The sequence below is a fragment of the Abramis brama genome (assembly GCF_963993115.1).
Source record: "Abramis brama genome assembly, chromosome: 12".
Taxonomy (NCBI): domain Eukaryota; kingdom Metazoa; phylum Chordata; class Actinopteri; order Cypriniformes; family Leuciscidae; genus Abramis; species Abramis brama.
Genome location: NC_139974.1, coordinates 28,362,035 through 29,515,467, shown reverse-complemented (window position 1 = coordinate 29,515,467; position 1,153,433 = coordinate 28,362,035). Strand labels below are relative to the sequence as shown.

The window sequence follows — 1,153,433 nt, the reverse complement described above, 5'->3', positions numbered from 1 at the left end:
AGGGATAGGCGGGGCTTAAAGGGTTAGTTCACCCAAAAATTTGAATTCTGTCATCAATTACTCACCCTCATGTCGTTCCAAACCCGTAAGACCTTCGTTCATCTTCGGAACACAAATTAAGATATTTTTGATGAAATTCGATGGCTCAGGAGGGGCTCCATCGACAGCTGTTTAATTAACACTTTGAAGGCCCAGAAAGGTAGGAAAAACATCGTTAAAATAGTCCATGTGACTACAGTGGTTCAACCTTAATTTTATGAAGCGACGAGAATACTTTTTGTGTGCCAAAAAAAATAACGACTTTATTCAACAATTTATTCTCTTCCGCATCAGTCTCCGTGGTGACGCATGCGTGTGTGGTACTGACGCAGAAGCTTGCGTTCTGACATGACCCGGAAACGCAGGGCTGTGTTTACAAGCAGAGGAAGACTCATGATCTGTGTTTATATGTGAACATTAAAGACTGTGGTGAACCTAGCTGAAATCAGATAGAATAGCTCCAATGCAAACTGAATTGTTGAGGTAAACTACACACAACGGTAATTTCAATTTTTTTAATACACACGCCGTCACTACAATCGAAATTACCATGATAATGTTGCTATTATAGGGCAGGGTTCACCAATCTCGGTCCTGGAGGGCCGCTGTCCTGCAGAGTTTAGCTCCAACACACCTGTTTGAAAGTTTCTAGTATGCCTAGTGAGACCTTGATTAGCTGGTTCAGGTGTGTTTAATTGGGGTTGGAGCTAAACTCTGCAGGACAGCGGCCCTCCAGGACCGAGATTGGTGAACCCTGTTATAGGGTATATGTCGAACGTCGCATTACCAAATTGGAACCCTGGTCTCATTGCATCCGCTTGTCAGAGAAAGTGTTAACAGCAGAATGAACTGACACTATATCTACTATGGACTTTTAAGGTAATCAGCTAACCTACCTAGATCACTTTGTTATTGGCATTTTATTCTATTTAAATATCTAAACGTTAGTGTGAAAAAGAAAACAATTTTAGATAGGCCTAGGCCGAGGGACATTGGTTATGCTCATCTTTGCTCGCTCCTTTTAAGCTTATCTTGAGTAAAACAGCTTATTTTTTCACAAAGCACATACAAAAGACCTGGACCGGAAAGCGATCCGTTTGACAGAATGTGGAAGTTGATTTGCGCATAACCCCTATTAGCCTTACATTAAATATTGGGTAATATAAAGGCAAACAAATTACTTTTATAGAGGTTGTTTTATAGTGCTTAAGTTTTTCATTAATGCCATAGTTTACTATAAGTATTAATATTATTATTGTTGTTTTTATAGAAACCATGGTAATTAGGAGCTAGTTTTTCCTGTCATGATTTTAGTTAAACAATGCAGAAAAAAATGGTAACTTGTCAATGCTTTTTTCATTCTTGCTAGTTCAGTTCTAATTAACTTTAAATGCAAAATATTAATAAAAAAAAAAAAATTAAGAGCCTTGCAATATTAATACTGTTAAACACATTTGCATACTGCTAAGAAAATCTATTATTATTTGTTTCTGTCCTTTATTTATTCTAATTTATAGAACTTACCCCAGCAAAACGTTAATGGGGAAACCTGTGGGAATAATTAATTAACCGCATGAATAATTCATATTAAACAAAATCATAGCTTTAACACAAAGAGATACAATGTATTGTATCTCTATCTAAAATATAAAAATATTTCATATTTTAGATAGATATACAATACATTGTATCTCTTTGTGTTAAAGATATATATATATATATATATATATTTTTTTTTTTTTATGAATTATTCATGCAGTATGAAAACATTGTGGCACCAAAGATAGGCTACTATGAAAGGGGGCCCTTGGGTTTGCCATAGCCCCAGGGCCCTGTGTGTTCTTAATGCGGGCTAGGGCAGGACGACATGAAAAGAAGCAAAGGGTGAAAGAACGGAGCAACCTGCATCTTTAAGCATTGGTGAGCTGCGTTCCTGTCTTGTTCCTGCTAAGTTTGGAGAATGTCAAGGGGGGTATAGTCTGATAAGAAACACTAGTGCGGAACAATACATGTTTGAGGAAGATCATATATATATTTCATCAAGAGTATTCTCTGCCGGCAAGGCCATGCCAAATTGGCCTTGTGGCAGTGTGGAGGAAGCCCGGTCTCTAGTGGTGCATGCAGTGGAACTGAGTTTTCCGGCTGGAGACCCCTCAGGTTGAGAGAAAGGCAGCCATGCTGCTATAATTGGGGCTGGTGACAGAAGGCAGGAGACAGCGTGATGCCAATTAACCCTCATCTGCGCTCTGTCCTGTCCAATATGTGTGATAGGTAAGGGGAAGGCTTCATTGTTAAGGGCTGTGGCTTTTTTCTTTATCAGGAGGCGTCTAAATTGCAGGTGGTTGGCTAGTTTAAACATTGCTCTGAGCAAAATCTTGGGGTGAAACTGAGCATATGAATTGTGCTGCATAGGAAAGTGCTCTCTATTATTCATGAAGCTAAAATGGAGCCAGCAGAGATACAGCAGGATGTTGTGGGATCGCAGAAAATGCCTTTTTCACGATTTAAATACGTATATGACATTTCAATGTGATCACCATTTCTTTCCACAGTAACAGAACTGTTCTTTTATTTCATTTAAATCCAAATTTCACACTTGATACAAATCTTGCATTATTTGATTCCGATCTTTCCACGGAAGTTCCCTATAAGCATATCCAAGTGAAACGGCTTCTCAAACAAGAAAAAAATGTAGGGTAGGACTACATTAGATATCAATATCGTTGATATCGTTGGATCATTGTGGTTTGTTATTGCTGCAATCTCATGTGAGTGATAGGTTGTCCCGTCCTCACATCAGTAAACACATCATCAGAGGAGAGAAGAAAAAAATGATGTCAGAAAAATAATTTAAATTAAGATAAATACTGCAATATTCCATTAAAGAAAATAAGAATTGTCCATTTTGATTTCATTGTGACTTTAAGGCCAGTTCACATGTTAACCATATAGTTAACTATATAAAGTTTTAATAATCGTTCTAATCCTGAGTGTTACGATCTGCTCCGAGACTCGAAGGTAAAGATCCAAACGCAGCTTTATTTAGGGGTAATCCAAAGAACAAGCAATAGGTCATACACAGGAAGGCAGTCCAAACAAACAAACAAAACAGGCAGGGGTCAGAGGCAAGAGAGTAATCCACGGAACAGGCAAGAAATCCGAAAACCAAGAGACAACAAAACCAGGGAAAAACGCTCAGAAGTGCAGTGCAACAACATACAAAACTTCGCAGTGAGTGATGGGGTGAACCAGGCTTATATGGGGTGAACTAAACAAGATGATGAGATACAGGTGAATGTGATAATGAGTGCTGATGAGTCCAGGCAGAGAATGATGGGAGATGTAGTCTGTGAGTGAACATGAGAGTCAGGTGTGGAGTGCCCTCTGGTGGCTCTCAAGGGCACTCCAGCTGGTTATCGTTACATAGCCCCTACCCAAAGAGCGGCTTCCAGACGCTCCAAAACTGTCCAGGTGGGAGGTGGCCCGGAGGCGGATCCGGGGGCGGGATGGAGGGCCAGGTCCGTGGAGTGGAAGAGGACCTTGAGACTGCGGTAATACGGGAGGCCAGGACGGAGCAGGCAGTGCAGGCGACCAGGGCGGAGCAGGCGGCCAGGGCGGAGCAGGCGGCCAGGGCGGAGCAGGCGGAGCAGGCTGTGCAGGCGGCCAGGGCGGAGACGACCCTTCAGGCGGCCAGGGAGGCGACCATGGCACAGGAACAGACACCGGCTCAGGAACAGGAACAGACACCGGCTCAGGGACAGGAACAGACACCGGCTCAGGGACAGGAACAGACACCGGCTCAGGGACAGGAACAGACACCGGCTCAGGGACAGGAACAGACACCGGCTCAGGGACAGGAACAGGAACAGACACCGGCTCAGGGACAGGAACAGGAACAGACACCGGCTCAGGGACAGGAACAGACACCGGCTCAGGGACAGGAACAGGAACAGACACCGGCTCAGGGACAGGGACAGACACCGGCTCAGGGACAGACACCGGCTCAGGGACAGGAACAGGAACAGACACCGGCTCAGGGACAGGAACAGGGACAGACACCGGCTCAGGGACAGACACCGGCTCAGGGACAGACACCGGCTCAGGGACAGGAACAGGAACAGACACCGGCTCAGGGACAGGAACAGACACCGGCTCAGGGACAGACACCGGCTCAGGGACAGGAACAGGGACAGACACCGGCTCAGGGACAGACACCGGCTCAGGGACAGGAACAGGAACAGACACCGGCTCAGGGACAGGAACAGGGACAGATTCAGTCTCGGCGGGACGAGACTCTTGACGGGCGGACGTGACGTGAAGCTCAGTCTCTGGATCGGCTGACGTGACGTGAAGCTCAGTCTCTGGATCGGCAGAAGTGACGTGAAGCTCAGTCTCTGGATCGGCAGAAGTGACGTGAAGCTCAGTCTCTGGATCGGCAGAAGTGACGTGAAGCTCAGTCTCTGGATCGGCAGAAGTGACGTGAACAGTCTCTGGCTCGGCAGAAGTGACGTGAACAGTCTCTGGCTCAGGATCAGCGCGCTCTGAGCTTGACGGGACCAGCGGCGAGGGCTTTGAGCTGGGTAGGACCAGTGGCGAAGAGGACTCTGAGCTGGTTAGGACCAGCGATGAAGAGGGCTTTGAGCTGGAAAGGACCAGCGATGAAGAGGGCTCTGAACTGGACGGAACCAGCGGCGAAGAGGGCTCTGAGCTGGGCAGGACCAGCGGCGAAGAGGGCTCTGAGCTGGACGGAACCAGCGATGAAGAGGGCTCTGTGCTGGATGGGACCAGCAGTGAAGGCTCTGTGCTGGACGGGACCAGCGGTGAAGAAGGCTCTGTGCTGGACGGGACCAGCGGTGAAGAGGGCTCTGTGCTGGACGGGACCAGCGGTGAAGACTCTAGCTTGGCGGGCATGTCGCTTGCTGTCTCAGGCGCGGCGGGCATGATGCTCTCAGTCTCAGGAGCGGCGGGCATGACGCATACTGCCTTGGCTTCGGCAGATCTGGCGTGAAGTGCGGGCTCGGCTGGACTGGCGTGAAGTGCAGGCTCGGCTGGACTGGCGTGAAGTGCAGGCTCGGCTGGACTGGCGTGAAGTGCAGGCTCGGCAGGGCTGACGAGGAGAAGCTCAGGCTGAGGGGATACTGCAGGCTCACGGAGCTCCTCCTCTACCCCGCCCACAGTAAACAATGATCCGCTTAACAAAAGGGCCAGATCAATATAGTGCTCCAAAGTCTCGTGAGGATCATGCAAGGGCATGAATGAACTGAGCGGTTCAGATAGCCCTCCCCGAAAAAAGATCTTAAGGCATTCTGTGTTCATTGAGGTGAGATTTGCCAGTTCAATAAACTCCTCGACATACCTCTCAATCGGCCGATTCCCCTGACGGAGACGCAGGATTTGTACTGCTGTATCTGATGGCATCGCTGCTGGATCTAGGTATGGCGAAGTTTTCTGTTACGATCTGCTCCGAGACTCGAAGGTAAAGATCCAAACGCAGCTTTATTTAGGGGTAATCCAAAGAACAAGCAATAGGTCATACACAGGAAGGCAGTCCAAACAAACAAACAAAACAGGCAGGGGTCAGAGGCAAGAGAGTAATCCACGGAACAGGCAAGAAATCCGAAAACCAAGAGACAACAAAACCAGGGAAAAACGCTCAGAAGTGCAGTGCAACAACATACAAAACTTCGCAGTGAGTGATGGGGTGAACCAGGCTTATATGGGGTGAACTAAACAAGATGATGAGATACAGGTGAATGTGATAATGAGTGCTGATGAGTCCAGGCAGAGAATGATGGGAGATGTAGTCTGTGAGTGAACATGAGAGTCAGGTGTGGAGTGCCCTCTGGTGGCTCTCAAGGGCACTCCAGCTGGTTATCGTTACACTGAGAATAGGAAAGTCCACGCCCCAGCTACCCTATACTGATAAGGGCATAGGAACGATAGGCCTATAATTGGAATCACTTTCAGAATCTTTTTTTTTTCCCAGCTGATAAAATGATAAATTGACGGCTGTCAAACAGAATCCACCTGACTAAGAACGCAAGACGACAAAACTGCAGTTGGGCAACAGAACATTATCGTCCATTGGTGTGGATGCTAATATAGTTATAATTATAGTTCTCGTTCTTGGTGTGAATGGGAGTAACAATGTTAAAGGTTCAGGTAAAAAGGAGGCGGGAACCGGCGAACAGTAAACGTGACTTTAATCACAAAATAAACAAACAACTAAATGAAAGTAAAGCACTAGCCCCTCACGGATGGCTGCCACTCGTCTTCACTCTCGTCTTTCACTGTCGCCACTCCACCTTTATTCTTTCCGGCTCATCAACACTCGCGCCACCGGCCTCGTTCCGTTCCCACGGCTCTCTGCCCCTCCCTGCTTGCCACACACCCTCATCATCCTTCACAGGCTGGGGGACACCCACGAGCGTCACAACAGCCGCAGCACCTGGGGGTATAAGGACAGACAAGTCGAGAGAAAAAGGGATGGACGGATGAGGAGAGACAGAGGGGAGAGAGGAAAAATAAAAATAAATTGTGTTCCGGTTCCCAGTACACACTGCCGCTCAGTCCTCAACCAGCTGAGAGGCCCTCAGGTACTGGATGCCCTGTGGTGGACTGCCTCTGACTCTGCCCCCTGGTGGACGGCGAAGGCTCCTCAGGCAAACGGCGTCGACTTCTCCCCCTCATGGACGGCAGACACTGGCGGTCAACGTTACTTTGTGCTGCCCGTCCTCCTCAGCACTGTAATCCCCCTCACCAGTGTAACGATGTTAAAGAGTAACTCAGGGAAGAAGGAGGCCGGAACTGGCAAACAGTAAACGTAACTTTAATCACAAAAATAAACATCAACCAATAAAAGCCCCTCACGGACGACCCTTTATATATCGATATAACTATATAATATTGTGTGCAATCTGTCACGCCCACTAGAGCCTCATCAATAGTTGCATGCATGTGCTGAACACCTCTGAAGTAAACTAACCCTGAAACAGAACCTGAGCCAGAGAGAGTAGGTTGCTATGGCTATTGCATACCCTAAAAGTTACCTCTGTTTTTGGAACCGAAAGTTGAGGTTATCCGCTTACTTATTACCCTTAAACATTCCCGGGTATGTCACATAACCTGCTTTCTGGAATACACTCCGGAGAACGTGATTTCAACAAGTACAGCATGTTTCTGGATCAACATCGTTGTTGATCCTGGAACAACATTCCAATCAACCAATCAGATTTGAGGGACACGTTTAGAGTTTATGTCAATTAGGCTTACAACCAGGGTTGATTGCCTCTACATCAGTGTAATTCAACTATCATTTCCCTCTGATTTTTGGGATAACTTATGGGTAGGGTTAGGTTCAGGGGTAGGGGTAGGGTTATGACTACATTTTTGGTTAGGAATATTGATTCCGGGATCAAAAAAAAAATATATTGATCCAGGAACATGTCTTACTTGGAAAAATCATGGTGACCCTCAAGACCCTCATTAACACTCGCACCACTGGCCTTGCTCTGTTCCCACGGCTCCACCCCCACCCTGCTTGGCACAACGGGCCTTTCAAATATTGCAGGATTATTTTATGTAATTCATATGGCAGTCTTTCACCACATGAATGGATTGGCTGCTTCTTATAATTAGTCTACTCTTCCAAACCGTCACAAAGAAACTGTAGTGCTCTGTGAAATGACTCCTAACTTCACCTAATTGTCTGCATTAATTCCCTTCTGCCCCATGTACTAGAGTCATGACCTTTACTTATGAGACTGTGTCATGTTTCTCAAAGCTATCGCAGACTCCTCCAACTATTGCTTCAAGAAAGTTTGTGTGTGTGTGTGTGTGTGTGTGTGTGTGTGTGTGTGTGTGTGTGTGTGTGTGTGTGTGTGTGTGTGTGTGTGTGTGTGTGTGTGTGTGTGTGTGTGTGTGTGTAGGCTACTTATGAGTGCCACCAGAAATGAAAGAAAAACTAATGTTTTGTTAACATTTAGTAATGCATATTTGTCGGCATATGTTATTTTATTGTTCTGCTGTCGCAACATAATGGCTCTGAATGAGACAAATCACTAACAATTCAGTTGATCTAGTGCTTCTGCAGACCTGTGACACCATGATGTTTACAGCTTGCAGTTAACACTGCAATGCCTGTGTTTTATTTGACCTCATGTGTTTAGAACAAAATCTCAACACATCCCAACCTTGTAATCCAAATCATGAATAACAAAGGGGACACAATGACGTTACATTGGAGAAACTTTGTTGAGTTAGCACTCTAAATACCTCGGTTGTGATTCCCATATGCTGGAAGTTAGACCAGTTAGGAACAGGCTAATGCATCAGAAGTATAGGCTTACAGATTAAACCGTGCATTAAGATTTATATACATTAATGCAGCAAATATGAACATATGCATCTGAAAATATTAGTTTAACTTAGACTGAGAAATTTTAAGGTTTTGATTTTTCCAACAGACTAATTGAGTTCTGTTTTAACTTTAAATACGAAAATGGGATTTCCTATTTCTTTAGTGCTCCAAGTTTCTTTACTGAACGCCTGGATGTCATTATTTATTACCATATATGTAAGTTATTTATAATGCCGAAAAAGAAAGGAATCCTCGGATGAATTCATCCTGAATAATTCAGCCTAAAATCGTTAACCCCATACAAGGTTGTGGCAGGTTTCTCCTCTGTTCTAATGAATACTTTATTATCATCATCCCAAGCTTCAAACTGGAAAGATTGAACAAATAAATAAATAAATCAAGGGCAAGCTTCAAGAGTGCAATTAACACACAATGACCAATCAGCAAAACTTTTATGCAATTTTATGTATTTTTAAACTATGGATAGATGGTTTATTTTACTTAACAATAAACATTTTTGCATGCTTTAAAACAACAACAAAAGGTCTAATAATTATACAGACAAAAAATGTATGAGTTGATATATTTTTATTATATATATATATATATATATATATATATATATATATATATATATATGCATCGATATTTGTGTGAAACTGCCCATATACAAGTTGATTTTATTTGAAAAATCTTGGAGTGGAAGGAGTGATATCCATGCCTGTGCCAATTATCTGAACCATGGGGATTTTAAATTATCAAAGATGAAAAGAGTTAGAGGCCAATCTGTCTACTTCGTTCAAATCATACGTTACTTCACTCCTCTCACCAGGGGTTAGGATTAGACTGTCAAACACCATTTGTCTTTCTTCCTAGTTGGTTTAAAAAAGTTAGCATCTAGTTTCACAGGGGGTCGCTCATGTCTCAGGTGGCTCTAAATGGCACCAATTCCTCGTTGACATCATGGCAAGCCATTTTAACTATTAATTTATTTTTTTTTCTGCTACTAGTAGATCATTAGCAAGTAATCCTGTATTTACCATATCTTTCCACTCTCACTTGTAGATATTCATTAAATACTACTTTTCCCTTTTTATAGTCATTTTCCAAGCAGTGACAAGTAGTTATTAAAAAATCTACTGTCAGGATTTACTAAAGACACCAGTGAAATAATAGCGCTGAAAAGGCAAAAGACACCCAGTGAAATAATAGCGCTGAAAAGGCGTGGACAGGGTTATTTTTGTGGCTGACCTTATTGCATATGCATTTGTTGGAGTTTCCCTTTCAGACGCAAAATTTTTGAGAGGAGAGTATTTAAATTAATCATGCAAGGAGATTTACTAAGGTTTGCGCTAGTCAGTTTACTGGTATTTGCGCCATTATTTAAAGGCCAAAAAAAGGCATGTCTTAAACCAGATGCTAATTTGCGCTGCTCTTGGTAGATTAAGTTGGTCATTAATGATCCGGCTGCGTCTGTGTTCTTTAATTTGTGCGTCGTCAGTAGATCACATAGAGAACTTTCCACTCCAATCAGCGCTTTTATGGAATTGCACTCTCACGCTAATTTGCCCTGTTTAGTAAATCTGGCCTAGGTTGCTGCTGGAAGAGGTGTTAATGAGGCCAGCAGGGGGTGCTCACCCTGTGGTCTTTGTGGGTTCTAAAGCCCCAGTATAATGATGGGGACACTATACTGTAAAAAACACTGTCCTTCGGATGAGACGTTAGACCGAGGTCCTGACTCACTGTGGTTATTAAAAATCCCATGGCATAAAAGAGTAGGGGTGTAAGCCCGGTGTCCTGGCTAAATTCCCTCCATTGGCTCATTATCAATCATGGCATCCTAATAATCCTCATCCACTGAATTGGGTTTATCACTCTTTATCATCTCCTCAATGTATAACTGATGTGTGGTGAGCGCAATGTGACTTCTGTTGCATCATCCAAGTGGATGCTGCAAACTGGTGATGGGTGAGAAGAGACCCCTGATATGATTGTAAAGTGCTTTGGGTATAAAATAGAACATAATAAAGTGCTATATAAATGCTTCATTCATTCATGCTAATTATTCTTTAAGAACTAACACTAATTATTTAGTTAGGTACAGTATACTGGTATGCAAATAGTTACTATCATCTATTCCAGCTTCATTGAAGTATACTCATTAAATAGTGTCGCTTATAGATATCTCATAAATAGCTACAGATATGACAAAATATGATAGTCACTGCTCACTGTAAAAAAATATTTTCATGATTTGAATTATTTTCATGATTTCAGATAACATAATATTTTGGGTTTCTGTTGATTAAACCAATCTCCTTCATTGTATTAACTTTTTTTTATGAACTTAATATTTTAAGGCAAACAGGTTACTTTTAGTTAAACCAACAATATTTGTTTACAGTGTGGCAATTGAAAATAATACTATAGTATTAATAAGTATAACATAATATAAGTAATAAATGTTAAAACAGCTTGCCATATCAGTCACTTCATGAAAAACAATGCTTCACTGACTATGAATTTTAGAAATACCATTGAGTTAACAGTTTAGCCCCTTGAGTATTTATATTTATCATGACTGAGTGGTTCTAACTTAAGTCCCGGTCTAAAGGTTATTGTGTGGAAGGGTTCAAATTATTAATGCATGTAAAATCATTTTGTGTTTCCACAGGGAAAAAAAAAATGTCAGTCAAACAATAAATGCAACCGAATAAAACAACTTTAGTGACCAACATGCGATTGGGAACATTTCAGGACCATGGACAGCGAACATGTTTTTTTTTTTTTACACAAAATGAATCTTTATTACTGAGGGGTGTCAGATGACCAATTGAGACTTCAGATTGGGGGAAATTGTGTACTGTGCTATTATACAGCAGTGATCACTTTCTTTTACAGAGACAGAATCTGTTTGTTTTTTTTTTGTGTTTTTTTTAAGTGAAAAGCCAATCTTCCTAAATATACATTGGCGTGTTGGCAAGTTCTAATGTATAAAGTTCAGACTTTCAGGAGGTCTCATATTACAACAGCTCACATTATGAAACTAATAAATAAGACATTAACACAATTAGAATCTAAGCCTAGTGATGGTGCAAAAAAAAAAAAAAACGTGTCACAGTTGCTGAGAGGAAGTAATAGGCTCTGAGTGTTCATGTTAGGTATTCTGTGAGGAAATGGCTTCAGTCCATAACTCTGTGGAGTTGCTGAAAGTTTGGTTGAAGTTGGAGTGCCTCAATAAAGGATCATGAAACACACCATCAACCCAGTTTCTCAGTGTAGCCACTGGAGACTCTTGTTTCCTCTTTATTATGTCGGAGTCTGAGTCACAGTTTGAAGAAGAGCACGACGTTCCTTTATGCATGCATGAGGAGTAATCGGCTTGGTTTAATGACGTAGCAGTCTGTGCGAGAGACCAGATTTTTGGCTTGGTCTCAATAGTCTTTTGGCCTTGTTGAAGGTAGAACTTTGCTGTTTGGTTGTCTTCAGCAGTCGGTCTTAGGCGGTCTTCAATAAATTCATGGACATCTCTGGGAAGCTCGGTAACGGATTCTTTAAAGCGGTTATCTGGAGATTCGCTGGTCTCTGAGCGAACCCGCACGACAAAGGATGGTTTCGATTCGCACTCAGAGCCATCTGATTCCACTAGATCAAAATCATCCAGATCGCTGTGAAGTTGATCTGTATCATCCTTTCCTTGGTTGTCTGGAGGTATAAAACAAATATTTAAGCAGGTTATAAAATCACTGAATATAACGTTGAATGTCAAACTGTAACTGCAGCATTCAAATTCTGGGTGGTAGCGTAGGTCTATTATTTTGACGTATTAGTAGCAAAAGTTGTTGCTGAAAAGACACTCACTGAAGGTGGGAACCAATTCACTATCTAGATCTAGATCACTACATATCACTGATAGAATTACAAATACGTTGTTTTTATTTAAAACAACTACCAAACATTACCTAACTGTATCGCTACACTGAATAGGCTATATGAACAATATTTGCTTTTCAAACCAAGAATGACATCGAAAAAAGCTTTCAACAAACCATTGAAATCTCTTTCGGTTTTTATTGGCTCGCCCTGTGATTCGTCCATATCTTCTTCGTCGTCACACTCCTTCTCATCTGAGGTCTTGTTGCGCGGCGACCACGTCATTTTATTTTCCTTCTTGAGTCTCCGGCGTGCGTTGGCGAACCAGGTGGAAACCTGCGTAAGGGTCATCTTAGTGATGATGGCCAGCATGATCTTCTCACCCTTGGTGGGGTACGGGTTCTTTTTATGTTCCTGCAGCCATGCTTTCAGTGTGCTGGTGGTCTCTCTGGTAGCATTTTTTCTTCTTGTGCTCACATCTACAGATCCATATCTAAATAACATGACAAGTAGTCCATTTGTTTTAAAGTTGGATGCACAATAGCTGTATTTGAAAATTCTGCAAAAAGGTCATTGATGCAACCAAATTTCTCTTGAATAACAAAAAGGAGGTGATAATTCTTACCCATATCTCTCATACTGGTACTGTCCAATTGGGTAGTCGTAATGGTAATATGCAGAGCTTTGGGTAACTCTTGAATGTCCCATTGCCACTCCATCTTTCTCACTGAGTTTACCCTAATATAAAGCAAAAATGCAAATAATCACAAAAGAGGTCAGTGATGATTCCAAAACCTTTCTGGACAGTGCAGGTAACATGCACATCTATTGTTATTGAAATGAATAAATGAAATGCGTACCAGAGGATAGCATGAGTTTGAATCTGGACCGTAAGTGCTGTAGGAATCATAACTGTGACTCTTCGAACAGGAGTTTCCATAGACAGCAGTAGGGATCAGGTCATGCCGGCTGGAGGCCACAAGCCTACTTTCATATACCGGGCAGTAAAGTGAGTTTTGAGGAGAAGTTGCCACTCCAGTGTCCAGCAGAGAACCATTAGACTCATAGCAGGCGCTCAGAGCGTTAGAAGACATTAAAAGCTGTCAACGAAAGGACGAACAGTCTAAAGCATGTCCTTGAAAACTATGAAACACTTTATGTAGCCTTTAGATTATTAATGACTTTAAATGAGTTAAAATAACTTTAGTTTCCAGTGCTATCTACATTTACAGATACATCTGTGTTAGAAAACAATACTGTTACATTGCACTTCTGACTACATGAAATCTTGGAAAAGGACACTTCTGCAATACATGTTTATTTATCTTCAAACATTTAACACAAGTGCTGGTATACATATATGATCATGGCCTTATGGATTTTGAATAATGTTAGATTGTGATATCATATCTTTTGTCATATTTTTTCCAATCATTTTAATATTGAGGGCAATGATGTTGGATAATAATGAATTCGTTCTCTTTTTTGACCCTCCCAAAAAAAGGCAAAGTCTTAGACTTGCAAAAACAAAATGTTCGCCAGCAGTAAATTACAGAATATATATATAATTTTTTTTAATAAACATAAAAAAATAAAGGTTATTTATTGCCGTGGTTCCATGAAGAACCTTAAACATCCATGGAACTTTCCCATTGCACATGAAAAAAGGTTGTTTAGATTATTAACCTTATGTTCTTCATACTAAAAAAATTGTTATTTTAAAAACTGTTTACTGTAAGGTACTTTGGAGAAGAGGAGCCTTTATTTTTAAGAGTGATTAGCAATAATCTCTACTAAAACTACTTTCAGATCTTCAATCTTAAAATGAATTACATTTATGATCTTCAAATCTATCATTGTGCTGTTTTGGCAACTCCCTGCCACTTCTCATTTTCATGTGATCATTTGAAAAAAATCATGAAATATAAATTCAAGAAAAACATTAAATCAAATATATAGTTCAAAGGAAAAGGGTTCTCTGAATTTCCCTGATTTTAGCAGTTTTTATAAATGCATTATAAAGGCAAAGTTAAAATATCTGCGTGTGGGACAAACCCAAAATAGAGAAATTATGGCAGGTGTAACCTTTCAACACTCTTAAAAATAAGTAGAAAGTATTTTTTTTAAAGTGATTAATGTACACAATAAAAGTTTAAAGGTTTTATAATCTACACAGTATACCTTCTTAACAAGTATTTTCAATAATTTCCCCTAACTGAAGGATCACACAAATACATTTAATTAATTGGGAACATTCACAATTAATCATAATATTAACATCCAGCACGTGTGACAAATTTTGGCACACTAAAGTGAGGTGTGGACGTGTTCAAAAAAAAGTTACCTGTGGTGCAGCAGGATATGAATAGCCAAACTGTGTAAATGACATGATGAGTGTCCAGCACAGAAAAAGCTGCAGTCCCGCTGCGGGTCATCAGTTCATCACGAAAATCGTCCATTAACTGCAGGTAAACGTCCCTTTCTGGTTTCTGTTTGTCTTTCATACAAACAACAATAAAAAAAATAACAGAAAGTGCAGTGTGACACGGATTCAACGTGGTGCAGCGGTGTAGCTGAAGTTGAAAAAAATCATAACAAACGTTGGCTCAGTTGCACGTTGTTTTAAACACCGGTGACGCTGACGTCACAGGATCAGATTTAAAGGTCCAGATAACAAACGCGAATCACGGGAAAAAGTTGTTGTTCACACAGCGGAACACTTTATAGCCGCTGTATAACTTGTGAGTCAAACGATGCGCTTGTGTCCTCGTGAGGAGCCCGCGGGGTCTCGCTCACATTAATGAGGACGTGTTCAGTTTCCCTGCCCGCCAGCAGCCAATCACACATCTGACTCAGTGCAGACAGCTCGATCGCACATGATTGATGACCGCCCAGGAACGATTACCATAATTGCCTTTCTATGTAGTTATCAAACACCTTTGTACCATTAAATAACATTGGATTTGTTGAAAAAAATAATCTCTAAATTATAAAACATACATACAAAAAATAACAGTCTACGATCGATATCTATCAAAATACTAGGGCCTTAGTAGTTACAGTGCTGTGAAAAATATGTCTTACATCAACAAAAACAGACTGGTAATTATTTTAAAATAAAGTTTTCTGCAGGAGAGAAAACGTTATTTAAAAAACTTCACTTTCACTATAGCAAATTAGTTAGATTTGTGTGTCATCTTAAAATAAAGTTATCTCAAAAGTACCTGAAAGAAAAACACACAAATTAAATGGTAGAAATACATTTGGTAAGTAATCTACAAAAGTGGCATTAAAATGAAATGTCTTTATCATTACCTTTATCTTCTTCGAAGCATTGTTACCTAGTTTATTTCTTCTTCAGAAGTGACTTCTATTGAACTTTGAGGATGAAAACTGTAAAACATGTTTTGTCTTGTAACCTTAAAAACTTTTATTTAATATGATTAATATGATCAGCCAACATTATAAAAAAAAAATATATATATATATAAAAAAAAAAAAAAAAAGTAATTTTAAGGATCAGATCATATAGAAATGGTTTCTAACTGGACAGTTTGGTGAAGGTCTGTCCTGAGGGGTGAATTTATTCTCTTTCTGTGAATATCTTTTTCATTTAATAACTCTTTTAAAACCCAAAAGTGACACTGTACAGTTGCAGCACAGTCACATTTCGGTCCCTTATATATATATTTTTTTTAGACATCAATCAATCCTTTATCACATACAGTACCTTAAATATGTCTCTCAGCCACCTCTGTACTCTTTCTTCATTGAGGCTAAGAGGTTTGGCTTGCCAGAGTTCATTTAATATGTATAATGCATGAGGGCACTTCAGTGCATTTACTTAACACTTTGTTCCTGAGGTCCAGAAGTCTTTTCATCAGAGATTGAAACTGTGATAGACATCCCCCGTTTGAAAGCACTGTAACCACCTAATTCAGTGTTCAGGCTTTTTTTTCTTTTTCTGTTTTTTCGTTTTGCCTGTAGGTCACAATATGTAACACAATTGATTACAATGTTGAGGTGCCGCACCTGTGTAAAGAAGCCAGAAGATCTTATTTGTTTATGCATGCAGTGAAACGGTTTATTTATATTATGCATGATTATGGCACAATATTAATTTTTTTATCTTCTGTCTTTTCTACTTAGAAATTGATAAAATGTTGTATATTAATGTATAGCCTTTTTATGCTAAAAAAAACAGTTAGGGTTTTTAGCATCATTAACAAGGCTCAACACAACCTCTTTTGCTATTGAGACCAAAAGTGCAAAAGATAGTGATTAAAATGAAATTGCAGAAATACGCTTTTGTTTGTGAGGTGCATATGAATGAATAGTTGATGTGCAGAAGACCCGGTGAAGGACAAACCTGGGAGATAATCACAATATAATGAACACCGAGAGAATAAATTTATCAGTATGTACAAATAAATAAATATATAAAGCATTTACCAGCCCGAGAACAAAAAGCAAACAACAAATAAACCATTAGCCAATAGCAGCACTTGGCGAATTTATTTATATTTGCAGTGAGCATCACTTACTTTCGTCATTATAGTAAATATCGGTAACAAGCTTTTATGTATAATGCATTATAAAAGTATTTTAATGCATTAATTATGGCTTGTAATGCACCTTATAATGCATTGTATGGTCTCATGAATAATTGTAACCACAGTTACATTATAATAACTGTATAGTTACACTATAATAACATTATAATACATTATAATACTTATCTAATCATTGAACACACCTTTAGAAAGTATAATGCATTAAAAAACATGACAAATAACCCAGAATCTGCAAATATTATAATGCATTTTAAATTTGGTGACAGTTCTTTATGAAAAGATATAATGCATTATAACGTACATTATGAATAGCTTTACAATGGATTATACATAAAGGCTTTAAGTAAAGTGTTACCTAAATCTATGAGCCCAGCATTCATATCGAAGTATATCTTTTAGTTGTAAAATTGGTAATGAATTATAAAAATAAATTACAGAAATATTACTAAGAAATTATTATTTAGAATTTTTATTTTTTCAAGAAATATTACACTTTTAAGAATAAAGGTGGGGGGGAATAATATTTTTCTGGTTATTCGTACTATATACAAAAATGATCTTGAAATATAGCTGAGATATTTGCCTCGGGTATATACTCTCAACTTCAAGAAAATCATCATTTTCCACAACCAAAAGTGTTAATACACGAGAAGCTGAGTGAATTGACAAAACGAAACAATGAATGGAAAAAGTGCTGCCCGGAGTGTAGAATCCATATCCCAGTGCTCTTTGGGTGTAGGGATAGTTTAACTCATAAACACATATCAAGCCAAGCCACTAGAGAGTCTATGGAAAATTATAAAGCTTTTATTCAATCATGGCTTAGGCATATTGAATTGACAAAACATGTTTGTATCTCTCCGATGCCCCCATCTGATGTAGATCAGAATGAAACTGGCAGACTGTGGGACGTCCAAGCTCTTCAGCCGTTTAAATGGAGCTCCTGGATGGACAGCTGCTTGATAGAGTTACATCATAATCTACTGAAATGTTTGTCTCAATGATTGAGGCAGTGGAAGATGAATGTGTGGAAACGGCTGTGTTTACATAGATGAAGAGACCATCATTCATTGTTACAGGCAAATACAAATTGCCAGTCCTTTAACTGACAGGTTTTTTGTTAGACTGGAGAAGCAGCACATGAGCAAAAGCTTTATTTCCATTCCAAACTCCGAACACAGACAATAGTGCTTGTTCAATATATGAGCATTCTTTTCATGAAACAAATTAAATGTCATTCATGTGAGTGAACACTCTTTCTTCAGTCTCCAGGGACGGTGACAGTGGGGCTCTGCTGTCTGAAACTGACTTACCTTCAAAACAAGAATGGTATGAATCTGCACACGACTGACCTTCAACCTCCGGCCACTTCCTTCCACTCTCCATCTTTCAATTTTTATAACACTTAGCAGATTCCAAAACCTTTCCCTCGCAATCTCTATCCTGCTTGCTCTTGTGGGTTTTTTTTTTTTTTTTTTTTTTTTTGTGTGTGGGTTTTTTTTTTTTTGGTCCAGGTGGGACCTGCTGCATGCTCTCAGGCAGACTATTGGTTCATCCAGGCAGAAAATGGAGGGTTGGGAGGGGGAGGACAGGAAATGGAATGGGAGTTGACTCTCTTCTCACACACTTTAGCCCTGATGAGCTGCACCTTGGGGACCACTGTCAAGTGATCTCTGACACTTCATTCCCTCTCTACACAAGAACCCTCTCTGACAGACACAAGCAGGGAAGAACTCAACTGCAGCTTATTGCTGGAGTCTAAGCACAGTTCAGCACAGAAACAGTGCTTGACGAGAAGACCTGATAGAGCTGCAAGTACTGTAACATGTAAAAGGTATTTGGTGAGATCAACATGCATTCTTAAAATTCTTAGTTTAGTTCAATATATTAAATGTCAGGGTCTGACTCTCAAGCTTTTATATGGACATCAGTGCCGTGGAGTAAAGTTTGCATACTAAAAGTTTGCAGCGTAGCTTTTCCAGTAACAAACCAATCATTCTGCCATAAACAACTCTTTCACATATGCAACACAGAAAAGTCAGAATCATTCTAGAATCAGTTCATCATAAATGACTCTCTCTCTCTCGTATGTAATGCTAGAAGGTTTGATTCATTCTGTTGAATCGGTAAAGTTTGATTCTAGTGAACCTGTCATCTGTCTCTCTATTATATGTAGCAATGGAAAGTTAGAATAATTTTAGTGAATTGGTTCATTATAAACATCTCTCTCTCTCTCTCTCTCTCTCTCTCTCTCTCTCTTTCTATAATGTAGTGTGCAAAAGCCTGATTTATTCTAGTGAATCAGTTCATCATAAACATCTCTTTCTCTGTATTACACTGAACAAAATTATAAATGCAACACTTTTGTTTTTGCCCCCATTTTTTATGAGCTGAACTCAAAGATCTAAGGCCTATTTCTCTCAAATATTGTTCATAAATCTGTCTAAATCTGTGTTAGTGAACACTTCTCCTTTGCCAAGATAATCCATCCACCTCACAGTTGTGGCATATCAAGATGCTGATTAGACAGCATGATTATTGCACAGGTGTGCCTTAGGCTGGCCACAATAAAAGGCCACTCTAAAATGTGCAGTTCGAGAAAAAAAAAAAAAGGTTGTTGATTGTGGCCTGTGGAATGTTGGTCCACTCCTCTTCAATGGCTGTGCAAAGTTGCTGGATATTGGCAGGACCTGGAACACGCTGTCGTATACGCCGATCCAGAGCATCCCAAACGCATTCATTCATGCCGACTGCAGGAATGTCCACCAGAGCTGTTGCCCGTGAATTGAATGTTCATTTCTCTACCATAAGTCGTCTCCAAAGGTGTTTCAGAGAATTTGGCAGTGCATCCAACCGGCCTCACAACCGCAGACCACGTGTAACCACAACAGCCCAGGACCTCCACATCCAGCATCTTAACCTCCAAGATCGTCTGAGACCAGCCACCCGGACAGCTGCTACAACAATTCGGTTTGCATAACCAAAGATTTTCTGCACAAACTGTCAGAAACCGTCTCAGGGAAGCTCATCTGAATGCTCGTCGTCCTCATCAAGGTCTCGACCTGACTGCAGTTCGTCGTCGTAACCGACTTGAGTGGGCAAATGCTCACATTCGATGGCGTCTAGCACTTTGGAGAGGTGCTCTTCACGGATGAATCCCGTTTTTCACTGTATAGGGCAGATGGCAGACAGCGTGTATGGTGTCGTGTGGGTCAGCAGTTTGCTGATGTCAATGTTGTGGATCGAGTGGCCCATGGTGGCAGTGGGGTTATGGTATGGGCAGGCGTATGTTATGGACAACAAACACAGGTGCATTTTATTGATGGCATTTTGAATGCACAGAGATACCGTGACGAGATCCTGAGACCCACTGTTGTGCCATTCATCCACGACCATCACCTCATGTTGCAGCATGATAATGCACTGCCCCATGTTGCAAGGATCTGTACACAATTCCTGGAAGCTGAAAACATCCCAGTTTTTGCATGGCCAGCATACTCACCGGACATGTCACCCACTGAGCATGTTTGGGATGCTCTGGATCGGCGTATACGACAACGTGCACAGGCTATATATATTGGCAATATTGGCTATTTGCCAATAACACTGTCTAAATCTGTGTTAGTGAACACTTCTCCTTTGCCAAGATAATCCATCCACCTCACAGTTGTGGCATATCAAGATGCTGATTAGACAGCATGATTATTGCACAGGTGTGCCTTAGGCTGGCCACAATAAAAGGCCACTCTATTTGGTCCTGCCAATATCCAGCAACTTCGCACAGCCATTGAAAAGGAGTGGACCAACATTCCACAGGCCACAATCAACAACATTTTTTTTTTTCGGGGGGCTCCCCGGATCATGATTCTAAATGGCTCTTTCTCTAAAATCGTCACTGTCAGGTGGAAAATACAGCTTTTCAGGAAATGGGAAAAAACATTATTTTTTAAAAAAATAATTAAACACTGCGTCGTCAAAGTTGATATTGTGGCTTTATAGATGGTCAGTTCTTCATTTACCCTTGCATTCCAAATATGTTAATTAATATAAAAATATGGAATTTGTCGGTTATTGTCTATGTGTAATGTGTTGTTTACATTTGTGTTGTTCTAACGATCTCTTGCGTTTATAATAAAAGACTGTAGTATTCCTTGTTTGTGCATGTTGCTTACTCATTACAGAATAACCAACCTTAAAAGAGAAATAACCATCTGCGAGGCAGAGAGGGAGTGCCTATAGCCTGTGCTTACCTCAGGCCTAGCGATAGATCCTCCCACCTGAGTTATCACAGAGTTGAAGTGCCAGTCGTCCAGTCCATCCCAGAGCCAGGAGCAGACCACTGCCTTATACACCTGTGATCCGCATATCTAGTTCCCTCCTGAGTCCCCACCCTCGAATCAACGCCTTCTCCACTGGTCCTGTCCGTCTATCTGGATGCTCCATTCCCATGTGGAGATCTTCCTCCTCCCTTGTTCCTATCCAACTTTCTGGCCCCATATCCTCCGCTGGTTACGTCCAGTCCCCTGGATCCTTCGGCTCCACTGGTGTCATGCAACTCCTCGGCTTTGCCCTCGCCACTAACTCCTTGATGCTCTTAGGCTCCGTCTCGGGCTTCCCGACCACTAGATTGGCATAAAGTTGAGTCACCGGCTTCACCTCGGGCCTCCAGGCCCATGTCTCCACCTTGACCTGTTAGTTCGTTGACTATTCCTTAGCTTTGCGTTCCCATGTCTCCGCCGTGGACCATCAGCCCTGGGACTCCTCTGTTGCTTGCCAGTTTCTCCATGCACCCTGGTTCCGCCTCAGTCAGTCTGTCCCCAGGTCCTACCCGGGCATTCAGCCAAAACTCCACCCTGGCTCCTCATGCCGTCGGCTCCACCGTGGTGTCTCTCTCCACTGACTCCTCCTCATCCCTGTCCATCACCTTCTCCGCGCCCTCCTCCAATGCCACCGTTACAGCATGAGGACGTGCCTTCTGGGAGGGGGAACTACTGTCATGGTGTTGGACTCTTATTTTGACATTCTGTTGTGTTTCCCTTAGTTCCTGTTTCCCTTCTTTGTTTAGTTTTGGTGTCCTTGATTTCTGATTGATGTCCCTAACTGTTTCTATGGTTAATTATCAGCTGTTTCTTATTTACTTGTTATTCTCTGCATATATACTCCCTGTTCAGTTTAGTCTTTTGTCGATTATTGCGTTCTGTGTAATGTGTTGTTTACTCTTGTGTTGTTCTAACAATCTACTGCAATTATAATAAAAGACTGTAGTATTCCTCGTCCGTGCGTGTTGCTTACTGGTTACAACATGATTATATGTGTACATATACTACATGTGTGCAAGGATAACCATCTCCAGACCCCCTCTAGAGAAGACTAAATGCTTTTTCCATACTTTTGCCATTTTTAAACTTCCTGTAGTGGAAACAATATGATTCCATGATCATTTATAATTTGCTATTAATAGTATAAGCACTTCTTCTTTTGATAAAGGAGTATGCTTAATTGGATTTAATGTGCAATTATAGTGTACTTCAAATCTTAAATTAAAAGTATTTTTTCTATATTATTTCTATATATACACACACACACACATCAGAATAAGTACTCCTTAAGTACACCTGATCATGGAATCATGTTGTTTCCACTGGAAGTTTAAAAATGGCAAAAGTATGGAAAAAGCTTTTAGTCTTCTCTAGAGGGGGTCTGGAGACGGTTATCCTCACACACATGTAGTCTGGGGACTGTAGACCATTTTCTTGTGGATTTTATTTAGAAGGGGAGTGGTGAGGATGTGGTATAAGTGCTTTACTGAAGCCTTTGGAATATATTCTGTGTATTTAACACTAGTCTATGCCAGGTTTATAGTTCAGATGTCTCCAAAAGTACCTTGATATTCTTTGAAGTACCTTTACTTGGAGTACACACTTAAAAATAAGGTTCCACAAGAAGAACCTTTTTTTTTTTTTTTTTTTTTTTTGGTGTGTAAAGAACATTTTAGCATTTTTTCCACAATAAATAACTTTTTGTGGAATGGAAGGTTCCATGGACATTAAAGGTTCTTCATGGAATGTCAATATAGATGCCAATAAACAACCTTTATTTTTAAGAGCGTAAATACTATATGAATATGTTAATCATTCAGTACTATGGTATAGTACTACTCATAAGTTTTCACATATTCCATAGGTATTACCATAAAGTTAAAGGTCTCCAAAAAGTCAACCAATCTTCATTACTCATTTACTGTTTAAAAAGAGCATTAAATTCACAGATAGTGTGATCTGAAGCGGAATCGACCAGGTGAATTGGCAATGCACTCAAGTGCACTTAACAGAGATCTGCTACATGTCTAGCTCTATATATTTGTCAATGCCTGAATATACATCACTGTTGCTTAGTTTCATTATGAGTTCAGTGTCAAGGCGATCCTCACTAAATGCTGAAGACCAGCACAGCAGTGTCAAACCCGATGGTGAAACCATACGAGCAGTGAACGTCTGAGCGAAGTTACAAACACAATCTCGACAGCTGTGTGGAGTTCCAGAGGAATGGCTGTGAGAAGTGTATGTGCGTCTGCTTGGCTTGTTTTCCAGGCCAGTGCCACAGAGAGAGCGAGAGCTCTTTAAAGTATGCATTTCCCCATCCCACTGAGAGCAGCGTATTCCTCCCCATCACTTCCACTTCATTACTCCCTCACCAGCCATGTATTATTCACCCACAGTCAATCCATCCTCCACTGGGACCAATGTTAGCTGAAAAACGTTTTAGCCTCCTTTACTATCTAAAGTCTGCCCTTGCTCTATCTTGCTCGCTGTTTCTCTCTCTCTCTCTCTCTCTCTCTCTCTCTCTCTCTCTCTCTCTCTCTCTCTCTCTCTCTTACCTGTATTTCTTTATCTTTTCTTTATCAGTCCAAAGACCCTATAATAATATTTTCTTGTTAGGTTCAAAATAGAAGTGATAAGTAAACCACAAAAAATGTGTGCTTTTTTATGCTTGGTTTATGGTTTGGGATATACTATTAGGTGTTGGTTGGTAAAGGGTTAACTTCTTGGTCTCATTGACTCTATTAAGATAACATTATTTTAATATGTTGATATATATGGTTACACTTTATTTCAAGTTGTCCTTGTTACAGTCTAATTATACATTTAAGTATGAGTAATATTAATTAACATCATGTACTTACTACAGTACTTACTATAATGTTAGGATTAGAGTTTGGTTTAGGGTAAGTTGCATGTAATTATGCATAATTTACTGTTACTATAGTTAGTACATGTAGCATGGGTAACAAAGACACTGTAAAATTAAGTGTTACAATATATATTAACAATTTTTCCTGTCAGAACAAACATTAAACCTCTGATTCACATACAACTACTATACACTTTGAAACTATACACAACCAAATTTACTTTGAAAAATTGGCAGTACAGTTTTCTAATAATTAGAAAGAAACGACAGTGAATTAAATGAAGTTTTATGTAACAAAGTTCGGGAGGAGCATGTTCAGGTAATCATCCAATCAGCACAAGAAGAAGCCAGTATAAATAAAGCCTTCCCTTACCTCCCGTCTCATGACAAATTTCTCAGCATCCCGCCACCACCCCATCACCTCACATTCAGATGGGCCTGCTCATAGATACCTATGATCTATACATTCATAGGGGGGAGTACTCTGGGGTCGGGCCGAATTCCGAGCTCGGAGCCCTCCCCCCGGACAGCAAGCCAAATACGCATTATAATATTACATCAGATTTCATTAACATGTGAACTCGTGAAACATGACATTTTGAAGTAGAAAAACAGAAATAGCATTTTCTTGTAAAACTTACTCCAATAGTCTTCATACATTTTTTTTACAGTGTACAGTATAATATTTAAGTAGTTAAAAAGGTGTTAAAGCTATTGTAAAAGATTTTAAAGATGATTAAATGAATCATATTATAAAAATAATTATATCACACAAATGTGAGTGGAGTTGGTTTGGTTTAAAATAGAATTTTCTGTTTGTGCCAGAACCATGTTGGTTGTGCCAACCATCCATGTGTTGGAGTTGGCTGGCACAACAGTAAAACAAACCTCATGAATAAACAGAATTTGTGAAATAATTTGTGATGTTAAATATATTTTATACTTATTTTTTATATTTTATACTTTTTTTTAACCCATGATCTTTAAGCCCCAAAGTGAATTTCAGTCCACTAGAGATTTTAAACAAACAAATGAAAACTGTGCCAATCAGCCTCAGTCTAAACGTCTAAAAGATGATTGTACATAAACAATCAAATAATGCACTCAAAACACCCATACATGGAGTTTCGTTAAGTAGAGGATGTGCAGAGGTGGAAAGGGTAAAATATGACATGCTGAATTCAAGCGCCACCGTCTGGACAGTTTGAGTATGAGTGCAGACTTTTGGAGATGATAGTTGACACTCCACACACTTTGACCCTCCTGCCCCTGACTGTGATTATGTGTATGATAAATAGGTTATTCAATTAAACATATCAAATGTGCATCCTTATATTAGTAGAAAAGATGTGACACAGAACAATCTTAATGCGAAGAACACAAAATAATATAGTTTCAGACTTTCAGTTTTACAGTACTGCATTGTTTTCTGTAGTTATAGTGTGTGCTCTAGTCTAGTGCACATGCAATCTGATTAGACAAAATCAAAAATAAGTGCTTTGTGTGTGTTATCATGTGTAATGGAGAGAACATGCAATGTGATGACATCTTCAGTCAGTGAGAGTAACACACAACCTCCGTCTAAGAGCAGCAGCCACACTGAAGAACCATGGCGTATGATCAATAGACATTTAATAGACTACATCTATTCTACTGTAATCAGCATTTGAACCGCATACTCTTTCTCGCTTTCTCAAACACACACACACACACACACACACACACACACACACACTCAGGTACTCTCAATATCTGTCACAATGACATAAAGCAATATAGCATTGTCAGAAACCATTCACTGATGTGCACCTTATGCACTGTATTTATTATTTGATGAAATTAGATGTTAAAAATTAAAATAAAACAAACAAATAAATGAAATGCCATAAACAACTTTTTTATTAAGTGGCCGTATTTCGGTATATTTTGCAGGGTCATTTTATACTTTTACGGCGGCACATCTTCTTTTCTTTTCTTTTTTAACTAGGCCTAAAATCACACAATATGTTATCCATTCATGTTACTAGTTCAACAAAATCGGTAATTCATTCATCATCAAATCAAAATGCTCTTTAAATTATGGCAGTTACCTATAAAATCAACATCAGATACAAAAGTAGTTGAAAAGATATAAGATAATAAACAATTTGGCAGATTTTATTTTGTTTTATAAAAGTAAAGTGATTTTTTTATTTTATTTTTAACAAAACCCACTTAATATTAGCTTCACATTTAAACAGCGAATACGGATATTTGTATTAGCTGTAAAAAATAATAAAAAAAATAAATAAATAAAAACGTTGCTGCCTAAATTTTTAAGTACAATCAACTTGGATGTTTAAGTCATTTCAACTTAAATTACATTAAACTGACTTTTTTTTTTAAGTTGAAAATTGCTTTTTGTTACTTATTATTTTACTTACAAAAACTTGTTTTGATTAGTTAAAGCAATATAAAAACAAAGCATTAGCAATGTATTCTTTACAGTGTATAACTAACTATTTTGACCTGAGCCCTGTTTAATTTCTGACCGTGTTTTAAATTTTAACATAATCACACATAATCTTCAGCATAAATAGTGAATCATCTTCCTGAGCACATTTAAGCACTGTGATTTTACAGATGCTATAGTGAACAATGACACATATAAGACCCCCCAGACACAGACCACCAAAGTCTAGACATCCGTCCCACACACTCTCAATGTTTCAACCTCCATTTGGTCATCTTTCTCCTCAATGATGGGGTATCCCATGACACTAATGATTCTCAAATTATTTGGTCAACTAGCAGACAGCTTGTCAGCACACCATTTGATCCCAGCATTGCTTTTAGACCGCCCGGTTATACATCTGTTAGCTTGTGATAAGAAAATGGCCCGTAACCTTGCAGCAGCACCGCAGGTTGTTGATAACTGAAGCGTTCTGCTGTGCCTTTTCTCTTTTAACGCAGTACTGAGTCATTGATGGGTGGATAAATTACCTGGTGTTTGCCTATTGACCTCCCTCAGAGACAGACAGCAGTCAATACCGCTCCACTTCTCTCTTTTCCCAGGAGGGTCACTATGATTCCAGGCGAGCGTTCCTCTGAGAATGAGCTGATATCTAGTATTCTTTATCAATTGCAGCCTTAGAGCACATAGAGAGTCAGGCGAAAGAGAAACAGGACACCCGCCAACTGTTTATATGACCAGTGGCTTGGCCAGTCACAAGCTGGCCGGGGTTAATATGGCCCATTTGACTCAATTACATAAAGCACTGACTGGGGAAAGGGATGAAAGGATGATCAAATGACACTCTTTCACTCCAAAACCTAGAGAGCTTCCTATAGGCAACATTTTAAGGCATCATATGTGCGCTCTCGACGCAAAGCCTGTTCCAGAAGGTAGAATAAGATTCCTGCTTTTGGTCAAATTCTAAGGCAGCATTACTTTATCCATAGGAAAGGTGATACTGCAATGCAAGATCAGTAAAAAAAAAAAAAAAAAAGGACAAAGAGTAACAGTAAAATGAATAATTTACTTGAAATGTAAAAGTATGAAAAAATATCAATTTTTATTTAAAATCAACCATTTTATCCAATATTTATGTATGCTGTGTCATTTTTAGCTTAGCATTTTAGTATTTAGCTCAGCAACATGCTGAAACCAAACTTATTTGAAATCCATTGTATGTCAAGTCTCTCATATGAGACATAGAGATGCTGTTTATGTAGAGCAAATAAGTTGCTTAAAACCAAAAAAAAAAAAAAAAAACGGTAACATTTAGTACCTGATCTAAACCCTAAAATTACTGTTGTTGGTATAAACTAATGTAGTAAAAATAACACTTATAAAGCACACTATTGACATAACATTCATCACATAACATAACTTGACATTTTAAAGTGTATGAAGTCCCTTGTAAAAACTTGTTCACTTTAGCATCTGTGATCTGTGACAAGCATACTTTTACAGCAGTACTAATTATGGAAATAACTTAATATACTTCATAAAAATGTTATATTATATGCAATTTGCTGAACTTGTGTTTTTGACCCAATTAACTTCTGTAACTTCTGAACAAATATCTTCATATATAATTTCATAATTAAGTGTACTACCCTATTTACAAGCATTACAAGCATACTTTGTCATTTCTATTCAAACTTGTGTCATATATATATATATATATATATATAAATGTATATATGATTTTGCAATTTAGTACAGTTAAAATATATTAACTTTAAATGTAATATCAAAAAACACACAACAATAAATTATAATCAATTGCTTTTATGCTTTATGTTAGTCAACACATCAAAATAAGTGTACTTCTTTAAAGCATGACAAAAGATTAAAACAATTATTTAAAGTGTTATTTAAAGTAAAATGTATTACAAAGTGCACTATTCAAAAGTGTTCTTAAGTGTGTTAAGAAAGTGCACCCTGTTTAAGTACACTTAAGCAGTCTTTTTTATTTCATTAATACTATATTATTTGCAAGTATAGTTTTTTTTTTAAAAAATATATGTATAATTTTAAGATTTGAAGTATACTACAAGTACGCATTTCAATACAATTGAAATTAATTGAACTTTCAATTAAGCATGATGCACAACCTGGCCTCATGAGAAGTCATATTTGTACAAGAGAAAGTAAAGTATCTTTTGACATCATATAATTTCACAGTCACATACAAATTACTAGGACTTGTCATAAAACTCTGCTGGTGAAATTCTGCCTTAGATGGAGAAGGCAGTTTGTTTGGGCAGTAGAAAACAAGGAAGCTCAACAGGTTTTTGGAACAGAGTTTTCTCTCCCTTTCTCTATATCCATCACATCCACATAAAGTATCCCACATAATAAAAATGCCTATGATCCCAAAGGAGATAATTTGATTTATAAGGATAGCGAACACACACAACACATGCTGACACCCATATAAGAATAATCATAGGCTTTGTGGTCAGTGATCTTTGTGACGGCTTCACGCAGATGGTCATATTGACAGCCATCAGATAATTCCCACCCTCTCTTTGTAATGAGCAGAATAATGGCTGGTTTAAACACCGAACCCAAACAGATGAGTGCCGTTTACATTAAAGCACAATCCCATTAGTCTCCCTTAATAAATGACCTATTCCTGTACGGTGAGGGCGGCTCGGGTGCGCCCATCTTCTGCTGATAGGGGCAGAGCTTAATGAAATGGTCTTTTGTGCGCTTGGTTGAACTCATTTGATTTTTTTTCTCCCAGCAGACTTCCTGTATCCTGTGATAAGTCCTCAAACCACTGAAGCCTATAATGACTCCATTACCGAGACCCCCGCCAGACTGTGTGTGTGTGAGAGAGAGAGGCTGAGAGAGAAAATATAATGTGTGTGTGTGTATCCCATTATCAAGTGTAATCATTTTGCAGTCAAGCTGGTAATGAGGTGTAATATTGCCCGACATGATAACATATACACACAAACACCTCCCACACTTTAAATTCACAAACATATATTTAAATATACACCAACTTGCATTGCACCACACGCGCACACACACACACACACACACACACGCGCACACACACACACACACACGCACACACACACACACACACACACACACACACACACACACACACACACACACACACAAACACACACACACACTACTCGGTAAAAGGCTAGTAATTATGCTAAGGGGAAGTCTCCATTTCTACAGTGGAAGACACAGAAGGTCAATTGGTGGTTAATTTTCTTTTTGCCTCCTGAAGCATGAAACATGCATATGCAAACACTTACTCCTAAACACGCACACACACACACACACACACACAAACTAATGGATTCATCCAAGTCAAGTCCTCTCTAGCATTGACTTGTCACTACCAACCTTGTTTCGCGCAATTGCAATTACCACACGGTGAGGAGTTTCTGCAGCCTCAGGGAAAAATCCATACTGCATTTCAGATTCATCACACTGGAGGTACATTAATCTTTTAACACTTTATGTCCAACAGACATTTATTTTTGCCACTTAATTCCCACATTAATGACTTAAACATCTAATGATAAACATGACAATGAATATGTACCAAAGTTTCTCCAGTGGGGCCCCCGGGGGCCGCTAGAGATTTCATGGGGCTCCCGTGGAAAATACTTTGAGACTTTACAAAATGTAGTTTTTGGGGTTTTTTTTTTTTTGGACTATCAAAGTTAAAACTGCTTTGGAATGATATTTATTGTTAAAAGAGCTGTGCAAATAAATTCTAATTCAATTAAAAATGTTAGTACATCTATATCATCATGCATTACTAGTGGGTAAAAAAAAAAAAAAGGTTACAAGCTTAAGTCAGTATTTACCAGATAATATTACCAGTGACAATGTAAAAGCCTGGTGTAAAATTAAATTTTAAATTTCCCACTTCTTGAAAATATACAGTTACTTTTAAACTTTAGAAAGCGGATCATCATTAAGGGTCTTTGTTATCAAAAATTCTGAAAACCCCTGGTTGAACACATGTATTTAGATTTTTTTTAAATGTATATATGGCTGTAAAAAATAATATTACATAAATAAAAATACATAAATATACTATGGTATTTGTTAATAAAAATGTAGTAAAAAATATTTTGAATAAAAATATTTGTAAATTGAAATTCTAGAGCTCTAACTGTATGCTGTTTATGACTGCTAACCAATAGCAATTTGACATTCTATATGTATTACTAAAGGTATTTGAATTTTTGGTATTTGAACAGTTTGAAACATGGCTAATCTAGTTAGAATTTAGAGACTGAATGATCCATTTTATAATTTGCAATGAATCTACATTACAATATTACTGTCAAATAGTTAGGACCGCTAATGCTTCTACAGTAAAACAAAACTTTTTCAGAGCAATCATTTTCCTTTACTCCATCAGGAACTCCTCAGTGACGTCTTCAAATTGAGTCTGGAGGTGGGAGCTCAGTCTCAGCCTCTCAGCACTGGGGAAAGATCTTCAGGTTCGGCACCAGTAAAATAACTCAACATTCCCAGAGAAACCCTAGAAGGATGCAGAAACTCAAGCACATGCTGCAACCACAGGAGACGAGGATTAGGATCTCACCGGCATTGTTAGCATTGAATGTAAATCTTTTGTTTGTTGTTTTGTTTTTTTAACTTTCTTTGCCACCTAGTTGCAAGTTGTTTGGTCCGTGTGTCGCAGCCAAGATGGATGGATCACGCAAGCAAACCAACAACTGAAGACATATGAAAAGTGCTTGGTGGGACTCTCTGGCCTCAGCAGGACTGTCTACGCTGATTTATAAGGGGAGGAGTAATAAACGCTCGGTTAAATAGCCCAGCCAAACAACAGACTCCACAGAGCCTTCATCTCAAGCATGACACTTAGCTGAAAGTAACAAGGCTCATATTGGGGTAATTGTATCATCCTTCTGTGAGGCCAGGGCTATGTTTTGGGGTCATAAATCAACTACCGGCCTCTTTTTGACATCGCTATCAAGGGGATGCTGTGTACTCTAAATAAGTCTACGCAGTCATTATCTTCAATGGGGACAATGTGTTGTCTTGGTTTACAATGGTGAAATATAAAAGAATGGCTAAAGTTGGGTTTATCAATCCAGTTTGGACTGTAGAGCATCACTCAGCCTTTCAGACTTAGTTCCTGCTAAATGATTCTAGATATTCTGATAAGGGATTATTCATTCTTTATCATTCATTTCAACAATAAAATGTTATAAGCCTACAAATAAACAAACAGATAGTGAATATTAATGCTTATTTTTTTCATTTCAGCAATAAAATTGTATATGCCATGCCTATAAATAAATTAATAAACAAATACATAATTCATTCATTCCAGCAATGAAATATTATAGATCTATAAATAAATAAATATTAATGTCTCAGGAATAAAATATTATAGGCCTACAAGTATGTAAATTAATTAATATTACTGCTTATTTATTTTAGCAATACAATCATATACGACTATAAACAAACAAATACTAATCCTTAATCATTCATTTCAACAATAAAATGTTATGGGCCTATAAAAATAAAAAATGCTGAATCATTAATTTCAACAATAAAATGTTATAGGCCTATAAATAAATACACATTAATGCTCAATCAGTCATTTCAGCTATCCAATGTTATAGACCTACAAGTAATTAGTAAGTAAGTAAATAAATAAATATGAATTCTTAATAATCATTCATTTTAATAATAAAATGTTATTGGCCTATTAATAAATAAATAAAGCAAGTAAGTAATAAATATAAATAAGTAAATAAATAATTCATGTATATTAATTCTTATTCATTTCAGCAACAAAAACAATATTTATAGGTTAAGGTTATACTTTATTTTAAGGTGTCCTTGTTACAGTGTTATACATTTAATTTTTGAGTAATATTATTGAACAACATATACATACCATAGGGTTTAATTAAGGGTTAGTTGCATGTAATTATGCGTAAATTACTGTTGTTACCACATTAAGTACATGTAACATAACAAGGACACAGTAAAATAAGGCGTTACCTAAATTAGAAAAATAAATAAGTACATAAAATTATATAAATCAATACATATTATTATTTAGTTACTACAAGTTGTTTCTCTGCCAAATACTACAATATATTATGTTCCTACATGACAGAAAGAGAAAAAAAATCTAATCTCTGATGGCGTGGACAACATCAATGAGTTCGGATTTTACCAGTTCTGCAAAGAGTAACTGACTGACTTTCTCATTGCAACTTTTTTTTTTTTTTTTTGCCTTTTAGACTAACATCCTTTTCACCTTTCTCAAATAAGCAATGCAGTCGTTGAGCTGAATCACAGCTAAAGACAACAAGCTCTCTCGTCCGGAGTCAATTCAGCCCGGTCACTTCAGCTCCTCGGCAGAGCTCAGGAGAGCAGAAATAAAGAGCCTCCGCAGGGTCACAAATTCAAAGGGGGTTTCTCCTTAAGACTCATGGGTAAAAAATCTCCTAAGCCTATTTAGTTTTCAAACACCGCTGTCTCCCCCTCAGTCTCACAGCGGGGCTGTGGTATCCAAACATGTCTTCATTTACTCACTGTGTGTTAGTGTGTTCGCAGAATTCCCCGTTGAAAAGAACCTCCCAAATACGCTATTATTATCGCTTCGTCAACTCTCATTCAGTGTTTTCCTGACCTCTCACCTCGGGCTATGGCAACAGTGAGAAAAATGTCCGTCTTGATTGACAGGACTGAGAAAAGCCGGCCCCTCCCCTCTCCTCCAATAGGCATTTCAAACACTTTGGGGAACAATGAAGGCTTGGGTGTAATGGATCAATGAGGGGATGATGACTGTCAAAAGAGCACATACTCCTCACACAAACCTGATTATCTCAGCGTGACGGAGGCCGGGGGGAAGTGGGCCCCCCGCCGGGCACCTCCAATTGGGCTATCGTGGAACACGAGGACCAGGCTGTCAGGCCTTGCCCTCTCCCATCCAGCAGGGGCCTTTACCAAACCCATTCATACGAGCAGGGGGCGACTCTCCGTCCGCCGCGGCTCAGTTAAGTTGGGGGATGGAGGACGTCGCCATTGTTCGACGCAAGCGCTGAAAAGCTCTGGATGCCTCGACGACCGAAACTTCCTTAAATGCGTCGAAAGACACCCCCGCAGCCGAAAGCCCCGAAATCTCCCCTTTATGTGCCTACTGGAGAATGTGAAGGAAGGGATCTGGGACAGAAAAGAGCAACAGGAGAGCCCCATCTCAGATAAAGCCCCCGCTAATCTGCTTTCATTTGGGCTTTGGGAGCAGCAGTAGATGTTTGTCCTCATTGCACCTCTGTTTCCAGGGCAGACATACAGTATTAGAGGCCTGCAGATTAGTCATGGGGATGAATGCATGTAGATTGGATGTTTAGGCTGCTTTTCACATACTTTCAAAGGGTGAGATCTGTTATCACAAAATCCTAATCTCAAGACACGGGCTGGAACACAATAAGCAGAAGATAATGTGTATGTGTGTGTGTGTGTGATCTTCTTGGTGGTGAACGGGAAAGACCATCTCAGTGCTGATTAAAATGAAGAGGTTTCCACAATAGTGTTCGATTGACTTCCCCCAAATTGCTATTGATATCAATATTGTACACACTGGATAGTTCACCCAAAATGAATATTCTGTAATGATTTACTCACACTCTTGTTGTTGTTGTTTTTTCTCTGTTCCACGGAGGGGCGTCATAAAGCAAAATGTCTAAGCTGCTCATTTCAAAACAATTGAAGTGAATGGTGACCAACAACTCAGGTCTTCAAATTAGCTAACTTTTTTGGTCATTTTTGGAGTTTGACAGCTCCTGGTCACCATCCTTCATTCTTAAACATTCTTAAAAATATCTTGTTTTGTAAAGAAGAAATAAAGGAAGCCTAGTTTAGTTTAGAACGTCATGAGGGTGTGTTAACGAAGACAATGGCTTGACATTTTAAATGTAACATGCTGTTTTTTACGTTAAAGGGACAGTTCACCCAAAAATGAAAAATCTGTCGTCATTTACTCACTCTCATGTATGATTTTCTGCCTTCTGTGAAACACAAAAGAAGATATTTTGAAAAATGTTTCAATGTTTTTGTCCACTCAATAAAAGTCAATGGCAACCAAAACTGTTTAATTACCAACATTCTTCCAAATATTGCTTTTGTGTTTCACAGAAGAAAGTCAGTCATACAATTTTGGAACGACATGAGGGTGAGAAAATTCTTCTCCCACTTTTATATGCAGAATTAGTAAGCCATTCATGTTTGATTGTTAATATCCAATAACATTACAAACAATTCAATGTCACTGCATTAGATGTAAAATATTGACCCACATGGGACTGGCAAACATAACTTATTCAATGACTTTGAAGCAACTGGTGCCAAGGTGAAGTCAGTTCTCCTCAAGTTTTCACAGTTGTCCTACAAAGTAACCGCAGATGTAGTTCATCACATTAACCATGAACATGTTCCACTAACCAAAAAGAAAGCGAATAAATCTGTATTAAATAGCCAATTATATCCATTGCTTTATAATGACACTTTAAAACCGAACCATCGCTACCTTTGTCACAGATGAATCTAAACCTGTTCACTTTGGCCGGTCTACACAGCGTTTTCAAAGCAGTACCAGTATCTTCTCTGCTCTGTGTTCTCTATGTGCTTGTGTAGAGCTCACCTCTGGGGCTGACAGCCCGAGGCTATGCTGCATGCACCGATTATTTCACCATAATTAAGAGTCCGGGATCTTCAGGGACGCCGCCGTCTTGCTGCGCCAGCAACCTCAGCCTTCATTCTGTAACATTACATGAGTATCATCACTATTGTGATTTGATTCGACCCTCTTCAAACGGATTAAACAGCCTGGAGGTGCAGTAAAAGACACTACCTTATAGATTCAGTCATCTTAGAGAGAAAAGGAAAAACAACAGGGATTGGCTGGTTCCATCTGCTTAGATCTTTGGGGCTGTACTGACCTGCGGTCTGATTGACAGCTGGGTTGATTCCGTATGGACGAACTGTGAGACAAGGATTGACTGATTTTGTCCTAGCATGGGAAAAGATTGTGTGTGACTATAGCTTTGACTGGCAGCTGGCTGTTCTGAGTGGATACAGTACAAGTTTCCTTTGCAGGGGGTTGAGCAGACACAAGATTGGCCGAATCATCAATTATAGGAATGATTGACAGGTGACGGCCTCCGAAGTGTGTGCACTCAGCTCCAGATGTAGTTGCTCCCAGCAAGAGAAATTAGATGTGGAGTAATCAATCAGTGGCACTGGCAGCTTTACATGTAAAACACAATTCAGGCATTAAATTGTTATATTACATTATTAATGTACAGTATATAATGTACTGCATATTTGAACTAATTACATTCTCTTCAGCTAACCATGAAGATATAAAGAACACTCAGTGTTTTATGTTCAATATACTTCATTATCGATTCTTGTTTTAGATTACATTAATACACTATGGATATCTTTCATTGGGTTTCAATGAATCCAATCATTTTCAGCTACACTTCATTTCTAAATTCTGTCTTTATTACAATAATTAAGCACCAGACCTCCACCGTGTGGTTACATCCTGAAAGCTTTTCTGTTGACATCTCACTCAGATCACACCCATAACAATTTCTAAAACCTTAAATTACATTAGAGCTTTGGAATTTCAGTCCCTATCCATAATGACAATGTTTGTATGTAAATACACACTTAGAAAACCCACGCCTTCAAACAGCAGAGTCCAATGTCTTTCAAATAACTGTCAAATCAGTTCCACAGTGAAAAAAACAATGGTAACATCTAATGTAACTGGTTTTATCCAAGTTAAAAAAAAAAATTATATCACTGAATCAACCAAAATACATTAATTTATACCAACAAAACTCATTTTATTGGACTAAATCAAGTGGTATAAATAACTCTTTAAGGTAACAATTGCATGTTTACCACTTTTCACAGTGTTGTGGTAAATCTATATATTTTCATTTAATTCACCTCACTCATCATTTTTTTCTAACATTCAAAATATAGCTAAACTAAGTAAAAGTTCGAATTTTTCATATGGGTAAAATTCTCTAAGCCACATTTACAGTCATACACTATGCATTCCCTCAGTTGAAAGATAGAGGGCAGCCTTGTGACAAGAACAGTCAGGTAGTATGCAACCTATCAAACTGCCTATAGTCAAAAGTAATATGCAATAGATAGCCTATGATAAAATACAATGTAGGCTACATTCAATTTATAAATGCATACTTGTATACGTTTAAAATAATAAGAATATCTTCACTAAGAAATCTCAGTCACTTTCTTAGGCTACATCAACAATTAGCAACCACAGCAAAGCATGACAATATCTTCTGTATATATTTTTGAAACATTGGCGACTAATGTATCTTTACTTATCTCTGTAGCGAAATAAAAAATAAAATCTCAAATATAAAAAAAAAAAGATATATATATATATATATAATTCAAACACACACGTCATTGACACCCTGCAGTGGCTGCCATTTAAGCGGTGTAAATAATTGAGGAATAGCATTTGCCGTCATCCCCCACATGAGATGTGTCTATAAAAGAGCATCAGATCTTTCCTTTGAGAGGAGGAGTCTGATGTCGTAACACACTGAGCTCTCCTCACTAGCTAATCGATGGAGAAGTCAATGACTGCACCTTTTCAAGCTGTTTACAATATGGACTCCTTTTAAATACATCCTGAGTGTAAAATGAGTATGCAGTACCATGAAAAACTGCGAATGACATTATTAAATTATTGACAGATTAGTCAAGCTATGTAGATCATAGAGAACAGATGTAGGCTAGCTAATGAAATGTTAGTTAGGCCTATAATTTTAACAATAAAATGCGTCAATTAAAAGTATAATAATCTTTAAATCTTTTTTTTATTATTATTATTGAGTGTATGATGTAAAAAGTTAAATAAACAGTTTGAAAAGAGCTAAAACTTCCCGACTTGTTTTTGCCGCGAGTTAATTAAAACTTCATGTCAGTAGAGTCCATTTCAACATATCACACCTTGCAGCTTTTCCTGGCACTACGTCATGTTAGCTTAACCTTTCCAAGACACCCTGCAGCTAAGCTTGCAGTTGAAACAAAACAGAATTAGGTTACATATGTCTAACAGAGACGTGTGGGCAAACCGATACAGCAGACGCCGCCGGATTAGGGCCTGTTTTCATTTAATCAGGTTTGCAATAAATCTCTGAATTTTCTGATTTTGTCACGAACAAACGAGCCTTGTACAGATGTTTGTCCAGGAAAGCTGCTCACCTATGCCTGCGTGAAATAACTTCCCTTCCCATGATCCTCTTTATTGAGTCTCACTCATGTATCCTGTGGAATAATCAGTGCTGCTCACTGCTCTTCATTACCTCAACAAATTGATGATAATAAAAATGCACATAAGGCCCTTTTTTTTTTTTTGCCAATATATGTTAAGGCATTTTCATGACATGTCTGCCCCTTATGAAGAGGAAACAATTGTGTGAATAGGTACGTCAGAGATGTGGGACTTTGGGAGGCTCAGAGTAAACAGGTTTTGTAATTGAATGTGTGAAGACTTCAGAGAGCTTTTCCCCGCCTGTAATAGGATGACAGAGAAGAGCGAAAGCCTATTTTAGTTTGTGTGAAAGCCAATAATATAAATATAAATAATATGTATACACACACACGCACACACACACACACACACACATACAATATATATATATATATATATAAGTATTTCAGATATTGCTATCTTTTTGGGGACATTTTGTCCCTATAATGTAGGGTTTTGGAGGGCCACACACACAGACACACACACACAAACACTCACACACATAAGTTTAGATGATTCCCATATGTGTCATGCTGGGAAAAGAAGGATCTCTTGAGTAAAACAAAATTTTGGATGAGTAAAACACTGTTAAAGTTAAGTGATTGTCTCTTTAAAACAAAAGCACATTTTGTGAACAGGTGACAGTTTCTCCCATCTGTGAGAACCATCATGGGGTTTAATTATGCTACAAAAAAGGTATTTAATTATTTTTCATTCAGTTAATTACATTTCTTGTTCTAAAGTGTCATATCAAAAGTACAGAATTTAAAATCAACATGAGATGAGTGGAGCTGGATATTAAACTGGAAAAATGCAGGTCTAGACCTTTTGTCTGAAATGTTTAGTCAAACATTTAACTCCTTGACAATATTTTACTTTTGGTTTATGACATTTTCCTTGTTTTTTTTTTTTGTTTTTGTTTTTTAACGTATATTACAGCGAAAAATTAAAATTCCATCATCATTTACTCACTGTGTCATTCCAAACCTATATGACTTTATGTGGAACATAAATCAAGATATTTGTAAGAATTTTGGCAATTAAGCAGTTTTGGTTACCATTGACTTCTATTGTATGGACAAAACTAAATAAATAAATAGTCATGCAGGTTTGGAACAACAAGAGAGCAAGTAAATGATTGCTGAACTATCCCTTAAAAGACAGTTCTGTATTTGTCCTATAGTCCTAATTTGTTTTGCATAGGGTCAATTTTGATTTCACATTTTTTAATGAAACAATTGAATCTACTGAAAAATTCAAAGCTTTATTATCCTATATTGTATAAGCTATTATATTCATCATTTAAGTTGATTCCTGCGGACAGGAGAGCAGAAGATGTGTGCTAAATGTCATCACCTATGGCTGTTGCTCCCTCTGGACCACCTTGTCAAGCAGTCAAGACTCCTTCCTGATGTCTTTACAGAGCCGACGGGATCGGCACACACTTTATCAACCAGTCATCAATCTTTCATCTGCCTCTTATCTATAATTAATGCCTTTACACAGCGGTCGGTTGTGGGGTCCATACAGGTGTGTGTGTGTGTGTGTGTTGAAGTATAACAAACAACCAGGTTATGTGGCCAAATGTGTCAATATCGATGTTCACAGAGTGACTCCAGCAGACCCGCACACGTTCCTGACTTCTGCAGGAGGAATAAATCCAGACAATTTCCCAGAATACATTACACAGGAAATAAGAGGAGACCTCTGCTCTCTCTCGGACTTCAGATGTCTTTGTGCCTCTAATGGAGGAGTTTTCCTCTGATATGATTGAAGACAGAAGAGCTCTCCTGGCGCTCCTCTCCCCCACCCCCCAGGCCAGAATCTCAAAGGGAAGGAATAGATTATCCCCCTCGCTGAACCCCACCAAGTCAGACAGACAGTGCAGGACATTATCATGTCAAAATATGGCATCACTTAATTTCCATGGCAACCTCATGTCAGTAGATCTCTGAGCTGCATGGCAGAATTTCAACATCCTTTGGCATTAAACATAGAGCCAATTTCATTACACTCTAAAAAACTTTGAAGCAATGTTTTTTGGGGTAAAACATTTTTACATTATCGAGTACATGTACGTTAGGAATTGATGCAAGTAAAACATTTAAGTAGATCTGAATAACAACATTTGGTACCATGACAAATAAAATTGAGTAGACCCAACAAGTTTTCTAGGCATTTGTTTTAGAAGGTAAAAACTCCAACAACCAGGAATAGTTCACCCAAAAATGAATATTGTGTCATCATTCACTCACCCTCAAGTTGTTCCAAAAAGAGTTTCTTTCTTCTGCAGAACACAAAAGAAGATATTTTGGAGAATATGGGTAACCAAACAGTTGATAGACCCCATTGACTTGCATAGTATGGGGGAAATTATAATGAAAGTCAATATCTTCATCAACTGCTCTGTTACCAACATTCTCCAAAATATCTTCTTTTGTGTTCAGCAGAAAAAAGACATTCATACAGGTTTGGAACAATTTGAGGGTGAGTAAATGATGACAGAATTTTTGGGTGAGCTATCCCTTTAAGTCATATCCAGAGATGTTATTAAGATAATATAGTTATTTACAAAGCCACTGAATGTACCCCAACTGACTGTACACAACACACCAGCATTCCTGGAGTCATTCTTGGAAGTTTCCTGATTCCCTGTTTACAGTGGTGGATTTCAGAGGTCACGATTGTTATAGTTGGTAATCACTGTAGAGTGGTGCTGAGGCTGCTTTGGCCCCAGTGGGGTCAGGCCAGAGTGATTGACACAGGGATGTGTATTATTTTCACATGAGTGGATTTGCAGTGGAGGGAAGGGTTGAGGAATAATGCATTAGAGCACTCTAATCTGGTTAGGCTAATCTCACTGCTGAGCTCTGAGAGAGAGAGAGAGCGAGAGAAAGAGGGATGCTGGGGGAGATGCTTAGGAGCGCTCAGGAAAGGGAATGTCAGATGGGGAACCTCAGGTTGAATATGAATCTGAACCAACGGCACGGATGATCCGTTCTCAAGGACTGACTGATGTGTGAGACTGTGTGTTCACGGCTGAATAAAAGAACGAGGAAAATGAAAGACTTATGAAGTAAACGTCTTTTATTTACTGACTGAACATTGTTCATTTTGGAACTATTCAGTGACAAGTTATAAAATTGTAAAGTTGCCTATCATGTAGCCTATCACAAGAATCAAAAGAAAGAAAGAGGAAGAAGATGATCAAATAAGGTCTCATTTGTACACATGCATTAAAGGGGTCCTATTATGCCCTTTTAAGAAGTCTTGATTTTGTTTTAGGGGTTTACTATATATGTTTTCATGCTTGAATGTTAAAACACATTCTTTTTCACATATTTTCCATTATTACAGCACCTCTCTCCGCAGTCTGGCTCGAACATCAAGTCTACCTGATTTGCCCACGTCACAGTAAGGGTAGGGTTTAGGGGTGGGGTGGGGTCGGGTAAAGGGCATAATTTTCATTGAATGATTACAAACACCCACCAGTTTGAAAACACCCACAAATATAGAAATGCCCACTTTTGTTCAGCAGAGACCCCATACTCTCGAACATTATAGGCTTGTTCGACTTCATGCAGCTCTGCGCAGACCTATCGGCAGCTGACTTGAAGCAGTGCATGCCTGTTAGAAATTTGTCCGACTTGATACAGCGCCGACGCCACATGACTGTGACGTATGCCATCAAAGAACCGCAAGAGCGATTCGAGAGCCGCCGCAGGACTCAAGCGCGGCTGCACAAGCTCTGATGACGACACAGCTGTTCCACGATTGGCCGGATTCACCGCATGACAACAATCACATTCTCACACTTATAGCTCCACTAATGCTCACAAATCAGTTTTTTATGTTATCAGTTTTACGATGTTATATTGTGTATCAAAATAAAACTGATTAAAAAACGTAGACTCCACTTCATTGATAGTAGCCTAGCTAAAGGCTTATGTTGTACTTTATTCTTGTTCAAACAGCCGCTGTATGAAGCAGTACATAAGGTATAAGTAGGCTATTGAATGAAAATGTCTCTGAAACATCTGTGTATCTGGCAAATATTACATTTATTTCACTTCTGCTGTGGTAAAGTATGCAAACACCACGTGAGCGGTCACTACTGGAAACAGAAAGTGTCCGACTTCACGTCTCCGTTTTCAGCTCCTCCCCGCCATACGCGGCTACTCTCGCCGATCGGTTACATCCAGCCGCAGCCGATTTCGATGAAGCCCCTCCTTCTGAAATACAAAATGTGCTGTAATTGGTTAGCTGGCCAAGTGTGTTGAGATTGGCACCAGTTAGCATGTGTTCGGGAAATGTCCCACCCCTCCATAACTGCAAGTTCTCATCTTGTATAAATATTGAGGATGGCGTCAATTTCAAACCAATTCGAGCCCGATTCAGACTCTGACAATGTTAACAAACAAGAGACTTTGCAAGAACAGATTTCACAGGCCGTTTCAAAGTGGTATGTTTTTTTGTAATTTCCTTATACATTTTAGATACGATGTTATCCACCATTTAATCATGATATTTATCGGAAAACTAAGGTAATACAAACAGTAATAGATCACAAAATCATGGTTCATTTTCCTAAGGAGCGGTGAACCGTCTTACAAAAGCGAGAGCTTACAAAAGCAACAGAAAACAAGCGGTTCTCCATAAAATGTGCAGCGCACAGATAAACGTTGGGGTTAAAATGTTCAGGAACAGTGTTTAAAATAAATTTAACCACTCTAAGATTGTCAACCTTAGGAAGGTCAAACAAATGAGTTTTGGAAATGTTGTGGAAAAGACAGTGTCTCATTGGCATAGCGACAACACTGTCTTCTCTAATGCAGCTCAAACAGGCCTTGTCACTTTTTCTGTGTATTCCGTGGGTGGAGATTGTTTAAATGAGGAACATTATGACTTCATAAAGCCTGGAAAAATCGCGTTGTAGTCCAAACGAGCTGTTTGTTGTAGTTCTTGGAAAAGGGGATTCTGCTAAATAAAATATCTCCCTGTGGAGTGAACTTTGAGCTTTTGTAACCTTGCAGATTTTTTATATGCTCAAACAGTAACATTACACACTAACTAAAAAGTGGAAAAGCATTATATGACTCCTTTAAATAACATGAACTAATAATGAGCAATACAGCATTTTTACAGCATTTATTAATGCTTGTTAATAAAATGTTCATGTTAATTCACACTGCATTAACTAAAGTTACAGATACAATTTTCCTAATGTAAATTATATATATCAATGTATGTATGTAGGCTATATAAATAAATAAATAAAGAAAGAAATAATGATGCTCATATTTTTATGAAATTAACACATAAGGTAGGCTATGGTCTGTGCTTTATACCCTAGATTTGAACTAAATTAAAATTGTCGCTATGGGAATTTGCACTGAAACGGAGTCTTTCCCTGCCTGCTAGGATGAATAAGACTGATTATTGCCTTTCCACAGACAAATACTGCAAAATGGAGTTCATATCTGCATCCATATTTACTATACAGATATGGAAATGAATATCAGGGTAGACAGATTGAAAGGAGTTTGACTTGGAAATGAGAGTGAGATTTTTCATTACCGTCACAGAGAACCTCATGTGGGTCCGACTCCATCATTTGAATGTGATTGGTTATGCACTGAGGGGAAAAAGCACATTAGGTATGGGGCTTTTCTCTTATTTTTATTTCTTTTTTAACTCCTGAGGTCTGAACCTAGAGTTTTTGACAAAGAGGGAAGCTAATACACACATATACACATAAAAAATAATCATATATGTGGCAATGTTGTGTCTGTGAAGTCAGTGCCTACTCTAAATACAACATTTGCAAATACCTGTTTTAAGACAAGCTATTTCCTTCCTGTGTTTTAAAACTTCAAAAGGCAAACACATTACCCTGGATAGATAAAAATTGCTCTCGCGAATGGTTTGAGCTTCCGGTTTATAGTATACACAAACATTTCATGATTCGTCTGGCCATGGTTAGTTTGTCACAGCCTTTTAATTTGATACAAGAGCCAATTAAAATTGGCCCAGAGACATGAAGGTCAAATGGTAACCAGCAGGGTCGTTGCCATGGAAATTATGAACAGCTGCTCTTCCATAATGCAAAATGAAACCCGACGAAATTGCTGGGGATGGAAAATCTTATCCGATTATCAAAGTCAAATTGATTTGAGCCTGACACTACTGGATGTTACACACCTTTATATCAGTCCACAACTTGATAAAAAGGGTCAGACGCAAAATTAAACAGAACACTGTTAAATGCTATTACGTAAAAAATCAATTTACCTGCTAATAAATGAGTGCAATGTCTGAGTGTCACATTCTGAAAGCTGACAAAGACAGGTAGGCGAATGAAAGGTTGGCAGGACTAGTAACGGGACATAGGCATCAGGCACAGTGTTGATATGCCACACCACACTCTTTAGCATCTGTGTCCGCTAATGAGCTGATTTCTGTACTGTTTTATCTAATCTCCCAGGATAGGCTATTAGCATCTCTAAAGAGAGAGCGAGAGAGAGAGAGAGAGAGAGAGACACACACAACTCTAGCTATATTAAACGCAATAGCGCGCTATTGATGGCCACAGCCAATAGCAGGGTAGCGCGAGCACTCTCCCGGCTAAAAGCCTGCGCTAATAGGTCCCTTACGGCAGCGGGACGGCAACAAGGCGGAAAAGAAGGCAAGAGGTTAATTTGGTCCTGCCCAGGTGAACCAACCAGTCAACCCTCGCAGATTTCTCTTTCCCCTCCTCTCTACTCCAAACACTTAATGATTATTAACATGCTTCAAATGCTTAAGGAGCGCTGGGAGTCTCTCTCATACTCTCGCGCTCTCCCCCCTCTCTGGCGCGCTGGAGCGCGAGGGGAAATCATTATGCTAATGAGCCTGCCGCCGCTGTTTTTATTTCCTATAATCACCCTCATCTCCGTGGCGATCTTCAGGGACGAGCGGTGGTACACACACACAATCGTTCCGGGCTTTATAAATATTTCCCCTTTTTCTCGCCACATTTTTTTTTCAAAGGAAGAACAAAGGCGCTTGTGCGTTTATAAGGGGCCCTGTGTCTGCGCGGGAGAGAGTTAGGAGTGGGGAAATGAATCGAATGCCACCGAATAACTCGCTGTTAGCTTTGTCTGTGTCGTCTGGATGTGTTTTTTTGAAGTCGCACATTTAACAATAACACACAAGCGTTCAAATAGACTCAGATGGTGTACTTCAACCATTTTTTTATTTTTATTTGGACTAATTACAGTAGGCTAGGTAATTTCCGAAATGGCAAATTCAGGTGAACCTGGAATCTTGTCAGTGGTGATTAGCACATAGTCTGCATGACTTGCGCTTTTAATGGTGTTAAAGTCAACATGAAACGGCACTTCAGATAGCCTTTTTTCCCTAATGTGACAAGTGAAAAGGCTAAGAAAAATTAAGGCGGGGCTTGATTGTGTCCATTGGTGATTAGATAGGCTTTGTGGTTTGCTATTGCTGTGATGTCATGTGAGTGACAGGTTGTTCCACCCTCACATCAGTGAACACATCATCCGAGAAGAGAAGAAATATCATTGCAAGATAGAGGGGAAGTTATTTTGATGAAAGATTATGAGGGCACATGAATTTTTAAAAAATAATGATGTGCGCCGATAAATCATTTATAATAAATACTGCAATATTCCATGAAAAAAAAAAATTAAAAAAAAGAATTGTCAATTTTTATTTCATGGTGACTTTAAGATGCGCCATTTACCATTGATGAGCAAATTTTCCGAGGCGAAGTCCATTCATTTAAATAGGAATCCACGCGATCCGCATCAGAAAGCTGATTGTTTTGAAAGACTTCTGTGTGAGGCGTGCTTCACACATCGCAGAAACCTCACTAATGTAACCGTACCTTCAGCATGCTACGTTTGCTTTATTAAAAAAGATTGGGTTGTTTTAGTCCAGCTGCTAAATGCGCTGAGCTCTTAACCGGCTCTTGGGGTAATTCAGACCCCTCTAGAGCTACACTAATGAGGGGATAATAGCCCCTGTGAAATGTAAATAAAACTCAAATCCCCTCACAGAGGGAGAGGAGGGGCCAGATGGAGCGACTCTGAAGGCTGAGAAGCATTTCCTCTCTCTCTCTCTCTCTCTCTCTCTATTCAGTTCATCCTTCAATCATATACATCACATCTTCTCACTCCATTATCAGCCTGCTGAAATTTTTAGCGACCAAGGGAAATTGTATGCATTTTGTTTACTCGCAACTTATTTCACACACTTTTCCCTCAGGACGGCAGGGGGAATCTGGTACCTCTAAAGACGCTGTTGATAAACAGACGCTACAGGGAAGACCCAATCCCTTCAATTGATTTTTTAAACACATTATTCATACATCCGGACTGGCTCAAGGGTGAGATAGGCTGACAGAGGCATTTGAAGTGAGCTGAATTGATAGGAGCGGGGGACCCGCAGTAATGTATTATGCATTATAGACAATGATCAGCCATTACAAATCACCTAAGGGCAGGCAATAGATTGAGTTCTCTGGAATATCTGATAAAGCACTGCTTTGAGGAGAACAAACACACACTGAATGGATTTACCATCATTCAGAGCTTTAGCCCAAGCTCAGAATGCATCGCTACCCGCAGGGCAAAAAAATGCCGTTACCTTCCTCCTTTAAAAATAAACAGTATAAGCAACTTGTTTGGGTCTCTCAGTCAAGGTCTTACTTTGCAACGGAGCTGCTGCTGACAGGGGGCCTTTTAGTTTCAGTACAAAGCACAAAAAAACAAAAGATTGCGTGCAGCTTTGACCGGTGGACGTTTTAGTAAACTGATTGCCACTGAAGTGCAGCACTCCTGTAGGGGGAATAAAAAACTGGAAATCACAATTCTCAAAGTGAACGGCAGAAATGCCAATTCATCAAATGATACATTAGTAATTTAGCGAGCTTACAGGATCTCGCTAAGCCACAGGCTCAGTATAAATCCTTCAGAGCATTCGTTCCGACAGAGATGGAGGCGTTTCCACATCATTAACGGCGGGGCAGAAAGCCGAGAGCCCCGTCGAGTGCTCCTCTCACACACACTTTTCCATTGGGCACAGATGGGGAAACATTCCCCTCATCCGAGCCACGAGCAACCTGTTTGTTTCCAGGTGGAATTCTTCCTCGGAGACTATACCTTTCCGTTCAAGCGTAACGCCGCAGACGATGCCAAGACTGCTTATCTAGACTACTGTGATGTGCAGTAACACTTATTTTTAATGCATGCCCATGCATTTGTTGTTAATATTATGCACAGGCTATAAAAAATAGCAATTTTTGTTAAAGGGATGCGTTTCTTTTGCTTGCAGAGTAAAAAGATATTAAAAAGAGCTTTAAGAAAAAGGAAATGCTGCAAGCATGCCAAAATAAAAACAAATAAATGTAAAAGTAAAGTAGCCTCAAAATAAATGAACAGATATGCCCAGAATGAGTAATGCCCACCAGTTAAACAATACAATTGTTTTCAGCTGTATGATCATTATTACTTGCTCTCTGCAGAGCCAATTTACTATTAGGAGCAGAGGTAGCCTTGGGGCTCTAAACAAGATACTCGAATAAAATCAAATAAGAAACCTTATACCATGAACTATGAATCATATTGTATGTGTGTGCAAGAAACAGAGGACATACAGTGATTCCAAAATGTTTGATCAAATACAGAAAATATTCCGAGCACAGAAATATTTTACAAGAGCTTATTTTGTCCTGCATTGATTTGTTCAAAATATATTAAACATGCAATTCATACATACAGTTCAGTGACTTGAAAACACCTCTTATGATTCCTTATATATTAAGTAAAAAATGTCAGGTTGATACAACTGTCCTGATATTAAAGTGAAGAAACCTTTTTTTTTAAATCAATAAAAATTACTTGAAAAGGCCTTTTATGACCTTTTATGACAAGGTGATGTTAGTTCAGGTTGTAAAATATCATGTGGTTTTACTCTCCAAAAATGTAATGATGAGAATGAATTCATTATATTTGAGTATATCATATTCATTAAGTATATCATATAAACCTTTGAAAATAATGATTAAGATGTGTACAATGTATTCAAGGTGTAAGGAAAATAAGTTTATATGGTATAAAAGCTTTTCAAAACCATGTGACAGAGAAAGAGTACATTTAAAATAAAAATGTGTTATAAATATATGTGTATATATTATAATATATAATATGTGTATAATATGTAAACATATATTATAAATATAAAATGCCATGTGTTTTAAACTAGATTTTTTTTTCTGTATCATGGACATATGATTAAAAAAAACATGCACACATTGCACCACAACCATCTCTAATAATGACCACGACCAAAATATTCTGTCATATGCTGATGCGGAACCCCACAGGTTGTGTGTTTCTTAAACCGATACCCCAAACTGAATGTGTGCAGATTACCATGGCTTCCTTTATAATAACCACCCTGATTCTGCAAACCTATGAGTCAAGCATAGACTAAACGGCTGAAACGTTTGCTTATAGCCGTGTAATCATTACTTCTGTGATTCTACATCCCATCCATTGTGAACGGGGTGGAGTAAAGGACGCTAGTTACAATTCTCAAAATTAAAGGCGAAACATTCTCCTTCTAATCTACGGAAAACATAGAATTAACCGAGAACATTTTGATCATAAGTTTGCGAGGAGGGAAGAAGCCGTTCGTGATGTATGACCTCAAAGCCGGTGGATAATAATGACTAAAACTTTGCAGACAGCCAAAATATTGTAAGTACATCAAACAGTAATTTTGCAGAGGTTCATCTCAGACAAAGACTAGGGAAATGCCAAACTAGGTGATCGTTCTGTGTCAAACGCAAACAAAAAAGAACAAGCCAGCCACTGAGGCCGAGACGTGCCATTCAGCCGTATTAAGGGATCACCTCTTTTCTTTCTTTTATCTAATAGTAGGGATTTCAAGGAGCCTAAGACATTGTCTTGGGTAGAGGTTAGCAGACTGGCAGGCACCCACAGTACAGTAGCTGTGTCTTTAAGGAGACATATGAAGAATGCAGAGAGAGTGCTTTGAAACACACCCTGTCATCGTGCTATGAATGCAGAGTGTTTAGATAGGAACACACCGCCCTGTTTGAATGCGCCGTGGACGATCGGAAATACGAGGTTAAAAATGCTCCCATTTGATATTCGGAGCAGGTAAGATTACCCGGGATATGTGTTGTCAAAAAGACAAAATGCCCCCAAAAAAGTTGCAATGCTTTTCTATATTAGCTTTGGTTGTGCTAGTATGTTGTGGTATATGGAGCCTAATGAAATTCGAGCCTCAAAGCAGATGATAAGAGTCATACAAGAAAAGCCCAGAGTGAAATTTCTACTTATCCTTCACAACGCGACCGGCTGAGACGCTCTGCACTCAATTAGCTAAAAAGTATAAGAACTTTAAAAAGTTACCAAAGAATGTTAAATACGACTTTATTCTAAATGAGGCTTCATTTACAGCACTCTTTGTGTTTACTTCATAATTGTTTCCCAATGGATTTCGGCTTAATGAGTTGTTTGTGCACATGTTATGCTATAAATACTTGCTTAAAACATAATAATCCACACTAAATAACCATAAAATGGCCTGTGTTTGTTGCTAATTTAGACCAAAAACGAGGCTTGCGCTAAAAGACAATGCTTCATTAAAAGAACAAATAAAACTGAATAAATGTAAAAGTAAGATATACAAATAAGAGAGGAAAGAATAAGATTGAGGACAAAATAAACACACAGGAAATTCCAGGCACAGTGGTCACTGGGATAAACCACATTCTCATCTCATCTCTATTCTTTATTTTCCCATCTTATGAATATTTTAATGTTAAAATACTACCAGGCGAACTAGAGGAATTTTACTGAATGTGACATAGCAGAATGAGAAATACAGAGAAACACAATTTAGTTTAGTTTAGTTTTAGTTTGCCACTAGTTTAGATACAGCATGTATGCCACTAAAGATGGAAGGATTTTTAGTGTTCTAGTAAAGGTAATATTTTTCTACCAATCAATGCACACAATGAATGTTCACTATGCATTGTGAACCAGGAATTGTTTTCACAAAAATGAAACAAATTGATTAAGAAACTAAACCAATAAATGCACAACTATGCAATTTAACTGGACCCTCTTAAAATAAGGTGGTCAATAAGAAAACCACCAAAAAAATGACATTTGACCTCAAGCCTATTAATATATATATAAACGTAAATTTTAGCTTTTTTGTTTGTTATCCTTTAATGTCCAAATAAAATTGACATCTAAATGAAATTCATCTTTTTACATCCTGAAAAATCTGTAAAATAATAATAATACTGGCCAAAGCGGAAAGATTAGAGGAAGAATTAAAGGAGTGATCCAGATTGTATGGGCTGCTAGTGCTGCACACAAACACACACACACACACACACACACACACACACACACACAAAGAGATTTACAAATAGGAGATTTTGTCAGGTTTTGGTCACTTCTGGGTACAAATTTGTAGCCAAAATATAGTTAAGTAGGTACACACACACACACACACACACGCACACACACACACACACACACACAGCCTTAACAGGTGAACAGCAATGTCTGTTTTAAAACCAATTTCATCTACTGTACACTTTGATCTTCTTTGGCAGATCAATACCCTACAAACACACATCTCTCTTAACACAGTACCTCAAAATATTCACACAATCTGTCTAGACAGTCAAACGTTTGAGATGACATCATTCCATTCCCGCTCACCGAGTGTGTGTTGATATGATGGTCGGTGAGTATTTATTCTGCTCTACTCACTCAATCCCCTCATGGCTCATTAGTGTGTGTGTTGTAGGAAAGGACACTGACGTGACGATGGGGGTCAGAAACACATGGACAGGGTAACGAGTGCCTCTCCAGGAACCTGCTCCACAAAGCTAACTGCTCTTTAATTAGCCACACACACACACACACACACACACACACACACACACACACCTATGGGCTGTGTGTGTATCTGAGAAAGTCTAAATAATGTGATTTACACACCAGGAGCATTTTCTTGATAAACTACTAGCTTCTAACATTTCCCACTGTTTTTCTTTAGTTGAAACACAACTACATTTCAAAGGCACTTCTTATAGTGAGAGAATGATGCTAGTTGATGATTACAGACTGTGCTAGTCTGAATTCATTTTGAACAGCAGAACCGTTCTCATCTGGAAATTCGTACAGAGCTTAGTGTCATGTGCCATTTACTGGCAGATGTAAACTACATCTGTTCGTTCCTGTCCTATGTCCATCCTGCTAGAACATTCAGAGCCGAGAGAGAGAGATTGAGGAATGTTTGGGTTTGCATGGCCGATCTGACCAGAATAATTCATCATCCGGGTGTATATTACACTCAGCAGTGAACAGAGCCGGTGCACAGTACAGGATGAAATGACTTTAGCTAATAGAGACGGTACAAGAAGAAAAGTGATTTAAAAACTCTCAATTAAAACTCACACATAATTTTATACCAAGAAACACAATTTGTGATAGATAAAAATAGATATTAACCCTTTGATGCACTGGGAAATCTTAATTGACTTTTTACTTCAAAACAAGAATATAATCATGCGTTTCTTTCCACTGCAACGGAAGATAGTATCAAATATTTAGAGGATCTTTAATCAGTCATATTTAACTTATCTTTAAATAAATAAACACTATGCCTAAGTCCATAATCGGATACTCCCTTGAGTAGGTACTTATTTTCATTTGCTAAAAAAATATGTTCTATACATAAATGTGTGTATTATGAATTTAATACAGTCGCCATGTTGCACTTATCATGTGACCTGATCAGTGTTACGTCACCGCCATAAATCCTCTCCCGAGGCCTCATGGGATAGTAAAATGTCCACCGTATGCACACTTCAAAATCTTGCCGGAAGAAGTAGGTCATCCAGGTGCTTTTTGCCCACTCTTTTATGAGTACTGTGAATTCGGTTATACTTTTGTCACATACTGTTTTTCGCCTGCGATTTTAGATGTAGCCTATATGACCTATAAAGAGGACATTTATATAGCATTTTGGGTAAGGGTCAAAGGTCATTGCCTATGCTGGTTTAGATATAATATCACAGCCTGAATGGTTAGAAATGACTGTAAAAGAAAAGACTCTAAAAGGACATCTGAGGGTTAAATAAATGTAGAATAAATAACTATCACTGAACAGAAATTATGTATAATGATTTCCTCCAAAAAATATTGAGCGACACTCTTTTCAACATTGATAAGAAATATATCTTGAGCAGCAAATCAGCACATTAGAATGATTTCTGAAGGATCATGTGACACTGAAGACTGGAGTAATGGTTGCAGAAAATTCACCTTTGCTAACTGCATTTTAACTCTTTCCCAGGAAGCTTCTTTTTTTTTTTAAAGTTGCCAGCCACCGCCATCATTTTAACAAAAGTTTAATGGCCCCCAGAATATTTTGTGTTATGAATATCTGAACATGCAATATATAAAAAGGAAGAAAGGACCCTCTGCTTTAAAAAAAAAACTGTTTAATTCTAGTTTAATGCATTCTTTTTTATCAACACTTGGATGTGGGTAAGTTAAAAAAAAAATTTAAAAAAAGCAACATTTTTGTCAAAGACTTTGATGGCATTCAGAACGAGTAGATCATAGATCGATAAGATTGAGTCCATCAACACCCCCAAAGCTTCACAGTCCTATGGCTCATCCTGGGTCAGGGGTAGGCAAGTTTGGTCCTAGAGAGCTGCTGTCCTGCAGAGTTTAGCTCCAACCTTTCAACATTTCATTCATTAACATTAGGCAGTTTTGATTTTATGCCGCGTATTTATACATCGTGTTGTTTTACATATGCATCTGCTTAGATATGCTATCGCTTGTTTCTGCTTCTTTACATGTCTTTTGATCTGAAGATTCAGTGCTCTTCCAGAGGATGTGTAATAGCACGCTATATCTTAAAACAGTGAAAAACACAGAAAGCTGGAAATTTCCATAAATGGCGAGGAAAGAGTTAAAATTCATTAAAATATAAAACAGTTATTTTAAGTTGTAATATATTTTACAATATTACTGTTTCTCATGCATCAGAGGCAGGGCCGTCCCAGTGCGAGTTATAGGACGTGGGCCCTCCTCGGTTGGTTAGTTTCGCCTTCCAGGGGGTTTGTCCCCTCGGTCAGTTCGCGGTCGCACCGGTTGCGTCGACCTAAGGACGGCCCTTATCAGATGGTAAATACATGTAGAATAAATAATGAAATTTTAATAGATATTTCGTTGTTTCTTACTGATTAAATTAAGAGTAAAATTCATTTAAACAATAAGACTGTTACAATGCCATTCAAATTGGTTAAGTCAAGACCTAATGCCGAAAAATGTGTTCCTCATGGGCTTGAGCGCATTGATGGTGTCTATCGTCATTCCAGTCAATAAACCTAATCTGTCTAAATACTATCAAACAGCTCAGCTTTTCAGACTCTACAACTTCACTGCAACAAGTACCATTTCAAATGATCCTGCTGGAGTCAAAAAGCATTAGCATCATTATTTTAGAATTAGCAGGATCTGATCGTTGAGGATCCTTAAAGAGGGTTTATGCTAACTCTGAACTGCATCGACTTTAAAACACATTCTCTCTTAAGCAGCTTTCATAAATATTTGACCTCGACGTGATTAGGTCTTATAATACCCCAGCCTCTCTCTGCCAGGCCAACCTGAGGCCTGAATGAGCCTCTTGTACGATGTGTTTGTGTGGATCTCTGCGGGCCACAGGGTTAATAAGCTAGTGATGATGGCAGCCAAGCACTGTTGACCTCCGCCAATATCATTATTATGCTGGGTTGAACCTGAGAAGAGGAAGGTCTCAATCAATCGAAATATTATTACGCCTCCTACCTGTCCACCGGCATTTTAAAAAAGCATCCGGTACTGAGTGAGCACACTGGCATGTGTCAAGAGTAACTGGATCGGATTTTGCCGTCTTTTACGGCAAAACAGATAAAGCCGAATGTTTGAGCTGGATTAGCGCTAAAGGCTGTGACTAGATGAAGGCTGTTGATTGGTTGCCAGCACTATGCAAACAGTGAAGTCTTTAATAAGACGTTCCTGTGCTGTGGGATAGTGCTGCTAATATGAAGAACTTCTAAATGTTATAGCCTCATATATGGCAACTTCAATAATATTGTGACCACATTTTCCACAGATGAATAAATAAAGATTATTCCACCTATAATATCCTACTATAAAGATTCATTGTTTTAGGTAGGGGAGTAAACTTATTTATCCTAAAAATATTTAAAAATGCAAGAAGCATTGATTTGTGCTAGCCACACACACACACACACGCACACACAAAGAAGAATCCTAAAAATAAAATAAAAAATCATGGTTTTCACAAATATTAAGCAGCAACTGTTTTCAACATGATAATAATAAGAAATGTTTCTTGAGGATATGGTAATGCCTAAATAATGTGGTTTGGATGATTTGATGAGAAATGGTTGAGGTCATATTGAGATTTCTGACTTTTGTTGAGACACTGTAGAGATCTCTGAGGAGACATGAGATTAATATTTGCGCAAAAATTTGCATTCTGTGATGTCTAGGAGAAACAAATGAGATATAAGAGAGTTCTGATTTATAATTTCTCTTCCCTATGGGGCTATGTCAGCCATTTGTGATCGCAGTGAATAGATAATTCATACAATAGTAGAGCACCAAGGTGAACTTGCGTTTACCTATACATGACCCTAAAGTGGTTAAACCCATTCCGCCCATCCACCAATCAAACTATGGCTGAAACATTTACAGATTGGTCACTTCCCACTCACATTAAGCCTAAAGTTTAACCACTCCAGAAGAATAGATGCATTGCTTTTGTTCTCACTGTAACCAGGGTCCTATTCAGTTAATAATATGTAAAAGGCCTGACCCTTTCATGCCTTCCTCCTCTGCCCTGAATCCCGGCCCTGAAACGACGCCAAAGCCATTGTCCTCCCAATTACTGATGATAATTGCCATGTAATGAAGTTAAGCATTTGTGGGATTTACAAGCTAACATTGACTATATGTTTCTGTTCCTCTAGCCCTGTCTCTTTCTCACCCTATATCATTCTGAATGAGCTCCACCCATTCTCTCCAACACAAAAGAAACACAGACAATATGCAGCCGGTTGTTAATGTCTTCACTGTGTTTTCCCTCTTTTTACTTCCCAGCCCTCTTTTATTTTTGCTGTATTTTCTTTCATTTCTTCCCCCTCCTCTAACAGCATTGCGGTCTCCATCTTTCTCAGGTTTGGGAGTTAAAACTGAATGGACAATCTTTTTTTCAGCCACCCAACAAGTTGTTAAATGCTCCCGCCGTTTAATGGTGTCTAATGATTACCTCTTACACAACCGGGACAATACGGACAAGCACAGAATTGCCCAGGGGGGGTTGAATTCGCCTGTGCTTGCTAGCGAATCTCATAGCAACAGGTTGAATGAGAGGTGGGTTTGAAGCAAATTGAGAGGATGCGGCCTCAAAGAAAGCTTTTGCTTTCTCACACATCGCTCTGTGATGGAGTGCCAAGTCACACACGATCCTACTGTACCCCAGCAACCTCTGACCCCAAGCCAAGCTCCCGATGACCCCAACACAGTAGCTGGACGAAACCTTTGAACTCTCTGCGGAGCGCTCAGCGTCTCGACAAACAGCACCATGCAGACTGGACAAAGAGAATAAACTGAATAGACTGCAAATGGACAGATCTACACAAATGACAGGTCAACAATGTGTCCGCGAGCTTTGATCTATTCACTCTAGCCGTGTGAGAAGAGAGACAGAATAAAGAATCAGCGACAGATGAATAACTATCTCTTAAGGGCATTAAGGGCATGGTGCCTTTACTTTTTAAAAACGCAGTGAATTACATTTCCATTTGATTTTCTGGTATTTTAATTAGTTCTTAAAGAAAGAATCTGGATGTCTAATTTTTTATTCAATGTAATCTGTGCATATTAAACTCGGTTTTTACACTTTTTGAAGAATATGTGAGTGATGCTTGCTTGTGCAAAAGATGCCTCCATGATGCCAGTATGTTCTGAGCAGTTGCCAGGGCGTTGCTATGCAGATGTGTGCAGAGTGTTTTTTTGGTTGACAGGTGCTCAGTGGTTTCTAAGGGGTTAGGGTGTTATTGGTGGTTGCTAGGGTGTTCTGTGTGTTTACTATTTAATTGATTTGGTCTACTAAGTGATTTATATCTTTGCTTAGAGCCCACACCTGCTATTGATTGCTAGGATTTTACAAAATTTCTACAGTGTTTGGGGTGGTTCCAAGGGAGATTTTAGAGTGTTATGAGTGGTTGCTTGGGGTTTTTATGGTTTGGGTGGTTGCTAGGGGGTTGTTAGGTTGTTCTTGGTGGTTGCTAAGGTTTTTAAGGCTGTCCTGGGTGGTTTAAAGGGGGTTGACAAGGTGTTTGGAGTGATTTATATCAGGTTGCTTAGAGATCACCCCTGACATTGGTTGCTGGGGGTTTTTGGATGGTCCCAAGGGAATTGTTAGGGTGTTCTGAGTGAGGGCTTTTTAGAGTGTTATGGTGTTTTAGGGAGTTATTGGGGAGTTCTGGGTGTTGCTAAGGGATTTTAGGTTGTTCTCAGTGGTTGCATGGGAGTTGTTAGGGTGTTCTGTGTGGTTGCTAAGGATTTTTGGCTGTTCTTGTAGTTGCTAGGGAGTTGTTAGGGTGTTTTAGTGGTTTCTAGATGGTTGCTTTGAGCCTACTTTTGATTTTGTTTTGGGGTGTACTCATATGGTTTCATGCTTGATTGTTCAAAAAAACAAAAACATTTTCACATATATTTTACATTATGACAGCACCTCTCTCCGTCTGGCCTGAACGAGTCGTTAGTTCCTGTTCCTGATAAAGCCCCTCTTTTCCGAAATACTAAATGTGCTGTGATTGGTCGCTGGACCAGAGTGTTTGATTGGCACTGCTTAGTGCATGTTCGGGAAATGTCACGGTGCTTAACACTAACCTTACACTAACTAAGGTTAAAAGTGAAAAAGCATAATAGAACCCCTTTAATATTTAGAGTTTGTTTGTTCCAATAGTAATAGTAAATTACTAAATAGTAGTTCCTAAAAAAGGCACTAAAAATGTCTACCTTCAAACATGAGGTAACATGACTGTGAAAAATAGCCCATATCCTCACATACTGCGGCACTAGATCATGAGTGGATGAAGTGGATTAGGAGGTGCTGTTGTAGCGGTGGGAGAGAAGAGGAGGTGATAATGTGCTGAACTTCAGACAGACCTGCTGAGCTCTTCCCTCTAGAAGCCCTGAGGGCAGTAAATGCGGTAGACCCTCCGCTCACTGACACAAATGTGTGTGTTTGCACAGTTTAAACACAGTCTCATTCTATTCCTCAGAGACAGACTCTCTACACACTGCCAAAAAGCCAACGGCAGCAATTAGATAGAGCTGTTTTACGAGGTGCCAGTGAGAGAGAGAGAGAGAGAGAGAGAGAGAGAGAGAGAGAGAGAGCTGTGTGGTTAGTCCATTTCCATTCCTGCTTGTTTTTTTTCTCCTCCTTATTCTTATTCTTTTCCCAATGTCTGTTGAAATCAAACAAATGGTTGGTCAAATTTGAGACAGCAGTGTGAGGGTGGGATATTGGTGTATGTCAACAAAAAAATTATAGCCTATATTAAATAAAAAATACAAAACAAATTACCATGTTGTGTTGTGTAAAGAGCAGACCGAAATGTAAATATATAAGTAATATACATACACAAAAACTTTTATGTTAGATGTGATTAATCGCGATTAATCGATTTGACAGCTATATATAAATATATATATACACACACACACATACACACACATACATACATACATACATACATACACACATATATATATATATGGTTTTTATAATGTGTGTGTGTGTGTATATATATATATATATATATATATATATATATTTATTTATGTGTGTGTGTGTGTGTGTGTGTACAGACATATACACACAAATATATATTTGCATTAATGTGTGTACAGTACACACACACAGAGACATATATACTGTGTATATATATATATATGTCTCTGAGATATATATATATTGCTATTTGTATTGTTTTATTGTTATAAATAAATACATTTCAGTCTTTTCCTAACACAAAGCAATTGCTTGGTTTTAAATGACGGAGTAAAATGCGCATGGACTACTTTGAACATCACATTTTGAAGCATCCTTATAATCAGAAAAAGGTCTCACTCACTTGACTTGGTCTACAGTTTCTTAAATTAGATCGAGGGAGGAAAGAAGACGACAGAGAAAGAGTGGATGAGACTCCCTCCTTCGTTAGCAGTTCCACACCAGCTGGGCACCACACAGGGCACTTTACTGGGACAGATGGCAGCGTCACCCACACTGCTGCCACATTCCAACCTGTGCTGGCAGAAACGCTGCCAGCCAACCGGGCGGAAATCATTAACACTGGAGGGAGACTGTCCTACTAGGCACTCAGAGCAGGGCTGGGCAGAGTAAGGAGAGAGGGAGAGCGGGTGCCCCTTAAAGTGACCTTCGCTGAGACAATCTGTCATGACTTAAGTAATTATCCAGATTTATATATATGTGTGTAAGGAGAGATAGAGGGGGAGAAAGAGAGAGGAATACAAATAGAGCTGTCATTATTCAAGGGAATAGTATCACTATGAGACAAAGCTGAAACTTCCCCACACATCTTTGGTTTTGTAGATTTGGAGCATAAAAGAGCAGCTCTTCCCTTTAACATTTTGCACTCCTGCTTCATTTCTCTGCAACGTTTCATCCCTGACTTTTTCTTTATTAAATGTATGACTGCTAACTTGGACAGTGGACTCTACATTTGTTGATGTTTCATTAGGAAGATAAGCACTGGTCTAAGACTTTTTCGTACAAGCTTATTTTTTTAGGCGACCCATGTCAGTCACGTGAGAAAAAAAAAGCTCTGGTTATCCGTTTGCATCGCAGAGGTGTTGCCATTAACCAAATATTTGCTAAAACAATAGGCCTCCTTAATTAAGCTTCATTACACTTGCTCTTCTACGAGTTAATCTCACTCTGTGTGTGTGTGTGTGTGTGTGTGTGTGTGTGTGTGTGTGTGTGTGTGTGTGTGTGTGTATGTGTGTGTGTGTGTGTGTGCGCGTGTGTGTGTGTGTGTGTGTGTGTGTGTGTATTTACTTGGCTATAGAAAGGAGCAAATGTATCTCTAAAAATGTTAAATCTGAACAAAAGTTTGCTTAGGGGAAATCTGGAGCGGTCCTCAGTTGGAAAATTGAAAAATACATAAAGCATGCTTTATATGAAAAACAATATAAGGGTCAGTGACATGGTGCTTTTTTTGTCCAGATCTATTCATTTATTTCATATAAATACATTAAAAATGCAATTAATACACTCTTCTATGATGTCTGCTTTTTAATTTCTGAAAAAGTAAAAAATGTCAACTGTTCTGATAACATAATGAAGAAAAATCTTGTAGTGCGACTTCCCAAAATCGTATTTATTAATTAACATTTAATTATATTTGTAAATAATCATAAAATACTTTAAAAAACGTTTTAGAACTTAAAAAAAAAAAAAAAAAAATGGGGGGGGGGGGGTTAAGTGTGTAGACTTGATTTTTTAAATATTTTTTGGTTACACTTTATTTTAAGGTGTCATTGTTACAGTGCAATTATATATTTAAGTACTGAGTAATATTAATACATGTACTTACTATAGGGTTAGGGTTGGATTAAGATTTGGTTGAGGGTTAGTTGCATGTAATTATGCATAATTTACTGTTATTACTATGGTAAGTACATGTAACACATGTAACAAGGACACTGTAAAATAAAGTGTTACCTATTTTTTTTTATCATGGACACTTTGCCATTGACATGCAAGTCTGTGGTATGTCCTGATTTAGATAGCGAAAGCAAGGTAAACATGTATATATGTCAGGAACGGAAGTTCCCGTCTCAGTCTAGCACTGTTGTGTTGTGTGTTTACTGACACTGGTCTGTCCCTGATTAGTTAAGAGCCACATGGCACAGAAAACAGCCCTGCAAACACCCGGCAACTTACACCAGGCTGAGAAAAGAGTACTAGAGCAGCAACTGGGACTATTTAGGGAAGAAAGTGATAAAGCAAACAACACGAGGGCTATCAAAAGTTAATAGCATCATTAACTAGGAAAAGAAATCACAGACTTGCTAATTGGTTTCTGTATTTGTGGTTCACAAGAGAGTTTCATTCCAATCCCTGCTAGGATTTAATGAGGAGAGCAGGGTGCTTTGGTGGTTGATGATGCTAAAAATGTTAAGTCCAAAATATGCTATTTAAAAATATATCTCCTTTGTTCAAACAGTCCAGGGTAACACTTTACAATGAGGTCCCATTGGTTAACAATGCATTAACTAACAATGAGCAATACATTTGTAGTATTTATTCATCTTTATTAACATTAGTTAATAAAAACACAACTGTTCATTGTTAGTTTGTGTCAGCTCAGGTCCATTAAATAATATTAACAGATGTGACTTTTGAAATCAACATTAACTAAGATTAATACATTCTTTAGACGTATTTTTCATTGTTAGTCATGTTAACTAATGTAGTTAATTAATGTGAACAAATGGAACCTTATTGTAAAGTGTTACCCTGACCAGTTTAATCAACTGGCTTTTCTAATATTTCTTCAGCGGGATATGTTGAAAGATATTATATACTCAGTTGGATTCTGTTTAAACATAAATAATTGATATCCCATGATTAATAAATGTAGCAATATGACATGAGGTTGTCACGGTCTGAAATTAATGATATATTCTCTTTTAACATAAGCCACGTTTAAATCTATAATTAGGCCACTGAGTACTTAATGACAGTCTGGCGTCTGTACAGTGATCATCACCTCCCTTCGGAGCAGGCCGAATCGCCCGCCTCTTGAACCCTTGCAAAATCTCATGACAACATTGTCTCTGTTCTGACCGAATATATTGCACACACACACACACACACACACACCACATATTGTTCTTGTAATTACAAACCCTTCGGTATGGGTGGGATACGGATTTTGACACCAGGGCTGAAATTTCCTCAGGTTGAGGCTGGAGATCATCTCAGGAAGTTTTGAATATTTTTAGACAGGAAGTAGAAACATATGGGCCACACTCCAGGTAATGCCGACATTCTTGAGAATATTATAGAGGCCTCCACACACACACACAAACCATGCCACGTTCCTTAGATGAAAAGACTAAAGCTCCTCCTAAAATACTCGATCTGCTCCTGCCTGACATATGTTTGTCTTTCTACCAGCACCTCTAATTTGATACAGTCCTGGAATCCGTGTGTATCTTAGGGAAATCCTGGTATGCAGCACTGCATTAGGGGCCGGAGGAGCTCTCATAACCTCACGGTGACTTTCAGAGTTCATCGGATGAGATGCCAGATGTAGGTGTTTGATATGTCCAACCTGATTACCTGGACTACCAACAAAAAAGTTTCCCTGTATAGCCTGTTTAATGCTAAAGGCTGTATAGGCTTTTATAGGATTTAGCTATTCTCTCTGTCCTATTGCTCCAGCAGTTTGCCGTCTTTAATCTAATAATACTCAAGGCTATGAGCTGTAAGGTAACTATGGAGATCACTTAAGCTTACCGTCTTTAGGCTTTCTCTTGCAGTTTGGGTAACTAATACCTGATTAAATCCCGGTGCAGACAATAGGCTTGGTGGTGTCGATTGATGTAGCCTGTGCTCTATGGGGGTTGGTGAGTGGATGAAGGCCTGCTCTGTAAAGGATACCCTCTTTATCCCACCCCATGAGGGGCGCTCAGTCCTGGGGGAGCCAGCCAGTCCCCGAAGTTCGGCGAACCAAAACACGCTCGCACACGGACCGGATTTTAGCAATGAATGTAACAGACTGTTCCTTTGGGTAGGTCCGTGGTGAGATGATTTGGCAGATGGCAAGAAAAATCGCAGAATCAATAGAATTAATGCAATTCATTGAGATAAACAGATTTTATTTAGCATAAACCAAATCTGGGAATAGAATCAATTAAAGAGAAATTAAAATCCCCCCCCCCAAAAAAAACAAAAACGTGCATGTCGTTCCAAACCTGAATATATGTATCTGTAGGACACTAAAGAAGATATTTAGAGAAATCTCTCAAGGTGCGTCCCAATTTCAACAAAGTCAACTGTTGCAGATTTCCTTATGTAGAGGAGGGGGAATGGCTGTCATACTCTGATGTTGGATCACAAAATAACCTCAAATTCATACAGTAGAAGGTTGAGTACATAGTGCATAGTATAAGTGCATATAGTTCGTCATTTTGGACCAAACTTTAGTCAATTGGGTCCATTGGGGACTATATCGGACCCCAATGACTTTCATTGCATGGCCAAAAAAGTTCTTCAAAATATCTCCTTTAAAGATCCATAGATGAAAGAAAGTCATACAGGTTTGGAATGACATGAGGTGAGTAAATGACAGATTCTTAATTTTTGGGTAAACTATCTCTTTAAACATTCTACAATGACTGTTGCTTGAATGAAATGATGATAATGATAGTTCCAAAACAATGACATCACAGCTATCAGATGCATTTGCATGTAAGCTTATCCCAGGCATGTCGCTGAATGGACCAAATCAACAAGGCCCCACTTCAGGGTACCTTTTCCAACCATCCCACAACCTAGCCAACAACCTCTCCTGCCCCCTCATCTATTGTGTTAACCCCAAGAACCCCCTCTGAGCATCAATGATCACAACAAAGCAGCGGGCAGAGCTTTAAGCTTCTAAGATCAGCAACCTAGTGAGCCTGAAAGCAATGCTAATTGCTAATAGTGCATGCTAAGCATTAAACTGACTAGCACTGAAACAAAGGAATAAATAAACTGTGAAACGGATTCAAATGCAGGCCTTCTGAGATGGGCCTGCTTGAAAGCTTTTTGTTGCCCTCACGAAAGTGGGCGGAGGAGCTTGCCGATGTAGTCAGCAATCGTGTAAAACATCTGTTAAATCCAGAAACTCTGTTGGAAATGATGGAGCTGAGTTTAAACAGCGTGGATTAGAAGTGGTTAATTGGTGAACCGATGAAACTGAACCGGCCAAGCCACGCTTAGGTCTGGACAATGATCTACTGTATCAGGCCACAGGCGGTTGACCTTTCCTGGGATGAGTTCGCGTTATCAGAGGATCTCTGACGTTTAATGACACCTATTGACTCTCTTAAGAACCGATTACATACTAACTTTAACCCACCCGCTAATTGATAATGAGGAGGTATTAGCTGAAGCATTTTCCCTCGGGGTGTGGACCATGGCTCAGAAGAATTTAATCAAACATATAACCATTATCAAATCCTAATGAAGACCTTACTGCCATAGTGTGCTTTAAACTACAGATTGGGTCAAATACATGATGCAAATGTTATTTTATTAAAAGTACATTTAAAAATACATGCATACTATAATGAGCATGTTTTCACTCAAAAACTGTTGATTACACTTTATTTTAAGGTGACGTAGTTACGTTGTGCTTATTAATATTAACTACATACGGTTAGGGTTTGGTTTAGTTACTTGTAATGATGCCTAATTTACTGTTGTACAATTTACTATTGTAAGTATACATGTAACTAAGTCACCTTAAAATAAAGTGTTACCAAACAATTTAATTTATTTTAACTAATTTATTCATGTAAAAAAAAAAATATATTCTACCAAATCACATTCATGTGGTGCAACCAACAAAATCATGTGGTGCAAACAACATATATATTTTATCATTTTGTTACTTTTGTACGATAATCAGTTTGGTACTGAGGGTCAATATTCAATCTGGGTCCTGAAGCAAAACCAAGTGAAAACCACATGTTTAAACTAACAGCTCATTTTCCTTAAATGTTATGTCAATTAAATCTTTCAAGACCGCAATCAGAGCATCACACTAAAAGGGTCATCAGTGTTAAAATCTCTCAATCTCTGCTCTTTTCTTTCATCACTTTTTTTTGTCCTTCTTCCTTAAGTAGGGAAATGAAGCTGTGATGGCATCAAACTGCTGTTCATCAATGGATCCTACACTCATTATCACGGAGTCTTTGTCACTTACAAAAGCTCCACTGCACAGTCATCTGGTCATCTCTTAATACACACTCCAGGGGTAATTGGCTCATTGGTGCAGGACAATGTGTGCAGAGGTATCAGGAAATCCTGAAAGGTTAAGACAATTTGATATTGTACTGATTTCCAGGGAGTTTTATCTTATTGTTAGTGGAGACTAATTAGGTTTATTTTTAGTGTGATTTCCATATTTTATCTTAGAAAATTATTTCCTCACTGTAAAAATTATTGGTGGTTTAACTTAAAAAAGTAAGTAACCTGGTTGCCTTAAAATGTTAAGTTCATAGAAATAAAACAATTGATTTAATATAATAAAGGAGATTGGTTTAATCAACAGAAACTCAAAATATAATGTTATCTGAACCAAATTTGAACCAAATCTGAAAAATATTTTTTTACATTGCTGTATGGGTGAAGGTTCTACAGAATTGTTCAAATATATTATATTCGCTGGATTTATTTGATATTTAATTTGTTTTAATATTAATTTATGAGTTTTTGAATTGCATGACATTTACATTTATTCATTTAGCAGACGCTTTCATCCAAAGCAACTGATAGGCAATTCATGCTCCTCTTCTATTGTAGTTTTTGAAATGGTGGAATTGGAACTGCTGTGTTCTAATTGGTTGTTGACAGTTTATGGACTATTTCATTGGCTGGATTTTGATACTGTTTGCATTTTAAGTTGTAGTTCAAAATGGCCTGGTTTGGTTTAAAATAATTTCTCCCATCAACAAGTGTTAGTGGAGTTACTGAACCTTCTTCACTAGATAATTCAAATCTACAGATTTATTTTCTGAATTCGCTAATTGAGCAAATTCGTCAAGATGGTATTTATTAGTTTATTACATTTAGTCTGGTTGTAAACTAGAGAAAGATTAGGATTAAGGTAAATAAATGACACTAAGACCACTAATTCCATCTGATCTATGAAATATTTGTCATCTGTGTGTGTGTGTGTGTGTGTGTGTGTGTGTGTGTGTGTGTGTGTGTGTGTGTGTGTGTGTGTGTGTGTGTGTGTGTGTGTGTGTGTGTAAAGAGTTAAACGACACATGGTCTGTGAGAGCAGGTCTGCTAGAGGACATCCGGGAGGAAAGGAAATGTTGGCACACACTTCCTCCTGTACTGTCAACTAAAGGGGAGACACACACACACACTTCATTCTTATGCCAGATTCTGACACACACATTCACACAAATGGGGGTAATTAATCTCCTCTTCATTAGGATTACCTTTTTTTTTTTTCTTGAGGGATTTAAAAATGTCTGGATATTATAACACAATAAAGCGCTTCAACAATCCAAGGACAACAGATATGATGGCATTCATCGTATAAGCATTGAAAACAAAACCCTTGATCTATTGCAGTAAAATCCCTTGCAGTCAGATTCACAGTGCAGTGACACACACACACACAGTAAATGGTCATTAATGCATTCAGTTTAATGGCTCATTACAGAGGGAGGCAATGTTTAGCCAACAGTGTTAGAAAGGTCAGCAACTGAGGGGGGAGGTTAGAGAGGTGAGGAGATTCACCAGATGAGGGTATAGCTGGGTGAGGAAGGGGGGATAACCAGGACCCATGGGAACTGGAGTCCTGCCCTCTGTTAATGGACTGCAAAATGAGCCCCGGTCCCCCGTGTCATCAAATCAGATACAGAGGCAGATGGAGATGGAGTGAAAGATGACAATCAGGGTCAGACCCTTCATATTAAAACCGTGCTGTTTCAACGTTCACAGTTGGAGGCGGAGGCACAGGATGAGTTCGTTTCACTCACATGTATGCAATAGGATTATAAAAAAACAGCTTAACGTGCTCACAGGAAAAAATTAAAAACACCAGCTTCAAAGATGCTTTGATTCTATGTCAGCAGAAAACTGATCAAGGTAAAGCAGCACTGGCGTTCAGTTTAGATCTTCTGATTCGCCACCTAAAGTAATTTTCTCCTTCTTTGGCGTTTCATGAAATTCACACTTCAGAACATCTATGTACACGAGGAGTCGACTCATTTTGATCTTCTTTGTGGCCTGTAAACTGAGACTAACCTTCAATTATTATCCCAGTGCACGTAAAGGCAGGAGATGCAAATGAAGAAAAAGTAGCAATAGCAAATATTTGGCAGTCTTTGCACAACAGCGTTAAAGTCGGCATGAAATGGAAATTGTGACGGACTTTATTTCCGTATTGTGAATTATTCTTGAGAGAAACAGCTTATTGAATGAGCTAAAGATGTGGGGCAGAACTTAATATTATTTATTAGTTGTTAATTGGATAGTTAAAAGTGGGCATTGCATGCTGGAGTTGGACCCACTTTATATTTAGTGTCTTTTGGCCAGTTTCCCAGACAAGGTTTAAGCTAGTCCCAGACTAAAATGCATGTTTGAGCTATTTTAACTGAAAGATACTTGCTCTAACATATCTTAAAATATGTCAGTGCCATTGTTTTGTTTCAAGATGCAAGCCAGTAATGTTTTTTTTCTAAGGCAGGTTTATAAAATCTACCTAATTGAACTAAGGCCTAAGCCTGACTTAATCTAAGCCTTGTCTGTGAAACCGGGCCTAAACTAAAATGAATAATTTGATACAATGTACTCATTGTGTGCATATATGTTTTAATGTTGTACTTAAAATACCAGCATATTACATCTGTAATTAATTCCTGTAGGCTTATTACACCTATAATCTGTTGACCCTACCTTTTAACCCATACTTAAACCTATCCATACCAGCAAACACCTAACCTTACCTCAATATAGCAGCAATACAACATGAACACAATAAGCTACATTATAACAACCACTCTTTTTCTTGTGTAAGTTCATAGTAATTAAAAGTACCTCATATAAAGTGGGACCAAAATGTATAGCATACATGTGTTACAACATTCTTTCCAGTGTCATGAACTGTATTGGATACTGCTTAAAATAAAATGTAGTTGGTGCAATCTCAGAAAAAAATTGGCACAAAAAGCTATCATTGGGATGGTATCCTTTAAAATGGTTCTAATATGTACTATTTAGGTAGCTACTAATATTTGGTACCAATATATACCTTTGAGGTAAAAAGTAAAGGGTACCGCCCCAGGGACAGGTTTTTTTTTTTTTTTTTTTTGGAGAGTGTGTAAATAAATGTGAAGTCTGCCCTTAATGATACACTGATAATCTTAGTATTAGCTTGGATGCACCTGAGAACGTCACTGTCATGTGATTCCATTGCCATTTTAAAACGTAAAACTACTTACTGCCAAATGGAGGACTAACTGCTGTAATTAAATCATTAAATCTCACTCTCCGCTTCGCAGGACACGAAGAGAATCGCCTAACCAGCTCGCCAAACTCATTTGCTACTCGAGCATGAAATTATGACTTTTTTGGATAAATAATTACAAAGCTAACATCTGATAGCAAGGTGCACCCAGGGGGAGGATTAGCGCAGACAGGAGTGTTAGCCCTCATTACCAGCAGTGGATGAGAGGAGGAGAGAGAAAATATACTGGGATGGAGAGATAGGCTGTGATTTTAATTGCAGGCTTCTCTGGTTGGCTCCTTATCACAACCTCTCAGAGGGATCAAATGGCTCCTCTGAATGGAGCATTTCATTAACCTGTCACCTTATCACGGGACAACCTGTGTGATGCTAATGTGCAAATTACCATAAACGGGATCGTTTGTTTCCCTGTTGGACATTACTGAGACCCTCTCTGGCACGCCGTGTGTGTGTGTGTGTTCGCGCGCGCGCGCGCTGTGAGAGGGAGGGGAGTGATGATGATGATTCTCTCCGCTCCATCAAATCACTATTACGCTCTTATTACTTTCTTCAAAATTCCACACCAGACGTAGAAGCCACTTCTACATACAAACTCAAACTCCTGAGCAGAATGCAGGAGTGGAAAATGCTTAATAAAACATGAAATATTGACTGGACATGCTATATGGCATTGCACGATCAATGAATGGTCAAATGCATTTAATCATGGATGAATAGTGGCAAACTTTAATGAACACACGCTTAGTACACAAAACCTGGGAAAAGTGTTTATAACTGGCAACATGGCATTTGCTTTACTAAATCCAGTCAGTTTCTAAAGTAGGCAGCTGGAGAAAACAACCGTATTAATATTTGCACTATAAATATGTCACAATGGAAGGTTTCACGATGACATAAAGTTAATAGCCTCTCCATAGTTCTATAGGAATATGGTAGGCTACTTTTACCTAAAACGTAACTTTTAATAAAACAATGTCAACAATAATAATAATAAAAAAAATATTTATCATGTAGCCTATACTCTATACTTTTATAAAATCCATATTTAATTTGAACAATAAATATACATGTATTGTCTTTTAAAATATTATGTAAGACAACTTCGTTAACCAATCAACTAACAATACATTTTTACTGTAAAACTTTTGTATTATTTATCTGTTCAAATCAACAATTTCACAGAATAGTTAGTGCTTTTCTACAATAATTATTTTGAATATCAGTTTAAAATGAGTTCAGGAGGACGTCAAAAAAAAAAAAAAAAAAAAAAAAAACGATACTGATTTTAATATTGTTTTAAATTGTATTTTCTTATTGTATTTTTTAAAGATTTCGATATTTGTTGTCATATTCAACACCTTTACGCAAACAAGACGTATGTAGGCTAACTAAAGTACTTCGTTTACATTGCCACACAAACACACACTAACACACACTGCAGCCTACTTATCGCGTGGCCTCGGATAGGAGGGGCCTCGCGCTTAAGTAGCATGCCAATCAAGCCGTCAACTTCAAATTGTGAGAGGTCCAGAGGGTAGACGCATCACTAGACGTTCCTCCTGACGAGACTGCGCTTCTGCACCAAGCGAGAGTTATTGCTGTGATTGAAAGTGGATTGCCCTTCTCTCCTGTAAATCTCCGTCAGAGTTCCTCGGGAGTTGGACATGTCGTTCCCCCAGCTGGGTTACCCACAGTTCCTAAACGCTTCCCAAGAGGTGTACGGAGCTGAGCGCGCGAGTGTCATGCCGTCCTCTCCACGCGAGGGAAGCTCGGAGAACGGCGCAAATCCCGCGACTGCAGCGGCTGCTATCACGCCAATGCTCGGCATGTACGCGAATCCGTGGACCGTGCAAAACTATAGCGCCTTTTTACCTTACAACAGTGCCGAGCTGGCCCTGCTGTCTCAGATGGTAAGATACTTTTAGACTTTAAAAAAAAAAGAAGTATTTTACGGTTCATTCCCGCGGATAAATATTTGTACAATGTTTTGAACTGATAAATGAAACATTATGACTCTGTCAGGGCTAAATCTTAATAATTGGCAACGCTTCGAAAAGATAAAAAGGACATCTTTACCAAATGTTCAGAGTTGCATGAAGTCCATATATGTTTTTTAATTATCCATAAATGCCTAGTTAAAAATAACTAATTCTAATTGTAATTTGTAAATATTTTTACTCGCACAAAATAACATTTTAGATAAATCACGAGTCAGTTATTGCATCATTACTTTTTAAGAACGACGTTTATTTAGCTTTTCTTATTGAACTAATTTACTCTAAAAACTTTTTTGAAAACAATTAATATTTTGAAATTATAGTTCTTCGTAATTTACATTTGTTTTTACTTGTTTGTTTTAAAGTGAACTCCTGCAAAGAAGTTTGTTGCCATGTTCTCCCCCCAGTTGAAATAATCAGTTCACTAATTCTCTTTTTCTAAATTAAATTAAAAGAAAAGAAAACAAGGAATGAGGCTTTACACACCTTACTTGTCTTACTTATGCATATTTCTGATGGTTTCAAAAACTTTTACTAATAGTTAATTTTGGCAATCCCCAGGGATCGCAGTATGAGTTGAAGGATAACCACGGGGCTCACCCACCAGGATTTGCAGTCCACACAGCGCCCGGTTTCTACCCATACGGCCAGTACCAGTACGGTGACCCGGCCCGGGCCAAGAGCGCAACCAGAGAGACCACCAGCACACTGAAAGCATGGCTTCAGGAACATAAAAAGAACCCGTACCCCACCAAGGGTGAGAAGATCATGCTGGCCATCATCACTAAGATGACCCTTACGCAGGTTTCCACCTGGTTCGCCAACGCGCGCCGGAGACTCAAGAAAGAGAATAAAGTGACCTGGGGTCGCAGTGCCGAGGACAGAGACGGACGGATTTTCGACAGCGACAATGACGACGACGCGGACAAAAATGACGACGATGAAGAAATCGATCTGGAGACCATCGATATTGACAAGTCTGAGGAGCCCAGGGAAGATCAGAATCAGGAAACCTCGGATAATCAGCCTGAGAGAGAAACAGTGGAAACACCGCGGATATTATCCTCACCAGCACTTAAAATGGACAGCCCTTTGTCGAGTAGTAATAAAGAACAGAGTGTGGTCAAAAGCGTTGGTGAGGTGTCTCCTGGTGGACCAGTGTGTCAGAGGCCTGGAAACAGCAAACCCAAAATCTGGTCTTTGGCGGAGACGGCGACAAGTCCCGATAACACGCAGAAACTCAATGTACCCTCGACGCCCGCAGGCCTCAGGGCCTCACCCTCGACCCATCCAGCTTTCCTCTCCACTAACGGAATTTATACTTGCCAGATTGGGAAACTACACAACTGGGCGAGCGCAGCTTTCCTCAGCGCAAATTCTCTGATGGGTGTGCGCTCACTTTTAAGTCAAAACAGTAACTTCCCAAACCACAGCCCCGTTACGAACCCCGAGAAGAAACCCTCGTCTGCCTCTGGGTCTCCATGTCTAGACAGTGACAACTCGTCCGACAGTTTCAGCCTCAAATATAATGGTTAGTATTCAATATGCAAAATAATTTTCGAGATCAACAACATTTGGTCGCTGCTGTTGCAGTTAAATGCAAGTTTGTTTCAAAGAGCACGGTTTTTCATTTATTTATCCTTTGAATTTTATTTAGATCAAGAAAACGTTCAGAGAATTGAATCTCCAACACTTGCATCCAGATCACCGTTTCCAGTCATCCATGACAGGTAAATTATACATGCACACATGTTTTTTTTGTTTTTTTTTCAAGGTTTTGATCACGTCAAACTTTGATTAGCTTTAATAATTACGAAAACACAGTTTCACTTCACACACAAGTCAATGTTCTTAATAACATTTTGTAAAGATCACCATTAGTTCATCATTATTTAATGCATTCAAATAATTAGACACTTTTTCATTTACATTTAAATAGCATGTGAAACTTTGATTCACACATTTTTATTAATAATCCTAAATACTGTGGCTTGTTGGCTTAGCCAATTAAAGTTATTTAACGTCTAACCGAAGAAAACCAGTGATTTGCATCGATACACATATAAATCTACTGATGCTGTCATTTGTTGAAGTACATTTTGACTCATTTTGCTAATTTCTGCCCTTTCTCTACTCATACAGGTCTCACCATGAAACATCACAACGCGCTCTGAAGACTATTTCATGAACACAGAACTTATCAGAAACCTCTAAATTATTTAAGGAAAAACTAAAATGTGACAATACAATAACAGCATATAGCGTCATCAGATAGACCAAAATAATTTTTGTATTTCTTAATACGCTCCCATCCTGCAATATCATTTTTGTATTGTCATTTAATATCATTTCAGCATGTTTGAGTTTACCGTGTAGCTCGCCTGCATTTCTTTTACAGAGTTAATAAGAGTTATTTGTCAGAAAATTGTGAAAATGATATATTTTTGTGTAATAAAGAAAATGAGATGAATTGTGTTACTGAAATCCATAATCATAAATTAATTAATTGTGAGACATTTGTTCAAAATCCACGACTGATTTAAGACACGTCATTTTGAGCAGTTTCATTACAGTGATTTTTTTCTAATTGTAAGGGAATCAGATGTATGTTATAAAAATGTAAAATTCTATTAATGTAAAAGGTGAAAATGTATTTTTTAAAAACTTTGATAATCCGACATATGAACCTGTCCACATTAATTATGTCCTAATAAGCTGAAGCTTTCAAAAAAAAAAGTATCAAAACCAGTCAATTGCAAACAAGCATATGATTGTACCGACATTAAAAAAAATAAAAAAATAAAGTAATAATAATAATAATAATAATAATAATAATAAGCCAGTAAAAAAAAGTTGCTGCCTTAAATTTTTAGGTATACAATCAACTTGGATGTTTAAGTCATTTCAACTTAAATTACAATAAACTGACTTTATAAAAAGGATTGAATCTTGAATAAGCATTTAAAAAAAAAAAATGCTTAACTTATTTTGAATTGATTAATAATGACTAAAGTTGTCACTGTACATATTCTATTTATTAACATTTATTCTAAGTTCCCGCTTTGAAATAGGCAACGGCGACATCTATTGGCAACTTTTTCAAATGTATGTTCGGAATGCTCGAAATTATTTAAATTCAAAAGAATGCAAATGCGATGTTAATTAAGACTATTTAAAAAGACAATAGAATTGTCCACGTTTTTCTTGTGACCTAAATTTCTGTAAGAAATCACAGAATATGACATATACTGTAGGCCTAGAAAGTTCTATAGGTCTCAAAGCTGTTTGTTAAAAAAAATAAGGTGAGGGGATGCATACTTTTGAGCTGAGATTCAACCAAATGACTAGTTATGCACGATTAAATTGTTTATGAGAGTTCATAGCGCGGTTTCAACAGAAGGCGAAAGCTCTCCTCACACAACCCCGACAGCTGACTGAAATATGGAGACAGAGGAATATGGATCGCAGCTGTTCGAATGCCAGCGCGTGTGTTATAGCCTACTCGGAGGAGAGTGGGGTGTGCATGGAGATTATGTCAGTGATAAGTACTACAATATAAAGCCTAAGAAAGGAGACTGATCTATACCTGAACTATCGGAGCTCTGTGGTGTTTCAACACAAGGAAAAGGGGCCATTCACTCAAGCGTGTTTTATAGGCATATATTTAATTTAAAAAAAAAAAGAAAAAAAAAAAGATTTGTGTAGCCTACCAACAAGTAGCAGAATTCTAACTGCTGACAACAAAGAAATATGATTTCATAACATGAGGGAAGCGCTTTACAACGTCGACTTTTATTAAGGCATGATATTAACAAATATTAAATAACATAACTGGTATATGGCTATACATTCATACATGAAAATATATAGCCATAACCTACATAATACAGGCTACAATAATGTTCTGTTAAGCATTATAGCCGTTTGTTTGTTAATGTTATTTATGAAGCTGCTTAATATAAATTGTTACATAGCCTATAGGCCTACACGCGTGAAAAACAGGGACCTCTCGCGGGACCTCTGAAGCGACGACCTCGCAAACCTTCAGAGAAAATAAACCGCCACCCAGGCCAACAAAGGTTTATGTGAAGACGTGAATTAATTTCCAGTGTTTGGAAGTGTGTTTATATTCTGTTTGCTCTGTCGCAGATGCTGCAGTAAAGAAAGTGTTTTAGAGAGAGGGGAACTGGGAAAGTTAGTGACAGAGGCACATCTGGATCGGGTCACATTCTTACTGTGTGACAAATAGACTGATTTATGGATGTCCTAATCAAACACATGATCCCAAATCAGAAAAGAGACATTCTGAAAAGCTTTTCGTGATACAAGACGTCAGCAAAACCACACATTCCTGAAAACGCGGTGCTCAGCGAGAAGTTCGTGAAACATATAATTTTTTTGTTGTTGTTGTTGTTGTTGACCGAGGTTCAAACCCAAAGGTCAGACTGGGGCCAAGAACAAGCAGCACTTGGAGAGTGAGTGATGTGGGAAATAAACCAGATCCATTAAATCACTGACTGTTGTTTGAAAATTATTTTTTGCTTCATTTTTGAAAATGAATCACTCCTAGTGTAAATATGTGATGATACCTGACCAAGCAAGTACCTCAACTGTCAAAAAATTATGTTATTATGACTTATTTTGTTTTTGGATCCAGACCATAAGGTTCTTCAATAGTTCTTTTCAGCACAATTCAGCAAAAAAGAAGACTTTTCTTGTCATATTGCTTTTTTTTACTGTATAAGGTTCTTGATGAGGTTACAAGTTTTTTTGTATATTTTTGAATTTTGAAAAAAAAAAGTTATTTAACTCACATACACTGTAAAAAAAAGTACAATTTTAAAGTACAATAAACTTGGATGTTTAAAATTTACATTATTAAACTGACTGTAAAAAATAATTAGTTGAATCTAGTATAACTTATAAAAAAAGAAAATTGCTCAACTTACTTTGATAAGTTAAAGCATTGTAAAAACATAAGTTGTCATAACTTATTGATCATATAATTTAAGTATTCTATATCTTCCTCAGAATTTCTAATGAACAATGGAATGAAATGTTATTGGTGGAACTTAAAAATAATTTTCAGTGACTATAAGATAGCATAATGCAATTGATTACAAAATATTCTATCTGTTAAATAAACATACTTCAATATATATTGTATAATGTTTTATAAAAAGGCAAAAGGATTCGATTTTTTCTAAATACACATTTGTCAAGGGCTATTGTTCAGTTTCCCGGTATGATCAATTTATTTATTTTTCATTTCCTGATATAAATATTGATAACACTTTACAATAAGGTTTAATTTGTTAACACTAGTTAACTATATTAGCTAACCATGAACAATACTTTGATGACATTTATTAATCTTAGTTAATGGCATAATGTCTCAGCTTTTAAGATCAAAGGATGTACCTTAATATGTAGTTTAAATAACAAACATTTCTTTTAACCATCAATAACAAAGGTTAATTAATGCTATATGTTAGTTCATGTTGCATAATGTTAACAAATGAGACCTTATTGTAAAGTGTTCCCAATATATTTTTTGTCATTGCACCTTGGGTTAATGAATATTCTGGCAATAAAAATAAATGATTACAGATAAATTATTAATTTAATGAAATGAATATCCCACAACTGAAAACACACTAAATATAAGACAGACAAAATAAGGGATTTATTTACAAATAATTCTGGCTACATAACAGATATATAGATTAAAGTAAAAGTAATAACGCACTAGGAATCTTCAGTGAAATGGGTCTTCAAACAGCAAGCCCTGCATATTACGGTCTTTTCATGAGGCATTTTTGCATTTTCATGCAAGACTGCCACAAGGAATATTACTATCTTTGGGTCCACCTGGTCAGGTGATGTGTCAATCAAAGCAATGATGCTAGAGAAGATGTCAGTCATGTTAAGGCATTTCTGTGCTATGCTAATGCTAATGGTGCTAGTCCTGCCTGGGCCTTTGTGGCCCACCCGTGATAAGACATAAAATGGCTGCCTGTTTGAAAGACTAGGTTTAGGCTTCATGAAATGAATATATTAAACCAAGAAGGTGTGAAGGACGAAGAGATGGAGGAAGGTACAAAAAAAATGAATAACTGAATAAAATAAGCAGAAAGCGAGGTGGGGAGAGCGTTCAAATGTTTAAAAGAGGAATAGGTTTCTCTCATGAAAAAAACATGAGACACATCTGACTTTGCATTTGGAATTAGTTTCAAAAATAGAAAACGGTTCAAGGTAACGATTGCACTATAACTACAGGTCTAACCTGAGGTTACCCTGACAGACCAAAGCTCTGCAGGACTATCTGATGCAATCAGTTTCCCAAAGCATTTAGAGGATTAATATCCAAGTGTAAGAGAAGAGTGTCCAAGCCCCATCACCACATGTGCTGTTATCTGTAATCCTGTTAAATAAACGTCATACCAACCCAAACAGTCTGGGCAGATGCACTGCAAAGTGAGACTGAGATCTTACAGTCCTTCAGCTAGAGCTCTGTGAAGGAGACATGCTCTTCTGAAAGACTGACAAACTAATACCTAAACTCTCTCTTTCTCACACACACACAAACCATATGCACTGCTCATACACAAACACACACTACTAAGTAGTCATTTTAGCACTTTTGTTACAGTGCACTTCCACAAGACCAATCCAGAGCAAACTGAAGTTAAATGGGAGTCTTGCTAAAGAAACTATAGAAGCTGGTTTCTGCCACTGAATAAAAATAAAAATGGTAATTGCAATTTTTTATCAAACTTTTTTTTACTCACAATGGCAAGTTTATATCTCACAATTCTGGGTTTATTGTGCCTGATCTCACGGCAATTCGTACGAATTCTACGAGGTGGCTAATTCGTATGAATTCATACGACCTCACTCGTACGAATTAGTAAGATTTTTGCTAAATCGTACATATTTTACGAATTGCCCAATTCGTATGAATTCATACGAATGACCTACCCCTGACCCCGCCCCTAAACCTACCCATCACGTGGGTTTAGACAAATCGTACAAATTCGTACGAGTGAGGTCGTACGAATTCGTACGAATTAGCCACCTTTTTATCATTCGTACGAATTGGTCGTGAGATAGCGTTGGTTTATTTCTTGCAATTGAGAGAAAAAAAGACAGAATTGTGAGAAAAATGTGCAATTCCCTTTTTAATTGCTAGTTTATATCTCACAATTCTGAGAAATAAAACCAAATTGCTGCAAATAAATGCGAGTTTATGTTTTGCCATTTTGACTTTTTTTCTCACAATTGCAAAAAAGTCAAGAATTACAAGTTATAAACAATCCAAATTGTGAGATACTGTATAAACTTGCAAGAAAAAAAAGGTCAGAATTGTGAGATACAGTCACAATTAGCTTTACTTTTTATATAGAAAAAAACAAGCTTCCATAAGAACCAGAAATGCACCGCTTCGGATTAGAGTTGGTTTACAGGAAGAGTTCACCCAAAGATTTATATTATGTTGTCATTTCCTCACCCTCACATAGTTACAAATCTGCATGACTTTTATTCTTCTCCATGTGGAACATAAAAGAAGATACTTTCAAAAATGTCTCTTAGGTTTTTCGTCTGTACATTGAAAGTTAATGTTGTTCTGGACCCCGTTGGTTTTCATTGAATTGACGAACGCAGATGTAACATTCTTCAAAATATCTTTGTGTGTGTGTGTGTGTGTGTGTGTGTGTGTGTGTGTGTGTGTGTACGGGTTTGAAAGGACATGAGGGTGAGTAAATGATGACAGGACTCTTGTTTTTGGGTGAACTGTCCCTTTAATACTGTGTAAACTCTGCTTCATAGTGAAGTATAATATTCATAGCTGACACTTAGAAATCATTTTGGCAGACACTCATAAAATGAGTCCATATGACAACAATTTTAATCACATCAGAATGATTTCAATAAAGTCAGAAGGCTTTGGAGGTCACATAAGCTGTACACAATGCATACTAATGCCATTTTAGTAAAGTCAGACACATTGTAACCACACATGGTCTGTACTGACCACAATTATTATGAAGCAAATCAAGAGCAACATAATGCATGACACACTGTCAGGCTTTTGAAATGATCTTGACTCGCTGAAAAAGATCACAACTTACAATAAAGCTGCTGTCATGTGCACTATTCAACTATTTCACAGAACGGCAGCTGTTCATGCTTTTTACTTTCATTCTGGAAAAAAGAAAATCATACATGCTTAGACATTAATGCCTTTTTTTTTTTTTTTTGTCTGTTTTGTTTGATTCCTTGATTGATTAGAACAACTTACAACCCTTTTACAAGATGTATCAGAATTCTAATGTACTGCCAGATTTTATTCTATGGGTTGAACATATGGTGTCTAATTTAATTATTTAGACTGCTTATTTGAGTTTATCTGTTTTATTTTATGTTTTTGTTTGTATTATCTGTTTGTTGACTAGTTGGGTAGATGAGACGTAAAATGCACTCCCCGACCCCTTTAAATAAGCTCTGAGCATTCGGCAAGTCTTAAAATAATAAACAATCCTGTTATGTAAGTGAATTCCCTGCCTACCCTGATCCCTCATACTACAATACTATCATATTGCCTCTGTTTTACACTCAGAGGTAAAGTGATCAGAGAAAAAAGTGAGGGCATCAAAATATGGATTTACTCTTTAGATGGAACAACAAGGGTGTTTTGACTGCATCTGAGAGCTGTTTATTTGACACATGTTATTCATTAAATGAGAACATTCTCACAATAAATAACATTCTTAATTCATTCTGCACTGTAAAAAAATTGATGATCAATAAGTTATGACAACATATGTTTTTACATCGCTTTAACTCATCAAAAATAAGTTAAGCAATTTTCAACTTTTTTTATAAATTAGGCTATATAAGATTCAGCTCATTTGTTTAATTCAATTTAATGTAATTTAAGTTGAGATGACTTAAACATCCAAGTTAATTGTACTTCATTTAAGGCAGCAACTGTTTTTAGGGTGTTATTTAGAAGAAGAAAAAAAAAATATAAAAAAAAAAAATATATATATATATATATATATATATATATAGGTGGGAAACCCCAAATTATGAGATACTGCAAGTCAAAATGTTAACATACTTAAGTCTTATACATAGATAAAGTAAAAAGTATGAGATAAAACGAAAATGTGCGATAAGTCAGAAATATAACAAAATTGAGATACTGCTGCAAGTTATAATTTTTGAAAGTCGAAATAAGACAAAAAGTCATAATTATGACAAAAGACAATGACTTTGTCATAATTGAGTCATAAGTTTGACTTTTTATCTCATGCTTTTGACTTTTCATAATAATTTACTTTGTATCTAATAATCACAATGACTTTTTATGTCATAATTAAGCATGGTTTTTGTTTTTTTTCCTTAGGTGGTGGAAATGGGCTTATTCTTTAAAAAATAAACAAACAAAAAAACATGCCATTTCTCTTTTCTGAACACTTAAAGGTCAGTATGATGTAAGAAATATCAAACCAATTTTTAAAAAGGGGAAATGCCACAGCTTAACAGAGTTAAACATAAAACAAATACTGCTTTTTCTGAGAAAATGGATAAAGCATTTTAGCATTTTTAGCATTTTAGCACTAAAGGTTTTTATAAAAATTGGTTGTTTTAACTTTCAACCCATGTTTGGGTCAAATATGGAAAACCCAGCATTTTTTAAGAGTGTATAAATAACCCATTGAAATGTAGTCTAATTGTGATGGACACGTCTAAATTGTATGATATTCTGATGAAAAACAAACATTGTAAAATATTGTAACATACATTATAAATATTTTAAAATTTCTTTTGCATTGCACATTAAACAGTCAAATAAAGTGACTAAGTTCAGCATGCTGTTGTTGATTCTATCAGTAGTGATTCATAGCACACAAATGGCATTTCGTGAGAATGACCCAAGTGAACATCTATCACACGCTTCACACACTTGCAAACAATTGCAAAGGCATTTCATCTGAACACTTAAAGATCCATTCAAAGATCCGTCAAGTGTACAGTGCATTGCATTTGTTGAAAGCATTGTTCAGTTGAACTTCAGATGAAGGCCTATTCTTCTGTCAAACACAAAAACTGCGTCCCAACCAATAGCTGCTCAACAATCACTATACATTATAACGCCTCTAGTCGCCCACACTGAGCCTATAGCTTTTACCTGTACAACAAATTATTATGGTGATTATATTTATTATTAGTTTGTTGAAATATCTACATTCTTGTATTTATAGTGTCATTTTAATTAAGCCTACCTTCATTATATCACTATCTTTTGCTGCCACCTTGTGATCAAAGCAGGAACTCCTGCCAGCAATTTATTTATTTATTTTTTCAAAAGACCACTTAGATGTAAAAATGAAAGAAAAAAAATCCTTTTTTTTTTTTTTTTTTTTTTTTTTTAGTGAGAAACTGTTAAGTACAACTTGAGCTTTTTTACTGATATTTTTTGTACATAGATCTACAGTATACAGTGTTCAGGGGACAGGGGACAGTTCCTAGACAGGGGAACTGTATAATCTTAAACTGGGTATAGCCAGACTTCCTGCCACTTTCAGAATGCATCAAAGGTTCACCTGTAAGAACTCTGTAATAGCTAGTGATGGGCATTTTCGAAGCACTGCTTCATGAAGCTTCGAAACCTTTACGAATCTTTTGTTTCGAATCAGTGGTTTGGAGCGTGTATCAAACTGCAAAAGTCACTTGATTTCAGTAAACGTGGCTTTAATACGTCATAACTGTTTTGAAATTGTAATGATTCACTGCTGGGCCAAGTGTGGGTATCTGCAGGTTGGAGTAATGGGCGCGACGAAAGGTAGAGGCGTGGAGAAAGATCTTTATCAATGGTCTTGAAGTCTGTCAAGTGTAGGGTTAGGGGTCAGTTTCTGTTGAAGGCGTTACCTTTCGTTTCCCAATACTCGACCTGCAGCTCTCCCTGTCTCTGCTGGGGGGCGATATCCGGGAACCCATGAATCATGCTAATTTACTGAGAACACCCCTCAGCGGCGAACCATTGAACAAGTCTCTATGGTTTTTATACATTTGTCGATGCTTTAATGAGACATCTGTATAATTAAAATAAATAGTATAGTGAATAGTCTCTTATTGGCCCGTTTAGCGGAAACATCCATTAAACAAACAAAACTTGACTGAAACATTTATAAAAAGCACACATATTATACACACACTTAGGCTTGGTTCACAGACAGGGCTTAGATTAAGCCAGGATTAGGCCTTAGTTCAGTTAGGACATTTAAGTAGCTTTTTTAAAAGTGCCTTAGAAAAAACATTACTGGTGTGCATCTTGAGACAAAACAATGACACTGACATATTTTTAAGATATGTTAGAGCAAGTTGCTTTCAGTTAAAACAGCTCAAATATGCAATTTAGTCTGGGACAGGGCTTAAACATTATTTGTGAAATCGGGGGTTAAGCTAATACTTAATGGTATTAGATGATTAGTTCATTGCAGTTAATATACTTTCGATAAAACATTTGCAATGGTTTTGTAAAAGCTGCTCAATTTCATTGGGTAGACCACCAGAGGGTATAACTACCTGTAGTGGAATACCTTCCGGTCCTTCAAGTTGAGAACCTAATATAAAAATTGTCACCTTGTGACCGTAATGACATGTCTTTCTATAAATACCTTCTTTCACGTCATCACTTCCTCTTTCATCTTCTCGTCTAGAAGTTGAGAACCTGCAGCGGTGTGAAGTGCAGCTCCAACAGTTGTATCCCTGCAGAACCTAGTAGAGACATATTAGTTTATCAGAAGAGCGTGTTTTATCCCCAAACCACCCACAGGACTCTGGTAAAAATGAACCCTTAAATGCATGAATGTTTCACCAATCATTATTACATATTCGGGTCTCTAGCGACCCGGGTCTTTATCTAGAACGGATGGATCTCTACCTGTCTCGATCATATTCTCCTGATATTAGAGTAACAATTACAGAAGAATAAAATAAAGCATATTTTGTTACCTTTTGGAGCTTGGAAGGGTTCAGTTTTAGCAGATGTTTTATACCATCATCTGTCCTCATCAGAGCTCATTTTCCAGTTCATTCAGCATCTGGCTCATATTTGCGATCTCAAACATTCTCAAAACTATAATTTTCAACAACTTCAAAATCAATATTTTGATCGCTGACAGCTTCTTCACCATATCTACCATCAAGTGACAGTGACACTAATATTTGATTGCGTTTGATACTTCCTCTGCAGTAAATCACGGAGCCATTTCATGTTTTCTGATGATACTTCCTATTCTATTGTTTTCTGCCTGCAGTAACTATGTCATGTATCAGACATTGCCACCTCTACACTTATTCAGTCATCAAAGATTCGATTATTGTTGTGCAGAAAAAAAATACTCCCACAGTTTCACACCTCGGTTCGTTAGCGACCCTATACATTTTTTACCAAAAAAAATTCAGATATTCTTTTATACCTATTATTTTTTTCTTGTTAATAATGAGTTGACTGTGGAATACTAAGAAGGTTGATGTCTAACTTAAAAAAAAAATGAATGAGGAGGAGGGTAGTGAATGATGTCCCGGGTCACTAAAGACCCAAGGTATGTGTTTAAGGGTTAAAAACAATAAATAAAATTGCAGGGTTTCCATTTACCGTCCTGATTCTATCTAGAGTATGTCCTTGCAGTCTTCAGCTCAAATTTTCCAATTAATTGAATGTACAAAACTGTGCAAAACATTCCGTTTAATCACAATTTTAGCAATTTCCTGAGGAGGTTTTAAGAAATAACAGATGTTAAACTGAATCATACATCTGGAAACCATTTTTTGCTCTAAGAAAAGTCTGTAAAAATATGCTGCAATGTACAGTGTTCAAATGAAGGAATTGATTTTTCACAGGTATTTTACTCGTATTTTGAATTACGCATTGCATTGTGTTTAAATGTTGAAGGGAAAGGTCTGTAAAAGTCCTTGATGTCCTTGAAAAAAACATGATATTTTTCTTACAGTGAATGTTAAATTCACCAGAAGACAGCTGATATTATAGTTATAGATTTTATAGTTATAGATATTTTATGGTTATGGTTATAACCGTATTCGCACTATAAATTCACAGACAAATTTACACTCTATATAGTATGTTAAATAACAAATCTTCTATGTTGTAGAGACCAAAGAAATGCCTTTTCACAAGTATTAAGTACCATAGTTGTGACAGATTACATTACTTTCTGCAAGATCATTACATGTTTACACATTAATCTTCAGTTACATATAGGCCTATTTGATCTGCAATGATCCAGTCTGAGCTGAAGAGGGCAGCAAATGCTTAACTATAATTCTCACACAGAGCACAGAGAAATCATCTCTGGCCTGTAGAGCTAGTGTGATTGTAACACACTGTAACACACTTCAATAACAAAAAATAAAATTAAATAAAATAAAAAAATAAAAACAAGTATTCAGTCTTTTCTAAAAATCTACATTAAGGGGAAGTGGAAGCACAACTAAAGTCATCTTTACATCATGAGATCATGTTGTTCTGACCTAGAACCTATCCTCAATTAGCATTGATCTGAAACAACTGACCATTGCAATTTACATCAACCACCAAACCAGATTACCTCAGCGTGTCTTTATTTGCACGTTAAGGGGTGTGTGGAGAAATGACAACATGAACAAAAATGTTATACTTGGGAGTTAGCTGAGGTATACAACTTTCAGTATGTTTTTTTTTTTTTTTATAGTACAGTAACTTCTTATATGTGTAGATATCAGATACATTTTGATTTTCCATTTCTTGAGATGTTAAGGGTGTTCCGTTCACAGCCTCTGGATTTTTACTGACGGAAGCAATCCATGCATGAAATTTTAAAGGTATTTCTATTGTGACAACTTTCGAAAGATTTTATCAATATATATGACAATGTTAATGCATTTGGAATAGATCTGCTACACTGCTGCTGCTGCAGGGCAAGTAGAGAGGCTTGCTACATTACATATAGACAAGATGCTGTGAGCACTTAAGACATGCTGTTGCTGCACAAATAGCATATATGAAATTACCTGTAGAAGATACAGGTGAAGCTGGGGTAGGGAGAAGGACTCTAAAAGCTCTCTGTAAACTGCTAGAGCAAACATTGACCAACTATTTAAACGTTGAGCAGCAAGCTCATTGGCTACAGATGGGGATCAATCAGCTTGTGCCGTGAAGTGATGATGTGATTGTCAGCAGGTTGTTAAAGGGATAGCTCACCCAAAAATTGAGCGTCAGCGTCAGTTCTGGCAGGCCAGGTAGTCAAGACGCTGCTAATGCTATTTGCTAACAACACTGTCCCGTCAGCTGATCTGCTCCAGCTGATCTGCTCCAGCTGAGCTGCATTAGCTGGTTAACTCCCCTCGCTGCTCAATGGCCAAAGCTCAAACAAGGCGCCCTATTTAAAGCACATTCAGTTTGCTCATACATGCTTGCTGCTCGCTACTGCTGCCCGCCACCTCCCCAGCTCCTCCTTATGCATAACGTGGCATTTGCTTTATGTCATGTTGCCTGCTCTGTTCACAGGGGGGATATTTTAGCTCTCACAGTCCTAAACTGTGTGAGCGTTCCCTAATGCTGCTGCTGCTGTCCTCTGACTCTCTGCTATTTCATGGTGCTCATGAAAGGTCAGAGGACTCCCTGAACAGAGCCATACCGCCAAATTTCAATTCAGGAACATCAACTTGTTTGCAATCTATTCAATAAAAATTCTTAAATTATTTTTATTGTCTGTGTGTTCTTGACTTAATGGACCTGACAGAACTGAAAATTCTGTCATCATTTACTCACAAAAGATATTTTAAAGAATGCTGGTAATCAAACAGTTGATGGTAGCCATTGACTTCCATAGTAGAAAAAAATGGAAGTCAATGGCTACCGTCAACTGTTTGATTACCAGCATTCTTTAAAATATCTTCTTTTGTGTTCAACAGAAGAAAGAAACTCATACAAGTTTGGAACAACTTGAGGGTATAAGTAATGACAAAATTTTCATTTTTGGGTGAACTTTCCCTTTATGGACCCAAACGCAGAGATTGTTTTTTCATACTTCTCAGGTAAAATGACATATTTAATTTAATTAAATAAAACTAATAAACAATGTAGAACACGCAAAGCATAAGAACCATTTAGACTATATTTTAATTTAATACTGTGAAGCTGCTTTGATACAATCTGTATTGTGAAAAGTGCTATACAAATATACTTGACTATATGTTACACATATCAAGAACGTTTTTAGTTTTATTATTACTTGGGTAGGCTATATACCTTCATTAAGAAAAATGAATAATAAATTGTGGTGACCCTTATTTTGTAAGATTTGCAAAGAAACGTTCCAGGGGTCTGGTGACTCTGGAAGCATAATTGTAATATTTTCTTCTTTGGTATTGTGTAAGCAGCATCAATGTAACTACAGGCTACAAAGTATATTTGCATAGCGAAATAATTGAAGTTTCTCAAAAAAATACTTTTCCAAAAAGTAGCCTATAGGCTATATGTTGGCAGCACCATGGTACAGAGGTATCGTAGTAAAAGCTTTTAGTTTGATATGGCCTACCATGAAACTGAATAATAAATGTATAGCCTACAACATATATAATTTAAGATGTGATCCTACATGTCAAAACAAGTAGTGTTAGTGAACTGATACTATTTAGGCTGGGAAATTTGAATGTAAAGTCCTTCTTTATCACTGGCGAGCGATGACGAGATGCCTTTATGCGTGTTTTGTTTCTATGGGTTGTATTTCAAGAAAATATTCACTTCCCCCAGCGCTATTTTAAGTTCTAACGTGTTGCGTGCTGTTTTACTAAATTAAAACACGCAACAAACGTTTAATTGCGTGTCGTGAGTAGCCTAATCTGTTTGATTTTAAGATTCTTTACCAAAACAAATGACCTAACCGAGCTATTTACTCGCGAATCGTGCATCGTAACCATAACAGTGAAAGGAAAATACAGGACACATAGATTAATTGAAATATTTCTGAGAGCGATAATCTACCTCATCAGACAGGGATTTATCAGTAAAATTGTACCGGAGAACAGTAGAGTTTTAGGAGTCATGGCCAGTGGTTAAACTGGCTTTTGTAGGGAGGGGGAGCCCTTATCGCATCGTAAAATGACTTAATGTGTTGAGAAATGTGGTGATCAATGTATAATTTCACTGTAATAAAGGTATTATCACACTTTAATAAAGGTATAATTACACATTTATATTACACTGTAATAAAGGTATAATTACACAATGTATTACATTGTAATAAAGGTATAATAACTAGGGCTGTCAATTGATTAAAAAATTTAATCGCGATTAATCGCATGATTGTCATGAGTTAACTCGCGATTAATCGCAATTCATCGCACATTTTTTATTTGTTCTAAATGTACCTTAAATTAAAACTTTTCAAGTTTGTAATACTCTAAATCAACATGGTCATGGATGCTTTATGCAAATGTATGTTGACCATAGTCAACATAGAGCATGAAGACGAGACATGTTTCAAAGGTCATAGATGTTTTTCAAAGAACTTGTTCATGTCTATTAGACACATGTAGAAAGAACAAAGAAATACCAGATTCTCATTATTCTCTTTCTTTGCACTGAGCAATTTACTAACACAAACATACTTAGATTTTTGCATGACAGGGCAGCTCTTCTGAAAATGCTAAATGTACATTTATTATTTATTATTACATTAGTCTGTCTCTCTCTGTGCCCATTTTAATGAAGCTAAATTCTGAATAAAACTGTTTTCATTGGTATATTTTACTGTTTCTTTTGTCAAACAACGGAATGAATATGAAATAGTGACTGAAATGCGACCCAATAAACATAACCAGAGAGAGAGAGAGAGAGAGAGAGAGAGAGAGAGCGAGAGAGAGAGAGAGAGAGAGAGAGAGAGGTGCGCGCGTGTGCTGGGAGAGCAGTACCGGCGATTCTCCGAAATTAAATAAGGTTTGGCCACTTTTTTGAAGGGAAAAAATGGCTAAAGGGGTCTGCAATGTCGATAAGTTGGCAACACTGTGTATCTCCATTTCTCCAACTAGGGGTTGGGCCACGGGTCAAACAGAAAATACGTGCTGCGTTAATCGCCCGTTAAAAAAATTAGTGCCGTTAATATGATTTTGCGTTAACGCGTTATTAACGTGCTAACTTTGACAGCACTAATAATAACACAATATATTATTACACTGTAATGAAGGTATAAGAACACAATGTATTATTACACTGTAATAGAGCTATAATTACACAATGCATTATTACACTGAAATAAATGTATTTAAAACACTGTAATAAAGGTATACTTGCACAGTGTATTATTACACTGTAATAAAGGTATACTAACACTGTAATAAAGGTATATAATAAAGGTATACTAACACTGTAATAAAGGTATAATTACACATGTATTATTACATTGTAATAAAGGTATAATAACACAATGTATTATTACTAGTGGTGGGCATAGATTCATTTTTTTAATCTAGATTAATCTCACTGTAATCTTGGAATTAATCTAGATTAATCTAGATTAAAATGGCTCATTTGAATTCTGCCAAAGGCATTCAGAATATGTGTGCTACCCTAAAGGGCACGTGTTTCTTAAATACAAAGTGACATTTAAAATAACTTGTGAAGAAATGCCAGAGATTTTTTTTTTATTTTTTTTTTATTAAAACTAACATAATAAAGTATGATTTTTTTTAAATTATTTTTTTTTTTACTTTGAGCAATGATGGAGCTATAATATAGCCTACTCTTCTTATGAGCATATAAAACAAAACAGCTCTTTGGAAAAAATGAAATGTAGCCTAATATTGTAGTAGTTATAAACAAAGGTCTATTTTTAGTTCAGATTAACATTTGAGGGCAGCAATTTTATTCATAATGACAAAATAACCAACGTAATGTTACTTGAAAGCATTATAGCCTATTATTCTGCCAAACTTCCATTATTGCAGTTAGTGTTACTACAGTAAATCCATGGTAAATGTTGCAGATCTGTGGACACTGGATAGTTCATTCATGGCACAATGTTTCTTCCTGGTTTCCACGCACTGTTTGATCCGTTAATAACGGATAAATGTGAATGTTTCTCACTAGATCTCGCAGCAATGTTATTACTTAAGTAGCGAATTCAAATAATTTCTTTACTGGATCTCTTAGTGCTGTGTAGTAACAGTGTCGCTTGATCAAGATCGGCTCGCACTGCTTTGGTCCAAACTGATAAACAACGGTCCGTCAACCACACAATAACGAGTAGCTCAGTTTCGTTCCGCTTACATTACGTTTGCCATTTGATGTCGGACAATGTTTACAAATAACGAAATTTTGGTCGGCAGGAAAAATGGTCCAACAAACCGTTCGGTTTGAAAATGCGTACCGAACACCGAACCAAATCCGTGCAAAAATATCAAGGTGAAAGTCATCATAGCTTGCATAGTATAGACGCAGCTCCCAACCCAACTTTGAGAATAGATTAACGGCAATATTTTTTTATCGCCCGATAAGAGTCTCACGTTAACGCAGATAACGGCCCACCACTAATTATTACATTATAATAAAGGTAAAATTTCAAGGTATAATAACACAGTGTATTATTACATTGTAATAAAAATATAATTTCACAATGTATTATTACACTGTAATAAAGGTATAATTACACATGTATTATTACATTGTAAAAAAGGGATAATTTTACAATGTATTATTACACTGTTATAAAGGTATAATTTCACAATGTATTACATTGTCATAAAGGTATAATAGCACAATGTATTATTACATTGTAAAAAGGTATAATAACACAATGTATTATTACACTGTAATAAAGGTATAAAAACAATGTATTATTATACTGTAATAAAGGTATAATAACTCAATGTATTATTATACTGTAATAAATGTATAAATACACATTTACTATTACATTGTAATAAATGTATAATTACACAATGTATTATTACATTGTAATAAATGTATAATAACACAATGTATTATTACACTGTAATAAATGTATAATAACACAATGTATTATTATACTGTAATGTATAATAACACAATGTATTATTATATTGTAATAAAGGTATAATTACACAATGTATTATTACACTGTAATAAAGGTATAATTACACAATGTACTATTACAGTGTAATAAATGTATAATATCACAATGTATTATTACATTGTAATAAAGGTATAATTACACAATGTATTATTACACTGTAATAAAGGTATAATAGGCTGTATGCACGGCGGTGAATGACGTACTTCCGGTGAAATATAAGGATGCTGGATTACTTCCGTTCCGGCGATCGTAGAGTGCTATGTACTATTTTGTTTCTAATAAAGTCTTCTCTTTGGCTATACTACGGTAACGTTAGTCACAAAAACAGACAAAACAGCCTCCACTCATATTGTTGATGCTTATTTGCTTTATTATATTAAATAAACAAATATATATATATATATATATATATATAAAATGACATCTAAACGTATGAAAGTATCTTTTCAAAGACGGGAGGACAGCACCTCTAGCCACCACTGCTGTGTGCCGCAGTGTACAGCATCTGCTAAATTTAACACTTTTCTAAGTTTCCACACGTTTCCTAAAGACAAGGAAATACAGAAGAGGTGGGTAGTTAATATAAGACGAGACCATTTTACAGTTACAAACCAAACAAGAGTGTGTAGCCGACATTTCCAAAGTACAGACCTGATCGAGCCGCAGACGCCGGCCGGCCGCAGACGTCTGAAGAATGGAACTGTCCCATTGCTGTTTCATTGGAACAACTTCAGTCTTCCAGCCCCACGGACCGGAGTTTGGGAAAGGGTAGAGCGACCAAACACAGACACACTGCATACCGAAGCCCCCTCTATGGACGTGGAATATTCGGACCACGACTACTGCTCCAGTGCTGAGCCTGCTGCCCTGGATTTGTCCCTGGACCACAATGAAGATCAAATAGCGAGGCTACAAAAACGAATTGAGGAGATAACCATCAGCACCAAGTTCTGTTTGGAGCGGTTTGCTGCCTCCGATGATGATATTAGGTTTTACACAAGGTAAGCTGACTCAGAAGTTCCTTGAACATTCATTAACACATTAATTTTACCTCACCTGCAGCAGTGACCAACAGTAAGCAGTGCACATGTGCAAATTGCGCATGCCCATCTCTCTCGCCTACGGCAAGTCCAAAAAGACATAATATGTTACACACTGATAAATGTATTATTCTGTAAACGCTGGCATTAGGCTTTTTATTCTACCTCCTAATATAATGTTGTATTAATGGGAATTACGACTAGGATGCTAATAAATCTGCAATTTAAAACTGTCTATGGGCAACATACCATCAAATAAAATATGGGTTACACTTTATTTTATTGTGTCCCTGTTACAGTGTAATTTTGCATTTAAAGGATTAGTTCACTTTAAAATGAAAATTCTGTCATCATATACTCACCCTCATGTTGTTTCAAACCTGTATGAATTTCTTTCTTCTGCTGAACTGAAAAGAAGATATTTAGAAGATTATCAGTAACCAGACAGTTTTTGGGTCCCATTGACTTCCATAGTATATTTTTTTTCCTACTATGGAAGTCAATGGGACCCAAAAACTGTCTGGTTACTGATAATCTTCTAAATATCTTCCTTTCTGTTCAGCAGAAGAAAGAAATTCATACAGGTTTGAAACAACATGAGGGTGAGTATATGATGACAGAATTTTCATTTTAAAGTGAACTAATCCTTTAAATACTGAGTAATATTAATGAACTACATGTACTTACTGTAGGTTAGGTGCATGTAATTATGCCTAATTTATAGTTATTACTATAATAAATACATACAACATCTGTAAATTTAGGAACATTAAAATAAAGTGTTAATGAAATAATGTATGTCCCACAGGTTTGCGACTCATGCGCACTTGATGGCCTTTTGGAGGCAGATAGAGCCAGCAACAGGCAAGATTGTGCGCGTGACAAGAGCACGGACTGCAGCCGGGACAGATGAGGTCCCTCATGCTGTCAATGCAACAACGGTACATGTAGTCTGAAACATTTAATCTGATTAAGATATCTTTTTGTTTTACAATAAACCTTTCTGTGCCAGTTATGGTGTTTGTGTAATAGTAATAAAATATTTTCTTCTTTTCACAGTCTCTTCAACCCATTGATGAGTTTTTTCTGTTCATGACATATCTGTCATTGGGTCTGGTGCAGAAGGATCTGGCCCACAGATTCAGAATCCACCAATCTACTGTAAGCCGCATAATCAACACATGGGCTAACTTTCTCTACACTGTGCTTGGAGCTGTTGGCATTTGGATGGATGAGGAGACTGTCAAAGCTCACATGCCAGATGTTTTTCAGTCTTACTCAGATACACAAGTGATTTTGGATTGCACTGAACTGCGCTGCCAAACACCACACTCTCTTCTCCTTCAGAGCGAGGTATTCTCCAACTATAAATCTCACAGCACTTTCAAAGGGTTGATTGGGATGGCTCCTCACGGTGCTGTAACCTTCGTGTCATCTCTCTATGAAGGAGCCATCAGTGATAGAGAGATCCTAAAGCAGTCTGGTATTGTGTCTCTTCTAAAACCAACAATGGCTGTAATGGTGGATAAGGGTTTCCTTGTGGAAGACTGTGTGCCCTGCAAAGTCCACATACCTACCTTCCTGTCAAAGAGAGCACAACTGTCTGGGCCAGAGGTCAGGAAAACGCAGTCTATTGCAAGACTCAGAGTCCATGTTGAGCGCCTCATTCGAAGGGTGAAGGAGCACAAGATATTCAGTACAGCAATACCTCTTTCTCTCACAGGAAGCATCAACCAACTGTACACAGTCGCCTGCCTCTTGGTTAACTACCAAAACGGGCCCTTAGTTAAAGCCTGGGCAAGCAATTGCTAATGCTGAAGAAGCAGAATTAGACAGGCAGAAATGTTTTTTATTACTGTATAATCACATGAAATAATCATTTTTGTTTTAACTTTAGAATGAGTCGTTATTCATGGTATATAATTTGAAATTTGATTTGAAATTAAATTGTCAACAAATATAGAATTGTGAAACAAATATTTTAATTACATTTTGATGACATGAAAAGACAAAATAAAATGTTTGTAAAATCATACATCAATTAATTTCCTCATTTCCTCAGCACTGTGCCTCTTTAGTTACTTGTGCATAGAGAGGTATTTTGGCAGATATGTAAAAAAGAAAAACAAATCACACCTCTGTTTCAGGGAGCTTAACACAAAATTGTCTCTGTAAATGCGCTGCACAAACATGTCATCATGGGCACAGACAACAAAGTCACACCATTCCATACCTGTCATAAGCAACTGCCCCTGCACTTGCCAATAATAAGCATGGCTTTCCTTTAATTTATATGTTCCATGATCAACTCTGAGGTACCTGCAGTCGACGTAGTTTAGTGCATTTGGGCATTTCATCTCAACCAAACCGAATGATGGTCTCTCAAGCGGGTCATATACCATCCCATCAGGTGACGCACCCAGCCAAGGTGCATCTGGATGAATCACCAGCCCACATTTCCTTAAGTTCAGGTTTTTAAGAGTTGCATAGTCCTTTAAGGCACCTGCGTCCATATCCAGTCCCCTCTTCATGTGTGGTGTTTGTCGTGTCCCTCGGATGATCCTCTCAGCTAGGTTTTCTGCAGCATTTGGACCTCTAACATGGCTAACCTCCCTAAAATTTGAAGCAGTCACCCTCTCTTTCCTCAGTGAATGCCACTCAGGTGCTGCACTTTGACATCTGGTTGCTTCCTCAATGAGGTGTGACTGCAACAAAGTCACAGACAGTGAGTGGAGATGCAGCTGTTCCTGGTTTGTTGGCACATATGTACAGTCTGTTGGCTTTAACTGGTAGCCCTCTGGTGGCACTTTTGGGAATGGGGGTGCATCCTTATGGGTGATAAAACCATCAGGTGTAGGTGGTGGATGCTGATACGATAGGATACTGCCAGCTTGTACCTTACCGAAAATGGAGTCCACGAGTGGCTTGTCAGGTGAGAGATTCATTGTGCAGATAAGCGGAAGAGATCCTGGTTTGAAGTCAGCATAGACAGCTTTAGGGTCGACTGTTGATGGGACTGGCAGCTCACCACTGTAGGCCTTGTATAGTGAAGATCTGGAATATCATTATCAGGGAATCAATAAACATTTTTACAGAGTATAGTATAGCATGCATGTTTACACTGACTGCATACCTGATTCCACTTGCTGAAGTAGCACCTGGTTTGGGCTTCACTACCACCATGGCATCCACCGGTCCCGGCTTCACTCCCTATTTATTAGATGCCATCAAAACTACAGCAAAAGACTATAGCAAAACAAACATTATGTCAGATATTTAATTGATACAAACCATTGTTCGTGGTTTATGCCACTTCTGTTCTGTTTGGGTGCATGATAGGACAGGAGGGACGACAGACATTCCAGATTCATAGTAATGGGCTGTCTGGTAAAGCAAAGCAACCAAATGGTTGCACATCCCACTCCCAGCCACACAGGAGCAGGAGCTGTTAACCAGCACAACTGGCTCTGAATCACGTAATGTCACCTGAAATACACAAACAAAAAGTGTAAAAAAATAAATACAAAAAAGTAGTCATCATGTATATCAGCTACTCATCAACAACCATTTGTCTATGCTTGGAACAGGTAAAGACAACAACAGTTTCAAGGTAGAACATTAGCAGTTTGAAGGGTAGCCGAGTAAGGGAAATAGCCAGCATTCTGCATCTGTAGCCATCACATCAGGTAAAACTACATTTCATATCATTATTCTTCAGATTTTAAAATAAACTCCCTGTGTGTTATAGACTAACTGGAAAGCCTGAACACTCTGCTACCCTGTATCTGCAACTGCGGTAAAGTTAGTTTCATATTCATATATTCAGATTTTTGCCCTCAATACCTTTCTTATGGTGTATTCAAAAGTAAATTATTATTATTATAAACAAGTATGACTATCAGCCCCAACTCTTGTTTTCTCTTGTAGTCGTTTTATTAAAAAAAATGCATTTTTTTGTAGCTCATTGTCAATTATATTAACTCTTTTGCATCCACAATTGGAAAGCTATTGACAAAAAGTCTGAATGTGCAATTATGAAACCAACTTTGCCGCAGTGTATCTCCATTACCACCGTTTCAGCTATAATTTGCAGTGATAATGCAGTGCTATTCATCTGTCGTAGAACTGCATTACATTTTTTATTCTTATTAATTTTGTACAATAATCATCCATACTAGCTAAGATAACAGCTGTGGTTATCCAAGCTGAACAGTGGTAACGTTAGAAAAGTAAAAACTGAACTGGACTGAACATGTCCAACAGAACTTTGAACGTCACTTTTAAGCTACTACTCCTACTCTCAGTTGGTGTGGAGTCTCTGCTTTCCTCATAGAGCGGTAGCAGTGAGCTTTCACTGAGATCTCATTTGTGGCCCTGATTTTACCTGACACTTTCAGACAAAATTACAGACACATTAAATGTCAAACATTTATACTAACATGATTAGCCTGCTTATGGACGGATCGTAAAAAAATAGCAGTTCAGTTCAGGCTAGCTGAATTTACCTTCATAATTGCAGAGATAAGAAGACACATAAAACTTGAAACCTTTCTCAAGTTTGCTCTGTGGCGTTGTACTGCACATCCTTACAATTCTTCGCACATCATTGATTGTAAATTTAGGCAACTCGAGCAAACACCGAGTAAAATTCGACGACTCTGCCATAATCGCGTTTTCCTCCACTTCAAACCTCTCCAACCGGAAACGGAAGAGCAGCCTTGCGTCGAACACGGAAGTACGCGTGCATAGAGCCTGTAACACAATGTATTATTACACTGTAATAAAGGTATAATTACACAATGTATTATTATATTGTAATAAAGGTATAATTACACAATGTATTATTACACTGTAATAAAGGTATAATTACACAATGTATTATTATATTGTAATAAAGGTATAATTACACAATGTATTATTACATTGTAATAAAGGTATAATTACACGATGTATTATTATACTGTAATAAAGGTATAATTACACAATGTACTATTACATTGTAATAAATGTATAATATCACAATGTAGTATTACAGTGTAATAAAGGTATAATTACACAATGTATTATTATACTGTAATAAATGTATAATAACAATGAATTATTACATAGTAATAAAGGTATAATAACACAATGTATTATTATACTGTAATGTATAATAACACAATGTATTATTACACTGTAAAAAAGGTATAATAACACAATGTATTATTACACTGTAATAAATGTATAATAACACAATGTATTATTACATTGTAATAAATGTATAATAACACAATGTATTATTACACTGTAATAAATGTATAATAACACAATATATTATTACATTGTAATAAAGGTATAATTACACAATGTATTATTACATTGTAATAAATGTATAATAACACAATGTATTATTATACTGTAATAAATGTATAATAACACAATGTATTATTATACTGTAATAAATGTATAATAACACAATGTATTATTATTTCATTGTAATAAAGGTATAATAACTCAATGTATTATTATTCTGTAATAAATGCATAAATACACATTTATTATTACATTGTAATAAAGGTATAATTACACAATGTATTATTACATTCTAATAAACGTATAATAACACAATGTATTATTATACTGTAATGTATAAATACACATTTATTATTACATTGTAATAAAGGTATAATTACACAATGTATTATTACATTGTAATAAATGTATAATAACACAATGTATTATTATGCTGTAATAAATGTATAATAACACAATGTATTATTTCATTGTAATAGAGGTATAATTACACAATCTATTATTGCACTATAATAAAGGTATAATAACACAATGTATTATTATACTGTAATAAATGTATAATTACACAATGTATTACATTGTAATAAATGTATAATAACACAATGTATTATTATACTGTAATAAATGTATAATAACACAATGTATTATTATTTCATTGTAATAAAGGTATAATAACTCAATGTATTATTATACTGTAATAAATGTATAAATACACATTTATTATTACATTGTAATAAAGGTATAATTACACAATGTATTATTACATTGTAATAAACGTATAATAACACAATGTATTATTATACTGTAATGTATAAATACACATTTATTATTACATTGTAATAAAGGTATAATTACACAATGTATTATTACATTGTAATAAATGTATAATAACACAATGTATTATTATGCTGTAATAAATGTATAATAACACAATGTATTATTATGCTGTAATAAATGTATAATTACACAATCTATTATTACACTATAATAAATGTATAATAACACAATGTATTATTATATTGTAATAAAGGTATAATTACACAATGTATTATTACACTGTAATAAAGGTATAATTACACAATGTACTATTACAGTGTAATAAATGTATAATATCACAATGTATTATTACATTGTAATAAAGGTATAATTACACAATGTATTATTACACTGTAATAAAGGTATAATAACACAATGTATTATTACACTGTAATAAAGGTATAATTACACAATGTATTATTATATTGTAATAAAGGTATAATTACACAATGTATTATTACACTGTAATAAAGGTATAATTACACAATGTATTATTATATTGTAATAAAGGTATAATTACACAATGTATTATTACATTGTAATAAAGGTATAATTACACAATGTATTATTACACTGTAATAAAGGTATAATAACACAATGTATTATTATACTGTAATAAAGGTATAATTACACAATGTACTATTACATTGTAATAAATGTATAATATCACAATGTAGTATTACAGTGTAATAAAGGTATAATTACACAATGTATTATTATACTGTAATAAATGTATAATAACAATGAATTATTACATAGTAATAAAGGTATAATTACACAATGTATTATTATACTGTAATAAATGTATAATAACACAATGTATTATTACACTGTAAAAAAGGTATAATAACACAATGTATTATTACACTGTAATAAATGTATAATAACACAATGTATTATTACATTGTAATAAATGTATAATAACACAATGTATTATTACACTGTAATAAATGTATAATAACACAATGTATTATTACATTGTAATAAAGATATAATTACACAATGTATTATTACATTGTAATAAATGTATAATAACACAATGTATTATTTCATTGTAATAGAGGTATAATTACACAATCTATTATTACACTATAATAAAGGTATAATAACACAATGTATTATTATACTGTAATAAATGTATAATAACACAATGTATTATTACACTGTAATAAAGGTATAATTACACAATGTATTACATTGTAATAAAGGTATAATAACACAATGTATTATTACATTGTAATAAAGGTATAATAACACAATGTATTATTATACTGTAATAAATGTATAATAACACAATGTATTATTACATTGCAATAAATGTATACTTACACAATGTATTATTATACTGTAATAAATGTATATAATACAATGTATTATTACATTGTAATAAAGGTATAATAACACAATGTATTATTATACTGTAATAAATGTATAATAACACAATGTATTATTACACTGTAATAAAGGTATAATTACAAAATATATTATTACATTGTAATAAAGATATAATAACACAATGTATTACACTGTAATAAATGTATAATAACACAATTAATTATTACACTGTAATAAATGTATAATAACTCAATGTATTATTATACTGTAATAAATGTATAAATACACATTTATTATTACATTGTAATAAAGGTATAATTACACAATGTATTATTACATTGTAATAAACGTATAATAACACAATGTATTATTATACTGTAATGTATAAATACACATTTATTATTACATTGTAATAAAGGTATAATTACACAATGTATTATTACATTGTAATAAATGTATAATAACACAATGTATTATTATGCTGTAATAAATGTATAATAACACAATGTATTATTATGCTGTAATAAATGTATAATTACACAATCTATTATTACACTATAATAAATGTATAATAACACAATGTATTATTATATTGTAATAAAGGTATAATTACACAATGTATTATTACACTGTAATAAAGGTATAATTACACAATGTACTATTACAGTGTAATAAATGTATAATATCACAATGTATTATTACATTGTAATAAAGGTATAATTACACAATGTATTATTACACTGTAATAAAGGTATAATAACACAATGTATTATTACACTGTAATAAAGGTATAATTACACAATGTATTATTATATTGTAATAAAGGTATAATTACACAATGTATTATTACACTGTAATAAAGGTATAATTACACAATGTATTATTATATTGTAATAAAGGTATAATTACACAATGTATTATTACATTGTAATAAAGGTATAATTACACAATGTATTATTACACTGTAATAAAGGTATAATAACACAATGTATTATTATACTGTAATAAAGGTATAATTACACAATGTACTATTACATTGTAATAAATGTATAATATCACAATGTAGTATTACAGTGTAATAAAGGTATAATTACACAATGTATTATTATACTGTAATAAATGTATAATAACAATGAATTATTACATAGTAATAAAGGTATAATTACACAATGTATTATTATACTGTAATAAATGTATAATAACACAATGTATTATTACACTGTAAAAAAGGTATAATAACACAATGTATTATTACACTGTAATAAATGTATAATAACACAATGTATTATTACACTGTAATAAATGTATAATAACCCAATGTATTATTACATTGTAATAAAGGTATAATTACACAATGTATTATTACATTGTAATAAATGTATAATAACACAATGTATTATTTCATTGTAATAGAGGTATAATTACACAATCTATTATTACACTATAATAAAGGTATAATAACACAATGTATTATTATACTGTAATAAATGTATAATAACACAATGTATTATTACACTGTAATAAAGGTATAATTACACAATGTATTACATTGTAATAAAGGTATAATAACACAATGTATTATTACATTGTAATAAAGGTATAATAACACAATGTATTATTATACTGTAATAAATGTATAATAACACAATGTATTATTACATTGCAATAAAGGTATACTTACACAATGTATTATTATACTGTAATAAATGTATATAATACAATGTATTATTACATTGTAATAAAGGTATAATAACACAATGTATTATTATACTGTAATAAATGTATAATACAATGTATTATTACACTGTAATAAAGGTATAATAACACAATGTATTATTACACTGTAATAAATGTATAATTACACAATGTATTACATTGTGATAAAGGTATAATTTCACAATGCATTATTACACTGTAATAAAGGTATAATAACTCAATGTATTATTATACTGTAATAAATGTATAATAACACAATGTATTATTATACTGTAATAAATGTATAATAACAAAATGTATTATCACATTGTAATAAAGGTATAATTACACAATGTATTATTACATTGTAATAAACGTATAATAACACAATGGATTATTATACTGTAATGTATAAATACACATTTATTATTACATTGTAATAAAGGTATAATTACACAATGTATTATTACATTGTAATAAATGTATAATAACACAATGTATTATTATACTGTAATAAATGTATAATAACACAATGTATTATTTCATTGTAATAGAGGTATAATTACACAATCTATTATTACACTATAATAAAGGTATAATAACACAATGTATTATTATACTGTAATAAATGTATAATAACACAATGTATTACACTGTAATAAAGGTATAATTACACAATGTATTACATTGTAATAAAGGTATAATAACACAATGTATTATTACATTGTAACAAAGGTATAATAACAATGTATTATTATACTGTAATAAATGTATAATAACACAATGTATAATTACATTGCAATAAAGGTATACTTACACAATGTATTATTATACTGTAATAAATGTATATAACACAATGTATTATTACATTGTAATAAAGGTATAATAACACAATGTATTATTATACTGTAATAAATGTATAATACAATGTATTATTACACTGTAATAAAGGTATAATAACACAATGTATTATTACACTGTAATAAATGTATAATTACACAATGTATTACATTGTGATAAAGGTATAATTTCACAATGTATTATTACACTGTCATAAAGGTATAATAACTCAATGTATTATTATACTGCCCCTCCTTGAACTGCCACCTTACCGTGGTGGAGGGGTTTGAGTACCCGAATGAACCTAGGAGCTATGTTGTCTGGGGCTATATGCCCCTGGTAGGGTCTCCCAAGGCAAACAGGTCCTAGGCGACGGGTCAGACTAAGAGCGGTTCAAAACCCCTTATGATGCCCAAAAAAAGGAGGACCGTGACGTCGCCCGGTATGGCGCAGCCGGGGCCCCACCCTGGAGCCAGGCCCGGGGTTGGGGCTCGTATGCGAGCGCCTGGTGGTCGGGCCTCCCCCCATGGGGTCCGGCCGGGCTCAGCCCGAAGGAGTGACGTGGGGCCACCCTCCCGTGGACCCACCACCTGCAGGAGGGACCGTAAGGGGCCGGTGCTAAGTGGATCGGGCGGCAGTCGAAGGCGGGGGCCTAGACAACCCGATCCCTGGACGCGGAATCTAGCTCTAGGGACATGGAATGTCACCTCTCTGGCGGGGAAGGAGCCTGAGGTTGTGCGTGAGGTTCAGAGATTCCGACTAGAGATAGTTGGGATCACCTCTACGCACGGCTTGGGCTCTGGAACCACACTCCTCGAGAGAGGATGGACTCTTCACCACTCTGGAGTTGCCCATGGTGAGAGGCGGCGGGCTGGTGTGGGTTTGCTTATAGCCCCCCAGCTCAGCCGCCATGTGTTGGAGTTCACCCCGGTGAACGAGAGGGTCGCTTCCCTACGCCTTCGGGTCGGGGATAGGTCTCTCACTGTCGTTTGTGCTTACGGGCCGAACGGCAGTGCAGAGTACCCGGCCTTCTTGGAGTCTCTGGGAGGGGTGCTGGAAAGTGCTCCGACTGGGGACTCCATCGTTTTACTGGGGGACTTCAACGCCCACGTGGGCAGCGACAGTGACACCTGGAGGGGCGTGATTGGGAGGAACGGCCCCCCTGATCTGAACCCGAGTGGTGTTCTGTTATTGGACTTCTGTGCTAGTTACAGCTTGTCCATAACGAACACCATGTTCAAGCATAAGGGTGTCCATCAGTGCACATGGCACCAGGACACCCTAGGCCGGAGGTCGATGATCGACTTTGTGGTCGTTTCATCCGACCTCCGGCCGTATGTCTTGGACACTCGGGCGAAGAGAGGGGCGGAGCTGTCAACTGATCACCACCTGGTGGTGAGTTGGATCCGATGGCGGGGGAGGAAGCTGGACAGACTCGGCAGACCCAAACGTACTGTGAGGGTCTGTTGGGAACGTTTGGCCGAATCTCCTGTCAGAGAGATCTTCAACTCCCACCTCCGGCAGAGCTTCGACCAGATCCCGAGGGAGTCTGGAGATATTGAGTCCGAGTGGACCATGTTCTCCACCTCCATTGTCAACGCGGCCACTCGGAGCTGTGGCCGTAAGGTCTCCGGTGCCTGTCGAGGCGGCAATCCCCGAACCCGGTGGTGGACACCGGAAGTAAGGGATGCCGTCAAGCTGAAGAAGGAGTCCTATCGGGCCTGGCTGGCTTGTGGGACTCCTGAGGCAGCTGATGGGTACCGACGGGCCAAGCGGACTGCAGCCCGGGTGGTTGTGGAGGCAAAAACTCGGGCCTGGGAGGAGTTCGGTGAAGCCATGGAGAAGGACTATCGGTCGGCCTCGAAGAGATTCTGGCAAACCGTCCGGCGCCTCAGGAGGGGGAAGCAGTGCCCTACCAACGCTGTTTACAGTGGAGGTGGGCAGCTGTTGACCTCGACTGGGGATATCACCGGACGGTGGAAGGAATACTTCGAGGATCTCCTCAATCCCGCCGTCACGTCTTCCATTGAGGAAGCAGAGGCTGAGGGCTCGGAGGCGGACTCGTCCATCACCCAAGCTGAAGTCACCGAGGTAGTCAAGAAACTCCTCGGTGGCAAGGCACCGGGGGTGGATGAGATCCGCCCTGAGTACCTCAAGTCTCTGGATGTTGTGGGGCTGTCTTGGCTGACACGCCTCTGCAACATCGCGTGGCGGTTGGGGACAGTACCTTTGGACTGGCAGACCGGGGTGGTGGTCCCTCTTTTCAAGAAGGGGGATCGGAGGGTGTGCTCCAACTATAGGGGGATCACACTTCTCAGCCTCCCTGGGAAAGTCTATGCCAGGGTACTGGAGAGGAGAATCCGGCCGATAGTAGAACCTCGGATTCAGGAGGAACAGTGTGGTTTTCGTCCCGGTCGTGGAACACTGGACCAGCTCTATACCCTCTACAGGGTGCTGGAGGGCTCATGGGAGTTTGCCCAACCAATCTACATGTGCTTTGTGGATTTGGAGAAGGCATTCGACTGTGTCCCTCGCGGCGGCCTGTGGAGGGTGCTCCGGGAGTATGGGGTCCGGGGCCCTTTGCTAAGGGCTATCCGGTCCCTGTACGACCGGAGCAGGAGCTTGGTTCGTATTGCCAGCAGTAAGTCAGACTTGTTCCCGGTGCGTGTTGGACTCCGGCAGGGCTGCCCTTTGTCGCCGGTTCTGTTCATAATTTTTATGGACAGAATTTCTAGGCGCAGCCAGGGGCCGGAGGGGGTCGGGTTTGGGGACCTCATCTCTGCTCTTTGCGGATGATGTTGTCGTGTTGGCCTCATCAGACCAGGACCTCCAGCATGCACTGGGACGGTTTGCAGCCGAGTGTGAAGCGGCTGGGATGAAAATCAGCACCTCCAAGTCCGAGGCCATGGTTCTCAGTCGGAAAAGGGTGGTTTGCCCGCTTCAGGTTGGTGGAGAGCTCCTGCCTCAAGTGGAGGAGTTCAAGTATCTTGGGGTCTTGTTCACGAGTGAGGGAAGGATGGAACGGGAGATTGACAGGCGGATCGGTGCAGCTTCTGCAGTAATGCGGTCCCTGTACCGGTCTGTCGTGGTGAAGAAGGAGCTGAGCCGCAAGGCGAAGCTCTCGATTTACCAGTGAATCTACGTTCCTACTCTCACCTATGGTCATGAGCTGTGGGTCATGACCGAAAGGACAAGATCCCGGATACAAGCGGCCGAAATGAGCTTTCTCTGCAGGGTGGCTGGGCGATCCCTTAGAGATAGGGTGAGAAGCTCGGTCACTCGGGAGGAGCTCAGAGTAGAGCCGCTGCTCCTCCACATCGAGAGGGGTCAGTTGAGGTGGCTCGGGCATCTTTTCCGGATGCCTCCTGGACGCCTTCCCGGGAAGGTGTTCCGGGCATGTCCCACCGGGAGGAGACCCCGGGGAAGACCTAGGACACGCTGGAGAGACTATGTCTCCCGGCTGGCCTGGGAACGCCTCGGTGTCCCCCCGGAAGAGCTGGAGGAATGGAGTGTCTAGGGAGAGGGACGTCTGGGCATCCCTGCTTAGACTGCTGCCCCCGCGACCCGGCCCCGAATAAGCGGTAGAAGATGGATGGATTATTATACTGTAATACATGTATAATAACACAATGTATTATTATACTGTAATAAATGTATAATAACAAAATGTATTATCACATTGTAATAAAGGTATAATTACACAATGTATTATTACATTGTAATAAACGTATAATAACACAATGTATTATTATACTGTAATGTATAAATACACATTTATTATTACATTGTAATAAAGGTATAATTACACAATGTATTATTACATTGTAATAAATGTATAATAACACAATGTATTATTATACTGTAATAAATGTATAATAACACAATGTATTATTTCATTGTAATAGAGGTATAATTACACAATCTATTATTACACTATAATAAAGGTATAATAACACAATGTATTATTATACTGTAATAAATGTATAATAACACAATGTATTATTACACTGTAATAAAGGTATAATTACACAATGTATTACATTGTAATAAAGGTATAATAACACAATGTATTATTACATTGTAATAAAGGTATAATAACACAATGTATTATTATACTGTAATAAATGTATAATAACACAATGTATAATTACATTGCAATAAAGGTATACTTACACAATGTATTATTATACTGTAATAAATGTATATAACACAATGTATTATTACATTGTAATAAAGGTATAATAACACAATGTATTATTATACTGTAATAAATGTATAATACAATGTATTATTACACTGTAATAAAGGTATAATAACACAATGTATTATTACACTGTAATAAATGTATAATTACACAATGTATTATTACACTGTAATAAAGGTAAAATAACTCAATGTATTATTATACTGTAATACATGTATAATAACACAATGTATTATTATACTGTAATAAATGTATAATAACAAAATATATTATCACATTGTAATAAAGGTATAATTACACAATGTATTATTACGTTGTAATAAACGTATAATAACACAATGTATTATTATACTGTAATGTATAAATACACATTTATTATTACATTGTAATAAAGGTATAATTACACAATGTATTATTACATTGTAATAAATGTATAATAACACAATGTATTATTATACTGTAATAAATGTATAATAACACAATGTATTATTTCATTGTAATAGAGGTATAATTACACAATCTATTATTACACTATAATAAAGGTATAATAACACAATGTATTATTATACTGTAATAAATGTATAATAACACAATGTATTATTACACTGTAATAAAGGTATAATTACACAATGTATTACATTGTAATAAAGGTATAATAACACAATGTATTATTACATTGTAATAAAGGTATAATAACACAATGTATTATTATACTGTAATAAATGTATAATACAATGTATTATTACACTGTAATAAAGGTATAATAACACAATGTATTATTACACTGTAATAAATGTATAATTACACAATGTATTACATTGTGATAAAGGTATAATTTCACAATGTATTATTACACTGTAATAAAGGTATAATAACTCAATGTATTATTATACTGTAATACATGTATAATAACACAATGTATTATTATACTGTAATAAATGTATAATAACAAAATGTATTATCACATTGTAATAAAGGTATAATTACACAATGTATTATTATACTGTAATAAATGTGTAATAACACAATGTATTATTATACTGTAATAAATGTATAATAACACAATGTATTATTACATTGTAATAAATGTATAATTACACAATGTATTATTACACTGTAATAAAGGTATAATAACACAATGTATTATTATACTGTAATAAAGGTATAATTACACAATGTATTATTACATTGTAATAAATGTATAATAACACAATGAATTATTACACTGTAATAAAGGTATAATTACACAATGTATTATTACATTGTGATAAAGGTATAATTTCACAATGTATTATTATACTATAATAAAGGTATAATAACTCAATGTATTATTATACTGTAATAAATGTATAAATACACATGTATTATTACATTGTAATAAAGGTATAATTACACAATGTATTATTACATTGTAATAAATGTATAATAACACAATGTATTATTATACTGTAATGAATGTATAATAACACAATGTATTATTACACTGTAATAAAGGTATAATTGCACAATGTGTTATTATACTGTACTAAATGTATAATAACACAATGTATTATTATATTGTAATAAATGTATAAATACACATGTATTATTACATTGTAATAAAGGTATAATTACACAATGTGATATTATACTGTACTAAATGTATAATAACACAATGTATTATTATACTGTAATAAATGTATAATAACACAATGTATTATTACATTGTAATAAAGGTATAATTACAAAATGTATTATTACATTGTAATAAAGGTATAATAACAATGTATTATTACACTGTAATAAATGTATAATAACACAATGAATTATTACACTGTAATAAAGGTTTAATTACACAATGTATTACATTGTGATAAAGGTATAATTTTACAATGCATTATTACACTGTAATAAAGGTATAATAACTCAAAGTATTATTATACTGTAATAAATGTATAATAACACAATGTATTATTATACTGTAATAAATGTATAATAACAAAATGTATTATTACATTGTAATAAATGTATAATAACACAATGTATTATTATACTGTAATAAAGGTATAATTACACAATGTATTATTACACTGTAATAAATGTATAATAACACAATGTATTATTACATTGTAATAAATGTATAATAACACAACGTATTATCACACTGTAATAAAGGTATAATAACACAATGTATTATTATACTGTAATAAATGTATAATAACACAATGTATTATTACATTGTAATAAATGTATAATAACACAATGTATTATTATACTGTAATAAATGTATAATAACACAATTAATTATTACATTGTAATGAAGGTATAATAACACAATGTATTACATTGTGATAAAGGTATAATTTCACAATGTATTATTACACTGTAATAAAGGTATAATAACTCAATGTATTATTATACTGTAATAAATGTATAATAACACAATGTATTATTATACTGTAATAAATGTATAATAACACAATGTATTATTACACTGTAATAAAGGTATAATTGCACAATGTATTACACTGTAATAAAGGTATAATAACACAATGTATTATTACATTGTAACAAAGGTATAATAACACAATGTATTAGTATACTGTAATAAATGTATAATAACACAATTTATAATTACATTGCAATAAAGGTATACTTACACAATGTATTATTATACTGTAATAAATGTATATAACACAATGTATTATTACATTGTAATAATGGTATAATAACACAATGTATTATTATACTGTAATAAATGTATAATACAATGTATTATTATACTGTAATAAATGTATAACACAATGTATTATTACACTGTAATAAATGTATAATTACACAATGTATTACATTGTGATAAAGGTATAATTTCACAATGTATTATTACACTGTCATAAAGGTATAATAACTCAATGTATTATTATACTGTAATACATGTATAATAACACAATGTATTATTATACTGTAATAAATGTATAATAACAAAATGTATTATCACATTGTAATAAAGGTATAATTACACAATGTATTATTACATTGTAATAAACGTATAATAACACAATGTATTATTTTACTGTAATGTATAAATACACATTTATTATTACATTGTAATAAAGGTATAATTACACAATGTATTATTACATTGTAATAAATGTATAATAACACAATGTATTATTATACTGTAATAAATGTATAATAACACAATGTATTATTTCATTGTAATAGAGGTATAATTACACAATCTATTATTACACTACAATAAAGGTATAATAACACAATGTATTATTATACTGTAATAAATGTATAATAACACAATGTATTATTACACTGTAATAAAGGTATAATTACACAATGTATTACATTGTAATAAAGGTATAATAACACAATGTATTATTACATTGTAATAAAGGTATAATAACACAATGTATTATTATACTGTAATAAATGTATAATAACACAATGTATAATTACATTGCAATAAAGGTATACTTACACAATGTATTATTATACTGTAATAAATGTATATAACACAATGTATTATTACATTGTAATAAAGGTATAATAACACAATGTATTATTATACTGTAATAAATGTATAATACAATGTATTATTACACTGTAATAAAGGTATAATAACACAATGTATTATTACACTGTAATAAATGTATAATTACACAATGTATTACATTGTGATAAAGGTATAATTTCACAATGTATTATTACACTGTAATAAAGGTATAATAACTCAATGTATTATTATACTGTAATACATGTATAATAACACAATGTATTATTATACTGTAATAAATGTATAATAACAAAATGTATTATCACATTGTAATAAAGGTATAATTACACAATGTATTATTATACTGTAATAAATGTGTAATAACACAATGTATTATTATACTGTAATAAATGTATAATAACACAATGTATTATTACATTGTAATAAATGTATAATTACACAATGTATTATTACACTGTAATAAAGGTATAATAACACAATGTATTATTATACTGTAATAAAGGTATAATTACACAATGTATTATTACATTGTAATAAATGTATAATAACACAATGAATTATTACACTGTAATAAAGGTATAATTACACAATGTATTATTACATTGTGATAGGTATAATTTCACAATGTATTATTATACTGTAATAAAGGTATAAATACACATGTATTATTATACTGTAATAAATGTATAAATACACATGTATTATTATACTGTAATGAATGTATAATAACACAATGTATTATTACACTGTAATAAAGGTATAATTACACAATGTGTTATTATACTGTACTAAATGTATAATAACACAATGTATTATTATACTGTAATAAATGTATAAATACACATGTATTATTACATTGTAATAAAGGTATAATTACACAATGTGTTATTATACTGTACTAAATGTATAATAACACAATGTATTATTATACTGTAATAAATGTATAATAACACAATGTATTATTACATTGTAATAAATGTATAATTACAAAATGTATTATTACATTCTAATAAAGGTATAATAACAATGTATTATTACACTGTAATAAATGTATAATAACACAATGAATTATTACACTGTAATAAAGGTATAATTACACAATGTATTACATTGTGATAAAGGTATAATTTTACAATGCATTATTACACTGTAATAAAGGTATAATAACTCAATGTATTATTATACTGTAATAAATGTATAATAACACAATGTATTATTATACTGTAATAAATGTATAATAACAAAATGTATTATTACATTGTAATAAATGTATAATAACACAATGTATTATTATACTGTAATAAAGGTATAATTACACAATGTATTATTATACTGTAATAAATGTATAATAACACAATGTATTATTACATTGTAATAAATGTATAATAACACAACGTATTATTACACTGTAATAAAGGTATAATAACACAATGTATTATTACATTGTAATAAAGGTATAATAACACAATGTATTATTATACTGTAATAAATGTATAATAACACAATTAATTATTACACTGTAATAAAGGTATAATTACTAAAGGTATAATTACACAATGTATTATTACATTGTAATAAAAGTATAATAACACAATGTATTATTACACTGTAATAAATGTATAATAACACAATGTATTATTATACTGTAATAAATGTATAATAACACAATGTATTATTATACTGTAATAAATGTATAATAACACAATGTATTATTACATTGTAATAAAGGTATAATAACACAATGTATTATTATACTGTAATAAATGTATAATAACACAATTAATTATTACACTGTAATAAAGGTATAATTACACAATGTATTACATTGTGATAAAGGTATAATTTCACAATGTATTATTACACTGTAATAAAAGTATAATAACTCAATGTATTATTATACTGTAATAAATGTATAATAACACAATGTATTATTATACTGTAATAAATGTATAATAACACAATGTATTATTACATTGTAACAAAGGTATAATAACACAATGTATAATTACACTGTAATAAAGGTATAATTACACAATGTATTATTACATTGTAATAAATGTATAATAACACAATGAATTATTACACTGTAATAAAGGTATAATTACACAATGTATTATTATATTGTGATAAAGGTATAATTTCACAATGTATTATTATACTGTAATAAAGGTATAATAACTCAATGTATTATTATACTGTAATAAATGTATAAATACACATGTATTATTACATTGTAATAAAGGTATAATTACACAATGTATTATTACATTGTAATAAATGTATAATAACACAATGTATTATTATACTGTAATGAATGTATAATAACACAATGTATTATTACACTGTAATAAAGGTATAATTACACAATGTGTTATTATACTGTACTAAATGTATAATAACACAATGTATTATTATACTGTAATAAATGTATAAATACACATGTATTATTACATTGTAATAAAGGTATAATTACACAATGTGTTATTATACTGTACTAAATGTATAATAACACAATGTATTATTATACTGTAATAAATGTATAATAACACAATGTATTATTACATTGTAATAAAGGTATAATTACAAAATGTATTATTACATTGTAATAAAGGTATAATAACAATGTATTATTACACTGTAATAAATGTATAATAACACAATGAATTATTACACTGTAATAAAGGTATAATTACACAATGTATTACATTGTGATAAAGGTATAATTTTACAATGCATTATTACACTGTAATAAAGGTATAATAACTCAATGTATTATTATACTGTAATAAATGTATAATAACACAATGTATTATTACATTGTAATAAATGTATAATAACACAATGTATTATTATACTGTAATAAAGGTATAATTACACAATGTATTATTACACTGTAATAAATGTATAATAACACAATGTATTATTACATTGTAATAAATGTATAATAACACAACGTATTATCACACTGTAATAAAGGTATAATAACACAATGTATTATTATACTGTAATAAATGTATAATAACACAATGTATTATTACATTGTAATAAAGGTATAATAACACAATGTATTATTATACTGTAATAAATGTATAATAACACAATTAATTATTACACTGTAATAAAGGTATAATTACACAATGTATTACATTGTGATAAAGGTATAATTTCACAATGTATTATTACACTGTAATAAAGGTATAATAACTCAATGTATTATTATAATGTAATAAATGTATAATAACACAATGTATTATTATACTGTAATAAATGTATAATAACACAATGTATTATTACACTGTAATAAAGGTATAATTACACAATGTATTACATTGTAATAAAGGTATAATAACACAATGTATTATTACATTGTAACAAAGGTATAATAACAAAATGTATTAGTATACTGTAATAAATGTATAATAACACAATGTATAATTACATTGCAATAAAGGTATACTTACACAATGTATTATTATACTGTAATAAATGTATATAACACAATGTATTATTACATTGTAATAAAGGTATAATAACACAATGTATTATTATACTGTAATAAATGTATAATACAATGTATTATTATACTGTAATAAATGTATAACACAATGTATTATTACACTGTAATAAATGTATAATTACACAATGTATTACATTGTGATAAAGGTATAATTTCACAATGTATTATTACACTGTCATAAAGGTATAATAACTCAATGTATTATTATACTGTAATACATGTATAATAACACAATGTATTATTATACTGTAATAAATGTATAATAACAAAATGTATTATCACATTGTAATAAAGGTATAATTACACAATGTATTATTACATTGTAATAAACGTATAATAACACAATGTATTATTATACTGTAATAAATGTATAATAACACAATGTATTATTTCATTGTAATAGAGGTATAATTACACAATCTATTATTACACTATAATAAAGGTATAATAACACAATGTATTATTATACTGTAATAAATGTATAATAACACAATGTATTATTATACTGTAATAAATGTATAATAACACAATGTATTATTACACTGTAATAAAGGTATAATTACACAATGTATTACATTGTAATAAAGGTATAATAACACAATGTATTATTACATTGTAATAAAGGTATAATAACACAATGTATTATTATACTGTAATAAATGTATAATAACACAATGTATAATTACATTGCAATAAAGGTATACTTACACAATGTATTATTATACTGTAATAAATGTATATAACACAATGTATTATTACATTGTAATAAAGGTATAATAACACAATGTATTATTATACTGTAATAAATGTATAATACAATGTATTATTACACTGTAATAAAGGTATAATAACACAATGTATTATTACACTGTAATAAATGTATAATTACACAATGTATTACATTGTGATAAAGGTATAATTTCACAATGTATTATTACACTGTAATAAAGGTATAATAACTCAATGTATTATTATACTGTAATACATGTATAATAACACAATGTATTATTATACTGTAATAAATGTATAATAACAAAATGTATTATCACATTGTAATAAAGGTATAATTACACAATGTATTATTATACTGTAATAAATGTGTAATAACACAATGTATTATTATACTGTAATAAATGTATAATAACACAATGTATTATTACATTGTAATAAATGTATAATTACACAATGTATTATTACACTGTAATAAAGGTGTAATAACACAATGTATTATTATACTGTAATAAAGGTATAATTACACAATGTATTATTACATTGTAATAAATGTATAATAACACAATGAATTATTACACTGTAATAAAGGTATAATTACACAATGTATTATTACATTGTGATAAAGGTATAATTTCACAATGTATTATTATACTGTAATAAAGGTATAATAACTCAATGTATTGTTATACTGTAATAAATGTATAAATACACATGTATTATTACATTGTAATAAAGGTATAATTACACAATGTATTATTACATTGTAATAAATGTATAATAACACAATGTATTATTATACTGTAATGAATGTATAATAACACAATGTATTATTACACTGTAATAAAGGTATAATTACACAATGTGTTATTATACTGTACTAAATGTATAATAACACAATGTATTATTATACTGTAATAAATGTATAAATACACATGTATTATTACATTGTAATAAAGGTATAATTACACAATGTGTTATTATACTGTACTAAATGTATAATAACACAATGTATTATTATACTGTAATAAATGTATAATAACACAATGTATTATTACATTGTAATAAAGGTATAATTACAAAATGTATTATTACATTGTAATAAAGGTATAATAACAATGTATTATTACACTGTAATAAATGTATAATAACACAATGAATTATTACACTGTAATAAAAGTATAATTACACAATGTATTACATTGTGATAAAGGTATAATTTTACAATGCATTATTACACTGTAATAAAGGTATAATAACTCAATGTATTATTATACTGTAATAAATGTATAATAACACAATGTATTATTATACTGTAATAAATGTATAATAACAAAATGTATTATTACATTGTAATAAATGTATAATAACACAATGTATTATTATACTGTAATAAAGGTATAATTACACAATGTATTATTATACTGTAATAAATATATAATAACACAATGTATTATTACATTGTAATAAATGTATAATAACACAACGTATTATTACACTGTAATAAAGGTATAATAACACAATGTATTATTACATTGTAATAAAGGTATAATAACACAATGTATTATTATACTGTAATAAATGTATAATAACACAATTAATTATTACACTGTAATAAAGGTATAATTACTAAAGGTATAATTACACAATGTATTATTACATTGTAATAAAAGTATAATAACACAATGTATTATTACACTGTAATAAATGTATAATAACACAATGTATTATTATACTGTAATAAATGTATAATAACACAATGTATTATTACATTGTAATAAATGTATAATAACACAATGTATTATTATACTGTAATAAATGTATAATAACACAATGTATTATTACATTGTAATAAAGGTATAATAACACAATGTATTATTATACTGTAATAAATGTATAATAACACAATTAATTATTGCACTGTAATAAAGGTATAATTACACAATGTATTACATTGTGATAAAGGTATAATTTCACAATGTATTATTACACTGTAATAAAGGTATAATAACTCAATGTATTATTATACTGTAATAAATGTATAATAACACAATGTATTATTATACTGTAATAAATGTATAATAACACAATGTATTATTACATTGTAACAAAGGTATAATAACACAATGTATAATTACACTGTAATAAATGTATAATAACACAATGTATTATTACATTGTAATAAAGGTATAATAACAATGTATTATTATACTGTAATAAATGTATAATAACACAATTAATTATTACACTGTAATAAAGGTATAATTACTAAAGGTATAATTACACAATGTATTATTACATTGTAATAAAAGTATAATAACACAATGTATTATTACACTGTAATAAATGTATAATAACACAATGTATTATTATACTGTAATAAATGTATAAATACACATTTATTATTACATTGTAATAAATGTATAATAACACAATGTATTATTATACTGTAATAAATGTATAAATACACATTTATTATTACATTGTAATAAACGTATAATAACACAATGTATTATTATACTGTAATGTATAAATACACATTTATTATTACATTGTAATAAAGGTATAATTACACAATGTATTATTACATTGTAATAAATGTATAATAACACAATGTATTATTATGCTGTAATAAATGTATAATAACACAATGTATTATTATGCTGTAATAAATGTATTGGGTGAAATCAGCGGGTCCCATGTAGGTTTTGTAGTACGAGTCCCACATAGGAAGCCCATATGAGCTGATTACATGGGCCCCATAAGGGACAGGCATGGGCCAAGTGGGCATGGGTTTGAACTGGGAACACATATATGGGTCTTGCATGACATATTTATGGGCCAAGTGGGCATGGGTTTGAACTGGGAATGCACATATGGGTCCTGCATAGAATTTTTATGGGCCAAGTGGGCATGGGTTTGAACTGGGAACACATATATGGGTCTTGCATGACATATTTATGGGCCAAGTGGGCATGGGTTTGAACTGGGAATGCACATATGGGTCCTGCATAGAATTTTTATGGGCCAAGTGGGCATGGGTTTGAACTGGGAACACATATATGGGTCTTGCATGACATATGTATGGGCCAAGTGGGCATGGTTTTGATCTGGGAACACATATATGGGTCTTGAATGGCATATTTATGGGCCAAGTGGGCATGGGTTTGAACTGGGAATGCACATATGGGTCCTGCATAGAATTATTATGGGCCAAGTGGGCATGGGTTTGAACTGGGAACACATATATGGGTCTTGCATGACATATTTATGGGCCAAGTGGGCATGGGTTTGATCTGGGAACACATATATGGGCCTTGAATGGCATATTTATGGGCCAAGTGGGCATGGGTTTGAACTGGGAATGCACATATGGGTCCTGCATAGAATTTTTATGGGCCAAGTGGGCATGGGTTTGAACTGGGAACACATATATGGGTCTTGCATGACATATTTATGGGCCAAGTGGGCATGGGTTTGATCTGGGAACACATATATGGGTCTTGAATGGCATATTTATGGGCCAAGTGGGCATGGGTTTGATCTGGGAACACATATATGGGTCTTGAATGGCATATTTATGGGCCGAGTGGGCATGGGTTTGAACTGGGAATGCATATATGGGTCCTGCATATAATTTTTATGAGCCAAGTGGGCATGGGTTTGAACTGGGAACACATATATGGGTCCTGCATGGTTTATTTATGGGCCAAGTGGGCATGGATTTGATCTGGGAACACATATATGGGTCCTGCATAGAATTTTTATGGGCCAAGTGGCCATGGGTTTGAACTGGGAACACATATATGGGTCCTGCATGGTACATTTATGGGCAAAGTGGCCATGGGTTTGAACTGGGAACACATATATGGGTCCTGCATGGTACATTTATGGGCAAAGTGGGCATGGGTTTGAACTGGGATAATATATATAAAAATATATTTTTGATTTATTTACCAGTATGTTGTGACATTTAAATTGTTTTTTAAAGATTATGTTTGTTGTTCGATGTAATAATTTTGTATTAATGTATTTTTTGGAGAGATGTTTTTTTTCAGAGATTTTTTTTAAATTAAAATATATTTTTGATTTGTTTACCGGTATGTTGTTGTGACGACCACAAAAGTGTTGTATTTGTGTTTTAAGAATATTCACAATTATTGTCTTTTATTTGAAACAAGTGATTGTTTTTTTGTTTTTTTTTAAACAAGTAACTTATCCCAATTGTTTTATTTTTAATGTGAATTTTCCTGACTTAAAGTGAATTGTGTAGTGTTTGCTCCAGGCCAGTAGGGGCAGTGTAGAGTGACGAGTTACTGTAGCTGCGTGAGTTGCGCGGGTTTTTCATTACTGCAGAGAGCTCGAAACTGATAACACTTTCTCCTCGTTTCTCTCCTGTTTTACAGGTGGGTAATTGTATAAAAACACCTCAGAAGTAGCATTTATCTATGCTGAAATGTATGTGAGATATGAGTGAACTGTTTTTAGTGAAATGAGTTTCGTTAGGGTCTGTTTTTGATTTAGTTTGAAATGAGTTGAAACGAGAGGGCAAAGTCCAACAGAGTAACGGTCGAGAGACATTACTAGAGAGCAAGTCAGCTCAACACACACTTTCCTCGTGTATATGTATGTACATGAAGATATTTTTTTGAGCTTGTAATGTTAACAGATATGTTTAGCTCACTGTATTAGCTCATGTTTATTCCCACCATCTGTTGGAAATGTTTTTTTGCTCAATGAGTTTATACAAAAATGTTTACAGTTTAAAACGAGGTTAAAAGTTACACTTTAATCACTTTATGAGTTCTGAGCATGATTTTGCAGTACTGTATTAACATGATACTGATAAAATACTGTGAATGGAAGATTCTAAGTATCTAAAAAAAAGCTGGTGAATATTACCATTGTCTTTACATTTCATTTTGATAAATAGTATAAAATACATGCATGAAGAGTAAGTGAACATGCATTTGGTGGAAAGAGGTTTATTTTAATATGGATTTTGCATTGACATGGACACTGAAAATTCATTGTAATGTTAAAAAGACACTGAACATATAATATGTGAAACATACAATGATACTTAACAATAGAGATGTGATTGCTGAAGAAAATTCAGAAAATAAATTACTGCAGAGAGCTCGAAACTGATAACACTGTCTCCTCGTTTCTCTCCTGTTTTACAGGAATTAATCTGTTATCCACGGTGCCGTTGCTACGGTACCTGTTACATTGTGACATTTAAATTGTTTTTTAAAGATCATTTTTGTTGTTCAATTTAACAATATATTTCTTGCAGTTCAAAGCGTCAAGTGTCTTGTATTTATCTTGGACTTATATTCATTCCTCATTTTTAGTTTTTCTTAGATTGTTTCCTTAAACCACTTGGCATGGTTGGGCTTAGATAGGCCTTGCATGAATTGCCCAGTTAGGACCCACATAAGATCCTTACAGAGCCCACTTTAAGCACATAGGGGCATTCACGGTTGAATCTTGGTGCAAGCCCACTTTAAACGCATTTAGGCAGGTGGGGCCCAAATGGGTCTGACATGAATTACCCAGTTAAGACCCACATAAGACCATTACAGGTCCCACTTAAAACCCATCTGGGCATCCACGGCTGGCCCCCGTGTGGATCCCGGGTGCAAGCCCATTTTAAACGTCCTTTAAGCAGGTGGGGCCCAAATGGGTCTGTCATGAATTGCCCGGTTAAGATCCCACATAACACCCTTATAGATCCCTTTTAAAGCCCATCTGGGCATCCACGGCTGGATCCTGGGTGCAAACCCACTTTAAACCCCTTTGGGTAGGTGGGGCCCCAATGGGTCTGGCATGAATTGCCCAGTTAGGACCCACATAAGACTCTTACAGAGCCCATTTAAAGCCCATCTGGGTAGCCATGGTTGGATCCCGGGTGCAAGCCCACTTTAGACCCATTTGGGCAGGTGGGGCCCAAATGGGTCTGACATGAATTGCCCAATTAAGACCCATGCAGTACCCTTACAGGTCCCACTTTTAGTATGTCTGGACTTCCACGGCTTGCCCCAATGTGGATCCCGGGTGCAAGCCCATAATGGGGCCCACATTTGCCGCCCATGAAGCCCTCATCTGGGCCCCACATGTCATTGCTGGCTGGGAATGTATAATAACACAATGTATTATTACACTGTAAAAAAGGTATAATAACACAATGTATTATTACACTGTAATAAATGTATAATAACACAATGTATTATTACATTGTAATAAATGTATAATAACACAATGTATTATTACACTGTAATAAATGTATAATAACACAATGTATAATTACATTGTAATAAAGGTATAATTACACAATGTATTATTACATTGTAATAAATGTATAATAACACAATGTATTATTATACTGTAATAAATGTATAATAACACAATGTATTATTATACTGTAATAATGTATAATAACACAATGTATTATTATTTCATTGTAATAAAGGTATAATAACTCAATGTATTATTATACTGTAATAAATGTATAAATACACATTTATTATTACATTGTAATAAAGGTATAATTACACAATGTATTATTACATTGTAATAAACGTATAATAACACAATGTATTATTATACTGTAATGTATAAATACACATTTATTATTACATTGTAATAAAGGTATAATTACACAATGTATTATTACATTGTAATAAATGTATAATAACACAATGTATTATTATGCTGTAATAAATGTATAATAACACAATGTATTATTTCATTGTAATAGAGGTATAATTACACAATCTATTATTACACTATAATAAAGGTATAATAACACAATGTATTATTATACTGTAATAAATGTATAATAACACAATGTATTATTACACTGTAATAAAGGAATAATTACACAATGTATTACATTGTAATAAAGGTATAATAACACAATGTATTATTACATTGTAATAAAGGTATAATAACACAATGTATTATTATACTGTAATAAATGTATAATAACACAATGTATTATTACATTGCAATAAAGGTATACTTACACAATGTATTATTATACTGTAATAAATGTATATAATACAATGTATTATTACATTGTAATAAAGGTATAATAACACAATGTATTATTATACTGTATTAAATGTATAATACAATGTATTATTACACTGTAATAAAGGTATAATAACACAATGTACTATTACACTGTAATAAATGTATAATTACACAATGTATTACATTGTGATAAAGGTATAATTTCACAATGTATTATTACACTGTCATAAAGGTATAATAACTCAATGTATTATTATACTGTAATACATGTATAATAACACAATGTATTATTATACTGTAATAAATGTATAATAACAAAATGTATTATCACATTGTAATAAAGGTATAATTACACAATGTATTATTACATTGTAATAAACGTATAATAACACAATGTATTATTATACTGTAATGTATAAATACACATTTATTATTACATTGTAATATAGGTATAATTACACAATGTATTATTACATTGTAATAAATGTATAATAACACAATGTATTATTATACTGTAATAAATGTATAATAACACAATGTATTATTTCATTGTAATAGAGGTATAATTACACAATCTATTATTACACTATAATAAAGGTATAATAACACAATGTATTATTATACTGTAATAAATGTATAATAACACAATGTATTATTACACTGTAATAAAGGTATAATTACACAATGTATTACATTGTAATAAAGGTATAATAACACAATGTATTATTACATTGTTGTAGCGACTATGGCTCGATGGGTAAAAAAATGGACTCTTAATTTATATACTAATTAAAAGTGAAGACACTTTCTAATTCCCACAGACTTGGCAAAGTCTGTATCTGAAACCCTTTTTATGACTCCCTTCCCCCTCTCCACAGTGAGCTTCAAAGACATTACTGACATTCCGATCTCAAACAGAAAACCTGCTCTGAATCACACACACACCAAACCACTCTGAAACTCCTAAAACACAAGTTACACACACGCATGAATCATTATCAAAATGTTTTTATGTAGTTTTCTTGTCTATGGGATGTGATGGGATAAATTGAGATATTTATGCCCTTCGGCAGATGTAATGGACACGTGTGTTGATACATTTGAGATGTATCTGTTTCATTAACTGATATAAATATCGGGTTTGGTATCCTACGGATCGTAATGAGCTTCTTTATACGGAAATATAAACTATATTCCGCGCGAATGTTTATCCTAGACATAATGTGGTATTAAAGTTTTAATGCATTTTTCTGTGTACGATCAGAAGAGGCGTTCCTTCACAAACAATGAAACGCTCCCGCCTCAGAACCGAAAGATTCCATTGGGTCCCGTCATCAAACGGGGCGTTACCCCGCGCTGCTTTAAAACCACAACACAAGCAGACGTTTCGCTCTTAGCTCTCTCTCTGCTCTCATACACTCTCACCCTCGTGACTCCGAACTCTGACCCCTCCCTGCACCAGCAGCGGAGCGGGAGAAGGCACAGGGCCTTCATCCAAACGAACCGCGGATGTAAAAATCCAGCTTCGTCCTGTAACTAAGTTTTCTCGCCTTTCCCGTACAGGGAAAAGAAGTCTTCACTCGGTAATGTTACTTTCAAGTAAGCTTTTAAGAACTTCACGCGAAACGCAAGCCTACAAATCGATGAGACACGGTCCAGCCAAGGTACACACGTGGTCCCGAAGCCCAGCTTCACACAGACAAAGGAACAGAATCGCAAGTAACGTATAAAATGATCTCTCTCGAAGCTGCTTTCACAGTTGTCTCTTAAAAGGTTCTGTTTGTAAATTACCATACTTTCTCCCTCACTTTCTTCCTAGTTTCATTTTGATCAAGTCATGTTTTATGTTTGTTTGTCTAAACGTTCGTGGGTCTTGTGTAATTTTACGTACGTAGATTAGCCTATATTACTTCCTATATGCATAATCCTTTGTGTGTCATTTTTGATTAAATAAATCTTTTATACTTTGACTGACTCTGTGTTACAATCCCACCAATGTAATTGTCAATGAAATTGCGATAAGATCTAGCTACTAGCTCTTTATTTTAATTCATAAACCCAGCAATTTGTATCCACGGCCAGGAGAGAATCTGTCTGAGGTTTGATAATATAAATATTCCTTCTTAACTGGTATAATCAAAGCATTCGCTGGTCGAATGACTGATGAGAGACCAGTTATAGAACGAAATATTTTTGATAGTTAGCAGGTAATGTAATAGCATATGTGAAATTTATGAATTATGACTATGAGTTATGATTTTTAATATTTCCCCAAATTTCCTTACTGCTCGAGCTAATATTTCATATATGACCTAATTACGATTGTTACCATAAACGCTACATATTGGTGGAGAACGCGACGCATTTCAAAACTTTACTTGGTGGAAAATTCAGTTTCAGTCATAAGTTTATTGATTTGTTGATTAAAAATTGTGCATGCATGTTTTTGAACTGTGAGAGAAGTCGTAAAGCGAACTCACCCAGCTGACCGAGGCACAAAGCCAGCTCAGCTTACAAATTAACAGTGTCCACAAATGGCAAACATTTAGTCACTGTTAAATTGTATAAACTGCAGTATTAAAATTAAACGACTGTTAAGACGAAGAAAAACTCTTAATTAGTACGTATAAATCTGATCAGTATTTAATTACCGCCGAATTAGGACGATGCTCTCCTCTTTCCGTGCGAGGCATAAATCTGATCTGGGCGAGTTTCCCCATTTCAGTCGCTAGGGCCCCTTTCTTAAATCGTTAGCAACGATTCTCTCCTGGTGAAACACTGGATTAGCTACCCAGTGCGAAGCCACGCATGTAAATTCATATTAGTGAAATTTTGTGCGACGTGAGACTGTAATTACTAGCAGATGAAAAATACCTGCATAAAAAGTAGACGATAATTCCTGCTTGTAAGTCAACCAATGACTCCTTTATTAGTAATTACTAGCAGACGAGAAATTCCTGCTCGCATTAAGCAAACGAAAATTGCTACCTGTTCATTAGAAAGTAGACGATAATTCCTACTTGTAAACACTACAGATGATAATTCCTGTGTGTATTTAAACCGTTTCCTGTAAAATGTGTAATCGAAGACAGACGTTAAATTCCTGTAATTCACATTTGTGAAACGCGCGCAAAACGAGCCAGAATTTATTTGTGATTCTTAAAAGACATAGAAAGTCTGCAAGCCTCAGTTGCTGAATCACTACACTGACCACCACTAGAGGGCAGCCTTTAGGTGTGTGGCAGTTCTCAAAGTATACGCCCCCACGCTGACGTCATCTGAACAAGCACTTCCTCTTACTGTCAGCCTGCACGAGCGCAACAACGCCATCTCGTGGACGCTCTCAGATAAGACCTGCGTTTCCTCTAAAAATGCTTTCATTTCTAGACTGAATTTTTCTGAGCTCTCAAATGGGACATGCATTCAAAATCCCGAGTTTGTTATGCGGATGTTATTTGAGAGTTAGATAAATTCTCTCTTCTGTTTTTGACTGTCACATTTTGAGTTTAATTTGAAAAAGAAAATCAAATTAGAGCTTAAAATTTAATTCACTCAGTCCATTGAGAGCCCACCCAGGGGGGGGAAGCACGCCACCTTGTGGTCCTCCTGGGTCGGATTATCATTTCTCCCCTCAAGTCTGCATTGAAGTGTCTCAACATTGTGGTTAACCATAACCACTTCTAATAACTTAAAGGTTATTGTAAGGATTGAAAAAATCATTCCGATTTTCAATTCAATTATTTTGATAATTAGTATGCATACTTCACTGCTATCATTCTAATTTTCTTCCCTCTGTTATCTTTGGATCTCTTGCATGTTTATTTGAATTTTAATTTAAACTAGTTTGAATTTTAATTTAAATTGTGTCTGCTCAACCAGGTGGAAAGGAGTTACGCCCCCCTGTGGTCCAAACCCACGTCAGAGGCCTAGTCCTTTCCTGCATCACAAGCCTGCGTTGTTATTCAAAATTTTATCTCACAGATAATCTTTTCTTCTTTCTCCAATCTCCAAAAGGGGGAGGGTTTATTCTGATAATTACCACCAGTTATCATAATTCCCTCTCGTTTTTATCATAAGTAGTAAAACCTTTCGCCTTTGACTCCTGCATGCATATTTACTCAATGTGTTGAACCCAAAAAGCCTTAATTCACATTAAGCCTAACGTTCATCCCTGATTGTGTATATATTGGCAGCACCCTCTCAATGCACTGCGGTGATTCGACAGTCACTTCAGGTAAACTAAATTTGATGAAACCCATCCACTTATTATAAACCACAGAATACTAGATATTCCCCTGGTCATATTTTAGGTGTTTGGCCTACTTTTCTCTCTTAGACACCCCCTCTTCCGAGATCCTGTCCCGATAACTCACGCCTGCTGGACCTATCAGGAACTCTAGCAGTGTTTAAGAGGCTTAGGCCTCTATTTTAAATAACGCTCCCCGTGTTATTGTTTACAACCTTTCATTTGCAGATCAATTCACTTCCTTGTGTTGTGTTTACCTTTTTCCCTGCTCTCACCTTTATCTCTCTCTTTTCTGTGTGATTTGTTCCCTCATTTCACTTAGAGACAGAACCTTATAGAGAGACCCCCAGGAAAGCTGAATAATAGAGTGACGATCAAAGTTGGCATCGCCAGGCGACCACCAGGCTACCGCCTGCCAAAATTTCTAATGTGGGTCTAAAACGTACCCACGCAATTGGCTCCGCTAACTGTCAGCATCAGTTAGCCCAAATTCTCATAACGGCAGCGGCCCGTATGAGTCTAGCGCATTAACCTAAAAACAAACTTGCATTTTGTTTTCTTTTTGTGTGTGCTGTGCTCTCTCGCCAACAGTAAGCGGAGATGTCGAGCTCACCCTGTCCTGCAGTCCGCTAAGACGATCTTGAGCCAAGAGCAACGGGACACAGACCTGGACCAGTTCGAGTCCCATGATCCAGCCCAGACATACAGCCACGAGCAGCTGTCCAAAATCTTCGGAAACCTCGCACTCAAACTCGTCGCCAGGGCCCGGGACAGCGAAAGGAGCAACGCCGACCTGCAGCAAAAGACAGCCACACTACGGCTTCAAGCCACAGCGGCCCGGAAGGACCGGGACCACACCCAAAGTCGTCTAGACCAGCTACTCTCCCTGCAAGAGGACGAGACAAACGCAACACTGCGTCAGGAAGTTGAAAGACTTCAAAATGCCCTAGACGACCTCCGTCTACACACAGACGGCAGCCAGCAGTCGGAGGACAACACCAGGAAGGAACTCGACGAAAGACTCCGACTGGCTGAAGCTCTCATAGAGAGAGCACATATTGAACTCAGAGAAAAAGACTCTGAAATCAAGGCCCGTAAAACCCATTTACGAATGGCCTGAGCTGAACTCCATCAGCTTACTCAGCTAAGTCATGATCTCAGGTACGAACTTGACATTGCTCACAAAGAACTTGCACATTTTGACAGACTTAAAGGTGACCGGGAAGGGGAAACACACCTCACACTGTTATCCCCTTCCAGCGAGTCTGTGCCTTTCAGCCACACACACAAAGCTGAAAAGGCGGGCGCAAGCCCACTGCACCACACCATGCCTGTCAACACATCACAAGCTGAAGTGAGTAGAGCTGTAATGGGTCAGAATCCCCCCAGACGGATTGGGCCCCCAACAAACAGCTCTCTCATCCCACAAGCTTTGACAAGATGGCCAGAAACATCCCTATGTTTGCTGAAGACCACAATGTACACGTACCTTTCAGACATTGACTTTCATTTACACACTGTCCCCAACGCGACCGCTTGGGACGCACTGTACCTGCTGAGAATCAGACCCAGGGTTTTTCCAAGCCCTTGACATCCAGCAGAACCGACGTGGAAGAAAATGTCGCCTTCAGAACATTATTCCTACGGAACCTACACCCCACAATGAAGACAGCGCAGCCACTTCTGATACAACTGACATCCTGAGTGTGCTGAAAGAGCTCCTTCACAGGACGGGCGAATAGAACAGGCCTGACATTTTATGCCTCAGCATAAAACCTGAAACAAGCACCCCGAACATTGCTTTCCATCCACAGGCTACAATGCTAACTGTCACTTCACAAAGTGACAGCACTTCACAAAGTGACAGCACCGACATCAGCCTGAGCCACCCTCCGATCACCTCACCAGCTCAAACGCCAACGTTCCTAAGGAAACGGATCGAAAAGGGGGTGGTTCGAACACTTTACATGGTCACACAACGACCATCCTAACACCTTCAAGATTGCAGTGATTACACAGCACGAACGAACTTTAACAACACACTGCACACCTCAGAGCCACTAACGCGGCCTCCGCTGTGTACAAACAAGGTCATGCGGGCCTCTGAAGAACAAACTTGTCCAATGCCACCGCTTACCCCACCTACCACCCTCGCACGACATCTGAACACTGAAACAGTAACTCAGATTGCTCTCTGAGTCCAAGCACATGCTGCGTTCACCGGACTCTCAAATCGCATTGTGCACATGTTGCCATCACAGCGCCACAGCTTGTAAGGTCACAGCGCACAAGAGGGGGGTCAAGCGTGCCCAGTAACACACCATGTGTTGAACACCGGACACTAAAAAAGCATGCGGCAACCCAACCTCAGCGAAAACAAAAGACTGTCCTAAGCCAACCAAGGACGTCCCTCGCTGGAATTTTTTTTTTTTGTTGTTTTCTCCTTCTCTCTCTCTCTCTCTCCCTATTGCCTCTAACAGGATGCTGTGGTGGTTCGCGAGAAAGCAGCCACAATCAGACATCACCAGGTCCGGCATCCGGCATCGCACGGAGAGAGCAACCCTGAGTCCTGAACACCAAGGCAGGACTCGCACTCAACACAGTCCCTCCAAGCATGGGCAACCGCCCAGCCTGAACACCTCACCTGTGTCCATACCTGGACCGCAGCTGACGCTGCGCTGTGTACCTCCACAGCAACCGACCACGCCCTGACTCCCGTCTTGGCTTTCACCCTGTACCAGACCCTACCAAATGTGAGCAGCCACAGCAAAGCTCACAAAGCCGTGTCTGGTGGTTTCCTATGGAACCGCAAAAAGGGGGTCCCGATCCGGGGCTCGCCTAAACCTCATTTGACCTGAGTCCTCAGTCCATCAGCCACTTGCCATCGACCATTGCGCTGATTTGTTGTTCGATGAAGTCCCTCCGAGGTCTTCATCTAACAAAAAGGGGGAATGTAGCGACTATGGCTCGATGGGTAAAAAAATGGACTCTTAATTTATATACTAATTAAAAGTGAAGACACTTTCTAATTCCCACAGACTTGGCAAAGTCTGTATCTGAAACCCTTTTTATGACTCCCTTCCCCCTCTCCACAGTGAGCTTCAAAGACATTACTGACATTCCGATCTCAAACAGAAAACCTGCTCTGAATCACACACACACCAAACCACTCTGAAACTCCTAAAACACAAGTTACACACACGCATGAATCATTATCAAAATGTTTTTATGTAGTTTTCTTGTCTATGGGATGTGATGGGATAAATTGAGATATTTATGCCCTTCGGCAGATGTAATGGACACGTGTGTTGATACATTTGAGATGTATCTGTTTCATTAACTGATATTAATATCGGGTTTGGTATCCTACGGATCGTAATGAGCTTCTTTATACGGAAATATAAACTATATTCCGCGCGAATGTTTATCCTAGACATAATGTGGTATTAAAGTTTTAATGCATTTTTCTGTGTACGATCAGAAGAGGCGTTCCTTCACAAACAATGAAACGCTCCCGCCTCAGAACCGAAAGATTCCATTGGGTCCCGTCATCAAACGGGGCGTTACCCCGCGCTGCTTTAAAACCACAACACAAGCAGACGTTTCGCTCTTAGCTCTCTCTCTGCTCTCATACACTCTCACCCTCGTGACTCCGAACTCTGACCCCTCCCTGCACCAGCAGCGGAGCGGGAGAAGGCACAGGGCCTTCATCCAAACGAACCGCGGATGTAAAAATCCAGCTTCGTCCTGTAACTAAGTTTTCTCGCCTTTCCCGTACAGGGAAAAGAAGTCTTCACTCGGTAATGTTACTTTCAAGTAAGCTTTTAAGAACTTCACGCGAAACGCAAGCCTACAAATCGATGAGACACGGTCCAGCCAAGGTACACACGTGGTCCCGAAGCCCAGCTTCACACAGACAAAGGAACAGAATCGCAAGTAACGTATAAAATGATCTCTCTCGAAGCTGCTTTCACAGTTGTCTCTTAAAAGGTTCTGTTTGTAAATTACCATACTTTCTCCCTCACTTTCTTCCTAGTTTCATTTTGATCAAGTCATGTTTTATGTTTGTTTGTCTAAACGTTCGTGGGTCTTGTGTAATTTTACGTACGTAGATTAGCCTATATTACTTCCTATATGCATAATCCTTTGTGTGTCATTTTTGATTAAATAAATCTTTTATACTTTGACTGACTCTGTGTTACAATCCCACCAATGTAATTGTCAATGAAATTGCGATAAGATCTAGCTACTAGCTCTTTATTTTAATTCATAAACCCAGCAATTTGTATCCACGGCCAGGAGAGAATCTGTCTGAGGTTTGATAATATAAATATTCCTTCTTAACTGGTATAATCAAAGCATTCGCTGGTCGAATGACTGATGAGAGACCAGTTATAGAACGAAATATTTTTGATAGTTAGCAGGTAATGTAATAGCATATGTGAAATTTATGAATTATGACTATGAGTTATGATTTTTAATATTTCCCCAAATTTCCTTACTGCTCGAGCTAATATTTCATATATGACCTAATTACGATTGTTACCATAAACGCTACATTGTAATAAAGGTATAATAACACAATGTATTATTATACTGTAATAAATGTATAATAACACAATGTATAATTACATTGCAATAAAGGTATACTTACACAATGTATTATTATACTGTAATAAATGTATATAACACAATGTATTATTACATTGTAATAAAGGTATAATAACACAATGTATTATTATACTGTAATAAATTTATAATACAATGTATTATTACACTGTAATAAAGGTATAATAACACAATGTATTATTACACTGTAATAAATGTATAATTACACAATGTATTACATTGTGATAAAGGTATAATTTCACAATGTATTATTACACTGTCATAAAGGTTAAATAACTCAATGTATTATTATACTGTAATACATGTATAATAACACAATGTATTATTATACTGTAATACATGTATAATAACACAATGTATTATTATACTGTAATAAACGTATAATAACAAAATATATTATCACATTGTAATAAAGGTATAATTACACAATGTATTATTACATTGTAATAAACGTATAATAACACAATGTATTATTATACTGTAATGTATAAATACACATTTATTATTACATTGTAATAAAGGTATAATTACACAATGTATTATTACATTGTAATAAATGTATAATAACACAATGTATTATTATACTGTAATAAATGTATAATAACACAATGTATTATTTCATTGTAATAGAGGTATAATTACAGAATCTATTATTACACTATAATAAAGGTATAATAACACAATGTATTATTATACTGTAATAAATGTATAATAACACAATGTATTATTACACTGTAATAAAGGTATAATTACACAATGTATTACATTGTGATAAAGGTATAATAACACAATGTATTATTACATTGTAATAAAGGTATAATAACACAATGTATTATTATACTGTAATAAATGTATAATAACACAATGTATAATTACATTGCAATAAAGGTATACTTACACAATGTATTATTATACTGTAATAAATGTATATAACACAATGTATTATTACATTGTAATAAAGGTATAATAACACAATGTATTATTACACTGTAATAAATGTATAATTACACAATGTATTACATTGTGATAAAGGTATAATTTCACAATGTATTATTACACTGTAATAAAGGTATAATAACTCAATGTATTATTATACTGTAATACATGTATAATAACACAATGTATTATTATACTGTAATAAATGTATAATAACAAAATGTATTATCACATTGTAATAAAGGTATAATTACACAATGTATTATTATACTGTAATAAATGTGTAATAACACAATGTATTATTATACTGTAATAAATGTATAATAACACAATGTATTATTACATTGTAATAAATGTATAATTACACAATGTATTATTACACTGTAATAAAGGTATAATAACACAATGTATTATTATACTGTAATAAAGGTATAATTACACAATGTATTATTACATTGTGATAAAGGTATAATTTCACAATGTATTATTATACTGTAATAAAGGTATAATAACTCAATGTATTATTATACTGTAATAAATGTATAAATACACATGTATTATTACATTGTAATAAAGGTATAATTACACAATGTATTATTACATTGTAATAAATGTATAATAACACAATGTATTATTATACTGTAATAAATGTATAATAACACAATGTATTATTACACTGTAATAAAGGTATAATTACACAATGTATTACATTGTAATAAAGGTATAATAACACAATGTATTATTACATTGTAATAAAGGTATAATAACACAATGTATTATTATACTGTAATAAATGTATAATAACACAATGTATAATTACATTGCAATAAAGGTATACTTACACAATGTATTATTATACTGTAATAAATGTATATAACACAATGTATTATTACATTGTAATAAAGGTATAATAACACAATGTATTATTACACTGTAATAAATGTATAATTACACAATGTATTACATTGTGATAAAGGTATAATTTCACAATGTATTATTACACTGTAATAAAGGTATAATAACTCAATGTATTATTATACTGTAATACATGTATAATAACACAATGTATTATTATACTGTAATAAATGTATAATAACAAAATGTATTATCACATTGTAATAAAGGTATAATTACACAATGTATTATTATACTGTAATAAATGTGTAATAACACAATGTATTATTATACTGTAATAAATGTATAATAACACAATGTATTATTACATTGTAATAAATGTATAATTACACAATGTATTATTACACTGTAATAAAGGTATAATAACACAATGTATTATTATACTGTAATAAAGGTATAATTACACAATGTATTATTACATTGTGATAAAGGTATAATTTCACAATGTATTATTATACTGTAATAAAGGTATAATAACTCAATGTATTATTATACTGTAATAAATGTATAAATACACATGTATTATTACATTGTAATAAAGGTATAATTACACAATGTATTATTACATTGTAATAAATGTATAATAACACAATGTATTATTATACTGTAATGAATGTATAATAACACAATGTATTATTACACTAATAAAGGTATAATTACACAATGTGTTATTATACTGTACTAAATGTATAATAACACAATGTATTATTATACTGTAATAAATGTATAATAACACAATGTATTATTACATTGTAATAAAGGTATAATAACAATGTGTTATTATACTGTACTAAATGTATAATAACACAATGTATTATTATACTGTAATAAATGTATAATTACAAAATGTATTATTACATTGTAATAAAGGTATAATAACAATGTATTATTACACTGTAATAAATGTATAATAACACAATGAATTATTACACTGTAATAAAGGTATAATTACACAATGTATTACATTGTGATAAAGGTATAATTTTACAATGCATTATTACACTGTAATAAAGGTATAATAACTCAATGTATTATTATACTGTAATAAAGGTATAATTACACAATGTATTATTATACTGTAATAAATGTATAATAACACAATGTATTATTACATTGTAATAAATGTATAATAACACAATGTATTATTACACTGTAATAAAGGTATAATAACACAATGTATTATTACATTGTAATAAAGGTATAATAACACAATGTATTATTATACTGTAATAAATGTATAATAACACAATTAATTATTACACTGTAATAAATGTATAATAACACAATGTATTATTACATTGTAATAAAGGTATAATAACACAATGTATTATTATACTGTAATAAATGTATAATAACACAATGTATTATTACATTGTAATAAATGTATAATAACACAATGTATTATTACATTGTAATAAAGGTATAATAACACAATGTATTATTATACTGTAATAAATGTATAATAACACAATTAATTATTACACTGTAATAAAGGTATAATTACTAAAGGTATAATTACACAATGTATTATTACATTGTAATAAAAGTATAATAACACAATGTATTATTACACTGTAATAATGTATAATAACACAATGTATTATTATACTGTAATAAATGTATAATAACACAATGTATTATTACATTGTAATAAATGTATAATAACACAATGTATTATTACATTGTAATAAAGGTATAATAACACAATGTATTATTACATTGTAACAAAGGTATAATAACACAATGTATAATTACATTGCAATAAAGGTATACTTACACAATGTATTATTATACTGTAATAAATGTATATAACACAATGTATTATTACATTGTAATAAAGGTATAATAACACAATGTATTATTACACTGTAATAAATGTATAATTACACAATGTATTACATTGTGATAAAGGTATAATTTCACAATGTATTATTACACTGTATAATAACACAATGTATTATTACATTGTAATAAATGTATAATTACACAATGTATTATTACACTGTAATAAAGGTATAATAACACAATGTATTATTATACTGTAATAAAGGTATAATTACACAATGTATTATTACACTGTAATAAATGTATAATAACACAATGAATTATTACACTGTAATAAAGGTATAATTACACAATGTATTATTACATTGTGATAAAGTTATAATTTCACAATGTATTATTATACTGTAATAAAGGTAATAACTCAATGTATTATTATACTGTAATAAATGTATAAATACACATGTATTATTACATTGTAATAAAGGTATAATAACACAATGTATTATTATACTGTAATGAATGTATAATAACACAATGTATTACATTGTAATAAAGGTATAATTACACAATGTGTTATTATACTGTACTAACTGTATAATAACACAATGTATTATTATACTGTAATAAATGTATAATAACACAATGTATTATTACATTGTAATAAAGGTATAATAACAAAATGTATTATTACATTGTAATAAATGTATAATAACACAATGTATTATTATACTGTAATGAAGGTATAATTACACAATGTATTATTACACTGTAATAAAGGTATAATAACACATTGTATTATTATACTGTAATAAATGTATAATAACACAATGTATTATTACACTGTAATAAAGGTATAATTACAAAATATATTATTACATTGTAATAAAGGTATAATAACACAATGTATTACACTGTAATAAATGTATAATAACACAATTAATTATTACACTGTAATAAATGTATAATAACTCAATGTATTATTATACTGTAATAAATGTATAAATACACATTTATTATTACATTGTAATAAAGGTATAATTACACAATGTATTATTACATTGTAATAAACGTATAATAACACAATGTATTATTATACTGTAATGTATAAATACACATTTATTATTACATTGTAATAAAGGTATAATTACACAATGTATTATTACATTGTAATAAATGTATAATAACACAATGTATTATTATACTGTAATAAATGTATAATAACACAATGTATTATTTCATTGTAATAGAGGTATAATTACACAATCTATTATTACACTATAATAAAGGTATAATAACACAATGTATTATTATACTGTAATAAATGTATAATAACACAATGTATTATTACACTGTAATAAAGGTATAATTACACAATGTATTACATTGTAATAAAGGTATAATAACACAATGTATTATTACATTGTAATAAAGGTATAATAACACAATGTATTATTATACTGTAATAAATGTATAATAACACAATGTATAATTACATTGCAATAAAGGTATACTTACACAATGTATTATTATACTGTAATAAATGTATATAACACAATGTATTATTACATTGTAATAAAGGTATAATAACACAATGTATTATTATACTGTAATAAATGTATAATACAATGTATTATTACACTGTAATAAAGGTATAATAACACAATGTATTATTACACTGTAATAAATGTATAATTACACAATGTATTACATTGTGATAAAGGTATAATTTCACAATGTATTATTACACTGTCATAAAGGTTAAATAACTCAATGTATTATTATACTGTAATACATGTATAATAACACAATGTATTATTATACTGTAATACATGTATAATAACACAATGTATTATTATACTGTAATAAACTTATAATAACAAAATATATTATCACATTGTAATAAAGGTATAATTACACAATGTATTAGTACATTGTAATAAACGTATAATAACACAATGTATTATTATACTGTAATGTATAAATACACATTTATTATTACATTGTAATAAAGGTATAATTACACAATGTATTATTACATTGTAATAAATGTATAATAACACAATGTATTATTATACTGTAATAAATGTATAATAACACAATGTATTATTTCATTGTAATAGAGGTATAATTACAGAATCTATTATTACACTATAATAAAGGTATAATAACACAATGTATTATTATACTGTAATAAATGTATAATAACACAATGTATAATTACATTGCAATAAAGGTATACTTACACAATGTATTATTATACTGTAATAAATGTATATAACACAATGTATTATTACATTGTAATAAAGGTATAATAACACAATGTATTATTACACTGTAATAAATGTATAATTACACAATGTATTACATTGTGATAAAGGTATAATTTCACAATGTATTATTACACTGTAATAAAGGTATAATAACTCAATGTATTATTATACTGTAATACATGTATAATAACACAATGTATTATTATACTGTAATAAATGTATAATAACACAATGTATTATTACATTGTAACAAAGGTATAATAACACAATGTATTATTACATTGTAATAAAGGTATAATAACACAATTAATTATTACACTGTAATAAAGGTATAATTACACAATGTATTACATTGTGATAAAGGTATAATTTCACAATGTATTATTACACTGTAATAAAGGTATAATAACTCAATGTATTATTATACTGTAATAAATGTATAATAACACAATGTATTATTACATTGTAACAAAGGTATAATAACACAATGTATTATTACACTGTAATAAATGTATAATAACACAATGTATTATTACATTGTAATAAAGGTATAATAACACAATTAATTATTACACTGTAATAAAGGTATAATTACACAATGTATTACATTGTGATAAAGGTATAATTTCACAATGTATTATTACACTGTAATAAAGGTATAATAACTCAATGTATTATTATACTGTAATAAATGTATAATAACACAATGTATTATTATACTGTAATAAATGTATAATAACAAAATGTATTATCACATTGTAATAAAGGTATAATTACACAATGTATTATTATACTGTAATGTATAATAACACAATGTATTATTATACTGTAATAAATGTATAATAACACAATGTATTATTACATTGTAATAAATGTATAATTACACAATGTATTATTACACTGTAATAAAGGTATAATAACACAATGTATTATTATACTGTAATAAAGGTATAATTACACAATGTATTATTACACTGTAATAAATGTATAATAACACAATGAATTATTACACTGTAATAAAGGTATAATTACACAATGTATTATTACATTGTGATAAAGTTATAATTTCACAATGTATTATTATACTGTAATAAAGGTATAATAACTCAATGTATTATTATACTGTAATAAATGTATAAATACACATGTATTATTACATTGTAATAAAGGTATAATAACACAATGTATTATTATACTGTAATGAATGTATAATAACACAATGTATTACATTGTAATAAAGGTATAATTACACAATGTGTTATTATACTGTACTAACTGTATAATAACACAATGTATTATTATACTGTAATAAATGTATAATAACACAATGTATTATTACATTGTAATAAAGGTATAATTACAAAATGTATTATTACATTGTAATAAAGGTATAATAACACAATGAATTATTACACTGTAATAAAGGTATAATTACACAATGTATTACATTGTGATAAAGGTATAATTTTACAATGCATTATTACACTGTAATAAAGGTATAATAACTCAATGTATTATTATACCGTAATAAATGTATAATAAAATGTATTATTACATTGTAATAAATGTATAATAACACAATGTATTATTATACTGTAATAAAGGTATAATTACTAAAGGTATAATTACACAATGTATTATTACATTGTAATAAAGGTATAATAACACAATGTATTATTACACTGTAATAAATGTATAATTACACAATGTATTACATTGTGATAAAGGTATAATTTCACAATGTATTATTACACTGTAATAAAGGTATAATAACTCAATGTATTATTATACTGTAATACATGTATAATAACACAATGTATTATTATACTGTAATAAATGTATAATAACAAAATGTATTATCACATTGTAATAAAGGTATAATTACACAATGTATTATTATACTGTAATGTGTAATAACACAATGTATTATTATACTGTAATAAATGTATAATAACACAATGTATTATTACATTGTAATAAATGTAAAATTACACAATGTATTATTACACTGTAATAAAGGTATAATAACACAATGTATTATTATACTGTAATAATGGTATAATTACACAATGTATTATTACATTGTGATAAAGGTATAATTTCACAATGTATTATTATACTGTAATAAAGGTATAATAACTCAATGTATTATTATACTGTAATAAATGTATAATAACACAATGAATTATTACACTGTAATAAAGGTATAATTACACAATGTATTACATTGTGATAAAGGTATAATTTTACAATGCATTATTACACTGTAATAAAGGTATAATAACTCAATGTATTATTATACTGTAATAAAGGTATAATTACACAATGTATTATTATACTGTAATAAATGTATAATAACACAATGTATTATTACATTGTAATAAATGTATAATAACACAACGTATTATTACACTGTAATAAAGGTATAATAACACAATGTATTATTACATTGTAATAAAGGTATAATAACACAATGTATTATTATACTGTAATAAATGTATAATAACACAATTAATTATTAAACTGTAATAAATGTATAATAACACAATGTATTATTACATTGTAATAAAGGTATAATAACACAATGTATTATTATACTGTAATAAATGTATAATAACACAATGTATTATTACATTGTAATAAATGTATAATAACACAATGTATTATTACATTGTAATAAAGGTATAATAACACAATGTATTATTATACTGTAATAAATGTATAATAACACAATTAATTATTACACTGTAATAAAGGTATAATTACTAAAGGTATAATTACACAATGTATTATTACATTGTAATAAAAGTATAATAACACAATGTATTATTACACTGTAATAATGTATAATAACACAATGTATTATTATACTGTAATAAATGTATAATAACACAATGTATTATTACATTGTAATAAATGTATAATAACACAATGTATTATTACATTGTAATAAAGGTATAATAACACAATGTATTATTATACTGTAATAAAGGTATAATAACACAATTAATTATTACACTGTAATAAAGGTATAATTACACAATGTATTACATTGTGATAAAGGTATAATTTCACAATGTATTATTATACTGTAATAAATGTATAATAACACAATGTATTATTATACTGTAATAAATGTATAATAACACAATGTATTATTACATTGTAACAAAGGTATAATAACACAATGTATAATTACATTGCAATAAAGGTATACTTACACAATGTATTATTATACTGTAATAAATGTATATAACACAATGTATTATTACATTGTAATAAAGGTATAATAACACAATGTATTATTACACTGTAATAAATGTATAATTACACAATGTATTACATTGTGATAAAGGTATAATTTCACAATGTATTATTACACTGTATAATAACACAATGTATTATTACACTGTAATAATGTATAATAACACAATGTATTATTATACTGTAATAAATGTATAATAACACAATGTATTATTACATTGTAATAAATGTATAATAACACAATGTATTATTACATTGTAATAAAGGTATAATAACACAATGTATTATTATACTGTAATAAAGGTATAATAACACAATTAATTATTACACTGTAATAAAGGTATAATTACACAATGTATTACATTGTGATAAAGGTATAATTTCACAATGTATTATTACACTGTAATAAAGGTATAATAACTCAATGTATTATTATACTGTAATAAATGTATAATAACACAATGTATTATTATACTGTAATAAATGTATAATAACACAATGTATTATTACATTGTAACAAAGGTATAATAACACAATGTATAATTACATTGCAATAAAGGTATACTTACACAATGTATTATTATACTGTAATAAATGTATATAACACAATGTATTATTACATTGTAATAAAGGTATAATAACACAATGTATTATTACACTGTAATAAATGTATAATTACACAATGTATTACATTGTGATAAAGGTTTAATTTCACAATGTATTATTACACTGTATAATAACACAATGTATTATTACATTGTAATAAATGTATAATTACACAATGTATTATTACACTGTAATAAAGGTATAATAACACAATGTATTATTATACTGTAATAAAGGTATAATTACACAATGTATTATTACACTGTAATAAATGTATAATTACACAATGAATTATTACACTGTAATAAAGGTATAATTACACAATGTATTATTACATTGTGATAAAGTTATAATTTCACAATGTATTATTATACTGTAATAAAGGTATAATAACTCAATGTATTATTATACTGTAATAAATGTATAAATACACATGTATTATTACATTGTAATAAAGGTATAATAACACAATGTATTATTATACTGTAATGAATGTATAATAACACAATGTATTACATTGTAATAAAGGTATAATTACACAATGTGTTATTATACTGTACTAACTGTATAATAACACAATGTATTATTATACTGTAATAAATGTATAATAACACAATGTATTATTACATTGTAATAAAGGTATAATTACAAAATGTATTATTACATTGTAATAAAGGTATAATAACACAATGAATTATTACACTGTAATAAAGGTATAATTACACAATGTATTACATTGTGATAAAGGTATAATTTTACAATGCATTATTACACTGTAATAAAGGTATAATAACTCAATGTATTATTATACCGTAATAAATGTATAATAACAAAATGTATTATTACATTGTAATAAATGTATAATAACACAATGTGTTATTATACTGTAATAAAGGTATAATTACACAATGTATTATTACACTGTAATAAAGGTATAATAACACATTGTATTATTATACTGTAATAAATGTATAATAACACAATGTATTATTACACTGTAATAAAGGTATAATTACAAAATATATTATTACATTGTAATAAAGGTATAATAACACAATGTATTACACTGTAATAAATGTATAATAACACAATTAATTATTACACTGTAATAAATGTATAATAACTCAATGTATTATTATACTGTAATAAATGTATAAATACACATTTATTATTACATTGTAATAAAGGTATAATTACACAATGTATTATTACATTGTAATAAACGTATAATAACACAATGTATTATTATACTGTAATGTATAAATACACATTTATTATTACATTGTAATAAAGGTATAATTACACAATGTATTATTACATTGTAATAAATGTATAATAACACAATGTATTATTTCATTGTAATAGAGGTATAATTACACAATCTATTATTACACTATAATAAAGGTATAATAACACAATGTATTATTATACTGTAATAAATGTATAATAACACAATGTATTATTACACTGTAATAAAGGTATAATTACACAATGTATTACATTGTAATAAAGGTATAATAACACAATGTATTATTACATTGTAATAAAGGTATAATAACACAATGTATTATTATACTGTAATAAATGTATAATAACACAATGTATAATTACATTGCAATAAAGGTATACTTACACAATGTATTATTATACTGTAATAAATGTATATAACACAATGTATTGTTACATTGTAATAAAGGTATAATAACACAATGTATTATTATACTGTAATAAATGTATAATACAATGTATTATTACACTGTAATAAAGGTATAATAACACAATGTATTATTACACTGTAATAAATGTATAATTACACAATGTATTACATTGTGATAAAGGTATAATTTCACAATGTATTATTACACTGTCATAAAGGTTAAATAACTCAATGTATTATTATACTGTAATACATGTATAATAACACAATGTATTATTATACTGTAATACATGTATAATAACACAATGTATTATTATACTGTAATAAACGTATAATAACAAAATATATTATCACATTGTAATAAAGGTATAATTACACAATGTATTATTACATTGTAATAAACGTATAATAACACAATGTATTATTATACTGTAATGTATAAATACACATTTATTATTACATTGTAATAAAGGTATAATTACACAATGTATTATTACATTGTAATAAATGTATAATAACACAATGTATTATTATACTTTAATAAATGTATAATAACACAATGTATTATTTCATTGTAATAGAGGTATAATTACAGAATCTATTATTACACTATAATAAAGGTATAATAACACAATGTATTATTATACTGTAATAAATGTATAATAACACAATGTATTATTACACTGTAATAAAGGTATAATTACACAATGTATTACATTGTGATAAAGGTATAATAACACAATGTATTATTACATTGTAATAAAGGTATAATAACACAATGTATTATTATACTGTAATAAATGTATAATAACACAATGTATAATTACATTGCAATAAAGGTATACTTACACAATGTATTATTATACTGTAATAAATGTATATAACACAATGTATTATTACATTGTAATAAAGGTATAATAACACAATGTATTATTACACTGTAATAAATGTATAATTACACAATGTATTACATTGTGATAAAGGTATAATTTCACAATGTATTATTACACTGTAATAAATGTATAATAACACAATGTATTATTACATTGTAATAAATGTATAATTACACAATGTATTATTACACTGTAATAAAGGTATAATAACACAATGTATTATTATACTGTAATAAAGGTATAATTACACAATGTATTATTACATTGTGATAAAGGTATAATTTCACAATGTATTATTATACTGTAATAAAGGTATAATAACTCAATGTATTATTATACTGTAATAAATGTATAAATACACATGTATTATTACATTGTAATAAAGGTATAATTACACAATGTATTATTACATTGTAATAAATGTATAATAACACAATGTATTATTATACTGTAATGAATGTATAATAACACAATGTATTATTACACTGTAATAAAGGTATAATTACACAATGTGTTATTATACTGTACTAAATGTATAATAACACAATGTATTATTATACTGTAATAAATGTATAATAACACAATGTATTATTACATTGTAATAAAGGTATAATAACAATGTGTTATTATACTGTACTAAATGTATAATAACACAATGTATTATTATACTGTAATAAATGTATAATTACAAAATGTATTATTACATTGTCATAAAGGTATAATAACAATGTATTATTACACTGTAATAAATGTATAATAACACAATGAATTATTACACTGTAATAAAGGTATAATTACACAATGTATTACATTGTGATAAAGGTATAATTTTACAATGCATTATTACACTGTAATAAAGGTATAATAACTCAATGTATTATTATACTGTAATAAAGGTATAATTACACAATGTATTATTATACTGTAATAAATGTATAATAACACAATGTATTATTACATTGTAATAAATGTATAATAACACAACGTATTATTACACTGTAATAAAGGTATAATAACACAATGTATTATTACATTGTAATAAAGGTATAATAACACAATGTATTATTATACTGTAATAAATGTATAATAACACAATTAATTATTACACTGTAATAAATGTATAATAACACAATGTATTATTACATTGTAATAAAGGTATAATAACACAATGTATTATTGTACTGTAATAAATGTATAATAACACAATGTATTATTACATTGTAATAAATGTATAATAACACAATGTATTATTACATTGTAATAAAGGTATAATAACACAATGTATTATTATACTGTAATAAATGTATAATAACACAATTAATTATTACACTGTAATAAAGGTATAATTACTAAAGGTATAATTACACAATGTATTATTACATTGTAATAAAAGTATAATAACACAATGTATTATTACACTGTAATAATGTATAATAACACAATGTATTATTATACTGTAATAAATGTATAATAACACAATGTATTATTACATTGTAATAAATGTATAATAACACAATGTATTATTACATTGTAATAAAGGTATAATAACACAATGTATTATTATACTGTAATAAAGGTATAATAACACAATTAATTATTACACTGTAATAAATGTATAATAACACAATGTATTATTACATTGTAATAAAGGTATAATAACACAATGTATTATTATACTGTAATAAATGTATAATAACACAATGTATTATTACACTGTAATAAAGGTATAATTACACAATGTATTACATTGTGATAAAGGTATAATAACACAATGTATTATTACATTGTAATAAAGGTATAATAACACAATGTATTATTATACTGTAATAAATGTATAATAACACAATGTATAATTACATTGCAATAAAGGTATACTTACACAATGTATTATTATACTGTAATAAATGTATATAACACAATGTATTATTACATTGTAATAAAGGTATAATAACACAATGTATTATTACACTGTAATAAATGTATAATTACACAATGTATTACATTGTGATAAAGGTATAATTTCACAATGTATTATTACACTGTAATAAAGGTATAATAACTCAATGTATTATTATACTGTAATACATGTATAATAACACAATGTATTATTATACTGTAATAAATGTATAATAACAAAATGTATTATCACATTGTAATAAAGGTATAATTACACAATGTATTATTATACTGTAATAAATGTGTAATAACACAATGTATTATTATACTGTAATAAATGTATAATAACACAATGTATTATTACATTGTAATAAATGTATAATTACACAATGTATTATTACACTGTAATAAAGGTATAATAACACAATGTATTATTATACTGTAATAAAGGTATAATTACACAATGTATTATTACATTGTGATAAAGGTATAATTTCACAATGTATTATTATACTGTAATAAAGGTATAATAACTCAATGTATTATTATACTGTAATAAATGTATAAATACACATGTATTATTACATTGTAATAAAGGTATAATTACACAATGTATTATTACATTGTAATAAATGTATAATAACACAATGTATTATTATACTGTAATAAATGTATAATAACACAATGTATTATTACACTGTAATAAAGGTATAATTACACAATGTATTACATTGTAATAAAGGTATAATAACACAATGTATTATTACATTGTAATAAAGGTATAATAACACAATGTATTATTATACTGTAATAAATGTATAATAACACAATGTATAATTACATTGCAATAAAGGTATACTTACACAATGTATTATTATACTGTAATAAATGTATATAACACAATGTATTATTACATTGTAATAAAGGTATAAAAACACAATGTATTATTACACTGTAATAAATGTATAATTACACAATGTATTACATTGTGATAAAGGTATAATTTCACAATGTATTATTACACTGTAATAAAGGTATAATAACTCAATGTATTATTATACTGTAATACATGTATAATAACACAATGTATTATTATACTGTAATAAATGTATAATAACAAAATGTATTATCACATTGTAATAAAGGTATAATTACACAATGTATTATTATACTGTAATAAATGTGTAATAACACAATGTATTATTATACTGTAATAAATGTATAATAACACAATGTATTATTACATTGTAATAAATGTATAATTACACAATGTATTATTACACTGTAATAAAGGTATAATAACACAATGTATTATTATACTGTAATAAAGGTATAATTACACAATGTATTATTACATTGTGATAAAGGTATAATTTCACAATGTATTATTATACTGTAATAAAGGTATAATAACTCAATGTATTATTATACTGTAATAAATGTATAAATACACATGTATTATTACATTGTAATAAAGGTATAATTACACAATGTATTATTACATTGTAATAAATGTATAATAACACAATGTATTATTATACTGTAATGAATGTATAATAACACAATGTATTATTACACTAATAAAGGTATAATTACACAATGTGTTATTATACTGTACTAAATGTATAATAACACAATGTATTATTATACTGTAATAAATGTATAATAACACAATGTATTATTACATTGTAATAAAGGTATAATAACAATGTGTTATTATACTGTACTAAATGTATAATAACACAATGTATTATTATACTGTAATAAATGTATAATTACAAAATGTATTATTACATTGTAATAAAGGTATAATAACAATGTATTATTACACTGTAATAAATGTATAATAACACAATGAATTATTACACTGTAATAAAGGTATAATTACACAATGTATTACATTGTGATAAAGGTATAATTTTACAATGCATTATTACACTGTAATAAAGGTATAATAACTCAATGTATTATTATACTGTAATAAAGGTATAATTACACAATGTATTATTATACTGTAATAAATGTATAATAACACAATGTATTATTACATTGTAATAAATGTATAATAACACAATGTATTATTACACTGTAATAAAGGTATAATAACACAATGTATTATTACATTGTAATAAAGGTATAATAACACAATGTATTATTATACTGTAATAAATGTATAATAACACAATTAATTATTACACTGTAATAAATGTATAATAACACAATGTATTATTACATTGTAATAAAGGTATAATAACACAATGTATTATTATACTGTAATAAATGTATAATAACACAATGTATTATTACATTGTAATAAATGTATAATAACACAATGTATTATTACATTGTAATAAAGGTATAATAACACAATGTATTATTATACTGTAATAAATGTATAATAACACAATTAATTATTACACTGTAATAAAGGTATAATTACTAAAGGTATAATTACACAATGTATTATTACATTGTAATAAAAGTATAATAACACAATGTATTATTACACTGTAATAAATGTATAATAACACAATTAATTATTACACTGTAATAAATGTATAATAACTCAATGTATTATTATACTGTAATAAATGTATAAATACACATTTATTATTACATTGTAATAAAGGTATAATTACACAATGTATTATTACATTGTAATAGAGGTATAATTACACAATCTATTATTACACTATAATAAAGGTATAATAACACAATGTATTATTATACTGTAATAAATGTATAATAACACAATGTATTATTACACTGTAATAAAGGTATAATTACACAATGTATTACATTGTAATAAAGGTATAATAACACAATGTATTATTACATTGTAATAAAGGTATAATAACACAATGTATTATTATACTGTAATAAATGTATAATAACACAATGTATAATTACATTGCAATAAAGGTATACTTACACAATGTATTATTATACTGTAATAAATGTATATAACACAATGTATTATTACATTGTAATAAAGGTATAATAACACAATGTATTATTATACTGTAATAAATGTATAATACAATGTATTATTACACTGTAATAAAGGTATAATAACACAATGTATTATTACACTGTAATAAATGTATAATTACACAATGTATTACATTGTGATAAAGGTATAATTTCACAATGTATTATTACACTGTCATAAAGGTTAAATAACTCAATGTATTATTATACTGTAATACATGTATAATAACACAATGTATTATTATACTGTAATACATGTATAATAACACAATGTATTATTATACTGTAATAAACGTATAATAACAAAATATATTATCACATTGTAATAAAGGTATAATTACACAATGTATTATTACATTGTAATAAACGTATAATAACACAATGTATTATTATACTTTAATAAATGTATAATAACACAATGTATTATTTCATTGTAATAGAGGTATAATTACAGAATCTATTATTACACTATAATAAAGGTATAATAACACAATGTATTATTATACTGTAATAAATGTATAATAACACAATGTATTATTACACTGTAATAAAGGTATAATTACACAATGTATTACATTGTGATAAAGGTATAATAACACAATGTATTATTACATTGTAATAAAGGTATAATAACACAATGTATTATTATACTGTAATGTATAAATACACATTTATTATTACATTGTAATAAAGGTATAATTACACAATGTATTATTACATTGTAATAAATGTATAATAACACAATGTATTATTATACTTTAATAAATGTATAATAACACAATGTATTATTTCATTGTAATAGAGGTATAATTACAGAATCTATTATTACACTATAATAAAGGTATAATAACACAATGTATTATTATACTGTAATAAATGTATAATAACACAATGTATTATTACACTGTAATAAAGGTATAATTACACAATGTATTACATTGTGATAAAGGTATAATAACACAATGTATTATTACACTATAATAAAGGTATAATAACACAATGTATTATTACATTGTAATAAAGGTATAATAACACAATGTATTATTACACTGTAATAAATGTATAATTACACAATGTATTACATTGTGATAAAGGTATAATTTCACAATGTATTATTACACTGTAATAAAGGTATAATAACTCAATGTATTATTATACTGTAATACATGTATAATAACACAATGTATTATTATACTGTAATAAATGTATAATAACAAAATGTATTATCACATTGTAATAAAGGTATAATTACACAATGTATTATTATACTGTAATAAATGTGTAATAACACAATGTATTATTATACTGTAATAAATGTATAATAACACAATGTATTATTACATTGTAATAAATGTATAATTACACAATGTATTATTACACTGTAATAAAGGTATAATAACACAATGTATTATTATACTGTAATAAAGGTATAATTACACAATGTATTATTACATTGTGATAAAGGTATAATTTCACAATGTATTATTATACTGTAATAAAGGTATAATAACTCAATGTATTATTATACTGTAATAAATGTATAAATACACATGTATTATTACATTGTAATAAAGGTATAATTACACAATGTATTATTACATTGTAATAAATGTATAATAACACAATGTATTATTATACTGTAATGAATGTATAATAACACAATGTATTATTACACTGTAATAAAGGTATAATTACACAATGTGTTATTATACTGTACTAAATGTATAATAACACAATGTATTATTATACTGTAATAAATGTATAATAACACAATGTATTATTACATTGTAATAAAGGTATAATAACAATGTGTTATTATACTGTACTAAATGTATAATAACACAATGTATTATTATACTGTAATAAATGTATAATTACAAAATGTATTATTACATTGTAATAAAGGTATAATAACAATGTATTATTACACTGTAATAAATGTATAATAACACAATGAATTATTACACTGTAATAAAGGTATAATTACACAATGTATTACATTGTGATAAAGGTATAATTTTACAATGCATTATTACACTGTAATAAAGGTATAATAACTCAATGTATTATTATACTGTAATAAAGGTATAATTACACAATGTATTATTATACTGTAATAAATGTATAATAACACAATGTATTATTACATTGTAATAAATGTATAATAACACAACGTATTATTACACTGTAATAAAGGTATAATAACACAATGTATTATTACATTGTAATAAAGGTATAATAACACAATGTATTATTATACTGTAATAAATGTATAATAACACAATTAATTATTACACTGTAATAAATGTATAATAACACAATGTATTATTACATTGTAATAAAGGTATAATAACACAATGTATTATTATACTGTAATAAATGTATAATAACACAATGTATTATTACATTGTAATAAATGTATAATAACACAATGTATTATTACATTGTAATAAAGGTATAATAACACAATGTATTATTATACTGTAATAAATGTATAATAACACAATTAATTATTACACTGTAATAAAGGTATAATTACTAAAGGTATAATTACACAATGTATTATTACATTGTAATAAAAGTATAATAACACAATGTATTATTACACTGTAATAATGTATAATAACACAATGTATTATTATACTGTAATAAATGTATAATAACACAATGTATTATTACATTGTAATAAATGTATAATAACACAATGTATTATTACATTGTAATAAAGGTATAATAACACAATGTATTATTATACTGTAATAAAGGTATAATAACACAATTAATTATTACACTGTAATAAAGGTATAATTACACAATGTATTACATTGTGATAAAGGTATAATTTCACAATGTATTATTACACTGTAATAAATGTATAATAACTCAATGTATTATTATACTGTAATAAATGTATAATAACACAATGTATTATTATACTGTAATAAATGTATAATAACACAATGTATTATTACATTGTAACAAAGGTATAATAACACAATGTATAATTACATTGCAATAAAGGTATACTTACACAATGTATTATTATACTGTAATAAATGTATATAACACAATGTATTATTACATTGTAATAAAGGTATAATAACACAATGTATTATTACACTGTAATAAATGTATAATTACACAATGTATTACATTGTGATAAAGGTATAATTTCACAATGTATTATTACACTGTATAATAACACAATGTATTATTACACTGTAATAATGTATAATAACACAATGTATTATTATACTGTAATAAATGTATAATAACACAATGTATTATTACATTGTAATAAATGTATAATAACACAATGTATTATTACATTGTAATAAAGGTATAATAACACAATGTATTATTATACTGTAATAAAGGTATAATAACACAATTAATTATTACACTGTAATAAAGGTATAATTACACAATGTATTACATTGTGATAAAGGTATAATTTCACAATGTATTATTACACTGTAATAAAGGTATAATAACTCAATGTATTATTATACTGTAATACATGTATAATAACACAATGTATTATTATACTGTAATAAATGTATAATAACACAATGTATTATTACATTGTAATAAATGTATAATTACACAATGTATTATTACACTGTAATAAAGGTATAATAACACAATGTATTATTATACTGTAATAAAGGTATAATTACACAATGTATTATTACATTGTGATAAAGGTATAATTTCACAATGTATTATTATACTGTAATAAAGGTATAATAACTCAATGTATTATTATACTGTAATAAATGTATAAATACACATGTATTATTACATTGTAATAAAGGTATAATTACACAATGTATTATTACATTGTAATAAATGTATAATAACACAATGTATTATTATACTGTAATGAATGTATAATAACACAATGTATTATTACACTGTAATAAAGGTATAATTACACAATGTGTTATTATACTGTACTAAATGTATAATAACACAATGTATTATTATACTGTAATAAATGTATAATAACACAATGTATTATTACATTGTAATAAAGGTATAATAACAATGTGTTATTATACTGTACTAAATGTATAATAACACAATGTATTATTATACTGTAATAAATGTATAATTACAAAATGTATTATTACATTGTAATAAAGGTATAATAACAATGTATTATTACACTGTAATAAATGTATAATAACACAATGAATTATTACACTGTAATAAAGGTATAATTACACAATGTATTACATTGTGATAAAGGTATAATTTTACAATGCATTATTACACTGTAATAAAGGTATAATAACTCAATGTATTATTATACTGTAATAAAGGTATAATTACACAATGTATTATTATACTGTAATAAATGTATAATAACACAATGTATTATTACATTGTAATAAATGTATAATAACACAACGTATTATTACACTGTAATAAAGGTATAATAACACAATGTATTATTACATTGTAATAAAGGTATAATAAAACAATGTATTATTATACTGTAATAAATGTATAATAACACAATTAATTATTACACTGTAATAAATGTATAATAACACAATGTATTATTACATTGTAATAAAGGTATAATAACACAATGTATTATTGTACTGTAATAAATGTATAATAACACAATGTATTATTACATTGTAATAAATGTATAATAACACAATGTATTATTACATTGTAATAAAGGTATAATAACACAATGTATTATTATACTGTAATAAATGTATAATAACACAATTAATTATTACACTGTAATAAAGGTATAATTACTAAAGGTATAATTACACAATGTATTATTACATTGTAATAAAAGTATAATAACACAATGTATTATTACACTGTAATAATGTATAATAACACAATGTATTATTATACTGTAATAAATGTATAATAACACAATGTATTATTACATTGTAATAAATGTATAATAACACAATGTATTATTACATTGTAATAAAGGTATAATAACACAATGTATTATTATACTGTAATAAAGGTATAATAACACAATTAATTATTACACTGTAATAAAGGTATAATTACACAATGTATTACATTGTGATAAAGGTATAATTTCACAATGTATTATTACACTGTAATAAAGGTATAATAACTCAATGTATTATTATACTGTAATAAATGTATAATAACACAATGTATTATTATACTGTAATAAATGTATAATAACACAATGTATTATTACATTGTAACAAAGGTATAATAACACAATGTATTATTACACTGTAATAAATGTATAATAACACAATGTATTATTACATTGTAATAAAGGTATAATAACACAATTAATTATTACACTGTAATAAAGGTATAATTACACAATGTATTACATTGTGATAAAGGTATAATTTCACAATGTATTATTACACTGTAATAAAGGTATAATAACTCAATGTGTTATTATACTGTACTAACTGTATAATAACACAATGTATTATTATACTGTAATAAATGTATAATAACACAATGTATTATTACATTGTAATAAAGGTATAATTACAAAATGTATTATTACATTGTAATAAAGGTATAATAACACAATGAATTATTACACTGTAATAAAGGTATAATTACACAATGTATTACATTGTGATAAAGGTATAATTTTACAATGCATTATTACACTGTAATAAAGGTATAATAACTCAATGTATTATTATACCGTAATAAATGTATAATAACAAAATGTATTATTACATTGTAATAAATGTATAATAACACAATGTATTATTATACTGTAATAAAGGTATAATTACACAATGTATTATTACACTGTAATAAAGGTATAATAACACATTGTATTATTATACTGTAATAAATGTATAATAACACAATGTATTATTACACTGTAATAAAGGTATAATTACAAAATATATTATTACATTGTAATAAAGGTATAATAACACAATGTATTACACTGTAATAAATGTATAATAACACAATTAATTATTACACTGTAATAATGTATAATAACACAATGTATTATTACATTGTAATAAAGGTATAATAACACAATTAATTATTACACCGTAATAAAGGTATAATTACACAATGTATTACATTGTGATAAAGGTATAATTTCACAATGTATTATTACACTGTAATAAAGGTATAATAACTCAATGTATTATTATACTGTAATAAATGTATAATAACACAATGTATTATTATACTGTAATAAATGTATAATAACAAAATGTATTATCACATTGTAATAAAGGTATAATTACACAATGTATTATTATACTGTAATAAATGTATAATAACACAATGTATTATTATACTGTAATAAATGTATAATAACACAATGTATTATTACATTGTAATAAATGTATAATTACACAATGTATTATTACACTGTAATAAAGGTATAATAACACAATGTATTATTATACTGTAATAAAGGTATAATTACACAATGTATTATTACACTGTAATAAATGTATAATAACACAATGAATTATTACACTGTAATAAAGGTATAATTACACAATGTATTATTACATTGTGATAAAGTTATAATTTCACAATGTATTATTATACTGTAATAAATGTATAATAACACAATTAATTATTATACTGTAATAAATGTATAATAACTCAATGTATTATTATACTGTAATAAATGTATAAATACACATTTATTATTACATTGTAATAAAGGTATAATTACACAATGTATTATTACATTGTAATAAACGTATAATAACACAATGTATTATTATACTGTAATGTATAAATACACATTTATTATTACATTGTAATAAAGGTATAATTACACAATGTATTATTACATTGTAATAAATGTATAATAACACAATGTATTATTTCATTGTAATAGAGGTATAATTACACAATCTATTATTACACTATAATAAAGGTATAATAACACAATGTATTATTACACTGTAATAAAGGTATAATTACACAATGTATTACATTGTAATAAAGGTATAATAACACAATGTATTATTACATTGTAATAAAGGTATAATAACACAATGTATTATTATACTGTAATAAATGTATAATAACACAATGTATAATTACATTGCAATAAAGGTATACTTACACAATGTATTATTATACTGTAATAAATGTATATAACACAATGTATTATTACATTGTAATAAAGGTATAATAACACAATGTATTATTATACTGTAATAAATGTATAATACAATGTATTATTACACTGTAATAAAGGTATAATAACACAATGTATTATTACACTGTAATAAATGTATAATTACACAATGTATTACATTGTGATAAAGGTATAATTTCACAATGTATTATTACACTGTCATAAAGGTTAAATAACTCAATGTATTATTATACTGTAATACATGTATAATAACACAATGTATTATTATACTGTAATACATGTATAATAACACAATGTATTATTATACTGTAATAAACGTATAATAACAAAATATATTATCACATTGTAATAAAGGTATAATTACACAATGTATTATTACATTGTAATAAACGTATAATAACACAATGTATTATTATACTGTAATGTATAAATACACATTTATTATTACATTGTAATAAAGGTATAATTACACAATGTATTATTACATTGTAATAAATGTATAATAACACAATGTATTATTATACTTTAATAAATGTATAATAACACAATGTATTATTTCATTGTAATAGAGGTATAATTACAGAATCTATTATTACACTATAATAAAGGTATAATAACACAATGTATTATTATACTGTAATAAATGTATAATAACACAATGTATTATTACACTGTAATAAAGGTATAATTACACAATGTATTACATTGTGATAAAGGTATAATAACACAATGTATTATTACATTGTAATAAAGGTATAATAACACAATGTATTATTATACTGTAATAAATGTATAATAACACAATGTATAATTACATTGCAATAAAGGTATACTTACACAATGTATTATTATACTGTAATAAATGTATATAACACAATGTATTATTACATTGTAATAAAGGTATAATAACACAATGTATTATTACACTGTAATAAATGTATAATTACACAATGTATTACATTGTGATAAAGGTATAATTTCACAATGTATTATTACACTGTAATAAAGGTATAATAACTCAATGTATTATTATACTGTAATACATGTATAATAACACAATGTATTATTATACTGTAATAAATGTATAATAACACAATGTATTATTACACTGTAATAAAGGTATAATAACACAATGTATTATTATACTGTAATAAAGGTATAATTACACAATGTATTATTACATTGTGATAAAGGTATAATTTCACAATGTATTATTATACTGTAATAAAGGTATAATAACTCAATGTATTATTATACTGTAATAAATGTATAAATACACATGTATTATTACATTGTAATAAAGGTATAATTACACAATGTATTATTACATTGTAATAAATGTATAATAACACAATGTATTATTATACTGTAATGAATGTATAATAACACAATGTATTATTACACTGTAATAAAGGTATAATTACACAATGTGTTATTATACTGTACTAAATGTATAATAACACAATGTATTATTATACTGTAATAAATGTATAATTACAAAATGTATTATTACATTGTAATAAAGGTATAATAACAATGTATTATTACACTGTAATAAATGTATAATAACACAATGAATTATTACACTGTAATAAAGGTATAATTACACAATGTATTATTACATTGTAATAAACGTATAATAACACAATGTATTATTATACTGTAATGTATAAATACACATTTATTATTACATTGTAATAAAGGTATAATTACACAATGTATTATTACATTGTAATAAATGTATAATAACACAATGTATTATTATACTTTAATAAATGTATAATAACACAATGTATTATTTCATTGTAATAGAGGTATAATTACAGAATCTATTATTACACTATAATAAAGGTATAATAACACAATGTATTATTATACTGTAATAAATGTATAATAACACAATGTATTATTACACTGTAATAAAGGTATAATTACACAATGTATTACATTGTGATAAAGGTATAATAACACAATGTATTATTACATTGTAATAAAGGTATAATAACACAATGTATTATTATACTGTAATAAATGTATAATAACACAATGTATAATTACATTGCAATAAAGGTATACTTACACAATGTATTATTATACTGTAATAAATGTATATAACACAATGTATTATTACATTGTAATAAAGGTATAATAACACAATGTATTATTACACTGTAATAAATGTATAATTACACAATGTATTACATTGTGATAAAGGTATAATTTCACAATGTATTATTACACTGTAATAAAGGTATAATAACTCAATGTATTATTATACTGTAATACATGTATAATAACACAATGTATTATTATACTGTAATAAATGTATAATAACACAATGTATTATTACACTGTAATAAAGGTATAATAACACAATGTATTATTATACTGTAATAAAGGTATAATTACACAATGTATTATTACATTGTGATAAAGGTATAATTTCACAATGTATTATTATACTGTAATAAAGGTATAATAACTCAATGTATTATTATACTGTAATAAATGTATAAATACACATGTATTATTACATTGTAATAAAGGTATAATTACACAATGTATTATTACATTGTAATAAATGTATAATAACACAATGTATTATTATACTGTAATGAATGTATAATAACACAATGTATTATTACACTGTAATAAAGGTATAATTACACAATGTGTTATTATACTGTACTAAATGTATAATAACACAATGTATTATTATACTGTAATAAATGTATAATTACAAAATGTATTATTACATTGTAATAAAGGTATAATAACAATGTATTATTACACTGTAATAAATGTATAATAACACAATGAATTATTACACTGTAATAAAGGTATAATTACACAATGTATTACATTGTGATAAAGGTATAATTTTACAATGCATTATTACACTGTAATAAAGGTATAATAACTCAATGTATTATTATACTGTAATAAAGGTATAATTACACAATGTATTATTATACTGTAATAAATGTATAATAACACAATGTATTATTACATTGTAATAAATGTATAATAACACAACGTATTATTACACTGTAATAAAGGTATAATAACACAATGTATTATTACATTGTAATAAAGGTATAATAACACAATGTATTATTATACTGTAATAAATGTATAATAACACAATTAATTATTACACTGTAATAAATGTATAATAACACAATGTATTATTACATTGTAATAAAGGTATAATAACACAATGTATTATTGTACTGTAATAAATGTATAATAACACAATGTATTATTACATTGTAATAAATGTATAATAACACAATGTATTATTACATTGTAATAAAGGTATAATAACACAATGTATTATTATACTGTAATAAATGTATAATAACACAATTAATTATTACACTGTAATAAAGGTATAATTACTAAAGGTATAATTACACAATGTATTATTACATTGTAATAAAAGTATAATAACACAATGTATTATTACACTGTAATAATGTATAATAACACAATGTATTATTATACTGTAATAAATGTATAATAACACAATGTATTATTACATTGTAATAAATGTATAATAACACAATGTATTATTACATTGTAATAAAGGTATAATAACACAATGTATTATTATACTGTAATAAAGGTATAATAACACAATTAATTATTACACTGTAATAAAGGTATAATTACACAATGTATTACATTGTGATAAAGGTATAATTTCACAATGTATTATTACACTGTAATAAAGGTATAATAACTCAATGTATTATTATACTGTAATAAATGTATAATAACACAATGTATTATTATACTGTAATAAATGTATAATAACACAATGTATTATTACATTGTAACAAAGGTATAATAACACAATGTATTATTACACTGTAATAAATGTATAATAACACAATGTATTATTACATTGTAATAAAGGTATAATAACACAATTAATTATTACACTGTAATAAAGGTATAATTACACAATGTATTACATTGTGATAAAGGTATAATTTCACAATGTATTATTACACTGTAATAAAGGTATAATAACTCAATGTGTTATTATACTGTACTAACTGTATAATAACACAATGTATTATTATACTGTAATAAATGTATAATAACACAATGTATTATTACATTGTAATAAAGGTATAATTACAAAATGTATTATTACATTGTAATAAAGGTATAATAACACAATGAATTATTACACTGTAATAAAGGTATAATTACACAATGTATTACATTGTGATAAAGGTATAATTTTACAATGCATTATTACACTGTAATAAAGGTATAATAACTCAATGTATTATTATACCGTAATAAATGTATAATAACAAAATGTATTATTACATTGTAATAAATGTATAATAACACAATGTATTATTATACTGTAATAAAGGTATAATTACACAATGTATTATTACACTGTAATAAAGGTATAATAACACATTGTATTATTATACTGTAATAAATGTATAATAACACAATGTATTATTACACTGTAATAAAGGTATAATTACAAAATATATTATTACATTGTAATAAAGGTATAATAACACAATGTATTACACTGTAATAAATGTATAATAACACAATTAATTATTACACTGTAATAATGTATAATAACACAATGTATTATTACATTGTAATAAAGGTATAATAACACAATGTATTATTATACTGTAATAAAGGTATAATAACACAATTAATTATTACACCGTAATAAAGGTATAATTACACAATGTATTACATTGTGATAAAGGTATAATTTCACAATGTATTATTACACTGTAATAAAGGTATAATAACTCAATGTATTATTATACTGTAATAAATGTATAATAACACAATGTATTATTACATTGTAATAAATGTATAATAACACAATTAATTATTACACTGTAATAATGTATAATAACACAATGTATTATTACATTGTAATAAAGGTATAATAACACAATGTATTATTATACTGTAATAAAGGTATAATAACACAATTAATTATTACACCGTAATAAAGGTATAATTACACAATGTATTACATTGTGATAAAGGTATAATTTCACAATGTATTATTACACTGTAATAAAGGTATAATAACTCAATGTATTATTATACTGTAATAAATGTATAATAACACAATGTATTATTACATTGTGATAAAGGTATAATTTCACAATGTATTATTACACTGTAACAAAGGTATAATAACACAATGTATTATTACACTGTAATAAATGTATAATAACACAATGTATTATTACATTGTAATAAAGGTATAATAACACAATTAATTATTACACTGTAATAAAGGTATAATTACACAATGTATTACATTGTGATAAAGGTATAATTTCACAATGTATTATTACACTGTAATAAAGGTATAATAACTCAATGTATTATTATACTGTAATAAATGTATAATAACACAATGTATTATTATACTGTAATAAATGTATAATAACAAAATGTATTATCACATTGTAATAAAGGTATAATTACACAATGTATTATTATACTGTAATAAATGTATAATAACACAATGTATTATTATACTGTAATAAATGTATAATAACACAATGTATTATTACATTGTAATAAATGTATAATAACACAATTAATTATTACACTGTAATAATGTATAATAACACAATGTATTATTACATTGTAATAAATGTATAATTACACAATGTATTATTACACTGTAATAAAGGTATAATAACACAATGTATTATTATACTGTAATAAAGGTATAATTACACAATGTATTATTACACTGTAATAAATGTATAATAACACAATGAATTATTACACTGTAATAAAGGTATAATTACACAATGTATTATTACATTGTGATAAAGTTATAATTTCACAATGTATTATTATACTGTAATAAAGGCATAATAACTCAATGTATTATTATACTGTAATAAATGTATAAATACACATGTATTATTACATTGTAATAAAGGTATAATAACACAATGTATTATTATACTGTAATGAATGTATAATAACACAATGTATTACATTGTAATAAAGGTATAATTACACAATGTGTTATTATACTGTACTAACTGTATAATAACACAATGTATTATTATACTGTAATAAATGTATAATAACACAATGTATTATTACATTGTAATAAAGGTATAATTACAAAATGTATTATTACATTGTAATAAAGGTATAATAACACAATGAATTATTACACTGTAATAAAGGTATAATTACACAATGTATTACATTGTGATAAAGGTATAATTTTACAATGCATTATTACACTGTAATAAAGGTATAATAACTCAATGTATTATTATACCGTAATAAATGTATAATAAAATGTATTATTACATTGTAATAAATGTATAATAACACAATGTATTATTATACTGTAATAAAGGTATAATTACACAATGTATTATTACACTGTAATAAATGTATAATAACACATTGTATTATTATACTGTAATAAAGGTATAATTACACAATGTATTACATTGTGATAAAGGTATAATTTTACAATGCATTATTACACTGTAATAAAGGTATAATAACTCAATGTATTATTATACCGTAATAAATGTATAATAACAAAATGTATTATTACATTGTAATAAATGTATAATAACACAATGTATTATTATACTGTAATAAAGGTATAATTACACAATGTATTATTACACTGTAATAAATGTATAATAACACATTGTATTATTATACTGTAATAAATGTATAATAACACAATGTATTATTACGCTGTAATAAAGGTATAATAACACAATGTATTATTATACTGTAATAAATGTATAATAACACAATGTATTATTATACTGTAATAAAGGTATAATTACACAATGTATTACATTGTGATAAAGGTATAATTTTACAATGCATTATTACACTGTAATAAAGGTATAATAACACAATGTATTATTACACTGTAATAAAGGTATAATAACTCAATGTATTATTATACCGTAATAAATGTATAATAACAAAATGTATTATTACATTGTAATAAATGTATAATAACACAATGTATTATTATACTGTAATAAAGGTATAATTACACAATGTATTATTACACTGTAATAAATGTATAATAACACATTGTATTATTATACTGTACTAACTGTATAATAACACAATGTATTATTATACTGTAATAAATGTATAATAACACAATGTATTATTACATTGTAATAAAGGTATAATTACAAAATGTATTATTACATTGTAATAAAGGTATAATAACACAATGAATTATTACACTGTAATAAAGGTATAATTACACAATGTATTACATTGTGATAAAGGTATAATTTTACAATGCATTATTACACTGTAATAAAGGTATAATTACATAATGTGTTATTATACTGTACTAACTGTATAATAACACAATGTATTATTATACTGTAATAAATGTATAATAACACAATGTATTATTACATTGTAATAAAGGTATAATTACAAAATGTATTATTACATTGTAATAAAGGTATAATAACACAATGAATTATTACACTGTAATAAAGGTATAATTACACAATGTATTACATTGTGATAAAGGTATAATTTTACAATGCATTATTACACTGTAATAAAGGTATAATAACTCAATGTATTATTATACCGTAATAAATGTATAATAACAAAATGTATTATTACATTGTAATAAATGTATAATAACACAATGTATTATTATACTGTAATAAAGGTATAATTACACAATGTATTATTACACTGTAATAAATGTATAATAACACATTGTATTATTATACTGTAATAAATGTATAATAACACAATGTATTATTACGCTGTAATAAAGGTATAATAACACAATGTATTATCACATTGTAATAAAGGTATAATTACACAATGTATTATTACATTGTAATAAAGCTATTATTTCACAATGTATTATTGCACTGTAATAAAGGTATAATTTCACAATGTATTACATTGTCATAAAGGTATAATAGCACAATGTATTATTACATTTTATACTACAGGGCCGTTGAATGCTTGAATCTGATTGGTTGACAAACGTTCTAAGGCGTGCATTATTTTCAGGGAAACGCACGGCTAAAGTAGTTCCAGGCAGGTCTTGACTGCATTACAGTTCCATATCACTTCGCATAGTTAACTGTAATAACGGAAAATAGGATACAAATTTATAACAAGGAAAAACATTGAGCCCCATGCGCTTGATCTGCAATTTTCAATGTCTAGCTTCACAATCAATGGAAACATGCAGTTTAATTTTAATAAATAAAGTATATAGTCCTATATAATCAATAGAAAATTAAACTGAATATAGGCTAAATAAATGGATAGTCCTGCAGAATGGATTTTTATTGCAGATAATTTAACAAATAAATAATTATTGATAGGCCTACTTGTTAAAAGGGCTTTGTGTTTCATTTATTTGGCTAGTCTAGGTACTGTCATCTGTCAATAATAGAAAAAAAAGAATGAACGAATTAATTAAAACGAATTGAATTAATAAATAAAAAATAATAATGATGCACATGCTTTTCTGTCTCATTATTGCAAAATCTCTCTCTAATTGTTACGTCAGAAACAAGGACACAATATGCAAGTAAAAAGCCCTTTATTAATAATCAGTAATGATGATGATGATGAATAATCCGGGTGGTACAGGCGGTGGCGCAGGGACTTAGATGGTCAGACACGGAGTGATGGATGAAGTGCAGCGTGCTCTGATGAGTGATGACGTGATCCAGACATGAAACGTAATCCAACAAGACGCGAAACCGGAACACAGGAACTCAAGACGGGACACGAGGCACGGGAACAGGATCAGACAACACAGAGACTTCATGCAACGATCTGACAAAGGAGATGAGAAAGTGGTGAGCATTTATAGGAGATGAGATGAGTGGCAGCTGGTGATGATGAGTGATTGCAGCTGGATACTGATCAACAGTAACAATCCGGACACACCCACTCACACACTCACACACATGTAAACAACAAAGCACGAGACTAGAGAGAGACATTGGATCTATGAACCGTGACAGTACCCCCCAAAATTGGTGGCTGGTACCCTACGCTACAATCAAACGGAGATAGGCCCATAGATGACACTGGCAACGTGTTGTGGGCGTACTCCACCATAGAAAGTTGTTGACTCCACGAGGAAGGATTCTTGGAAACCAAACATCGTAACGTTCTTTCCAAATCCTGGTTGGCTCTCTCAGTTTGGCCATTGCTCTGGGGGTGGAACCCTGAGGACAGACTAACAGTCGCCCCCAGAAGCTTACACAATTTGGACACAAACTGGGGTCCCCTGTCAGAAACCACGTCTGTCGGGAGGCCATGTAACCGAAAGACGTGGTCAACGACAATCACCGCTGTCTCCTTGGCTGAGGGTAATTTGGGACCAGATATGGGACCAGGGTCTCGAAGGGACCGGCAACGGTTGGAGTAACCCATCTGGGGGTCGATTGGAAGTCTTACCAGTGGCACAAACTGAGCAAGCCAAAACAAAATTGTGAATGTCACGAGCCATGAGAGGCCACCAGAATCGTTGCTTGACTAAAAATCTAGTGCGACTGACTCCTGGATGACAAGCCACATTGGAAGAATGCCCCCACTGAATGACGCTGGACCTCAGACCCTCAGGCACAAATAAACGATTCGGTGGGCAACCGACCGGGGGCGTTACCCCTTCTAAGGCCTTCTTGACCTTCGATTCGACCTCCCATACAAGTGTGGAGATGAATAGAGTCTCCGGTAAAATGTACTCGGGAGTAGACGGGCGTTCGGAACGATCAAAAATGCGCGATAAAGAATCGGGTTTGATGTTTTTAGAACCCGGGCGGTACGAGAGAGTAAAATCAAAACGACCGAAAAAAAGTGCCCACCGAGCCTGCCTGGAGTTCAATCTTTTAGCAGTCCGAATGTATTCTAAGTTCTTGTGATCGGTCCAAACGATAAAAGGTACCCCCGACCCTTCTAACCAGTGCCGCCACTCTTCCAATGCTAACTTGACTGCCAACAACTCTCTGTTCCCAATGTCATAATTGCGTTTGGCAGGAGATAGACGATGAGACAAAAACATGCAAGGATGCATCTTGTCGTCTGAGAGAGAGCGCTGGGATAACACTGCTCCTTCCCCCACCTCTGACGCATCGACCTCCACCACGAACTGACGTGATGGATCAGGGGTTGTCAGAATGGGGGCTGAAACGAAGCAACCCTTCAGTTTGGCAAACGCAGCCTCGGCTGCGTCTGACCACCTGAACATCGTACTGGGGGAGGTCAAGGCGGTCAGAGGTGCGGCTAGTTGGCTGAAGTTGCGAATAAAACACTGGTAGAAATTGGCGAACCCCAGAAATCTTAGTAGGGCCTTACGAGACTCTGGACTTGGCCACTCTACCACAGCCTCGATCTTCTCAGGATCCATGCGCATACCCTCAACCGACACGATGTACCCTAGGAATGGAACAGACTGTGCATGAAAATCGCATTTCTCCGCCTTGACAAAAAGCCCATTCTCTAGCAACCTCTGAAGCACTCGTCGGACGTGCTGCACGTGTTCCTGGAGAGAAGAAGAAAAATCAGTATGTCGTCCAGGTAGACATAAATGAACTGGTCGACCATATCTCGCAGCACGTCATTGACGAGTGCCTGGAAGACCGCTGGACTGTTGGAAAGCCCGAAAGGCATAACCAAGTATTCAAAGTGTCCCCTGGGGGTGTTAACCCTCTGAGGTCGACAAACGCGCGGGCGCGTTTTGCCGGATTTTCTCCACATTGTAGCACTATAAACTTAAATTACTCCATCATTTATGGTCATACAGAAAAAAGAAATATAAAAAAAGAATCTGTGATATTTCTCCTTTTGTATGTGTCCACTTACAATCAAATCAAAACATTGTGCTTTTGTAAAATAAAGAAAATAAACAGGGTGTGCGTTCTGCCTCTCCGTTGCGGTGAACTTTTTTTTCTTGAGCACGTCTATAAACTGAAACAAAACTCAGCGAATACTTGTCACACATTTATGAGCCATATACCTTTATAAACATTTAAGTGTGTACTTTTAAATAATCGGATTCAAAACGAAAACAAATATTCTCTGTTTACGTAATTTGTATAAAACCAACAAGATGTCCAGCTTCTCAAACGCTTGCTCATTACAGTTAATTTGGCCACGCCTACTCGCGCAAAAGATATTCACATGCAAATCTCCACATGGAACGCGAACGCGCTCGTTACCTCAACAACAAAACACTTCACTTCACTTTTCGTCGAGTTTGAAAGACGTGCCTGAGCTTACATTGGATTTAGGCTACCTCAGAAGAAGAAGAACGCGATCTGAAGACAAGAAAGATAAGGTAAGAAATTCTTACATAGCCTAGTTTGTTATTGTTGCATACATGTCACGTTGCAGTTGAACTGTTGCTAGATATATGGGGAATATTATAATATTTAGACCCGTGTTTACTGTGTTTGTGGATATCTGCTCAAACATAGATATGTTTATGGTAACCATAATGTTTTATATTTGAGCGTGATCGCGTTTGAATGTATCATATTTTGCAAGCGATCGCGTTTGAATGTATCATATTTTGGATGAAAGCAAAACGCACCAAACGGCTTCATGTTTTTATTATTATCTCATTTCATATCATCATAACGGATGGAAACATTTGAAGTAACATGATAATCAATATATTTTTCTCTAGCTTAGTTGTTACTGAAATCTTTTGGAAGATTTATAGGCTGCTATAGGTTATTTATTGTTATTATTATTTTATCCGCACTGCGCATATACCTTATGCCTACAAGGCACAACAAACCTGGTGTTCATTATATTATATATCGTTGGAAACGTGTGTGTGTGTGTGTGTGTGTGTGTGTGTATTCTGTGAATTTTAAAAAGGAATTTTAAAAAGCAATTTTAACCAGAAAAATCTAATATTTATTTCCAAAATCGTGCAGGCCTTTCTCTTGATATCAGTATGTTCACTTTTTTTTTTCAGGTCCCAGATGCCACTGAGGACTTCAACATTCACATGAGTCTCAGTACGTGAACATGGTAAAGTGAAAATATTGGAAATGAAAGGTATGTACAGTGTTTTTAGGAATGGCACAAAGGTCTCTGTCTTTGAAGTGCTTTTTTGGCATTTGTTGTGTATCTTTGGATTATGTTGTGTTGTAAATAAATCCAAACAATTTAAAAGCCATTCTTTTTTAAATCTCCTCATTTACAGTATTGTGCAAGGTTGCTCAGAATGATAGGGGCCTGATAGCTCCTAATAGGGCCGTTAGGGGAGGTTCTTTGTCTTTCTCAGGTGAGAAAAGCTTACATATTAATGAGCTCTCGCATAAGGCTTTTTCACACAAAACACGTCGTAAAATTTTTAAATCAATATATTGTCTTATCTGAATGAGCAGTCAGGGTGATTTTCACATAGTTTTGCAGCAAATATTCTAGGCTACATCATACAATTTTCAAAAGTCTTGTGAAGAAATAATCAGTATGGGTTTCATGGCCTTATTTCAGTGAGAATTTTTTTTTGTATTTTCAAAAACCACGCATAAATGTCATTATCTCAAAACTACAAACTTTTACATACATGCTGTTGATATATTATTGTAGCAGAGTTTGTGCTGAATACAGTGTAATTAGACTTTAGCCATGAAAATGTCACAAGTAACAGATATAACCAGAAATGTCAGAGCATGTCAGAACACCTCCAGGGCCCAGAAAACAGCTCAGACCTCAGAGGGTTAAACGCGGTCTTCCACTCATCCCCCTCCCTGATGCGGACCAAATGATAAGCATTACGTAAATCCAATTTTGTGAAGATGGATGATCCCTGCAACCTCTCGAAGGCTGAAGACATCAACGGCAAAGGATAAGTATTCTTTACCGTGATGTTGTTCAACCCCCGGTAGTCAATACAAGGTCGCAGAGATCCGTCCTTCTTCCCCACAAAAAAGAACCCCGCCCCCACTGGAGAAGAGGAAGGGCGGATGAACCCCGTTGCTAGAGAATCAGAAATATATTTCTCCATAGCCTCCCTCTCTGGTGTCGAGAGTGAATATAACTTGCCCTTGGACGGAGCCGTACCTGGTAATAAGTCTATGGCACAGTCATAGGGACGATGCGGAGGGAGAGAAGCAGCCAGAGACTTACTGAACACCTCCTTCAGGTCCAGGTACTCCGCGGGCACGTTAGACAGATCCACTGCCTCCTCCTGTAACACAGGGACAGAAACAGACGGACAGGCAGACAATAGACAAGACTTATGACACTGATTACTCCACGAAGACACAGACTTGAGCTGCCAGTCCACTTTAGGGTTGTGACGGGTGAGCCAAGGGTGACCAAGGACAATGGGTGCAAGGGGAGTGTCCAGGATATAGAAAGAGATGATCTCGGTGTGATTGCCTGATGTGATGAGGGTGATGTCTTCTGTGGCAAAAGTGATGGTGGGAAGTTCTTGTCCATTAAGTGCGTGTACAGCAATCTGATGTGTGAGGGGTTTGAGGGGAATCTTGAATTGACGTGCGAATGAGTGATCCATGAAATTACCTTCTGCCCCGGAGTCCAAGAGTGCTTGACAGTCGTGAGTGAGTGTTGACCATCTCAGTCTTACCGGAAGGAGGGTAGATGTTGATGAGGTCTTCTCGGCGGAGATCCCACCCGATAGTAGCCTCATACTTACTATCGGGCTTGGCCTTTTACCGGACAGTTGTAAGCATAGTGTCCGGCTCCTCCACAGTATAGGCAAAGGCCCTGGGACCTCCGCCTTTCCCTCTCCTCCTGGGAAAGCCGAGCTCGACCCACCTGCATGGGCTCGTGATCGTCGACGGGGCTGACCGCGTCCCCGCCTCGAAATCGTGGCCCCTCGGCACCTGCCAGAGGGCGTCTACTTGTGGCGTGACCTCCAACTCGGGATAGTCGAGCATCAACCCTGAGGGCTAAAGAGATGAGTTCATTGAGATTGAGGCAGGTCCAAAGCATAGATCTCTCTCTGGACGCGGTCAGCCAGCCCATGCAGGAACATGTCCCACTGCGCCTCCTCGTTCCATTTGCTCTCCGCTGCTAGGGTCCGGAACTCGATCGAAAAGTCCAACACTGATCTCTCTCCTTGACGTAAATCAGCCAGCATTCTTGCAGCTTCTCTTCCGCCGACCACCCGGTCGAAAACTCTTTTCATCTCAGCGGAGAGCTCCTGGAACGAGGCGCAGCACAGATCCTCATTCTCCCACACCGCCGTTCCCCATAACGCCGCTTTCCCAGTCAGGAGGGTGAGTACGAAGGCAACCTTGGATCGCTCGGTCTGGAAAGTCTTGGGTTGGAGAGAAAAATGCATGGAACACCGGGTTAGAAAAGCTCTGCAAAATTTTGGATCACCTGAATAGGGCTCTGGGGCTGGTAGGCATGGCTCCGACTGGGATGGGCTCTCCGATGGTGTGGGGGGAACGGCCGGTGTGGGCGGCGCAGTGGGAGCTCGTAACTGTTGGATCTGCCGGGTGAGCTCGGACACCTGCGCCACTAACGCCTGAACAGCGCGACCAGTATCGTTTAAATTCTTCTCTTGAATGTCCAGACGAGCCATACTGTTACTCAAACAGTCCTCCATGGTCGGCGCTGATGTACTTGCTGTATCCATCCTTGGTCAGATCGTTCTGTTACGTCAGAAACGAGGACACAATATGCAAGTAAAAAGCCCTTTATTAATAATCAGTAATGATGATGATGATGAATAATCCGGGTGATACAGGCGGTGGCGCAGGGACTTAGATGGTCAGACACGGAGTGATGGATGAAGTGCAGCGTGCTCTGATGAGTGATGACGTGATCCAGACATGAAACGTAATCCAACAAGACGCGAAACCGGAACACAGGAACTCAAGACGGGACACGAGGCACGGGAACAGGATCAGACAACACAGAGACTTCATGCAACGATCTGACAAAGGAGATGAGAAAGTGGTGAGCATTTATAGGAGATGAGATGAGTGGCAGCTGGTGATGATGAGTGATTGCAGCTGGATACTGATCAACAGTAACGATCCGGACACACCCACTCACACACTCACACACATGTAAAAAACAAAGCACGGGACTAGAGAGAGACATTGGATCTATGAACCGTGACACTAATAACTGCATTAATAACTGCATAAAGCCGGGGACACACTTTAAGGCCGGTTATGAATGTAATTTGATACTTATGACTGATCATGTCCAAACGCGTGTTCAGCGCGTTCAGTCTGTGTTCAAAGTCGGTGTTTAAAATCTGCTGCAGTCGATGAAAACAGTCAGAAAATGTGTCAGCTAGTCGTGTGTCCCCAGCATTAGTCTGCTATCAGTGGCTCAAACCTCCGTTACTAACTCTAAACTGACGTTTTGGAATTAGCAACGGAGGCATGGGATTAGATGCGTAAGAAATTAGGGTAACACTTTATTTTACGGTGTCCGTGTTACAGAGTAATTACTTAATTAATTACTTAGTAGTAGACGTTGTAATACATGTAACAAAATGTAATTAACATGTAACTAAGTTATGGAACAGCCTGTACTTACAGACTGTAATTACGCACATGTAATAGGCAGCTACTGTTACACATATGTAACAAGCCGAGATGGATAAGGTTTATAGATACACATGAAGTACACTTAAGTACAATCTTGATGCACTTTATTTTACGTAGCTTATCCCTGTGTAATATTATGTAATTGCAATGTAATTAGGAAGCTACTGCATGTATTTAAGCTGTGAACTAGTGAGTTTAAATCAAACTAAGGCAGAGATGGATAAGGTATGTATACACAAAGTACACTTAAGTACAATCTTGATACACTTTATTTTACGTAGCTTATACCTGTGTAACATTCTGTAATTTTAATGTAATTAAGAAGCTACTGCATGTATTTAAGATGTAAACTAGTGGGTTAATTAAGATGGATAAGGTATGTAGATACACATGAAGTGCACTTAAGTACAATCTTGATACACTTTATTTTATGTTACATATGTAATGCTACAGAACGTACAAAATTACCATGTGTAACTGCAGGCTTTTCCCGACCTTAGTAGCCTAAGTACTTGTGTTACATTGTGTAGTACTAAGTACTTTCTTAGTTACACTGTACCAAGTCTGTAACACACATGTAACCGACTCGGCTTATTACATATGTGTAACAGTAGCTGCCTATTACATGTGCGTAATTACAATCTGAATCGAGGTGTGGTAACTGTAGTATAAGCGGAATAATTGACTTCAGGCCGTTGAATTATTAGAAAAATAATGCACACCCGAGGTGGTAATGCGGTCACAACGCGAAGCGGAGTGGCCGTTATACCTCGGGTGTGCATTATTTTTCTAATAATTCAACGGCCTGTCGTCAATTATTCCTTACGTAATAAACATATAATTTCACAATGTATTATTACACTGTAATAAAGGTATAATAGCACAATGTATTATTACACTGTAATAAAGGTATAATTTCACAATGTATTATTATATTTTAATAAAGGTATAATTTCACAATGCATTATTACACTGTAATAAAGGTATAATTTCACAATGCATTATTACACTGTAATAAAGTTATAATTTCACAATGTATTAATTGTAAAAAGGTATAATAACACAATGTATTATTACACTGTAATAAAGGTATAATAACACAGTGTATTATTACACTGTAATAAATGTATAATAACACAGTGTATTATTATACTGTAATAAAGGTATAATTACACATTTATTATTACATTGTAATAAAGGTGTAATTTCACAATGTATTATTACACTGTAATAAAGGTATAATAACACAATGTATTATTATACTGGAATAAAGGTATAATGACACATTTATTATTACACTGTAATAAAGGTATAATTACACAATGTATTATGGCACTGTAATAAAGGTATAATGACACAATGTATTATTATACTGTAATAAAGGTATAATTACACAATGTATTATTACACTGTAATAAATGTATAATTAATTCAAGTGGAAAAACAATATTTGGTGCTGAAGGAGACGGAGCTGAGCTCCGGCAGGGTGTGTTGTGGACCTGACGAGGCGGAGCTGCGCTCCGGTGCGCTCCTGCCCAATTTAACCTCTGGTCATGGCATGGGTGAGTCATGCCAGCACGATCATATGAGTCGACGCTTCGCTTACCGAAATTGGCTTGGTAAATCGATGGCGCCCTGGGCCATTGCATAGGTATTTGGCCATTGGTTAACATTATCCAATAGAATATCCAGTTCTGTCTCAGTGACGTCATGTGGAAAAAGAAGATATTTTGGGGAATAATTTTTACAGTAGACTACCTTTCTGGCAGTGTTTGTTATTTTATTGTTAAGAATAATTAGTTGTTTGCTATGTAAAAACATTTAGCCTATTTTTGGGTCTCTTGTAAAATCATAAAAACAAACAGCCATTATTGTATGATAAACCTTCACAAATACACATTCACAAATACAAATTTTCCTGCAAAAACCCTGCTTTATTTCCTTTAAAACGGAAATGAAACATTATATAGAATCAAAGAACATTAATAATAATAAACTTTATTTTATATAGCGCCTTTAAAAGTTGTATCTCAAAGCGCTTTACAAAGACGTACAGAAAAGATACATTAAGATAAAAGGGGGAAAAAACATAAAAAATAAACAGAATCATACAATCAAAATCAATTTAAAAGACATCGAGAATTTTTTTTTTTATATTGATTCTGACTGCAAGTCCTGATGAAACAAATTTAGGAGGTTACAAGCATTGATTTAAAATGACTGTGAGGGGAGGTTGAATCTTAGCACTAGAAAGTCGCTGCAGCAAAAGACTTCGATATTCTGAGCACGACTGGCACGCAGGTCTTTGAGAGGACACACAGAAAGACAGCGTCAGGCAATAGAGGACAGCGGGTTCTTTCTCACAGTGTTACCCATGGGGCCACTGATCTAATTCTAGCTGCGTCCTGATTCCTCTGTAAAGGGCTGGACGGTCTGAGCTCAGTGCAGAAGAAGTGTCGCTAGACAGAGAGAGCTATATGATGTCCACATTTACATGGACATTAAATTAGTCTCAGTGACTAATAATCATGAAATCCTTGTAATGGCTTTTCATACAACATAACCAGTGACTAATGGTGCTCTCTAAAATGCAGGAGGAGGGAAATTAAAGTGAGCCGGCAGTAGCATTTGGACCAGGAAGGTCTACCAGGAGAAAGTTATCCGTTAGCATTCCTATTCATCTCAATGGCAGTTGCTTAGTTGCTTAGGTGTAGATATGACATACTAGCAGAAGCTAACAGGCCCATGCTAACCATCTAAGTCTTGACACCTTAGTTTGGTTTGTCAGTTAAAGGAGATATTTTAGAGATCTTTAGTACACACTGGCAGTTAAAACATAGCACCAGTTGCATTCTTTATACCCAACATACATAATGTATGTATTTAGCCTAAATACTACTGCCCCACTTATTTTCACATTACCTTTTGTAAACCTCTATCCAGACCAAGACTGGTCACACTGTATCAGGTCAGTTGGCATGTCTGTTTTTATCAAATTAATTAAAGTTTAAACGTGTTAAAGTGAATAGCCACAGTTCTGTTTTGTTTGTTGTATGTTTGTTCTGAGAATAGAAATGACTGTATATTCCTCATCGGAATTCCTCCACAATGTCAATCATTATTATAGCACCAAAAGTGTGCCTGCATGTGTTCAGCGATTAGAATATAAAGCTTACAAAATGTTTATCATAAACTAGCGCTGAGACCCAGACCTAAATTTACAGTCGGAAGCCGCTACTGGTTAGCCTACTGTTCTGATAGGGTCACAGGGCAAAACAATTCTGAATGCAAATAATAAAGTGAAAACAATACAACTTTGAGATAGCATACTGAGCAAAATGAAGCCACAATTACAAGTGCCCAATTCATCTCCATATTGTAAGAAATTCAAAATGTCACTGGATTTACATTGCCATGCTCAGTTCTTTGCGCACACTAGATGGTGTCAGACACACTCAGACACACTAAAACAGAAAGAGATTACCAGCCATGATAAGACCTACTGTATACAGGAAATTACAAATCATATATTCAAATGATGGATTGTGTCTCTTATAATATCAAACAGATTTATTTTCCACACAAACCCTCACTGTAGCTAAGAATACAGTTTTAAATGACTTGGTTTGTTAAGTAAAGGTTAAACACATTTCCATGTCATTAATGTCAGATCCAAATATGTGCAGAGACTTTATAATGTCATTATCCTAACAAATGGAAATCCTCTTAATACAGATGGATAAAAAAATCAATAGTTAATATGTTTTACACTGGGCAAACACTCACTTTTACATTGAGGAGATGCAATGCAAAGGTTGTGAGTGTTTGTATTGGGTCTGGAAGCGACGCCATTGCAGCACAAGCAGTTGTGGGATTTGTATAGGGCAGGGGTGAGTTTAGCCAGAGGGTAGCTGACTGATCCCAAACGTCCCATGTTGCTGTGACCCCAGTATAGCTGAGGTGGCAAAACACAAATCGCCCAGCATAAACAGCGCTGAACAGATGTTACTTAGAGCTTTTGCATAGAGTGGAAGCCAAGAACAGTTTTATACTTTTTTTTTTTCACTTCTTTGAATATTTTCAAGATGGGTTCATTTTTGAAAATCCTGGCTACAAAGAAGCAATTGAACATTTCCACTGTTATTGACCTTGAAATAAGATTCTGTCACGAACTGCTCTGAGACAAGAAGGTTGAGGATCCAAATGCAGTGTTTATTGAACAGGGTAATCCAAAACCAGGCAAGGGTCATACACAAACAAGCAATCCAAACAAGAACAGAAAAGGGCTGAGGCAAGGAGAGAAACCCACGGGAAGAAGCAGAGAATCAAGGTAACCAGGACACAAGAGAAACACACTCAGAATTGCAGTACAAGACTTTACATGGAATGAGTGTGAAAACCAGGCTTATATGGGGTGAGCTAAACAAGGTAATGACATACAGGTGAATGTGATCATGGCTGATTAGTCTGAGCAAAGGATTATGGGAAATGTAGTTTGTGGATGTGTGGTGATTGTCCGGGTTGGAATGCCCTCCGATGGTTATCCCGGGCACTCTCGCTGGTGATCGTTACAGATACAGCTGCACACTTGTGATTCCTAAGTCACAAATGCAAACATGCCTTTAAATAGCCAGTTACAGTTTTTAGCAATATTCAAACTGTAAAATGTAAAAACTGTTAAAATAAAAAATGATGACTGAAAAAAACAATTCATGAAACAGCAATAAAATGCAACATATAAAAATACCTGACATTCTAAAAATCAGAAATTGTAATTCATACATTTATTTAAAAATATAATCAATTGTATAAAATTACAATTAAATCATGTGACAGTTTGCTGCTTTTAAAATATGACTCAACATGACATTTATAAATGTATATATATAAGCTGTAAGCTATATTCAGCTATATTTTAATTTGGAGGACAATTAAAATAATAAATAAATCATCATTTATTACATACAAACTGTCACACATTCCCGCCAGTCATCAGTTGTCATGGACACCCATCAGATCATCACACCTATTCGTTCTGTTTCACCTTTCAGGTGTCGGTCGATGTTTGCGCGTTGTGTGTGTCTCACATGCACTCTTACACCTTTTGTCTGTTCCTGTGTTTATTGTTTTATTAAAATCACTTCGTATCGGATCTTGTGTACCTTTGTCTTCCTCTGTCTTCATCTTGTGACACAAACATAAAAACTAATGTTGATAAAGGAAACCTTATTGTAAAGTGTTACTGAATAATTCCCGAGACATAGCTCTTGTGATAAATTCCCAGTGTAACAATCCTCCATTGCCTCATCCTCCATTACATAAATGGGACTCATTGTGATGACAGGTAAGCAAGAACCAGAGGATCCGAGCCATTTCAGACTTAAATATAGCAAATGAGCAGAGGAAAGAGCGGACAGCAATTCATCAACCCTGTCGCAAGTAAAGTTACTGGCTCAGTCAATTAAACAGATTTATGGTGAGTGTTGTCCCTTGTATTTTGAGATAACAGGCTGCCCTACATAACTGTTAGAAAGGATACTTTAAGGATTAGACTCATCCATCCCACATATTTTAGAAATGCTTTCTGTGGCAGCAGGGAAATGTCAGAATCAGATTGATCCCGTGACCCTAATTGAGACAGAGGTGGGGGTGAGGCGTGATAGACAGTGACTTCCTGTCTCTGTGCAGTCCACTGAGGCATCTCGCTGTCTTCCTGTCAGATTATGTGTCCTCTGCTATGACCTTCATTCGAGAACAAGCTCTACCATCCACAAATGGGTCTTTGTGGAATTTGTATGCTTAATATAAGTATAGAAGAACATAAAGTCAGATGGTCATTATTGCTAAATAAACCCTGACAGGGTGATCAGGACCCTTGCAAGTGGAGGAGTCTTGAATATGGATTGAGATTTGACAATTGACATTTATTTTTATGGAATATTTCAGCCTTTATTGTAAATGATTTATCTGTGCACATCGTTATGTATTTTTTTTAATTCATGTGCCCTCGTAATCTCTAATTCAAACCTGTATCCGAAATCGCATCCTCTTTAGTAGGCGAAAAACAGTATGTGTTGTATAATATACAATCTAAAACACAGTTTACCAAGGCCTAGTTTCACAGACATGGTTTAGATTATGCCAGGATTAAGCCTTAGTTCAATTAGAACATTTAAGTATATTTTATAAGCATGCCTTAGAAAAAAAAATATATATTTTGAGACAAAACTATGGCAATTAAATATTTTTAGATATGTCAGTGCAAGTTTCTTTCAGTTAAAACAGCTCAAACATGCATTTTAGTCTGGAACTAGGCTTAAGTCTTGTCTGTGAAACCGGGGCAAGTATCTTAGTACAGTATTACAAAAAATAGAAGTCGTAAAGCGCCATAAAGGGGTTTATTTAGAAAAAATAACCATCCCTTACCTATATTAACATGAATGTGGTACTTAGAGTAATCAGGTACTGGTAATCAGAGCGCATGATTAATTGCATTTATTTGTTTTATCTTTGGTCTATATGACCCCAATCAACATGGTTCCCTTCATCTCAGTTGCATAAAATTTGGTCACTTTTTCTACATTTTCTATCTATACACACACACAAAAAAAGGGGCTTGATTTGGTTGTTCTAAAGGTATATAAAAAAAAGTAACATATATGGTCTTTGGGGTCATGACCCTACATTGAAATGGGAAAATCGAAAACAAATTGTTTTTTATTTTTCATTTGTCAAAAAAAAACAAAAAAAAAAACAATAAATCCAGAATACATCTGAAAATTTCCATACCACAATGAAGTCCTGGTAATAGAGCACAAATGCAATGTGATACAAACATAATCACTTGCACACACACACACAGGTGTGACTCCAATAGAAAGAATTTTTATAGAAATTGACAAATAAAATCAATAATTCCAGCATAAATCTGAAAATTCTCACACATAAATGAAGGCCTGGTACTAGATCACTAATGCAGTGTGGAATGAACATTATCACACACACATGTGCGCCCACACAGACACAGACACAAATACACACACAGATAGAGAGAGGTGTGACTGCAATAAAGAGCATTTTTATAGAAATTGGGAAATAAAATCAATAATTTCTGCATAAATCTAAATAATTTCAGACATAAATGAAGGTATGGTATGAGAGCACAAATGCAATATGGAAAGAACATGACAACACACAGATCACATACACACAGAGAGACACACACACAAATAAACAGGTGTGACTGCAAAAGAGAGCTTTTTTATTGAAATTGGCAAATAAAATCAATAATTCCAGCATTAATCTAAAAATGTTCACACATAAATAAAGGCCTGGTTCTAGAGCAGAAAAACAATGTGGAATGAGCATGATTACACACACACACTCACACACACACACACACACACACATGCACATGCATGCACACAAACACACACAGACACACAGTTTACTCCTGTTCCGCATAGCTGTTTGTTTTTTGTTTTTATTTACTTTTTACAATTTAATTTCTTATTCTAAAGTTAATAATTTTACACATTTCGATTATTGAAATAATATGTAATTGCAATCAAGTCTTTTAGTGACATCTTATGTGGCATTATTGCAAATTTATTTGGCATTACTGCAAATTTATATAGTATTATTGCATTATAACAAGACACTTCAAAAGACCTCAAACAACAACAAAAATAATTCTAAACTTTGACAAAATACTGATTTAATGTATTTTAAAATGTTTAAATATATATATTCATAACAAAAGCTGAAAATGATAAGTGGTATAAGAGCAGTAAGTCACATCCAGAAAAATTAATGAATCTCAATGGGGCCTCTGCTGGAAGTATGTGGTAATTACACTTTCTGCCTAAAACTATATTATCTACACAAAAAAAAAAAAAAACATCTAACCAGCAGGTGGCCTCAATATCCAGAAACAACTCATATTTAAATTTGATAGTAAATAGGTAAAAAAGTACTTCATATCCCCCAAAACAAAATTATATATAATTTGTATTATTAAAATGCATATTTTCTGTACAATCGCTCTATACGTGTTTGGGGTCATTTAGTCCCCAAAGATCATAAGTGTAACAAAGATCATAGAGCATTATGTTTTTATTTATTATTATTATCAGAGGCATATTAACATGCCAATTTTACAGCCCTAACAAAAATTATTTGTTTACTCTCTGTGCGGATGGGAATGTGAGGTGTAGGAGTGAGCAGAAAGACAAGGACTGTGGTGATTCAACCACAGCGAGAAATCTGATTGTGAGACATAATATTATGTGGATACACAGAGCCTCATGGTCACAGGCTTGTCAATCTCACCACATACTCTATTCAACTCCATCGCCTCTGATTCAGATTTCATCTAGATAACCCACACACCACCCCCATTTAATTCAAGTTGTCATCAACAAGGTATCCTGGAAGCATTTTTCACCTTCAGACTGAAGTAGCAGTATGTGCCTACTGGCTAATAAAAATGTGTACTTCGCACTTTCAATTTTGCATTTCATGACATTAGTCCATGGGGGGGCAGAAAGCCATTAAAATGTATGTGCCTCATTAATGTAAAAGGTTATTTTGAGGACAGTGGAGAGCATTAGATTACTGTGTGATGTCTGACAGTGATTTCTCAGCATTTGCTCTGACATTATTAACCATGTCACCAAATGACAAAAGACTATTTAGAATATGAAGGCTATCAAAGGCTAGACCTAAAAAAAAAGCTGATGAATAGGAACAAGTGCAAACAGCATGAATATTACACATATGTTGGTTACTTATTACATTAAAACATTAATTATGTGCTCATTATGAATGCATTGAAGTGATTTTTACACTCCCCTGAGATGCTCCATTATAGTATACGAAATAATAATGATCATTCATTTCTTTACCGAAATTAAACATTCTGTTGAACACAAGAGAATGACCTGAATCTATTATACTGACAATTTCTCAGGTTTTAATGAAATAATTTAATCTAACGGGATAGTTCATGATTGAGCTATACGCATCAAGCTGATGGTAATTGATGGCTTTATGTTTTGCAATGAGAAGTTGGCAACTGGTCAATGGATGTAAATGGCAGATTTAATTGTGTTTGCCATTTGTTTATTTGATTTGAAGGTGATTGCAAAAAAAAAAAAAAAAAAAAAAACTGATTTGATTTCTGTTTGCAGACCAGTTGTATACTTTATGAGACTGTCTTATTCAATCTCATCCCACCCAATGTAATCATGTTATCTAAATGCAGTCTAGCAACCATAAACACCCAGCAAATAGACCTGATAATGACCTGTGCTTCTCGTTTCATTTCTTGCCCGGAAAGTAAAAAATTTACATCAGGTTTTTTCTGGTTAGCTAGTATTTATCTGTAAGTATAAAAAGGTCCCTCCCCGAAAGAAGCATTCAAGCATGAAAAGTGCTGAGGGAAATCAATTAAGGAGGCCTATAGGGGCCAGAGTGTTCAAGGTCTCCAGAGCCCACTAAAAAGGCGCTCCACCAACTTACTCACCGCATTATAGCAGTCTGATGCACTTCTGTACACAGATACAAGGACATTGCCAAATACTCAGGACTGGAGAATATTGTTAAGAATTTGTCATTGAAAAACTCCACAAAACTATTGATCTTAAAGGGATAGTTCGTCCAGAAACGAAAAATGTATCATCATTTACACACCATCATGTTGTTTCCAAACCTATAACTTGGAACACAAAAATAAGCTATGTTGTCCAAAGTAAATGGTAACTGTTAAGCTACCAGCATTATTCAAAATATCTTCTGTTGTGTTTCACAGACAAAAGAAAATCATACAGGTATGGAACAACCTGAGGGTGAGTAAATGGTGACAAATGTTTAATTTTTGGGTGAACTATCTCTTTAAGATTAATAGTTTGAAAATCAGCAAAGACTTTCGCTTTCCTGTGGCTATTTAGAAGTCCTAAAGGCACAAGAGGTGTTGATAGTGATCAAGATGTGTCTACGCTAATTGTCACACCATTGGTACGGTGGGGTAAGTTGTAATCTGCTGACTGGCCTGTTTAAATGTCTTTGATCTGGGTTTTAGTCACATGGTCAAGGATGGGATAAACGAACCCAGCAAGCATTTTTGCGTTTAAAAGACGTCTAATAGCCGTCCAAACACAGCCCTGACGTCTAGGCTAAAACAAGGCAAAATTCGGGCTGTCAGTGAAAATTTAATAGACGTCTAAACCATAGCCCAAGAATAGACACACAGGCTATAGAACATGTTAAAGAAATGATGTAATGATGGAATATCATACATCTTGCAAGTTATTTGGGCAAAAATGATATGTAACCAAATTCAAGGTTATTTTGGCTAGAAATGGGTTACTTGGACTATATTGGGTCTATATAACCTAGATGGTGAAATGATGGCTATTGCTTGCTGGGAAGATTGTATTGCTATGGTCGCTCTTTTTCTTGGGCACTTTTCTTTGGCTCCTCTTTTCCTCTGGGTCCCTTTCTTGGGACACTCTATTGTCTCATATTTTCTTTGTCTCTTCTTCTTGGGGGCTTTGCTCTTCCTCTCTACCTGAGCTCTGCCCTCCATCTCTCTCTCTCTCTCTCTCTCTCTCTCTCTCTCACACACAAACACTCTCCTCGGGTAACATTTTACATACACACTGGGTGCAATTAATGGTATATGATTTTATAATCTCATACATCTATTTTGCAAATATTTCAAATGTAACCATAACCAGATATTGTCATTAAACCCTTTCAATTACAAATGATGTGCCGGTAGAAAACTAGTTTTGATTCAGTATTAACTATGAAGTGCTACCTATTGCAATACAATATCGTCACATTATAGCAACACTCTCCCACATATTTTGTCATTATAACTACGCTTATTTCCGTAGTTCGTATAAGTAGCAGTGGGTGGTAATAGACAAGAAATGTACAGTTTTATACCATCTCGTTTAGTTATTCGGCAATCCTGCAGCCTGAACCACTGTAGTGAAACCACCCTGACAATACTTTCCCTTAGGCTACATCTACATCAATCCGGTGTAATGATTCCTGTCTGGTGTTTCCCTTGTCTTGTGTGGACTTTAGTTATTTCCTGTTCTGTGTCATGTTTTGTAGTCCTTTGTAGTTTTTCTAGTTTATTAGTATCCCCAGGTGTTTCTGATTAACCACGCCCTCTTGTTATCTTGTTTAGCTTGTTAGTCTCTGTATTTAAACCATGTGTCTTGTTACAGTGTTGGTGGGTTCATGATGTTGTTAGATGTTGGTTGTTTCCTATGTCTGAGATTTTGAGTCTGTCTAGTCTTTAGTTTATTTAATAAAAGTACTACTACTTAGTGATGGCAAAATGAGGCTTCCTGAACCACTGAGACCTTGCAGGCCATTGCTTCAGCTAAAGGTTCATTACTCGAAGCTTCATTCATCATTGCTCACTAGTGACACCTAGCGACTGTGCAAAGAAATAGCAGACAAAAAATTAATTAATTCTGAACCAGTGTCGCGCCCTCCCTCCCTACCTCCCTAATTTTATAAAAAAATATTTATTTTATTAAAAAATATATATTTTATAAAAATGCTTTAATAAATAAAAATATTTATTTGTAATGTAAATATATTTATATTTAAATGTATATTTTATAAAAATATTTTTATAAATAAAAAATATTTATTTATTTATTTTGTACTCACTGTTGATGTTTGTAACCTTTCATTTGCAATAATAAAAAGACATGATCAGACATTTGTCCATTACTGTGTATAATATAAAATATGTATCTTTCTCTGTGTGAATTTACTTTTCCAGAGTAACACTCACAGTTCATTAATTATTCATAAATTGTTTGGATAGGGACAGTATGAACAACAACAGTGACACTGTTGAGTGCAGTGCTTATGTTAGAGGGAGTGTAATAAAGTACATTTATTAATTTAACAGATTATAGATAACAGATTAAAGTAAACTGCAACAGAATAGTCCGGAAGGAAGGAAAATAAAAATTGATTTTTTTATTGAGAAACAGAATTATTTCAAGTGTGTTGGGGTTTAGATGATTCCTCTTCTTGGACAAAATCTCTCTAGCCTTGGAAAAGATCCTTTCACAAGGAACAGAGGATGAAGGGGAACGTAAAAATGGCAGTGGTACAAATGAGGACACTGATGCTTCTGTTGAGCCCAGACAGGGGAGGATTCCCTCTTTCTTGCTGCTCACAAAAAGCAAACAAATCCAAAAGGGCAATCCAAATCAAAAAGCAGTCCAGTCCAGATCCAAAAATCCAGAGCAATCCAAATAATCTTATCTAATTAATATAACAAGACTATAATATAGGCCTACTATAATAATAATATACTATAACTACTAACCAGATAATGTAATAATATACAGCCCTCACATATGACACAATACAATGATAGTTTTATAACTCTCTGACTCTCTGACTCTACAACTGCTTCTACTACTGCTGACAACACCCACAAGGAGGCGCGAGTTTCGAACCGCCTTTTATCCGGAAGCGACACTCAGACCGAACCGATGACGTAGCCACACAAACCGAGGCCTCGTTTGTCATTAGTCACGTGATTTTCACGTTAACAACACAAGCCTCGAATCGCGGCTTCATCTGGCACGCCCACTTTTTCTCGACACACGCTCCGACGCCTCGGTTCATATGTCACATCACTACTACTACTGCTGCTGCATTTGGATCCTGCTTCCTTCTATGTTCCAGCCTGCCACGTTACAGATGAACCCACCACTAACATGGATCCAGCAGCAATGACCTCCAGGAATCCAGTAGCACGGATTATGTGTCTCCGTCAGGGAGACCGGCCCATTGAGGAGTATGTACAGGATTTTATTGATCTGGCAAATGTTACTCCTATTGACCCCCTGTGCCTCATGATATTTTTTAGAGGGGGATTATCAGAGCCACTTTGGTCAACCATGCCACTGCACCCTCCCCATGGCACTTTAGGATTTTATATTGGCTTGGCCCTGCAACTGAGTGATTCGGGATATGCTGTGGGGATCACAGAAGAGAAACGTGGTACTCCCACATTAGCCCTCATTCCGCAGGCTTGTCACGTCACTTCTACCGATCCAGAGACTGTTCACGTCACGTCTGCCAATCCAGAGACGGTTCACGTCACGTCTGCCGATCCAGAGACTGTTCACGTCACGTCTGCCGATCCAGAGACTGTTCACGTCACTTCTGCCGATCCAGAGACTGTTCAGGTCACGCACGCCGAGCCAGTGTCTCCGAACAAGATGGCCGCCGCCACCGAACCAGTGTCTTAGGACAAGATGGTCTCCACCAAGCCAGTGTCTTCGGACAAGAGGGCCACCGCCGAGCCTGTGTCTTCGGACAAGAGGGCCGCCGCCCAGCCAGTGTCTCCGGACAAGATGGCTGTTCCTGAGCCGGAGTCTGTTCCTGAGCCGGAGTCTGTTCCTGAGCCGGAGTCTGTTCCTGAGCCGGAGTCTGTTCCTGAGCCGGAGTCTGTTCCTGAGCCGGAGTCTGTTCCTGAGCCGGAGTCTGTTCCTGAGCCGGAGTCTGTTCCTGAGCCAGTGTCTGTTCCTGCCCATGATCCCATGGACGCCCCCAAGGAAATTTTGGGGGGGGGCAATAAGGCCCTGCCATGGTCGGCCGAAGGGTCGTCTCCTCTGCCCTGGCCGCCTGAAGGGTCGTCTCCTCTGCCCTGGCCGCCTGAAGGGTCGTCTCCTCTGCCCTGGCCGCCTGAAGGGTCGTCTCCTCTGCCCTGGCCGCCTGAAGGGTCGTCTCCACCCTGGCCGCCTGCACAGCCTGCTCCGCCCTGGCCTCTCGTCCTGTCGCAGTCTCCAGGCCCTCTTCCGTTCCACGGGCCTGGCCCTCCATCCCACCCCCAGATCCGCCTCCGACCCACCACCCTCCTGGACTATTGTTTTCTGAGGAGCGTCTGGAATCTGCTCCTTAAGTGGGGGGCTATGTAATGATTCCTGTCTGGTGTTTCCCTTGTCTTGTGTGGACTTTAGTCATTTCCTGTTCTGTGTCATGTTTTGTAGTTTTTCTAGTTTATTAGTATCCCCAGGTGTTTCTGATTAACCACGCCCTCTTGTTATCTTGTTTAGCTTGTTAGTCTCTGTATTTAAACCATGTGTCTTGTTACAGTGTTGGTGGGTTCATGATGTTGTTAGATGTTGGTTGTGCCGTTCTTATGCCTGAGATTTTGAATCTGTCTAGTCTTTAGTTTATTTAATAAAAGTACTACTACTGCTGCATTTGGATCCTGCTTCCTTCTATGTTCCAGCCTGCCACGTTACATCCGGATAGATTTTCATTTGAAAACGCTTTCCGAGTCTCCATCCACATTAGCGTTTTCAGGCATTCTACAAAAGTTTCTCATCCACACTGAAACGTAAACCCTCATAAAAACTCACTGAGATGATACAGACAGAACAAGACATAATCAAGTTATCACACAATTCTTCTGGAAGGATCATTTTATTTAGCAAAATATCTCACCATTCACTGATGCGTCCAGGTTGCACTCACTCGCCATTATATGTGTGGTCTAAAATGCAACTGCTCTCATGTTTTGCGGCAGTACCGTAAATGCAAATCTTTGCTGGACTGTGACATGAAGAGCAACTGTGTGAAAAGTATGAAAGTGAATAGCACATAACAGACACAATACTGGTAGAAACATGAATATCGGTTCAATACGTGTCACATGACTAAACATAAACATTAAGGGTTGAAGCTCAATTCTGCTGGGCTGTGGCCCTCCAGGAACTGAGTTTTGCACCCCTGGCATAGTTAGTTAGCATACAACTTGGCAATCTCATGTACCCAAACTTTTTGACAGGCTTATGGTCCATATTGACTATAGCCAAAAAGCTTTATTAGAAAGACTAAACTAGTTTTGGGTGATGCCTCGCCAACTACATCAGCACCAGACTAACACTAATTAAGATAAACGGGCATCGACCAGCATAGAAACTGATTTTAGTCGCTGGGCTTTTAAACAGGGAAAACAGCATCAGTGCTTTTGATAAGGAGTTAGTATTTTTCTCATGTTCTAGAAAAAGTCAAAAAGTCAAAAGTCACATTGACCTGTTAATCATGGAATTATCGGGACATAAGGATGAACAGAATAAGTGCGGTGAGACAAAGTGCAGACAGTTAATCTAAGATATGAAAAGCCCTGAAAGGGAAGCCACCAGCTGAGCCATTTGACCTGCAAATGTGCAGTCGAAGGACAGAGTGACATTTTTGCCACAGAAAACAGTTGAGTGTTTCCAAAAACGTGCAGCAGCTAGCCTATAAGAGAAAAAAGATGTGTGCTGTGTACAGCGTTCAACCTCAATAAATAGTTACTTCTCTCTGCGTCTGTCTCTCCCTCTCTCTCTCTATCTCCATCTGTTCATCTGTGCGTCTGTTTGTGTTCCCAACATAAATGTAGAGAGTGGATTTGGAGCGGTACCAGCCAATCACGAGGCTCCATGCCTCGACGGAGAACGCAAAAAGTCACATGACTCAATGGACCAAAACAGAGAAAGAAAGGCAGTCAGTTTGAAAGAGAAGCCGGTAGAAAAGGGAAAAGATGGGGTGACTGAATGGGAAAGAATGAGACTGAAGGCGATTTAACAAGAGTTGAAAGAAAAGGAAAAACAGTCACAAGTAATGGTTGTCGTAGCAACACCCACTGCCTGCAAAATGTGTTGTTTTTCCCGATCCTGCACCCACACAGATTTTATGCTGTTTAGGCTTTATTCACTTAATAATAATCCGTGATGAATGGAGGCTGAGATTTTATTTATGCAAAGAATGGACTTCCTGTTCTTCACTGAGGAATATTTACAATAGATAGGCACTAATGATTTGTCTGTGCAAGTATACACAGTCATCAAGTCCTTGTGCACTCGGCAGTAGGTACACTCAGATAATCGCATTCTTTTTTTATTTCCGTGTGTGTCTATGAATTTAACTCATCGGTTTGTTTGCTCAGGGACCATTACACTGACGTGCTTGTGACATGTCGTGTAATTGAATGCAAACAAATAAGATATACGGTTTCCTCTTTAAAATTGCGTTAGCAAACAAGAGCAAATGAAACAGGATTTGGTGCTTTAGCCTTGACAGCCCATCATAAAACGCGTCAAAGACGGTAAAGACTCACAGAAGAGATTTTGAGGCAAAATGGAGAGAAGAAGAGGTGACAGGACACTAATGCATTTCTTGAATGTGACATCACTGAGCCATGAAACACACACATTATTCTTGTATATCTTTGTGAGGACATTTATTGACACAATGCATCTTAACCATACCCATCACTTTTAGTTTCACACAACACTTTTAATTGTGAAGGCTTCAAACAATATTTCTGAGCCACTTTTTAGTAGCCTAAGTAAACTAAATATCCACAAGCTATATTTTCTGTGTATTCATATTTGTACCTGTCTATTATTGTCTTTTTTTCTTTATATAGAAAAGAAAATATTTACTCACCCCTAATTGGCACATACACTCCAACACAAGGCTAAGACCTTATTCTTTGAAGATTTAGTGTATGATATCATAAGAATTTCATTTATTTGTATCACATGGAAACTACACACTCAATACAATTGTAAATTAGAAATAGCCAAACAGACATAGATAACATTATACTGTAGTTCTCAGTATACACTGACATTACAGCCCAGGTCCCAAATCTGTTCTTAGTCAAGCATGCAGGGTGTGACTGGAGTGCATCCAGGGTGTATTTATCCTCTTACCCTATCTGCAGATGGGCACCCAGCGGTACAGCCGGGGAGGGAGCAGAGAGAGAGGACTGGAGAGAGCAGTGTGCTTGGTAAATATTACTCATATCAAATTAGCTCTGTAGTGCAGGGGAACCCGACTGATGTGATAGAGTTTGACTGGTGTGTGGAGATCTCATGCAAACATTCAGCTTGTGAATCCCCCCCCCCCCCCCTCTCTCTCTCTCTCTCTCTCTCTCTCGCTCTCTCGCTCTTTCACACCCACACACAGAAGATCTGTTCACAAGACAACAGACAAAATTGTCCCTAGCTAGTACAGGACCTGGCCCCCAAAGGACAAACATGCCTGCAAATGCTGAATATTAATATAATATACATTTAAAACACCTGACTGTACAGACTTTTTTTTTTTTTTTTTTACATGAATTTTAATTCACACGGGTGTGAACTTAATCTGGGATCTGTTGGCAAGCATTCAGAGACGGCAGCTGGTTTACTGGCCCACACAGCTCCTGCTGCCCTGGGCCAGTGCTTTTGATTCTACACACGTCTCTGTCACCAAGGGTTAATTAAGCAACAATTAAGCACCTCTGCAAACGATGATGCTAATTGTTATAATTTATAAATGCAGCTGAGAGTCTGAATAAATGACTAAATGAGAATTTTCATCCAAAGAAAAAAATTAGCTAATAAAACCCCTGATGCATGTCGAAGAACGCTTCAAACTGCAATTTCTAATGTTTACTGAAAAAAAAAAAAAAGAATTGTATGCATTATTTACTATCAATATCAATATGAATATCAATATTACCCGCTCAATGTTCATAAAATACAAGAAGAGTTATTTTTCAATAATTGATCATAATTATCTTTGAGACACATCATCAGTCAGTTATCAAAACAAAGTAATTAAGGAAATAATCACATCATTTGAGTTATAAATGTGAGGCACTGGTTGTTATTTATAAAAAAAATTGTCATATTGCACTTTTTTTTTGTTAACTGTTATTGTACTAATATGATTGTATATTGTTCTAAACTTTAGATTTATTGTAATAACAGGAATATTTTCAAAGTATATTTCAATCAAAAACCGACAATGTGAATTAATTAATAAATTGGATTTAAAACTCAGTTCATAAACAATCAATGAATTTTCCTTAGAAGGAATCCTTGTTTTTCCCCATTAAAAAGAGTCTTTTCTCATAATAAGCAGATGGTTTGACTAGTTAGTGCCCACGTTTTATTAATTCGTTCCCTCATTTTAATTTAGTCAAATTGTGGCCATGATTTAGTTAAAATAAGGAAACAAATAAATAAGTCATGAGAAGTCATTCTTAATTTTTTTCTCCTGCATATAATGTGTGTGGCTCCGTAATTAGTTACTTTTTTTAACAGATATATTTCAGCATTGTCAATGCTAACACTATTCTAGTATGTCATATAACACTATTCTAGTATATCATATTTCATATTAGCTCATATTCCAATGATTCATTAATAAAAAATGAATGCTGTAAATTGTTCACCCCTAGTGGCACCAATTGGATTAGCAAAAATAATGACGGTCCCCTCCCTTCCTCTGTTTTCTATTGCTTGGACAAATCTCAAGTCTCAGCCCAAACTCACAGCATTAAGTCAGAAGTTGACATGTCATGACTGCTCAAACAAACTGCTGCTTTTTATAGTGCTTTATTGTGTGTCAACCACACCTCTGTGGTTAAGGACAGGACAGACACCTTTAATTGGATTGAGAAAGCCTGATCCTGGGTCAGCTTGTTTCCGCTGTGCAGGTTTAATTAGATGGGTTTGAGCTCAAAAGTAGTATTGGGCCCTTAAGGGTTTGATACAATCAGAATGTCAAAATAACCTCACCTGAAAGACCTTTTCTGTGCACATAAGGTCATGTCCACCTGTTTCTGAGGTCAAAGGTTCCCTCAAAGGAATCACAAGCCATTTTAAACACTGTATGATTTAGAAAGTGAAAAAAGTGCCATTCCATGTAAATGCGACCTACTACAGTATTGCCTGTTTGGCATGTCTGATGTTTATTTCTTCCTTACTTTTGTAATTTAGGACTGTGTCTTCCTTCACAGCACACAGAAACACGGTTAAGGACAGTTTGCATTGTGTGTGTGTGTGTGTCTGTGTGTGTATATACATACTGTATGTGCACACATTACATTTAAGCACACTTTATAGTATTCTTTTTATGTTTTGTCTTTCCTACAATATTTTCAAAATCAATTCATAACCATGTAATTTTTACCATAAATCATCTTTATGTCTTTATGGTTTGTTCTTGAACACTATGATACAAGCTATTCATTTAATTTCCTTTCAACACCGTACCATCACACTGCGCTCATGGTGTACATAAAAACTCAGTACACAAGAACCTCGTGGGACCGACCTCCAGTAAATCTCTCTTGTACTGCACTGCCGGTACTCTTGAGACCAATGTGATAAACTCAGCTTGACGTGGCTCTGGTAATCTGGGCCCTTTCAGGGAGTTCATATGCTCCCTTAGCACACTCTCAAGCTGCTGCAACCCAAGGAACACAAGGGTAAATTTATGTCAGTAATGGAAAGGGTCTAAGCCTTCTGTACGTTTAGTTTAAGAGCATGTTGCTTCAAATAGCCACCCATCACTGGAATAATGTCTTTTGAAATAATGATTAGAGTTGGAGGGATGGGCCGAGGTATTATACTGTAAGTGTGGAAATATTAATGTACCCATGACGTCTAAAGCCAAATGGATATGCACTCCAGACCTTCTTGGGAACTATTACAGCCACTATTGAGAGAGAAGCATCAACATTTCATGGAAAGGGACAACAGGAGTGTTTCTTGACAGTCAGTATGTGTGTTTGTGGGCACAAGGACAATGAAAAGTGAAGGCTTCCTTGAAAAACAGGTATAGCCTACGTGGTGTTGCCACAGTTACCCTTTCTGATCAAGTAACAAACATAATAGGCTGCCTGAAGAGAAATATAAGGAGAGTAATACGGAGTAAATGCGCCATAATAACTCTAAATGTAAAATTTCTATTATTTAATGGATATTGTCAAGAGTAATAGAGTTAAACATGCATTACATAATTCATGACAGGTCATATTGTAGCATTATATGGTATTGTGATAGTCGAGGCTGCTTTGACAAGCTTTGTTCATCAATGCGCCACATAATTCTATCCGAAAAATTACATAACATATTGTGTCTTACATAAGACATTGACAGAGGACAGATGGATTTGGGGGCAATTTTAATTTCACTATAAACACTGGGTGAACAACATCAAACAAAGTATAACAGAATGTTTATCATCCCACACAGCAGACTTTATTCCCGTCTCGACAGCCAGAGGCACTTTCTATAAACGGTGCAAAATAGGGTCTGAAACACTAACTAAATATCTTTTTTCAAAAAACAAACAAAACAAAAAAAACAGTCAGTGAAAGGATGTGCTTAGCCTAGAGCGAATGTTGATCACCTCAAGAGGTCTGAATAGTATCAGCGGTTTTATTTTCTATTCATTTTAAATGAGGTATTTTACCAAAATATATCTAATACAACCCTTATTAGTGTGATATTTTTTCATTTAAAATTAAATAGTTAAATAAACATCAAATAAATTGTATAGTAAAATACAAGCCCATACATTAGGTACATTTGAGTGGTTAAGGTTGGTGAATTTAAAAATTGAGAAAATGTAATTATTTGTCAGATTGTATAAAAATATTCTTCTTTCAAATTAAAGGTGCAGTAAGCAATTTCTGAGGAACGTTGTTGAAAGTGGATCAGACTGAGCGGCAAAACACACTTGTAGCCAATCACCAGTAGGCTAATGCTCATGATGGGGAGGAGAGAGAGTGAGCAAGAGGGAGATTTGAAGAAAGACTGTAGAAAGAGAGATGGCTAAGAGACATTACAAAAGAGAAAAGGTCAGAGGAATATGACTGAAAAAAAGAAGGGTTATGATCATGCAAGAGTTTTAGGATCCACATTAAAATTAGAAAAGCTTTCCAGCACTGGAGAGACCTAAGCGGGAAGGCCTGAAAAATGGACATTGTGGTTGCGTTGTTTCTGTTCCATACCTGAGTAAAACTGGTTTTGCAAGATATGCTGTTGTTGTTAGCTATAGAATCAGGACAGTTTTGAGTGTCATTGTTTGTCTGGAGCTGGTGTGCAGCTGGTGACTAACACCCAACTCGTGCTTGTATATAGACCCCTTTTCAGTTAGTAAACGTGGTGACGTTTTTTGTGGGCGGAGCTTAGGTGGAGGCAGAACGATTCCCTTGGCCGCTTCGTTTTGTTAGCTTGTTTTTTGACAATGACTGGAGAAAATCAGATTGTATCTTAATGTGTAAGGTCACTCACTGTCCAGGACTGCGATTGTTATTTGCAAAAGTTCATTTTAACGGATGGAACCAGATTGGCCGACCCGAACATGCTCACTCAATGGATGGTCGATCTGACAGGATTAACGTTAACACCTACCTCGGTTGAGTGGCCTGACATCTACACCTACCTGATAGAGAAACCAAGCATAAAGAGAAACTGAGGGCACATAAATCTTTAAAGGCCTATAACTATGTGCTGAATCGTCACGTACAAGACTTGTGTTGTGTGGTACAATCCGAAGCTCTGCCTAGTCAGCGCCAAGGCCAGAAGACGATCATGTAAAGAGTGACATTACAGTGCAATTTTAATGATGTGAATATTTAATTCCAGATACAGCAAATTCATGTTTAACTATGTATTTGATTATTCTTTCTTACCAGGTTTCAAAAAGTCTAGTCACAATCAAACACATAGATGATTCACAAATAATCACAATAGTTTAGAAAACATTATGCGATACAATTTCAAATTGGAGCCTGTACAATTGATATTGATTCAAATATCAACAGTGTTTCTCAGAAATCTCTTTGTCCACCTTTAACATTCAAAACTTTAAATTGTCTCAAAAAAGTTTTATATTAGATTTAATCCTAGTGATTATAAACCAATGGCACAAAAATATAAATCAAATTAAAATACATTCTATAGCCTCTTCACTCTTCGTCATCACAAAAAGGATAAATGAGAAAAATATTGTCATTTAAATTATAGTATAGTCAAGCAGGAGGTTAGTAAAGCACTCATAGTGTGTTTCTGTGGGAGCATGTTAGAAAATTAATGGATGGAACACTTGACACCCATATTTACATGCCTCTTCATCCTTTCAGAATCTATTTCAACTGAAGAACTAAATCAACAGCAGAAACAGAGACAGCTAAAATGAAGGATGTACAGAATAAACCAACTTCATGTATCTATTAAGGCCTGTTTGTTTTCAGTCAATACTCTATTCAGTTCTCACCTGGGACCATTTCTTCTTTTTCTCTTCTGTATGATGTAACGTCTAGAAACATGCACTTTCTGGCTTTGACCTCACACAGGCACCAGCAATCATTGTGGATCAATCAATAATACTGCTTAGATTTAATCTATACCTCGATTAAGAATTAGATACAGTGAGGAAAATAAGTATTTGAACACCCTGCTATTTTGCAAGTTCTCCCACTTGGAAATCATGGAGGGGTCTGAAATTGTCATCGTAGGTGCATGTCCACTGTGAGAGACATAATCTAAAAAAAAAAAAATCCAGAAATCACAATATATGATTTTTTTAACTATTTATTTGTATGATACACCTGCAAATAAGTATTTGAACACCTGTCTATCAGCTAGAATTCTGACCCTCAAAGACCTGTTAGTCTGCCTTTAAAATGTCCACCTCCACTCCATTTATTATCCTAAATTAGATGCACCTGTTTGAGGTCGTTAGCTGCATAAAGACACCTGTCCACCCCATACAATCAGTAAGAATCCAACTACTAACATGGCCAAGACCAAAGAGCTGTCCAAAGACACTAGAGACAAATTTGTACACCTCCACAAGGCTGGAAAGGGCTACGGGGAAATTGCCAAGCAGCTTGGTGAAAAAAGGTCCACTGTTGGAGCAATCATTAGAAAATGGAAGAAGCTAAACATGACTGTCAATCTCCCTCGGACTGGGGCTCCATGCAAGATCTCACCTCGTGGGGTCTCAATGATCCTAAGAAAGGTGAGAAATCAGCCCAGAACTACACGGGAGGAGCTGGTCAATGACCTGAAAAGAGCTGGGACCACCGTTTCCAAGGTTACTGTTGGTGCATGGCATGGCACGGAAGGTTCCCCTGCTTAAACCAGCACATGTCAAGGCCCGTCTTAAGTTTGCCAATGACCATTTGGATGATCCAGAGGAGTCATGGGAGAAAGTCATGTGGTCAGATGAGACCAAAATAGAACTTTTTGGTCATAATTCCACTAAACGTGTTTGGAGGAAGAAGAATGATGAGTACCATCCCAAGAACACCATCCCTACTGTGAAGCATGGGGGTGGTAGCATCATGCTTTGGGGGTGTTTTTCTGCACATGGGACAGGGCGACTGCACTGTATTAAGGAGAGGATGACCGGGGCCATGTATTACGAGATTTTGGGGAACAACCTCCTTCCCTCAGTTAGAGCATTGAAGATGGGTCAAGGCTGGGTCTTCCAACATGACAATGACCCGAAGCACACAGCCAGGATAACCAAGGAGTGGCTCTGTAAGAAGCATATCAAGGTTCTGGCATGGCCTAGCCAGTCTCCAGACCTAAACCCAATAGAGAATCTTTGGAGGGAGCTCAAACTCCGTGTTTCTCAGCGACAGCCCAGAAACCTGACTGATCTAGAGAAGATCTGTGTGGAGGAGTGGGCCAAAATCCCTCCTGCAGTGTGTGAAAACCTGGTGAAAAACTACAGGAAACGTTTGACCTCTGTAATTGCAAACAAAGGCTACTGTACCAAATATTAACATTGTTTTTCTCAGGTGTTCAAATACTTATTTGCAGCTGTATCATACAAATAAATAGTAAAAAAAAATCATACATTGTGATTTCTGGATTTTTTTTTTAGATTATGTCTCTCACAGTCGACATGCACCTACGATGACAATTTCAGACCCCTCCATGATTTCTAAGTGGGAGAACTTGCAAAATAGCAGGGTGTTCAAATACTTATTTTCCTCACTGTATCTATACCTCAAAGAAACTTTTAAGAAACAAAGTCTCATACTTTAAATTTGATGGAAACAAAGCCCCAGCACTGATCATTAAGATTTTGGCTTGTAACTCGTCCCACTAAGTGTCTATGGAAACAGATAAGTGGCGGTAAACTAAGACAAAGGAACACACTATGAATACAAACAAAAAGTCCATGAAAACGAAATAAGAACAAACACGTGTGAATACGTGTGACAGATATGTACCTAAGAATGACATATTAAATAATAGTGAGAAAAAATTTAATCTTATTAAATAAAAGAGGTGATTGAACCTTTAGACTAATATTTAGTCTTTTTAAAAAATCTTTTTAAAAAGCATACATGTTTTTTTGTTGAGTATCATATTTGATGCAGGCTTTTATGGCTCATATAGTATGAAATAATAAGAGAATGTGGAATTCATACTCGAGGAGGAGAAAAACAACTAAACTAAATTGAACAAAAATATACAGATGATGTATATTTATATGGTCAAAAGGTAAGATGTAAATCAATTAGATCTTTATAACAGTACAGCAGACTACTTACATAAAATGCATATAAATATAATTTGTCACTCTATATCTTATGAATATGAATATGTCTTAGTAAGATGATATTTAATATGATCAAAGCTCTGTAGTTTTTATGGTGAGAGGCAAAGCATAATGCAATGGAATACAATGCTGATTGAGAGATGTTTCAACAAGATATATAAAATAAACCGTTCCTCAAAAGCCTAATGTATCATATTTGATACTCACATTTTACTGAGCTAAAAAGTCCAGTATGTTCATCTTGAAATTTTTCTAACAATATAAAAGTTATTCTTACGTTTACCTTATAAAAATCATTAACGATTTAACAGCAAAAAGACAAAACCTGTGAGAAAACCTGTACCAAAACCTGAAGAGAAATGTTTTTACAATAAAAGGCCTTTTACTTTTTTTTTTACTTTTTTTTTTTTTTGCCTTGCCTCGCCTTGCTGCTCTTTTGATTTACCATCAATAAAGAAGGTTTACTCTGTCAGCAAATCTTGCCAAATAGACTTTGAATACCACTCACAATCTCTCCGTCTGTCTCCTTCTCTTTCATTTCTTCAGGGTTTTCTCTGATGTGTTTTAGCTGTAATCTGTGACCATACAAACAAATTAGGCTCGCAGAGCAAATCAAAGGCTTTGATTCGCCTCTACCGTTGTCTGCTGCCTGCTGTTAATAATGGATCTTTTTGTTTTCCTCAAAGAGCACGTCTGTTGTTATCGCAACGTCTCTCTCTGTCTCTCTCACACATTTTTCTCTAAAACAAACAAGCCGATATGGTGGGTGAGTCAATGGATGACAGTCAGTTGTTCAGTGGCTTGGTGGTCATCCAGAGGGTGTTTGGCTTTGGTGGGGATCTGCAAGACAGCAGCAAGGTCAAAGGGTGAGACATCCTGTGAGAACTGTCTATATGATCATCTGGTGCTGGACTGAAGTCACACACAGACAGATGGTTGTACCCCAAAGACCACTGGACCATAAAGCCTCACGTTGTCTCTCTGAATGTGTGAGATTGAGATGAGATTTACCAGGATAATACACAAGTGACAATTATCTTATAAAACAACTTCACAAAGGTTTATGATCCATAACCACACTCTAAAAATAATCCATAAATATAGGGCACAATGTACTGTATTAATTTAACGGAAATTTGTGTATTTATTTTTAGGTTTTTTTTACCTGTATTTTGAATTTTGCACTTCATTGCGTTGGTTTTTAGGATTAACGGAAATGTCCGTAAAATTACTGGATAATATCAGAGTCCTGCCCTGTCTTTGTTCAATGTTTCCTTGTTTGTTCCTTGTGCTTTGTTTGTCTTTGTTTGTGTTGGCCATGTGCTCCTCTCATCCCACCTCATTGTTTCCTGTTACCACACCCCCTTGTTTAGTCCTTGGCTGCGTCTGAAAACGTAGGTGCAGCTGACTTGTTGCCTCGCTGCCCTTTCCGACAGACTTCTGAGGCAGCGTAACGGTTTAATGATCTACAGCAAAATAGAGTGAGCTTTGGTGAAAAAGAAATAAATATTTAATGACTACAATAGTAATTTCTCGCTAGAAATGACATCATAAGTGGAAAATGTACATTTACACACAAACTGACGACCAGCCGCAACTTTCAGACGCCATCTTTGTTTTTCTAGCTCGACTGTCACAGGATGGAAAGCACAGGATTGTGGGATATCAAAGGCAGCAAAGGATACATCTATGCTGCCTTCAAAAATCGATCAGATGAAGGTATCTATCAGGAAGTGAAACTAACATTGCATTCGGCCGTGCCGTGATGTCTTCCGACCTTGGAATGCGTCCTCCGAAGGCAGCATTTATCAGTTTTCGGACGCAGCCCTTGTCTGGTCCTCATTGACCTAATTGTGTTCACCTGTTTGTCATGTGCTCTGCTCCCTTTATATTGTGCTCATTCCCTCATGCCTTTGCTGGTTTGTTGCATCTGTTATGCATGTTCATTGTGTGTGAAGATCTGTTACATTTGGTGATCCCTGTTTAGCCCTAGCTTTGCATTTGGTTTCTTTAGATTTTGTTCCCCTTTATTCGTGTTTTTTATTCTAGTCTAGTTCTAGCCTTTTTCTCTAGTTCTCTCTTGTCTTTATTTTGGTTTTGTCTTTTCTTTTGATTTGGATTTAATTGCTTATTTCTTTTCTCTTTAGTTCTCTACAAGGTAGCAGTCTTGTTATATTTCTTGTTTAATCTTTTTTGCGTTGCTAGTTCCAGTTATAACTTATTTTTTAGTTGTTTTTTTTTTCTGGTGTTATAGTTTTGCCAGTTTTTATTTTACTCTTGTTTATATTTTTTGTGATCTCTTGTTTCTTGTCTTGAGTCTTGTGTGTTGGTTCCTGCCTGCTCCCTGAGATTCCCCGCCTGCTGGTTCCTTCTGCCTGGCAGCTATGACTGGTTCAGAGTCTGTGTGCAGCAACTTATGCCGAGTTCAGACTGCATGATTTTAGCCCCGATTTTGGCTCGCCGACAGGTTTTGAGAAATCGCCGACAAATGCCCGAAATCACAGGCAAATCGGTGCTCGTTCACGCGAGTGACAATCACGCAGTGTGAAAGAGCAAAGACGCAAAATGAGAGAATCACCGACGAGTCGCCGACGCCCGTGAGATATTTGGCATGCTAAATATCTGGACCTGTCGGCGATTCAAAATCCTGCTGTGTGAAAAGCGTTCTGACTGAAAACTACATCGGCGATGACCGACAGCCAATGAGAGAGCAAGATACAGAGCAGCGGGGAGTTCGGGGAGGAGTTATAGACCAGAATATCAGTATTTTAATAGCTATATTTACAATTATATCAAACAGAAACAAAGCACAAACATTTGCTTGACCAGCAGCAACAGCAGCACATTGCAAAATTATTTATTTACCCCCAACTCTCTTTGCAGAACACACAGTCCTTGCTCCCCTTGTCTTCCCAGACATTTCTTCATGCATAATATGTTTTTCTTTTTCTCCTTTTCGCTGCAAATCAGTGCACAGACAATTTGGATCGCAAGCTTCTTGCAGGCTATAATTTTTAATAACAATTTCAGTCTCGCGCGAGAACCGCGGTCTACGCACGTGGGATTTTGCGCTATTTCCTTATCACTTCTCGCATGTGTTTGGTTGTGAAACGTAGTTTGCAGACCAGACAGAAGTTGTCAGCGATTCTTCCTCCTGAAAGTCATGCAGTGTGAAACCTCCTGTCGCCGATGCATCGTGCAGTGTGAACACACCAGCAACTGAATGTTACCCCAGATAGTCATGCAGTGTGAAAAGAACAGTGACCCGACTACTTTGAAAATCGTGCAGTCTGAACTCGGCTTAACAGATCTCTGTATCATTGTGCCTTGCCCTGTCTTCACCACAAAACATCTACCTGGTCCGGTCACGTCCTTAGCAGTTCTTCAACCTGTTGGCCTCCGGAGTTGGTTCCAGCAGTCACCCTAAGCTATCCCCTGTTTCCCGTATGCCCATCTGTTTGGACTGTTAATAAACATCACCCTCCCACTCATTCTGCATCTGGGTCCTCCCTTTCAGAAACCTTGACGGAACGATCCAGCCAAAACCAGACCCAGCAGAACCCAATGCCCAGGAGAGACTGTCCCTCCAGCTGGGGCTGGCAGCACTTCGTCAGCAGGGCCTTTGCCCAGACATTTAGGACAATAGCCAGGGGCCTTGATTATCAGGACCCGGCCCTAAAGGACATCTTCAACCTCCGTCTGGATGATCCCCTGCCTCAATGGGAAATGGAACAACTAAGTGTCCTGGACTTCTGTAACTTCTCGAATTGCCTGCATCACTGCAAGGATTGGCAGATCCTGACACCCCCAGAGCCAGTTTGTAGTGACCACCTCTCCCTCTTTGGAAATCCAACTGAAAAACGAAGGTTGAGAAGGAAGAGGGCTTCTCGGACTGTTGCATCAGTCTCTGTCTCCACCGAGCCAGTTCCAGTCACCCCAGAGTCATCCAAGTTAGCTGTGGTTACCCTGGAGGTTTATGCCTCTCAACTTTTTGGACTACCCTCTGAAGTTCCAAGTGATTCTGGAGGGCTCAAGTCTGGGCGAGCCACTCCCTAAGCCGCCTACTTTACTAGTTTATTCTGCCCTAGTCATAGAGAACGTGTCTGTACTGCCCTTCCTATTGTTCCCACTGAAGTCATGCCTGTCAGTCACGTCATGCCCACAGAGATTGTTCCTGCCAGTCATGTTTTGTCTATAGATTCCATTCCTGCCAGTAAGGTAAGGCCATGCCCATGTTATGCTCACAGAGGCTATCCCATAGACAAAAACATTCATACAATTATACAGACTATATTTAATCAAAGTATTTTCAAAGGCTGCATTTAAAGCAAACTGTAATATTATTATTTATAAATGATTTACAGTACCTTAAAGCTAAAAGAAAACATTAAGGAAATATATGAAGAAAATTAAGCTTTCCTTACTTAAAATTTTCACTAATGACAATTAAACAATTGACTTGTTTTACTTTTTCATATTACCATAATGAGATTTATATTACAGTTAACATTGTTCTAATAATTGGTGAGGGGCATTGAATTATGCTTAACTGTCATTAAAATCATTTCAATAATAATAATTTTTAAATAGGTTGAATAATTTCTTCACCCTCTCGCCTTTTCACCAGAAAGCTGATCTTCATGGAAACAACTGCAGTTCTTTTTTCTGGAAAGCTAAAGTGGTTTTTCTTAGAAGCACCTTATGCTAAGAAATACCATGGAGGGGACGTGTTCTCATACACCACATTAGCTTGATTTTTTTGCCCTGTATTGGCACAGTTACTATGGAAACAGGGACACCAAGTGTGCAGTCAGTGGTGGCTAGAGTAGCACTTGAAAAAAAAAAAAGAAAGAAAAAAACAGCCCTCTGGAAGATAAACAAGACTATTGAAAAACATTCTCTTTGCTTTGTGGCCTCATTAGTATATAAAGTGCATGTTTCGGGGTTATGAAATTAATTAATAATGCTCCACTTAGGTTTTTTTTTTTTTTTTTTTTTGTAGGGAAATAAAAAATGGACTTTATTGATTGTTGCGCAATCAGTAACAGCCTCCTGTCCTCCTGAGAGCTCTTCATCAAAGCCTGGAGCCACTTTAAGGAGCCACTTTTGCTTTGAAGTGCTCTTTACCCTTGAGAAAAAGTCAAACAAAAAATGCTTCTGTTTGTTTCATGATGCAATGACCAGAAAATCTGTACCTTACATTGAGCCAGTACTGGTCCTAAACTTCTGGGGGCCCTAAGAAAAACTTGTAAGGGGCCCCTGTCAGTGTGTTAATAAAAAATGTAAAAAAATGACCCCCAAACCCTTAATCTGTTTTTATCAGAGCAGTTTTACTGTCAACAAACAACAGTGAGTTGAAACAGTAATACATAAAAAAGAATAAAATTACAAACAAAAGGACAAATACAATAGAAAAAAAGATACAAATGAAATAAACTATTTAGCCTACAAACAAATGTATAGCCTACTATACAGAAATGGAATAAAGTAATCAAATGTAAAAATAAAACACTGCTAGTCTTCACTGTGTGAATTAAATATTAATTGATTCTTATTAAATTTACAAAAGCTATTCAGCGAGTGATTCTCTTGTTCTCTTTTGTTGTTTGATTAACATTAAATGACAGAGAGAGCAGCAGGTTTATTAGGCTGCTGTCACTTTAAGACTAAATGCACAGATATCAAGCGTAGCGTCAGTTCTGGCAGGTCACGTTAGTCAAGCTCGCATCACCTGATCCACGTCTACCTATAGGAATACGATGCCTATCACTGTATACATATATAAGCTCCTTCAGTATTATCAGCAGCTATCGCGTTTCTCTGGAGCTAATTACCCTCCTCCATCCTCCTCCTCCTCTCGTCAGTCAAGATTTGGCATTCTGATTCCCCTTGAATCAGAATAAATTCTCGAATTATGTAGTACTTTAAAATCTTGAATTAATGACATCTGCATACATTCATGCTGGTTCTGTTCTGGGGGGTTATTGCTGCTCTCCCTGTTCTTGTCCATGCTAGGCTGCATGGATGCGCAGGGAGTTCTCGCCCAGATCGGAAACATACCGCCAATCCGAACTGTATGCTAACTGTCAATCGTATTTGACGGTAGTGGCCCTGACAGAATTAATATACTGACAAGCATTCGATTACCTTCCCAACTGTTTATGTTCACTAAAGATATAACTGAATGCGTTTAAGTGAAAGACTCCCCAAGACAGAGATTCTGACATATTTTTGTGTGTATTTGTTAAAGCACACACCCGAAGCCTAAAGTAGCCTATACCTGTCCATGTTTCGCTCCGTCTTGAAGCGCGTGCACAAAAAGCCGCCATCACAGCTCAATACGCTTTTAACTCTGTTTTTAGCATTGAGCAAGACCGGCAGGAGACTGTAGCTGCGTAACCATTCAAAGGCTGCTTGCATCCTTCGAAGGACTCTGTCTTCAAAGAACACGCTTTCGAAGGCTGCGAAGAGCGTTGCCCACGAAACAAAGGACGCATTTCAAGGCTGCATTTGAAGGAGCCTTCGAATTGGAACAGCCTTCATCACGCCACTGTCTTCGAATGCAGCCTTCAAATGATGCAGCCTCTGAATTGGGATGCAGCTTATATATTTTAGCAGTCACGTTTACATGATTTGACTGACTTGGATGTTACGTAGGATGTTACGTAGGAAGGGCGACAGCGAACTGCTCTAAAGGAAAGGAACAGAATGCGGTCTCGTGTTTTCATAATCGGCCAACATCAAAAACGAAATTAAAATTCTATTGATCACATAGCCCTAGGCATTAAACCCTTTGATTGCAAGGGGTCCCCCTGGTGGTTCGGGGTTGCTGTGGAATTACAGTGCCTGTCCTTCCTATATTGCATCATCTGCCACAAACACTCATCTCCCTTTAGACAAACGTTAAAAAGAAAATCTCAAATGAATGGATTCTCACAGAGCTATGACGCACAACTCAGAGAGCATGGATATCTCCTAGGGTAGAGGTCTGCTGACAAGCATGTCTCTATACAACTGCATTGTTTCTCAACTTAAAGGGTGAGAGGTAGGTTGATGAAAAGATGAATGGACCCCCTCCTCTTCAAAAACTCTGTCTATGCAGACACTCACACAGACACACTTCCCTGAGTGGCGGTAGGTAACAGTGAAAATAAGCTTGAGCACTTTTCTTGAAAGCAATTTCAAGGCTTTGTGCTTCACCGATATCCCGGCACTCTGCGCTCAAACTCTAACCCTGTCTGAGAATAATGACCCTCCACTTACATTTTCAGTCCTAACAATTTCAGAACAAGGACCCTTAGTATACATTTATAGTCATTCACTGGTGCTTTTCTTAACCAATTACACCTAAAGCACATTTGAACAAAAAGATTGATCGCTTTCATGCATTGAAGCACAGCTGGTGACCAGTCAGTACATGTTTTGTATAGCTGTGAAAATTTCAGTCACTTTTTGTGCTGATGCAAATTGTAAATGATAAATCAGATGTGTCTAGATGTCTCTTATAAATTTTCTTGATGGAGTTTTGCCTTTTTCTGTTGGGAGGAAGTGAGCTGTGGAAACCATTGCAAACAACTGCATTCATATTATTTTACAGGATTATTCACGAGATCACCTCTGTCTTCATGTTTAGAAATAAAAACAGTAATGCATAAATCCCTGCAGAAATAGGGGTCTGTGTCACTTTGTGTGATTATCTAGCCAGTCTACATTATTTGCCTTTTCTCACTGAACTTAACCCTGGGTTGTCGTCTTTTTAAATCCGTTGTTAACCCCAGATTTGACACATTTCTAAATTTGAAAGGGGTTTCGCATTGCTTTTAACCTTGGGTCATGAAGCCCTACTCTGAAGGCACACAGTGTGAAACGATGCGGCAGAGTGTAACAGTGGCAGAAAATGTGTTACTTAAAAGGTTATACAAAGTTCTGTCATGAAACTGTAGATGGCACAGGTTGACAGGTCCTTAACTAAATCTGCTTGCAATCACATCATTCTCTATAGGGTACAGCTGATTGGTTCCTGCTGTATCAGTAGCCAATGAGCTCGCTGTTCAACCTTCAAATACTTGGTCAGCATTTGCTGTAGCAGTTGCAGCATGCTTTCAGAAACCCTCCACCCTCCCCAGCTCCACCTGTATAGATCTGCTATATGCTATATTGTACAGCAGCAGCACGTCTTACTTGCTCGCAGCAGCGCGCCATGCATGTTTTCCAGTAGTCATGAAATTGTGATGAATGAAATGAAATGAAATAAAATGAAATTTTACAGTCCTGTTCCGCATGTACATACTATGTAGTCTACTTATTATTGCAGTAACTGGGTAATAACTAGGTACTAACCCTGAACCTTCCCCTAAACCTAAGCTTAAAGGGGTGGTTGAATGTGATTTCACTTTTTTAACTTTAGCTAGTGTGTAAATGTTGCTGTTTGAGCATAAACAACATCTGCAAAGTTACAACGCTCAAAGTTCAATACAAAGGGAGATATTTGCTTTTAAAGAAATCAATTTCTAAGGACTACAGCAAACGGCCGGTAGGGACTACAAGACATTCCTCCAGGGTTAGTGACATCACTAACCCCAACATTTACATAAACCCCTCCTCTGGGAACACAATAAATAAAGGGGGCGAGGCCATTTTATGTTGCTTTGGAAAAGAGTTGTTGTGGTAGTGGAGTGTCGTTGCCGCCATGCCGTCGAAACGCTGTTATTTTCACCCAGATTGCAGGTCCACTTTGTTCAGTCTTCCTAAGGACAGTGGAGTTAGGGAGCAATGGTTACATTTTATTTTTAACTCGGTCCCTCATAATTATAATCCAAATGTCGCTCTCTGTGCTGCACATTTTCCGGAGGAAAGCTTCCTCAATCTACGCAAGTTCAATGCAGGATTCGCTTGTCCTGAAAGATGGAGCAGTTCCAACTTTAAAAACAGAACTGGAAATTCATGGAACCCGGAAATTATCCGACCGTTTTTACAAGGAGGGACAGAGCAGTGCAGAATAATGGTTAAATATGTAAAAAATAATGCAAATTTTTAAAAACGAAGCATGAACACATGTTACAGTGCACCCCACAAACACAATCAAGCCTTCGAAAAAAGGTGTTTTACCACCCCTTTAACCCATGTGGTTACCTTACATTACCAGTACTTTCGTGGGTAAGTACACTGTAATTACATGTAGGCTACTGTAAAATACGAACTGTAAAATAAAGTGTAACCTCAAAGACAAATGAAGTGTTGTCAAGTAAAACAGGCCTATGTACACTGAGAGTGGACATTCTCTTCAATGACTCCCAACAACTCTCAAAACATCAAATGCTATTAAGCTTTTCATATTTTAATATCAGTCATCATTTTAATTCTTCTTACCATCTATTACATAAATGAGTGTGTTATATGTATTTTATATTTTATTTAAATGATCAGGGCTACATTTTGCGGTATTGTAAGTAGATAGTAGAGACTTTTGGTAACAAACATTGTAAATTTTAAGATTCTGAACATATTTTTATTTACAAAAACAAAAGTCCTAGATCATGACACCATTGTGATATAATTTTGCATGATTATAATTAATTAAATCATCTTTAGTAGACTTAATGTCACTGTCCTGTCACCTGATTCAGATTTTTCTTGCAACTAATCATGAGTGCACAATGAAATATGAAACAAAATAAAAATTCATGACTGTATTTACTTCACTAAAGGCAACATTAAGATATGTACCCTTTCATAAAAGTCAAATAATCCAGCTATTTTTTAAATGTAATGATAATTCTAAATTTGATATTTCCCAATTTACACTTTTCCACATGAGTGATTTTAATTCATATAAGCTCATTTTTGCTTGACATTTCTAAATGGATCCTTTTCTACATGAGTAATTTTAATTCGCATAAGCTATTTTTGCCTGAGTAAGTTTCTGTCAAAGTGCTTTGGCACCAGTTAAAGTCTTGGGTACTTTTTCCATATTTGACTGCCAGGTGGATACAGACAGGGTTAATCTTCAACCCCTATGGCTGACACACATACCCCTCATCTGCTGCCCACTATCAGAGTCCCACCCCTGACAGCTGTCAGCGAATGATGGACAACAGAAGGGATCCCAGTCACGCCTAAATGCATGACATCACTGGAGTGTGTCCTTCTGGCCTGCGGTCCATATGTTCTTATACACTTTTATGACGTGATCGCAGTATATGTGGTCATCAGTGCTTTTTATGTATTCTCGTTGTCACAGCATTCCCTACAGCCACCCACTTACATGTTGATGTCATGCATTATGGTTGGATGACTCCTCTTTATACAAACACCCACATCTTGAGATGAGCATATTCCAATTTAATAAATCTTGTTTTATGCAAAATAGGCTATGCATCATTTTTGAATAATTTGTTTTACATAATCTAAAACTGATGTTTCATGACCTAATAATAGGTCACAAACTTTATGGTAATATATCTGTTACTTTGTAGAAACTAGTCAAACGAGACAGATGGCAACATGGACAGGTTGCATGACATGCCTTCATCCTCAAAATCCATGAACATAAATATATAAGATAAAAAGAGATCAGGACAACGACACAAGGTCATTGTCTTTACATTCCACAACTGAGTTTGAATGAAACAAGAGAGCACAAGGTGATATGCACTTAAGGTAGGTCACTAATACATTTCAAAGTTTGATTTTAGGTCAGATACTTTTTACAATACAAATATTTGGTACCATATTGGGTCCAATGCGAAACCTGTTCACTGCACAGTGACATCACAACATCTGCTTACATCAGCAGTTGGGTAGAGAGATGACTGAAGCAGTGGGTGTGTAAATGAGTGTATGATAAATGTCTAGTGGGCTTATGATGGGTTCATTTATTGTAATATGTGCCTTGCCAGAGGAGGATGGACTCTAGTTGAGTCTGATTCCTCTCAAGAATGTTGGCAACCAAACAGCTTACGGTAGCCATTGACTTCCATAGTATTTTTTTCCATACTATGGTATGGCAACCGTCAACTGTTTGGTTACCCACAATCTTCAAAATATTTTCTTCAGCTCCTGCTGAGGAAGATATTTTGAAGATTGTGGGTAAGAAAAACATACAGGTTTGGAGCATCTTGAGAGTGAGTAAATTATGACAGAATTTTAATTTTCTTTTTAAGTTTATGATGTTGTTTGTTTGTTTGTTTGTTTGTTTGTTTGTTTTTTGCAATATGGGCTTTAAGGTATAGGTTTCAAAATCTGTTTGGAAACAATATGTATTGTGAAAAATGCTATACAAATAAGTAAGTATAAGTAAACTTTTTTTTAATAGACATGAAAATGCACATTCTGAACTTAAATTGTTGTAATTTAAGAATGCTTTGGAATATAGACATGATTGGTCTTGTTTTAAAGAAGACATTTGGCAGATTTTTGTAGAAGTGAAATAAATTAAGAAAGTGAAACAGAAAAAAAAGTTATAGAAGTTTGAGTTTATGAAAATGTACAATAATAAAATGTAATTATTCATATGTTATATAAAATATATATTTTCAAAACATGTTGGACTCTAAAACTGCAAGACAATCAAAGCCAAACATCTGAACAAGTTGTGTTTAAAATTTTAGGTTGATATCTCAAAAAATGAGCTTTCAGTAAGATTGTGTTTGGGCGCAGTACCAAACTTTTTCACTAGATGACAACAAGACTCCATTACTGCCCATATAAGGGTGCCTTTATTTCCATATGTGGTTTGAGTGATCTGAACCATATATTTTCACATTTTTATACTGAAGTAGACATCCTATTCAGAAGTAGTATGGGAAGTTTGGCAGATTTTAATATGAATTCAATAAACACATAAAAAGAACACATATGTGTTTTATGGCTCGCCGCCGCATCACAAATGGTGAATCTATTATTTTTTTCTTTATATTTAAAACATTTTCAGACCTTTTTTCTAAAATGAATTGAATGTATGTTATCTTTTGAACTCTTGGCATGAAAATAAACTGAGGTTTCTACTAATCTTTCATGATTTTTCATGTTCATTGCTATTTTAAAATAAAGGTCTGAACACGCCTTAGGAGTATGAAAATATTCTTGTTGCAAATTGATAAATTACAGCTCCTCTGTAATTTATTTTGAAAATCAGTCACCAAATATGAAAACTAGAGATTGTAAGCTTTCAAATGATATATAGTGAAATATAGTGGGCCGATGACACTTAAGGGGTGTTAAGGCCACCATGAAATCAAAAGGGACAATTCTTAAGTTTTTATGGAACATTACAGTGTTTATTATGAATAATTTATCTGCATGTGCACATCATTATTATTTTTTTACTTCCTGTGTCCTCATAATCTTTCATCAAAATAACTGTCCCTCTATCTTTCAATGACATCTCTGATGACGTGTTTACTGGCGAGAGGGCGGGACAACCAGTCACTCACATGACATCACAGCAATTTCATTTGGATATATATAATAGGAAAGAAAAGAATATCACAGCTTCCGTTTCATGGCCGCCTTTAAAAACTAGTGACATAATTTTTATTACAACCCCCCATTTTTCCTTAAAAAATTCCCATCAGAATTTCAGTCCAATCATTGCCACCACGTCCACTGCAGACCCCTAACAAATCACTCGTATGTCAACAGAGAGTCGGGTCAGACAGATGAACAAAATGAGGCATAAGAGTGATGGATTACTTGTTAAGGTAAATGGAAACTGATTTCTTCGCTTTGTACTACAAAGTCAATTTGCTGTAGTGGAGTGTGTGTGTGTGCGTGCGTGCGTGTGTGTGTGTGTGTGCGTGGCTGTGTGAGTACAGCATTAGTCAGTATCCCACAATCCCTCTGATGCTGCTGTGGTTAATGGTGTTATCTAACGCAAATCAAGGCCGGAGAGCATTAAGGCGGTGATTCAGCCCTCTTCATACACTAATGATTCCCTCTCATACGCGCATAATTCTCTCTCTCTCTCTTTTGTATTTTGTACTTAACTGTCCACTAATGAACGACATAAGAGAGGACGAGGGGAGGAAGACAGAAAAGGTAAGAGAGGTAGAGATAAGGTTAAACAAACTGTAATGATACAAGACAAAAGCGAGAAAGTGCAATAAGAAGGGGAGTGTAAATAAATAAATCAGTGATATTTGCTGATCATATGATGACAAAGAAAGAACCGGGGAGAAGTAAAGGGCAGTGAGATACAGAAGAGGCTGTGTGTGTGTGTGTGTGTGTGTGTGTGTGTGTGTGTGTGTGTGTGTGATTTTTTTCTGCTCTGCAGTAACTAATTCTGTGGTCATGAGGTCAGGGGAGTGAGACAGCGAGCCAATCAGAAATCACAAGTTCAAATAAAGAGAAAATCCCTTATTGTGTATAGCTGTACACTATCAAAAAATAAAAGATTAAACAGGACAATACAAGTCATTTTACTATACAGTGAGGAAAATAAGTATTTGAACACCCTGCTATTTTGCAAGTTCTCCCACTTGGAAATCATGGAGGGGTCTGAAATTGTCATCGTAGGTGCATGTCCACTGTGAGAGACATAATCTAAAAAAAAAAATCCAGAAATCACAATATATGATTTTTTAACTATTTATTTGTATGATACAGCTGCAAATAAGTATTTGAACACCTGAGAAAATCAATGTTAATATTTGGTACAGTAGCCTTTGTTTGCAATTACAGAGGTCAATTACAATTCAAATACAATTCACTGTAGTTTCCAACTCAAATAAACACTGTGGTGGTAAAACAGCAACAACTTTTATTCCTTTTCATCCAAATTCAGATTTTGAGGGGAAATTATCGATTAATAAAGAAAAACGTATTTTTGAGTATTTTGTCGCACAATACTATGTCATAGTTGATATTTGGTATTTATTTTTCCAATTAAGTAATATTGTTTTCTAGGCGATTGCTGTTAAAATTATTGTTGGTTTAACTTAAAAAAGTAAATTGCCTGGTTGCCTAGTTCATTGAAATTAAAAATTTGAGTTAATACAATGAAGGAGATGCTACTATATTTTGTTATTGTAGCTGAAATGCTGCATTAACCAATCAGCATCCTGGACTGTCTATCTGTTTTATAACACCTACACTGTAAAAAAAACAAAAAACAAAGAGAGAATAAAGTTGCTGCCTTTAATTTTTTAGGTACAATCAACCTGGGTGTTAAACCGACTTTAAAAATGGTATATTGACTTAACTTATTTTGATGAGTTAAAGCAATGTAAAAATTTTGTCATAACTTACTGATAGTGTATTTGTCAAATAGTATGCATTAGGATGCAAAATAACCACACAAAACAGAGAGCAGTCAGCCTTAAACATCGTGCAAAATCATGCGTTATAAATGTAGGGTCCATTTGACATGCAATCATCTCTGTAACAAATCAACAGAAGAAGAAAAAAAAAAGAATAGCAAATTGTCCGAGAAAAAACAGCAATGATTCATGGGGCCTGTTTAGCAAACATGAAGCTCACAGTGAGATTGCTTCATATTTCGCTGTGGAATCTCAAAAATGAATCTCAGTGGAGACCATGGGAATGATGTGTTTTTAATCTGCGCTGGTAATTGATGGTTTGGTTCACCTGCGACTGAGTTTGCGGCGCGTCTCTGTGGTTCTGAACCAGACCAGGTAACGTACAGAATGGGTAATTAAAGCAGGTGTCAATGGGTGATGTATGTTCCATTAATCCTCCTCCTCATCTTTAGATCAGCCCATTTATCTTAAACAAGACAAGCGGTATAACGCTTTCACGCAGCTGCAGGGATCTAATGCAAGCCGTATATAGAAGACTTGGGGGAAAATGGGAATGCACTGACCAATTGAATTAGTAAAGGATGTGCGTGTACTGTGAATGTACAGTTTGCTGCTCACTGCAGTCAAACAAAAATTGTGTACAAAGGGTAAATCTTCATCGCATAAGAGAACAACAAGAAAGATTTAGTATGATGCATTATTATATCAACGCTATGTTAACAAATCACAGTTGTCGCTGTGAAGATGTGCACTGTGCAGACATGGCAGTATTTCAATTAAATGTATTTTAAATACGTATTTAATTACTTTAGTGTATTTTGTAATTTGTATTTTGCAGGTGTGGAAAAAATAAAATGTAGTTTGTAACAAAATATTTTGAGGGAGTGTATTTAGAGTATTTCAAATACTTAAATCCTTAAGAAAAATCACCATATGCTTATCATGGCAATGTCCAGGTTAGATGCACGAAAATCACGTGACACCCTGTAGACCGGGCTCTCTCCAAGAAGTGAATGAGTTTTGAACCCCTACGGGTGACGTCACGGACACTACGTCCATATTTTTTTACAGTCTATGTTTTGAACACAGGAGAAGAAGTGGTGCTGCTCCTCTTAAAAACGGCATTAAAGGGATAGTTTGTATGAGTTTCCTTCTTCTGCTGAACACAAAAAAATATATTTTGAAGAATGTCTGTAATCAAACAGTTGACAGTAGCCTAGCCATTGACTTCCATAGTATTTTTTTTCCTACTATGGAAGTCAATGGCTTCCGTCAACTGTCTGGTTACCAACATTCTTCAAAATATCATCTTTTTACTTCAACAGAAGAAAGAAACTCATACAGGTTTGGGACAACATACGGATAAGTAAATGATGATAGAATTTTCCTTTTTGGGTGAACTTACTATCCCTTTAAGGTAAAGTGTTTTGTGAAAAATATACAGTCTACACACACACATATTGCACACTGAAGAGCATTATAGAGAAAATAATTGTGCCTTATGAGATCAATGCACTGTGTTGTCATTCATAAAAGGACCTCATACCTATTATGAAACAGCGCGTCTTTCGTAACTCCACTGAAATCTCCATACTAAGCAAGCGTTCACAATATAACATCCATCTGCAGGTTTTACACGTTTTTAAACGTATTACATATGAGAAATATTGATATTCCGTCGGATTTTGTATAAAATAATCACCAATCCTAGCCTGGGTGCCAGCCCGAACCCCGCCCACAACATTTTTTGGTCGGGAAGTTCGGTCTGGACTCGATCCGTTGAGGAGTAATTATGCTCGGCTCCCAGAAGGCCGAGCCAATCAAATTGCCAGGGCGGGCTTTAATCGATGATGGACAGATGATCTGTGGTTACGTAATCACCCACGTCACCAAAGGTTTTCAACAAAGATGACTGCAGCAGGAGAATTGAGATGTTTAGATTCCGCTATCACGTCTGTTATAAAAGAAATCAACAGCGCATTCATTTTAAAAGACGAACAGAGAAACGCAATCAAGGCATATGTCGATCGGAAATATGTGTTTGCCGTCCTTCCTACGGGATTCGGCAAAAGTTTAATTTATCAGCTGACTCCGATGGTCGCTATGAAAACCCTGTGGTCATTGTGGTTTCTCCTTTGGTCGCACTCATGGAGTGCTTTATTATTACTTTACTCATTACTTTACTACTTCTTCCTGTGTGTGTGCAGTTGAGCTCTGTTGACAACTATGCGTCGCTCAACATACATCACTTACTGCGTTGCTCTGATTGGTTGTAGGTCTATCCAATTGAGTGCAGAGGTTTTTTTTTTTCCTGGTTCGGTTAAGACACGCCTCATAATCAAAGCCCTATGGAGCAGTATCAGACTCACATTCTGCCTAGAATATGAGTATGACGAAGTCAGGCTAAATCAATCCTATAGTTTTCCAATAATTGCGCACGCAGCACGATTCTACTATGGAAAAGGCATACGCGATCAGGGCAGTTAAGAGTCTTGTGTGTAAAACAAACCCATACATATTATGATTAATATGATTAATCATATATATTATGATTAAAATGGAATTTTGATTTTGTGACAAATTCTCTGTCTGCCCCCCCCCCCCCCCCCCCCTCTTTTTTTTTTTTGCTACTTCGCCATTTTGAATTTACACATTTCTCATATTTGTGTTATTGCTACTATTTGTGTTATTGACCTTTCAGTAATACAAAAAAAAAGACTTAAGATTATTGTGGGAGTATTTTTGTATTTTCAAAATACTAATTACTTGTATTTTATTTAAATACATTTTTCATATCAGTATTTTGTATTTTATTTTGTTACATTTCATGAGCCAGTATTTGTAGCTTGTAACAAAATAGTTTTTGATGTATTTGTGCCCACCTCTGGCACTGTGTTGTTCTTGTAATGTTCTACAGCGCAGATAAGCAGTCTGTTATCTGCATCGCTATGGTTACCGTGGGAACATGGCGGCTGGGAAGAAGAATAATGAGGTGTCATGAGTCTCCAGCAGCCTTGGCCTCTACTAACAAACACACACTCACACACACATTTGAAAGAGATTCAGTTATGTGCACACACAAATAACAAACACTTAATAAATATGCATATTCCACAAATATCTGAAATTTACTTGTGCTTTTAAACATCCTTTAGCCTTGAACATTGACCACTACGAGTGCTATTATGAAGCACAGATTCAGTGAGTGAGGGATGTTCTCGTGTTCACTGCATGACAGATCCAATCTAACATGATCAATAGAAGTGGTTCAGTAAAAAGCACTGAATACAAAAGATGACAGGATTTATGAATTCATGGCAGGACTGTGACTATAACAGACTTTTCTTCTATAAAAACTGGGGGAAAAAATTGTATCCCATGCAAGAAAGAAGATAATAATGTTCATTTGTGGATGAACTATCCCTTTAATTTACTTTTGCAGATCCCTTTATTCCGTTTTGGTTCTTTCTCTTCAGTAGACGGTGAGATGAGAGGATGTTGTGATATATTCTTTGTGCTGATTTTAGATGGTCACACATTGCTCATTGTGTTCATCTGAATACATCTCATCTGCTATCCCAGCAAAATGGGTCAGGGTGATATATGATAGTACAGAGCGAAAGAACAGCGTCTACCTTCCCTCTTTCTGTCTTTCTTCTACCTCGAGTTTTCTTCTTTGTCATCTTTCCTGTGAACTTACGCTAGAGCTTTCATTTATTTATTTTTTGTTATGTTTTCCCCTGTCTTTGTATAATATAATATAATATAATATAATATAATATAATATAATATAATATAATATAATATAATATAATATAATATAATATAATATAATATAATATAATATAATAATGTTTTTTATTATTTTTCATTTATATTTATTTTAATCAAGCTAAATTAATTTGTATTGAGAATTTTTTGTCCATTTAAAATTCCACTTAACTCTAAAAATCTGGCATGGGTATATGATGCTTCTGATACTGCCCTCAAATGTTTTGAGTTGGGATTAATCCAGTTTTTATTATGTATTCTTGCTAGGTTTCTCTGCGTACGTTTGCTGTCTGTCAGTGCAATCTCTGCAGTCAGGCTTGACTACACCTCTGATACACTTGTTTTCTTGTTTTTCTGTTTTTTTGCTGCATTGACTGTCATTTTATTGACGTGCGTGTATCTGACCAGCACCTGTGGGCCACTCCACATATCCCACTGGGTTTACATCAAAACACTCACATCCAGATGTCAGATGAACACACAGCAGGTGCACACCCGGCCTCCTAGAACTTGTCAGTTTGTGTGTAATTGTGTTGTTTTAATGCTGTATGAAATACTGATATAACTGGTGCACAAATATCAGTGTTAGTCAAGGACAGCTTCACTATTACAGCAGGAATTTCACCATTCAATGTGAATTTATCTGAGAATATTCTTAAACAAGGAAATCTATTCAGTGATTGGTTAGCTTTGAGACAAGATTTCTTAGCAGTGTTATTGTGAGTAATTCTCAGAGGCCTGATAAATACGGGCCCAGAATCTTTGGGGGTGGACTATTTTGACATGGATTAGTAATCATCCACCTAGCAAGCACATACTGTGGCAACACTTTTTGCAAGATTTGTGCAAAGTTATGCACAAATCTAATGTGTTTTTGAGATTTTGTACAAACGCAGAATATAAGGAGGACAATTTCAAAAGCGTTCAAATGGGTTTGCAACATATGGCTGGCACCAGGAATATGGCAGATAAATAGGCACCATGAAGAGTGGTGGAGTTTCCCAAGCCAATTTTCTCTGCCTCTTGAGTTTTTCCTCATTTCTGTATACCAAGACCAGTTGTTTTCTCTGTAGACCCTCTTATGTCCCTCTAGTCCACCTCCACTGACTCAGCCACTCTGTCTCCATGGCTCATTTCACTCAGACTGTCACACACCACCTCACCCTCTCGCTGATCGATTCCTGGCTCTTTGTGTGGTCGCCTGGGCTCTCTCTCACTGCAGACCTCATACAGAGGTGTTGGGACTGACTGAACCTGACAGAACATGGTGATAGTCCTGTTGAAAAGACTAGCATATGTTGTGGTTTGGATGCTGGTTCTTGACTAGCACAAGAAAGCCTTGAGATTCATTCTTCTGTCCAAGCCAGAAACCAAAGACCTGTTTAAAATTCAGTGAGCATCCCCATACCCTTGCGACAAAGAAGTGTGCTTATGAATGTGCAGTTGTGGTGTACCACTACTTAGTAAATCTTAAAATCATGTTTTAAAAAAAAAAAAAAAACAGAACTTGCAGACAATATTATATTAATGAAATAAAAGGCCACTTAAGTGCACTTAAAGGTGCTCTAAGCGATGTTGGGTGACGTCACTTCTTGTTGACGTTCAATATTGTCAAACAAAACGGAGGCTAGCTCGACCCTCCCTCCTCCTCATCCCGTCCCCTCCCCCTCCCCCAAATCATTGTTGTCGGTTATTGGCTGGTACACTGTTTGTTATGTTTCATGGTCCAGGCTGGGCCAGTTTGTTTTTCTTACTGTTTGTGGAGCCTGGGCTGTCTACAGAGACCATGTTTTTTTACAGTGTGTCCAGGGGACAGGCAGCTAACGGATGGTGAGGAGATATTTGCTGTATGTGACAAAAAATGTTTTGGCCTAAAAAACGCATGACATCGCTTAGAGCACCTTTAAACAGAGTATACTTTCATAAAAAAGTGCACTTATATATATATATATATATATATATTGTAGCGACTGGGCTATTTGAATCATTCGTTCGTTTGATTCCGAATTAACAAATTCGGACTATCTGTGTTTTCTAAGCACATTCCTGCCCAAAACGTTCTTTGCTAAGCTTATCAGAGCTTGTAACCTCCTGACTTCGAAATTACAAGTCATACGCCAGGCTCCAGAGAGACTGGAGCAAATGGACTTTTACGACATTAATTGCCCCTCAGAGATACTCCAGAAAACCTGGAAACAACATTCCTTATTCCCTGTGGGGAGCTTCCAAAAGGACCCACAAAGAGATAACGAAACCTTACACACACACACACACACACACAAACATCCTCTGTGTGATATTCAGGATAGAAATATAGTTTTAATGTATGTAACTCAGATTTGGGTTTGACCTTCCTGTATGCATGTTTTATTAATTTGTTTGATCATATAATTATGATTTTCTAGTGTTGAGCTCTGAAATGTATTTGTGAAGAATGTTTCTCCAGGGGAATTGCCTTCCCCCCACCCACTTTGTTTTATGGCCTAACGGAATGTCGACAACCCAGGAATCTCACTGAGATTCTGGCAGAGGAGCAGAATTAAAGTGTTCATCCTAGATATTTTATATGTATAACCATTGAAGAAATATGCAAACCTGAATGTAATTTCTCTTTTCCACGATTGTTCTTCTCTGTGATATGTTTTTGTATTCTTGTAAACCTTAAAGGAATAATGTTTCAGAGGTGCACACTGTTGCGAATTCATAGGTATATGTCATGTGGTCTTTTTAAAGTCCAATTTTCATTCCCACTTGTAAATGCACATCACATTTTAGGTTAGTCTTATTCCCAGTTTGTTAATCGAACTTTTAATACTTATCTTACAGAGTAAGAAGGTACTTCTAGGCCGTAGCTTTTAAACATACCAAATTTGGTCTTGAATTAAACCTCCATATACCCGTAGGAAAGATATGGATACCAAATTATGATAAAATACATTTTACTGCAGTTATAATTGTTTAATGTAGAAATGGCATGATCCTAAGACTGCCATAAAACATGCAAATCAAACTCATAGTGAGACAAAGAACTTTTCTCCCGCCTGGAATTTCGCGTTCCAATTGGCTCAAGCCCAGGGAGGAGTGAAATTCCTGTGCCCTAGAAAAGCGGTTACACTCCGCGTTCCGCTGAGTTTCTGTTCTGTATTTCCTTTCGTCTTGTTTTGTTCCTGCATTTTCACGAACCCGCCTCGTCAGCGAGAAGACCTTATGGCTCCCTTTGGGAGCGTTTTCAATTTTCTTTAAGTCTTTTCTTTATTTTCGTCTTCGGACTCCACGAAGCAAACGCAGCAGACAACTTCAACTCAAAGAGAAAGACTCTTTCGAAAACCCCGCTACCGCGCTCACCAGAAGACACGAGAGCACGAGCCCTGCTTTCTTAAAGAAACACACGCACGCTGGTCTTAGGACACACGCATGAACTCTGCGTTCTTCAGCAACAAAGAGAACCATTTTGCAAGATAAGTTTATTGAACTTTTAATGTGATTTGATTCCTTGCTGTCTCTCAAAAGGTTGCCTGTGATTTTGCCATGCAGAGATCATCTCGGTGATCTCTCTCATCCTGAACTTTAGTTTCACTTTCTCCCTTTCATCCTCTCCCTCTCTCATCTGTTATCCGTTTGGTCTTGTAATGTTTTCATCCGTATGTTTCTGTTGTAAATATGTATTTACTCTGTGTATACTCGTAGTTTCAATGTAGTATTAGTCTAATTATTAAATTCCATATGTCCTTGACTGACTCTGTTTTAATTGCCCATGTTACTTAGTCCCTGAAATGTTCGATCTTAGCTATATGCTTTATCTTGGTACGATTTAAGTAAGCTAATTTTACAAACATAGAAAGTTGTCTTTTCAAGGCCTGGAAAAGATACTCTTTCTCGTGTTTGTAAGAAGGATAATTTTCCTTGAGAATTAAGTTAATCTTACGTTCAAAACAGATTGTTTGATAACTAAATTAATTCCATTAAAGTTATCCCATTACTTCGAGCTGAAATAAGACTATTTGATGTATTAATGACGAACCATAACCCGTTATGGTAATCATTCATATATCAATCTAGTTCAGCTGCGATAAATTAATTTAACTGTAACATACAAATTATTAATCATATTCATGATTAATTATTAAAATTCCCTATAGATCATTTGAGCTAATATTAATATTAATGTACAACCCATTGTTGCTACAGTTTGGTGGAACGAATGCGGGGCATTTCAAACTTTGTTATGGGCAATATTCAGTTTCAATCTGTTTATATGGTTATTAATAATTTTTGCGCATTATGAAATTATGAATTTGTGAGTTAAGTCGCAAACGCGAACTCACTTCTAACTGACCAAGGCAAAAAGCCGAAGTCAGCAACGTTACATTTTTAACAAGTTGCTAAAATATGACTAGACAAATTTTAACACTGTTAAATGTGAGTAGACTGCAGTCCATATGAACCTGTGCCTGTAAAGACGAAACAAAACTCTTTGCAGTGTACATGTTGATATTAATAAACCGCCTATTAAGACGAAGGAATCTCTTTCTAGTGCGAGACGTAAGTCTGATCGGGGCGAGTTTCCCCCCCTCAGCAGTATAAGTAAGGCCTGAATAAATTATCGCTAGTTGAAGTTATGGTTAGTCCAATAATGTCCAGCTAAGACGATTTCTCCTGTGGGTTACTCAGTGACTTAGCTACTCACTGTGAACCTACGCAAATCAAAAATCATATAAACAACACAGGTTTGATGATAGATTTGTAAATTGGAGCTTTGTTAGATTTAAGGAAAATCTAAATTTATAACAACAGACGGATAATTCCTGTTGTTCGCAGCTGTATTAGTTAAACAGACGGATAATTCCTGTTTTGCTCACAGCTCTATTAACTAAACAGATGCGATACTTTCTGTTTGTTCAGTTTAATTAAAACAGACGATAATTCCTGTTTTATTTAAACCGTTTCATGTACAATGTGTAATTAAAACAGAAGTTTAATTCCTGTTTGTTCAGTTATTAATTAAGACAGACGATAATTCCTGTTTTATTTAAACCGTTTCATGTACAATGTGTAATTAAAACAGAAGTTTAATTCCTGTTTGTTCAGTTATTAATTAAAACAGATGATAATTCCTGTTTTATTTAAACCGTTTCATGTATAATGTGTAATTAAATAGACGTGTAATCCCTGTTAGTCACATGTTGTGAAACTCGCGTCATTTTTCGCATGCAACCGAGCGCAAAACGAACCCAAATGTATAGTGATTCTAAGATAAAAATTTGCAGTCTCAATTGTTGAAACACTCCACTGACCAACAGCCTTTAGGTGTGTGGCAGTTCTCAAATTACGCGCCCCACCGAGTCATCCGACGTCAGCACCACTCCCACTGACGTCAGCCTGCATGAGCACAATTACGCCACCTCGTGGCCAGTTATCAGATAACGCTCTCTTTACGGCTGAATTCATTTCCCTGTGAATTAATGTTTAAACTCTAAATAACTATTCGCATTTACAGCTTTGCTCGTGCGAATATTATTTTGTGTTACACAATTTTCCTGCTTTTGACTGATACATTTACTCTGAGTTTGGTTCAAACTAGATTTGAATTAAAACTTAGATTAAATCCCAGCCATTCCCTTAGAGGAAACAACGGCACCTAGTGGCCGCCTCCCGCTAGGTCGGTTCACTCAGCTCTCTTTTCTCTCTCTTCAAATCCTGTCAGGAATTGTTTATTTCCACTTTTCTGTTTTGATTTATTTTATAGTTATGGCACTGTTACCAGTTCTCCTTTTACATTTTCTTTACATGCTCATTCAAATTTAATTTAAACTAGTTTGAATTTTGAATTTAAATTGAGTTGTGTATTCAGCCACTGATATCCACTTGGAGGAAACAGCACCATCGTGTGGCCTTGTGGATACTAAGTCGGCATCACTATTTTCCTCCTTTCACTCTTTTATCGTATTTCTCTCCTGATTATTTTTATAAATAGGACTGATACTTTATTGTATCTGGATTATTATAAGATATCATTCTGATTTTTACATTTCCTTACATGCTTATTTTAAATTTTAATTTAAACAAGTTTTGAATTTTTGATTTGAATTAAGTTCTCTGTTTGCCAGGTTAAGCACAGAGAGGGAGCACGCCCCCTTGTGGTGAAAACCCACTACTGCAGCCTGGCTCTTCTCCTGGGTTCATCCTGTCATTTCATTTTGATTTTATTTTTAAATTTTTATTTTTATTCTATTATTTTATTTATACTGTTATTCTTTTCCTTCTCTCTCTTGGGTTAGGTCATTTTGATAAGTAACATTATCATAATCTCCTTTTGTTTATTATTATTTAGTAAAACCTTTGACTCTTATTGCCACATAAATAACTAATCCATTTGGTTTAAACAAACTAGCCTTAATTCACTTTAAGTTTCATTTGTTTATCCTTTGTGTATTTATAGGTGGCATTCACTAGAGCACTGTGGTGAGTTGCAGTCATCTCGGGTTGGTTTCCGCGAGTGAGGTCATCTGTCCGACGCTACCTGGCACTGGCCGTGTGTCTCGGACTCTTCCGAATCTCGTACCTCCGGTTGTGGCACGCCACCCCGACATCAGCAATTTGGCCCGCCAAAAGGTTAAGTCAACGTCAGCGACACACAAGGCAATTTTGAGACAATCACTCGAACTGGGGTCTGCTGAAAGGACCACTCCGAAAGGAGAGTTCCGAGGAAAACTCAGTCTTTCCGTGCCGTCTGATGATTGACACCTTGGCATTGCCACTTTGTGTTTAAAGTCGCAAGTGGTTTGAGTGGGCACACCGTGGTACCGAGAGACGAGGTTGCCCGAGAGCACTGCGGTCAAGTGTTGGAGAACCGTCGGAGAGGTTGACCGAGCCACTGGTTTCCACCTGAATGACCTCAATTCACCGCAGGTAAACTAAATTTAGTAAAACCCATTCCACTTACTATAAGCCACAGAACACTAGATATCTCCCGGATATTTTAAGTGTTGGCCCATCTCTTCTCTAAGCCACACCATCTTCCTAGGTTTTCTACCCCGATAGCCCCACTCACCTGTTGGCCCTATCCTAAACCCTAGCAGTGGTAATAGCTTAGGTCTCTTTATCCTCTTGAACACGTACTGTGTTACTATTCTGTTTATTTAATTTCAGACCTAGTCATCACTAGTGTTTTGTTTTACCTCAGTCTTTTCTATCCTTTGTTCGGTTGTGATTTGTTTCTTTCATTTTCACCTAGAGACAAGTAACCTACGAGAGCCACCAAGGAAGCTAAATAATAGAGCGACAAACCAAACAGCCGGTGTCATCACTTGACCCGCGAGGCTACTGCCTGTCAAATCTCTAGTTCGGGTCCTTCGACCCAAGTCAATTGGCTCCGCTAACTGTCTAACTGTGCATCAGTTAGCCCAAAATTCTCATAAACGGCATAGCCCGTATGAGTATAGCTCATTAACCTTAGAACGAACTTGCATTGGTCTCTTTGTGTGTGTGCTGTGTTTCTCTCGCCTACAGCGAAGCCAATATGTCCCGTGCATCCAGTCCCGCGGTCTGTCGGGAGCACTTAGCCAAGGACGCCAGTGACCTGCAGCATCTGAGCCAAACGCAACTGGACACCGAGCTAGACGAACTGATAACACACGATCCTACCCGAAGCTACAACTACAAAGATACCAGGATCGTCAGCAGCGTCACCCACAACGTCGTCGCCCAGGCGAGGCTCAGCGAACGGCGCAACATCGACCTGGAGCAGCAAGCCATAACGCTTAAGCTTCAAGCGGAGGAGGCCCGGAAGGACCAGGCCCGAACCCAAAGTCGCCTTGATCAGCTCCTCCTCGAAACCCAGTACCAGCGCGAGAAAGAGGACGCCACAGATCCAGAGCTACAGAAAGAAGTAGAAAGACTTCGAAATGCCCTGCAAGATCTGCGCCTCGACACAGACCAAAGAGAACAGTTGGAGAGAGAAACCAGAAAAGAACTCGACGAAAAACTCCAACAAAGTGACGCTCTCCTAGAGAGAGCCGAGACTGAACGAAAAGAAGCAGAAGCAAAAGCCAGGGCCTGCGAAAAACATTTGCAAATGGCCCGAGCTAAAATCGGTGAGCTTACTCTGCAGAGAGACGAGCTCCAAGATGAACTTGACACTGTTCATGCAGAACTGAGACATTCTTACAGACTGCAGAGTGGCTGGAACGGAGAAACACACATCACAGAGTTTCTCCCGGCCAGCCACCCCAACCCTTTCAGCCAAGAAACCAGAGCTGAAAAGGGAGATGTAAGCCCACGGCTCAAGATATCACCAGCCAGCTTTCAAGAACACCTGTCAGCAGCAAAAGGGGGAGGACCCTTTCAGACAACCCATGCCACTAACCACGGCACGACCCCCCGAGAACTTGACAAGCTAGCTCGAAACATTCCTATGTTCGATCCAGATTCTGCAGAAGGTTGTGACATTCATGCTTATTTAAAAGACATTGACTTTCACTTGCAAACTGTCGCCAACGTGACAGCTTGGGACAATTTGTATCTGTTAAGAATAACGGCTAGCAGTGATGTTCGTAGCTTCCTAGACCGTCAAACTGAGGCTGTCAAAACGGACTTCCAACAATTACGGCAAGCTTTGATCCGTGAATTCTCTGATCCAGACTCCGATCAAGGCTTCATCGCTGCTGTAGACCTCAAGCAAGGTCGGCGTGAACACCCCCAGATCTACTACAACCGACTCCGACAAGCCTTTTTCGGAGCCCGGAATGAGCCCGGGATGGAACAGGACATCAACTTTAAAACTCTGTTCCTCAGAAACCTACATCCTACTTTAAGTTACCATTTGGGCGTGGCCGCGTGCCCACGTAGCATGTCTACACAACAGCTGCGTGACTTAGCCCATAAAGCTTACACCAAGCAAAAGACTATTTCTGAAAAGACTGTGAAAAACCCCACAATCTATTCTGTCTCTGAACACTGTTCAAAACTGACTTTAGAGGGTGTCCCACAACACCACAGTCACAGACATTTTTACAGAGAGTCACGACCGTTCCAAACCAGCAGAGGGCAACACAATCGCGGTGGTGCTCGTCCAAAGCACCAGAGCGAGCGCTCTGAAAGATTCCGGGAAGCCGGCCGGCGACCCAAGAAGAGCCGATCTCCACCGTCCAGGACAACAAGCCCTGACAGAGAGTGGAACCACTCTCGACACGACACTGGTAAGCTCAAGCCTGAGCGCACATCAGATAACCACTGTGCAGCCACGTCTGAAACAGCAGAGATCCTAAGGGTGCTGAAAGAGCTTCTTCACCAGAAACGTTGCAAGAAAGACAACAAGGACGAGCCAGACATCTTATGCCTAAGCATAAGAACTGAAACCAAACCGTCTGTCCGCCATCTGACTGAGCCAAGCACCTCGAACACTGCTCATCATCCACAGACCACAGAGCTAACTGTCACATCACAAGGTGACAACATCACCAAAGCTCCACAGCTGACTGCTGCACACCATGAACGAAACAACACACTTCCTCAAACCAGGTACCACAATCCCAAGGTACCAGGACATGCTGTTTCGGCTAACTGCCTCCGCAGCAAGCTACACGAGACCGGTCCTAACCACCCAACGACCGTTACACCTGTTCCGATGCCAATGTTCCTGGGCAACCTCATTGAAAAGGGCACAGGCCGAAAACTCTACCTGAACATCACGTTGGAAAAGGAAGTGAGCATGGAAGCCTTGATCGACACAGGATCAGACATTACGATAATTTCAGTTCAACTGTTCCAAAGACTCCAATTTGAAGCTAAGAGACAAGACCGAACTCTTACACCTCAAACTTGTGAACTGAACGTACAGTCATACTGTCAACATGACATCCGGCTCGAACAGGTAGCTCACATTCACCTGACAATTGGTCCTTTAAGTCTAGTCCATCTAGTGTTCATCTCAAAAATGGACACTTTTCCGTTCCTCATCGGCAGAGACCTTCTAGATCTCTTTGAACCGTTACTGGACTTGAAACAGCTCAAGATCTGGGCTCAAGTACGAGAACTTCACTCTCTCCAGTCACAGCCAGACGGTCACGTCACAAAGGTCACGGGAACTTCCGCAGAGCCAGACTTTCAGGTCACAGAGTTCACGGGAACTCTCACAGCCAGCCATGAAGACACAGACTCAGCACCAAGTCAAGGTTCAACTGTGCTACCCTGCACCTTACAGCCCACCAAAGACTTTGACACCTGCTGCTTCAAGGTCATGACTCACCTGCAGCGACATGACCTCACTCAAGCCATCGCCAAGCCTGGCGCACTAAACAACAAGCTGTGGTCACTTTCAACCCACCCACCCACCCTAAAGAAAGTGAAGATTACACACAGCATAAGACCTTTACGAGCTCATCTACCTACCTCAGAGCCGCTTACGCTGGCTCCGCTGTTTGCAAAGACAACCATAACGGACATGCGGGCTTCTGACATCTACATAAAGACTTTAAATGCCCACCTCTCAAACCCCTCCAACCACCCTTGCATGCCATCTGACCTCACTGACAACCTGTGCCTCAGACCACTGCATAACACAACGCACATGCTGCGTGAACAGAACAACATTCTGAGTTGTGCACCGATTGACATCACAATGCCAAGGCTTGTAATGGCAAGGCGCACAAAGGGGGGTAAACTGCTAATGTTCGTCTATAACGCATCATGTGCTACACACAGCAGCACCAGAGCCACTGACGAGACACTGAAGCAAGCGACAAGCCGACAGCAAGATGTGGCAAAACATGGGCCAAGGCGAACTAAACCCAGTCGCCGCCCACAAAGTAAAAAGACTGCCCTGTCCAATCAAAGACAACCCTTGCTGGCTTCTTCCTCCCCTTTCTCTCTCTTTCTCCCTGTTGTTTGTACCAGGTTGCTGCTGTGGTTAGCCATGCTGTACTGTCAGCCAACCAGAGGACAGCTACCACCGAGAGAACAACTGAGACTCCAGATCACCGACCGCAAGACCTACCCCCAGCAAGTGCATGTTCGACTCATCCAGGCCTGCCCGGTCTACAGAGCACACTACCCCAGCTCCGTAGCCCAATACATCGGGACAAGTGCCCGACGGACAGAGGACTCCCTCACTCATGCCGAGGCCAAGGTCGAACACATGTTCAACCAACTTGAGAAAGTGACTGTCACACAATCGGGACTCCTAAGCACCAACCACCACTCCAGACGGCTCCTGGGAGTGTTGCTCCGAGTCGTAGCTGCCACCAGAACTCTGTTTAACATTGGTACGTCCAGTGTAAATGCAGCAAACCAGACCGCAAACTCCATGAAGCCGCTGTTTACTGTCTTACAGAGTGACTTTGTCCAGACTCCGCTGGTTACAGCGCTAACGACAGACATGCTGTGGGAGCTTAACTCCTCCAATGACAGCCTAGCCACAGGTGTAATCCCACCGTACCTGATACTAAGCCTGATGCTAACTGTGCTGGCTTCCACCATCAACATGCCAGCTGACCTCCTACAAATACACCTGGCCTACTCTCTGGGTAGCGCCATCTCACTCTGCGTCGATCCCGAGCAGAGAGAAGTGGGTTTTCTCCTAAATCTGCCTATCATCGAGTCAAGCCAAGTCTACAGACTTACAGACATTGTCCAGGTCAGGTTTTGGAAAAACAACACCCACATCAAGATAAGCCCTCCAGACGTGGTGGCCTACCACGACAGCGACACACAACGGTACTCAGCTCCAAACCTGCACCTGTGTACTATGACCAAAGACATTCATTATCTCTGCCTTAGCAAACCCTTACTCAGAGACAACGCTGAAGAAATCTATGGGTTGCACCCCCTGGTCAGCAAAGTCACCAACACACAAGCGGAGATTGCAGGTGAAAGGTGGCGTGCTAACACACCTGTGCACACCGCCACTGTCACTCACGACCAGCATGACACAACCAGCCGTGTCAACATGCTCAACCAGAAAATGGGACTTCAAGTACTGAAAGGTGTCATCTTACACCTTGATGGCCTGACATGGTACCAGCTTCCCAGCAAAGAGTACCAGACAGCACTGAAACTACCATCCTCCCAGAACTTCAACTTCACCTTAAATCCAGGACTGGAACTCTGGATTGAGAAAAGGGGGTCCCAACTCACTGACCCTGTTTCCTGTCAACACAGCCCTCCGAGCACTGTCTCGACGACCTGTTCTGAACACTTCATCTGCGGTCCAAGCCGGGACCGCCGCCGACATTGGGCTGTGCACCTTTGCAGGTTTCAGATGGAATCCCCGGAAAGGGGGTGCCAAGTCAGAGACCATGCCGAACCTCATCGAGCTGAATCCTCAGCTCCAAGAACCACCTGCCTTCCGACCATCATGATCCACCTGCTACACAACCATCATGATCCACCTGCTACATGACCATCATGATCCACCTGCTACACGACCCTCATGATTCACCTGTCATCTGCCCATCGTGATGATTGCCGTCCGATGATGTCCACTATACTAACAGGGACTTCATCCGACGAAAAGGGGGACTGTAGCGACTGGGCTATTTGAATCATTCGTTCGTTTGATTCCGAATTAACAAATTCGGACTATCTGTGTTTTCTAAGCACATTCCTGCCCAAAACGTTCTTTGCTAAGCTTATCAGAGCTTGTAACCTCCTGACTTCGAAATTACAAGTCATACGCCAGGCTCCAGAGAGACTGGAGCAAATGGACTTTTACGACATTAATTGCCCCTCAGAGATACTCCAGAAAACCTGGAAACAACATTCCTTATTCCCTGTGGGGAGCTTCCAAAAGGACCCACAAAGAGATAACGAAACCTTACACACACACACACACACACACAAACATCCTCTGTGTGATATTCAGGATAGAAATATAGTTTTAATGTATGTAACTCAGATTTGGGTTTGACCTTCCTGTATGCATGTTTTATTAATTTGTTTGATCATATAATTATGATTTTCTAGTGTTGAGCTCTGAAATGTATTTGTGAAGAATGTTTCTCCAGGGGAATTGCCTTCCCCCCACCCACTTTGTTTTATGGCCTAACGGAATGTCGACAACCCAGGAATCTCACTGAGATTCTGGCAGAGGAGCAGAATTAAAGTGTTCATCCTAGATATTTTATATGTATAACCATTGAAGAAATATGCAAACCTGAATGTAATTTCTCTTTTCCACGATTGTTCTTCTCTGTGATATGTTTTTGTATTCTTGTAAACCTTAAAGGAATAATGTTTCAGAGGTGCACACTGTTGCGAATTCATAGGTATATGTCATGTGGTCTTTTTAAAGTCCAATTTTCATTCCCACTTGTAAATGCACATCACATTTTAGGTTAGTCTTATTCCCAGTTTGTTAATCGAACTTTTAATACTTATCTTACAGAGTAAGAAGGTACTTCTAGGCCGTAGCTTTTAAACATACCAAATTTGGTCTTGAATTAAACCTCCATATACCCGTAGGAAAGATATGGATACCAAATTATGATAAAATACATTTTACTGCAGTTATAATTGTTTAATGTAGAAATGGCATGATCCTAAGACTGCCATAAAACATGCAAATCAAACTCATAGTGAGACAAAGAACTTTTCTCCCGCCTGGAATTTCGCGTTCCAATTGGCTCAAGCCCAGGGAGGAGTGAAATTCCTGTGCCCTAGAAAAGCGGTTACACTCCGCGTTCCGCTGAGTTTCTGTTCTGTATTTCCTTTCGTCTTGTTTTGTTCCTGCATTTTCACGAACCCGCCTCGTCAGCGAGAAGACCTTATGGCTCCCTTTGGGAGCGTTTTCAATTTTCTTTAAGTCTTTTCTTTATTTTCGTCTTCGGACTCCACGAAGCAAACGCAGCAGACAACTTCAACTCAAAGAGAAAGACTCTTTCGAAAACCCCGCTACCGCGCTCACCAGAAGACACGAGAGCACGAGCCCTGCTTTCTTAAAGAAACACACGCACGCTGGTCTTAGGACACACGCATGAACTCTGCGTTCTTCAGCAACAAAGAGAACCATTTTGCAAGATAAGTTTATTGAACTTTTAATGTGATTTGATTCCTTGCTGTCTCTCAAAAGGTTGCCTGTGATTTTGCCATGCAGAGATCATCTCGGTGATCTCTCTCATCCTGAACTTTAGTTTCACTTTCTCCCTTTCATCCTCTCCCTCTCTCATCTGTTATCCGTTTGGTCTTGTAATGTTTTCATCCGTATGTTTCTGTTGTAAATATGTATTTACTCTGTGTATACTCGTAGTTTCAATGTAGTATTAGTCTAATTATTAAATTCCATATGTCCTTGACTGACTCTGTTTTAATTGCCCATGTTACTTAGTCCCTGAAATGTTCGATCTTAGCTATATGCTTTATCTTGGTACGATTTAAGTAAGCTAATTTTACAAACATAGAAAGTTGTCTTTTCAAGGCCTGGAAAAGATACTCTTTCTCGTGTTTGTAAGAAGGATAATTTTCCTTGAGAATTAAGTTAATCTTACGTTCAAAACAGATTGTTTGATAACTAAATTAATTCCATTAAAGTTATCCCATTACTTCGAGCTGAAATAAGACTATTTGATGTATTAATGACGAACCATAACCCGTTATGGTAATCATTCATATATCAATCTAGTTCAGCTGCGATAAATTAATTTAACTGTAACATACAAATTATTAATCATATTCATGATTAATTATTAAAATTCCCTATAGATCATTTGAGCTAATATTAATATTAATGTACAACCCATTGTTGCTACAATATATATATATATATATATATATATATATATATATATATATATATATATGTTTTGAAGCATACTCAACTAGTTTGATATTAGCATGTTGCTAAGCTAATGCCATGATACTTTAATAAGAAACACGTGCACACACAATAAATGAGTAAACTTGTCAGTTTTTAATTAAGTTAAACTGAAAATCTGCAGCACTGAAAAAAATATAAGTGTTTTCATAACTGACTTGACTGACTCTTTGCCATTTTGAATGATTTTTGTTTACTGAACTCACTGCAACGCATTCTGGGATTGATCGCCAAGAAAGATATTGGCCCTGTCCCAAATGGCACACTCCGGACTTGAGGACTTCCTCAGAGTCCACACTTTGGTGACGTCATGTAGTGCAGACCTATAGGGCCCTTGGTGCGAGTCCACGAGGGCACATTGAGAGGTATTTTTGGGACAGACTCGATCGGCACGCCGGAAATAACGGCCTGGTTGTTGTTGGACAGGAGAAATCACATTTTTGCACTCCGATGTCTTATCTGCATGTCAACTACACAGCCTAATTTTACAGTTCTATATTTTGATATTGTGCATATCACCTGGGCATTAGACAATAGATATATTATTTAAATGATGTATACAGTTGTACATAATAATGCATAATGTTCCATTTGAACATTACAATTTTTAAACATAATTTTTTCAATTTACAGGTTTCAATATTCATACTATGTTTACATATGACTCAGTAAAGCCCTGCCATTCGGTTCTATTTATTTAATGAATCATAATGCGATCGTATTATTAAACGCGCTATTATTATGTTTGAGACATCAACCACTGGTCGATGGCCATAATGTTTGTATAAACTGTAGGTAACATCTGGTAAAATGTACATTTAGGTCATAAAAACCGTAATATTTTCTTCTCAGCCATGTCAACAATTATCCGTGAGTGAAATCTCCTCCCATCTGTTGTCTGATTGGCCTTTCGCAAGGATTCCTGGGTAGTTAAAGTGCGTGAAGCCTGCTTCTATGCATCAGGAGTATGACTAAAAACGTTGTCTAGGTAGGGAACTCTAAGAAAAACTTAAATCTTTTCTCATAACTAAATCAACATCTCACAGTGTTTACACAAACCTTGGCAGAAGCAGCGGGCTTTTATACTGCTTATTGCTGCTTAGCCACTAAGCTAACTCTTCCTTTGTCTACTAGATACTTCCTCTTTTTTTCAGGTTAGGTTGGATGCATCACCCACGTGTCATCTCACTTTATTGAATTCTCTCAGCTCTCGCTGGCAGCGGCTTGACGCCAGTTCTTTACCCTACAATGCACAGCCATAGCAACAGGATGTATCTCAGGGGATTGTGGGAAGGAGGATGGTAGAGGGAGAGATTGGAAGAATGAAACAGAATAAGACAGCGGCTATTTTAGTATTTCCTGACCTTTCGGTTTCTCCTGATTATGTAAAAATAGGTAATGTAGGTGGCAGGGACGGATAGTGTAATGAAGACATGATTTGCTTCGAAAATGGCAGATGTTTGTTGCAGCTCAGTGCACATTTCTTACATTGCCCAGGACAGACCTCATTGATTTATCCTTTCGTTCTCTTCTTCGGTAATATATCTTGAAATTATCAGCATGCCCGATTGCATTTCTATACTAAAAAATTGTCTTTATGTTTGCAATGTGTATTTGAACACTGAAAGAATGCAATTGATATGTCTTGAAAAATACGGCGGGTTTAAAAGTGAGAAACCACATTGAAAAATCTGGGCCTTTTCTCTCTTTTTTTGTTTTGTCTTGTTTAAAAATACATTAAAATTGCAATTCCCTCACACAGTCATTTGAAAACACCTTTTCTATGATGAGCATGTTTTTTTCATTTCTGAATCAAAATTCATTGTTATTATTATGGGCACATATGATCAAAAATTTAAGGCTGATACAACTTGTAAAACAAATTAGACAAATAAAACCCTTAATAAGTAGTTTTTAAATGTTATATAGATATATTATACTTTAGAGAGAAGTGTTATAATTCACAATCACTGCCTCTCAGGAGAGACTCGCTTCAGCACAGTATGTTGAAAATGGCTGATTACACATCTGAAACCATTAATTACCACAATGTCTCGATGTGAGTGAGTGTGTGTCATAATTTATAATTTATGTATACCAAACATCTCACTCAACAGTAAATTTAATACAAATGATGTGTATTTGTATGTAAAAAAAAATATATATAATAGTATATATCATCCAATTTGTCATATACCATTTAAAAGAGCATCATGAAATATTTTGTCATAATTACATCATTAGTCTAATTTGGGGATAGCTGAGAATCTTGAGAATATCTTTTTACTACAGCTTTTCAGTCTAGCTTCTCAAAAGCATGAATAATAAATTAAAAGTCGTTTTTTTTTTTTTTTTTTTTTTTGGTGGAGGGTGATGGAATATCAACTATCAATGCCAGAGGGCAGTGCAAAAAGATACAAAAACCATTCAATTTAATTTCAATGTGGGTTTAATTCAAAGAGATACATGCAGCACATTCAAACCCTGGTCGTTTTAAGTCCTGAATGAGGTATGTTGTAGCTTTATCTCCCAAGGTTATCAACAAAATAAAGATTTCATGAAATTCTGATTTGATGCAAATATCACTCACACCACAGTTCAAGGACCCACTGGGTTCATCCACTGACAAATGCTAACATAATAAGTGACACATTCATTAGAGTCCCTGTCAAAACAATGGAAGACTCGCTGATGCTTGATGCGGCAATTAAGCGTTGATTTTACAGTGTAGGAGGAAGTCACTTCAATAGAGTGTGTGTTTTTTTTTAATGTCTGTACGGCACAAAATGTACGACACCGCTTCATCAAGAGTCTGTTAATACCTTCATGACCTCTGTCCTTGGATGATTGGAACATTAAGTTACAAAGCATCCAACGATTTAAAAGCGAACGTTTAAGTGGTTTTGGACACAAAGCCTTTCTTTCTCGCCTGGATAGACTTGAGAGGTTGAATAAGCACCTGAATCCATGCATGACGTCAGCTCTTCTTTATAGAGGGGACAGATCCAGTGTCAGTACTGTTATTGCTATAATGGCAATAAAAGACCGTATCTGAAGGGGGGAAGATGAGGAGTCTATGGAGGAAGAGAAAGATTATTCCGATTATCTTACTGATCCATCAAGTATGAGATATTTTCAGTTTCGCACATTGAGATGCCAAGCGGAAGAACATATTTGGGAATTGAAGGATTTCTGAGCTTTCAGCCAGACTTGAAAATGAACCAAGGGCCATTTTTTCCCTCAGAGGGCATAAAAGATTCACTCCATACCAGTTTAATAATACATTATATATAACTCATCTTCTTGGTTTCTCACAGTGGAGGGAGAACATAGATATTTCAACAAAAGCAGGTTCTATGAGTCTATATATTTCCAGTAGCTATATTTATATCCATGCGTTCCCCAACACGCAGGCATATTCAATGTTCATGTTCAACAAACACATATTTATATATATATAGATAGATATTAGATCAAATGTTTTCTTTTGATGTGTGACATGAAACAATAGAAGTCTAATATTCAATACCCAAGACAAGCCTTTTTAAAAGTTTATCTGCAAAAAAAAAAAAAAGACATTACAACCAAGTCTGAAATTGTTGAGCGGGCTAACTGCTCTGGTCCTGCTTCTCAAGTGAGGGCTTTGACCTAAGCAGAGCTGAAGGCTTGAATCTCATGTTATTGACTTGAGAGATGTACATCATTTTCATTGAAGAATCTCTGTCTGTCTCTCCAGTCAGATCTCATCCCTGTGACCTGCTGCTCGGAGCAAACTTTTGCACTCTATATACATGTGACGCTTTGCAGTATATGTGGAAGCAGACAAAGAAGATATACAGATTTCGGTGCATTGCTGAAGATAATACAGTATAACAGCAAATGTTAAAAAAATTATTAGCAAGGACTTACAGTCCATTTTCCTCTTCTTTTGTGTTCAGCAAGGCTGCATTTATTTGATCAAAAATACAGTAAAACAGTCATCTTGTGAAATATTTTTTAATTCTATTAATAATAATAATAATAATAAAACTATGTAACTGATTTATGTGATGGCAAAGCTAAATTTTCAGCATCATTGTAACGTCTCAGGGTAGAAGAAGATGAAGTTCCAGGCAAAGATCCAAAATACTCAATATTTATTTAAACTGAAGAATACTCGAAACAGTGTGCGTGCACAGACAGAGTGCTAACAACACAAACATTGACCGACAACTGAAGAGTGAAAAGGGAGAACTTAAATACACAGAAGATAATGAAGACAACAGGTGAAGGTGATGATGAACTAATTAACAATGCACAGGTGATAGAACTGAACTAATGATGATGATGACAGAACACAGGTGAAGACAGTGATGATGATGAAGACCAACATGGTGGAAACAGAACACAATCCTGACAATACTCCTGACAAGGAGCCAAGGAGACCACCCATCGGGCGGCCTAGGCGGAGCAGGTTGAGGAGGCAGCCGTTGCAGAGCAGGCTGAAGATAAGGCCAAGGCGGTGCAGGCAGAGCAGGGGGCCACAGCGATGAAGGCTGAGCAGGGGGCCACAGTGAAGCAGGCAGAGCAGGGGGCCACAGCGATGAAGGCTGAGCAGGGGGCCACGGTGAAGCAGGCAGAGCAGGGGGCCACAGCGATGAAGGCTGTGCAGAGGGCCACGGCGATGAAGGCTGAGCAGGGGGCCACGGCAATGAAGGCTGGGCAGGGGGCCACTGCGATGAAGGCTGAGCAGGGGGCCACGGTGAAGCAGGCTGAGCAGGGGGCCACGGCGATGAAGGCTGAGCAGGGGTTTTAGGGATCCCCAACTGAGCTGGCCGGACCCAGAGCCGAGGCGACACCACAGGTCCGGAGGGCCAAGGCGGAACCGAAGACCCATGGGACCAAGGTGGAGAAGGGGATCCGGAAGGCCGCGGCGGAACCAGAGTGAGTGAGGACGATGGAGGAGCAGGAGGGAAGACGGAACCCGGTGGAGCCGAAGGGATGCAGGGCAGAGGTGCAGCCGGCAGCACGGAGTCCCGAGGTGGAGCCAGGGTGATGGCTGACCACTGAGATGACAGAGGGACGAGTGAGCCCAGGTGGAGCTGGAGGCCTGACGGGACACGGCGGAGGTGAGGGCACTATGGGCTGAGGGGGAGCTGAAGGGTCGGAGGGCCAAGGTGGAGTCCGAGGTGCAGGGGACAGAGGCGAGGACAGGGGATCACCAGGCCTGGGCGCTGCTGAGGCCTGGAAACCCTGAGGCGAATCCACAGCGACACAGACGGGTAGCTGTGGATGGGCAGAGGGGTCGACAGGGCTCAGTAGAGGCAAAAAAGTAGAGCAAGAAGACCCCAACAGCGGAGGTGGGAGAGGGAGGCTGGGTGAGATCAGCGATGAGGGCTTTGAGCTGGGCAGGACCAGTGGCGAAGAGGGCGTTGAGCTGGGCAGGACCAGCGGTGAAGGCTCTGTGCTGGACAGGACCAGCGGTGAAGGCTTTGAGCTGGGCAGGACCGCAGAGGGCTTTGGGCTGGGCGGGACCAGCGATGAAGAAGGCTTTGAGCTGGACAGGACCATCGTCGAAGAGGGTTTTGTGCTGGGCGGGACCAGCGGCGAAGAGGGCTTTGTGCTGGGCGGAACCAGCGGCGAAGAGGGCGTTGAGCTGGACGGGACCAGCGATGAAGAAGGCTTTGAGCTGGATGGAACCAGCGGTGAAGAGGGCTTTGTGCTGGGCAGAACCAGTGGCGAATAGGGCTTTGTGCTGGGCGGAACCAGCGGCGAAGAGGGCGTTGAGCTGGACGGAACCAGCGGTGAAGAGGGCTTTGTGCTGGGCGGGACCAGCGTCGAAGAGGGCTTTGTGCTAGGCGGAACCAGCGGCGAAGAGGGCGTTGAGCTGGACAGGACCAGCGATGAAGAGTTCTTTGAGCTGGACGGAACCAGCGGCGAAGGGAGCTTCAAGCTCGGCGGAATAAAAGAAAACAATAGTTCTGCGGGCATGACGCAGTCAGTCTCTAGCTCAGCGGGCATGACGCTTACTGTCACAGGCGCGGCGGGCATGACGCTCACAGTCTTGGGCTCGGCATATCTGGCGTGAAGTGCGGGCTCGGCTGCCGGCTGGACTGGCGTGAAGTGCAGGCTCGGCTGGACTGGTGTGAAGGGCAGGCTCGGCTGGACTGGCGTGATGAGCTGGGTTGGGTGGCATTCCTGACCCGAACTGGAATGCCGGCTCAGCAGGAACCAACCGGATGATGAACGGGGCTGCATTGAATAGGGACAACAGGTTATCTCTGGAATCCATAACTTTGGTCGGTCAATCTGTAACGTCTCAGGGTAGAAGAAGATGAAGTTCCAGGCAAAGATCCAAAATACTCAATATTTATTTAAACTGAAGAATACTCGAAACAGTGTGCGTGCACAGACAGAGTGCTAACAACACAAACATTGACCGACAACTGAAGAGTGAAAAGGGAGAACTTAAATACACAGAAGATAATGAAGACAACAGGTGAAGGTGATGATGAACTAATTAACAATGCACAGGTGATAGAACTGAACTAATGATGATGATGACAGAACACAGGTGAAGACAGTGATGATGATGATGAAGACCAACATGGTGGAAACAGAACACAATCCTGACAATCATTACTCCAGTCTTCAGTGTCACATGGACCTACAGAAATCATCCTAATATGCTGATTTGCTGCTCAAGAATCATTTATTGTTATTTTCAATGTTGAAAACAGCTGTCCTGCTTATAATATACATAAATATCTATATATGTATATTATTTTCTTTTTTTATTATTTATTATTATTATTATTATTATTACCCATTATTTTGATGGTCCACTTTAGACATTCTACTAATTATACTTTGCAACTACGTCAACTTATTACTTACCCGAAACCCTAACCTAACAGTCTACTAACAGTCTACTGATACTCTAATGAGAGTTAGCTGACATGTAGATTAAACTAAACTAAAGTGGATTATCAAAATAAATTTTAAAACTTTAAATTACCTTAAATGGACCTCATGTGACCATAACTGCATACATTTATTTCTTTCACTTGAGTTTTTTACATTTTTTTTATCCCTTCCATTTCAAAAGGACAAACTTTGTTGGTTAGCCACATACACAGACCTTCTTTATAATGGAACAATTAGATCAAAATTCAGCAGGATGTCTGGGAAACTATTGCTGTGATGCCTATTGCATCAAATAAACTAGCCTGGAGATTTCTAGCACTTTTCTTTCCCCTTTATCAGACTATATAAATTAATTATTGACTACCTAAAAGTGTGTTCTCAGTCAGGAGGGACAGAGAGAGAGAGAAAGATTGATTCAGTCTTCATCACAGTGAAGTGAGAAAACCTATAGAGACAAGTCCAACCAAACATACTGCATCACTAAAGATGGATCCACTGTAAATCTCCACAGATGTCTTCCTCCATCCATAGAGAAACTAAACAACTTTTCTCACTCCAAAACTTTAGATTGAATTTTTGAGTAAGAAGACATAAAACTCTGCCAGCATTTCAAAGAATTGGTTTGTAACATCAGGATCATATAATAACAAGCACATTTAGGGTCTCTGGCTCATCAGAAATTATACAACACATATACTAAATGCAGTAATTGTGTAATGGCAGTTATTCACAGTGATCCATACTATTTTCCGTCCAATAGAACAAGCAGTTACCAAGCATCAAAACACAAGCTGTTGATTTCAGAATGAAAATCACCTGATATTATAAAAGCTTCCATTATTATTACCTCCCCGATGCAGGATTCTTTGATGAACAGAAAGTAAAAAACAGCATTTATTAACAATAGAAATCTTTTGAAATATTATAAATGTCTATGCTTTTGATCAATTTGCTCATTCTGAGCATCTGAATCTTTACTCAACCTGATTTTCTGTTTCTCCCAATTTATCGTCCTTCCTCACCTTAAAGAAGACCATTATGTTGTGTGCATTTATCCATTTGATTACAGTGTTACTCTACTCCCCAGGGCCACCTGTCAGGTGAGCCACATGCACTTTTTTTATGACAGGCAATTACTCAGGAATGAGCCTCTGTTTGTCGGCCAGTTCCCCAGACTCAACATGTCACTCTCCTCTCTCTCTCTCTCTCTCTCTCTCTCTCTCTCTCTCTCTCTCTCTCTCTCTCTCTCTCTCTCTCTCTCTCTCACTCACTCACTCACTCACAAAGTCAGGACAATAAGTTACAATGGAGTAAAATTAGAAGAGTATGAAATTGTTTCATTACACTAAAAAAATGATTGTGATTTTAACGGTAAAATACCATTGTTAATTGGTTAACAGAAAGTTTCCGTACTATATACGGTGAATAACTGTGATAGATTTAATGCATTTAATGTAATTTTACAGTTAAATTTACAGTTTTTGGAAGTTAAAAAGAACAAGTCATTGCATAATTTACAGTGGAAAAACTGTAAATTGACATTCCCACAATGCGTGACACTTCACGTTTTATTTATTTTTGTTGAAATAACTATGTATAGTTATACATACATATACTATGTATAACTTTACATACATATATATGTATAACTTTACTAGTTTTTTCTAATCAGTTATGTACATTAGGGTTTTATGTTACATTTAATGTTAAATTAATGTTTATTGTATTTTTAAAATGTCATGTGTATTAACATGTATGTGTATTAACAACAAGTATTAAGTGTTTGTGTAAATGACACTGTGCAGCTTCTATATATCAATATTAACTTTCTTGTGGAAAAGCTGCTTTGATCATCATGTGACTCTCATCACTACTGTGATTGGTAGTTGTCAGTGTATTACAATGGTATAAAACAGATATTAGTACTTCAATGGGTCGGTAAATTAACATTATATCAGTTAATGAAAGTTTTTTTTAAGTCTGTAAAACCTAAAATGTTGCTACTGTATTGTTTACGGTAAATTTCTGGCAACCATGGCTGCCGGTTTTTATTTTTTTCTGTAAATTTAACGGAATTTTTTTTACAGTGTACTTCTTGTTTGAAGGAAAAAATGTGGGAGGTAGAAGGAACGATTTGACATTGAACATTTTGAGGGTTAATTATAATATTCAAAAAATACGTACATTGCTGTTCAAAAGTTTGAGGTTGTTAAGATTTTCTTTATTGTTTTTGGAAGAAGTCTCTTGTGCTCACCAAGGCTGTGTTTATTTTATTAAAAAAAATACAATAAATAAAGTAATATTGTGAAATATTATTACAATTTAAAGAAACTGTTTTCTATTTTAAAATATTTTTTAAAAACCGCAATTTATTGCTGTAATTGCAAAGCTATATTTTTTAATCTTCACTGCCACATGATCCCTCAGAAATTATTCTAATATGCTGATTTGGTGCTTAAGAAGAAACATTTCTTATTATTATCAATGTTGAAAACAGTTGTGCTGCTTAATATTTTGGTAACACTTTACAGTAACGTTTAATTTGTTAACATTATTTAACTATAGTACTAAACATGAACAATATTTGTACAGCATTTACTAATCTTAATGTTCATCTAAACATTTAATAAAACATTATTAATTAATGCACCTTGAACTAACATGAGCAAACAATGAACATCTGTATTTTTTTATTACCTAAAGAATAGTAGTGTAAATATGATTTTGTCACTTTAAATAGACACACAGCCATATATTATTAATATTTTTAATTTATTAGTGGTGCTTACTAAGCCAAGCACATAAAAAATGGCCAATTAAGATTTTTTTTACTTACTTTTTTTCCACATTTCATATTTATAATATACATTATATTTGATAATTTATTTAATTTTAAGATTCATCTTAAAATTAAATGAAATTAAGTTAATTCTTCTTCAAATAAGAGCATACAACTTTGGTATGGAGATCTCAACATGAGTAAACAAATAAAAATGTGGCAGCTTCCCTGCCATGCCAATTTCATCTTTATGGATTCACACATCTGTTCAATATGTTTCACCCAGCTCTGACCTGTCACTGTCTGAATTATAGGGGTCATTCGGGTCATGTCGGGGGTCTTCACAGTTCAATCAATGTGACCTTTCAACACTGTCTCATTATCAACAGCAAAGGATAGAAAGAAAACCTCCACAGGAGGAATGCTTATTGCTAAATATTTTAAACAGCACTTGCGGGAGTTTTGTGTGCAGGTGTGAGTTTTATATTTCACTTGCTCATGCAGGAGTTTGAAAGAAATTGCCAAATGACTGAGGCGAAAGGTAATGCGGTTATAGGTTTGGAAAGAGTGCATGAGACACTGAACACCAGGTGAGATGTAACTCAGTCTCACACAACCTTTTTACAAAGATTAAGTTCAAATCTGCATCTGAACAAAACCTACACAACAGAACACTACCGTTGGATTTTCTCCCTGTGTTTTTTTTTTAAAGAAGTCTTTTATGCGCATAGAAGCTGCATTTATTTGATCAAAAATACAGTAAACATATTATGAAATATTATTACAATTTAAAAGAGCTGTTTTCTATTTGAATATATTTTAAAATGTAATTTATTCCTGTGATGGCAAAGCAGAATTTTCAGCATCATTCCTCCAGTCTTCAGTGTCACATGATCCTTCAGAAATCATTCTAAAAATGAAATCAATGCTGTGCTGATTCATATTTTTGTGGAAACCATGATCATTTTTTTTCGAGTTTCTTTGATGAATAGAAAGTTCAAAAGAACAGCAAGAACAGCACAGAAATCTTTTTTAATATTATAAATGTATTTACAGTCACTTTATTTCATCCTTGCTGAATAAAAATATTAAGCATTTTAAAATATATACTGTATATATATATATATTACTGATCCCAAACTTTGAATGGTATAGTGTTCAAATATAGCAATTAATAAACATATTTTGCCCCAGTCTGACATACAGTTTAAATTATACAGTTTAAGTCATTAAATAGAGTCATGTCAGTGTGGTTTTACTGTGTTCGGTTGTTACTCAGCAGCTACTGTATTGAACTTGTGTCTGAAATCAACATTTTTAAAAAACCTGCTAGAGAAAACATATATTTATGTAATTGGGCTTTTGACGAAAATCCAAATATACTCCTGGCCAAAACAACAAAACAAAAAGGGCCAAGCCAAAAATGGCAAAAATTTAGCTCTTTCAATGGCCATTTTAATCTCAAATCACTGGTCAGGAAATTAACAGGAAATGCTTTAGATAAAGTATCTTAGCACGGAATAGCCTTTCCCAGTTTGCAGGCAGCTTTTTACAGGAAAGAAGAGTCAGTGTTGTTCCACTTAATGTTAATGGCTTCAAACAGTTTATGAATGTCTCCCAGTTCATTTTGAGTTTAATGTGAGAAAAAAAATTCACTATAGGGTTCAAATCTGGACTCTGACCAGGCCAAAACATGAGTCTGATGGACTTCTCAAGCCACTTCTTGGCTGTCTTTGCAATTTTGTCAGGAGCATTGTCTTGTTTAAAACAAATAACATCTGACCATTCCTCTTTATTACAACTTTTCATTTTTGGGACGCAATCCATTCTGCAATATTCTCCTGTACTTCAAAGCAATAAATTACTTTTCACACTGAAGAATTTCACTAATACCAGCAGCTAAAAAGGCTCCCCACACAATGACACATCTTCCTCCATGCTTCACTGTGGTAGAGACGCATTTATTATTATATTTATTTATATTTATATTTATTACCATGCATTTATTACCATGCAACTCGTGTTTCATCGCTTTTATAGCTCCCCACACAACTTCCCATTTTCTGCCAAAAACTTCATTCTGTCTTTGATGTTTTTCCAAGACAGCAATGGCTTTTTAAGTAGTATTTGCTTAAATCTTGTTAGTTTCCTGACCAATATTTGTGGTTAAGACCATTAAAAGCTTATAGTTTTTAGCCTTTTTGGGCTTGGCCCACACATTTGGCCCCCAGGAGTGTAGTTTCTGAGATACAGCCCTTTGAACTATCCCAGGTCTCCCCTGCAGGTGATCTCGAACAGATAAGCTCTTTTCTTTCTCAATGTTTACTTTCTAACCACACAACTAGTGACCTTTGGGGGAACAAAAACGCATCTGGAATGCAAATTAAAAGAAATTGGCTTTATGTGCCACTGCTTTCATGTATTTGGGGGAAATGTGGTGCATGAAAGACTGATGACACACACACACACAATGGATGCCCCCAGCCCTCACTGACATGAACCACTACATGAATCATAGACAGAAATAGAGGACTCTATACAAAGCAATATGAAAAGCGGAACATCAAAAGAATCTTTCAACATTTAGGTCAGTGTAAGGCTCTCCACTTCCAACCACCTCTTACTTTCTGAAATTAGCACATCTCTGCGAGTCCTGTTGCTCTGAGGGAGGACAGCTCAGATAATGATCTTATGATGTATAAATGAGACGTCCCTGAACACTGCTGCAGGGCTACAATATTCTATTATCACCACCAACCAGTTGTGGCCACCATTAGCACCTCAGACAGACCATTACGACCATTTAGCAAAATGTCAGCAAATCTGCTATAGGCTAGAATTGCTCTGTCTAAAGGAAGCCATGCATCAATAAAGGCTTCTGGGGAAGGTGTGGAATAATGCTGCGTGCATTCAACTCAGAAATGTCGGAATGTCCATTGTCCTACTTGGAAAAAGGACAACGTCCAACTACCAGGAATCTTGGGTAAAAAAACTAAATCTCAGATTGCACATGCATGTAAAATCAAACACGTGATCCCATGTGAACATGGTGGCACTCAGTGAATGTACAAAGTCGATGACAAACATTGCGATATGAAATGAAATTATAGACATGTAGGTGCAACGTAACTTATAGTCAACAGAATGGGTTAAAGGGGCCATCAAAATAAAGTGAAACCCAATCATGTTCATTTTCAGATTTGCTAAAATTTACATTAAACAGTAGTGGTTATTTTCAAAGATTAACGTTAAATAAGCGTTAGATGACAGAAAAAGATGTATGTACGATTAAATTGAGCTGAGCCTCCTGTATCTTCAGTCTTCTTATCACCCAAATATTGAACCTCTTGGTTACTTGGAATTTATTTTCCCAGATGAAGCGCTTGAACCAGGATTTGATCAGATTTCTATGCAAAACTCATTGATGAAACTTTCTCTGCTCTTTCATTTGTTGCATCTTGTTTGCTACTGCTACCATTTCTAAGTGTTTCCTATTCTCTTGGATTGTCTGCCTGGTTTTGATCTGTTTGGCTGCTTTTGACCACTGTTTGTGCTTTGGATTACGTTTGTATTGCCTTCCTGTTGCCGACCCCTGCCTGTGTATGGACTGTTTGCTGTCTCTCTGGATTGGTTATTGATTTCCAGTTACTGATCTCTGCCTGTTTGACTACTGCATTGTTACTGCCTTCTCTGTTTACTGTCTTTACTGTAAAATCAATGTTATGACAACATATGTTTTTACATTGCTTTAACTCATCAAAATAAATTAAACAATTTTCAGCTTTTTTAAAGTTATACAAGATTCAACTAATTTAAGTCAGTTTAATGTCATTTAAGTTGAAATATTTAAGGCAGCAAATATTTTTACAGTGTTGACTGTTATTCCAATAAACATGGATCGAGAACCTACTGATTCTGACTTGGCATTGTCACTTAAATATTATATATAGTCAAAAATATTTGAATCAACCTAAATACATTCATTTATTCCAAACAAAATAAACGTTTATATTTATTTATATATATAGCCTACTTAATGTTAATGGCTTCAAACAGTTTATGTCTCCCATGTCTCCCGGTTCATTTTGAGTTTAATGTGAGACAAATATTCACTATAGGGTTCAAATCTGGACTCTGACCAGGCCAAAACATGAGTCTGATGGACTTCTCAAGCCACTTCTTGGCTGTCTTTGCAATTTTGTCAGGAGCATTGTCTTGTTTAAAACAAATAACATCTGACCATTCATCTTTATAACAACTTTTCATTTTTGGGAAGCAAGCCATTCTGCAATATTCTCCTGTACTTCAAAGCAATAAATTACTTTTCACATTGAAGAATTTCACCAATACCAGCAGCTAAAAAGGCTCCCCACACAATGACACATCTTCCTCCATGCTTCACTGTGGTAGAGATGCATTTATTATTATATTTATTTATATTTATATTTATTACCATGCATTTATTACCATGCAACTCGTGTTTCATCGCTTTCATAGCTCCCCACACAACTTCCCATTTTCTGCCAAAAACTTCATTCTGTCTTTGATGTTTTTCTAAGACAGCAATGGCTTTTTAAGTAGTGCATTTGCTTAATTTGCTTAAATCTTGCTAGTTTCCTGACCAATATTTGTGGTTAAGACCATTAAAAGCTTATAGTTTTTAGCCTTTTTTTGGGGGGGGTGGGGGGGGGGGGGGTGTAATCTGATTACGTAACTCACGTTACTTGTAATGCGTTACCTCAACACTGGGCATGACAGCATTACTCATAAGTTAACATTTCCAAGTCCTTCTTCAGCCAGTCACACTTACTTATTACTTCCATGTGTATACTAAAATCTCTCTTTTCATTATTCTGACAGCTGTAGGGGTAAAAAGAAGCCTATGACTGACTGCTGTCATCATGTCTGCGTCAGTTTCTTAAGTTGTCTGCGTAGGTTTCTTAGAGAACACAAACAACCTGTACTCTGAGACAATTCCTAAAAATAACCACCATCAGTTTTTTTGCTGTGTCACAAGCTCTCAAGCTAAATATAGAAGCGTGTGACGCATTATGAAGACGCATAGCGTGATTTACAGAATCACAGCTGCATCCCACCACTCTCACCGCATAGATCTTGACCTTCATGAGTATGTAAATTCAGTCCAGTGGAAGATCAGTACATGCGTGAGTATACATGAGAGATTGTGGGGCCAATTCATTCAGGTTACCCAAGAGATTGTGTTAGCATAGCCGGAGACATGCTGAGGGGAGTTATGTAACCATGTGCGGGAGCAAATTACGGAAAGACCAAGTGCTTCATTGTGACATTTTCCAGGAATGGGGCATTGATGCCGTTGTAATGATCCGTCGCTTAAAAGAAACCGTCCTGCGGAAAGCTACACAAAACACATCCATCACTGCACAACCAGCACAACGGTACGGGTAGATGCACACACATGCACAAACAAGTTGAAATTTATATGGTAATTACATAATCCTATCGTGTTTCTCGAGCTCACTGGAGCATAGTTATATTCTGACTGTGCATACATTACTGTATTAACCACAATCCAAGACCTAAGTCTCATCACTCACAATATGACAGTCATATTATCTGTGCTGTGCATATGCATTCACAACCATCACCTACCAACACATTCACAACAATGCACTATACAACAGCAATGGAGTCAAGACCAGCCCCTTCATCTCCCAGATCTAATTTGAAAGTTCTCAAGATTAAGACTCCAAATTGTTGTAAACACAAGATCATATGTCCCTTGCTACACTCAATTGTTCTTTCTCCAGCATGTTATTTCAGTGAACTGGATACAAAGTGTATGTAATGCTTACACTGGCAGAGAACATAAAGTATTTGGGTTTGTTTGTCGATATTGTACCAGTCCTGCTCCTGGAGTTATTCCAGAAATTGCTGCTGACCCCAGAACAGCCTCCTGATTCATCCACCTGCATTTCCCCCTTCTCTTTTTCTTCCCCCTCTCCTGGCTCTCTCCTTTCCAGCACTGAACTTATGAACTTCCATTTTATTTGCTTGAATGGCTGAGACATCACACACACTTAAACTCATTTCAAAATGGAAACATCTACACTGACTGGTTTTACTCAAGTCAAAGATGTTATTAACATCACAGAATCAACATAAATGCATTAATTTATACCAACAAAACTATTTTTATGAGTTAATAGAAATAGCTCTTCAAGGTAACAACTGAAGAAGCACATTTAACAGTGTACCATGTAAATGTTGTTTTATATAAAAAGATAAAGATGTATTAAGGCTAACCTTAAAGGGATAGTTTTTTTCCGAAACACATAACACTTTGAAACTAAAATTAAGATTTTTTTTAATGAAACCTGAGAGGTTTCTTTTTCCTCCATTGAAAGTCCAGGTACCAGAAATTTTAGATCCAATAAAATAATACAGACATTAATCCATATGAATCGAGCAGTTTAATCCAACTCTTGTGAAGATCGCTTTATATGATGAACAGTTTCTCAGGTTTTATGAAAAATATTTGAATTTTTGGAAAAACATGGGTTTTAAAACGACATGAGGGTGAGTAGATGATGACAGAATTTACATTTTTGGTTGAACTATCCCTTTAACTCTACACCAAAACAAAAACATTTACATTTTTTAGAATAGCAGATAACATTCTATTCTTGATTTATTGTTTTGCCAATTGAAGACATCCCAGATTCGCCAAAGGAAGGTTTTGTCAGATTCTGACTGGGGACAGAACTATAATTAAATCCACCGACCCACGCACACAAACAGTAATTGTACCTCACATTAACATTGTCATCAATTAACTCATCCTCATGTCTTTTAAACCCCATATGATGTTCTTTCTTCCATGGAACACAAAAGGAGTTATTCCAATAAAAGAATGTCCAAGTTGCTATTTTCCACAATAAAAAATGAGTAGTGACCATGATGGCTGTAAAGCAAGGTTCTCAAGGTTTCAGTGAATAACAACAATTTCAAGTTCATGGTTCATTGTTTGTGAGGATTTTTTTTTTTTTTTTTTTTTAGGGCAGGGAAGCTCCTGGTCACCATTCACTTTCACAGTTTAGAAGATAGATGCACCTCAGGCATTCTACAAAATATCTCCTTTTGTGGTCCACAGAAGAAAAATCATACATGATAGGTAAATCAATGATGACAGTATTTTCCTAACATTATTATTTACCAAAACGGAATAAAAGGCAGGAACATTTATATAGGATGCAAACGCCTCATAAATATGCAATGCTTCCTCTCAAATAAGAAATTAGAATAATAGAAATGTTTTCCCGAGGAGACATTCATAATCAGGAGGAAATTCTGAATCTGAATGAAAAGCAATGAAAGACATTATTATATCACCCAGGACTGGGTTATTTAGGGATAGATTGAGCTCATAATAATACCCCCTGCGGCCAATGCAAAATTACCTCTAAACTAATTGAAATACCTTTCAAAATGATTACTCTACTGTCTAGTTAAATTAATATATGGCCAACTATGGGCAAGCAATTTTATTAATAAAGTGCAAATATTCATAAATAAATACCAGTATTTAATTGCAAAATATCAACACTCATAAATGCATTTCTAAGCATATTAAGATAAAGAATACAGAATGTAAATCAGCCCTTATTTCTCTTGAGACAGTAAAACCCTTATCTTGACGTAGGCTACTGTATTTTTTTATATAACAGAAAAACAAAATGTTAAGTCAAGACAAATGGCAGAGCAGAGACTCTTACGTCATTCGTGAACCACAGTGTGAATGGAAGGTCGGACTGCTATCACACAGGTCCTAATGGAGAGGATGTCTGACACAAACACACTCACACATAAATGATGGTCATTCTGCCGGAATCTTCAGAGGATGTGGAGAACAGCAGGCTTCCAGGCAGGCACAATCAGTATTTCTCAGATCTTCCTCACATTACACTTCAATCACACCTCCTCCTGGGAGCCATAATTATAGGAGGTGTTCTGCTGTTGTGGTTTTGTGCATTTGTTCCCAGAACGTGCTCTTTTGTCATCACAATACCTATGCTGGGAAGGTTAAGTCTATGAACGTCACAATGTCATGGGTTATTCAACACTCTAGACAGACTCGAATATCATTGAGACTTGGAGGTGGGATCTTTTGACGTGGGCCGGTAAGCGACCACATAGAAAACTCCACCTAGCAACAACCTAGAACACCCTAGCAACCAAATGGCAACACCCTGGTTGTCAGGCATTGCAGCTCTTAACCCTGTAAAGCCATATGAAATGGAAAAAAAAAGTTTGCTCAGTTGCTCAGTTTGCTGAGCAAACTGAGCAAAAGTTTTTCAGATATTGGTGCAGATGTTATTATTTACTGTATATGGCGTAAGTAAGATGAAGTCAGATAAAGTAAGATGAAATTCACATAAAATGCATATAAATATCAGTTGTCACTCTATTTCTTCCAATAATATGATAATATTTTATATATTTTGATATTTGCTCAGTTTTATAATCAAAGCTCTGTACTTTCTAGTCTGGGGGGGGGAGGGGTCAAAATATATAATGCATTGCAATACAATTGAGAGATGTACATAAACGCTCCTGTAAAGTCTGATGTATTATTTTTGATGGTCACATTTTTACACGATTTTAAAAAAAAAATTATTACATCTTAGTTGTTTCAGTTCAGCAAGTGGCTAACTTGAAATATTACTAACAATATAGAAGTTATTACAATCCTTTTCCCTAATAAAAATTATTAAGATTTCACAGCAAAAAGAAATGTATACCATGACCGGAAGGGGGAAGTTTTTACAATTCCAACAATTAATACTAAAAGGCTTGCTAATATATATATATATAAACGATCAATTAGACACCATGAAGGCATGTAGTATATTGTGTACAACAGGTTTTTCAGCAAAGTTTTGATGATAACTTAGAAATTTGTGCATTAAATATTATCCTGTAAGCTTCATAGGGTTATTTCTAGCTTGTTTCCTTTCCTTTACAGGTTCTGCACACTCACACAGAGGAAGAGATGTCAGTCTTACCTACAAATGAGCGTATTTGTCACCAAAGCACCACAGGTGACCAACCTAAAGCTAATTTTATTTCCCCTGTAAATGATTAAGTACGCCCCCTTCACCTGTTTCCATCAATTAAACATTCAGTGGCTGGAGTTACGTGATGCTGAGAGAGGCGTGCTTAACTGGAGGAAATGTGTGTAAGGATGACTCATTGATGGATCATATGCCCTTGGAGGGAATTACTGGCATTTATCAATTATGTGATTTGAAGTTATTTCATTTCCTAAATTAAGTAGAATTAGGTGCAGCCCCTGAAGTCCAGATATTCTGATTTCTGGAGTCTATGGCTATGGTCAGACTACCGTATACATTTTATTACTGACTGCAGTAAACAGTATTTCTGTCATGACAACTCTCTGAGGGTTTGGTACAGGACTTGCTACTGCAAAAACATACACGACATGCTGCTATGAGCAAGTAAGACATGCTGCTGCTGTACAATATAGCGTTCATGAATTAACCATAGCAGATCTGCAGGTGGAGCTGGGGAGGGTGGAGATTTTCTGAAAGCGTGCTGCAACTGCTACAGCAAATGTTAACCAAGTATTTGAAGGTTGAACAGGGAGCTCATTGGCTACTGATACAGCAGGAACCAATCAGCTGTGCCCTATAGAGAATGATGTAATTGCAAACAGATTGAGTTAAGGTCCTGTCAACCTGCACCATCTAGATTTTCATGACAGAACTTTGTATTGTACTGTGCACCAGTGTGAACTAATATGTATTTCTAGGTATTTGTACGTAAAGCATGTTTTGTTGCACATACATTTTCGTATGTTGGGACAGACACTGATGCAAACACTGTGACGGACTGTGTCTGAGTATTCATTCATCTGAAACTTGTATAAAAGAGTTAATGTTTAAAATGCTGTCAGTACATTAATATTGTACACTTCAGTGTATGTCCAAACCTACAAAATCATACACAAGCATTCAAAATTTTGGGATCAGTGATGTTAAAGGGGTCATGAATTGGCTTTTTATATTGTTGTCTGAATTCAACTTATGACGTTCACTTGGTTTTTACATTCAAAAACATCAAAATGAAAAAGTAATAGGCTATTTTCTACCCTGGTTTTGAGCCTAGCTCCTGAAACGCTCTGTTTTTATGGGCGTGCCGCATTGAAGACTTGGAAGTAAACACCCACTGCTATGATTGGATAACAGTTTTGCATATTATAATGAGTTTCATGTAATGCGCAAATCGGTGGGCGGGGCTAAACAGGCAGTGTTGAAGATGGCGTTGATCTTCTTCTGCGGAGGCGGTGTTTGATACCCTTTGACGTCATAGATCCCCACTTTGAAAAACCTGTTGTTCCCTGTGCCTGGTGTCAATAACAGCTTTTATTGGACTAACAAGGACGTTTTCAGTTTTGAAACTTACAGGATATTCTTATAGTATGATGACCTCTTATATGTCAAATGCTCAAGGAAAATTTGATTTCTCAGTTCATCACCCCTTTAAAAAAAAAAAGAAAAAGAAAAAGATATCTCTTATACTCATGAAGGCTGAACTTATTTGTACAAAAATACAATGAAATATGATTACGATTTAAAATAATGATTTTCTATTTTAAAAATGTTTTAAATTAAATGTATGCCTGTGACATCAAAGCTGAATTTTCAGCAGCCATTATTCCAATCTTCTTAGTCACATGATCATTAAGAAATCATTCTAATATTGATTTGCAGAGTACTATTTCTCACAATGCAAATTAACCTTCCATTTCCAATAAGCGGAGTGAGCCATGAGTACAGCAAAATGACTCATTATTTGATTTGCCTGCCAAAACCTAACACGTTTAAACACAAAATTGACAAAAAGTAATATTATAAATACCTACTATAACTTATAATAAATGTATGCCACTTGCTGAATTAAACATGAGCATAATAAGGTCTAAAACCTGTCCCTCACATGAGATCACAGCAACAGCAAACTACAGTGATTCAAACAATTCCCTATGGACAAAATTAAGTCCTGCCCTATTTTTTACTTGTTCATATACATAAGAAAGAAAAGACTATCACAACTTCTGTTTCATGTCGACTTAAAAAAAAACATTAGGCAGTAAACAGTAACCTACATACTGTGCAGTGTTCAGTAAGCAGTACACTAGTATCCTACTCTGTGCCTATAGCCTCAATGAATGGTTGCTGTTGGTTACAGATAACCAGCTTAGACCATTCATACCAAACAGCTCATGTAGCAGCATTAATCTCTCCTCTCACTCTTTCTGAAATCTGGAGTGGTTACAGACCTAAATCTTCAGCTTTGCTACGTCAATACAGCACACAATTGTGACTCACCGGGCGAATAACCAATCACAACGCACCACCTTATTACGTTCTCTGCACAACCTGCTTATCCGTCCCTTACCCTTCCCAGAGGGGACATCATCATCATCGGGATGTTCTCTCTCTCTCTGGCAGCATATAAAGCTCCTCATATAGTAAACGGCTTAAGTTAAAACACGCTAGACACAACAGTCCGCCACTGTCACTGAGGCTTATTTCAACGTTGTTAAAGCGATCACGGACAATTAGATCAGTCAACTGTTTGCTTCAAAATGCAAACATTGACACAAAGCAGGCCATGCACACTAAGCGCATTAGCATTTCTGCAGTTGATCAACAGTTTTAGCTTGAGTGTCTGTCATCAACACCCATACTACAAACCTTTATGAATAAAGCTATCCTGTTCATCATCTCCTTATCACTGTCTGGCAGTCACACTACGCTTGCTTATGTCCCTTTTTAACAGCAGTTATTTTGACCTGTATAAGCCTGGATGATCTGCTTAGCGAGAGATGGCTAACAGTGAAACTGTTATAGTGTGTGTGCGTCGTATGGCTGGATACGATGCTCATAAAATTAGCTTTTAAATCCAGGTTTTTCCATAATGTATTGAAGGTGGCTTGTAACATATGTGACCCTGGATCACAAAACCAGTCACAAGTCGCATGGGTATATTTGTGGCAATAGCCAACAATACATTGTATGGGTCAAAATTATCGATTTTTATTTTATGCCAAAAATCATTAGGATATTAAGTGAAGATCATGTTCCATTAAGATATTTTGTAAATTTCATACCGTAAATATATAAAACATTTATTTTTGTGAGTGAATGCAGCACAATCACAAACATAAATGGACAACTTTAAAGGCGATTTTCTCAATGTTTAGATTTTTTTGCACCCTCAGATTCCAGATTTTCAAATAGTTGTATCTCGACCAAATATTGTCCTATCCTAACAAACCATACATCAATGGAGAGCTTATTTATTCAGATTTCAGATGATGTATAAATCTCAATTTCAAGAAATGGACCCATATGACTGGTTTGTGGTCCAGGGTCACATATACTGTTTATACCATTTACACAATACTGTTTTCTACGGTGGCCCAGAGAGCTCAATGCGCTGCAACTGAAGAAAACACATGCAAATAGAAAAACATATTCATCAGTTTCACAACACGTGTGCTCCAAATACTCACAACACAACCAAATACAGAAACGCGCTGCAAATAGCACAGACCACAATGGAAATGTTTTTCAGGGGACCCCAATAAGTGACGAACCCGGCTGGGACGTGCTTATTGCTCGTGAGCATCCCTGTGCCCTACTCCCTTTGAAGGGCAGAGCCCTTGGAGTGGGGACTTTGGAGTGAGCAGAGCACTTGTGTGCCATTAGGCCTATGCAGCCATTTGGAACGCACTTGATGAAGGGAGCAATGAAAGACAACGTAATTTCCTAATTATTTTCACCTGGGATGTTTCCATGACAACGCAGCACAGTGTCCATCAGCTGAATAGCTGTTCTTACCAGAATATTGTATTATTGCTGTTAACTGCTGAAAATAAATATACATTTTATACAAAAAAGTTTTTAAGATATGCGTTATATATCTGTGTGTGAGCATCTCATCTTTAGACCCTGCATTACCTAACATTTCTTATGAAACTTATTTAAACATAACATGACAAAATTTGTACAATTTAACTGGTACTTTTTCCCTCCTGTTCTTTTTCTCTATCTTTTTTATTTATTTATTTTAGTTTTCAGCTCATTGTTCTTTTCTCATTTGTATTCTGATGACATTGAACATATTGTTAATACATTTTGTATATTGTATACAAAGTGGTATGTCATAAACATGTAATCTCTGTATGTTTTGCAAAAAAAAAAAAAATAATTCCATTGTGATCTGTGCTATTTGTAGCGTGTTTCTGTATTTGGATGTGTTGTGAACTTTTGCAGCACGTTTCTGTATTTGGTTGTGTTGTGAGTATTTGGAGCACACATGTGTGTGAAACTGATGAAGATGTTTTCTTAATTTGCAGGTGTTTTTCTATTTGCATGTGTTTTCTTCAGTTGCAGCACGTTGAGCTCTTTTGGCCACCGTAGTTTTCAACTCAAAATGGAAATATTTTTATGCGTATTGGCAAGTTAATTTACACGACAACGGCATTTTAGAGGCCTGAAAATGCAAACTGTATTAAACGATACAGTTATTGTCTCCGTGTAAACTACAAAAACAAATTTGTGAAAACAGTGACGTATTATGTGCTTAGTCTAGGCGCGTAGTTGTTCTTTACAAAGTGACATCGCCAACTACTGGCTTGGAAGCATTTTTACAGCGTTTTTAATTGTTTTCGTGGATCAGTGTGAACAGGCATGTCTGTAAGTGAAAAACGCAAAGGAAAAACTTTTCCATTTTTAGTACATCATTGTTGTGTAAATGTACCCTTAATGTGAGAATAAGGAAAGGAGACACACAAAAATAGAACAATGTACTAAGATTAATGCACTAAGATGCATGTCAATCTGAATGAATCCAATCTGATTTAAGATTCTGAAAGTTGCTTATATGAACCCTAAACTTTGCAATTTGTGAAAAAATGTGAATTTAATGCATTTCAACAAAACTTCTGTGCATGTGCAGGTTTTTACCAAACATTTAACAGTCTCCTCCACTGACCAGCTTGTAACACATCAATAAATGCATTTTTGGTAACACTTTACAATAAGGTTCATTAGTTAACTACATTAGTTAACATTAACTAATAATGAACTGCACTTATACAGCATTTGTTCATCTTTGTTAATGTTAATTTCAACATTTACTAATACTTTATTAAAATCTTGTTAACATTAGGTAATGCACTGTGAACTAACATGAACAAACAATGAACAGCTTTATTTTCATTAACTAACATTAACAAAGATTAACAAAAACAGTAGGAAATGTATTGCTCATTGTTAGTTCATGTTAGTTAATACATTTACTAATGTTTAATAAAGGAACCTTATTGTAAAGTGTTACCGCATTTTTGTAAAAAAGAAGCAAAACATATATGTAAACACACGAATCACAGCAGACCATGTGTGGTATTTTTAAATCCGATTGAGAAATAGTCGGATTTAAGTTTTTTTTTTTTTTCTTCTTCTATTGATCAGATTATTTCAGGTCTACACCACCCCTTCTAATCTGTGCCTTGATTCTTACAATAACACTTCATAAAAACGCATATTTTTTTCAGGGTTTGGTTACAGCCTAGATTTTATGATCACCTGAGAACAGTATCTGTAAAGATCTCTTGCTTCATGCATTTGGTTAACATCTTGCTGCTAAAATCAAATTAATAGTAGAAGAGAAGGTTACAGTTTATAATAGAACATGGGCATTCAATTGATGTATTTCTGAGAAAACTGCAGGTCTAAATGGTGATGATCAGGCTTAAAAATGTGTCAAGGTCATTTTTACAGCTCAGATGGGTCTTTGCATAGGGCAGCCCACTGACCTCCACAACCTTGGAGAAACACTTTACGGCAACAGGAGAATCAGCATGGATCAATGCATTTTTCAGTCTGTAATAACACACATATGCCGTCAGATTGTTAGCAACATGTCACTAGCACATAGCAATAGGATTTCACACATGGCAATGATGAAATGCAAAGCTCTCTAAATCTTCATGGGATTTGGATTTTTTCTTTGCTCCTGCTGCATGAAGGTATCTTATGAGCTTATCCCTTAACACAAGCGATCTATCTGGTTTAACAGCGAGAGATCAGAAGGTGATGTTGAAACTGTAACTCTGACCATGTTAGGCATATTCCACACAAAAATGGGAAGAGATGGCTCAAATTGCCATTTCCAATCTGATTTGCTAGATTCAAACATTTGCGGAGACCTTTCCATGCTTATTTATTATTGTGGCAAAGCCTATATTTCAGATTTACCCACCCAAGTTATCAATAGTGTGATTATATAAAAAATACTAAAATATTGTAGTTTTGGAAACTTGATAGTTGACTGTATAGCCCGATGGGAGGAAAAATAATAAGTCAATGCTTTTGCGTTCCCTCAATAAAACTTTGTTTCTCAGGGGAACGCAAAACATTTGCGAGAGAACGCAAAAGCATTGACAAATAATTTTTTCTCCATCTCATATTTATTTTCCTTCTCCATGTCCCTTTGGAGGCTCTGTATGACTGTGTATAAAATGCAAACAAATAAATAAATTAATACATTTTAATTCATAAAATTAATAAATAGTATGTTAATGTAACACCAACATATTGTAGTATAGAAAGTGATTGTGAAAAAAAATACATTTTAATTTATAAAATTAATAAATGTGTTAATATAATCATACCAAAATATTGCAGTAGGCCTATTGTATTTAAAAAAATACATTTATAAAATTAATAAATAGTATGTTTATAAAAATAATAAAATAGTGTAGCATTCTAAACTTGATAGACGACCGTGTATAAATAAATAAATGACTTTATTAATTGATGGTAATTTTTAAAATTAATAAAAAGTATCTTAATATAAACATTAAAAATATTGAAGTGTTGGGGACTTTTTGGTAGTTGACTATATAAAAAAATACATAATTTTAAATTAATTAAATCAATAAAACGTATGCTAAAAAATTACAAAAATGTTTCAGTAATGGTAACTTGTTGACACATTACTGTATAAGTAAATACATAAATACATTTTAATTTATAAAATTAATAAGTAGCATGTGTATATAAAAATACTAGATTAATGTGAATTAATTAATTATTTAATTATTTAATTAATGGATGAATGGATGAATGGATGAATGGATGAATGGATGAATGGATGAATGGATAGATGGATAGATGGATGAATGGATTTTGCCTCCTCATTTCAGAAGACCTCCATGTGCCACTGGCACAGCAGCATCAGGAGCAGCCAGTGGCAGGCATGTTGTTGTACATGGTGAGGAGTAATTCTGGACTAAAGCTCTGTTTTAAAGCCTCATGTCAGGTGAACACAAATCTGATGACTCATGCTGTGAAACTACGCTTCTCTCTTAGTTTCACAGTGTAGCTACGCCATCTTTTACACTGCATGTCAGAAGGCACTCAACTATTAACTGACGGGTAAAAAATATAGGCTATACAGTACACAAATCTGAGAGCAAATAAGAGTACAAATGTTGCTGCAGCTCCGTAGATCATATTGTCGAGGGACTGGCGGTCTGGTCGTGTTGCAGTAATAATTAATGCAGAGAGGCGGTTGGTTGAATTCACAATATTCTTTCTCTCATTTCAGCCCTTCTGTTCATGAGAGGACAATTCGCTGACTAAGGATTTAGAGTACAGTCAGCGCTTTCAACCAATCTAAATTTGGCTAGCTTCACTGCACATGTAAAAAAAAAAAGCATTAACAGTCTCCAGGGACAAGCAGAGGAGGGACAAATATTATTATGGAGGGATGGATAAGATGCAGAACTACATGCAATGCATGTGGACAATTTTTACACTGCAGCACATGTCCCTCCTTCCAGTAACACATTAATGAATCTGATGCTGTGTGGAAACACAAAGGGGTGAATTCACTAAAGGGTTGTGCCACTTTAGCTTGCGGTGTTTGTAACAAGCTGCATCTTATTCAGTAAGCATCTGCAATCCAGTTTTACCAGGCTCAAAATGCACAGTATGTCAAATCAAAAGCAACATCACTGTTCTCAGAACAGATTGTTTCTATGCAAAGGTGGCTCATTATAGTCTGATTATTATGCATTTTATTAACGCTATTTGCCTACCTAAATAAAATAAAAATTGCATATTACATTTTAATTTATAAAAAAATATAAAAAATTCTGTCAGTGGACAGATTAATTCCCCCACCAAGTGCCTATATGTGTAACACTTAGATCCACAGAAGACAAAGATGATTATAAAAGAACATAAGATTTATTATGAACTCAGAATAACAAGCCAACAAACGATACAGACAACAACCGACAATGAACTGAGGGACCAAAGGAACTTAAGTAGTGGTACAAACAAGGTTAATAAGGAGACACAGATGAACTAAGAGGACTAATCATATCAGTATGACAACTAATAATGTGGCAGGAAACTAGACAAAGGAAACAGATGTGACTTAATGAAAAAACAAAACACACTGAACTTTACTGTGACAATATGTCGATCTTCAGACATTTTGTTTTCATCCTCTAACACCCTAAAGAAAAAGAAGTGCACTTTTGCATACTTGCAATTTGAGTACTTGTTAGAGAAATATTGTGTTGTAAAATTATTTTTTTCAACCTAGGGTCCTTTGCACCATGACCTTGAGCCAAACACTCGTTGGTCGAACATTATTAAAGTTAGAGCTTATTTAGAGATATCAGCCGGATGGCTTAGTGCAGACACTAATGGAACCTAGGCTATATCTCGTAAATTACCCCACTAATGCCCGGAATGGTACCAAACTTCTACAGTAGTACAAATAGGTTCTGTACTCATAAAACGAGGCATTGGAAAGTTTGTAAGTACATCAGGAGTTTATTTAAATAACACTTGCCTGATGGCTAATGCTACCGCTAACCCGCACGTCGAGTTCACTTCAGTGATTAGGGAAAAGCACGATTAAGCACACTTCTTCTTTACGAGGGCAATATGCACAGTTTACATAAGCTAATGCTTCAAGGTACAGACATGGACGTTGTTATTAGGCATATCACTCCAGACTGCAAAGAATGCTTAACTGCATCCAGCAGGTGTTATTTCAGTCTGTCTCACTCAATAACATACTGTTACTCCAGCTTCAGTCTCCCAGGCCTCTGAAATGCTGTCTAGCAGCACAGACTCTCTTTTCTAGGAGTGTAAAAAATGATGTATTGCTTTTCTTCATGGTTTTACCTGCCCTCTGCAGTGCGGTGCTGTAAGTTATTTATGTCTGGCATCTATCGACTGCATTTAAAATCACATCAGAATGAATGAAGGTCCACAACTACATTTAATAATCTTTTTTGCTGCTTCTGGTAATGCTGTTTGTCTACGTCTTATCTTTATTGATTGTCAACCTACTGTTAAATTCTTCTTTCTCTTTTTTTTTTTTTTGAAAGCACATTAATTGAATCTGGCGTATGCATAATTTTTAGTCTTTTTCATGCGCATAAATGACTATAAACGCAAATAGAGTGGGATGTGCACACATGGAAGAAGCTTAATGGGGATTAATTGGATTACTGCAGTTAAATCAGAAAGCTCAAAATTATGAGGTCTTCATAACGAAATCCTATTTCAGTCACTAGTGCAGTTAGAAGCTAAAGGTTATATAACATTATATAACAGCGAGTACAGTTTCATTGACCTCTTGCTGCTGGAGGATGCAAGTAAGAACATCATCCTCATTGCTGGAGTTAATTGGTTTTATTCTTAGAGGCTTAAAACTTACAGCAATCACTGACTGCAGTGCAGAATGACAAATAAAGCAAAACAGCCACAGCTAACTGTAGCATTATATTATTATAAGCATGTAAATTAGTATATTTTTGAGTAGCCTATATGTAGAAAGTATATTGGGACATGTCATGAAATTATGTCTTGACACCATTGACCCCTTTGTATACTGTTTGACCTTGCATGTAAGCATTTAAAATTTAGCTAAATCAATTTACATAAAATTCATTATTATCTTAAGCCTTAAGTCTACGGCATTTGTCCAAACTGTCGTGAAATATGCATACCTGTTTCAGAGCTTAATTTTATCCATTAGGAGTTTGATTGTTGGTTAGCATTAGCTATTAGCTATTAGCTTGTGCAGCTTTGTTTACATCTTGGCTTTGGTTAGGTTTGTTTCAAGTGGAGAAAGTTTTCACATTTAGTAAAAGATTACGCAATCACATTTTATTCAACGGCAAACTACTTCAGTGACACCCTCTCATGATTTTTTAAAAGCTTTTACTTGTCTTGAAAAAGACGGTTGCTAACCATTGGCTAAATAATGAGACTACAAAGGTTGTCTGGGTCATTTAACATCAGCATGCCAAACAGGTAAATTCATCTACTCACAAGATCACTTCACAGCCTCAGTGTGTTTATAATCACGCTCTTGCAATCTATTCTAACTCAGGCTTTCAGGGAAAATCTTTTTAAAGACTGAAAGAGTTGTCTGAAGCTTATGGTGACATTGAAGTCATGCGATTATGGTATAGTTTGTTCCTAGCCTACGTTTAGCTTTTTAATTGTGGCGATTGAATTTGGGCTTCAAAATGTATAAATGCTGTGTTCATTTGTGAAAATTATCAGGATGTGTAAGAATCAAACTTTTGCTGGTCACTGATATAATTTTCTGCAATAATTCAAAAACCAATGGAAAAATCCTATTGGGTTTTTGTTGAGGCAACTAGTGTGATGCTAACTTCCAGATTAGCCTACAAAAATACATTATCACAGCAGTGCTTGATGAAAATCACAAACTCCTCATCTTCCAAAGCGCAAAGGGTTGAGGGCAATATTAGACCTAAAATCATGCACTTCTACTGGAAATGGTACACTACCTGAACACTTTGGCATAATATTTGTTTAAGTATAGGATTTGAGATGTATAATCTTAATCTCACATACTGTGATATGCATATTTGGAAGCAACCTTCATTCACTAGCATCTGGGTTTAAAGAGCTTTCCATCTGACCTTTCATATGAGCATTTTATATCAGCATTCAAAATTTGGTACGTTTAACTTCTTTTTATCTTTATAGTGAAGGGCATTCATTGTATATTCTCCACACGAACAAGACTGTGCCGTCTGGGGGAGGAATCCCGCGTGTCATGATACATTTGGCAAACAACAGAAGCACGACGCACGACCAAGAGTGCACCGCTGGAGATGTGGTATATCAGCCCACTGGAGAACATCCTGCCCAGAATAAGTAAAGATTGATGGCGAAATCATGTCTGAGAACTGAATCAATAATTATCAGCAGAGCCATGGCTATACTCATCTTACAAAGCAATTAGCAACTTGGAAGGGATAACTTGAACTTGGGAATTTCTTAGAAAATTGGCATTGAGCATTAAATCGCATAATCGTAGGCAGATAGAAAGAATTAAACCTGCGGATGGTACCACGGATTCAAAGAATGTCCATCCCTTCAATAAAATAAGCCGGTAGCACTTTATTTTACAGTCCTGCTTCCCGTGAACATGCTATGTAGCCTACTTATTATAGTAATTGCAATAACTGGGTATAGGTATACTAACCCCTAACCTACCCCTAAACCTAACCTTAACTAGTTACCTCATATTACCCAGTAATATCTTAAGTAAGTACGTACACTGTATGTACACGTAAGTGCACTTACTGTAAAATAAAGTGCAACCAATAAGACTTTCACAATAGGATGAATAGAAATAAGACAATAGTTGAAAAAATAAGAGCAACATTATACTTATTTTAATCAGTCTACTGTAAACGGCATTGGTTCAAAATTGTTTGGAAAAATCACTACACGGTGTAGAAGTGTACAATGTATGGGTCTTTTGTTGAGTAGGAATTAAATTAGGACATCTTACTGTACACCTACAACAGTGTAGGCAACTGTGACCACTAGTCCTTGAGTTTAAGATGTGGGTTTGAATCGTGCATGTGGGCATGGTAACAGCAATCCCTGTTACATTTCATAAAAAGTCTAAAATCCTCTGCGTCATTCAATGAAATGCTGTATACATATACTGTAAGCATACCATAAAAATAAAAGATATTAACCCAATTGTTCTAAACTGGGTTTGCTGCAGGATCCAGACATTAGACATCAATCCAGGGATGTACAATGCACTACAGCTAAAAAAAATGTATGCTTTTGAAATAAGTCTCTTATGCTGCATTTATTTGATGTTGCATTTATTTGATCAAAAGTACAGTAAAAACAGTAATATTGTAAAATATTACTACAATTTAAAATGACTGTTTTCTATTAGAATATATATTCAAATGTAATTTATTCCTGTGATGGCAAAGCTTAATTTTCAGCATCATTACTCCAGTCTTCAGTGTCACATGATCCTTCTGAAATTGTAATGTGTTGATTATTAAATGTGTTAAAAAAATAAAATAAAAACTGCTTAATTTTTTTTATTTTTTGTGGAAATGTGATTTTTGATAAATAGCAGGTCAAAAGAATTGCATTTATTTGAAATAGAAATCTTTTGTAACATTATAAATCTCTGTACTGTCACCTTTGATCAACCTTGAGTGTATCAAGTAATATTTATTTTTCATTATTATCGTATGAGTCACTATTTTTATGTTTTATTGTGCTGCTCATATTTCCTTTTTTTTTTTTTTTTTTTTTTTTTGCCATCATCTAAAGCTCACTTAATCCTTAAAAACAGTAATAATTTAATAGAGGTTAATGTATTCTTTACCAAATCTCAAAATGAATATCCATTTTTTATAATGTGCATTATAATGTTGTGATGCCTAAATTCACTTTTAGCATTTAAAAAATGTCTTGATTTTAGTGCTTGATTTTTTTATCATAGTCAGGTATCAGTCTGAATTTTAACATCATGCATTTTTAAAATCACTGGAAAAAGCTGGAAAATAACCAAATTTAAATTCAAAACCAAATTCAAAGATACCATACTGATCACCCACTAATCTGAATATTGGATGGCACGTGTCCCCCTCAATATCTACGATGATTACGTCCCTGCTTTCACAGTTTTAGGAGCAAAAAGAAATGACAAGGAGATTCATGCCCCCTCCTCCCTTCTAGCTGAAGCCATAAAGACTTGATGACATTCAGATCTGCACAGAATTAAACTGAGGTTGCCCCCATGCACATCCTCCCTGTGGGACACGTGTGCAAGTGCGTAAAGACACAGAGACGGGCTGTACTGATGATCTGGGGGGCAGAGAGCAGAGGAGACAGAGATTAATTATCATCAAATGGCCATGCATAACTCACATCTGCTGCACCTAAAGATCCCGAGGCACGAGCTGGATACAATGTGCCTGTTTCAGACTATTAGACATGCAGGCGTCCATATCCTCCCCCCAACTCTATTCATGCAGGGGTCCCTGAATCATGATGGCTGACCCCCCTGCAAACCTCAACCCCCAAACAACTGCAAACCAATCATTTGAATTAGATTTTTTCCTTTTAAGAAGGAAATGTGAGGGTGCTTGCGAATCTCAAAACTCACTTCTATAAAACTCTCAGCTATAGATGTATTGACACAAGTAAAATCTTACGTTGGATGGCTTGGAAAATAGTAGCATGACTTTTGTCAATAAGGTTCATTCAGTACAAATGATGCATGAGTTACATGACACATTGACATTTAATATTTAGGTGTCCCCCTCCTCCACTGTCTTCAAGGTCATTAAAGTCTCTCCAGGTTTAAGTGGTAGACAGTATATGTGCGTGTATATAAACACATTCATACACAAACACACGTGTCTACAAAGGGGACAGAAGTGTGGGACAAATGGCAAGACAAAGGCAGGGTTGTGCCATAGAGTTTTATGGGGCTTGATGTACGTCTGACATCGTCCTTCCAGATCCAAAGGGGACATTCTGCTCACATAAGCGTGTGCCTTACGACACTGTGGAGTTATACATAAAATAAATTAGCATCCAGTTGGCATTTATAGCATGCTAATTACGATCCCTTCTGCTGAAGCCTTCTAAATTCAAATCAGAGGCATACATATTGTTCAGAGTACAAATGTAATTGTTTTAATGAAGAAAATAAATTTAGCAGAATATTCCAGACTATTTTCCATACAATTAAACTAATTTCATTTACATTTGCATATTTTTTATTATACACATAAGTAGAGGTGTCACAATATACTAGTATTGACGATAACCATGATATTTAAAGATTGACATGAATGATATTGTTAATACCACCAAATGGTAATATTGTAAATTATCCAGCACCACAGGAACTATCTGGTTGACTCTCCAATATAGTAGTTGGCATTATTGCACTTTAACGCTACTTTCCACCAGTCACAAAATGGACCAAAAAAAAAGTGTGTAGCTTCTACTGCTGAACATAATCATGTTGGAGGAAATAACAGACAAAAGCGAGACACTCTATCTGCAATGGTGTTAGGAGTGGATCTTCATGACCTTTATTGTAAAAATCGTACGTTGTCATACGATTCACATCATACGAATTCATACCAAATCACCACCTTGTAAAATAGTAACGTTTTCCGTGAGATCGGGTGGGACGCTTCACACCATGTGCCTTGTAAGTGTTCGCATTGCATCAAGTTTGTGCAAAAGTGCAAATGAAGTGGGAATGTTTTCAGTGAATGACAATGTAAATTTCTGTCTGTATGTCACATGATTTTGTATATGGGGTCTCACATTATCAATACCCATTCACTTCACTAATTGTATTGAAAAGAACAGAAAAAAAAAGAAAGTGATATAGATGTGGAATGACATATACAGTATAATGGCTGAATTTTTCTTCCGAGTACTCGCTTATTTGCACATAATGAACCATGTGACCTTGTACTCCATTTAAATCTTTCAACATTAATTGGAAATTGAATCATCCCTTGAGAAGAGAACAAGTCAGGACAACATCCTGAGAATGCCCCTCTCCTTGTATATGATATCACACTTGGATCACACTAGGAAGTGTGAGAATACTACGCATCCCGGGTAGAGCTGCACGGAGGACAACAAGCACACAACCAGTAGACCCCATATTAATTATCCAGCTGCCAACATCACTCATCTGTAAGTACCTGTGTGAAACAGGGATGGGCACTGATAGATTTTACATTGGTGCAACAACCAACATAACACCATCATTACTCCTACAGGAGGACAGTGGTTGAAACCTGAAAGCTGTCAACAAACAGCTCTAATTAAGCCTGTGGGAACTCAAAGAGCTGCGTAAGCCTCTGCGCTCTTGCAATGCGCTAGATGCTTGTCAGGAAATCATGCTGATTGTATATTAAATAAGAAGCCCTGGGGCTGAGGGAAGATAGACAGTGAGGAAGGGAAGAAATTAGGTTTGAATCCCAACGGGCCTGTGATATTCAAATGAATGCTGCAGGATAGGGGTGTCGCAATATACCGGTGTTGACGATAATCATGATATTCAAAGCATGAAATATCGACATCGTGTTAATTTAGAGAGTGACAATATACCGGTATTGGCGATAACCACGATGTTTAAAATGACCAGGACTCTTATGATAACATGACACGTAAATACTCCAGCGCCAGTTCCTGGTTGACCTCTCAGGTGTCTGTATTGCACCCGTTGACACCTATCTAAGAAGAAGACGACGCAGCGCGCGCCCGCGCAGCTAATCTGAGAAGAATGTCGTCTGAGCGAGAGAGTGAAACACTCTGTCCACACCCGAAAAAATTAAGCTCACAACATCTCCTAAAGAAAACATCTCCTTAAAGGGGGTCGCACACCGGACGAGAAGCGCACGTCTTCAGTTAATGGATGCTCTGAGGTAAAGTGTTCAGATCGCAGACTCAGCAACTATTGTATTTAATTGTACTGTACAGTCATAACATAGTACAGACAGACATTATCTTCATTTCATAATGTCCTTAAACGTAACAGTATTGCTGGCCATAAACTGAGAAAGTGCGCGTCCGGTGTGCGATATACTTCGAGTTGTCTTAGACGCGTCGCGGCACTTCTCGTCCGGTGTGCGATCCCCTTAAACCCAATCTGCAGAATGTGTAGCCACCAACCTTTTTACCCATCTCCTTGTCCATCACTCTGCGGATTTCGCAATTTTATAGAGAGTAAATTGCGATTATTTTACTATTCATGGAATGGGAAACGTGACATTAACCTGTTAACTGTTTCTGTGATCATATATCCCATTTCTTTACTCATCTTATTTTTGCATTTGTATTTGCACTTGATTTTTTTTGTTCAAATCTGCTATCTGCATGACGCCAGCACAACAGGTTTAAGAGCTTTTCAGTTCTTCAGGAAACATTCAGACAGTGTTTCGCTTCAGTTTGAAACCAGACTTCACAACTTCACATGCTTGTCTTCCTTCACAAAAATTTGCCATAGATTGAGTATACAAGAAGTAATGCATGTGCCTTGTTTATCAGTATCCTTATGTTTGTTGTGTAAAAAAGAAAAACTATAATCAAAGTAAAAATAAAAGATTCTATAGATATCGCGATATATCGATATCGTGAAATCTTTTGGCCACAATAACCGTGGTGTGAAAAATCCAACATCGTGACAGCCCTACTGCAGGATGAGCAAACGAAAGCCTCTCCTTCTTGGAAAAGGGAGGTTTCTAAAAACAAGCCTCACTTCAATGTCTTAAAGGGACAGATCACCTAAATTGGTATTGTTTACTTACCCTCATGGCATTCCAAATTAGGCAAGACAAGTTCAAACAACTAAGCAACTGACTAGTCAATGACTACAAAAATGCTGTAATACTCTTGGCAGCACTGGTGTAGCTAGCATGCTAATAGCACACCATGCTTTAGCTGTTACACGGTTTGCAGGGTTATATCCTTTTGGAAAAGTTGCATCTTTAAATTCATCCTCTTTAAAGTCAGCATGAAAACAAAACTATGTAGTCAAAATCTGAAAATTTTGAATGCTGTTCATTCTCTGATTACGTCATTTTGATAACTTGGCAGAACAGGAGGTGCGCTAAAATCAAGCCTCACCTACTCTTTTTTTCTCAGTTTTTTCTCATTTTACTCAAAGTCTTTGGTTCACCACCTTTAAAGCATCGCTGCTGCAACCATAAACATTTTGACAAACATCTTTTGCCATTGCCTTGCTTTTTTGTGTTTTTTTTTTTTTAAACGTTCATCATGGTAATTGTGTTTGCGTGTTTTGTTCTATTAATTTCTGCCTTACGTAAATGCCCCCCATAGAAACACAAGTTAAAACCAATTACCTGAATCGTCATCCAGCGAACTAACAGATTAGTTAATACTGAAAATATTTAGTTTGTTTCATTAACCCATAATTGAAGACCATATACACATATATTTTATATATATATATATATATATATATATATATATATATATATATATATATGTCTATAAAATATATGTGTATATGGTCTTTGCTGAAGATTTTTTGTGTGTGTGGAAAGGAGTTACAGGAAGATTCTTAAAAAAATTCTCCTTTTGTATTCTATGGAGAAACAGCAATCTGGGTTAAAATCAACACAAGGGTGAGTATAATAACAGCACTTACATTATGGGTTGAACTATTCCGTTCAAGTAAACATTTGCATGGGTATATAAATGTTTAGCAATGTAAAGGTTGTTTTTTCTCCAGTGAAAGGGCGAGATACGGGATTGCATGATCTGCCGTGGCTTTGTGCCATGCCGGGATTTAATGAGGAAAGGATTGAGAGAGCAAGACTTCCATCTCCATGGAGACCAGAGAGATCAACAGCCTTGCCCTTTCTCTGAGCAACCCTCAAGGCTACACTTTCTACCTCCAAATGAGTCCACGTTCCTGGCACGGGAAAGTCGTACGTACTGACCATAAAAGCTGAATACCCAGCAAGGAAACTTCCATCCTGTATGAGTCATGAGAATTTACGTATGAAGTGCATCAAGTGTTGTTAAATTTAAGGTTTGAGATGTTTGCTGCTTTGATATTAACATGCACGCCCGCACTTGCACGCTAAAACCTGATTCATTTCAGCTAATTCAGAGCTATTGCAACCTTTGACCCTAGAGGGCAAAAAATAAATGACAAACTCAAACACACATGGGATGTGCAGTTTGCTCAGAACATATGTGTGTGTGTCTGCTGAATATGCATCAGTTCCTTTTCCGACACATGCCCCTTTTTCTCGTCCCCTTATACAGTGGCTTTTGTCTTCATCAATGGCAGGCGGGGTAAGTTGCTATGGTGACAACTGCAACAGAAGGCTGAGGGGTTTGACTTCCTCATGACCTTCACAGAAGGGGGTGATTGTCCTTGAATAGAGCCAATGCTCTCCTTCATGTGGAAAGTGTTTAATCAAGAGGAAAAGATGATCAAACTGTCCGGAGCTCTTCAGGATTGCACGCACAACTGCAATCACAGTCGGTCTGCAGCACCTTTCATTAGCATTGCAAAGCCATTACGATAATATTATCAAAGGTAGCATTGGGTTGCCGCTAACCAAGAGAGTCGTATGCATGTGATTCTGACTTGCTTGTGCTGGCAAGACATAAAATGAGGGTCAAAGGAACATATTTGCTGTGGGTTAAGACTCTAATAGTCGTGGTCTAGTGGTTAGAGAGTCAGAGAGTTAGAGATTGGACACCTGAAGGTTAAGGGTTTGATTCTCAATGCTGGCAGGAAATGACTGAGGTGCCCTTGAGGAAGTCACCTAACCCACCAATCGCTCCCCTGGGGCAGAGGACAAATTCTGAGTATGGGTTACCATACTTGGTCTTCACATGCCACTTAATAGAGCCACACACATGTATTCATTGAGAACATTTCTTGTTCATCAGTATGTGAAAAGTAATTTTACTTCCTGATGTCATGCACGCTTAAAGAGCCAACAGAGCATCAAATGTGGGGCTTGATAAGGCAAGTATAATTGATATTAAAAACATACTAAGGGGCCAATAAAATGGCACCGTTTTCAACTAAACGTAAAACTTTGTAAGCGGTTTAGCCATTCATTTACACAACAATGGCTTTTTGGGGGCCTGAAAACGCAAACTTTTCAAAACGGATTTCAAAGTGCAAGTTTTTAAAAAACGACACTATTATCGTCTCTGTGTAAACTACAAAAACGCAAATTGACGGTATGCGCATTCCTTTTGCTGGTTTATAGGCGCATGGTGTTTCTTTACAAAGTGTCATTGCCAACTACTGGCCTTATTTGCATAATACAGTGTTTTTAGTTGTTTTCGCAGATCCGTGGGAACAGGGTTTGTTTTGACAACGTTGTCGTCCGTACGCGAAAAATGCAACAACAACAACAAAAATTTGTTTCTAGTACTTTTCATCTGGCAGACAATAAAAAAAAAAAATAAGTAAAAAAAGCACCAGAAATTTATATTGAAAGAGAACTAAAATGTCACCATTAACGTCTTTCTGAATTGCTCCATTCTGAACTCCATTCTCTGAACCAAATTCTCAATAGCCTAAACCAATTTGTCGAATAAATCACTTTTTCTGTAAAGCATTAAACAAGTTCAGGTAGTTAAAACACTGTTTGCAAATCTCATGCACTCTTTTTGCAAAACTCTAAACACATTTTCACTCACTAAAACACATTTCGCACTGTGATGCACTTATGTTTCAAAACTCTTAACACAGGCAGGCAAACGTTAAACACAACTACAACACTGTTGTCATCGTTTACACACAACGACTCAAAATTGTTAACACTTATTTCTAAAGATGTGACCAAACCAACTGTACATAATACAAGTCAGTTCAGAATGTAATTCAAAATGTTGCGCTGAATGTTGATAGCAACAATGTATGGAAACAATTTAAGAGGAAGAGTATGTGTATAAGAGGTGGTGAACAAGGAGGAAGAGGATGAGAAAGAGCAAGGTCTGGAGAATGTTGTCAAGGCTGGATCTGCTTTAAGTTTTTCCCTTTGCCTGCAGAGACGACATTGTCTGTGATGTGGACAAAGTCCTTAGGCCGGACCCAATATGAAGACATTATACTGAAGCAGAATCAGTCTCTCTCACTGACCTTGATTTTGCAGTTGCACAACTCTTCTGAGTGTACTTTACTGTAACATGCTTTTCATTTAGAGTTTTTTACTGTAACCTTTTTGGCTTTTGCAGTTGGGTCACTGTATGTTCACAGTATGCAAGTGCTGAATATACAGACATTTAATAGGCCTACTATACAATATTATTACAATACATAATAGAATACATAATGCAGGCCTACAATACAATATAATAAAATACTATACTTGAAGATACAGTATACAATTTATTCACCTTACTCCTGTAAAATGTCATTACTTTTTTTACGTAATGGCAAAATTTGTTTACACTTTTGTGACCACCCTGAATTTAGTTGGGTCACAGGGATATTGGATTGTTTGTATTTCTTTCTTTCTTTTATTACCTACACATGTCTATTTCAGTTTACTTGTATAATATAAGTTGTATTATTGTAGTGAGTTTACATTGGGCAGCTCAGCTGCATCTTCCAAATTCTGGTTGACAGTTGAGAGTGGAGTTGCCGTGACGATTGTGGCGCATCCTCAGACAACAAAGAGGACCTTTAAGCAACCACTAATTATTGTCTCTCTCTCTCTTAAGGTTAGTTATTCAACTCATTAATTTTCATATCAAATGTTTATTTACATGTTTTAATGTCATATATATATATCATATACATACATGCTTTTGTCATAAAGAAGTCCATTCGTGTATACTTACGAGTTCAGCCAGTTGTGTGAATTAGGCTAGAGCATGTCTGTAACGTTACATATGGTTAAGGTTCCTATCTTGATTTATTTATTTACTTATTTATTGTGATTTGATTTAAGTATCTATATGTTATATGTATTTCACGTATTTATGAATTAATGATAACATACAGGATAAGCATTATATAGAAATTCTGTATAATTTCTTATTGAGCCAAATAGTACAATTTACTGCAGTAAACACATGAATTTGGAGTTACATCATTTGTTGTCCCTGAAACATTTTAAATCCATTATTCAATGACTAGATGACAAGTCATCGAACTGAATGTGTGTAATGTTGATTAAGAAGTTGTTTTATTAGAAATTGTTTTGTGTATATGTTCATTTGCTGCCTCACTTGGCAAGGACACTCCTGTAATTCTCAGAAAGGTTTCTCTCCTGGATAAAGAAAAATCAAATCAAATATTAATGATATAGCAGTAAGTCATAGTATTACATTTTGTATAGAACGCTATATAAGCCAATAGAACGAGACAGCTAGAATGATTAAGATATTTTAAAATGATCACAACATTAAGTCAAAACTGCTTAATTAGCAATATATTGTTAATTTCTTCCGGATGTTGCGTCACTGCTCTTCAGTTAGAAGACGTTGAAGAGGTGTTTTTGAAATGAAGGTCATACTACAGAAAAAAACATGATCCATCTCATGAGTCACAAGATGATTTCACTATTCACCCACAAAAACGTTAAGCCTCTGAACAAAGCCTGCAGGTTGCCCATGCACACCACCTGTCAAAGACGAAGTGTTTTTTTGTGTAACACTACTATGTCTGTCCTCCCACTACAGGTTTTGTGTTTGAGTGCTTACAAAAGATGAACTCAAAGAAAGAGGGCAGCTCAGAAAATTAAAAAGCAATGGAGAACTCAGAAATTATTCTCTTCTGTGATGACCTTGTTCCACACACATCGTTGAGACACATCTATTCTACCCCTTGCAGTATGCAATCCACTATATTCCAGTCCAAACACTGGCTAAAAGTCTAAAGAAAGTCATTTTGTGAAGGGGAGTGACTAATCGTACAGCAGATGTTCTGAGTTTGAACAGTCTTGAAAGACTTAAAGCCTTACAAAGGAGTTACAAAACCACCACCGATTGGACCAAAGGTATTTCAGACGCACGTTTAAATCTCCAGTCTTTGTTGCCCGAGTACAAAGCTTTACCATTCTAATGACCTATCTTTCAATGTTCAGAATGAGACATTCATAAAGAACGCCTCGGATTTGTCGTCACATGAAAGACAGTCCTTAAATTGTCATCTAGGGTAAAGTCCCAGTTCAGCTGTCATGGCTCGTGAATAATGTCATGTGGTTAAAGGAAGACACGTACCAATCAACTCCATCACCACGGCACCAGACAAGTAGTGTGAGATTACACGCATGGCGAAAAAGAGCATGCCAGAAAGTAACTTGAGACCACTGGAGCCAATGCAACCGAATAAACACCCGATAAAGGTTATATAACAGCTTGCTGAAACGTTGCAAAAACAACGTGGTCGATATAACAAAAAAGACTGGTTGTTGTGATTACACAAAATAATCATTTATTCAACTGAAAAATAAAAAATTATGCTGCGAAAATTACAATGCATGAAAAAAAACCAAAAAAAGCTTTTCACTGTTTCAAGGGTTTCTCAAAATATCCCTGTTTTCAAATTGTATTCTTGTGAATTACAAAGGCAAATACAAAGATGAAAAAGCTGTAAAAATTTGCATATTTGACTGATGAATTGAACCTTAAAAAACATGTTATATTAATATCAACATATGTACATTTTGCGTTTGAAGTGTTGTGGCACTGGTAAATCATGAAGGAGGGTCATCTCCATGAATGGCCTTATATTTAGCCATCTCTTCAGGAAAAACCTTTCCCAGCTCAGAAATGAGGAGGCTTTTAAATTTCTGGAGAGAAAAAGAGAAACCGCAAAATATTGTAAGAGGGTGAGATGGTGTGCCTTTGTTTGTATTATTCAAAACATATCGGGAAATCGTCTATCAATAGCAGAAATGTATAAAGCAAAGAACTGTCTAATATACATACTTTCCAAGAATGACTATAATTACAATAACTATAAGCAGGACTTAAAACTTACTCCTTTTATAACAAATAACCTGCTGGCACTCCCAAATGAGTCATTCATTGTGTTAGTACTGGACCAATACTCACAGTCAAGGTGTCAATCTTTCCTTTGACCTGCTCATTTTTAGCCAAAGCTCTCTCTAAGCACTCCTTGGTGTAGAGTTGAGGGTTACGACCCTGATCAATATACCTGTGGGCACAGTGTAAAACATCAATTATCAATCATAGCAATTAATGTTTTTATATAGATGTGATATCTGATCTTTCTTGAATATAACAGGTATGTTCATTAAATTGGTACATAGAAGGAATGAGTGCAAAAGAAGGGTAATTAAAAAAAATAATTAAATAAAAATCAATCAACAACAAAAAAATTACAAGATGATTCAAGAAATATTCTCAATGTATCTCCATAATGAAATGTAATACTCACTCAAACACTTCCAACGGTACGTTGATATCATGTAGCTGCTGTCGGCATTTCTCAATGTCCTGCAGTCCTGTGATCATAAAATTCCTGAGGAAATAAATAACCCAATCATTTACAGGCTTTACTCGTGAGTCGTGACTGAATGAGGCAACATTACAGATATTGAGCCAAGTCTACAGCTAAAAACATCGCTTTTACTTTCTAGATACTATTTGTTTAAACCAACATGATGTTTTGGATTCGTGTACAGTATTACAACTCACAGTTTCTGATTGAGTCCTGTTTGACTGCTAGGCTGAAAATCGCTGACAATAATTCCAAGCTGTCGTATGTTTTCGACGAATTTCTCGAGGTGTTCCTCGAGATTATCAAACTTTTCGGCCATGACGTGCTGTATTTTTAAATAAAGGTTAATTTTATCAAGATAAAACTATAAAATTATTGACAAAAGACGGACATCAGCTCACGCAACGCAGCTTCCATGACAGCGTACTGCTTTCCGGCTGCGTTTCATCCAATAGCGAGTGAGAATGGACTGTTACCCTGGTAACAGAATCCTACGTTGTGCTGTAAAGCGTTTCGAATTGCTGCAAAGTCATTGTTGAAAAAACGTTCCATACAATATAATTGTGAAATATTTTGGATTTACTCTGAAACAATTTCATTGACCAGTTTGACAGTATTACGCTAAATATAATTCAACATAACATATGGATGACATATAATGCATTGGTTAATGGCCAGCAACATGGTTCGTTCAAACGCACAAGATTAATGCAACTAGCCTACTGGTGCACTTACCTTTTCAATGCGAGGTTTAAGTGAAGAATGTGTATTGATTCATTGGAAGCTGATCATAAACTCGACCTCTTCCCAAACCAAACATTAGGCCAAAGACGCATTATTTATTTAGATTTGTTTTATTATTATGAATGCTGATAGCATCTTATATAATATTACAGTGATTGTAGAAAACGCCAGGGAGAAAACAAGCAAATACACAAGGCTGTACAATGATACAAAATTTTGTTTATGAGATTTCTTTGTATCCAACAACATATAAAGCAGCACTCATTTAAAATACAAGAAGAGTTTAATTTTATATAGAAATTACATGTAAAAACAAAACAAAAAAACACCAGAATAACAATAAATGTCAAATGTGCAATAAATGCACAATACGCCGAATATGAATTGTCTTATGACAGAAAAATGTACTAACAATACAAGCGTTAATAATATAGATGTCGAGCAACGCGTTATTTATATTTCATCCACCAGCATCCAGACAAGTCCAGCGTCCAACGGCAGGATTGGTTAGGATGAGACTGCCGGTCTGTGATTGGACAGTTTAGAAGTCAATCACATCGCTGTTGCAACTCCAGCAAACAGTGATCAGGTCAAGGGCGGGACTTGTCGGAATACTGGTGTGAAGAAAAAAAATAACTCATGCAGGACCCTTGATTACTCATTCCGTCCAGGTACAGCGGAAGCCAACTGACCTGAGGTGCTCCGCTCCCGCTCTTCTAATTCTTGTATGCCTGCGCCAGATTCTCGGTTAATTTTCTAGCAACGTTATCGCGCCTCCTGCAGCAGCCGCGGGTGTGCAGCCTCACAGGGAATTATAGGAGTAGGAATGCGTATTAAATGAGAGCTCTTGTGTTTCAGTGCACTCGCGGGGAGAAATGATGCATTGAGGAAGAGGAGCTGCTTTGCGGACGTCTTTTTTTTCCGAGCTCCATTACACTCACCTCGAACGGCGAACCATCACAATGGCTACTCTTTTGAGAAAAATCGGGCTCATTCGACTGCACGACCGAGACACGGAGGACCCGAAGCATCACCACCAGGGCTCACTGAAAGGGACCAAAGGCAACCAGAAAAACAACAACACGAAGCACTGCAACACCAGCAACGAGACCAACAACATCCTCAGCACGCCCGAAATCAAAGCCAGGCGCTTCGACGTGTCCGGCAAGGACAAGCCAGCCGTCAAACAGGACAAACCGAGCAAGGACACGAAAGAGAAGCAGTTAACGGCTGGCAGTAAGGCGACGAGCGGCTCCGTGATGCCCCCGCCGGCGGCGAACCGACAGCACTGCACCCAGGTGCGGACGCGGAGGCTGATGAAGGAGCTGCAGGAGATCCGGCGGCTCGGCGACAACTTCATCACGGTGGAGCTGGCGGACGATAACCTGTTTGACTGGAATGTCAAGCTGCACCAGGTGGACAAGGATTCCGCGCTGTGGCAGGACATGAAGGAGACCAACACCGAGTACATACTGCTGAATGTCACCTTCCCCGACAATTTCCCCTTCTCTCCGCCGTTCATGCGCGTCCTCACGCCGCGGCTGGAGAACGGATACGTGCTGGACGGCGGCGCGATCTGCATGGAGTTATTAACGCCCCGCGGCTGGTCGAGCGCGTACACCGTCGAGGCCGTGATGAGGCAGTTCGCTGCCAGTCTGGTGAAAGGACAGGTGAGGATGGGTTATTGCCATAGCAGCGTTGATTTCTTCTCATCTCATGTTTCTTGACGCCATCCTCCATTTTGGCATCGGCGCACAGGTGAAAAGCGTGAAAAAAACATGCAACGTCCATTCAATGCGTTGTTACTCTGTTACATATGTAACTACAAAGTAAAACAGAATAAAACATGCCTTCATGTCGTTCCAGACCGGTATGGTTTTAATTCTACACAAAAGATACCCCGGTCTCCATTCACTTCCATTGCATCCTTTTCCATACATCAGTCTTATAAATAAAGGTTCTTTATTGGCATCAATTGTTCTTTGAAGAATGATTCTATGAAGAACATATATGCAACCTTCAATTGTACAAAAGGTTCTTTAAATGAAGAAAATGTTCTCGCTGTGAGAAACCCCATTTGGAACCTTTATTTTTAAGAGTGAATTGAAGTATATGGTGGCTGAGGCTGTTTTTATCTTCCACGTCACACCAGTTTGGAACAACATGAGGCAGAATTGTCATTTTTGAATGAATTCTATCTTCAGCAAAGAACCATTGGTTATCAAGAACCGTTTTGGACCTCTATATAAGGTGCTTAATTTGTCTTTATGGTTCTGTGGTGATTATTAAAGTTCCTGATGTTCCATTAGAGGTTCTTCTGATCAGCTTATCGGTTCATCCATTAACAGAACAAAGCGAAGACTTCTTGGATTTATTGATGCTCTAGGACATATGTGATTCCCTGAAGTACCATAAAAAGGTTATCACATTGCACTGTAGGAGATTTAAAAAGAGTCTCTTATGTCATCAGACTAAAAAAAACAAACATTTAGGCACCTTTATATTTAAGAGTGTAGGGTGAAGTGTGGGTTTTGTGTCCACACATTACATAGGTTGCTCTTCTGTTTTATAGGGTATTTCCTACTACATTTCAAATGTTATACCTCACCTACACCTGCATTTAAAAATAAAATCTTCAGTCAGTGTATACATATATTATCCTAAAGAGCGCCTTTTTGAGATCTGCAAGTCTCCATTTTGCACAAAAAAATGGTTTTGCTGTGGTTGCAAGCCAACAGAATTAGAATCTGGTGCTATTTCGGGCCATTTTTCTCAAGAGTGTACTGCAGCCTGGATCTTAACTAGTAATGTGATTAGATGGGCTCCATAGATAGATCACATCGGTCATTAGATAGTCCCTTTATAAGGATGATTGCAAAGACCAGCGTGAGTAATGGAAATGGATGAGAATCCTTAATGAAGCTAGAGACTTGCCATTAACCCTCTGCTGTAACTTACCTCAACCTGTCAAGAGCTTTAAAATGCCAAATTCATGATGAGTCTGAGGCAGCGATGACTAGATAACAATTTTCCCCAAATGACCCAAAGCACTCAGGGGTAATTACAGTTTTAGTTGCCACTGACACAACAGACCCCCAATTAACATGCAGCTATTGTATTATAAAAGGAAAGGACAGGCCACATTTTGCTGCAGAGCATTCGTGGTTTATCATTGTTTAGCGCCTTTGGAGAATTTTAGCTTCACTGAATCATTCATTCATTCACTTCATTCACTTTTAACTTAATGTGCTTTGACAATCTTTTAAATTTTAAGTTTGTTTTTGTAGTTTTTCTTTGGTTTTGGGAGATATTTAAGCTCAGACATTTGCTGTTTTTTAAGGCTTTCTAAATCAGAATAAATAAGCCATAAAACTATTGGGTCCCACTTTATATTAGGTGCCCTTACTAACATTTAGATTAATAATTTTATACAATGCACTTCTTTATACGTCATTTTACACTGTACTATTTAATGCTTAAGACCATTACATGCATTGACCAATAGGCGATAGATTGGAAATGAAAAGACCTATCATGTGTCTCTAATCAAGAGTATATTCTGCCTTACTGTAAGAGATCAACAACTATATTGCTTCTTTGTCATGTTAAATTTACAGACAACTTCCCTTTTGACATGAGACTGTAAGCAGCATCAAACAGGTGTACGCTTCATGTGGTGCTATGATGCAAAGAGCAACACTGTTTACCCTTATCTGGCACATGTCGGTTACATAATCCCTACTGTCTGTGTTGTCCCAGAATGCACAGAGGCCGAGCGAGACCATTGACTGATCTCAATTCACAGGATTACCCATCCGGCACTTCACACGGGTACTGCGTTGCACTCTATACAGACCAAAATAGCGTAGGGAGACGTCAGTGATGCCCTTAGCATGCTGCAGGGAAAACGCTGATGCAAATAACCTGGATTAACATCGGCACGACTCCCCACGCATTCTCGCTTTCGTCCCTAGCGCTCTCCACCACTGCCTCTCAAGCATGAGAGAAGCGATTTCCAAGAGAGACCGTAAACAGAATAAAGCTTAATTAAGGCTCCATTGGCTCCTTTTAATCCAAAAATCACAGGCTTTTCTGAGAGGATGGGGCGGGATTTTCTCGATTGAGCACAGGCGGTTACTTCTGGGCCATTAGATCTCATCCTGACTGATAGAGCCTGAGGGAAGAGCTGGCTATTTCTGTCTCACTGTCCCTGCTGTCTTACATCAGCACTGGCACTAGACTGACCTCAGTCCTGGGGCATCTGAAAGCACATCCTTTTTGCTCATTTAGTGGATGCTGGGTCTGTGAGTTCTCATACGTAGCCTGTAGTGGCATATTTGGATGGTTGTGATTTGCATGCCGAACCTAATCCTTCGACTGGCCTTAAAGGATAAATTTACCCCAAAATTTATAAATTTGGTCATTGATTTCTGTGAAAAAGAATTAGATTTTAGAGCAGCTTAGACGTCCAATTTTGTTGGGAAGGACATTCTGCCTACGTCTTATTTTGTGTTTCACATTGTTTAAACATTGTGAGTAAATAATTTTTTGGCCTTTTTAAAAAAAAAAAATCCAAATATGGATTTACAGTCCCTATTTGGTCTAGTTTTATTTTTAAATATGCCATTTGTTCTGCCTATGCAGAGGCGTACATGTGTCTTACTTAGCTTGTTTAAACCTTAGCTTGTTTAAAATGTCTACCCCATTATAAAATCATTAGTTTGGTCATGCCAGGTTGTTGGCTGGTATAAGGATGTCAGACCAAAAATATTGGCAGAGTGCAGAACAGGATTTAGAGTTTGATAAATACTTTTCCATTTGCTATACAAGTACCTGGTCTTATTGTGGATGATTCATGTACATTATTCCAAAAATAATAAAAAAAAAACTTTGCCTTGCTAACCTTTAATAAACATGTAATGATGCCAAACTCCCTTAATTAAAAAAGATAAACCCAACCCCTATATCTATCTATCTATCTATCTATCTATCTATCTATCTATCTATCTATCTAGTCTGTCTAGTCTGTCTGTCTGTCTGTCTAAGACATTTACATAAGACATAAGTAAGGGGGATCCCATTTCTTCACCTTGCAGCATTACAAAGCTCTTTTGCTGGATTTCATCCTTGAGCTGGATGTTTTACTGTGGGATGCCGCAATCATGGATGCACCATTGCATCATTTATATTCCTATTATCCTTTACCAGTGATCAAAATGGCTGAACCTGGTGTTAAAATGGTCTTGAAGCTTGTTTAAATAATTCAGCCTGAGGTTTTATCACGCACAGCCTCTTGATTTACTGTGTCTTCAAAGCTCAGAGCAGTCGGCTTTGAAATTGAAAATTGGAAAACCTCTGAAAATGGGAGCACCAGGACCATTTAATCACACCATAATCTGTCATTCACACATCTGCTTCTGCATGTCAGTTACACAATATATGAAAAAAACAGGTAAATAAATCTGGTATCAGACTACACACACCTAGAGGCCTAGAGGTTGATTTTGGCAGACTAGACTGATCTGATTTAAGCATCTTTATAGCAAACCTCAGACGGCTTTTTTGGGACTAAAGGATTCACTTATAAGTACAATCATATAAATGTATATAATTTAAAGGGTTAAATTAGTTTTCTTTGCACATCACATGGAATAGTGCAAAGCAAATTACTAATTCAGCTCAACTTAGCATTGGTCAAATTACAAGTTACCATACTGACCTGCTCAACATTCGGAAAGGACCATAGTGTTGACACTCTTCAGGATGTATGAATGTCTTGCGTATAGTTGTTTGTATATTAAACTGGCATAGAAACCAATGTAACATGATTAAATTACACTTTACCTTTAAATTGTTAGACATGAATTATATTTGAAAGTTAAATGTTGTGTCCAACAGGAAATGTCACAATCCGTTAAGATCATTGGTCATTTGTCATTTTTCTCTTGGACACACATTCCATGTACTGCCCTATGTTTAAGTTAAGAGGATGTTGAAGAATGATGCTTTTCTGCTTCCCATCTCTTGAAATATAATGGATACGTTTAAGATTACGTATAGTGTGTCTCTCTGTAGCAGGTAATAGCTGAGAGTCATTTAGGTTGAACAAAATCTATCAAATAGAGTGCATATCCAGGAATCATAAACTTCTTGTCAAAATGTTTGGATCGTTGCAGCCGATTCTGGACAAAAGCGCCTATTTGGACAGGAAGAGACGTCTGACTTGCATGTTAAACTGTAAAATAATAATGAGAGAATTCCAAGACCAAAGCAGATTATCCAGGTGTCCTCAAAAATCCACAAAGTGCTTCAAAAATCTTTCAAAAATGTAATAATATTATTAAATAATATTCACCAATATTGTAACAAAATATTCACTGCAAAATTGATCTCTGAATTATTTTGCATGTTTATGTTCATATTTATATATATATATATATATATATATATATATATATATACATTAATTATATATAATTAAAAAATATATATATATTCATAATATATTTGTTATATATTCAGCAGTTATACACTGATATGATTATGAAGTATTAATTTATATAACATTTTATATTTTTAACAATATTCATATCCAACTATCCAAAAATGTTCTATAAAGTTTAGATAAAATTTGTATTGCGTGTTCATATTTATAATTATATAGCTTATGTTGTTGTTACTTCATTTATAATATATTTAGCAAATTGTATGCTGATATGAAGCATTCAAATATTATTTTTATTTTATGATTAGAATATATCCATTTCCAGTATTCCTTTTGAGGATCATTAAATTCAGTATGTTTCACTTTGACAGATGAAAATCTTGATATCTCCGAATGTTGTTTTCTCTTTAGGGTCGTATCTGCAGGAAAGCAGGCAAGTCTAAGAAGGCCTTTAGTCGCAAGGAAGCTGAGGCGACCTTCAAGAGCCTCGTCAAGACCCACGAGAAGTATGGCTGGGTGTCCCCTCCCGTGTCCGACGGCTGATGTCGCCATCCCGACATGGCTTTTTTCAGTTGGGTTTTCTTCTTTTTCATCATCAAACTTAACTACGATAAAAAACAAAAGCTAGGGCATCATATCTTATACATCAACGTGGCACATTCACCATCACCCCGTCCTTCACTCTTCTTCATCGAGGTGCCATGGACCGAACACTCGCTGCGACATCACAATTACTCATGAGTGTGGGCGTCACTGCAGCTACATACAGCTAAGGACTCTGGATATGATTGAGGCTCCAAGCAAAGTTAAATGTGCACCAATCCCACATCCTCACTCTATATCCTTGTCTATCCGTCTGTTTTGCTTATTTTCTTCGCCATCCAATCCCTCTTTCCTTTTATAGCTGACAATGCATTGCACTGAACAGCATCAGACTTGCCTCCATTTACATGCAAATGACTTTGTTAACACTTAATAGATAAGCAGATCATTACACTACATTTGAGGTTCGGTTTTTCTGGTTTCCTCCTCATCGGCTGTGCTGTTTTTCACAGTTGGATGCAACATGATGATTGTAATTTATGTAGAGCTGTGCTCTTTCTTTTCCTCTGTACGCGTGGCAAAATTTAGACATCACTGTGTTGCGTAGCTGGTCATTGATTTCCAATGGAGAAAAAATACTCTAGGTCTTTGTTCAGACAGGCAGCAAATATCTGATTTTTCAAATTCAATTGTTTTTTGAAGTCTGAACAGAAAAAAAGGCAGTTTACAAACCCATATGTGTTCAAATACAATGAGAAAGTCTGGTATCATGCTAATGCTTACATCAATACAATGGCAACCTACATAAATCTGAACAAACACCAGATTTCATCACTTATAAAACAATGGACTGTCAGTCCTAAAGATCGGATTTGAGAAATTGGATAGATACGCAGTCTTCGTTGCTTATGCAGAGGTCAAAGAAAAAAAATGTGAACCACCTCTATTGGTCATTCTATTATTTGTTTTTGGAGAAGACCAAAAGCTCTTAATTCTGATGATTTAGATACCAGATGGCATTAACTGATGTCGACATCCCAATGGGATCTTAGTATTGGCGACAGAGAGAGGCATGTGACAGACATGGTGATGTTTGCACATGAGATGTTGAGTGTTCATCGTGGCATCTGTCCCCATGGAGCTCTGAGCGACAGGACAATGCCGACTGAGCAGACCCACCCCTTTGTGAGACAACATAGGGAATTACTGTAACTTGGCACCTTCACATGCCGATGCCCCAAACACGATCAAACATTAATTGTGCTGATTCACTCGTACTATTTTGGCTCATCGATCGATACGCTCGTGGTTGTGGGCCCCGATTCATCCGCCTTGCACTGACTCTGCATCACTGTGCTGTGTGCTCGATCAATACTAGACTAGAACAACAGTAAACAGGACAAAATGGCCGACAGCCCAGGATATAAGGTCTCACGACTATAAACATCGCTCTCGAACTGCGTAAATCAACGCACAATCTCAGTTATGACTTAAAACCGGGACTGGTAGCTGGTGCCGCTACTGTTGACAAGAGCCAGATGAAGAAGGACAAAGATGGAGAGAGAGAGAGACGCTGAGGGGGCGACTTCTTTGTTCAGAAACCTTGAGGAATGAGGGCGGCTCGTTTAGTTGCCTGATTGATGCTCCGAGAGAGCTGCAGCTCGACGCCTTGATGTTTATTGACTTCTCCTTCAAATGTCAGCGTGAATCCAGAACGGCTCAGACTGCATCTTGTGAGCAATGAGATTTTAGACCCCACCCCACCCATGGTGCTCTTCATACGGTGTGTGAAATACAAATGACACAATAGTCGAGAAGGCAAAATCATGGGTGTTGTTGACATGAAGATTCTGTCATTTTCTCGCCTTGATGATGTTCTTTCTTCAGTGAAGCACTAAAGGAAAAATGCTGAAGTGTACTGGCTGCTCTTTTCCATTAAATTGTCAATCTCAAAAATAGTCTTTCGAAGCCATGGAATGCTTTTATGAGAGTAAAGGCCTAGGTAAAGAACTAAGAAAGTCTTGCGCTTCACTGTCCGTGTCCATTCAAATATGGCACGTTTAAACTCCACGAGTCAAATTTGATGTCAATGTTGTCACTGACATGATAAATCCTGATTTTGAAATTTGAATATGTGGAAATGCCAATGAGATACCGTATAAGAGCTACGGCGAATGGGAAGATTATACAAGATCCCACTTATGTTGGGATTTTGTTGGCAACCCAAAGTTATCATGTCTTCAGAAGACTAGAATATAGCGTTCACAACTGTTGACCAATATTATTATACTTTATGGTGAATTTTTTGTCTTTTTTGGAGCTTGACAACCCCAATCCACATCCATGTTTACATGGAGAACCACCATAGAATAGAATGACCATATATATATATATATATATATATATATATAAAGAATGGCCATTACATTCTTCAAAATGTCTCCTTTTATACTACAGAAGAATGTCAGTCATACTGGTTTGGAATGACATTAGGGTGTGTAAATGATGACGGACCTGTCATTTTTGGGTGAAAAATATTCCCTTAAAATTACGCTTCAAGGTTTGAAAAATCATAGAAGACCACCCTCAAGAAATTGTTGTGAGATGCTGTTTCATATGGTATTTTGAAGGTAGTCTTCTCCAGACATGAAACAGTATGTGCCAAATGCTTAATGTACTTTGTCACCATTTCCTTGTGTGTTTTCCCGTGTGTAACTGCTGCGCTCTCAGTAGAAAGACACTCTGCTATTACTGACGATTTCAAATGTTAGATGAGAAGCTGCTAATTAATTTAAAACAAGGACGAAGACACTGATGTATAAATGATAAAACAGCAAATGCTGATGCTGAAGGAGGAAGGAGGCGAAACAACACTGTTGATCCGTTACTGATATATTTATTTCTGTCTGGTAGCTTTTTGTGTTCTTGATATTTAGGTTCTCTAATGTCCAGTGCTTCAATCTGGTGGAAAGCACTACATTTTGCTGTACCCTGGTCATCGAAATTAAAAAACACGCTGGTCACTGGACAACCTGTAATTCATGTTCGTATCACTGCAGTGATTGTAAAAACATCGCGTAAACCCTCGTGGGTGGCTTATTGCTGATTTCTGTCTAGTCGCAAATGGTATCTCTTATCACTACTGAAGTGCATTTGGTCTTCTCCAGACTCTGTTTGGACATTATTGAGAAGTGGTCGTGTGTTTTCCTATTTAGCGAGAGGAGATACTATACCAAGGACTTATTATAACCAGTCAAAAATATCGCGAAATTGGATGTTTTCCGGTTTAAAGCATAATTTTGTGATATAGTTTAGATCAGTAGTTTGCAGAAACTAACTAACAGAGTTAATCGTCCAAACGAGTGAGATGATTCTGTTGTATTATATCTGCATGTGGTCTGTGATTGTTAGCTAGCTAACTTGTTTTCTTTTTCTTTTTTCAAAAAAAAAAGCAAGAAAGTAATGAAAAAGAGCAGAAGCCGCTTCTTTGTATTTCTTTTCCCTCCGTTGGTTCGGTTTGTCCTAATTTTCTTTATTAATGTCTTTAAATGTCAAATTGTGTTCTATGAATGTGTTTTAATTTATTTGTAGTTTGCCAAAATGAAGATTTTGAAGCATGTTGCAGGCATTGTCACTGATGATAAAAAGAGAAAGAAAAATAAATGAAAAAATATAATATATGTGTACCTGAATTGAAAGGAGTCTGGTATATGTAGTGATCTCAGGCTTTCACAGGGTGAAAGGTAAAACTACAAGACAATGTGTTTTCTGCACTGCATAAACATCATGCCAGGATGTGGTCAGAGCAAAACCAAACAGGAATGTGCAATAAAGGCTGTAGGCTGATTCCACCCTGGAACAATTTTGTGTTTGTCGTCCTTGCTCTCTAGGATCTCTGCAGTCACTGAGGTTTGGAACATGCGGTTTCGTTCTGCGCAGTGGGTTCGAGGGTATCAAATCACCCATGACGGTGAATGATAACACCAGCTTCTCACCAGAAACCCTTCAATGCAGTGCACTAGTCCACAGTTCACCTCATTAAGACCATTCTAGAATATCTCTCACTTGTTGTCACAGTAATTATTACGATAAAACAACTGTTCATTTATTTATGTTTAAAACCCCTGATGTTACAGCTCATTGCTATGCAACAAAAGTAATGATCTGCAATGGGTTCTACACAGTGATATGTCTACCAAGTAGAGCACAGCTGTTGCCAGGTTTGTGTCACACAATCAACCCAATTGCTATTCAAAACTCGGCCAATCAGAAAGACATTTGCGTTAGATTAATGACAATTACACGAGAATTTAAAAAAGAGAATGACAAAATACCATTTTAAGAATAGAAAAAGTATATTTTTGATCACTTGGAATTACGAGTGGAAAAAAGTCAAATTGTGAGATAAAAAGTTACAATTACCTTTTTTTAGTCTGTGGCAGAAACAAGCTTCCATAAATAGCCTATATATATTTAAAAACAACAACAACAAAATACAAAATAACAGTGTATGACCCTGACATGTTTATGAAAGGCTTAGAAAGAGGCTCATGCCTTTAATCTGCAATGATTTAATTTTTAGGTGTTAATATTGACTTATTTGCATGGTTAAATAATAAAAATGCTTCAACATACATTTGAGCCACACAAATCATCAAATAACAGAGACTTGGTGGAGGAGGGCTCTTTGGTGGGCCCCAGAAACATGGTTGCATGGATACATGTAGCATGGGCAGCACCACTCACATTTCCTTCAGAAAAATGTAAATGGAATTAGCTTAAGTCAGGTTAAATGGAATACAGCAGTTGGGTTGCAAGATCCAGGAACAGTCTCTACAGGAAGGTAGGACAGGTCTCGTCCCCTGTCTGCTCTGCCCTGGGGCGCACAAGGACACTGATAAGTACGTGTGGGCAGGTCATGAGGTCCGAACACATTTCTCACCCAAACAAAACACGAGCCAGCCTCAGTCACAGTCTGTCTGTGCTGAAAGCACCTCTAATTGATCCCAGAGCACAAAGCAGTTTTCTCAGTTCTATACAGAGAGAGAGAGAGAGAGTTTGGTCGCAAGCTAGTTGTTGAATTATATTTGCATGCTTGAATTTAATAAATATGCAGGACAATGCTTTATTTATTTTTCCTTTTGACAAAATATTGCAAATTAAGCTTAGTTTAACTAGTCCACAAAACATTTTCATTTGCGATTCAGCAAAGCTATTTCATAACAGCGTTGTGAAACACTGCAAAGTTAAATTTTTATTGACAATATTTTCAGCAATAAAGACTATATTACTTTGTACTGTTCTCAGTTGGCTATGAGAACAAGCAATGTCAGATTCAAAAATTACTTTTTTGATTCTGTCCTTTGCAATGAATCATACGAACAAAGGAATCAGAATTATTTTATCTGAATCAATCAGACAAATTCAAGCATAAATCATTTACTTAACTGAAACGACACAGAAATCTTCACGCATGTACATTTATGCTGCAAATCTTCAACATGGATGAATCTTAGCATTGTCTGACTGCAGTCAAATATCCAAGTGAAAACTAACTTGACGAACTGGACCCCAAAATACCTTTTAGAGGAGAAACATATATGTGCTAATGAGGTACAAGCTGACACATTGCTAACTTTATCTCTTCAGTAAACAAACACAAATAAAGGGATATATAAGGTTTGTATGCCTCTTCTGGAGATATTTTTTGGACATCTGAAGAAATTAAAGCTTAAAACTTTTAATTTAACACATATGAACAATTATCAAATATCAAAGTCAGTTTTTTTTTAAATCAGGAATATTACAGTATATATTATAAATGATTTATCTGTGCACATCATGCCCTTATAATCTTTAATCAAAATATCTTCTCCTCCCACTTGCAGCGACATCTCTTCAAGGACAACCTGTCATTTACATGGCATCACAGCAATAGAAATCCACAACGATCCAATCAATTCCCAATGGACAAAATCAAATCATTTTTTCTAGTTCAAGTAGCCATTTCACTCAGATATATGTCACATTAGAGAAGAAAAGACTACTGCAGCTTATATTTCATGCCTTTTTTAAATGTATTCAGCTGCTTTTTACATGTAGCATATATTTCAACTGCTTAGTTTATCTGAAGGGTGCTATTTAGCTTAACTAATTGTTCTCTAAAGAAGTTTGTAGCTTATCTAACTACATTCTTTCATAGCTTGCCCGACATTAACAATTCCTTTAAGACTCTATGCGTTCATGATAAACAGATAAAAACCCATTCTGCATTTTGCCCTCCCTCAAAGACTAAAACGGTTTACTTTGAATGAGAACAGATAATCGATATGACAGAGAACATTTCATATACAGCATTAAAGCCCCCCTGGTGTACTTCCTGATCGCAATGCAGACCAGACTAGATAGCAAAATTCACTTTAAAACGCAGTAAACAAACACTGCTGGACGGCAAACAGCAGATAGGCAGCAGTCAATACAGCTCCAGCCTTATTTTCCAGCCCTCTGAAGGTTTTTTTCTTCAAAGAGCAGACAAGCCCAGTTGGCTGAGATAAAGGAGTGGGTGTATTTCCATTTGAATGCTGTTGGGTGGTGCTAATATGGTTTGCAGTGTTGCTGCACTTCCCTGAAGACAGTCACAATTCTGATTTCCTTCTGACCTTTGGGCCACGATGACTGTCACGGTCGACGAGGCGTTATGAGCAATGAGCGTGTTTCAAATCACACTGCTCTTTAATATTCATATTAGGCCTTCAAAAAATTGTAGAAGCAGACCAGAAGATCTGTGCAACCCCAACCCGAGTAATCATTGCCCATAGTGAAGACATAAGTTACATTATTAATGAAAAAGGCGTCCATACATTTACATCTGAGAGGCGAGCAACAGCATCCAGAAGGAAATATTTTTTATTTTGTTCTTTTATTCAGGCTTGGACTTCAAGTAAGCTAACTTAATTGAAATGTTCTAAATTCATATATACTAGTGCAAAATGCCCGTGCAAAATCAGTTTTTGTGTGTGTTTTTAATAATTGTTGGTTTGATGCCCGTGAAAGAGACCGTGGACGCATTGAATTCAGGGAGCAGGCTAGGTTACTACAAATGATGGCTGTGAATAAACTATAATATTCAGAAGTAAACAGTGTAGCTGACTGAGTGTTTATGTATACCACAACCTTCTAAGTGCTAGTGCAAAATGCCCGTGCAAAATCAGTTTTTGAGTGTGTTTTTAGTAATTGTTGGTTTGGTGTGTTTGAGTGCTCATTGTTACAATTACACAGCAAAAGTTCAGTGACATTTTTATTTGTGCATGGTAGAAAGCACACAGTGAACTCCGAGAAAACGCTATGCTTGAGGAAACAGTTTGTGAATAGGCTACTACAAATGATGCCCGTGAAAGAGACTGTGAACGCATTGAATAGGATATGTTTAGTTGGTGAATAGCATAGGCTACTATTACACAGTAGCGATAACGTTAAGCACACCAGAATGAAATATAATATTCAGAAGTAAACAGCATAGCTGACTTACAGATTCAGTTAACATCCACAAATGAATAAGCGCGTTGATTCAGGGAGCAGTGCAAAGTGCCCGTGCAAAATCAGTTTTTGTGAGCTGATCGCCGTCCAAAAAGTTCAGGAGATATTTCTTAGCGATGGCTGATTTCAACAGTTTCAATATGATAAAAAATAACTTTTATATTGATTCAATGGATTAATTGCATTTTGAAAAAAAAAGTGTCATGAATTTATTGCATTTTTTGGGGAAAATAATCAGTTTTTATAATAGATCTTTGAAAATCAAAATCTGGATTTGAATTTTTTATGTTATTATAACCTAAAGATGCTATGTGAAAGTTTGAAACAGAAAATAGTCGTTTTCATCTTGCCACTTTCTTGGTAAAGAAAACACATTTTTACTCAAATTAATCAAAATGGATTTATCACGTTCTGGAACCAAACTATAATATTCAGAAGTAAACAGTGTAGCTGACAGAGTGTTTATGTCAGAATGTTTATTTTTAAACCACAACCTTCTTGGGGCTTCTTTGACCGATACAACCCTCTAATGTCAGAATGTTTATTTTTAAACCACAACCTTTTAAAAATGTTATATTTAACGATATCTTTAGCATTTCTCATCCAAACAACGTCAAACTTGGAACTGCACTTACTCGTGCCCGTAGAGAGACACCTGTCAAGTTTGAAATCCATCGGACTAACGGTTCGAGAGATATGTGGTTAACAGACATACACACAGACACACAGACACACAGACACACACACAGACAGACAGACAGACAGACGTTTCTGTAATTTATAGATAGATATATATATACAGTGCAATGCATAAGTGAATACACCCATGCTAAAGTTGACTAAAAAGAGGAATAAAAAATCATATTTTGGAAATTGAACTTAATGCCTTAATTTAAAAAATTAGGAAAAATCCAACCTTTAAGGACACCAATTTTCTTTGTGAATGAATAATGTATCGTAAATAAATAAATGTTCTTCCTTAAAATACATGGTGCATAAGTGAGTACACCCCTATGTTAAATTCCCATAGAGGCAGGCAGATTTTTATTTTTAAGTATTTTTAAAAAAAAAAATTTAGGATACTATGCATCCTGATAAAGTTCCCTTGGCCTTTGGAATTAAAATAGCCCCACATCATCACATAGCCTTCACCATACCTAGAGATTGGCATGGGGTACTTTCCATAAGATCATCTCTCAATGCAAATCAAACTAGCTTTTAGGCTAACTGAAATAAAATCATGCCAGTCTCTAGGTATGGTGAAGGCTATGTGATGATGTGGGGCTATTTTAATTCCAAAGGCCAAGGGAACTTTATCAGGATGCATAGTATCCTAAAAGAAAATTAAAAAAAATACTTAAAAATAAAAATCTGCCTGCCTCTATGGGAATTTAACATAGGGGTGTACTCACTTATGCACCATGTATTTTAAGGAAGAACATTTATTTATTTACGATACATTATTCATTCACAAAGAAAATTGGTGTCCTTAAAGGTTGGATTTTTCCTAATTTTTTAAATTAAGGCATTAAGTTCAATTTCCAAAATATGATTTTTTATTCCTCTTTTTAGTCAACTTTAGCATGGGTGTATTCACTTATGCATTGCACTGTACATACATACATATACATATATATATATATATATATATATATATATATATACATACATATATATACACATATACATACATACATATATATATATATATATATATATATATATATATATATATATATATGTATATGTATGTATGTATCTAGTAAAAACTGTGGAACGCAACAGTGGAACTGTGGAACGCAACAGTTTTCGCACTGCAGCAGTCTCTACAATAATAGTGTCCATGTAAATCTCTTTCTTAAAGGAATGGCCCTGGTTCAACACAAATTAAACTCTATTGACAGCACGGCGTGTGATTAATTAGCATAGAAAATTATTTAGGCACTCAGTTTAGACAACAGAAAATATGTTTTCATTAATGCACATAATATACATTTAAGCAAAGCCAATTCAGAGGGTTTAAAAGCAAAACAGTGCAGCTCATTTTTTAAAGCACTTGAATTTATTACATTAATTAAAATGTGTTTATTTTATTTCTAAATTTTCCTTTTAGCAGTGGAACTGCTGTTCTAGACAAATAAATGTATGGTTTCTGGAAAGAAAGTTCTGTGCTTGGATGTAAAAAGTCAATCTTTCCAAGCATATAAGGTTACAGAGTCTGTTGACTTTCAAGAATTGAAATTGGATATGACTTTGCACAGACAAGGTTACCAAGTGATTTTTTCACATTTTGTCTAGTATAAAGTTAACAGTTTGTAACTATACTATACTATACTATACTATACTATAAACTAATAAGAAGAAATGTTCTGAAGACTGGAGTGATGATGCTGAAATTTCAGCTTTGACCTTATGAATAAATTATATTTTCAAATATATTAAAATAGAAAACAGTTCTTTTAAATTCAAATAAATGCAGACCTGGTGAGCATGAGAGACTTTCAAAAAAAGTCTTTCCCAATACTTTCGAACAGAAGAGTATACAATTTACATACAATTTTCTTGTTTTTGGAATAATTTTCACAGATTCGTCATTCATAATAAGACCAGGAACACGCATAAGTAAATATGAATGTATGCCTTGTCTAAAATTGCTTAATATGCAGTCTTGTTAGCTATATAAAGCAATATATTTTCCTCTGCTGTCACCAAACAGCAGCAGCCCCGTGTGAGAAGTTAATGTGCATTTAGTCATTGTCTGAACAAGACCTCTATATAAAATATATTGATGTGAATGTGTGAGAATGTTCTGGTTGTATAAGGCTGCAGAGAGGAAGGCAGATCGACAGCAGGGCAGAGATGAAGAGCGCTAATGTCACCATGCACTGCAGCATGAGGATAGACTGGCTGTTGATACGCGTGTCTAAACCTGCGCCCTCATCTCAGACTGCGGCTGGCGTATTATGTAAGCGCATCGTCTCTCTCTCTCTCTCTCTCTCTCTCTCTCTCTCTCTCTCTCTCTCTCTCTCTTTTTTTCCAGTGTTCTCTCTGAGCCAACAAGCTAGCAACCTTGTGAATATTTCAAGACTGTTGCGTCAACGCCAGTGTAGCAGATTGTGGTGGACTGTAAATGTTTTATGACACAGTGCATGTGGGAAAATGTATTTTTAGAGCCTTGTTGAAATCATGAACGTACTGTAACTCTGTACATCTCTCTTTTTTTCCAGCCAGGATGAGGACACTGACAGTAATAAATGAGTCGCTGTCCCGCTGCATCATGCAGGAAGTCTCGCTCAAGGTGATTCCACGATTCTTCAGCTTTCTGCTCTCCAGAAGGATTTCCGTGATTTATGGAATGCTCCAGTTTGGGTAGGAAAAGGACACAGAGGACAGGAAGGAGGGGGGTTATAATGACATCACATAGGCAGAGCTAGAACACTATGATCTAGCGATGAGTGATAAAATTTATTTTCTTTTTGATCTGATACCAAGTACTTTCAAGACCAATTTTGATATCAGTATACTGAGAACAGAAATCCCTGCTTTCTAATAGAGAATATAAGCGTATATATAATATTAAATAAAACAAACAGAAAAGAAGATATTTAGCACAATGTGCAAGCTGCTCTTTTCTATATATTGAAAGTCAATGGGGACCAAAGCTGCTCTTGGTCCAAAAAGAGAAGCTTGAACATTCTCTAAGCTTTAAGTTTTCTCAAAGTTCAACATAAAGACGCAATGCCAAGCAGAACCTTATTTATCCAAGTTCAACATGTTGGATCAACATCTTTGTTGATCCTGGAACAACAACCCAATCAACCAATCAGATATAAGGGACAGGTTTACAGTTTATGTCAAGTTTAAGCTTACAACCGTGTGTCTTCATCAGTGTAATTCATCATTTCCCTCTGATTTTAGGGATAAATAACTTGTGGTTAGGTTTAGGGGGGATATGGTTAGGGTTACATTTTCAGACAGGAATATGGTTCCAGGATCAACAAAATATGCTGACCCAGGAATGCATCTCTGCAAAAATCAAGACGTGCCAATGCCACACTGATCCGACCCACTTCAGCCCCTAGTATCAAAGTATACAATTATAACTTTAACATTTTTGCCACCTCTGAGCAGCATTAAACAGTCCATGTCAAAACACCTAAATGCCTTCAGAAGCACTTCTGTGCCATCTTTTCAGTATAAATTTGGCAAGACGGTGAATAAATGATGACAAAAATGTCATTTTGGGGTGAACTACCCCTTTAAATAAATCTAAACTGCAAATTATCAGACGTTTTGATTGTTTTCCATTCAGTAATCTTAATCCAGTCCAATGGAATGGAAGGAGGAAACAACATTTTCTTTCAAACGTTTTGATATGCTTTAATTTTCAGGGTAAATAAATAATAATAATAAAAATCATATTAAAAAAACCTTAGTATCAACATTATTACGTAAGGATTCACCCATCCAAACAATCCACACATGCTCAGTTCAATATGTGTAAAATGGACTGTGGTTTAACATAGGTGAAGGAGATCATCCACACTGCACCTATTGATATCGAAGTTGCTATACTGCTTCTGTCGTTTAGTTGAATAATCTCTGCATGTGAAGGAAATAATCCTGGGTAATGCAGGTCAGGATAATCTGGGCTGGTTATATTGGGCAAATAATCTCACCGCATCAATGTGCTGAGTAAACCCAAATGATTCTGCACTGTAATCTTCAATGAGTTCAGTCAAATGGAGCTCTGAGAAATGTTATAGGCTTATGTGGCAGTTTTCCATCTCTATATTTTAGACATTATTAAAGCAATACACAAAAAGAGGATGTCAAGAGTTGTTGCAGCATGCAATAAATGAGATAAATAATTATATTTGTTATTATTAATAAAAAATCTGAAGAAACATCTCTTGCACCAAGTAATACAGTTAACAAAGTTCTTGAACTTTTAAAAATCATGTCCTTCATTAAGTTGCATCAAACTCAAAATACAGTTGGAAAGTATGAGGTCAGTGCAGTTGTCACCAAGGATAAACTCAAGAGCTCATTTCCATATGTAACAGCCGTACAGGTTTATGCAGAGGGTCATAGGGCGACCATCAGTCATTAAGGTACATTAATATTCATATGCTTTGGAAAACACAAATGAACACTCAAACAATAGTGGCACACTTGACTGTTTCTGATGACCTTAGAAATAATTTGATATAAAGGCTTCTGCTTGAATGCTTAAAGCTATACTGTGTAGGATTTTCTCCAATCTAGCGGTGAAATTGTTTATGACTACCAACTGAATATTACTTTCTAGCCCCTCCCATTCCGAGGGCTTTTTAACTCCTACGGTGGCTGTATTATAGCGATGTTCGCCGGAGTCAAATGTGACGTCACGATATGGGCGTGGGCGCGAACTGGTTGGCAGAAAGAACCAAAACATGTTGCATGTCGCAGCAGTCTACCTGTGTTTTGTCAGCATATGTTAATTCTTTGTCCGAAGAAGCTAAAAGGAGATATAATTAAGCTTTTATATAACCAGGGTTCGTTCTCTGCCTGATCCATATCACCTGAGTGAGAATTTTTTTTTTTTTTTTTTTTGCAACTGTTCTTTGACATTTAAACGAAGTCAGCCATTTCGTTGGATTTTAGCTAAAAAAAATGTGGTGGCACATTACTGGAGTAAAGAAAGCATCTGTGAAAGCAGCGCAGTTTGAGTGTTTCGGAACGTTATATGATCGGAGAGAAAGATGAGGCCCTTACTACGTTTGAATGTGTGAGTTAAGTATTAAACTGTTGGTGAGATGAGATGAGATGAGATAATGCAACGCTGACATAGGCTACAGTACAACAGTTGCACAGATGTTGGGAGTTGGGAACCGGTGAGAAAATGTCCGGTAGCCTACCCGGTAACTTTACCAGTAATAACAATATTAATTTAGTTCTGCTTAACGGTTCCTGAACGCTGTAACTAACAGCTGCCCAGCCATCAACACAGCCGCGTGTGATTTGTTTTCGAGCTGGTCTATATCTGTATTCTAAGAGTTATTATTACTTGTATGGATCTCATTAATAACTTGACAGCACTTAAATGTGTATTCTTACAAGTTAAAGAACGAAGTTTGTGCAATTCCTTTTTTTCACCTTTTATGAGACCAAAAAAAAAAAAACTATCTGGTAAAAAGTCACAGTGGCTGGTGGTCAAAAAAGTTAACTTCAGGCCCTGTATATAACATTGGTTAACAACATATAGGCCTACGTAAAAATGTATGAATGAAAATACAATAATTTGCCCTTCATTTATAAGGGTATGTACACAGATGATACACACAGTACAGTACCCAATCTTGCCGATCACACAGCACGATACAACCATTTTTCTTCTGTGTTTGCGCTGCGCAGCAAGCGGCTATTACTTTTCTTCTGCCAACCAGAGCGCACGTAACCGCGTCGTGACGTCACGGGCGAAGATCGCTATTTGCCGGCAGTCGCGAGTAATCTCCCCCTCGCATTCGTCACGGTGCCACTGAGTGTCAAAACGCGAAAGGCGAAGCTTGAATTTCCAGGTATGTCCCTCTTTGGCTAATGTATTTTCAAGATGGAGGCGCAACATGGCTGCCGCCATTCGAGCGACTCGCTCGTATGTATTCTAAATGGCAGATTCTACACTTACGAGAATACTTGATTAGTTGGTAGAAGTAATTACACATTAATGAGCACATATCATTTTGAAAGAACAAAGTGTTTTTGCTAAGAATCAACTTAAAAAAATACACAGTGTAGCTTTAATAAAATGCTTTACAAAAAGTACAGTTTATTGCTTTATTTAGATTATAATATTAAACATGCAATAATATTTTTATCATGGATTTTATATTGGTCTATTACGGTGGCCGAGAGAGCTCAACACGCTGCGACTGAAGAAAACACACGCAAAAAGAAAAAACACCAGCAAGTTGAGAAAACATATCCATCAGTTTGACAACACGTGCTGCAAATACTCACAATGCAACTTTCAGGTCATCAACAACACCACTGACGAGTAGATATTGATAAGCATGTCAGTTCGTCGTTGTTGTGTCCCGTTGAAATATTTCCATTGTGGTCTGTGCTATTTGCAGTGTGTTTCTGTATTTGGTGCTGTATTTGCAGCACATGTGATGTCAAACTGATAAAGATGTTTTCTTAATTTGCTGGTGTTTTTTCTATTTGCATATTTGCAGCGTGTTGAGCTCGCACCGTAGTCTAGGACAAAGGTAAAGCAATAAAATGTGTATATAAAAGCATTTAAAAAATAATAATAAATAAATAAATAAATATAAAAAAAAATCTAAATTTGGGGGTTGGGAAGATTTTTTTCTTAAAAAATAAAAGTATTTTATGCTCACTGAGGTTGCACTCCTTAAAGGAATAGTTCACTCACCCTCAAGTTGTTTCAAACCTGTATGATTTCTTTCTTCTGTTGAACTCAAAGGAAGATATTTTGAAGAATGTTGGTAACCAAAGAGTTGATGTACTCCATTGACTTCCACAGTAGGAGAAAAAAATACTATGGAAGTCAATGGGGTACATCAACTCTTTGGTTACCAACATTCTTCAAAATATCTTCCTTTGTGTTCAGCTGAAGAAAGAAATTCATACAGGTTTGAAACAACTTGAGGGTGAGTAAATGATGACAGAATTTTCATTTTGAAGTGAACTATTCCTTTAATCTGTTTGTGGAAACAGTGATGCATTTTTTTCAGGATTCTTTACTGCCACTATTGATAAATTGAATGCATCCTTGCTGAATGACAGTAGTTTTAACCTCAAACTTTTGAACAGTAGAGTATATATTTAAAAAAAAACAACCCCTGGAAAATTAAATTAGAATAATAGAAACAGCCCCTTCAGAGAATCAAGATTGACATGCCAAATCGTCTCAACCTGCAGTCATAATAAACCGTCATGCAAAGAGAAAGTCAGTTTCGGATTTTCCTATGTTGGTTCAGGTGAGATATGAATGAATGCAGCAATACATCATCAGGACATGACAGTGTGCAAACTGAACTCCAGACAGAAGTGCAGAAGAAAAACCATGGCAACCCTCAATCGTTTATCATCTCTGTGTACAACAAAAGATTTCTTTGTAGCTCCCGCTCCACTTTTCTCTTTTTGTAAAAGATCCCTTCTCTGAGGCCCATTGAAAATATCACCAATATCTGAAAATGAACACACTCTTCATTTCTCTCGTGGCTTTTGTGCCACCATTGGAGTTTGTCAAAAGGGTGATCAGTCCGGGGGAGACTGAAGGTTTGTGGGGTTGTGAAGCTAGATGTACGTCCCCTCGGGCCTCCACCCCCAACCTGTTACTCCTGTTACTAGGCAACACCTGCTGGCATGTGCTAAATAAAGATTAGCACCAGGCGAACTGCCTGGCAGCAATGTAAAGGCTTCTAAGAGACAAAAGCACAGCTTCTGCTTTCTTACAACTTTCAACGTCCACCTCACAGTCTCTTTCTTAAAATTACAGATTAACAGCCAAAAGCACATGTTCTAGTTCCTGAGGAAAAAATAGCATGCAAGACCAGATATGTAATTATAATTTTTATCCGGCATATATAAGTACATAAGACATCGGTGTACAAAGCTGTCTACCTTACCCCAATTTGTAATGCTAAGCTTATGCTAAGCTAAGCTACGTAAATGTCAATTTGACGTCATTCATCTTTGCATGGTTACGTTACATCCGTAAACAAAAAGAAGAAGACCAAGCTACTATGAGTGTGTTGAGGATGCAGTTACGTCTCGTTGGTTTCAAATGGATTACATAATCAGATAATATATGTTTTCGATTTGAATTGGTTAATTTTAAAAACAGACATTTCAATGTCTCTCATGTCTGAGTGGCAAGTAGGTTTTGGATCATTTTTGTGACACGCTCCAGAAAGTAGTTCACGGATACCGAGACGGCAGAGAGCGCACGCTGCTTGTTTTCTTTATTTTACAAAAGCATTTTGACTGTTATCATGAAAAAATCCTGTCATCTAGATGGCTGCTTTTGACAAGTCAATGCATGACTTGTCATCTAGTTGGCTGCTTTTAATCTAGAAAGGTCTAAACAATCATCATCTAATCACCTGTTGTCAAAACCAAGAAACCTTGAACTGCGGAGAGCCTGCAGTCAACAGAGGAAAGCGACAGAACCGTGCTAAAAAGAGAGTAAACATCAGCATGGCTTTTGAGAGGTGGTGCCAACTTCGAGATCTGATTGAAGACTGACGCAGAGATTTTTCCCCAACCCAAGACATTTTTGGAGTAGCTCAATAGCTAATTTGCTACAATTGCTTTGAGTAATCGCTAGATCTAATAGTTAGTAGTGATTAAAAAAAAAAATTCATTTCATTTGGTCAGAACAAAAGTGGCAGATCTGTTACTTGCTTGTTCAGATTACTTTTTTTTTTTTTTCAGATATGCATACTAGGGCATACTTATTGGCTATGTTCAGGCTGCAGGGAAAAGTGGCCCAAATCACCAAAAAATAAATCATAACAGTGTGAACCGCACAAACAACATGTAATCTGATCTTTTCGATTCTGATTTGATATTTTTTTCATGCAAATTCTACGTCATTTTAGATCATAATGCGTCACAGTTCATCTGATGGGAGTCACACACAAGATTTGACATACCAGTAGTTCTTTCATCCATGCAGAGGAGCAGGTCAAAGCACAACCCATGTAAAAAAAAAAAAGAACTCCGCAAGTAACTTGCAATTTTATCTTTCAAACAGAGATAATGAAAGAGAGGCAAAAGTTCCGTACTGCAGCTTTAAGTACTTATGAACAAGAACAAACAACAATCACAGACTCTGGGAACACAAAAAACATCAGTAACTAATCAACAGCATAGCAAAACTCATACCATATTGATTGATGGTTGAAAAAGTGTTGATATGTTGTTTCTAGCGTGTTCTAGATGGTCAAAAGAGACATAATAATGATTAATACTGATCATTTTACAACGTTAAAGTGGGATGTCTAGGAATATTTACAACTGGAGTCATGATGTTTGAACAGGTGTGACTGGGTGTACAGGGTGGAACGGAGTGAATGTGAAATGGGAGTGAACGTGAGAAATCTGCATGGATATAACTGCTAAACGACTGAAAACATGGAGGAAAAATGTGTCTAATCCTCACAAAAAAACACAAGCTCATCCGCCGGTGCTCTCCTTCTGTGGCTGGCAGCCATTGCATAACCCTTTCATTGCATAATCCCAAATGTACATTCATGACAGAGGTTTATCTTTAGCACTTTTTAGCATGAGGCATCCTGGAGTGTCCTATATGAGAGGAGGGGAAGGAGAGAGAAAAAAACGGGCCCACCAACACCCCCGAACGTCCTGTTTTAGCAGCAGAAGCATCATCATGATAAGGGGGACGCTCGAGTGATGCTTCACCCTCTTCCCACATACGAGGATTGCTTTGAATTTAAAATAAGAGTATGACAAAACCAAGCATGAATGTGGGGGCGTTCGGTTCAGGAAATAGAGACATTTAAAGCTGGAGAATATAATATCTTCCAAAAATCATTTTGTCTGGGGCTGGTGTTTAAAGATTTTTAAACTAGAGAAACAATAGGGAATAGGGAATAGGGAAAACATGGTTTCTAGTGAGTCAAAACTGCCCAATGAACTGAACTGAACCAAACTGAATATGTCATTTTAGTGATCAAAGATGAGTTTTAAGGGATACCATTATTGACTACAGGGGGACTTTAAATCAGTTTTCAATACTGAAGGCAGTAAAAAGTCTTTGATACTTCAAGGACCTTGTGCATAAATGGTACAGGATATACTGTATAATCTGAACTTTTTGAAGCATCAAAGTGGTAGTTGCGTGGACTGTCAATGGAGGGACAGAAATCTGTCAGATTTCATTTAAAACATCATTTGCGTTTCGAAGATGAATGAGACATTTTTGGGTGAACTAACCCTTTTTATGGCAATAATGAGGGCATCTTGACTAGCGAGAACCTCGTCGGTCAGGACTTGTGCACTGGTGTGACTCTGTTAAGGGGCGTATTGGAAGGTGGATGCTTGGGAAGTAGATGGCTGGACCTCAGCTTCTTCATTCCCGTCTGCTGGGTGTGGATTTTCTGCAAGGGCTGGTGGAAGTTCTCAGCTGTGATGTGCAGTACTTTATTTTGGATTAAAATTACAATGTTGTAATTGCTCATGTATTAGGTCACTTTGACCTTCAGTCCTTTCTATAATGCCACTCAAGCTTGAATGTCTTATTATTGTAGTCATCCTTTCATCAAAGGCAGATACATCCTTTGTTGAACTGAAATGCTTCCTTTTGCATCAAACCAAATTTATCTGGAAAAGTTCTGCGTTGCAGAAAGCTCTTAAATGGAGCTGGTATGGGTATGTGTTATGCAAATTACTAACCTCGGTCACGTGGTCGCTCATTTAGAATACTCCGAATTCAACAACATCAGAACGTGGTTAGGAACAAATTGTTAGGTTTTAGTGAGGGTTATATTAGATCTCTTTCATGTGCTGTGCTATGACATTCCCTGCATGTGGTGGTTGTGTCTGTGTGGTTAATTATGTTCGAGCTCTCTGCAGTGACCATAGTAACAATCTCCAAGGTCTGTAGGATCACTGCCTTGTCTCTAGAACAAACCAACACGCCAGAGAAAAGAGAGAGGGTTGAGTCTGTCAGTCAAAGCAGGAGACCAGACAGCTCCTGTCAGTCCGAGAGAAAGAACACTAACTGATAAACAGGAAGTGAGATGGATGGCTGCAGGGAAACAATCACCATGAGCTAACGAAGGGAGATAAACCAAACAGCTAGCATTCAACCCAAGACAGAATTAAAGGCTAAAAAAAGGGCAAGATAGTAATCATGCATTACCCTACCCGACAAGTTTGAGTCAGGGATGGACAGTGAAATAATACTGAACAGGATTGAACCACGACAGACAATACCCTGATCCTGACGAATCTGTGTGAAAACCAGAAGATTGATACTTAAGAGACAGATAAGATTTTACAGACTTGCCCATCCCTATACTGCTGCATGACATGCTCACTAGAACAGGGGTTTTCTAACCTATCCGCACTGCACATTTTGTAAATCTCCCTTATCTGACACACCCACTTCAGGTCTTGCAGTCTCTTTTATAGAGGTCATGAGTTGTATGACGATGTCTTTACTGCCTTTCTGGGGCTTGAAAGTGGTAATAACATTGCTGTCTATGGAGGGGTCAGAAAGCTGTCGGATTTCATCAAAAATATCTAAATTTGTGTTACGAAGATGAACGAAGGTCTTACGGGTTTAGAACGACATGAGGGTAATTAATGACAGAAATTAAATTTTTCGGTGAACTAACCCTTTAAGGAAATCATCACTAGCTATGTTTCTACCCAAAGATGCAAATTTAACTTGCACAAAACCTGTGCTATATTGGAATACCACATAAAACATTTGCGAATAAAGCACCATTTCCATCCAGTGAGTCGAAGAGAACAATAGTACCTTCCTGATAAACTGGCACTTAATATCACTAAGAAAAGTAGGACGACAATATAATTTTTGTATATAATAAATTAATTGCGCCAAAAAACGTGATCTTGCTTTCAGAGGCGAATGCCTGCTGTTTGGGAACGCAGTCATGTACGCAAGTTCAGGGAGGCATTTATACCGAACCACAGAAATCAGCATTTCAGATGCTGTGCAACGATATCTGTCCTCTGGCTAATCCAGTTATGCAGTAGAGGAAGTTATTCATTAAATGCATTTTTTTTTTTTTTCGATAATTAAACTATCCGACTGAATTGAGCGCATACAATTTTTTAATGCACATTTCTTGAATTTATGCACATCTTGGCGTTTCTAACCAGTGTTTTTTTTATGCGATGTCCCAAAATGTGCTTAAAAATAGTAAGCACTTCTGCTCACATGTAGGGTTGTGGGTTTGTTCAATCCATAACCCTGGTGTGTCCTGGTGTGTCAGTTTAAATCTAATTCTAATTAACACACCTGAACCAGCTAATCAAGGTCTTCAGGATAACTAGAAACTTCCAGACAAGAATGTTGAAGCAGTTTGAAGCTAAACTCTGCAGGACATTGGTCTTCCAGAAGCAGGTTTGGACACCCCTGCTATTACTGTGAGCGTTAAAATCTGGCACCAACTCATCTTGAACCTTTTGTACTGTGAACATGAAAGACACCTCAAATCCTGTAGCTTAAAGGGTTAGTTGACCCAAAAATGAAAATTCTGTCAGTAATTACTCACCCTCATGTTGTTCCAACCCCGTAAGACATTCGTTCATCTTCGGAACACAAATTAAGATATTTTGGATTAAATCTGAGAGCTGGATCACTCCTCCATAGGCTTCTAAAGATGTTATAACTTGCTGGCCTAGAAAATGTATTAAAGACATCGTTAATATAGTCCAAGTGACTACAGTGGCTCAATCTTAAGTTTATAAAGCGACGAGAATACTTTTTGTGCGAAAAAAAAAACGACTTTATTCCACTATTCATTTCCTTCTCTCTGGGCCTTGAGTTAGTTCACGTAGTGTTTTAGCGCAGCGTGTCTGTGTTGTACGTCACACGTAGGCTCACTATTGGCCGACGCTGGTCACGTGTGTGATGCGTGTGACGTACAACACAGAAGCGCTACGCAGTTATACTACGTGAAAAAACTCGAGGCCCAGAGAGAAGGAAATGAAAAGTGGAATAAAGTCGTTATTTTTGTTTTGCTTTTGCGCACAAAAAGTATTCTCGTTGCTTTATAAACTTAAGATTGAGCCACTGTAGTCACTTGGACTATATTAACAATGTATTTAATACATTTTCTGGGCCAGCAAGTTATAATGTCTTTGAAGCCTATGGAGGAGTGATCCAGCTCTCAGATTTAATCAAAAATATCTTGTGTTCCGAAGATGAACGAAGGTCTTACGGGGTTGGAACAACATGAGGGTGAGTAATTACTGACAGAATTTTCATTTGTGGGTGAACTAACCCTTTAAAGAAAGACATGAGATTAATGTTACCAACCAGACAACTTATAACATACTACAGCCCTGCAGAGTTTGGTTCCATTCCTGCGCCAACACAAATACCCCTAGTTTTTTCAAATAAGCCTGAAGGACTGGATTAGCTGGACCAGGGTTGAAGCTACACTCTGCAGGGTTGTGTAAACTACAAGTGCACAAATCCTGGTTCCAAACAAGCCCCAAAAACTTGCTGGTCTCGAACTAAGAAACCCATAACTTTAGTGTGCAGAGATTCAACAGCTCTCAAGGGGAGGTAATTCTGAAGGCTTCGATTAGCTGCTTCAAGGAGATTAGTTCGGGTTGGAGCTGAACTCTGCAGGACTGTGGCCCTCCAAAGCTACATCCAAAATCAGTAGGTACATTTGATGAGGAACGAACTTTGCATCTGTTAAAAAGTACATTCTATATGAATGTAATCCAGGGTGTACTACATTCATCATGATACCATTGTCATGTGATCTACCAGTATGTGTTGCTCTTCTCCTCTTGTCAAAGTGTCCATTGGATGTGCACTTCAGAATCTTGGGAAAAGTAGGTATTTCAGGTACTTTCATCTACTGTTATGAATGTGGATGAATGGCATGTGCACACACCACTTTAAAAAAAAGTGCCAAACTATACCAAGATATTGACAAATGCCGTTTATTTCAAGTATTATAACAATGAATAAATTGGCATAATGTACAGTGTAAATCATGTACAAGTGTCTGAGAAATCAAAATGCACTGTAGGACTGAGCTGGTGTGCAACCATTAAACACTATAAATGCAAAATGACAGTTTAACAAAGTTGACTGAAAAGTGACTTAAATTTATCCCTTAAACAAAAATGATAATAAAAACATATGCGACAGCAAATTCTTTAATCAATATTAAAAAAAGCTCTGATAAAATAATTGTTTCCAAATCAGTTCTTCAGAGGTTAGCCAACAAGGTACTCCTGTACAGGAAAAACAGTGAAGGTCCAGTCCATTTTTCTCCAGACCCACATTAACCACTTAGATATCTAACTTATAGGCCCATCACAAGTGCTGCCAACAGGTTCTGTGCTATTAGTGTTGGACTCTGAACCGTTTTGCTCCATTTCTGCACCTTCCTGTTTTACAAGATCAGACTCTTGGCTCAGGCCCTCAGCATCTTCTGTGCTTCCTTCCTGGGTTTCTGTTGAACCGTCGGCCCTCTTCCCTTGTTTGTCACGGAAGACTTCCACTCCCACCATGCGGAGGTAATGAAGACGCTCATTACGTGGGACGAAAGCCCTGATGGAAGTTTTCCCCCTCCAGCCGCACAAATCTATAGGACACTGAGGAGCATCCTGATCCCTGGAGAGATGAGAAGAAATTAAAAGTTTAAGTTGATACAAGTGGGAAAAGAGCCAAAGAATGAGTGACAAAGGGGAGGAAGAGAGAAGGCAAGACAGAAAAAGGGGAAAGGAAAACAAGCAAATTATTGATCAGCTGCAGCGCAGACAGCGCCAGGAAACGGTGTGGAGTGTGACGGCGGCGGTTGGGGCACTTTTAAGAGCGTCTGTGATCAGATGGATGGAAAAAGAGAGTGAAAGATGATCAGGCGCGCTGTGCTGGAACAGGCAGTCATGTTTTCATATGGGGAGCCAGCAGCACGCTGCCAACAAAGGAGGATGACACCAGAGCGCCACGCGCCGCTAAACACAGTGACATCAGAGCTGCTCTCCGCACTTAAGTCACTCACTGTGATGAAACTGAAGAACAAGTGTGCACACGTCAATGAGAAAATAAGTGCTTTACGGGGGCTTGTATTAATGCAAAAATAAACTGGCATATTCAGATTGCCTTGATGGTGAGGGGCTAATTTAAACGTTGTATTTGTGCAAAAGGAATTCAAGCAAACATTTATGAACCATACAGTATACAGTTGTTTTCTGTCATTTTGTTGACATTTTAGTGTTAAACAACTAATCACGGACTAAGTGCATCAGTACAAGTTCATTCTGTAGTTGCATTATGGCTTGGCTTATTGTAATCTATAATAACTTTTGCATGGAGATAACGTGCCCCTGCCAGTGATTTCTTCTTAAATATTTGCCCCCTTGAAATCATTTTTATATAATTAACATTTATAAAACGACACTTCGGTCCAACATACAACACAGCATGTTGTACATTTCTTCAATTTAATAAATCAATTGAGAGTATCAATATACAGAGTCTAAAATACATTAAATACATAAAATATAAAATAATTAAGTAAATAAAAAATAAATAAACAAAAATTTTCAAATAAACATCCAAGTAAATAAAATAAATATATAAAATAAAACAAATACCTAAAACATAATTAATAAATATCAAAATAAAAAAAGTACCAATAATGAATAAATTTAAAATATCAAATTAATAGTTAAACAAATATATAAACATATCTAAGTTAATGAATGAGGTTTTTGCGGCATGTATATATTTTAGAATAAATTCCTAGATTTGAAACCACAATCGGTCAGGTACATTTTAAACAAGAAATTAGTAGTAGCTGCTGCGAGTACCGAGCATGTCTCATGTGCTGTGAGTTAACAATGATTTGGGGTTTGTTGCAGATTAGATTTACCGATTAAAATGTTGGGTGTGTTTGTGTGTGTGAAACAGAAATAGAGGGGGAGAGAGAGAGATAGGACACACTTTCCAGCTGGATTGACTAGTTTTCCACACAGTAAGGGCCATCAATGTGAAACATGACTGTCTGGTTGGCCAAACAATGAGCTTTCTGCTGAGAGAGACAATCAAGAGCTATTTATCTGTGAAGAGGAAGCCGGGTGCATCAGTTCGAGCCCTTTAATTATCAGACAAGGGGCGTAATGGCTACAAAGTGCTCAATCTCCATTCATTTGTCTCCTGACTGGCTGATGAATGGCAGGAATGCCATCGCAGAGCCCTCTGTGTACGTACAACACTGTGAAAGTTCCTGCCCACCTAGCAAGCCGTCTACCTAGAACGCATTTTAAGGACTTCAACTGATGAAGAGGCCGCTCCAGAAATAAAGAAAACATAGGAAACAAAGCTGCTCCCTAAAATCTAATTTTGATCAAAACCTTTTTTTGCAACGAGGAAGTAAGCTAGTTTCTATCAATATGCAAGACTTCCGATTCATTATCTGCTATAGGTAAGTAACTAGAAATATATATGCAGTAAACTGCAGTACCAAGCAGCATAACGTGCAGTTTTGCACAGCTAAAAATAACTGGAGATGACATTGGAACCCAGACACATTCAATTTACAAATGGCTGCGCCCACTCTTGCGTTAAAAAGAAGGTGGATAGCCATCACATATTAATCCCTTTCTATTCAGAATCTTTTTTCACTGAGCTCATCACAATACATTTAGGAAAATCTGTGTGCCATGCTATTAATTTTTTGTGATATTAGCTTAGCAACACGCTAACATCAAACTCTATTGGAATCAATTAGAGTCATGTCTGTTGTGTGCTTCATTTAGAGCTGTGGCCTTTGTATTCCAAACCAGTCACTTATAGGTTACTTGGTTAGGACAGGTATTTTGGTTAGGATGTTGCCTTAGAAGGCAGTTCACAGAGCTATGGTCTGTCATATGGAAGAATGAGGCATAGACTGCAGGCTAGATCAGAACTCAAATCTAAAAGGTTCTTTACCCTTGTTCAAACCCCCCCCCCCCCAAAAAAACAACAACAAAAAACCCATCATGGCATTATGGATTATAAACACGAGCACTTACTTTGGATCTGGTAAGTATCGCAAAACAATGCTGCCCATTTCTGGAGAAAGAGAGAACAACATGACAAACTTCACAACTTTGTTGTCTGTAAGATGATGCTGAACTTTATGGAAGGGATTCAAAGCAAATGGTACTGGACACATTAGCAATACCAACTACTATGACAATTACTACATGACATGATGTATTTGCATATTAATTTACTTAAAATATATATATATATTAAAAAGTAATATACACACACATACAGTATCTCACGAAAGTGAGTACACCCCTCACATTGCAGCAATCATTTTAGTATATCTTCAAGGGTTAATACTATAGAAATGAAACTTGGATATATTTTAGAGTAGTCAATGTGCTGCTTGTATAGCAGTATATATTTACTGTCCTCTGAAAATAACTCAACATACAGCCATTATTGTTAAAATAGCTGGCAACAAAAGTGAGTACACCCTAAGTGATAATAGCTGTATGTCGTTTAACCATGCAAAGTCTGCCTGACAGGACCATACAAACTTGTGTATCTTGTATTAGAGCAGTTAAAATTTGTGCTCTGAGTACAATTCTCTTATACTGACCACTGGATGTTCAACATGGCACCTCATGGCAAGGATTTGAGAATTATAACTAATGCTCTCCACAAAGATGGCCTAGGCTATAAGAAGATTGGTAACACCCTGAAACTGAGTTACAGTACAGGCCAGGGTCATACAGAGGTTTTCCAAGACGGGTTCCACTTGGAACAGGCCTCGAAAGGGTCAATCAAAGAAGTCGAGTCCTCGTGCTGTGCGTCAGGTGCAGAAGCTGGCTTCAAAAATCAGACGCATGAGTGGTGCCAGCGTTGCTTTAGATGTTGCAGAAGCGGAAGGTCAGCATGTCAGTGCTCAGACCATAAGCCGCACACTGCAAAAAGTCAGTTTGCATGGCCTCTTCTGAAGCTGGCTCACAAGAAAGCCCACAAACAGTTTGCTGAAAGCAACCTGTCCAAGAGCATGAATTACTGGAACCATGTCCTGTGGTCTGATGAGACTAAGATAAACTTGTTTGGCTCAGATGGTGTCCAGCATGTGTAGCGACACCCTGGTAAGGAGTACCAAGAACATTGTGTCTTGCCTACAGTCAAGCATGGTGGTGGTAGCATCATGGTCTGGGGCAGCATGAGTGCTGCTGGTACTGGGGAGCTGCACTTCATTGAGGGAAACATGGATTCCAACATGTACTGTGACATTCTGAACCTTCAGAAACTGGGCCAAACGGCATAACGACCCCAAACACACCGCCAAGATGACAACTGCCTTGCTGAGGAAGCTGAAGCTGAAGGTGATGGAGTGGCCAAGTATGTCTCCAGACCGGAACCCTATTGAGCACCTGTGGGGAATCCTCAAGTGGAAGGTGGAGAGGCGTGTGTCTAACATCCAGCAGCTCCATGATGTCATTGAGGAGTGGAAGAGGATCCTAGCAACAACCTGTAGAGCTTAGATCGGGCCCAAAAACACAAAAAAAAAAACAAAAAAAAACAAGCCCGACCCTACCCAAGCCCGTGCACGTTGTGTCCGAGCCCGGCCCAACACATTAACTGTAATTTAAACCCGACCATTTTTTAATACTGTACGTGGGCCGTTATAACTGACGTTCTCAACTACAATTCCGAGTTGTTTGAACTACAGAAATCTGTTTAGAATTATCTTAGTGAATAATACAACAAGGACGAAGCATGTAAACTGCGTTGTTTGTTTATTCAGAATGGAATGGATCGCAAATGAATCCGAATGAAGAAACGTTTAAAAAACAAACGTGAACACTCGACAAAGCCAACACATATGTTGTCACTGCCCACGACTTGTTTAAAATGGTTCCATACCTCTGACTTTCCTCCAAACTTGCTCAAAGTTAATTCTCCTGTTTTTATTTTTTTCTTTACATCTTCAAGCTCCATGTTGCACTTAAGCTACACAATAAAGCACAGCAGGCCCAGTGTGATGCGTGCGAGTGGAGGAGACACAGGGCCCGAGGATAGTGGTGGGAAATATCGGCCCGACCAGGCATTACTCACTTTTGTTGCCAGCTATTTTAACAATAATGGCTGTATGTTGAGTTATTTTCAGAGGACAGTAAATATATACTGCTATACAAGCAGCACACTGACTACTCTAAAATATATCCAAGTTTCATTTCTATAGTATTGACCCTTGGGAAGATATACTAAAATGTTTGCTGAAATGTGAGGGGTGTACTCACTTTTGTGAGATACTGTATAATACCACACTCTTATTGTTTTACAGATTTTCTTTTTAGAGCTTCTTTCTATACATCCATCCATCAACCTATAATGTGCATGTCATTTTTTAAATGCATACATTAAATGTAGCAATGCATCAATAATTAACATCTTACATTTGTAATTACAGGGTTCCCAGACCTTGGTTAACTTCAAATTCAAGGACCTTTCAAGGACTATCCAGGTCCAATACCTTCAAATTCAAGGACTCAATGTGGGGACACATTTCAAGTGAGAGCAAGGTTACATCGTGTTACCTTGTAAGATACAATGTTACAGTTTTCATGTCAAACACAACTATGCAAAAAAGCTTTTTTTTGCATTCATTTTTGGCCAAATGACACAGATCTGATATTCTATTTGTTGTATTTCTGTTTTGCATAAAACTAAAGAATATTCGGTACATCCTATGCTGTATTGATCTGATATTAACTTTTGCATGGATTTTATTGAAAAGACCTTAGGCTCATGTAACCAGCCTATTTTTGCAATGTTTCACAGTGTGTCTGTGAAACGTTGAGGTACCATCATAGTAGTCAATCAAGCAAGCTAGTATGCATAGGCCACGAAGTGTTGGCGAAATAACACATTAGTGGACCGGAGGGAATAATATGGAATTTTTTCCAGAAAACTTCTTGCACAAAATAAATTCAAGCACTTTTCAAGGACCTGTATCTATGTATGTTTTTTTTGCAAAAACATTCCAGGGCCTTGAAGTTTTTTTTTTTTTTCAGATTCACAAACTTTCAAGGATTTCAAGGACCTGTGGGAACCCTGTAATTAGTGTGCGTGTCTGTTATGATAGCATAATGACATCTTTAGAGTTCACTCATCTTCTCAGCATTCAAAACTGCAAACCTGTAAATTTTAACATGGCCAAGAATTCATAAATAGCACTGACCAAGTTTCTTGGCGTGACTGTGAGCATCATCTCCAAGCTTTCTGAGGAAGGGGTTCTCCTGCGTGAGAAGAACCTTCACGTCCTCCACAGTGATGTTAATGATTCGGGCTCTGATGTAGGGGCACAGTGTGTAAATACCCTGGAGAAATACATCAGTATAGATTCAAGGATTGAAGTTTCTTTTCTTTTTTCACACACACACACTCTTTCCAGCTCTGAGAAAAGCATGTAACCTCAGGATGATTAAGTCTAGTTCAAAATGCATTTCCATTTCTCTTTCCCATTAATTCAGCCCTGGAAAGTAGCAGACACATTTTAATCTATTTCTTCATCTATGGGAAGATGGAATAAATACACAAACAAAAATTCACATAACAGATCTTCCTTTAGTTAAAAATCAATACTTTGTTGTGGAAAATGGAAATGGACGTTCCCTCTAAAGCAGAGCTGAGGTTATTAACGGCATGTTGAGATTAACTCGTTTCCCTTTAGACCACTGAACCTAGTTTGAGCAAAATAACATCTGAGACATCTGAGCGTTGCTTTAATTATAGACAGATTATTGCCGTACGACTTAAAGCCTTTTTGGTTAAAATTGCATGTGAAATTCAACCATTTTACCTTCCAGAAATATCTTTTTTTTTTAAACTGATTTAAAAAGATTAAAAAGCTTTTTTCAATATTTTGGTTGTATGCAATGCACGTACGTTATTCAAACACAACTACTACATAAAACATTATTTAAATCAAACTATTTTAAACACACACACCTCCTGCGCCAGTCTGAAAGCACAACCAAACTCTTCTCCATCAGTATTTCTGGACCAGACCTTAACTCCTGTGTTTATAACCTGCAGAAAAACAGAAAATGTGAAATTATTATTTTTCTTATTACTTTATTATTATTATTAACTATTATACATTAAAAGAGTACATTACAAATAATAGTAACAACATTATTTTATGGATAAAATAATACATAATAATAATAATAATAATATACATTTATAATATATTTGTTATTTATAAATAAAATGTATATATTAATAAAAGTAGTATTTGAGTATTGTCATATCAGCATCACCGGCTATTACATGGCAGATACATATTAAACATTTAACAACATAATATCATAAGTACAATATAATGACAACAAACTTGGACAACAAAAATAATAATAATAATAATAATAATAATAATAATAAAAAATGAGTACAATTATATAAAAGATTCTTTAAAAAAAAAAAAACTGGATCCATAAATAAGTCCTTAACACTTAGACATTATCATCTCATAACATTAAAACATCATCTCATAACATTTTACAGACAAGTTGGTACTACAGTATTAACATTTTGGTGCTTCTTCACCCTTCATATATTTATAAAAACAAATACAATTATGAAAAAATAGATAGATAGATAGATAGATAGATAGATAGATAGATAGATAGATAGAATAAACTACCCAAATACCATATTAATGGTATTAATTAACCATATTATGTTAATTCCTCTGAGCACAATGCATCAAAGGATGAGGTGTATAAGTGTTTACAGTGCGGTTCTTTGTTCTAACGTATCTCCAGTGATGTCTGTTTACATTAGCAGCAGATGGTTGTTTCATACTTGATGAATGTGAAGGCACTAGAGCACAGATAGAGATGAGATCATAGCGAGGCTGCTGTCCCCATCTGCCTATACGCCATCCTCAATCACTACTAGCACTAATGAAGGACCTTCAGACACAGAGAGAGAGAGAGAGAGACAGAGAGAGACAGAGAGAGAGAGAGAGACAGAGAGAGAGAGAGAGAGAGAGAGAGAGAGAGAGAGAGAGAGAGAGAGAGAGAGAGAGAGAGAGAGAGAGAGAGAGAGAGAGAGAGAGAGAGAGAGAGAGAGAGAGAGAGAGAGAGAGAGAGAGAGAGAGAGAGAGAGAGAGAGATCTTGCCTTCATTCTCTCACTGTTGTTGAGCAGAACATTGCGGAGCTCTTTAGACACCATGTACAGGTGCCTCTTCTTCCCTTCATGGGTTCGAGTTAACACGTTAAGCTTGGGGAAATCTGGAGACAGGTCGTAGAAAGCTCTGGAACAGACAAAGAAATATCACAGGATAAAATAAATGATGGCTAAACAGAGGGGGAAAAAAATGCACATATGCGCACAGCACTGAACATTCTGCGACATATGGAGCAGAGGCGTTGTCTCCCACAAGTCAAAATGGCGGGGTGCCAGCGCTGTGGCACTGTGCATCTGTGTGAGAAAATAAATAAAATTCATCACAAACAAAAGACGGAGTCACAATGACTTAATGATAATGATAACATCATCCATTCATGTGATTGGTCACATAGGATGAATAACGCAATAACAGATAACCACTCATATTTTTACACACATAAAGCTCCAGCCTACCCAGTGTGAATATATACAGTGGCATCAGACAAATAAAACATTAAAAAAACAGAAGCAAGATATGAGAGCATTTGTAAAAGCAGTATGTGTGTTGAGCAGCGAGGTTTTCTCCATGGAGAGGAGAGGCACTCACTGGATGGGAGGAAAGATGGGGTCATCCTCTGTCAGAAACACAAAAGGATCCTCTTTGAAGCCAAAGAGTTTCATCTTCTTTGGAGGGGGGGGGCTGGAACAGACAGAGCACTTCATGTCAATAGAAAGCACAGTAAGTGCAGAAGAATGTAACACCGTCCACCAGGGGGCACTGACATCGTAAGGCCTGAATATGGCCGTTTGGAATGGTTGCTGCCTGCATGTCTACTATTATGCCTACCTAGTATGTGAAACAGATTATGCAAAGATGTAGGCATTTAAATGTAGTCAAAATCACACGTATTATTCACATGAAATTGTGCCAGTTGCAACTCAAAATAATATGGCATCATGTTTTTCTTAAATACTACTTTTATTTTCACATTAAGGAGCCATTTAAAAGTCGGATGAAACGGAAGTTGTGGGGTTTTTTTTTCTTCTCTATTGTGACATATATCCAAGTGAAATGCACAGCACAGAAAGAACAAAATTAATGAACAGCAGAGAGAACAATAGGGTGACTGAACAAGGTGCCGGCGTACGCCCACATATACACCTGGCTAAGGACACTCACCCACAGACATTGTCTTTCTTGACCTCTGAAAGGTCAGGGGTATCTGGGACAGACGGGTTTCCCTCTGCAGGAGTCTCTCCCTCTGCTGCTTCAACAGGGGTGTCAGTAGACAAGCCGTCTGATGGAGAGACCTCAGCTGGAGACGCCCCCATCTGTAGCTCTTCTGCACGAGCCACATCACTGGAGGCGTTCACATCCTTATTACGAAGCTACAGAGACACAGACAAAGAAAGGACAGAGACAAAGGCATCGATGAGCATACGCTAACTTCCCATTTCAAATGCAATGAAAAATAAGGTGGATTCATCCAAGAAAATGGGCTTGTTAATAAAACGGCAGTCAAAAATAAAAAAAGATACCATAAATGTACTCCCATACAACTTCAATGCTCTGTTTGCATTTTATATAATATGATGTATGAAGTCTGCATTTTCTAATACCTTTGGGTAACGGCGGTTCCACGGCATGGGGTCCTTCTTAACTAACACAGCCACAAAAAACCCGCCAGTGTTCTGGTGATGGGGCAGTATTCTCATACTGAAAACACAAATCAAAGCACCATAACACTGTTACAACTTAAAATCAGTGTAAATTGGGTTCACACACCCCTTTGAGAGTTTACTCAACATTCGTATTGCTCCACTAGTACTGTGGTGGGATACTACCATCTGGTGGAGAGTTATATACATACACATATACATATGATCAAAAGAAACTTGCCATCTCTCCAGTCTCATATTCGCCAGCTTCTCGGGGTCTGTTGGCGGAAACATGGTGGGTCTGATCTGGGTGTGTCGACTTTTTGGCACCTCTGACCAGTCAGAAAACCACTGACCCTCTTTCGTCATTACCTATATAAGAGCAGAGCAAGATTACACTATCGTTCAAAAGTTTGGGGTCAGTTATTTGGAAATACAAATAATTTTGGACCAAAATGTATTTTCGAACAGTGACACGTCCATTGACTTACAATGGAGGGACAGAAAGCTCTCGGAATAAATCTAAAATATCTTAAGATGTCTTCAGAAGAGAAACGGAGGTCTTACGGGTTTGGAGTGACATGAGGGTGAGTCATTAATGACATAATTTTCATTTTTGGGTGAACTAACCCTTTAAGGCATTTATGCAAATATATGCAGTTCTTTTGAACGATATATTCATCAAAGTATCCTGATTTTTTTATTTTACCATGGTTTCCACAAAAATATTTGACAGCAAAATTGATGATAATAAGAAATATTTCTTGAGCACCAAATCAGCATATTAGAATGATTTCTGAAGGATCATGTGACACTGAAGACTGGAGTAATGATGCTGAAAGCTTTGCAATCACAGAAATAAATTGCATTTTAATTTATATTCAAATAGAAATGGTTATTTTAAAATTGTAATATATTTTACTGTTTTTGCTGTATTTTTTATCAAATAAATGCAGCCTTGGTGAGCCTTCTCATCTTTTAGTATAAACCACCAATGGTGTAAAGTTTACAATGTATAAATTTCAACATCAATGGATATTTAACCTGCACTTCTACCTCAGGGAAATTTTCTAAGATGCAGCGTCACACATGGAATATATCCTCATATAAGCAATCAAAATGAAAATAAGGATCAAAATCACGATTGGTCTTAGAGTTTTGCAGTTTTACAAAGATCAAAATAAATAATAAACAAACAATAATGCAGTTTCATTAATATTTATGGCCAGTATGTGTGAAAGTTGATTTTGGACCAGCTTCATTTTGTAGCTACATTTAAGAAAAGTCACTACGTTGCCAATCAGGTCATATTTTCTCTGGTTTTAGACAGTATATATTCGATTTGGTTAGGAGGACTATCACAGGTGCAGACATGTTATTTTAATATAATGTTACCAAGATATCTTGGACTATCAAAACAGCCTAACTGTGGCCCTCGCTCTAGTGAGAGCCCCAGTTACCAACAGTTTTATGCCCCTGATGCAATGAATGAAGAGAAATGACTGCGCTAACGCAAAAGACAAACCAATGCAGACTCAACATTCATAAGCAGAAACAGCATGAACAGAAATTAATGTCAGAGAGTGGAGGATAATAGTTCATTACTTTCCAAGATGTTACTCCAGGCATATATTTGAGTCCTGGGAGATCTGCAGAGGCATCTACTAACTCTAAAGCACCTGAGAAATAAACAGAAGAGTGAAGAAGAAACCACAGGAGGGAGAGAGGAGAAAAAGCAGAACAAAGTTGAGGTGACCTGGCAAGGTTAATACGTCCTATCATGTATCAAATGCTTGACCCAAAATTGCATTTCCCACATGTTTTGTATTTTATATCAATGAAGATACACAACACATGTGAGGGTGAACCATAAAAAACAACCATTTCAGTTACTTGGAACAAAATATATAACTAAATACACTTTCGATTATACAAATTAAATAAATAACTGAAGAAAAAAAAACATTTCAACATTTATCACGATTTAGTTTAACATGAAGTACTAAAATAACTTAATAAAACTGAAAAAGACAAAAACAACAAAATAAGTACAAATTTGAAATTAACTTAAAAGAAAATATACAAATAAAATCAAATTCATGGGGCAGAAATGTTTCCTTCATGTACCTTCACTCTTCTCCAGCAGGGCAGCGATGACTGCTTCATCCTCGATGGGGTTCAGAGAGCAGGTGGAGTACACCATCCTGCCCCCTACAGCCAACTGCTCCACACCTCGCACCGCGATCCTTATCTGCAGCCTGACAGACAAGACGACAAATTGAAAATACACACACACACACACTTAGAGCATAACAAACTGCTCTTTTCTGCAACCACTGCAACCTCAGAATGGAAAGACAGCACGCACACACTCACACAGAGACCCATGCTGACAGAGCAACAAAGAAATTAGATGCAACATCCCGTTTCAGTAATCACGTACAGAAAACACATCACTGCTAATTCACTGCTGCTGCCAAATAGCTAAAGCTCCAGACACAATGATCATCATGCATCAAGACTTGGGTTTATCTCAGAGCATGAAGGCTCTAGGATGTGTTCAGAATGAGTACTAGTGTACTGCTAACAGAACAGTATACTCTGTACTGTAGTACAGAAGTATGATGCATTGTTGTCACAGGTTTCAATTCAGTTGTGTATAACAACAAATACCCAAGAATCTAAAAATGTCTTTACTGGTCTTGAAAAGTAGTTGTAAAAATAATAAAACAATATTAGTGAAATAATATATAGTGAAATAAAATTTCTCATATCGTGAAATTAGATTTTGGTCATATCGCCCACCCCAATATTCTGAACATAGCCCAAGTGAATTATACTGGTCTTACCCATGGAGCTGCAGGCTGTTACTGGTTGTCCATTTTTTCCACACATCAATGTTTTTCCTCATTGTTCCATCTCCACTGTATAGATAAAGGTGCTGATTTTATTGTTTGCAGTTTAACTGTAACTCCATATCAGATCATTTCATGTGTCTGTCAGGCATAAAGCAGACTTAATTAGTGGTTCTTCACAATAAAGCAAAGATGAAAGATTGTCATCACCACCACATTTATTTCCTTTAAGTAATTTGAAACTGCAATTGATAACTAAAGAGAGTTCCTGTGGTCATATGAGATCATATGGTATTTTTAAAATCAGTTACATCAGTGTTTGGTTAACAAGGCAGCACATTTTGAATCAAGGAAACTACAGTCCTATATGGGCCAAAACACAAGCCATAATTACACCTTTAAAGTCAACTTCAAATAATTTCATCGCCGGAGAGAAACCAGGCTGACCACACTGTGTATGTGTAAGATGTTTGGCCTGCTGGTACTGAGCAGACTATATTATGCTTGGCACCTGATTCTGCTGCAGGCCAAGTATAGACTCCACCAATTATAAACTTACTCTAGTATATGTTACATGCTGGGAAGAGACTCACCGCTCACCCGAAAACACAGAGCTCTGGTGTTTGTGTGTGCCTCTATTATTGTGATGCCTATATTTACATAATCATAAACTTCATATCTCTGTACAAGAAAACGGCATTCTTTTTTTTTTGGTATGACAAGACACAATGGCTCCAGAAAAATCGCAAGAAAATCGAGTTTTTGTGGTTTTAAAGAGGTCCTATTATCTTTTTTTTTTACATTTTTAACTTTCTTTAGTGTGTAATGTTGCTGTTTGACCATCTGACGACAATATTTAAGCAACCAATAATTACATAGAAACCAGCCTATCAGGTTGAAGCTTCAGCAAAGTTTTTTTCCAGACACATAAAAGTAACCAGACTTTTTCTGTCTGGCATTTATAGCTCAGATTAGCTCAAACCTTGCCAAAATATTAATTATTTTTAAGGTGGTTTGGATGTTTTTTTTCCAGTTTTATTAGCTTTTATTTTTATATTTTAGCTTAAGTATTTGATATGTGCTCGTAATTTTTATTAGCCTTTTTATTTTTATTTTTTTATTTAGCTTGAATTTATTTTTAATTCTGTTTTAGTAATTTTAGTACTTCACTTAACTTTAGTACTTAATGTTTAACTTATTTAAAATAAACATTTCATTTCAGTTACTGGCCAAGGCAACATTTCTAATTTTCACATACGTTTTTCCATCTAATATTTTTAATGAAAAACTAGATCATTTTCATAAGACTCAATAAAAAACAACTCAAGTAGCATCTCTGGGTCTAAGCCGAGACCCTCACCATAAAATTCCTCACCTGCAGGGTACGTCACACAGGATCCGGTCATAAAACAGGACCTCCTTCTTCCCGTCCTGATCAAAGTGCAGACGTGGAATGCTAGATGCATCATGGTTTACCACCATAATACATGGACTGTTTAATCTCTTGGCCTGGTGGACCAGCAGGTAACAGCGCTTATTATCCACATCATTGGCAATTACAAAACCCTCTGGAGACACAGAAGAGACAGAGGACAACTATAAGATATGATGATCATATTACATCTGTATTGAATTCATTATATATGAACCCATACTAATAAGCAACAGTTTACCAGGGAAAGGCACATCCATATCAGAGTGAAGCATCTCTATTAGTTGAGCAGTTTTGGACCCTGGAGCAGCACACATGTCCAGAATCTGGTTATAAAATCCAGAAAGACGACAGAGATAAGACAAATTATAAAAAATTTCCCAGTGAAGAAAACACGCTATAGAGAAAACATTCAGTTGGTATTCAAGGAAGCTCATGATGATGTTGTTGAAGATGTACCTTATGTTGAGAATCGATTTTCAGTAGAAGAGGAGGAATCATACTGACTGCTTCCTGTCTGCTGATATTACCCTGATGGAGTAAATAACAGTAAGAAAAAAAACACCATTTGTGGTTGATCAAAAAATTATATTATATTTGCATTAATTCGTTTTTTTATTTTTTTATAACCGCTAGGACACATTTCTCAATACTTGGGTCACTTTTTCAAAACTCTTCATACAGATCTCCCAACCAACTTCCAAGCTCAGCACAGCAGTTAACCTCACATTCAAAATACACAAACTACCAAAACAATTTATACATCTCAAATCAACTCATTATTCCATAACACTAGCAAAGGTTGTCAACTAACAAACACTGTCACTCATAAAACAATGACCTAAAAACACTAACATCCGGTAGCTTTTTTAACCCACATAGACTGCTGTTGTGCTCAAGAGTTTTGAAAAAATGGAGAAATGTGTCAGCGTCGTCACGCTTCTGCGGTTAAAAACTAAGCTTAGAATCGATTCTGAAATTCTCAGAATTGATCCAGAATTGTGATGCATCGATTTTTTTCTCCCACCCTTAGTATACACTATTGAATATCTGCAGACACACGCCTTGAAGTGCGCCAAAATTTTCATTTACCGATTCGGTTTCGCTGACCAAGAACTGGTGGAATTTCTCCAGGAGTGGAGACTTGCGTAAGATCTTTCTGCTCAGATTAGTGTGCCACGCCAGTTCATCAGGATACCTATAACAGCATGATGAGAGTAACAATCAGATCTGAAGTACTATGTTCTACAGATTTCCAACTCACAAGTAAAACACAAACAAATTGTTCTCCATCTTACCAACTTAGGGGCTGAGGAGCCTCAATCTTCTGCCCATCCACCTCAAGATCTTGTACCTCTTTGAAGTATTTCTCTTTAAGAGTATGAAGGATTTCTTTTGCATGACTGAATATTAAAGGAGTTGAGAAAGGGAAAAACATTATTGTATAATTGCATCGTCCTCTGAACTATCCAGGAAAGTTGTTAAACAATATGGCCTTGTCAGTGGTCAATGCTGATAACAAAGCAGGATGGCTAATGGCCAATAAACAGAAAAAGATTCTGAGAAGTAAATAAAAGTTAAACCATAACCATCACCCCTGTTTTTGAGCATAGATCTGAACTTAAATGGTTGGAATTCTTGAATGTTTTCAAATACAGACCTAAGGTTGGTCTCTTTTTAATACAGATACTATTTAACATTTTATACAAAATTTAATGGGACTCTAAAATTGCTAGATAATCCAAGTCATATCACGTTTAACAAAGCTGTGTTGCAAATTTGAAGCTGATATCACAAAAATTTTGGTTCCTGCTAGAATTTGTTTAGGCACTATACCAAAAATAGCCAGCGGGTAACACCCACATTCCATTAAAGTTTTCCTGTCACAAATTAATACATTTCTGTCACAATATATGAAGAGTTCAGATGCAAAAGCCTCCAAGTGCCATCTGAAATTTTCTTCTAGAATGGTCATTTTTATAAAGCTTGTATATTTAAGTTAAGTAATTTCACTTAAATGACAATTAATAGGTAATTTGCATTGCCATTTAAGTGAAATTATTGAACTTAAATATACAAGCTTGATAAAAATGATCCTTCTAGAAGAAAATTTCAGATGGCATTTAGAGGCTTTTGCATCTAAACTCTTCATATATTCTATAAAAAACAGTGGCCAATACGGAACCTTGAGTCTCAGACCTAACCAACAATGTGTTTTGTCAATATTAGATTTTGAAATAGAGCAGAAAATTTCATAAAATATGAAACATAATACCGCCCAATCTAAAAAAAAAAAAAGTAAAGTAAGTTTCCATGTCCAATTTCAAAAAGGTTTTCACATGATGAAATTTGAGTTGACATGAAACAGTAGCTGTGATAGTATTATCTTCTCGTTGTGACATATATATGAGTGAAATGTCATCTTGAACAAGACAAAAAAAATGTAAAGCAAGACTTGATTTTGTCCATCGGGAATAGATTTGATTATTGTGGTTTGTTATTGCTGTGATCTCAAATGAGTGACAGGTTGTACTGGCCTGGCACCATCAGGGCAGAGAAGAGATGTTGTTGCTTATGTTGATTAAAGATTATGAGTGCATATGAATTGGGGGGAAAAAAACAATAATGTGCACAGATATATCTTTTATAATAAACACTGCAATATTCCACAAAAAATAATAATTGTCAATTTTGATTTAATGGTGACTTTAAACTTTCGAATGACACCTAATTTTTGATGATTACTAAAATATGTTGTAGGGAAAAGAGGCAATAAAAAAAGCGTGCCAGGCGTCTTGCGACTAGGAGACTGTTTGTCATGTAACATAAAACGTTTGGACCTGCAGAAAATGTCAATCACCTCTTGTATCCTGTGATTCGTATTGTAGCTGGCAGTGGCTCCCTCATGGCCTCCATGAACTCCTCAAACTCCCCATCTGGGACAATCTTCAGCTCTTTGTAGTAATGCTCAAAGAGTTTGTTTTCCTTGATGATCTCAGAGTATCCAGCTCCCCAACCCTGCAAAAAACACGTGAGAGTGCACCAATTTTAAGCATACTACTACCCACATCCCATTAACCACGAGATTACATTGTTATGTAAATATATACATCTACAATAATTTTGATGTGACTATATGATGTGTGTATTTACAATGTAGCATATGTTAAATGTATAAATGAATGTGCAGCATTGGCACTGAGCAGAAAAGTGAGAAGCTAGAGAAGTTAGCAAACTCACAGCATCATCTCTGCTCCTTTTCGCCTCTGGTTTTCCATCTCTGAACTGCTGAGGTTTTTGTCTGTTTCTATTTCTTCTGCCCATGTTGCAGACGCATATAACTCTGGATATAAACCTGCGATGCGTGTTGATTGAGTGTCTTGATAATGTCTAAATAACTGTACTACTTCTTCTCAGCTCCTGCTGAACTCAACTCACGTGTTTGTGACGCAGTCCAAACAAGCGCACATTCAACTGAAAGACCCCTTCTTTGGTGTCCGCAATATTGCCCGACTGAAAGACTCCTTCTTTGGCGAATTTAAATTTAAAATGCAGTAGTATTTATTCTAAACCTTTGCCATTCAATCCAAATAAACGTATTGCAGATAAAAATAACACAGCATTCTGTGATGTCAAAATATGTATATAAAAAATGTATATAAATAAAAAAATATGCGTAATTGAAATTTGAGGTTTCAGCATATTACAAAAGTCTCACCCGTGACATCTTTAGAAAGTTAGATTTGTTTTTCTGTATTTTCTCAGAAACACTACTAAATATATATATTGCTTCTTGCTGTACTAACGTTTATTTATTGGTTAGAATGTATTTACTTGCATATATGAAGGCGTGTTTTGACACATACCCCGCCCATTGCCTCTCCTGATTGGCCTCATATGATGTCTATGGGCGGGTCTCCCAGATTTCCATGGAGTCATGGTGCGTTCAAGTCATCTCGTATAGATCGTATTTACGAGTTGAACGCCACCACAATGTCGTAAATACCAGTGGGAAGCTCGGGATTTTCTCTAAGCTCCGATCTTTACGAGTTGGGGGCGTGTCAGTGATTAACATGGCGGAATACACAATACGTAAAGGTATTTAGCTGTGATATTGTCAGGCTTTTCTATTTACAGCGCAGTTAGCTAATTGCCAACACGGAATATAATAGTATTATAATATAACAATGCAACATGTAACGATGAGTTGGCAGTGGCTTCATAAAAACATAAAAATACAAAGTACACCTGATGCACATTTCTTTGTTCTTCATTTTCTAGAACAAGAGTTTAAGAACCTTATTGTATTTTTGTGTAATTAATTAAGAGAAAGTACTCCGCCATTTTGCACCGACGAAAGTGACTTGAACGCACATGTCGTTATAAGCACGACTTCCCACCTCGTACGTACGAACTTCCCAGGAGGACTTGAACGCACCATCAGTTCGTGTCATAGGGGGGTTCGTGCACGAGAACTAGTTACACACAAACAAACATTACCCAAACCTTTCTTTTGTTTATAAGTAGTATTTCCATTAGCAACTATGGACGCTATTCTAAAGATATTATTTTCTTCGGAGGAGGAAGAACGGTACGTTTTGGATTGTTTATCGTACTTGATGATGGTGATGGCATTCATAACTTTTGTGACTTTACTCTTTGAGCACGTGCCCTATGGCAGATATGCATCCAGCAGGTTTGGATTCCCTGTAAATGTCAAGTTCGCCTGGTTCGTTCAAGAATTGCCGGCTTTTCTGGTGCCTTTGTGTTTGGTACTATGGAGTCCATGTGCAAAGATAATACACCTGCCCAACCAACTGCTTCTTCTCATGTTCATTTGCCATTACGCGCAAAGGTAGGATTTGTTTTTGTTACGCAACATATAAAATGGGGGTGGGGAAAAGCCATACATGTGTCAGTAAGTTATTTTATATTGTCTTGCAAGTGGGAACTTTATATTAAACGTATTTCTCCTAGGTCCCTCATCTACCCATTTTTAATTCGAGGAGGAAAATCGACACCATTCTTCTCGTTTGCTATGGCCTTTGTCTTCTGCATCTATAATGGGTATCTGCAGGCAAGATACCTGAGTCACTATGCAGATTACCCACCTGATTGGGTTACACATCCCTGTTTCATCACAGGTGGGTGCTATAGTGTAATTATTCACAGTGTATAAGTGTCATTTTCAATCATCCTAGTATTAGGATCCTAGTATCCTTATTCTCTTTCATATATGATAGAATCTAGGGTTTTTTGTTTTTGTTTGTTTTTTTATTATGCAGAATGTACAAAACAAGACAGGGAACAAACAACACTGTAAGACACTTCCATTTAGGTAAATACAGAGTTTGAATAAAAAATATAAAAAAAGGAAGGAGCAAGGGTGAAGACAAGCACGTAGCCAGTATACATCAAAGGAATGAAAATACTAAAAAAGTAAATATTTTGATAAAGAGAGACATAAAGTTTCAGACTTTCTATTACGTTTTTTGAAGTATTTGAAGCTCTGAAACATTTGAGTAAAATCACATAGAGATATATTAAAGGAGGGCTTACATTTTTTCCATTTACAAGTATGGATATGATATTTACCCATCAATAAAACAAAATTTACAACATCAATGAAGGGTAAGTTTAAATCACACTTAAAAAAGAGCACATCTTGTAGGGCTATAGGAGGAATTGCCTCCATTTTTACTGACAGCCAGCTATGTATATCAAACCAAAATTTCGAAGTAACCTGACAATCTGACAAACCTGACAAAAAAGAATAGGTGATCGAGAGTTTCAGGACAAGAAGAACAAAAGCCACAGGATTCCACCTTAAAATGAAATCGATTCTGTATAAAATCATTAACTGGGTAAACCTTAAACATGATTTTGTAATGAGTCTCCTTGACCTTCGGAGCAACTGGGTATGCCATATAGCAGGTAAAAGCTTTATCCTTCACTGAGGTTTCAACATCTCCCAAAAAATAGCACTGATAATCGCCAGTGATAATACGTTTGAGTTCTTTGTAAATAAGTTTGTTATTACACTTACTGTCTAAGAGGTCTACATTACATATTTTTAAAGAGGGAAGGGAAACTACAGGTCTAGATAAAGGATCAGAAAAACTACTTTGGATTATTCTTAGCAATCCAGTGGGTTTAGCATTGCTTACCTTATCATAACCTTTAATTGTAATTCTAACTCTATATTTATTAATGAAATCATTATGAGATAAGAAATATCCATTATCATCTAATAAATCATGAATAAAAATAATGCCTTTACTATACCAATCACTTTTAAACAGAGATTTCCTATTAATAACTATAGCCCTATTGTTCCATAGAGTGGAGTTGTGAGGGGAGAAATTATGGATAAATATCATTTTCCAAAAAAGCAATACTTGTTTATGAAAATTAGATAAATTCAGAGGAATTTTACAGAGATCAAGATCACATCTCAACACAAATTCAAGGCCGCCAATATTATTGAAAATGTGATTGGGAATATGGTACCATATTGAGTGTGACTTTGCTAAACACTCTTTCAGCCATTTTATTCTGAAAGTATTCAAAATCAATGGCTCTCAAACCTCCATGTTCATACTCTTTAACCATGTGGAATTTACGTAAATAATGTGTTTTATTTCTCCATATAAATTTAAATAAAATTGAATTCACTGATTTAACTACTTTTGGGGCAGTATACAAAGCATGAGATAAATAGATAAGTTTAGATATTCCCTCAATTTTAGTCAAGAGGATTCTACCCAATAAAGATAGGTCTCGAGATAACCAGTGATTTAGGGATTTCTTCATATTTTCTATCTTAGAGTTAAAATTTGAATGTTCTCTATTAACAACATTTTTGGTAATCATAACCCCAAGGTACTTAACCTCCTTTTTCACTGGAATCCCCTCTATATCTTCTAAATCACAATTATGGATAGCCATTAATTCACACTTTTTAAAGTTTAGGGTCAGACCTGATGCCTTTGAAAAGATAGCAATTTGATCAATAAGTAATGGAAGCGCCTCTTTATTTTTAAGAAATAAAAGGGTGTCGTCTGCAAATTGGTAAATATAGTAAAGGTTCTACCGAGAATGTCTATGCCTACATTGTCCTCCATTTTTTTATAAATAAAGACATCAATTTGACTGCAAGATTAAAAAGTAATGGTGAAATAGGACATCCCTGACGGATTCCTCGTTTAATTTGAATTCTGGGTGATGAACCTAAGTTAAGGGAAACGCTACTGAAAATATCATTATAGAACATGGAGATCACTTTACAAAACATAGGACCAAAGCCAAACATTTCTAGAGATTTGAACAGAAAAGGGTGTTCAAGGGTATCAAACGCCTTGAAAAAGTCTAGAAATAGAAGTAAGCTTGTCTGAGGAATTAAATAATTATAATCAAGCATATCATGGACTAATCTAATATGACTGTGAATACTTCTCCCTTTGATAAAAGCCGATTGTGTTTCACTGATAATTTCACCGATACCTTTTTTAAGGTATCGCAAAAACATGAGAAAGCAATTTGAAATCATTACACAAGAGTTATTGGTCTCCAATTGTCTAAAAATAATTTATCCTTGTTAGACTTTGGAACTAGAATAATTAAGCCATGCTTCATTGATGACGACAATTCAGCTTTACCTATACACGTTTTTAGTGCTTCAAAAACTAAGATTCTTATTTCGGGCCAAAAATGTTTATATAGTTCTACTGTGATGCCATCAATACCTGGGGACTTTCCATTAGACATTTGTTTAATCGCAATGTCTAATTCTGAAATCTCAATGTCAGCTTCCATCATATTTCTAAAATTAGGGTCTATTATAGGAACTTTATCTTTTAAGTAGGAAAAGAAAAAATCACAATCTCTTTTTGTAAATTTTGATTTATATAAATCACTATAGAAGGAATAGATGTAATCATCAATCACTGTTTTCTCTTCACTTATACAGTTATTAATGCTTAGTTTATTAATAGTTTTTAAAGCTTGTTTATGTTTTTCTAAATTAAAGAAATATGAAGAATTTTTTTTCCCCTCCTCAATCCACCTGGCTCTTGAGCGTATGAATGCTCCTTTAGCCTTTTCAGTATAAAAATCATCCAGCTCTAAATGAAGAGAGTGAAGTTCTTTCTGCTCTCTCTCGCTAAGAATATCTTCCAAAGTAATTTAGTCTTGATAAAATTGTTATCTGCCTTGATTTTCTAGCATTTACAATTTGTTTACCTTCTTTAATTGCCAATTTTTTAATGTTAAATTTAACCCATTCCCATTTTCCAATTGAAGTTAATTCGGGCATAGTTTTAACATTGTTAATCATTAACAAAACAGAGTTACAAAATTATTCACACTTTAACAGATTGTTGTTAAACTTCCAATGAGTTCTGGTAAAAGGTGAACTGCCATTGCTCCTAAGAGAAAGTGAAATAGCACTGTGATCAGTTAAAACTGAAGGAGAAATATCACAGTCAAATGAGGAAGAAAGAAGATTACTAGTTATCAACCAAAAATCCAATCTAGAACGTTGAATGCGCCCTGAAAAAGACCCCCATGTAAATTGTTTTTTAAGTGGGTTCCTTACACGCCAAACATCAATTAGATCAAGAAACTGGGATATGTTATAGATTAGGGGGTTATAAGAAAAAGTGTTTTAAAGGAGTGGGATACCTATCCTGCCATTCATCTGGAACGGCGTTAAAATCCCCTCCAATAATAATTTTGTCTGTAAAATATGTGTTCTTCCAGTCGTCAATTCTTGTAGCCATATTCTGAAAAAACAACTTATTTGCGGCCTTGTTAGTGTAACCATAGATGTTGATCAAGATGTAATTACATTCATTTGCCTCAAGAACCACCATAATCCAGTGACCCTCGTTATCGCCTGAACTTGCAATCATTTTGCTGTCCATTTGTTTAAACAAAAAAGCGACCCCTGCTGAGTGGGAAGTTCCATGAGAAAAAAAAGCCTCTCCACCCCATTGTGACTTCCAAAATCTCACATCTACATCAGTTGAATGAGTCTCTTGAAGAAAGAAAAAATTGACTTTTACTTGCTCCTTGCAAAAAAGAAAAAGTGCCTTACGTTTAACATTACACCTAATACCTCGAACATTTAAAGATAACAAAGAAAAAGACATAAACTTGAATGAAAAGAAAAAACTGCTAGCTTTCAAATATCGTACCTCTTGCACAGGCATAGTAACACATTTTAGGCCGATATAACGTATGAACTTGAAGAAGTAGTTCACTTTGAAATTAAATTTTGGTATGTTTTAGCTTACCTCAAGGGCATCCAAGATGTAGGTGTCTTTTTTTCCGCAGTAGTTTCAATTTTGATATTTTTAGGTCAAACCGTTCTTGTCTGTCAGTCATTGAATGCAGGTCTATGGTCACCACCTCAAAGAGCATGCACAGAGTCCAAATTAAAACAATTCCCCGTCGTCCAAATTAAACAATTCCCCATCGTAAGTACACATTGATGGCCTAAGACACGAAACGAGCGGTTTGTGTGAGAAAACGAACAGTATTTATATCGTTTTTACCTCTTATACACAGCCACGTCCAAGTGATCTGAGGGCACGCGCGCATCCTGGTGTGTGACGTGTACGCAGACTGGTGCATATATATATACACTAGATGTCGCCTTAAAGACATTCGTTCCAATGAACTGCTGTAGACAAGGCGACATCTAGTGTATATATCTATGCACCAGTCTGCGTACACGTCAGATCAGATCACTTGGACATGGCTGTGTATAAGAGGTAAAAACGATATAAATACTGTTCGTTTTCTCACACAAGCCGCTCGTTTCGTGTCTTAGGCCATCAATGTGTACTTACGATGGGGAATTGTTTAATTTGGACGACGGGGAATTGTTTTAATTTGGACTCTGTGCATGCTCTTTGAGGTGGTGACATTGGGTGTGAGGCATTGTCTGCTGTCGAGCATCTTTAGCAGACGACACTTCAACCTCCATTACATCAGTTTCCTCCCTGACAACACCTGAAGCTGTCGACTCATAGGCATGTTCTCCAGTTTTCCCCGCCATATCACTTCAGCAAGTGCAACGTAGAAAGGCAAGTGAAAAGTCTTACAAAAACAAAAGTTCACATGAAAGTAGCAACAAAAAAGCTTTAAAGCATTTAAATAAGTAAATGCAATAACCACAGACCAGGAATAAACGGCCTTATACACAAATATATCAGAGCCTGTGTAAAGTTCGACTTGTCACTCCGCCATCTAGTCCAGTCATTTTAAGCCAAAATGGGGGTCAACCTTGAACAAATTGCAACCGAAGCAAACCCAACTGATTTTGTATCCTCAATATGTCCTGAGTAAGGAAAAAAAAAGCCCTGAAGAATCCCATTAGGGGAAAGTTTCGAAAAAGACCCAAATATAGCCTATTCATTCTTTTTCTTACGTGAATAGGGTAAAACTTTTCACCTTTAGATATCGCCATGAAAATTACTGAGTTGATTACTTACATCAAGACAAACAAAAAATGTATTACAAGTTATTTGAAATTGTTTGTTAACATGGACAAACGGTGCATAATCTAATTACGTATGTGCTAATTTGCATAAATACTACAACAGATCTAAACATTGGGTCTAGCCAGGTGAAAATGTCTTGTTGAATCTTGTTGACGTATAACAGTAAAATACTTAATGTTAAGGTCTGAATGGAACCCATTTAGGCTACCCATGAGCATTAATACATAGAGTCAGGAAGAAGTACTTTAGAAACCAGCCTTTATTGCACACTGTAAGACAGAAAACAGAAAAACAGAGAGCAGTATTTCTTCAAACACTAGGGTTGTAGCAGTATTTGTTTAAATACGGGTTGTATCGTTTTCAGAGTCTGCTTTTGTTGTTTCATTCTTTCCCTATTTCTTAATTTATTTGACACCTATGGACCAGTGAGGTGGGGATAAGAGGGGGGATGAGGAAATCTTCACCACATGGCTGACCCCTGAGGCCTGTTGCACTTCGGTTCTTCCATGGGCTCCGCACTGATCTGTGTGTCCTATTCTGTCCCTGTTGTGTGCACACTGTAGAGTGTGTGAGAAAATTGGCACATTTCCATTCTCCAGTGAAACATCAGTCCTAGTAGGCATCATAACAGAGGATGGTTGTCTGATTGTAATGTTCTGCAGTATAACATTTAAGGCTGTGAGTATACTGAATGTCCCCCAAACAAAGGCTGTGACAGTCAATAAGTCTTTCATCTTTGTTGTAAGTTACTGGGGAGATTAAGCAATCACAGCCCAAATGGTTAACACCTCAAAAAGCTTACCCACGAGTCCAATGACGAGGGGAGGGGTTGCTTCAAAGTAGCAAACAAATGTAGTAAAAGCTGCATAACATTGTTAACTTGTCTTAAGTTATTTTTGTTTTTTCTACATTCTTTTCCGAAATGTCTGTGCTTGCCACAGTAAGAACAACTGGCTTCTCTAGGACATTTGCGTTTCTTTTTCTTCTCTGAGTTGACCATAACAGAAACTGCTGCTATTCTTACTCTCTCTTTGACATCAGAGTCTCTTTCCCAAGTAACTAAACTAAAAGTTGTCTTGCAGGGTTCTTGTACACCATGTGATGTTTAAGTAAGGCAACGCCTTTCTGTGTTCTGGCAAAAGACAATGAAACCATGTGCGAACCAAAGGGCCATTATCACCTAACACCTTCTCTGGCGTGTCTGCAATTCCACTGTACACTGCAGCTGACTGACAGAATCGTTCTGTGTACTCACAAACAGTTTCACCCTTCTTCTGTACACAATTGGTCATTTTCGACCAATCGATTTTGGGTCCTAAGATATTCTTTAGGATTTTCAAAACACCTTCTCTCAAATCACCTTTACTGACATGTTGCAGTTTGGAATTGCTTACAGCACTTTCAAAATCATTGAATTCCGACTCAGTCAAGATCTGTGATATTAGCTGGGTGATTTCAGATAGAGACATTTCATAGAGCCGCATCTTTTTGGACAACTCTCTTCTAAACTCAGAAAAATTTCTTTGCACTGATGGCAAACTTTCAGCAAGTCTCTCTATGTCTTTAGGACCTAAAGGTGTTTTGACTGCTTGTGGCTGCAATATGGGGGTTGCAAATGAAACTGTATCAACACCTTTTCCCTGAGGCTTTTGTCTAGCTACGCACACTTCAACTGCATTTACATCTGCATTGACATTGTCCTCTATACTATCAAAAGACTGTAAATCAGGATAGCTTTCATCTAACTGTTGGTCTTCTAAATCACATTTGGTTGAGGCTTTGTTATGACCCACCTTTGTCTTGAGACAGGACATGTGAGTCTGCAATTGTTTGTTCTGATCGTTTAACTTAGCAATACACTGAGCTTGTTCTTGTGCAATGGATAAGCTAAATTCTCTGTGACAACAGATAATGCCTTTCACATTTTTCTTCCTGATACATGCACCCAACACTTTCTTGCAATCTTCAATTGACCATACTTTGTCTGCATCAATGTCAAATTTCCTTGTTAAATTCAATCTGACTTGCTCAGTCACTATTGTGTCCATGTGCTCTGATAACAAAGACTTAAACTCATTGTCTGTCCATAAAGGGGTAGCTCGTCCAGTTTTCTCATTTGTTGGAATCAATCTAGCATTCCTTCTAACCATTTTGTGAATTTCTTTGTTACCACACAATCAAAAACATTAAAACTTCTCTCTACTGTCTACAATAGAGGGTACACTTGTTAACACAGCTTAACTATTGTTAACTTTCCAAATTACCACACTTGACTTCCCTGCCGACAAGAACAGAGGATCAACAGAAATAACTAGCACGTAAAGCTAATTCTTCTCTGCCTAAAGCAAAGGATACCAACTATTAGCACTTGATGCTAACTTTCTCTAGCTTACAGATAGGTCTTCTCTAGCAAGAGCATACACACAATATTAACATGTAACTGTTAATCTTCCCTGCCAACAACAGAGGATAAATTTCATCTCTAAAAGAAAAACTTTTTTAGAGGCTCATCTTTAGTTAACCAAACTCTACAGCTGTTTGTTAACTACTTCTCTGAACGGTGCAGAGGAAAAACACATTTGTACTGGTCTGCATTGGTTCTTTGAATGGAGTGAAACTCACCGAATCGTTGGTGGTACAGAAAAAAATTCGTCTGGAACTCAGTCAGCTTTGTTGAGAACTTTGAGCTTGAAGTTTCAAGATTCAGTCTGGAACTCAGTCAGGCATTGAGATCTTTTTGGAGCTTGAAGTTTTCAATCTGGAGGAAGCTGGAAAGATTCAGTCTGGCAATCTTTGTCAGATCTTTTGTTGAGCTTGAAGTTTCAAGATTCAGTTCTTTGAGCTTGAAGTTCTTTGAGTTTCCTTTTTCTCCATCCGGGTCACAGGGCACCATCTGTTGTAAAGTTTTCTTTCATCGAAGCAGAGACCAGGAGACAGTTGGGATTGCGTTCAACGGAAGTTATTCTTTATTGAGAACTCCGCTGTACGTTGCTGTAGTACTTCCAACATAATCTAACTCTAATACAGTATGCATTGTAGTTATATACATTCCAAGGGGGAGGGATTACATAGAGGTGGAGATTCTGAACAAAGCATGCAAATTAAGTATACAGGTTAAGGTAACACCCTAGACTGTGAGGGTCTGGCCAATCCTAATTCAATCAGCATAAGGCTCCAAGAGCCATATGGGTCCGAAAGCCATTTGCAGAACAAAAGGTGAGATTCTCAGTGAATCATTCGTGTGCTAATCCCATCAGTCTGACAATAAGGAGAGAACAGAAATTGCAACTTTGCTGAGATCTTAACCTTAAAAGATTCTTTATCATGATGTTATGTACAGAAGCATATTTGAAATAGATTCTTAAAGTTGTAACCCTTCAAAAGATTAGTAGAGCATATGATTTTTTTTTTAAATATATGATTTGCACGGATGAATCATTCATAATAAATACTGAAATATTCCATTTTTAGAGCTGACACTGGAATTCATCCATCACCACCAGGCCACCATCTGGATATGAGAGAACACGGCACATTCAATGACTCTATTAGTCAAGGAAGAGACATAAAAAATCACTTGTCAGGATTATTGTTACTCTCACGTTCTAGATCTTTTCCCTGAACCTTAGGTCACCTGACCTGGTTACTTGAACATTGACCACTGCAGAGTATATTGTTTTTTCTTTCTGAACTCGCTGATGTCATGGTTGACCGAACATTAGCTGTCATTCACTGTATTCATCTGCATTCCCTACATGCTTTTGTAGCTATTATTTTCTTACAGTATTCAATACATAGTTCCTACATGACGTCACAACATACGGGCATTTGCCGATCCGGCGCCATTTCTGTGGGCATGCTGTGGGCAGAACATTAGAAGAAGCTGAAACGAGTTAATTTCGTGATAAAAAGTGAAAATGGTCATCTCCTGCTGGGTCAATGGATGTTCAAATCGTGCCGGAGGTTCAGTTAAAGTTGGATTTTACAGTATACCCGTCATTAGACTTCATGAATGTGAGAAGACTAACGTTAAGCTTTTGTCAGAACAACGATGGAGGTTATGGCTGGCGAGGATAAACGGGAAAGAAACTCCCTCAAAACACGCAAGAATTTGTTGTTTTATTGCGAGTGTACACAAATATAAGTTAACACTTTGCAGTTTGAATGATGTCATGTATGTACAAAATGAATGAGGTATTAAAAACATACAAAAACAACATTGTTTCCACTGTTCGATCGCGCCCGCGACTCTCTCACTCACACACACACACACACACACACACACACACACACAGACACAGACTGACGCACACACATTCCAGCCTTGCAATCTCAGATTATGTCCCTAAAGAACCCGCGTATAAAGTAGTTACGCATTAACTGTTACATTAATTTGCACGCGAGTTTTATTTATTTTCATACCGTGTATATTCATGCACATATTTCCAGGCTCGGAATTGCTCACATGTGTTAAAACTCCTAGCCAATACCAGATAATGGTACACATGGATAATACTGTATCTGAGGCAAAGCTGCAAAATCAGTGCTCAGTTTAGCGCATACGGATCCACACCATTTATGACTGAAAATTTTGCATTGTACCTCTCTCTGTCTTGTGTTAATGGAGTCTCTTTATAATCTCTGTCACTTTGTCTCTTCATGATTTTCGTAACATTATAAAGAAATATTCGAAATTTGCTTGTAAAACTTTGTAAACACAGCAGCTTATGCCCTCAAAGATGGCGTCTCCGGGGAGGTCACGTGACATTAATTGGCCTGTGGGAACTATGTATATATAACCAGAGAATGTCTAATAGGAAGAGAATTGGCACTCTCTGCTTACTTCCGGTTTCTGGACTGGCTGCAGTAACACGTCTCTGTCCATACGGGGGCGCTCGCGGGCGAGTGCAGAATGAATGGAGGTCTATGGCGAAATACCCATCAAAATCCACTTTTCTCAGGATATAATTTTTTGTCTAGTAATTTGAATGTTGTATTCGAAAGGAGATGCAAAGAAATTACACATTGCTGGGTGTTAGATTTTCACTTATTTGTCACTTATTCACTTATTTGCTTTGAAAAGTCTTTTAAAATGTCAATGACGTCACACACATCGTACGACCAGAGATACTGCTTCACGGCAATCCTTCACTCACTCTGGTGCTTTCGGGCTCTGCACTTTCTTTTCTCTCGAGGCATCGACAACACAGCTGACACAGGTAAATACACGTGCTAGAAGAGTTTTTGTTTTGTTTGTTTCTGGTCCCGCTTCGGGTGCCACGATGCCATCAAGCGGTATCTCTGGTCGTAATCAGTCCTTCACTGACCAATCAGCATTCATTAGCAGAATGCTAGCGTGTTATGGGCAACAACAACTCAACCTGTAAGAAATCGAAAGGACATAAGTACTCGTTCATTCAACTTTCGACCTATAACCCATGTTGAACTTGCAAAACCTACAATAAAATCTGAGATTTCTCAACGGCAATCGGGTGAAAGAGACACATTTACCCGTCTAGCCCCATAGACTCCCATTCAGTCTGCACTCGCCTGCGATCACCTCCAGTGGAATTCTAATGGAACTGCAACCAAGATCTATACAATGGGGCTAATAGGAAGTGCCAAGGCTCTCCGTAGACGGGCTCTGATATAACCTGGACAAAATTCTGTTAGTATTTAGATGTATTATATATATTATCTAGTCTTCAGTGTAACGTGATCCTTCTGAATGCTGATTTGCTGCTCAAGAAACATTTCTAATCAATCAGATTTCTATCAATGTTGAAAACAGTTGTGCAGAATGTTTCATATTCTGAATCTATTTTTTTTTTCAGGGTCTTGTATGTGGCTCCTGGGATGGATCATTAACATTCACTCTGACCATATCCTCAGGAACCTTCGCAAGCCTGGGGAGACGGGCTATAAGATACCTCGAGGTAAGACAATAATTTTTAAACTGACAGCACCATTTATGAATTGGAAATGTGTTAGAGAGAGAAATGTGGCCTAAATTGTTCAATTGATATGGACTAAAATGTTTTGTGCTTAGCATCTTTACCATTTTCCACATAATTATAAAACAATCACAACATTTTGAGTGACAGCTTAGGAACATGGCATGCAGCTTTAGATTTTAGGAATAGACTGTTTTGACTCAATCACACTATTTAAATACTCACAATTCATAAAATGTTCATAAACACACAGTGCAAATATACATACAAATTCAAGAGTATTCAGAACAGCACAAATCATTTGAACCATACCACATGCATTCAGCTCAAATGGCTGGTCAACACTAGGGCGTCCTCTTCAGTGCTGGTTTGAGTGTTGACGTAATGCTAAAACATCTTTTGAATTTGGCTTTGACTCGGAGTGAAAATAAAAATAGATGCCCTTGCTGGTCATGACTAATTTCCTCAGCAACTTGTCAGGACCAACCAGCTCCAGAGATCATAATAATTTGTGACATGCACTTCTATCTCTTTTCCTAAACACTCAGTCCATGCAAAATATAAATCATGTAAATCATCTCTTATACCACTAACTTTTTATTTTTTATTAAAAGTATTTTAAAGCTGTCTAACATCACAACTTCAGATGATATTATCAAAAAATATTATGCTTTTTTTCAGCAAGTCAGTCAGTCAGCCTTCAAAGGGATTTTAAATTATTGTGGTATGTCAAAGTTGTTTTAGATCCAAAAGCTTGTTCTTGTTTTATTTGATGCAGAAGTGATGACTGACATGACGAATCAGACATGCTTTATTTCTGACAAATTAAACCAGACAGCATGCTGGACAGATGGTTTCACACTTCATTAGACACATGTGATGCAGTTTCACTGCTTTAAAACTGACTTGAAATTAGTTTCTTATTGCTTTGCAAACAGACTGTTTGTGTGATGTCTTCCATTTGAGTGTCTCTTCATAACTATTTTCTGTTCATAGGGGGCATGTTTGAGTATGTATCTGGAGCGAACTTCTTAGGTGAGATTGTGGAATGGGCTGGATTTGCTCTGGCCGGTCACTCGGCCCATAGTGCAGCTTTCGCTCTCTTCACTCTTATTGTGCTGTACTGCAGAGGAATGGCCCACCACAAGTAAGGCATTACAGTCAGAAACAATGGATTCTTTCTCAATGTGACTGCAATTATCCAAAAAAAAAAAAAAAAAAAATGCTTTCAGTTCTAATTTATCAATTCTCATATGTCTGATTTAATTCCAGAATCATAAGAAATATAAATATATATTTTAATAATATATCATAAATTAAAAAGATGAAGCCTATTTTAGGACGGTCAAGATTTTCATCACAGTTAAGCAAATTCTTTCAAATTCTTTTTTGAGTAATTTTCATTTTCCCAATGATTATTTTCATTAGATTCTCATTCCTGTAATATTATATAATAAATAACTGAATAAAATTAAATAAAATTTCAATAAGCATAAAGGAATTTTAACAGCTACTACAATGACATATAACTATTTAAACATTTAACTTGTTAACTGTCAGTATCCTGGTCGCAGGACACTTTGTGCACTTTTTCGTTGTCATTTTTCCCTTCACATATTTTAGTAATCATCATAAATAAGGTATAATCGAAAGCGTAAACGCTCAAAATTCATCCTGTGAAAATTGCATATTGCCTTGACATGGAAACAGTATTTTAAAACCTTTAACTGGGCACAGTTTTTGTGATATGAAATCTAGGTTAGATGCGTGACTTATATTTTCTAGCAAATTATTTATACTCTCCAAATTATTTTGGAGAAAAAAAAAAGATTTTTTAATATATATATTTATATTTATATTTATATATTTATATATTATATATATATATATATATATATATATATATATATATATATATATATATATATATATATATATATATATATATATATATATATATATAAGAATTTGTATAAAATAAAATAAAAATGTTTAGTTTATTAGATTGATTTTACATTAAACTTAAACTGCTATAATGTTTTTACACTTTCATTTATTGAAGTGCTTTCACATCTGCAATAATATATTAAATCATATTTTATTATTTTATTTTTCATTATTTATTTTTTTAGGGTGAAATATGACCAATAATACATTTTTTGATATCAGTATGACAGACTGTTGTTAAAAATATGCCATTTTATTTTACAGGTGGTATCTAACAAAATTTGAAGACTATCCAAAATCAAGGAAAGCTTTAATACCGTTTGTGCTCTGATCCCGTGGTAAGCCCAGCGGCCACACTCCCACAGTGTTTCAAAGGAAGTGGTGTCGTAACATACAGAGACTGGGGAGAATGCATTAAACTCAATTTTACAAGACACATTTTTCTTTAAGTTTTATAGCATTTACATTTATGAAGTGCAAAAACAGCATTACTGTGAGAGATCTCACAGTTTCTCAATGGAGAGATCAGATCAAATACACATGGCAGACAGCTGCTACCATAATGCAGAACTTGCCTATTAACTCTTAAATGCATGAACGTTTCTACAATCGGCAATTATACATATTCGGGTCTTTAGCGACCCGGGTCTACATCTAACACGAATGGATCTCTAACTGCCGCAATAGTATAAAACTCTCTTGATATTTTAATGACAATTACAAAAGAATAAATAAGCATATTTTGTTACCTTTTGGAACTTGGAAGGGTTCAATTTGACAAAACATCACTCATCATTGTGTATCAGACAGTGCCACCTTAAGGAATAAAGGTGAATTGCACTTATTGAGTCATCAGAGACGCTTATTACAAAAAAAATATTAGAAAACAGATGATTAGATTGAGGAATACTAAGAAGGTTGATGTCTAACTTTAAAAAATGAATGAGTGGGAGGCTAGTGAATGACGTCTGGGTCGATAAAGTCACTCAGTCGTTTTTGTTTTTTTAAACTGTGTAACCCTGGGTCAGCAAAACATGGACTTTTTGAACTGTGCTGCTGGTCATGCTGGATTCAAGGTTTTCTGAGTAAGGCCTCAGAAAAGGTGAAGGTACACATGATTTATCTGTTGGAAGAGTGAGTACTGCGAGTGTGACCATATATCATTTTACACAAAGGCTGCATCCGAAATCGCTTATTCTCTGAGTAGGTTTTTTTTTTTTTTTTGAATGAGTAATTATTTTATGAACGTAAAAAAGTAAATTCTATATAGGATGAATGCAATCGGTATATTATCATGTGGTCTTTGTCATGTAATTTAACATTTGCATCGCTTCACTGCTATTGACAACTCCTCTTCTGCGGCCTCATGGGATATTAAAGTGTCCATTGGATGCACACTTTAGAATCTCGCCAGAAGTAGTAGGTCATATGGGTACTTTTTGCCTACCATTTTATGAATACTGTGAATTTAGACACTTACTGATTTTCACTTACTATATAGTAGGGAATTATGTGATTTCAGGTTCAGCCCATATCCAAAATGTTCAGCCCTTCATGGCAAATTTGCATTTGTGTAAAAACTCAAAATGTTCCTGGTTACTGTAAAAAGAGTGTTAAAATAAAATCTGTTGAAATAAAGTCTTTTGAAATAGATTTCAAAAGTGTAATGGTGTTATGTTTACTGATTACTTGGAAGGTTTAAGAAATTACATTTAATGAATTCCAACAGAGGCACATTGTGTAAATTATATTGTCATAGCGAATGGATTTGACTGTCTTAGATCTTAACACAATTAAATGCATCCTCTGTCAAACAGGTTTTTCCCTGACGTTTACCAAGAACTTTCAGGCAACAGATGGCAGGGTTAATATACTGTAGGGTCAGTACATGAAGCTGTCAAAATGAAATATTAAGATCAATAACCAGAAGTGTCCCAAGTCCGAATGCTGCTCTCAAAGAAAAAGAACTGCATATTTAAATGCCTGAATATATGGGACGATGTCGGGGGTTTTTTTGTTGTTTTTTTACATCATTGTAAGATAATTATTGTATGTTTACAGAGATCATGCAGGTCATGGTAAATTTTCCATAATACTACTATCTTTACTACATAGAATGTACAACAATATTATCACAAACTCATGGATTCTTCATTCCCATTATAGCTACAACTGTTTTTGTATGCAAGTTATGCTTGTAACATCATCATTTACCATCGCTGACATGTTTTGACATGCTGCAGGTGGGCTCATAATACCTTCAGGCACAATGTATGAAATATGGCAAGAGTTGTGTGTTGTATGTCAGCAGGGAAAGTGTTCATTTACTATGGAATGTGGAAGGTCATATAAATTGCTTCTAAATATCCTGTCGTCTGTTCTGTAATACTGTGTGAAATGAGTATTTTATACGATTGTATAATATACCTTATCCATCTTTTTAATAGTTCAGCTCCTCTGTTTTCTTTTACTTCAGCATATGCCTAGACATATTTCAGGTTTAATTTATTGACATTGAAGTTCAAAATATCCTAGTTTATTCCCCTCAGATGTTCATGGTCAATCTGTTGGAAGAGTCAGGTGGAGCAGGGAGCAATCTGTCAGACCGTTCTTTGGATAAATAACCCCAGCCTCAGGCAAAGCAATGATGAAATCCCCCTGCAAACCATATTGCACGCATGCATGACCTTTTGCAACACCGAGCAACCCCCTCACTTGGGCTTAAGGCTTTGAGTAATGTAGGAGAATCCTAGAGCTTGTTATAACACTGAAGAGCAGCATGATGCACAATCCGCTGTATGGATTAACCATCTCTGTGTTTCTGCATGTGCTGTGATAATGAGCACACAAGATGTCTGTTCTGACCGCGAGTGGCTTCCTTCCCACACCGTACACGCATGCTGCACGTGAGCTGAAGGCAAAGCACTCCTTGCGTAATCACAGTGGGAGGAGCTTATCCGCTCTCTTCAACATGTCAGATTATGATTTATTATTACCAACAGAGAAATCCTGTTCTTTCCTCGAAAGCATGATGGCAATTTAACATTTAGGCTTGCCTTTTATTTCCAGTCTTGCTTGCTTATTAGGATTTTTTTTTTTTATGTTATTTGCAATAAAAGGAAAATTGATTTCAAATTAGAGCGTGAAATTGTTTTACTTCCTTGAAATGAATGCATATTTTTCATAGTTTTATCAGACTGGCATTGCTTCCTTTTGCATATTTCTGTGTACATCTGTGTACAAATGTCATTTAAGGGACAGTTCGCCCATAAATGAAAATTCTGTCATCATTTACTCACCCTTATGTTGCTATGCTACCGTCAACTGTTTGATTACTGTTGATAACTGTTTGATTACCAACATTATTCAAAATATCTTCTTTTTAGTTCAACAGAAGAAAGAAACTCATACAGGTTTAGAACAACATAAGGGTGAGTAAATTATGACAGAATTTTCATTTTTGGGTGAACTATCCCTTTAAGGATTTGCTTACCATATTATTTCCCATTAAAATACTGGTTTTCAGCTTGAACTTCACATCAGGAACTGGATGGGTTTTTTTCAGTAACACATTCTGCATCTGGAGAACTTCTGCAGCATCAAGAAAACAGCTTTGTTGCGTGTATTTTTTGTTTAAATAGAAGAATGTATTTAAAAAATAGATTAATCATAATTATTAATTATTTTTGATGTATTGTTAATCCATCAAAACAATTAATCATGATTAATCTCTATAGATTTTTAAGGCCATAGTTTCTGTTGATAAAAGTTCTGTTTAGTTTTTTTATTTTAAGAATTTCAGCAAAAGTAGGCCTACAAGAGAGAAAAAAATTCACCTTGATATGGAAGCCTTCGATTACTGACTAGAAGTTTGATGAATGACCTTGAAGTAAGATTAGCCACCAAAACAGATTTTATTCTTTAATCTCAAAATAGTCCATTTAAATAGGCTAATTTTAGATAGTAGATGTCCACTTATTTTTGCCTTTTCCACAATATTTGACAATGCAACATTGTATAATATTATACATCAATGCACACAATGCAACTTTATGATATTAAACAAAGATTCTAGAGGCATCTCTTCATTATTATTGTGCACATCAACAAGAACGCGGCCATTTACAATCACGAAGCTGCCGTCGTCACTGCTCACTGAGCGCGCGCTGCGTTTTATCGCGTCGCGGAGTCGCGATGCAGATTGGTTTTAGAAAGGGTTGTAAATTCAAATGTGTCCTCGCTTGGATGCCGGTTAAGGGTGGGGTTGCTGAGACTGAATAGACTCCGATTGCGCCTGCTCGGTGTGGAGTTGTGTGGGGGTGTGTGCTGTCCCGATGGTTTAAATCCTACACATGCGTACTGGATTTTGGGGTTCAAGGGAATATACGCCATATTGGAAACACTGTATAGTTTAGCTAACAGTTTAGCTAGCGGGGGGAAAAGAGCCACTAACTGATTCCCGTTGGTCGGTTGTGGCGTTTGGCACGTCGTTATTTTCCCTGTCGTCTCGAGTAACCCAGTTTACAGGCACATTCTCGCAGTCCGGACTCAAACTTATCCGCTGAACGGGGTGAAAAGGCGTTCGTTTGTTTGACAGGGCTGTTAGAAAGACAAGTTGAATGGATCCGAGGGTCGCTTGGATTCAGCCGGAACAGAAAGGTCCTGCGAACGCTTTATGGATGCGTGTGTGGGAAACGTCTCAGGTAAACCGGACTAACACAGGTCAGCACCAGAACCACCATCACCACAACAACCTAACGTTATGTGTCAATTCTCCTGCGTTTGACGTTTATAAGACTGTAACGTTAGCGTCCAATGCAAATAACAGCACTATCATTAAAAACAACAGCACTGCGATCCCGGGTAGCGGCTCTGTGGCTCACCCGTTAAATGGAAACACGGGAGACGGCGATATGACCCAAAAGACCGGCTCGGTGGTGGATTTGGCGTCCAGTTGCTCTAAAATAAGGACTACAAGCCCTAATGTGATCGCTGGGAATATGAACAAGGGCCATCCATTTTTTACTTGCAGCGAGAACGTGTTGAATAATGTCAACCATCATCATCATCATCCTCCTCATCCTCATCTACGGCATTTCAATCAAGAGCAGCAGCAGCAGCAGAGTTGCATGAAGCGCCACCCGTCCCATCCAGCAGCGATTCACAACCACCATCACCACCACCATCATCCGGGCCGGAGGAAAAGCGATAATAAGGCCAGCACCTATGGGATAAACTACTTGCTCTCTAACTGGACTAACGGCAATTATGAGAACTCCGGCACGCCGTGGAAGACGAGGAAATATAACCCAGGGGTTGACGGGTGAGATGAGCTTGATTTATAACAGCAGCAGCGCTCGTTATAATGTTACGCTATTTTTTTTTCTGTGGCCTTATGCGTGTGATAAAGTGTCACTGGGCCTTTTTTTGACGTGTTGGACTGGGACTTTAGCTTTAGCACGATAGCCGGTTGTCCTATGTTTGGTGGGTTGGGTCACTTGTGGAATGTGTGTGACTGTGCGTGTGTTAGCAGTTGTAGGCTAGCGATGTCCTGTTCGTCAACGAATCGTTCTTTTGATCGGATCTCTTCCGGTCTGTACGATTCATTCACGAATTGAATTGAATCATTCGGAGTTACGTTGAGTGAACACCCACTGATTCGCTGAACTAAGAACCATAGATGTACATTTTATTTAAGCGAATTTCTTTTAATGCACTGAATCATAGTAGAAAACCTAACATGGTACACATCAAATTACAATAAACATCCTTATTAATAAGGCTTAAAACTAATAATAGGCGTTTTGGAACGTTATAAAGTGCAACAGGCTGGTTCCAGAAGAAAAAAAATCCTGTAACGTTAACGTTACATTTTCTCCGTGAGCGGATTTGATTTTACAGTGATTCTTATATAAACCTTAAGACCGATCTACTGTGAGTAGGGCTGCACGATAATAGTTATTCTGATAATCACGATTTTGTTCAAATTATAATCGCGATTATTTTCATTTGAGAAATTGCAGAGAAAAAGTTGTGTATGTATATCTATATCTATCTATCAGATAGATAGATAGATACAGTATATATATATATATATATATATATATATATATATATATATATATATATATATATATATATATATATATATATATATATATATATATATATTATATATATATATATTTATAATAACGATAGTGTAAGGATACCCTCATGTCACGATTTGATACATATCATGATATTGAACTCACCCACAATACGATATTACTGCTATACTCCAAGACATATGGTAAAAAGTTTAACAAAAAATTTACTGTTGATTTAAAATGCTAAATTTGATTTTACATTGGGGGTGGAAATGAATATACTTTTTTTGGGTGAACTATCCACAATACATATTGTCACTATCCACGATACATATTGTTGCATTTTTGTATTGCGATATATTGTGACATGATATATTGTTACACCCCTAGTGACACCAGAATAAAAATATTGATGATTCTGAAGCTGAAAATACAGAATTATTTTAGATGAATATGCTTGCACTCTGTCACTGGCTAGATACATTTAAAATAATGTAGACCACTTTTTACTGGTAACATAAGATATTTTGCATTATCAGGACACAAACGTATTCCCCCATTATAATACATTATATTCAACGTTATAGCCTAGTAGTTTATTGTAGTACTGACACTAAAACTCTGTAAACTTGAATTTTTTCTCACACAGAAATTTTCTTTTTGGGTGAATATCCACGATACATATTGATGCATTTTTGTTGCGATATATTGTGGCACGATATATTGTGTGTGTATATACATGTATATATGTGTAAGTATGTATGTTTGTGTGTGTGTGTGTGTGTGTGTGTGTATATATATATATATATATATATATATATATATATATATAGTTACAATTTTGTGTTAATTTGCATATTTTTTTACAAAGTATACATCATCAATAAGGTGTATATTGAATTTGGTCTTTTAAAAGCCCTGTCTTACTACATTAGTACTTACAACAAATCTGGTAAAAATGACTGGCAGGCAGCGGAGGAAAGCCTTGATTTGCCCTCCAGGTGGGCGTTCCTATAAGGGTAATGCATCACGTGAAAACTATGAATTAACTGTCTGGTTTTTACAACTTCCACTCAGGAGCAAAAATCTGCCTTTAAATTTGAAAGAAATAAAGATTTGACATTTATCGTGATAATTATCGATATCGACTAATATGAAGAAATGTAATTATTTATTTTGCCATATTGTCCAGCCCTAATTCACATTATCACAGAAGTACCTGGATAAAAGTTTAGGTTACACTTTATTTTACAGTACGTGCATGTGCAGTGTAGTTACCGAAGAAAGTACTGGTAATATAATGTAACTACATGAGTTACCGTTAGTTTTACAGATAGGTTTAAGGTTAGTACCTAGTTATAACCCAGTTATTATAATTGCTTTAAGTACATAGTACGTATATACACGGAGCAGGACTGTAAAATAAAGTGCTACCAAAGTTTATAATTCTATATAAACACTGATGTCAACAGTAGCGATCAAAATAGAGGCAAATCACATTTTGAAAGTAACTTGACGCTTTAAATAACGATTGTATTGATTACATGGTTACGCCACTAGGTGGCGGCAAGTGACTTAAAAAAAAAATTTGTTCAAAAATGCTGATTCATCCAGTAATGAAACAATTGAAGTCTTTGAGTGAGTCATTCAAACAAATTAAGTAATTAACTCAAATAAATTAAGCATTTTAAATAGACTGCACCAGTTAATATTTTGTCAGAACCTCAAAGTTATGCTATTTTGTTCAGTTGTCTTTTCAGAATCGTCATTCTTAATTTATTCAGAATCGTGCAGCTCTACTTTTAACTTTATGTTTGTTACATTTGTTGTCATCCGTCTATTGCTGTTGGCTGGATTCATGATTTTAGTGTTTGCTGATTTATGATTGGCCCTGTCCCAAATGGCAGCCTAAGCACTCGCGGTCTTCCTACGAGTCCGCACTTTCGTGACGTAACGCCGCTTTGACTGTCGGGAAGAAGTCTGCTGTGTAGCTCGCATCAGTGCGGGCTCTGCAAAAGTGCGTATCGAGGGACGAGGGCGCATATCGACTGCATAGGGGGCGCTCGCGAGCACCCTTCTGAGACCTAAAATGACAACTGGGACACCCTAAGGTCTCATGGACTTAACAGACGCTCGCACGCGCCAGCCATTGTAAGTCCACAAGACTGAAAGTGCATATGAAGTGTGCCATTTGGGACAGGGCCTTTATTGCACTGGGCACTTAATACAATACATGTTTGAGTCTTTAGTAACCCAGCAATTGTAGGCTTGCATAAGAAGGGATGAATCTGTTGCATGAACTTGTTATATTTGTGGTGGATGGTTGGAGACCTCTTGAATTTTTCCACAAAAGATTCTTGAAACAAGTGAGGCCGGAACTGTGTCGCTCAACAGTGTTTGGTGTTTTAAGCCCCCAACGGCGCCTTCCAGGCAGCGAGGGGATGGGTAGGTTTAAGGTTGAGGCCGGGTAGGGTTAGCTGCCTCTAAGGAGCCATTGGGGGCTTAAAACACCATCGAGCGTCTCTCAACCTTGTGAGTGGCCTATCTAGTCCTAGACAGCATTTCTGTGTATAGGTGCAAAAGGCTGTTTAGGTATAGGCTGCGTATTAAAATTCATCTTTGTTTGATTTGAGTTTTTGTTGTTTACTCCAATTATTTTGTTTCTGAGTGTAAGTTAGCCTGTAAGTAACTGTAAGATAGCTTAAAGTTTAAATTCAGAGACATTGGTTCAGGTCAGACTACAAGTGTTGAATATGATAGATTTGTTGAGAGAATTTTTTTTTTGTTTTTTTTTAAAAAAACGCCTAATAAAACTCTAGTCAGCTCATCAAAGCTCACCAGATGTTCTACATTGAGGGGGACCAAATGTAAAGGTTCATGAATCAAGTAATTATATAACTCATTTTAATTAACCACTGCACTAAATTTTGCTAATTCTTATTGCTAATTTCTGTTTGGTTACGTTTTTAATTGATTAGGGTTACCTACATAATGTTTTTTTTTTACACATGAATTTGTCAGCACATCATAATTTTTACTCTATTGTATTGTACTGGGGGATCTTTTCCATGTTGCAAACATTAAATACTTCTGGCATTTGATTGTATCCATCGGGAATTGATTGGATTATGAAACGTGGCTGTTTCCATACCAAAATGGAGCCAGATGAATGTGAGTTTGCTAAAAATGCCTAAACCCCTATTGGTACACATTTAACCAATCAAGTTCTTAATCTTGTGGCCCAAGTATACTTATTGTACAGGTTGTTAATGGATTTAAAAAAAAAAAAAAAAAAAATCTATAAAAACAAATCTCAAGATTCTTGCTTCGAGTTGTTTATGTGATGGATCTGCATGAATGGCTTCTTAAATTGTACCAACTTCATTTCCATAATTTCCTTCCTTCATTTTTCCAAGGTTGCATGAAGAAATCATGGACTTTTACAATTTTATGTCTCCTCGTCCTGAGGAGGCCACCATGAGACAGGAGGTGGTGGACAGGATAGAGTCGGTCATCAAGGAGTTGTGGCCTACCGCTGATGTAAGCAAGCTTAGAGCTGATGTGTATATATATTAAAAAAATTGGGCTATTGGCATTATAAATGATTAGCCCAAATATACAAATGTAATTGTTTTTACTTTTATGTATTCAGGTCCAGGTTTTTGGCAGCTTTAGCACTGGACTCTTTCTCCCAACCAGGTAAATGAACATGTGCAACAGTGTGTTTGATCTTGCACATTAACACAGTGATATTTTGAACAGAACCCTAAGCCGTTTTCAACACGCACAATGTTGCTCTCGTGATCTGTTGTTGCTGTATGGTCATAACACTATTCTCAGTAAGATGACTCTCACAGAAGGATGGGATGTGACCAAATACATCACAATCATAGCGATAGCGTGCCAGCCTTTTTTGGCTCTGAGCTGTCTTTCAGGAACTGAGCAAACATTTTATGATAATTTGCTAAATCTGTGGCCCAGTTTCACAGAGATTAAGCGAGGATTAGGCCTTAGTTCAATTAGGACATTTAAGTAGCTTTTTTTTAAACGTTCCTTATTTTAAAAAAAAAAAAAAAAAAACATGTGTACATCTTTAGACAAAACATTAGCAGTGACTTTAAATGTTGTCAGTGCAAGTTGCTTTCAGTTAAAATAGCTCAGACATGCATTTTAGTCTGGGACTAGACTTAAGCCTTGTCTGTGAAACCAGGGGTAAATGTGACTGTGTGTAGCTTTCTAAAAACTTCTTCAGTCCCAAAATAGTTTTTGGTTTGTATGTCTCTGAAACCTGAAAGATTTTCCTTGTGTTAAGTCATTAGGCCCCATGTTTTTGGTTGAACACTATTGAGAAAATGATGAATGTGAGTTTATTTGACAGCAAAAACACTTTGCTGTAAGGTGGTTTTGTTTTCATGTGGAGATCTAGGTCTCCCTTAGGCTTATTGAAAAATGTATTTTAACAAATTGCCTAAACAGAAAATTGCAAGGTATTTGTATGTGGGACTATATGAAAGATTCTGTCTGGTTCTTTTTACTGTAGTGACATTGACCTGGTGGTGTTTGGGAAATGGGAGAAACCTCCCCTGCAGCAGTTGGAGCAGGCCCTCAGAAAACACAGTGTGGCAGAACCCTATTCCATCAAAGTTCTCGACAAAGCTACGGTGTGTATTTTTACCTCTACTGTCGATTTAACATTTGCTAAACTCAGTTTAACGGTTTCATATGCAGAGGTTGTTGCTTTTTTTGTAACACATTTGTCGGTTTCTTGGCAATTAATAATTTTATGTTTATATCTTTTGAATTTTGAAGGTACCAATCATCAAACTGACAGATCAGGAGACTGAGGTGAAAGTGGACATTAGTTTCAATGTGGAGACGGGCATCAAAGCTGCTAGCTTCATCAAAGAATATGTGAAGGTAATGTTTAGCTCATTATGTAAACCTATGTATAGTCCCAGGAGTGAGTCAGATCAGTAATATTTTTGAATATTAAGTATTCCCAACTAAGCAAGCCAGAGGCGACAGTGGCAAGGAACCAAAACTCCATCAGGTGACAGAATGGAGAAAAAAAAACTTGGGCGAAACCAGCCTCAGTCGGGGGGGGGGGCTCGTTTTCCTCTGGCCAACGAACGAACACGGTGTCATTATGATTCAGGCTGCATCACATGTCTGAATTTAGATCGGTAGCATTCAAATATTCACCCAGTTCCTTTTGCTTGAAGATCAGATTCATCATGCCGGTATGGAGCCAAAGCTGGCCATAGGGTCTGTGTGGAGGACCTGTCTGGTTCTTTGCTGAGGATCTGTGCCGATGGCTGTCGTGTCAACGAGGCCTTCACAGGGGATTGTCTAGTAGACGCGGTCTCTGCTGACAATCAGGGCTGGGTTTTGGTCGTGTCTAGGTGCAGATCCACCATCTGATCTGGACCGGATCCGGCTGACTACGGTAACCTCGGGATAAGGATGAGACAGACAGACACTAACATTAGCATAGATGCTATTCTTCTTACAATGTAACAAGTACATTGGGTGTTATAGGAAATGTTCTTGGTTCCGGTTGACCTCATTTATGCAGCCTAACAAATCATTTAACTGATTTGAATAATAGAAATTGATAATGTGTTATGCGTAAAGAGATGTGTTTATAGTCTAGATTTAAGCTGACAGCGCGTGTCTGCTTCCCAAACAAGGCTAGGAAGACTATTCCAGAGTTTAGGTGCTAAATAGGAAAAGGATCTACTGCCTGCAGGTGATTTTGATATTTTAGGTATTATCAACTGGCCAGAATTTTGAGATTGCAATAGAGACGTGAAGGACTATAATGCGTTATGTCTCTTACAACTTTTGTGGTAGTACAAAAATGCCAAAGTTTGGTAAAATACTTCATGGCCTGATAAAGTTTTTCAGTTCATTTGCCACACCTGCTAATGGCAAGAAGTAACTTTCTTTTCTTTTTTTTGGATCCTGCTTGTATTTACATGTTCTATGTGTCCTAGATGTACTCCTTGTTTGCTGATCTCGTGTCAGTCTTATAGTGGCATTGTTTGAATAGAGGAGGAGGGTGAAGCATAACTTAAACATCTGTCAGCAAGCTTTCAACACAGAATTTTGAATAAGGAGATGACCTTCATAGCTCTCATCTGTGCAACCACAAGAGGAGATTTTTTCTTACCATTGAATATATGATAGTATTGTACAGTTGCAATAAAATATATGACGATTCAAATTACAGCACCTTCATAAATTGAACAAAAACATAAGGCGAATATAGCTACAAGCAGCGTTTCTGGGCCAAACACCAAAGGCACTGCAGGTACAACAAATACAGCAAGCACATCAAAAAACACAAGGAGCTTTCAGAAGGACTGCAATGTGCATCACATAGCATGTGTTTTGTATCTGTATTCAACGTAGGCCTGTTATAATTTGTAGGAGTGGTAAACTGTTTTTCATATACTTCCACATGGCGGGTGAGCAAAATGTTGGAAAATGACAAATAAGATGTTGTTGAAATTGGCATAAATCAAGGAAGACATTGAGATAATTCTTTTTTTTTTTTTTTATACGATTTTTTTGTAAAAAGCCAAACTAGGTGGCGCTGTCTTCAAGTTTTTTTTCGGCACTTTAAGGACATGCTGTCTGTGAGGTGTTGCAAATTTTGGGCCAATATGCCAAAGCATAAAAAAAAAAAACATAAAATAAATTTCAAACTGGCAGACAGGTGGTTCATCAGATCCTGGCAAAATAATATTGTGGATTCAGCATGACCCAAGCAATCCATAGACATCATGATTTTCTAATAGGGGTGTAACAATATATCGCAATACAAAAATGCAACAATATGTATCGTGGATAGTGATAATATGTATCATGGATAGTTCACCCAAAATAAAAATTACCCTGTGAGAAAAAATTTACGTTTTCAGAGTCAGTACTACATTAAACTACAATATATTATGTTGAATATAATGTATAATAATGGGGGAATATTAGTGGGTCCTGATAATGCTTATGTTATAAGTCTTATGTTACCAGTAAAAAGTGGCCTACATTATTTTAAATATATCTAGCCAGTGACAGAGTGCAAGCATATTCGTCTAAAATAATTCTGTATTTTCAGGTTCAGAATCATGAATATATTTATTCTGATGTCACCATTGTCCAAGCCTATTCATTTACACCCACAATGTTATATCAAATTTAGCATTTAATCAACAGTACATTTTTTCCTAACCTTTTATTATATGTCTTGGAGTATCGCAGTAATATCGTATCGTGAGTTCAGTATCGTGATATGTATCGAATCGTGAAATTAGGGTATCGTTACACCCCTATTTTCTAACAAACTTTTCAAATGTTATAAACAAAAATAGCATTTTTGGGGGGATCTCATGACCTGAATGTACATGCCAAATTTTGGAACAGCACCACCTACAGATTGTGGTGCTGATGAAGTGTACCAAGTTTCTCTTTGATGGATCTAAATATTGCCAGCATATAGCATTTAATCTAATTTTGGGTTAACTTCCCATCATAACTTTTTAACAAAAAGGAATATTAATTTTCTTCAGTTATTTATGTGCTGCTCAGTCCAGTGATCATCTGAGCCAAAGGAGAAGTGAAAACTGAATACATTTTAAAATGCCGATTACTGTAATAGGTCTTAATGCAAGATGTTGAATGTGATCAGCATGAGGAGAGTAATCGGGTGTAATAAGAATTTAGTTTATAGGACAAAAGAAAAGTGAATATTTGAACTGGTGATGTATATATAAATTTGGTCCTAGAGACCCCAAAGTTGGTCAGGGTTTTATTCAAAACCACCCCAATAAATATGCCAAATTTCATCATTTTCCTATCCATGGTTCATAAGGGTGCCATACACTCCCACTGGGGAGGAATAATAAGGTTACTCTCAATTATACGCATCATTAGGGAATGAGACCCAAAGTCTTTAAGACGATGTTGATCTTACATGGAGGAATGTAAGATTTATTGGCCTGTCTCCAGTTATCATAACACATTACCTCATGTAAATATTTCTGCTGCTTCTGAACAGCTGGATGTTATCTCCAGTGAAAGAACAGCTGCATATGCAATTGCCATGTTTTAGGCTTTTGAAAACACATAAATGCAAGACTTCACAGAAACCCGTTTGATATTCCTGATGTCAACATGTAATGACACTGTTTTCGTAAAAAGACTAGAATGGTGAAATCTAAGATGTAATCTCATCTCAAGTGGTCACGGAGTCGCCTTTGAGTTGCTTCTTAATGCCTGGTGTAAATGGTCTTTTTTATGTTTTAAAGTCTTAAATATCTCTTTTTTTTTTCTCCCACACAGAAGTATACCGTGCTGCCTTATTTAATCTTCGTGCTGAAACAGTTCCTGCTACAGCGAGACCTCAATGAAGTCTTCACAGGAGGAATCAGCTCCTACAGTCTCATACTGATGGTCATCAGCTTCTTACAGGTGCAGCATTAGCAGCCACTCTAGTTCTCAAGCGTGTAAACTGTTTCTACATTTAGGCGAAGAGAAGAACCATAGTGTTTCACGTCAAAAATAACTTGTTCTTGTCTTATTTGGAGATCTGTCATTGTCAAGCATATTTTCCTATCTTTGTTTGACTGCATCAGCCACACTCATTTCATAAATGACTGTGCCAAACAAATAAAGAGAATGTCTTGACTTGTCTGCTGATTTTTGGTTTACACTTGCAGTTACACCCAAGAATTGATGCCAGGAATCCCAACATGAACCTTGGCATTCTGCTCATTGAGTTTTTTGAGCTGTATGGAAGACACTTCAACTACCTGAAGACAGGCATCAGGATAAAGAACGGTGGTGCTTACATGGCTAAAGAGGACATCATGAAGGCCATGAGTAATGGCTACAGGCCCTCCATGCTGTGTATTGAGGACCCTCTTCTTCCTGGTACAATTACAAGCTATTTATTCAAAAATTGCTCCATTAATGCAAAACCTAGTGAGCTTCTTACTGTCTACTACCTTCTGAGGCAGCGTTCCTTTCTGAATTGGAACTTTATAAGTGACCAGTTTAACTAATTCCTCACATGAAGCACACTGAGACTGATCCCGCAATTGATTTCAATAGAGTTTGGTCTTAGCATGTTGCTAAGGTAACACCTTAAATGATTTCTGCTTGCCCATAATATTTATGCTTAAGGGGTCTTAGGATATAGCAGATTTTTTTTGCGAATGAGACTTTGAAGAAACAAATTGTGTCCGATAATATTGTACTATTTGGTAGGGCTGGGTATTCACAAGCTTGCAATTCAATATTGATTAATTTGGATATATATCCAATATATATAACGCTCTTAGTTTTACAGGGAAATAGTTGGTTCTGCATTATTAATGTATATTCATATCAATTCTCATATTCCTATAATAATTCATATGAAAAGTAATCAAAAACTAAGCTATTGTGATTTATTATGAGGCGGCAAGGCGCGCTACAATGTTATGTTCATTCATTCAAACAGCATAGACTAAAAGATCGATTCTTGGGATTTAAGAATCAGTATCGGTTCTTAAAAATGAGAATCAATCAAGAAATTGGAAGTATTATTAACATATTCCTATGAATGCACTTCAATACAGAATTAATCGTTAATCGAAATTTAATTGAATCAAATCTCATTGTGAATCGAATATTCTGCATTTGAAAAATCATTCCTGAATTGAATCAGAAATCGCTGTCTACCCAAATATTTACACTCCCATAATAAAAATATTAGCACATAAAGACATTTCAAACTAATTAAATTCTGTCACCATATATTTTGGTATATTTTGTTCTCTCAACTTTTATTGTTTTGGATTTTACTTAGTCATCATGCTTTCCACAATGCATTTGTTGTATTGTCTTTTCCTGGAATCTAAATTTGGCCAAAACACAGTATCTCTGCCAATATTTTAGGACAGACTTTAAGGAATCATTAGCATTAGCATTAGCTTCAGATGCAGTGCTGTCATTGATGTGACACTTTAGGAATTGCTTGAGAAAATGAGATGTTCTGGCTCATTATTTGCATTTAGGCATTACTGAATTTCTTTTAAACATAAGAAAAAGTAATTTACTGCAAGTTGTTTGGTTAAGTATAAAGAACTAATATATGTACTTATTTTACTTTTCTTTGTGTGACTGCTCAGGTAATGATGTGGGCAGAAGCTCTTATGGTGCCATGCAGGTGAAGGAGGCTTTCGACTATGCGTATATAATACTTGGTCATGCCGTCTCACCTCTTGCACGTTCTTACCCCAACAAAGACAGCGATAGGTACAGCTCTCATGGACATACAAACATGTTTGTATTGTATAATTCTTTTCAACATTCAGTTTTATTTAATTTGTCATTTATCTTGTCCCCTCAGCACTTTGGGCCGCATTATTAAAGTCACCCAGGAAGTCATTGACTACAGAGAGTGGATCATAAAGAAGTGGGGTGGCAGACACAACTCCCGCTTGGAGAGGAATCCAGGTACGTCTCAATCTGAAGAATTTCTCAGAATATATCTAATGACTGCAGATACTAGGTGAATTTCATTTGTTTGTTTTTGATTGTACTTCATAATGTCTCCCGGTGCAATAAGTTTTCATTGAGAAGGCATTATAGATAGTCACTGATGTCCTGGGGTGGAGTGTGTTCCAAACGTTTTATTTACAGCATTGTAATGATGCCTTTTAAGATATTGCAAGTAGGGGTGTGACGGTTAGTATATAACCGTGAGACCGACGGTTATAGTTGAACACCGTCGTTAGAACTCTATAACTGCCAAAACCGTGTTATTAAAATATTTTTTACAAACATTTTTTTATCATAGAGAATGTTTAAATGCTAATTAAAAAACAATTGTTAACAGTCTGTGTTATTAATGGTCTACGTCCTTTCCAACTGTATTTGATTCTTTGCGAAGTACCCCCTGACCGACCGCCAATCATTAAAAGCTGTGACTATAGTGATGTGCCATCATTATGAGATTTATTAAACAAATGAAAAACATTTGCAATAATAAACATTAGCAATAAACATTTGCAATAATAAACAACGTATCATTACCGATCATAACTGATCGTGCAGTTTAATTACCCCTTGACTGGCCCCAAACATGTTTGATAGGATCATAAGATGCGCAATATCGGGAGACATGGTTTTTACCACTTAATGAAGTTTTGTTTTGTAAATTGTCAGACATGATTTTTACCACTTCATTAAGTTTTGCTTTGTAGAAAGCCTTTCTTTAAAGCGAATTTCGTTTTGTACAAATTGTATCTTAATTTTAATAAATGTTTCATCAACCAATTGTATGTATTTAATAAATAAAAAGCAAATATAGCAGACAATATAATAACTGTGACATTGAGGTTATGTTACGAACTGTCACATTTGACTCACATCATAACCGTCATCACCAATTCTGAAACTGGCACACCACTAATTGCAAGGCCCCAAACTCCATGCAGGGCTATAGCATTGATCCTTAAGAAAAGGCAGTCCCAGAATGTGAATACAAAAAGGTGTTCCACTTGTCCTTCTGCTGCGTTTAAAACATTTATTTATTATTATTTGTAGAAACTAGCAATGACCATAGATTAAAATAAGTAACTAAAGTAATTATAATTACTGTTTAAACTTTCAAAGTTTTAGAAGTCACACATTTTAAGAGCTGAATGTTCTTCAGGGATCCCACTCTTTTTAATCAATGAATTTAGGTTATTTCTTCAGACGTTTGTGATGTACTGGATAAGGTTTTTCGAAAATCGTTTTTGCTCAATTTCTGCTCAAAATATTATGTAGCTTCGCATGACTAGAAAAACATTTATTCCTTATGAAAGTGGCTTAGGTGTTTTCATCATTTACATGACTTTTCAATCTTTTTAAGTTACCCAGGTTTTTCTAGACCGTGGGAATCCTGGTTCTTCAGAGCCCCCCCAAAAAAGGGTGTGAAATAAAACATGAAATATCTATTTTGGATTATTTTAATGCTTGTTTTGCCGTATTTTAAATCAAGTCGTTTTGAGGCCCCCTAGTGGAAGCCGCTGTCCTAGATGTTGGTCGAAGTAAGATATGACTTATGAATGTATCAAAAGTAATTCAAATAAATTAAACCTGCTATTTTGCCCAATAAAATAATAACATTTCATTGGTCAATGAATGCCTATGTTAGTGCATTGCAGAACTTCTGATTGCAGTGATGGAGTGTCACTTTGGCAAACCCTTTCATTTTGTCCTCTGTCCTTGCAATGCATTAATATAAATTGGATTTGAAACATTTTCTGACGAATTGTAGCTTTGTAGGTGCCCTAGAAGTGAGAAAGTGTCCTCCTCAACAGCATTTTATCCCTTTCACACATCTTATTCATGACTTTGACTGTGATTAATATGTTATATTAAACTAAAGCTTGATAGATCAATTTGGTAATGTGACCTTTTGAAATGTGGCCGTCGAAGTCTGGTTTGACAGACGGATAGTTGCTTTGCAGTGAATCTGCTTATTTCAATTCAGCCATTTTTCAAATGAAACCTGCTTTGATTTGGCTGATGTTCTGATGGCTTTTGCATGCAGGTCCATCTCATAAAGACTCAGTGGATCAGGTAGAGACAGTCACACTGCTGGGTGTAGGTGTGGAGGACCAGCAGCAGAGGGACTCTGTGTCCCCTCACAGCGCAGACTCACCCATGTCCCTGTCCAGCCCTCAACAGCACTCCTCTGCCTCTTCTGCGTCTTCGATGTCAGGCAGCGATATCGTAAGCATCATCCTTCATCTGTGTCCGTACTTTAACCCTATAAAGCCTACTCAAGTGTATCGTATTTATGCCAATATCCTTTAAATGATTATAACTTAAACCTGTTACCCTTCTATATCCCACTGTACGAAAGGGCTTTCCCACAACTAAAAGGGCTTTAGTATAATTATAAAAATCAGTAATACTTTCACAGAAAAAAAGACATGTGTACAACAAACTTAAGGTGGATATTTTCACAAGTAAATATAAGAATAACATTTATATTATAGTAATCTTCCAAGATGAACACTTACTGGACTGAAACAACTTAGTTTTACTTAACTTTTTTATGTTTTTATATAATACTGAAATTAAATATAATTAATTTGCGTTAAATATAGGGCTGCACAATTCTTGTTAAATTGAAAATCGTGATTTAAAAAAAAAAAAAAAAGTTAGAATGAATGACTTACTCAGACTTCACTTGTTTCATTACTGGATGAATCTACGGTGGCCGAGAGAGCTCAACGCGCTGCAACTGAAGAAAGCACATGCAAATAGAAAAACACCTGCAAATTAAGAAAACATCTTCATCAGTTTCACAACACATGTGTGCTCCAAATACTCACAACACAACCAAATACAGAAACGCGCTGCAAAAGTTCACAACAGAAACAAATACAGAAACGCGCTGCAAATAGAACAGAACACAACGGAAATGTTTCCGGGGAACCCAATAAGTGACGGACCCGGCTGGGACGTGCTTACAGCTGTCTACTTTTATTATTATTTATTTATTTTGCAAAACATACAGAGATGACACGTTTATGACATACAACTTTGTATACAATATACAAAATGTATTTACAATATGTTCAATGTCATAAGGATACTAAAAAGAACAATGAGCTGAAGACTAAAATAAATAAATAAAGATAGAGAAAAAGAACATGAGGGAAAGACATTAATCTATACATCAGTTACATTGTACACATTTTGTCATGTTATGGTAAAATAAGTTTCATAAGAAATGTTAGAATGCAGCTAGGGTCCAAATATGAGACGGCAAGTTTTAAAGTTGAGACACTCACACACAGATATAACGCATATTTTAAAAACTTAAATATTTATTTGCAACCGTTATGTTAACAGCAATAATACTATATTTCTGGTAAGAACAGCTATTCAGCTGATGGACACGCGCTGCGTTGTCATGGGAACATCCCAGGTGAAAATAATGAGGAAATTACGTTGTCTTTCGTTGGTTAGACATTCTCTGGTTGCTCCCTTCATCAACATGGCACACAAGTGCCCCGCTCCCTCCAAAGTGCCCAATTCAAGGGCTCTGTCGTCTGCCCTTTTAAGAGAGTAGGGCATAGGTAATGCTCACGAGCAATAAGCACGTCCCAGCCGTCCGTCCGTCACTTATTGGGTTCCCCGGAAACATTTTCGTTGTGTTCTGTCCTATTTGTGGCGCATTTCTGTATTTGTTTGTGTTGTGAACTTTTGCAGCGCGTTTCTGTATTTGGTTGTGTTGTGAGTATTTGGAGCACACATGTGTTGTGAAACTGATGAAGATGTTTTCTTAATTTGCGGGTGTTTTTTCTATTCGCATGTGTTTTCTTCAGTTGCAGCGCGTTGAGCTCTCTCGGCCACCGTATGAATCAGCCTTTTTGAATGACTCTCTTGAATGATTCAATAAAATAAATATAAGTCACTTGTCGCCACCTACTGGTGTAACAATGTAATAGATACAATCTTTTTATGAAGCATCGTTACTTTTAAAAAGCGATTTACTCTATTTTAATCGCTACTGTAGACGTTAGTGTCTATGACTTTTATCCTAGTACTTCTGTGTTAAAATAATTCAAATTATCACAGAAGTAATGATGATGTATGGTTGAACAGACTGTGAAGATGTTTCATACTTAGCCTACATGACAACTGCTCTTTCTGGCTCAGCGGCAGTGCGAACGCAGATTTGAGTGTCCCGCTCTGATCGACCTTGTCAGGTTTAATAAACCTAGCTGATTCATTGTCATTTAGGAATTAGATCACGTGGGTGCTGGAATCGAAAACGTGATCTTTTAACGATTAACTGTGCAGCTCTAGTGATGCATAAGGCTGTTGAGGAACATTTATTTGTAAATCTCTCAATTGTATTGAAATGGATTGGATGTTTTGACCCTCCACAATAGACACGACAGAGTTTTGATAGTAAGATTATATTTAAATGCTTAGATTTATTACTACCCATTATTGGAAGATATAGGAAAAAATTATATTTATATGCATTTTATGTAAGTAATCTGCTATACTGTTATAAGGTCTCATGTAAGATCTCATTGATTTACATTACAAGTTATCAGAATTTCATCTTGCGCTTTGGCCGTATAAATATCATCGACTGCACCAAATTGCATATTTTTGCTCCGTTTGGGCCTCTGATTAAAATTGAGGTGTGCTATGAGTAAACTGAGCTTCATATTCTTACTATATTATATACTATATTATATTATATGAACCATAAAAGCCTAATCCATCATATGATACTCAACAAAAATATAGACATTGTTTTTGTCTAAAGGTTCAACAAACTGTTACATAAAATAAAAAATAAAAGATTATTTCATATGTCAGACTTTACAGGGCTAATATGCCTTAGATCGTCATTCCCTCTCACATAACTGACTTCTGCTCCTCCAGGACTCTGACTCCACACCGTATGTCACTCCACCTGTAGCCCCCTTCCCTCTCCAGATTCTGCCGGCGGGACCCCTGTCATCAGCGCTTCAGATGGGCACGGGCAAAGCCAGCATCACGGCAGCACTCACCATGTCTTCGGCCAACCAGGTGAGGGGCGATTTTGGTTTGGTAGCTAATTGTGATGATGATGATGATGATGACTAGCACGTTCTTGAATCCATCTTTCCCTCTCTCTCGGTTTCTGTAGGCGAGACAGTCAATCCCAGGCAATCTTTCTCTCCACGCTCTACCTGGTAGACAGGTGTGTATGGCAGATGGACCACCCCCATACCTCCACATGCCCCCCCCTGCAGTCCCCCCAGCTCCCCCCAGCCCTCTACCCAGTCCCCACAATCATCCAAAGGTAGGCTGTCCCACGTGCGCTCTCATCTACATGCTGTATCTTGACAGTGAGCCCAACTTTCCCTCCTTCATCTAGACTTCACAGACTAGTTTAATGACAGGATAGGGTAAAATTATGAAATTTAATGGTGTTAATTTTAATGTCCAAACAGGAGCATTCAATAAGACTGTGTTTTGAGAAGTTTATTTTAAGTAATCTTTCATCAATTTAATAACTTGCTCTGTATCTATATATTTTTGTAATTAATATTAGAGAAATATTACATTTTAATTAAATGCACTTTTCATAATAAATATCATTTTAAAAAGCTGCTGTACCTAAAACAATGCCATACAATAAGTATGATGATTGAAATGGCCAACAATTTTGCAGTTTATTTATAATACTTTTATTTCATTCATGGATAACTTGTGACAGCGCTGCACGTGCGGCTCCATCTGCAGAACACTCTTATCACGTTAGCCTTGCCCGGTACCTTTTTTAAAAAAAAGAATTTTGACAATGCGTTGTTGTAAGAATGTGATATGGCTTAGTGCAGTCATCAAATCGCAACGGTTGTGATGTAATTATATAAATGTATAGTCTGACGCGCTGCATGCTTAAAGTGCCCCATTATGCTATTCTTAAGTTTCCTAATGTTGTTTTGGAGTCTCCTACAACATGTTTACATGCATCAAAGGTCAAAAAATGTTTAATTTTCCTCATAATATACATTTGCACATCACCACATTTTCAATAATTCTCAAACGACTCGTCAGATGAATCAATCTCTCTAAATCCCTCCTTTCCATGAGAAACTCTGCTCTGGTTGGCCAGACAGCTCAGTCTGTTGTGATTGGTTTACCGCGTGCGTGTCGAAAACAAAAACGCCCATTACCATAACAACGTCAGGTGTGCGTGTCCTGAGGCTTCCTACACCGTAAACTAAACACAGTAATGAACAATGATGTCGATTTTACCATATCAATCCGAGCGCGAGTCCGATGATGAAACATTGGAAGAACTAGTTATTCAACCCGAACCTCCATCGCAAGGATAGCTTGAGCAGGACGTTTCTCAGTGATACACTACTCCGTTTGAGGTACATTATGAGATGTTGCAACTGTAATTCCTCACCATCAGCATGAACAAGTGCATGTCCATCAACAAACCGATTATTTTACTTGTAATAATTTATTTACTGAGTATTTTTGTAATATATTGCAGTGAACACGTGGAAACTGTATCAATAACAGTGCATAAATGCAATGTATACATTAGCCGAGCTCTAGCGTGAATGACTGATGTAACATAAACGTTGGTTAAACAAATCTTGCTCCATGCTTAATCTTTACACAAAGTAGTGAGAACGACAGACAATCTGCATAGACTCAGTTTTAGGTAATAGCGGCCCACAACTGATTAGCAGAAGTATTTCAGTAAGACATTAATAATGTGAGTTAACCAGTTAGCAGGAGACCAACACAATATAAAACTCAAAACCAAGTATTTTTAACGCCATCTTTCAAGAGCAAGCGGTTTGCAAATCCTGCATTGAACTCAGAGATTTGAGAAGCAGTCATCAGTAAAATAAAGGGAACACAGCAAAAGTTTAGGATTATACTGCTGTGATATCATGGTAAAGATGAATTTTAACCACTGATTCTTCACATGCTCGTCCTTGGGCAGTGGAAAAAAACTGGCTTTACCTTCACATTGTAGAGCACAGCGCCGTCTTCTCGACATGATGCTATCCAGTATTCGGTATTCCTGAGAATTACATAAATCATTCACATGTTGTACTTTTTATTTTATTTTTATTTAATTATTTTAGATACGACAATCCCTTTCATACGTTTAGGAGGGTGGGTTTTAATGAAAAATATTTCATGTTCACCAAGGCTGCATATAATATATCAGAAATACAGTAAAAACAGTTATATTGTGAAATAATTTTAAATGACTGTTTTCAATTTTATATATATATATATATATATATACACGCATACATGCATACATGCATACATACATGTATGTATATATAACTTCTTTTTTTTTTCCTTTTTTTTTTAAATGTCATTTAGTCTTGGCAAAGCTGAATTTTCAGCATTATTACTCCAGTCTTCAGTGTCACATGATCCTTCAGAAATCATTTAATATGCTGATTTGCTGCTCAAGAAACATTTCTATAAATGTTGAAAACCGTTGTGCTTCTTGATATTTAGATACATTTTGTTCATGTCTTTGATTAATAGAAAGTTCAAAAGAAAAGCATTTTGAAATGGACATTTTGTAACATTATCAATGTCTTACTGTCTTTACCGTAATTAAACGCTGAACTTTAGAATGGTAGTGCATTTGTATTTTAAATGATGTATATTTAAATCCAGGTTTGTTTTTTTTTTCGTTTTTTTTTTTTTTCAGATGCTAGCATGATTCTAAGTTCCCCTATCTTGTCTTATCTCCAGCAGACAGGTCCCAAGTTCCCTCTGAAGAGCTTCCACAATCCCGCCGGGGTGCACAGTCCCGTCCTTTCCAACCGAAGCCACAATCCGTTAAACCGCAACACCTGGCGCCGCAGGAAGAGGGACAGTCTGCCGGCTAGCGTCAGCAGATAAAGACGACGACGCTCCCCTATGGGCGCTCCCTCTCCATTTGCTTCCTCTTTCACCCCTCTGGTCCCATCTTAAAACGATGAGAACTCATTTAGCCCTCCTACTGATGGTGTGAGCACAGAGAGACCAGCGTTTGAAACCCAGCTCCTCGTTCAGTAGTTGTGGTGATGGTGGTGCTAAGTAGTTCAGTCTGCCACTGAATCTGTGCATGTATATGTTGAGACTTTTTTTTTTTTTTTTTGACCTGTGCAATCTTCCTGAGGAAGCTTCGAGAACAGGAACTGTTTTTTCGGTCGTCTGCTCCACAACTTCCAGGTTGACAGAAACTTTCCTTTTTTGTATGTGTTTCATGCTTCACATTTTTGGTCTAAACGTGACACCCTTCACTTGTGGGACGAACTAGATTCAGTGGATTTCAAGTGTTTGTTGTATCAGGTGAGGATGTGTGTTTCAAAGGTGATGTGTGTGTGTGTGTGTGTGTGTGTGTGTGTGTGTGTGTGTGTGTGTGTGTGTGTGTGTGTGTGTGTGTGTGTGTGTGTGTGTGTGTGTGTGTAACGTTGGCTTCAAATTCTGCACTCAAAGATGCTTCCAGAGACCCCCACCGTATTGACTGTATACATCACGCAACCTTTACTTTTTTGTGCAATAACTTCTTAATTTCTGTATTTTCCTTCACTCTGGAAACATTTAATTTCTTTTTTGGTTGTTTTTGTGTCCAGCCTTTTGTTTGTTTGTTTTGTAAAAATGTTTTTATTTTTGTAATGTTTTTAATTTTGTTCATCGTTTACAGATCCTGTCAGACAGGCTCCTTAAGGGAAAAAAAAAGTCTGTTTTAAAAGAGTTTTTTGAGAGTTTATATTCCCTCTTCCCCTTTTTCTCAGCATAAATTGCACCTGGACAAGAGCAATCTCGCAGAACGGCTTTCCACTCTTTACCAACAGGTGTCGCCATTTCTCACTTTCTGTGTTCCCACATTGAGCTTCAGAATCTCAGCTGTTCCTTTTATTCGTCTCGTTTGTTTTGTCATTAAGGTTGTAGTTGTGTGGCATTGAGGCTGTAGGACTTGGGTTTATCAGATTGAGAATCGGAAAAAAGCTTGAGCTCTTGGTCCTAATGCGCTTTCATTTATATGTGTGTCTGTCCTTTTTAAGTCGCTATAGTTAAGTGTGAGATGTGAATTATTTTAGGGAAGCTCTAATGGACGTGCGAGCGGACTCCAGATCAGTGCAGCTTTATGCAAGGTGCCCTAATCGGACCTAGTTCGACTTCTGAATGGGCACCCGAATCAGACTAGCGGAGAAAGGGAATTTATTTTGATTCCTTTCTGGAATCTTGACGTGCATTTATTGCCAGGTACTTGCGCTAATATATGCCTTTTTGGTAATAACCTATTCCTGTACTGTATTGAATTGATTTTTTTTTTTTTTTGTTCTGTTTGTATATGGCACACTAAAACTGTATTGCTGTTGCTCAGAACGTCACAGGCATACAGGTTATTGTTACTATGCAAGTGGAGTTTTGAAAATCTCTCTTCCTGTGTCCCTCACGATGGCCATTTGCTTGTAAATCTTGTTAAGAAACTAAATCGGAGTGACCGTCAACGGACTCAGGCCTGAGATCGACGCACATGTGAACAGTTCCTGTATGCAAGTTCAGACTGTTTTAATGGTGGAAATACACCTGGACGTCTTGTCTGGAGTTTTTGCAATGCAAATATTTCCTCCTGGAGATCAACCGGACTACATTTACTGCTGTTGCAACGCTACAACCATGTCCTGCAGTCTGTATTGAATGACTGACTTGTGTGATGTGTTTTACAAAGTCATATCTGATACAGAGACTGTGGATTGTCCTTGTAACTCTTGACTCACCCGCCTATCAATGCAATAGGGCAAATGTAACTCTAATAGCAGTTTCTGCTTTTAGATAGAACCAGCATCTTTTGCAAAATGAGTCAGACATTGAGGCAACTCTCTCCCCCTCCTTTCAAATAAGGACCTACTTTATTGGTGATTTGTCTAAATGAAAATGGCTCCGTTTTTCCTGAGTGAATCTGTAGATGTGTTTGAAAGGTGGAAATATTTCACTCTGTAATGGTTTGACCTTTTGAGGTGATGTACTGCTTGATACAGTGTGACACTCCTCATTGAATATCAATGATGGATTTTAAATGTAACCTTTTTTTTTTTTTTTGCTGACGTCTGTTGTCGCAGTGGCCAAAAGCACTCCTGAACTTGTCAATCCTTATACTGAAAGCCCTCAATGTGGCCGCAAAGCATCTAAGAGGTCAGACGGAGGAATTGTTTTTGTTTTCCTTCAATATTTTTATGTAATTTTTTTTCTATTTTATTTTTTAAATAAACATCTTAAAACCATGCATGCAGTTGCTTGCGGTTTATTTTTGCTCTGTTAATTGTTTGAATAAATTCTAAAATGTTCAATCATGCTTTACAGCTCAGCGCTGAGAAATGTTAGATTTGTTAAACTTACTGGTGTTTTACCACTAGATGGTGAACTTGCACTTCAGAGATCTTCTGCTCATAAAACCCCAAAGAGAAAGTTGATAACAAATTGCTAATAAGGACTACGACTAACACAAGGATGTGAGTTTGTGCATGAATTGTAAAAAAGGTCTAGGCTTTAAGTTATAGTTAAAAATTCATGTTTTAAGCATGACTGTGTGTGTTTTAGTAGTATTTTGCATTTTTATATTTTCCATTTTAATTGTAAAGTTTTAGTGATTGTGTTTTAAGTCTGTATAATATATATATATATATATATATATTTAAATTAAATGAGTAATTTTGCTTTAGCAGCTAACTGAAATAAAATAAGTTTATATATTATAATTTCTGTTAATGGCAGTCAAGTAATGAATTTTGTTTCAGTTAACTATAGTAACCCTGGTAGAACAAAATGTGAGTCAAGTATTAACTTTATTTTACCCATAAATTCAAAATCCTGATGATTTAGCATTGTAAGCCTACAATGAACATTTTTGTTGTAGTTTTTTTTTTTATTGCTTGAACATTACAAAACGTGCCTCAATAAAAAAAGTCTTAAATCCAAGGAGCAGCCAACCATAACTACTGAATAAATAAATAACTCAACATAAATAAAATGCACGTCTGTGGATGTACAGTGAAAATGGTTCACTTACTATTTTCTGACTCTTAGAATAGCACACTAAATGGTTATAAGTGATAAAGTGAATCACTGAATCGTTCACCAAATCGATTCAATCGGTTTAAAACGCCAAACTGTTGCTGGAGAAATGCCGTGCAGCGGTCCTGCTGTGGTGTCGTTTGGCCGTATTTTCGTCGACGGGACAAAAACGGACAAAGTAACTGGGAAATACTGGATATGAAAAGGTAATTTACAATTGGATTGAATCTGAAAATGTGAGTAAACAATTTTTTTATTTTCTTTTTTTTATGTCACGAAATCGTGTGTTTGGATATTAACTGTTACTGAATATCCGCGCCCAAAGAGGTGTCGTTGTGCTTAAAACCCCCTTAGCTGTTATAAATTCACTGTAAACCACGGCTTCAGGGGGTTAATTACTTTTATAAAACGGTAATTTCATATACGTAGCCAAAAAAATATGTATCAATGCAACTTTTCATTCATTTTTTTAAATCACCAAAAGCCTTCCTTCCGTTAACAGAAAAAACCGTTACATTATTACGCCGTTAGATGGCGGCAAAGACTGTCTTAATGAGTGAGTCAGTCAGTAGCGAAGACTTTTATGTTGAAAGGACCGAGACTTGTGAACACTAAGCAAGACGTAACTCTCAAATGCTTTGACTAGTAGGTTACAGCGCTGTCAGGCACAGGACAAACCCTTAACTGTTAAAAGGACAAGATTTTGCAGCTGAGATTCAAACAGATTTTTTATTATGAACATAGGACTCCGAGTTACGACGAAAGAGTGACCTCTGACCCGACGTTTGACATAAGATGTAGGAGTAGTGTAAGCTTAGGTGAGAAAAGAACGCCTCACGGTTCAAGCAAATACCTTAAAGGTATAGTGGAGGATCTTTCCGAATTTTAGATAAGACTTTTTAGATAAGACCTCTCCACTTTTTGAATAAGTTTGATTGATTCACCAGAATGATTGACAATTAGGAGGACCAATAGTATAGGTGATCCACCCGGAAGTAAAAAATCCTCCGCTATACCTTTAATATTTTTATCTGTTTTTCAAATACTGCTTATGATACAATAGGCTTTGTGGGGTTAATGAGGGAATGATTGTCGCTAACTTTTTTCAGTGTGCAACCCTTACAAAAATGTACCATGGTAACTACCGCTTCAGAAGAACATACTTTTACGTACCTTACAGTTCATTCTAAGCACAAGTATTAAACTGTTATGGCATTTACTAATCACACAGTACCATGGTGTGTTATCATCACATCACTTTTTTATAATGTATATTTTGTCAGAAACTAAGACTACCATGTATAACTTTTTGGGTAAACCCAACATTTTTAGTGTGTAACAGAGAAAAACAATACATGAGGAATTTGGAGAGAAGGGAAGGAAGAGGTTAAGAGAGAAAAAAAATGAAGTTGATAGAAATCGCTGCTTCCTCCTCACAGAGATGGTGTTTGGAGAAGCTCTACAGAGATAATGGAGTCAAACACAGGACTGAGGAATTGGACTCGGGCTGATAGGGAAGAGACGAATCAAAATCTTCTCCAAAACACCTCCAGCAGTAATGAACCCCTGCGAAACGGAGGTTGCTGAGCCATAAACTATGCGTTGCTATTTTGAGAGGCGTATTTGGAAATAATGCTGTATATGCAGATAGGTTTGGCCTCCTTTCTGCACAGAAATTTGTTTAAAAATAGATTTGCCTACATACTTCGCCATATAAGCTGTAACAGCCTTTTTTCTTCAGATAGTATGAGAATTTCCAGTATTGGCATTGTCTCTTCTCCTCATCACTACAGAACTCAAAACCACAAATTCTTAAAAGGATGTGTCATCCAAAACATGATGCTTACTATAAGAACAGAAAGTGTGCACAAAGAGTCAGTCATCAGTCATCTATGCAAAACTTCAGAAGATGAAGGCTTACTCATGCCAGGCAAGTTGTTCGACTGCTCCATTTTTCAGAGTACGCTGAAGCCTGCGGCTGGGAAACAATTTATACAACTTCATTAAAATGTCCTTTCTCATCCTTCTGCCATCATGTCTATTTTTTGAATGGTGTCACACTAAGTGTAACCGCATTGATTATAGTTTATGGCTGCACTTCTTTAGAAAAGAGAGCAGTTCCCTTTTTTGGAGCGAAATGAGTTCTGGTTGGACTCAATGTGCTCCTGTCACTTGTAATTCTTTCTCCTCTGACAGTGGACTTTGCTTAATGAACCAGACGATGATGAGGAGGAGAGTTATATGGCAACTAAGCCAAATCTTCAAAGATTTATTGGAAAGCTCTTATCTATCAGTGCAGGTGCACATAGATAAGTCCTTTCAAATCTAGACATGATTGCTGTGATGTTTAATTGTGACATATTTTTGGCTGCGGGGATAAAACACAAAGCAGCTCCTAATTAACTGATGACACCTCAATTACATTATTTAAATTTCAACAAAACAACCATCCAACCAGATATACCATCACTGTTGTTACTTAGTATCTCTGACATGAGGGGTGAAAAGAGTCAGGAAAATTGCCATGAGAGAATCCAATTAATTCTTCCTCGTTACGCCACCGGTTTGAACGTGACAAGCTAAAGACAAAAGAGTTTCTAATAAGAATGACTTTCTAGCTTGTTACAGGGATATTATAGTTAACTAAAACTATAAAACATAAAAATAAATGTTAACTGAAATAAAATGTTAAAACTATAAGTATCTCAGTGGTATTCAAATTTCACTGGCATGTTACCGTTGGAGGAACATATTTTAACTTCAGCTTAATATGCATACTGCTAGCTTTAATATTTTATTATTAAAGAGATGGTTGGCCTTGTGGTCTTCGTATTGTTTATGAAGCCTAAACATCATGGTAACGGTTCCCACTTAATTTCAAATCAAACATAACCGAAATTAACTCACGATTCACTGGGGAAGTCGATGGAGAACTAAAGATTCACTGGAGTCTGATTCAAGTTTCTAATTAACAAGCAGGTTCGTGAATCTTTGCAATTGATTCATTAAAATGAACCAGCTCATAAGAGTGATTTTTTGGGGGGTGAATCGGACATTGTGGCTCTTGCTGTGTCTCATGCAGGAAACACTGGCACTTTACTCCACCTTGTGAGTCGGTGTTTGATAAAACCATATAAACTTTGTCGACTCTTGCCAATGGCAGCTAGATTTGAAATGATTTTTGCACATTTTTACAATAGTCACATTCCTGGCCATTTTAGTCACAGCCTGGAACCTTGTTATAATACATATTTAATTGAAAATTACATTGTTTTCCTCCCACTTTCTTTTAACATGTTGTTAATTTCTAAACATAAACACAAATGCTTGACCCATGTTAAAATTGCATCAAATTATCCAATTGCAAGAAACATGTTACATCAAAACATGATGTGAAATCAGGAGGAAACATCAACTGGAGCAAACTTAATGGTGTTAGGGGTTAGTGAGTGACCCAGGGAATGCAATTTGCTTCTATTAGCTAAATTCTGAAGCAGATGTGTTCGTCCGTGCATATAGGCTATTTTAAAGGAAGGTACAAAAGTTTGAGGTTGGTCAGATTTTAAATTAGTGCATCAGTGCATATAAAGCTGTAACGGGCATTAGCATTTCTAGTGTACAAACCCATGAGAAACAACCCGTGATGTTACTGACTTGCAATATGTGCATATATGCACTTATATTAGAAGGCTAATATATTATCACACACACTGAGAGTCGTTTCTTTATTCCCTGCTCCCATTCTGTCTTCTCCACCCAGCAGATGTTATGCATCACTTCACAGTTACAGGAAGAAAATAAATAAACACTGGGAGATGTTCAAATTACCCAAGGTGTGTATAACAAAAAAATAATAATTATCCCGACAAAATGATCCGCAGATAAAATTCCAGCTACCCGCCTCATTAACTCTATTCTGAATTCTCCCTCCTCATGTTGTCTTGTTGGCCTGTTTAAGATCTATTTTTAGCTCTCTGTTGAGAACTTTGGAGACACCTACCTCTTTTACTTTCCTAAATGTCCTTAACCCACCAATCAAATGGTCAGGTTGTTTCCAGCCCTTTTCAGCTTCTACAATGGCCAGTTTAACAATGGCTTGAACTTTTTAGCTATGGAATTGGCCTCTTAACCTGTAGTTGACATTTGTATGGATCCTGAAAGATTGTCTGACTTCATTGACCTTTTAGCTTTCATGTGGGCTTTCTGTCCATATCGAGAGGATGCATCGTGCGGTGACTAGTAATGACCAGTAATGATTTGGGGGAATGTGAGATTACAGGCAAATTCTGGTTTGAGCATCTTGAGATTCCTGCAGTCTGTCCTTGCAGATAAGAGGCTCTTCAGGCAGATTATTACTGAGATGGAAGACTCGAGCAGGGAATGAAGTATTAAAGAACATGAGAAGTTAGACTTTCAAACCCACCAGAGATGGTGCTGTGACTCCCTGAATGATTTAAGCTGCTGCTTTCAAGAAATAGTTCACTCAAAATGTAACATTCTGTCATTATTCTCACCTTCGGGCCTTTCAAATCTGTATGCTGATATTTTTGTATGTTGAAACACAGAAGGAAACATTTTGAAGAATATTTATGCAGTTCTTTACAATTACAGTTGACTATGTTTTATTTAAATAAAAAATAAAAAAAGAGTGCCATAAAGTCGATATTACTTATGCGCTAAATTCCAAGTCTTCTGAAAAATAGAATTGAGTGAGGTGAAAAAAAAATGGAATAAGTCATTACTCACTGATAATCTTCCATGCAGGAAGCTGTTTAATCAAAAGCAGCTGTGACCGGTGTCAGTGAATTGAACTTGTGAAACAGATCAGTGAATAAATTGTCCTTTTGAGCCGTTTTTAAATGAACCACTTATTCCAGTTTACACATCATACTAAACAATTGGTTCATGAATTAGACTGCCTTCATTCTTCTCACTGGCTCAAATTTACAGTAGTTCTCAATCAAGTTAATGATTCAGTGGAGAGGAAATTTTGATCCCCATTGAAGGACTTCAGAAAACTTGTAATGTATTTGTACAAGTCGTATGGATATAATTCTTGAGTCTGTCTTTGTATGGACAAAATCAAATTTTTTGTTTCACTGAAGAAAGAAAGTCAGCCAGGTTTGGAACAAAAGTAGTAAACGATGCCAGATTTTTTTCTTTTACTTTTGTGTAAAAAGCTCAAGTGCAGTTTTCTTTCCTGTGTTGTTAATGTATTTAATGTTAAAAAAGGAAGTTTGGGGAGCTATTTTTTGTAACGTAGCTGATAGTTTTTAGTTACGTCACTTGAGCTATGATTTGCTGATCTGTTGCGGTAGCATTCTCATTTTAGACTGCATCTGATTGAATTAAAATCGGTGTAGTGCTGGATGATGTCATCAGTATTTTTGGTCTATACATTTTAAATGTGAACTCAGCTAAAAGTGTATTTTCTCTCAACGTTTAGAGGTATGTTATTACATAGATACATTTAAAGCTTACATACACTGCCATTCAAAAGTTTGGGGTCTTTTAAAGAAAGAAATACTTTTATTCATCAATGCATCAAAAGTGGCAGTAAAAACATTAATAATGTTCAATTAATTAAAGAATCCTGAAAAACATTTAACACAGTTTCCACAAAAATATTAATCAGAACAGCTGTTAGCATTGATAATAATACATGTTATGTTAAAGTTCTTTTCAATTTTAATAATATTTCACAACATTACTTTTTACTGTATTTTTGATCAAATAAATGCAGCCTTGGTGAGCACAAGAGACTTCTTTCAAAATTTTACCAACCACAAACAATAGTGTACATTGATTCAAAAGACACAAAATTCACATTTTGTTTTTATGGGATCTTTGCATTTCAGGTGTTCTACCAAAAGATAGTCGGGATACAGACCTGTCAATGCTCAGAAGGACAACAACTTGTCTTATAAGCTCTCCAATCGAAGTCTATTGATGATAATGCCACACAACATGGCAACAACGAGCTTCCAGCAATGGAGAGATGTCACCTCTATTACTGGAGCCTAGGGATTACTGATGATGGATCAAGCACTTGAATGAGATGAGGTTCGCAGCACCAAAAGAAGGTCATGCTTCAGTCATGCTTCAGGCTGCACTGGTTGGCTATGTTCATTAAATTCAGCGAGTGTATATATACTTGCATTTATGTGGCTGTGGAGCTCTTCAGATGTGCACATCTAATGAGATCATCAGCCCATTTCACTGGACAGACTCAGTGGAGTCAAAATTCACCAGAGTGCCAGAGTCTCATCCAGCCATTAGGCCAGGACCGCTTTAATGGGGGCTGTCTAACGATGGATGGTCACTTGTGCTCATTTTGAACTGTGCAGTGCTTGGCATGTGTTTCATATGAACAAAAAGCCTCAGATTTGGACTCCATATGGGTTCCAAGGTGCTGAAGCAGGCTTTTTAAAAAAGTGTAACTTATCAACCACAGATTGTAACATCCATTCCATCTCAGTGCTTCGGGTCCTTAGTGCATTGAAATTTGGCTGACAACAACAAGCAGATGTTTTGGAGAACAATGAAAGCAAAGAAGACTGTTCATTGTTTTACTGGCGCAAGGATGAGGATGTAAGAAGACACCGTTCAAAAGTTTGGGGTCGGTGAGGTTTTTTATTTATTTGTTTTATTTATTTTTTTGAAGAAATTAATACTTTTATTCAGCAAAGATATACCAAAAGTGACAGTAAAGACATTTATGATGTTACAGAAGTATATAAAAGGTAAAAAAAAAAAAAACATATAAATGCGTTTGAACTTTCTATTCATTGAAGAATCTTAAAAAAAATGTCTCCATAAAAATGTTAAGCAGAACAACTGTTTTCAACATTGATAATAATAATAAATGTTTCATGTGACATTGAAGACGGTGAAAATGCTGAAAATGTAGCTTTGCCATCACAGGAATACATTATATTATAAAATATATTCAAATAGAAAGCAGTTATTTTTTAATTGTAATAATATTTCACAATATTTACTTCTTTCACAAACACACACCAAAGAAGAAGAAAAACAGTAGAGTGTATCCAGAAAATCCTCCTGAAGCAAGGAACAAGGCTCAAATTTTGCATTAGTTTCCTGGTTATTCTCAATTATCGTTAGCCGCTACAGCACATCACTCTAATGTGGATGATTTACATTGCAATATGGATGACATGAATTAAAATAGTTACTTTTTTATTATTATTACCTGATATGCTCAAAATCTAATTTGCACTTGTTTTATTCCTGTAGGTTTGGTGGGTTCTGACATCTAACTTCTGTATTGTTGACGGCACATTGACATTTCTGCAGTTTACCCACAAGAACAAATCTTGAGTTCTCTCTGTTACCCTTATATCCAGGGGTGCACATAGCTTTTTTGCCGTGGTTCTCATGGAAGCACCTGGTAATTCTGCTTGCTACTCACACTTTACGCGGCACACTTATCCTACAAGCTATCGTCATCCCTTTCCTCCTGACTGCTCTCCTCACTATCTTTTCCACTATTCTCCTCACAGGGCGGGAAATGAGCGCATGGAAATTAGTCCTGTATTCATTTAATTCTGAATTATTCTCTTCAGCTTTCTCCCGTTGAATGCTTAATCATTGATCGCCATGATTTTGCCCACAAGTGCACTCTCACCTCAAGTGTCTCTTGTAACAGTGTTGGTGGGCAGCTATAATGACTTGCTTGTTTTAGTGAATCGGTGACGTTTAATTCATGTTCATGTTATTTGAACGCTCTTTCTTTAGCAAGTGTGGCATCGACTTAAAAAGGGCATTAAGAACTGGGTGGTTCTCTTTTCACAGAGCTCTTGACCGGTGCGGCGGCTGACTCAACTGAAGCAGACAATTTATTGTCTAATTGCCTCTCAAGAGTGTAATCACAGTCACCTCCTGCAGCTTCAAAAGACCTTCTGGAATACAGCACGATTACTTAGTACTAAAAGAGTGTCTTCTAAGAGACTTGCAGGTAAAAAGAGAAACAGCTGGTAAACAGTGATTTTAACCACTACGATGTGTTCCTGGATCTTTTGTTGGTCCCAGAACAAAATTCATGTCAAGTCCTAACCCTATCCCTTATCCCTAGCCATTAGCTACTCCTAAAGTCAGAAGGAATTGCTAAACCTTGATAGGAATGTTATTCCAGAACCAACAAGGATCTTGGATCCTGTCCTTCTTGGTGACAGTAGCTATAAGGAAACGTTTTTTTGTGTTTCCTATTTCCTCTTCTTTCTTCTCAAGCAGTCTGTTGTCTTTGGTTTTTCATTCATTAATGTTTTTATTGTTCTTATTGTAAGTCTCTCCCCATAGGAAATTAAAGAGAGATCTCTTTAATACCTCCATTGTTTCTCCTAGACTGCAATGAGATTACATAGAGTGCAAATGAAGACTGTGGCTTAAGGCTGCTGCTTCTAAGATTTTACTTCTGCGAATATAACTAACTGTGCTCGGATTTGCCAAGATTCTCAAAAGTCTGAAATCAGATGAAAAGTCAGACATATCAGTATGAAGTAAAACATTTTCTTAATATTTTTCCAAGACCAAGTATCTGAGCTATGCTAACCACTTAATAAATAACATAAAATCAGAAAACACATTTTCCTCTGGGTGTCTAATCAGTCAACACCATTAAACCATATCACTGAACCTGCCACACACTACATTGGAGACATTACTGCGCTTGCTGGATCTCTGTCAAGCACACCACTCCCTTTCCTCTCTCCTCCCTTTTCCTCTTCGCTTCGCTTCCCTTCACATTCTTTTGAAGACTTTCTTTTCCTCTCTCCAACACACACTCCAAGAAGTCACTTCTGAGAGCTTGCGCTCTGCCTCGCTGTCAAACAAACACTGGTGTTCTACCGTGCGCTCTCTCTCTCTCTCTCTCTCTCTCTCCGTATCTTTCTCTCTCTCTCCTCCTCCTCTCACACGCTCTCTCGTGCGTGCCTCAGTCGCTTTCCGCTGCTCAGTTCATCATGTTGGCTGGAGAATGCTGCGTGCGGCAGCGCTCTCACTCCTGCCCTGGCGCAGGACACATCTGTCCCACCCGCCGCCGCTGAGCACTCTTACAGAAGAGGACGAGCCAGAACGGCAGCAGCAGGAGGAAGAGGACGAAGACGAAGTCTCGGGGGTGAGTGCCGGGGTCCAGCCGGACCACATGTTCCAACAGACAGTTTACCTGCTGGACGGTCCGGAGGACATGGTGTCATCCGGGGGGCTGAAGTCTCCAGACTGGGTGTACGAGTCCTACTACCGTATGACCCAGCAGCATCCGCTCATCGTGTTCCTGTTGCTCATCGTCATGGGAGCTTGTCTGGCTCTGCTCGCCGTGTTTTTTGGCTCTGGACTGGTAAGACTATTTTCTTTATCCACCTACTACTCTGTTTGTACTTTTCTGTCTTGAATTGGACCACAATGCTCCTTCTATCTTAAGTCAATGGTTATCAACTGGTTTCACTTCAGGACTTTCATTGGACATCATGTTGTGACCCAACAGTTAAATCCAAAACCTAAATATTTGTGTGCCAAAATGCTTTTCTTTAACCTCACGTAGTTCCATTCATGGTTTACAGGATGAGGCTATATGCCGTGCAACCTGTCCATGTTGGCGTCTAATTTGGCTAGCTAACAGATGAATTTGTGCCAAAATAACATTGAGTTTGATTGGACACTTATTTTCAACAACAACAAAAAAACATTGGAAGCACTTTGTCTTTCCTCTTAAAAGTTGATAAGCCAGGTTATTTTGCTTCTTTAACTATACACAATTATGTGGTTGTTTGCATTTACCATGAAACACAAAAAGAGACATTGACAGAAGGAGTTCTGGTCACTCTTTTTCCTTTAATTATAATAAATGTGTACTGAGGCATTCAAGCTTAAAAAAAGACAAAAGTACCATAAAAGTGTTCTTTGACTTTTGTAGTCATACCATAGCTTTCTGTGAGCAACAGACCAAAATACAAGTCAGTATTTGAGAAAAGTCGAGATGCCCAATTTCTGAACAAATTGTTCGTTTGAGTTCTTTTTAGTGTATCATTTGATCCAGTTCACAAAACTGTCTGAATGATTCATTCATGAATCGGAAATACACGGTTCACAAATTAAATTTTCTGACTGTTAACAGATCATTGGGGAAGATTTTCAGTGTGTTCCTTACATAAAGCTGTCATATGACTTTAGTTTACTTGGAATAATAGTCCTAAAAACCACTTGTATAATACATTTATGTCAGTTCTGAAGCTTGACAGCTTCAGTTCCCATCCATTGTAATTGCGTGGAGACCAGCACATTTTTCAGAATTTCTTCTTAGGCATTCTTCAGGTTGCAATGACATGAGAGCGAGTAAACAATGACTGAAAGTTCATTTTTAGGTAAACTGTCCCTTTAAGATGTTTTTGTTTTGAGCCTATTTTGGAAGGCTATTCATCTTCCTCCCTCGTCCCACAGTTGTGGTTGTGGTAACGCTGCATAAATGGGGTTTTGGTCTATGAGAGAGTGTTTTACTTGCGTGTGGGGAGTGCAGCACTCTCTCTGTGTCTGTGTGTGTCTCCTTTTTTCTCTGTGGCAGATTGTGTGAATCTCTTTGGTAAGAGAGCTGTTTCTGTGAGCTGCACTTCTGCAACCCTCATTTTCACCTACTGTTTCACTCGTTCTCTCTCTCTTACTCTCTTTCTCTCTCACCAGATGCTCAGTTGTCTGTGTTTATGTGTAATGGGTTTGTAGATTATTGCAGTCGGTGCATTTGAACTGCACTGTCAACCCTATAACATTGCCTCAAAGTAATAAACTAATCTCTGTGCATAATTAAATATGGTGAACTTGACCATTTAATTTAACTAGTTAGAAGACTGAACTCTGTTTTGGAATTAAAACGTCTATTGATTCTAAACTATTTGCACATCACTCCTCCTCAGAGATGGGAAAACTATATTTCAAAATTGACTTGTCAGTTGGTTACCTGAAAAACGAATCGGCTTAAGAAAGCTCTGTGCAATTAGGGTTTTTGGTTCACCTGACCCTAAAAGATGCATTTGTTAGAGAGTTACTGTTTCTCAGTTACTGCTCGTTTTGTTGTAGGAAAATAATACTAAGATGCAGTAAATTGATCAAAAGTGACAGTAAAGAAATGTATCATGTTACAAAAGATTCTGTTACAAATGCTGTTCTTCTTAACTTTCTATCCATCAAAGAATCCAGAAAAAAAACATATCACCTTTTCCTCAAAAATATAAAGGCGCACAACTGTTTTCAGCGTTAATGATAATAAGAATTGTTTCTTGTGCAGAAAACCTGCACATTAGAATGATTTCTGAAGTATCACGTGACACTGAAGACAGCTGAAAATTCAGCTTTACCATCACAGGAATAAATTACATTTTAAAATATATTAAAATAGAAAGTACTGTTTCTGCTGTATTTTTGTTCAGATAACTGTAGCCTTGGTGAGCATAAAAGACTTTAAAAAAAACTCCAAAATTTTGGTGGTTTGAGAAAGGTTAGAGAAATGAAGCACAAACCGAAGAGAGTGAACCATACTGTGTCATGATCACATAATCACCTATTATTAAGGGGATTGCTAGCACAGTCCATCGTAGACTTTTTGGAGGGCTGGAATCAAAAGCATAGACTAAAGCCCAGCACACTGTCAGCATGCTAATTAAAGCATGGACACAAAAACAGAACAAATCTCAGTTGATCGACCTCGACTTAGTCAGCCACTGGACGGCAGGTCAACTGTCTTGACCATCCCTAGACCCCATTCTTTCAGACGGTCACATTTACTGCTCAGTGCTCAGGGACCACATCCTTCCTTTACACAGAGCCTGTGTGTGTCTGTGTGTGGTGACATCACTCTCCTGTGGTTTAACTGCGGGTATGTTGTTTTGAAGCGCTGAAGCTCTTATCTTGGAAAAAGCAGTCTGTTTTACAGACTGGCTAATGGGGCCGGAAAATGTCACAAAACACAAACTTTGCTTTATCGTTGTTTTTCCGTCCGTCGTGCCTTTTTGTTTCAGATTTGGGCAGGAAGTTCTGCCTTCTCCTCTCTGAATGCTTATCTTGTTTTTTCACAGCAAATTCTGTCTAAAGATTGTGTTGCCGCTGCTGCACTGAGAGATTAAAGATTGATGGAGTTGTGGTGGAGTTGTGTGATAACACGTCTGAAAACAAGAAGTTCCTACGTCTGAAAACAAAAGTTCACTCAATTAGAAAGACACATTAATCAGGTGCAAGCGACAAAGCGCTGGTTAATGAAAGTAGTTTTCCTTTTCTTTTCTTTTTTTAAAGGAAAACATTTATATTTTTATTATGGCCATTGCACACATTTTCAATATCTTGAGATGTCGATACATTTCACTTAACACAACTTTAGTTATATGGAATTTAATTATAACCAGTTGTAGACTATGTACTCAAATCAAGCACTTGAATTCAGATATCCTAATAACATATTATTCCTGTTAAAAGTATAAGTAATTATTTTCAGTTATACTTGCACAAACATGACGGTTTGGTATGTACCTCTGTATTGAAGTCACGGTTCGGTACGGGTTAGGTACAGCAGGGGGGAGAAAACTAAACACAAAATTTCCTCTTTTTCTTTCTTTTTTTTTAAATTAAACTTTTTTTTTATTTTAAATGTGTATATGTGTTTAAATAAATTATATTATAATTAAAATGTTTTAAAGGATAAAAAAAATATTAGCTAATGCTGTAAACTATGTGGATCCCTCAATTACACATTACTATAATACTAAAGGTTACAATTAACAACAGAGCCCAAATTATGACATTCACTTGCTATTTATTTTTAGATATATTAATCAACACTCAAATAAATAAAAAATGTACTGTAAATTGCACATCAGACAGGTTTTGCATTAACTTCTAAATCTAATTATTTCAAAGATTTTGAAATATAATCATTTACACTGGCTGACATAACTTTTCATGACAAATTTATTTAAACCTACGTTAAATAATCAAGACATTACTAACAGGTTAAGTAAATATAATGAATATGCTAATATAGTGCGTATACGAAATGCCTCTCTCTAGAGTTCATTTCTCTAGTGAACTACAACCTGCTGTCGACACTAAATGCCTGAGGTAAATGTAATGCTGAGTGAGATATTATTCTCAAACTGTTTTACTGATGTCTTTTTCCGTAGTTGAAACACTGGTTGAGAGATGTTAACATATCGATCGATCGTCTCTTCTTCTTCTTCTGCGCTTTTTACTGTTAGCAAACAGCGATGCATTGCCGCACTGAAAAAAAACCCTGATTATATTTAGTTATTTTCACTTGTTTGTAGACTTGAATGCAGGCTTCGAGGATCTCCTAGTTCTTGCAAAAAAAATTTAGTCAGACATGAACATTTTAGTGAATTGTTAACTAGAGATTCACTCTGACCGGATCATTGAAACAGCTGACTCGATGAGTTGTTGACTCGAGAACAGCTGCAAGTCCAGTTCACAAATTAATCATTCATTGTGATTTGCAAAACTATTTAGCTGGTTTATTGAATAGAATCAGCTTGTTAACAAATTCTACATCAATATCGTGCCTAAGAGAGGATGTCGAGTTCTTCAGTTTGAAATAACAAGAAAAGATAAGCTTTTATGAAATGTTGTGGAGTAAAAAGTACAATAGTATGCTTTGAAATATAGCGAAGTAAAAGTTTCCCAAAATAAAAATACTCTGATAAAGTACAGATACTTGAAACATGTACTGAAGTACAGTGATGAAGTAAAAATACTTTGCCACTGTCACAGATTGTAACTAAATATTTATTGTTCTCATGAATGAGTGTATGGTGATGGCAATTTTAAACAGATTTTAGGTTTATTTTTAGACATTTATTTGCTTAGATTTATTTAGATTTTGATTTATACGATTAGATTTGTACAATTTCTTAAGAAATTTCGATTGGTGCTTGGCCGTGTGTTGCTAAAACTAGTGTTCACTGAAAAAAACTACTTGTAAGATTTACTTAATAAAATCCTCGTAACAATTTGCACAAGTATATTTTAAGTAAATTTTACTGCCATAATATCAAGTACAACTTACGTGTCATTATCAAGTAAAATCTACTTAGTATTGAACGTAACGCTCATGAAGAAATTAAGTAAAAATTACCTATTTACATTTCATTTAGAAGCTATATTTATTTAAAGTAATTAAGTAAAGTTTATTTATTGTTTTATAATTAGGAAGCTTGCTTTTATGAAATTATGAAGTAAATCTTACCATTTAATGAAGTAAATAAGTAGATTTTATTTAAGTTTTTTTGTTTTCATTTACTTAGTTTTATGAAATTATAATACTCCCTACAATTATGTAAACATTGCTAATTTCTTTTTTATAAATAATCATGAACATAAATTAACATTTTCTCTATATTTTTCACAAATCACACAATTAAAATACAATTAAACAGTTTATTTATTTTTCAGTCATCAAAAAATTCTTCATACAAAAATGGACATTCACAGTCATCTCTTGACACAGGTGCATTCAGTAAAACTTCAGAATTATACTGTAACCCTTGTTTTAAACATAAAAATGTATTTAAAAAAAATTCATGCAAAACATTCAAAACAGCACTCTGAAATAGTGAACTTTAAAGAATACCATTACAACTTTAATGTATTAAAACATCAACAAATGAAAGTTTAAACAGTTCTATCATACCATAGCATTTAATACCACTTTATCTTCAATCTTTGAACTTTTGGGGAGAGTTTAAAGGACGAGTTTGGTATTTTACACATAAAGCCGTTTTCAGATCGTTTCTGATTAAATAGAACGGTTAAGATTGAAATTTGGACACATGCTTCTGGCCCGAGAATTTTCGGTTTCTGTGGTAGCAAAAAAAAACAAAAAACATTTCTGTTGGCGGAGTAATACCGTACCTCACAGCACATCCAATACAAGTCAATGGAGTTAGACAAAAACTATGATAAAACCTGTTGGAAAGCATATTTTACAGCGATTTTTGTGTGAGCACATCAGTGAACACCCCTGACCACTCGGTGAGTTTCACGTCTTTGTAAACGAAAGTTTAATGCGTTTTAGGAAGGATTGTTCCAGTGCACCTATGCATTCATCTTCGGAACACAAATTAAGATATTTTTTATTAAATCTGAGAGCTGATCACTTCTCCATAGGCTTCTAAGACACTATAACTTGCTGGCCCAGAAAATGTATTAAAGACATCGTTAATGTAGTCACTTGGACTATATTAACGATGTCTTTAATACATTTTCTGGGCCAGCAAGTTATAGTGTCTTAGAAGCCTATGGAGGAGTGATCCAGCACTCAGATTTAATCAAAAATATCTTAATTTGTGTTCCGAAGATGAGCGAAGGTCTTATGGGGTTGGAACAACATGAGGGTGAGTAATTACTGACAGAATTTTCATTTTTGGGTGAACTAACCCTTTAAGTGTAAAATACCGAACTTGTCCTTTAAGAAGGCTGGATACATCGATTGGATCTTCTCCATCAGCACCATGGACAACCAGTATTAATGATGTGCTGAGTGATGTCACTGCAGCTGTCCTCCTGCATACAGTTTAGAAAAAGAAAAAATATAATTATTTTGAGAAACAAAAATATAAAGTGACTTCATTATCATAACAGAATGAACACATACATAATCAAAACCATATGGTCTTTTTTAGTATGTTAACCCTTTGATGCGTACGATTAAACCGGTGTGATTATATAGTGCATTTCAGGCATTTAAATACACCTAAGTATAGTTACCACACACATTGTGTTTAGTTTACTCTCTTTTTTTCTCCCACTTCACCATATTCAGTAAGAAAATTCAAACTTTTCCATACAACAGTCAACGGTAACTTATAACGTTAACTTAACGTAACGTTAGGCCTAACGTTACTTCAGCAGGAAAGCGGTTAACGTTAATTTTAAGGCCTAATCATGTTAGCAAGCTACTAGCAGTTACAACGGTATCCAATCAGTTTGAAATTTTTACACGAAAAACAGTGTTTTATCTATAAAACTATTGAAAACTTTTCCGATTAAATATACGTTAACTAATGTAACTTAGGAAGTGAAATGTAAGGGTTATAACGTTAATGTACTGTGGATAACCCAGACGCGTTACACTATGAGGTCATGTTATAAGATGAGCATTAATGTTTATTGAGTCACGTAAACAAGAATCATCAATCAAAATCCACACAGACCCATGTTTTATTAAATGTAAAACAGAAAGACAAACTTACCTCAAACACGACAAAAAGCAGCCACGCAGCAGCTCACCAATCCGTCTGACCCAAAGTGGCAGTTAGACTGTCTTGTCCAAACACGCATGTGCGGATTCAAACGCGCTATACTTTTCGATTAAAATTTACTTAAAATTACTATGTTTATGTGAAGTGACTATAAAATGTTTAAATATTACAAGCAAATATATAATAAGATTTACTCTTTCCAACCAGTTAATTTATTACATGAATTAAATGTGTAGATATTTAAAATTTTACTTAGAAAATTCTAGTTCTCATTGAATTTTAATTTTATAAAGTAAAAATTATGATGGTTAATTTAATATATATTACTATACCAAAAAGTTCGTTTTTATAGCTACACTTAAGATGAGTTTTGTTTTTGTTTTTGTTTTTCGCATGTTTTATGATCTGCCAAGTGAAAATCTTAAGTCTGATCATAAAAGAAAGTAGTAGAAAAGTAAATCTCTCAACAAGCCACATGCTTTGAAGTGTCATTCACGTTTGTTGCAAATCTGTACTGCTAACACAAGTCAATTACAACATAATCCTGCACTTCTATAATTGTGCTTTTGACCTTGGAACTGGACATTAGTTTAATCTGGTTGGTTACTTGAGATGAAAAACGCAAATTGGTAACTTAAACGAATAATAATCATTTCCAGTAGGCTATGCTGTATGCAACACACTTGATACCATCTTTATAAATGATGGTGAGACAAAATGGAAACCTTTTCCTGATAAGACTGTTACTATCAAGATTTAATTTCTAATGGCTTCCCATTCTAACCTCTTCAAATTACACTGAGAGCCAAATCTTGGAACAGACTATTTGAACAAGAGCCACAGACCCACATCGTCTAGATGCCTCAATGACAACAGCAAACACAAACAAGCCCATGCACACATTCCTGATCAACAGTCCATTTTCCATTTAGTCGATCCGTAAAGAAAATCTTTCTACTCAGTTAGTTCAAGACCATTTATGCAAGTTGTTATTGTGAATTTGGATGGAGGTTTTGAATGAGATCAGGGCTGGGCAACATTGACCCAGCTGAACACATTATAAAGCTGATGCCAACACAGCACAAATGATAATGTGGAGTGGGATGAAGCGAACATGCAGGTTGATCAATTAGATGAGTTATGGAAATGACAGCGTCACACTGAGCCAATCTTACCAGCTCATGCGATCATTAATATTCGCTAATAGTGCCTATATCGAATTCAGTCACTGACAGTCTGCTTGGCTTATTTGATTACAAATGTAGTGTAAGATGAGCACATCATTTGTACTAGCACTATGGTTTAATGCATGCTTTTTTACCATCTAAATAGATTTTAAAGAGATGCAATATATCACAGTCACCCTGTGTTTTGGAAATCTGAAGGGCCTGATTATGAGGTTATTACGTGACATTTTTTAGGATAGTGAACAGGAATCTTAATTGATGCCACAAACTATTAGGACACGTAAGTCACACTTTAAGGGCCCTATTTTAACGATCTAAGCACATGGTCTAAAGTGCAGGGCGCAAGTGCACTTAGGGCGTGTCCGAATCCACTTTTGCTAGTTTAATGATGGGAAAAATGGTCTGTGTGCGCGGCGCATTGTCTAAAAGGGGTTTCCCTATTCTCTTAATGAGTAATGGGCGTGTTTTGTGTGTAACGTGAAATAAACCAACCAGAGTCTCATCCCCCATTCCCTTTAAAAGCCTGTTGCGCTCACGCCTTGGCGGATTGTTATTTACATGGTGGAATTTGCAAGCGGAAAGACTGAATGCGTCTCCAGATCGCAAATGGATCTGCTCGTGCACGAGATTAAAGCGCGCGAGCAGACCATCTACGGGACAAGCCGGATTCCACCATATCTTTATGTACACAATATTAATCTTTTACATTGTAATCCTTTTATTTGTAATATTTGGCATGATTGTGTGCCGTGTCTGTATGCAGAGTGTATGCGCGTTGTGGACCGGCTATAGGAGCACATTACTAATGCGCTCTTCAATTATATAAAAAATATTGTGACTGAAAACCAACTGAAACCTGGCCTAAAGTCAATGGCGCAGTCTATTTCAGTTGCCTCAAAATAGCAACGTGCCAACAATGCGTCTGAACACACCTCGTTTTCAGAGCAGCACGCCCATGGGCGCACAAGTGGGCGCAAATGCATTTGCCATTTAAACAACGTGGCGCAGGACGTGAAAATGATAACTGCTTCGGGCTGAAACTAGCAAAACACACTTGCGTCGCGCTTGGCGCTGCATTGTGTATGATAGGGTTGTATGATAGGGCCCAAAATGTTTGAATGTCATTGCATTAGAAACATCATATGCCGAGTGGCATCTGCAAACAAATGATGGTTTTCGTAGACATTTTTGCCATTGCTTATAGGTCCTACGGTCATTTTAAATAATGTGATGCTTCGACTTAGACAACCAGAACGTGTTGAGTTCATGTTAGGCTTTCATACCATTTTCAAGAAAAGTTTGAATTGAATGCATCAAGCAAAATAACATTTTCCTTACACCTTGAATATATGTGACAGTACACATTTTAATTATTGTTTTCAAAAAAATATTTGTAAATATATTTCAAAGGTAACTATCAACAATTAATTATTCTTACAATTTTGGGGGGGCTTGTACCACATGGCATTCCACATTTTACTAAAGTAACCTTGCCTTAAGGTCAAGTTATCTGATATTTTAAGATTTTAAGTGTTCAGCAGAAGCAAGAAATTCATACAGGAACAACATGAGGGTGAGTAAATGATGACAGAATTTTCATTTTTGGTTGAACTATCCCTTTAACTATACTTGACTTATACAGACAGAAAAGTCTAAGTATATTTGGCCTATACTTGTACTCAATTTTACATTTACATATAATTTAATTTTAGCACATACGTCTTTGAGTTTAGGTGTAGGGGTGCAGAGCCAGTGGTTGTTCTGTAGGCAAACATCATTGCCTTGAATTTAATGGGAGTGGCAGTTGGCAACCAGTGCAAGTTTATGAGGAGAGAAGTGACGTGTGCTCTCTTCAGCTCGATAAAGACCACTCTTGCCGCAGCATCCTGGATCAGTTGCAGAGGTTTGACAGTGCAAGCTAGAAGGCCTGCCAGAGAATTACAATAGTCCAGTCTGGATAGGAAAAGAGCTTGGACAAGGAGTTGTGTAGCATTGGACAAGGAGTTGTGTAGCATGCACTGATAGGAAGGCCCTGATCTTTCTAATACAACATTAGAAAGATCAGGCAAATCTGCAGGACCGGGCAGTTCTAGCAATGTGGTCTGTGAAGTTTAACTGTTCGTCAGTCAAAACTCCAAGGTTCGTGGCTGTCCTGGATGGAGTTATGTTACGTTATGTAATATTTTGATCAAGATATACTTAAAAGTATAATTAAGTATTCTAAGTATACTTGGCTTGTAGCTGTGTTTACTCTTTTTAATTGTTTTATTGAGTTGCCAATTAAATACTTTTTTCACAGTTTTACACACTGTCTTATAAACTTGAATGTTTTGGCATTCAATGCAATAGACTTGCTGGTTTATTCATTTGGCATTCAATGCTGGTTCTAAAGTCAGATATGAATTGCATTTTTGTAAGTATAAAAAAAAAAAAAAAAAGTTTCATGCGATTTGTTTCTTTAAAAGAAAATAACCTTTATCAAAATGTATTTTATACTAAGTATACTACAAATCCACTTTAGCACAATCAAATATACTTAAGTATATTTTTGAACTTCAGCACTATTTCTGGATAACTAAAGTACATTAAGTACAAAATTTGTTGTTCCAATTTAGCAGACTTTGTCACAGAATGGTGAAATAGTGAAGCGAGGATTCAAGTGCAGGAATAAGGATATTTATTAAGTAATAAAAGACAAAACAAAACTACAAACGAAAACTCCCCCTGGTGGAAAACAGGACAGGCATCTGGCAGGAACAGGAAACACAAGGGAACAGACAACGAACCAGAACAGGGGCACGTTCAAGTTCAAAACGGTGCGCAACGTTTTGCTACGGTTTCCGAGTTGAACGTCATGTTTCCTGGAAACGGCGTGCACCGGTGTGCAACGGGGTTTGAGATACGTTTTCTCTTGTTTGGTGGGTGTGTCAGAACTGCAGTCCAATCAGCAGCAACATGTATATAAAGCACGCGGTATTAAAGTGAACTCGCACAATGGGTTCAAGGAAGGTAATTTACAAATGTGTTTGATGCAGCTCGGTATACGCAACAACTGAGGATATTACAAGACATGTTTGTCGTAAGTTTTATTGTAAAAATATAGGATATCAATGATGTAGTTGTTTATATTTTTAGCTTCATTGCAAGTGTATGACATTTGGTATATAAATAAACAATGGTAATTAAGTGGTTTTCCTAAAAATGATAAAGAAAATACAGGGTATTAAAACAGTATGAACTACAAATAAAGTCAGTATGTGAGGCTAAATAGATGTGTTTTAGTCTGAATTAGGTAAGATGTGTGCTTCAGTTTCAGCAATCCCTTCACTCGATTGGGATGTTCTCTTTTGTTCTGGGCGGCAAGTGCAGTAACTGTAACATCGGGCATATTTTGTAGTATTAAACACATATTTATACCGACTTCATCAGGCTCCGAAAATTCTTCACAAAGAATGGCCTTCTCAGCTGCCATAGTTGCAACTCTTGCGTCATCAGAACAGTGTGTTCAACGCATCACCGTTTCGGTTTAAAAAATGTTGTGCAACGTTTTGTCGGGCTGAACGCAGCCCAGGACTGCAAACACAGGGAGACTAAATAGGGAAGCAAACAAAAGAGGGTAACAAGGAAAGCAGGTGGGGCAAATTAATCAATAATCAGGTAACAAGATGGTAGGGGCTAGACAATTGACAGGAGAGCACATGGCACAAGGAAATACATGACAAGCTATGTGCTCACAACAAACCAGACTATACACAAACCGGGAGTGTCAGAGCTCTGTCACCAAACCAAGATATAACCAGACAGAAGTGACAGAACCCTGACACTACCCCCCCTCAAAAGGGACGCCACCTGCAGGCCAGGGCGGTGTAGGCTGAGCAGGAGTCCAGGGCGGAGCATGAGTCCAGGGTGGAGCAGGCTGAGCAAACGTCCAGGGTGGAGCAGGCCGGGCAGGCGTCCAGGGCGGAGCATGAGTCCAGGGTGGAGCAGGCTTGGCAGGCGTCCAGGGCAGAGCATGAGTCCAGGGTGGAGCAGGCGTCAAGGGCTGAGCAGGCGTCCAGGGTGGAGCAGGCCAGGCAGGCGTCCAGGGCAGAGCATGAGTCCAGGGTGGAGCAGGCGTCCAGGGCAGAGCATGAGTCCAGGGTGGAGCAGGCGTCAAGGGCTGAGCAGGCGTCCAGGGTGGAGCAGGCCAGGCAGGCGTCCAGGGCAGAGCATGAGTCCAGGGTGGAGCAGGCGTCCAGGGCAGAGCATGAGTCCAGGGTGGAGCAGGCGTCCAGGGCAGAGCATGAGTCCAGGGTGGAGCAGGCGTCCAGGGCAGAGCATGAGTCCAGGGTGGAGCAGGCGTCAAGGGCAGAGCAGGCTTGGCAGGCGTCCCGGGCGGAGCAGGCGGCCAGGGCGGAGCATGAGTCCAGGGTGGAGCAGGCTGAGCAGGCGTCCAGGCTGTGCAGGCGTCCAGGGCAGAGCATGAGTCCAGGGTGGAGCAGGCGTCAAGGGCAGAGCAGGCGTCCAGGGTGGTGCAGGCCGGGCAGGCGTCCAGGGCAGAGCATGAGTCCAGGGTGGAGCAGGCTGTGCAGGCGGTGCCAGGGCGGATCCGACACCTGAGGCAGAGGCGTTCATCTTGTCCGAAGGCACTGGCGTGGAGACGGCCATCTTGTCTGAAGACACTGGCGTGGCTGACCTGGTGTGAACAGTCTCTGGCTCGGCAGGCATGACGATAACAGTCCCTGGCTCGGCAGGCCTGACGTGAAGAGATTCAGGCTTGACAGGTAACATGGGCGGGGCCAGCAGGGCCATGAGCTTGGGCGGAGCCAGCAGGGCTAGGAGCTGCTGCTTCCTCCTTCTCCTCCTCCTCCTCCGTTTACGAGAGCAGCCTCTTCGGCCACCACTGGGGCCATGACAGGGAGAGTGGACAGCTCTGGGACAACCGGGCCTGGGACCGCCAAAGTCGGGTCCTCCCAGACCACCAGACCTGAGACCTCGACGACGACCTCCTCCTCTTCCTCCTCCTTCTCCTCCTCCGTTTACGAGAGCATGGCGATACTGCAGCCTCTTCGGCCACCACTGGGGCCGTGACAGGGAGAGTGGACAGCTCTGGGACAACCGGGCCTGGGACCGCCAAAGTCGAGTCCTCCCGGACCACCAGACTTGAGACCCCCAAAGTCAGGTCCTCCCGGACCACCAGACCTGAGACCTCCGAAGTCGGGTCCTTCTGGACCACCGGACTGGAAACCCCAAAAGTCGGGTCCTCCTGGAACCCCGGGCTCGAAACACCTGAAGTCGGATCCTTCTGGACCACCTGACTTGAAGGCCCCGAAGTCCTTCTCTTGCAAGGCGGTGTGGGAGTAACAGTCTCTGGGAAAACTGCAGCAATCCCTGCCACCTCCGGGGAAACTACAGCTTCCACGGCCAACTCCGGGGAGATTGAAACAGGGGAGGCCGGTGGCTGGCGTGAATCCTTATTCTGCTGAATCCTCATTGTGGCTGGTTCGTTATGCCACGGAATGGTGAAATAGTGAAGCGAGGATTCAAGTGCAGGAATAAGGATATTTATTAAGTAATAAAAACAAACAAAAACTCCCCCTGGGGGAAAACAGGACAGGCATCTTGCAGGAACAGGAAACACGAGGGAACATTGACAACAAACCAGCACAGGACTGCAAACACAGGGAGACTAAATAGGGCAGCAAACAAAAGAGGGTAACGAGGAAAGCAGGTGGGGCAAATTAATCAATAATCAAGTAACAAGATGGGAGGGGCTAGACAATTGACAGGAGAGCACATGGCACAAGGACATACATGACAAGCTATGTGCTCACATCAATCCAGACTAAACAGAAACACATGACAAACCGGGAGTGTCAGAGCTCTGTCACCAAACCAAGATATAAACCAGACAGAAGTGACCAAAACCTGACATTTTAAGGATACCAATTTAGTATAGCAAAGGTACAATTGCAGGGTATTTATATTAAGTACATACGTTTGTAAATGTATTTGTAGTATATTTAGCATAAAATAAATGTATTTCAAAAACATTTAATATATTTATTTTTCACTAGGGAATATAGTAGCTTTCATACATTTTTAAGTGTGGCAGAGTATTCAAATATTTTTCAAATATACTTTATTTTTATTTTATTTTAAAACTGAGCATAAATATGGGAACAGAACTGATGAGCAAGCTGTAATAGATGCTTGTGTGTCAATGCTTTGGAAGAATAATAAGAGTATGAAAAATGCATGACTTCATACTCTTCCAAAAAATACAGGTGCACAGCAGTGGAATTATGCACATTGTAAAATATATTTCAATAATCGATTAATTTTTTCTTCTGAATTTATTTATTTTATCTTTTCTCTGCAATCATGAGATAATGAAAGTATAGCTCATGTATTGGGAGTTAAAAGACATGAGTATGTGGGTACGATGTAAGTTTGCATTCTGCTGACAGTCAGTGGCATGTTTTGCATTTTTGTACCATCAGCAAGTCTGCAGGGCTGTGGCGGAACTACAGAAAACACACACAAACCATCCCTAACTCACATTAAACTGAGACACTCAGACAAATGGACAGGAAGTGGCTGTGGAAGGGATAGTGCTGTAACAAAGAACGCCCATGTGTGCGTCTCTTTGCTTTTGTGGACCCTGCAAAATGGAGTTGGTCTTAAATGGACTTAAATGGACTTAAATTGGCTCAAATGCACAATCAGCTGGCTACATGAGCTCTGGCCCTTGATAACGTGAATAAAAGAGACTGATAGGAGCCAAGTCTGATTCATGCTGTGAGGGATGAAAGAGTGATGAGAGTAGAGGGGCTTGTGGGAATGGGCCTAAAATAAGGATTTTAAGACTAATCATGTTTGCAGTGAATCATTACCTTGATGTAGACGTTTAATTATAATTGTCCTGGAAAGAGGAAGGGGAATGTCAGATTGGGTGCACATTGTTGGTGGTGTTTGATAAGGCAAGCAATTTTATTGCATATTGGAGGGTTAGGGATTTAAACAAACCCTAAATATTAACCCTTGGAGTGTAACTTGCATTACTTATGCTATAGAGATCATATTGTTTGTTTAGGAGAGGTGTGATATTACTTTTATAAGAAATCAGGCTCAAGACAAAATTAATAAAGATTCTGGACAACAAAAAGGAACATAGATTATGAGTTGTTGTTTTTTATATATACTATGGGCACTTTTGGCCCTGGGGACTTAACCTCTCTTAAAATACAATTAATTACATAGACTAAAATTGTCCTCTCTGTAATTGTCATTTTGTTTGTCTTTGCTTTGCTTTGTTTTTAAAAATCTTGAACATTTCCACCACATCTCAAATTATATTCTGTGATGTAAAGATGATTGTGGACATGATATTTTGATTAGTAAATAAAACAAATAATTTGTTTATAATAGTTTAACTTAATAAAAATCAACACCTGGGATATAAGAGCGTAAGTCGAAGAAACATGCTGCAGTTATGATGTATTTTTAGGTTAGGTCAACTTCATTATCCCCAAGGGGCAATGTGTTTCACAGCTAGCCATTCAATCAGCAAGAACAAACGCATAACACCACAACACACAAAAAGTTTTGTTCATCCTGATAGTCACACAATTGAACACAACTTAAATGAATTTTGAAGCCTAAACACAATCGCCAGAAGTAGGCCTAAAAAGCTGAACATGAACAATCCTATAAACAAACAATGCCACGGTCACATGACTATAGCTCTTTCAGTCTTTATTTAAAAACGTTTTCCCTGAAATTTTGAGTTATAATTTGCAAGAGCATGGTGATGTTGTAGAAGTGGACTAGTGAGTGGATGAGTTTACCCATGATGGTGTTTAATGTCCCCGTCAACCTCTATAGTCCCATTTAACCACTTAGCAACCGCCTTTTTCAAAACAAGTAAAAGCTTTAAAAGAAAATCACAAGGGGGTATAAGGGGGTGAAATATCTTGAGCTTGTGCTCACAACAGACCTTATTTTTGGCATTTAAACAAAAACCCATTCAAAACTCCATTTAATTCAGAATCAGACATGCTAAAAACTAATTTCCAAACAAAATATTTACAAAAATATGTCATCCCTGCAGCACTCTATTGTCCTAGGCTAGTAACAACCACCCAGAACACCCTAGCTTTGTGATGGCAATTTTTTCACATTCAAGCATCAATTATTTTTTATTTTTTCAGTTTCAAAATCAAGTTATAATTAATGTTATGTTATTTCAGTGCATGAAAAATTAAAGCAGGTTTTGGGCTTTTGTCTGTCTGTCTGTCTGGTTAATGGAAACAGAAAGGGTGTGTTCCCCGAGAGTTCATTGAGATTCGATCTGCGTGCCAGAGTTCCCTTGAATTTGTAGTACTCCCTGGGGTGTCTCCTCTAATGGCTGGTGAGTCATACTGTGGTACAGGCATTATATTACAGTGAGTTTGCCAGCTCAATGCTCTCTCATCATTCACAAAACACACACATAGTCATCCGAATCGATGGTGCAACACCATATTACCGACATCTACAGTACCAGTATGAGCCACACACACAAACCTCAAATAAATAATTACTAACTGAATTTAATTTTTTTTTTAAAATTGTAGAATAGTTTTAATGATGGCCAGAGGACGAAGTCAATTCAAACCGAAATAAAACCTCAATGGCATATGTCATTAGACATCTCCAATAAATCTGCATAGATAATGTAGCTATAATGTAGTTATTAAAATTCTCCCCTTTGACTGTATCCTCCTGCCGCAGCTTGGTCTATTTCTGTCTCTGTCTGCAGTTGATGAACAGTCTGTAAGTGTGTTACTTTGAGCTGCACAGAAAACTACTGAATGGTGATGAGAGCTACAGGTAAAAAACTTAATGAAAGGTCGTGGTGACATGCAAATATTTCATACAGGTTTTGTTTGCCTCTTTAAAGTCAGCATGATATTAAATTGGCCATATATACTTTTATAAAAATGAACATTCTGTCATCATTTATTCACCCTCATGCCACGTTGTTATTAACTAAAACTAAAGCTATTAAAAATCTTTTCAGGCACTTGAAATAAGGCTGAAATAAAATATAAATACTACAAGAAAAACTTAAATGAAAACATAATCATTGGCAGACGACAGTCCACGGCATCACAATTAGAGCGCCTGTGAGTATAAAAGGGCACCTGAGTTACACGATAACAACTCCTTTGTCTGAAGAAGACGCACAGGCAAACCCGATGTATGACAACGAGACGCAGTGATTTTTCGAAATGGAACTTTGATACTGCGTCTTGGTATTAACCAATACCCACTTCGCAATACTGATGGAATGCCAGCCTCTCTACTCACTAGACTCTGAATATGCACAACATAGTGGGCATAGCATAAATTAACTCTACGGATTACTCAACCGGGAAAAACCGTGTCAACCCCATGCATCCCATGTGCTTATATGGTGGCACTACTCCCTAAGCCAATGCTCCCTGACGCTAGGAAAGATCTACAAGCTTATATGCTCTACAGCAAGGGAAGTCCCGGTTGTTACACTCCCTTGCAGACCTCAGCCCTATATGGCCCCAAGAGCAGAGCTCTAAAGGGAAAATAACCAACATAGCCTCAGCTATGCCAGGCACATCGTACCAGTATTTTGACAAGGCTCTTAGGGAGCAGCCTACCGTAAAGAGCATTTCCAACTACACCCTTCAGTACTACCACACCGCAGGGGAGCCTCTACTCCATTTTAATGTCCCTAAAGTAATTAGGTGAGAACAGCTCATATCCTGGCTTGAGTAAAGGCACTTCTCCAGGACTCACTATAGTTAATGGCTATATGACTATAATGACTATAAATGACTAATGACTATAGAATGCTAGAATAACAATGAGGGACAGCATCGGCGATCCACCACTACTCATCAGTTGTAACACTGATCACCTGGAGAGACCTGTAGAAGCACCTCACCAAAGGGGAGCATACATCCCTTTTTCAAGACCCAACAACAGTTGGAGGTAAACAAACCCGAGGGACTCTTGTGATTTGCCCATCATAGTTATATTCACCCTGATCTACTCTAAGGGGTACTACCAAGGGGTTCTTGAACAGCCTATCAAAGGGAGCATGCAAGGTGCTAAAAACCTCAGTAATTAGCACTTCAGTATACAGACCAAGAATGGGTAACCACTTATTGTCCTGCCCAGGCTACAACCTTTGGTATTGCCATTCCTCCAAGGTGGAGCATACATCCTTATCCTTACTCAGGAAAGGGAGGCAAACGAGAGCAGCACACAATGCTGTTTGCCTAATAGCTCTCATCACCCAGACTCTAAACCCCAGGGAAGCCACAGTGGAGCTTAGACCCTACTTAAAGGGGCCATGAATTGAGAAATCAAATTTCCATTGATCTTCTGACATGTAAGAGGTCATTGTACTATTAAAACATCCTGTAAGTTTCAGAACTCAAAACTTCCTTGTTAGTCCAAAAACAGCTTTTATTGAAACCAAGCTCCGACAATGAATCGTTTAGAATTTGGTCACAATATGACAATAGTGTGACGAAAGACTGCCTCTGTAGAATCAGATCAATGCCTACTTCTACATCATCGCATCCTTGGTCCCACTCACTGGCGCATTAGTGAGATGAGGAGAGAAGAGAGATACAGGATTACTGGACTACTAATAACTACTTTCCAAAGGGTCATAATGCTAGTAAAGTGTTGTTGTTTTTTATATTCACTGCTGCTCTGCGTGTGACATCATGAACTCCAGTCTGCCAATGATTATTGCTGTTTGTCTACACGTGCCTCAGACTTGCTTATGCCTCATAGTTCCCTACGGAACATAAGACCGTACATGCCTCAGACACCGTTCCCTATAGCGTCAATACCAAGACGCAGCGTTTAGGTTCCACTTTGAAAGGGAACTAGAAATGTAGCCTTGCCAACTAACTGAAATAAATACATTTAAGTTTAAATACTACAACTGAAATAAAAATGAAAGCTATATAGAAATTATTTTATTTAAAAAAGACCATAAAAGTGGTACATACTGTATGAGTTTTCATTTAAATGAATCAGTCCATCTGGTTCACAAAATCAGTCTGAATGATTAACTCAAGTTGGACTGCTCTGATTCTCAAGTTAAACTCAATCTGGTTTCAGCTCACTGGAGGGAGCTTGACTATCAGTGCATAATGATGTAAATGTCACCTTTTCCTCACGTATTAATTCAGAAGACTTTGAATATAGAGTACGCGTGGATACTTTTATTAAATGCCCACTTTATATAAACCAACTCTGAGTTGATAAAATCAAGTCCTGCCAAAAATATTTAATTGCATATCCTGTTTTACTCAAGAATATGGCACATGGCACATTATGAAAGTGAAATGGGTTGCAAATGTTGTTTCATGTTGTATTTAATGTGCATTAATTATTTGATTACATTTTATGAGCACAAACCTATTTTCAAATAACCGTATTCCGATAGCAGTTTGAGTGCAAGCATTCTTTCAAACGTTAATTGTCCATATTAATTAATAATTCAACAGTAAAAACATGACTATCACACTCTGACAGAACCATTAGGTTAATGAAAAAGTTTGGGCAAACATAACAGACTGAATTCTGGTCAAGAGCCTACGGTTAGGGTCACAGTTTGTCTGTTTCACTATTTTGGCATTGAATCATAGAAAAATCTTTCAGTTCTTTGAATTGAATCCTGCTGTAAATGTGTGAGTGGACTATGCCTTGTCTTTTTTTAATCTGTTCTTTTTCAGCATATCTCAATAAAATGTTCTCTTCTTTATCAGCTAGTGAATGCTTGAGTGAATTACTCATTATGTCATTATGTTTCCACAGGACATGAAGCACCACATGGCCTTCATCATGACTGTGCCCACAACTCTGGCCATTTTTCTCACCATCTTCATCCTCGTCTGCATCGAGTCAGTCTTCAAAAAGCTTCTCCGCCTTTTTTCCCTGCTCGTCTGGGGCTGTCTGGTTGCCATGGGTTACCTCTTTATGTTCTATGGTGGGATCATCTGTCCATGGGACCAGGTGAGACTTGAGTGACAACACTTTCATAGCTCTCCATTTCAGTCTTCAGTCATTTTAGTCATTGTTCTTCAGTGTCTGCCTTTGACCTCTATGGCTATCACTCCTAATTTACATTTTATCATACTGAAGTGCCCAGAATTCAGTATTCGCTATGCATAAAACACAACTTGTGTCAGTACGATATATATGTAGATGTGCAAGTAAATTGCTTGGATGGAAAGCGCTCTACAATCATGCAGATATTCACTAACATGGTGTCATTTTCTTTCAGTCATTTGCACAGTAATTCATGAATTTTAGTGTGTGAGCTGTTCTGCGCACTGAATCATTCATTAGTTAATTGAACTCCGCTTAACACATGAGTCTGGCTAATGACCATGACACAATCTTAACATAAATGCATGTCTTAGAGTAATTATGACAATCGGCACTATTTTTGTCTGCCTCTGCATCCATAAAATGAATCGGGTATTAAATATTGCTTGCCTTGTTCGAACACTTCGCTTTTTTTTCTTTCTTTTTTTCTCTCGCTCTGCTCTGTTAGTGAGAAAGAGGTGCGATCAGCTTAGCCACCACTCAACATGTAGAATTTGGTTGTCTTTTATAAACAGCTCTTGAGTTATGGTGTTACTGTGGCTGTAAGAGGAGAGATTGGCTGTTCGGTGCAGGAGTAAATGTACCTCGCCATGAGTCACCCGGGCTGTTTGCTTGACAGGACTTAATAACTTGGATAGGCTCAGTGATCTGGAAATGATGAGATATGCATGTATCACACAAACTGGCTCTGGATCAAAGGATGGCAACATTTCACCATGAGCTACTTCAGTAAGAGCTGGGTGGCACCTTCATGACATCCATTTTAAGCTGTCGGCCATAAATTATGCCCACTACCTGGAGAGATGTCATCAGAAGTGAGGTTATGGATTCCAAGAGTCTGTTAATGAGTGACCCAAAGCTGTAGTAGTGTTGTCTGATTGTGCTCTCTTAATAGCTGTTTTGTTTTGTTTTGTTTTGTTTTGTTTTGTTTTGTTTTGTTTTGTTTTGTTTTGTTTTGTTTTGTTTTGTTTTGTTTTGTTTTGCGCTTGCTTTTTGTTTTGCTGTGCTTTGCTTTTTGCTTTACTTTTTCTTTTTTTCTTTTTTTTGCTTTGCTTTTGTGTTTTTTGTTTTGTTTTGACCCAATTGGTTCCCTCGAGTCGTAATTGCCATGTGACCAGGAACATTGCTAGACATGTACTGAAGATCTGGGGCCTCATTTATAAAACTTTGCATAGGATTTGCGTCAGAAGTGGCATACGGATGAAACATAGGACGTGCGTACACACAGAAATATTCGGATTTATACAATCGTGCGCATGCACATCCTACACAGTTTTCCCTTAATAAATCACAATCAGTTCTAAATGTAGCGCAGCTTTTGTGGCTTCATGTCACGCCCATAGTTGCCCATAAATAGTCTGTGAAACACCCACAAGTTAATATTCATCGATTGCGAAATCATGGCAAACACAGAGAGGAAAACCAAGAAACGTAACTTCACTCAATGTGAAGTAGAAATTATCGTTGGCGAGGTGGAAAAGAGGAGTAAAATGTTGTTTGGAGGGCACAGTGTGGGAATTACTAATGCCAAAAAGGCACTTGAGTGGCAAAAGGTTGCAGACGCCGTTAATGCTGCAGCCTCACAACCTCGGACCGTGGCCGAAATAAAAAAGAAATGGTCGGACATCAAAGTCGATGCAAAAAAGTGTCTAGCGCTCCATCGCCAGAGTGTGTCTGCCACGGGTGGGGGAAAGGGGAAAGCTACAGATGTGTTATGAGGATGAATTGCATAACATGCCAATATTATTGCAGAACATATTTCACTTTTCTTTTTGCAAATATGTGTTAATTTGCATTTCTGTTGTGATCTTCGTTTGTTTTACACTGCAGATCGATCAAACGGGTGTTCGTGTAGGCTGTTAATTGTAAGACTTGCTTTGTGAAGTCTTCATGTTATTTATGAGATGCAGTATTACCATTTCTTTTACAGAACAGCCTACAGTTTCACACACTTTCACACACGTTCACGTGTTTCTTCCATCTGCCGACGGTGTCGCCATTTCTCATTTCACCCGTTTTTGTGCGTACGCCTGGGTCAGAGTTTGCGTGAAGGACCGCACATTTTCCCGTCAAGTTTGCTTTTTATAAATACCAATTATTGCGTAGAGAGCGGCGTACGCCTTCTTTTGTGTGTACGCAACGTTTATAAATGAGGCCCCTGGACTACAAATCTTTTTCTAGATAGCCCTTAATGGTTTACAGTCACAAGGGTAAAGGTAAATTGCCTTTGAATCTGTTGTTCATGGGTCAAGACAAGCCACAATTCTGGTAAAGCAACCACCATCAGCGCCTGAGCGAGTAGATCCTGTGACTCCGCCTCCAGCCTCTAATCACCTCGCTCTGTCTCGGCCCGTCGACCTGTCGGCTTCGTCTTAGCTCCTCCCTCCTTCGGCTCCACCAGACACCCTCTGCCTTACGGCTTCACCGGGTTCCCTCATCCCACCAGCTCCCCCTTGGTCAGTCGTCACACCACCTCCACCACGGACTTGCAGATCTTCCGTTTCCTCCACTCTTACGGCTGCAGCGCTCTCCTCCTTCCCTTCGGGTACGCCTCGGCCCTCCATCACACCGGCATCGCCTCAGTCCTCGGGCACTCTGGCTCCGCCACAGACACTCGTAATTTTTTATGGCCATCAGTGGAGAAAGATGCTTTTTACAGCCAGATGGTGTAGTTACAACATCTACCACCAGGGGCTAACTGGGCCATGCTAACCAGCTTAACCTTGTTACTTTATCGGTTAAGGCTGGTTTGTGTTGTTGGTACTGGTGTAGAGTATGGATCATTGTAGCCATGCCAAGCAGTGCCAACTGCTGAAACTGTTGAACCTTAGTTCAGTTAAGAATCTAGCGGCATCCGCAACCCAACATATGTGACCCAGACCTGGATCACAAAACCAGTCACAAGTAGCACGGGCATATTTGTGGCAATAGCCAACAATACATTGTATGGGTCAATATGATCGATTTTTCTTTTATGCCAAAAATCATTAGGATATTAAGTAAAGATCATGTTCCATGAAGATATTTTGTAAATTTCCCACCGTAAATATATAAAACATTTATTTTTGTGAGTGAATGCAGCACAATCACAAACATAAATGGACGATTTTTCTCATTGTTTTTCTCAATGATTTTCAAATTGTTGTATCTCGACCAAATGTTGTCCTAACAAATCATACATCAGTGGAACGCTTATTTATTCAGCTTTCAGATGATGTATACATCTGAATTTCAAAAAATTTACCCATGTGACTGGTTTTGTGGTCCAGGGTCACATATTGCGATGAGCAGATACCCAGGTCTTTTTATCAGGGCACTGCCATATAAATTACCCCCTAAGGTTGGTGCAGTCTGGGCCAACATTGTGTGACTGAAGGTTTACCAATTACCTCTAAAGGGTACCAGAAAAATCTTATGATTATTATGAGAAAACTCAAAAAAAGCCTACTAATAAGACTTCACATACGTTACGGGAAGAACCAGTCTGGTTCAGGCGAACTGAATAAGCTACCACCTAATTAGGACACAAAGTACTCCAGCAAAGTACTAATTAGCAAAGAGTCTAAGTCTAAATGAATGGCACAGTAGCTACGTCTACAGTAGTTGAAGACTTAAAGAGCTCTATTAGGCTATATCCTATTTAATTTCCTGTTTTTGACTGTAGCCTTTTAAGCTAAACACTATTCCGCTCTCTGGTTTTGCTGAAACACCACTGTAGTCACACAGCCACATTGCTTGAGTGCTAATAAGCTATATACTTGCAGTTGTTTTGCAACACTTGTTAGGAAAAACTATGGCGTCCCGGACATTGTCACCAGCATGGGTCGAGGTACTATTGCAGATGAAAAGCCCTCACTGTTCCTCACAGAGGTCTGTAATGAAGGCATCATTAACCCACAGCAGCAGTTCTCCATTAGAGCCGCCAATGAAAAGCCAACAGCCTTTTTATGTTGTACAGAAGAGAGAACATATTTGAGGTCAGAGCCAGCAGAGAAACAAAAGGCAGCCATACTCACTTTACGCCAACCTTGCGCAAACTCTGAGAAAAGACCACTGAAAACACGGACCCCCATTTCCCACAGTTTGGTGTTGACAGAGGTGCCGATTAAAAGCATTATATGAAGGATGTAAAGGAATGATGGGGAACTAATGAAGTGATGAGAGAGAAGGAGGCAGACTTTGAGTCACTTTTTAAATACTTTTTAAGGAGAAGGGCAAAAGGAAAATGCCTCCTCCAGATAAGCTGGCAGAGTATGTAGGAAGGAAGCAGGAAGCATGTAGTGAGACATGGGAAGCAGCTTTTAGCAGCATAACTAGTATATTTAGTTAGGGAAAGTTAGGATTTTTTTTTTGCCAATCTGCAAAAAAAATTCTTACCAATAGCTTTTTTTACCATGTGTTCCTATAGGTGTCTAGTAACACCTCCCAATTTATCCACGGCCAAATCCTCGGGGAAACGCCTGGAGAGGCAATCAAAGTTGGGGTGCCCAGACGGCCTGGGTAAAAATAATGAATTGTTTTTTTTTTGTTTTTTTATATTACCATTTGAGATGTCTAACTAGGGGTTTTTAGGTGTGCCGAATCTATCCCAGCCATTAGTTTTGAGTAAAAATGACTCCAAGTCCATACAAATACCACATAAAAATGGTTTTATTGAACAATTACAAAACAAAACTTAATTAGACATCTCAAAAGGTAATATTGAAAAAAAAAATGTTTCATTATTTTTACCCAGGCCGCCTGGGCACCCCAACTTTGATTGCCTCTCCAGGCGTTTCCCCGAGGATTTGGCCGTGGATAAATTGGGAGGTGTTACTAGACACCTATAGGAACACATGGTAAAAAAAGCTATTGGTAAGACATTTTTTTGCAGATTGGCAAAAAAAATTCCTAACTTTCCCTAACTAATTGGTTCAACGTGTTTTTCGTTCAGAGATGCTCTTCATACTTTGGTTAGATTCTGGGTACAATTTTTGTTGCGGGTCCAAATGACCCTAATTGGATTCAGTATGGAAAATCACACTCTGAAAAACAAAAACATCAGGTAAAAACAGTAAACCTTTAATATTAATGCTTCTAAATTTTAAGTGATCACTGTGATTTTTTCGCTCATAACAGAACGAAACTATTGAGATTAACAACGTAAAGATAAATCGAAACATCATGAAATACAAATAAAGACTGTGAGAGAAACATACCTCTTTGAACTATGTAATGGCAAAAAAATCTTATGATTATTTTTAACAAGAGGAAAATAGAATATTAATTATTAATATTAATAATAAAATTAAAATATTTTTAGTTAAGTAAAACTTTTAAAAAAAATCTTTGCATTTCACATAAACAAATCTGTTAAATCTATCAAATAATGTGAATATGTTCAGTATGTTGTTAATAATATCAGTACAGTAGTAAGTCATGATACACGCACAGCTTTCTTAGAATGACCTAGTTAGCACTGCCACTACTGTCACTGATATCTCAAATTTGCAGTTTTATACGGTTATATAAATTTGCTGCATTGTCACACCAATTGTTTAATAATTTAAATGTTGGGTAACACTTTATTTTGATGGCCCCTTTTAGACATTCTGTTGACTATAAGTAGCAATGCACCTACATGTTAACTAACTCTCATTAGAGTAGAGTTAAGATTATGTGCAATGTTATTAGAGTCAACAGGTCAAGATGGTCTAATGGGGACCATCAAAATAAAGTTTAACCAAATGTTATGTGGTAATTAGCCCCATTTCACCCCCTTTATTTCAGTTCTTCCTAAGTCCTGGAAATGTGTTTGGGTCTGTATTTGATGACAGCGCTGCTACTCATATGTTATATGTACTATAATCATTATTTTAATGGAAGGCTTTCAGATTATCAGATTATTTCCATTTGCTTTTCTAATACAAAAGCAGTGCAGTCTGGTTAACCGGACATTAAGATCCCTGTAGACCACATAATCTTATTCACTATGAAAAAGCAAACCTTCTAAGTGTATCTTATGAATTTACTACCATCTGTTTCCTTAGCAACCCTTGAACAATATGCTTTGCATATGTTTTATTAAATTTGATGTGATGATCTTATAGCAATGACATACGAACACAATATACCAGATCAATATAGCAATAACCTCATGATATAACATAACTCTGATAAAGTCTATGCTAAAAAGACAATTTAAGGTAATGTGATTGATATATATATATATGTGTGTGTGTGTGTGTGTGTGTGTGTGTGTGTGTGTGTGTGTGTGTGCGTGTGTGCGTGCGTGCGTGCGTGTGTGTGCTATAAAAATATATATGCATATACATCTGAATTTATTTTCATTTATGATGAATATTATCATTCATTAATGCGATATATCCTATTGCCTTGTTTGACATATCCAGGATAGTGTTATTTTAGTATCATTGAGATACTATTTAAATTTTTATTAAAGTTATGGTAGTCAATGTTTTTCACGAACACATATTGTTATACTGGTTGAAGCTGTCTTCACATCCTGATAGCGATTAATTATAGAAGTTGTCTAAACATAAAAAAATGTATGTATATCTGCTGTGGAAATCGCAGGACCAAAAACTGTTCGTCCAATGATTGCATTCGGTCCGAATGCAATGATAGGATGTCCTACCTGCCTGTCAACCTATGTATTTGCATACCTCCACGCACCCTGCTCATAGAGTCTATATAGACTTTATAAAGGCAATAAACTCCTAGAAACTGCACACCCTAGCTTTAATATTTTTAGTTAGCTTTTATTTGTATATTATCTGTTTTCATTTTAATTTTACTTAAAGTTTTAGTCATTTTGTTTTGTATTTTTGTCTTTTTTTATATATAGATCTTAATTTTTATTTTTATTTCAGCTTCAGCATTAGTTATTTTAATGTTTTATTTCAGTTAAAGTTCATTGTATTTCAAGTGACAATTTTTATGGTTTTAGTTTCAGTTTAATAACCCTGATCCAGGAATAGTTCAGCTGAAAATGTATTTAAAGAATCAGACACGCTGGATGATTATAAAATATTTTATTAACTCAAATAATCAGATTCTCTACATGGACACATTAATAATGAGCTAAATTATAATTAGACTTGTTAATATTTTAAAATATCATCAGATTGGATTGATGATATTTGGATTCTTGGCTTTGAGTCGGGCAGATGAACATTTTTACCATCTAGTGCAAATGGGAAATCAGTGATGCACAGTCAAAACCTATGCAAATTGAATTGGCAGGTACTGCATGTTTGTGATAATTCATAACTCATGAATACGAGCAAACCACTCCAAATGAGATCTGAGAGTTTCACAGAGCTCAACCCAGCTGTGACTGTTTTGTTCTCAGCCAAACAAGTCATGATCACTAAGACTGGCTAGAAGAAAAAGACCTTCGCCATTTGAAAAGATACAGTGGCATCCAAAAGAGTCCACAATGATAATATGGGATTCAGAATCTAATTTAAATTTGAAAATATGTATAAGGATTTTATCATTGATCTATCATTTTGATATTGTATAATGCTTGATTTCTGTCATCGAGGCACAGCTTTTCATTATGCTTGATGCCATGTTCCTGACTCTAGTTCCCAGACATGTGCCTGGACAGGAGTGAATATTTGGGATTCAGCTCTGAAACCTGGGCTGATGTAGTATAAAACAACTGAATTGAACTGCCAGTCTTAATCCTGTGAGCAGATAGACCATAACCCTAAGAAGGCATGGAACTGGCAAGCAATCAGTTCATTGGAGAAATTAACCATTTATCCTTGTCAAGCCTTGAGGCTGAACTCCAACACTTCAAAACTTCAGCAAAAACTCAAACTATCCGAGCAATCCGAGGTTAAAGTGTGAGACGCCCTGGCCCGAGAGCCCATCAGAGCATTCTGTCTGCTAGGGGATTCTCTATCCTTCACAAGCCAAATGTAACCATTTCTGACAGTTTCTCTGATCCTCCTCTGTGGCGGACAGAGTGGAAATGGCGATCGATAAGGCTCAAGACATGTTTTGTCTGAAAAAATCACTTCCCTGCAATCTGTTTGTTTTTTGGCAGTGTGTATGTGTGTGTGTGTGTGTGTGTGTGTGTGTGTGTGTGTGTGTGTGTGTGTGTGTGTGTGTGTGTGTGTGGTCTGTGAGAGTGACCAAGCCAGAAATCCATTAGGCTTTGCTGCCGTCCAGTGCCCTATCTGCCACTCCTCCGGTGCTATATTGAGCCCTCACTCACAAAAAAAACAGCACTTAGTGTAAGAAAATGTGAAACATAAGTTTTAGAATATTTATGAGTGTATAACATCCTTCAAGCGCTAAAAATGTGAGGAAACGTGGAGTTTGGCACTAACTAAAAGACTACGGGTCATTTAAAGGGGAAATGCATGCAAAGCAGGATTTTTCTTGTTCTTTTGAAACAAGAAATATTTACATTTATTTACATTTATCCATTTAGCCGAGGCTTTTATCCAGAGACCTTCAAATGAGGCAGTGCTATACAAATATTCTGAAATCGTTCAGAATAGTATAAGCATATACAGTGCAAAGCTCACTTTTTACACTCTACCTTGGATATTTATGGAAATTAAGCTGCAAAAACATGTCATTCAGATGTCGTCATGATGTCACAAACATGAGCACATATTGGCATATTACTGTCCACATTTACTTTTACAAGTTTTCTGGCCCTCTTGTATAGTTTATTGCTTTTTGACTGTTTTTGGTGCAAGACATGTATAACATTATATAGATATAGAAAACAGAAATAGTAATAGAAAATATAATATATATAAAAATAAAGCATTTTTTCTTCATATATCATTTTCAGTAACACTTTACAATGAGGTTCCATTTGTTAACATAGGTTAACTGCATTAGTTAACATGAACTAACAATGAAAAATACTTACTTATACATTAGTAAAATCAAAAGTTGTATCTGTTAATATTATTTAATGGACTTGCTAGCATGAACTAACAAAGAATATGTTTATTAACTAATGTTAACAAATGGTAATAAATCATATAACAAATGTATTGCTCATTTTTAATTATATTAATACATTAACTAACGTTGACTAATTTAACTTTATCTTAGTGTTTTTTCAGATTTTCCTTTTTCTTTTGTAATATGTGAATGTAATATAATCAGCCTGAAGGGGTTGTATTCGCTATAACAACCGCCTCACTCTACATTATCCCGCTTATTACATGGCTACCTACCAAATAAATCAATAATTTGACACAAAATATTGATTTAAAAAGGGGTTTATTGAGTTTGTAATGTAAAGCTCACTTTCCAGTCTACCTCCATTTATGGAAATTAAGCTGCAAAGACATGTTATTCATATGTAATCATGATATCAAAGACACAGTAGCAACAACAGCCAGTAGTCAGAAAGAGGATGGAAAATTGTCATGAAAAACTACATTATGACTGTTTTTGGTGCAATAATTCTTCTTTCAAGGGCAAAGTATGCTATATCTCTTGTAAACTCTGCAAATTATTTATTTTTTATTTTTAATATTATATGATCTTTTGAGATAAAAGAGCATGATGTACACTGAAAACACACTGAAACTTTCAGAACTTTAATGTTTCTTTTCAGTCAAAAAAGTACATTTACTAAACTGAATTTAGGCAACTTTCCGATGATAAATGCATCAACACATGAGCTCCCACGTTTTTCCCACTGATTTACGTCAATGAGGTCTATTGGGTGAGGTAATAAGATGAAAGCAGGATACTATTTTTCCTAAACATCACATAAATTAATGATAAGAGTAAAATGTGGAAAAGTTTGCCAAATCTTGTGCTGCTTCTAGCTGTGTGTGTAGCTTTATATCATTCTGAAGGATCCCAGTGTTAGGAAAAAATGGCTGAAGTTTATTTTTAACAGTGTCCCTGATCATTTCAGAATGAACAGTTTGAGCAGCACATTTTGTGCAGCAAGATTGGCTTTGTTAACATGCTGTTATGACAGTTTGCAGGTTAAAAATGTTGTTATATAAAAATCTTTTAAAAAATGCATACTGTATTGGACAGCCGAGCCAGAGCACTAATACATTATACACTTATAATATGTTAGCGCAAAATGCATTAAACCAATACACACAGAGATAATTTTGAATTTTTAACAACTTTTGAGTCTGTTATTGATTTTAGCTCAAATATATAAGTGGTTGATTGGTTAAGGATGGTTGGTATTTGCAAGACTATCAGTGTCAAATTGAGCTCCAGTCTCCCTCACCATGAATCTTGAAACTTTCCTGTAATAAAGGCATTTGCACACAAACATGTCAAATTGTCATCATTGATTGAGAGCCTGTCACATCACGTCTGGTTAGGACATGGTGTAACAGAGTGATAAAGTGGTGTTTCAGAAAAATCTGAAAATGTGTCAAAATGGAGTATAAAATTCTGTTTCTTTAACGTTCGCATAACCAAGAAAAGACATTTGTGTGCCCCTATTATGCTATTTTAAAGGTTCCTGATTTTGTTTTGGAGTCTCCTACAACAGGTTTACATACATCAAAGGTGAAAAAACACTTTAATTTTCTCATTATATACATTGCACATTTCAATGCATTTTTCAATATTTCTCAAACGATTTGAAGGATTAATCAGTCTCTAAATCCCTCCTTTCTGAGAGCCTGCTTTGCTCTGATTGGCCAAATGGCCCAGTCTGTTGTGATTGGTCTACCACTTACAGCACCTGTCGGAAGCTAAACGGCCATTACTATAAAGACTGTAAAGACACTAACGATGATGTCGATTTAACCATATCAATCCGAGCGCGAGTCCGATGATGAAACATTGGAAGAACTAGTTATTCAACCCGAAAAACTTCATTGCAAGGACGACTTGAGCAGGACGTTTCTCAATGATACGCTACTCATTTTGAGGAACATTATGAGATGTTCCAACTGTAATTCCTCAAGATCAGCATCAGCAACAAGTGTATGTCCATCAACAAACCGAAGTGTATATTTCTAATTTATTGCGGTGCACATGCGGGAACTGTATCAATAATGGTGCATACGTTAGCTGAGCTCTAACGTGAATGGCTGATGTAAAATTAAAGTTTGCAATACAAATCTTGCTAATTTTTTTGATTAAAATCTTTATCTTTATCTAATAGTGGCCCACAGCTGATTTGCATTAAGACAGTAATAACATGAGTTAGCTGGTTAGCCAGAGACATACACAATATAAAACGCAAAACTATGAATTTTGAACACGGGGTAGAAAATACAGTATATACATCAATAATTATTCATACTTACAGGTTGTGATGGTCCAAATAAACTGGGTACTGACCCATCTTTCAAGAGCAAGCGTTTTGCAAATCCTGCGTTAAACTTTGAGATGCAGTCGTCAGTAAAATGCTGTTTGTGGGCGGGTCAAGTTGTTCACGGCGGACAACATACAACATAGGCGGGCATTATGCAAATGTCTTATCTAGTGACGCAGAACTGTAACGCAGTGGGATACGAATTACAGATGACTCGTTTAGGCGGTTCAGAGTCGATTCTTTTGGGAGACAATGGCCTTGTCCCAAATGGCTCACATCATATACACTTTCGGTCTTGTGGACTTACAATAGCCACCGCGTGCGTGTGTCCGTTAAGTCCATGAGACCGTAGGGTGTCCCTTTTGTCTTAGGTTTCAGAAGGGTGTTTGCGAGCACCCACTTTTGCGGCCGATATGCGCACTTTTGCCGAGCCCGCACTGAAGCAAGCTTCGCATTAGACTTCTACCTGGGCATTACGTTCCGAAAAGGGCCAATAACTTTATTAACTTTGTAGAACGTTTACATTCACAAACAGCTATATTACACACTGCATGAAAGAGAATATTCTAAAAACCATAAGAGGGGAACTTTAAACATTCAATAATGACATTTTGTTTATGCTAGGGAACATTAGCAAAAACATTTTTAGAACATTTGTTTTGTTTTTTAGCTTAGTTGATAATAAATGCAGTGTTCATCCTGACCTGATCTCTGTCCTGTATTTCTGAACAACAGATGTTAAATGGCAGTCTAATGCTCTGTTAACTCTGTTTGCAGGTGTCATTTTTCCTGTTTATTGTGTTTGTGGTGTACACCATGCTGCCGTTCTCCATGAGGGATGCCGTCATCGCAAGTGTCCTCACTTCAACCTCCCACACACTAGTGCTCAGCATCTGCCTCTCGAACACTACCGACCACATGGAGGCCCTCGTTTGGCAGGTAACTGTGTGTGTGTGTACGGCAATTCCAGTTGATTTGGTTCACTGAAATTGTGTGGGCTGAGAAAAGAACAGCTAGTATCTAAGAATAAACGGCGACAGTCTTTTAGCGCCAGAATGACACAAAAAGAACCAAAGATTTTGTTCTATAAAAAGTTGTCTGAAACACGAGAATATGTTAGAGAATGAGAGTCAGAGAGAGAGCGAGTGAATGTGGAAGGATGTTTCTACTCTGTTTCCTGTAGGGGTGGTCAGGGGTGATGGTGTTTTCACCATGACCTACAGTATATGGCTTTGATGACATGGGAGAGCACACATCCCAGAATCCTGTAGCCTGGTTGTTTTGCTCATCATATGGCCTTCCGACTAAAATGACGCTTATTATTGCAGAAATAACTGGTAAAGTTTGTCCATCCGGTGCAATTCCACAAGGTCAGCTTTTTCAGATGTGTGTCATTTGGTCTTGATCCTCTTCTCTTTAAAGACTGAGATATTAAATAATAGTTTGTTGAGCTTTTAGACAAAAAAAGTGCAATGCATTAGAACGATGATTGAGAGATATACAAATAAACGTACCTTAAAAGCCTGATACTGTATATCATATAATAATATAAAAAAGTAAATTGTATTTGCTTCAGTCTGGTAAGTGTTCATTTTGATGTTTTACTAACAATAAGTTATTCTTACATTTACTAAAAATCAGTAAATATTTCATAGAAAAAAGACAACAGAAGGCATATATCAGTTTGTGTACAACAGGGTTTTCAGCAAAATTTTGATCATGTTGACAATTTAGAGGCCTTAGAAATTTATGTATCAAATATGACCGAGGCTTTATAGGGTTAAACACTTTAGCATTGGGCGGGAGAGTTTTGCATGGGCAGAGAATATATTTTGAATTTCGTTTAATTTTTTTTTTTAACCAGTTTGGCAAATCTAAATGTAGTGAATGTATGTAGAATGACTATAAGTGGAGAAATAAAATGCAATAGGTAGCACTTTAAAGTTAATACCGAATCAAAACTGGTAAGCACATCATTTGTAATTGAAAGGGTTTAATGATGAATAATGAATAATATGATGGTAAAATCATATAATTTTTAATTGTACCTAATGTTTGTAAAATGTTACCTGAGGGATAGAAAGAGAGAGAGAGTGTAGAGAGAAAGAGAGATGGAAGGCAGAGCTCAGGTAGAGAGGAAGAGCAAAGCCCCAAAGAAGAAAAAACAAATAAAAGAGGAGGCAAGGAAAGAGTGTCCCAAGAAAGGGACCCAGAGGAAAAGAAGAGACAGAGCAACCGTCACAATCTTCTTTTTATCCCTCCCTTGACTAGCCTGGCTAACGTGGTCTGGGAACCACATGTTCATTTTCTCGTATTTGAGGCGTGGTTTACGAATGCCCAGAGCCGTTTATTGGGCGCTACGAATGTCTATCAAATGCGCCTGTACGTAGCTCATAGCCAATCGTTTCAATCATACCAGATGACGTATGTAGAGCGGCAGAAATTCGACGAGGAAGAAGACGAAATAAACTTGCGTTCTAAACTACTTAAAACACTATCTAAGGCTGCATCGAAAGGTAACTTCGCGTCTGATGCCATGTTGGATCCATAGATTTTTTTTTTTTTAAATGTATGTTGGATCCATAGATATAAACAAACTGCTTCGGTGTCGCATAAACGTCGTTATCGTGTTGCTGCTCCCTCCCCGTTCTGTGATTGGTTCCCTTTTTGAGGGGAAAATCTGGTCCATGGTGTCCAGGCTGCCTAGCAACGTGAATAAAATCGCGCTGCGCTCAAGGCAGCATGGGGAAACCCAGGCTATCCCTTGACCAGGTGACCAAAACCAAAATCAGAGACATTTAAACTGACTGTACTAAGGGCCAGATTTACAAACAGTAAATCTGGAGCATTTACTTGCTCCAGCGCAAACCTTCTTCTGGTGTTAAAAAACCACTGTCAGGATTTCCTAAAGACACGCAGTGAAAATTTAGTGCGGAAAAGGCGTGGACAGGGTTATTTTTGCAGCTGACCTTACTGCATATGCATTTGTAGGAGTTTCCCTTTCAGACGCAACATTTATGGGAGGAAACTAAGCATGAATCATGTTTATTTTTTCAACCCTACTCAAGTGTGGAAACTAAATTCAAATATCACCATCTATTTATTTTAGACTTTTTTTTTTAATAAAATAAAATTAGATTTTAATGCAGGCTTTTTTATTTTTATGTCTTGTTGGGGCAAGTTGTCACGTACATTTTAAATTTATTAGTTACCAAATCTGCTGGCCAAAATGCTGTTTTGATATTATTATTTTTACTTTAGCCTTTAACATTTTTTTGCTGTTTCACATATTAATTTAAGTTTCATAATAATTATACTTTTTTAGTTTAGCTGAAATTCCACTAAATATCAACCTATTACGGAAGCCCTGAACCGCAACAAAAAAATAATAAAAAATGATGTACTGTAAAAAATAATTCTGAAAAAAATAATTCTGAAAAAAAGAAAAATGCTACAGTATCATTTCGAGATTAAAGTCGAAATGTTTCGAGATTTAAGTCGAAATGTTTCGAGATTAAAGTCGAAACGTTTTGAGATTGAAGTCGAACCGCAACGTAAAAAAAAAAGAAAAAATCTGAAAAAAAAAAATCTGAAAAAAAAAATCTGAAAAAAAAAATGCTATCATTTCGAGATTAAAGTCGAAACGTTTCGAGATTAAAGTCGAAACATACAGTCTTCTCTAGAAGTTGTGTATGTGCTTGCCGTTATTTCACATTGCCGCACAGGCATTCATGCGAGCGCGCGCGCGTGTGTGTGTGTGTGTGTGTGTGTGTAAACTGGATCTACACAAAATAATATCTTTACTTTTATCTTGGCTTTCAACAAAAGGAACATCTACAGGTCTACCGATATGGCATTAGGCTATATGATGTAAAATATACTGCTCCGAAATAGACTTTATACAGGCGAAAACACTTTTCAGACTGGATCAAGAAATCCAGCTTAATGAATGAATGAATGAATGCATGAATGAATGAGGCATTTATATAGCGCTTTCATATGTTTACTGTAGGCCTACACTTAAAAGCGCTTTACAATCATTTCAGGGAATCTCTCCTCAACCACCACCAGTGGTTATATTATATCTGAGGAAATAACAGGATACAGCCAAATGATTGGATACAGAATGATGCACTTAAAATGTATCCAGAACGGTGAAGAGGGAATCAGTGCGGTTACTGTTAAGTGTTCTCGACTCAGATAGTGTTGCCTATTATAGATGAGCACGAAAACACGTCATAAACACTGCCACATAAAGCTTCGACCAGATTGTGAACCTACTCCGGCGGAGTCTGTGTGCTCGTCTATAGGCAACACCATGATAATGCATGTTGGTAGATTGGCACCTCGAATTTTCTTTTTGTTGAAAGCCCAGATAAAAGTAAAAAGCTACTATTTTGTGTAGATCCATGTCCGAGGCAGTTCGACTTCACAAGTGCATTTCTTTACACAGACACACACACACACACACACACAATTCAGAATTGGAAACACGCCCTATGCACCAGTGGACGCGCGCCGTTATGAATGCACACACACACAACTTCTACAGAAGACTGTATTCTCTAAACGTTTCGACTTTATTCTCGAAACGTTTCGACTTTAATCTCGAAACGTTTCGACTTTGATCTCGAAATACTAGAATTTATTTATTTATTTTTGCCGGATTTTTTTTTTTTTTTTACATACTAGAATTATTTTGTATTTCATTTTTTTCATTTATTTTTTTTATCCAATTCAATAAACAGCAGGTTCCCACTCTGACAACTTGCCTCATATAACATGCTGAAACAACACATCCTTCCATAAGAGCAAGATCCTTTGCATGTTGTCATAAAAGGTCAGTGTGTGTTGATTAATTGTACATGGGCAAAAACAGTGAAAATAGCCAGGACTCTAACGTATGTGTCTATGCAGAAGATGACCTTTAAACATGAAACATTCCTGCGAAAAAAAAACTTTAGTAAAAGGTGTGACAACTTGCCCCAATCTTCCCAATGTATACTCTCACTAATATCTCTATTTAGCTTTATAAATACACATAGTTGATATGTACACTGATTGCACTTCCCTTCACTGTTTTTTTGGTTCTGCTACTGTACTAAAGAGTCTTATGTAACTCTTAAATAATAATTCATGCCTACCTTTCAATTGATTTTTCAGAACCTTTATTTTTCCTAAGCAGATCTCAAGCAGAAATGTATTTCAGACCAGACCTAAACACAGCGCATGTTACCAAGGCAACACTATAGTCACATGGTCCACAGAAACACAAAAATACTGGCTGTCATCATGTTGTGTTCAAGAGACAGGAGCGTTACATTCAAGAATCGAGTAGCGGAAGGACGTAGGATGTTGTTTTAAACTTGTTATCCAGTCCAATTTAAAAACCTTAAAAATAATCTTCCTTTAGACCGGTAAACACTTAGACCGCAGTCAGTCCTCCACACTGTTCTCCAACAGTAGAAGAGCTTCATTAAACCCAACCTTTACAACCCTTCACATTCAGCACTCACAGTTAATCAAGCTTCCGCCGCTCTCATTAGAAGCGTTATAATCTTTTTATGTTAGGTGCTCTCAAGAGCTCCAGGTCATACCTTGTTTGTTAGAGCCTTTAAAGGCTTTGTACGTCACTTTTAGGACATTTACTGCTGACGTACTCGGCAAAAGAAGGTCTCCAGTTAATCAGAGAGACTGAAAAATTAACAAACAGGGTCACATCTGTCTGGGTCACAGACACAGTTGTAGAGATGATGTCACATGCCAGTGTTTTGTAATTAAGCTACGGTTCCCCACAGACCCGGCACTGTGCTCGTTTACTTGCCTGTCCTCTTCCTCTCGTTTAGTGATTACAGCCAGAAGAAGTCTCATGGCAGGTGGACCAGGCCTGAAATAGCACACGCTTAGAGAGAGAGAGAGAGAGAGAGAGAGAGAGAGAGAGAGAGAGAGAGATGCTCGTCATGCGGCCTTTGGTTAATATCACTTGAGAGCAGAATATGTTATTGTGCCATTTCCAAACAAGCTGCAATTTTGACAAATTATTAAAAAAAGGGGTGAAAATATTATTTAATTGTATGTGTTTAGAATACATAAAATGCTGTTAAAATGTTTCATCACAGCATGCTATTTAACACAATACAATTATTGAAATGTTGCTTATTTAAATTATTTTATTAAAATTATTAAAATTGTTATTAATTATCTTGTACACTTATTAATTTAAAAGTATTAATTATTTGTTTTTTTGAACTAAATTCAAAATCAAGCTGAAATAAAATGTAACGTTAGATGGAAAACTTAGAAATTAGTGCTAAGTACTAAAATGATGAAACTAAAATGAATAAAATAATAAAAAAGCTTAATAAAAATATATAAAAAAATTAAAATATAAAAATAAAGTTCAAAATATGAATACATACTTATAAGTAATAATAAAATAACACTGATTATGACATGAAAAAACGTGAGAATTTGGGGGAAATTCTTTATGCAAAATGTATAAATTTGCAAACTTTGTTGTTGTTGTTTTAAATTTTGGGATGAATTGTAACTTGGATGAAATTAGCCCTAGTCAGACAAAGAAGTCAGTCTATTATTACTAAAATATTAAAATTCATAAAGTTAATTTCCATCACCCAATGCTATTATACACAATACAATACATTATTTGAGATACTGTGGAAATTATACTGTGGCGAGAAAACAAATATATATATATATATACACTTTTGGGTTTGGTTGGACAATGTCCAACATACACTGTTAGACATTAAAAAACACCCATATTTCCTATGAGCAACACACATTGGTCTGGAACACATTATGTGAGCGGAGTGGAATGGAGTGACAGCAGTTTTCCCTCCCTGCTCAAAGTTTATGATAATCTCTACATTGCAGATATTTAATGCTAAATGAAATTGTCTTGGAATCCTGTTTGAAAGCAGGTTCCTGTTTCTGTTGAAGTCACTGACTGAAACCAACACAGCTGCTTTCAGTATAGACACAGCCAGAGAGAATTTCAAGTCAAATGTGGTTGTCCTGTAGTATGTCAAGTTAATGTTCGATTAGTCAAGATCAATTTCTGGAAGCCAAACAATGTACCTTCAGATGGCGGGAGGTTGTTAAGAAGCTCTTTGTTGACTGTGTTCCTAATTGATGAAGAGTGTTGTGTAATTGCCAGAAGTGGATGATGTTTAATGTGCTAAAAATGTCAGTTAGTGATATTAGCAGGAGGTTGTCGACTAATTAAAATGACAGATGCCTTTGCGCAGTCTGGGGTGAACCTTAAAGGGATTGTTCACCCAAAAAGGAAAATTAGCCCATGATTTACTCACCCTCAAGTCATCCTAGCCGTATATGACATTCTTCTTTCAGACGAATACAATCGGAGTTATATTAAAAAATGTCCTGGCTCTTCCAAGCTTTATAATGGCAGTGAATAAAAGTCCATTAAAATGCATCTATCCCTCATAAAAGTGCTCCACACGGCTCTGGGGGGTTAATAAAGGTATTCTGAAGCGAAGCATTTGTGTAAGAAAAATATCCATATTTAATACTTTATAAGCTTCCGGCCAAACAAACATACGGATTCAACTTAAAGGATTAGTTCACCCCAAAATGAAAATTTCCTAATAATTTACTCACCCCAATGCCATCCAAGATATCCATGTCTTTCTTTCCTCAGTGGGAGAGAAATTGTGTTTTTTGAGGAAAACATTTCTGGATTTTTCTTCTAACAATGGACTTCATTGGTTACCATCGTTTTTAAGTCCAAATCAATGCAGTTTCAAAAGTCTTTGAAGTGTTTAAACGGGCTGTACGCGATCACAGCTGAAGAAGAGGTTGTTATCTAGCGAAACGATAGGTCATTTAAAAAAAAAAAAAGATAATTTATAGACTTTTCACCTTCAATAGTTCGGATTGAGCTGATCAACAAACGGACAGGGAACTACGTCATCACGTTGAAAGGTCACGCCGGCGCCGGCAGAAGTACCGCCCCACTGTTTACAATGCGACCGTACGTAGGAGGATAGTTCAAATAGTATTGTTTGCTATTATATATATAGTAATAGTATTCAGTGAATATGAATAGTATATGAATAACATTCTGATGAATATGAATAGTAGTTCAAATAGTATTGCCGGCGCCGGCGTGACCTTTCAACGTGATGACGTAGTTCCCTGTCCATTTCATTTTGGGGTGAACTAATCCTTTAACTGTAAAGCGCAACTTGCGCGAGTAATGTAACGTACTGCTGATATTTACGCTATGCCATGACGCACTACGCTACTTCTGACGTCATAAGTTGCATATGTTGCGCTTTAGGCGTAAGTAGACTGTGTATGGCCGTTTGGCCGGAAACTAGAATTTTACTTTGTAACATGTTAAATATGAATATTTCACTTTGGAATGTGTTAAATATGAATATTTTTCTTACACAAATGCATGGCTTTGCTTAAGAAGGCCTTTATTAACCCCCCAGAGCTGTGTGGAGCACTTTTATGATGGATAGATGCACTTCAAAACAACAACAGCCATTCACTGCCATTATAAAGCTTGGAAGAGCCAGGACATTTTTTAATATAACTCCGAATGTATTCGTCTGAAAGAAGAATGTCATATACACCTAAGATAACTTGAGGGTGAGTAAATCATGGGCTAATTTTTATTTTTGGGTGAACTATGCCTTTAACAACCTCTTCTGTTCTTACTCGCTATGCTTACTCTAACACTAAAGCCCTGTGCTGATCTCAAACGCGTGTGCAGAGGTTGCCATGGAGAAGTTGCAAATTTGATGAGTCTAAAAGAGGCTCAGACTAGATTGCCCTAAAAAATGGGTCAAATTAAAGAAATGTTCCAAGGCTCAATGCAAATTAAGCTTTATTGTGACTGCATTTCTGGTATTCTGTCAATTACCACAGAAAATTATTTTGACTCATCCCTCAATACCCTTTGTAAAAAAAAAAAAATGCAATTACAATAATACGCTTACTATGGAAGTACATGGGGCCAAAAAAATAAATAAAATAAAACTAATTATTGCTACAGGACCTGGTTCATAGTATCAAGTTTTCATACCAACCTAATAAATATTTATGACCTACTCATTCATAATAGTATTGTTTAAACTCATTTACTATATGGGTAAATCTCAGAATTTGTCACGAACCTGTCCAGATCATATTTCATAAAAACAAATGAAGTTATAAAATAAATAATAATAAAAAAATATTAAAGAAAAAGCCTGTTTTATATTTATTTATTTATTTGATAAAAAAATACAATTCAATTATATATTTCAAATTTCAAATGCCTTATTATGTATAGAGTTTCAGTTATTGCAATTAAACCTAATTATCTAACACGCCCTGCTCTTTTGTTAAAGATAACAGCACCATATTCAGTACTGCACTGATATTTGTTCACTCTGACATGAAGCAAGAGGCCGTTGAAAGCTTTTTGTGGGCTGAACTGAATTCACTTTTCTTGAAGATCAATATCTTCCGAATCAATGTACAGACACATCACTCTCTATATCCTTATACTGATTATATCTTTCGCTAATGTGCTTACTTCTGCCATTTGAAACTCAAAAGCCATTTGGTTGCTGTGCATATTTTCTTAAAGTGTCTGTGGTCTGGCAGTAATGTGTTCCTGTACCTATGAGGCAATTTACTGCATTCATTACTTGTTTTATACTGTATGCCAATGCTGTATTGAATACACACTGAGTCTCCACATTAATTCAATGCTAAGTATTTAACATATCCATTACCGGATTGATAATTTATATACACTTGCGTGGAATTAAGGTTTTCTGAGAACTCACTCTCTCTCTCACTATATTTGACAATATACAAGAAATTAGATTTTGCTTAAAGAAAATTAAGCCATTAAGATTTTAGGGCCATTCATATTTAATGCATTGTGGTATTATTTTCATAATGATTACTGTAACTTAATATATATATATATATATATATATATATATATATATATATATATATATATATATATATATATTTCAACATATTTGACAAATTAAGATCAGAGTTCACATTATGTCAGAATTTTGCAAAGAAATGCTGTTTGTTTGTGTGTGTGTGTGTGTGTGTGTGTGTGTGTGTGTATTGTATATATATCGTATTGTTTATAGATAGATACAAATGACCTATTTATCAATCTGTCAGTATATATATATATTTATATATCATATTGTTTATAGATAGATAGATAGATAGATAGATAGATAGATAGATAGATGATACTGTAGATACATGTAGTTACTTATTATTATTCCGTACTTAAATGTATAATTACACTGTAACAGACACCTTAAAATAAAGTGTAACCTTAAGAAACATTTCTGTAACATCCAGAGTACAGAGCATGCAGTATCTCTATATACCCCTGAGTAAAGCTGTTTGCGTGTCTGTGTAGATCCTGGCTAATATCATCATCTTCATCTGTGGAAATGTGGCGGGAGCCTATCACAAACACCTGATGGATTTGGCTCTTAAACAGACGTACCACGACACCTGCAACTGCATCAAGTCTCCCATCAAACTGGAATCTGAGAAGCATCAGCAGGTACGACTAGAGGGATAAACAGATTGCCTGTACCACGTAAGCTTTCAAAGAACAGATAAACAGTGCTGAACTGCGTGGTGCCCGGTCCTTCAGGGAACAGGAAGTTAATGTAGGCCTCGTTTGGGGAGGTATCGGATAGGTTTGAGCATGAGTCATTCCTGCAGCTGTATTGAAGAGATCATTATATCACCACAATGGGTGGCTAATATTAGAAGGCGGAGGGGGCAGAGAGTTACATCTGTTTCCCCCCCCCAGCAGTTTCCTGTTGGATACGGGTGGGGCGGAAGTCTGTACAAGGCACCCCTCTGCATTAGTTTTGCTTATTGTTGTTTTGTGTGAAATAATGAGAAAGTGTTTCTCCGTGGCGATGGCTGAGTGAGTGAAATATGAGCAGCGAGATAACGGCAGATTGCTGGCGGCACTTCTGCTCCATCAGGAATGATCACTCTCACTCTGTGAAATATCAGCCTGTTGAGCACATGCCCCCAGCATCATTATTCTATGAATGTTATCGGAGTTGTGTTTTAGGCTTTCTTGACGATTACAGAGCGCAAGGCAATGGCAATGTTTCACTTACTCACTGTGCAACATGATTGAATCTTGTATGTATTTTCTGTGTACTGTGAGAATGGAGCTCTTCTGTAAGTTCATCATCAACTGTCGGTTCTTTCTGCCATATTGTAAAACATGCTGGAGCATTTCCTTCATTTACCACCTGCAGGGCTGCCCACTGTTTGGTCATTCCAATCAGAACATTAGTACAGCACAGACCATCAGCCTAATTACAGATATGCCTCATTTTACATTTCAAGGGTGAATAAAACATTATCTTTGAAATATATTTTGTCATTAGAAGAGTTCAGGTTTGAAAAAGCACAGCACAATATTTGCAAACCCCTAAACTTACTCATGAATAATACCTTAAATCATGCAGTTTGTTGAGAAGTTTGTTTTATCTCGAATATTGAATATATTTATATGTTCATAAATTGTAAAAATATATAATATATATATATATATATATTAAAAAATCACCTGGTAAAAGTATACACGGTAACAAATTGCTGTAAAATTTTACAGCAACTTACTGGCAATTTTGGGTGCCAGTAAGCCTGTACATTTTACAAGATTACTGTAAATCATAAACAATTATACTGTAAAATTATACAGCACACCTGTAAAAGCAGCAAAACAAGAGCAGCTGTGAATTTACAGTTCTTTAATGTAATATTTACAGTATTTTACTGTTATTAAAGGTCCCGTTCTTCGTGATCCCATGTTTCAAACTTTAGTTAGTGTGTAATGTTGTTGTTAGAGTATAAATAATATCTGTAAAATTATAAATCTCAAAGTTCAATGCCAAGCGAGATATTTTATTTAACAGAAGTCGCCTACATCGAACGGCCCGTTTGGACTACATCCCTCTACTTCCTTCTTTAATGACGTCAGTAGAACAGTTTTTTGACTAACCTCCGCCCACAGGAATGCTCCCTCAACTCTACCGAAATTCGTTTATGTACTTGCCCACTTCTTATAACTTACTGTGTTTACTCAGCTCTTACGGTGATTTTCTGAAGTAAAACTGACGCTTCAACTTTTGTGTGATGTACAATAAACTTTATTAAGCTCATCAGTATATGTTTGATCATCATTCGGACCTGGTCCGAAACAGCAGACTTGTATGCTATTAATAAATAATGGATACATACAAGCAGATGACAAATACGTTATAATAACCGTAATTAAACTACTAAACTATACCTGTTCCATCTCTATACAGCACTCTGACTCTGTAGGCATTATTGTCCGACTCGAAATGAACACCGTTACTGAGAGTTTCTGATATTATCATCATTCCGTGAGATGAAATTGTCCTGAGAGACTGAGCGAGCTCATGAAGCTCCGCCCCCTGGGTCGTCCAGCAGCAGCTTATTTGCATTTAAAGGGCACACACTAAAACAGCACGTTTTTCTGAGCCCCAAAAAAATGACAATTTAAACATGCTGTAAAAAATGATCTGTTGGGTATTTTGAGCTGAAACTTCACATACACACTCTGGGGACATCAGAGACTTATTTTACATCTTGTGAAAAGGGGCATAATACGGGACCTTTAATAATGTGTATATATATTTAAAAATCATTATCAACATATTTCATTGAAGTCTTAAGTTAACATGTAAACTTTGAAGGCCCTTTTTTTGTCTCAATTGTTTTCTGGTTTAAAAAAACACTGAATCAGAATTCATAAAATCTTAGACTTTATGGTGGACACGTTTGACTTGGGCCAGGAAGCAACCTCCTAGCAACACCCTAAAAATCACACTGAACCCCTAAGCAAGCCCACAGAAACACTCCAGCCACAATATTCACATCCACATTTTCTTCAAACTAAAAATCTCTAAGTGATATACTGCATATGTAATATTCATATAATAGGATGTCCAAAAATAACATCCAATTTTGCTAATTAATATTTCTGCACTTTAACAGAGCAGAAATCATATTCATTTATACTGTAGAGAAAGAACCACAATGGATTAATGACATAATTTCCTTTAGCAATCACTCCCCCAGACCGGAGGACGTGCAGTACTTGAACCCATTAGTGTGGACAACCTGCTTTGATTTGCCTCTTCTTCTTTTTTTATAATAGTACATTAATGGATTTCACCTTTTTTCCTGCTGTCACAATCTGCACATGGCATACCATTGTTATTATTATTATTATTATTATTTTTGACCTTCATTAAGCAGTATGTCCTCTGAAGAGAGAGAGAAAAAAATGAGGAAGAGTGACCCGGTAATAAAAAGAGAAATGAATGGACTTTCCATATTTACCATTGTTCATAATTTTATTTAGGTTATTTATTCACTGTAACCCTGTGTTAACCCTCTTTTAAGTGTGAATAATTGCTTAACCCAGGGTCAAAAATTGACTTAAATAGTGGTTTACCAATATGTCCAATGCCAATATGCTATCTAAAGAACAGGTTGGCTGAAATAATAAAATAATATCCCAATAAATATAGAATAAAATTTAACAGCATCTGAGCAAACAAACTCTAAATGTTCTTTGGTAGAATCACAAATGTTTATTTTACAATCAGGGTAGTTCATTAGTGGCAAGAGACATCTGTTACACTGCTATGATTCAATCTGTTCATCCACCTCAGTTTTCATTTTTCTCTAATTTTCTCTCTCACTCCACCTGCCATCCATCATTTGTAAACAAAAATAAATAAATATAAAAATAAAAAGTGCTATAGGGCTTTGCTCTAAATAACATACTACCATACTACTTGTACATGTATGTATGTATATAGCATTTATAGTGTGAAAAAATGCTAATTCTGTATGAACTGAATATCTGGATGACGTAGTACAAAAAAAAGAACAGAGCAAATTGTTCTGAGAAATGCAGTGCGTCAAACTTAATCTTCCATCTTTTGTTAATAATGTGCTTTTTTTTAAAGACAAGCATTTATTTGAAATAGATTTTTTTACAACATTATAAATATCTTTACTGTCACTTTTGATCAATTAAAAGTATTTATTTCTTTTTTTCTTTTGAATGGTAGTGTATCACGATTCCACAAAAATATTAAGCAGCACAACTCTATTCAGTAGTGATAATAAGAAGAAATGTTTCTTGAGCAGCAAATCAGCATATTAGAATGATTTCTAAATGTAACACTGAAGGCTGGAGTAATGATGCTGAAAATTCGGTCTTGACGTCACATGAATAAATTACATTTAAAAATATTTTCAAATAGAAAACAGTTCTTTTAAATTTTAATTATACATATTAAAATATAATATTAAATCTTAATTAGAAACTTTTTACCAGTATATCAATAATTAGATTTTGAATTCATTTACAAACATAGCCTAGGAAACCATTCAAAGGAATGACGTATATAACTTTCCTCCTCTCTACGACCAATAGGAGCGCCTCTTGCTGTCCCTGCTGCCCGCCCACATCGCGAGAGTGATGAAGGCAGAGATCATTCAGAGGCTGAAGGGTCCTAACTTTGGCCACGCCGAAAACACCAACAACTTCCACAACCTCTATGTACAGAGACACACCAATGTAAGGTAGGACTTATGACACACATACTAGCGTATCTGTGCACTCAGCTGATTTATTTTAGGTAGCCTATATATATAATATATTTCCTATACACTGCACCTGCTCTCCACTGAGCTGTCCTACCCTCAATAGATCCTGTCAAACCCTCCTGCCCTCTTTCAGTCTGCACACAAAAAACAAGCTATTCATCAACCCAGATACAAGTAGCTCTCATCTAAAAGAGCCTAGACACTTTTGTATGCTTCTATTAAAAAGTAAAACCAAACACAATCTTCTGCTATACAGGGCAAACTGTTGAAGAGGCTCTTCATCAAAACGCAAATGTCATTTTGTTAAATGCATTGAAGGACAAGTAGTGCTTTGCTGTTTTTAAAGCAACACTGCTATCTGCTTCAAAGCGGTTCTCCTTCCCCTATAATATCCTTTAGATTTTTTCAGTAACTCTTTCTGAATGGTACATTGATACTTGTTTCCCAAGTTAATGACTTTATGAGTGAGTCATTTACTCATTTACTTGAACCGATTCGTTTACGAAACAAGTCACTGAATCATTCACTCAACGATTCACTCAAAAACACTGATTTTTGCAGCAAATTACTCTCTTTATGAATAAGGCATACAATAATTTACTTATCCAATTTATTCAAAAATACATATTAATTCAGGGGCTAATTAAGTGTCTTTATGAGTGAGTCATTGAAGGATTTGTTTAAATATCAGCACCACAGTGTGTTTAAGGACGTTCAGATATTTGTACACAAGACAAATGCTTATTAAGAAAATAATAATTTGCAAGTTGTGTATTATTTCCAGTACAAAAAAAATAAATTCATGCTCTTTAACAGTTTGCACAAGTCTCCTTTTGAGTTTTCTCGAACATTTTCCACAGCATTCTGTATGCAGACATTGTTGGATTCACGCGTCTGGCCAGTGACTGTTCACCTGGAGAACTAGTCTACATGCTCAATGAGCTCTTCGGCAAATTTGACCAGATAGCCAAGGTATCATAAGTCCTAACAGGCATACATACATAGTACAGAAGTGGCCAAAAGTGATGTTGGCCTAGGAAAATGACATCATGCGGACATCATTTTTGGCCATGGCTGTCATACAGAGAAATGATGAACACATGCAAAAACAAAGAGAACCAACAAAATATTAATAACTGATTATGTTGTAGTCAATGTATGTTTTTTTTCCTGTGAGCTTTATTTTTCCTGTACAGAATGTAATGTCTTCTACACTGCTGTCTAATTTGGTTTGATGCAGGACAACGACTGCATGCGGATCAAGATTCTGGGCGACTGCTATTACTGTGTGTCAGGGCTGCCGGACCCTTTGACCGACCATGCCAATAACTGTGTGAAGATGGGGCTGGACATGTGTGAAGCCATCAAGTAAAAGAACACACTGTCTTTTTCAAACACACATAATTATTACACAGCTCTCTGAAATACTAATTGATTCTAATTGGTCAATCACAGCTATATGCACTCAAATATATTTGTTCAATAACCGCTAAATGGACTAATTGACCTTTGTTTCAGGAAGATTCAGCCGTGCTATTTAAAGTCTGTGCAAACACAGTGTAAAATTCAGTCCTGATAAGCAAATTTAACCAAAATTTGGTAAGGCTTACAATGCCTGAGGTTGCTAGCCTGTGGGTCATTTTTCAGGGTGTCCCATAAGCCAGTGCCTATCAGGGTTTATTTTGAGATGCACATTATCCCTTACATATTTTTCCATTTCTTCATTAGAACATAAAGACCCTTTGAATTGTATCTGCTACAAAGTCCTAAAACCACTACACATGAGCTTTTATTCACATTATGCCCTTTCATCATCTACCAGGGACCACTTCTGTGTCTTTTTTTCCCATGGTGCCTGTCTTTTCAAGCACTACTCTCTGAGGCTGAAATAACCTGGATTCTCAAGACGCTCAGATGTGTGATATTGTTGAAACCCACACATTCTCTTTTTCCATCTCAAAGTGCAGCCCCTTTTTCCAGTCCCTTTCACGATTCCTCACCCATTCTTCATTTTTCCACTCTTCTGCTACACATTCACTTTCCGTACTGAAATTTTTGTTGTGCACACACACACACACACACACACACACACACACACACACACAAATTCATTTGAGGAGGTAATTGAGGACACTCCAGTGTATTTTCCAACATGGCGTAGCTCAGGCTGAGGGGCTCTTAGAAATAAGAATGGTGTGTAACAGGTACACTGAAATGATATGTCAGCAACACACCTCCTGTGGTGCCATGCACATTTATTTGTTTGTTTGTTTGAATTTTTGTTTTACACACACACACGCGCGCACACACACACACACACACACACAGAGGTGCCTTTTTTTAAATTTTTTATTTTGTTTGGAGTGAGCACCAGTGGTTTTGTTTTGTTTTGTTTTGTTTTGTTTTGTTTTGTTTTGTTTTGTTTTGTTTTGTTTTGTTTTGTTTTGTTTTGTTTTGTTTTGTTTTGTTTTGTTTTGCGTTTCGTTTCGTTTCGTTTCGTTTCTTCGTCAACAAGTTTCACCAGCAAGGTCATGGATTTGTTGCAGGTGAAGCATGGTTATACTATATGGTTATACCACAAACTAGACCGGAAACAAACTAGCATAATCCAGCCTGCATTAATATTCATGCTGGCCTAAACTGTTCTTTCCAGCTGGGAAATCGTAACATTCAAGCTGCCTTATCTAATACACAAGATGTTCTGTGTGCTGAATGAATATATACACAGGCACCAGGCACACTCCCTCAGAAACCAACACGTACCGCCGCAATCCTGGCACCTTCTGATATTTAATTTGCTATAAATATTTCTGGTGTTAAGTTATGTCAGTGTAATATGGTACTGTTTCAGTCATTTCAAAGGATGGAGGGAGAGACTGAAGTGTGTATGTGCTGTAAAAAAAAATCTTCATGACACTGGGAGAAAACTTGCTTTATTTACATATAATATTAGTGAGTAAATCAGTCAAGAGTGTCCAGTATTATGTTTATTATGATTTTAGTATTATGTTTATCATGACCTTTTTATCTGAAGGTTTATGCTTAAAATTTGTTTAGTTAGTAGACAGATTTTAATTGTGCCTTCACATACATTTTTTTTTTTTAAATTATCTTTTTTTTTACTATTTCAATAATGACTGTTAATCGATTAAAAATGTATATTGAAATAATGACATAACATGCTGATTAATTAACCAAATTTATCACAAACACAACACAGAAAGGCTCTAACACTGTTGCAGATGTGTAAATATAATTATATACATTTTTAAGTAATAGTAAAGAATGAGCAGGTGTGTCCAAACCTTTAATACTTTTCCTGTTATTTCAGGAAAGTGAGAGATGCCACTGGGGTTGACATTAACATGCGTGTTGGAGTTCACTCTGGGAATGTTCTCTGCGGTGTGATTGGCCTCCAGAAATGGCAGTATGATGTTTGGTCACATGACGTGACCCTGGCCAATCACATGGAGGCAGGGGGTGTACCTGGGTAAGATCAGCATATGACTTTTGTTTTTCCTCCATTTCAGAATTTTCACATATTTGCTACAAGTGCTATTATGCTCATGGAGGGTTCTTGACGTTAATAGAAATGTTCTTTTGAAAGCACAATGAATGTGCTTTTGTGCTACCAATGAATGTTCATTTTTCATATCTTAACTCTATTGTCTCTGCAGGCTTTGGAACATATGTGAAATACTCATATAATGCACCTGTTTTTGTGAAGTGCCCTTTCATTCGCCAGTCTGTAATAGTTTGTGTGCTCCTCTCCAGACGGGTTCACATCTCTTCTGTAACACTGGAACATTTGAAAGGGGCATATAAAGTCGAGCCAGGCAACGGACTAAGCAGAGATTGTTACCTGAAAGAGCACGGCATCATCACGTACCTAGTCATCAACCCGAAGGTAAAAAAATCACACATGCAAAAAGTTATCTTGGTGGTTTCTTAATGGCACAATTGATTTTAGGGGTATAGAGCAAATTCATTATTTTAACTTTTTTTTCAGCTATAAGAATAATTGTGGCAACAAAAAAAATTATCTATTTTCCTAAATTATGAATAACAAAAACAATCCATTCATTACCCAGAAAATGAGTTAAACAAAAGCATTAATAATAGTCAAACAAACCTTCTGTATGATGTTTAATTAATCATATCACAATATGTCTAGTTATGCAACTACTTTGCTAATTAGCATTGCATTCAATTCACCTAGCATAATTACACTATTTAGACTTTGCAGCTACACAAATGTGACTTTGTGGTCATATGTGAGAACCTTGGAAAGACTGTTTATCAAAACTCAGAATATCTGTCCATTGAGGTGTGTGTGGGCTTTTCAGCCCACAGATATCATAATGCCTGGTATAATTTATTCAAATAACAATGGCTATTGTTTTATTTATCCAGTGCTTTATTTACTTTTCAACAATGCATTTGCTTTGCCCGAGGTAACAAAAGCAGCAAATCTTTCTCATAAGAGACTCGTGCATTTATTTCTGTTCGGTTTGAGCCTCTCGGCCCTCTTATCATAACAACCCACTGCACACCCACTCCCTTCACATTCCCAATATGATGACTGAATTTGAGTTTGGAGGGCTTTTGCTTGTTCGTTTAGTTGTTCTCTTTTCTTTTTTCACCTGTTGTTTAGTTGATGCCTATAAGCTTTTCTTTCTTTCTTTTTTTCTGATGAACTATGGCCATTGAGTTAAGTTGGTGTAAATGTAATGTACATATTGGCCCTGTTATCTTAAATACTGTAGCAGGGGTTTTCTACCTTTTGGTGTCAAGTACCCTCAAATATGACAAAAGAGACCTCTTCCTAAAATACATATTCATTCATGTACGTATAAAGCCCCCTCTTCCCATTTTCAGGTATAAGACCCCATTTATACTGTGTGATATTGTGTGATGACAACATGTTGTTTTCAAAATTAATTAATTGCCTTTTATATTGTCACTGTACTAAAGCCAAAGGCAATTATTAAAATATTATCTGGAAAATATTTACTTTGTTGACAGAATACCTTTTTTATACCCATTAGTGATGTTAAATGTATAAACCTGAACAGAAATTAAAAATTGAGTTAAACATATTTAGTAAATACATTTTCCCCATAGCACCCCTTTACGGTTTTCAGACACAAGTTTGAAAGCCCCTGTACTATTTACTTCATCATTTCACTAATCATCCCATGTTACTGTGCACTAATGTAATCTGAACCCTAATTTGGAACCATCATTTTATTCTTAAACTGAGACATTACAGGCAAAAACACAGTTTTTTCATGCATCTTTCAATTTTGAGATTTTGGGCTTTTTGGATTTTCATAAAGTGTTTTTTAAAATACACTTTCAGACACTGGAAATACACTTTTAAGTGTATCTTTTATAGCACTTTATCTGTTTGTGTTTGTAGATTTCAATTACAGTACATATCTTTAAAGGCCATTTTCTCAAAATGAGTGTTTTCTCCTGTTCTGAGGCAGAAATCTCCACTTCACCAGCACTTACATAACACCAAACTTTACAGGTTTATTCCTATTTATATTCTGAAGGTTTTTACAAAGGGGTTTATATAATTTATTACATTTTATATTTTCTGATTTTCCTGATTTTATACATTTTATTCCAAATTTTGTTTGAAAATGTGTTTTTTTCTGGCTGTTGACAGTATTTTCTGATAATAAAGAGATAAAAAAAGACCCTCTGTAAAAACCTTTAAAAGACTCTAATATGTTGTTCTAGAAATGTATGCAAATGAGTGCATATTCATTTAGATAATGCCTCATTTGCATATTTAAACATAACATTTCAGAAAAAACTTGTAATGCAAAAAATGTTTGTAATTCTTAATGTAATCAATCAACTGAGGGAGTAGTGATATCTATTAGGGTTTTTTTTTTACCATATAGGGTGTCTTGCGTCTTCTCATTGGATAAGGATGAAATTGAAAAGTTGAAAGTTGAAAGTAACTTTCGGGAAGTTGAAAATAGCACAAAAAGGTTTAAAATTAACTAGTTTCCTCCAACAATCAAAACTAACGTATTGTAACATTGGCTTCACTCTCAGAAAAAAAGGTCCAAAAGCTGTCACTGGGACAGTTCCCTTCAAAAGGGTTCAAAAATGTACCATTTAGGTACTAATATGTACTTGTCTGGTACCAATATGTACCTTTGAGGGACTTAAATGCACTCTTTAGGTACAAAGGTGTACCTTTTTGAAAAGGTACCGCCACAGTGACAGCTTTTGGACCTTTTTTTCTGAGAGTGTTCTATGATGTTCAACACACATAACTCTGTTATGTGACCCTTTAAATGAACCAAATAATAATGTTTACAAATCTGCTTACAATCAAAAGGTCCCAGGTGTATGACCCTATTTGTATCTTAGCAGATTTTTGGAATGTTCATATTTGATTCCATTTGGATTCCATTTGGATTGGATCCAAATCATGATAATAATAATAATAATAAAGCAAAACAAAAAACATTAGAAAATTCTGTTCTGTACACCAGTGGCTCACAATAGGTTTTGCTTCAGGACCCAGATTTTACATTAGACATCAAGTACCAAAATTCGTTTAGCATCCAAAAGAAACACAGAAATGTCCTGAAAATCAGTATCAGATCATGTAATACATTTGATCTATTACAAAACACACCTGTGACCCACCACTTCAGTACATATTCTTATCCGATTTTTGGGATTACGCCTCTAGCCTGTAACACATCCATTTAAACTTGTACTTCATGTTATGGTGTTACTCAGGCAGAAAAACGGAGTCCCCTGCTTCCTCCTCGTCTTCGCACTACTCTGGATGGAGTCAAGATGAGGGCGTCTGTCCGTATGACACAGTACCTTGAGTCCTGGGGAGCAGCCAAACCTTTCGCTAACCTCCACCATCGAGACAGCATGACCAATGAGAACGGCAAGATCAACACACACGTGAGTCAACCTGAGCACATGGAAAGAAAACAGTGATTCTGATTCAAGATTTTAATGGTGATCAGTCAACAGGACTAGCTTAATAGTGCTCTTTTAATTCCATTTTGCTTCATATTTTCTTAAAGGACGTGCCGTTAGGGCAATTCAACTTTCAGCAAAGGTCCGAAAGGTCTGTTTTTTTTTTCCTACTGTTTATTGCTTTATAAACAAAAAAATAGCAAAAATGTAAATTCAAGTGAATAACCTTTCAGAACATTTACACTGACCTCATCTGCATTTCTATGGTTGTTTGAAGTCTCTCTCTCTCTCCTTTTTCCTCTCCAATCCCTTTCAGAACAAAATCGCAGAAGAAGAGATTTGAAGAAGTGTTGAATGAAAGAATCATTCGCACTATTGATGGCATCAACTCACAGAAGTGAGTGTCCATAATGCTCTGCATCTTATCCATATGGATAATATCACAAAATATCAAAATATCACAAGAAATAATGATAACAAGGATCAAATCTGAGCCCACAGTGAAAGTGTCTAATTTATACCTGGATTTTTTTTTTTAAAGACGTGTAACATATATTTATTAACATTTTTTAAATAATGAAAGCTAAATACTTAAAAAAAAAAAAACATAATTGTTAAAGCTGCAGTCCGCAGTTTTTCCTCTTTGTCGCCATCTCTGTTCAAAATCTGCAATTGCAGTTATTCGCGGAATTATCAACTTTACGTGCGTTGTGCCTCGGCATGGCACAGCGCGGATGAATCCAATGTTTTGAGGAGAATGTACGGCTGTCAATCACCGCGCTGGTGGTGTGGATACTGTCATTCGCAATCACAGATTCTACTTATTGGAAGTATGACCAACATAATAATTTTCACCGGAAAATGTCGTCTAGTTAGTAACATACACTTTTGTTCTGACCAACTAAGGGGGAAAAAGCATTGCAGTAAATCGCGCCGATTAAATCTAACGATCGCTTATCATATCACATCAAACCGTGCAAATTATACTTTGTTCTCAAATTGTTAATGTTAACAACATCAGCATTGCGTGACTACATTTAATGCCCTTCCGATATTTGTCCTTGTTTTCGTATGGGCCCGGTTGCAGTCTCTTTTTTTCTCCCAAGTCCGGAGTCTTTCGCGTTTTACAACGGGTGAATCTCCAGTTGTCACTCCAACACCAACATCCTCACACTCAATATAGCCTATGAGCCGAGACACCTTCTTTATGTGTACAGATGTGACGTAATGACGCAAACACATGCTCGAATTTCCCGCGGAAATCCACCAGTACCACTGGAATTAAAAACATTATTACAAGCTTACCATTTTGAATCGAGCTACGGCAAGCAGATAGTTTTGAACACTAGCTGGTTATGTACAGTACTTGCTCAAAAAAATATTTTGGATAAAAAGCTATCAAAAAAGCTACGGACTGCAGCTTTAAAAAAAAAAAAAAAAAAAAAAAAATATATATATATATATATATATATATATATATATATATATATATTTATATACACACTATATATAATAGAAAATTCCAAAATAGAAGGATTTTCCATGGTCTCAGGTTTTGGACCCTGATGTACAGTATAACAATTATTTGTCAATTACAATTCACTTTCAGAGCATTTCCTGCATCAGTGCCACCATAAGAAGCTATTATAATAGTGATTCACCTTGGCAATGAGAATTTAATTGATATAAATTACTTTATTTATGCTTCTTTCCACCAGACAGTGGCTGAAGTCAGAGGACATTCAAAGGATATCTCTGTTCTTTCACAATAAGACACTCGAAAAAGAGGTACATCCCTTCTTGAGGTGTGGTATGTGCCATTGAATGACTAATACTGTAGGTGCTTCATTGTGAAGAGAAAAACACATCAGAATCAGAAATAAGACCATCAAAGCAAAGATGTCTAGGAAAAAACGTAAGAGCTGAGATATTTAACTTTTTTCTTTTTTTTTCTAACAGTACAGGGCCACGACTCTGCCGGCCTTCAAGTACTACGTCACCTGTGCTTGTCTCATTTTCTTCTGCATCTTTATAGTGCAGGTTTTAGTCTTGCCCAAGTAAGTACCATCTCCACAACATCTTTCAAGCATGCCATTGTCTTTCACGACGCAATTATGCAGACAGCCACTGTCTCCAACAGCACTTAGACCTACTGACACATAATAATATTACAACATCTACACAATTGAAAGAAAATTAGTGCACCGATAAATAATGGCATGATGGGGACATCAGTGCCTGTCTGAAAAAGACTGCCCTGAGCAGACAGTTATAGATTTTTTTTTAATCAGAGGTCAGTCTGGTTTGGAAATGATGTCTCCTTTTGTATGAATGCAGAAAAATCTATCCAAGACGCCACCCTAATTTACTGCTCATGTTGACCGTGAACACATTCACAAGAGCCAGAAGCACAACAGTTTTCTCAAGCTGTGTTCTCACTCTCTGTTATTGGTTTTATATCACATTCATGGTGATGTTTGGCACCGCAAAGACTGGAGCTAAACTTTTGTGTTCCTATATTCAAAAACCCATTGAATTACTGATGCCTGCTTTAGGCTATTCAAATCAAAGTTCTAACCCTAAACTTCGGCATCATATTTGTCCACACTTTTTGTTATATGGACATGAATGCTACTTAATCATGCGGCTTAATGAGAAGAGGTGTTCTATTATTCTTCTAAGCAATTAGACTTATGATTTTCACCTAGCAAACAATGAAACAGGTGCAAAATCCTAAAGATCTACGTTGTTGTTATTGTGAACTATTGAAAATGGTTGTTGGTAATTGAAATTAAACTTAAATAAAATAAAATATAAATATTAGATGAAAAGCTTCAGCTTAAAAATCTTAAATAAACATTTGAAATGATGCCTTAGCAATTAACTGAAATAAGTTTAAGTACTAAAATGACTACTAAATAAAACTAAAATAACACTGATCTGGGCCATATCCCGAGAGCAAAAATTGTTTTCAATCTCTCGAGATATGGCCCAGATCAGTGTTATTTTCATATTATTTATATTCTATTGTAGTATTTAAGTTGTGGTAAATCTGTTATGTGCTTTTGTCATTTATATATATTTTATATTTATATATATTATATATTTCTGTATAGCTTTAATCTATTTTATTTCAGATTTAGTAGTCATTTTAGTACTTAAACTTATTTCAGTTAATTGCTAAGGCATCATTTCAAAAGTCTTGATGTTGTATTTTAAGGTGGGCTCTTTTGTCCTGGAGCAGGTAGCAATCAATAAACAATGATTTTAAACACCCTAGCAATGGCATAGCAATGCACTAAAAACAACTTAGAACACCTTATTAACCTCGGTAACCAACCGACCGCAGTAGCATAGCATTGCAGCATCACGTTTTGCACAGGCAAGCACTTCCAAAAATCCTGTTACATATAAAAAAATCGAGCAATGTTCAAGCATGCCGAGCAACAGTTCTTAAATATGGCATGACATATGATACATTATGATCTTCTCTTTTCATGTCAGAGAATGGATAAAGATTGGATGTTCGTGTGTGACTTGCTTTAGAGTATCGCTGATGATTTTGTCTCTCACAGAACCACCGTCCTTGGAGTATCATTCGGAATGGCTTTCCTTTTGCTCGCCTTGATCCTCGGCATTTGTTTTGCTGGTCACATAATGGTAAGTGGTAAATATAGAAGTAAATCTAAAGTAGCTTTCTGTGAGAGTGAATTAAGCAGATTGGCATGTTTCGTTCATTCTATTTTCCATGGAGGAAATAACTGTATACTAATGTCATTTAATAAGTCGAGCTTCCCTCACATTTGAGACCCTCATCTTGTTAGAGAAAATGTCATACCGGGAAGAAAAAACACCATATCAAAACAAGATTGAAATTTTCCCTGTTTTAGCCGGAGGAACAACACTCTTTTTCTGCTCTTAGAGAGCATTGTCTATAATCAAATTACGAGCTACTTTGGACCTGCAGAACATAAATGCCTAAGGCAAATGTCACCTGCACGTCTCTCTATTTTCTTTCTCCTGCTCTTTCTTCCTTAATATATTATAAAAGCATAGAATGAAATGGCTTATTCAACAATCATTTTGTGGTCATATTCCACCCCAAACTAAAAACAAGAAATTATGTTTTCTTAAAGACAATTAAGCCTGTTTTTATGACCATTAAGGTGTATTATATTTCAAGTAAATTCTCATTACAGTAATGAAAAACAAATTAATTGTATTTATACTTGTATAGGGGGGATTCTTGTGAGATTCTTCTCTTGTGAGATTCAACCTCATTCCATGGAATTCCAACTGTATTGAAGCATCCAAGTTATATTTTTAGAAGGCATGACCTTCCAAAGTACTTGAAGGGTTTGCATGCCGTTCACCCACCAGCTCGACTTGATTTGTCCCCAGTTCGCTAATTAACCAAGAATTTATGGTGATAAAAGTAGGCCACATTGAATAGAAACCTTGCGCTATACCAACCCATCCCTGCCCCCTCCTCTTTTTTTTCTTTTCTTTTTTTGTGTGTGTGTGTCAAGAGAAAAGCAGCTTGAGTGATGATAATTTGACTGAGTTGTTTGTCATCTATTTTTCTTGCTGGATAGCAATAAAGTCAAGTCCCCACAGGTTTGGGGATTGTGGGTATGAGACCATTTTATGAAGCTCTGTGTCACTCATGTTGTGTGTTCCTTTTATAGTGGCGCTCTCTTTTGGTTTCACAAGCAGCAGTCAGTGTCATGAGTGTCAAGATTTCTTTCTCAGTTTGTTTCCCATTTATCTGATGTGAGATTTCACACTGTCCTACATTCAGCCCACAGATTCACAAATATGAAAGAGGGGTTAAGGTTATCTTATAGTAGTCTGTGTTTAAATATTTAAAGCCATTTTTTTTTTTTTTTTATAGGTGATGTTAGTAACAAATGATTGACTGGCGAGGTGGTTTTATGATTTTTTGTTTAGCTCCTCTGCCTATTTTACTCTTAGTTTTAAGCCTGAAGTCTAGGTTAAGTGTTTTGTAAAGTGATGTACAAGGTCAGTTTTGCAAACATATCTCATTATTTACTCAGCCTCATGTCTATCCAAAACCTGTTTACAGTTTTCTATGTGCTAAACAAGCATATTGGTCACATTTAGCCTTCACGTCTGTTTCAAAAGCCCCCAAAGTGAGTAAATCCTATCCTCTTGTTATAGCTAATCGAAAAGTTTAACCAGTTAGCAGCAACAGTGGTGGATGAAGTACACAAATCTATTACTTGAGTAAAAGTACAGATACCCTAATAAAATAATACTTCCATAAAAGTTTTAAGTACTCCTTTCCTTTACTCCAAGTACAAAAGTACTTGCTTTTTAATGTACTTAAGCATTAAATGTAATGTTTTATTGCTGGGTGGGGGGTGGGGTAGGATTGCTGGGTCTAACTAGCAGTATGCTAAGATAGTATGCAGGTAGTATGCAAGCAGTAAGCTCACTAACTGAAGACCAATTGAAAACACAAACAAAGGGAAAAGTTGTCTTAGCCAATATGTTCTGACTCTGCAGGGGAATAGGATCTACACCAACCATGTTTCAGCCTCATTTTTAGGGAAATTATGGAAGTAAAATGGATTGTGAATGGCATTTCATATTGGCTTCTACTCAAAGTTGATATAGATGCCTCTTTTTTATTATTATATTCACTCACTCTGAAGTTATGTTTATTAATGTGTCTCTGACTTGTGGGGCACAATCATAACCTTGAGCATTTGGAATAGAAGCAGATATGCTAATGATATTGGTGGGAGTTAAAGCTTGTTTTTTTTTTTCTCTTGTTGCTGTAGCAATGGGGCAAAGCAGCTTCCTGCACAATGCCCAGGCTCCCCAGCTCCTCTAAAGTCATCACCAACAAGCCCTGGATACGACTTGCACTCACCATGGCAACCACTGCACTTATCCTAGTCATGGCCGTATTCAACATGGTGAGCATCACAACTGCCCAGTACCTGGTCTATCAGCTACATTGATCTGCTTTTTAAAATGACTGACATTTATTATATTCACATATAATTCATTATTGTTCTTGACCATGTTCAGTATGAGAAATATTCTCTGCTTGCTTGTCAATATTAGCCTGCTAGCTGTATGGCTTGGTAGTTTAGGGAACTCTAGGTAATATAAAAAATCTTCTTGCCTAGAATTTCAAACCTCTTGTGACCTATAAGACCTATATTTTCCCACAATGAAAAAAATATATAATATATAGCTCTGCTATAGGTAGCAGTTTTGGGTATATAGAAAACAGGAAGAGACCAAGCATTGAACCCTGAGGAACCCCACATGCAATTGATGTGGTTACCTTCAAGATAATCTGAACAATCTTTGTGTGTGGTCCTGCTATTATCATATTAACCTTTGAGAGGGTAGATCAGGTGATCTAACTGCAACATAAGGACCAGCGATATAAAGACCAGTCACATTCTTTGTTAAATGGTACGCAATTTTCATTCCTTGGGTACAAAATCTTGTTTTTATATATATTCATTATTTAAGTGAAAATAGTTGAGAAAGAAAATGCGTGTGTAACAGCATAATGGATCCGTGTGTCAGGTCTTAAAATGAGAGCAGCCTAATTATGAGATAATATTAAAAATATCTATATGGCAGTTTTTCCCCATGGTATCGACATGAGTGGCTAGTAACTTTGGAAAACCGCTAGCCACAGTGACTGGTGACCAAAAAAGTTAATGTCAAGCCCTGTACATGACGCATTCATTTAGATAGTTGGTTGATAAATCAGTCACCAGTTTTTGACCCAGTTGGAGGGTTTTAGCTATGGAATCAGCACAGGCAGGGTAGAATTAGCGTCATCTCTCTGTATGGATTCATCCTTGTAGTTAGCATCACTGTACTAGGGCTCGGGTCCAGTATGGATCTAATGATGTTATCCGTGAGCTCAAGTGGCAAATGACTGGTTATCAGTGGGAAAAGAAACCTAAGAGCACGTGACTGAATTCTTGGGTTTTTCAAGTTAATGTCAATTGATTTCACACGTCTAAGATCAAATGTTAAGCTGCTCAGCTGGGCTTGTTAGAACATTGATATTTAGTTATCTAGCAGTGACATTAAATCCTGCACCAACTGGACAAAAAGTTGGCAACTGGTCATCTTATCTGCTTTTCCCATCTGCTTGCAGCTCATTGGTTTTTGTTGAATTTTTCTCTTGTGCAAAAAAAGGTATTTTGTTACAAAAAGCAACAGATGTGTTTAGCTAAGAGTGGTGGTGTCTTTCTGTTGTAATGCTCTAAGTTTTGTTTTCTCCATCTGTTGGGTTTTAAGTTCTTCTTAGTTGAAGATAGAGCGATAGCATCAACTCAGCTCAACATTTCCAACAGCAGTATGGATGGTCAATATGGTCAGACCACTAACTCCTCAAACAACAAGTTCTACTTGCCAGTAAGTTGCAACAAATCTTATCTCATGCCTCGGTAATTTGCTTCTCAGAAAAAAACTGTGTAAACTGAATAACCTTTTATCTACAGTCCCACATGAAAACATATTCATGAACATACATCATTTGCCGAGATGTGGGTTTCAAAATAAAAAGTTCTCAGTGTCTTTAACAGAACATACTTGTGATAAATCACGAGTGTCATGAGAAGCCAATTTGTCTCACTATATTGCGTCCCTATATAATAAGTCACTTTATACTGTGCGTGATTATGTATGGCCACTCTGTAATGATATTTCACAGCTGAAAAATATACTGGAAAATATAGTTATGCACTGAGAGCTATGTAGTGCTTGTATGAAATTAGATCTTTACAGATATCAAGATGCTGGACAAAAGCATCCTCGAGCATTTTCCTAGAATGTTATATTGGTTAGGAAATAAGAGTCTTGGTGTTTATAGCCTCTTTTTTAGCTTTTCTAAGGATCACCCATTTTGTAATATTTCAGGAGACATATGCTGTTTATAAATATAATTATTTTTGTATTGTGTTCTTCTACACTGATTTTTTTTTACACTGATTTACGCAATTTAATTAATAGTACAATTCCATAAAATTGAACTGAATGATCCTTACGTATTTTAATTAAATAATTGAACCTAATCAATTAATCCTTAATCATTTATTATTCAATTCAATTTGATGGAATTTTACTATGAATTATATCTATGCATAATTAAAAAAAAATCGAATGCATAAATCTGAAAAAATTTATTATATTATGTATTAAATTCTTAGCATTTAAATACTGAAAGTTCAAAGTTCTCTTTTCTGTGAGACTGAATGGCCCTGACAAATGTACAGATGTGAATCTAACTGGCTGTCTCTGCCCCGCCAGTATTTTATCTACAGCTGCATTCTGGGATTGATCTCATGCTCCGTGTTCCTGAGGATCAACTATGAGCTGAAGATGATAATTATGCTTGCTGCTGTAGTGGGTTATAATATCATCATTCTCCAGACACACGCCTCCATACTGGATGATTACAGCACCGCCCTCTACAAAGTCAAGCGTCCTGACCGGTACTGGATTCCCATATACTCCCATATACAGTGACCTCAAAAAGTCTCAAAAAATCTCTCAATCGCATCATTTATTTGTAGATTCCACTTGGTTTCATATTTTGTTATCAAATGCAGTGACATTCAAGCATTTCGGAAGTGTCTTTTAAAAGGATAGTTCACCCAGAAATGAAAATTTTGTTATAATGTACTCACCCTTATGACCCTGTATGAATTATGAACAATCCCTTTAAGTGTTCATTTACTTAGGAGGCACTGCAAACACATAGTATTAAGGAATGAGGAATTGTGCCACATAGATAGCCTACATTTGAGAATTGCGGTTGCAATTTTTTTCCAGAAGGTCTCTCAATATCCCCAGGGAATATATGTGACAGGTGCTTCTGCTGATATGGCAGGCTTTGTGAGGATTAGTCTTTTTTTGGATGACTGAAGGATGAGAAAAAGATTTTTAAAAAGAAAACCTATTGTATTTCTCTCTATTTCTATGTTTATTGTTCTTTCTTTGTTTCTTTTATTGATCTTTCCTTGCCATGCCTTCATTAGGCATTTATGAATGGAGTAAAATTTAGTAATTGGTCAAATAAGCTACTGCAACTGCCCATACAACATTGGCATTATGTATCTGAATAGTGAACAGTGTTGCTGAGAAGTCCGTGTCCTACTCTACCCATACACAAAAGAAATATATTTGAAATATATTTTCAGAATATGAAAATATTTTTGTAATATATGCAAATATTCGAAATTGGCCCAATAAATATATTTTAGTTAAATATATTTTTTATTTTTTTGAAAATATATTTTAGTTAAATATGTGAATATATTTATATGTCAATATATTTACTAACAACATATATGTTCATATATGTTTTAACTTTTGTAAATTGTTATACTTGCATCATAAATATTGTGCATATTTTCAATATTTAAATGACTTCAGGAAAGATGTCAATAAAACACAACAATAAATCTAATAATTGCACTTAGTGTTAGGTACGTGCCACCTAATATGGCCTAATAGTCCTAGGAAAGCAACTATCTGTCATTTTACATTGCAGTCATTTAAATGTAAGTACAGTATTTATTATAGCTGTGTGTCATAATACAGTAGTGAAATATGGTAGCCTACTGTTGTGTATAGGGGAAAAGGTAGAGGAATTACTATGATCAAAATACATTTTCGACCCTTCTTTAGCAAGCTAAACATTTTATGACCATATATTTTGTCATATATTTTACATTACATGTTATAAATGTAAATATATTTCACACTTAACATCATATATTTTTGTTATATTTCAGAATATATTTCAAAATGATAAATATAAGTGAACAACAATGCAAATATATTTCAATGTATTTGGAATATATGCCACATATATTTTTGACACTTTAAAATATATTTCAATATTTTTTTTCTGTATGGGTACACACAATAGTTTAGCCTTTTTTGTGTCATCTTTGACCTTTAAGTTTTAAATTTCTTTTTGTTCCCCCTCAGGCCGGGTGTTCTTAAAGATTTGAAGACCATGGGCTCTGTGTCATTGTTCATTTTCTTCGTCACTTTGCTTGTGCTGGCGAGGCAGGTAAGTCTCTCAATCTGAAATATACAAAAAGATGTGCTTTAACTGCTATCATACTTGCTCTTTTTTTTTGAGAGAGAGAGAGAGAGAAGTTCATCTAAAGAACTAAGATCCACGTATAACAAAGTAATTTAAGACTCGCGTTAATTTAAGCACATTTCTGCTTGTTAAGCCTCCAGAATGCTGTGTACCATAGACTTCCATTGTGCATCGTTAAGGTGTGGTAATGAGCTAAACATGTACAGTAACACATAACTTTCCATTAACTAATTAAGGTCATTAAATTGTGAAAGATGCCTGAATGTTAATCCAATGACAACAGAGGTTTGCCTAATCTTGACACAGTCACTCGTCAGCCTAAAATGTGAATTTTTCTGGTCATTTTATGATTAAGCTCAAAGTATTGTGGCAGTATAAATGTGTTCCCAGTTTCCAAGGCTTCAGTTACTATAAGCTCTCGTCAGCCTCTGGCTGTACAATAGCTTCCCTTCAAAAAAGGTTTAATAATACCACTATAAGAAAAAAAAATGTCATAGTACAATCATGAAAGTATTGTATGTTTTTCAGTCTGTATTGAAGACTTTTCACAATCTCCGCAGGCCAGCTGTCAGTCAGACTTTCCTTTTTTCAGTGTGCGCTTTTAATTTCAAGAGACTGTTTATCTCTAGGTAATAGGTCTGTCTGATGAACTCTATATTTGAATTGTGCAGTTAGGCGAATTCAATCAGTTTATCAATTCAAGTAATGCAGAGTTCGTGTTGATCAGGTGATAGGTTAGCCCGGAACTGATTTTTCTCCAAAGCAATAGAAAATAAGCAAAAACAAATATAGACTAGGTGAGAATGGCAGTGCATAGGCTACTTAATGCCTTTCAAGGTGCCACTTCCACTGAAATCTTTTCTGTGATGAATGTCTGCTGGAACAGAAGGCTCCAACTCAGAGAAAATTGAAGCAATTTTTCATGATAGCAGCCCTTTGTGCAAGAAAAATCCATAAATATATAAGATGAAATGTCCTTGTGTGCATATGATTATGCTTTCTTTGTCATCTTGAAAGCCAAATACGGTGATCAGATGTGTACCATCTCTTTACCTCTGTGTCCTCTTGTAACAGAATGAATATTACTGTAGGTTAGACTTCCTCTGGAGGAACAAGTTTAAGAAGGAGTGCGAGGAGATTGAGACCATGGAGAACCTGAACCGGGTGCTTTTGGAGAACGTTCTACCTGCCCATGTGGCGGAACATTTCCTGGGTCGGAACTGGAAGAATGAGGTGAGAGGCATTCAAATGTTTTAGAACACTAGTGAAAGATTTTCTATTGTGAATTTCCCAAATGTATTAACTTTTTTAATATTTGTATTAATTATATTATCAGCATTACAATTTCAGTGAAAAGTTGAATTAAAATTTTCCAACACTATTTGAGAAATATCTTTTTTTTTTACAAAGTTCACATTTATATTTCTTCTTCAATTTCTTAAAAAATATATAATTAATCAAAAATCTTTTGGGCCTGTCTAGTTTATTAGTCATTTTCATCACCAGATATATTTTTATATTTTTAATAGGACCTCTACCATCAGTCGTACGATCTGGTGTGTGTGATGTTCGCGTCCATCCCAGACTTCAAGGAATTTTACACAGAATCTGACGTTAATAAGGAGGGGTTGGAGTGTCTGAGGCTCCTCAATGAGATTATTGCAGATTTTGATGAGGTACACTCACAGGCACATCCATATTTTGATTTTATTTTTATAGGCACTGTGCAAAGTTAAACTTAAAGGGACAGTTCACCTAAAAATGAAAATTTTGTCAATTTCCTCGCCTTCAAGTTGTTCCAAACCTGTATGAGTTTCTTGTATGAATTGAGCGGTTTTGTCCAAAATATGATGAATATTCACATATAAACATTCATCAACGTACACATCAGTCAATGTTCAATGTGATCAATGTTTATTGGTGAATAAAAGGCTAAATTCAATCTGTTCATCATATGAAGCGATCGAGTCTCTTCAGAAAATTTGGACTAAACCGTTTATTCATATGGATTAGTTTTACGATCTCTTTATGAACTTTATGAAGTGTCAAAGTTTCAATTGCGTAGCTGTCTATGGAGGGACAGAAAGGGATCATTAAAAAGATCTTCATTTGTGTTCCGAAAGTCTTACAGGTTTAGAACGACATGAGGGGGAGGAAATAATGACAGAATTTTCATGTTTGGGTGAACTATCCCTTTAAGAGTGACGTTCGCCAGTACCAAATGCATTAACATCGTCATATCCATTAATATGCTAAAACTATTCCAAGAGATGTCATGAATGAAATGTATATTTTTCTTCTCCAATTATTTTTTCCCCTAAACTTAATGATTTCTTTTTTTCTCAACAGTTGCTGTCAAAACCCAAATTTAGTGGAGTGGAGAAGATCAAAACTATTGGCAGCACATACATGGCCGCTACGGGGCTGAATGTGACCCCCGGACCAGAGTACGCACAGGTACAATGTTAAGCTCTTCTAAACTAATCTTTTTGTAAAGATTACACTGGATTGATTGTGGTGCTAATACGCTTGATTTGTGCTTGAGGTGTGTTGCTTCAGAGTCTCAGGGTGTAGTCAAAACTGAATTTCAAACAAGTGCAATGATAGTTTCCTGTTCTTTTTCTGAAGGAACATGACCGGCAGTACATGCACATTGGAACAATGGTGGAGTTTGCGTTTGCTTTGGTGGGGAAGCTGGATGTCATCAACAAACATTCCTTTAATGACTTTAAACTGCGAGTGGGTAAGCAGGGCCCATCAGCGCTTTCACACCCAACAACATTTTGTTTGCCTTTGGCAGAGTCTCAAAATGTGGTAGACTTCATCACACATTCAGGGCGTTTTAAATGTTTCCGGCCTCTCTCTCTCTCTCTCTCAAGGAATAAACCACGGTCCAGTGATTGCAGGAGTAATTGGAGCACAGAAACCACAGTACGATATCTGGGGGAACACTGTAAATGTAGCCAGTAGGATGGACAGCACAGGCGTGCTTGGAAAAATACAGGTAGATTCTTGTTCTGACCTACTTTGTAAGTCATTTGCATGCCTGGTGAATTATTAATGGTTTTTCAGAGGATCACATCTAGCTTGCTTGCTTCCTCAGGTCACCGAGGAGACAAGTCGGATCTTACAGACGTTGGGTTATATGTGTTCCTGTCGTGGGATCATCAACGTGAAGGGCAAGGGGGATCTCAAGACCTTCTTTGTTCACACTGAGATGACACGATCTTTATCACAAGGGAATGTAATGCCTTGAACCTCAGTCACACAACAATTAAAAACATGTACAGTTTAATATAACATTGGCCTATTATAGTGGAGCTCTACAGCATTCTGTTTGCACCACATACACTAGATTATTTGCATTGCTTTATAAGTAATGGATGGCTAAGAGGCTCTGTGTAACCGAGACTTGTAATTGTGTGTTGCTCAATCCATAATTTAAAGCAGCGGACGTTTTTGTAAAATAAAGACAATATAAAGGTGGCCATGTTTTGATGCTATCATTTTGTTATCCATTAAAATTTATACATAACGCCAAAGTGTCTGTCTATGAATTTGTCATAGGTTTCATGGGAAATGTGTTAAAATCACAAAAAGAACCGAACAGAAACAAGTCAAAGAAAAAAAAAAGGATGCTGATGTATTTTGCATACAGACATACAGTAAATGCACAGACGTTTGTTTTGACATTGACTGTAATGTGCGCTCAAAGATGTGACCATAAGTAAGAGACACATTTACACAGGTGTCACAGATCCATAGCCTTCCTCCACATTCCAGGTGATTCCATTCTTGTTGTAGAAATCAGAACGAATGTGAGCAACACGAGCAAAGCTCCCCCCAGAGTCGGACTGCAGTGGAGAATATTGGCCATACTCTGATGACGACAGAACGGGTGCTGGTCTAGATGATTCCTAAAATGAGAGGATGAGATAAAACGAATAGGGATTAACTCTAGAATGGGATCCTCTAGTGAGCATTGTTTAAAAAAAAAAGAACAACAGACAATGCATGAACTGCTGAGCCTTCATGGATGGATCACCGGGAGTTAAGGAGAACACACCTCACTGAAGATGTCCAGGCCTCGGGATTTGGCGTGCGCTCTGTCATCTCGGTGGAGTTTGTTATCATAGCCCTCAGTGCTCTGATGTAAACAGTCATATAGAGACCTCTCTGGGGCCTGTACGAGGAAATTGACAAAATCGGTTTTAGAAAATGTTATTTTGAAAATAAATGTACAGAATCAACTTGGTACAATGATATCAGAAGGTAATATCATGGTACTTTGATGTACCCAAAAGCTATTTAGATATCTGAGATGAACTTATGAATGTCATTGCATTAGATCAGGGGTTTTCAAAGACAATGGAGTGCTAGGGTGTATATGGAAAAGTCTAAAGAAAAACAGTGTAAAAATAAATAAGACTAAACTAAAAGAAACTGAATAAGATACATAAAATGTATTAAAATAAACTTTAATTGATTTTAAATAAATAATAAATCTAAAATTATTACATCTACATTACAGCAGAGCAATATAGTGAGTACAAACAAGTAATAATGTAACGTAAAAGAAAAAATATTTTACAAATACTATTTTATGCATATTTTTAAAATAGTGCTTCTTTTTTTTACAGTATGCATTTGGTCTTTATACATAAATATATATATATAGCTGCCTTCTAAATTCTAGGATGGCGTCTAAAATATTGAAAACCTATACATTAGATAAAACCTAAAGCCATTTAAAGAAAGATCTAGACAAAAATATGTTAGTAGTAAAAGTATAGGAACCAGATATTATTTATTTATTTATTTATTTTTTACCAGATAAATGCTACCAAAATATCTATTGTTCCAGCATCATTTATTTGCAAATGCCACGTGGCTTGATATTTTAGCAGCGCGATATACGTGGCAACGACATTCAAATGGGGTTGTTGCTTTAAAAAAAGAGAAAACGCCAAAATGAGCATGCATCTTACCTTGGGGCTGCAGTTGAAATAACGCATTTCTTTGGGCTCTGTTCTTCTGGCTGGTATAAAGCTGAATACAGACAGAAAGGAAAGTGGTTTAGACTTCGCTTCGGATAAAACGTCCATTACAACAGTCGCACTTTTATCACTGGAGAGGTTAAATTTCTACACACACACACACAGTGACAACTCGGCGTCTGCGGTTGCTAGGAAACCTCAGGAAAACTTTAGGCGTTTAAAGTTATACTATCTTTTTTTACAGTCTATGGTTCCATTGGAAGAGATAAAGGTTATATTATATTATAACCAGAAAAAACGACAAAGAAACCAATTGGCAAATGAACAAGGAAACAGAACTAGCAATTTTTCAAAACATTTTAAAATGTGCATTTATTATTATTATTTTTTTATTAATTTACTATTTTATTGTTTACTATATTATAAAACATTAATTAAATGTGTCAATTTTATTTAACTATATTTAAAAACATTAAAATATTCCATTTTAAATGTGCCTGTTAATTTGTTTTGTTTTAAAAATGACTTTATTTCCAATTTATGTTTGATAATTATGTTTGAAAATTGTAAAATATTGCTTCTTTTTATTTTTAAAGGGATTGTTCACCCAAAAATGAAAATTTATTTCCATAGTATGAAAAAAAAAAAAAAAAAAAAATACCATGGAAGTCAATGAGACCCATCAACTGTTTCTCATCAACCAACATGCTTCAAAATATCTTCTTTTGTGTTCAGCAGAAGAAAGACATTTATACAGGTTTGGAACAACTTGAAGGTGAGTAAATAATGACAGAATTTTCATTTTAAGGTGAATTACTACCCTTCCAACTTCACATCTCATCTGAAGTCCGACTGTCCGAGTTTCCAATTTGTAAAATATGATTGCTCTTTGTTATTATATTGTTGTCTGAAAGGTGTCATCCTTAAAGATGTTATATATTATTGTAACAAAGATTTCATCCAGTTTTATTTATTTGTGTGTTTGTAGGCAAACATGTACAGCACATACAAATTTGTGGTGTACATCTAGGAGGAGGCAGTGGAGGTATCGCCTACCCCTTGCTAAACTGGAGAAAGACAAAGAGAAAATGGCCAAATGCAATGCCAAATGCATTTTCCAAACACTTCTATCTTTATGGAAAAGTTTCTGAACTCTTCAGGAAGGAGCCTCTATAAAGGTGATTCAGGCCCTCTATAAAGGTGATTATACACACGGCAACTTTTTGAGCAATGTTGCTGGGCAATGTTGCCATCAACGGGCAACCAGATGAGACACAGGGCCCACGACCAATTTAAATTTATTGCCCATTTTCAATGGGAAAGTGCCCAAGCAACAATCGCTCGGCAAGATTGCCCAGCAACATTGCTCAAAAAGTTGCCCTGTGTATCATCACCTTAAGGTAAAAGTTATACTTCGACTCAAAAACATCTAAGTCAAGTATTTCATACACATAAAAATCCTAAACAAAGCCCCACTTTGGATGTACAATGCTTAACTAATCTATAGTATAAATTAAAAATTGTAGATGTTAAGCAATTATATTTTATACATGCATAGTGTATTTAAATAAATTTTCCACTTGACCAGAATTATTCTGAGCTTAACTTATCACATTTTTGTCTTTGGATAATAGTGGTCTGGTCTTTGAATTTATGTTTTAAGTTTTTATATTTGTTTATGGACAAGACTCATTTAGATTTGTAGAGTCAAATATTGTTTTTTATAATGAAGTGAAAGGTTGAGATAAGATGTTTTATGTAGAAACTTTTATCCGCTGTGAGCAATGGCAAGAGTTCAGCTTCAGTCTCACGCGCACTCAAAAAGCGTTACTGTGACAGATGACGTCATAAAGAAGTAGAACGTGATTTAACTTTAACAGTCACCCGTTTGAAACCACACACCATCAGTCTTCTCATTGCTTATTCAGCAGTTCATATTATAAAGTTACCCAAGTGGACAACTGTTATCGTGGCACTGGAGAGAAAACAAAGTACCCTCGCTCAGGTGTACGACTCCCATGAGAGCACACCCTCAACATCCAGAACCGACGCGGCTGAAAACGCCTAGGTTACGACTGTAACCTCGGTTCCCTGAAGAGCGTTGCATCGAGATTAACGCTATGGGGGTGGTGTCTTGAAGCACATATAAAATCAGTCCAATGGTGTGGCGGAACGTCAGATGTGGGTGACGTCACGAACCAGGAACCTATAAAGCCTGCTCGAAAACAGAGAGCGTCAGCTTCCTACAGTCTGAAGTAGTCGCTGACAGGCATGAAGGAGATATGGCAAGGTGACGCAACTTCTTCAGGGAACCGAGTTTACAGTCGTAACCTAGGCGTTCCCTTTCAAGGGAACTCGCGTTGCGTCGAGATTGACGCTATGGGGAACGTCTATACTAATGGCACCATAGCTACGAATGTCTGTCCTGTGTGAAATCGAGTGAGCAGCACTAGGATGACAACACCTGAGACCCTGGTGTAGAGCCCAAGTCCAGAGAGTAAAATCTGACGAAAGTGTGTGGTGAGGACCAGCCTGCCGCATCACAAACGTCCTGAAGGGAAACTCCTGATATAATGGCCTTGGAGGCCGCCATACTCCTTGTAGAGTGAGACCGGACAGCCATAGGGGAAGGCTGTCCGGCCGCCTCATAAGCAAGTGAAATGGCCTCAACCACCCACTTGCTCATTCTTTGCTTAGATGCAGGAGACCCCATATTTGAGGACCCAAAACACACAAAGAGTTGATCAGTTTTACGCCACAGGGTAGCTCTGTGGACATAAGCATCTAACGCCCGTACTGGGCAGAGCAAATTATTTCTTTCCTGGTCCGCATTCTGAAAGGGAGGAGGACAAAAGGCCTGCAGAATAATAGGTCTGACCACATTAGTGGGGACCTTGGGGATATAACCTGGTCTAGGATGCAGAAATGCTTTGACCATACCAGGTGCGAATTCCAAGCATGAGGGAGCAACCGACAGTGCTTGTAAATCCCCTATTCTCTTAAGAGAAGAAATAGCGAGGAGGAAAAGAGCTTTCAGCGTCAAGAATTTAACAGGAACCTCCTCTATAGGCTCGAAAGGGGCCAGGGAAAGGCCTTGGAGAGCAATAGCCAAATCCCAAGTGGGCACCCTGGAACGAGCTGCAGGCCTCAGCCTCAACGTGCCACAGAGGAAACGAGATACCAGAGGGTCCTTCCCCACAGACATTCCACCCAAAGGAATGTGGTAAGCACCTATGGCCGCCACATAAACCTTTAAGGTGGACGGGGTTAGACCTGCAGTGAACCGCTCCTGCAGGAATTCCAGCACTGTACCGACTGGGCAGTTAACTGGGTCCAACCGATGGTCACTACACCATGAAGTGAATACACTTCAGGGCATAAAGTTTCCTCGTGGAGGGAGCTCTGGAATGTAGAATGGTTTCTACAACCTCAGTTGAGAGACCTGTCCCTATGAGCTGGGCCCCCTCAGAGGCCAAGCCCACAGGTTCCACAGTTCTGGTCGGGGGTGAAATATCAAGCCCTCCGCTTGGGATAGAAGGTCCCTCCTGACAGGTAGCTCCAGAGGAGGCCCGTCAAGGAGAGACACAAGATTGGGGAACCATACTCTGCCCGGCCAGCGCAGGGCTACAAGAAGTAGGCGAACCCGGTCCCTGCGAACTCTCTCCAGAACTCCCGGGAGCAGAGCGATTGGGGGAAAAGCATATAGGCGTAGCCTCGGCCACGTCTGTACCATAGCGTCCAGCCCCAGAGGAGCTGGATGCGTGAGGGAGAACCATAGTGGACAGTGAGACGTCTCTCGAGGCGCAAACAGATCCACTTGTGCTTGGCCAAACACCCTTCATATCTGCTCCAACACCTCGGGGTGGAGCCTCCATTCCCCGGGCCTCAGCCCCTGTCAGAATGTCTGCTCCTAAATTCTGGGACCACAAGAGGATATGGCGTGCCAGTTTGCATAGTGGGCGTGAGCGCAAACCCCCTTGATGATTTATATAGGCGACTACCGATGGTTGTCTGTGTGTACTAGAACATGGTGTCCCCTGAGATCTGTAAGAAAATGCTTGAGAGCCAGAAATACAGCCAACATCTCCAGGCGGTTGATGTGCCATGAAAGATGATGGTCGTTCCACAGACCGAGTTGAGCGACCCTCTAGGATCGCTCCCCAGCCCGTGAGGGAAGCATCCGTCTTTAGCAGCTTGCGACGACAAGGAGCTCCCAGCACGGGGCCTTGGGACAGGAACCAAGGTTTCTTCCACATAACCAGGGCACGTAAGCAGCGGCGCGTGACCCTGATTGTGCGAAATGGGTTGCCCCTCGGGGAAAACCCCCTGGTCCTTAGCCTCCACTGCAGGGGCCTCATGTGCAGTAGTCCAAAAGGTATCACGTTGGAAGCTGAATACCCTGAAGGCGCAGGGGCGTCAGAGCTGCATCCACGCATTTGGTGAAAGTGCGGGGTGATAAAGCTAGGCCAAATGGAAGAACTCGGTATTGGTAAGCTTTGCCCCCGAAAGCAAACCTCAGGAACTTCCTGTGACATGGACGGATGGAAATATGGAAATATGCATCCTTGAGATCTATCGTGACAAACCAGTCCTCGGACCTGATCTGTGGCACGATCTGTCTCAACGTTAACATTGTGAACTTGAGTTGCATGACGGACTCGTTTAGAACTCGAAGATCCAGAATGGGACGCAATCCCCCGTCCTTTTTTGGAACTATGAAGTACTGACTGTAAAACCCGGTTTCCCTGTTGGAGGGAGGTACATATTCTATGGCCCCTTTCTCTAACAGAGTGTTCACTTCTTGTTCCATAAGCAGAACCTGCTCGGGGTCCACCACTGTGGGTAGGACCCCCATAAACCGAGGTGGGCGAGACCCAAACTGTATTTGATACCCTTTTTCTACGGTCTGCAGGACCCAACGAGAAACATTTGGCAGTAGCTTCCACGCTGTCAAAGATTCTACTAGAGGTACCAGTCTCTCGAGACTGGTTTCTGGATTTTGTTGTTGTTGAGTAGTTGGTCCGTCGCCCTGTAACGTTGGACCGGCAGGGAACAACTGAATGGACTGCTCTGAAACCCACCTCAGAGGGGGCGGGCATCCCGAGGCCACTACGTTTCCGGGTGGTCCTTGAGATATGTGCTCGCCGGAGACCGCTGCGCCCTGAAGCACCGGAGGTGGCAGGGTTGGCAGAACGGTCCCCTGATGGCACCGAAGGGAGACGGGCACCGTAAAGAGAGGTGTTGACCGCTCTGCTTTGGGGGGGACTGCCCTCACTGGCCTGAGCCCTTGGGCGTCAGGACCTTTTCCCCGCAGCCTTCTTGGCAATAATAACGGTCCGCAGATCCGTTTTACCCCTCGAAGGCTGGGGTTGAGAGCGCCCTCCGTGTCCCTGAGATTTCTGTGGGGGAACACCAGAGGCAACGCTCTGCTTTTGAGTGGCACGATGGGAAGAGCTAGATTTGGAAGATTGAGGCTGCTGAGCGGGAGAGAACAACGGGGGAGGAGCAGGATGAGAACAACGGGGGAGGAGCTTCTGAAAGGCGGCTGCCTGTTTAGATGACTCTTGAAACTTTTCAATGGCGGAATTAACAGCATCGCCGAAGAGTCCAGAAGTGGAAAGAGGAGCATCCATCAGAATTTTTTTTGTCTTTCTCCTTAATATTGCTGAGGTTGAGCCACAAATGCCTCTCAGTGGCCACCAGGGCTGCCATAGAATGGCCAATAGATTTTGCCGTCACCTTGGTGGGCCTGAGAGAAAGATCGACGTAGTTCACACACAACCTCAGGACCAATACCCCCATTCTCATCCAAATCTCCCAATAATTCTGCCTGATACGCTTGTAAAAGTGACATAGTGTGGAGACAAGCCGCAGCTTGACCAGCGGCAGAATAAGCTTTGCCCACCAGCGAAGATGTTGTTCTGACTGGCTTGGTGGGCAATACCGGAACCTTTAAGCACTATGGCGTAAGTTCGTGGTGGAGGTCGACGCATCAAAGGAGGGGGTAGGTGCAGTGCTCTCCCAACGCTCTTCCACAGACGACAAGATGCATCCTTGCGTGTTTTTTTCTCATCGATTATCGCCTACCGAACGTAACTATGACATTGGTAACAGGGTCGGGGTTACCTTTTATCGTCTGGACCGACCACAAGAACCTGGAATACAATCAATCTGCTAAAAGACTCAACTCCAGGCAGGCTCGGTGGGCACTTTTTTTCGGTCGTTTTGATTTTTCCCTCTCGTACCGCCCGGGTTACAAAAAACATCAAACCCGATTCTTTGTCTCGTATTTTTGATCGATCCGAACGCCCGTCTACTCCCGAGTGCATTTTACCCGAGACTCTGTTCATCTCCACACTCACATGGGAGGTCGAATCGAAGGTCAAGACGGCCTTAGAAGGGGTAACGCCTGGTTGTCCACCGAATCGGTTGTTTGTGCCGGAGGAATTACGGTCTGACGTTATTCGATGGGGTCATTGTTCCAACGTGGCGTGTCACCCAGGAGTAAACCGTACCAGCTTTTTGGTCAAGCAACGATTCTGGTGGCCATTGATGGCTCGCGACATTCGAGATTTTGTTTAGGCTTGCTCGATTTGCGCCACTGGTAAGACTTCCAATCGACCCCCAGATGGGTTACTCCAACCGCTGTCTGTCCCTTCAAGACCCTGGTCCCACATAGCGCTAGATTTCATTACCGCCCTCCCACCCTCCCAAGGCAAGACGGTCGTTTTGACCGTAGTGGACCGGTTCTCGAAGGCGGCTCATTTCAATCCCTTGCCTAAATTACCCTCTGCCAAGGAGACAGCGGTGACTGTCATAGATCACGTCTTTCGCTTACATGGCCTCCCGACGGACGTAGTCTCTGACAGGGGGGTCCCAGTTTGTGTCCAAATTCTGGCAGGAGTTTTGTAAATTACTGGGAGCGACTGTAAGTTTGTCTTCGGGTTACCATCCCCAAATTAAAACCCGTGTTTTATTCTCCCATTAATCCGCCGGCCCCGGTTCCCCCACCGTCGCGACTCGTAGATGGGGAGCCAGCGTATTCGGTAAATCGCATTCTGGACTCAAGACGGAGGGGACGCGGATTTCAGTACCTGGTGGACTGGGAGGGTTACGGTCCGGAGGAGAGAAGTTGGGTTCCTGCTAGGGACATCCTGGATCAGTCCCTTATTGATGATTACAATCAACAGGTAAGTTCTCCTGGGAGCGTCAGGAGATGCTCCTAGGGGGAGGGGTACTGTCACGGTTGATGAATTCACTGACTCTTCCTTGCGCTGTGTTTATGTGTGTGCATGGGTGTGTGTTTGTGGGTGTGGTCGCTGATGATCCTCCGGGAGAATCAGCGCCAGCTGATTCTAATCACCAGTGTCTCTTTATTCTCACCTCTTGCGTCTTGTGTTTGTCAGATCGTTTTGTTGGATGATTCCCTGTGCAGTGTCTGTTCCTCCTTGTGTCTCCGTGCTTCCAGTCTGTTCTTCGTGTGAGAGGTTCCACCGTCGTGGGTTCCCGCTGTTCATCTGAGTTCCAGTCTTCACGTCATCTTCATCACTCCGGGATTTACTTCACTCTTCTGACGACCGAGTTGCTTTATTGCAAACCTGCGCTACCAATCTGACTGTGACAAGTGTTTCATCCATTGAGTCTGGTTTCTGATATTGTTTCAATAAACCAGTTTTACTTGCTATTGCCTCTTCTGTGCTCTTTGCTGTGACAATCTGCAGGTTCAGACCCCTCCAGCTCCAGTCCACCACAGTCCAGCACCAGGTCACAGAGTGGACGTGACAACTGAGGGTGAATTTACTGCCATATCTCAAACATTACACTCACTGCTGTCCATGCTTGACATTTCATGTCAACTTTAACGATTAATCTTTTAACAGGCGACATTCTGAGCTGGTTTGAAATCGTCAGAATGCTTGGTGAGGGAGCATTCGGGTGTGTTTATGAAGGGAAACGCTTGGAGGATGGCCTTGAGGTATAGTCATTTTCTTACAAGTTTTAGCAAATTCTTTTGTCTCACTATATCCATTTCAAGTCATTTTATTGTATATGTTCACTATGTAGTGCAATTGACATGTTGTAGATGTAATTGTTTTGTTTTGTTGAACAGGTGGCAGTGAAATTTGTCCAAAAGTCAGAGAGCAGTAGATACATCAAAATTGTAAGTAGGCGACACTCACTGTGTTTTGACTGTTTTCAATTTAGAACATGAAAACATAAAAAAATTCCAAAACTGGACAAAAATTATTATTCTAAAATATTATAAAAATCCTCCAACTAACAATGATCTTTCTTCCAGCCTGGTCATACCGCACCCATCCAGCCTGTTAACCCTCGTTAATAGGGGCCGCAAATTTCATGAGATCATTGAGCTGCTGGACTGGCAGGACCAGCCTGACCAATATATCATGGTCATGGAGCGTCCCTCACCCTGCAAAGATGTGTTTGAGTTTTCGAACAACGGCATCCTCAATGAGGAAACAGCGCGGCTTATTGTGAAGCAGGCAACAATGGCCGCTCTCATATGCTGTCTCCGTGGAGTTTTCCACTGTGACATTAAGATGGAGAACCTGCTGATCATCACAGAAACACTTCAGGTCAAACTGATTGACTTTGGGTGCAGGCTTTTCCTGCGAGAGGCTGCCTATGACATCTTCCGTGGTATGTATTATGAATCAAGTTTTGAAAAGAGTTTTATTTTTAAAATTTAGACAAATATGTTCTCACTAAATATGTCGTCTCACGCCTGGTTTGGCCATGGATTGATCTCACTTTTAACGCTCCACAATGGTGAATAAAAACAACTAAATTATTTATTTACTATAATGGATACAGAAGGTGATGATACACAGAGCAACTTTTTTGAGCAATGTTGCTGAGTGATGTTGCTTGGGCGCTTTCCCATTGAGAATGAGCAACAAATTTCTATCTGGATACTTTAGATCGGTCGTGGGCCATGTCTCACCTGGTTGCCCGTTGACGGCAACATTCTCCAGCAACATTGCTCAAAAAGTTGCCCTGTGTATCATCATCTAGAGAAAACATGCTATGGGATTTCAAGCTTACCCATCAGACAAATCTCTTCCTTTCTAGGCACAGATGAGTACTGCCCACCTGAGTTCTACACAGAGGGCAAGTACCACGGTAAACCAGCTACTGTGTGGTCTCTGGGAGTGCTCTTATTCCTGTTGGTGTGTGGACACTTCAGAACCCAAAGACCTGGAGATGATTTATGACGACATTTGGTCTGAGCCTGGCTGGTCAAACGGTAAGATGGCATTCACCACAAAAAAAGATGATCAATTGTATTTTAAATTATACAAAGAAATGAGAGAAAGTAACATCCGAGCCAAGTGGCTTTAAAAAAAAAGATAACATGGACATTTTTTTTTACCGTGCGGTATTGAATAGTCAAATCTTACAGCTTAATACAAAGACAGCAGGTGTAAAGTCTGTCCAAGGTAATAATCTCTTTTCCATTGTTCTGCACAGAATGCTGCCACCTGATTCGATCCCTCCTGCAGAAAAACCCAAGACAGCGGATGGATTTGAGGAAAATCCTTCTACATGAATGGTTTAAGGTACTGAGCCTAAGATCAGCTACAAATGATTTTGAGCATATATTCGCTATTCATTTTAAAGATTTTAAAAATGTTTCTTATTGTAATGTTTTTTTGGGTTTTTTTGTTTCAGGTCACTAAATAAGACATGAAGAGGAATATGTAAATAGTGCAAATTAATTAGAAACTTTATTTGCACTATTTACCGCCACAGTTCTAAAGTTCCTTGAGTCAGCTTAGCATTTGGTGGCTCGACACAAGTGGCCATCCCTCCATGTCTTGGCTGGCGACCCTTGGCTTGTGGCAGTAATATTAGCATCTGGTGATATTACTTGCCTAGGAACAGTACAAAATTTCCCTGTCACAGCAGACTGTATGGCAGAGCTGTATGTCATGGTCAGATTTCCTCCCAGAAGTTCCTGTGAAAGCTGCTCCTGCCATGGCCCTCTCCAAAGGATCTTGCACTGGATGTCACAGAAGCTCCTTCGCTTCTTCCCTCTGCTTAGCATCTAGCAGGCTGATATGTGTGGTCCCACAATGCTTTAGCAACTTTGTAGCATCTGGCTCCATGTTTTGAGACAGTAATATCTGCATCTCTCTCTCTCTCTCTCTCTCTCTCTCTCTCTCAATAAATACACTCATTATTTAACTGAAGACCCCCAAGCTGTCATTGCTACTAGTTCCAAAGTGATGTTTCACTTGTATATACGTTACAATAGGGAAGAAAAGACTATCGCCACTTCTGTTTCATGACGACTTCTCTCAAGCAGTTGAGAGAAGCCTGTAACTGATATACTTTGCTTAATGACAGACATGCTTCACTTCTCCCTTCATCAAACACACTTGATGTTCTGAACTTCACAAAGGGATATCAATCATTTTTAAAATCAATCTTTTAGTATTATGGACCAGTCAATGATGAAACAGATTGGCTTTTATATCTCTAGATCATCACACAAACCATCATTCATTCTAACTGAAACCACTTTACTTGCATCTATTTCTTCACCCACAAGTGATCAATAGCTCAATGTCTCTGTTTGTCAGGAAAGTTACTAGACTATAACAGTAGAAACTATAATTACTATAATTGTTACTGGTTTCTGATGCTAGTTAACTATAACAGTACATACTAGATTATATAAGAAACAGCCCAACTAGACCTTATTCCGAGCATCGCCATGACAGGTAAAGTGAGGATGTGAGGGATAGACTTACCGTGTTTTCAATGCCATCCGCTGGAAAAAGCTATAAAGATCCTAGATCACTTATCATTTTCCACAGCTCATGTTGTCTGGAGTTTTATGTCTACAGTACTTAAGTTTATTGGAAAGGTATTTTTGCAGTGTTTAGTCAACAGAATAATCCAAAAACACCTCTAATAATAGAACAACCCACTGAAGAGATGCATATCCCTCACAGGCTCACTTTCCTTCCCATTAAAACATCAAAGATGGCGCTGCTGTGAAGGCCTATAAACATTTAAAGACCCTCTGTGTGAAAATCAAGTTTTTAATGTTGTTTATGTCTACGTGGTGTTTTTAATATGCTTTGAAACAAACCATGTGCAAGTCATAAGTTAACACCATTGCTGAGTTTTTTCTTCTTAAAACTGAACCAAAGACTCTCAATATAGTCCAGTTATTTTATGAAAAAAGGTTGAAAAAATTGAAATTGCAACAGAAGCAAACTCAACTGATTTTGTATCCTCAATATGTCCTGAGTAAGTGGTAAAAAAAACCCAAGAAGAATCCCATTAGGGAAATACGCCTCATTCTTTTTCTTACGTGAATAGGGTAAAAAAAATGTAACCTTTAGATATCACCATGAAAATTACTGAGTTGATTACTTACATCAAGACAAACAAAAAATGTATTACAAGTTTTTTGAAATTGTTTGTTAACATGGACAAACAGTGCATAATCTAATTATGTATGTGCTTGCATAAATACCACAACAGATCTAGACATTGGGTCTAGCCAGGTGAAAATGTCTTGTTGAATCTTGTTGACACATAACAGTAAAATACTTAATGTTACGGTCTGAATGGAACCCATTTAGGCTACCCATGAACATTAATACAGAAGAAGTACTTTAGAAACCAGCCTTTATTAATTATTATTGCAGTGATGGGGTTTGGGGCTGGGTCCGTGGGACTGTTTCTGGGGATTCACTTTTTATTTTACTTACCTTTTGTCTTCTGCATTCTCCTTACCATTGTCTCCTGTTCTTCCCTCAGACTCGTCCCCCAGAAACAGTCCCACGGACCCAGCCCCAAACCCAATCTCTTAAAAATGAATAAAGGCTGGTTTCTAAAGTACTTCTTCCTGCCTCTATGTATTAATGCTCATGGGTAGCCTATGGGTTCCATTCAGACCTTAACATTAAGTATTTTACTGTTATGTGTCAACAAGATTCAACAAGATTCAACAAGACATTTTCACCTGGCTAGACCCAATGTTTAGATCTGTTGTGGTATTTATGCAAATTAGCACATACGTAATTAGATTATGCACCGTTTGTCCATGTTAACAAACTTGTAATACATTTTTTGTTTGTCTTGATGCAAGTAATCAACTCAGTAATTGTCATGGTGATATCTAAAGGTTAAAATTTTTACCCTATTCACATAAGAAAAAGAATGAATAGGCGTATGAATAGGCTATATTTGGGTCTTTTTCGAAACTTTCCCCTAATGGGATTCTTCGGGGCTTTTTTTTCCTTACTCAGGACATATTGAGGATACAAAATCAGTTGAGTTTGCTTCTGTTGCAATTTGTTCAAGGTTGACCCCCGTTTGAAATCGCTGGTGTTTCTGACGTCACAGACTACCTTAATCAGGTCAAGGTGTGATCGCCAATTTGCATATTCATAGAACCGTGTCTACTAAATGAAGCAAGGTTACATTCAAGCTATTTTAAGGCATGAAGAAATTTTTTCAAGGAAAAAACTTGAAATATATGTCATTTTGGTGATCAAAGATGACTACAGGTCGACTTTAATCAGCAGTTCTCCCATACAGTAAAAATTTAATCCCAATAAAAGTACCATAAAATAGTTAAAACATTTTGGTTTATAACAAAATAAATGAAACAAACAAGTAACATAAACCAGAGTTTTTCAAACTGACCCAGGAGTCCACAAGGGAGCACTAGTGGTCCATAGAAAAGTTCAGAGAAAAACAGTGTAAATAATAATAATAATGCAAATAATATATTTTATTAAAATAACGCCAGCCTCATTAGAACGTGTTACAATACTGAGATGAAATATCTGTATAACCAGACATTATTACAAACTATGATTATTATAATTTTTTAGAATATACTGGTGACATTAGCATTAGTATTCAAGATCATATGTTTAGCTCAATGACAGCTCAGTCACGCAAAATTTCTTCTTGAACGATGATGCAATGTTCTTCAGAGACTTTGTGATTTATTTCGAGGCTGAAACACAATGAATTGATGGGAGAAGGCTTGCTGCACATAAAGGATCTCCAGAGCCAATGGGAACTATAACTGTTGTTTTACCTGGTCCTGGAACTGAGGGACCCCATGTGGAGAGACATGCAAAGACACAACACCCCTAGTAAAGACAGAAAGGCACAGGTTCCGTGCAGAAAGGACCAGCCATACTGAACCAGTGATGAGTGTATAGTTTTTGCAATGACTGTAATGTGAATGTGTATGATCGCCATGTTCATTTACACATCACAGTCATTCTGAAGTAGACTGCTTGCTTTTTTTTAATTTTTTTATAAAAATAAATATGGTCGCTTTAATTGCAAATAGAAGCTCAGTTTTTTATCTTTACATAAAAAGCCTAAATTAATTAACTATTTTAAGATAGTAAATTGACCCAACAGATGGAACCAAGCATTTTTAGAGTGTATATCCAACAAAATGTGAACATAATATTTTATTAAAATGGAATTAGATTTGAAGTATTTTTCTCTCACAATTATCTAAAAATTCCTGATTAAAATTACCTTGATACTTGGTATCTTGATTTCTAAAACATTGTGTTGTGTAACCACTCCATCTACTGGGCAAACGTAGATTCGTAGACATGCAGAAAACTCAACGTACCAAAATAAAAGTCCCTCATAAAAAGTCTCTCCGCTCTCTTAAAACGAATGATTGTATTAATGTATTCATTCTGATTATATCACGTTGTTTAAAAAATAAATAATTAAAAAACTAAAATGATAAAAACTAATAATAATAGCTCATCCCATCAAAACGGGGAAAGTTTTCATTATTGTTGTCCTATCAGGAAATAATAATATGCATGACCTGTAGAGAGCGCTCTTCGAGTACAATCGTGGCATTTTTAAACACCTCTTATAATCAGAATTTATCACTCACGGAAACCTTCAGAAATTAATATAATAAAATATGATAGTATAGTAATACAATTTACAAAAACAAAAATGTTCTTTTTAATTTTTCAGGAAGAGGCGCCATTTACTGTCAACCAGCTGTTCTGTATGTGTGCGCCTTGGTAAAATTGTACCATGGTTACCCTGGTTTACGCCCAATAATAACTACTACAATTGTAGTTACTAATGTAAAACAATTCGATTTTTATATATATATATATATATGTTATATATCTTCTTCAAACAGTACTAGAAGCTTACAGAACCCACATGTAAATGTGTTAAATCTCTATGACATGTACAGTAGCGGCTTACCACAGCGCGTTGTAGTAATATCTGTAGCAACTGTGGTATTTTGACGTCACATATAGTTTCCATGTTGAACCCATAAGAATACACGCTTGTGTCATTATGCTACTGGACTTTTCAAGTATGTAGGGAGGGCAAGTCCAGACTGAACTATGGGTGTGACAAAAAGAAAATAGGCGTTGCTTTTATCATTCAGGAGTAAAATGAAAAGGAGGACAAGCAAGACGAGATTTTGACGGCTTCAAGAAGAAAGCTGTCTCGCTTCGGATCCAATTGTGTGTGTTTCTGTCTATACGGACTCCCGTTGAAAGACGAACCGAATCTTTTGGATATAAAAAGACCTGTACATGGACTTGTCATGAAAAGACGAGAAACGGATTTATCGTAAGGTAACGTTATGTTTATATGACATATGTGAACCGTCAAGTGCTCAGATGTCACGCTTTGTTTGTTTACACGCATCGCTAAAGACGCGACGCGGCGCGGCAAACTGAACTTCTCCTATTAAAATAAACGATTTCGCGCGCTTGCAGTGTAAAGACATTGATTGTAATGGGAGCTTTCTGATTTGTCGTGTCGCGTCTTTCATGTAACGCCAGTCATGAGGCGTCTCGAGTCTTGTCGTGAGTTGACTCGTTTGTTACAAGTGTAAAGCAGAACTTTGGTTATATTTTATATATATTTATTATATATATTTGGTGATATTAACAGACTAAGTAGTTTTTAACAGCAAACACTGCTACTCTGATGCAAAACTTTGCGAATGTTTTACGAGATTTTACACTCTGTACAGTTCATCATACATCTGTGCATGTCCTTCGTCGACTGTATGGATCCATCATAGCATGAACATTGATAACTACCTTCAGTGTTGGTATTATACTTGTAATTATTTTTTACAGTAAGAAAGCAATTAAATTATAATACACATTGCTGTATTATTGTAGTACTGCACAGTATTACCAAGTAAGTTACCACAGTATTAATGTATTACATTTTTATTAGTATCTATCTATCTATCTATTGGTCCACCTATCTGTCTATGTATGTATGTATGTATGTATGTATCTATCTATCTTATGCATATCTATCTATCTATCTATCTATCTATCTATCTATCTATCTATCTATCTATCTATCTATCTATCTATCATAACATCATTCTATCTATGAGCTTAGTAGATGTTTGTAGAGTTCTCATAGAATAGAGACGGATAGATAGCGATACGCTGAATAGATTTATTCATACATTTAATTTAATTCTTTTTGTCCATTCTGTTGTTCTATCTTTAGGCCTCTGGCATTCTCTCTATCTTCCTTTCATTTTTTCTTTTAAAATCCAGCATAATGATGCGTAAGTCCAGTTCAGTGGGTGCATTGTTGGAGCTGGACTACTTGCCCTGGGGGCAGGTAGATAGAGATGGGACCCCGGGCTCCTCGGATGATGATACGGTTGGGGCCTCGGCATCCTATCCTTGCACCCCAGATGCAGTGTCGGGAAGTGATGGAAAGGGGGAGCTTAACAGAGATCACAGCATTAGTGTGGAAAACCTAGTCGGCTTGGAGAAGGAATCTGGTTTACTGAGAGTTACGAACCTGAATGATAGCTTTAAAGCTTACAGTGACAGCCAGCTCTCTGCCAATGCCAAAGGCAGCTTTGAGAGTATGGGAAAGTGTGATGCCATGCACTCTTCGTCATCCTCACTGAAATCTAACCATATGTCCAACTCCCCAAAACCTCCTCATTATCACCGACAGCAAGCTCGGGCCAAACTGGCTGCTGCTAAAATACACCTTAAAAGTTTGTTTGGCCAGGTAAGTTTGGAGACTTTATTTAGTTTAGTTAATGAAGTTGTTCACATAAAAATCTTTAATGTGATTACTTTCAGCTGACATATTGACAAATTGATTTTATCTGAACTTTTTTTCTATATTATTTTTGTTCTGATTCAGTCAACATGTTTATAAAATAAAAACATATTTTACAAATAAAAATAAAAATATATTAATTAAAAATAATGTAATTTATTCCTGTGATAGCAAAGTTGAATTTTCAGCATCATTAATCCAGTCTTCAGTGTCACATGATCCTTCAGAAATCATTCTAATATTCTGATTTGCTGCTCAAGAACCATTTATTATCATTATCATCAATGCTGAAAACAGTTGTGCTGCTTAATTGATTTTATGGCAACTGTGATACTTTTTTTTTCTTTTATGAATAGAAAGTAAAAAAAGAACAGCATTTATTTGAAATATATATCTTTTTAACATTATAAATTCATTTACTGTCAATGTAATGCATCTTTGATTACTAAAAGTATTAATTTAAAACATCACAGAAAATAAATAAATAGAAGATCATATAACAATGTAAGCACTGGGCCTATATGGCAAAAGCTTCAACTAGCCTGAAACTTCTCCCACTGGGACTGGGCCATCGAGCCATTTTTATTGTTGAGCCTTGTTTATGTTTTGTACATTACATACATGTATTTTGCATACATTAGGAGCAGCAGGGCTTCAGCTCCAGCATACAATACTGTTTATTCAGAATTTACAAGCCAAGTGTGATGAAGTGAAAAGTCAGGAGCGCTTTTGGTATTACATAATAAGTTAAGTTCAGTTTGAATCAGTGCCACCCCTTGAGATATAATGTTGCATTGTCCAAACAATGAAAGAAGAAGCAAACTCTGAAAGGGGAACTGAATGTTCTAGTGCTCTATAAGGCAATCACACTATTGATGCAAAATGTTTTTTTTATTTTTTTTTTTTATCTACAATAGTGTGGCAAGAAATCACAACAGACACTGGAACAAAATCTTTCATTTTCTACAGTATTTTGCCATCTGATAAATCTGCCATTGTCAGAATGTTTTCCGTGAAGTAACGCCTTCATGACATTTAAGTCATGGAACACTTGCGTAAATTACACTTCCTTAAAGTCTCAAATCAAGTCAGTTATCTTCATGGCAATGTTATGCATATCAGTGACCTCTTATTTTTTTCACACAAGGGTTCCCCGCACTCCTCGCATTCAAATTTGACAAGTGCAGAGCACAAAGAGAACATAACCAGGTAAAATCAGTCATCTCAGCAAACAATCAAGGCACATATTTCCTCAATCTCATGTGGATTTTCTCCACATTCTGCTTTGCTTTTGGCCTATTCTCTGTCCGCCACTTGCAAAACAACCCCTCCCCTTATTTTGGCCCACTGTTACTGATTCCACACTTTTTTGTTGTTGTTGCTGGATCTTTGTCACATATCCTCTAATCCTCTTGTTTCTCTCAGTGCTAAAGAGAGGCGCTCTCGAAAGCCTTTCCTCAGGCAGTGGAGTCAGGTGGGCCACGCCAAAGCTCAACTCAGCAGGAAGGAGATGGAAAATTGGGCCAAGTCCCTTGATGCTTTGCTGGACAGCAGAGGTGAGCGCTCAGTCATTTGTTTTTAAACTGCTTGACTTGCCAGGCAGCTGGTCAAAGGACGCTTGCGAGACATCATAGCGTCACATGGAAAAGGAAAGCTGTCGTTCTACTAACTTTGACCTGGAACGCTGTTCTTGGAAATTGAGATATTTGTGGCCAACCGCCCCGCCCATGCTTGAAACGTTGATTAAAAATGAAAATAAGTGCAGAGCGGACCATAAAGCCTGCTGTCTGATATAGTGTAGTTTTTTAATATACACTAGGCCTACTGTTTAAAAGTTTTAGGTTAGTAAGATTTTTTTTTTTTTAAAGAAATTACACCTTTTATTCAGCAAGGATGCATTAAATTCATCAAAAGTGGCATTTACAGTGTTACAAAAGATTTCTGTTTCAAATAAATGTTGTTCTTTTGAACCTTCTATTCATCAAATAATCCTGAAAAAAAACAAAATCATGGTTTCCACAAAAATATTAATCAGCACAACTGTTTTCAACATTGATAATAATAAGAAATGTTTATTGAGCAGCACCGAATTAGCATGGAATAATTACACTAAAGACTAAGCCGCTTTGCCATCACGTGTTAGAGGCCGTTCACACAGAATGTATATTTCCATTCCACTGCACGACTTTTCCATTATTTTTCGATGTAAAGCGGACGTGTTTGACCGTTCGCATCTTGCGTCTTTTTCAGCGTCTCGCGCATGACACGGCATTCTAAAAACGTGGAGCTCAAGTTAAGTTAAACTTGAAAAACGCATCTCTAGACCTTGCGCTTTTTTCCGTTCCACTGATCTGCGTCTTGCATTTTTAACAGCAAAAACGCGTTCTGTGTGAGCCGGCCGTAACGGCCCTGATATACTTAAAGCGAAATTGAAGAACGAACTGATGTGACGTCATTTCGAACAAAATCAGGCCAAAATGAACTTCGGAAAGTTTGAAACAGCTTGCCAAAGCGAACTTTCTGGAAAAGTACGCTACGGCTGGTAAACACCTTTTTAAGGTGAAAATTAAGTTGTACTTCTGATAAAACGAGACACTGACTCTGTTTTTAAATAAATATAACTAAACGTGACTTTACTAGAGTGCTGAATTGCAGAACTCGTGCAAACATATCCACGTTGCTACGATGATCAGATGCTTTTCTTATGCTTTATTAAAAATGCTTGCTGTTTTCTCAATTTTATTGTGTGTTCATTTTGTTATTGAGAGAAAAGTGCGCAGCAGATATTTACATATTCATCTAAATGTCCCTCTCAGCAGTGTGGGATGTTCGCTAACAGTAGCCTATATTGCTGGTAACCTATTTTGAATCCTATATCCCTAAGCGATGAACGAAAAAGTAAATTTCCTTGAGTATATTGGGGCCTTTATACTGTACTTTTGGTCAAATAAATGCAACTTTTGAGCGGTAATGTAGGTTAGCTTGGTGTGTGCTCAGTACAGTTCTGTGGTTCTGTAGTGAAACCCATCTATTACATCATTGAAACACCCTTGAAATTGCTTCCTCTTAACATTGAGGAACCACTTTCCTGTGTAGCTTCAGGCATGGGTTTCCGGAGAATTCCCTAACGAAAAAACAAGATGAAGAAACGAGATAACGGAATAATGGGCTTTTCCCCTAGAGGTTGAGAGCTCTGAAGTACAATTTCACTGATTAAACCGCCTAGATTTTTACATGAAGGAGATGTGAGTGGTGCTTGCCTATGAAAAGTTTACAGCATGATGGCAGGATTTTGTGAGTGGTTAGAAAAAAAAGAAAAAAAAGTCCCTTGAGTGAAAGTGTAGGTAAACATTAGTCTAAGATCTCTTAGAAAAGTAGTAGCACTCCTATTCTCAGCAAACCACATAATTTGAAGTATGATTCATGTTCTTCAGAATGATCTGTTGATGTTTAGTACTTACCGTACTATATATGGTAAGGGGCAATAATAATATTTGCCATATAAAGCACCACTAATAATTATCGCTGACCTCAAGTGTGAGAATGACATGGCCAAACAGTAAAATACAACTTGAAAAAAAACTTTACGCTTACATTATTAGTGCACCTTGTGATGTATAAACAGTGGACTAAAAATGGACACTGTTACGCTTGTCTTGACACCAGACGTCATGTTTCTAGTGATCTGGTTTATTATTATAATTAAAAGGACTTAATGATTAACAGCATCTTTGTTGCTATTACCTGCTTTGTTGGCATTTTTTATTTCTGTTCTCACCCATAACCGGAAGCAACTGATTAGTGTGACAGACCTCATAAAATCTAACACACTGATACACACGTAGCACATTTTGCAGTTACAGTTAAGACTATTTGGACAAAGGATAACATGGAGTTATGAATTCAATCCATTCTGTGTCACTGCTATAGCTAATTTGGAGACTAATTCTCTCCTCACATACTTAATAGGTATGTGCTTAATAGATAGTATAAATCCCATATTCTTCAGAAAGGGAACTTTTAGATATTTAACTGTTATTAACATTTTAAATTATACAGTATCATAATTTTGACAGTCTGTTAAATTCATATTCAATTTAATGTGAAAGATTATTATAAACTTATTTTAATTACCAAAACCATCATATTTTAATCGACCTTGCTATCGCATGTATTTCCCGCATTACAAAAAAGCAACATTTCTTAAAATTGTGACACCAAATAAGTAACATCCTTTAGACTGTTTCTGCAACATGATGGAAAGAGAAGTAAACAAAAATCACATTCCAATTTTGCAATCATAACCCAAATTGTAGTGTTATAGTGTAATTTATAGAAAATAAGTTTTTAAAGCTTCTTAGCATTTTAAGTTCAATATTTGTGCCATATTTATGTATGCCAGCGCATAGGGTCATGCTAGTGTGGATTATACAGCATTTAATTTAGCATTTAAAGCTTTTTTTTTAATTGTGTGGTGGGTTTGTTTTGGTGTCTGGACTGGTTGATATGTTGGAACGCCAGTATGTTGTAACTATGGAGCCCTGTCCCCGTCCTACTTCTATTTTCTCACTTCAGAGTGTCGCAACCCCGCAGTTCACGGGTTTTGAGAAAATCAGAGGGTAGGAAGGTATGTGGTGTGAGATAAACCCTCAAGATTTCAACGTCCAAAGCTTTTCCTCCTGTGATATTTGTTGCAAGTGCTACTGTATATGACGTGTGTGGGTGTATGGCAGAACATGCATGTGAACGTGTAATCTGAGCCTCTACCCCTCCCATTTGTAAACAGAAATAGCTGTTTTTTCCCCAATGTTCGTAAGGGTTCTTTTTCCTTCTCTCATCTCACGTATCCTTTAGTGGGAATCACAATCTTTGAAGCATTCCTGCGATCCGAGTTCAGTGATGAAAACCTCCAGTTCTACTCGGCCTGTGAGCAGTACAGGCAGTCGTCCAACAAATTCAGCCTGCATAGGAGGGCAAAAATGATTTCTGAGACTTACATCCAGCCAGGTGCTCCCAGAGAGGTAGATTTATCTAAATTTAGCTGTCTGTTTACTGTGTAAACAAATATATCACCCAACATGCCCAAGCTGCTCTTTCTCATACAATGTAAATAAATGGGGACTGGGGCCTCTGAACTACAAAATGACAAAAAAATAAAAACACTATAAAAGTACCATAGAAATAGTCAACATGACACGTACATTATATTCCAAGTCTTCTGAAGTCGTTCTGAAAATTCTGTAGTTCTCAAATCTTGTTTTGTCAGGTTTTATGCATGCCAAATTTGAATTAAACTGACTATCATGGACTGATTTTCCAAACTTCATTATTTTTGCAAATTCCACGAATGCAGCAGAAATTTCAAACTTCACCTTGAAATTTCAGTCCTTTCCTCGCAAAAATAGATGACTTCAAATGAAATCTGAATTTTTTTGTTTAATTAAAAATAAAAGTGATTAAGAATTTTTGTGTCATTTTTAGAGCTTGACAGTCCCAGTGCCTTTTATAAAACCAAAGTAAATTTCTAAAAAAAAAAATTATAATTTAAAAAAAGTAACGAAATTAAATAATAAAAAAAATGTTTTTTGTCATTTTTGGAGCTTGACAGTCCTAGTGCCTATTAAAGCATAGAACACTTTTGGACTTCCTTCAGAATGTCATTTTTGATTGAACTACTCTTTGTTAGCTGTTTTGTGTGAATATTTGTGAATTAAGAATTTTTTTCCACCACTTTTAGGTGAATCTGGACAGTAAGACAAGAGAACTGACCATAGAGCTCCTCAAAGCCCCCTCTCACACTTCCCTCTCACATGCCCAAAAGCGCATCTACTGCCTCCTGGAAATGGACTGTTACCCACGTTTCCTCCAGTCGGAGATCTACTTCACACTACTGAGGGATTCGTACTAGAACAAGAGTGTCGGAGTGTCCAATAAGAGTGAGGTCGTCCTAAAACTGTACAGACATCATGTCTGGACTGTAAGACAGGAGACAGCAAACATGTCTCTGTGAGAACTTTTGATGAAAAAAATAATTGTAACTACTGAAGAAGGTTTTAGTTAAATAAAAAGGGAAACCGATGAGCAGGGATGATGCGATTGTCTTGAACTTGAATGCGTCTAAAAGGTATTGCAATGGGGATTGAGGTGCTAACATTTTATAAGTTTGATTTGGGCTTTTCTCAGTTGCTAGACTGAAAACATTACAGGCCGATAAGGGCGAATGAATGGTGTGTTGACAGGCAACAAAGAGAAAACACGTCTGGCAAGAATGGGCTGTTCAGTGAAAGGCCCAAGCACTCATTATGGGTGACATCAGGGTCAAAACATTTTCTGACTTACTTTCCTGTTTTCTAATATAATTAAATACATATTTAAACAAAACAATCCCACTGACAAAATTAAAATAGGCAGTTATCTAAATAAGCCATATGAACACAAGTACTTTAAATGAAAAAAAAAACACGTCTTTGTAGTCTTTACAGATGGCCAGTTCTTTATCGGTTTGTGTTTAAAATGATATTTTTAATTCTTTTTTTTCCATTCCATTTTTTTTTTACTTTATGGTTGCAGATTGGACAGTTAAGCTGTACACATTCATTCATTTAAAGAAAAAGTGACTACAAATTGAAATCAAAGGTCTGCCACTGAGTTTGGCCTAATGATTTTAGTTTGTTTCTAAAAATCAAGTAGTGTGAACTTTTTTGTTTTGTTGTTGTTAACTGTAGAATTTTGTGAATGTCACTCATACTTGAGTTGGGAAATGTGACCTGTTGACAGGTTTAAAATGTGGAACCTGCTTAAAGGGATAGTTCACCCAAAAATGAAAATTCTGTCATCATTTACTCTCCCTCAAGTTGTTCCAAACCTGTATGACTTTCTTTCTTCTGCTGAACACAAAAGAAGATATTTTGAAGAAAGTCGGTAACCAAACAACTGATGGACCTCATTGACTTCCATAGTAGGAAAAAAAAATACTATGGATGTCAATGGGGACCAGCAACTGTTTAATTACCAACCTTCTTTAAAATATCTTCTTTTGTGTTCAGCAGAAGAAAGGAAATCATACAGGTTTGGAACAACTTGAGGGAGAGTAAATGATGACAGAATTTTCATTTTTTGGGTGAACTATCCCTTTAAGCAGGAATGCGCGCCAGCACTTAAACCATTCCAGTAAGCACACGTACATTTCTATTGCATCAAGAAATGATCAGAAAAGCACTGTATTCTTATTACTGTGCACAAACACCAAATACACATTCAAAATCACGTCATGAAAATGTCTGCTTGAACATCCAAGAGGGAACTTTTTTTAAATGTGTATTTCAGATGAACATGCATAATGAAAAATGTCCGGTATATGTGTCTGGGTTGTCCGCTTCAGATTGAAAAGATGTGAGGTTCTGTAATATGTACTTATATACCCCCTTTTTAGTGTTTGTTGATGATGTCTACTGTGACTGAGACATTTAGACGGTACATGTATCATAACTTTAGGAGCTGCATGCACTAATGTCCCTTGGTCAAATGTTTCCAAGGGTTTAATCTGTTTGTTTCTAAGTATAATATAAATGATTAATGAAGGGTTTGAGGTAATTATGAGATCACTGTATAAGAATGAGCATCAGCTTTGCTGTAAAAGTATTTATGTTGTTTGAGAGCAGTGATCTAAATGAATCTAACAGAACAAATGTCAGCAATTTCATTTAATTTTCCATGAAAACGAAACTGTACTTTTGCATAGACCTGTTTTTGAAAAACATTAGAAATGATCAGATTATAAAATTGTGATTAAAAAAAAGCACAAGCCATAAAATGATTCGCTGATGTTTTTATAAATAGGACTGATTAAAAAAAAAAAAAAAAAAAGTCTTACAAGCATAAATCTAATGGAGTTACATATAGCTGCTGATGTTACTTTCATTAAAGGTCTTTTTCACTTTTGTGGTTTATTAAAGTCATTTCCCCCCTTTATTGTTCTTACTTCTATCCTAGCTTCCTTTGCAATGTCCAACGGTTAATTTCTTAAAATATTCCTGCTTCAACGGCGTCCTGTCACCAGGGTCGCGTGCTGCGATACTCTTGTTTCTGCCGGACCCACTGCGCCGTACAGCGGCTATCCCCAACCGTCCAAGAACATCCGCCACTCGAGATCTCGGCTGCTCCACCTTTCCTCCGGTCCTCTTCTCTGTGCTGTGACACTTTGGCCCTCAGGTCGCTGCATCGCTCTCCATTGCGTTCTATGGAGGTCTGCTCCTGAAGATGATCTTTCTTGGGGGCAGCAAGTGTAGGAAGAGCGACAACCTGGCCTTGAAGATGCGGTCTGGAAAAGAAGATGAAAATCAATAAAAGCTGGAGAGCAAGAAATAGGAAATTCAGCAGCAGAGAAGATGATTTCAGGACAATGAAATACAAGGTCAGGGCTGAGGAGAAGCAAGTGAAATTTGCATCAGAAATGAATGTATCGGAAAATAAAATGATAAAAAAAGGAACATGCACATACTCCATTTTCTGTCACTGAGTCATAACTAGGCCCACACAGAACACACTTTCCCCCACACATTTTCTGCACTGAATATAAATGAAAATATGTAAAATGCCACACTTCAGATACAATACACATGGTAAACTGATCTGAGAGTGCTAGACTCTTAGTGGCAGGTAAGAGCATTATCATATTTGACAACAAATATTGAACACACCAGATTTTTACATTTTCTGAAGAAAATGTGAGAGTCGTTTGCCTGCGCAAAACTCATTGCCACAATCCTAGTTTGTATTCTAGTATCTAGATCCTTTCTTCAGTGCAAGTCAATAGAAATTTTCACCATTTTTTGTTCATCCACCAAGGTAAACAAAGCAAAAAACATGACATTTTATGCAAACAAGATCTATACAAAAAAATAGAAAATATAAATAGCTTGAGAAACTTTATGAAAACAATGTTTTCCCTTGTGAAAAAGAAGTACATAGCATACTTCTGAAAATAGTACTTTTATGGGAATGATACTTGCGGAAACTAAACGTATTGTTTTCCGACAGTTAACTAATACATTAAAATGTATTATAGTTTGAAGTTTATATTAAATGCACTTGAGGGTGCTTTTTGACCCACTTACATTTTGATATGTAATTTCATAATTATGTCTTTGAAAAATGGTTAAAGTGTCCTGCCAAATGTACTTACAAGCATGTATACAGTAGTTAACTTAAATATACTTTAATGTTATTTCTATTGAAACTTGTATGTCATGTATATTTGTAATTCGATTTGTAATTAAGATGTTATTTAGTACATTTAAAATAACTTGTCTAAATGTAATATTGAATATCACACTACAGTTCAAATTATAATCAAGTACTACACATATGCTTTAGTATGTTATAGTCCAGGCAAAGTAGTGTTTTACGACAGACTAATTGTAAAATATTTTTTTTCAGCTTAGATCATTTCTATGAGGTGTCCAGAATAACATACTAAAAGTCCTAAGAAATCCTAGTTGAGGAAATATGTTAAATTCTCATCAATCCGAGATGTGTGCCAATAAGGCCAGGCAACAATACACCCCAATGGGGCTATTTTTTTCCTTCACTCCTATCAAAATGAAACTTTACACAATGAAAGTACCCATGAAAAGTACAATTTTTTGTATTACAAGTTTCTTTGAAAATGAATTTTAATATGCAAATGAATACATACCCAAAATACACCCAAATAGGCTTAATTTTTTCCTTTACTCCTACCACAATAAAACTTTACATAGTAAAAGTATACATGAAAAGTAACTTTTTTTGTATTACAAGTTTCTTTTTAAATGAATTTGAATATGCACATGAGCGCCATACTTATTGAATATGTCCTAATTTGCATAGGCAGAAACACCATTCATATGTATGACAAATACATCGGCCCAATCTTCATCCAGTCATCCTACTGCCAATGGGTGATGGCAATGCTGCTTTTAGACTGGCCTCTAACCTGAAAACTGCCTGGCTTGGTAGTACCTGCCAGGGGTATACTATAACCCCCGCCGGTATAGTCTTCAGGGTCACGGAGGCACACAAGCCTCCCCACCACGACAAGGTAGCAACAACAGGGGAGGTTTCTTTTTGGTGTTTTTTTCTTTTTTTTTCTTTAACTAACCTAGATATTGCTGTTGCTAACTTCTCATAACACTGCAAAGCTACTTTACAAACGGTGGAAGTCTGATGTGTGGCCCGCCTGGTCTGAAATACTTGCTAACTACAAAAAGAGAAGCAGTTTTGGTGTCTGGCAAAATTATTTTAAAGAGCTGTAATGTCTGGAAAGTGTGTCTATCTGGTTTTTCATTTGTCTTCTGTGTGAGAGTGAATCGTTTAGTTGGTAAGAATGACTTCTGCCTGTAATCTCGTAATCTTACCAACAATACCAATCATTTGTAAATCTGCCAGCCCAAAATTTAATCTCACCACGTTACTGATGACTAAGATGGCTATTCTGAATTTCTTCTGATGTTATCTGTGGGGGAATGTCATTAGGTAAGGCTTGTTCGCAAAAAAAAAAAGAATTTAGAAAGCAACTGGAGGCAAGATTGTGCAATCAATTCTTAAGGTCAATATAAGTCTTTTTGTGGCAAGTAACCCAGGTAAGTGTGGCAAGTGACTGTTTATGCATAGGTTAACTTACTGAATGGACATGAATGTGTTAATTATTTGGCCCCTGTTTTTTCTACTTATGGTTTATGGTTGACTTTATGGTTTCTTGGCCATAAGTCAATTAGGCCTAGTGTTGAGCTCATTTGCATATTTAAAATAGATTTTTCAAAGAAACTTGTAAAACAAAAATGTTACTTTTCATGTATACTTTCACTGTGTGAGGTTTGATAGGAGTAAAGGAAAAAATAAGTCCATTAGGGTGTATTTTTGGCATATTCGATTAGTATATTGCTCATTTGCATATTCAAATTCATTTTCAAAGAAACTTCTAATACAAAATGTTTTACTTTTCTTGTAGACTTTCATTGTGTAAAGTTTTATTGTGGTAGGAGTAAAGAAAGAAATTAAGCCTATGCGGGTGTATTTTGGGTAGCCTATATTCGATAAGTGTATAGCTCATTTGCATATTCCAATTAATTTTCAAAGAAACTTGTAATACAAAAATTATATATACTTTAAAGATTTGAAGTACACTACAAGTGCACAATTAAGCACACTTCTTTTTCGCAAGGGTTGGTCGGTGGAAATTCAGGAACTTTTGTCCTGCAAAAAAAATAAAAAATACATTCCATAAACAAGCATGATAGTATAAGACAATGCAGCAAATTTGAATGCTCAGGGTTAAGGGTTTGTTCAAATCTTCATCCCAAGTTTGAACTGTAATAACACAGTGATGCTTGGCTGAGCAAAGCTCATTAACAAACATACACAAACAAATTCAGCAGTTCTTTCTGTGGAATTCTGTAGGCGTTGATTCTGTGGAGGCCTAGTCATTACCTCGTTCTGAATCCCTGGGGTTTTCTTCAGTAATCGCTTCCAATTACACATGTAAATAATACAAAGAGCAGCACCAGAAGAAACTGACTCTCACAAAGGTTATGTGAGAAAAGTCCGACCTTTCTGAAGTGTGTTTGTGTTCCACTGCATCTGCCTTTGCCCCTGAGTCACACACTCTCTCACAGAGCACTGCTTTCAGCCCTGAGGAAGCACACACGACAGCTACTAATGGTTTACTAATGTGGTTTCCTGCGGACCATCGTAACTTTTCACGTTGCACCATGGTAAATGGTTGATTGCGGTTCAAATGGTGCATTCATTACCTGGAAGCTTCAAGGGGTTCTGCCTTTCCACCAATAACTGCCCGAGGTCTCGGCTGTTGATATGGCGACTGTAGAGGTTGCTCCTGGCAACCAGACCCTTGTGGCTACAGGATATGAGGAAATGGACAAACAACGGCGATAGAGGGACGGAGGGCCGAGGAGAATACAGAAAGGAGGGTAGGAGAGTGAAAACAGATAAATAAATAAAAAGAAAAACAGAAAGAAAAAGAAACAAATGGGACAGAAAAAAGGGGGACAAATAAAAACTTAATTAAACAAATGCAAACGTAAATTCAAAACTCAAGTATTGTAGAAAAACAAATTCCAGTGAAAGAGGACACAGGCAATGATTGTGTAATGTAATGCTGGCTTTTTAATCCCAGAACAAACTAACGAATATGTTGTAATGTTGCAAATTAGCATCAGAGTTTGTTTTGGACATCAGAGCTGCAGTCAAACGCAGTGCCAGTGGCTATTTTGAGACTATATTTATTGCTTAACTATAATTTTGATTGATTGCCTCGATTGCTGAACTATGGAAGTTTTTTTTTTTTTTTTTTCACAAGTCTGACTTTTCTCTTGTAATTGCGAGTTTACATCTCGCAATTCTGGCTATATATAAACTTGCAATTCTTAGAAAAAAAATGATCTTTTTTTCCTCAGAATTGGACTTTATATCTCGAGAAAAGAAGTCAGAATTGTGAAATATAAACTTGCAATTGCGGAGAAAAAAGTCAGAATTGCAAGTTTATTTCTCACAATTGCGATTTTAATTCTCACTATTCTGACTTTAAAACACAGAATTATGACTTTTTACTACTTGTTACATTTTGCATAGCACCTAACTTTTTCTGCAGCAGTTTATTTCTGTTAAAAGAAAATCACTATCGCCATCTACAGGGCATTGAAGGTATTATCTTGTGCGTTTGGTTACTCACCCAAACTTGTCAACAAGGCTACTTTAGCAATAGCGGTATCGTTTTCAAAAACTAAGGGTATGTTTAAAGGGATGCTCCACTTTTTTTGGAAATAGGCTCATTTTACAACTCCCCCAGAGTTAAATAGTTGAGTCTTACCGTTTTCGAATCCATTCAGCCGAACTCCGGGTCTGGCGGTACCACTTTTAGCATAGCTTAGCATAGATCATGATATGACGCAGCGCTTGAAAATAGTCCCCAGCTCGGTAACTTCCAACGTGACCGGGACTAAGTTTGTCTAACCTATTAGACCTATTTTAATGCGCTGCGTCATATCATTACGCCTGCTGCACCCATGGTACGGCAGCAAAGTTTCTTGATTATTACGCAGGAATGAGAGTATAGTTCCTAGCCATATCAGCCTAGAAAATCGCAACTTTACATTTTCCGTCGGTCTTAGTACACAATGTAACTACAGAAGAGTCAAGTTTTAAATAGGAAAAATATCGAAACTCTTTGGTAATTTTTTTGAGAGTGATGCTAATGGTCCTGTCCGATTCAATGATCTATGCTAAGCTATGCTAAAAGTGGTACCGCCAGACCCGGAGATCGGCTGAATGGATTCGAAAACGGTAAAACTCAACTGTTTAACTCTGGGGGAGTTGTAAAATGAGCCTATTTCCAAAAAAAGTGGAGTATCCCTTTAAGCAACACCGTTTTCAACTGAAAACGAAAAACTTTTTATGCGTTTTGGCCGTTCATTTACACAGCAACAGCGTTTTGGGGGCCTGAAAATGCACGCTTATAAAGTGATGCCTTTACCTTCTCCATGTTAACAACAAAAACATGAATTTGTGAAAACGGTGACATCACGCACATGCGTATTACATGTTCACGCATGCGTATTACGTGTTCACGGGGTGTTTCTTGACAAAGTAACATCGACCACTACTGGCCAGGCATGAATAATACAGCCCTTTTAGTCATTTTCGCAGATCCGTGTGAACGGGGATCGTTTTGAGAACGTTGTCGTCTGTTTTTAGTGCATCGTTGTCATGTAAACATACCCTTACACTTTAAAACCTGTTTTCAAAAGTTTGCGTTTTCAGGCCTCCAAAAAGCCGTTGTCATGTAAATGAATGGCCAAAACGCATAAAATGTTTTCCGTTTTTAGTTGAAAGCGGTGTCATGTAAACAGCCTCTAACATACAGTGCCCACAAACATTATTTGAACACTTATGCATTACTCAGAACTGTATGAATGTATATGTATGAATTAGGTCATAATATATCAAAGCAGGGTGAGACTTGATGCACAAACTTTTCTCATAACCAACTATTTAAGTAATTTTGTAAACTTTTAACTGGTATCATGGGCATTTTAGTGGATGCATCTACAGGTTTCTAGAAGTGTTTAGTCCATCATGTTTACTGCAGTATATTGTCTGACTACCGGAAAGTTTGCAAATACTTCTTTGTTTTTTAATGTTTAACATGATATCTATTGTTTTACCATTTAAAACCAAACAAACTTCTATTTTTATGAAATGTTTTACTTGAAAATGTCATAAATATTGTGTCTTTAAATATATACACCCACTACCATTTAAATGTTTATTCAGCAAGGAGACATTATATTGATCAAAAGGGAAAGCAAATTAATAATGTTTCAAAAGATTTTTATTTCAAGTAAATGAGGTTCTTTTGAACTTTCTATTCATTAAAGAATGAATTTTTTTAATCAGTTTTACCAAAAATATTAAGCAGCACAATTGTAACTGTCAAAAACGTCACGTCTTACTGACCCCAAACTTTTGAGCAGTAGCATATTATATATATATATATATATATATAAATAAATAAATAATACACTAATAATGAACAACCACTGGTCAAGAGCAGCACCCTGAGGCCAAGACAAATATCTGGTTTGAAACACAAGTGAAACCAAGGTCCTGAGGAGCTTCAGACCATTAAAGGAATAGTTCACTTTAAAATGAAAATTCTGTCATCATTTACTCACCCTCATGTTGTTTCAAACCTGTATGAGTTTCTTTCTTCTGCTGAACAGAAAGGAAGATATTTAGAAGAATGTCAGTAATCAGAGAGTTTCTGGGTCCCATTGACTTCCATAGTATATTTTTTTCCTACTATGAAAGTCAATGGGACCCAAAAACTGCCTGGTTACTGACATTCTTCTAAATATCTTCCTTTGTGTTCAGCAGAAGAAAGAAATTCATACAGGTTTGAAACAACATGAGGGTGAGTATATGATGACAGAATTTTCATTTTAAAGTGAACTATTCCTTTAAGTGTAGAATCTAAAACATAACATGTCAAATCCTTTACAGTGTTACAATAATTAATTGACTGAATTGAATAAATAAGAATACCTATAATTTTTTCAACTGCTTTTATTATTTGCTACTCAGGACAGAGGATGTTTGACAGCTGAGCATTAACACTATAGTAAACTGATCTCTAAAAACGTTATCTATATTCTAAAACACTCCTTAGTGTAAAGGGTATGGAAAATACCAAAAGAGATTCCAGTTTAATTACAAATGTGTATTATCAAATCATTTTACAGGAAATCGTATTAATTATTCATACACTCACAACAAGGAAGAAAGCAAAATCATACAATAATAATTCACCCAACATTGAAAACTGTGTCATTATGTTTTCAAACCGCAGGCTGTTTGTTTTCTTTGGAACACAAAAAGAATTCTAAAGAATCTTCACAAGTTTTTCCAAAATTCTCGTTTGAGTTCCACAGAAAACTTAACAAAAGTTAAATAATGACAGGAGTTTTCATGTGTGGGTGAACTATCCATTAAATTGAAACTAGCTAAGAAGTTTAAGACAATGACGTTCAAAACTGAGGGTCAATGAAAGCTGAGCCTAGATCTATTTAGAGAGCTAGCGTGGAATGAGAGAATGAGGAAAAGAGAGATAAAATGTGTGGTTGAAAAGAAAAGTTCAAACTCATCAAATGAACGAGATACAAGTGAGGGGTTCAACAACACGAGTCATAATTGGGGAAGGCAATGTTTAAAATGATCATGTCATAATCAGAGATGAAAGGAAGAAGAGAAGAAAGAGAGAGGAGGAGAGAAATGTTTAGCGCCTCTCCAAAAGAAAACGGTCAAGGCCACTTACGTGTTAGAAGAATAAACAGACAGTGTATCTGACCTTTATGCGATACACAGTGATACACTAATGATGCACTAATGAGCTGAATTCACATTCTTGCCACTAAATCGACCATGCACTCATCTAACACAGGAAGTGGCTCATAGTGAACATTAACGACCTCAGTGTCTCTTCACTTTCATTCCCACAGAGCCAGTGCTCTCATCCCCCAAAATAAGCACCAGATGGAAAAAGCGAAGAGGATGCAATGTAAATATTTGCAAGAAAATTGCTGGATTTAGACTCAAGTATGTTGTAACTGGCCGTGAGGTGTCGTTGAGATGTACCTGGTGCGTTTTGTCCTGCAGCTGTCGTTGAGTTGAGAGGAAGGGGTCTGACCCTGCTGGAGCCCCAGGGCCACGACGGGACGGTGGGGGGCCCGGCTGGGGGAGGATCCCACACTGAGCGAACGGGATTGCGGAGATGATGGAAGCAGAGGGGGAGAGTGGGGGGGACCTGCAGGGCGAACGAAAGGCCAGGGAAGAGCCCTCTGCTCCTCCCGTACCACTGTGGATCAAACGAAGTGATGTCAGCAATAGGGATAATCGTGATTAATCGCATCCAAAATAAAAGTTTGTGTTTACATAATATAAGTGTGTGTACTTAAAGGGATACTCCACTTTTTTTGGAAATAGGCTCATTTTACAACTCCCCCAGAGTTAAACAGTTGAGTTTTACCGTTTTCGAATCCATTCAGCCGATCTCCGGGTCTGGCGGTACCACTTTTAGCATAGCTTAGCATAGACCATTGAATCGGACAGGACCATTAGCATCTCTCTCAAAAAAATGACCAAAGAGTTTCGATATTTTTCCTATATAAAACTTGACTCTTCTGTAGTTACATTGTGTACTAAGACCGACGGAAAATGAAAAGTTGCGATTTTCTAGGCTGATATGGCTAGGAACTATACTCTCATTCCTGCATAAGAATCAAGAAACTTTGCTGCCGTACCATGAGTCCAGCAGGCGTAATGATATGACGCAGCGCCTGAAAATAGTCCCCAGCTCGGTAACTTCCAACGTGACCGGGACTAAGTTTGTCTAACCTATTAGACCTATTTTCAGGCGCTGCGTCATATCATTACGCCTGCTGCACCCATGGTACGGCAGCAAAGTTTCTTGATTATTACGCAGGAATGAGAGTATAGTTCCTAGCCATATCACCCTAGAAAATCGCAACTTTACATTTTCCGTCGGTCTTAGTACACGATGTAACTACAGAAGAGTCAAGTTTTAAATTGGAAAAATATCGAAATTCTTTGGTCATTTTTTTGAGAGAGATGCTAATGGTCCTGTCCAATTCAATGGTCTATGCTAAGCTATGCTAAAAGTGGTACCGCCAGACCCGGAGATCGGCTGAATGGATTCGAAAAATTCGAATGGGCTGAATGGATTTCCAAAAAAAGTGGAGTATCCCTTTAATAAGGGTGTACTATAATTATTTTTTATATATAAATACACACATATGCATGTATATATTTAAGAAATATTTGTATGTACAGTATACTGTATATATTTATATATAATTTATATTATATATAAATAAATTTTTCTTAAAAATATATATGCATGTGTGTGTATTTATATATACAAAATAATTATACACAGTACACACACATATATTATGTAAACACAAACTTTTATTTTGGATGCGATTAATCACAATTAATCGTTTCACAACCCGACTACAATGATTGTTCTTTACGTTTTTGATTCACTAAAAATCATCACTCAATCACTCATAAGAATCATTCATTCAGGAATTAGACTACACTGGTTGTGCTATATGTTTTTAGATCACTAAAAAGAACCGGCCCATTAGAGTCATTTGTTTAGTATTGGACTACAAGTATCATTGCTGTCTATTCAATAGTGATACAACTAAAAAGTAGCACAGAACGACTTTGTTCGCTTCGATGTGAACCGTTAACGCAACCAAAAGCCATTCCATTCCAGTATTTTAAAGAATGGCACCGGCTCTGAATAAGAACAGATTTTTGGTACCCAACTCTAGTATATTTGATTTACAATTGATTGATTTGTACATGGATTAAGATTCTCAAAATAAACTAGGTTTTAAACCTACTAGACTTATAGACCGAATCAAGACATTTAATGAATAATAGGAGGCCTGTTGCCAGCTGAAACTATTTTTTACAGCATCTGGATGATGTCAGTATTCAGCTAGTTGGTGTAAATGTCAGCTACTAGGGGTCTGGATGTGCCAACCGATTAAATATACGACATGGAGCCTATGAGTAACCCACCTTCTCTTTCCATTAGTGAATATGGTTTGATCTCTCCCTCTGGCTTTTTTGGAGGAATTTTTCTCAATTGGACCGCTGTAAAAAGACCATGGTGGTCAGAAAGAGCCAACAGAAACAAACGGTATGACTGAAAATAAGTCTGGAGTACAGCAACAGCACACACTACACTCTTCACAGATATTCATATAAATGAATATCCATGGCCATAATGCATATATCGATTATCATTACACTGCACTTTAGGGAAAACATCTAGCACTTATCTATAATTGAATTTTAAAGGGGAACAGCAAAGGATATTGTAAGGGAGTGAGTTCATAAGTTGTTGGGACTGATTAATGTGGGCAGACATTATGGTGATCCGGTTGAGTGCAAAGGAAGAGTATAGTGAGTAGACTCACTATGGGATACAATAAGGGACTATTAAAAGTATGGTAGAAGCAGGGTGATGGTAGGGGAGGGGAGGGGAACAGCAGAAATTCAATGTCCTTACAAAAATCCATACATCCCCTGATCCGTCAGAGGGGAGGGAGGTGTTCCTGGGAGAGTTTCATGAAACAAAAGTGCTTGAACAATGAATGTTTTAAGTTGCTTGCACATGTTAAACCTGATCTAGGGCGACTACCAACTATAAACAGCACGATCTGGGCTTGATGAGTTACTTATACACATAAATAAATATATTGAAAACGGTTGCCCAAACACGAAGATGCCATTTTACAGAAAACAAAATAACAGACTGTGGTTTAAATCAGGAAATAGACTTGCCTCAAATATAGATGCACTAAAAATATAAAACAATAAAATAACCAAAAGAGAGCAGTGGGCATTATGAAACATCACAACAAAGACTTAATTGTGGAGTCTGCTCAAATATAATTTGGAAAATAAAATTGCTTTCTCAAAGGTTCACAATCAATTAAATGTGCATTTGTAAAAGGAAATTGCAGTGTTTGCAAGGCAGCAAAAGAATAGTGGTAAAGTTTTAGGTTCTGGGCTTTTTTTTTTTTTTTTTGCAAAACAATTCAATCTATAATCATCCACCAGGCCGTTAATTATAAGGAACATGCCATGCAAGTCTATTTGTAAGAAGGTCTATTCGTCTAACCCTAAATGATGTAAGTGAACTCAGTGACTTGTCAACTGTCTGCAAAAGAAAATAAATTGTTGATTGATTTTTACCTTAAAAAAAGTATAACCATAAGTTTATCTAGAACCAAAGTCATCAAAATGAAGAAAAAATGTATAAAGTCTTGACACTTGCAGCTAGACTAGTTTTATATGAAGTTACAACTAGTGTTTGTCACCAATTTGCAGTGAATAACAACTAAATAATACCACTGTCATATGATATAAATATTGAAAATGTTTTTAATTAAAATGAGTGTTTCAGTTTTATTTATATACTATTACGTATTTATTTATACTTTGAAATAAGTTTTGTTTTTTATATATTTCCTAGGGGTGTAACAATACCCTCATGTCACGATTCGATACATATCACAATACTGAACTCACGATACGATATTATTGCGATACTCCAAGACATATGGTAAAAGGTTAACGAAAATGTACTGTGGATAAAAATGCTAAATTTGATATTACATTGTGGGTGTAAATGAATATCTTGGACTTGGTGCTGGAAACCCAATGCACAGGACAATAGAGACACCAGAGTAAAAATATTCATGATTCTGAAGCTGAAAACAGAATTATTTTAGACGAATATTGCACTCTGTCACTGACTAGATATATTTCAGATAATGGTGGCCACTTTTACTGGTAACATCAGACATCTGGCATTATCAGGACCCACAAATATTCCCCCATTGCATTATTATACATTATATTCAACATTATATATAGTAGTTTAATGTAGTACTGACACTAAAACTCTGAAAACTTTTTTCTCACACAGTAGTTTTCATTTTGGGTGAACTATCCACAATACAGATTGTCACTATCCACGACACATATTGATGCATTTTTGTATTGCGATATATTGTGACACGATATATTGTTACACCCCTAATATTTCCAGTTTTCATTTTGTAAATAATTTTGTGGTTTAGTCATTTTTATTCGTTTTTTATTCTATTTATTCTATTTAGCTTTAGTTTGCTTTTATTTTTATTAATTTTAGTTAGATTTTCAGTTAGTTGACAAGGCAGCACTTCTAATTTTTCATTTATCTAATATTTACATACATCCAAAATTATTTGTATTAGTTTTAGTTTTAGTTAGCATTAACAACACTTAATGCATAAAATAATGCAAAATACATTTTCATCGCCCCAAAAAATATTCATGGCCGGTATTTACTCACCACTGTCGGGTGTAGCAGCAAAAAGTTAATACTAAAAAACCTAATACTCAAAAAAGCAAAAGATCAATAACAAACTTAAAATAATCCATAAAACAAGTTTGATTGGACTTTGATTGGAAAAAGTAAAACGAGGAGGAATTTCAATACAATGCTGCCTTGCATGTACAGTACTGTAATGAAGATAAGGTTCATGTTGTCCATAGAGAACAAGTCACTGAACACTGGCACAGATCCAGAACAACATTCCAAACCCACATAAGCACAAAACAGTGATTTAGTCAGACATTACCTGATCTACTCTGGAAGAAGCCATCAAAAACCACAAAGTTATTCACCTGAAAGGAGCAAGTGTGACAGGAGAATAAATTAAGACATGTTAGACAAAGAATTACATCATAACATTCAAGCAACGGCCATATAAACACCTTGAGATTTTTCCAAGAAAAATCTATTGTATGAAGTCTGTATTGTGCGCAAATGAACACGCTCACGTCATGGACATAATCCATATCAGAATTTATATCCATGACATAACATGTAGAGTCTGATGAAGTTTTTTTCAGTTTTTTACAGTATCATTAGGTTCAGTTATAAACTGGATTTCTGTAAGAGTAACACCATGTCCTCCTAACCAAGTATGACACATTAAAGGGACTGTGTGTAGGAATTTCTCCCATCTAGTGGTGAAATTGTATTTTGCATTCAAACGAATAATTCTCTCCAGCGCCTCACTTTTTCAAATGCGCGTTGCATCTACGGTAGCCGTTATGTACCAAAAAGCTATGACAGGATGTCTTATAATAGCACTTATTTTGTTATTTATTGTTATTTAAAACAAACTGAAACTTGAAACAACGAAAAAAAGAATGCTACAGTATGAATTACTGACTGTGAAAAACATTAACTATGGTTATTAGTAGTAATGCCTTCTTTACTCGTTATATTTTTCGAAGTATGTGCATTGTTAGATATTATCATCATCAGAGCCTTCTCTAACGTTACTTTACTCAATAGCTGCTATTCATCAAAGAGCCTGTTTAACTTTTAACTATAAATGTTCTACTGTCTATATAATAAAGTACACAACCAAGCAATGAAAAAAAAGCTTGTAATTAAGACCGTAACATTGACTTACCTGTCGAGAAGAAAGCAGGCAACTTCAGCATCTCTTTTGAAAGCTTTCTCCTGCATTAGCTCTTTCCACCTGGAAAAAGCTATCCCGACATTAACCCTTGTTTTTTGTAATCTCCGGTCACGTTTCCTTTTACGGTCTATTTTGGACTTTTTCGACGACGAGGACTCATCCTGTGACTCAGCATATGTATGAATGAACGGTGTATAAATAACCGTGCAGTGCAGCCTTTTAAATTTGCCGGGGCAGTGACAAGCGCCTCTCTCTGCTCTGCTCCTCCGCTTCTGCTGGCTTCAGTCACGTGACGCTGGTTCTGAACGAAAACGTGTTGTGGAAACGCGTTGGCCTAGTACTTTTTGTCCCTCTCTGCTATTATAGTTTTTCAAGATGGCGGAACTACATGGAAGCCTCCGTGGACCTACCCGTCCCATGTATATAAAGATAATAAATTCTTTGTTTATGAGGATTAGTCTGATCATTGGCAGAGGTATTTGTACACCATTGAGGGCATATTTATGAATAAAAATATTGATTTTAGATAATAAAATACCTAAAAAGCTACACATAGTCCCTTTAAAGTGTCAATGAATAAAACCCTCTTCCGGAATATTACCGGTTCAAAATCTCACTCCACATAACATCAAACATGCTCTGATTGGCTGTGACTGATTTGCTTCATTCAGCAATTTCAGGTGACTCTTACCTGAGGCACACTGTTTTTGAGATCAAAATGCTTTTCTAGAAATGACAGGAATTTAGGAGAAGGTCTATCGTACGCCATCTGCTCAGGCTCCACCCGTTTGTGCTGTTTAGACAGAGAATGTGAAATTTGAGTCGCAAAAACTAACAGTTTTTTGCACTAACAGCACTTTGCAAATAAATACAAATGGGTCTTAACACTGACCTCTCTACTGGACAAAATAAAAAAGGGACAGTTCACCCAAAGATGAAAATTCTGTCATCATTTACTCACTCTAATGTAACCTATATGACTTTCTTTTTTGGGGGTGTAATTAGGAAGAATGTACATGCTGCTCTGTTTTTCATACAAGCTTCAAAAATTCCAAAATAAACAGCATAAAAGCTGTCCATATGACTAATGCGATACATTCCATGTATAAGTTTTTAACCAAAATCTTAGCCTTCACCATATCTCTTAAATCTTATTTGTACTTTTGCTTATTCAACCTTGCCATGTAGCATTCAGGAAGTTTGAAAAACACAAACACAATTACGTTTTCGTCATTGACGTCAAAAAATTGATGGGGCAAGTTTGAATATGCGCATGTGCAAAAGATATTTGACAGCTATGGTGAAGGGGGAAATTATCTGGGAATAAAGAATTAAATTTCAGTTTTTTCAAACTTGTAATATAAGCCTGGTTTCACAGACATGGCTTAGATTAAGCCAGGATTAGGCCTTAGTTCAATTAGGACATTTAAGTAGCTTGCCTAAGAAAAAAAACATTACTGGTGTGCATTTTGAGACAAAACAATAGCACTGACTTATTTTAAGATATGTCAGTGCAAGTTGCTTTCAGTTAAAACAGCATTTTAGTCTGGAACATGCATTTAAGCCTTAGTGGTTTAAGGTTTAAGTCTGTGAAACAGGGGGATAGCGAATGAATTATATGGAACACTAATGGTGCTTTTTGTTGCTTTGCACTTGTTTTTGTTGTATGGAAAAGATAGCGTGAACATTCTTCTTAAAATTTGTGTTTCATGTCACATGGACAAGGTTGGGAGGAAATTACAAACATGAGGAAATTATAAATAAACTAGTCTTTTAATAGATCAGACCGCTGACAGACACTCACTTTCAGCATGAATTCAAAGAGTTCAAGCCCGTAGCCATGTCTCTGCATGGTCTCTGTCACATAGAAATCCAGCACACACAATGGCTCGGTCTCCAAATGCGCCCCCCGTTGGTTCTAGAGGCAATTACAACATACTGTGTGTTGATGTATCTGCTTTAAAAAGTGTGCGCTCAGGCATCACGTATTAGGCGAGATTTAATTATCGAGTCAATAATGAGGGAACACTTACAAGTAAAAAGAGCTTCTTGTAGCCAACCTTCAGAAATCCAACTACAACACCCCTTCCGCTGGGAAGACAGAAGGAATCAGAGATTGTTATTAACAGCAGAAGTGGATGTGTTTACATGGAAAAACAGGAAGAAGAGAGGTCAGTTATATTGACATCTAAATAGATTAAATCTGAATCATAGGGTGGGGGAGGAACAGAAATAGCGAGCGTACCTGTTCTGTTCCCCATCTTTCAGGAGGTAGAGATGGTGTCTGTTGGTCTGGAGCTTTGCAGCACTGGTTATAGGTGCAGGCAGCTGCTGGGCCTGAGGAGATACACACACACACATAATGACAGACTGAAACTGACAGTGAATGACATCTGCAAGCTCAAGAAGAGACAAAAGACAGTCATTATCACCTTAGAGGAGGCTTTTCCCAGCTCATCTATAACTGTGGTGATCTGAAGAAGAGGATCTGGTCTAGAGAACAAAAAGAAGGTATACATGCTGAATCTCACACAAAGAAGACATAAAATGTGAATCAGCATTTATGATTCCATAATGGATGCGTGCCTGTTTACAATACACAACTTTTTGGATTTCACGTGTTTTGTTTGATCATATAGCTGTGTAATACATTGACAGGTTTTTCAGTAGCTGATTCTAATATCAAGGTGGCTGATGGCCGTTATAATGATGATATACACCTATCATTTAGTCAGCATGAAATGGAAGTTGCGATAGTCTCTTCTTCTCTATTGTGACGTATACCCGAGTGAAATGGCTTCCCTAATAAATGTTAGGGAAGGACTTGATTTTGGCCATTGGGAATTGATGCGATCTCATGATGTCCCGCCAGTAAACACGTCATCAGAGAAGAGATGTTGTTGCAAGTTGGAGGGAAAATTATTTTAATTACAGATTATGAGGATACATTAATTTAATAATAATGAGGTGCATGGATAAATCATTTATAATAAATCTAAAATATAAGTCAATTTTGATTTCATGGTGACTTTAAAGATCCCATGAAATTGCATGATGAGAGTCGACAATTCTCATATTTATCAAGTAGCCTGAGTTTGGATGGGACACATCAAATTGCTTGTCCATTTTTTTCCTAAATAGCCAATATGCTGTCATTTTAATACAGTTATTAATCATGATTAGCTACTCGCTGATTTGTTCCATGGGGAGGAACATGCTCATTCTAGACTAGAGTAATGGTTCTTTGAAGTTTTTTTTTAGATTATACCAGAGTAAGATATGAGGGCCTTTGAATATTGTTTGTGCCTTGAGCAAAGGAGGGCCTTGGAGTCAAAAATAAACTGTTTTCATCTGATAAGACTAGAATCAACTTTTTTTCTTTCTTTTTTTACAATCTTTAACAGGCACATTAGAATATACAGTAGATTACCTTATAGTTAACACAGACGGAATAAAAGCTGCAAAATTCTAATTCTGATTTAATTTTAAATGAATTTTTGACAAAATGCATTTAAAATATTTAATTGTATTTATTGTAATGTATGCTGTAACATTCAGTGATGGTTATGTATGCTGAAAAAGCCCCACAAATTCCTATATGTTAAAGGTATAGCGGAGGATTTTTTACTTCCGGGTGGATCACCTATACTATTGGTCCTCCTAATTGTCAATCATTCTGGTGAATCAATCAAACTTGTTCAAAAAGTGGAGAGGGCGGGTCTTATCTAAAATTCGGAAAGATCCTCCACTATACCTTTAACTAATGTTTTTATTAAAAAGATTTTTTCTTGAATTGCTCCTAAGTTATGGAATTCATTACACGTTTCCATTAGGAATGATCAGTTTGGTTTAAGATTTTTTTAAGAAACTGCTCCAAAAAAAAATAATTAAGTCAAGTTTTTAATACTTTATATTATCATTGTATTATGTATTTTTATTATTATTATTTTTTTTTTTTTTTTGTAAATGTGTTGTAGCGCCTTGGATGGGCACATTACAAATAGTATTATCCATCCATCCATCCATCCATCCATGGCATTGTGTGATTCTCTATAATGTGATTACAATGAAGTCTATGGCTGCCTTACTGAATCAGCATTGTTCAGATTAAAACAGATTTGTTATTAACTCATGGACGCATTTGCATAATCTGACGTCAAGCTCTCCATACAGCAATAAGCTTATCATTATATGAAAAAAGATGACCTGGCCTAATACAACATTTAGCCTAATAAAACACCCCACACTGTATAGTAATGCACAACTGTGTCAACCACTGTTACAAGACAAAAGCAGTGAATGTTGCACACATCCCAACAGATTACACCCCCTCTATAGTTCACATTAAAACATACATTACCTGCCATGCGCTTTCCGACCTGCACTCAGGTTATTATCCAGCACTGAAATTCTCTCGGGAAAAAGCGCATTGAGGTCGAAAGGGAAATCCATTGTATAAGGACAGATCTGAAATCTTAAGACAATACTCTACTAATGCCCTACTGCAGATTCAGATGCATTTATCACAGTGGCAATCGATTCTCACTGCATCACTGGCCAGCACTTAAAATACCAGTTCCACATTAGTGCCGCTTCAGTAGTAGGCTTGTTTAGAGGCATAGATGTATAGCGGTGTTATCAATGATTCCTCTGTCCTCCCATTGTTTGTGTCACTCCCTTCCCTTGTGCGGGATGAGCGGCTTGAGCGCCGTAGTGCTGTTAAAACACACGCCTGCAGGATTCAACACGCCAAAATACCACAGAACATCTGTAATTATTTTAAAGGTTTGTAGCTCTGAAAATGTACATACATAAATAAATCTACACACAATAGCAGAAATGTGCGGCTTTAGAAGATTTATTTCCGTTTCCTCTTGGCAACGTCGCACAACTTTGTGCTGCATAGCAACTAATATATTGCAGCCAGAAGTCAAATGGCCATATTATAAACACTGCAATTATTCTAACGTTAACGTACCCTTTTAGAATTTTTTTCTTTATTTGCTATTTTCACCCTGCAACTTTTCTTTGACAGAATTTTACTAACTCCTTTTTCGTGATTTTTAATAGCAAATTTCAATTGCCAGCAATTACCGCTGCATGCTGTATGGCTGTGCTTTTGATATATTATTTAATTAATAATTATTAATTATATACTTTTGCGGTGTAATAATTTAAAATGTAATTGTAAAATAAAAGAGACGAAGAATAATAAGAAGAAATATTTTCAAAGTTTCTAGCACGAAAATGTGCTCATATTTTCATTCAGGCAGATATTTCGCTACCCTACCTGCAGCATCATTAGGACCCTGTTAAATTTCCTTGCGTGGACGTTGCGCGATCCTTGTCATCCTGCGGATGCTGGCTGCAGTCTGGTTGCAGTCTTACAGTCTATGGTTGCAGTATTAGAGGTAGCGATGAACGGACTTTTTTGTGCTAAATACGGAAAACACAGTTTAGTGGCATTAGTTTAAATTCGTTGTGGAACGCCGACAGCCCGTGCGTTAACGCAAACCAAAGACGTGCAAAAAGATTTGGCGCTTATGGCCTCGCCCTCGTGGTCGCAGATAGATAACGTTACTTCAGTCCATAGACCAGCTTTATCGAATATGACTTGATAATATTATGTTCATTGTTTGTAAATGTTTACTAATCCTGATTATTGTCGTGTTAGAGAACCAAATTGCAAAGAAATGGACCGAAGTTGCAAGAATGTCGCTGTGAGTATGAAACTACAGCATTTTCTTTCAGGGGTTTTCAAACTGGAGTCCGTGGAAGAGTTCAAAGAAAAGCAGTGTAAAAATAAATAATAGTAATCATAAAAATTATAATGTTTCTAACTAAAAGTGATAATTTAACAAATTGATTAATGTAACAGTCGAATTTGGTATTTTATGCATATACATATATATTTGCCTTTTAAATTGTAGGATGATCATATTTGGGGGTCTGTAGCATCTAAAAGATTGAAAACCCCTGTTGTCCATTATTGCATGTAATGATGAATCATTAGACTAGAGTCTCTGATTTACCCATGAAGCTCTTTATAGTGCACTGAACACATGCAGTACAGCTTGTGATTGAGTAAAAGTGATTTGGATGTTCCTAAATGTCAAAATGTCTTTCACAGGTTGGATGAGTGAAACCGACGTTGCAACCTAGATGATGCAACCATTTACATCCAATGGGTAAGAAATAGTTTGTCAATGAAAACCTCTTACAAGTCTTTCTTTTCAAAGACTTGACCATTATAGTATGTAATGATGAATCATTAGACTAGAGTCTCTGATTTACCCATGAAGCTCTTTATAGTGCACTGAACACATGCAGCACAGTTTGTGATTGAGTTCAAGTGACTTGGATGTTCCTAAATGTTAAAATACTTTTTGCAGGTTGGATGAGTGAAACAGATGTTGTCAGGTAGCTGATGTCAACAGTTTACATCCAATGGGTAAGAAATGGGTTATGCCAATGAAAACCTCCAACAATTAGTCTTTCTTTTCAAAGGAAAGCATATTGTCCATTATTGCATGTAATGATGAATCATTTGACTAGAGTCTCTGATTTACCCATGAAGCTCTTTATAGTGCACTGAACACATGCAGTAAACCTTGTGATTGAATAGAAGTGGCTTGAATGTTCCTAAATGTTAAGTCTCTTTTTTAGGTTGGATGGGAGAAACCGATGTTGCCAGGTAGCTGATGTCAACAGTTACCCATCCAATGGGTAAGGAATATGTTTATGCCAATGAGAACCTCTAACAATTAGGCCAATCTTTATTTTCAAAGGAAAGCATATTGTCCTAATGCTCATTATTGCATGTAATGATGAATCATTAGACTAGAGTCTCTGATTTACCCATGAAGCTCTTTATAGTGCACTGAACACATGCAGCACAGTTTGTGATTGAGTTAAAGTGACTTGGATGTTCCTAAATTTTAAAAATTTTGCAGGTTGCTTGGGAGAAGCAAATGTTGCCAGGTAGCTGATGTCAACAGTTTACATCCAATGGGTAAGAGTTTATGCCAGTGAAAACCTGTAACAATTCATCTTTGTCAAAGGAAAACCTTGCTCTAATGGTCCATTTTAGCATGTAATGATGAATCATTTGACTAGAGTCTCTGATTTACCCATGAAGCTCTTTATAGTGCACTGAACACATGCAGTACAGCTTGTGATTGAATAGAAGTGGCTTGAATGTCTCTAAATGTCTAAAGTTATTTTTACAGGTTGGATCCCAACAGGATGGTTCATGTCAGCAGTAGACGACCAGTAAGAAATAACTTATTTCTTATTCCCATGAGCCATGACTTTGCAAGTGTGGCCCATGATGAGCTAACATTTTTTCTGTTTTCAAGGTTTTCAACAAAGGATTTGAAGCCAACATAGACCTTAAAATGTCTTGAGCCCATGATTCTATCAAGGTTGGTGGTGTTATCCTAACTGATCTTTTATTAGTGATGTGCAATGATGATCCAATAGACTAGAGTCTCTGATGACAACATGAAGCTCTTTACATTTCTCTGAGCACAGCTTTTGATTATAAACATGTATTTGTAATGAAGAACTCCTGATTGACATTGGCTTTTTCTTTTAGGTTGATGTGATGCCAGAATAATGTGCCAAAGATGGGTATATGCATGTGAATGTGCAGACCCGTAAGTACTGGTCCAGTAAACCTATCGTTGGTTATAGCTTGTGTTAATGATGAATGCGTAGTTCGGTTCCACTGAAAGTCAATGAAGTAACTTTCTCGCGGCGCACTGAAACACTGACAGACAACTGATACGCTTTTTATTGTTTTTGTAATCTAATACACTTCTTGTTTTCTTTTAAGGACAGAAGTTAATCGTGGCAGAAGAGTTGTGGCCGGTCTGCAGGATAATGTCAAGCTTCTCTTGTATTGTGTATCAGTTTAAACCGTTGTTTCATTGCTATTGTTTTTCCAAGGACAGTTTGAGTAACCGTTTTTTCACTTTCCAGTTCTTTGTAAACTGCATTTTCTAAATTGTTTACTTTTTACATTAAAATAAAAAAATCACAATTACAGCTTGATATTAAGTTTTTAGTTGCATGTCCATCTTTGTGCATGTAATTCTATGCCTTACCTTATGTTGCTGGATAATGGGTCAAAAATAGTTTGATAGTCATTTTAATAGTACAATAGCATTCATACATGTAGCTAATTTACACCCTATTGCAACACCTTGTGATTTATATTAAGATCATTTTGCAATGGGTCAAACCTTTCAAGTATGAATTTGGTTATTTATGAAAAATCTGAGCAGTCAGATTTAAAAAAACTAAAACTATACTTTGAGATATAAATAATCGGTTTGTATAGCCTGAGATGTTTTGCCTTTGGGTTTTATGAAGTATTCAAACACATCACACAATTGTGGATTTGATGGACTCTGCATGTAACTCCACTCTGATCGGGATCACAGGACTTTTATTATGAAAACAGGTTGTTTCTGTTAGTTGTGGCGTTCATCATATTTGACTCGTTCTCACTACATATGTATTTTTTTGCGACTGGGCTACTTTGTGACAAATAAACGCGCACGCTTTAGAAAACAATATACTTTAACAGTTTATACGGACTTTAATAAATCTCCAAAATGAAGGTCATTGGGTCAGTGATGACAATGTAACCGCTTTTGTTCTTCACGTACTAATGCGTAATGACGCCATATTTGTGAACGAATCTTTCTTTTGAGTCGGATCTTTTCAATGAATCTTGAAACTCATTGTTTGACCCGAGAACAGCTTGAAAGAAATAAATTGAGCATTATATATATTTATATATGCATATTACTTACTATATGAAGTAAAAGTAGTATACTCGAAAAGGCATATTAATAATGCCATACTTATCTTAAACCTGTCATTGTACACTTTAAATAGTTGCGCCTCTGGAAAAAAATGCTTCTATTTCTGTATTGTCGCTTTGGATAAAACCGTAACTCCAATAAAGTTAAATTAATAGTATGCTATTCAGCACTTATGTCTGATTCGTAACGAAAGAATCGTGATAAACAGCAAAACATGCGTACATATGGTTTTATTGAGACGTTTTTTAACAAAAATCCCACGAGAATCACTTTTTTTTTTTCTTTTTTTTTAACCAGTTCTTTCATATGAACCATTTGAAAGAATCGATTCGCGGGAAATGAGTCACAGTCACACTTCCCATCAGAAGTCCATTAAACCAGCTCGTGCAGAGTCAGTTTTTATTGCATTTCTTTTTTCGTTATCTGTCAAAACGCCTTCTGGAATTACACCGGGCTGTATTTTCGCATTCTGTCGATTATTTATTTGTTGAAACATTTGTTTGAACATGTTTGTGCAGGGCGGTAGTGAACAGGAATGTGAAGCTGGCATCGATAAGTGATCTGAACTGTTTTTGCAACTGAAGCAGAGCAGCGACTGAGATGTACTGAAGATGTAACTGTCAGTTATTATTGTACATCACAGATTTGACGTCGGAGGTATGTTTGATTATCCGGTCGATAGTGTTTCGCCGTTCGACATCGACACAGTTTAGCGTTTAAAGTTTCGTTTAAGGAGTCGATCGGCTTGTTCAGACATGTTAACCGACGCCGTTTCGCCCGAGGAAAATACGTGTAACGTTAGAGCACAAAATGTATGAAACCCTACTGCCACAGTGATATTTTTTGTTTTTATTATTAAATTTAATTAAAATTTAAATTCTCTTCCTCGAGTAATTTGCAAGGGTGTGGTCCGTAAGTTATGTTCTGGTTCATTTGCTCTAATACAATCACGCCTTAATACAGGTCTGTTGAGGTGTCGTTGTTTAGATACCTTGTAAGTTACGTGTGGCAGTGTAAAACTTTACATGTTGTCTTAAAGGGACACTAACCTTCGTTTTTGACTTTTTAATAGCTATGCCATTAGATTAAGAGGTACCTGTTCACATTATTGCTTAATACTATAGTTAATTGCAATTTAATTATTGTTTTATAGTATAGTTAATTACAATTTAATGAACAATTAATTAAAAATATAAAAATTTTCACACAGTGACACTTCATTCATGTTATAGTTTTTTTTTTTTAATTTTCCCCTTTGTGCATTCTAAAGTAATAGTGCCGACCGCCGACATGACAGCAGTTGTAGGGCGAGTTTGGGGGTGGGTCAGTCCAGCTAATCTATACTCGTCCTGGGGCAGTAAGACCAAACCAGAGAAACCAGTAACAATGGACAGTCGGATTGAAAGCAGATGGGGTTTATGGGGACTTTCTGCTTGGGTTTGGAGGGGCGAGAACACCAAAAAGGACCAAAAGACACTCACTGAGGAATTCTGGGAGACCGAAGAGAGTTTTAAGCCTTTGGAAGTAGAAGAGCTTCGGGCGATGGGGCCTGATGTTGAGCCTGAGAAAGCAGTGGCCCAAAGCTCCTCACGCTGGTGGAGGAGAATGCTTCCATCCAGATACTTCTTTTGGCCCCGGTGGTCGACGTCCACCGGGCTCCGCCAGCAGAAATGTGCCGGGTGGAATGAAGGGACATGGGACTGTGATGAAGTCGACGGGGAATCAGACTACGGGACACCCCCGCCATCCCCCACGCCGCTGTCTCAGCACCCATCAGCAGCATTCCGCTTCTTCTCTCGCTCATGGACTGGGGAAATTGTGCCTGAGCACTACAACATTTGCTTTAATTTCCTCCGACACCTCTTTGATTTGTTCGTGGTGGGCTTCCTGAGTACTGTATCCCCTCCAAGCAAGATAATTTTGGACGTGCTGGGGGTGCAGGGGGCCCTGAAGCTGTGGCTCCATGGGATGGCCATGTTTCTGGTGGCATCTGTCGGGATGGCCGGACTGCTGTGGGCAGTACAGGAGTACCTGCTGCAGTTTGCTTTGATCTATGGTATCGTGCAAGCCCTGGTCATCTCTGTCAGTGTACGGCAGAATGAGGCTTTGGCAGAGGGGGATGATGGGAAAGGTGACGATGAGGTCAAAGAGGGTGAGGAGGAACAGGACGACATATGGGAGCAGAGTAAGCCACAGCAGACCACTGACGAAAGCAAAAATGGAGTTAAACTGAGGAGTTGAAGACCTAGGAAAAGTGAGGTAAAACTGGGTAAGTAGTTGTTTTTGCCCATGGAATCTGTTGTTTTCTTGATTTGCTTTCCTTTTATCTAATTATGCTTTTTATGAAAATATCCACTTTAACTAATCACAAACCTGCAACATAAGTATATAACGCATCCTGCAGCATTTATGCTATGCCTCAAAATATACCTCAAATCTTGAGGCTTGTTGAGGAGAGCTTGTTACTCTCTAAACCAGGGATTCTAAAACATTTTTGTAAGCCGAACATCTTTACCTAAAATATTTACTTTTAATTTAATTAAATTAATTAATTAATTTAATATTTCAAAAACACTTTTGCATGTTCACAGTTCTCTGACCTCGGTTAATTGTCACGTGACATGCAGGTAAACAAATAAATAAATAAAAAATCAGTAAGCGTCATTTTGATTTATTTTATTTTGTAAATTTTTTTCTAAACATTCATTTCTAAACTTGCGATTTTTACTGTGTTCACGGCACGCCATGTCGTAATTATGTGATGACAACCCGTGACGTTCCCGTACTCTAAGTTGTTCCTGTCCTCGGACTTGGAATTATGCGCAACACTATCAACCAATATTATTCGTCTGCAGTCCCGGAGGCCTCATTTTCAGGACCCCAGTTCTAGGACCGCATTTCTAGGACCCTAGTTTTTTGTGACAGCGCCACCTACCGAGTCGGAGAACCGCAGTCGCGGGAACGCATTTCCAGGACCCTAGGTTTGGAGGACCGAAAAAAGTGCCGCCAAGGCAGTATTTCCACCCAGTTTTAACTACATTAGAGTTTGAGTTTCATTACACCCAAATACTACTTACTTTATTGCAATTAAACCTGGTTCCTAGGAATGTTGAGAAATTATTGGGTCTAAGTAGCATAATATAATAACTCAAGTAAAATAAACAAGGAATCATGTATAGGCCTATGTCACACTTCCTGCTTCCGGAACGCGGAGTAGGGATTCAGAACTTCCGGTCAACAGTATTTCTCGATAAGGATTTAGATTATCAGCCATAATGTCTAAACCATCCGAGGTAGACTGACCACGAACTATGAGGTTGTGAAACGAAGGTTTTTGCTCCTGTAGAAGCTATAAGTTCGTATGAAATCAACCTTGTTTTAAGAAAAACATGTTTTATCCGCAATCTTATGAAAAAAAACTACACTACCCACAATCCTAAGCGTAGCAGCAACGTCTGCTGATTGGTCCAACTCGCTGTTACCATAGAAACGTTTACCTTACTGGCGAACGGCTAGAGCTATAACAACAATGGCAGGCTACACCCGCAGCTGTTGTTGTAGTGTTGTTTCCTCGGTTTTGACGTTTCCACTTGAGAGTTTTCATTTACCATCCGAATCACATCGTCATATGTGACTTCAGGCAGGTTGCGGAGAGATTTGGTCCAGCGGTATCTATCGGACTCCGCCATTGTAAAAAGCTAACCGGAAGAGCCGTATCCCTACTAAAAGACGTACTTCCGGTCTTCAATTTTTTCGTGACATAGGCCTATAGTCTTTTCAGTCACTAGATCGACCACATTTTCAAGTACAGAGGGAAGACAAGGATTACTCTGGGGGTAGATTTAAGATTGTGTATATTTTACAAAATAATATATAACAACTGAACTTGAACACACACAAAAACAAATTTGTTCATGACGTGAACCACATAGACAAACTTCATGGACAACTTCATCACTGACTCCTAAGAGAGAGAAAGAGAAGTGAATTAAATAAGGAACATTTAGTTGAACATGTTCAACTCTCTAATTTTAAATTTCATATTTAAAAGATCTTAGTTACCACAGAGTGCACACACATATACGATGACATCAATGAAATGTTTTTTTTTTTTTCACTGTAAAATTTCAGTATTCGGTACCAGTGAAAATACCGAACCAGTGAAAATCCACGGTTCCCGGTATCAATTTCGCAGTTCATACCGCTTTCTCCTTTCCACAAACGCTTGCTCTCCCATGGAGTCTGTCGTTGCTATGCAACCATAAACAGAGGCGCGCCTGGAAAAATGAGCGCGCCACGTCGCTTCTATATTGTGCTACCAATTCATTTTACAGCATTAGAGGCTAATATATGACGGCTATGCATTCAAGACTATTTAGCAAATCACCATCACGTTGGCTACGTTAACTTTCCAATGAAATGCATCACAATTGTTTTTAAAGTTAAACAAATAAAAATTGATTCGCATTTGATACTCACACTCTGATTGTCATCCATCTTCGCTGGTCCTCTAATTCGGTAGGTGTCGTTGTCACTAAAAACCTAGGGTCCTAGAAATGCGGTCCTAGAACTGGGGTCCTGAAAATGCAGCCTCCGGTTTTGCAGGCAGATGCTACTCCTATCAACGGCTAAATGATTCTGCAGTGGTCAAGTTGTACAAGTCGCAGTAGCTCTTAGAAAATTCTGAGTTTGCAAGCTGTAATTACAAGTTCTATGAGTACATTCACTTTTTGATTAATTACTGTAAATCCGACATGGCGTGAATGCACCTTTTCATCCCGTACAATTCACCCTAGCAACCGCATCGCAGTGTCCTAAAACCCACTAAGGACACTTTAGTAGTTGCTTGGCAAAACACTGGCAACCACCCACAACACCATGGATTGTACTCATATTTTCAACAGAACATCCAGTTATGACTTACAGTTTGATTTTTAGAAATAGTCCTAACATTTGCTGTGGGGGTTGCAGTTTATATTTTTCAACCAGTGAAAAACAAGCGTGACATTTTCATAGAGCTGTGAAACCAGCTTGCGGTTTTAAGCCTTATATCATTCCCTGCTGATATGATCTCTGGGGGAGGAGGACAGTCTTTGAAAATGCATGATCCCAGACAAAGACTGTTTATGAGGGTGTAAATGACAAGTTCTGTTATGAAACATGGCACAAGCTACTTTTACTTTTTAAACTACTTTGCACAAGCTGATTGGTTCATGTCACATCTGCACCCAATGAGCTTGCTTCTCAACATTTAAATGGCTGGTTAGCATTCACTATAGCAGTTTGTAGCACGCTTTCAAGAGTTCTTTATATATATATATATATATATATATATATATATATATATATATATATATATATATATATATATATATATATATATATATATATATATATAGATATAAATTCTTTGCTATGCAATTGCAATGAATGAATGTGCAAAATCACCTTTCAAAAAGCATCAAGTATCATGAAAGTAGTCTATACAACTCATTTCATATAGCTAAAGTATTCTGAAGTCATACGATAACTTTGCAACAGACCAAAATTTAAATCGATATTCCCTCCAGCATAGCTCAACATCAGGGTAAATTATGGTAGGATTTTCATTTTTGAATGAACTGTTCCTTTCAAGTTAAGTAGAACACACAAACCTCAGGCTATTCTCATACCGCACAATGCAACTGTCATTAACCATGTGTCTGTTTCTGCCACAGGTTGCTGAAATGCTGATAGTCCAGTACCATGATCTCTCAAAGAAGATTTAGCCACTTCAACACCGACCACCCACAACTTCCACCAACATGAGCGATTGAAGAGCACCCTTAATATACCAGCACCTCTTTCTCTCCTCCAGTAGATTTTTTTTTTCCTCACTTTAAAAAACAATTTTGACATAGCACACCAGCAGTAGAAGTGAATGAGTAAAACACTAGAATCTACATCCACAGCGATAAACAACAAACAACATCTGCCACAAGACAGCCTGCACAGGAAGTCATCTACAAACCCGAAGAACCAGCAATGATTGATTGTCAGGGAATTTCACTGAGACTTAAGTGAAATATTGCATGATTCTGAAGGCTCATCCAGTGAATCGACTAAGTTGTTTGTACCGAAACATTCATTTTATATGGTGATCAACACCTTTACAACTCCACGCTGTATGTAATGCAAATCTGCATGTGTCACTTTATTCGTAGCTCGATGTTGCCTCTAATGGAGTCTTTGGACTGTTCATTTCTGTAATGTGCTCCTCCTTGTAATGCATTGAGTTCATTATATCTCTCATCTTTTATTCAGCCCATTAGTCCACTCACGGACAATCTTGGTGAACTTTTTGAGTGCAATTGTAAAGGAATTGGATGCAAAATTTTGAAAGAATAGCTTAAAACACCTTTTACACAGCAAACCCGAGCAAATACATTATTCTGTTCTTGTATTATTTTCATTCATTCAACCCGTTGGTAAAATCTAAGATTGACTTTAGTCATTAGAACCACTGTGTTTGACATATATTTATGTATGCTTCATTACAGCATTAACTGCATGTCTTGATTGATTTCAAATGTATTGTCGTTCTTATTTGCTTCATTTATATTTCAGTTGATTATCATATCTTTTGTGCCTCACTCATGATATCTGGTACTTTGGCCAGTTCACAGGGAATTATGGGTAATGAAATAGAAGTAATTTTGCACAACTGAGTATCTTAAAGCTTAATATCTAATGCTTTGTTGCACAAACGTTTTCCGCGCTTGTAACAATAGCTTTCTCCTCCTGAATGTGTTCCACAAATAGCATTTTATCTATGCATGATACTATAGAACAATGAAAAACTTGTGAAATGCTTTTCTTATGTTGACTTTTTTCTTCATGGTACTGGCTCATCAATTTCTTGGTTGTTCATGTCAGTTAAAATGTCGCGCTAGATTTGTTGGTTCACTGCAACCTTGAGCAATGGAAGAATACGCGTAACCTTTGAAGGTTCTTTAAAATGTGTGGTGTTTTTATGTTTGTAAGTTCCGAGTCCATTGAAGTGTGGGCCACTGCTGAAACCAGACGGCTGTGAATAGAAATGTCTGCTGTAGAGTGAACTGGATTACAGCTCAAGGATAGATGTATCTAGGTTGTGGGACAGAGATCTACATTTACAGCTCTTAAGTGCTGCACATCGAGTCTTTAATATTCCTTACAGCTCAAATAAACTTCCTTTTCCCACATTTCATGTCTGGAGTATGTCTATAGTGACTTTCTTCAATAAACTGACACAGATGTGGTCACAGAAGTTCCCTTATATTTCTAATATTATGTTTATTATATTAAATTGTGTGTGTGAGGGAGAGAGGAAAGAGATCAGGAAGTGCCACTACAAAATTTACAGTAAAAAAACGGCTGCTGTGATTAAAAGAAATAAACCTTAAAAATACGGTAGCAACATTTTAGGGTTTATGGATTTACTTTATTTTGAACACATTAACCAAATGAGCACCTCAGTTCCAACTACAAATCTACAGCAGTGTTATTTTAGTATCATTTTATGCTATTTATTTTGAATTAATTTTCATTTGTGCGATGTTTTTTGTCATTTTTACTATTTTTTTTTTTTTAAATCATTAGTTTTAGTTAATAACAACATTGATCCACAGCTCCATTCAATGCTGCTAATGCATATTAAAATTATGATTGTCATTTTACACATGACTGCTCTAATCTGTTTTACCAAAGCTTCTGAGATCTATTATTAATGCATCAACTGAATCATTACATAAATGTACATATAAGAATTGAACAGAATCAGGACGGGAGTCAAACAGTGACGACACATTCAGGTTGCCATTAAGCATTTAATAGATATAAAGAACATAACTTAACATATGTTTATTCATGTTAAATCCACTCTATGACCTTTGCTATGTACATACAGGTGCGTTCACAGTAAAGGGACGACAGATGCATGTGAATGCTGGGATACAGATGACTGATGCGATGGTCCTGATGGGAATCAACTGTAAACTGTATCTGACATCGGTGGAGAGATGATGCTATGTGCATTTTGTTCTTGGCCAGCATTCAGTCATGCACCTTCCCGTGCTCTTTATAACCACATATAATCAATCCTTAAAGCTCAAATCAAACTACTATACACCATGCTGACGGCATGCACCTCTCCCACTTTTAGCTGGATTTTATACCAGTTTCTGCTAAATAAAAGCAGCCATCGTGACCAGGATGAAATGAGTCACAGGGTGATCTTCTCAATCACACACACCAAAACATTTTTCCCTGGATTTCATGTAAAACATGAGAGTAAAATGGATAATTGCCAAATCTATGTGTTTTCAGATCAGTATGCCACTGTTTAATTCTGCTGCTTTTTAATTTACTTCAGTTTTGGATAATGATCAAGGTGCCGTTCTCAGAATGAATTTAAAAGTTTCTGTCCACTTTACTACGTTTTAAACACATTAATGTCTTTTTATGTACATGCCGAGTTTCTTACGGGCCTGATTGTCTGAGGGGAGCCTCACTAAAACGCAATCAAACTTGTGAAAACTAATGGAGGTGATTTAATGTGCCCCTGTAAATATATTCAAAGGGTTGAGTTCCTGAAATCTGTCATTTTTTTAATTCACTATAGCACACAACACATATTGCGCTTGAATTTCCTCAAGTGATCAAGTGATATGAAGAAATACTGCTGCTAGAAATGTGACACAGCAAGATATAAAATTCCTTTTCTTATACTGCATTTAATCCTTTTAAATTCGCACGGAGGTATAACCTTCCCGAATTACATTTGAAGGTTTTTAATTCATTAAAATATTGTTTGTGGACACAGAACTGGTAAGATCAAGTTGTTAAACACAAACAAATAACTATAGATTTCACAAAAAGAAATAAAAACCAATGTCATATGTACAACAAATATCAATTTTCCGCAGCATTCAGATCGCAAAAAACGTTTAGTCTTCCCCAAGTCATCACACTAATGACCACGGGGAAAACGAATCACATTGCATTGCTCTACAAGCTTTCATTCATCAAAAAGCTTTGGACACCCAGTGATGGTGTGATGTAATTCAGTGTGAGTGAGGATGAGGGATTATGAATGTAGTGCCGCCCGTTACCCTTCGCTCCAAACCAACTCTCCCACTAACTTCTAGTGAGGGTTTGTTCCCCCAGAGCTAGGTGGCGCTGTGGTCCCACCACCCTCCCTCTGTTCATTGCCTCTTCTCCCATGTCCCAGAACACAATGCGCACTTCCACAGCCTTCCTCGTCATCCCCCTCGCTTTCCGAGGAAGACTCGCCGAACTGTCGTGGCTTCTCGTAAATACAGCAACCTGGACACATCAAAGTGTTTTTAGAAGAAAGTGACAGCAAAAAGACAAATCAGCTGAGGACGTTCTATTTCAAGAAATGAAAAATTCAATTGGCCGCTTTAAACAGATGCAGGTCGTTCTAAACCCAATTTTTAAGGTCAGCTATTTTAAAGCGGACTTGAAATGGCCCAGATCTGCCTGTCCTAAAGCATTTTTCCAAGTATTAAACAGATTTTGATGTTTTAGAAGAAATTCTCAATAGATAAACAGATTGAATAATCATCCATAATTCAGACCACCAGATCTACACTAATAAACCCAGACTCACACTTTGAAGACCTCCGGCCCAGATGTTCATTGTCCACCGTGTCACTGGACCACTCCACTTTCTTCTCCGTCTTCCTTTTCCTGAGCTTAATGGTCAAGCTTCTTCCCTCCTGAAACCATCATATGGAGAATATTATGGCACATTTACACGACAACGACGGAAATGTTTTTCAACAATGTTGTCAAAACGATCCCTGCTCACATGGATTTGCAAAAACTATTAAAAATGCTGTATTCTGCTGTCAGGCCAGTAGTTGGCGATAACACTTTGTATAGAAACACTACACGCATATTGACGTTTTTGTAGTTTACATGGAGACAATAACGGTATCGTCTTCAAAAACGTGCACTTTGAATCCCATTTTCAAAAGTTTGCCTTTTCAGGCCCCCAAAATGGCGTTGTCGTGTAAATTAACAGCCAAAAAAAGCATTAAAAGGCTTCCGTTTTTAGTTGAAAATGGTGTCGTGTAAAGTAAACGGCCCCTTAGTGACATTAGTAAATGTTGTTTCGGATATAAGCAACCGTTAATAGGTTTGATGATAGCTAAATCTACGTTATCACGGCAGTCAAAATAACTACTTTGTGTTACTACTGTAAAAACACAATAAATTAACATGGGATGTATACCACAGCAACCCCATGTATTCTTTAAATTACTGTAGTAGAATACCATGTATTATGGTATATAAATATGGCAATAATCATTCAATATTGTGGTATAACCTGTAACTATATTTTATGTCAAACACTATGAAGACAATAAAGTGTAATTGGATTTTTCATTACAAATAAATAAATGATAAATCCAAAAAATACAATTATAAATAATAAATAAAAGCCTCTATGGCTTATATATATATTCTCTTTTCATTTTAAAGTTGTAGTAATTTTGTTATGCATTTTGTCATTTATATTAGTTTATATTCATTTTTTATTTCAGTTTTATTTTTATTTTATTTTAGTATGAGAAATGTTGGCAACATGGCAACTAGTTGAAAAAAATACGTTTTTTAAAAAAAACATCTTATTTTATTCAGTTAACGTTTATTTAACGTTTATTACAGTAACGTTTATTGTTTGTTTGTTTGTTTTATGGTTTTATAATTGGTACAATTCCCAGTACTTTTTGAGTAAGTGCTGTAAAATGCTTTCACAATTTTTCTATAATTTTTGAAGGCAGTAACATAAGTTGTTGTAACTTAACTGAAAACGGTGGTTACCATGGTACATTTTGGTAACTTACATGGTACAAGGTCTATAACAGGCTAAAACATTAACAGGTGTATTTTTGTTGTGATGGGGATTAATTTAAGATCATAACACACTGCCAAACCAGTTGAGCACATAAACACTGCTGAACATGTTGATTACTAAACAGGCCGTATGCTGGTATCTGGCTAGTCTATTTAAACTAGTCGATATGCTAACTATAAAACGATTAACTTAGTTAATTACAAGAGGCCTCAGCTCTTGTAGCTGAATCATTCCAAGCAAGTGTGGTTAGTGATGGTGTCTACTACAGTAAATAGGGCAGGATACCTGCTGCGGTGGAGGCGGTGTGCCCGTCTGAACCTGAACGGTCTCCGTTATCGTCTCACTCGATGTAACGTTACGTTGGACCTCCGCCATAGCACTGATGAAACCCGAATAAACCTTCCCAGAGGCGTTCGATCGATGAAAGTCTGGTCTCAATTTAGAGAATATTAGAAAACAAATATTCAGTTGTTGGTTGTCGTGTCAAAATGTCGAGCTAGACGCTCTATGCATCTGAGATGAATGCATGAGATGAATTTGCACTGTTCTAACGTAATCACTCCTCGGAAGGACGCATTTACGGACGGACCACATTCTGAAGTTGACTGTGTTTCAAAAAACTAGTGAGCTGACTACCTAGACTGGATTTGTGGCATTATAGAAGTATTTTAAGTCAGCTCAGCTGAATTGTATATCTAAATACGCTGTTTACTCGAAACACGTCAAAAAATGTTATGATCTCAGACAGAGCAACGCAATCTTGACGCGTAGCAATGCTGTCTAGATAGGCAGGTCATTAGCTTTTGAGACGCAACCGCTGAGTGTTCCTCTAAAAACTATCCGATAGGAAACAGTGGACGCTACAAGAACTTGTATATCGAGAAGGACATATAATCCCCTCTAATTTAACTTGAACTGTTCGCAGCTTTTTGATTTCTCACTCATTTGTGTTTTTAAGTCATACAGAATTTAAAAAACCTAAATATATCATTGGGAAAAAACAATGCCGTATCCGCAATATGTCTGCGCCCAGTGATAGCACACATCTAGTGAAGGTACCTTCCTTTTTATCTGTCATTTTCAAAATGCAGTTTTTCTCTGATGATAAGATTACGTGTGAATTTTGTAAAGGATGCCTTTCATAAAGTTGCACTACATATTTATTAATAATATTTTCATAAAGGCGAACTTTCATTGATTGCTTAAAGCACTATCAAACACCTTTGATCCTGCATGTTTGTTTTATGTATTTTTTTGTTGTTGAACCATTGTACTGAATGCTTACTATATATATATATATATATATATATATATATATATATATATATATACATACACATATTTTAAGTTTGAGTTTTTCATCTAATATTTATATTTTATTTCAATTCAGCTTTATTGCAGTGACCAAAAAATTATTTTAATTGTAGTTAACAAAAACAACACTGACTCCAAAGTACATGGCAAAAAATACCATGGTGTCATGTCTAAAAAAATGTTTAAGAATTTTATTTTGTTTTATTACTCAAGAATTTAAATGTGATGCACATATTAAATCATTGTTTACAATTATTTAGTCTTTTTTTTTTTTTTTGTGGTCACATTTTGTTTACAAGACAAATTTTGTTTGTCTTTTTACACTAGTTTCATGCGTAAGCGCTCCAGATTTCAGGACATGTGGAAGACTGTGCATGTGGTTTCACCCAGAATCTGGAGCAGAGATCTACAGAAAGCCTGGAGCACGTGGGCTTGCAGACTCTGCTCTCAAACCCCATCCAACACACAGCCTTCACATCATCCCAGGACACAAGCTGAGAAAGCCAAACGCAGACGAGCACGGGAGAAGGCCATACTCAGTAGTGTGGGTTATGCATAATGAAAACAGTGCACATTTCATATGGTTTAAAACCATTCAAGCCTTATAACCCTTTAACCCTTATAGGATGTGAGTGATGTTGAACTGAGCTGGTCTGATAAAGAGAAAATAACCTACAATGAAGCACTCTTACCTGGAGAGAAGAAAGGTAACAATGCTTTTCCTCCTTCTCTTCATATTATTTCTTGTGTTACTGTGCATTGATGTTCTGAATGTTTTTTCCACTGTTGGGGTTTATGTTTGACTAATGCAGTTACCGTATTATAGATGCCTATGCTATCATCCCTATCTCTGTAACTCTTCCAAACATCCTCTCTTTTAGACACCACTCTGCCCTTCCCACAATCCTACAGCCCAGAATATGTGGAGTTTGGCTGGTATCAGTGGTGGGAGAAACAGGGATTCTTCAGTCCTGAGCAGCATGTAAGGGAGCAGTTTGTTATAGCAGTTATATGCATTATTATCTTCTTCAATAATCTGTTAATCCAATAAAATAGTCTGAAGTCTAAACTATAAACAATTTGTCTAAAGTATGTCTGAAACTTTTTATTACCAGCACTTCAACCAGTGTGTTTATTGCTTCTTTGTGATGAATTCATATAAATGGATTTATTTAAAATAATAATTTATTTATTTATTTGCACATTAAATTAAACAGCAAAAACATTTATAATGTTACAAAAGATTTTTATTTCAAATAAATGCTGTTTTTTTAACTTTCTATTCATCAAAGAATCTTGGAAAAAAAAATGTATCGTGCTTTTTACAAAAATATTAAGCAGCACAACTGTTTTCAACTATTATGAAATAACAATTGTAATTAACAAATGTTTCTTGAGCAGTAAATCAGCATATTAGAATGATTTCTGAATGATTTTGTGACACTGAAGACTGGAGTAATGATGCTGAGAATTCAGCTTTACCATCACGGGAATAAATTACATTTTTAAATATATTCAAATACAAAAACAGTTATTTTAAATTATAACAATATTTCACAAAATGAAATTTTTGATCAAATAAATGCAGCATTGGTGAGCATAAGCTGTGCCGACTTTGTTCTTTTAGTAGAGCGGATGTATTATTGCATGTTACATACTTTTTTGACATACATTTATTAGTGTTCTTAGTGTTTTTAACCAATTTTTTTTGTGTGTCTTATTCTTCAGAGTAAACAGCCCCATTCTGTTGATAAATATTTCTCCTTATGTATTCCACCCCCAAATGTGACCGGCTCTTTACATCTCGGACATGCACTGACAGTGGCTATAGAAGATGCTTTGGCTCGCTGGTACCATTTTAAGAAACTCTTTGATTAATATTCAGTAACATGACATACATCAACAATACATATATTATACACAATAATATTGAACTCTGACAAAGTGTCCATTTATAGAGATCTTATATATATATACATACTATAAGATCTCTATAAATGGACACTTTGTCAGAGTTCAATATTATCTTGGATATTATAATATTTTGATAAAAATATGATGTTTTCAATTCAGGCGAAGGATGCAGGGCTACAGGGTGCTATGGGTTCCAGGCTGTGACCATGCTGGAATTGCAACACAGGTATCCCATCTCTACATCTGTTAATGATGCTGAGATTTCATTTTCTATGTGTATTAGCTGTTCAGAAAACTCTCTGATGTGTGTGATAGTCTGTGGTGGAGAGGAAGCTGTTGAGGGAACAGGGGAAGTGCAGACAGGACTACAGTAGAGAGGAGTTTCTCAAACAGGTCTGGAGATGGAAAAATGAGTGAGTCTTTGTCTCTCCTTTTTTGCTGTCCTTCTTTTCTATATGGAAGCTTGTTTCTGCCACAGAATAAAAAATAAAACGGTTAATTGCGACTTTTGATCTCACAATTTGGACTTTTCTTTATAAGTTCCAATTGAAAGTATCTCACAATTATGAGGGGGAAAAAATCAGTATTGCAAGTTATTAACTCGCAATTGTGAGAAAAAAAGTCAGAATTGCAGGTTAATATCTCACAATTGCGGAAAAAAGTCAGAATTGCAAATTTATATCTCACTATTATATATGCCAGATTGTGAGAAATAAAGTATTTCAATTTCAGACTTTATTACTCACAATTGCGAGAAAAAAAGTCCGAATTCCAAGTTTATATCTCACAGTTTGCGAGATTGTGAGAAATAAAGTAAAAAAGTTGTGAGAAATAAACTCGCAATTGAGTATCACAAAGTCTGTTATATTTCTGAATATTATTATCTATATTTTTTATTACAAAGTCTGAAAATATTTTTCAAAGAATTTCAAGTTTATATCTTGCAATTCAGTCTTGATAACTCACGATTTTTTTTTATATCTCATAATTCTAAGAAAAAACAAAGTCAGAATTATATACTCGCAATTGCGAGAAAAAGTTAGAATTGCCAGTTTATATCTCACAGTTTGCAAGATCATGAGAAAAAAAGTCCAAAAACTGATTCCTGCAAATTAACACAATATAGTTAGCAATTGCATATTTATATCTCCCAGTTGTGAGAAATAAACTCAGTAAATTGGGGATCATAATGTCTGAATTGCAAGAAAATATTTTTTAATTACATTTTTCTCTCACAATTCTGAGAAAAAAGGCCAGAATTTTGAGTTTATGTCTCACAGTTGCTAGAAATAAAGTCATAATTGTGAGTTTTTATCTCACAACTGCATGAAAAGTAAAAATTGTGAGATAAGACGCTGCAATTACCGTATTTTTTTATATCCAATTCCATAAATATCAGAGCCTTTCAGTGGTTCAGCGCCTGTTTATGGTACAATTGCTACTATTACATTATCCATTTCCATACAGTAACTCTTTATGGACGTCTTTTTTAATTAAACTTAAATGTTTGGCTTTCTGTCTTTTCTTTTAAATGTTTTTTTTTTTTTTTTCTCCACAGAAAAGGGGATGAGATTTATCATCAGCTGAGAAAACTAGGTGCATCTCTTGACTGGAAAAGAGCCTGTTTTACAATGGACCCGGTAATAAAAAGGACTTTCTCAGTTCACACATTGGCTTTTTTTAGAATAGCATACTACTGTATTCCTGCAGTAAATAATATACTTAATATAAATAATATATGTAAATAATATACTATACATTCAGTTCACATAAGGATACTTAATTACATTTAATTGCATTTAAACGAAAATATATTATAGGTTACATTTATATTAAATACAATTAGCTGATCTTTAGAGGGCTTTTTTAGACCCGCTTAAACTGAACTTAAGTGCCCCATTGTTTTTAATATTATAACTACTTCTATTGTCTTTGAAAAGTGGTTAAATGGTGCCGAATACACTGACAAGCATTTATGGTATATTAAAGTATACTGTACTTCAATCTCATTTCTATTGAAACTTGTATGTCATTTATTTAAATCTATTTGTAATATCACATTTGTTATGATTAAGCTGAAATTGTAGTACATTTAAAATATATTAACTTTAAATGTAATATTGAATAATACAGTTAAATTTATAATCAAGTACTTTACATGTGCTTAAGTATGTTAGTCAACACATCAAAATAAGTGTACTTTTATAATGCATGACAAAAGATTATTAAAACTAGTGATTTAAAATGTACTTAAAAGGAAAACTTTTAATTTGACAGTATTACAAAGTACACTTTAGTCAATGTTGAAAGTGTGTACTATTTATTCCATTAATATAGTATCTGCAACTACAGATTTGTTTAAAATATACGGTAACACTTTATTTTAAGTGTATTTTATCTTCATGTATTTACTAACCTTAAACTTAACTCTATAGTAATTACATGTAGTTAATTAATATCACCCAGTACTTATTTGAGTACAAAGTAACTGTCACCTTAAAATAAAATGTAACCAAATATACGTTTAAGATTTGACGTACACATTCAGTACAATTAAGCGCACTTCTTTTTCTTGAGGGTTTTCATTGTGACGAATGAACCAGGACTATTATCGACTGCAGTTTTCATCCGTCTTAGGAGACATTTTGTCTACAAAATTGTATTAAACGTTACATTTTTCTCTCTAGGGTTTCAGCAGTGCTGTGACTGAAGCTTTTGTCAGGTTGTGTGACTCTGGGCTCATCTATCGTTCCGAAGGTCTGGTCAACTGGAGCTGTGCGTTAGAGTCAGCCATCTCAGATATAGAGGTGCATCACTGGGCCAAACACTGTCTGACAACACTAGCAATGCCACACATTTCTTGTAGACTAAGGCATGGTTTGATGTGTTAAGGTGGACTCAAAGGAGCTGTCTGGCAGGACTCTTCTGTCTGTTCCCGGCTATCAGCAGAAAGTGGAGTTTGGGATCATGGTTACATTTGCGTATCCTTTGGAGGGACAGGGTAAGTGGATTTGTTTCAGTTTGCTCGATTTCTTGAGATTTTGTTTTACCCCTTTAGTTCTAAGGTGTGGTTTATTTATTTATTTTATTTAGAAAGAGAGGTTGCCGTTTCAACCACTCGTCCAGAGACGATGCTGGGAGACGTGGCCATTGCTGTTCATCCTGATGACCCTCGATATAAAGTAAAGTTATAATGGTTTTCAAATGGATTTTCTTGTCAACTGTTCTTATAATAATTACTTATCATGGCTGTACTTGTGTTCAAATGAGATATTATTGTATTTACAACCAGAGCTCAAGCCCAAAATCTTCTTTTCTCTTCAGGATCTTCATGGCAAACACTGCAGGCATCCATTCACAGAGCGGTTATTACCTATTGTCACTGACTCTATGGTGGATATGGCATTTGGCACAGGTATTTCATTTGTTTATGCATGATATTTTTGGAGATGAGTGGTTAATTTTATTTGCTGGATAACTGGATATTTTATTGTTAAATGGGCCCTTTCCACATTTCCAGGGTTCTCAGAAGAAGTTATGCTAGTTGGGTAAACTTCTATAGTGGTAAATGGGAGACGACAGCAAATATGTAAGGGTTAATGCCCGACGAGGTGTCCACTGTCAGGTATTAATGGACGACGGCGAGGCGTGAACCGTCCGACGCGCAGCAGAGTCCATTAATACCTGACAATGGACACCTCGAAGGGCATTAACCCGCTTATACCATGGTCACTTGCCAAATAACACATTTTTAAAACTTTAGTTTATATTTTAATTAGTTTTACAATCGAAATCTAAAGTTTTTACAAACAATAACTTGGTTTCCCTGGTTACGCCTGACGGTTTATTTAGCAACCGGAGATATTTATAGTCCGCTCAGCTCGTAGAACCCTTCAGTTTACTGCCTGTTGCTATGGTTACTCACAGCTGATGTAGCCAGCGAATTTATTTATTAATTTCGAATGGTAAAACAGTCAGTTTCACCAGAACTCCTTTACTAGGTGTCCTCTATCACTTTTTAATGGACACCCTGCAGCCAATCAGGAAATATACAGTTTTTTTGTCGGAAATATACCGTCTTTTTAATAGGACTTCATTGTTATGAGGATACAGGATGAACCCAATTGCAGACGGTATACAACACTCAAGGTTTATTAATACACAGAAAACAAGGAAAACAAAACCCACAAGGGGGTTAAACAAGGACAAGTCTGACGAGGGAAGACTAAACTAGACTAGACTGACACTTGACAAACTAGACTATAAACTAACAACAGAAACAGGATCAGTAAATCTCTAGACAAAACTCTCACAAGGTTTGCACAGGTAAGATAACACTCAGGTAGGAATCACAATGAACCGACACAGGACAGCAAACACAAGGGGATTAAATAGGGAGAAACTAATGAAGACAGCAGGTGACACAGATGAAACAATAATGACTAACGAGGAGAACAAGGGGGCGGGGTGAGGTAACGAGACAACACAAGCACATGGCCCAAACAAATGGCCATGTGCTTGTACACAAAACATGGGTCTGTCATGATCCTGCCTCAAGAATTAAAGAATGACAAGGACTAGATGGCAGAATCATGACATTCATGTGTCTTGAATTTCTTGTGAGGGTGAAATATTTCCGGATATGTCACATTGACCAACAGAAAGCTGCTTGGACTAAAAGTGACTTCTGTGTGAGCGGTGCTTCAAAACTACACTATTGTCAATGGACCTTTTTTGCCTGATAATCTGATGAAATTTCACTATTAAAATTTCAGCCCCAGTCTTTCAACTTTGCCTTCATAGGTGCTGTTAAATTGACACCAGCTCATGACCACACTGACTTCCTACTCTCTCAGAAACATTCACTCCCACACCTCACTGTGATTGGAGGAGATGGGACCATGACCTCAGTCTGTGGCCAATGGCTAGAGGTACAGGGATCATTTTATAATTTACCTTTACCAACCTTTTATTCTCTATTGTGATGAATATCCGAGTGAGATGGCTTCTGGAACTAAAAAATGTAGGGCAGGACTTGATTTTGTCCATTGGAAATTGATTGAATCATTGAATCGTTGTGGTTTGCTATTGCTGTGATGTCATGTGAGTGACAGGTTTTCCCACCTTCGCACCAGTAAACACATCATCAGAGAAGAAAAGAGATGTCGTTGCAAGTTATTTAGTTTAAGGATTATGATGGATGATAAATCAAAATACTAATAATAATGTACACGGATAAATAATTTATGATAAACACTGGAATATTCCATAAAAAAGTTGAATTATGAATTTTGATTTTATGGTGACTTTGTCCTCAGAATTATTACACAACCACCTCATTACAATTATTGAATTATTGATCATGGGATAATTTTGGATGACTGTGATCATTGTGCACATTTGGGTTATTTTTATGTTTCACAGTCAAGGTTTAATCCGACCACCATAAATGTTAAAACCTATTAGCAAAATTGATCCCTTGTTTTTATTACAAATAAATAATATCTACTGTATATTCTACTAATATTGGCAAAGACTTTTGCTATAATTTCAGTAATTATTTGATTATTTTCACTTATAGTACTTGAAGTATTTGACTTGCAGTATTTGTCAACATTAATTGAGATTAATAAAGGCTTTTGAAGTATTTTTTATTGTTAGTTCATGTTACTACTGTTAACAACTGGAATCTTATTGTAAAGTGTTAACAAATGATTATATCCCCTAAGACATCAACTTGAGAGACATTTTTTCTAATTGTAGAAAAAAAACAGTATTCAGTGCTTAACTTGGTGTGAATGGGTAAATAACTATGTAAATAACTATGCTAACTATAAGTATATCGAAAATTATAATAACTGTATTAGCACACATTTTGCAGTTTTAAATTTGGATGGATTCTGATTTAATGTCAATGTTTTTATCATTCATCAGCTGTAAAAAAACAAAAACATTCTGAAAGTGATTCCAAAGATAATGTTCCTCTCTGTCACTATTGGTATAGTTGTGGTGTTAACTTCCATATTCTCATAGAATAACAACGATTATCACAATTTTATGCTTATAGTTATCGCTGTAGTTATCATCCTTGGTGTGAATGGGCTTTTAGTGCTCAGCTTTGATCTATATTATTCACACAATGAAACCTATTCAGTTTTGAGTGTTAGAGGCCTCTAAGAGAAACATAGCTTGCCGCAAGACTTTTTTATTTTTAAATAAAGGTCAAACTAGCAACTGGAGGCATCTACATGTGCATCTTCAGTGAAACTGATGAACAGATTGAAAGTTTGTTCACTGGAAAGACTTTGTAAAGGTCAAAGAATCTGTACTGTAGAGCAGGCCTCTATATATGCATTAACATATTATATTACAGGAGGTCAGCGGGCTGTATGTATATTTCAATATCATGAAACTAAGGAGTTTGAAAGGGCTCTGAGATCAACATATCCACAGTTTAGCCTTCTGGCTTGAGGGAAAACTGGTCTAGAATGTTAAAGCATATTTGATTGTAATTATGCAAACCTGCAAACCTGTTACCAATATCAACCCAAAGCCTAAATGTGCTTAAAAAATCAATATTGAATATGCTAACTTATCAACTTCCTGAGAACAATTTTAAATTGAGAAGAAAATACTTTATTAATGTCAATGCTTAGGTTTCTCAGGGTTAAAATACTGCAAGAAGTGAAGAAATTGTATTACTACAATTTATTACTATAATATAATATAATATAATATAATATAATATAATATAATATAATATAATATATTATATTTTATTATAATATATATGTAATATAATATAAAATAATATTATATGTGACCCTGGATCACAAAACCAGTCACAAGTTGCACGGGCATATTTGTGGCAATAGCCAACAATACATTGTATGGGTCAAAATTATCGATTTTTCTTTTATGCCAAAAATCATTAGGATATTAAGTAAAGATCATGTTCCATGAAGATATTTTGTAAATTTCCTACCGTAAATATATAAAACATTTATTTTTGTGAGTGAATGCAGCACAATCGTGAACAGAAATGGATAAGTTTAAAGGCGATTTTCTCAATGTTTAGATTTTTTTGCACCCTCAGATTCCAGATTTTCAAATAGTTGTATCTCGACCAAATATTGTCCTATCCTAACAAACCACACACCAATGGAAAGCTTATTTATTCATTCATCAGCTGTCAGATGATGTATAAATCTCAATTTTAAAAACAATTACCCATGTGACTGGTTTTGTGATCCAGGGTCACATATAATATAATATAATATAATATAATATAATATAATATAATATAATATAATATAATATAATATAATATAATATAATATAATATAATATAATATAATATAATCCATTTTATTTGTATAGCACATTTAAAAAACAAAGGTTTACAAAGTGCTGAACAAGGGATAATACATAAAAACGCATATAAACATATGTGCATATAAACACATAAAACATGAACACATACACACCTAAAACAACATATGATGACACAGTTAACATGATGGGTTAAAAGCCAGAGAAAATAAATGAGTTTTAAGACGAGATTTAAAAGATTCAAGGGTTGGGGCCAGTTTGATCTGTGGAGGTTTCTGTGATTCCACAGTTTAGGGGCGGCAGCTGAAAAGGCGCGGTCACCCCTAGTTTTTAACCTGGTTTTGGGAGCAACCAGCCGAAGTTGCTCACTAGACCTAAGTGACCGTGAGGGGGTGTAAATCTGTATTAGGTCTGAAATGTAACACGGAGCCAAACCATTTAGTGATTTAAAAACAAACAATAAGATCTTAAAATGTATTCTAAAATGGACTGGAAGCCAATGTAACGAGGCCAGGACTGGTGTTATGTGTTCATGCTTGCGAGTTCCGGTTAAAAGACGTGCGGCCGAGTTTTGTACTAACTGTAAGCGTGAGAGAGAGGTTTGATTTACACCAATATAAAGAGCATTACAGTAATCTAATCGCGTTGAAATAAAAGCATGAATCACATGTTCAAAGTGCTTAGGGGATAAGATAGGTTTAATTTTAGATAAAAGCCTCAAGTGATAAAAGCTGGTTTTAACAACATTATTTATTTGTTTATCTAGTTTAAAACCATTGTCTATTTTGACACCCAGATTTGTGACTGAGGGTTTCACATATTGTTTCAGGTAGCCCAGGTCAACGGGTAAGATATCATTGACCCGACTGGATCCAAACACAATGACCTCGGTTTTGTCTTCATTTAGATTAAGAAAGTTAGAAGCCATCCAGGCCTTAATATCTTTTAAGCACTCCAATAGAGGTGTGAGGAAGTTACTTTCGCCTCTTTTAAGGGGAAGGTATATTTGAGAGTCGTCCGCGTAAAAATGATAGGAGATGCCATGTTTTCTAATTATGTTTCCTAGGGGAAGGAGATATAAAGAAAAGAGAAGTGGTCCAAGAATAGAGCCCTGTGGAACACCACAAGGAAGGGGGGCAGTCGATGAACCAAAATCTCCAAACTTTACTGAAAAGCATCTCCCAGCTAAATAGGAGTGTCTCTAATACCAACAAAGCAGTGTCTCTAATACCAACACAGTGCTCTAGACGAGAGATTAAGACTGCGTGGTCAACTGTATCAAATGCCGCAGTGAGGTCTAAAAGCACTAATATGGCAGAATTTCCTGAATCATTTATTAACAAGAGGTCATTAAAAACTCGTAGGAGTGCTGTTTCAGTGCTGTGAAAAGCTTTAAAACCAATATATAATATAATATAATATAATATAATATAATATAATATAATATAATATAATATAATATAATATAATATAATATAATATAATAATAATATTAGTAGTAATAATTGAGTTGACTGAGTTCCATAAAGTAAAACTAAATGGAAAGTGATATTCTTTGAAAGATGATAGGGAAGTCATTGAAAATAAAATAACAATTAAATCATTCTTTGTATTTATATGCATTAGAATTAATCGCCAACAACAAATTAATGATAATGACAGCTTTAGCCTTTTAAGGTATCTCTATATTTGACGGAATGGATATTGAGCATGTAAAGTATGCTTCTGTCTTTTAGGGTGTTAAACGCTTTGATGCCAGGGAACGAGTAATTACTGCGCTGATGGAGAGGAATCTGTTCAGAGGAAAGAAGGATCATCCCATGTCATTACCAATCTGCAGGTAAACCACTGTAAATTTTACCCCAAACCAGTCAATTCTTCCCAATCTTCTCACTTCTGAGATAATTACAGGCTGCTGAATTATCATCTGTCTATATTTCACCACATTTTTGTGTACTTACACAGACCATTCCTTTAAAACATTTTTGGCAGCTTTTTTATTATTATTTGACTAAAAAAAATACCAGTAGTCTTTGACCTTATGTCCTGTCTTGATTTTATTCCTCCCACATAGCCGCTCTGGAGATGTCATTGAACCATTGCTGAAGAAACAGTGGTTTGTACGCTGTCAGGAAATGGGCAAAAAAGCAGTTCAAGTGAGTGAGCGTGTTTTAAATGTGTGGTTGCATTAGATATAAATTGTGTTGATACGCTAAACCACTACTACCATTTAAAAGTTTAGGGTTAAGGATGCATGATGCATTACATTTATCAAAAGTTACAGTGAAGTCATTTATAATGTAACAATAGATAATTATTTGTTTCAAATAAATGCTGTTCTTTTTAACATCAAAGAATCATCAAAAGATTCATCGAAGAATCCTGAAAAAAAATAATAATGGTTTCCACAAAAATATTAAGCAGCATAACTGTTTTCAACATTGATTATAATTAGAAATGTTTCTTGAGAAGCATTTTAAAATATAGTAAAGCAGAAAATGGATGTCAAATATTTCACAATATTACTGTTTTGACTGTATTTTTCATCAAATAAATGCACTCTTGGTGAGCATAAGAGACTTATTTCGAAAACATTGAAAATATTACCTTCACCAAAGTAATCGAACAGTCATGCACATTTACAGTTAAAATTTCATAATCCTGGTTTTGTTTACATGGCCTTAAATTGACATGCTTGTGGTTTAATGACTGTCCCTGTTAATAGTCCCTCGAGCAATAGCAAATGCAAAAAACATATTCCTGTTACTGGTCAATGATGGTGTACAAACCTTTAATTTGCCACTGAAATTCACAAATTTCAATTTCAAAAATACTCTTTTTAGGCAGTGGAAGAAGGGGATCTACAGATAACTCCTCACTTTTATTCAAAAATGTGGAAGAGCTGGCTGTCCAACATCAGGTTAGCCTTATTATATCCACACTACATAGATCTTTCTTACATATGCAAAGCTTGATTTTTAAAATGGACTATTTTGTAGGTTGTCTGAATGTCTATTTGACTAGTCAGTGAGTCTTAAGGAGACACTGTATAATTAGGCTGGTTTAGGGTCATTTCTATATGAACAGTTATACTCTTCTGGTAATATTCTTTCAATTACATGCTTGAATAAGATTTTTTATAACTTAATTTATATCTCCACCTTGCAGTGATTGGTGTATTTCCAGACAGCTTTGGTGGGGTCATCAGATTCCAGCATATCGAGTGACTCTGCAAAACTCAAAGGACACAGAAGAGGTGGGGGACTATCATAAAATCTGGATCTATAGCCCAAAGATGACCTTTAATGTACTTGCTCCACCATAATGTGTCCGTGTGATTAGGCCTGATCGTATTGTGTGAGGTTTTGACGAAAGCTTTGACGGTTGTTGACTGTCTCGGGCAGGAGCAGTGGGTTTGGGGCAGGAGTGCTGCAGAGGCTCGACATCGTGCGGCTGTGAAGTTTGGGGTGAATCCTGATGCCATCACACTCACACAGGGTGACTATCATAGAGTTGACATGAATCACACTTCTGTTTTGATGATTACTACTCATAATCTAGACTACTTTTCAAAAGTTTGGGGTCTTTAAAAAAAAAAAATCTGTTTTTGAAAGAAGCCTCTTATGCTCACTTAATCAAAAATTTTGAAATATTATTATTATTTAAAAAGAACTGTTTTCTATTTTATTATATTTTAAAATGTTATTTATTCTTGTTATAGAAAAGCTGATTTTTCAGCATCATTAGGGGCCGATCACACCTGACGCGTTTTTCAGGTTCGAAAACGCGAGGTGCACAGCACTATAGTCGCCTCTCACTGCAAAAAACGCGTCAGGTGTGATCGGCCCCAGTCTTCAGTGTCACATGATCCTTCAGAAATCATTCTTAAATGCTGATTTGGTGCTCAAGGATCATTTCTTATTATTATCAATGTTGAAAACAGTTGTGCTGCTTATTTTTTATTTTTTTTTGGAAACCATGATAGAAGATTCTATGATGAATGGAATGTTAAAAGCTTTTATTTTTTGATAGAAATCTTTTGTAACATCATAAATGTCTTGCTAAATAAAAGTAATATTGTACTGATCCAAACTTTTGAATGTTAGTGTATATTTCAGTAATGGAAGAAATATTGAAGAACAGATATTAAGGAATGGCAGCTCATCTGAGTTGTTGTTCCAAACCTGTATGATTTTTGTTCTTCCGTGAAGCTAAAAAAAGACATTTAGCAGAATATCTAAGCTGATCTTTTTCATAAAATAAGGTGAAAGGTCACCCAGGACTGTCAAGCCCCAAGTGACAAAAAGTACCTTAAAATTTGTTTATATGACTCATGCTTTATATAGTCCTCTGTCAGCTTTGTGTGAAAAGAAAACAAATGTAAATTATTTACTGAAAGTTAAATAATTCATTGATATTTTTTTATTTTCAGACACAAGCTTTTAAATCTCGTTCACGTTCACACATATTAAAATGTCACATCAGGTTTGTCCTCAGTAATGTGGTTTTTGTATACAGCTGATCGCGACACCCCTAATTTGAATATGCATTTATTCAAATCACATGAATGAAATTTGAGAGTTTTTAGTCAACAAATTAAACTTTGATCACACAAATCTGTCATATGGCGTCAGAAGACATGACATATATTAATTTGGGCAACTCTTATGAAACATTATATTATACAATCAACTATTTTACAAATGTGACTTTTAGAGTCAGAATTATTCGTTTTGTAAGGCTGATCTTAAAACTGATTACTTGCTCACAAATCAACCACGTGTCTGTTTGTTTCAGACCCAGATGTGCTGGATACTTGGTTCTCTTCTGGTCTCTTTCCATTTGCAATGCTTGGCTGGCCTGAGCAGGTTCATTTTATAGTCCATTTTTCTCTCACCGTCATGAAAAAACACCTATATTTTAATATGTGGAGATGAACATGCTTTGATCTGACTCTCTATTCTCAGACAGAGGACCTAACCCAATTCTACCCCAATTCCATTCTGGAAACAGGAAGTGACCTCATCTTTTTCTGGGTGGCGAGGATGGTGATGCTGGGCAGAGAGCTGACAGGCCAGCTGCCCTTTAAACAGGTTGTGTTGATGGCTTATTGCTGAGCTCATAACTCTAAATGTCATATCGTAAGGTTGGCAGGAATTGGAAATTTTATATTGCGATGTGCGTCATATACCAAAAGTATCCAAAATGTCACTGAGAAATGTTACCATCTATTTTGCCATCAAAATGTCTTAAAAGTTTAGTGCAGCTCTGACTCTTTTATTGCTCTTTCTCTCACTTCTCCATCACTGTGTGAAACAGGTGCTCTTTCACTCTCTGGTGAGAGATAAATATGGGCGGAAGATGAGTAAATCTTTAGGAAATGTCATTGACCCTCTTGATGTCATCTCAGGGATTTCTTTGGAGGTATACACTCATACTCACTCTCAGCCTGAAGGCCTATTTCAACCACATGCAAAACATAAATTATGTTGTATTGATGCATTTACTTTTGAAACTGGAAATTATGGGTGTTGCAAATCAAACGGCTTGTCTTCATTTTTAATGGGGACCTATTATGCCCTTTTTCAAAGTCTTGATTTTGTTTTTGGGGTCTATTAGAATAGGTTTTCAATGTTCAAAAACTACTCTCTTTCCAGTATGTCAGTAACGCTCTGTTTAGTTCCTGTCTCTATGAAGCCCCTCCTTCGAAAAGCACAGTGTGCTCTGATTGGTCGGCTAGACCAGTGTGTTGTGATTAGTCAACCACTTAGCTCATTTAAAATGAAAACGGTAAATAATAGCTGATTCAAAATATTAATAAAAACTATTGTAATATCTCATTAATACATACATAATTTGCTACTTGTTATTGCTAGTTAATTACAGGTTGTGTTAGTGGGAGGGGCTTTCTTATACTGGAGAGCATTTAATTGGATAAAAATGCCTGTGTGCGATGAGTCATAAATAAACTTGGTCCATGTCTCTGGAAGGCAAATGTTAAATGATTATATCTGCAAAAATATGTATTTGTATTTAGTCTGCTTTTACAGTAGGAGTGTGCTAATACATGGATGGCCTCGAAACTAATACTAGGGATGCACAATACAGCTCTACCAATATTAAAGATTGTTTTAGTTTATAAATATTGGACATTTAATTGTGCATTCTCATTTTTACATTTAATTTACCTTTGCCATCATTTAACACATTTGAAGTTAATCTTTAGAAACACAAATAATTTATCAACACTGTTAAATCTTTTGCAAATCTCAGAATAAATGTCCATTTTCAAACTGTATATGATAAAGTTGTGATTCCTAATTTCACTTGTAGCATTTAAATGATTGATTTTAGTCTTTTTTTCTTTAAAAAAATAATTAGACAAAATAGTATTACATTTTAATATTAGCCATTTATTGGTAATTAGCCATAACATGAAAATAACTATTGGCTTATGATATCGGCCGGAATTTTAATATTAGTGGATCCCTTACTAAAAAACATCTAGAAAAAACTAACTAGAAAAGACCAGTGTTGTAAATGTTAACTAAAACTATTTAAAATATTTTCATTAATCAAAATAAAGGTAATAATAATAACAAAATATAATTAAGATGAAAAGCGTAAACTTAAAAAGTTTAGTTGCCTTGTCAACTAACTGAAAAGAAAAAAGTTTAAATTTCAATACTAAAAATACTTAAACTTAAAAAATAAATTAAAGCTAAAGAGAAATATGAAAAAAAAAACTAATAAAAATGACAAAAACACAATAAAATTACTAAAACTTAGTTGAAAATAAAAACTGAAAATGTAAAAAATAAAAGCTAATTCAAAACTAGCTTTTAGTGTATAAATAATATACAAATATCACTGGAATATATTTGGGAAAAAAATGTCTTGGCAGATTTTTCTTATACATAAGTGTAGTTTCATAGCGTTACACTTGATTTAAAAACTTTTAAAGCCCTTTCTATGCCTGTGTTTTTTTCTCCTTTCCCTTTTTAGTTCCTACAAACACTAAATTCTCAGTATATTAATAAAAATAATAATTCAAACGTATTAATGAATATAACAAGACTTTGTACAGCTGGCAGTGAACAGCTATCAGTCAGATGTCCTCAATAGGCCTCAGGGCAGAACTGACTCCACTCATTTTGAAAGCACAGCCAATCCATTGTGAAATCTTAATATTTGAAACAGCTAATGTTCTAATCACCATTTATTCATGAGGACTTAATTTCCTTATCAGTCACATTCTGGTTTGATCTCTGTAGAGACTTCAAGAGAAAGTTAAAGAAGGAAACTTGGATCCGAGAGAAAGCGTTGTTGCCATGGAGGCTCAGGTCAGTGCGAGGCTCTCTCTATTCCAGTGATCCAGACGTTCCCAAATGAGCAGGTTCACCTCATTTCCTGTCCTTTCTACAGAAAAAAGATTTCCCTAAAGGGATTCCAGAGTGCGGGACAGACGCTTTGAGGTTTGCTCTCTGCTCTTATAAAGCCCAGGGTAAGTCGCCCTCATTCCACAGTCCTGTAATCAAACCTTACGATCAGAAATACCCAGAGTTCTTCACTCCCTCCGCTGATGTTTTGTTCAAATCCTGTCTCAGGAGAGGACATCAGCCTGTCTGTGTCTCATGTGCTGAGCTGTAGACATTTCTGTAATAAGATGTGGCAGGCGGTGCGCTTCACCCTCGCCACGCTGCATGATGCAAGTTTACCGACATCATTAGCAGAGGTACGACAGCAAATGTACATAACAATAAAACAACCCGTCGAATCTCAGACGGATCCAGCTCACTGCATAAAACCAACATGATTTAATAATCTTCATCCTCCTGTTCTGAATTTAGGTTCTGATGAAGAAAACGCTTTATCTCATGCTGCATTTTGTCCTGAACCTCCTCTATGCTGTTTCACATTCTTTCTTCTGCTTTCATTCGGTTTAATGAGATTAAATCATAAAGGAAGAAGAACAGTGCCAGTGCTAAATGACTTGTAGGAGCAAATGGCAGAAAATCCATTTGAAGGATGAAGTGACAGATCTTCACGGAGATTATCAGTTGATAACTGTGTTTCCTCCACAGTGTGATTATGTCAGTTAGAAAATGTACTGAGAGCCTGTTATAGTGCACATTTTGCGTTAAGGGAATTTTGAGAACATATTAAGTGAAATAATTGAGTATTTTTGCGAATTCTTTATTTGCTGTGATATTTTTTTTAATGCATATACTACCGTTTAAAAGTTTGGGGTCAGTAAGATTTTATTTTTTAAAGGAATTAATACTTTTATTCGGCTAGGATGCATTAAATTGACAATAAAGCGATTTAGAATGTTGCAAAAGATTTAAATTTCAAATTTCTGTTCTCTCTTAATCAAAAATCCTGAAAAAAATGCATCATGGTATCCAACATGGTTTTCAACATTGAAAATAATAAGAAATGTTTCTTGAGCAGCAAATTAGCATATTAGACCGATTTCTGAAGGATCGTGTGACACTCTTTTTGTGTGACACTAAATTCAGCTTTAACATCACAGGAATAAATGACATTTTCAAGTATAGTTGAATTTTCAAAAAAGTTCAGAGATTTTTCAAAAACATTAAAAAAAATCTTACCAACCCCAAAATTTGTAACAGTACTGTAAATTCAGTCTGAAATTTGACTGAATCTGTAGATCCTAAATACCGGCATTGAATAACTACTAATATTGATTTTAAATATTTTTCTCAATTTGTCTCTCAGACCTATCCTTTATCCAGCATGGACAAGTGGATATGTTCGCGTCTCTACAGCACAGTTCAGCAGTGTGAGCAGGGTTTCGAGAGCTTCGAGCTCCACACGGTCACGTCTGCACTGCACTCTTTCTGGCTCCACAGTCTGTGTGACGTCTATCTGGTGAGTATGATCTGCACTGCAGTGCTGTCATGATCTGATGGATCTTACAATCATTGATTGATGAGTTTCCTCCCTAAACTGGCTTTTTTTGTTCTTCTCTGACTCCTTCAGGAAAGCATCAAGCCGGTGTTGAAATGTGAAGGCTCTGATAGTGAGGAACAGAGAGTTCGTGAAAGGAAGGTGGCCACGTCTGTGTTGTATCACAGCGTGTCCGTCTCTCTCGCTCTCCTCTCGCCCTTTATGCCGTTCCTCACAGAGGAAATGTGGCAGAGACTCGTACCTTACGGTGACTCTGACGGGACCTCTACCAGCCTGTGTGTGCAGCCCTACCCAAAGACCTCACAGCTGGTGAGCCAGTCAGAAACACAAACACTACACCTGCTTCCTGACTGAGAACATGCTGTTCTCTTTTTGACACAAAACAACTCTTGTCAATCTCCTCCTTCACCACAGGAGCACTGGTACTTTGCCAAGGAGGAAGCAGACTTCTCTTTGGTACAGGAAGTTGTCCGAGTGGCGAGGTTACTGAGGGCCCAGTGCCAGATGACAAAGGAAAGACCTGACTGTGAGAAAATCTCAGGTTTTTTTACTTCACGCAAATGTTTTAGTTTTGGTAGCTGTGTTTGCAAAGGCAAGTATCACTACTGCAAAACTTTGAAGTAATATTTGAATATTATTTTATATACTCTTATAGCATTATTTAATATTTTGAATTAATATTATATTATATTATATTATATTATATTATATTATATTATATTAGATTAGATTAGATTAGATTAGATTAGATTAGATTCGATTATCAGTCAGGGTTATTATTGTTAACTAAAACTAAAACCATAAAAAACATTTTGTTTTTAACTTAAATAAAATAACGTTAAAATAAACCTTAAACTTGTTTTATTTCAGCTAGTTGCCAAGAAAACATTTCTCATTTGATTTATTTTAACTCAATGTACTAAAATGAAAAACTGAAAAAAATATTAGTAAAAGCTATAACTAATACAAACTTTTAATCAAATCTATAATAGTGTCTCAATGATACTAAATTAACACTGTTTTGGAGTTAATTGGACCCCCCTTGGACCCCCTTTTGCCTTCAGAACTGCCTTAATTCTTTGTGGCATTGATTCAACAAGGTTCTGGAAACATTCCTCAGAGGTTTTGGTCAATATTTACTCGATAGCATCACAGTTGCTGCAGATTTGTCGGCTGCACATCCATGATGCGAATCTCCCGTTCCATTACACACCAAATGTGCTCTATTGGACTGAGATCTGGTGACTGTGGAGGTCATTTGAGTATAGTGAACTCATTGTCATGTTCAAGAAACCAGTTTGAGATGATTTGAGCTTTTTTACATGGTGCGTTATCCTGCTGGAAGTAACCATCAGAAGATGTACACTGTGGTCATAAAGGGATGGACATGGTCAGCAACAATACTCAGGTAGGTTGTGGCGTTTAAACAATGCTCAATTGGTACTAAGAGGCCCAAAGTGTGCCAAGAAAATATCCAACACACCATTAAACCACCACCAGCAGCCTGAACAGTTGATACAAGGAGGGATGGATCCATGCTTTCATGTTGTTTATGCCAAATTCTGATCCCACCATCTGAAAGCAACTTTTTTCCCCGTCTTCTATTGTCCAATTTTGGTGAGCTTGTGTAAATAGTAGCCTCAGTTTTTGGTGCCTGACAGGAATTTTTGAAACTGTTGATATACTGGGATTTTCACACACAACCATCTCTAGGGTTTACAGAGAATGGTCTGAAAAGAAAAAATATCCAGTGAGTGGCAGTTCTGTGGGTGAAAATGCCTTGTTGATGCCAGAGGTCAGAGGAAAATGGCTAGACTGGGTTGAGCTGATAGAAAGGCAAGAGTAACTCAAATAACCACTCGCTTTAACTGAGGTATGAATAAAAGCTTCTCTGAACGCACAACACGTCGAACCTTGAAGCAGACGGGCTACAGCAGCAGAAGAACACACTCGTCAGCTAAGAACAGGAAACCATGTTCATTCAAAGTCACTTAAATCACCTTTCTTCCCCATTCTGATGTTCAGTTTGAACTTCAGAAGATCGTCTTGACCATGTTTATATGCCTAAATGCATTCAGTCGCTGCCATGTGATTTGCTGTTTAGATATTTTCATTAGCATGCAATTGAACAAGTGTACCTAATATAGTGGCCGGTTAGTGTATAGTAGCTTAAATCTTTCATCATGTGATCTATAATAGTTGTGTCTTCTAGTGTGGGCAGTGTGTGGACCAGATCAGGTTGAGACTCTTCTCCACTTCAGATCTGCTATCTGCACGCTGGGCCGAATCTCAGCGCTTCATCTGCACTGTCCAGAGGGAGGTTTCGCTGACTCCCCTCCACCTAAGGCCAGTGCTGTAGGGGTGGTGGATCATTCCATCTGCTTGCATCTCAGTGTTCAGGTAATGCAGCGTAAGATTTTCCTTTCTAAAGTAAGGATGCTTCTATATATACACACTGCTGATGTCTCATTCTTTCTCTGTCAATGTAGAATGGTATTAATGCTGACAAACAGAGAGCTCTTCTCTCTCAGCGCAGAGAAAAGCTGGCTTCCAAACTCAAGAAAGCCCTCGCTCGGACATACGTGCCCAACTACACAGAAAAAGTACCTGATAAAGTCAGAAAAGAGACAGAGAATAAGGTGAGTGCAGGGTAATGGGAAGTTTTATCTCACAAAATCTGTACAGGCCATCTTACACAATGAAGCCTATTGTAGGACCTTTTCTTTTTTTGCATTGTGACGTTATTTTGTCATTATAATGATGCAAACAATTATATTTTATTTTAATTGTAAAAGCATTATGCAATCATAATGTACATCATGCTAATATTTGTTGTATTAAATGTAATCTAATTGTTTTTTTGTGTGTTTTTTTTGTATTAATCTAATGACAATTTGGAAGACTTCATTGGTAATTCCTTTCAATTCCAGAGGTTAAATATGACATGGATTTTCTTTGTAAGATTCATTCACCTCTACGTGAGAAAGATATTTTAAAACCAAATTTAAATAGCTAGTCGTCCGGATTTCTATGTTACTTGAAATGCATGAGGTTTCCTTGCAAGCCTCATTGCACACTGTTTTCACACACTGTTGAAATTCCATTTTCAACAGAAAACACATTTTATTTTGAATTAAAGTGCAATATGAGATTATGCACATGTATTTATGTGCTTTAAAATGTTTATGCATGCACTTCATGCTTCATTCTGTATATCCCATGAGAAATCTACATTCTTGTCAATAGAATAATATAAACAGCTGAATAAGGAGCTTGCATGCATTTTTTTTGTGTTCTAAAATAACCAGATCACAGCTATGGAGAAGGAGCTGAAGAACATTGAGGACCAACTTTTGGCTTTGGAAGAAATAAGGAAAGAAGTCTAATGGACACATTCAACCAAATACTAAAGCCATCCAATAACCAGATGGAAAGAATACTTTTTTTCTTTTAGTAAATTGATAAAGATGCCTTGAAACAGACAATGAGTCACTGCTTTATTCAACAACAACAACAAAAAATGGCTGGTGCATATTTATTATGTTGTTTCGATATAACATTAATGTAAAATAAATTATTTACCAAATAACACAATTTGTGAATCATTTTACTTTTGTGTACCTTTTTTTCATTGTATCAAATTCTGTGAAATGCATAAGAAGACTCACAAAACAGGTTGTTCAAGATTAATTTTATTTTTTTGTAAAACATCTAATCTATGCTTTATTAATTAACCAGTTCTATGCTCTGCCTATAGACATGAAGGAAAAAAATAGTCTGAAAGGTACATTGCTGGTGAATGTGATCTATTTATATAAACAGCCTGTTTTTAACCATTAGGCTATATTATTTTATTATGTTATACAATCTTATACATTATGCTAATATATATATATATATATGTGTGTGTGTGTGTGTGTGTGTGTGTGTGTATGTATGTATGTATTACTACTACTATCATAAAAGATATAGTATTACGCCTTTACTCTTTCCATTCAAAATTTAACCACCAACATCCATCTTAACATGTATTTGTAATGTATGTAATAATAACCGATTTATCTTCACTTCAGTAAAACCAGTTTAATGATTGTCAAAAAATTTCACAATTTTAGATTTTTGCAGTTTGGTTACATTTTTATAACAATAACATTACTTCAAGTTATGCATTTATATTACATACTGACCTTATCAAACACAAGCACGTTTCAAAACAAGACAATTCTGTGTATTGGCTGTAGGTGTCGTCATTGTTGATTGTGTCATTGTTGCCCAAGTATCTCAGCAGGGAACTCTTCTTCATCATTCATATCTTCCCTATCAGTTGTCTTCCTCATCTAGGTCATACTCAGTGTTGTCCTCAATTTAATGATTCCTTCTAATATACCATATTTGTTTTGTTTTTTCATCGAAGGAGTCATGATAATACAAATGGTCTTCTGAACAGTAATATGTTTTTTCATTGTGCTGAAAATGAAATATGAGCAATGCCCAAGAGATTCATATTAATAAGCCATGAGGAAATATCTGGAGTAACAGGCTGGTTCTCATTTGAAGGCCTCTAAAAATGTTTTGCATTTAGATGGCAAGTTTAGAAAAAGTGACCAAGCCACATTATTCAGATAAAGGGCACATGTACTGTATATTGGGGGGAAAAACTGTCAAAATGGTGAAAAAGACCAAACACGATTGCACTGTTATAGTAAAATATTTCTACATCATGGTAGTATTTGTTGCAATATACTTTTAACCCTTATGTTGCTGGTCAATTTGACTGATTTTGAAATACTGATGTTTTGCTTGAAATTTTGTGACCCACTTTCATTTGGCTCACACATCACCGAGAAAAATATGTTTAGGATTGGGTGCTCGACAAAGGAAATAATAATAAACAGAAAAAAATCGGCACACCAAATTCTATAGTGGACTGGATGAGCATGTCGTCTGACGAAGAGCCTGCGTACTCGAAACGTAACCTGTGTCCACTATTATTATTTTTTTGTGCATATTTTCGTGCTTTGGTGTGCTGACCTTTTTTCTGTTTTTTACTTTTTAAAATATTAAAATGTTTTTTCATTTTTTTAAATTGTTGCATTACTGTTTATAATAGTCATGTTTATATTCTCAAGCATGATCATTTTTATTTGTTTGTTTGTAATGTGTTAAAGTCAACATGAAAATCAAACTTGACAATTCCTGTTTTTATGGAATATTGCAGTATTATAAATGGAATATCTGTGCTCATCATTATTTTTTATTAATATGCCCTTTTAATCTTTAATCAAAATAATTTCCCCTCCCTCTTGCAACAACATCTCTTTTCTTCTTTGATGATGTGTTTACTGACGTGAGGGCGGGAAAAACTGTCATGCGAACAACAACAACGATCCAAGAGCCAATCAATTCCCAATGGACAAAATTAAGTCCCGCCCTACATTTGTTATTGTTTGTTAAAGGCACAGTATGGCATTTTTCGCCACTAGGGGTCGCTAACCTATTTACAATAACAAAGGCGTAGATTGATGACGCAACATTTGCTAAGAATTATGGATCTTGTCGTCAACGTCAAGCCGACCGATCTAATAATGTTTATGGATGACTGAATACATCGATGTTTTTATCATGACTGTGATATGAAGCAGTTCGGGATTGCTAAGAGACAGCTATCAGCTCCAAACCGCTCCAAACGCGACGCGAGTCCCGCGCATATAAAAGGAATACGGACATTTCATTCTACCGAACTACACGCAGAATTACTACTCACAGGTCAGTTTATTAGACAAATTAAACTTGTGAGGTAACGCAGCGCTGTTTCACTTGGTCTAACATTACACTAGCACAGTGGTTCTCAATTCCAGTCCTCGGGACCCCTTGCTATGCACATTTTGTATGTCTCTCTTATCTGACACACTCAGTTCAGTTCATGGAGTCTCTCCTAATGAGCTGATGATCTGGTTCAGGTGTGTTAAATAAGGGAGACATAAACAAGTAGGCCTAATAAAAACTCGGTGAGTGTTTTAGCGCAATTTTCTCACCTCATGGGATCACAACACTAAGAGATAGTAAATCTTTTCCTGGATTTTTTTTGTGCGTTCCCGAGATTAGACCTTCCTTAACATAATGCCGAAAACCCGAAGTCTCTAGGTGGTCTGGTTGAAGAGTAGATAGAAGTGCAAGATTGGTGCGCACAGACGCACAGAACAGAAATCATGAGTTAACAAGCGCAATTTTGTCCGGTGGAAAATTGCGCTAAAAATGTGCAGAGCAAGGGGTCCCGAGGACTGGAACTAAACTGCATTTGAATGTGTTGAAATGTATGTGTTAACTTAGTCTGTCTGTATGAGACTAGCAGTAAACTAGATCAACATTAGAATAACATACAGATCATATTCTGACATTTTATCATTGTTGAACTATATAACATTGATTAGTTTTATGTAAATGTGCTCACCTGTTTAATAAAGTACATGTAGAAGCGGTCGAAGTCTCGGACGTGGAGCTCTCGGCATCTCGAAAACACCGCGCTGATATTGATTCTCGTTTTAGTTCTCCTTTTTTTATCCAAAGTCTGCTTGTCATGGTCCATAATGTTTGAACGAAACAACAACAGCGTGCAAATAGACATTGCAAACTACAAAGTTGTCCGCGTCAGTCGCTTTGGTTACTATCAGACGGCTCTGATTGCCATGGCAGCACGAGCGGAAACCAGGGACAATGCGGATATGACGGCATTGGCGGCGACACAATGGAAATAAAGAAACGGGACGTTTCTCGAATTAAATTACAAATTTCTCCTGGTTTAAAAGTTGTTGGAAACAGTCGGGATAATGTAAGTACACAACTAAAAAATATATATAACATAGATATAGTGATTTTTGCTATTTTTAAAGCAAAAAAGTTACATATTGTGCCTTTAATGTTAAAGGCTTGCTATTTTATAGGGTTTTGTTGTTGTTGTTGTTTTTCATTGTATGATTTTTGGGAATTCTATTGAAACCAATTGGGGTCAAATTTGACCCACGCTGATTAAGATTTCAAACAAGGGTTACTGCGGGAATGCTGATTTGTTTAAAAAAATTAACATTTAAATTCTAAAAAAAAGGTTTGCATTTTTAGCATTACAGTAGTGTTCTTAATTGTCATAGTAACAATAATGTTACAATGCTAACAAATCCCCAAAATAGGCTAAAATATACTTTTATTTCTTAATATTGTGACATTGGGTTGATATGACCCAGACAGTTTCCCCCCCCCTTGAGACTCATTCTTTATGGATTTATTGCATGTAACAATCATTCAGCTGCCCATCACCACCTCGCGACGGTTGCTAAGGCATCTTGTTGCTAGGGAAATGGCGAAGGGGAGGGAAGCGCGAGGGGGGCGGGTCCTACTTAATGAGTCAATCCGGAAGTGGAGAATCGCTTTGACTGTACACACACAGAGCGGCGGCGTCAAATGAAGCCCTCCATCAATGCAAAACTGCAAATACGGACGTTTAAACCAGAGTCCGAAACCGCACGTTCTCACCTCCTCGCCAGCTCAGATCGCTGCAGACCTTACCGGATGTGAAACACGGAGCGGGACAGAGCACACACACACACACACACACACACGGGTAGAGATTGAAATGGGCGACAGCTGCTGGAATGGAAAGAGCCGAATATTGACAGCAGTGCCGAGTGAAGGCGACCGATGAGGATGATGATGAAGAGTGAAAAGTGAAGCTTTCATTCTGACGGTCTGCATCTCTTCGGTCACGGCCATCTCGCCGTTTAACACCATCCTGTTCAGAGATGATGAAAGGTGAGAGCGGTCGTGGTTTGTGGTGTGTAATAGTGTTAGCCACTGTTATATTAAAGACCACTGTGATTTCCCCATTGTGAATGCGAAACTGTTTTAAAGACCAGAATGCATCTATGAATACATATTTTGGCATGAGTTGTGGCTTCAGGCAGGTTTAGTGTATCTCTTTCTGAGGATCAAAAGGGAAAGGCGGTCCAGTTGAACCTTTAATATCATGTCTAACTTACTCAGTAGTGTGTGTTCTGGACCTTCTGCTAGTGTTTGTGATGACAGACTTCAGCTGTGCGTCTCACACTTCACCGGTCAAGCATGTTGTACAAGTTAAACCACAATGCCACGTCATCTTACACTATAACTTAACTTAACACTCTATTCTCAGGCAAATACATGTGGATCAGTTGTGTTCATGTAGTGTAATTCTTTGAGTTTCTTAAGCGCTTTTAAAAAAAATCCTGTTAGTTGTCCCTATTATGGAAACTTATTTAAAAACGAATAGAATAGTAATATGTAATACCGTAGCCTATGCAAATAACGTAAAATGGAAGAAGTTTAATAGTAAATAAATATGTAGGCTATGTGTTCAGCCAATCAAATTCAAGGACCAGGACCAGCATTATTATTGTTAACTAAAACTTTTAAAAATCGTTTGCATTAATCGAAATGAAGCTGAAATAAAATTTAAATATTAGATGAAATCTTAAAGTAAAAAAAAAACTTAAACTTATTCTCCAGTTTAACCCTACATTTCTAATGATTTAATTTCTAGTTCCTACATTTCGTGTTTAGAACTGTAAAACAGCTAAACTTCCATCTTTTCTAATTTCTAGTTCCTACATTTTGTGGTTTGAACTGTAAAACAGCTGAACTTCCATCTTTATAAATGAACCTTTCAGGATGTCACGTGTTAATGCAAGTGAAGGAGGGTGTTAAAAGTTTTTTGGAGCATTAACTGGCAGTGTTGGCTCTTTGCATGGGTACAGTACTTCCCTCCCCTTTCCTTTCTACTCCCCTCCCTTTCGCTCATCTGTTTCTTGCCGATCAGCTCCTTGTGAATACTTGGGGGAGAGACGGGGAAACATAATCTGCTCTGTGTCCAGGTAATGCTTAACAATAACCTCTTATCTGTTCCACACGATCCACTGCCAAATAGGCAACTTTTGGACATCTTGTTTTACTTTGTGGTTGATTTGTTCTTGGACTGTGGTCTTCATGATCTCTTGGCGTCTCTTGCCTTTTTTGATTTGTATAATGTTTTACCATTTTTCTCGTTCTTTCTTTAGAAATCTTTATATGTACAATCTTGTCTTTTGCCTGTGTTCAAAATCTTCTGTTTAGTGGACAAATTTGATTCCAGGTGTTTTTGATGAAACTTTATGCTTAAAGCATGTGTGCAGGCAGAACTGCACTGGGAACTGTTTGTGTTTCTGTCTTGTTTATTCCTCAGGAAAAAGCATGAGGCGAGTTTCAAACCCATCAAAGCCTAAATGGTTCCGTCTGTCTTGCTGATTGTAGATTCGTGAGTGAGTAGTTAGACTTGGACATCTTTACTAAGGGTTAAGTGGAGATTAGTTACTTGCTTGCTGCCAGAAGATTACTGAGGTTATTATTGGCACAGCTGACACCTTTCCTGCGCAAAGCACTTTATTAGGTGTTTTTTTTTATGTCTGTTGTCACATTGTAACCCTTAGGCTGTTTCATAGTATCGTTTAACCCTTTAGCACTGGTAGTATATGAAATGGAAATGCGTTTGATTGATGTTCACAGTGTTACATGTGTGGTGTGCTTAGAATGACGAGCGGTCTTATGACCCTGTATTGACTTTTGTGTGCGGCTCAGTGTCTGCCACAAACAATGAATGGACTTTGTCATTGAAAAGTTTATTTCACTAGCTGAACAGTATCTGACTAATGTCAGAAAGGAAAGCAGGTCGTTTTTAGCTGTAGATTTCCTGTGGAGCGATTTAGCCTCAGTGCTTCAGATGCAGATTGTTAAATTTTTTTAACCTTGTTTCTTTCAATTAAAGGAAAAATTCTGTCATCATTTACTCACTCTCATGTTGTTCCAAATCCAAACCCTTTTGTTCATCTTCGAAACACAAATGAAGATATTTTAATGAAATCTGAGAGATTTCTGTTCCTCCATTGAAAGGCTATTCACCCATAACTCTGACTGTTAAAAATCCATATCCATATCCATTAATCCATATGAATCAAGTGATTTAATCTATCTTCTGAAGAGACACAGTCGCTTTATATGATGAACAGATTTAGGTAATTTGAGAGATTAATGCTAATGCTAATTTCTGCAATTTTGTATCACATATGCTATTGTTAAATATTAGTTTATCTATGTGCACACTACGGTTCAGAAAGTTGGGGTAATTTTTTTTACTTTTATTCAACAGTGACAGTAAAGACTTTTAGGTTGTTTCACACCTGGCTCCTATAGAGCACTTGTTTCGGAACCAGTTGTGTTTACTCCATTACTTGTGTTCGTTAAGGCATATAAAAACGGCAGTCTACACTGAAACACTCAGTCTGAGTTTGCCAGAATGTGGTTCTCCTGGCCCACTTGAAAATGAACTCTGGAGCTGTTTGCTTGGTGAGAAAGCAGTCTGACCCAACGAACCAGGCTGTATCACAATTTATGATGGGTAATGATGACGTACATTGCGTCAAAATCAGCAGTTTTGATAATGCCTTTTAAAATGTATCGTGGGTTAACCTGGAGCAAAGACTTTTTTAAAATGGCGCCTAATTGCTTTTCTCAAAAATAGGTACAAGGTAGGAATGTCCTTGATTCATGCTCAAAATGATAAAGTAGTATAACGACAGCCGCAAAGACAGCCACAATAAGCCCACAGATCCGTTATCTATCCATCCTGACGGATGACTGCTATTAATGCAATCCCAGTGTTATAGGCCTACCAAATTCTGTGACCCATCGAATTATGTGACCGTACACATGATGTAGTGATGGCAGGGTTAGGATTAGGATTGGGGTTAGGATTAGCTCAATACACAGAATTCGGCACAACACCGGAACATTAACAGGTGAAAAATGAGTTTTTATTAACACATTTTGGTCCATTTAGAAATGTTGCCTTGTGAAAGCAAACCGAACCAAGAAGAAATTGTAATTGACTGTAAATGTATGTCTATTTCAAATAAATGCTGTTCTTTTCAAATAAAAGCTTTCTATTTATCAAAGAATCATAAAGAACTGTATCACAGTTTCTGCAAAAAAATATTAAGCTGCAGAAATGTTTTCGACATTGATAGTATTAAAAAATATTTATTGAGAAGTAAATCAGCGTATTAGACTGAATTCTGAAGGATTGTGACACTGAAGACTGGAGTAATGATGCTGAAAATTCAGCTTTGCATCACAGGAATAAAGTATATATTTAAATATATTAGTTATTTTAAATAGTTTTACTCTACTTTTGATCAAATAAATACAGCCTTAGTGAGCATAAGAGTTTTTTTCCAAAACACTAAAAAAAAAATTAAACGGTTGTGTATATTGACTATAAGCATGAATATGTGCTTGTGTAAAATCCAGGTGTCCATTAGTAGAAATTACAGTTAGTGATTAGATTATTAGACTCCAGATGACCTTTGCACGTGTATTTACTCTCAGGAATCAATTCTGTCAGCCTGTCTGCCTTTCTCAATTTCAGTGAGTCCACCTGGATAATGTTGTGTTTCTTACGCGGATAGAGCCTGTATAATTTTGTGCCATCTTTCATGAGTGCCAGGGGTTTTGTGTCTAATGAAAAAGTGCTTACTCAAAGCATATTTATGACCTCGTAAATCCACACAGGGACCATTGGGCAATGCCACGTTTCTGTTTTAGGGTGGGCAGATGTTCAGTTCTTCCTGGCTGGCAGATCGCAGAGACTCTTTGCCAATGACAGACTTCTGTTCATTCATGACACATGGTAACATAAAACCACACTTGGTACTATAGTGAATTGTGAAACTGACATCATATAGACCGAATCTTTCCGAATTTCACTCTCGGGAATTGTAGGCCTCATGTAGAAGGAAATTCCTTTCTGGTATACAAATTACGTTGGTATGGCCCACTTAGAAAAAATAGGCTAGCTCTTGTTAGTAGCCTCAGTCTGCCTGTGCCGCCCAAAGACATGTGTGGTCAGCTAATTGGGATCCAGAATTTCTCTAAAAACACAGGAGGAGGCTTTAGCGTGATATCTTAGTGGTGATTTTTGGTTCAGTTCACCCGACTGTGAAAAAAAAAAAAATCATCATTGACTGTCATGATAATTATGGAGTGCTCTCTCGCAATGATGGCGCACGGCAGTCTGATCAAACCGTCAGATTTAATTACTTTGGAGTGCCCTTAGCCTGCCAAGAGCTGGGTTTGCATATAGTTTTCAAAGCATGCTGGGAAGTTTGTACTTCCTAAAGCCCTCCTGTGGAGTGGGGTGAATGAAATACTCTAATTTGTGTTCGAGATGAAGGCAGATGTTGTGCAGATGAAACATGGGCGAGACCGTTAGTGAATGAAAGATTTAAGGGTAATCATACTGCGATAAACTTCTTTACATGGCCCAATGTTTCTCATCCAAACACCACTACTACATGATGTGAAAGTAAAGATACGACATGCAGTGATAAATGTAGTCTGAGCAATCACACAAGATTGTGGTTGAATTGTGGGTAACTGGCATCAATGGGCGATTCATCATAACTGTAGTCAGCAGGTTTTCCGACAAACTGTCAACTTCTCTTCACACAACAGAAATTCCCCAATGGTAATGGAGCTTAGACTGAGTTAACACTGAGACTGTATAAATTTTAATATGTAAAAATATATACATTTTATAATTTTATAATTATAATTATTATTAATAAATATAATTTAAAATATATCATTTATATATCAATATATTATATTATTCATAATATATTTTCAAATCAAGCTCTCCTTAATTCTTTCTGGCATAGATTCAACAAGGTTCTGGAAAGATTCTTCAGAGATTTTGGCCCATATTTACACGATAGCATCACAGTTGCTGCAGATTTGTCGGCTGCACATCCATGATGCGAATCTCCCGTTCCATTACACACCAAATGTGCTCTATTGGACTGAGATGACTGTGGAGGTCATTGAGTATAGTGAACTCATTGTCATGTTCAATAAACCAGTTTGAGATAATTTGAGCTTTTTGACATGCGTTATCCTGCTGGAAGTAACCATCAGAACATGTACACTGTGGTCATAAAGGGGTGGACATGGTCAGCAACAATACTCAGGTAGGCTGTGGCGTTTAAACGATGCTCAATTGGTACTAAGAGGCAAAAGGTGTGCCAAAAATATCCCCCACACCATTAAACCACCACCAGCAGCCTGAACAGTTGATACAAGGAGGGATGGATCCATGCTTTCATGTTGTTTATGCCAAATTCTGATCCTACCATCTGAAAGTCGCAGCAGAAATTGAAACTCATCAGACCAGGCAACGTTTTTCCAGTCTTCTATTGTCCAATTTTGGTGAGCCTGTGTGAATAGTAGCCTCAGTTTCCTGTTCTTAGCTGACAAGAGTGTGTTCTTCTGCGGCTGTAGCCCGTCTGCTTCAAGGTTCGACGTGTTGTGCGTTCAGAGAAGCTTTTATTCATACCTCAGTTATAGCGAGTGGTTATTTGAGTTACTCTTGCCTTTCTATCAGCTCAACCCAGTCTGGCCATTCTCCTCTGACCTCTGGCATCAACAAGGCATTTTCACCCACAGAACTGCCACTCACTGGATATTTTTTCTTTTCAGACCATTCTCTGTAAACCCTAGAGCTGGTTGTGTGTGAAAATCCCAGTAGATCAGCAGTTTCTGAAATACTCAGACCAGCCCATCTGGCACCAACAACCATGATACCTCCAAAGTCACTCAAATCACCTTTCTTCCCCATTCTGATGTTCAGTTTGAACTTCAGAAGATCATCTTGACCATGTCTAAATGCCTAAATGGCATTTAAGTTGATGCCATGTGATTGACTGATTAGATATTTGTGTTCATGAGCAGTTGAACAGGTGTACCTAATAAAGTGGTAAGTAAGTGTATACAACATTGTTATAGTGAAGTTAGATTTTAATAATGTAGAAAATACAAATAATTATCAAACTAAATACAGTAGTCAACATTTGAAGTGAATCAAAAAAGTTAATCAAATTTGTCCTAAGACAAGAACGGGTATTGTTCAAAATTCATGTATAACTTTGATTAAAGGTTTTGATCCACTTCAAATTTTCAATACAAATTTTCTATGAATATTGTGTTCTATACAAAGTAAACATAAGTTTCTCAGATGCACCAGATTTTCTTTATTCTTGCTATTACTTGATCAAAATCAGTCATTAATACCCAGCAAAAAGACGTGCATCATGAGGCATTAAACAGGCCAAATCTGTTCTGTACCTCACTCTTATCTGTGATTATTTATTTTTGGGTTTATCCTCATCTTTAAATTTATATCTTCCTTTTCCCCGTTTTTATAGCATTTTCCTCACTACAGTCCCTTGTGTGGTGTCACTGGACCATGGTTCGCAAGAAAGGATCTCTTATTTTGTGTGGAGCATTTCTGTTTGTCGCCTGGAACGCCTTGCTCCTCCTCTTCTTATGGGGGAGGCCTCCCATTGGCCGACTTGGTGAGGGAGGCGGAGCTGAACCAGGGGCCGGAGAGGAATGGGGAGCAAAAGTGGGTGGAACTAACGGATTGGCCGTTGAAGTGATCAGGTTGGCCGAAGAAGTAGAATCGGAACTGGAGACTCAGAAGAAGCTCCTCAAACAGATACAGAGTCACAGGGAACTATGGGAACAGCGGAAAGAATTGGGAAAGAGGGAATCTGAGGACACAAAAGATGAAAAGAACATTGAGCAGCTGAAAAAACTTCAGCAGATTCCTGCAGTTCCTCTAAGTCATAAAATTGTAGATGATACAAAAACTGTTACGAAAAATACACAGACTCTAATGGTTACGCCACCTCGGCTGGTCATGAAGGAGCAGGAGCTGGACCAAGAAAACAAGCAAATTGCAGAAAATGAAGTAGGCCATACTAAGCCAAGCCCTCAAATCATTATCCCAATTCTCGTCATTGCCTGTGACAGAGTAACAGTGAAGAGGAGTTTGGATAAATTGATACAGTACCGTCCTTCTGCTGAGCTTTATCCAATCATTGTCAGCCAGGACTGTGGCCATGCAGATACGGCAAGGATGATTGGCTCCTATGGCAGTCAGATAACCCACATCAGCCAACCGGATCTTGCAGACATTCCAGTGCGACCTGATCACAGGAAGTTCCAGGGTTACTACAAGATCTCCAGGCACTACCGTTGGGCTCTGAACCAAGTGTTCAATGTCTTTGCTTACTCCACAGTGGTCATTGTGGAGGACGACTTGGAGGTAAGATCATGAATATGTTGTCATTTATGACTAGTACTCAATGTTGTCATATTCATCCTGCATTTGAGCATCATTAGATGTTAACCAGGTCTGAATAGTATCTGAAAGTAAGTCACATTTTTCCTCTTTTATAATTCATGGAGAGGAATTTTGAAAAGAGCTTTTCTCTCGCTCACAGGGAATATTTTCATTTGCACATTTCTGAACCCTTTCCTTTGAAATTCTCACAGGTGAACTGATTACAAAGTCTAATACGCATTATGCACCCAAAAACCCATTAATAGGACAGCGGTAAAAGCTCCAGTTCTGTTGTCATGAGTTCTCTAAAGGATGAGATCAAGGTCCTTGTTTAACTTTTGCTATTCAGGCAAACATGTTTTTTGCATACTTCTTACTGTGTCCTTTGATGGCTGTCGTGGCGATGTTGAATTTACAATATTTGTTGAAATAGAAAACCTTCATACTCAAGGTGAAATGGAGTTAATCAATGACAAATAAGAGTTATACATGAATATGGCATGGACAAATCTTTGACATCAGTGTATACAAAAGTGTACTCTTTGTATACATGTGGTTTTATAATTTCAAGAAGAAAAAAAAAATTAAATAACCAAGTAAAAAGTAATAACATACTTTCCTTACATCTTAAATACATGTAAATGTACGTGGGGTTTTTTTACAAATGAAATTTCATTATGCTTTTGGGGAATTGCACCACATCCTGCACTTGTAAAAATATTTGTCAGCCAAATCAAAGCGCCAAATAACATAACTGTCTTTAATACACAGTCATGAGTGTCCGCAGGGTCCTCTCTATGATATCATTTCCCTTTTTCTGCATGCTGGTTGCACCAGATCTTGTGATCGCCACATGACTTTGATTTGGCGGACAAATATTTTTTCAGTTGTAGAACTTATACTAGTACTTATATACTTATTTGATTAGCACATTTAACTGGTCAGTGGACTAACTCTAAAGTTCTACTGAGCATCATAGTTAATGAAGCACCATTGAGATTACCTAAGGCCCAAACACATATTTTGTACATTGTTATAAAGCAGCCAACTGGCTGAACAAACCGACAGGACCTTGAGTGAACTAGCCGTTTCGGTCCAGATAGTTTAGGAATAGTTTCTTGTTCATCATCAGTTCATCTTAATGTCTTAAAACTGCTCTTATTTCATCTTATAGGTGGCCCCAGACTTTTTTGAGTATTTCCGTGCGCTCTACCCCATATTGAGTTCGGATCCGACACTGTGGTGCATTTCCGCCTGGAATGATAATGGACGGGATGGGCTGGTTGACCCGGGCAAGGCTGACCTCCTTTACCGGACAGATTTCTTTCCTGGCCTCGGATGGATGCTTTTGAAGGAAGTCTGGGCAGAGTTGGAGCCCAAGTGGCCCAAGGCATTCTGGGACGACTGGATGCGGCAACCCGAGCAGCGGAAGGACCGCTCGTGCATTCGTCCCGAGATCTCGAGGACTATAACTTTCGGCCGTAAAGGCGTCAGTTTGGGTCAATTTTTTGACCAGTATTTGCGCTACATAAAACTCAATACTGAATTTGTGCCTTTCACTAAACTGGACTTGTCCTACTTGGTCAAGGAGAAGTACGATGAAACCTTTGAAAAAGAAGTGTATGTCGCCCCTTTGGTGAAGGTGGAGGAACTACAACAAGGTGGAAGCCTGAAAGGTTCTGGGCCATTTCGAGTTCAGTACTCCAGTAGAGACAGCTTTAAAGTGCTGGCCCGCAACTTGGGAGTTATGGACGATTTGAAGTCAGGGGTTCCCCGTGCCGGTTACAGGGGCGTAGTCAGCTTCATATCCCGTGGACGAAGAATTTATCTGGGTCCCCCTGAGGGCTGGACTAAATATGACACCAGCTGGAGCTGAGGAGGATGAGGTTTGAACCACAAAAGACAAGAAATAGAAAACTCACAACTATTGTTACAAGTGAAGGAGGAGAGAAACGCCCTCTCAAACCAAAGAAAACAGAAGCAGGGTGTAAAAAGTTGAGAAAAGCTAAGATGTGAGTATAAAATAACTGCTGTTTTGTCATGGAAGAACTTCCAGGCATGCTGGGAACAGCACAAAAGGTGGTGCATCGTATTTGCGCAGCAATCATGCAACAATCTTCCCTCAGAGAAAATAGTGGAGTTACGCTGCAAACAGCTCTTATGCAGAATCGCTTATTATGATATGAAGAATAATGATCACATTTTTTATTATTACTTGATTTTATTATTATTTTGCTTTTAACATCAATGCAAAAGGCATACAAGAGGTCTTATATTTTATCTTACCACAGTGTCTTTTGGGAGAATCTCACGATAACTCACATTTAACTCCAAAATCAAAAGAAGAGAATATTTTTATATTTGCATATATACAGAAGAAAAATTAAGCCTGTTCTTGTGTCCATCCATTTTTTGTGTGACTATTTTAATCATAAGCATATCCCCCCCCCCCACCATTAATTTAATGATTTGGAAACTTTTTTTAAATATTCAGTATTACTGTGTATATATAGTAATATAATGTTTTGCTTTAAGAAAAAACAACCCAATATCCAGATGTTTCTTGACAAGTTTCGTGAGATTCAGCCTTTGAAAGACCAATCTGAGTGTTAAAATTCCATTTGTCTAAGTTTTATTAGTCCCTGACATAATTATAAATGAAAATTGTGTATAATTGTTGTCTAATTTGATTGATGCATTCATATAAATGAGCAGACTTGTTCATTTGACTGTAGCACCATTGAATCTATGAAGTTCAAGCTTGTGGCAGAAATTATTCAAGGCTTGTGTAACTGACATACCAAATCTCTGGACAACATCTCTTCTGTGCCATTCTGTTGAAGTACTGTACTTGAACCTGTTTTTGTTTTAACTGCTCTTCCTGGCCTTGGAGAGCTCTTATTGTTTTTTAAAGATGTTGTAGGTTTGTTGCAAAACCAGTGGTCATAGAAAATCGCTTTACATGTTCTTACGGATGAATGATCGGATTTCAGTAGCCCAGAGATGAGAGGAAACACTTTAATTAAATGTACTGTATTTAAATGTTTGGGAGAGAAATGATCTGATATTAATGCAAATGCAGTATGAAGAAGTGTGAAACCACTGCCTGACATGTTTATAACTTTATTACATTGAGAATAAAACAGACTATTTTGATATTTGACCTTATATGCTGTTTTTTTTCCTGTTTTATATTTTATCTGGTGACTTCCTTCCAGGGATCATTTGTCCAAACCCCCCATATCAGCATCTATTCAGCCGTCGCTCCAGATTTCCTTTCCTACTCCTCTTGTGTCCTGTTGACTTCCTGTCTCATGGTTCTCTGCTGTTGACTTTACTGTTCTTTTCCTGTTCTTTACCACCAGCAACTTTAGAAAAGCCAAAGGATGTATGTTACGAATTAGATAAATTGGACATTCATTTTTTGTTTTTATAGCCATTCATCTGATCTGAATCAACCATGATTAATTGATTTGTGGATCATATAGCCACATCAGCTCAGGGAGAAGTAGTTGAAATGAAAATACTTAAATGTTTGTTTTCACACTTGACAACTGTTTCAAAGAGCTGATGTCAGACCTCTTTCAAGCCATTTTGTTGGTGGAAAAGGGAAAATGCCAATCTGGGAACACTTTTTACAATTCTTACCTCAGAAAAAGGTGCTCCTGGAACAATAAGCAGCTGGTCTCAAATTTTGCCAGACTGAGCTGTTTTAGTTTTGAACTACTTGGTTTATGCAAACAAAACTAGGTCACCAGATGAGGTGATGACACAAGTCCAGTTGATGGACATCCAACTCATGCACTGCACAACAACTCTAACCATTTCATCTTCTCCATCCATGTAAAATAAAACATACATTTGTGAATTGATCGTTATGAATTTAATAATTTTTTTTATTTATTTTATCACTAACAACCTTAAAGTTCCATTAATTAAAGGTACAATATGTAGTTTTTTTGCTTTAAAAATAGCAAAACTGGTCGAAAAATACAACATTTGTATCGTGTAATATATATACACATGATTTGTTTTTATTTTGTTATTTATTAGTTTAACTATTAACTATTTAAGACTTTCAGTACAGTTAAGTAAAAAAATGTTGGCACCATAAAATAATCCCCCATAAGCAGTCAATTTTTATCAAACAAAAATAATACATTTAATTTTAAGTGGTTTTTTTAAAACACTGTATATGAACTACAATGGCACATTCATCAGAGATGAAACAGTTGAAAGCAGTTTCTAACAATTGCATCCCTTATTGCATGTATATTTGTTTGTTTTTGTTGTGGGTTACATGCATGAGGGGCTACGGAAACTAAAGGGACATGGTGATTGGAGGAAATTAATTTGAATTATTTTCCGTTCACCTGCAAATGTTCTGCGTTACCGAAGAAACTTTGCATTCAAAAGTTGAGTTCTTTGAGTTTCTTGGGGGAACACAAAACTTATGTGAGAGAACGCAAAACACTGATTCTTGGGAATTTGGATAAAACATGTCCCACGAAGAAAAGTGCTAATTCTGTTGGAAATTAATAACATTTTCATGAATAAAAAGAATCAAGGTTATAATCAGGGGGTCCTTTGCACATATGTAAGGTTATTTTATAGGTTTATTTTTAATTTGTATTAATTTAATGATTATATGCTGGCCCATTGCCTACAAAATCAGTTGTCCTCGGATAGGAGATAATCATTTCAACTTGATTAAAAAAACAAAACGTAATAATTAAATTGAAAAATATCTTTACCACATGAAAGAGTACATAGTAAATATTGTTCAAACCTCACTGTTTGTAGTTTTTAATACATATTACAATTATTTTGTGGTTGCTCAAAATGTGTCCCACATATTCGTCACCACCGTCAGATATTTATAAAAAGCAATAAAATCAGGCAACTACAAGGTCAACTTAATTCCTGGGGACCCCATTTTCAAACCTTCAACTGTTCTGCATGCTTCAAGATCACTCAAGCTCCTGTAAGTTTGCTAATTTCTCTTAGACTTGTTCATATTTTTGGACACTGCTACTGTCACAACCATAACATGTCAACACCGTCTCTTTTGTATAAAAAAACATTAGATTAGATTATGACATAAATGTATACTTTTTAAGAAGAGGTCTGAAGTAGATAGCAACAGAGGAAAAAAAGATGGCTAATGTGAACAACTCATGCATATCATGTGAAAGAGTATATTTTGTCACCACCGTCATACGTCACCACCATCAGGTTTTCTGTCTGACGGTGGTGACGTACAGTCTGACGGTGGTGACAAAAACCTCCAAATGGTCCTCAACGAAGGCTAGAATATAATTGTTGATCACAATAAATACCAATATGGCCTGTAATGTTGCATTAACCTGTTTTATATTTGTATTTATGTAATTCTCCCTATATTTCTTCCATACAGGCCTACACCGCATGCTACTATTAAGCAATATAGCACGAGTGAGAGTGAGGATGTTCGTGGATATCCATGAACATCCTCACGAACACGAGTTTCTCTAAAACGCCTTGGGAGATTGCTTATGGTAGAGAAATGAACATTAAATTCACGGGAAACAGCTCTGCTGGACATTCCTGCAGTCAGCATGCCAATTGCAGGCTCCCTCAAAACTTGCGACATCTGTTGGAATGTGCTGTGCGATGAAACTGCATTTTAGAATGGCCTTTTATTGTGGCCAGCCTAAGGCACACCTGTGCAATAATAATGCTGTCTAATCAGCATCATGATATGCCACACCTGTGAGGTAGATGGATTATCTCGGCAAAGGAGAAGTGCTCACTAACACAGATTTAGACAGATTTGTGAACAATATTTGAGAGAAATAGGCTTTTTGTGTACATAGAAAAAGTCTGAGATCTTTGAGTTCAGCTCATGAAAAATGGGGGCAAAAACAAAAGTGTTGCGTTTATAATTTTGTTCAGTGTAATTAGACCGGACCTAACTGCGGTATAACCATTGGTAACCTTCCCTCTCTCTCAATTCACTATTATGCCATGTTCATTTGGCTTACGTCATTTGGGATGCACATAGTGCACCTAATACCTACCTATATAGCACATACAATATCCCTTGTAGGCTATGCATCTCCCATGACTAAAGCCAAATGAAAATGGCATGACAACATTTAACCAAATCTGACATTCACTGTAATCCCCCCACCCCCCCAGTTTCATAGTCATTACTTTAGGTCAACTTTGACTTTAAGTATTTTAGGAAGTTATTGCTAGGTAGCAGCTATCTGTGGAGGAGAAGAAACAGGGAATATTAAAAGAAGCGGAGAGAGATAATACACAGTGAGGCAGAGTTAAAGCAGAACTCGGCAACTCTAGTAATTTCTTCGCTGATCTTCACTTTTGTTGTCGCGTGTTTTCTCAAAGAGCTCCCCCTACAGCTGTGGGCCGTATATTTCACAACACAGTCGTAAAAAAAACTCACTTGAGGCACCCTCCTCCCCCTTTCTACCACTGCTCATGTGCATATGTTATTATCGTAGCCGGCCGAGGTGGGTAATACATCATACACAGTATCATATGGCATGTGTTTATGTCGAATTGCCGTAAAGCAGTTCGTGTTTCTCGCTTCTCGTTCTCGCTTCTCACAAGACTTCCAATTTCTATCTTGCCGGGACGGTAGTCCCCAAGTTGCAAGGTTGGTTTTCCGCATGGGAACGCTGGGGGGAGCGGGGAAAGTCACCAATATCACCAGAACAGGTTGTTTAACCATCCAAATTATTTCTAGACAGTTTTATTAAGTTAAAAAAGTTGCCAAGTTCTCCTTTAAAGGCGGAATACCTCAGAACGGAAAGGCAAAGATGGAAGAAGAGGGTGGAGGAAGGGAAGCTAAAAAAATAGCAATGACTTGAATGAAAGGGAAAAGAGAAGTCAGAGAAAGGCTTGGAAACATAGACAAAAAGTATCAAGAGAACGTAAGAGAAAGGGCTCAGATCACCTAGAAACTCCCCCAAACAGTCCGGTGGATCAGGCCATACACGATCCAGCTCGGAGTAGGCAGGCTAAATGTTTATCACAGTGCTCAGGATTGTTATTTTTTGGACCAAATAGTTAAATAAAGTTGTTAAGCAAGAAGCCATTGACTTGAGTTGTATAAATTTTGGAATTGTATGTTGTAATGAGGCCACTGTCACCACCGTCAGATTAGTGTCACCACCCTCAGTTCTAAAGTCACCACCGTCAGAGGGAGTTTTATTTGTTTTAAATGAATATGCTTACAATGTTTCTTCAGTGCTGTTGAGTTATTAAAGTAATGGTATCTTTTAATACAAAAAATATGTTTGTTAAATAAAAAAACATCACTTTTTCTATTTAGGCTTAAAGTAAACGTTGTATGATGTTAGATCTTTTAAAGGAGTACACGTGAAACAGTATAAAACATGAAAAAAAGTGAATATTTAACACTTAACAGCAAATATGTGTACTAAGAATGCCAGATAATGATTTAAAAACTCTAAATACATATTAGACCAAATAAATAAAAAATGATTTGCTTTTTATTGTGTCTGACGGTGTTGACAAAAACAAAGTAATAACTGGAAAAACGCCTATTTTATGAAAAAAATACAAAATGAGGAGGTTGCACCGATATATTGCTGAACAGCCAAGACCTTGGTCAATGATAATATATCTTCAGATTTTGTAATTTTACTAACTTTTTATTTTCAAAATTAAAACCTGTTTTAGCCAAATTCCCAAGAATCAGTGAAAAGCATTCAAATATAAATGTTTTCTCCCATTTTATTTATTCCCTTTAGTGCCTCCGTAAGGGTTCTAACTGTTAGGAAATAAAAAATGGAAGGGAGTGTTTGTTGGTCGTTTTCTTTCTTCAAATAAATCTCTTAAAGTGACCTGATATTGACTCTTCTACCTGTTGTTGTTCTTTACATAGCAAGTGTAGGTTACATTGTGAAATGTAATCCAGAGGGTGATCCAATCCTATTTTGCTTTGAAAAACCGGCACAAAAGTAAGATGGATTACCTAATCCTGGTTAGCTAAACATGGGATTTCCAAATCTAGATAATTCTGATCCAGATTCAAATTTTTGAACAACTGGGCCCAGGTGTATTTTGTTAAGGCCCTTCATTTTCCATGTTCTAGTAGTCCATCTTGCCAACAGTTGAGCGCCTAGGCTTTTCAAAGTTTATTCTTTTGAATAAACATGGACACGTGAGCATGGACAGATGCATTCTAGTGGCCTTTTTTCAAGCATTCAAATCACCCGCACACACACTCTTGTCTGTGCGAACACAAAAAAAACTGGCTGGTGCTCATGGACATCAGTGGACTGTGCCGATGACAAATTCCATCACACGAACAAGGGACATTTTAGAGTGTTCAGGTATCAACCAAAAGTCTTGCGATCTGCTTTGAGATTTGAAATGAATCAAACAAAGTGTCTGTAAATTAAACAAACATAGTTTATTTGGTTTAACAGGCATTGATAGTTTAAACAAAGAGGCCTTTTGCCTGGCAATCGAACGAACACAATTATATTCCATTTATATCTACTTTACTGGTAACAAGCATTCAGGATATACTGCTAATATGTTTAATAACTTTCAAACAATTTTACATCAATGCAATCAACTGTATGGTCTCTATTATAATCCAATGATAAACTCTTCACACAGAAAACAAAAAATATGCCTCTCCATTATAAATAACTAAAACTGAATAAGGCAAACGGGAAATTATTCATATTGAGAGGAAAAATAATAAAAATGTAAAATAATTGTTTCCCCTTTCAACAAGCAAAAACAGAACTGAACTACTGAAGAGGAATTAAGAAACCCACCACATTTAGGATAACACTGCGATATGAGCTGTTTATTTTAAGTATACACTAACACCATAACAGTCTATATGAAATAAAAACTCTCAGTTGCTACCAAATGCTACAATGCCATGCATCCTCTGAAGAAACTGCTGCCTGTTGCGTTGTCATCTTCATCGTGTTTGTTCAACTAGGAGAAATAGATGCACAAGGAGAAAATCACGCAAGTGGTCATGACTGCACAAATTCAAAAAAAATTTGTTAAATGAGTGAATAAAACATAATTTTATGTTTTTGTGAATTAACCCTTTAAAACCAGCTTGTAAAGATGGAATATTAACACTCACTGTACGACGAGATGTCGATCTCCTCTGGAAGTTCGCTGATGTTCACCTCAAACCTGTCCTGAACATCGTTCAAAGTGCGTGCGTCAGTCTCATCTGACACAAAGGTGATGGCCAGACCTTTCGTTCCAAACCTGCCGGCTCTCGCAACCTGAAGGAATGAGAAGAGTTAAAGCTGTTCAGGTGAATCCATTTACAGCCCATGATTTGGTTTTGTTTGACATAAGCCATTGTCACATGAACTGAACCGACCCTATGCAGGTATGTGTCCGAATCTTCAGGCATGTCGTAGTTGAACGCAATGTTGACTCTTTCGATGTCCATACCTCGGCCAAACAGGTTTGTGGCCACCAGGATTCGTCTCTGGAAATCCTTAAATTGCTGATATCGAGCTAGTCTGGGATAATAATCAGAGAATCAGATGTGATATGAGCCCCCAAAAATCCTACCATCTTAACTATAACATTAAAGCGCATAATGTGTGAATGTTTTCTACCTTTCATCTTGAGGCATGGCTCTATGAATGGCAATGGCAGGGAAATTTTGCTCCACCAGCAACTGAGCAAGAGCGATACAACGCTGCACCGATTTAACGAAGATCACCACCTGCAATACTAAGCAGCTGTAACACCGTACCAACCAATTTTCATCATTAAAATGAAACAACAAATTTTAATGGACCACTTAAAACCAAGTGGACAAATTCACCCATTGACTTTTTCAAAGCATAGGTTAATCTTTTAGCTCACTTGGTGAAAAAAACCCAAAAAAAACATTGTCATCCAGCAACCAGCAATCCAAAAAAACAAGTACAAGAAATATTGAAAGTAATAGTGGACAGTGAATCTATAGGCCTAAATATATAACTCGGTTTATAAAACATGACAGTAACAACTCTTTTAATGTCACTAACGATTTATATTTCAAATAAATGCTGTTCTTTTGAACTTTCTATTCATCAAAGAATCCTGAAAATCATGGTTTCCTCAAAGGAAACATGGAATATTTTTTTTATTTATTCAAATAGAACACAGTACTTTTAATGTTAATAATATTTCATTATATAAATGCAGCCTTAATGATCATTAGAGACTTCAAAAACATTAAAACATGTTATCGACCCCAAACTATATATAAATAAATTGCATATAATCAAGTTATTTCCTTGTTTAAAATTTTAAATCCTACATTTTCAATGTAGTTTTGAACACCACTGTCTTTTATCCACACAAATGTTTACTTCTATGGTTCCATTCCAGAGGGTTGTAGTTTGCATTTAAGTTGTATTAAAGGACAATTCCGGTGAAAAATGAACGTAGGGGTAATTAACACATGGTTACCGAGTCGATTGTTCCCTGGGATGCGTTTTCATGAAAATCGAATGTAAAGAGTTTTATCTCTAAAAACAGTTTGGCTTATAACGCTAGTATATGGGGCACAGAGTAAGTAAAAGTAAATCGCTAGTTAATGCCACTAACAAGGCTCAAAATAGCCTCACACTAACACGGTAGCATAATGAGGGTCCCTACATGCAAACCGAAGCATTGAGAACTTTGTAAGTGTACAGACAGTTTAATAAGAAGATACTTTATAAAGACAGAACATTACGCGTTTACAGACAGGCGTCATCTTGGAAAACAGTCTTGACTAATCGAGTCACGAACGCCGTGCTAAGCGAGCTGGTCGATAGGAATTACGTTTGTGAAATATAACGTAGCGCGGCGTTCGTGACTCGATTAGTCGAGACTGTTTTCCAAGATGCCTGCTGCCTGTTAACGCGTAATATACTGTCTTTATAAAGTCTCTTCTTATTAAACTGTCTGTACACTTACAAAGTTCTCAATGCTTCGGTTTGCATGTAGGGACCCTCATTATGCTACCGTGTTAGTGTGAGGCTATTTTGAGCCTTGTTAGTGGTATTAACTAGCGATTTACTTTTACTTACTCTGTGCCCCATATACTAGCGTTATAAGCTAATCTGTTTTTAGAGATAAAACTCTTTACATTCGATTTTCATGAAAACGCATCCCAGGGAACAATCGACTCGGTAACCATGTGTTAATTACCCCTAGGTTCATTTTTCACTGGAATTGTCCTTTAACTAAACCTGTATTCAAATGAGATGAATTGTATTTTGCATTATAGCCTGTGAACGACCAGATTGCATGTCACTTTCAGGTATGCAAACGATTATTAGACAGTGGAAAATTTTGGTTTGAATAGATTTGCAAACTTTAGCGATTAACCCTGGTCTCTTTTGAATCACTCTCGAATTTGAATGGATTAAACAGTGCTAGGGATCTTGACTTGTGTGTGTGTCCTGGTGGACTCTCGAGATACCTGGTTGAACTCCAACACATCCAAGAGGTCAAAGAGCTTCCTGTTCTTCTCGTTGTCCTTCAGCTTGACGTAGTACTGCTGGAGGCCGTGAAGCGTCAGCTTGGTCTCATCGTCCACAAAAATTTCCATCGGCTAGGACAACCAGTGGAAGCAGGGGGAAGGTGAGGAGGGGTGGGAGAGGAGTGTGCAGGATCAGGGGGTTAAGATTGTGTGAAGACACATACAGGAAAGTTGACAAGACGTGGGTGGTGCAGATCATAGTGTTATAAGGGTGTGAAAGAGGAAGTGTTTTTTTATGACAGAGTGACGGCATGGGTGGAATGGGTGTCGATGTGGACAGGGAAAGAAAGACAGCAGAACACAAAGAAAAACAAGGACAAAAGAGGTATAAAGATTTTAGCAAAGGACAGTGGTGGGGGAGGGGACGACAATGAGAAGGAGAACATGGTGTTAGAAAGGAGAGTTATGAAATAGCAGGAGAAAGGGAAGCAAGAGAAGGGATGGGGGTTAGATTCACCCTCCCCTCCCATCCCAAGCCAATGAGGACGCAACACACACACACACAGTCTCAAACACGTTGATAAATGCTACCCTGCTGACCTAGACTATATTTAGCTACCATTTTCAACCCTAAAATCACATCTCTGCAATTTCTAAATAAACGTTCAAAAACTACAGATCTTTTGAGAAACACAAAGTAAAACTACCAAACAATGTGCAGTTTGGAAATCACATGAAATGATATGTTGTAAGAAGTTTTAAGTAGTATAAAGTCAACATGAAATCAAAACGGACCCTATTTGCTTTCCAAATACACATTCCTGTTCTTAATGTGGTTGATTCATCAGTCCACAATTTATTTTCCAAATGTATCTTATGGATCTTTTTATGAATGTTTTATCTGTGCATGTGATTCATTATTTTTGACCTTGTCATTTTTTTTTATTTTATTAAATTATATAAACAATTTTAATTAAAATATAGGACTTTTTTTGATTGGATGGAGGCAGATCCAATCAATTCAGATCCAATCAAAAAACAATGCATAGATATCCTCAGCCTACATTTTCTTCTTCTTTGTTGATAATCTGTTTTACTCAGATGTGCATCACAATACGAAACAAAGATCTACCACTACTTGGTTTATTGCCATTTTAAAAATAACCAAACAGATATTGACTCATTAAGGCTATTTTCACACTGTCAGTCCAAATCCAATTATTTTTAATTTGACTTCAAACCACATATGAATATAGCTCGAAACGGATTTCATGTGCTTTTTTGCCGTTCACACTAGCTAATTATAATCGGATTCCAATCAGATATGCAAAAAAAAATGGATTTGGACAAAGTCTAAATAAGGCACAAGCAAGAGGCCAACTGTAGTCTGAATAACGTGTACATGCTAGTTGAAACCGATCTACAATCACATTATCTAGGTCTGGACTAAAGTATCTGTGTAACATTTAAAAAATATGAATAGTTGCTTTTGTCTGACTGAAAATATTTTTTAATATATTGTTTAATATTATTTTAGGCTACTGGTAATGCAGTTATGGTGATAAATAACAGATTTGAAAAAAGATGCATTACAATGGGAAAATTTCAACATTTAGCCACCATACTAGTCTTAAAGGGATAGTTCACTCAAAAATGAAAATTCTGTATTTCTTTCTTCTGCTGAACACACAAAAAAAGGACATTCTGTTTGGTTACCAATATTCTTTAAGATATCTTCTTCTGTGTTTAGCAGAAGAAAGAAATTCATACAGGTTTGAAACAACTTGAGAGTAAATTATAACAGAATTTTCATTTTTAGGTGAACTATCCCTTTAAGCATGTTCTGGTGGTATTTCAGTTGATTGCAAAGTTTATCCCAGTATAGTCTGTCCACTTTTTACCATCCTATCAAGTCCTGCCCCACCCCCCAATCATTTCTTGTTTCACCCGGAAATTGTCACTTTACGCAAGTACGAGTTATAAATGCCATTTCATGTTAACTTTAAACACTCATACACCACCTAACATTGTTACTGCAACACTATGTAACATTTAGCAGTGGGATGTTCTAACAAATCAATTCAGAAGGCCAAATTCATCCACCAAATTGCTTAAATACAGAGAACATCCTCAATCTGATCTATCTGTGCAAAACTACACATGTTTTAGTATCTGGGCCACTAATACAAGGGTTGTGGGAAGAATAACAAATAGAGGTGGCCAAGTAAAAGTTACTGAGTTCACAATTATTTTCTATCACTATTGGGCCCTTACCAAAAGCACTATACTCCACCTTTATTAGTGTCTAACACACGTTTGCACTTACCTTAGAGATGTTAAGGCAAATCTATCACTTCCTGTCAATCAATCTTCTATTTGCTGCTGAATTGGTGTGTCTAAAGCTTTTTTTACTATATTGTCTTCAACCTAATAAAGCTATCAAATCAGTGGATTACATTAGGCTGCATCTGAATGTGCATAGTATTTATGTATAACTCTCACTAAATGAGTTTATGTTTGAATCAGTTTTGAGAGTCATTATTTTATAGTATATTATGGTGCAACAGGAATTTGTTCATGAATATTTAGTAGAGCCACATCACTTATGCCCCTCACAAGTCATTCAGATTTTTTTAATAGGTGCAAAGTTGTATTTTACTATTTATGGTTTCTGTTTGAGTCACTCTTTCAGTTGCTCTTTGCCACCTAACGGTTCTTCAAGTGCGTCTCTATCTACACCCGCGCATATCTCCTCTCTCCTCTAAGTTTCTTCATCATCTCATCCCTCTCGCTCCAGTCTTCCGCAGCTTAATCCTCCCTTTCTCTCTCTTGTCTTGTCCCTCACACCCGCGCATGCTTTCTTCTCCGTTTCGGGCCAGTTTTATTGCCTTGATTTTAACTTAGAAACAGACCGTGTTTTCTTTTTTTCTTTGGGGCAGATGAGGAACCGTGCTAATCACAGACTGTCAGCTGGATTGATGAAGAGCTGTTCCATCATTGGCTGGTCCACCTGAACTCATTTATGCCACCAATGACTGAATCTTTTTGTTTCGCTTTATTCCTCAGATGATTTCATTATGCTGTCTGCTTTGTTAAAGAGTAATTAATTGCAGCCCTGGAGTGCCACTTTGTCGTGAATCGAATGTAGTTTTTAGCAGCTGGCTTGCTTTGTTAGACCGATACTTTATCGGTTTTAGTTTTGTGCCACTTGAGAGTGTCTGGCAGCTGGCAACAGAATTTATGAAGCTCCAACAAGTGCTTCTTTTAATTAAAGGTTATTTGAGGACAAATCTCCAGGCTGGAATTACAGTCAAACAGGAACTAAAGTAATTTGTCTTGATAAATAGATACTGAGAGTGAAGTATTATTTTAATATGAGGGATTTTGTTAGAGTTGGAATGAAGAGTTTTTCATTATTAACTAAGTCCCTAAATTATATTTAAAGATGTGTTTATGCTTTGATTTATGGCCCTTAATTGTATTTGAAGATACACTACATCCTTCCCTTAAAGACATCCTCTTATTCTGTTTAAAATATATTAAATGGACTCTTCATGACTTTAGCAAAGGTTGTTAAAGGACCTGTTTAAATTTACAGAGGATTGAGCCTGATGGATGGTGCAATATCTGTTGGCCAAATGGACGGGTGACTGTGTTTGCCAAATGCTGACGCAGCGCTGCCAGCTGAGGCGGGGATTAAGGACTTAACATCTTTTTCGCTGTGCCTCTATTAGTTAACAGTCTGTGATTATCAAACGGGCAGGAGAGTGGGGCATTTAGCGTTACGATGTCTCACGGAGGCCGTAAATGGATCTCTTTCAGGTGTATATGAGGTGGTCTTGTGAAGGGAAGGAGCTGTTGACATGGTAGAAGTAGGAGAGGCGTAATTACATCTTGCATGAACTTTCTACAGATGGGACGGATCTCTTTACTCAGGGTAGCACTGAACATCATGACTTGCTTCTCGTGAGGGGTCATACGAAAGATTTCCTGGACATCCCGCCGCATATCTGCAGTGGACAGTAAAAGAAAAATACATTTACAGTGCTGGTCAGAATTATTTGCCCCCTTGGTAAAAAATAAATCTTCAATGTTAATCCTTTTGATATTTTATTAAAAAATTTAGCACAAATCTAACCTTTCATTGAAGTAAAAGAATTGAAAGCGGGGGGAAAATCACATTATGAAATAAATGTTTTTTTCCAAAACAAGTTGGGAACAATTATTTGCTCCCTTTTATTAAATACTTTTTGCAACCTCCTTTTTCCAAGAAACAGCTGAGTCTTCTCCTATAATGCCTAATGAGTTTGGAGAACACCTGACAAGAGATCAGAGAGCATTCCTCCATACAGAATCTCTCCAGATCCATGTTGGCGCCCAATCATTTTCTATAGGGTTCTATAGGATCTGGAGAGATTCTGTATGGAGGAATGGTCTCTGATCTCTTGTCAGCTATCCCTTTAAAGAAAAGTAGGCAGTACACGGTGAACTGCACACTATTCAAGTAAATTCCATTCTGAACACATCCATAGTCTCAAAAAGAGATTGCTCACCAAGTTGCTCCAGCATCTTGTCGCATTCATCCAGGATGAAGTGCTTGATGTGTCGCAGGTTGAGACTCTTGTTGCGAGACAGAGCTAAAATACGTCCAGGAGTTCCCACCACCACATGAGGGCTCTCTCTCTTCAGCACCTCCTCATCCTTCTTTATAGATAAACCCCCAAAGAACACTGCCACCTGGGGGAGAGAGAGACAGCGTGAGCAAACGCATTTGAGAAAGGTTTGTCTTTGAAATTAAACTCCTGAATTTACATGGTGTATTTATAGGTGTAGGTTTCATTAATACATTTTATTTAACAGTATGAATTACCCATAGATATTAGATTTTTGAAATGGCTATTAAAAATTATGTTTAATAACATATCTTTTACAATGGAAAAACATTTAATTTCCACCATTAAAAGTCACACATCAATATATAATTAACAGATTAATCTATTTTTCTAAATGTAATTTAAAAATCACCACCCTGTATCATTTTTGCTGAATGAAAACCAATACTTGTTTCTTATACACTTTGGGTTTCTGATTTCAAAAATAGTGGTTATTTTGCTCTACAATTTCACACTTTCTTAAAAAAATATGTGAATTTCATAACATTTTTGCTTTTGACAACCATTTATAAGGTTAAGAACTCTTGTATTATCCCTTAATCACCAGAAAAACTGCCACAAAGACATGATTCCCATCTTCCTCTGAGGCAGGTTAGAACTGTTTGTTCATTTTTTCAGACAGTTTTCACATGTATGACATTATTTTATGCCTAATCCTAATTTCAAGGTTAGAATTATGGCCAGTGACAGAAGATAATGCAAGCATGTCGACCCAGGTGTTTTCTGGCACATCTGAGGGCGTTTTACTACATTCAAACAGAAATGAATTAATGAAATGAAGTGTCTGAACATAATTTTACACTCCTTTACAGACTAGAAGTTAAATGATGCATTTTGAATTTAGTTATTTTTGAAACTTTTGATATTTATGTGCTTTTATTATTTTGATAAGTGCATTAAAGCTGATCCAATTTTTTTTTTAATGAAATTTGCACACAAAAAACTACAGTAATCACCTGTTTTTTTTGTTGTTTTTTTTTGTTTTTTTTGACACAGCAGCAGGGCTGTGTTATTTGTGTAACATTATATGTGAGCAATTTGGTGGACATTTTTGGTGCTGTATGCAAAAATAAATTTGGTACAATTTGGTCAAATTTGATGGTTGTGTTAATTATTTTGATAGTACTACATTAAGTTCAGATAATTATGTAAAATTGGTTGAGATGTGCATTCTGCATATGAGGTAGGAATCAGTTGTCTACATTAATGGTGTGATGAAAACATATTAAAATTGAATGTTGAGAAGACCAAAGAGTTGATTATTGATTTTAGAAGATAGAGATAGTTCAGTCTTATAAATACCTTGGTGTCCATTTGGACAGTAAATTAAACTGGAAGAAGAACAGTGAGGTTGTGTTCAAGAAGGCACAATTCTTTTTAAGAATCATGAGTTCTTTCTGGCCAGTGTTTTGTTTTATGCAATGCTTTGTTGAGGAGGGAGTTTTACGATGGATGACAAGGTGGCAAGAGGGCAAAATTAAAAATGATTTTGACTTATGAAGGTCATCCACTATATGGTCCTTTTGGTGGACCTAAAAGTTAATTTATTGAGAGATTAGGGATGCCTCAGTGTTCTACTGAGCGATTTAGAAAGTATTTTATTCCTGCTGCAGTGAGTTTTTTTAATGAAGCTGTGTAATTATTGTATGGATTGATTGTGCTGTAATGTTTAATTGCTTGTGCTGTTTGTGATGTGTAATGGTGGCAAATGAGTTTCCCCTCAAGGGGATTAATAAAGATTTCTAACCTAATGATGTAATTATTTAGGTTTTGTTCCAAAACTTGAAAATAATAAAAATAATGAAATTCAACATATTTATGTAGTAAGTGTTTGCAATTGCTATATATCAAAATGAGTCATTCTAAAACAGGTACAGTATTAAAGCTTTTCCTTGAGGTGTAAATATGAAAAGGGTTCAAATAGAACATCTTCCTACCTTGACACTAGGCATGTATTTGGAGAAGCGCTCATACTCTTTGCTGATCTGGAACGCCAGCTCTCGAGTATGACACATCACCAACACTGATACCTGGGTGAGAACAATTACTGGTCAAGTCAACGACACGTAAAGCACACTTTATTTATGTCTTAGTTCTTTGTTTTCAGAGCCTTTTAAAAGAGAGCTGTTACCTGACCGGTCACTGGCTCCAGCTGCTGAAGGGTGGCCAACACAAAGACAGCCGTCTTCCCCATTCCAGACTTGGCCTGACATAATACGTCCATCCCCAAGATCGCCTGAGGAATGCATTCATGCTGAACTAAAAAAGGAAAAACACAAATATATTCATACTAAACTTAAACTGATATCCAAGGACCTTATATGAGCACATGTAGAATTGCTCACCCTCAGATGGATGCTCAAAGCCACAGTCTACTATAGCTCTCAGGAGTTCTGGTTTGAGAAGGAAATCCCTGAATCCTGAGGAGTGGATGGACACATATGACCCTTTGACCCCTTCTTTCCTGATGGATATGACACTGTCGCTGTGTCCAAGCCCTGTATCCCCAGCAACACCGCCATCAACTTCATCCTCCTCATAGTCTAACAGCTCATTCTCAACGTCGTTCTCTGTCATCTTGCAGAGAGACAGGAATAAAACAACGGTAAATGCAAAAATATGATGAAATATGCTGGAGTAACTGCCTCTTCCTGTCAATCATTGTTATATATACTATTATCTGCTGCTATTTTGTGTGTGTGTGTGTGTATTATTTGACACAATTGACGTTTTATGTATGTCTGTGTTTAAAAATTGTGAATAACATTATCAAATCTAAATACAATTAAATACTATAAAATATTTATTAGATTTGATAACATATTTATAATCATAACATGACCATAAATTACATTAGAATTAGAAATGGGTGTGTGTTATTTTATTCGATTTGATAACATATACAGACTCATAGCGTAAACAACTCTTTAAGACAACTATTAAACTAATTAATTAGTTAATTAAGTAATTAAGACAACTATTAAACAATAAAATCAAATTCTCCGATATTACAATTGCTAGAAATTACAATTTATTCAAAGCTGTTGTTTTATGTTAATTAATATGCATGTAATTAAGGGGACAGGTCGCTTTAAACTAAGAAACTATCGCCTGGTTTCACAGACAGGGTTTAGATTAAACCAGGATTAGACTTTAGTTCAATTAGGACATTTAAGTAGCTTTTATAAACCTGCCTTAGAAAAACACATTGCTGGTGTGCATCTTGAGACAAAACAATACACTGACATATTTTAAGATATGTTAATGCAAGTTTTTTTTTTTTTTTTAGTTAAAAAAGCTCATTAATGCATTTTAGTTTGGGAATTGTCTGTGAAACCGAAGGAAAATTAAATATATTAGCTGTAGCTTATCCATTTAGCCCAAGATATTATGCATCGCGCCAAATCATACACTATGACACAACATTCCTGCGTGTTTTCTAACGGAAAATAAAGACTATTATCACCTCCCGTGTTGACTGTTATTTTTATTTTTTAAGAAATAATCGCAGTTACCTCGAAATGCTGTATGAAGCAGTTGGATTTCACTACACCTGCTGCTAGATATGTCAGCAACGTCATCAACAAGCGACGAATAGAGTGTTTTGATGAAGGACCCAACATGTGGAACTGCATGAACTGCCTTGAGAAGAGACATTTCAGTTTTTAGCGAAGACATCATATTATTGTTATTAAAACTTGAGTAGATACCGCAACACTTTTCCCGCTGGCAAGTTTAATACAATTGTATTCGAACTTCATCTTAAGTAAGTTCTATTTATGTGGATACACGCGTGACACATTTGTTTATGTGTTAGTTACAGAAGTCCTAACTGTTTTGAACGCTGTGGATGAGGTGTGTAAAATAAATCTCTACTTTGTTTTTTCCAGCAATGTCATGTTTTAAAGGTGACCTCGACTTTTGCCCTGAATGTGGAAACATTCTCCCAGTGCCTGGCAGGGAAAATACTATTACCTGCCCTCGATGCTCTTTTGAAATATCTGTTGAAGGTAAGAGAGATCTTTTTAATGTCATAAAATGTAATTTATGGCAGGGGTTTTCAAACTGTTATTCGTGACCCTTAGGGGCCCGCGAGGGGAAAGTTCAGAGAAAAACAGTGTAAAATAAATAATTATAATAATATTTAACTAAATACATTTTATTAAAATAAAAATAGATTAAATCAATAAATTGATTTGTATGAAAACATGATACATAAATGCATGATCTTACAACACTAAAACTAAAAAATATATATATACACTGATTTATGAAATAAATAAATAATTTAGCTGTAGTGTTCTCTCTCAGAATTCACAGGTCAAGTTATTAAGTCGTCGGTGGTGTTTAATCCTTTGGATCAGAGCTCCATTGCTAGTGACAGCGTGGAAGATGCTGAATTAAAGGGGCCAGTGGTAAGTTATTTCAAAATACAGTAATTAATTATTTAAAACTATTAGTTCAATTTGTTATGTCACCCAATAAACTTTCTCACCTGTTTCTCATTTTCTGCAAATGTTTCATCAGATTGACAGGAGATGTTCTCGCTGTAATAAAGAGGGAATGGTGTATCATACAAGACAGATGAGATCGGCAGATGAAGGGCAGACAGTCTTCTTCACATGTATACACTGCAGGTAATTATGCACTCTTAAAGGGATAGATCACCCAAAAATAAACATTCTGTCATCATTTACTCACCCTCATGTTGTTCCAAACCTGAATGAGATTCATTCTTCTGTTGAACACAAAAGAAGATATTTTGAAGAATGTCAGGAACCAGACAGTTGACGGTAGCCATTGATTTCCATACTAGGAAAAAAAATACTATGGAAGTCAATGGCTACCGTCAACTGTCTGGTTACCAACATTCTTCAAAATATCTTCTTTTGTGTTCAACAGAAGAATGAATCTCATTCAGGTTTGGAACAACATGAGGGTGAGTAAATGATGACAGAATTTTTATTTTTGGGTGATCTATCCCTTTAAGCACTTTTAGCGATCATTTTTAAATGAAACCATTTATACTGGCACCAGGTTGTCCTTAATGCTGTTTAGACATTGTTTTAAGTGATTATAACTGCCATCAGTTCAATATGTCAGTTTACTGACAAGAAAAATATATTCATTTGATTTCTCTGTTACAGGTACCAAGAAAAGGAGGATTCATGAGAAAATTACCTTTGCTGCTGTTGTTGTCTTTTACAGTTATTGGTTGCCAGAATTTAAATAGTATTAAATATAAAAATACAATTTATTTGTCCACAATGTTAATTCATCATAAAAAAATAAAAAAAATAAAAAGAATGTGTGAAAGTCATTTTTTGCAGGAATTTATATTATACAGTTTACGTTTATAATAATAATAAAAAAAAAAGGTCATGCACAAAAACACCGAATATAAATCCATATTTTTATGAAAAAGTTTACACAAAACTACACTTTACCGAAAAGTCTCCCCAGGCACGTCAACCAATCAGACTGCCCGTTTCGGCGATCACGTGATAATTCAACATGGCTTCATGGAAGCATCCACACAACGCTTGTGAAGAAATGAAATGATTCACATCATTTAATGCACTGTATTGTGCTCCCTGACACATGTGAAACAAGGTAAGTCTACTGACTATCTTTTAGATATGCTTAAAGCGAAAATTACTAAGGTATTAAAATTTAGAACGTTTCCTCTATTCGTTAACAGTAGGACAAAAGTCTCGAGGATTCAGTTTATGTTGTCTTCACGGTATTCGTTGATGTTGACTTCTGTTTTTAAATGCATTTAGTTTAAGTTTTATCCATTGAACGCCTCAGTCACAGGTTCCTATGTGAAAAATTTTTTGACACTGAACATATGTCTTAAAATATATATTAACAGTATGACGTTGTATTTAACACTCATAATTATTTTTATTACATACGTTTTAATGCTAGTCATCTTTTGCATCTTTTTGCAAGTCATCTCCTTATTCATCTGTCTGCCTGTTTACAGATGAAGTTTCGCGTCCAGCTGCAGTGCAAGAACTTGCATGAGTATCTAAAGGAATTGAGCCCTGAGGTCCTCGACAGGCTCTATAATCACCCTGCAACATGCCTGGCTGTATACAGGTCCATCTTGCTTTAGTGTTTAAATATACATGCGTATTGACATGTATGGATGTTATTTGATTAGATAATAAAATATCAATGAAGTGAAAATGCAAGACATTTCAACTTTTATTACTTTTCAAGCCACAACATTTCTTACAAAGAAGTCTGTGACCGTTTTGAATTATAACACAACAGTTCTAACATCTAGTATTATTTTCAGGTGCCACTTTGTTTTTTATCTAATCTAATAACATTCACAACATTTGTATGTGGCATAATTGGTCAAATACCTTTCTGAGCCCATTATATATTACAAGGCCGTAACCCTTTTTCTTTCTTTTTTTTTCTTTTTTGTGCATGGGTGGGGGTATTGAGTTATTGGTCTTTATTTAAATGAATAAAATAATTAAAGGGTTAAAAGGGATTTAAGGGAATAACGAAAAAGTATTATGTCAATTATGAAGTAATCAATTTAAACTATTTACAAATTAAATGAAATGCAAAACATTTCTTGTCTCATCATATTCAGTTTGAATTACATTAATCATTTAAATAACATATTGTGTATTTTCTGTTCAAAACAGTGAACTTTCATAAAAAAGTTCAGTAGTTTGCATCTCTGGATATTACTGTCGGTCACAAGAAATTTGGCCATTTCTAATTATGGGGGGGGGACTTATCCCTTTTAATGCCTGTGCTGATGGTCCTGATATAATACTAAATCTCAGTGAGTTATGCTGATTGGCTCATTCTCATTTATTTGCATACAGGGAACTTCCAGCTTTGGGAAAGAATTATGTGATGCGAATGCTGTTTTTAGACCACCCACTTCCACAGGCTGCAGTTGCGCTGTGGGTTAAAAAAGACAGTCAAAAGTAAGTACAATAGTTAGTTCTATCATTCTAAAACAAATCAGTATATAACATTTCTGAAGGATCGTGACACTTCAGACTAGAGTAATGGCTGCAGAAAATTGTTCATCAGCATTGCCATCACAGGAATAAATTACATTTTAAAATATATTAAAATAGAAATCAATTCTTTCATATTGTAATAATATTTCACAATTTTACTGATTTTACTGTATTTTTCATCAGATAAGTTTGGTGAGCATAAGAGACTTCTTTTAAGTACATTTAAAGAAGCCATATTTTGCCCTTTCACAAAGTGTTGATTTTGTTTTTGGGGTCTACTAGAATAGATTTTCATGCTTGAATGTTATATTTTACATTGTTTCATTCTGCCAGGAATGCACTGTTTAGTTTCTGTCTCTATGAAAACCCCCTTCTGAAAAGCTCAATGTTCTCTGATTGGTCGGCTGGACTAGTGTGTTGTGATTTGTCAACCACTTCAAGCGTGTTTCAATTGTCACGCCCCTTACTATAACCACGAGTTTTAACACTACTAACGCAACTCAACCAGGCCTCTGCCCTTTTTTTGCATATGCCTTCGTTTGGAATTATTTAAATGAGGGATATTGTAACATGCACGTTCTTTGAAGAAAACTCAAGACTACAATCGAGGCGTTTCAGGGAGTTCAGAAACAGTGATTACTGAATAACTCCCTTTGGAGTGACTTTGTAACTTTGCAGACCTTTTTTATGTTCAAACAGCAACATTACACACTAAAGAAAGTTGAAAATATAAAAAAGTGTAATAGGTCCTCTTAATTTTTTTACTGACTTACTTTGAATGACAGTGTCATAAATCTCTTTCTTATATGTTGTTGTCTTTGCTTTTCCAAGAGACCACGATCAGTGTGTGTCTGTGTTAACCGGGCTACGGCTCTGGCACAGTCAGCAGCTTCAGGGTGGACTCCAAGGCTTTGTGCTCAACCCTGTGTTTAAAGACAACCTGAGAATTGCACTGCTAGGCGGGTGAGGAACAGAGTTTTAATTGAGAACCGTCATAGTGTTGCTGCAGCAGGTTTACTGGATTCACGTTCTCTTTTATCCTTGCCAGTGGTAAATCGTGGGCGGATGAGGGCGGCAACTTGGGTCCTGATCGTCATGCGAGGGATGTAGAGAGTCTCGACCGGTACGCCATGGAGCGTTGGGAGGTCATCCTTCACTTCATGGTGGGCTCTCCTAGCGCAGCCGTCAGCCAGGATCTGGCCCAGCTCCTCATTCAGGCTGGGCTCATGAGGAGGTAGAGCACACTATCACTCCACTGATGCACCAACTAAAGTAGGTCAAATATGAAGGATAGACCAAAAAATAATCTCAATCTATTTTTCCCCTCTCAGCGAGGTTGGTGATGCTCCTTGTATCACATCGGCAGGGTTTCAGTTCCTGCTGCTGGACACAGCATCTCAGCTGTGGTACTTCACCCTGCAGTACCTCAAAACAGCACAGGTCATTGCACGACATATAAAATCTGTACATTAAATATCCCCTACATTATGATATGCGTGTATCATAAGACAGTTTACATGCACCGATTAGTCCAACTGCAGATTCACATGTACCCAGTTGAAATTAAAATGTGCTTGCAAAAAGTGCAAAAACAGCGAGAAGCTTCCGAATCCTGTCAGAGAAAGATAAACAACTTAGCATGGCACAACAGTGTGTGTTTGCCTTTTTAACATATTGAAAAAAATTGCTTTCTTCTCGCTTTGCTAACTTTACTTAACAAAAGTTGAGAATTTGAAGCAGCATCCCAAAATTGTGTCTCTATCATATGAAAACATATGGCCTCATGCCAGTTCCTTCAATAACCAGACATAAGAGTACTTTGCAAAGATTGCTGGGTTAGAGAGTTCCAATCCGTATGCACACAACAAGGTATTTATGAATCTGATTATGAAAGTAGTGCAATTGCTCATCTGTTTGGTGAATTATTCAAGACTTGCACTTCAGTCTAATAATTTTTTCCCCCCCAAGGTGTTTACATGATGGCTTTTCATTCCAGTTGAGCTATCATTCTGATTGTTCATAGTTATTAGGCTGCATGTAAATGTGGTTGGCGTGATGGAAAATATGGCTCCACCTCCTTATTAACAGTCTAATCTCTCTCCTTCATAGTCGAGAGGAATGGACCTGGTAGAGATTCTTTCCTTTTTGTTTCAACTGAGTTTTTCCACTCTTGGTAGGGTGAGTGCTGCTTTTACTATATCAAGCATAACATATGAGTCATAGATAAAAGCCATTACTTATCATAATTAAATTAAAGAAGTCATTTTGCCATAGTCCCTTAAAGTAGGGTTGGTCTCTTGGTTATTAATAGGTTTTGCTTTTTAGTTTGATTGTTGTTTTTCTTGCAGGACTATTCTGTGGAGGGGATGAGTGAGTCTCTGCTCACATTTTTGCAGCATCTACGAGAGTTTGGTCTGGTTTTTCAAAGAAAGGTTTGTGATCTAGGAAAAATACTGAATAACTCTGAATAACGCATGTACCCTCAAAATATGTACAGGATTTGGAATAGGATTTCTAGGAACTAGAACCAATCTCAAAGGATTATTGCCAAAAAATACATTTAAATGTATTTATTTATTTATTGGGGGTGTGCAATTAAAAAAATAATAATAATTATGCTCACTATGACTGCATTTATTTGATTAAAAATACATTAAAAACAGTAATATTGTGAAAAAAAATATTACAATTGTAAATAAATATTTTCTGTTTTAAGATATTTTAACATGTAATGTATTCATGTGATGGCAAAGCTGAATATTCAGCAGCTTTTACTACAGTTTTCAGTGTCACATGAGCCTTCAGAAAAATATGCTGATTTGGTGCTCAAGGAACATTCCTTATTATCAGGAATATATATAGTTGTATATATTTATTTATATTAGGGACATGATCAATGTCCTGTAATAATGTGGGAATCTAACGTTCAATCTCAATTTTTTCTTTATTACGTTTTTTTGAATGCTTTGTATGGAAAAGTTTATTTTAAATATGTCTAAAACAAGCAATTGCACTGGTTTGCATCATTCCCTGCATATTTTTAACAGAGGAAGTCACGGAGGTACTACCCTACGAGGTTGGCCATAACTCTATCTGCAGGAGTCACAGCAAGCCCTGCCTCTGGGTCTGCCTGTTCTGCACTAGGAGCCATACCAGGAACAGGGGACACAGGCTTCATTATTGTAGAAACAAATTATCGAGTATATGCCTACACAAGTATGTCAGATTAATATTACACACACTGACATGTCTGAAAGGCATTGCGCTTTACAAGATCAGTCAAAACGCTTCTTCTATCTCTGTCTGACAGACTCTGAACTCCAGATTGCATTGGTAGCTCTATTTAGTGAGATGCTATATCGGTTTCCTAACCTGGTTGTTGCTCAGGTAACCAGAGAATCAGTGCAGCAGGCCATCAGTAATGGCATAACAGCACAGCAGGTGAGAGACGCATGCAGCCGCTGGAACTTAGAAACTATTGCCCTGCAGACTGGCGTGTGAAGATGTTTTGACATTTATTTAATGATTTTCAGATCATTCACTTCTTAAGGACCCGAGCACACCCAGTAATGCTTAAACAGGTAATTGCTAACAGGTTTAATTTGAACCATTGTGCTAATAAGAAGAGTTTAAATAAAATTTAGCTTTAACTGAACAAACTTGGTGTAGTTTAGGGCTGGGCGATATAGATAAAATATATAATAAACATACATATTAAAATTAATTGTAATTAATTATTAGAGGGATAGTTCACCCAAAAATATATATTCTGTTATCATTTACTCACCCTCATGTAAATTCCAAACCTGTAAGAGTTTCTCTCATCTTTGAAACGCACATGAATGTATTTTTAATGAAACCTGAGAGGTTTCTGTTCATCCATTGAAAGTCCAGGTAACCAAAATGTAAAAGGTTATAAAAATTGAGTGGTTTAATCCAAGCCTTGTAAAGCGATATGATTGCTTAGTATGAACAGATTTCATTTACAGTGAATTAATTTATAATCTAAACATTAATTGACGTATATAATATAAATATATAAATTGGTATATACTATAGAACAGAAGCTTGTACGTGCGTCACATGCTAGAACAAACCTCACTGGTTTTATTACATTGCGCATTGCCATATGTGATGCTTCATATAAATATATATATATATATATATATATATATATATATATGTATATACTAAATAGTATACTAAATTGCTGGTGCTTTGTCTGATTTATTTGTTTACATCATTAATGTGATTGGATGTAAAACTTCCTGCTTCAAATGCAATCAATAACTAATTTCTAATTTGATTTCTTTCGCCACTGTTGTGCTGAGTCAGAAATAAATAGGGTATGGTGTCAAAAACAACCTAAATTAATACATATGCTAACAAAATTAAAGATATGATTGCTAAATAATACTTTTATGAGATCTTGTTTTCACAAATATGAGCACGATTGCAAATGTGATATTGATTTTTATACAAACGTTCAATGAACAAAATTTTATTTTTAAAACATTAACATTATTTATTCAGTTGTAACTGTACCAATTCAGATGCAACTTCTGTGCCACCACTGTAGAGTAAAGATTTATTTTTTTGGATTGGTAAAAGCTCTATATAGTGTCTAAGTCTAATTTTAATTATTGATTAAATATTACACTTCTCTCAGGCAGTAGATGCGGATCTTAAAGGAATTTAAAGAGTGCTGGTCTGGTCTTGACTCAGTTTCGCCCTGCCCTGGTCTTGTTCTTGTCTTGATCTCAACCCCTCAAAGTCTTGGCCTTGTTTTGGTCTCAACACACACTAGTCTTGGCCTTGACATGGTCTTGGTTTAGGTGGTCTTGAACACAATACTTTTTATAACCTATTTGAATCTTTTAAGTTTTGGTTACCTTTCAATGGGGGGGACAGAAACCTCTCAAGTTTCTTTAAAAATATCTTCATTTGTGTTTCGAAGATTAACCTTATGGGTTTGGAACAACATGAGGGTAAGTAATTAATGAGAGAATTTTCATTTTGGGGTACTGTTCTTTTAGTTGAGAATAATGAAGAATTATTACAATTGTTTTTAATTATTTAAAATAAAATACATTTTTTTCGTGTGTGTTAATCATCTTTTGAATAATTTAAGTCCCATGAATAAAAAATGCATTAATCCCATTAGTTCCCCCTTGTAGTTTTAGATGTCCCTTAGGTGTCTCCCTTGTGCAATATGGTAATTCTTATCATGAAAATTCTATACTGCTATGCAAATATTCACTGCTCAATGCATGAACATGTTTCCGTGTGTCATTCTGTCCTCAGACCCCCATTCTTCCCCCAACCATCACAGATCAGATCAGACTGTGGGAGCTTGAGAAAGATCGCTTACAGTTTACTGAGGGTGAGTGTGCCTTTGTGCATATGAGACCAGCGCTTTGTTGTTCTTAAGTGAATTTACATTTCCCATTAACAATCTATGTTTTTACTTCAAATAAAACCATTAGATATTATACAATTATTTTATTACATTAGTAATTGTAATGATTTAAACAATAGAGTGTTGCAGTTTCATTTAAATGGAACCTCTGGGAATGGATGTCTCCATTTCAATAATAAAAAAAAGAAATTACATTATCTTGATATCACAGCATGGAAAATTTGTTTTCACTCCGTGGGTGACCTGCAGGGTTAATTCTTTCAAGTGTAAATGTCAGACTGTATAAGAAGTGTGTTTGTGAAGTGTAATGCAAATAAAAAATTAGCATTGGAATAAGGTTTGGGGTAGGGGGTCATAAACGCCATCTGAAAATATACAGATGTCTCTGTTATGCATTATGTGTCCTTCAACTTTACACAATGTTTTTCTTTCAGGAGTGTTATACAACCAGTTTTTATCCCAGGCTGATTTTGAAGTGTTGCGGGACAGGGCTCAGGTAAAAAATAGCAAATTCCCCAACCCCCCCACCCCCCCCTTTTTTTTTTATTGGTGTATTTTATAAGCATTAGCTGTCTCTCCTGCAGTAACGAAGTACTGACAGTAAAGCCTCTGTCCTGCAGGGTTTAGGTGTGCTGGTTTGGCAGAACCCCGCTCACAGGGTAATGGTGGTGACGCCACATGGACACAGCGAGGTTAAGAGATTCTGGAAGAGACAAAAGAGCCATACATAAAGGAAATAAGGAAGAACAGACCTTTAAGACCACAAGATACATCGTTCACTTGAGAATGATACTGAGAATTACTACTAATGGCTGGACAAGAGGAACCATCTGTAATGAGGACTATTTTTTGTATTTTTAAGGTCATCTGTTTAAAAAAAACTTCAAAGCCTTTTGCTGTTTATGAGACTATGCGCATTATTATTCCCTTATTGACTTGTGCTTTTGTAGTGTCTGTCTTTGCTATGTTTGTGTCTGAGGTAAACTGACTAAAATAAATGCTGTTTACACTGAATGCTAATAATGTCTTTTGTTTGATAACATGGAAATTTAGTCCATGAAATTTACATTTCAGTCACAAGTAATTAGGGGTAAAATTAAAATTAATTCTGTTTAGCCTTTAGGATGATGGAGGGGAATACATTTTAGTCTTAATGGGTGAATCTCACAAAAACATATTCACCAGCTCACATTTTTTGATGTGACATTTTCTGACATTTTTGGGGCAGATTCCAAAAAAAACTTTATTTTTAGATGGAATGTTCTTTCTTTTGATGTTTTCAAGTTATATTTTATATTGATATATTTCAAGTAGTTATACTTATTTTATTAGTATAAAAAATGGTAATTTGTATTAGTCACCACTGACATCAAATAAATAAATCTCATTTAAGTTAAAAATTTCAGTTAACGTCAGGAAGATTTCAAATTAATTTACAGTAGTTAGTTACATTGTCAGGACTAGGATTAATAAGGACATTAGTAACTATATTAGGCGGAAACTTCCATGGAAAATGTTTAAGGATCGTCCTGGACAAAAAGACAGCTAGAGAGAGCAAGAAACGGGGACGGAAAGAAATAACGGCAACGTTAACGTTAGTTCCGTTTAGTTGTCTGGCTGGAGCTCTCGCTGTATTTATGAGTCCTGAGCAGTGCTGTGACTGCTGTCTGAGCTGAGGCTGTGATTTCTGCAGTTAGCCGTAAAGCTAGCTGTTCAGCCCGGGTCATTCTGCGCTGTCAGCTCCACTGCATGACGCTACCGCTGCAAACAACACGCCTGCGCCGTTAAATGACGCTCATTCACCGAATATGTAGCGCTTTATAGTCAGATTATCGGGTAAATATATATTTATAGGCATGGCAAACATTTAAGCTCTTATATATTCTGGTTTATAAGAGTAAAACGGGTCATTCTCAAGGCCACGGATGGAACCGGGGCAGCTGCGTGAGAACCCCCCCGGATCCGGGGAGCCTGAGTCAGGGGAGTGGAGAGAGGAGAGCGCCGGGGTGGTGGCTGAGAAGAGGGACGACACCCTGAAAAACAGAAGCGGGGACGGAGGAAACGAGGAAGTTACGAGCAAAACCGAGAACACTGAGGTGGTGGAGAAAGATAAGAATGAGTTTGATGAAGATGAGGGGCAGTATGAGGAAGAGCTGGACCCCAGGATTCAGGTATTAAGATTTGGACCCATAATAAACTTGATATTGTGACAGGTGCATTGAACTTTGACACAATATTCACAATTTGCTTCAATGAATGGTTTATAATGGCAAAATGATTTAAAATGATTTGTTTGTCTGTGATTATGCTGGCTTTGTATAAATTCATATACTTTTCTGAATTTAATGCATTAATATGAATTGAATGTCAGCTATCTCCCCTCCCTGTTATCCATTTGTCAGGAGGAGCTGGAACACTTGAATCAGGCCAGTGATGAGATCAACAGACTGGAACTACAGCTGGACGTGAGTAATATGTGTGACACTACTACTGTGTCTCAAAATCTATTGAGGTGCCAGTTACACTTTATTTGAATGTGTCCTTGTTACACATACTACATCTATTTACTATAGTAATAACTATAAATTAGGCATAATTACATGCATCTAACCCTAAACCAAAACCTAATCCTACCCTAACCCTATAGTTAGTAGTTAATAGTACTTAAGTGTATAATTACACTGTAACAGGGACACATTAAAATAAAGTGTAACCGAGGTGCCTGCTTTGACAATAGGTGTGTCTCAATTTGCGCACTTACTAACTATTCTATGCCATTTTTAAGTAGGCTATAAATAGCGTGAGTAGTGTTTTCACACAAAAAATTCCAAATAGAAAATTTTGCATTTCAAATACCTGGATAAAGCACCCAAAAAAAAACATACTATGGATGTCAATAGGGACTATCAACTGTTTGGTTACAGACAATCTTCAAAATATCTTATTTTATGTTCAGCAGAAGAAAGATATTCATACATACAGGTTTGGAACAACTTGAGGGTGAGTAAATGATTACAGAATTTTCATTTTTGGGTGAAGTGTCCCTTTAATTAACCGAAAAAGGGAAGTGTGCAATGTTGGACATTTCATGCACTCAACTGTAGCAGCTTTACTTACATGGAGGAGGGGGTGGGGGGAGGGAGGGTTATCAGACTCTAATGTCAAAATAACCTTTTAACATTTATACACTAGATGGTAGAGGGCATGCATAGCAATAGCGTATAGTGCGTAATTTGGGACACAACTAATATCTTCATTCAAAATGCACATTTGATGCCCTGAAATGAGAGAGCCTGAGAGAACTCTTCAATTTCGAGTGGTATAATGTCTTGCAATCATGTCCTGATCACTTCATACTTGTTCTATACCTCTATTTTGTGAAGCCAAAATTTAAAGTTTGTAGTCTTTTTTTAGGGGGTGATAAGGATGATATATATATACTATAGACCTTATGTAGCTCCGCCCCTTTTCAGCGCTGCGCTCATTGTCTTTTGTCTTCCGGTCTGCATTTTCACAGTGATCTTGCGGATTTATGAATGAACGGCTCGTTTTAAAATCTTCCCGGTCTACTGACATTTGTTAAGACATCTGCTCTAAACATTACAATCCGCATGAGAACTTTAGTTAACTTTACAATAAGTAAATCCACTTCACCAGCTAATTACTCCTCAACAGCGATGCCATAGAGATATACAGAGCGACCGCAAAAAAAGTTCAAAGACAATATTCTAAAGATGGCTGCTCGTGTGTTTCTCTGGCGCATAAGGTCTATACATAATGTCAAAATGCAATAGTACAATAGTGAAATAATACAAATGAACCCTTAGTATATATGACACAATGTTTTACACTATATATATACTCAAAATTAAAATAAAAAAGGACAAAGTCAAAGTCCTAGTCTTGGCTTGTGTACCCATTACTTCTTGTCTCTCTCCTTCACTGTGTAATCTTAATAAAGGTGAAAGGAAAGAAAACTCAGCCTTTGAACAAAAAGAGATATGGAAAGTGTTTTCTCATCTCTTTTAAAATGCATTTTGGTATCCTATTCCTAACTAAGGATTTTGTTGCATTTATTATTTGCGTTCGATATTGTTTTTTCTACTGTCTGTGTGAGCCATGTTTGGGTTGCAAATCATCCCCACCAGTAGAGAACCACTAAACTGGAGTATTAATATGTATTGTTTACATGTTTTACTCATCATGCCAAATTAAGCATTGTTTTTCCCACTGTTTCTCATTATCTCTGTCTAACGCTCATTTAGGAAGCGAGATCCAGCTACAGGAGGATCCTTACGGACTCGGCACGCAAACTTAACGCTCAGGGCTCTCAGCTGGGAGCCTGCATTGAAAAAGCCAGACCTTACTACGAAGCCCGTAGGCGTGCTAAAGAGGTGTGTTTGTGTGTGTGTGTGTGTGTGTGTGTGTGTGTGTATGTGTGTAAGAGAGCAGGAGAACATAATATTGCATGTTTGTGCTTCATATCTTATCAGATGAGTTCAAGATGTTTTTGTAGTTTGCTGATTCATTTCCATTCTCTCATTATTGCGAAAAATCCTCCCGCTGAACCAGAAGACATTTGTCAGTGCAGTGGTCATTATGGCGAAAGAGTTGGTGTGTTAATGTGATTAACCCTGATAACACAAGATGTGATTTGCACATCACTTTTCATTAGCGTTTTTGCAGCCAATTTTGAATATGTAATTGAGCTGATGAAAATCGTTTAGCTGTGGCTAGAGAGTAATTGAAAACAATTGAACCAGCAGCACTGAATTGAAACTTTGACTTGGCCATCAGCCCGTCTCATGAAAAGCTGTAAATAAGTTTGAGTGTGTGGATGAGTAGACAAGCCTAATATAAATGTAGTGTTTGATAAAGTCACAATATTCGACTAGTTTATCTATCATCTCTTTCCTTTTCTTTCTTTTATCTTAAATATATAAACAAAAAAAAACAAAAAAACTGGAAAAAACTAAAACAAATATATGTGTGGAAAAACAATTATTTTCAACCTTCCCCTGACACTCTTTCTGAAATTATACATTTTTAAAGGGCAGCTCCTTTCAGCTTTTAGCTGTCAGTAAACGGCCACTGTTATGATTTTGAAAAAAACTTAGATTTATAATGTTAATAACTGTGAAAACATGTCATCAAAGTCTGTGAAAAGGAGTTTTATATTATTTCTTTTCTTTTCTTTTACTCAAAATATTTTAATAAATCTTAATCAATGAATATTGTTCAAAATAATGGCTACATTCACACAGCAGCAGATTTCAGTTGTCAGTTCTGTTTAAAATTTTAATTAGGGTTAAATTTACACACACATTTCCGTTGATGATATTCATGGCTATCTCAACAATAAAAAAGGGTTTTGACTTCAGTTATTCATTCATACAGACATTATTCAGTTTCCTCCAGTATCAGGACACTTCAAGAGTCTGCTAGTAAACTTGGTTGTCAATGTGTGAACGTAGCCAAAGTCGGATATCATCCTTGGCAAGGATGCCATATTTCCAGCGAGTTATCCCAATGAAATATGGCCTGCCATTCTCAGTTCCTGACTTTTATTGATTGGCTTGGATGTTCTGATCTGTGCACAGCAATTTTCACTGAGAGCAAGCCAGGCTTTTTGAGCTAAACGGTTTTCAGATCCAGCCTTGTGTGCGGGATGATTGGATGTCAGCTTTTCCAACCTCAAATCCTATTGGCCATTTCACCCACTTTATTTAAAATGAATGGTTATGGTTTGTGGTTTGTCAAGTGTTATACAGTCGACTTCCCTCTGGTGTTTTCTTTTATTATATAACACATAATATTGCCGTAGAATTGTAGTATACTTCCATACTAATGCCACATCCTTTAGTGTTTTATTACGTAAATATAACCTGATATAAAGTTTGGAAAGATTTGCAGTCACCATACACTTTATGGCTCTCTGTAAGGTCAGCATCCCGTCCTCTGATTGGCTGCATGTTTACAGAGCTGAGTGATTGATTGCTGTATATGAAATATGATGGATGACCTTACCCTCAGGCTCAACAGGAGACTCAGAAGGCGGCGCTAAGGTACGAGAGGGCTGTCTCAATGCACACGGCTGCCAGAGAGATGGTTTATGTGGCCGAGCAAGGTTTATTGGCTGACAGAAACACATTGGACCCTACCTGGCAGGAGATGCTAAACCACGCCACAGCCAAGGTACGACACAGTGACTCAGCATTGCTCTTTGATAATTACAGCAATAGGCGTTGGCATAAATGTACTCAAAAACACAAGTGCTTTTATGTTTACAACAGGTCTTAATTGCTAAAATCAATCCCTCATAGTCACAATTATAGATTTTGCTTTTTTAAATCTTAATGTTTCATATTTAAATGTGCACAGCTGGTTAGTGTGGATTGCAATAGCAGCATGGCTTTGATTGTCACAGTGGGGAAATCAATAACGCTGATGAATGCACACCTACACTTAAAAGATCAAGGTTACACATCTTCATTTACGTTTTATTCTAGCACTGCCAGTAAAATAGAGCAGCATTTTTCTGATGTTAAATCATCCCACAGTTTTTGTTTCAAGTTGGGTTGTCACCAAAATTTCAGCAATCGATACCAATGCCAGGGAAATTTCAAGATTCTTGAAAATGCTTCTATGCTTTTGAACACAGTCCTTTATTATAACACATTGCCTCAGGTTTTTCAATTAATCATTCAAATGAACTGTCAGAGCACAAACAAACTACATGCATTAGAACAAACACAAACAATAGAACAAAGTTACAAATGATGTAAACACATAGTACGGTTTATTTGAATCATTTAAGTGAACAGTCAGTAGTAAAATAAAGAACAGAAATGTATTACAAATACAACAAAAATACAGTGCTTCAATTGTTCAAATTAATCATTCAAGTTAATAGTCAGTAATAACATAAGTAAAGAAAATAGATAAATGATATACAATAGAAATAAAAACAATAGAAGTTGCAAATGAAGTAAACACTGATTTAGGTTTATGAATTAATCATTAAAGTAAACAGTCAGCAATAAAATCAAGGGCGAATGACAAGGAATATAATAATATGCAAATGATGTAAACAGTGCATTCATTTTTCAAAAGAATCATTTAACTAAACTGTCAGTAATAAAAAAGGACAAAGAAACAAATTCACTTTTAGCGCTTACTCTGAAATGACTTTTCCCACGATGTCACTTAGGCCAAATAGTTATTCAAGGATTATTTTAGCAAACCGGCCCGGCTCCATTCTGGTTTGTAATGACCACTTTTAACAATCCATTCAATGTCTTACTTTGAAATACGTCACATTAAAGGAATAAAATGGATTGTTCAGGTAATTCATGTTTGTTTTAAGTCAACTTTGGCAGTTTTTAATTTACAATTAAAGTAAACAGTAATAAAATATAGAATTAAGAAACAAATAACCTATCATAGAAGAAATAATAAAAAACGATAGAACAAAGATACAAATAAAGTTAACAGTGAAAGTTTCAGAAAAAGCATTGTCAAGTGAAAATTCAGAGACATTCACACTGTAGACAGATTGATATTGTTACATTTTCTTTAGCTGTTAAGATCAACTTGGTACTGATTATTGTCAGTGGTGATCTGATATTGAATCTTTGTCAAATATTTGTATGAATGATACAGAAAGATATGAGTATATATTTGATTTAATGTCTTTCATGTGTGAAACCAGAACAGGGTATCACATTTGACATGTTGCTGTTTTCAGGTGAACGAGGCAGAGGAGGAGCGTTTGAGGAGCGAGAGGGAGCACCAGCGTGTCACTCAGCTTTGTCAGGAAGCAGAAGCACGTGTGCAGACTTTGCAGAAGGCTCTTAAGAGGGTCATTATCAAGTCCAAGCCTTATTTTGAGCTCAAGGCTCAGTTCAACCACATCTTAGAGGTAGGCATCAGAGACTGGCCTCCGCTATAAAGGTATTCAAGGTCTGCTGGCCATATTGATTTAAAAAAATGAAATCCTCTATGAAATGCAAACTAGGGATGGGCGCAAAGAATAGAAACTTCTCTTACAGCATACAAACTAATCATTTTAGTTTTTAATATTTTATTATAGATTAAAAAAAGTACTATAATTTTTTTAATAATATCAGCCATTTAGTTATCGACCATAACATGAATAATCATTCGCTAATCACAGGGGTGTCCTGGAGGGCCACTGTCCTGCAGAGTTTATCTCCAACTTGCCTCAACATATCTCCTTGAAGTTTTTAGTATGCCTAGTAAGACCTTGATTTGCTGGAATCAGTAATTGGGGTTGGAGCTGAATTCTGCAGGACAGTGGGCCTCCAGGAGCAGGATTGGACACCCCTGGCTTATCATATTAGTGCATCGCTAAATATTATTAAAAAAAGGATGATAAAATATTATTAAAAAAGGATGATCATCTGTTTATTTAGTTATTATAATGCCATTAATATATTTGGTGCAAGTACATGTAAAAATGTGTTTGTTTTTTTTATCCAATGTGCTATGATTATCCCCACTCATTAACAGGAGCACAAGTCCAAAGTCGTTCAGCTGGAGGAACGGGTGGCGAAGGTGAAGACCCGGTATTCTGTCGCCCTTCGCAACCTTGAGCAAATCAGCGAGCAGATCCATGCGCAAAGGGGACGCATTCGCGCCGCCAGAGAGCGCAACAGGGTTCGTGGGGGGCGGAGCTCTCCAGTCGGGGCGGAGTCTGAGGGTATAATTCAGTCAGGGGCATATGCAGGTGTGGTGGCCAATCCTTTAATGGATAATGACTGGGCCGATCAAGAGAAAACCCGGCAGTGGGTGGAGAAACACAGGGAGGCGGGGTGGGGCCATAGAGAGAGAGTGGAGAGGGCGGGGTCAGACTCCATGTCAGTCATTAGCCTGCAAACCATCGCCTCCGATCTGGAGAAGTTCGATTCTGTGGAGCACTTGGGCGACCTGAGTGATGTCGGAAGTATAATAGGTGAGGAGAAAGAAACAGAGAGCGAGAGAGGATTTAGGCCTGAAGACAGAATAGTTGCGAGAGAGGTGACAAACCTTTCGGGACAGGATGCAGATAAAGGTGCCTCAGGGACAGACAGACAGCAGAGAGAGCGGGAGAGCTTTGTGAAGCAGCACCACAGAAGTGTTAGTTTGTGAGGAAACAGGAAATTAGAGTTGTCTGTTACTCCACCTCAATCCTGGCGGGCTAAAGCTTGCCTGCAGGCTTCCAGGCTAGACTCTCAACTTGACTACAAATGAATCAGACCGAAAACACTCTGTATTTTTAAAGGTGAATTGTGTAATTTCAGTGTTACTAGTGGCACAAATGGAACTGAAAAAACAGACTATTTTTAAACAGGTTTCCCCGAAACACTCACCCATCTGCTATTGGTTACATAAACAGATGGTCCCACCCCTTAACTTATGCCATTGGCTGAGCCGATGTTTCTGTGTCAGGCTGGTTGGGATGATCAAAAAGAGTTTGCACTTTTCAAGGAAATCAATATACAAATGGTTTCGTTATAGTTGCCCATTAGGTTGAGATAGGAGGATGTGGAAAAAAATTGCACACTTCATCTTTAAAGGGTTAGTTCTCTTTCGTTCATCTTCGTAACACAAATGAAGATATTTTGGTAACACTTTACTTGAGGCCTTTATGTCTACTATAAAAAGTATTTTTTAATGCATTAATTATGCCTGGAAATGCACCTTATAATGCATTTTATGATCTCATTTTTAATCGTTAATGTTGCCGATATTTTTAATGAAATTGAGAGATTTCTGTCCGACCATTGACAGCCCACGCAAATACCACTTTGTCTTTGACACTTCAAAAAGTTCAAAAATTGATAGAAAAACGAATCCATATGAATTGAGCGGTTTAGTCAAAATTTTCTAAAGAGACACGATTGCTTTATTTGATGTACACATGTGAGAACCAATGAGGTTTATTCACGTGTGTTACGCAGCTTCCACAAGAACCAATGAGGTTTGTTCGTACGGTTGAGCTTCTGTGTATGTTCGCTTATCAATGTTTATATGTAAAAAAAAAATCAGTCTGTTTATCATATAGGGCCCTATCATACACTCGGCGCAATGCAGCACCAGGCACGATGCAAGTTTTTTTTGCTAGTTTCAGCCCCGACCCAGTTATCATTTTCACGTCCTGTGCCACGTTGTTTAAATAACTGAAATAGACTGCGCCATTGACCAACTGAAACCTAGTCTAAAGTCAATGGCGCAATATATATATTTTGTTATTTAAAGAGCGCGTCTGTAATGTGTGCCTGTAGGCGGGTCCACAACGCACGTACACTTTGTCCTGTAGATGGTCTTCTCGCGCGAGATTCATATGGATTAGTTTTAGGGTCTCTTTATTAATTTTTCGAAGCGATAAATTGGTAGTTGCGTGGATTGTCAACGGATGGACAGAAATTTCTCAGATTTCATTTAAAATATCTTCATTTGTGTTTTAAAGATGAACGAAAGTCCTACGGGTTTTGAACGACATGAGGATGAATTAATCATGACAGTTTTTTTTTGTTTTTTTTTTTGGGTGAACCAACCCTTTAACGGCGCAAACTATGGAAGCCAATTTCCACCTGAGAGTAAAAAATAAATAAAATGGTTGGATCAAAATAAGAAATCAAGTTACAATTGTGAGATATGAAGTCACATTGTGAAATGTAAACTTGCATTTTGAGGTTTCAAATCCCATCGTAAGATATAAATTCAAAATATAGAAAAATAAAGTTTGTGAGATATAATGTCATTCTGAGTAATTTGCGTGTAAAATGGACTTTCCCGAAAATATCCTCCGGATTCACAAGCGCATTGTAAACCTCAGATTTGATGGTTAAATGTGTGTATTTGAAAGAATTTCAGTCATTTGTAAATAGAGTGTCGTGTGTACGATCATTTACGATTAGCATAATCCTTGCCCATGAAATACAACATACAGAAATGTTAATGGGTTCTTTGACCTTTTTTTCTCAGGCTTGGCTCTAGTATATTGCATAAATGCAAAATAGACTAATTGGCCATATGCTTAAAAATGATTCAATAAAAGTGTTCATCTTGCAGACAAATAATACTGGTGGTCAGAATAATACTAATCTATAATAAAAGGGTAAATGGACTACATGGCTGTTTTAAATCATTTTTGTTTATCAATGAAACTTATTGGTCAACTAATTAATTTTGCTATCAGAAATTCCTAAACGCAATTTGTTTAGGGATTTCAAATAATATAATTTTTTGACATAATTCTGAAAATTTACGTTGGAGCGCTTTTATGAACTTCTTACTGTTGATGTTTCATGAATGAGGCCCATTGTGTGTTACAAAGTTGCAAATTTAGATCTAAAATTGCAATTAATAGAATCAAATTCACAATTTTATTTAGCGTAATTCCAAGAAATAAACCTGCCATTTTTTTAATGGAAAGGTGGAAACAGGCTTCCATAACTAACAACCGCATGGTTCAAATGAGAGGAAATCTCCCCTAGGGGTGGGGACTAAGATTCAGAAATCATTATAATAAATTCATTTTCGGACATAAGAGATGAGGAACGAGAGTAATAATACACTTACATTGATTGATGTGGCATTATTGTAACACTGCACTATAGCAGAGGGGGTTCAGATGTTCTCTGCAAATTAATGAATAACAATAAGGAGGGGTTGAGGTGGTATTTTGTCAGTCTGCAGGGATTTATAGTTCTCATGCTCTGATCCCGTCTTCTCAGTTACTGTTTCACTGTCGGTCAGGGGTCAGGGGACGGGGAAAAAAAAGACAAAAGACACTTGACACTCAATGAGAGGGATAAAGACAAAATGATCAAACTCCCTTACCACAGAAAAGAGAAATGCTCTTACAATAGAGGTCTATGGGTACTGCTGTACACTTCCCTGAGAAGCTTCCATTGTTACTTTACGCACATTTCAGTTTAGGTGACTGAAAGCCAAGTCAAAAGTCTTTTCTGTGATTATAGATAATATGACACTGATGCTGTTGATAGATCTTCACTTGTATGTAACCTGGATTTTTCCTTTATTAATATTGTATTTGTTTCCCATCTCCGTCTTTCTCAGCAGGTGTAGATATTTGGAATATTGTTTTCATTCGGTTGTCAGTTGGTATTATTTTGCGCAACAATTTGTGGCATTTATGATATATTTCAGATCCAGAGTACTGTTTTTATTGATTTTGTTCTATTTGAGAGATATTCGATTTTATGTCAGTCCGGGAATGTAAGAGGGTCTTAGCAACAGAACAGAACATGTTTACAAGTGTGCCAGTCCTGCTGGAATTTTGCAAGAAAAGTTGAGTAAATAAAACAACAGTGGAATGACTGAATGATGTGAACCTGATACGTAACTGTGTTTTGCAGATGTACACTTTAAAAATCATGTAATATGCTAGCTGTTTGAACAAACCGTGCTGTGGACAGTACAGTATTGTTTGCAAGTTTACATCCTACTCTTCCGAATTTTTTGTTGTTTAGAATTTTTTTTAAATGTAGTTGTTGAATTTTTTTGTCCACAAACCCTGTAAATCCATCCTTCTCCCATCATAACCTCTTGTGTACAGATTCCTCACCTCTCCTCATAGTAAATAGACGATGCTCTGTAGAGTTAATCCGGTATGCTGCTGTCTCTCTCCATTCATAAGGTCACATGAACTCTATGTATATACAAGCTGATGTATGATGAATACAAATAATCTTTATGTGACTGATAACTTATTCTGTAAATGTTAATTTATTGCACAGTTAGAAATATTAAAACTTGAATTTAACAACTATGCTCTTTTTCTCATTTAATTTCACTTTAAACAGATGTGTGATTGTTAAAGGGATACTCCACTTTTTTTGGAAATAGGCTCATTTTACAACTCCCCCAGAGTTAAACAGTTGAGTTTTACCGTTTTCGAATCCATTCAGCCGATCTCCGGGTCTGTCGGTACCACTTTTAGCATAGCTTAGCATAGATCATTGAATCGGACAGGACCATTAGCATCTCTCTCAAAAAAATGACCAAAGAGTTTCAATATTTTTCCTATTTAAAACTTGACTCTTCTGTAGTTACATCGTGTATTAAAACCAACAGAAAATGTAAAGTTGCGATTTTCTAGGCTGATATGGCTAGGAACTATACTCTCATTCCTGCATAATAATCAAGAAACTTTGCTGCCGTACCATGAGTGCAGCAGGCGTAATGATATGACGAAGTGCCTGAAAATATGTCTTAATAGGTTAGACAAACTTAGTCCCGGTCACGTTGGAAGTTACCGAGCTGGGGACTATTTTCGGTAAAAAATAGTCCCCAGACTAAAAACGGTAAAACTGTTTAACTCTGGGGGAGTTGTAAAATGAGCCTATTTCCAAAAAAAGTGGAGTATCCCTTTAATTGTATGGGTAATTGGTACGTTGTAGGGATGCACGATATATGTTTGTTATCAGCCTCATAAGAATATTTGGCCAATATATTAAAGCTGATAAATAATGGATTATTTCCTTCAGCTGAGACACTTCAGATGCGCACTGTTTGCCATGATGGTTTTGAATGGCTTGAAATATGATTGGAATCACTTCAAAAAAGGAAGATACAGTAGACTTATAGACTTCATAAAATTATAATGAGAACATTATAATTGTGTGCTTGGGACATGGCTTTGTATGGTGAGACTTTTAGATTTGTAATCAGGCTCTCAAAAATTATATAAAAATTTGGATTTAGATTTATCAGCCAATAAATTGGTTATCGGCTTTCAAATATGTGACCCTAGATCACAAAACCAGTCATTAGTTGCACGGGTATATTTGTGGCAAAAGCCAACAATACATTGTATGGTTCAAAATTATCGATTTTTCTTTTATGCCAAAAATCATTTGGCTATTAAGTAAAGATCATGTTCCATGAAGATATTTATTAAATTTCCTACCGTAAATATATAAAACATTTATTTTTGAGTGAATGCAGCACAGTATCGAACATAAATGGACAACTTTAAAGGCGATTTTCTCAATGTTTCGATTTTTTTTGCACCCTCAGATTCCAGATTTTCAAATAGTTGTTTCTCTGCCAAATATTGTCCTATCCTAACAAACCACACACCAATGGAAAGCTTGTTTACTCAGCTTCCAGATTATGTATAAATCTCAATTTCAGAAAATTGACCCATGTGACTGGTTTTGTGGTCCAGGGTCGTATTTGTGGTCCAGGGTTTGTATTTTGCACTGTGACACAATTTAACTACATCTTTTAATTGTGATTTTATAAAACAGCTTTTTAGCATTTCTCGTAATAGTGAATTTGTCTCCCAGTTGTGACTTATGAAATGTTTTATGTCTGTCTTATGACAGTTGTGATATTGTGAAATTTTAACTGTTTCTTTGTTTCTCAACACTATATCTTGTGACTTTAAGTGTCAAAATCTGACAATTGCAACTTTATTTCTGTAACAGTGCCTCAAAAAGTCAAACAAGTCAAAGTCAAAGGCAAAACAGAGCACATGGTTAAATATCTGAGATAAGAAACACCTGGAACTAATTAACATGAACAGAACTACAAAGACCATGACAAGAACTACAAAAAGAACATGAATGGCAAATTACAAAATACATGACGAAGTCAGAATCCTGGCAATTTCATAATTACGACGGTATAACAGTTGTGAACATTTATTCCAATTCCGACACTATAACTAAATGTGACTATCTTGCAATCCGATTATATCTCTCAATTATGACTATTTCCTGTAATTGCAACTTTATTTCTCATGGTTGCAACTTTATATCTTGCAATTGCGACATAACTTTATGTGACTTTATATCTCTTTGTTATAACTTTTCTAGTAATGTAACACTAACTCACATTGTGACTTGAAAGTGTCACATTTTGTCTCAAAAAACCTTTATAATTGAGGCAAAGTCACAATTATGCGAAATAAAGTTGCAATTGTGAGATAAAGCCACATTTTGATTTGAAATGTGGCTTTATCTCACCATTGCTCATTAATTCTCATAATTGCTACTGTCTCACAATTATAAAGATTTATTGCAATTCTTACATTATAACTAAAAATGTGACTTCATATCTTACAATGTGACTATATATCTCAATTTTGACTATTTGTATTTGATATGTTATTTTTCATAATTGCAACATTATTGTGAAAATTTCTTGCAATTACGACCTTAAAACTAACAATATAACTTATCTCCTGCAATGTGACTATATCTCTCATTTAGATTTGTATAATAATGACTTTGTTTCTGGTAATTGTGATTTTATTTCTCATCACTCTGATTTTATATCTCCCAATATGACTTTATCTTCTTCTAAACTTTATCCCAGGAATTACGCTTCCATATCAGAGAGATTTTACATGATGCTACTAGATTATGCACATTTTATATAGAAAATGAGAAGTGTGCTCATGGGCCACCACAAGATAAAGGGTGTCCTGGGCCATTGCCAGGACATCGCTATGCAGTTGCTAATGCATCCTGAGGGCTTGTTAGAAATGCTATAGCCTTATGTATGAGCAATAATAATAGTTACGCTTGGCTTAACAAACACCACTAATTACATTGGTTACATTGGTTCAATAGCTTGGTAATTGTAATCAAGAAGGACAGCGAGTTTCGGGGATTTTTGGCTATTTTAAGGTGAATGTTGAGCCAAGAGCCGTGGGGCACTCCAGCTACCTGAAATCAATCAGATGTGCTGGAAAACAGGGCTTCCGTAATGAAAAGAGAATGAGAGGTGGAGATTATCCTCCGTCTTCAGTCTTTTAATTATTCAACAATGATATAAATATCGAGCAGAGAGAGAACTGCTGGCCACTGGGGAGAGAAAAGAAAGTGAGTGAGGAGCTGAGCAAAGGATGGATGTGGTGTAAAATGTGATAATTGTCATGTTGAAAGGGCAGTAAAAGGGAGGATGAGGCAGTTAAAGGTGAGAGACTAATCTCTCTCCAACTGCAGAGAGTGCAGGTGACATTAGATGTGGGAGTTTGTGAAAGAGACAGCCATGATGACAGCTGAGTTTGAACTGAAAGATGAGGTGTCACTGCCAGCATTTGTAACCAGAGCTAGCACTCGCACACAGTTTTTCTTTTTTTTCTTTTCTTTTCTCTTCTCTTTCTGGTTTTCATTATGTTGAAATGTCTCACTTAGGACGTTGTGACTCACTGATTCCACTGCTGGGATACCTGAGGGGAAACACATCAGAAAATGCATTTTTTTTTATTGTCAATTTGGATAGGTACATTACAGACGAGAGCGAGCCTCGTTTCTTCACAGAGTTCATACATCACGACTCATTTATAGATGTATCATTTCAATCTTTGATGTAATTCTTGTTCGTTTAAGCATTGTGTTTAGTTTATTATGATAATAGAAAGTGTAAATAAATGCATGGAGAATACAGGCTTATATATATGTATGTATTTATATGTGTGTGTGCGGCCACTTTATTAGGTACATCTGTTCAACTGCTCATGAACACAAATATCTAATCAGCCAATCACATGGCAGCAACTTAATGCATTTAGGGATGTAGACAAGGGCTGCATCCGAAAGCTTAAAAATGCTGCCTTCGGAGGATGCATTCCAAGGTAGGAAGGCACTTCACTTCCTGTCTCCTGAGATACCTTCATCTGATTGATTTTTGAAGGCAGCATATATTCACTGCTCCACTGCTTTTGGTATCCCACAACCCGGTGCGTTCCATTAAAAAATATAGATGGCGTCTGAATGTTGCATTTGATGTCAGTTTGTGTGTAAGTGTTTTGATTGACGTTTTCCACTTTTGATGTAATTTCTAGTGAGAAAATAGTATTTTAGTAAGTAAATAGTTTCACTTATTACCAAAGCTTGCAATGGTTTTTTTGTAGATCATTAAACTGTTATGCCAGCCTGATCTCACGGCAATTCGTACGAATTCTACGAGGTGGCCAATTCGTACGAATTCTACGAGGTGGCTAATTCGTACGAATTCACACGGCCTCACTCGTACGAATTAGTAGGCTACGATTTTTGCTAAATCGTACATATTTTACGAATTGCCCAATTCGTATGAATTCATATGAATGACCTACCCCTGACCCCGCTCCTAAACCTACCCATCACGTGGGTTTAGACAAATCGTACAAATTCGTACGAGTGAGGTCGTACGAATTAGCCACCTTTTTATCACTCGTACGAATTGGTCGTGAGACAGCGTCTGTCCGAAATCATTTTGAGAGAGATCATTGCCAGGTCTGATAAGTTTCAATTTCTGCTTCGACAATCAGATTGTAGGGTCAGATTTTCGCCATAAATAACATGAAAGCATGGATCCATGCCTTGTATCAACTGTTCAGCCTGCTGGTGGTGGTTTAATGGTGTGGGGGATATTTTCTTGGCACACTTTGGGCCTCTTAGTACCAATTGAGCATCGTTTAAACACCACAGCCTACCTGAGTATTGTTGCTGACCATGTCCATCCCTTTATGACCACAGTGTACATCTTCTGATGGCTACTTCCAGCAGGATAACGTATGTCACAAAGCTCAAATCATGGTTTATTGAACATGACAATGAGTTCACTATACTCAAATGACCTCAACAGTCCCCAGATCTCAGTCCAATAGAGCACCTTTTGGATGTGATGGAACGAGTGATTTGCATCATGGATGTGCAGCCGACAAATCTGCAACAGCTGTCGGAGGAATGTTTCCAGAACCTTGTTGAATCTGTGCCACGAAGAATTAGGGCAGTTCTGAAGGCAAAAGGGTCCAACCCGGAACTAGCAAGGTATGATATGTATAATATCTAAAGTTTGGAATCATTATAATTTTAATGTATTTGAAAGTAGTCGCTTAGGCTCTCCGCTGAATTTAACTGAAAAATACAGTAAAAACAAAATATTGTGAAATATTATTACAGTTTAAAATAACTTTTCTATTTGAATATATTTGTTTGAATATTATATTGATGTCAAAGCTGAATTTTCAGAAACCATTACTCCAGCCTTCAGTGAATTATTGCATGCCACACTATAAGACACTGCTTGATGAGCTGTCCGCTACCCTTTTACGTGTTGCAGACTGACTGAGTTTGTCCCAGGATAGGAACTCAAGTGTCATGCCTAATGGAACACATCCCAGGTGAGTTAGTTCTGATTTCACTGATCTTACCTGTCTGTGAACAACCTTGGATTAGATTGACCAGTGGCTTTGCTCTGAGCTGAAGAAAAAGAGAGTGTGATGAATGAGTTCTGATGAATGGAATTGATCCAGAAATAGGAAGAGAGGGATAAGTCATTCTTCTGGTTGGTGTAACAGTTGGCCTTGTTAGGAAAGATTTATCTGAAGCCCTGGGTTTGAAAAACTGACCCAGACCTAATTCAGAAGTTGGATGAATCTGATTTGTTTAGATCATATATGGTTCACACACATGCTTATGTAGATAAGTAGAGATAAGTATATAGATCACACACACAAATGTCATACTTATTTTAAAATCCATCCATCCATCTGTTTTGCTAATTATATCAATTCATAGGAGCAAATTGAAAATATAAGAATATATTATTTACCAACTAGATTTTTAAGCAGTTTTAACAATGCTAGGGTGTTGCTCCATTTTATCGTCCACTGGGCGTCCATAAATCGAATCTTACAAAAGTAATAGCAGCACTCAAACTGCACATTTTGAGATATGATTCATGTCTGTAGCACATATGGTGCATGATGAGTTAAGCTTGTTTTAGCAAGCACCACTAATAATAATTGCTTCAAATTAATACTGCAAATTATTCATAGCCACGTAAACCAATACTGCGCAGAGAGATACATTTAGCCTCTTCCAAATTAATGGTAATAGGCCTACTGGTGTGTAGAAACAGCACCACTTGTACAAATGCATGTCCCCTACAGTAAAACTATAGTGCTTATGGACTACCGTAAATGATTTTCCCCCACCGTGTGCCGATGTATATGTAAATGAGAGCTTCCTGAAAGTGGTTGTACAGAAACGCAGCAGGGAATAATGAAGTGCTCCCTATCCTACTGTACTCCTCTGTTTGTGCTCAGCGAGGACAATCTATTGTCATGAGTATGACAGCGTCTGTATGAGTAATTACTGCAGCCCACTGCACACTGTCCAATTTCCCTTCCGTCTAATGCGAGAGCACAAAACTAATACTTATAATAGTTTGAGAGTGATCCTCGGATGAAATGAGATGTGGCGGTGCTTTGGGTTTACTTATGGCCATCCATATGATTACTTTGGTGCACCAACAGTAGTTGCAAACATGAAAATTGCATTGCATTTCTTCCCAGCAAATCAAAAAGTTTTAAAGGTCATTATTGACTTTGTGGGAAAGAGACTGCTGAGGTGTTGACATCCTAATGGACTAGGTCTATAATTAAATGTTTGCATGCACCCTCACTCACATGATAAATGCTGCTCTCATCGAATAGTGAGATATCATTTTCAACCAGCATGACTCATCCTCTCGGCTTCCACTGCCAAGAACAGAGCCACAGGATTTAGAGCAGCGCTCTGACAGAGGAACTATTCCATTCCCAAGCTCAAAACAAGAAACCGGGAACTTGGTTTATGTTTCTTCAAGGAAATATGGAAAGAGCACAGATGTTCAGGCATAACGCCAATTCACAGGCCAATCTGGAAAACTAATTCACCATGGGTCCCCTTGGGAATTTTCTATAGGCTTTTAAAATAATAGTTTTGGGAAATTGAAGAAAAAAAGGTGTGATGGCATTTCTTAAAGATGTTTGAAGGTGTTTTTTCTTTTCTTTTTTGAAGCCTTTGTTTTTTACAGACTGGAACAAGACTACAACCTGTTACGTTTAAAAAACACGATGTCTAAAAATGCATGTTAGTTATGATTACATATAACTGATGTTGCTGAACAAAACATCTCTTGGTAACACTTTACAATAAGGTTCATTAGTTAATGTATTAACTAACATGAACTAACAATGAACAATATTTGTTACAGTATTTATTCATCTTTGTTAATATTAGTTAAGTTAAAAATAAAGCTGCTCATACAAATACAACCTTTGATTTTTAATAACGTATTAGTAAATGTTGAAATTAATATTAACTAAGATTAAGAAGTATTGTTCATTCTTAGTTCAAATTAACTAAGTTAGTTAACTAATGTTAACTAATGAACCTTATTGTAAAGTGTTTGTTACCCCTCTCTTAATATTAATAATAATAGTAATATTAACCACATCCCTCATTTTATTCATAAGTTGTAAATTGCCCATTCTGAAAACCCATTTACAATTCCTAAGGGAATCCATGGCTAAAAAAAAATACTTATTCCCAACTGGGTAATAGGACAACAAACTAAACGGCTTTAGTTTTAGGTATAAGCTTAGGTTAGGCTTTGGTTCTGATGCTTTGCTGTTGTTGTGACTCATAACACACCCTTGGAAAAAATAATCAGTCATAAATCAATATGAAAATAAATTATTGAAAAAAGACCTATCGCAAATCTGCATGCAAATATATCAATGTCAATGGGATATTTGATTTCTATTGTATTAAATGGCATGTTATTAATTTGAGCTTTAAAATCATGCAGCAGCAGCAGAAGTAAAACATGATTAAGGAATATCAATACAGTGCTGCCTTAAAAGCACTGTAATAAAAAAGAGCACTCCACACTCTTAGAAATAAAGGTTCCAAAAGGGGTTTTTTGCAGCAATGGCGCAGGAAAACCATGAATCTTTCAGTGAACAGTTCTAAAGAATCTAAAGAACATTTTTTCTCTGTAAAGAACATTTTGTGGAATGCAAAGGTTTCATGGATGTTAAAGGTTCTTCATAGAACCGTCAATGCCAGTAAATTACCTTTATTATCAAGAGTACCAACTCTACTAAAAAAAACACACATCTTATAACAGCCTTAGTGGTTTGCTAGTGTTAATTAATTTAATATGGTCTTCTAACCTGGACAAGCCTATAGTGTTCAACTGGTCTGCCAGCTGGTTTCCCCGTCTGGAGCAGCTAAAAAGTGACCAGCACCGTAAAAACCAGCCAACAGACTATAGGCTGAGAGGCCAACAAACCATGTTTTTCCAGCTTCATTCATTCAGCTCAGAAAAGAATCAAGATGCTCCAGTCGACGGATAAATATAATACAGTGACAGAATGACTACATACATCAAAGTGACACTTCACTAGAAGAGGAGATCTGGAGACCGCGGTTTTCCATTGGCTCATCCACACTGCGCAGGGAGGAGGTCTGCACTATTTATCTGGGATATGAGCGCACCATCTGTCTTTCCGTCAGCCAATGAGCGCTTTAATTCCCACTCTATTCACCGGCGGTGTCTTCATGTAGTGAGCAGACTGCACACTACAGACTGCAGATGAGAGAGAGGAGCACTGCCCTGTGACGTCGTGAGTGAGCGAGCGACAGTACAGAGAGCGCGAGGAAGGAGAGGGAGGCTCCGCGAGCTGTCGTCGTCCGTGTGTAGCTACCGTGTTTCTTTTTTGCCGATGTTACATCATATACATTAATTCCTGACTAGTTTCCGCAGAGGATACTCTCATGAGCCGTTTAATTCCCATCGATATTTGGTATTTATTTTTTACCTGCAAGTCTTTAAGACGACGGAATCATGGCAAGTACACTAGCGTCTGATATTCGTACGATTTCCGAAAAAATGACAGTCCGTCCGACGTTTGTAAACATTAGTGTGTAAACGTTTACGTCTAATACAACTCGTAATCGCTTATTTTTGCTTGTGCGCTTTATCTTATTTGTTGTCAGTCGTTGTAATCGAGCAATACATTTACGCGAAGCACAAACTGTATACCTTGTTTTTTAATTAGTATTTTTTTATTTAGAAACATTCGACTGTTATTTAATCACCCGAAGCAATCTCGCACATGTCGAATCGCGACGCACGCAATATTAATCGTACAAGAGCAATTGCACGCGCACAGAGACAGTTGGTGGTTGAAGTTTAATACAAAGCTGTGCGTAGTGAACGCCTAGCACGAGCAATTAAAAGACCAAATTTATTTACCTGTCGTTTTACTTCGCACACGTACACACACGGTGGTTATATCAAGCATCCCTCAAGGACCATCTCCACAGACCGTTCCCTAAAGAGCCTGCACGACGCAGTAAGTAATATAACTGTGTGCAATAATTGTTCTCGCCAGGGGTCTCATTCACCTTACAGTGAAACAATTTAATTGAATGTGTGTCATTATGAGGTTTCTTTTCTGTTTTGAGCCACCACACAGATGCTGAGAGATGCTGTAGTGTAGAAATCCATCTAAAACATAATTTCAATGGGCCCTGCAGCAGAACTGAGGGGCAAGTTGACCTGAAGTGTTTTTGAATGCTTGTGTACTCGAGTCTTATGTTTGAATTGTCGCTGTCCGTGGTGCTGAAACAGATGAAGTGCTGTTGTAGATCAGTGTTTCTCGATCCGGGTCCTGGAGGTGCCCAGCACTGCACATTTTGTATGTTTTTTGTTATATATACACATCTGATTAAATTCATCAGCTAATGCTCCAAGACCTAAAAAAAAGTCAATTAAAAAAAAAAAGTAAAAATCAGTAAAAGTTACCACCATTTGATAAATGTCATATTGTTTGAAAAAAGAAAATACATATCATTTTACTGTAAAATATTGTAAAATAATATAAAAAACATGATTTCAAGGGAATTTAAAAAATATATATATTTAAGACATGCATATTTTGCAGTGAAATATTGTAAAAAATTCAATTCCCTCTGTTTAGTCATGTGTTACACTGATTGTGTTCTGAGTTTGTGTCGGCATCATGTGGGCTTCCTTTGTACCAGCAGTGTTATTATATCAGTAAGTTTTGCAGTAACAAAAATATTTGAATAGCTCAAATAGGTTGGTGTGTATTAACAGTATATAAAAATCAACAACATGTTGTTAGGAACTGTAAGTGACAGTCAACCCAAAATAATATATGTAAAGCTTACAACTTCCTCACTGTATCTTTATATTGAGGTTATAAGGAGACAAGAAAGCCATTCAAAATATGTGTTGCTGGAGGCCCTTCAGGGACAGGGTTGCACATAATAGATCAATATTTCCTGATTACTGCACAGTTTGAATGTATTTAAAACACATTTTTTTCACAGATCAGTTCATTTGTAATATGCTCTATGATGTGAAATGAGTGTCAAATAAATTTTGCACTGGTGAGGGTCCTGAAGGGAAGGTGCATGGCGGTTGAGAGGTTTTGATTGTTGCGTTTGATGTGAAACAGAATCCAGGGTGTTGTTCTACAGTTTTTGATTTATTTGACTGAATTGTATGTGATGCACGAGTATCAGTCTGTGTTTCATACAAATGTGTAGTTTTTACCTTCAGGAACTATTTTTGGGCTGTTACACAACAATCATGGGGAATCGTGAGACCTAATGACCTCAGTGAGGTATAGTATCCCATATACAATTAGACATCCACCGCAAGTTTAATAAGTGGTTTTTGGCTTTCTCAAAACACAAGCCTGTCTGGATGTAGGTAATAGGGTTAAAGGCCACTCATCAAGCCATATTTCTTTTTGTAGGGTTTGTGCTCCTTGTGTGCTGGCTTAACATGCATTTTTTGAGGTATAGCTCTGTAAAATCCTTCTTTGTGAAGCATAGCTTATATGAAGCTTTGTATTATTCTGGGTCACAGAGGTGTCGATTCAATCCTGTGAGTTTTATTGAAGCCATACTTTTGTGGCATTTAGCAATTATGCTGTGAAGGCTGCCTCTGTCTGTAAGTGACAACTTTTAGCCACTATTCCATTTCACTGATGCCGTTTGTGCATGTCTGGTATATTGTTGTTATTTCTGAGATGTTCTCCTTGACATTTTAAGTCATTTGATAGCTTTGTGACAGATGCACCTGTAATTTAAGCATAGGTTATTCAGCCTCGCTGGCATTGTGTTATGTGCCTCTTGTTGCTTTGAAGACTCGCATATCGGAGTGCTAACTGTCAGATCTCCTTTATAGCTGACATACTGCAAAGTGACAATCAACCTTGTGTGTGTGACTCACCTTTGCAGTTGCATTTGAAATTGCGATTTAGGTTTTCAGCGTTAAATGACCATGTTTGTATCCATTTCAACTGTTACATGTGGGCTACAGTACATTTCATGCATATATATGTGCATGAGAGTGAATTTTTTTCTTGCTTTCGTTTTTTGACGGTATGTCTTTCTGGTAATATCAGGCATCTGTTTCTTTGTAGAGGTATTTTTTATTGCAGTCTGTCTTTTTGCAGGTGTGGAATGCCTGGAAGCGTAAATGGGGTTAATTGGCATTTCCGTTGCGTACTACTTATGTGTTCATCAGCAAAATAAACCCCCTTGGGTCCAGAGAGTGAGTTAACGAACTCTCTTAATTAGAGGAATGATGAATAATAAAGTTTTTATCATGTCTATGTGGATCTGCCGATGGAATTCTATATTTATGCATCTAGATCAAGAGACTCACGGCAATGATTATATGCAGAGATACAAAAATGAAACTTGCATTAGATAGATTGACTGATCTGATTGGTTGGAACGCACACTGAATGCTTTGTGGTTCATTATACAATCAGTTTAAACAAGGAGATGCAGCTCCGCATGTTAATTACTGCAATTGTTTGAAGTGTCCACAGTGTATTTGCCCATTGGTCAAATATTTTTGTTTGGATTCACAGATAGTTTGTGAATAAGATCATGGCCTGTAGAAGCATTTACACAGTGTCTGCTATTAATGTGCATGTAAAACGGTGTTCGGACATTCATAGGCTGAATTACATAGTATGGAGCCAGGCGACTGGAGGCGAGGGGTTGAAAGTAAGAGGGATTCGTAGCATCATCTGAAAAAGAATGTCATTTCAGATTCAGAGGCAGAAGGGCAAGTTATTACATTTTGATAGAAGTTTACGAAGTGCACCAGCATTATGTGCACCAGTTATGGCGTTATGTGGACCAGTGAATCATGCACAATAAGACCAAGAATGTGCATCAAAAAGTAAATAGCATCCATTTTGATTTTGTATTGACTTTTCGATGAAGGACATCGCTTCAGCAAACCCCATTTCATGTTGCTTCGAATTTTGGAAGTGTTCACAAGTGAAATGCCACCACCACAACCATGACCTCTCAAATATTCACCCTTCTTCAAAGTGCAAACACTGAAGCCAGCAGGTACTAGGTTCATTTGAGGTAAGGGAAAAGGGTTTTAGGAGGAAAACGTATAAAAACTCACCCCTGCACCATCTCTCTGTCTGTTTCCCTAGTTTGCAGCACTAGTTTAGCTCGGTCAAAATTGAGCCTAGGACAAAAGGTCCATTTGCCTAATTGTAATAATGTGTTTTAGAATGGTTCAAAGTGTGTTTGACTGTTTTCCCCGTCCATACTGCCTTGATGATATCAGCTGAAGTGGAAAGTAATTTCAGAAGTGCTGCAAGTTATTACATTTTGATTAAACATTACAAAGATAACTATAACAATAACTATTAGCATCCGCACCAATGGATGATAATGTTCTGTTTATTACAAGCGCGCTGCAGTTTTGTCATCTAGCCTACCACTTTTTGTTCATTAGCTGGAAAAAAATGATTCTCAAAGGGATTACAATGATATCATTCCGCTGCTTCGTTATCGTCGTAGTGTGGACTTCATTATTATAATGAATTATAACGATTATTAAAACTTTATATTATCATCCTTGGTGTGAACAGGTTTTTAGCCACTAAAATAGACACGTTCTCTCTGTCCCAAACCCTGCCTGAACAGACTTTGTAGTCAGAAAACAGCAGCACATCTTCTTCAAAGTTAAAAAAGTTTTCAAAAGCAATGTGAGAAATGACTGACAGGCAGAAAGCATCTCGAAGTCTTCTGACTGGCTAAACAAAGATTTTAACCACACTTTTTTGTAGAGGATAGGGGTGTCTGAGTGATATTTTAGGACATCTCATTCAGTGAGATCAGTCAAACAATGACATTTTATAGAAATCACTTAGAACTGCTTAAGGAAAGTAGTATTCCAAGCATAAACTTCAGCGTAGGTATTACTATAGTGACTCTCTTCCCTTATATGCAGATTTACACAGAGAGTGATTGGCCAACTCCTGCGGTTGACATGCTATGCTGACTGACAAGATAGATCACTGGAATAGGACATTTCGTGAGGCCATCCACGCTGCTTGATGGCTGACTAAAGCAAGGTGAAGAAAGGCTGAAATAACTCCCCTTAACAAGAGCTATTCAGCTAACATGGCCATTATAGTGGCGCTTCAACAGTGAAGAAAGCCTCGCTGATGGACATGTTAATTAACTTGTTCCTCACCTATTCGGTTTGAGGTTTGTAACCATTGCAGAGAGGTGCTGCGAACATTTAAATTGCTGGAGGCTTGACAGATTGAATTGCGTTATTGGTTGCTGCACATAGTCGGCAGGTAAATGCACTTCCTTGAGTGACATGCGAGTTCAGGACAATGAGCCTAGAGAGGATGAGGAACAGACAGTGGCGCGGTGAGTCCTACACCTTTGTACCTCCTTGTCCGCCCACTCTGACTCACTGATATAGACTCTAATGCCTCATCTTGATGTGCTTTCTCGTTTTCGATTTCTTGCTCTGTTCTATCACTATCAGATTGACTGATACCTCCAGGTTTGCATCTGTTCAAACTGATGTCCAACAGGGCAACCTCAACTCTGCTTATATCACTAGATGTGCTATGAGGAAGCCCTGCAGGAGAATTCAGTTGAATTTTGTTTTCCTGTTGTTCAGTGTGAGCTCTCACTCTCAGTGTGATGTTTGGAGGCTTGACACTGCCGATAAGGCTGTAAACTGCTCTCACTATCGCATCAGTGTTGAACCTGCCTGCCGCAGGGAGGAGGAGCAACTTAATGCATCAATGGCGCTTTGAAATCCGGAGGGTCAACTTCCTAAGCCCTTTCTTAGCCTTTCCCAGCGGTAATTTGTATTACGAGCTTGACACGAACACTCTATTGAGACGCTAATATGATTCATATCAATGCTCTAATCCCATCCCTTATGATCTACCTCCATCTCTATTTCCTTTTCCACTATCTCTCGCGTCCCGATTCCATTCCCCATTTCCTTCCTCTCCATGTCTTTCACCAGACCCAGCGTCTGGGATTTGTAGATAGTGACTGCAAAAAATAGTCTTTCAGAAATCTATTCCAATATGGCATATTGATTTTTTTAAAAGATGGACAGTGTGAGCACAAAAGCAGTGCTCTTTTTATTTGATATTGTTCTTGTCAAAAACAAGCAAAGTCTTTATACAAGCTTGTGAATTTTGGCTTCAGTACGAGGTTTTGGACTTTCTTTCTTTCTTTCTTTCTTTCTTTCTTTCTTTCTTTCTTTATATAGCACTGCTAAATGCAACCGAGGTTGCCCAAAGTGCTTTACATTAAAATAAAAAAGAATAAAAGTTAAAATATAAAACATAGTAACAAATCTCACACCACATATACCACATTGAGATTACCTGTTATAAGCGGTCAATGATAAATGCGCCTTGAGCAAGTTCCTGAATACTGATATAGATTTAGCAGATCTATTAGATAGAGGCAGCTCATTCCATAATCTCCGTCCCATAACAGCGAAAGCGCGATCACCTTTATGAAGGCGTTTAGTCCTTGGTACGACAAGAAGTTTTTGATTTTCTGAGCGCAATGATCTAGACCAGGGTTCACCAATCTCGGTCCTGGAGGGCCGCTGTCCTGCAGAGTTTAGCTCCAACCTCAATTAAACACACCTGAACCAGCTAATCAAGGTCTCACTAGGCATACTAGAAACTTTCAAACAGGTGTGTTGGAGCTGGTTGGAGCTAAACTCTGCAGGGACAGCGGCCCTCCAGGACCGAGATTGGTGAACCCTGATCTAGACTAAAACGACCAAAATAAGTTATAAATAGGAAATAGAAGGAAAGTAAGCACTCTATAATATTAAATTCAAAAATCAATGGCAAGGAACAGCTTTAGTGGAAGAATTGATTGGAGTCTATCAACTGTATTCAGTGCTTGGACAGTTTAAAGCGATGGAGCCGCTTCTGGTGCACAGGTCAGAGAAAGCCATTTCAGCTCAATTTTGGCTATTCTCTGAGAGTGGGAAAGAGGATGTGGTTAGGGAACTGTCCATCAGTACTCCAGCAGCGTTCTAGTAACTGCCATAGTGAGAGCACTTTGTCACATCAGGAGTTGATCAAACACAGTTCCTCTGCAGTAGCGGCCTTTGCTGTGTTTCACCTGTTTCACTTGAAATGGGTCTTGCAACTGAAGGGGTCTCCGCTTGCACTTGAAAAAGAGCTCTACCCTCACCATCACACCGGATATCAGCACATTTCCAATTGTGATATTGATTTTAAACAACAATTCAATAAACATTAAGTTAATAGGCTATTAGGTGATACACTTTAGACAAAATATTGTCTGTTTTTTCTCTATTTTGCCCAAACCTCAAGCAACACAGTTTCAGTTTGCGAATCGTTCTAATGAATGACTCGACAACTCACTCGACGACGACTCGTCCTGCTTTGTCTCTGAATGAATCAGCCATTTTGAATGAATCTTTTGACTGAATGATTCAATGACTAACTGGTTAAGACAATAATTTGCTGCCACCTATTTGCAATTTTAGTATTATTTCATTTTAGCTGAGGGATGAAGATTGAATGCTGTTTTTGTTTTCGGTCATGATTGTAACGATAGATCTGGTTAAAGAGATAGAATGCGTTTATAAATAGACTATTTAGAGTGAAATATGAGATAACATTGTAAATATAACAGAGATAAAATAATTACAGTCGCAATCTGAATGTTTCTTTGAAACCGGCCTCCGAAATTGCAAAGGCAATTTCCACTGTTCCTCTGTAGTCTACAATAACACATTTAAGACTCACACTTTAAATGCAATCACAATTCAATAACAATAAAACTACTTTTTTATATATATTTTCTGAAGAATTTGTTGTTCTTGACCATGCAAAACTCACTACCATGATGATAATGTGTTTTGAGTGCTTGCCAGAGCATTTCTAAGTGGTTACTAAAGTGTTAGTGGTGCGTGGTGCTGTTGGTGGTTGCTTTGGTATTCTTGGTGTTTTCTGTGGTTTGCCAAGACATTACTGTGTTGCTATGCAGCTAATTATGCTAACTTATTATGAATGTTTTATTATGCGGTTGCTAGGTTGTCCTGGGTGGTTGCCAAAGCATTGTCATGTTACTATGAATTTGCTAATGTGTTTTGGGTGATTGCTAAGGTGGTTGCTAGGCTGTGGTTTGAGTTGGTAAAATATTATGAATGCTTTGTGCATTGCTATGTGGCAGTGTTGGGGATTAGCTAACTACAAGTAAAGACACTACTAACTTAACTAAATTTTTCAGTAGCTTGACACTAGTTGCTTTAGAAACAGTGTAGCTTTTCCAGTAGCTAACCACTTTTTCCAGCAAGTAGTGATGTAGCGTGACCGAAAAGCTACATTCCGTTTTGCATTTTGACGAGCCTGCAATGTATTGTGCATTACCACTATCTTTGTTTCATCACGCATCTTGCGGCTATATGGTTTACTGAGAAGAGATAGTCTGATGACTATGTGCAGGGTTGATATTTTACATGAATTGACTAGTAAAGGCTACACTTGTTGGCTGTGTAATATATCCAAACCAAAGATTAAAACGCTGTCTGCGTCGAAGACATCAAACACATACAGGTAAATAATAGTCTTTTTTTAAAATTGATTAATTGTCCTGCTTTATTGCACTCTTATTTCTGATTTTATGATGACCCGTCATAGTTTAATCTGTCCCTCCACACTTTTATAATGAACCTAAAAGGTCACTATCGTTGAGTTTTGACTGAGCCATTGCTTTGGCAAAGCATCTGTCAATCGAACAGAAAACAAAATCGTGATATAGCTTAGTGCGCTTATCACACAACAAAAGTTGTGTTTCGGCGGGTTTCAGAGCGAAGAAGCGGAAGAAGCTCATTCGTGTCTCAGAGCACCTCCCTTCACAGTAAATGAGCCTCATCAGTGCATGTGCTGTGAGTTTAACGTGAATTTTTGACAACTCCTGTGTATAAGTTGCATATATTTTGTTCTTGCATTGATGTTACATTTGTAGCAATTTTGCACTATGACAGCCATATATATATTGTGAGTATTGTGTGTGTCTTTTAGGGGTGGGAATCTCTAGGCACCTCACGATTCGATTCGATTACGATTCAGAGGGTAACGATTATCGATGCATCTTTTTTTTTATTTTTTATTTTTTTTACTACATGGTACTTTTAAAGCAAAGTATTTATGACCCATAAAGAATTTACTTCCAATACTTCCTATATTAATTTTATTAATAAAACAAATGGAAGTGATTTGGCAAGTCAACTGTAAGGTTACATTTGCCAGCATTATGTCCCAACCAAAGAACCAACAGGAAAATAAATGTGTGCTTGTACTAGCAGCATACTAACAAACTTCAGCATATTCTGAATCTCTAGCATTTAATAATAGACTTCTAACCAACATCCTCCTGTTATTTCCAATGAGCAATATAATCCTTCAGACAAAAAAACATTTTTCTGTAGCAAAATCACAAACAGTTTTCGTTCAAAAATATAGAATTATGTACCATCAGCTCTCATACAAACATAATGCTTGTGGACTTACGCATATTCTAAATAATAAGTAACATACAAAGCCGCTTTTATACACAACTAAATAATAAAGAGTTATGACTTGAAATGTTTGCTGTATACCACAATCAAAAACAGCTTATACAAAAAAAGTAAATGAACATCTGCAGAGAGCACAGTCAAAATGTAACTTTTTGTGACTGGCATTGCACTGACACTGGAACTGTGGAGGGCAGTGTAACGTACGTATGACAGATCAGTTTACAGAATATTGATGTGAAAACTAAACAATACAGAAAGCAGCTCTCATACAAAAAATACTAAATGGGTCACAATGAAATTGCCAATTTTCCATACGTTAGCTTTTAACGAAGAGGGTGCCGTTCGAATTTGGCGCTCAGCCATTATGCGTCTGTTATGTGCGCGTCTCTGTTATGCGCACGCCACAGACTGTCCGCGCACTGCACGTCCGCTTTAGAGTTCCGCTTTAGAGTTCCGCTTTTTGCGTTCCGTCAATATTACGTTGTTAGAGAAATGTTTTTTTTTTTTTTTTTGAAAATCGATTTTTGACATTTGTGAATCGATTCAGAATCGTCCACGTCCGCATCGCGATGCATCTAAGAATCGATTTTTCCCCCACCCCTAGAGTCTTTGGATGTAGTTTACAAAATAAAACAATACTCTTTAAAAATCATAATTGTATTGCATTACGTAAACCCCAAATATTTTACTTAAAACATTCTTCATTAACAATTAACATTACAATTGTCATTGTAAAAAAAATTGTAGCTAGCTACTTTTTGATAGTCATTTTTTTTATAGACATTATTTTGTTGCTATCCAGTTGCTAAGGTACTGTGAAGGATTTTGTGCATTGCTGTGCAGTTTTCTATGGTGTTACTACTGTTTTGGTTGGTTGCCAAGGCATTGCCATGTTTCTATGCAGTGTTCTTGCTTTAGCATGTTGCTATTTGATTTCTTAGGGTCTTCTGGGCAATTGCTGGTTGGTTGCTTAGCTAAATGCAATTTATTATTTTCCATAGATCTCATATATCTCACAATTATCACTACATTTATTTAGATTTAAAACTTAAAATAAGAGTTTTTTTTATAATTTGCATATTAATAGCCATATTTTTGGCATCTTGGTTTGTTAAATGACCAATAGTAATAGTGATGCTTTCCTTAGCAAACACAGCTAATGACATATTACCAGGGCCCTGCTGCTTGTTTGGTGTCTTTCATTAGTATGCTTAGCCTGTGAGACACGTACTGTGGTGATGTGGTCTCTTATCAGGCCTTTACACAGGGATGCTAACGTTTGTTCAACATTATTCCTTTAAAATGGCTGATAATAGGCCTCGGTGTGCTTTGTAAAACTACGGTATGATTAATGGCCAGCTGTTGCATTGGACGTTGACTCTGTGGCCAGGTTTTTTCTAACATTATGGTTTTTAAGCTTTAGATGTGGGTGCATTTTGCAAAGATAATGGTGTTTGTGTCCTAAGCCAGATTTGCACGAGAGAGAGAGAGAGAGAGAGAGAGAGAGAGAGAGAGAGAGAGAGAGAGAGAGAGAGAGAGAGAGAGAGAGAGAGAGAGAGAGAAGCAAGCTGGCAGCTGACGGTAAACCCAAGACCAGATGGAGATAAGGAGCAGCGAGTGAGAGAGTCACTCTGTGTGTGGATCAGATTTTGCCTACATTCAAAAGTAAAGGATAGTAAAACCTGAAATGACCTGCAATGTATAGTACTGGTAAACAGCTTAAAAAACGTATCTTAATTAATATGTAAAAATGCTTAAAAGTTTACGTGATGTTTCAGGTTAGTGGTAGAAAATATTATTGTACACTACCATTCAAAAGGTTTAATTGTTTTAATGTTTCTGAAAGAAGTCTCATGCTCACCAAGGCTGCATTTATTTTATCAAAAGTACAGTAAAAACAGTAATATTGTAAAATATCCAGTTACAATTTAACATATCTGTTTTCTATTTTAATATATTTTAAAATGTTTTTTATTCTTGTGATGTGTATTATTTTTGTGCTTAATATTTTTTTGTGGAATGCGTGATACATTCTTTTTCATCATCCATCATTGGATTTTTTGATGAGCAGAAAGTTCAAAAGAACAATATTTATTTGAAATAGAAATCTTTTGTAACATTATAAATGTCTTTACTGTCACTTTTGATTAATGCGCCCTTGCTGAATAAAAGTATTAATTTCTTAAAGAAAAGTAAAGAAAAATTAAACTGTAGGGTAGCTCAATATTAAACCAACAGAAGTCAATGGAAAGTCTTATTTTTATAGAAAAAAATGTGTGTGCATGAAAGGGGGAATAACTGACAGGTTTGGACAAGCTTATACAAAAGGGGCACTTTAAACACTGCTGACTAAAACTTTTTGCTTTATTTTTCTATGGCTTTTCACTCATGTATTTACCAACCGTGAAGTTAGAGGATATAGATTGTTGCAGCAACATCATAGGTACTTCGTTGTCTGAATGAACGTACTATTTAATCGTTTCAATAGTTGGCTCAAATGACTGTGGGTGTGATAGACCGGCTGAAGATAAGAAAAGGAGGAAGTGAGGGAGGAGGTGACTAAGCTAATAAATCCAGCACTAAACAAATCAGCCGCTGAGCTAATAGGAAGATTTATTAGTCTGGTTTAAGTGCTAAACACAACACTGCAAATATAAGCTCTGCAGCCATTTTCAGTGTTTAGAAACAACAGAACCAAACTACAATTTGCAAGTTTTTACAAATCAATGCAGATGAACTTCTAGTTTTATGTTACTGATGTTCTTTGCACATCTATTTGTGGTATCCTTGAGCGTATCAGTGTGTACCATTTACCGGCCTTGGACATGACAAAAGTTGAAAAATTGAATAGACATTCGTAAGCTGTTCTTTATTGTGTTAACATGTCATGTATAAATGTTTTAGTTTTGTGGGTGTACTTTTAAACATGTTTATATTTGAGCATTTATGTTATTCCAGTTTCCCAGAACACATATTTTAGTCATATCTGTCAGGTTGTAGGAACATTTCACGCTTTATATCCCAAAAAAAGCCCACATGTGCTTCTGTCAAGCTGCTGCCTGGGTTTTGCTTTAATCGTCTGAAGGGAATTCATTTAAGACCGCATTTGGTGCACTCTCCAAATTCTTATTATCATTGGCTAGAGGCCTAATTTGACCCAGAATGCATTAGACCTAGTTTGCTGTTTGCTTTGAGTGTGTACTTTTCCCCCTTATCACAGGTTTTGTTGTTGGATCGTGTTTGTGTACACGTAAATGTGTCACCATAAGGTCTCTGCATGCCACCGTTCTCTCCAATCCACATAACGGCATGCATTTGAGTGGCGCCCGCTCTTCATTTTCATCGCACACAATAGCCCTAATGGCATAGCAGTGGTGTTTAAAACCAACTGGAGCTGCTGTGTTCATGCCTTTGTGTGCATCTGTGCACTTTCTGCTGCAGCATTATGAATACGGTGCTGCCCGCCCAAAGCCTCTCTGGCCCTCAAGGGATCAAGCTGAGGTACAATTCATTTCAGGGGGCCTTTTAAATCCCAGTGGTGGAGGAGATAGAGTCTTCCTCACATTTGGCCTCAGGTCTTTTAACTTAGGCAGCAGGGGCTCCAGCGGATTGTGGAGTTCCTTCAAAAGGCCTCCTTGAAGGACTTGCCACCTGCTGAAGAGAGAAGTGAAGAGGACTGTTGCTTTTATTCGGACTCACTCGACTTGAGGAAGGATTGGTGGAGGGAACAGTAGGGTCGGGGATGAGGGACTTCATGTATGACCAGAACCTCTGTTTTAACCAGGTTGATCCAGGTAACTTAAAACTCTCAAAGACAGGTCAAGGAGAGCAAATCTGTCGATGTTAATATGATACTTTTACTTTTCATAAAGCCTTGGTTGTCCAACTCTGCTTGTGGAGTTCCATTTTCCTGCAGATTTTAGTTCAAACTTACCCCATCACAGTTGCCTGGAGGTTGACCTGGAACCAATAACCCAGGCTGCATCCAAAATCGCATACTTCATACTTAAAGTAGGTGAAAACAGTGTGTGAAATGAGTAGTATGTCTGAATAATAAAACAGTAGGTGAAACATACTGTACACAAATGGCCTACTACTTTCACCGAGATTCTGAAGTGCGCGTCCAGTGGACACTTTACTATCCCATGAGGCCACAGGGGAGTATTTTTGAATGGCAGTGAAACGAAGCTACTGACACTGATACGTCCCACGACAATGACAACATGATGTAGTGTAGTATGTCCGGATTACAGTCATGCTACACACATTTATACTAAATAGAACATAGTTTTTCAAAGTAGTTACGTATTCAAATGAAGTACCTCAGTTTTCAGAAGTATGCGATTCCGGACACATCCCTTGACATCCACCTGTTTCAGGTGTGTTTAATTAGGATTGAAGCTGAACTAGGTAGGATAGTAGCCCTTTAGGAGCAAGATTGGATACCCCTGAATTAAACGGTCAATTTGTTTGCTGCTGCGCCTTTAAGAAATTCCTCCTTCGCATGTGAAATAAGCAATAGTGCTTCTGCCGAGCTGTGGGTTAGCTGTCAAGTACAATATAGTTTTTGACTCCCCCATCCCACCCTCTTTGCAAAGCATGCATCATTGTGACAGGATCATAAAACAATCTGAGCCAAAATGTGCCGTTCAAACTGTAAAGGTCAGATTGAAACTATCTTGTTAAAAGTAAACTTTGGCAGCTCTTTCCTAATGTTAACGTCCTTCAGGAGGATATGCACAATATTTGACGGACTTGGGAGTTGGGATGTAGTGGAATATTGTCATAAGTCTGTATGTGAGGGTTCAGGGTTCAGTCTGTATGTGATTCAAGGCAACCCAAGCTGACAAACGCTTGTTTGTCAAGCTATTGTACCAACACACTCTCATTGCAATTCTTAACTATTTTATGTTTTGGCGAATTGGTGGGAAAATCGTATGAATTTGTATAATCTCATTCGTATATTTTCATACGATCTGCTTACGCCCCACAGACGGTTAGGATTGGGGTGGACCTTCATGCTTAGTGTTTTTTTGTTTTTTAAATTATACATTTTTATACAAATAAAAACGGACAAATTCAGACAAAATCACCAACTCGTAAAATATGTATATATAAGTATATTATGTTTTCTCATGAGATCAGGTTGCATTGTACATACAACAAGAGAACTCCAGTAAACCTTCATACGATAGACCTCGGGGCTTGAGCACCTACAGGAATGGCAGAGATATTCCTCATTAATCAAAAAAATCAATTACAAGATTGGTGGATCTCACATAGGGTCACAGCAAGTCATAATACACACAATGCGTCATTAGAATTTAACATTGTAATTAAAACAAAAACTTCAATTAACACCGGCATCCTCTTCCATTAGTAGCAGTGCTGCTACGTTTTCAAATTATAAGTCATCGTCATTGTCAAGTAATGAATTCAACTTAACCAGGTGTACACTGCAGCCTGCACATTTAAATGAAGTCACTGCCATTCTTTTCTCTGCAAATATCCTTTCTTTCTATGCAAATTAGGCTCATTATAGAATGTGCCTGATTCACAAACATCAGCACTATTTTCCTGTAAATGTGGCTTTTTGGAAGGTATGTTTGAGTAAATTTTCTTGTAATCATGGCAGCAGTAATTGTAAGGTTGTTGTTTTTTTACACATCCTGTGTAAAAAACTCCTGCAGTGAAAAACTTTACCATTCAGCCATTGTCTGGGTGCATTTCTTTGCGTAGGGCACAATTGTCCGGTGCAAACTGCGATCAGGCCTAATTTTGTGGGTGTGTTTGTGGCATCACATCATTTGCATAATTCCTTCAGTAAATCGGATGGCAACACAATGCAGCACATGCAAATAAACAATGCTATCAGTGGGCGCAGTTTTTCACAGTTTCACATTCTTAATTCCCCCGTGACTCGTCGCTCTTTTCCATGCAATCACAATGAATGGAGGTTTTTAGGTTTCAAAAAGGACACAAAAGCACCATAAAAGTATTATAAAAGTGGCCTTTACGACTTGTGTGCTGTAGTCCAAGTTTTCTGAAGCCATACGATAGCTTTGTGTGAGAAACATACTGAAATTTAAGCCATTCACTACATCTGCTTAGTAAAGAATAGTCTCTTGCATAGACATCTTTGAAAGTCTAATCCAGTTTGCAGCTTTTTCTGGCCAAGAACCGCCTACTTAGAGAGGAAGACACCGCCTGACAGAATGACAGATGGACTTTGTGATCAGAAATGTTATCTATCCACAAGTACTGATTGTTTGACATGCATCACTTAGAAAACAAATAGTTATATACCATTCTGTAGATGTCTAGATTATTGACTAATTTAGGGTTTAAATAAAATATCAGCCATAAAGATGTGATGCCTCTAATGGCAAATTGATTGTTTTCCCCCCTAAACGACTTAGCACCTTCTGAATCTTAACACAACTCTGTATCCAAATGGCCTAAAATTTGTGTGCATTTACTCCCAGAAATGGTGTAGATACAAGCTAATCAGATTTAGTGTTGTGTGCAGTATTCATCGGAAAATCATTGAGTGGACTGTGGGTGTGCCGTCTGAGGCTGAGACTAAATGAAGAATAACCAAAATGACCATCTGTTCATCACATCCATTCTACTACAGAATTAACATTTTACTGCCAACCTAGACATTCTTCTGATGCAAAGAACTCTTGCATGATGAACACTTCATCTAGGCCTTTTTAAGGCAACATTTTATCCTTCATTGATAATTTAATCCCAGAATGCATTGTGATTAGCTCATTGAAAAAAAACATTCAAGACGGAGGACAAATAGAGAAAGATGTTGACTAATGTACTGTACACATTTCTAAATAAAAAAAATTCCTATCCATTATTTGTGTGTTATACATGTTTATGCTTAGTAGAGCAATGGTTCATTAGCTTAGCAACATGCTGACCCCAGACACTATAGAGGGAAGAACACTGAGCACCCCTTACAAAAAGAAGTTTATTCAAGTGTGCTATTGGTATAGTGCTTTTAAACTAAAAATAAGAAAATACTTTGTCTACTTTTTATGTACTTCTAATTAAGAAATGTACTTTATGTATTGCACTTTAAGTATACTTGACTTATCAGACTTATAAGTATTAGGCCTATACTTGTATTCAATCTTTTGATCAAGATATACTTAAAGTATAATTAAGTAAATTTGGCTTGTAGTTGTGTTTACTCTTTTGATTGAGTCCTATTTCACATAGTTTTACATACTGTCATATAAACTTACATCACAAACTGTTATAGAAATTTACATTGTTTGAAAATATTGATTTATAAAGAAAACAGATGTTCCTAATTATAAGTATCTGAAATGTTGTATAGGCTAGTCCACTCCCACTCGAGTGTGTATACATAGGAACTGACTTCATATCTACTTTACAAAAATAACAAAAAATGCTGGCGGGGAAAGAGTTAACATTAATCTTGAACAAAAAAAACAAAAACATTATGCAACACTTAATTTTAGCATTTACTCTCCCTTTCGAGTGCCATAGCAATGCAAAATAAATTTAAGTTCCTCTAAAACTAAAAGAAACAAGTTTATTAAACTCAAAATAATGAAGGTTACAGGTTACTTAAAATGTATAATCAAGTACTTTACATGTTTTAGTATGTTTGTCAACACATCAGAATAAGTGTAATTCTTTAAAGTGCGACAAAAGATTATTAAAACGTAATGGTTTAAAATGTTTTTTAAAGTCATTTTTTTTTATTTGACATTATTACAAAGTAGACTTACAGTCATGATCCTAAAAAGGGCCTAGTGACTTCACGTGTCGAGTTACTGCATATGTTGAGCGTTCAGTCAAGTCAGTCACAAAGCTAATGTAAATGCCAGTTAGAATAGCGTTAGAATAGGCAGCCAACAGCACTCTAGATTGTGTTTTCTATGCATGGTAGCACAATAAAGAAACTCTTGTGTGCAGTTATTGTAGAATAAATGACTTACCAGAAATGTCAGAAGGAAAGCAGGGAACTGTCACGCCCCTGTGTTAATATGTGTGTGGTGTCATGAAGCTTCAGGCTTTAGTCTTTTATGAGACACTCTGTCAATAAGCTGTCTGTTACACCTCACACTCATGCCTTATGGCATTGATTGAGGATTTACAGCTCTGCATCTTCTCTCTCTCTCTTTCTCTTTGCTGCCGGTGGCCTGCGTCTCTGATCCATGTAGGCGTGTATCACAGCATGGGTTTGCATGTGTCTTGTTGCGTTTCACTCGTGCGACTCAATGGGAGTCAGTGTATGTTTGTGTCTCGCTGTTTCCTAGAGTGTCTTTGTGCTTCATGGCTTTCCAATCAAGTTTTTTCCTTTTTGTTTTTTGGCACTGTGTGAGTTGCTTTGAATATATACTTTCAATTTTATGATGACTCAGTCAGGAGGTTTCTAAAAATAAGCCTATATGCTATACGTTTGTGATAGTATAATTACTTTACATACTTTCATTATATATTCTATACAGAAAACAAATGGCAATGGCAAGGGGAGCTCAAAGAAATGAGCAGTGGATCTGAAATTTATGACGATCAGATGCCTTGAGCAAATGTTAGACGTTCATAAGGTTAAGCATCCTTTACTAATTTAGAGCAATGTATTGAATATGATAAAACATTTCTTAGGTTTTGATGCTTGGAACGTAATATGCATAATCAGCAAGAATCTTCGTACTGATTCAAGGTGTATTATGATGGCCTTTTTTGTTTTGGTGATTGTCTATCCTGTGGACATGCATAACCAAACTTGTTAAATTTAGTTAGTGTGAAAGTCAACCAGCATTGTCTTCTTGATTAAATTTAATTTCATTTTAATTTCTTTCTTTTTTTTGTACTTTTAACTTAAACATATTTTATTTTAGCTTTATTTCAATTAACAAACATAACAATAACAACTCTGGAACCAATGGCCTTTGGCATCATTGATGTCAAACCTATTACAACACATCCATATATTTGAATATGGCCTTTTTTTATGACTTTATGATCCTTTTTTATTTATTGTTTTACATTTTATGGAGCTTGGCAGCTCTGGTCACTATTTTCTTTCATTCTATGTAAAGATCAGTGTGAACACTGAAAAATATCTCCTTTTGTGCTTCGTGGAAGAAAATAAAGTATTTTTTATGACATGAGAGTGAGTACATGATGACAGATTTTAGGGTGAAATATACCTTAAGAAACCTGATGAGACTAGCAACCAGTGGCGTAACTTTGTTTTAAAAAGTGGGTGGGACAGGGGCGTTGCTAACACAATGCTAAATCATAAATCAGATGTATGTACAATAACATTACGATGTCCAGCAATCGATTTAAATAGTACATTGGGATTAATTCGTCGTTTAATGAGGTCTAATATATGTTGTTAGTGGTGAGAATTTTCACGTGAATAAATACATAGATCTGACTATTTTAAGCCTGTATTTAAATGGTCAAGTGGCAGAACTTTTGCCAAGTGTGTCAGAGGTTCTGGGTTCTAATCCGCACTCGTATAGGGTTTTTTTTTTCTCATCCAAACCTATTATGTTTATCAGTGGTTGTATATCAGGCAGGGACACGTTTGTGTGCATTTTGTTTTGTAATTTCACCGGAACGAATAGAGAGTCTCCACAACGGATTGAAGCGTGCGTCCGAGTGAAGACTGTGCGCGAGCCACAAGAGAACACAGTATCCGCGCTAGGGTTGTGCCGATAGACGATAGTATCGTGTATCGACGATAGACAGAGATATCGCCGATGGCAGATGCCTTTGCCGATATCAATACGATAATTGGCTCGTTTTTCCATTAATGTATTAAATCATTATTATTATTATTATTATTATTATGAAGCTAGTATAGTTATTAAATTAATTAGGAACTACAATTATATTTGCCTTGCCTAAATTCATAACGACATCACCACATAACCACACTTGCGCCATATCACGCGCGTATGAGGACTCCTCAAAGAAAATGTTTTTAAAACAGACAAAACAAAAACTACATCCCACAACGAAATTTCATTGCAAGGTGATCCATTCACAAATTGTCAAGAGTGCTTTAACAGACGCATAATTTTTATACAGAGCCTAGATGAAGACGCGGCATCGTTGTTCGTCAGTATTTTGTTTCCATAGCACATTAACAAAATATTTAATGACACGAATAACACTAAAAACAATACAATTACAAAATATTAATTATAATAATAATATCAATAAAATGATATAGGCCGCCTAGGCCTAATAAAGTATTTAGTTCACGAAGCATCTGTGAAACTCTGCCATCTGTGAAAATCACAAGCAACTTCAAACTTGTTTAACAAGAAATATTCTTCTAATTTTTTCGCTGTCAATAATGTAAGTCCACAAGAGAAATATTCAGCCAGTAAATTAAGATAGTTGCTGTAGCCTACCGTTATCCACCGTCGACTCTGAGAGAACGTGCTGTTAATGCAGCGAAAGCTCAGTCCGTTTCTGCTTTCGTTTTCAGGGATTGAGCGCGTTTACATGCACGTTATTAACTCGATTATGCCGAATAAACTGACAATGCATGTGGTCATGTAAACGGATTAACCGGTTTTCCTTTATCAGAGTCAAGTCATAAGTTTAAGTCGGCGTATAACCGATCGACTTTTAGATTTTTGCCTCTGATTTCTCCTGGCATTTAAAACACCTGCGTTATTGAAGTGCGGTGCGCATGAAGTGCATCCAGACAGAGAGAGCACTGGTAGGAGGACATATATCGCAGACTCCGACTCTTTCTTGAATCAAGAAATTAAAACGTGTTCACATCTCGTCAAACAGTCAAAATGCTGCAGATCTGTAAAGGCATGAGAGGATAATGTGTGTTCGTAAATTTCCCGCTGACATGTTGAAATACTCCGAGTCAGATACAAGAATGATTAGGATCTTTTTTACCTCACTATACCAGGAAATAACCTGATTTAGCCTATTAATAAACACTCCACCTTTGCTAGCAAAATAGAAAAAAGATTCTCATTTAAAACGAAGTAATAAAACAAGCAAATAGATGAGTAAATAAGCAAGTTAATAATCAAATAAGTAAGCCCCGCCCCCTCACGATAATATCGTGTATCGCCGATCTCACAGGCTGACGATAGGACGATATGAAAATGGAGCATATCGCGCAACCCTAATCCGCGCCACTGATTGCAGCGGCAACGAGCACTTTGATCACTTGATTTAAAAAACAACACATTTCAGCGCTAGATCGCCTCTTATTTAACATAAATTAATGTTATTTAACTAAATTAATGCTCTGCTAGTTAACTGGAGATGTTTTATTTATTTGTATTGTAACATTCGTGCCACGAGATGTTTCAAAAGTGGTGGGGACATGTCCCACCCGTCCCACCCGCAAATTACGCCTATGCTAGCAACCCATGCTGGGGACCAGCATCTGATACCTAACATTCACTGGTGTTGTATTATGCTGGTCTTTTCAGCAGGCACATTCAGTATGGCATGTCTCTGTTTAGTTAAATCTTATTTAGGTATTTTTAATGAGTATTTACCAGTGCATTTGTTTTTGTGTGATTATAGTGAAGTTGTGAGGTCATCACAGTCTATTTGCGCATGTGCTATAGATCCAGGTCCAAGATGGAGAGTCCAGGGCGGATGAATACAGCAGCAAAGCTTCTCTCTCACCCCATAATTATTGACTGTGTTATGTGCTGTGGATTATTGGCTTCACGTTCTGCCAGCTTGAATTACATCCCTCAACGTCTGGTCACGTACTCCACCAGCCGAGCTTCCAAACTCAGACATCTCCTGTGATTTTGGAGGAATTAGAATTGACATCTTTGAACTTCCTTTTGAATCCTGCAGATTTAGGCGTATTAACAGAGGAGGAAGTTGGCTTACGCCGAGATGTGTCATGGTAGAATAAAGAGTTTACCTCACTTCGGACACCTTCCATTTGATTTTTACTAAATGAAAATGACTATGCATAGCAGAATTCCCTTGGAGAATGTGTGTCCTTTGTTAAGAGATGTGCACACACTTACTGTCTAATAGTCTGTGATCCTCCCACCCAGATTTACATCAGTCAGGTTGTCAGGCATTCATCGCCCTTATCAGTTAGCAGACAGGTCGATGTCGAGGAGGTCAGTGATGGTTTTTCATCATTCAGTGTGCATTTCACAGGAAGTGACAGTAGAGTGTGCGGTAGCAACACTGGGGAGCAATTGTCGCAAATTACAGTAACTAATATCCTAATATCCTTTTCCAAAGGGGTCGTCTCCAAGAGGGGCAATTGATGGCCCCCTATTTGTTTTATTGGAGACCTTTGGACTCTAGAAAGTATAAGTGGTGCATTCTAAGGTAGTAATCATAATTACTATTGGTCATGGGTGAAAAAAAATGTTCTCCTCGCCCACAGACGATTTTAAAGATTCCATTGGTCATGCCAATCACAGTGCTGATTGCCTATAATGCTATAACAAATACTAACCTCTTACCCTAACCTTAATGTCGTTGTAGTGTGGGTAGCACATCCTGATAGATAGCATTGTTTGTCGTGATCAGATGCCTCCATGATATTTCTGAACTCTGAACTGAATCCATCAAGTCTGACCTTTTCTTGAAAGGTGACTGTGTGATTGAGTTGACCAATCAAATCAGCTGTGGGCCTTTATTAGCTAGGAGAAATTCATAATTTGCATTGGTGCCCGTGACCCGGATAGGAGTGAGGTCTAGGGGGGGTGAGTGTAACAGAAGCCAGCTTGTTAGAGCTGTGCACGTAAATCTCTCTCCCCTGACCTCAAGCAAATGAGGCTAGAGGCTCCAATCTTTAGCATAGTTGTTAGCCTCCCGCCTCCATGTCAGTTGATGCTCGTTCGAATCCGACTCAAAGCTGTGTGAGTAGGACCAATTACACTTACATTGATGAAAAGACCCAAACCATAACAAAAACAAACATCTTAAATCAGCCAAACCTGGTTTGCTGGTCTCCCAGCCGGGTCAGGCTAGTCTGTTGGCTGATTTCCGAGGGGTTATGGGCACTTTTCTGCTATTTTCTGCTATTATTTTTCGGGACCTGCAAACAAAAACAAACCAGCCTTTTTCAGCAAGTTATGTAGATATCAAAATATCATAGAGACCTAAAGGACCAGGTGCACTCTCTCATGGTTGAGCACATAAGCCTTTCAGAGTATACTCTACTCTACACTAGTAGACCTTTGTTTTCAAGCACTGAATTCACTCGCTGTATGCAGACTGTTTGTGAACGGTCACCGTGATTTTGCCAAGTAAGATCCTGGAACAACATTCCGGTCCGAAAATTTAGTCCTAACCCTATCCTTATGCCTAAACATAACACTACCCATAAGTTATCCCTAAAATCAAAAGGAAATGATAGGTGAATAAGAATGGTGTAGAAGCACCTAACCCTGGTTGTAAGCCTAAACTTGACATCCCTCATATCTGATTGGTTGATTGGAATGTTTTTCCAGGATCAACAAAGATGTTGATCTAGGGACATGTTGTACTTGGTAAAAATCACCTTTGTTCTCCGTTTAGGGAGATCAGTAGACTGTGCTGATGATGAAAATTTTGTCACGCGGACTGTCGGCTAGCCAAAGTGGAACACAAACAAAGGAAATATAGTATACTCCGGGTTTAAGGTGGGGTCTTTTAACTTGGACCACTAAGCAACCACCAATCACCCAAAATGTTCAAGAAACCAGCTAAAACCCCTTAGTAACCACATAGCAATTTGCTAAAAATACTAAAAAACACATTAATCCAGCTAGTTAGAGCAAGTGCCTTGTGTTTGTCTCCTTATATCTAAAGTCATTCTGTGTTTGTATTAATATTCCTTGATTATGGTTATGCTTGTTGGAATGTGTTTTTATATGTTTTATGGATTTTTGCCATCAACCTGCCAGGGACTACAGATGAAAAATAGCCTGTATGGCTAAATCTGGCACATTTACATGATGGACTTGAGTGCTCATGTTGATTAATGTGCATTGTCCCTTTAAAAATAAATAAATTCAAATTCAAAATTCAAATCCAATCATAACTGACTAATTAGAATGTCCATTGCAGAATGCAAAAAAATACCTTTAGGAGTGCAGTACTATTCACTAGGGCAGTACTATTAAAGGCACATCTTTGCACATTATAAAAACGCTCATAGTAATAGTACTACAGTTAGGTACTGCTATGCTCATTTTAGCAGTATATAAGGTACAAAGTTGTTCTTTTATGGGTGCTTCCCAAGTGATAAGCTATTGTACCCCCAAAAGGTTAAATTACACTGTAAACCCTGCTCATTTTAGGTCCTCGTTCCATGTTAATTTACATGCTTATGCTATTTCTATGCTGGGTAATATTAGCTGCCCTGGTGCAAACTGCTAATCCACACATTCACGCTAGATTAGGTGCTGATAAGACACTGCAGTGAAACCATCGAGTTCACTCATCACCTCTGCAGTCAGATGGGTAAGAGGGTTCGTTTACAGAGGCTTGGTGAAGACAGCGTGTCACCGGGGGTTACAACATCAAGAAAGTCTGACAGCAGTCAAAGAGCAAACGGAAGGAGGGTATATGAATGGTTGCCTGGCAACAGAATTAGGCAGTTTTCAGCTTTGGTTTCCAGTCAAAAAGAAACGTGCTTTGCTTTCACTGTCCATACAGAGATTGTCACCTGTCATTTACCAAGTGAATGTGCTTAAATGTGTGTGTGCCAGGGCTGTATCCAACATAAACACTGCAGGGGACGTTTTCACCTCAGTTTTCGGAGTAGTGGGCAATGGTATGTTTTTCATTGACCGATTCTTAAAATGGTAATTTTGACTGAACCCAATCTTGAATATTTAGGTGTTTCAATCATGGTGGCGTAAATCAAAAATATGCAGAGATTATGGTGGCGATTTCAGCGCTGCGTATTGCAATCAGACTGCGTATAATGAGTAGCCTATATGGTGTGAGAAACCATTTGAGTGAAATGTTGTTTTCATGAGACAAGCCAGTTAGAAAGATGGAGGGGAGAAAGATTGAGCATAATTGCTTTGTAGAGAGATAAAAGAAGACGGAATAGGGAGGAAAGAGAAAGACAGCAATGGTTTTGGAAGGATACAATAAAGAAAACAATTGTTGCCTGGAAAAAAGCAAGCCAGAGAGAGAACATGTTAGAGAGAGAAGGAGAGAGAAAGACAAGAGAGCTTGCTACCAAGAGGTCAGTTTTACGCCTCAGGTGGAGCCCTGTCTTCATGCCACTGTCAGATTGTGTGTGTATGTGTGTGTGCATTCACCCTGCACTGCATCAAGAGCATTTCATTAGCTTAATTTTCACATAACAAAGCAGCAGTCACAATCTCCTCTTTACTATACCTAGCATCAGAGCCTTACTCTGACAATAGCGGTTCCAAAACCTAGCAAGCTGTCTACCTAGACAACATTTTAAGCAGTGGTGGATGAAGTATACAAATCAAGTGCTTGAGTAAAAGTTCAGATACCCTAATAAAATAATACTCCAGTAAAAGTATTATGTATTAAGTACTCCTTTTCCATTTTACTTGAGTAAAAATAAAAAAGTACTTGATTATTTAATGTACTTAAGGTCTTAAAGGCAAAAAGTACTGGTTAATTGGTTATTTATTTAGCAATATACTCCATCCTAGTGCTCAAAATGTGTGTGTGTGTGTGTGTGTGTGAGTGAGTAATAATATACAGTACTAGACACACAGATAGAGCTTACAGCTTGGGGTACGTTTACACGACAACGATGTGCTAAAAACTTAAACGTTTTTCTTTGTACAGATGACAACATTAGCAAAACGATCCCCGTTCACACGGATCCGCGAAAACAACTAATAACGCTGTATTATGCATGCCAAGTAGTTGACGATGTCACTTTGTAAAGAAAGACTACATACGCATTATTTTACTACAGTGCACTTGAGCAGAACGCACATGCCTATAGACACAAATTACATCATTTATAAAAAAAATTATAATTCTGACTTTCGCTCTAAGGATGTTAATCTTGATAATACTGTATTATTACTTTGTCTTCTGTGTAAATTTCATCTTCACAAAGCCAGAAACATTCACTGTAATCCCAATTTTGTAATGTTCTCCTCTGATATAAAGTCCTGTTTTACTTCCTTCAAGAAAAATTAAAAACCTTTGAACACAAACGCTTCGAAAACATGTATCATCCTTGAGTCCGTTGTAAGAAACCTTTAATTTTTCATCATGGCAAAATGTTATATTGTGTTGATTTGTGTAATTCTTATAACCACTTGTGATGATGTCCATATGAGCCCCTAAGTCTGACATAATTATCAATTATTATGAATTGTCAAGTAGAAGATAAGGCAGACGCTTGTATTGATCTGTGGTGATACACAAATGTGGACATGTCCACATTCAGCCATTTCATACAATGGGGCTTAAACAGCTCACCCTTTTACAGCAGATTTAGTTCACACTGTCACTGACAGTCGACCTAAATTTGATTTTCATTTAAAAATGATAAATCCTAAAATTCGTAACTTGCTTTTTTTTTTTTTACTTGTGAACTCTGTGAATTGTTAAGTGGAGACCGGATCATTTGAATCAGTAAGTTGCTGATTGCAGATCCAATCAGATCGGTCCAATTCACGAATGAATCGTTCAGTTCAATTTGCCAACCGATTAAACAGATTAATTGAAAAAAATCAGCTTGTTCACAAATTAAACGCCATCTCGTCTTGGAGTGAGTGATGATTTCTTCAGTTCAAAATAACTAGGAATGATGTTTTATGAAATGCAGTGGAGTAAAAAGTATGAAATATACTTATTTAATTCAGAATGGCAAAGTTTTGATAAAAAAAAAAAGTTAAATAAAATGTATGTGCTTTTTATGATTATTACAGTATCACCTAGTTAGCTTAGCAACATGCTACTGTAACACCAAAATCTTTTGGAATCAGCCGTGTCAAACATCTTATGTGCGGCCCAATTTGCGTACTTATGCACTATTCTAAGCCATTTTTGTAGTATAAGCAGTGTGAGTAGTGTGCTCACCCTGAAAATTTAAACAAGAAAAAGTGCACTTTTAATACCCGGATGATGCACTTTATTGATCCAAAAAACGGTGGAATGTTGGGCACCTCATACACTCTACTGTCTTTACCTCATACACTCTCAGCTTTACTTACATAGACAATAGAGAAGGGCTATCAGACTCCACTGCTAGATGACAGTATAATCTTTATAACCTCATACACTTGATGGTTGAGTATAGTGCATAGTATAAGTGTATATGCATAGTATGTCATTTGGGACACAACTCTTGTGTGCTTCATGTGAGGAGCACTATGTAGTGCTTGTGTTGCACAGTGTTTATTTAGCATTCTAAATCAGTCTCTTATGTGGCTACATTTCTATTATGATGATTCCTTCACAGGCATTCACACAGGACACATCCTAGCATAAAAAACAGCTTGATGGACCGTAACAGAATTGAACAGAAGGCACGTTTATAGCGGCATTAACTCCTTTACACCTTTGCTAATGGGTAGCCTGCTTGACATTAAATACTTTTGGAAATTTGTTGTCATGGCATTTTGCTAATTATTATATGTGCTGCTTTAATGAGCTCATATAATTTGAAAGACTGCAGGACCATAAAATAAAACTATGGGGGGGAAGTGTTGTGCAGAAGAAATTTTCATTTACATTTGTTTAAATTGTAACATATTGATGTTAATTACAAAAAGCTTATGGACATGCATGCAACTACCTTTAACACTCAATATTCTTGTACATATGTAAATGTGTCCTCAGGTTCATCCGAGAAGCCCTTTTAAAGTCGACATGAAATCAGAATTGACCCTATTTACTTTGTTAGCGCATTTTACTAGTCTAATTAATCTGTGCAAGTTAATACACAGAAAAAAATTGTTTGCCGTGGTAATCTTTAATCAAAATCTGAAAAGTTACTTCCGGTCTGGAATGGCTTTCCTTTTCTGATGACGTCAGTTTGACGGCTTGGGTTGAAAACGCTTAACCACTTCCCTCAAACTGTTAGTTTGCTATGAGCAGAGATGGATAGGAGGAGCGCTAAAGTAAAACCCTGCCCTCTGTTCAATATTCCGTTTCACTTGGAAATATGTCACAACACTGGAGAAAAGTCGTTTGCAACTTCCGGTTCACGGCGACTTTAAAACTGACATTGATTTACTGCACTGCATATCATAAACTATTTTTAACATGGCATAGAATCGTAAGAACAACACACTTGTGGTGTGAGACGTTCCGTAACGAACAAAGATGTTTGTCTAGTCCATATTTACCACAGACCAACAATTAGCGTAGACAGAACGCAAGAACATGTCCTGTGTGCACAGCCCCTTAGAAGACAGCTGCCAATGTAGGCAGTAGACAGCAAGGCAGCATGCTAGCTTCTGTCTATTTCTCCCTTTCGTTCTCTTTTTTCCTGTCAAGGCTGTACGGCAGTTCCATATGTTCATTGCATTCATGAAAATCTTTCTTCTTCAGCTAAAATTAATCCTAACCTGCCTTTCATGCAAAGACCGCCTTTACAGCACACTGCTCTCCCACGGCGGAAAACCTTGTCTGCTTTTATAGTGTGGGATGAAATGTGTTATGGCTCATATACTCGTTCATACTCCTTTGAGAACAGTTTGAAGCCGTGAATAATCTCTAGAAATTGCTTCCATTGTGATTACAGCGCAGGAAGTGTAAATCAGTCTGGTGGAGTTGAGACTTCCTGCTTTGCTACCTGTATTTTAAATTAGCATATCATTTGGGTGAAATTAATTTATGTAGATTAGTCCTGGTTGATTGTTGGCTGTCTAATCAGATTGTGTGTGAGTGAATGTGAGCGTGTGTGTGCATTGGCCCCAGTTCCGCGTACGAAGCTGTTGGTTTACGTGCTCTATGTCCCAGATTTGTCTCTCTGTGGTTTTTCAGTTCTTTGAAGCATATTTTTCTTTTGCTTCCCTGCAATTCCACACTCATTATAGGGACTGATGAACATACCCTGCTATTACAGTATACATCTTCCTTTCAATGTTCCCATTTACTTCGATGTTGTCAACAAGGTTCAAAATAAGCACTCGCCAAGCTCCAAATGCAAGTAGAAATTGGCTTTAGTGATTGGCTTTACTTGCCATTTGGACAGTAACGTTGTTAGGAGCTGCAACATAATACATGGTTTAAAAGGGCTACATGAAATAAATTACATCTATTAATCTTTTTTATTTTTATTGCCAATGTGTAAACAGCTTATGATGAAACTTTAAAAAAACGAGACCTTCCTAGGCTGTCTATGAAACCATGTACAGTGATTTTAATGTGAAGGACGTTTTTGCTGGGAAAATCAAAATGATGTGATGTTTACCCGTGCTCCTGAGAGCCTTCCATTCTATTCCAGACGGAGTCCACTAACAAATGCACAGCACAACACAGACTCCAACACAAAATAAAATAAAATAAAAACTTTTGCTATTTCACGGTAACATTGACATAAACAAAGTTAATCTGTAATGATTAGGTCTATTACAATGACACATTAATGAATGCTTATACAATGTTTAGGATAACAAAAGAGCCATTCTGTACTGTAATGTGTGATACAAAGAAAAGGGATTAATTCAAACTATAGTCTCACATAGCCAGATCTATACTGTATGGTCTAGTCTCAAATATAATTTATAATCATAACAATGTAATTTTAATTACCTCATCTTTCGACATGATGCCAGTTAATTGCAGAGCTGGTGCAAACGCATCGCTATGGTCAGATGCTTTCATAACTGCTGTTATTTTTGTTGTGTATTTATTTTATTATTGAGAGTAAAGCGAGCGCATATTTACATAGCCTATTCGTCTAAAAGTCGCTCTCATCAGCATGGATGGCATCACGATATTCGTTATTAGTATATAGCAGCAAAGATATTTCCAACTTTTTTTAACTTCTAAGCAAATAACGAAAAGGAACTTTGTCGTGATTATTTCATGGCCTTGAATGACTTTCAGTCTCTTGTATATTACGGCTCGCTCGCCTCACTATGGAATGTGTGCATGAGTGCGAGCACAAGCAATAAGTTGCTTGCTGCAGTTCACTTAACGGCCACTGGTTTCGCTAATAACAATGGTTTCTGAATTACACATATAGCCCCTTTAAGTCAAATTGTAAGATTAATGCACAGTTGGATGCTTCTCGATGGAAGTGATTTAAAGATACTCTTAAATTGAGACACTCAATTGTTTTGTTTCTGAATGAATCAGTGTTTTTAATCGATTAAGTTAAAGATTCATTGACTCACTCATAAATACAGTCACCTTTTCATTCCTGAATGAGTTAGTGTTCTTAAATAAGTCAATTGAGTCAGCCATTAAATATCTTACTCATAAAGACAGTCACTTGATTTGTTCCTACATCAGTGTTGTTGAATGAATTGGTTGAGTCAATTATTCAAGCACTCACTCATAAAGACAGTCACTTCTTTCATACCTTGAATGAATTGGCCGAGTAAATGATTCAATGTCTCATTCTTAAAAACAGCACCTTGTTTCATCCCTGAAAGAATTGGTGGAATGTATCTGTATTCCAAAGAAGTGTTGTGGAATGAATCAGATGAGTCATTCGTTCAATAACTTGTGCATATACGGTCACTTGTTTCATTTCTCAATTAATTAGTGTTGTTGAATTAATTGGTTAAGGCAATGAATCAGTGATTCACTTATAAAAACAGTCACTTGTCATCATCTCCTGCCATAAGTGCATTCTGCAGAAAAAATCTCTGAAAAATCCCCTTCACTAATGTACAGTGCTGTTATCATTGTTACTATGTTATCATTTTAGGAATGCTGCTCAGCCAGTCAAATTCAATGCAATGTCTACTGCATATGAATCTCAATTGCTATGCATATGCTGCTACTAACAAAATGGGACCCTTGATGTCAAAAACAACACCAATAAATACACAATAGCCATTGACTGAAACAACAGCTATCATTCATCTTGTCCACCCCCATGTACACCAACAGTGGCGCTTGTCGGCGCGTCTGAGTCAGAAAGCAGCTAGGCGGAAAGGGAATATTGATGGGGGATGGCTGGGCAGTTATTGCACCTTGATGCAGATATTAAGCAGATCTGTAGGCTGAGTAAGGGAAGGCACCCTGCCGCGAGTGACTCATTTGGTTGGTCGTGGTAGACTAACTGTGAATCTAGAAGAGGAGATCAGCTGTTCAGATCCGTCTGTCCGCAAGTGCCGTTTCTTCGCTACCCTTCTGCTTCTCTCCTCGCCCCATGCCTCCTCCTCTCAACCTCCACCACTTTCCTGTCTCTTCCCTACTCTACTGTACTTCCTCCTTTCCTCTCGTCCTTTAGGGGCCTCTCTCACACTCATCTCACACCCTTAGACAATCACTCTCCATCACTCTCTAAGGGTTTTCACACTCACCCGTTCCTCTTCTGATAATGCATCGACTCTCTGTTTCTCTTGTTCTGCAGGTGGAAGAATGGCCCTCGCGTTTGTTCTTTCGTTTCTCTTTGGGTCTTTCTCGCTCACCATAGCCTCACGTAATTCGACCACAGGTAATGGAGATGTGTTTGCTCTTTTTTTTTTCTTACATAGGAATTTGTGTAACTTTTCAATTTCCTGTTTTCAGTTGTAATTTGTGTTTTTTAAACTTTATTTATAAGGATGGGAACTGTAATTCAGTACAAATTATATACTAAAGAAAAAAACTAAACAATACTATTTGTGTTTAAAGGTGCACTCAGTACTATGGTGTTTGTTTTGTACTGGCCGATATGGTTGTCTTGGATTTATACTGACACCTAGTGGCGTGGATGTATCACATCAAATAAAAGTTTTTCTTTCATTCACAAACTGCAAAGTTCAGAAACATAATTTCACTATTGATTCACAATAGATTCAGCACTCAGTATGACTTCTAATTTCATACATTTCAGAGCAGTGTTTCCAGTATTTTTATTGAATGAAACCGGTTATTTTAGTTTTATTTTAAATTGGAATTAGATTTTGTTAATTTTGTTTGCTTTGTCATTTTTATTAGTTTTTTTTCTTTTCTTTTTTTTCTTTTTAAGTTGTGGGGACATAATTTTGGTTCCCATGAAGAAAACAGCTTATAAATCATAATAAATTATATATATATATATATATATATATATATATATATATATATATATATTTTTTTTTTTTTTTTTTTTTTTTTTTTAAAAACAACGTCTTCTGTAAGGTTTAGGTGTAGGGTTATGGTAGAATGTAAAGTTTGTACAGCACAAAAACCCAACATGTGTGAATGTGTGAGGGAGAGAGCATTTCAAGGGATTTGTGTGTCAGTTTTTGTGTGCATCTATTTGTTTAATTGTTTCTGTTTGCTATGATTTTCCGGGTGTGTAAAATGGTCTTATTCACTGGTCACATCAGTCAGCATCTAGAATTGAATTTTTTCTCACGTCTTCTCCATCCAGCTCTAATTGCTTCCTTCCTATCTCAGATATTACAAACTTAGCTAGTCTACTTTGCCCTAGCTGAAGGACTAATGAAACACAATATCAACACTATTAGATGTCTGACAGCTATAATAAGTACATAAATCCTCACGTATATAATCCCCCCATGCATAATTGTTCTATGGCCTGTTGAACAGAAACAAGAGCCTGTGGAATATCTCTTGTCACAGTGTATTGCCTGTCAGATGAGCGTTGACTGCCATTTATAATAGCCTTTAATAAAAGCCATTGCCAATATTTTGTGTCTAGTAAACAAACATGGAAGTAAAAAAAAAAAAAAAAAAACATGTTGGCAAACATAAAAACATGGAAGCCAGCAGTTTAACCTTTTTTGATGTTAACCATTTTTTGACCAGATTAATATTAGCGATGGAGACTTGTTAACATCGAGTCATTTTTTAATAAACCACTCTGTCTACAGATGTACTTTGTATGTAGCCTACTGTACCTTAAAGGAATAATTCAATTAAAAATGTAAATTCTGTCATCATTTACTCACCCTCAAGTTGTTTCAGTTTCTTTCTTCTGCTGAACACAAAGGAAGATATTTTGAAGAATGACAGAAACCCGACAGTTGACTTTCATAGAAGGAAAAAAATATATACATTTTATATTTTATATTATATTATAATATACTATAAATTTTGTAATATGAAACCTGACACCGCCCACTAGGGGAGGAGCCTGCTAAAAGAATTTACAGTACCGTTTCCATGGTAACGCAATGTCCAATTTCAAAATGGTTTTCACAGGATGAATTTTGAGTTTGTAAGCTTTCAAATGGTAGCTACCTAATTCATCATGATTACTAAAAATATGTTATACGAAAAAAAGGCAATAAATAAATAGAGCGCCAAGCTTCCTTCTAGTGGGACGGTGACAGTTAAGGGGTTAAACCACACTGCTAAAAAATGAAAGCTAACAAAGTGGCGTTATTGATGACTAGTCGACCCGTTCCATATACAGAATGAGATTAAGCATTCAGTGAAAGCCGTATTCATCTGCAGTGTGTACGTGGTCTTCTTGAATACAGTGTGCAGTCACACAAAATGCCAGAATACATGTTGTGCAGAGTAGACTTGCCATTTTAAATAACTCTACAGTCTATTCAAAGCTGTAAACAGCGAGCCAATGGGAAGCATTTGATTTTGATAATGCTGCTCATGTTTTTGTCCCTAAAAATACCCTTACACACAAAATGACTAATACACACACAGGCACGTGTGAACACACTAGTGCACACAGTCATTGCTGGTCTGTCTTGCCCCTGGGCACTGGGTTTTGTGATGACTGTAATTAGCTGCTGACACTATAGGTGAACCAGGCTGTAATGACAGGCTACAGCTACAGCGCTCTTTAATTCTGACAGCAGAGCCTTGAGACCAGGGGACACGCAGACATTTACGCAGAGACATGAATGACTTAAATATAATAGAAAATTTTGTGTTGAGGAGTACTAGTAATATATATGCCTATATTTGTAGTCAGTAATTACAATAGGCTCTGCTAGTGAAACCATTGTAAAGTTGGTTTTAAATTTTTGTGTTTTTTTTACATATACCCACCTTACATATACCTAAACCTACCCATCTCCACCCCCTGATCCCTAAACCCACCCCTAAACCTACCCATCTCCACCCCCTGATCCCTAAACCCACCCCTAAACCTACCCCTTATATCTGGATCCAACTCCGCCCCCTGGATCTCGTGTACTGCAGTGAGGTGCTACTGGTTGCTTCTGCTAGCTCTAAGCTACCTTAGATGTTCAGAAAGGAGAGACTGCCATCTTATGGATAAAATGAGCATTGCAGATTGTGTTAAGTGTAAATGTAATAAGTAGAATTTCACAGACATCCTTCACAAAACATGATTTTCTTTGATTATCTACATATTTTTTCCATCAGGTTGTGCTATCATTCGCCCGCCAAGAGATGGAGGGATCAGATACAGGGGCCTGACCCAGGAACAGGTGTGAAGTATTTAATTTATTGTTAATTTATTATCTTAAATATGTGCATCTGTGTGAGTTTGGAGGAGAGATGGACAAGTTTATGCTACTGTTGAAAATTTTGGGGTCGGTAATATTAATTTAATATTTAAAAAAAATAAGTATTTTATGCTAACCATGGGGCATTTGTTTGATCAAAAATACAGTACAGTATATTATATTAATACAGTAGTATTACAGTGAAATATTGTGAAATATTTTTACAACTTAAAAACTGTGTTTTCTATTTTAATATATTTTAAAATGCATATTTTTCCTGTGATGCAAAGTTGAATTTTCAGCATCATTACTCCAGTCTAGTGTCAAATTATCCTTTAAAAATAATTCTAATATGCTAATTTGCTGCTCAAGAAACATTTCTTAAGTTAAAAACATTTGTGCTGCTTAATATTTTTGTGGAAACCATATATACATATATATATTATGATTCTTTGATGAATAGAAAGTTCAAAAGGACAGCATTTATTTGAAATACAAATCTTTTGGAAAATTATAAATGTCTTTCTTTACTGTCACTTTTGGTAAATTTAATAAAAGTCCCAATTCATGTTACTGACACTTGAACATTTGGTTCAAACCACTTTTTAACAGTGATTATGTGATTAGATTTGTTGTAACAGAGTTATCTCTTTCTGGATGCAGATTCGTAGTGTTCAAGTGTTGCCGGTGGATTATGAAATCGAGTACATCTGCAGAGGGAGCAGAGTGATTGTGGGACCAAAGGTTAGGAAGTGTCTCCCTGATGGCACTTGGACTGACCTGAACCAGCGCAGCAAATGCTGTATGTTCAACTCCTTCTTTTGTTTTCTGCAAAGGTCTAAAATGTTTCTAGATAAAACATATAAGTAGAAGCATGAATAGTTTCCACATTTATAATGTTTTGGCTTTTGACTAACTTTTTGATTGAGATATTTTGTTACAGTAACTTTACCTGACAATTTCATCCATCTTCAGAAACAAAATTATTAAAACATATTGCTTAAGGTCAGTGACTGTGTTTTAATGCTACAAATGTAAATCTGGAAGGTCTTACAAGCTCAGTAAAAAAGAGGAAAGATGTACATCATGATGACCTGCAAATGCACTAAATGAGCTCTAAATGAATTTAATGAAGGAGTATAAAGACTAGGAAATATGATAGATTAATACAAGTGTTAGGTTCTTTACAGTTCGCTAGTAAACCTGTTTATCAGGGAAACGCATAGATCTGGTTTAGATCAGGACTTAATGTGAAAATGTCAACAGTGCAGATGATTCAGTCTGAAAACTTTCTCTTGTTTCCATCTCTCTTTCACTTTTTTTTCCCAAAGTAAGTCAAACGTGTATTTTTATCTACTGTATCTAAATGATAGCTAACTTCTCTTTGACATCTGTTATTCTTAAATTAAGTCCCAAAATTAATTAACTAAAGACGACTTTGGGTCTGTGGAAAAGTTCTGTGAAAAGCAGTGTATAAGTAAATAATAAAAAAATAAGCTTCAACTAGCTTAAACTAGAACAATTCATTTTTTTAATTAAATAAATAAATACATCTAACAGTAAAGTACTATAGTGTATAGGGAAATAAAACGTAATAAGGTAATGAAATAAAGACTAAATACAGTATTTTCCAAATAATATTTACACTAATTTATTATATACATTTTTACTGTATTAACTGGGTCTTTATACATACAAATTTAATAAATGCCTATTTAAAAAAATAAATAAATAATAGGATGGGGTTCCCTTGCGCAAGGATGATTGTGAGGAATTCATTGAAACGGTACACAGTCCACAATGATAAGCATTTCAGACATTAGTATGCTACATTGCTGTCACATGACCTCATCAATTCAGTGTCTATTTCAGTTATTAAAAAACCTTATCAAATCAGCTGCAATTTTGCACACCTCCTTCTTGACATTTTTAAATTGGATTAATCACACTTGAAATAGATGGTTAAGTCAAGCAGCATCGCATTCTAGTATTCCATGAAGTGTTATCTGTTGTGTATTGCACATATTGGCAAATGGAGTACTGTAAATCATCCAGGTATTTCATCTGTACACTATTTACATGATACAGTAGCGTCAGTAACATTTTTAAAAACTTTTTTAAAGTAATATACTCACCAAAGCTGCATTTATTTGATCGAAAATACAGAAATACAGTAATATTGTGAAATATAATATTATTAGAATTTAAAATTGCAACTGAATATATTTTAAAGGTAGGTTAATTTATAACTGCGATGGCAAAGCTGAATTTTCTCCAGTCTTCAATGTCACATGATCAGGAAACATTTCTTCTTAATATATTTATACAAACTGGTCAGTGGAGGAGATTGAAAATGTACCAAGTATTTGCGGAAAAAGCTTTTCAGAAGGATCTTAAAAGGCGTACATTTGAATAACTGACCCTTCGCTGTTCTGTTTGCGCCTCAGTGCTGCCGTGTCCGCGGGTGTGGACGTCTCTGGAGAACGGCCGTGTGACGGTGCACCCTCCAGGTCCAGCTGTGGAGGACACAATACTTCACTACAGCTGTCTGGAGGGTTTCATCCTGGTGGGCAGAAACAGCACACATTGCACTAAGCTGGGCAAGTGGGACTCACCCAAACCCGTCTGCCACTGTGAGTATTTATGTACTTTCAGTTACAGAATCAGTTTTATAATCATACCTTATAATTCTGTTATTCTCTATTTCCTGTGTTTTGCTTCTAATGCAGATGACAGACATTATACAGGTAAGAATGATTTTGTATTCTTTCCATTGTACAGTATGATAAGACCAATATTGTAATTATTAAGGAGACATGGACACTGGGTTATTCATAAATAGTTTTTGCACTGCTCTGATCTTTCACATAAATTAAATTTGCTCCTTGGGTGGATACATATCTAGTGTTATCTCTGTATATGCAATCTTTAACATATTTCTTAAATCATGTCAAACTGATTTTTGGCGAATCAAGTAATATATACATTGGATCACTTAAATCTTAAAAGTGTATTTAAAAAAATAAAATAAAATAAAAATAAATCCCATGATTTACCCTCAATCCATCCTGTGTATGACTATCTACTTTCAGACAAACACAAGCAGAGTTATATTTAGAATATTCTTGCTCTTCCAAACTTTATAATGGGAGTTAATGGGGGGGGGGGGGGGGGGGGTGTTTTTAATCCAGGGGATTAATAAAGGCCCTCTGAAGCGAAGCGATCCGTTTGTTTAAAACTTTATTAGCTATAATAACCAGCTTCCAGCAGATGAACCTACGCATACTGCGCAAGTTGACTTGTGCCACAAGAGTAACCCCTGACGCGATGTATGACTTAGGATGTAGAGTATCGTAAGCGTAGACGCCTCTCGCGGAAATAGGGCTGTGTTTCTGTGTTAAATTTCTCGTTTTAGACCGGTGTTTTGTTTTGCTCTATTCTCTGCGCTTCTACGTCCGTCATTGCATCATGCGTCAGGTCAGGGTTTACTCTTCCGCCGCAAATTGCTGCGTACGGCCATCTGCCGGAAGCTAGTTATCTGAAAGAAGATAGTCATATACACCTTGGATGTCTTGAGGGTGAGTAAATTATGGTATAATTTTCATTTTTGGGTGAACTATCCCTTTAATACACTAGTACAATTTAATGTACCCTTTAAATGTCAAATTAAAAGTTTTACTTCAAAGTACATTTTAAATTCTTATGTTTTAATAACCTTTTGTTGTGCGAAGAAAAGTACACTTTTTAAAGAAATACAGTTTTATGTGTTGACTAACAAACTAAAGCACATGTAAAGTACTTGATTATAATTTTAACTGTAGTATGTTATGTGATGTTACATTTAAAGTTGATATATTAAATACTAAACTGCATTTCATCATTGCAAAACTGTAATTACAAATATATTTAAAAACATGATGTACAAGTTTCAACAGAAATTACATTAAATTATATTTTAGTTGACTATAAATGCTTGTCGGTACATTCTGCAGTACACTTTAACCATATTTCAAAGAAAATAGAAATTATGAAATTATATATAAAGATATACTCAAGTCATAATTAAGTGGGTCAAAGCAGCTGATTGCATTTAATATAAATTTAAACTATAATACATTTTCATTTAATTGCAATTAACATGCAAATAAGCGTAAAAAAAAACATTACATTAAGTTCACACTTAAGTACGTTATTTTAAAGTATATAATTTCCATAAGTACTCATTTTAACAGTATGTGAACATGTACTTTTTTTTAAATAAGGGAATGTAAACATCTTTTTTTTTCTTTTCTTTTTTTTTATTCTTTATTTTGAATTATAATATTATTTGTATAATATATTTTTTGGGGGGGGACTGAAACTTCCTCTGTTGTGCTTAATGCTTCTTAAATTAGCATTATCATTATAATGCTTCTTAAATTAGCATTATCTGTTTTACAATAGAAAACAATCCATGTTTTTTTTTTTTTTTCAAGAAATATACTATCAGTGGCATTGTTGAGTCTGAACTGAAGTACCTTGAAGTTCCCCAATCAAATAAAAGAGTAAATTGAAATTCTACTTTCCTGTCAAAAGGGGGCAGTATTTCATTCAGTAGTTAGTGAGTCCCTTAATAACCTGTAGGGGGCAGCATTAGACAAGTTAATGTTGGTAATGCAATACCAGAATCATGTCAGAAGATGGCAGTATTGAGTGCACAGCGAGCCGTACATCATTTTAAGGCTGCTATTCAGTCCTCACCAATGAGATCCCCTCTATGCCATGCATATGGTATATATAATTTTTTTTAGTTACGGTAATTACCACAAAGGAAGTGGGACTACCATCCAGTGGTGCATAATCCAACATACCACAACCTTAGTTTATATTGCGTACGAATTCCCCAATGGACTGCATGACCTTGACTTCCACAGGGCCAGATTGAGGTGAATGAATTGTAGATACTCGTCCTCGATGTGTTGGCATGTGCACGTGTGCATGACACTGTGTGCAGATCAGCCCATGGTGTTTGCTAAATTGATTAATGGAGGTGTCACTGTCCCAATATGGCAGTGATGTCTGCACACTGAGAGAGAGGGTGATGGAGGGCCGGCCAGCAGGAAATGAGAGGAGAGAAGGATGAAAATGAAGGAGGGGAAATGAGATGGAGAGAGAGGGGGAGGTGGGGGGTGGAGAGGGGGCACAAAAGTAGGGGGCTGTGGGAAAAGAGAGATAGACAGAGTAGGATGGTAGAGAAAAAGCAATTTGGGAGGAGGGATGGGAAGAGTAGATGATTTATGCGCTACATCTACTTAGTAAATGGTGTTTTCTCACAGTTTTACCTGGCTGGAAATACACTCCCAGGTTATAACATGCATTCTGATGCCACCTGCTTCTGCTAACATCCATGATAATCAGCACACCATTGGCTATATACAGATCTAAATGTACCTTCAACTGTTACAGATCACATTTGTACTGTCTAATCTATTGTGTCATTACAGTTGTGTACTTAAAGGGATAGCTCACCCTAAAATGAACATTTAAATCATAGATTACTCAACCCAGTGTTTTTCTAATGCCGTATGCCCTTCTTTCTTTTATGGACCACAAAAGGAGAATTTTGTGCTCATCCTTATAATGGCAGTGAATAGCGACCAGCATCATGCTTCATGCAAAAGACACAAAAGTATCACAGAATGATCCCATTTGACAGCTGTCATATATTCATGTAAGTGTTCTGGGGGTTTACAAATCTTGACCTTGGCCGTTGGTCTTCGGTGAACACGCAACGTGCGCGTTCACGTGACTCTGTTAGCGCCGCAGTTCACTCCGTCTCACACAAAAAAAAAGAAAAACGATATCAATAAAGAAGATATAAAAAAGATATCAAGATTAACAAAAGCGCAACACAAAATACAACGCCTACAAGTCCCAAAAATTTATCTGCATACTTGACAGTCAGAATAACAGTGGACAGATATGAACGCAATAATTTTCCCCCGGAACACTTGGAATATACGACACGTGACTCATGAGTTCATTTGATACTTTTGTGTCTTTTATAAAAAGCACGATACTGTGTGCTATTCACTGCCATTATATGGACGACTGTAAGCGGGACATTTAAAAGAAAGAAAAATTCTCCTTTTGTGGTCCATAAAAGAAAGAAGGGCATTTGGCATTAGAACAACACCAGGGTGAGTAAATTATGACTTAATTTTCATTGTAGGGTGAACTATCCCATTTAAGGCTGCTTTGGACACAGACTGAAATAATTCAGTGGCAAATAATGAGCCAATCCATCCAAGAGGTCAAATGACACAAAATGTTAATGATGCTGACCACAATTACTGAGTAGATATATAAATACTGTAGATATGACACCATAGCAAGCAACTACAACACCCTAGCAACACCTAAATGTATAAATAAATGCCTAGCAATCATTCAGCCCTATATAACTTCCCATCTTTTTCTAGTTTGAAATCACATGGACATAGATGTAAATGTAATATGGGGTCGTTCAAACCACTAACCCCATTAACTAACTAAGTAGGAGTAATAATAATACTTACTTTAACAAGCATGGCTAATTAGCTGCTTATAGATCTAAACAAGAACGTACTGCATTAGACTAGGGAGTATTGAAATCTTTGGCATTGAATACACCGTCTAGTCAATTAAAAAGGAATACAGAATATCCACAGAAAGCTCTGTCTGTGGATATCATTAGGCTTTAGTGCAGGGATAGACAACTCCGGTCCTGGAGGGCCAGTGTCCTGCAGAGTTTAGCTCCAACCCTGGAGACAGGATGATGAGGTGTATTTTTTGATGAAATAGGTGGCTAAGAATGAGTGTAATGAAGGCTTTGTGTTTGTTATGGCTTTTAGTCATTAGACAAGCACACTGCTGCCCCCCGGAGAGAGGACTTTAAGAGATGCTGCTGTTCAATATCGGTGTGTTGAGAATGAAGCTCTGTGATTGGTCCACTCTCAACATGCAGCATGCCGCATTAGAGGATTTTAATTAATAGAGGATGCTCATAGCACCAGTGTGATCTCGCTCTCTCTCTCTTCTTCACCTATCGATGGAGCTCACAGCATGTAAAAGGTCATCATATGAAAGAGTTTCAGTGTACGTGTGAATGAAAGCGCCATGCTTGTTCGAGTCCGTTTTAATTTATCCTGTGTATGTTTCCATGCACCTTTGAATGTCTGTTTTGTCATCTCTCTGTGTGTGATAATTTCATGGGTAGCCAAGAAAAGGTCTCCCTCTGGATCGATTTCCCATATGGCATTTACATGACATTCCGCAGTGCCCACTCAAACCTGGAACCAGTTTCTGCATCCGCAGACCTAATCTCATTCTCAACAGAGAAGTCAGTCGAGTGGGAGAGTCAGACCACAGAGAATAAACAAGGGTTAGCTGGAGCTCTCCTCATTTTCTGAGTCTAGTTTTATTTAAAAGTGTTGATAAATTATTCAGGAACAATCGCAGAATGTTACAACCTGGAATTGCAGAAATGGTTTACACCTCCAGCACAGCGTGTCAAAAAACTGTCCTATTTGCAGTTTTTTTCTAGTCCATGTTAGGATGCTAACCCTCCTGCACCTGCAACAGCAGATATCACTAAAATAAAACAACCACAGCTATTGACTTGTCACATATGTTAAGACACCTGCCACATTAACTTCCAGAAAATGACACATCTGTAACACCTAGCGGGTGACGTTCAACAAGGTGCAGCATTCGTCACAGCTGCTTCCCTCAGGACAGCACACAGGCTTAGTAAACCACACTGAATTTTTAACTCTTGGATTATCGTGTTCCATGTTGCACATTGTTCAAGCTCTGGGCTATTAATTAAAGCTGAAAGGGATAGTTCACCCAAAAATTAATATTAGCCCATGATTTACTCACCCTCAAGTCATCCAAGGTTTACATGACATTCAATTGGAGTTGTATTAAAAAATGTCCTGGCTCTTCCAAGCTTTATAATGGCAGTGAATGGTTGTTTCTGTTTTGAAGTCCATAAAAGTCCATCTATCCATTGTAAAAGTGCTCCACACGGCTCTGGGGGGTAAATCATGGGCTAATTTTCATTTTTGGCTGAACTATCCCTTGAAGTGTGTAATTTTTTATTAAATGATAAAATGCTTCCTTCTCTTTTAGAGATTAATATGCAGAGTGGTTTCTAGTGCATGGCTTGGCGGTTGCTGGGGGTTCTAGGTGGTCTCAGATCTCTCTGATGACGCATTCACTGGTGCGAGGGTGGGACAATAACCTCTTCCCTCCAACAACCTGTCACTCACATGAGATCGCAGCAAACGACAACGATCCAGTCAATTCCCAACAGACAAAAGACCCATCAAGACCCGGCCTAAAAAATGTTTCTCCTCATTCGCTCAGATTTATGTCACAATAGGGAAGAAAACCAATCTCAACTTCCGTTCCATGCTGACTTTAATCCCTGTTAAATCCCTAGTTAATGTTTTCAGGACTGTTCGATACCGAAACTGAACACAGCCGGTTGTCTGTGCTAAACTACCACACATTAACATTCTAGCAGTTGTTTCGTACTGTACACCTTGGCATTGTAGTTCAGGGTTAATGCCACAAAAGTGCTGCATAACCCAGGGTTAAAGTGATGCTAACAACAAAATTAGTTTGAAACATTGTTTAACCCAGGGTTAAAAGTGTCCCTAAACTTGGGGTCAAAAATTTCCCAGGATTAACAGTAGCATGGAAAGCCTGAAATCAGATCCACTCACCTCCACATGCCCGCATGAATGTCTCACAGTGATCCCATATTGTGATCCCAGGGCTGTAAAGCCGCTTTTATCAGCTCTGTGATTTATCAGCGTATCCATTGACCTCCATCATACCGGCTGATCATCAGTACTTCCTAGGTTAAGTGGCTCACCTGTGGGCACCTTGTTAAGAGAAACGATCCACGTAGCATCCTAATCCAGCGGACCAGCTCAGCTGCCGTTTCTCCCCCCTCCTTCCTCTTTCCTTCTCTACATATCCCACTCACACTCTTGATTACCATGCAATGTTCTTATGTATGCTTAATAATGTGACCATTAATTTGAATTCTAATATATTCTTTTCGCTCTGAAGGCTATATTTAAAAAAAATAATGAGTTGTACCTTGCTGATCGCATGGCCGCAAGAGAAATGATTGCATTAAACCGTGGCGTAAGCAGGTTTACTATGCCATTTATGTGCATTTCCTTTTCCAATTATCCCTGCCGCATGTGTGTAATAGAACCAATGAGAGGACTTTCTTTACAAGCTGATTCATACTGCTCAGCATGCTCCGTGCATCCACCGCAACTGTATGTGAGGCGAAGATGCTGATGCAATCACATCTGACTTGTTACATGGTTTATCAATGTCTTCCCTCCCTCGAATTCTTGCTTTCCCGTTGGAGACTCTGAAAATACCTTGGCATCAATCCCTGCTTATTCCTTTTCTGCCTATTCATCGAGCCCCGCGAAGGTGCAAAAGCACAAGGGTTCTCGAACAATGAAACGAGCGCTCCAATGACAAGCGCATCATAAGAGATGGACCATAAACATGAGGGATGGCAGAGCCAGGAATAGCATAAAGGGTCCAACTCAACCCATAGAGCCATGGAGATTAGAGTGTGTTTTACTGAAGCATGGCAGATCACATTAACGCTACTGCATCCAGCCAAATGAGAAACAGGGGAGAGGAGATAAATGGGCAGACTGGTTGAAAGTATACGGGATAAATGATGGCTGCAGAGGTGAAACTTTGGAGAGATGGTGAAGGCCACAATTACAAAAACACTTATGAGATCAACATTTTTGGCATCCAATCGGGCCATTTCATATGTGGTTTTAAATCTGATATACATTACCGTTAAAAAATTGGGGAGGGTAAGCTTTTTTTTTGTTTTTTGAAAGAAGTCTCTTAAGGCCTGTTCACACCAAGGAAGATAAATATGATAAAACTAAAGATATTGTTCTATAAATCGTTCTAAATATTAAAGAATAGTAGAGTTCACACCAGAACTATAACGATAACAGCAACGAGAAACAATATTGTTGGAATCACTTTCAGAACAGTTTTTTTTCCAGCTTATGAACAATAAAAACATCCAATCAGACCCCATCCTGCTTTAAAGTGCTCGAGCATTTAAAGCGACAGACGACAAAACTGCAGTGTGTGCTTAGAATAAACAGAACAATATCATCTGCTGGTGTAGACTCAATATAGTTATTGTTATAGTTATCTTTATAGTTATCATTTTTGGTGTGATCAGGCCTTTATGCTCACTAAGGCTGCATTTATTTGATCAAAATTGCTGTGAAACAGTAATATTGTGAAATATTACAATTTAAAATAACAGTTTTCTATTTGAATATATTTCAAAAGTAAGGCCTGGTTTCATAGACAGGGCTTGGGATAAATATTCGAAATGTTCCGATCCAATCTGACTTCTGACCCGTAACGCTGCCTGAATCATAATCATACACTGTTCATTCTTTGGCCAGAGGAGAACTGGCCCCCTGACTGAGCCTGGGTTCTCCCAAGGTTTTTTTTTCTCCATTCTGTCACCTGATTGGTTCCTTGCCACTGTCGCCTTTGGCTTTTGGCTTGCTTAGTTGGGGACAATTAATATTCAGCAATATTATTGATCTGCCTTGCAGTGACACCATTGCATGAGAACTGAACTGAGCTGGATGATGACTTCACTGTTTTCTCCAGAGCGGCTATATATATATAAATTAACTAAATGAATTACTTTTTTACAACAAAAATGAACCATCACTGAACTTACTTAAGATTTTTTCTTCTAGATCTGATATACAGCAGAAACAAACTTTGTTGCATTATTTTCCTGTTATCACTGTAAAGCTGCTTTGAAACAATCTGTATTGTAAAAAGCACTATATAAATAAAGGTGACTTGACTTGACTTGACTTAGATTAAGCCAGGATTAGGCCTTAGTTCAATTACGACATTTAAGTAGCTTTTATAAACGTGCCTTAGAAAAAACATTACTGGTGTGCATCTTGAGACAAAACAATGGCATTGACATACTGTATTTTAAGATATGTCAATGCAAGTAGCTTTCAGTTAAGACAGCTCAAACATACATTGTAATCTAGGACTAGCCTAAGCCTCATCTTTATTACATCTTACTGAACTTTTTAGTGTATATCTGATATCTATCTGGTCATACTGACCTATTTGTAAATTTGTTTGATTCTTCTTTAGAATCTGGCCTTTTGTCCTTAGCCTTTTTCAGTAAGGTCATTTCAGCACTTACAGGGATTAGTGGTTTTATTGCAGTTCAAATGGCCCCTTTATTTATTTTTTTTATTTTTTTTTGACAAACAGGGTTTTGTGGTAGCTTAATTCCAGTCCAAAACCACATATGTGAATTTAAAAGCAGGAATGAATCCAATCCATGAATCCAAAAATTATTTTTGACCACTGCCAAGTTGTGCTGCTCTTTAATGTGTATTTTTAATAATGCATATTTTTTGGTACAATATGGGGGCTTATATTACGGAATTATAAAAATGACTAAAGTGAGTAGGAGATCTTAAGTAGAAGCAATGTAAGCAACAGGTATGCAGTAAAATGAATATACATTGCTATTGTGACATGGCAGGCTTAAGTTACTGAATGTATGGGAATTATTATATACATGGAATGAGTAAATGCGTTTAGCCGAGCAATATGAGAGAGAATGACTGATATTTATTTAGTTGTGTATTTTAGAAATATTGTAGTCCCTCTCATCTGCATGTCAAATTACATATTAACCTTCCTCGTAGCCATTCATTCTGTTTTATGCACTTAAGCCGAACTGTCCTGAAGAGGAACAAAACCTCATTGAACCACACAGAGCTGACCAGTATCTATTTATATAACAGAGTATAGATCAGTTTGTATAACAGTATAGATGGGTTTTATACATTTTGTTGGCTATTATTTATTCGCCGATTATGTCCAAAAGGAATGTAAACAGACATTGTGCATTAGGCCTTGCAGTGTAAATGCAGCCAAAGAAACTAAATCCAAAAACAGAAGGAGGAGGTGGAGTAGGAGACGGTTTGGAGATCAACCAAATTCTGCAAACCACATAGTTTAATCTTACAGGCATTCACATCAAGTAGTTTTATTGTCATTCCTCTCATTATACAGCGAGTTGAAGAAAAAGAATGCAAACTAGCTCTACCAGAGCTTAACAAAGGCGATGGCAGCAATGGAGCGCTGGAATATTTTCTCAGCAAGACTTAACAGAGGTCGTTTGGAAACTGCCGTTACCTGCTGTCCGCTACGTATCGTATTCCCATTGAAAATAATGGAATAGCATAATTACGCTCTGATATGGCAGCCGTCGTCGCATGCAATTGAATTAATCGAACAGACTGAGCTCAACAGTAATTTATGAGAACTGCATGCTTTAGAGCACTCCGCTTCTTGGCACGTTTTAGCCAGGAGCGTTAACCGTCAGTGGGCTAGCGGAGGATTTAGAGGGACAGACGTTCAAAACAGCAGGTGTGTTATTAAGCAGCGCCTGGTCATATTTCACACTCCAATTCAGCAGAGCAGCCGAGAGCTGTGGTTGCGGCTCGCTCACTGTGCCGCAATCCCGACATGGATAGATTCTTCCGTTGCTTTGTTATCAAAGCGACAAACACACAGACACGATTTAATACTTCTCAGTCATGGAAGAGAGTGGCGAGCTGTGCTTTTTCCTCCATGTTTGATCACGCCTCAGTCATCTCTGACGGCTGAGTGATCTGTCTCCTAATATTCTGCGATTCATTTAATTCTGAGAGGCCTGGGGAATGTGCTACGATGCAATTCTGAACTCTAGCATTTAGCAGTAAATGAAATTTTGTGTCAAATCTAACAAATCTGTTTGGAGAACACACTCTGCAGCGGGCAAATAAAAAGATTACTGGGGTGATGAGAGGGAAGTCTTTGGCTGGATGCTGAGATCATACCCCAGACCGTCTGTAGGGGATTGTCTATTCATTTACTCAAAGTCATGCAATATTCACATGTCTGGTTTTGATTCTCCTCCGCATATTGAGTCGAGGTCTTTCGTTATTAGATTATGCCTTGTGAAAAATAAGAGCAGATACCTTTGTTCGTCCTTTGTGAACACCTGAGAACGTGAGGCATATCAGTGGCGCCTTGTTCCCCACAAATGCCTGCATGCGTTTGGTGACCTGGCAACCTCAAGAACCAATCAAGCTGCCCAGCTGTGACCTGGCAACTAGAACAGCCAATCACAGTGTCCTGCTGTGACCTTGCAGCCGTGGCATGGCACAGCAACTTGTGCAACCATGATCATTAGCCAGCAACCACCTGTCATGTTGCTTATTTCTGCTTGTCTGTGGAGAACAAAGAATCGATTGTAATTGCAGAGGATGTCTTTCTTCGTAAAATGATATTCTCTCTCTTATGAATATCATTTCGATGGGGTGTCATTTTCTTTGACACGTTGTGTTTTGATGGTGGGTTACAGCAGAGCTAATTTGTCTGCTTCTGTACCTAGAACCTCTCTGGGTGTTCTGAAATTTCCCCACAATTTAATGACCAAATAAAATCTCTTGATTTTAGGTGTTTTGAGGGTAGGATATTAATAAACACTCTTGTACAATAATGCATGTGTACATTCCTGAAACACAATCCTGTAATTAAGGCTAAGTTGTAATTCAAAGCCCATAGCATATTAGTTATGCAATATTAGTTAAATGGCTGTGGAGCTGCTGTCCTTCACTTAAGCAATAGTGTCAGATTTCTCTAGCAAAGGGATCCAAATTCACAGTGGCAGAACGAACACATATGGACGTTATTGTATCCATGAGTTTTAAAGGGTTAGTTCTTCCAAAAATTTTAAAATAGTCATCACTCACCCTCATGTCGTTCCAAACCTGTAAGACATTCGTTCGTCTTCGAAACACAAGTGAAAATATTTTAGATGAAATCAGAGATTTCTGTTCCTCCATTGAATGTTCATAAAGAGGTCGTAAATCTAATACATATGAATTGATCGGTTTAGTCAAAATTTTCAGAAAAGGTACAATCGCTTTATATCATAAACAGATTTAATTTAGGCTTTTATTCACATATAAGCATTCATCAGCGCACACATCAGATATGGTAAACAGAAGCTCAAGCATGCTTGCTTGACATGTGAGAACCAATGAGGTTTATTCTTGTGTTACGCAGCACGTTTGAGCTTCCACAAGAACCAGTGAGGTTTGTTCTCATGCGTCAATAAAGTACAGTTGAGCTTCTGTTTATGTTCGCTGATCAATGTTTATATGTGAATAAAAGCTTAAATTCAAACTGTTCATCATATAAACCGTTCGAATCATAAGGACTCGTTTTACAATCTCTTTATGAACTTTTTGAAGCAACAAAGTGGTAGTTGCATGGGCTGTCAATGCAGGGACAGAAATCTCTCAGATTGAATCTAAAATATCTTCATTTGTGTTTTGAAGATGAATGTGGAATGACATTAGGGTGAGTAATTGATGTCATGATTTAAATTTTTGTGTAAACTAACCCTTTAAGTGCATTTGGATATCGAAAATTGGTATTAATTTTTTTTTAAATAAAAATACGGAATGAACAGTGTTTTCTGCCAGTTCTTTTTAGTGAATCAAAACCATACAGCACAACTAGCGTAGTCCAACTCTCAAATGAATGACTTTGTTTTAGTGAATCTACACTCTTAGAAAAAAAGATTCAGTTTTGTTCTATATAGAACCCTAGGGTTCTTGATATAAATGTAGAGAACCATTTATTCCAAAAAGTTTCTATATAAGAAGAAATGCCTTAAATGATTGTGTACTTTCATGTTTAACAGGTTATTTAATTTTTTTCTAGTGATAAAGTATGTTCACAAGCTAATATTCTAGAAAATTAAAAAAGAATAAGAAATGTATTAAAAATAAATCTATAAAATGATCCCATGATGGGAACCCCTAAATGTTCTATATATGAAACTCTTAACAGAACCCTTTAAGGTTTTTTATAGAACCTTTTCTTCTAAGAGTGTATAAAATACTGCTCAACCAGTGTAGTCACAAATCACTCTGAGATGGTTATATTTAGTGAATCAAAACTATACATCTAGACAGACTCTCAGTGCAACTTGTGTATTTCGATTCCTGAATAAATTAAACTTATGAGCCAGTTATTTTTAGTAAATCAAAAACATATAGCACAATCAGTGTTTTCTGATTCCTGATTCCAAAAATTGTTTGAAGTTCAGCATCAACTGAAAATTTGCACTTCTTTGTTTCCCAAATATGCCTTAAATGTATTAAAAGAACCTTTAATGGAACCATTCAGGAATCAGAAACGCACCAGCATCGTTTAATACTTTACAATTCCCGTCTGGAGTTTTGAGGTTCAGAGAACAGGAACACAATGACAAAGATTTAGATCATTCCTTTAACTGTGAGCCCATCAAGCACAGGAGATCTGGCTGCAGGTCCATTTAAACTTGAATTAGATGTCGAATTACGCGGTTATCTCAGCATCAGTCCCATTTGACTCCCACCAACCTGCAGACAGTGTGGATATGGCTGTGTCTTAAAATGATCCATGCCTTTAGATCTGAAGAGAGTGGTTTAATTGATCTCATTAAGGCAGCAATGGAGTGCATCAGGTGTCTGAATTACTGGCAGAGACAGTGAAAGGTGGCCCACAGGGACGTCGGTAACCTGCTGCCAGCTTTTTCTGTATGCAGAGGGAGTGTGGGGTAGAGCTGCTGACCTCCACGTGCTTCAGCTTTGCGGGGCTGTGCATGACAGCGGCGAGATTTCTCTCGAGATGCAGTTTTGCCTGATATTCCCCCAGTCGCCTTCAACCTTGACATTCTTTTCGAAAAGCATGTGCGGATATCCATACTAATTCTGGTGACATCCAGTCTGCTGTGTCGTGATCCTGTTCCAAGCAGCCTGGGACATGCAGCTCACTGCTCTTAATGCAAGCGTGGAGAAAGACAGGGAGATAAAGACATAGCAATAGAAGGACAGTGAAAAAGAAGAGTTCTCTCTCGATGTTGGCAAAGATGGAATACCAGCGTAGTGCTTACTGCACAGTAAATATACTGTATACTGACTGGAGCTGCATGATAATGACAGAAAATTGTCATCATTTACTCACCCTTGTTATGTGTTCCAAACCCATAAGACTTTTGCTCATCTTTGACAGACAAATAAAACCTGATAGATTTCTGTCCCTCAATTGAAAGTCTATTCCACCAAAACTTTTAAGATTCAAAAAGTTACAAATATTGAAATATATCGGAATATTTGTCCTAATATTCATTATTTAATTTAATAACTGTTACCTTGCATTCATCACAGTGGAAATGCAAGGTCAATTTGAATGCATTACATTGTAGCATACAGTACCAACCAAGAGGGTTTTCTTATTAGCATGGACCACCCAGACAGCAACACAGCAGAGCTGGCCTTTCAATATGTTAGCACAAGTAAGAAAACCTGGGTTAGGTTCACGCCAATATCTCCTTCTGAAACAGCTAATCAGGGTCTTCAGGATTACAACAAACCTCAAGGGACTCTGCGGGATGGTGCCCTCCAGGAATATTGGAAACCCCTGTCATATATCCAAAAGGAAATCGATAGAAAATGGCCCAGAATAGTTAATGACATATTTATTTAGCTAAGGAATTTTTTTTTTTTTTGATAATATCTCTGGTCCGTCTGGTTGGTTGGCAACTGAAGCTCTGCCAGAGGCAGCAACATTAATATTAGCATACCAATTAGATCAGAATCCATTCCATAAGAACAAGTGTGAATAATAAATTAACAATCACTGTGTTGATTAGCTAAAGAAGAGGCGAGTTAACAGCATATGGACTGTGATTTCAGACTATCACCAACTCCCTCACTCCATAGGCTTAAGCAAAAGTAGTCTCACCCACTTCAAATGTTTTGTCGTGCCGTTGTGGTGTTGAATCGAAAGTTTAACTTTTTTAGATAATTATTTATTACAGAGAATCTTCTGCACTGGTTTGGTTCTAATCGGGCGAAAAACCTAGGACTACAGTAGCTCAAAAAAATAGGTTTCGCAAAAATCCAATTTGGGGGAAAATTTTTCATGATGGAAATAAAATTGAAGTTATACACATTGAGGCAAGGATAAGTGTTTCTCTATTTCGAAAGTCTTGTGTGAAAGCTGTTAACTCTTGTCTGAGAAAAACACTGCCTTATTCAGTATCTTCTGTCAGATGAGATGTTGTCAGTCTATATGTTAGTATTATTATTCTAACATTATTTTCGTTTCTAACTTGTTAGTCATGACTAACGGTACTTACTTGTTACTGTGTGTGTGTGTGTGTGTTAACCATTTTTGAAAAGTAAATTTGCATGGTTCAAATTTCTAAAAATTTAACATTGAAATTTTCACCTTTTTTACTGTCGTAGCGCCACCTATCGGCGATCTCCATAAAAGTGTGCATGCTTTTTTAGAATCATATGTCGCATGTGGTTACCTAATTTTAATGAAGTTTTGACATTTTGTTCAGGAATTATTGGCTTTTGGGTTAACTGGTCTAGAATTGAGCGCCAGCGCCTCCCTGGAGGCAAATCACCTCTCTGCATGCACCACACATACATGGGTGTATTTCATTTGTGGCACTACCCCAGGGCAACCCCAGGCCACTAATACAAGTTCTCTGATAAATAACCAGCGCCTCTGGGTTTTGATGTTGATGAGAATGTGGAAATCGAAACAGTTCAAGAGAGAGAAACAGAAAGGTTGCCTAAAATTTCTCAGTTCACTTCTTAAAGTGCTTCGCTTACAAAAGCTGCTCTTGTTGTTTAAAACATGTAGATTCCAGAATTGCTAATCAGCTTTGAGCCAGAATGTCAGCAAAAATAAATCGCTGTAACGATCTGAATTACCCAAGGCACCTAGCGAACGCCATATCTCATGTTTCTGCCTGGAGTTTCATTATTCATTTCAAAGTCTGCTTGATCATGGCCCATGTCACGCCTAACTTTGAATATCGATGTGATGTAACTGGGCTTGTGCTGTGTTTTTGCAAGCGAGAGAAGTTGCAAGATCAATCAAGAGTGTGCTGGGAATTAACAGAGCAAGAGAAACGAGATAGATAACTGTAGCGATTCTCATCAACTCTAAAGATTTGTGAGAGGGTGAACGTGTTACCGAAGCCACTGAACAAGTAGAAAAATGGCACTCCACTTGGAGGAAAAACATTGGGTTCGGGGGAAGGTGAGGAAGAGAAGGATAGTGTCAGCCCATCAGTTTGGAGATACATTATTGAAGACTACAGTCAGGCGCACACAGACTCTCTGTGGATCCTGTTTATCACGATGTATCTGCTGTAAGGTGCAGGATTAGTGTGAGCAGTGGCTGGGAGTTTGGAAATAGATGGTGCAGTGGAGATGAAGGTGTGTGGGAGAGAGGAACGGAGCATGTGATTCATAATGTAGTGTGCAGCAGCTTCTGTCTGAAATGATTCAGGATACATTCAATCCTTATATTGATTGAAAAACAACACAAAAAGTGAGTGACATGAAAACAGTGACTAAATTGTGACTGATCAGGATTCAATTGTGTGCCCAAAGGAAGACGTTATTGCATATGGAGTGCTATCATCATGGTCCACCTTGATTAAATTAAAATGTTTTTGTAATTAACTTCTGAGGAAGAGACAGTGATAGAAAGCAAAATGTGGATCGGAGGCGGATGGTTTGTGTGTAGTTGGCGGAGAAAAAAGGTGGTGGGAGACGGGTGGGTAATAAAACAGAGTGGTTGTGTTAAAGGGATTGCAAATTCAAAGTGCTCTGTGAAACGGAGAGGGAAAACGAGCCCCACACATATACGACTCTCTCTCACATAGCCTACACTCCTTTCTAGCTCTTTTTCTCTCACAGTTTATCTCAATCTCTCTCTCACACGAACATACATACACATTCTCTCTCATGCGCGCGCGCGCTGTCTCTCTATAAACCCAGCACATTCTCCCTCTCTCTCAGTCTCCTGCTGCATCCAACGAACACATACACTCACTGCTGTGACTTCGTTTATTCGTTTCTTTTGTTTCCGTGCTGGATTTTATACCAATATCACAACGACATTAGTCCTCCGTTTTTCAGCGCTAATCGGTTTTCACTTCGAATTCAACGTATCGTTTTCTAAAGACGCACACAGAGGATTCCAGTCGACCGTTTGTAAACATTGCGCTTTCCATAAACAAACCTGAAACGTTATTATTATTATTAGTATTATTCCGATATATATGTCCCGGGTTCAGGAAAAGCGTGAGTATAAGAATACAGCACTAAAAACTCTTGAGGCAACGACAGATTGTTATTGTTTTTCAGCGCTAGCATTCGTTAACGTTATTCCGCGTAAATGTATTCTGTTGTTAAATATTAGACCGCCCTTTTAGACTGTTGTTGGCTACGTTATTTTTCAATGTCATTTTATTATCAATTGACTTCGCGGTTCTAATTTTGTATACTTAAAACTTTTGTGAATCTTTGAAACTTCGTATATTTTAAAACAGTTCATGTAAAACACTCATTTGCGAACGCAATAATTCAGTACGCGGACTTTTCTGTCTTGATTACCTTTGTTAACGCGTCTAATTTTAACGCAATTTCCTCTACGCACAGCTATTTTAATTTAGTTAGGAAACGAAACCACATTCCGTTGAATCGTCATCGATGTCGTGGTTGTGTTTTCGTCCTGAACGCAACCAAGTTGAAAATGTAAAAGTGCATTTTAGTGCATCTAAAAGTATAGGCCTATTACAGGTCTATAGAACTTTAGGGTAATTGACAGTGCGGTATTCACTTGAGATTTTGAATAATTTCAGCACTGAATGGGAATGAAATTTATACTTCCCAAAATATTTCTATGAAAGTAAAATTATTGTCAAACACCTCCAGCTTTGCCTTTCATGTAAAATAATATCAAGAACAGAAACTGTGTTGGCACACACTCTTGCCCACTATGGCCAAACTATCCTGGCAGCATCACAGCAGAGGACGGCGCTTGGTTTCAACTTCCTACTTTATTTTGGCCACCCTTACTTTACTGTTCTCCTGGTCCTTCCCGGTTCTAGGCAAGAAGAAACTCTACATCGGAGCCCTGTTCCCTATGAGCGGCGGATGGCCAGGTGGCCAAGCATGTCTCCCTGCTGCCCAAATGGCCCTGGATTTGGTGAACAAGAGAACGGATATTCTTCCGGATTATGAGCTTGAATTAATCTACTATGACAGTATGGTAAGTGAGCACTGCATGTGAACCTCTTTAATTACTTTCCATTATTTGAACTGTTTGATAGCATGTACTTGAGTGTGCACTGAACTAGTCATTCCATAAGAGTGTTTGCTTGCAATTGATGTTATTTATTCAAACAGTGTGGAGTGTCATTACCAGTTTGCTTTCTGAAGATTTGTGTTCACTGGAGATTTCTGAGCAAATTTACATTTTACTACAGCATATTGGGTCAGCTGTACTGCTGTAGTATGCTAATGGGGTTTGGTGGATACTAATGAACATAATGTTCTTAAAATGGGAATTTGTACTTGATTCAGTATGACTTCATTAAAGCTGCACAGAGGAATGTTTGACAGCATCATATTATTCATCAGTTACGCTGTCACCTGAGATTTGCCTGCAAAAATCTATTCATAGCAGCTCTGTATACCTTCCGCTTTCCGTGTCCGTATCTTTCCATTTGCTTGACTCTCTCTCTCCCTCTACTTCTCTCCATCTTTCCCACCTGCGTCCCTCCTCCCCCGCACAGGAGATGCCAATGCATACTCCCTCTCGCACACGCACACACACACACACACACACACATATATATGCAGAGTGCAAGCCAGAGTTTTTGACGGAGAAGACATATAGATACATGCAGAGTGCAAACAGTTAATTCCCTGTGTCTACTCCGTGTTGCTAAGAGCTTTGCCGTGATTGGTCGGAATGGGTCTGCATTGGAACCCTGCTTCAAAGATACAGGAGAAGGAGGAAAGACTGGGGGCGGAGGTTGGCATGACAACTGTTACCAAGACCACTGCTGTTCAAACAAACACATAAGGCCACAGATTTCTCTGACAAAAGAAAAAAGCATGCCTCTTTACCATTATTGCATAAACAGAGGCAGAAGGATAAATGGAAGAAATTAGCTGGCTGGTGTAAGACTATACGGTTAACCAGACAAATGAAGTGCAGTTCAAGGCAATCTGATCTCTACATATTGAAAGCATCGTTTCTGATGCCCCGCAGTAGGTTGATGTACTCTGGACCCCTGCGGATCTGAATGAATACATGCACACAGAATCACACACATGCAGAGAGCCGCCACTGATTAGGATTCAGCACCATGGACAGTTACATTTAGAGAGCAGAAAAGCGCTGTGTCATCAGGAGGTATAAGGCAGGCAGGAGTTGGGTTTTAGATATTCAGACCCAAATGTTCCCTCCTGAGTAACAGAAAGAGCAGTCTCATTAAACCTGCGCTCAGCGTGGGTCTGGGGCGTTCTGATTGGAGCTGAGGGCTGCACTCTCCGTGGGACGACAGGGATGGCAAAAGGACTCATTAGCATGGATGTGATGTGAGATCCCTTGGCCTTAACACTTGTGTCGTGGGGTCTTTAATGTATTTTTGGGGTTTGTTCTTCCACTGATTTGAATGATGGAGGAGAACGGGGACGCTGAAATCCCTTCTTCTAGGTGTTGTCAGTGCTAGAGAGTATTTAAAAACAACTGATATTAAAAAAAGGAGTGTCATAGGGCTGGGCAATACTGATATTACGTGTTCATTTGGCAGACGCTCAAAAGGGACTTGCATTCAAGGTATATGCTTTATCAGTTCATGCATGTCCCTGGGAATCGAACCCATGACCTTGTACTGTTTGAGCTGCAGGAATGCTATATTTATACAAATAGTGTGAGTATCATGATTATTTTATGTACTTTTAATTAGGCAATTAAGTTTCCTAAAGAGTGCATCATTAGACTAGTTTTGCTATCCTTTCTTGTCCTCCAACTCGTGAGTTTTGAGACAGATGTTTTAATAGCATCTAGCTGATAAGTTTGATTCATATTTAGTGAATTTAATCAAACTCAATCATAGTCCCAATATGCTCTTATACTAATATTTGCTGCATTTCTGTTCTACAGCAGTTTTTCCCAAACCTGTTCCTGGAGGCACACCAACAGTCTTATCTGACCCATCCATTTCATTCCGTGGAGTCTCAATTAATGAGCTGATGAGTTGAATAAGGTGTGTTTGATTAGGAAGAGTTTGAAAATGTGTTCTATTGGTGTGCCTCCAGGAACAGGTTGGGGAAACTATTCTACAGCACCATGGCAAAGAAAAATGTTTGTGCTGACTGGGAAAATGTCTTTCTATTGTGTTGTCTTCACTGACTGCAGGCAAAAACAAACATACAGTCTAACGAGTGTAGTCATATTTAAGAACACTTCTTTTAATGAATCGGTCAGAAAGTTTGCATCTAATGAACTGAATCTGTTGAAACCATCAGAGCAGTAGCTAAACATCCGACTCACTCACTAATTGGATATTTATATAATATTTACTTAATTTTTTTCAATGTTTTTGAAAGAAGTCTCTTATGCTCACCAAGGCTGCATTTATTTGTTCAAAACTACAGTAAAAAATAATATTGTGAAAAATTATTTTCAGTTTAAATAACTGTTTTCTATTTGAATATATTTTAAACTGTAATATATTCCTGTGATGCAAACCTGAATTTTCAGCATCATTACTCCAGTCTTCAGTGTCACATTATCCTTCAGAAATCATTCTAATATGGTGCTCAAGAAACATTTCTTCTTATTATCAATATTTAAAACAGTTGTGCTGCTTAATATTTTTGTGGAAACCATGATAAATCTTTTTACAGGATACTCTGATGAATGAAAAGTTCAAAAGAACGGCAGTTTTTTAAATAGATTTTTATTTTATTTTAAATGTCTTTACTAATACTTAATCCATCATTGCTGAATACAATTATAAATTTATCTTATTAAAATCGTACCGACCCAAAACTACTATTATAATTAGTTGATGAATACAATTATACGTATAATTTTAACATGCACATTCTCAAAAGTGTTTTGTAGTAAAAATGTATATGTTTTGTTTTCTAAGTAGTCAGGACATTATACATAATAATAAGTCAGACCAAACTATCATCATCATATCTGTTTGATGGTTCAGTTCAGATGGATCAGTTGAAAGAATGCTCCTTCTATTTGCAGGATAATCTACCTTCTGTGTTTTCAAAAATTCAGAATGCAGTTCTTACAGTTGTTTTGATTAGGTGGAGCCCAGGTGCATTTAAAAAGTTAGGCTCACGCATGGCTTCCCTCAGGGTTAGAAAGTCAGGGCAGGGGGAGATTTAGAGCCCAAACTAGGTCTCCATTCTGTGGGTACAATTTTGCTGATGACCCCCTGGGAGTCTGGAGAGAGTCTACGGTAGCATTCTCACCACAGACTCCTGAGGACGTACTGTGTGCCTGAACATATTATGTGCAATCTGGCTCATTTTATTTACTTATTATAAAAGAATGTGTAGGCATGTGTCTGCAGTGGAGGCAGTTGATGTAACTCTCTCACATAACTGTATGGAATGTCACATTAATTTCATGCTTTTCACAGGCACTCATTGTAATTCAGACAAGAAAAGCAGTTTCTCACTAAAACGCTTCTTTTGTTGTAATGGAAATAATTGGAGTGATTTAGCTGTATGTTTAGAAGAAATTAAAATCATCGGGAGAGACAGAAATAGAGATGTGTCTCAGGATAAGGATGCCAGATTAGAGGCCAATAAGTAAAGAGCAGTCAGTCGCCACATGGTCCTGCCAATTGAATTTGTGATTGCAGCAATCAAGCCATGAATCATTTTTATTATTTACAGGTTTTGTTCCTCTTTAAGCTTCTCTCTGTTCCCAGAACAACAGAAACTAAACAAAAGCTTAGTTTTAGAAATTCTGACTGTGCTCAAGGCCACTGGCTGCAACCCGGTTTACTCTCAACACATGATCAATTGTGGCCTTAACCTACTATTATCATTTAAATGAGATATTGATCTTTCTTTGACAGTAATTTTAAGACAAATGGGGGTGGGGGGTGGGGGGGTGGGTGCTGATTGTCAGTGTCGGGTTAAAGACTGATGAGGGTACATGTCCAGCAAACAAAAAAAAATTCTTGGTGTATATATGGGCAAATGCATGTGTCCTTGGAAGACTGCAGCTTTCCCCTCTACAGTATGCATTTATGGCTTTATCTGTCTCTGCTCCTTTTTATTCTGCTTTCCAATGCATATTTATCTCTACTTATGTGATTCAGTATGAAATGAAGTCTCTCTCCCTATGGGGGTTCTTATACTGTTGCAGCAAATGTATATACAGTGTGAAATGTGTTGTTGTTTTTTGTTGAGGTCTGCAGTTTTGTGCATGAAGTGACAGAATGCCTCATGAATAGTGACAGCTGTGCTTCAAATCTAAGTATAGATTATATATTTAAATGTTTTTCTCTCTCTCTGCTTTCAGTGTGATCCTGGAGAGGCCACAAAGCTGCTGTATGACCTGCTGTACACGGAGCCCATAAAAATCGTTTTGATGCCTGGCTGCAGCTCTGTGTCCACACTGGTGGCCGAGGCTGCTCGCATGTGGAACCTTATAGTGGTGGGTTCACTTTGAATGTTTAGAGATAAGCTGTCATTGAAAGAATGTTGAGGAAAAACAAGGTTTTGAACTGATGACAAAATGTTCTTCTGCAGCAAACATTGGAATTTTTGACAAGATGGATGAGTAATATGGGCATTCCCGTAATATGGGCATTTGTTTACATGTAGATTCTATAGAAATGGGGTGGTTCGGCCTAGTTGTTAAATATCAGGGAACCAAAAAGTTACAGGTTTAAACCCCAAAGATTGGTGAGAAGGCTGTGAATTCACTTATTCCAATGGTTTGTTTGTCGAAAGGATGTATTGTCAGGGGTGTGTCCCCTGTGGTGACTGGCAGGGTATATTTATATCCTTGGCCATATTCCCCTTATGGTATTCTTTAAAACCTGAGCTAAGCTGCCCAATGTAGCCAGAGTTTCTGGCCCTAGGGAATAGAGTCACGACGACTACTGGTACGTACTGTTAGGAAGGGGAACTGTGACTCCGGACCAGTTACTCTGAAGTCACTGACTTATGTCAGCCATACGACACTCTTTCCTTCAGCATGGCGGAGTGGGCATTTGTTCCCTATTAGCGTCCTAGGATGCAGTGCGATTTCCCATTCGAAAGGGAGCGTTTCTGGTTACAAATGTAACCATGGTTCCCTGAGAAGGGGAACGAGACACTGCATCTCATTGCCATGCTTCAGGTGTGCCTGCCCAGCTCTGCTTCAGACAAGAATTGAATGACGTACTACAGGCACCCTATTTATACTCTGGTCCCACCAGTAGTGACGTTGTAGGTTGTCGCTGGCCAATGTTATTGTTGTGTTTTGACACATGCTTTAGACACCGGTCATGCTGGAGGCATTCCCCAGTCTCGTTCCCTTTCTCAGGGAACCATGGTTACATTTGTTACCCGAGACGTTTTTTATGAAAGAAATAATAGGCTACTTTTATTCAGCAAAGATGCATTAATTGATCAAAAGGAGCAGTAAAGACATTTGTAATGTTAAAAAATATATATATTTCAAATAAATGCTATTTTTTTAAACTATATTTATCAAAGCATCCTGAAAAGAATTTATCTCAATTTTCACCAAAATATTAAGCAGCACAACTGTTTTCAGCATTGATAATGATCAGAAATGTTTCTTGAGCAGTAAATTAGCATTTTAGAATGATTTCTGAAGAATCATTTAACACTGGAGTAATGATGCTGAAAATTCAGCTTTGCCATCACAGGAATAAACTACGTTTAAAATATTTTACAATAGAATTCTAATAGTTGTTTTAAATTGTAATAATCTTCAACAATATAACTGTTTTTATTGTATTTTGATAAAATAAATCCAGAGACTTCTTTAGAGACAATTGAGACAATCGATTACATATTTTAATCAAATTAACTAAATGATATTCAGATTAATTTGTTGCATTAATTGCATAAGCTATTGCATCAATATTTACTTAGAAGACATTCAAAGACATTACATAATTGTGGAAGATGAAAGAAGTAAATGTATTGTTTGTTTAATTTCATATTACTGAACATAAGCCAATCACTGACTTACAGTCCACAGCAATTCATTTAGTTACGTTTGTCAGTCTCTCTGAGGCCGAACAGACAGGATGTGTACAAATTGAATGTACTCATCAGGAGGCAGGATTAATTGCATTAAAGGGGGGAACATACCTCTAGTCCCCTGCATTTGGTATTGATGGCTTCAGTATGACTCTGTGCATCACAAACCGAACTCTCCAGCAGGTCTGATCACCGAAAGTGTAATACCACAGTTAAGATGAGCTACCTAAATGTCCCATTTCAGAACATGCAGCACTTTGTACAAATACCCGAAATCAGTGAAATGGCTTCTAGACAATTTGGATCAGATATTTATGTAATTTTATTTAGCTTTTGGCGCGTCTTTGAAGTGCACTCCCAATGCCTCATCTTCTTTTTCTTTTCTTTTTTCTTTTTGAAAATCAGTCTCTTTATTTTTCATGCTCTGCTCTATTTTTATATCTGTTGAGAGCTTTTTCTCTTCACATATGAGTTTTGACCTATATATCCCCCCGCTGGCCTTGAAACCCTCCCTTTTTCCACCCCCTCAGCAGACCTGTCACTCAACGACATCTCGCTGCATTTGGGAATGACATTGAGTTATTGGCAAAATAGCTAAAAAACCCTCTGCTGTCATCGGTTTTTGACTGATGTCGGTGCTGCACTTAAAAAAGGAAATGTTTTATTTTACACCTCTGTTTTGCATTTAATTTTTTTATCACAGCTTTGCACGCCTGTCTCACACACTACAGTCCCCAATGTTAACTAAAGCTGCTCCGAGTGAACTGTGCAGGAGATAAATTAGCCCCTTGGGCACTGGTTTTCCTGCGGGTGATTTTATCGCAGTTACTTCAAAAGTCTCAGTGTCTGTACAGTGTGTGTATGTATTTCTCTTACGCATTTCTCATTTGCTTACAGCTGTCCTATGGATCCAGTTCACCAGCTCTCTCCAACCGTCAGCGTTTCCCCACCTTCTTCCGCACGCACCCCTCAGCCACATTGCACAACCCCACCCGCGTGCAGCTCTTCCAGAAGTGGAAGTGGACCAAGATCGCCACCATCCAGCAGACCACCGAGGTCTTCACCTCTGTGAGTGAGATGTTTAAAGATGTTTAAAAGCAATAATTATTCAATGATAAGCTTGCAGACTATTGCACAACAGAAGCCAAACAGAAAAGATTTTCCATACTTTGATCAGTATTTAGGATGAGGTTTTCTAATCAGCTGCTACAAGTGATGATTGTTGCTTGTTTATTGTATATTGTCCTAAGTAGCCCCACCCACTGTGAAATCCTATTGGTCCATAATCCTGCTCTGCATAGTTGTACATCAAAGTCTTATTAAAGCATTAAATGATATTCACAACCAAGTTAACTATGTGTAATAATAATGTGACCAATTTTAATTGTAAAAGTGTATTTCCAAGTGAACCATATTCATTGAGGACAAAAAGTGTAGGGCAGGAATTGATTTCATCCATTTGGAATTCATGTCAGGTGGGCATTTAATACCAGAGTTTGCAGTCAATAGTGTGGCACTCTTTGGTAAAAACATAAGCAGTCTTATTTACATCAGCAAAAAAGAAAAGTTGTTTCAGAGCTTGAATTATGAAAACATTCTTTAAAAATGACATGTAGGCTAACTACAGAGACCCTACAGGTCTAAGGGACCCTGTATGGTAATGGATACAATTCTGAGATGGAAAGAAAAATTATATTTCAATGCATTGAAATTCTTTTACAAAATATTTGCACTGGCAAAACTATTGTGTTCCCCCAAGAAACTATGCATTAATTAATTGAGTTTATTCACAAAAGTATGGCTCCGTATGTAACGATTCACACTGTTTCTCATTAAAAAACAATTTGCATTGATCATGAAATATGACTAAATATGCCATCTCATTTACATGACCTCAACTGAAATAAAATGCTTTCATTGCATGAAAACTTGACTGCATTATTTTCTTTAAATTCTATTTTCTACATTTTACTTGTATTATTGTTTAGTTGGTGACTTTTTGTGCAGAAAACATTTAAGTTTAAAATAATTTAGTCATCTATATTGCTTCTCTTATTTATTATCATGTGTCCTTGAGCTTTTGGTGCACCAAACAGTCTGAAGTAGATTGCCTTCTTTTTCCTCACTAAGATGCTTTAAGAGAAGTTTTTAAAGAATCCTATACATGCATATTAAAAAATACTAAATTAAATGTTTGTTAATGAAATCGAATCCTTTTTTGATTGATTCAAATTATATTTAAATCAAATGAAACAAATTAGTATTGAATCTAATCGAATAATTCTGAATAAACAAAAAATGCTTTTTGAATAAAATTAAAACCCACTTCACATTGAAACTGCCTTATTTTGAAGCAATGTGATTGAATAAATTGTGCACAGTGAGATACAAGGAACATTCTTTTAAAAGAAAGTAAAAAATGTCTATTTTGATCTATGCTGTCATCTTGGCTAGATTGTATCAAATTATACAGTGTTTTTCTTCTAGTGTGGACAGAAACCTTGTCCTTGTCCCTGGAACTTGTAAAACAATATGCAGCGAATGCCTGATGCCTGGTATCTGAGTTGTGCAACTCAGACAGGCTGTGTTTATGTAATTGAGAGTTTCAGAAGCACATTGTTTACTTCAGGGTATAGCATGTATTTTTGTATGATATGTAGGTAAAGTGTACTTGTGTGCTGTATAAGATAACATCTGGGATTGTGGGCTGTAGCTGATGTAGGCATGGCTCTATTCCTTTGTTTCCTCCTGCACTCTGCAGCCTGAGGTTATACAGACTGTATTAAAATTTACACGCTTGTTTTATTGGTTCCAGCTGGACAGTAAACAAGTCCCAACAAAAGAAATAAAATCTGCCAGTCTCTTTCTAATTTTCTTTTTTTTCCTCGTTTTCTTTCTCCATTCCTGTCTTATCTCTGCCTTTCTGCCACAATAATATTCTCTGCCGTCTCTTGATTTTTCTACCCGACATCACCTCCCTCACTCATCTGCGAATGTTTTTCTTGTCTCCATGCTCTTTACTTTCCCTCCCTCTCTTTCTCAATTCTCCTTTAATTTCTCTCTCTCTCAGACTCTGGATGATCTAGAGCAGAGGGTGAAGGAGGCAGGCATTGAGATCAGTGTGAGGCAAAGTTTCCTCACGGATCCTGCTGTGGCCGTCAAGAACCTCAAGGTGCTTTCACTTTCACTCATTTCATTTATGACCTCGCTGCCATGGCAAAGTACAGGTGTTCCCGTCAGTGCCACGGTAGAGCAATCAGATCAGCACCCTCCTCAACAGCATCCTATGATTCTCAGATGCAAAACAGATGCGAAACACACATAGAATCAAAGGGCCCTATTTTAACGATCTGAAACGCAAGTATCAAATGCGAAACGTAAGTAACTTTGTGGGTGGGTCTTGGGCGCTGATACTATTATACCGGCGGGATAAATGACTCTTGTGCCCGACGCAAATCTAAAATGGGTTGGTCTGAAGTAGCTTCATTATTCATAGGTGTGGTTTGGGCGTAACGTGAAATAAACCAATCAGAGCGACATCTCACATTCCCTTTAAGAGCAGGCGCGCTTGTTCCATGGCGGATTGCTATTATAACGGCGGATTTGCCAGGCGCGCGCCAGGAGCGGTTCACAGCCGAGGAGACCGACGTTCTAATCAGGGCTGTAAAAGACAGAGAAGTGACATTGGGGATGGGAGAAACCCACCCAAATTAGCTTTGGTTAAACAGGGGTATAATAATTTGGGTAAATGTGTAAGCTAGATTTATGCCATTTTTTCACATCTTCATGGACACAACAGTGATTTCCCTCGTGTGTTAATATTTTTCCTTGTAATAATGTATGATTTGCAAAAATGAGAACTGCTGCTTCTGTGTAGATGAGAGAATCAAAGTTTATGCACGTTGTGCACACGCTACATAATAATGGCCAAGCATGCGCCCTTACAATAGCGTATGAATAATATTGTTTTATAAGCTATAATAGCGGAATTGTTTTCTAAACCTGCAAAATAGCATCAGGGAACGTTTGCGCCGGAACACACCTCCTCTTTGCGCTGAACCGCCCCCGGGAGCGCAAGATCATTCACTAATTTACCGACGTGCGTCTGTGGAGGGAAAAGTCCACTGTGCGCGGGTGCAAAATAGGAAATGATATATGCGTCGGTGTACAAAGTCAATTGCGCTGGGTGCAAGATAGGGCCCAAAGTCTTTAAGGGTGAATCTCACTAAAACACCAGGTCACATCTCAACCCAAAATCAGATGGAAAAAATACAAGAAATTATATTGACGCATTACCTTTAATTAATTCCATGAGAGTTAGGTATATCCCCCCCTTTTTGTTGTAATTTCCAGTAATTTTTTAGTATTACATTTTAGTAAGAAATACTAAATAATGAACATAATAAAACAAATAAGAAAAATATTTATTGTGCTTTTCCAATATTGACAAAATGTATTTCCCCAATAAATATAAAAAAATATATCCCACCTTCTCAAACAAAATGTAACTTATATTTTCTTTATATTTTAAGTTCAATTTAAGTAATAAATAAGTAAACAAACAAAACATTAACAAAAACCTGTTCTCATTATTATTTGTTAAGAATAACCTAATATATTGTCATATAGTGATTTTATTTCTTTTTTTATTTAAATCTACACAGTGCAAATACTACTATAACAATTTTGTTTTACATTACCTTATTATTGTTTTGTACCATGGTAATGGGGATTTGGGAGAAAATATGTCATGTTGTATAAATAATATCACAATAAAAAATTTAATTGCCCTAAAAATAGACTTGATTTTCTTAAAGCAAAACATTATTTTTTTTTTGGTTTCCCCCAAAACACTTCCAGATATAAACACAGGAACATGCACCTTTATTGTGATTGGCTAGCTCTGGGATTGTCACGCCAAGGGACATCATTTAAGTCCGGGAGAAAAATACAACAGTGTGGGAATCTGATCTTATTCTTGAGGAGAATCATTTTAATTGGAACATGGGTCAGATGATTTGTCCCCCCTCCAGCCCTACCGCTTCCCCATTCTGCTCTCTCCAGTGACGCCTGGGCCCCTGGCTGCCTGTTTAGCAAAGGCCTGCCATGTGTGCCGCCCTAGTTTTGGTGCACAAGATTAATGGAGTACCACCAGAGGAACCATAGTAACCTGGAATAGCACACTGCTGAGAGGGGACAGTAGCACTGATTGGACTGCTTGTCCAAACCAAAATTACTGCAGTGTTATGCATAGTAGCACTCTCAAATACTAAGGGGACCACACTAATTCACTGACTTTTGCAAATTTGTTGCATTCATTTCTTTGTTCTAATCATCAATTCTTGCTCTGCTCCTACAGCGGCAAGATGCGCGCATCATTGTGGGACTGTTTTACGAAACGGAAGCCAGGAACGTTTTTTGTGAGGTCGGTAATCAGCCATTCAGCTGATCATGATTAATCTATGTCAATGTCAAAGGGGAAACATGGAGTTTCTGTTCATTTTTCATTCTTTTCATTCAAGTCGTTCCTTAACCCGACCTGTTTCACACAACCCAACTGCAGGTCTATAAGGAGAAACTGTATGGGAAAAAGTATGTGTGGTTTCTGATTGGCTGGTACGCTGACAACTGGTTCAAGATCAAAGACCCATCCATCAACTGCACTGTGGAACAGATGACAGAAGCTGTGGAGGGGCATGTGACCACTGAGATAGTCATGCTCAATCCAGAGACGGTGCGAGGGGCCTCTAACCTGGTAAGTGGGCCTGAATAATGTTTTATTTCCTGACTTTCATTGATCCTAAATATAAGAATTGCTTAGTTTGTGTCCTGTGGCTAGGCCCAGACCTTGGCACATTTGTGCTGTGGGCTTGAATGGTATCTCAAATCATGAAGCATTACTTTTTGAAGCAATCAGACTTAAAGGGCCCTATTTTAACGATCTAAGCGCATGGTCTATAGCGCACGGCGCAAGTGCACTTAGGGCGTGTCCGAATCCCCTTTTGCTAGTTTAACGAGGGGAAAAAAGGTTGGCGTGCCCGGCACATGGTCTAAAAGTGTTGTCCCTATTCTCTAAATGATTAATGGGTATGTTTCGGGTGTAACGTGCAATAAACCAATCAGAGTCTCATCTCCCATTCCCTTTAAAAGCCAGTTGCACTCGCGCCATGGCAGATTCGCTATTTTTGCCATGTAAAGAAAAACTGATAAGAATGTAAATGTGTACCTTGAAATGTAATGTAAGTCGCTTTGGATAAAACCGTCTACCAAATGCATAAATGTAAATGTAAACAACATATACAGGACATGAAAATTATAACTGGGTTCGGCTAAAACTAGCAAAAAACACATGTGTCATGCCTGGCGCTGCATTGCACCGAGTGTATGATAGAGCCCAAAATTTTCACTTGTTGGATGATAAAATGGGGGGAGGGGGGATCCATAGGCTTACACTGATGGAGAAACAAGCCATATCTGCAACGGCATAGCAACATGCTAATAACCACAAAAAACTTCAGCAACTTGAATTTTCTTTGTAAAATCTTTATTAATGTAGAATGATTAAAAAGCTTATTAAAAACTTATTTGGCATCAATGAATTCTGTTCTGACTGTATCTGTTGGCCATCAGCCATCCTGCTCTTTAAATGTCCTCATCAACCATTGAAAAATCCATAAAAATCAACCAACAGTGTCCTGCGTGTTCCCATATGCTGCACTGTTTACAATGACATCATCCTCAGATTAGTGTGGCGTAGACAAGCTTCATTCTGTTTAGATAACCAAGTTAGATAACATTTCCCCACTGGGAATAGCCCATAACCTACTGTTATAACTTTAGCTATTCTCAGATCTGTAAATCCGAAGAGTCCCGTAGGGGTCAGAGCATTCAGGTCCAACTGTTGTACCCCTGGGAGCGCTGGATGGACAGGTGTGAGCTCCAGGGGGGTGCTGTCTGGAGCCCACCCAACTCCGGTGCTCTGTGCTGGGAATTGGCTCGCATGCATATGTCCCTGCTGTTTTCCTGGATCCGGCGCAATCTGGGCACGTATCCAGACATCTATGCTTCAAATCTGACGTAAAAAGACAGTCATGTTGGACAGGATAATTTGTGATAAAATGCCCATGCTAGATTGCCTCAACATCACCATAATTTGTTCCCCTCATCCTTGCTTTACTGTCCCTCACTTTGAGGCTGTAATTTCAAGAAAGCTGAAATGCATCTTTACCCCGTAGTTTCTATCCACACACATGCTGTTCTCCACTGTCCATTTGCATCAAGCAATCACCAGATGCCCATCTGCAGCTTGGCTCATTTCCTAAAATGCACCTGTTTGAAGAAAGGAAGGTGCCTCAGCTGTTTCTATAAGGTGTGAAAAATGTCAAGGAAATCGTTTTTTGTATGCTGCCACGATAAGAGCGCGCCAACTCTATTTCTTTTCCCAGTACCCCCTTAATGACATGGAACATCTTCAGAGTGTATGTGAAAGCGGGAGTTTATTTTTGGCGCCTTAGGTTGTGGTGTGTGTGAATGAAGATTTCACACCCAGGAGAAAAGTACCTCCGTCTATATGATGCACTCCCATGGTGATGAACTGTACTGTAACTTACCTTGACCTCTCTCTCTCGCTTTCTCGCTGCCGGAAGCCTGGCCCTTTTTTCAATTCAGTGCTTTTATAGTGACAATGATGTCATGCTTAAAATCCATCAAGCATAAGCCCTTGTTAGTGCACTACATTTTTGCCATGTTTGTACGCATCCATATGCATGCCAGATGAGACCGTATGTCTGCTCTTTTGATCCAGACCTCACAGGAGTTCCTAGCGCAGCTGATGTCCAAGCTGGGTGGGAAGAATCCAGAGGAAACTGGAGGGTTTCAGGAAGCTCCTCTGGCGTATGATGCAGTATGGGCCCTGGCTCTGGCGCTCAATAAGACAGTGGGTCCCTTGAAGGCAAAAGGCCGCAGATTGGAAGACTTTAATTACAATAACAAGGACATCACGGCAGAGATCTACAGAGCCCTCAACACTAGCTCCTTCGAGGGGGTTTCGGTGAGTGACAGCACTGGCTAAATAATAATTGGATATGAAGGTATTAAAGTCGTCATGATACCAAAGGTTCAGTAGCCAGTGGCAGTTAAATTTAATGATACACAATTGTCATATGCAATTGTGATACCACAGCAAAAACCAAAATACTAACCAATGTTGTTATTGTTAATAAAAAAATAACGAATAATAATAAATTAAAATAAAGCAGACATAAAATAAAGACCTTAAGAAGATGAAGAACTTAAGCTTAAAAAAAGTACTAAAACTTAACCCTATAAATACTGTATCACATTTGATATGCCCATTTCTGTGGCCTCTAAATGATCAACAAGATTAAAACTGTTGACCACAATCTACTACATGAATTGTGATCTTATGACTTTTTTAGCAAGTAAAAGGCCTTTTAGTATTATGCTTAGGTTGTTGTAGACATGTCTTTTTGCTGTGAAATCTTTATTGATTTTTATGAAATAACCGTAGGAATACTATATCAAATATTATACAACATGCTTTTGAGGAAAGTTTAAAGTACATCTCTCAAACATCATTGTATTGCATTAAATAATATGCCCACCCCCACCCCCATTATAAAACTACAGAGCTTTGATCATAAAACTAAGCATTTCAATATTATTTTATATTCTTATATTACATATCATTGGGGGATATAGAGTGACAACTGATGTTCCCTTATCAGTCGGTCACTCTCTACGTACGCCGTGACCGACGGATAGGAATCTCGCTAGAGAGGCCAATCTACTTAGAGTTAAAACTAAACGAGCCAATGCACATTGGCGTGCAATCATTTGCATCAGCTGTTCAGCCACGCGGCGTGGGTATATAATGAGCAGCAGGTGCGATTGCACTTCAGTCTTTTGCTTCGGAGCCAAGCACTTCGATGCTCTCTACAACCCTTCAGAAGAAGATTGTGTAACCTGAGTAAGCTTTCTTTTTCGGACCTCTCCACACTGGTGCGGGTGACACAGCACAGCAGCTCTTTTTTCTCTCTCTTTCTTTCCTTTTTGTTTTTGTTGTCCCTCCAGCCGATATGAGGTCAGGGCACAACAGTCCCTACTTCATTGTACCCAAGAAAGGTGGTGGGTTACGACCGATCTTGGACCTGCAAGTTTTGAATTGGAGCCACCACAAACTACCGTTCAAAATGCTCACGCAGAAACGCATTTTCGAATGCATCCATCCCCAAGATTGGTTTGCAGCGATCGACCTGAAGGACGCGTACTTTCATGTTTCGATTCTTCCTCGACACAGGCTGTTTCTGCGCTGTGCGTTCGAGGGTCAAGCATATCAGTACAAGGTCCTGCCCTTCGGGCTGTCCCTGTCTCCCCGTGTCTTCACGAAAGTCACGGAGGGGGCCCTTGTTCCCATGAGAGAACAGAGCGTTTGCATCCTCAACTATCTCGACGACTTGGTCATTTTAGCACACACTCGAGATCAGTTATGCGAACACAGAGACCTCGTGCTCAGGCACCTCAGCCAGTTGGGTCCTCAGGTCAACTGGGAAAAGAGCAAACTCGCCCCCATGCAAAGGATCTCTTTTCTCAGTATGGAGTTGGATTCGGTCGCACAGACAGCGCGCCTCACAGAGCAACGTGCTCAGTCGGTGCTGAACTACTTGAACATGTTCAAGGGCAGGATGGCGATCCCACTGAAATTCTTTCAGAGGCTCCTGGGGCATATGGCAGCAGCAGCAGTGGTAACTCCGCTCGGGCTGCTCCATATGAGACCACTTAAGCGCTGGCTTCACGGCCGAGTCCCGAGATGGGCGTGGTATCACGGCACTCACCAGGTGACAATCACACCGGCATGCCGCCAGACCTTCAGCCCGTGGTCAGACCCCTTGGAACAGGTGTCCAGGCATGCTGTGGTGTTCACAGATGCCTCTGCCACTGGCTGGGGTGCCACGCACAATGGGCATGCAGTGTCAGGTGCTTGGATGGGCCCCCAACTGCATTGGCACATCAACTGCCTCAAGTTGCTAGCAGTACGTCTTGCTCTGAGCCGCTTAAAGAGGCCGCTACAGGGCAGAGACGTGCTGGTCCGTACAGACAACACTACGACCATTGCGTACATCAACCAACAAGGTGGTCTACGCTCCCGTCGCATGTCGCAACTCACCCGCCATCTACTCCTCTGGAGTCAGAAGCATCTGAGGTTGCTTCGAGCCATGTATGTCCCCAGTGTGCTCAACCGTGTGGCCGACGAGCTATCACGAGCTGTGCTCCCGGGAGAATGGCGACTCAGGTAGACCTGTTTGCCTCCTCAGAGACCTCCCACTGCCAGCTGTTTTACTCCCTGACCGAGGGAACACTCGGCACGGATGCACTGGCACACAGCTGGCCCGGGGCCTCTGCAAATATGTGTTTCCCCCAGTGAGCCTACTTGCGCAGACACTGTGCAAAGTCAGGGAGGACGAGGAGCAGGTCCTTCTGGTGGCTCCCTATTGGCCCACCCGGACCTGGTTCCCAGAACTCATGCTCCTCGTGACAGTCCCTCCATGGCCCATTCCTCTGAGGAAGGACCTTCTGACTCAGAGACGGGACACCCTATGGCACCCGTGTCCAGACCTCTGGAAACTCCATGTCTGGTCCCTGGACGGGGCGCGGAGGTTCTAGGTGACTTACCCGCAGAGGTACTGAACACCATCACTTCTGCGCAAGCGCCGTCTACGAGACGTGCGTATGCCTTGAAGTGGAACCTGTTCGTCGAGTGGTGTACTTCTCGCCGAGAGGACCCCCGAAGATATTCGATAGGGTCCGTGCTTTCCTACTTGCTGCAAGGGTTGGAGCGAAGGCTGCCTCCCTCCACCCTCAAAGTACATGCTGCCACTATTTCAGCATATCTCGATCACATAGATGGCAAATCAGTTGGAAAGCACGACCTGGTCGTCAGGTTCCTTAGGGGGGCGTGACGGTTAAACCCTGGCACACTCCTGGGTGCTGACACGTGGCTCCTCGCTAACAGATATCTGTAGAGCTGTGGGCTGGGCGACGTTCGCTAGATTTTATAGCCTACGTGTAGAGCCAGTCTCCTCCCGTGTTCTCATCCTAAACAGGTAGAAGCACTGAGAGGCCCGGCTCTGTTGGCTTGCTGCACCCTACTGTGCTCCTTATTTTTTCAGAGTGAAAAACCTGTGAGTCCTCCAACACCCTTAGCCCGGACATGGCAGGGCGTCCGGTGCCAGGCCTTTATCCGTTGAATCTTTGAGAACCGGGTTTAGGCTGGGTTCCATATGTGTGACCCTACGGGGATCCCATATGTGTATCCTTCCACAACTGCTCCTAATCGAAGCCTGTGTCTTTCCCTTGGGCTAAGTCACCCAATATTCATATGCAGTACAACCTTCGGGCTAGTCCATATGTATTTTTCCACATAAGTCCTTCAAAGAATGTGGCTTCCGCAGCGTTCCCCTTCCCATAGAAAGAGCACTCTTTCCCAGTGTTATCCAATAATCTCACTGTATGGGTTATCACGGAAAAATAGTGACAGATACACTCTGTGTAAGCCCTCTCCTATCGTCCTTCCAGGCAAGAAGGGGTAGAGGCTTACACAAGGCGCTGGATGGGGTGCAGCAGCTGTGGCGCTTTGGTAGGGATTCCTATCCGTCAATCACGACGTACGCCGAGAGTGACCGACTGATAAGGGAATGTCTTGGTTACATATGGTAACCCTCGTTCCTTGAAGGAGGGAACAGAGACGTACGTCCCGTCGCCACATCTGCTGTTGCCTGCCGGGGCGGTCAGCTTATCAGGCGTGGCTCCTCAGCAAAAAACTGAAGTGCATTCACACCTGCTGCTCATTATATACCCGCACTGCGTGGCTGAACAGCTGATGCAAATGATTGCACGCCAGTGCATTGGCTTGTTTAGTTTCACTCGAAGTAGATTGGCCTCTTGCGAGATTCCTATCGGTCGGTCACGACGTACGTCTCTGTTCCCTCCTTCAGGGAACGAGGGTTATCATATGTAACTGAGACGTTTATATGATTTTATGTGAGTAGTATTCTATACTGTTATAGAGATCTCACTGATTTACATTACCACCTTTCATCTTAATTTTTGGTCAAACTGTATAAATACAGTACCAAAATTGCACCAAATTGTATTTTTGCTCAGTTTGGCCATTTTTTCTCCTCAAATATAAGCTCCATATTCCCCTATATCATACTGTATGAGCCATAAAAGCATGAATCAAATATATGATACAATATCAAATATGATACTGAACACACAAAAAACACATGCAAAATGTTTTTTTCTTTCTTAGATTTTCTTTATATTTTGTCTAAAGGTTCAGTAAACGTTTAAAAAAGATGACTATTATTTTATGACTATTATTTCATATGTCAGGTTTTACAGGGTTAAAGTAAAAATGAAATGAAAACTGAAAATACAAAAATAAAAGCTAATTTAATATATTAAAAAATACCATAATAGCATATAAATAATACTAAAATAACACTGATGCTAACAAACTCAATTTAAGAGAGAAGTATACACAGAGCTATACAAATTTTTTCGTTCTCTCTCAGGGTCATGTGGTGTTTGACGCCCAGGGCTCCAGAATGGCATGGACCCTCATTGAGCAACTGCAAGGTGAGCAAAATAAAAGTCATTTTATGATTTACTTTCCCTTGAAAACTGTAAGGTACAGATAAAAAAGGGTAACTTAGAGTGAGTGTGGACAGCAGATGTAGTCCGTATGCATGGTTGCTTCTGCTCAATTCTGAAATGATGAACGACTCTGTGATCAGTGTTCTCGCTCCATTTGGAGAGTAGCACAGGTGCCAGGTAAAACACTGTTTTTCCTGGGTTCAAACACTCCAGAGCTGTAATCATTTTGCCAAAGCCAGAGAACCAGAAGCTTGAGATGTTTTTAGCTCACTATCTTTTTTTTCTCAGCTCTCATGCACACTCAAAAAATGATTAAAGAGACAAAAATTACATGTGCATGAAAACTTAATAAAATTCACTGAATATTTCAGTAGACATGGTGGTTCAGAAGAAGCTGTTCTCGTATCCAAGCTAAAACATTTTTTTAAACCCATTACTTTTTGTCAGTTTTTACATTTGAGATCAATCAATTTGAAGTGAAGTGACGTGAAGGCAAATTATGGCAACCCATACTCGAAATTTGTCCTCTGCATTTAACCCATCCAAGTTAGTGCAAACACATTAGGAGTAGTAAGTAGTGAACACACACACTGAAAACTGTGACACACACACGGAGCAGTGGGCAGCCATTTTGCTGTGGTGCCCGGGGAGCAATTGACCTATCAGTAAGCCCCTCCCCTCGAACGCAGATGAGCCAATGGCAGTTGAGTAGCTTTCAGTGCCATAGAGAAACATTGGAAGATCCGATGCTTTCATCATTTTGATGGTGTTTATGCTACAAAAATGGTAAAAAAAATTGTGCCTGGGGTACTTGTAACACTGATTCCCGGTATCCCGAGAGGATGGGCATGGGTATTCATGTTTTGAATCAGCTTTACCAGCGCGTTTCAAAAGGTAATATTTGCGTGAACGGACCAATTATCTGCGACTGAAGCCCGGTTAATTTATCACTGATGTGTGCGCAGTACCCTAGTTCTATAAGGATTCAACCCCAATCCCAATAAAGACGAAAACGTTCATTTTCTGGTTGTCATACTCTCATTAAGTTACAATTAAAATCAGTGAGTCCATGCTAACGTACAAACATAAATAGCTAACGTTAACTGTACAGTGTAGGTCAAAAACACATAAATGAAGGTCTACAATTCAGTGCCTCTCCATATTAAACTAGTTAAATGTAAATTAATTTAATCTCACCCTGCGGTACATGGGTGTTGTTCATCTGCGATCGTGACGACCGTAACATGAGGCTTCTCCCACTTGCATTGTGATCTGTAAACCCTTGCTTCCCAATTAATCTAGTTACCCACCATGTTTATTTAAAAATATTTTATATATCCCTCGATGGCATATTTAAGTCCTACATGAATGCTCCTCGACAAGAGGTGGTCCTTCTGTGTCCAAAATTGCTCAAAAACATCTTGGGACAAGGTTTTCACACTGACAGCTGTCATTGTAAGACAGTTGGTAACTCCGTTTGTTTGTCCGAGTTCACAGTAACTAAGGGGGGCAGGGCTTAGCGATAGGTCAATTGGCGCTTAGGTGCCTTGCTCAAGGGCACCTCAGTCATTTCCTGCTAGTAATGAGAATCGAACGTCCGACTATCCAACCATAAGGCCACGACTGCCATTTTTGGGACTAAGGTTTGAATTTTATTTTTATTTTTTTACATATTTGGATATTTATTCTTAATGGTAATTCTTAATTTATTCTTTTACTTTTCACTTGCTGATACAATATTGGTCTTTGACTTTATACAGACACCAGATGCAGTGTCATGCAAAAGTGAAAAGTTTCAGTTTCCGATGCCATTATGGGTGTAATTGTCACTCATCATTTGGCCTTTGAAAATGTTCAATGATGCTGTGAACTTGAATATAGTAAGTACAGTTGTGGTCAGAATTAATGGCACCACTGGTAAATTTAATCAAAAATGGCTGTAAAAAATAAATCTGCATTGTTTATCCTTTTGATCTTTCATTCAAAAATGTGCAAAAATCTAATCTTTCATTGAAGTAAAAGAATTGAAAGTGCGGGGGAAATCACATTATGAAATTAATGTTTTTCTCCAAAACACGTTGGCCACAAATTTTGGCACCCTTTTAATAAATACTTTTTGCAATCTCCTTTTGCCAAGACAACAGCTCTGAGTTTTATCCTATAATGCCTGATGAGTTTGGAGAACACCTAACAAGAGATCAGAGAACATTCCTCCATACAGAATCTCTCCAGATCCTGCAGATTCCCAACTCCATGTTGGTGCTTCTCCTCTTCAGTTCAACCCTGTCATTTTCTATAGGGTTCAGGTCAGGGAACTGGGACAGCCATGGCAGAAGCTTCATTTTGTGCTCATTGACACATTTTTGTGTTGATTATTTTAGTTTGTTTTGGATCATTGTCCTGATGGAAGATCCAACCACAGCCCATTATAAGATTTCTAGCAGAAGAGATTTTTTATCTGTTGATATTTTATAGAATCCACGATGCTATGTATCTGAACAAGATGTCCAGGACCCCCAGCAGAAAAATATTAAATTGTACACATGGGGTAGAATCAGATTTCATCTGACCACAGAACCCTGTGCCGTTTAAAGATCCAGTCGTGTCTGACAACTGAATTTGCTGGAGTTTCTTTTTGGATGAGCAAGAAGGATTTTTCTTGAAACCCTAACAAACAACATGTGGGGATCTAGGGGTTGTTTGATTTTTTTTTTTTTTTTTTTTGGGTAGGCTTCTGACCCCAAGACTCAACTAATCTCTGCAATTCTCCATCTGTGATCCTTGGAGAGTCTTTGGCCACTCAAACTTTCCTCCTCACCGTACATTAAGACAATATAGACACACGTCCTCTTCCTGACAGATCCGTAACATCTTAGTTGATTGGAACTTCTTAATTATTGCCCTGATGGTCAAAATGGGGATTTTCAATTCTTTAGCTATTTTCTTACAGTCACTTTCTATTTTGTGATGCTCAACAATCTTTTGATCCACATCAGAACTATATTCTGTGGTTTTACTCATATACTTAGGGTGCCAATAATTGTGGCCAACGTGTTTTGGAGAAAAACATTTATTTCATAATGTGATTTCCCCCCCACATTCAATTATTTTACTTCAATGAAAGGGTAGATTTTTGCAAATTTTTGGAATGAAAGATCAAAAGGATAAACAATGCATATTTATTTTTTACAGCCATTTTTGATCATATTTACCAGGGGTGCCATTAATTCTGACCACAACTGTAGTTATCTGCTGTTAATTTGATCTTAACATGGCACCACTCTTTAAATCTTTTCTAGGTCACTTTTATGACTGGATAATTCTTCATCTCATATGAGTCTATAATTTTTAACATATTTTTCAATAAAGACATTCATTTCTTTAGGTGTAAAACTTTTCAAAGAGGATAAATGCACACTTAGTTCACCCTGAACAAAAGTTAGGATTCAAAAAGAAGCAAGAGTTACTTATGGCAGAAGTCACTTGTTGTAGGTGTTTAAGGTGTATATGTGTCTTACATTAACAATGGTTGCTTTATATTCCATGCAGAGCCTTTGACTGTGTGTTTTTTGCTTGTACATTCTGTTTCAAGTCCCTCACCACTTAATATGAGGTCTTGGATTTCGCTTTTCCAATCGATATCCCAAAATTTCATTTTTTTTTTTACTATTTTTGTGGTTTTGCTTGAGGGGGTTTGAGTCATTTTATTGCAAGATCTGCTTTGTACATGTCTACATTTCAGCTTTTGCATTTTGACAGATGGTCCCACATGGTCTAGTCCTCTGGTACAATGTGGGATTCATGGTTTACCCTGTGATGCCAAGCTGACAGGCCCTAAGGCAGAAAGTAACCCAAAACCAAAAAAGCTTCCACCAGCACACTTTACAGTTGCTACGAGGGTCTTTTTATCAAAGCAATTTTAACATGACGTCATGTCTAAGTGTTACAGGTGAGGCTTCCTCTCTGCTTCCTCCAAATGACCAGAGGGAGCTCTCACCAGAATACTGACTGTTGCTATTCGGACTACAATTCCCATAGGCCCTCAGACCTGGGACTGATTGCGCACAAACCTGCAGTTCACACCACACACACACCATTATTGCGAAGTCTTGATTTGCTAAGGTTGTCAATTCTTAGCGTTTCTACTGTGGACTGTTATTCTGTGTTTGATCTTGGACTGTTTCCTATTGTTTGATTCTCTGCTGCCCGGCTCGATCATCACTTGTCTATTGGATTGTGATTGTCTGTCCTTTTGAACTGTGTATTTTTTCTGCCTGCCTTGACCTAAGCCTGTCCCTGTTTACGATTCTGTATTGCCTTCTCCATTGCCCCTGCTGTGTCTCAACCCGGGATTGTTTGATTCTGACCAAAATAAAGCTGCAGGTGGATTCTCACTCCGCTGACTCCTCGTTACAGAAGACTTCGCCTCTCAGCGATCCAGCAGCTATCATGCAGTTGTCCTCCTAACTGTTAGCACAAGCCCACCATCTCGCGATGCATCAGCATCAGCTCAATCGCCTATCCCCCCTGACTGGAGAACTCGTCCAAACACTACAAGGCATACGCGTTACGCCTACAGAGGCCACAGCGGCTCCGGCGCCTTCTCCCGCTGACTGCATGCCCAGTCCTCCCACCAGCGTGAACCCACATCTAGCATTCCCCAAAAAATTTGATGGCGACCTTGCGAAATGCAAGGGATTCCTTTTACAATGCTCTCTGTTTGTAAACCAGTAACCTACCTTGTATCCTACGGATTCGAGCAGGATATCTTTCGTCTGTTCGTTGCTAACCGGAAGGGCTTTAGACTGGGCCACCACTTTGTGGAGAGATGACGGAACAGCTAACCCTTCCTTCAATATATTTCTTCAGCGCTTCAGAGGTAAGAGTGCTGGTGATCAGTTTCTCGCTCTATGTCAGGGGAGGAGAACGGCGGTGGAATATGCCTTGTTATTTCGTACTCTCGTGGCACAAACTAACTCGGTGGAAAATACTCTAAAACTGCTGTTCAGGAAGGGATTAAATATGGAACTCCAAGCAGAGCTAGTGTGTCGCGATGAGGGAAGATCGCTGAATGAGTTCGTTGAACTAACAATTCAGATTGACAATTTAATTTGCTCACGTCGTCCTGCTCGCACCATGTTCGCCGACACGCAAGCACCACCTACAGAACCGATGCAGCTTGGTTACACTCATTTAACCCCTGAATAATGGGAACGACGAATTCAACATCATCTGTGCATGTACTGCGGCCAAGCCGGACACCTGAAGACGTCATGTCACATTCACCCCAATTCATCTAACTCCAAAGCGGTGAGTGCATGTGTGCAGCTAAATTATTCCTCCTCATGTATTAAATTATTTTTAAGATTCATAAGAGACTTCAGCACGGTCGCTGCTCCACTATCCGCCATGACCAAACGCTCCACTTTGCGCCTCCTGTGGTCACATGACGCTCGACAGGCATTCAAGGATTTCAAGACTTGCTTCACCTCTGCTCCCATTCTCTATCATCCTGACCCAGATCTTCCCTTTATCGTGGAGGTGGATGCTTCCAACACAGGCATAGGGGCTACACTCTCTCAGTGCCATGGGTCCCCAGCAAAAATGTTTCCATGCACCTTCTTCTTTTGAAAACTTTCCTCTGCAGAGAGAAACTATGATGTCGGCAACCGTGAGCTCTTGGCCATGAAAGCCACCTTAGAAGAATGGCGCCCACTGGTTAGAGGGAGCAAAGCATCCATTTACAGTAATCACTGACCATAAGAACCTAGAATATCTACGTTCAGCAAAACGGCTAAATCCTCATCAAGCGAGATGGGCCATGTTTTTTACTCGTTTCAATTTCATTGTCACCTACAGACCTGGTTCCAAGAATACCAGTTCGACCTAAGCCTGTCCCTGTTTACGATTCTGTATTGCCTTCTCCATTGCCCCTGCTGTGTCTCGACCCGGTATTGTTTGACTCTGACCAAAATAAAGCTGCAGATGGATTCTCACTCCGCTGACTCCTCGTTACACTAAGGATCTAGAACTGTGGTTCTCAACCCTTTTGACTCGAAGGCCCCCCATTTTCCAACACAGTATTTGAAGGCCCCCTACATAATATAATTTCCTCTTACCATTTAACTATAACTATTATACACATATATACATAGATTGTCCCAGGTCTAAAAAAAAAGCCAAAGCACAGTACACTCAACAGACACTAAATCCACACCATCTCTAATACAGTGGGCCCCGGTTGTGAACTTCTGATCTAGTGAGTTTTAAACATAACCAAGAAAATATTTAATCTCTAAAATGCTTATTTGTTAGTAGAAATTTGGTCATATGGTAAAAAAATGAGCATTTATAAATAATTTTAGTTAATAATAATCTCTTTTTAAAAAAAATGTTTTTATTCTTTCCTGCTAAACTGCTAAACCTCATGCACAGAATAATGGGATATTAAAGAAGGAATACATCTATTCTGCCTTCAAAAGTCAACCAGATGAAAGCATGTTACTAGACAGGATGTTATGCAAAAATTGGATTCAGAAGTGCATGGCTGGCTTCTTACCTCTGTGTAGGCAGCATTTTTCACCATGCAATTTACCACAATCCTGTGTGTGCAGGTCTGATGGTACTGTTAAAATAAGTAAATTAATTGAGTAAATTAGAAATAAAGAAGTAAATTAATTTATAAATGGCAACGTATGATTTTCTACTGAGACATAAGCACTGTAGTCATTAAATGGCATTATGGTGACTGTATGAAACCAGTTTCCTTAGGTGGTACCCTCATACATGAAACGCTACCTGTGATTGACTGTCACAAACATAGCTTCCTATGGACATTGACTATATAAAGTCCTAGAGTTCACTACATGACAGAGCACAGTCTGCACTGGGTTCAAACATCTCTCCATAAACCTCTGATATAGTGTTGTGTCGATGTATAAATGTGGATGCCAGTGTAAAAAACTGATGGTATTAAAGGTTCACAGGAGCTCAGTGAACTCCATTATTGCTAAATAAAAAGAGGTTTGAAGCTACTACAACTCTTCATGAATATGGCCGTTTGGCCAGATAGGTCATTTGGCCTAGTCTGGCAAAGGTCAGGCAGGTTAACAAGAATCCAAGGCCTTACTCACAGATATTTAGAGCTTCTTTGAAGAGATCAGTGTTGTGGGATTGGAAGTCTAACAAGGCAAGCATTGTAAGAATGACTGGTCATTTTCAATACTGTCTTTTGGAAAGAAATGTTTATATAACCAGCATCTGGGATACCAATCAAAGCCACATGTTCCATACAGACGTATTTCCAGACTTAAATATTCCATTTGAACTTCACACACAGAGAGGTATCTCTCCTTTTCATTTGCTTGTTAACCTCTTCGAGTGACAAGTGCATTGTGACTGCAACCTCTGCTATCTCACGTAGATTGGATCCTTTTCTCTCTCCTGTCGTTTTGTTTTCGATCTTTTTATTGGCGTCATTTCAGAAGCTGTCTTTTTGATCAGTGTGCCTGTATTCCCCTGTTCAATTTGTCACATCGCTTTGTGCCTCTGCCGGTGCCCAGATCCTACGTCAATCCCTCTTTGTTTGACACAGTAAAAAATAGAACTAGACTTTAGTGTTTAGTGTCTAGACTAGAGTGGTTGCCCCTCCAGAACTCCAGAACCCTGCCACTCTACTACAGTGTTCTTGGTTGCTCCTGTTGAAGTGCAACTGCTTGCTGTACGGTTGCTAGGGTGTTTTGTGTGGTTTCTAGGTTGTTACTTCCTGGACCAAATAAAAAAAATCTCACCAAAATGTGACTGAAGCTTGCCCATGAAAAAGGGGGTTGGAAGGGCGTTGTTGTGATGTTGCTAAATTGTTGCTAGGTTGTTGTTTACTGGTCCAAGTCAAAAGAGTCAACCAAAATTCTGAGTGATGCTTACCCATGCAAATGTTACCTCCACAGTGCTAGGTTACTGTAGGAAGTTGCTTGGGCATTGTTGTGCTGTTGCTAAGGCGTTGCTTGGACATTTCTAGGTGGTTATTTTCTGCCAATTTTAGGTTGATGTGGGTGGTTGTCAGGGCATTGTTATGCTGTTGCTAAGGTGTTGCAAGGTGGTTGCTAGGGCATTGCTAGGTGATATACTGTCCCAAATAAAAAAGCCAACAAAAATATGAATGATGCTTGCCCATGCATAAATTGGTGTTGCTAGGCAGTGGCTAAGACATTGCCAAGCCAATGTGAAAGCTACCTTCAGGTTGTTCAGGTTGTTGCCAGGTTGTTGTTCTGTTGTTGCTTTAGTTGTTTGCCACATATGAAGCGTTGGTTTTCATTTATACTTCTGCGTTGTTGTCCGCATTGACGCGCAATTACACATGCAGAGGGAGCATGTGAAACCCGAGGGAGGGGTTCTAGCAGATCAATCAAAGCGCTTGCGGTCCGCGTAGAATTAACGCGTTGTTACATTTTTGGAGAGGTGCACGTCAGGGGACGCCGAAAGGTACGTCCGCTACACACAGCCTACGACGTAGCTACGGCGTGAGTTCAACGCAGAAGTATAAATTGGGCTTAATGGTTAGAGAGTCAGACTTGTAACCCGAAGGTCATGGCCCTGTGTGTGTGTGTTCGCTACTCATTACTCCTAATGTCTGTGCACTAACTTGGATGGGTTAAATGCAGAGGACAAATTCTGAGTATGGGTTGCCTTCACGTCATGTCACTTCACTTTACTTGTATTAGTGTTGAGAACGTTGAGTCCTTTAAAGTTGGTTTCAAAATGAAACAGCTGGAAGATCTACAGGCAGAGACAAAAGCAAGCTAAGAGGATACTATAAACTGTGGAAATTAGTCTTTTAGGCGTTCATTCTCATGCCTGTATCATAAAGCGCTTCCAGAGCATTTCTTTCTTCCTCTGTCTTCTTTCCCTCTTTTTCAAGTCTCCCAGGGGGGAGCCCAAGCTGCCTGGAGTAATTATGCTTAATGATCACCTGATAATTATAATAGTTCTCACTTAAGCTAATTTCTCGTTGTGTTTGGGGGATGAAGGCCCAGAGCTGCATAGCCCTGCACAGATCTCTGTTGCCTGCCAGTGTGCGTTTGAGAAGGAGAGGAAGGGCGTGCATGAAAGAAAATGGAGAAATGTTGCAAGAGGGAGAGAACGTAATAGAAGTTTTACGGTTCTCACTAAAGCACTGCTGATACGGTGGTATGCAATTACATCGCTCTCTATAAAGCTGATTTTAGGGGAGAGCAACCCTGTTGTGCATTCTCATTTAAAGCTCAGCTGATACGCCTGCTGGAAAATAAGGATTGATGATAGATCTGTTTTCAGTCTCTTTGTCTAATCCAAGTGTTGTTTGGTCTCTAAAGGCCTGCCCAAAATCTGATTCAGCCTCACAGTATTGATTTACTGCAATGTGTAGTGACATTTCTCTTTCCTTTGTTCCTCCCTCTCAGACTTTCATTTTATCTGTTTTCTCCTCCTTTCCTTCATCTCTTAAAGCCAATGTGAAATCAGATTTTTCCCTGTTTACTTTTGCATTACATATTCCTGGTCTTTTTGCGAATGTTTCAAAATATATTACATTTTACACATCTGAATGGCTTCCTTTTTTGTTTTAATTCACCAGTGTAGACTAGTTAATGTTAATCAACAGCTAAATAACTATTTTAGGCTATTGTAGTCAACCTAGCTTTTATAAAATCTTCCCAATATAGTTAACGCAATTAAATAGTTAATTTAATGCTTGGTCATTTTAATGTATTAAAGATTACATGCTCTACAGAGTTTGACCCTCAGCCTCCTCAGAACAAATTCCTTTTCAGATCCTCATTTAAAAATAAAGGATTTTCTTATTGTACTGTTCCTTTAACGGTTTCTAACATCTACATTTTTCACTGGTGTAAACGATGGCGAGCGCTACTGTCACAGGTGGTTGCTGGCAGACAGATGAAGACGTATATGATTCAATTAAAAAGATTTATTCTCTAAAGATCTAACAGGAAGGCAAATGGATAGCAACACACACTGAACAGAGACAAAACCGGACACTGAACTGAAACAGAACTGAACATGTATACAGGTGTTAATGATGGTGACTGATGAGTGCACAGCTGACCGTGATTAATGTCTGTGACAACAAATGAGTGACGTAGGCAGGTGATGACAAAACATAACGAGTCCAAACTAATATGAATGTGACAGAACACCCCCTCCCGGTAGACGCGACCTCGCGCCGAGAAGATGAAGAGGATGAGGGGATGGCGAAAGGGATGGTTAAGGGGGCTGGCAAAGGGATGGCAAAGACAGGCAGATGAAGAGGATGGTGAAGGGATGGTTAAGGGGGCTGGCAAAGGGATGGCAAAGACAGGTAGATGAAGGTTCTGGACTTGGACGGACGACCAGGAGGAGGACGAACAACCAGGAGGAGGACGAACAACAAAGTCCAGGGTGGTGATGAAGGTGGAGTGAGCCAAGGGGTGGCCTTGAGCTGGGGATGATGGCTGTTCATCCAGGCCACAGCCAGAGTGGTGCCCCACGGCGGCGTTGACAGAGGGAGGAGCTATGGAGGAATACTGATGAGGGCCGCCATGGGGCTGACCAGAGACGACAGCGAGGATGGAGCCCACCGCACAGCCGATGAGCCGAGGTAGTGGAGAGATGGTGAAGATCTTGGAGGCCACAACAGAGCCACAGTGACGACCCCCTGAGAGCGAGGTGGAGATCCGGAGGTCTGAGGGTGAGTTGGAGCGACTGAGGGTGGAGGAGGAGCCTGAGGTAGGGCGGAGCAAGCCATAGCAGAAGGGGTGGAGCACCAGATAGCAGCGGACGGTCCCCAAGTCCGCAGCGGAGGTGAAGCGATGTCTGACCTCGGTGGAGCTGACGTGCCGAGGGAGTCCAGCGAGACCAAATGGCCGATAGTCCATTGTGGGTGGGTATGGCTCACTTCCGAACCCTCGAAGTTCACCAGCACTCCCTCGGTGATGGATGCCTCGGCTGGCTCACACACCTGGTCAGGTGCGCACTGCTCGGGCTCCGTGGCGACGTGGTCCTCGGTTGGTCTTGTGGGCACAGGCTCATTCATTGCGGCGGTCTCCGTCGTGCTACCTGCGGTGGGCTCAGGCCGTCTATCCTTGCCGTCTGGGTGTTTCTGGCTGGGCACTGGATGGGGAGTGGGGTTGGCAGCATCCTCAATGGTGAACGCAGATCCACAGGATGCCAGCACCCACTCCACATATGATGCAAAGCTCCCTCGAGGAACCTTCCCAGACAACTGTGCACGTGTGGCAGCGTTGAGTGCGACATGCAGGAACGTGCACAGGCAGTTGTCCAGGAAGGTGGTCTGATGGGTGAGATCCAAAAAATCTTCTAAATGTTCCTCGAGAGAGCATTCTCCCTGCTCAAGGCACATGAGTTTTACTGCTGGAAAGTCCATGGTGCAATCAGGGGTGAAAACGGAACAAAAAACAAAAGTAGAAAATTTTTGTAGAAAAAAAGAAAATTCTACAAACGCGTTCACTTGTTTGGTCCGGTATTTTGTCATGGGTGGTTGCTGGCAGACAGATGAGGAAGACGTATATGATTCAATTCAAAATGTTTATTCTCTAAAGCTCTAACGGGAAGGCAAATGGATAGCAACACACTGAACATAGACAATACCAGACACTGAAACAGAACTGGACATATATACAGGTGTTAATGATGGTGACTGATGAGTGCACAGCTGACCATGATTAGTGTCTGTGACAACAAATGAGTGATGTAGGCAGGTGATGACAAAACATAACAAGTCCAAACTAATGTGAATGTAACAGCTACAGCGTTGTGGCCAAGGAAATAATATTTTAGCTCAGCTGTGAATTTACACTTTGAACTTAAAGTAATTAAAGAGAAGAAATAAATAAAGACAAAAATAGACAGCTTTCTTTTGAGTTGTACTTTTGGGTCTTTATGCAACAACAAAAAATTCAGCATGACCAATGTAGTCTGATTTGCTCCACTGGTCAAAGAAGTTCTTGACACCTGACTCAAACACAGATCCAGAAGATTGACTCAAAATGAAGAGAACAGTGAAGCCATATTTACACTGACAGCATGGTCATGATGAATGTTTAATTTTCATTTACTCATCCTCATGTCGTTCCAGTCCCATAAGACTTTTGTTCATCTTTGGAACACAAATGAATGTATTTTTAATATTATCTCATCATTTTTTTGTTCATCCATTGAAAATCCACGCAATAAAATTGTCTTCAAAAAATGTATAAAGAGCATGTAAAAGTAATCCATATGAACTGAAGTCTTCTGCAGAGACATGATTGCTTTGTATGATGAACAGATTTAATTTAGTCTTTATTTAGATATAAATATGAATCAACACACATGCATAGAGCACATCAGATATGGTAAAAAGAAGCTCAAACATACTTGTATAACTCATGAACCAAACGTCATTGCACAAACTTCTTTTTACCATATTCATATTACCATATATTCAAGTGCTCTTTACACATGTTGATCAATGTTTATATGTGAATAAAAGGCTAAATTAAATCTATTCATGATTGTGTCTCTTCAGAAGACTGGGAATAAACTGCTCGATTAATATGGATTACAATTATTGAACTCTTGTGGTTGGATGATCAGAGAATATTAAAAATATCTTTTTTGAGGTATACTAAGCGACAAGTAAAATGTTGTTCATATTTAAATGATGTTTTTCGAAAACTGAAATAAACCGTTTTCTTAAGTGCATGTTAACGGGGTCAACCTGCACTCCCACTGGTAGTCACCACTTCGCATCTCTGCTCATTTGCATAAAAATTCACAATGCATAAAATCAAGTTAATAACATTTTCTCTCCTTAAATATCCTGTTTCAAAAACATGTCACATTATAGAGGAAAAATGCTTTACGAATGCCATCTGATGTTGACTTTAAACTGTTTCTCAATTGCCCTCTCTCCCTTTCTTTTTGCAGGAGGAAGCTACAAAAAGATTGGATACTATGATATGACCAAAGGCAATCTCTCTTGGTATGGGAATGACAGGTGGATAGGTGAGTACACATTTGTCTCTCTCATCTCCCATGTATGCTCTTGTTTATCATTGTCTGAAGCACTCTTCTCTGTTTTAAACAACCTTTCACAAAATCACTCACATTATTACTCTCACCATTCCTCTACATCTCTCCCAGTGTCACAGCCGCACATTCTAGGCCCCGCCCCCAAAACGCCGAGAACCACGGACGACAGACTGCTACAGGGCATTAATCAATCAGTCAAATTCTGTTTAGCATTCTGTCCATGAGGGCAGCCGCGCTGCGGAAGCTCTGCACGGCTCTACCAAAAAAAGACAAATGAATGCCATTAGAAAACCGCCAGGAGTTAATTCCAATCATAAATTGAGCAAGCGCACTGATAAAAATTGCGTGCAATTTAGAATGAGTGATGGTTTCATTTAATCTTTTTAATTGTATTTGATGACCAGTTCACGCTCAGTGTTGCTGACGGTGCACTGAGAAGATGCCAACTGACAGCTGAAAACAACACAAATCAGACGCAGCCCAGGCTGTTCCCCAGCTGCCTTCCAGCACATGCTAACCTTGACTGGACGAGTACAAATCGTCCAATCAACACGGGCGACACCGTGTGCCTCAGCTGATTGTCTTTGCCTGTTATTTAAACCCTCGTGGGCTCCGAACAGAGATGTTGATTCTTAAGCTTTGTGATAGCAGCCTGGGTTTGTTGGTTTATAATATTGGGGGCATGATGCCACATCACTGTGCTCATTATGTGACCATTTCTATGCCTAGACATTTCCCTAGATGTGCTCTCTTGGGCTTACTCGGTTTTGAACTTGCTTATTAGCTTATTAAAACTCACTGAAGCAGCGAGCACCATGGCAACTGAAGCACGTAGGCATTGCGAAATGCGCTAATTGCCATTTTCACAAGGCGTATCGGGGCCCTTGTGATGGAACCTGTTTTTCATTTATTTACCCAGCTTGCAACTGGGAATAGTGCCCACACCATTGTCGTACACCCCAGGTGGCTCGCACAGTCTGTCACCTTTAACTTCTGCATTAGTTGTCGATGATAGATCTCTTTAGAGGTCATCACTTTAACAGCAACCCTTGACTGTGCCAGACTGGGAGATGCTGCGAGTCTGCCGGTGAGTTGAAAGGTCATCCTGCCCCTTTGATCGTGATGAGGCGAACAGGAATGCAAGATCATCGAAGTCAGAAAGGTTTGCTAAATGGCGACAGATGACCCTTGAGGCGGTGCGGTACCATCTGGAAATGTACGCACAATTGCCAGCCAACTTTTAACCTTGCCTTCATGGTCACTGGCACTCACGGACAGCGTATTCCAGGGAGACGGCAGCGGTATAGACCTAAAAATAATCAGTGCTGCGATGTGCTGAAATAAAGGCCTCTTGAAGGAGAGGGTGACTTTGCTCCAGATTGGATGCCACGTGTTGACCGATCACTTGCGATTTTCTCGCTCTCTGTCTACATGTCTCGTCTGTACCCTCTGCAAAGTGAAGGTTGCATCCCTTCATCTCCCGGCTGAATGGGATCGGTTTGAATCTTTATTTTCAATTGTTTCTTGCTGTTATCCATCCACTTTACTGGCCCCTCTCATTCTCTCTCGCTCTCCCCGGTCGCCCCTGACAACTACTGCATCTGCGCCTTGTTCTCTCATCGCTGTAGCAACCATTATGGATATTGGTTGCCATGGCAACATACTGTCCCGATTCCACCATCAAGGACAGGGAGAGGTATTAAACAGCATGAGCTCTCTAGTCCGCTGAATACATACGTACTCGCACATTTACAACCATTTACATTCATCACGCACACACACACACATTCATTGTTGACCTAAATTGCTTTAGAGACATCAAAATTTTACCAACTTAATTCCTGGTCTTATTTTACAAGATTTATCAGTGCATGTAAAAAATGGTCATTTTTATAGTCTTGCACCTCTTCTAATATGACTTCCCTTTTCACCAAGCCCTTTTGTTTTTCAGCCTCAAACCATCTTTTGCAATCTAATCAATTACAATTTCTGAGTTTTACCAGAAATATGCCTCTTTATGGCTGTAAATGGGTTGCCAAACCCTTTTCATGTACAATCGACACCCAACTGACTAGTAAGATCTATGAATTGTGTTACCCAATCAAAACAATGAGCTGCCAGTAAATGCGTTCGCTCAGCTCCACAAGGCAGCTCCACACAGATCACAAGTTAATTTTAACAGCATAGCAACACTGCAACGTTAACATTCTGACCTGAAACACCATAGCAACCACTTTCTATTTCCACAAACCACTTAAACTCATGTGTCGTGCCATATCACATCTTGGGGTCTACAGTATCTCTTAAGATTGTTCCAGCATCAGTGGTGCTCCACGCTGTTTCCCAGCATCCCATAATCCGTCAGTTGGCCATCTTCTGCCCCGAGCGGTCGTGTTCAGTTGGATCTCCCACTCTCCTTTAATCAATATCAGCGAGATCCACGAGGGAGATGGCCTTACGTGAACCTCTAATTAAGACTGACAGCTGCTGCGCTTATCAGATGCTCTGGCGAGGGGTTCCGGTGGGGCTGCATGGGCAATATGAGTCCTGTCGAGCTTGAGGACCTGGGCTTGCTAAAAAACCATCAGATCTAGAGATAGATGTAACAAGCTATATTGTCCCCAGCCAATTTGTCACTCGCAAAAGAATGTGACGCTATACCTCTTGTGTGCAGCCCACCCATTGAAGGAAGCTGACCACAAATGCACCCTGTTGTCCTTTGTTGTCGTCAAATGGCCAGCCGATTACCCATCTCGAGGCAGTGAAACCGTCTGTGATGGTATCGCTTCACAGAGACCAGAGGGGGAGAAGCTTTAGTCAAATGGCAGTGAGGTGAAATTCGATAGCTATCACTCTCTCTGCAGACTTCAATTCAGTCAGTTTATCATGAGATAGAGAGAGAGACCGAGAGGGAGGTAAAGTGACTCATAACTGGCTCAGAGAACAACAGTTCAGAGGTGCTTTCCTTTTCTATTTCTTGCTCAATTGTTGCATTATTAAATGTACATGATTATTACATTAATTTATAGTATTATTTATATACTTTTATTCACATAAAAAAAAATTGTTTTTTTTTTACTTTCAAACAATTTTCATTTAGAAATTGCTAGTAAGTTTAGAAAAATTAACAAGAAAGTCTTACATTTTCTATCCAAATCTACTCCAGTAATCTTTGTTTTATTTACAACTCGATAAATATTTTTTTAAGCATAGTATTAATTCATTTTAGTGCTGTCAAATCGATTAATCGCAATTTGTCGCATCTAACATAAAAGTTTGTGTAATATATAATATGTTTGTGTGTGTATACATATACACACACACACACACACACACACACACACACATTTGAATACTTTTATTTGGATCTGAAAGACATTACAAAGAAAACAAGATCCAAATACTCTGGGAAGAGTCTTTGACAAGGTGACAGTACAGGTCCTTCCATTTATGATACTCAACACATTAAGGATAAACAAAACACCTCCGTCTCCATATTTGCATGCTCCCTATGGTGGCTGAAACAGAGCACACACACACACACACTATTTACATTCATTGTGCATTGTGTTTGAGTCTGACCTGCATCGTGCTCCAATCCCCTCTCACTCATTCCCCAATAACTTCTTGTTCTTTCTCTATTGAATCTGTTTAATAAGGGCAAAAAAAAACGTATTTAAAAAGACTAAATAGCAACAACCTCTAACGTTTTTTACATTTTATTCATGAAAGTTATTTTAGTATAATAAAAAATAATAGTCTACTAAAAAGCCAAATTTTTCTCTCCAGGTTCTGGCCCACCTGCTGATCAGACTGTGGTGATTCAGAAGTTCAGATATTTGTCACAAAAACTCTTCGTCTCAGTTTCTGTTTTCGCTGGCTTGGGCATTTTAATGGGGATCGTTTGTCTCACCTTTAACATTTACAACAGCAATGTCAGGTATGTTTAGCTGTATGCTCCTGCTTGCAGGCGTGTGTGCATTTATATTGCATAACCACGTTTGAGTTCAATACAGAGGACAGCATGCTACATGCATACAAGTATCATGGGTCACATTCACACATTTATGCATTCTGTGTGTGTTGAGACACACCGGGTTCAAACATTCTGATGCATTACGAATAGCAATAGCATTGCACAGATATATTTGGACTAATGTGTGTGTGTTTCTTTTTATCTTATTTACATTGAAACTTTCAACTAGATTTTCTCAGCAGACAGCTTAAGCTAATACCCTGAACACTTACAAATCTTGTCATTCATGTGGATAAATGTGTGAGTGCGTCAATGAATCTGCATGTTTCTTTGTGTGATGATAAGACACAGGAGAGTAAGTCCTATTCCACTGTGAAAGACTAACTAAATTAGCTGAATGCGAGTTCACTACACTAGCAAAAATTACCAAAAAGTACCGTGATATTATTTGAAGTATCTTGGAACACCTTATTATATAAAATATTAATTTAGAATATTATTAAATAAATTTTTGACTGTATATATCAGTATCTTCTATTTATGGTATCCGTACCACACCAAACCTTTTAGGGATTCCCATCATGAGATAATTTTATGGATTTAGTTTTAATGATTTAATTGTGTTTTAATTCATTATTTGTTTTGATTACATTTTATGAATTAAACAGCTAGTAAACATACTTAATCATTAACCACCTGTTAAACATGAAAGCATTATGCAATCATTTAAGACATGTCTCCTTATTATAGAACCTTTTTGGCATAAAGAGTTTTTTAAAATTGAGTCAAGAATCCTAGGGTTCTATATAGAACCCCATTGAACCTTTTTTTCTTAGAGTGATGGCACTACCACACTACTTGTGTCTGTTCCATGTATGAACCTATTGTTTGGACATACATGTCTTTGCAAACTTCTGCATTTTGCAGATTCAGTAATATGTATGTCCATATGTTGAAGGTACATTCAAAACTCCCAGCCTTACCTGAATAACATGACGGCAGTCGGCTGTATGATGGCTCTGGCTGCTGTTTTTCCTCTGGGAATTGATGGACTGCATGTACGGAACTCCCAGTTTCCTGTGGTCTGTCAGGTAAGCGCTCAGGCAATCTGGGTAATGCTGTTTTGTCATTATTTGTAGTAGTAGTAATTGAGTTTTTAAAACCTCCTCAGACACTTTTCTTCAGAAGGGCTATAAGGAGATGTATAAAAAAAAAATCTTCATTTTTTGTTTTTCCTGAGGCCCACTGATAATGTTAGTCGGGGTTTCTTGTATCAAAAAATATGAATTATTTAGTTTTTTCACAACCATTTTTCACCCACTCTCAGACCCTTAAGTATTAAACACACTTGTTTTGCCTCCTTGCTTTCAGACATCTTTATATATGCCCTCTTCGCTTACATTTACTTATAGGTTCCAGGCTTGCCGTCTGGTCCAATTTAGTTTGCACTACCACTTCCTTCAGTAACAGCATCTTAGCAAAGCCTAAGATCAGAACGATTTGTTTTTGCAGCTTAATTTTAATAAATGCATTTTTGGACAGGGGAGAAAGATCTAAAAAGTTGCAGTGTGTTTACATTTAGGGATACACGTTATATATCAGAACTAAAACAATTATCAGCTATTATGGATATTAGATATTAGTTGCTTTTATTGGATATTTATTGTGCTTGCTCGTTTCTGCTATTTTTACATTTACATTTGCCATCATACATAAACATTACTATTTTAATAACATTGTTAAATATAATATTTAGCAAACCTCAAAATGAATTGTTCATGTTGTACATTATAATGTTGTGATGCTTAAATTCATTGATTCATTTAAATTGCCTTTCTTTTAATTTATTTTGATAAAATAGTATATTTTACTATATATATTCTAATGTTATGGTAGATAAATAATCGATAAATGACTGATATTAAAGTCATTTATCGATTATTTATCTACCATAACATTAGAATAATGATAAGCTTATCGATACTGGCCAGAATTTTTGGCTAAATTGCTTTTTTTAAATTGTTATTGTTGTTGTTTTTCTAGTTCCGTTTGTGGCTGCTTGGACTTGGCTTCAGTTTGGCCTATGGAAGTATGTTCACGAAGATCTGGTGGGTTCACACTGTGTTCACAAAGAAGGATGAGAAGAAAGACAAGAGAAAGGTGAGTACAGAACCAAAGTTCCCTATCAGTCAGTCACGTTCGACGTTAAAGGGCATATTGCAGGTTAGAGTACCCAGTAAGCCAATGTATAGAAAAATAATGTAGGAACTAGATTTAAATATAAACATATACTTATAAAACGCTATTTAGGCCTCTGGAGTCGTTTTTGTGAGAAAATTTTACTTCCGCATTTGAAAACTGCCGAACCGGAAGTGACGTAACGGTAGAGAGAGCGGTCAAAGTAAACAATAGGAAAGCAATGGATTGCAATGACAGCTCGGAAGCTGAGGAAATTCAACGCTGAGGAATAGCCTAAATGTTTACTCGTATGATATATATAATTCATATAATTGATATATGATGATATCATATAATTATGAGCCTGATATGAAGCCAAGTGAGCTGGACAGGCCAGGATTAGACAGAACAACGGTGAGTTGTGGTGTGAGGAGAACAGGGCGAGAGACAGTGTTAGCTTATAGATGTATTCACGTTAGCCGACGATATGTATAACACTATGCTCAGATCACAATACTGTACAGATTATTATCATCATGTATCAGGCAATAGCAAAGCTAGTATTTAGACCCTTACCTGCATGTGTTGTGTGTGTCAGCCATTAGGAGACAGTTTCCAGAGGAAGAGGGACTTTATAAAAGCTTTGAATTGACCCATTTGGTGACAATGAATAAAAAAAATGATCACAATCACAACTGTCTTACTGTATAAAAACTTTATATGTAGAAACAGCCAACACAAACATTAAAGTCGGTTTGTACAGATTGAAAATGAATTATAGAACATAATATGTTATATTTATAATAATAATAATAATAAGTGTCGGCTGCAGACTAATAACAAACACATAAATGCATTACATTACAAGTTTATGTAGGATATGTTAATGAATTAAATTAAGACAAGGCACATTTTGTAAAACAGATGTACAATAAGTGATCTCTGACGGATCCGTGAGCGTCATGTTTCCCGCTGGCGGCTGAACCACATGCTGACGGTGGACCATCACCGGGCGACCCGATGAAGGAGCCGGGACAGTGTGCACATATCGCCGGGATTATAATCATCCGGTCTATAGTGAATGCTACACACTACCGTGTTATTCAAAGCAGAAACAGAAGTGAAGTCCCGTCTCTAACCCTGCACAAAACGCAGTTCATTACAGGCACGGAAGATCGCACCGTCCTTTTTCTTATTCGGAAACCTGTGGACTTGGTGTCCTGACAGGCCATAATTCACAATCATTTACCACGACGATGATTAATTGAAATACAATAAGCACCGAAAACACTCTGAATCATGACCGCTCCAACTGAATACCATCCTACTCCGCACTGAGCGAACGCAGAGCCGGCGAACGACTCCCTCTGGTGACGTCATATGACGCGATGGTGAAAAAAAGCGGTTTTTCAACACGGTCAAGGAAACTGTCACGTTTTCTATTAAATTTGTGCCCTTATGTCTTGCCAAACAATTTTTAATCCTGCATTTACTTTTCATATGGTATTTTCATACAAGGTTATATTAATTTTGAAAAAAGAAAAAACCCCTGCAATATGCCCTTTAAGGTCAGTGACTGACGAATTGGGATCTCGCCTGACTGCCCAATAACCTTTGAGTGGAAACAAGCCAATGCACATTGGCGAGTGAGATTTGCATCGCAAGCCGCTCCCCCGCTTCCGGGTTATAAGGCAGCATGCAAATACTCACATTACGTTTTTTTTGCTTCGGAGCCGAGTGGACCTGGTTTTCACTCTGATCTTCAATCATTGCTCGAGAGAGTATCAGAACGAGAGTCTGGTCCTGTTCCGGTGTTGGTGTGATGGCGCGTTCCAGCGGAGGTTGCGGTTGCTGAGAGTGCACAGTCTGGTGCAGCGGCTGTTCCCTTGGGTGCTTCAACATTTAAAGAGCAGTTTCCCTAAAAAAGTCAACACAGGTGTGATGTAACATCTTTTTAAAAAGATTTGTCAGGCCGCCTCTGCCCTGCACGCCATGGCCCTCCTGCAAGTATACCAGGCCAAGGCACTAAAAGAGCTGCACAAGGGTAGTTCTGACCCAGGGTTGATGCAGGAGCTGTTCAGGAGCAGGACAGCGGTTCCACTGAAATAATTTCAGAGGCTCCTGGGGCATATGGCATCCGCAGCCACTGTCAAGCCGCTCGGATTGCTTCATATGAGACCGCTTCAGCGCTGTCTTCAGGACCGGGTCCCGAGATTGGTATGGCACTGTGGCACACACAGAGTGGAAATCGCTCCGGTTAGTCGCGGGACTTTCAGCCCATGGTTGGACCTTGCTTTTCTACAGGCAGGCGTTCCCCTAGTACAAGTGTCCAGGCATGTTGTCTCAACAGAGGCCTCCAGCACGGGCTGGGGTGTTAAATGCGATGGGCACACAGCCTCGGGCTCCTGGACAAGACCCCACCGGCAGTGGCATATCAATTGCCTTGAGTTGCTAGCAGTACACCTTGCCCTGCGCCAGTTTCTGCCGTCACTGCGGGGCAGGCATGTGCTGGTCTGGGCGGACCAGGGTAAGAGGGTGGGGGACCTCCAGGCATTTTCGGTCGAAGAAGTGTGCCTTGAATTCGGGCCAGCTAACTCTCACATCATCCTGAGACCCCGGCCTGGATACGTGCCCAAAGTTCCCACCACTCCTTTCAGGGACCAGGTGGTAAACTTGCAAGCGCTGCCCCCGGAGGAGGCAGACCCAGCCCTTGCGTTGCTGTGTCTTGGTCGCGCATTGAGTTTGTACGTGGACCACACACAGAGCTTCATAACCTCACAACAGCTCTTTGTCTGCTAAGGAGGACAGCAGAAGGGAAAGGCTGTCTCCAAACAGAGGTTGTCCCACTGGATAGTGGATGCCATCGTCTTAGCATACCATTTCCAAGACGAGCCGTGTCCCCTGGGAGTGACAGCTCACTTAACACAGAGTGTTGCTTCCTCCTGGGAGCCTCTCTGGTAGACATATGCAGAGCTGCAGGCTGGGCGACACCTAACACATTCGCAAGATTTTGCAATCTCCAAGTGGAGCCGGTGTCTTTCCATGTATTTTCTACAAACAGGTGATATGCATGAGGAATGGCTCGGTGTCTCGCTTGCTGCGCCATTCCCCTCTGAGGATGGGATACGAGTGCTTATTTTGCTCCTCAGTTGAGTTCCCCTGCTGGTGAACCCTGGTGGAGTTCCTCCAGCATCCTCGCAGTCAGATGCTGTGGAGGCATCTAACGCCATGTCTAGTACTGGTGTGTATGCCCGGTTGGTCAGCCCCTGTACAAGACTAGATGCCCCTATGTTGTGATTTCTCTCTTTAGGTGATCCCATATGTGTATTCTTCCACGGTATGGCTCCCCTGTTGGCGAGGTCGTGTCTTTCCCTTGGCAGAGTCCATTCTGCCATCTCTGTAACGGTATTGACTCCTCCCCTGAACAAGGTGGGATCTACCACAGAGATCTTCCATATGTAGCACTGCCCTGTCGGTCAGTCCATATGTGTAACTCCACATGTTACCTCCCTATGGGCAGGATGTGGTCTCCATAGCATTCCTTTCCAGTTGGAAAAGGCATGCTTTCCCAGTGTTATCCAATAGTTTCACTGTTCAGGGTGAATGGAACATCAGTGATTGACATTCTTTGTGCACAGTCCTGTCCTACCTGTCCTAGCTGGCGACCAGCTGGCTTGCTCAGGGCATTGGAAAGGGGCAGCAGTTGTGCCATCTTCCATAGAGATTCCAGTTTGTCTGTCACTAACGGTAACGTTGAATGTGACTGACTGATAGGGAATATCTAGGTTACTAATGTAAACCCCGTTCCCTGAAGGAGGGAACAGAGACTTTAATGCCTGTCACCACAACTCCTGTACCTCCGCTGGCAGCCGGCACCCCATCTCGGCTCCTAAGCAAAAAAACTTAATGTGAGTATTCGCATGCTGCCTTGTATACCCGAAAGAGGGGGAGCAGCTTGCGATGCAAATTTCACTCGCCAGTGTGCATTGGCTTGTTCTGTTATCACTCGAAGGTGATTGGGCTCTCAGGCTAGATCCCAATTCGTCAGTCACTAACATCTCTGTTCCCTCCTTCACATTTGTAACCTAGATGTTTTTATTGTCATGTTTGGTTTTAAGTTTTGAACTATGTTTAGGTTTTCATGTCTTGTATTCTGTTATTGTCATAACCAGGAACATGACAAATCAAGGAACTGTCATGTGATTTCCCTGTTCCTCATGCGATCTTATCATGTGGTTCCTTTGTCTTGTGTGTCATGTTTTGATTAGTTTATTGTGTTCATTGCTTTCAGGTGTGTCTTATGTCATTAGTCCTTGTGCATTTAGCCCTCGTGTTTCCATTGTCTCGGGTTTAGATTTGTTTAACGTAACCTGTTGTTGGTGAGTTTCTGTTTATAGCTCATGTCCAAGTCTGTTCTAGTCAAGTCATGTTAAGGCCGGGACACACCAAATCTGGCCGTTTTTGAGTGTCTGTTGGCTTAGTTTTTACGGTGTTCACCGTTGGCTCTAGTCGCATGCCGTCTGGGTTTTTTGGGCCGATTCAGCACGTTGAATCGCTGTCTGGCCATTGGTGAGAGAGAGAACTTTGATTGGCTGGTCAGCTTAGCAAACTAGTCTGTGCGCAAGAATAAAAGCGAAAGTGATGAAAGCGTTCAAAGCAGTCAAGACAGTACAGAAAGAAGGCTGTTATAATTGTACGTCATCTTACCTGAGCATTCAAATGCACAAAATATTTTTATAATAACAAGCCGAGTGGAATGAAGAAAGTGATCGGCACGATTTATATTTAAAATGGAAAGCTAGCACTGCTTTGTTTACGGTTGTATATCTACAGTCCTAGTTTCGGTTTCCCTTTTTGAATGGCAAATATAGAATATTGATATCTGCTGATATAGACAGTTATTCTTACATGCAGGCGGAGAACGCATGTGCTAGTTGACGGTCAGCAGTAGTCCTTTTGGCTTGTTCTTTTTGGCCGAGACGCAGCCAATGCAAGGTGACAACACAGCGAGCTTTCGTCTCCGCTAGTTCTTTGACGTTGACTTGGCTTTAAGTTCAAGTCAAGTCATCATTTTATTCTGTTTACTCTGTCACCATTGTTGAATATAACTGCACTTGAGTTCACTTCAACTCGACTTGCCTTCAGTGGACTATACGTTACAATTATAGTTATTAAAACTAAAACCTTAAATTATTTTTGTAACTTGAAGTAAACAGTAACTGAAATAATATATAAAAAACTTTAAGTTGGCTAGTTGCCAAGGCAACATTTTAAGTTAACTTATATTAAAATAACTCAAACTAAACCTGCAATAAAATGAATTAAACCCGTATTTAAAAACAAAAAGAAGACAAAAACAAAATCAATTACTAAAACTTAAAATTAAATAAACTAAATTTAAAATTAAAGCAGAAAAATTATTCTAAAAGAACTGGTGTGAGGTTAATATAAGGTGTTTCAAGACAAACTATCTGGTCTTTTAAAGCCTCATAAGAATATACTCTGCTGACTTGTCGTGTCAAGGTCTTCCAGTACACTGCTGGAATGATCAAAATATCATAGTGGAATTATTATCTTTTATAAATAATATATCTTGTTCCTCTTTCTGGTATTATCTTTGGATCTCCATCTCACTTCCACTGCCTCTCTGGCTTGGCCACTGTTTCTCTGTGCCTGATCTCAGAGATAGGTCCCCTGTTGTCCTTGAGCATCCTTAAACAGCACATTTATCATAGAGCCCTTCTCAATGAGCTCTCTTTACAGCCCCATGAACCAGCAGTCACTCCATCACCACAGATTCTCTCACGCTGCGCAAGATCACTTTCAGTCAGTATGTTGGATTTTTTGGTAACACAATAAGGTCTCATTTGTTAGTACTGTATTATCTAACATGAACTAACAATAAGCATTACATTTTTGCAGCATTTATCCGTCTTAGTTAATGTATACAATTGTTTATTGTTCATGTTAGTTCACAGAGTCCATTAATTTAATGTTACCAGATACAACTTTTCATTTTAAAATGTATTAGTAAATGTTGAAATTAACAGTAACTAAGATTAATAATACTGTGGAAGCATTTATCATTGTTAGTCCATGTTACCTGATAAAGACATTAATAATGTTAATAGTATTTCACAATAATACCGTTTTTACTGTATTTTTGATCAAATAAGGGGCTTTCGCACCAGGTAGTTATAAGAACTTAGTTCTAGGAACTAGCCACCAGGGTGGTTCCCCGAGAAATAATGGTTCCCCTAGGAATGTTTTCCTGGTTGCATTCGCACCGCCAGTAGGAACTCTGAAGTGACGTAAGCCTTGCTTGTTGTTATGACTTTTATTTTGACGGCGCTGAGAACACCAGAGCCTGAGCTCACAGACTCTCACATTCTCCGTTAGTCTCATTAGTTTACGATATGTCTTAACAGTCCTGTCTTACTTTAGATAGAACTGTTGTACATAGAATGTAGACAATAATGAAAAGTTATTAGCGTATGCCATGTGGTTGATGTTCAGTGTTGCTAGCTGAGCAGAAATACATAATCATGTTTTGCTTGGTCCCCTCAAAGTTGCGTTGGATTTTTTCCTTAGCATAAAGGTTAAGAGGCCCATCTATCACTGTTTTCCATGTTCAAAAGTTTCTGGGGTAAATATATAGGCTATAACCTGTGTGTTTACACAGCCTTTTAAAAAATGTAGGAACGGATAGTTCTTCCTATAGTGCTGTTTTAGACCCTACTCTGAAGGAGCTAAATTAGTTCCTCCAAAGGGAGTTCCTAGAACTAAAAGCGTTCCTTGTTCCTGCGGTGCGAACACGCCAAACTCCGTGTACTTCCGCCAATAGTTCTAGGAACAATGAAAAAGTTTCCTCCGGTGTGAAAGCTCCTATAAATGCAGCCTTGGGGAGAGACTTTCAAAAATATGAAAAATCTTACCAACCCCAAACCTTTAAATGGTAGTGCATCTGTTACATCTGATCTGTGTTTGTGTTTTGCTTCAGTTGGACTAATTAATTGAGTTAGTTTTGCACTGTTCTCAGTTCAGTTTCCAGTGTTTTATTTGTTCATGCTCTTCTGTTTCCACGGTTTATGATTTGCCCTCTTGTGTTCCATCTGTGTCTTGTTAATTATCTTGTTTAGTCCCATGCTGCGTCTCACTTCACCTACTTATACTACGCCCTAAAAGTATGTACTGTTTTTGTGAAGAAAAAGTACATACTTTTGAGTGTGTAGCTAAAGAGTACACAAGCTCTGGGATATACTATCACATTATACAATTGCATCTTTAACGGTTGCTCTCTGTCGCATCCTGACACTGTGAACTGGCCTGTCAATCATCTTGTCACAGTTAAAATCCTCCACATTTCATTTCCTACCGTATCGGTGAGAAATGCAGTAGCACGTTGATCAGCAGTCGCAGGTCTTTCATGCGGAGCACTCTCCTCATATTAATGCATAATGATTAATTTAAAAGTAAATGTCCAAACGGATCTTTATAAAAGTCCACATTGTTATTGCAGATGAAATATAACATGGATAACATTAAATAAATATTTTTATCAGGTTAAACTTTGATTAGTCACTCAAACCTTTATCTAAACCTCTCACCTTTCTGGTCGCACATATCTGCCATGTTTTGTTGTTTTTTAACACTTTTAACTTGTGTCTGTTGTTCTGAACTGAATCCTCCTCCATTGCGTTGTGGGCAATATTAGCCGTTATAGTAAGCACGGATCCACACTTCGAAAATCTATCAGAAATAGTAGACCATCCTGGGACTTTTGACATACTCTTTTCAACATACTTTGCTTTGGGACACACTTATTTTAATCTTACATACTATTTAGGATGGATAGTATGGACATTGGAACCCAGGGCCAGTGTGTCCCAGTATATTTATAGCCCTGTTTTTGTTATTAGTAGTGTTATTGATATCTATATATAGATCACTATATATACTGATAGTGTTATTTTGAGTTTGTTTATTTAAAGAGACTGCTTGCAAAAAGATCCTTTTATTTTTGTCTTTGTTTCAACCAAGCGTAACAGTATCTTGAATAAAGTTTATTTTTCTTACATTTTTATTGTTCTGTGCATAAAGCATTTGTTCGATTTATGCTTAAAACAACTTCTTTAAAAATATTCTTGATATTTTATTTTTGGTAATGTATCACTTTAGGGATGTTTAGACATTTTTACTGGAAAGGAAGATCGTTTACACGACACCATTTTCAACTAAATACGGATTTTTTTTTAATGTGGTTTGGCCGTTCATTTACACGACAACAGCGTTTTGGGGGCCTGAAAACGCAAACTTTTAAAAAACGGGATTCAAAGTGCAAGTATTTTAAAACGAAACCATTATTGTCTCGGTGTAAACTACAAAAACGCGAATTTGTGAAAATGGTGACGTCATGCGAATGCGTATTACGTGTTCAGTCTATAGGCGCTTAGTGTTTCTTTACAAAGTGAGATCGCCGACTACTGGCCTGGCAGCGTAATACAACGTTTTTAGTTGTTTTCGCAGATCCGTGTGAACGGGGATCGTTTTAACAATGTTGTTGTCTGTAACCTTTTCTGTTTTTAGTGCATCGTTGTTGAGTAAACGTACCCTACAAAAGTTCTATTTTTCACAGCCAAAAGTAACCATTATAACTAAAAGTAGAGTCAAAGGAGATAAAGGGTTCAGGATAAGTACATAATGCCTATTATTGAGAATTCATGAGCATTCATCTAGTGGTGGAGAGGAGCTTGTCATGTTCCCTGTGGAGAGCTCTCTCGCTTGCTCGCTCGCTCTCTCTCTCTCTCTCTCTCTCTCTCTGCTTCTACACAAAGAAATTCAAAAATTGAGAAACGATCTATGATGTGCAGTGGGGCATTGAATTGACGGCTTTGTCATTTTCAAATGTGCTTCTTTGACTGGTGCGTCACTATTGAGTTTTTTTTTTTAAGTTAAAAACAAACACAAACCAAGCATCAGTAAGTTTGTTTGAAGTGGATTCTTCAAAGTCATTGTCAGGGATACAAAAGGGAAATGTTGGAATAAAGAATAGTTTCAGCATTTATTAAAAACCATAACATGGAAAGAAAGATTTGGGACAAAGATTCTATTTTTAGCAAAGAGAAACTTGTATGATGATATGTTTTATTGTAGAAATAATGACAAAAACAAAACAGAAAATAATTTAGACTTGTCCCTCAGTTTGTAAAATATACTTACAATTGAGTGCCTTTGTATGAGTATAACCACGAGACTAAAAGTTTTTTTTTTTTTTTTAAATAAATACTTTTATTCAGCAAGGACACATTAAATTGATCAAACGTGAGAGTAAAGGTATTTATAATGTTACAAAACATTTATATTTCAAATAAAAGCTGTTCTTTTTAACTTTCTAGTCATCAAAGAATACTGAAAAAATGATTAATAAAATGGTTAAAAAAAACAGTTTCCACAAAAATATTAAGCAGCACAACTGTTTTCAATGCTGATAATAATCAAGAAATGTTTCTTGAGCAGCAAATCAGTATATTAGAATGACACTGAAGACTAGAGTAATCCAGTAATGTCATCACAGGAATAAATTACATTTTAAAATATATTAAAATAGAAAACAGTTATTTAAAATTGTTTTACTGTATTTTTGGTCAAATCAATGCATCCTTGGTGAGCTTAAGAGTCTTCTTTCAAAAACATTTAAAAAATCTTACCGACCACAACCATTTGAACAGTAGTGTGTTAGAAACTGACTGTGTGATTGATGACTAATCTTGTTTGTGCAAAATTATATTCAGTATTTCAATTTCTGTTATGACCATGTTGCTCATGATAAAAAATGTCCAAGCAGTAAACCCTGTAACTTTCAAATGATATGTGTAAGGACGCCAGAAAGGATCTGTTCACAAAGAGAAAAATACACCCACAAATTACATCAATGCAAAACCAGAAGTGCATCCACGTAGAAAAGAAGTTCCACCACTTAAAGGATGATCAAGGCATCTTTAAAGCTTAATATAAGCACTGGAATGTCCCATAAAAATTTTCAAGTACATTCCTGTTCATTTTTACAAACAGAGACATGAGTCAAAGTTCTCTTGCAATCAGTAGCAGGTCATATATAGAGCTTAACTTTTGAACCCAGAAAATTCCTTGAATCAATTGTCTGGCTATGTGCAAGTTCTTTCATCCTCGCTGTTGTGAAGGTGTGTTTGAGGTTTATGAGCTCTCAAAAGTGAGGATAAACAATACGAGTCACAGAGAACATATGCTTTTTATGTTGCTCTTTAAATAAATGCTTTTTATGTTTAATTGCTCACAGACACCATCCTCGCTACAAAAAAAGAACGAGTATTGATTTTGTTGAAATCCATTTAAGACACTTTCCTTACTTAAACCATAAAGAGCAGCCACCGTGTGGCGGATTGAATTGGCATCCTGATAATGGGCCATTGTTTTCCCTTCAAGCTCTCTGCACTTACGCTCCTTATGATGTCATGAATCACCACAGAAGTTGTTTCTTTCACTGGCCTGGATGGAAAGTTGATTTGTGGTGTTTTTATATCCCAGCAGCACCTGGAGCCCTGGAAGCTCTATGCCACCGTGGGGGTCCTGCTGGTTATCGACATCCTGTCTCTTATGATTTGGCAGATTGTGGACCCCTTGCACATCACAGTGGAGGTAAGGCAGCCCTCCGTCCTATCAGGGACTGTGTTTTTACGAACATGACACAGGTTGGATTTATTGTGTTTTTCCACAAGGTGCATATGAACAAAATCTTGAATTAACCGTTTCTCTTTCTCTCTGAGCAGAAGTTCACTAAAGAAGCACCTAAAGGAGACGTGGATCAGTTGATTGAGCCTCTTCTGCAGCACTGCAGTTCAGAGAAGATGAACACATGGCTGGGTAAGAATCATTCTGGGTTTGACTCTGAATCTTTTCACACGCACCCAATTGTGATTTGATTTTTTTGTAAAATGCAAACGTTACATTTTATCAGTTAATATATTCCTTGACTTTACAGTGCAGTATTTAAATGCAAAAAACCTGCATTTTATTCACCGACCACCCATAATCCAGTTTAAACCAGCACTCTCTGTGCTGACTTAGGACTGCAGCAGGCATATTTAAATGAAGTCATTGTTGTGGAATGAAGGAGGCAAACAGAATTTTCTTCAAAAGAGATGTTTGTGTACATTTTCTAGTGATAATACTGGCAGATATTCATCAAATGATGATTAAATGATGTTATAACTAGCATATAGTATCTCCAGATGTGCAGTGTAGTCAAGCACACTTTATGTGCCAATTGAAGTGTCTTGATCACACTGGAGGACTGATGCAGTGTATTTTCAGTAAAGTATGAAGATTCCCTTATAAAAAAGAGAAGTGTTTAATTGTACTGAATGTGCACTTGTAGTGTACTTTAAATATTTCAAGGTATATTTTTAAGTAAATTAGTATAACAAAAACTTTACTTTCAGATAGTAAAATATGAATACATGGCTGTTTCTTAACACTTAAGTAAACTTTGTAATAATGTCAAATTAAACGTTTTATTTTAAACTACATATAAAATCAATATTTTCAAAATCCTTTGTCATGCTTTAAAGTAGGGGTGTAACGATACCCTAATTTCACGATTCGATACATATCACGATACTGAACTCACGATACGATATTATTGCGATACTCCAAGACATAATAAAAGGTTAAGAAAATTTTTACTGTTTATTAAATGCTAAATTTGATATAACATTGTGGGTGTAAATGAATAGGCTTGGACAATGGTGACACCAGAATAAATATATTCATGATTCTGAACCTGAAAATACAGAATTATTTTAGACGAATATGCTTGGACTCTGTCACTGGCTAGATATATTTAAAATAATGTAGGCCACTTTTTACTGGTAACATAAGATTTATAACATAAGCATTATCAGGACCCACTAATATTCCCCCATTATTATACATTATATTCAACATAATATATTGTAGTTTAATGTAGTACTGACTCTGAAAACTTCAATTTTATTTTGGGTGAACTATCCACGATACATATTATCACTATCCACGATACATATTGTTGCATTTTTGTATTGCGATACATTGTGACACGATATATTGTTACACCCCTACTTTAAAGTACACTTATTGTTGACTAAAGCAAGTACTTGATTACAATTTTAACTGTTGTGTGTTATTCAATATTATACACAAGTTAGTGCAATGTGCTAAACTGTAACATCATCATTAAAAATGTGTTATTAAAAATGTAATTCATGATATACAAGTTTTAATAGAAATGACAAAGTATATAAGTCATTTTTTGTAAATTATGCTAAAGTGTACTTATTTTTGACACAGTTCCTCCACTCAGAACCGACCTATAAGATGGGGAATTACAGCGTGCAAATTGTGGTCAGCGTTGTTTTTAGGCCATATTTGCATCATTACCTGATTTGCATAATTCCTATAATGAATCAGATATTAAAATGCAGACAGTGCATGCAAATAAGGGACGTTAACAGTGGCCACAATGTCTCTCTTCTCTTGTTCGTCATGACATCTCATCATGGTGTTGGGCTCAAAAAAATAGTAGCTGTCTGAAATAAAGCCCATGAGCCTGTGTCTGTGTGAAAGTGATTTAATGAAGGAACCCCGATGGTTTTGACCTTCAGCCTCTCTCCTCAGGTGTTTCCTTCTTGTAAGTGTTAAGTAATTAAACAAATTAATTGCTACCTTTATGAGACAAATTGGAGCGGCCTTGCTCTTCCAGTTACGGTCATTAAAATGAGCTTTCAGTGTGTTCTTCAGACAGAGTCCTTGAGAAATGAGAACAGCTGCCCAGTAACAATAAACAGGCCTGTCATACAAATACTTGTATGATACAAATCTGCCATTACAGTTTCTCCAAGTAAACCATTAGTAGGTTGACTTCATGGGGCATTTGGTTCAAAGATGCATGGAAGGCAGCTTCCTTTCACAACAGGAGAAAAATATGAGAAATGAGAAAAATAACTGATTTGCACAGAACCAAACAAAAACAAATATAGCAAAGTTCTCATTGAGATCAAAGTTGAAAATAAAACAAAGATTATTGGAGTACTATATACAAGAAAACACAATTTCAGTTTTTCTTCTTTAAATTTTAATTTTAATTCAATATGTTACTTGCCGTAATCATTTGTGAAATTTACTAGCAATTTTGGGAGTGAAAATTGCTTAAAAGTAAATCCTAAACCAATTTTTTTTTCTCATTGTATAGTGTGTTGTGAATGTGAAGGATGAATGGCTAGATCCAGGCAAAAGTCATGAGAGCAGGCAACACCTGTGACTGACTGATTACCCTGTCAGTGTGATAATGTCCACCTATCATGTTTGCATCGGCCTGAATGCATCAAACTGGTGGAAAAGGATGGACTAATTACTTAGTAAACAGCTCACACACTCTAGATAGCACCATTTTTGCTCACATCCAAATCCAAATGGACTTGAAATGATAATCTGAGAGTGAGCCGTTTTTTTTTTAGCAAGCACTCAGTTAAATTGAATCTGCCCCCCCCTGTCTGCGACCTTCATTACATCGCTAGTGTTTACCAAGGATTTAATGGTCAGAGAAGAAGGTGACTATAAATAATACACAAGCAACAGCCAGTAGTAACAAATAAAAGATAACTGATACAGTATATGCTTGGCATTGTTGTAGATATTGTTTTTTAAAGCACTTTATAAATGTTTAAAAATCCTTCAACTTTTGGCTTGATTTAATAAATAGTATGATCATTTACGATACATTTCAAAAGTTTGGTGTCAGTAAGACTGTGACGGATGTTTACTAAGGCTGCATTTATTTGATCAAAAATCCATTAAAAAGTAATATTTTGAAATATTATTAAAATTTTAAATGACTGTTTTCTGTTTGAATGTATTTTAAAATGTAATTTATTCCTGTGATAGCAAGGCTGAATTTTCAGCATCATTACTCCATTCTTCAGTGTCACATTATCCTTCAGAAATCATTCTAATATGCTGATTTGCTGCTCAAGAACCATTTATTATCAATGTTACTGTCACTTTTGACCAGTGATGTCCTTGCTGAATAAAAGTGTTAATTTCTTTTTTTTTTTTTTTTTAAATCTTACTGATTCCACACAAAAAAAAATGTTTCTCCAAAGAAAAATGTTCTCGCCCCTGTTGCTCCGGCGGAAACCTGTTTGTTATATTTGTCTCTGTTTTGACTTTTAGGTGTCGTGTATGGCTATAAGGGTTTGCTGCTGCTTCTGGGTATTTTTCTGGCTTATGAAACCAAATCTGTGTCCACTGAAAAAATAAACGATCATCGAGCTGTTGGGATGGCCATCTATAATGTCTCGGTGAGTCTGTTCATCTTTTTAAACATTTTAAGGAGCGTCTTGTGTGACATTTGAAATGTCAGTTGTCACCCAAATATTGTCCAATTAAAAGGTAGAACTGTTCAGCTGACGTGACTGAAATAGCACCACAGAGGTTTTTTTTTTTTTCTTTCGTCGCTCAAGTTTAGTTGGGAGTTGGCGTGTGAATTGGACTCAGCATCCTTCTGGAGCTGTTGTGTGTCACAACACAATCATAAGCAGGAAGAACATGCCTGGAGCATTTCAGTGTGGCTCTGCTAGATTTGACGGAAGTGAAGTGTCTGAGCCTGCCATCTCGAATGCTGTCCAGGGACGCAGAGCTTTCCAGAGGACAGGGAAAGGGAGGGAAAAGAGCTTCCCCTCATCATCGGGAATAAGCTTGAATGTCAGTTTGACGGGACTGGAGCTCTAAAGTAGTTAGAAAACTCAAGTAAAGTGGTCCCACAGTGATGTTGAAAGTTGTTTGTTTTTGCCCATCATCTCATTTCAGTGCGGCCCCACGGCTCACGAGTCACGAAAGAAGCACGTACCATGCTGATAACACCCTCAGTATTGAGGGGAAATACATGGGAATCTCTTTTCATTTACAATAAAGACTTCTGGTCTGTTTTCTGTGGCGAAGGCTGATTGGAAATGAAGCACAAAGCTTTTGTCAATCAGCTATTTCATTGTAGGCTTTTAATTTGAAGCAGTGTGTTTCTCTCCATCTCGGCCTCCAAGGATTACCCATTATACACTGAACCCAATTTAAGCTCAAATTGAGGGAGAGACTGTAGATCAGCAAGGGGCCAAATTTTGCATTTTAATCTTTTCTCTCTCTCTCTTTTTCCAAGTCGCAGGCTGACTCCTGGCCCTTAGCGAATGCCTATTCTGCTAAAGAAATGATTTCAGATGCCATCTGTCATGTCATTACAAACTCCATCACTTTTTAGAATTTCAGCTGCTCGGAGGACAATAATAAAGACAATAAGAGCTCACCTCTTTCACAGGAAACTGATAAGATTTATTAAACTCACATTTTGACTTGTTTGACTCCCAAATCAAGAAATCGAATGTACAATAGAGTTATATATATATTTACAGGATAGCTGTTATGATGCTTTTATGGTATTTATTTTCCTTCTTTTTGGATTTTGACAGTTGTGATCACTATTAACTGTCATTATATGGAAAAGATCTGCAGAGATTCTTTTCCACAAAAGAAATTATAGTCAAATGGGTTTTAAACGACATAAGGATGAATAAATAATGACATACTGTAAATTGTGTCATCATTTACTCACCCTTATGTTGTTCCAAAGCCATATCACCGTGTTTTAACCATAAGCGATGCAATAAGATTCCAGCGACAAGCATTTGTCTGTCCACACCAGATGCGACAAAACTACAAGACACAACAAATCAATCAAAAATCACAGCCAATTGGAATAGTGTGTGGGCGGAGTCTCTCTGCAAGCACACTGCACTCGTAATGAAATGGATAAATACATAATCAAATTCATAAATATTACACTATTTTAACATCATTAAAAATACATACTCGGTGACTGAAATAAACCTTGTCATAGAAAACACTTGTTTGTGCTTGAATGTTCTTGTTTCCATTCATTTATTTTCAAGATCTGAGGTTATTTATCCATTGTCACTTTTAGTTTGGCTATAAATGTCACGCAAAAGGATTTTCAAACTCAAATTAGATGCTTTTAACGTTAAATAAAGCACATAATCAATACCCGAGATTACCATTGTTGTTGTTCCAGCCGCAATGTTGTAGAAATAGAAACCGTTCCTAAAATAGAATCCCCTGTGGTGTATCACCATTGGCTGGTTTGGACAAAAACTCGGAACATGGAAAAGATACCTTTTATCGCATGTCGCTGTGTTGTGTCTTGTCATGTCTTGTTAGGACATGGTGCATTGCTTTTATCCTCCTGTGGAACACAAAACAAGATATTTTGAAGAATGCCCTGGTTTCTCTTTTCCATTAAATGACAGTGAATGAGGATTCACTTACTGCTTGCATTATTTAGCATGGCTGTGCATTTTAAACTAGAACCATACTGATTTTGTTGCATCATTAATGCTCTGCCGTGGTGTGATTCAAGTGTGAAGGCTGCTGGCTACTGCTGTTACTCCAGCTATAAACTGCTTCGATTTATAGAGACTGCTTTGCACTTTTTGCCCTGTCCAAATAACTAATGACCCTGCAAAAAAAGATCACCTCTGTTGATGCCAGGCAACATTTTCTTTTTGCTAGCCTGGATGAGATTTTACTTGTTGTGTGAGAAACGACTGACTGGTGATCAATATTTATTGATTCCTTTCTTTCTCTCTTGGTTTCTGTTCTGTTCTCCTATGCCTTCAAAAGAAGTTTTTTTTCTTTTCATTTTGCTATATGAACGTGACATTAAAACGCTTCTTGTAAACATATTATAATTCCTTCATCATTTATTGTTGCTACTTTTCAGAAGTCTTTTATGAAAATATTGCTAAATGTTGGCCCACACCCACACTTTCCATCATAAATAATGAAAATCAATTATTAAAAAAACAATTCTTACATGTTATGATAATCGAAACAAAGAGTCATACACCATTTCAATATTTATTGAGTGAAAATGTAAATAAGGAAAATTTCCAATCATAATATTTTGTCAAATTATTATATAAGTATATAAGTAAACAAATATTACTTGTGTATATTTAGAATATATCAAGTGCTAGCTATGAAATTAGCCTTAACAAGACAAAGGACTGTGCCATTTTATTATAAACAATAAACAGTCATTATTTAAGAATTTGGGACATTTGTTGGCTCAGAAACATAATTCAGAAATTTATAGAACCCTCTTGTGATGCATGTATATCCACTGATAGACCAGTGTTATTATTACTATATTACAGTGTTTATTCATATTTTAAATGAGCTTTTTTATATTTTCACTTTAATTTTAGTATACATTTTTGTCATTTTGTTATGTGCTTTGTTATTTGTTATCATTGTTATTAGCTTTTTTTTATATTTCTATTTTACTTTAATTTGTTTTTATTTCAGTTTTAGTTGTAGTGATTTTAGTACTTCAATTTAAACTTATTTTATTTTCTTCAAGTTAGTTGTCAAAACAGGACTTGTAGTTTTTTATATTTAACATCTACATCTAATATTTGATTTAATTTCAGCTTTATTGTCATTAACGAAAACTATTTTTAGGAATTGTAGTTTTTGTTAATGAAAACAACATTGTCTTGGACTTTGGAGCTTGTTTCCGCCACAGAATAAAAAATAAAAAAGGTAATTGCGACTTTTTATCTCACAATTTTTGCGTGATATCAAGTCGCAGTTATCTTTTAAAATGTTTTATTCTGTGGCGGAAACAAGCTTCCATAGTAGACCAATTAATGTAGTAAAAAATGTGTTTTGTAAGCACCCATAGTTAAAGAAACACCTGTATATGTAACTGTTTCTCTGTCTTTCAGGTGTTGTGCATGATTACTGCTCCTGTCACCATGATTCTATCGTCAAAGCAGGACGCCTCGTTCGCCTTCGCCTCGCTGGCCATCATCTTCTCCGTCTACATCACTCTAGTTGTCCTCTTCGTCCCCAAGGTACAACTGAAGATCATTTTCTCAAAACAAGAAGGAGCGCTAATGTAAATATTGTATTAGGGTGATTAATATTCATGGTGGATAACTAGAGCAAAGGAAGGAGTGATCAAAGAGTGGTTACTGTGTGACATATGCATCTCTCAGCGGTCTTCTCATGAAATCTTAAAGCGCGCTGAATGATGATGCTATGGAGATGTGGTGTGAAGAGTAATTAGCTGGTGAAGTGGTTTTACTTTTTGTACAGTAACGAAAGTTATAATGAGCATTGATATTTGAAGCGGTTGTCATAACAAATGTCAGTAGACCGTGAAGATTTTAAAAGGTAAGATCTTACCTTCATGCTATGGAAATACATGAGTGCTGAAAGTGCTGCATAAGGTCTAAATAAGAAAAGTCTCTTAAAGGAATAGTTCACTTTAAAATGAAAATTCTGTCATCATTTACTCACCCTCATGTTGTTTCAAACCTGTATGAATTTCTTTCTTCTGCTGAACAGAAAGGAAGATATTTAGAAGAATGTCAGTAACCAGACAGTTTCTGGGTCCCATTGACTTCCATAGTATATTTTTTTCCTACTATGGAAGTCAATGGGACCCAGAAACTGCCTGGTTACTGACATTCTTCTAAATATCTTCCTTTTTGTTCAGCAGAAGAAGGAAATTCATACAGGTTTGAAACAACATGAGGGTGAGTATATGATGACAGAATTTTCATTTTAAAGTGAACTATTCCTTTAAGTATTTACAGAATGACATACCTCCAGACCAGTGCTATAATTTTTATATTATTATTTTATTTTTATATTTTCTTGTCTAATGATCTACGCATAAGCAAAAACCTATGACTCGACGAGTAGTTACATTTTAATCAAACTCATATTTGTGCACTCTTTTTTTTACATCAATTATTTTTTATTACTATTATTATTTCTATTGTTGCCTGCTGCTCATCGGTTTGCACTGTATTTTTAAGAAATAGTAGGTAGTAGTAGACCGTATTTGTTGTCCAGCTTGCAGTACATTAATATGCTGTCGACATGAATCTGGTCTGTTGTTATACCTAGTGTGGTGTGTGTTTGTGGGTGTAGATGCGGAGGCTTATCACTCGTGGTGAGTGGCAGTCGGACCAGCAGGAGACCATGAAGACCGGCTCATCCACAAACAACAATGATGAGGAGAAATCCCGCCAGCTGGAGAGAGAGAACAAAGAGCTGCAGAAGATCATCCAGGAGGTTCTGTCACATTACATTTTTTTCCAGCACACTGTTCGGAATGTCTGATACCAGGATTGAACACAATTTCAAAACTGAATTGAGAATGCCCTTTTTAAATTTGTTTAGAGTTTTGATTGAATGAGCAAACAGGATGCAGAATTGTACTTTTAATTAAAGGAACAATTTAAAGAAATTCATGTAACTGCTGTAAGTGTAGTTTATATATATATATATATATAATTAGGTGAAATTTTATAGACCATGGTGTAAGACCACTTCATTTCCCATGTACATAACTGTTGCTTTGTAATGATCAGTATAATGTATTCCACTAAGAACGAGGAAATTTGATTCCCGGTTGCCTTAATCTGAAAAATTTCCAATGATTGTCTCAGCCTCAGGATTTGAACACTGAGATCTGAAAAAGAGTAATACATATAATGATGAGATAAATTTGATTTTGCGGGTGGAGAATTCAATGAGATCATCAAAAAGTTAACAAATAAGTGACCACAGTATTTATTTTATTAAGTGATCTTAAAACAACGTGGAGGATATTTTGTGCTAACTATCTCTGTCGATGCTATTGTTTTTGCAGTAATTAACATAGTGTAATTAGTAACCATTAGTTACCATCTGATGTTTTCAGTTTTTATGTTATATTCATATTTTATTCTAATTAAGCTTTATTTCAATTTTTTTCATTTTAGTTTTAGTTAACAAGAACAACACTAAAATGAAATTCCCCATTTGTGTTATTGTGTTGAATTTCTTTGAATTGGGATTTAGTAAAATCCCCCTCTTGTCATTTCAACTCAGCATCCTGTGGGTCATGTGGCCAATCCAAATCAAATTCCGACTTTAAAGGGACACTCATTCTTAAATTCTGAATTTGGCCCTATCCTGTCTAATACAATAGATGTCATGAGAGCTGTGGCAGATTATCAAGTTTACTTTCAGCCTCCTTTTCTCCGTGGTTTTCAAAACTGCACAGATATGTTTAATATTTTTAGGCCCGGTTTCTAATTTAGTTTCGTGTTTTCATTCCAACAGAAAGAGGAACGTGTATCAGAGCTGCGAAATCAGCTGTCAGAGAGACAGGCCCTGCGTTCCAGAAAACGCCCCACCTCCTCCAATCAGAACCACAGCTCACCTTCCATTCCCACTCCTCTGAACGATCCCAAATCTCTCCTCCCGCCACCAGGATACTCCCTCCCTGCTTCTGACAACCACTCCCTCCCTCCCACCTTTTCCAACTCCTCCACCCTGTACCAGCCCGACGGCAAGATCAACCGCAACAACTGTCACGCTGGACGACTGCAGCTCCTCTACAAGTGAGTCCCGGGACGCTGGAGGAACTGGTACGAAATGCAAGCGGGGACACAGTGAAGTGAAAAGCAGGAAGAAAAAGAGTTTTTCACAGTTTTCTCCATCTCGCCCAGCAGACGACCTTTGTTTTTCATTGTTTGTTTCTTTTGTTTCCGGCACTTGGGTGTGATTCATGGGATGTTATACACAGGAAGCATGATAATCTGGGTTTGATTGCATCATGTGATGTGTCACCATTTTTGAAAACCACACATGCTGCGAACCATTTCACAGTTCAAATGAGTAACCCTCAGCTGATTTTAACTCGGAAAATTGTGTACGGAGAATGACATGCTAAAAATGTCCTAACAGAAAATCATGGATTAGTAAATGTTCCCATTATTCTCATCAAACGTGTTTTAGGACTCACAAAACAATCACATATCGTAATACCGCAATTTTTCGATACTTTCTTACCTTTCATCAATCTTTTTTTAAAGTACAGTTCAAACAGGTCATATTAATAAGTCTCTGAAACCTCATTAGAGAGACTGACCGATTCACACACATTTAGTGCTGTCAATCGCAATTCAATTTTGATATCATGGACTTTTGTGATATATTTAATTGCAACATGTATCACGATATGTATTGTTTAGCGAGGACGCTGCCAATACCCAGCCTTAGTAATATCCCCCAGTTCTCAGTAGTGGTCGAAATGCAATAGCTAGTCAGTGGTAACAATAACGTACATTTATTAATTTAGCAAACGCTTTTATCCAGTGCGTTTTACAGTACATTTAAAGTTTACATTTTACCAGTATGTGTTCCCTGGGAGTCGAACCCTTGGCCTTGGTGTTGCTGACACCATACTTGAACTGCAACTTCATATCTTATTGTTTATCTACAAATTTTCCAATTTCACCATGACCTCATAAACATTCTTTCCCTGACGAGCAGCTGACAGTATTACAAAATTTCTTGTGACCAATGTCAACAGATTCCTTCCTTCCTGTTTTATGGCCTGCACTACCTAATTTTGAACTGACTTTTTAAGAGATTTTTATCCTGAATCACAGAAATGATGCCTCAAAACATGTAGCTTGTTGAAGAGAGGTGTGCTATTACTTTTCTAAGTGATTAGACTTATGATTTTCACCAGGCAAACGTTAAGTAAAAATCCTATAAATTGTATATATACATATATATATATATATGTAAATTGAAGGAGGGACTTTTTTGTAAGCAACCAACCAGAACACCTTAGCAACTGCTACGCCCTGCCAATGGACAAAAATCACTCATAATTCCTATATTCCTTCAAAAAAGTCTAACTTCACAATAAGCTGCAATGATATAGCTAATGAAATGATGTTGGTTTGCTTATAGCCAGCTTTTTTCCCAGAACATGCTGGGATAATGTATTAGAACTCACAAGCTGTTGAAGGCGTTTGAAGGCTTTGTACAGGAAAGACGTAATTTCATCACAGATTTGCGGGGTTTGTTTTTATTAGATCCCCTGTGTAGCTGAGAGCTGCAGATTGAATCTCCCAGCATTGTAATGCAGTTTGCTTCTAAATGGCACCTGCCATATTGGAGCCGTCACAGGATGCTGCTACTTTGAAATGCAAATAACATTAAAACTGCATAGCGCAGCCATCTTTGTCATGTGCGTTTAATACCAAGCAACGATAAAGGGAAATTAGTTCATTAAACAGAACTCGGATGAGCGTGCAATACGGTACTTCAGCAACACACACATCCACACACTCATCAGCTGCTTTGTGTAGTCATCACTCAAACCACGGTACATTCCTGATTGAGACCCTACCGTACAGTGTACATGCTTTCTAAGCCGAGGACAGAGGAACTGTTCCTTGTTCAAATGAATTCTTGGTTACCTCATCATGCATAATGCCAGTTTCCTGTCTGCGGAGCCCCTTGAAATGACAGTCTTCAATGGCAGCTTTTCCCAACAGCTGTGCGTCTGTTTGCCGCATTGAAGCTCGTAAACTCTCTTGCTTTTTCTCAGTGTGCGTGGCTTGGATTCATCAGCGGGCCTGTACGGCAAAATTTCCCCGGTTTCAGCCGGACTGTTAATGGTTTGTTTTACCTGCCTCATTTAGTTTTTTTGCGGTGGCAAAGACTCTCTCTCATTTGGAGGGACGGGATGTACAGAAAAAAAAATCCCTACAAGGACTATGAGAGTAATTTGTCTATTCATAAGTGCTTGTGACAATAGCACATTGCTCATTATTTTAGAGACCTGTTATTACCTCATACTTGAAATGTTCCTGCTGGTTTCATAAACAAACGGAGGTTGTCTTCGGGATTGCATACTAGCATACTACCCTACTGCAGTATTTGGTATGTATAATGTGGACAGTTTATGACTTGAACTGCAATAGAGTGCAACAGTTGGGTTCTGGAAGTGAAAATCCTATTCATTTCTTCATGGGAGAATTGATTTTTAACAATGACTTCCAAACCTTCAAAGAACCTCACTTCTTTTGTGAGGTACGAGGTTGTTACGAGGTACTTAATGGCTTTAATGAGGGAAAGAACTACAATCCCATGCAGCATTGCAAATGACATAGGGTCAGTCTCCATGCACTCTCAAACTGCTTAAATATTTGTATATATATATATATGCATATTTTGCAATAAACGTAAAATATATTGTATATACATGTATGTATATACATATAAACGTATTTCGATAGATTTAAATCAATAGTTTGATATTGCTCCATCGTTTTTAAGGTCAATTATGTCATTCACAGTGCTTCTTGGGGTTGTAGTTCTTTGCCTCATTGAAACCAATAAGTACACAGGCTTTTGTCTATTTTGTCAAACACTATTTTGCTTCAAATAAAAGATGTATAACGTTGTGAGTGATTAACCTTGTAGCTGATTGGTTTGGTTCATGGCTAATAATATCCCTATGGAAAATTAACGGGAAAAATACTTCCAGAACCAAGGCCGCTGAAAAGTTAAAAAGTAAAAGTTAATTAAAAGTCCTAAAAGTTAATTGATTTTATAGAAACTATTAAACTGCATATAACCTTATTTATTTATGGGATGGTAGGATGCCATTTGCTGAATGGTAACTACAGGAGAACCATACTACTGTTTGAAAGGTTTGGCGAGCAGAATGCATAGAGTTCGAGATACTGTTTTTTTTATAAATAAGGCAGAATACAGTATATACTGACAGTTTGCAGTGCGCTAGTATTCCATTCCAAACAGAGCCTGAACTGCATCATGATGTCTTAGAGTTGGTGTGTCATAAGCACTTGTGATTGGCTAAATGGTGCTCTGGTGATTTACATAAACGCTAACACAGGATGACTTCAGGAATCCTGAAGGAATGTTTGTGAACAAACCCCACCCTGGTGTTTATTATCAGTCTGTAATATTTTATTCATCATTTCTCATCAAATGGTGGTTCAGTAATAATCATTATAGTGATATTCATGCAGACAATGATATGCACAAATGTCAATTGTGTAAATGCTAAATGTACATGATAAATGTATTCTCTTGCACAAAGTATGAAGTATATACAGTCAAAGGTATTCGTATGTGGTATTGAAAATATATTTGTATTTGATAGATTCTGTACAACGCAATTGAACTGGTGTCTGGTGAAATAAAGACGTTGTTTTTGCTACATTTTTTAAAACTGTTCTTCTGTTTTTCTGTTTGATGAGTCACGTTGCACTCAGAGAGGCTATTTTATTTTATAATTGGAAGCGCTTTATTATCCTCAGGTACAGTGTAATGTTTGTCGGTTCATTATTTTTGGGCACTTTAGCCACCTTCCCCACTGACTGTGTGAATATGAGAAGACTAACATAAGCAAATAGTATATGGTATGTAATGGCATTTCAGTAGAAGTATAGGGGACTTTTAGAGTTGGTGCAATTTCCATTTACACATCTGAGATATATTTGTAATGATTAGCCACTGAATAATTAAGAGCATTATTTAATGATTTTCCTGTGCCATAACCACCAAATGTGTACTGCATTTTAAAATACAGGTGGCACTTCCATTTTTGGTAAAAAAAACAAACAAATCATTCCAAGTAAGTCTGTGTTAAACATGATTCATATCCATCAGTTTGACTAAATGAGCTGTATATTTTCCATCATGCTGTATTTTAATTTGTCAGGAAGATGATGTAACACTTGGTGTTTTAATGTGACATTGGTATCACAAGAATATCTCTGTGTCAAGAGCTCTTTTCTTTTCCGTCGTAACAATTAAGACAAAAGACACTGCGCTTTTATGGTCTGCTCTCCTTCTTTAATTAACTATATTTCATGATTAGTTATGCACTAAGAATCTCTCTTTTTCCCAAAATCTTACTCACATGGCACTTTAATACATAGATTTTCCCTTTCTTACTTCTATTCCTTATTTAGCATATTGGCAGTGTGTACTTGAATTTTCCAAAGCATGGAAATACATTATTTGTTGTCTGTCAAAATTACGGAAAGCGCTTTGAAATATCCATCAATGTTCCAGGTAATTACAAAACATTTTTAGTCAAAGCAAACTTAATGTTATAGATTTACATATTTTACTACAGTAATGTTTAAAGGCCATTTTGGCCCTCTAGCGGTTAAAAAACAAAACTACATGCATTTTGCGGAGGAACATTGTTTTGATTGTGCTTTGGCTCTGTGTGACTGTGATAGATAATCCAATATTTAATACTTTACAATGAACCTACATATGGCACTTTATCTGTTCAATTACTCACCTGTTGAGCAGTAAAAACACCATCTCCGCATTACTTTTACAACATTTCAAATCCCTCAGTTCACGCCATCTCCCAATAAACCAAGCCAATGTTTATTCTTGTTTTATTACAAGCTCTGTCTTTTTGCCAGCAGACTCTCCTCTGTTCATCGTTTTTTTTTTTAAAGCAGGTGAGATTTAGGTGCTCCAAGTCAACCTTTCTCATTGATTGTGACACGGCTATAAATACGCCAATCACACACTATATACATGCACCAAATTAGCTAGAGCAACATTTATCAATTTACAGATATGACGAGACAAGCACAGGCAAGTATGCAATTTCCTGTGAAAACCATCATCAGATCTAAAATATAAACACTTATAGTAGGCTTACCACAGTGAGTCAAGATAAGACAAAAGCACGTTTTACAAGAAGAATTGATGATGTATTGACTCATAGGGCCCTATTTTAACGACCTGAAACGCAAGTGTCAAAGCGCAAAGCGCAAGTAACTTTGTGGGCGGGTCTCGGCGCTGTTGCTATTTTCCCGGCGGGATAAATGGCTCTTGCGCCCGGCGCAAATCTAAAAGGGGTTGGTCTGAAGTAGCTTCATTATTCATAGGTGTGGTTTGGGCGTAACGTGAAATAAACCAATCAGAGCGTCATCTCACATTCCCTTTAAGAGCAGACGCGCTTTTTCCTTGGCGTATTGCTATTATAACGGCGGATTTGCCAGGCGCGCGCCAGGAGCGGTTCACAGCCGAGGAGAGCAACGCTCTCGTCACGGCCGTAAAACACAGAGAAGTGACACTGGGGATGGAGAAACACACCCAAATTAAACAGGCATATAATAATGTGGGTAAATGTGTAAGCTAGATGTATGCTTTTATAATAAATTGTCTATCTATCTATCTACAGTGAGGAAAATAAGTATTTGAACACCCTGCTATTTTGCAAGTTCTCCCACTTAGAAATCACGGAGGGGTCTGAAATTGTCATCGTAGGTGCATGTCCACTGTGAGAGACATAATCTAAATAAAAAAATATCCAGAAATCACAATGTATGATTTTTTAACTATTTATTTGTATGATACAGCTGCAAATAAGTATTTGAACACCTGAGAAAATCAATGTTAATATTTGGTACAGTAGCCTTTGTTTGCAATTACAGAGGTCAAACGTTTCCTGTAGTTTTTCACCAGGTTTGCACACACTGCTGGAGGGATTTTGGCCCACTCCTCCACACAGATCTTCTCTAGATCAGTCAGGTTTCTGGGCTGTCGCTGAGAAACACGGAGTTTGAGCTCCCTCCAAAGATTCTCTATTGGGTTTAGGTCTGGAGATTGGCTAGGCCACGCCAGAACCTTGATATGCTTCTTACAGAGCCACTCCTTGGTTATCCTGGCTGTGTGCTTCGGGTCATTGTCATGTTGGAAGACCCAGCCTCGACCCATCTTCAATGCTCTAACTGAGGGAAGGAGGTTGTTCCCCAAAATCTCGCAATACATGGCCCCGGTCATCCTCTCCTTAATACAGTGCAGTCGCCCTGTCCCATGTGCATAAAAACACCCCCAAAGCATGATGCTACCACCCCCATGCTTCACAGTAGGGATAGTGTTCTTGGGATGGTACTCATCATTCTTCTTCCTCCAAACACGTTTAGTGGAATTATGACCAAAACGTTCTATTTTGGTCTCATCTGACCACATGACTTTCTCCCATGACTCCTCTGGATCATCCAAATGGTCATTGGCAAACTTAAGACGGGCCTTGACATGTGCTGGTTTAAGCAGGGGAACCTTCCGTGCCATGCATGATTTCAAACCATGACGTCTTGGTGTATTACCAACAGTAACCTTGGAAACGGTGGTCCCAGCTCTTTTCAGGTCATTGACCAGCTCCTCCCGTGTAGTTCTGGGCTGATTTCTCACCTTTCTTAGGATCATTGAGACCCCACGAGGTGAGATCTTGCATGGAGCCCCAGTCCGAGGGAGATTGACAGTCATGTTTAGCTTCTTCCATTTTCTAATGATTGCTCCAACAGTGGACCTTTTTTCACCAAGCTGCTTGGCAATTTCCCCATAGCCCTTTCCAGCCTTGTGTAGGTGTACAATTTTGTCTCTAGTGTCTTTGGACAGCTCTTTGGTCTTGGCCATGTTAGTAGTTGGATTCTTACTGATTGTATGGGGTGGACAGGTGTCTTTATGCAGCTAACGACCTCAAACAGGTGCATCTAATTTAAGATAATAAATGGAGTGGAGGCGAACATTTTTAAGGCAGACTAACAGGTCTTTGTGGGTCAGAATTCTAGCTGATAGACAGGTGTTCAAATACTTATTTGCAGCTGTATCATACAAATAAATAGTTAAAAAATCATACATTGTGATTTCTGGATTTTTTTTTTAGATTATGTCTCTCACAGTGGACATGCACCTTCGATGACAATTTCAGACCCCTCCATGATTTCCAAGTGGGAGAACTTGCAAAATAGCAGGGTGTTCAAATACTTATTTTCCTCACTGTATATATATATATATATAAACTACACTTACAGCAGTTACATGAATTTCTTTAAATTGTTCCTTTAATTAAAAGTACAATTCTGCATCCTGTTTGCTCATTCAATCAAAACTCTAAACAAATTTAAAAAGGGCATTCTCAATTCAGTTTTGAAATTGTGTTCAATCCTGGTATCAGACATTCCGAACAGTGTGCTGGAAAAAAATGTAATGTGACAGATCTATCTATCTATCTAAAGATCTATCTATCTATCTATCTATCTATCTATCTATCTATCTATCTATCTATCTATCTATCTATCTATCGTTTGTAATAATATGATTTGCAAAAATGAAAACTGCTGCTTCTGTGTAGATTAGAGAATCAAAGTGTATGCGCGTTGTGCACGCTATACATTATGGTCAAGCATGCACCCTTAAAATAGCATAATGAACAACGCGCGACGCGCCACTGACTTTAGACTAGGTTTTTTCTGGCCAGTGGCGCAACTGTTTTATGGAACAGTAAAATAGCACCAGGGATTGTTTGCGCCGGGACACGCCTCCTTTTTTGCGCTGAACCGCCCAGGGAGCGCAAGTTCATTCCCTAGTTTAGCGACGTGCTTTTGTGGAGGGAAAAGCACGCTTTGCGCGGGTGCAAAATAGGAATGAAACATTCCGGTGTACAAAGTCAATTGCGCTGGGTGCAAGATAGGGCCCATAATGTCAAATTTTGAACAAAAGTTACATAGTGTACCTTTAACATGTCCATAATATTACCTTGAAAGACTTTTAGGGCTGTCTACTAAAATTGTTTGTTAATACTTTTACAATTCTAAGTTTCCTTTTGATGTTCGATGGTTGAGGGATGAGGAGAATAATGTCTCCTCATTTTAGCCAATGCTTATTGCATTCTTATAGCCAACCTTTAAACTAATTGACAGTCGCTGATTGTTTACAGATTTACTGTATATTGAGAATAAAATCATTTAAAATATGATCTCTATAAACTCACAAGTAAAAGGTATCTTCCACAACATTTTTTCTTCTAGCCTATTTAATGAATTTTCATCAAAACACAGGAAACACAAAATAACCCATAGAACAAAAATAAAAATACACTACACAAAATATACAATCATTGACAAATAGTGTAATTAATGAACTGGATTAACATAAAACACATGTGACAACTTTCCCTGACCTGAGATTTATGGAAAATACTCTTGTTCTGCGAAGACAGTTCAAAGTTTTAGCTAAAAAGCAGCATAACACTCTTCCAAGGACACTGATTGATTTTTAAAGCACTCAAAACGTATTATAACCATTAATGTTACTAGCTTAGAAGAACATGAATTGGTATTTCATGGTAGATTATAGCTGTAGGCAAATTAGATAATTACCTCTATCATAATACATCATCCCTCAATGCCTCAAGCAAGAGTTTTTCCACAGTATTGTCTCAAAAACATCTACTTTATAGTCACACATGTGGCCTTGAAGCCCACGGTCTTTCTGTGTAAGTTTCATTAACAGCAGCATCTCACCACATCAGTGCTTTCTATTCAAACATCAGATAGAGATAGATAATGACTAATGAACGCCACTATGAAGCATAACCCACTGTTTTTACTGCCCATTGTTGGTTAGATTCACAGACAGGCTTGGAGTAACCACAAATGTGCCTTCGATACCTGAGCCTGACATAATAGTGCAAGCAAGGGAGTTTCCCCTCACTGAAACCACAGTCTCTGATAAGGAAACGGTGTCAGCGGAAACATGGTTGCAGAGGGGTTTGTAAATGCACGAGTGAAATGATTATTTCCTAGGACCCTGCTTTCAAACTTTTAATACAAATATCTTGCAAACTGGGACAATAAAAAGTTTGTTTGGCCTTTTTTGGCAGACAAATTTCATCACAACCAATGTTTCCTCCACACAACTTCTACACAACCAACGTTTCATCCTTTTGCTCTCAGTAGCCAATAATATCAGAGCCAAAGACAGTTGATTGTCTTCTCTTTTTTAACTGAAAACTGCAAATTACACATCAGAATTTCATTAGAATTGATTTTATATGGATTACATGGATTGCTGAGAGTTCATTTGGTTTTAAATTCTTTATTTGCATTCTTGTAATAAATAGGTAAATAAATATTTAATAAATAAATATGCAATATTTTAACATTTTACCACAAACAATATATAAATAACTTGGACAGACATTACAAAATCTAGATTCCTCTGAATCATATATGTTTCATGGAATAGTTTGTTTTAATATAAAACATTTACTATGAGTCATTTCAGTCTCAGAAATGGTGGCATTGCAGTGGAAGCAAAGGCATATTACTTTCCTCTCCTCAGGTTTTCATTCTTTCCTTACTTTTCAAGTTTTGCTTGACGTCCATGTTCATAGAGCAAACACCCCAAAGAAGGTCTTTCCATTTTCATTGTCGACTTGGTGCAGGAGTTTTGAAGTGGTTTCGGTGCTCAGTTTGTCTCCGGCTCGTAAATGGAAGGCCGCGCCGAGGTAAATTGTGTTGTACGACAGCACTTCATTGTCAGGCACGTGCACGCAGGCGGAGCGGATAGCGCTGAAAAGCGCCTTTTTGCTTCCATAGGAATCGGAAAAGCGCTTCACCATGTGGCTCATATACACAGCGTCTTGGTCCACAGTCCTGTCAGTCAAGCAGTTGATGTGGAAAGAGACCTGGCTGTAGACGAAGTAAATGCCGTCATCAGGAATAATGATCTCCCTATTTTCTAATTTCAAGCCGCCTGAAGAGAAAGCTTGGTCCTGGTCCACTCTCCAATCTAGGGTTGTGTCTCCAGGCTCATATCCACCTATAGAAGAGAATGCAAAAAACATGGATTAGTCAGATGCAGATTTTACATTAGACATCAAGTGCATCCCAACAAAGTAGACTGCCATCATTTTTTTACGGTCTTGTTTAATGCAATTTAGCTATAAATAGGCCTATAGGCTACTAATATTTTAACGTTTCAAACTGCATAAATTAACATTAGTTATTATAATAACACTAAATGCACAAACTATATTCATCTTTGCGGTAAGTGAAACTGTATTACTTTGTATAGTTTGTATGCTTTTCAAGGATGAGAGCATGCATCATGCAACACAATGGTGTTGATATGTGTTCATTACCACAATGTTCATATTGGCAAATGCAATTGGCATTGGCATCTGTAATTGTTTTAATTTCTGAATGACAGAGTTTGAATTTGCCCTTTGACTTGAACATCATAAAGATAGCATAAAAAGCATAATAATTATGCATCCCTGACCCTATCAGAACAGACCTGCAACCATTTTTTTTGAGTTTCAAGCCGCTGTTCTATAAGACAAAAATTATATAGGAGTAAAATATAAACATAACACACATCCTACAATTTTGGATACACAACCAAATGATTCAAGATAGTCCAGACACCTTTTAGACTTCATATGGCCCCAAAGAGTACTTACAATATATAATATAATGCAAAATAGTTGAATGCACTCTGTTATAATATACTAGCACATCTGGTGTGCAAGCTTTTTTACTATTTATTCACAGCCCATTTACCCATTTTAGCACTTTGGAATCAAGCTTACCTGTTAAATGGATGGCAGCCTTGGAAGTGAAATTTGCTTGTGAAAAATGATCTCTTGTAAGCCTGAGCCCTGATGGGGAGAGACACAAAATTACTCATATAAGATTATTTAGTTCCACAGAAAATAAAATAAGCTGGTATGAATGGAACAAAGGGGATCTGAAAGTTAGTGTCTGAACTCACCAGTTCCACTTTCCTGATTACTCTGAGACTATAGAGAGAACAAGAGACACATGATTACACATCTAATAATGCAATTATGATAATGTTATGTATACGGATCAAGATTCTTACCTTGTTGAGCGTGAAGCAGACAGCAGCGGCAGCACACAGGGTCACAGCCAGAAAAACCCCACACACCCGCCATACGCCTGACTTTGTAGAGTTAGCCTTCCTCCTCGACACCATCACCGTCGGTAAAGGCAGCGTTCCTTCTTCAAGATCCATCATTACTGTGTGTTAGTTCTCCGAAAGATGTACAAATGCAGATGCTGCCAAAATGCTTTTTAAAAGGTTCTGTAAAGTCTTCTCAGTGCAGTTTATCACTTCAGTGCTTTGCTTGGTTGGTCTGTCACTGTTGTGTTCAGAATATGGTTCTTCATTCTTTTTAAAGCTCAGAGACTATAAGGGGAAACTCCAGTGATGTCAGAGAGTGGAGAGAAGTAAGTAGTAGTAAGAGATGCAGGGGAGAAACCATGAGTTACACACTTAAAAACCATGAGTTACACCCACTTAAACAGGGAATTACAATCTCTAAAAATAAAGCTCTTGTTTTATGGCCATGTTTATAGTTTTGAGTGTGACATCATGATGACATACAGTTTGAGTGTGACATCATATATACATCATACATAATTGCATCTAACATAAAAGTTTTTGTATATATATGTGTACATTATTATATTTATATATTATATGTGTGTGTGTGTGTGTGTGTGTGTGTGTGCATGTCTGTGTATATACACATATGCACACATATATACTGTATATATGTATAAATGTGTTTATACAGTATATACACCCACCCACAGACATGTATATAATAATATATATGCACACACATATATTATGTAAACAAAACTTTTATGTTAGATGTGATTAATCGATTTGACAGCACTAATATATATGCTTTGTATAGTCCTAGTCCTTGTTACGTTATAGAGTAATAACTATAAATTATGTATATAATACTTTATAAACCCTAAACCAAAACCTAACCCTATAACATGTAGTATTACTAATGTATACCAAATGTATAATTACTATCTTAAATAAATATATTCTTAATCATATTTATTTCACATATTCTACAAAAATCTGATGACAATTGAGAGAAGTTCTTACTAAGAATAAATCAAAAAGTTTAGAAAGGATTTTTCTGTTTGTTGCAAAATTCCACTCTCTGTTCACTGTTTTTTCCAAACTCAGTCCTAAAAAATTCCTCCTTTCGCTGCAAATGAGAGGTTAACCGCAATTTCCTTCTTTTTTTTTTATTCATCATGACATGACTGAAAGTGCACAAAAGAATAAGTGCATTTGACATTTTTATGGGCCTCACAGCGTGAACCTGGGATAGTGGAGGAATTATTCTGTCCATTTATCTCAGACAATTACTTTTCATGCATTTCGTCCGAAATTTAATACTTTCATAGTATAAAAAAAAAAAAAAAAGAGTGGTATGGCCGAATACATAGTATTCGGGAAAAAAAAGTTTCTGAAAATAGAATCAGAAAAATCCCCGGATGACCTACAACTTCCGCCGAGATTCTGAAGTGTGGACACTTGTTTTAGTCAATAAAGTTTTAAATATGGATATTTTTCGTACACGAACGCATCGCTTCGCTTCAGAAGGCCTTTAGTAACCCCCCAGTGCCGTTTCAAACACTTTTATCACGGATGGATAGGCTCTGATGGACTTCCAAAATCATATAGCCTACCCATTCACTCCCATTATAAGGTTTGGAAGAGCCAGAACATTTTTAATATAGGCCCTAACTCCGATTGTATTATTCTGAAAGAAGAATGCATATACACCTATGGCTTCAGGGTGAGTAAATCATGGGCTAATTTTCATTTTTGGGTGAACTATCCCTTTAACAAGCCTCTCTATTTTCTCATCTTGCTAAATGCATAAAATAACACTTTATTTCTACATTTACTCTCCCAATTCAGCTCTGTGCAAAGCATGATGGGACGTGAAAGTCTTTTTTGATTGGGTTACTGAAACGTTATTTCAAAATGAAAACATCAAGTTAAGTCAAAGAGTAACCGTTTCAAGTCAATTGAACATGAAGCAATCACAGTTGAATTAGAAACCTGATACAATGGTGTTAAATGAAAATAAATTGTGTAAATAAAGTGAACAGCATCAAAAAATAATATATATATATATATTTTTTTTTTTTTTAATGAATGCTGCTATTTTGCATTTAGAGCACTAAAACAAGTTTTGGCCCTTGTCCTCTTTACTCAAACATTAAACGTGTATGTAGGTTTAATTATGGGAAACTGTGGTATGCCATAATACCAACCACTTTGTCAAGAAATAAATGTATTTAATTTCCAGTGCATTGACTCTGGGCCAAATGATAGAAGTTTTATACCGCATGAGAGGGTGTAAAGATGTGAAAGATACGTAGGCTTCTAGTGAATATGGAGAACTTAAAAGTAGGACATTTAAAAATAGTGCACTGAATCTCTGTGGTCACATTTCAGTGTAACTGAACTGAAAAAAACAGTTCATCTTTCGGCCTGGGACTGGGTCACATAACTCTTAATTTGAGATAGGTGTACCTTTTAATTTGATCTCTCTGTTGAGATATCAGTATTTAAAAGTGCATCTCAGGATATTTACAATAAACTTGTGATTCAGTCACAGCACATATAGAAGATAAAAGATTCCCCTGAAATTACATTCTCCCCAATTATGACATTAAAATATATTGTTAGCTTCCTTAGAGGAAGTGAAACTGGGAAATTAAAATACAGATTAAAAAGTTTGGTCATGGGATGCCATGCTCATCCCTGGAATAACGACATTACGGCAGCTTTCATGTAATAAGCCATGTTTGGTGCTGTAACAACACAATGTAACCCCCAGCTTCCTCCATTTGTAGCATCATGGGATAAACTCTCTTCGTGCAACTCCCACATATTTATTGGCAGAGTCTGACAGTGATGGGCTGGGGTGTTGAAAGTTGAGGGGAATTCAGACATCTGACTAATCTAACACTCTGACTAATCTCATAAAATAAAACTTCCTTAGATTGCAATGCTGATCTGACAGGTATTTGCGGAAATCTCTTTATCATTGATCATGTCATTGCATTAAACAAAATATTAAACCTAAATCAAGTGCCAATTATTGTAAAGAAACTTTGCACTAGTATACGGAGCAGATTGTGAATTTTATTGCATTTTACAATATGTCCCAACTTTTCTGTAAATGGGGTTATACAAAGCAAACAAAGGAACTTAGTAAATTAACAGGGCACAGGTGAATGTCATAAATAATTAGACCGGGGAAAACTAGGTCATAGGACTAAACCAAAACACAATGAAACATAGGAGACAGACCATACATGCAACAGTACACCCCCTCCTAAAAAAGGCGCGTCCTCAGAGCGTAAATAGTCCAACTGAGGAGGAAGGGGGCTCTGGAGGAGGGCGTGGAGCTGACAAAAAACAAAGAGTCCAAGGCAAAAGCAAAAACAGTCCATGGAGGAGTGGATGGTGGGAGGAGCCAAGAGGAAGCCAGGAGCCAGATGTTGAGCCAGATGTTAAGCCAGGGACCAGCCAGGGCGAGGCCCCAGGGTGAGAGTAGCCATGGTGCCGACTTGATGGAGGGCACCCTGGGGACAACCGACGGAGATGATGCCACAGATGAAGACCCTGGTGGAGCTGACTGGCCAATAAGCCCACACAAAACCGATGGCACTGGAGACCGAGGTGAAGCCGTGGCGACGAGCATCCGAGGTGGAGCCGGATAACCAGAGGACAGAGGCAGAGACGGCGTGACTGAGGACGAAGGCAGAGCCGTGGGGAGGAGAGCGGAGCCAGACAAAGCCAAAGGGGCAAGCAGGACGATGCCTGATCAAGGTTCAGCAGGAGGGACAAGGGAGCCCGGTAGAGCCGTATGGCCGATGGTTTCTGGTGGAGCCGAGGGAGGGAGAAGCCAGGGTGGAGTCGATGTGTCGACAGGCAGAGGTGGAGCGATGGGCACAGAGGCTAGAGGCGGCGACGTGTAATTTTTTTCCAGTTCAGCGGGAATCCCGCCCTGCAGCCGATTCTAAAGATTTCATTGGTCATGTCAATCACTGTACTGATTGCCTACACCAAACACTAATCCCTAAACCTACCCATCACTGTAACCTTAACCAATAAAATTAGCTGCAGGGCAGGATTTCCATTGAACTGGTTTGGGGGAAAAAAGAATAACAATATCACGCGGCAGAGACAGGGGATCCTCTGTGCTGGATGGAACTGGTGGCCTGAAGACACTGGGCAGCATGTGGGAGAATCAGAGAGGCTGAAGAACACCAGTGGAAGTGGGGCTGAGGAGCTGGCTGTATGAGGAGGTGGGAGAGGGAGGCTGGGCGGACGCTGGAGAAACTGGGGAACTAGGAATAATCTCTTAAAAAAAAAAAGTCTATTAAATCCTCCTCAAAAATGTCCTCTAGTTCATAAAAATAATCCTCCCAGCCAGCCCCCGAACTCCACAAACACTTTCTCGGCGATCCGCGGTGTTGCCGGCATAGTGGTAAGGGCTCCAGGGCGTTGCCTCCTTCTGACCTCTTCCACGGTTCGGGCTCCTCCATCGCGGTGTGCCGGTCTCCATGGTCTGCAGTGGGCACGTGCAACATTTCTGTCGCTTATTGATGGTGAATAGCTGGGCTCTGGCGGAGCTGGAGTCGAAGCGGGGCTGGTGAGTTCTTCCTCAGCGGGGCAGACCAGCACCCACTTGACGAATTTGGCAAAATATCCCCAAGGTCCCACACCAGGCAAGCGAGTTTAAGGCTTACACTCATTCAAGCTGGCTAAAAAGAAAGCGTACAGGGAGCGATCGGGGAAGTCCATTAGGCTCGCCAGATAGAGAAATCAGCAGGTGTGGGCCTGGAGACTTTGCTGCTTCTGCTCAAGGCATAACATCAGTACAGCAGGTGAGGCCATGCTGTTTCCGGTTGGGTCCGTTCTTCTTGTGGCAAATGGAAGATGGGGTCAGGTAGGCGGCATCAGCAATATCGTCTATATATTGTGACGTAATTTGGAGAGCGAGTTAGCAATGCGTTTCAACAGCGCAGTTGAAAGCGCAGAATTAAAATGTGGTAAGTTTGAATATTTTATGCTGAAAGCGTTTGCTTGATCATAAGATTATGTGTGGTGTTTTAAAGACTCTGTTTTGATTAATCATTTGAAGAAGCACCACTGTTTGAAGTCGTCTGTACTCAAGTTTGTACTCAATGTTGATTGTTAATAGAAACAGCCTTGTTTGGCGCGATGAGAAATTGACACTGGGAGAATCGATGCAGGTACCTTGCATGATGTGAGACTTTTTTATGTTTTGAACAAATCTCCGCTGACCAAGGCTGCATTTGTTTGATTAAATTGAACAATTTTGTGATATAGGCTATTGTTCAATCTAAAACAACTGATTTCTATTTGAATATATTTAAAAAATGAAATCTATTCCTGTGATGTGATGTCAAAGCTGAATTTTCAGCACTCAAGCCTTTAGTGACACATGATCCTTCAGAAATTATTTTAATATACTGATTTAGTGCTCAAGAAACATTTCTTATTATTATCAATGTTGAAAACAGTTGTGCTTAATATTTTGTGTAAACTGTGATACATTTATTTCAGGATTCTTGATGTAAAAAGGAATAGCATTTAATTTCATTATCTTTACATCATCTTTTGTAACACTAGAAATGCTTTTACTGTCACTTTTAAAGAATATAATGCAGCCTTGCTGAATAAAAGTATGAATCTCTTAGAAAAAAAAATCTTACTGACCCCAAACTTTTAAACGGTACTGTACATGCTATATATCTTTGTGCAGGATTCTATCATGTAATATTATACAAGTGCTAATCAGCGGATTCAATGATGTTCACAGTTGTGCAGTTGAAGGGAAACATCCTGTTGTGGGTTCCTTTGCAGGTGAAACTAGGTTTCCTCTTTTACACTTACCTTGTGGGGTTTACCCTTGCCTCCTGACTTTGATCTTTGGGTTGGGCTTGTGGGTGGGGGACTATGTCATATTATGCATAATCACACTCCTTATATAATTCAAGGACTGGGAATTTTTTTAAATGATTGTTCAATTTGAATAGTTGTGGAAAACATACACACGCAACACACAGGTGACCTTCCAACAACCCACACCTGCTTAAAGTCTACTGAACACGGGGCAACTTTTTTGAGCAATGTTGCTTGGGCACTTTCCCATTGAAAATGGCCAACAAATTTATATCTGGATTTTTTAAATCGGTCGTGGGCCATGTCTCCCCTGGTAGCCCGGTGACAGCAACATTGCTCAAAAAGTTGCCCCGTGTATCATACACTTGCATTTTCATATACAGTACATTGCACAATACTATATGTGTGTAAATGTGTATATTTACTTGTGAGAGACACTGTTTTTATTTTTATTTTTGAGTTCTTCACATTTTCTGGTTATTAAAAGTGTCCACTTGTGTTAAGTTTAGATTATTTGTATTTATTTATTTAAACACATAACTGTAAGCACTGCATTAAAACTAAGACAAATAATACATTCGAAATAAAATAATTAGTTAAACTGTAAAATTAGATCACAATGTCTTAGAAATGTGTTTTGCTTATTGAGACTATGGAAGCCACATAAGAAAACAAATCGTGTTTTGGTACATAATTTATAATAAAAAGTCATAATTATGAGATCAAATGTAAAAATTATGACCTACTAAGTCAAAATTATGAGATCATTGACTTTGTCACAATTATGATTTAATCTAATACTTTCAACTTTTTATGTCAAATTTGAATTTCTCATATTATGATTTAGTAGGTTATGTAATCATTTTGACTTTTTATCTCATATTATTATATTATATATTAAACTATATTATAGCAACTTTTTATATCATAAATATGATGCTTTTTCTCATATTTTTTACTTTTATTTGTCACAACTGTGACGCCTATAGTATCTCATATTGCGCTCAACTTTTTATGTCATAGGGCTATCTCATAAAATATTGACTGATTTTTTATTTTATTTTTTTTGTGTGGCAGAAATGGGTTTCGGAATGTTTGAGACATTTCAACTAAAAATACTTTAGTATGAGTCTTGAATATGAAGAATTCACTGCAAAATAAAAAGCTTAACAACAAACTCAATCGCTTTTTTATTGTTTGAGAAGTAAATTAACAATAAATATATATATATATTTCATAGACAGACCTAATAGTATATAAAATGAGACAAATACGAACTCTAGAATCTTTACTTTAGGTGCAAATGAGGTAACTTAACCTGCACCGTGACGTCTGAACCGGAAAGCCGTCCCTTCTGGTCGCCACTCCCACATATACGTCACGTCGTATTGAGCAAACCCGGAAGTGAAGATGGCGACTGCCTACGAGAGGTTCAACCTGTAAGTTGAAACTTTTATTCGAGCACAGCGACATATATAAACCCATACAGCGCTCAGTTTCACTTTAATGAATCAGCTTGTTTAATGGCAGCGTCTGTGAGCGCTGTCAGGGTGTGTGGTTCTCTGTACAGGGCAGTTTTATGTTGTGGTGGAAGCTGTACAGGCTTAAGCCGTTCAGAGACTGTTCAGATTGGCTGTGTATCAAAACCCAATGAGCTCCCTGTCAAAACGCTCGAGCCGAACCTTTTCACTACATTTACGCACCTGTGATGCGCCAAATGCTGTCTAGGTAGCTCACTGGGTTATTATGAGACAGTGTGGTGAGTCTGGACAGCACCTGTTCTCATTCATGAGTGAGTGCAAGTTAGATGTAGACTAATTTCCCCATTTTTGACTATGCTTGCAATGCACTGAAGCACAGTGAGCTGTTTCAGTGCTGCATTTGTGTAAAGCTGCTGTTAAACTGTTAATGCTTTTCAGTCAAAACATTATTCCTGCTATAAACTTTTTTTGTACAGTATGACATACTCTATTAATTATCTTAAATATTAAATTATATTTGGAAAAGTCATTGAGAACCATTAGATATGTATAATAAATATCTAGTAATTTGACGTATTGGTATGTATCTATACTGTTAAAATTGTGCTTTATTTAAAGGGTGAAACTGCAGGCGCACCGTAAACCTGAATGGAATGTCCCTAGCCCACACCTTACATCAACATGACCCTTGGTTGGTTATCAGACACTGACATAAGTTACAGTGGTCTGTATTCTGAGTTACTGACATCTGGACATGTACAGTTCTGAGAATCAGGATTATATTATTTTTTTTGCACAAGTATATTATTTTCATGACAACTGAAATGAAAATCATCTTATATTATGGGCACATATTTTGTTTTCCTTCAATAAAACCAGTATGTCAGAAACTTGCATCATTTGGCCCATAAGAGTCTCTACGCACTTTAAAGTCAACATGAAATCAAACTCGACAATTCTTGTTTTTATGGAAGATTGCAGTATTCATCAAATGATTTATCTATGCACATTATTATTATTATTATTATTATTATTAAATTCATGTGCCCTTGTAATCTTTTATCAAAACAACTTTACCTTCCAGTCCCACAACGACACCTCTTCAGTTCTCTGATGATGTGTTTACTGGTGCGACATGGGACCACTGAAGCAAGTTATTTCAAACACGACTGACGTGTGTTTGTGTATAGTGATTTGAGCAAAACATTATATTAATCTCATAAATTGTTGTGTTTGACACTATGCTAAACATGCTAATTTTGAAAAAATAAGATCTTTTGAATGTTTTTTTAAAAAGGGCAAAAGCACAGAAGGGTAAGTGAGAGGTCTGATCAAAGAAATTAGGGATTAAAACAGTATGAATAGAAAAGTGCCAGTAAAAAAATAAAGTGGGGTACGGGTTAACATCATGGTTAACATGTTAAATAAAATGTTTTTTTGTTTTTTTTCATTCTACAGAGAAAAGAGCCCACTGTTGCTATAGAAACGAGCTACACTTTTACGTGCATCTGATTGACAGATAATAATCCATACGATCTTATTTCACTGTTGTTTATAATGTTGAGGTTATTTCAGCTTCGTACAAAGTTTGCTTGGTACATTAAGTTTAACTGCATTGTTAAAGAGGTCAAGCTTTACCGTTCAGCTGAACTATGTGCGTGCATTTTTACATTGTTCTTGCTCCGTCCATGCAATAACTGCCTCTTTGTATGAGCCGAGTTTTCTATTTACTTCAACTGCTCAGTGCTCTGGTAATATCAATGGTATGACACATTTCAATTTAAAATCTCAATATGAGCATATCTGATATCTCGTTAAAAAAATTAAAACGTTAGCGATACTGATTCAAAACGCGAGCGCCAGTAAAAGCGCGGATTGAACGCCGCGCCCCCCAGCTGGACTGGAATTTTTGATTGGTTTTGCACCCGAGTCAGACCTGTCAGTTATTGGCTGAAGCACAGGGCTCCACCCACCGCAGTAGTTTGAAAAGTGTCTGTCAAATGTCACCTCGCCCTGTTGCTCCGTCGGCACCTTCTTTGTCAAAGTACTTTGTACTTTTGGTGAAAAATAAATGTAGCGAAGTTGAATTCTTTATTTTTATTCCACTCAATTAAAAGTACCACAATTTATTTATAGGCCTACTCAAGAAAGTAGATTTAAAAAAAAAAAGAAATCAACGAAAGTATTTGTAATTAGTTACTTTCCACCTCTAAAATGTGCTTAATTTTCATAATAATGTTACAATGCAACACTTTTTAAATGTATTGTTCAAAAAATATTGGTAGTAGTTATTTATTTGATTTAATTATTATTTGTTTATTTAATGTATTTATTTTATTTGCTGTGGTGACCCAGACATGTTCTTTACAGCCTTTGAGGTTCACCATTATGCGTCCTAAACACCAAAATATAAATGGTTGTTTGCATCAGCTTTAATTATGAAATTTGCCCTTATTATTGTAAAGCCTACTTTTTTAGAGGTACAAGTAAGCCTTTGAGTCTTATGAATGGCTCTTGCATAATAAAAAACATTGCCAGTGGTATTACAGTAAAACTATAATGACATTAACCCTTGCACCATAAGCACTGTGTGTGCTTAGACTCATTACCCATTTTGATTCTTTTCAAATCAAATCAAATCAGCTTTATTCTCTCACCACCAAAACAAAGAAGTGTAGTGGTGGGTGAAAGTCTTTGGTACGTACTTCAGACAGTGCACTTTACAAGGCATGACGTACATGAAATATACATGATACAAATTAAAATAAACACATGATACAGAATGTACACAATACAAAATATACACAATACAGGATTTATTGTGTATATTTTGTATTGAATGTTTTCATGATTCATAATGGCTGTGTTTTGTCATATACAGACACGAGACACTTTATTTTAATGTGATTTACATTCTACTCTCTCAAATTATTAAGTAAAGTACTTCGTAATATAAATTAAGTTGTGGTTTGAGGTTATGGTTTGGTTTAGGGTTAGTTTCTTGTAATTATGCATCATTTACTGTAATTACTAGAGTAAGTACATGTAGTAACGTGTAACATCATCACCTTAAAATAAAGTGTTACCCTAGACACAGTCCTATAAGTGATGCAACTTTTCTGCAACTCTGGCAAAAAAAAAAAAAACCTGCAAGCTAAAGTTGAACATCTGTGTTGCCTTTACTTGCCTTACCAGATCAGTTGGCTCTGAGAATTAAAAAAAAATACCAAGTTGTTGTGTTACCATGTGTCATCTAAACAAACTGTGAGCTATCAAGTAGGGGCAGAGGTTAACCGTGCGAGCGCAGGATGCCTCCCTTTTTGCAGACACATAATGTGGTGCACAGAAAGTGTTGCTCAGCATTTTGGCAAGGAAGGAAGACTCCAGCCATAAAAGTTGGACACACACATAAGGATGTGTTACTGAAACAGATCCTCAAACTCCTCACACTGTCAAAACTTGCATAAAGAGATAATCCAATCCTATCTGTAATTTCATCTAAACTTTATAAAAAATATGCACAGCCGAAATTAAAAAGCATTTAATTTCTGATTTCTGATGCTGCTGATAATCTGGTCTCTCCAGATGGTCTGAGATGAGATTAACTTTAAAGCTATGATGTTTCTGACGATGTTTCGTCTTGTTGATATTATCACCAGTCAAAAGCTTGTCAGTGTTTTTTGTCTTCACTCAGTACTGTTTAGTAATAGTTGTAATAGTAATAATAGTTGGGTTTAAAAAATAGAACATGATTGGTGATTTTTCTTGTCTTTTCTGCTTTTCATAGGCATGCAACACCTGAGAAGTTCTACATTGAGGCTTGTGATGATGGAGCTAATGATGTGTTGGTTATTGATAGGGTGTCCACCGAGATGACCCTTGCAGGTACGGTTTGATGACTAATAAGATTGGAAGCTAGTCTAAATACTTTGTATTCCATTACATTTTTTATTCAAAGGACCCATTCTGTTATAATACACTTTGGTGTCCTATATATTTTTTTAAAGCAGAAAGCACAAATGTTTTACAGGACAACTACTGGAAATGTTAGATAAACTTTGTCTAATTAGCCCAGCATGAGAAATTATCATATTACATATCAAATCTAAAAATTGTCTAAAAGTCAGCTATTTTAAATTGTAATAATATTTCGCAATATTACTGTTTTTACTGTATTTTTGATCCAATAAATGCCACCTTGCTGAGCATAAGAGACTTCTTTCAAAAACATCTTACCAACCCCAAACTGTTATATATTGCTAAACAATTGGCAAACTACCAAACTAGGGTGTTTAAACTATATTTCAAAATGTACCAAGTTTCAATGACAGGATTACTAAAAGTGAATAGCAAATAAAACAGCTTATATAAAATGTAGTTTGTCTTCCTGAGGTTGGCGATGGACATTTTCTGAAGGTTAAGCACCTCATTTCTCTGTCCATGTAAAAGAAAAGTACAGTGAAAGATTTATAATATGGGCTGCTGTGATCTGACATTTATGAAGAGCCTCAACTTGCAAGAGAATCAGACCTTTCAAAGTGTACTGGCATCGATTAAAAGTTATGGCAGCTATTTGGATTTTATCGTAGTTCTCTGTTTTAATCTTGACCTCCCTGCAAAGTGACATTTTATCTTCACTGTCACTGTGACATTTTACATTTGAGGTAGTTGCTGTGTTAAAGGTGTATCCCAGAAATAGCAGAGCACAGCGCTGTTACTTCCTCATGCTGGACCTATTATGCCCTTTTTCATTGTCTTGATTTTGAGGTCTGTTAGATCAGGTTTTCATGTTTAAATGTTAAAAAAACATTATTTTATTTTATATTAATATTATATTTTTCATTGCAGCACATCTGTAAGGCTCTGTTTAGTTCCTGTCTCTATAAAGCCCTTCTTTTGAAAAACGCAATGTGCTCTGATTGTTTGTCTGGATCAGTGTGTTGTGATTGGTCAACCGCTTTGAACTTCGGAAATGTCACGCACCTTACCATAACCACGAGTTTCAAATCATTACTAATGCAACTTAACTAGGCCTCACCCTTTTTTGTGCATGAATTGTCTGGGAATTATTTAAATCAGGGACATTGTGACATGTACATTCCCAGAAAAAAACTCAAGACTACAGTCCGTGGGGTTTCAGGGAGTTCAGAAACAGTGATTACTGATATAGAGAATAACTCCCTTTGGAGTGACTTTGTGCTTTGTAACTTTGCAGACCGTTTTTTCATGCTCAAACAGCAACATTACACACTAAAGAAAGTTGAAAATGTAAAGAAGTGTAATAGGACCTCTTTAAATCTTCCCAATCTGCAAAATGGGTTACTGTCATTCGTATGGCGCATTTAATGTTTTTTCTTCTTGAAGGTATTAAGGACATCCCCCCATCAGGCGTAACCAGGCCCATTTGTGGAATAATGGGAACTGTTCGCCTTGTGGCTGGTAGGTCCCATATTATAATGTTCCATAATGTTCGGAACGTTAATTGTATCACGTACATGTCTGCATACCGTGACGCATGACTTTTTGGCTTTTTCAGGGATGTACCTCATAGTCATCACCCGGAAGAGGAAAGTGGGCGACCTGTTTGGCCACACTGTGTGGAAAGCGGTGGAGTTTGATGTGATTTCTTATAAGAAGACCATTTTGCACCTCACAGATATTCAGGTCATCAAAGTTCCTAACCTCAACTTTCAGTCTAATGCTGATGTTTGTAACACCTTGCATAGAAAGTGGGCTCTAAATGTCAATTTCTGTTTGATGAGTTTCCCAGTACGTCACTAAATCATAACCAAAGGTTTCCTGCTCAGATTTTTTTCTATTTGTAGTTTACTTAGAAGCGCAGCAGATGCAGCCCTAGCTTGTGAAAGCGGGATGTACTCGTACAGTAAATTTTTCATTTGAGCCCACGTTCAGAGCTCAGTGATATCTCATTACAGTGTTGTATACTTGCTGCATTATTTAGCAAGGCTAAGACTTCGGCTGAAATGCTGGCCTTGGATACAGCCGGTGAGTAGACCAATAATGGGCACATGAAATGTTTCCTGCTAGAGTTGAAAAAGTGCCTGGAAGGCTTGACTGCAAGTGGACTAACTAGACCGATAAAGTACTCCAAACACCTCTGAACCTTCAGATAAGAGTAAAGTAAGGGTGCAAGTCTGCAGTGAATGCTTCTAGCTACGGTTTAATTGCATTGTTTTGTCTCAAAATGTGCCAGACCACAATTTAATAAGAAAATGCAAGTACGTTTTGCATTCTCAGCGTTGTTTGCATACTTGTCCAAAGTATGATTCTGGCCTCACTAATAAGACAGTGAGATGAAGGTGCCACACGTTTACTAATCTGTTGCTCACCCTAATTTTGATTCCATGCATGAATTGTCTTCATAATGATTTATGTTAAATATTGTGAAATTTGGATAATAAATTGCATTTCAATATTAACTCTGTGGGCACAGAGATGAGCAGAATTGAATAACTGCTAAAGGTTCTGCTGACCAAGTTCTTCTGGGAGGAGGACTCAATTCAGGTCGTTCCTATTCCACCCCATTCCCAGAATCAGAGCTTTGGCTAGTGATTTCGCAGAAGGGATGTGCACAGACTTAGTCTTGCCATTGGCCTAGAGCATAGTTTTGGCACCTGCACATTTGCAAAGCTTGTTTTCAGTGAGAATGAATGAGTTGTGCCAAAGTAATATTGCCGTGAGTGCTGTGTGATGCATTGGAGCAGATTAACTTGTGAACATGCATGATTTGAATACATGATGTGCATAAGCCTCAACTACAAAACTTTTTTGAACATGACAAACTCCTTTTCTTTGTCAAAGTCATGGCTTAGCAGTTAGATCTGATCCAGACACATTCCCCCGGTTTCACAGACAAGGCTTAAACCTAGTCTCAGACTTAAATGCATTTTTTAACTGAAAGCAACTTGCACTAATATATCTTAAAATATGTCAGTGCCATTGTTTTGTCTCAAGATGCAGCACCAGTAATGTTTTTTATCTAAGGCATGTTCAAGCTACTTAAATATCCTTATTGAACTAAGGCCTAATCCTGGCCTTATCTAAGTCCTGTCTGTGAAACCGGGCCATTAAGAGTTCATTAGAGAGATGTAAGTTCACATAATATTGTGACCTAAATTTGCCAATTGTCTATTATAAATTTAGTACAAGTCTATTTTTTTTTCCCATTAAATTGGGCAAAAAATAAAAGTGTGACTTTTTTTAGCTAAAAAGAGAAACAGACAAAATAATATCATCATTAAATTATATTAATAACACATTAATAATAGAAACAATTGTTTTAGTATTATTGGTAATTATTAGTTGTATCATTAATTATGATTTTTTTTAAATCAATAATTTAAGGCGAGACATACAGGCAAAAACAGAAGAATTTTTTTTTTTTCATAAAGTGTTTTTTGGAAAGAAAAAAAATCCAAAAATAGTCTTTAAAGTGTATCTTTTATAGCACTTTATCTGTTTGTGTTTGTAGATTTCAGTTACAGTACATATCTTTAATGGCCGTTTTCTCAAAATGAGTGTTTTCTGCTGTACTGAGGCAGAAATCTCCACTTCAGCAGCACTTGCATAACACCAAACTTTACAGGTTTATTCCTATTTATATTCTGAACGTTTTTACAGAGGCGTTTATGTAATTTGCCTGATTTTATACAACATTTTTTTTTTTTCTGGCTGTTGACAGTATTTTCTGATTTATAGAGTGATAAAAAGAGAGATCCAAAATCCCCCCTGTAAAAGCCTTTGACTCTAATATGTCAAAAAAACATTTAACCTGAATTCATCCAATGTTCAGATTTTTGTTCTAGAAATGTATGCAAATTAGTGCATATTTAATTATAACATAATAATGCATAATCTGCATATTTAAACATAACATTTAAAATCTTTTTTTTCTTTTTTAATTCTTAATGTTATCAATGGGGAAGTTTGGTGATATCTATTAATAATTTTTTTACCCTATTCACCTGGGGTGTCTTGCCTTAATAAAATCAAAATACATACAAATAGAATTACTATATTATCAAATAATTTAATTATTATTATTACATAATATATTCATAAAAAAAAATTTATTTTTATATTCACTTTATATTTGTTGCATCTGCAACTGTTCAAATAGAAAATCAATTATAAATCATAATATTAACTTTCAAAAGTGTACCTTTAAATAATTGGGATATTTGCAAAAATGACTTTTTTAGTAAAAACACATTTTTAATAAAAAAACAACAACAACAACTATATATTGCATCATTATTGACCATAATTGTAAGGTTTACTTTAGGTTATATTGCTAGTTTTTATTGTCAAGTTAATTATTGCTCACCCCTACCTGATCACATCTTCTCCCCATTATGTCCTGTAATTTCTTTACTTTTAATTAAACTGCCAAAATGCCCCATTTAATTAAATAATAAAACAACAACCCTAATCTTATTTCTGTTCGAATCATGTATTGCTTATAATCTTTTTCAATGGCTGTTTCCTTCTCACAGATGCAAGACAACAAGACGTTTCTGACTATGATTAGCAGTGTACTCAATACTGACGGTTTCTACTTCTGCACGGACTATGACCTGACCCACACCCAACAGCGCCTGTCCAACACCAGCCCGGACTTCCAGGAGATGAGCCTGCTAGAGAGGGTGAGCAGATGAGAGCGAGTGATGATGGTAGAAGAGAGACAGAGCTGTGTGAGGTTTCAGTGGCAGAGAGAGTAATAGAGCACAGCAGGGTGCAGGTTGGCTGGTCAGCTCATTGTCTCAAACCGCATCCCTAATTTACAATAAAGTGCCGTCACAGGAGATGTGCCGTCTCTTTGTAAACTAGATTTGCAAAGCTCTTGTTTTACAAGCACACTTGCTGACACACACTGTGTTTCCCCTTTTGTTTTCAATGCCAGATTTTGTGCTTTTGTGCATTCAAACTTCCTGAGCATATTTGGTTGCATTGTTCATCATGTCTTACATCCTGCAAAATGACAATAACTTCTCAGATGATCTCTGGAAGTTGTTTAGTTTGGTCTTCTCTCTTGTCTCTCCACATAGGCAGACCAGAGGTTTGTGTGGAATGGAAACCTTTTAAGAGAAATCGTCTCACAGCCCGAGGTATAAAAATATTCCTAATTCATAAAACATTAAACATGTGAGAAAATCATACATGCTTATTCACTGGTTCCCCTTTTCAGCTCCATAAATTTGCATTTCCCGTCATCCATGGATGTATCCTTTGAGGTGCATTTTAACAACGTTGTTCATGGTTAAGTTGCTCTCTTTATTTTGCCTTGACTGTCTGGATAAAGAAAGATGATCTCTAACTGGACATGACTAGTTTAAAATCCATAATCTACAAATACATTTTATTTAGCAAGGGGATTGCCCCTGTCATTTGCTTTGGATAAAACTGTCAGTTAAATGACACATTAGTAGGAAAACCATGTGATATTGAGGCTTAACCCATTGCTTCAGTTATTGTGATGAAGCCATGCTGCATCAATGGGAAGGTGTTTCAGTGGATCCTCATCTCTAGACGGAGCTGTTTTAGAGCGGGGGTCCGATATTATGTCAGAGGTCAGATGTATTCAAGCATTTATACAAATGCACACAGTTGTCTTTACTGCAGATATTATAATTTCCCCCTGCACCCCAGGCATTGACTCTGAAGGACATGCTGCTAACTTCGTTGAGACAGAACAGATAGTCCAGTACAACAATTCCAGGGCGTCCTTTGTGCAGGTCGGTTGAAATTACTGTTGGCCTCTATTACAAGGATATTTGTTGTTGACCTCTTTAAATTCACCCCAGTTGTGCTCTTTCACTCTCCTCTTACACAGACTCGAGGCTCCATGCCCTTTTTCTGGTCTCAAAGACCCAACCTGAGGTACAAGCCCAAGCCACAGATAAGCACCGAAACCAATCATGTAAGACCACATCTATCATCTATATGTCTGTCTGTCGTGTCTATCTATCTATGTGTCTATCTATCGTGTCTATCTTATCTGGTTGCAGATGGATGGATTCAGGAGGCATTTTGAGTCACAGGTTCTCATTTATGGCAAACAAGTGATTCTAAATTTGGTAAATAAATTCGTACATTTTTCTTGTGGTAGAATATTTCAGAAAATTGTAGCCATTGGTCACAAAGCTTAAGATAATTGCTTTGTCTGTAGGTGAATCAGAAAGGATCTGAGTTGCCCCTTGAACAGGCCTTCGCCAAAATGGTCAACGGCATGGAAAACGGACTCATCAAGTACTGAAACAGTTTTTTTAATGCCTACAGATACATCTTTAGTCGTGTTTGGCAATTACTATTGCTCATACAAGGATTTGGGTTTTTGACAAACTCTTAAAACTAAGTATTACACTGTCAGATAATAATATTTTGTCACATTATAAACGTTTTTACTTCTTTTTTAAGCTTTACTTAAAAGCAGATATATTATAATCATATCAGATCTTTCTATCTTGTATTTAACTGTGGTGATGCTCGTGTTTCATTTGAGGTACATAGCCTTCGACTTTCACAAAGAGTGCAGTAAGATGAGATGGCATCGCCTCCAGATTCTCGTTGATGCAGTTTCTGAGATGCAAGACGAGTTTGGGTTTGTATTTATTTCTGTACTGTCATTTCTATAAATTTGTATAGGAAATATTACATGAGAAGCTTTTGGAGATGGCACAAAGTCTATATGTCTGTGAAGAGAGGATGGAAAGTCTGATGTGTTAATGTGAAAGTCATTTAATCTGTGGTCTCTGATGTCGTCACTGGCTCGCTTTGATCTGGTTTTTGAATGTTGATTCCTCAGGTACTTTATGGTGAGCTCAGACGGGAAGGTGTCGTCCGAGCAGTCTGGAACCTTCCGCAGTAATTGTATGGACTGCCTGGACCGCACCAACGTCATTCAGAGCCTGCTGGCCAGACGCTCCCTTCAGAGCCAGCTACAGGTGAGAGACCGCATTACAAATAGCATCGTCATAACTAGGTGTGACGCAATTGAGAACACTTACACACTTGAGAAATCTGACTGATTTTTGTGGCTTTGTGCAGGATTTTTCTGTCAGTGAAAGAAACTTACTAGAAAATTGATGCGTCGTGTCTTTTTAGGAAGTGTAAACGCTCTATTGTGCAGTCATGAGTGCTTGCAAACATTTAGAAATCAGTGATATTGATCCATAATGTGGTTGACAATTGGTTTGTCATTATGTGTACCTCCTCACCTTAAGCTGCATGTCATTTCAGAGGATGGGTGTCCTCCATGTAGGCCAGAGGATTGAGGAACAGGCTGATTTTGAGAAGATTTATAAGAACGGTGTGTTTATATTTCTAGAAATTACTTCAATACACACAAATTCTCCTGTTATCGACCGTAAATAAAGCAAGAAACCACCACTGTTTTCATTTACTCTTTCTCACAGCGTGGGCAGACAATGCCAATGCCTGTGCTAAACAGTATGCAGGAACAGGAGCCCTGAAAACTGACTTCACCAGGTACTCATCCCAGACTCCTTTCAGAATATCTGCAGTTGTGTACGTCTACCGTTGTAACCTTCAACTTTGACCTCAGAACCGGGAAGAGGACTCATTGGGGCTTGGTAATGGACGGCTGGAACTCAATGATCCGTTATTACAAGAACAATTTCTCAGACGGGTTCAGACAAGTGCGTATGACATCTTTGTCTTTATGTCTTTCAATCAGACCCAGTTTGCTGTGATGAATTTTAAGTAATTGACTTTGCCCACAGGACTCCATTGATCTCTTCCTCGGAAACTATACAGTGGATGAAACTGATGGCTTGACGCCTCTGCACGCGCAGAAGGACTGGAAGTTTCTATTGGTCAGTGCTTTGTGCATACTGCTTGAAAGAGAATTCGAATTAAAAGAGGTCAAATACCATGATGAATAAAAAAGAGAAAAATTTAGTCCAAGCTGCTTCAGGCAGTCCTAACATTTATAATTCAACACCACCAGCTGCTGGTCATTTCCTGCATATTTTACATTGCTATTTCTCTGTAATTCCTTCCGCAGCTTCCTGTTATTATGGTGGTGGCTTTCTCCATGTGCATTATCTGTCTCCTAATGGCTGGTAAGGTCATTATAATGCATTGTGAAATAAAGCAATAGGGTCAATGATATGACCCTAATTTTTTTATGTCCAGATACATTAATCATAATCATAATAATAAATAATAAATTTATTCAAAAATCCATTTAAGATGCATTTAAGATTTATCCAATTTATACATGCAGTGACTTAAATGCGCCTCTTCAGTGATGAGCATGTTTTTAATTTCTCTATTAAAATTCATTTTAACAGTGCTGATATCATAAATAATAAAAAAAGCCTCTTTAAAGAGGTCCTATTGTGCTTTTTTTTTATTGTCATGTTACTGTTTGAGCATGAAAAAGGTCTTCAATGTTACAAAGTACAAAGTCACTCCAAAGGGAGTTATTCACTATATCAGTAAGCAGTGTTTCTGAACTCCCTGAAACGCCTCGATTGTATTCTTGAGTTTCCTTCTGGAAATGTACACGTTGCAATATTCCTCATTTAAATATTAAAAATTAAAAATTAAAATTCCCATTTTCCCAGAAAGTTTGAGTTACAATACAGTAGTTTGTGAATAATAATGGATCTGTACTCTCTATCAGGTGACACTTGGACGGAGACCCTGGCGTACGTGTTATTCTGGGGAATGGCCAGTGCTCTTACGGCCGCTGTCATCGTGGTCAATGGACGAGAGTTTGTTGACGCACCGAAACTGGTCCAAAAAGAGAAGATGGATTGAACATACAGACCTCATTCTTTCTGCTCTCTGTTTCCTCTTAATTTTCCTCCAAAAGTTTTTATTAACCTGCTCTCTACACTGTCCTTAAACTTCTTCAGCAGAGCAAGTATCCCTGTTTCCTGCTCCTATGAATTTTTTTATTACCAGCCTATGTTACCTTATAATTTCACAACACTTACTGTCACACTACAAATTTCCATTGAATCATAGGGCATAGTGTCCAAACTAGTTTAGTTTCATCAGTTCAGAATTGTTCATGGGTTGCACAAGATCTCCAGCCTGTAAGTGCATTGTGGACATAGCATCTTATTTCAAAGTTGTTGTGTTGTTACTTTTTAGAGATCAATCTAAATTGACCCGTTGTGAAATTCGAGTTCTTGTTTTGGCTCTAGAGTTTCCGCTTTATGATATTGGACACCAGACATGTGCCCATTGGCCCAGTCTATAGGCTGACAGATCAATGAAGGTCTATTCTAACTAGATTGCTATGCAAGTGAATGTTACATGATGCATCAGTGGCTCAGCCCCTGGTTATTACCGTTTATGTCCTCTCAAATCTGTCCCGAAATCAGCCTTGGTTGTATCTTTAGTTCTTCTTTGCAGTGGCAGTTTGGGTTTTAATGTGGTTTCCTTTTGTTCAGCCAGCATATTTATGGTTTTGTGTCCCTCATAAATGATAAAATTAGACAGCTGTGGGGCCACACTAGGGAGAGAGAGAGGTATTAAGCACTTTCTTTACGAGTTTACAGAAAAAAATGTGAACAGCACTTTCTGTATGACCTCTTTATGTCTCCTCATGGACCAATGAACACCAACAGATATGACACGTATAAAGTCACTCTTTAATGGCTCTTTGATTGCACTCCTCTACAATGTTACCAGTTCAGTGGCAGTTCATTACACGGAAATAGACTTCAGATTACCTGTCAAATTGGCTCACACTTTTAATTGAATTCACTTAAACTATACTGACAATTGAAAAGGTATTCGCTTTTGATTCAATTATTTAGACAGGTGGCTTCATGAACAGAATCAGAATAAAATTGTCAGTTTTCTGAATGTTCACTTGCATGATGGTGCATTTCAAAATGTCTTAACTTTAACCCACCAATTTCCTTTCATTTTGACAAACTTAAGACACATTTAGCAAGGTTAAGGTCTTCCTTTTGAACTCATTACTACTTTTAGAATTGGATGGTTATCAGTTTGGTTTAATGTAGACAAAGAATGTAGATTTTGATGCCTTTATATCTGTGTTTTGTAATCTTCTGCAAATGATAATGCAAGCTGCAGTAACTGTCTTATGGGAAACATTTCAACAGGATATTGCAAATGCCAGTTTCATCAAATTCAATTGGGGCATATTTTATCCATTTGCTTTGTGTGCAAAGATGAAGAGAATATGCAGTACAACTTGGAATTAAAATGACTGGATGGAAACACAACACTAATAATTAAATCCTGTATGTTTGATGTTTACCTGTGTAAATCTGATGTGTAAACTGTACATTGGGAAGAAATTACGAATATATATAAATATGAGTGTGTCATTGTAATAATGTACTGTACTGTAGTTTACAACATAGCTTTAGCACTTTCTGGTTGAGTTATTGATCAATCAAAGTGATGTTACTAATCACATTCTTCCATCACAGGGTTGGATGAATATGGATTTCATTACCCTAGATTATGAACTGCATCATTGTATTTCCAGGGTGCGATGGTTTGAAGTGTGTTAAATTACATATTATCAATATTAATTGTGTTTTGGTCTTGTTCCTGACAGTGTTTTAAATACTGTTTAATCTTCTTTCTCATCTTGTTTGATTAAGAGAATATATGCCTCAACATTACAGTGGGATTTATGATTACTGTGGTCATTAAGAAATATTCAGTACGCACCCATGATTTCAAGGGAATAATTTATGAGACATTACATCAGTTGTCTTTAATAGTCAATCAGTCTTGTCCTTATCAGTCTCTAACATCTAACGTTACAGTTCTGGTGAAAAACCACACTGCTTAAGACTATTGCTCATATTCTTGGTATTGTTTTGAGTCATTGAGGTGTAATTCAACCACAGTATCTGACTGATTCATTCTGAAAACATGTTTAATAAATTATACCGGGAAAATACTTGTTCTGCTTCTTATTAATGCAAGAGCTGAGACACAAACATCTGAGTTTATGAGATAAGTCTGGTTTCTAGTCTTCAGTCAGCGGTGTTCTTCCATCCATGAAAAATAACATTAAATTAATAATCGAAATTAACTGAGATTCCAATTCTTTCTGGTGGCTTTGACATTTTTCTGTTTTATATTCACTTTAATAATTTCTGTCTGTTTGCAATCTTTTTTTTCCACCCTTCAAGGTCCATCCTGAATTCATAGCGCCTCCATGTGGTTACACATTGTATGCGAATTATTACCACGTAAAACAAAGATTAAAGGCCTTTTGACACTAAACTCACAGACGGTAAAATGCTTACTGAATTTTAAGATAAGAATACAAAGGATACAAGTTGTCAAACCAAATACATATGCTGAAAATATAAACCACAATGTTTTTTAAGCTCATGCGCATGCACGTTGTAGTAGTAAACAAACAAGCGGTCGGCTCTTGAACACAGCCGCCATATTAAGCGTTAAGTCGCCAAGGTCGTGTCTGTTGTCTGGACTCTGGGCTTTTATTTTGAAAATCGTCTTTAGGGTTCGAAATTTCCTGTTTAGTTTTCTGACTTCATTTCAGTCTGCGAATTTTAGCTGTTACAATTTTAGCTGTTTTTAAAACACACGGAGCAAAATAGAAAATATATAGTAGGTATGACCGAACTTAGACACATAAAAACAACAGACTTTTGTAAACGAGTTCAGTTTGAGTGTTTTAGTTTGATGTTTTCGCTATTCCAGTGATGTGGATGAAGCTGGATTGACCACCAGACACCATAAATGTGTTTGTGTTCTGTATTATTGATTTCTTCTCAATAAATCACTGTCAAGTAAGTTCATGTTATTTATCAGATTAGTTTGTAGTGTAGTGAAGAAGTGTGTTAGACAGTCTGTCTGAACAAAAGACGATACACTGTGTTAGCTACTTTAGAACAATGTAATAAACATGCAATAACAATAATCAATTGTGCTGCTGCTTTGTTCTAAATATTAATGAAAGACGTTATGAGAATATTCATGGACATGTTGTTTCTGATGCGTTTATTTTATGTTAAATTAAATATTTAATTGTAACTTAACTTCAGTGTCACAAAAAAATGTAACTTAAATAACGTACTGAGTAATATTACTTAACTACATGTACTTACTATAGAGTTACGGCTAATGTTTGGTTTAGGGTTAACGTTAGTGACTTGTAACTATCCATAATTTACTGTTAATACTATAGTAAGAACATGTAGTAACATGTAACTATGTCACCTTAAAATAAAGTGTTACCAAAATAACAGAATTATTCAGAAAGCTTTTTACTGTTTGATGGAAATTCCTTAGTTAATTTATTAGCAGTAACAGGATAAGTTACCTTGCTAATTCATTTATAAGTGTGGGTATTTGTTTTGTTTGTATTTATATATAATACTGCATATAAAGTAAATGTGTGTGTGTGTGTGTGTTTTTCCCTTTAGCTTCCTGTAGAAAAACATGAATGTGGATGTGGTGAGTTTCCGTTTGCCCGGGCATGGAGACAACACCCTTAGTAACATGAACTCCCTGCGGGCACAGCAGCATTTCTGTGACGTCACCATCGTGGCGGGAGGCAGGCGCATGTTCAGGGGTCATAAGGTCGTGCTGGCTGCTTGCTCTGCATTTCTCAGGGACCAGTTTCTCCTGAACCCCTCATCAGAGCTACAGGTGAACAGCTTCTCATACAATCAGAATGACTAAGTTAGAGGTTCATCAGAAGCAAACCATTTGATCTTTCTTCTGTATCATCAGTGTCCCTTTGGTCCATTTGACTTTTTATGTAGTGGATCTAATAAATTTGTGTGTACAGATTAGTGTACAGTTATTTTGATGCCATTCTCTCCATCCACCCGTCCAAGGACACTTCTCATTTCTGAATATAAAATGTCCTTTACTCATTAAACCAGTTTCACTACCTTTTCGTTTTGATTTAGGTGTAATAGCTGCTTCATTGATAGACTGGTTGGGTTAAGGTAAAATGTATTTTTTTTTATTTGGCTCAGGTGCTATCAAAACATTACTGCATCAAAACACAGCAAAATTGGCTTAATCAGTGGCATGACATGAAACATGTTTGAAATCAATCTATATTTGGCATAAATCTCATTTCTGTTTGTCATTGCTTGTGATGCAGAATTTACACACCTTTAAAGTTGACATGAAATGAAAATTCTAATCTATTTTCTAAATGCACTCGATTTTCCAAGGAAACAACAGACTTCTTACTGGTGATGTATGCCGACATTTTTCAAGCATTTAGTCCAATTAAACCCATCCCTTTCTTACAATCGACTGCAAGCTCACATTTAGATCTGCCTCCATTCATACAACAAACGATAAATAGAACCAGGTCCCTGCCTTAACATTTTTTTCCATTCCATTCGGATGTATATGGATCACTATATGGAAGAAAAGATCTGTCGCTACGCTTCTTTGCAATTCTATCAACTAATGCTCTCTCTGTTCAGCAGGTGTCGATGTTGCACAGCTCAACGGTAGTATGTGAACTCCTCCAGTCCTGTTACACAGGGATGCTGCAGTTCAGTGCCAGAGAAATTGTGAACTACCTGACCGCAGCCAGCTACCTACAGATGGAGCATGTGGTGGAGAAATGCAGAGGAGCCCTGAGCCAGTACATGCAGCCCCGGAGTCGCAGCCCAGTTGTGAGTATTCCAAACTCAAACACTATTACAGACCTTGTTTCCTCTTAATGAAATAGTTCATCCAGAAATAAAAATCCTGTCTTGGAGACATTTACATAGAAGACACTTTTATGCAAAGCAACGTACACTAGAGGAACGTAAACAATTAGTCACAGAGCCAACAATATTTAAAGTATACAATCCCAGGTTTATTAGCAAGCTAGATTAGGAAACAAGATGGAGCAGGGGAGAAATGCAGAGAAGATAATAAAACTAAGATCATTTTGTGTGTGTGTGTAAGGCCCTGTTTAGACCTGGTATTAAGAAGCGTTTTCATCAATCCGATCACAAGTGGATGACGCTAAATACAGGTCTAAACGGGGTCTAAAAAGTTTTGATCTTGTCTACTTTCGATCACTTCCAGTGGTAATCGAAAATGCATTCGACCGGACTGCTATCGTGGTGTTCCACAAAAGACTTTTGTGCCTACATTCTGCCTACTGACCTAACATTATGGGAAGCGCGCTAGCCAAACGGGATTTAAACTTTGTCGGCTGAAGTTTGGTTTGAAGACGAAAATCGTACCAAGCACAATGTTCTCTCACCAATTCCTGATTTCTAACACGCACTCACCGCATTCGCAGTGGTCTTGCGGCTTTCAGAGCAGAAACTGCTGCTCTCCGTATGATTTTCAGTCGTCTCTTTTTGCGTTCATATGTAAATTGCTGTAACTTATTTTGTCCATTAGATCAAAAGATAGAAGACCCCCCCCTCCACTCGAACAAATCAGGACAGAAGTGGTCGAAAGTGGACAAAATAGGAGGATTAAAACACCAGGTGTAAACGGGAATGTATCTCCCTCGTCCCCTTGTGATCTGATCAACCAAACCACATCTTAATGGTTAAATGCTTGTAGAAGAGGTGTCTTCAGCTGTTTCTTGAAAGTTGTGATGTTCTCAGTGCCTCGGGTGGAGGTTTGCAGCTCATTCCACCAGAGAGGATCAGAGAGAGTGAAGGTTTTGGAGAGTGACTTTGTGCCTTGTTGTCAGGAAACAAGAAGGCGCCACTCATTCAGTGACTATAACTGGCGGGTGGGAGCACACACTTGCAAGAGTGAATTGAGGTAGGAAGGTGTTGTCCCAGTGGCAGTCCTGAAAGCCAGCACCAAAACATTACATTTGATTCTGGCCACAACTGGGAGCCAGTGCAGTGAGATCAGGAGGGGTGTGACGTGGGTCCTCTTTGGCTGACGTTTTGTCACATTCTGGATCATCTGCTGAGGCACTTTAAGCTCTAACTGACAAAATGCTTCTCAAAATCTCTGCAAAAGACCAGAGGTTGTCATGCTATAAAAAGGACTAGTAAAAAGAGGTTCATACAAAGGGGTTCATACAAATACATAAATAAAAGGGGTTCATACAAATAGAGATTTGTTATCCAAGTCTTAGTTTTGTGTAAGAAACTGACTGAAATTTAAGATGTTAGTATTCGACAATAGTGGCTTTCGCACCTGGTAGTTATAGGAACTCAGTTATAGGAACTAGCCACCAGGGCAGTCCTCCAATGACTAAATGTTCCCCTAGGTCCATTTTCCTGGTTGCATTCGCACCGGCAGTAGGAACTCTGAAGTGCCGTAAGCCGGCCGACAGTGACGCCATTTAAGCGTGGCATTCAAGGTCAACAACTGGAGAATGGAGGACAGCGTGATCTGAGCTTGGATTTTGTTGTGTGCTGTGGGATTTGTGATATCGGAGATGGAATGTAGATGTATAAGTTATGTGATTGAAAAGGAAAAAGGAGGGCTAAGAGACTAAATATCCTTCGACAACTTACAGTGCCACATTTCTTTGAGAAAAAAACACAATGCCGCAGACAAAGGCGACAGGTAAATGCTATCTATCGCTGTTTTCTATGTTCGTGGAGGAAGTATATGTTGTAAACTGTGAGTTTATACAGCGTGTGCCGGTATTTCGTATAGCATGTGTCCGGCCAACATCACTGTTAGTTGCTATTGTGCTGGGTAGGAGCTAAAAAATCATTCCCAGTTCCTGCTCTGCAAATACGCCAAAAAGCTGGTCCTTCCGCCAATATTATTGGAACTATAATACTCATCCGGTGCAAAAGCCTCAACTGCAAAAGCTTCATCTACTGTCTGCAGTAGTTCTTGTATGGTTTCAGAAAACTGAAACCATACAACTGAATAAATACAACAAACAATAAAACTGAAATGACCACTTTTATACTTTATGTTTTTGTTGGAGCTTGACAGCCCATGGTGATTGTTTGATTCAATAAAAAAGGCAACTGCTAAAGATGTTTGGAATTACATGAGGGTGTTGGAAACTCAGAATCGAAGACCAGGAGATGTTGGGATCGCGTTCAAACAGAAGTTCTTCTTTATTGAGCGTGGCTGCAGTCCAACAATCTAACTGAGTTCTATACAGTATAGTTTTTATACATTTACAAGGAGGAGGGACTTTTGGAGGAGGAGACAACTCAACAATGCAGAGGATGATTTGATTTAATCAAGTGAAAACCAGTTTGGCAGGTTATCTGGCTTGCTCAAGAGAAACAGGCCTTAATCAGCATAACACTATCATTCAAATGATCCAATCAGCCTGACAGTATCACCCATACCTTCACATGATCACAGAGACAAAAGCACAGCTGTACATTGAGCTTAATGGTCAGGAAATGCATAAAGACAAAGGGTGAGGGTGAGAGTCTCAGCCATTGACTCATTTAGAGAACAGGACTGGCAGGAATCTCTTGATATAATCATCATAACCGCTGCTAAACTTTCTCAGTTTATATTGGAATCTAAATTAAACATTTAATAAATTTGTTATTCCACAAGGGAATGACATGAGGGTCGACATGAGAGTAAATGATAACAGAATTGGAATGACACGAGGGTCGACATGAGAGTAAATGATAACAGAATTTTTCTTTTTGGCTGAACTATCTATATAAAAACTTATTGTAATGCAAAAACACAGTGCAACATTGCAATTCTTTCTCACTCCCTCCCTCCATTTCCACTTTGTTCTTGTTCATTCATTGTCTATTATTCTTACGATCTATTTAGACTGTGAAATCAGAAGACCCTCAGTCTATGCCAGTGATTGTCAGTGGAAGTACCCATTCACTGGGATCTATTTCATCTCCTTCTGATACTGCATCGCTGCATCCGCACAGTTCAGGAAAGGAGCTCCAGGCTGCTGATGCTGAACTCTCCAACATCCCTCTCAAAGATGACAGTGATTTGACCATACACCATGTAAATATCTGTTGGATTTGATTCAGAAGCTAATAGATTAAATCAAATGCATGTGTTTGCATTTTAGGATTTTAAGATGTAGGTTTGATGTCGTCTTAATCTCAAAGGCAAATGCAGAGGGACCGTTCACACTGGCAGCCCTATTACTAGAATTTGTCAAGTATTGATATTGGTGGTTGTAGTAGTCGTCCCTGCTGATGGATAGTCGAATATGAAACGTTTCCATGATTTTGTCCCTGAAAAATGCCATGCAGTGATTTCCGTTAACATTTTTGAGCAAAAAAGATTTTTAATTAATAGCAAAAAAGGAGCAAGATCTGGTCGAGTTGCGAACACGCTCGAAACGGTTAACTAATCACAACACACTAGCCCAGCCAACCAATCAGAGCACATTGTTCTTTTCTTATGGAGGGGCTTCATAGAGATTCATAGCTTCATAGGGAACTAAACATAGTATTACTGATAGACTTGGAAGAGAGGTACTTTAATAACGTAAAATATGTGAAAAAGAATGTTTTTTGGACATTTATGCATAAAAACTAGTAGACATTCTAGTATACCCCAAAAAACAAAACCAAGACTTTAAGGCAGAGGTCTTCAATCCTGCTCCTGGAGGGCCACTGTCTGTAAAGTTTAGTTCCAACCCTAATCAAACACACCTGAATCAGCTCATCAAGCTCTTCAGAATCGCTTGAATATTCAAAGGCAGGTGTGCTGAAGCAGGTTGGAACTAAACTCTGCAGGACAGTGGCCCTCCAGGAGCAGGATTGAAGACCTCTGCTTTATGGGCATAATATGTCCCATTTAAATAGAGACACTATTAAAACCACATATTGCTAGAGTTTTAAGAAAAGAAAGGATCTGACATTTGTATAATGGCCTTCTGGAAAACTTAATGGCTAAATAAAAAACACATTAAAATTACTGCAATGTTCCTTAATTTTACATCACCAGCAAAATCATGACAAATTGTGTATGTTCACAATAAAGCCCAGCCATATGTGGTAGACACATAACTGCTCAGTTGCATAAATTTGCATAAAGACCCATTGCAACAGATATGTCGCATCAAATTGCTAAAATGAATTACTTTTGGTTGCTACATTTCTGCATATTGCTGTCAGTTTGACCTTCCCTAATCAAGATCAGCTCTTGTTTTGGCAGCTTGCTCGTCTGCGTCTAACAAGTTCAACTCATTTATGTTTTCACCATGACAGATTAGAGGATCAGATGGATCTGTCCACTTCGAGGGAGAGGACGGGCATGAAAGTGACATCTTTCAGGTTCACATCAATGATGAACATCAAGACCCAGAGAAGTCCCCCGGTGCTGGGGAGGAAGACAGAGAAGCTGTTGTTGTATTAGACGACCACTGTCAGCTGGACACAGGCATAGATGAGCCCAGTATGGAGGGGCGAGCCAAAGGTAACGGCCTCCGAGGGCCGGGCCGCGTGTGGAAACGACGCAACGGAGAGCACAGGGGAGGCAGAGGAAGAGGCTTTAAACACAGAAAGCGGTACACCTTCAAGGACCGCAAGCTCTTGGGTAACTATCAGGAAGCTTGGCGCTTTCCAACCCCAGATGAGATTATGGGTAGTTTTGGAGCGGACTTTGGGGCCAATTACCTGTCCAATCAACATCTTGCCGACGGTACCCTCCGCGTTGACTACAGGGCTGGAGAGGGACAAGGAGAAGAGATCGGTTCCGATGGAGCTCCTGCACACTTCGGTGTGGAAGCTTCCAGCGGGGAAGAAGCAATGGGAGTCGGGGCGCCTTCAAATGAGCGTGGAGCTGCTGACGAGTCCGTGGCAGTGGTGGGATCCACGTCTTGCGTAACAGGACCAGTAGTGTGTGAGCATTGCGGATTAGCGTTTTCCTCAACACAGGATTTAGCCATGCATTCCCTGTCGTCACACAGGCTATATGTGTGTCCATGCTGTGGGAAGCACTTCAGCCACTCCAGTAACCTCAACCGCCACATGATCGTCCACCGCGGCTCTTCAAAGCTCCACTGCTGCCCCCTGTGCCACAAGACCTTCACTCAGAAGTCAACACTGTGCGACCACATGAACCTGCACAGCGGGGAACGCCCGCACGTGTGCGCATACTGCCACGTCAGCTTTGCCCACAAGCCTGCTCTACGCCGCCACCTGAAGGAGCAACATGGAAGGACCACAGCTCAAAACTACCTGGAGATGCAGCGAAACAATGAGGGCAGTGTTGGGGGAGGAGTTTAGATCACATTTTATCATTGGTAGTGTGGGTTGTTACAATGAAATCAAAATTAACCTTGTTTTTTTTCTTAATACACGTTTGTAGGCTTATTGTGCATAATTTATCAGTGCACATTAGAAAAGAAATGTTTGTCTTCGTAATCAGTATATAATAACTTTATGGTTGCTTCAAAATGATTTCGAATTGTCATTGTGCAGGCCAAACACTGACAAAGCATTTGCTCTTTAGCCTGGAGAAACTGAATGATAGTGCCCATGTTAAGACCAATTGACACTGCACCGACATGCACTGACCAAGGGCAACAGACACTTCTCGGGATTTTGCCGTTGTTGGCATTGGTCGGCACTTGTTTTCGCATGTTCAATTGGCATTTGTCGGGTAGCAGAATGTCTGAGAAGGGACGTACTGTCATCTGGGGATTGCTTGTGTTGGTCGCCGTCTGTCAGTGCAGTGTGAATTGGCCTTTATATTCACTTATAGGGACAGTTTACCCAAAAATGAAATTCTACAATTTCCTTATGTCAGGCGTCTCCAACCTTATTTCATTTGAGAGCTACTTTTTAAAAATTAAAGTGGCTGAGAGCTACTCATGTTATTCAATACTTAAATCTCTTAACGAATGTATCGTAACTCTCAAATTAACAATAATCCATGAAAATAGTGTTGTTTTTTTTCTTTTCTTAGCTTGAACGCTGTCTTTACTCATCCCGAACAAGCCTTGTAGCCATATGAGCGTGATGATGCTGATTGAAACTTCAATGTCCCGATAAGGTTTTTTCTCTTCTGTTGGTTTTTATTCTTTTATATTGTAATTACATCTGCATGTTCATAAATAAATAAATAATCTCATGGCTGATATGTCAAATACTTTGTCAAAATACCTCATATGCATTGGAGGGGGTGGGACACTATTAGCTCAGTCTGATTGGATGAAAAGGTCTTGGCGAGCTACTTTAAAGGGATAGTTCACCCAAAAATGAAAATTCTGTCATCATTTACTCATCCTCAAGTTGTAACCAAACAGTTGATGGGGCCCATTGACTTCCATAGTATGGAGAAAAAAAAATACTATGAAAGTCAACGGGGCCCATCAACTGTTTGGTTACCCAATTTTTTCAAAATATCTTCTTTTGTGTTCAGCATAAGAAAGAAATTCATACAGGTTTGGAAAAACTTGAGGGTGAGTAAATGATGACAGAATTTTTGGGTGAACTATCCCTTTAAATCAGGCCATGAGTGAAGTGTTGGAGACCCCTGCCTTATGTTGTTCTAAACCTCAATGACTTTTTTCTGTGAAGCATAGAAGATATTTTGAAAAGTGTCCTGGTGTTTTTTTTATTTGTCCAAACATTTAAAAACAATGAGGTCCAATAATGTTTGAACCTCAACACTCTTGTCTTTTGTAATATTGACAGAATTTCCATTTTTGGGTGAACTATCTGTTTATACCACATAAGAGCTCAAATACTTTGGTTTTCTGTTTCTCTTTATAGGTTAAAGGTAATTTACTACAAGTGAACAGACAATAATGGACACCAAGGGAAGGTCTAGCATATCTATTGCTTTTAAGAGTGATAAACATGTTTAATACAAACAAAATGTTCATGAATTAGTACTGTGCGTGATAAGGAAAGTAAGAAAACGTGTTTGTTATTTTTGCTGTAGTGCAATTTTAGTGTCTATGTCGCCAATTCTATGAAAGCCTTATTAAAAAGCTTTTGTTCCAACAGTTTTTTTCTTGCTGTGAATTAATTTTACATTGCCGGTCACCTTAAAGGCGAAGTGTGTAATTTAATTATTTACTCGCCCTCATTACATTACAAACATATATGACTTTCATCTGCGGAATACAAAAAACAAACAGCTTTGGTCACTATACATAGTTCCCACATGACGTCACAACATACGGGCATTTGCCGACCCGGCGCCATTTCTGTGGGCAGAACATTAGACGAAGAAGCTGAAACGAGTTAATTTCGTGATAAAAAGTGAAAATGGTCATCTCCTGCTGGGTCAATGGATGTTCAAATCGTGCCGGAGGTTCAGTTAAATTTGGATTTTACAGTATACCCGTCATTAGACTTCATGAATGTGACAAGACGAAGCTTTTGTCAGAACAACGATGGAGGTTATGGCTGGCGAGGATAAACAGGAAAGAAACTCCCTTAAAACACGCAAGAATTTGTTGTGTTTTATTGCGAGTGTACACAAATATAAGTTAACACTTTGCAGTTTGAATGATGTCCTGTATGTACAAAATGACGAGGTATTAAAACCATACAAAAACAACATTGTTTCCACTGTTCGATCGCGCCCGCGACTCTCTCTCTCACTCACACACACACACACACACACACACAGACTGACGCACACACATTCCAGCCTTGCAATCTCAGATTATGTCCCTAAAGAACCCGCGTATAAAGTAGTTCCGCATTAACTGTTACATTAATTTGCACGCGAGTTTTATTTATTTTCATACCGTGTATATTCATGCACATATTTCCAGGCTCGGAATTGCTCACATGTGTTAAAACTCCTAGCCAATACCAGATAATGGTACACATGGATAATACTGTATCTGAGCCAAAGCTGCAAAATCAGTGCTCAGTTTAGCGCATACGGATCCACACCATTTCTGACTGAAATGTTCGCATTGTACCTCTCTCTGTCTTGTGTTAATAGAGTGTCTTTATAATCTCTGTCACTTTGTCTCTTCATGATTTTCGTAACATTATAAATAGGAAGAAATCTTCGAAATTTGCTTGTAAAACTTTGTAAACACAGCAGCTTATGCCCTCAAAGATGGCGTCTCCGGGGAGGTCACGTGACATTAATTGGCCTGTGGGAACTATGTATTGACTTCACAATTGAATGGAAAAAAACAAAAGAGGGTGAGGGTCAGTACATGCTAAAAGAATATTCATTTTTTTCCCCAACGTTTTCCAGTATATCCACTATCCAGTCACCACCATTAGTTTCCTCTGCTTCCTAGAGGCTGCTGTCATTTGAACGCTATATTCCAGTTCACAACCTGCTCTTCCTATCTGGGTTCTTCCAACAATCTCTTGATATTTCAGCCTTAAAACTGCCTGGTTCACAATCTCTCCCGCTTTTAAAGCATGTCCAGTTCTGATGCAAGCCTGGCCACCTCTTACTGACTGATCTGATGATTTCTGCAGCTCCAGATGTGACTTCTCCTGTTTGTATCCCAAAGTGATAACAGCTGTTATACATTTCTTCGAGACAGTGCTACGTCTGATTCTGAAAGACAACGTGGTAAGCCAAGCAACTTTCTGCTGTAATTGTTGCCTGACTATCCATCTTTGTCATTGCAACTGTCTTAACCTCCTCATGCATCTTTAGCAACCACATCGGGCGATGGTACAGTGCTGTGAATCAATGATCTATCTCATCCAGACCTCTTTCAGCTGCTTCAACACCAACCCTGCCATGTGTTTATCCAAATAATCTACTGTTTAGGCTCTCTATAAGCTTCAAATATGCTTCTCTACTATTTCTGGAATACTGTCCCCCTCCACATTGTATATGCAGCTGTCTAAAAAAATACTTATAACACCATTCATGTAGCTGCATAACGCTGGCAATCTCACCATATCTTGTCACAATTGAGATCATCTCAAACATTGCCGTAAACAGGATGGGAGAGATGAAACAACCTATTGCTATTCCCTTTTCCAGTTCCTTCCAACTAGTTGTGAAATGCTAAACAGGGTTTATATAACAGTGCATGCCTCTGTATTTGTATTGTTTCCCTTTAGGCAAAACCAGTGCACTGCAATGTCTGAACCAGAGCTCATTTCATCAATAGCATCTAATGTTGTGGATTGTTGCGGGGAGGAGCTTGTTCCACACAGCAGAGGACTGCAGTAAATCGGTTATTATTCATATACACAACTATCCATACAAAGCACAGATTCGCTTGATGTCACCTGAAAAAAATGAAAAGAAGCGTATAGTTTCTGCCTGTTTCACTGAGGTAACGATTTGTTAGTTTGTCCAGATTGTAAAGTGTCGCACCACATGTAGATGGTTTGATTGATTTATTGAACAACAACAACATAAACCATAACTGAGCTAAATGTCCAGAGACACTGAGCAGTAAACACACTCAAACATCATAATAATTACTTAAGAAAATTACAGAAAAGTAAATGTCTGCTTTAAGTAGACAATCTGACGCTGGACCTCTGTGCTAAACAACCGTTTTCAAAGGAAATCTTCGCTGTAGACGACCTGGCTCCGTTTGTCTCTGTACGAGCCCTTGGCACTGTTCTGCACAGCTGTGAAGGATGGAGATAGAAAACGAGAAATTGGTTAGTCAAGTGTGCAACACTCAGTCTCCTTGACAGTTTTTTCCTGTGAAATGTCCTTATTTACCAAGAGATGCCCAGACAGATTTCCCTGTGGCGGCATCAAGCATGGGCTGCTTCCTGGCAATGCTGACTTTGATGTTGACGTCACCCACAGTAGTGCCATTCAGCTGAGAGGCAGAAAGAGTGGAAAAAGGGTTTCTTTCAGTGAATAAATAAAGATGTGTTAAATCCTAACGTCTTTAAAGGGGTCATTTCACAAAAAACAAGATTTTCCTTGTGCATTTGTAATACAGGAGTGTTGATGTACAATGTAGACAAGCTTGAATATACACAATACAAAGCTCCACAGTCCACACCAGACTATTTATGGATGCTAAGCAGCAAAACTTGACCATTAGAGCTTGCATGACTGTCCATAAAAGTGTAATATCACTTGTGTGGTCGGCTTCGAATGTACCAGAACCATTCAAATTAATTTTTGGTAATTGAAATAAAGCTGAAATATATAAGTTGATATACTAAAATGATTAAAACTGAAATAAAACAAATTAAAGCTAAATAGAAATATATAAAAAAACTGATTAAAATACAAGGACACAATTTGGATAGACAAAATATTTTTCTGCTATGGCCTTGTGTACGGCAAGTATAGAATCAAGTATGGAATACCAAAACAAGTATGGATTACAACTAGTCCTTATTGACCACATGCGACGTGAACGACTACATGTGAAGTGATTAGCCTGTCATAACTGAGGTTATTTACATATGAAAGTCTTAAAAAACAACAGCAGCAAAAACATGTTGAATTCAGGGTCAGAGAAGATGCATTGTAAATATAAAAATATGATGCTACAATAGTGTAGAAAGTGGCCCCATAAAGAGAATGGACCACTGACCTCTGCCACAGCTTGGTCTGCTGATTCCATCTTCTCAAAGGTCACAAAGGCACAACTGGTAAGAGACAGAGGGAAAAAAATATATATTTTGTTTTCCCAGACATGTTTCAGACACACAACTGTTCAAAAGATTTTTTTTAAAGAAATTATATTTTTGGCAAGGATACATTAAACTGATCAAAAGTGACAGTAAAGACGTTTATGAGGATACAAAAGCTTTCTATTTCAAATAAATGCCGTTTTGAACTCTATTCGTCACAAAAATCCTGAAAAAAATGTATCACCGTTTCCAGGAAAATAATAGGCACGGCTGTTTTCAACATAATAATAAAAATGTTTCTTGAACAGCAAATCAGCATATTTGAATAATTTCTGAAGAATCATTTGACTGAAAATTCAGCTTTGCCATCACAGAAATACATTACATTTTACTATATATTCAAATAGAAAACAGTTTTTACAGTATTTGCAGTATTTTACAATATTACTGCATTTTTAAATGCAGCCGTTTAGCCTTATATTTAAATAAAATCTTACTGACCCCAAACTTTTGAATGGTAGTATTCTTGTATATCCCTGGAAATCTACCATTACAAAAGATAAGACTTATAATTAAAACTTTCCTAGTGATGTCTAAAATTACAAAATATACTAAATCCCGGCTCAATTTTTTCCTGTTTCAACCAAATCAATCCTATAAGCTTTTCTATAGACAATCAAGTGAGTAGGTTCCTCCCTTTCCAAATGCCCAAAAGGATCAGAAAACAATCGTACTTGCGTGGTGAGTCCATTGAAAGGTCGATGATGTTCCCGTGCTGAGCGAAGGCTGAGCGCAAACTGTCTTCCACTAAGCCTGTGCCGTATACATACACTGTGTTTCCTTTGCGCACCCCTCTGCGCTCTGGATACGAGTCTGATCCTGAACAACATTACAGAAGATAATTAGACTTCCAGATTTTCAACAGAACAAAGCTTATTATCATTTAGTATTATAAAACGCATATCCATGAAATATGAATAAACATTGCAATACAACAATATGAATTATTTTAAATCAACTTATTGTTTCAGATTCACTTACGTCTGTAGGGTGCGTCCCGCTCTCGGTCTCGTTCTCGGTCTCGTTCTCTGTCCCTGTCACGTTCTTTGTCCCTGTCTCTGTCCCTTTCTCTATCCCGGCTCCTGTCTCGTTCACTATCCCGTTCTCTCTCCCGGGGTCTTTCACGGTCCCTCTCTCTGTCCCGCTCTCTGTCTCTGTCTCGATCTTTCTCCCAGTCTACCTCTCTTTCCCGATCCCGCTCAGGATCTCGAATCAACATCCCTCCCTCATCATCACGAGATCGATCTCCAGGAACAAAACTGTGGGACAGAAAAAAAAACAGTCTAATATTCGACTGCAATACTGTTTTTCTATGACGGTTTATATTATTCTTTACACTGAATCTGACAGTCTCACCTCTCATACAGGGACTTCCTGTGGGCTCGTTTAGCAGACTACAGCGAGAAGAAACAACATTATGTAAAGTCAAGTTTACTGACACATCAAAGTCACTATCTATGATTGGATCATTACTGCAGTGATTATTATATTTGAAGCATGTTATGTTTGGTAACAGTTCTTCTAACCCTAACTGATGGAGTGTGTAGCTTTTCATTTCTTAAACAACCATGTATGAAGACACATCATGGCCATATTCCAGGAAGACAATGTCAAGATTCATCAGGCTCAAATTGTGAAAGAATGGTTGGGAGGGAGCTTGAAGAATCATTTTCACACATGAATTGGCACCTGGAGTCCAGACCTTAAATTCATTGAAAGTCGTGCTGGAGGAGACTTTACAGAGTGCACTGTCAATACAAGATCTTATGGAAATAATATCACAACATTTATTTCCATCAATTAGAGTTAGAACAACTGTTGCCACCACTTTATAAAAGCTGTAAGCCACATAAGGAAGTGCGTTACGGTCATTTTACCACAGTTAAAGGGGCTCTGCTTGATGCTGTGGCTAATAAATCACTGAAATGTACAGCTGTGAGTAGATCATTTCTACAGTGTAAAACAACATTACATCAGCAGGCTCTTCATCTGTAGAGACGCTCCTTTGAAATGGCAGGAATGCTGGGGCAGGACCTTTCTCTGGATCCTGGGAAACAAAGAAACTCCGTAAATAGCTATGTATGACAAATAGAAAAATCATGATTTTTCAATGAGGTAAAAGTCTCTTACTTTAAGTTTACCCTCAAGTGTTCTGGAGCGCTTGAAGCCTGAGTTCTTGTTCTCTGATTTGATGGCACTGATGGCTCCAGACTTGATCAGCATTTTTGCTTGCTCTGTTGCTGTCGCTGTGTCCACCACTGGCTGATCTGACAAAGCTTAACAGAGACAGCGAGAGAGAGATCATTTGTAGAGCACAGATTTCATCTGGAAGTTTCAGAGATCCACAGATTTACTTACTGCGCTTCAGTCCTGTCTGACTCGTCTGATTGGTGGAGCTCTGTTTCTTCAGAGCCATTAGGGCCTTTTTCTACATATAGTGAAATGAAGGCAGACAATACAACATGTAAAATTGATAGTTTATATATCACATATGCATATATGAGTATTTTATGGAAACTGATTTCCGCCACGTAAGAAAAATAATCATGCTTTGGTAAAAGTCATAATTATAACATAAGTAATAAAAAATGGTGACATCCTAAGTCATAACTATGAGTCATAGTTATGACTTTTTATGTGATAATTTTGACTATGTCATAATTATGAATTAGTATGCCATAACTATGATTTACCGACACGTTTTTTTTTTTTCTTATATGGTGAAATTGGACTTCAATAGTATTTTGTCTTGCTCATTATTATATGAGCCATTTTGGCTTTATTTTTCTTAAATAAAAAAAATCACAAAGTGTAATATGTCATGTGTTGCTGTTCATCTGAGGTTGTATTTAACTCATTTAAATACCCTTTTTTTATGCCCTGATACATAAAACCATAGAATTCAAAAGGGTGTACTTTCTTTTTCACATGACTATACACTGAGTACTAGTCAACATTTTAAGTGTATCAAAAAAGTTCATCAAAGTTGTCCTAAGACAAGACCGGATATTGTTCAAAATCATAACTTTTATGAAAGGTTTTGAACCACTTCAAATGTTGACTACTGTATGAAACAACATTGAATCAACTGACTTGAGCTGAAAAATGACACGATTGTCTCCTGTAGAGCTGCTTTACAGCTGAAATTGCTTCATGGCTGATACATTTTACAACATTAACACAACACTGTTTTTATTTTTTTACTGTGAATCTGCTTTGAAACAGTTTGTATTGTTTAAAACGCTATATAAATAAATGTGGTTTATTTTTAACCAAATTTTTGGCTACAGAAAATTCGTATATTGAGAACAGTAACTATAGTTTTTCACCTTTTTCTTTAATTTGGCATATTTCTTCTGCAATGCTTCCTCCTCTTCTGTCAATGAGTTGGGAAATATTGCCATTTCGATGGACCTCAAGAGAGAAAAACAAGTTATATTTTACAACAGATGTCCTTTCCAGTCAATGCATCGCCTTAACACGTCATCGATGTTTCCGTTACATTGGGCTTTTAACAGTTTTCATTAAAAAAAAAACATGTAAACTGCATAAAAGACGCTACTTTATATTTAATTACCGTGAATTCGAAGGATGAATTTATAAGAATGAACGTCTGCACAGTATTCCTTAAACGGCGCGCAAATGTGACGTCATCTTCTATCTTCCGAGGATCCAGTCAAAACAAAAAAATGTCCATAACGATTTTTAATTTTACCCATTTTTAAATGCGTTACAAACGCACATTTATTTTAGATCACGTACATAGACCATTATGTTGAAAAGTACTAAATAAAAATAACAATAATAATAAAAAAAACTTCCGTCCCTTCAGTTCTGCGCAGCTTCCTGCAGGACTGAAACTTTACTGAAGAACTGGAGATTAACATGGACAAAATAGGTATGAAAAATATAACAGTACTGTTTATGTATGTAATTCTGCGTGATTTCCTGTCGTAGTATAATAATATCACCAGCAGCCAGCTCAGCATTTACCTGCTTTGTGTCATAAGTCGCTCATATTACAGCCAGCTCAGCAACTACATTGTAAACTACATCTGACAGCAATGGCCCATTGTTTTTTTATAAGCTTTTTGGTCTCACGCCAGATTGTAGTCTTTGCATTTGCCTCTAATTGCAGCGGTACTGATGAACTGCTGTTCTCTTCTGTCTGTAGATTTGCCCCCAGTTGGTCCTAATGATTTGCCCCTGTCTCTGCTGGAGATGGGCTGTTCTGGGAGATTTGAGCTCATCACACACCCACTGCCCAAAAACAAACCCTTGCCTCCACACAGCACAGTTAGTCATTTATTCATACTAAAATAATAACAGTATTCATGTGTGTGTGTGTGTGTGTGTGTGTGTGTGTGTGTGTGTGAGCTAATATATTTAAGTAACACTTTTGTATTCATTCTGTTTTACGTTCTGTAATCTTTTTCAGCTCCCTCATGGGCTTCCTCCTACTTGTCTGGACTTAAAAACAGAAGTAGAAAAGCGTTTTCTGCGAGATCCTGCTTGGCTCCCAGTACATGATGTAGATGATGCCTTCCACAAGTTCCTTAAGTATGAAATGAAACGTATTCAGAAGATAGCGCTTGTCTTTGTAACATGCATTTCATATTTTTAATTAGTTCTGTCTATTACAAATTTGTCCTTTAGGATAAGTAAGAGGGACAAAGAGGTGGACTCTCTCCTGCACTGCTCCCTGTCTCCACTGCACTCTGGTCTGTCTGTGGTCAGAGATCCCACCACCGGCATGCTGCTGGATTTCACTGAGGTAACATGGGAAAACATCCACTACATTGTGTTTATTTTCCTATTCCAGCTTAATATTGAAAGGTAGTTTGTTATTGCTAACTAAAACTATCTAAAAATAATTTAGGTTAATTGAAATAAAGCTGAAATAAAATAGTAATGTTGTAGAAAAGTTGAAGTATTAAATGACTAAAACTGAAGTAAATATAAAATGGTAACACTTTACAATTGTCTCATTACTTAACGTTAGTTGAATAATTCTTTATCTTACATTAATGAACATTGAGCAAAACGTTTGTTACAGTATTAATTAATCTTTGTTAATGTTTGTTAATAAAAAAAAACAGAACTCAGGTCCATTAAATAATATGAACAGATACCATTTTTTATTTTAATAATGTATAAGTAAATATTGAATTAATTAGTGTTTTATTTGTTAGTCCATGTTCATTAATGTGGTTAATTAATGTTATCAAATGAAACTTTATTGTAAAGCTAATTAAAAAAAATATTTTAATACAAATGCAAAAACTATTACAAAGCACAAAAGCACCTAACAAAATTACTAAAACTTAAACTTAAAATAAAACTAAATGTATAAATAAACAGAATAATAAATAAATAATAATAAAAAAAATAACACTAGGTTGATTTTGCAAAGAAATTCTTATTTCATAAAAATAATACTTTGTTTATTTAAATGTCCCAATATGGCATCTTCTCAATCAACCAGGGGTGTCAGTTTGAGGCGGGGCTATTTGTTTGCCCAGCCAATGGAAAGCTGTCAATGTAAAGCAATCATTATTTTTGCTGTTTGCCTGATATTACAGAAAATGTTCTTTCTAATCTAATGCAACTTTTCATAATGTATATAATTGTTGTTGTTGTTTTCATTATGTCAGGTGTTATTAGAAGACACGGGGTTGTCTGCAAAAAATTCTCTCTCATTACAAAGACAGCCTGGACCTCCGTCAGAGAGCCTGAGAGGGAGTAACACAAACTACCCTTTTCTGCCAGGTGCGGTGGTTCATATTTAAATAAATGTCTCATAATTCTGTTTAAAAAAGATCCAGTTTTTAAACTCTGCTGTCTCTTGTACAGGCGGAATGGAGGAACTAACATTAGAGCAGATTAAGAAAAAGTCAGAGCTGGAAGAAGACATTGACTTTGAGAAAGGTTGGTGATTTGTTTTCTCAGTACACAATTATTTGTGAGTGTGTGAGAGAGAGAAAAATAAATTGTGAACCGTTTGTTTCTTGTCTTAGATTTGTTGACGATTCCTCCAGGGCTGAAGGCTGGTATGGACTTCAGTGACAAAGGTCTGGTTTCATTATTGTTCTCTCAATGTGTAGTACCATGTCATCATCCCGCTTTAGGTTGTGCATTTCAATCCAAAACTGTGCTCTTTTAATGTCTTTAGAAGCCAGAACCATGAAGAGTGAGCTGAACCTGCTGTCACTCCTGTCGACATTTGATGATGTCCTTGACGCTCTGCCAGAGGAGAAAGAGGGAGCGTCACAAAAAGAGGAGACCGTGAAACTTCCCAGAACTAACAGCCTGGAGGACCTGGGAATTAAAGTGTGTATAACTTTGAGAAAGGATTCCCAACATAGTTGTGTTTGTTTTGTCATTTTCAAGATATTTTCTCCTCAGGATTCGAGCAACACTCCTTCTACGCCTCCAGCGAACACTGTAAGTCTGACTGAACAAAAGAAGAAACCTCAGGTGGAAGACAAGGGAGACAATAAAAAATGGGCCATTCCTGTGGATATCACCTCACCCTGTGACGACTTCTACAAACGTATCCCTAATCCAGCCTTCAAGGTCAGAACTCAGTGTATGCATATGATTTTTAAGATTTCACTAAAATAAAGGTTTGTTTATTTGGGTTGTTTTTTCTCAATTCCTGCCCCGTCTCAGTATCCCTTTGAGCTGGACGTGTTTCAGAAGCAGGCTATTCTCCGACTCGAAGCTCATGACTCAGTCTTTGTTGCGGCCCACACCTCAGCAGGCAAGACCGTGGTGGCTGAATACGCAATTGCACTTTCCCAGAAACACATGACCAGGTGTGTATGTGAGACCCAATGTCTACTGATTGCATCATTTTATTTCTCTATTCTTTCCTTTTTTATGTTTTTTTTTTAAAGAAGTCTCTTATGCTGACCAAGGCTGCATTTATTTGATTAAAAATACAGTAAAAAACAGTAATATTGTGAATATATTATTACAATTTAAAATAACTGTTTTCTATTTGAATATATTTTTAAATGTAATATATTCATGTGATGGCGAAGCTGAATTTCCAGCAGCTTTTAGAAATCATTCTGATTTGCTGATCATTTCTTATTATTATCTATATATTAATATTTTTGTGGAAACATCATTCTTTGATGAATGGAAAGTTCAAAAGAACAGCATTTGTTTGATAATAACATAATAAATGTCTTTTGCAGTCACTTTTGATCAATTAAATGAACCCTTGCTTAATAAAAGTATTAATTTCATAAAAAAATGATTTTTAAAAAACAAGCATACCTAAGGTAGTGTACATTTTAAATCAATTTTCATTTATTTTCAATTGTGATCTTTTTTTTTAATCATGTTGATATAAAGCTCTTTTTGAATTACCGTTGTGTATGAAATGTGCTATATCGAAACTTGCCTTACTGTGACATTAGATTTATGGCCCACTCTAAAATGACTGTTCCTCCTGACAGGACCATTTACACATCCCCCATTAAGGCCTTGTCCAATCAGAAGTTCCGGGACTTCAAGAACACGTTCGGTGACGTGGGACTTTTGACTGGAGATGTCCAGCTGAATCCTGAAGCCTCTTGTCTCATCATGACCACTGAGATTTTGAGGTGATTATACAATAGAAAGCCTTCATGTCACTTATAATTCTTAGTTTGTCATGTGAATGAATTTTTTTGACTATCTTTGTCAATCGGTATGTCTTCCTCCTAACAGATCTATGCTCTATAACGGGTCAGAGGTCATTCGAGATCTGGAATGGGTCATTTTTGATGAGGTTCACTATATCAATGATGCAGAGGTGATGAATTCACAAAATAAAATCTAGTTCAGTTTTGCTTTTCTCTTTACTGCATTTAGATCTCATATGCTGTTGTTGTTTCTCAGAGAGGAGTGGTGTGGGAGGAAGTTCTCATCATGTTGCCAGAACATGTTAGCATCATCCTGCTGAGTGCCACGGTGCCTAATGCAGTGGAGTTCAGTGAATGGATCGGGTGTGTGTATTCTCAAAGACATGAAACTGAATTTTATCCTGCTTTTAAAATTGTATAGATCATATAGTTTTAGTGTGTTTTCTCTTTCCTCAGACGAATCAAGAAACGGCACATCTATGTGATCAGCACAATTAAGAGGCCTGTTCCTCTAGAGCACCATCTCTACACCGGCAACAGCACCAAGACTCAGAAAGAGCTCTTCCTGTTGCTGGACCCCTCTGGAAACTTCCTCACTAAAGGGTACATTCCTGGGCGGTTATTTTAATAGTGTTTATTTCTGTAAAGGCAAAAATGAATTTTCAGCAGCCACTACTCCAGTCTTCAGTGTCACATGATCCTTATAGAAATCATTCTAATATGTTGATTCGCTACTCAAGAAACAGTTGTGCTGGCAGTGTTGCCTAATATTTTTATGGAAACTGTGATACACTTTCAGATTTCTTTAGAAAGTAAAAAAAAAATGCATTGATTGGAAATGGGAATCTTTTAAACTTTCACTGCACAAAGCTTCTTTCCCAGTCTACCCAGATCATTTATTGAAACTCGGCTGCAAAAATGGGTTATTCAAAAATACCAATATTCAGTTATTCAGTAACTTGGCCTGCCCTTATTAAAAAGACAGTAAGCTGTGCTGTTATGCAGAGATCATAATTTCAAGTTAGAATTGTATAAAATTAAAGATAACTTAAAATAGAGACTGTAAAATTTCAGATTATTATTAATAATAATAATTCAATTAATATTGTAATGTGTTTGCAATGTTCATCTAGTTGCTTGGTTGGTTGGTTGATTGATTTTTACATTGTAATGGACTATTTTTAGTTTAATCTTAACCTGTTATTAAGATAAAATATCAACTCAAATGTATTTATTTAGTAAATACAAGTCTTTTTACAAGTTTTTACCTCGAGAAACCTTTTTAGATTATCATTTTAGATGGACTTTTGAAGAAAGTGTTGCAAAATTATAGCAAAGGGCTCATTTCAATTGAAACAAATGTTTTGTTTTTCAGCTACTATGCCGCAGTAGACGCCAAGAAGGAACGCACAAGTAAACATGCGCAGTCTTTTGGCTCAAAGAACGTATCACAGCACAACACTACAGCCAGTCAGGTCGGTGTCTGTACCTTTCGTCATTTCCTTTTAAATCAATTATCTAACATAACAGGTCTATTTCCAGAAACAGTGTTTTAATTATGTTTTCTGCTCCGTCAGGATCGATCAGTGTGGCAGACGCTGCTGAACTATCTGTCTCAGAGGCAGCAGACTCCAGTTGTGGCGTTCACGTTCTCCCGGACACGCTGTGATGAAAACGCCCGCTCTTTGACCTCTCTGGACCTCACCAGCTCCATAGAGAAGAGCGAGATACACTCGTTCCTCCAGAAGAGCCTGACGAGGCTGAGAGGAGCCGATCGGCAGTTACCGCAGGTACATGAGATTTGGAATGAGATTTCCACCAAGAGTTTTCCATTGGATAATGCAGATATCTGGAAAACAAGGTGGCTAATGGTCGATGTAATGCTGATTTAATGATAAGAAAAAGAAATGCTGAAATTGAATCGACACTTATTTTACACAGAAAATGTATTTAAATATAAATGTTTAACCCAACATCAAAAGAAAGATTTGAATGAAAAATTACATTTTATTTTAAGAAATCAAGCCTATTTTAGGAAACGTAAGATGTTTTGTACTTGACAATTAAACAAAATTAAACTCCCTTTCAGTAACATGTAAACTGCAATGTAAAAAATCCCATTCCTGTTACTGATATATTATGTACTTGTCTAGCATTTAAATGTTTGGTGTTGGTAAGATTACTTAATGTTTGTGAAAGAAGTGAAAGAAGATTTGATCAAAAATCAAGTAAAAACACCAATATTGTGAAATTATTAGTTGTTTTCAATTTGAATGATTAGACCCACTTTATATTAAGTGTCTTTAGCTACTATGTAATAACATTTAAATGAATAATTTAATAGATGTACTTATATTTAAAAAATACCTGCATGTATTTACAGCTGTACCTTAAACCTAACCGTACCACAAAACCTGTCCCTAAACTCACCCAGATCCCACCTCAATAGCAAAAGTGTTTTACATTACAACATTAACAATTGAAGAACATTGTACCTAACGATATTTCTTCTCTAAGTAAATATTAAGACACCTAATATAAACTCTAACTGAATGTTTTTTTCAAATGTATTTGGAAAATTCACAGAAAAATTATTTGAAAACCAAAAATATGCATTATACTATTCTTGGTAAAAAAAAAAAAAAGAGTGGTGCAGTTATTAATAATAACTAGGTGGATGATACAAAAATTGCTAAATTAAGAAAAATGTAATTGGCCTTGTCAACATCCACCATGATACTTATGTGTATAATAAAACCTTCAAAGTAATTTTAATACAGTTATGGTGTATATCAGTGTAATTTTGTCATCACAGATCCTGTTGATGCGTGATTTGCTAAAGAGAGGGATTGGTGTTCACCACAGCGGCATCCTGCCAATCCTGAAGGAGGTTATTGAGATGCTCTTCTCCAAAGGTTTAGTAAAGGTTTGTCTTATGGACTTGTTTAATACAAGCTTTATTTGATTAAAGAAATCAGATTAAGGAGAGAGTTGGTGACTTGCAGCTATTCTCTCTTTAGGTGCTGTTTGCTACAGAGACGTTTGCCATGGGTGTGAACATGCCCGCCAGAACCGTTGTGTTCGACAGCATCCGCAAACACGACGGCACAGGTTTCAGAAACTTGTTACCCGGTAAAAACACATCTCATTTACTGCCTTACATTACAAACAATGATGTGCCTGTCGTTAGATGTTAATGTCCAAATATACCCTCACTTGCATCACCTTAGCATGCCTGTTGCAGTTATTCTCATTTAAAATGATAATTATTTTGTATTATCATAATAATAGACATTATAAAAAGATGTCAGATACTTGTTGGCAGAGACGCTACAGGCAGACAGGCGCTGCCAATGGCCAGGTGTTTGATGAATTAGCCATCTCTAATGAACGAGCAGATTAATTATGCTGAGGTAGTGCAGATGTTTGTGCACATGTGACTGGACTGCAGTGAGACTAGGGAAACACAGCAGGAGGCCTTTGATGTGTGTGGGAGTGATGCTTGAGTTTGTTCAAATCTCTTCTAATAATAGTGTGTATAAAAAAGGGAAGAGAGAGAGAGAGTATAGCTGGCCTCTTTTAAAGTCAAAGCACACATTTGAGAGTACATGGCCCTGTTTGCGTCGAAGACACAAAATATTCATGAAATATTTGGGAAAATGTTACAAATCGTATCAAGAACATGTCTGGGTCATGTTTCACCCCAAAATCAAAAGAAAGAAATTTGTTTCATTATATTTTACAGAATAGAACAGAACCAACATGAATGTATGCAGATATCGTTAATTCAAGATTTTAAAGTACAACATAATTGGAGAATTTATTCTGATTCAAGGGGAATCAGAATGCCAAATCCTGACTGGAGACAGGAGGAGCTGGGGATGGAGGAGACTAATTCGCTCCAGAGAAACGCGATAGCTGCTGATAATAATAATAATAATAATAATAATAATTCATTACATTTATATAGCGCTTTTCTCGGCACTCAAAGCGCTTTACATAGAAGGGGGGATCTCCTCAACCACCACCAATGTGCAGCATCCACCTGGATGATGCGACGGCAGCCATATTGCGCCAGAACGCCCACCACACACCAGCTTACTGGTGGAGAGGAGACAGTGATGAAGCCAATCAGTATATATGGGGATGATTAGGAGGCCATGATGGACAGAGGCCAAGGGGCAAATTTGGCCAGGATGCCGGGGTTCCACCCCTACTCTTTCGAAAGACATCCTGGGATTTTTAATGACCACAGAGAGTCAGGACCTCGGTTTAACGTCTCATCCGAAGGACGGATGAGGAATAATACTGAAGGAGCTTATATGTTTACAGTGATAAGCGTCATATTCCTATAGGTAGACGTGTATCAGCTGAGAGTCAGCTGACGCGAGCTTGACTAACGTGACCTGCTTAATTTTTGCTGCTTAATATTTTTGTGGAAACTGATCTTTTTTTTTTCCAGGATTCTCTGATGAATAGAAAGTTCAAATGAACTTAAAAAACTTCCTTGCTGAACAAAAGTATTAATTTATTTTAAAATCTTACTGACCTCCAAAATTGTAATGATAGTATTTGTTGTACTAAATTTATGATTATTTTAATTGTTGGTTAATTGTCATAGAAATATTGTCACAATGCCAAAAATCTTACCGGTTCCAGTTGATCTATATAAATGCGTGTGTGTGTGTGTAGGTGAGTATATTCAGATGGCAGGTCGTGCCGGCAGAAGGGGTTTGGATGCTACAGGGACCGTCATCATTCTCTGTAAGGCTGGAGTTCATGAAATGGGAGACCTCCACGCCATGATGCTGGTCAGTACTGCACTCTGCATTAAACACCTTCAGGTCATGTCCGAGGCCTCACTGCTGATGATGCTTTTTACATTTGTCTGAAAAAAATGTGAGAAGACCGTGTGAAGTGTGTTTTGGACATAGCTGGTAAATTCCCCCCCTTTTTTTACTTACTCCCTCAATTCCACTAGGCTTTTCTATGATCTGATGAGATATCCCAGCTCCTCTTTGTAAACCGCAGTCTGATTGTTCAGTGTGGAGCCAAATACAAATGTCCTGGGTCTTTGTTAGAGTCATGCAGCCTGTGAGTGCACTTCTGTCATCCTCTTGTGGATCGAGTGTGGGTGAATGGGCTCTTCTTCATTAGTATTTAGTCCAGCCTGCTGGAGCTGTTTTGTCCATTCACGGCTATTCAATCTATTAACCCCTGAACCTGGTTTATTGACTCAATACACTGTCATTCCAGCACAAAACTCACCAGGGTTCACTAGTACTGTTGTCATTTTGCTCTCCACATTTGCACCCACAGACTTCAGAGCTGATTTTTAGTGTTTTTTAATGAACCAGTGTGATTTTTATCATAGTCCTATAGTATAAATATTATAATATAATCTATGTATATAACATTCTAGTATTTATTATTTTGAATTCACTTTTATTTTTATATTTTCAGTTTTCATTTAAATTTTATTTTAAGTTTTAGCACTTTTATGTGCTTCTGTCTTTTTTTGTTGTTGTTTTTTAGCTTTAATTAATTTTTATTTCAATTTTAGTACTTCAACTTTTTTTAATTTCAGTTAGCTGCCAAGGCAACATTTCTAATTTTCATTTGTTTTTTTAAAGTTTTTTGTCTAATAATTAATGATTATTTTTTATTTCAGCTTTTTTTCAGGTACCGAAAATGACTTTTAATAGTTTTAGTATTAGTTTTCAGTTAACAGCAACAACACTGTTAGGAACAAGTGTAAATCCATTTTTTACCTGGAAGATGATCAAGTGGACAAATAAATCCCATAGACTTACATTGATGCAAGTGAACCATATCTACAGACGGATATCGTAAAGACCTGGCCACTTTGGAATTGGATCAGTAAGAAAGCACCTGGCAATAACTTAGTAACAAGATTAAAATACTAAGCCAAATAGCAATATCCTGGCAATCAACAACATCATCCTAGCATCATAGGCAGAAAATGTAATGATCTAGTTGGTTTAACAAGTAATAAACCAGTTAATAAAACAACAAAACAAAATGAGTTTGACCCAGTCTGCGCAGGATGAGTATCAGTGCAGGTTCTCTCAGACGGGCTAGTAATCTGTGTGATGATCAGACATCATGGCAACAGCAGCTGATGCTGTAATAACGTGCAGTGTGTTGTCAAGGGCCGCTGGTGATTGGACCTCCTCTGAATTTCAACTCCCATTTCCAAAGAGGCACGATGTGTACACATCCTTACATTGTGTCCTATTATTTGTCATATTTTGAAGCCAGTTATTATTTTATTTGTTTGTAAGGCTATGCCATTAAGGCTATGTAAGGCTATGTTATTTTATTTGTTTGTAAGGCTATGCCATTAAGGCTATGTAAGGCTATGTTATTTTATTTGTTTGTAAGGCTATGCCATTAGTAATGGCTATGCCATTACTATATCTAAAATATTGGCAATCAATGAATCAAAGCTAATGGATGGTTAGTTAAATATTCAAGAGCACAGAGAGATGGCAATAATATATGCTTTTTTCCTGTGTCAGGGCAAACCGACAGTGCTGCAGTCTCAGTTCAGACTGACCTACACAATGATCCTAAATCTGCTGCGTGTGGAGGCCCTTAGGGTTACCGACATGATGAGGAGGAGCTTTTCTGAGAACCACAGGGATACGCAGGTAAACGGCCTCATTTCCCACCAGCCCCTGGGTGACGATGAAATGTCTGTGGGGTTTGCATGCCCCAGTAATTTAATCTTACAAAAAGGCTGAAATATGAAGTATGTGATGAAATGTTTTGAAATTCTTTCGGTTAGCCAAGTCATTTCTGTTTTGTGTTTCTCAGACTCATGAGAAGAGAATAACTGAGCTGAGAAACACGCTCTCCTCTCTCCCTCCGCTGGACACAGAGGGGCAGTTATCTGATTTACTGTCATATTACCACACCATCACAGAGCTGCGCATCACCACAGAGACCCTGCAGGTACACACACACACACACACACACACGTACTTGTATGAACAGTGTTCTTGTATACCACACTATCACAGAGCTGCACACACTCAGACATTAGATTCACAGCATTTCGGTGAATTTATGATTGTTTATATTGTTGATTTAAATTTATATTATATGATTTCATTCAAATAATTAGATTATAAAATGTAAATTGTTTACTTTTTTTTTTTTTTACGACACTGCCATCATGGTAATATTTAGCTAGCATATGTGAACAAAAATGAATAACACTGTAGCCACATAAAATGTGGTGTATTAGGTTTATAGACTTGATTAAAAAACTCTCTTTTTATTTTTTGTATTATAATTATTAATAAATATTTTTTTATTATAAAAAATTAAGAGCAATCAGACTAATCATGTGCTTTCAGGACCACCAGACCAATTCAGTCAAGAAAGATTTACAAGTATTATCCAAATTTGTTTTTAATATTATTATATTATATTATATTATATATTATTGATTATTTTCCCCATACCAGTTCTCAGCAGAACTAGTCAGAATTTATCCATTACTGATTGGCAATAATTTTAGTTTTCACCATTTATTTCTTGTAAATCATTTTTCTGTTTGTAATTACACATTACTGACAGCAAACTCATGTCGTTCTGTGTGTGTGTGTGTGTGTGTGTGTGTGTGTGTGTGTGGCAGCGAGCTGTGCTGGAATCAGTAAATGGACTCAAAGCCCTGTCTGTGGGGAGGGTGGTGATGGTGAACAACAGCCAGCATCACAATGCCCTGGGAGTCATTCTACAGGTGTGTGATTGCATAATGAACACATTGTACTCATAACAACAACATAACATAAACAACATAACATAAACAACATAAACACAGATCTGCAGCAATGGCCATTGACACTTTCAGTAGGGGTGAGTGGGGTAAGATGAGCCACTTACTTACCATTCAAAAGTTTGGGATGGGTAAGATTTTTTGTTAACACTTTATATTAAGTTACACATATTCACTACAAAGTAGTTGCTTATTAGCATGCATATTACTGGCATATTGGCTGTTTATTAGTACTTATTAGCACTTATTAGCAGAGATTAAGTATTAAATGTTACAGTGAGGAAAATAAGTATTTGAACACCCTGCTATTTTGCAAGTTCTCCAACTTGGAAATCATGGAGGGGTCTGAAATTGTCATCGTAGGTGCATGTACACTGTGAGAGACATAATCTAAAAAAAAAAATCCAGAAATCACAATATATGATTTTTTAACTATTTATTTGTATGATACAGCTGCAAATAAGTATTTGAACACCTGTCTATCTGCTAGAATTCTGAACCTCAAAGACCTGTTAGTCTGCCTTTAAAATGTCCACCTCCACTCCATTTATTATCCTAAATTAGATGCACCTGTTTGAGGTCGTTAGCTGCATAAAGACACCTGTCCACCCCATACAATCAGTCAGAATCCAACTACTAACATGGCCAAGACCAAAGAGCTGTCCAAAGACACTAGAGACAAAATTGTACACCTCCACAAGGCTGGAAAGGGCTACGGGGAAATTGCCAAGCAGCTTGGTGAAAAAAGGTCCACTGTTGGAGCAATCATTAGAAAATGGAAGAAGCTAAACATGACTGTCAATCTCCCTCGGACTGGGGCTCCATGCAAGATCTCACCTCGTGGGGTCTCAATGATCCTAAGAAAGGTGAGAAATCAGCCCAGAACTACACGGGAGGAGCTGGTCAATAACCTGAAAAGAGCTGGGACCACCGTTTCCAAGGTTACTGTTGGTAATACACTAAGACGTCATGGTTTGAAATCATGCATGGCACGGAAGGTTCCCCTGCTTAAACCAGCACATGTCAAGGCCTGTCTTAAGTTTGCCAATGACCATTTGGATGATCCAGAGGAGTCATGGGAGAAAGTCATGTGGTCAGATGAGACCAAAATAGAACTTTTTGGTCATAATTCCACTAAACGTGTTTGGAGGAAGAAGAATGATGAGTACCATCCCAAGAACACCATCCCTACTGTGAAGCATGGGGGTGGTAGCATCATGCTTTGGGGGTGTTTTTCTGCACATGGGACAGGGCGACTGCACTGTATTAAGGAGAGGATGACCGGGGCCATGTATTGCGAGATTTTGGGGAACAACCTCCTTCCCTCAGTTAGAGCATTGAAGATGGGTCGAGGCTGGGTCTTCCAACATGACAATGACCCGAAGCACACAGCCAGGATAACCAAGGAGTGGCTCTGTAAGAAGCATATCAAGGTTCTGGCGTGGCCTAGCCAGTCTCCAGACCTAAACCCAATAGAGAATCTTTGGAGGGAGCTCAAACTCCGTGTTTCTCAGCAACAGCCCAGAAACCTGACTGATCTAGAGAAGATCTGTGTGGAGGAGTGGGCCAAAATCCCTCCTGCAGTGTGTGCAAACCTGGTGAAAAACTACAGGAAACGTTTGACCTCTGTAATTGCAAACAAAGGCTACTGTACCAAATATTAACATTGATTTTCTCAGGTGTTCAAATACTTATTTGCAGCTGTATCATACAAATAAATAGTTAAAAAATCATACATTGTGATTTCTGGATTTTTTTTTTTAGATTATGTCTCTCACAGTGGACATGCACCTACGATGACAATTTCAGACCCCTCCATGATTTCTAAGTGGGAGAACTTGCAAAATAGCAGGGTGTTCAAATACTTATTTTCCTCACTGTATTAAGGGAGAATGACTATTCTTGTGGTACTACTGCCTTATAAGGCTCATACTGAGCAAAGCATATTAAGATCGTAATTAATGTACAACAACTGCTTTACTTATTATCAATAAGCAGTAATTAGGAGTTTATTCAAGGAAAACTCTCAGTTAATGGTCTGTTAGTTTTAGAATAGGGTCATACAGAATAAGGCATTAATATGTGCTTTATACGTACAAATAAACAGCCAGTATGCTAGTAATATGCATGCTAAAAAGGAACTAATTAATACTGAATATCAAGTTCAAGTTCACTTTATTCGTATAGCACATTTACAACAGCCATTAGGCTGACCAAAGTGCTTTACAGAGACTTGAAAACAGACAGAGTAGGGGCTGGTCTAATCTCTTCTGTTAGAATATGTGTATGTTAATATAAAGTCTTACCAATTTTTTTAAATATTTTTGAAATAAGTCTTATGCTCACCAAGGCTGCATTTATTTGATCAAAACTGCAGTAAAAACAGTTGTGCTGATTAAATCGTGATATTTTTTCCCAAGATTCTTTGATGAATTGAATGTTTAAAAGAACAGCATTTACTTAAAATGGAAATCTTTTGTAACATTATAAGTCTCTTTACTGTCACTTTTGACAGTAATTGAATGCATCCTTGCTGAATAAAAGCATTAATTTCTTTAAAGTAAAAAAAAATCCTAAAGTAGTTTATTTTCGAGAGGACAAATTAAGTCAAAAGTTGCACATCTCACCCCACTCTCCCCTTTTTTCCTCTCTCTTTCTCTCCACTTTCCTCGCATCTCCTCCCATAGGTGTCCAGTGATGCAGTAAATCGTACATTCACCGCTCTCATTATCTGTGAGAAGGGAAATGAGGAGTCGGCGGGTGATGATCAGTCTAATAAACTCTTACTTCCCATCTACAGCACTGCACTGTTTATTCCAGAGGGTAAGCAGACACATACACACACAGCATCACATCACACACACACTAAATAACCACCGGTTAAGTTGGAGGGTGTCATCATGAACACCACACCTACTTTTTCAACATCTTTTGTTTTAATTTACCGTGTATCTCTGTGTAGGACCCTGCAGTCATACGGTGCAGAAACTGAAGTTGCAGGACATCTCTGCCATCACAACCAAAACCCTCAAGGTCATTCCAGAGAGAATCATCGACAACTACAATAAAAGACAGCAGCCACGCTTCAGGTGTGTATCTGGCTCAAATCTGTGAGCGAATTTGCATTTGTTGAACTTTGAATAGCTTTGAATAAATGAAAATTCCCTTCCTAGACTTGATCCACCAGGTCAGGCTATTTCTACAGCAACTCAAGAGCTCTTGCGATTGGCCGAGGCCAATCCCATGGGCATTACGACCTTTGACCCCGTGAATGACCTGCACCTGAAGGGTGTGGATGTGGTGGAGGGAGTGATGAGGCAACGAGTGTTACAGGACTGTCTAAAGGACTTCCACTGTATCCACTCGCCCACCTTCACTGAACAGGTCTGTCTGTTTATCATACTCATGTGTCACATTCATACACAACTGTCCAATGTTTGGGGTCAGTAAGATTTTTTTCTTCTTTTGAAAGAAATGAATACTTGTATTCAGCAAGGAAACATTAAATTGATCAAAAGTGACATTAAAGACTTTTATAATGTTACAAAATGTTTCTATTTCAAATAAATGCTGTTCTTTTGAACTTTCTGTTCAATATCAGGGTTTCCATAAAAATATTATGCAGCACAACTGTTTTCAACATTGATAATATTAAGAAATGTTTCTTGAGCCGCAAAGCATCTGATTTCTGAAGGATCGTGTGACACTGAAGACTGGAGTAATGATGCTGTAAACTCATAGAAAAAAACGACATTTTTAAATATATGTTTCAAATCTTTTAAATTGTAATAATATTAACAATAAAATGTAATAATATGTAACAATATTTCTGTTTTTACTGTATTTTCGATCAAATAAATGCAGCCTTGGTGAGCATAAGAGACTTATTTCAAAAACATAAAAAATTTTACAGACTCCAAACCTTTGTTTGGTAGTGTTTTTCCTGCTGTTTTAGGTCAAAATCCACTGTGCAGACACAAGGAAAAATGTCATTTATAATCCAAATGTGTCCTGTATTTTCTCATCCATATTTAATAATTTGGCACAGCAACTCTCCCAAGTGCACAGACTCTCATTTATTGAGTGTGACTGGTGGGGCGGAATAAGGATGTGTCTCATTAGCTCTCAGTAATCACTTCCAGAAGACCTTCTGCAGTGTGCTGATGATGGAGTAGTGATAAACTTGTGCTCTCTCTCACTGTCATTTTCATATTCTCTCTCTCTGTGAATATCTTGCTCAGTTTGCGCGTGTACAGGAGAGGATGAGTGTACAGGAAGAGCTTGATCGGCTTCTGTTCCTGGTGTCTGATCAGTCCCTGACACTGTTGCCTGAGTACCATCAGAGAATCAAGGTCAGTTCATCTGCAGTCCACCTAGTAGCAAAGTAATACATTCTTTTACATACAGTTCTGAAATTATTAACAAGAGTTTCATATATATATAGACATACAGACATATTTCACTAATAAAAATAGCTATGAAAAGTCTATTAATTAGCATCTAATAATTATATTTGGGCCTGCAAATAACCTTTGCGTTCTCTTTCGCATCTTCTTGCACTTGAAATTTTTGTGCTTTTGCTTGTAGTTTGTTTTTGTTGTTTTATTTCTGACTGTTTACTTGTCTTTAAAGCTACACTGTGTAATTTTTTAAGTTGATTCTTAGCAAAAAACACTTTGTTCTTTCAAAATGATATGTGCTCATTAATGTGTAATTACTTCTACCAACTAATCAAGTATTCTCGTAAGCGTAGAATCTGCCATTTAGAATACATACGAGCGAGTCGCTCGAATGGCGGCAGCCATGTTGCGCCTCCATCTTGAAAATACATTAGCCAAAGAGGGACATACCTGGAAATTCAAGTTTCGCCTTTCGCGTTTTTACACTCAGTGGCACTGTGACGAATGCGAGGGGGAGATTACTCGCGACTGCTGGCAGATTTGAAATAATACAGCCACCGTAGGAGTTAAAACGCCCTCGGAATGGGAGGGGCTAGAAAGTAATATTCAGTTGGTAGTCATAAACAATTTCACCGCTAGATGGGAGAAAATCCTACACAGTGTAGCTTTAATAATGTTTGAAATGTATTACTTAGGCTAGTAGTTTTGCTTTGGTATCGAAATTGGAAATTTACTGGTATCTGTATCTTATTCATTAGAATACAAGGTTTAAATATGTCAAAAACAATTAAAACAAAAACAATTGTTTTAATTATTTATTACTCACTTTGTGGCAGGACTAGTGAAAATTTTTGCAGGGCAAGTAAAAATTCAAACCACTGGCCAGTAGAAAAAATCCCTAGCGTTAAGCCCTGATGTACATGCTTTGATCGAAGTTTTTATGTGAATAAAAACCTGAATTAAATCTGTTCATCATATAAAACTATCATGTCTCTTCAGGAGCCTTATGGATTACTTTCACATTCTCTTTATTGATTTTTTTTGAAGCGTCAAAGTTTTGATGGGATTTACTTTCAATGGAGGGACAGAAATCTCTCAGGTTTCATCAAAAATAGCTTTTAAATATGAATGAAAGTCTTGCAGCTTTAGAACGACAAGAAAGTGATTAAGTAAATGACCGTATTTTCATTTTTGGGTGAACTATTCCTTGAAGTTTCAAGTTAAATCTGGTATTAAACCCTTATTATATGTACAATAAAATAAAATAAAAAGATAACAGTGAATTGCTTTTAAAACCTGGGACAGAAATGTGTAAAGTGTTTAATTTAAAAAATATCATTTACATCCAGTATTCTTAATCAGACCAGAATTGATCATTTAAATCATTAATAATGGGCAATACTGATAGTCATTGATATTTTGTGCTATTCTGTGTTCACCTGTTTTTTTGTGTTAAATATCACCATTAAATGTCTGCAAATTTCACGGATATTTGAAACAGTCAGTGATAACAGTAAAGCACTGTATTCCCAGGTGTTGGAAGCTCTGCAGTATGTGGACAGCACTGGGGCGGTTCAGCTGAAGGGACGTGTGGCGTGTCAGATCAGCAGTCATGAGCTGTTACTGACTGAACTCCTGTTTGAGAACACTCTGAGTCCTCTCGCACCTGAGGAGAGCGCCGCCCTGCTGTCCTGCCTCATCTTCACACAAAACACCCAGATAGACCCGCACATCACCAACACGCTACAGGAGGTAATGCAGTTCTCTGCCCACAACCGCATTCCCACAGTCAAGGAAAAAACCTGGAAATAGTTCAAATTTTGATCCCAGGACTGGAAAATAAATGTACTAAGTTTAAATCTAAAATATCATTGTAATACATTGTAATAGCATTATTATGCTATTTAAAGGATTGAAAAAAACGCATACATTTTCTCTAAACCCCGCCTTTCTGAGAGCCTACTCTGCTCTGATTGGTCAGATGGCCCAGTCTTTTGTGATTGGTCTACCACTTACAGCATGTGTTGGAAACGAAACGCCCATTATCATATATGAATTTCAGTTCTAGAGGCTTCCTTAGCACTTCTATACAGTGATACGAACAGTAATGATAGCGTCGCCAACCCAAACCAAACTTTTGCAGGCCGTTTAAAGGCAGGCCAAAGTAGACATTGTTCGCGTGCAGCTAATGAATATGAATGACTAAAAATGACAGAACGGAAAATAAATAAATAAATAAATAAATAAAAGTAGAAATAAATAAATAAATGCAGAAATAATAGTGAAAATAAATACATTTTGGTAATATAAATGGCTATTTCTGTATTTTTACATGTATTTATTTATTTATTTATGCATTTCTATATGTATTTATTTATGTATTTATACATTTATTTATATATTTATGCATTTATATATGTATTTATTTATATATTTATATATGTATTTATTTATACATTTATTTATTTATACATTTATTTATTTCTGTATTTACACATTTATTTATTTCTGTATTTCCACATTTCTACATTTATTTATTTCTGTATTTCCACATTTCTGCATTTATTTATTTCTGTATTTCCACATTTCTACATTTATTTTTCCCTGCGCATGTATGCTAATTGACCAATGGCTAAGCCACGCCCCCAAACGCGATGAGCCAATCACAGTACGCATAGCTAACGCAATACACTCGGACATTCTCTGCTTCCATTATCAGTTTTCATTCGTTTTTATGTTTTTTCTTGTCATTTTGGCTTTTAAACAGCGTGTGTGTGTGATTTTGGTTGGGTGACAGTTGTAGGTTACAGTTTGACAAGAGTTTACAGTTTGACAAAAGCACAATGTTGTGTTTTACACAAATATAAGTAGGATAAACACTTTGCAGTTTTAATTATGTCCTGTATGAACAAAATGGAGTATGTTTTTATGTTTCCACTGTTCGATCGCGCCCGCTCTCTGACACACACACACACACACACAGACACACAAACACACACACACACACACATTCCAGCAACGCAATCTTGACATCGCAGCCTGTTCATTATTCTGCGCTCACACCAAACGCGAATAGAGCGTCAAATTCGCGCGTATCCGCGTCTAGTTCGACGCTTGAACATTTTGAATCCAAAGCGAATAGGACGCGCGTATAAAGCGAGCGTTTGAAGCGAAATAGCACCAAACTATAACGTTTACACTGTGAACTGTCTGTAAATCTTTGTTCTGGAGCTGAAGCTTATCGACCTTCTCAACAATAAAATTATTAATATAACCCTCCAATGCATATTTAAGGCCCTTTTGGTGACATCGAGATGATATATAATCTTTCTGTCTCCAAAAAATCATCAATTGCCTCCTGTGAAATGTCTCCTACTGTGACAGCTGCCAAAGCGCATGTTACCGAATGTTGACTGTTTGTCCGAGTGAGTGGAGGGGGCGTGGCTTAGCCATTGGTCAATTAGCATACATGCGCAGGGAAAAATAAATGTAGAAATGTGGAAATACAGAAATAAATAAATGTAGAAATGTGGAAATACAGAAATAAATAAATGTAGGAATAAATAAATGTATAAATAAATACATATATAAATAAATAAATATATAAATACATAAATATATAAATAAATGTATAAATACATAAATAAATACATATAGAAATGCATAAATAAATAAATAAATACATGTAAAAATACAGAAATAGCCATTTATATGACCAAAATGTATTTATTTTCACTATTATTTCTGCATTTATTTATTTATTTCTACTTTTATTTATTTATTTATTTATTTTTCGTTCTGTCATTTTTAGTCCTTCATAAATGAAGACTATAGGCTGGCATTATGCTAATGCCAAACCTACGTAGGTTCGTGCAATTATTTACGACTTGTTTCAGGCAGTTCAGAATCACTTCTTTCTTTTAGGAGACAAACTCTTATTTATTGTGCACTTTGATCTTTTGAAACTTTGCAGACCTTTTACATTCACAAACAGCTGTATAACATACTACATGAAATGTAATATCTGAAAAAGCAGAATAGGGGCACTTTAAAGCCAATGTAACATTTAATACTTGTTCAAGCCACAGATTAAAAGCTGAGGAAATTGTATGAATCACGCAAGTAACCTAATTCATTATGCTCATCTAAAACGCTTTTATGTGAGCCTACAGCCATTAGAATATAACGCATCAGATATTCTTGTCATCATGTTTATGGATGGATGTAAATTTGTACAGCTCTGTGAGCTCAACACCCAAGAGATGTGCATAAGAATGTAATGGATGCGGCCTGGCCTCTTTGCTTTATGCCTTTAGCAAAGGATGCAGTCGCAGATGAACATGCCGGTGTGTGTTGTCGAACGGTCCAGAAACATGGAATTGCTTTAAAGGGACAGTGAATAAGTTATGACACTAGACTGAAAAGCACACAAGAGTTTTATAGTTCACAGTGGCTTGTAAACCAATGTGAAAATGCTCTTGCGGTTGAAACGCTGTGAGGTGAGGGCGTACAGGTAATGTAGCCACAGTCTGACTGCATGACTACATTGCCTGCCTTGCTCTGGTTGTGTAAGCACTTAGACAGAAGATGGAGACAAGAGTGGAGCACTGGACAAAACAGACTGACGCAGTGCTATACTAAGAGATCTCACTATGAATGATACACAAAACAATACACATGTTATCAATTTTCAATCAATTAATAGGTTTAATTAATGCGTCCTTGCTGAATGAAAGTGTTAATTTCTGTAAAAATAAAATAATAAAAAAATCGTTCTGACCCCAAACTTTTGAATGGTAGTGTAATTAAACATTGTATAATATTGAATATAATGTATATCATTTTTCTCTTATTCTCTTGCTTTCCTAGGGCATCAATCAAGTACTCTGTGTAGCACAACGTATTGGTGATCTGCAGAGGGATTGTGGGATAGGTCAAACTGCTGAAGACTTTGTGGCCCAGTTCAAGTTTGGCCTGACTGAGGTTGTGTATTGCTGGGCAAGAGGCATGGTGAGCACTGACCTTAAAACAAATTTATATATATATGTATATGTATATATATATAATTTTTTTTAAAAATTGTGTATATGTATTTTTGTGAGTGAGTGAGTAAAAAAAAAAGTTAATTTAGCATAATCTATCTTATAATAACAATTTGTACAAACATGTAGATCCATGTAATGCAATGATATGAAAGTGATCAAAGATAAACTATATTCATATTTGGACAGAGAAGATCAAATACCTCTTTTTGATGATGGTGTTTTTTTCTTTGGCAGCCATTTGCTGAGATTGCCGCGCTGACAGATGTGCAGGAGGGGACGATCGTGCGCTGTATCCAGAGGCTGGACGAGGTCCTGAAGGAAGTGAGACAGGCTGCTCGCATTGTAGGCGACTCCGTCCTGGGCAGCAAGATGGAAAGAGCCTCACTGGCCATACGCAGAGACATTGTGTTCACTGCCTCACTCTACACACACTGAGAGACAGGAGGAGGCAGAATGTGTTTGTGTGTTGATGAGTGTGATGTAAAAGAGAGTGTACAGAATATGGACCTAAGAATCTGTACTTGAATTATTGAGTGCATGTTTACATTGAGTTGAGTATGCATGAATGAGTGAAGGACTGATACACTCCTCACTCCTGACCAAAGTTGTAATCTCAATATGAAATGGAGATTTACACCAGTTATGAACTGTAAGTAATTATACAGCAATAAAATGAGCTGTATCTGGAACACTGGTTTCATCCATATTGTCAGAAAAATAGAAACTTTTGCTTTGTGATCATTTTAAAAATGACTGCTCTGTTTTCTTTTATGTTTGTGTCGCTATCTGTACATTTTTGCTATTCTGAGATTTGGTCTGATTTTTATTTTTATTTTACTTTTGCAGCATGCAGGACCTTTCTCTATATATTTTTTGATGCTCTACATTTTGCTCCCTTTGCATCCACCTTTTATCATTGAATATTGTTAAAAAAAAAAAAAAAAAAAAATCATGATTAGTAAGATCAGGGATGTTACCACCATAGACATTTAAGATTTTTACATTTATATTGATTAGAGAATTATCGATGTGTTTTTCAATGACTGATTCTTAAACTTTTACATTTGGTTCTCCAAATCCTCAATATTTGATTACTTTTTGAATTTCAAATTATCTCAAGAATTGTACATCAACTTCTGTATTATTCTGCTTTCAATACATTAACTGTTTATGATAGAGCCATTATGAATATTTCACAAATTAATCTCCAATGTGACTGTAGCAATCAATATAGCTTAACTTTTCATACAAAATAAAACAGTTTTTTGTTAGTCTAGTACTAAATTTCAGAAAATGTAAAAAATTCGCTTTTTAGATTTATTTTAACTCTTTGAAGCTCAATTTAATCCAACAAGCCTTATTATTCTATGGTAAAACCATCATAAATTAATATGGGATCTCCTTTAAACAATGTGCGATTGTGTTATTTTAATGTCAGTGGTAGCTAATGCCAAGATACCACAGATTTATTGTAACAATTCATATTATGGTAGTTTGGCGGAAACTGTTACCATGGTAACAATATTATTCGAAAAGCGTTCTTTTTTTTCTTCTTTTTTTTTTTTTACATCTGTTTAAATGCACTTTATTAGTTTTAGTTTTCTTGAAGTCAATTATATTTACATGTGATGTGTGCGGCATGGATGGTGTTGTGTGGTTCTGCTGCTGTCTCTTTAAGACGCTCTGGTTAATACAGTGTATCTAGATGCGTTAGTTGAAACCTGTTTTTCTGCTGCTGCTGATGCTCTGGATGTTGCAGTGTGACCGTGGGAAACAGCAACAGACATTCACAGGCTTTTACACCCAGATAACCCAGCCTTTACACTGCATACATCAATATTAGCTATCATCTGAAGATGCATTATAATTAGCCTGGAAAGACATCATCAGCATCGTCTGTTGTGATCTGACATAAAGAGAGTAACGTTACTGGTTGGATTTGGGTTTTTATTACTGGAGGGACTAACTGAACATCGTCGAAACGGACAAATAAACACGATGTCGTCGGAAAAACACGGTAAAATGTCTATTTTATGTATTTGGTCACATCGCAGCTAACTAAATAAAATTCATGCAGCTGGAATACTGATTTAAATCAAGGCTATTTATAAAAATGAGTGCGAGACTATGCCATATTAAAGCGCTATTAAATGACCATTCATGAATAGTATGCTATTTTTTTCTGTTAATTGTTATTATTTATAGCATACATATATATGCAGACCGTGTGTCAAATCCCAGTGAGCTGCCTACATAAGCATCAAAAGCGCGTTACGTTAATGTCTTTTGTTGCATGCTGCAGTTTTGCCCATTATAATAATGTGCTGAGCGTTATTATAACATTCTGACATCAAATGTCGAATCAACCCTTATTTAAACCAAGCGGATGATCCCGATAAGTGCTGTCTGAATTGGCAGCTCGATATTTGAAACACAGCCGTTGTGTCTGTTAGCTATTCGCTGCTGTATAATGTCGTGTTGAACATATAGCCTACATACAAAAATAGGCTGTGTTGAGTTTAATCAAATGAGAGAATAGGCACAAAGTAAGTGTGGTTAAAGGGTGTTGTATGAGGCTGTAGGGCCCTATTTCAGTCAGCAGGTCCCTTGGGTCCGTGATTCACCGTGCTGTGAGATGTAGGGCCCTTAAATTCGCTTAAAACTAAACGTAAAATTACGCAGATGTGGTTTAGATATAGAAACCTTTTGGATTATCAATAATCTTTCTTGCAATAAAAGTGATAATTTCAGGGTATTGAATTACTGTCATAGCTAATAAAAGCTGTACATCCGTCTCACCTCTTGCCAACCCATTTAGACAAAGAATGAAATTATATTAATGATTCATATTAATTGTTTTATACGCTTATAAACGCTCGGTAGGATGTTGGGCAGTAAGGGGGACACAGACAACGTTATTTAAATATGCTCAAATAATATGTATTAAATATGTATCCTTGTACATTTGTTTTGTTTTTTTTCTCTCTTGCAACTAATTAAATATGAATTGCAGTGCCTGAAATCCCCCTATACCATCCTGAACTATATATGCTGCTGGCATTGTGGATTACATAATGATTAGTTTAGTCGCGCATAGAAACACACACACACTCTGAGATAAACTCTCTTGGGTGACACAAGCTGGTGTAAATCTCATTAAATCTTTACTGTAAAGGAATATTCCAGGTTGAATCCAAGTTGAGGAATAGTTTATTGAAATTTCAAAGTATAAATAATTAAAGCATGCATCAGTTGGCAGCAGAAAGTAAAAATCTTATTATTTAATTCATATCTTAATATGTCATTCACAATGCTTCATGGGATTGTAGTTTTTCCCTCATTAAAGCCTTTAAGTGCAGTACCTTTGTCTTTCCAATTTTTCATATATACTTTTTTGCTTCAAATCAAAGTTTGTAATGTTGAGATTCATCTCGTGGCTGGCCGGTTTGGTTTGGATGATTTCATATACAAATTTTAATTTTACATTAAGTCATTTAGCAGATTATTTAATCCAAAGAGACTATATGACTTAAATTTATGTCACACGTAGAATTACTCTTATAAATAACTGTCTAACACTTTATTTGTGTTGTATGACTGTCAATCTGTCATGGCTCAGGATTGGAGGAGGCAGCTGGGAGGCAGGCCATGTCTCAGCCGATGATGCAGATGGCTCCACCTCCCTACCTCCCCAACCAGGACCCCAACATGCCCCCACATCCACCTCCACCTGGCTGTGGCCAACAGCCGAATTACCCCCCTCCCCCTCCCCCTCCTGGATCAGAGGGGTACCTGCAGGAAACCCAGTTCCACTGCGGCACCCTCGGGCCCCAGGGAGCTCCAAACGGATACCCGGTGCAGACGCACGGACCAGTAGGCACCGTCCCTCATCCTCCCGTGGGGTATTTACATACAGGATACCCCCTACAACTGCAGCCATGCACGGCCTACGTGCCCGTCTATCCCATAGGCACAGGGGTGAGTGAGGATTCATCTCATAAGGTATTTTGAGTCGGCATGAAATTAAAATTGCGATCTAAATGCAGGCATTGGAAGATTTTTGACCTCATAATCATAGCGTTTAATCAAAATGTCATTACTCAATCTTCTGATGAAAAGACAGACTTCTTTCTGGTGACGTATGCCAATCATACTTTTCCAATCGTTAAGTCCAGTTAAACCCCTGCAAGCTCACGTTCATCACCACTTTTGAGAGCAAAACCCACATCTTAAAATAGAGAACACCAAGTCCCCCTCCTGCATTTGTACTTTTTTGATAATCCATTACACTTAGATGTACATCACAATACGGAAGAAAAAGAATATATCAGTAATGTGGATTTAGATTTCTATGAGCAATTTATTTAATTTTTTTGCATTATTTTTTATAGTCATAAGCTGGATCTTTATATAAAATATTGTGATACTGTGAAATGTGATTTGAATCTTTGCAGTAAAAATTCAATTCAAAATCAGCAGAGATAAGATGCAAGATATAACAGGACAATATCAAAATGTAATATAGTATAATATAGTGTATGTAAAATAATATAGTATTACCACAAAGGGATTTCCCTAGATTACAGCAAATATATAAAATTTTAAGCGTACTCTCTCTCTTTACTCTACATTGCTGTATGAATTTTAGAACAAGTGAACTTTGATTATGTTACTTATTTTAATCTTATTTTAGCTTCAAATAAAGTATTTCAGCTTAGGCAATTTGCAAATTGGCCAAATAATTATATTGTGAATAAACTGTCATATATTGCGATTGTGTTTTGAACTTCAAAATGTTAATAATAAAAACGTGATAATAAAAAAAAAGACAGAAATATATTACTGTTGTAATAATACAATTGTATTGTAAAAATAATAAAAAATATATAATAATTATAATCATTTTACACTAAATGTTACATATTTTACACTAAAATAGTGAATATATAATTCTAATATTTATGTTTAGTTGATTAATCTTGTGAAATTCTAAAAACTGTCCCCAAAAATATTGGTAATTATGCAAAACTAAATTTCAGCCTTATGCAAACTATTGATAATCACACCATGTGTGATTTTGCAGCCCTATTTCAGCTCATTTCAACACAGTTCTATTGTCATAGAGTAAAAATATTCAAGGTCCAATAATTTTTTTTTATTATTTCAATCCACCTGCCACTGGATGAACCCTGCATGACCTACAAAGTGTCTGTGAGATCAGATCTTTTTCTGAATCAGAAAATATAGAAATTATGCACCTCAACTGTGCACCAGTTTCAGTAACCTGAATTGGCCTTTTCTGTCTGTTTCCTCTTCTCAGGCACAGCCTTACATGCCTAACGGTGCACCTCATCCAGGTGTTGCTCCCGGCCAGATGGCCATGCATATGCCAAATGGCATCGCTCTGATGGAGTCTCGTCGTCCTCCTCACGACTATCTGCCCATTGCTGTCCTCACCACTGTCTGCTGCTTCTGGCCCACAGGAATAATCGCCATCATCAAAGCTGTGCAGGTAAATGAGCCCGGACAGAGCTCTGATGACAGTAAGGCAACATATCATTTCGGTTTTGCGTTGGCTGTCCACACAAGCAAGATGCAACTAAACAGGGGTGCGATATTTCCATACAATGGCATAACTCACTGCTTAACTAATAAAATGCATGGTAGTTAACTACATGTCAACTACCAGTCATTAGAGTATTAGTAGATTGTCTGCTAGAAGGGGTCATGAACTGCATTGTTTTAATATTTTATAATGTTTCCTGGGGTGCAACTTATAATGTTAGTATGGTTTTTACATCAAAAGTTGTCATCATTTAGAAATAAAAGGCATTTTCCTACCCTGATTTTAGCTCTCTGATTTAAACGCCCACTACTGTGGGCGTATTATTACAAATAGGCTAACATCTTTGCATATGAAATAACTAGTATTACCTGTGGAACTCTATCGAAAACCTTTAGCACAAAAGTGCTGATTAGAGCATTATATTTAGATCTATGGCATTTAGATTGTGGCATTAAAGGTTGCAATGAGCATTGTAGCCGATCACAGACATGTTGAGCACATGAATGCAGTGATCTCGTCATGGCAACTCGATTTCTGCACTCTCAAGAAAGCTTTCATCATAACTAACAGAGCAAACACAATGTAAATAAGAGATTTTTTGATTATAACCAAATACTATAGATAAAAGGGACTTTGTTATAAAGGAAGTTTTGGCAAGAGTCACTGTTTGATTGACAGTTCCAGCGATTGTAAAGGGAGCGTTCTTTGATTGCTTTCTATGTATAATTTAATAGTTTAAATAACAGATTATTTTCATCCTACCCACACATAGACAAAGAAGATCTGACTGTACATGAATCATTACATATCAGAAATCACTGGTCACAGATCAGGCATTAGAATTAACACAGTTACTTACATGTTGTGACAATACTGTCTAGTCCATATCGTAAAAGTCTGTTTGCAAAGCCTGTGCCGAAATTGCGACTGATTTACCAAATAACCCAGTGAAATGGACCAAATACAAAAAGCCTAAAAATAATGCTCAACTGAGACAATAACATTGTTGAAAATAAATAACCACATTCCTAGCATTAGGATCCTTTGCAAGGTAATGCTATTTTAATGGAGTGATCCTGCATCTTTATTCTCTCTTATCTCACTAACACGCCAGTGGGCGGGGTCAAAGTTGCAATGATGAGGTATGCGTTGATTTTCTTCTGCAGAGGCGGTCTTTCACCTATCTATTAGATAAGCACATTTCACAACGAGTCGTACGCTGGGCTTGGTTACAATAAAAGCAGTCCAAGCTGCCTTGGACTGAAAAGTAAGGTTTCAGTTTACTTACAGGATGTTCTTATAGTTTGATGACCTCTTATATGTCAAAAACTCAAGGAAAATTTGATTTCTTATTTCATGACCCCTTTAACATCTGCTAACACTTTATTTTGATGGTCCTTCAAATGATATTCTGCTGACTATAAGTAACTTTGCAAATACATGTCAGCTTATTCCACTAACAAGTACTGAGTAATATTAATTAACTACATGTACTAACTAGGGTAGGATTAGGGTTTGTTTAAGGGTTAGATGCATGTAATTATGCATAATTTATAGTTATTACTATAGTAAATACATGTAACTTGTAACAAGGACACATTAAAATAAAATGTTACCTTTTTTAGCATCAAACAACTTAAATTAATTTCAGACTTGGTACGAACAGGTCTTTTATCTATTTCATCTAGATATCTACTAAATAAGTTTTTTTTTTATTTGTTTAGGTGCGTACTGCTGTTGCTCGGGGCGACATGGTTACGGCAGAGATTGCTTCACGCGAGGCACGTAACTTCTCCTTCATCAGTCTGGCGGTGGGAATCGCCTCCATCGTGCTGTGCACCATACTCACCGTTGTGGTCATCATCGCCTCTCAGCATCATGATGACGACTGGGAGCCCTAGAGACCGCAGCGCAGGGACGCACCCCCTCAACCTGCCCTACAGACCCCTGGCCAACATTCCAGTCGGTATTCTGCTTTTTCTCTCACACAGCACAGTTCTGACTTCTCAAGCCACCACATCCTAATCTGCAGTCAAAAATACGACATTACAGCCATTTGCCCATGTATTAGTTACAAGAGAGATCAGCGGTATGGTAAATCAGAGCATGGGAGACACAAAACGTCTACCATGTTGTAAGCGTGCTCACACTCACATTAACCTACCTGAACACTTCCTGCTTCTCCTAAACAAAAGCCTGTGTTAGATCAGTAGTTTAAAAATATAGTGTACTGAAGACTTGAGTCAGGACAGAAGTGTTTTGATAATTTTGGTATTATTAATTGTGTTTTTTGACATTCAAAACATTCCGTCTTTTATTTGTGCCATTTATCTGTTTAAAAAGAAAGATAATATATTACTTTTTAGGTTGAACTGACTAATTTAGTCACTGAAAATGTGGATAAATTGTGTTTTCTATACACTAAGGGCCAGATTTACTAACAGCTTGCGCCAGCGCAAACCCTCTTTTGGCGTTAAAAAACTACTGTCAAGATTTACTTATTTTTGCAGCTGACCTTATTGCATATGCATTTGCAGAAGTTTCCCTTTTAAGAAGCAAAATTTATGAGAGGAGAGTATTTAAATGAATAATGCAAGGTGATTTACTAGGTTTATGCTAGTCAATTTACTGGTATTTAAAGCCCCAAATAAAAGCATGTCTTAAACCAGATGCTAATTTGCGCTCTTCTTGGTAGATTGCGTTGGTCATTATGGAAATGATCCGGCTGCATCTGTCTTCTTTAATTTGCACGTCGTCAATAAATCACGCTCAGAACTTTTCACTCCCATCTGCGCTTTTTTGGAATTGCGATCTCACACTAATTTGCCCTGTTTAGTAAATCTGGCCCTAAGTATTGAAATTTAAATCCAAAAAGACTACTTGATTATTGGAAATAAGTTCCAATATAATAGAACTAGAATTTCAGATTTCATTTACCCAAATGACCTTCTATGGTGTAGTTCAGAAGAGTGTATATCAGTATTTTTCACTCAGTGGTTTCTTTTCTTAAACCTAAGGCCAGAAATATACTCTACGCAGTACACAAACACAGATGCAAAGGCTTGGCTAACACATGGCAGCATGCAGTTCTGTTGTACATATTTAAAGCTAGTGATGCACCAAAACACCAAAACTGAAATTAAAGTTTTCATTTAGCTGAATAACGGAATCCGGATAAAGTTTGGGCAATTAAACTTAGGTAATTGTTACTCATATTACATTTTGCTACTCTAGCATCATTTCTGGTCATGGTGAAATGTGTCTACACTGTTACCTGTTGTAGATTTTCCACATCGTGTGCACAAAATAGACGCTGACACAGTCAAAAGACTTAAAGCTTTAAATGTTTCAGTCAATGATTTCAGCCCTCCAAAACTATTTTGGCCGTAACCAAAAATTATATGAATTGCTGTTTAGGTCAAATTTTTTTGGTTGTTGAAATTTGCATTGCTATTTAAAGCTGCAATGTTAAATTTTTGCGCTACTAGTGGCACAAAATGGAAATGCAGTCTGTTCATTTTCAGTCAGTGATTTCAGCCCTCCAAAACTATTTTGGCCGTAACCAAAAATTATATGTATTCCTGTTTAGGCCAATTTTTTTTGGTTGTTGCAATTTGCATGGCTATTTAAAGCTGCAAGGTAAAAATTTTGCTCAACTAGTGGCACAAAATGGAAATGCAGTCTGTTCGTTTTAGAATACCTAAATAGCAACATTGGCTTAACCAATAGTGTGAGTTTGGGGGCATGACTAACCGATTGTCGAGAGTACCTGTTTTATTGCAGCTAGTGGCACAAAATTGACACACTGCAACTTTGACAATAGTTTTACCGCATGTGGTGTTATTGTGGTAGCCCGCCATAAAAACGAACTAACTTTAATAAACTGGCTCAGCAGGATTTTCTTCAAACTGATAAATTGACGAAGAAAAAGACAGTTTATGCTCGTGTATAGCTCCTCTTGTGGCCACACGGAGAATGCAATATGTATAATTTTGAATTGCTGACATATTTTGCAGTGCAGCGACATGTGAAAATAGCTAAGAGCATTTGCGTTCATGTACTTGCGTAGCGTATGCCTCGGGCCTAAGTGTTCCCAAGTGTCGAAAGAATGTATTATAGGGTGAAATTATTGCTCCATTACTTACTTTTGTAAACTGGCTCTTCATTGAGGGAAGACATGACATTTCTCTGTTGTGATCCAGTGTATTATTTATTGTTTAAACACTAAATTATTAATTTGTGTATTAAACTGATAATTCTGTATTTATTGAAATATGTAATCATAGGTCTAACTGTTGTGCTGAAATATTTAGTTATCTTTCCTAGATAACAGTCAATCATCACAGATGATTGCTCAGCTGGCATATTTTAAAGAAGCATGTGGTAATATGCACTTTTATGCTCAGTAAGCAAGTAGCTAGTTTGTCTCACTTCTTTGTAGATGAAAGTGTAACTTGCTTCAATTCTGACCTCATTGAAACTCCTCACATGCTGCTGTCAGTTAGCTGTAGTTTGTTAGATAAACACATTTAGCACAATGGTTTGGTTGAACAAAAAGAATCAAACAATCCTAGAGTGTTCCTACATATATTATACTGAAACATGGATGCAATGTTTTAGATTTGTAAGACTCTAATATGTGAATTTATCTCTTACTGCTTTCAAAATGCATCCATTCGTGCCATTCACTGACTGACTTTGTGATCTGTCAAACTCTTTATTTTCAAACAAGAAAAAACCCAAAAATGAAAATCCTGTCATCATTTACAACATACCCTCATGTTGTTCCAAAAACCTGTATGACTTTCTTTCTTCCATGGAGGATAAAAGGAAAATCTAGCTCAATGTTGATTCTGTTATTTCCATAATGAAAGAGAATGGGGCTGTTGAGCTCCAAAACTGACAAATAACTTAAATAACCCATAGAACTAACATTTTTGGAGCTTGATATCCCCAGCCCACATTTGCTGTAATAGAGTGGTGCAGGGATGACAGGCCAAACCCAGAAACGAGTTGCATTTTAGCACTTCCGGTTCCATCTTCCCGAAGTCAATGGGTTTTTTGTTAACTGCTTGAAATAAGGTCTGTGGTGAACACAAGCTCAAGATATTTTCATGTTTTATTCTATGATATAAAATACGTCAGTAACCCCCTCTTGTGATTTTTAAAGCTTTTACTTGTCTTGTAAAAGGCGGTTGCCAACAAGTGTCTAAATGGGACTACAGAGGTTGTCGGGGATATTCAACTGAACAGGTAAACTCATTTACTCACTAGTCCGCTTTCACAGCCTCGTTGTATTTATAATCGTGCTCTTGCAAATTATTATAACTCAAACTTTCAGAGAAATGTTTTCATACAAAGACTGAAAGAGAGCTTGGTGATGGTGACGTTGAAGTCATGCGACTGTGGTTTAGTTCATTTATTTGGCTTTTGACTTGTGCAGATTGTATTTACACTTCAAACTTCATAAAAGTGGTGTTCATTTGTGAAGATTATCATGATGAACAGAACGTGTAAAAATCATAAACTTTTGTTCGTCAAAGACCTTATTTTCTGCAATAATCCAAAAGCCAGTGGGAAAATCCTATTGGGTTTTTGTCGAAGGAACCAGTGTAATGCTAACATCCGGGTTGGCCTACAAAAAAAAAAAAAAAATGTCATCCCTGCAGCCTGGATCTGCTAAATTTCTCCTGTTGTATTCCATGGGGGAGAAAATTCATAAAGGTTTTGAACAGGGTGAAAGTAAAAGTATTTTCTTTTTTTTTTTGGATTGATTCAGTGTATGATCTTTTCATTTGTGTATAAAGAATTTCTACATTTGCAGGCTTGACAGTTGTGACGAGAGTAAAAATTGCTTATTGTCTCAGTGAAATACAAGAAAGAGAACAGCCAATTTTGATAAATGAATGTGTCCCATGATTAATTAGGAAAGACGGAAGAAAATCATCTTTTGCATCCATTTTGAGCACTTTCTGCCCTCTTCTACCATGCCACTCAATTTTAAGATTTTTTGTTGTTTTTTTTTGTTGCTTGTGTAATTTGAACTGCATCATATCTTTCTTTTCCTGCTCTCTTTAATCGATTTCTAATATCTTTCTGATCTATTTTTGAACAAATGCCTTGCAGCACTGCAAGTGTTTTGCTGAACTGTTTGTTGAATGACTTCAGATGTATCGTTTATACCTGTTAGAGGTGTGATTGCATATGGTCATGTTTATATGAGCTATGTCTAAAAATATGGCCCTCATTTTCTAACTAAGAGAGAGCATAGTTTCAATAGAAATCCTGTCTGTTAATAAGACAAGCTTGTCCAAAACATATTTTGGTGTTTTAAAGTTGTGCAAACACTGTACAGTTGATGTGAAACTAGCTCCTGTTTATAATTAGACCAGCAATATGCTTTTTCACACTGTTGTGATATAAAGCTAATGCTTTATTGTTATAAACATGGCCACTGAAATCTGATTTCCAATAGTTACTGCACACCGTTTCTCTAAGCTTGTAAATTTGGCAGACGGTTTATTCAAAATTGCCTCAAGCTTAAATAGCCGCAACCTTGTATTTGTGTGCTTCTAGAGGTTTATTCTTCTGTGAATCTCACGAATTGTGTCAAAAACATGTCCTGGTCATATTTCTCCTCAAGTCAACAGAATGAAATATGATATTATAATTCTCATAAATAGAATGAAGCTTATTTAGGACCATTATCATTTTTTGCATTACTTTGATGCCAGTTACACATTTCCCCCATCAATGTAAAAAAAATAACTTAAAAAAAGTAAAAGAAAATTGTGGCCGAGATGCAAATCTAATGAGAATCACCATTGAAAGTAATGTGAATTCCTCAGAATTTTGGCAAAACTTGTATTGTCATTGAAAATAATGTTGCAATACAAAAAAAAAAAAAAAAAATTCCAAATATTCTCAATATTCCTTAAATCATGCTTCATTTTCTTTATGCAAAAAAAAAGTTATTTTATTTTTAGTCCATTGAATATGGGTGTGAATTGTGACCCAGACATGTTTTTTTTTTTTATTTGTGTGTGAGATTTGCTCTTTAATGACACCAATCATTGATTTGCAGTGTATGAATCCAGTGATTTGAATTAAAGAGGAATACCTGGTTGTGCAAGAATCGATTGTGTAGCGTTTTCTCTCCCTCTCTCTCTCGTGTTTGGCCTTTCTCTTTGTCTCAGAGGTGCTATTTATAGTTGCCCTGTTTTTTCTCTCTATCTCTGAATCTTTTTCCCTTGTGTCACTGGAGCTGCAGTATAACTCCACATCACACAACTGATAAACTGATAGGAGGGCGCCAGTGCCTCATAAAATGCTCTCATTTACATATTGTATCCATTGTGGATGTGGTGTACAGTAATTGCCCAGGGGCTGCAGCTCTTCTCAATCTGTGGGGGGCATCTGTCATTCTGTGGATCAAATTCAATATGATGCTCTGCCATCAAAGTGAGGGAGTAAAGATAGCTATCAGAAATCATCAGCATGACTGTGCCTGGCTGCACAGGATAGAAAATATTAATAATATAATAGAAATTAAAGGGCAAGAGAGGGATCAGAAAAGTGCCAAATGAAAACATATCTAACTCATATTTCACCTCATTTAAGTTTTACTCAGTATTTGTATGCAGCACTGACCAGTGTTGCCAGATTGGAAATGTCCAAGTATCGTACCAGAAGCTCAAAATTATCGTATTTGGGAAAAAATTATCGTACACGAGTCAACGACATGAAAATGACAGACATCCATGCAGAAAATGACAGATGGGGTGGGGGTGGGGGGGGTGTTCGGTTCTGATTCGGTTCGGGAGTAGCTATAGATAAAAGCCCGCCCGCACTTAAATTTGATTGGTTGGGTCCTTACATGCGCTTCGTGAGGCACACTACCACACACACGCAAGGTCTCTCGCTCCCTCTCTCTACATGTTCTTCCCCCGGTAGACGTAGAATCCACAGCTAGATCAATGAGAAGCCCTATTACAACGACCATCATTTGAAGTGTCACACAGTTCTGAAATTATCGTACATTATAGGATTTTTTCCATTATTGATCGTACATCGTACAGAGGTCAAAATTATCGTACAAATACGATAATTATCGTACATCTGGCAACACTGGCACTGACCAATATGGCAGTCGTCCTGGGCTTATACTGACACCTGGTGGTGTGGATGCACAATTTAAAATCAAAAGTTTTCAGTTACCTATGCCAAATGTACTTTTTGCAGTCAGCCATGATTAATTTATTCAGGATTAATTTATTCCATTAGTGAAATAGCAGGGGAAAAAGGGAGTAGTATTCGGTTGGTCATGTGATCTCAAAATGGCAGCTCCCATGAGGTGACCCGCTCCATGTAAAAACAAAAACAAAAAAACTAGCTCTTATTAGGCTACTGATATAACTTATTTATATTATCATGTTAATTTATATGTTTTGGGAAATATATCGGAAAAACATTTTTGTTTTGTCCAGTTTGGATAAAAAATGGACTAACCATGGTTTAAATATAAATAAAATTTAAACCCAACTGTTGGGGTTGCCCATATTTGATCTAAACATGGGTTGAAACAACCCAGAATTTTTTTAGAATGTATGACCAAAATTTGTTTTTTATGTAATTTTAATTTTGAGTTTTTACCATTATTCTCAAAGGTGATTCTCATAGATATTCGAATGGATATAGATGCTAATACATTTATCTAATTAATTTTGTCTAAAACATTTTTCTTTATCATTATTATTAAAGGTTCTAAAACAGTGTTGTTATTGTTAACTAAAACAGTTAAAAAATAAATTTTCATTAATTGAAATAAAGCTGATAAGATAAATGACAAACTTAAACGAAAATTAGAAATGTTACATTAGCAACTAACTGAAATAAATAAGTTAAGTTAAAGTGCTAAAAGTACTAAAAGTAAAACTGAAATAAAAATACATTAAACGTAAATAGAAAAGTACATAACAAAATTACTAAAATTAAATTAATAAACTAAAATTAAAACAAAAACTAATTTAAAGTATAAATAAATATTACAGCATATATAATACTAAATAACACTGCCTAAAAATAGGCTTCTTAATTTGTAAGTCCTTCTTTTGATTTTGGGGTGAAATATGACCTGGATTCATATCTTGACAGGTTTCATGAGATTCATCCAAAATGGAAAGAGGTGGGAGAGAAGAGAGATGAATCAAGTTAGAAGGAAGCAGGCCAGACTGTGTCGGTAGGATCACAGATGGTCGTTTAGCCTCCCAAAGATACCCATCGTTTCAGTAATCATTTAACACCGCAGGCCTGCCGTCTTCCGCCACGCAGTTTTGCCTCTTCTTCTCTGACCCTCACGGCGTGTGTTTGTGTCACCCATACTGCGTCCGTGTACTTACCCACAAATCACCTCCACAGTTCCATCAAGGCTGATTAACAACCTCTGTTGGACAACTACATCTGATGTACACGTCCCTCACGGTGCAGTGCTGCTCTGTGCTCTGTTGGTTAGGATTGCATACTCATGTAGTACTTGTGCCAAGCTTTGAGCTGTGCAGTGTAGATTCACTGACTCGCTGGTTGATTCATGTTGACACCATTACTGTCATTTCCTATCTCTTCCACAGCGGCTCTCCTCTCTGCTCTCACTGCACTGTCCTCCCCTCACCAGAGACTTATGTAAGACCTGCACTTTACTCAGTGCCCTAACTAGGCATGACAAGTTTTCAGTGACAAGTCATTTCTCTGGCTACACTGCAAAATCACAGCATATTTCATGTTTAACATATTTATATAAAACAGGTTTTGGCAAATCTCAGATAAAAATAAATATGAAATCAAAACTGACCCTATTTACTTTAATACATGTTCATTAGTGAAAAATAAAATAAAAATAATAATAAAATAATAATAATAAAAATAATAAAATAATTTTTTTATCAGAATGTAATAACTTTCCTATGTGACTTGGCATCATCAATTCCTCTTATTTCTAGCCCCACCCCTCCAACTACATATAGAGGCACTTTTCACCATCCAATCAATTGATACAATGGTAACAATTTACAATAACGTTCCATTAATTAACATTATAGTTAGTGCATTAAAAATGAGCAATACATTTGTTACAGTATTTATTATTATTTATACGTTAGTTAAAAAAATAAAACTGTTCATTCATGTTAGCTCAGGCCCATTAAATTTTAATTATTTTAATATTGTATTAGTGAATGTTGAAATTAACATTAGTTGAGATTAAGTATTTTTCCATTGTTGGTTTATGTTAAATAATGCAGTTAACTAATGTTCTGTGGAATACTTGATTCTGATTGGTCAATCGAGCCATCCAGCGGTATGTTATGGTAACCCTGGTAACAACCAGGCTCATCCGGGTAACTGAAGACGGTGCTTTACGCTTGCTAGAACTTCCTCATCGAAGTTTTGCGTTTGGTGAGCTAATAAAATTAATTAAAACTCAAATCAATATTTTGTGTAGAGTTATTTAATTGTCATCCGGTATCACAGACTCACTCTCTCTTGTTTCATACAAACGCAGCTGTTGCCATTTTGAGACGATTGTTTTGTACACTGTAATGGATTATAAGATAATAAACATGTACGATTTTAAAACATTTTCATCTCAAATCAATATCTCTTATCCCCATAATTACTGATGTGGTAAAATACTGTGTAATAAGTGGTATGACTGTACTGAATCCCTTAAATGTTCGTATAGTTTGCGCATAGCTTGCTAGCAATTGCCTTCTTCGCGGAAGCTTTGCGTTAAAAAGAGCTAATGAAATATTTCGAGTCATATGTCTAATTATTTACTTATGTGGCAAGTAGCTGTGTAATAAGCGGGATAATGTGCATCCAGCTGGTTGTTATCGCAGAATAAACCCAGACAGGGTGATCAGGACCCCCGCATTAAATTTTTCCGAAATTTTTCCAAAATCCATGTTGATGAATGTGGAGGAGAAAGCTTTTATCGCTTGTTCCTTTGCATCCGATTGTGACAGTGATAATCAGAATCTTATAAAGAACCACAAGTCAGTAATAAAAAAATACACATAAAATACAAAACTATGTGGTACAACATTGTGTACCAGTGCAATGGCTTATCAGTTTAGCTGGTTAATACAAAAACTTCACATGGAAGAGAAAGGAATAAATTCTTACTTCATCCTTTCACACCTGATGAGCATATGGAATCACATAGAGACCCACAATAAGTCAGGAAACAAATATATATTTCAATACACAGATGAAATCATAACAGTTTCAAGAGCAGCAAGAACAGTCTGTGGCTATATCATAATCGACAGCAAAATAATCATCCCACAGAAGATGACTAATACTTTTTAATGCGAGATTTGATTGTCATGTTCCATCTACTGCAGGACCTTTAACTCCACATACTCACACAAACACAGAGATGATATGGAATGATTTTTCCCTGCAGCTGAAGGCCGCCGGGAAGGAGCAGGAAGCTTGTTTGAGACTAGCAGTCTGACATAAAGTGCACCGTAGGTCATCAGGAGCTGGTAAGCAATATCCTGAAGAAAACCATACACATATTTTTACTTTAATTGTTGTAGATTCAACGTAATACTCAATGGTGATCCATCAGAGGAGGCAAGAGAAGCTTATTCTAAATATAATACCATTCTAATTAATACTAAGGCAACTTAACCACACTTTTACTTGTGAGAATAATAAATTTGCATAGAATGAATCAGGATGTATTTTTAATCATATCATAGGTGAGTTTGAATCACTGCAGGAAGAGAGGAGTCCTGGATATATTTATCCAATGATGCATAAATTGACCAAAATGGTTATGCAAATGATGGAATATTTTCTTATAAATAACCAATAATAATCAAATACATTATATGACCTGCATGATTTGTCCCATTCATTTTCCTAAACTGACAATTGCTGGGTTGGTGATTAGAAAGATTATTGTGCCTCCTTACATGGACGCATATGATACATAATATATAGATATAAGAGTAACACTTTACAATAAGGTTTCATTAGTTAATATCAGTTAGGCCTAACTACTTTAGTTAACATGAACTAACAATGAATTGCACTTCTACAGCATTTATTTATCTTAGTTAATGTTAATTTCAGCATTTACTAAAACATTATTAAAATCAAAAGTTGTATTTGTTAACATTAATTAATGCACTGTGAACTAACATGAACAAACAATGAATAGCTGGATTTGTATGAACTAATATTATCAAAGATTAATAAATACCGTAACAAATGTTTTGCTTATGGTTAGTTAATACATTAACTAATGTTAACAAATGAGACCTTATTGTAAAGTGTTATCGATATATGATTTTCTATATCTATTTTAAAAATGGTAAACATACTATAATCTTCTATTGTAAAAATGTGAGTTGAGCAGGTTTGATCAATTTCCATTTTCTGCCTAATTCCCTCTCAAACTGCCACTGGTGAGAATATAGTGACATTGACTGATTCATACAGTATATTATTCATATTAATTATACTTATTTTCACCTGATTTGAGAGAGTGGCGTCAGGCTTCAAGCTGAAGTGTTTTGTGAGTTTAGAGTCCTCCCGTTGACTGGTTGATGAACTTCTCTCTCGTCCCTCCACCAGCAGGGGGCGCTCTTCCTCTGGAACCTCCTCGTCCTGTAATCCATCCTCAGGATCCAGGGTCGCGACCTCAGTCACTAGAACTAGGTGGGACATTCTTTTCTTGAGTTGGTTCTGTAGGGTAAAATGGGAACTTTGTGAGATACACTTATTTTATCAAATAAAATATGTTTACAAATACATGTTTATTTAGTGTCTAGTTACAAAAATGTTTTAATAGTTTAAGTTCTATAATAACCCTGTTGTCTCATAATTCCCTTGTTCCTATCAGAGTTAGACTAAAACCATAAACTGTTGAAGTACAATAAACTTGGATGTTTAAGTCATTTCAGCTGACTTCTTGTGTCTTGTAATCTTGTATAACTTATAAAAAACAGTTGAAAATTGCTTAACTTGTTTTGATGAGTTAAAGCAATGTAAAAACATATGTTTTTATTCATATCATTTTTACAGTGTGAATATGTATCCTGCAACATTTGAATTTAATCTTTACTCTACAATTGTTTGATCTAGCATTATATTTGAATTACAAAACTTTTTTTTTTGTATTGATTACTTTCTGTAGGGCCAAGAAGCATCAACATAATAACAAATCAATGAACAAAAGCAAGCCAACCTGTACTTGATCCCTGACAAAACTCATGTCATCCAGTACTTCCACCAGACAATTCAGACACGGGGACAAGTCCCAGTATACACAGAAGAGCTGGAGAAAGAAAGAAGGATCAAGCAAAGCAGCAGTTAAACAAGTTTGTTCATTAAACCTTGTCAGTTCCATCACAGACTACAGAAGGAAATAAACAAGATAAAGATGCAACCCAGGAAGGTATTCAGTTATCTGATTAAACATTTTTATTTTATCTGATTAAACAGTACAGCTTAAAGTCTCTTTTACTCTCATACCAGTAAAAAGTTAACCATTTACTGCCAGAGAAAATCTTGCTTATAAATTCAAACATTGTAATAATGTAATATGCATTTACATCATTTTGGTCAAAACATAATGGAAGTGTTCATTTGAAGTGAATTTCATTTTTCTTTCTTTTTTTACTTCCAAACAAAAACTAGTCTGAGAAAATCAAGAGCAAAGGATGCTGGTAGTTGTGGAGTTGATTCTTAATATTGTATTTCAAAGGTTTAGTTCACTCAAAAATGAAAATTCTGTCATCATTTACACCCTCATGTCATTCCAAACTTGTATGAATTTCCTTGTTCTGTGGAACACAAAAGAAGATTGTTCAAAGAATGCTGGTAAATGCCAAAAGTGTTTTGATCACCATTGACTTCCAGTGTATGAAAAAAAAAAAAAACATTCCGCAAAAGAAAGAAAGACATACAGGAACAACATGCGGTGAGTAAATGATGAATTTTTCTGATGAGTAAAATTGATGAACCCTTTAATGTATTTTTTAATAAATTCATGCACATCCTTATTTTTTTTTGTTATTAATTTGCGCTTGTAATCTTTAATCAAAATAACTTCCCCTCCCACTTACAGCAAAAACTCTTCTCTTATGATTTACTGGCATGAGGGCGGGACAACCTGTCAATCACACGACATCACATCGATAGCAAACCAAGGATCCAATGACCCAATCAATTACTGTGGACATTTCACAGAGAAGCCATTTCACACTGTGTCAAAATAAGCAAGAAGGTCACAACTTCCGTTTAATGCTTTAAATTTCCCATGCTGCCACACAGCACGCAATGTGTACAAAGTACACTGCACAATCAACACTGCTCCTGTTCTTAATATAATGTGTGTTTACTGTATAGGCTCATGCTGCCTGCAAGTCTTGTCAGAATGATCATCAGAATTGTCTTTAAACTTTGACTTTTCAAGTTGGGAGACAATTAAAGTTTTATTGTGGACGGTAAGAGGAACTGATTATCCATTACCTGTAGTTTTCCTCTGCATTTATGCACCCAGTCGGCCACTCCCACCAGCAGCCCGTTCCTGACCATGTGCTCATTAACCCCCACCAAACGCACATCTGTGTTCATGTTGATCTGCAACAGATACACAAACACCTGTTAATATGCATTAAAAAGGAATACAGGTTTATTCTCAAAAAGGACTGAATTAGACCTAACAAGAAAGAGAGAGTGATGTCATCAGACCCTGATCTGTCATGTGACTGCCCACCTCTTTGTTGCTGTAGTGGAAGATGAAGATGATGGCGGTGGTGAGGATTATGGACAACAGACTGACACACAGACAGAGTACCCAGAAGTTTGCTGTGCCTTCAAGGTACATGTGAAGGGTCGAGTACACAGCACACCACAGCACCAGATACAGCAACTGCAACAGACACAACAGCAAAACAGTGCTGTATTTCCTTTAAGTTTCCTAAATTCCTGCCTGGATATTTCATCTCTTTGCTGATTTGTAATTGTGGAAAACAGTGAAAGGTGATCAGGTAAATGATAAGCTTGTGAAGAACATGATTTCTGAATCCGAAATGTACTATTTTTAGGTTTAGGGGGGCTCTCATGACGACATATCCAAGTAACATTTCATCCAAAAATTACAAATAAAAGATACAAAAATATAAGAAATGTAAGTTTGCTTAAAGAAATTGAATCTTATTTTCCATTACGATAAAGAATCTGGACATTTTGCTTTTTTAGTAATTTAATTTTCATTGATGATTGTTAGATTGATATTATTAGAAAACAGTAATTATGTAATACTGTAAAGGCCTATTCACACATAGGACAATAAATAACTAAAACTACTGTATTGCGATAAAGTTTCAATATTCATTCTAATCTTAGGGAAGTCCACATCACATCTATAACTGTGAACGATAAAAACATTAGCCGCTTTTCCACCGTCAGGCTGAACGTCTCTCTTTGGAATGTAATACAATAGCGTCAGTCGTTGCATTGGTAACGCAAGAGTTTACAGACGATATGAGATGTATAGCGACCGTGTTATGGAGGATGATAAGATATATTAATTTTATTATTAATTTGTGGTTTATGTCGTATAAATAGTGCACTTAGAGAGCTACAGAGAAACTGGTAGCCAGGCAACAGACAAGTTACTAATTCTGAATCGTCAAGACAACCGTGCAGAGAATTCCGGGCCGAGAACGGTTTGCAATCGTGCCACGCCGTGCCAGGCTCAAGTGGAAACACAACTGGAACCGTTCCTTGACATTCCGTTCTGCCCGACGATGGAAAAGCGGCCAATCAGAATCCAAATGACAAAACTGCAGCACGCTTATAAAAACAGAACAGTAACATATGTTGGTGTGGACGCTAATATAGTTATCTTTATGTTCTTGGTGCGACAATACAATACTGCAGTGATGATGCTTAACAATGCAAGAAACATTTACAGATTGCTATTTAAATGTACTATTTAAATGTAGTTTATTTAATATATCTTCATTTCTTTAAGAAAAATATGATTTCTAATAACATTGTTTGGTAACACTATTTTACAGTGTAATTACTGTAGTAATAGGCAAGCTATAAATTATGCATAATTACAACTAACCCTAAATCAAACCCAGTAGCACTTTATTTTAAAGTCCTGTTCCCCATACTATGTACTTAGTAGGTAATAACTAACATTGAACCTATCCCTAAACCTAACCTTCACCCCTGTATTACCCAGTAAGTACACTGTAAGTACATATTGTAAAATAAAGTGCAACCTCAAACCCCCTAGTAAGTACATGTAGTTAATTATTATTACTCAGTGCTTAAATGCATAATTACACTGTAACACAGACACCTTCAAATAAAGTGTAACACCCTGTTTTTCTTTTGATTTTGGAGTGAAATATGAACCGGGCCTGTACTTAACAGGTTCTGTGAGTTTTATCCATATTGTCCTGTTGACTTTGCTCAGTGGTGGAATGTGTGTGAACTGCAGTGATTTAGAAAGGGATTTCTTACTGGTGCCAGGATGAAATTAAAAATATTTGAGTTGAAAAGCAGGTATCGTTTGACGGACGGATGGTCTAGCGCTAAATGAAGTGGACCCTCAAAATCTTCTGCTGGAATCTGGAATAGATTTAACATCAAAATACAACATAGAAATAAGTTCATTTAGAAATGCATTTAATTATTTTATTTTTTTTACCATGCTGGAAATGTACTAACCTGAAAGCCATTGGTTTCCAAAAGAGTCCTGCAGTGTGAAAAGTCAAACGTGGGAGTCAACCAAGAGGAAGTGGACACAGATGCCACACACTGACCTGACAGAAAGACATCCAGTTAGGTCAATTAAACAGTTTAAATCTGAAATCCAGTCTTTAATACTCCATTGTCTCTTTTTGTCAGGGAGAATTTGCGCTGGATTTAAATTACCTATTAAGAATTGAAAATAAAAGTAAAACCTATTTAAAGGGATACTCCACTTTAAAATGAAAATTCTGTCATCATTTACTCACCCTCATGTTGTTTCAAACCTGTATGAATTTCTTTCTTCTGCTAAACAGAAAGTAAGATATTTAGAAGAATGTCAGTAACCAGACAGTGTTTGGTACCATTGACTTCCATAGTATATTTTTTTCCTACTATGGAAGTCAATGGTACCAAACACTGTCTGGTTACTGACATTCTTCTAAATATCTTCCTTTCTGTTTAGCAGAAGAAAGAAATTCATACAGGTTTGAAACAACATGAGGGTGAGTATATGATGACAGAATTTTCATTTTAAAGTGGAGTATCCCTTTAAAGGATGAAAACATATTTCTAATTCCTGTGGTCTTACAGAAAAATCTACAGTGTGATATGTCATGAGTCATTTGAGCATTACAAGCATTGGTTTCATTTTATTTTGATTGTCCCTTAAACACATTCTGTTGACTATAAGTAACGTTGCACCAACACAGAGGTGGACAAAGTACACAAATTCCTTACTTGAGTGAAAGTACACTGCTGGTCAAATGTTACTCCGTTACAAGTAAAAGTTGTAAAGACCGATTTTTACTTAAGTAAAAGTACAGAAGTACTCGTTTTTAAAAGTACTTAAAATTGCATTGTGTAATATTTAGGAGGATCTGTTGACAGAAATGCAATATCATATACATAACTATGTTTTCAGTGGTGTATAAAGACCTTAATGAACCGTTATGTTTTTTATTACCTGGCTTAGAATGAGCCATTTCTATCTACATACACCGCGGGTCCCCTTACATTGAAATGTGCTGACATGTTTCTACAGTGGCCCTAAATGGACAAACGTGTTTCGTTATGTTGTTCTTCATGCAAAAAAGCTAGCTGAAGTCAGTGAACAAAACACTGACACAATGAAATAACATCGATTTACTAAATAATTAAGTAAACCGAATTTCTTAATTTATCTTTGTAAAGAAACCTCATTGCTTAACTGGCTACTCTCTGCTGTCTCAGACGACTACATATTTTCCTGTCGCCCACCGTAACTTCTGTTGGTTGCAATTCGCAACCTCACCACTATATGCCGCTAAAAATGACACAGTGCACCTTTAAGTATCAAAAGTAAAAAGTAAATGCCAATGCATTTCTTTATTATTGTTGCATTGTTGTATGTAATACTTACAGTACCTTATGCCAAAGCAACCTAGTGAATACACCTACCAGTTAGTAGTATCTGTGGAATTTAGAGCTTTTAGAATGTTATAAAACCTATAGAAATTACAAAAAAAAAAAACATATTTTTTTTTATTTAATGCTCCTACCACCCCAACAAAAGAAGTTCACATCTATGTGTATCCATTCATTTAAATCAAGTGGTCTATAAAAATCCAACCTGGTTTAAAACCCAGCTACACAACCATAGCTGTATAATTGCCCAACAGCAATACTGCTGTAACAAACAGCAAAACGGAAAGACCAATTTGCCATGGATACGCCGAGGATCTGTCTTCCTCCATTTTGCCACCTGCTGATTAGTGTTCAAAGAAAATGATGGGAAATCGCTGAACTTCACGACACGTGACCCTACAAGAGTGATTACTGATAGGCTGTCTGTCACCTGCAAAAAAATAATCACGTTTAGAGACGAAAAAAAATCTTCCACTGACTGACGTTACTACTTTCTACTCAAGGACCTTGACAGAATGTAGTGGAGTAAAAAGTACGATTTGTCTTTCAAATGTAGTGAAGTGAAAGTAAAAAGTTTTCAGAAAAAAGTAAAGTACAGATACTCAAAAAGTGTACTGAAGTACACTACTGAAGTAAATGTACTTCGTAACTGTCCACCTCTCTCTGCACCTACATGTCTACTAACTCTCATTAGAGTGTTAGTAGAGTATTAGTAGACTGGTTGGGTTACGGTTAGAATAAGTTGACATGTAGTTGCAAAGTTACTTATAGTCAGTAGAATGTTCAAAAGGGATTAGCAAAATAAAGTGTTACCCAATCATCTCATCATCGTGTCCTTCAGGGAAATAAACCATGTGGTAAAAATCACACTGCAGTCACACTGTTTGATGATATCAGTTAGCTGTTTTTTATTAATACTGAAAGAGGACAGGCAGAGAGAGAAACAGGGCAATATGTACCATTCCTCCATGTGGATGTTCTGCTTCGCTCTCCTGCCATGGCTGACTGTCCTGTGGGGGATTGAACATCACTTCTTTCCTCTTCGTTACACTGCCGCTCCCTCTCCTCCATGGTGACGGTCACTGTCAGAACCTGCTGGAAAACACGTGCACCAAAATATTAACGCTTTCTCACAGCACCCGAATCTAAGTTGCAAACACTCTTAAAAATAAAGGTTCCAAAAGAGGATGGGTTTTCAGAGATGCTACAAAAGAACCACTTTTGGTTCCTCAAAGAACCTTTCAGTGAACAGTTCTTAAAATAACTTTAATAATATGAAGATTTTTGTGAAATGGAAAGCTTTCATGGATGTTAAAGTTTCTTCATGGAACCATCAATTTTAGAATGTATAAAAGTATAATTTGACCAACTATTTAAAATGAGCGCTTAACCCAGACAGCAACATAGTGTCGGCCCAGATCTGGCCCACATCAGGGCCATGTGGAATCCACATGTACCAGATTTGGGCCGGATCTGGGCCGACACTATGTTGCTGTCGGGGAAGGAACTTAAGACCTGCTTATGTCACCAGAGAGATGTCTGTCGGTTTCACTGTAAGGTTCAGCTATGACATTTTGATTAAACGATTGCAGTCAAATTGAACTTAAACTTGTACATGGCTGAATTGCTCACAATAAGATCTTAAATAGATAAGGTGAATTTTTATGCCGTACCGACTTTGTTTCATGGCCACGATATCTTTGGGGGTTTTATTCACATTAAAGTAAGTATCTGCAGTAATAATAGTGATGCTTGCCTCCACAAGCACCACAAACTAATAATGTTTATGAAGGTCAAGATAATGTAACGTGAAATGTAACATAAGAAAAGTTATGTAAACGTATTCAGTAGTTTCATAATTCTAAATAGTTTATGTCATTCAAATGAGATCTTGCACTCAGAAAGGAGACTCAAAAGGAGTGTTCAAACTTCATAAAAAGCCAAAAAATGACAAAGAGCGTGATGACAAACCTTTAGTCAGGGCAGCTTGTTTCAGTCGATGCTTTTAGCACGGTGCGCTGCCTGTTTAAGAACAGGAAACTCCAATCTTGCTGTCGACTTCTGTTTTTATAGTTTCATATACAAGAAAGTAAAGAAGATGTTAGGGTTTCTCAACGTTAAAGAAAACGGATTGCATTTCTTAACCAGTTTCACAAAATTCTACATGTCCTTTTAAGTTATTGTAAGTGATTGCAAGAAGTGTCTTTATGCATGTACACAATATGCATCAATGTGCATTAACCTTTGCATAGCCTACATTAAAGAGATACTGCTTCAGAGAGCTGTTAATGTTTTACCATTGTGACTTAGGGAACACAAATCAAGATGGTTTTACAGCAATTTCAACAAACCTGTAAACACACAACAGCGTTCACAGCTGACTCCACTGTAGCTGACTCCCACAAGCTGAAGAAAACGCAAAGACAAACAGATATTATACAACATGAGATTACCCTGAAAATGATCCCTCCATCTCATTCTCACTCACCCTTGCTCTTTATCTAATAAAGCAAACACGTTTTACTGCTGAAGAACAGTGTGCATGTGACAGCAAGTCCATCTCTTCATTGTGTCTGCCTCTATTTCTTCTCAGTCACGCCTGCTGTTGCCACAACCTTTGTTCTTTTTTTTCTTATTAGGCTCCTCCCAACTCATTTATTTAGCTCTTCATATAAATTTGTTCTTTTTCCTAATATTTCCATCAGGCTCCTCTTGTAGTCTTTTAACCGCTCTCTTTCTCTTTCACTCTCTGTGAGTGTTTCTTCCTCTATATGAATGCAAAACTGATTTTAAACCCTCCCCCTTGTGCTCTTCCTCTATCTCTCTTATTTTCTGTCATTTCTTTTTCTCTCAGCTTGTGACTCAGCTCAGTCTGAACACATGACTGCAGGAATGTACACTCAGTTTCACAGACCGATGCTGAAATGTGTGCGCTTGTGCTTGAATAAGAGTGAGCCCAGGAAATAAAGACACATGCTATATTGATGTTGTGGTTTTCACATGTATTTACTGTTGCCAAAACTGGTGCTGGTCATTGAGTTTGTAGAAAACAAACAAAACTTTGAGTCAAAGTTCCATTGGCAATGTTCTCTAGCAGTGGTTTTATATGGTTTCATACACCTGGTTCAGAACTGTGCTAAATTAGCACATTTTCATATTTTTGTAATAACTGTTTAGGTGAACACTATTTTTTACTTTTGTGACAACTTACCCCATGTTGTGTAAAAATACCACACTACACCATTAGGGGGCTATTACAATTAAGTTATTTATTTATTTATTTCATTTATTTATTTCAGCCAGTACTTTAAGGGCAGAAAATAAACTTCCCTGGGAAATATTCAATGGAGTAAAATGTGTGACAACTTTCCCCAGATCACCATTCCAGTTCATAACTTAATAAAATTGGAAATAAATCCCTAAAATTAGTCAAAAATCCAAAGAAATTGCAATAAATATGAAATTTATCTCAAACATCTTAGGAAACATCTATAATGGTTGTACATGAAAATAAAAGTTGGCAGCACACTAATGCCATCAACAGGCTTAGTTAAAAATTGCATCTAAATTTGCACAGCAAATCAGGTGTACTTATGTACATGAGTTTACATCTATGTGTGTAATATTAATGGTTATGAAATAATTATTCTATAATATATTAAACGTGAATAAAATCTGTTGCACAACAAACAATGTACAAGGTGATAAATAGATAAATAGGCTATAATATAATATTCCTATTAGAAATCCTTTATAATTAAATGCAATTTTTGTTTAGTTATATTCTGGGAGACATTATAAAATGTATTTATTTATTTAAATTATTTAAAAGCAATGTGTTCTTTAAACAGTCCCAAGGACCTCTGATATCTCACACATACATTGGTAGAAGAATATCAACAGTTTTTGTCATGCTGTTAAGTATAACACAGGTCAAGACGTCGGCTACTTTTTACTCAACATCTTATGCCATTTATTTTATAACGCAAATCATAATTGTACAGACAGCCAATCAACATCCTACCCCAAGTTTCATCCTGTAATGGTCAACGGACGTGGTCTCTCTGCTGCTGCAGTATGCTACAAATAAATCATAGGTTTTCAGCTCCAAATGAACCAAACACATGTATAGCATTGAATTATCAAATTTAATCAAATAAAATATACTCACGGTCCTATTTTTCCTTAATATGTAAATAGGTCTGGCATGTGATTCTGACGTCTCACAGTGGAAGGAGTGTTGCCAAGTCCGCGGTTTTCACGTCGAATTCGGCTACATTTACACTGTTGCCGCGGGTTGAAGCGATTTTGATTAGCAATTGAGCTGGTTTTGTTATGCAGACCTGGCAACCCTGAGTGTCAGTCACATGACTATATGGTTGAGGATGTGAGTACTGGAGTGGTCCGTTTTTGTCATGTGTCGATACTTCAGGATTCACAAGCGTTAAAATAAATAAGTACCTTAATAAAGAAATTGTCTCTTCTCTTCATGTGCTATCTGCACTTGTCGCTGCCTTAATCGTTTCAATGGATTTTATTCGACAATTTGGGATTGTACTTGGGATAGCAGTGCTTTCCTGTGCGCTTGCGGACAAGTCTCAGGTAAATACAGGAACGTTAAATGACAGTCACATGATAGTGTCTTGTCCTGTACTGGCTGTTGTTCGACTATAACATTAATGTGCAGACTGAAGTATAATTTAAGATTTATGTTGCAGTGGTGCATGCCTGTAAAATTAGTGTTTGTCCTGTTGTGCTAGTTAAGAGAACTCATGAAACATAATTATATTTACATTTTTCATACAGATCTAGTAAATCTTTCCTTTATTTTTGTATCTTAATTCCAGTCAAAATCTATGTAAAAATTATTTTACATCCCAAAACAGTCAGCCACATATATACATCGACTCATTTTACCAAATTAACCAAGTTTATTTGTTTGCGTACACATCTTTACAGAGATACTATGAACGAACTTGTAAAGTAGTTCATTTTTAGGGGCTTTATTTATTTTCTATTTATTTATTTATTTTATTTGTTAATCTTATAGAAATAATAGTTACTGAAAAGGGTCTTGATAAACAACAAGATAACAGATTTGTCATGTGATTATGTGACAAAGTTTAAAGATAAGTTTTTAACTGATTTCTTCATCCCTTTGTTGTATTTTTGTAATTCTACACGCTTCCCACAGATTAACCCACTGATATATGAGGAGCAGTTGCTATGGGTCGGCGGTGGAGCCGGTCAGGTCAACACTTACAGGATCCCTCTGCTAACCTTCACAGTACGTGGTAGTCTGCTGGCGTTCACTGAGGCCAGGAAAATGTCTTCCAGTGACATCGGGGCGAAGTTCATCGCACTGAGACGTTCCACTGACAGAGGTGGATCATCCACTTTCACTGGCTCCCTCCTGAAATGCTTCATAAATTGAGTCATAAATGGCTATTGCTTTAGATTTTTGCTTAATCTCTTTCTTGTATTTCTCAGGTGCCACCTGGTCTCCCACCTCATTCATTGTGGACGATGGTTCTCTAGCAGATGGGCTGAGTCTTGGTTCTGTGGTTGTGGATGAGGAGACTGGTGCTGTGATACTCATCTATTCTCTGTGTTTTCACCTTTACTATTGCAACCCCTCCAGCACCATGATGGTGCAGAGCCTGGATGACGGGTTCACCTGGAGCGCCCCACGAAACCTGTCCATTGAGCTGGGGGTGAAGAGCTTTGCTGCAGGGCCTGGCTTTGGAATACAGGTGTTAGCGTTAGCGCTGTCTGCTTTCTGTTCCTCCTTCAATTGAAAACATGACTTTAAGACTTCATGTTGTTTATGATGCTGTTATGACGTCTCAGGTTATTTAAAACTACATTTTATTGTATATGTGGTTAAGCATTGGTTTGTAAAGTAGAACGAATAAGCTCACGTGACCTTTTTCCATGTTTTTTCTGCCCAAGAGCAGTTTAAATGCTTTTAGTTCATCACATGCCTGTGTTCACAGAAACGTTATCCACCCAATGTGGGCCGTTTGGTGGTGTGTGGCCACGGTTCCATTGCTGGTGATGGGGTCTTCTGTATCCTGAGTGATGATCATGGTAAATCCTGGAGAAATGGAGCTGCTCTGAAGAGCATCCCTTACAATCAGCCTAAACAAGAACTGGACTTCAACCCAGATGAGTGTCAGGTAATATTACACTACTTTATCTCAATAGACTGTATAAATATATATGACTGAAGTGTTACTATATGATAATTAGAGTATTTAATTGAATCTGACCATTTGAATGTTGTTGAGTCATTTCTTCGCTAGCATGTTAAGAAATGGAGAATGTCAGACACTTTTTGAGCCATTGAAGCTCTAAAAGTCAGTGGTTCTTAAGCTTTTCGACTCCAAGGCCTCCCATTGTCCACAAAAATATTTTTTCAACAAAACTTTTCCAGTTGTTTGTGATTTACTGGATAAGGATTTAAGCATAAGGATTTTTTTTAAAATATGCTGTACTTATAATTTCTACCCCATTAAATATTTAGAGCTTGGCACAACTAGAAAAATGTATATTCATTATGCCCATGGATTTTTATAATTTTATTCCAGGTTTTTTAAGACGGTTGTTGAGGGAGGTAAATTAAAGAAATATCTTGATTTTTAGTTGATTTAGCCTATTATAATGCTCAGTTTGTCTTATTTTAAATATTTTTAAGTCATCTTAAGGCGCCTTGGAAGTTTCCTAAGGCCCCCTGGTTCAGAACCGCTGCTATAAAAAGTGAGACTGACTACTAATATTGGTCCAAATACACCTACACTTGCGGTCTTGGCCACTTAAGAGCACATGCACGAAACAGGAAGTAAGTGCCCAAGACTGTCTCAGGCCTTAAAATGCCAAAGCTCAGTGCCCTTAACACACACTAAACCCACACTTTCTTGAATAACGCTTCTGACCAGTATTTGAGGCTAAGTGTATCACATCGTGCATCATGTTCAGGAACTCACGTGCCCTGAAATCGCGAGATGACGAGGAAAACATTCCACTGTAAGTTAAAATAATTAGATATTACATATAATTGGGTAGTTAAATTGATTGTTTTTTTGTTTTTTTTGTACAGCATTTGCAACTGCTTTTTATCACTTAATTAGCACCACTAATTAGCCTACTACTGTCTACATTGTGTCATCTGTTGCATAGGAACTACTGAACATTTAGAAACTACATTAGACTACACTACATCTAGAAGTTTATTTTAAAATGCAAAGTATTGAAAATCATAATAAAGCTCTGGAAACACTTGCATTTTTACAACTACTGTATAAGTGTGTCCCATCGGTTAATAAAAAGTTCTACACAAACATGTGATTTTCACACCCACTTGAACACTTGAGCCAAATACAGAAAATACGTCATATAAGTAGACAAGTAGTCAAGTGCAAAGACCGCAAGTGTGAGAATTTGGACAGGCCCAAAGTTCACGTTCTGTAAGACACCCCTCTACTGTGCACTGTAGGTGTTTTGTGCCATTGGTCACATATTAATGTTTGCGTTGTTGCAGTGTGGACACATTTTGTTTATCTAGAAAATGCAGTCATAGACTATACAAAGATTCACCAGTGGTATTTTCATTGCTAGTTGTCATGTGGTTTGTCTTCCGCTGTGAATATATCAATTTCCTCATGCTTCATTTAATCAGTTAAATGCTCAAGCCATGAGTCATGTAGCAATGAAGCTACTGGTTAAATAATGAGATTAATGTCCAGTTAAATTCAGAGTAAAAAAAAGAACAGAAACTGTGGTTGCCAGTAATTCATTGTAAAATAAAAAAATAATACTGACAATTTCTTTTGTATTAGGAGATGGCATATATATATATATATATATATATATATATAAAATATTTCATATGCAAATGATATCAATACCAATACGGAAGGACCAAAATCTGCTTTTTAACTTAAAATGTACTGGTAAACACCATAATAATATAGGTGGTATTATAACAAAAAACCACATAATGAATCAGAGTTCATCATATGTGGCCTGACCATAAAACATGGCCAATATTTATGTATCGTTTACAGCAGGGGTGCCCAATCCTGCTCCTGCCGATCGACTGTCCTGCACAGTTCATCTCCAACCCTAATCAAACACACCTGCCTTTACTTTTCAAGTGATCCTAAAGACCTTAATTAGTTGCTTCAGGTGTGTTTGATTAGGGTTGGAGATGAACTGTGCAGGACAGTCGATCGGCAGGAGCAGGATTGGGCACCCCTGGTTTACAGTGTCACACACAAAGACAAAACACCATCAGGGACTTCGAGGAGTGTCATTTTACTGTTTTTCACCAAAAAAGCGTCCACATAGCTACAATAAACTATATAACCTGTAAGTTGATGAAAACGTAATGCGATGCACTCATTGTTTTAGATGAGATGTTATAATGACGAACAGAATGCATATATCCAACATTCGCTGGGCAAAAAACCTCGGAACTCCACTTGAGCTTGATTTTGGTCAAATGTTAATAATGTAATTACACGTGCAAGCGTCGGACCATATATAAAGCCACAATATCAACCTTGACAACACCGTGTTTAATTGTTTTAAAAAAAAATACAGTTTTTTCCATTTCCTGAAAAGTAGTGGATTTGGACGTACAAGGTTACTGCCCGACAGCGACGATATAATGCAATGTTAAACCATTTACAGTTTTTCCAGTTAACCAATTAACAGGTTTTTACTGTACTGTACTCTGTTCTTTTTTCAGTAAAACTTACAAACATTTTTTACAGTGTAGACTTGATATTAAACAGCTGCACTACTTCATTTTCGTTTGACTTGACACATTCCCCTCCCTTTACGTCTGTCTTAACAGCCAGTGGAACTAGAGGACGGAAGCATAGTCATCAATGTACGCAACCAGAACAACTACCACTGCCGCTGTCGAATAATAGTGCGAAGTTTGGACGGAGGCGAGTCTCTGCCTGTGGAGGAGCTGGTATTTGACAAAACGCTGATTGACCCCGTCGTTGCAGCCGGTGCCCTGCAGAAACAGGGAGTGATGTTCTTCACCAACCCTTCCAACTCTCAGCACAGTGAGGAAGAGCAGTTCACAAAGTCTTACTTAGAAATATCAAAGTTAAATCTTTACGGAACCGTAATTTCTGTTTTTTTTTTTGCACAGGGGTCAATCTAACTCTTCGCTGGTCTTTCACTGATGGGAAGTCATGGGAAAAGGAGGCAGTCCAGATCTGGGAGGGGCCAAGCGGTTATTCGACTATGACGTCATTCAAAGGTGATTCTCCAGAGGACAACAAATACATCTTCGTCGTTTATGAAAAGGGCCATAAAGATTACTGGGAGACCATCTCTTTTGCCAAAATTCATCTATATGGAGGAAAATAGTATACAGGTGAAGAAAGAAAAGGGATATTTAGGACTAAAATGAAAATGACTTTTTTGAAAAAATCAAGATATCAGCCTGATGCAAAATAATTTTTACATTTCTCTACATCACATTTGGGATTACGGCTGGTCTGTACTATTCACTGCTTTGATATGAATTCCACTCCAGAAAGAATCAAGACATCCTGTTTCATTGTAAGATTCATATATTGCCGACAGTAATTTAATAGTATAAAAAAAACTATATTACCTACTGGTAATTTTACTCCAGTACTTACTTAGTCTTACTCCAATGCACAAATCTTTCTATAATATAAGCGTCTTGATGAACGTTTTCTTCATTTCTTTGTGCAGTTGGTGAGCTGCACATGGATTGCACATTTATTGAGACTATTTGAAGGTTTTTAAACCACTCAGGTGATGTTTATCGTGCCAATCCTTTTATTTCTTCTTTTAAAGATTTGTTTTAAATGGGGTTTCCAATAATGTGACTGGAGTGAATCTTCATGAAGCTACAACAATCTTAAAATGGTTGTTTTCTACTGTAACTGTGATTCAACAGTGATTGATTTGCAAGTCTTGAAATAATGTTTTAAAGGTACACTGTGTAACTTTTTGTTCAATATTCATATAATGGGCAAGTACATCGTGAATCCAAATTCCAAACTGTGCTTTTGTCTTATACTGAATCCCTGCAGTACTCCTACAATAAGGGTTCAAATTCTGAGCTTTTTAGACCAGCGACACGACAACCGACAAGTAGCCCAGTACCTGCGTGACTCATCATATACATAAAAAGAGAGAAGTAGCTCCGGCTACAATGTTGTTCAACAAGATGCATGCAGTTTTGTTTATTGAGCGCCAAAAGTTACTTAGTGTACCTTTTAATACAGAAATGTGATTTGATTTTAATTACCTTTAGGTGTTTCTCCAGTTGTATTTTTAAATGACAGCCATTTATTTTGGTAACATCCTAATGTAAGCGAAATATTACATGTTGAAAGTCACCCAAAAGGCTTTTGCTGTTTTACATTTGATATTAAAACATTTGTCTTTTCACTTGATTTGCTGAATTGCACAGGGACATCTTTCATTGTTCAATAAATGTTTCTATTTTGATACAGCAACTCATTGTTTAACTTTAATTATCATCATAAATACATAAGAATACAGCTTTGCCTACCATTAAATTTTAAGATAGCAACATTATATATGTGTATGTGTGTGTGTGTTACACAAGAAAAAGAGAAAAGTAGGCTACACGGGTATTTAATTACCATTCAAAAGTTTCAAATCTGTAGATTTATGCTCACCAACGCCACGTTTATTAAAAATAGCCTACAGTAACATATATTTTCAGTATAAAGCATATGCTCATATTTTCTGTCACAGCCATGATGTCATGGATAAATAATAATAATTTCCCTAATTTTAAGCGGGTCCTTTTGTAGCTAACGAAAAGGTCCAATGTTTACTTGTGTAGGCCTACATCTGCAAAATAAGGATATATATTGTTAAATTTGCCAATATTTTCCATATTTGACATTGTTTAAGTATATGGTGTACAAGTTAAGTTATTCAAGTGAGGGCTGCATCTGTCGTTGATTTTAAATGTCATGTCTCTCAGGAAAGTAAACAGGGCTGTTAAACCGGTTCTCATGTTTTTTAATTCATCGGGCTGACTGACTCGTCGTATGCTACACGCGCTTGTAATTTATAAATAGCCTGAAAATATTACAGAATTACAATAGCCTAGTGCACATTGACAACAGTTGCCGTCATGCATCGGAGCCTTTTGCGGATTTTGCTTCTGACGGTACTGTGTTCATTTGCGCGAAATGAAAAGGTAAGGTTTACCATTTGTTTATCATTCAAAACTATTACGATTATTAATGACAAAACATTACGCGTCGCGAACAAACAATCCAATAAAATACAACACATGTAGCTATTAATTTGTCAATTGTGACAGTGTTGTAACAAAGGGAAGTTTGTGAGCTAGCCTATATTACTGAAAATTAAATCTTTGTGTCAAAAGTTCACGTAGTCCGAGTTGCGAAAACGTCAGAATTGCGAGTTATAAACTCGACATTGCGAGAAAAAATTGTGAGATAAAAAGTAAGTAGTCTATGTATTTATTTATTTATCCCTGGTGGAAACAAGCTTCCATAAATATTTGTTTTCTCTATAGCAGTGATTTTGTGTATTGTGTAGTAGACCACTTTGTTCAAAATTGTCTTAAATGAGGGAAATGTTTGTGAATTCTGGTGTTCAATGATCTGTATATTTTCCTGAGCAAAAAATGGTATAAAGGTTCTATAGCTTATAGTCAAAAGCCATTGCCTTCACAGAACCTGTCTGTCTTTCAACAGTAAGCTTCACTGAGAAATGTTCACTGGAGTAAAAAGCGCCACAACTAGCCCAACCTTTTTCCTTTTGTGTTTTTTGTTTTCACATGAACAGATCAATCCTGCTGTCGCTGATGAGCAGCTGCTCTGGGTCGGTGGTCAAACTGGGGAAGTTCACACCTACAGGATTCCCCTGCTCACCTTCACTTCTCAGGGGAGTCTGCTGGCTTTTGCAGAGGCCCGAAAGATGTCCTACAAAGACATCGGAGCCAAGTTCATAGCTTTAAGACGGTCCACAGACAGAGGTGTGTCACATTGAGATCCAGTTTAGTAGCTCACTCGATGATCTGAACCGAAAGACGTAAGATTCTGTTTTTCATTCTCCTTTTCTTCTCAAACTCACTTTCTACCGACACGTTCTCAGGTGCCACCTGGTCTCCTACCTCATTCATAGTGGACGATGGTTCTCTAGCAGATGGGCTGAACTTAGGTTCGGTAGTTGTGGATGAGGAGACTGGTGCTGTGATACTCATCTACTCGTTGTGCTTCCACCGTCACCATTGCAACCCCTCCAGCACCATGATGGTGCAGAGCCTGGATGACGGGTTCACCTGGAGCGCCCCACGAAACCTCAACCCTCAACTGGGGCTCAAGAGTTTTGCTCCTGGACCTGGCTTCGGTATACAGGTGTTCACTTAGATGTACACTCATCTCTGGGTTCTTCACTTAGACCTCCCAAAGTCTCACATTTTAGCCATATTTTGACTGACTGCTGGCCTTTTAAGATGTGGTCATTGTTCGAGGAAATAGTCATTTCAATAGGAATTTACACGCTTTGGAATTTCATGTGAGTGCAAAAATTTCCCCTCGCAGATTTCGCTTTAATTTTAAGATGGTCATTCAAATTCATCATGTTGACCAACAGAAATCTGCTTGGTTTGAAAGTGACCTCTGTGTGAGCTGTGTTTTGTGCATCTCTACACTGTTGACAATAGACAATGGACCATTTTTGTTTGCAGAATTTTGCTGAAACTTCGCATACTTCACCGACAGACACTGACTAATGTAATCACCAGATTACAGTATGTCACTTTTCAGACATTCCATGACCCAACAAACATTGAACATGTTCAGTAGATGAAAACAAGCCTTGACCAACGTCAGTATCTGATCTGACAAAACCTGATGAAGTGTCTGTTGCTATTGTTTGGCGTCTGTCAGTGCAGTGTGAATTGGCCTTTAGTCAGATAAGTTCTCACTGCGTCCTAAATCGAATACTTCCCTAGTATATAGTATGCGAAAAACAGTATGCCAACAAGAGTAATTTGTCTGAATATATTGAAAATGTACATTGTTTGAAAATCTTAAAATCAGATTAAGATTTTTTTGAATGTTGGTATCTACAACAATGTGTCTGTCACAAACTGCTCTGAGACACGAAGGTTGAGGATCCAAATGCATTTATTGTATTTATTGTATTTATTGAACACGGTAATCCAAAGTACAGGCAAGGTCAAACACAGGTGGGCAGTCCATACAAACACACACAACAAGGCAGGGAACACAGGCAAAAGAGTAATCCACGGAACATGCAAGAAATCTAAGAGACAGGACACCAGGAAGAACGCTCAGAATTGCAGTGTAACACTAAACAAGACTTCACAGATAATGAATGAGAAAACCAGGCTTATATGGGGTGAGCTAAACAAGATAATGAGACACAGGTGAATGTGATAATGGATGAAGAGTCCGGGTACTAGTGAGTTATGGGAAATGTAGTTTGTGAGGGAATAGGGAATAACAATAGTCTGATGTAGAGTGCCCTCTGGTGGCTCTCAAGGGCGCTCCAGCTGATGTCCGTTACAGTGTCAGTGTTATTTTAGTACTATTCATATAATATTATAGAATTTATTATTTTTAAATAGCATTTTAATTTTGGTTTACATTTTAGTAATTTTATTATGTGCTTTTTGTCATTTTTATTTATATATTTCTTTTTAGCTGGAAATTATTTTATTTCAGTTTAGGTGCTGCTATTCAATGCAGCCTGGCAGTAGAGGCAGTGATGCATGAAAGTTAATATTTAAGTGAAAAAAAAAAGCATCAATGCATGATTTGACTATTAAAATGTAATGCATTGATTGTATAATTCAATAGCTGATTATCATTATTAATGATGTCCAATATGTTAAAGAGGACATCTCTGATTACATGAACAGATGCTCAGTTGCATATATTTGACATATATAATTTATATAATCAAAAGTTTGTTTTGCTTGATTAAAGCTGGCCCTCATCTGCCAACAAATGTCATCATGCATATATCAATATCAATTAGCAGTATTATTATCTATGTCTCCATTACATGTTGGGCAAATCTATCATGCAAAATCAGTGGTCTGTTTGTATCAAACTATCGATTTAGCATCAACAGATACTGAACCACACCTAGTCTACATGACAAAAAGCATCCTATTTTTGTTTTGTTTATTTAGTTTTGTCTTTCTGCTTAAGAGTGAGTTTATTAAAAATAAGACCATGGAAAATACTAATTCAAATCTGAAGTTGACATTTCTTCCAGTCATAGAGATTCATTAAATGATTATTTAAGATCTCTTACCATGTTTTGTCAATGGTCCCAACAGAAACATCATCCACCTGCTATTGGGCGTCTGGTGGTGTGTGGCCACGGCAGCATCGCTGGAGACGGAGTGTTTTGTATCCTGAGTGATGATCATGGACACACATGGAGATACGGAGCTGAACTGAAGAGTATTCCATACAACCAGCCCAAGAACAACCTTGACTTTGACCCAGATGAGTGTCAGGTATGAAGAACTTGTAAACTATGTACTTAGAAGCTACGTACAAACTTCTGTGAATCAGAAGAATTTAGAAAAGCTTCAAACTTCTGTCTTGTGTTTCATCAAAGCCAGTGGAGCTGGATGACGGCAGCATCGTGATCAATGTGCGTAACAATAAAAACTATCACTGCCGTTGTCGTATGGTTGCACGCAGTCTGGATGGAGGAGAGTCTCTGCCGGTGGAGAAGCTGGTGTTTGATCACACACTGGAAGATCCTGCTGTTGCAGCTGGAGCTTTAGAGAAGGACGGAGTACTCTACTTCACCAACCCAGCCAACTCTAAAAGCAGTGAGCATGATGATATCAGAAATTAAAGGAATAGTTCATCCAAAAAATGAAAATGTCCTGATTATTTTCCCACTCCAGAGCAATCCAAGATGTATATGTCTTTCTTTCCTCAGCCGTGGAAAAAATAAGGTTTTGGAGGAAAACATTCTGTGGTTTTGTGTGTGCCATAAGAGAGAAGCATATAGTGTATTCATGTTTAAATATGCCTATAAGCAACTGTGATTGTTGTTTTCTCTAGGAGTGAACCTCACTCTTCGCTGGTCTCTGAATCACGGTAAATCATGGGTGACAGACACTCTGAAGATCTGGGCGGGGCCAAGTGGATACTCTTGTATGACATCACTTAAAGGCAAGGAAACTGAGGATCAGAAATACATCTATGTCATCTTTGAGAAAGGCCAGAAAGACTATTTTGAGTCCATCTCCTTTGTGAAAATTGACTTGTACAGTGTCAGTGACCAATGAAGAAAGGCATTGATGGGCTAATCATGGAAAATGTTTTTTTTTTCTTATCTCTCTATTTTTTCTTTAAAAATATGTTTTAATTAAACTAAAATCACTGTCATTTGTCTTCCCTTGCCTGTCATATCCTGACTGTTTTTTTTATATGTCTTATAGCTTGATTGTATGCCAGAAATATAGCCACACAAGCTTTTCTAAGCTTGTGGAACCTGATTTTTGCTTTTCCTTTTGCCTTTACTGATTTATTATCTAATTTGTGTCTATTATGTTGTTGTAATGAAAAACATAAAGCGAAGGAACACATGAGATGCATAGCCTATATTTTAAATTTAATTGGCCTTTATTTGTTACCTTACAGGGAAGATCCCACAGCTTTCACTAACATTTTGTAAAGTGTTATGTAAATGTTAGAACAAAATGTTCTTTAAAATAAGGTTTTTGGAACGTTCTTATAACATTGTATATGTTCTCGTTTAATGCTGAGAGAAAACTGTCTTGATGGGTTTTTTTACTTGATGAACATTCTCATAATTCTGAGAGAAAACGTTCTTAGAACAACATTCTTGGAACGTCTTTATGATGTTATTAATATTTGCTGAATGTCTTTGGAATGCTTGCATAATACATTGTGAGAACAATTTTAATGAAACGTCCTTACAGTGTTTTAAAAAATAATAATTTGTATAGTGCTTTTCACAGTACACATTGTTTCAAAGCATCTAAAGTCATGATGTTATCATGTTAAACATGCAACTTCTGCCACCAGGTGCCAATATCAGTAAGCATTAGCGTAACATGAATGTTACACAAGTGGTGCTCACTGCAGAGCCAAATGATGTCCAGCTCCCCCTCTCTGGACGTCTTGGGTGGAGCTTGACCTAGTCCAGCTCCACCTCTGTGGATCTAATGGGGGGAGGGATAGAGTTATGGGTAGGGTTAGGGTGTGGTTGGACCTTCTAGCTCTACCCGTTACGGCCAAATTACATCTAGAAAAGGGCAGCTGGACTTTACGCTCCACTAGCAAGCAAACAATTTTTTTTTTTTTTCTCATGCTTTGCCTCTAGAGATTTTTTTTTTTACCGTTAAACAGTTTACAGTACATGTACACCGAATTCTGAAAAAAATTATAATTCATGGGTGCTTTGGTGTGCATACATTTATGAATTAAATGGACTCCTTATATCAATTGGTTATTTGGTGTTCTTTTGGAGTCTCCAAGTGTCCTTTTTTTGGAAAGACACCTAAATTTACCTTGAAAAAAACTTGCAGAAAATACAGTTTTGTGAGAATCCCCCTTCAATCTGATAGTTTGCTTTTCTGGATATAGCAAACGATGACATCATAAATGCATTAAACAAGATAAATGATGTATGCTTAATTACACGATAATGCGATTAATCTCGCAAAAGGGTGTGATTAATCGCGATTAAAAATTGTAATCTACTGACAGCCCTAATTCAAATAGTAATCTTAATTGCAATAGCATTTCACAATATTACTGTTTTAACTGTATTTTTCATCAAATAAATGTAGCCGTGGAGGGCATAATAGACTTCTTTCAAAACATTTTTTTTTTTTTTTTATTATTCCAAACTTGACCGGTAGTGTATATATAGCCTATATATTCCCTTTTAAGGTTTTCTTTTTAGTGGAATTTGTCTTAGCACTTAGCAATAGCAATTAATTATTGTCCATAGTGGACCATAGTGTCAGAATGTGATCTGTAAACAAATTTTTCTCACACTTCTTTTCGAATAAATTAATTAAGCGCTGGCTTAAATGGCTTTTTGTTCAAACATTTAAACGAATTACCAAATGCATAGCAATGTTTCAATGTTTCATACCATTTGTTTGAGTCACACAACAAACAAGTAAACAATTTGCTTTTAGTGTGTTTCGATATCATTTACATTATGCATCATCACCTGTATTTATTACAATGCAATCATGTTATACTCAAGACTACATATTTAAGATAATTTGCATTTTTACAATATCATTCAAAGGTTTGGGCCCAGTAAGACTTTTTGGAAAGAAATTCATACTTTTATTGAGCAAGACTGCTTTAAACTGATTGAAAGTGACAGTAAAGACATTTACAATGCAATAATTCTATTTTCAATAAATGCTGTTTTTTTTCTTTTAATATATTTCTAAAAGTACCTTGGTGGTTAGCTACTATAGTTTAATATTTATCATGTTACTGAACTGAACACAACAGTTACCATAGTCATAAACAAGCAATGGTAATCTACATTACCCGAATACCATGGCTACTACCACGGCACTCTTTCAAAAACATGATATTATTTAGCGAACTGTTGACACCTCTATAATGAACAGCATTGTTTTGCTGTGAATCATATAATAAAAAAAATTGTACTGACTAAGAAGATATCAAGTTACACCTGTTCGTGCAAGCTTTATCCTCATAGCGCACCTCTATCATTGAGAGAGAGGCGCTTACATAAATGTAAATTATAGTTTAATATATATGATCTGATTGGCCAATAAGCCTGTTCGGAACGTATTATGTTAATTTAACCCCGCCCACAATGCGCGCATCCGCCCCTCTCTGCGCTACCATCCTCAGAAGCCGTTGACGGCTCTAATAGTGACGGATCGACCCCCCGCAATATTATTTTATTTTTCCTTTTTCATTTGTTTTGTGGAAAAAAGAAAAAGGAGTACAAGTAAGCTTCACTGCACACATCCGTCCTCAGCAATCCCCATCAGATCTCTTCAACTCATAATCCTGTTTTGAGCTTTTGTAAGAGCTTGTGCTAACGTTAGCTAGTACACGATTATTGCTAATAACTCCACGATACAACCTCGAGACAAGTCGGAACAAGACCAGGTTAGTAGCTGTGTCTAATGACCAATCGAGTGCATTAAATAGGTTTTATTATAGAGGCGTTTGTGGTCGTAGTGTTGTGGTCCAGCTGTCCTGCTTTTCATCGGTCGGTGTCGGCTAACATTAGCATGCTATCAGCATAGCTTGTGTGTGTCACACATCCTGTTGAAGGTGTACCATATATCGTTTTTAAAGTTATGTGGCTGTGAAGTTTTCATTTAGACTGTTTTAGTAAGTGTTATTTTAACGTTGAGTTGGAGTAGTAACGTTACGCCTAGGTTGAAGAAATGTATAAGACGTGCATTGACTGAAAGTGCATGTCAGAAAAGTGCATTGTTTTGGTTTAGAAACAAGGATCCGGTTGACTCGTTTGGTTAGACATGTATTATGTCGCACTTTAAAACCCAAGAACTTGGATTCCAGAAGAAGCCTATGTTGTTAAATCGTCACAAATCCCGATGCTAATGTGCTTGTAGCTCTGGCCTCACTTCGCCGCCGCCATTTTGTTTTGTTCTCGCCATCAAATCCTTTAGTCAAACCCGCAGCATCAATTATACGGATCGTTTATTTCCCTATTTTGTGTTTGTCGCCTTTTCCGATGTATCTAATCCATGCCTAGATTAACGCACATGTCCGAAGTGATATGTATTCGCGAAGTTATGTATATTATGAAATGTGTATGTCTGCCCCCTCCTCCCAGCACGAAACATGGAGGCCGCGGTTACAAGCAGCGAGTTAAGAAGTCAAAACAGACCATTCACCGGGTTTATAATACACCACTTTTTATATCAGATGCCGGTCTTTTCGTATAGTTAGATGAACAACATTAGTGTTTTTGTGGAGAGCTGTTCTGTGCCCTCACGGCCAGTTGGCAAAGCGTGTAAAATAATCTACGCAGCTCCTGTTCGCCAGCGTTGCTTCATGTTGCGTAGAGATTATTTTACAGGCTTTGCCAAATGGCCATCACTGCTATTCCTAATCTGCATCTGATGTGAAGTACACTGCTCTGGCTTTAATGTGTTAAATAGAGAAGCAGGACTGTGCTTTTTACTAAATCGTTGGATTGTGCTCTTAAAAATTCATGTTGGTGGGGATTTGTTTTTGGACAGCTTTAGTTGTCCTTTGCAAATACTACTAGTCATGTTCTTTCTTACTATTGTAAAATCATATAGAATACATATGGGCTTACGCAAACATTCTAAGAATAATTTATGATGGTGATATTGAGAGTGGTGGCTAATACCAAATATTCCAGTAACTTTTATTTTAGCCAAACCAGTGCTTATGGTATTTTTAAAAAAAAATTTGTAAGCGATGTTAATGTACGTTATATGATTATACTGTGGGCTTTTAATCATTATATATTATGTTGAATGTCACACTGTAGAATAAACCCTGTAAATGGGCCAGAACTAGTCCAAACTAGTAGCCTATACTTCGGTATTATGTGTAGCAGGGGTTTTCAATCTTCCAAATGTTATGGACCCCCGAATATATTCATCTTCATGCGAGGGACACCATCCTAAAATTTTAAAAGGCAGCTATATATTTATACGTATAAAGACCTAATTTATATTATAACCGTGTCAGTAAACTTATGTTGCGTTTTTTTTAATTGTCTGTACTGTACTATTGTATGTAGTATTTAAATCAAAATGTATTTATTTTCATTAATATTTTATAATGTTATTTATTTTAGTTATGTATTTTTTTTTTTTATTCAATTTAAAATATTGATTTTAATCAATTTATCATTTTAATCAAATCTATTTGTTTAATTAGTTTAATATTTTTAAATATTAGTTTATCTTTATATTTTTTACACTGCTTTTCTCTAAACTTTTCCACGGACCCCATAGATCTCCCTTGTGGCCCCCTGGGGTCCTCAGTCCCCCAGTCCCAGTATGTGAACAGTGCATGTGGCGTAAATTTCATCATTAGTAGGCTATAGTATGCACATACTGTTCCCACACAGTCAGATTTTTCCTACTGCGTGTAGGCCTACTCATTACTTTTTTCCAGTAATTAGTTTATCTACAGAGTGGCTCAATTGCTGTTTCACAGGCAAAAAAGAAATGGAAGAGATGGAACAATGGCAAAACACCGGAGACCACAACAACAAGACGCTTGCGTTAACAAGTGCTTGTTTGAGGTGGTTAAAAGAATAGTTCACCCAAAAAAGAAAGTTCCCCCATAATTTACTCACCCTCGATGATCTTAGGTGTATGACTTTCTTCTTTCAGCCAAACACAATCGAAGTTATATAAAATAATATCCTGGCTCTTCCCAACTTTGTAATGGCATTATTGCTGTTTCTAAATTATATTCACTCTCCCGGGAATCTGATAGATCACAACACTGGAATAGAGAGGACCATGAATTGGCATCACGCGCACATTGATTGGAATTTAAAACTGTGAAGAAATAAAGCTAATGAACTTCTGAATAGATATAAAGTGATGCACTAGGAGCTGTGTGCACAATATCTCTTCTCTTGACTCTTTGTGACCTGCACTTTTCAAACTTTTCAAAGCAACTGTCATAGCTTTAAACACATCCTTCTGCACCTGGGATGCGCATAAGCGATTTGGCTGCTCTGTGCTGGAGCCTTTCATATTATGATAGTTTTGCACACCGAAAGATTATTAATAGCCTTGTTATTGTCGTCTTCTGTCATATCTATAATATCTTGCTGCCCCATTAAAAAGCTGTGCAATACATTTTCAATAAATTTCTTTTAATTGTATAGAATTTTTTTACAAATAGGTTTTCAGAAATGTATTTTTTAAGAATACAAAATATACATTTGTTTATCATATTTCGCATTTACACTTGCTTTCACTTTTTCTCCCCACTAAATGTTTTTTTTTCTTCTTCCATATTTTATAAACTTAAGTTTATAAAATTTTTATTCATTTGTTGTTTTTCTCTATTGAATTTAGCAGGGATGTCATTGTCACTAGAGATTAATGGATAGTAGGCTAAGCCTCTTTTAGGAGAGTCTGATCATGATTCCCCCGGATTCAAAAAATAAACACATATTTACATACCATGATATCACAAAATATAGACGTTTTATACCGTGGAAACAATATTTATCATCATACCGCCCAGCCTTATGGATGCATTTTCAGTTTATATTATACTTGAGGTTATTTATGTGGTTTTGACATAAACATTAGCCTTTAGTGTTTGTTTAACATTAGTGTTTGACACATTAAGACTCTTGTTATGAATATAATAACATAGAGAAGAAAAGTATCTTTATTTAAATTTATCTGCTTTAGCTGCTGTTCACGACTTGTTTATTTTAAAATCATTTTGAGATTTTATGAATGTAGGTGAAGTGGATGTTGCTATGGATGGAAACCTCTAGCAAGACAGAAACAGTAACAGCATTTATAATGCATCACCATGGCAACCAGTCTCAACTGCCTTTCCCCAGCATTTGAAGTGTGTTTACGTCATTAATGGCTTTTATTGATAAATCGGACTAGGCAAGCAGTTGTCTTAAGTCTTTCTGTAGTGAAAGAAACTTTTTAAATCAGTAAGTTAGTTTTGTTTTCTGTTAGAATTGAATACTGTTAGAACGACCATGTTGCTTTTCTGATTGACGTGTGCAAATGTCCATCTTGTCTAGTGTAAACATGGGTCATATTTTCTGTTGATATTTTATCATTTGGGATACCCCAATATCTTGGTTGATTTAAATGAGCTGAGCATAAGACCTAGGGTGACTTCTGTGAACATAATGTAGGCTTGTCTTGTAGGCTGTATAGTGATCTACAAAATGCAGCAAATTACCAGTAAATGTCAGAATTAGCGCCTATTTGGGGGGCGGTAATTGCTTGAATTGCGGGTTCATTATTATTCATAACGAAAAACACAACAACTAGAAAAATACCACTGCGGTAACACCGCCTAATTGACTGACAAACATGTAATATTAGTAACTGCACTTATTAATGCAAAACAATAGTGATTTTATGATTAAATTAACTTTATGATTAAAAATCCCCCAGCGCTACCAAATCAGATGCTGGCGCCACCATCAGTAGAACTTAGTGGCACTGGTGCTACTGCTCTCAAATGTTAGTCTGGAGCCCTGCCTGGTCTAAAGGGGTTTTAATACTAGCCCGTTACAGAGATGTCTGTCATGCCTGCACTTGGCTGTTTAGTTCGGGGTTCAAATTTTTATCCTGAAAACACAGCAATGTTTCAAAGGAAACAGCCTTCACCTTAGCATTATGTTCTCCCTTTTCACTCTCTCTTTCACTCTTTCTCTTTCAGTCTCAGGACTCACCATACTCAATGAGCGTACAGCGCAATGTCAGAGCGCTCTGGGCAAACGGCAAAGGGGAAGGATGGCAAAACCAAGTATGCGTCTCTCAACCTGTTTGATACCTACAAAGGAAAGAGCCTTGAAGCACAGAAGCCTGTTGGTGAGTTTGCACTGTGTAAAAGCTTTTAGGATTTGTTGTCACAAAAGTTTTGTTGTCTAACGATTAATCGACAATAATTTAAGTGATAAAACTTATCGATCATCGATTTAGCAAGGTTATGCGCATGCGCAACGTAGAGGTGGGAGATATATCGTTTAGACGATAATATCCAAATTGTTGTCTGGACGATATGCAAAATTGGGATATCGAATATTTCATAATTTGTACAATCCGACCCCCCAAACATGAAAAGAGCTGAAAGAAGTTAAAGAGAAAACAAATAACGCACACTATAAACCTTCTAAACAATTATATGTAGCGATTTTTAATACTGTATGGCAGTACTATTCCCGGAAGCAACCTCCGAGTGGCCCAGCCCATGCTCCCGCGTCGTCAAAAACGCACATTCATACGTAAATTCGAAATAGTGCGCGCAAAACCGTTTTTAAAATGATATATGAATTATTTTTATTTTATCATATGTCATTTTACAAAAGGACATTTTGCAAACCTACGTTTTGCGCATGTGCTCCTGCACGCACTTTTTCAGTCACAACACAGCAATCAGAGTAGGACGCACTGAAAACTGTAATGCTGTTCTCTTCCTTCATAACTCGTACTGAGAAGGTTTGAGTTGCAGAGGAATTTGTGACTGTTTCACCTGTTCAACCACATCAAAGTTTCGTAATTAGTAAGTGCGTGCTTTTTCTCTTTTTGTTCTTATGTGCTGAAGGGCCGCTGTGCCTTGGTGAAACGGTGTTTGTACGTACGTGAAGAGCTCTTTTCTAAAACGCCATAAACCTAAAAAGCTGCCTCAAAGACCCAGCAAAAGTAATGATTATGAATATGTAAAATATTGCAATAAGACATTTGAATTGTTTATTAATTTCTGTGTCGGCTGCAAAGATGAAGTTGACGATAGGCTATTGACTCGCGATCTTCGCAGTAGGCTAGTGAACACACATTTTTTAGGCTACATAGTTTTATTTTGTTTTGGATGGTTTTGTTTCGAACCAGCTTTCTGTAAATATATTTCATATTTTTTAGGCCTGTGAGGCGAGTAGGCTACGGTTCGGTTCATGATGATATAAGCTTCAGTTCAAGGCAAGCACCTTATGTTGTGATTGCTAGCCTATATTTACTTTTTATGTATTAAATCCAGGAAATTGGTTAATGAAAAATGTATTAAAATTAAGATACAATTAATACAAAACGAAATTCGTTTTAAAGAAAGGCTTTTCTCTGTGAAAGTTTGAAAGTCTTTTAGTGCCGCTTTCAGAGCGCTCGCGTCCATAATGGAGAACTGTCACGTAATATTGTTTTTTTCCTCATAAATGCAAACACGAAAAATAAAAGACAAAAGACTTTTTTTAAAAGACCAACCATAAATTTTTTGGGGAAAAAAAGATGGATTTATAGCGTTTTGAAAATATTTTTTTTACTTTGAATTTATCATCAACAATATTGTTGTTTGATTTAATAATCACTGTTGCAAGAGGTGTCTAGTTCCATTTTTTTTTTTTTTTTTTTTGTAAGTGGAAAAAGTAGGGGCTACCTCAGATTCTGGTTAGTTAGCTCCTTTATTGTTTTTTTTTCTATAGCCTACAATAATAGGTCAAATGCAGCAAGTCAAAAGACCAACTGGACCTTCTTTGCCAGTTTGCACACATTTCTTTGTAGGATGGCAAAAATATCGTCTGAATATCGATATCGAGATATTGGAAAAAAATATCGAGATATTCATTTTTGTCAATATCTCCCACCCCCTAGCGCAACGTGAAACATGTAAAGCAGACACGAGGAAAAATAAAGCGAGCGCGCCGGAGTTATGTTTGGGTCCATTTTACGTTAGAAAATAGTTACACCTTCATGACTACACGTTTACTTGTGCATTCGCAGCCTTGTTATGTGCAAATGTATTATATTTATTTTGTGTAGGCCTATATCTGATTGATCTCATATAGAATGCATTTGGTTAAAGGGTTAGTTCACCCAAAAATTAAAACTGTCATTAATTACTCACCCTCATGTCGTTCCAAACCCGTAAGACCTTCGTTCATCTTCAGAACACAAATTAAGATATTTTTGATGAAATCTGAGAGCTTTCTGTTCCTCCATTGACAGCAACGTCATTGCAACTTTCAAGGCCCAGAAAGGTAGTAAAAACATTGTTAAAATATTCCATGTAACTATAGTGGTTCAACCTTAATATGCGTGCGCACACAGAGAGAGAAGATAATTGTAAAATGAAAATTGACGGGCTAAGTTTAAATTTTGTTCTTGTGTTTTTTTCTGTCAAAATGTCAGAAAGCATTTTGTATTATCCATCCGTGTTTTTAAAATTCGTTAAATGTTGGACATTTTACTGTTAACATAGCCCTCATTATATGTCGGATTCATTTTACAATCCTACTAGCCCTTTTAGACTAAAAACCCTTTGCATGTATTTGGTGAGGAACATATGAACACATTCGCAGACCCTGTCCTGCTGTTGGCTATATGGCACTGCAGTAGACGCATATTGCAGTAGATGCATATTGCAGTATTAAGACTAACTAACAATTAATTGTTGGTTAATGTAACCCTTGTGCGACCTTATGGACATTTGGACACAATTTTGTGTGTATTTGACTAAGTAAGCCACTCATTTTGGTACTTGCGACTCACAAGCTGTTTGAGAACGAGGAGCGGCTTGTGCCTGTATGTAGACCAGTGGTGGGTGCGCTTTTGGTGTTAGCACAAAACCTGCGGGAATTAGTAAAACTATGCACAATACGGAGCAAATGAGACGAATGAGTGAGAGGAGGCGGGTGTGTGTCACTTCACCATCGGAGAGAAGACAGTGAAAACGCGCAGCTGAAGTTATTTCCTATGCTGCTGGCAACAAAACACACTGGCTGGAAATCGGAAAGACGTGAGACTGAACTGCCGGTTACCCGTCTGGACCGATCACGTGGAAAACCGGCCAGTTCTGGTTCCTGGCTGGTCGATTGGTGCATCTATAGTCTTTCTATATCTATAGTCTTTGGTTTAACTGCCATCAACGTTAGATAAAAAGGGACCCGCTCAGACCTTTGAGTTTCTGTGTGTATGTGATATGTAGGGCTGTGACGGTAAACTTGACAACCGCACCACCGTGGTTGTAAAGCGTCACCGCGGTGGCCGAGTAGCACCGGTGGTGGTCCGCCAAAACACTTTTATTTTATTTTATGTGAATGCAGTTTTACAAGAATATTATGACAGTAGTGAAGCAGAAAGCTTTGTTTACAAAATAAATAATAGGTTAGCAATTAAATGTTACATCGCAGCCATGGAAACGTTTGGATTCATGACGAATGAGAGAGTTTTGCGTGAGCCCATAAATTTAAGCTTTGTCGGCTTTTTAATCTGTTTTGCGTTCTGGTCACCCGATTATCAGCGAATTTAACAATATTCCATTAGTTATTCCACTGGACATGGAATCTCTTGTTTCTTTTCCCAAGTATTCACTCACGTCTCACCCATTTTCGCAGGGGACTATAAACGTTTCTTCCTTTGGTTCGCTTTTAAGTAGGCCTATTATATTTGCATTCTTTACTGTGGTAAAGTAGAAAAAAAACGCTGTAGGAAAGTTAACCTACCTTTTTACTTGCAAGTCAAATTCTTTTTAACACAGTTTGTGCTTGTTATTATACTTAAATGCTTAAATGTCTTGCCCTTGTGGAACATAAAATTCGCTCTTCAGACCTTTTACAACAAGTAGAAAACCTGAAGATATTAGAAAAGAGATGGTCTCTTTCCTGCTCTTGTCCCACATCCCTGATCCCTCTCAAAGCGCAGAGCGGTAGGCTATATCAATCGTCTTTGTGTGGAAAATAAAACAAATGTTTTTTAAATATTTAATTATTTAAGTTAATATTATGAAACTGTGTCGTAATGTGTCACATATTTTAATGACTGGATTCTGTAGGACAATTCTTGTGTAAGCAGGAGGTAGCTGACTGATGGAGGTCATCTGTATTTGCCACAGCAGTGCAATACAGCTGTTGCATATTAAGAAAATATAGCCCTTTCAGTGTGCAATTTAAGATAATAATCTGCCTGGCCTTTCTGAAACAAAGCGGCCTCGTGTACATTGATTTCTAAGTTTCTTAAATCCCACTCTGCATCACCCTAGCATTATTTAAACATTTTTCAGTTGTGTCAGTATTGTCCAGGGTAGCTTGCTGAACTGTTGAGGTTTGACCCAAGACAGAGTTCTTCTTGTGATCTTCGTTTTCCCTGCTTATGTTTTATTCAGTAGCCGAACTACTAACTCTAAGCAGCTGTCCCTGTTTTTACAAATAAAGTTCTCCCTGCGGTTCAGGCTGCTTTGCTTCAGGAAACAAATAGGGGATTGAGAGTTGGGACAGATACGTTTTTCATCATCTGAAACCACCAATGACTGCTCTGTGCATTGTGCCCTATTTTGCATGGGCCAAGTCTGTCTTGAGAGTTTTAAGGTCGGAATTTTTTCAATTACGAGTCAACCACTTGAAACAAATCCTTGTAAGATAGTGTTGCTCCTTTCACTGGCCAGCCAAGCATTCCTAAGCCATAACGGAGGGAGTTTGATGTTCTTGCACATGCAGCAGTCTCTCCCGCTCAGTCAGGCTGTGTCCCTTAAGATGGTGTTGGGTTTCTGTGCTTGTTTATTTACCTCCTCCTGTTCCACTTCTACTTTCAGTTGCCCCTCGTCATGGCTTACAGTCTCTTGGTAAAGTTGCCTCTGCACGGCGCATGCCCCCCCCTGCCAGCTTGCCTAGTTTGAAGGCAGAGAACAAAGGTAACGACCCCAACGTCTCGCTCGTTCCCAAAGACGGCACAGGATGGGCAAGCAAGCAGGAACAAGCAGACCCAAAGAGGTGAGGGATGTTCACCTCTGAAGGAGCTACATTGCTTCATGATGTTGTTTGTGTAATTCAATGCAGAATAACAATAAAACCCCTACCAGCTCCATCGCCATCAATATATCTCTGTACTTTGAAAAAGTGCTCAACAATGTGACAATCAACTGACAATGTGCTCAAATTGTGCTTTGCTTTCACTATGGACCACCCAGATTGTTAAATCAGTTTTTTGTAGAGAGTAATCACATAGCGTCAGGTTTTGATTGGACTGTTTAAAACATAATTATCTTCAGTGACCTTTCACCCTCTGCTGTTTGTTAATACAGACTGATTGGGTATGGGTACATGTCCCTGCCTGCCATCTAATGCCTGTTGTTTTGGTTCTGATCTCTTCTGTAGTACCGATGTATTGTCAGCAGCGCAGCCGGAGTCGCAGCCGCCTGTGGCCTCGCAGACGTCTGTGCCGAGCGTGCCGAGAACACCTCCAGCTCAAGAGGTGCAATCACACAAACATGAATAATCTTCAATATTATTCATGTTATTCAACATCTAAACTTTTAGTTAATTAGGTCTGTACCTTACAGCTGTAGATGATGTTGTTTGATAAGTCATTCCACATCTTTAAATCAATACACTTTTTGTCATAAATGTTTTTGTGTTTGTTACTCTGGGACATTGTTTGGTTCTTGACACTTTTGTATGTCTCTTAGGCCCCGACTCAAGCTCTAGCCGTAGGACCAAGGTCCTGGGCACCGGCCAGTGTTACACATGGAGTACAAGGAGATGGTAAGATACAGTGCCAGGAACATTCTTATAGATAACAACATGGAGTACAGTTGCCTATTTTATTTTAATTTTAAAATATTGCATTAATTATCTTGTTTGAAAGTTTTTTTTTAAAATAGCAGTATATTACAAAAACAATGATGTCACAAGGTTAACAATTAGGGTGATATAAAAATTGAAATCGGACATTAGTTGAATTACACTAATTACATCTAATAACTAAAAAAACATGATATCGACACTAGCTATGTTTCCATCAAAAGTTGTAAATTTAACTTGTGCACAAAATTGGAATATCGCATAAAACATTTGCAAATAAAGCACCATTTCTATTCAGTGAGCCGAAAAGAAAAAAATCATCACTTCCTGATAAACTGGTGCTAAATATCACTTAGGAGAAGACGCTTTATATTAGCAGTAGGAGAAGCCACTGTATTACTTGCGCCTCAGAGCAGGCAGACGGAAGTTATTTTGCTTTCGGAGGCGGATGTCTGAACATTTCAGAACAACTAATCTGCTTATTTGTCCAGTTATGTTGTTCCATCTCAAAGTCACATGTAGGCATGCGATAGTATAACATTTTTATGTTGCGATAATTGCTGAAGCTTTTATCACGGTACACGTTATTATCACAATATTGAAATAAGTTGCAAAAAAAGTGTTGTCATAGTATAACAGGTTTAATAACTTTTTCTTATAACAAAAATAACTATAATTTTTGTTTATTGCGTTATTGTATTTAAATGTTCAAAGTAAACAAATGTTTCAAACAGATTAAAGTGCAAAAGAATTAGAACAAAAGGTAACACTTTACAATAAGGTCTCATTATTTAACGTTAGTTAGATTAAGAATGAGCAATAGCTACATTTGTTACAGAAGTTATTTTTCGTTGTTAATGTTATAAAATAGTTTGAAAATAAATAGCCTATTAAGTTTTTTAAGTATTTATTATTTGGTGCTGTGATGAACACCATTGCAAATACATTGGCTGCATTTCTGCTGTATCATCAGCGCCATGTGCTGTCAGAAAGTGAATGCACATTTTCATTCAGTGCATCTCCTTCACTTGTTCCGCCATGTGACATATTTAATGAGATTATGCCTGAAAAGGTTTTGGATTTTTTATCATGTGTTAATTTAAAAAATCTTATATAATATGACTTGCTGTGTTTTTTTTTAATTTGTTTTTTTTATTGTATTTATATGATATTTGTATTTTTGTAATTGTATTTTTGCCATGAAAATAGCTTTGAGTGCTGACATGGCATTAAATAAAATAATCTGAATCTGAATCTGTTCCGCCATGTGCTTCTCATGCATGTTGGGCTTGTTTGAGTGCACACATGCCTCTTTGACGCAAAGTTTTCTTAAAATGCTTTCTAAAAATGTTAATTTTCATGATAAATAATTCATGGTATTTTGAAGGGCCCTCAATAACAATGTTGTGCATATTCATTATCGCGTTATATCGTATTACTGTATATCGGCAGGTCGAAGAATTTATTCTGTAACTGTTTCCATCGTAGTTTTTCAGATTAAGTTTTTATGCGCATTTTTTGAAAAATAAATAAAATTTATGCGATACCCCAAAATGCGCATACAAATAGGTGGATGGAAACATAGCTGCTGTCATTTACTCACTCTTACATTTTCAATGAGACATCCTTACTACTTTGGAACAGAAACAAGATTTTTTTTTTAAAAAGGATAATTTTGTACTTTATTTTCTCCATGCAATTAAAAAATGGGGACTAAAGTCTTCAAGTCTCAAAGGGATGCAGAATTAATATAAAAGTATAACATGTACAAGTCGTATGTAGTACTTTTACAATACTTGACTCTTTTGCGTCCTTTACCCTTGAAGCTATACATAGATTGTGTGTGGAACAGATTAAAATAAATTGTATGTAAATGACAGCAGGATTTACTTATTGGATAAACCATTTTTTTAAAGAAAAAAATTTACATAATATAAATGAATGTTAGGAATATTAAGAAGTATAAAGTTATAATTGTTGAAGTCCAAAATGTCAGTTTGTTATTTTTGAAAATTTGCTCTCTTCACAGGTGGAAAGGGATCAAACCAACAGTCGCCATTCTCTCGCGAGGAATTTCCCACCCTGCAGGCGGCTGGAGACCAGGACAAAGCTGGCAAAGAACAGGCCACTGCAGATCAGTGGTATGGGCCAGGACCAAGCCTCCGCCCCCAGAGTAAGCATGAGTGCCCTTTCCTCCTTTCTATAACTGTTGTGCTGATTTGTCTTGGAGCATGTGGTATTCACATAATATCTGTTCAATTCTAATGCTTCTGATTCTTGTTGGTTCACACATTCAGCAGACTCTCATTAAACAATTTTTTGCTTTCTGTTCTAGACGTAACAAGTTGGCGGGATGGTGGGGGCCGGGCATTGGCACCCACCCTGGCTGGGGAGGCAGTTGCGGAGGGCGGTGCTGGGGGAAATATGGTGATGGAGGGTGCTGCTGGGGCCCCTCCCATCCCACAGCAGAATGCATCCTCTCATGGGCTGCCTAGAAATCCCTCAACCAGCAACCCCGCACTTCCCCTCCCCCAGCCACCTATTGGCCCGCAATTCCAGGCTTACAGAGGGATCATGCCTCCCTTCGTAAGTTTGAAAATTTTCATCTTGGCTCATCTCTAGAGAATGGCAAAATGTCTAAAATTTGGATTGATTCATTTGTTCAGTGCATTCATAGCCTTTCTGTTTTGTCTGAATCTTTATCTCTAGATGTATCCACCATACTTGCCCTTTCCACCCCCCTATGGTCCACAGGGACCTTACAGGTACCCAGCCCCAAACGAGGCCCCTAGGTAAGTTCTGCGAGTAGATTATTTCTAACTAAGTAGAAATACTACTAATATTCATTTCCACTGTAATCTAGTTGACTTCCTTAACGCTCTTCTGACTTCTTGCCAGGTTTTCTCGTTCCCAGGGTGGAGTAGGGCCAGATGGGCGGCCACCTGGAGGCCCCCGGGGTGAAGTGGTAAAACGCCCATCCATCCTCAAACAGGATGACCTGAAGGAGCTGGATGAGCTGGACCATGATGGAGATGAGGGCTGGGCTGGTAAGAGCAAAGCTTTCAGTTCATCTGACATATTAAGAGTGTAGAAAATTCTTTTGATTTGTTATATTTTGCATAATCGGGTAACTTTATGAAACTGGTAACTTGCATACAAGCAGACTGTGTTTCTTGTGATTGTTTAATAAATGACAGTTGCAGAGTATTAAAAAAAAAAAGTTAAAGATGGCAATTTATTTGTCTTTTCAGTATTGATTTGGAGGTATAACATATAACTTCAGTGTCATAACCTTTTCTTGATGATTTGCTTTGTTCTCAGGAGCCCAGGAGGAAATTGACTATTCTGCAAAATTGAAGTTCAGCGATGATGAAGGAGAGGATGATGGGGAAGAAGAACGGACTGAACACAAAAATGGAACCCGGTAAACATTTCCGAAATGTTTTCTTATTGGTTGATTACTTTTAACTGTTCTTTTCACTCATTGAAGTCCTTTTTGGATACTTTATATTCTGCTGCAACAGGGAGTCAAGGGAGCAGCAGAGATCCCAAGATGGACCTGCACCAGGTTCACGTTCCCGGGCATCCGACAGTGGAGGGGATTCGCGCCGCACCCCTCCTTCCAGTGCTGAAGATGGCTCCACATCCCCCTCCAGCAAGCCAGGCTGGGCTGAGGAGAGTGGAAGCAGCTGGAACAGCCAAGCAAATGCTGGCTCTTATCAGGTATGATACCCATCTCCCAATCCAGGTGCAAGCCTTCAGTGGTACCACTGGCATTTGCCAAATAATGTGCAGTCACTGTGAGGACAGGAACATGCTTGTGGGGTTTCCTGGATGACTCACTGATTGATACGTGTACCCCTATGCAGAGGCGTAGGCCTGGACTAGGTAGTCCAAGGGAGCAGCCCTCCCTCCCACCAGGTCCAATTCTTGGACAAGGGCCCTACTCCTACTACCGCCAGGTACATGGGGAAGGAGTCCAAGAAATCGGACGGACGCGACATCAAGCTCTAACAAAAGCATGTTGGTGTTAATGACGATGGTGGTTACATTGGTGAACTTTAATTACTAACCCACTTTCTATCAACAGGACCGGCCTTCTAACCAGTCGCCAATCTCTGGCCCCATCCTGGCCCCCCAGAAGCCCAACGGTGCCCAGGCACAGCAGCAGGTGGGGGCGATGCCTGGTGGGCCGACCCCTCCTCCCTCCAACGCCCTGCACCCCCAGCAACAGGGTGAGGATGAGGATGAGACATGGCGGCAACGAAGGAAGCAGTCGTCAACCGAGATCTCTGCTGCAGTAGAGCGTGCCCGTCGTCGGCGTGAAGAGGAGGAACGGAGAATGCAGGAGGAGCGCCGTGCTGCCTGTGCTGAGAAGCTCAAAAGACTTGATGAAAAACAGCAGCAGCAACAGACAATGAAACCCAGCAGCCCCAGTGACGCTCCAGCCAACAGCCCTAGTCCTTCCTTGTCTGCGCCTGCCTCGTCTCCTAATGCCAGTCAGCCATCGTCACCCTGTGTGGACACTGAAGAACCTCCTCTGTCATCCGTTCAGGGAAGCGGTACAACATTGGGACTGAATATTAATAACAGACAGAGGGCTGGCAGCAACAGCAGCCATGACTCCAACACTGGTTAGTTTTCATTAAATGGTACATTTCCTCATCTTTTTGACACGTGGTGGTCTTTTCTTGATGAATGTTTCTTGTAGAAAATGAGCAAACCATTTCAGTATGTGTTTCCTCTTCATTCAGAGTCCCAGCAGGCTCTGCAGCCTCAAGCCACCCAGCATCCACAATCCCTGGATGTCCCAGTTCCTGGAGATGCCAAGGAGGAACCTGTGGTGGGCGGGCCACACATCCGTGGCCCTAGAGGTGGAGATGATTCTGTGAAGTTGGTTGAAAGTGTTGGTGGAACAGGACGGCAGGGAAGTGGTCCACCTGGGCAGGGCTTTTCCAAGTATCAAAAATCTCTTCCCCCTCGTTTTCAGAGACAACAACAGGTTTGTTTTGTCCTGCATGTTTTGTCTTTTAAATATGGAAAAAGTCATATCCATTATTTACAATGTTTATAATGGCAATGACTCTCACAGTTTCAGTAAATGTATTATACTAGGGATGTCAATTTACACACATTTCCATGATCGATTGTCTTACAAATTAACGATCAATTAATTGTTAGTTAATACTGCAATATGCGTCTACTGCAGTGTCATATAGCCAAAAGCAGGACAGGGTCTGCGAATGCTACTCAAAACACCATTTTCCTCACCAAACGCATGCAAAGGGTTTTTAGTCTAATTAAAGGGCTTGTAGGATTGTAAAATGAGTCGATGTGATTTGATCATTTAATTAAATTACTTATTTAATTATCAAATATAATGACTAATACAACTGTCACCAATGCCGCCTCAGATGCGTGCTGGTCAGAATGTGTAACTCCTGTTGTGAACGCGCTCTTTAAGGAAACAAGGCAACTAAACTCAAATAATTCACAACGTTTTATTACAGTATTGTTCTTTTTTTAATAATGTTATGTAATATGACAGTCCCAATCATAGTTATTATTAGTCGTGCATTGCTGTTAAGCTGCAAGCACTGAAGCTTTTACTACTGCATAGTAAAATATCTTTAACACAATAAAAGCTGTGTTTCTTTATACTCCGGGACTGAGGTTAAAGTCTGACAAATATTAAAAACGTTCAATAAAAAACATGGCTTGTATCATTTGTGGGCAGGAGCAACTCCTCAAACAGCAGCAGCAGTGGCAGCAGCAGCAGCAACATAACCAGGTTGCCCAAAATCAGCTTCAGTCCCAATCTCAGAATCAGCAGGGCCCCTCTCCAGGTACCACACCGCAGTCTGGGCCTAAACAGCCAACCCTTTACCCCCCTGGCTCAATGGGGCGCCCTCCACCTCTGCCTATGAACTTTGATCCCCGCTGGATGATGATGCCATACATGGACCCCCGAATGATGCAGGGACGGCCCCCACCCATGGACTACTACCCTCCCAGCATGCATCCTTCTGGTTAGTAAAAAAAAAACAGATAAACTGTGAAATATTAGACAGGTGTCTTGTCCAGGGATGATAAGGGCTTTTGTGTTTCAGGGTTGATAAGTCGAGAACGTTCTGATTCAGGTGGCTCTGGGTCAGATCCGTTTGATAGACAGCAGCATAGCGGACCCCCTCATCCTCATCGTGGCACACCACCCATGGATCCCAAACTGGCTTGGGGACCGGAAGTTTTTCCTGGGGGTACTGAGGGTCGAGGTCTAACCTCCCCTTTACGGCAGAAAGCTGTCGAGGAAGAGGAAGCTGGCAAAGGTCAAAGGTAACAAGATGCCATTTCAAACATTTTTATATTAAAATACAAAGTAATTGCATTAAACTTAACAGCTTGAGTTAAAATTCTTTATTCCTGAATTTTAATGCTGAATATATTTGTAAACTTCCTTTATAGTATATTGTTAGACTTTTCTTTACTTTTTTATAAGCATGACATGTTTTTCTTTTTTAAATGTTTCTAGAAGTGACACTCCTCCAGTGCGTATGCGAGAGGGAGGAACGGCTTCCATTCAGCCGCCTGGTGTGGCTCCCAGCTCTCCGTCAGGCTCATCCAACCAAACCCCACCACCTCTGGGGATTCAAGTTGGGGGCCAGGGTGCTAGCCACCATACCCATCATCAGCCCTTTATGGGTGGGCGAGGAGGTTACAGTAGCTACCCTGACAGTGGATCCAGAATGGGCCCCCACCTGCAGCAAAGGGCCAACAGTGGAGGGACACTGCATGGTTTTGGCCATCAGGAGAGTAGTCAACAGAGCCAAATCTGGGGGACTCCTCATCCCCATTATGATCGTAATGGCCGTTCTGATCACTCTGCCTTGGAGGCCAATTCACATCTCCAACACCATGGTCCTCCCACTCATCCTCCTCATTTCACTCTTCATCCCCATAAGCAAGAGAATGGCAGGGAGCGAGAAAAAGTGGGGGAGCCAAAAAAGAGTGACCCTTCACCTCCACTCCATCAGCCGTCCCTCTCCTCTTCCTGTTCATCGTCATCATCGTCATCTTCCTCAGCTAGAGAAGATGGCAGTGGAAAACAGTCCCTACATAATCAAGTCACACCACAGCATGAGCATGATACTGGATCTGCTCATGCTTCAGGAAGGAAACAAGAGAAGATGGGAAATGCACATAATCAGCCCCAACAGCATTCTGTGCAGCACCATCACCCTAAAGCCAACCCTCGTATTCGGGAGCACAAAACTGAGACACACTGGGGCCCGAGGCCTAGTAGCAGTAGTGTGAGTGGGGGCTCAACCCATAACAGGAAGGCAGGCTCTGGAATGAGTGGAAATACTGAAGAACCCGCAAATCAGGGGACTGAGAACAAATGCTTTACTCAGTCAGATGGCATCACAGTCAAGCGGGCAGGTCCTATTAAGAGACCAGTGCTTAAAGAGATGAAAAGAGAGGGTGGTGAAGGAGGAGGAGAAAAGACCACTGGAGGCTCTGGTAAAGATAAAGAACAAGATGCTAGCCAGACCACAACCAAACAAGAACCAGCATCTGGGGCTCAAGCCTCCTCAGCACCCAGTGGAAAAGATGATGCAGTCTCATCAAATAAACCCAGAACTGGCGGAAAGGAGCGAGGTAACACTGGGGGTACAGGTAAAGGATCCAAAAACGGAGAAAGCTCCATTCAGAATTCTGGCTATTCAGCTCCTCAATCCAGGAGGGAACGAGAGCTTTCTTCTGAAAGAGGAAGCACAACTTACCATGCATCCTCATCCAGAGGTAGCCGATCCAACCGTGGCCGAGGAGAGTTCTTTGGCCGAGGCCGAGGCTACAGGGGCACTTACACTGGCAGTGCAGGTGGAGGCAGCCGTGGGAAAGCAGGTGGCAGAAGCAGCAAGGACTATAGGTCAGCAACCAACAGTGGCTACCACCATCCACCTTCTAATCAAGAATACAAGCGGGAGGCATCATCTGGCAGTGGTAGGCACGGACATGGGGGCTCTCAGCCAAATCCGGGACGTGCTAGGAACCGAAGTGAGACTCGAAGTGAAGGCTCTGAATATGAAGAGGTGCCAAAGAGGAGGAGACAACGGGGATCTGAAACAGGCAGCGAGAGTGCTGGTAGTGACCTTGCTCACTCTGACAAGGAAGACCGCAAGCTGAACACCAAGACTGGCACACGAGGAGAGAACTCTACAACAGGCCCTTCATCTTCTTCAGCTCCAATCAGAAACTCCCAGACTAGAGTGTTCACTCCAAGGGGAGTGCCATCAAGACGTGGTAGAGGTGGAGGTGGTGCTGGAGGGGGTCTCCATAGAAGTGGAGGCACTGCTGGAGTGTCTGGTGGACATAGATCTGGACCTGGCTCTGCTTCTCATGGCTGGTCAACAAAATCTGCAACTGTGCGAAAGCAGCATACATCCTCACAGCCATCCCCTCCTAAAGATTCAGGCCGTGGAATGAATGGTGACAAGAAGAAACCTGCAGACCTGAATCAATCTCAGAGTCAAAGTGCAAATCCCTCCGCACCTAATCCCTCTGTGCCTACAGCTATCCAACAAGGGTCCACTGAGAATGGAAGTGTTGGAGCCCCTCTGCCCTCAAGTAATGTTCCTTCAAATTCCTCTGGTGCTCCTAACCAGACTCTTCCTCAGTCTACCCCAGATGGGCGAAGTTTCCCTAACAGGGGATTTGAGCGGCCCCCTCGTCGTAGGCGCCACGGACGATCCCAGCATCAGCAGGACAAGCCTCCCAGATTCCGCAGACTTAAGCAAGAGCGAGAGAATGCAGCCCGTATAAATGGAAGCAGTGGAATTGAAGTCATAGCTGGACAACAGCAGCACGCTGCTTCACCGTTGCAGAATTCCCTGCAAGAAACCAACAGCACTCCCAATGCCTCTGCCCCAGCTGTTGCAAATGCAAACCACAGTGTGTCTGCAACTTCTAACAATAATAATAATAGCAGCAACCTTGGGGGTGGAAATCAAAATTTCAATAGTCACCACCACCATCACTACCAGGGCAACTCCCAGTCACACCCTCAGCACCATCACAACCATAACCCAGCTGGGGGTGCCAAATCTCCTGATGTCTCTAACCAGAACTCTGACCAGGCCAATGAGGAATGGGAAACCGCCTCAGAAAGCAGTGATTTCACAGAGTTTCGAGAAAGAGAGGGTGGAGGAGGAGGTAAATCTTATTCTTCTCATCATCATCATCACCACCACCACCATCCATCAGGAAGAGGTGGTGGAGGCAACAGCGGTGGTGGTGAGAGAGAGATGACGGCTAAAGAATTGGCCACCAGCAAGAGAAGCTTCTCCAGTCAGCGCCCTGGAATGGAGAGGCAGAACAGAAGGGTGAATACCGGTGGTGGTGGTGGTGGTGGAGGAAGAGGCCCCAGGGGTCCGCCCGGCGCTGGTGGGGCAATGGGTGGAGCTGGTGCTGGCGGGGGCAATCGTGGTGAGAGGCGTGGAAACTGGCCCTCTCCTAAGAACAGGAAGTGATGTTTTGTTTTTTTGGAAATGTTTAAAATGCATCCCTCTATCTTTGGCCACTCTTTTCTGTAAAACATCTACCCCCTTAACATAACACTTTATTATTGTAAAAGATTAGTTACCCAGACCATGTACACATTATAGATCTTTTGGTTTAAAGCTTTTTGTCCCTTAATTGGAAATTCACACTCTTGTGTCCTTTCACACTCCCAAGATCCTAAACTATTGAGATTTTACATACTACACCCCATTTTAATGGAAGTATTTCCTGACTGAAAATGCATTCAACCACATGACCCATTTATGTTTGCATATACAAGCACAATATTACATCAACCTGACAAAAATGTGCTTCGTTTATGTATGCTGGGCACGTTTCATATATTTATGTAAGAACTGTGGCTTGAAGTATATATGAAAGCTAAGGTTGATATTATGTACTTGTGTATTCACATCACATGTTGGATTTTGGAAGTTAATCTTTTAATGAGAACAAATGTATCATAGATTTGTTTTTCCCCTCATTGTGTTTTGAAATTCTCCCTATGTTCATTTTCCATTTCAACCTCTCTTTAAAGGTGAGGATATATCTTTTTTCTTCTGCAAAGCAGGTCATTAAAATGTATTTTTAAATAGAATCCCCTTCATTTTTGGTTCAATCTTGCATACTACTGTGCTTGCCCCACTAAGTATTACACCACAGCTCACCTTTTTTTTTGTTGGAATATCACTGTCATGCCCACTTTTTCAGAACAACATGGTGTATTTTTTTTTCCTTATGTTAAAGTCACAGGCCTTCTCTGCTCATTGCTTTGGGTTTTCAAATAGTTTCATTAGTGGTTTTGGCCTCGGCATGGAATTGTAGACTATTAGTGCACATTATACATGTTTATATTGTTGGACAGTGATCTTAAATGAAGGTCCTTTAAAAGTTCCTCTTCATGGATCACATTGTTTTAAGGCCATTTCTGTTGTGAGCAAACCAAATGACTCTTGGCCTAAGTGTCAGATCCTCATTAAATTAGATTTTTTTGTTTTTTTTTGTTGTTGAAGATTTTCTTTTGTCTTGCACTTATATTAAGCCAGTAAACTCCTAAAATCTCCTTTAGATTAAAGATTGTTTGTTTTTTGTTTTTGTTTTTTTTCTTTCTCCAAATGATTAGCTGTATATTGGGCATCTTATTTGACTAGGTGTCATACTGCAGTTCCAGGTTATTGAACATGAAAAGTATTGTGCTATTGTTATATTATTCACTTACCAGTTCTTGGGCGTGTAGAGAATCCCCCTTTGACCATCCTCTGCATTGTAAATTCCCTCATTTTTTTTTATTTTTTTAAACAAAAGAAACTTACACAAGCTCTTCCTCCTGTGTGTATTCCCAAAGTCCCTCAAAACATGTATCAGAACATGAGCAAATGTCTTGCTTACATCCTCGGACTGATCTTCTATATACCAGTCATCTCATTGAGACACAAGTCAATGCCAAGGAGTCTGTGGCCCTTTTTTGAGTAGTTACAAATTTTTTTAAACAAGACATTGGTTCAATGTGCAATATGCCTGACGTCAAACAAAACCTTACCCATCCAGGGAGCCTGAGCCCAGGTTAACAAGAAACCACAAATGCTTGACGTCTAAAAGAAACGGATCAAAGCATTGTTCCCTCCTCATTTTGACCAGCATCTGTATCCTAATGGTGTAAGTTGGGGTTTGTTTGTTTTCTGGGAATGCCTTGGTCTAATGAATAGCTTTGAAATATGTAGGGCTTTTGAATGAAATGTTTGTGTGAGTAGGGCATTTAAAAAGTATGTGTGAATTTATATCTGATCTCTACATGTAATGTGCTTTTTTTTTGAGGATAGAACACTTTGTGAAAGGCGAACATGAGTCTCAATTGCCCACTTTTTCTGACACTATTAGGATGTTTATTTTATCTAGGATATTTTCATTATATACATTGTGTGTATATGTTAATCCAAATGAAGTGCAGTGAAAAAAAAAGTTAAATCAATATATATATATTTTTTTTCCAATCTACTAAGGAAAATAACTAAAATGGGTTTATTTGACTTTACTTGCAGACATTTTACCAAGCATGGTTTCGTCCTCCGATACAGCTTGGTCAGTCTATTCATTGTGGAAGCCATTCTCTCATAGGCTTTCAGTGCTGTTTATCATCCCTCTTAAACTTAATACATTGTTGTGGTCACATTATATGTACCAATATTTGAATAGAAATGTGTATTTCTTGAAATACTCAGAGATTGTATTATACTTCTAACTATACCAAGGTACCTGAAGTTGTTACTGCTGTCCTAGCATCTATGGCTTATTATTGGAACCTTGATATACACACATGTATGTATATTGGTATGCATCTGAGTTTGTCTACCCCAACTTACATTCCCACACACAGTTGTTGCCATTTTTAAGTTCAAGGGAGCAATGTACAAGCAGAGAAGTGTCTTATTATAATAAAAAGTATACAGAGAAAAAATTAAATAAAAATCTTTTGTTTAAATGGACGATCTGTGGTTTGACTTCATTTCACCAACATAGTGTCATTAAGAGTTTTTAAAAGGGGGATTAAAGTAATTTTTCTTTCTTTTTGCTTACCATGTCCATTGTCATTTCATTGATTTACTATATATATATGTATATTTATATATATTTACACCTAAATTAAAATGAACACATTTTTCTATAAAGTAAATGCATTGAGTAAATGTTTTGCCGCATTCCAGGAGGATTAAGGAGAAATAAGAATATCTTTGCATATCTTCACATAAATTTTAAATGCCAGTTTTGCAATATTATTCGATTACGTCAATATTTGATTATAGTAATATATAAAATGAATACTTGGTTTATTCTAAAACTCAAAACATTGAAAGTGGAAAAACTCAGATTATAAAGACTACAATTCCTACTAGATCAGGATTGAGAGACCGGAAGTGACCCGCCTCATGATGACGTGCCGTAGAACAGAAGCCTCCAATCAGCGTGCAGTTGTATCGCTGCGGCTAACATCGACCCCGGGAGATCCTTGAGGTAACACGAATAAGCGCTTTAATCAATGTAATGGACAGAAATATGTAGTAGTTTCGATATTTGTGTGGTTTTCAGTTATTCGTGCGATTTCGTTGCTAGTTTTACGTGTTAGGACAATATTTGTTTGACAAATGTTTAGGGGCAGTCGGCAAATTTGCTGCGGCCTAGTTTTAAGTGTTAGCTAGCAGCGGCATGCTAAGCTCATCTTGCGTTAGCTGAGTACACAAACTACAAAATGGACATTTGACAAGATACAAACGCGTCATTTTAACGCACCAATGTTTTTAGACTGCGGATTAAAAAAAATGTCCATATGCATTTTATTGACTCGGCGACAACACTAAGCATAAGATAACCCCTAAGCATCAGGCTATGTTAGCGTGCGTCAGGCCAGTCCAGTCAATTGTTTACGTGAAAACAATCAATTTGTTATAAACCTGTACTTGCGTTAAACATATTAACGCAGCATTAGAACTCATTTTTATTGTATATCATCATTAGAAAATGACCCTTTTTAGGCAGTAATGGTCTTTGTTATTTTATTCGCTTAATGTTGCTCTCATCTCGTCTACAGTTTCCCAACATGAGTAGCTCAGAGGAAGTGTCGTGGATTTCTTGGTTTTGTGGTCTACGGGGAAACGAGTTCTTCTGTGAGGTTTGTATTCGTTTCTTTTTTTGTATAATAGCCATTAAAAGGCATACCAGGGAGCGTAAATATTGATTAGAAATAAGCAACAGGGTTGAAACCTTATCAGACACGAGCACCGCCCTCTTGAGATGACAATAGAAGTTGTAATAATGTGTGTAGAAATAAAATAATTTAAAGGACTAAGTACAAGCTTTCCCAGACCCCAACCTCAAATTAAAAAGGCATCTTTATAAATGCCCGATTTATACACTGAAATATAAATAGTATAAATCTGAAATTGCTTTGTCAAGTTACATTATTATATTTTATTCCTACTCTCTATGTATTTCGTTATTTAATTTTAATCTAATGTATTTAAATTAATCTGTTTTTGTTTAATCTAAGCTTAATAACTAATATTTTATTATAATCATAATTTTTTAATGAATTTGTCTAGTTTACTTATTTTAATCTTAATTTATTTGTTATAGTTTTTCTCTAGACTTTCCACAGACCCCCTGTCACTAGGGGTTTTCGCACTGGAGGAGCGTTTTCGTTGTTCCTGTAACTATTAGCGGGAGTACTCGTTTTTTGGTGTGTTTGCACTGCAGGAACTGGGAATGATTTTAGTTCTAGGACACCTTTTTGGGGGACTAAATTATCTTCTACTTCAGAGTAGGTTCTAACCCCGCACAATAGGAACTATTGTAAGTGTACGTTGATTGGCCGAACGCATGTCATACGAAACACCGGACCCGCCAATTTAAAAAAGCCATGTTTACATACTTACTCTACAAACTAACTCCACGATTCACGAACGTGGAAAACAGCGATAGATGGACCGAGATGCAAGGTGTCATCTTTTTCAGAAGAAAAATAGCTTTCAACAAATTACAGTTATTGACCATTACTGTGTGTGGTGAGTTTGTAAATAGAATTTAAATAGACAAAAATAAATAAACGAGAAAAAATGTACTTATTTTTATTTAGAAAAAAACTGAAAAATCATGAACGAAAGAAACTAACACTTTAAAGTTGAAAAATTAACTATAATACATGTATACAAGAATTTTCAGGACACTTCATACATGCACACACATATACAAATGCATGCGTACATAGGCACACATACACAGGCACACACCACATGCTAAGATATGTGAAAGGGTAACTTTCAAGTTGAATTAAAAATCATCCCAATCCCCTCTTCTTTCGTCATGTGTTTGTTTGTTTCTTTTATTATTTTATGCAATCCAAAACACTCTAACCTGCCGCACTTCGTATCTCTGTTCAAATCATTCCTTCCCGCTCTGCCAGAAAGCTGCTGTCATTTGCTGACGGAAAGCATGAAATTACTGTAATAAGCCGTATATTGCTGAAAAGCGCATGTTGTCTACTGTCAGGGGCAATTTGAATGGTTTTGATGGTGCAAACGGTTGAAGAGTTACGGTAAAAGGAATACAGCTTGCTGGTTTGTGTCGGCGACGACACAGCCGGTTTAAAAGGTTTAACAGTTCTATCCAACAAAGAATTAGATAGGACTGTTAAACAGATGGTAAACTAATGAAGATGGAGAATGGGAGCACTGTGTGCTCAGGCTCTGATGTTCTTAGCTCTGTGAAAATAAAAGCCCTGCATCAGGACGTAAGTGAAGTTCCTACTGCTCGTGCGAACCAGGGTTATTATAGTTTTGCATTTTTCATTAGTTTTTATTTTTATTTCGTTTTGACTTTTTGTTTTCAAATTCAGTTTAGTTTTAATTAGTTTTTAAAGTGGGTTTGCTAGTTTAGTTTAGTTTTTGTTTTTTGAAAATGCTTAGTTTTAGTTTAGTTTTTATTAGTTTTAGTGTTAGTTTTAGTCTTTTTTTGTAATTTGGGTTATTTGTCAGGGGCAAGATTCAAAAAGGTCAGAAAAAGTATTGTGTAATAATAACTCAACAAAAACATAACATTTTAGAAAAAAAATTCACACCCCATTGAAATTCCTTTACCTCTTACAAAATCCAGAGGGGGAAACGCTGCGTGTTTTAAATAGCGTTAAAAAATGAAAGACCTTGACAAAGACGAAAACTAAGGACATTTACTCTATTATTTTATTTTAGTTAGTTTTGCCAAACACACATTACAGTTTTAGTTAGTTATCGTTTTTCTGTAATGCCTCGTTTTTATTTTTATTTCAGTTAACGACAATGTTTTTTCCCACCTAGTTTTCGTTTTTTCGTTCGTTTTCGTTAACGATTATAACCTTGGTGCGAACGCAACCAGAGAAATGGCCCTAGGGGAAAATGTAGTTCTCGGGGGACCGCCATGATGGCTAGTTCCTAGAACTACCCGGTGCGAAAGCCACTACTCCTTTGCGGCCCCCTGGAGGTCCCGAAACCCCTGACATAGAAAACCCTCGTAAACTGTCTCTGAATCACTCATAAAATTAAGGTAGATGTAATCTGTCATTTTCGAGAACAATAGATGAACCTGCTATTATCTTCATATTTGTTGGAATAATGTATATCTCTCTTCACTCCATACAGGTAGATGAGGACTACATTCAGGACAAGTTTAATCTCACGGGACTCAATGAGCAAGTCCCCCATTACAGACAAGCCCTTGACATGATCCTGGATCTGGAACCTGGTCAGTGATTTAGTTTTTGACACAAACCCACTTTGGGCTCGTAATTTATCAATTCGATCTTCCAGTGAGATGTCAGCCTTCCCTCTGGTGGCATATGCTGGACTTCTCCATTTAGTCCAATTAAACTCTGCCCCCACCCCTTTTTTGTTTGTTTTTACAATTAACTGCAATTACACATTCAAATCTTCATCCATCTAATAAACAACTGTAGGGCTGGGGCGGTTACCGCATTACCGCAATACCGCGGTCACATGATGCCTACCGCGGGTCTGAGCTCGTCACCGTCATCACCGCAAAAAAAAAAAAAAAAAAAGCATTGGCCTGCACATGTGTGCACGTTGTGTCTAATTACATTGATTCTAATGACATGGATTGTGTCTAATGACATTGTGTCTTACATAAGTTTTGTTTAGAAAACCTTGAATCCATCAAAAGATGGGGTTGGTTGATTTAAAGCGGTTTACCGCTATACCACGGGAATTTCTTGCTTTTCAACCGCGGTAAGAAAAAATCCATACCGTCCCAGCCCTAAACAACTGTTGGATTGAAGTCACTGCCCTACATTTTTGTTACTTTTTCTGTAAGTGTACGTCACAATACGGAAGAATGGATCTGTCGCTGCTTCCTTTACATTGCAACTTGAACTTTTCGTGCAACCATGTGCTGGACTTTATGCTATACATACAACCAACCAGGCACATTCAAAATTTAGTTTTAGACAAGAAGATCTTTTAATCCAAATCCATGAATCGCTTTGATCCATGAATCTTGGACAATTACTTGTTTAATGCACACATATAGTAATAGTCATAATTGTCTACCTAAAGCAAAAATGTTTTTAAAAAAATTCCTAACTTAGTATGTTCTGCTTGATCTGAATATGATCCAGATAAATCATGAATGCGTTTGAAATGCTTTTGAACCCTCTAAATCATACTAGAGGTGACCTGCATTTCCCCATCTATTTTAGCCACCATGAAATCAAAATGGGCCATTTTTTTATAGCATGTTTCAGTATTTATTATAGATGATTTATCTGTGTGTTATCGTTATTTAAAATGCACAAATAATGTGTTCTCATAATCTTTAATCAAGCACATTAACGACAATAATTCCTCCAGCAATCTGTCATTCACATGAAACCTTTGCAGCAGTTATTTAGTTTGATGAGCTGTTTCACTTGGAAATGCATCACAAGAAGAAAAAATTATCAAAATTTGTCTCATGCCAACTTGAAGCATTGTGATTTCCTAGTCGTGTTATGGAGGTGTTATTGTGTGTGTCAGATGAGGAGCTGGAGGATAACCCCAACCAGAGTGACCTGATTGAGCAGGCTGCTGAGATGCTCTATGGACTGATCCATGCACGCTATATCCTCACTAACCGTGGCATTGCCCAGATGGTACGTAGTGTTATTTCATTAGAGGAAGACACAATGAATTTTTTCGGCTTCATATGAATGATGATGTGCTTGTTTTCTCTTGCAGCTGGAGAAGTATCAGCAGGGAGACTTTGGCTATTGTCCTCGTGTTTACTGTGAGAATCAGCCAATGCTGCCTATTGGTGGGTATCTGACCCCATTTACTTGGGATTATTGTGATTGTTTTTTTTTTTTGTGATTTGCTCTGATCAGTATTAGCTGATTTCACTTGAAAGGTACACCAGCCCAGTTTTCATGCTTTAGGAGAATGTACACGGGACCATTTGACTCCCAGATACACCATACAATAAGCAGTCATGGCAACACTGCAAAAAAAGCTCATATTGCCATTGTTCAACCAATTAAAAAAGCAGGGAGTGTAATTAATTATAAATAAAGAAAAATCCTCAATATTGCGTATTTAGGTATAATTGGTGGATAAAATATAACTTAAAATGACTATAAATATTGATAGTATTGCTTAACCAAACAACAGTATTTAAAAAAAGAGAGAGAGATCAGGTCGACATCGGCCGTTCAACATAAGAAACTTGTAATTACTATCGGCTGAAAAGAATCTTTATTGGTGCTTCCTTATTAAAAAGTAATGCATTTCTTTGCTTCTAAAACGTGACCTATCCTCAATCTGAATTCCTTATAGACAAAGTCTGTTTTTGCCCTACATTTTTTTGTATTCAATCCTTTCTTGATTCCATGTCATTTTGACATTTCTTAAGTTCGCTAAATAGCTCTATATGGTTGTGTTAGAGCAGGTCTGTGTGCACCCCAGCGATCACATGATGTACACCACAGTGAATCTAGCATCTGTCCGTCTGTGTTTTTCTCTATCCAGGGCTCTCTGACATACCTGGTGAGGCCATGGTGAAGCTCTACTGCCCTAAGTGTATGGATGTGTACACGCCAAAGTCGTCCAGGCACCATCACACCGACGGAGCTTATTTTGGCACTGGCTTCCCCCACATGCTGTTCATGGTGCATCCCGAGTACCGGCCAAAGAGGCCTGCCAACCAGTTTGTGCCCAGGTTTGTCCTACCTTTATGTGGGAGTCACTTGCTGCTTTGCCTAAATTGATTTTCTGATATCGCAAAAAATGGTTCATTTTCATCATAGTTTCTCAGTACTGTCGTTCTCCTCTTGCAGGCTTTATGGTTTCAAGATTCATCCAATGGCTTACCAGCTACAGCTGCAGGCAGCCTCCAGCTTCAAGAGTCCCGTCAAAGCGATCCGCTAAGAACCTGAGCAGGGCGGGATGGGGCGGGATGGGGTGTGTTGTGTGTCCGTCAACATGGCTTCACTCTTCTCCTACAATTTTAGATTCGACTAAGACTAACATTCAAATATGGAGAGAGTGAGACTATAAAACACTCTGGGGAGAAATGAAAACCTTACCTCTGAAATACTGTACAGAAAATGGGGTTTTCCTTGTAAAACTATTTCAGTTCTTATCTTCCACATAGAAAATAAAGTTATAATTAAAGATAGATTCCTGTAGGATGGCTCTGCTCACTCTCTGGTCCTGTTTGTTTTAGTTCACTAAAGTAAAGTAATGTTCACTTACAAGGCCATCATGAATTGATATCTCATCAGTTCATGGTGTAATGTATGGTAGACTTTGAATATAAAATATTATGGTTGATCGATCATCAAAACCGCAGTTATATCATCGTTCAATCCCCTCCTCTGTTCGACCAGATATTTGGCTTACTTTAAAATGGCTGTTGCATGAAAAAGGCAGTATATTTTGGGACTTGTTTGAGTAATATTGCTGGGATTGTTTATGACTGTTCTTTGTTGACAGGCTGCAAGCTTTCAGTGCATGTATTAGAAAAGACCAGGAATGGGAAGACACAAACGCAAACAGGAAACTCTCTGTCTTAATTAGATGACAAGTGTTATGGTTTTGTTTTTTTACAATCAGTCCTGCACTTCTCTTCAGAACGACGCCAACCTGTTAAGTTCCTCCAGTGTCAAGATGACTTCAGAGAGCTTTTACTAGATTTACCACAGAACCGCAATTAGGATGTTTTTTTTAATTTGGTATGGGCCCAGGTTTTTCTTGTTTAAAGTATTTCTTCTGGTAGAAAGGCATAAGAGTAGAATATATAAATCAGTTTTGAATGCATTGGATGTATTTTTTTTTGTGAGTGATATATATTTTTTTTGATCCTGTTGAATGTTTTTTCTTTCTTTACAGCTGTTGAGGAACCAGGGTTCAGAATTCACAATAAATGTCTTTTCCTATAAGCTGTGTGCGAGTCCTACATATGTGTTTATATATGTCATGTACTTACTCTAATGCATTTCTAAAATTGTATGGCTTCCATGGAGCGCAAAAATGTATGCAAGATCCTGGCTCTTTTCCATATCCTGTGGTATATATTCCCAAATCATGGACTACTTTTATGGTTTATTTTGGAACTTGATAGCCTCGGTGCTTATTCACTTTCACTTTATTACATCAGATTATATGTCCATTTACTCACGGCTGAATGGACCAGTTTTGGGTGGCAATCTCTAACCCAGAATCAAACCTGTTCTGGAGCAGGTTAGCAGTGTTTTATAGATTACCATGACGATGAACCCTAAAAATGAAACCAGCTTCATGCAACAAGTCTCAGATTAACACATTTTGGTTTCAAACATTAAAGAAAAAGCTGACCAAAGTAATTTTCCTTTTAATAAACACTTGAATTTCTTTGTTCCGCATTTCCTGTTCATCAAGGAGTACCTAGCTTGCTGAACAGAAAGCTTCATTTAGATGTCAAACATCTAACCTTAAGGCATACATATAATAGAAAAAGTACTAAAGTGACAGGACAACATTTACTTTGTAAATACACACCCAAATTACATAAATCGTCAACAAATAATCATTAAACAACCAATTTTTCAACCCATTTCAACAGAATTTAGAATAGCAATTTGTCATTTGAACTAAATGAGACTACGTCCTAGCAGAGACTTTAGTCCTAGATTAAGAAACCCTGCATGGGTTAAAGATGCCATTCCATATGATTGGCTCAGGGCGACTGGAAATTATGACTATAAACATAATAATGCTCCATATGCTGATACTCCACAAACTGAGGTTTAAACCAATTACCATTCCATCTATTGCATGAAATCGGATTAGTATGAATCATGAATATAGGTCTTTTTGTAAATGTATGTTAAAACAACAGCAGTAATTAATGCAGATGGACCAGTAGATGCACAGATGGAACTGAGCATCAAAACAACAAAGAACAAAGCAGTGAAGCTCATGCAACAAAAACAGGACTCTAGTGTAATTAGCAATCAGCTCTATTTTCTATCACACAAAGACAATATGAATTAGAGAGAATTTTTATTTATTTGAATGTTGCCAATTAATTTGATTTGATATGCATGGCTGATCCATAGCAGAATTCCACGGAATTCTCCACTTTTTATGAACAAAAATTCACAACATATGTCAATTTTCCCTTTAATGTTTACAGCTCTTCCTTGACTCCGTTTAGGACAAGAGGTTTGGACGCCTCGCGCTTCAGGAAGCTGATGAAATCCTTCACTTCACGGGCTCCCTGAAAGGTGACAACCAAAATACAAACAATTAATGTTCATAATGACAATTATATGAACATGATAGCCATATTGTACACCGTAAGATGGTTGAAATAAACACTACCTCGTAACGTTTTGGCTCATTCTTCCGTCCAGCAGCGGCAAAATATATTGCAGGAAATCTGCAAAACAATAACAAAAAATTAACAATGGATACTAAAATGAATATAAAAGATTTGAGGATGAGTGATAAGATGTGAATACATGCCCTTGCACGTCATAGCCCTGTGGGACATCATTGGCAGTTGCATCCATCTTGGCGATTACAATATTGGGATCACTGTACAGCTAAGAGACCATAGAAACCAGAAAAACTGGATCAGAAGAAATTCAGAAAGAGATAGAAGTCATACACTGATGTCTGTGAAGCTCACCTGTTCTCCAAGCTCTGTAAATTTGGGCTCCAGTTTTTTACAATGGCCACACCACGGAGCATAAAACTCAATAAGCACGTCTTTCTCTTGGTCATTAACAATCTCTTCAAATGTATCCGCCACAACCACCTGCCCACAAACATCAAACAACATCAACTCCACTCAATGCCTGAGAAGTGATACTGTAAATGAAGACTTTTAATTACACACATCTCACTAACCTTGACCGGACCGTTGTTTTTGGCAGGCACAGGCTCTGATTTGACATAGCGCTTTAGTCGCCCAGCAAAATAGTCTTCCAGAAAACTCTCTAAAGACTTGCCATCTCGTCTGAGGAGGGTCCATATTTACAGTTAAAACCAGACATAATTAAATCACACTGACCTAGAAGGCCTATAACAACACAAAATGCTGTAGGAGTGTTTGCACAATGTTAGCTGTGGTAGAGCTAAATGAAGAATATTATTATATTTAAACAATATTATGATAACAGTCTTATTAATATGTTAATATATTAATAAGTATGATAATGGTATATGCTCACAAAGGCTGCATTTATTTGATCAAAGATACAGTAAAAACAGTAATATTACAGTGAAAGTTTTCTATTTGAATATATTTTAAAATGTAATTTATTCCTGTGATAGCAAAGCTGAATTTTCAGCATCATTACTCCAGTCTTCAGTGTCACATGATCCTTCAGAAATCATTCCAATATGCTGATTTTGCTGTTCAAGAAACATTTCTTATTATTATCATCAATGTAGAAAACATCTAATATTTTTAGGGAAACCATCAGGATTCTTTGATAAGAAATAGAAAGTTCAAAAGAACAGCGTGCATTTAAAATAGGATTTAAAAAGAAATTATTATTTACTGCCACTTTTAATCAATTGAATGCATCCTAACCCAATGCAAGCATTAAACTCAAACTTTTGAACAATAGTGTAATAACTTAAAATTAAATGTTTAACACTGATTTGTTTCTCTTATGTGAACACATTAACTCTTTCCCCACCATTGATTGAGTTTTCCATTAAAGGGACAATGTGTAGGTTTTTAGGTATTTTATTATCTAAAATCAATATTTTTATTCATAAATATGTCCTCAATGGTATACAAATACCTCTGCTAATTATCTGACTTATCCTCGTAAATGAAGAATTTATTATCTTTATATACATGGGACGGGTAGGTCCACGGAGGCTTCCATGTAGTTCCGCCATCTTGAAAAACTATAATAGCAGAGAGGGACAAAAAGTACTAAGCCAACGCATTTCCACAACGTGTTTTCGTTCAGAGTCAGCGTCACGTGACTGAAGCCAGCAGAAGCGGAGGAGCAGAGCAGTGAGAGGCGCTTGTCACTGCCCCGGCAAATTTAAAAGGCTGCACTGTACGGTTATTTATAATGGAGGACCATACATATGCTGAGTCACAGGATAAGGAGTCCTCGTCGTCGAAAAAGTCCAAAATAGACCGTAAAAGGAAACGTGACCGGAGATTACAAAAAACAAGGGTTAATGTCGGGATAGCTAATGCAGGAGAAAGCTTTCAAAAGAGATGCTGAAGTTGCCTGCTTTCTTCTCGACAGGTAAGTCAATGTTACGCGGTCTTAACACTAGAAGTGCCAGAATTCCATAACTACTAGAACTGCCGCAAGCGGTCACATAGATTCCAAACTCTATATCTTTAATGATAAATACCCAATTGAGAGATTAATGCATTTATTGTATTAGGATATCTTTTAAAAACAATACCAAACTGTACATTTAAACAAGTTTAATTATACATTTATAAATAAATAATATCCGTAGATGTCCTGAACAAAATGACAGAGTAGCCTATGTTTTCATGTTTCCACTGTTCGATCGCGCCCGCGCCCGCCTACACACACACACACACACCATAAAGCATTGTAATCTTGACATTGCAGCCTGTTCATTATAGCCATAATAAAATAGTCAACCTAACATATAAAAATTCCACTGCTCTGTTTATATAGTCAGTAGCCTAGTACAATTCGTACCATTTTTGCGCGTGTGAAGAGGATGATTTTTTCCGTCGATATTGGAACGTGAGTGAAGTACAAAGCCTATAATAAAGAATAGTTTACCATCCAAATACATCGCAAAGTTGAAACATTTTGATTCTAATTAGAGAGTTACGTGAGCCTAACGCCGCTTACTTTCACTTTCGCTTATAAAGTATTTCATTTTGGCTTGTTTATAGTTACTTTTTCATTCTTGTTCTGTTCTGAATATCATTACATTTAAATGATTTGTTGTTGAATATGTTTTGTGTATTTTTTTTTACCACATTTTATTGTTGTGTATATTGGTATAGCCTATAATAATACCGCGAAATTCAGTGCAGTCAATATGACCGTCTATAGCCGAAATAAATAAATATGTTCATTTGTTTTTTTGCCTTATGTGTAATTTATATGAAAAACATTTTAAATGAAAATACAGACACTTTTAGGAAAAGTCAGGTACCGGCAGGATTTTATTTATTTTTTCACCAAAGTTATTGCAGATATAAAATTCAAAACGGTCAAAATGACCGCCATGGCACTTCTAGTGTTAATTACAAGCTTTTTTTCATTGCTTGGTTGTGAACTTTATTATATAGACAGTAGAACATTTATAGTTAAAAGTTAAACAGGCTCTTTGATGAATAGCAGCTATTGAGTTAAGTAGAGAAGGCCCTAAAAACAAGGTTGTAAGTTTTGTTTGTTCAAAACTGTAACATTCGTTTGTTCGTTGTGTCAAGTTGCAGTTTGTTTGAAATAACAAACCAGTTCACCCGAAGGAAAACTCGATGAAGTGCTATAAGACATCCTGTCATAGCTTTTTGGTACATAACGGCTACCGTAGATGCAACACGCATTTGAAAATGCGAGGCGCTGGAGAGCACTATTTGTTTGAATGCAAAATACAATTTCACCGCTAGATGGGAAAAATTCCTACACAATGTCCCTTTAAAACAGAATTTTCCGTCAATCCATGTTTTCAGTGTTATCCAGTAGTAGGCGCTATTACACACCTTCTGAAAGAATCTCTGAATCAAAACACAGGCGAAGAAAAAGCAGAAACAAAGCAATAGAAGCATTGCTTATACGCGTTGTAAACTGTATTTTCTCAGCTTAAAAAAAAATTAATTAAAAACTTTTTAAATAAAAATTTAAAAGCAGAGGCTCTGTTCTTTCTTTTGATCAAAAATGTTGTTGCTGGCTGGCAACTTTTTTCTAAAAACGTTGCAGGGAAAAGATTTAAAAGTTAGTGCACTGCATTTTTAAGAGAAGAGCATTTGAGAAAAAAACAAATTAATTGCAATCTAAATTGACTTAATAACAGTTATAATCATATGCAAGAAATATAATATAATACTCTTTAAAAAAAGTTTTTAGAAAACAACTGATGACTTATCGGAGTGATCAGATTACTCCACGCTTCGTTTTCTCGGTTGAAAATGAAAAATGGTGTTTTGGGTGTTGATGCTTGTAATGGCATGACCTAATTAGACTCAACTAATGCAAATTCCTTTGAAGAACAAAAAAAAAAGGTTCTAAAACCTTTAGGATCATAATGAAGTGTTTGCACTCACGTAAACTCCTCCCGCATGGTGTATTTGTTTCCTGTTCGTGTCCTGATGGTGACAACCGGCAGCTCAGCTCCATCTGACGGACCCAGACCAAACTCATCTTCAAGCTCCTCCATAAAGTCATTACGGTTCGCCACGGAATACAACAGGCCCTGAGAACTGAACTTAGACGCCACCTTTAGCACTCTAAATGTAGTTGGGACAGAGAAGGACAGATAAGTACAACCTCAAATTCAGAAAAGTTGGGACATTTTGTCAAATTCTCAAAAGTGCAAAGAATCTTTAAGTTTTCAATGACCAACTTAAAGATACTGTACCTGATATTTCTTTTCTTCTATTTGGGCAAAATGGTTTAAACCCCAAATAATATATTTTAAAAGCAATCATCTGTGAAAAAAACAGGCTTTATGATGCCATCTACTGTTTATTATAGAGGATTGTAAAAGACGAGAAGCTCATTCCAGGGACGGAAAGTCTTGGCCAATAACATGCTCAGAAAAAAGGGGGTTGCACTGCCAACTTTTTTAAACTCAGGGACAAAAATTATAAAATAAGTCCATACATACAGGACTAGTACATCATGAATCCATTTTCCAAACCGTATTTTTGTATTTTTGTCTTATCCTGAATCACTACGGTCCACCTATAATACCTATATATACCTATATAGAGACACAGCCATCTTCTAACCGTATACACACTGGGAACTATATTCTCAGAAGGCTGCGTCTCATGTGACCTTGTTATTTGTACACACTGTGACTATACAAATCACAACATGTAAATAGGAAAATGTTGGCGTTATTTTGTCACTTATTGGGAGCAGTATGCTAGCTGGAGCCGTTTACCTCCAGTCTTTGTGCTAAGCTAGGCTAGCGGTGGGTGCGTCAGACAGAGTTACGGCACGCACGGAGATGAAAAGGGTATGTATGGACTTATCTAACTCTGGGGGATACGGTGAATAAGCTAAAGTCCCAAAAAGTCGGCATGTTCCTTTAACAGTAGCATGATGGTTTCTCATGCAATACCATCCGAGGGCTCAAAGGTCACGCACATTCAACAGAGGTATGCCTTGCCCTACATAGACTGGATTCTCTGGATTCCCTGAATCTTTTCACAATATTATGTATGGTAGATGGCGAAAGACCTAAATTATTTGCAATCTTGCATTGAGAAATGTGATTTTTTAAATGTTTGACAATTCTCTCACATTTGGCACAAAGTGACCCATGAGTCTTTGGTGGATGTTCCATTTATACCCAAACAAGATAACCTCACCTACTGTACTACCAGTTGACCTGCTAACTGTGGACTTTTCACATTTATTGTGCCGCTGTCCCAACTTTTTTGGAGTGTGTGTTGCAGCCATCAAAATCAAAATTTGTTTATATTTACAAAATACAATTAATTTGACCAGTGAAAACATTGGACATTTTTTCTTTGCAATTTTGTCAGTTAAATAAAAGCTAAAGAGAATTAACAAATCACAGATTCTTAATATTATAACTTTTTACAAAATGTCCCAACTTTTCAGGATTTGTACTTCATGACTTTGTAATAAACATATTCGCTCACTGATTCTGAATGACCCACCTGTTTCTCCAATAGTTGGAGCCTTTGGCATTGCGAAGATAATCCAAGTCATAGTAGGCGGTCAACAAATCCCTCTTTTTAAACGAATCCTTGTTCTCTTTGGTCAGGTGAGGACAAAGGCCAAAACTACAGAGCAAAAGCAATCAACATCTCAGCACCTGCTCTCTGTGTTTCTTATGTGCGAGTGTGTGGCGTATCAGTGTCTGCTCACATGTTGTCTCTGATGAAGCGCCGCAGGCCTGTGACGGACATTGATCCTGTGTGGTGCACCACACTCTCCTCAAACGTACTGCTCAGTCTGGGGGGTCGGAACAGAAGCACGGACCTGCAGGGAGAGTGTTTACAGATTTTTAATAGTGCATAATAATTTTAATATTAATCTTTAAAAAAAATGTATCCTGAACAAGCTTAACTGTCAGCTTTGGTTCAGAACAATGGTTCTCAGCTGGTTTTGCTTCAGAATCCAGATTTTATTTTAGACAAGTACCGAAATAATTTATTGAACCATTTCAATTTAGTGAACAAACAAGTCTTTAACATCAAATATTAAGATTAAAATCAAAAGATCCAGTAATATGGACAATTAAGATTACAGTCTAAATAGGAAAAAAACAATTTTTTTTAAAATATCTTCTTCATTTACACTGCCATTTACAGAGCCCTTAAATGGAAATGGTGATGGAAAAATTATGTCAATGATTTTGCGTTCTCCCCCAAATTTTTGTGTTTGAGAAACTTTGCATTCCCTCTGAAAACTTTTGTTTCCCTGAGGAAAGCAAAAGTTTTGAAATATATGTTGTCCTCCCAACTCAAATTTGAGATGTCCCTTTAGAGGCTCCATAAACACTCATAACACTCCATAAAAGTTGGGGTCAGTAAGATTTTTTAAATGTTTAAAAAAAAAAAAAGTTTTTAATTTTTATGCTTACCGAGGCTGCATTTATTTGAACAATATTATAAGAATGTCAAACAAATGCCTTCTATTTTAATGTACTTTTAAAATGTAATTTACCCTTGTAATGGCAAAGCTGAATTTTTAGATGATCCTTCAAAAATCATTCTAATATGCAGATTTTTGGTGCTCTAGAACATTTCTTATTATCATCCATGTTGAAAACGGTTATGATGCCCAATATTTTTGTGGAAAACATGATTCTTTCGGGATTCTTTGATAAATAGAAAGTTCAAAAGAACAGCATTTATTTGAAATTTATTTGTTTAATATCACATTTGATCAATTTATTACATCTGAATAAAAGTTTATCTTTAATGCAAACAAACCTAATGTACTAAGTTGTATTGTGGGCATCTGTCTAATTTAGCGAGTATCTCCCAAATTACATTACATATACTGTATATATAATATATATATATATATATATATATATATATATATATATATAATATATATATATATATATATTACGTATGTCTGGACTATGTCTGTACTTTCTTCTGCACTGGAAGCTCCTGACAAATTCCTTGAGTGTGTAAACATACTTGCCAATAAAGCTCATTCTGATTCTAATTATGAAATTTGACATCAACAGCAAAAATGATGGGAACATAAATAAGCCTATTTATTTAGCTATTATTCACAATAATATTTGTTAGTTGATTTGCATTTATCATTGTTTTCCGACCGCTGTTTCCCCCTATTAAAGCAGACCTGTGACTAAATTTTTGGGACACGACCCACCAGTTGAAGTTCCTCCCATTGCTTACTCGTATGTGACGCCATATTTGTTTCCAAGCTGGAGGTCTGTGGTGTGGGCTAAGCGGAAACTCTCCCTCATTAAACTGGCTCCTTTAAGAAACTCTGCGAGTTGAGAGCTGTCAGTCCCTGAGAAGAACCCTGAGAGACGGACAGAGAAAAGAAACGATGCAAGACATTAATAATAAAATATGTATTATGCTCATCCATCCATCCATCCATCCACACTCCTGGGCAAAAAAAAAATCATTCTTCTTTAGATAACAACTTTTCATTTGTGGTAAGCAAGCTATTCTGCAATTTACTCCTTTACTCCAAAGCATTAAACAACTTTTCAATGTCCCCACACAATGACAAATCTATCCATCCATCCATCCATCTACTGAATTTATGCATTTAAATGTACATAATATAAAATTTCACTATTACATTTAGAGTGTATTACATATTTTGAATCTACACAAGATAATACTTTTTTTTTTAAGAGTAAGTTCAAACAAAGCCAATAAAACGCACTTACCAACTACACTGGCATCAAAGTTGTCTATAAAGTTCTCCAGGTCATGCTCACTTTGCAGAGGTACAGAATCAGGCCCGGCCTGTTTCTTCATATAGTTCACAATTCCATCTGTTTGGAAATTATACATCCACTATGACATCCCCAGCCAAGTTGCATTTGCATTCATGGCACACATCATTTGAAATGATACAGGAAAACTTAAAAACAAATACCAGCTGAGCGTGGACCATCATACGATGATGATTCCTGTCCGTTCCGAAATATTTTGAGTGTTGGGTATCCAGTAACTCCATATTGCTTACAGGTCTCTGTATTAGAAGTACAGTCCACCTGAACAAAGAATGGCACAGATCCTTAAACCATCTGAAGAACATGCAATCTCTACTTATAAACATTATTATATCACATGAGGCTCCTTAATATTGGATCATAAGATCAGTTTCCATTAATGAAATGTTGCTGGTTCAAATCAAGTTGAGCTCTATCAACACAATACAATGCTTGATCACCACAGAACAAAAATTTCAAACTCATTTTGTAAAAACTACATTTATAGTAAAGCATACAGTGCTAGCAATGCAATGTTACAGCGGTTTTAAAGATAGAAATGTGAAGCTTGCATTTTTGTTAAAATACTTCTATTTATTCTTCAACACTAAAGGTGTTAATTGAGCGGTCTAAACGGGGAGGATGATTTTATGTGTGGCTGGCTTTTGCTCTTTCTGGTTTCCTTCCACACATTGTGTGAAAGTCAGCACTTTACACGGTCATCACTCATGACAGATGTTGAGATGAAGATTTAAATAACTTTACACAAATAAGGTTAGGACACGAATCAGATTTAATTACTTTCAAAATTGTGTGTATTTTACCATTTATCCCAGGAAATGTCTTGCCCTACTGACTTCCACTTTTAAGAACACTGTAAACATTAAAGTTTTTGTTTCCACAAATTTTAAATTACCGTCTGTGTTAATTGGCAGCATGTCACATTTTAAAAACAGCCTCATTTGTATTGAACTCAGAACATTCCTGTAATGTGATCCAAGCCAAGATATCCAGATATTGTGGATATTTCCTTCTCCTACTGTATTCACCTTGGCTAAAGTTACTGTTCCCTTCAGTCGAGTAGCTGCACTTTCAAACTCAGGGGCGAGTTTCTTACAGTGGCCACACCTGAAAACAAAACAGAGCAGCTAAACAATCAAAAACTGCTGGAATTTATGGAAAAATTGACAACAATGCTGCTGAATGATTAACTTGTAATAGAACAATGGATAAATTAATGGTGCTACTTATCCCAGGACTGCGGGTTTTCCTAAAACCTTAAAATGCTTTATGAAAATGAACAAATGTTCTTATGAGAACCGAGCTTGCATCGTTCTGTCAGCTGTATGTAGGCACCATGGACAGCTCACGCCATCACATACAGCAGCACCGTACGGTGAGTTGCAAATGCAAGCATGCACTCTTCTTATAATCATTTTACAATAAAATATTATCAATTGCATGTTTGTATGAGTAAATGAAACATTATTCTCTCACCATGGTGCATAAAACTTCACCAGCATGGTCTCCTGCTCGGGCGCGAGGTAATCGAAGTCCGCGTCTCTGAGCTCGAGCACATCACTGCGTCCACGCGCTGACGATCTCAACATACAAACAACTAACACACATAAAACCCCGCGCAATAGAAAATTATCCATCAAGGAAGGAATAGAGAATAATTCTCCAAATTCAGAAACCAAAACTGAACTAAAAAAAAACGCTTTTGCCGGGCGGTTTCCACCGATATGCCAGTGCCCGAGTGTGGGGCGGGATGAAAACACAATGTGTCACTGAGGTAGGAGATTATTGGCTAGTAATTCTCCAGCTGATGAGATGTAAAACGGTCATTGGTGAATTTCTCTGTCAATCAAAGCTCCTCCTGGGAGACTCGTACTATTGCACTATTACAGTCAGAACAAAAATAATACTCATTTATTCACGATAATAAATTAAATAATTTATTTTGTGATATTCCTTCACATAAAATTATACAAGAACAATTCATATGATTGTAATAATAATTAACAGGAAACAATATTAATAATAATTAAGACAATTCACTGTCTGTCATTTAAAAAAAAAATCACAAATAATAATTCCACAATATTTTTAATGTCTGCCTTGAGAAAATAGAACCATAAATATATCTTGTCCCAAGGAAACCACATTTCCTAATACTATATGGTGTTTCTTATGTTCAAGTAACACAAAACAAAGTGTTACATTGCTTCTGAATCAGTTCAGGTAGCAGGTCCAGCCTGCACTCATTGTTCAAATTGTTCAACAAAATTTTAATCTCAGTCTGGTTCATCTTCTATTGTACCGGACTGGAGCTCTGTGTCCGATTGGTTTGTGCGATGTAACTTGCTGGATTTGCGGAACAACTTAATGAGGTCTTGAAAGCGCTCAAAAACCTAAAGAGAAAAAAGAAAAATGGGTTGATTTCCTAAGATGTGACTTATAATGGTTGACCTGACTGCAGTACACACTGGGTTAGATGGATTACCGCACACTGCCAATGTGTAAAAATAAGAATCCCAAAATAAAATAAGAAATATTGGCATTAATAAAATAAGAAATATTGCCATTAATAAAATGAAGTGAAAACTCAGACAGAGCTCAAACCTCGTTGGCTGTTTTGTTGCCAAGTTGGGCTGCGATGGCATTAAACGTGGCTGGCTTGGCTCCTCTCCGCTGACAGGTGGTCAGTATTACATGGTCTGCCTCCCTTATCATCACACAAACAAAACACAGATACATTTATTTTATAACCTTAATGTACATCTAAATCTGTTAAAACTTCACACTTTTGTAGAAGTACACAGCTAAGTCAGCTACCTATATAAATAAACAGGGTTGCACAAGAATCAGAAATTAAGCATTAGCTTCCGTTCAAATAATTATTGTGAATTTGAATAGAATAGGCCACAATCCATAGGATTGAATTTACATTTAAAAGACAGAATGAGGAATTACTGATTTGTAATTCAAAGAAACACATGCACAAAATTATAACTGTCCACCACAAGTGATACAAATAATACATTTGAACTCATTTTTGATAATTTACTCCATGAGACACTACTGTTCTTGAGTTTTTTTGTGTTTTTGAAAGAAAACTTCTCTTATGCTCACCAAGGCTGCATTTATTTGATTAAAAATACAGTAAAATACAGTTATATTGTGAAATATTATTACGATTAAAAATAACTTTTATATGTAAATATATGTTAAAATGTTATTTATTCCTGTGATAGCAAAGCTGAATTTGAAGCAGCCACCACATGATTCAATATTCATATTTTTGAGGAAACCGAATTTTTCAGGATTCTTAGAATATAATGTTCGAAATAATTGCATTTATTTGAAATAAAAATCTTTTGTAACATTATAAATGTTAGAATATAAATACAATATAAATTTCAAAATACACTGATTTTTACACATTTCTATTAGTAGCAACACTGATTTTTAAAATAATCTAATGGATCCAAAAGTGAGACCACATGTGATGAATTTACAGCACATTCATTTATCTATTTTCTTAATCTCAAATCTAAATTTTAATTATACATCCTGTTTGCTACCTCTGTTTAAATTAAGTTCTTGAAGGCCCTTCCCAATTCAGTTCTGAATGGCACACAACCCTGATAACAGCAAAAATATTTCTGAAATTAAATGATCTACGATAAAAAAGAAAGAAAAGAAACGATTGTGTAATATCAGACATGAATGTTGCACAACAATTCTAACCTCGTCCAGAGGACTACTTTTTTCCCATTTGGTGTGCGGGAGATATTTTTGGCACAGACTGAGCTTCCTGTGGCATTAGATAAAGACTGTTGACTGTCCACTGAAGAAGCTTCAGCTGCCTTCTTTTCCAACTCTGCACTGTTTTTCTTGGCCTTGTTCTTTTTTATTTCTGCCTTCTGAGAGAGATGAGGATTATATATTGTGTTAGATAAAAAAAACAAAAAAAAACAGACATTACGGAGAACACAATTCAAGTGGCTTGAGATCTCTATAGACATTGAATATATAGGAAAAGTGACCTATAAGAGGAGATGGTCTCCTCGTGTGGTACCTGAGCATGTTTGTCTCTTTTTCTTCTATGTTTATTGGCTCTTTTGTCTGGCTCCACTTTTTTATCTGGTATGACAATTCTGATTGGCTGACAGGACTGGCTTTCTTCCAAGCCCTGATTCGTTTCCACATTGGACACATTGTCTGCATGATCCTCATCTTGCACTTGGGGGTATAGCTGTTTAAAAAATTCCCAGAATTCCTCTAGCAAGTCAGTGTGATCACGGAACAGCAATGTTATTTGAGTTTTTATCTGAAAAGAAAAAGAAAGTGAAGACATGCTAAAATGCCACAAGAAGGTAGGACTGTTTGTCTGCTTGTGCTCTTTTTGGTACCTCTTTGAAGTCAGCAAGATCCTGTGATGGACCCCTTTGTAAAATATGCACCACTTTCCTATAGAGAGCTGACTGCTCTCCAAAAGTACACTCCAGCTGGCGTAGAAACCGTCTGCTGCGCTCAAACGCCTGCTGTTCTGCCAGCTAAAGTGACACATTAAGAACAGCATCACATTTGTACCATGAAATTTTATGATTGTGTGCTATATTTAGCAATGCATATGAAGGTATTGTTAATTCTCCTCTACCATGCCACACTCTCTGGCTTGATCTGGATGCAGGAAAGCAGCAAAATCTTGAAGCAGTTCAGGCCAGTCGCTCAGCACAGGCTTGAGTCTCGTCAGCAGCTCGAGTGATGTGCGACTTTCTGGATCTTTCTCAAACTCAGACAGAACACACAGGAACTCGTCCACCTTCCCTGGTACCATCTGCAGCACCTCATACACCTGGAGAGAGACAGACAGACAGTTCTGGGACATTTTAGACTGAATATGTAAAATCTGACAGGCAGAAATACTGTGCAATTATTATCTGTGCACATATAAATATTATACGTGCATATCCAAATATTTCTTGCCTTCTCCAGGTAAGCTTGGGCAAAGGCAACATCTTTAGCGTCTCTGTAGGGATCGTCATCAGGTGCACCATTGTGAAGGACAAAAGGGGTCTCCTCAGCCATCTCCTCAGTGTGGGTACGATGGACACCTGAGAGTGCCACATTTATTCAATTTAGATTAACAGAGACATTTGCACATTAATTAGTATTTCTGTATATGTGTCCGCTTACTTTTACAGCAATTTTTTCGAGCTACAGAATGTGCTGAATTCAATAACATCTTGTTTTTGGTGTACTCCTATTCAATGACTGCACTGACCTGGAGGTTGATGGTTTAATTTAACATCATCTGGTATTCCTTCATTTTCAGATCTTGTCTTTGTGGCCATGTGTGAGAATTTCTCCACGGTTTCCTGGTGTTTACAATGATAAGGTTAACTAATTAAGTGAAAAAGTCTCATAAATACAAAATGCATAAATGGGAACTCCAGCTTTTACTAGATGAATCTCATGAGAACACATGTTCATATTTTATCCCAAAAGAAAAAACGCATATGAAAATTTCGGACTTGGTGTGCAAGGACCTTTACATTGCAAAAACTTTCTAAAAATAGGCATCATTTTCTTTATGCAAAATAGAAAGTCTTATACTTTCTATTTTGCATAAAGAAAATGATGCCTATTTTTAGAAAGTTTTTGCAATGTAAAGGTCCTTGCACACCAAGTCCGAAATTTTCATATGCGTTTTTTCGGTGGCTCTGAATTGTCAAAACACAATTTTCGAGAATTTCGGACTCAGTGTGCAAGGACCTTAACATGTATATTTATGACAATTTAAAACATTATTATATTACTATTTTATTTATGTATACAGATATTTTACTAGTTTTTTGTGATTACCATCAGATATGATGCTTAAATATTTAAATATAAAATAAATATACATAATATAATTTATATTTAAAGTAAATAGTAAAACATAGTAACAGAAAATCACAATAATTTTTAGTTTTTTGGGAGTGAAATATGACCAGGACACATTATTGACAGGTTCTTAACAGAGAGAGAGAGAGAGAGAGCGCTTTGTAAGGTTTGCAAAATTAGTATTCAGTATTAGCATTCAGTTCATTAATGTCACGAAAAACATAAAAATGATCTCACCTGAAGTTCTGAAACAAATGGAATGTCTGAAACATTGTCAGCTCCACCTGTTTCCTCCTCCCCAATCTGCAAACTGGTACCTTGCCTTTCTTTTGCTTTCTGCTCTTCTAGTTTCTCTCCCCTGCCCAAAACCATCTCCATGTCAGCATCTTCCCCGTCGAGGCTGGGCGTCGGGCTCCCAGAGGATTCAGAAAGAGTGAGAAAGAGCTCTCTGGAGTCCTTCTCACCATACTCTTCTACCTCATTCTCAATTCCATCATCAATATTCAGCTCTTCTTCTGCTAATGCAGTTTCTTGCAAGCACTCTTGAATGGAAGACATCTGTGATGGTCCTCCTTGTGGCCCATCAGCGCTGTGGAAATTATCTGGAGTTCTCTTTTGCATACTGTGTTTTACCTCTGTGCTATTCAGAGCTGATGAGTGTTTTAAGGTTTGATGGCCAAAGCTACTGCTTGCAAACACATAGCCTGGAGGGAGGAGAAGAAACCGATTAAGAGGTTTTTGATATACTTGAGCTAGACCACCAGAGTCCCTCGGTATAAGTTTAAGCAGTGTGCCACAGTGCTGACTAATATGATCTTTAGACAATGGGGCGTTCGTCTTTATGATTGGGGTGGGACATATTAAGGTGTTGGGAACTGGAGGCGGTTGAAGAGTAATGATGAGGTTTGACCCTCTGGGAGTGGCTGGTTCAATGTTAGAGGTGATTATTTGCGCAGTTTGGTTCACAGTTATATGCCCTGAAGGACAGGAATTCAGCTCTGGTGTCATAGCAGCAGGTAAACTGATGATTACGCCCCCCTGGGTTGCACCAACTTGAGCTCTCTTTGGAGAACCAGAGACACCCATTGGAGTTTCTACAGCATTTTTCACAGGAACAGCCCTCAGTTCAGGTGCGACTGGAGCAGTCAGTAAAGTGACAACTGCACCATCTTGGTTTCGTCCCACTGGAGACACGTTTGACAGGCTAGATAGTATGATCGGTCTCTCTACATGCCCCTTCATAGTTTTATTTCCAGACAAGCATAGATTCGGTTTTGGCCTCAGAACCGGTGCAAGATGAGGAGGGTGGGAAAGTGATGGACTTGAAACCGTAACAGCTTTTGGTAAAAGTGTTGGAAACTGGTTGAGAACCACCTCTAGCTTCTCAGCTAACAGGGGAGGTTTTAAAGGCTTGATGGATTTAGCAGTCTTGTTTTTCTTCTTTTTGCATGGACCCTGCAGTGAAGGTACAAGTGTCTTAGCAAGGTCTTCAGGAAGGCTGGGAGGGTAACACATGCCTGGAGTAAAACTACAGTCTGGTCCTGGATCTGGAGATTCAGTAGTCTGGGAGTTACCAGATAGTTGGTTAAACGTTCTTACATGCTCATAAATGCACTTGAGGTTTTTCTACAGGAGAGAGAGGTTGCAGATTACATATAAATCAGATTTTTCACCACTTGGTAGATACAGAAAATTAAGAACAGACGGATTTACAAAAACAGATCAGGATTATAGGCAGTTATACCGAGAGCCAATCAGGCATGAGGCTCTTTTCTCTCTCCACTGGGGGGCGCTGCTCACAAGGACTCACCCTCTTACAGGCCAAGGGCATGGAGGGGCATTTCCCCTCTAAAAAGTATGTCTGAAAAACATGACAAAAAACTTAATGGTGCATTCATATTCCATTGAGGGTGAAATATTTACCCATGAAGATCTTGCAAAGGTTCACACAGGGGTCACACAGATTCACACTTGGAGATACTTCTCTGTTATATGATCAGTGTCTGATCTGAGTGAAATTCTAACTTGAAATGTGGTGAAATATGTAAATTTGCAATAAATAGCAAATCTGTTGTGTATTTTTTTCTTCAGTCAAATTTCTCAAGTTTTATACATGCACAGTATGTGTGTAGTCAGTCTGGCCAATAAATTCCAAGTACTGAAAAAAGTGGGTCTACATATTCTTCCCTCTAATCCACAAGGATCACTTTATCATAACTTTCAATAATTTGAACACATATTATTACATTATATAATGCATCATCATTTGAACCGCAGCACAGCTTAAAACGGACTCTCTGAAGAATGCTGAAGCATGCTGTCACAATGTCATGATCATTTTTCCTATATATGTGTTCATTCACTCACCTTAATGACATTGGGAAAGGGCTTATGACATGCATCACGGATGTGTGATTTCAAACTGACAACGCTTCTAGCAGCAAGCAGATAGCGACAAGTCATCTGCAGTGGGTGTAGGGTAGTTCTTAAGTGCTTATGACCTAGAACAACAAGACTGATGACAGAGTAAAGCAGTGTTGTTTGAGTACCTTTTTAAAGAATGTATAATGATTCAGGTTGATGCGTGAGTGTAGTACCAATCTTCTGCTGAAGTAAACTGTCCTTTGAATCTAGAAGGGCGTAGCTGGATTGAAGGAAGCAGCTCTGGGTAGAGAAACACTGGCCGAGTCGCCATCAACCAGGCCAAAGGAGCAGGAATCTGACATCCTACACAATTAAACAAGCAAACAAAGAGCAAAAAGATTAACACTAGAACGTTTCCAGTTACAATTGGCAAAAAAAGTGTGCAACAGTGTTTTTGTTTCTGAATTACTACTACAATCAGATGGTGAGTGAAAGTAAGACTTCTTTAACTTTAGTATAACTTACACTGACTAAAACTATTTGGCTTTCAGACAATGAAGGGAATATGTGAGAGTATACAAAAGGCAGCCACATTTAGATAAATTACCAGGGAAACATGGCCTCGGGACTGTAGGGTCACCCTTGGGTGACTGATCTAGTTCCTCCAGCAGAGAAATAGCACCCTGAAGGTTGCAGGACTTGAAGATGCTGGTGAAGCCGTGCTCTGCTGGACCACAAGTCTGCTCTCCACGTTGGGCAAACATCTGCAGCTCCAACTGAGAGAGGACAATAGAAAAGAGAGAAAACGATAAATGATATTAACATGTATCTGTGTACATCCTAGGGTGTTTCTGAAATATGTGTGTTTGGCTCACCAGGAACTGTCTGCTTGTTGAAGCTTCTGTCTCCAGACCCTTGACTGAGCTGCTCAACATGTTCAACTGTGTGAGGAGCTGCACATGCTGCAGGACAAAAAAAAGAAAAAGAAAAAAAAGCCAGTGAAAAACCAATGAATAAAAAAACCCAAACGTCTCCTTAAAGTCAAAGGAGAAACTCTTAATAGTTTGTTAGTTGCACTTCTTTAAATTGACCAAATCTTTGTAGACCTGCTGGATCTGCTGCTGTAGCTGTAGTTTCTGAGCTGTGTTCAGGGTCATGGATGTTATGGGGATGGAAGTGTGTTGAGGGCAGACTGGAGGTCCAGATACTCCTTTACTCTTCAGCAGAGCCTTCCGTTTCCTCACAGCCGCCAGCTGCTCCCGTACTGTACGATAGCGCTGCTTCAAGACATCTGCTAATGGGTCCTCATACCTACACATAGCAAACATTTCACCTCAAAGTGCAATTGTATATCAGTTGTGTCATCTAAATATATGATGTGGTGGTTGTGAAACTGAGGATGGACATACTGAATATTCTCCAGAATGCCAGGCGGCTCTTGCAGGGGACTCTCCTCTTCCTCTTTTTCCTCTTCTTCTTCATGTCCGTCTTCTTCCTGACCCCCTACGTCATCTTGAAACTACAGGTAATGGAGAAGTTAAGCAGAGAAAAAGAAAAACAGATGCATGCTATAAGTAGGGATTGGTCTTGACAGTTCCACAACTACCTAACTGATTATCGAGGATTTTGAACTACTTTTGTAGTTCATCATTCAGCAGGGCCTTATGAAATTAATTTTCCCCCCGCAAATTTTTAGTATTTCCCAATTTCTGTGTTTTTCATTTAAATTTTCTGGATTCCATTTTAATAGTCTTACATTTTAATAATCATAAAGGATATCTAATGATTTTAATTTATAAATCTTTAGCAATTTATTAAAATTCTAACAATAATAGTGCCCTATGAATTGTTTTATATTTTCCCAGAAATTCTGTGTTGTCTGTTTTAATTCTTATGGATTCTGTGTTTATGATTTAATACAAATTTATTATCAAATGGTGGCAATCAAACAAATAGCATAAAACTTACTAAATGCATAAATTTGACGCATTCCGTGACACTCCATGTTATATACAGGTAAAATCGAATTTTAAGACTGGATTCTGCTATTCCGTCCACGTTTTCCGTATCGTGGAAATCATTGGGCCCTTTCGATCAAGCAACTGATGACTAGTCAATTTTGAAAACATGTATTCTTGCACATCCTTAGTTATAAGATTATAAGATATGAATTAAAATCCTTACTGTGTCAAATAGTTCCTCCATCAAGTCATTCACTTCCTTTTCTGAGTAACAAAGGAAAGAAGGTGATTAATATCAAACTATCACAAATGATCTGCCAATAATTTCTCTCAAATGAACTCACTGGTGATGCGCACTGCTTTGTCATTCCTATAGTCCTCCACATCAGGCTCATCAATTTCAGCCAGAAAATTGTACTCAGGATCATCTTCATCATCACCCTCCTCTGGCAAGAGAATAAGAGCGTTTTTGAGAAACGCATCTAAGGAAGCATATGCATACGTTTACTATTTCGACCCATCCATACCTTCATTCTCCATATCTGAAGTCATGAGACCCTGCAACCAATGGGTCCATTCTCTGTCCTCAGGGGCGGAGCCAAACTCATACATGTCTGGAGTGATGTCAGGAGCACGCAGCTCCGCCTCCAGCAGGCCCATGGGGACGTCTCTCAGTGGTCGTTTGGATCGCGTTCGAAATGAAATCAGGCTCTCCTCTCCATTAGCGCTAGTGAGACTCTAATGCCAAATAGAGATTCCATTTTAAGAAATATTAAAAATAATATTTAAAATAAAATGTGCTCTTTTGAACTTTCTATTCATCAAAGATTCATGGAAAAAAAGTATTATGGATGTATCACAGTTTCCACAAAAATATTAAGTAGCACACCTGTATGTATTTGCCAGTGTGACATCACAGATCCCGCAACATCAAACTGGGCCATTTTTGGAGCTTGATTAAATAAATGCTTATAATGAGGAGATTGTTTTAAGCTATGAAACTTAATGGTACAAAGACCCCTTATATGTCAAAAGATCAAGGCAAATTTGATGTCTCATGTCATGACCCCTTTAAATTGTAATCATGTTTCACAATATTACTGTTTTTACTGTATTTTTTAATTGAATTGAATGAATTGTTTTGCTTCAGCCACAGAATGCATAAGATAAATTATATAATAAAAATAAATGGTTTGATAATTTGTTTGCAATTACATTCAATGTGACTTAAATGTCCATATACCTCTTGGTTTTACTGTTAATAGAAGAAATGCGAATAGAAACTACACAAACAATAGGAGTGAAGTGAGATGCACCTGAAAAGACTCAATGCAGTCAGGGCCGATGGCCAGCTCCTCATCTACCGCATGGAGTTTCTCTAAGAAGCTGCAATCTGGTGGGGCCCTGGAGGGGGCCGGTGGGGGTGGGGGAGGTCCCATCGGGGTGACAGCTACTGTCAGGTGCCTGGATCTGCGAAGGCTCTGTAGAAATGGGTAAAAAATATGTTTTTGTGTATAGTAATTTGTTTTGTTTTTCTGAGAGTTTTAAAAGAAATTGCTTAAATTCTGATTTAAACTGTTGTATTCTGCTTCTTGTATTAAACATTTTGGCTTCATAGTAATAATGGCTGTTTGATTGAAAGTATGGCTTCTCTAATTGGGAAAAAAAATCTGAGGTCATAAAGCTATTGCAGGGCAAGAAGTTCTTAAAGTATATAGAGAAATTGATACTTTTATTCAGCAAGGACACATAAAATTGATTTCCAAAGTGAGAGTAAAGACATTTATGATGTTATAAATTATTTCAATTTGAAATAAATGCTCTTCCATTCATCAAAGAATCCTGAAAACAAAATGTTATGGTTTCTATAAATGTTTCAACATTGATCATGTTTCTTGAGCAGCAAACCAGCATATTAGAATGATTTCTGAAGTAAAAGTGCCTAAAAATTCACACCACAGGAATAAATTGCATTTCACAATATACTAAAACAGAAAGGTTATTTTAAATTGTAATAATATTTCACAATATCACTGTTTTTACAGTTTTTTATTTATGAAATGATGATTTATTTTTAAAAAATGCAGTCTTCATAAGCATAAGAGACTTCTTTCAAAAACATTAAAACATCTTTACTGACCCCAAACTTTTGAATGGTTTGTTTTCAACAAAATGTTGAAAAATACATATTATATTACTTTTAGCTATAGCATATAGTCTTACCAGTCTGGAGCTGCTGGCTCCGTCCTCCTCATGTTCAGAATGTGATCTGTTTAGGTTCACTCGACTCGCCCGTGGAGAAGACGAATTCTCAAAGTCACTTTCCAGAAGGGTCTACCATGCACACACACACACACAAACACAGTCTCTACAAAAACCATTCCGACAAGAAAGTATCAAATGACTGACAAAAATCTTTCTCTCCAACCTCCTCAGCTGTCTCATCCTCGTCCTCTTCATCAGGCCGATACTCTTCATCAGAGGAGTCTTCATCTTCTAAAGGAATATCCACAAACTGGGGTCCCTTCTGTAAGTGCAAACACCATTTAATAATATATTCTGCATATAACAGCCTGGTCCTTTTCTTGTACATGATTTCTTGTTGGTTACCTTTACCTCCGATGACTTCTTAATTGGCGAAATGTTCCAAGCAGGAATGACCTATAAAAACAACAAAAACACCTCATTGCATTTATGTTCTCAGGTCTCTGAACATTTTTTTCGGAGGACATTTCATGCTAACAAGCTAAAATATTAGGTAGCTATTAAAATATGTAACCGTAAAATAAATACTGCAAAATTAAAATAGATAACTGTAAATATGCAGCAGTGTAATGCATGCTCGTATACAATCAAAGCAACTTACAACTCCTTTCTCCACAACCTCCTTCAGTTTAGAACGAGTCATCTTGGGCTCCTGTGAGACAGAGAGAGAAATGTGTGAGCTTAAAGGGGTCATATGATGTTTTTTAATGTTCTACTTTTCCTGTAGTGTGTAATGTATCTGTTTGTGCATGCATACGATGGTACAAAGCTCATGGTCTCCCACAAAGGGATTTATTCTATCTAACAGAGAACACTGATCCACACCTGCCAAAAACGGCTCGATCGAAGTCCAGATATTTCTTCCTCAAACTTGCACATTACAATGTAAAATATCAGAGGTTACGAGGTTTCAGTGTTGTTGTCATGTCGCGGAGACGCTGTGAGTTTGGCTGCGAAAGCAAACCCCTTTTTTGCTTTCAGAGGTTAATCAGAGGTTAAGATTTATTTATAAAGCTGTTCCTGAGCAGTACAACCAAAAGGTTTGTTTGTGCACAGCACATTTTACAGAGAACAGCTGAACCTGGGAGAGTACAACGCCGGCTATATGCAGACTACTTGTCACTGTGAAACGTTCTGCTGAAGTCATGCTTGCGAAATTGGTTTTGATCGGCTTAATCGTCCGCATTTTCAGGCTCGAACTGATATGGTAAAACCGATGACATTATTAATAACTGTGTGTTTACAAATGAAGCCTTAGAAGTTGAAGCTCGATATTATGGTAAGGAGCGTTACATTTCCGACACTTGCTAGAGGTGTTTGGCCAATCACAACGCACAATGTCAGCTGGCCAATCAGAGCACTTATAGGAAGGAGAGGCTTTGTAGAAATCAGCATGTTTCAGACAGACCAGGAATAGAGGAGCTACAATAATGTAAAGTATGTGAAAAATAATGTGTATTATACCATGGTCTGGGTGAATACTCGATTCTGATTGGCTGCAGGGTGTCCATTAAAAAGTGATAGAGGGCACCTAGTAAAGGAGTTCTGGTGAAACTGACTGTTTACCGTTCGAAATTAATAAATAAATGCGCCGGCTACATCAGCTGTGAGTAACCATAGCAACAGGCAGTAAACTGAAGGGTTCTACGAGCCGAGCGGACTATAAATATCTCCGGTTGCTAAATAAACCGTCAGGCGTAACCAGGGAAACCAAGTTATTGTTTGTAAAAACTTTAGATTTCGATTGTAAAACTAATTAAAATATAAACTAATGTTTTAAAAATGTGTTATTTGGCAAGTGACCATGGTATAAGCGGGTTAATGCCCTTCGAGGTGTCCATTGTCAGGTATTAATGGACTTCGGTGGAGGCGACCTCGCCATCGTCCATTAATACCTGACAATGGACACCTCGTCGGGCATTAACCCTTACATAATATATTCTATTAAACCCAATAATCCAAATAATATTTTTTTTAAATAGTATCTAATGCCCCTTTTAAAAACTGCCAACTACTTTCTAGCAGAGCAGTTGATTAAAAAACATCTATACTCACAAACACAGGAATGGGTTCAGTATCACTGATAGCTGCTTTCATCATGGCCACAACATGCTCATTGGTAATCACTTCCTGCAAATGGACAGTAAATATGTTGAGCTACATGCTGAAAACAAAGTCAGAGATGATTATGCAAGGCTTCATATGCTAGAGGAAATTTCGCTAACTAGTGTCTTGAAGAAACACTCCACACTCACATGAATGATGCTACGAACGTTCGCAGAGGTCAAGTTATGTTGTCGAGATTTGTTTTCCAGTTCTCTGTCCAGCTCTTGGTCAATCTCGACCTCCGGCTGGATTTCATCCTCGACTTCCTTCTGCTGAGTTTCTACTTCACCAACTGTGTCTCTTTTCCTTCTCAAACCTTTCTTTCGGCCCAGCGCACGGGTTCCACACTGTTCCTTATCTGAAAAACAGTTGATTTTTCAACACATTTCAGACTGTTTCGCATGGTTGATTGATATTGTTTTATCTATTGCAGGGTTTCCTATACAGGGATTCGCGAATTCCCTGGGGGTTTGTGAGTTGATGAAAGGCTAATAATTAATGAAATAAAATTAAAATAATCAAATGGGGCTGCACAAAAAATAAATTAAATGAACTAAAAAGCCTGATCCAGCTCAGTGTGATAATCGAAATTCATCTTTGAATGCGCTGAATTTTTTCACGCTTTTAGAAACGCAACCTGTGTCAGTTATGCATTATTTATTTTCACATATGCATAATTTCCATTTTTGTGGACAGAAGTTTACAGCATTTCACCAATATTCTGCCAAAATAAAAGCTCGAAGCTTTGGAACATTAAATGCCCAAGGGTTCGAATATTTGAAAGTGAAGAATTTAAAACATAAATATTAATATATTAACTTATGCAGTCAAATAAAATTATTATTATAATTATCATCAAATATCCATTTTTTATTTTCCAGTACAACTGTAATTTACACAAATGTTCATTTTTTATAACTAGAGTAAAAATGAATTATAATATATATAATAAAATTAACAATAACAATAATGATTATTATTATTATTATTATTCATTATTTTATTATTATTATTTTGGGAAATGCAACCCTGGTCAATATATCTATGAATATATAACTAATGAGGACAGTCTTTTGTGAACTCACCAAACGTCATGCTCAGGGTCTTCACAGCATCATCTTCAGGCTTCTGGGTACATGCAGCATGTTGTTCTTGACCTGACGGCATTCAAATAAACGTTTCAGTTTATCCAGACAGGCACACTTTCTGATACCACTATAATCATTAACAGGATGGTACTGGAATAGCACAGTATTACCATAGTAGAACTGCCACTGTCCGTAGTACTTTTCAGTTAGTGGTAGTAAATTCAAATATGAATATATGAAAACATAAGAATGTGCAAGAAAGAAATCTATTGGATATTTTGTAGCAATTCATTTTTATTGTATTTATCTTAATTTTTGAGCTATTTATTCTTTTCACCATAACTGAAACGCACATCTAGGCTGTATTTGATATCCCAGTCAGCATTTGGTCACTATAGGAGCCCATATAATAGACAAAACTGCTGCCCAGGTAGGTTTCTCACTATGTTTTGGACATGTCTTACTGGCACTGTCAGATTGTGGGCTGGAGGATCTGATGGTATTGACATGTCTGCACGATCCTGTAGTATCTGTAACATCTCTGCTCCCAGGAACTTCCCCCGGCTCTTCCACTCTCGCCACTTTACAGTGAGAAAGCCCAGTTTTCCTGTTATTTAATCTCCGTTTTCGGTTTTGATCCATCTCACAATGCCCTATTCAGACCTGTCGGGACAAAATATCATCCATACAGAATATCAAATAAGGATACAGAAGAACGTGTGTGCACTTATGATAACGCCCATTGTCCGAGGGAAACATATATATTTATTTCCATGTGTTTATACTATAAATATTGGTTTTGGCATCCAATTCCTTCGAACTCTTGCTTTATTTTATGTTTAAGCGACAGCAACTTTCTAAACTATAGCGGTAGTGTTGTCTGGAACAGGAACGTTACCTCCATTATAACTGTCATATCAGCAGAACATTCCGCATGTCATGTTTAATCTCGCTGCAAGGTTGTTGAACATTTCCAATACTTTATACACACCCGCCAACATTCGCTACATTAGCGATGCGATGACGAGATGCACAACAAAAGGGCGTCACTTCCGGTTCGCGGAACGGAATTGTTGTCGAATGTGTAAATAAAAGTCCCCTAGCCTAGCCTAGCGGGTAAACTACAGCATTTGAGCTTGTAGGTCAGACATTAACGTTACCCCGGTTTCATAAACAAGGCTTAAGCCTAGTCCCAGACTATAATGTATGTTTGAGCTGTTTTAACTGAAAGCATACATATGTTCTAAGGCACATTTATAAAAGCTACTTAAATGTCTTAATTGAGTCTAATCCTGGTTTAGTCTAAGCCCTGTCTATGAACCCAGCCCTTAATGTTTTATTAATGTATTGTTTCCCCCCAAAAGTCATAAACACATTACTTTAGTGACATATGACAACACAGACGTGAAAATAAAGAATGTTTCTAAATGTGTGAAGTGACCTTAAAAGTAAAAAAAATTCAAGTCAATTTAATGGACAATTCTTGTTTTTTAATGGAATATTGAAATATTTATTATAAATGATTTTTTCCGTCCACATCACTATTATTCTTTAAAATAATTAATTTTAAATGTGCCCTCATAATCATCCCTTCCTCTTTCAGTGATATCTCCTTTATCTGATTCATGAGGGTGGGATAACCTCTAACATGAAATCACAGAAATAGACCTTATTCACAGCAGCTCCATCTTTGATTTTTAATGGGAATAAAAGCGGGCTGCGAGGGATAGAACACATCTCTTCAGTGGGTCGTACTGTTATTTAATGTGTTTTTTGTTTTTTTATATATTGTTCTGCTGACGAAACACTGCAAAAAATATCTTCCCAAATGTCAGTTGACAAAAAACTCCAGACATCTTGACATGAGCTGTAAAAAATTATTGATCTAGGAGCTTTGTACAGCTTTTTATTTGGTGTTGTCTGTCCCTTGTAGCTCCCTTTGAGAGCGCTCCGCTCCTCCCTGACCTTGTTAGAAGAGAGCGGCCAGGCTCACGTTCCCTGCGGATTGGGTCTAGTGTCCCAGCGCGGCGGCTTCATTTGTGGGGTTCGCACTGCTCAAACTCGGGATGCGGAAGCCCGCTCTGAGGCTTCTTCCACTATGAGTGATAGTTTAATGTTGGGATTGTCTAGCTCTGAGGAGTTAGATGACCTCATTGATGCTGGTGATATTGGTGATTCGCCAGCCATATCCCCGCAGTACAAGGAGCTTATAGAGGTTGTGTCTCATGCTGTGTCTAAATTAAATATTGATTGGCCAGCCAAGAAGTGGGAAGCGCAGAGGAAAAGCAAGCCATGTCGTACGACTTCATCGCTGGCGGGCAAGGCGGATATGGCAGCTGGTCAGGCTGGCACTTGCTTACACACTATGTCTATTTTGCAAATGTACCAGTCTGACCTGCTCAGGGACCTGGATGAGGGCAAAGGCCCAGTGTTATTAAAGAGCTGCATTGAGCCACTGATCTTTCTCTCAGTGCCCTAAGGAGACGACCTGCACCATCGGCCACTCCATGGCAGCTATGGTGGCTACAGAGACACCTTTGGTTGAACCTCTCAGACATCAAGGAGAAGGACAAGTCTTTCCTCCTTGATGCTCCGCTGTCCCCTCCTAGCCTCTTTGGCGATGCTGTGAGCACTGTCGTCGAGAGGTTCCAGGATGCAAAGAAACAGGCAGCAGCATTTCAGAGGTTCATCCCTCGCTGTCATCGGTCCTGGGGGGTTGCTGCCAAGGGGCAGACCCGGCCATCTGCGCCTGGCTCCTTGCACAGGCAACAACAAAAAGAGAGTGTTGCAGCTTGAGCTCCCCCTCAATGAGCCTGGGGGTCGAAGCCATACTCTCGCCCGATGCCTTCACAGGAGAAAATGGATCTGAGGACTGTTCTTCTTTCTAAGATGGCTTCGGGGAAAAGACCCTGAAGCCATGCGCGGGCCTCTGAGGGCACCCTCTCTCGAAAGGGATCAAATTACACCCAATCCTTTGCGGAGCCCTCAGGAAATCGATTTGTTAACCCCAACGCCCACGGTGCTTAGGGGCACGTTGGTTTCCAACGAACCTGAACCTCATTGTCTTCCTGAAAACGCTGCGGTCATGGGGGGCCATGCTTTTGTTTGATATTCCCTGCTTTAGATCAAAATTCTCTAGAGTACAGTGCCTGTGCTCTAGAGAAGATCATGGTCTTCAGGAACCTCTATCTAGTGGTGTTGAAGTCGTTCCTCCTGCAGATCAGCAGGTTCAGACCCCTCCAGCTCAAGTCCACCAAAGTCCCGTCAGTCCACCATCATGTCACAGAGTGGACGTGACAACTGAGGGTGAGTTTACTGCCATATCCTCAAACATTACACTCACTGCTGTCCATGCTTGTCATTTCATGCCAACTATTATTATTAATCTTTTAACAGAAGACATTCTGAGTCGGTATGAAACTGGTAGAATGCTTGGTAAGTGGGGATTCGGCTCCATCTATGAAGGGAAACTCTTGGAGGATGGCCTTGAGGTATCATCATTTCCTTACAATAATTAGCTAGCAAATGGTCTTGTCTCATTATATCAACTAAGTCATCTTAATGTATGTTATGTTCACTATTTAGTGCATCTGTCAAGTTGTATATGTAATTGTAGGTTTTGTTTTGTTGATAAGGTGGCATTGAAAATTGCCAGAAAACCAGGGAACATGGAATATATCAACATTGTAAGTAGGCAACACTCGCTGTGTTTTTTCCCTGTTTCAAAAACAAAAGGAAATCCCACACACTTTTACTCTGATTGATTGATTGATTTCCTTTTGTTTTTTAGATTTTTTACTTTTTTTTGGTCTTCCCTCCCACGCACCTATCTATTACTTGCAGGTGTGTGATGGTAATTGTTAATTGACTGTATTCAATTTAAAATATGTAAACATACTAACAACAATTTGTTGTTCCAGTGATTATTGAGCTGCTGGACTGGCAGGACCAGGCTGACCATATCATGGTCTTGGAGCGTCCCTCACCCTGCAAAGATCTGTGGGATTTTTACAGAGTTTCACAGAGTCTGTGACCTTATAAACTTGTGTTGGTGAGGGAAGTATAATTTCAACAGGTGTAATTGTTAATGTTGTGAAAATCATACTCCCCAGTAAACCCTTCCTATTTGAGAGGAATTTCAGCTGTGAACCAATCAAATGTGATACTGTTCACCTGCTACTCATCAGGACTTTTATACAAGACCTCTTACAAGTGAAGTAAACTCTCAGTATCTGTGGAGCATCTGAGAAGATAGAATTTTCAACTCTCAAGTTTGAGAAATGTTTGCTTGTGGAGCGGATTCAGCTAGTCTACAGAACATCATGACACCCAAAGGATTCTCCAGGCAAAATCTACCACTAACCCCTAGAGGAATCCCAAAATTTATTATTCCTCCAAAGTTATCATTGTCTCTTCAGAAATCAAAAGAGGAGGACACACGTAAGCTGCTATCTCCAGAAAGTCCAGAAGAACAGTCTCCTAGACATCGGCCTTCCACTGGTTCACCATGCATTTCTGCCAAACTTCGTTTTACACCCAAGATCAAGCTGAAACGTCTGCAGAAATCTGCCTCAGAGGATCTCTCCGACCCTTTGACGTGTGCAGCCATGTCTCTGGAACATGTTGGAAAGGTCACCACACCTTATGGCTTTCGGGCCTTGGCTGCCAGTCCCAGCGTCAGCCGGAGGGAGTCCTTATTCCATAAGCAGGGACGATGTGCAGAAGGGAAAAGGCCGGTGGATTCTTTTTCTTCACCCATGTCTTCAAATTCAGTGTTCAATTCCACAAACAAGAGAAACGGCTCGGCAAGAAAGGTGCAAGACAGCCCAAATGACTGCTGTTCCCCTCGGAGATCCAAGAGAGAAGGCCTGGAGCTGTTTCTGAACAAACCATTGACTGTCTTGAGGAGTCTTACTCCAAAAAGAAGGAACCCTAACCAAAAACTTCAGCTATGATGTCACCTATAAAAAAGTTGTAACTGATATCAGCATTAGTATTGTTACTGCCTTTTTTTCTTTTCTTTTTAAGTTGCTTTTGACAAACTCATTTTAAATGTCAAATAAAATACTTTTAATTCCAATCTGTGAAAATTTGTCACTTTTGGTAGTCAAACCGTATTCACTTGCATGCAGACAACCCGCAGCCTGGTTTGTTAGAATCTCAAATCAACGCAATTTTTTTTTTTTTTTTTTTTTTTTTTGCACTTTCCATCATGGCAGCTCTCAACATCAGTTCAATATCTTGCATTAACTTATTCAGGTTACAGACATTTTCTTAGAAATAAAAGTATTTTGCATTTTTAATCTAACCTTGTGTAAAGATTTAATTCTAAATTGATGGATCAAATAGTGAGCAAAGTAATAGATGTTATAAATATTGGCTGATATAATTTCTGATTCATCCATTAAATTGGAAATGGAAGGCCTAATCAGCCGAACAATGCATTGTGGGATAGAGTGTGCCCTTTTGTATATGATACACTATAAAAAATCAGATTATCCAGGTATTGTATGTATACAGACAGTTTGCATGTTAAGCATAATGTACATCCAGTGTGCAAACTAAAAAAAATGGTAGAGTAGTATGTTATTGAAGACAGCAAATACGTTTGTTTTCATCCCAACAAGAATACAAGACTTCAAATGTGACATTTTGGTAAGAAAACCAAACTTTTTCCGCCCTTTTTTATTAATATCATAGTCCTTTAACATAGTTACAATCTGTTTTTATGAAAATAAGTCAGTAGAAAGAATTCTTTAAAAAGTCCAAGTCAAGTCCTCCATTTGTACGGTCCTGCTTTCTGCAACTCTGTGCATTTCAAACATGAGATAAAAACTCACAGACCCTCTGTAAAGTCTCCGGCTCCACTCTGCAGAGCCACAGTGTCCAAACAGGACAGAATGTCAATCTTTATTAATGATGGGCATGGGAAAGGTCTGTTCAATATGAAAAGATAAAAGGCTTGAACCTGAAGGCCCATATCTGCTTTCCACCATTCCAAAATGAACCTCCAAATGCAGTAAAATCTTTAATCAGTTTAAGATCCCTGTACTTCATGTTACAGTCCGGGTTCACTAACGTTAGTGGGTAATCGTTCTTTGAAGTACATTGGCATGAATTTTTATGGATGGGCCATTGAGGAACATTAAATAACCCTCTTTGTTAAGGCAGTCTGTCTTGTTTGTACATCTGTCAGTCTATGCCAGTCTGGGTTTAGATTTTCCAGGCTTAGCCGCCCCCACTGCGCCCATCCTTGCACTTAACCAAACTCTCAGGCTTAAAATAGCCGAGCAGTGCAGTGGTTAGAGATAGTAGAGGCTTGTCTCCCAGGCTCCTCTGCATTTGAGTCCAGAGAAAGAGTTCTGCCCCTACAATAGGAGAGTGTTTGGACAGGCTGTCCCCGATTGGCTGGAGTCGATGATTGACAGGTAGTCTCCAGTGACGACACAATCACAGAGGGGGCGTGGTTATGCTGGGTGTGGTTGGCATGAGGATTTGTCCTCTCAGTCGCTGTCAGAACCTACTGCAGATGAGCCTTTCCGTTTCCTCTTGGGAGCTTTGGGTTTGGAGTCCTCTTCCTCCTGGAGGGGAGTCAACAAAAGTCATTGAAAACAGATGACGAGTAGAACATAATAATAATATGGGTGCTAGTCTGAAGGTCTTCGTGATGATGTCAATTTGTGAGTGTAGATTTACCGAAGCGCTGCTGGATGCGCTCTCCTCTTCATTGCAGGGTTGAGGAGCCGCACCCTTGCGGGACCGTGGCGAGGACGCCGGGGCTTTGCGTCGAGATTTAGGCTGTTTGGAGGAATCCTCATATTCCTCAGCCAATGAGAAAAGATCACTGAACCTGACAGAAGAAAGAAGCGATGGACATTTAGTCAAAGAACTGGAAAATACAATACAATAATAAATAAATGCTGATAATTGTGCCCTGTCAAGCAAAAACACACCTCATTTTGTGGGCCTCATCGCAGCTGGCCTGAACATGCTGCAGGGCCTGTAATATGGGTGTCTGGGAAAAAACTGATACACCAACAAGAAGAATTCAGATATCAATGTTTAAGTCAATATGAACAGTAAAATAGACAACCAGGCTGCTAAGAATTTAGTGGTGTTAAGAGTATTGGCTGTGGGGGGGAACTCACAGTTGTTCTTGGTGTTGCTGAGATTGAGTCTCAAACTGTCCAAATGTTCCAGCATCTGTTCCAGGGTCAGCTGAGCCAGTTTACTGCTGGAGCTCCTCAAGCTACACAAAAACACAGCGCAACTCAAATATGTGTATATTCAAAAATTACACTACCTTTCAAAAGTTTCGTAAGATTTTTTTCTATGCTTTTGAAGGATTCTCTTTATGCTCAACAGACCTGCATTTATTTGGTAATACAGTAATATTGTGAACCATTATTACTATTTTAAATTACTATTTTCTATTTGAATATATTTTAAAATGTAATTTATTACTGTGATGGCAAAGCTGAATTTCCCAGTCTTCAGTGTCACATGATCCTTCAGAAATCATTCTAATGTGCAGATTTGCTGCTTAAAAAATTATAAAATTAAAAATTAAAAAAAATTCTTATTATTATTATCAGTTAAAATAAGTTTTGTGGTTTAATATTTTTGTGGAAACAGTTTTTCCCAGGATTTTTTTAAGAATAGAAAGTTTAAAAGAACAGCATTATTTGAAAAAGAAATCTATTGTAACAATACATATCTTTACTGTAACTGAGTCCTTGCTGAATAAAAGTATAAATTTATATACATTACTGACCTTAAACTTTTGAACAGTTGTGTATATATAAACTTTAAATTATATAATTTGAAATGAATTTGAACAGGTGCTTTTTTCCCCAATTAGAAAACCATAATTTCAACCCAAACTGTTAAAAGTAGATTTTTTTGGGCAAGATTTACTTGTGTTTTCCACACAATCATTCCTTGCATGATATTTAATAATAAGTCAAACTTCAGCAATATTGGCATTTTTGCTACTGAGTTTTAAATCAGAGATGCTATTAAAATATTTGTTTCTTCGTGCCATCATACTTGCAAGTCATGACACAATGAGTGGGCAGAAAACTTGCCCACTGGCAAGATCTTTGTGATTTCCACAACACTAGTTAATTTTATACTGTAAATATTCAATGTACTTCATGTTTCTCCAGGGATACTGACCCTGTGGTCAATCCACCTGAGCTTGAACCTGCAACCTTTGTGTCCTCAGCCCAGGGCCTTAACCACACAGCATCTATCTTTCGGTTCAATGTCACAGGAGGGTTTTAGAACTAGCCGAAGAACATTTACATTTATGTTTCATTTACATTTATGCATTTTGGCAGACGCTTTTATCCAAAGCGACTTACATCGCATTTCAAGGTACACATTTACATTCTTATCAGTTCTTGCTTTCCCTGGGAATCGAACCCATGACCTTAGCGTTGCAAGCGCCAACGTTCTACTGTTTGAGCTACAGGAAAGCTAACATGAACATGTCATTACCTCTGTCGTTTGCGGGGCATGTTGTTGTTCTTGATGAGCAGGGCTTTGATGTGTTCTCCCAGCAGGTCATCGTGTTTAGCCGCCCAGTGCCGCAGGATGCTGGTGGTGAACTGATCCTCTTGGTGATAGGGTCGGCTTAGCACCATCTTCACCATCTCCTCACTTGGCCTTCAGCACAGCACAGCAAAAAAAAAAAAAATGAATAAAAAAAAAGACTGTGTCCCACAGCAGAAAAGATAAGTAACCACTTGTGTGAAAAGACTTACTTTTCCCTGCGTAACTGCAGCAGCAGGCAGGATAAAGCCTCAGGATGCTCTGCGAATAGAGAGAGAAGAGAATTATGGGAAATGTAAGTGTAAAGTGAAAGTGTGTGTCTATGTAGAGTGATGCTTACCCTTGTATTTGAGGTGCTGTAAAATGGGGGTGATGGTGTCCAGAGGGATACTGTGCGCCAGGAAAAGCTGCCATGTGCTGTACTGCTCAAATGTCTCCCAGTCCAGAGACTGAACTGTAACACACAGATGCAGAGGGGAAAATTACATTTACAAAGCCATGGAAGAATGTCTGGCACATTCACACAGATAAACACAGATTTCACACTAAAGCTTTTAGCACAGAGTCAGTCTGACATCCATGTTCTGGCTACACTGACAAAACAAGCTAAGAATTCAGTAGTTGCCAAAAGTGATGTCCAGAGGGGATATTTGTTTTTTTATGACCCTACAAGTTCGATTATGTGATGAAAATATGAGGAAAATATTTTCATTTTTTTTAATATGCAGGAAAAACAAAACACTGAACTTGGTTAAGGTATTTATCTGACAAAATTATTTGGCAAAAAAGGCAAACTACAGCTACAGGTTTTATTTTACTATGTTTTTGCATGTGTTAATAATTTCTTTGCATGACAGCCCGGCTAAAAATTATGTCCGCATAATTGTTTGGTGTAATAATGCAATTTGATCAGAAACTTGAGGGGCCAGATGGAGAACCATCAGAGCTTGAAAACTGACTTAAACTTACTGAGAATGTTGAGGACTGAGTCTTTACGGAACATGACCAGATTACCCATCATCACGTGACACATCAGCTCCTGAAGCTGTGAAAACAAGAGGAAGAGGTTAACAGAGATTTGGAAAACAAATTAATTTGAATGTAATCAGTATCAAAGGGATCGTCCACCCAAAAATGGACATTTTGTCATCAGTCACACCGTACAAACCTTAATCGTTTCTCGTGCATCAAGCAAGTACAGCTGAGCTTCAGTTGACCATATTTGATGTGCTCTATGCATGTGTGTTTATCATTGTTTATATGTGAATAAAAGCCTAAATTAAATTTGTTTATCATATAAAGTGATTGGGTCTCGTCAGAAGACTTGGATTAAATTGCTCTATTCACATGGCTTACTTTTATGATCTCGATATGAACTCTCTGAAGCATCAAAACTTTAGTGTAATGGACTTTCAATAGAGAGACACAAAGGTCTCAGGCTTCATTAAAAATATATCTTTATTTGTGTTTCGAGAATGTTTGTCGGTCTTCTGGGTTTGAAATGACATGAGAATGAGTAAATGATGATATAATTTTCATTTTTGGATGAACTATCCCTTTAAAGGTGTAAATTTGAAACCTGTGCTGAATCAATGACAGCTACGATCATGTTGAGGAGCTCTCCACTACGCAGGGTTTCATCTGGGAACTGTACAACACAAAAAAAGTAAGAAAAGGGTGTAAAACTCTCAGTTGCAGACACATGATGTTGGAGTATGACCATGCATTACCTCTGAATAGATGGAGGGGGTTAGATAGCACAGTAGCCTCACGTCATCCTCCTGACAGGCCTTCATGTCCATCATCAAGCAGGTGTGCAGGTCACCCAGAGCCGTGGCCTGAGCAAACGATTCGTACAGACTCATCTTCCCCGCTGCTGCTTTGCTGCAAAGACGTACATAAAAATGACAGTCTACTATAAAAACACTAAAATTTCAAAACATACATAAATATTAGTATTGTAATTTTACCAACTAATTTGATATTATTATTATTATATTATTTTTCTTAAAAGATGCAGCAATTTGTCTGTCAATTTTGATGCAGCAACGAAAGTCAACTGTGGTGTCGCCTCACTTATCTTGTGTCTGGGTAAAAAAGTTTCACTTGAACATGTCGATAAAGACAACAGCCAATGGCCAACTAGCATTTATGTTCTGCATTTGCATGAGAGAAAATAACTCTCCATACCAGCAGGTGACAGTAGTCTGTCATTCAAAAAGTGAAACTGAAAGAGCTAGGACAGGAGATGAGAAGAGCCTTCTGTGTTTACCATCATGACTTCTAGGGGTGTGACGGTTAGTATATAACCGTGAGACCGACGGTTATAGTTGAACACTGTCATTAAAACTCTATAACCGCCAAAACCGTGTTATTAAAATATTTTTTACAAACATTTTTTATCATAGAGAATGTTTAAATACTAATTCAAAACAATTGTTAACAGTCGGTGTTATTAATGGTCTACGTCGTTTCCAACTGTATTTGATTCTTTGCCAAGTAGCTACCCCTTGACCGACCGCCAATCATTTGAGATAGAAATAAAAGCTACGATATAGGCCTAGTGATGTGCCATCATTATGAGATTTATTAAACAAATGAAAAACATTTGCAATAATAAACATTAGCAATGAACATTTTCAATCGGGAGACATGGTTTTTACCACTTAATGAAGTTTTGTTTTGTAAATCGTCAGACATGATTTTTACCACTTCATTAAGTTTTGCTTTGTAGAAAACCTTTCTTTAAAGCGAATTTCGTTTTGTACAAATTGTATCTTAATTTTAATAAATGTTTCATCAACCAATTGTATGTATTTAAAAAATAAAAAGCAAATATAGGAGACAATATAATAACCGTGACATGAAGGCTCTGATGCGCCGCGTTCACATGCATTGCATTGTGAAGCTGAACTAGAGCGCATCTCATCGTAAATGAATGAAACTCAGCGTAGGCCTATGCCTCATACATTAGCATGAAATATCTTTGCTGCATCCTTTCTAGAACAGACAAGGGCTTTCTTGCGGCTCGCATCAGCAGAGCATTGCATCGTCCATAGACCGCAAAACAATCAGCGGATGGCAGGCGGGTGCGGCTTTGAAATCTGGTCAAAAAACGTTGGTGCGGAATTTTATATAAACTAAGTTGTTCTATAACAGACGAACGTCGCAACCCCCCCGACGACGGTTATGTTACGAACCGTCACATTTGACTCACGTCATAACCGTCATCACCAATTCTGAAACCGGCACACCCCTAATGACTTCGTCATTTGCTTGCTTTTGATATTTTTTGGACTAAAGAACATTTGACTGTACCTGGCTTTGAGGTAGTAGAGCAAATGATAACCGATTTTCGGCTGTTTCTGGTAGAGCTCAGCGAGCAGGTCCAGCAGAACAGAGAAGCCACTGTTGTCTTCCTGCATCTGACACAAGTTCCTGAATATCAGACACACCGGCTTACACACGGAATCCTCCAGCGACCTATTAGCACACACAGCAACATATTAGCCTCTTCATTAAGAAAAATAAAGTATATAGTATGTAGTTATAAAGTAACAGGACATAATGGGAAGAAAACAGGGGCAACGGGATAAGCATACAACTCAGGCTGGAAGACACATGTCCCAGATGAGCATCACGGCTCAAAGTGCTAACCACTAGATAGTGTGCTAATAGACTTAGCAGGACTAGTCAGAGAGAAAGAGAAAAACATACTCTTCTGTGATCTCCTCAGGTAACACATCTCCTCTAAAGTGACTCTTAAACAGTTCAGCCAGACAGGAAGCTAGAGTGGACATCTGTTCTGAGTCAAAATCCTCCTGAAATAGGACGAATGAAGAAAAAAAAAAAAGTGGTGTAAAAAGTCAGCTGTATTTGAAGCTCAGCTCGAAATATTCACCCTGAGCAAAGCTCACCTCTAAAATAAGATCCACAATTTCCTGCATGACCTCGCAGTGTGTTTCTGTGTCACTGAGAGAGAAAGAGCCGCACAAATGAGACTTATGCAATTGAGATCTTAATATATCCATAATACAGGTTATCAAGTGTCTCACCTCCCTTTCTGCAGCTGGAGAACCCTCTCTTTAAGCGCCTCGTCCAATTGGTCCACGAAAGGTGTGATGTCAGCAGGTTCTTCAATGTAGGTTTCCTTGAGCTGTTGGAACTTGAACTCTCGTTTTTTACCTTGGGATAAACAAGGGTGAATATCATGATGCCACTGATATGAACTGAAAATACAAAACTGGGTCATGGGCATAATTTTGAGCCAGAGCCACTGATCTAGATTAGATCTAGATAGCACATAAGCTCCACTCAAACTAAAACAACTTTGTGAAGCAGAGCATTTTATTCTTAATAGGTTGATCTAAAGGCCTGACCTAAAGTGGATCTGCCGCTACTAAAAAGCATCTTACCCTTGTTGTTCAGCTCTTCCTCATCATCACTGAAGGTAGCATCTGTGGTGTCATAGCAACCATCCTCCTTATCAAGCACATGATTGTCCATCTCCAAGGGAACAGATTCCTCCATTTTTACTACATAACAGATTAAACAAATGTTCAACAGTAAAACATACGACTCTTCAAGCAGAATTTCATTCCACTGACTTTTGAGATAGGGGGTCCAGGGCACACTAGATGGCCTTAGTTTCAAGGGCCTTCAAGGCCTTAACCACAAGATGACTTAAAATTATTTAAAATCAGACAAAACCAGCCTTAAAATAACAGGGAAAAAAGGTGTAAGCTGACGCATTTCTTATTTTTCATTTTTATTTAAATACCAAAACAAATTTTTATAATAAATATAAATATTTCTAGTTATGTCAAGCTCTAAAATACTTAATTGGGTAGAAATTGAATAAAAAATAAAAATATAATAAATTAAAAGAATTCCTTGACAATGAGGGGCCTCGGAGTCAGACAGGACTGCTGCACTACACACTACATATTTCTAATAAAGCATTTACTTCACTGATGAAACAGAAAAGTAGATAACTAAGTAGTAAGACATACAATTGGATCTCAATACAAGAGACCCCCCTGGTATTGAGCAGTATACATATTTGCATGTAGGCTAAATTATTAATTATTAATTCCTTTATGATCAACTTTTAGGTTCAATCATTTAATAAATGTGACCACAACCTCAACTACACAAAAGGTCACAAATCCCTCCTCCTTGTATAAGATGTTAATAGGCAAATATTGATCCTAATCTCATACTAATGCTATTACTTTACTTTGCTTTTCAAATCATAGTATGCTAAAAAAAAAAAAGTAAGCCAAACTGCCTTTTTGTATAACATTTCTGGTGGATTGAATTGGGTTGGAGCTTTTATTTATTGACATGACTTGCAATGAAAGAGTGGTGTGTAGCTCTGACCTTCTGAGGGCGGTGACGGGGAACTGCAGAACTCTGGGAAGCGTTCTCTCAGCATAGACCGCAGCTCACGGTCCAGTTTAGGGTTGTCAAACAGAGGTGCTAGATGACTGCGAAAGGGAGAGAGATAGTCAGGATCGTTATATAACAAAGCATCTTGAAAACAGCAGGGTCACATGGGTTGGCATTCTTGATGAAGTGTCTGTATGAGCACATGGTATTGATTGTGTGCGTGTGTAAACTAACGCCAGAACTCTCTTCTCCATGATAAAGTTGAGAGAGTTGAAGACACCCTGCCGCACTTGAACCTCAAGAGGAGGAAAAAAGTTTGGGATGATCTGAAGAAGAAGACGACAGCGGGTAAACCAAAGAATTAAAACACAACAATAACTGGCATTCACAACACATTTACCTTGTATTATGTTATTTATTTCAGAGTCAAACAGAATATTCAGTGGAAAATAATGCAGGACAGGACTTTTTTTTTTACTGGACTGCAACTGGATTCCTTTCATATTATCGGCAAAAAAGTTGTTTTAGTTCTCATTTGTTAACTACATTAGAAATATTAATTAAAGCATTTATTAATCTTAGTTCATTTTAATTTCAACATTAACTAATACATTTTTTAAATCAAAAGTTGTATGTTAATATTATTCAATGGACCTGAGCTTACATGAACTAACAAAGAATAGTTGTATTTTTATTAACTAATGTTAAGAAAGACTAATAAAAACTGTAACAAATGTATTTGTCATGGTTAGTTAATGCATTAACCAATGTTAACTAATAGGGCCTTCTTGTAAAGTGTTACAGTAATTCCAGAGGGAAAGTTATTTACTCTGAAAAACCATAATACACTTATTAAAAAATTGTCCATTTTGATTTGATATTTTTAAATGTGTCTTTTAAAAAGACACTTCTGTTAAATTCTGGTGATTCTATTTTTAAAGCCATGACTCACACTTAATGTGCAAGAAATGATCAAGCTCTTAGATACATTAAGAGCTGAGAAACAGGTTTCTCACCCGACACATGAAGTCCAGAAGTGTGGCTGTAATAGCAGGATGTGGCTTCATGGAGTGATGCATCACCAAAATGGCTGGCTCTGAAAGAGAAAGAGATAGAGTGAGAGAGAAAGATCAAAGAAAAAACAGAGCATCAGTGACTGGGTTAAGGCAAAGCATGTGGTTATTACATGTCTGTTTATGAAGTCAAAGCTGAAAGACACAGTAATGGCATCATGCCTCTCTTACCAATGTTCATGATGCTGTCTTTCTCAGGGTTGAAGAAGAGCCAGTCATAGAACAAGGCCAGTTTGGCATTAGATGCAGCAACATTAGACTGTGGGGAAAAATTAATTAAAGGTTTTTTAAATTCTTGAGACCCTTTTTAAGACCTGCACAAATAAAATTAATACCATATGGGCAAGGCAGGGGAATGTGTATGGAAACATTTTAAACTGTAAATTGACTGTAAAAAACACAATTTAAACTTTAAAGTTCAAATAATACAGGTTTTGACAAAAACAAAAAGTTTTATAAAATTATAAAACTCACATTTCAGGCATTTTTTAAGAAAAGGAAAGAGTCAAAAGTATAAATGATTAAATGTATATTAATTTATGCTGCGTAAAAAAATATGAGAACTTTTTCATTGGTCAAAAAAGGCAGACATGCTGAATAAAAATGCACTTTCACTCTCTGACAGAAGATGCCACTTATGGAACAGCAGAAATATAGCAGTTACCCTGGTTACCTCTAAAAAAAGCAGCACTGAGCTTATAAACGCTAATTTATTAAGCATTTTACAGAGTTATAAAAGAAAATGCCATCGAAACTTTCCTTTCCAAAGGTGACGAGTTTGCAGGTATGCTATAAACACCATAAGGTAAACATTGTTATAATTAAAGGTGCTCTAAGCGATGTCACACATTTTTTAGGCTGAATCATTTTTTGTCACATACAGCAAACATCTCACTATCCGCTAGCTGCCTGTCCCCTGAACACATTCTAAAAAAAACGCGGTCTCTGTAGACAGCCCAAGCTCCACAAACAGCAAGAAAAACAAATTGGGCCAACCTGCACCACGAAACATAACAAACAGTGTTCCAGTCAATAACCGACAAGAATGATTTGGGGGTGGGGGTGGGGGGGTTATTGCACGTGAACATGAAGGGGGGTGTGTGGGGAGTGGAGGAGAGAGAAGCATGAAGAGGGAAGTTAGCTAGAGGAGAGATGTCCTAGACAACGACTAACGTTAGAATTATATTCTCTTGAATTTTGATATGGCCGACACACACCAAAGACATGACGTTCCGATGAACTAATAGCAAAGAAGAGGGAAAAGGAGAAGGAACGCGCGAAGTCCCGAATTTACATCGGAAAAGCCTGTCTAAGGAAGCACGGAAGGGAGGGGGAGGGGACGGGATGAGGAGGAGGGAGGGTCGAGCTAGCCTCCGTTTTTGTTTGACAATACTTCGAACGTCAACAAGAAGTGACATCACACAACATCGCTTAGAGCACCTTTAATAAACGGTAGATCAAAGTAATCACTTGGCATAAACATGGGCTATTCATTGATGGGCAAACTGCCCTGAAAGCTTGAGTCTGTAGAATGTGCAACAGTGCTGCGTTTTTAACTTTGAAACAATGCAAAGCTTACAAAAGCTTTAAACATTATATTAAGCCATTTCACAATTATTGCTTTTCCATCTCCAAATTTAAGACCTCTTGAAATGATAATTAAGACTTCTTATACCATTTAAGGTATTTAAGACTTTTTATGACCTTAAATTTGATAAAACTTAATTTAAGACTTTTTAAGGACACACAGGGAACTTTAGGAAATGTTTAAAATATTTGCTTACCGTGCAGGTAGTCAGGAGCCAGCCAATAATCGCCCAGCGCGGCAAAATGTCAGAGCTCAGCACTTCATTGGATGGATGAACCACACCACATATATAACGAATGAGGTCACAGCGCAGTGATTGGCTCTCAGCTGTGGATAGATACTGTCGCTGAAACCAGTCCTGATAGCGCTTCTGCTGGCCAAACCGAACCTGCAGCCAGGGAGAGCAAGAGCGTTTGGCTTTCAAGTCACAAACAAATTGTGGTTTCCATGTCAGGTATCAGTGTTTGTGTGTTTACCCTGGAGGTCATGAACAGCAGCTTGGTCTCCATGTCAGGGGTGAGTCGGCAGGCCAGAAACTTGCGTGAGGTTCTAGAGGTGAGGAGCTGCAATATACCTGCAGCAGGACAAGGCGACAAGAGCACTTCAATAACACATACACAATCTTTACTGTGTTACTGCAGAAATTCCCTCACACACACCTGTGAACTGTGGGCTAAGGGTCTGAGGATTGTGCAGCAGGTCTCGCCACAGCAAATCCATCTCAGGAATACGAGCCACATTCTGTAGGAGTCTGACGAGATCCCTCCCCATGATAAAACACTCCATGAACTGTCAAAACACAATCACATTGCAATTAAACACATGAATCACCATTGAATGGCAACACATGAAACAGCAACAAAAACATTTAAACATCTCTAATGAGTAACAATCAAGTTAAATTAAAAATGTAGGGCAGACTTTATACATTAGGATTTGAGTGAATGAAAACTGATAATACCGGTTAATATTAACTTACCCAGAAATGAGTATCAGAGGTTGATAAAGTTGAATTATAGTTAAAGACAATTATTATGTTACAAATATTTCTATTTCAAATAAATGCTGTTCTTTTGAACTTTCTATTCATCAAAGATACTGAAAATAAAGTATCACAGTTTTCACAAAAATATTAAGCAGCGCAACCGTTTTTAACATTGATTATAAATTCACATTTTAGAATGATTTCTGAAGGATCATGCGGCATGTGAGAAGGCTACTGAGAATTCAGCTTGAATAATATATTTTTAAATATATTTAAAAATATTTATATTCAAATAGAAAAGTTATTTTAAATCATAATAATATTTCACAATATTACTGTTTTTACTTTATTATTGATCAAATAAGTCCTAGCCTTTTTGAGAATTGAGAAACTTCCTTTAAACACAAAAAAAATCTTATATTATATCTGTATATTATAGACATAAATATTATTTGTTTACCTCCATGTCATGTGACCATTAAAAGAACAGAGAATAGTACACATGCAAATGTGTTGTTAAATTATTGAAATATTAATCTCAGGGATCTTTTTTAAGTAAATATATTGAGTCAAACGGGTTTGGCTGACACACAAAAAAAATCCTGATGCATAGGATAGCCTACATTTAAGCACAAATGCTATTTGAGCCTCCAATATTTTGATGATCAAAATAACTATTAGTTGAAGCCTGATTAGACAGTAAGACCAGGAACATTTACATAAGGTACGTACAGTCAATTTTGATTTCATGCTGTTTTTAAATCTGTTGAATAATTGCTGGCAGCCTACTTTAATCACAGCTGGTTCAGGCCCAAGTCACAAGTTAAATCCCAAGTGTTCTTGACCCAGATACAGACATCACAATCCTGCTTTAGTGCCCTTGAACGAGCCCCTTCACCTCAGCCGGCTTCAGGGGGAGTGTCCTTGAAATTAGACTACAGCAAGACGCACTGAATAAAAACGATTTAACTTTCAATGCGTTTCTGGTCTTTTATACAGAAAATGCAATTAAAAATGTTGCAATAAGGATTTAAAGTTTTGCATCATGGCTCAATGTGTCAGAGTATGTGGGCTCAAAAATCTATTTCATGAGGTGCATCCTAGAAAACAAATGTTGGCCAGTTTTTCTTCATTATCCAGTTTAGAGACACAAAAAAACATCCCCAAAAATTATTTCGCCATGTGCTCAATGTAAACTAAAAGTTTGGAATATATAAAAATTATAAGAAAAAAAAAAGAAAAAAGATCAGCATGATTTCTGAAGGATTGTGTGACACTGAGGACTGGAGTAATGGCTGCTGAAAATTCAGCTTTGCCATCACAGGAATGAATTACAGTCACACTAGACTTTGAGCGTGTGAAATGTCTATGGACACTGCAACAGACGTGATATGTCGTCACATATTGCGGCATTAAAAAAACAAAAACGAATTCAACATAAATAATAATAAATCCAAAATATACAATCTACTCAAATATACACTTTACAGCAAAAAGTTTGTATTATTTTAATGCAGCGAAGAGGTCACGTTGTAACACATCAATCTTCTGTTGGTCATGCATTTCCACGTGATGCAAATTCGCAGGTCAAGAGTTTACCAAACTTGAACTTGAATGTAGCGGAATCAGAAATTTCTATGCATGAGCTTGCATTTCCAGTCTTCAAGTCAATGGAACAAAAAGTCTTGTAAAATATATTCAAATTGAAAATTATAATATTTCACAACACTACTGTTTTTACTGTATTTTTGATCAAATTAATGATGCCTTGGTGAGCATAAGAAACGTCTTTCAAAAACATAATTATTCCAAACTTGACCAGTAGTGTAACTCTTTAAAAAAACAAAAAAAACACACAAAAAAAACACATACGTCCAGATTTGAAGTCTTTCCTGTACTCACCCTCTCTCTAAGCAGTCCGATGCAGAAGTCCACCTCTCTCTGTCTGAGGGACAGCAGGTTTGGCGTCCCATGGTCCACTATGAGCCTCAGGTATGTGTACACAGACATGGCCACTAACATCCCACTCTTCAGCACCCACTCTCTGTCCATCACACAAACACATTCATGAAACTGACGACAAACTCTGGTCCATTTGCATGGACGTAGTTACTGCCCAGAGAGCAACAGTCACATCACATGCTGTTTGACTTAAAACCTCTCACCTCTGGTCAACTAAGATCTCCAACACGTTCTCTGCCAACCACAGGTTTTTGTTGGAGATGTCTCCCCCTGCAGATTGACGTAGGTTAGACAAACAACATAGGGGGAACGTAGTAAATATGTAGAATGACTTTAATTTGTGTGTGAACGCACCAGCGATCTGTTTCATGAGTGTCATGAGAACCCCATCTGCACCAATGACTCCGCTCTTCACCAGCTCTCTGACCAACCACACCAGCTGCCCACACAAAAAGAAGAGACGTCAAAGGTGCTGTTAACAAACATTAAAATGAAATCTAAACACTTATAATTAATTGAAAAAAAAACAACTTAAATTTTAAATAAAATTAATGAAAAACTGAAATGTTTAAGTAGAAGTACTAAAATTATTTTAAAAATTATTTTAAAAAATAATTACAAAAATAACAATAATAAAAATGACAGGACATACAATTACTAAAACTTGCAAATGAAAACTAAAAATATAAAATTGAATTATAAATATTAATAAATACTAATAGTATATAAATAATACTAAAATAAGTCATCAACAGAAACACAACAGCTCCTGTCATCCCAAGTTCTCAACGGCATCAGACAGGGGCCCACCTGCGTGCGGCACACGTCCTGCAGCTTAAGAAACTTTTCCATGAGGATCTGATTGATTTTCATGAGTACCACGTTCATGCCATCCCGATTCACTAACGTCAGGTCCCTGTAGCACTGCAGGACACAATGCTACGTTAATGTTCTGGGAGAACAGTTAGAGAAGAAGAGCATTCTGTGGTATGTATGTGAATCAGATCTCATGAAACATCGACGTACCCTCTGTGCTTGTGGGGTCTCTGTGAGCAGAAGCGCGAAGAGACCCAGACACACCTCCTCATGCTGCTGTGGACCCTTACACACCTGCACACACACACACATCATACCCATCAAATGCTTTCATGAATACATCATCATCAACAATGGTTCTAAATACAGCCAAGTTCATTTAAGTATTCTCAACTTGTATTTTTTTTTAGTTCTTTTAGACACTTTTATTGATCTCAGATCTCAAGTCAGTCACAAATTGAAAAGAAATGTTGACGAGAAGACAGGCGAACGCCGGCATCGGGAAATTGTAAGTTCCAAGCCAGATTTAAACTCATGGACTTCACGAGCAACACGTCAACATGCACTTACCAGTGCGCTAAACGTCATGCTGTTCTTCTCTTTTATAAGCCTGAGGGTAAAAGTAATGTCCCACTGATGGAAACATTTATGATTACATAATGCTGATGGTTTCAATTACTATTTTTAAACAACTGTATGCAGTATTCATTGTGTAATATAGTAAGTTAGCCTAGTATTCCATTCCACACAGTCATCATAACAACAGCTATGACATGCACTACTGCGGCAGATTGTGTTTTGAGAGAAATTAACACTTTTATTCAGCAAGGATGCATTTATTATTTTTCGAAAGTGACAGTAAAGACATTTATAATATTACAAAATATTTATATTTCAAATAAATACTGTCTTTTATTCTTCTATTCATTAAAGAATCTGGAAATAAAACGCATCACGGTTTCCACAAAATATTACATTAACTATTTTCAACCTTGATAATAGTAATAATAATAAAGGTTTCTTGAAAACCAAATCAGCATAATGATTTCTAAAGGATCATGTTACACTGAAGACTGGAGTAATGATTCTGAAAATGTAACTAAAATTACATTTTAAAATTAGTTTACTAATTAAATTAGTAATTAAATATAAAAAATTTGATTTAATGGTAATAAGTTCTAATAAAAAAAAAAAAAACCTTTATATTTTCCTTAAGACATGAATGTTGTACTGTGAATATAGTCATTGCTGAAGTGGTTGCAGGGCCTCCACTGAACGCGCTGTAATAAAACCCTTCTGTCACGACTATATTCCAAATATAGCACAGTACCTTATTGCTTAAATAAATTGGCATTTCTTGAAACATAACAGGCATTTGCTGGAAATCCACATTATGAATAACAAAGAAATAAGTTAAGGCCTCATTTCTGACTCACATGATTTGCATGTGTAGGATAACACAGGCGCTGCGTCCGAAATCAAATACTTCCCTACTATATAGTAAGTGAAAAACAGTACAGTATGTCCAAATACACAGTATTCAAAAAACAGTAGGAGAAAAGTACCCGGATGACCTACTACTTCCACCGAGATTCTTAAGTGTACATTTGATGGACACTTTCCCATGAGGCCACGGAAGAGGATTTATAAATTGCAGTGAAGCGACACAACTAACACTGATAGGTCACGTGACTGTAACGACATGGTATTTAGACATGGGGGCTAAATTTCTTTCATACTACCTACGTTCATATTATACAGAACATACTTTTTAATGGCCGCGAACGCTAAGTAAATTCAAATTAAGTACCTAATCAGAAAGTAAGCAATTTCAGACACACTTTTGGACCAATGAATTTTTATTAATATACAGTTAACTGATAATTGGTGGAGAAGCATTTAAAAATCATTAGTCTATTTAAATCATATGTCTATTTCTCTGTCACTTATTATATTTAAATTACCATCCTTAAGGCTGTTCACACAGAACGCGTTTTTGCGAAGATAACTATGTGAGAAGATAACTACACATAAGCTACATAAATTCATCAACTAACCATTCAGAAATGTTGTCTACATGTTGTCACTTCTTCTCGAGTCTCTCCATCATTGTCCGACTTCGGTTTGAACATAAAAGGCTAAAAGTTTTTGAAATTTTCAGTGCATGTCTGTGTGAGGTAAAAGGACATAAGCTGTTGAAGCTCCACCCTCTGTGCCGGCAGCAGCAGCTCATTTGCATTTAAAGGGAGGGACACAAAAACGGTGCGTTTTTGCTCACCCTCAAAAATGTACAATTTTAACATGCTATTTAAAAATATCTGTGGGGTATTTTGAGCTAAAACTTCACGTACACACTCTGGGGACATCAGAGATTTATTTTACATCTTGTGAAAAGGGCATTATAACACCTCTTTCTTTAACGGCCCCCCAGTATACAAATGACTTCAGTAAGTGTCAACAGATATATTAAAGTTATGTGGACATATGGTTCCCAACATAAGCATTCAAAAAGAACAAAATTTCTGCTCTGCTCGAAAATATATCTAAATTTTACAGAAGTCTCATTTTTGTATTCTACTAATTTCTATTAGGCTACGTCCTGAAAACTCACAACTTTAAAATTCCATTATATGTACAGGTTTTTATGAAGTGGGAATCCTGATGTGTGCTATTTTAGGCGGATGTGTGACTAATAAACACTCACATGAGCAGTGATGGCATCATTGGCTTCCCGCTCTGACAGCCCATTGGTTATAGACGTGGTGATGCTCACACACCTCTCCAAGCGCTGAAACACACACACACACACACACAAACTGGTAAGCACATTAGCAAATTACAGACCAATATGGGTGCATGCAAGAACGTCAAAAACAAATTAATACTGTAGTTAATAAAGCATAGCCTACATTTAATCGTATGGGGGAACAAGCTATATTATTTGAAGACATTTTTTAATAGACATTTAAAAGACAAAAAAAAAAGACATTTAATGTAATAATTACAAAAGCAACAACAATAATCGTAATTTTACAATTACACTAATGTAATTAATAATAATGCATATAATTATAATGGAGTAATATTTTACATTTATATTATTATATTAAAATACAACCAATTCAATAATATATCACTGCTTACTAAAAAATAAATTTGACACTTATATTTTTCATAAATATATGTAATTGGTGTTTTTGTATACATTTCTGTTTCATAATTATCTTACCATTAAACATAGCTGAAATGCTACTAAATAGCAATGTAGCCTATAATAGATAGATCTATCTATCTATCTCCCAAATGTTCATAAATAATAGTCTAATCTCAATTGAAGGACATGACTGCATCACTGTTTAAAACCTTTCCCAGCAGACGGAGAGTCACTGACACCATCAGCTGTCATTTAATACATATATGACATAGTAACATCATTGTGTTCATCACACATAATGTTTCCACTGCTGCAACAACTCCTTCCTTTGCATTTTAATCTTCAAATAAGATAAAAGAGTACAAAAGCCATCCCTGCAACTATCAACCCTGTTCTGAGTGATCCCACAAGTCTGATAGTGTCAACTTCTCAATTCTGCTTGTCCTTTTGTTATTGTACTTAGTTTTCACCATGTTTTTCTTCACAAATGTGTGTTGTGCAGGACGAAGTTAACGGCCAAAGGGAATGAGTCGATCCCTACCTCCTCCAGCTCATCTTTGGCGTCCAGGCTGGTGGACACCAGAAGGCGACCCTGTGCTTTACCCTTAGCCGGCGAGGGCTCCATCTCCTCCCGCCTCGCTGCGCCCACACACACGGGACCTGACGGGGGTTTAGGGCGCTGTTTAAAACCCTTCTTTCACTGTTTACGTGGGACTGTGGGGCTTATGAACTAGTTAACCCTCTCTCCGCCCAGTCCTAGGTGCCTACAGTGTGTTTACGACTCTTAATTCGCCACCTTCGCGCGACCACTCCAGTGTTTCCACAGTGTCCAACTGTAACAATTCAACTTCCGCAGGGCATGGTGGCCTAGCGGAAGTGTTCCGAACGCGGAGTGAAGGTGGAGCGAAAAGACCCATTTATACCAATCGCGTGCTGGGCATTTTGATTGACGTGGCAGTTGACCAATCACGGTGATGACACTGTCAGCGAGACCCGTTAGACAAAAAGAAGCCCGTGGAACTTGACAAGAATGCTGCTTCTGTGTAAACATGTGGGTAAAAACTCAAGACTGACAGTAAACATTAAGGATGGGATGCAAATAACAAAATAGCAAATTTCAAACAATAAGGATGGGATGAAAATAACACATGGATACATATGTGCTGACTTTTAATTGGGTTAACAGCAGACATTTAATATATATAACATAACATATATATGATAATTATCATTTTTAACCGAAAATTTTACGGGGGAGAAAGGTTAAATTGTACTGAAGAAAAAAAAAGAAAAAGAAAGTCACACGGGCACTTACTGATCGTGGTCAAAGATGACCGCATTGGAAACGAATGGGACGCGTATTTCATCTAGTGGAAACGTTTGGTACTGCGCCGAAACAAAATCTTACTAAAAGCTCTCTCTCGAAGTGTGATCGTTGTAACGTAAAAATTATATATTTATATAGGCTATATTATGACGTCTTATTTTATCTCTAGGTAAACATGAATGACAGACAATAACTGATTACACTGAACAATTTTTTTTGTAATATCTTATCTCAAATTTTACACTTGCAACTGAAATTAATACATAACGTGTGCTACTAATGATACTATGTGATATGTACCATGTTTTTTGCATGGTAATTCAAGGTATAAAGTCTTCTATGGCATTATCACTATTTATTTAAATAAATAAAATATGTTGTCATGAGGATGTAATGTCTTCTTATGTCTGTCAATGTGCCATTAATGCCATCACAGTGATCTAAAAAGAAATGTTAAAATTTGCCTTTTTCTGTCTTTTAGGCACTACTATCTTGTGTATATGGTGGTCTTAACATTTGTGAACCTTATAACAATTCCTCTGGACGTGGCATTTTCTGATGATTTGCATGGTAGTGCCCACAAATACTGGGTGACTTTCAATGTATTCTCAGACCTCCTGTTTTGTGTTGATGTTGGCCTTAATTTTTGAATGGCCATTTTCAGTGAAGACGTTCAGGTATGAACATGCCTTCATTGTCTTATATGTCTATAGTGTAATATTAATTATTTATTATGCTTTACCTTTCTAAAATGCGGTTAAAAATGGATACAATGCATTCCTGTTTCTGTCTAGGTCATCCTTGATCCGAAATTAATAAGATAGGACTATTTCAGGTCCTGGTTTGTTCCTGATGTGGTGACTGAAACTTTTTCAGAGGCTCCTGCGGCATATGGCATCCGCAACCGCAGTAACGCCGCTCGGGTTGCTTCATATGAGACCGCTTCAGCACTGGCTTCATGGCCGCGTCGCGAGATGGGCCTGGCTGAGAGGCACGTAGCGGGTGCACGTCACCCCGCACTGCCTCCAAACCTTCAGCCCGTGGTCGGACCCTTCGTTTCTACGGGCAGGTGTTCCCCTAGAACAAGTGTCCAGGCATGCTGTGGTCTTCACGGATGCCTCTGCTACTGGCTGGGGGCCACGTACAACGGGCATGCAGTTTCTGCATTGGCACATCAATTGCCTCGAGTTGCTCACATTACGCCTTGTGCTGGGACGCCTCAAAGGGCCGCTACATGGCAAGCTCGTACTGGTCCGTACGGACAGCACTGCGACCGTTGCGTACATCAACCCTCAAGGTGGTCTACGCTCCCGCCGCATGTCACAACTCGCCCGCCATCTCCTCCTATGGAGTCAGAAGCATCTGAGGTCGCTTCGTGCCATTCACATCCCTGGCGTGCTCAATCGTGCAGCCGTCGAGCTCTCACGACAGCCTACGCTTCCGGGGGAGTGGCGTCTCCATCCTCAGGTGGTCCAGCTGATATGGGACTTCTTCGGGGGCCGCTCAGATAGATCTGTTTGCCTCTCCGGACTTGACCCATTGCCAGTTGTTTTATTCCCTGACCGAGGGGACCCTTGGCACGGATGCACTGGCACACAGTGCTGGCCCCGGGGCCTACGCAAGTATGCGTTTCCCCCAGTGAGCCTTCTCGCACAGACTTTGTGCAAAGTCAGGGAGGATGAGGAGCAGGTCTTGTTAGTTGTGCCATATTGGCCCAACCAGACCTGGTTCCCAGAACTCATGCTCCTCGCGACAGAACCTCCTTGGCCCATTCCTCTGAGGATGGACCTGCTTTCTCAGAGACGGGTCACTCTATGGCACCCGCGTCCAGACCTCTGGAAACTTCATGTCTGGTCCCTGGACGGGACGCGGAGGTTCTAGGTGATCTACCCCAAGCGGTGGTAGACACCATCACTTCTGCTAGAGCCCCCTCAACAAGGCGCCTCTATGCTCTGAAGTGGAACCTATTCGTTGCATGGTGTTCTTCCCACCGGGAAGACCCCCGAAGATGTCCGATCAGAGTCGTGCTTTCTTTCCTGCAAGATAGGTTGGAGTGAAGGCTGTCTCCCTCCACCCTCAAAGTGTATGTTGCCGCTATTGCCGCACATCACGATGCAGTTGAAGGTAAGTCGTTGGGAAAGCATGACCTGATTGGCAGGTTCCTGAGGGGAGCGAGGAGACTGAATCCGCCTCGCCCCCCCTCTATACCCTCTTGGGACCTGTCTCTGGTGCTCAGCGCACTGCAGAGACCTCCCTTTGAACCACTGCAGTCAGCTGAGTTAAAGATCTTGTCACTAAAGACAGTGCTCCTGACTGCCCTGGCTTCCATCAAGAGGGTAGGGGACCTGCAAGCATTTTCGGTCAACGAATCGTGCCTAGAATTCGGGCCGGCCAACTCTCATGTTATCCTGAGACCCCGGCTTGGATATGTGCTCAGGGTTCCTACCACTCCCTTCAGGGATCAGGCAGTGAACCTGCAAGCTCTGCCTCCGGAGGATCAGTTGTGTAAGATCAGATCGTAAGATCAGTCTTACGATGCCCAAGGCATGCCTTGCCCGTTCAGGTTGCGAGCACACTCAACTAGAAGTGTTGCTTCCTCCTGGGCGCTGGCTCAAGGCGCCTCGCTGACAGATATATGTAGAGCTGCGGGCTGGGCGACACCTAACACGTTCAATAGATTCTATAGCCTCTGTGTAGAGCCGGTATCTTCCTATATACTCGCCCCCAGTGGCCAGTAGCGCGAGGGGCCCGTTCTTACTGTCGGCTTGCAATGCCATTCCCCATGGGCCGGATACATGCGTCTATCGCTCCAGTAGTGTTCCCCAGAAATGGCTAACCCTGCGAGTTCCTCCGTCACCCTTGCGGCAGTCAGACGTTGCGGAGCGTCTGACGCCAGGCCTGCACTCGTATGCATTGTGGAACCTGTGTTAGGCTGGGTGTCCATATGTAGCGGTCCCTGCAGCGACCCCATATGTGTATTCCTCCACGATCAGCTCCTCTGCCGACGAGCCCATGTCTTTCCCTCAACAGAGTCTCTGCTGGTGTTCTTCCCCCCATAACTAGGCTGGAACCACCCCAGAGACTACCATATGTTGTACTACCCTGCTTGGCTAGTCCATATGTGTTCGTCACAGTGCCTCCCTCCGGGGTAGGATGTGGCTTCCGCAGCGTTCCCTTCCCCAAGGGCATGCTTTCCCAGCATTACCCAATAAGTCACACTGAGTGGGTCTTGCGGAACAGCAGTGACTGACCTTCTCTGCTTAGAGCTCCTACTTTCTGCCCAACACTGCGGTCAGACCAGGAGGCTCAAGCAGAGCACTGGAAGGGCCAGCAACCGTGGCGTTTTGGTAGATATCCCCATTCGTCAGAATCACTTCTGACTCACGTCATAGTGAGCTGACAAAGGGGAACGTCTCGGTTATGTATGGTAACCCTCTTTCCCCGAGGAGGGAACGGAGACGCGAGTCCCCTCGCCACAGTTGCTGAGCTTCCGCTCTTCCGGCTGAGTCACAGGTCCGGCTCCTCAGCGGAAAAACAAGGATGCGAACGCACCTGCTGCTTGTTATATGCTTGCGCCGCGATGCACAGCAGCTGGTGCAATTATCGCATGCCATACCCTCGTTAGTTTCACTCCAAGTAGATAGGCTCTCGCAAGCGATCCCCATTCGTCAGAATCACTTCTGACTCACATCTCCGTTCCTTCCTCGGGGGAACGAGGGTTACCATACGTAACTGAGACGTTTTATTTAATTTTTTTAGTATTTTCTCACATTTTTCCTCCTCTGTCATAACACGATAAACCAGCAAGCAACAGGACATTTTTGGTTGTATTTTGTACACCCTTACTGTTCTATGGATACTTTATGTTTTATTATCTATCATTTTAGGTGTCTAATGTACAGCTTGAAGAAGTCAAGAAGTTATTCAGGGTTGTCTTAGTTTTCCTGATGATGGTCCTCATTTGGCACTGGAACACTTGCGTTCAGTACTTCATATCTGTAATGGAAGATTTTCCCCAAGATTTTCATTTTTTTGTTACATCTTTTTTTGTTACATTTTGCAGAATACCTCGATCGGGGAAAAATAGTTCAAACCTTCAAATACATTAAAAACCTGTGATACAAAGTTAGTTAATCTATGATGTGCTGTTACTTTTAATTGATCAGACATATGATTTCCATCTGCCAGATGAAAACAAAAAAGGCAATGGCTTAGCCATTGTGGCATAAGGTTTTGCATGAGCAAACACCACTGAAGAACTGTAAAAAAAAAGAAAAAAAAGAAGAAAGTAGTTTACATTGAACTAAAGTGATTCCCTTTTGTTTATTTTTTAGGTGTGGATGAACGGTGGATAGCTATTGTATGCTAAGTATGGTGCTTGGATATGTAATGTGTTTTGCATTTATTTCTTGGGTGATCACAGCATTTGGGAGCATGTCTGCGACTGGCAATGCATACAAGGTAAAAGTGAATTTTAAGAGTTAAAATTAAAGCTGTTTGTTTATTGTTTGTATTTGTTAAGTTTGTTTATTCAACAAATAAATACAAGGCGGCTCTGATGATATTATGCCATGATATATAAATATTTCAGATAAACCAGCTACAATCCTCCACAATGTTCCAAAAGCTGCCCAGAGTGTTGTGCCAACGTACCACTGCCCAGTACAAGTGGCACTGGGATAAAGAGAACATCCTTGACATCGTGTCAAAACAGCTCAGAAAGGTTTCTAATTGATTTTTATATATAAACTTTAGATAACACACAATACGTTTTTCTGCTGTTCAAACAATCATTTGGCTCAAACAGTATCTTTTTATAGAAATAATTTTTAATAGTGCTATGTTTTCTGTTTCAAAGGATATCATGGCAGAAATATGCTCCAATCTGTTGAACAAAGGCATGTTTTTGTCGCTTAACAAATAATTCACCGAAGCCATCTTGATGAAGTTGGACAAGGAGTTCTTCAATGCTGGTGACATCATCATTCATCAGAATGCTCAACCCGACAACATGTTCTTCATTGACTGTGGATTTTTAAGAAATATCCAGAAAACTCCAATGTGTTTTAAACAACCAGCCTCATACTCTCCATTTTAAGTTTTGTGTTTCTGCAGAGATCAGCTTCCTGTTTGGTGGAAGGCAGTTGGCCACAGTTTCTGAGCTGACCACCTGCAGCCTTTTCACCCTGTCATTACAAGAGTTTCAGGAGATTGAGGAAGAGTTCCACTTCCCACATGTTGTGAACGAACTGAGGGGAGCAGCTCAACAGTATAAAAATCTAGAAAGTAAGTCTTGCATTATGAGTTGCTTTGTACGGTCATCGGGAGGGGACATGTTCGGTTCACTTAGTTTTGTTGTGGCCATGACACATTAACTTGTGGGAACGTGATAAGCTGTGGCCACAAGATAATTTTGTTGAGGTAACGCATCCTTATTTTGTGTAGTAGTGGGAAGTTCGGATCATTTTACTAACTCGTATCTTCGAATCTCGTTCATCAAAATGAACAAATCTTTTTTTGAAGCAGAATGTATTTAAAAAGTTACATGTTAGCCAAATTCCCCAAACACATCAAATGTTGATCGCATAGAATAAGAAAAAAATTGCAATGCAAGGAAAAGGCCAAATTATGAGAAACAGAAACGATTAATTAATTGATCTTGGTCTTCAGGCTATGCAGTCTGTTAGTTTACCTCACCTCCCAAAGCTAGCTGTTCGTCATCCCGTGACATCCTCATAAACTGAGCTTTGCAGTCTGCAGTGCCGGATACAGAATTGATTAGTTCATGTTTCGAGTCTATCGACTTCGGATTCGAGTCATTCGTTCATCACGTGACAGAACGAAAGACTGAACGAATCAGACTCGAAGACTCGAGAGGTGAACTAATCATTTCTCTTTCCGGTACTGACAGCATATCCTCAATGGGACTGACAGGAATAACGAAAGACTCGATCGGACCCAAACCCGAAGACTCGAGAGATGAACTAATCATTTCTGTTTCCAGTACAGAACCTATTGGATGTTGCATAACCCTAACCCTAACCCTACCCTAACCCTAACCCTAACCCTACCCTAACCCTAACCCGAACCCGAACCTGAAGACTCAAGAGATGAACTAATAATTTCTGTTTCCAGTACAGAACCTATTGGATGTTGCGCATGCGCGGTCAACACAAAATGAACAAATCACTCTCTGAAGGGGGTTGCACACCGGATGAGAAGCGTCACGTCTTTAAAATTCGAAAACATTATTCTCTATGAGAGTACACACACCGGCGGCGCCCAGCGACGTGGCTCAGGACCGTGTTCAAAATCCTGCCGCGCCACAGAGCGCCATTTACATAGTTTTATATTAAATGCACATTTATTTGTCTCAAATCGTTGTTAATGTATATAGCCTACTGACTTCACTGTGCTGCAATATGCATTTAGTTTTACATTCATTTACAGAAATCAGCTGTGTGGATGAAAACTGCTGATGTTATTATCGGATTTTCAGGTGATAAATCACAGGTAGGCCTACTGTTATGTGCTTTATTTAATGTTAAAAGTAATGTGACTTTGAATACCATTTAGTGCTCCCAGCTTTGTAGCTGTAAAAGCAACAATGGATAATTCACCTCAGATCTTGAAATTAAACAAATGGAAACAAGAACGTTTAAACTGTGAACAAGTACTCTTTGTTACGGCCTAAGCCTTATGAGTGTATTTGTATTTTGTGTGTATATGTTTCTGTGCTCTGATTAGTTTATTTCTCTTGTTAGGCTCCGCACCTGTGCCCCGTTGCTCTAATGGCTCCTGTTGAGTATAACGTTACAAGCGGAGTGTGAAACAGACTGAGTCAAGCAGAGGTGAAACCTGGCTTTAATTAGCCTTATAATAAATGTTTAAACTGCACTTTGCCTCACGTGTCCTTTTATGTTGCTTACCCCTTTTCCAACCATAGATATACACACTATGTATATATCTATGTTTTCCAACGAGCATTTTAAAAACAGGGGATTGTAACATCTTTGACGATCGTTTTAGTAAATCAGTAGCCTATGTAGCCTATTTTTAATAATGTTTATTATTCTGTTTTAGCACATACTGCCATCTAGTGGTCGCAGGTTTTCTCAGACAGCTGTGTGTGGATCGTGCAAGGCTAATCCGGCTAAATGAAAGTCTCAAAATCCAAATGAATCAAATAGGATCGACTCAGAAACGAGTCAATTAATGCACGCGTGTCACTTGATCCACAAACGCACATCTTCTTTGTTGCATGCGCAAATTATGATTCACTAATACAAAAGAAAACATTTGTATTCACAAAAATGTCTCCATTTGTACAAATTGCCACACATTCATTCAATTTTGAATTTTGCACACGCAAGTTGAAAGGCATTTGGTTGTAGATAGTAAAACATATCTGCAACCTTTATCAAGTTCATGGATTATAGAGCTTGCACGTGTTAATCATTTTGATATATTCATCCCATACCTTCTGCACTCCTCACTCCTGATACTCCCACTTCCGTTTATTCGCCTCTTCGATGTGGTCCAAAAAGTGATTAACAGGTAATAAATAGATCATAACTATTCAATAAATATAATTTAGTAGGCTACCATAAAATCCCCTAAAAATACAAAATATTACATGAAAAAACACATTATCAAAGTAAAATATAGTACATTAATTGAAATAAAAATAATAATAAAAAAGGTACTTTTTGACTGCCATGCGAGGCATCAGTTTTTGTACACACACAAAGCCTTGTTTATATATTATATTTATATCCAAAGTTTTCGACTTAAAATAGCTCATTTAACACATTGAGCTTATAACGGGGGATATTGTTTGAGTATTTGGGATCAAATAGAATATTACTAATATAGCAGCACTTGTTCTTAGATGCATTATTCTTTAAAAGCTTGGTTTTGTGACAAATACAACATTACTGTATACCATTAAATGCACAAGAATTTGTAAAGGCTCAGTGTTTTTTATGTGTTTATTTTACACAATCCGCCTCCCCCCGAACATAACCAAAAAACACAATAATCAATTTGAACTTCACTTGAAGACTTTGTAGTAATATACCAATATGACACACACGGACCCAGCTATCCAAACCACACATAAAAGACAGATAAATCATTACAATCATTATTCATGCCCTCCGAACAGGAAAGCAAGAAGAGCTGCATCTTAAACACTGTACATCTGACATTATCAATCAGGATCTCATGACACAGGACGTCCTCCATCATGTCCACATGGTGCATTGCTACAGTTTGACTGAGAGTTGTCACAGCAGAAGATATGTGATGTGGGAAAACACCGCATTTATTTACATCTGGCACAGACATTCATGTTTATTTATTACCGAAGCTTTTAATGCCATTAGATAATTGTTGGACTGTTTCCTCTCAGGATGGACTGTATGCAGTCATCGGCACAGGGAATGGATCAAAGATTTCGGATTGTACTGAAATGTAACAGCCATCCCAGATGACTCTGACCCGCAGTGAGATTTGATGGCTCAGCAGGTGTCATCGCAACAGGAAAAGTCTCATTATCTCAGCTTATAGACACAGGGAGGTGAGCAGCACTGCACAATTTACACCTTTAAAACACCAGAACCTGTGAAAGCTTTCAGAATGGGGAAGAAATGTGTGTTTCAACTTGATCTTAAACTTGACATTTGCTTCATTGGAGAGAATTTTGGCATAGCTGAGATTTTGTCGTGCACAGCAGGAAGTTGCTGGCTGGAAAAGTTAATACTTTATCAGAAAATACTGTGTGCATTTTAATGAAGATGAAGATTTGAAAGACCTGCCCAAATATGATTTATTACTCTGAACCCAACAAAGATATTATGCTTATTGAAAACACAAGTCCAAAATTTTCTTATTTATATTGTATAACTCCTCCTGCTCTAATCCACATTCATCACATTCTGAAGAGATGTTTTCATAATCCATTACAATGTAACAATATGTAGTTGAATCACCATAATTCTAAGTTTCCAGCTACTTTAAACTGTTCACATCTTTGTTGTTCACATAATTGCAAGTTAGAAACATGGGATTTTGGGTAAAACAATTAAAATGGCAGCAGCTTCGACTTAAAGGAAGTACACATTTCAAATGTCTACACATTCAGCTATCTGCATCATTATTGGTCTTATTTTAATAAAGCTGTGTGTCACATACTTTGTTCTTAAATATTTTGCAAGAGAATACAGAGGTGACAATTACATATTTTGCCATAATCTATACTGTTCAAAGGTTTGGGGCTAGTAAGATTTAGTCCCTTATGCTCAACAAGGCAGCATTTATTTGATCACAAATACAATAAAAATAGTAATATTGTGAAATATTTTTTTACATGAATGTAATAATAATGTAATTTATTCTTGTGAAGCTGAATTTTCAGCAGTGATTACTCCAGTCTTCAGTGTCACATGATCCTTCAGAAATTCTAATATGCTGATTTGCTGTTCAATTATTATCAATATTGATTCTACTTAATATTTTTGTTGAAACCGTGATTCATTTTTTCAAAGATTTCCTGAAAAAAGATAAAATGTCTTTACTGTTATTTTGATCATTTTAATGCATCCTTGCTGAATAAAAATATCAAATTCTTAAAAAAAAAAATCTTACTGACCAAATTACTGAGTCCAAGCACATGAATGAATCAGAGTGGAATCTCTGATTTCATAAATGCAGCAAAAAATATTAACCAATAACGTCAAAGTGATCAAATTCGATCTTGATGGATAAAATCAAGTTCCTTTTGGAAATGTCACTTTACGGAAGTTAAATGTGGGCATTTCTTGACTTTGAGGGGAAAGTAAATCCTGCAATTAAATGAACACAAGAACATCCCTGGGCTAGTTTTAGCTGGAACACTATTTCAACTAAAAACCTTTACATGTATGCGTTTTGGCCATTCATTTACACATTATTGTCTCAGTGTAAACTACAGAAGCACATATTTGTGGGAACGGTGATGTCATGTACAGTACATGCGTTTTATGTGTTCAGTCTATAGGTGTGTAGTGTTTCTTCACAAAGTGAGATCGCCAACTACTGCCAAATAATACAGCGTTTTTAGTCATTTTCACAGATCCATGTGAACGTCAATCATTTTAATAATGTTGTCTGCGCGCAAAAAAACACAAAGGAAAAACCTTTCTGTTTTTACTACATCTCTTTAGTACATTTCTGCAGGGAAATGGTCTTGAGCTCTGAGAACAAAATCCATCATTGAACATTTCTATGCTTTCTTAATTATACTTGACATTTATTATTATTTCTCTTTTGTGCGTAACTTTAATCTGGATCAGTTTTGGCAGAGTTTTGAACTGAACTCTGAATCACTGCACCCCAGAGGAATCGACAACAAAACAAATACAGGGACTACAGCACTGTGTCTTTGTATGACCAAAACCATGAACGACAACAAACGGACCCAAACAACTCCTGATGACTGCCATAAAAAATCTGGACAAAGACCTATCACGACAAAACAACATTCAAAACTCTTATGATATCGGGTATGATATCACACCAGCAGAAGGTCCTGCGCTTAAACATTCAGCTCAACAGTCACCAATCTGATGGTGTGTTATGTCATCATCCATTTGTCTAAACCATTCTGCTCAAGTATTGTTTTTTTCTTTTTGAGTTTACTTGGCAAAAACAGTCATAGCGAGATTCCCATGAAGACATAACTTGAAACTTGGGAGATGAAATATGAATAAGACCCAGTTTTGAAACATTACTCTCTGAGTTTAGTCTTTCATCCTTTCATCCCAGTTAAGGGTCGCAGTGTCCCACACTGTCCCAGTATTTGTTTAGATGTGTTTGTTTTGTAGCTCTTTTTCTCAGTCAGTCAGTTTTTAGGCGTTGTTGGAGTCGACCTCTCCTAGCAGCCAGTACGTCCTCATCCGTCCCTTTCCCTTCATCTCAACATCCCCTCTGAGCTCCAGCTGGAAGCAGTTGAATTCCTCCAGTATGGCCCGTGTGGCTTCTGACACATGGATCTTCAGGGCTGATGGAAGAGGTATCAGTACACAGTAGATTATTAAAAAAAAATTGTTTTGCATCAAATTAAATACTGTAACTAAGGTTCATTATATTGTTTAGTTGCAAGCAAACTAAATGCAGTTTATAATTTATTATAATAAATGATCATTTATATAAATTAAAAAGCAAAAATGAGTACACGTGCATACAATAAATAAGTAAAAACAATAAATGTTTTTAATGTCAATTTAATGATCCTTGCTGAATAATGACCAATATGACCAGTATGACCAAACATATGTAAATATTAACTGGTATTTAAGGATTCATCATCCACTTGATGAATGAGTTTTCAAATTGTCATTGCTCTTCCCAGGATAATACTGTTACTTATCACTATATTTTTGTGTATTTATATGGTCATTATGGCTCCCCACTGCACAGTTTTACTCTGTAAAGTGATTTACAAATCCCTAATCAGTTCAATTGAATAAACGAATAGAACCGGTTTTCACATTCAAAGAGGTTAACCAATCATAATAGAGATCATTTATATACATAATTTTTAAAGATGCAGTAGTAAAAAATGGGTTCCATTACATCTGTCAGAAAAAGGGTGCAAAATGATAATTTTAATCACACTACTGTTCAAAAGTGTAGGGTCAGTAACATTTTATTTATTTATTTATTAAAATAAATTACTACCTTTATTCATCAAGGATGCATTAAATTGATCAAAAGTGACAGTAAAGACATATATAATGTTACAAAAGATTTTTATTCTAAATAAATGCGGTTCTTTTGAACCTCATCAAAGACTGCTAAAAATGTATTGCTGTTTCCACAAAAATATTAAGTAGCTCAACTGTTTACAACATTGACAATAATAAGAAATGTTTCTTGAGCAGAAAATCAGCATTTTAGAATGATTTCTGAAGGATCATGGGTAACACTTTATTTTACAGTGTCCTTGTTACATAGGTTACATGTACTTACCATAGTAATAACAGTAAATTATGCATAATTACATGCAACTAAACCTCAACCAAATCCTAATCCTACCCTAACCCTATAGTACATGTAGTTAATTAATATTACTCAGTACTTAAATGTATAATTACACTGTAACAATGACACCTTAAAGTGTAACCGGATCATGTGACACTGAAGAGTAATGATGCTAAAAATTCAGGTTTGCATCATAGGAATATACATTTTAAAATATAATAGATTTAATATATAATAGAAAAGAGTTCTTTTAAATTGTAATAATATATCAAAGTATTACTGTTTTTTTTTTTTTTTTTTTTTTTTTACAAATAATGCAGTCTTGGTGAGCATAAGAGACTAAAAAAAAATAAAAAACTTACCAACCCCAACCTTACAGTAGTGTAAATTACAAAAACTGCAGTGAAAAAAACCTCTAATATAATAAATGGACTTGAATGGACAACAGAAGTGTATAATATGACCCCTTTAAAAGTCTGGAGGCACCTCACCTTCTCCATTGGATTCCATACGTGAAGATGTGTTGACTGTATCGCCAAACAAACAATACCGAGGCATCTTCAAACCAACCACCCCTGCACACACAGGACCTGGACACATGAAAACACACACCCAAACACATATGACCGCCAGTCAAACTTCTCCATTACAGTCAGTCATGAACAAACAGATACATCCCAGAGAGGGCAGACTGCTCTGTGCTCTACTTGTACTCTATTAAACACTTTCGTGACCCATGATCCTCACCGCTGTGGATGCCGATGCGTAGGCGGAGCTGCTGGCTGGGTCGGTGGCGGATTCGAAAGGAGTGAACAGCCTCCAGCAGAGCAAGAGACATGCGGGCAATCTCGCGTGCATGCAGTTTCCCGTTCCTCACGGGAAGTCCCGACACCACCATGTAAGCATCGCCGATGGTCTCCACCTGGGGGCGCCACACAAAAACACATCGTTACCCTTGTAAAACAAGAAGTGCATTTGATCCTACTGAACGTGCACTTGTAGTGTATTTCACATCTTATAAGTATAATGAAATTAAAGTCCATTTATGTGTACTTAAATAGAGTACACTTTCATGATTTTGTTTTTAACACACTTAATTAGGATTTTTGGTTACACTTTATTTTAAGGTGTCCTTGTTATAGTATAATTATACATTTAAGTACTGAGTATTATAAATTAACTACATGTACTTACTATAGGGTTAGGATTAGGTTTGGTTTAGGATTAGTTGCATGTAATTATGGCTAATTTATAGTAATTACTATGGAGACTAAATGTAACATATGCAACAAGGACATTGTAAAATAAAGTGTTACCCACTTTTTTAAGTAGTCTGTGTTACAGTTTAATTAGGCATTTAAGTACTGAGTAATAATAATTAACAATGTGTACTTACTATAGTTAGGTTTAGGGTTAGTTGCATGTAATTATACACAATTTGTAGTAATTACTATAGTAACTACATGTAATGTTTAACAAGGACACTTTAAAATGAAGTGTTACCAGATTTTACATTTCGTTACACTTTATTTTAAGGTGCCATTTTTACACTGTAATTATACAAATAAAAACTGAGAAAATAATAATAAACAACATGTGCTTATAACATGGACTATATAATTAGGGATAGGGTTTGGTTTAGGGTTAGTTAACCCTTTAAAGAAGGACAGTTATTTTCGATGTGTTGACTAACATACTAAAGCACTTATAAAGTGTGTAATTCAATGTTACATTTAAAGTTAATATATTTTAAATGAACTAAATGACAATTTCAACATTATAAATATATGTAATTACTAATTTATTTACATAAATGAAATTAAAGTATGTTTAAAGTATATTTACCAAAATGTTTGTCAGTGCATTCAATAGTAAACTTGAACCATATTTCAAAGATAATAGAAGTAATTATGAAATTACCTATAAAGATGTACTTAAGTCCTACTTAAGTGGGTCAAAAACATTTTTATTTAATTGCAACTAACATGGTAATAAAGTGCCTGAAAACATTATTCAGATTGGACTTAACAATGAAACATTTGATTAAAATCCCATTTATTTTGTTAGTGCACATTACTAGTCTTGTGGTGAATAATTCATCCGTGCAAGTTAATACATACACACACACACACACACACAGTCTTTGTAATATTTAATCAATATGGCCTTCCTTCTGTGATGACGTCAGTTTGACGTCTTTGGAACATTACCTTCAAATGTCAGATTGCTTTGACATCGAGGTGAATGGAACCTACTTTTCTAGATCCAATCAATTCCCAGTGGAAAAAACAAGCCACACCCTCTATTTTCACTCAGAAAATACATCACAATACTAAAGTAAAGTCGGTCGCAACTTTAAGTATATTCCTTTAAAGTATATTATTTCCGTAATAAGTAAAAGTATACTACTTTTTTTTACAAGGGTCGGCTCACTGATTGTGAGATGCATCTCAGCCACTTAAACTAATCAAGCGCTCATGTTGTTGAACAAATGCTGAATGTAATGACTCTCTGGAATTACCTTGTACACATCAAAATTGTCGATGATTGCATCAAAGCAAGTGTAGAGATCATTCAGCAGCGTCACCACCTGTGGGATGTACAAATCGACAAATAGATACTGTTTTAACTCAATACTGCACTCATGATTGTCGCAGTAAACTACAAAATTAGCATATAATTTCCATGCGTCTCCTTGAGGAGTGTTTACTGAATTATACCCACTGCTGGAGGTTTTCTTACCTGCATTGGTGTGCTCTCAGCTGATAATGCAGTGAAGCCCACAATGTCACTGAAGTAGATGGTGACCGAGTCAAAGGCTTCTGCCTGCACCATCTCACCTCGCTTCAGCTGCTCAGCCACTGAGCTGCAACAAAAAATGCACACACAATGAGACACGGCCTCATGCCAGAGAGAAAATGATTTCAATTGACAAAAAAGATGCCTTGTGGATTCAGACTTTTAGACCCCACTACAGTTGCATTTGCTCTTTTTTATGTTTTATAAAATATGTGCACATCACTTTAAATTAATCATTTAAAAGAACCAGTTCAAAATATTTTTTTGTGAATAAATGTTGCATTAGAATTACACATCTGATATTTTCGTGTTTTACAAACACAACCGATCAAAAGTATTGGGTCGGTAAAATATTTGAATGTTTTTGAAAGAAGTCTCCTATGCTCACCAAGGCTGCATTTGTATGATCAAAAATACAGTAAAAACAGTAATATTGCAAAATATTATTACAATTTATAACAACTGTTCCCTTTCAGTTGCTCACGTACGACGTAGTCGACGTGTCGACTGATTTGGATCACGCTTAGGGAGCCTGTCATCTTCGAGTATTGTTAAAACGAGCCAACGAACATTGGCGTGCGTGAATTGCATCACACACTCCGCCCCGCAGTATAAATACGGAAGTGGATGCACACACCAGTTGTCTTTCGCTTTGGAGCCGATCGGTTTACTGATGTCTCTGAGGAGTGTTGTGTGTACAACGAGCGAGTGTGTCGGTGTTCTTCTGGAAGACTCTCCCAGTGCTGGTGTTTCTACAGCGAGTGCAGAGGTGATCGCGAGCTACGGAAGCTCTCAACTGCTGTTTTAACAGCATTTATAAACAGTGTTTTGCCAGTTGAGGGCGGAAGTGGTGAGTGCTTCACTGTAAAGTGTTGCCGCGGTTGTTCCCCTGTGTGCTCTGGTACCGGTGACGGGTCCCATTTCCTGAAAGAGCAACACGGGTGTGTTTGCCTCTTTTTCAAGATGCCATTCCATCTGTGCGTTTCTTGGTACGGTAGGGCTCTGTCCCCCTCTGACGGTCACGATAGATGCATCACGTGTTTGGGCTTACAGCACACTGAAGCAGCTCTCGTGGATGACTCATGTTCCCATTGCGGGAATATGACCATCTCGGTGTTGAGATCGAGACTCGCCTTCGTTCGCGAAGGTGGAGTCCCCACTCCCATGCCCCGCTCTAGTCTAGTCTCTAGTGAGGGCTGTCTCCCTCCACCCTCAGAATGTATGTTGCCTTTATATTAACGCACATCATGATGCAGTGGATCTAATCCATGGGGAAGCACGATTTGATCGTCAGGTTCCTGAGGGGAGCAAGGGGACTGAATCCGCCTTGCGCCCCCTCTATACCTTCTTGGGACTTATCTCTGGTGCTACTGCACTCAGAGACCTCCCCTTGAGTCACTGCAGGCAGCTGAGTTAAAAATCCTGTTTTTAAAGAAACAGTTCTCCTGCTTGCTTGCCTCTATCAAGAAGGTAGGGGCCCTGCACGCATTTCCGGTCAACGAATCATGGCTGGTTTTCTGGCCGGCCAACTCTCACGATATTCGGAGACCTTGGCCTGGATACGTGCCCAAGGTTCCTACCTCTCCCTTAAGACGGGACCAGGTGGTGAGCCTGCAAGCGCTGCCCCGGAGGAGGCAGACACAGCCCTGGCTTTTCTCTGTTCCTTCTACAGGACAGAATGCAAAGCCTCAGGACCTCATCCAGCTCTTGTCTGTTACAGAGACCAGCAGAAGGGAAGGCTGTTTCCACGCAGAGATTGGCCCACTGCATAGTGGTTGCTATCACCTTGGTGTGCTTTCCCAAGGTGCACCGTGCCCACCTGGGTAGTGAGCCCCTCCAAAGAGAGAGTGTAGCAGCTTCCTGGGCGTTGACACAGAGTGCCTCGCTGACAGATCTTTTAGAGCTGCGGGCTGGGCAACACCAGCACATTCGCTAGGAAAATAGCCTATGTGTCGAGCCGGTTGCTAGCCCGGTTCATAGTGTCGGCTTGCTGTGCCATTCCCCTCCTATGGACTGGATACGTGCGCCATTCTTGCTCCAGTTGAGTTCCCCTTTTGCCGAACCCTGTTGAGTTCCTCCACACCCCTTCGGCGTTGGACGTGGCGGAGCATCCAATGCTATGACTACCACTCGTATGCACTGGTGGAACTTGTGCTAGGCTGGGTCCATATGTTGTGATCCCAATGGTGATCCCATATGTGTATTCCTCCACGGTACGGCTCCCTGCGACGAGCCCGTGTCACTGACCGGTTGCGTCTCCCCCCTGTTTTTGGCTGGAGCCACCTCAGTGACATCCCATATGTTGTACTGCCCGGTAATTCGCTCAGTCCATATGAGTTATTCTCCATGTTGCCTGCCTATGGGCAGGATGTGGCTTCCGCAGCGTATTCCTTCAAACGAAAGGTTAACGCTTTCCCAGTGGTCCTGTAGAACAGCAGTGACTTTCCTGGCCTAAGCCCTGTCCTATCTCCACCTCAATATGCGGGAGGATCAGGAGGCTTTTGTCTAGGCACTGGAAGGTGGCAGCACTAGTGGCGTTTTAATAGGGATCCCAATCAGTCGACACGTCGACTACGTCGAACGTGAGCGACTGAAAGGGAACGTCTCAGTTACGCATGTAACCCTCATTCCCTGAAGGAGGGAACGGAGACGTAGTCCTGTCGCCACTATTGCTGGACCACCGCTGACTGCGGGCTCTGCTCGGCTCCTCAGCGAAAAACAACTGGTGCGTGCATCCACTTCCGTATTTATACCCGCGCTGCGGGGCGCAGCGTGTGATGCAATTCACAGACGCCAATGTGCATTGGCTCGTTTTAACAATAATCGAAGATGACAGGCTCCCTAAGCGTGATCGCTCCCGAAGCATGATCGCCAATCAGTCGACACGTCGACTACGTCTCCGTTCCCTCCTTCACATTCGTAACCGAGACGTTTTCTATTGTTAGATATTTTAAAATGCATTTTCAGCATCATTACTACAGTGTTCAGTGTCACATGATCAATCAGGAATCATTCTAATATGCTGATTTGGTGGTCAAGAAACATATCTTATTGATTATTATCAATGTTGAAAACAGTTGTGCTGCTTAAAGTTTTTGTAGAAACCATGCTACATATTTTTCAGGATTCTTTGTTGAATGTACAATACAAAAGAACAGTATTTATTTGAAAATGAAATCTTTTGTAACATTATAAATGCATATAATGCAACTTTTAATTAATTAGATGCATCCTTGATGCATAAAATACCCCTAAAAAATCATACTGATCTTAAACTTTTAGTTGTGTGATTTACAAACTCATTGCAAATTGGTTTGAACAAATCATTATAAAGAATCAGATCAAATGAAAGAATCACATCAGGTGTTGGTAGTGCTTCCAAAACAAAAAGCAGAAATAAACAAGAATAAAAATCATTTAAAAATCATAAATATGAAAGATATGTGTGGGACTTACTGTGGGAGGATCTGATAGAGCAGAGTTTCAGCTTTACGTTTCTCCTCATGGTACGCCTGCGTCCTCTCCTCCACCAACTCCTCCAGGTTATTGGCATACAGCTCCATACGGGACAAGAGGTTATCCAGGATGTTGGAACCAAATCCACTGAGGCCAAAACAGAGAAGGTGAGGCAGAGACAAGAGATGTGAATGTGTGTCTGATCACTGCAGCATAGGCCGTGCATGCAGATTTCCACAAAAATAAATAAAAAATATAGCTGCGAGCAGCGATTGCGGGCCCAAGCCGGTGGCACCGCTACCCTGCACCGGGGTGGCGGTGTCACCGGCTTGGGCCCTCCATCGCTGCTCGCAGCTATATTTATATATATATATATATATATATATATATATATAAAAATGTGATATATATATATATATATATATATATCGGACAAGTAATATTCTCTGTCTTGTCACTTTAAAATATATATATATATATATATATATATATATATATATATATATATATATATATGTATATATATATATAAAATTCAGAGGCCGATTTTGCAAATAAATCCACATTCAAACCAAAATATCTGACTTCCTATTGGTCAGAGCTAATGACTGTAAATTAGAAACTTGTCCGGCTCGATGAGACCAATATATGTACTGATTTTTGTAACTGTGGGTAAAAGTAACCCCCCCATTTTGTCAAAAGCATTTTGAAAGTGACACTGTTCCTGTTGCCAGTTGGTGGCGCTATAACTTTGACTCACAATAGTTGCATCCATCTGACCGGCCTCTTACCACGAACACACTGCTGAAGTTTCATCAAGATCAGTTAATGTATGCAGAAGTTATTCCACTTCGTGTTTCTCTTTACTCGCCATAAATTCGATTCCTCGCCACGGCCAAACCATTCGAGATATCAAAAATCCGTCCGCAATTTAGCATCCTCAAAGTCTTGACTACATGCACACCGAGTTTGGAGGGGACACAGTGAATTTTCTTGGAGGAGTATTTCACATTCCACAGCAAGCGTTTTCCAAACAACCCATAATAGCCGACTTCCTGTTGGGCTGGCGTAAAACTTGACCGGGGGAAAGTTGTTCGGCACGATGAGATCTATATGTGTACCGAGTTTCATATTAATTCATGCAAGCGTGTTTGATATATGGACCAAGTTTTAGAACCCCGTTCAAGGGGGCGCTGTTGAGCCCCCCAGCCACGCCCGGGTACCAGCTTCTGCCCGTCCCTGATGGCAGGGGGTTCTGACTTGTGTGCAAAGTTTCAAGAGTTTTTGAGCACGTTAAGGACCCCAAAAGCCCCTGAAACCTTGATTAACAATATAAAAGCAATAGTCAAATCCCCCCCTCCCCTCACACACACAGAGACACAGAGAGAGGGAGAGAAAATTATTCAGAAAATCCACATTCAAACCAAAATATCTCTCTTCCTGTTGGTCGGAGATAGTTAATGTCAATTAGAAAGTTGTCCGTCTTGATGAGAACAATACACATACCAAGTTTTGTTGCTGTTGATAAAACTAACCCCCCCACTTATGACTAAAGGTGGCGCTACTGAGCCCCTCACCACGCCCGCTTCTGAAACTTTGCACATGTCTACGGGCTAATAAATGTGATGTGTCTGTCGAGTTTCATGCATTTTCAAGCATGTGAAGAGTCTCAAAAGCATCCGAAAAGAATATTAAAGTTTGATGCGTTGCCACGGCAACAGTATCTAAGATATCAATAATCCTTTCACAGGTCTACATCAGCCGTGTGTCTACATTATACACAAAAAGTTTGAAGCAAATCGGATAAAAATAAGAGGGTGATTTCAAAGCATTTTGAAAGTGACACACTTCCTGCTGCCAGTTGGTGGCGCTATAACTTTGACTCACAATAGTCACATCCATGTGATCAGCCTCTTACAACGAACACACTGCTGAAGTTTCATCAAGATCAGTTAATGTATGCAGAAGTTATAACACACTTCCTGTGTCCCATTATTCGCCATAAATTCGTTTCCTCGCCACGGCCAAACCGTTCGAGATATCAAAAATCTGTTCGCAAGAATTCATCCTCAATGTCTTGACTTCATTCACACCGAGTTTGGTGGTGATCGGATAAATTTCCTAGAAGGAGTATTTCACATTCCATTGTATGCGTTTTCCAAACAACGTATAATAACCGACTTCCTGTTGGGCTTTTGTAAAACTTAGAGCACGAAAGTTGTTCGGCCCGATGAGATCTATATGTGTACTGAGTTTCATATTATTACATGCAAGCGTGTTTGATTTATGGACCAAGTTTTCGGACACCATTCCAGGGGGCGCTGTCGAGCCCCCCTGCCACGCCCGGGTACCAGCTTCAGTCCGGCCCTGATGGCCGCAGGTTCTGACGTGTGTGCAAAATTTCAAGAGTTTTTGAGTATGTTAAGGGCCCCAAAAGTGGCAAAAAGGTGGAAAAAAAAGAATAATAAAAAAAAAAAAAAAAAGAAAAAAAATAATCCTTACGGAAACAATAGGGCCTTCGCCCTTTCAGGGCTTGGGCCCTAAAAATACATAGAAATTAACACCCATAATACACAAAGTTAATTTCGTATATAATGATTATTAAAGTATATTAATCAATAAACATATTAAGAAATATAAATATTTAAATTTGATTGACTACCGATAAGAGTTTATGTAGATGAACTGAATAATAATAATAAAGCATTAGAAGTTTTGTATTGCCTCATATTAATTAAGAGACTATATATTATATAAGAGTGCTTTTAAAAATTCATTAAATGAATAAACTTAAAATTATGAAAAGTTTAACAATAAACAGTGACCAGTTACATTGTCTGAAACTATACACATGATATTAGGCATACAAATTTCATCCCAAAGTCTGCTATTTGGTCAATTTGTCAAGTCACTTGTTCATGAGATGATTTGTGTTTCAGGTACCGGTTATTCTTGCGGAGCAGTACTTTAATCTGGCTGAAGTCTGGCCTCTCGTTGACGTCTTCAGACCAACAGCGCTGCATCAGCTGTCCCATCTCATCGCTGTGGCTCTGAGGACACAGCAGTGGACGCAGGTACGGCCATCGGCCCTCCACCACACGTTCTATGATCTCTGAAACAGAAATTACAGACAGCAAAGGAGGAACATGTAAATAAACATTTTCCAGACAATGAGTTACACAACTCTCTATCACAGCAAATAACATGCATAGATTAGAAAATAGAGTTAGCATATCAAATTTCACAGAAAAACTGAGAGTGATCAGAGAGTGTGAGAAAAAGAGAGACAGAGACAGAGAGCAAATATGTGAGAAAAAGAAAGAGTAAAAGAGATGAAAGTGTCATTCACAGGTTTTCAGAAGACCTTGGACTTAACAAATGTCTTCACAGCAATCAATGCGAGTAATGATGACAGGACCTTCCTGTCTCACTGCTCCTTTATCTTTATTCGTGGACCTTTAAGTGCATAGCTGGCTCTAAAATACGATTGGATGAACCGCTTGCAAAGCGGCTGTAGCTTATTTATACACAAGTGTGGTTCTATTAGTTTCCAAACAAATTTCCACCACACTGTTTGCCATTGTTCATCAAGCACATAGCCCCGTCTCAAACTCACTCACACATTTTGGCACTCAAACAAACAGATAGTACAGTGAGGAAAATAAGTATTTGAACACCCTGCTATTTTGCAAGTTCTCCCACTTGGAAATCATGGAGGGGTCTGAAATTGTCATCGTAGGTGCATGTCCACTGTGAGAGACATAATCTAAAAAAAAAAATCCAGAAATCACAATGTATGATTTTTTAACTATTTATTTGTATGATACAGATGCAAATAAGTATTTGAACACCTGTCTATCAGCTAGAATTCTAACCCTCAAAGACCTGTTAGTCTGCCTTTAAAATGTCCACCTCCACTCCATTTATTATCCTAAATTAGATGCACCTGTTTGAGGTCGTTAGCTGCATAAAGACATCTGTCCACCCCATACAATCAGTAAGAATCCAACTACTAACATGGCCAAGACCAAAGAGCTGTCCAAAGACACTAGAGACAAAATTGTACACCTCCACAAGGCTGGAAAGGGCTACGGGGAAATTGCCAAGCAGCTTGGTGAAAAAAGGTCCACTGTTGGAGCAATCATTAGAAAATGGAAGAAGCTAAACATGACTGTCAATCTCCCTCGGACTGGGGCTCCATGCAAGATCTCACCTCGTGGGGTCTCAATGATCCTAAGAAAGGTGAGAAATCAGCCCAGAACTACACAGGAGGAGCTGGTCAATTACCTGAAAAGAGCTGGGACCACCGTTTCCAAGGTTACTGTTGGTAATACACTAAGACGTCATGGTTTGAAATCATGCATGGCACGGAAGGTTCCCCTGCTTAAACCAGCACATGTCAAGGCCCGTCTTAAGTTTGCCAATGACCATTTGGATGATCCAGAGGAGTCATGGGAGAAAGTCATGTGGTCAGATGAGACCAAAATAGAACTTTTTGGTCATAATTCCACTAAACGTGTTTGGAGGAAGAAGAATGATGAGTACCATCCCAAGAACACCATCCCTACTGTGAAGCATGGGGGTGGTAGCATCATGCTTTGGGGGTGTTTTTCTACACATGGGACAGGGCGACTGCACTGTATTAAGGAGAGGATGACCGGGGCCATGTATTGCGAGATTTTGGGGAACAACCTCCTTCCCTCAGTTAGAGCATTGAAGATGGGTCGAGGCTGGGTCTTCCAACATGACAATGACGCGAAGCACACAGCCAGGATAACCAAGGAGTGGCTCTGTAAGAAGCATATCAAGGTTCTGGCGTGGCCTAGCCAGTCTCCAGACCTAAACCCAATAGAGAATCTTTGGAGGGAGCTCAAACTCCGTGTTTCTCAGCGACAGCCCAGAAACCTGAAGGATCTAGAGAAGATCTGTGTGGAGGAGTGGGCCAAAATCCCTCCTGCAGTGTGTGCAAACCTGGTGAAAAACTACAGGAAACGTTTGACCTCTGTAATTGCAAACAAAGGCTACTGTACCAAATATTAACATTGATTTTCTCAGATGTTCAAATACTTATTTGCAGCTGTATCATACACATAAATAGTTAAAAAATCATACATTGTGATTTCTGGATTTTTTTTTTTAGATTATGTCTCTCACAGTGGACATGCACCTACAATGACAATTTCAGACCCCTCCATGATTTCTAAGTGGGAGAACTTGCAAAATAGCAGGGTGTTCAAATACTTATTTTCCTCACTGTAGTACAGAAATTTAAACATTGTGGCTTTAATACATTTAATTATTTATTGATGTCTTAAATTGTCAACTATTGCTAATGTTCCCTATAGAATCTATCTATCTATCTATCTATCTATCTATCTATCTATCTATCTATCTATCTATCTATCTATCTACCTATCCATCCATCCATCCATCCATCCATCCATCCATCCATCCATCCATCCATCCATCCATCCATCCATCCATCCATCCATCCATCCATCTATCTATCTATCTATCTATCTATCTATCTATCTATCTATCTATCTATCTATCTATCTATCTATCACTCTGTGCAAACTGTCAATACCAGTGTCTCTGTCATTCTCTCATTGATGTCTTTGAATCCCTTTGTTCTCATGGTGAGCTGGCACTGCTCCAGATATGCCGCTAATGTTTTGTTGTCTTTCTTTAATGCAGCCGCTGGCATGTGTGTGGTGATCCGTTTATGAGTATGGGTGACATCGCAGAGTTTATGTGAATTTGTGAATAATAACAGAACATAGGCTTCCCATCCCAAAACACACAAAATAAAGCAAGCAGCGGAGACAGTTACTGTCACAGCTGAAAGTGACCAGGACACTTCTAAACTTTTAAATGCAGCATAACTTATAAACAATATCTCTATTGCATGTATTTATTTGAGTGTGTGTATATATTGGCATACTGAACACTTAAGACATTTCTGAATGTCATTGTCATTGCAGTAAAAAATAAATAAATAAAAAGATTTCAAAACAAGTGTCATTTGTAAAAATTCTACTTAAACCTTTCTCAGAACCAACTTAACTTTCCTGAGCCATTTTTACAATGACTTTTAATCAACTGGTGTTTTATTTAAAACCTAAGTGTACTGGTGTCACCTGTTACCTTTAAAATAAATGGCACTTGATTTGATATTTTAAGTGTGCAAAGACTTTTAGGCCTCTACAGTATTACTAATGCTTTGGCAAATTGGACTTTGACTTTTGGAAAGTTATTTTCATCTTGCTCACAAAGTGAGTGAGTGAGAGTGTGAGAGAGAGAGAGGTGAGGTGAATGTAGACACACAGATGACATGGAATGGAAAAATGACATAACAAAGTGTTATCAGTGTAATTAGCTGCATAATCTGTGTCTTATTAACACATTTTATTTAATGCTGTTTTGATTCACATCAAAGAGCTAAATGAGAAAGCACTCTCACCTGCATAATGGCTTAATCATTCTTGTGAGTGGAATGCTGCAATATTCATATTCACAAATAAAAACTTCTCTTGAAAACATTAAATAAAATGTATGTCTCTTTCATGCTTCTCTAGGGATTAAACAGTGATTAAACGGCACTTTTTAGAGTCTGTTGCTAAAACAGAAAATTCCAATATGAAAATTCACCAAAGCCATCATTGGGTGATAAATAAGTGTCTATGATAAATAAAAGGAAAAATCTTTTAAAATATAGTGTAACATGCCAAGTTCTAAGAAATGTACTGTTTGTATTCATGTTGGTTTTCAGTGTTACTAACTTGTTAACTAAAATGAAAACTAAAACTTTTAAAAATAATTTCAGTCATTAAAATAAGTAAATAAGTTTATGTATAAATAAGTTTGTGTATAAAAATGAAACTAAAACTTAAACTGAAATGACAAAAAATTACACAAATTGTTATACTGAAATGTAGAAATGTAAAAAAAAAGAAGATAATCAAAAACTATCAATAAAAGTTCATTAAAAAAATAAATAAACACTATAATAGTGTATAATTATTAAAATAACACTGGCTGGTATCATATGGTTTTGAAAATGTCAGTTACATGATTTTGTCTAACCATTTATTTATTTATTCACAAATTTAGCATTTTTATTAATATATATATATATATATATATATATATATATATATATATATATTTATATAGTGTATATATTCATTAAATTCATTAAATATCATTAATTTGGGGAGTCGCAGCACATTACATTTCTAAAATATGATATCAGGACAGTTGTATCACCCTGATATTTCTGACTTTAAGCCCATCAAAAAAATCTAAATGAACTTTAATTCAGAAATTAAGAACATACCTGAAGAGGTGTATTCACATCATTGTATTTATGGATTACATTTGAATGTACTTTTGAATAAATTAATAGATCTCAACACAATAATAACATGTTGATTATACCTGTACAGTTTTATGTGCGAGCTCTGACCTTTGGGGCTGAGACAGGGACCTTCCAGGTAGAAGACGCCCTTCAGCAGGGCGAGTTCCTGCAGGATGATGCCAAAGCTGTAGACGTCACTCTTTTGTGTTCCACATGCAGGGGGGTTGTCGGCACGCAGAAGCTCTGGGGCCGTCCACAGCTGGCCTACATATGCAAACATTGATATTACGGGCTTCTCCACACGCACGCATTCTATATCTAAGTACGTGTTGCCATGGTACTCACGTGCATAGAAAGCATGCAGATCCTCTATGTTGTTCTCCTTGCGGAAACTTTCCAGACCATAATCTGTGATCTTCAGCACGAAGCGGCTGTCCACCACGCAGTTGGAAGACTTCAGGTTGCCATGAGAGACAATGACGCTGTTGTGGAGGAACGCCATTCCCTGAGTGGTGAAAAGATGACACTCTTACAAAGACATCTGACAGCATCCATCGTATTTACCAACACCGCACCACGAAAATATTAATTAAAGACTCCTTTGCAACTGCAATAACACTTTCTGGAGTCATAATTTGCCAGTCAGGGAAGTGACATCCTCATAAACCCTTTCAAATTACACACGTCTCACCACTGCATAATGTCAAACCAAGAACAGTATTTTAAAATATGTAAAGCAGTTTGCTGTAGATTCATACAGTTACATTTTAATGTTCTTTAACAAGAAACATTAAAACAGCATGACATATTTCCCTTTCCTTCTCCCTCTGAGATTAAAGGGATAGTTCACCTAAAAATGAAAATTCTGTCATTAATTACTCACCCTTATGTCATTCTAAACTCGTAAGACTTTCGTTCATCTTCAGAACACAAATTAAGATATTTTTAATGGAATCTGAGAGATTTCTGTCCCTCGATTGACAGCTACACAACTACCAATTTGATGCTTCATTAAGTTCATAAAGACAATTTGGACTAAATCGCTTGATTCATATGGATTAGTTTTACGATCTATTCATGAATTTTTTTGTCAAAGTGGTAGTTGTGTAGCTGTCAATGGAGGAACAGAAATTCAGATCTTCGAGATAGATTTATCTCTTCGAAAACAGAGATTCTTGTTCTAAAGATGAACGAAACACTAATGGAATGGAACAACACGAGGGTGAGTAACTGATGACAGAATTAAAATGTTTGGGTGAACAAACCGTTTAAGCGAAGAAGGTGAAATGCTCACCCTAACGATGTCACTGATCAGAGAATAGCGGAACATCCAGTCCAGCGTGATTCCATCACTCTCCATTAGGTCCTACAGGTCACAAACACACATATAAACACACTATAAACTATTAACTACAACATTTGCCTCAATAAACTCCTAATTACTGCTGATTAATAGTTAGTAAGGTAGTTGTTAAGTTCAGGCATTGGGTAGAATTAAAGGCCCCAATATACCCACAGCGAAGTTCTTTTTCGTTAAGTTCGGAATACGTGACCAGCAATATACTGTCAGCGAACATTCGATGCCGCCCACACTGCTGAGAAATACGTTTAGATGAATATGTAAAAATGTGCAGCACGCTTTCCTCTCAATAACAAAATTGAGAAAACAACAAGCATTTTTTCTAATAAAGCATAAGAAACACAACCTGCACAAGCTCTGCACTTTGGCACGAATCATGTCACAATTATTTATATAGCACTTTATACAATAGATGTTTCATGATTCATGTTTTAACGCGGACGTCTGACCTCGACTGAGTGAACAGTGGAAATGAAGCGGAAAAGATTTTCATGTGAAAGGCGGCAGAGTCTCCATACACACCTAACTATTACGTAATCGCCATGGACCAATGGTAGTAGATAAGGTGTTTACCAGCCGGAGCCGAACTTTTCTGGAAAGTTCGATTTGGCCAACTGTTTAGAACTCCCAAAACAAACTCCAAACGAAGTTCATTTTGGCTTGATTTTGTTCGAAATGACGTCACATCAGTTCGTTGTTTGATTTTGCTTGAAGTATATCGGGGCCTTAAGGGATGTAGATTATGGTCATGCAGAATAAGGCATTAATATGTGCTTTAGAAGTACTAATAATACAAGTAATATGCAAGTTAATAAGCAACTAGTTAATAGTGAGAATATTTGTTATAGTTATAGTGAGAAGAGCTTATACTGTATGTGATGGTAGAAAAACATGTTTTTATTTGTTTAATTATTCATTATTTATTTATGCATGCAGGGAAAATACTGGCAAGGTAAGTAAAAATTGGAATCCTTATTGTTGAGCCCTGGTTTGTGTAACAAAAAGTGTGGCATAAATATGAGCCATCTATTAATACATAGATGGTGAATAAAGCAGTCGTGTTCGTGAGTGTTTACCTGTAAGCTGCCTCGAGGGCAGTACTCAGTAAGGATACAGATGTTGGGTGTGTCGATACAAGCGCCAATAAAGCGCGTCAGGTGCTCATTCTGAACATCTCGCATCTATAACAGTAATGAACAAAGAGAGAGAGAGAGAGAGAGAGAGAGAGAGAGAGAGAGAGAGAGAGAGCTGTTTAGCCCCTCTTTTTCCATCAGTCCCCAGCTATTCATATCTCCCAGAACATCATATAAACTTAATTATGATGAAGGCACCTGGCAAAAAGCACAAAACGGCATGGACGCACACTTACATGTTTGAGTTCAAACAGCACTTTCCTGGTGAGCTCAATGCGTTTCTTGTTGACATACTTAATGGCTGTTATGTTTCCCTGGAAAAGAGGCAGTAATGCACATTAGTTTCACCCTGATTGTGGTCGTGGGCTTAGCAAAGTGTCCGAGGACTTTGGAGACAGAAGAAATGCCTCATCATTTGCGAGAAAAAAAAGAGCAACATAATGAGTTAATTAAGCATCATCATAATTAATGGAGAAAATGATGACATGTGGACATGAATAGCACTCATCCGCAGGGGTTCTGCTTAATTGGAGAGGAGCTAGATCAACAGATGAAGAACTGGCCATTAGCCAGGGCAAGCCGATGGTATTATGGAGGAACTAAAGATGAACCCTTCCATTATTTGACATGTCAGTTGCTAGGCAGGATATTTTCAAATGTAAAAAAACAGCACACGGATAGAACAGTAATTAGTAAAACAGGGAATGAATGAATGAATGAATGAATATAACCCTCTTATGTTGACTCTTCATTGTGTATTTTCATTCATTGTGAAAAGGAAGTACAATTTAGCATACTCTTAAAAATAGTGCTTTTTACAGAAAAAAATGTACTTTAAAAGAATATACTCAAGTGCAAACTGAATGCAATGTTTTCAGACAAATGCATGAAAATGTATTAAAGCTTAAATTTATGTTAAATGCAATTAGCAAAACTTTAGAGAGCTAATTCGACCTTAGGACTTACTGTAAGTACATCTTTATATGTAATTTCAGAAAAACTTCTATTGTCTTTGAAATATGGTTAAAGTTATCTTCTCAGTTCTCGCGCATGCGTCATGGCGCTCTCGTAAACTCGCGTCAGAGGCCCACACGGAAGAAAATTAATAGTTGAATAAAGTCGTTATTTTTGTTTTTTTTGCGCACAAAAAGTATTCTCGTCGCTTAATAAACTTAAGGTTGAGCGACTGTAGTCACTTGGACTATTTTAACGATGTCTTTACTAACTTTTCTAGGCCGGCAGAATACAATTACCTAGCAGCCTATGAAGCTCTCAGATTTCATCAAAAATATCTTAATATCTTACAGGGTTGGAACAACATGAGGGTGAGTAATTACTGACAGAATTTTCATTTTCAGAATTTTCATTTTCAGACAAAAGCTCCTAAATTTAAACAGGATCATGATTTTGAAAATCATCCAATCAGATGAACAAAACTACACATTCTATTTAAAAATGTTTACATTAAAAGACAAAAAGATAATGAGATTCGAATGTGACCTAATGGTCCCAGTGGCCCATCCACCCCTAACCACCAAATCTTTAATACCTTGTAGTAGCCAGTCTTGGCATAGATCTGGAAGTTTCCATCCATAGTCAGCAGTGAGCCATAGTTAGAGCCTCTCTGTGTGTGGAAAGAGGAGTAAGACATGAGTATGTTTACTTAAACTATTGTAAACTCTTAGAAATGACAGTGTGTTCCCCCTCACCAGTGAGATGGTGAGTCTGCTGCAGGTTCTGCGCAGAACCTTCTCCATGTTACTCATCTGGATGTCCTCCCAGTGCACACGCCACAGCTGAGCGGTCAACTCGTTCTCCAGCTTCAGCTTCCTGATGCCCGCCGAGTGACAGACAGAGAAAGAGACAGAGAGAGAAAGAAAGAAGAGTATAAATATGCAGAGGAGAGGGACAATGAGAGAAGGGATGCAATGGGGGAAACATCAGATAAAAAAGACAAAGGAGAATAACAAACCCACGTTAAAGATAGTGAGTCATATATGTTAAATAAGACAAGCCAATATGTGTGTCACTGTCAGAAATGGGATATTTAAATGGAACATGTAATAATAGATAAAATATCCCTCAGAGGCAAAGAACTTTGACATTTTATTATTAGAAGTATCAGCATTTTTGCAGGATTATTATTACATTTATAGATTTAATACAGAGCACAATAAACACAATCGTATTGTCAGTATATATAGTTGGGCTATTCTACAATTACTTATAAGACTTATAATAATAAGATAATTTATTAAAACATATATTGTTTCCTTTAAAGGAAGTGTGTACACTGCAGTTAGAATTTTTGTCATTTGACAAACGAGTGACCCATTGAAACATTTGGTATTCATCGAAACATGGCTGTAAAAAGAGGTAGATGGAATTACAGAAACAGAAGATCACCAATGCACAGATATCTGACAGTCTAAAGCAGGGGTCTCCAACCTTAAAGGAGTAGTTCACTTTAAAATGAAAATTCTGTCATCATATACTCACCCTCATGTTGTTTCAAACCTGTATGAATTTCTTTCTTCTGCTGAACACAAAGGAAGATATTTAGAAGAATATCAGTAACCAGGCAGTTTTTGGGTCCCATTGACTTCCATAGTAGGAAAAAAATATACTATGGAAGTCAATGGGACCCAAAAACTGTCTGGTTACTGAGATTCTTCTAAATATCTTCCTTTGTGTTCAGCAGAAGAAAGAAATTCATACAGGTTTGAAACAACATGAGGGTGAATATATGATGACAGAATTTTCATTTTAAAGTGAACTACTCCTTTAGTGTGAGAGAGCCTTAGAAGGGATAAAATAATAACCTATTTGAGCCTAATTGATATACATTTAGAATAAACCATTTGTCTTCATAATGACAATAACACACTGTTGCTATTTTCACTGCTAGTTATTATTTGCGTGGAAAGCGTTGACGTGTCCCAGTGTGTACGTTCATCCCTAAATAAAAGACATGAAACATAAAAACAAAACGTGACAGCTCTAATCATATGTCCTATGAATTAACATGAAATGTCTTGATATCCTGACTTAATGAATATCGATGATAAGTAGAGGTGTGACGAGACACTTAGCTCACGAGAGGAGACACGAGATTTTTGCACAGTATTCTTAAAGGAGAACTCCGGTCAGTTTTAACATTGAGCTCATTTTTTTGTAAATTTGGAGTGCTGTCAGTACAGAGAACAACGACAAAAATCGGTGTTGCCTACACCGTGTTATCCTCTTTTTAAAATTTGCACCCTGTTGACTTCAATGGGGCAAGTTTTAAACCTGCTTTTAGCCTCTTAACATCCTTGATGTGTCATTACAAGTGCACAGCCAATGTGAGTGATTCCTTCAGAGTGAACACGGGTGAATCGACTACTGTGGACTTCGACCGAAAACAGGAAGAAAATACAGGTATGAGCGCTGGCTGGATTAACATCATTTTTATTCATATCTTTCACATCTACTGCAGTCAGATTCACCCGTGTTAACTCTAAAGGAATCACTCGCATGGCTGGGCACTTGTAATGACACATCAAGGATGTTAAGAGGCTAAAAGCAGGTTTAAAACTTGCCCCACTGAAGTCAACAGGGTGCAAATTTTAAAAAGAGGATAACACGGTGTAGGCAACACCAATTTTTGTCGTTGTTCTCTGTACTGACAGCACTCCAAATTTACAAAAAAATGAGCTCAATGTTAAAATTGACCGGAGTTCTCCTTTAAGAAATCCTCAATGACAAAATTCATGACTGGAAAAATTGTCTGCAGGAGCATTTTGAAATGTTTTAACTGATCATCTTGTAATGAATGCCACTTCAGTTCTACTTTCTAAGTATGAATTATCATATGCATTGAAAGACAACAACTCAACTGACTGGCTTTTCTCCTGTATGATTTCACATGAGTCTCTTCAGACCGTACTGTACATGAATTATGAGCTTCCAGAACTTCTGATAGAGGCTGTGTTACATCCTAATTGAACTCCTTTCCACAAATTGAACATAGAAATAAAAACAGTATGAATAAGAAAAATAAATAACAGTTTTTTCTTAGTCTTATTAAGTGCAAACAATAAGTGGAACCATAATCAAAGTACTCTCTCAATATTCAAAGTTCAAACAGAGACCAAAACAGAGACTAGAGCTAAGAGGTGGTTAAACCTACACAGTCCAGCCTAAGATAGGTTTGATATTGGGAGACAGGCTATAAGTAGCCTAAATTGCGTGCATTCAGGGAGCTCGCGTTTTACTTTCGCCTTCGCGATACTTTGCACATACTTTGTGTACAGGGAGCGGCAATGCTGGTTTTTATTTCAATAAAAAAGCAAAATGACAGTGGAGCCGGAGCAGCACTGGGCACTGTTATGTAATGTAAACATTGCAGTGTCATATTCTAAGCTAATTTCACCCTAACGCTCCGTCATGGCAATATCGCGAGACAGCTTTTCACCTTGACGAGAAATCTCATCACATTTTAAAGGAGCCGTATGTAAGATTGTGGCCAAAACTGGTACTGCAATCACTTTCAAATTACTGTAGAGCGGTGTATCCCCTCCCCCTCCCTCCTGACTCGAGGTTGCCAGATAGGCTACAGGATCCAGCAGGAACGTAGGCTGCTACGTAGCTGTGGTAACTAGAGCAGAGCTGGCAACCCCGATGCTGAAACACTACTGACTTCGTGATTGGTAGATAGGTGGAGGGTGGCGCTTCAGGCCAAAACACAAGATGACAACATCAACATCAGTTGAGGGCTGCAACTTCACTTTTTAAATGACAATATCCTGGCCGGACTACTGTTGTCAGTGATATAAGTGTTTGAAATGAACATGATTTCTTATGTCTAGTGACATATCAGGGCCATTTTATGATTAATTGAAATACATTTCTTACATACAGCTCCTTTAAAATCGTGATACTCTATATGCAAGAACTGGAAGCAACACGTTTGACAGAAAACATTGACCCTACCCCAACTCTAAATAGAAATATACTGTATGTAACACTATGTGTAACATTTATTTAATGTTTTTAAATGTATATAAGTTATAAGTCTTATAAAAAAATAAGTGCAATTAAATAAAAATAAAATTATGGTAATAGAATGTGAACAGCTGAACATCACTGATCTACAGCATATTTGGACAACAGTTTAAACTTTGCCTTTTTAATAAAGCACAACCATCATTGGCTGCAATCCTCAGCATGAATTTAACAGAAATCATATGCATTTCACTGTCATTGGATACATGGCCACATTTCGAATAAAGTGATGAAGTCATGGAGACGTAGAATGAGCTGCTATATCTGTCTCTGTCGTGGTCTGGCAGTAAGTTCCCTAATTAAACATCAGGAACAGATAGAGGAGAAAGACAGAAAGAAAGACAGACAGAGAGATATAATATATCAGACCCATATCGCCCAAAGATCAGTATTTTCACACCTGACATGTAGTGTTACACTATGTCTACACTGCAGGCCAATGATGCAACAAAAACAAGAACGCTCATGTTATAATCAATAAAGCTTCATTAAAGCGCTCTAAATTTGTTATGTCGCTCGCTCTCAGTATAGACACTGTGTTTATCTGCACGGGGTTCAACTGACCTGTATATGAAGACTGTGACCGTTACGATGATGATAAAAATGAAGCACACCACTATGGAGATCATCTGGTGCATGGTGACCGTCTCTGAGGAACAAAACCAAGAACACAATGTCCACACATAATTTCATTATATTTCACAGAGACAGCAGTAAAGTAATCTAACCTGCTGCAATCATTTCATACATTTTATTCTGTCATTTATTCATACATTTTATTCAGTATTTGAAATCATAAGATAAAGTTTCAATGAAAACTTCATGAAATTGACAAAAATCCATTACAATGAGGGCTGTTGCTAAGTAGGCCAATTTTTCTTGACAAAGGACTAAATCTTAATCACATTTCATGTTTTCATCATGTGTCTTAATATGCTGGAACTTAAAACTTACATTCACATTGATGATCACATCAGTATTTTTACCTGTTCAAAAGTTTGGGGCTATTTTTTAAAAAAGAGATTTATACTTTTATTAATCAAAAATGCATTCAATTGATCAAGTGATAGTAAACTATTTTCTAATCTATTTCAATTTCAAAACTTTCTATTCATCAAAGAATCTTGAAAATATATCATGGTTTCCACAAAAATGTTTACAATGATGATATTAAGAAATGTTTCTTGAGCAGCAAATCATCATATTAGAATGATTTCTGAAGGATCATGTGACACTGACGACTTGACTAATGGCTGATGTAAAATCACAGGAATAAAAACATTTTTAAATATACTCAAATAGAAAACAGTTATTCTAAATTGTAATAATATTTCACAATATTACTGTTTTACTGTATTTTCGATCAAACAAATGCAGACCCGGTGAGCATAAGAGACTTTTAAAAAAACATAAAAACATACTACCGATCCCAAATTTTTTGAATGGTAGTGTAAATAATTCCCCTATTTTAATATGAGCCATTTTGGTCTGGGTCCTTAATGACATCATCCTCCAGGAAGTGACAATTTTGGAGGGAAAACAACAACACAAACATTAGTAAGTATTAGATGGATCTGATGAATCCTGTTATGTTTTGTGCTATTAGTTGGTTTCCATCTTATCCTATAATTTGTATGGTCATCCTATAATTGGTATGGCTGACGTGCCTGATCTTTACCAGAACATATTACAGTAAGTCTGGTGTACCCTTTCACAAGCATTTTAATTTCAAAAATTGATGAGACCACAGAGAAAATGAAGCCCTCACAATAATGATGAACGGCTATGTGGTATTTTTGGATCTGTTATTAACCTAAACTTAATTATGTAAGATTATAGAGCTGTATTAAAACAACATGGAACATTGCTTGATTTAATTATCACGTTAATCATTAACTCCAAGTGTTTCAACCCACTTAAAAAAATCCATTAACTGGTCACTACAGTCTTAATATCAAAGCTGATTGCACAGATTCTACTTTAAAACATTGCACTAAATTATAATGATAAACATTACTTGGCAACACTTTACACCTCTATATATACTGTGAGCAAATGTTTACATGTATGTAATGTATATATTCATGAATATGCATGTGTGTATATATATAAATATAAATGCAAGCACATGGAATATTGATTTGAGTCTGGGAAGATATATTTTGGAACATGATTTTGGCTGAGAACAGTGGAGTCTGGTGTCTTTTCATAGAGATCTATTATTGTATGAGTTATATGGGTCTGCACTTACTTGCCAGGCAGGAAGGGTTGTCATTTTTGAAGCCACACAGAGGGATATCTGGAGGCGGACTTCCCTTCAGCCAGTGCACCTTCATCCCTGGCTCTGGAATCATCTGTTTCTGACTGCCATTATATACGGACACAATCTAAGACACACAGCAATCATTTCAGCAGTGTTGAGGTGGGTTTAGCCAGTTATGTATTTTAAATGTGAAAAGGTGTATGTGATCAGATGAAGGGCTCTGTACCTGATAAACTCCTGTATTCGTGTCGGTCATGTCCCATAGAGCAAAGTCAATCTCCCGATCGCCATTCTCATCTAGCTGAACGAGTCCGGTAACCCCTTTGAAGATTAGAAAATAAATAGATCAGATGTTCATTCTATGCTGAAAAAAGCTGGAGTGTCAGACTGCGGCACTGTGCAATGCATTTTGAGCCTTATTTCATTGTAAGTCTCCCAGTAAAACATTTCCTCGTGAAGGAATACACTTTAACATACTTTTAAAAAGAGTACTTAGAGAAATAATACTTTAAAGGGGTGGTATACTGCCCTTTTCACAAGATGTAAAATAAGTCTTTGATGTCCCCAGAGTGTGTATGTGAAGTTTTAGCTCAAACTACCCAACAGATATTTGTATATAGCATGTTAAAATCATCACTTTTTGAGGGTGAGCAAAAACACACCGTTTTTGTGTCTGTCCCTTTAAATGCAAATGAGCTGCTGCTCCCAGCACAGAGGGCGGAGCTTCAACAGCTTATGTCCTTTTACATCACACAGACATGTACTGAACATTTCAAAAACTTTTAGCATTTTATGTTCAAACCGGAGTCAGACAATGATGGAGAGACTCAAGAAGTGACAGCGTAGAATGCAACAGGACATTTCTGATTGGTTAGTTGATGAATTTATGTAGCTTATGTGTAGTTATCTTCTACTCATTGATTAGCATATTCTGTCATGATAATCTATAAATCGCATTCCCGGGGGCGGGGTTTATGTAAATTTTAGGGTTGGTGATGTCACTAACCCGGGAGGAATGTTGTGTAGTCTTTACCAGCCGTTTGTTGTAGTCCTTAAAAAGCAATTTCTTTAAAAGCAAATATATCCCTTTGCTTTGAACTTTGAGCGTTGTAACTTTGCAGATGTTGTTTATGCACTGAAGTGGGTGGATTGGAATCCACTGCTGCTTCAATGTATATGTAATGAGTGATTATAATCAAGGTATTAATCAATATTTTTCCTTTTAAATATCACATGGGTTGAATTACTTCTCTGGAGATTTTATTTTGTTATTGAAGTTACCAGTGTGATTACTGAAATGTTCATTTCATGTATTCTTTAATGTCAGTATTTGATATCTGAATGCAGTAACAGTGCTTGCTCATTTAACCCGGTTTCAAGAAATTAAATAGGGAAATGTTTTGTGTTTGGGAAAGGTCCTCAACATGTTAAAACACATACACTCAAAAAAATAACTCTTTGAATGAACATAAAAAAATCATGGAAATGATTTCCACATGATTAACTTGCTTCATTTCAGCATTATGCAATTCTGTTTTTCCAATTTAATGTACTTACATTGGGTCAACTTAATTTATTAAGGTTGATTCAACTAATTTACTATGGTTGGACACAGCTTAATTTAATAGTGTCAGCCCAACTAATTTGCAATGTTTTGGACCAACTCATTTACTTAATTTGCATTCAACTTATGTGTTTGTTATTTTCATTCATCCATTAATATTTCATTTATTTTAGTGACACATAATTAAATTTATAGACTATAGCTAGCTATTTGCTAACAGTAGCACATATTAGCATCTTAAATGCTAAGATTTACATGCTCCTTCAACCAAAGCAGTTAAAATTAACCATATCAGTCCACAGCCAAACAAAATGCTCCACACTTCTCCACAATGGTAACCCACTGTAATTTAAATGGTTCTAATAATTCGAATGTAATTGAACATTAAACACAATTACACACTATCAAGTCTTCCCTTTTCTCATTTTCTCAAAAAAACATAAAATAACACTTAATTTTTAACCTTAATTCAACCATATGCAAAGCATGCTGGGAACTAACAAGCACTGCCCAGTTTCAGTTAATGCAACACAAATCATTCATGTAATCCAACACAAACGGATTAAGTAAACTTAAATTTTACATATTAAGCAGATTGAACACAATCAAATTAAGTTAGGGCAAAATGGCAGTTGGCGTCGCACTATACTGCCACCTTCTGGATGTAAGAAATTTTTACTTAACATAAATGGTTTGTGTTTAGATAACACGTTAGGATTTTGTACTGTTAAGTTGAGACATAATTACGTGGACCTTAATAGAAAAAAACATTTCAAGTCAACAAACACAATTATTATAAGTAAACTAAACATAAATATATTATGTAAAGTGCACAACCTTCCTAGTTCATTTTTTTGAGTGTAGGGGTCATTGAAGCCAATAGTTTAAGGGACCATTTCTTTGTTAAAGCCTTACTTAGACTAAAATGTAGCTCTCCTTGAGAAATAACGCATTATCTTGATGTTTTGAGACGAGACTCCTGTTTATAGTTAGAGTCTGGCCAAATCCAACCTTGGAAAAGCTGGTTAAGGAACCACTGGCATTATTGGAGATTGACTGAGTTGTTGTTCGGGACATGCTGGCGCCCAGCAACCCAAATCTGCGACCTGGAAGGTCACGACGTGTCTAACTTCAGGGTCCGAGTGTCAGCTGCATAATCTATGGAGATATGCTTCTGTCTATCTGTATATGTGTGGAAAATTACTATGTTTATCAATTTCTTAGCCAATCAGAATCATTCAACCTGTAAGCAATGACGTACAGTAGCTTAGACCTTGGAAATGGTATAACTGCTGTGATCTTTGTAACTGTAAGCAGGGCGGCCTACGAACTCCTGTGTGAGTCTTGAAGCTGACTTCTGCTGATGAAACTGCAAACTATCTTCAGTAAAACTTTTCTTCAATTTTTTATAATTCTGACTCCGGGTCTTCTTTCAAACATCTGGTCCTTGGGTCCTAAACCCCTAACAGCGCAAACAGCAACATTACACACTAACTAAAGTTAGAAAAGTGAAATCATAATCAACCACCCCTTTAAAAGAATATACTAAAGTGTGAACTGAATGTAATGTTTTCAGACACTTCATTGCATTGTAACTGCAATCACATTAATGAAAATGTGTTAGTTTAAATTTATATTAAATGCAATTAGTTGAACTGACAAAGCATTTATGGTAAACTAAAACATACTTTAATTAAAACTTGCATATAGTACATTAAATATATTTGTATTAAAATGTAATATCTAATAACACACTACAGTTAAAATTATAATCAAGTACTTTATATGCTTTAGTTAGTCAACACATAAGTGTTCTTTAAAGCACAACAAAAGATTATTAAAATGTAATGATTTTTATGTAATGATCTTTTTAATTGACATTATACTGTAAGTGCACTTTTTAAGAGTACTGAGACATATTCATGAACGTTTAATATCTTTAAGTACACTTAAGTGGCCTTTTATTTCCTTAATATTATATTATCTGCAAGTACAATTTTTTTTTTATTTTTTTTTTGTACACAAGATATTACTTTTAAGTGTACATTCAATACAACTAAGCACGCTTCTTTTAAAAAAAATGTTTTTTTACAAGGGTTGTATTCAACATTTGGTCTAATTTGCACTGGCACATTATTAATCATTCATCATGTAGCAGTTTAAATATCACTGATGGATGAACACAAGGCTAACACAATCAGCAACAGATGCACCTGTAGGAAAAAAAAAACCCTTGGCTAAACCACACAGGGGGAAGGAGGCTAAAGATAATCACCTCATTTATCCAGTAGATTTTCCCATCATTGATGCAGTAAGCACTGAGCAAGCACACTATGCCTCTTGCCAGCAATGTGACTCTTTCCTGGCGCTCAGCATTAATGCTCACAAACCTGACTGTGCTTTTCTGATGGCACTGTGCCCAGCACACCTGAGTTCTGCTAACCCATGCAGAGGCATTCAATAAGATTTAACAAGCCTAGTTTCTCTTGGCTTAGTAAATAAGAAAAAAAAAAAAAAAAACACAACTTACAAATGGCTTATTTCCATTTGACCTGTTAGACATATTTAAACAGATATTTAAAATGATCTAGCCCTGTTTCAGAGCATCAGATAGCTCTCTTAACAGAAAATGACAGCTTTTAACGTTAGATCTAGAGGCCTTTTAAGGTGACGTTTTTCTTCTCAGGGAAGAAGTGTGTGTGTGTGTGTGTGTGTGTGTGTGAAATAAACTGGCCACTGAGAAGTGAAGTACAATTGAAAAAGAAGTAAATGTTAGCACTATTTTTAAAGGAAGACTTATGCAAATAATATACTTGACGAATATACTTGTGTAAACTGATAAATGTTTCAGATACTTAATTCCAATTAAATTAATATGTATTATAGTTTGAATTTATATTAAATGGAATTAGAAACACGTTAGAGTTCTTTTTTGCTCCACTTTAGGACATTTAGAAAGGATATTTTTATATCAGATCTTCCATTCAGTACATCCATTGCCATTGCCACATACTGTCAAATGTACAGACATGCATTTATGGTAATATACTTTGATGTCATTTCTTTTGAAACTTCATGTAATTTGTAAATACATTTGTAATGATAAAGCTACAATTTAGTACAGTTAAAATATGTTAACTTTAAATGTAATATCAAATAACACACTAAAGGTAAAATTATAATCAAGTACTTTGTGCTTCAGTATGTTAGTCAACACATCTAAATAAGTGTACTTTTTTAAAGCACAACAAAAGATCGTTAAAACATAACGATTTTATATAATTTAAAGTAAAACTTTTGATTATTTGACATTACTACAAAGTGAACTTTTAAAAATACTTAACTTTGTTGAGAAACACGATTATATTATCTGCAAGTACAGTTTTTAAAAAATATACTTTACACTACTGTACACATTCAATACACTTTTTTTCAGATTATTTTTCTAATGCATGAATTTAGAAGAATAATTCACTCAAAAATCAAACAAGTTATTTACGCGCCCTCATGTTGTGAAATGAAAAAAAGGAATTTTAGCCACATAGATTTTTTTTTCACAATAGTGACAGGCTGTAAAGGTTCATTAAATGAAACTTCTGTCATTATCTCCACCTCCCTCAAGTTATTTAAATGAAATAAGACACCTATGCAGGTTTGGTGTCATTAAGTTACAAGACACTCTAGAACCCACTCGGTGCTCACCCTGAACCATACGCACTAAAGTTGATTAGAAATAAAAAACAGCATTTTTGGAACAACATGACCATGAGTAAATAGTGACAAAACATTGAATTAAATTTTTTGGATGAACTATGGCATAAATAATTATAGAGGCATGCTAAGAATAACTGAATTTGTGGAGGAACTTGGCTGATCCACAACAGTCTGATTCTAGTTATAAAAGTCTTTAGAGAGTTTCTATTCCTGAAGTCTTTTACTCCGCGTAGATTTACCCTATAGAGCTTCTATTTTTGCCTTGGCTTGTTGATACTGATCAATAGTGCTCACCATGGGAAGCAAGACAGAGACAGACTGCAATGGAGATGAGCATGAGATGACATGCTAATATCTTGGGAGTAGAAACAATAATGAAGCGACTCAGAAAAATACAATAAAGACTGAATCGGGCAAGAGCGTGATGAGAAATCAATGCTGAATAAAGAGACTTAAAGACTGTTGTGTCTAGAGAGACTCTAGAGAAAATAGATGTTGTGAATGCACATCTCTCTCGGCAGTATTTGTTATTTGGGCTCCCATGGTCCCAGCGGAGAGCCAGGTTCAGTCAGCGGCATAGAGTTTCATCCCTGACACGGCAACACGCTGTTTCCATTTGAGCCACACTAATAGGGTGGCAATATACTGTGTGTGTGTGCAAGCGTGTATGTGTGTTAAGTGAGGTTACGTGCATGTGTGCATGCTCAGGGGGTGTTTGTCTCTCCTATCGAGGACATAGTCCCCCCCCCACTCCTCAATATCTGAGCCGGAGCGTACCTGTTTGTGCAGCATCAAATTGAATGAATTAGAAGAGTGGTTACTGGAGCCTGACACAGCGTGTACTCTTTGAAACAGCCCTTTTAGTCAGACTGATGTCAGAGGAATGTATCTTTTTATGAAGTTCTATGTAATATAAATATCTATGTAATTAGACTGTGCTAGCGTTAGTTTGAAAGCCTCCTTCTTGCGCGAAGTGGCAGCAGAAAAAAGCAGCGCTGCCGTGATTGGCATGGCTTTCTTCCTGTAATCCTCTAATTATCTTGGTATTTCCAAATCACAGTAGTGAAGCCAGAGGGAAATTACATGTGGGGTTTGTTGTTCCTAAAAATCAAGTTGCTTACTTTAAGAAACAAGTAATAAAAACTCGTTGAGTGTTTTAGCGCAATTTTCTGACCTCATGGGATCACAACACTAAGAGATAGTAAATCTTTTCCTGGATTTTTTTTGTGCGTTCCCGAGATTAGACCTTCCTTAACATAATGCCGAAAACCCAAAGTCTCTAGGTGGTCTGGTTGAGGAGTAGATAGAAGTGCAAGATTGGTGCGCACAGACAGAACAGAAATCATGAGTTAACAATCGCAATTTTGTCCGGTGGAAAATTGCACTAAAAAAAGCATAGGCTAAATAAATGAATGCTAATATAAATAAATGTATAATTTACGGTACTCTTAGTTCTGTAATAGCGTCTCGGTAGCTTGACAGGTAGAATGTGGAACTAGCAGGTCATGAGTTCGATTCTCAAGGAAAACATATTCTGATAAACATACATTAAATAAAACATTCGACAAATGTGATTGTGGTAAAAATGTCAATGCCAAATTAAATTACACATGTCTAATCATTAAACATGTATGTGTAAAATGGTTCATTACAATTTACCAAGAATTCGAAAATTCAACATTTTAAGTGAACATGTAAAGACGTTACACAAATTTTGTAGAATCTTCAAGTAAAGTCCAGTGAACAAAAAAGTAGAATGCGTGCCCAAGCAAAAATAAAATAAAAATAATAATCAACATAACTTTGACACAGATTAACTGAATATCACTGAGCACCAGGGTTATTATACTTAACATGAAACTAAAAATAAAACCATTAAAAACATTTGATAAAAATGTTAAAAATAAAAAATAAATGTTAACTGAAATAAAATAAGTTATTTACTTATTTTACATATTTCAGCTGCTAAAAGCAACATTTTTAATTTTCATTCATTTTAACTAAAACTAAAATTGAAATAAAAAATAAATAAAACTATAAAGATGTCACGTGTCAGTGCATGTTTGGACTTTCAGTTTGTGTTTTGATTGGTTCCTGTTTTCCTTTGTTCTTTTCCCACCACTCCTTCGTTTCTATGGTTACTATAATGTATGAGTTAATTTGTCCCAGCTGTGTATGATTATTAATATTGTTTCTGTTTGCTATTTAAGATGCACCCTTTCGTTCAGTCTTTGTCTGATCTCCGTTGTGTTTATGAGTGTTTTCCCTGCCTGTCAGTTTGTTCCAGAGTACTATTATTAAAGTTTGAGTTTGTATCTATAATCAGTTTTCAGTCTGTTCCTGAGGAAACCAGTGTGACAATAGACATTTAAAAAAAAAAAAAAAACTAATAAAAATGTTAAAACCCAACAAAATTACTAAAACTGAAAATACAAAATAAAACCTAATTCAAAATATAAAAAAAACAATAATAGCATCTCAATGTATAGTTAACTCTGCTGAGCAAATTCAGACATACAATATAATGCTGATAACATTTCAAATCATACTCATTATAAAACCCAACAATAAAAGGAACTTGCATTTAGTTAAATTATCAATTTTGACATCAAAATGCAAAAAGGAATGTTAAAGGGATGAACCTGCAAAGCAGAATCTAAGGGACCAGGGGCCTAATGTATAAACATTGTGTTAAACATGGTATCACTTGGATGGGAATATGCATGGAAATTATATGCAGATGACGTTATGCACGTTATGGAGATGCACGTACTGTATGCATCTTTCGCTGACTGGGTTTTATAAAGGGAATCTTGCTCTGGGGTTCTGGAGTACACATGGTTTTAAAACATTTGTGGATGAACACTTTTAGGATGAAATCTACGGAAAATGTTATACATGAGGCCCCTGCTCAATGTAAGATCATGCATCATAAAGAGTGTGTGCCGACAGTACATTTCACTTAAATTACTGAACTTAAATATACGAGCTTGATAAAAATGATCATTCTAGAAGAAAATTTCAGATGGCACTTAGAGGCTTTTGCATCTGAACTCTTCATATATATATATATATATATATATATATATATATATATATATTCCCTTGGTAATCAAAAGCACACATCACATATGCATGAGTTTGAACATGTGGGACCATGTGGTGAAAGTGTGCATGAAACTCTTACTATAAGAGGACACAAGAACTTCATATTGCCAATCCCAAGAGGGATTGTGGACAACTGTTGAATCATGGGAAGAGGCTTATAGAACATTCAGATGGTTTGCCTGGGTGTGGGAATAGACCAAGTGGGGTCTTCTCATCTCACATAAAAAGCACAAGGATGACCAAAATGTGTCCCATTAGTCCCGTTCACATAATCCACATGATGTGAAATGCACCTCTAAACAAAAGTGACGTGTTGCTTTGACCTCTGCATGAAGGTTACAGTCATTAGTTGTCCAGTAATACAGGCTGTGCTTTCAATTGGGACAAGGTTGAAATTGTTTAAACTTTAGCATATAGCATTACAATACTTGACCTGCAAGCAATGCAGGTTGATGCTTTGCTCCATGTAGTTTATAGGGCCCTATGAAATCCAGTTTATTTTCCCCAAAATTCTGCTTTCCATTAATTTTTTTTCAGAATTCCTTTTTTTCAGTTGTTTCAAAAAATTAAAACAATCAAAAAGTATGTCTAATCAATTGATTTCATAAAACTTCATAGAGCCCCAAGTTTAACACTTTCAGGCAATAAAAGGTCTACAGATGGATCATTTTTAAGCTGGAGGGAAAGTTACATTCCATATACGTTTCTTATTTTGTAACCAAAGCAATTTAAAAGAATTGGTCAGATTTGATGGATGGTGGTTGGCAGAGTGACTGTAAGAATGAGCAGACAGTAAGAATTAAGCCTTTGGTTCTCAATTGTTTAAGAGCAACTGATTTTGAGTCCTTGGTCGATATCAAGTGGATATGATTGCACGTTATAAGAACTTCACAGCATGACAGCTCTTCACACTGACGATAGCATTTGCCGGCCTGCGAACAAACTGTCGATAACGTTCCCTGCTGGAGTCAAATATAGTTGCTTTATAGAGAGTGGCTCTGATCTTAGCGGCTTCTGCTACTCAGATTGAATTATAGATAAAAATGGTGCCCTTTTCATGTGTAACTGTTATCAATGATGCTTTTGAGAAAGGTCTGACTGCATATGTCATGAAAGGTTCTATATGCAAGATACTTGTCGCAGTAAGCCAATATCAATCTTTATATTATCCTGTACTTTTTGCTAAGCTTATATGACTCAAATGATTAAAAGATGAGAAGCATCAAATGCATGCATTTTTAACTGAATTTCCCAGAAATCATTAGAGTACAATATTTTTTTGTGAGATTCACTCAAATGACATATTATTTCATTATTCATTATTTCAAATGACATTACAGTATTCGTCATTCATCGTTTCATTTCTTTCTCTTATCTTTATCAATATATTAAATCCTATGTATCCTACCAAATGCCAGAGCTGTTGGTAGATAGCAACATTATTTTGTCTTGTTTTTCAGTATCGTTTTGCTTATGAGGGACCCCTTTCCTAAAATAAAAAGGCCTCTATGTATTTTCATTTATAATGTGTGAGAAAAAAAGTGTGCTATTATAAAACTGCTTTTGTGTTTAATAAAATGAATACACCAAAGCCACTGCAAATTATGAAAACATTATCTGGAATATCATATATTATATAATTCAGTAAATCATCATGTTAAATATATCAAAGAGAGCAAATGAGTAAAAAGAAATTGGGGTTTTGAGGGCTCTGCTTTGTGTTCCCTGGCCCCCCTCTCTCTCTCTTTCTCTCTCTCTCTCTCTCTCGTCTTTTGAGAGAGGAATAGATTTGTTTTTTTAAGCTGTCTGACAGCAGAATGGGTCTTTTGAGTGGCCCAGAGGTGTTTAGATCGATGAGGATAGCATAGCCACTGAATGGACTGTATTTACTGCTGAATGCAGATGATTAGCAAGAGACTTGAATGCAACCTGGAGCAAAACCAAACAAGAGTGAATACAAGGAGGAGAATGAAAGTGTGTTGGTGAGGATGGACAGCTGGTACAGTATATCCCCATATTATGTAATAGAAGCCCATGGTTTGATAGAAAGATCTATTTGGATAAAGTGACAATAATATTAGCATATACATCGGCATATGCTTTTAATTATTTTTAGTTCACATTTTAAACATCTAAAATGCATGCCATCTTTAGATATCTATATGCATGGGTCATATATTGAATAATAATCAATTGCTACTGTAGATTTTTTTGAGATTATATAGAAATTAAAATTTCCTCACCAGTCAAAAAAGAGATTTTTTTGTAAATAAACGGCATAAATGGCTCATTCAGACTTTTCATATTTACATACAGATGACATCTATTCGGTCACACTGATGTAATCAAAGTAGGACATGTACTATTCATATAAAATAACAAAGGAACTAATGATTAATAAAATATGGGAAACTCATACTCAACTGTTCCTGGCAGTGCAAAGTCTACACTGCACCCGACAGCAAACCCATAGCTTGTGAGTAAAATGAAGCAAAACACTGTAATCCATTTCACATCTGAAGAAGTTTTAGCCAGTTCATTTCTCAAAGGATACCCACACATAGAGGGTCTCTCCCTTGTCCATGTTCATGTTAGTTCAACTTATGTTAACAGAGACATTTTTTGATCTTAAAAATATATTAGTAAATGTTATTATTAATTAACATTAATAAAGATTATTAAATGCTGTAGAAGTATTTATAATAGTTAGTTCTTGTTAACTATAATATAGTTAACCAATGTTAACAAATTAAACTTTACTGTAAATTCTTACCATCAAATCTTTTCAGGCAAATATTTGTTTTTGTTTATTTAGAATATGATGCATTATGCACAACTGTAATTTGCTTTGACCATCAATACAGTGAACTTTATCAATAAAGTTGCTGTATGTGTGAACGGGTTGGAAAATGGGGAAGATAATTAAAGTACAATTTTGTTTACAAATATTAAGGGAAAAATAAAATAAACAAATTGTATGATAAATACAAGTCAATAAATAAAAAAAAGATTACAAATACCTACCCTTTTTTTACTTAATTTCTCTAAGCATTACTAGCTATATGGATAATTTATATTTTTTATACTCTTTATATTCATAAATGCATTCATGCACACAAAAAGAAATAGTCAGTGGAAAAATACAGCTGGCCCTGCAGTATTAGAGGGGTCTGTTCCTGTGTGAAAAATCCCTGCTCACGGGATGCAAGGGTCCATCTGGGGAAGAGACATCGCATCAGTGTCAGCTGCATGTGGTGGCTAATGTAATCACCATGGAGACATGAGGAGAGTGATTGACAGGTTCATCCCCTGATCAAATTTCCTCTCTTGAATGAGGTAGGGTGTTACCAGATGAGACAAGGAACTTAGGATTGGGAAAATGAGCCCCAAAGAGGAGATGTCAATAGACAGTCTGTTGTAGAGGGTGTAATCGCATGGTTAAAGGATGTCCTCATGGACTCTGAGGGGGGTGAGAAGGAGGGATGTGGGTTTCAACATGCACACCAAATGGCGTTAATTTATGAAGAAATCTGAGAGAGGCCAGGGAGAAGGGCTACAGGGATTGCACCACTGGGAAGATGATCTCTTTGACTTCAGGAAACCCATGATGCAGGAAAGGAAAACTGAGAAGTCACTCCAAAGGGATGCTGAGAATAGGAGATATTACACTGCAAAGTGGACATATTTATGTCCTCGGACTCATAAAGGAAGGAAGTTTACTTCCACATGAACTATAGAGCACTGTGGGAAAAGGCGGGAGATTAGCTGCGCTGTGGTTTCCTGTGCAAAAATATGGAGGATTCACTCTTCAAAAACAATGTACAAATTGACAAATAAATATACAACCACACATCCCACATGGCTTAAGATAGTGAACTATTGCTGTGCGTAGCTTAAATCTAGTGGCTTAATTTAAATTGTGTATCTGGACTAGTAAAATCCAGATTTAGTTAACTAGTGGCTTAATGTGTATCTGGGTGTTAACTAGCTATCTGTGCCTGAGCCAATATGGCTCAAGATGACCTAATTAGAAACATGCATTGTGTCGTTAACAAACAGATATCATGTTGAAGGCTGATAGAAATAAGGAAAGTAAAACCCATTTGAAATCAGCTGAAATCTGCCCGAACGCACTCAGCGAAGCTATTGAAAAAATTTCCCTTGGAAAATAGCCGTCGTTGGAGGTTTTGTAGCAAAATACGGTGAGCCCTGGTTAAATATGTACTGTATATGTGTGTGAATGCCTATTTCACTTTAACTTGTTCTCATATCCGCAATGCTGTATCCTCACAGAAATTACATAGGCCACTTGCTGCAGATGCTGTATAAACACTTATAGGGCCCTATCTTGCACCCAGCGCAATTGACTTTGTACACCGACGCATGTATCATTCCTATTTTGCACCCGCGCAAAGCGCGCTTTTCCCTCCACAGAAGCACGTCGCTAAACTAGGGAATGAACTTGCGCTCCCTGGGCGGTTCAGCGCAAAAAAGGAGGCGTGTTCCGGCGCAAACAATCCCTGGTGCTATTTTACTGTTCCATAAAACAATTGCGCCACTGGCCAGAAAAAACCTAGTCTAAAGTCAGTGGCGCGTCATTATGCTATTTTAAGGGCGCATGCTTGACCATAATGTATTGCGTGCACAACGCGCATACACTTTGATTCTCTAATCTACACAGAAGCAGCAGTTTTCATTTTTGAAAAATCATATTATTACAAACGATAGATAGATAGATAGATAGATAGATAGATAGATAGATAATTTATTATAAAAGCATACATCTAGCTTACACATTTACCCACATTATTATATACCTGTTTAACCGAAGCTAATTTGGGTGTGTTTCTCCATCCCCAATGTCACTTCTCTCTCTTTTACGGCCGTGACGAGAGCGTTGCTCTCCTCGGTTGTGAACCGCTCCTGGTGCGCGCCTGGCAAATCCGCCGTTATAATAGCAATACGCCAAGGAAAAAGCGCGTCTGCTCTTAAAGGGAATGTGAGATGATGCTCTGATTGGTTTATTTCACGTTACGCCCAAACCACACCTATGAATAATGAAGCTACTTCAGACCAACCCCTTTTAGATTTGCACCAGGCGCAAGAGCCATTTATCCCGCCGGGAAAATAGCAACAGCGCCGAGACCCGCCCACAAAGTTACTTGCGCTTTGTGCTTTGACACTTGCGTTTCAGATCGTTAAAATATGGCCCATAGTGTTTATATAGCATCTGCAGCAAGTGGTCTATGTAATTTACGTAATCGCTGCAGCTTACATGCTTAGACATTCACTCCTGCATGGGTCACTTATTTTAGATGTTGAATTTCAGAGGAATTCTAAAAAGTGCGCTGCAGACTGCTACAGCAAACCCTGACCAAGTATATGAAAGTTGAGCAGTAAGCTTATTGGTTGCTGATGCAACATGATCCAATCAGCTGAGCCCTGTAGAGAACAATGTTATTGCTATAGAAGATTGAGTTAAGCTTGAGACCTATCAGCCTGTCATCTAGAGTTTCATGACAGAACTTTGTATTTATTTATTTGAAACTTGAAACTTACAACTTTAAATGCTGCCAATTTCAACCAATGACTATAACTTTATAACCAATACATTACAAACTAGATATTATGTGATTATGTTCAGATACCTCTCCAGTCCAATTAAGAGCAAATCACAATAAATGAATGAAAAATTCTCCCTCCCCAATAAAAAGAAAAATCTGAGTAAAATAAAGAGACAAAAGTTTAGTATGTTAGAGAATCATGCACTGGATAAAACTGTGATCCTCATACATAAATATTTCAGGCTGAAGCTGTTGTGAAGCTAAACACTAGCACATGCTGGATCAGAGTATCCAAACTAAGGCCTGTGTCAGCACTCTGATCTCAGTGTAACAGAAACCCATGTGAATCAGCACACTATATAGATCATATTACCACATTTCAGCGGTTATGCTTGAGCGAGCATGCTTATCAACCAACTTTTATGACTCATTGCAATTATGTCTTGATTAGCACATCATCAACATATCCAAGCAAGCTATTTTCAAGAGTATGACTGTTAATCGGTTTACACATGACACTAAAGCTCTGCTCCAAAACTACTGATCTGCCTCCATACACAACATTTAAAGTCATCATAAGTGTGCTCCCGATGCCAGAGCTGTTGGTAGATAGCAACATTATTTTGTCTTGTAAGACAGAGTTTTTCAGTATCGTTTTGCTTATGAGGGACCCCTTTCCTAAAATAAAAAGGCCTCTATATATTTTCATTTCTATTGTGTGAGAAAAAAAGTGTGCTATTATAAAACTGCTTTTGGGTTTAATAAAATTAATACACCAAAGCCACTGCAAATTATTAAAATATTATCTGGAATATCATATATTATATAATTCAGTAAATATCATGTTAAATATATTTTAGTTATTTACATTTTAATTAACCACAATTTGTAAATAATTTGCAAAAAAACCCCCAAAACACTGCAATTCAAAACCTGAATTTTCAGCAGCCATTAATCCAGTCTTCAGTATTACATGATCCTTCAGAAATCATTCTATGCTGATGTGCTGCTCAAGAAACATTTCTTATTATTATCAATGTTGAAAACAATTGTTTTAGAATTATTTGATGTATAGAAAGTGCAAAAGAACAGCATTTATTTGAAGTAGAAATATTTTGTAACATTATAAATGTCTTTACTGTCACTTTTGATCAATTTAATGTATCCTTGGTGAATACAAATATTAATTCATTCCCCCACACTGTAAAAAAAAATTACATCCCCAAGTCAAAAATTTCAAGTGACCGATAACATCTAAATTTTTCAATTAGTCGACGTATTATTTCTCATTGAGCCAATGTTAACAGACTATTGCAACAAGAATTTCACTTGGGCCAATTGAAAAATTTAGATGTTATCGGTCACTTGAAATTTTTGATTTGGGAGGGTTAGAAATTTTTTACAGTGCATATTAAAACAATTAAATCAAGATAGTGGACAAAAGAAATATTGGCTATAATTTAGCGTACATCTTAACTTATTAACTATTAAGTATATCTAATATATATTAGGAGAGCAGCTGCTTTTATATGCTGTAGCATTTGAAACATTCTTCTAGGCCTGTACAAAAAAATAAGTCATTGCTAAAAAAAAAAAAAAAAAAAAAGGTATGGTTAATATTGACCATCTTAACCTTTTCTTAAGCGCTTCAGAAAAATCAATTACAAACACTTGAAAGGCGTCTAAAGGGGTCCTTTAATACTTGCGAGGAACCTAAAATGGACTCTAACATCTGTAGATCATCTCAGCTATCCCTCTGTTCTGTTTCTTGTGGCATCTCAATTCCACCATCTATCAGCCTCTCTCTGCTGGACAGTCCCCTTCATCATAGCTTTGAGAGAATTTAGTCCATGTCTTCTTGCATGGATACGAATGCTGATCTGAGGGCCGCAGATCCTCAAAAGAATCTCATCAGAGACCTTGTGCCCTCTGACCTGAGCTCAGGTCATAAGTAGCACAGCGGATTTATGACCTGAATCTCTTGGGTAATAATGTAAGGGTCATTGGGACAGTGAAAGAGCGAGGTGGAAAGCACTTAAAGTAATGGAAGTGAATGCCGCGTCAGTGTTATCATTCCTCCCTATGGGAGCTCGGCTGCACAGCCATTAAAGCCACTATTAGATAAGTGTGCTGTGTGCACTGATGCATTTATTAAATGCTCAGCACTGCTTCCTATTAACTATAGTGTAAAATAACTGTGCGAACTGAAGGAAATCAAAATGCCACTGACATTAAAAACAGGGCATCGGACTGTGTGTATTTGTGGGTTAAACATCAACAGAAGACAGAATAATTAATGTTATGGGTATAGCAGATACTGTCTTATCTAAGCAACAGTATATTTTTACTATATGGTCCATCTCCCTGAAGTCACCTAGGGTTAAGTGTCTTGCTAATGTGTAACCCCTCCTGGGGTTTGAACCAACAGCCTTTAGATTTCCAGCCAAGATCATTAACCACCAAACCACACCACCCCATTAAAGTAAAATATGAGTTCCCTTTCGAATGGGAACTCGCACTGCATCTGAACAAGACGCTATGGGTAACGCCTCCAGAGTGACCAGTTTCTATAGCACGTGTCTAAACGCGACAACTGCATTGGCCGGCGACAGCCTATGGCATTACGGCCACGAGTATAAAAGGGCACCTGAGGAACACGTCATCCTCATCTTCGTCTTCAGGGCCATTTGTTGTGACTTGTCGGTAAGTAATTACAACGGCTAGCACATGCAAATGTTTCAGGAAGTGTGATCCTTGTCCATTTTATTTGACACCAGATGACACACGACTTGTGCTTAATTTCTTTGTTCGAGGAGCATGCGCACTCTGTCCTCAAGGGAGTAGAATGCGCACACTGTGAGCATTTTTCATTGTAAAAGCTCTGCTCTTGTTTTTGTCCCTCGTCTCGAGGGAACTGGGGCAAACACCTGTACTCCACAGTTCAGGACCTACAATCACTGAGACGAGGAGGAAACTAAGATCGGGGGGTCTCAGCTTGCTGAGGAGTTTGAGAGAGGCATGGCCCTTTTGCGCTCCTCAGTGGCTGACGAGGGTGAACTGCTGGAGGAGAATGTTTTGTCTCTCACATCCTCTGATCCAGCAGGCAGTGCTCTGCAGCCTTCGAGCCAGGATGAGCAGGAAATGACAGAGGAGGGTGAAGAGTTTAAGAAAACGGAGCCATCTCAGCATTCACCAACTGCCCTGCGTATGAGGAGTTTATGGAGTGCACCTTGGGTAGTTTAGATCTACCTTGGGGTGCAAGATGGTAGACTAGATAAACAATTTTTATCTGGACATAACCCATGAGCTTTCCCTTTCTTCCTGATCTCCACACAGAGATCGAGAAAGCTTGGAAGAATCCGTATTCGGCCTGCATCCATCGATTCCAACATGACAATTATGCAAATATTGAAGGGATGTATGTGCATGGATATGTGTCGATGCCTCCCATTGAAGAGACGCTGGTGAGCTATCTCTCAATGAGGAAACATCAACACTGAAGGAGCAACTTCGGAGCGATCCTGCCTTACAAGCCCTTTAGAGTTACATCACGCTTGAATGGCAGGGCATTCGTGGAAGCGGGTAAGGCCATGGCTGCTTTGCACACTATGGCAGTTCTGCAAGCATATCAGGCTGACCTGCTTAAGGACCTGGACCAGGGTCAGGGTCTTTCCCCTGATGTGGTAGCCGAGCTGCGTTGTACCACATATCTTGCTCTCTGGGCCACTAAACAGACCACTGCCGCGATCGGTAGACCGATGGCAGCAATGATACCTTTCTCCTCGATTCACCAGTTTCACCTTCTGAGCTGTATGGCACATCTGTTGAGGCGGTGGTTGGCAAGTTTAAGGAAGCAAGGCATGGTCGGCAGCCTTTAAAACCTACATACTGCACCAGCCCAGGACCACACCCAAACCCAGGTCCAAAGACGGTGCCAGAAGGCTCGCGCCCCTCCTCCTCCAAAGAGTAGGTTGTAGAGGAGGCGAAAGGTGAGTAAGAAGAAGCAAGACCTCAGGGAATTGATTAAATGGAAACGCAATCAGCACTCCAGAATCAATAAGGATAAATAACATCTACTCTCTTTCCCTTTGAGGTCAATAACATCAGCCCAAATTCTATCAGGACTTGGCAGTGAGAGCATGTTTTTCTATCAGAGCTTAGTTATGTTGAGTGTTGTTAGTACTCCATCGTCATGCTGAGTACTCCCCTGCCTAAGAGCTCTGTTTTTTAGTTTGAGTCAAGTTGACTCTTTCTGTGAGCCTCATTTACAAGCATAGTTACAGTTACTCGTTATTAGTACTCCCCTCGTTTTAGAGGGTTGTTTTAAAGAGCTCTGTGTCATTTCTTTCAGGTATTAGGGCTCTTTGGCAAACAAGCCTTCTTTATAAGTTAAGTCTGGTGAGTTTGGCTCCCCTCACCTTAGAGGGTTGTTATGCTACCTAGAGCTCCGGTTAGTTTTAGTATCAAGTTGTTAGAATGTACAATGTTAAGTTGAGTTCAGTTCTACCTTCGTTTTAGAGGGTCGTTATGCAGAGTGCACTGATCCCTACAGCCCTGGCTGCAGCATTGTTGAGTTGAATTTCTCTCTGTGAGCCTCCTGGACAAGCTGTCTTCGTGGCTGAGCCTGTGTAATAATCCCTTCGTTTGAGAGGGTCTGTATGCAGAGTACTTCACTCCCTGGGGCTATGTATAGGTAGGATTTCTTTAAGCCTGCTTGATGAGCTGTTTCAGCTAGAGCTCTGTGAATCACTGCTGAGTTGGATGGCCTCCTGTGGGCCCTCTTGATAAGCTTATGTCAGGACGAGTCTGGTTGGTACTCCCCTAGTTATAAAGGGTTGTTATGTTGCGTACTTCACTCTTTAGAGCTCTGCAGATCAATATCGAGTTGAAGGACTCTCTGTGAGCCTCTTTGATAAACTTCAGGTTGAGTTTGGCTTAGTTTTCCCCTTGTTTTAGAGGGTCGTTGTGTAGAGTACTCCGCTCCCCCAGAGCTATATTTGGGTGCTCTGTACGTCCTGTAAGCCCTTTTCGGCCTGAGTAGAGTTACTCCCCTTGCTTGGAGGGTTGGTATGCTGAGTCTCTGCTTTCAAGGACTTCTGTCTCTGGAATCAGGTGTGGAGTGGTTATTGCCTGTTTGCAATATCTTCTCATTGGAGGCCTCCGTGAGAGTCTTGAATCTAGGGATTCTGCTTAGGCAGACAGGCCGTAGGCTATTTCTGCTAGGGTAGCAGAAGCCAGCCTCCCTGGTGATTCTAGGGGTTGACACTGTTATGTCCCCCCGAAGTGTTTTGTGCCTTGTCATATTCCCTTAAAATAATATTTCAATAGGTATGATTCCAAGCCTTTGAGCTATGCCCTTGGGCCAAGCCCTACCGCTTGGCCCTGCAAGGAGGGAAGGTGTAAGGCTGGCACTTTTCTCGTATAGGTTATGTAGCTTAGGCAGTGGCCATAGGGAATAGTGTCACTGACAGCTTGCTGGTATTTATTCCCCAAACCTTGTTCACTCGTACTCATTAAAATGCTCCGAAACCAACAACTGATACCACGCAGCGTGTACAGTACAGTGCTTGTGACAAAGTAACACGACAACAGAGCATACAGAGAGCAGAATGGATCCATCAGAGAAGGATGTCTATGAATTAAATGTCTCGAATTAATAGAATGTTAAACAAATGAAATATTTCCGCCTATATAGCTGGTGTGCACTATATAGTGCACTATATAGTGCACACCGGTTGAATATGTCAATAGCAAATAAAGTAAAAGAAAGTAACGTTAAATGACGGTAGAGAGAAAGCGAGCACTTCTGTTGCATGCTCTTGATTGCTGATCGTTCACTCAGCACATATGCGTCATTTGGATTAAAACTAAATCGTATATGTAATAAATATTAATCTATATTTATTTTATACAGCGAAGGCCAGTGGAAGACCAGTGCTGGTTGTGTATTATTAATGAGTGTTGTCCCTGATTAAATAAACAAATACTAAATACTAAAATACTAGTGATGTCATAGGCTGTCACCGACCAATGCAATTGTTGCATTTATACATGTGCTTCAGACACAGGTCACACTGGAGGCGTTCCCCATAGCATCTTGTTCAGACGCAGTGTCTCGTTCCCCTTCTGAGGGAATCATGGTTACACTTCTAACCTGAGATGTTTTCTAAATGTACATTTTTAATACATTTGCTACTTTTTTTTAATACATTAGGTACAAAAAAAAGAAAGAAAACTGTACAGAAATGTGAATGAGGTTTTTAGAGCTACTTGTTAAAAAAATAAATAAGTACAGCCTTGCATAAGAGTGAACTGAAGACAGAGGAGGAGAAAAAAATTACAAACTATTTAAGCTTTGCATAATCTAACGGCCAAAACAATGTATTACATACATCGCATTAGTATGGAGGGGGCCTTTATGAGACTGACAGTTTCACTTATTTTACACAATGTGTGGTAACGACGTAGAGACTGCCTAACTGTGCAGGAAAAAGCGTTTGATGATAAGTCTGCTCAACCTTTTTATTATAATGTTGTCATTTTATTTGTAACGTTCAAAAAAAGAGCTACTCTCTCATGTATAAGAGAAGTGTATTGCCTGTGAACCTAAAAAAAAAAGTTACAAAATTGCTACAAGGCAATCACTTTAAAGGCTTTCAGTAACTGCGATTTGTTTACTTCAGTGTGGAAATGGATAAAAGTGTCTCCCAAATTCACAAATATAAATATCTCAATCAAGAGTCCATGCCAGACCGCAGCTCCTAAACTCAAAGGTTTCTGCCAGGCAGGCAGTCAAACTGATGTTGTATGGAGACCAAAAAGAGAATGAAGGGACACTCTGAAATCGTGAGACACCCATTGTGAATGAAATGTCTAGAACCAAATGAAGAAAGCAAGAGAAAAATGCAGGAGACTGAACGTAGCACGTCCACGTGGAAGACACAGGATGAAATTATGGAACATGGAGTGAGAACATAGACCTGTCAACCTCCTCTGCCATTTTTGTGAAAGAGGAAGAGGGAGCACAAAGGTCAAGGAAAGCAGGGTAAGAGGAAAGCGTGAACAAGAGGGGGAGGAAATGGATAGGGAAAGAAAAACAGACAGAGCAGGGCAGGCTGGGTAAAGGAGATGGGTCTGCAGATGACAACCTCTGAGAGGAGGACGCAGATGTTACAGGACAAAAGAAAAAACCCAGATGACTTTGTTTGGTTTTATGGACAGATACCTTGTTCTGTCCACACACACCTGCATTAATACACCTCACATGATGAAGGACAGAAACAAGGAAATGCAGAAAAGAGGATAGCATGGATTAGATGAGAGCGAGTGGGTGATGAAAATGAAAAAATACTAAATGTATGCAATTATAACAGCTTTGTCTCATATTTTTCTCTAAAGATTCTTTAGTTGATATACAAATTGACTAGTGCTGTCAGTTGATAGAAATGTTTAATCATGGTTAATCATGATTGCAGGGCTTTTCATTTTTTTTTATGCCAAGGACGTCCACATATAATGATGGTCTCAAAAGACACTCTTAAAGCCAATTATATATTTTCATGCAGAAAGTGCCATTTATAATGTGTGTGAAAAATATTAAGCATAAGAAAGGTTTATGTTTCAGAAATTAAATAATTGGCATTTATTTTGCCACTGTACTTAAGCCAAAGCAAATTATATAAATATTACCTAGAAAATATTAACTTTGTATTAAACTGACTGGGTATCTTTTTTGTTTTCTCTTGACCCAAAAGATCATAAAACCATAAACACATTTTTTTTTAGATGTTAACAGATGTACAGGTTGCATATCACAGAAAACAACAACAGCACTCATTATGTTTATTATTAAGCGAAAAGTGGTTATTTTTTCATTTTTTTGGAGCTATTTCTACCATTCTTCCGGTTTAAAAAGCAAAGTTGAACCAACATCACAAAAAGTGAGGTACATGCATTAACTTGGAGTGGTGATTGGCTGCCATGGATGGTGAGTACGGGTATGGTAAACATCATCAGTTTCTGAGCTTTTCTCTGCATTATTCATGAGAATAAACTCTTTTAATCCAATCACTGCACTTCATTAAGTACGAGATCACATTACAGTGGAGAATTCAAATGTCACAAATTACATTTCAGCCCTGTTCGTTCACCTCTGCCTGTCCAGCTCTGCATTCGGACATGTGTAGTAAGTGTATCAGTACAGTAGCTCAAAAGTGTTGTTTGCATTTTACCCATGATGCGGTCAGAGCTGGAGTTTGACTACCAACACATCGAAAATATGACTGTAACAATATTTAATACATAACATACTGAGCGTGCATGAGAGCGTTTTCTGCAGGGAACGTGCAACGTGGATCACAGTTCATATCAGGACGGGATCATGTGTGTTTCAAGTCATGGAGATATTTCATATACTCTAGTGCTCCAAACATGATGCAGCACTGTGTATGTGCACATATTTCATCATGTCTTCTTCAAATTAAATATGTGTTAATACGTCTGATCATGCGTTGCGATGACAATGAATTATTCTGATAAACAGAACACAATGATGTAGACCAAAAATTCAAAGAAGAATGGACACCTTTCATTTTATGTTAAACTGATGCATGTCAGTTGTTCAGAGATTGTAGTGCTTGTAAACATAATGACAATTTTATTATACCTAATTAGACCAATAGCAATGCAAAATTATAATGCTGATATTTTTAAGAATAATTGATCAAAACTTATTTGATTGGACCACGATAGCTGTTAGTAGTCTCTAAGTTTTTTGTGCATTTGTTGTTATAGGGTTATATTTTTTAAAATACATCAAGTTACTCACAACTCTGTTTTTTTCTCTGCTCACATTTTAATATTAATTTGTCTGTATCCACCTTATTTCTTAGGTAATCGCGGGCGTGGCCATTTGTAATTTTAATGTGGCTGGCTTCCGGTGTCATTCGCTTCCAGCTATTTTTAGCTGTACAAAACAGCTAGTTATGCTGCTTGATATTGCAAACTAGTATTTCTTACCATATTATTTTAATATTGTCTTAATTATAAACTCGCTGGTTTGTAGTGCAGACATTTTTACAGTTTACTACAGTTAGATATATTATTCTCATTATTTCCCCTTAGCGGCTAATAAATTAGAGTCTCGCAAATTCACAAAAAAACCTTACTTCCGCATTGAAAAATAAGGTGGACAATGAGGTCTGTTTTATTGGTTGTTGTCTCCCCTATTCCCACCTTATACACAACGACTTGTGAATGAACATTGCTAGAACAGGGGTTTCATGACACTTTAGCAACCCCTCCACAATGTTCGGGTGTTAAGGGTTGCTAAAGGAAGTTAATATCTTATTAGCCTAGAGTAACTCAAAAATTGTATCCACAAATTTTATTTTCACATCCACAAAGTGTCACAAAGTTCTATGAGGAGTTCCAACATTATATACAAGCAACACAAGAGAGAGATAGCACGTTTATTTTGTGTTTAGCTGTGCCCTGAAGGAGTTATTGGTGCTTTGGGTGCTGGTGTGTTCTGCTTCACGAATTGATATGTAGTGGGGAGAAAGGCCTGTGTGATTGAATTTGTCTGTGGTAAATATTGTGAGATTGGATTTATGCATAGCGGGTCATCAGAGGGAGAGAGAGAGACAGAGAGAGATAAGATAATGGGTATTTCAGGCAGATAAATGGAAGGGTGGAGAAAGAGATGGAGCCGAAAGGTGAAAAGGCGCGAGGAGTGTTGGAACAGGGGAACAGGAAGAACAGGCAATTTGAGAAGCTTGACGGCATTTGCGTTTAAATTGGGGACATACTGGGCCCAAACAAACAGCAGTGGGAGGATCATTCAGTCACAAACAATTTAAATAGGATTCTGAATTAAAGAATGAATTATGAGGTTATTCGGCTGTGAACTTCTGGATTTCTCTCAATCGCATATCAGTGACTGAATAAGCAATAATGCTTTTGTTTTCTCATGACAACAGAGGAGTCCACTGTGTTTCATTGTGAGAGTGGGTCATTACATCCACAGATTTATTCTTCTGCAAGGACTATAAGTTGTTTTGATTAATAAAGACTAAAGATTCATGAAGAATGGCTGTCTGAATGGAAAAAAGAAACCGTAAACACAAGAATAAGAATCACCGTGTGTGTATAGTTTATCACTGATACAAAATATACAGCATACTCCTTCAAATATCTGTTGTTCATTTGTTTTCCACCACTTTCTTTAGTTTGGTTTGTCAGTTCTTTCTTTTGTTTTAGGTGCTTCTTTTTCTTGTTTGTTTGTTTATTCTTTCATTTATTCACGGTTTTCAAATTCTTTCAAATTTTTTTTTCGTTTTGTTTATTTGTGCATTAGTTAGTTTGTTCTTTCTAATATTTGTTTATACATTTGTTCTGTCTTTTGTTTGCTTGTGCACTACTTTCCTTTCATTTGTTTGTTCTTTGTAATATTGATTTATATGTTCGTTCTTTCTTTTGTTTTGTTCTTTTGTCATGTGTACTAGTTCTTATTTTTCTTTTCATTTGTTTGTTCTTTCTACACACATTTTTTAAGCCTTTTTAAAGATTTAAGATGCAATTTAATTAATAGTAAAGTTCCATCAAAGTGAATTGAATAATCGTTATGTATTTCCATTGATCAATCCTTAATCAATTATTTTTCAGTTTTATATGTGTAATATTTGGTTATTCATTCGTTCTTTGGTTTGCTTGTGCACTGGATCTTATTTTTCTTTCATTTGTTTGTTTTTTTCCAATATTTTATAAAAGGACAGACAGAACTGTTTTTCATAAAGGACAGATAACGAATATGCGTGACATGTTGAAATAGGCTACATCTGTGAATTATTAAATGTAGTTTCAAATGTTTTATTTATAAATAATATTGACAAAGTAAATAAATCCATGTGTTAGAAAACTAGACTATCACTTGTTCCCAATATATAGTACTATACAGTAAAAAGAAAGCACACCACATGCACTGCCATCATAGTAATTTATTTCATCTTCATTTACAAGTAAAAATGTCACAATTCCAGCCTTTCTGAGCAATGTTGCAAACCGTTTGGTTAAGGGTGTGCGATATCATGATCGCGATATCACTGTTTATTTAATTTGTATTAGGGATGCACCGATCCACATTTTTCCACTTCCGATCCGATCCCGATACCTGAATTTGGATATCGGCCGATACCGATACTATTCCGATACCAGAGCTGTGATTACTTTAATATTATTATTATCATTATTGTTTATTTTATATGATGCTGAAATAAACTAGAAAAACAGGAAATATTGTTAACAGGAAAAATCCCATTCCGAAAACAAATATGCAACTATAAGGGTTTCAAATTAATTGTCATGTCAATATTTATTACATTCCCAAAATGTAAAATACTTGAGTGTTTAAATATAAAGAAAAGTGCAAGTGTAAACATCTTACACACACACGAAGGGTGATCCTTGCTCCGATGCGGTAAGTTAACTCTCTCGATGAATGCTCGATCAAAATCAGCCATCTTGCAAACAGACAAGCGGATTTTCCCTCAGACCCATCAATTTCGCTTCAAACTTTTGCTTTTTATGCGCGTCAATTTCACTCTGGACGCGCAAATAGATTCAAAATATTCAAGCGTCCAACTAGACGTGAATTTGACGCGGTATTCGCGTTTGGTGTGAACGCACAGTAACGTGCTTTTTTAAATGTTTGATTGCTTTCGTTGTGTTGTACGACGCGAGGGAGCTTCAAAGAGCTCTGAATTACGGCTTTGCAAACATTGGATTTTGCTGTCTTGCTCTGTGGTGTTTCCAGTGTGGAGTATTTCCACACAGCGGACGTTGTTGGCTAGCCACAATCTGCAAAATGGATTTCCTAAGCAGGGGCGTGTGTCATAACTCCGTGTCTCATTGAGTCGCGCCTCCGTTCAGGAAATCCATTCCGCAGTTTGCAGCCAGCTAGCAGACTCGCCGGCGGGAATCACTTTTGGAGTCATTTCAGCAGACAACGTTAAAGCGCAGACATGACTCATGGATATCTCCGCAGGTTGGATCGGGAAAATCCGATACGTGAATTACGCTGGTATCGGTCCCGATACCGATACTGGATCGGATCGGCCCCATCCCTAATTTGTATATTCATGTGTGTATGTGTAATGTGTATCTTTGTTCTTAATTTTTGATAACAAAGAAAATAATGACAAAGATTTTTATCTTCGCCACTTTGGCCTAAATGTCTGCCATTCTTTTTCATTTTATATTTTGCTACCTAAGGCTTTGTTTTTAAAATAGGGACATTAGTTTGGTTGTAATGCTCAGTCAGTTGCAAAATAGTAAAACCATCATGAAAAAGAATCGTGATAAAATCATGAATCGTGATTTTCCTGAAAAAAATCGTGATATGATATTTTTGCTAAATCGCCCACCCCTAATTTTGGTTGACTACCTACTGTATTTTAAAACACTGTACCTGTACCTTTACCTACTGTAGATCAAAATTCAGTTTTAAAACAACAATCTATATAACATATAACAAAGAGGCAAGCTTGGACATTTTGTGGAAAGGACCCCCAAGGATGGCAAAAGCTTTCGCCACAGCACATGCCATCAAAGAGAAACTGAACTGGTAATGTGGATGCTGTAGTCGAGATTAACGATTATTAATAACTTTGTTTGTTTATTCATTATCTCTTCCATTTCTTTTAATTGTCAGTTTGTTTATAACAAGGCTATTCAGCTCTGGTCTTGGAGGGCCACTGTCCTGCAGCGTATTCCAATACACCTTCATCTGTTTTAATATTTTCATTTTTCAATTCTATTTCAACAAGCTTATGTAAAAAAAAAACATACAGAGATAAATATGAACACACAATGACACATCAGCTGCATGCTGCAAACAATTACGCACAGCAGCTCTTATGTGTGTGTGGGCACAGGATCGGTGTGTTATGTATCCTGTTATCACGCACATGCAAAAGAACATGTGCAAGCTAACAAGTTATATAAGATCTAAACCCATAAAACTCACAATAGTTTAGATAAGGGTCTAAACTGAGCCACAGTTTACCTCTAAAGCCTATTTCACTTTCTAAATGCCTTCCTCTGATCATTGAGGCATAGCTCTGTGATTGGAGTGTGACTTGAGTGTGGATGTTGGACCTTGTTGTAAAGACGGGTAGGATTGCCAATTGGCAATGTGTGCTGTACTTAGACAGCTGCTGGATGGACCCTTGAGGGGATATTGAACTCAAGCTGCAGAGCAAACTAAACATCTTATTAATGAGCACATGCAGACAAAAGGGAGAAAGGGAGGGAAGACGGTAAAAGACATAGTCGTTAGTTGGTGAAAACGATTGGCATTTCTTTTTCCTCATTAGAGTTTTGTTTGCTTTTTTTGAACAAACTCACTCTTGCCAAGAAATATCATGTTGGATCTGCAGCTCTGGAGGGAATGAGACACCTGCGATCTACAGATAAAGACACCTGCAGGACCAGAACATGTCCACGCGGCTCACTCTGAGGTGCTAATAATCTCCACGTTGATCAAAGTGACTGCACTGAGTATTGAAGCACCGGGGTGGGGGTTGGGGGGGAATCATTTAGAAGGTAGATTCAATTAATATTAAGACATTTAATGTGCTCTTACTGGTTTACAAGTTTGAGCAGGTCAGTTGAGTAGAATTCAAACCGAATGTCCAAACGCAACATGCTCAGCTACGTATGCTATCTATTCCGCAGAACGCCTCGTTGAAACATGAGTAACGAAGTTTCCATTCAGAAGTTTGTGCTGTGAATCATGGGCAGTCTTAATGGCAGAATGATACACACAAGCTGTAATATTACTAATCACAGCTTTAACATTAAAGAAAATTGTGTGAGTGAGTGTGTGGACAAGCTGTCTATGTGACTTCAAGTCTCAGCCCTAGAGATTACACCCACAGTTGTTTCACTGACTGTCTGATTCATACTGCTCACAGACAGTGGCGGATTTAGCAAATTGGGGGCCCAAGGCGAGATAGGGCTATGGGCCCCTCTCCATCCAATCTTTAAAAGAGAACAAAAAATATGTAGGCCTATACCGACTGAATGGTGGATAGGCAGGTAAAGCTAATCTACGGGGAAGTAAAGGTTAGAGAGGAGAAACCTTTTTTTTTTTTTTTTTTTGACAAATTTCACCTTTTCGATTCAATTCTTGTGATTTGATTCAATATTGACTCATTTGGATGAATATTAGGTAACTTAACGTTTCACAAGATAGGCATTACTTTTTCTCAAGAAAAAAAGCCCTATCAGCTGGTATAATTTAAGGTTAAAATAAGTAATATAGTAGCCTACACATAATTAGCCAAATACTCTCTATAATAGCTCTTTTTTTCTAGCCAATTAAATGGCTTTTTCTGAGGTAAATGTTATGTGACGATTGTTCTCCAGCTGTTTTACCGCTTTCCGCGGTTGAAAAACACTTATTGATCGATATTATGAATGAGGAATATACATTTCGGTAAGTTATACTGTATCTTTCAACATTGTTAATTCGTGTTTACTTAGGCTGCTATTAGCTAGAGAGTTCACGTGCCGCTATAGGTATCTATCAAGTAACATTAAAACGGCATTTATTGTTTGAATTTCGTTATAGAATTGACAGAATCTGAGAGCTGAGATTTTAAATATCATGATTCATAAGTAAACTGATCAGTTTTGTCTGTCGATCTCCGTGTCCTCTTTGCTTCACGATTTTTCTGTGCGTTGGACGTTGTTGTTCCTGATCTGTATCCCCAACAGTAGCCGTAAAAAGGTTTGTCATCTTTGGCAGCGTTCCCAAATACTTCTCAGCGTCTTTTCACTTTTTTTTCATTTATTTAAGCCGCTTGGGTAACTTCGAAACTTTAAATTTTCGCATTTAGACTCGTCTTGCTCTGTTTGTGTATTTCCCAGTGCGTGTTGTTTATCTTTCGCGCTGCGCACCTTTACAGACTTTTTGCTTTCCTCCCGCTTCGTCCTTTTTTCAGCACCGCTTGGGTAGCTAGCTTCGCTTCATTTTTACTCTGTCTACTACTCTGTACACTACTCTGTACACTACTCTGTACACTACTCTGTACACTCTGTCTGTCAATCACTTCTTTTTCTCCGTCAGTTTTTGGCACAGCCTTGTCACTTTCGCAGATGCGCAGTAAGTGAGATAATGGAATAATCCAATGTAGTGAGGCGGGGGGGCCCCCTCCTGTCTGCGACACTAATGATTTGATGCCATTTTTCACATGGAGTTTTAGAAATATATAATAAAAAAATAAAAAAAACTTAAGCATAAGTTAATAGGGCATTTTGGGGGCCCCTAGGTAGCTCGGGGCCCAAGGCAATTGCCGACCTTCGCCTAATGGTAAAGTCCGCCCCTGCTCACAGAACTAGAACATACTGAATGTGGCAAGCTCTCATCTTATTGGTTAACATTTATAAAGTACTAAGTTGATAAAATGAGCACTTTTGAGAATGAAAGAATCTCTGGATTAGTTGCTTCATGCATTTAGATTGACCAAATTGCTGAATCATTATGCACATTGCGTTTAGACTTCTTTCCACATAAATGTGTCTCCTTAAAACGGATATAAAATGGACTCTTCCTGTGCTATATGAAAATCTAATGTAATGTTTATAAATGCGAGTTTATATCTCACAATTCTGAGAAAAGTAAAAGTTTGGGAAATATAACTTCACAATTGCATGAAGAAGTCAGAATTGCAAGTTTATTTCTCGCAATTCTGACTTTATTTCTCGCAACTGCAAGTTTATTTCTGAATTTATAACACGCAATTGCAAGATTATATTTCGCAATTCTAAGAAAAAAGTCAGAATTGCGAGATGTAAACTCACAATTGTGAGAAAAAAAGTTGCAATTATCTTTTTATGTTTTATTCTGCGGCTAAAACAAGCTTCCATATAAACTAGATATTAAACAGAACAAAACACAAAGTAAAGTCTATAACAAAACAAAAAATCTAAAACAAAACAAAAACAAAACAAAAAACAAAGCACAAAAAGCAAAACAAAACAAAAAAATATTCTGAGAGTGAACGAAAGTGAAAAAGTGGTTGGTCACTTTACGTACAGTATTGTTCAAAAGGTCTCTTCCTGTTTAGAATAAGATGCAGTGTATACCAGACTCTTTTGTTGTTTAGCCCAAAATCTGTCTATGTGATACTATAGGTAAATTTGAGCAGAACTGACCATGGTATGTGCGATTCCACATCCTCTTATTGACCACGTCCCTTGGGGGCCTCACACCCGTCAGATCCAGAGTCTCGTTTAGGGCACGAGAATACAGCATGACTCCGTCGTGAAATGATCCCGAAATCAGATTCATCTGGAAGAGAGGAAGTGCACAGATTACATACTAGCATTAAAACTCTAAATAATTGGAGTTTAAATTTGATTACTTTTATTAGATTACCAGCTCTCTAGATACCATACTAATAGCATTTTTGAAGAAAACTTCAAATATCATCATCGCAAGATTGTAATTCGATGACCCACACGAGACTGTGTGCTAAAAGAAATTGGAAGCGTTCCTAATGCTGTCCGTCATTCTCCTGTTACTCTGGTTCACCATTTAATATCACACATTCCTCCTGTGCTGTTGAAATACAATCTGTTTCTCCTGATCCAATATGTGCATTTCAAAACAGATCATTTTTTTTTATAGTGGAAATAAATTATAAACTGGCGATAAGGAGTTAGTCAGTGAGAATTATTTCATACTTATTAATATGATGCTCATATACAAGTAACATCTAAATGACAATGAATTAATACACAGATTGGTGTATTGGTACACATGCACAAGTTAGAGATAAGCAAAGAGGCCTTTTTAATCAACAATGGGAACATGCAGGAGAAACAGAATGACAACTACACTTCATACAAATGATCCCAGACAGAAAACCTACTCAGACTGAGGGCTTAAATACATAGAGCAAACAATAGAGCTAATGAGTTAATTAATAAGACAACAGGTGAACGGGATAATCAATCAAACACACTGGGAAACTAGGTCAAACAGGCAAACAGAACCAGAACACAATGAAAACTAAATCAAAACAGAATATACACGTTACAGTTGGAACCCACACCCCAAAAAGTGCAGAATATAAAATGCTGAAACCATCTGAATTTAGTAAGATTTATTAAATAAAAGATGTTTTTGTTCTTGTCACTGTGTGTTTAGCTTGCATGAAGCCTAAAATATGTATTTTTGTAACAGGGTAGTAGTTCTTTCCATAATTTTGTTACTTCATATATTTATATATTGCAGATAATGTTTATAGTGTACTTTCAGCATGTTTTCTGGTAAGTTCAGTGTGTCTTCTGCACATCTAGAACACTCTTGCTACTGTACAGTATATAGCACTGCATGGCTCACGCTCGCCGCGCAAAGGCTGTAACTTGTTAATATTGAAATTAACATTGAAATTAATATATATATTCATATATATATATATGCGGAGTGGTGTCCTTTACGCATTAACATTTAACTGTTTTTCAATGAGAATGAATAACTTCTATGCAGCAAAAATAGGCATCAAACTGATCAAGTGACTGTAAAGGCATTTATAATTTTACTAAATATTTCTATTTTGAATAAATAAATTCTGTTCTTTTGAAGTTTCTATAAATCAAAGAATCCTGAACAAATGTATCAGGGTTTCTAGAAACATTAAGCAGCACAACTGTTTTCAACATTGATAAGAAATGTTTCTTGGATCACGTGACACTAAGGAATGGAGTAAAAACTTCTGAACATTCAGCTTTGCCATCAAAGGAATACATTACATTTTAATATATTATATAGAAAACAGTTATTAATATCATATTGTAATAATATTATATTGTAATCATATTTCACAATATTACTGTTTTTTTGTTTTGTTAATCAAATAATGCAGTATTGGTAAGAATAAGAGACTTATTGTAACGTAGTGCGTTGAGGCAGAGATGAGGCAGGATCCAAATGCAGCACACGCTTTATTTAACGGACCACAAACTATACAAATTAGACTGGATACAGGACTCGGGACTCAGGAACAGGATACGAGAACAGGAACAACCAACATCAACATGTGCTACAGTGAACTGTAAGACATACAAGAACTCACAAAGACAAGGCTGAAACACAGGGTTTAAATAATCAGGGACAAACGAGCTAGACAAGATAACAAGGGGGCGTGGTAAATCAGAAACACCTGGGGTAACTAATAGACAAGACAGGGAACCATAGAACCTGACAGGACACAAAACCCACATCGTGACACTTATACTGTATATGCATGCAGTTATGAAATAACAAACACACAATCTTTTGTTCTTAAACTGCAGTAAAACTTCAATAATGTCCATCAATTGTCTTGTGATTAACATTAGTACAAATGATGATGTAATTTACAGATGATATTAACTTGCTGAGTATCAATCCTACCACCCTTGTGTCTGTATATATTGGTTACCCACAGAGGTGGGCACAAATACATCAAAAACTATTTTGTTACAAACTACAAATACTGGCTCATGAAATGTAACAAAATAAAATACAAAATACTGATGTGAAAAATGTATTTAAATAAAATACAAGTAATTAGTATTTTGAAAATACAAAAATACTCCCACAATAATCTTAAAGGGTTAGTTCACCCAAAAATGAAAATTCTGTCAGTAATTACTCACCCTCATGTTGTTCCAACCCCGTAAGACCTTCGGAACACAAATTAAGATATTTTTGATGAAATCTGAGAGCTGGATCACTCCTCCATCGGCTTCTAAGGCATTATAACTTGCTGGCCCAAAAAATGTATTAAAGCTGCATTATGCAGCTTTGCCGATTTCTTCGCTGTTTTCTCGCTTTTTGCACGCGGGTTTCTCTATAGAGCTCCCCCTACAGCTTCGGAATAGATATTTGACAACACTGTCGTCAAAACTCGTTGGCTCGTCCCATCTTCTCCTGGTGGTCATGTGCATTTGTTTTCAAAGAACCCGGCGCACGCACAGAGCCATGTCCACTGAGGTATGTATAATACACAGAAGGCTAGCATATAAATGTTTATATAGTATATGTGTGCAGTGCCGTAAAGCAGTTTGTTACATCGCGAGACCTGATATCACGCGATACTTCCTGATGCTGCGTCCGGCGGCCCGCCGGCCCAAAGTTGCAAGGATGGTTTTTCGTCTCACAGGCGCTCGGGGGGTGCGAGAAGACCCCCATTCAACCCGAAAACAGTCATATAACCATTCCAATGACTCCGAAGCTGTTCGGTTAAGATAAAAAAAAGTTACTAAGTTCACCTTTAAAGACATCGTTAATATAGTCCAAGTGACTACAGTGGCTCAATCTTAAGTTTATAAAGCGACGAGAATACTTTTTGTGCGAAAAAAAAAACTAATTTATTCCACTATTCATTTCCTTCTCTCTGGGCCTCGAGTTAGTTCACGTAGTGTTTTAGCGCAGCACATCTGTGTTGCACGTCACACGCATCACACACATGACCAGCGTCGGCCAATAGTGAGCCTACGTGTGACGTGCAACACAGACGCGCTGCGCAGTTATACTACGTGAATAAACTCGAGGCCCAGAGAGAAGGAAATGAAAAGTGGAATAAAGTCGTTATTTTTGTTGTTTTTTTGCGCACAAAAAGTATTCTCGTCGCTTTATAAACTTAAGATTGAGCCACTGTAGTCACTTGGACTATATTAACGATGTCTTTAATAAATTTTTTGGGCCAGCAAGTTATAACGTCTTAGAAGCCTATGGAGGAGTGATCCAGCTCTCAGATTTAATCAAAAATATCTTAATTTGTGTTCCGAAGATGAACGAAGGTCTTACGCGGTTGGAACAACATGGGTGAATAATTACTGACAGAATTTTCATTTTTGGGTGAACTAACCCTTTAATGCCGTTTTTAAGAGGAGCAGTGCCACTTCTTCTCCTGTGTTCAAAACTCATTCACTTCTTGGAGGGAGCCCGGTCTACAGGGTGTCACGTGATTTTCGTGCATCTAACCTGGACATTGCCATTGCCAACATCAGACCGAAAATATGGCAAAATCGTTTACTATGGTGATAGTACCATATTGTGGTGATTTTTCTTAAGTATTTAAGTATTTGAAATACTCTAAATACACTCCCTCAAAATATTTTGTTACAAACTACATTTTATTTTTTCCACACCTGCAAAATACAAATTACAAAATACACTAAAGTAATTAAATACCTGTACGTATTTAAAATACATTTAATTGAAATATTGCCCATGTCTGGTTACCCAAAAGTGAGCTAAATCTGACAACCTTTTTTTAGGAATGACCGGCATGAAAAAAGTACTGTTTTTTAATTAAGTTTTCTGCTAGAGTTACCAACTTCCCATAACTCTGAGAACACAAACACACACACCAGAGAGCAACACAACCAAAGACACTAAATTACACAATGGCATGCTTTATTACCCCTACGTGCCACTCAGTCATGATTACAACCACCCCACATGTGTGAGAATCTTGTGAGAGACTTGAACAGTTTTAGTACTGCTGTTTCCCAGCAGTCTTTAGGGACAGGTATTTAACTGGGTAAACATGTACATATATCAGCTGCTGTAATGTTGGTATGTGAACATGTGCATGAGAGACTGTTCAGAAAGCTCACACTGACATGTGATTATTCAAAATGTAGGTCTGCTCTGCCATTTATCACCACTGTATTTACATTTATGCATTTAGCATTTGTTTGAATAAGAATCTGATCCAATAATTGTCTGCTTCAATCTGAACTATTTTCCCATGTGGCGCAGTGAAAAGAAGATCTGCACACACGGGACAGCAGATACATTATGAGACCCCAAAAAAAGCAATTGAGATTATATTGAGAAACAAACTGAGACTTTGCCTCCCGCTTTACTCCTGTATTCTCACGTCTTCTCGAGAGCTTGAGAATAGATCTAAACAGCATCATTATTTTGTATTATTCATTTACTGTCATATGGCGCTTTTCCACTGCATGGTACGGCTCAGTTCGGCTCGGTACGGTTCGACGCGGCGCGGAACGGTACGGCTCGCTTTGCTTTTCCACTGCGTGGTACGACTCGACTCGGTACGGCACGGTTCGGTTCGCTTTAGCTCGGTTGCTTTTCCACTGCAGTTAGTACCGCTTCAAAGTGGGTGGGACTGATCGTTATAGTTGCCGTCTCTACTGCCATGATATCATCATATTAAATGCGAATTTCCCAGCAGTTTCCCCATCCACTCCTCGGCAACCAACGAGAGGAACGTCTGCACCTCGTCCACTGACCACGATTCAGCCATTTCTTTTTTTGAAGTTTATACTCTTTTTTTTTACTTTTTTTTTTTAAAAGCAAATACTTTTAAAACAGGCGCTACAGCGCTGGCTGTTGTCTACTGGCTATTTAAATCTAGCGGGTTTAGTGTCTTGTGTCGTAAATACAATGACGCTGGTAGTGATGATTCTGTCTGACCAATCAGTGATCTGCAGTGTTTTCACGTCACATTTTAGTATCGGTACGGTACGCTTGGAACCTCAACAGAGGTGGTACCATTTAAAGCGAGCCGAAACGAGCCGTACCATACCGTACCATGCAGTGGAAATGCGCCAAAAGTGAGCCGTACTGAACCGAGCCGTACCGTACCATGCAGTGGAAAAGAGCCAAAGCGTGCCATACCGAACCGAGCCGTACCGTACCATGCAGTGGAAAAGCGCCAATAGTACTTATTATTATAATTATATTTTTTACATTTTCATTTTAGTAATTTTGTTATGTGCTTTTGTCATTTATTATTATTATTGTTGTTTAAATATTTCTATAGCTTTTTATTTCAGTTTTAGTAATTTTAGTACTTCAATTTAACAATTATTTCAATTATTGTCAAGGCAGCTTTTAATTTTTTTAAGTTAAAGGTTTAATTAAAAAATGTATTATTTTACTTTGTTTTAGCTTTATTTCCATTACTGAAAATTACTTTTAATAGGGTTAGTTTTAGTTAACAATAACACCACACAACAGTCCACAATTTGTGCCCAGATTTACCAATATACGTCTGTTACTTGAATATTCGTAAAAAAAATATTCCAAGACCTAACAAATTTGTGTATATTTTTATTTCACCAGAACAAATTAAGAGAAATATCTGTGACGAATTTGATACTTGAAGCACCAGTGCGCACCACAACCATTGAGCAATATAATTTTCCTCTGTGATAATTCAAATATACAGGGCAATAAAAAAACTGATCATAAATAACAAACTGGCTAAATTTAGGCAAGGGAGAGATGCATTTTCAGCCAAACATCAGCCATCTGTCCACCTCACAAACCATCCATACACCCAATGCCATTATCATCAAATGGTATGTATTGTTTGAAGTGGATCTGGATAGAATTCCAGCTGAACTGAGATCAGTTTTACTTACTACTAAAATCTAGTCAAATTTAAGTAACTATCACCTTACTAATAATAAGACTGTCAGCAATTAAGAGAGAACAAGGTAGAAGTCAGTGGCGCAGAGCCAGATGGTTTCTGGCAAACTCTTGAGCTCTGCCTTACCATAATGAAATGGAGGGGAACATATTCCAAAAAGCGAAAGGAGGTAGAGAGATGTACAAAAGTGTGGTTGTCATAGCAACTATAGACAGACCATAGACTCATCAATACAGAACATCTGTGGGTGATGGCGGATAGGGAAATTATGGAAGGAGAAAAGGAGATTGCTAGTGTCCTAGAGAAAGAAAACAGTGCAATGAAATGCAAATTCTGGGTAAAAGGTTGAACGGACTGAGAGCGTGGGAGATGGGGGAGGACTAGTCGAAAAAATGTGATCCAGACCGGAAAAAAAACAGTCAACAGGTTGAGAGATACTGAGAAAAAACACTGTGGAGTCAAAATAAAGGCTTAAAAGCAATTACAGAATCAGACTGTGAGAGTTACAAAAAGAGAGACCAATATACAGCATATTTAAATAAGCATTTTCTGTAAATGTAAATGTTAGGGGTGCTAGTTGCTAAGATTTTCTTGGTGGTGGCCTGGATGTTGCTATGCAGTTGCTAGTTCTGGGTGGTTGCCTGGGTGCATGCTGCATGGCAGTTACCAGGGTGTGCTGGATGGTTGCCAGGATGTTACTATGTGGTTGCCAGGGTGTTCTGGTTGGTTTCCAAGGTGTTGTTTGTTAATGTGTTCTGGGTGGTTGCCTATGTGTTTCTACATAGTTGCAATGGTGTTCAGGGTGGTTGCCAAGGTGTTGCTATGCTGTTTATGTGGTATTCAGGGTGATTATGCTATGTAATTGTTAGGGTGTTCTATGTAGTTGCCTAGTTCTTGCTACACAGTGGCCGTTTCTCAATATGTGTTCTTGTCTGTACTTGTGTTCTTGTGGACTTGTGAAACATCATCAGTCGCTGCCCAAGTACTGTCCCAATACACAAGTTTGCATTTTGGCAAGAACGGTTAAAAATCCCAGAAGTGTTCTTGACACGCCCATTTTACCGAGGATGCATAGGTTGGTAACTTGTGTGAACTTGATGGCAGAAATATCCCAGCATTCATTTCGGCATTCGAGGAACGAGAGGTCAATACAGCAAGTCATTTTTCTACAATTTCGTATGCTATTTCATCACTAAATTCACTTCTGAGAACATTTGATGCGAGAAATCAACTGTGTAGATTTCAAATATTGGCATTTTTCGAAAATTTATGGCGAATCGAAAATGTGCTCAAACGTTTTCAGAAGTGAGAATCTCCATAAGCGTTGCTTTATTGTTATGAATATACATTACATTGTAGTGTACAGTTGTAGAGTAATCTCTTGAACTGAGGGTAGGCTTGGGCGATAAAGCCTGGCTGTTATAGTCAATAATTCTCGTTATGTTTGGGTACTGCAGACGGCGTCTGTGCAGGGGTATTATTGCGCAATTCCAGCAAGAACACATCGTCTCAAACTGTCAGCAGCGTTCTATGTACTCGTCACCTTGTGAGTTCATTCTTCCAAGAACAACTAGCTAGAGTGATCTCCCCAAGAACACAAGTCCGTTCTTTGCATTCTTGGTTTTGAGAAACACCCAATTTCTAGGGTGTTCTGGGTGGTTGCCTGGGTGTTGCTGCATTGCCGTTTCCAGGATGTTCTGAGTGGTTTCCAGGGTTACAATGCGGTTGCTAGGGTGTTCTAGGTGGTTGTTTACTGGCTCAAGTGAAAAGCTTCCACTCCAAATTATTTTTTATATTCTGATCTCTATATGGCCCATGTGACTGTGGTTTTTTGTCTGTTTTACCAACATGCAAAAATCACAAGTCTAAATGATCTGAAAAGGAATACTTAAGGTTAGGGGTTCTGAAAAAAAATATGAGAAATAGTAATAGCCTTAACAAGAACTACTAATGACACAATTTATTATCCACAGCAATGGACACACGTAATCCTTCCTTCATTACCCATAATTCCCAGTCCATTTCAACAGTTTCTGTCGCCTATGATGGATATCTGCAATCTTTGTTCCCACCGTTAGAAGTTTCTACATGGGAACCCTCATTGTACCGTATATTAAATACCCTAAAAAAGAATCTCCCTTTGGAGATTTTTCTATGGATAGTCACACAGTGAAATGGGCCATCCAATTAGAAATTGTTCAACAATGCTTTGGAAGAAGGTATTAATGGACAATTTAGGCCTTCCATGATGAAATGGGCAGCGAAACATGAGATGAAGTACACCAAATGAAGTACAAGGACAGAGAAAGAGAGAGCCAAAGAGTATGAGAGAGAGAAAGAATGTGTTTGGCTATAGTACTATGGCAGTAGTGAAAGGAACAGCTAATTGGAGAGATAGACATGTGAGCTGTGGGCAGAGGGAACCTTCCAAATGAGCTCACTGCCCTGGGGAAATGAATGGATGCATCAGGCTAACAGACTAGAACGACAGACGACAGAACAGTGAGAAGAGTTGCAGACACCTTATTAGACTTCAGAAAATAATTTGACTGTGCACAGAGCGTATAGCATATCTCATCAAATAGTTATCTATAAAAACACAGCAGCAACACTTTCCAGGCTTTCTATTAAGTCTTGGCTATTTTTTTAATACACACACAGGCAGCAGTGGCAGCTCACTAATTGTAGCGGTCTGGGGATCCTCTCCTGAGGATTTTTTTTTTTTTTTAATTTAAGTCCCCCTGTGGTGAAAATCAAGTTTTTAATGTTGTTTATATGTGGTGTTTTTAATGTGCTTTAAGACAAACCATGTGCAAATTCATAAGTCAACACCATTGCTGAGTATTTTCTCCTTAAAGGAGAACTCCGGTCAATTTTAACATTGAGCTCATTTTTTTGTAAATTTGGAGTGCTGTCAGTACAGAAAACAACGACAAAAATTGGTGTTGCCTACACGTGTTATCCTCTTTTTAAAATTTGCACCCTGTTGACTTAAATGGGGCAAGTTTTAAACCTGCTTTTAGCCTCTTAACATCCTTGATGTGTCATTACAAGTGCACAGGTCATGTGAGTGATTCCTTCAGAGTGAACACGGTGAATCTGACTGCAGTAGATGTGAAAGATATGAATAAAAATGAAGTTAATTCGGCCAGTGCTCATACCTGTATTTATTTCCTGTTTTCGGTCAAAGTCCATAGTAGTCGATTGTCGAGTTCACGCGCGTGATCATAGGTAACTAAGCAACAGTGGAGAACTCGACAATCGGCTACTAACATAAAAAGTATTTCTGTCATTGTGTGAGCCGTACTGGTCAAAATGTTTAGATGTTTTTTCACCACGGAAATATTTGTTAAGTACAAATTTCATGTCTGTTTTTTACACTATACAAGAATATCAGTTTTGTCTAGCTGAATGCTCTTGTGTATCACACTAAGCTTTTTAGATTTAGATTTCAGCAGTAAGTAAAAAATTTACTAGGAAAAGTCAATACTGTAGTATTTCTAGATGTATTATTTGTAATAACACGCAGGTTAGGTTATTTAGGTGTGCAATGTAAAAACATGTACAAAATAAGTGCATTGTATCAAATTAATTTACTTAAATGTTAGTATATTGTAGTTAAAGACACCTAATATAAAGTGGGACTGAACATTTTTATTCATACAGCACATATTTGTTGTAATGTGGTACATGTAAACTGAAAATTCACAGTTGCTCTTTCATTTTTACATATTTTATTACAGTATGTCTTTCCCTAACACCACATATTCTTACACATCTTCCTATTGCTCTTCCACGACAAGCAACTGTGTATTTTCAGTTTATATGTAACACATTTCTACAAAAACAAACTGCTGTTGCTGTTTAGGGATTTAGATGTTCCTGCATGTTCAAAAATGTCAGTGATTGTGCTGGGCAAACTCCATATAGCCTTCTGTATGCTTCCAAACTTGTTTGGTTGATTGGTTAGATTGTGATTCCTATTTCACAACAATGGCAGACCATTTGTCAATTCAGCAGACATTACAAATATTCCATGTCATAGGTATTTATGGAATATACATGCATGTCTGACAGATTTTTTTGCATGTGGAGGCTCACACGATGAAAGAATGTTTAGAAGTTGTGAAGAGAATAACAGTTTCACTGAGAGTCAACTCATCAGATTTGATCATTTTGATCATGTGCATTTAGATGTTGTGCAAATTGCAGACAATTGTACTTACTCTTTTGCACACACGTGCCAAAACACATGAAAATTGCTTAAATCACTAAGAAATCCAAATCTGATGTGAACAAGAAATTAATTGTTCAAAGACCTGAACTTCTTGTTTTGAGAAAAAATTCGAGAATTGAGCCAAAGCGATTGAGAAAAGCTGTAACAAAAAAAGTTCAAAAGCATTATTACTATTATTATTACACATTATTATTACTTAGTCATCCAGGAAATAATCCAAAGAAACAGAAATAGAACAGCCTTTTAGGGTGCACAAGGTATGTGGGTGTTCCTTCATTTTGAATTAGTAGCTGTTCAATTCGTATCTTGGTAAATTTGTTGGCGGTCAAATATTCAATATCGCTACTCTCCTTAATTAAGGTAGTTGCTAGATTATCAGCGGGAGCAGTCCAAACTAATATTATGTTATTTAAGTCTCTGCGATGATTGGTTGATATATACCAAAGGAGGCAAGCCTCCGCTGCAATGTATTTTTTCTCAACACTCTATGGCTATGATTGGCTATTTATTTATTTTTTGTGGAGGAAAAAGTCTCTGGCTATGGATTTATTTCCCCCTGCCCTTCTCTATCCCCTCAGACTCCAAATCCGCTCTGGGTCATTCATAAAATGATGACGCAGATGACACATTTACTCAGCACTGTTTACAAATGTCTTCAAATTGGAGTGATATCGAAACTAAAGCGTTTCTCCTCGTCCGGGGCGGATAAAGAGATTTGTCAACAACTTTAGAGGTAACTCATCACAAAGTTTCCTGGTATTTTCTGTCACTGATGTGTGAATGGTCTGTTACCGGTAAAAATCCAGAATGCTGTTGCTTGTGTGAACAGCACATTTTTGAATTTACCGGTAAAGTCGTTCTGGCAATTTTACGGTAATTTACCGGGATTGCTGTGTGAAAGGGGCTAATGCTAGTTGCCGTAAGTCAGAGCCAGTTTGCAGATTGTGGGCAGTCAGATTTGACAGATTTTGCAGAAAACTGTTTAGTGTATGATGGGCACAGATTTACAGATTTTTTAGCTTCAGACTATGATTTCATCCAGTCTGAGGATATCAAACATGTTTTATATTTTCAGCCGATTTAAGAATACATATAGTTTTTATTTGTCATGTCTCCTAAAAAAGGATGGGTATGTTTCTGTGTGAGTTTGTTGTGTTAGGAAAGTCTAATATTGTGTGATCCTCAGTCGTTTAGCATATGATGCCCAGTTTTTCTGTAACCATTTACAAAGTCGGCAAGTGTATGATGCCTAATGTTTTAAAATCTGTTCAAAACTTAAATATAACACAAGTGAACAATAATAATTTCAGCGGAACAGTAATAAACAATAACAATATACAGATATAGATATAGATCACTGCAGCAGATTCATATACATATACAGTGCATATAATACCTTCACTGCACACCCTAACATGACAGATTCTGGTTGGTTTGGAAAACAACAGTGTGGTCTTTCTGCTAAACTTCTCCTTTAGTTACATGGAAGGAAGTCGCACGGTTTTTAAATCTCCAAAGATCCATATAAGAAACTCAAAAGCCCTAAACACCTAAAACAAAATAGCTCTTTTCCAAATCTAAGGTGCTAGAAAGAACCTTTCAAGAACCCTTATTTCGAAGAGTTCAAGGGAAGCAGAAAACCTCACAGCTGACAGATTATAAATGGATCTGGCAGGTACCACTATTATTATCAACGCTTAAACTGAGAAGATCAAATCAGAATCCATTCAAGGTCATTAGTAGGTGTGTTGTATAAAACACTCAAAAGCTTGATTCAAAGGACGGGTAGGCAGGAGGCTCAGGCAGGGCACATATCTTTAATAGCCTTGAGCTGATCTCGAGCTAACAGACTCCTCTGTGGTGACAGACTCACACAAGGAGACCTGCAGCTAAGGGTAATTACCACACTTCCCCACTGTCAGTGAAAGGTTACTCATCCCGCACACATGCATCTGGGTTTTTTCTGGGCGCGTACTGGGTGACATTTAATGTCGGAGCACAAACAAGCAGACATGCAGCTTCAATCATCTCAGACTAAGAACAACCATCTCAGTCTATTTCGGGGGGCCAATTTCCTTTCTACCCCAAAATCCCTGAAGAACCTAAATATAAATCTCCATTCCCATTAAGCATGTGTTATGGTTAGATGTTTAAGATCTTCTGTGAGAGTGTATTTTGCCACAAAGTAAAACACAAAAGGGTGGCAAATTCATTGCACTGTTGTGTAACTTTAGCATGCAAAACCAGATGTCAACGAATAACCCTGTCTCATTCCTACATTGCCCTCAGTCCATCTTGCAGTTGCATTATGTGCAGTTTTTTATTTCTTCACAAAATGTTATTATATTATTGCCCAACTCTTTATATAAAGTCGGATATATAAATATGTATATACATACATTATATACATATACATATACATACATACCTTTTCTACATACATACAGAACACTCACATAGGGCGATATATACTATATAGCAAATGTCAACTGCTTGATTGCTTGTATTGTTGTAAAATGTAAACAATATTATCCCCCAGGTCTGCTAAATGTGACTATTAGGCAAGAGGATATTAAGATACTATAAAAATTAACAGCATGGTTTTCTTTAAAGCTGGTTTGAAACAATGTGTATTGTGAAAAGCGCTATACTAATAAATTGAACCTGGCAATACGGGTTGCGACAAGCATTTTTAAATCAAGCCTGGGCAAAAATACTCCCTTTCTATGCAAATAAGCCTTAATATAAAATGCACCAGATTTTTAAGCATGCCTTGCACAATTAACATTGTGCTATTTCAGTATATTAGCAGACAGATTTTTGCTTACATTTAACCACCTCTCATTCATTCCAATAGTACCAGAGTTGCCAACTCTCGCGAGACAAATAAGCAACTGGAGCTTCAAAAACAAGCCCAAAACAAGCCCAATATTATTAGATATACTAAAAAATATCTAATATATATATAGTATAATATATTATAGTATACATTCTTATACTTGTATAAGTAATTCATATATAGGCTATAATATATATTTATTTATTTATTTATTTATTTATTTATTTATTTATTTATTTATTATAATTTATTATTTATTTCCAATATCTCCGATTTGTACCTGCACATCGCTTTACTCTGATCACCAACCACTTGACCTATTCACTTGTTTATCCTTTTCCCAGTCTTTGTTGTGTATTTGCCATACTTGGACCACTTCGTTGGAGGCATTGTTTGCAGAAATTGAAATATGTGTATTTACGTACATAGCTTGGATTACAGCGTCGCGCGCGCCTGCACGTTGAAGGGGTTTTTCTCCAATGAGGGGGATAAGGGGGCGGATTCGGCGGAATGTTTTGACGAATTACACCACATGATTGCACTGATTGGTTATATGTGAGCCATGCTGTGAGCAGACAGTGTCAACAGAGAATGTCTGGTATCAATCAATGTATTGGAGATTGAGAAAACGGCAGCCGTGCCCATAGATGTAAAGAAAACGAAGTTGCTTGTCAGATTTTCCTAACAAGCAACCATATTTTTTTAATAAGCCCAAAAAAACGCAACCCGCAACCCGTGCTGTTTTAACGCGACTTACTAAAAAAAAAATTATTATTATAAGCGGACTTGGCAACTATGAATAGTACCAGTGGTCTTGGACACTATACTGACACCTATTGGCCTGGATGTAGAAAGGTTGTTTAGTAACAACTGCCGCTTCGCAACAAAGCTGTTTGTTTTGTTCTTTTCCCACTTTTTTTCCGGATCATTGCAGTTTGTTTCATCAATCAAGCAGAGATTTCAAATATTTTCCCACTCATTCTCATTAAGTTTGGACCGGTGAATCCCACATGTGCTGATGCATACTATCACTCTCACTACTTTTGTCATTTAAAGTGCCCCTATTATGTTTTTTCCGAATATTCCCCTTCATGCAGTGTGTAATAAAGCTGTTTGTGAATGTAAACGTTCTGCAAAGTTGTAAAGTCGAAAGTGGACAATTAATAAAGTTATTGTCTCCCAAAAGAAAGAATCGACTCTGAACCAACTTTACTAGTCGTTTGTGTTTTGAATCCTACTGCTTTACGGTTCTACGTCACTAGAAGACACATTTGCATAATGCCCACCTATGTTGAACATTGTCCACCTGCGAACAACTTGACCAGCCCACAACACGTCATTTTACTGACAACTGCTTCTCAAATCTCAGAGTTCAACGCAGGATTAGCAAAACGCTTGTTCTTGAAAGATGGAGAACCCAGTTTATTTGGACCAGCTTGCTCCTCAGAATTACAACCTGCAAGTATGAATAATTATTGTTCAAAGTACTAGTTTTGTGTTTTATATTGTGTAAGTTTTTGGCTAACCGGCTAACTCACGTTATTACTGTCTTACTGAAATGCTTCTGCTAAGCAGCTGTGGGCCACTATTACCTAAAACTGTGTATATTAATGTAGACTGTCTGTCAGTCTTACTACTTTGAGTAAATATAAAGGATGGAGGAAGATTGGTTTTACAAACGTTTGTTACATCGGTCATTCACATTAGCGCTGGGTGAACATATGCACCGTACTGATAAAGTTGCTGCATGTGCACTGCAATAAAGTCGGTTTGTTTGATGGACATACACTTGTTAATGCTGATGGTGAGGAAGGACAGCTGCAACATCTCATAATGTACTTCAAACTAAGTAACATATCACTGAGAAACGTCCTGCTCAAGCCATCGTTGCAATGAAGGTTAGGGTTGAATAACTAGTTCTTTCAATGTTTCATCATCGGACTTGCACCCTGATTGATATATTAAAAACGATGCCATCATTACTGTCTTTACAGTGTGTACAATCGCTGAGGACTGCGGAAGCCTCCGTACAGAGCTGACGTTCAGTTATGGTAATGGCCGTATAGCTTCCAACAAGCACTGTAAGCTGTAGACCAATCACAACAGACTGGGTCATCTGGCCAATCAGAGCAGAGCAGGCTCTCGGAAAGCAGGGATTTAGAGAGACTGATTCATCCATCGAGTCGTTTAAGAATCATGTGATGTGCAATGTATATTATGAGAAAATGAAACCGTTTTTTTACTTTTGAGGCATGTAAACCTGTTGTAGGAGACTCCAAAACAAAATCAGGGGCCTTTAAAATAGCATAATTGGGGCACTTTAAAGAAATAACTCAGGTGTCTGGATTGCAGTGGTGGAGAGCTATAGTATAGTACATTGTGGAGGTTTGCTGCATCATTCACAAACCTAGCACTCAAAACTGGCTTGAATGCTGAGGAACTGCCCTGTGCAAACTGCCATCAACACTGCCCTTATGAAAAAGAAGTATACTTCAAGTATAGTAATGTAATGTTCAAGTATATTTTTAAGTATAATTTATGTAGTAAGTATACTAATATCAATGTGTACTTGTAGTAAACTTGTAAGTGTACTATTTCAATACTGCTTGGGACTAAATTGGCTCACTTTTAGTATATAAAAGTATACGTTTAAGTGTTCTATAAGTGTAACAGTAGTAAACTTTAAGTACACAACTAGGTTTCTCATTTGTAATGCATCTGTACTACAAGTGAACTTATAAGTATACTAGTAGTTTACTATTTTAATAATACAAGTAGTACATTTTTTAGTTTATGAATGTACACACTGAAGTGTACTCTCAGTAAACTACTAGTTTAGTAATTTATACTGCAAGTATACTTGTAAGTTTTCTTTAAGTGAATATAACATTATACTTATAGTTTACTATTTATATATTATTTTTGCACTTGCAGTATACTACTATGTTCAAATGTAGATATTATTTTTTACACTTGAAAAATACCTTTAACTGTACTTTAATTTTAAAAACATTTTATTAGCTTCATGCATTCTTTTTTATCAACACTTGAATGTCGGTAAGTTTCATAAAGAAAGGCAACATTTTAAACAAAAAAGTTGAGAAAATCACATTGATCAGCCTTGATCAGATTCAGAACGATGATCAAAACACAGATGGAGTCAGGCCCGGGGTGGGTAATCGGGAGAATCGGGAGAATTCCCGGTGGGCCGCTTCACTTTTGGGCCGGTCGAGGATTTTTTTTTTTTTTTTTTTTTTTTTTACATTTGTCACGTTAGTTACATTAGGCTACACACGTTCCGCATTCTGACACCGCAGCGCGCAGCCTCTGCATGGGTTGTACCATGAGAGGGAGTTCTCCCCTCCCCTTCCATGGAGTTGGTTGGGTCCATAGCCCATCTTTTCCAAAACGTTTTCTCAGGTAGGCTACCGTGGCACCGCCGGCGCCTACCGATAGCTGGGCCGGCCCTATGGCGGAAAATCAATGACAAAATTAACGGAGCGCACAACTGATGCTTGGCGCGCGCAGTAAATGACATTCGCGAGAGGATAACAGCTCTACAAGCGAGGAAACGGGAACTCGCGAAAGAGGGCCAGTCTTGGGCCTGAAACTCCCGGGCTGAAAAGTGGCCCCACTCCGGCCCTGGATGGAGTAGATCGAGTCCAACAACCCCAAAGCTTCACAGTCGTTTTCTCTTCATGGGTTCGACATTTCATTTGGTAACATTAAGCAGTTTTGATTTACATGCTGTTTAATGTTTGATGATCATGTTATTTTACATATATCAAAAGAGTTAAAACAACTACAAGCCAAGTATACTTTTAATACTTTGAATACTTAATTATACTTTTAAGTATATCTCGATCAAAAGATTGAGTACAAGTACAGGCCAAATATACTTAGACTTTTCTCTCAGTATAAGTCAAGTACTTTTGAGTTCTTTAACATCCCGGACACCATCACAACCCTGGTCAAAGGCTACTTTCAGGACCTGCAATTCTGCTTCACTACGCCTGAATTTACTACCTCATGGCAGTGCCTGGAAGTAGGCATTATGGCTGGATGCACCGTCTGTCCCTTGGCTTTCACCATGGCGATGGAGATCATCATCCAAGCCTCAAAATGGGTTGTAGGTGGGCAAAGACTCGGCTCTTGTCGGCGCCTCCCTCCCCTCAGAGCCTACATGGACGACATCACCACCCTGGCTACCACCGTTCCATGCACCAGGAGATTACTCAGAAAACTTGAGGAGAACATCAGTTGGGCCCGTATGAAGATTAAACTAGCTAAGTCACGCAGCATCTCAGTGGTGAAGGGAGTGCTTACTGACTTGCAGTTCTTCATCGGTGATGACCCAATCCCCACTGTATCTGAGCAGCCAGTCAAAAGCCTCAGAAGGCTTTATAACGCAAGCCTGAAAGACAAAGACCAGGTGAAGCAACTGCGTAATGACATCAATGCAGGCCTACAGGCGATTGACAACACCCAACTACCTGGGAAATTGAAGACCTGGTGCTTCCAGTTTGGTCTACTACCCCGAGTGCTGTGGCCCCTGGCAGTCTATGAGGTGCCCATCACAACAGTAGAGAAGCTGGAGAGAAGAGTCACAGCCTACATCAAGAAATGGCTTGGAGTTCCACGCTGCCTCACCACCATAAGCCTCTACGGAAACAGTGTCCTCAAGCTGCCACTCACCAGCCTTACAGTTCAAGTGTGCTAAAACACGTCTGCAGAGGACCTTGAACGAATCCAAAGATCCGGTGATCAGAGAATATGCACCGACCCTGGTTACTGGGCGCAAGTGGAGACCAGCAAGAGCAGTAGAGGAGGCAACAGCAGCTCTTAGGCATGCTGATATTGTGGGGAACGTTCAGCAAGGAAGAGGAGGCCTTGGACTAACAACTAGTCGCCCAGCCTGGAAGATGGTGGTGGAGGAAGTGCGGCGTCAGGAGGAAACGACAAGATGGGCCAAGGCAGTCGCCCTCGGCAAACAGGGACTGTGGACACGGTGGGAGAGTGTCGAAAAGAGGAGGTTGAGCTGGAGGGATGTATGGGCCATGGAAGCGAGGGATTTGAGCTTTACCATCAGAGCCATATATGATGTCCTCCCAACACCAACTAATCTCCATCAGTGGTTTGGTGAAGATCCTGGGTGCATCCTGTGCTCCAGGCCAGCCTCCCTCCGGCACATACTCACCGGGTGTAAAACCAGCCTTACTCAAGGACGATATACTTGGTGCCACAACCAAGTTTTGAAGAGCCTTGCTGCCACACTGGAGAAAAAACGATCCAGCATCAATGCCCTGTCATTGCCAATGCCTAACACCTCAACAAAACCATGGGCAACTGCCTTCGTCCGTGAAGGGGCTACAGCTGCCAGAGATTCCCCTCAGAGATTGCCACTACCTCCTTGAGGCCTGACTTGGTGATCTGGTCCCCCTCCATAAAGAAGGTATACATAATCGAACTCACCGTACCCTGGGAGGATTCCATGGAGGAGGCATATGAGCGGAAGCACCTGCGGTATGCCGACCTAGCCGCCGAAGCAAAACATTGTGGCTGGAACGCGGAAGTCCGCCCAGTGGAGGTTGGGTGCAGAGGGTTTGTGGGAACATCCACCACAAAACTGCTGAGGGATCTGGGAATTAAGGGCCAGAACCAGCGCACAGCCGTTAAAGCTGCGTCAGAGGCAGCAGAAAGAAGCAGCCAGTGGCTCTGGCTGAAGAGGAACGACCCCAGCTGGGTCCCCAGGTAGTGTGCCAGGAGATAAGTCTGCTTTGGCTTGACTCAGGGAACAGGACGTCTCTGCCATGCACAGTCCCCTGAGATGTCCGCCACTTGACAACAAGGTGACTCTCATGGCTAATTGGACTTGGGACGCAAGCTGAGGTCAACCTAGAGCTGGCCGCCTCTGGGGAGGGTGTATAGTGTCAAAGGCCGAAACACCCCATGATCCAGAGGAACACTACTGATGATGCGTCCCGTAAGTCCAATTCTTCTCACAAATCTACCATCCACCATTCACCGACAAGTCCACCAGTTACTCGCATGTGCTCGCACAGGGAGTCTCCATCTCATCCTGTGTTTTCTAGAATCCAAGTATACACTTAAGTGTAATTTTAAGTATCTGAGACATATATATAATGTAGACAAAGTATACTTTATAATTTTTAGTTTAAAAGAAGTATACTAATACTGTAGAACACTTGAATAAACTTCTTTTTCGTAAGGGTGATTTTGTAAGTCTGTGTGTTCATCTAATTTACATAATTGCTATAGTGATTTGGATGCTAAAACAACTTGGAAAATGTAAGCAAGCAAAAAATGCAATCAGTAGGTGCAATTCATTCTTATTGTCTAAACCTTGGGGTAATTCTCCATGAGAAACATGAGAGGTGAACTGAGAGTTAGTGTGCAGCTGTAATCCATTAAGTCAAGGTGACAATGTACTACATCTTGGAGAAACCGTTCTCATTCTTGAATAAGCTTCAAAGTCTGGGGTCTTATGTGTGCACTAGATTGACATTCCTTTAACATGGGAACCATGTGGTTTCAAAAAATCATCAGGATCGAATTTCAGAACAGAAATTGCATTCCAGTGGCTTGTTCTCAAGGGACGACTCCCAAAAATCTGTTTACAATCAATACAAGACTTTACTGCATTTATCTGGTTATCTGGTTTCTTAAATACTTTTGCTTACAATCAATATGAGTGGGCAGTATACGTAAGATATACTCCTAAAAAACGTTAAAGTTTTATTCAGGATTATTATATAAAAGGATTTGGGAGTTTTGTTTAACATTTCTCTATATAACAATTTTTAATAACTCAAAACGTTAATCACAATAATGCTAATATTTGCTTGTAACATGAGCATGTTGTGATATATGTATTCATGCTAATAAAACGGTTAGTTCCAATCCTTGATTCTGATTGGTCAATAGCTGTGTTTTGTTCACGATAAAACACGGCTATGACCGCTTTACCCAACGGTTCTATGTATCACTACACAACACCCCTAGCAACCACTCTTAGCAACGTAAATGTTTGTTCTCATTGATATTGTTCATTGAAGCTTATAGAGTAGAGTATTGAGAGATAGAGTAAGCGAGGGTACCTGCATTTACAGAGTATATATAGCATTTTCCTTCAGGTCAGTTCTATATTCATAATAAAAAATCAGTTTGAATGTCCGCTGCGATATCTTGTCCTTTTAACAGTCAATCCGCTGTGATATCTTGTCCTTTTAACAGTCAATGGGTTTTCCAGTGCCCTAGTCATTTGTCAGTTGCGTGTTCCTTTTCCGTGTTCACAAGTTTGAGTCCTTTCAATACATAGACAGTAAAATAGATTTCAATATAAAAGTCTTATGACAGTCACTACTGACTGACTCACTCATAAAGACAGTCTTTGCCACCATAATGGCGAAATAATGTCTGTAACTTATGTTGCTGTTTACGGACAGGGACTATTTTTTCCAGTGGAAGGAAGGCTTTTAGTGATTTCACTACATGAAAGTTGCATAGATACATATTTTTTCTGACGTTTTATAAAAACAATAAGGTACGAGAGGCTGTGCTATATCGTGGCACGACGTGAAGCGAAGCGAAGTATAGCAGATATCCATTTAGTAATATTCAGTCAGATGTTAAATAACTGCCATTATTTGAAATGTAAATGCACCGATGTTGAATGCAAAGTGCTCAGCATCAATATAAACATAAACAATATAAACAATATATTTATTACATTAATATAAGTTTACACTTAAGCATATTCATTTTACAGTATATTATAGTTATACTTTATTTTAAGGTGTCATTGTTACAATGTAATTATATATTTAAATACTGAGCAATATTAAGCAACTACATACTTACTATAGGGTTAGGGTAGGATTAGGATTTGGTTGAGGGTTAGTTGCAAGTAATTATGCATAATTTACAGTTATTACTATGGTAAGTACATGTAACATATGTAACAAGGACACTGTAAAATAAAATGTTACCGTATATTATTTCTGTAAAAAGTAAACTCTTTTTAAATGTATGCTAAAGTGTTCTTTTTCACAAGGTTAACCATTTATTTTGCTTTTTGGAATTTAAAATATTTTAAACAATTTTTTTTGTTCATTAATATCACTGTTTAGCAGTAGTAGAAGAAGCTTTTAGCTACAATATTGCGGACACAAAATAAAAATATAGATCGGAACACTGACTTGATGAACACTGGTTGCATGATCTGTACTTCATTATTCTTGAAAAGCACAGTTGCCACTGAAAAATCTTACCAGAGAATCTTCCACGCTGAAGTTAAACATGTTCATGGCATCTGTCTTCAGTCTGGAAACGAAGTCTTTGTACTCTGGGTTTTGAGGCTCTCTGTAAGTCAGGATTTTCACGCTCTGTGGGTATACAACACAAAGACAAATTTTAAAGATACTGTTTAAAGATACACTATTTTGATCACACACATAGCCAAACAGAACATTTGAATCTTTTCAATTAATCCAACAGACACATAAAGCGGTGGAGTTTGCAAAGTCCTTATTGATTTTATTTATAGAATTTCCTGTTCTTTTGTGTTGTTTAACCCTGTAAAGCCTCAAATAATAGACAGAAAAATATATTTTTTAAATGGAAACTTAAGACAAATTGTTTTTTTTAATTTTTTTTTTAAGTTTGCATATGTGTATGATAAATCACCATTTTATGGTTCATATACTTTGATATGGTGAGAATATAGAGCTCAAGCACGAGGAAGAAAAAACACCTGCACTTTATTCAGACTCCCAAACAGAGCAAAAACATTCAATTTGATACATTGTTGATAATTATATGGCCAAACAGTAAGATGAAATTCTAATAGCTTGTAATACAAATCAGTGAGATCTTTATATAATGTAAGACTGCTTACATTAAATGCATATAAATATCAGTTCCCTTTCAAGGGAACTCAAGATGCGTCGAAACGCTTTGGGAACGCCTCTGCGTGATTACGTCATGAAGCACGTATGAAACCAGTCTAACAGTGTGACGGAACGTCATGTGACGTCATCGACCGGGAAACTATAAAGCACACCTGAACCAAACAGCGTCAGCTTCTGTGTCTTCAGCAAGCACTCTATGTGAATCTATGTCCCTGGTGTTTTTTGTCTGTCTTAGAATTTGCTAGGCACGAGTTTTCACCCATAAAAAAAACAACAACAAAAAAAAAAACATATATATATATATATATATACATATATATAAAAACTTTATAATGGCGAGCAAACAATATTTCAATAGTGTGTTCATCCCTACCCAATCTGCATCACGGGTGGGGATACACATGTATTGTGTGTTGTTCGTTTGGGAACGCAGCACGTTCAGTCAGCCCTCGAGGGGGCTGGATATGAGCATTGTTGTGAGACAGTTGAGGACGCAGTGCTCCCACCGATTGCTCTTAGAGGAGGGCGACTCGGCTTGCGTTCCTTGCGGCTCGCGTCCCGCTTCTGCCAAGGCAGAGCGGCGGCTCGAGTCATGGGGTTCGCAAATGGATCTGGCAGAGCGGTTAGAGATGGGCTTCGCCCTTTCTCTGCCTTCACCTGCCAGGTCCAGTGTCTCATCTCGGGGTCGGAAACACGCTTTGCGGTTACTTCCATCCTCAAATGTGGCACCGGTACTGCAATTATCCAGTTCTGAGGAGCTGAATGTTGTAGTTATCGAAACAGACTCGCCACTTCATGTGAAGCAAACAGCTTTTTGAATCGTGTCCCTCCCTGCCCTCACTACATTACGAGTGGGTAAAACACACAGTAAAAGTGTTTGTTTGGGGGCGGTGCATGCACATCAGTGTGGGCTGACAGTTTCTTTATGGTTTTATTTAATTTTGAGAAATTAAATGAAATATCTTTCTGGCTTTTTAGCTGTATAAAATACTATGCACTATCTAAATCCATGTTTATGGTAAGAACACGTGCCGAGTGCTTCGTGCCCTTTCTAAAATCCGTACTTATGGTAAAACAGATCTGAGGACCGTTATTATCTCTAAGTAGGCCAAGAAGCCCTGACGCCAATAGTGTTGGGCTTCTGAGGGTACACCCCTCAATGGGGAAGACGGTTTTCACCTCATTATACGGTGCCCGTCTCCCCTCGGTGCCCTCAGGGGGCCGGTCTGCCAACCCCGCCTTCATGCCGGGGCGCAGAGGGTCCCCGCGAGTTTTTACCCGAGGGTTGCTCGCTCCCTCCGACGTGGGCTCTAGAGTGGTCAAGCCAGTTGTTCCCTGCCGGTGCGCCGCTTCAGGGCACTGTGCCTGCTGTTCGAAATACACCAGAGGCCAGTCTCGAGAGACTGGTATCCTTAGTAGATCTTCTGGCAGATTGGAAACTTCTACCAAATATATCTCGCTGGGTCCTGCAGGTGGGGTCCTACCCTCAGTGGTTGGTCCCGAGCAGGCTCTGGTTATGGAACTAGAAGTAAAAGCTCTTCTGCAAAAAGAGGCTATAGAACGGGTTCCTCCGCCCAGCAGGGAGGAATTCTCCAATTTTAGATCTGCGCTGTAGGGAAGCTCAACAAAAAATCAAGATGCTTACTCTTAAGCAAGTTGTGTCACAAATCAGTTCCGAGGACTGATTTGTCACGTTAGATCTAAAGGTACATATACTTCCACATATTCATCCTTCCACAACACAGGAAGTTCCTGAGGTTCGCTTTTGGGGGCGAAGCGAACCAATATGGTGTTCTTCCTTTCGTTGGCCAGCCACTGTAAAGCAGTTTTAAAAACTGTTAGGTCTGATGGCAGCAGCGTCCAGCATTATACCTTGTGGCCAGTTGTACATGAGACCATTGCAGTGGTTGCTCAGAACCAAGGGGTTCTCCACGAGGGGAAACCCGCTTCGTCATGTGGCGATGCCTTCGTGCCTTAGTCATGTGGAAATTACCTTGGTTCCTGTCCCAAGGGCCCTTGCTGGGAGCTCCTTGTCGTCGCGCCAAGCTAATGACGGATGCTTCCCTCATGGGTTGGGGGGCGATCATGAGTGGTCGCCCAGCCCAAGGTCTTCGGCAGGACCATCATCTCTCATGGTATATCAACTGTCTAGTAATGTTGGCGGTGTTCCAGGCTCTGAAACACTTCCTCCCAGACCTGAGGGGCCATCATGTGCTTGTTCGGTCAGAAAACACATCGGTGGTCTCTTATATAAACCATCAGAGGGGTCTGCGATCGCTCCCCATATACAAGCGGGCTCACCAGATCCTCCTGTGGGCCCAGGGGAAGCTACTTTCATTGAGAGCGATATATATCCCAAGGTACTTAAATCAGGGGGCCGACATCCAGTCTATATGACACAGGTCCATGACATTTACAAAACTATTAACCTGCATAGCTTAACGTTATCGGCTAGTGTACAGAAAAATGTTCATGCAATCCAGGCTTTTGAGCTTAATCTAACAGAAAGGGATGATAAAGGATGATTTTACCTGATATGAAGTGAGCACTACAAACACGAGCCTCTTTGATCGTAGCATTGTCCCAGTCTGGTCGTTTATAAAAAAAAAAAAATATGAACAGTTTTCTGTACACTAGTCTATAACATTAAGCTATGCAGGTTAATAGTTTTGTAAATGTTATGGACCTGTGTCATGCTACAGACATAGCCAGCTGCTAGTAGTTAGCCGCAGGTTAGCGCCAACATTGTGACAACAACGGTAGAGTTAGGCCATGGTAAGTAAACAAATGTTTTCTGTAAACTGTAGACTGATTTAATAGTTAGGTGAAGTTTGATATCTGGCATTAATTGTGACCTGTGTCATGCTACAGACTTAGCAGATAGCAGTATCTATCTGAATAGATTGTTGTACCATTGAATATCTGGCCACTTGCTAACGCTGTCTACCCATTCTGTTAGGAGCTCGGGATCAGGCAGACAATCGCCATTAGCTAAAACAAGTTTATTATGGTACTGTTCCCGTTCCTGTGGTGGCAAAGACAGTGCATACCTTGACACAATATGCCGGTCTATTACATTGAAGGGGTCTATGTAATGATGATTAAGAGATAAACATCAAGCGTAGCGTTAGTTCTGGCAGGTCACGTTAGTCAAGCTCGCATCAGCTGACTCTCAGCTGATCCACATCTACCTATAGGAATACGACACCTATCACCATATACATATATAAGCTCCTTCAGTATTATCAGCAGCTATCGTGTTTCTCATGAGCTAATTACCCTCCTCCATCCCCAGCTCCTCCTCTCGCCAAGTCAGGATTTGGCATTCTGATTCCCCTTGAATCAGAATAAATTCTCGAATTATGTTGTACTTTAAAATCTTGAATTAAATATATTTGCAAACATTCATGTTGGTTCTGTTCTGTTTACCCCAATGGGGGTTATTGCTGCTCTCCCTGCTCTTATCCATGCTAGGCTGCATGGATGTGCAGGGAGTTCTCGCCCAGAACGGACCCATACCGCCAATCCAAACTGTATGCTAATTGTCAATCGTATTTGATGGTAGTGGTCCTGACAGAAATATAAATTCTTAAAAGCCTGATGTATCAAATACATGAAATACATTTTAACATGAAAAAAAGGATGTATGGATAATTAAGGAAACTTAAGTTGCTTCAGTCCAGTAAATATTAATCTTGAAAAATATTACTAACATTATGAAAGTTATGAAAGTACAATTACTTTTTTTTTTTTTTTTTTTTTAGATTTCACAGCAAAAAGAAATGTGTACAACAGCCTGAAGGTGGACGTTTTTACAATTATACTAAAAGGTCATTTACTAAAAAAGTATAAACTATAAATCAGATGACAGAAGGCATATAGTAGATTGTGTACAACAGGTTTTCCACTGCAGTTTCGATCATGCATATATCAGATTTGCATATCAAATATGATACTGAAGGCTTTAAAGGGTTAAAGGTCACAGCAAACACAACTAATGAATATTGATTTATTTAAAAGTGTTATATTAATGTATATTAAAAAGCACTTATCCTGAATAGCGCTTTTTATTTTGGCTTGTTTGGAAGTCTGCTTTTTAAATTTAAAAAAGGTGCTGCAAACGAACAACAGCTCCCTCCACAAAGCCCATAGTGCTTTGTTTGTGCTCTTTCATGGTCACCTCCTCTGAGAAAATGTTTTTATTTGATCTGTTGATCAAATAATTCAACTGTGTTGTGCCAAAATTAATGTCATAAACAATTTTCTTTTGCATCTGTGCCACAAACGGACAAATTATGACGATGTGAGTGAAAAGGCTGTTGTCTTAAAATTGAAAAGCTTTCTCAAATCTTCAAACTCAGAAAAAGCCACCTCAGCCTCCACTTTGTGCCTGTCCTCTGAGGATTCTTAGATTTTGTGTATAACAGATTATGATTCATGTGAAGTGGACGGGGATAATGGGAACTGATGTTGATGATAACGTCTCGGTTACGTATGTAACCCTCGTTCCCTGAAGGAGGGAACGGAGACGTTACGTAAGTGGGGGTTTCGCTAGAGAGCCCTATCACCTTAGAGAATTAGAAAACGAGCCAATGGTATGAAAATACCATGGGTCTGCAGAATTTGCATTGCGAACTCCGCCCCACCGCGAGGGTATAAAAGGAGCCACGAGTGCAATCTTGCATTATGTTACCTGCTGAGGAGCCTAGACTGTGCGCCCCGGCCATTTCAGTGGTACAGCAGCAGTGGCATAAGGACGTAACGTCTCCATTCCCTCCTTCAGGGAACGAGGGTTATATATTTAACCGAGATGTTCCCTTTCAGTCAGTCACTACGAGTTACGTCAGTGACTGACGAAATGGGGGTCCCAATCTAATCTAGCCAATGTGGCTGTCTTCCAGTGTCTTGCGCAAGCCCCAGCTCCTTGTCATGAGGCTTGCCTGAGTGAAGGGCCAGGCTAATGCAAGAATACCAGGGGTACACTGGGTAGCATATCCCAGATGGAATATGTGACACAGCGCCTACCGAGAGGGAGGACTTAGAATACACATATGACCCGAGTACGGGATGCATATGGAGAACTCAGAGGTATCCAGCCCACAGGGTGGAATGTTTCAACCTCGAGATGGCAAGAGGGGTTTTGCCGAGGGAAAACACGTGCTCGGAGGAGACTTACAGTGGAAATACACATGTGGGGGTTGCCCAACCAGGAACCTTGCACATGGAGGCACCTAGCCAATCACGAGGGCTGACCAACTGGGCATGCACTCTGGTGACGGCATCAACAGTGGAGTGGAATGGCGCAGCAAGCGATGACATCGAGCAGGTCCTACTTACTGAGCACTGGGAGCGAGTACATGAGAGGACACTGGCTCTACACAGAGATTGTAGAATCTCGCGAATATGTTGGGTGTCACCCAGCCTGCAGCTCTACAGATGTCTGTTAGCGAGGCGCCATGCGCTAGCACCCAGGAGGAAGCCACGCTCCGAGTGGAGTGTTCCCTCACCCCTAGGGGGCACGGCAGGTCCTGCGCTTGGTAAGCCAAGACAATGGCGTCCACTATCCAGTGAGACAACCTCTGCTTGGAGAGAGCCTTTCCCTTCAGCTTCCCACTGTAACAGACAAAGAGCTGGTCTGAGGTCCTGAAACACCGCGTTCTGTCTACGTAAGCACGAAGGGTACGTACTGGACAGAGCAGTGCCAAGGCTGGGTCTGCCTCCTCCAAGGGCAGCGCTTGCAGGTTCACCACCTAATACCTGAAAGGAGTGGTGGGAACCTTGGGCACATATCCAGGGCAGGGTCTCAAGATCACATGAGAGTTAGCCTGCCTGAATTCCAGGCACGTTTCGTCAACAGAAAATGCCTGCAGGTCCCCTACCCTCTTGATGGATATAAAGCAACCAGGAGTGCTCCTTCATAGAGAGGTACTTAAGCTCAACTGAGTGCAATGGCTCGAAGGGAGCTCTCTGCAGTGCAGATAGAACCACTGCAAGGTCCCAAGAGGGTATATGAGGGAGGCGGGGAGGATTTAACCTCCTGGCCCCTCTAAGGAACCTGATGACCAGGTCATGCTGTCCTACCGGTTGTGGTGCACAGAGATTGCAGCCACATAAACCTTCAGGGTGGAAGGAGACAGCCTTCGTTCCAACCCTTCTTGGAGGAAGGAGAGCACAGACCTAATCGGACATTTTCTGGGATCTTCTCGGCGAGAAGAACACCAGGTGACAAAGAGGTTCCACTTAAGAGCGTAGGCGTATCTTGTGGACAAGGCTCTAGCTGAAGTGATGGTAGCCACCACCTGAGGTGGTAGGGTGCTCAAACCTTCCGCCAAAGGGTGCTCCGTCTCTGAGAAAGGAGGTCCTTCATCAGAGGGATTGGTCAGAAAGGGGCTGTCGCGAGGAGCACCAGTTCGGAGAACAAAGTCCGAGTGAGCCAATGAGGCGCAACCAAAAGGACCTGCTCCTCGTCCTCCCTGATCTTGTACAGGATGATGCTTCTGACTCCATAAGATGGCGTGCGAGTTGCAACATACAGCGGGAGAGCAGATGTTGCCATGTTGTCTGAACGGACCTGTATGTGCTTGCCCTCCAGCAACGTCCGAAAACGGTGCAGAGCTAAACGTATGGCCAGCAACGCGAGGCAATTGACATGCCAGGCCCAGGTGAAGGCTGCCGCGTGGGCCGAGCAGGAGGGTGCCCTCGGCGGGAAGCAGACTGAGGGGGCTTTATAGTTCTTATAAAATAGTTTTTATATTAGTTGTTTTAATATTTCTTGAATCATATCAAAACACCTGGAAAATTCCAACACTTGACTCTGCAGTAAATTATATAACAAATGTCCCCATGTGGACTTAATCTTACATATTTAATAGGTGTTTTGCAACTGACATGTAGCAGAAGTACTCAGATGGTCTTCTCATAAACAACTGTAAAAAATTATGTGTTTCACTCATGGGTAATATTTCATACTTATTTATATATGTATCTATCATTAAAATATACACAAATATTCTTAGAATCTGGGCTCAGTGTGTAAATATATATAAAAGGACACACATTTCACATGTTGTCAGTGAAGGGGTACTTTTAAAAGGTTCATGACATGGATTCATTTGTTATTTTAATATGTTCCTTGAGGTAACATATATTCCTCCGACTCGATCCATCCATGAAGCCATTAAATAAACCATCTACTTGTTCCTGACGTTGGTATCCTTCTGGGGTCAGTTGCAAAAACATACGTGCAGTGCTGCACCCACTAGCAGTTAGTCAAGGGGAAGTCAGTCTTACTTTTCGTTATCAAATTAGACCAATCTATGTTTTTATGTAACTGACTCAAAAGACTAGTCTTAGCGGTTTATGCAACCGGCCCCAGAGGTCTCTGCAGAAATGAGCAAATGATCCATTTAAACAGGATGCGTGAAAGCAAATGTTCCTTTATGTATCCATTTACTCTACCATTTGTCCTCTTGTTGGCAGACTCAAGTGTGTGGAGTATGTAAGAAACTGAACACGCATCTGTATACTGAATCCAGTGCAGACATTGTCAGTGATTATAATAGGTTCTATTTGCTTTTGACGCAACGCAACACTCACATCCAGTGTAGGCAAATGACGTGTGACCATTTGACGTTACAGATCTCACAACTTCCAAATGAGCCGTTTTTGGAGCTTAATTAAATAAATGCTTTGTTTATAATGAGGACATTTTAAGCTATGAAACTTGCAGGATGTTTTAATGGTACAAAGACCTCTTATATGACAAAATATCAAGGCAAATTTGATTTCTCATGACCCCTTTATTAATGAAACTCTGGGGTACATAAGACAAAAAGGTTGCAAACACTGGTCTAGTTTGTTAGACAAGTCAGTGGAAAATGGAAGTTGTGAAAATCTTCTGCATTGTCGTATATAAGTGAAATGGCTTCTCAAATTAGATAATGGATAAATAATTTATAATAAACAATGCAATACTCCATAAAAATAAGAATTTTCGATTATGATTTCACTTTAACTAGATTTCACTTTTGACTTTAAAGCTAGTGTCAGTCTCAACAGACTATAGTGTCAGTCTGTAGAGATTACAAAATTACGATTTAACACTTTGTCATGGCTTTGACCAACTGCTTGATGAGCAAGTTTTTCTTTGCACTGCAGTATTTAGCTTTTATTACATAAATGTCCAAACAGGACAATCACCTCCGATGTAAACAGTTGATGAAATCATTTTTGTACCAACTGTTAGCTGTATCATGTATAATAGAATGATTCCTTTCTGCGGATAAGTAAATGTCAGCTCACCACAGCTGTTAGTTAATGCCAATGAATGTAAATAAACCCTCGCTGAGTCTGTGTGAGAACTCATTATAATGCAGTTCCTTAGAGTGAAAAAAAACGCCCATTGAGTTCTGTCAAACACAACACATTCCTATTCAGTTTAAAGCCAGTTTTGGAGCAGATCAATTTTTCAGGATTTTTCGCACATATTATCACCCACCAGATAAAACTCTTTAGTTTGATTGCACATACATGTAAAAGTAAAAATGCACTTCTCTTTTTCAAGCTGCATGAATTGAAGTATCATTCATGTCGGTTACACTTTAGATTAGGGTCCAATTCTCTATTAACTATTAACTAAGTTTTTTGCCTCAATAAACTCCTAATTACAGCATATTAATAGTTAGTAAGGTAGTTGTTACTAATAAGTTTAGGTATTGGGTATGATTAAGTGATGTAGAATATGGTCTTGCAGATGTAACAGAGTTTAAATATTGCTGTAAAATGTATGCATAACGTGGGAAAACTCGCCTTAAGCTAGGCATTTATACTTCGCGTTCGCCGGTGTACTATTATTTGAAACAACAGGGTGCGACTCGGTATAACTGTCCATCAGGAATCAGCGGTGAGAAGTAAGGTACACTCGTGAATGTTTATTTTAGTAGCCTACAACAACACTTTAGTACACCAAAACCACACTACAAAAGAATCGAGTAAGGAAACCAGATTATTCCTTGTGACATTAGAAAAAAAAATGGATATGAGAACGTAACCTACAACTAAATTAACGTTATCTTACATAATTTCTAAACATTTGTATTTAGTTTTGTGAACCTTTTTATAAAACATGGCCATTTATTTTTATTTAAAGGGCTTATGTCTGGTATTGTAGGCTCATTTTGTTAATGTACGTTAAGCAACTAATTTAGGCACAAGAACTGGGTGCCGGTGCTGTGAGATGTACATGCTCGGCCAGATTCGGCTCTCGTGCGTTTTCGGATGCGGAGCCGTGCGCGCTAAAAAAACGTGCACTGCACACCGCCACACGAAATGTGGCCTTGCGCACCCAACGCGCAAGACCACCCACACCGCAATGATGACATTTTTGCCGCGCGCACCCTCGCGCTCGTGCGTCCACACATAAATAAGAGATGCTTTATTTTCAGTTTTATAGCTGATTGTCTTATTTTGTTTACATCTTACTTTACACACTTCAGGGCAGGCTGTTGCAGCTAGCTCAGGGGAGAGACTGTATGACACTATGGTACAGCCTGAGACATGCACAATAAAAAAAATTGCCTTCTGCATTTTTGTTTTGCTTTTCCCTCCATTGTACCGAACTTGTACCGAACCATGATGTCTGAACCGAGGTATGAACCGAACCGTGACTTCTGTGTACCGTTCCACCCCTACCGCCTGCTATAGGCTATTGTTATTATTATTTTAAGAAGCACTGCACGTAGCCTATATGCGTACAAGGCACAACAAACCTGGTGTTCATTATTTATTTATATTACTTTATATTACACACATATATATATATATATATGTGTGTGTGTGTGTGTGTGTGTGTGTATTTTGTAAATTTTAAATCGCAATTTTAACCAGAAAAATCTAAAATGTATTCCCAAAACGTGCAGCCCTATAGTTTCTCTTGATATCAGCATGTTAACAGGTTTTTTTTTCTTTCTTTTTTCTTGTTTTTTTTTTTACAGGGACCAGATGCCCCACTGATGAGTCCTGCTGACTTCAACATTCACATAAGTCTCTGTACATGAACATGGTAAAGTGAAAAATCAAACACCTTGGAAATGACAGGTATGTACTATGTTTCAGGAATAGCACAAAGGTGTGTGACTGTTCAAGTCTCTGTCTTTAGATCAGTGTGTTCAATAATGTGCTTTTTTTCTCATTTGTTGTGTATCTTTGGATTATGTTGTGTTATAAATAAATCCAAACAATCAAAAAGCCATTCTTTTTAAAATCTCTCCTCATTCTTTGTGCAAGGTTCCTCATAATGATAGGGTCTGATAGCACCTGATAGGGCCATTATGGGAGGGTCTTTGTCTTTATCAGGTGTGAAACACATCAATATTCATGATGATTCATGCCTCCTCGCATACAGCTTTCTTACACAAAACATGTCTTATGAATTTTAAATCAATATATTGTTTTATCTGAATGAGTAGGCAGGATGATTTTCACATAGTTTTGGAGCAAATATTCTACGCTACGTGATACAATTTTCAAAAGTCTTGTGAAGAAATAAGCAGTATGGGTTTCATGACCTTATTTCAGTGAAAAAATGTTTTGTTTGTTTTTCACAAACCACACATAAATGTCATTATCTCAAAACTACAAACTTTTACATACATGCTGCTGACATTTTTTTGTAGCAGAGTTTGTGCTACATACAGTGTAATCAGACTTTAGCCATGAAAATGTCACAAGTAACAGAAATAAACACAAATGTCAGTGCATGTCAGAACACCTCCAGGGCCCAGAAAACACCTCAGACCCCAGAGGGTTAATGCTTTGTTACATCATTCTATCTCCCGAGTCTTTCTGGTAGAACTGAATAAATTGGCTCTGAATCAAGCGAAACCCCAGTGAGATCCAATTAAACCTTTATTTTCATAGATATCAAATTTTATGTAATCAACTCTGCATTTTAAAATGAGCTTTTTATAAAACCATGCACACATTTCCACTATGCACACATTTCCACTAGATCCCATCAGTGACATTAACTCAAACTACTCCAATTAAAAATAAAAAAAAAAAGGATTCCAAAAAATATGCGACACTTCATTTCAGCCTAAATAAACATTTAGAAATTTTTTTTTTAGGCACAGTAGGGGGTGTCATGTTGGCAGTGAGCCACATGAAGACATGAAGACATGAAGCCATGCGACAGCCTTCACTAGCACCTCCAGAGCTGTCATATTTCCGCATATTTCAAAAATCCAGTCATATTTCTCTGCATGTGTCTCTCTGTCTGATCCTATCTGAAAACAGGAAACATAGCTGCAGCTGGCTCCTAATCACACATCAACAAAGACACAATTATGTGTTCACAGTGAATATGCCTATGCATTTCCCTTTTGAAATCTGTGGGGAGTGTCGCATTTTCATGGTTTGACATTTCCTATTTCAATTAGATGAAAATGCATGTAAAATATATATCTTAAAAAATAATAATAAAATAAAATAAAATATAAAAAAATTATGTTTTTTTCACTTTTATTTGTCATGGGGCCTGTCACAGGTTAACCACATCTGAAATTTATCCGGGCCCCCTCTGGGCCCTGTCTGTGTTTTATTACTATTCACATCAGCACATTTACATCAAACTCACTTTAAATGCCTCCCTGGCTGCATTGTCATCAGCATCTCCATTTGCCCATGGTTTAGCAGGGTGGCTTTGCAGACTGTGTCCAAACAGATCGATGAAGAAGAAAGCATACTCCTCCTGAGGATGACCCCGTCTCCAGAACTCCACCATCAGCTTGCGAAATATCTCCCACTTGCAGCAGACATAAACCACTGCAAACACAAGATAGAAAAACTCAGTTGAATGGAATGCGCTTGTGTGGCAAATGAGCTTTGGTTTGTACTGCAAATGCAAAAGCACCTGAGAGAATGATTCAATATGGACATAAAGCATAAATTACACACCTAGGGCATTATTCATGAAACTTTTGTATATAAAGTATATATGATGAGTAAATTCAGAGTAATGTACATGTAAAGTGGACCTTCCCAAAAAAGTTTTAAGTTAAGATATGATTAAAAATGTGTTTTCAATCATTTTTTATTCATCAATAACACTTATTTTCACATTTAAATAAATTACAACTAATTAATAATGTTTTTATAAATTTTGTAGTTATATATTAAGATAAATAGTGTATTAATAATCAGGATGCAGCGTCATCAGTTTGCCTAAAAGGACACAAAACACAAAGGGCCCTATTTTAACAATCTGAAACGCAAGTATCAAGCGCGAAAAAATAGCTTATGAATAACATGCGCAACGCGCCACTGACTTTAGACTAGGTTTTTCCTGGTCAGTGGCGGAATTGTTTTCTAAACCTGCAAAATAGCATCAGGGAACGTTTGCGCCGGAACACACCTCCTCTTTGCGCTGAACAGCCCCCGGGAGCACAAATTCATTTCCTAATTTACCGACGTGCGTCTGTGGAGGGAAAAGTCCGCTGTGCGCGGGTGCAAAATAGGAATGATATATGCGTCGGTGTACAAAGTCAATTGCGCTGGGTGCAAGATAGGGCCCAAACATTTACACATCATTTATGCTTGGTTGGGAGTGTTATTTGTTTGTGCCAAGTGAGATTTTGAAAATACATAATTTTCCCCCTACATAATTTGCTCTTCATTTTGTTGCACAAGCACTAAAAAAGCTTGTTCTTTGTCAGCAAGTGAAAAACAAGAGAAATACATGAAATTGCCCAACATGTTATTTTTTTTTCTCAACCAAAATCACTACATCACTTCATAATTGCAACTTCTCAACTGCCAAGTAGGAGCATCCCAGGAGGATTTGCAGGCTGCATTAATCTAGGGGGATTTAACAACATTCATACCAGCCTATCATTTCCCTCTACTTCAGTGATAAGGTTAGGGCTATGATTGTATGAAAATAGTTTCAGGACCAACAAAAGATGTTGATTCAAGAACATGTACTAGGGTAAATCATGTTGTGCAATGAACATCTGTCACAATCATTTTACCAAGAACTACATGTTCCAAGGCTTAATGCGTCAAGGTTTGATATTTTTTTGACATGTAATCTGCAGTTGCATTTTAAAAAGTCTCTGTAAGTACATAAGAGACTCCCGCCCCAAACTCACATCATTAATTGAACCAGATTTTTTCGAGATGCTCAGACAAATCGAAGTGTTTTGAGAGTACCAAATAGCCATACAGTTGTCTCTGCCTCTTATTTTGAGTTAAGTATTTTAACATCCAAGTTAACAAGATTTTCCCTGCTTTTATTCACCTTTCCACAGAATATTTGAAGGTATCATTTGCAGGTAACATTTGAGTCTGTCTCAGTTGTTAAAGTGCAGAATATGTGCATATGAATCACACTCCTAAATGCCAAAGAGAGGTAAGATCGTCACGGCAATTACCCACAGACTCACTCCTAATGGTGGGCTTAATGAGGAAGTGAGGTGAGGTGTTAATTACAATAGTACCTTTGAAAACACGTGAGACAAAGACTGACATGTTCGAAATGGAATATTACTGCACTGGAAAATGTGCATCTATGCAAATGTGTGTCTGTCTGTCTGTCTATCTAGCCACTGTAGACAAGACAAACAGGCAGAAAGACAGGCTATATATCTATCTATCTGGCTATCTATCTGTCTAGACAGACAGACAGACAAACTTTTGGCAGTTCGACTAAACAATGAGTGAAAAATACTTGCATTTGGAAACAGAATGTAACAATGTTAAAGGTTCGGGGAAGGAGGCGGGAACCGGCGTATGATCAACAAAACTTTAATCATAAAATAAACAATCACAAAATGAAAGTAAAGCGGCAGCCCCTCACGGAGAACTGCCGCATATAAACATAATAAAACATAAAACACAAAATAAATAGTCCAGGCCTGGTCCTCTCTCATCTTGCACCGTCATCACTGTTCCTTTTATCCTCACGGATCTCATTCCGTGAGACTCGAGACCGGTGTGGCATAGAAAAAGGACTCTGTTCTCACAGCTCTCGGCCCCACCCTGCTTGCCCCAGAGAAGATCACTGCATTGAAGTGTGAAATATGTATGCAGGGCCGTCGCTAGTGGGGTGAAAGGTGGTGACAACTGCCCAGGGGGCCCCACAAAATCCAGCAGTTATACTATAGGCCCCTGTTGTGTGAATAATTCTAATATTTATATTAGTTGTATGCCTTTTCAAAATATTCTCTTACCTCCCTATAAATGGTTTAGTCCGATCTAAAGTATTTATTAATTATTCAAGTGACAAACATCAGATCGACCCAATAAAATTGTAAGTCCTGCCCCAGCTCGTGAACAGAACCAATCAGAGTTGAGGCGGCAGTGCCTGAAGTTAACGATGAACTTGGTGGAAGAGCAGGAGATTGACTGAAAATGTCGGGGGAAAAGAAAACATAACTTAGGGCACCAGAAATGCTATGAAAAGAATGAGAGGGAGGCCAGGAGAGTTGTTGTATCCCAGTCGATCAAAACGTTCTTTGAAGACAGGTTGTATTGTTATTTCGCTGGAAATAAGAAAACTACCGTCTACAGCCTGTCAGGTAGGCTACTGTCACTCTTCATTATCGATGCGCACCACAATCGACCTAATGATTACGTGTTCAAAATCCCTGTCTTTTTACACTATTGTAAATAGAGTTAAAAAATTGACACGAGTCACGACGCATTGCATTATGCACCTGACCTGCCGGCTGATGATGTATTTATTAGCCTACATCAATAAAACACGAATGCACTAGAATGAATAAATTTTAGCTTTATTTAATAATATTATCTTTATTAAAAAATAAAACAATAAATGAGGTTATTTTTTAAATTTGACTGCATTCTTGTCATTCTTGTATAAATGTTTACTTTTTGATTTATGAATTATAACAGACTGTTTCCCTGATGGGGGAAAAAAACATTATTTTGCTGTTAATTTTTTTAAATTGGTTTTATTATTATTTAACAATTTCTTTTTATTAGTTGTAATTTTTATATAAATGTAACTTTTAAAATAAAGGTTTTACAACAACATCACCTTCTTCTGTTATACTGTATGTGGGCCTCCATGCTCATCTACTGTACAGTATATGATATTGGTGGAGGGTGGTGGGGGCCCACATCAATATTTTTTTCAGGGGGCCCCGAATCCTCTAGCTACGGCCCTGTATGTATGTCATGCAGCATACTTTGTTACAGTATATGCTACACTTTTTGGCAAATATAATACACGATCAGCACAGTACACATAGGCTACTACATACTGCAGAGATAGTAAAAGTATCTCTTTCTCCTGCTCTCATTGTGACTTTCTATCAACAGGTGAAGCCTTTGAAAGCCTCTGTTATTGTGCAGTAATTTCATAAATGATTGATTATGGAGGAACTCCTGGTGACAGAAGATTAAGTGCTGTATCTGTTGCTATGGCCGCTTGAAAATTAACTTAGATACTTGAGTGAACCAGAACGATTTATGTCCAAACTCAAAGATGTCATAAAACCTAATCGCATACCACAACAATAAAAAAAAGCACTTGTGTCTCAGGTGTGCAGCATCAGCGCTGCAGTGATGGATTCACAACAGGTGGGGCTTAAATAACACTGACAGATGTGAGGGCTCGTTATTTCGGATGAAAAGATTACCAAACAGGACAACACACAGCTCTTCATTTATGATGTACTGGGAAGCACCAGTAAGTCATTATCCTCTATAACTGTCCCAATAACAAACATGTCTTCTCTATGCAAATGGAATTGAAGAACAGAAGAACATACGCAATAGCTCTATAGCTCCACTCATGCACTATGAATATAGTTGAAGTGTGGACTCTTTTCTAGCAATCTATGAGCTAGTTTGCATTGAGGATGAACAGTGACCATCTCGTTCTAATTCTCAGAAACAGCAGCTCTTTTCCAAGATTTAATACACTCATTTCTTAGAAAAGAATTCAGTTATGCACTTTGCCTCATAGCTTCTGCCTCCTTCATTTCACCTTTTTGTTTAACTTTCTTTTCCTCTATAGTGAATAGTTATAGTTTATTTCTAACAACATGACTTGCTCGTGTCTTTTTAGTTGTAAAACTTGTAGTAGAAGTGATTGATCAGACTATTTTCCATATAGAGCAATAGATTCAAATATTAACCTTCCTACTTGCATCACACTGAGCACAAATTGTAGGCATTTTTTAAGACATAAATACACATTGAATTAATACTGGATCCTTCATATCATTTATTTAATATATAGATACCATGATAATATCATACACCTTAGTCTGACTCCTTTGCAGCTTTAGGCAAGGCATCATATAGGGTTTGGAACGGAGCCATTTTTTTTGTGTGTGGATTTTCAGGCCATTTGGCTTGTTAGTGGTAAATACTATATTCAGTCTCGCATTTTGTCATCCTGGGATCATTGATCATAATAACTGGGTGACAAATTAATTAAGAGAAATCTCCACACCTCATTTCACTAATCAACAGGCAATCAGAATCAAAGCCCAGTCAAATGCATTCAGGGCTGGATGCTATTCTGATGTAATTTCCCTAATGACGACGTCCTGGTGAAAATCCAGTTTAATTGTTGACTCAATCGGTACTGAAACAGATCATTGTCTACTGCACACTACACTGTATTTTCTAAACAAAAAACAGTGTGGAGCAGTATTCAATGATAAAAGTTTTAAAAAGGCACATATTGCATTATCATCGCATTTTAATTCGATTGTGCTGTATTCATTTTTCAGCAGTCCAATCTGAGTTAAGAAAGAGTTAAAAATCGTGGTTGATAATACTTATGGTTTATTTGTTACATGTTGCATTGTGGGATAGTACAGTATTTAGTCCTCTGTACAAGCATACTGTAAATATATTTGCAAAAGTAATTTAGCAAATGTACTAGGTCTTCTAGGTATTCAATGCATACATTAACATTCAAAGTTTGGGAAAATAAATGCCCGAAACGAGTCGTCAATCTCTCCTGTCTTACTTCCTGCAGGTTTATAAAAAATTAGCATAATGCCAGCCTATGGTCTTCACTGGCTGCCCTCGAATGACATCTACTTTGACCCGCCCTCAAACACTGCAGTTGTATCTGAAGCCTGCAAGAGTTTAGTTTGTGTTGTCAACATGTAAAGAAGATGCTGCGAAAGCAAATCCACTTTGCGTACACTTCCAAAGTATGAGGATTCTGGCTGGAATTAATACTGTAAACGGTCATCGTTACTGTTTGTATCACTGTGTATAGCCTACAAGTTTTGATGAAGCCTCCAAAGCTGAAATTCAAATAAGGTAATGGGTGTTTCTTTTCTGACACGCAGTGCACAATAAGTGGTAGTAAGTGGTATGTTTTTGGAAAGGAGGCGTTTAGAGACCAGATTCTTGATCAAACTGTTTCAGATGCTGTGAGAAAAGAGATGATGCTGTAATGTATGTTTTGAGAAAACTTAAGTGTTTTTTGACCTTGGATGCATGTAAAGTACCTATTGTATGAGACATCCAAAACTTAGGATCTTAATCTTTAAAATAGCATAATAGAGGCACTTTAATACTTTTATTCAGCAAGGATGCCTTCTGAACTTTCTATTCATCAAGGAACCACAATGTATCGTGGTTTCCACAAAAATATTAAGCAGGATAATGAAGTTTTCAGCATAGATAATAATAATAAATGTTTCTTGAACACCAAATCAGCATATTAGAATGATATCAGAAGGATCATGTGACACTGAAAACTGAAGAAGCCTGCAGAAAAATCCATCATTGCTGGTCATCAGCATAAGGTATGTTTTGCATACTGGGACCAGCATGGGATGCTGGTTTCTTGTTTGTGGTCACCAGTAGGGCTGTAGTCAAGACCACCTTTGTCGAGTCCAAGACAAGTCCAAGACCAGGACTAGTCGAGTCCAAGTCAAGAACGAGTCCAAAGAGGTTCGAGTCCGAGTCAAGACCGAGTCCAAAAAGGTTTGAGTCCGAGTCAAGACCGAGTCCAGGACAGGAAAAAAAAAAAGCAGTCTGCTAAAAAAATATAGGCTAGCCTATAGAAATTAAATCATGTAATAATGAAATAATGAATAATTTTATATATAATTCAAAGTTCTAATTCAAAGAACAACAAAAAAAGAATAATTATATAGGCCTAAAGGAGCACACACATTCGTTTCGACTGTCTGATCAGCCTTACATTCTGTTCCTGTCAATCATACACGCGATGTCAACCAATTAAACTGCATGAGGGAGGGCCGAGCCAACTCACAGACACACACACACACACACACACACAAGAGATGCGGATAAACCGCGGATCGGGCGGATGACGTGACGAAAAATAATATTTTAGCCTACCACTCGTGGAATAGGCAAAGAAAGAAAGGTAAGAAAAAAAGTCGGAAAACTTTGCCCATTAATTAGATGTGCAAGGCAAAAGAGCCGGCTCTTTTCATTGAGCTGAGTGAAACGAACCGGCTCACGAAAAAGAGCCGAAATGCCCATAGTTATTAGGTGGCCAGTGTTTCACTTTCCCTCCAATAATATTTTGTTTTAATATCGCGGCGACGTATGTGTGATTACTGGGAACATAATAAAGACACCTGGACTCGGTCGAGACCAAAAGCCATATTTGGCAAGACCAGTGGCCGAGACCGAGACAAGTCCGATTCCGAATACCAGCGAGTCCGAGACAAGTCCGAGACCATAGAAAAGCGGTCTCGAGTCCAAGACCGGACTCGAGTAGCCTACAGCCCTAGTCACCAGCATTTCATAAAATGATCTAGTACGTTCTCTTTGTACCCTTAAATTATTTTGGCACAGCAGACCTCCCTGATCTGCTGGGAACTATTTGATTTAGGTCTGTTTTTCGTTCTTAGTCATATCTAATGCAAGAAGACAGGGCTGGGAATAGTTTATGACGACTGACTGAAAAATTACCTCTCATTGTTTTGTTCCGCATTTCTTCTTTTTGTCATTTCATGCAGTCGTTGTTTTCTCGTCAGATTGAGTCACTTCATGTGAATAGCTTTTTGCATATGAATTCTCCTGTAGTCAGATAAAATCAGATTGAGTAGACCAAAGGTAAAATAATTGAATCAAGGTCTGTAAATCAAACAGACCTGCCATGTATATGGCCCCTGTCAGATATTGCATCAAAAAACTTAACCAAGAACAAAAAACTCAAAGATATAAATACCAAACACAATATTTTTACATCAAGCACTGTCCTCCCCCACAATAATTATGTTCCCAGGCAATAAACAAGGCTTTATACAAGTCAGTGTTGAAAGATTAATGTTTGGGGAGTATTGTCAGGGTCGTTTTTGATAGCTCCTTATTGGGGCTTTACCAGTCTGAGCGCCAATGTACCAACACTACCCACCCATGAAAAAACACCATACACATGCTTTGCCAAGCACTGACTTAATCTAGCATTCAGGCATACAAGTTCTGTTCCAATGAAGGTTATTATAATTAATTAACCAAATCTAAAACTATATAAACAAAACAAACATTTTTGTTACTTGAAATAAAATAAATTTTAACTGAAATACAAGAAAAAGAAACAAAATAAATAAAATATTAACTAACATTAAACTGAAAAATATAAAAATTAGTTTAATATATATATATATATATATATATATATGTGTGTGTGTGTATATATATATGTGTGTATGTATATATATATATATATATATATATATAAATATATATATATATATATAAATATATAAAATAACACTGGTGCCATGCTGTCTACTGCCTACACAAGCAGCTGCCTTAATAAGGCAACATCTTAATGGTCATAGTAAGTGATGGATTGTAAATGCACTTCATTGGTATTTAAGAAAAAATAAATAATGATGTGCACAGGTAAGTCATGTAGGCTAATTAATACTGCAATGTTCCATCAAAAATAAGAATTGACCATTTTGATTTGATGGTGACTTTGATAAGCAGCAAAATACATGCAATAAATAACATTTCAGATTGTTTTTCACCAAACCCTATCATATGACTTCAGAAAACTTGCATGTGATCACTGCATTATGATACTTGTGCATCCTTTTTCAAAGCTTCCACCATTCATTTCCATTATAGAAACAAGTGCAAACATGACTTTTTTTTATTCTTCTTTTTTGTTCAGAAAAATAAAGTTCATATGGCTTTAGAAAAACACTTAGGTGAGTAAATAATGACTACATTTGAATCTTGGGGCGAACCAAAATATATATTTTTTTACATGCTATAGTATGCTATATTACACAGTATTTTGGTTGGACCAAGTCATGCACAGTCTTACTGCCTCAAAAGTAATTTTATATATTAATGCCCTACTCACCATAATTCAGAGTAAATAAAAATGAAAACTTGGCCCAAACTGATGCTTCTCATCCCTCACCAGCTGAGATGTCAGTCTTCATATTCTTAATAGAGTCCTGTCACAGATCCTGATTAAAGAGAATGTTGTGTGACAAGCGTGCCCAGGCATGTAGGAGATATATTTAACCGGCTGTTATGAATGTGAATGTGTAGCCAAAGAGTGTTGGTATTACTGTAAGAGAGCATTTTCATTCTGCCTTTGTCACTGTCCTCTGCTGTCTCGCTCTTCCAAGGTGGTTGATGCTCTAATGCCCTGAGAATGTCTTTCATTGCACCCTGTGATGAATAGCTGTCCAGTGTCAGACCGTCAGAATGAATGATCCACAAAGACATTTACCGGAAAAGCCTCAAGCTTTCAAGGATAACAGAAACTCTGAGTTAATTAAACCTTCTAGGTGGGTGGCTGAGCAATGTTTGACTCCCATGCTACATACATAACTTGGCCTCAAAAGGGAAACCTATCTCACATTCATAATGGATTTTAATGGACATAAATGGATTTCAATTGAAACTTTCCATAAAAGATGCCATGCTAAAAGACATGGTCTTGCAGAAAATGTTATCTTAATTTTAACTCTAGTCTAAAATTTTTTTAATTGTAATGTAATTTCTTTAGGGATGCATGATATATCGATACTACATTAGTTCTCGGATTAGAGATTTTGTACATTTATCAGTATTGGCCGATATTGATATTAATCCGTATTTTTTCCCTGTATTTTTACATCTAATGCACACTTAAAGTTAATCTTTAAAAACACAAATTTAATAACACTGCTAAATGAAACCTTTAGCAAATATCAAAATGAATATATATTTTTTATACTGTACATTATAATGTTGTGATGCCTAAATTAATTTTAAAATGACTGATTGTAGTTTTTAGTATTTTATAATTTATTCAGACAAAAATAATATAGAATTAATTATTTATCAACCATAATATGAAAATAATTATTGGCTTATCGTATTGGCCAGAAAATATTAGTCCATCCCTAATCTTTAAAGAGCAAAAAATTGGCAAAAGGTGCACAGTGACATAATGGCATTTATAATGCAGAAAATCTGTTGTTCCGGAAGCTTTTCGGTAATCAGAACATTCCAGACATAAAGTCGTCAATTTGCCATTGACTCAGGGCTGTTCCTCAGGTGGCATGAGGGGTGAGTCGCTCTGATGAATTATACCTCCAATCAGATCTGACTGGAACTCTAGATTGTCTGTTTGCAGAAGGCACCTCTACTGTCTGTGAGCCTCCCATGGGTCTTTGGGGGTTTTGCATCGACTGGAAATGCCAATGGCTGCTTTTATGTGCCAGTCACCTTGTGTTTACAAACCCGTTCTGTGAAACACGGTGACAATCTCTACTTGTCTCAACAACTGGGCACAATTATAATCAGCTCTTTCTAAGTCCGTGGAGGCAACAGATGGCCTCTTTTATGGGAAATTACTGAAACTGCAGGCTTTGCCTGATTACTCCTCAAACGCGAGTCAGGAATATCCTTATCAGACTTCATGAATGATTATAGGCTAAATGTTTGCTTGGACAGACCTACTAATTCTTTAGCAGTGCTGTCAAAAGTACCAGTACTATGCTACCAAGCTGATACTTAAATTTTAAAAATGTAACAATACCAATCTTTCTGCAGTATACCAGTAGCACTGAGTACTGAGTCTGTTTGGTACCAACTGATAGACTGCTCCTTTTAAACACTCCTGCACGCTCTATGAAGAGCGTCAAAGGTTTCTATTTACAATGTCTTTTTGAAGCGTTACACCGTGTCCTAACCAGACGCAACGCCATGACAAGTGATAAAAGGCATCTTTTCCATGTTAATCAGAGTTTTTGTCCTAACCAGCTGCGACGGCGACACGCGATTATTCTATTTTAGAAACTGTTTCTATCTCTGCAACATCGCAGTTGGAACAACAACAGAAAATATGATAATCTCAGGTACTGTTTATGTGTTTTATTTAATGTCTTTAGCTGAACTGAAAGCAACAATGGACAATTCACCTCAGATCTTCAAAATAAATAAAAGTAAACAAGAACGTTCAAACTGTCGACTCATTGTTAACAGACAAGTGTATTCTGTGACAAAGATTCTATCAGTAACTCAGTATGTATTTTTAATAATGTTAAAATGGTGTAATATTCATGAATTTAATTATGTACTTATCCATTTCGTTGTGAGTGCCGGGAGCTTGCCGAGAGATCCTGCCCACGTGCTCTTTTGAATGGTCGTGATTTTTGATTGACTTTATCGCGTCTCATTGTCGCATCTGGTGTGGACAGACAAATTATTTGCCGTTGGAATCTTATCTCATCACATCTGGTTAGGACACAGTGTTAGGGAATTTCTGTTAAGAGTGTCAATACAATGGCTAATCGGAGATGTTAAAGTTACTCAGAATTCACTATACAGAGTTTTTATTCAGCTCAAGCTCACTGAGTTCTGCATGCTTGTAAATCCCTTCTTAAAAACCAACAAAGTGTAAATACAATGTCAATAAGAGATTGTGCAGGTATTGTGCAGTGTAGACAGCTTCATTGATTATATCAGGAGTTTTTGTAAGAGTGCAGACATCACTGAGTTTGTGCTGAACTGTGAAGTGATCAGCTTCAATGATTATAAAGGGAGGAAGTTTTATTTCTCTATATAAAGATTGAATCCGAAACTGCAATGACTGGCATAGTAATAACCAAATATATATACATAAAATAACCAATAACCAATAGTGTTAAAAAGCAAATGTCAGACAAAAACGCATTTACTTAAGCAACCATGCCATTGTAGCTTCCTTTTATGAGGCTTTGAGCTCTTTTATCATGATTCGTGTTTCACTGGACTCAAGCGCTCTGTATTGCAAGTGCAATGCTGTACCATACCGAATAAGTTTACTGTCAGAAAAGTCATATATATGGAGCTTTTTATGATGCAAACATAAAAATATTAGTTTACAAATCATGAACTAATGTAAAGCATTTGGAGTCAAAACATCCCACTAAACATTGGACGTGCAGATCATGTCTATATTGGGTCCGTCAGTCCATGACCAATTCTGGACATCTATTTGACGTCCAAACTAGGTCCACTATTTGGACGTCCAAACTAGGTCCACTATTTGGACGTCCAACCATGACCCAACTTGGACGTCATATTGACGTTCAACATTGGCCCTTTGAACTGGGTAATTTTTTTGGACGTCATTTGGACGTCTATGACAGTTGCAGGAAATTTACATGATTACTATGTAATTTTTTTTTTTATTTACAAATATCAACATTGTTATTATCAACATGATTAATACATATGAATACAGATTATTTATAATTATTTAAGATCATTTTCCAAAAACTCCATTTGATCGTCTCAGTATCAGGTGATAACTGGAGACGCGTACAAGGTGTGATTCTGTAGCTCAAACAGTAGAGCGTTGGCGTTTGTAACACTAAGATCATGAGTTCGATTCCCAGGGAAAGCAAGAACAAGAAGTGAGTGTGTGCGTGGTCTCATGAGAAGAAGCCGCTGTTTTGTTTGAGCGCGATTATCGTTTGTAAAAGACTTATCTAATAAAACACACGATCCACAGCAACTTGCAAGCTGACCCCGTCACCTTCCTTCTTCCCACAAACAAACTTTTGTGGACGGACGTCAACATTAGACATGCGGAAGACGTCGAAAAAAGACGTGGCCTGGCGTCACAAAACAACCCCTTCAATGGACCGAATTTGGACGTCCAAAAATTACATGAAAATGACGTCACTCCGACGTCACATTGCGCAGTGGGATAGTATTGTGTTTTTCCAATGAGCCACTGTTGGAAATTCTGGTGTCATGTCAACACTATTCTTTAGTATTATTTTCCACATATGTGACTCTGGACAACAAAACCAGTCACATGGGTCAATTTTTTTAAATTGAAACCTGAATAAATAAGCTTTCCATTGATGTATGGTTTGTTAGGACAATATTTGGCCGAGATACAACTATTTAAAAATCTGGAATCTGAGGGTGCAAAAAATCGAAACATTGAGAAAATCACCTTTAAAGTTCTCCATTTATGTTTGCGATTGTGCTGCATTCACTCACAAAAATAAATGTTGTATATATTTACGGTTGGAAATTTACTAAATATCCTCTTGGAACATGATCTTTACTTAATATCCTAATGATTTTTGGCATAAAAGAAAAATCGATAATTTTGACCCATACAATGTATTGTTGGCTATTGCCACAAATATACCGTGCTACTTGTGACTGGTTTTGTGATCCAGGGTCACATATTAGTATAATATTAAACTCACCAAAACTCTGTAATATTACAAATGGAAGTCTGGGAATGACCAATAAGTCTTAATTAATTCAAAACTATCTTCTGTTTTATCTTTTTCAAAGTCATCACCCTTTGCCTAGATTTCAGCTCTACACATTCTGTTAATTCTCTAAACCTACTGGAGGTGCATCCTTGGAAAAAGTATTGAAGATGTTAACATGTATGCTGGATACATATTGCAACTTTTTCTTAATTTATCCAGTCTTGTTTTGTAAATAAATCCATGTAGACACAATTTAAATTTTAAGTTTTTCTACAAAACTAGAAGGCTTTGGTGTGTCTAAACTTTGCATTTGTAGCATGAGTTTGCAGAGGTGAAATTCAGCCAGTTATTCAGTGATCATTGCAGATATACATCTGGATGACCATTTAGCTGAATACCATGCTGCCATCTTTTCTAACATAGAGGGCGAACAGAACAGACTCTTAAAACAGATGCACAAAAAGAAACCTTTGCATTTGCATACACCAAAAAAGAAAAAAACTCCACAAAACTCCATTGGTTCTCTTGTGTATTGCAAATGTGCCAAGGTGCAATATGCAGAAGCATGAACCAAAATAAAGAGCTAGGCTTAAAGGCAAGAGTTTCAATGAATAAAGTTGAAAGGATTTACAACTGCGGTCACCATCCATATTCATTGTATGGAAAAGAGCAGGCTGGACATTGTGTTTACTGTTTTGAGCAACATTAGGCTGAGCAGATGTTGCCAGCTCCCTCTATACAAGACATGTATTATCAGATACAAGAGCAGAATGTGTGACGCAAGACCATGTGTCTGAAGAACAGCATCGACACCTCAACGTATGATGCTCGGATCATCCTGCTGAATGTCACCAACCAACCCAACCCATCATTAGCAGCTGTGTCTAAATGACTGACAAGAGCTCAGTGTTCCAGCTGGCACAGTTCCCAATGAAAGCCACACGTTCTTTATGAGTACAGAGGCTGAGATCTGGAAATGTCAGTTCACACTTATCATGCTGCAGCTGGTTTGGTCTGGCTGTTTTTTTCCCCTTTACATTGGAGACAAGAGTCGGGCCGCCAGCGAGCGTCTGTCGGGCTAGTTTTTGCGGTGTGTTCAACACGTCGGCTCTCGTCAGGCTCACGTCAGTGGCAGTTGGCCAGATTCAGCATGGTGAATCGGTTTCGGGGCTGTCGGTGAGAGTGGAATCTGATTGGATGTTCAGTTTAGCGAACGAGTCAATGCACGACAATTAAAGTGAAACTAAAGAAAGATAGCAAGTAGGCTATGTTAAGACAGCACAGACAGAAGGCTGAAATAATGCTATCCTACCCGAGTATTCCAAAATACGAATATTTTCATAACATGAGCCACTTAAAATGAAGAAAGTTATCAACATAACTGATATTCAAAATGGTAAGCAAATGATCCACGTTCACATGGATTTACCAAAACGATTAAAAACGCTGTATTATGCTGCCAGGCCAGTAGTTGGCAATGTCACTTTGTAAAGAAACACTACGCGCCTATAATGAACACGTAATACGCATGACGTCACCGTTTTCCCAAATTCGCGTTTTTGTAGTTTACATGGAGACAATAAAGGTATCGTTTTAAAAAATGTGCACTTTAAAACCGGTTTTCAAAAGTTTGCATTTACAGGCCCCCAAAGCACCGTTGTCGTAGAAATGAATGGCCAAAATGCATACAAAGTTCTCTGTTGTTAGTTGAAAATGGTGTTGTGTAAACGCCCCCTAAATACAGCACATAGAAACTGTAGTTCTGCATGACTGAAGAGAAGATCTTCTGCAGAGAAGATCTTAGCAATAAACACAACAATGGGTCCCTTTCGTTCAGTCACTCCGAGTTATGTCAGTGACTGACAAATGGGGATTTCGCTTAGAAGCCTATCACCTTCGAGTTCTTCCAAAACAAGCCAATGGCAAAACAATGCCATGGGTCTGCGGAATTTGCATAGTGCATCTCCGCCTCACTGCATGGGTATAAAAGGAGCAGCGCAGCAATCTCGCATTATGTTTTTGCTTCGGAGCCAAGTGTTTCTTTACTTCTCTCCACTGCAAGCTGTCTACGAGTTCTATATACGAGACGAGCGACTTGTTCCAGCGAGATCTCATTCCTGCTGCTGGTCTGTGCAGTGATCTACCAACAGTGTGTGTTTTCTCCCTGGGCGCTTCAGCACAGCTGTTGAGTTTTATCCTCTCTAAAAGAGAGCACACTGCACACTTTTTAAAGATGTCTCACCCATGTATTTCTGGGTGCGGTAGACAGATTAATTCTGCTGATGGGCACGAACGCTGCCTGGAGTGTTTGGGCGTAAATCACACTCAGGCAGCATTTGTGGATTCTCATTGCGGGAACATGACCATCGTAATGTTGCGATCGAGACTACTCGAATGACCTCCTTATAAATAGAGTCCCCTCTGCCACACCCCAATCTATTCTCTCCATGAGAGGGGATACTTTGGCTGGTGGCCAGGGTTATCTGAGGCTGACGGTGTGGAACAACCACCCTCTTCCACATTGCAACACGTGAGGTTTCCGGATGAGGTTGCTGGCCAGCCTTGTGGCGAGCCCAGCGTTTCATTTGGCGTCCTGGCAGATAACGTCATGTCTATCGCCGCATCACAAGGTGGGCTTGAGTCATCTGGAGATGAAGACTCTGCTGTGCTGCCTCCTTCGGGGGTGCCAGCATTGCCCGAGTCTGATCCAAAACTGACTGCCATGCTTTCCTGGGCAGCCGCGAGCATCGGGCTTGTGTGGAACCCTCCGCCATGTCTCGAGCGCTCAAGGCTTGATGATTGGTTTTTGTGGGCGGCGTGTGCTGACACCCTTCAGCACCTGCCCCCAATTCCTTTCTTCCCGGAAGTGCATGAAGAGGTCATGAGATCGTGGAAGTCTACTTTGACTTTTCGCGACTGCTCAGTGGCCTCTTCCACCTTCTCTGCCCTTGATGAGGCCGCGGCCAAAGGGTACACTGGGGTCCCCACGGTGGAGCGTTCTGTGGCGATGCAACTGTGTCCCCAGAGCGCCTCCACCTGGCGTGGCGACCCTAAGCACCCCTCTTAAAGCCTGTAGATTTTCGTCTACTCTGGTGGCGAGGACCTATAGAGCTGCGGGGCGGGCCGCCTCCTCACTGCATGCTATGACCATCCTCCAGGTCTACCAGGCCAGGGTGCTCAGAGACATGCACGAGGGTAGGGCTGATTCAGGGCTCATGGAAGAGCTGCGTGCCGCCAACGACCTTGCTCTACGGGCGGTGAAGAAGACCGCACGATCCCTGGGTCAGGTGATGTCCACATGCGTGGTCCAGGAAAGACACCTCTGGCTTAACCTGGCTGATATGCGGGAGGCTGAGCGAACCCTGTTCCTCAACTCCCCCATATCCCAGGCTGGCCTCTTCGGCGGCACGGTCGAGGACTCTGCCCAACAGTTCTCGGCCGCCCAGGAGCGGACGGAGGCTATTAAACATATTCTGCCCCGGCGGCCAGCTGCTTCTAGGAAGGCGCCCAGCCCGTACCAGCCACGCAGCCTGCCAAATGCCAGGCAAAGTGGCACTCCTGATACGGGCAGCTCAGAGAAGGGTTGCAGTCTTCTCAGGAGGTGGTTGCAGGGCCACTCCTTCCCCCGGTGGAGGGCCGGGGGAGAATCTTTTGTTCTCCCTTAAAGAAAGAACTGACATTCCCATCTCATCCCCAGAGGCTGCGGATGGCAGTGTGCGACACTCCGCCTCATCACTCTCGTCCCCCTTGTCGCCAGACCCCTGCCAGAGGAGGTCGCCACGGAACGCTCGTCCTTCCCTGGACTCCTCTGTCAGGATGCGGCACATGACCGTGCCCCCACACGGGAACGCTCCGCCTCCCACGTCTGGGCTGGTCATTCCGCCTCGCTGCCCCATCGTGGGTGCCCCATCGCCCCCCTGTGGTTCACTGGTTCAGTTTTTGGGAGCCTGGCTAGAGCTTCCCAATCTGTCCCGCTGGCTCGCGAGAACCATCAGTCTCGACTATGCGATTCAGTTCGCACGGTCTCCTCCCCGCTTTCGGGGAGTTTGCTATACCATGGTGGGTGGCAATTCCCCTGTCATGCGTGTGGAGGTCGCCACCCTACTGGCGAAGGGTGCGATCGAGACCATCCCTCCAGCCAAAATGAAGTCCGGCTTCTACAGCCCATACTTCATTGTACCCAAGAAGAGCAGTGGGTTGCGTTTCGTCCCCCTGCCACAACCACTGTACCGCTGGAACAGCCGGGAGTTCAGTCTCGGCTCCTCAGCATAGCATTATGCGAGAGTGCCGCGCTGCTCCTTTTTTACCCACGCGGTGGGGCGGAGTTGCGCTATGCAAATTCCGCAGACCCATGACATTGTTTGCCATTGACTCGTTTTGTAAGAACTCGAAGGTGATAGGCTTCTAAGCGAAACCCCCATTCATCAGTCACTGACGTAACGTCTCCGTTACCTCCTCAGGAAACGAGGGTTACATACGTAACCGAGACATTTTATTAGGTGTTAGGTGTCAATAACGCTGCAGCGGTTTGTTACCACATGTGATAGTCAAGAATGTGTGTTTTTATGTGTGGGCATTGAGGCAGGTAAAAGTATTTCTTTTGTGAGTGGATGGGTGGTACCTGGCTATCTGTGGTTATTAGTTTGGTCCACGTGTGGGCATCTGGTTTAAGGGCTTATTTTTCTGACAGCTCTGTTCCATGTTAAACGAAAACATACGATTCAGTTGACAGGTGACAGGTCTTGTCACGCCCACTTGTCTTTGTGCATTTGGACAGATGCTCCCTGTCTCTATGGAAACAACCTGGTTCCTGTTCAGTGGATTCAATCATGGCGGCCAAGGAGATTGTGAAAGTGTTAGTCCAGCTGAAGTGCCGTGTGGAGTGCAGCCCATCTCTGAGGTAATTCCTAAATAGACACTCCAGACACAGACGTGCACCAACAAGTCTGGAAGCAGATTTCCATAGTAAAGACACAGGAAGCATAATTTCTACTATTACTAGTGTTTGCTAAAGCAAGCTCAATTTTTCAAGTTTCTTTTTTAATTTAGTTTTTTTTTTGTAAATATATTTTAGTAGGTTATTTATTTATTTACAGTCTGTTTTTGTATTCTTACCTATTAACTACTTTGCATTTTATATATGAAATGTGCTATGTAATAATAATAATAGTAATAATTGTAATTCATTTCCTAGAATAAGTTATTATTATCGTTAATAATAATAATAACTTATTATAGGAAATTATAAAAACAACAACAGCAAAAACAACAACAACAATAATAAAAAATGTATCATTATTATTCATTATTATTGGTTTCTTATAATAATAATTATTATTAGTCTTTATTTTCACTTGACAATAAAACAGAAAAAAGATTTGCACACCACCACCAACTACACAATAATGTTGTTATTATTATTAGCCTATAACTTTCAACAATAAATAACTTTTAATTTCACATTTATTTATTGTTTTCCTTATTATTGTTTTGCTCTATTTTAATGTTATTTAATTATTTACTGTCTAAAATGTTTTTATAATCTTACCTCTAAATACTATCATCATTATTGGTTTCTTATATGTACAATAACAATTATAGTTATTTTAAGATACCAATTATAATAATTATAGCAATAATAAAAAAATAATTATAGCAATCAAATAATAATATAATAGTAATTATTATTATTATTATTATTGTCGGTTTCTTATAATAGGTATTTATTATTGTTTTCTACATTTTCACCTGACAATAAAAAAATAAAAAATAAAATAAAAAAAAAGGATCTGCACAACCACAACATCATAAAGAAATTGAAGGTGGTTCTCATGACCCAGAAACCACCTAGCAACCGCATAGAAATTCCTAGCAATCACCTAGCAAAACACTAACAGCCACTTTGTACACCTTAACAACTACTCACATCTACTTTCAGCAACTGTTCACCATATCTGTTTCACCAAACCAGCCATGCTGCCATGTGGAAATAAGCATTTATTTCACTCTCCCGATACCAGCATGTGAGAAAAAAATACATTTGCAACCAGCATTAGTTCGTAATTACAATGGCAGAATTTCCACCATTATAGGTTATAAGACCACAACTTCCCTCAGGATACTATATACTGGTATGTTTCTCTTTTTCATTCTCTTTTTCTACACAAATCGCAGCTTTGATTTAGTAAACAGCGCTCTGGGGGTAAACACTGACATGAAAAGCACAAATTCAGGATGTAATCCAGCTCTTGGACAAAACCATGCTGTTTGAATTAGCTCTACGCCTACTTCTCAGCCAGAGCACTGACGTTCACAATGAGGCTTACCAGAACTGCTGGCTCTTATAAACCACCAGGACCGGTCCAAACCTCCAAACCCCTATGCTCATCATAACATATTACTCTGTGAAGACCATAGAAAAAAAAGACAATTCATCCCTGGGAAAAATTCACTCTAATGTCATGAAAATTGTGCTGTGACACTGGCATGCATAACAGGTGTTGTAATGCATGGCATGATGCATGCTGAGAAACTAGGGCTGATTATATTTTGCAATATATTTTACAATATATTAAGTAACACTTTACAATAAGGTTAACATTAGTTAAATACTTTAGTTGAACTAAGAATGAACAATTACTAACAATTTTACAGCATCTATTAATTTTAGTTCACATTATTTTCGACATTTAATAATACATTTTACGTCTCCTGAAGACATTCCAGTAAGCTAATTTTACATCACACTTAAGAGAGCATTATGACAGAGGTATTTTACTAGCATCACTTCTGTCGAAAATGTCCATTTCAATGAATAAATATAATTAATAATTATTGTTATTATTGGTTTCTTTTTCTTATGGTAATTATATTAACATTTTAACTTTCACCTAACAACAACAACAACAACAACAACAACACAATAATAATAATAATTATTATTATTGTATTAATCACTTATCTTTTGGCATATTCACTCTGAAATGTTTTATAGTATATATAATAGAAGTAAAAATATATTGTTATTTAGATAAATAGTGCCGCTCATTACTGTGTTATAATAATAAATACTATATGTAATTACATGGGTGTGTACACACACACACACACACATGCAGAGAGAGAGAATACACAGCATGACTTCATGATCAGTGCATAGTATCACAAATATCCTACCCCCACCCCAATGCCAGCTAAGCCTGCAAATTGATTGATTGCATGCTCACAAGAAGAAATGGCAAGGTGACAAGGTCAATAAAAGTAACGGGAGTCATACAGGCCAAAATAAAACCATAAACCACAGCCAAGAAGAACAAAAGTCACAAGGGATTTTGTTCATGTGCAAATATGAATGGACTGTTTCACTTAGTTATACAGGAAATTAGCTGTCAATCTTTGCTGAACCATTATTTAGCATTATCATTTTATCAATACCTATTGTCTTCAAACTTAGTCAAATTATTTGATAGATATTATAGCTTAATGTGTAAAGCAAACAATTTTTTAAATAAAATATTCATTTATATTTCAAATAAATTTGCTTAGTATTTAATTTCATATTATATTGTAGGTCCCCATTCATCACCATTATGTTTAATAGGTTATAAAGATTTAAAAACAAAAAACAAATACAATGTTATTAGGACACTTGTCTGGATATACTGTAAGCACAAGCCAACAGCCAAAGATAATTTAGACAGATTTACATTTAAGATTTCAAATAGGTTTTATGAGCAGGAGTTATCCTGAGATGTTCTGAGATGAACAATACATTGTTTCCTCATAACTCTCTGGCTGAATGCAGAAAATGCACAATCAGAATTATTGCATCCCAAATCACAGTACATTATACAGTAAATAGTAGCCATCTTGCTGTCTGTGGCTGATCAACTTTCTAAAGTGTCATAAACTGTCCATTTTCAGATAAAAAAAAAAGTAAAAAAGGTCATTATAACATGATGCAATGCGACTTTACATCTCCAAATTCTGAGGAATAATGTCAGAATTGGGATATGTAAAGAATTCTTGCAATTTTAAGATATAAAGTCACACTGCATGATCAGAATTGTGTTATAAATTTAGAATTGTGTTATAAACTCATAATTCAGAGAAAAAACAATTGCGTCACAAACCCATAGCCGCAACTAAAAAAGTCTGAATTGAGGAATGTTAACTAAATGTTAATATGCTTGGATTTGCATTTCCATGGCAGAAACGAGCTTCCATTTAGTTTCCCCTGCTTGCACTGTGATTGAAAATACATATTTCCTTTAAATATAGAGTTCATGACATGCAATGCTAGCTGGTTAATTTTTTTTAAAGATATTGTAAAATACATCTCCATTAAGACTTTTTGTCTTCGGCTGTGACACTTATCTAAAGGCTCAAGTGTATGCTTGTTTGTGCTGTATAAAAGCAACTTTTGCATGATATAAATACATATGTGCAACAGATGCTACAGATTCATTGTACATGTCGTTTTTGAGTGTTAACTTATCCGTAATGCTTTGTGCTTTTTAAAAAATATTAACAATAATAAATAAAATCAAGTTAAAATTTCTTGTGGATCGATACGGAATCATTTGAGACCATCACAATGTGAGGAGGACAAAAGAGAAGCAAGTATCTATTTTCTCAGTTCTTTAACACTGTACCTCTATCAATCTCCACCTGTCTGTCAGTTCTTTTTATTCTGTCCCTGAAGAAGAGGCGATCTTGACTCTCATGTCTCTTTCACCTGGTGTGTGCCGCCAACAGTGAGGCAGCAGTTTTCTCAAAATTATTCCATTTGTACTCTTTCCCTTGTATGAGATGTATTCATTTCTATACATATCTTTCTCTCCACTTATGTCTTTCTCCAGTTTGCATATTCCCAGCCAGGATTTTATTACCTGTAAAAACTTTTATGAAATGCTCAAGTGTTTCTATCAACCTCTGCAGGGGCACGGGGACAAGGTAGAGTGCTCTTGCATCTCTTGTGTGTTAATAGTTTTCGGAGCTGTGCTTCAGTGAACTCATTTCTCGGCCTCAGGCACAGATGAGCTCGGGGGGCTTCTGCTTCCTGTTTTTGCTCACCTGTGTCAGCTCACAGACAGACTTGAGTAATAAATCTGTAATTAATAAAAGTCTATAGGCTCTAGTTATAAACCTGTCAGTCACATTTATGTCAATATTTGCATTAGCAGTCAAATTTAATGTTGTTCTTCTTTTATTATCTTAGAACATAATAGTTATAGGAGTGTGTACTTTTGTTAATGGAATTTGTCATATTCAGCCTGTTAAATATCAAATGAATGAATGCTATTTTTTTAATTTGTGATTTATAATTATTTAATTATTTTTAGATTTATATTAATTACTATTTATTTAAACATTTTGAGGGCACACAAGTCTACAAAAATACAGAAGTTGACATATAGTGAGAAGAGTAAAAAAATATTTTTTTAGCAGATAAACACGGTATATTTACTGTACATGCACTATTAATTTTCATATTCAACTTAATATTCACACCTCACACTTAATGCTCAACAATATTATTGATCTGCCTGCATTGACACCATTACATGATAACTGAACTGAGCTGGACAATGACATCACTGTTTTCTCCAGAGTGGCTATATAATGAACTAAATTAATAACTTTTTTTACAGCAAAAATGATCCATCACTGAACGTACTTAAGCTAGCCTATGAAACTATTTTCTTCTAGCTCTGGTGTACAGCAGAAACAAACTCTGTTGCATTATTTTCCTGTTATCACTGTATAGCGTTGCTTTGAAACAATCTGTATTGTAAAAAGCGCTAGCTATAAAAATAATAAATAAAAGGTGACTAATTTTCATCAAGCCAAATGAATCCAATCCAATTTTAGATTCTGTATGTTCAGTTTATATTTATGAACCCTAAACTTTGAAATCTGATTTACATATTAATTTACATGTAAGTTAGCAGAACTCAAAAAATTGAAGGCAATCGATTGCCTCAATTTTTTTAAAGTTTTGAAATTCAAAGTTTAAGTAAGCAGAACTGGCAGATTTTAAGTTTGTACTTAAACATTTCAAGTTAAACGTACAGTATGGGATTTTTTCTCCACTAGGGGTCGCTAACCTATTTACAATAACAAAGGCGTAGTTTGATAACGCAACATTTGCTAAGAATTATGGATCTTGTCGTCAACGTCAAGCCGACCGATCTAATAATGTTTATGAATGAGTGAATACATCGATGCTTTTATCATGACTGTGATATGAAGCAGTTCGGGATTGCTAAGAGACAGCTATCAGCTCCAAACGCGACGCGAGTCCCGCGGATATAAAAGGAATATGGACATTTCATTCTACCGAACTACACGCAGAATTACTACTCACAGGTCAGTTTATTAGACAAATTAAACTTGTGAGGTAACGCAGCGCTGTTTCACTTGGTCTAACATTACACTAGCACACTAAACTGCATTTGAATGTGTTGAAATGTATGTGTCTGTCTGTATGAGACTAGCAGTAAACTAGATCAACATTAGAATAACATACAGATCATATTCTGACATTTTATCATTGTTGAACTATATAACATTGATTAGTTTTATGTAAATGTGCTCACCTGTTTAATAAAGTACATGTAGAAGCGGTCGAAGTCTCGGACATGGAGCTCTCGTTTATACTGTCTATGGGAGCTCTCGGCATCTCGAAAACACCGCGCTGATATTGATTCTCGTTTTAGTTCTCCTTTTTTTATCCAAAGTCTGCTTGCCATGGTCCGTAATGTTTGAACGAAACAACAACAGCGTGCAAATAGACATTGCGAACTACAGTGGTCCACGTCTGTCGTCTTGGTTACTATCAGAGGGCTCTGGTTCATAACTCTGGTTACCATGGCAGCACGAGCAGAAACCAGGGACAACGCGGATATGACGCCATTGACTGCGACAAAACGGAAATAAAGAAACGTGCCGTGTCTTCGAATTAAATTAAAATTTCTCCTGGTTTGAAAGTTGTTGGAAACAGTCGGGATAATGTAAGTACACAACTAAAAAAAATATATAACATAAATATAGTGATTTTTGCTATTTTTAAAGCAAAAAAGTTACATATTGTGCCTTTAAGAACAATTAAAATCAAAGTACACAATTTCATACATTTAACTTAAAACCTTCATGTAATCTCAATGTGAACACTTTCATTAGTATTAACTTATAGTTTTAACAAGCTAGTTTGCTAACATACTATTATGTTATCATGCTAACAATAGTATGTTATACAGCACTTGCTGCATGAGTGCAACAATATAAAGATTTTATATGCTCTCAAATCAAGCCGCATGCACCACTTGTCACCATGATGGTAACGATCCTAAAACCAACATTAACAGAAATTCTTCTAAATTAGCATAACAAAACATTAATCAATACTCAATCTCCCACTTAACATTAATCTTGCACAAAAAAAACATTATATTACACTTAATTTTAGCATTTACTCTCCCATTCAAGTGCCATCGGCAAAGCATCCTGGGAAATAGACATCCCAGCCGTTTCAGTTAAACTTAAGTTTGTTTAAATTAAAATCATTTCATAAAACTCAAAACAATGAAACAGTTCAGTTTACTTAAAATATATCAGTTCTGTGAACTTGAAAGAAAAAGAAAGTGCTAAATACTCATAAAAGTTAATTTGACTGAACTAATTAGTTTAATTTAAGTTTGTTATACTCAAACCAGTTAATTATTTTGAGCGTTAGGGTTTACAGATATCACTGCTTCAGTTGCCGCATTCAGAACCGGAGAAAGTCACTGAAATAATGTCACCTGAGCCACCATGCCTTGGTGACATAGCCTATCTAAAAAATAAAGCTGATATATATGTCAGAAGAGCTTTTTAGCAAATATTTTGTAAATATTCAGTCTCCTCCACTGAGCCGTTTGTAACACGCAAGACGTAGGCCTACATAAACATATGCATGTTCGTGAGACATGTTTACAAGCTTTATTTTACTTGTTGATCAGATCAGACTCTTTCAATCTGAATTTCATTCAGATCGAACTCAGTCAAGGGTGTTTCCCAAAAGCATTATTAGCCAAATATGATTGTAAGATCCATTGTTACCAGCATGACTCTCATCGTTGACTCATAGTAGGAAAAAAACTGTCTGGTCAAGCGTCAACTGTCTGGTTACCTTCTTTTGTGTTCAACAGAAGAAAGAAACTCATACAGGTTTGGAACAACATAAGGGTAAGTGCATGATGACAGAATTTATGTAGCGAGTTCCATCGTTGTACGGGATACGTACCCTAGATCGATGGATGTGTTTACATGCAGACTTTTCAGATTTTCAGTCCAATTGAGCCATCAGTCTTATTACTAATGGATTATTTGGTTGCATGCAAACATAGCCAATGATCAGATTTGACAACCGGATTTAATTTTTATACCAGGTGTGACTCTCAAATTGTCCTGCGCATTTAAAGGGAGACAAGAATAGATCAAATAACGTCTATATTGGCAGGCAACCAAAGTCAATACTCTTCTCCAATTCATGAATAATGCAGGCAACCACAGAGAAAGAAAACCATTTAGTAAATATCAAAATTGTATTGTCTCTTTATGGATTTTATTCTTATTCTAAATTGTTCGGCATTTCAAAATGCTCATTCCAACCCCTTTCAAACTCAACCACACAATATTTTTCATAAACTGAGAGAGGTTAATACCACTAACATTAATGTTAGACAGACATAAACTACCCATACTTATGTATTGAATGCAATGACGTGACGTTGCAGTTCAGCGCATATCAGCTAAACTTTAGTTGTGACTTGTACAGCATATTTCAAGTTGTGAGTTTGTTTACATAACTGAACTGATTATAAACACAACCATACTCTTGTAAAAAAAGAAGTACACTATAGCACTCTTTTAAAAAGAGTACTTATTATGGAAAAATATACTTTAAAGAATATACTTTGGTGTGAACTGAATGTAATGTTTTTTGTAATAATTTGGCGCTATGAGATGTAGATACCGATGAAATCGCTACCAAATTGAGTTAAGGACCTATCAGCCTGCGCCATCTAGAGTTTCATGACAGAACTTGGTATTATTAGCAAGTATGTTTAAGATTTGAAGTACACTTACAAGTGCACATTCAATATGATTGAGCACACTTCTTTTTCAAAAGTGTATTAAGTACTCTAAATGGGACTGACAACTGTATTACGCTGCTGTGTGAACGTAGCTTTTGAATGTGCTACAATAAATAATGACGAAAAAAATTAGCTGAGCTTCCTCAAATCAATGACATTCAGATCATTTGAGCAAGAGCTTTTTCTTTTGACAAATGTGACATTTAACAGTAGCCCACCATTCCTACTTGACATCCCTTGCCCACTCATGTCACACTTACCGCGAGCTTTATGGCTGATGTCCCGGATATACTCATCATAACGGAGGGGTTCATCATCCTCATTAAACACCATGTCTTCTACTGTGATGTTGTCTTTATCCATCTCTGTGTACGGCCCCTCCACGGCAAAGTAGCATGGCCGGTCATCTTTCTTATTATCGCTAAACATGAGCATGGCGTGTTTGTGCCAGCCGAAATGATGGTGCATCCTGAGCACAAACTCACCCAGCTTCTGGTGGGTAGGGCCGGTGTTGGTGATGGACGAGTACAAATGGAAACCCAGCGCCCTCGCCCCACCCGTGATCATCGGAACCTCCCAATGCGTGGTGAAGCGGGCCACAGGTGAGGACGAGTAGTCACAACCCGGCCCGATGAAAGCCCAAGGGTCATATGAAAACTTTAGGTCCACGGCCACAAGAGGAGCCACTGAATCCGAACACACTCCTTCTTTGTTTTCGCTGCTATTGAAGACCAATTGTAGATGGTAGCCAGGCAGCAGGTTGGGGTCAGAATTCACCTTGTCCAGGGCCCAAACTAAGGCAGGGCCCACCCGGGGCCATGCCCAGGGGTACTCTGTGTTGTGTAGAGGTAGGATGACTGCCAAGGTGATGTTCTGTTGAGGTGGATAGGGACTGAGAGACTGAGGCTGGTTTTGAGGGAGGGGCTCCAGTCCAACCACTCCAAATGACACACCACTCAGCAGAACTAGAAGAGTTAGCCTCAATGGCCCCATCCGGAACGGTTTCATTCTCAAATTGAATAGTAAGGACTAAGACTCTGAAAATCAAGACAGAGACACATTTGAGATGCACTTTCTGCAGAACAGAGAATGCCCATCATTCACAAAGTTACTTGTTTATTCATAGAAATGAAATGAGAAAAGAAAATATTATACTACTAAAAATGTCTACTACTTCAACAATCAGTAGAATGTGATGCTATGAAAAATAACTGTTCTCTAATTGCATCACGCGTCCATGAATAACTTTAAAAATCCATAGAATCGTTCTGTTGGACAAAATGTTCTTTATAGTGCACAAAGTTTCTTCAGATCATTAAAAATTTCTTTGCACTAGGAAAATGTTGTTCTTTTAAAAAACTGTTCACTGAAACAGGACCCTTCTTTGAAGGACCCAAAGTGGTTATTTTATGGCATGCTGCGAAAAAACAAAACAAAACAAAACAACACCTTTTGAAACCTTTATTTTTTAGAGGGTAGGCTACCATTAATTAAACGTATTATATAAATGCATTCTTAATAATTGATAAGACTATCCTATAATAATAGTTATTTAATTATAATAATAATAATATATTTCACAGGGCCGTTCTCAACCACATTCGCACATGACACGTTTTGGTTCAAAAACCGAATCAAACTGAACCATGGGGTTTGGAGACGCGTTATTACACATTTAACACACTTTTCACTTTACACGCCTTAAAACGTCAAGCTGAAAAACAAACAAACAAACAAAAAAAACGATGCGTTATTGAACTTATAAAGAGTGACGCAAGTGTACACAGACCAGAATTTCCCAACGCAGTCGACGGGACGCAAGAACGCGTCCTCACTTTAACCTTAATATATTAAAGCACACTTTTAAATAAAGCTTTACTGAACAGAATAAAAATAGTTCAATTAAATTAATTAGTATATTACCACAGGTCAGGTCGTCATTTGGAATCATCCCACTTGCAAGTCTGCCGTTCTTTCCAACCATTAAAATCCGTGTCTCGTGAATGTGGTGGCAAAACTGTTCCCTCTGAGAAAACGCGTCGATTACTGCAGCTCAAACCGACTCACCCAACTTACAGGAGTGAAACTTTGGTCTCTTGACCCTCTCCATAGAAACCACCATGATTTCTCGAGCCTCCCTCTTTCTCCGAATGCGCTGAGGAAACGGGATTCGCAAAGAGGAAATCTTTCTCGGTGCGCCTGTGAATTTCTTGGAAACTTTGTTAATGAGTATAGATGCTTCTGTAGTTAAAAATTTTTCACCGTGTCCTCTTCTCCTTGTTTTCCCGACTGGAGAAGATAGCTAAATCTCAGCGGGTTTGGATTTGATTCAGAATGCGCGCGATATCACACACAAAAAAAAGTGAAGTCAAAGTAAAAAGCGCGTTCACATCTGCATCCATAAAACTCGAATGATAAACTCAAAATATTTAGTTGACAACAAAACGAAAGGTGCAGGTTTATTGTGAGGCACACTCTATGTTTGAAGTCTATTCTTCCACATCCTCATCCAGTGAGTGTCGGGTCAGTCAATGCGATGTAAAGCTCAAGGTGGGAGGAGGAGAGAAGTGAGAGAGGGAATGACACAGTGTGCTAGTCTAAAGTGCAGGCGGGAGAGGAGGAGGAGGAGAGAGAGAGAGAGAGAGAGAAAGAGATGTAGAAAAAATGTTTACAGCACTGTTGCACAGCCATGTGGCACCAGATAGATAGATAGATAGATAGATAGATGGATGGATGGATGGATGGATGGATGGATGGATGGATAGTTTTTAAAAAAAAATATTGATTGAGGACATTTGTGGCTTAGCGAATATGAATTCATAATTTGTTTAGGCATTATTTAGCCACTTGACACATTTGTTGTAGCTACAAGATCACTGTGCCCCACACAGGATGAACATCCACTTTATTATTGTACAACAATGACCTGACCTTTTGCATGGGAATACAAAGGAAAAACAGCTCGCTGGAGAGATGAGAAGGCAGGACTTGCCGTGTTGTCCCTGCCACTGTGTGAGCATTTTGGAGTCCATATCGACCTCCGGCATTTTAATCACATGCTTTTCTTCCTCCTCATTGTTCCATTTTTTTTCACCCACTTCCTCCCAATTAAAACGTTCTATTTTTGTGCAGTCCATTACACTTTTATTGGCTTTTGCTCCTCCCTCTCCTCCGCTCTGTTCTGTTCTCCGTTTGGCCTTCTGCGGGAGCGTCTCATCTTGCGCCGTCCTCAGCAGCCCTCACCCTGACAAACAACTTCCAGATCAATAAAGCACAGGGAGGACCTCGGCTGCTGGCTTCCCGTACGCAGAGCGCGCCGGGAAAGACATGCTGCGCGCCAGGCCAGCACCTCCCGGTTATGGTTGGTCGTAAATAAGAAGTGTAGGGGGGGCTGATAAACTGTGTTCCACTTTCTCTTTCCCCAACTCCAGGAGGGCAAATGTGTTACTTTCAAATTTCTGCCAATGACCCAGCTGACCAACTGCCCTTCCATTCATTCCCTAATTCCCCATGCTGCTTATCTGAACACCCCCTTGCACCTTTGACCTCATCCGGTCAACCACACACACACCAGTGGCTGCAGTTTCCAAAACAGGATGTGTTGCACCCTTACTCACTCTGTCACTCGCTTTTTCTCTGACAATGCTGAATACAGCATACTACCATTTCACTTTTATTTCTGCTGTATATTTATACTGTGTGCAGTGTAATAATTTTCCTTATGCATGAAATACCCAGACTCATTGCATCAAAATGTCCAGTTTTTAGAGCACACTGCACAGAATACAGTATCCCACAATCCAATGCGCTCATTCTGGACTTTCTTTTCCTCATGACAAAGGAACGGAAGTTACATCAGCAGCAAAATTAATATTTTTCTTGACTCGTTATTTGATCAGACCACCAGGAGTTACGACATTTTGTAAAATATTTAAATGTAAAATGTATATACTTAAGGATTTCTGGTGAAAGAATGAGCTCATTATTTATACAATTTTATGATAATTAATTTTTTAAAAAAATAATTGAATTGTTTCACTGGCTCTTATTTAGTCTTTGATTAAAGAAATATGCAAATTACAGCTATGACAATTATATACTTTTTTTTTGGGGGGGGTATTTTTGGGGGGTAAATCACATACTGACATGTATAACATAAAATAATAATATTTATAATAACATTACTTAACTAATACTTTTATTATAACATAAATATTCTGATTTCACATGACTTTCACATGTAAAGCACTGACACAGAGAGTTTTCTTGATTGGCTTTGTGTAAGTAACTTAACTGTAGTGAACATCCAGCTTAATTTACTATAGTACTATGTATTTATATCTTAAAAAAGAATTAGATAGCAGTTTGCATTTTTTACATTTTTTTAATCCATAATGCATTAACTTTTACATACTACATTTAACAATTGTAGGCAGTATGCAGTATATACTGTGCCGTAGCAGTAGGCATTTTAGAACATAGCCTCTCTCTTTTTAGCATCTCCTGGTTTGTTATTACGGGTAACCTCCTCTCATCTCTTCCTTCTCCTCCCTCTCTCCTACGTTCTTCCGTATTACTCACACAAACTTAGAGGAGTTCAACCGCCAATAAATCCTCCACATTCAAAGTTATCTTCTCTGTTGCATACAAACACAAACAAGTAAGCTTTACCAATGATGTCTGTAATCACTATATGGTAGAAACGGAGCAGCCTACACACATTCCTGTGCGCGCAAAACTACGCACAAACTGTTCTTGCTTGTTTTGTTTTGGACTGAATTCTTCCACGGCCTAATGAAACTGCTTCCTCCCTCTGTGTTTCCAGGATGTTTGATGTTTGGAGTGATCTCTCATCCTTTTTTGTGGTCTTTGGTCACTGCCCTTTAAACCTCACACGAGGAGGTCCAGAATCACGGCACGGAAATGAAAAAGGAGGACCTTGCCTTTGAGTGAGAGTGTGAAGTGTCTTGATCTTAATAGCTGTGTAAACATTTAATTTGTATCTCATCTCTTGTCTGAATCAAAAAGTGGTCTGCTGCATTACCTCAGCACAGATAAGTCAGCCCCACTAATGACGCTTTGCATCTGCACAGCAGTGACTTCCTGTATGTGTACGTGGGAGGAAACTCTCGGCTCCCTCTCCCTCTTCCTAACGCACTTTCTCGCTCTGATTCCCTCAAAGCATCTTTACTAGTGCTCCTTTATTGAAATAATACAATGATTTTTCTGTGGAATAATATCCTCTCTGATCCTCTGGTTGTTTTACACTACAGATTTGGTATTTGGTGGGCTAACCGTCATGTTCACGCATTGTTATTATGTCGCTTTGGTAGGAGATCATTAGGCAGAAGTGGTGCAAGTGTACTTTGGAAAGGGATGTCAGCAGTTTTTAGTATAGTCTGACTCACAGTATGCATACACAAAAATAACCTGTGGCCTCTTTAACAGCACAAGTCCAACTCATACTCAAGATTCCCATGGCAACCATTATCAGCCAGTTGCCTTGTAACAAACCAGAAGTGATCAGTCAAATGATAATATCAATAAAAACAACTACCACCACAAAAAAACTAGATACATTTTGTAAGAGCATTTGCAAATAGCTGACATAATACAAATTTATTGTGAGTGGTTGTCAGGGCATTGCTATGCATTGCAAGGGTTGCCCACCCCCAAATCTCTGTGATATTCTGGTCTCTAGATATGACTCAGATTCCCTCCTTTAATGTAAGTCTAAAGGTGCGGTCACATTTACCATTGCATTTCAGTAGGAATCTGTAGGATCAGGAATTTCCCATAAGGGCAAAAATGTTGCATGTTTTTAAAGCGAAAAAACACAATGGACCTTTTTTTGTCTGCAAAATTCCACTAAGGCAGCGGTTCAAATTAATATTTTGTGTTAAATTATTTACTTATCTGGCAAGTAGCTGGGTGTCTTGTATCACCCCGAAGAGGCTTCTTTTTCGCAACAATCCGCTTACTGTACACTATCCCTTAGCATTGCCGTGCCCCCCAGTTTGGGAACCACTGCACTAACAGCTTGTTTCCACCGAACGGTATGGTACAGCAAAGTACAGTACACTATGCAATTATTTCCATTTCAGTTGTCAGAAGTTGACCACCAAAATCCCGAACCGTACCATACCACTTTTTTGGGACCCTTCCGTTGGGGTATCTAGCACAGTGGTCTGGTACTTACAGGGTGGAGTACCGTGTACTTTCTTCTTCGCACGAGAATGACGCTGATCCTTGCCTATCAAGTAAGGATACTGTTGGCGGTGGAAACGCAAGCCAGATCAGGGTTTACCGTCCCGAATCGTACTGTACTGTACTGTACTGTACCGTTCTGCTCGGTAACTAGCCATAAGGTAACCATCCACAAAAAATCTAAGGTCCAATTGCTTAAAAAACTCTTCTTAATAAACCACACAATTTGAAGTATTATCCATTTCTGTAGCACAAACCTGGGTTTTTATCAATAGTTCCCTTTCAGTCGAGAACGTCAGATGTAGTCGACGTCGACTGAATGGGGATCACGCTTAGGGAGCCTGTCTTCTTCATACTACTATTTAATCAAAAAAAAGAAAAAGATGTCATTCCGCCCGTGCATTTCTGGATGCATTCGTTCCCTATCTCTCTCTGAAACGGTCACAATTGTTGCATCACGTGTTTGGGCTTACAGCATGCTGAAGCAGCTTTTGTGGACAGTTCATGTTCCCATTGCGGGAATATGACTGTCGCGATGTCGAGGTCGAGACTCGCCTTCGTCCGCGAATTGCAAATCCCCATTACCACGCCCCGCCTTCAGGTGCTGAGTGGGGTGGATGATAGGAGGATAGTGTTGGATGTCTCGCCCGGTAACCATTCCCTGTGGGCTCCTCACTCCTCCCTTCCACCACAGCCGGTGGAGTCCCCCGTGGAGCGTGCTGGTCCATCTGTAATGGGTGGACTGGCCGTTTCACCCAGGACTCCCCCAGAGGACAGGACGCCGATTGCAGCATCGGAGGGTGAGCTGGCCTCTGGAGATGATGACTCGACTGCGTTATCTCCCTCTGGGAGCGTAACGTTGCCCGAGCTGGATCCAGAACCGTCAGCTATGCTGAATTGGGCCGCCGAGGCTGTCGGGCTCGAGTGGAACCCTGCACCGTGTCCCACTCAGTCTTGGTTGGATAATTGGTATCTCGGGGCGGGCCGTGCTTGTTCTCAGCCCGCCGCCTCAGTGCCCTTCTTTCCCGAAGTGCATGGAGAGCTTACTAGGTCGTGGACGGCACCTTTTACGGCCGAAAACTGCCTGAGTGGTTCTTCCCCCCTCGCTACCCTTGAGGGAGGAGCGGTGAAGGGTTATGAGGCTATCCCTCCAGTGGAGCGGTCGATTGCCTCGCAGGCCTGTGAGCTTGCATCAGGTTTGACAGTCAGAGCCTACAAAGCTTGCGGGCAAAGCCGCCTCCTCTTTGCATGCCATGGCGTTGTTGTAGGTCTATCAGGCCAAGACACTCATGGACATGCACGGGGGTAGTCTAGACCGTGCGCTCATTGGCATTGACCGTGTTGCCTTTGGCTTGCTCAGTTGGGGATATTTTGGGGATATTTAATTTTATTCTATCAATCAATAAATTCCACTAGAAACAAACTTTGTTGTATTATTTTATTTTAATACTGTGAAGCTGCTTTGATACAATCTGTATTGTGAAAAGCGCTATACAAATATACTTGATTTGATTTGATTTGAGCTCCGCACTGCTGCTGACCTCGCCCTCACGGGCACGAGTGTCGCAGCGTGCGTGATCGGTCTAGCGATGTCCACCCTAGTGGTCCAGGAGCACCATCGTTGGCTCAGCCTGGTTGAGATGGTGGATGCGGACAAGGTTTGGTTCCTGGACTCCCCAATTTCCCAGGTTGGGTTGTTTGGCGACGTGGTGGAGAGCTGCGCCCACAGCTCTCCACCGCCCAGGCGCAGACGGAGGCCACCCGACACATCCTACCCCGGCGGCCCGCTTTTGCCTCCACCCCGCCACCGGTGGCAGTTCCTCCGCCTGCTCGCCGCAGAGGGCATCCCCTCCACTGCCTCCGGTTCCGTGGGGCCCCTGAAGCAGCCTCGACCCAGGCCCCAGCATAGAGCCAGCAGCAGGCAGGCCCCCGGTCTGTCTCAGGCACTGCCAAGCCAGGGGGCAAGTGTCAGACGTAGCGTCCCTGAGACAGGCCACCCAGGGATGAGGGGATGAGCTCTTCAGATGGTTACTGTTCCGCCACTGGCTCCCCGGAGTCCAGTGGTACCCGAATTGTTAAGAGAGCAAATTCCTCCGTCCCTGGGTCCCAAGAGGGCGAGGCTGGCGGTGTGTGACCCTGTAGGACAGCCTTGCACGCCTCAGCCCCCTCTTGTTCGCCAACCGGCAGCATGGTGCGTTCGAGGACCCGGTCATCCGCCTTCTCACAAATCCCCTGTTGCCCTGTGGAGACAGATAAGTGTTGCACCGCACACTCAGACCCCGCTTCAGGCTGCCCCCGGGCCTTCCGAGCCGGGTCCCAGTCCTCCACCTTGCTGCCCCACCTCGGGTACGTCTTCTGGGCCTGGTTAGTAGAAGCGGAAAGAGCTTCCCAACCGGTCCGGACCAGACTGTGACCATCAGACTTGGCTATGCGATTCATTATCGCTCGGCACCTGCTCAAGTTCAGTGATAATCATCACACTAGGTGTTGAGCAGAAATGCTCCTGAAAGCGCAGTGATATTCATCACACCTAGTGTTGAGCAGTGTTCCTGTCTTGTGCGCGCATGTCGCTGTCCTACTGGCGAAGGATGTGATATAGCCGCTCCCTCCAGCCGATATGAAGGCCAGTTTGTATAGACTCGTTCTTCATGTACCTGAGTCGTGACCATCTTGGCCCTGTGTCACTTGAAATGGGCCCTTTGTCGAAAGCCTCCGTCCAAGTTGCTTCACAGAGAGGCATTTTTCAGAATGCCCCACCCCAAGCTTGGTCTGCAGCGTTTGACCTGAATGACATGTACTTCAGATCTCTAGCCTTCCGCACCACAGGCCATCCTGCGTGTTGCGTTTGAGGGCTCGAAGTATCAGTACAGAGTCATACCCTTCGAGTGCTCCATAGCCAGTTGGGTCCTCAGGTCAACTGGGAGAGAGTAATCTCGCCCACGGGCTGAGTATCTCTTTTCCGGTATGGAGATGGACTCGGTCTAACATGCCTCTTCAAGAAGAGAGTATGTCCGGTCAGTGCTATACAGAAGTGAGAAAGGGTCCCACTGAAAGAATTTCAGGGGGCATATGGCAGACGCAGCCGCATGGCTTCCTCCATATGAAGACCGCTTCAGCACTGGCATAAGGTTGAGTCCCGAGGTGACCGTGGCAGAGCGGCATGCCCCATTGTGACAACAGATCACTACGGCCTGCCGCCAAACCCTCAGCCCGTGTTCAGACCTTTCGTTTCTCTGGGCCAACCGCTCCAAAAAATGAGGTCCACTAACACCGACTGAGGGGCCATGTACAAAGGGCATGCTTTAACGGAGGCCTGGGCGACCTCCGACTGCATTGGTATTCATTACCTCGAGTTGTTGCAGTTCACCTCGCTTTGAGCCATCGCTGCTCAGCGAGCTGGTACTGGTCTGAAAAGACAGCATTGCGACCGTTGCGCTAGCTTCCCTCGCATGTCACAACTCGCCCGTCACTGCAAGCCACTCTTGTTCGCGTGGTCTCCACTAGAGGGTAGGAACTCACTTTCGGTCAACGAGTTGTGCCTGGAATTAAGTGGATATGTGCCCAAGGTTCCCACCTCTTCCTAAAGGTGGGACCAGGTGGTGAGCCTGCAAGCGCTGCCCCGGAGGAGGCTGACCCAGCCCTGGCTTTCTCTGTCCATCCACTTCATTGCGTTTATCCATGCTCAGAACGCAAGCCTTAGGACCTCAGACCAGCTCTTGTCTGTTAAGGAAATCAGCAGAAAGGGAAGGCTGTTTCCAAGCGAGGTTGGCCCACTGAATGGTGGCTGCCTTTATCTTGGTGAAAATCCCAAGATGCACGTGTCCACTTAGGTGGTGAGCTCCTTTGAAGTGAGTGTGTGCTCCCGCCTATGCGTTGACACAGAGTGCTTCGCTGACAGATATTCTAGAGTTGGGGGCTGGGCGACACCTATAGTCGAACTGCTGCTTCTTGTGGGCTCCCTTCTCATAAAGCCAGTTTCCCTTGAGCCCGGTTCGAAGTGTCGGCTTGCTGCGCCTTTCCCCTCCTATGGACTGGATACGTGCGCAATTCTTGGTCCAGTAGAGTTCCCTCTTAAACCGAACCCTGTTGAGTTCCTCCACACCCTCTGGCGACGGACGTGGTGGAGCGTCTGAAGCTAGGCCTACCACTCGTATGCACTGGTGGAACTTGTGCTAGGCTGGGTCCATATGTTGCGATCCCCACGGTGATCCCATATGTGTATTCTTCCACAATACGGCTCCCTATGGCGAGCCCATGTCTTCACTTGGCAGTAGTGCCCTGCACGGGCCAAAAACTCCAGCCCTAACCCGGCCCTGGCCCGTGGTGTTCAAGCCCTACCCGGCCCCAGCCCGACAGCGGCTGCAATTTTTTAGCCCGAACCCGACCCGACCTGAGACCAACATCAATATCACTTTAAGCTCTCTCTGACGCGCGCTCTTTGATGCGCGCTCTCTGATGCGCGCTGTCTCTGCTACACACAAACACATGCACGTCACACACTACTAAAAGGTAAACTTTTATTATAGGCCTGAAACATCATGCCCAATCATTCCCACAAATATTGAACAGACTGTCTATTAGAGAGAAGCATAAGCATGCAGTAGAGAATATAGCGCTACGGGATCCATAAAAATAAGTAAATAAACGGCCTACCTTTCTTTGCTTTTAAGTAACTGAAGAACAATGTTCAAAACAATGTTCAAAAATGAAGAACTCTTCGCCAATTGGCTAATGTTAAATAATATTAATAAAAAAAACTTTTTTTTATTGCGTTTGTGTTGCTTAGGCGATGTATAATATTTATAATATACTGTAATAAATATAACAATATTTCATACACACTATGTGACGTATGCTCTGCATGTATATTATGGGCACAATGAAAGGAGAGAAGCTAAATAAGCCCGAGTCCGACCCAAGCCCGATCTGTAAAAAAAAAAAAAAAGGCCCGAGCCCGGCCCAAATGGGTCCCGACGGGCTTGCAGACCTCTACTTGGCAGAGCTTTCTGCCGTCACTGTCTGGTGAGTCGCTCTCCCCGGTTATAGGCTGGAGCCTCCCCAGTGACAATCCATATGTTGTACTGCCCATCAATTCGCCCAGTCCATATGTCTATTCTCCACGTTACCTCCCTGTGGGCAGGATGTGGCTTCCGCAGCGTCCCTTCCTTCCATGTACAGGGAACGCTTTCCCAGTGGTCCCTGGCCTAAAGCCCTGTCCCTTCTCCGCCTTAAATCGCGGGGGGATCAGGAGGCTTCTGTCTAGGCACTGGAAGGCGCTAGTGGCATTTTCAATACATCCCCATTCAGTCGACGTCGACTACATCTGACGTTCTCGACTGAAAGGGAACGTCCTGGTTGCGTATGCAACCCACCGTTACCTGAAGGAGGGAACAGAGGACGTAGTCCCCTCGCCACTACTGCTGGACCACTGCTGACTCCGGGGGACGCTCGGCTCCTCAGCGTAAAAGCAACTGGTGCGTGCGTCCACTTCCGTGTTTATACCCGCGCTGCGGGACGGAGCGTGTAATCACGCATGCCAATGTTGAATTGGCTTGATTAAATAGTAGTACAAAGAAGACAGGCTCCCTAAGTGTGATCCCCATTCAGTTGACGTCGACTACGTCCTCCGTTCCCTCCTTCAGGGAATGGTGGGTTGCATACGCAACCAGGACGTTTTGTGCATTATCTTGTAAAGAGTATACCTTGATTATAGCAAATTGTTCCTGGAATGTAAAGATTAAGTGCAATTTGAATGATCAATGTGAGATTTAGACTTTCTTCACTTGAGGTTTCATTTTAAGAATTTCTTGTCATTCAGTTCCAGGAAATCATGATACAATTGATTTATGTTGAAAAGAAAACTAATGAATTGTGGCTGTGTCTACAGAACTTTCACTTAATCCGATATGAATTAACTACAAGATTATGTGATAAATAACCTTGGTCAAACCTAATTTGGAGAAAGAACATGCACAAAGCTAATTCAAGTGAATTAAGATTACATTCCTATGAAACAAAACTACCACTAAATATGAAAGTTTGTTAAGGACACGGTCATCAATTGCTAGCTTCCATTTTTAAAAAGTGTAAACCAACTCATAGTGATTCAGAGAATCAGATCCATTTTGCTGTACATGACCTCACTGACCCACACATCCTCTCTATTAGTGAATAACCGGAAGGCAAGTAAGATACCTCTTTCTTATCATGGAGGACGTCTGACTACTATTTTACCATCATTTTATCAGCCCTGAAGAGTTGCTGAAAATCGGCAGACATCATACAGGTACATCTGTAAACTGGTGTCAAAAATGATCCACTGGAAATGTTCTGTATTATTGCTCTTCTCTTATCACTAAATCTACCACAATTCATGTCAAGTTTTACCAAAATATGTTCAATTAATCTATTTACAGGGCATGCTAGGTAAATCTTAATTTCTTTAATCACAATGCACTGAAATACAAGCACATTGAAGTCAAAATTAAACTTCCCCTGTCCATGTTGGCATGATGTAATTCCCATCAACAGCGCATGTCTGTGATTGGAGCACTTAAAAACAAATGTCCAGCTGCATTAACGGTCAACAGAGTACAGCCTACGTGGAAAGGATTGCAAACTCAAATGGTGTTTCAAAATCAAGTATTCCTGGGCCTTTACAGTTCATGTCTTTATTAATTACAGGGAAATGAACAACTGAAATATACTGTATATCTTTTTATAAGTAATCGCAAAAATCTTGAGAGTGAACGTAAAGTTTCTCAATGTAATGAAGAAACCATAGAAACCACAATGTGTCAACATGTAAAACCCAAGCACTGAGCTGAAAGAGAACTGTTTAACAATTGTATATGTGATTGGAGGGTAAAATAGAAAAACAGTGACAGCCTCACGCAATCAGGAAGGATGTAATTTTAGGCTACCTGCTGACGAAACTATAGTCATTGGTCAGCGTTATGCTGACAAAGAAGGCAGTTAAGCAACTCAATTTGATTCCTTTGTCCAATAATACAGTTTAGCCAGAACAGAAAACATGGCAGAACATGGGTTCATTCTATAGACTGTCAGGGAAAATCGAGGAAGACTTCAACTGCTAATACAACAGTTTGTGGTTTCTAAGGCTTTACGAAATCCTCCAATATGAATGTAAAAGAACCTCTGTGAGATGTTTAGGTGGTTGCTAGAGTGACATTTCCATCTGGCAAAAACACATTTCTGCTCATTTATAAGTATCTGTCAATTCCACACTGCCTGTCCTTGCTATATTTGCCAACCCTACCTTCAGACATCATTATTCCCACAAGTGGCACCGCGGCAGAAAAAAAAAGCAGTGGAAAAGGCTTAGCTGCTCATTTTTGGAACTTGAACTGAACTCCTTTTTATGTGAAGACTCATTCACTCCACTCAGACTAGAACTACTGAGACCAATATATATTTTCTTTGCAAACTTTTTTGAAAACAAAACTGTGATATTGAATACCTTTGAGCAATGTAAATAACTTTCAAATATTACCAGTTACACTGTCACACATAATGAAAAACAGTAGAGCATAGCAAGCAATGCCAAGTTCATTGATTTGATTCCCAAAGAATGTGATCTGATAAAATGTGTCCCTTGAATGCAATGGAAGTCGCTTTGGATAAAAGTGTCTGCCAAATCCACAAATGTAAATATTTGGATTTTAGTGATAAGAATAGTGATAAGTGGATATAGTTTGTCATGAGAAGAAGAACGTGTGAAATTTCAAGTGTATTGGTAGTTCAAATGGGCCGGCAGAATTGGACTTTCAAAAGAAAAGAAACCTGTTGCTAGGCAGCCATGCCACATTCCATAACTGAGCTTAATAGATTTTGCCACATGCAGAACTTGTATACAAACTACAGTCACAAACAAGTTGTTTTAAAGAGGAACAAACACAAATATAGTAATTTTTGGAACTTCATGGAAGAATCATGTGTGTGAAATTTTAAGAAGCTCAAATGGGGCAAAAAAAAAGTGCATTACAGCAATAGTTCACCCTAAAACAAATCTGTCACCCATTACTCACCATTTACTATATGTAATTCCAAAACTGTATGATTTTTTACTGTATGGTAAGTAAATAATTTTTTTGCACTCATTTTGAATATTCAGGGCTCAACAATAATGACTTCCTGATGGCTCAGCTCCAGGCCAGAGCTGTATTGTCATGAAGGTTTATCATCTGCAAATGTTTTTAAGTCTTGCCAATTTCTGTATGGCCACAAGAGAACTGCCCCCCTGACTGAGCCTGGTTTCTCCCAAGGTTTTTTTTTTCTCCATTTCTGCCACCTGATGGAGTTCCGTGCCACTGTCGCCTCTGGTTTGCTTAGTTAGGGACACTTAATATTCAGAAAAATTACTTGACTGCATTGACACTATTGGATGAAAAATTAACTGAGCTGGATGATGACATCACTGTTTTCTGCAGAGCTGCTTTATAGCTGAATTGAACTCAATTCATACTTAACGTACTTTACATAGTTATTGAACCGAAATGAATCAACACTGATTTCAATGAATAATGACAGTTTACAATTGTCTTTTTAGAGCTTCTTTTCAAAAGAGTTGAATTATGTTTGCATCACTGAATCACTGTAAGTAAAGCTGCTTTGAAAATATCTGTATTGTATAAAGTGCTATATAAAAAAGGTGACTTAAGTTGACTTGTACCTGAATACTATCCTTAGACCTACTTAAAAAACATAAAGCACTGTTTATTTAATCTTTGCTGTGTTGTACTTATTTGTGCTATTGCTTAATTTTTTTTTATTCCTTCTTATTTTATTACTTGACTGTTTACTGTTTTAATGTTTTATTTAAAATGTAAATTATTTAGGGGTTCCAAAGGTTGCTAATGCCGAGGAGGTGGTAGTGGAGACAAGTTCCTACTGCAAGCATAGAGGGGAGCGTGCATTTGCGGTGGCAGGGCCACGACTCTGGAACACATTGCCGTCTAGAGATTAGAACGGCCCCTTCTCTATCTGCTTTCAAGTCTCTTTTAAATAGATCTGATAACTGGATCGATAACCACAGGCACCAGGAAACAAAAAGAAGACAAATCAAGCCTTAAAACTAGGCACTTGGAGCATGAGGACTATGTTACCAGGAATCACTGATGAGCTTCAGCAAGTGAGTGACGGCAGTTATAAACAAGAAACTACAGAGGTTGCCGCTAGAAATAGTTGCTCTTCAAGAGACCAGGCTCCCGGGATTTGGATCCATCAGGGACAAGGATTTCACCTTCTTTTGGCAGGGCAAGTCAGAAGAAGAACAAACAGAACATGGTGTAGGCTTTGCAATTAGGAATAGCTTGCTGGGAACCACTGTCCCTCTAAAAATGGGATCTGAGCTAGTCCTTTCCATGCAGCTGTACACCACAGCAGGACTAGTTAGCATTATTAGTGCTTATGCGCCAACTCTGACTTCCACAGCTAAGGCAAAGGACAAGTTCTACAATGATCTCAATAATGTTGTTAACAGTGTCCCAGCGAACAAGCCACTGTTCATCCTTGGGGACTTCAATGCTAGTGGGCACTGACCACAACTCATGGCCAACTTGCTTGTGTCAGTTTAATATTGGCAAGATAAACGAGAATGGGCAACATTTACTCGAGTTCTGTTGCCACCAAGATTTGGGCATCACCAACACCTTTTTTAACACCAAGCCGCAGCACAAGGTTTCCTGGAGACACCCAAGGTCCAAGCACTGGCATCAGTTAGATTTGATTCTGACCAGACGCCTAGCGCTGTCTAGTGTCAAGCTCACGCACAACTCCCAGAGTGCTGACTGTGATACAGATAAATATCTGGTCTGCAGTAAGGTCAAGCTTCTGCCAAGAAGACTGCATCACGTCAAAAAGGAAGGCAGTTTGCATGAGCATTAAAGGACGTCCTTCCAGGCAAATTAAACTGCAATGCCAGTGAGAGATGGCAACACCTCAGGGATGCTGTGCATGGGACTGCCATTTCCATCTTTGGCAAGAAGACAAAAAGTCTGCAGATTGGTTTGAAGCCAGTGCCAAGGTGATGATGCCAGTCATTGAAGCAAAGAGACATGCACTGGTTGTTTATAAGACCTCTCCCAGTCAACAAAACTTATAGGCTCTTCGGGCCACTAGACGTAAGGTTCATTATTGACTACAGGTTTGCTCCCAGATACAATCTGCCGCAGATTCTAGAAACACCAAGGTGATGTATGACAGCATCAAGCAGGCATTGGGACCTACACAAAAGAAGACTGCAACCCTGAAGTCTATCACAGGGAAGATAATACGAGACTGGGCTAAGCAGATGGAGCTCTACTCAGAGTTATATGCCAGGGAAAACATGGTCTCCGAGGAAGCCCTGAATGCCCGTCTGTGCTGGATGAGCTGGATAAGGAACCCACCCTAGAGGAATTGAATGCAGCACTGGATGTCCTTGCCCCTGGTAAGGCACCAGGCAAGGATGGTATTCCTGCTGAAGTCCTGAAGTGCTGTAAGAAAGTGTGGGTTCCGAGTCAACAGATCCACCATTGATATGATCTTCTCACTTTGACAGTTGCAGGAAAAATGCAGGGAGCAACCGCAGCCCCTTTTTGTCGCTTTCATTGATCTTACTAAGGCCTTTGATCTTGTTAGTAGACATGGCCTCTTCAAGATCTTGGCCAAGATAGGCTGTTCACCAGCACTCCTTAGCATCATCAGGTCCTTCCACGCTGACATGAAGGGAACTGTTGTCTTTGATGGCTCAACCTCGGAGGCCTTAGACAAACAAAGTGGAATGAAGCTCCCACACTGTTCTGCATCTTTTTCGCTGTCCTGTGTCCTGCTGAAGTATACCTTTGGGTCTGCAACTGAAGGGATATACCTTTGTACAAGATTTGATGGGACAGATTTTCAACCTTTCTAGACTAAGAGCAAAGATCAGAGTATGAATTAAGTGTTTGAGGGACCTCCTGTTTGAGATGATGCAGCTTTCACCACACATTCCGTTGAGGATCTACAACAGCTGATACATCATTTCAGTAAGGCATGTCTCAAGTTTGCGCTCTCCATCAGCCTAAAGAAGAGGCAAGTCATGGGACAAGATGTAAATCTTCTACTCAGCATCTCAATCTCTGACTATAAACTTGAAGTTGTACACGACTTTGTGTACCTGGGACCCTCTATATCTGACTCGCTCTCTCTTGACACTGAGCTGAGCAGGCGAATTGGGAAGGCTATCACAACCATGTCCAGACTGACAAAGAGAGTGTGGACTAATGACAAGCCAAGCTGTATGATTATACCAAGATCCAGGTCTACAAGGCTTGCGTGGTAAGCACGCTCCTCTATGGCAGTGAGTCATGGACCCTGCATGCTCGGCAAGAAAGTAGACTTAACGCTTTACATATGCGTTGCCTCCATCGCATCCTGGGCATTACCTGGCAGGACAAGACCCTCAACTACAATGTCCTTGAGAGAGAAGGGATTTCTTCCATGTTCATGTTGTCCGAATGGAAGATGGGCGCATTCTGAATGATCTCTTGTATGGTGAGCTGTCACAAGGAGCACAACCAACCTGCAGACCCCACCTAAGGTACAAATATGTTTATAAAAGAGATCTTGGCATGTGTCAACCCAGACTCTTGGCAAGCTACTGCCTCAGATAGACCTAAGTGGAGACAGGCTGTGTTGAAAGGCCTCTCCAACTTCAATCAGCAGTCTAAGGAAAAGCTGCAACGGAAGAAGGCCAGGAGCCAAGCTATCCAACCTGCCTCAGATTTCATCTGCAGGTTTTGCGGCAGAGACTGCCACTCCCGAATTGGACTGTTGAGTCACAACCAACACTGCACTGGTGATCCAATCTACAAACAAACACATAAATATACTGTATAAACTAATAACTAAGGGTTTCTCATTCTCTCTCGTGATAAAAATTGCTTAAAACAAAGTAACATTGTTGACAGTAAGTTTGAAAGTCACACTTTCTCTTTGCTACCCTTCAGAGCGATATTTATTAGCTTTCAGCCGATGGCAGTAAATGTTTATTAGGCAGCCTGACTAGACAATGCTGCACACACAGAAAAACAGGCGCAATGTAATTACTTATGTGCTCAGTGTGATTCCTGGCATGTGGTTCTAGTTAAGATCTATCTGTCCTTGTACCTTGTATTTTGATTTAGATTTTATCTGGACTCATTTTTAAACCCAAAAATAATAAAAGCCTGTCCATGCATATGAAAGGCTCTAGTTAGTGGCGGTTGCTAAGGCAAGCATTGTTATTATTATTCAGGGAGAGGAATTTTAATAAATGTACCTATAAGCTAATTTGTCAAATGGCTTGTTTGATGATAGGTGAGCTTTCTAGGTAAAAATATCCCATATATCCTGTTTCGGGACTGCTTCGGGAAATAAAGCTAACGTAATTGAAACTCACAGACTGGTCAAACAGAATATCTCACCTTTTTGTTGATTGCTCAGTTTTTAGACACTTTTGTAGACACTTTTCGGGCACTTGTAGACATATCAGAATGAGCGCAACAGCAGGTAACTGAAAGAGAACATTAAATGTGTAATCAGACATTAGAAATAAATCATGATAAAATTAATATTTGAATAACATATACTTTTACAATTTTAAATAATGAAAATTCCCCAAAACATGCTGTGAAAGACTTGAGGGCACTTCGCATGCCACAGTTTGACAATCAGTGCTGTTGTCTATATATTGTTTTTCAGGTAGTGGTACGTGTCTTTTATAAAAGCTATAGTTGTAAAATCTTTTAAGTAAACGCAAGAATAATTTTTATATTGTTAATATTTCAAGATGAACATTTACTGGTAAACTCAGGTTTACTTGATTATCCATAAATCATTTTATTTTTATTTTTTTTAAATCCTTTTAGAATGTATGTATCAAATAAGAACCAATGCTGCTGTCTGTATATTGTTTGTCTGTGTAATTCATAGAGAGATATCCATAGAATCTACAGGCAAACAGCTTTCCACATATAGAGCTGGGCTGCCTCTTCTCTAACATCCATCTACAGCATTCTCTTCACTCCCATCTGAAAATGACTTGCTTTCATTATCTACAATCACAGTGTCATGTGGACACTTTGATGTAGCTATATGAACCAGCTCTATGTGGACAAACACATTTGAAAAAAGCAATGGCTGTACAGTGACTCTTTTTTTTAGGTTAATTTACTGTGCTGTGCTTCAGTGTGTGGTTGTGGTGGTGGTGGTGGGGGGGTCTAAGCTTCAAAATCAATTCCACTGTGAAGCTAAATCATGCCTTTTCCATTTTTTCTCTCACACTGAACTGCAGAAGAATTCAAACAGACATCTCATAGCATTTGTAATACAGCAGAAAGAAATGCCCACCACCTGCTGAGAAAATAAATAACTTTCATTACAAAAGATTTTGTTACAAAATAAAGTAGCTTTCTAGCTGAAGGACAATAAAACTGTGTAACACTCAAAAACCTTCACAACTCTTTTAACATCTTTTGGGTAATAACTCTTGTTAATTTAAACAGTCTACTAAGGCAATCTTTTAAGATAGATTGCATCCAAAATAACATACTCTCTGAGTAGGAACTTGTTTTAAATAAGAAAAAGAAAAAAAGAAAAAAAGAAAAAGAAAAAGATGCTGTTAGTTATACATTCTTCATGTTGTCATTGTCATGTGACCTACCAGCACCAGTTGCATTATTTCACTGCAAATCACAACTCCTCTCCTATGGCTTCATGGGTCTATAGAGTGGTGCAGGGATGAAATCAACCCGGAAGACTAATTTGCCACTGGTTCCCTCGAGATTTCAATTTAGGAGTAAAATAAAGCCTGTGTCATAATTTGACAATACTTAAACTAAACTCCACACTCTCACACCCTAAAAAGTCTTGTCTAGTTTCTTATTAGAAGCATTCGTTTTCAAAAATAAACATAACTGCTTCAAAATTCCCGTTTTCAGTATGGGTGTGTCTGTCATTTTTACAGTCTGTCTTAAAAAATTGCCTTAGTAGGCTGTCTTAATTGACAAGAGCTATTAGCCAAAATATGTTAAAATTGCACTTTAAATGATGGCACCTTCTTCTTTCGGCAAGATTCTGAAGTGTGCATAAAATGGACACTTCTTTACAATCCTATGAGGCCACAGGAGAGGATTTGTGAATGACAGTGAAGCGACTCTGACGCTGATAGGTCACAGGATAATGACAACATGGCGAATGTAGTATGTCCAGATTACATTCATACTACACACATCCATATAGAATTTACTTTTTTAACGTTGTTAAGTAATTAGCCTACTTATTCAAATAAGTACCTACTCAAGAGAGTATGCGATTTCGGATGCAGCCATACTGTTTTTCGCCTTCTTGCGCTAGGGCGATTCTTTTAAAGGAGGGGTGTACAAAATGTTGTTGACTCACCTGGGGGCCAGATCTCCTTCTGTCTGTCTCTGTCTCTCTAATATGCATGTGACTGTACATGAGAAAGACAAAATTACTTGTCATAGAAAATTTTGAACACCCACAAAACATTCAAATATTAAATGATCTGCAACCTTCAAACGAATTTTGAATGTGGCTAAATCTGTTTCTTCTGCCTGCCTCCAAACAGTCTATAATCAAACTCTCCACTCAGACTGAAGGCAAATAAAAATGTACCCTGTGGTGAAAATCAAGTTTTGAATGTTTTTAATATGCTTTAAGACCATGTGCAAATTCATAAGTCAACACCATTGCTAAATATTTACTCTTTAAAACTTTAGTGGACCAAAGACAGTCTCAAAAACGCGGTTTGAAATCGCTGGTGTTTCTGACGTCACAAACTACACTGTAACCAATCAGGTATGTAAACATATCACCTCTGAAGCAGTGAAGTCTCAAGAGAAGCCAGTTCATCCAGGGATAGTTTTCTGTTGATATGAAAAATCGCGTAGATTTGGCAATATAGCGGGTGTATGATGTAGGCCTATATAATATTATGATGTTATGATTAACCTTTCTCCACTGACGTTCTGAGTTGTTCAAAACGTTTAGGATACTGAGGCAGCCGAACTGGTAGCCTACATGGTTCATGTAACATTAGCAAAACACTATGCTGTTTTATAACATAGTCAAGTATAAGGCTAATTATATGTATTACCGTAATGTGTCCGACGTTGTAAAGAATGATACCATTGTGCAGCATTTACCTCAGTATGTTGACCGAGTGAATCTCCTAGCTGGCGTAAATGGGTGGAGGCGGGGCTAATTAGCATATTCATAGATCCACGTATACTAAATGAAGCAAGGGTATAGTTTCATTAAAGCTATTTTAAGGCATGAAGACATTTTTGTCACAGGAATTAACGTTTAAATATGTAATTCTGGTGATCAAAGATGAGTTTTAAGGGATACAATTATTGACTACAGGGGGACTTTAACAAAAAATAATAAACTTTGTCTAAACGGCAGACCATCTGCTCAGCTTCAGGAGGGTAATTGTGCTGATCTGGTCTTGTAAACACTGCGAATAAGACCAGCACAAATGTCTGGTTAAAGGCAATTCAGGTCCAAGCAGGCACATTTTATGTTTATGGAGCCTCTGCAGGTCCCCTTTATTGAATCAAATGTTTTTTTTAGTGTCAACCCATCCATATTACACTGAGCTTAAGCAGAGAGAGAGATAGAGAGCTCTATGGAGGTCACCACCAGAAGGTGAAGCACAGCTCCCTTCAAAAAGAGACTGGACATGAAATACCTGCAGTTAAGCCACTGTTGATCATGCTCTCTATTTAACAGTTTTTAAGTATTATTTACCGATTAACCTGTGTGGGTACATCAGTATATTGATGTATTATGGAAGGACTAAAAATATACTTCTTGTTTTGTGGTTATGATATGTTTGTCATTGTGAGACCAGAGATGAATTTTGTTTGTAGGGGTGCAGTAATGATTCACATGGTTAAATTCAGACAAGAAGATTCCTAACTTCCAAAACATTTATGTAGATGCAGATTTTTGGAGCACTGGCGCCCTCTTCTGTCTAAAGTGTTTCACAGAAGTGAAACCATCAATATTGGGTAATATTTCGAAAGTTATTCAGATGAAATGCATTGCTCTAGTATTCTTATGTCAGCAATTAATTGCCTTTGCTTCTATTTTTAATCATCATATGATGTTTCAGAAGAAACATCTCTGAGCAATAAAAAATGATCAATTTGAATAATAGCCTATGCATTATTTATTTGTAAAAATGGTTTGCAAAAAGCATCGAACCTTAAACATAACTTTTTTAATCATGTTTGTCAATCGCATAACTTAATTAACACTCAACTGCATCAGCTAAGTCAGAGCACTGGTAGACCTGAAAAACCAAACAGTTTTTAATGCAGCAGAAATCATGATTACTAAACAAGTGTAAGCATATATTACACATTCACACTAATATCACATTCAGCACCAAGTCTCATCAGTCTCAATGACTAATTTTTACAGTAACTTTGTTCTTTACCGCTAGAGGGCGCTGAAAGGCTATTAAAATGGCAATCAATACTCAAAACATGCATTTTGATGTAACATACTTATTTAACATATCTTAAAGAGTTGGTGAACGTTTTCATAGACAGGGAGTACCAGATCCACACGAAATATAGTCAAATGAAGAAACATCCCATCCATACTGTTAACGTGTCATGGATTCTTGACTGGCTGAGAACAAACAAATGTCTGTCAAATTGAAAATACGATCATGATTGTAATTTGAATTTAATTTAGTAAGTTGCTGCTGTTGCCAACATTTACAGAGGTATAGCACAAAAGACAATTTGTCTTCCAAAACACTATTACGTAAGTTTGCACGGTACATTTAAATCCGAAGCAGCAGCATGTTCTGACATGCAGTTGCAGTGGCCTATATGCACGTCACGTGGGTCAAAGCTAATTTCCCTTAAGCAGAAGTGTGCAAACAAAAAAAAAGAAAAAGAAAAAGAAAAAGAGGTGTGCAAACAAAGAGACATCAGCTGAACAAGGAATATCTGCACATGCATGAAACGTGACAAACAATTGATAATGTAGGAAACAGCAAAGAAAACGACCAAAACCGCTGCATTATGCTGCCAGGACAGTATGGTAGTTTAGTCTATAGACTGAACATGCAATACACGTCCCCATTTTCAGGCCCCCAAAACACCGTTGCCGTGTAAATGGATGGCCAAAACGCATAAAATGTTTTCCTTTTTTGTTGAAAACGGTGTTGTGTAAAGCCCCTAAATCTCCAAAATGAGGACACATAACCCATGAATTGTAGAAAAGAACACAGGTTAAGCCTAAACTGGTACAAATACACCCTCCAGTGTTTTCTTCTGTTGACAACACATATTTGCTCCAATTCTCACCATCAATCTAACCTGAATTCGCACTTTAATGGTTGATGACAGAAAGACTTTTGCCCTCAGAGTCATTGTGCACTCGGGGAGGGTCAGAGGTGTATTTTTTATCTCTGCTTGTGTTTTAGAACTTAACTTGTGGTGTATAATGTGCCAACTTCTGCCAAGTAGCCAGGCTCTACCATATTAACATAAGAAAAGCAAAGCAGGAAACTAGGACAGTTTGCTTGACAAAAACATACACACACTCACAATGTTAGTTTAAAAAAAAACAGCTTTATTAATACCTCTCGTTCAAAGAAATATAAAAGACTGAGAGTTACTTCTATATTTACAGAGCATAGTTTTTGCTTCAAACAAACAGAAACAAATCCTACATGTACAAATTGAAAAAAATATCCCCTGCTGTGACGTTCAATATTGTGTCAGCAGTAAAGAAAATAGTCCTCTTCATCTCTCAATAATAGTCTGTGCAAAGAAAGAATGCATATCAAACACACCGTGTTGCTGCTACATTAAGGCAAACCCCTAGGAACAATACACTTAGGAAACTCCTTGGTAAAGTGACAGTGTCAATTAGATAATTTCTTGTTTAAAAAACAAAAAAACAACTTTCCTATAGATACCTTTTATCACATCTTCCACAAAAACAAAGCGTAAAAAGGTCAAAATCTTATAAAATGGTTAGCAGATCATTCAGTACCCTTTAAATTCAAAGCTAATCACTGGTTGACCATATCTGTGAAATAAAGCATATTAGAAAGAATAAACCTCCGAGGAGCCTTTACAGACCAGGTTTGGAGTGTCGGAAGCTGGTAATCTATATATGAATGGAGGATCAGTAGTTCGACAACATCCTCTCTACTCAAAAGTGCTGCGAGGGTTTGTGCCCCTCGCCATAAATACCTCTTCATTGGCATGGAAACTATGAAGACAAACCTAAAACAAACTCAAATCCACTGCAAAAAAAACAAAACAAAAAAAAAACCACATGCTTAAAGTGGACAATGCATATTAAAAGCAAAACATAAAATTAAATTAAATTAGGAAACCAAAAGCAACTCCCTAAACTATACAATTCCTCATGGGATACAGATTTGTGCAGGTTTATGAGACAAAAATATCAGCTTGAACGTTCTGCATGCTGTTGCGTATGGACAAGTAAAAGAAAAAACACTTTCAAAAATACATTTATCAGATCAACTGATACAATTAATTTAAGAGACAAACATTCATAAACATCAAAAGATCATGGTCTCCTCAATGGTTTCAAAAACAACATTTCAACGAGGAGCAACCCAACCGCCGCGACGCTCAGACTCTCAGTCTGCCACCGCATCAACTAAAATTAAAGTCCTGTGGAAAAGCGGTAGGCAAGCTTAGTTTTGGTAGATCTTTTCACTGGTGGAGTAGTCGTTGGTAGTGCAGGTGTGGGCGGCCACCCCTCGGTGGATGGGTTCAGGGCTGTTGCTGCCGCTGCCGATGGTCAGGTTGAGCAGACTGGTGCACGTTGGCAAGTAGACGTGCTGGACGTGTTCCACCTCTGACCGACACACCGGGCATGACTGTAAAGATAAAACAACAGACTTCAGTCAGCATGCACCACAATAACATTATTGTTACATAGCTCTTAAATAAAGGTATAAAAGTCTTGTGGTAGATAGTTGCAATTATTAAGGCTGGGTATCATATGCTATGCTAAAGAAAGTGTCAACAGTAGAGATTTTTTACACACCGCTTATATCACGGTAGAAGTATTTGCACAGCTATTAGTAACTTTACTTTGTTAAAATGTTGTAGGGCTAATGGGGTAGTGTGAAGGGATGCATTTCAAACAAGTCAATAAGATCTATAACATGAACCAGTTTACATGTTTATTTAAGTGAGCTTTATCGGTTTTATAATTTTGCCGCTTTTTTATTATAATGTTGTAACTAAAATCTTAGGTAACCTAATGTTAAGTCGTTTTGTACTGATGCCATTTATTATAAATAAACCTTTTGGTTTATGTCCAACAAATTATAAATGAAGAGAGAAAAGTCAAAAGAGATGCAAATGAAAATGTACATTATTTAATTCACTGGATTATACAAAACTAGGCTTTACCACTTTGTTATTTAATATCTATGGTTAATGTTTAATAACATTTCCAGAAAAACAATTTTACTAGAGCAATTGCATAAAAGTGTCAGTGATTAAGAAACAGAAAAATCTTCTTTTTTTTTCTTCTTTTTTTTCTTTTTTTTATGTATACAAACAAAACAAACTTTAAATTTTCAAGTTTCAATTTAATGACTCAATTTAAAAAAAAATATCATGGTCCAACTAATTCAAAAGTCATTTCTTTACACTTTGAATACATGGGAGCAGTGTTATTTTAACTAAAATTTAAATAGTTTTTGTTGCCTTGGTAACTAATGTTGTGGCTAAAATGAATTAAAGAAATTACAGCTAAAAGGAAATATTGAAAGAAAAGCACTAAAAGTAAAACAATAAAATAAAAGCCAATTAACACTTTTAAACACTATAATAGTATATAAATCACACTTAAATCACAATGTATGCAAGTATACACATCTTAATCTTTTTTTTTTTTTTTTACTTGGGTAATGTTTTTTTTCAATTCACAAACATCATTAATTAATGCATATAATTAAATTGTCACACCACATGACATTTTACAACATGAACTAGCCTTGCCTTGTCACAAAAAGGTTTGAACTTTTATATTTTGTTTTATTTATGCATGTTAGCTGCACCACATGGCTTTGATTTGAACAAAATTTTCCAAATATTAATATTAAAATATATTTAAGAAATTAGAAATGAATAATTAAAAAGATCCATTTAGGAAATAATACTAAAAGATTATGCCAAGCTACTTTTTTCTTCTTTGTGATATCACAACAGATTTATCATTAACATTTTTGGCGCAATATTGGATAAAATGTTCCCCAAACCCAAATGTTGTCTGACCTGCAGCTGTGTAGCACAGTTCTGGCAGCAGACCATGTGACCGCAGGGGCAGAACGCGGCGTCGATCTCTTCTTCGCAACACAGCATGCACAGCAGCGCTTCACGGAGTTTCTGCAGCTTCTCCTGTAGCGAGCGGCTCTGCTGGCAGCCCCCGCAGTCCAGCGCCCCCTCCTGGTCACGGGACGGCGAGCGGGACGACGGAGTGCGCTCCCCCGGCCTCGACATAAGGTCCACGATACCGGCGTTGTACAGTGCGCGTCTGGCGTAGTCGTACACTTCCTTGGAGGTCCGACGGATGTCGAATACATACTTCTTGCCCAGGTTAATGTTCTCATTGAGGAAAAGTGAAGCCAGGTGTCCCTTGAAATCCCGGCTGTACTGCATCATGACTGCGTTTGTCACGGTGTCACACCTGCAGACAAAAGCAAGAGTGATAGGTTAGCAAGATGGCATATTACACATTAGCGCATTATCTGCTCAGCGTCTGCCACACAGCGGCACAAATGATCCATTATCCATCAGAAATAATGGGCTTTTGAAAAGCTGCTGTAGTTGTGAAAATGAAGGATGGTGCAGCTTGTTAGAGTTCAAGGGCAGAGAGCAGCGACTGGCTCGATTCTTCAACGTCTTGGCAGTAAAATCTCTTATCGAGGGCTGAAGAAACCGTGCCTTACACACTAACACATTTCAAAAGGTGAAAGCAGTTTTATTGCCAGACGTATATAACACTGTCTAGGTTAGATAATGGGAATGTTGCTACAGAGCAACGTCTCAATCTCTGTTTTTTTCCTCAATCTCCTCAAAGATTGAATTCAACTCAAAAGCAATAAAATAAATCAGTTTATCAGCGAGATCTGGGTCATGCATTTAACCCCATTTATTATGTTCTTTTGCATTGTGACGTTATGACAACTAAGCATTGAGCATCAGTAAGCATTTACTGATTGATTGATTGGATTTTATTGATTGATTGGATTTTATTTGAATTTTTAATTTTATTTTAGAGGTACGTTTAAAGGAACACTCCACCGTTTTTTGAAATAGGGCTTATTCACCTTCTTTCCTACATTTAGATAGGTGGGCAAATGCATTTTTGTCTCAGTGCATGCATTGTTTTAGTTTGACAGGGTCGGCGCTAGCTTAGCTTAGCATAATGAATGGAATCCTTTGTTGCCAGCTAGCATGGCCTGAGTAAAAGTGATATAAAAAATATAAAAAAACCCACCTAATTACTTCTTGTGGCCTGCGTATTCACAACGAGTACAAATAGCGATGCAGATTAACACTAGGCGATTTCCTAGGCATATATTGACTTATATATTAAGGACTATATTAGGGGGAAGCACAGGCGAAGCACTGCTACTTGGGCGTGATATCTCTGCGCCCAAGTAGCAGTGCTTCGCCTGTGCTTCCCCCTAATATAGTCCCAAGTCAATATCTGCCTAGGAAATCGCCTAGTGTTAATCTGCATCACTATTTGTGTTGTGAATACGCAGGCCACAAGAAGTAATTAGGTGTTTTTTTTATTTTTATATCACTTTTACTCCGGACATGCTAGCTGGCAACAAAGGATTCCATTCATTATGCTAAGCTAAGCTAGCGCCGACCCTGTCAAACTAAAACAATGCATGCACGGAGACAAAAATGCATTTGCCCACCTATCTAAATGTAGGAAAGAAGGTGAATAAGCCCTATTTCAAAAAACAGTGGAGTGTTCCTTTAAGGCTGACCCACTTGTACAGCTAAATAACTGTTAGTTACTTTGTAACATGTTTGACGATGCAAGACGTTTTCACAGCTAGCAGTTTTACAAATAAAGGTCAACGTTAGTTTGCAATAAAATGCTCCGAGAAAGTCCAAAACAAAAGCATCTAATCATGTAAAGCACAAAACGCCTCAAACAGAGCAAAGTGCTGACAAAGGCTTTCTACAAAGAAAATACTATAGAACTTCAACAATAACCAGGCCAAAGAGAGATTATTACCTCTCTATGAGAACAATGCCTAAAAAAACAACATTTTAAGAGGTCCAGACAGGCCAGCTAAAGCATGCTAGACACTAAGGGCCTGGTTTCACAAACAGGGTTTACATTAAGCCGGGATTAAGCCTTAGTTCAATTAGGAAATTTAAGTAGCTTTTTTAAATATGCTTTAGAAAATAAACATTACTGGTGTGCATCTTGAGACAAAACAATGGCACTGACATATTTTAAGATATATTATTTCAAGTTGCTTTCGGTTAAAACAGCTCTAACATACATTGAAGTCAGGGACTAGGCTTAAGCCTTGTCTGTGAAACCGGGGGTTAAAAGCTGTGCACAAGGTGTTTAGTGTCAAGAGTGGCAAAGCTGCTTAACTGCACATTAACATGAAAAAATGAATCACGTTTAAGAATGTAATGATGCATCATTGTGCTCACTGAAGGGTTTTATGGTGCTTTCAGATGTGAATGTCTCACCTGTAAAAGGCATGCGTCTCTGTGATCGCCCGGTACAGCCCACTAGCTGCTCGATTACTGATTAACTTGAACAGCAGGACCACACTGTCGCTGGTTTCCTTGGTGACAGTCAAGTACACAGTCTTCCCTGATTGCGTGGCAATTTGTATTATGGGATAGGATATCCTGCATTGAAGGGAAAATATGACACATTACATTCAAAAGGCAGTAATGGCACAAATTGAATTAATGTTACATGACTGATCCGGAGATGTGCTCTGGGTGTCATTTTATGAAAATGACGCCATCAGGAGCGCTTTAGGCTGCGTCACCGCATCAAAGTCTAACCTGTTAACCAGGGAGAAGTCCTCTCGGCAGATGGCTATGCCCTCTGGTCCCACTCCGATAGCCAACCTCTGTCCTTCAGCGTCCCGCACCCAGTGCCACTCCACCCCATAATGCTCCAGCAACGACACCAGCTGCAGGGCCTGGTACTCCACCGAGGCCTGGCTCAAACCCTCCAGAGCCTTGTGCTTGGCTATGATACTGCCAAAATCAAGAGACACATTGAGTCCAAAAAATTACACCAGCTGATCAAGTGAAAAGTGGGAGAGAGGTTGAGGGAGAGGGACAAGAGTAAAAATCGTTGTTAATATTAGTTTTGAATTTTAGGTTTTGCTATTGAAGTTGATACTATATTTTATTATGGCTAAGTTATAAAAAACTAAAAAATTATTAAAATCTCCAATATAAAACTGTGATTCAAGTCACAAAAAAAAAAAAACTTTAAAAAGAGAAACAAAAAAATAGAAACATTTATAATTTCTGCCAAATCAGACTAATACAGGAAAATATTATAATAATATAGTATAAATACAGTAACAATAATACAAGTTTATAATCACATCATTTAATATAAATTAATATAATATAAGTTGATATAAATTAATATAATGTGTTAAAATATAAATTAATGATATAAGTTTTAATATAAATTAATATAATAATTTTAATATACCATACTATACTATCGATAGCTGACAATTACTTTTATTATGGCCAATAACAACATGATTTAATGTTTAAACTGGAACCTGATATCTACTTCTATTATCAGCCAAAAACAAAGACTCGTACAGATAATCATTTAAAGTCACTTAACATTATATTAATCACTGACGAAGTCCATGGCTTTGTGTTAGCCTGTATGAAGCTCTTTGATTTTCTTCATGTAAGCATTAGTCTTAATTTGATTTGATGACAATAATGATTAATCACTAGAGACAGATTTCATTAATCCACTTTGATTGTATTTGATTAGGTTGTCTGTTATCTATCTAAAACAAGTTAAAGAGTCTGACAGAACTCTACAAAGGAGAACTGTAATTAGTCAAACACTATTAGGAGAGCTTTGTTTACAACCACACAGCCCTGGATCAGAAGTACGCATGAGAGCACAGATTAGAGCTCAGCTCCGTTGACTTGTAAGTAACCAGTAAGTAACCACCTAAACACCTAACAACCAAAACCAAAACAAAAAAACACAATCTTTACACTATCTTATCAAAATCTTGAGAAAATAGAGTTTTAGCTTCTCTTGGATGGCGGTTTGTGGGATCTAAAATTCTATTTTAACAAGCTGTAGGTTTCAGTATAATTTTTATTTTTTAAAAGCATTTATTTTTAAATATATCTATTTTTATAAATGTATGTTTTTTTTTTTTTTTTGCATGGCATATGTTCATAACAGATGTGGTTACATCTGTTATAAATGGTACGTTTTCATATTAAAATGCGTAGTTAAATACATTCACATTCTTTCTGATAAAATACACTACCATTCAAAAGATAGGGGCCAGTATGATTTTTTACATTTATATTTTAAGAATTTAACATCTATTCATCAGATCAGGGACTATATGATCAATATTGTCAATATCACAATATTACTGTTTTACTATAATTTTTGATCAAATAAATGCATCCTTGCTGAGAATAAAACCAAGAACATAAAACAAAAACAAAAAAATCTTCCAGACCCCCAAAATTTAAAATATAGATTAACAGAAACATACTGTGCCAAATGAAACAACCATAATTTATTCTCTCCAATTGATTTATAAAATGGATAACCTATATTATTGGATCTAAAAAGGTTCAATACAATACAAGGTAAACTCTACCAACACCATCTGTGGCATAATGTTGATTACCACAAAAAGTGTTTTTAATTACATTTAATTAGTTCATTTATTTTAATTTTATAATCTATAATCTATAACACAGAACACATTTAATATCATCATAAAAGCACGATACAAATACGATGGAAGTGATAATTTTGATTGGCGTGTTGGTTTACCTGTTGATGGTGGCTTGGCTGGGCTCTGTGGGACAGAGTTCAGTGTACCAGTACTTGGCTGTGTTCTGGTTATAGTCCCCGAACTCGGCCTGGGCTAGGAGGGCGCTGAGCTCTTCGGCTTGTTCGGAGCACATCCGCAGATGTCCACGGTGCAGATCCTCTTTCACATGCATAAAAAACAGGTGCCTGTAGAGCAATAGAAAACAAAAAGCGTGAGAGTTTGTTACGGACGGAAGCAGGTGGTACTGTGGAAAGTGAGGGAACCACATATGGATGTGGACAGGTGGTACAACAGGAAAGCGAGAGCGGATATACACAGACTGAAGCAGGTGATGGAGAACTTGAATTACAAAACACGTCATATGCTCTCACAATGCTGCATCCAACTAGCATTTCAAAATAAGATCCATGAATAGATATCATTTAGGTGAATGGTCCCTTTAAAAGGGAACAGTGAAAACCAGAAGTGAATAAAAATTAATTGGAAAATAGCAAAAGGTCAAACAAAAAGCAGAAATGACGGTTTCCATTCCAAATGGATACTTTCACTTTGAAAACAAAACAGGAGAACTTTGTATTGTATTGTGCGTGAAGTGGTTTGACTTTTGCTCCAGTCTCTTTCTTATCTCTCTTATCTGGCAGCGTAACAACTCCTGAGGTTATACGGGCCCTAATGCATAACCCCGCCGGCGTGTTACTAAACGATAAGCATGCAGTCTCAATACAGTGCATGAAAAGCACATTCACGACTCACTGCTGACATAAAGCTGACATAAATCCCTGTAGCTGTAATTCAGGAGTGCTAATCGTGTGTTTTACTGAAGATAGATCTCCTTTCAGCTGTCTGTGGGACTGTCAGTATTTGTTCTCTGATCGATCAATAGCAGGAAAGTCTCAAGGATACAACTTGACATTAAAGTCACACAAACCAAGCTTGCAGCCGTTAGAACAGTGGTTTGTTATCAACTTATCTTTTTACTGATTGATTCTCATGAAGGGAATGTTTTCACCTTGACTAAGCATTAGACTGCTTCCTGCTCAGCTGTCAAATGAACAGATAGACAGAATTTAACTTAACCGCTTTGTAATAATCAACAATAAGGTATTTGAGCAATGATTTCCAGGATCAACAACAGTCACTAAATGATGATTAGACGAGCAGGACATTGCTATGAATCAAAAAGTAAAAACAAAACAAACATTTGTCAGAGGATGATTTCAAATATAAAGAAAAAAAATAGAGGAAAAACAAACAGAAATGTAAATATGAAACAGATGTTTGGTTGCATTTCTGCATCATAGAGTTAAAAAAACAAATGAGATCATATTTAACACTATTAATAATTAATATTAACTAAAATTGTTATTGGTGTTATTTTTATTTATATTAAAGTGTAACATTATTATTATGGTTATTAATGTTCTTTTTTATATTAAGACCAATCATTTTACATTAAATATAATAATTATGATAATACAAAACACTATATTTATTTTAAATGTATTATTATTATCATCATGTTTTTGCAGTTGTATGACTGCATCATACTTCTGTTCAGTGAAAAACAAGTTGAATTTGCTTGTACTGTATCAGCTGCTCATCTGCTCCTGTGGTTCTTCACAAACCAGTTTAACAGCATCATGGTTAACTTCTGCCCAAACCTTCCTTGTTCCTGTACTAACCAGCTCTGGCTCCTTTAGGTTTATGAATATCTGACCCAAAGCCCTTATGTCCCCATAACCTTATGTCCACTACAACTTTGCAAGAGGTTTGGGAGACCAAACAGGGCTGATGTTTACCCCAGCATGCCTCTGTTCCCCCAGCCAACAGAAGAGCATGGGAACACCAAAACAGGCTAAGAGACATTCCTGCTCTGCTCACATAGGCGATGGCTCTTTAGAAAAACAAACAAATGGCATATCAGTTTGCGCAGTCCTGCCGACAAAAGCCCTGGACTGATAAACATTGACTTTGGATGAAAAAAGGGACATTATAAAAAAGGCGGAAAATGAAAGTTTTGAGGTGGATTCATAGGTTAGACAAATAAACAAGACCCGCGGTTTGACAAAGAAAGTCTCGCCCGGCCTGACGAGACACTTCCCTGTGGTGACATCAGACTCATGTGATGAATTACTATACCTGGCAGGCAAAACAAAGGAGGCTGACGGGGGCAGGGAGGGAGGCAGGGAGAGAGGTTACTAGCGGTCAAACTCAAGCTACTCCAGGATGGAACGTGCGGCGCTGGTTCAGTCAGGCTCCTTACGCGACTAATCTTAGAAACACTCAGCTGTGCTGATGCAGCCACTCATCATCAACAAACACTGCCACACAATATGATCCTTCACTGTGTGTGGGTTGAATGGGTTGGTGTGAACATCCATAAAAGGCAGCAAAGAACGGCACTTAAATCATTCTTAAAAAAAAGGAAGATGTGTTCGTAGTTTGCCGGCCAGATATGGCAAAAGTTGAATCTATCAACTAGCTCCGCTGTTGGGAAAACGTTCTGGTTGGTTGAAGCGCTGTCCTATTGCGTGCAGAGGGAATATGAAAGACAGCCGTTTATCCCGCCCCTCGGATTGAGCCGTGTCTATGGTGAGTTGCCAGACCTAACATCTTGATGTAGGTCTGGCTTGCCAGGCTACAACAAAACAGTAATATTGTGAAATATTATTACAATTTAAAACAGCTGTTTTCTATGTGAATATATAATAAAGTGTAATTTATTCCTGTGATCAAAGCTGAAATTTCAGCATCATTACTCCAGTCTTCAGTGTCACATGATCCTTCAGAAATCATTCTATTACGATGATTTGATTCTTTGAGGAACAGAAAGTTCAAAAGAACAGCATTTCTCTGAAATGGAAAGCGTTTGTGACATTAAACACTACCGTTCAAGAGTAAGAGTTCAGTAAGAATTTTAATTTTTTGTGGGGAAATAAATAAAATAAATCAATACTTTTATTCATTAAAGGACGAATTAAATTGATCAAAAGTTACAGTAAAGACATTTATTATGTTACAAAAGATTCTATTTCAAATAAATGCTGTTCTTTTGAACTTTCTATTCAAAGAATCCTGGGAAGAAAAAAAAAATTCCACAAATGTGATGATAATAATGAAAGTTTTTTGAGCATCAAATCAGCATTTTAGAATTAATTCTGAAGGATCATGTGAAACTGAAGACTGGAGTAATGCGATGTTGAAAATTCAGCTTTGATCACAGGAATAAATTACATGTTAAAATATATTAAATTGTCATAATATTTAACAATATTACTCTTCTTTTTGTATTTTTAATCAAATAAATGCAGCCTTGGTGAGCAGAAGGAGACATTAAAAATCTTACCGATCCAAAACTTTTGACTGGTAGTGTGTATAATTCCCACAATAAGTCCCATAAAGGTATGCTGAAGTGTATTTTTTTTTTTTTTTTTTTTTTTAAACAAGAGAAGACTTTTTAAGCTAAGAGCAGCTGAAAGCAGCAGGTTGTGGTGGAGTCTAGTGTATTAATTCCATCAGATTAGGGTTGAGGGGGGGGGGGGGGGGGGTCTGGGGGCAACAGGTGTGCTCCACTCTCTCTCACCAACTGTTTAAATCACTTAAATCCCGCTCAAGTGAGTTTGAATGTTGAGTGTACGTGTGCACAAGGTACAGCATTCATGTTATAAAGATATGATTCTGTGTGTGGTAAACTGCTTATTAAAGTATCCACACCGCATTATATTGCGGTTACTGCAATTACTGCATGAAATCATGATGTCCTATTACCACATCTCCACAATAAATGTGAAACTTTCCCCCCATTGTATTACCAAACTAATAAAATAAAACTAAAAAAGCACAAACATGCACCGCTTTCTTTGAAGTTCCTAAATCATCTGAGAAGTACGCTATGCTACTCTGAAACTACAGAGTTCCTCACACAAAGACAAAAGAAACAATCACATTGCAGCAGGAGAACTTGATCATGTAACTGGAAGAATTCAATTAAAAACGCCTGCACCCTTCTGCTGACAAGAAATGGGTCATGCTGTGATATCTGAGAGAGCTTGAGCTTTGCGAAGGAGGGCTTTTGTGGGTTTGAGGTTTTGGCTTCAAATGCAGTGAAACTTTCTGCAGAATTCCCCCTGATGTATGGCTGGAAAGTGAATAAATGACAGGCAGCAGAAAAGTATTTTAGATTTCACAAAGTTTATGGCACTTTCAAATTAGCTGATAGTAGGTTTGTGAGACATTAAAGCGTTTAGGCTGAATGTTGGCAAGATTGTAAATATGTTTTTATTGAACTAGCTTGAAAATGTGAAATATTTTTAAACATTTCAGACACAAACCTACTGAGCCACTAAAGGAACATGGTGGTAAAAAGATTTCAATGCTTTTGCAGAAACTTGCAAAATCAAGTTTTGCAAGAGAATGCAAAAACATTGGCTAATTTTTCCTCCCACACCATGTCCCTTTAGGTGCTCCGTACAAACACGTTTAAAGTTGTAAGATTAATTTTATTTTAAGTAATTTTAATTTACTGTAATTTTAAACTTATAGGATTCTGGTTACTAATTTTGCTCAATTCTTTCCCTACTAATTGTTTCGTCTTCTCAGATTCAGGCAAAGTCATCATGGGGGGGCCAGATGTTTTGGGGTCTGACGCAAAGAACAAAACATTCCTCTGAAATGAAACGAGAAGCTTCTGCCCGGAGACTGCAACAAAGAGGGCAATCCGCACAGGGGTTTCATTCTTTTCAGGCGCCCTTCGAAACAATGTGGTTTCAGAGATAGTCAAATAACATTGCTCTGAGCCATGTGTGTAGCTGGGGTTACTCTCAGTCAACGAACTCTAGTAAACTCTGCCATGCATCACAGGTAAACACCTCCTCGCTAAACCACAAAGCGTTAATCATCATTCGCTCGAAAATTAAGATGAAAACAGGCATTGAAACAAAGAGATCCTTTGTGAGCAAACGCCTCTGGCAAGTGATGCATTCAGCATCGATTTGACAAACGGTAATAATGCTGTGGGCAAAAAAAAAAAAAAAAAAAAAACCTAACAAAATTAAATTGGGTGTGGAGACAACCTAACATCATTCCTGAGTAATTCACACTCAGCTTAAATAGATGTAGGTTACTACAGTTCATCTACAAATGCGGTTAAACCAGCTCTGCTGTCAGAGCGCATGTAATCCAGTAAACACAGAGAGACAACAGAGCTCTAGTGTTTTAATTCACAGAATAACCATTAACACAAAGAGGAAGAGTGCAAGATGCAAGCTTAAAACTGAACATTCAAATATTTGTTGTATTTTCATAAATTAGCTTGCATTTAAATTTCTATCCAGTTAAATATTACACTAATGATTTCACCACTTTTATTTAACAAAAACCAACTGCCTTATTTCTGATTCAAAGCTAAATTAGTAAATTGAGTCCTTCATATGACTTTACTGGGGAATGGCGCATAGTCAACTTTGCTGAGTTTTTTTTTAATTATTTGTTTTAGGTTTGTTGGTTTAGAACTTGGTGAAAAATTCCAACTACCATAGCTACATTACTGGAGAGAAACAAGTGAAAAGTATATATAAACAACAAATACGTGATATATTGGTTCTCGCTTTATTCTTTACATAAGAATCATAGAGGAGTCATCACAGTTCATCAAAATATGCTTCAGAGATATTGGTACAAGGGATTTTTAAAATGGATTTTTTTTTTTTTTTTTCACACGACACCTACACTAATCCCATTTGGCTTGCTTTTTTTTCTTTTTTTTTTAAGGATATAATGGTTTCTAATGGGTTTGAGGTCTGGAGGTGGAATAGGGCAGGAATTCATGTCGTCAAGAATAGAGGGGAATGGGGTCTTATTGGTTGCAAGCCAGATTTGAGCTTGCATTTCCCATGTTAACGCCACTTCTCAACATTTCAATGTTTTGTGATCCATATACAAAGCTTCAGGAGGATTCTGCGTGTCAGTCTTCCTGCGGTAAGGAGGTAATCGGGAGCTTACTGGGATTGCTGGTGACCTTGTTGTGAGGATTGGATGTGGGGTGAGAGTGGTAAGAAGTTTGTCTCGGCAGTTGCCTGTTTGAGATCATGTTGACCCCGAATGGCACCTGCACTCCAGTTCCTGCTGACAACACCCAGGGCCCTGACTGTGAAGATAACAAGATCTGAGATCACAGCAGCATGTTTTGCATATTTGCAGGCGTAAAGAAAACCAGTGTGGTTTCAAGTATGAGAACTCTGTAGATGTTTTCATGTTTCTGAACAAGAACCAAATAGCCAGGGTAAGAATGTGCGTGGCTTAATCTTTTAAACATTATTCGCTGCTCTTCCCAAGGGTTGAAGCTAAACCAGTGCACCGATTAATGTTTAAAAGACCCCTTCTCTTATTTAAATTGTCCTGTGCCTCTGCTAATGGTGCTGGCCTCTGTGGATCAACAGGATCATTCAGTCCTGATGAGAATGCTAAACACTCAAGCCCTCTAAAACAATACAGGCATCTTTACACAAGCCTGGCACGTATAGCATGCCATAAAGACGAACTAGAGCATAATCATAAGCATGCAACTATTATTGAGTGTTGACTACTCAACAATGACCTTATTTCTCCCCCATAACATCATAAATGTTAGCTGTGCATAGTCAAACCCACCATATTTCAGCTAAAAGTTGCCTCGAGGATGGGTTAATGAGGTTTAGCAAGGTAACATTAAGGCCCCTACACACTACAAACCATGTCAAAGAATGCTGCCAAATCTATTGATTTTAATGGTGCGTAGCAGGGATACAGATGAAAAATGCAAGGGTTTGTGACAGCGGTGCTGATACACATCAATACAATGTTTATTAAATAAATAGCATTTTCAAATACACAAAGTTGTAAATAAAACCGATTATTAGAGCAGAAAATAATATTTCAGTATTTGTGCTTCAAAATGTCACTTATTTCAACATCTTACTTGCAGTTTCTTTGGAATTAATTGTGCAATTTACTATTAATTTCGTTTAAAAAAAAAGAAAAAAAAAGAAGTGTTTTGTTATAAAAAAAAAAAATTGCTTTCGTAGTGCAAACGCTCATGTGGTCTAAAGCATTCAAACATCCACAAAAGACTGCCTACTCTTCACCTACTGACTTAATGCATTATAGAAAGCTCGCTAGCCAGACGGGATTTAAACCGTGTCAGCTGGAGACCCAAGTTTGGTTTTAAGACGAAAAACGTACCAAGCACGGTGTTCTCTCACCATTCCTGATATCTAACACTTGCGGCTATCAGAGTAGAAACAAAAGCTGATGCTCTCGATATGTTTTTATGTCTTCTCTGGTCGCGTTTATACGTAAATTGTGTGAAATTTATTTTGTCCATTAGATCGAAAGATCTGGAAAAACCCCATTCATTTACCCGCCAATAGAAATCCGGACGGAAGTGGTTGAAAGTTGACGAGACGGAATAAAATACCAGGTGTAAAAGGTGTATGCATCTCCCTCTTCTACTTGTGATCTGATCGACCAAAATCATGCGCGTTGCCAGAAAGAGTTTTAAAAACATGTCGGCTAACACTTGGCTTTACGGGTGTGTAAACGTATGATTATGCAAACTGAAAACAGAGCAGGACAGATTAAAAGATGCTGTTTTTGGGGGGTGGGGATTTCTTAACACATGTGAGAGATTGTGGTTGGGAGAAGAGGTTGGGCGACTCTGATCCTCAAAGGATCCAGTAACGATATAAGCAGGATTAGGCCCTCAAGGCTGTTGTTTATATCTTTAAACTGTGCCTCATTTGAGGATTTTTCCCAGCCCAAAATAAAAAAATAAAAAAAATAGATGTCCAAGCACTGGAAACAGTCCCTTGTGCTGAATCATTTTGCCGTGCTAGTAAACATTTCTGATATCTGGCAATCATCCGTCAAAACTCTCCACAGAGGAAGTATAAAGATCTATTTTTGGAAGATGCACTTATACTAATGAACATGAGGAACTGTCATAATAACAGACTACAGAAGCTAGCCTTTCCAATCGGCCGGCTCTGGGTATTATATAAGCGGCTCTACTGCATTCAGAGGCCTGTGCACTGTTTAGTGCATCTTACATAACAGAACAGACAGAGATAGAATGGAAGTAGAGAAAGTGTGAAAGCCTGAGCAGATTTCTAGTCCTGGACAGGTGCTGAGGTGCAGCAGGGGTCGGTGCACGACCCTTTCTCATTCTGACAATTCCGACTCGGGATTCTGTCAATGCACACAGACATTTTTTTTGCTTTTTTGAATGGGCCAAGGTAGAGAGTAGATTGATCATATTCATGAAATAAAAGTCTCTTCCTCTTACAAAAAAATAAACCGTGTTAAGAATGAAGTTTAAAGTAAAGAAATGCCACCAAGCCCTCGTTTTTTAGACCTTCTCAGCTTCATTCTGGTCCGTAACGCCCACTTATAAATCACAATCCAATCATTATCTGACAGATAAAGCCTAGTCCATTTTTTTTTTTATGTTAAATACTCTGTTTCACTCATAAATGTGCCACATTATGGAAGCAAAATGGCTTATGAAGATTGTTCTATGTTGATTTTAAAGTATGTAAGTTACAGCATGTATTTTAGGTATGTTACAGCACCATTTCAATGCCATGGTACATGAAAATGGTAATCAAATGGTATTACCATTTTGATAGTCACTGAATCATGATACTGTCACAATACTTTTTTGTAACTTATAGGCACAGGTCGAATCGGCCCCTCTCGTGCCTCTTCCTAATGTGCATGTGTGCTCATGAGCTAACTAACTTCTAGTCATAAATCATCACTTAGGTGCTCTGAATCAGTTTTACAGGGAAGTTTGTAATACCATGGCTGCAAGATGTTGCACGCAGTTTCAAAGATTACAAATCAAAAGTACCAGACACAAGACAACAAGAGAGAATGACAGACTTCATGCGCATGCATGATTCCGCTTAAAAATTCCCTGTGGGGAAAATCATGTGGCTTCAGGCTCCATTTGTATGAGTGTGTGGTAAACGCATGCCAGAGCTCACTGCCGGTCGATGGGCAGCGGAACGCAGTGACGAAGTAGGGCAGAGGTCATTAAACAAACAAGGTTAGAGAACATGACCCTTGTAGCCAGAGGCAGGGCCGCATCATGCATGCATATGCGCGCACACACAACAGTGCCAAAAAGAAAACAAAGGACTGTTTTCATGTGATAGCAGCCTGTGTTACACTCAGAAATGCCAAGCAGCCATCCATATTCTGCCATGGGCGTCACTTTCTCCATTTAGTCCAATACAGTTTACTCCATAATATAAAAACCCTTTCATGTTTTTGTCAGTGTTATTTAAAGGAATGCACGGATATTACAATTCTGGCCGATACAATAAGCTGATAATTCTTTTCAAATGGCAGATATCAAAATTCTATACCATTTTGTCTAAATGCATTCAAAATAAAACACTAAAAGCAAAAAACAAACATTTTAAATAATACAATTATCACAGCATTACAAATGTACAGTATGGAAATACCAATACATATATTAATTCATTTTTATTTATAAATATAAATACACCACAACCATTTTCAACAATAATATTATATAAATGATAAGAAATGTTTCTGGGGCAGCAAATCAGAAAATTCAGCTTTGCCAATAAATTACATTTTAAAATATTTAATATTTATATATAACAGAAACCATAATATTGAATATTTCACAATATTTTACTAAATAAAAAATAAAAATAAAATAAAAGAAGCCTCAGTGAGTTAAAACTATTTTAGAAATGGTAACAGGACTCGTGGGAAAAAGCAATGCACATAATGATGGCATGTGAAAGTGTAACATAATACAGTTTGAAATGGTTGTAGAACTACATATTTTCCAAAAAATGTAAGCGGTTTTCAGTGCACTGCGCAGTTAGCAATATGCTAATATTCCATTCTGAACACTTCCAGCTCCTGCCACATAAACACCATAAAGCCGGTGTTCATTGTTATTCAATATGCTTTACATTTCTTCTACCAAATATTGAATCTCAGCCTGATCAAAGCTTTGCTCTTGTCCTGATGTCGACTGAGAATAAAAGTCTCAACCCCCCGCCATCTCAACACGTCAGCCTTCACACTTTCACACAGAGTAAGCTGTTTTTGTGCCCATTTAGAAAGCTGTCCAGGGTGGCTTAACAGCTTGAATGATATTGCGGAAGCTCTGGGGGTGTGACGTCCCCCTCGCATCAAGACATCTTGCGGAAAGAAGTGCAGCACATGCAACTTTTAATTAACAGTTAGGGTACTTAACATTAATGTTTCTCCTCCCACCAAAAAAATCCTTCAATCCTACCATCCACCATCTGTCAGTGACCCCTGCTAATCTCCCTCAGGTCACCAGAAGGCCATCTAAACCCAAAAAAATGGCTTTTAAATCACAAAGCCTTAGAAAAGGACACTATCCAGTATCCAGGAAACGGAAGCAAGTGCGCATGCACACGCTGCCCCGCCAGAGATGTTCTGCCCAGAGGTCGCATGGCTGTGGGAATGACCGCGGGAGCTGGCACGCAAGTCCACTTCATTTTATTGAAAAGGCCCCAGCAGAGCTTGGAGCGCACAAAACGCAGGGCTCCAAAACGGGGCAGCTATCAAATAACAGCACACAGCGGATACCGGAGGAGAGGGTTCACTGTAGGGTTGAAAGTAGTACACTGCAGGTACATACTCACTGCAAAGACAGGCACAAGCTGACGCTAATGCAGTACGAATGAGCAGGTCACGGGAGACCCTATTTATAACATAACAGGAGAGAAAGTGGAAAAACAAGTCAACAAAAATGTTAACACCTGTCTGTGCCACTCTTTGTCAGAGACAAACATTTGTGGGACCAGCGTCCTGACAAAAAGAGTTAGGCTAATTTACATGACAAGAATTCTAACTACCCAATCAAATTATCTTCAGACTTTCTGAAGAGGACGTTGACTGCAAGAGTGCTCGAAAACATTGGACTGACAGCTTAATTTCATTGTTGAAGAAATTAAAGCTTTGGATGGGGCTCTGAATTTTATTTCCAAAGACACATTACATGTTAACACAAGACTAGTCTGACCTTGTTAGTAGGCAAACAGGGACATGCACTTTTAAGGGTTAAAATGCGAAGCTCTTATTTTTGGTAAAGCACTTGTGTTAATTCTTACTAGTGTTATTTTAGTATTATTATACAATATTAATTTTATTACACATAGTATTTATACATTTTTTTTTAAATCATCTTAACTTTAGATTTTCACATTTAATTTTAATTGTAGTTTAATTTCTGGTAATTTTGTTAAAGTTAGTTTCAAAATTATTTTTATTTAGCTTTATTTTATTTCAAATAGTTATTCAACTTAAACAATTACAAATGCTGCCTTTGCAACTAACTGAAATAAGCTTCAAATATTTAATTTTATTTCTGGTTATATAAATTACCAAAAGTTAGTTGTAGTTAACATTGATTCTCTTTCAAAATAAGTTTTATTTGAGCTTTAAAAAAATTGTGCCAAGACTTTTTTGTACAGAAATTCTAGTCATTTGTGATATGCATAATGTGGTTGAATGCATCTTTAATCCTAAGCTATAGAACTCACTGTCTTTACACTGTCATGACAAGAGTAGAAAATATATACGATATAACTAAACGGACAAGGATGTCACACTAGTCTCATCTTTACACATACTGTACAATGCTTAAAGGGTAAGTTCACCCAAAAATAAAAATTCCATAATTTACTCATCGTTCCAAAACCGCATGTCTAGACTTACTTCTGCCTAACACAAAATAAGATAATTTGGGAAATGTTTTTATTTTTGTCCATACAATGGAAGTCAATGTGGTCACCAAAACTGTTTGGTACCCGACATTCTTAAAAATATCTTCATTTCATTTGCTTTCCACAGAAGTCAGTCAGTCAGTCATACAGGCATGAAACATAATGCCAGTAAATGACAGATTTAACAGATTTTGGTCAAACTATCCCTTCAAGTCTTGCGTCTATACTTTCAAAACAGTGTGCGTTTTAACATTGTTAATATCGTGTTGCCCGTGTACTGTTTTCTTTGTTTAAATGAAATTATTTGGTCAAGAATATTGTGCCACAAATGTTGCCACTAAAGTTTAACTTGTATCCTTGTATCCTTTAAGCTGTGCTCCACATTTGTCTCAGACAAAAAAGTAACAAAACTCTACAGTCAGAGTGAATAAAAGAGCATGAGGTGGTGGTGGTGACTCGGCCAGCTCAGTCTCTGTGGGTAGGAGTCTTTGAGCAGGGGGATCACATTTCCTGCTGCTGCTCATAGCACAACGACCTATAGTAACCCACAGGGAGCAGGGTTACTACAGGGCAAACTACTGTACTGAGAAAAAAAAAGTTTTACAGGCTACTGTGCAAAGTGCTCTTTCTCTGCGCAAGACACATGACTTCAGCTGATATGAGGCTGAAAGACCAGCCATAAAACCAGCATTGTTAAATGAATATTTAATATGTAACTTGCCCTAGATTTTGCTGTAATATCTTAACACAGGCACACTCCAAAAACAAGATACAGCTCAAGTCGGGCATGGAATTCACATTAGACACAAAGAATGGAAGGAAACGGCTTTACTTCCAGTATTCTCACACAAAAAATTCACGCATACTCAGTTGCGTTTCTTACTGCCGTTTTTCTGACATCTTGCACTGTATTGAACGGAAGTCTAAAAACATCTCTACTCACAGACGGTGACGAAATGTTCTCAGCCACCACTTCCTTAAACACTATCCATTTTGTTTTTGTGATGCACATTTTGCTCGTACATGTGTTTTTGTGTACGTACCTTGTCTGCTCCTGCAGAATAAGGTGAGGCTCCACAAAGAACTTCACTCTGAGCCGTAGTCTGCAAGGCGTGATATTGTCCATCTGCTGGGAGATTCGGTTCCTCAGGTTCAGCCACAGGTTTTCTCCCTTACTGCCAGAAAACTGCAGTCCAAAGTAATCCACCTCAATAATTCCCAACTTCCGACATACCTGTCACCAAGAGTCAGATTTCATATTGTTAAACATCATTTGTTTTCTTGTCCAGATCAACTTTCATTGCATGGAAAAGAGCAGCTTGGACATTCTTCCCAACATCTTTTGTGTGCCACGGAAGTGTCATTTTTTGTTTTTGTAACATGAGAATTACTCATCCTTTTTTGTTGGTGAACAATTCCTTTAAAGTCTTCATGAAACAGAAGTTGCGATAATCTGTTCTTCCATATTGTGATTTATATCTGAGTGAAACGGCTTCTCGAACAAGAAAAAAGAAAGAAAAAAGGTAGGACGGGACTTGAGTTTGTCCATCGGGAATTGATCGTTGGATCGTGTGATCTCATGTGTCCCGTCCTTGCGCCAGTAAACACGTCACCAGAGAAGATATGTCTTCTCAAGAGGGATGCAAAGTTATTTTAATTACTAGGGCATATGAATAAACATTTTTTAAATAACGATGTGCATGGATAATACTGCAATATTCCATAAAATAAAAAGGTTTATGGTCACATTATGCATCAACTTTACTAAATGTATCCATTTATTTTACAATTTTGCAGTGCAAGCATGATTTTAAGATAAATTAAAATATAAAAATGAAAAAAGAATGCGGTTTAATTTAACAATCGAGCTAATTAATTTTTTACTTATTACTTATAATACTAATTATAATAGAGAAAAATCCCCTTTAAAGGGCAAATCTGAAGAGGCAAAATTACACCTTTAAAACACTATTCAATAGTCAGAATTAAACTTTGTTTGTTTAGTTAACATGCCAGCTACATTATATTATATTCATTGTGAGAAAGAGATTCAAATAGGTTTTTAAATTTTATCTTAGATAAAAATTCTAAAACTAGATCTGGTCTTGCTTAATTTAAAATATTTTCATAAGAGTCAACTGAAAAATAAAGAATTTTAACAGAGTTCAATCTATCACAGTCCATCAAAATATGCTTCAGTGATAATGGATTCTGGCACGAGGGTCATAAAGGAGTATCTTCACCCGTTAACAGAAACATAATGAGTTAGTCTAGACTAGAGTGCCCTATTCGACGGCGTGTGTAGGTAATATAAATAAACTTTGTTTGAAAAGTTCATCAAAATATCCTGAGATGACATGCTGAAATTCACAGAACAAGAGAAATTCATACATCAAGCTGAGCCTCGTTGATATGAAAGCACAACTTTCACCTCTTGTGCCAATTTGATTTCTTAGTTTTCTAAACTGCTGCTAGACTTAGTGTAAAAATCAGATAATACAAGTTCAGAGATGTCCCTAAAACATTTAGGCCTAGCATAAAGTATAACGTGTTGAAAAAGCTTTCACTTTGTCATTTACGTTGGAGGAAATGCAGAGCCTCCATGCACGAGCCAAACATCTGCGAATGAACTTTAGTAACCTCGAGCATACCATCACGCATACATTACACACTATCGTTTAGAGTACCCAGACATCTCTTTCTCGAAAAAGAATAAAGGTAATGTTTCACCTTCAACATACTGTGCATGTTAATTATCATGAAAAATTATTTTGTTTGTTTAGGAACGATTATAGACTAACATTTGATTATTTGCCTTCTTCAGGCACTATTGATTCGAATCATTTAAAGAAAGAAATTAATGCGACTCAAACACTCAAAGATTTTAAGAACATTCCAAATATAATTTGTAATTTTTACCCAAAATAAACGCATGCAATCAGATAGGTTGATGTTGATATTAAGTTTCCATGTGCCTTCATAAACTCATTCATTCTGCGCTCAGGCTACAACTTTTCTGTGGAATAATGCACGAGCGCTAATCGGATAAAAGGCACATTTCAGACGCGTTTAATAACAAACATCACAGACTTTCATTCATGATCTTACCTTATTCAGACAGTCCTCTCCGTTCGCCTTTGCGTCCACTTCAATCTCCATCACCACCGCATCCGGTCGAGTTACATGGCAGAGCATTTTGGAGAGGTGTTTTGTCTTTGGTCTACCCGTCCTGTATTGAAAAAACACTACAAACAGCTCTCACTGTTGTCCTCTCTAAGCACCCTACATCAGCCCTCGCTCACTTTCCTCGAGCCTTCTGTTATCTGTTTCTCTCTATGGCCCAGCGTTTCCTGCTCTATATAAATGAAGCGCAATTTAAACCCCGCCCACTCCCACCACAGCCAATCACATGAGGCGTATCAAAGCGAACAGCGAACGCTCTGACAGCAACAGAGAGCCCTGCCATGTTCATTTAGTAGTGAATACAATAGACACCACTAGCGTCCTCTACAGGTGCTTTACATTTATCATGAAGATGCTGATAATAAATATTGAAAAAAAGATAATAAAAAACAAAATGAAAAGAATATGCATTACAAATAGCCTACTACGTAACCACTACATACATTCATTAACATCACATTACAGATCACATAACCGTGTAAACAGAAAATTCCTCTTCCACTATATTTTTCATCTGATATTCAAGGAATTCATTAAGGTGCCAATGATCATTTATTTATTCATTCATTTATTTATTTATTTATTTATTTTCCTCTTCCATCTGCTATCTATAAATGTAATTACATAGCCTAGATAATATGACATTTCATGTTCATTGTCAGATCTATATTTAGTAAGAAAGTACATAGCAAACTATCATTTTACAGTTTTACCAAAAGCGATTTATAGTAGCCTAGTCTTTACTTTTAGTGCAAAGTTCAAATCAGTAAAACGATCAACAATTATTTTCATTCACAAAACAAGTGGTTTTATATACATAGCCTACTTGAGGCAAAAATTAATCTAAATAAATAAATAAATTATATATATATATATATATATATATATATATATATATATATATATATATACATATATACATATATATACATATATATACACATATATATACATATATATATACATATATATACATATATATATATATATATGTATATGTATATATGTATATATATATATATGTATATATATATATATGAAGAGTTCAGATGCAAAAGCCTCTAAGTGCCTGAAATTTTCTTCTAGAATGATAATTTTTTTCAAGCTCATATATTTAAGTTCAGTAATTTCACTTAAATGACAAATTACTAAACTTAAATATACAAGCTTGATAAAAAATTATCATTTTAAAAGAACATTTCAGATGGCACTTAGAGGCTTTTGCATCTGAACTTTTCATATATAAATATAAAATAAATCATAATATGTTGTTTGAGAAATGTAAGCCTTGCAATAACTTATTTGCTTAATGCTTGTCCTTCTGAGACACCATTTTCACTTGAGTGAGTCCTAGCAAATATCTCTTGAGTGAGAATGCGGCCCTGTGCCAGAACCTGCGGTCTTGTCCAGTGCCAGAGGACAGTTAGAGTGAGTGCCAGCGTGTTACTGATTTGAGATTACACTTCACATGTATTATGCATGTTTGCCTATAACCCTCCCTTGAGGAGCACATTGACACTGTGAGTGAGACATCAGCCAAAAAGCTTTGATAATGAATATTTAAATTGCTGGAAAAAAAATGCATCAGTCATGCCAGACCAAAAACGGTCTGCAGGGATGTGACTAGATTTTTTTCCAGTCGTCAGAATGACCTTGCAGTGCGAGACAGCCCCGGGACAGGCGCCCAGTGTTCCAACACCTGTCCTCAAACTCCACAGTGTTCCCTGAATACATCAGGAAAGCAGTATGCTTGAGGCTGGTTGGAGAAAACACAAGCGTGAAATGCCAAGACGGATCTTTTCTGTTCACTGTATCCTGCCCACACATTGCCAGTTCAAACCTCTTTCTCCCCAAGCATTCACAGCCAGACATGACAACAGTTTCACCGTTTATGCAGGTATTCTTAAAGTTGTCTACAGAAGGTGATTCAATAAATAAAAAGCAATAAAATCCATTCATATAACAAACAGGAAAACGTGGTGTTGACGGTCCAGTCTCTTTATATAAATTGATGACTAACTAAATACCATTATATGGAGCCCTGTACATGATTTTGGAAGAAAAAAATAGTTCCACAAATTAAGAATTCATTCATAATAATTCATAGTTTTAAGTAAACTAAGGCCTTGTTTTAATTCTAAATACTAATACAAATTAATTTCCTCATTTTAGTTACAGCATGGCCATTGTTCCCTCATTTTAGTTCAATCTTGGCCACACTGTCAAAAATTACTGTTGGTTTAACTTAATTAACCTGGTAGCCTTAAAATTTTGAGTTCATTGTAATTAAATATTTGAGTTAACACAATGGAGATTGGTTTAAATCAACAGAAGCTCAAAATATTATGTTATTTGAAACACATTAATTATCCAAGTTGAAAAAAAAGAAAAAAAGAAAAAAAGGTTGTGATAAATCATGAAAATATTTTTTTACAGCGCATAATTAAAAAAAAGAAAAAGTTTTGGCCATGTTTTATTAATTGAATCAATCATGGCCAGGTTTTTTTCTTTTCTTTTTTATCAGTCCATTATAGTTCAGTCATTTTCGTTTAATCATGGCCATCGTTCCTTTGTTTTAGTTCAATTCTAGCCATTTTTTTTTTTTAAATCAGTCCCTCGTTTTAGTTCAGTTGTGACATGTAGGTTAGTGCATAGTTAGACAAGTTACAGCATACCCTCTGGAGCTTGTCTCTTATGGTAGGGGGAGTTACATTTCATTACATTACATACGCTAAATGATAGACCAATCACAACAGACTGGGGAAGGATGACCAATCAGAGCACACTGAGCTTTTGAGGAGGTGGGTTTTTGAAGAAACCAAGACTAAAAAATAGCATTCAAAAAGAGGGTGAATATAGGTGCAACAACAATATAAGGAAAATAGGTTGTTCCTTCACTGTAAGTCTCTGCAATATATATATATATATATATATATATTTTTTTTTTATTTTTTTTTTTTTTGTCTGATAATTTGCAAAAGTAGTATAGCACACCTCTTCTCAGCTTGTCGTGGCAAGCATGCATGAACCTCAACACATAAATACGAGATTTTGAGTTTTGATGAGCTGTATGGATGCTGATATTCATCCATCTGTGACTTTTAGGCAGAAGTACAAATCGCATGTCAATGATCTCATATAGAGAAGCATGTTAAACTCTAGTCTAGAATCAAAACATGCACATACGCCACAAAAGACCATTAAAAAAACATCATGGACAGAAATAATTGCACATGTTTTCTTACATTAATCAGATCAGCAACCTTTCACAGTACTGCTTGTGTCAGATTGAATGAACAGTTTTAAATGCATCATGCCAACACAGCATTAAAAGATCTGTTGACACATAGGATGATACAAATAATAAATCAGTAGCTTGTTAAAATTGACATGCTTTAGGCTACTAAATCAAATGCTTTCCTTGGTACCATGGTCCAGAATCCTTAAGCTGACGTTGGACAACGGGGGATTTGGCAGTATTTTCTCTTAGGGTTAGGTTTTCGAAACAAACTATTCTAATTGGCAAACGGTCAAATGTGCTCTGAAAGTCACAGAAAGTCCAGTCCTCTATTATGCTTGCACAATGTGATTAACAAAGCACACGTTCCTGGATCAACATTGTGTATTCAATCAGTCACTTCCCTCTGATTTCAGGGGTGGGGTAGGTTAAGGTTATGGCTGGAATTGTTTGCTATACACTACCATTAAAAAGGTGAAAGCATTAGTTCACCCAAAAATGGAAATTCTGTCATTAATTACTCACCCTCATGTCGTTCCAAACTCGTAAGAATTTTGTTCATCTTCGGAACACAAATGAAGATCTTTTTAAAGAAATCTGAGGGCTTTCTGTCCCTCCATTGACAGCCTATGCAACTACCATTTTCAAGCCCCAGAAAGGTCGTGAAGACATCATGATCAAAATATCTGAACAGAAACATCTAGGGGAAAGACTTCTCTTTATGCTCCTTGACATTGAGTTTGTCTCTGTGAGTCTCTGATGCATCTTCTTTGAGGAGGGGTGTGACAGTAAGTGATTTCTGTAAAAGCCTCGGGTGGTGTGTGAGATATTGCAACCCATGTGCACAGACAGAGGTGCAATCTTACTCTAATCATTCAGAGTTATTTTGACAGAGATAAGGCTCATTCTGACACAATGTCATATTTATCGGAAAGAAACACTTCCTGTATGTAGAGTGGCTTTGCATTTACAAATTAGGCCACCGTTACACCACATCAGCGTAAAGCTCTGAGGAATTCAGACACTTGCTCATTTCCCCTCTGGCTCCACACTTACTGTAACTGTATTTTGATCATAGTAATTCCTCTACCTTTTCCCCTATACACAACAGTAGGCTACCATATTTCACTACTGTATTATGACACACAGCTATAATAAATACTGTACTTACATTTAAATGACTGGGACTATTAGGCCATATTAGGTGGCACGTACCTAACACTAAGTGCAATTATTAGATTTATTGTTGTGTTTTATTGACATCTTTCCTGAAGTCATTTAAATATTGAAAATATGCACAATATTTATGATGCAAGTATAACAGTGACACTCCAACAGTGAAGTGAAAATGTTAACTTTTTTAAATTTCAAAATATATATCAAATGAAACAATTTGCAAAAGTTAAAACATATATGAACATATATGTTGTTAGTAAATATATTGACATATAAATATATTCACATATTTAACTAAAATATATTTTCAAAAAAATAAAAAATATATTTACATATATTTAACTAAAATATATTTATTGGGCCAATTTCGAATATTTGCATATATTCCAAAAATATATTTCAAAATATATTCTGAAAATATATTTCAAATATATTTCTTTTGTGTATGGGAAATCACACATAAAATGTCCATACCACCTGACAGATAACATTGAAAAAAGTCACCCGTTGGAGAAAAACGACTCACAAATCCGTGGCCATATTTTGCAATCTGTCCCCTCAGTTTATAAACCGTACTCACTCGCGCCCACCGATTAATAATCCATACTCAGGATTTCCAATCCGTGCACTCAAGATTTGTATACCGCACCTTCTGTTTTTCAATAAATACCCAAATTCATAAACCTTGCCTTCGCTTTCGTTCCAACTGTACTCACATATGTTGCTCATTCCTCATTTTAAAAATCTGTAGTCTACTGACACACGAACAGAACAAGCTTCCAGTTCTGTTAACAAATCTTTTTGTATATTTGCTATATTGTGTATTTATTTATTTGTTTGTTTGTTGTTTATTTGAATAGGGACAGATACAAAATAAACATAGATTATTACATAAAGAACAATCCGATGCATGTATCACAGTGTTTATAGCCATTGCTAATTCGCAACACCTGTCCCTAGAAGAGCTTTTAACAGTCAAGATAATGAAGAAAGAAAAATAAAAATATAAAAATTACAGCGAATACAATGAAATGTCCAGAAACCAGTTAGCACCAATAAAGACAAGTATAATAAACAAACACATTCACTCAAACTCACACAGATGCACACCTCACATACACCCAGCTACACATCTCATATGGTATGATCACACTGCTGCTGCTGTATGAACCAGGCTTTTATTATTTTATTTATTTATTTATTATTAAGTTCAATACATCAAACTGTCTTAACTGCATGCTTAAATAGACTATAATTTATAGCGGGGACAGGGTGGAAGAATAGACAACGATTAAATAAGAATTATGTGCTTTATAATCTTTTCATATATTTATTTGTGATATTCTAATACTGTGGTTGGTGTATTTTCAATAATAAATAACCTTCATTCAGCTAAGGAGCATAAGCCTCCATTCATTCTAGTATTATTAGTAGTATTTTACTACATTACTTGTAAACCACAAGAGATGTGAGCCATAGTCAACACAGATTTCTAAAATGAGGGATGGGTCACAAATCTGTGAGAACGGATTACGAAAGCGTGGGCACGGATTATGAATTTGTGAGTACGTACTGACAAGCCTAAGGTACGGTTTGCAAATCTGTGTACATTAATTGGAAATTTACGGGTATGGTTTATTAATCCATTAGCGTGATTTGTTAAACTAAGGGAGCTATTTAAAAATCTGTAAGTACAGTTTATAAAATGATTGGATGAATTGTAAAACTCTCGCCACAGATTTGCAGGTCTTGTTTTTTTTGTTTTTTTTTCTCTTACAGGTGACTTCCCTGACTATGTATATATAGGCTTTGTAAACAACAAAAAGCAATCTGACCACAGCCTGAGTGTTCAGAATGCTTCAAGCTGAAGCGGGACTACCTGCTTAACAATATAGCCCAGAAAAAGTTTGAAAATAATAATTAATGTGCAACTCTAGAATCACATTTCGCCGTCTCAACCCCTTCACTGAGCATTGTTCTCCAGACAATCCTTAAAATATGGACCTGACTGCAAGAAGACAAACATCCAGACAGGACAGGAATGATGAGAAGACAGCAAAAAGGTCAGATTAATCTAAACTGAAGCTAGTAAACAACACACAGCCTGAGAAGTTTGTCTTGCACACATTGAGGAAGGACACAAACAGCCAGAATTTAATATAAGATGGTGAGAATCAGTGCTTACCACCATATATGGCATCCTGTTTGCCTCCGTGCCACTGTCTGTGTATCTGTTTACCTGAATGCATTGAGGACACATCAGTCTCAGCCACCAACTTTGTCTCTGCTATTGGAAGCCCTGTGAACTCTGAATCCCCCGGTGATATATCAACTTCCATATATACAGGATTGATGGACGGTTCCCGTGCTGAGCCGCACACCCAGGGACAGAAAATGGCTCTCATGTCCCCTCTCGTCTGCAGCAATGTGGCCAGTGGAGGAAAGCAAGCTAAGATGGATTTGGCCCTGTGGGAGATCAACATTGTTCTAAGGGTGAAACTCTGGGATACAGAAATTCAGCATGGGGCCAGACTACGCTGCATGGCTGATGTGGCAGATGTCAGATTGAAATACCCTGCTAGCAGAGGACATCTGGGTGCCTGGAGTGAATAATTGAGAGGATAAACAAACACTGCAAGAGTCATGCAGCATTTGTTCATGGTTTTGGAATTATACATTGTATTCCTTGATCATAATGGCAATTGTTATAGTTCATACGTAAGGGTTACTGATTTGACTTTTAACCCTTAAATTAAAGTGCAATTTGTAACCGTTTGAGCTGCAGACATTTACATTTATGCATCTGGCAGACGCTTTTATCCAAAGCAACTTATATTGCATTTCAAGATACACATTTACATTCTTATCAGTTCTTGCTTTCCCTGTGAATCAAACCCATGACCTTGGCATTGCCAAATGATACCTCAAATCATGCTATGTGTTGAGGAGAGGTGCTGTTTTTTTTCTAACTGATCGAAATTACAATTTTCAACCAGCAGTCAATAAAGCATGCAGCCACGAAAACCCAGATCACAGCAAGTTTAAAAAAAAAATCACTCAGAACATGTTAGTCTGTAACACAGTATGTTGTTGTGGGAAGGAGGCGGGAATCGTTCACAAAGTTGAATATTAAAATAAACAAATACAAAATGAAAGTAAAGGCGGCAGCCCCTCGTGGACGACTGCAGCGCACACACATAATAAAACATATAAACAAAACACAACATAAAATCCCGGCCTGTCCTCTCTTGTCCTTCACTGTCGTCGCTCCTCCTTTCATGCTTCCGTTCCTCCGTGAGAGATACGAGATCGGTGTGTCGCGCTCATCAGTAATCATGCCACCGGCCTCGTGCCGTTCTCTCATGGCCCTCTGCCTCATTCTGCTCGCTACATAGTCACATTTCAATGCCCTAGCAACCACCCAGAACACCCTAGCAACTGCATAGCTACAGACAATACAAAAAACAAAACCAAATACATAATATGTTAGCAACCACATAGCAAAGCCCTAGCAATGGACAAAAAATCTGTCAGAACATGTTAGCAATCACATAACTACACCCTAGGAACCATCCAGAACACACTTGCAACTGCATAGCAATGCCATGACAACCACCAATAACTCATTACCATGAAGGGTTGGGGTCAGAATCCCTTGTCTCTTCAATATATGTATATATCCTTCTGAATGATTACATTATTCCTATAAAAATTAATAATCAAATTTAAGCATGTTTACATAATCATTTCTATATTAAATGAGTGATTCAAATATACTTTTAATCATATGCTTGCTGAGTGTTTAACCAGTTTCTTTTAGGAGCATTCCGATGTCTATATCTGGGCCATGCTGACATGCAAGGGGCCTTGTGATAACATGTTCTCTTGAGATTCTGAGAGGTGTTTGGGAGGAGACCCTCAACATGTGTCATCCATATATCTGTTTCTAGCTGACGAGTTAAAGTTCTAGGTGTCAAGCTATACTTGACTTTACCTGATTTACAGAAGTGTAATTTCTTTGTGTATATTTCTCTAGAGAATAAAGTGAATATTATCTGTACTTCTTCCTGAGGAGTGAATGTTTTATCCGCCTGTTTTGGTAGTCTGTTCTGATGATAGCGAGCTCAGGCCCTCTTCAACCTTGAGGAAACTGTGACTCCCTAGTGCTTTGTGTGTGCGTTTGACATTCTGTGCAGGTCCTGTATAGGAGCTATGGAAAACTTGGGTATGCACCAAACAGACCCGAAGACGCCTTTCTACGACCTGCGAGGTCACCACAGGACTTAATCTAGGAATCGTACAACAACTATCTTGACTAATGGCGACATACCCTCATATCTATCCATAATGTGTAGATTTGTTTAGATTTTTCTCTTAGCCAATCAGAAGTAGCAATGATGTAATTCATGCCCTTGGAAATGGTATAACTGATATGAGATTTTGTGTAAGGTAGAGCCTGGCCTGTGACCTCCTCGTGAGACTCTGACACTGCCTCTACCGATGAAATTGCTAACTATTCTTCAGTAAATTTTTATCTATTTGATTGAACTTCACGATTCCTGGTCTTCTTTCATCATATCTGGTTCTGGGTCCTTAAGCTGTTAGGGGGTAAAAAGGTTGTTAGGGGGGAAAAAACTCAGAACATGTTAAGAACCACATAGTAACACCTTAGCAACAGACAAAAATGACTCTGAACAAGTTAGCCAACACATTGCAATGTCATCGCAACCACCCAGAACACACTAGCAACTGAACAGAAACGACAAAAAAATCCTGCCCAGAACATGTCAGCAACCACATAGCAACACCCTGGCAACTACCCAGAACACACTAGCAACTGCATAGCAATGGAAAAAAATTACTCAGAACATGTTAGCAACCACATAGCAATACCATAACAACCACCAAGAACTTATTACCAACTGCATAGCAAAGGACAGAAAAAACAAACAAACGTCAGAACATGTTAAGACAATGTTTAATAGTTCAGCATGCGCTCTTTTCCCAATTTCACATTCTCAACACCTCACTGCAGAGGACCAAGCCGAGCTAAAGTTCACACACATGAAAGCTTAAATTCATACAGTACAGCTTAATATTTTTGGCAGACCTAACAGGTTTTTATTCCTCTGGAGAGGATTATCAACCGCAATCGTGACTATTAGGAAAATTCTGCTCCAGTGTATTTTATATGCTACTCTTGGTGTGTAACAGAGAGCTTATGAATCACCAGCCCTGAAACTGCCAGAAGGATCAAATCCGTTACAGAACACGGATCAAAGGAGGAAAGCTAGAAAGAGAAGGGAAGGGAAAAGAGAAAATTGTCTGCTGACAATGCAGCCTCACAGTATGAAATAATTTCTGATAATCTCGGTCAAAAGAAAATGATGTAGCATAGCTCGAATAATTTGGTTCGAGGAGAATTTGATAAGAAATGTTCATATTGAAATTTTTGACTTTTGATTAGACTTATCTTGGGAAATCTGAGCTCAGTTTGTGACATCTCTTCTGAAACTCTAGAAGAGGCATATGTGAGATTACTTTTTGTCAGGGGAAAAGTCTGTAAAGTTTGAGACCTGGGCAATTTGCTGTCCATTTAATCTCATTGCTGTCTAGGAGACCATAACCAAATATTCAGGATTAGGGGGACTAAATGTAATAGTTTATTCATTGATTCATTCATTCTAAATATTGTGGGGACATGACTAGGAAAAACAACTGAGATATAAGAGATCTTTTATTTTCAGGATTATATTATATTATATTATATTATATTATATTATATTATATTATATTATATTATATTATATTATATTCACAGTTCAGTTTGAGTTTGTTTTCTGTCTTTGCTTTCTCCCTGTCTGTGTGTTTCGTTATTTGTTGCCATGGTTTATCATGATTCATGATTAGTCATTCTGTTCAGCAGTGTCCTAATTAGTTCCCTTTGTTTGTTCCTTGTATTTAAGTCCTCGTGTTTCATTTGAGTTTTGTTCTGTCTCGTCAGTGTTTCACGGTTGTAACCTTGCCTGCTCTTTGAATTTCGTGGAGTGGATTATTCATTCCCCCAGTTTCACGGACAAGGCTTAAACCTAGTCTCAAACTAAAAAACATGTTTGAGCTGTCTGAACTGAAAGCAACTTGCACTAACATATATATGACAGTGCCATTGTTTTGTCTCAAGATGCACACCAGTATTGTTTTTTAAGGCACATTTATAAAAGCTACTTAAATGTCCTAATTGAACTAAGGCCTACTCCTGGCTTAATCTAAGCCCTGTCTGTGAAACCAGGCCTTTGAATCATATCCTCTATGTTGTGCGTGATCAACGACCGTTTGTGACAATTATAAATTATTATATTATTTGAAATAATATTTATTTAAGGGGAAAGTTCACCCAAAACTGAAAATTCTGTCATTATTTACTTACTCTCATGTCATTCCAAACCTGTAAGACTTTTGCTCATCTTCAAAAGAAATGAAGCTATTTTTAATGACATTGAGATATTTCTGTACCTCCTGAAGTCCATTTCCACCAAAATGTTCAAGCTTCAAAATGATCACATCGTAAAAGTAATCCATATGAATTGACTTGTTTAATCCAAGTCTTGATGAATGATGAACAGATTTAATTTAGGCTTTTATCACATATAACATTGATCAACACACCTACATAGAGCACATCAAATATGGTTAACGGAAGCTTAAATGTGCTTTCTTGATTTATGAGAACCAACAAGGCTTGCTCTTGCATGTCAAGCAAGGTTGAGTTTTGAAACAGCATGAGGGTAAGTGAATGATGAAAGATTTGTGTGTGTGTGTGTGTGAACTATCCCTTAAAATATATTATACCATACCAGAATCTACCTTTGTGGGTTTTTCTGAGTAATACAGTGATTAATTTATTCATTTCCTAGAGAAAGAAGGGCTAATGCCTGTAATGTATCTAGATCCTGCTCTGTTGTAGTGCGCAGCTGCTGTGCAGTTTAGAGCCGTCAATGTGATGCTTTAATATGTCTTAATCACCTCCTGATATTACATGGCACTACAGAATGTAATAGGCAGAGCACAGTTTTCATTCCATTTGTCCAAGCAATAGCTTGCTTAAATCCCTCTGAGGTGTTAAGAAGGTTATTTTGCTGCGTGCTGGGAATTTAAACCACATGCATGAGCTGTACAATTTTGCATGCGAGTCATGGCTTTTGTTCGATGGTGAAGCTCTTATGCACTCTCAGACAAATGCTACGATAATGACCCTGACTTTAACACTCATCTAGCTGAGATATAACCTTTAACCTTGTACCGATTAACCTGTGTTTTGCTTATCTTGGCAGTCTACTAGATGACACAAACAGCTTCTAGTGATTACTCAATTAGCAGTCCATATAGATTAGAGATAAACACTTCGAGGGAATCTCTAATGATATTACTACACACTTCAGTAGAAAAATCATGGAAGTTATTGGAATATCGTGGAAGTGTGGAAAATTGGAATATCGCATAAAATTCGTCAATTCCTGGATATCTGACACAAAGGGCCCTATTTTGCACCCAGCGCAATTGACTTTGTACACCGACGCATGTATCATTCCTATTTTGCACCTGACGCACAGCAGACTTTTCCCTCCACAGACGCACGTCGGTAAATTAGGGAATGAACTTTCTCTCCCGGGGGGCGGTGCAGCGAAAAGAAGAGGCGTGTTCCGGCGCAAACGCTCCCTGGTGCTATTTTACAGTTTCAGAAAACAATTCAGAAGCTAATTTGGGTGGGTTTCTCCCATCCCCATACAATGTCACTTTACGGCCCTGACGAGAACGTCGGTCTCCTCGGCTATGAACTGCTCCTGGCGCGCGCCTGGCAAATTCGCCATTATAATAGCAATCCACCATGGAACAAGCGTGCCTGCTTTTAAAGGGAATGTGAGATGACGCTCTGATTGGTTTATTTCACGTTATGCCCAATCACACCTATGAGTAATGTAGCTCCTTCAGACCAACCCATTTTAGATTTGCGTCGGGCGCAAGAGTCATTTATCCCGCCGGTATAATAGCACCAGCACCCGAGATCCGCCCACAATGTTACTTGCGTTTCGCGTTTGATACTTGCGTTTCAGATCGTTAAAATAGGGTCCAAAGTCTCGATATTATTTGGAAGTTGGTGCAATCGGGGAAGCCACAGAGGCTCTTTTTTTAAATGAAACTTTTTTTTTCTTTGATTTTGACTTCTTCTTTTTTTTTCACCTGCCCAAGTTTGGACGTGAGCACACTACTTCAAATTTATGTTTTTTTTTTTTTGGTACAAGTAATTATACCAAATAATTTTGATGACAGACTTTGGTGCAGGCATTTTAGAATTACTAAAACAAAATTTTAGATGGTGTGCAATTAGATTAGTCCACTGATTAGGTCAGTTATCTATTTACATGATCTGTGAGGCAGTCACGTGAGTTTTTTGTTGTGTATCAAGGAATTTATTTGGTAAATGTGTTTCCATTGTAAGGTTTAATGCACATCTTGGCATTTCCATCCAGTTTTTCCATCCAATATCCCAAAATTCTAATAAAAATACATGGTTGGGGTAAGGTGCATCATCTGTCTCTCAAAATCTCTCTGATTCTCCTCCCTGCCTGAGAGTTAATGGCTTAGAAACACACAGAGAAGCTTTCAGGGTCGTGTCTAAAAGTGAAGGCAGCTACATTCATAAAATAATTGACTGCTTTCAACCACTCCGTCAGATGCTATTTTTATTCTTTCAACCCTCTGCTGAATGATAGGCTTTGTGAGATCTTTAAGGCAGCGAAAGATAAGCTGCCTTCAAAATCTGACCAAATTAAACAATCTCCAAAAACCAAAAGACAGCCTCAGTACAATGAGGATTAGTTGCCACTTGCAACAAACGTCACAATGCATGTTCACAAATCATGTGCATTTAGAATCAGTTTAGAATCAGAGACAGATGATGCACCTCACCTATGACAGTATGTTTCCAACCATGTATTTTTATCCAAATTTTTGGGATATCAAAAAAAACAAACAAAAAAAAACACTGGATGGAAATGCCAGGATGTGCTTAAGACCTTTCAATGGCACAGCAGTCCATGTTTACATTACAGAAAAAAAATATTCCTAAGTGTTCCCCTATTGTTTGGTAATGAAATTGTCTAGCACTAACACTTGTGTAGGTGTTCAGCTACTTTAATTGTTTTGATAGTATTTAATTTTTTTAGAAGCTGAAACGCATTCTCATCCCAAATCGTCACTTAATAGTCACTTTCTGACATTCTTCAATATCTGACGCACAAAGCACCCTTTAGCGTCCATATGAGATGCTTCGGTTATAGGTAGGTTTAGGCGTCATGTAACTGACGCTTTCGAAAGTTCGTCAATATCAGACGCACAAAGCACCCTTAGCGTCAATATGAGACGCTTCGGTTATGGGTAGGTTTAGGTCTGTGGTAGGGTTATGCGTCTCATATGGACGCTAAAGGGTGCTTTGTGCGTCAGATATTGAAGAAATTTTGAAAGCGTCAGTATATGACGACTTGGGATGAGAACGGGCTGGAATATATTTCAATATGGTATTACTTTAGAAATGTAGCTAATTGCTGTCTTATTACATTTTTTATTATGTTTTGAATTTAAGTATTGAACTTACAAACCTATTGAAATTGGCAAACTACCTAAAAGGCCTGTATGGCAACCTTATTCATAGTAAAAACAGAATACAAGGATGACTGCAGCAGTTTGAAACGCAGTTGATTCCAGTTGGTGAGAAGACAGGAGTCCTCTTAATTAGCCTGTTAATCAGCAGTTTTGCATGAGAGAAATTAAAGCTTTTCAGCATAAAATAGTCATTTGTTGGATCCCAGCAAGTATGAAGGAGAAAACATGACTGAAGGAGGCACACAGCATGCATTCTGCTATCTTTACTCACTGACAGGAAAAACACGAGAGAGCTCCGGTCTGTGTGATTATCACACTAACATGAACAATTAACCTCTGTATTATTAAATAGACCATTTCTTTCTTTTTTTTTTTTTGTAATAGCTAAGATCACAGATGGATCACAGATGGTGATCACAAGCTCAAAAGGAAAGCTCCTCGGAATATTTCTGCCACCTAATGGATTGGAGTGTAAAGTGCTTGTGGCTAGAGCAATGGATTTAATTATGGATTAACTATTCTGTTAAAGCTTCTGAAAAGAAATAAGCCTATTAAACAAAGAAAACAATCAGCATTTCAACAAGACGAACACTGCAACAATGTTACAATTTGTACTTTTTTTATTATAAGGTTTATATTTATTAAGATTATATATTTCCAAATAAAAATGTTGGTAACACTTTATTTTGATGTTCCCCTTTAGACATTCTGTCGACTATAAGTAATGTTGCACCTACATGTCAACTAACTGTCATTAGAGTATTAGTAGACTGTTTTCCTAATATCTGCTAACACTTTATTGTGTGATGCTCTCCCAACAGACATTCTACTGACTAAGTAACTTTGCAAGTACATGTCAGCTTATTCTAACCCTAACCCTTTATATCCATTTGTTCGCTTTTATGCATTCGTTATCCAGCGAAGTTGCATATTTAAAACTAGAGACACGAGAAAGTAAACTGTAGCTATCGTCATGTAGCTTAGAGACATAAATCAGAAATTCATTCGATTTCAGTTCTTTTTTATATAGTCACTGTAACACACATTTTTTTATTTTATTTTGATTAGATAATCATCAAGTGTTCTGAAATAGAAGCAAATACATATAATATACATACTGTATGTGTCTAATTTCAATGATATGGCCATTGGTTAGATATTTAAAGATGACCATATTTAAGCATGGCTTTGGATTTATATGAAATGATAACACTTTACGATAAGAGTCTGTTTGTAACATTAACTAAAGCCCTATTCGCACGGGATTAGTATTACCCCTGGACCTCTGTAATTAAGAAATTACCTCCTGACGTCTGTGTTTTTGGTGGCTCATTCACACGGGCAAATAAATGTCCGTAATTCCCTCGAGTTTACGGACTTTACAGCGTGCGCCCACCCATTCACACTTCACTAGCTGAACGTGCTGAAACGAAGATCGCGCTGCAGTATTGCAATTCAAAAAAAGAACTTATTTAAAACCAATTTATTAGAGAAATATATTATATATATTATAGAATATAATATTATTGTATAAATATATAATATATCTTCTTTTTCTTTTATTCTTTGTCCATATTTACAACAAGCCTGCCTGAAGAAGGTATTATAAATACAGAAACGTCGCGATAGGCTTGATTTTCTATTCATTTTATTTGGTTTATTTCATTTTATATCATTTTTACTCTTTCGCACTTTGATTTCTTGAGATATTTACAGGATGGACGTCTTTAGAGGCCGTGTGAGACAAAGAAATGCTCCACGATACAGACTACTAAGTTACACTACCACAAAAAGCGTCTAACTTTCCAAAAGAGCTTCCATGTTGCGCCAAAATACTTAATTTGACGTTTCCATGACAACGGTCCGAGTTGAGCTTCCGGATCACGTCTTTACTGTAGTTTGTTTTCTCTTTTGCAGCATTTCATAGTTTTTTTGGAGAAAAACTATAATCGGATTGGAGTAGAGCATCGAGATATTTTATTGTTAATATAGTTTTAATACAGACGTAAAATGGACTGTTAAACGGCCCATAATGGTTATTACGTTCTTTAGAAAACGATAGGCTCACAGAAAAACAGCCCAAATCACAGACATGGGGATTCGCACGGGACTGGTATTATCAGAGGACCCCTGTGTTGGCTGAAATACGGTAGGTCATTTTCGGGGGAATTTTTACAGACATTTTTACAGACATGGCAGATTCGCACGGGATAAAAATCACAGACGACCTCTGCGATTATTACAAATTACCGGAGGTCCCTAGGTAATACTAATCCTGTGCGAATAGGGCTTAAGGTTGATAAAAGTATTTTAAAAAAGTTTCATACTTAAGTACAATAAATATCATATACTTTAAAACTTTTACTCAAGTAATATTCTAAACAGTGACTTTAACTTCTACCAAAGTCATTTTCTGGTAAGATATCTCACTATACTTTTAACTCAAGTGTGGCTTTCGGGTACTTTGTCCACCACTGCAAAAAATGTAATTGAACCACAATGTCCTCAGTGACTTAGATGGTGGGAGCCAATGGATACTCTTATGTGCATTGGTACATCCCAAAACACAACACTTGCAATGCCTCTTTGGTGCAGACATTGTGCAACTCCAGCTGCTATATCATTGTTTTAGTGGGCATGCACCATTAACATTTTCAATGAGAAAATGTAGTTACTTTTGCGATTCCATTTGGTAATGCTAGTGGCACAGCAATTTGTTCTTCACCTTTAAGCTAAAAACAAACATTCATCTCAAGATTAATAATGAAACTAAAATGGCTTGTTAAAAGGATTTGTGGTTAAGGGCTTCAAATCCCTTTGGCAGTGAGAACTATGATTAGCTTGTTGGTTGCAGTAAGATATAATGGAACAATAATTGAATTTGATTGCTTGTCTCTGATGGCGTGTGCCCACTGAATCTAGTGCAAATGGATTTCTGCTGTAAAGGTATGCTGGGACTCATCTTGGTCACATTAAGGAATACAGCAGAAATGGATTTCTGCTGTAAAGGTATGCTGGAACTCATCTTGGTCACATTAAGGAATTCAATTTGATGAAATATGAAAATTGAGGACAGCTTCCTAAGGCATGACAAGAAACTCATTAAGGTAAATCTCCTGGAAAAGCATTACATAACCATATAGAGGCTGGATTATGGCTCTGAAGTCAATGCCAAACAGTTACGAAATAGTAATGTGGCGGTACAACAGTTGAGTGACGTTTCAGACATCAATATGGTACTTGATAAATATCTTAGTACTGAAAATACATGTAGGCTACCATATTCACGCATCATGCTATTTACAAGAAAATAAGCTTTACGATCCGGTGCGGTCCCAATTGCCAGGGGGAAAAATTCATTTTTGCCTGGCCCAGTATATTGACTATGCCCTTTTGTTAAGTGGCTCAACTCTTACTGTGGGTTTAACGAATGAGGAACACCGCAAACCCATAGTATCCTCTCAGCCTGAACCACTTCACGCCATGTCTGCCAAGTCTGAGTCTCTTCATGTCATGCCTGCCAAGCCTGAGCCACTTCACGTCATGCCTGCCAAGCCTGCCAAGCCTGAGCCACTTCACGTCATGCCTGCCAAGCCTGCCAAGCCTGAGCCACTTCACGTCATGCCTGCCAAGCCTGCCAAGCCTGAGCCACTTCACGTCATGCCTGCCAAGCCTGAATCTCTTCACGTCATGCCTGCTGAGTCTGTTCACGCCACGTCTGCTGCCAAGCCAGTGTCTCCGGACAAGATGGCTGCCACCACGTCACCTGAGCCCTCAGCAAAAATGGCCGCCGCCATGCCTGAACCTGAGCCCTCAGCAGAGATGGCTGCCACTAATCCTGAGCCCTCAGTGACTGCTACACTAACCATTATGGCCACAGCCATATGGGGTGTGTGGTTGGTGCACACATTTGAAGGTCACGTCACGTCTGCCGAGCCTGAGACGGTTCGCGTCATGTCTGTTCCTGAGTGGGTATCTATTCCAGGCCATTACCCCATAGCTGCCCCCAAGAATTTTCTTTTTTTTTTATCAAGTGGGTCCCTTGATAGGACCATGGAGGCTGCGCTGCCATGGTCCCCTGAACTGTCTGGTCCACCCTGGCCACCTGAACTGTCTGGTCCACCCTGGCTGCCTGCACACGGCCCAGGCCCGCCCATGCCATGCCACGGCCCAGGCCCATCCATGCCATGCCACGACCCATGTCCTGTACCCCTGCATGAGCCTGGCCCACCATCCCTCCCCCAAGACCTCCTCCGCTCCAGCACCCTCCTGGTATTATGTTGTGTGTTGGTTTTGTTGGGAGATGCCCTTGGAGGGGGGGATTCTGTCACGATTTTGGGTTTGTTCTTGTCATGTTTCTGTGTCTTGTTATGCTTCATGTTTGTCATCTGTTAATTGTCTGATCATTGTTCACAGGTGTCTCTTGTCATTAGTCTGTGTATTTAAGCCCTCATGTTTGCCATGTTTCTTTGTCAAGTATTGTTTCCTGTAACCACTGTTGTGAGTACTGTTCATGTCTTGTTTTGAGTTTTCATGCCACGCCATGTTTGTTTCATGTTTTGTTTTAGTTACAATAAACTGCACTTGGGTTCTCATTTACACTTGCCTCCAGTGGATCCTTTACATGAGGACACTTCTGTCCTTACAGCATCTAATACTCTTAAGGCAAAAACAAACTGTTCTTGCTAGATATCATTTCACAGACTCTATTGGCCAGATTTACTAAACAGGGCAAATTAGCATGAGAGTGCAATTCCAAAAAGAGTGGAAAGTTCTGTGCATGATCTACTGGTGCAAATGTAAATTAAAAAACACAGACGCAATCTACCAAGAGCAGCACAAATTAGCATCTGGCTTAAGACATGCTTTTTTTTTTGGCCGTTAAATAATGGTGCAAATACCAGTACATTGACTAGCGCATACCTAGTAAATCACCTTGCATTATTCATTTAAATTCTCCCATAAATTTTGTGTCTGAAAGGGAAACTCCTACAAATGCATGAATGCATTGAGACTCACGTCCTTGGGGCTTGTAGTTGAACAGCAAAATCATTTCAGTCTAGTAAAAAAAACAGCTCAAGTTATGACAGAGGAAGTGGAAACTGGGTTTTAGAGATTTTCAGGCACATGTACCCAACTCTTTCATGTGTCTAATAGACATTAAACAGCTGTAACACACAGCCTAACCACCATTTGATCCCATTTAATTTACATATGTGACAGTCAAGTCTAATAATTACACACATGTCCTCTGCTCAATCGTTGACTGACTGACTCTCCCATCCGAAGGTCACAGATGACTTATGAGCAATTAATATCTGGAAGGATGGAGGGGGGTCACATCGATTAAAGGCTTACTAATATATGGAGAAAGCACAAACAAGCCAGTGCTTCTCATTGATTAAAGCTAATGTGATTACATTAAAATCTAATTTTAGATAAGATTAGCATCAGATGCTAAAGCACTAAAGAGTTAAGCAAATGTTTGTTGTCATGACGTTCCTGCAGCTCAAATTCATCCTGCGATTCAATTTAATTTAGTTTGCATAGTGTTTTTCACATTACATGTTGGCCCAACGCAGTTTTATCTAAAATGTGGTGGCAATATTACCACTGGAAAACAAGCCAAAATTTATAGAGGTGAGGAAAAATAAAGTTATTTCAGCTAGTTGCCAAGGCAAAATATCTCAAAATATCTCATTTTCATTTAAAAAATGTTAGTACTTCAGTTTAAATTGAAGTTTGTATACACAAACTTTTAGCAAATCAATTCAGCGCACATAGAGGTTTACAACACCTCCTCAAACTTAAATGAGTTTTAGATAGGATGAAGAAGGATCCTTGATCCAAGAAAGACCCATCCTTCTCTGCAACTTTATAGGCCATAATATATCGCGAACTAACCACAATATCTGTGCAGTTGCACAGAAAACATTACCTCTCTCCTTCTCTTGTCACATATATATAAGTTTAGATATTATGGTGGTTTCAAACTAGTGCACAGACATAATTCAGAGAGTACAAAAACATGACCCTGTCGCTGTCTTGCTCCCACTCTCTGCTGTTTCGTTGTTCTCTCTCTCTAAGGTCTCTGCTATCTTTCACCACTAACACACTCACACTGTACAGTAAATGATTCCACTGGCTAAAATAATGATGCAGGACCACTGTACCATCATCACACTCTACACTTATTTTCTCCAGAGCAAAGAACAACACAATGTTCATTTCATAACTGATAATGGTTTGCAGGGAGGGATGCATAAATGTGTCTTGCATTTGTTCAAAAAAGCATACCACTTTCTCAACAGAATGCAGTATTTATATTGTGAACTGATGGAATGTTTTCAGTAAGACATTTTCCACAAAGTTATATTTAAGCAATGTCAAATTGATATTTTAACAAATTATCAATATAAAGTGTTATGCTAATGTTTATTGTTAGTATAATATGCAGTATTTTGCACAGTATTTAAAGAAAATAGTAGGGACACTCAAGTAAATGAAAAGTCTATATACTTAACAGTAATGTCAAATTAATTAAAAATTTAATGTACATTTTAAATCATTACATTTTATAATCTTTTGTCATACTAAAGACGTATACTTATTTTGATGTGTTGACTTGCATACTAAAGCACAACATACTTGATTATAATTTTAACTGTAAAGTGTGTTAATATCACATTGAGTTAATGTATTAAACTGCAAATTTGTTACAAATGTGTTACGTACAATGTGTTACGTACAAGAATGCTTAAGTATAAAGTGTTAAGTATATTTTTTTATGTTATTAGCCAAGTAATGTTCACTAATAATAAGCACCTTTGTTAAATCTTGAAAGTTTGAGCCACAATGATGGTTATAATTCCCAGTAACTTGATTTAAATTCTCCTCAATGCTCATCCTGGAGCAAATTTAAAAATGTTTTTTTTTTTTTTTAAACTGAGGCACTTGCAAACTAAATCAAATGATCTCTGGAGACAATTTAATATCTTACACGTGGAATAAGTGATTCATGTGCCAACAATTGTGATTCATACTCTGTTTAAAATTGCTAAATTATTCCATCAGATGTCTAATACCTCTGCCTTTATGAGACAAATGAAAAATCACAATGGTGAAGATCAGCCTGTTCTCATTAATAAATCGCATGTAAATGTTTTGTGTGTCTGTGCCTGTGCTGTTCAGATCGTGTTTTGGCTTGTGTGAGTTTGCCTGAACTTGTTAGCAGGTGCTGTGACTTGCCTGTGGCTGAACATTCACGTTCCCTCAGGCCATGCACAGGTCTTCTCCTGTCTAACATCTATATCGACCTGCTCTTACATGCTTCCCTTTGTTCTTCTGTCTGTTTTCTGCTTATACCTGCCCAACACACAAACCTTATTCATACACATACATGCCTACAGATTGCTGCATGTCTATTAAAGCCTGCTGTTATATTTGACCCTTGAGACCTTTGGGGCAATTTCATCACTTACAAACAATGAAGGTCATGCAGTTAACTGGAGCTCTAAGAGCCCTTATCTTCTTGCTGCATGTCTATTAAAGCCTGCTGTTATATTTGACCCTTGAGACCTTTGGGGCAATTTCATCACTTACAAACAATGAAGGTCATGCAGTTAACTGGAGCTCTAAGAGCCCTTATCTTCTTCATTTGTGACATTACTTTTAAATATCCAAATATCAATGTCAGTATTTTGTCAAATACTGTGCACCGACAGGCTTTAAAATACAATCAGGGTTTTATATTGACATCGTGAGAGATTAAAAGGGGCATGCAGCAAAAACCTCTGCCCTCTTCTGATTACATAAGAGTGACCAATGAGATGGCTTTGAATTTGACATGAGCTGTCTGTCCAAAAGTCAGATTCATTTTTAAGCCCATTACATAATCGTTTGTCCTAGGAATTAAACGCTCAAGGTGAAGAAGGATGTGGCTTATAGGGTAATTAGAGCAGAAGTTTAAACAGGTTTAAAATGGATTAGGGTTCATTTTGAGCTACAATTATATTTTAATGGATGGATGGATGGACGGACGGACGGACGGACAGATAGATAGATAGATAGATAGATAGATAGATAGATAGACAGATAGATAGATAGATAGATAGATAGATAGATAGATAGATAGATAGATAGACATTTTATACTGTGGATGGTGAATTATCTGAGACACATGAATCTGCACTCAGCAAAAAAACTTAGTTGCACACTCAGGGGTTTGAGATTTCATGTGCAGGTGGGTATTTGTGCAAAGACGCACAACACGGCTCAGCGAGACAGATGATCTGGTTTAATAAAGTGCTGACTCCTGACCACTAATAATAGCACAAAAATCACAAAAACTTACTTTAGGCTGAGTGAGACATTTCAACGAGAAGATACTGAATGCATAGAAAGCATTTAAACAGCTGTACTGCAGAGAAAGACTCTTATTATACGCTCACTGAAGCTGACTGTCTGTTGTCATTTCTAGAGGCTAATTACTATTGCAAAAAAATACATTGACAGGAAGAAGTTCTCGCTCTCTCTTTCTCTCTCTAGCAAAAACATTGCATTACAGTTTGAAAAATCAAATATCTGTTGCATAAGCAAGCTAATTGCATTTTCAGAGGAGGAATCTCTTGAGAATCATCATGCTTCATGCACTGTTTGCACATACACAACGTACTGGGAGGCTGTGTGCTAAATTGTCCAATTAGTTTTACAATAATTACACAGTTCTCAAACAGGAGACCAAAGACCACTACCTCATCAGAGTAACAGCTCAGTCAAACTGAGTTTGGAGTCATTTGAAATGAGTGAATATGTGGTGAGCAATTAGAACACGTAAGCCAGAGTAATTAGCCTACACTTAATCAGCACATGCTCATCAAAGATTTCTCTCTTTCTTGACAAAAATAAAAAAAATTACAAAATGAATGTGATACGTTCACTTGTATCGTGAGTAATTTCCAACACAACAAAATGATTCTGAGAAAGTTCAAACTGATATATATTTTATGGTACTATACGGTTATCCGGACCACATGTGATGACCTACCCCAACCCCGCCACCCTAAACCTACCCGTCACTGGGGTTACGACCAACCAAGAGCGGTTGTGGTCACGTGTGGTCAGGTGTGGTCCGGATAAACATATAGTACCTATTTTATTTACAGACTGTTAAAGTTAATGTGAATGACAGACACTAACATTGTGCTAACATGAAATTTCATCATGGCTGTGAGGCAATGAGCACTAGTAATAAAATAAAATATTAATCTGATAGTTCACCAACAAAATTAAATTCTGTCATTAATTACTCACCCTCATGTTGTTCCAAACCATAAGACCTTCGTTCATACAAATTAAGATATTTTTGATGGAATTCGTTTTTGAACCACCCATAGGCAGCAATGTCATTTCAAGTTTTTAGGCCCAGAAAGGTAGTAAAGACATCGTTAAAATAGTCCATGTGACTACAGTGGTTCAACCTTAATGTTATGAAGAAACAAGAATACTTTTTGTGCAAAAAAAATAAAAAAATAAAAATAACTACTTTATTCAACAATCTCTTCTCTTCAACGTCATTCTCCTATGCTGCTCATGTAGTAAACATAGTGCAGCGCTTCCAGGTTCTATGTCAGAACGCCTGCTCATTATTGGCCGACGCTGTTCACGTGAGCACCACGACGCATGCGTGTGATGCTGACGAAGGAGCTGGCCAATAATCAGCCGGCGTTCTAAAAAATATTTGTACCATACGATGAAAACAATCCAGTAATATCATTTAAGAAAACCCAATAAAGCAAGGGTTCTCAACTCTGGTCCTAGAGAGCCACTTTTGCAAAGTTTAGCTCCAACCCTGATCAGCACCTGAACAAGCTAATCATCAAGGTCTTCAGGATTACTAGAAAGTTACAGGCAGGTGAGTTTGATCAATATTGGAGCTAAACTGTGCAGGAAAGTGGACTTTGAGGGCCAGAGTTGAGAACCCCTACAGTAAAGTATAAATCAGGAGTGTCCAATCCTGCTCCTGGACGGCAAACATCCTGCAAAGTTTAGCGCCAACCAGCTCCAAAATACTTGCCTGGAAGTTTCTAGAGTGTCTGAAGACTTTGATTAGCTGGTTCAGGTATGTTTAATTAGGGTTGAAGCCAAACTCTGCACGACCGTGGTTTAATTAAAATAGCTCTGTTGAAATGTTTGCAATGGTGACTCACATGCTTTGTATCTCATGCCATTACAAGAAAGCGGTTGAATTTAAGTTTTAAAAACAACTTTTTTATTGTGTATTATTTGTCCATTTTGGGCAAAGCTATTGGTCGTGTCTGGTAATCTATCTTTAGACCTTTGACTTCAAAGTTGACATTGTAGTTGATCCAAAAATACGTAAGAACATGAGGAATCTGGAGGGAAAATAAGAATATTAGTATTACACACACTTGTTTATTTGTCATGATGGGGTCTTTGATTTCTATTGCTTTCAATGGAACTAATACTAATTATGCTCTAATTTTTTAAACCAACCATCACAGAAGCCTTTCTTCATTTTTAAATGTTCATACTTTATTTATGGTTGTTTATGGAGATCTACATTGTTCTTGTGTAGACTGTTGGCCTCAGGTTTTCAGGACATCTAGAAGGCAAAACTTTCTTTAAATGTGTAATGTATTACACAACATTATAGAGCTTTTGGCAAAGTTTTGTGATGTTTATGTGTGTATAATAAGATAAATGAACATGGCAACACGACAGTGACTCAGACTATAGAGTTGTGGAAGTTTATACTGACATATTTTTGTGTTGCTGGTGTCTCTAGTTTTCTGGATGTCTCTGTTTCCTGTCCCTGATGTACTTGCTCGCAACCCAAATGGAGCCACTGAGAAGCATAAATAATCAGGGACATGTCTTTGATTTCACATAACTTATTGATAGAAGTGAAGTACAGTAACTTTTTCCATTCGTTCACATTTAATGAGCTCTTTGGTAGTTGATCCTGATGACATGAATATTGGCAGTGTTTCATCACATCTTTATCAACTTTAAAAGTATGGTTAGGCAATTTCGGAGAGGCTAGCAATAGCAAGCTAGCTTTGAAAGCACAAGATCCCGCCCTCTCTTCAGAGTGTCTCCAAAGGCACGCTCCCTCAAAAAAGACATGAACCCACACAGCAGAGTCTGCAAAGCGTCACAAGAGACTGCTTTAAATTACCTCATGTCTCAAAGCACATAACATTACAATAATAATGAACGTAAACAACTTAAAGCTCTGATTTATACAACCTGACTACTGCAGATTAATTTCGTGAACAGCTCCATGTACAAACTTTACGGGTTGCCGTCTCTTAATTACGGTAATTACGACTTGGTGTGAACGCAGCATAAGCTCGCTGTTTTGGTTCAGGAGGAATTGTAAAAGGGGCAGCTGTTTGTTTGCGGTGCTCTGTGACTGTCTGTCTACAACTCTGCATGGCCTTACAGAACACGGTAACGACTTGTGATGCATGCCTGAGCAGGGTGCACGGAGGTTTGCGAATACATAAGCTGACAGGCAGGTAAGACATCCTATTAATGCATTCGGATTGAATGCAGTGATTAGATGGCTATTTTTTTGGTCCTGAGACTTATTTTATTGATTGCTATCAGGGTGTGAAGAGAGTTTATGTAAAACATTGCCTAGTACCTTTAAGAGCCAAAATAAAAACTATTATAGTGTGCTGATTATTATGAATACCAGACAGATCAAACTTCACAAAACTACTTTAACCACCTTTGAATTTCCAATAATATTACCAGTATTTTTCACTTGTTTGCAAGAATGCTTATAACACCTACAGTACACGTGACATGAAAAGTGAAATGGACCTGTAGTCCTGCTCCCCAGTTAACATAAATCAGGGTTTGCTAAATGATAAACCCAACCATAAACCACAGCAGATAGTGTCACAGAATGAGAATGAAGCAGTGGGAGATAATAATTCCCATTTGGGTATGTGATAAAGAAGGGTTAAAAAATGATGGATAGTGAAATGGTTAACTTGCATAATAACAAGAACATGTCCTTCCATCAGGGGGCAAAGTAAGTGTATAGTAACTCTTTATAATACTTATGGCAGGGATGGGCAACTTCGGTCCTGGAGGGCCACTGTCCTACAGAGTTTAGCTCCAACCCTGAAAACAATCACCTGCCTGTAATTTTCTAGTAATCCTGAGCATAGATATCCATATAAGGCTAGATGTATTAAGGCGGAGTCTCGAATGGCATCACCGGTGGCCATCTTGTCACAGGGAAGCTTTCTGGCGAGCTCTGTGGTATCTGAAGTAAGGTGAGTGATCAGCATGAACACAAATCCTCTTATCTCACTGAAATCTTGATGGATTTACAAACGGTTTGGTTTCTTACAAACGTTATTAACATGGCTATAATTCTGAACGCTGGAACATGTTGAAATTGCAGATTTTCTTAATTATTCATATGTATGCAGTGTCAAACCTACATCACTGATGTTTATAACAAACCAAACCGTTTGAAAATTGGTAGAAAATTGAGCAAGTTATGGTTATTTAAAAGTACATGCACCATTAAAACACAATGTTACGAGTGAGTGAGCTCCCTGTGGCAAGATGGCCGCCATGTGCGGACGTCGACCTCCATTGGCCAGCAGCGCGGACGAGACATCTAACCTTTATTATATGATATCTATGATCCTGAGGACCTTGATTAGCTTGTTCAGGTGTGTTTGATTAGGGTTGAAGCTAAACTCTGTAGGACAGTGGCCCTCCAGGACCTAAGTTGCCCATCCCTGACTTATGGTGTAATCCATAATAACTACTGTTGAGTGTTAAGGGTTAGAGATTTGTTCAAATCCTAAGTACAGAGTGCTGCAGGAATAAGTCTTAAATCCCAGGAACGAGTTAGCATTTTAGCACTACTGGTTCTATCGTCCCAAAGTCAATGTTTTTTTGGGGGTTTTTTGGACAGTTGTCAGCAGTCATAAAAACAAAAAACTTCAATTAATTCCTGGCTATATTTATAAAGACTATGGTTTTAATTCATTGCAACTATATATCTGAGTACACTGTTATTTCCAAGGCTCTCCGCTAATGGTGAAGTTATTTTCTAATCACCTTGAGTGCTGCTTCCAGAGTGACTGAGTAAATGCTAGACTAGCCTGGCCAATGGCACACTGGCACAAGCTGAATCGCTCTGTATCTCACTCAGCTGGGCATCATGCCCAATGCTTCTGCCAACAGTGCCTACGCACAGGTTTAAAACACTCCAAAATGGCCCTTCATCTGTATTTGGTGCTCTGTCTCAGCTCATGCATAAAATAAATCATAATTATTCCTAATCCCTGTGTGTTTGTCTATTGCTGCACTTCTCAAACATAAAGAACAATGTCTCTTAGACATTCAGGCAAACATACAATTACTCCCACACATGCCTATACAAGCGTGAGGCCTCATGCTGAACACAGCCTGGTGTGGGTGGCTCTTTGCCAATGCTGCTGCTGTGGGGGCCCCACAGGAAGAGCCCAGGCCCCTGGGGTATGGATGTTTCCTCCTGTCTCACTCCTCGAGCAGATGTTCTTCAGACGTGGAGATCTGTGTAAAAATCCTTTACCTCTCCAGAAAAGGATTATTTATAGCTTACCGGCAGCAACAACGCACTGTTAATTGTTACGTTATATGCATTTTCATTTAATTGCATATTGATTGCAATTAAATGAAAATGTATTGTAGATTCAATTTATTTTAAATGCAATTAGCTGGACTTCAGGGTGCTTTTTGACCCACTTAAGTAAGTACATCTTTATTTGTAGTTTTATAATTAGTCATATTGTCTTTGAAATATGGTTGAAGTGTACTGCTGAATGAACTGACAAGCATTTGTGGTAATATAAGATATACTTTAAACTCAAAAGAACAACACTGCTATCTCAAGGCGGATGTCAGGGGCCCGTTTCAATGAGGAGGTTCAACCCACTCTGTTAAAACTTGAACTCTGAGTTGACTTACTCTGAGATGGGAACTTCTGAGTTTTAGGTTTCAGAACAGCTGAATTGAGTTAGTTCAATCAGTTCTGAGTAGGCTGACAGCGGGCTTTTCCAAATAGCCACACTTGCGGTCTTGGTAACTTGAGAGCACTTGCACACGACAGCAAGTAAGTGTGCAAGACTGTCCCATGTCTAAAAATTGCAAAGTGCAGTGCCCTGAATGCACACTAAACACTAGCTTGAATACCGCATCGGAGCAGTATTAAAGGCTATCCCATTAGGTTCAGGAAATCGCATACTCCGAAATCGCGAGATAGAGAGGAAAACATTCCACTGTAAGTTAAATTAATTAGATATTACATGTAATTTGGTAGTAAAACAAATTGTTAAAGTGTCTTTTTATTGGTGCAAAGATGAGTAGGTTATGTGTATTTTGTACAACATTTGCAACTGCTTTTTATCACTTAGCTAGAAGCACCACAATTTTAAATTGTGTCTTCCAACTAGCCTGGGAAAACCCAGACTACTTCCGGCGAATTTTAATTCTCTCTCCAGGATAGTCTGGAGAAGAGCCCATTCAAACTCATTTCTGTGCCGCTGAAATCGCGGCACCAATTAGAAACGTTGGGGGAGGGATTTACATGATGATGACAGCGCAACGACGCTGAAGGAGATTTCATTACAAAGGTGGATGCCGCCGTGGAACATCACTCGTTCGAATCAGTTATCGCGTCTGTTTTGAGTGATTTAAACTTACCGTTTTCGTTAAAACCGGAGCAAAGAACAACAGATGTTTCTCCGTCGCTCTGCATACGTCATCTCCTTCATCGATCTGATTGGTTTTAAGACTATCCAATTGCGCCCAGAGGAATTTGAGCTACGTCGGTTGGTGACGCCCCTTTGGAAATGATTTGTCTACATAGCTTCGCCAGACCCTACACTCAGGGTGCTTCTCAATATCCCTCCTCGTCTCCTCGCTCCTCCGTCCTCCATCCTATGACCCGGAAACCGATCGAGCTCAGCCATCTTGAAGGACATCTCAATTCTCTAATTGCACCGCGAGGAGTCGAGGATCGAGGAGTTAGGAGGCTTCCTGAGGAGTCATGAGCGAGGATACACAGGTGTATCCTATGCGGAAGAGTTTTATCGACTTAAACGTGACGCACGTCTAAATTCTCCTCCCCCTTCACATCGGTCACAATCATTTTAATTTATACTTTACCTTTGCAGTTTATATAAACCACACATCTCACATATTTCAACAGGGTATCTTGCTTTATTATTATTTATTATGAATTTCTTAAATAAACAAACTTCAACAACATAAGGGCAGATCCTTTGAGCGCTGCTGATGACGCGATGAAGTGACGCTCGAGTGATCAAGTATTCCAATGTATAAAAAAAAGTTACATTCGAATCCTCCATCCTCGCGTCTTTTCCTTGCAGCCTTCCCTCGCATCCTACAGGGGGCGGAGCTGAGACGCGAGGAAAGGAAGCGAGGAAAGGAAACGAGGATGCACAAATAAGAAATGAGAAGCACCCAGAGTTTCAACTGAGAAGGGTCTGGTTTTAACCAGGCTATCTTCCAACGCTATCTCACGAGTGATTAAAAGGTGGCTAATTCGTACGAATTCGTACGATTTGTCTAAACCCTCGTGATGGTTAGGTTTAGGGGCAGGGGCAGGGGCAGGGATAGGTCGTTCAAATGAATTCATACGAATTGGGCAACTCGTAAAATATGTACGATTTAGCAAAAATCGTTCTAATTCGTAAGAGTGAGGTCATATGAATTCGTACGAATTAGCCACCTCGTAAAATTCGTACGAATTGCGGTGAGATCGGGTTGTGTCTTCTGTTACATAGGGACTACTGACCAGACATTTTGAAGTTTATTTTAAAATGAAAAGTATTGAAAATCAAAACACTTTGTGTAAACACTTGCATTTTTGCAACACTGTCCCATCGGGTAATCAAAAGTTCTACACACACTTGCAGTCTTCACGCCTACTTGAACACTTGGGACAAATACAGGAAATATGTCATGTAAGTAGACAAGTGGTCAAGTGCAAAGTGTGGGTATTTGGAAAGGCCAACATTTTGACGTACAAAGTTATTTTTATGGTTTTTATTGTCTCTTAACACAAAAATATTTTCTTTAAACCCATGAAAATTCAGATCCTGTTGTAAATAATAATGAAAAATCACTTTTTAAAACTGTTGTTACATTATTACCCCTTAGCAGATTTTGAGTCATATTCGAGTGAAACTCACTCAATATTTCAATCAAAAATTGATTGGATCGTTGAGGTTTGATATTGCTGTGATCTCATTTGAGTGGCAGGTTGTCCCGCCCTCAAGCCAGTAAACACGTCAAAAGAGAAGCGAACTGATTTCGTTGCTAGAAGGAGGGGAAGTTATTTTGATTAAAGATTAAATACTTAAAAGGCACATTAATAATAATGATAATAATAATAATAATGTGCACATATAAATCATTTATAATAAACTCCATTATTCCATAAAAAAAGAACTGTCAATTTTGATTTCATGGTGACTTTAAATATAGTGGTCCCCTCCAACAGAACGATGCCCTACAAGCATCGGATGAGATTTGCATTCTCTAAGTGTTCTTGTTTCTAGGTCAGTTAAACAGTTCAACAGACATCCAACCAAGCTGAACAAAAAACTCATGCTCATCTGCGTGGCTGAGCAGGTCATGTATTCTTATACTTTATTCAAGATAATCAGACTACACTGTGGAAATATAGGTTTGTGTGCTGCTCAAAGGCATCTCTTATTTATCCCAGTTCACCTCATATCTTATTTACCAGAATTAAAAGTCAGAGCTGGCGGAGAGTAAAGTGGAATTGATTGATGTGCCCTTTACATAAGAGTGTGCATTCAGATTTTACCTGAGGAATAATGCTCATTATCTATGACCACTCATAATGTTGCAGATTGGGTCACCCTCAGGGAACAGACCCGTGCAACAGTACAGACATATGGTATAATTTACGCTATAATTAATTGTCTAGTCAGAATCCTAATTAAAAAGCTGTCATTGGAAAAAATTGTATAATTGAATTAGCTCTCCAAGTGCATTCATCTGGAATTTTAAGTAGATTAAATGTTATTTTAGCAAATAATGAGTTTGAAGAACTTTCAGAAAAAGCTGAAATTTTTGTTCCTCTTAAACACAGAACACACCGTGAGAGTAAAGGCACATGATCGTACACATGATGTACTTTTTATTAATTCATTGTACCTTAGTACACAGAACACCTTATATAATACCATGGATTTTTAAGGGCATTCTGTTTTTTTTTTCCTTTTCTTTCTTTATTTTGCAATGAATTCATGTTTTAACCTTTTAGTCTTTTATTTTCATCACAACAGCATAGGATGAACTTTAAACAATTTCGCTACTTTGGTTTGAGCAGATTTCTGAGTTTATGCCCCTGACTGCTGCACTAACTTCTAACATTTTTATTAAGAAGATAATCTGGATGTTTCTTCGCTTTTTCTATTCCCTTATCAAAACAAATTTTCATGTTTCTCATTATATATATAATACTCATTATATATTATGAATACTGTTTAATTGGTAATAAATATAGGTTTTTCCTGTGCCCTCATCATCACTTTCCACACTATTAGACACAGTGTTAGTCTTTTGTAAAATCCCTTTATCTACACAAGCACAAATATCAGTAAGTATTAGCATAGGATTGGATCACCTCTGTGATAATAGCTGTTGGATAAAGTGACCGAATTTGATATGATAACAAACAACAAAGTTTAAGATGATGTCTGTCTGTCTACCAGTCTTTATCTCTTTTTTTTCATTTTCGAAATTTTTTTTGGGGGGGTTGTGAACTATCCCTTTAAAGGGATCCTCCACTTTAAAATGAAAATTCTGTCATCATATACTCACCCTCATGTTGTTTCAAACCTGTATGAATTTCTTTCTTCTGCTGAACAGAAAGGAAGATATTTAGAAGAATATCAGTAACCAGACAGTTTCTGGTCTCATTGACTTCCATAGTAGGAAAAAAATATACTATGGAAGTCAATGAGACCAGAAACTGTCTGGTTACTGATATTCTTCTAAATATCTTCCTTTCTGTTCAGCAGAAGAAAGAAATTCATAAAGGATTGAAACAACATGAGGGCAAGTATATGATGACAGAATTTTCATTTTAAAGTGGAGTATCCCTTTAAGGAACCTGAAAGAGTTCCACCAGTGTTTGTACCATCATAGGCTCTTGAATTCTGAGTGTGTGCTGCCCTCATCAGGCGAACAGCTTCCAGTATTGTTTCAGTCAGTCCTCCACAAATTCACAGATTGTAAACAAAGACGCTTTGTTTTTTCTTGCTCATAAATTGTGCATTTATTTCATATTAAGGATCAGAGCACATCAGCTTTTGGCTACCAAAAGAGCTTACGCAATCAGGTTTAAATTGGTTCTTATGGAACACAAATCAAGCGTAGCGTCAGTTCTGGCAGGGTTAGTCAAGCTCGCGTCAGCTGACTCTCAGCTGATACACGTCTACCTATAGGAATACGACGCCTATCTCTGTATACATATTAAGCTCCTTCAGTATTATCAGCAGCTATTGCGTTTCTCTGGAGCTAATTAGTCTCCTCCATCCCCAGCTCCTCCTCTCGTCAGTCAGGATTTGGCATTCTGATTCCCCTTGAATCAGAATAAATTCTCCAATTATGTTGTACTTTAAAATCTTGAATGAATGATATCTGCAATACATTCATGTTGGTTCTGTTCTGTTTACCCTAAGGGGGGTTATTGCTGCTCTCCCTGCGTAAAATCCATTAAGATAAGTAAAATCAATTTAGATAAGTGAACCAACTAAAATGAATGAGAAAGTTGCATAAATGGCAGTAGTCAGAATTGAAAAAAGGTCTCTTTGATGAGGGCCATAACCATGTCTTGAATATTATTTTTTGACCATCTCAGTCACTTTGATATTGACCAATGATGTTATACCGCTGAGGCGGACAGCCAAAAACTTTTTTTTTTTACACCTTTTGTGATCCTAACAACAAGCCACTTGGCTGGTACAGATTAAAGTACATGAAATACAGACAGAAGATTGCATGGGCAAAATATATACTACTGATCAAAACTTTGGAGTAGGCCTAATTCATATATTTTTTAAAACAGTCTCCCATGCTCACCAAGACTGCTTTTAGTTGATCAAAAAATACAATTAAAAAGTAATATTGTAAAATACTATTTTCTATTTATATCTATTTTCATATATTTTAGAATGTAATTCATTCCTGTGATGGAATTTTCAGCAGACGTTACTCCAGTCTTCAGTGTCACACGATCTTTCAGAAATCATTCTAATGTGCTGATTTCATTCAATGATATTTTATCTTTAAATTCGAGTGTGAATTTTACTCTATTCTCACCACAAGATGGCATAAAAGGCTGATGAATTGTGTCCTTTGACCTGACTCATATATTCTCTAGTTGATCTTCATAAAGCTGCTTATAACATGGCTACTGAAACAAGCTGACTGATTCTGTTTTCACATGCTCTGCTTGTTTTCTCATTAATGGTCTTGTCATGCAGATAGTAACATTGACCCAAATAAATCCAGTCGGAGGACACAAAGATATCTCAGGACAGCATTTCTGAGTCTGTTTAATACCATGACCTAGTAAACTAATAGACTGCAAATGAGGACATCGATTGTGACTTTTTCAAAACATCATGACCGAGGTAGTATTAGCAGTATGTTTATTTGTTTGTTTGGCAACACATAGCAACAAGACAAAAGAACACTATCAATACCTAGCAACCAGGCAGAATACCCTAGCAAGTTAGCAACATTACAACAACCGAGATCATATAGTGACACCACACAACCTCAAACTTCAAGCTTTTCTAGTTATTTTAAACTTTCAGGCCAGGCTTTTTCCAGCCAAACCCAAATCCTAACCCTTCAGCGAGGACATTACATTGATCAAAAGTGACAGTAAAGACATTTATAATGTTATAAAACATTTTCATTTCCAATAAATGCTGTTCTTCTGAACTTTCTATTCATCAAAGTATCCTGAAAAAAAAAAAAAAAAACTCGTTTTCCACAAAAAACATTGAGCACAAAACTCTTTTCATCACTGATAATAACAAGAAATTACAATTGAGCAGCAAATCAGCATGATTTCTAAAGTATCATGTGACACTGAGGAATGGAGTAATTACTGTGGAAAATTCAGCTTGCCATCACAGGAATAAATTACATTTTAAAATATATTCAAATAGAAAACAATTATTTTAATTTGTGGTAATATTTCACAATTTTACTGTTTTTTACGGTATTTTTTTTAAATCAAATAAATGCAGTCTTGGTGAGCATAAGACACTTCTTTTAAAAACATATATAGGACATAAAGAAATCCAGTAAAGAGATTTTTGTAGGCTTTTATAAAACTTAATTTACATGGAAGGATGAAAGCATGCGCGTAATTTGCACGGGGGTTACGGGGGTCATGACCCCCTCAAAAATCTGATCCAGCTAATATAACCCCCCCAATATCATCACATCATTCAGATTAAAATAAATATGAAATATTCCGAATGAATAATTTTGTTCGTTTTCTTTATTAATTTAATTTGCCAGCGAGAAAGATAGTATCATATTTTAAATAATCTGTAATGTACCCCCCGCCCACCGCACCGACTACTTGGTATTACCCAAATCGCTTTCTCTACCAAGTTTGTTCACTATTTTGCGCAGTCGCTGGGATGAATGGTTGGAGAAAGCTGACGGTGCATGCTAACGGATGGAAAGATGAAAAGGACACTGAAAGGCAGCCAGACAACGATTTTTCATTGTTGGTCGACACCAGCCAAAAAGATAAAAATCCTGACCAAACGCAGGTACCCCTATTGCTAAGTTAGCTCAGCGTTTCTCAAAGTGTGGGGCGCGGGCGCAGCCCACTGGTGGGGAATAGAGACCTGACAAGTGGGGCGCGACCATAGACTGTAAAGGGCGCGACAAACAGGTTTTGTGCCCATCTTTTTAATTCCTTTATTTATTGACCATACACTCAAAACAAAACAAAGACACATTTAAATGTAAGCCTTACTTAACCTTTTCACACGTAAGTTTAAAAGTTTTTCAAGGCGACCGTTATTGATCGTAGTATCACTTTATGGTTCCCATGGAGACGCGCCACTCATTGCTTGTCACACCACAGCCACAATAGTGCTGAATGACTGATGATCTGCTTTTATTTCCTTTTTTATTCAAAATTTCACAAATTTGTTAGCTATAGCAGGATATATGATATTCCGATTGTCAAATATGTGCAAGTGGATGTGTTTTGTTGTTCAAACACCTTTATAACGATTGCGTTAGTTGAGCTGTATGCGCAACGTATTTTAGGTATCTTATTAAAATACCTAAAAAAATACGTACATTATTAGGAATTTACCACCTCCGGCTCAATTTGAGATTATCATTATTATTATTTTTTTATTTTTTTGTTCTTTTTGCATGGAGTTTGCAAAGTGACAAAATGAATCAAAGCACAACTAACGTTAGTCCACACTTGTATTTTCCCAGTTTCTGAATTTGATGTTATCAGAGTTACTTTTGAGTCTTATTTCATGCAAAGTGATAATATAATTGCACTTTCATTTTCTCTATTTGAAAGTTTTTAATGCTGTTATTTGATGTTAAGTTTTTAAAATGTGATGTTAATAAAATACATTTTAACAGTTAAACTTAAAGATTTTGTTAGTGGATGGTGAGTTTTGGTGATGCCCACCAATATGTGAAATCTGTTCAGAATAAAGGTGCAAGCTGCACTCCAGTGTGCCACCCTGTATTGTGTAATGTATTGAGAGTTGAATTGTGCATAATACATTTGCTGCATGTAGGTGCCAATACAGTGATGCAATTGATTAATCTTTAAGTTCTTGTTTTTTTTTTTTTTCATAAGATATTGAACACACACAAAAAATCAATTAAGTAGAAGCTGCCACTGCTGGCTAGTGCTTAAACACTTAATTTAACTACTGTGTCATTATGGCATAAATAGTCAAGTGAACAGCTGCATTTACGTTAAGTAGCCTAAATCAGTAAAAGTATCACAATGTATTTCTAAAACAGGAACGGCAAATTAGCATGTTACCTTTTACACAAGAAAATTATTCAATAAATAAATGAATTAATAAATATGCCGCGAGTTTAACCCCCCCAATGGTAGACCCAAAGTTATGCCCTTGGATGAAAGAGTACATTTTCACTTAAATCCTCCCCCAGAGATTTCTTAATTTTCATTAAGCTGGAAGGTAAAGTATTAGGAAAACGAAACATCTTTAATCCACCTTCTACATGTAGGCAGGCAGTGGTTTCTACGCTCACAGTTAGATTATTATCATAGAGATTGGGTGATCAGGGCCATCACGTCTGTGCAATTTAGCTTCCCAGAGAAATGCTATTAAAAACAATCGGGTGAGTGTTTATGGAAAAATACAGCTTTTTAGAAGTACCAGTTTGCAGCATGGTCTGTTGTTTCTAAGGTGTGGGTGGTGGATCATGGTCATATACAACGAAGAGACAGATCCATGTAATGACAACCAAACATGATAACAAAATGCTTCAGGATTTCGTACGATTTAGCCACTTGTGCGAATTAGTACGACTTTGCCGTGAGAATGATATAGGGTTTGACACATAAAGACTCTGCTTCTATCAGCATGTTTAGGTTACATTACAGACTCCCTGATGATGTGCGCTAATTATCTATTTAAATTTGCAGTATATGATTACAACAAAACACACACACGTAGAGACTGAGAGAGACTAAAGACTATCCTTTAATTACTAGTTAAATAGATAGAATAGATGGAAGTGTTAAAATCTAAGGTTAAAAAAACTAAACGTGTTTCATGTGGTAACATCTAAATTAATGGATTTTATTCAACACTGACTCAACCTGTACATTAGGTTACAGTGATAAAATTAAGTTCAACGGTTATATGACCCTGGATCACAAAACCAGTCACAAGTAGCACGGGTATATTTGTGGCAATAGCCAACAATACATTGTATGGGTCAAAATTATCGATTTTTCTCTTATGCCAAAAATCATTAGGATATTAAGTAAAGATCATGTTCCATGAAGATATTTAACAAATTTCCTACCGTAAATATATAAAGCATTTATTTTTGTGAGTGAATGCAGCACAATCGCGAACATAAATGGACAACTTTAAAGGCGATTTTCTCAATGTTTAGATTTTTTTGCACCCTCAGATTCCAGATGTTCAAATAGTTATCAAATATTATCATATCCTAACAAACCTTACATCAATGGAAAGCTTATTTATTTAGTTTTCATATGATGTATAAATTCAATTTCAAAACATTTACCCATGTGACTGGTTTTGTAATCCAGTGTCACATATCGGGTAGAAGCAGCTTGCTAAGATTTCAATTACAGTTTCCCTTCTTAATAGTGTATACCATAGATTTTAATATATGTGTTTCCCAAACTAAAGTGTGACCAGATGCTCTACACACCCATGCTTCATGCTTGTTTTGTTTTTCTTCTAAAAATCCTACATTTATGTTCAAACCCAACCTGATCTCACGGCAAAACGTACAAATTCTACGAGGTGGCTAATTCGTACAAATTCATACGACCTCACTTTTTTGCTAAATCGTACATATTTTACGAATTGCCCAATTCGTATGAATTCATACGAATGACCTACCCCTGACCCCGCCCCTAAACCTACCCATCACGTGGGTTTAGACAAATCGTACAAATTCGTATGAGTGAGGTTGTACAAATTCGTACGAATTAGCCACCTTTTTATCATTCGTACGAATTCGTACGAATTGGTCGTGAGACATTGAATGAATTTATGCGAAATTGCTTCCTTGTAAAAGTTCTCATAAGATCGAATTGGAATCTCTGTTTTCTAGTTTATAAAGTATGTGTGCAGAGGCAGAGCTAATCTGCCTTTAATCCTATAATTGAGTTCAGCAACCACAACACATAAGATTGAGTCTAATATACACATGCTCTCTCACACACACACACTCCTTTTAAAATGCAGCGGCCAGTCATGTGTATCTCTCTGTCTCTGCTATAGTCACTCTTCCGCATGCACTTTCTCATCTGCTTTCACCCCACAACTGCCCTGCTCTCTCTCCGACGTTTCAGTTCCTCAACTTTACTTCACTCCCTCTGTCTGCCTCCTTCAGTTTAACTCTAACTTGACCTGTCAACATCTGCGTCCTGCCCTAGTGTCATCATTTGTTCTTGCTGCTCTTAAAGGAACAGAAGAACAAAGCCAAAGCCACCAAACAAAAATGAAACATCTGTCATCATTAACAATTATTATTAGCAGGATATTCATGCTGCTCTTCCCCATACTTTGAAACATGAATGGCCACTGGTGCCTAATTTCACTTTAAACAGCTCTGTGCAGACTCATTCATCAAAGACCCTTAAATTGTTCAATGATACTGCATTTCTAGGCTGTTTAAGAGTGTGTTGATTCAGGTGAGACCCTTATGATGTGTGAGAGCCATGGTTTGAACCCTGCTCTAGCAATGTATTTCCAGACTGAGATTTGATCATGGCCGGCCATCAAAGCACAGTGTGTGTTGTGAGTGCTGTGTGCTGCTGTCTGGCTGAAGATGAAGGTTTTTGCTCCAGTGCTCCAACGGATCCATTTCTGTGTTATCATTACTGCATACATCACACTCTCCTGCTAAACTAATGCTCTTGTGAAGGATAGCAGCTGTCGTCACATGTTATCAAGCCCACCGAGCAAAGTCCTGTTGTGCAACGACAGAAGGACAGTGTTCACTGTTCTGTTTTAAAGTCACCATGAAATCAAAATTGACAATTCTTGTTTTTGTATGAAATATTCCAGCGCTAATTATTGATGATTTATCCGTGCACATCATTATTTTATTTTTAAACTCATTTGCCCTTGTAATCTTCAATCAGAATAAGCTCCCCTCCCTCTTCCAGCAACATCTCTTCTCTGATGAAAACACACAGGGAAACCAGTGCAGCCCAATTCTCAGATGGCCGCTCCTTTTTCATCAAATATATTGGCCTTTTTGTAACCTTTTTGCTACGTAATATTAATAAAACAACTTGTCTTAAATAGTAATGATAGATCTAATCTAATGAGCTCAGAGACATTTAGAATCTGTTGATATGTTTAATATGCTGTGCCTTGACTTGGTGCCCTTAATATTGTGATTTTTAATTATTTTTAAAGTAGATTATTATACTTTGTGACAATGGAACCATTTCGCATATTCATGAACGCAAATGTATAGCCTATGTCATAAATCATAGCATAGGACTTTTATAATCCTCATGCCATCTCCTTGCCACTCATATAAATACATTTGTAGATCCGCCCCTGCAAATATTTTATTATTTGTATTATTTATCACAATAAATGATTCTCCCACCAAGTAATATAGTTAATTATCATTACCATAGTCAGGGGTGCACATAGCCTAACTGAAACTTTGAGTACCAACATTTTTGGGGACAGGGACACGTTTACTTACTGGAGTAGGATTTTTTCTCCATTTCTGGTAAGATATCAATCATGATGATAATTGTGTTTATTAATTATTAGGGGTGCAATGGATCGCAGTTGATCAGTGATCCGTACAGACCAGGCCCCACAATTCAGCACGCATGTGATTTGCAGATTAACTGCTAAGTTTAACCATCATAGAGTGAAAGTTGATCATTTGGATGTGTTTTGTTATGCCAATTTACACATTCAAACTAAACACTGAAAAAGAGGACACATTCACACAAAATAATGTCAAAATACCCGTCTTGGCAAGTATTCTCTCGGTTACGTATGTCATAAGTGAATGTAAACAGTTGAGAAAGAAACTGGATGTGTGTCAGTATATGCATGCGGTCTTAAAGTGACAGCAGCCTAATATTCCTGATGTTGTCTGTGTCATTAATGTTAATAAAATGAAGACAAACCTTATATTCATCATCTTGTTCAAGAGAAAAGAAGATAGCGAGGAGAGCAGTCAGGATGAAAGTGATGACAACAGCTTGCAGGATAAGTGTTCCTCGTAAAGTGTGAGTACCAAGCAGCATCTCCAGGTGCTCCCTTGAAATCAGACCAAAAAGGTTATGTGAACCCCTGACCATAGTCTCTTTATGGCTGCCAAATTTGGCACACAGACACAGAGTAAGTGTGCATATGTGACCCTGGACCACAAAACCAGTCACAAGGGTACATTTTTTTTAAAACTGAGATTTATGCATCATATGAAAGCTGAATAAATAAACTATTTTTAGGATAGGATAACATTCGCCTTTAAAGTTCTCCATTTATGTTTGTGATTGTGCTGCATTTACTCACAAAAATAAATGTTTTATATATTTACGGTGGGAAATTTACTAAATATCTTCATGGAACATGATCTTTACTTAATATCCTAAAGATTTTTGGCATAAAAGAAAAATAGATGATTTTGACCCATACAATGTATTGTTGGCTATTGCCACAAATATACCCGTGCGACTGGTGACTGGTGACTGGTTTTGTGGTCCAGGGTCACATGTATCAATCTCTAACACAGCTTCCAGCATGACTCAAGCAATCAGAGTCAAAGCTGTTTTCCAAACAAAATCAGGTCAGATCAGGTCTGATTTCATTTCCACAAAGTCAAGAATAAAGCTGGCCATGGTGGACAGCATATGTTATGAATATTTCATCCCAAGCCTGGCACAAAGTGTGCATGTGCACGTGTATATTGAGAAGCAATTAAATTGCTGCCACACTGCATGTTTGATCACCCTTAAGCCTGCCATCAGCTTAATATGAGAATCTGACTTCACTTGTGGTGAAGGTAAATGAATCCGGAAAGGCAGCTTTGCTGCCTACATAATTTTAGCTCATTAGTACTAGTTAAAAGATCTGAAACAGTTTGCAATACTTGTGTCAGTGCTGTGGTATTCATTAGATTTGTGCTTTTGACTGGGTAACTAGGCTAAATGTTGGCTTTAGATGAATTAAGCCTGGCTGCTCATGTGGGAGGGTTCAAATTTAGCCTGTCAGTTCGGCAATTTTCTCCCTATACAGACAGTTTCAATACAAAGCGCTAAAAAAATACATGATTACAGTTGTTACATTGTGTATGTTTTGATTGTAGGTTTCCGTGATTAAGATGTCAGGATCTATCACATGACAAAATTTTTCACATGAAAACCAGCCCAAATATTTTCCATGTTCATAGATTTTATTGGCCTATCCTCGACCTGGTCTTCCTGAATATTAATATCCTCATGTAGCTACTGTCAGACAAACAGTCTGTTTCTGTGGAGCAATATTGAAAATTGCAGGCAGCGAAACACACAAAGCCATTACAGTTCATGATTTGCAGAGAGTAAATGAAATGAATCTAATAAAAGATAAACTGACACTGTTAAAGAAACAAACAAGGCTGGTGAGTTACAGTCTGTTTATGAAATGTATTTCTGGGTAAAACTGAAGCACATAGCACATACCAGCCAGTTGCTGGTAATGCTGATAATGTTGCTGGTGATGTTGTTTGGTTTTATTTTGTTTTTGGTTGTTTTGGGCATTATTGGTTTGCTTCTTTTTTTTTTTTTTTTTTGCTTTTTTGTGTGTGTGTGTGTATGTCAACCACCCATAAAGCTTAGTAAGGTATGCTGTAATTATAGGAGTTCCAGAAATTCAGGCCGCAATATATTCTTCTCTTTTACATAAACTTAGACTTAGAATAAATTCTTATAAAGAACAACTTTTTTCTGGCTGCTGTTATCTGAGCAAATGACCACTCTAAATCTTTCTAATAGTAATTTGGAAAGTATGAACCGTAAAGTATAGAAGGCCAATCCAATTACATGGGCATTACAGTATGATACAATCAGAGTCCACAGAAATGGAGGACAAGAAAGAGCTGTTTCAGACCATCTGAAGATCATTTTAAATAAATAAATAAATGTTTAATTAGTACTTCTGAGTGCTTTAGAGACACTGCGCTATAGGAAAGTAGCCATTGTGAAGAAATGTTCTGTGTTTAAAACAAGTTAAGCTCTTTTGGCAGAAATTTCAACCAAATACAATAGGCAGACTTGGCTCTTCACATTGCCAGGGGCCTCCTATAGACATTGGCTGCATTTGAATATACCTAATCCCCTTTCATATAGTAGGCAAAAAACAATATGTGAAAAGAGTAGTACAGTATATCCAAAAACTGGCATCCAAATGGAGACTTCACTATCCCATGAGGGAACAGGAGACGAGTTGTGAATGGCAGTATAGTGATGTAACTGACTCTATAGGTCACTGACAACATGATGGATGTAGTACGTCCGGATTACATTCATACTACATACCATACTACATTTTTATTCATACTACCTTTTTAATGGTCACAAAGTAATGAATTCTTCAGAAGAAGTATACCTACTCAGAGAGTATGCAATTTTCAGATGCAGTCCTTGTATTTGAACTTAGTAGCCATCTTTTTACTGTCTGTTTTTCTCCTGTTATGACTTTTGTGTAAACACTGTTTTCTGTGGTAAATGACAGTATGACACAGATCTTGTCAATATAGTTTAGCTTGAACTTCAACATTATAATAAATCCAATCACAAAGACACAGAAAGTCTTACACAACTTTATAGGGTAGTAATGGGGTGCCCAATCCTGTTCCTGGAGATGTGTCTTCCTGTGAAGTTCAGCTCGAACCCTGATCAAACACATCTGAACCAGCTAATTAAGATCAGGACCACTTGATAATTAAAGGCAGGTGTGTTGGAGCAGGGTTTGATCTAAACTCTGCAGGTATGCAGATCTCCAGGAACAGGATTGGGCACCCCTGGGGTAAAACAATTTGCTCATCAACTCATTTTGAACTAAAAGACTGAAGAACTGTGGAAAGAAACGTAGGTGGCATTTTGCATCTTTGAAAAGCAGAAATTCGTGTCTCTTCAAGACATGAACAGATGGCCTGCAAGAGATACTGCAAAAACTTTCTGTGTATGTGTGTGTGTGTGTGTGTGTGTGTGTGTCTGTATGTGTGTGTGTAATTCTCATCTCATGGCAGGAACACCTGCTGAGGAGTGTTTGACACAGGTCTGAACTGAATCTGTCCCCTACTGCTGTGGAAAAGTCCATGTTTTCTGTACTTACACTCGACTACGGACATTTGACAGATTGGGTTGCAAACTATCCTGCCTGTGGAAAAGAACGCACCTGCCAAGGTGACAGAACACCTGCCAGAACATGTCAAAGCACTACCTGCTTGCTTCCTATCTCTCTGGCTGTATGTATGGCCAACTTCAAACCCCCCGTGAAGCCTTACAGTTTTTCTGATTTCATTGACATCAGTGCAATACTCTTGTAAATATATGTTTTTCCTCTGGCGGTAACTGTAAAACCTTGTACAAACTCTCGCTCACCTCAGATTCTAAGGAGAAGCCAAAGGGAGATATAATTCAAAATTTGAAAGTTGCCCAGAGCATAGTGTTGCTTAGCAACTGCCTCCTACCTTCACAGCCATGTAGCCGGTAGCAGGTTTCAGAGTAGTTAAACTGCAGGCCTGGACACTGAAGTCTGTTGGGACACACGCCTCAGCACCTTCCTTTTCATTTACTTTTGATTTGTCTTTTGCTTCAAAATGAGCTTTGTAAGATTGAGATTCAATATTCAAATCAGTATCTCAGAAACATCTTTTTTCACAGAGACCTAAGCAAGGGTCTCTATGTTCAGAGCTCCAAATATTGCATAAAAAGCATGCATCATTGCACAAGTCAAGTGAAATTTATTATCCTACCAGCCACATATATGGTGGAACAACTTGTAAACACAGCATGCTTTACTGCAATACAAAAATAAATAAATAAATAAAAAACATCCATTATTAACAATTACACAAACAGAATTATTGCAAATGCAATATTCATACAAAGCATGCAATATCACATACAATTATTTCACAAAAGAATGCGTACACAGACATTACAGAAAGAGCAAGCATTATATGACTACTTGACAAAGAGCATACATTTGCATATTTACACATACTAAATAGAGCATGCATTTTACAACAAATATTACACAGAGCATGCATTATTAAAAAGTATGCAGTATTATATTAACATTGCACAAAAGCATGCATACACAAACATTATACAAGGAGCAACCATTATATGACTATTTGACTAAAGGCATATTATTGCTTCATGCACATATACTAAACAGAGCATGCATTTTACCACAAATATTACACAAAATGTGAGTATTATTTAAATATTGCACAAAAACATTAATGCATATTATACAATTATTTATTAATGCATAAATATACAAGCATTATTGCACACATATTAAACAGAGCATACTGTATATTTTAACTAAGATAAAAAATAAAAAAACATTCTATGCTGGTAAATATATATCATTGAAATGTATTACATAACAGGGAGTATAAATACCAGGCGAATATACATTTACAAACAGGTGCAAATAATACGTAACCTTCAGGAGCAAACAAAGAAGTAACCAAGGAAACCGATACTAAATAGAGCGGGGAAACAGGAACTAAAGGAAACAAAACAGAATATCAAAATAACAGTCCATAACAGTGACAGTAGTGTCCCACACCCAGAAGGCACGTCCTTGCGCTGTAACTGAATGTCCGACTGTGGAAGGAAGGAGGGAGGCAGGGGACTTTGGAGGAGGATGAAGGGTTGGCGAATGGTAACACACGGGAGGAGATGATGGAGGGAGAAACCAGAGAGGAGACTTTTAAGGTGGACCCAGGGGTCGACAGACTGAGATGGAGGTGGAGATCTAGGCGGAGCTGAAGAGCTGATGAGACCAAGCGACACAGAATGTTCTGCAGGCCAAGGCAGAGCTGCAGAGACAAGCGTCCAAGGTGGAGCCGTGGGACTGAGGACCAAAGCGGAGTCGGGAGGAAGGCGGAGCCTGACGGAGCTAAAGGGGTGGAAGGATGCAGCACAGCTGAAGGCCCGGAAGTCTGTGTCACAGGCAGAGTGACGACTGACCAAGACAGAGCCGGAAGGACGAGGGAGCCAGGTGGAGTCGTCAGGACGACAGTCCCAGGTGGAGCCGAGGGAGGGAGGAGCCAGGATGGAGCCGAATGGTCGACGGGCCAAGTTGGAGCGACTAGCTTAGTGGTCTGAGGCGGAGACAGGGTATCCTCGTTCCAAGGCGGAGCTGGAGACTGGGATCCGAGTTGCTGGTTGGAGCCAACTGAGGTTAACCCCCTGGGGTCGGCGGTATCACCGGTGATACCAGCTCGCTTTTTTTCTTATCAGTTAAAAATAAATTAATTTTGCTCTGTTGACTTTGATATAACAAACAAGTTTCATACATCAATCGATTCTGTTAAATGTGTATTATTTTTGTATATACTCACAATAAAAACAAAGTGTTGTGCTTTTTGCCAAATAAAGAAAAATAAACGTGATGCGAGATCTGCCTTCTCTCTGTCAGTTAAGTCCATTCTGAAACGCGTCTGAAAATGAACTGTAACTCAGCGAATACTCAGTCAAACAGGCATACAGACACACAGGCATGAAGCTTGAATTCTCTTCTTTTAAATGAAGTAATTTATATAAAAAACAAATATTCTCATCTTGTGAAATCTGTATTAAAAGAGAGCGATTCCAGTCGAGCTCATTAGAGCTCATTCAAAAATAATGTGACCACGCCCCAGAGAGCGCGCGCTATTCAAACGCAAATGTCTGAGGCAATCCACGCAAACCCGTGAACGCCCCAATATCAGCTCGAGAAAACACAAGTTTATTCAGATCATTACTTGTTTACACCATCTCGCAGCGCTGTGAGGAATAATAATAATGGAAAATGTCCCTCAGAAGTGCGGGTATTTCGAGGAGCAAGGATCCGACTGAGCTGAGGAATACTGTAGTAAGTTTTTTTTCCTTCTCAAGTGAATCGGGTTTCTGTTTGTGAATGAATGAACGGCAGAGATGCGCGCTGTTTACCACAGCTCGCAAAAAGACAGTTTAAATTTAAATCGCGTGTGTGAATGAATGATGATGGTTTAGCAAACTGTATTGCTATACTGAGATGAGTAAAAATCGACTGAAATATGTTGAAATAAAATGTAGGCTATTTGTATAAGCAACGTATTAAACTGCAAATTAACATTTATATGCCCTAATATTTCATAAAAACAATGTTACAGTCAGGCGAAATATGAAAGACAACATTTTGTTGACTAGATTTGGGTACAGTTTTTACTGTAGAATATACTGCCACATCAAATAAGCTTTTGTTTAGCAATTTCTGCTCATATGTTCTATATATATATATATATATAAATATATAATACTATTTTTGTCAAAAATAAAGTCATAAACTAAGATGTTAGATGTTCCAATGTTGGCTATATTCAAACTAATGAATACCTACATATGATAAAATGTAGGCCTATAATCATTTTTTTTTTACAAAGAAAGAGTACACTTGAAATATTGTTGAAATTGTAATTATTGTTGTAATTGTATAGCCTGGCAAGCCAGACCTACATCAAGATGTTAGGTCTGGAAACTCACCATAGACGCGGTTTAATCCGAGGGGCGGGATAAACGGCTGTCTTTCAAATTCCCTCTGCACGCAATAGGACAGCGCTTAAACCAACCAGAGCGTTTTCCCAACAGCGGAGCTAGTTGATAGATTCAACTTTTGCCATATCTGGCCGGCAAAACGACGAACACATCTTCCTTTTTTTAAGAATGATTTAAGTGCCGTTCTTTGCTCTTTTCTCAAAGAAAAACTTAACTCCAAGTCCTCCAGAGTCGCGGCCAAAGCCGATTCGAAAGACTGTTCTCCATCAGCAGCCGTCATTCTTTGTTTTCAAGTGGCAGCCGTCGCAACTCTGTCGTCATATGTTAAGCCCGCCCCCGCCTACTCTATACACGACGTGATTGGCCTGACCCAATTTAGGTTTTTGCAGCTAGAAGGTCTATTGAGAGTTGCTAGACCCACCTGGCTGCGAAATACATTTTGCTGCCGCTAGGGTGCGTCTAGATTTCTAGGCTAGTAATTGTAACCTTTTTACAAGATAGATGTAAGCAAAATCTTAAATGGTCAATATAAGTCTTCTAAATATATCTTTTGTCCTTGCATTCATTCTTGTGGGGCTCAGTCAGTGTCACACCTGAATGAATGGCTCATTATGCAGAGTGGGTGGGAGGGTCGCATATTGACTTTCCAAGCAAAACCTGTCTTATAAAACAATACATTGATTTAAATTGTGTGTGAACAATTAGGCAGGATGATTTTCACATCATTTTGAAGCCAGAACTCGAAGCGACATTCATTAGTCAAAAGTCTTGTGGACACATATTTAGTATGTGTTTTGTGGTCTTATTTCAGCAACTTTCATTTTTATTTTTTTCAATAACCACGCATAAACATTATTCTCTTAAAAATTCAAACATATACATGCATGTTGATCACATATTATGGTAGCCCTGTTTGTGCTATATAGAGTGAATTTACACCTTTGCCATTATCATGTTTATAAATAACTGAAAAAAGCACAAATGTCAGAGCATGTCAGAACACCTCCAGGGCCCAGAAAACCGCTCAGACCCCAGAGGGTTAAGTTACGTTACGTTAAGATAAGATAAATTAAAAATAAATTAAGATAAAGATACAAGATAACATGTTTGCCTTCCTCTACAAAAACATAATGAACTCAGACAAGCTCAGTTTTCTGCTGATTAGTTTTCCATCAGTTCTTTTTCATGAATTGGAATGTGTGCAAAGGACTGTGTATTGAAGGACACGAATGATACACTTGCATCCTTCAAAATGAGCTGAATGAAGGTCACGAAACAAAGGCTTCCTTCCAAGAACGCAGACTACCATGTGAGAAGCACCAATTGCTTATACATGGTGAACAGGACAGGGGCTGCATCTGAAAACTTCAAGGGCACCTATTATGCAAAATTCACTTTTACATGGTGTTTGAACATAAATGTGTGTGTACACAACCACCCTATAATGATAAAAATCCACCCAGTGCTTTTTTAAAATCTCCATAAATCATAAGCACTGTCTCAGAACAACCCGTTCTCAGATTCGGGGCAATGTGACATACTTTTGCACAAGCCCCTCCTATGACTGTTGACTGACTGAGAGAGAGAGTATATGGATAAGACTTTAGTGTGCACTTCTTATACTGTGTTTATTCAGCTCTTACAGTGATTTTCTGGAGTAAAACTGACACTTCATCTTTTGTGTGATGTACAATAAACTTCATTGAACTCATCAGTATAGTTTATGGCCATCATTCGGACGGGGTCCGCAACAGCAGGCTTGTATTAATAGTGGATAAAAGCAGATGGCAAATACGTTATAACAATAATTAAACTAAACTATACCTGGTCTATCTCCATACAGCATATATTCTCTGGCTCTGTGGGCATTATTGTCCGACTCTGGGTCGAAAAAAACACAGAAAGTTACTACTGAGAGTTTCTGTTCTGATATTATCATTCCGTGAGATGAGATTGTCCTGCCAATGCGCGCGAGTTCGTGAGGCTCCGCCCTCTGTGCCGACAGCAGCAATTTTTTAAAATTTGGATTTTAAGGGATACACTAAAACGGCGCATTTTTCTCAGTGGCACGTCTGAATCCAATGTTAGCTTCACTTCCTGTCTCCTTACCAACATAGATGTATCCTTCGCTGCCACAGATAACCCACAATCCTATGCGTTCCATTTGGTGACAGTTAAGCTAGAGAAAGAAAGATGGCTTCTGAAAATTGAGGTTTCTGGTCAGATTGTGTGTAAATGTACGTTTGTATTTACACAATGTAAATAGAACGCCTGTTCAATACAAGTGGCATATGTGGTTCATTAAAGACAATTCATGGAACCTTTCAATTTCACAAAAGTTTCTTTATGGTTAAAAAAGTTTTTTTTCTTAAGATTTTTTTAAGAAAAAATTCTTCTTTTAAGAAATGTTCCACGAAAGGTTCTTTGGGGAGCCAAAAATGGTTATTTGGCATCGTCTGTAAAAAAAAAAAAAAAAAAAAAAACCTTTTGGAATTTTAAGTGTAACTATATATAGAAAACATAAACTACCTCACATTTATAACTGAAGTCTGTGTGCTATAATTTATAAATTAGTTTTTGGCTAAAGTTCATGTTCTTTATTAGCTGTGGCCACTGAAGTCATTAGTGCTGTAATAGGATATTCACATTTCCCCATAAACCCTGTATAAACCTCATGCTTAAGCTCGTGTCAGATTTTATTGCTAATCTGTGTGCTGGCCCATCACAACTAACACATTCTGACATCAAACATACCCTGAGGTCTCTGGTGCTGACCCTGGCTCTTAAATTACACAGTCAAATGTCAAGTGCATGCAGCTTTTCTGTTTCTTAATCTCCCTACTGAGGGAATGAAGGCGAGGTGGAGAACAGGAGAGACAGTGTGCTTCGGTTCAGAAGCTTTTAAAGCTCTTCCATTAAATGCACCATTGTTAAAATCATTCCCTTCAATGTAAAGTATCTGAATGAATTCAGGTCACAGTCTGAATTAATGAATGAATTGCAATGAATACCTACTCAAATCACTATCATGAGCACACATGGAGTTCAGTATAGGTAGCATGTTAATGTGAGTAAATTATGCAGTTGAAAAATAGTATATGATCAGCAGAGAGCTCAGTGGTTCATTCCCCTTGGTAAAATGTTCAAAGATAAAGAGTTTTACGCTTCATTATGCACAGAATGTACACACATGTCAAAGAGAAAAGGAAAAAGAATCTAGTAATCCAGTTTGCTGATCTGGCACATCTGTAAAACTGGAGTATGAGCTCACCGCAGTTACTGGGCAGAAGTGCACAAAGAGCAGATGAGTTTGAATAAGCACTGCACCTCAACAACAATATTTCACTTTTTAGCTGGGAGACGATTTTATTCACTTTGTGTTTTTATTCACTCTGTTCTCTACAGTTTTCTTGGGTGCAAATCAAGGTAACACTTTAGATTACAGCCTGGAAAGTAATGCGTAATTAAAGCGATTTTACTTTCGGTAATTATAGTGTACCTATAAAGTACTTGCATGTAAGTATAAGGGAACAATATGTAAAGTTTGGGGAATAAAGGGGTAACAACCAGGAGAATAAAAAAAATATTTATACTGTAAGTATTATAGAACTAAGGGGTACTTATTCTACTATTATGATACAACAATCTTACATTTGGGAGCAATTTAACAAGAACATACACTGCGTACCTTTTTGTAATAATTGTGTACCAATACATACTGTAAAGGCTTTTTTAAAAATTACAGTGTACATATCTATGCATTTATACAGTTTTTTGGGGGGCTTACAAGACAAGTAAAGCTAAAACTATTGCATTTTTTTTTTTTTAAATACTGGGAAATATACTCTTGTTCCATGTAGTTACAGGGTATGTGGTGCTTGTTACCCTCTTGTTCCATGTAGTTACAGGGTAAGTGTGACATTGCGGGCCGTAAATTAAAATGGTGCTTGTTACCCTCTCGTTCCATGAAGTTACAGGGTAAGTACAATAAAAATACATACACACAATCTAATATCACTGACTCGGAAACTTGAAAAACAACTTATTACAGTTGGTCTGAAGCAATAGTCTACAGTTTAAAAAGTTTAAAATATTGTAATTTTTTATTACAAACACCTATTGTTTCACTTCAGAATACACTGATCCAGGTCAAATGGATTACTACAGTTATTGCAGTATATGCTGTTTGATGCTCCATCTTTTAGAAACACACGAGCTCGCATTATATGTATTCCCAGAGATGTATTTTTTATTTTTCTAAAAACCTTCATTTGTGTTAATCTGAAGAAGGAAAGTCGTATACATCTTGGATGGCATGAAGGTAATCGATGAGTAAATGATGAGGACGTATTTCTGGGTGTACTGCATTTTCTTTTAATACAGAATAGCAAGAGACATGATTTCTTAAGATTCATCAAAGAAAGAAAAACAAGAAGAGGAACAAAAGGAAGAAGCCAAGCAAGAGAAAAAAGGGGGGACACAACGTGCTACTTTCTGTCAAGACTTAAGCATTTAAAATGAATTGTTGATTAAAAAAAGCAGCTTTAAACGAAAAAGAAGTGTTGTAAATCTGTTTTGAATTAAGTTGTTTTTCGGATAAAGGTTTCCGAGTCAGTGATATAAGATTGTGCATGTATTTTTATTGTACTTACCCTGTAACTACATGGAACAAGAGGGTAACAAGCATCACTACATGAAACAAGAGTATCTTTCCCCAATATTTAAGCAAAAGTTGCAATAGTTTTAGTTTTCAGTGCACTTTTGTTAAAAAAGATTACTGTATAAATGCATTGATGTACCCTGCAATTTTTAAAAAGCCTATATCGTATTGGTACACCATTATTACAAAAAGGTACGCAGTGTATGTTCTTGCTAAATTGCTCTCAAATGTAAGATTGTTGTATCATAATAGTAGAATAAGTACCCTTTAGTTCTATAATATTTACAGTATAAATAATTTTTTTATTCTCCTGGTTGTTACCCCTTTATTCCCCAAACTTTACATATTGTTCCCTTATACTTATGTAAGTACTTTATAGGTACACTATAATTACCGAAAGTTACACTGTAAATTGCTTTAATTTCGCAGTACTTTCCAGGCTGTTATCTAAAGTGTTACCCAAATCAAACATGATCCACACTGCCCTACTACAGGCTCAGAGTGTTTTTAATGTAGCTTTTAAATGGTTGCAGTGTGACATCGATCAACTAGGGAACGATAGCAGACCTGTGCTTTCATTATATATACAATTTATCTGCTTTATGACATGATTTTACTGCTGTACAAACTTTACAGTCTATCCTAATCTTAAACCTAACCCTTTCAGAGAACATTCTGTGTTTTTACATTTTCTAAATAAATAAATAATTAAAAAACGTCATTTAGTATGATTTATAAGCTGTTTTCCTTATGGGGACCAGAATTCTGTCCCCACAACATCATACAAATTCAGGTTTTAATATCCATATCCACACAACATAGGAAATACCTGGACCACACACACACACACACACACACACACACACACACACACACACACACACACACACACACACACACACACACACACACACACACACACACACACACACACACACACACACACACACCAATTACTGCATGTTATATAGTGATACAGTATTTTTTTTTTTCAATGAAACATTGGTAAAAATTTCAGTATGTAGTATTTAAGAGTATTTATTTATTTAAAATCCTATTGTGTGTTACTCAAAATGATTAAAAAAAGACAGATTTTGTTTGGGCACATGATTTTTTATTTAAAAAAAACCTAATACATTTTAAAAATATTTATATATAAAATATTTGGTTCAGAAAAAAACAACAATAAAACAAACAAATAATATTAATAATATAACTACTAAATTAATACAATATTTTACTTAAATATGAAAATAATAAAAATAATTGTAATATTATGTAATAAATTATGATAGATACATTTTCCATTTTATTAGTAAATTAAAGGTTTGGTTTAATTTACTTATTTTTTTTTTTTTTTTTATCTGCCACACCACATAACATGATAAAAATTAGGTTGAAATATTATCTTACAATTTTGCAACTATATTATCCATGAATAATACATTTAGCCGCAGTATGTACATGATGGGGTGGGTGGGGTGTAGTTGGACATTCTATTTGATCAAACATGTTTTCCAATATCTACAGTATCCTGAGGCTGAACGTCTCGGATCAAGCTAGACTGTGTCTTCCAGCTTTTTGATCTCCAGAGACACAGTGAGGTTGATGATGTGTCTGTGCTCTCCAAAGAAACAAACAGCAAAATAAAATCAACAAAATCAAGTTATTTTTGTTGCTGCAGACCTCGGATGATCAGAAACAGCAGCGCGAAGGATATGGGGTGTTAAATCAAAAGCCATTCATAGTGCCTGACTGGATCACAACAGAGTTTTGCATTTCACAGAGCAAAACACTTGAAAGGGAAATGTTTTGTCTGGAAAACAAGTATTCATATTGAGCCGTTTATCTCATAACATGATTTCTGTGTTCTAAATTTCTACATAGCCCAAATCAATTGGAAAATTCTAGCATGGCTGCTATGATATTACTGTATGTTACCCAAAAACCTTTATTCACATGGTTTAATATATATCCCAGATCTTTCTGAGATCAGCAGTAGTTATAATGCTATCGGTGCAAACACTGCAGACTTTAATGTTGGCTGCACCCAAAGGCGATTGAGAATCATAGCTGCTGAGGTCATTATTGACATTATGGTGATTGAGAGGCATTGCTTTTGCCTGGAGTGCAGCATTCCTGCAGACGTGGCTACTTTCCACAGCTGCTGGGATTAGTTTGAATCCGTTTTTTTCTAATGTGCTTCGCACAAATAACGCTTTCTTACTATAACCCTGAATGACAGTAGGTGCTTTAGGGACTTGTTAAGAATGTATTTTTAGTGTTAAGTTAACATGAAAATAAAATTTATTTACTTTCTTAATACTTGCATTTTGTGTCTTATTGTGCAAAATTGATAAGAGCAGAAAAAAATTGCTCAGTCAGCTTCTTTTGTCTTGACAAAGCCCTAAGGGTAGTAGCTGACAAAAGGGAGTCAACATATCAACTACAACCTTAGATATTACCTCTACTTCCAGAGGGAGAATGCAGCCCTCAACTTCATCCGAAGGGATGCAAATATAAGAGTGGCAAAATATAATTGGCAAAGACTCTCGCCATCAAAACTCAACCCCTAGGGAACCTGCAGGGGAACTCCAGCTCTACATAAATATCCAGGAACAATTATGGGAGAGTGCTCACACCCTGCCTGTACACTCAAGGATCCATAAAAGACTCTATTCTAAGTTATAGAGTGCAAAATAACGAGGAATGGTTTACCAGGCAAACTTCCTCTACTCGTCAGGTTCCAACCAAAGAGGAGCAAAAAGGAGGATCCAACTAAAGAGGAGCAAAAAGACCCTACTTTAGGACACAATACTTGGGAGGGAGGTAAATTAACAGGGCAATACAAATTGCTATTAATTCAGTTCACCTTACTCAACCCTAAAGGGTACCCTAAAGAGCAGCTTACGAAAGGGGGCATGCAAGGTGTTAAAAACTCAATAATTAGCCCTTCAGGCTACAACCTTCGATGTTGCTGCTCCTCCAAAGGAGCACATCCTACTCATACTCAGGCAAATGAGGAAAATAAGAGCAGGGTATAATGCAGTATGCCCAGTAACTGGGTGAAGCTTCCCACAGTGAACGCATCATTAAGAATGCATTCAAATCCCTCAAGAGCTGAACACGGTCCGTACATGCTAGATTCGAGACACGCTAAGTGAGAACACAGCTTCTTACAGTGAATGCATCAGCATGAGTGCCTCCAACTCCATCGAGAGCCGAACACGCTCGTGCAAACTCTAGATTCCTATCCCTTGGAAGAGAATCAACAAGAACAGAGCTTCTTGCTCCAGGTATAATGCAAATGCATTATTATGAGCGCATCCAGTTCCCTTTGGGAGTTGAATGTGCTCCAAAAGAGTGTTTATCTTACACACGCATACAAACAAACGGCTCCTGAAGACAAAAAAGCTGATGGCGTGTTTTACAGGCGTCCTTTTGTACTTACGGGCGCTCCGCTTGTGGTGTCATGGACTGTCGTCAGCAAATAAATTGGTGTGTTTGTCATGCTGATGCCGTTGCCCATAGTGTCAATCCAAGACGCAGTGTCAAAGTTCCACTTCAAAGGGGAACAGATTTATTATTCTTATTATTCAGACTTATTATTTTAAATTAAATAAAGAAAGAAAGCATGAAACAATTAAATATAGAAACCATTTTATCTTTCCTACAACCCTATAGGACAGCGGTTTAGAGAATGGAAGGATGGACTGATTTTATCTGTTTATAATAAAACTATATGTTTCATGTACATGGCTGTTTTGAATAACAGCAGATTTGTGTTTAGCTGTGCTAATCTAATCTTCTGCTTGAGCTCTCAAATGATTCTCTCTGGGATGGCGCTACATTTGGTGTCCAATCATTTGGAGAGGCAATCAAGAAGTGATGTGGCTCCCTGCCTCTCAAATCAATTACATGTATTTGTTATGATATCTAATTAGCTTCATATTGACTGCCAGGGTGTATCATTCATGTCGGATGAAAAATAATAGCTAATCCATCTAGTACTGGCAGCTTTCATTTTTCAAACAGTAATGCTATTGTTAACTGGCAAATGTAGTGGCGTTTTTGTGGTCCTTTGACAAACGAAACATACTGTGATTTAAAAATGATTGTGAAGGGTCATAATATATACATTTTGTCATTATAATTATTTTCTCATGTTTTAATTCTATGTAGACTTGACGCTTGAGATTTGGTTGTACTCCACATTCAATGATGAAGGTTTTGCTGATAGTACTTGTTAGCCCCTGCTGGAAGATGCTGAAACTACACTTTTCTGCTGCCTAATAGCATTTCTCCATTGAAGGCTTTTGAAATGCAGTTAAAGGTAGGATAGGCAATTTTCGGAGCGGTTAGCAATAGCTAGCTAGCTTTGAAAGTATGAGATCCCACCCTCGCTTCAGAGCATTTACAAAACCATGCTTCCTCCAAAAGACATGAACGCACACAACAGAGTCTGCAAAGCATCAAGAGATGAGAGACAGCGTTAAACTACCTCATGTCTCAATGAACATAACATTACAATAAAAATGAACACAAACAACTTACCTGTACCACTTGACTGCTGCAGATTCATTTCAGCGTTGATAGAATTGCCATTTAAATGCAACAAACCGCTCCAAGTATAACGTCACTGGTTTCCATCTCTTCCAAATTACTGTATGGCGTGGACGCAGTATAAGCTTGTTGTTTTGGTTCAGGAGGAACTTTAAAAGGTGGCTGGTGTTTCGGCTGCATTGCTCTGTGACTGACGTCTGTCTAACTCTACATAGCATGAAATGTGCTGATGATGTGTGATGTCTGCATGAAGAGGGTGCACAGATGTATGAAAATACATACATTGACAGGCAGGTAGATCTTCGTATCATTGCATTCGGGTCGAATGCAAAGATTGGACGAACATTTTATGGTCCTATGCCTTATACAGACGTTATATGTATATGAATACATTTAGACTACTTAACTTAGTGATTGCTATCAGGATGTGAAGAGACTTTCAACCAGCATAACAAAAAATGTTTCTGGAACAAATCGCCTAGCCTGCCTTTAACTTAAACTAATTACTTACCACTTATTACAAAACTAATTAAAACCATTTTTCATTACTTGAAATAAAATAGATGTTAATTGAAATAAAATCAAATATAACAAACTTAAAAGTTAACAAAGTTAACTACATTAAATAAATACTTCCATTTAAAAAAAGTACTTCTAGCATTTATTAATCTTAGTTATAGCTATTCTAAGTTCAACATTTACTAATAGCCTACATTATTAAAATCAAAAATTAAATTTGTTAACATAATGAACAGCTGCGTTAGTATTAACGTTAACAAAGATTAATAAATACTGTAACAAATGTATTGCTCATTGTTATTTAATGTTAGCTAATGCATTAACTAACACAATACATTATATATCACAACTGAAGTGCACAGAAGCATTTCATTTTTGAAGAGTTTAGTTGCTGCATCTGTAACTGTGATGGAGAAGCACCATTCAATCTTACATGTGTAGCATGTTATTTTTCATGCTAGAGTATGTTATGGTATTATTATTATTATCAGATTTAAACACATTCTCTAGAATTTTACCATAGTAAATAATAAATACAGATTTTTACATGTTCTAAAGAAATTGTGAGTGTTCGCGGGTGTTTGCCTGAGCATTGCTATGTGGTTGCTTACTGGCCCAAGTAAAAAGGTTCTACAGTCAAGTGAATTGAACATAGCTACTTTCTAGTTGAATGCTACTTCATAGAAGATTTGCTACTTACTAGCCAGTGGCAGGTGGTATTAGTCATTCTTTGTCTACAGACATTTGATTGGACATTGTGAAAATTTTTGGTTTATTTTCTGTTTCTGTACTTCAAGAACTCTCACTGTTTATTTTTATCGTCTGTGTTTATCTACTTCTTCTATTCATGATTTCCATGCTCTATTAATGCAGACTCTTTTTTTTTCTTTCTGAGCGGTTCCCCTCCCGAGATGCTGAGTGGTACATTCCTATCTACTACTCACTGCTGCTCTGCCTCTCAGTCCATCAGACAGCCGAGCGCTCGCTGTACGCTGCACTGCTCTACAGCATCACTGGCTGTACATAAGTGTGTGTGTGTGTGTCTAACCCTCCAGTGCTGCTCGTCTAGACGTTCAGGATGTGTGGCAGGTGGCTTGTGCTATAAACAAACAACAACAACCCCTGCCCACTCCAGCTCTCCCACAGTAAGACTCCTGGTCAGACTCAGCAGCGGCTCTGGGATGGCTTCCCCAGGATCCGCCAGTGGCAGCAAGAGAAATTCCTGTAAGTGGCATCTTTCTTTCTTTCATTGCTGATGGTTTTTCTGACCCACAGTGCTTCAGACTCCGCATGGGTTGTTTAGAGATGTGCATGCTGGAACAGTGCAGCTGTTGATCAGGATCTCAGATACCAGTTGTTTACTGGACTTGGCTTATTTTGGTGGAGTGCTATAATGTCTCATTATTTCTGATGTTTATTCATCACTGAATGGCTTTGTTATAAGTTTAAAGAAAGAAATAGAGGCATAGATATTTTAGCAAAAATTAGTTTTAGCTCAATATCAGAGGTTCATCGCAATTGTTTTGGGCTTCAGGATCCAGATTTTACACTGGACTTCAGGTGGTGTCATATTTTCTACCATGGAAAAGTAAACAAATGTGTCCTTAAAATCAAACATGAACTACAATATGCAAAATAACTGTTTTTTATTATTTGCAAATTATTGTGCCTCTTGAATTTTTATGCTTTTCCCACAGCAGCAGCAGAACACTCTAGTTTGCAAAAACTGTGTTTATCCTCTAAGCATAAATGTATAATGAACCCTGTCCATTTTGTCATCTGCTCAATTTGGCTAGCTTCTACCAAATACAGATTCATTTGCAACAAAGTTCAACAGAATTTGATTGGACGCACAGCCTTTGGCATCACAAAAGGTGTTGCTGGCTGCTTTAAATGGATGTTTTCTCCATGTTTAAATGTTGATTAACCTATTTATCTAGTTATGCTAACAATGTATGCTTATACAGTTGATACTCAACCAGAATAATACTTTTACCGCCGCCTGCTTGCATTTTTTATTTGCATTTAACATTGTTTGTATGTTTCACCAGAAGCGCTGCTCTTATGCACTGTTGCTACCGTTTCTAAGCTGCAGTTTTATAGCTTTGTCCAGTGCTATTTTTCCACAAGAAAAACTTTAGTTAATATTTCATTGGGTTTGAAGATATTGGTGCAGCAGCGAGTGGAATAATAGCAGCATGTATGAGTCAGTGTGAAAGCTGTGTGATGGAGAATCCTCAGGGGACGAACTTGAGTACTGAGTATTGATGGAGCACAGAGGCACACTGTGATATCGCACACACATGCATAAACAAAACCTTGCATCTCTATGTGCCATTTTTCTAGTGCCTTTGAGTCTGTTTAGCTTTTCATGTTGATTATTACTGAAGGAGAGCTCTCGAAGTCTCGTTATTATGACGACCCCACCCATCCCCCTGTCCGTCTCTCCTCCTCAAGATGTGATTTACAGTAAAGGCTCTCTCAGACCCTGGAAACCTCATCCCAGAATAACATTAATTACTAAACCAACCAGCTTTCAATGACCCTCAATGCATTTAGGTTTCAAATCAGCATCAGATGTGTTTGTTATTTTGTCTCTTCAGTGTTTTGACACAAAGTGGTTTAAATAAGGCCATTCAGTTAATCTATTCATTTGGATTCTTAAAGGGATAGTTACCAAAAAATAAAAATTGACTTATGTTGCTTCGAACCTGTATGACTTTCTTTCTTCCATGGAACAAGATGATCGTCTTGTGCATATCTACATAGAAAAGCTATTAAAGGGGTGGTTGATTATGATTTCACTTTTCTAACTTTAGTTAGTGTGTAATGTTGCTGCAACATCTGCAAAGTTACAACGCTCAAAGTTCAAAGCAAAGGGAGATATTTTCTTTTAAAGAAATTGCTTTTTAAGGACTACAACAAACGGCTGGAAAGGACTACACGAGCTTCCTCCCGGTATAGTGACATCACAAACCCTAAAATTTACATAAATTACCCCTGGAACGTGATTTATAGATTATAGCAGAATATGCTAATCAATGACTAGAAGATAACTACACATAAGCTACATAAATTCATCATCTAACCATTCAGAGATGTCCTGTTGCATTCTACATGTTGTCACTTCTTGAGTCTCTCCATCATTGTCTGACTCCGGTTTGAACATAAAAGGCTAAAAGTTTTTGCAATTTTCAGTGCATGTCTGTGTGAGGTAAAAGGACACAAGCTGTTGAATCTCCGCCCTCTGTGCTGGGAGCAACAGCTCATTTGCATTTAAAGGGACAGACACAAAAACGGTGTGTTTTTGCTCACCCTCAAAAAAGTGACAATTTTAACATACTATATAAAAATATCCGTGGGGTATTTTGAGCTAAGACTTATTTTACATCTTGTGAAAAGGGCATTATTTCACCCCTTTAAAAAAAGCTTACTGTAAACAGCGTACAGTAATCACGTCATCTCATAAGAACCATAATCATACTGTAATCTTCATTCTGCGTTCACACAGAGCACATTACCTGTAATTAACACCCTGAAATGTCTCAATTATCTTGAATTTGCTTCCTTTCATTTAAATAATTCACGCCCAAGGCATATGCAAAGAAAAGTGGTGATACTAGGTTGAGTTGCATTGGTAGTGTGTTGTTTGTCACCATGTCCAAGAGATGCCCCAACCCCCTCCCGGATCTAATGCGGTTATGGTAAGGGGTGTGACAGTTCTGAAAAAAATGCTTAAAGTGGTTGACCAATCACAACACACTTGTCAAGCCAACCAATCAGAGTACACTGCACTTTTCAGAAGGAGGGACTTCATAGCAACAGGAACTAAAAACACAGAGGTGTTCAACCGTAATCCTAGGACCTAAAAAAGCTGTGTCCCAATTCAGAGGCTGCATTCTTTAAAGGAATCGGACTTCAGAGGCTGCATCCTTCCAAGGCCACAAAGGTCGGACCGAGCGTTGTTAGATGGCTTCAACAAAAGCATCTACCACAGATTAAATATTTCATAGCTCACAGTATTTCTGCCTTTAAGGTTTGTAAGTTATCATTAAAAATCAATTTCCCTATGGATAAATTGGATTTTTATTAACAAAACACTCTATGATGTTTGACTTTATTGACATCAAATCTGTTGTACGACTCATCTTAATGCATCATGTTTGAATGTATGCAAATAAGGACAAAGATGATGAGTGAAATAATAACAGAATTTAAATTCTGAGTGAATGTTTCTTGAAGAGGCTTTAGACGATGCTCAGGTGAGAACTATTGTTGGATAGTCCTGCGTTGGATTTACACACAGAACTTTTTGCTGACAGCTAAAACCCGTCTGTCTGTGAGATGACGGAGGTGCGGATTAAAAGACTATTGAGCAGAATTCAGCAGAGAGCTGGGCTCTAATCTCACTGTTGTCTCGCTTGTCTCTCCTCTGCTTCATTTAAATTTATGCATGCCAGGTTCACTTGCTTTTACATTAAATATTAATATTGTTTAAATTAGCATGCAACAGAAATGATTGTCTTGTATGGAGTTAATTTGGCAGTGTGCTGTATAGCCTTTGCTCTCTCTATCTCTTTCTTCCTGGCATTGCTCTGTGTTCATACACAGCAATTATTTCATAAGGATGACAGCTGCAGACATGGATTGGATATTGAGGTGAGTGTGTGTGTTTTGATGTTGAACAAAAGGCAGTTTGGTGAAAGCTTGTTTACCGATGTGTTTTTGACAGTAGCACATATAGAAAAATTAAAATTGCAGGTCAAACCTCTCTTCATAAATAGGATGTATGTGATTGTCATGTTTATACATTATCTACTATATGAGTATGATTGTAAAGTGACTTAATGCGGATCTGTCTCATATCGTTCATCAGTGGGTTGTCAGATAATCTCTGCTGCTTATAATGCTATATAATCAACAAAGCTGTTTATGTTGCAAGCATGTAATACAACCACAACAAAACCTCTCTTATAATAAATAAATAGGGAAGATGTTGCAATTTTTTAAAATTTAATTAGCATAGCTAAACTAGCATATAGTGCAATGCATTACCTAAACAGTAGGATATTACATTTTGTTCACAAAATGTGTGTGGCACTTTATTCAAGATTGATATGGGGTGGAGTTATGAGATTTTACCAACAGTTTGAGGATTTTTGAGGAAATATTTGCAAAACCCACACACAGACATAAAGGATGACTAATAGTAGTGATTTATAAAAATAGATAAAAATGAGCGTGAGCGACGTGATACCAGAAAGATATAATTCTCCAGTCATAACAAACAAAAATGCAAGCATGCAATGCTGCCAAAGGGGAGGGTGAAGGGAGGATGTCTTAATGGACTATTACGTTGCCCTTTGTTCTTTACATGAAGGGAGGATAATGTCTTTACAACATCGCTACAGAAGCAATCGTGATGGGAATACAGCGTTCAGTGTCATGCTGCATTACACAAGCACAGTAAACAGTCTGGGGAGGTTGGCACAGCAGTGCGCTCGCAGTCGGAGAGCACCTGGTTAAACAGGTGCTTGTACGGAAGCAAACAGGCCTGTGCTGCTCAAACTACTTAATCTCCGCGCGAGCAGTGAAGTGTGCTGACGGTTTCCGGAGGTTAAAGGGGCATGTAAACATTTGGGAATAATGGACATGGATGCTCAGAACGAGAGCTGGAAGTAAAGGAGCAAAAAGAGGGAATGTTTTTTTGATGTAGAATCTGTGCTGCTGCTAATTGGTGGCGGATGTGGCTGAGAGCGCAAAAGGAGGACTCGCTCACAGGGAATTATTATATGTGTGTGAGTGTGTAGAAGACACACATGGATGTCTAGATATAATAGTTGAACTGGGACTGACCCATATTCTATATGCAGCTTTATATGGGGATAAAATGGAACTGTAGTGTTACTTGGGAATGAAGATGCTGTGCTGATTTACATTTTTCTTGGAGTGATTAAATGATATGAGCTATTGGTGCAAGTCAGAGCATTTTTTTTTTTTTTTTTTTTTTTACTGTATAGACAAATCGCATTTGGGAATTTTTTTTCAAACATTTGTCTTTATGTGATCAGGTCTTTAGCCTATAATCAAATTGAGTCAAGATTAATGATACAAAATAAATACTGTTATTTATTTATTTATGCTTTTTAATAAAAATATATATTTAATTGTTGTTTATAATTAATACTTTTAAGTTTGTATTACTACTACTATTGATAGTATTTCTAATATTGTTATTTTTGATAAGAATTTTAAGAAGATAAAACTGTACTTCATTATCAAAAAAAACCCAGTAGAAATAAAGTAGAAATTAATCATTAAGGTAGCAATTGTACGTTACCAACCATTTTCTTTAAATTACCATGGAGTGCCATGTAACACCATTGTACTTGTATAGGGTAATTATTCAGTACCGTGCTCTGAAATCATCACTGTCCCACGAACTGCTACAGTGTTGCCAGGGATGCCGGTGTAAAACGGATTTGAGTAATTAGCACAGCACGATACAAATGTGTTTTTGAATAGCCATGAATTCGTGTTTTTGATTTTTCAAAATGAAATGGAAAAGAAATATGGTAGGTAATTAGCTAGCTTATGCCGTGTATGTGGACTAAATCTGTTTTTCAATTCTGCTATCAAACAGGTCCAGACGTGATTAACTTGCTTGCCGGGATAATGCAAATAAACACATGAGCAAATCTGTCATTCTGAATGACATTTCACACTAATAGTGTTTTCTCCCCTCAAACTTTTGATGAACAAACCACTGCTCACAGTCCCCATCTGGGACTGTCTAGAAATGATTTATTCCGAGTGATCTGAAGTTAGGTAAAAAACCTGAAGGGTATGGTGGTGTATAGTGCAAATAATGTTCCCCCCAAATCAAGTTGCCCTCAGAACTGTGATTCGATTCAAGTCCAAACCTCTGGTTCCCAGTGCAGGCAGATGAGATGAGACTAAGCCAGAGCCATGGGACCTCAAAGAGGTTCAAAGGAGAGACAATTCTAAGATGAGACGATTCAATCTATGCTGAAGACGTCACCCTGCTAGCATCTTTATTAAGGCTTTTTTTTCTGTTCTCACTTAATCTGCATGTTTGAAATGTGAGAGACCCTACGCCCCTTTTAATAGCTCAGAAAACATACTTAAATGGATTGTTGTTTATTGAAAATTCTGACCTCATGAAGGTCCAAACATGTATGACTTTCTTTCTTCTGTGGAACACAAAAGAAGATATTATGAAGAATGTTTTGGCTCCCATTGACCTTTATACTGTATATACAATGAAAGTCAATGGGAGCCAAAAACATTCTTCATAATATCTTCTTTTGTGTTCAATGTGAGGATGAGTAAACGATGACAGAATTAAACTTCATGCTGATACTTAACAACTTTTCTTAATTTATGAGAACTGATAATTAACTAAATTTCCAATAGTTAACATGCTTCAAGCATCTACTATGAAAAGTATTGGACATAAAACGTAATGCATTTTTACACGCTATGATTGTCTGATTAGTATACACACTGCAGATATACAGTGTTACAAAATGTTTGTAATTTTTTCAGAAAATAACTAAAAGTGGTACAAAAAAACTGTTAATTGGTTAACTGTACATTACTGTATCATATATGGTGAAGAACTGTAAATGGCTAAACACTGTAATATAATATTACTGTAGAATACTGTCAAATTTATGGGCTTTGCAAGTAAAAACTATAAAGGGGAGGGTGAAGGGAGGATGTCTTAATGGACTATTACGTTGCCCTTTGTTCTTTACATGAAGGGAGGATAATGTCTTTACAACATCGCTACAGAAGCAATCGTGATGGGAATACAGCGTTCAGTGTCATGCTGCATTACACAAGCACAGTAAACAGTCTGGGGAGGTTGGCACAGCTATAAATTTCCTTATAATTTAAAATAATAGAAAAACAATAAAATGTCATTCCCATGGTGGTTATCAGTATATTTTAAGGTAAAAAGCAGATTTTGGTACCATGATCATCACTTGATCAATGAAATCTACGGTTTAAAGTTTTAGAATATACAGGCAACAATATGGCATCCTGTAATACCTGACAAATTGCCATTATATTTTCTGGTAACCATAGCTGTCATGTTTTATTGTGTACAGTAAACTCCCCAGTTGTCAAATGGACTTCAACAGCTACTTTGTAATATGACCTAGTTGAAGCTTCAATAATGTTTGTTTACTGGTTTTTGATTAAGCCAGTGCAACACCAAACACATTTGAAAGGAATGTAATAGGTTTATAATTACTATTGTTTTATAATATTGCACTTGGGTCCCTGGGACCTCAAACAGAAAGGAAGCCAATCTTAACCGGATGAATGTCTCATCTCAAGTCTGATGACGGATATTCCTAACTGATATGTCCAACTACTGACCATAAATGCATCCTATGGGGTTTATGTGCAACAAGCTTTCCTATTCTGAAAAACAAGCCGCATTGCTTCAAGTTCAGGTCTTTTGTATGAGCGTCGATAAATTTAGAGCCATTTTACCTTCAAAGCAGCGAGCAAAGATGAGCGATGTCTATCGCAGATTGATGTCTAAAAGTTTATTATTATTATTATTATTCTCACTAACATTATTTATATATATATTTAAATCAATCAAAACATCAAAAATAAAAAGAAATTAAATACCTTAAACACACACACACACACACACACACACACACACACACACACACACACACACACACACACACACACACACACACACACACACACACACACACACACACACACACACACACACACACACACACACACAGGGAGGGAGACTGGGAAAGCAAGCTGCCAGCCTGTAGTAAACAGCCTTTTAAGCAAATTAGATGTGTTTTTTGAGTTGGACTCTCAGCAGATGAGAGCAGGATTAGTGTCCCTTCTGCAGGTTATTCACAGAGAGTTCACACACACACACACACACACACACACACACACACACACACACACACACACACACACACACACACACACACACACACACACACAACACACACTAAACTAACCCTAACCCTAACCCTAACCCTAACCCTAACCTAACCTAACCTAACCTACCCATCACAGAAAACTTTTTCAATTTATAGATAAAAAAAACAAAACAACAACATAATTTAGTATGAATTGTCCCCACAAGGTCAAAATGGACTGGTATTACCATCTTTGTGGTGACATTTGGTCCCCATAAAGTAGAGAATACGTTCGTAGGGAAAATGTCTCAATATTATCTCAAATAATTTTTACTATATTTAACTATTAGCAAAAGAGACTTCCTTCAAAAACATTAATCTTTAATTATTTCATTTTTGACCGGTATGTACATGCAGTTTTCCCCCCTATTGTACAGTGTCCGTCTCTCTTTGCGATTGAAGAGAGTGCTTTTACAGTTTCAGCAGTCTATAAAGTGTAACATACTATCAGTAAAGCAGCTCTGCAGGATTATAATTTATTGTCCTGTAAAAATGAAATAAGAGGTAGAAGTTCCTTTACAGTGTGTGTGTGAGAGAGAGAGAGAGAGCTGTGATTGCACCTTAGCCTATTCAACCCACTTCATACAGCACACAAAGACTTTGACAGCCAGAGCGAACATCTAGCGTATTGTAAAGGGCCACAATAAAAGGTAACATCAATAAAGGGGGATGGTAAGACTGCTGAGCCATGCTTTTCACAGTCAGTAGATGAGCTACAATGTCCCTCTGGCTTAAAAAAAACACACACTCTACTTAACTGTATCAATGTCTTTTAATAATTTAAGTATAGCTAACACTTAGGCACAGTGCTCTAACTCCTGTCTGAGAGAAAGAGAGGAACATTAAGGCTCTAGACAGGGGTATTCAATAAAAGTTCCAAGAGGTCCGGTCTTTATATTTCCTCCCAGTGGAGGTCTGGACTAGCCTGGCAAGCCAGACCTACATCAAGATGTTAGGTCTGGCAACTCACCATAGACACGGCTCAATCCGAGGGGCGGGATAAACGGCTGTCTTTCAAATTCCCTAGGACAGCACTTCAACCAACCAGAGCGTTTCCCCAACAGCGGAGCTAACGTTAGTTGATAGATTCAACTTTTAAATCTGGCCGGCAAAACTACGAACACATCTTCCTTTTTTTAAGAATGACTTTAGTGCCGTTCTTTGCTCTTTTCTCAAAGAAAAACTTAACTCCAAGTCCTCCAGAGTCGCGGCCAAAGCCGATTCGAAAGGCTGTTCTCCAGCAGCCGCCATTCTTTGTTTTCAAGTAGCAGGGAACAGTCGCAATTCTGTCGTCATTATGTTAAGCCCCCCTGCCTACTCTATACACGATGTGATTGGCCGAAAGTCAATGGAGAGTTGCTAGACTACCCTGGCTGCAAAATACTTTTTGCTGCCGCTAGGGTGCATCTAGATTTCTAGGCTAGGTCTGGACAACACTTTTTTGGAACAATTATACATTTCTATGGGGGCAACCATAAATAAAAAATCATAAACACTCAAAATAGTCATAAAAGATAAGAATCTTGACAAAAAGGTGCCACGCGTCAACTTGTCACAAACCTGGCTTAGTCAAACAGTCTTAATAATTGTATTTGCTGCATGCTCGTTTTCTACAGCGTTTTAACAAAAGTATAAATTTTGCTGCTCACCGTGTTTCTGCTACAGTTGTTAAAATAACTGCGGCATCTGTAGCTCTTAATGTGGCACTTTAGCGTCTTTGAATGGGCTTGAGGGAAGCGCGTTCAACTCTAGATAAAACTATTAGAGGTTGTAGCAGCGAAAGATCATTACCGTAGTGGCGAAAGATCATTACCGTAAATGACCCTGAGCGCTTGTGTTGTGAACCGCTCTGTTGTTTTGTCGCAATGCTCATGTTAAACTAGAAACGGTAAAATGGCACGGTTAAAATACCACTGCTCTAGAATATAGACATGACCAGGGAGCCATACACAATATTTTATCAGTTACTTTGTGTATTTTTGCAACATTAACAAAAATGTTTCCAAACAAAGCAGGAGAATTAATTAAGCAAGAATCTCTGAGTAACACACAGTAGTTGTATTCATGAATGAATCAATGTTTTTAAACAAATCGGTTGAATGAATGATTCAGTGACTTACTCATAAAGTCGATAGCTGCATCCTGAATTGCATACTGAGTAGGAACCACATTTGAATAAGAACTTATTTCACGGCTGTTAAAAAAGTATGTTCAATATACTATGAATGTGTGTAAACATCTAACATCAGGTCATTGTCATGTGATCTACTTCAATTCCGTTGATTTCCTGCCATTCACAACTTCTCTCGCATGGCCTCATGGGATAGTAAAATGTCCATTAGATGCACCGTTCAGAATGTCACCTGAAGTAGTAGGTCATCTGGCTATTTGCTTACTGTTTTCTGAATACTGTGAATTTGGACTTTGATACTACTCTTTTCACATACATAGCAGGGAATGTTTGAATGCCTCCCACTTGTTTAGACTTCACTTGTCGCTACCTATTTGTTAAATGATGTAACCTTCAGAAAGTAATCCACCAGAGATTGACAGCCTTTCTGAACATGCAAACAGCAAGTGGAGTCATACAAACAGTGAAATCTCCCTGTGGTGAATAGATTTTAAATTATTATTGTGAATCTTTTTCTTGTCCAATTTACGACCCTTTTAGTCAGTTTGGAGCCCTAATAATTCCAACTATTTTCTACTAATTTCAAATCCAGAGATGTTCAACTGATGTCTCAGGATGTTTCATAACAGTAACAGCACTACAGTGTTACTTGCATTTTAATGTGCTGCACTATTTACTTTCTTCCTGTCACTGATCTGAATGGATTATGGGTTCAGTTCGTAATGCCTCTCCTATTAGAGGCCACTCAAAATGGTTTATGCCACACTGGATCTCTCAATGTTGTTGTGGCCCCTCCAGATGCTACAAAACCCCTGTCAGACCAATGGCAAATCCAAACTGACACCCGAGTCGCCAACATCTCCCTGAGCCTGTCATTCTCAAAGACACGCTTGTATTTTCATTTCTGACATGCTCTCCTGTCAGCCATCCCACTAAGACTGCGGCTAATGGAACGAGACTGAAGCACATCTGCAAAAGGACAGGAAGAAGCCTTTTTCCAGATTAAATCAATGCTTATGATGTATATACTGAATTACTCCATAATAAAGTATAAGTCTAGGCTTCAAGGTCCTCTTGTTTTACTAGTAAGCTTAGCAATTTTGTGATTTGTACAAAACCTCATTGTTTTTTTTATTTGTTTTTTTATTATTATTTCATTTTTTCATTCAGGCTGTTTGTCATCTATATTTTTCATCTGAAAGTAAAAGGTTATGCAAGTAAAATTAATATTTTCTGAAACATTTCAGAGGAACGTTGATGTGTTTTTGATGTTGTTTTGTTAGAAAAAGTATGTGAAGTTATGACTGTTTTATGAGCTTATGTTCCCCCGGGTCCAAACCAGTGCAACAGGTGTGTACAGAATTTTTTTAAATGTATTACAGGGGTTAAAAAAGTGTAAGCAACACTGTCAGAAACAGGGGTACAGTAGGAGTCCATTTCTGTCCTCCAAGGTACAATCTACACTAACGTACCCCATAGGGCTTATTATTGGACCTCAAGGTACATATATGTACATATTTTGAGGGTCATAATGCATTAAAAGGTACATATATACCATTTCTTTTAAAGGTTAAGGTACAATATTGTACCCTTGAGGGTACAGCCCCAGTGACAAGCCATTGTACCCATAAAGGTACAATTATGTACTTTATTGAGAGTGAAGAAAACCACATTGTGGTTTCTTTTCCAAGTAAACTCAGTTGTAATGTATCATTCTTTTATTAAAACATTAGCATAGTTTCTGCCTAAAATCATAAATCAATATGGCATCTATTTAAAAACAAGAAGCGTTTATAATCTTTATTTCATGTTAGTGTCTTTGATTTATTATAATTATTATTTTTTTATTTTGTTAACGTTTCTTATCTGAAACAAGTCAGTTTTTTTTTTAAACAAACCTTTATTCAGACAATAATAATGTTACATAATTAAAGACATTAATAATGCCACAAAATATTTATATTTAAAATAAATTTTCTCATTCACATCTTTCCATTCCTCAAAAAATCCTGAAAAGTCCTTCTATCTTCTAGGACACAGGACACATCTATTATCTGCTGTAATAGCAGCATCTGTGTGCTGATGTCAGACAATGACACCCTCCGGTGTGTGTCAAAGGAGTCACATCTTCTGATGTGGATGAGGAGGTCTGAGGTCACTATTGAACGCACCTCACAGTGAATGTCAACTTATGATCTTGAGAGAAATGAACATAGCACTGTGAGAATTCATTTGACCTGTATGAGCTGAAATGGGATTGTAAATCAAAATTCTGACAACAGCGTTGGAAGACTTCTGTTTCAGAGGTCTATTTGGAGATCCACTCCTTCTTTCTATGCATTGCATCATAGGTTTGACTCTCATTCAGCCTGACGTAGAACTCTTCCACTCGTGTGCACAAATACATTTCCTTCTTTATCTAGGCCACCTCATTAATAAGGCAGCTATAGGTTCAAATGGCCAACACTGGACTTTAATTAACATTTTACATCACACTGGTCATTCTCATTCTTTTCCTCATTGTTTCCATTTCAATGGCAGTTTTTTTTAACTGAGTGAGCAGTTTAATGGATTCCTGCAGGGTGTTTCATGTGTTATTTGTGAGGAGTGTGTTAAGGCACTGGAGTTTATAGATATAATGAATAGTGGTATTTTCAGTGGGGAGGAATTATGTGTATTCTCATTCTTTAGAGAACAACAGCCTGGGGAATCAAAGCCTTTTCATGTACACACTGATGTTCATATTGAAAAGCCTGCATAATTCACTTTTTACAGGAGTAGTTCACCCAAAAATCTAAATGATATCATCGTTTATTGATAAAATAAAATATTAAGCCGACAGTATCATATCTGATGCACAAATTTCTAAGGCCTCTTTTCAACATGATCAACTCTGCTGAAAAACATTGTTGTCTGATTGATAGTTTATACCGTTTTTTTAGTAAGTAAAAGTCTTTTTAGTATAACTCTGAAAATGTGTCCCATTAGATTAACTTTTATATTGTTATTAATATTTCAAGATGAATACTTACTGAATTGAAGCAACTTAGGTTTACTTGGGTAAAATAAGGGTTAATCACCCCTGAGTCGTTGCAAATCATCCACAAAACTGGTCCTTTTATTTTAGGGGGTGTTTCCCTATACTAGCCCTGCTGTTTTATGGTTGAAAGCATTCTGATATGCTCAGACCTGGAGAGAAGTGACAGAAAGAGGATGTCTGATCAATTTAAGGGAACTCTCTATGTTTAGAGCCTTCTTATCTAATCATTATCTTGTCAGGCTGTCTAGTCCTTTCAGACAGGCTATCATTGCACCGTCAGACTACTTCTGAGACTATTATATCATATTTCAGGGTTAAAGTGGTATTTATAGCTTTATCGATACTAAGACACATGGCAGAATGCAGACAATTGTAATTGATACCCACTATGAGGCATGCGTCTGATTTAGCCAGTGGTTGTGCTAGCAGAACTCCCACAAATAGCAGTGTTTACTAACGACAGCCTTAAAGAAATTTCAAGAAAATATTTTTATTTATTTATTCCATGTGTGTTAGCTTTGATGCATTGTGTCCTCCTAAAAGTGGACTGTAATTAAAATGTCACTTTATTTAAAATACCTCCAACTATAGCAATTCATGGTTTGGCTGTGTTTCTGTTGTATTAATAATGGTACACTGTAAAAAAAAAAAATAGCTTCAGTGGTAAAAGACTAAAAAGTATACAGTAAAAACCTGTTCATTGGTTAACGGTAAGTTCCCTCACTGTATACCATAGAAAAAAAAAAAATATATATATATATATATATATATACTGTAATAAGACATTTAATGTAATTTTACAGTAAAATACTGTTAAATGTATATTTTTGGCAGTGAATAAGAACAAGTCATCTTATAATTTACATTGAAAAACCGCAAATTGACATTCACATTTGATGGTTTTTCATTGAAATAACGGTTTCTTCTTATAATTTGATGCTGTTTTGTATGTATGTGTGTGTGTGTGTGTGTGTGTCATCATGCTCCTATATTATTTACCTGACCTTGTTGAAAAGCTACTGTGATTCATCATGTGGCTTTTTCTTTACCATAGTATAGGTTCAAATCAGATTTTAGTACTTTAGTTGAATGGTATTTTAACAGGTTATTTGAAATACTAGGTAATTAAATATAAAAAAAATGACTGCAAATTTAAGTTAAATCCATAAAACCTAAAATGTTGCTACCGCTTTTTTTTTACAGTATACATATCCACTGCAGTGAAAAAAATCCGCTGATATACAACATTACCATGGACGATGGCAAATGTTCGAACATATCTGTTTGCTGAATGCCATTTAATATTTTTAAAAAGCTGAATTTAGCTGTAGATAATTGAAAAAAAATACACAGTGACTGATAAAACCATTTTCTGTTTTCATGTTTTATTGTGACAACATTTCATCCATATTTTGCTGAACATTATTGTAAACACAGTGTATGAGTATGCATTTGTATAAATGTGCAAATGAAAACTTAAGGAAGCACAGCAAAAAGGTGTCATCTTTTACATTCTTCAGTCCTTTGTTACAGTCTTAATTTGCATCGACTAATTTGCTTACGCTGACCTTGATATGTTGGGATTCTTGCAGCTTCCTCTGACAATCACCCTGGGAAATGTGTGGGTTGGCATGGGGATGGCACATATTTAACATAACACCATATTACCTTTATCAAAAGGGCAAAAGACACCTACAAGCCCATTCAGTCAAATCAAATCAACATAAGATGTACAAATCTTAAGGGGTTAGGAACACACTTACATAAATGCTTGACTCTATTTTCGTCCTAGTGTCTTCCACCCCCTTCATTCTCTTTCTCATGCTTGTGGCCAAAGGCTTTTAATGCATAAGTGTGGCCTTTATTCAGGAGCTATGGTTTTGGGTCATAGCACAAGAAAATTACACACATTTTTGCTAGCCTTGAAAAGAGAAAGAAAGAAGGAAAGAAAAACAAACAGAGACACATTTAGACATTATATAATATTTACCAATAGAGTACAACAGTGACCACATACTGTTCCAGTAGCAAGTATCTTTTTTCATAGAAATGTCCACAAATTATTTCAGTGTAGACTATTTATATACACATGCATTACATTGCATAGAAATATTTATCTCTTATGGGGAATGCAGTTATACACACATGCAATTTTATACATTTATGTATATATATAAGATTTAAATTGCATCGCCCATAAGAGCCTACATTTCTTATGGGTAATGTAATTCACCCATTAAAGCCATTTTATTGTCATCCATTGTTGTTGTTTTTAAACCATATGAAGAAAATTATTGGAATTTTACTTCCCAAAGCCGCTCTGTACCAGAGAGAGTTTCCTTTAATGAACAGAACGATAATAATAATAATAAAAATGACAAGACATAAAGAGGATTATTAAATCTATCATGTCTGCAGTTTGTGCTGAAATTGCCAACACTGGGAGAACAAATTTGGAGAAAAGAGCAGACCATATTAAAGAAATATCTCACACTGCTAATGAAAGTCCCATCTGTTTTGTGATAAACCAACATAATTTGGTCTTATTAGTTCACTTATTCTCATCATTTAATAAAATTGCTAATATTTGCGGGAAACAATTTTTCACACCTACATGCATAATAGATTGTAATATGCTAAGCTTTTGCGTGACATCATGCATCAGGTTAGTGCACTACACATACAATTCTCTATTGCTGTCGTATATCATTGGCTTAATGTATGATGGAAACCACCCCTGTCTTTCCATTGGTACAGTCTAATGGTATTGGCCTGCCCAGAGCTGACACCTCTGATTTTTCCCATGTGGATGTGGGAGGAGGATTATGAGCTCCGCTGGCTTTCACTAATGCACATGATTGATTGACAGCTTAATGTCATTATCGGAATATTACAGTTTTTATGCCATTGGATTTTCATTGAGCATGCTTAGCTACTCATGTCTGATGGGAGTAAATCTGACTCACACCACATTTGATCAATACATTAAAAGGAATCCCCTTTTCTGAGCTGTTTAGAAAATATCAAATGACTCGGTAGTACTTTATATTAATCGCCAACGCTTAATATTGGGAATGTACTGGTAAATAGTTTGTTAATAGCTTCTTTAATAAAAGTTGTTGTAAAGTGTTACCAACAATCAGAAATATCTAAGGAATTAGACACTAAACCAAAAGTATATCAGATGTCAATTTAAAATATACCATGGTGTTTACAAGATACTTCAAAGAATACCATGGGATAACCATGATCAGTGTCCAAAAACGTAACTGAACTGAACAGTTCTGCAGCTGAAGAAAACATGCAAATAGATAAAAACACATGACAACACATGAGGTGCAAATACTCACAAAACAACCAAAAACAGAAATGTGCTGCAAATACTTACAACGCAGCCAAATACAGAAACGCGCTTCAAATAGTCAACACGCACATACTGTACAATCATGATTATAAAAACAAAAACAAAAAAACTCACCTTTCAAGTCATTGACAACACCACTGACGAGTAGATATTGAACAATAAGCATTTCCCAGCCAGGTTTGTCACTTATTCGGGTCCCCTTGAAACATTTTCATTGTGGTCTGTGCTGTTTCTGTATTTTGTTGCATTGTGAGTATTTGCAGCACTTTTCTGTATTTGGTTGCGTTGTGAGTATTTGTAGCGCGTTTCAGTATGTGGTTGCATTGTGAGTATTAGCAGTGCGTTTCTGTATTTGGTTGCGTTGTGAGTATTAGCAGTGAGTTTCTGTATGTGGTTGAGTTATGAGTATTTGCAGCGTGTTTCTGTATTTGATTGCATTGTGAATATTTGCAGCGCATTTCTGTATTTGGTTGTGTTGTGAGTATTTGCAGTACGTTTATATTTGGTTGTGTTGAGTATTTACAGTACGTTTCTGTATTTGGTTGCGTTGAGTATTTACAGTATGTTTCTGTGTTTGGTTGTGGTGTGAGTATTTGCAGCACTTATCTGTATTTGGTTGCATTGTGCGTATTTGCAGTACGTTTCTATATTTGGTTGTGTTGAGTATTTGTAGCGCATTTCTGTATTTGGTTGTGTTGTGAGTATTTGCAGCGCATTTCTGTATTTGGTTGTGATATGAGTATTTGCAGTACGTTTCTATATTTGGTTGCGTTGAGTATTTACAGTTCGTTTCTGTATTTGATTGTGTATTTGGTTGTGTTGTGAGTATTTGCAGGACGTTTCTGTATTTGGTTGCGTTGTGAGTATTTACAAGGCATTTCTGTATTTGGTTGCGTTGAGTAATTACAGTATGTTTCTGTATTTGGCTGCATTGTGCATATTTGCAACACGTGTTGTCAAACTGATGAAAAGGTTTTCTTAATTTGCTGGTGTTTTTTCTATTTGCGTTTTTTTCTTCATTTGCAGCACGTTGAGCTTTTTGCAATGCATTTCTGTATGACAACACGTTGTCAAAATGATGACGAGGTTTTCTTAATTTGCTGGTGTTTTTTCTATTTGCATGTGTTTTCTTCAGTTGCAGTGCATTGAGCTCTCTCAGCCACCCATCCACATTAATCCGGAAATATTTGAAAACAGCATTTTCATTTCAAAACACTCTCCATCCACACTAGCGTTTTTTTTATTTTTAAGTTGCTTGTCCACAGTGAATCTGAAAACGTATATGCATAACAAGCTCCCTGAGACCATACACAATAATATTCTCATGCTATTTCTTGCATGATCATTTTATTAGCAAAATATCCCACCACTTACTGATGTGTAGAGGTCACATTCAAAATCGTCATTTATGTATGATCTAAAACACAATTGTCAACATGTTTTGCTACAGGACAGCAATTGTTGTCATCTATGCAGAAATGTGATATGTAAAATGTTTTTTATCTTTGAAACACTTTCAAAGTGAATAGCAGGCACAACAATGCCAGTCAACCATAGATATATATGGGTACAATATGTGTCACATGACTAAACATACGTAATTTTAGAATACCATTTTCACAGTCGACACACTACAACGCAAAAAAAAAAAAGTGCTTCCAAATGTATCCATTTGGGAAAGTGTCTTCAGAAACCTCAGTTCCCTTTCGTGGTCACTCCGAGTTACGTCGGATGACGACGAATGGGGTTTCGTTTAGAAAGCCTATCACCTTCGAGTATATAAAACGAGCCAATGGCAATGAAATGCCATGGGTCTGCGGAATTTGCATAGCGTATCTCCGCCCCACGCCGGGGGTATATAAGGAAGTACGCTGGCAACATGCAGATATGTTTTCGCTTCGGAGCCGAGAGCTATTCTTCACTCCACATAGAAGCCTGAATCCTGAGTTATCTCTTTCTCTCTTCATCTTCGAGAAGAGCGAACTCTCCGGGTTGGTGTGACGGCGATTCCCAGCGAGTGCACATTACCCTGCTGATCTGTTCAGTGATCTGACAGATAGTGTGTTTCTCCCTGGTCGCTTCAACATCCGCGGAGTTTTTCCTCTCACAAAAAGAGCATTGCACGCAGCACGTCTTTTTAAAGATGCCTCGCCCGTGCACTTCTGGTTGCGGTCGCAATGTGTCTAATTCTGATGGGCACAATCGCTGCTTTATGTGTTTGGGCATTGATCACGCTAAAGCAGCACTTGTGGATGACTCATGTTCTCACTGTGGGAACATGACCATCTCCGCGCTGAGGTCGAGACTCAATGAGCTCACTTGAGTGAGAGTCCCCCCACCCACACCCCGATCTACTGTCTCCCCGAGAGGCAGTACTTCGGCTGGTGGCCGGGGTGACCTGAGGGTTACGGTGTGGAACAAACCGCCGACTCGTCCACGGTCCACACCCCCCTCTCCAGCGCTGGTACCCGCGAGTGTCCAGACTGAGACCGCTGGTCCCTCCACGGAGGCCCCGCGAATGTGGGTCATGTTCCCACAGTGAGAACATGAGTCATCCATAAGTGCTGCTTTAGCGTGATCAATGCCCAAACACATAAAGCAGCGAACACATAAAGCAGCGTTTGGCGCTCCAGAAGAGGATGCAATGTCGATTGCTGCATCACAAGGTGGGCGTGAGTCCTCGAGAAGTGAGGATTCGGCTGTGTTGCCACCCTCGGGTGTGCCAACATTGTCCGAGTCTGATCCCGAGGTGACGGCCATGCTTTCCCGGGCAGCCGCGGCCATTAGGTTCGAGTGGTCCCCGCCACCCGACCCAGTGCGCTCGCGGCTGGACGATTGGTTTTTGGGTGCGGCCGCCGATCCCCGTCGGCGGCCAACCCCAATACCTTTTTCCCGGATGTGTATGAGGAGGTCACGCGGTCCTGGAAGGCACCATTGTCTTCCCGCGATCGTTTGTCGACCTTCTCCGCCTTTCCTCCCCTCGATAAGGCTGATGCTTGTGGGTACACTGGGGTTCCCCCGGTGGAGCGTTCTGTCGCGATGCAGCTGTGTCCGGCAAGCGCTTCATCGCGTGGTGACCCTAAGCACCCATCCAAAGCCTGTAGATTTTCGTCCACCCTGGTGGCGAAGTCTTACAGAGCGGCGGGACAGGCAGCTGCCTCTTTGCATGCCGTGGCCATCTTGCAAGGTCTATCAGGCCCAGATGCTCAGGGACATGCACGAGGGTAGGACTGACCCAGGGCTCTTTGATGAGCTGCGTGCCGCCACCGACCTTGCTCTCCGAGCAACGAAGGTGACCGCACACTCCCTGGGTCAGGTGATGTCCACGGCTGTGGTCCAGGAGAGACATCTCTGGCTGAACCTGGCTGATATGCGGGAGGTCGAGCGGACTCGCGACACCCCCATATCCCAGGCCGCCCTCTTCGGCGGTGCGGTCGAGGACTTTGCCCAACAGTTCTCGACCGCTCAGAAGCAGACTGAGGCGATCAAGCACATTCTGCCCCGACGGCCCGCTGCTGCCTCCACCCAGCCGTCGGCACAGAATCCTCAGCCTGCTCGCCGCCGAGGGCGCCCTCCCGCGGCTCCCACCCCTCCCGCACGGCCCCAGCAGCAGCCTCCACCCGGGCCGCGTCGTGGAGGAAGCCGCAGGAAGGCGCCACAGCCCTCTCCGGCCCCGCGCCCCGCTAAACGCCAGGCTAAGCGGCGCCCCTGAGATGGGCTGCTCAGGATTGGCAACCAGTTCTTTCCAGGAGATGGTAGCAGGGCCACTCCTTGCCCGGTGGAGGGCCGGGGGAGAATATTTTGTTCTCCACTCCCCGCTGCTCGTCCAACGACGAGCAGTACCCTAATGTGGTTAAAGAAAGAACTGATTCCCCCAATCCTGAGCACACAGAGTTCTCGGACCATAGTGCGCGCCGCCCACGGGTCCCGCCACTATCGTCCCCCTCTGTCACAGAGTTCTCGGATGACAGCACGCGCCGCCCACGGGCCACGCTCCTCTCATCCCCCTCTGTCGCCAGACCCCTGCCAGAGCATGCCCGCGTGGGACGCTGGTCCTCCCCTGGCAGGACGCGGTTAATGACCGTGCCCCCGCACAGGGCCGCTATGCTACCCTCGCCTGGGCCGGTCATTCCGCCTCGCTGCCCCACTGACGGTACGTCTGTGGTTCCTATGACCCCGCTGGTGCACTTTCTGGAGGCCTGGCTAGAGCTTCCCAGACTGTCCCGCTGGGTCGCGAGAACCATCAGGCTCGGCTACGCGATTCAGTTCGCACGGCCTCCTCCCCGCTTCAGGGGAGTTCGCTTCACTATGGTCGGTGGCAATGTCCCTGTCATGAGAGCGGAGGTCGACACCCTACTGGCGAAGGGTGCGATCGAGATTGTCCCTCCAGCCGAAATGAAGTCCGGCTTCTACAGCCCTTACTTCATTGTACCGAAGAAATCCGGAAGGTTACGGCCAATCCTCGACCTGCGCGTCTTGAACCGCTCCCTTCACAGGCTGCCGTTTAAGATGCTTGCGGCCAAACGCATCCTCCAGTGCGTGCGGCTGCAGGATTGGTTTGCAGCGATCGACCTGAAGGACGCCTACTTCCATGTCTCCATTTTACCTCGACACAGACCGTTTCTTCGGTTTGCTTTCGAGGGGCGGGCATACCAGTATGCGGTTCTCCCATTCGGGCTAGCCCTGTCTCCTCGCGTCTTCACGAAAGTCGTCGAGGCAGCCCTTGTTCCTCTCCGGGAACACGGGGTTCGCATCCTGAACTATCTCGACGACTGGCTGATTCTAGCTCACTCTCGAGACCAGGTTTGCGAACACAGGGACCTTGTGCTCCGGCACCTTGCTCGTCTGGGCCTTCGGGTCAACTGGGAGAAGAGCAAACTCTGCCCCGTGCAGAGGATCTCTTTTCTCGGTATGGAGATCGACTCGGTCGCCATGTGCGCGCAGCTTACGAGCGAGCGCGCGCAGTCACTGCTGACTTGTCTTCACCAATTCGAGGACAAGAGTGCGGTTCCACTGAAACTATTTCAGAGGCTCCTGGGGCATATGGCATCCGCAGCCGCAGTAACGCCGCTCGGATTGCTTCATATGAGACCGCTTCAGCTTTGGCTTCGCGATCGAGTCCCGAGGTGGGCATGGCAACACGGCACGCTCCAAGTCCCAGTGACTCCAGCCTGCCGTCAGACCTTCACCCCGTGGACGAACCTCAGTTTTCTACGGGCCAGAGTGCCCTTAGAACGAGTTTCCCGGCATGTTGTTGTATCAACAGATGCCTCCACCACGGGCTGGGGCGCCATGTGCAATGGACATGCTGCCGCGGGCTCCTGGACAGGACCCCAGCGCCTTTGGCATGTCAATTGCCTCGAGTTGCTGGCTGTACGTCTCGCCCTGCACCGCTTTCGTGCACTGCTCAAGGGTCAGCACGTACTAGTCCGATCAGACAATACCGCGACTGTAGCGTACATCAACCATCAAGGTGGTCTACGCCCCCGCCGTATGTCACAACTCGCTCGCCACCTCCTCATATGGAGTCAGAAGCATCTGAGGTCGCTTCGAGCCATTTATATCCCGGGAGACCTGAACCAGGCGGCCAACGAGCTGTCTCGGCTTCGGCCTCTCGCTGGAGAATGGAGACTCCATCCCCAGTCGGTCCAGCTGATTTGGGATCAGTTCGGCGACGCACAGGTAGACCTCTTTGCCTCCCACGACTCATCCCACTGCGACCTGTATTATTCCCTGACCGAGGGCACGCTCGGCACGGATGCACTGGCGCACAGCTGGCCGCGGGACCTACGCAAGTATGCGTTTCCCCCAGTGAGCCTCCTTGCGCAGACCTTGCGCAAGATCAGGGAGGACGAGGAGCAGGTCATTTTGGTTGCCCCATATTGGCACAACCGGACCTGGTTCTCAGAACTGGTACTCCTCGCGACAGCACCTCCCTGGCCAATTCCCCTGAGGAAGGACCTCCTTTCTCAGGGACGGGGCACCCTTTGGCACCCTCGTCCCGATCTTTGGAACCTCCACGTGTGGCTCCTGGACGGGACGAGGCAGGTTTGAGTACCCTACCACCAGCGGTGGTGGCTACCATCACTTCCGCTAGAGCATCGTCCACGAGACAGGCCTATGCGTTGAAGTGGAACCTCTTCGTCAACTGGTGTTCTTCAAAACATCAAGAACCCACGAAATGCCCGATCAGTGTCGTGCTTTCCTACCTGCAAGAAGGGTTGGAGCGAAGGCTGTCTCCCTCCACCCTGAAAGTGTATGTTGCCGCCATTGCCGCACATCACGACGCAGTTGATGGTAAGTCTCTGGGAAAGCACGACCTGATCATCAGGTTCCTGAGGGGAGCGAGGAGACTGAATCCTCCTCGTCCTCCCCTCGTACCCTCTTGGGACCTCTCAGTGGTTTTAACTGCCCTGCAGAGTGCTCCCTTTGAGCCTCTGCAATCAGTGGAGCTTAAGTTCCTGTCAATTAAGACAGCGCTCCTGGTTGCATTGGCCTCCATCAAGAGGGTAGGGGACCTGCAGGCATTTTCGGTTGACGAAGCGTGCCTGGAATTCGGGCCGGCTAACTCTCACGTGATCCTGAGACCCCGGCCTGGATATGTGCCCAAGGTTCCTACTACCCCCTTTCGAGATCAGGTAGTGAACCTGCAAGCGCTGCCCTTGGAGGAGGCAGACCCAGCCTTGGCACTGCTCTGTCCAGTACGCGCCCTCCGTGCTTACGTAGACAGAACGCGGTGTTTCAGGACCACAGACCAGCTCTTTGTCTGTTATGGTGGGAAGCTGAAGGGAAAGGCTCTCTCCAAGCAAAGGTTGTCCCACTGGATAGTGGACGCCATTGCTTTGGCATACCAGCAGCAAGGTAGACCATGCCCCCTTGGTGTGACGGCCCACTCCACTTGGAGTGTGGCATCCTCTTGGGCTTTAGCGCATGGCGCCTCGCTAACAGACATTTGTAGAGCTGCAGGCTGGGCGACACCCAACACATTTGCGAGATTCTATAATCTCCGAGTGGAGCCAGTTTCTTCTCATGTACTTGCTTCAACTAGCCGGTACTAGATTCTGCTCAGGTGTCTTCGCTTGCTCGCCATTCCTCTCCACGGACGGGATACGTCCGATATTTTCCTCAGGTGAGCCTGATAAGCCCTGAGTCTCCTCCAGCACTGTCGACGTCGACGCCAGAGTTATGCCACTGGCAGCTTTCGCGTTTGGCTAGGTGCCTCCATGTGCATGGTTCCCCCTCTGGGCGACCCCCACATGTGTATTTCCACTGTAAGCCTCTCTGAGCATGTGTCTTTCCCTCGGCAAGCCACCTTGCCACCCCTGGGGTTGAAATATTCCACCTGCGGCTGGACACCCCAGTGATACTCCATATTCAGCCCCTCTGGGTCATATGTGTATTCCAAGTCCCCCCCTTAGGGCTGGGCATAATTGCATATTTCCTCTGAGATATGCTTCCCAGTGTACCTTGGTATTCCTGTGTTAAGTAGGACTCCTTCGTCCGTGCTAGTCTCACGACAGGGAGCTCAGACTTACGCAGGGCACTGGAAGACAGCTGAGGTGGCGTGATTAGACTGGGGACCCCATTCGTCGTCATCCGACGTAACTCGGAGTGACCTCGAAAGGGAACGTCTCGGTTACGTATGTAACCCTCGTTCCCTGAGTAGGGAACGGAGACGTTACGTCTCCCTGCCACTTCCGCTGTACCGCTGGGAATGCCTGAGTTCAGTCTCGGCTCCTCAGCGAAGACATATCTGCATGTTGCCAGCGTACTTCCTTATATACCCCCGGCGTGGGGCGGAGATACGCTATGCAAATTCCGCAGACCCATGGCATTTCATTGCCATTGGCTCGTTTTATATACTCGAAGGTGATAGGCTTTCTAAGCGAAGCCCCATTCGTTGTCATCTGATGTAACGTCTCCGTTCCCTACTCAGGGAACGAGGGTTACATACGTAACCGAGACGTTTTCGCTGGACAAAAATGCTGTCTCAGTGTGGACAAAGGACCAAAATGTAGAGAAAAAGATTAAAATTGATCAGATTAATGGGGATGTAGCCCATAACCGACCCATATTCAACAGTATTGCTCAATCACAATCCCATATGCTCTTCAAGATCACAGTATCCTTTCCAAGACATTAAACACCCACTGAATGTTACCCTGGTGTTCAAAAGAAGCCAGTTGAAGCTTCTGAAAGCACAAATCAGTGATCTTCATGTGAGCGTCCAGTTATTTGTGTGCAGCCGAGAGCAACGCCGTTTTAACAAACTCATGAGGATATGATGAAGTGGGCGAGTGCAGGGGCAGCTCGTGGCTGCTGTGTTTTGTTGTTTGCTTGTTGCTTGGTTACCTGTTGAACATGCAGTGTCATTCCCTGTCTCTCTCCTACTCATACCTACAGAATACTCTTCAACAGCTTTGAAAGCAGTCAAAAGAAAAACATCATCTAAAGTCATGGCAACAGATGCACCTGCAGAAGCTGCTGCAACGTAATGCTGTTACCAAATCTATTTTTTTTTTTTTTTTGGAGATTTCGATTCAACTTGTGGTAAACAATGTATCTTTTTACTCATTTTTCTTTCTTACATTTTGTTTTAGCTTTTCATGGCACTGCCCTTAATGATACATCATTAATGATAATGATACATCATTTGAATTGTCTGCTAATCATTGGTAATACAAATGTCAAAAGTAAATGGGGTCAAAATTTAAATTGAAACAATAGCGAACACTGGCAAGACTCATGTGAAAGGACCTTAACCTTCCTAATGCATTTAAAAACTGCTGATACTTATACTTTGCATTCCTGGGTCAGTTTTGAGAGCTTATAACACTGTAAAAAATTTCTAACCCTCCCAAATCAAAAATTTCAAGTGACCGATAACATCTAAATTTTTCAATTGGCCCAAGTGAAATTCTTGTTGCAATAGTCTGTTAACATTGGCTCAATGAGAAATAATATGTCAGACTAATTGAAAAATTTAGATGTTATCGGTCACTTGAAATTTTTGACTTGGGGATGTAATTTTTTTTTACAGTGAAGCCATAACTTTTAACTAAAACCATATTGAAAAACATTAATGAGTGAATGTGCAAAAAAATCTGTAACACTTTATTTCGATAGTCCACTTTAGACATTCTACTAACTATGAGTAACTTTGCAACTACATGTTACTAACTCTCATTAGAGTATTAGTAGACTGTCTGCTTAATATCTGATAACACTTTATTTTGATGGTCCCCCAACAGACATTCTATTAACTATAAATAACTTGCCAACTACAAGTCAACTTATTCTACTTACCCGAACCCTAACACCTAACCATAACCTGAAAGTCTACTACAGCCTACAACTACTCTAATGAGAGTTAGTTGACATGTAGTTGCAAAGTTACTTATAGTTAGTAGAATGTCTAAAGTGGACTATCGAAATAAAGTGGAACCAAAAAAGTTTTGGATCAATGTTTCAGTGTTATTACAAAATATAGAAATTCTGTGACATGAACTACAGTAAAACCACTAACTCAAGACTAACTTTTCTCTCAAGTGCCTCACCTCTCCATTTGCTTTTAAAGAAAAGAACGGGCAGGTCTAAATTATATATTTTTGTGGTAATCAACATTATTTTACAAATGCTGTCATTTGAGCTTAACCTGTATTGAAGCCAGAATGTTTCTTTAATGGTTGCGCTCATATGATTTTGCAGTGTGAAAGCAGTGCTTACAGTAGGAGGCCTTCTAATGAGAAGTGTAGCAGCCAGTAATTCTGTCGTCCTAAATGTACGCAAAGGATTTGTTTTGTTCTTCCTCTTCATATTCCTCTTCAACAGCCTGATACCCACTGGCTTTGGGGCGGGCATCATGGGTCCATTACACATTAAGACATAACATGCTCATCGCTTGTCTAGCTCTGACAGAAATGTGAAGTAATAGTCTGAGGCAGTCCTTTGATCCTGGGTGGAGGCGTTTACAGCTGTTCAGCATGGATAATGCATTCTCTCAGAATGACACATTAAATATCACTGATCGAAGCTCTAGGCTATTAAATTTTTATAGCCCTGACTGGGGTGGGGTGTGAAGGTGGTTTAACTGAGACTTAGTTAAGATGTCAAAAGATGACTTTAAAGTGCAGTTTTTTATTAACCCTACTAAAGCATAGGCGAGATGTTACAGTTTTCTGCTGGTGCAGTTCAATTGCACTTGATATTTTGTGTTGGATTAGATCAGACTATGGTGAGTTATTTGGCTGATGTAAAAGTCTATGATAATCAATCAGATTGATTAATGGCTTGATTGATTGACTGATGAGAACTTACTGAGTGGCTGGAAGAGTGAATGAAATATTATGAATGAGCTACCAATTCACTGATGTTAACAAACTGAACATCATTATAAAGTTTTACAGACAGACAGATAGTACTGTAATGTGGTCAATAAACCTGCAACTTCTAGCTGTGTAGTGTAAATGGTTTGAGTGGACAGCAATGGTGTTTTTGTGTTCTTTGAGGGAAGTCAAGCTCTTTCTCCAAACAAAAGCTGAGGTTTCTTGATGTAAATGAATGTGACCTATTTTTCAGCACTAGATAGAGAGCGGTCCAGACAGGAGCAGTGTGACTCAGTCCACTATGCTTCACACGCCTACGATTATATGCTGAAGTGTGCTGGCATGCAGGAATGCTGGGACACAACAGCAGACACATCAGGCTAAATGAACAACGGCCAGATGAAAAATGCAGCCTGTGGACTTCCTTCTGTGTGTGTGTGTGTCCAATAAAATCCAAAGTTAAAGATCTTCCACTCTCACTGTGAGAGAGGGGAAAAAACGAGGCCTGTAAGATTCACTGCTGACTCCAAATGTAATGTGGTTTATTGATGTGTGAAAGAATTCAGTCACGATATGTCCGTACACTAGGCAGACGCTGACAGGAAATCAGTACCGTGCTGCAGCTCACCTGGGAGCACTTCAATCAAACTCTCTCTGCATAGACTTCATTTATTAAACATCTTCTATCTCTGTCTGGAAGCATTAAGAATGACTAGACTAACAGTGGAAGTGAAATCCTGAAGAACACGCTGAGCACTTTTATTCTCCCCATGAGCAAATAAAATAATATTTTGTCTTTTCATTTTTCATCATTTTCTCTGACATCTATATGTCAGCAATTAGTGTCATTAACACCATTAAGTTCACAAGTAAAGCAAAATGAGCATAAAGGGTCACTATAAGGCTGATTTAATGCTATTTAATAAGCTTTTATTTTATCGCCTGAACATTTTTGACTTTATGCCATTAAAAAAAAAAAAATCAAAAATTTTAATACAGAAATTCAAAACATACACATCAGAGAAGACATACAGTTGTTGCATGTAGACATTTAAGTTGTATGTGTGAATATTTTTTAATGTATTTATTTATGTTGCTATATATTTATGTTGCTTATATTTATTATGCAATCAGATACATCGCCGTTAAATATCTACTTACAAACAGTAGTCCTAACCCTGAAGTCCTAGAATCATTTCTGGTCCAACATTGTATTATGAATTACATTGCATTATGCAATATCAGGCCTAAAACTAACCCTTATAGTTGTATTCATTTGCAATCATCATATGTAGCAGTGCAAAATTTTTCACGTAGGGTTTGCTTTGCTTTAATTTCCCTCTTGAACAGCCGCACTTTCTCCCTCGCTCTACCTTAACAGCGTCAGTCCTAGCCACTTCACACTTAAAACCCCTCACATATTATACAAAATGGCTTGCAATCTCACGACGAGCTATTACAGAGCTCTGAATGAGGCTATATTAGATGGAGAATGGCGTAGTAAGAGACGCAGGTGTTGCCACACAAAGACTGAGACGCAAACTAAGGCTGGTGTGAATGAGTCTTTACAACAGCCCATATGGCAAACCAAGCACATCGTCTTCCACTCAATAGTGCTCACTCCGCTTGCAGCACGAGTCTCTGTTGTTTCTACATCCCTACAATCTGTCATTGCAATTACACACAAATTAAGCCATTGCAATAACACAAACCAAGAGAGAAGGAGTGTGTGTAGGGGTATCTGCGGGCAATCATTCATGTGCTCATTGGGGAATGACGCAGTCAATAAGTGGATCCAATTAATCGGCATTAAATCGCACAGCCAGATGACTGCCATCAGAGTGATGACTATTAAGCATCCTTTGCTCTCGATCTCCCTTTCTCTGGGGATCATCTCATTACAGTCTTTAGGTCAGCACCTGCTCGCTCATTCCTGCGTCACACCTCTAGGTCTTTTAACAAATTTCTTCTCTTTATATGGATAAGAATAAATACAAATGTCTGGGCGCAAGCACTAGTACACAGAGAAACTTCATGGTCTCAGATAAGGCCTAAACATAAGAGCATCCTGAGAACTCTGGCACTGGTGAGAAGTTTGTTTGGCTTCGCTGAAAATTTAACATTCTTTTTTGAAAGGTTGAGCATTCACAGCCCTGGTGAGAAAGAAGTGCACTTAATTGTATTGAATATGCACTTGTGTACTACAAAAAAAAAAAAAAAAAAAAAAAAAAAAAAAACGGTACATAATATTATATTAAAAGTGTACTACTTAAAGAGAGTACGCTTTCATGACTAGGTCTCTTAACACACTAAAGTACTTTTTAAAGTGCGTATTTGTAATAATATCAAATGAAACGTTTTACTTTAAAGGACAATTCCAGTGAAAAATGAACCTAGGGGTAATTAACACATGGTTACCGAGTCGATTGTTCCCTGGGATGCGTTTTCATGAAAATCGAATGTAAAGAGTTTTATCTCTAAAAACAGATTAGCTTATAACGCTAGTATATGGGGCACAGAGTAAGTAAAAGTAAATCGCTAGTTAATACAACTAACAAGGCTCAAAATAGCCTCACACTAACACGGTAGCATAATGAGGGTCCCTACATGCAAACCGAAGCATTGAGAACTTTGTTAGTGTACAGACAGTTTAATAAGAAGAGACTTTATAAAGACAGAACATTACGCGTTAACAGGCAGCAGGCATCTTGGAAAACAGTCTTGACTAATCGAGTCACGAACGCCGCGCTACGTTATATTTCACAAACGTAATTCCTATCGACCAGCTCGCTTAGCACGGCGTTCGTGACTCGATTGAGCCTTGTTAGTGGCATTAACTAGCGATTTACTTTTACTTACTCTGTGCCCCATATACTAGCGTTATAAGCTAATCTGTTTTTAGAGATAAAACTCTTTACATTCGATTTTCATGAAAACGCATCCCAGGGAACAATCGACTCGTAACCATGTGTTAATTACCCCTAGGTTCATTTTTCACCGGAATTGTCCTTTAAAGTACATTTTAAATCATTGTTTTAAAGAAGTACACTATTCTGATGTGTTGAGCTATTTTGAGCTATTGTCTGTTGGTGTGGATAATATGAAGCTAATGTACTGTAGTTCTCAAGCATTAGGCAAAATAGGGTCTCACGACAAAATACACATAAAAATAAGAAGAACCAGAGTTCCCACTGTCTTGGAAACCCTTAATATGAGGTATAGCCTAATATTAAAACTTTGATTTCTAGACCTGAAAAAGTTATGTAAATTAAAGGTGCAGTATGTAAAATAGACAGCTAGTGATTGAAATGGGTCCTGAAGTCCAAATTCAAAATATTGGAGAGAGTTGTTTCCCCCACCCCCTCCTGCTCAGACTCGACACTCACGCGGGTTGCCAGATTGAAGACACAACATGAACGAGCTAATTGATGAGTTACTGTAATTTATCCGTGTTTTAATATTCCTCTGTTCATAGAGCTTTTTAGGCTGGACAGAATCTGCAATCTCTGATCCAGTTCATTTGCTGGCTTCCATGGCTGCAATACGCTGTGTTTTCCGCCGACTGGCAACCCGGTGTTTAGATTTATGCTTTAGTAAAGTCAATTTATTTTATATTTTTAAATACAGCACCTTTAATAAAACCTTAAAATGTCATGGGCATTTTTATAATGAATATACATTTTAATTGTTATTCCAAGCTCTAAAATATTTCATGCAGAAACTGTTTTTTATATTATATTTATTATAAAAAAAAAAAAAAAAAACTTCTGGAATCCTGAAATGTAGTTATTTTCATTTTCATTTAAATTTTAAGTATTTTAGTAAATTTTTAAAATAGGTTTTGAAAACAAAACTAGGGCTACAGAGTCTTTGAATTTTATAGTGGACAATGAGGGGCAGAGTCAAAAAGGCTGAGAATCACTGCAATACAAGTTGAAGTAGCCCTGAAGCATTAATGTATTCTTTAAGCCTCTGTATTTCTTAACTCAAAATGATCTGGTCCTCTTCAAGACTCAGTATTCATTGAGAAGAAAGTAAGGAGGTTTGGTCTCAGGTCAGTGCATCTGGACAGCAGCAGCAAAGACTGAAGCTCCTTCTCAGGAGACATAACAGTCTGAAGGAGATCTACACTTCAACTAGACAAGCTGAACTGTCTTTCTGAACAGCACTTTTCTCTCAGACGGCACTTTGGGAGCAAAATCAGCCTGGACAGGCTGAGAACCAATATCTCATGTTTCTCTACTACGCTATCACACATAGACTCTTCAATTACTCTTATTCATAATCAGATTACAACATCATCTACACACAAGCATATGCACTGAGCATCATTAAAGTAACTGTAATGAGGCATGACATAATACTAACTTGCATTAGTATGAGAGAATGAATGTATAATGATTAGAAAATGGAAACAGCAAAGATTGATCATGTCATACACATGAAAAATGACAACTGTGTGGTATGATTTTGAGACAGTGAGTCTAAACAGAGAAAAGATAAGTCAGAAGTCAGTGTATTGCTGTGTGTGTGTGTGTGTGTGTGTGAGAGAGAGAGCGCTGTGAACAGTCATTTGGTTAAAGTAAAGAGCATGTGTGATGGAAAATGTAGAGAAGACATGCATGCACTGCAGCACAACACTTTGATGAAAGACCAGAGACCAGAGCTGCTTCCCTCAGGACGACCACAGACATTAATTAATCCGCTGACAGACCAAACAAAAAGACACACACACACACACACACACACACACACACACACACACACACACACACACACACACACACACACACACTGTCCGAGTGTCTCGGTCTTTAGCCCAATAAAGGAGCCGTAGCTTTCCACATTCACTCAGACCATAGGGAAGCTAAAAGAGCCAGTGAAATTGATGGAACGACAACAGAATATGAGAAATTGAGACAATAAGAGAGATATACAGATGCCTGGAATTTCTGGAATCTGGTAAAAGAGGGATTGACAGAGGTCACTATATTTGCTATATGTGACCCTGGACCACAAAACCACTCACATGGGTCATTTTTTTTATTGAGATGTTGAATAAATAAGCTTCCCATTGATGTATGGTTTGTTAGGATAGGACAATATTTGGCCGAGATACAACTATTTGAAAATCTGGAATCTGAGGGTGCAAAAAAAAAATCGAAACATTGAGAAAATCACCTCTAAAGTTGTCCATTTATGTTTGCGATTGTGCTGCATTCACTCACAAAAATAAATGTTTTATATATTTACGGTAGGAAATTTATTAAATATCTTCATGGAACATGATCTTTACTTAATATCCTAATGATTTTTGGCATAAAAGAAAAATCGATAATTTTGTCCCATACAATGTGTTTTTGGCTATTGCCACAAATATACCCGTGCGACTTATGACTGGTTTTGTGATCCAGGGTCACATATACTCTATACTCTAGAGTACTGTGAGTTGACAAACATCTCTTAGCAGACAATTTACAGTCTTTCTCTTATTGATGACTCATCTTGCAATCACAGGCATGTCCATTTTTGTTATTTATTGCAGTTTCTTTGTTATTTAAGGTACATTTAGTAGTTTTTTAGCTATAGTTTTCCATGTACAACGCAATGGTGTTAGACGCTGCACTGCCCTGATGAACTAATGAGTTTTAGAGAACCGTCTACACAATAATTAATTCCCTTTTCTATCCAACAAAACAGATGCAGCTTGTGCATCACCACTCAAGATTTTCTCCTTCATCAAATCTTTCCACCTAATGTATGCTGTAGCGATGTGTAGGGCCGTTCTTTTTTATCCAGTCTTTCTGGCTTCTAACTTTTTCTACTTCTTAAATAGTACAGATACTGATTCTCTCTTTGTCTCCGCTGGTAAAGCACGATAATATGTGTGTTTCAATGTATAATTTTCACATAACAGCAGAGTGTGAGGATTCTTTCTGACATTTAGTGAAACACCGCGGGTCATGTCATTTCATCATGGCGAAATATATTAAGGAGGCTGACGCATCGACCCTGCAGAAAATAAATAAATAAATAGAATTTATTGAAAACTATTATGAGTACAGTCTTCATCTCATATGAGTTTACATCATTCAGATCACTCTTCACAAAAACACTATTTCTTAACGTTTAAATTTAAATTAGCCCCAAACTACTGAATGCACCTTTAATAGGCCTATATATAACATATTAATATTAAATATTAATAAATAAAAAAAGCTATTCAGCTATTCAATTATTATAATCATTAGACCCGTCAGCAAGATTTACACTAAATGCTATAGCACACGTCACAGGGCCATATGACGGCCAGACCCAGTTTTAGGAAATGTGGGCTAGTTATGTCCTGTCAGGAGAAAACCTCTTTACCTGTCAGTATGCAGTTTGCTGATTCAGTTCAAGCTGAGCAGAGATCTGAAAATCACTGCTGGACAGCCCTGACAACCCCCCGCTGTCCTGTCCGGAACAGCATGCTCTTGGGAAAGCTCACAGTGTACAGTTTGCGTTTTCTGAATTTTGCCTCATGGTTGTAGCTCAGTACGAGCTGACACATTTAAAAAAAAAAAACTTGTGATTTAATCTGAACCTTTGTTTTTATATCTTTTGAAGCTATCTCCGAGAACAGTTTGACACTTTTTATGACAGGGTTATGTTTAATGCAAGTCTTCTGAAATGCTAGTTTACATCCCTAAACTCTAATATCCTGCATGGTTGACTAACATTATCACCTCTTTCTTCCTGTCCTCCAATCACAGCAGAGATGGAGCATGCTCAGAGAGTACCGGAGGCGGAGCCTGTCCAGCCACAGGTAAAACTAAAGGACAGGCAAAAGTTCTTTGAAGAGGCTTTTCAGCAGGACATGGAACACTACCTGTCCACAGGATACCTACAGATTGCGGAGAGAAGAGGTGAGCTGTGCCCATGTCCTCGGCTCAAACCTAAACCAGATCAAAATGTGCCAGACACTAATACAAGCAGATGCTGTTTAAAAAAATGCTCATGTAAATATGCTCTATCCTTATGTACAATTTAACAGACCTTTTAATATCCCTGGGAAATGTCTCTTTAGATGATCTGGTACAAAAAACTTAGCAGTCATTATAACAAATAAGAGTGCCAGCTCCACAGCACCCAACATATTCGATTGGGAAAGCTGTTCCCAGCCCTGAAGTGTTGCTTTCATCTTTCACCAATTTGTCTAAAATGACTCAGGAGACACATGGTGCATGGTAATGTACAAAAGCAGCAGAAGGGAGTTGGAACAACAAGTCCAATGGGTAATGCTAATAATTATAGATAAACTATACTGAAATGGAGGGGATAAGATCAGCCAGTGAGTCATTTAGACTAGAGGGCAGGGCTAGTAAAAGCCATCCCTTCATTAGGTGCGTTTGACTTCATACAGCGTTATATTTTGTCCGACTTGAGACAACGCTGACACCGTCACTGAAATGTATACCATCAAAGTACCACAAAAATGATTTGAAAGTCTTGGACTGGTTCAGATGCTGCAGTTTCTCCAGATTGGCCACACAAATCTTGGCCAGATTTATTGATGACAACAATGACATTGGTTTCATGTTTATTCTGACACCTTCTGTTCTGCTACTGCTCACAAATCTGTATTTTTATACCAGAAAAAACTCTTTTCATGTGTCAAAATAAAACTGATATAAATATAGATGCCATTTTATTGGTATTGAAATCATACAGGTTGAAATCATTGAAACATTGAAATCTTGACCTTCTTGTACATACAGGCACTGTATTAAGCAGTGCATACCTATTGGATGAAATGTGATTCTGGTTTCTATATGTAAAATTCAAACATATGTAAACCTGTCAAATATTAGATCTAATCCATTTTAATCCATTTTGTCTGTGATACAGTATGCAAACACTGTGCAAGCGTCACTTTGGGAAACAGAAAGCGTTCGACTTCGGTTCAGTTTTCAACTCGTACCCGACTGCAAGAGGCAAATCTTTCCAGCAGAAGTTGAACACACCTATTGAGAAAGCAGGTCTAACATCAGACATTGGGTCATAAAGAAGGCATGGCTAAGATAACCCAGCAGATTGTTAAGAAGGCAAGGCTAGGATAGTTAATTAGGTCATTAATGAGGCAGGGCTAGAATCAGCCAGTAGATCACTTAAGGTACGTTTAAATCAGGGTTCACCAATCTCGGTCCTGGAGGGCCGCTGTCCTGCAGAGTTTAGCTCCAACCCCAATTAAACACACCTGAACCAGCTAATCAAGGTCTCACTAGGCATACTAGAAACTTTCAAACAGGTGTGTTGGAGCTGGTTGGAGCTAAACTCTGCAGGGACAGCGGCCCTACAGGACCGAGATTGGTGAACCCTGGTTTAAATGACAACGATATGCTTTTCCTTTGAGTTTTCCGCATACACATGGCACCATTGTCAAAACAATCCCCTTTCATATGGATTAGAGAAAACGACTAAAAACCCTGTATTCTGCTGCCAGGCCATTAGATGGCGATGAAACACCATAGACTGAACGTGTAAGTTACGCATTTGCATGACGTCATCGCCTTCAGAGATTCACGTTTTTGTTGTTTACATGAAGACTGTTTTCAAAAACTTCAGTTTGAAACCAGTTTCCAACCGTTTGTGTTTTCAGGCCACCAAAACATTGTTGTCGTGTAAATGAACGGCCAAAATACATCAAAAGTTTTATGTATTTAGTTGAAAACGGTGTTGTGTAAACAGCCCCTCAAATGGCAGAGAGAAGATCTGCTATCGGGTCATAAAGAAGGCAAGGTTAGGACCAGCCAGCGGGTTATTAAAAACAAGGGGCAAGGATCAGCAAACGGATCAAAAAGAAGGTGGGGCTAGGATCACCCAGCGGGTCATAAAGGCGGCAGGTTATAATTGGCCAGCGGGTCATTGAAAAGAGGGACTAGGATCAGCCAGTGGGTCATAAAGGATCCTCCCGAGGGTCATAAAGAAAACGGGCTTGGAAAGGGGTGTAAAACTCAGTTCTTGGAGGGCCACAGCCCTGCAGACTTTAGTTCCAAACCCTGCTCCAAAAGACATACCTGAAGTTTTATAAATAAGCCTGAAGGACTTGATTAGCTGGATCAGGTGCGTTTAATTAGGGTTGAAGCTAAACCTCCAGAAACTGAGTTTTGCACCCCTTGGCTAGGATCAGCCAGCTGGTCATTAAGAAGGCGGGGATAGGATTGGCCATTAGGTCATAAAGAAGGTGGGGATAGGACAAGGCAGTGGGTACTTAATAAGGCACGGCTTGGATCATCAAGCAGGTAATAAAGAAGGTGAGGCTAGGATTGGCCAGTAGGTCATTAAGAAGGCGGGGATAGGATTGGCCATTGGCTCATTAAGAAGGTGGGGCTAAGGGCAGCAAGGTGAGAATATGTCAATCTTCTTTATTTTAAAGAGTATTATTTTTTGAGTATGTATTATTTTTTGAGTATGGACTGGAATTGTGTTGGAATAGTGTTTTGATGGAATTTCTGTCAAAGTGTGACACAGACTCTGAGTGTATGAGTGTGCAGTTGTGTTTGTGTCTCAGTACTGTAAAAGGGGAGCTAACATGTCTCTCTCTTTGTTGTCCATCTCCCCGTGCCGCGGCGCTCTTACACAACCTTGAGGTATGCAGTTCACCGCTCTGCTTACTGATGTCGTGCTCACGCTCACACACGTGATGGGCATGCCTCACGCCGCAGTCTGTGTTTGTGAAGCATGTGCTAATGACATCACAGAGTCGACATGACTGCAAGGTGACGAATCCAGGACATAGCTCAGTGCATCAAATGAGATCTGACATAACCAAATTTGCTGTTCTATTTGACAAGATTTGACTCAAGAACTCTGTCCGCAGAAATGGGAACTCCTTGTAACATTCATCCTGGACTCAAATCCTTGATACATATTAATGATTGAAGTGTGAGGTTGCAGTTATTAATGCTGTTGCTTTTCCTTTGGTTCACAGAGACAATAGGAAGCATGTCATCAATGGAGGTGAACGTGGACATGCTGGAACAAATGGATCTGATGGATATGTCTGACCACGAGGCGTTGGACGTCTTTCTCAACTCTGGTGGTGAGGACAACAGCGTAGCCTCACCGATGCTGGGTATAAATACACAGTGATATTTCACAATCATCAATCTGTAGATTTCCTCACTCTGTATGTGTTTTTGTCCTCTTTTGGTTTTCAAGTGGAGCCTGATTGACTTCTATAGATCTAAACCACTCTTAGCTAATGACGAATGTGGCTTCCTGGTGTGGCGTCCTTCCTTGTGTTTAAAGAACTCTTTAGCTTCACTAATGCGGAGATGCCAATAAATTAGTGCTGACATTTACCGCTACCGTCAGCAGAACATGCTGAGATGATGTCTGATTGCATATAGAGAAGAACAAACAGGTTTTACAATTCTCGCTAATTACACTGAGCTGCACTGAACTGTTCTCTGGATGATACTGGCAACATGAGGACAATGAGGACTTCCTGTTCCAAAAACAAGTGCACTGCCTCGCTGTCTACCATCTACTTATGCAGCTGCCTTTAACTCACCAAAATAAGTTAACTTTTTTTTTTTAATGTTATACAGGATTCAACTCATTTTTTTTTAAAAGTCATTTTAATGTAATTGTTGAAATGACTTAAACATCCGAGTTGATCGTACTTATAAATTTAAGGCAGCAACTTTGTTTTGTTTTACAGTGTGGGGTCTCGCCTATGACGCCTTAAGGTCCTTGCACACTGAGTTCTAAACTTTCGTATGCGTTTTTTCGTATTCGTCATTCGGTGGCTCTGAATTGTCAAAACACCTCTCAAAATGTTTGCTACGGATGCGAAAAATGCAGAAAATCGAAGCAGATCCAAATTTTTTTATGACGGACAAAAGTTGTGTAAAGTGTGTAAACGACACAACGTGAGGTCGTATTCATTTTTTACCGTGTGAATTTCAGACAACAATTTCGGACTCGGTGTGCAAGGACCTTTAATGTGCGGTCATATCTTTGAACTGCTAAAATTCCAGGGGCGAAATGCAGTCATGCCAGGAATCTACACGATTCGGAATTGTGCGTGAGGGACACAATGCGAATTTTTTTCCACATTGTTTGTTTAACTTTTAACAAGCTACTTGGTTTGGCAGTGACCACTGAATAAGCATGCTTCATGTATCGATATCCTAATGACAATGGAGAATGTGACTGTGCTGTTACAATGGACAAAGTGGTAGGCAGCTTACAAGGTTTTGTAACAGATCTCCTTGTCTCACAGAATCCTGAATATTGTCACACCAATGCATTCTAATCCCTTTTGTTCTTCCTGTCTAAAAGATTCTCTCTCAGGTCCAGACGTGGAGTCGTTCACTTCTGAGATCACTCTTCAGGTGCCCACACAGGCGGACCTGAGACACAAGCTCGCATCGCTGTCCTCCACCTGCACGGACTCAGCCAGCCAAGACACGGAGGCGGGGGAAGAGGAGGAGTACAACGATGATGAAGATGATGAGAGGGAACAAGCAGCCAACCGTGGCTCTCTGCTCATCCAGCCAGATCTAGAAGAGGTCGAGGAGGATGCCCGGTTACTCGAAAGAGAACAAAACCGGCCAATCAAGAACTGTGAGAGCAGCAGCTCATCCTGAAAACACAGAGGACGAACGACAGACTGTAAGCGGAAGTGATGTAATTAGCGGTGTGCTGTTCATTTGCGTCAAAAGGAAGAGTACACATTTGTGTTTTATGACACTCTTTTGGTTTTTGTAAAGAAGTTCTTTGTTGTGTGCTGTGCAGTATAAGCCCGATCCTGTGCCTGCCCTCACAAATCAATAAATCTTTTATTCTGTTGGGATGTTCACTGCATATAGCTGGTCAACTGTTTGCCCCTCTGTGCCATTGTTGTCAGTTACAGCAATATAAAAAAATACACATTAGTAATTAATTATATGGCTTTCACTCTACAAACTAGTTTAATCAATTTGGTTTCTATATTGTAAATCCAGATCTGGAGAATTTCCAGCTTTTAAAAAGGCTTTAGATAACAAATGCTATTATGTATTTTATGAGATACATGCCTGTCTCGTGTGTAAAATCAACAATGCTTTAGAGGCCTCGGCTCACCAGAGTATGACTTTCATTGAAAATACCTGAATTTAGGCTCTGGGTAGAGCTTCAGTTCTTCAAATTGTCAGCATATTTATACATCAGGGAACATAATGTGGACATGTATAGGACCTAAATTAAAATGTAACATTTAAATTCATTTAAAAAATCACTTGCAGATCCTTGACTTTTAAAGTATGATTATGTTCTTTGCACCTTTGTAATTAGTCACAAGGATTTTACACCAGGGGTCAATAAATGTACAATAAAGAGTCTACAGTCTGACAAATGTTATTATTAATCACACTACTTGTGCTAAAAAGTTATACAAAATAATTGAATAAAGAGACATTTAAAGAATATTATTTTATGATAATCATAATAACAATTAGTATACCACCACTAAATACTTTTAAATTATAAAAGACACATTTTAAAGAGAATTATTTTTTAAATAGTTAAAATATTTAATTATTTTAACTTCCATTATCATTGTTATTAGTTCTAAATAGTATATATTAAATATTTTTAAAAACATATTTCAAAGACATAAGTATTATTGATATTACTACTAATACTAGTAGTACTAAATAGTTTTAAAGATTATTATTTTATGACAATTTAATACAATGACTAAATATGTATAAAATAATTTAATATTTTAATTATTTTAAATAATTTAAAGTATTTTTTATTATTTAAATTATTACTACTACTTCTAATACTAGTAATACTAAATAGTTTAAATAATTTAATATTTTAAAGATATATTAAAGTAGTATTAATTACACAAATATTTGTATATATAACATTATTAATAATTATGTATTTTTAAATGTAGTTAATCAGTAAAATCATTTTATTAGAAATAAATGAAAAGAATAAAACCTTCCCCTTTAAACCAGTATAAAAGTCAGTAATGAAGACACACTGACAGTGAATTGTCCATGAGTTTTTATTAAACCTTAAGTACAAATTGAAAAAGTAAAAAACAAAATAAAACAAAGAAAAACAAAATAAAACTGGCAATATAACCAACATGAAATCTTTCCTCGTGAGAGGAAGAGCTGAGACGCAGTGCTAATAAATTAACTCGCCTGACCGTGAGCAAATCTCTCATTGTAGAAAAAGGAACCAAAAACAGCAAAAAATTCTGAGTAAAATACATTGTAAGGCCATAAAAACTTGACAAATGCCATTTTTTGTTGAAAACACCAGACTTGGTTTTCATTAAATACTCCTAAAACAGTCTTCTGTTAAGGACAACAACCAACAAACTGAATTATAGTTTTTTTTTTTTTTTTCTTGACAGTCACCACTGGCAAGCTCAGTGCAACATGAGTAGCTACTACAATGTTGAATTTTCAGTAATGAAAATGTAAAAACCTTTTTTTCTTTTTTTTTGTGAAAGTATTTTCCCTTTTCTTTAAAAAAGTAAACCTAAAAAACAAAACTAGGGGGAAATCGCGACTCCTTATCTTAGTCCTCAGTGATGTAAGCAGCACTTAAAATTTATACACATTACCAGAGCAACCCTGTATGCATCAAACTCCCACACAGCTGAAGAAACTGAAATGTAAGGCTTTTCTTCATCTGACATCATCCATCTATCTATCCTTTCCTTCTGTCACTCCAACAAAGGCTCAAGTATTAAAGACATTTACAGGATTATGTACAAAAGGTGATTTTCTTAAGTTTCTTTAAATCAATGATACTTCCGCAAAAATGAAAAGACAACAAAAATAAACAACAATAATAACAATAATAAAAATAAAAAAAAACCTTGGACTTGCATTTCACATTTTACACTCTCTGAATAGTGGCTCTAACTTGAGATAGCACATCAGAACAAAAGATCAAATAAAATGCAAAAACACAAAATATAATAATTACAATAATATAATATAATAATTAATGTTAACTGGTACAGATGAAAGTCTGGAAGAATGGAATGTTGACACGATTGCACATCTAGAAGCGGAAAAAGCCTCTGGGCTCTTCCGTCCTGTGGGATAAGAAGGCCAGCGGACAGCACTTCTTTCTTATTACCTTTTTGTATTGATATACAATAAAAGGAGAAAAAAAAAAAAACAGCACCAAAAATAAAGAAAGATCTCCCCGCTAAACATCAGGCACAGTTATCGCTCGTAAGCGTCAGCGTGGGAGGAACCCCTCTCACTACCGGGACGGGACCCACTCGTTCATTCCCTAACACCCACTTCCTCAAGTACAGCCCGACCCGCTGCCATGGAAACCATCGTTCAGGAAAGTGTGAAATGAAAAGCAGATGAAATTAAATAAAAAAAACCCACAGTACTTCCTCTTAAAAAACACATTAAAACAAGACAAATTTCAAGTGTTTACCATCTTTAGAGCTGCGTCTTCCGCAGAGGAGCTGCATGGGGAGTAAATGAATTGAAATCAAAACAAATGTC

General features: G+C 37.3%; 41 protein-coding genes and 3 long non-coding RNA genes across 85 annotated transcripts; 28 read left to right on the top strand and 16 right to left on the bottom strand.

The window, feature by feature from the left end:
• Nucleotides 1-11,188: 11,188 nt before the first annotated feature.
• On the bottom strand, nt 11,189-15,061 carry irx4b (iroquois homeobox 4b). The gene is made up of 5 exons (XM_084130259.1): nt 14,616-15,061; nt 13,132-13,371; nt 12,897-13,009; nt 12,448-12,764; nt 11,189-12,103 (listed from the first exon to the last, which is right to left on the bottom strand). The coding sequence occupies exons 1-5, from the start codon at nt 14,658-14,660 to the stop codon at nt 11,556-11,558; spliced, it is 1,263 nt and encodes a 420-aa protein (XP_083986385.1). The 5' UTR covers nt 14,661-15,061; the 3' UTR covers nt 11,189-11,555.
• Nucleotides 15,062-68,791: 53,730 nt separating this feature from the next.
• irx1b (iroquois homeobox 1b) lies at nt 68,792-72,395 on the top strand. Of its 2 annotated transcripts, XM_084131170.1 has the most exons (4): nt 68,792-69,224; nt 69,873-70,842; nt 70,969-71,041; nt 71,454-72,395. In XM_084131170.1, the coding sequence occupies exons 1-4, from the start codon at nt 68,979-68,981 to the stop codon at nt 71,497-71,499; spliced, it is 1,335 nt and encodes a 444-aa protein (XP_083987296.1). In that variant the 5' UTR covers nt 68,792-68,978; the 3' UTR covers nt 71,500-72,395. The 2 variants fall into 2 exon arrangements, with proteins under 2 accessions (XP_083987296.1, XP_083987297.1); XM_084131171.1 differs by lacking the exon at nt 70,969-71,041 and having other exon boundaries at nt 68,849-69,224.
• A 16,457-nt stretch (nt 72,396-88,852) lies between these two features.
• Nucleotides 88,853-91,510, top strand: LOC311094173 (uncharacterized protein; the record flags this gene model as incomplete). The annotated part of the gene is made up of 3 exons (XM_084131948.1): nt 88,853-89,436; nt 90,284-90,416; nt 90,535-91,510. The coding sequence occupies 3 exons, from the start codon at nt 88,853-88,855 to the stop codon at nt 91,285-91,287; spliced, it is 1,470 nt and encodes a 489-aa protein (XP_083988074.1). The 3' UTR covers nt 91,288-91,510.
• A 43-nt stretch (nt 91,511-91,553) lies between these two features.
• LOC311093792 (uncharacterized protein) lies at nt 91,554-93,341 on the bottom strand (the record flags this gene model as incomplete). The annotated part of the gene is made up of 3 exons (XM_084131385.1): nt 92,767-93,341; nt 92,609-92,685; nt 91,554-92,529 (listed from the first exon to the last, which is right to left on the bottom strand). The coding sequence occupies exons 1-3, from the start codon at nt 92,890-92,892 to the stop codon at nt 91,554-91,556; spliced, it is 1,179 nt and encodes a 392-aa protein (XP_083987511.1). The 5' UTR covers nt 92,893-93,341.
• Nucleotides 93,342-239,321: 145,980 nt separating this feature from the next.
• On the top strand, nt 239,322-243,280 carry LOC311094192. Of its 2 annotated transcripts, none has more exons than XR_014608593.1 (3): nt 239,322-239,373; nt 241,247-241,361; nt 243,213-243,280. It is a non-coding gene; the product is annotated as an uncharacterized lncRNA (long non-coding RNA). The 2 variants fall into 2 exon arrangements; XR_014608594.1 differs by lacking the exon at nt 239,322-239,373 and adding an exon at nt 239,565-239,625.
• A 22,297-nt stretch (nt 243,281-265,577) lies between these two features.
• On the bottom strand, nt 265,578-267,087 carry med10 (mediator complex subunit 10). Its single transcript, XM_084130770.1, has 4 exons — nt 266,824-267,087; nt 266,564-266,647; nt 266,218-266,320; nt 265,578-265,952 (listed from the first exon to the last, which is right to left on the bottom strand). Exons 1-4 carry the CDS (start codon nt 266,943-266,945, stop codon nt 265,857-265,859), a joined length of 405 nt encoding a protein of 134 aa, XP_083986896.1. The 5' UTR covers nt 266,946-267,087; the 3' UTR covers nt 265,578-265,856.
• Nucleotides 267,088-267,494: 407 nt separating this feature from the next.
• ube2ql1 (ubiquitin conjugating enzyme E2 QL1) lies at nt 267,495-276,309 on the top strand. The gene is made up of 2 exons (XM_084130769.1): nt 267,495-269,040; nt 274,227-276,309. Exons 1-2 carry the CDS (start codon nt 268,333-268,335, stop codon nt 274,356-274,358), a joined length of 840 nt encoding a protein of 279 aa, XP_083986895.1. The 5' UTR covers nt 267,495-268,332; the 3' UTR covers nt 274,359-276,309.
• Nucleotides 276,310-284,768: 8,459 nt separating this feature from the next.
• Nucleotides 284,769-302,837, top strand: LOC311093467 (uncharacterized protein). The gene is made up of 4 exons (XM_084130893.1): nt 284,769-284,859; nt 285,122-285,192; nt 302,075-302,175; nt 302,679-302,837. Exons 1-4 carry the CDS (start codon nt 284,775-284,777, stop codon nt 302,722-302,724), a joined length of 303 nt encoding a protein of 100 aa, XP_083987019.1. The 5' UTR covers nt 284,769-284,774; the 3' UTR covers nt 302,725-302,837.
• nsun2 (NOP2/Sun RNA methyltransferase 2) lies at nt 296,567-314,557 on the bottom strand. Of its 2 annotated transcripts, XM_084130891.1 has the most exons (20): nt 313,970-314,195; nt 313,590-313,747; nt 312,028-312,132; nt 311,822-311,927; nt 311,189-311,260; nt 310,971-311,055; nt 310,673-310,865; nt 309,292-309,366; nt 308,570-308,700; nt 308,048-308,121; nt 306,684-306,814; nt 306,404-306,500; nt 305,964-306,172; nt 305,391-305,483; nt 305,018-305,095; nt 304,793-304,928; nt 303,616-303,696; nt 302,846-302,984; nt 299,664-299,703; nt 296,567-297,261 (listed from the first exon to the last, which is right to left on the bottom strand). In XM_084130891.1, the coding sequence occupies exons 1-20, from the start codon at nt 314,051-314,053 to the stop codon at nt 296,946-296,948; spliced, it is 2,403 nt and encodes an 800-aa protein (XP_083987017.1). In that variant the 5' UTR covers nt 314,054-314,195; the 3' UTR covers nt 296,567-296,945. The 2 variants fall into 2 exon arrangements, with proteins under 2 accessions (XP_083987017.1, XP_083987018.1); XM_084130892.1 differs by lacking the exon at nt 305,018-305,095 and having other exon boundaries at nt 313,970-314,557.
• A 78-nt stretch (nt 314,558-314,635) lies between these two features.
• On the top strand, nt 314,636-330,791 carry srd5a1 (steroid-5-alpha-reductase, alpha polypeptide 1 (3-oxo-5 alpha-steroid delta 4-dehydrogenase alpha 1)). 2 transcript variants are annotated; one of them, XM_084132094.1, is made up of 6 exons: nt 314,636-315,320; nt 315,411-315,584; nt 315,707-315,873; nt 327,072-327,173; nt 328,188-328,338; nt 329,403-330,791. In XM_084132094.1, the coding sequence occupies exons 1-6, from the start codon at nt 315,274-315,276 to the stop codon at nt 329,467-329,469; spliced, it is 708 nt and encodes a 235-aa protein (XP_083988220.1). In that variant the 5' UTR covers nt 314,636-315,273; the 3' UTR covers nt 329,470-330,791. The 2 variants fall into 2 exon arrangements, with proteins under 2 accessions (XP_083988220.1, XP_083988219.1); XM_084132093.1 differs by having other exon boundaries at nt 314,690-315,584.
• Nucleotides 330,792-333,417: 2,626 nt separating this feature from the next.
• Nucleotides 333,418-356,055, top strand: tent4a (terminal nucleotidyltransferase 4A). Of its 4 annotated transcripts, none has more exons than XM_084131923.1 (13): nt 333,418-334,461; nt 338,644-338,767; nt 338,880-338,926; nt 339,768-339,888; nt 340,037-340,144; nt 343,571-343,699; nt 343,948-344,161; nt 345,403-345,529; nt 345,624-345,730; nt 347,817-347,998; nt 350,684-350,830; nt 350,931-351,086; nt 353,537-356,055. In XM_084131923.1, the coding sequence occupies exons 1-13, from the start codon at nt 333,758-333,760 to the stop codon at nt 353,681-353,683; spliced, it is 2,313 nt and encodes a 770-aa protein (XP_083988049.1). In that variant the 5' UTR covers nt 333,418-333,757; the 3' UTR covers nt 353,684-356,055. The 4 variants fall into 4 exon arrangements, with proteins under 4 accessions (XP_083988049.1, XP_083988048.1, XP_083988051.1 ...); XM_084131922.1 differs by having other exon boundaries at nt 353,534-356,055; XM_084131925.1 differs by having other exon boundaries at nt 350,931-350,984; nt 353,537-353,825.
• A 9,539-nt stretch (nt 356,056-365,594) lies between these two features.
• Nucleotides 365,595-433,071, top strand: adcy2b (adenylate cyclase 2b (brain)). The gene is made up of 25 exons (XM_084131350.1): nt 365,595-366,200; nt 386,145-386,342; nt 398,503-398,664; nt 408,167-408,316; nt 412,265-412,413; nt 413,298-413,409; nt 413,678-413,805; nt 415,769-415,927; nt 416,212-416,344; nt 419,212-419,388; nt 419,514-419,557; nt 419,723-419,803; nt 421,125-421,194; nt 421,366-421,463; nt 422,982-423,066; nt 425,214-425,351; nt 426,709-426,825; nt 427,720-427,904; nt 429,409-429,493; nt 430,604-430,762; nt 431,059-431,205; nt 431,879-431,986; nt 432,158-432,272; nt 432,409-432,533; nt 432,633-433,071. The coding sequence occupies exons 1-25, from the start codon at nt 365,841-365,843 to the stop codon at nt 432,783-432,785; spliced, it is 3,438 nt and encodes a 1,145-aa protein (XP_083987476.1). The 5' UTR covers nt 365,595-365,840; the 3' UTR covers nt 432,786-433,071.
• A 100-nt stretch (nt 433,072-433,171) lies between these two features.
• Nucleotides 433,172-434,634, bottom strand: cfap90 (cilia and flagella associated protein 90; the record flags this gene model as incomplete). The annotated part of the gene is made up of 3 exons (XM_084131351.1): nt 433,172-433,446; nt 433,596-433,712; nt 434,518-434,634. 3 exons carry the CDS (start codon nt 434,632-434,634, stop codon nt 433,270-433,272), a joined length of 411 nt encoding a protein of 136 aa, XP_083987477.1. The 3' UTR covers nt 433,172-433,269.
• A 14,196-nt stretch (nt 434,635-448,830) lies between these two features.
• On the top strand, nt 448,831-458,588 carry LOC311094265 (regulator of G-protein signaling 18). 2 transcript variants are annotated; one of them, XM_084132092.1, is made up of 6 exons: nt 448,831-449,168; nt 450,073-450,594; nt 451,796-451,857; nt 452,074-452,204; nt 455,503-455,669; nt 456,386-458,588. In XM_084132092.1, the coding sequence occupies exons 2-6, from the start codon at nt 450,127-450,129 to the stop codon at nt 456,554-456,556; spliced, it is 999 nt and encodes a 332-aa protein (XP_083988218.1). In that variant the 5' UTR covers nt 448,831-449,168; nt 450,073-450,126; the 3' UTR covers nt 456,557-458,588. The 2 variants fall into 2 exon arrangements, with proteins under 2 accessions (XP_083988218.1, XP_083988217.1); XM_084132091.1 differs by having other exon boundaries at nt 448,834-449,168; nt 450,123-450,594.
• Nucleotides 458,462-477,189, bottom strand: atat1 (alpha tubulin acetyltransferase 1). 9 transcript variants are annotated; one of them, XR_014608621.1, is made up of 13 exons: nt 476,650-477,189; nt 474,722-474,782; nt 474,535-474,626; nt 474,323-474,380; nt 474,094-474,207; nt 472,981-473,082; nt 471,435-471,480; nt 469,313-469,358; nt 468,820-468,894; nt 466,840-467,059; nt 462,441-462,544; nt 462,237-462,318; nt 458,462-458,968 (listed from the first exon to the last, which is right to left on the bottom strand). XR_014608621.1 is itself a non-coding variant. In XM_084132084.1 (12 exons), exons 1-12 carry the CDS (start codon nt 476,739-476,741, stop codon nt 458,701-458,703), a joined length of 1,335 nt encoding a protein of 444 aa, XP_083988210.1. In that variant the 5' UTR covers nt 476,742-477,189; the 3' UTR covers nt 458,462-458,700. The 9 variants fall into 9 exon arrangements, 7 of the variants coding, with proteins under 7 accessions (XP_083988210.1, XP_083988211.1, XP_083988214.1 ...); XR_014608622.1 differs by having other exon boundaries at nt 458,832-458,968; nt 462,237-462,339; XM_084132084.1 differs by lacking the exon at nt 469,313-469,358 and having other exon boundaries at nt 462,237-462,339.
• A 403-nt stretch (nt 477,190-477,592) lies between these two features.
• LOC311094148 lies at nt 477,593-480,350 on the top strand. 4 transcript variants are annotated; one of them, XR_014608578.1, is made up of 10 exons: nt 477,593-477,700; nt 477,964-478,009; nt 478,420-478,477; nt 478,682-478,740; nt 478,956-479,015; nt 479,243-479,301; nt 479,519-479,561; nt 479,648-479,713; nt 479,887-479,947; nt 480,132-480,350. It is a non-coding gene; the product is annotated as an uncharacterized lncRNA (long non-coding RNA). The 4 variants fall into 4 exon arrangements; XR_014608579.1 differs by having other exon boundaries at nt 480,127-480,350; XR_014608580.1 differs by lacking the exon at nt 477,593-477,700 and having other exon boundaries at nt 477,871-478,009.
• Nucleotides 480,351-481,297: 947 nt separating this feature from the next.
• Nucleotides 481,298-488,346, top strand: cUnh6orf47 (chromosome Un C6orf47 homolog). Of its 2 annotated transcripts, XM_084131525.1 has the most exons (3): nt 481,654-481,780; nt 482,394-483,392; nt 486,841-488,346. In XM_084131525.1, the coding sequence occupies exon 2, from the start codon at nt 482,414-482,416 to the stop codon at nt 483,362-483,364; it is 951 nt and encodes a 316-aa protein (XP_083987651.1). In that variant the 5' UTR covers nt 481,654-481,780; nt 482,394-482,413; the 3' UTR covers nt 483,365-483,392; nt 486,841-488,346. The 2 variants fall into 2 exon arrangements, with proteins under 2 accessions (XP_083987650.1, XP_083987651.1); XM_084131524.1 differs by having other exon boundaries at nt 481,298-483,392.
• A 610-nt stretch (nt 488,347-488,956) lies between these two features.
• Nucleotides 488,957-492,614, bottom strand: ppp1r11 (protein phosphatase 1, regulatory (inhibitor) subunit 11). The gene is made up of 3 exons (XM_084131527.1): nt 492,315-492,614; nt 490,776-490,884; nt 488,957-490,468 (listed from the first exon to the last, which is right to left on the bottom strand). Exons 1-3 carry the CDS (start codon nt 492,402-492,404, stop codon nt 490,287-490,289), a joined length of 381 nt encoding a protein of 126 aa, XP_083987653.1. The 5' UTR covers nt 492,405-492,614; the 3' UTR covers nt 488,957-490,286.
• A 260-nt stretch (nt 492,615-492,874) lies between these two features.
• vars2 (valyl-tRNA synthetase 2, mitochondrial) lies at nt 492,875-515,191 on the top strand. Of its 2 annotated transcripts, none has more exons than XM_084131271.1 (30): nt 492,875-493,084; nt 493,671-493,887; nt 493,969-494,050; nt 494,225-494,325; nt 495,072-495,193; nt 495,417-495,483; nt 495,573-495,670; nt 496,816-496,897; nt 497,945-498,064; nt 498,150-498,258; nt 498,351-498,439; nt 498,582-498,672; nt 500,061-500,188; nt 504,326-504,429; nt 504,664-504,745; nt 505,433-505,509; nt 505,758-505,845; nt 505,994-506,087; nt 507,387-507,457; nt 507,557-507,682; nt 507,909-508,013; nt 509,864-509,932; nt 510,015-510,093; nt 510,197-510,324; nt 511,332-511,484; nt 511,596-511,832; nt 511,938-512,049; nt 513,736-513,923; nt 514,013-514,162; nt 514,832-515,191. In XM_084131271.1, the coding sequence occupies exons 2-30, from the start codon at nt 493,675-493,677 to the stop codon at nt 514,907-514,909; spliced, it is 3,243 nt and encodes a 1,080-aa protein (XP_083987397.1). In that variant the 5' UTR covers nt 492,875-493,084; nt 493,671-493,674; the 3' UTR covers nt 514,910-515,191. The 2 variants fall into 2 exon arrangements, with proteins under 2 accessions (XP_083987397.1, XP_083987398.1); XM_084131272.1 differs by having other exon boundaries at nt 492,885-493,084; nt 506,000-506,087.
• A 3,733-nt stretch (nt 515,192-518,924) lies between these two features.
• On the top strand, nt 518,925-529,927 carry mgat1b (alpha-1,3-mannosyl-glycoprotein 2-beta-N-acetylglucosaminyltransferase b). Of its 3 annotated transcripts, none has more exons than XM_084130880.1 (3): nt 518,925-519,326; nt 525,842-526,746; nt 527,939-529,927. In XM_084130880.1, exons 1-3 carry the CDS (start codon nt 519,317-519,319, stop codon nt 528,638-528,640), a joined length of 1,617 nt encoding a protein of 538 aa, XP_083987006.1. In that variant the 5' UTR covers nt 518,925-519,316; the 3' UTR covers nt 528,641-529,927. The 3 variants fall into 3 exon arrangements, with proteins under 3 accessions (XP_083987006.1, XP_083987007.1, XP_083987008.1); XM_084130881.1 differs by lacking the exon at nt 518,925-519,326 and adding an exon at nt 520,299-520,423; XM_084130882.1 differs by lacking the exon at nt 518,925-519,326 and adding an exon at nt 524,250-525,393.
• Nucleotides 529,928-535,191: 5,264 nt separating this feature from the next.
• ddx39b (DEAD (Asp-Glu-Ala-Asp) box polypeptide 39B) lies at nt 535,192-546,557 on the bottom strand (the record flags this gene model as incomplete). Its single annotated transcript, XM_084130877.1, has 11 exons — nt 535,192-535,755; nt 535,913-536,060; nt 536,162-536,306; nt 536,406-536,515; nt 538,250-538,381; nt 542,141-542,259; nt 542,803-542,986; nt 544,860-544,952; nt 545,054-545,181; nt 545,268-545,499; nt 546,438-546,557. 11 exons carry the CDS (start codon nt 546,555-546,557, stop codon nt 535,739-535,741), a joined length of 1,428 nt encoding a protein of 475 aa, XP_083987003.1. The 3' UTR covers nt 535,192-535,738.
• On the top strand, nt 546,548-548,236 carry polr1h (RNA polymerase I subunit H). Its single transcript, XM_084130879.1, has 5 exons — nt 546,548-546,688; nt 546,813-546,932; nt 547,234-547,337; nt 547,450-547,559; nt 548,070-548,236. The coding sequence occupies exons 2-5, from the start codon at nt 546,815-546,817 to the stop codon at nt 548,092-548,094; spliced, it is 357 nt and encodes a 118-aa protein (XP_083987005.1). The 5' UTR covers nt 546,548-546,688; nt 546,813-546,814; the 3' UTR covers nt 548,095-548,236.
• Nucleotides 548,237-548,310: 74 nt separating this feature from the next.
• On the top strand, nt 548,311-556,356 carry gtf2h4 (general transcription factor IIH, polypeptide 4). The gene is made up of 14 exons (XM_084130878.1): nt 548,311-548,535; nt 548,912-549,027; nt 549,780-549,884; nt 550,755-550,886; nt 550,972-551,157; nt 551,255-551,363; nt 552,033-552,101; nt 552,272-552,355; nt 552,971-553,139; nt 553,234-553,364; nt 553,457-553,504; nt 555,228-555,306; nt 555,777-555,838; nt 555,963-556,356. The coding sequence occupies exons 2-14, from the start codon at nt 548,912-548,914 to the stop codon at nt 556,071-556,073; spliced, it is 1,401 nt and encodes a 466-aa protein (XP_083987004.1). The 5' UTR covers nt 548,311-548,535; the 3' UTR covers nt 556,074-556,356.
• A 677-nt stretch (nt 556,357-557,033) lies between these two features.
• Nucleotides 557,034-567,116, top strand: sh3bp5lb (SH3-binding domain protein 5-like, b). Of its 2 annotated transcripts, XM_084130571.1 has the most exons (7): nt 557,163-557,178; nt 557,261-557,513; nt 557,745-557,807; nt 559,608-559,736; nt 561,376-561,537; nt 563,090-563,263; nt 563,875-566,063. In XM_084130571.1, exons 2-7 carry the CDS (start codon nt 557,268-557,270, stop codon nt 564,490-564,492), a joined length of 1,392 nt encoding a protein of 463 aa, XP_083986697.1. In that variant the 5' UTR covers nt 557,163-557,178; nt 557,261-557,267; the 3' UTR covers nt 564,493-566,063. The 2 variants fall into 2 exon arrangements, with proteins under 2 accessions (XP_083986696.1, XP_083986697.1); XM_084130570.1 differs by having other exon boundaries at nt 557,034-557,513; nt 563,875-567,116.
• A 5,481-nt stretch (nt 567,117-572,597) lies between these two features.
• Nucleotides 572,598-692,958, top strand: gabbr1b (gamma-aminobutyric acid (GABA) B receptor, 1b). 2 transcript variants are annotated; one of them, XM_084130073.1, is made up of 25 exons: nt 572,598-573,140; nt 573,433-573,493; nt 607,568-607,651; nt 610,501-610,565; nt 611,247-611,385; nt 613,031-613,216; nt 613,313-613,330; nt 630,706-630,866; nt 635,169-635,303; nt 637,766-637,936; nt 639,939-640,040; nt 642,228-642,293; nt 642,432-642,623; nt 644,673-644,918; nt 649,468-649,531; nt 662,510-662,587; nt 666,404-666,554; nt 667,549-667,681; nt 668,634-668,750; nt 679,332-679,442; nt 679,574-679,667; nt 683,013-683,140; nt 686,636-686,764; nt 687,852-687,995; nt 689,031-692,958. In XM_084130073.1, the coding sequence occupies exons 2-25, from the start codon at nt 573,478-573,480 to the stop codon at nt 689,313-689,315; spliced, it is 3,015 nt and encodes a 1,004-aa protein (XP_083986199.1). In that variant the 5' UTR covers nt 572,598-573,140; nt 573,433-573,477; the 3' UTR covers nt 689,316-692,958. The 2 variants fall into 2 exon arrangements, with proteins under 2 accessions (XP_083986199.1, XP_083986200.1); XM_084130074.1 differs by lacking the exons at nt 572,598-573,140; nt 573,433-573,493 and adding an exon at nt 576,776-577,501.
• Nucleotides 692,959-697,584: 4,626 nt separating this feature from the next.
• tnfa (tumor necrosis factor a (TNF superfamily, member 2)) lies at nt 697,585-700,737 on the bottom strand. Its single transcript, XM_084131423.1, has 4 exons — nt 700,449-700,737; nt 700,338-700,365; nt 700,156-700,224; nt 697,585-699,383 (listed from the first exon to the last, which is right to left on the bottom strand). The coding sequence occupies exons 1-4, from the start codon at nt 700,602-700,604 to the stop codon at nt 698,950-698,952; spliced, it is 687 nt and encodes a 228-aa protein (XP_083987549.1). The 5' UTR covers nt 700,605-700,737; the 3' UTR covers nt 697,585-698,949.
• A 6,915-nt stretch (nt 700,738-707,652) lies between these two features.
• Nucleotides 707,653-722,401, top strand: sacm1la (SAC1 like phosphatidylinositide phosphatase a). Its single transcript, XM_084132083.1, has 20 exons — nt 707,653-707,794; nt 711,624-711,721; nt 713,201-713,275; nt 713,373-713,500; nt 716,353-716,502; nt 716,905-716,964; nt 717,045-717,078; nt 717,325-717,426; nt 717,506-717,591; nt 717,690-717,776; nt 717,865-717,933; nt 718,026-718,105; nt 718,359-718,457; nt 718,662-718,800; nt 719,096-719,165; nt 719,272-719,344; nt 719,421-719,514; nt 719,599-719,691; nt 719,883-719,940; nt 720,507-722,401. The coding sequence occupies exons 1-20, from the start codon at nt 707,766-707,768 to the stop codon at nt 720,641-720,643; spliced, it is 1,761 nt and encodes a 586-aa protein (XP_083988209.1). The 5' UTR covers nt 707,653-707,765; the 3' UTR covers nt 720,644-722,401.
• A 945-nt stretch (nt 722,402-723,346) lies between these two features.
• On the top strand, nt 723,347-732,722 carry zbtb12.2 (zinc finger and BTB domain containing 12, tandem duplicate 2). Of its 7 annotated transcripts, none has more exons than XM_084131519.1 (6): nt 723,347-723,464; nt 723,554-723,642; nt 724,279-724,504; nt 725,308-725,499; nt 728,567-728,758; nt 729,976-732,722. In XM_084131519.1, the coding sequence occupies exons 3-6, from the start codon at nt 724,295-724,297 to the stop codon at nt 730,993-730,995; spliced, it is 1,614 nt and encodes a 537-aa protein (XP_083987645.1). In that variant the 5' UTR covers nt 723,347-723,464; nt 723,554-723,642; nt 724,279-724,294; the 3' UTR covers nt 730,996-732,722. The 7 variants fall into 7 exon arrangements, with proteins under 7 accessions (XP_083987645.1, XP_083987643.1, XP_083987648.1 ...); XM_084131517.1 differs by having other exon boundaries at nt 725,305-725,499; XM_084131522.1 differs by lacking the exon at nt 728,567-728,758.
• Nucleotides 732,723-735,042: 2,320 nt separating this feature from the next.
• Nucleotides 735,043-739,997, bottom strand: nelfe (negative elongation factor complex member E). The gene is made up of 11 exons (XM_084131523.1): nt 739,907-739,997; nt 739,659-739,743; nt 738,688-738,757; nt 738,460-738,605; nt 738,302-738,376; nt 737,686-737,723; nt 737,311-737,588; nt 737,004-737,148; nt 736,230-736,284; nt 735,395-735,497; nt 735,043-735,297 (listed from the first exon to the last, which is right to left on the bottom strand). Exons 2-11 carry the CDS (start codon nt 739,731-739,733, stop codon nt 735,224-735,226), a joined length of 1,059 nt encoding a protein of 352 aa, XP_083987649.1. The 5' UTR covers nt 739,734-739,743; nt 739,907-739,997; the 3' UTR covers nt 735,043-735,223.
• skic2 (SKI2 subunit of superkiller complex) lies at nt 739,976-761,907 on the top strand. The gene is made up of 29 exons (XM_084131515.1): nt 739,976-740,227; nt 740,504-740,625; nt 740,768-740,889; nt 740,986-741,103; nt 741,984-742,098; nt 742,183-742,257; nt 742,347-742,400; nt 742,502-742,659; nt 742,735-742,905; nt 743,002-743,147; nt 743,799-743,945; nt 744,052-744,136; nt 744,223-744,329; nt 744,423-744,569; nt 745,342-745,441; nt 745,544-745,756; nt 746,782-746,892; nt 746,987-747,098; nt 748,659-748,777; nt 750,509-750,640; nt 750,807-750,944; nt 751,633-751,737; nt 754,461-754,596; nt 754,736-754,862; nt 754,947-755,157; nt 756,015-756,125; nt 757,707-757,925; nt 761,043-761,183; nt 761,453-761,907. Exons 1-29 carry the CDS (start codon nt 740,215-740,217, stop codon nt 761,651-761,653), a joined length of 3,756 nt encoding a protein of 1,251 aa, XP_083987641.1. The 5' UTR covers nt 739,976-740,214; the 3' UTR covers nt 761,654-761,907.
• Nucleotides 761,908-762,912: 1,005 nt separating this feature from the next.
• On the top strand, nt 762,913-772,423 carry prrt1 (proline-rich transmembrane protein 1). Its single transcript, XM_084131348.1, has 4 exons — nt 762,913-763,235; nt 764,838-765,196; nt 766,539-766,730; nt 768,509-772,423. Exons 1-4 carry the CDS (start codon nt 763,217-763,219, stop codon nt 768,683-768,685), a joined length of 747 nt encoding a protein of 248 aa, XP_083987474.1. The 5' UTR covers nt 762,913-763,216; the 3' UTR covers nt 768,686-772,423.
• Nucleotides 772,424-778,016: 5,593 nt separating this feature from the next.
• tmem268 (transmembrane protein 268) lies at nt 778,017-789,219 on the bottom strand. Of its 4 annotated transcripts, none has more exons than XM_084131152.1 (12): nt 789,145-789,219; nt 788,998-789,053; nt 787,325-787,379; nt 786,945-787,034; nt 785,933-786,068; nt 783,546-783,640; nt 783,339-783,446; nt 781,573-781,728; nt 781,326-781,436; nt 780,040-780,129; nt 779,325-779,537; nt 778,017-778,339 (listed from the first exon to the last, which is right to left on the bottom strand). In XM_084131152.1, exons 5-12 carry the CDS (start codon nt 786,042-786,044, stop codon nt 778,175-778,177), a joined length of 1,050 nt encoding a protein of 349 aa, XP_083987278.1. In that variant the 5' UTR covers nt 786,045-786,068; nt 786,945-787,034; nt 787,325-787,379; nt 788,998-789,053; nt 789,145-789,219; the 3' UTR covers nt 778,017-778,174. The 4 variants fall into 4 exon arrangements, with proteins under 4 accessions (XP_083987278.1, XP_083987280.1, XP_083987277.1 ...); XM_084131154.1 differs by having other exon boundaries at nt 785,933-786,065; XM_084131151.1 differs by lacking the exons at nt 788,998-789,053; nt 789,145-789,219 and adding an exon at nt 787,462-787,750.
• Nucleotides 789,220-789,327: 108 nt separating this feature from the next.
• Nucleotides 789,328-795,490, top strand: LOC311093459 (sialidase-1-like). The gene is made up of 6 exons (XM_084130875.1): nt 789,328-789,575; nt 790,168-790,357; nt 790,464-790,726; nt 790,970-791,152; nt 793,834-794,053; nt 794,143-795,490. The coding sequence occupies exons 1-6, from the start codon at nt 789,501-789,503 to the stop codon at nt 794,361-794,363; spliced, it is 1,152 nt and encodes a 383-aa protein (XP_083987001.1). The 5' UTR covers nt 789,328-789,500; the 3' UTR covers nt 794,364-795,490.
• Nucleotides 795,491-796,014: 524 nt separating this feature from the next.
• neu1 (neuraminidase 1) lies at nt 796,015-801,507 on the top strand. The gene is made up of 6 exons (XM_084130876.1): nt 796,015-796,209; nt 796,827-797,016; nt 797,136-797,398; nt 799,357-799,539; nt 799,644-799,863; nt 800,102-801,507. Exons 1-6 carry the CDS (start codon nt 796,144-796,146, stop codon nt 800,326-800,328), a joined length of 1,149 nt encoding a protein of 382 aa, XP_083987002.1. The 5' UTR covers nt 796,015-796,143; the 3' UTR covers nt 800,329-801,507.
• A 1,383-nt stretch (nt 801,508-802,890) lies between these two features.
• On the top strand, nt 802,891-825,355 carry prrc2a (proline-rich coiled-coil 2A). Of its 3 annotated transcripts, XM_084130671.1 has the most exons (17): nt 802,912-803,182; nt 807,470-807,621; nt 812,327-812,504; nt 812,889-812,985; nt 813,200-813,275; nt 815,344-815,487; nt 815,650-815,900; nt 816,024-816,106; nt 816,213-816,361; nt 816,636-816,738; nt 816,839-817,037; nt 817,184-817,276; nt 817,405-817,948; nt 818,069-818,316; nt 819,052-819,343; nt 819,425-819,647; nt 819,844-825,355. In XM_084130671.1, the coding sequence occupies exons 2-17, from the start codon at nt 807,507-807,509 to the stop codon at nt 822,839-822,841; spliced, it is 5,793 nt and encodes a 1,930-aa protein (XP_083986797.1). In that variant the 5' UTR covers nt 802,912-803,182; nt 807,470-807,506; the 3' UTR covers nt 822,842-825,355. The 3 variants fall into 3 exon arrangements, with proteins under 3 accessions (XP_083986796.1, XP_083986797.1, XP_083986795.1); XM_084130670.1 differs by lacking the exon at nt 817,184-817,276 and having other exon boundaries at nt 802,891-803,018; XM_084130669.1 differs by lacking the exon at nt 817,184-817,276.
• A 419-nt stretch (nt 825,356-825,774) lies between these two features.
• On the top strand, nt 825,775-832,824 carry csnk2b (casein kinase 2, beta polypeptide). The gene is made up of 7 exons (XM_084130325.1): nt 825,775-825,881; nt 826,456-826,536; nt 829,037-829,139; nt 830,426-830,541; nt 830,627-830,702; nt 831,413-831,602; nt 831,721-832,824. Exons 2-7 carry the CDS (start codon nt 826,465-826,467, stop codon nt 831,809-831,811), a joined length of 648 nt encoding a protein of 215 aa, XP_083986451.1. The 5' UTR covers nt 825,775-825,881; nt 826,456-826,464; the 3' UTR covers nt 831,812-832,824.
• Nucleotides 832,825-833,913: 1,089 nt separating this feature from the next.
• On the bottom strand, nt 833,914-843,832 carry pdia8 (protein disulfide isomerase family A, member 8). Its single transcript, XM_084130321.1, has 13 exons — nt 843,533-843,832; nt 843,085-843,163; nt 842,200-842,317; nt 841,988-842,095; nt 841,479-841,608; nt 839,965-840,078; nt 839,754-839,879; nt 838,164-838,346; nt 834,779-834,887; nt 834,558-834,686; nt 834,392-834,471; nt 834,248-834,305; nt 833,914-834,143 (listed from the first exon to the last, which is right to left on the bottom strand). Exons 1-13 carry the CDS (start codon nt 843,691-843,693, stop codon nt 834,054-834,056), a joined length of 1,485 nt encoding a protein of 494 aa, XP_083986447.1. The 5' UTR covers nt 843,694-843,832; the 3' UTR covers nt 833,914-834,053.
• A 147-nt stretch (nt 843,833-843,979) lies between these two features.
• On the bottom strand, nt 843,980-858,778 carry gon4la (gon-4 like a). 2 transcript variants are annotated; one of them, XM_084130226.1, is made up of 29 exons: nt 858,616-858,778; nt 858,182-858,380; nt 857,715-857,786; nt 856,779-856,987; nt 856,579-856,653; nt 855,125-855,175; nt 854,875-854,919; nt 854,687-854,785; nt 854,482-854,592; nt 853,575-853,739; nt 852,786-852,996; nt 852,603-852,704; nt 852,482-852,522; nt 851,707-851,816; nt 851,404-851,608; nt 851,173-851,259; nt 850,905-851,073; nt 850,531-850,660; nt 850,301-850,448; nt 849,678-849,794; nt 848,171-849,559; nt 847,329-847,422; nt 847,031-847,158; nt 846,702-846,899; nt 846,454-846,597; nt 846,120-846,371; nt 845,789-845,964; nt 844,661-844,763; nt 843,980-844,449 (listed from the first exon to the last, which is right to left on the bottom strand). In XM_084130226.1, exons 2-29 carry the CDS (start codon nt 858,357-858,359, stop codon nt 844,333-844,335), a joined length of 4,926 nt encoding a protein of 1,641 aa, XP_083986352.1. In that variant the 5' UTR covers nt 858,360-858,380; nt 858,616-858,778; the 3' UTR covers nt 843,980-844,332. The 2 variants fall into 2 exon arrangements, with proteins under 2 accessions (XP_083986352.1, XP_083986351.1); XM_084130225.1 differs by having other exon boundaries at nt 854,869-854,919; nt 858,616-858,776.
• A 1,941-nt stretch (nt 858,779-860,719) lies between these two features.
• LOC311094261 (uncharacterized protein) lies at nt 860,720-861,703 on the top strand. Its single transcript, XM_084132081.1, has 4 exons — nt 860,720-861,023; nt 861,114-861,208; nt 861,353-861,403; nt 861,638-861,703. The coding sequence occupies exons 1-4, from the start codon at nt 860,813-860,815 to the stop codon at nt 861,638-861,640; spliced, it is 360 nt and encodes a 119-aa protein (XP_083988207.1). The 5' UTR covers nt 860,720-860,812; the 3' UTR covers nt 861,641-861,703.
• Nucleotides 861,704-863,362: 1,659 nt separating this feature from the next.
• On the bottom strand, nt 863,363-882,096 carry ints3 (integrator complex subunit 3). Its single transcript, XM_084132080.1, has 29 exons — nt 881,784-882,096; nt 880,793-880,876; nt 878,299-878,382; nt 878,083-878,196; nt 877,627-877,711; nt 877,476-877,542; nt 877,213-877,354; nt 874,985-875,114; nt 874,802-874,899; nt 874,522-874,713; nt 872,909-872,996; nt 872,681-872,760; nt 871,899-871,990; nt 871,656-871,762; nt 870,689-870,808; nt 870,329-870,458; nt 870,191-870,245; nt 869,991-870,094; nt 869,592-869,756; nt 868,004-868,157; nt 867,853-867,921; nt 867,243-867,318; nt 866,614-866,727; nt 866,486-866,534; nt 866,220-866,387; nt 864,866-864,966; nt 864,671-864,743; nt 864,414-864,567; nt 863,363-864,298 (listed from the first exon to the last, which is right to left on the bottom strand). Exons 1-29 carry the CDS (start codon nt 881,865-881,867, stop codon nt 864,221-864,223), a joined length of 3,057 nt encoding a protein of 1,018 aa, XP_083988206.1. The 5' UTR covers nt 881,868-882,096; the 3' UTR covers nt 863,363-864,220.
• Nucleotides 882,097-886,919: 4,823 nt separating this feature from the next.
• Nucleotides 886,920-887,545, top strand: LOC311094090. Its single transcript, XR_014608561.1, has 3 exons — nt 886,920-887,030; nt 887,161-887,292; nt 887,428-887,545. It is a non-coding gene; the product is annotated as an uncharacterized lncRNA (long non-coding RNA).
• Nucleotides 887,546-891,446: 3,901 nt separating this feature from the next.
• On the bottom strand, nt 891,447-1,010,887 carry npr1a (natriuretic peptide receptor 1a). The gene is made up of 22 exons (XM_084130668.1): nt 1,010,205-1,010,887; nt 1,008,542-1,009,318; nt 982,065-982,252; nt 969,791-969,904; nt 948,179-948,314; nt 918,237-918,331; nt 917,999-918,134; nt 916,312-916,396; nt 912,411-912,531; nt 912,251-912,325; nt 910,938-911,015; nt 910,645-910,749; nt 909,503-909,574; nt 908,554-908,713; nt 908,317-908,472; nt 903,792-903,960; nt 900,849-900,995; nt 897,336-897,459; nt 897,115-897,183; nt 895,341-895,515; nt 895,085-895,183; nt 891,447-893,610 (listed from the first exon to the last, which is right to left on the bottom strand). The coding sequence occupies exons 2-22, from the start codon at nt 1,009,287-1,009,289 to the stop codon at nt 893,459-893,461; spliced, it is 3,204 nt and encodes a 1,067-aa protein (XP_083986794.1). The 5' UTR covers nt 1,009,290-1,009,318; nt 1,010,205-1,010,887; the 3' UTR covers nt 891,447-893,458.
• A 21,225-nt stretch (nt 1,010,888-1,032,112) lies between these two features.
• On the bottom strand, nt 1,032,113-1,054,746 carry mylipa (myosin regulatory light chain interacting protein a). The gene is made up of 7 exons (XM_084130072.1): nt 1,054,518-1,054,746; nt 1,052,453-1,052,643; nt 1,039,626-1,039,811; nt 1,037,612-1,037,809; nt 1,037,285-1,037,449; nt 1,034,828-1,035,239; nt 1,032,113-1,033,416 (listed from the first exon to the last, which is right to left on the bottom strand). The coding sequence occupies exons 1-7, from the start codon at nt 1,054,602-1,054,604 to the stop codon at nt 1,033,231-1,033,233; spliced, it is 1,425 nt and encodes a 474-aa protein (XP_083986198.1). The 5' UTR covers nt 1,054,605-1,054,746; the 3' UTR covers nt 1,032,113-1,033,230.
• Nucleotides 1,054,747-1,112,014: 57,268 nt separating this feature from the next.
• Nucleotides 1,112,015-1,150,758, top strand: dtnbp1b (dystrobrevin binding protein 1b). 5 transcript variants are annotated; one of them, XM_084130069.1, is made up of 4 exons: nt 1,112,015-1,112,264; nt 1,145,658-1,145,810; nt 1,148,885-1,148,986; nt 1,150,234-1,150,758. In XM_084130069.1, the coding sequence occupies exons 1-4, from the start codon at nt 1,112,222-1,112,224 to the stop codon at nt 1,150,539-1,150,541; spliced, it is 606 nt and encodes a 201-aa protein (XP_083986195.1). In that variant the 5' UTR covers nt 1,112,015-1,112,221; the 3' UTR covers nt 1,150,542-1,150,758. The 5 variants fall into 5 exon arrangements, with proteins under 5 accessions (XP_083986195.1, XP_083986193.1, XP_083986194.1 ...); XM_084130067.1 differs by having other exon boundaries at nt 1,148,885-1,149,019; XM_084130068.1 differs by having other exon boundaries at nt 1,148,876-1,148,986.
• The last annotated feature ends 2,675 nt before the right edge of the window (nt 1,150,759-1,153,433 follow it).

What these genes read in the sequence shown, in the direction of transcription:
- LOC311093467 (XM_084130893.1), top strand. Translation starts at nt 284,775, where the DNA reads ATGCACTGCAGCATGAGGATAGACTGGCTGTTGATACGCGTGTCTAAA. An exon ending in TGCAGGAAGTCTCGCTCAAG is followed by an intron (nt 285,193 to 302,074) that starts GTGATTCCACGA and finishes TTGTAATTACAG; the next exon opens with GGTTCCCAGACCTTGGTTAA. An exon ending in AATGTGGGGACACATTTCAA is followed by an intron (nt 302,176 to 302,678) that starts GTGAGAGCAAGG and finishes TTTTTTTTTCAG; the next exon opens with ATTCACAAACTTTCAAGGAT.
- nelfe (XM_084131523.1), bottom strand. Translation starts at nt 739,733, where the DNA reads ATGGCAATATTTCCCAACTCATTGACAGAAGAGGAGGAAGCATTGCAG. An exon ending in ATGCCAAATTAAAGAAAAAG is followed by an intron (nt 738,758 to 739,658) that starts GTGAAAAACTAT and finishes CACTATATGTAG; the next exon opens with AAAAAGGCCCTAATGGCTCT. An exon ending in TCAGACAGGACTGAAGCGCA is followed by an intron (nt 738,606 to 738,687) that starts GTAAGTAAATCT and finishes GTCTCTGTTAAG; the next exon opens with CTTTGTCAGATCAGCCAGTG.
- csnk2b (XM_084130325.1), top strand. Translation starts at nt 826,465, where the DNA reads ATGAGTAGCTCAGAGGAAGTGTCGTGGATTTCTTGGTTTTGTGGTCTA. An exon ending in ACCGTGGCATTGCCCAGATG is followed by an intron (nt 830,542 to 830,626) that starts GTACGTAGTGTT and finishes TTTCTCTTGCAG; the next exon opens with CTGGAGAAGTATCAGCAGGG. An exon ending in GCCAACCAGTTTGTGCCCAG is followed by an intron (nt 831,603 to 831,720) that starts GTTTGTCCTACC and finishes CTCCTCTTGCAG; the next exon opens with GCTTTATGGTTTCAAGATTC.
- skic2 (XM_084131515.1), top strand. An exon ending in TGGAGGACCTGGGAATTAAA is followed by an intron (nt 742,660 to 742,734) that starts GTGTGTATAACT and finishes TTTTCTCCTCAG; the next exon opens with GATTCGAGCAACACTCCTTC. An exon ending in GGAAACTTCCTCACTAAAGG is followed by an intron (nt 744,570 to 745,341) that starts GTACATTCCTGG and finishes TTTGTTTTTCAG; the next exon opens with CTACTATGCCGCAGTAGACG.
- npr1a (XM_084130668.1), bottom strand. Translation starts at nt 1,009,289, where the DNA reads ATGAAACCGTTCCGGATGGGGCCATTGAGGCTAACTCTTCTAGTTCTG. An exon ending in CTGAGAGCACACCAATGCAG is followed by an intron (nt 897,184 to 897,335) that starts GTAAGAAAACCT and finishes TACATCCCACAG; the next exon opens with GTGGTGACGCTGCTGAATGA. An exon ending in TATGGAATCCAATGGAGAAG is followed by an intron (nt 893,611 to 895,084) that starts GTGAGGTGCCTC and finishes CTCTTCCATCAG; the next exon opens with CCCTGAAGATCCATGTGTCA.
- gtf2h4 (XM_084130878.1), top strand. Translation starts at nt 548,912, where the DNA reads ATGAAGTTTCGCGTCCAGCTGCAGTGCAAGAACTTGCATGAGTATCTA. An exon ending in CAGGCTGGGCTCATGAGGAG is followed by an intron (nt 551,158 to 551,254) that starts GTAGAGCACACT and finishes TTCCCCTCTCAG; the next exon opens with CGAGGTTGGTGATGCTCCTT. An exon ending in GTTTTTCCACTCTTGGTAGG is followed by an intron (nt 552,102 to 552,271) that starts GTGAGTGCTGCT and finishes TTTTTCTTGCAG; the next exon opens with GACTATTCTGTGGAGGGGAT.
- dtnbp1b (XM_084130066.1), top strand. Translation starts at nt 1,112,222, where the DNA reads ATGGCTTCCCCAGGATCCGCCAGTGGCAGCAAGAGAAATTCCT. An exon ending in TGGCAGCAAGAGAAATTCCT is followed by an intron (nt 1,112,265 to 1,145,657) that starts GTAAGTGGCATC and finishes CTCCAATCACAG; the next exon opens with CAGAGATGGAGCATGCTCAG. An exon ending in ACAGATTGCGGAGAGAAGAG is followed by an intron (nt 1,145,811 to 1,148,875) that starts GTGAGCTGTGCC and finishes TTTGGTTCACAG; the next exon opens with AGACAATAGGAAGCATGTCA.
- mgat1b (XM_084130880.1), top strand. An exon ending in TTGTGGAGGACGACTTGGAG is followed by an intron (nt 526,747 to 527,938) that starts GTAAGATCATGA and finishes TTCATCTTATAG; the next exon opens with GTGGCCCCAGACTTTTTTGA.
- ube2ql1 (XM_084130769.1), top strand. Translation starts at nt 268,333, where the DNA reads ATGGCTACTCTTTTGAGAAAAATCGGGCTCATTCGACTGCACGACCGA. An exon ending in CCAGTCTGGTGAAAGGACAG is followed by an intron (nt 269,041 to 274,226) that starts GTGAGGATGGGT and finishes TTTTCTCTTTAG; the next exon opens with GGTCGTATCTGCAGGAAAGC.
- cUnh6orf47 (XM_084131524.1), top strand. Translation starts at nt 482,414, where the DNA reads ATGACAGCAGTTGTAGGGCGAGTTTGGGGGTGGGTCAGTCCAGCTAAT.
- pdia8 (XM_084130321.1), bottom strand. Translation starts at nt 843,693, where the DNA reads ATGGATAATTTTCTATTGCGCGGGGTTTTATGTGTGTTAGTTGTTTGT. An exon ending in CGCTTCATCAGAGACAACAT is followed by an intron (nt 839,880 to 839,964) that starts GTGAGCAGACAC and finishes TTTGCTCTGTAG; the next exon opens with TTTTGGCCTTTGTCCTCACC. An exon ending in TTACAGAGCTTGGAGAACAG is followed by an intron (nt 834,472 to 834,557) that starts GTGAGCTTCACA and finishes ATGGTCTCTTAG; the next exon opens with CTGTACAGTGATCCCAATAT.
- nsun2 (XM_084130891.1), bottom strand. Translation starts at nt 314,053, where the DNA reads ATGGGCAGAAGAAATAGAAACAGACAAAAACCTCAGCAGTTCAGAGAT. An exon ending in AAAGGAGCAGAGATGATGCT is followed by an intron (nt 313,748 to 313,969) that starts GTGAGTTTGCTA and finishes TGTTTTTTGCAG; the next exon opens with GGTTGGGGAGCTGGATACTC. An exon ending in TGCTCCATATGTCGCAGAAT is followed by an intron (nt 304,929 to 305,017) that starts GTTCAGTGCTGT and finishes TGTCTGTTCCAG; the next exon opens with AGCTTTCTACGACCTGTCTC.
- vars2 (XM_084131271.1), top strand. Translation starts at nt 493,675, where the DNA reads ATGCGTAAGCGCTCCAGATTTCAGGACATGTGGAAGACTGTGCATGTG. An exon ending in GTCTGGAGATGGAAAAATGA is followed by an intron (nt 495,671 to 496,815) that starts GTGAGTCTTTGT and finishes TTTTCTCCACAG; the next exon opens with AAAAGGGGATGAGATTTATC. An exon ending in GGATATGGCATTTGGCACAG is followed by an intron (nt 498,673 to 500,060) that starts GTATTTCATTTG and finishes TTGCCTTCATAG; the next exon opens with GTGCTGTTAAATTGACACCA.
- sh3bp5lb (XM_084130570.1), top strand. Translation starts at nt 557,268, where the DNA reads ATGGAACCGGGGCAGCTGCGTGAGAACCCCCCCGGATCCGGGGAGCCT. An exon ending in AGCTGGACCCCAGGATTCAG is followed by an intron (nt 557,514 to 557,744) that starts GTATTAAGATTT and finishes TCCATTTGTCAG; the next exon opens with GAGGAGCTGGAACACTTGAA. An exon ending in TAAACCACGCCACAGCCAAG is followed by an intron (nt 561,538 to 563,089) that starts GTACGACACAGT and finishes TGCTGTTTTCAG; the next exon opens with GTGAACGAGGCAGAGGAGGA.
- srd5a1 (XM_084132093.1), top strand. Translation starts at nt 315,274, where the DNA reads ATGGACGCTATTCTAAAGATATTATTTTCTTCGGAGGAGGAAGAACGG. An exon ending in GGGCTATAAGATACCTCGAG is followed by an intron (nt 327,174 to 328,187) that starts GTAAGACAATAA and finishes TTCTGTTCATAG; the next exon opens with GGGGCATGTTTGAGTATGTA. An exon ending in AGAGGAATGGCCCACCACAA is followed by an intron (nt 328,339 to 329,402) that starts GTAAGGCATTAC and finishes TTTATTTTACAG; the next exon opens with GTGGTATCTAACAAAATTTG.
- tnfa (XM_084131423.1), bottom strand. Translation starts at nt 700,604, where the DNA reads ATGATGGATCTTGAAGAAGGAACGCTGCCTTTACCGACGGTGATGGTG. An exon ending in TCTGCTTCACGCTCAACAAG is followed by an intron (nt 700,366 to 700,448) that starts GTAAGAATCTTG and finishes TTCTCTCTATAG; the next exon opens with TCTCAGAGTAATCAGGAAAG. An exon ending in TAATCAGGAAAGTGGAACTG is followed by an intron (nt 700,225 to 700,337) that starts GTGAGTTCAGAC and finishes TCTCCCCATCAG; the next exon opens with GGCTCAGGCTTACAAGAGAT.
- gon4la (XM_084130225.1), bottom strand. Translation starts at nt 858,359, where the DNA reads ATGGATCAAAACCGAAAACGGAGATTAAATAACAGGAAAACTGGGCTT. An exon ending in TACAGCAGCAGATCCAGCAG is followed by an intron (nt 851,260 to 851,403) that starts GTCTACAAAGAT and finishes TTTGTCCTGCAG; the next exon opens with CATGTGCAGCTCCTCACACA. An exon ending in CCCAAGCTTACCTGGAGAAG is followed by an intron (nt 846,900 to 847,030) that starts GCAAGAAATATT and finishes GTCTCTCTCCAG; the next exon opens with GTGTATGAGGTGCTGCAGAT.
- LOC311094265 (XM_084132092.1), top strand. Translation starts at nt 450,127, where the DNA reads ATGATGCGTAAGTCCAGTTCAGTGGGTGCATTGTTGGAGCTGGACTAC. An exon ending in TTAAAAGTTTGTTTGGCCAG is followed by an intron (nt 450,595 to 451,795) that starts GTAAGTTTGGAG and finishes TTTTCACACAAG; the next exon opens with GGTTCCCCGCACTCCTCGCA. An exon ending in TGCTTTGCTGGACAGCAGAG is followed by an intron (nt 452,205 to 455,502) that starts GTGAGCGCTCAG and finishes CGTATCCTTTAG; the next exon opens with TGGGAATCACAATCTTTGAA.
- ints3 (XM_084132080.1), bottom strand. Translation starts at nt 881,867, where the DNA reads ATGGAGCCCTCGCCGGCTAAGGGTAAAGCACAGGGTCGCCTTCTGGTG. An exon ending in ATGGAGAAGAGAGTTCTGGC is followed by an intron (nt 871,763 to 871,898) that starts GTTAGTTTACAC and finishes TCCCTTTCGCAG; the next exon opens with TCATCTAGCACCTCTGTTTG. An exon ending in CTGTCATTGATTCAGCACAG is followed by an intron (nt 867,319 to 867,852) that starts GTTTCAAATTTA and finishes TTGTTTTCACAG; the next exon opens with CTTCAGGAGCTGATGTGTCA.
- adcy2b (XM_084131350.1), top strand. Translation starts at nt 365,841, where the DNA reads ATGCTGCGTGCGGCAGCGCTCTCACTCCTGCCCTGGCGCAGGACACAT. An exon ending in ACGGCAAGATCAACACACAC is followed by an intron (nt 419,389 to 419,513) that starts GTGAGTCAACCT and finishes ATTTTCTTAAAG; the next exon opens with GACGTGCCGTTAGGGCAATT. An exon ending in CCGGACCAGAGTACGCACAG is followed by an intron (nt 431,987 to 432,157) that starts GTACAATGTTAA and finishes CTTTTTCTGAAG; the next exon opens with GAACATGACCGGCAGTACAT.
- tmem268 (XM_084131152.1), bottom strand. Translation starts at nt 786,044, where the DNA reads ATGGAGGAGAGGGAGCGGCAGTGTAACGAAGAGGAAAGAAGTGATGTT. An exon ending in AACATCCACATGGAGGAATG is followed by an intron (nt 783,641 to 785,932) that starts GTACATATTGCC and finishes TCTTTCTGTCAG; the next exon opens with GTCAGTGTGTGGCATCTGTG. An exon ending in TGGAAACCAATGGCTTTCAG is followed by an intron (nt 783,447 to 783,545) that starts GTTAGTACATTT and finishes AATCTATTCCAG; the next exon opens with ATTCCAGCAGAAGATTTTGA.
- irx1b (XM_084131170.1), top strand. Translation starts at nt 68,979, where the DNA reads ATGTCGTTCCCCCAGCTGGGTTACCCACAGTTCCTAAACGCTTCCCAA. An exon ending in TGGCCCTGCTGTCTCAGATG is followed by an intron (nt 69,225 to 69,872) that starts GTAAGATACTTT and finishes GGCAATCCCCAG; the next exon opens with GGATCGCAGTATGAGTTGAA. An exon ending in TTTCCAGTCATCCATGACAG is followed by an intron (nt 71,042 to 71,453) that starts GTAAATTATACA and finishes CTACTCATACAG; the next exon opens with GTCTCACCATGAAACATCAC.
- sacm1la (XM_084132083.1), top strand. Translation starts at nt 707,766, where the DNA reads ATGGCGACTGCCTACGAGAGGTTCAACCT. An exon ending in ATTTCCCGTCATCCATGGAT is followed by an intron (nt 717,079 to 717,324) that starts GTATCCTTTGAG and finishes CCATTGCTTCAG; the next exon opens with TTATTGTGATGAAGCCATGC. An exon ending in CCCTTCAGAGCCAGCTACAG is followed by an intron (nt 718,801 to 719,095) that starts GTGAGAGACCGC and finishes ATGTCATTTCAG; the next exon opens with AGGATGGGTGTCCTCCATGT.
- polr1h (XM_084130879.1), top strand. Translation starts at nt 546,815, where the DNA reads ATGTCATGTTTTAAAGGTGACCTCGACTTTTGCCCTGAATGTGGAAAC. An exon ending in CTGAATTAAAGGGGCCAGTG is followed by an intron (nt 547,338 to 547,449) that starts GTAAGTTATTTC and finishes ATGTTTCATCAG; the next exon opens with ATTGACAGGAGATGTTCTCG. An exon ending in TTCACATGTATACACTGCAG is followed by an intron (nt 547,560 to 548,069) that starts GTAATTATGCAC and finishes TCTCTGTTACAG; the next exon opens with GTACCAAGAAAAGGAGGATT.
- tent4a (XM_084131922.1), top strand. Translation starts at nt 333,758, where the DNA reads ATGGATCCGAGGGTCGCTTGGATTCAGCCGGAACAGAAAGGTCCTGCG. An exon ending in TATAACCCAGGGGTTGACGG is followed by an intron (nt 334,462 to 338,643) that starts GTGAGATGAGCT and finishes CATTTTTCCAAG; the next exon opens with GTTGCATGAAGAAATCATGG. An exon ending in CCCAACAAAGACAGCGATAG is followed by an intron (nt 345,530 to 345,623) that starts GTACAGCTCTCA and finishes TTGTCCCCTCAG; the next exon opens with CACTTTGGGCCGCATTATTA.
- LOC311093459 (XM_084130875.1), top strand. Translation starts at nt 789,501, where the DNA reads ATGGATTTTATTCGACAATTTGGGATTGTACTTGGGATAGCAGTGCTT. An exon ending in CGCTTGCGGACAAGTCTCAG is followed by an intron (nt 789,576 to 790,167) that starts GTAAATACAGGA and finishes CGCTTCCCACAG; the next exon opens with ATTAACCCACTGATATATGA. An exon ending in GGCCTGGCTTTGGAATACAG is followed by an intron (nt 790,727 to 790,969) that starts GTGTTAGCGTTA and finishes CTGTGTTCACAG; the next exon opens with AAACGTTATCCACCCAATGT.
- prrt1 (XM_084131348.1), top strand. An exon ending in TCTATCCCATAGGCACAGGG is followed by an intron (nt 765,197 to 766,538) that starts GTGAGTGAGGAT and finishes TCCTCTTCTCAG; the next exon opens with GCACAGCCTTACATGCCTAA. An exon ending in CCATCATCAAAGCTGTGCAG is followed by an intron (nt 766,731 to 768,508) that starts GTAAATGAGCCC and finishes TTATTTGTTTAG; the next exon opens with GTGCGTACTGCTGTTGCTCG.
- LOC311094261 (XM_084132081.1), top strand. Translation starts at nt 860,813, where the DNA reads ATGCTTTTGTTTGATATTCCCTGCTTTAGATCAAAATTCTCTAGAGTA. An exon ending in AGTGGACGTGACAACTGAGG is followed by an intron (nt 861,024 to 861,113) that starts GTGAGTTTACTG and finishes ATCTTTTAACAG; the next exon opens with AAGACATTCTGAGTCGGTAT. An exon ending in TCTTGGAGGATGGCCTTGAG is followed by an intron (nt 861,209 to 861,352) that starts GTATCATCATTT and finishes TTTGTTGATAAG; the next exon opens with GTGGCATTGAAAATTGCCAG.
- mylipa (XM_084130072.1), bottom strand. Translation starts at nt 1,054,604, where the DNA reads ATGCTCTGCCATGTAACTCGACCGGATGCGGTGGTGATGGAGATTGAA. An exon ending in GAGAGGACTGTCTGAATAAG is followed by an intron (nt 1,052,644 to 1,054,517) that starts GTAAGATCATGA and finishes TCTTGGTGACAG; the next exon opens with GTATGTCGGAAGTTGGGAAT. An exon ending in ATTCTGCAGGAGCAGACAAG is followed by an intron (nt 1,039,812 to 1,052,452) that starts GTACGTACACAA and finishes ATTGCTCTACAG; the next exon opens with GCACCTGTTTTTTATGCATG.
- med10 (XM_084130770.1), bottom strand. Translation starts at nt 266,945, where the DNA reads ATGGCCGAAAAGTTTGATAATCTCGAGGAACACCTCGAGAAATTCGTC. An exon ending in GTACCGTTGGAAGTGTTTGA is followed by an intron (nt 266,321 to 266,563) that starts GTGAGTATTACA and finishes CTGTGCCCACAG; the next exon opens with GTATATTGATCAGGGTCGTA. An exon ending in GAAAGATTGACACCTTGACT is followed by an intron (nt 265,953 to 266,217) that starts GTGAGTATTGGT and finishes TTTTCTCTCCAG; the next exon opens with AAATTTAAAAGCCTCCTCAT.
- irx4b (XM_084130259.1), bottom strand. Translation starts at nt 14,660, where the DNA reads ATGTCATTTACACAGTTTGGCTATTCATATCCTGCTGCACCACAG. An exon ending in CAAACTCATGCTATCCTCTG is followed by an intron (nt 13,010 to 13,131) that starts GTACGCATTTCA and finishes GCTTTATATTAG; the next exon opens with GGTAAACTCAGTGAGAAAGA. An exon ending in TACCAGTATGAGAGATATGG is followed by an intron (nt 12,765 to 12,896) that starts GTAAGAATTATC and finishes CATGTTATTTAG; the next exon opens with ATATGGATCTGTAGATGTGA.
- ppp1r11 (XM_084131527.1), bottom strand. Translation starts at nt 492,404, where the DNA reads ATGGCGGAGGTCCAACGTAACGTTACATCGAGTGAGACGATAACGGAG. An exon ending in CACCGCCTCCACCGCAGCAG is followed by an intron (nt 490,885 to 492,314) that starts GTATCCTGCCCT and finishes TGATGGTTTCAG; the next exon opens with GAGGGAAGAAGCTTGACCAT. An exon ending in GGGCCGGAGGTCTTCAAAGT is followed by an intron (nt 490,469 to 490,775) that starts GTGAGTCTGGGT and finishes TGATGTGTCCAG; the next exon opens with GTTGCTGTATTTACGAGAAG.
- gabbr1b (XM_084130073.1), top strand. An exon ending in GAACCAGCGCAGCAAATGCT is followed by an intron (nt 611,386 to 613,030) that starts GTATGTTCAACT and finishes TTTGCGCCTCAG; the next exon opens with TGCTGCCGTGTCCGCGGGTG. An exon ending in GAAGATGAACACATGGCTGG is followed by an intron (nt 679,668 to 683,012) that starts GTAAGAATCATT and finishes TTTGACTTTTAG; the next exon opens with GTGTCGTGTATGGCTATAAG.
- prrc2a (XM_084130671.1), top strand. Translation starts at nt 807,507, where the DNA reads ATGTCAGAGCGCTCTGGGCAAACGGCAAAGGGGAAGGATGGCAAAACC. An exon ending in ACATGGAGTACAAGGAGATG is followed by an intron (nt 813,276 to 815,343) that starts GTAAGATACAGT and finishes CTCTCTTCACAG; the next exon opens with GTGGAAAGGGATCAAACCAA. An exon ending in GTTTTCAGAGACAACAACAG is followed by an intron (nt 818,317 to 819,051) that starts GTTTGTTTTGTC and finishes ATTTGTGGGCAG; the next exon opens with GAGCAACTCCTCAAACAGCA.
- zbtb12.2 (XM_084131517.1), top strand. Translation starts at nt 724,295, where the DNA reads ATGAATGTGGATGTGGTGAGTTTCCGTTTGCCCGGGCATGGAGACAAC. An exon ending in CCCGGAGTCGCAGCCCAGTT is followed by an intron (nt 725,500 to 728,566) that starts GTGAGTATTCCA and finishes CGATCTATTTAG; the next exon opens with ACTGTGAAATCAGAAGACCC. An exon ending in GTGATTTGACCATACACCAT is followed by an intron (nt 728,759 to 729,975) that starts GTAAATATCTGT and finishes TCACCATGACAG; the next exon opens with ATTAGAGGATCAGATGGATC.
- atat1 (XM_084132084.1), bottom strand. Translation starts at nt 476,741, where the DNA reads ATGGATTTCCCTTTCGACCTCAATGCGCTTTTTCCCGAGAGAATTTCA. An exon ending in ACAAGAAGCTCTTTTTACTT is followed by an intron (nt 474,208 to 474,322) that starts GTAAGTGTTCCC and finishes AATTGCCTCTAG; the next exon opens with AACCAACGGGGGGCGCATTT. An exon ending in TCTTTGAATTCATGCTGAAA is followed by an intron (nt 473,083 to 474,093) that starts GTGAGTGTCTGT and finishes CTGTCTAAACAG; the next exon opens with CACAAACGGGTGGAGCCTGA.
- neu1 (XM_084130876.1), top strand. Translation starts at nt 796,144, where the DNA reads ATGCATCGGAGCCTTTTGCGGATTTTGCTTCTGACGGTACTGTGTTCA. An exon ending in CATTTGCGCGAAATGAAAAG is followed by an intron (nt 796,210 to 796,826) that starts GTAAGGTTTACC and finishes TCACATGAACAG; the next exon opens with ATCAATCCTGCTGTCGCTGA. An exon ending in TTGACCCAGATGAGTGTCAG is followed by an intron (nt 799,540 to 799,643) that starts GTATGAAGAACT and finishes GTTTCATCAAAG; the next exon opens with CCAGTGGAGCTGGATGACGG.